General features: G+C 41.5%; 28 protein-coding genes and 3 long non-coding RNA genes across 71 annotated transcripts; 17 read left to right on the top strand and 14 right to left on the bottom strand.

Moving 5' to 3' along the window:
- Nucleotides 1-11150: 11150 nt before the first annotated feature.
- lsm6 (LSM6 homolog, U6 small nuclear RNA and mRNA degradation associated) lies at nucleotides 11151-15330 on the bottom strand. Its single transcript, XM_082537254.1, has 4 exons — nucleotides 15228-15330; nucleotides 14805-14910; nucleotides 14598-14711; nucleotides 11151-11331 (listed from the first exon to the last, which is right to left on the bottom strand). Exons 2-4 carry the CDS (start codon nucleotides 14896-14898, stop codon nucleotides 11297-11299), a joined length of 243 nt encoding a protein of 80 aa, XP_082393380.1. The 5' UTR covers nucleotides 14899-14910; nucleotides 15228-15330; the 3' UTR covers nucleotides 11151-11296.
- A 15315-nt stretch (nucleotides 15331-30645) lies between these two features.
- znf827 (zinc finger protein 827) lies at nucleotides 30646-105747 on the top strand. Of its 2 annotated transcripts, XM_082537102.1 has the most exons (15): nucleotides 30646-31135; nucleotides 53895-55172; nucleotides 58799-58971; nucleotides 59196-59691; nucleotides 67140-67418; nucleotides 79393-79635; nucleotides 82252-82306; nucleotides 82443-82543; nucleotides 89908-90045; nucleotides 91049-91220; nucleotides 93105-93271; nucleotides 96860-97069; nucleotides 98058-98235; nucleotides 101001-101051; nucleotides 101442-101550. In XM_082537102.1, the coding sequence occupies exons 1-14, from the start codon at nucleotides 31093-31095 to the stop codon at nucleotides 101047-101049; spliced, it is 3582 nt and encodes a 1193-aa protein (XP_082393228.1). In that variant the 5' UTR covers nucleotides 30646-31092; the 3' UTR covers nucleotides 101050-101051; nucleotides 101442-101550. The 2 variants fall into 2 exon arrangements, with proteins under 2 accessions (XP_082393228.1, XP_082393229.1); XM_082537103.1 differs by lacking the exons at nucleotides 30646-31135; nucleotides 101001-101051 and adding an exon at nucleotides 47534-47603 and having other exon boundaries at nucleotides 101442-105747.
- Nucleotides 105748-122389: 16642 nt separating this feature from the next.
- mmaa (metabolism of cobalamin associated A) lies at nucleotides 122390-135426 on the bottom strand. The gene is made up of 6 exons (XM_082537129.1): nucleotides 134723-135426; nucleotides 133028-133150; nucleotides 132300-132470; nucleotides 131710-131795; nucleotides 130551-130700; nucleotides 122390-125962 (listed from the first exon to the last, which is right to left on the bottom strand). Exons 1-6 carry the CDS (start codon nucleotides 135120-135122, stop codon nucleotides 125666-125668), a joined length of 1227 nt encoding a protein of 408 aa, XP_082393255.1. The 5' UTR covers nucleotides 135123-135426; the 3' UTR covers nucleotides 122390-125665.
- Nucleotides 135427-138911: 3485 nt separating this feature from the next.
- On the bottom strand, nucleotides 138912-161835 carry smad1 (SMAD family member 1). Its single transcript, XM_082536204.1, has 7 exons — nucleotides 161696-161835; nucleotides 147691-148249; nucleotides 143790-144053; nucleotides 143581-143697; nucleotides 141568-141789; nucleotides 141088-141344; nucleotides 138912-140503 (listed from the first exon to the last, which is right to left on the bottom strand). Exons 2-7 carry the CDS (start codon nucleotides 148088-148090, stop codon nucleotides 140360-140362), a joined length of 1404 nt encoding a protein of 467 aa, XP_082392330.1. The 5' UTR covers nucleotides 148091-148249; nucleotides 161696-161835; the 3' UTR covers nucleotides 138912-140359.
- Nucleotides 161836-183231: 21396 nt separating this feature from the next.
- LOC309708293 (epidermal growth factor-like protein 6) lies at nucleotides 183232-194415 on the bottom strand. Of its 4 annotated transcripts, XR_014277228.1 has the most exons (8): nucleotides 194136-194415; nucleotides 190434-190543; nucleotides 188667-188759; nucleotides 188413-188535; nucleotides 187847-187966; nucleotides 185097-185225; nucleotides 183620-184469; nucleotides 183232-183427 (listed from the first exon to the last, which is right to left on the bottom strand). XR_014277228.1 is itself a non-coding variant. In XM_082536205.1 (7 exons), exons 1-7 carry the CDS (start codon nucleotides 194210-194212, stop codon nucleotides 184261-184263), a joined length of 861 nt encoding a protein of 286 aa, XP_082392331.1. In that variant the 5' UTR covers nucleotides 194213-194415; the 3' UTR covers nucleotides 183232-184260. The 4 variants fall into 4 exon arrangements, 3 of the variants coding, with proteins under 3 accessions (XP_082392331.1, XP_082392332.1, XP_082392333.1); XM_082536205.1 differs by having other exon boundaries at nucleotides 183232-184469; XM_082536206.1 differs by lacking the exon at nucleotides 194136-194415 and adding an exon at nucleotides 191468-191658 and having other exon boundaries at nucleotides 183232-184469.
- A 30442-nt stretch (nucleotides 194416-224857) lies between these two features.
- Nucleotides 224858-262503, bottom strand: hhip (hedgehog interacting protein). Of its 7 annotated transcripts, none has more exons than XM_082537122.1 (14): nucleotides 260849-261319; nucleotides 260070-260129; nucleotides 257913-258105; nucleotides 253208-253352; nucleotides 250314-250515; nucleotides 243095-243246; nucleotides 240518-240691; nucleotides 240256-240399; nucleotides 238811-238929; nucleotides 237507-237630; nucleotides 236607-236752; nucleotides 235296-235377; nucleotides 227420-227568; nucleotides 224858-227238 (listed from the first exon to the last, which is right to left on the bottom strand). In XM_082537122.1, exons 3-14 carry the CDS (start codon nucleotides 258004-258006, stop codon nucleotides 227042-227044), a joined length of 1728 nt encoding a protein of 575 aa, XP_082393248.1. In that variant the 5' UTR covers nucleotides 258007-258105; nucleotides 260070-260129; nucleotides 260849-261319; the 3' UTR covers nucleotides 224858-227041. The 7 variants fall into 7 exon arrangements, with proteins under 7 accessions (XP_082393248.1, XP_082393252.1, XP_082393253.1 ...); XM_082537126.1 differs by having other exon boundaries at nucleotides 261082-261319; XM_082537127.1 differs by having other exon boundaries at nucleotides 260070-260121; nucleotides 261082-261319.
- Nucleotides 262504-290158: 27655 nt separating this feature from the next.
- LOC309708824 lies at nucleotides 290159-290774 on the top strand. The gene is made up of 3 exons (XR_014277329.1): nucleotides 290159-290255; nucleotides 290449-290623; nucleotides 290706-290774. It is a non-coding gene; the product is annotated as an uncharacterized lncRNA (long non-coding RNA).
- A 27476-nt stretch (nucleotides 290775-318250) lies between these two features.
- On the top strand, nucleotides 318251-346120 carry LOC309708820 (uncharacterized protein). Its single transcript, XM_082537132.1, has 10 exons — nucleotides 318251-318440; nucleotides 319270-319479; nucleotides 319628-319777; nucleotides 320354-320395; nucleotides 321292-321371; nucleotides 321660-321747; nucleotides 321862-321972; nucleotides 327905-328147; nucleotides 330978-331062; nucleotides 344579-346120. The coding sequence occupies exons 1-9, from the start codon at nucleotides 318413-318415 to the stop codon at nucleotides 331037-331039; spliced, it is 1014 nt and encodes a 337-aa protein (XP_082393258.1). The 5' UTR covers nucleotides 318251-318412; the 3' UTR covers nucleotides 331040-331062; nucleotides 344579-346120.
- Nucleotides 346121-351410: 5290 nt separating this feature from the next.
- frem3 (Fras1 related extracellular matrix 3) lies at nucleotides 351411-382863 on the top strand (the record flags this gene model as incomplete). The annotated part of the gene is made up of 24 exons (XM_082537096.1): nucleotides 351411-356427; nucleotides 357265-357354; nucleotides 368228-368374; nucleotides 369843-370073; nucleotides 370149-370274; nucleotides 370516-370767; nucleotides 373150-373299; nucleotides 373386-373595; nucleotides 373991-374188; nucleotides 374302-374466; nucleotides 374841-375023; nucleotides 375116-375246; nucleotides 377019-377177; nucleotides 377307-377610; nucleotides 377691-377822; nucleotides 377922-378253; nucleotides 378861-379053; nucleotides 379144-379248; nucleotides 379560-379687; nucleotides 379778-379912; nucleotides 380007-380133; nucleotides 380228-380415; nucleotides 380514-380660; nucleotides 381402-382863. 24 exons carry the CDS (start codon nucleotides 351411-351413, stop codon nucleotides 381957-381959), a joined length of 9408 nt encoding a protein of 3135 aa, XP_082393222.1. The 3' UTR covers nucleotides 381960-382863.
- A 181-nt stretch (nucleotides 382864-383044) lies between these two features.
- On the bottom strand, nucleotides 383045-393453 carry smarca5 (SNF2 related chromatin remodeling ATPase 5). Its single transcript, XM_082537104.1, has 24 exons — nucleotides 393163-393453; nucleotides 392048-392176; nucleotides 391795-391961; nucleotides 391594-391694; nucleotides 389549-389649; nucleotides 389247-389426; nucleotides 388590-388745; nucleotides 388357-388488; nucleotides 388169-388237; nucleotides 387970-388079; nucleotides 387624-387850; nucleotides 387348-387469; nucleotides 387086-387238; nucleotides 386841-386973; nucleotides 386544-386692; nucleotides 386331-386453; nucleotides 386123-386230; nucleotides 384998-385111; nucleotides 384786-384908; nucleotides 384542-384674; nucleotides 384332-384450; nucleotides 383781-383993; nucleotides 383546-383656; nucleotides 383045-383437 (listed from the first exon to the last, which is right to left on the bottom strand). Exons 1-24 carry the CDS (start codon nucleotides 393232-393234, stop codon nucleotides 383372-383374), a joined length of 3111 nt encoding a protein of 1036 aa, XP_082393230.1. The 5' UTR covers nucleotides 393235-393453; the 3' UTR covers nucleotides 383045-383371.
- Nucleotides 393454-395211: 1758 nt separating this feature from the next.
- On the top strand, nucleotides 395212-404905 carry usp38 (ubiquitin specific peptidase 38). 3 transcript variants are annotated; one of them, XM_082535054.1, is made up of 11 exons: nucleotides 395212-395670; nucleotides 396874-397564; nucleotides 399805-399940; nucleotides 400308-400437; nucleotides 400567-400668; nucleotides 401071-401229; nucleotides 401421-401611; nucleotides 401700-401793; nucleotides 401897-402003; nucleotides 402201-403533; nucleotides 404147-404905. In XM_082535054.1, the coding sequence occupies exons 2-11, from the start codon at nucleotides 396883-396885 to the stop codon at nucleotides 404315-404317; spliced, it is 3105 nt and encodes a 1034-aa protein (XP_082391180.1). In that variant the 5' UTR covers nucleotides 395212-395670; nucleotides 396874-396882; the 3' UTR covers nucleotides 404318-404905. The 3 variants fall into 3 exon arrangements, with proteins under 3 accessions (XP_082391180.1, XP_082391181.1, XP_082391179.1); XM_082535055.1 differs by lacking the exon at nucleotides 395212-395670 and adding an exon at nucleotides 395744-395847; XM_082535053.1 differs by lacking the exon at nucleotides 395212-395670 and adding an exon at nucleotides 395898-396196.
- Nucleotides 404906-408442: 3537 nt separating this feature from the next.
- Nucleotides 408443-466863, top strand: gab1 (GRB2-associated binding protein 1). 4 transcript variants are annotated; one of them, XM_082537640.1, is made up of 13 exons: nucleotides 408443-408536; nucleotides 409097-409252; nucleotides 448405-448533; nucleotides 448949-449114; nucleotides 453864-454065; nucleotides 454780-455462; nucleotides 456734-456828; nucleotides 456919-457219; nucleotides 459325-459408; nucleotides 462567-462660; nucleotides 463194-463320; nucleotides 464760-464888; nucleotides 464984-466863. In XM_082537640.1, the coding sequence occupies exons 2-13, from the start codon at nucleotides 409181-409183 to the stop codon at nucleotides 465140-465142; spliced, it is 2241 nt and encodes a 746-aa protein (XP_082393766.1). In that variant the 5' UTR covers nucleotides 408443-408536; nucleotides 409097-409180; the 3' UTR covers nucleotides 465143-466863. The 4 variants fall into 4 exon arrangements, with proteins under 4 accessions (XP_082393766.1, XP_082393767.1, XP_082393765.1 ...); XM_082537641.1 differs by lacking the exon at nucleotides 463194-463320 and adding an exon at nucleotides 464152-464227 and having other exon boundaries at nucleotides 408450-408963; XM_082537639.1 differs by having other exon boundaries at nucleotides 408450-408963.
- On the top strand, nucleotides 424003-808745 carry inpp4b (inositol polyphosphate-4-phosphatase type II B). 14 transcript variants are annotated; one of them, XM_082537630.1, is made up of 23 exons: nucleotides 424010-424211; nucleotides 613941-614263; nucleotides 621673-621717; nucleotides 649721-649839; nucleotides 658732-658848; nucleotides 691963-692042; nucleotides 729829-729940; nucleotides 735468-735537; nucleotides 738685-738832; nucleotides 747855-747985; nucleotides 761920-762024; nucleotides 765680-765788; nucleotides 777947-778130; nucleotides 784782-785108; nucleotides 785893-786031; nucleotides 790769-790941; nucleotides 791551-791674; nucleotides 792090-792216; nucleotides 795121-795261; nucleotides 797021-797118; nucleotides 797383-797495; nucleotides 798659-798813; nucleotides 800943-801131. In XM_082537630.1, exons 2-23 carry the CDS (start codon nucleotides 614179-614181, stop codon nucleotides 801115-801117), a joined length of 2877 nt encoding a protein of 958 aa, XP_082393756.1. In that variant the 5' UTR covers nucleotides 424010-424211; nucleotides 613941-614178; the 3' UTR covers nucleotides 801118-801131. The 14 variants fall into 14 exon arrangements, with proteins under 14 accessions (XP_082393753.1, XP_082393756.1, XP_082393748.1 ...); XM_082537622.1 differs by having other exon boundaries at nucleotides 424010-424215; XM_082537632.1 differs by lacking the exon at nucleotides 800943-801131 and adding an exon at nucleotides 806296-808745 and having other exon boundaries at nucleotides 424012-424215.
- On the bottom strand, nucleotides 563935-592459 carry LOC309709151. Its single transcript, XR_014277441.1, has 3 exons — nucleotides 592269-592459; nucleotides 565646-565720; nucleotides 563935-563999 (listed from the first exon to the last, which is right to left on the bottom strand). It is a non-coding gene; the product is annotated as an uncharacterized lncRNA (long non-coding RNA).
- On the bottom strand, nucleotides 700361-721377 carry LOC309708648 (uncharacterized protein; the record flags this gene model as incomplete). The annotated part of the gene is made up of 3 exons (XM_082536880.1): nucleotides 720095-721377; nucleotides 719093-720004; nucleotides 700361-700459 (listed from the first exon to the last, which is right to left on the bottom strand). The coding sequence occupies exons 1-3, from the start codon at nucleotides 720653-720655 to the stop codon at nucleotides 700361-700363; spliced, it is 1572 nt and encodes a 523-aa protein (XP_082393006.1). The 5' UTR covers nucleotides 720656-721377.
- Nucleotides 808746-810934: 2189 nt separating the features above from the next.
- il15 (interleukin 15) lies at nucleotides 810935-821286 on the bottom strand. 3 transcript variants are annotated; one of them, XM_082537646.1, is made up of 7 exons: nucleotides 820764-821286; nucleotides 819781-819865; nucleotides 816018-816100; nucleotides 813689-813776; nucleotides 812390-812434; nucleotides 811533-811664; nucleotides 810935-811358 (listed from the first exon to the last, which is right to left on the bottom strand). In XM_082537646.1, exons 2-7 carry the CDS (start codon nucleotides 819835-819837, stop codon nucleotides 811263-811265), a joined length of 501 nt encoding a protein of 166 aa, XP_082393772.1. In that variant the 5' UTR covers nucleotides 819838-819865; nucleotides 820764-821286; the 3' UTR covers nucleotides 810935-811262. The 3 variants fall into 3 exon arrangements, with proteins under 3 accessions (XP_082393772.1, XP_082393770.1, XP_082393771.1); XM_082537644.1 differs by lacking the exons at nucleotides 819781-819865; nucleotides 820764-821286 and adding exons at nucleotides 819269-819350; nucleotides 819586-819746; XM_082537645.1 differs by lacking the exon at nucleotides 820764-821286 and having other exon boundaries at nucleotides 819781-820065.
- A 925-nt stretch (nucleotides 821287-822211) lies between these two features.
- On the bottom strand, nucleotides 822212-830446 carry znf330 (zinc finger protein 330). The gene is made up of 10 exons (XM_082537643.1): nucleotides 830365-830446; nucleotides 829802-829959; nucleotides 829690-829709; nucleotides 829517-829587; nucleotides 828099-828175; nucleotides 825490-825616; nucleotides 825310-825414; nucleotides 825120-825166; nucleotides 823416-823533; nucleotides 822212-822704 (listed from the first exon to the last, which is right to left on the bottom strand). Exons 2-10 carry the CDS (start codon nucleotides 829919-829921, stop codon nucleotides 822439-822441), a joined length of 951 nt encoding a protein of 316 aa, XP_082393769.1. The 5' UTR covers nucleotides 829922-829959; nucleotides 830365-830446; the 3' UTR covers nucleotides 822212-822438.
- A 1929-nt stretch (nucleotides 830447-832375) lies between these two features.
- On the top strand, nucleotides 832376-850189 carry rnf150a (ring finger protein 150a). Its single transcript, XM_082536833.1, has 7 exons — nucleotides 832376-833158; nucleotides 840635-840885; nucleotides 842079-842150; nucleotides 842275-842357; nucleotides 842459-842555; nucleotides 842665-842875; nucleotides 846653-850189. Exons 1-7 carry the CDS (start codon nucleotides 832705-832707, stop codon nucleotides 846784-846786), a joined length of 1302 nt encoding a protein of 433 aa, XP_082392959.1. The 5' UTR covers nucleotides 832376-832704; the 3' UTR covers nucleotides 846787-850189.
- A 4566-nt stretch (nucleotides 850190-854755) lies between these two features.
- Nucleotides 854756-862496, top strand: LOC309709227 (aminoacyl tRNA synthase complex-interacting multifunctional protein 1-like). 2 transcript variants are annotated; one of them, XM_082537785.1, is made up of 5 exons: nucleotides 854756-856752; nucleotides 857445-857626; nucleotides 859523-859691; nucleotides 859813-859838; nucleotides 860125-860198. In XM_082537785.1, the coding sequence occupies exons 1-4, from the start codon at nucleotides 856347-856349 to the stop codon at nucleotides 859833-859835; spliced, it is 780 nt and encodes a 259-aa protein (XP_082393911.1). In that variant the 5' UTR covers nucleotides 854756-856346; the 3' UTR covers nucleotides 859836-859838; nucleotides 860125-860198. The 2 variants fall into 2 exon arrangements, with proteins under 2 accessions (XP_082393911.1, XP_082393910.1); XM_082537784.1 differs by lacking the exon at nucleotides 859813-859838 and having other exon boundaries at nucleotides 854757-856752; nucleotides 860125-862496.
- Nucleotides 862497-862912: 416 nt separating this feature from the next.
- tbc1d9 (TBC1 domain family, member 9 (with GRAM domain)) lies at nucleotides 862913-884695 on the top strand. Of its 2 annotated transcripts, XM_082537369.1 has the most exons (22): nucleotides 862913-863256; nucleotides 863373-863681; nucleotides 870990-871100; nucleotides 872997-873115; nucleotides 873427-873655; nucleotides 873925-874186; nucleotides 874285-874492; nucleotides 875717-875923; nucleotides 875998-876162; nucleotides 876259-876409; nucleotides 878070-878284; nucleotides 878376-878493; nucleotides 878568-878853; nucleotides 879007-879136; nucleotides 879347-879445; nucleotides 879613-879681; nucleotides 880179-880419; nucleotides 880588-880653; nucleotides 881036-881122; nucleotides 882328-882396; nucleotides 882553-882656; nucleotides 882742-884695. In XM_082537369.1, exons 2-22 carry the CDS (start codon nucleotides 863561-863563, stop codon nucleotides 883525-883527), a joined length of 3843 nt encoding a protein of 1280 aa, XP_082393495.1. In that variant the 5' UTR covers nucleotides 862913-863256; nucleotides 863373-863560; the 3' UTR covers nucleotides 883528-884695. The 2 variants fall into 2 exon arrangements, with proteins under 2 accessions (XP_082393495.1, XP_082393494.1); XM_082537368.1 differs by having other exon boundaries at nucleotides 862913-863681.
- Nucleotides 884696-887105: 2410 nt separating this feature from the next.
- On the top strand, nucleotides 887106-890700 carry ucp1 (uncoupling protein 1). Of its 2 annotated transcripts, none has more exons than XM_082536335.1 (7): nucleotides 887106-887639; nucleotides 887835-887968; nucleotides 888183-888381; nucleotides 888836-889033; nucleotides 889122-889223; nucleotides 889557-889737; nucleotides 890189-890700. In XM_082536335.1, exons 2-7 carry the CDS (start codon nucleotides 887843-887845, stop codon nucleotides 890301-890303), a joined length of 921 nt encoding a protein of 306 aa, XP_082392461.1. In that variant the 5' UTR covers nucleotides 887106-887639; nucleotides 887835-887842; the 3' UTR covers nucleotides 890304-890700. The 2 variants fall into 2 exon arrangements, with proteins under 2 accessions (XP_082392461.1, XP_082392462.1); XM_082536336.1 differs by having other exon boundaries at nucleotides 887832-887968.
- Nucleotides 890701-890784: 84 nt separating this feature from the next.
- On the bottom strand, nucleotides 890785-900903 carry elmod2 (ELMO/CED-12 domain containing 2). Its single transcript, XM_082536337.1, has 9 exons — nucleotides 900693-900903; nucleotides 898618-898765; nucleotides 898498-898526; nucleotides 897346-897443; nucleotides 897134-897263; nucleotides 896656-896789; nucleotides 892906-892974; nucleotides 892630-892763; nucleotides 890785-891664 (listed from the first exon to the last, which is right to left on the bottom strand). The coding sequence occupies exons 2-9, from the start codon at nucleotides 898760-898762 to the stop codon at nucleotides 891507-891509; spliced, it is 897 nt and encodes a 298-aa protein (XP_082392463.1). The 5' UTR covers nucleotides 898763-898765; nucleotides 900693-900903; the 3' UTR covers nucleotides 890785-891506.
- Nucleotides 900904-904827: 3924 nt separating this feature from the next.
- gprin3b (GPRIN family member 3b) lies at nucleotides 904828-910257 on the top strand. The gene is made up of 2 exons (XM_082537447.1): nucleotides 904828-905402; nucleotides 907404-910257. Exon 2 carries the CDS (start codon nucleotides 907496-907498, stop codon nucleotides 909626-909628), a length of 2133 nt encoding a protein of 710 aa, XP_082393573.1. The 5' UTR covers nucleotides 904828-905402; nucleotides 907404-907495; the 3' UTR covers nucleotides 909629-910257.
- Nucleotides 910258-934698: 24441 nt separating this feature from the next.
- Nucleotides 934699-956015, top strand: LOC309708912 (ovochymase-2). Its single transcript, XM_082537263.1, has 19 exons — nucleotides 934699-934942; nucleotides 935055-935270; nucleotides 937789-937929; nucleotides 939179-939424; nucleotides 939579-939764; nucleotides 941119-941228; nucleotides 941488-941588; nucleotides 942147-942424; nucleotides 942662-942825; nucleotides 943341-943524; nucleotides 943628-943846; nucleotides 944437-944571; nucleotides 944713-944934; nucleotides 945033-945215; nucleotides 946640-946752; nucleotides 946835-946929; nucleotides 947329-947618; nucleotides 954862-955022; nucleotides 955577-956015. The coding sequence occupies exons 1-19, from the start codon at nucleotides 934765-934767 to the stop codon at nucleotides 955784-955786; spliced, it is 3432 nt and encodes a 1143-aa protein (XP_082393389.1). The 5' UTR covers nucleotides 934699-934764; the 3' UTR covers nucleotides 955787-956015.
- A 598-nt stretch (nucleotides 956016-956613) lies between these two features.
- fam13a (family with sequence similarity 13 member A) lies at nucleotides 956614-1006479 on the top strand. Of its 3 annotated transcripts, none has more exons than XM_082536812.1 (23): nucleotides 956614-956923; nucleotides 960410-960605; nucleotides 963506-963715; nucleotides 965617-965797; nucleotides 968536-968683; nucleotides 971111-971194; nucleotides 971904-971990; nucleotides 976862-977106; nucleotides 982964-983005; nucleotides 987702-987743; nucleotides 987853-988047; nucleotides 988896-989094; nucleotides 997239-997398; nucleotides 1001251-1001464; nucleotides 1001539-1001680; nucleotides 1001951-1002032; nucleotides 1002187-1002392; nucleotides 1002585-1002668; nucleotides 1002973-1003068; nucleotides 1003696-1003779; nucleotides 1004422-1004618; nucleotides 1005155-1005256; nucleotides 1005370-1006479. In XM_082536812.1, the coding sequence occupies exons 1-23, from the start codon at nucleotides 956897-956899 to the stop codon at nucleotides 1005491-1005493; spliced, it is 3147 nt and encodes a 1048-aa protein (XP_082392938.1). In that variant the 5' UTR covers nucleotides 956614-956896; the 3' UTR covers nucleotides 1005494-1006479. The 3 variants fall into 3 exon arrangements, with proteins under 3 accessions (XP_082392938.1, XP_082392937.1, XP_082392939.1); XM_082536811.1 differs by having other exon boundaries at nucleotides 971111-971203; XM_082536813.1 differs by lacking the exon at nucleotides 1003696-1003779 and having other exon boundaries at nucleotides 956615-956923; nucleotides 971111-971203.
- Nucleotides 1006480-1010132: 3653 nt separating this feature from the next.
- herc3 (HECT and RLD domain containing E3 ubiquitin protein ligase 3) lies at nucleotides 1010133-1047065 on the bottom strand. 3 transcript variants are annotated; one of them, XM_082537619.1, is made up of 25 exons: nucleotides 1046987-1047065; nucleotides 1045457-1045807; nucleotides 1043721-1043880; nucleotides 1040948-1041024; nucleotides 1039952-1040173; nucleotides 1037783-1037874; nucleotides 1037299-1037429; nucleotides 1036571-1036722; nucleotides 1035691-1035764; nucleotides 1034948-1035072; nucleotides 1034722-1034781; nucleotides 1032161-1032272; nucleotides 1030774-1030963; nucleotides 1026703-1026866; nucleotides 1026427-1026540; nucleotides 1026197-1026220; nucleotides 1025994-1026092; nucleotides 1025715-1025885; nucleotides 1025487-1025630; nucleotides 1022777-1022943; nucleotides 1020294-1020360; nucleotides 1018907-1018989; nucleotides 1013505-1013688; nucleotides 1011701-1011803; nucleotides 1010133-1010798 (listed from the first exon to the last, which is right to left on the bottom strand). In XM_082537619.1, the coding sequence occupies exons 2-25, from the start codon at nucleotides 1045677-1045679 to the stop codon at nucleotides 1010590-1010592; spliced, it is 3147 nt and encodes a 1048-aa protein (XP_082393745.1). In that variant the 5' UTR covers nucleotides 1045680-1045807; nucleotides 1046987-1047065; the 3' UTR covers nucleotides 1010133-1010589. The 3 variants fall into 3 exon arrangements, with proteins under 3 accessions (XP_082393745.1, XP_082393746.1, XP_082393747.1); XM_082537620.1 differs by lacking the exons at nucleotides 1040948-1041024; nucleotides 1043721-1043880; XM_082537621.1 differs by lacking the exons at nucleotides 1043721-1043880; nucleotides 1046987-1047065 and having other exon boundaries at nucleotides 1045457-1045545.
- A 1906-nt stretch (nucleotides 1047066-1048971) lies between these two features.
- On the top strand, nucleotides 1048972-1058339 carry ppm1kb (protein phosphatase, Mg2+/Mn2+ dependent 1Kb). Of its 2 annotated transcripts, XM_082537519.1 has the most exons (8): nucleotides 1048972-1049433; nucleotides 1051047-1051132; nucleotides 1052132-1052658; nucleotides 1052768-1052868; nucleotides 1054707-1054872; nucleotides 1055005-1055149; nucleotides 1056036-1056170; nucleotides 1056457-1058339. In XM_082537519.1, exons 3-8 carry the CDS (start codon nucleotides 1052192-1052194, stop codon nucleotides 1056586-1056588), a joined length of 1146 nt encoding a protein of 381 aa, XP_082393645.1. In that variant the 5' UTR covers nucleotides 1048972-1049433; nucleotides 1051047-1051132; nucleotides 1052132-1052191; the 3' UTR covers nucleotides 1056589-1058339. The 2 variants fall into 2 exon arrangements, with proteins under 2 accessions (XP_082393645.1, XP_082393646.1); XM_082537520.1 differs by lacking the exon at nucleotides 1051047-1051132.
- A 2312-nt stretch (nucleotides 1058340-1060651) lies between these two features.
- On the top strand, nucleotides 1060652-1079556 carry abcg2d (ATP binding cassette subfamily G member 2 (JR blood group)). Its single transcript, XM_082537559.1, has 16 exons — nucleotides 1060652-1060726; nucleotides 1061754-1061971; nucleotides 1062982-1063041; nucleotides 1064062-1064176; nucleotides 1065336-1065488; nucleotides 1065610-1065767; nucleotides 1066020-1066171; nucleotides 1066343-1066444; nucleotides 1067053-1067303; nucleotides 1069397-1069479; nucleotides 1072804-1072893; nucleotides 1072976-1073097; nucleotides 1073196-1073350; nucleotides 1074231-1074320; nucleotides 1076583-1076695; nucleotides 1076787-1079556. The coding sequence occupies exons 2-16, from the start codon at nucleotides 1061757-1061759 to the stop codon at nucleotides 1076932-1076934; spliced, it is 2007 nt and encodes a 668-aa protein (XP_082393685.1). The 5' UTR covers nucleotides 1060652-1060726; nucleotides 1061754-1061756; the 3' UTR covers nucleotides 1076935-1079556.
- Nucleotides 1065581-1072711, bottom strand: LOC309709097. 2 transcript variants are annotated; one of them, XR_014277420.1, is made up of 3 exons: nucleotides 1070903-1072711; nucleotides 1070724-1070820; nucleotides 1065581-1065635 (listed from the first exon to the last, which is right to left on the bottom strand). It is a non-coding gene; the product is annotated as an uncharacterized lncRNA (long non-coding RNA). The 2 variants fall into 2 exon arrangements; XR_014277421.1 differs by lacking the exon at nucleotides 1065581-1065635 and having other exon boundaries at nucleotides 1069488-1070820; nucleotides 1070903-1070999; nucleotides 1072242-1072711.
- Nucleotides 1079505-1090601, bottom strand: pkd2 (polycystic kidney disease 2). 2 transcript variants are annotated; one of them, XM_082537558.1, is made up of 15 exons: nucleotides 1089639-1090601; nucleotides 1089095-1089208; nucleotides 1088281-1088414; nucleotides 1087251-1087501; nucleotides 1086925-1087149; nucleotides 1085937-1086165; nucleotides 1085682-1085852; nucleotides 1085379-1085560; nucleotides 1085159-1085279; nucleotides 1084953-1085051; nucleotides 1082811-1082932; nucleotides 1082582-1082699; nucleotides 1082272-1082432; nucleotides 1080766-1080913; nucleotides 1079505-1080372 (listed from the first exon to the last, which is right to left on the bottom strand). In XM_082537558.1, exons 1-15 carry the CDS (start codon nucleotides 1090057-1090059, stop codon nucleotides 1080163-1080165), a joined length of 2706 nt encoding a protein of 901 aa, XP_082393684.1. In that variant the 5' UTR covers nucleotides 1090060-1090601; the 3' UTR covers nucleotides 1079505-1080162. The 2 variants fall into 2 exon arrangements, with proteins under 2 accessions (XP_082393684.1, XP_082393683.1); XM_082537557.1 differs by having other exon boundaries at nucleotides 1082272-1082435; nucleotides 1089639-1090600.
- A 2483-nt stretch (nucleotides 1090602-1093084) lies between these two features.
- Nucleotides 1093085-1102997, top strand: g3bp2a (G3BP stress granule assembly factor 2a). Its single transcript, XM_082535315.1, has 13 exons — nucleotides 1093085-1093307; nucleotides 1095021-1095139; nucleotides 1095221-1095302; nucleotides 1095659-1095832; nucleotides 1096225-1096315; nucleotides 1096435-1096540; nucleotides 1096658-1096838; nucleotides 1097136-1097237; nucleotides 1097765-1097867; nucleotides 1097971-1098030; nucleotides 1098141-1098272; nucleotides 1098402-1098520; nucleotides 1099691-1102997. The coding sequence occupies exons 2-13, from the start codon at nucleotides 1095045-1095047 to the stop codon at nucleotides 1099961-1099963; spliced, it is 1518 nt and encodes a 505-aa protein (XP_082391441.1). The 5' UTR covers nucleotides 1093085-1093307; nucleotides 1095021-1095044; the 3' UTR covers nucleotides 1099964-1102997.
- The last annotated feature ends 255 nt before the right edge of the window (nucleotides 1102998-1103252 follow it).

Below are 1103252 nucleotides of genomic sequence, written 5' to 3'. Positions count from 1 at the left end.
CCTCCATCCTCCATCAGGTGGTCTGTCTATCAAGTCTGAAAAAACTGACAAAAAAAAATCTATATATGTGTGTGTGTGTGTGTGTGTGTGTGTGTGTGTGTGTTCCTGTCTAGCTATCTTTGTGAGGACCGAAATCTCCATTCTACTATACTTATGAGAACCGACAGTCACTTGTGAGGACACACACACCGGTCCACACAAATTTGAAGGTATTTTTGAGTGTGTGTATGTGTGTGTATAAAAGAAGAAGAGAAAAAAAGTAACAAAAAGCTCACATTTGAGAAACTTTAATTAGCAAATGGAGCTCTAATGGAGGTTAAAAGTTACAAAATTAGCTCCCAATTAAGTTTCTGTCAGTTGAAAGTGTAATTCATTCAAAAATCCTTTCAGCTCCAGTCTTAAGTTATGCATATTATAGATATGTCTGGTTATACAAATGACTTAAATAGTCTTTTTGTCTGACTCTGACACACGCACTCACCAGTCCTTCACTGACCTGGAACAGCAGGTGACACCCGTGCTGGGAATACTCTACACTGACCCACTTTGACTCCTTAGTGCCCTTCATTCTGAGCTTTGCTGGGTGTGAAGACAGGTTTATTTTAACCTTACAACTCAACTCTATTAACTTTTGCTTTTATAATGCTACATATTAGTGCTTTTTACCTGTTCAAGGTTCAGTTTGTTGAGCCCCAGTGTTCCAAGTTGCAAAGTTTAAAAAACACCTGTATAAAGAAATTCAACACACCTGTGATGATTTTAACATAGATGTTTTGAAGTTTACTTTCATACAGCAATGATTCAAATATAGATATCTGATATCCAGCCATCAGAAGATGGGTACACTGTGGTCATAAAGGGATGGACATGGTTAGGAGCAACACTCAGGTATTCTGTGGTGTTGAAATCAAGCTCAGTTAGTACTAAGGTGCTCAAATTGTGCAAGGAAAATATCCCCCATGCCATTACACACTACCACCAGCATGAACTATTTATACAGGGCAGGGTGGATCCATGCTTTCATGTTATTTATACCAAATTCTGACTCAATAGCACATTTTAAAACAACAGAGATTGACCCAAGGTGCTCTCCAGGCACACAAAGCTCATAAACAAACAACACAATAAGAATGAATACAAAGTAGGAAGGATTTTAAAAATGTGATAAATAAAATAATAATACAATCCATGAATAAGACTGAAAAATGAAGTATAAATAAAAAATGAAAGTAAATATATAAGTAAATAAAAGTCAAATAAAAGAGCAGTAGAAAACATTTACAGTGAATTCCACCAACGTTACATCTTTAGAGGTCGCCTTTAGTTTTAAGGCAAGAAGAGGGCACTGAGAGGAGTCGTTAGGACGATGATCTCAGTGACCTGGAGGCAAAATACAAAGTTAAAAGATGGCATCAAACCATGTACTGTTTTTCCAATCTTACACCGTCTCATGTTGGTGAGCCCATGTGAACTGTAGCCTCACTTTACTGTGTTTTATACTGACAGGAGTGGCCCCTCGTGTGGTTAAATGTTGGCATGGTGTGGCTGGTGTGGCACCAGGTGTGCAATCTTGGACACAGTTCAGAGGTATGCTCTTCTGCATTTCATCCAGAAAACTGGATGGATATCACTGGATATTTTCCCTTTTTCAGGCCATTTTCTATAAACCCTAAATACGAATGAATGAATGAATGAATGAATGAATGAATGTGTGGGGAAAATTTCTGAAATACTCAGACCAGAACACGTTCACAGCCACTTAAATGACCTTTCCTCACTGATTCTGATGCTCAGTCTGAACTTCAGCAGGTCGTCTTGATCATGTTCACATGACTAAGTCCACTGAGTTGACATGTGATCCCCTGATTAGATACCTGTGTAAGCAATCAGTTTAAAAGTAGAAATACTGTATATGTTTGTTTTTATGACTTTTGTATATATACATGCTATGATTCTCATAATATAAGGCCCTTACTTGGCACCTGTGACTATGTATATATGTATGTCTGTCTGTCTGTCTGTCTGTCTGTCTAATACATTACAATAGTCTAAGAGAAGGCCATGAAGTGAGTAAATGCAGGTTATGCTGCTGTTTTGGACCTTATACTATGCAGTATTTCTGCTCCCTTTATCTCTGGATGTGCATTCCTGAAGTGTAACTGCAGTGAGCACAATCCACCACTGGAGGGCACCCCAGTGAGTTATTGCTACAGCTCTCAAAGGATGCCTAGTCCTGCCAACTTGCCTGGCCTTGACCATGCACTTGGGAAGCCATCATTTATTTTTGGAGCCCTAGGCTGCCTGGCTGCTGTGAGACTGGCAGAGGGTGAGGAGGTGGGAGGGTAAGGAGGGAGAGGAGATGCAAGGAGTGGGAGGGGAAGCAGGGCAACTTACGCCAGCACCAGTGACACAAAAAGCATTGTCCTGATTTAATGGCTGTGAAGTCTTGCCTTCCCCTGGTCCAAGGAGCTGCCGATGCTTAATTAGGACGAGCATTCATTCAAGCACACACTCACACAAACACACAACAAAACGCCGCGCATGCACACACATACAGCACACCTCGGCCCCAGCATTCAGCCAGGCTTTCTGCTACAGCACCAGCCGGAAGCGAAGATGACTCAATCCAGCTCTGCCATCACAGAGATGAGTTATGAAGACAGACAGGAGTTTCTGTTGTATCGTGGCACAGCACGCTCGCTCTCCTTCCAGTATGGAGACCATAAAATTGTCACCGGGCTTTAATATGAAGACTTAAACCTGTGATGAGTCATCAAGTGTAAAATCAAACAGCCCTGTGGTTTATGAATCATAGGTGTATTGGGAGTTGTAACATGACATGGGTGAGTAGGGAGGGGGAGTGGGGAAAGAGCAGCAGGGGAGAATTTAACCTGAAATATGGCTTTTACGTGACCTGCCGTGACACCGTCAGACGGAGGTGGTGGCAGGTATGACTGACTAAATTGCTTGTGCATTTATCGCCTCTACGTTTTTCAGCATGTTCAGAATGACATTTTTAAAAAAGTACGGCACCATTATCCATCTTTGTTAATCACACAAATGCGTATTTTTATATATTCACCCAAGGACTTTGTATCTGCTAAATACATTCATTTCTCAGTTTGATCTCTCTTTCATTTCTCATGCAGCGTGTTTTGATTGAATGGCCTTGTTCATCGTGTAGAATATTGATCGCCTTGTATTGATAACACGAACCTCTGAGCAGCGCACTGAGCAAACCGCATTAATATGCATGCGTGTCATACTGGACCCATTTGTACAGGTTTCTGTATTTTAAGAAAGCGATCAGGCTCGTTCTCTGTGTTTAACAGGAAACTCTGGATAAATATTTCACTGCATCTTTACACAGAGAAATAAGAATACAATACAAACTCGAGTGCCAGCTCCACACAAACATATGCAGTGGGGTTTTTTTTTCTTTTTCCAATGGATTTACATCCAGATGTATTAAAAATTCTCTTCTCCATTATCTGAAAATGCATATTTCTTAATTATTCATCGCAAGGCATTGAAGCACCCAGGTCTTTTAAATTTTTTATTTCTGCTCAGCTTCAAACAGGAGATCTTGTAAAGGGGACCCAGTTTTGGGGTGTGGGAATTGCTGCAGGGCGAAGCTGACAGGATTTTTCAGTCTCGAGGCACCTCTTGCTTTTTCATTACAGCAAAGCAAAGGAACAAATCCAGGTCAATTAAAATAAGGAAGAGGAGGAAGAGTTGAGTAGCTGGCTAAGGGGCAAAGCCATCACCGGGATCTACCACAAGAGGGCACAAGGAGCTCGGATAGTGCTTTCAAAACTTGGGGGAAGGAAGCTGCAAAAGGAGCTTGGTCGCAGCCCAGATTACATGTCGATATCCATAAAGCTTTTGAAGTTTATAGAATCTTTTCCAGAGAGGAATATACCATCAGTTGTCACAATAAACAAAATTTAAAAAATGATGTAAGAATATGTTCAAGTTTCAATTTGTATGCTCAGTTAAAAGTGCTGCCCCATCACTTTAGGCTCTACATAAAAGTCTATCAGACGCCTCCTCCTCCAGGCCGTACCATCACATGTGCGGTCCCTATAAAACCTGCTCCTTCAATTCTATTGGCGCCTTCTGCCGGAGTGAGTCGGAGAGCGTCCCCTCTTCGCTCGCAGTGACGCTCGTTAAAAACTCTGGAAGTGACACGCCCCCGTAAAAAGCATCAGTGGCTCACCCGGCGGGTGTCACATTGAATTTAATGGCCTCTTGTCCGCGTGCTGCGCTGTACGGGAAGTCATATCGTGATGTGAAAGGTGCTTTCCCCCGTCTGTCTCTTAATATGTTGTGACGCAAATGTTCACATGCTCTCTCTCTCCTGTGCACACACACATACACACAAACTGAGGTATAAAAAAGCCATTAATTGTGTTTCTCTGACTCTCATGGTGGCTGCAGTCCAGTGTGCAAGCGTGCGTGCGTGCGTTTGTGCATTCTTGTGATAGATTAAGTAGTTTTTTAATATGTGTTCTCGTGTGTGTGTGATTGTAGCCTCCTTATGACCTCCCTGACGGCCAAAGTCAAAGATGGGCTGAAGTCATAACTCTTCTGTCTGGCTTTGCCCTTGAGCAATATCAAAGGCAGTCTGAGTGCAGCAAGTCAAACCACAGAGCTTCCGTCTTTAGCAGTGGACACACAAACTGAGATGACCAAACATGCACACAAAGGCCTTTCTAGTGTGGCACACACACACGATCAAACATCGCAACAGTCGGTGCTGCTGATTGTGAAAGACAGGTTGAATTCTGTAAAACAAATCGGTCAAAAGAACATTTTTGGAGCATATTTCCAGTTCGTAACATGTTGAGTTGTTGCTACTGATGGTTATTATTGGATGTTTTAACCAGAGCATGCTGTACTATCACTATCAAAGGAAGAAACATGAGCGGTCAAACCATGAGACCTGGAACAGTTTATCCCGACATCAAGAGCACCCCGAAATGCTGACAACGCCATGAGCATTCATTACAGCAAATCAAAGCTGCACCACTGTGGACTGTCAACCATACCGGATGTTTGCAGCAGACCCTACAGATTATATTTTTACCTTTAACCTTTGTTTTCTCTCCCAAAAAAAAGCTTATTTTAGCAGTCAGCTTGATCATAGGTAGAAATATGATTTTATAGAAGTCAAAGATTCACACTCTTCTTATTTTTTCTTTTAACCGTCTCCCAATACGCAGCATCTTCACTGGAAACAGCTTCCACCGTTGCTAGAATGAAATCTGATGGCGTGATAGTGGCGAGAGTAGAGAGTTGAAGCTGAAACATACTGAAGCCCTGAGCTGCACAGCTGGGATAGTTACGGCTGGATTTGCTGCCAGCAGTTCTTTTCACATACACATGGTCCAGTATTGATTCTTTGGGCCCTCATAAAAAGCCTTTGAAAAGACATATACGTAACTCTCAGGCAACTCTTCCAGGCTTAATAGCAAAACTTAAAACTAACCCCGAATAACCCGGTGAGAGAGAATCCGACCGAATCAGCACCCCAAAAGCCTTTGGCCTGCACTATTTGAGAACAAAGGTTCATGTCTCAACTTCTGACTGTCGTGCAAACATTTCCACTTCCTCAACATTTCATCCAGTGACACACCAGCCGCCTGTGGCTGTTAGTCTGAGAGGAAACAACAACAAAAGACTCTTGCATTACCATTATTACCGTTTTGGGTGCTTGCCAGCAACGCTCCAGATTACCTTGCATGGCAGACAAATTGGCAATCGCAACACCAGTGTAATGGAGGCTAATTGCCTGAGTGCAGGGTTAGTTTGTATTTCATGCAAATCTCATGTGCATAATAGTGAGACTTGGCTGACAAACAGGACAGGCAAGGGCCATTCTGAAGCAAACGTAATTGAAAATGGCTCTTTGACACGGGCCGTTTACCTCATATTCACTGATTATTGCTCACAAGCGCTGATGAGCTCATCCTTACATTTACTATTTTGTGAGACAAGGTCCCAAGACAGCCATTGATGCAATAACTTCTGTGCAACCTAAAATTACCTCCTACCAAGTATTAGTAACGGTGAGCTTTTTTTCTTCTTCCTACAGTATGATGTGGTCGGGAATTGCTCTGGAATAAAATTACAAATACCTTTCGTGTCAGGAAAGTTCAGCAATATGGCAGCAGAGCTGTTTAGTTAAACACTTATTATAGAAGAATAAAAGTTTTATTTTACTTACCTAATTATTTATTTTTATGGATTAAAGGAGTTTGCTTGAGGATCACACATTTTTAGCCCGAAGCTTCGCCTGTTTTTACTGACAAAGGCACAGAAAAAGTTCACTAAGAGGGACAACAGAACGCAAAACTAACAAACCTGTTTTTGGCCTGTCGATTAGACTAGTGATGATGCGCTTTGTATTCATACCCATACAGCTTATTGAGCTGTAAGTGGGTCAGGTCACGGTCAGTGCTACAGTACGATTAACATGTAAGTGAGTGCGTTTCCAAAATAGACCCTACTGTTGCAGGACAGCTGCAGAATCTTTTAGGGGCCAAGGTTCAAGGACTCACATGGACCGTGCTACTGGATCATTCAAGACTTTTCCTGCCTTCCTTAATAAAGCTTTTACTCTTCATAGCGTACACATGCAGCACACCGAGAGCCAAAGAGCTGTTCTCTAGCGTCCTGAAGAGCACCTAGTCACACTCCGCTAACTTTGCCATCTGCATCGGGCTGTTTTGGGGGAAGATAAATCACAGAAGACCCTGTCCATGCTGGAAATAGAATTCTTCCAGTTAAGAAGGTCAGGGGTCGCATTTCTGGCCATGGCTGACTGTCCTCGAGGCTAAATAAAGAGCCTAGGGGTTGCAGAACAACACAGGCTTGCACAGACCTTCACACTCAATTAGGATCAAAACAGCCGTCAAACTTGGACGTGGATGAAGGTTCCTGAAAGACAAGGAAGCGATTCTGAGAAGCTCGCAGATCAACACATAAGTAATGCACACCTTTTTTCTGCTGATACATTGTCTGAATGGATGTGTTTTCAAGACTCAGCATGTATATTGTTTTTGCTTCAACCACATTCACAGTGGATTTGAAATGAAGCATAAAAACATGATTCGCTTAACAAAAAAAACAAAACTGTGTTAATCGTTTAGCCCTTTTTGCACTGTCTGCATTTGTACAGGCTCAAACCAACATAGTGTATAAATATGAGGAATATTATTGAGTCTTGGACACAAACCTTTGCAGCCAGTGACCAGCCTGTTAACAAACTTCCACTTCTTTGCTTTAAGTCTTTTCAACATTTGGTTGAACCTGAGCAGAAGCTGTAGCTGTACAGGCTCACATAATCAGCAAACACCACAGACCCAGTTTCATTGGCACTATACATGCACGTGTCATTACAGTGTGTTACCATGGTTGACAGATGATGATAGCTCCTTCTTTCTCTTCTTTTTCACTTACTCGGATACAAGACAATCTTAACTTTAGCTGACAAATAACCTTTTTCAAGAACTAGACAGGCCTTTTTATAATCTAGCAAAAAATCTAATCCAGCCTTTCTGCTCTTTTTACATACCAGTTATTTGCACTTTGTTGGAAACCTTCTGTTTACATTAATGAAGGTGTCTCTTTCAATGTCCACAGGCTTGACCAGCTGTTGTGAAGAGGTTTGTATTTACAGAGGAAATGTTGATATCGTCACTTTACTTATTCTCCATCAGCTTGCAAGAGTTTCTGCCATCTTTCTTCAAGCCTTTTTAGATTTTTCACTTTAATGGTAATGCCTAGGGTTAGGGTTAGGGAACGTATCGAAGTCCCACTTCTTAATTTGCGGTGAAACCTGTCATAAAGCTTTGTATCACTTGATCTCTGATGGTTTACTTTCAGGCCTGAAAATTGAGGAAGAAATGAGTGCAATGCTTAAACAGTTAATGCAATAGTTTATGAATTCCCTTGAATCAAAGCCTCAAGTATACACTTCAATCATATCTTAGCTGCTTCACTGTGGGGGATGTGGAGGGGCAGAATTATAAAAATCATGTTTCCCATTACTGATTCATGGAATAATCAGTTAACGTGCAGCTTACATTCAGCGTATTAATCAGAGGAACGTATTTAAATTTGTCAGCCACCGCCATGCTGTTTCTAAGGTGTTTGTTTATTCTGCACTTTCCAAATGGCACCTCTGACCCAGCCTGCGAAACGTGAGAGCGGAGCCGCTGAGTGTGAGGTCAGCGCCATCATTTACATCCTAAACACACGACAGGCTGTCAGGCAGAGGTCAAAGCAGGTCAAGTTCACATCCTAATACAATGTGAGGAGGGCGATCTCTTTACACACACAAAAACAAATAGCTGGTCGCATCTACACGTGCAGGCGGTAGATGCAGCGGAAATGTGGTAAATGTGCAGGAAGAGCCACCTTAGTTAAAGTTATTGAATATTTTTGTGTATATATTTTTTACAAACACTCTTTATCAACCATTCATATAAAAAGTTCCACATTGCACAGCCAAATGTTATAAAACAGAATCTCAGGTTGTCCTTGTCTTCCTTTGATCCCTTGTGAAAAGGCTAGACAGTCATGCTGCAGTGATCAGTCAGGGTCAAAGTCATACTCCACTTTCCCCTCCCTCCCTCATCCCATGTCGTCTCCACTGTAGTTTTGTAGCTCTGGCAGCTGGTGGTGCTGTAAGACTTGAGTCTGCCCCCCCTTGGCTTTCTCTCCTACATAACAAGGCTGTCACCTATTCTACCCTCCTTTGTCCTCTCCCCTCCATCACTCACCTCCACACGTCAACAGCGAGCCACTGCAGCATCCTCCGTCAGCCCGCTGCGATCGGGCAAGTGGGGACCAGCGCTCTACGCAAAGTAAGCCTGGACGACGGAATGAAGTGTCTTCAAATGAAATGTAAAATAAAAAAGGAGGTGGATTTTGGGTGTTCAGTGATCTAAAAGAAAAACAGTTTTGTTCTGCAGAGGGTTTAAAGGACAAATGCATGCACATGCAAGATGAAGAAGATCCTGCATTGATTCAAGAGTTTTTAAAACAAAAAAAAAAAAAAAAGCTCACAGTCCGAGAGCACGATGTCTCCCACCAGGTCATTTGTGTGAATGGTATTAATTGGGTTCCCTGTGAGGCCACACGGCCAGCGGCTCAGTTATGATTCCAGTGGGTAAATATTTGCCTGCACTAACCCTCACCAAGTGCCATAATGATTCTTTGTGTGTTGCGCTGTGTGCTGTGCCTTTCTTTGTGTGTGTATATATACACATGTCACTCAGCGCCTATGTCCGCCTGTGTTTCGTGTCTGTGTTGCAGCTCAATCTCCCTCCAACATTCCGTCTCTTACAGCTGCAGCTCACCAGAGTTTGATCAATAACGCGTCCTTCATTCTCAAGTCAGGCCTGACCTTGGCAGCCTTTTGTCTCCTTCCAGGGGCCAGAGTGCGCATGTACAGGTTGGAAAACAAGGCTCTCAAAAAAAAAAAAAAAGAAAATCCATCCTTGGACGAAAAAGAATCCCCCACCCACCCCCAACCCCACCCTTCTTCCAATGCCTCCACGCTACAGCATTCTCATTAAGAAACTAATGAATCATATATTTATAGCATTCTTATCTTAGCGTAATGAGGTGATGCCACTTTTGAACTCATTTGCTAAATGACCACAGGCCAGACGCAGAAATGGAATAAACTTCCAATTCCCTGCATGTGCCACCGCATTGATTTTCACAGGGCAAAACACAGCAGAGCCAATCCAAACCTGACTGAACAAAGAACACCTATGCAGTCACGGATGATTTAAAAAATAAATAAATAAATAAATGAAGCAGGCCTGTTCGCTCCGAGACATTTTTAAAAGCATTACAACATGGAAGACTGCAGCAGTAGGCAGTCAGAGTTGATCTGACAGATCTGTTTACATGCTAATGCAGCCTGACATAGCCTGCAGGTGGCACCATTTATAGATTGGTCCTGCAGTCTTTGTACTCTTTGTTGGTCGGTGATACATATTTGCATGGCACATTTTTTCTTTCACAGGTAGATATTCAATCTGTGACGGCGCATTAAGTGATCAACAAGTGTATTTTGCAACACAGTCACCAGCAAAGTTCAGATGTAGGGGTTTAAAAAAATATATATCTATAACTATCCATATATATTTATATATCTATCTATGCGCACAAAGCAATCAAAGCATGATGTCATATTGAGCTAAATCTTTGTGATCAATTTGCAAACCAAAGAGCCAGAGACTGAAGCTAAATGAGCCTCACAACAGGAGCTTTTGTTTATAAATTCTTGTTTTGAAGCGTTTTATTTGAAATTATAAAGCGGCCGATTGTCAGATTATGTGTAATGATGAGTGCATTTGTACACGAGCCATTCAGTAATGGGTTTCTGCAGGCCAGTCGCATCAAGATCAATTACAAAATTAGCACATTAGGACTGACAAATTACAAAATTATGTTCTAATCCTTTTGAAGCCTTCTGGGAAAACAGTGGTAGATTTGATGTCTCCGCTTGCTCCGGGGATAAACTGTGAGCGAGCGATTTCACTAAAAGGACAAAAAGAATAGATCATTCGTCTTCCACAGTCAGACTTCCCCACGAGCAAGGGGGAAGTCTAAGAAGCCATTTAAGATTTAAATGACAATTATTAAAATCATTAAGCATGTATGGATATATCAGTCAGAAAGCACTTTCATCATTGACTGCTACTGGTAAATACAGGACATTTGCTTGTATAGCAGTGAGCTATGTTCATCTGTTGAGTCACATCAATTTTGTGCTGGCCTAGTGTTCAAAAACAGTTCAGTTTGTTTTTACATTGAACATTTCTTTGTTTCCATGGCACCAAATGGGAAATAAAAGCCACACCAGATGATGCATCTCTACAAATAGTTTAAAATTTGCAGGTTTGGACAGAGCCAAAAGAAATTCACCAGCTTTCTTAACCACCTTTTATTTACTTAAACATTAAAGCCCTTCTGAGTGAGGAAAACGCAGGTTTGTGTTAAATTCTTAGTTTTCCTGCTAGGAAAAAGTTAGATTGGACCATATCCGGTAAATGTGCGAAGCTATAGTTGTTTTCCTTGTGATAATAAACACCAATATGTGTAAATGACGTTCAACGAGTCAGACATAAATCGAAACTCAGAGTTTATACATATATTCCACTTTCACAAAACAAACGCTTCTCAAGCTTTACAGAACCAAAAACGTATGACAGTCGTCTTCTGAAACATTATTAAAAACTGAAAAAATTAAATGAACTCAAAATGGTCTTCACTAGACTTTCCTCTTCTGGGTGCTGATGTACAGAACTGTAAGAAGGAGACAGGAGAAAAGAAGGGGGGGGGGATCTTATTCATACACGATGATCCATAAAAATAAATCAAAATTCCGAAAATCTCATTTGACAGACAAAATACTCAATGAGGCGGCGTAAAGCAAAACAGAGGCAGGCTAATGTAGGATTTTTAAGATCGACACAGACATCTGGTGACTTAAAAATCCTGTATGTCGGATGATATTTTTTATTTCCTTTCAGACACACAAAATAAACATATTCCCCTAACATTTTTTTGTGTGTAGTTATTCATTTACACTCCACCTGACTGCTCGAATCAGCTGGTTGTTGGAAACACCCTGTACTGCCAGGAGAGATGCTGAAGAGCGCCATCTGCTGGTTAAATTGTGTAACATCAATGCTCACAACATTGTTGAAGGGTGTTTCTCTCGTCTTTAATTTATTTTATTTAGAAGCCGTTATAAATTATAGTCTGGCTCCACTGCAAAATGTTTTTTTTCTTAAATGTCTTTAACAGAGGAGCCATTGTGTGTTTTGTTTTTATTTTTTATGTGAATAGCTACTGCACCTCACAACAGTCTGAATGCGCAGCCCCAAACACAGAAGTTATTCCACAGAAACAAATCCCAAAGAAAAAACAATAATTCCAGTAACAAGAAAATGTGCTGCTGATGATGATTTAGCAAATTCTATGTTAAATCTTGACCCCCTGCAGCATCCACGTTCCACATTTTTTCCCCTCAAAGATAATCTGTATAGTTTGTTGTACTGGTTATTTTGACTAAAAATAACACTATCTGCGGCCTGAAACACCGGCCTGCATGACTCACATTCGAGATCAAATCACACACTGGATACAGTGCATGCCTGGTGTCTGGAAAATGCAGACAGAGAGATGAAGATGTAAACAATACAGTTAAAAAAAATGTTCCGACTACTGTGGTGAATACAGAATATATTAAAACTATCTCTGCAAACAAGAGCCTTACAATGAGCCAATTCTCATAAAAAAAAAAAATTAAAAAAAGGGGCATACCAGTGATTAAACATGAAATCTCTGTGTCAGGACAGTTTCAGTGGTGTGAAAAAGTGTTTGTCCCCTTCTTGATTTCCATTTTTTTTTTAAATGTTTGCTGTTTTAGATCATCAAACAAATGTAAATATTAAGCAACAATAACACAAGTAAACACAAATTTCCAAATGAAGGCGTTTAGTCTGACTAGTATCACGCCTGTTCTCAATCAAGAAATCATGTAAAGTGGAGTAGACCAAAAATATCCTCAAAAGCCAGGCACATGTCGGAATCCAAATTCAGGAAGACATGAGAAACAAAGACCTCTTGGTCTTGAAAAGGGTTTAAAGCCATTTCTTGAGATGTATGACTCCAGTGAACCACAATGAGAGCTATTATCCACAAATGGCGAAAACATGGAACGGCCTCAGAAAACATTTTGATGATCCCCAAAACTTTAGGGATAATACTCTCTGGACTGACGAGACAAAAGTTGAACCTTATGGAAGGTGTGTGTCCCATTAGATCATGCATGAAGCGAACACAGCATTTTAGAAAAGGAACGTCATACCAACAGTGAAAAGGTGTTAGTGTGATGGTCTGAGGCTACCTCAGGACCCGGAGGCTTGCTGTGGTGAATGGAACCATGAATTCTGCCGTCCGGCCACCTGTTCATTACCTCAAGCTGAAGCAGAGTTGGGAGAATGATTCAAAATACACCAGCAAGTTCACCTCTGAATGGCTTAAGAAAAACAAAATGAAGTCTCTGGAGTGGCCTAGTCAAAGTCCTGACCTGAATCCGATTGAGATGCTGTGGCATGACCTTAAAAAAGGCAGTTCATGCTTGAAAAGCCTCCAAGGTGGCTGAACTTAAACAAAGATCCACTGCAAAGATGAGTGGGCCAAAATTCCTCCACAGTGCGGGAAAAGACTCACTGCCAGTTATCGCAAGCACTTGACTGCAGTTGTTGCTGCTAGGGGTGGCCCAACAGGTTTAGGGGGGGCAATCACTTTTTCACACAGGACCATGTAGGTTTGGATTTTTCTCTCTCCTAATAATAAACACCTTCATTTAGAAACTGCACTTTGTGTTTACTTGTGTTATCTTTGTCTAGTATTTAAATTAGTTTAATCTGAAACATTTAAGTGTGACAAACACAAAAAAAATAGGAAATCAAAAAGAGGCAAACACTGTACAAAGCCATTGTACAGTTTAAGTTCAAGTCTGTCTATGCTGATCAACATGGAGAATATTAATACAAAGTTTCATAAAAATATAGCAAGACACACAAGAAAATGCAATATTGAACTGACAACGAGTGAAAAAGGGCAGTTCCCAAGAGCTGTGTTAACAATGTGTTGTTTTAACAATAATTAGTGAGTTAAAAATATCTTAATAAATCAGCTCGGGCATCAGCTTACAGCTACTGTCATTAACAGTTTATCTACTGATTATTATCATATAATGATGTACTTCGAAAAATAAATGCAGGCAAAAAGTTTAATTTGAAGACCAATTTAATTTGAGTGGGATTTTTTTTTATCATTAACTAATTATCACCATTTGGCTAACCCTCACAATACTTTCAAGAAGGCGAGAGACCTTTTCCACAGTTTAAAGAGGGAAAAAAAAAGTACTGGTATAAATAAAAAAAATAAATAATAAAACACATTTCTGAGTTCAGTTTTACAGTTTCAGGGTTCTGGTTACTCTTCACAACTGACTTGTACTGTACAGCTTACTGGAGCTGTGTACACTTTTATTTTACAAGTAAAAAAGGAGTTGTGTTAGAACAGAACATTGCTAAAAGGTTATGGCACCATTAAGTTGTGCCATTCATAATGTATGCCCTCATTTAAACGGAATTAATAAGCAAGCACTGAATGTGAGTCATTATCAGACAGACCACAGCTTCCTGTTTTGAGAGGAACATCCTACAGAGCAGGTTACTTTTCTGGGCAAGTTGGCTATTTGACAACCTTTTTAGATCACACTTTAATCTGCGCTCCTCACCTGTGTTTGTCATATTTTCGTCTCCTTTCAACTGTCATGAAAGAGTTCCAGTTTCAGACATTCAGAGAAAAACCTGATGGCCTCAAAAACATAAACCTGCATTTATTTATTTATTTTTAATCTATTTTATCATCTCTGTCACAGCTGCACAGCATTTCCTTAGGTTTAGCATATTTATTCTGCACTTCAGTCTTCTTACAGAAGACCTATACTGCCTTAAATACCAAAGTCTACATAAAAGGGACATGCTTACCATTGTTTCCTCTTAGGAAGGCATCGCCATATTTGTTCTTGAGTTGCCCGTTGACATACTCCTCTGTCTGCTCTATGGCGATGTTCATGTAACCATCTAAACAGGCCAGAACACCTGCAGGTACACAAACAAACCGTGTTTTCCTTTAAAGTCATTACTTACCGATCAGTATTGGGGGGGGGGGCAAGTGGCTAAGCTGTTACGTACCTCTATAATCGACACCAGAGTTCAGTTTGACCACAACAGGTCTGCCAATGATCTGCTTCAGAAAGTCACTCGGGGTCTGCTTCCTCAGGCTCATTTTGACTGTGATCTGAAAGGATGGAAGATGAGCATTAGATACTATAGTAGCGATTTATTTCATGGAGCTACATTAGCGTAACAAAAGCTAACTCGTGTTCATGTCTGTAATAGTAACGATTTCCTAACGCAAACAGGCTAGTATCGTTAGCGGCTAGCTAGCTAACGAGTATAACTAACCTGCTAACCGACTATTTTCCCGTGAATCTGCGCAGCGAGGGTCGCTGTCTTTGTGAAAAGCATGCTTACATTTTATTGCACCCAACAACACAAGAAGAAACCCTTTAATTTTATATGCAGCAGCAATATGTTTGTTAGCATTTCACTCACCAGACCGACGTTTTCCAGACAATTGTATTTAGCATGGACGTCAGTTTGACCAATCACAAGCGTGTTCTGTACGGAAAGCGGCTGAGGACAAAAAACTTAAATGCTTGATCGCTAATCACATAATCAGCTATCAAACTGGCAACAAAGTAGCTATAGTTTTGTGATTAAATGTTTGCCTGAGCCTTCTGTATTTTTGCCTCTTTTTTTTTTTGCATATTTGTCACATTTACATTTTTCAGGTAAACAAAGATAACTTGAGTAAATACAAAATACAGTTTTTAAATTATGATTTCATTTGTTATAGGAAAAAAGCTTCTAAAGCTACCTGGTCCTTTAATCCCCCCTAAAAAATAATCCCCCCTTGTTAAGTCATGAGTTAACTGCTAACTTTTCCCTAGTCACAGCCAGGGCTGGTTACTGCCAGACCTGCTGAATCAAGAAATCACTTAAGTAGAAGCTGTCTGACAAAGTGTAAAAGGTAAAAGATTTCAAAAAGCAACACACCATTCCTCATTCCTTGATCTAAAAAAAATAAATAAATTTCAAGAATTGATAAGAAACAAAGTCAGTGACGTCTTTCAGTCTGGAAAGCGTTACAAAGCTATTTCTAAGGCTTTGGGACTCCAGCGAACCCCAGTGAGAGCCAAGGTGCCACAGGCAGTTTTTAGGTTTTGGGAAAATAAATGTTTCAAGCAGGGCCAGCTTTCGATAGTCTTTTCCCTTAATCAATAAAATCAAACCACATTTCATATTTACTCAGGTTACCTTTGTGCAAAATTACAATTTGTTTGTTTATCTGAAACATGAAAGTGTGCCAAAGTGGCAAAAAAAAGAGGGGAAAAAAGGAATCTGTAAGGGATCAAATACCTTCCTCAGAGCATGCGGTGTTTTATGTGTTTAAGACTCTTACAACACTGTAGCCTTGTGTTCAGCATCACCGTTACTTTTGGTCCCAGCCATCACAGTTGATGTGCAAAGAGAAGATATGAATTTTAGTCCAGCAAAATTATATATATATATATATATATATATATATATATATATATACTGTCCTCTATGTCCTGTCCTGGACATAGAGGACAGTTACAAGTACCTGGGGATCCCGCAGGCAAATGGGAACCATGAAGAGGCCGCTAGAAAGGCTGCAACCACCAAGTACCTGCAGAGGGTCAGGCAAGTCCTGAGGAGTCAGCTGAATGGTAAGAACAAGATCCGGGCCATCAACACATACGCCCTGCCCGTGATCAGGTACCCTGCTGGGGTAATAGGCTGGCCAAAGGAGGAGATAGAAGCCACTGACATAAAGACAAGAAAGCTCCTGACCATGCATGGAGGGTTTCACCCCAAGTCCAGCACCCTGAGGCTGTACGCTAAGCGGAAGGAAGGGGGCCGGGGACTGGTGAGTGTCAGCACCACAGTCCAGGATGAGACAAGGAACATCCAAGAATACATTGGGAAGATGGCCCCAACTGACCGAGTGCTCAGTGAATACCTCAGGCAGCAGAAACCCAAGAAAGAGGAGGGAGACGAGGAACCATCATGGAAGGACAGGCCCCTGCACGGTATGTACCACCGGCAGATAGAGGAGGTGGCTGATATCCAGAAATCCTACCAGTGGCTGGACAAAGCTGGACTGAAAGACAGCACAGAGGCACTAATCATGGCAGCACAAGAACAAGCTCTGAGTACAAGATCCATAGAGGCTGGGGTCTATCACACCAGGCAAGACCCCAGGTGCAGGCTGTGTAAAGATGCCCCAGAGACAATCCAGCACATAACAGCAGGGTGCAAGATGCTAGCAGGCAAGGCATACATGGAACGCCATAACCAAGTGGCCGGCATAGTGTACAGGAACATCTGTGCCGAGTATAACCTAGAAGTCCCGAGGTCAAAATGGGAGATGCCCCCAAGGGTGGTGGAGAATGACCGAGCTAAGATCCTGTGGGACTTCCAGATACAGACGGACAAAATGGTGGTGGCTAACCAACCGGACATAGTGGTGGTAGACAAACAGAAGAAGATGGCCGTAGTGATCGATGTAGCGGTTCCGAATGACAGCAATATCAGGAAGAAGGAACACGAGAAGCTGGAGAAATACCAAGGGCTCAGAGAAGAGCTCGAGAGGATGTGGAGGGTGAAGGTAACGGTGGTCCCCGTGGTAATCGGAGCACTAGGTGCGGTGACTCCCAAGCTAGGCGAGTGGCTCCAGCAGATCCCGGGAACGACATCGGAGATCTCTGTCCAGAAGAGCGCAGTCCTGGGAACAGCTAAGATACTGCGCAGGACCCTCAAGCTCCCAGGCCTCTGGTAGAGGACCCGAGCTTGAAGGATAAACCGCCCGCAGGGGCGTGCTGGGTGTTTTTTTTTATATATATATATATATATATATATATATATATATATATATATATATCAGCTATTTATTTTCCTGCTGTTAGTCAATAATTTAGATCTGTGCGTTTTCTATATGTCATATTTCACATAATTACCATCCTAGACTGAAGGAGCATGATGAAAACAATACATTTGAATCTGGATTCTGGTTACAGCACAGAAAATCACTACCCAAATAAGAAGAAATCAGAGCAATTTCTGGTTGAATATTACTAATAACAACAGAGATAATGATGTTGGTACGTCATACCTCTTTGTGTTGTTAAATTAAAATATAAAAAAATCCTTTAGGTGCTTGCCTTGTTTTAAAATGCATATGATCCTGAGGCAGAATTGAGTTAAACTTAATGGGTGACATCAATATATATTATAACCTATGGTTTCACAAAAGTTTGGATGCTGTAAAATGTAAACAAGAACAAAATGCAGTAATTTGCAAATCGTTCAAAGCCTATAATTGAGAAAAATACAAAGGCAACATATCAGAGTCTAAACTGAAAATATTATAAAACTATCAGGTACATGGGCAAAAAATAAGCATACTGGAAATGTTGAGTCTGCAAAAAATCTGTGGTCATTTGTGGTACATAACAGCAATTAATCAATCAGAGAATCGATAAAGATTTCACCAAAACTTTTGCTGAAGGGCCATGATCTATGGGCTCTCAGCTAGCACGACATTAAAAATAGACATGATGCTTTAGTAGAAATCACTGCATGGGCTCAGGATCCATTTTCAGTAAAATATTATTTGTCAACCATTCGCTCTCACATTCACACCTATGGGCAATTTTGAATGACCAGTTAACTGCACTAACTGCATGCCTGGTTGTCTGTGACAGGCTACCGACCTGTCCAGAGTGTACCCTGCCACTCACCCTGTGGTAGCTGAGATAGGCTTCATCCCCTCTACGACCCTGAATTGGATAAATGGACGGAGGGAAGGATGGATGTTATTTGTCACTGCCTCAGCAAATGAAAGTTAAAACACTACCCTGCAAAGAAAGTACATTTTTATCAGCACATAGTTCAAAAGCTGAGACCTGTGATGGTCATGTAGTACACATGGCGTGTTTAACCTGCACATCTGTAGGGCACACAGGGATAAACACACATTTTCAAGCAGCATATGCTACACAGTCCAAATGATGCGTTTCTCAGAAGAATCATTGCTTATTTCAGTGAGAGGATGTCTGTACATATTCTGAATATTCATCATAAAGAGTAACAGTCCTTCCTGTTTGTTTTTGTTACACACTAAAAAAAAATGGATCATTGCAAAAAACAAAATAAAAAAAACCTCAAACAATTCCAGAGAACCCAAACAACGGAAATTATGTATCAAGCAAGAAGAAGGAAGGACTCTGTGGTCTAAATTACTGCAATTTAATTTCAAGAAGGTTGTGTTGTAAAATGTACAGGTGATGCAACACAGTGGTAAATATGCTTCTCCCTAAATGTTCATGAAACTACTCTGAATCTCACATGTTTGACTTTGATACTATTTTACTGCACTATGCATAATTTTCTACATTAATCATATGGACAAAGTCTCATTTAATTTAATCCAAAAGCTTAACCTAATGTAATAAATTTCAATCTCAGTGGAAATCTTTAAAAGCTACAGAAGTTGACTTATATGTTAAAGTGAGTTTATGAGTGTTTCTCACTTTGGGTTTACACATTTTTAAATCACTGTGGAATTTCTCTGTTTTAAAAGAGAAATAAATAAAGTGCATTATAGCTTTAAAAACGTATAATGCAATATTAGTAATAGTATTGTTATTTTTTTATTATTATCATTATTATTATTATGCTATTGGTAAGCTGTGCTGTGAAGGATAAGAGAAAGTCTACCATCTGATAAAAACTCTGGTTGTTAGGGTGCGTGACCCAAACACTGCACAGCTTGGGAAGTACATGAAAAATGGTGTAGGGGGGGAAATAGGGATGAAATGGTGAGGTGAAAGATAGAAGAGGATAGAGGGCACGAGGATGTGCCAGTACGTGTTAGCAGAGACAGAGAGGTTGAGAGAAAAAGAGAGAGAGAGGGAGAGAGAGAGGGGGATTGTGAGAGGTGGAATCATAAAGTACTTCTTGTGTGTCTAGACAGGTTGCTTGTTAGCAGGGCATGGCTAGCCCTGTGGAGGCTAGAGGTTAATTTGGTATCTGCTGCTGTGTTAAACTAAGGTCAGTACTACAAGTCCTTAAGTCATAAACAAGAGTGGTTAAGAGCCATGTATACACCTAGGCACCGGTTAATGAATATTCAATGAAGATTTTTTTCCCCCTTGTCCCTTGTTTCCTTTGTCGTTGCTTGCTTTGTAGAAAATTTTTGGAAAGGAAAAAAACCCACCGTTTTTCTCCATGGCCTTCAGAAATGACCTCTGCGTGCTTACATTTAGTTGTCCTTTGTTATCCTATAGTTGTAACGAATAGTGGCTTTTTGCTTTTTGATTATTCGCTTCCATTCTTGAACGCACCGAATGCAAATGCTTGTGATTTTTATTTCGTAGTACAATAAAAACCAATGATCTAATAAAAACAAACGAAAAAAATGTCCGAGTCATGAAGTTTGTGGATAAAGCAGAACTTATACTCATGACTGGCATTTAATGCAGATGTTTTCTTGGATCTTAGTGGAAACATAATGAGAAAATGTTTGAAGTGAGCTCGCACGAGCAAATCGGGTATAATTCACATGCTGAGAAAAGTGCTTCTGGCCTGTAACCAGCACAAAATCCACCAATGATGGTTAATAAGTCAGCTGAAATAGGGCTTAATTAAAACATTGACACTGTGGGCTGTATCTGTTAACCCGTCAGTGATCACCAGACTGTTCTGCTGCCTATGCATTACATTTGTAATGTATGTCTAAGATGCCAAGTCTTTCTTTGTTTTGTTTTACATATGCTGTAACAGCAGATTCAAAAATAAATAAATACATAAACACATGCAAATACAAAAGCATCAACAGGCTTTGTTTTTGTTTCTAATTTCATTGTTTTTGCTTTTAGTCAGCACATGTTCTCAGGTAAGTAGTAGATTTCCCTCTCTGGTGTCAAATTGCTTCAGGCAGTCTTAAATGTTTGATTTTTTTCCTCACTGTATTCTAATTTTGTATTCATTTGCATTTCATGTGTGTGTGTGTTTTATACATATATATATATATATATATAATTTTGCATTTTAAGGTAATGGATACTGGCTCTTTGACACTTCCCATTGTCAGTGGCTGATATTTATCTGTTACAATAATTTGCTTGGGCTCAAATCAAGTGAAAAATGTATTGATATAAACACTGACTAATGACCAGATTGTTATTTTAAACACCTGTATTGACAGATTTTCACAATCACCACATCATTAGTTTGCTAACAAGTTAAGGCAAAAGAGGCAAGTATTGTATTTTTAATGCTTCTTTATTCATATTTTCTTCTATTTATTTTGGTTTCCCAAAATAGCAAGCATTTAAGCATTTCACAGTAGTAGCAGCAGTATAAAAGCAGGAAACATCAACCGTGTAGTTATTTTCAACCTGTTTTTTTGGAGCCTCACGCCCACACAGAGGCTCAATAAGGCCAGATTTAAACAATAATAATGATAATAACTGGGGGGGGGCAGCTTACATTAATGTTTGGACAAACAGCTAGTCATTTTTCTTCAAAACCTCTCTGACCATGCAGTGTAAACCTGGTCAGCCAGAAAGCATAACAGCAGTGCTGTCAATTGACAGACAAATCCCGTCTCCATCTCCAGACCTCTTAACCCCGAGGGATGGGCTTGTGAAATAGAAAGATTACGGTGACGGGAGATGCTATTGTAGGTGGGAAATGGGGGACTGGACCAAAGCAGGCAGGGGCTTGAGGTGAGTGGGAATAAGGAGGAGGGGGCACATCCCTCTTGTATCCTAAAGCAATATGCAGGATGGGGGTTGAGGTGGGTTGGCAGTGCAAGATGTGGAGAAAGTCTAGACTGCATTGACCCTTTTGAAGCCAGGTTTTCTCTTCAGGTCAAGCTTGATATGGAGAAGATAATGGAAAAGCTTGGGGGACTTTTCAAATAAAAAAACAGATTGGTAGACCAAGTATCCCTTCTCTAGCTTCTGTGTAATCCCAAACTGTATGGAGGTAATAGCCTGGAAGTGATGGGAAACCTTTTTCTTCCTTTAAAAGGCGACCAGGACAACTCAGTTGCATGTCTTGAAGCTTGTATCTATTACTTTTGTAGCACCTAGGGTTCCTTTAAATGGTTGACTTGCTTAAACATCTTGCCTGCCCTCTGTTCTTTTAACTGTACAACAGCGCGGCCGCTTACCGAAACAATTGATCAAATCGTCACATTTACTGCACATCCACAAAACAGAGCTCTGAATCCCTTCACTGTAGCAGGGAAGTGCTGAAGAATTTACATTTCTATGCATCGGTAAATTGCCCACAGAAGCAATAGGAGTGTCCCTGTGCTTTGAGTTTTGCTCCTTATTATTTTCTTGCCCATGACACGTCGCTCAACTTCCACTTAATGACTCAGCTATGAGCGCTGACAGTTGACAGAGGTTGGCTGGCCTGGGGGCCCCGTGCTTAGAGAAGGGGGTGGCACAAGGCAGGCTAGGTGGGATGTAATCACTCCCTGTAATTTGGAGGAAAACCACTGAGCTGCTCACAGTCAAGATGAAAGCCCCGTTCTTGTTCCCATCATTCCACAGCCATCGAGCTCCACTGCTTGCAAAAATCTGAAAAGAGAGCTTCAGAGAACCAATTCTGCCTGGTTGATGTCCCCCAGGGTTTAGTCCTGAGACCATCTCAAATCAGCTACAGCCCCGGAGCCATGTTCTTTCCCCAAGGAGTGTCACTGTAGCCAGACAGTCAGACTGCCCATCCTGTGCTGTATGGCCCGAGCGCAGCCAGCCAACACAACTCTCCTGAGATCCTCCTTAGTGGAAAGAGAGCTCAGTGGAGCTTACGCTGTGGGCTTGTATCTGGCTGTCTGTCTGTCATTCTGTCTGACATTCTCCCATGTTGCCGTTTCCCTTTTATATCTCAATCTGGGGAAAGGAGGGAATGCATTTCAAAGCTGTTCCACATCAGGGAAGGAAAAGAATATATTTTATTTTTCACAATATAGCAAGTTGGATAAGTTTGCCAAAAAGCATCCTGTCGTGAAAATAATTGTCTGAACTGGCCAATAATTGCACTTCGTTAAGCTCAGTGTACTTCATTTCCCCGAATGACCATTTTCACAGCAAGATGGGCCAGTTTGATCACTTTGCACGCAGCGCTATGCTACCAAGTTGCCAAAGGGACACTGTAGTGGTTTTGCTTGATAGATGGTGAATGGTGCTTATACAAGGAGCCACTCCAGTGCACCCATAAATATGCATTGTGACATTTGGAACAAAGCCGCTCGTCCTCTCTTTCCTGATGAGCCCTGCCTGCATACTATAACATATTGCCATACTGTCACACCTTGTGTTTCATAGCCAATCTCTCTGTTCATCAACTTGGCAGATAACCTCTAGATGCTGACAAATGATATGGGCGATGGCATTAGAGCTCTATTGTATGCAAAAGCGGGAAGCAGTTTTCCAACAGTGATGCTTGTGCAAGTAATTAATGATTAATCCTTGTTATTTGATGATGAATATGGTGCAGGGTTGCATGAATATTAAAAAAAAAAAATAAGGCCACACTTTCTATGTTCATTTTTCCCAATCTGCAAATAGTCAGCATCACGTAGATAGTTAATTAAATGTAGTTGCTGTTATTTTAAATTAGCAGAAAATGAAAGATAATTAATAATATTTACTGACCCCCCCCCCCCCCCCCCCCCCCCCCGAGCAGGTTTCTTCCTGTTAAAAGGGAGTTTTTACTTCCCACCATCGCTAAGGTGCTTGCTCATAAGAGGTCATCTGACTGTTGGGATTTTTCTCTGTCTTCTCTGTATTATTGATAACTGTTGTTGTGATTGGGTTCGATATAAATGAAATTAAACTGAATTTAAAGCTAATTGATTGGGTTTAGGATAAGATCATAGTGTGGGATAAACTGCACCTTTTCGCAACTCTGCGCATTGCTGATGAAGTGCAAGGATTACCTATTAACTTGCAGTTTATTAACGATCGTATTATAAATCAGGTCCCAAAACAGGTTTCCCTCTATCAACAAAAGGTTTGGTCTGAGGATGTGTTCTCGCATCCACACACCAGACTCGGGCAAGTGCAGAAGAATGCTCCCAGTCCTCGCTGTAGCATTAAGAACATAGCTGGCCTGGATCTCCAAACACCCCATTGCGTTAGAAAGGAATAAATATCCAAGACAGCCAGAAGCAGTTCCTTTCAAATCCCACACACACGCATATCTCTATCTCTCCTCCATCCCTCTCTCTCTGACTCTGTCTCTCCCTCTCTCTGTCATTTGACCAGCAGTGCTTCCTGCCACTGAGGACCTGTGACTCAACAGCCAGAATACAGCAATGTTCTTTTGCCCACCCTCTTGAATATTCATAGAAATAAGAGGACCCATCCATCTTGCATCCATCCACTTTTATATCTAAAAAAAAGGAATTGTGTGTGTGTGTGTGTGTGTGTTAGAGGTTTACAAGCTAGCACTGGATATCTAAACGGGTGCTGTTGGAGAGGGTAGGGGCGGGGGTAGGGTGGTGGGGGGCTGTTTTACACTAATTTCTTTATCCCTTTCACAGGAGTGCCATGTTACAAGAGAATTCCTGAGGCGAGCCAATGGCCCGATAAATCTGCCGGAGCCTCTCTCTCAATTTGTCTTCGTGGAATGTCAGCTGGCAAGCGCCCAGACACTGAGAACCTCTTTTCACAATGCGCCAATCTAACAGACGAGATCCCATGTTGGAGCTACAGTACGAGGACTGGCATGGATAAATTGCCACGTGCCTTATCTATGTGTCTTTATGTGTAACTGTCTGAGGTCCTCACTCGGCCTCTGGAAGGCCACTTCCTCTTAGACTCGACAGTTAACCTGAACGGCCGGGTGGCTGACATTGACAAAATGCAGGTGTCGCCAAAGAGGAACCTGTTATGTGACACAGACGCTGTGTCAACCCGTCTTACGCCATATGACCCGCAGTGTGAACAGAAATTGTTCTGTTTGGTGTCGTTCATCACTGTGTGGCGCAGTCTCCCACATAGCTCGGTCCAGGTGGCAGAATGGCAGAGTGGGAGAACAGACCATGTTTGTGTGAAGATGCAACAACTATCTCTCTCTTTTTCTCTCTTTCTTTCTCTCATTTGCCTCCCTCTTTCTGCTCTCGCGTTCCCTGTTCAGACAGATCGCTGTGTATCTGTCTTTGGACACTATTTAAAGGTTGTAGGTTAGCAAACAGGAAGATGCCTTCCCACCTGTACCCCTATATGAGCCATGAGTCATGATCCAGTCATAATCCATTTATATGTACAATATTTGGAGGAAAATGCACACGTATGTACACACACTGGTGGGAACATAAAGTTTATTATTAACCAAGAGAAAGTTTTATTTAATGAAGTTCATAAATTAAAAAGTGCTATCATTTTTATGCATTATTTAGACCTAATTTAAAATAGATTATCCCCTAGATACATAGCAGTATGTCTGCATAATGAATGCGTTTATTTGTTAAATTAAGTTGGGTAAAAGTCTGTAAAGCAGATACTTTCAAATAAAAAAACAAACAAGTAAATACCACTCGATCCTCTACATCTCTAACATTTCAACACAGCCCACCACACAAGCGTATTTCGGGGGTTCATGTTACTGCATGACAGTTGGCATGACTGTAAAAAAACGCCATGTGCCAAGTGGAGCTGCCAATGCTCAGCATGGCTGGTTTTAATATTTTAATGTGTTTCATTACAACATTATGGGCCAGATAGCCTTTCTGACGTCCAGACAATTGTCTGCAAATGAACAAGATTACATGACAAGCCCTGAATGACAGCGCTGCCCACTGTTGCCTACCCTAGCCACTTATCTGATGGTAGCCTAGCAACAGATCCCTGACCTGGCTTTGACCTGCACCCGATAAGGTCAACACCTGAAGGCTCTCCCATTGGAGGGCTGGCTGAGAGAGAGGTGGAGCCTGGGGATGCAGGAAGACAAAGGACTCACAGACCAAGGGCAGCCTCCTCTGCATATAGCTCCCTGCTTGTACAAAAGCATGCCAGACCTCCTTACTGGCTTGCATTATACCTGCGTGTGTCTGTGTATTTATGATTGTGTATCAGAGGCAAGGCAGTCAAAAAAAAACTGGCAACAAAAAAAAAGCCCAACTGCTGGTACAGCAACCCCTCATAGCTAATTTAGACGGTGCATTATTTTTGGTAAAGGGTGAAAAATATCTCCACATTTCTCCCAGAATTACTTACAGCAAATGAGAAGTATTGTGGTGACAAGACCGGATAGATACATTATGAAGGAGGTGCTGAATGCGAAACTAATCGACCACAGAAGCCCACCCTGACAGACACCCCTCCCACCACCCCTTCTCTATTATTTGTGTGCATGCACACACGGAAACCTCACTTGGTTTAACAGCAGTGATATGGAAGTTAATCCAAATTGTGATAGTGGCAATATCCTATTAGACCATGGCAATAAAATCAAGCTGAGACTGGTAACGCATTACAGATATCCGAACATGTTCAGCACGCTCCATTACAATGCGAAGTGACATTAATCAGCAGGGGTCCTCTTACACATACATGGAGGCAAAAAACAAACATGCAAATAGTGCACACACAAGCCCGAAGTAAAAGCTCAAAGGAAATATTTGAGCCTTGAAATGATCACTCGATATTATTATTTTTTAAATAATTACTGAAATAACACTGGCTTTTTACAAGATAAGTACAGACATATTGTAAAACAAAACAAAAAAAAGATAGCCAGGCAAGCCAAGCGCAGAGAGGTGGACAAATGAAAAGCAGTTCATAATACTCTTTGTAATTATTTTTGCTCACCCAGCCTCAGGAGTAAAAGGGATTTAGAGGCAGGTGGCAGAGAGTTTTACAGTCCTAATGCTGTGTGAGTTTCTCTTTTTTAAAAAAGTGCCGTTATTCAGTATGCAAAGCGTTTGAAATGATAAAAAGAGCACTACAGTTTTTGTAGACCAGTGTTTGCAAAGGGTGTGTCACGAATAAGCTCGTATATGATTTCTTTCATTTTTTATAACCATAAGTTTTCGCATCTTTCCGTCTCTCTGATGTGCATATTCACTGAGGTTTTGTCACCGTGGTGATGATCATTCAGCCCTGTCAGGTTTGGCGCTAAAATAACTCTCGGCCCTGAGTCGAAGGACCTTTCGCTTCCCTCCAGGGCTTTTTGCAAGACCTCTGCCCCAGTTCACCCAGGGCAACCTAGGCTCCTCCTCTGTATATGTGTGTCTGTGGAAATGTGTGTGCATGCGTGTGTTTGCACTGTCTCCTTACTGTGGGGAAACTGTTGAAGGTCAAAGGGGAGGAAGTTGGCCACCTGCCTCTGTCACACTAACAGTAGCTGAGGGGAAAGAGAGAGGAAGCAGTAGCGGGAGACGTGCCATACACACACACACACATGTGCACTTAAAAGCACACACACACACAAACGAGCACACACAGAGAGAGAAAGTATAAGTAAAAGTTGTATGTGTGCATTCTTTTGTCTGGCAGCTCAGTTTTCAAGGTCAGCTGGGTTGGAGCTTGGAAATCCTTAAATAAGTTGAAATTATTGTCATTTGAGTCACATACTCTTAAATTTCCAGCACTTTGTGATGCTTCCCTTTTTTTTCACTGAACATTTTATTGACCTTTGTAAAAGTTTGTTTATCTGATCCTCACACTTTTATTCCTGAGTCAGAGAAGCAACTCCTATAGGCTCCAGGAGACCCGCTGCTAAAAAAAACCTGGTGCAGGGAGTTCTCCATTGGTATTTGCTAGAGGCGACAACCCTGCTCGCACCCTGCATAAATGTGCCAACCGAGGACGAGAGCATAGAAGGCCAGAGGGCAAAAAGGGAGTGAACCACCTGCTTCTGTCACACTGTCAGGATGAAGGCGGATAAGTGTAAATAGGGTGAAGTGTGTGTGTGTGTATATGTGTGTGTAAGGGCTGGGTTGTGGATATTGTGTAGGAGGAAGGGGGGACAGGTGGCACGCCGGACAGCGCTGGCACGAGCCACCCAAGGATTTATCACTCAGCGACAGTCATGGCTGGGCAGGGGACAGATGTTGCTGTTTACCCCAGGGCAACATCTGACTGACTGAGCCTAGCATTGGCCCAACCAGCCCAGCCCAGCCAGCACAGGATGGGGCCTGAGAGGATTGAGGAGAGGGAGGTAGGGGAAGCGACAGAGGAGGAGAAGAAGAAAGTGGATAGATGCTCAGTTTACCCCCAAGGTACACAAGCAAGCGAGCCCATTTCTTTCCAATCTGCTCCATGCTCCACTGAAGCACCTGAAACTCATTTAGCCCCCACTAACTGTTGTGCCACTATAGGGAAGCATTTTAATAAGTAGTAATAATGCCACATGACAATATGAGCTTTCATCAGAGGCCTGAAACCTAAACCAGCTACTGGGAAGTGAAACAAAGAAATTGTAATTGACCTCGGATGTACTGCGCATTAGTTAACAAAGCAGACACAAACACACGGCCCTTAAGATGTAATTAGTGCATGCACGAATACACACGCGCTGCACATGTGTTCCACCAGGGTCATGTGAGAAGTTTTAAGAGGCTGTCACCAGCAAAATAGTTGAAGCATTCCTCCCTTGAGCAATGAGGAACGACCTTTAGGTTCAACCGTGAGTGAGGTCATGTCATTGTTGCCATGGCTACTATCAGCAGGCTGCCCTGTTGCTCGCATTACCTCAGCTGCCTGGCATTGTCAGGGTCAGAGAACAGGCTGTGACCTCCCCATGGTGACCAAACTCAATGGGGAACAGAAAAAAGCTCCACTAAGACAAACACTAGTGTCCTATTTGGCTGATCTGCTGTTAATGTAAATGCTTAGTGGAAATTATGGCATTTCCGAGACAATGCAAAAGATATTCTTTGATGATTTGTGCCTTGAAGAAGTCAGCCTTGTAAAGTGAGTGTGATATAACATACAGTTTGCTATCATTAATGATCACTAATGTGGTGTAATAAGCTAAGGGTGGACAAGCAGACCAAGATTTTGCACAGGAGCACGACACACAATGGCTTAAAGGAGAGATCTGCAGTGCCACTGTTAGGCTACAAATGTGCAAACAAGAAAACTGTCTCCAGCAAGAAGAAACGCACATTTATCTGAGATTTCATCGAAAAACTGCAAACCACATCACTGATGGTGTGATCAAAAGTAGCTCGCTCTGCAGGAGTGTATGCATGGAAGCTGATCGGAAAGTAAATACAGTAAAGTCATCTGTGATAAGGCCTGTTAGCTCGATGACTCTGTCCACAGTGAACGCTCTACACGTTTATCTTTTAGTGTTTAAACTAAGAGTTTCTTTCTGATGTAGTGCAAGAAACCGTCTAGAGGTCTTGTCTTTTGCATATTTTATGTTGTAGAGAAAAAAACAAGCTGCAAGCAGAAAGAAACCTAAACGATTTGAACCTCTTTTGTTTCCCAGCTCATAAGCTTTCTGCCTGGAGAACCTGTCTTTGTCCATCTGCATGTGCACGTGAGAAACAGCTGTTTACACGCCACAAACACACTGGGACAACTCTATTAAAATTTTAATATAAATCATTGTAATATTCAGCATCACAACCCAACATTATCCTCTCCACAAATGAAAAAAAAACCTAATGGAGTGTCTTAATCATTTCATGCAGGAGATGCAATATAAAATCGCTCTTTTGCTATTTGTGGAACATGTTTGTCCACTCTCCTCCTGATAGGCCCCATTTAATCATGTTGTTCTGTTTCCTAATTAGCAGAAATGCAAAGTGTCTTTGTCACCTGTGGACAGCCAAGAGGGCTAATTTGGGCTTTTCACTAATTGCCACGGTAACGAGCCTCCTGCGCCTCCGCTGGGGGTGGGTGGAAGGCATGGCAGGAGGAGGACTGGAGAATGGAAGGATGGAGGGATGAAGACACAGCTCTGCTCACACACGGCCGAGGTGTGAAAGAACGCGGCAGGCCAACAGAACACAGCCTGGAGGAGTCCAACAGCAGGGAGTGGGGGACAGCCTGCGCTGTGAAAAAGCCCCAACACCCAGCTGAGAGGGAGGAGGATTCAGCTCTGGCCAGTTTTGCTCTCTCTCAACTTTGATGGGGAGATGACTACATTGGGTTGGATAACTGTTGGACATTTTTCTGACACCGACACTTGTTTTTTCCCCCACCTGATTTAATACAGGTTTCCACACAAATGCACTCTTTTAAAAAACTGTTCTTATTATAGACAAACTCCAGGAATAACTCTGCAGGCCGTTTTTTTACATGAAGTTTGACATGTGTGAAGCCTGAGTGTATTCTTCTTGTTGCACTTTTCATACACATTGCAAATTATGTTGAAATTAAATTTAAAAAAGAAGAAGAATGCATTGCATCTAGTCGTACTCACCACAAGCCCCCTGTTATTTATTTCCATTTATTATTAACTTTTACCGTGACGCAAATTGAGGGCTAATATTAATTGTGATAAGGATTATATATACATATATATATATATATACATTAGGGTTTTAGTGAAAATGTATCCACAGAGCGCTGAATTTAATGTTAAATTTCGCCCCGGATTTAGCGAGTTCCACCAGCAGGTCAAAGCGAAGATGTGCATTCATGTTTGCATGCACCGCATAAATTATTGTCGCGCTGTTTTTTTTTTATTTTTTATCTCTATACATATAAAAATATATTTATTTATTTATAATGGTTTTTTTGTTTGTTTTGTTTTTGTGGGAAGGAAATTGCCCTGACTCCCTTTAATGCAACCCGACTCCATCAATATGCTCTCTCCGCCGAATTATGTCCCTGCTTTCTCAAATATATTTTTTGTTCAGTAATACACTCTGAAAGCTTGGGGGCACCTTGTCCGTACGCTGCTCTCGGGGGCGAGCTCCTCCAATGTGTACGTGCGCGCAAGTGTGCGTTTGAGTGAGTGAGTGAGTGTGTATGCGAGAGAGAGAGAGAGCGCGCGTGTGAGCGCCTGTGTGAGCGAGAGAGAGAGCGCGCGTCTGTGTATGTGTGTGTGTGTGCGTGCGCGCGCGTGTCTGCCTGCTCTGCTGTTGCTGCCCTTTGATCCCTGCATTAGTGTTAGTTAGGGGCTCGGAGACACACTTGCACCGAGAGCAGCCATAGTCAAGACACGGCAACAACAACAGCGGCACCTCCTCCGCCTGTGTGTTCCCATTCCCCCAACAATACACTTTAAACCGAGCAAAGCCAGGTGCACGACCAAGTCCCTGCCATCACTGGCGCCTCCAGTCTCAATGGGAAAAACCTTTTTTCTCCTTATCCCTAAACAAGGACGAGAATGTGATTAAAAACGGGGGAAAATGCCAAGGAGGAAGCAGGAGCAACCCAAGCGCCTGCCTTCACGTAAGTCGTTCGCTCGTTTTGTGCAATTTTAACGGCTCTCCGTGTGTTTTGCGCAGTAGTTTAGGGTTAAAGAGGTGAAACAGACAAAAGACTCGGCGTAGGTTATTTCTCCCCTTTTTAGGTCCGAGCGAGGCAGCCATGTTGTTGGCGATGGGTAACGTTAGCCTAGGCAGTGAGTGGATAAATGATACGTGGCTTTAATAAGGGTATAATCGATAAAGGTCCGGTTCCGCTAAAGGTTGCGGTCAGTTGGCATATGTGTCGGTTGTGTGTGCGTGTGGGGCGATAACGGCCGAGCGTTTTCGGTAATGCGTTCGCCTCCGCTAGGTCGCTTTTCGGGTAGAAAGGGGAGGATCTGGGAGTCTGGCCGCAATAAAATGAAGGGTCAGTCGGATCAGACGAGCCAGACTCTGGCTACCCGTACTCCAGTGTTCCTAGTTAGCAATAGCGCTATCTAGCAACGCTCGGTAAACTTCATTTCGTCGGCAATAAACGTCCAACTTTCGCCTCATAGTTTTTTGCGGCTCCCCAGTCGTAGAGACGAAAATTCTTCTCGCTTGTTTGTCATCGACTTTTTATTTTTATTTTTTAAAGTATGGTTAATTTCTCTTTTCTTTTTTTTTCTTTCCGAGGCAATGCAATTTTTCCTCTCCCCCCTACCCCTCCCAGTCTGCATGCAGGCTGTGTCAGAGCCATGGTCGGTCACCTGAAGTTCAGGGTTTTTCCCCCCTTCCCTTTTGCAGCCATTCATTGCAGACAGACTACGATCAATAACGCGGTTAGAAAAAGGAAACGACACTTGTGCTTCTTTACTACGTTTCTCACGGTAACGCCGTGCAAACGCCGCAGAAAGCCCATTAGAGAATCTCGTGCTGAAGCTGAATTGGGAAGAAGCTCGTTTTTTTTTCCTTTTTACTTTTTTGTGTTTGACCCTACCGTGTCTTGGATGTTCGTATTGTGCCTTTTATCAGTCCAGATAATGAAAAGCTGCAGTGACATTCTCTGACCACTAGAGGATTGCTGGAGACGTTAGCGTGGCCGATGACAACTATTATTAAAGGGTTTATCCAAGAGTGGCATTTAGTCTGCTCTTAATCATTCTTGCCCAACACGTGCGTAAGCAAAAGAGCACAATTAGTCATATTAGTATGTAAATGTAATGAATAATGAGTGATTCATGTTTACATCAACAGTGGCTTGATGCATTTGTCTATATGGCACTGTCTTCTTCTTCTTCTTCATCATCATCATTTCTTAAATGTCAGATCCGGGGAGCTGCTCGGCCTAACCAGCACAGATCCCATTTTCCTTTTCTCCACTGTTAATATTAACTGATCTACTGTTCAGGTGTTTGACCTAGGCTTGAACTTGGGGAAATTGCAGCGGTTGGCTGGGAGGCATAGAGGTGGAGACGAGGTGACAGTGGGTGCAGGGACTCTGTGTGTATGTGTGTGTGTGTGTGTGTGTGTGTGTGTGCGCTCCGGACTTGACTGACAGCGAGTCCTCGCTGATGTGCTGCATGAGGAGTGTGTAAGTCACATGGATGAACCGCGCAGAAGCAGGGTCACGACGTTTAAATGATAAGAATCCACTTCAGCCTGCGTACTATCACTACACATCCTAGAGGGAGGGTGTCTTTAACGGTAGTTGTGCAAAGGCATGTGTTTTGCCAAAGTCTTGTGTGTCATGACGTGTGTCGAGCGCTCGCCATAGCCCTGAAATGCAAGCAGTGACACATTAATTTCACACGTGAGGTGAGAGTGACCCTTTTCTGTGAGGTGTATTCATCAGTTTGCTCTGCCATTCTCTCTTTAAGAAAGGTTTCAGATTGGGGGTGGGGGGTTTCTACTGTACAGCCCACTGTACTCCTACGAGCTTATACTCGGCTTTTCCTGGAAATAAGAACACGTCTGTAGTCCTGCTCAGGTGGAGTGACTCACTTTGTGATATATATTCAAATAAATTGTATTTTGTGTGTGTGTGTGGGGGGGGCGGAGGGCTGCAGCACTTGAATATCTATTAAACCATCTCAATTTTTGCATTCTAGACTTTGAAAGAAGCAGCAAGGTAAAGGCACTGACTTTTAAGGATGGAGTTTGTTAGTTTAAAATGTAAATATTTGGTATAGTGTGTGAATCGAAATGAACCGTTCTATCAGACGAGCGGTGAGCTGATTAAAATATAAGATCCAAGCAGAGGGGAATGAGAGGGGTTGCTTAAGATTTGTGATTTACGACAACCGGTGTTTTCAGAAGGTGCACACGGTTTCGTGATAAAAGCTGTTTGGCACAGTGTGATTATGTATAGTCTGGATCAGCAACACAAGATGTCCCAGTATTTTCTCTCTTTTTGAGCACATCAACCTTTCAATTAAGCCGCTTCGTAATTGGCCTGCAACAAAAATACTCTTCACCCACGTATCTGAAACCATGCACTCCCGTGTAGGCACTGTACTGGAGCACTGCTGTGCCTGTTCCTGGCTCTAAATGAAAGCTGCTTTTTTTTTTCTGATTTAGGAGTTGTTTCCCTCCTCAGTCAACAAACTGTCACAGAAAAGTATGAATTTGTCAGAAGCTTTTTGCGCTTTGTTTTGGATCTTCCCACTCTAGAATGGAAGTGTCACCCCATGCCATTCGCTGTCAGTCTGTGTGTTTTTCATTATTCAGCCAACAACACCCTAGTGGTGTGCCAGCCAACGAGCACAATATCGAGCTTCAAATCTCTTCATCTGTGGTGAAAAAGGGCAAGCTAATACACTGGCTTTAATGCTGGAGGTGCTTTATCTTAGCACAGACCCAGATATATGGGCTGTGCTGCCCAGTGTGCAGTGTCCTATTGTCTGTGGCACAGCTTGTGAGTGGAGACTATTCTTTAAGTGCGTGTGCATGGCACACACATGTGAAAGTGTTATGAAAGTGAACACACAACCTCTTGTGTGTGTGTGTGTTGTGTCTGTGGGTACATAAGCTGGCTATGGAGGTCACAGTACAGTATGGCGCCTTCACTCTGACAAGTAAACATGACCTTTGGTGCCACAATGAAAACAGCCATTCTTTATGACCTTGTGGTGTGTTATTGTGTGTGTGTGTGTGTGTAATGTTGCTGCTTTATTACTTGCGATTCAAAGTTAGGTTAAAATGCGTAAAAGTTTGGATATTTTGCATGTGACTTTGTGCATTCGAAAATGTGAGAAGCAGCATTTTTGCCGCCTTCTGTCCCCAAAATGTCCATATCCCAGCTTCCGCTTTACTCGGATCACCCGCTCCGCACCACCTCGTGCTTCTCAAACAATCAAGAAGAGCCACATCACAAAAAGCACCGTCCTCAGCGACTGGGGAGGAGCCTTCTCCGTCCGCCCCTGGTTATCTTCAGCTGAAATGGAGTTGCATTGGACATTTCTAGATCTAACTCTGCTCGTCTTTGTCAGCCAATAGCTGACAGACTGGGTGGCTCTGGAGCTTACTGTAATGGCGGGTCACTGGCTACCTTCCACTTGCTATGATTATAATGACCTTGGTGGGGCTGGGGCTTGAAAACATTGGATTAAGGGGAAAGGAAAATGAGAGGAGGTTTCCATTTCGCTCTTGGCATAAAATTTGTGGGGGAATTTCTGCCAAGAACACCCCCTCCCCAACACACACACACACCCTAACATCACCACCGCTGCCCCTCAAGTTGATGAGGCTTGGGTGCACTGGCGGCGTCGGGCGAGTAGAGCTCAAGCGAGTAATGATACACAGCCTTTAACTTAGAAATGAATTATAGGGCAGGGGAAAGGTGGCGGACGCCTCTCTCGCTGTATAGTCTTTGAGAGAAGAGAAACCTGCTGCTGCTTCTTCTTCTTCTTCTTCTTCTTTGTAAGCAAAAAAGAAGAAGAAGAGTCCAGCTGCCTTTTGTGTTTCACTTAATAGTAACAGAAAAACACTGAGAGTGATGCGAGTTTGGGCAAGGTTTAATGGGCCTGGTTTCAAAGAAGTAACTAAGCCTCAGGGTGAGGATCAATATTTATACCAAATGTTAACCTTATTTGCTGCTTCAGACAATTGGCTCAAAGCACACAGACTACAAAAAAAGAAAAGGAAAAAAAAACATTTCTTAAGAAGCAAAACTCTGTGTGGATCTGTTACTTGAAAATAATGTGAAATGAACACGCTGTAAAAAATTCTGTTTCACATCCTGTTGAAGGCATCATTTGAAATGCTAACCGCTCTTTACACAACCAGGCTAATACCTTACTGAGTGGGTTTGTTTTTTTTTGTTTGTTTTTTTTGGTATTATGTCTCCCTTAGATTTTGGTTATGTTTGTTACTCGAGAACATCTGAATGCAGGCATGTCAATTGAAAACTCCTAACACTCGGGTTCAAGTGTGTTGGTCAGTGTCACGTTGGTAAAGCACAATGGAGATTTTTTTTTCTTCTTTTTTTGTCGTTAATTCAGTTTCTTTTCACTTTAATTGGATTTTATCACCAATACAGAAATCAGAAATACAATACTTTGAGACACAAAACCACGAGCCTGGATTTCCTATAACTTCTTTTTGCAGTAAATACAAGTCTGGGCTAAAGCAACATAAAGACACACAGCATCACAGAAATTCATTTTTTTGTATGTGTTGGGACAGAAGATGAACAATTGTGCTGAGATTTCTGGTGATAATTTGACATGTTTACGAAAGAAATCTGTTTTCTTGGAAGACTGCGTGCACTTACGGTTACCTAGACCACAGCGTGCTAGTCAAACCAAAACTACAAGGCCTGCTTGGATCTTTGTGGATTCATAGCTAGTTGAAGCACCACACAATGACAAGTGGTGGGCCAGACATAATCCTTTTGTGTCTAGACACACTCACACAAGTTATGCAGATTGTTATATTACCTCGCCAAGTCTTTTGAGGTTTCACGACCCAAGCGTCTGTGTGCATTTTTTTTCTTTTTTTTTAATTAATGGAGGAGAATCATGCAAGTCGGTCTCTTGCATACTGAGAAGGGCTATAACAGTACCAAATGCTAAAGGTTGTAAATACAGGATGATTTGCACTTGAACTTCAAGCTCTTGCTGGGCTACAATGATAAAGCATCATGTACACATAGTAGTGTGACTGGAACATCGTCAGTAATGACGTTTTTATGTTAGATGGTGAGACTGAGTATCACCGTATTTGTGCAGAAAAAATATTAGATTTTTTTTTTTTTTTTTTTTTTTGATTTAGAAAAAGAAAAAGCTCCCCAAACTTGGACAGTTTTTTTTCCTTGTGGTAATGCATTAATGTGCAGTCTTGGCCTGAGTTATAGGAGATTAGAAGATATTAGAGTTTTTGAAGATTGAATAAATATTATCCTTTTTCCCCTTTATTAAATATGTTTGAGAAAGGAAAAAGTCCCGTGCCTTTTTTCTGCATTTGAGTGACGGAGAGAGACGGGAAGCCCGGGGGGAAAGAGCGGGGTAACGACTTGTAGTAAAGATCCATCTGGCTGGGAATCGAACTTGGGACTTGGCTGACGGACGGTTTTTGTGCTCATGTGATACTCACCCAGTCACACTTTGGATCTCCCCCAGCTGGTTTAATACAATTCAGCGACATTTTTAGCAGAAGAACTGACAGAGAGGCGTGCCGCTCATAGAAATATAAAGACTGTTTAATAAAGAGTAAAGGAATGCATTTGACCAGTCACAGTAAACAAGCATTAAAAAGCTTACTGTTCGAGCCTGTGGTAAGTTAGGTGTCTTAAAAATAAATTCTGGTACAGTGTAACAAAGTTTAGTTCAAATTGTAACACAGGAAAAAAAAAACTTGATCTGAAATGGTCAACTTGGAAAGGTTTTTTTTTTTTTTCAGATGTGTGTTATCTAATCATTTCAAAGTGCTTTCTCTGAGCAGAGAGTCCTCTGCAGCACAAAATCAGTAGTCAGCCTAATACTTCAGTACAGTACCTGCCTGTCTGCCTGGTCACAATCAGAACCCCCTCTGTGAGGAATGGAAGTGCCTCAGCCTTGGTAACGATTTTTCCCGTGTTGACAAGTCACAACATGGAGATCTACAGCTCGGAGAGCAGCCCTTTGGCTACGCAGAGCCCTGCTTGCACTGAGTAATAGCAATCTCACAGGAGTAGCAGGCTTTCAGCTGGCAGCAGTTCATACGGAACAGCTCGCCGGTGCAGCTGGGAAAGACAGAGCAGAGTGGAGAGGGAGAGAGGAGCTGGTGGTGGTAGCAGCAGTGGAGATGGAGGGAGGGAGGAAGTGGAGAGGAAGAGCTGTTAAGAGCTTTGGGCGGTTTCTCTGTTGTTGTACCACACAAGTGCATCCAGGCCCTGCAGGACAAGCCTTTAACAGGCATGAGGGATGGAGAGCATGAGAGGAGGAGGAGGAGGCGGCGGCGGCGGTGGTGGTGGTGGAGGAGGAGGAGGAGGAGGAGGAGGGAGGTGGTGGTGGTGGTCTGGGGAGCCGAAGCTGGCTAGTCGTGCCAGACGCTCGCTCTAAACAGGGATGTGATTTATTGTTTGCCTCTGTCTCACGTTTCACTCCTAGAAAGACACTTAAATTGCGTTGTTGAGAGATAAAGTACTTCCTCAATTGTCTTAAAAGAACGACCACCCCCTGCGGGCTGTGAAGAATTTTTTGAGCATGTGGTACATCATTAACAAGTGCACCAAACTGGGAATATTTTTGGCACAAGGTGGCATCTTGATTTTGTTTTTCGTCTGTGGATTCCGCTTGGTTTATTGCTTCCTTTTTTTCTTTTTTTTTTTAACTGTCTATATACAGATCCTACTGCTTATGTATATTACGCATTAATTACTTACAAAGCTGCCTTTTAAAACTCTGTAATTCAATGTACGTATATTTCCTAGTGGGCTGGCCAACACGTTGATCTTTGTCACCCTTGCTGAGTGCACTCGGCACGGCACAGTGCTATGGGATGACCTCACTTCCTGTGTGGGTAGAAGAGGGCAGGAGGCCTCGTACGCACACGCGCACACACACACACACACACACACACACACACACACACACACACACACACACAGACAGACATTCTGAAGCACAGCCTGGCTTCAGTTAGCCTTCAGCGCACCAGCCAGGCTAACCCCTCTCCCTCCATTTGGCGCGGACGCGTTTCGTCTTTGCGCATTTGGGCAGACACGAGCACGACGTGGGCTAATGTCTTTAACTAGCTGGTCTAACAGCTGTGTGTTTACAGCTTTTTGGGACATAGGATCAGTTTTATGGGAAAATTAAAAGTACAGAAGGGGGGGGTCCATCACAGACACAGGATAGTAAGACCATAAGGCAGTGACAGCTCTCTAGGGAAACAATATATCACCTCTAAAAGAGGGTGTGGAAGTGTTTGGCAGTGGGACAAAAATCCAGAGAAGTTAAAATCACTGATGTGATGGCATCTCCTGAGAAAGACATTGTCAGGGCGGTGTTAGGTTATTTACGATGTAGTTGTTTCATCTTCTGGCGTATTAAAACAAATATCTTGCCTTTCATTGTTAACCAAGGGCACATGCTCACTTGATTCCGACCTTACAATTCTAAAGAGATTAGCAAATAAGTGGATGTTTTTTGAGTGCAGAGTCCAGTGGCTTATGGTTCTTTTAAAGAAGCCAAAACCATAAGTAGAAACAAATTAAGCTGGACAAATTAGTCGAGTCAAGTTACCAGCGGTCGGATGTGGGAAGCTAAAAGACAGAATCAGGTGGCTCAGCTCATAATTGCCCGTATGTTCCCACACCCCACCAGTGTTTTGACCGAGGTCCATGTTGGTTCAGATTGCCATGCCATTAATCCCTCGTACTCTACAGGGGAGTGGTCAGCGGCAGATGTATTTGCACTTCCTCCAGAAGGTTTTCTAGATTAGCCCAAATCCTCCCAGAAAAACCTTTTTAAAACCTCATTTGGCACGCACAGTCAGACTTTGTGCTCATAGCTGGCCAGAGAGCCGTGCCTCCCTCTACGTCTCATTCTCTCCGACTCCCCTGATATTATTATTTTTTGTTTTGGGGTTGTTTTTTTTGTTGTTGTGGTTTTTATTTTTATTTTTCGTATCCCTACCTTGTGGTTCTCGCAGCTTAGCCCCACGTCGATTTTTGGACTGGGCAGTGTAATTGTTTGGAAAGTCGGTTGTGTCATTTGCATGTAGCAAGCAGCCACTTTTCCAGTTTCAGTGGTTTGACCTTGTTGTACCTGCCAGCCAGAAATGAGATCATCAGAAGAGTAGACGAGAAGCTGACATCTCTCCTCCACCTACCCGTGGCTTTAAGTGATGGTTGTCATAGCAATCATTATGCCACAGAACAGACTCAGTGGGTGAAGGATGGCTTTGAATGCGGCAGCCTCGGGTCACAACCTGGTTATGACAGAACAGATAGACCTATGAGGGTTGGTTGCAGTACACACTCTGCACAAAGTAAACAGCCACATACAAACCTTGTGAGGTTCATATGGATTTCAGGTCGAGATTGAAATTATTAAAGCAGTGCCACCCCCTTTTTTTAATGCCACAAAGAAAGAGAGGCAGGTATTGGTGTAATGGAGAGGGGGAAGAGCAGCATGGGGCGAACAATGCCTCTCATTCCCATCAGCTGCCCTGGCCAGCATTTAACATGGAGATTGGAAACGGAATAAGCCCCCCCCATTCTCCCTGGACCTGCATGTAAATGAGGCTAGCGGTTAGCATTTCCTGCTGTGCTACAGCAGTTCTTCTCTCTTTCTTGCTCCTCTCCCCTCCTTTTTCTTTTTTTTTTCTTAAGTAATGGTCTGAAAGTACTCCCCCTTTTCCTGGGTAGGAACCGGGACCAATCCTGATTAGTGTCCCTGTCCTAAGTGACAGGCTAAAATCCAAGCAAGCACTGCCTTGGGCGCCTCTGCCAAACAGCCTTCAAACCAATACCACCATATAAAAAAAGACACCCCCCACCACCTACCCCCCATTCGCAAGATTCCCTCCCTCCCCCTCGTCCTCCTCGCTCCTCTGCTCATTCTCCCCTGCCGTCCTTTCTGAGTGTCTCTAATAGATGCTGTCTCCATCGCTCTAACACACTGTCCTCTCACATACATGCATACATGCACATATAGAATTACCTCTCACTCTTCCCTCCTCTCCACCTCACACCAGAGCTTGCTTTGTATCCCTGGGTGGACTGGCTGCTATAGAGCCAAGTGTCCCTTTTGCCAGTAGGGTGATTTACAAACAATACATGGACGCTGTACACACTCCCACCTTCCACCCTCCTACACTCTCTCACTTCTCTTCCACAGACACACAATCACCTCTGTGAGGAGCTTCAGTATGCCAGAAAACTACGCAGCAGGGTGATGGCCTGTTCTTTTCACACTTGTTCTAAAGAATGTACCCTGGCTTCTTCTGAAAGTTAGCGCAACACGCACGCCTCGGTTTGAACGAGGTTAGTTTGTTTTAAGCGGAAGAAAAATTGGTGGCGTCTGACTTGTGTGTCAAGTGGCTTATTATTGGTCGTTTTCAGCACCACATGAAATGATAATCTGCGCTCCATTTGTGACAATTCTGCCTCATGCAGACAAGCAAATGCGTGAGGAATTTGTGTATTTCATTTGAGGAGTTGGGATGCTGTTGCAAGTTTGGAAATTGGTATACTTCAAAACCTTAGTATTTGTCACTAATTCCTGTGTACGTTATAACTGTAAACCAACCACGATACTAGTGAAAAGTGCTTACATATGCTTGAATATTTTTGCATACGTACATGCATATATGTAAAAACATGCACGTGTGGGTTCCATGTGGTTTTATGTGGCCACCAACATGTCACAACCAACGAGAGGGTATGAGGGAAGTTTCTGAGTATGAGCAACTCTTCCTCACACAGCCAAGAAAGTGTGAACTCAATCATTCAGACCGGGTCTGTCAAACATGAATCAAAAGGTCCAATCAGGCCCACTGGATGACTTTGCAAAGTGTGGAGGACTTTTTTTTTTTTTTGTCTTCAAACTTCTCCGGCTCAAGGACCACCATCTACATATCCATTTGTCTTCCTTCAGTTCACAGGAATTACTGCTCCTAAGTGTTGGTCAGATTTTAGTGAAACTTGAGCACGTCATCACCTAATAGGTCTTTTCCCCAAATTTGCTCAGTGGCACAGTCATATTGATCGTGTTGCAGGGACCTTCCAGTTTTCAAAAGAAGCTCTTCTGCTCTTAGTGTTGCTTAACCTCTCAATGGATTTTAATGGATCCCATTATTTTGTGCAATACAACCAACCGAAGCTCATCACTCTGTTTCTGTACTTCACATGTTACAATAATATGTGAATTGTGATCGATCATGAAGCGGATGATCTAAAACGTGATTGCCAGTGTGACTGGGCCTTTTACTTCACTGCACTTTGTACTAGGAAGAATTGTATTACAGGTTGTACTTTGTTTTGTAGTATAATTTTTTTTTTGGGGGGGGGGGGGGGGGGGATTTTAATTTTTTTAAATTTATTTTAATTTTTTAGTCATTTTCATATATAATTCATATATAATAATTTTTATTTCTTTCAGTGTTTTTTTTTTTTTTTTTTTAAATTATTATATATTTGCTTTATTTTGCTATGCTTGTCTACAGTAATGTAAATGGCCTGTATTTGTATAGCGCTTTATTAGTCCCTAAGGACCCCAAAGCGCTTTACACAACCAGTCATCCACACATTCACACACTGGTGATGGTAAGCTACATTGTAGCCACAGCCACCCTGGGGCGCACTGACAGAGGCGAGGCTGCCGGACACTGGCGCCACCGGACCCTCTGACCACCACCAGTAGGCAACGGGTGAATTGTCTTGCCCAAGGACACAACGACCGAGACTGTCCAAGCCGGGGCTCGAACCGGCAACCTTCCGATTACAAGGCAAACTCCCAACTCCCAAGTAAGAGGCCCAAACTAGGACATTACCCATGATCTGTCATATGACACTATATTAAGGTGGTTAAACTAAGGAGCTGGGCCAGTGTGTGTCTCTGAATTATGATGTTTGTAGTTACATCAGACTGTGTTTCTTCCAGGTGCTTTGTCATCCGGTTTGTAAATGGATGGTTTATTAAATGTGAGCATTTTCAGAATGTACTTGCTCTTCTTTACTCTAAAAATAACACAAATGGATCATTATGCTATATTTCGAACCACTTGTGATCAAATTGGGCTGAGCGCATGTGGCCCATGAACTGAAATGAGTTTGATTAATGTTGTTCTTAAGTCAGTTATTCCTAATTAAATAATAGTGATGCTGTTAAAGCCCTGCTCTTGAATTGCTTATGACTTTTTTTTTTCTCCCCCCAAAAATGAAAGGTTTGCGTTTTGGCTGACTTCACATAGACCTGCCATCTGGCTTTTCTCCACAAAAAAATGGAGTACTAAATTATGGTTCATAAATTTAGTTTTTGCATAGAGTCCGGCTGTATTGAGATTAAAGCCATATTGCAGTGCCTTACCCAAAGGAGGACTACAAGTAGACTATAGCAATGCAAATTAGAAAAAATGGTCTATAAAACAATATATTGCAACATAAAACAAAATAAAGTTGGCTCCTTCCATACCTCTTTGACCAAATAGCAATTTCGGCTTGTCAGTAGTTTTATTATTGCTGGGATTAGATGATTACTTACTGACATCTAGTTTTTAAAGACCTCAACCTGTTCAAATTTGTGGAAATTGTTATTTTGCCGTGAAATTTACACACAGCCACGCAAAGAAACAAACCACTAAATTATATTTAGGGAAACCAAACCGCAAAGGTGCTGAATAGTAAATTTGAACCTTGACATTTGGCACTTCTCTTTAAAAACTGTGGCGTTATCACATTTGGAGCAGTGAACAATAGTTATAGCTTTTGATGGTTTTTGTTATTCATTTTGTATAGAACACCCCATACAATTACTTTAACTGATAAGAGGGGTTTTGTACAGCCTTGTCAGACTTGAGATGTTCTTTTCAAATGGCTGCTTAGATTATTTACCAGCGCGCATAAAGCAGATTCAGTAGAAAAGCATGACTCATCCCTACTAAAAACACTACAAGCAAAGAAGATGCCATTCATATTAAAATAAAAAATTGGCACAAAGCGTGACAGTTAAAATCATCAACTGACCCACGGCCGCTAAGAAGTTGACACAGCCCTCTTAATTGTTTAAACCAGAGCCCTGAAAATCCAAATATCCTGGCTTAATTTCTCTCTTTTTTTTTTCTTTTTTTTTAAAAATTAGGCAGTTAAACCCTCTCCTAGCTCGAATGTCCTTCTTTATGTTGTTTTTATGTATCTAGCCAGAGTCAAGTCTATTCAAGTGGCTAGTGTTTCAGTAGCAACATGTTAAGTCAAGGACATTCAACATGTATGGCATATTTTGCATCCATATCATAGCTTTGTAAATTATCTCAGGTTTTAATTTAACATAACATACACAAAATATCCACCACTATAGGAAGCAAGTTCATCCACTGAACAGTAAGCGTGTTTTTGTATCCTTTACTCCTTTTTATTTGATGAGCGTAATCGCGGCAGCTACGTTTATCTGACATTAATGATATTAACAAAGTGACAGTCATGTCTTTGCAGTTTAGCTTCTGTTGACACTTTTGAAACTTTTGAAGCTCATTATGAAGGGAAGTCTTTGATCAAGGACTAATGATTATCTGATAGGCAGTCAGCATTTGCACCTTACGTTCGTGTGCAGTTAGAGAACTCGTTTCCACTGCGCCTGCACTGGTGGCAGCTAGCTAATTGTTATTTGTGCTAAAATTGTAGGGTAAAGGTAAACTACTTAAGACAGTTTTATATTTGTAAACTGGTCTACATTAGTGGAAATGTACATTTCAGATTTGGATTCATCCCTCCATAACACCTGCTGCCACTGATTTCTCAGTCCACTTATAACTCTTTTCCACAATCCAAGTCCCACTTAAGTGTGGGTGGGGCTGTCACAGCAAAGTGGCCTGAAAGTCTTTTGTATGCGACACAAACAAAACACAACAATGGAGGACATTGAGGCGATGGTATACTTGCTGCTCAAAAAAATCTGTATCTTGTCATTACTGCGGTGTTGGTTTGTGTGTAGCCATTTCCATCAGTTTCAAAAATGGCAAATTTGATTTTTGTAAAGTAGTCGATCTCATGACATGCACTCTGTTTATGTCGCAAACCTTAAAAACAAGTCCAGTTGAGTCAAGTCGAGTAGGTGCTAGTGGAAAAGAGGTATTTTTGTATAATTTGGCATACCTCAACCTTTTCTTCCTGTTTCCCTTCCTTCTTGACAACCACCCTTCCACTGACACCATCTCTGATGAGGCCTCAGTGAGCAGTAGATGGGTTAAATGAAGGTTCGACCCCATCTCTCAGGTCCGATGTGAGTTTTTCACTGGATTTTTTTCCCCCTTATTACTTAAGGACAGGACATTGAAGTACTGTTGCCTTTCAGTTAACTATTTGTAGATAATTGGCATCTTGTTACAATGTTTGAATAGCTGAGTACGCAAAAGTCACCACAATCATTCCTTCCTGGGCATCAGGCGGCATTGATGGTATAAATGGAACGATACCATCTATATGTTGTTTCAGAGCTCTCAGTTTACTAAATTAGGATCTAGAAAGATGAGCTGTGGAGCAGACAATAATGGTAAGAGCTTTTAATAAGGCGCAGCAACATAAAGCATTCGTCAGAGTAAGACGAGGTTGCGGTTGCAAAACATTTAAAATGCATGTGCCAGTATAATGGCCTGCTCTCACAGAATGGACAGGTTCTCAGCAGGGCTTGCATCTAGCCTTCTATACCATCTGAACAGCTGTAAACGATATACACAGATGTTTAGGAAACTCCAAAAAACAAACCATTTACTTGATTCGTTTTCCAGAATATTGATAAAATGATTGAATGGAATGATTTGCATTCTCGTTTCATCAATGCAGTTTCAACACCTCACATTACCTGCTCTGGATTCATAGTGCCAAATATCTAGCAGCACATGCTTTGGCCCAGACGCACATTGAAAAAAGCAACATATTTACGGACATATTTACGTGCGACCGTGGCTCAGGGGGTTGGGAAGCGTATCTGTAACCAGAAGGTCGCTGGTTCGATCCCCGGGCTCTCTGTCCTGGTCGTTGTGTCCTTGGGCAAGACCTACCGCCTACTGGTGTTGGCCAGAGGGGCCGGTGGCGCTTCTGTCAGTCTGCCCCAGGGCAGCTGTGGCTACAACCGTAGCTTGCCTCCACCAGTGAGTGAATGAATAGTGGCATTGTAAAACTAGAGTTTTTCTCATTCTTCTTTTTTTCCCAGCGCTTTTCTTTGTCAACCTTTTCAAGACAGGAAGGAAAAAAAAGTCTTAAAATGCAATAACCTTGAGAGTGTTTGATAGTATAGGCATGGTGATTAGAAAATGCCTGCCTTTTGCCCACTCAGTTGAGAAGCGATTTGACAGTTTCATGTGGAATAGATGTTTCACATATTCTAAGCTGGTTCTTTGAACAGTGACAGATAGCAGACCCTGGCCTGTTCTCACTGGGTACTTCAGTTAGTATACAAGCCTGAGCTGTTTATTGTTATAATGATCAGTTTTAACATTTAGTGGGGTATTTTCAGTTTTCAATTACAGATGGTGTTCTGAAGTGTGTGCGTGTGTGTGCATTTTTGGGGCATTATTAACTCATATGAAGTTAAACTAAATTGGTTTACATTTAGCAGAAAATAATTTATATTTCTAGTAGAAATATGTGCCAATATACTGGCAGATATTCACCTGGTTGACTGCTTCAGCCTATTGATGAATGCTGATGGTGACTGATGTTTGTCTGTTGTCACATCAGTTTTGTGTTGTGCAGATGCAGTGCTTGATATTTGTGCAGCGGGCTACAAAGACCTCTGAAACTGTCTGTGTGTGTGTGTGTGTGTGTGTGTGTGTGTGTGTGTGCGTGTGCGTGCTTTCATTTATCCATTTCTTAAACTGTTTCCTTTACAAGATTAAAGGTTGTCTCATGAGTTTGATGATTTTTAATTTGTGCTTAATCAAAGATTGTATAATAAAGGGCTAAAAGTGTTGATATATCCCTAGTTTAGAGCAAAGTTTGTTAAGCCAAACTTTCACACTTCTTTTAAGTACATTCATTTATGATACTTATGTTCAGCTGTCATAAGCAACTGCTTATATAAACTTTGCACATTGTCAGTAGAATCAAGTCAAGACCTATGTGTTTGTATGGGTTTTTTTTTTTCCAAACGATATATAGGATTGGAGAGTATTTGCATTGAAATAACTTGATGTTGAGCTACATAAAGCTTTTCTCGAATAAAGCTGGCCATTGTTTGCGTAAGTCGTCTCTCGTCGATCCCAGAAGTTCTCCTGCAGCACAGAGTGAGACACATTGCCTGTGAAACAACAAAGGAACAACTTCACATGTTATAACGACATGCGTGGCAGCATTGGCAAAGTTCATTGATTTGTGGAAATAACACACTTGAAAAGAAATCAGTCTTTTCAAAACCACCCTGTCTCTGCTGGCAAAACCAGTCACTTTGACCTCATAGAAAGCACAAATTGTCTCCTCACTTTTGTGCTATAACACGTAACATCAGATCCAAACTAACCTGTTAAAATACAAAGGTCACGCATGAACACAAGCGAACCAATCAGCAGTGTGTTTCAAGCTAAAATGACTGTTTTTCTTGTCGGGATCCTATGTTTTGTGTATGTCTGCCTGCCTGCCTGGGGGGCCGTGCCAACTGCCATCAAAAGGTAATGTGCACTGTGACGATTAAGCAGGAATCTCATACTGCATTAAAAACAGTCACTGAAATGTTTGCTCTTTTAAACATCATAATTAAATATATAAGAAGGATTTGCTTCTGAGAAAACGACTGCTTTTAAATATGAATGTTGGACATTTGCGTTCTCACATGCACCTTTTGTTGGTTATTATTTAGAGTTCAGGGCTACAGCTTTATGCAGGACCCTGTACAGTTCACGTTAAACTCGGACACCATCTGACCGCCTCTAACCCCAAAAGGAGTGAAGTATTTGCCCCGGGTGTTGCTCCTTTTTATGTTTTTGCACCATTTTAGTGTCACATTGACTTTTTTTTTGCATTTTAAGTTGACTTTTAAAGTGACTATAATGAAGATTTCTTTCCTTTAGGGATGAACTTGTAATGTTTCAGCTTAAAGCTGCAGCATGTAATACATACGTCTCCCTCCAGCAGTTTAGGCACATAGCTTCGAGTACACATCTGAGGTTATGAGCAAGAACTTTTTTTTTTCTTTTCTACGTGAGATGCTAAAAATGGAAGGGAAAAATAAACCAGGATGTAAAGTGCACTTCATCTGCATTGAGGAATTTCAGAGGTCTCGGGCTCTCAGTCGTCTCATTCTCTTCCAAGAACACTTCTCCTTCCTGTTTCACCTCTGGCATGCCGCCCAAAGTACCCACAAACCACGGAGGCCAAGGCCGAAAATACACAGATGGTAATTTGCGCTACATTTCAATACGACTCAACCACCATTATATATAGCACTGCTGTCTGAACCCTGATCCCTACTGAGAGTATCACCTCACCTCAGATTCCAGCTGAAAGATGGGCTCTTTATGTTTTTGTCACAGACACAAACACTTGGGAGCTACCAACAGGTAGCTGGAGAGGCGTTGATTCTGGATTTTTATCATTTTTGAACTGAATATCTGAATGTCTAATGTTAATCTTCATTAATACATGGGATGACATGTCATGTAAAGACATCGTGTTACTATAGGGTGAATATCTTGTTCCTAAAAAAAAAAAAAAATTCTAACCCGTGACCCCTGAGGGAATGTTTTGGTTTGGGTCCCTCAGTTCGCTTGGAGGAGAGGATGGCTGTAATAAAAAGTTGATTTGTAGCTGTGCTTGTATCCTATGATAAAATGTTTGTGTCCAGATGAGAGTGGTTTCTTCCAGGATGACGATGCCTTCATCTGTGCAGAGCATCAGGGCTCACTGATGAAACTATGATCTCATCTTAGTTGAACATGGACACGGTGGTGTCCTCCATCACATTCTCCTCCACATTGTTGAATCACCACGAGAAAATGAGTTGATCAGTCTTTACAGTAGGTTTCTAGAAACTAGTCACGTTATGATGGTCTTTCTATTTGTTTAAAACTAGTTATTTAAAATGTAAAAACTAGACTAGTTAAATGGCAAGAGGTCCATAACATGATTTTTAAAAAAAAATAGGCATCTAAATGGGGCATGTGCAAACTAATAATGTAATGTAATGTAATAAAAGAAAAGTGCACAGCTGACATGACTCTGTAGAGGAACATACAAATAAACACAATGCATGCAAAAGCAGTGCAGAGGCCACCTTCGTCTCTGGTCCCAAGCTCATTAAGGATGGATTGAGGGCGAAGTGGAAAACTATCCTGTGGTCAGTGCACAGTTTAAAAGCCAGCACTAGTGATATAGTAGCAATAGTATGGGGGTGCATCAGTGTATTTAGCACGGGTAACTAGCGCATCTATGAAGGCACCAGAAGGATACATGCTTGTTTTAACAATGCAGCGCCAAACAACGCTGTAATCGGCCTGCTTACAGGGAAGCTCTGATCTATGACATGGTTCAGGGTTTGTTTGTTTTTTCTGTTGTGAGCCATAGTACTGTCAAAAGTACAAAAACATGTGTATACATAATCTAAGTAAGTTAGTTGTATTTGTGCACTTTGCTGAGACTATGTTAAAACAAATTAATTGCTGATGAATTTTTTTTTAAATTAGTTCGATATAATCGTGATTAAAAATGGTGCACGGCAAGCAACATCTTTGGTTATTATACATTTGATCATCCATACATGAAATTAAAACCAGCGTGCGAGATTAACTAGTGACACTAGAAAGGACTAGGATAGGACAGCAGTGCTGTGATTAATTGTTCGAAAAATAGTTAGATGGATCATTACACTATCACTTTCTTTTCTAGCACAGGCTTGGGTTGGGTTTTTTTCTGTAGCTAAAATTTCCAGATGTTCCATAAATGCCTCAAATGTGAACCTAAGAAGATCTAATGCGAACTAAGGTCACGTTAAAAGTGAATTCTAGAAATAGGTGTGTTTTTATTTGTTTTGTTTTTTTTAGCACTACACAACAAATGCCTTCTTTTCTCACCTCCATTGCCTTTGCTTTGAATAATGCTGGCATTAAATTCAGTGATCATTTTTATTAAAATCATTTGGACATTATTTTATCAATTAAACAGATGTTTAAAATGATTTCCAAGTCAATGTTTTCTGTTTCAGTTGACATCATTTTTCACACTGTTGCCACTTTTTTTCCCCTTTTGTTTTGGAACTGAGCTGGAATTTTAAGAAGTCCCATTAAACAGCCCTGCCCCTGTTTGACACTACAGATTATTTTAAGATTGTTAAGCGGTGGTGTTGCTTAACATAAAGGACAGGCACAGTCTTACAAGTTCATTTAATGTAAATAGGAGGCATACTGTCCTGTATGACATTTCGCCTCAGTAATCACTGGTATTGCCTGTCGCCTTGTTGGTTGTCATGTTTCATCAACTTCCTAATGGAAACAACACGATGAATAAACTCGATGGAGTGATGGTCATGTTGCTCCTGCAAAGGAACATCAATATTCAACCGATTTACAGATGTGTCCTTACTCTAAACACATGACACCTTTCTTTTTCTTTAAACCTTTGGTTTTATATTCAAAAGTGGGAAATGGCAAAAGAGCCAGGATCTGGATTTGTAAAAATTTAATTGATTATTTTTTTTTTTTTTTTTTTTTTTACATTTTTAATATAAGATTTGTCTGTTTAGAAAGGTACTGACTTACATGTGTTTTACACTTGTTGACGTTGAATCAAAAGTAAGTCTAATGTTTCTAATAAATGTCAATGAAGTATTGTGTTAACATTCGGTTAAATCATTACTCCTGCAGTCTTCTCTTGCTGTTATTCTTCTTCAAAGTGAAAACTTTTATAAAATTGGTTGGTGTTAGGGAAAAAGACACGCATGAAGTAAAGTATATGACAAAGTGGCTAACATCCTGGTTACACAACTGAGACTACTTTACTGATTACAGGTAATAATGAATAACGAAATAAGTAATTTCTACTTTTTTTTTTTTTTTTTCTTAATTCAGGGGGGAGGGGGGGGGGGTGATTTTGACATAGATCAAGCAAGTGAGGGTTTGTGGAAAAAGGAAAGGGAGGTGATCCTGATCCACTGTGTTCCAATTAATGGAATTACCTTCCTCCTTGGGAGGACTATTAGTCATTTGCAGAGACGTGAAGCAGTCAGTAGTGCATCTCTCCCACCATATTGTCCAGCGAGCACTAATAAGGTAGCCCTGACCGCCGGGCTTGCTCATTAGCATAGCCCGCGGCTGTGGCAACCCCCGCCAGGGTCCAGCCGGACACTTAATTACTGCCCCGGCTCCTTCTTCACCACATCCATACTCCCTGCCTTCCTTCCTATGGCCTCACCCTGTGCCCTACCTCCTTAACCCAAGCACACATACCACGATGAGCCTCCCAGTCTTAGAAGGAACGAGAGGCTAATCATTTTGGTGATGTAAATGTGATGGCTCTAGTCTCGGTATGTTGTGACAGTCTTTCATGTTATTTCACTTTGTAGGGCTTTGCGGTCAGCAGTCTGTGCGATTTTTAGTGATTCCCTGACCTGCACTATCCTCCTCTCTCTAGCTCTTGTTCCTTCTCTCTCTCATTCTTATATTAGCTCATGGGCACGACTCTCCTTTTGACATCAGCGCAGTATTGATGCACCCCCTTCCAACCTTAATCGGCTAATGGCCTCCTCTTCTTGCCTGCCCAGTCAGATCAGCCCCTCCCTTTTTGCCATCTCTCTATCTGTCCCTTCCTTCCTTCACTGTCCCGTCTCCTCTCCCCCCCTACCCCGTTCAGGCCTGGGGTCGGGGAGGCCAATATTCATGCCTGGCTAAGCAACAGAGTAGCTTTGTGTGTGTAAGAGAGAGAGGAAAAAGGAGAGGGAACATGTTAGTCAGCAGCCTCGCAGAAGTCATGTGGTCGGTGACCTCTTGACCTACCTTTTACTCTAGTGTCCTGCTCTTCTCTCCTTTCTCTAATTCACACGCCTTCCTTTTATATATTTACTTATTTTTTTTTAACTAGTGATCTTTCTGTGCGACAAGGTTAGCTGAAATATAGCTGGCACACGGTCTGTACGTCTACATCTGAGCACGAAAGCACACACATGCGTGCACAACCCTCTGACCTGGAAAAGCCTCAGCCAAAATAATCCTGCCAAGTTCACAACTGGAGATTGTTGACAGCTCTGTGTGGTGAAACAATGAACAACTCCACTACCTGGAAGGTCCAACTGTTTTTAGCTGTAGTTACGGGCTGTGAGCCTCCTGGTTTCTTCCTTTGACAGGTTAGCACAACAAATTTCTAAACGCTGTACATGAAAATATTTTTATCTGCTCTGTGTGCATCTCTGGTCAAGCTCAACACTGTTTATTCTGGGAAGTCTTGAAGCCTTTGGCCCTCCCTTTAATGGAGTCTCAGGCTGGACTTGGACCCCTTTATAGGTCTGTCTTTGTCTGTCTATAATAAGGTGGCGCTATACATCTCAGTGGCCCAGAGAGAAAACTCCCTCCCGTTTTTGCCAGTGAATCATCCGTGTGTGAGTGATAACAGATCCAGACTGCTGAGCACCCCGCAGCTGTTTGTCTCAACATGCAAGTCATCCCCGCCATTACACCGCTAAATGGTTCCCTTTCAGTGGCAGACACTTGCCGCCTCGGCCAGTATCTCCATGCCTCCATCATCAAACCAGCCACCGTTGAGGAGCCGAAGCAGTTAAATGTGTATGTCAGGGGAAAAAGAAAAAAAGGAAAAGATAATCATGGGCAGGACTTTAGCAATTAAACATGTGTTTGTTCTTCAAAGAATGTCTCAATGTGTACGATGGGCATGTAGCACTAGCTGTAAGTACAGAACTGGCATGAAGGCCCCTTAGAGCTGGTCTGGAGACCATGACCTTGGAAAATGTCATTCTGTCCACAGGGGTGGCTCGCCTGTGACACACAAAGCCATGGTAGTGAAGTGCGCACTGTAGCACTCAGGCAGAAGCCCAGTGGCTTAGTGTTGTGTGCAGCTGCACCTAACCCCGAGGTTTAAGATTGAACTTAGGCAGCAAGAAAGTTCAGCCTCAAAGCTGAGACCTCGGGTCAGTAATCTAGCGATTTCCCTCTAACCACATTACAGCCATTAGTGGCTCTTGCTGCTTTTCGCATGTCACATGGAAATGGGTCAAGCCCTGCCCTGCATGACTCACTGGCTCCTTCTCCCTCTGCCTCCCTTTATTCCTGTTAACCCTACTCCGGTGGTAAAATGGCTTCAAGCGGCATGGTAAATTGGGTTCACAATCGGTGCATTTTGGTGTTTTTCATTCACCTTAATAATAGTCTCAACAAAGTGTCACACGAGCTCGTCAGTGCCATAAAGTGCGTCCTGTAATATCTTGTCAAGGTGAAGGCTACTAGGCATGTGGCTATAGGATGTTTGGAAAGCACTAAGGCTGATATTATAAGGTGATCCGTTGCTCTGCTTTTTGACATCTTCCTCTGTGTTACTGTAAAATGTAAGAAAGGAAGTGGGGATGTGTTTGAGATGAGAAGATATCTGGAAGTGTGCAGGCCCTGTTTGATATCTGTTGCAGAAGGAGAGTAGCGGTCTCAGCGGGTTGTGATTGTGGTCACCTTTGCGGACCACAGTGAGCCATGCTGGCCAGATGTCAGCCATCTCTAATGATCCCTACAGGTTGCTGGGCTGGGTTGCCTGGCAACGATTTTGCCTTTGCCTGTAAACAAAGAGCGGACCCACCGGGCCTCAGCGAGGGTCGTGAAGGTGAACACAGCTTTGGTGTGCTTGGAAATGTATGTTGGTGTGTAAGACATCTTAAATGATATTTTCATTTTTGAGTGCCTGCTCTTCTAATGAATCTCAGCCAGTTTTTTGTTAAATGTTTCGTGAGCTTCGTGTGTTCAGTAACCCAAAGAGGAGGTGTCAGTTTTGACATTTTGTTTCACCCGGGCTTGGTGCATTTGACATATTCTTATGGAGGTTTGTTAATATGTATCAGGAATATTCACTTTTCTTTGTTCGCCCTTGTCTGGCAAGCTGTAATGTTTTGCTTATGAATATTGATACATGAAGTGTATATTAATGACCCTTGGTGACCTTAACCCTATCCTTATTGGCTCCCTGGTGGTATCCGCAGGCTCATGAATATTAATCTAGTTCTGTAACCTCCATTACCCTAATCTTTGCTGTCTAGCCTCCCAGAAGGACCCGTTGTCATGGTAACCCCTTTACTAGGCTCTTCCAGACCAAGGGTGGGAAAAAAAAAAAAAAGACAGAAAAATCTAAATTACTCAAACATCTTGGATGTGCCTTGTGACTGTATTAAAAAAAGAAAAGAAAAAGAAGTTGAATTTGGGCTTTAAGTCTTTTTAGTTGTCTGCCTGCTTTTTCAGCTTTTAAAGGCTTTTTGACTCCCATTTAGGATTTTGCATTGTGTAGTTTGCTAATCTCTGCAGTGTAGAAGCCGGACTGTGAAAGCTTAACTGTCTTAAGCATCATAATTGTAAACCTAAGTTAGAGCTGTACGGCAATTGTTTAGCTGTGAAATAATCATCAGTCTTAACTGTTCGCTAAAGCAACCTTTGCCACAGTACTCACACACTTTCATTAATTCTTCCTTTGGTTTCCTCTCCTCTTCCAGATGTGGACAGCAATGAGGAAGGAGGGCCTGATGGCACTGCTGTGGAGGAGGAAGGCTGGTTTGGGAACGCCTCTGACACGCGCTCAGAGTCGTCGTCTTTTGGAGACACCCAGGATGAGGTCCTCCTGCCCAGGGGCTCCTCTCCCGACGAACGACCTGGAGTCAGCGCTGGGTCTGGGGATCATGACACCTGTGGAGGTGAGAGCTCACTGGGTTGCCCCACGCCTATCCATCGTGCCTCTTTGGAACTTCTTGGACTGGATGGAGGTGCATTCTCGGCCCAGGACACGCTCTCGTCTGTGGTATCGTCACTGTACGGCGAGGCAGCATCTCGAGCCCTGGGAAAGCCCCTCAGCAGCAACCTACGGCGCCTCCTAGAAGCTGGGTCGCTAAAACTCGACACCGGGGAGCTCCTGGGTCGGTCATCACGGGGAGGGGCTGGGGGCGACTCTCCTCCAATAGGTCTAGCCCCACCTTTGACACTCTCTCCATCTTCCCACCACGCCCAGCAGTTAAGTGCTCTTGCCCGAAAACTGGCCAGTAACAACAACAACAACAGTGGCTCAGCCTCACCGGCCTCCACAGCTCCTTCAGCCACCAACATCAAGCAAGAGCCCCTAGACCCCTTTAACTCTGTCACCCCAAGCAACGGCAGTGGCTTTGTATGGGCAGGTGTGGCAGATAAGTGGCCCCCAGCCAGCTGCTCCACGCCCTGCGGCTCCAGCCTGTCCCCGGACTCTGCAATCCAGAAGTTAAAAGCAGCAGCCAACGCTGTGCTTCAAGACAAGAACGCTGTGGCCTCCTCTTCAACGACATCTTCCTCCTCATCCACCTCTGCCTCATCTGCAGTGCCCACCCTGGGTGGGGGTGGTCGAGGAGACGATGTGGTGCGCTTCGATGCCTTTAACTCTCCGTTTAGCCCGCAGTCAGCTAGCTCCACCCTCGCTGCGCTCTCCAAGAAAGTCAGTGAACGGAGCCAAGCCTCGTCAACGGGCAGTGCTGCTACGGACCACCAAGCAGCGAGTTCCTTCCTCTCACTTGTGTCTATGACCTCCTCCGCTGCCTTGCTCAAAGAGGTGGCAGCCAGGGCAGCAGGAAACCTGCTGGCAGAGAAGAAAGACGGTTCCCCCTTGGCAACTACTGGGGTCCTCCAAGAGGACGTGAAGCCCCTGTTGGACAAGAACCAGAAAGCACCCACGCCCTCTACACCCAATCAGAGCCTAGAGTTGCTGTTGCCCTCTCCTCCTAAGGGCAGAGGGAAGCCCAGCAACCAAGCAGGTAATCTAAAAGCACAATAAAGGACTATAATAAGCATGGGAATCACTATAAGCATAATGAGATTAGTGAATTAATTAAAATAATGGTTGCACCAGTACGGTACAGTACAGTAGGTGCATAACTCCATATTTCTCTACTTAAAATATGTAGTTTTTTCTTCTTTAGCAAGAGAGACTTGCAAAATTATTAAAGTACACTCAAGTGTTAGATTGTGTTAAACACACAATCTGTCTGCTTAAAGTTAAACAAGACTGCTATGGTTGAATGTGCAAGCTTGTCTTACTGCAGCAGAAAATAATTCACGTCTTTTAACTGTCAGTTCAGTTTCTATATTTCCCCAGCCATCGTGTGGCCAAACATACAACACTATGAAATTCAAAGTCACACCGTTAGCAGTGCTAAATTATTACTTCGTTCTAAGGATGACTCCAAAAACCTTTTCGTGTAGCAGCGGCAGGTTCGCATGTCACCAAAAAAAAAAAAAAAAAGAAATGCCGGCGGAGAAACAGAATTGTGAACTTCGGTGACATGTTTTCTCTAGTTTTGTAATGGTTTTGTTCTCACCTCACTGGCGCTGAAGCAGTGTGTAGTGTAGCCTCAGCTTAACTGTCAGCCGAGCAGAGAGCATAGCCGAGAGAAAACAGCTCTGGCTGGCCTTCTAGTCTGGGAAATGGTCTGTGGGCTCGACGGGGGGTTCCCGACTGAGACCTCACTGCCTTCCCAGACCAGCTCGTTTGTGCTCGGATGTGCGTGCTGCCAAAAGGGGGCCGTCAGTGTGTGCTCGGCACAGTGGGGAGCCCTGGAGTCCATATCCATCTCAGCAGCCTCCTCCTGGCTTCATACCCCACTAACCAGAGCCCTCTGCACTGATCAGCACAGCAGACTTAAGGCCAAACACATCATACTTTCCACTGACTGGATACAGATGCGTGCACTCTTTTTTTTTTTTTTCTCCCTCACTCTTTCTTCTCTCCTCTCGTACACGCTGTCTCTCAGTTATTTACAAATGGGCACGCAGTATAATCTGTAAGAGCGTGCTCAGATGTAGACGTGCAACCCAAACAAGGGTGCACACACAGATCTCACTCTTGGACAGGCGGAGAGATGACTTCAAAGTGCAAGCTCCAGCTAAGTAGTCTTAAGGGAGAACAGAACGTTTTCAGGGAGATGGATGGGCACTTTTGAGGGATTGTGTCGCAACCCCGCCAAAACTAAAATGGCTGGATCAAATTGACTTCAGACAGATGAGGCAGTCGATGTAATATTCTGTGATCTGCATGCTAAAAAGGGGTCTGCTCTAACCCGGCATGCCGTCAAGGTCGAGCAGCACTGTTAAAAAAAAAAAAAAAATGCAGGTAGTTGTTTGGTCGCCAGACTGAAAAATGTGACCTTGATTATTGACTGTCATGTCTTGTTTTATTGTAGACCCTCGCTAGTTCTGCTATAAAACTGTATCACGCTGGCATGCTGTGCTTTCGTGTTTTAGGAAGAATCGACTCCCGTTTTTCTAACACGTGATTAGGCTTACACATATTAAGCACTAAACACACACACGCTGCCTCCTGGTTTTATTTCTGCTTTGTTCGCCTCAACTTAGACTAAGCACAAGTCATTTCTGCATTGTGATCTCTGCTGTGCTTGGAGAGGTTGGGCCGCAGATGGTGGTTTATTGTTGCAAATAGGCAGTCTCGAGGTTTTACACCTCAGGTCAATGAATGGCTGAGCACAGTAATTTCACCAAACACTGATTACCAGATGTTTTTCAAGGAACGGCACTGGAATACTTATGAAGCCATCCTGACAGGCCCTTGTAGAATTTGTAATGCAATCATGCCTCTTTCTAATAAGACCAATTAAACAGTAATGGATGCCGGATATGAAGCCAACAACAATAATCGAGATACTAAAACATGCTAGAGTTTTTTGCTTTCATTGTTCCATCGCTTCCAGCTGGTGTTTCTCTCGTGATAGTTTTCATCATTAGGTGCGCAGACGTTGTCTCTCGCAGATCTGATCAGTGTCTGAGTAACTCCCTTATTAAAGAGGGGATTTGCATTTCTTTACAGTGGGATTGTCAAACATGGATCCTGCGGCTGAGAACAAGCCCACCGAACTGTCAATCCCTGATCCGCTAGGTGGCTTTGCAACGTATGAAGATCGTCGTTAACAAATCCAATTTGTTTTCAGCCAAATGCACTTAGTGCAGTTTTAGTGCAGTGGTGCCGGCATTATTACATATGGATCTTTTGAGATCAAATAGGATCAATACTTTTGGCAACCGCTGCAAGAGCTTGGTTCGCATTGCCGGCAATAAGTCGGACTCGTTCCCGGTGGGTGATGGGCTCCGCCAGGGCTGCCCTTTGTCTCCGGTTCTGTTCATAATTTTTATGGACAGGATTTCTAGGCGCAGCCAAGTGGCGGAGGGCTTTCGCTTTGGTGGCCTCAGAATCTCATCTCTGATTTTTGCGGATGATGTGGTTCTGTTGGCTTCATCGGGTGAGGGCCTCCAGCTCGCACTGGAACGGTTCGCAGCCGAGTGTGAAGCAGCGGGAATGAGGATCAGCACCTCCAAATCTGAGGCCATGGTTCTCAGCTGGAAAAGGGTGGAGTGCCCACTCCGGGTCGGGGATGAGTTCCTGCCCCAAGTGGAGGAGTTCAAGTATCTCGGGGTCTTGTTCGCGAGTGATGGGAGAAGGGAGCCGGAGATCGACAGACGGATTGGGGCTGCAGCTGCAGTAATGCAGACGCTGCACCGGTCCCTCGTGGTGAAGAGGGAGCTGAGTGTAAAAGCGAAGCTCTCAATTTACCGGTCGATCTACGTCCCTACCCTCACCTATGGCCACGAGCTGTGGGTAGTGACCGAAAGAACGAGATCGCGGATACAAGCGGCAGAAATGAGCTTCCTCCGAAGGGTGGCTGGCCTCTCCCTTAGAGATAAGGTGAGAAGTTCGGCCATCTGGGAGGGGCTCAGAGTAGAGCAGCTGCTGCTCCACATTGAAAGGAGCCAGCTGAGGTGGTTCGGGCATCTGACAAGGATGCCCCCTGGGCGCCTCCTGGGTGAGGTGTTCCAGGCATGTCCCACCGGGAGGAGGCCCCGGGGCAGACCCAGGACACGCTGGAGAGATTATATCTCTCGGCTGGCCTGGGAACGCCTTGGTATTCCCCCGGATAAGCTGGAGGAGGTGGCTGGGGAGAGGGAGGTCTGGGCCTCTTTGCTTAGGCTGCTGCCCCCGCGACCCGGCCTCGGATAAAGCGGATGAAGATGGATGGATGGATGGATGGATGGATGGATGGACTTTTGGCACGCTTGCTTTACAGTAACTATCCATCCATTCGCTTCCGCTTATCCTTTTCAGGGTCACGGGGGTGCTGGAGCCTATCCCAGCTGTCATAGGGCAGGAGGCGGGCTACACCCTGGACAGGTCGCCAGTTTGTCGCAGGGCTAACACACAGAGACAGACAACCATTCGCACTCACAATACTCACTTACAGTAACTAAATGCTTCGTTTAGCTAGTGCATATTCATTCATCAAAGTCCATCAACATCTTGGGACTGGATCTTGCCTCTAAATAAAAAAATAAATAACAGAAAAATAAGAATAATAATTCTTTGGTTCCCATCAAGGCTCTCCTGAGGATGGTGGCAAACCATTCCAGTGTCCTGTGTGTGGCCTGGTCATCAAACGCAAGAGCTACTGGAAGAGACACATGGTCATCCACACAGGCTTGAAAAGCCATCAGTGTCCGCTGTGTCCCTTCCGCTGTGCTCGCAAAGACAATCTCAAGTCCCACATGAAGGTTGGATTTTATTTTTCTCCTCTCTGATCTGATCCCCTTACATGTCGTGTTTGATCACTATTTAAATGTTTCCATTTCTCTTTTGCATGATTTAATACTGTTGCGGCTCACAAAGAAATGTAGAAATAAAGCAAAAGATGTCCTAAAGCTGTCTTCCTGGCACCATGCAGTGCTGGAGATAAGGAGGGGTTTGACGCTTAAACCTGTCCCCATTTTTTTCCCAGGTACATCAGCACCAGGACCGGGGTGAGACGTTTCAGTGCGAACTCTGTCCCTTTACCTCCTCCCGTCACTTCAGCCTGAAGCTTCACATGCGCTGCCACCAGCACTTCCCACGCACAGACGTCAAGGTGAAAGAGGAGATCACCACCGACACGGAGGGCGAGGGCTCCCTGATGGGTGACGGCAGTTCCGCAGACATGAGAGCAACGGAGGTGTCCCCGCTGCACTCGGACGCTCAGCAGCAGACGTCCCCTCCAGTCGAGGCGTCCTCCAATCACATCCACATCAAGGAGGAGCCACAAGAGCGAGACCTGTCCGTGCTCTCCCCCTTCAGCATCTGCAGGGACCGTGCCAGCAGCAGCGCCAACTCCCTGGACCTACCCGGAGTAGGGGTCGGAGTCGGCGTCAGATCCAGCCCCAGCGCTCCGACCACAGCCTCCTTATTCAGCCCTGACATCACTACCAAAACGGCCACTGACCTGCTTATGAAGCTTTCAGGTTAGCATAGATTTATTTTTTCCTACGTTAAACAAAAGCTTTTTTTTTTATAGTGCAGTCTTTACAGTGCTGCATTTAGTTAACGCTGTGCAGAAACGCATAGAAAAGCAGCTCACACAGACGCAGCGGTGGTGTAACTCCTGTAATCCATAATTGCTTTGTTTATTGTGCCGCTTTCTCAGCTTGACTTTTTAAACTCGTTGCACTTTCATCAAGAGTTTTTCAGTTCTTCCAAACTCTCATATGAAGACATCGGCACTGATCTCCAGCTAGATGTTGTCTCCCCTTTGCCTTAAGTTTTGTTTTGATTCTTCATTGTCACCAGAAATAACATTCGTAAGAAGTGTAAACACTTTTTTATGCTTATTGTCTCAGGTCAAGGCTGCAGAATGTCTCTGAGCTGTTTTATTTTTATTTATTTTTTATTTTAAATGGCTTATAAAAACGAGAACGTAAAATGTCTATTAGTTCAAACATGCGGGGAATAGAGAGTTTTAGCTTTTGACAGCAGCACGTACACCAACGCATCTCAGGCTTCTTTTTTAAATTTTATTTTATGGGCATTAACATTAGAAAACATTTAAAATTCCCATTGGTGTCATTCTTTAAACGGTGAAAAGAAACGTAACAGTTCAGACTATGTGCATCTAGTCGCACTGCACAGATGGGTTTTGGCATATGTGACTGAGCTCTTTAACTTATTGAGCACAGAAAAGGTGGTGTCATAATGCCACATGTATTCAAAGTAATTTCAACTATACTAAAGGAATTCAAACCTTTTAATCATAGTATACTGTAGTGTCTTATACATCATACATACATCATCCATTCATGATTTGTTTGTGTACCATACATTGTGGTACCCACACGACAATAGTGGTTTCTGATCCAGGTTTTGGCCTAACGTGTTCTTGCTTGTGCATAGGTATTTGTTATATATACTCTGTATTGCTATTGAAAACATAATGTAGTGAACTGATACAGCATCTTAAAATATTCCAGTAACATCAGTTTAAAAAAAACAAACAAACCCTAGCACAGATGACGCTGAGATAAACACGGGAAGGTGAGATCTGGGCTTTAAATCCATATTCAAAAGCTGACACATTTCAATGATTGATACACAGAGTTTATGCATAAGTGAGAAACTGTTGGGCTCAACACATCTAGCTCATTTACTCACATCCTCCTTCTGCCCAATTCACTGCATGGGGCTAAGACTGCTCAGAAAGCCTTTTCTGAGCTTTTCCTGTCTCTTCTGTTTTTTGTTGTTGTTGCTTATGAATTGAGAACCCTGTCGGTAATGACTCAAAACATCTAACATAAATTGCTGGTAATCGGGCAAAGCGCATCCCACTGTACGCACAACCAGGGTTGGTAGCAGCAGAATGGAATATATACAGGAAATTGACTTATGTGCCACTGTGACGCTCTTAATGCTTTATCTACTAGGAGTAACCCTTGATGCTCTTTCCTGAACTGAGTGGTTTCTGTCATATTTCGGTCATGTGACTGGGTTTGTATCACCTACCCTTGGGAAAACCTGGAAATTGTCTTTATAGATGTACACAGAGGTGTCAAAACCCATCATTGCTGGTACGAGGGAGGTCGTCCAGTGTGGTATTTATGGGGGAAAGGGCAGAACCTTAAATCCAATAGCATAAAACATGCAGTTCATGCAAACATGCATGTTCTTAGTTAGTCTAATTTTTGGAAATTGCAGTTATTTTTACATATCAATACCCAAGTAAAGGTTCAGTTTTAAAATCATTTATCCAGTCAAACATAAATGCAGTATGATGGGGTGTTTTTTTTTTGTTTTTTGTTTTTTTTTTGGTTGGTAAAATTGACACTTGGTAATGCCCGGTGGCACGTCTTTAGCTCTGTGCAGCTGGGCACTGATTAATTCCGCAAAAGCAGTCAGGGACTGAATGATTTGCTCAAGGGTACCTCGTCAATAGTGGTCAAGGAATTTATTTTCTCGCCGGCATCTTGTCAGTTGTCACGGTTGGTGACTAATTGTAGATTCCTGGCGTCTTCCTCCTGCTTTTCCTTGCACGTGTTGTTATTATTACTGACAAATTCAATTCCAAATTAGCCAAAGGGATAAACTGAATATTTACCCAAGCGGACTTAAAGATTGTCGTCTAAAATAGAAGACTTCATATTGGCTGCTCTTGATAGGAAGTTTGTCCTTTCCTTCTTTATTTTCCTAAGCCAGCTATGATACTGCACTTTCTTGAACAAACTTAACAAACACGCTGTTCCCAGCCGTACGTGGCCCGACCCATGTTTAGATGCATTTCACTGTGTTGCAGAAAATATCAAAAGATGAGCTTGGAGAAGATGGCAAGATTGATGGAAAAAGGTTGACCGGGGTTCAGCGCCAGGGTCGAGGCGACGACTGCCACTCTTCCTCTTAATACTGTGTAATTAGATTGAGATCTTGAGAGTAAGGATGGGAGGGGAAAAAAACCCTGGGAACATTAGATTAATTAAAAATTTATGCATAATTCATAATTAAAAAGGAATTCATAATTTGAAATGATTAGCGCCCTCAGCGCCATCCCGTGACCCCGCCAGGATGCACGGGGACTCGGCTCGGCTTAGTTAACTCCCGCTCGATCTTGCACGCCCCGGCTCCACATGGATGCCCCCTGGGTGCCAGTTGCGCTTCACTCCCAGACTGCACAATCAAGCCCAGGCAACTCCCAGAGGAGCCAAGATGGCTCCCTGCAATGTCAGCCCAGTGTCAAGTGGCGGACATCTTAGTCGGGGCATCATTCAAGGAGAGTGAGGCAGGATATAAAAAGACAGGACGAGAGGATGTTGAACTTGAATGCGTGATGATGGGCTTTAATGAATACCACTTCTTTGATCACAAAGTTCTCTCCCTTTGTTGGGGGGCGGAGTTAAAGAAAGGAGGGTTATGAAAGTGGAAAGAAGTGGACTCAGATCTTTATGAGACTTACCCATGCCAAGGAGCAGCCAGGAAAGGAGAGGTGAGGAAGTTCCTCCTGGGACCTCTAGACTCCATTTCTTTTGACCTCCCTGCCAACCCAGATTGAGTGCGTACACGAGCAGCTCATCCTTCCTGCTTTTACACCGCTGTCTCAGTGCCTCGATCCCACAAGGCCCTATGGAGGCGGGGGCTGGGTATTAAAAAGCTGCAGAGGGAAAAATTAAAAAAAAAAGAAAAACGGGGAGAAAAATGAGACAGATAAAGTGACAGCAAGCAAAGGCGGAGGGAGTAAAAAGCAAAGAGGGAGTTGCATTGAGTTCCCCAGGCATAAAAAGCCAGTGAACTCTCAGTGACCTCTGACATAATAAGCATATCTCTTTTTTTTGGGGGGGGGGGTGGCTGCCCTGCTTTCCGTTGAGTGTTATACTGATACCCTTTGATTTTTATCCTTGCACACTGACACAACCGTTAGCTATCCGGTGTGATCCACATTTTGATTCAGAGATGAAAGCCACAGAGGCACTTTGAAATGCACAGCCTGGGAACATTTCACTGTGCCCAGTGGACCCCGAGTTAATAATGACAGCGGGCACTGCACACCCTCCGAACACCCCCTCCACTCCCACCCCGCTGTGGTGACACAGGCACAACGTGCTTGACCCTGGCTGGGTGTGAATAATTGGTGTGCGGGGGGGTTTATAGGAGGTGTTGCATCTGTCATGATGCTTCTGCAGTTGTCTTATTTATGCGTTTCCTGGGAGAGCGACTCCCATGTGGTGCTTGGGTACAGTAATGTGACGCAAAAGCAGAATTTAGACTTGTAAAACATGCCATTTGTGTGTCATCCTAGCAGGAGATCGAGGTTTTTTGTGTGTATTTATGCATATTGAAGGAAAAAAGTATGCAGGAAAGATTCTGTAAGCCATTTTTTTGGGAATGTCTCATGACAGAGTCTTTTTGATTCCCTTCTTTTAAGAATGTCTAGATTTAATCGTATGTGTCCCCTGCTTTCCAGCTCTGCATGAGCAGATACAGGCAGGTCTTTTGTGTGTGACCTCTGGTCCATACATCCCCACTGCAGCCATCAGTATCACTGTCCGGTGTCTAGCACACTGTCAGCTTTTGTTGGGTTCTCAACCTGCCCCATGTAGCCCTGTGCTTTTTTTTTTTCTTCCTCCTCTTCTCTGAAGAAAAAAAAAAAAAAAACAGCAGCCAATTGTCAGAGGGGGAGCAGGCCGGCGTGACAGAGGTGGAAAGCTAATGAAGTTATTTGACGGCAGCCCTGGCCACGGAGCTAGAGGTGAGGTGGAGTGGACAAGCGCCTGGCAGTGAGACAGATGAGGCTCAAGAGAGAAGCGTAGCGAGGGGGAGAGAAACGGGCAGGAGAACGGCGATGGAAGTAGCGTTGGTGGCAGGTGTCAGAAGGGTGTGATAACACGGAGACAAACTGATAGCATCGTCAAACCTGAGCTAGAACCAGCGCAGGGAGCTGACACTGGACATTGGTGCGCACATGCACAGACACACACACACAGTCACGAAACTCACATAAGCGAAGCCCAGTCACCCAGAGATGCCCATCTCCTCCGCGAATCTGTGCTCACTTCACAGAATGATCTGCCAGGGACTGGATGCTCATGATGCTATTGTGATTGTGAATTTTGACAGACAAAAGGCCAAAAGTGTAAGCTTGGTGGTGTTGTTGGCTGAATAGTTCCTGTTGGTGCTCTGCGCTGCCTTTTTTTTTTTTTTTTTTTTTTTTTTTTTTGTACTTGAGCCATCAGCTCAGAGGAGTAAAAAACAAAAAACTTGCCTACTGGATTAGGCTACTAAATTATTCATTGGGATCTGTAACATAGATTCTGAGTGGAAATGCGCTCTATTTATAGCAATCCAAAAGGTCACAGGAGTGGTGTGACTTTGTGTGTGAGTGCACGTCCTGGAGTTGTTTTTGTTCTCATGAGGCCGCCGAGGAGAAGGATTCGAGAATCCGAGCTTGCGTTTAGTATTTATTTGTCAGTGGTTTAAGCGCAGCGACTGCCCGGGGTTTGAACGCAGCATGACGAAGCAAACGGCAACACAAAGTATGGTTAAATGTGAGTTTTTGTTTAATCTGTGTTTGTAAGGCGCTGACCAAGTGTGCTGTCCCTGTCTGATCCGACATGGCCCAACACGCTTCTAATTAGAGGACGTCCTTCCAGGTGCTGACCAGGTTATACTTAGCCTGCCCGCTGACATCTGACAGCATGACATTTCCAGCTGGTGCCATGTGCGACCCTGCGCCACTGCCCCCCTGAACTTGAAGGTCATCGCCCCACCCCCATGTCCCCCCACCCTCCCCTCCCTGCTGCTGCTCACCCTGTTCCTTCTCAGCCTCTTGAACTGCAAGCCCAGCCCTGCCATTGTGTGGCACTGTGGCATCACAACATCACATGGGTGGTCAGAACGCCAGCACCTGTCCCCTTTCCCTGCCCTGTATCCCCTGTCCCTGAGCCCTCTATCCCTCCGGCATAGATCATCATTAATCAGAGGGGCCGGGGCCAGCGCAGATTGATGATGTGGGCAGGGGGCGGCAGGCCTGTGGCGGTTAGAGATGTTAGGTGAGACGATCGGGTGAGGAGCGGAGCAGATCTCTGCTGGGGCCAGAGGAGACTGGACAGCAGTCTGCCCAAGAGTGATAGCCTCTCTTATAGCCATGCTCTGTGTGTGTGTGTTTGTGTGTGTGTTGCAGATTGAGTGTCCATGCTAGGATGTACAAGCTGTTTCAAACTGTACAAGTGTCAGGGGTTGTGCCAGTAGATGTGAAGATGTGTTTGTCGCTGCACCACTTGACATTAGCACAGTCAAACAGTATTAGCATTCAAATGGAAAAATGGAAAGCCAAATTTGGTGTGGCTAATTATGAAGTTGAACTAGTGATACCTGCATAGCTCCTTAGCAGGTACTCAACCGTGGTGTCTGCTGGAGCGCTCGCAAATTGATTTATTGCAGATTGCAGTGATGTCCTTCTACAAATGAGTCATGTTGCTATGGGGTAAAAATGACATTATATACCAACTTTATTTTTGTAACTTCTGTCATGTTTGGTTATCATAGCAACGAAGCTGCTTCTTGACTCGCATATGAATTTGCCCCACATCACAATGCCACTATTGCAGATAGTGTTCACAAGTCACATGGGCTGATCTCTTTAGATTTTGAATAAACAAGATCAAAGAGCATGTAAACTCGGCTTTTTCACTTCATGCAACAGCGGGGGATTTTGATCCTTTAATACGTCCAATTAAGTCCAGAAGGCTTTGTAAGTTTTCAAGTTATTGTGTCCTCATAAATCAAACAAATATTGTGCAGTGCATTTTTGAATCATTTGACATAGTTAAAAAAAAGAAGAAGAACAAAACTATATTTGGAAATGAAAATGGCTCTAGTGACATAAAAAGGTTCAGTGAGGGATCTAGAGGAAGTGGTTTTTAATTTTGTGGCCAAACAGTGTGACTTAAATTTAAGTAACTGAAGTTTTGTGACATTGCACAATAATCTATTTGTTAAAAAAGTCCTCAGTACTCGCGTTCTTTCTGAAAAATGGTATAGTGCACCTGCACTTAATTGGTAGACAGTGGTATCCTTTAACCTTCTGTTCCCACAGCCCTGTATTAAACAGACGTGACGTGTCTTTCCACTAACAGTATGGTATATTTTTGGCAATATTTTTAGCTCTTCTTTTTTGTGTGTGTTAAAGCAGTTTTTATTTCAACCATTTTTCTGAGCCATAACCTGTAAAAACCTTCGCTTTAGCACAGGGAGTAGTGGAATGTGCTCAGAGACACAAAGAGAGGCGCTTGCCCTGCTGTTCTTTTCTTGGCGGCTATCGGAAGTTGCTCCATGTCTAATTATTAATTATTCATCTAAGGCGGATTAGATGTGGCCCAGTTTCTCTTGAAGATGACTTTAGAGCAGAGGGATCCATGTGACAGTTCAATCCCTAACCTAGGCTACACACAGCAAAGATGGCAGATAAGACTTCGGCTGATTGCTATCAGAACTGCTGGAATTATTTCATGTCCAATTATTTCATGTCCCCTCATGAAGGGGATTCAGATGATGTCAAATGCAAAAGGAAACGAGGAATCCAGACTTAAGGTTGAGAATAATATGCACAGAAATGAATGGGTTGGGGAGAGGGAAAGGCTCTGTGAGGTAGAAAAGAAAGAGAGGAGGAATTCTGAATTTGTTGTGGATACCCTTAAGACGAAATGAGATCATAAGATTGCGCCCTGGGTTTTTCCCCCCATATCGCGCCAACTGTTGGCCAGTATGACCTGTGATATCCCATTGTGGAAAATGTTGTCATTCATTTGTTTTTTTTACATTTTCACAGTGCTGCGTAAGTGACTTCAGCTTATGAAATGCATGTCAGGTGTTTTGGTCATGGCCTTCTTTGGATAATCACTTTTCCCTCTGATCTCTTTTGTCTTCTTGACTCCAGCGGCCAATCAGAGGGAGACACTCAAATCTCCGTTCCAACTGAAGGAAGAGCCCAAAGTGGAGGAAGCACTGAGCCCGAGACCATCCTCCCAGTCCCAGAGCCAGATCCAGCCAAGCTTCCCTACGACTTTCAGCCCAGACGGGCCAACGGTGGCTGCAGCAGCCACAGATCGCCCAGGGTCGCTGAAACCAAGAGAAGGAAGCCCCATGGCTAAGAACAGCTTGCTGAGCCAGGATATCAACGTTAAGGTCGCCTCTGAGCTGCTGATTAAGCTTTCAGGTAGACTATCTGCTTATCTATAGAACTGTAGAAATGCAAAATGAGCTTTATAGCTCTCAGATCGGTCTTTGCAACAATTGGCACAGTTCTGTGCCCTTAAATCTATGCAAAACACTAACTCTGTGGTCTTCAATATATATTTTGAATTCTTGCACTGTATTTCGTGAGTTTCAACAAAGCAGTTTCTGCAAACATACATATCTAAAAGAACGGTCACCACTGCAAGTAGTTCTAGGAAAGAACAGGTCACGCACTGTTATCTTGTTATTTATTGTACCATTTGGCTGTTTATGTTCCAGATCAGCTTGGGAGGTTAGATGTAGGCCAAAGGTTAAGACGCTGACTGACATAAAACCCAAGCTAAAACTGAGGAGAGTATTACGGACCTGCAGGGGGATAATTGTCTTTGTTTTTTTGAAGCTTCTGTTTCACTTTTATTTTGTTTAGTGTCTTCTGCTCTGATGTCCCCCAAAACAAGGCCAGCAAATGGCAAATTATATAATATTATATAACCTTGCTTGCATTGTTGAACTTAAACTCAACCCTGACTTGCTCCTTGTTCCATGTCAGGCAGTTTAAGAGCAAGAGTTTTGACATGAACCACGTCTCAACCTGTGCGGACCGCTCTGACATCATGCATTGCAGCATGATTTAGCCTTTGCCTCTTCTGGTTCCCTGCCCAAGGAAGCAGAAGATGCAAACCTGATTCCTTCTTTCGGAGTGTGTGCGCTGCTGCTTCTGCGCTTAGCATTACATAAATGCAATCATTGTTTTCAACGTACTATACGGTTTGTATCACGGGCTAAATAAAGTGTTAGAGCAGGTGCTTTTTTTAAACCTGCATCAGAATCTCTACTGAATGCCAGGTCCGGTTCAAGTGTGTTATGGACAGGTGTTTGTCCACTGTGGGCTGCTGGAGTGCGTCTCTCAGGCAGTCAGGAATGAAACAGGCTGAAGTATGCACCGAAACAGCTAGCTTTTCCAACTACATATGAGCAGAGTGATTCTTTCCTTATTGATTGCTTAATTGCAGTGCTCACATTATGTGTACAGCGCAATTGTTTTTCCTTTACAAGTATAAGAGGAAGACAGGCGGTGCAATCATAAAACGTACAGTGTGGCACACTCGTGCAAGTATGCATCCACACAAAGAAAACAAATGGCTGTCTGACGGTGGCGCAGTGGGGTGTTGCTCCATCCGTGGCTCTTCATCCTGTGCCAGTACGTGCACGCTTGACAGACACCCTCACACACACCGGTTGCCATTGTTCTCTCTGGGTCGACTGGTGTTCACAGTGACTCATGCTGGCTGGGAGCTCTGTGATAGTACACGTGTGCTGCTCCAGTGCCTGCCCCCAGGTCACGTTTCCGTGTGTGTGCATGTCTTTGCAGAAGACAGGGATTACATGATTGGCCCGTGAGTGTAAACAGAGAAATTGAGACAATGCTTATGGGCTTTATATAATTCCTTCACTGTACTCCCTCTACCTGTGCTCTTTGTTTCATCACTGCTCTTTCCCGTCCCTGTGCTGACGTTATCCTGACAGTTTATTTGGGCTTCAAGCGGCATGACCAGCATTTATCCCCTCCCGTTACTTACACTAGCTCTGCAAGGTTGACCTAGGTTAGGGAAAGATGCTGCAGCGTTCATCCGTCCGCTGGCTCCCTCTGCCCCCTCACACAGTCCTCGGAGCGCAGTGCCGTCCATTGCCATGGCAACAGTGGGGGCGGTAGATGGAGAGGGCTGTCTAGAGTGACAGCCTTGACAAGAGTCTGGACCCTCAAATGACCCTGGGGGGTGTGGAGGAAGGGAGGAAAAAGATGGTGAGGAGGAGGAGGGGAGGGAAGCGGGTAAAGGTCATTGCCGTTACAGTCACGTGTGATTACGATCATGAGGTTCAAGGGCATCTGCACTGTAACCTTTCTCTGTCCCTCGTTAAAGGTCAGGCCAAGTACACAATAAGCCAGTGAGGGTACTCGGAATAAGGAAAACGCATCGGTATTTTAGGTTAAAACATCCTTGTCTGTCTGTTAAAGTGTTTATTTCCACATACTTGTATGTCAGTACAGCAAATGGACACAGCCTAATTAAATTTCATCTGCTCGGCTTTCCTCGACCATGGCATTGGACAGTCAGAGCAAGTAGGGTTGTCATCATTACTGACCATTGTGCTGTAACATAAGTTGCATCATCCCTTTAACTAGGTCACATCTTCTCTTCGCTCTCTCTCTCTCTCTCCCTCTTCCTCTCTCATCCTTATCAAACATTTGTTGGTCGTATATAGTCGCCTTGCTAGTGCTACCTCCCCCACATCTGTTTAAAAACCAGGCTGCTGGTGTCTGGGGGCTAATTACGCCAGGCTAAATAGTCCCTGGCGCCAGCGGCTAACGTGTCCTAGCAGATGGGCACTGGTGTTGCAGGGCAAGGGGAACATGGCGTCACAGGACGGGAGGGGGAGAAAAGGGGGGGCGATGTAGGGCCCTAGGTGGTGCCCTGGCAGACTGGCATCGTGTGGGTAACAGCCGTGCCTCCCACTCACCATCCAGCCACCCTCACCATAGGTGTGAAATCACACTGTACTCACTTAACTCTTTTTTTTCTTTTTTTCTTTTTTTTCTTAGGAACAGGCCTTGCATCTCCGAGGACATTTTACGGGCCCTCTCCCCTCTCTAGTGCTCGTTACTTTGCTAATAAAAGTTGCATTAAGCAATTTTGACCACTAAGGAGCAGAAAGATTTAGAGCGAGCAGTTGACAGCAACACCCTTTTAACATATGAGGTTAGTTTTATTGTTGTTGTTATAGAAAGCCAGACTGTATGCACTCACTCTGCAGGAAAAGGGACAAATGCATCACACTGGAGCCTGTTCCGATGTCCATTCAATTTTAGCTATTAATATTTGCTGGCAATTCCCCTGGTTTGGTGGTCCACCTCTTTGATAGAGGGGTCGCTGTGATTTTAAAAGCTGTAAGGTTGGGCTTTTTCATCTGTGTAGCAGTATCAATTAACTGAATGTTAAATAATAAAAAAGAAGCCTTTTCAGCTTTTTTCCAGTAGTAGCGGCAGATCTTGTAGCACTGGCCAAATCTAATTCATTGATAATTAACAGTCAGCTTCACCTGGCTTCCTAATTAATGGACTTGACACGATTATCTCAAATGCAGCAGCTACAATAACATGATAATGTTTAACCACAAATGTGGAACTTAAAGAAGGTTGTGGATTTGTTTACCTGGAAGAAATCATTTTTCAGTGATAAAATATTTCAACTATGGTTTTGTGGAAACGAACAAACAGTTCATTATTTTATTTTTTTTTAATCCAATGAAAATCTCATTTTGACAAGCAAGCTTTTTATCCTCTTTGATTACATACATGGATACAGCTCACAAAGGACTTTTTCTGTTTTTCCTCTTTAACTAAAATGTCAACAGATGTTTTTTTCTGCAGAATTTCTTCACTGGTGATGTGTTTCAGGATTTTTGTCCATGTACTACACATCTGGGCTTTCATTCAGTTCTTTCACAACCCTCCTTTTGTTGGTAGTTTTTCTGTTGTGGAGATTAGGATTATTATTCTGTTAAAAGAAACAGATGCCTCACAGGTCATCGACTGGCAGTTTCATTAAACAGTCCAGCATGCTGACCTTTGAGTCAGAGTTTGGAAAGTTTGAGTGTATGCTCTTCTTTTTAACGGCCAGCCTCAGATATGGAGACTCTGGTTTACTTATCTTCCTCTAGATCATCCCGCTTCTCTTCTGGTTAGAATCAGTTTGGTTGGTTATGTGAAAAATGTAATACACACCATGGACAATCTTTCTTTTTTGGCAGTTTCCTACATGGGCTGATCTGCTGTGGGGGTTTTTCTTACAAGACTTTTTGGACCTTTCTAAACTAATTGTACCCACAGAGATATTGAAATAGCTGAATGTATGGATTCTTTTTTTCTCCTTTTTTTAGCACATCAATTTTTAGGGAAACAAATTGTTCATTCATACATTTTCTTAGACCAGGGGCGGGCAATTCATTTTCGTAAGAGACCACTTGAGAAACTGTTGTGGAAGACTACATAAAGCTGAACTCAGTTGTGCTCAATATTAATTTATATTAAGTTATCTTCTTATAAGCTGCTACTGTTACTGTAAAAGTAGATGTTACACTTTGTAATGAGAATGTGAAATGGGCGTACTAAAAATGCCAACATTGTTTCACTATTTATTCAACATTCCCAAAAACAGTTTTGAATAAAATGCGTATTTTCTTTCAATGACTCTATGCTATTGCTATTTTGCTTGTAGTTTTAAGTGGGAAATCTAGTCTGTTTTAGGCTTAAACTATTTAAAATTTGGTTCATTGTATGAGTAGAAAAGCAAGGGGCAGTCACAACAACAAGTGCAACGTCTGCCTTCCTTTCAGAGAGCTCTATTACTTTTCTTCTCATAAAACTCTCAAATTTCTGCTCTCAGGTCCCATATTCTTTCTCTCTTTAATGGCACCTCGATGAGCTACCTGACAGCTGTGTGGTAGCCTGTGTCACCATGTTCAGTCTCATCCTAGTTCAAAAGTAAAGCAAACTGTCTGTGATTTGGTGTTCTTGCTCTGATTAAGTAAACTAATTTAGTAATCAATTTCCATGTGGTTAATTCTTACCAGTTGCTGACACCTTTCAGGTGATATTTCAGTCACTTTATCTTGTATCAGTTTCTAAAGTCCAACATTTTTCCCTGTCAGATTTGGACCTCCATCCGTTGTAACACCATCCTGTTTGTCCTATTTCAGCATGAGCCTATCCAAGCATGTACTTGTCATGTTTAGCCTCATGAGATGATTCAGACACGGCAATCTGCTCTCCACAAACAAAGTACACGCTTTCACCTCATACTTCAGTCAATAAATAATTACAAGTCCAAGTCTTGTTAAAAAATATAGGTTGTGCATTAATCTTTTTATTTTGTTTTAGGGTTTGTTTGTTTTTTCTCCATTTTTCCAGCGCATTTAGAGAGAATCTGCATTTTCATGCAGACATGCTAATTTAAGTTAGAAATAGCAGTCCTTCAAAATAAGAGCAACAATGTTGTATTATGATTTCCCAGAAAATCATAAAAAGAAACTCAATAAATACAGTAAGCCATTTTATTGGTGACTGAAATGTGACAAAGGCTACGATACAAGTATTTACATTTGTGTCATAATTTGCCATTGACTTGGGTCCAATATGGCCCACATACAGTGCCACTGTCTGCCACCCCCAAAAGCCTGAGTGTTCACAGGGCGAGAGCCTGGGTACAGCCTGGGAATTCTTTTAACTATCAATGTTATCCTGTTAAAGGGATCATTAGAAAATAAAGCATCCTCTACACCTACATACATTAAAAAAAAACAAACCACACACAACAAAAAAAATCCGTCATTTGTTTATTTACTTACATGTCTGATCAGTATAATATTCATTTTGTTATAATGCATATTAGATACAAACATAAATACCTTTTATTTAAAAAGATGAGGTAATTTGAATGAATCCCAGCTTTGGTTTGGATGTAAAGAATGTTAAATATTTAAAACCTTTCCTCTTTCTAGCAAATAAGTAAATGCGATTGTAATTTTTCTCGTCACTTGCACGTAAAAGGATTCACTGTTTACTCAATATAACCTATCACAGCGTAATGCCTAAGCACCTCATTCTAATTCAAAACACTGGCATTACTGTACGGTATTACTTTATATTAAGCTCTACACTGTTCTGGCAGTGTCCTCACTGTGCCTCCTCAGTGTGGCCGCTCGCTGACCTCTCCTACTCCCGCCTTCCTACTTCCATATTCTGTCTCACTGGCTCCTCATCACTGCCTATAAGTTCTATTTACAGAAATGCAGAGTTGATTCCTTTTGCCCCTTGCTGGATGTGTTTGCTTCCTGAGTGCCTGGTAATATATGCAGCAGTGATTGACAAAATTACAGAGGAAATCACTTGGCACCTTTTGTCCTGACCTTTGTATGATAAGGCTTTAGTATCCTTACCTCAGCTCTGGCTTGTGTCCAATGTTTTTGTTTAGGAGTACTTCGCTACTGGCTACTTATGGGCTGTATATCAAGCACGCTGCTCCAGAGTCAGATGTAGCTGCAGTATGCAACCGTTGGAAGCCTGAACTACTGCACACTGGCTGGTCGAGGATCAATTGTAGCAGCAGCTGTCTGTGAAGTCTGCAGGCAAGGCTGCTGTGGCTCCCACATGACATGCAGTCTCTACACTGCAGCCTTTGAAGCGCCTGAACTCTTCACCCCTGTCTGAGCAGGTCGGTTGGAGAGCAGCAGAATAGAGAGATTGAGAGAGCGAGGGATGGGGGCAGGGATGGAGAGAGATGTGGAATAACAGAGCAGGGAGAAGTGTAGACTTGGGTAACGGGAGGGGGAGAGGTGGAGAGGTTGTCATTTAGGCTCTAGCTATTCCTCATCCTTCTGTCCTTTTCCAGCTCTTCTTTCTCACTTTGCTTTTTTTTTTTTTTTTTACCCTGTTACCCTCAGGTGCTTCTTTTTTCTTCTTCTATTCTAGCACTGTTTGACATTTTTCCCTATCGTTACCCATCCTCTTTACCTCTCTATCTCCCTCACTGCCTGTCACTCAAAGTTTTTATTCCTATGCTTTCATTGCACCAAAGTAGTGCAGTAAATTGACTGTGCATGTATTAAATCACTGGACTGTGTGAGTGTTTTAATCCAAGTGTAATTGTGCAACCTGTGCACTGTGTATCCTCAGCAAAACAGGCTCCCAGGTCCACACAGATTCAAGTTGACACCTGAGGCCAAAGGTGATCACTAAAAACAGAACATCACACAAATCCCAATCACTTCCAGTCTGACTCAAACACTGAGTGGAGATGTGGAAGAGAGAATGAGAATATAACATGTTTGTAGTAATGGGGCATACATTCAGAGTTGCACAGAATGGCTGCTCTTACACTTCTTATATGATCTAATCAAAGCACATTTTTATCGCTCAACTTCATTGCAGCTTCATTTCTCTGGTAAAACAGAGACACAAAGACGTGAAGTACTGAAACTAAACCCAAATTAAACTAAAAGGCCACTTCTTATTTTAAAAAGATTCGGAACGACAATGATATGTGCAAGTCTGTGAAATTGTTTCATCTGCTCTTAAGAACTGAAAAAAGATCTTGAGCCTTCAGAAAATGGCAAATAGACACAACCTTTGTGTCTGTTATTTTGACATGTATCAAGAGGAAGTGGACACTTAAAGTACTGTGCAAACGTCTCAAATCAGTCATTGAATTTCTTTTGAGTTGCAAATTCCTTGCAAAAATGTGTAAAAACATGTACGAATTAGGTGCAGTAAATTATTGAAACATGTGCAAACAAAAAATGAAAATACAGCGTAGTATTAGCAAAGACAAAAAAAGAATCTGTACAATTCTCACGAGCTTGAAGTGAATCTTTTGGACGTTGGCTGCCTTTTATTCTGTTCTGTCTCGATGATCCTACACTGCTTCAATAAGGTTGAGGTTCAGGCTCTGGATCCATGAGTGATGGTGTTCCACTGTGTGGTTTTGTTGTTGTTTTTTTTCTCTATCCAGGTATGCTTTTACTGCACTTGCAGTGTGTTTGGGATCGTTGCCATGCTAAAAATTAAGCCGTTGACAATTAGATCCATGTTTCAGGTCCTGTGTCAGTCTTCTGATTCCTAAAAGACATGGCGTTTAACTGCTGTTCCATCTGCGGTACATAGTTTTTTTTAAATTTTTTAGGTGTGCACTTGTCCTCCACTTGTCCATTTTCATTTTTAATGACACACTCGCACTATGCAGAGAAATATCAAGTTTTTGCCAGTAGGTTTTTGTGAGTCACATTGTTGGTGCAAAACTTCTATTTAATGTCTGTCAAACTGTGTCATCTTTACCATTTTTCAGAGATTCATCTAAACAAACTGGAACAGATTATTTATTTTTCAAACAAGCTGCTAGTAGCAACGATCCAACTTGAAATTAATTCTTTCCTAAGCTTCCTATGATCTGTAGACACAACATTGGTTCATCCCTTGTGTTTGACGATTTTATTTTATTTTTTATGCTTGAATGATTCATAGGTCAAAACAAACTTAAAAAGATTTCTCTGAAAATGGTCATTACAAGGACTGGATTAAAAAATGAGTGAAGAAGCAGCGGGAGTCCAAAGAAATCCCAGATAACTAATGCTGAAGACCACTTAAAAAAATGCAAGAAAGTTTGGCTCCTTGAGCAAAATATAAAGAAATGAGGTGTGGCTCGAGACTTTTGTACAGTACTGTATTAATTAATGAAATGCTGCCATGGAAACCATCAGGAAAGTGGAGGAAGCTCTAAGAAATTAGCCACAGAAAGTTTTAAAAATAGAATATTAATGGAAATGGAAATATCCCAGATGTGACAAACTCCTTTTACTATTTTTGTGTAGTCTGGTTCCCATCTTGAAATAGTGGTGCTGGAGCAACAGTGACACTAAAGAAAAGCTATGATATTTATTGAGAAAGGGCACAGTCTCTTTTGTGCGTACCATGCACACTGAGACATTTTTCCAGACCTGATTCTGTGGCCTAATGGCAGCTGGAGGCTTCTGCACTAGAGAGGAACACACACACACACACACACACACACACACACACACACACACACACACACACACACACACACACACGCGCTCTTGCACGGGCTGGATTCAGACAGTGTAAGGGCCGCTTTTTATGGCTTCAGAACATTAGGTCATGACCCCAACCAAAAAGCCATAGCTATTATCAATGTGGGAGTAAGGCCATATTTTCATTTTTTTATTTGGTGACAGGTAGACTTTTCATCCAGCCTGCTGTGATGTGATCCTTTCAGTGTCGGCGTGTTTAAGATCAAATGTTTAGGGATGAATTCGACCAATCAAAATTGTTGGACTGAAACTGTGACTACTCTTCAACCAGTTGATTGATTGAAAAGAAAATCTGTCCATGTTTTTTCTAAATTAACTAAATTTGCTGCAGTGCACGGCACGCTCTCAACTTAAAAAAAAAAAAAAAACAGTGCTGCAGCATTTTAAATAATTTAAGGTAGTTATTTAATGCTCAAATGATAAGTGTGCACTTGTCCATATTTATATGACGGCTGAAAATAGGTCTTTCTTAACCACTGATACCAGAACATGTTTGGTTGCATGAGAGCACATCGCCCATCCAGACATCCTGGAGAAGTAAGCCCTTTAAAATGTGCTACATCTGTTATCATGTGATCGTTGTGTCATGGCTTTTTGAGTTATAAGCATATTTATCCTAACACGTGAATGATCCTCTGGTACATTGGTGCATTTCATCTGTTTTGCAGCAGATCAGTTCACGCAGCCTCTGTCACTAGGGTGGAGATCTGATGGTAAAGGCTCGAGTGTCCCTTGGTTGACCCTGACAGTGCAGTGCCCCCTACCCCCTCCACCCTCCGTTCTATCTCCTCCTCCTCTCCTGTGCTTCTCCATCAGCCTCTCTGAGGTTACTCTTGGCCAACTCTGGCCACCTGATTAAGGGATTAGTGGGGCTGATGGTTGTCAGTGTCCCCCACATGCTGGCTACTACCAATAAAGCAGACACCTGGACCTCAGGGAGGAGGCAAGGGGCTGGTAGCACGTATTTCATGCACATAAACACAGGAGTGTATGCATACACATGGATTTAGTAAATTCAGTTTTAATGCAGGACCAGTGTTTGTCTCACGTTGGCCTTTTTGACCAGACGGATAAAGAATGTAAGAGGAGAGGTGGCAGGGTTAGCCCAGGTCTTTTATTGCCCTCCTGTCTTTCTCTCCTGCTCCTGTAGCCTCCTCCACGCCTCCCACTGCTCCTGATGTCCTGCCAAATTTGTATATCCCTTTAATCGTGTGAGTCGCCATGTCAGCAGCACTGTATAAACCCCACTGCTTTGTCTTGCTTCTGTTTGTCATCACACCGAGACTCTGCCTCCTGCCATCACTCTGGTCAAAGATCAGCTATCTTGGAATTGCAGATGCTTAAGGATGTCCCAATGTTGTTCTTTTTTGGGGGTTTTGTTGTTGTTTTTGTGTCTTGGATCTAAGTTACTTATTTATTTTTCCTCATTATGCAGCTGCACAGTAAAAACCTGCTGTAAAATGAACTCAGAAGTACATTTAATCTGGTAAATATAGCAATCAAGACCACTGGAGAGCTTGTGACACTGAAATAGCTCTGTGTAACCCCAGTTTCTTCATATTTTTCTTTAAACATCCATGGATGGAATTTGAGTCTAGATCAGTTCAGGACATTCCTAACAGCTGCCATCTCCCTCATGACTATTTTTAGCTGCTCCCTTCTTTAAACTTGCACGAGAAACAAGTCATTGGTTGCTTTAGCATTTTGCATCATTGATTGCGAGATGGTGGGGAGGGGAGCACATTACACGTGTCATCATAAACAGAGAGGCATTGCTTCCTAGGTAACATTTAAAGGGTTTTACTGTCTCTGTTGCTTGCCTCAGTAAACCTACATGGACTGCTGTCCTCAAGCGACAGCATGACCTCCCGCTGCCCTCTTGCCCTCATAATCACACAGCTAGATGCTAACCGGCTCAGCTCAGCTTTAGAGCCAGTGCTCTCATGCTTTGGCTGTTATTCGGATTTCTGCTGGTTTAGATTTAATTCCATTCATGCAACATCTGTAAACACGCATGCAGGATGCTTAATTTACTTGGACCTGAAGGGAGAGTTTGAGTGTTTTGTTCTGGTGAGATGGTGAAATTTGAATTAACTAAATGTTTTTTCCCCTTTTTAAAGAAGTTTAAACTGAAGTCTTACTTGATTCTTTTAAAACGGCATGCCCCCCTGCTGGGGTTTAGGGTCTCTGTGGGGGTAGGATGGGCAGAAGGGATGGGTGGGGTATGGAGTGAATCTCGGTTAAGTGAATGTGATTCAGGCAGGGAAAATAAACTAGAATTTCATAATGTAATCATGCTGATCATTACAAATCTATTTGGATTTCTTTATTTATTTATTTTTAATCGTTAGTGATTGACAACAATTGAAGTGAGTGGTGTAAACCTTTTTTGTTTTTGCCTTCTGAAGTCAGGAAATGCCAGGATCACTGATTTAACTTAGTATGTTCAAAGATAGAAGAGGGAGGGTTTTACTTTTCTTAAAATAGACTTTGCTTAAACAGAGTAATCACGTCTGTTAGGTAATTTTAGAGGAAAAATGTGCCAAATGAAGCACTTTCATCAGCAATTACACCGTTCTGTTGTCAGGTTTACTTGAAAAAGTGCAGTGTAATATTATACTGCGCTAAGTCTAGACAAATTAACAATAGAGAGTTTTATAAAATGTTCAATAAGGATGGATTAATTGGAATACAAGAACAAGGGCCATCAATTATAATTAGTTTAAGGACCCCGGTCTGATTGGCTGGAGGAATGCAGGCAAACAGGACAGGTGTAGTGATGTTAAAATCTGAAATAAGGCGAGGTGTGGAAAAATGGAAATGATCATGAAATTTGAGGATGAATAATGTTATTCAAGAGGAATGAGAGACTGTTCTTTTGTTTTTGTTTTTAAGGAAAGTTTTACTTTCCTGGGCTTCCTGAAATGATCAGAGGTAATTGGATGATTGGATGAACCTGCTACAGTAACTATACATGTATATATGAATCATTATGAGGGGTCGTAACTCCAAAACTGACTGGAACCAATGGTTTAATGTAAATGGCGTACTGTATGTTTCTGTTTAATCTTAAAAATTCATTAAGTATGCACTAATGTAGTTAAAAATATACAATAATAATTGTAATAATACTGCTAATTTTTCTTATTAAGTTATTGCTCAGGGTTTTCTGTGGTTTCGGTATCACAGTAAGCTAGAGTGAAATCTTTACCTACAAATATTTGGGTGTGCTGGTTGAATCTCTTTGAAGAAACCCTAATAATTGCTCCTTGTTTGCTTATTTTCCACAGAGAACAACAAAGATGCCCAATACCAGAAGGTGAAGGTAAAGGCAGAACCCATGGAGGTGGACCCGCCACCTGCAGACCTCACCCCACCTGCCTCCCACATGCTAGCCTTCAGCACTTTAGGGGCGAGTGAGAAGAGCGAGCCAATGAGTAACCTCCACGAGACGTTGGCATGCCCCCAGAAAGATCTCTTCTCGCAAGACATATCGGTCAAAATGGCCTCTGAACTATTGTTTAAATTGTCAGGTATGTTACCTCAGGCTGGTCACTCACTGTTTACTGAGCCATAGAAGATCTACAACACACACACACACACACACACACACACACACACACACACACAGGAGCATCATGTTCTTTTTTTTTCTCCCCTCAGCACTCTGGTGTAAACCTTGGACAGTTTGTGATATTTGACCATAAAACCTACATGTTTCCATTTCCATCCTCTGGTGGCTCTGTAGTAAAGTCAGGATGTAATGACTTCCTGCTTTTTACCTGTATGGCCATGAAAGTGACATTGAAGCAGCAGACAGCTGTTTGTATTGCTAGATGAAGACAGAGCACTGACGTGTATTCATGGCCCCCCAGAGAAAAACCAGGTGTGTGCATGTGTGTATGTGAGAGATGAGGTTTGTAGCCCTGGGCTGGGACCCAGGGCTCTATCCAGGTTCTGATTGCATCTCTTAAATGCTGTACAGAGACACAAGCTTGTGTAAATCTTTCTTTTTCCTTTTTTTTTTTTAAATTCTTTTTTGCTCGTCTTGCTCTCACACATATTCACAAATTCACACATTGCCAATCGTTCTTTCCTGCACACCTTTACACACTCACACAAGGCCCCATGGGGAGTGGTGTCTCTCTCTCTCTCTCTCTCTCTCTCTCCCCCCCTCCCTCCCTCTCTCTCAACTCGTTTTCAGACATGCCGGCTCAAGCACACTTGGCTGCACACGCTCCCCCTGCACTTCCTCTCCCTCCCTCCTTCCTTCTCTCCCTTTACATTTCTCCCGTGCGGCATCTCCATGGCAACGCGGAAAGAGACCTCTGTCCTTGGCGAGCAGTGTGACGGAATAGGGTGTTTTGGGTAGGGGGTGGGTTTTGGTAGTGGTGGTGGTGGGTTGTAGCAAAGGCGGGGGGTGGCTGAGGATAAGGAGGGTAGGGAGGGCAGCGGGGGTACGGAGTATGCCCACCCAGGGAGGCCAGGCCATCACTAGCCTGGCAACAGCGACGACCGCCCGCCTTAGAACTGGGCTTGAATGTGAGGGGGACTGGAACAGAGTGGGCTGCTGTCACACAATGAGCAATCAATATGAATTACCCAGAGCAGTAGGACCTCAGAGACACATCAGTAGCAAGGTCGCTCTGAACACCGAGATGATTGCAGCTTTGAAATTCACTTCAATGCGTTGCCATGAAACTCACACATATGGCTCCGTTCTCAGGCATTTTGTATAGTGCTCTTTACTGCCAAATACTGAAACGGCCATGATCCGTGCGCACATTTGCTGGGCACCTAGTGTCCAACTTGATAATTCTTGCTTTACTTTTAAGAGATTTCCTGTACTGTAGTGCTGTAGGATTGTCAAGGTTTTGATTTTTTTTTTTTCTTTTAAGGAGGGAAAAAAAGAATCTTTGCTCTTTTAGTACATTTATATTGATATTTCTTATTACTAAACAGTTTCTCGGTGGGAAAAAAATTAATAGCACCTTGCTGTGTTTGTGGGCGAGGGGCTTTTTACAATATGGGGCAAATAAATATTTGCCAGTTTAAAGAGTTTACTTTGTCACTCAGTGTATTAAACTGCCTATTTACAGATGGGTAAAACATTAGAGGATAAAGCTGAACCATTAACCTCCAACAGTGAGCTGTTACACTGTGGGGGGCTTTCTGGGTTTACTTGTCCCCTCAGACTCATGTGTAAATGCATAACTTATTCTGTGGTCTCATTGTTGCACTGATGAGGCATTAGCAGGTTCGTACAGCGTGACGGTGCCTGCATCCATTGGGCAAGAGGTGGTCACTGAATGGTTGGTTACATATGGAAGTGTTGTGAGTCACATTCTGTGAACTTTCCATGCAGCAAATCTCAATTGAGTTGAACACCGGAGGAAGACTTTGGTGTGGAATGTGTGCATACAGTGTAATACAGTCGAATATTAAACATTCCCATCTTTTTCAACCTTCATGTTATTGAAGGTGATTCAGCTCTTGCGCTGTGGTTTGAGTCCATAGGTGCAAGAGTAGTGGTGTTGATTTAGATACTAAAATGTTGACAGTTTTTGTTCTCCCCCCCCCCCCCCCCTACATTATCATACAAGAGCATGACCGTACACCAACACATGTGTCATCTGGGTAGGCTAATGCATATCTGGGCAGCCGTGCACATTGTTAGGCGAGCTCGTGGCGCAAAGGTCAGCAGACCCGCTGGAGAAACTCCCACTAATCCAGATGGCCAGTGGCCTCCCTACTGGCTGTGGCAAACCTGCACTTTACGTGAGCATAGCTTAACTTGGCAGTCTGGCCATAAGTTCACTTGCCGTTGTCCTGATTGTGTCACAACCGATCAAGAAGGAAAGTTAGGACAGCGCTGTTTAATTATTCATCCGATGGCTTGATCTGTGTGATTCCTCTGAATAGCAGCTCATGTGTCAAACTAAGATTGTCTGGGATGTTGGATAAATCTCTGCACATGTTTCATCTCTGTGTCACTGTCAGACAGCGACTTACGACCCACGGGGCGTTTTAGGAAACTAACAACTAACACTGAGCCTAAATGGACAGCTTGTCACCGGTCCCTCAAATTTGAGCACAGTGGTTTGACAGAAAAGATATCTAAACGTATGGTTTATTGTTTTTCTCTCCAGAAAAAGTCAGCAAAGCCAACAACCACAAAGACAGTAACATGGTGGGGATAAACAGGTAAGTCTGTAAATAGACTGTAAATACACGTGTTTTTGTTCAATGTCTGATCAGTAATTACATGGCTTGAATATTGGGTTGGTTTGATGGCCGTGTAAGTAGGCTGTGTGATTTATTTCATGTCTCTCCATTTCAGTCCATTTCTGGACGAGTGCTTCAGACAATCACCCTTTAACTCGCGCTCCAAGAGCACTTCGCCCGCAGAGGCCAGCTCCTCTACCAGGGTACCATTCAACGGTGAGACACGTTACCGACACACACTGTGGGCCAACATCATCACGGGGAAACACGGACATGTAGATAAAAGTTAAAGATGCGGGATTCGAGTTCTAGTGTTTTCAATTAGACCTAAAGACAAATTTAAAAATGATAATTTATATGGAATTTAAATAATTGATCACATAAAGAAAAGTAATTTGCTTATTGATCGAGAATGAAAATCATTGTGGCCTCAGCTAAAAAAAAAAAAAAATCAGCGAATTGATCGGGTGTCTTTGTGTTTTGTTACGAGAGAAACTGGACTAAAAAAAGTCCTCCGCAGCTCGACAAAATATGAGACTTAATTAACTGCCAGGACTCGGTATCGCTGCATCATTCATGGTCTTTAAAGGTTCCAAGTCTTCATGTTGTTCCCGCTACAGCTTCGGGAAATAATTGATAATGTGGAGTTGCTCATTACCTGCTTTCTTACAATATACAGTATGTCCACAGATTAATACTCTTCGTGTGAATACAGCACACACACACTCACACACACACACACACACACACACACACACTGTGGTTAAACCACTCCTCTCACCTCATATAGAGCTGCTTCAGGCCCTTCTGAACTCTCGCACATTTCCCCAACCTGAAGGCTCTGCTCAGGGCATCCCCTCTCTTCCCCTCTTTCCTGGCATCTCAGAACTTCCCTCCTTGTTCCTTTGGCAGTAAGAGATCCAGAGGTTAATTAGCTTGTGCCAGCTTTGCCTGTCCCTCTGCCAGTTAATGAAAATCTGATTGGCTTCTGGGTGTCAAGAGTGTCCTGAAAGTTAATTCGCCCAGCCCACCTCCCCCTTTCCCTTGTGTGTTTAAGCTTCACATTCAGCCTCTGCTGCCTTTTCTCTCTCTCTCTCTGTTTTTTTTTCTTTCTTTTACAGTTGTACCATTTCTCTTTCCTCCCTCATTCATTGTGTCCGCGTTTTATTGCGTCTCCATTGCCTTCGATCGGTAAGTTTGCCCACCGCAGCTGTAGGGAGGCAGCCCTTTAAACATATTTTCAGTTCATTGGTCGGTGAACTGCCATCTTTTCCCTGCCACTTTGTGCCACCTTTCCTTTATAGCGCAGATGTCACTGTGCGGTTTTGATCCTGCGTCAGCTGTCAAAGGCATACCTCGAGTCTTTGTTTAGCACTCCTGTGTAATATAATGATTATACATTCCACTGGACTCCACTTTGTTAAATACAAATAACTTTTATAATGTAAGTTATAAATAGAAGTGTATAGGGGAAGACAGTATTTTCCTGGAAAATGCTGCCATTCAGCTGCTGTGGCCATGAGAAGACAAAAAGAAAAGATGTGCCGCAACTTATAAAAGGTGATCAGTGTGTTTTTGTTTTGTTTTTTAAGTCTTTAGTTTGCCCACAGTCAGAGAGTTTCACTAAATACCAGAGATGTAAAGTTTTCTGTTTTAATTTAGTCTTTTCATAAAATTCCTCAAATTTTGGTTCTTTTGGGGTTTTTCCCTATAAAAATATGTAAAAACCAATGAGCAGAAAATGACACCTTACCAGTATGAACAAATGTCTTTAATTCTTTTGTTTGTTATTCACATGACTTGGTCTTAAATTTTAATAATTTTTTTAATTTATTTTTTAATTTGAGTGTTTAATCTGATCCAATCAACAGCTAAAATTCCAAAATTAGGTTGGTTTTTTTTGTTTGTTTGTTTGTTTGTTTTTTGAAGATGGACTTATTCTGTTTGTAGATCCCAACTTCAAAGTTTCCTTTAACATTCGATTTAGACATACTATGGTCCGGTCACACTATTGGGAAACAGTGGTTAGAGACCGCGTGGTTGCTTCAAAGATGGGGGCCGAGTCTGTGACGGCTCGCTGTCAGTTGTCATCTTCAGAGCAACTTTGTTGCATCAAAACTGCAAATAAAACCGAGGCAGCTCTCAGGTTAAAATTGAATGAGGTCAAACCAGCTCTTATATCCAATTGCAAACTGTAATACAGCCTTTAACTGTAATAGACACACAAAAAATAAAAATCACAAAACTGTTGCATGTACATACACAAACTCAGGTTAACCGCTTACACATCATAGGTTTGAAACAGAAATTCCTCCATAGACAGTGATGTACTTGCTACAAGACGGCGACTTAACTGCAAAATGATACCTGCACTCTGCAACCTTACTTATATAGGAATATAACCAGCTGAGTCGATTCCCTCTGTTGGAAGAAGATGAGTTGCGCCTGAGCGTGCAGTCTGATTCAGATTAATTGCAACATGTTCGCAATCTGTCTGCGTTTAGAAATTAAAAGGAAGTTACTTGCAAACCTCCAATCTGAGTTATTGCATCCAGTTCAAGTTGACCACAGCTGTTTGATACAGGTTGCCTCTCACCAGGCGACCCATGCAGTCGCCTTGCAATCCAAAGTCATTATCCAGACTTGTAAGTAGGTGACTGAGCCTTTAAACAGCTAGTTGATATCTTATTTGATGTCAGTGTAAGATAACGATTTTTCTATGAAAACCTGCATTTTCAATTTCACGTGTGCGTGCGTGCAGTTTATCCAAACCAGTTGAAATTTCACTTGATCATTTTTAATCAGTATAGATCCTCCGGCTTAATATATAGTGTTCAAAAATTAAGGACTACGCTAAAGCACACTTGAAATAATCAAGTTGAAAATCATGACGGACAAAAGACCGGATTCAAAATTACACCAAAAATCAAAATGAAATTGTTCCAGTATTTTTTTTATTTTTTAATGGCTGCACTATTGTTGTCATCTACAAACTACACTTTAATTTGTCCGTCCACCCCCTGGAAAAAACAAACAAAAAAAAATCCATAAAAGAACTTAAAACCAGACTGTGAACTGCATAACAGGCGACATAACGGCTTCAGCAGAGCGTCTGTAGCACAAAAATGCTCTCCATTATGAAGCAGCTAATGGAGCAGCTATCATGCAGAGATGAAGCTGAAAAGTGTGAGCATTTCCCTTTAAGCAAGAAAGAGAGAATAAATGAGTAGGAGTTAGTGTGATACCAGTGTGACTTGAGGAGTTCGCTGTCTCCTCCCTCCAGTCTGGGGTTTAACACAATCCTTCATTTCTTGTTTGCGTCCCTCTCTTCTGCTCTAATAGCACTAATTAAACCATTAACCACTTGAAGGCCCCTACACCCTAATTGGCTTAATCATCAGTGTGTATGCCGGGTCATGGCCTTGAGCCTCTGCTGTCTGGATTCTCATCACTCTGTGTGACCAAAACCATCCCCGAGTCTCACTTGTGTGAGTCAGGACAAGTTAATGCTTTCATGGGGTATACTTTAGCTTTAAGACATAATAAAGATTAGGATTTGTACAATAGGTCACAAACTGCGAATGAGTTTAAAAACCGATAGATGCAGGTAGATTCCAGCTAATGCAGGATGTCACCTTGAGGACTTTTACTGTGTTTATGCGTGTGAAGAAACACAAAGTCACTCGTTATTAACGTCACTAATGGTAGGTGTTGCTTGACACCGGCCTGCATGCATTTACCATCGTATTCCAGCCTCGTTCATCCTTCTCTGTAGCAGAGCGGTGAACGGGAAACAAGTATGATTACACATGTTCTCCCCTTTTTTTTTTCTTTTTTTAAAATTGATTAAAGGTAATTAAATTCACAATGGGTTTCATGTTGTTTCAACATGTGACACCTTGCCTTTAATTCTGTTTCAAATTAGTTTTTTTTTTGTTTGTTTTTTTTTTTTAAAGGTCCAAACGAGTTCCAGACTGTTCGTTTAATCTATTTTTTACTTGCAGTCCCAAACCCAAAGCGACATTTTCGGATGTTTTCACATTGTCTGATCAGCAATCCAGAACTTTCCTACCAGAGGATATTTGACATTTCTGCATGTTAATCAATTTAAATGTTCATTCAGACAGTTTGACCTCCAGTTTAAAAACGATCTGGATGAATCAAGAAACTCAATCTGTAGTCAACTCCTTGAATCTTGAACACTTCCTTAGAAATACTGTCAAATCGTTATTTCACGAGTGGTTCAAGGTAGGAGAATTTTTTTTTTGGCTTGAATCAAGTTTTATAAGAAAAGTAATTGTTTTGATAGAATTCTGTATCTGTTGTCTGGATGCATCTATTGTCTGGATTCTCTGCAGAAAAGTCGAGCTGACTGTGCGTGATCTTGCTTTGACAGTTCCGAAACTCTGCGAGGAGACGGTGTGACGCAGATGACAGAACATGAACAAAGATATGCTAGATAAATTCAGTAGTTTGCATATGGAGGCTAGAGAGGCGATTTTTAAATGCGTGAAGCTGTGTGAGTCACTGCAGCAGCAGTGAAATGTCCTTTCACACCAACATCTGTTCTTTACCAGTTGCCACTAAACATGCCCCCAAAATGCCACAAAACAATCTTTGCTTTTTTTCCCTCATTGTGGTATTCAAACCCACACGAGTAGCTCATCGGCTGGCTAGACGGTATGTTTTAGGACAGCCTTTAAAAAAAAAAAAATAAAATAAAAATAAGTGATAGCGAGCAGTTGTTAAATATCAACAGTGGACTGAAGTGCACTGATTTCCATCTGCAAAGAATCTAACTCTGAGCTAGTGGGAGGAATGAGCAGCATTTTTTCCTTTTCTTTATCGTCATTTTAAAAAAGAGAGACTAAAGAATTTTTAAAGATGCCTTTTTCACCTTTTAATGTCTTGCACATAGAAAGGTTTTGGCCAAGGCTACCTGTGTAGCCTGTTCCCTGAACAGCATAGACATTTGTAAATAAAATTTCTGCCTTCATTCATGGTAGTTGTACACCACAATGGGGTACATGCTTTTGCGCTCGTGAATTACTCCTTGCTCTATTCATATGGTGGGGGTTAGTTCAAAGCTGTAACTTCTATTCTTCAGCGTCTGTCAAAGCAAGTGAAAATTCTCAGTGTTATTCTTTTTATGTCTTTCCTTCCATCCTCTCCCAAATGAAAGAGGTGAAATACAGCGAGGAGAGTTACAGTGGTGTGCTTGTGCTGCAGGCTTCAGAGCAAAGGACTTGTGCTTGCTGTTGACATTAAGAATGCATTTAGACTGCATCCCACCTGCAGGCTAAACAATGAGCATCTGTCAAATGGTGGCAGACAGGTTTCACTCTCGTGGGTTAGCAAATTAGCCCGCGGTGTATCAGTCGTCTGCTGTTCAGACGAAGGGAATTAAGACTTTTTCATATTTATATGCCTGAAAATGTTTTGATTATGGGGCATATTTTCTCAAACAAGCCTTTTTTACCTTTCAAGCTTTTGGCTGTCGAACAGATTTTACCTTACAATCATCAAAAACGTGAACGCAGATTATAATTAAAATGCATTCGTAAAGAAGGAACTAACAAAACATGTCACCATTCTGTTTCATTTGCCCCGTTTCTTGTCCTGGTGGGTGATGGGTAGGCACACACAGGCACCTTTATGAATGTGAAACTATGTGAAATTATTACATTAGATTAGAAAATGTTTATGTACCCTTTTAAGAGCCAAATACTGTGACCACCCCTGCTTAACACACCTTTTGCATGCTGTAAGTGTCGTGTAGTATCTGGTCCCAAGATGGTTGCAGCAAATCCTTTTAATTCAATTCAAGTTTATTTATATTGTGCCAATTCTTAACATTTGCCTCAAGTGCTTTACACTGTAAGGTAAAGACCCTACAGTATTATGGAGAAAAAAACCCATGAGCGAACATTTGGCAACAGTGGGAAGAAAAAACGTATTTTTAACAGGAAGGAACCTTCAGCAGAACCAGGCTCTGTGACGGCTATCCTGCACATCTGGTTAGAGCATAAGCTTATTGCAGCATAACTATCCAGACCTATAAGCTTTATCAAAAAGGAAACTTTTAAGCCTAATCCTACAAGTAGAGAGGGTGTCTGTCTCCCAAATCCACCCTGGGAGTTGGTTCTACAGGCAAGTGGCCTGATAGCTGAAGGCTCTGCCTCCCATTTTACTTTCAAAAACTCTTTGAATTACAACCAAGCTGAAGGTCTGAGAGCAAAGAGCTCTGTTAGGATAAGTCTTTAAGATATGACAGCGCCTGATTTTTCAAGACTTTATATGTGAGGAGAAGGATTTTAAATTAAATTCTGGATTTAACAGGGAGCCAGTGTAAGACGTTTGAGTTGGAGCGCGCATTGTTGGACTCGGCTGAGTCTTGTTCAAGCGTGTCCCCTTTAAAGCACCTTGAGGCAACTGTTTTTGTTATTTGGAGCTATATAAATCAAATTGCATTGAATTAAATTTTATTAAAAGCCTGTCAACATTATACTTTAAGCTGTCAAGAGATTTTTTTTTTTTTTTAAACCCAGTTGTCGTGCCATGGTCACTTGGTCACTGTTAAAGCTGAGAAACTTTGACTCTTATCTGATGACTCTTAGGGACATGGGCCATGTTTTGGAGCTGCTGCTGTACCCAGAGAATATATGGGCCAAGAATTTTGCTCAGATGTAGTTGTTACTACAAACTGCATTCAAAAAGCTTCCTGTACCACAGTCTGGATATTCACTTTCAAATATGCAATTATAAGGATAATTCAGTGCACCAGATCATGTTTCCTGCATTCAGTAAATTGACCTGCAGAACCAGCCTTTCCCTAAAGGTTTAATATATCTCTGACCATGACACATGCTGCTGTTATGAAATATCCAACATTGTTTGTTTCACTGTGGAGTGAGAATAATGTTTTGGCTCATCAGGGTAAATTTCAGGACGGCTTAGATTATGTCAGCTGGATGCAGGAGGGCAAAAAATGGCTGGCATTCTTCTGTCCACAGTTCAAAAATAAACCTTACATATTTAAATTCACTAATAAGTATGAAAATTACAGTGTACACGCAAGATGTCCTTTTACTGCTGCTGTTTATCCTGCTGGGCTGCTGTTATTACTTTCTGCCTGTCCTGTGAAAAAAAAAAAAAACGGCCTGGCTGCTAGGTCAATAATTATTAGATCCTGTCCTCAAAGAAAGCAAAGAAGCAGATTTCTTCAAATGTGAAAATATTTCTCAACGAAAATATGAACGGACGAGTGCGCCTCGATAAAGCTGCGTTACTGGTCTGAGGAGGGAAGTAACTGGGGCATCGTAGCGGGCTAATGTTGAAGCCTCATATCCCACCTGACAATAGATTATTGAATAAAAAGAAAATGCTTAAAACAGACGAGGAAAGCAAAGGTTACCCAATAATCCAGAGAACACTGTGGTTAGTAGAAGCTCACTTAGCACAGCAGTGCATGTAGAGCGTAAGTAACTTTGGCTGAGTTACAGCAGTCTGCAGTCGTTTCTGTAGCTGGCAGCAAATGATGGGAACGGTTTTCTCCGTGTGTGTGCACGTGTGTGTTCTAGACTCGGAAAAGGATGACGGAGAGCTGGGAAATGGGATCGCCCAGTGGAGATTAAACGAACAGCTCTTCCCCTGTCCCATTTGTGGCAAGGTGTTTGGTCGACAGCAGACCCTTTCTAGACACCTCTCCCTGCACACAGGTAAGTCACCGCCAGCATGCTGTGACGTCTTCTCCGTTCAAGTGCAGGCATTAGGTATTCACCTGTGTTGTTGATGCTGCCCACAGTAAATAAATAAGGTTGACTAGACTAGATTACCCTTCCTTTAAAGAGATTACTACCATGATTAGTCTCACTGGGAAAACTGCCCGTCTAATTACCCAGCTAGAAGGATGCCACGGAGTATACACACACACACCCACACCCCAGTAATTCTGATCCTGCTACGATTGGTTAGCTCTTTCACTTTCTCTCTGGGAGTCTGCCTCACTCCCTTGTGTCCTGATTACCCTGTGTTTTTCAGACTCGGCCTGCCTTTGCACCCCATCGATTCATTCTACCCCATCGCCGTCTTCCACAACTCTCCACTCTCCTCATTCCTTATTGGTTAAAAATGAATTAATAAATAAATAAAATGATTCTCCCGTTTGTAAAGTTTTTGTCTGTTCAGGATTAGTAACGAATAACTATACACACACAAAGTGCACAAATGGAGACTAGTGTACAAAATGCCCCCACACAATTGGACATGCTCTCACATTTAGCGTGCACACACTGCACGACATGCACGCTCACCATCTGAGAGTGTTGGCTGTGAACAGCTTGGCCACACCACGGAGAGCAGAAGCAGGGGCATATGTCAGTGTGATGGTCTTTTTGGTTTCCCCGGCGACATAAAGGTTGCCTGGCTTCGTGTCCTTGGGGCAAATGGCGTATGTGTGTGCGCGCGCGTGTCTTTTTTTTTGTTTGTTTGTTTTGTTTTGTTAAAACATCTTGTGGTATCTACATGTTTTTCCCAGAAATCTGGGGATCAGGTTTACAGTTGGGGTCGGGCGAAGGTGAGGCAGGGTTAAGCGTTAAGTAATTAGGTTTAGGCTTGCTTTAAAAGCTCGGAGGCTGAGCGCAACTTAATGAAATATCATCTGAGGTGATGTTTACAGTAACCCAGGGTCGTGTGTGTCTGTGTGTGTGTCTTTCCTTGCAGAAGAGAGGAAGTACAAGTGTCACCTGTGTCCTTATGCAGCCAAGTGCAGGGCTAACCTCAATCAGCACCTGACCATCCACTCTGTCAAGCTGGTCAACACAGATGCTGAGCAGATTGTCAGCGCTGTTACAGCTGACTCCACCGAGCGCAAGAACTGCCCGTACTACTACAGGTAGGACCACGTGTTACCACCACACCTGCTGAGGACATCTCAAGCCAGTACCACATAGTGGATTTAGGCTTTTCAAAAAAAAAAAAATATATATATATATATTTATTTCTCTGATGCACAATTACACCCTCTCTCTGCCACTGCTACATGTTAAAGGTCTGTTTTCATTTTATCTGAAACATGCTCGTTCGCCTTCTTGCTAAAGGTTCAGATGAGGAGATGAAGTAGATCTGCTCTTGTGTCTGTGCTTTTCACATGAACCAAGACCCAGTGAACAGTTGTGCAAAAGTCCCACATTTCCTTATGTTTTGCTGGGAAGCTGAGAAATGAGTGTTGCAGAAATATGTTAGCGATACATGGAAATACAGTATAAAAAAACAAAACAGAGTTTGAAATTCTAACAAGCTTGAGAAAGTCAACATTTGGTGTGACCACCTTTATTCTTCAAAACAGCCTGAACTCTCTTAGCAGGTTTTCCTCTGACTTCTTTAAGTAGTCTTCAGGATTAGTTCTCCAGGTTTCTTGAAGGATAATCAAAGCTCTTCTCTGGATGTTGGCTGCCTTTTGTTCTTTTCTCTGTCAAGATGATCCCACCCTGCTTCAATAATGTCGCGTTCTGGGCTCTGGGGAGGCCAATCTATGACTGATGGTGTTCCACTGCATGTGTGTTTGTGTTTTGTTTTTAAATCCAGGATGCTGGACACTTTCCTGTGCTCATAATTCCGTCATTTTTCACAAGACCCCCAACAACCCTGGCTGAAATCCAGCCCCAAACCATGACACAGTGTCCACGGTGTTTTATAGATGACTGTAGGCACTCACTTGTTGTATTTTTCAGTCCAATTCGTGTTTAATGTGGAACACTTCAGCTTTTTCTCTTCCTTAAGAATGACTTCTTGACAGCCAACCTTCCACTGAGACCATTTGTGATGGAGCTTCAGTGAACAGTAGATGGATATCAGCTAAAGGGCCAGATGCATCTGTCTGGTCCTGTGTCGGGTCTTTGCTGTTTTTGTTTGTTTTTCTATTTTTTCTGGATCTTTTAAGGATGTCTAAAATTGCTGTCCATAAATCAATTTATGATTGATAGTTTTTATTTGATTTGTTTTGTTTGTTAGCCCTGCTATCTTCTTTTCTCCTCCTTGTCCAGTTTTGTAAAAAAAAAAAAATTAAGGACATACTGGACACCAAATCAAGAATCAAGCTTTTGGGGAATCATCTTGTTGGTATAAAAATGGTCTTTTTTGCATTTTTGTAGATTCAGCTATTTGTGTGACACGCTGCTAGTTAGGACCTGAATCAAGTATTTAAAATTGGTTCATCCCTTCAGTTAGGTGCCCTTTTTCTAATTAATTAATTTGTTTTTTTGCTATTGCACAACAACACTTTAAAATAAATTAAAATAGGTCTTGTTCCTTGGAAGCAAAACATAAAGTACTGTAGCTTAGCATAAAGAGTGGTGTGGCTTTTTTGGAGGACAACAAACAAACTCAATTGTGGGGTTTTTATTATATATATTTAAAAATAAACAGCTACTCTGTTCTGGTAAAACAGCTTGGATTTTGATTTGTGAGCAGCTTGGTTGAACAAACAGAACTTAGCTAATCATCTCTTCTTTCTGTAAATGTCTGCAAAAAAATCTAACTGGATGAATTTCCAAGATGTAACTGGACACTTTAATGTGTCCAATGTCTTTTAAAATAGGTCAGTTGCACTATTTCTGAATTGTATGTTATCTTCAGCAGTCTTTATCACGTTGAGAGGAATGTAGCTACAACATACCATTTGGCAGTTCTTGCAGGGAAAATCTAACACTGAAGCGGCCCGTCGGCCTCCTCTCATTCTCACCCTCTTCCTCCTTCTTCCTCTCTGTTCTCTGTCCAGCTGCCATGTGTGTGGTTTCCAGACGGAGCTGAATGCCCAGTTTGTCAGCCACATGTCGCTCCATGTGGACAAGGAGCAGTGGATGTTCTCGCTCTGCTGCAGCGTCTGTGACTATGTGTGCATGGAGGAGACCGACATGAGGAACCACATCAGCACTGGGCACACAGGTACAGATAGCTGGCCTGACTTTTGGTGGTGACAGCACTGATGAGAGAGTCTTTGATTTTTATTTTTGTTTGATTGTTTGTATGTGTATTGTTGGAGTGAGCTGATGATCAGTTTATGGAAGAAAATGTTAGGAAAGTTCTGCAAAAAGAAAAAATACGCTCCAACTCATCAGCAAAGCATGAAATATTCACACAATTTGCTTTTTTTTTTTTTTTTTTCCTGTTTTTCCTAAACAGAAAAAGCTCACCCTCTGGCGAGGCTGAAATATTAGACTTTACTGTTTCAGCCTCCTGCTCTGTCTCATTAGCTGCTGGAAGGCTAATGTTAGCTGCGTGTTAGCATACTGCTGCCACGCTACTCGCAGCTTTTTGAATGATTCACATTTCACCGTTTCCCTCCTCGTCTGCTCTCCTCGCGTCTAGTCCCACCCACAAGAGGATGCAAGGAGTCCAGGCAAAAAGCGTCCTTGAATCTGAACCTCATTTTTAAAGCGACTGGTTATGTGTGACATGTGGCAGAGATGCATGGCCTGCCCGCTGTTACACTGTCACAGCCTACTGTTGGATAGCAGATGTCAGATGAGACTACCGGCGTTCAGGAAGAGCTTTTATATTTCAACTTAATAACTCAACATTTCATGTTATTTTCTTATTATTTTGTATCTTAGGATGTTAATTGTATTTAATTAAAAAAAAAAAAAAACACTTTTGGCTTCTGAATGGCAAAAAATGACTTGAATTGATGAATTTCTTTTCAGCAGCAGAAACAAGCTTCTCATAGATGCACTTAATGGATAAGGAGGAAGACTTAGTTGTAGAGTCCTCCTCATACCATGGGCCAGATTTACTAAAGGGGGGGAAGGCGCTATACTCCTGTGGTTAGTTTTACGGGTGATTTACAGATGTTGCGCTCTAAATCACTTGCGTCTTTTTTTGAATATCGAGCGCGAAACATGTCTTTTTTCCATCTGAAATGTTGGTGTAATTGGCAGTAAATCAAAGTTTTTGTGCATGATTTAAATATTCCCCTCCAGATATTAAAGAAAGGAACTAAAAGAAATACAATATTTTCTTTTTCACACCTAAACCTAATTTGGTGTAAAACGTATAGGTGTTATCTGTGTCTCACGCCTCTGTAATATGTCATGGGTGCAAACGGTGCCACAGAGGATACATCTGCGCACCCTCAATCAGGCCTCCTCTCTTCGTTCCTGCCTCCTCTCAGTGCGTTCTAGGAAACGATAGATGTTTCAGAACGGCACACTAACATGATTTCCCGGTCACAGGTAGGAGGAGATGAGGAATCACGTAAACTCGATGGAGAACTCTTTCCCATATGGGCGGGACTTAACCGCACTCTGCGTCTTTTAATCTCCTTTCCGCTCGCTGTTGTTTCTGCGGGTCCTCAGACCTGTTCTGCAAAAGTACCCGATTCAGCTCCCGCAGAAAAAGAGATTTATGGAGTTATTTTCAAAATTACTCTCGCATGGAAGAGTGGGTGGTAGCTTACACATTGTGGCTCTTGGTCGCAGCTCAGAATATAAATACAGTGCGGTATTTGGACAGTGACACATTTTCTATTATTTTGGCTCTGCACTCCAACACATGGAGTTTAAATTTAAACAACGGGTGAGGTTAAAGAGCTCTCCCCCCCTTAGCAGCGCAGATAGGGCGAGCAGGGCAATCGTAGGGCTCCTCCTCTGCTCACCTTGTCTGTATGTAAACAACTTAAAGGTAAAGTGCTCGGTAATAAGCATTTGAGTTGGCTGGTGTATGTGCGTTTTGTGAACAGATATCAAATTTGAGAGAAATAAAAAGCATAATCACAGCAATATAAACTCTGCCACTGTTTAAATATTTATGGGCTGCTTTTGTGTAATTAAAGGAAATCACTATGGGCTGTTTTAAGCAAAAACATCATAATGTAACCCTTGATAAAAACACATTTCCGAGGACAGAGGGAAAGACGAGCGGCAGAGCTGGGTTTCATAAACAAGTCTCCTCCAATCGACCTTCTTTGGACTTTTAAAGCTGCTGGTCTGAACCTCTGGTGGTCGATATGACTGTTTTTGTCTAAAACAGCTTTGTCCAGTTTATTGCTGACGTTGTGCTCCTCTGCTAGTGCTCCTTGTTTGTGTGTGTGTTTGCTCCTTATGTGTGGGTGGGAGGGTGGGATTGTCCGGCCCAGACAGCTGAGGGGTCTTTCAGAGGCCACGGCGGCCTTGTTTATCTGAGAAGGTTGGCCCTTATCGTGCCTGAGGGGGGGGAAATCAATAGGCCTCGGGTCCTTTTGGAGACGAGCTGGGTTTACGATGCCACTTTGGCCATCTTTTAAGTCTCTCAGCGTCTCTTGGCATTTATCTCAGCTTCGCACAAGATGGACACCAGTGGCAAACGCACAAACGGTGGCGGGAGGGGGTACGAGCGACTTCAACTGTAGAAACGTGCATCCCGCCTTTTTTCGTGAGGGATGTTTTAATGATTTGTCAAAGGTCCTGCCCATTTTTGGTGAAGTGTCAAAACTTCAGGTGGTCGGAGAGGGTGGGCTCAGCAGCCTGTCAGATGTGTGGACACACCCAGGCGCGAGATGGCAGAGAGCTCACCGGGTGTTTGAGCCGACCCCCTCCGGTGAAGTTTGCAGTGAGTGGGGGGTGGCGGGGGCTTGTGTGGGTGGGATTTCATAAGAAGGGAGGAGTGAAAATTTGCCTCTTTATTTCTCTTTATCATAAATGTTGCTGGACAGTCACAGAAAAGTTATTCTGTGAAAGAAAATTAAATATTTCTCAGTTAAGTGTGTTTTAAGGTCGAGTCTCGGTGGCTCAGGGCATTCCCTCCCCGCTTGCATCTTTTGCCATTAGCCTTTGGGATATTATAAGAGAAGGCCAGCAGATGATAAATACTGCAGCAAAGGAGACAGAGGCACGCTGTATTTAAAAGCTGCTGAGACCGTGCTGTGAATGACCCTGGTATATTTAGATTTGATTGAAGGCGCTTCGTCATCTTGTGATACCAGGCGGGGGGAGACACATGTGCGCTGCATGTGCACATTCCTGTACATTTTATGCTTGTGTGTGTGTGTGTGTGTGTGTGTACTAGGCTGTTATTAAAAAGGTAGGTCAACCATTTCAGGATCAGTGCAGGCTTTTCCTCCCTCCTTTTTTTTCTTTTCCTCTCCCTCCTGAGTGAATGCCCTTTGTTGAGCTGTGCCCTGAGATGCTCCCGCCATCTTAGCTCCTTTGGCCATGACCCGAGCTCCTCGCCCCTCCCTCCCTGCCGCCCCCTCCGCTCTTTATTCCCTCTCTTTTCCTACTGAATTGCAGACTTACAGACGGGGATCAATAAAAGCACACTGCATCTTGATTGGACTGGCAGCAGGGCCTCAGTCAGAGCTCAGGACCATCGAGCCTGCCTGTTTTCATTCTGTTTGTGTATGCGTAACAATGGGGATCTAGAAACCGATGATGTGTCGCTCACAGATTGTGTAGATTTTTATTTTCTCTTCACTGCCCCTGCAGTTTCTCTCCCCTGCTTATTAGATCCTACCAACAAACGTTTCTTTCTCTCTGTGCTCCGCCCTCCGGCGTCCAGGTCTGAACTCGAGAAGTCCCCTCAGCGAGACCAAGAGCACCTCATCCTCCCTCTCGGCCCTCAGCGACTCGCTCAACAGCTCGGAGGGCGGAGACCTCACCCACGGTAACGAAGAACTCAAGAGCCTGTTAGCCCCGCCCTCCTCCGCCGGCAGCCAGTCCAGCTCCGGAAGCCACTCGGGATCAGGAACCGAGGACAAGTCTGACAAAGGCAAGGGACTGTGGGAACTGTTGCACCCAAATACACTTTCAAAGCTCCTGAAATCTCCACAAACTGAATTATTCATTTCTAAATGAGCAAGAATCAGAGTTTAGGTGTTCTGAAAAAGTTGTTTAAAGTGACCAAACAAGCAAAACTGACATGTTTTGGAAACCTCGCTGGGGTCAAACTGATCAACAAATCTCTTGGCCAAACAGTTTGAGGGTACTCCTCTGATTGAGAAAGTGAGTATTAAAGAGATCCCGTCTCCATAATTACCCTTGTCTTTTGAAGATCTATTAAGACTAAATGCTTTGGTCAGGAAGGTGCACGCTGGGCGACGGGCTCAAGAAGACGGGACAACGCCCCCAAACCGATTCCGTCCTTCAAAAACACACTCATTAATTCTCAACCAAGCACAGCCAATGAGTACATACTAACTTGATTCACTTAATTGTATTCGTATGTGGCCTCATCGAGGATGCTGTGAATTGTTTTGTTTTTTTTTCCTTTTATTTGGATGCTCTGCAGATTTTATCCATGAAGGTTAGTTTACTCTAAATGAGAGTCTGTGTACAAAAACCATGTCCCGTGTTCTGAAGTCTGTCTGTACTGTAGAACAGAAAGAGGTTTTTGTTACAGAGCGGTAAGGGGTCATTTTGTTGCAAGAACTGCAGGGTCGTGTGTTTTTTAAAGAGCTCGAGCCCTTTTTTGGACTCAGTCAGGATATTACAGCCGCTGCTGCATCTCCTTGGACGTCCACTTTCACGATCTGTCTCTCGTGAGCCCCTTTGCTTGAACAGAAGTGCAGAGGAATTTTACTCCTGCAGCCTAAGAGGGCATTATTACACCTGACCTCTCCCTGTATCTGAACTCTCTCTCTCCCCTTAGCAGATGGGGAACCTCTGAGATTTCGTCCAAATGCAGATCAGCTTTCTACAAAAAAACAAACCCGGTCTTAATACTCACCGTTCTCCTCCTCCTCTTGCTCTCTCTCCAGGTTTCGAGTGCGTCTTCTGCAATTTTGTGTGCAAGACGCGCAGCATGTACGAGCGCCACCTCCAGATCCACCTCATCACACGAATGTTTGAGTGCGACGTTTGCCACAAGTTCCTCAAGACGCCCGAGCAGCTGCTGGAGCACAAGAAGTGCCACACCGTCCCCTCCGGAGGGCTCAAGTAAGGAAAGCAAGTACAGACAGAGGTTCCTAACTCCGCCCGTCCTTCCCCTCCCTTCCCCTCTCAATTCACTACACACAAAAATCACATACTGTATATACACACTCATTAGAGTACCTCGTGGGGTGTGCTTGTAACTTATTATAAATGCAACATTTTTAAAAAATGCACAAGCATATATAAGCATTATTCATTTAAATAAGAGCTGATTGTAACCAACACGTTTTTTAATTTGAAGATTATTTGGGCCGCATGCCTTTAATCGCCTAACCTCCCTTTTAATGGTTATTATCTGCGGCCAGCAAATGAAATGATACTTGATTCAGTTTTTCTCAACAGCCTGTCTTGGCAAGTCCAACTTATTAGACAGCGGTCTGTGGGTCTGCAATAGCTGTTGTGAACAGAAGGGAGAGTGGAAAGGAGATGGAAACGGGCTTCCCCTCAGGGTCTGTTGTTCCTCTGCCCACAGCTAACAGGCATGCCAAGGAAAAAATATCTTAGGAAACCTGCATTCCACAAAACTACGTCCCTCCCTCCTCAAAATAACAGACACATGGTGCACTCTGCTGTTGATTATATAAAATTTGTTGGCACACCCCTAAAAGATAATCAAGCGCGTTACAGGCACCCCATAATCACAAATGTCTAAATCACTCGCAGTCTGTTCAGTCTAAATGCATGCAGTGGAAAGAATGAACAGCCTTTAAATACCAGTGTGAACAAACACACATGCACACTGCATATGGTTCCGTTATTTTTAATGTATTCTGATAAAGCAGCCTTGTTTTTATTATGCTACAGTCACACTAGAAGAAAACGGCAGTCGGAGACCGCAGTGCGACCAAAAGTATTGCGACTGTGCGCAATCAATTTGAAGTTGTTAAATTTTTAGAGACTAAGTCTGCAACCGCTTGTGGTCAGTTTTGCCTTCAAAGCAACTTTGGCACATCAAGATGGAGATAAAACGGCAATAGGCTGGAGTCGGTCGGCTATCCGTTTCAATCTAGCAATCAGTCAACTAAATTGCAAATCTGTTGTCGTCTACATGCACAGAATTTCATATTAACTACTTACGTTCAGAGTCCAGCGAGAACCTCAGAAATATCTCCACAAATAGTGACGTAGTTGCCGCAGGACAAATATTTGACTACAAAGTGACATAGGCGCTCTGCGACTTCTGTGGCTTTTATAGGAATATAATGGAATGCAGCCAGTCTGCAACCAGTTGTGCTCATGGTTGCAGACTGACTCTGACTGATTGTAAGATGTTGGCAGTCTGTTGATAAACTAATCAGCAGCTATTTATAAACCTTCACCAATCTGTCTGAGAGTCGCTGCACTCAGACCATGAGTGTTTTCAAACCGGTTGCCTCCCACTAGGAGACCTGTGCGATCAAAAGTGGTCACAGAGAGGCTGAGAGTTCTGCGCACTCAGCTGCCGAATGTGGAAGAAATTCAGCGCAAACACCGGACAACCACCAACTTTTCCTCTAGTGTGACTGAGCCATTAGCACCGACTGTGTGTACAGCTCTCGTCGCCTCACGCTTCCCTCTCCATCACCATACTCCAGTCCCACAGGAGCCTTTGTTGTACTGTGACACGTCCTTGTGACATTTCAGGCCTGTCAAGCTAACATAAAACTCATCTGCTGACCTCAGCACCCCCCCCCCACACACACACACACACACACACACACACACACACACACACACTGATAATGTACCAATGTACTTAAACACACCTTTAGCTTCGGCCATGTTAACGCCACTCTGGATACAAGATTCAAGCTTCTGTATGTGTCTTAAAAAGTAAATGCAGATGTTTTGTGAAGATTCATTTCAAGCAACACGAGTCATGTTTTGTTTTTGTTCTCGAGTCTCTCACACAACTCCAGTCCCGTGCATGTGCAGAACCATCGAATATCATTATGAATACCGCCTCATCTTGTCACGAAAGACCTGTGTTGTACATTTTTTTGTTTTTTGTAGTTTTTTTTTTTTTTTCTGTTCAGCCATCAGTGAAGTTCTCAACATTGCTATAAATGTGTGGAAATGGTAGCATTTCACTGAATGAAAACAGGAAGCTGCTTAACAGAGTTGCACTGACTTTTATCTCATCTGAAAATACGAATGCAAAAATGACACAAGAAGCCCCTTCATAGCTCGAAGACCTGCACGGCGTCTTTTAGTCGTTACCTCGACACGTTGCTGCTAGCTGTAGTGCGAGCGATTAAATGTAAAGGACTTCTTGTTTAATGATTTAACTGTTTGTCTGGTGTACGTTTCTGAAGCCAGATTAATTTTTTATGGTACAGTATACAAATAATATAGACCTGGATAGAGGACATTTTAAACGGGAAGAACAGAGCTCTTTTGATGTCTGCGTATTCAATTCGCTCCAGCTCGACTCGTATACCTTACTGTTAACATCTGCATATGTGACCTTCTGCCAGACTCTTACTTTCTTTAAGCCACTTTTATATTTACTAATAAAAGCAGGCAGAATTAAGCCAACTAGAAAAACGTTAAAGAACCTTCGGGGAAAATTGCTTTTCGATTGCCTGCATTTTCTTACCCCCCCTTTGAGCCCAGATCAATACTTTTTTTTTTCTTCACCCTTCCCTCCCCCCTCCCATCCTGTGTGCGCACACACACATGTATGCACTCGAGCAATGTAAAGTGTTTCTGTATATGTAGGAGTGTGTAGAGAGGGAGAGAGGGCCTTGACCATTTCGAGGTTTTTCTGAGGTAATTCTGTTCTGCAGGGTTTGTGAAGCGCTTTGGGGCCCAGAGCAGATGAAAGGTGCTATTTAAATGTAAGTGCCACTCCATTCCTTCATTTCCCTTCATGTCCTACTGCTCCAATCTTTTTCTCCTGCCTGTCATCTCCCCTACCCCACACTGCCTCACCTTCCTCCTTTCCCTCCCCTCCCCTCTCACACATGCATACCTGGTCACTTCAATTCTTTCACCATTAAACTTCCACACATACCACCACGTGCACACAGAACTGTACATTGTACTCAATTTTCCTTTATCTGTCCTCCTCCTCTTCATCATTCTCGTGTTATTAAGTTTCAAAGTGTCTTACATGGCTGTGGACATACATGTTCCTTTCAGCTGTCTTTTGCTTTTGTGTGTTGTGTCCTCCCTCCCTGCCCCCCTTCCCTTCCCTTCCTCCCTCCGTCCTTCCTTCCATTAACCAGGTGCCCTTTTTGCATCTACTCCACCAATCGTCCAGCGGCCATGGAGTGCCACCTTAAGACGCACTGTAAGATGGAGTACCGCTGCCGCATCTGCCAGGGACTGTGGCCCGACCAGGCCTCGCTGGAGGCCCACATGCGCAGGCACCGCCTGGGCAACCACTACAAGTGTGAGCAGTGTGGCTACTTGTCCAAGACGGCCAATAAGCTCATCGAGCACGTGCGCGTGCACACGGGCGAGCGGCCCTTCCACTGCGACCGCTGCTCTTATAGCTGCAAGCGCAAGGACAACCTCAACCTGCACAAGAAGCTGAAGCACGCGCCGCGCCAGACTTTCGGCTGCCAAGAGTGCCCTTTCACTACCACACACCCCTTCGTCTTCAGCCGCCACCTCAAGAAACACCAGAGCGGGGGAACGGGGGGGGTGGACGGAGCCTTAGGGGGAGGAGGAGGCGGAGGAGAAGAAGAGGAGGAAGACGAGGAGGCGGTAGGGGAGGAGCTGCCGATGGAGACGTCACCGGGTGGCTCGTCGTTGCAGAAGAGCCAGGAGAACTTCCTGTTTGGCGGCGGCGGTGGTAGCAGCAGCGGAGGCAGCGGGAGCAACAGCCCTCTCATGAGCCTCACGGCATCTCAGGCGCTTCAGTCCGTCGCGCTGTCGCTCACGCTGGGCAAGTCCCAGCAGCTGGACCCCGCCGGCCCCCGGCACGGTTTGGTTAACGCCAACGGCGTTGGCGGCGCCACCCCAAGAGACCCCAGCGGAGCGAGCGTTGCCGGCGACGGCGGCAGCCCCTCCCTCTTCCTCCCTTCTTCCCGCCACATGTTGGAGCAGTACAGGAACTGCGACCGGGCCCACCTCATCCCCCTCACCACCCTGTTCACCCACAACAGCCGCTTCACATTCCACTCCCAGCTCCACTCCAGATGGCGGCCGGCCACGTCTCCTCTCCTCTTCTCCTCCAACTTGGCGTCCCCCTCCCGCTCTTTCCCCTCACCCTCCTCCCACAAACACTCCTTCCTGGCCTACCTGGGACTGATGGAGAGGGCCAAGACTGTCTGACCTCACCCGCCACTCCTCCTCCTCCCCCGCTTCCTCCTCCTTCCCCTTCCTGCTCTTTCCCCTCACTCCTCGGACGGTGGTGTGAATGACACTTGACCACTGCGGCGGGAGCAACCCTTTTTTCCAATCAGACCAGCAGAATAAGCTGGACCAGAGAAAAAAAAGAAAAAAATAACATTTATAAGAGAAAAAGGCTGTACATGCTAAAATGCATTTATATATAAAAAAGCTGCTTTTCTTATCAGTTCTATCAATTGAATTATTACTACTTCAGCATCAATTACTACTCTCTTTACCTGTTTTTTTTTTTTGTTTTTTGTTTTTTAATATTTTGTTTTTGTTTGTTGTTTTTTTCCCCTGTTTTTAAGCATCTGAATGACCTGGACCCAGCTGCATTACCTGACGGAACTCTCACTTTTATAGCTAATTTTTCGTTAGTCGTTTCGAGGAGACAAAAAGACGAAAAACAAAACTCGCAAGTGCTACAATTTTAGTGCATTTTTGTCTATCGCTATTATGCATCGGAATAGCATGCCTGTTTCTGTGTTTCAAACTAGCTTTGACGTCATTAGGAAGCGAAATTCGAGATATCCTTGAAGTGTTAGCGGTGCAATTGTGGACAGAACCAATGAAACGGAATGCTTTTCAAAAGCAACGCCTCAAACCACGCACTTACTTATTTATCAATCTTGTACATAGTTTTATAGCCCCCCCCCTTCCCATCTTTTTTTTTATTTTTTTTTACTTTTATTATTATTATTATTTTTTAAATTTCTGTTTTCTTTTTGTTGTATAATGGTGAAACGGTATTGTGCGTAGCTGCTGGCTGATATCGATTCCATCTCAGAGTTAGTAGTTATTTCTAAGCTCAGAAAAAAATATATGTAAGCTGTGACGATGTAAATATGGAAAATCCGACCTGTCATCAATCAATCTAAATATGAAATATTGCAAAAAAAAAAAAAAGTTACAAACATCCGTTCGTCTCTCCTGAGACGGGATCGATGTCAGAGCAGCGTCACATGCAGAACTATGTATCACGCACCTATACTTAGAAGAGATATGAGATAACTGTTTTGTGGAGGTGACCCGCTCTCGGGTTTAGCGAGCTAGCCCGCAGCAGGCGTCACCGCAGGCCGATTCAATGGTGCTTTTTGGAGCTTTTGTAATTTTTTTGTGTACAAAAAAAAAGGAAGAAAAAAAACTGTTCCAAAATGACTTGAATGAATGTATTTTTGTTTATGTACATGGAGAAAAAAAAGGCGATACAGAAGTGTGAACAGTCAAGAGACGTCTTCAGTGCTGGTAAAGGCGGGGAAAGTTAGTGTTTGGTGGCCTTTCTGTGTCCTCGTTTATTTTTATTCTCATTTTTTTGTCCTTTATTTTATTTTTAACTGAGCCTTTTACATCATAATAAATCTTTTCTACTAGCGTTCATAGAGAGCCCGTGACGAGGCAAAGCTCCTGTAGGTGCCACGATGAAGCCAAGCCGGGCCTCTGTTAGGCCGGCAGACACGGTACTGCTTTTAGTCCCCCCGCCTCCTTCCCTCGTGTCAACCTTTTGAGTTTTAATTGCACTTACTTTAGTTACACTTCAAGCCAAAAGCACTTAAACCTTTTATTTTACACCCCCCCCCCCCCCCCCTTTTTTTTAAGTGCAAACTTAGATCCACCAAGTTAGCATAATGTGAAGTAGGCAGTAGTTGCTGGAAATGACTCAATCAACACCCCTTAGTTTCACATTTAGACGTTTCTGGCGGTGCAAAAGGGTCTGCCTCTGTGAAATCAGAGAAAGCAAATGAATACAAATTGCATGAATTAGACAGTAGAGGTCAAGCTCCCCCTGGGAACTAAAGGTCCCAGGCTAAATTGTGATAGCCAATTTTGCACAGTGCTGCACTTTTTGATTATGAGACTATGTATTTATCCGCGAGAATGCTCGAAAACAAGTCTTTTTTTTGTTTGTTTGTTTTTTTTTGCAAAATGGAGCGGCACAAAAAAAGAGCTTTACCCGTCATCGATCGCGTTTGTGTTTCCTAAGTGGTCTTTAAGCCAAAATCCCTTATTTGTAAAGGGGTTGTTTTCCCTTATTATTTCCATGTGTCTGTTTTTACTTGTGCATTTTCTTTTTTTAAAAATGAAATATTGTTGCATGTTTATTTTTGTTTTTTTTACTTCACTTATGTAAGGTAAAAACAAAACAAAAAAGAAGAACGCATCGATTGGACAGAGAACGTAAATCGTCAAGACCAAATTGTAACTCGTGGCAGGACGTGATGTTAGGATGGAATCCGTCACGTCCTGCTCTGGAGTGATGCCTCGATTGTCTCCCCCCCTCTTCCTCTTCTTTTTTAAATTCCCGTTTGTTCCTTTTTGTTCTGTCGACGTCTGGCATGCTGTCTCTGGAGTAAAGGGAGCATCTCTCCAGCACACACACAGACACACATACACACACTTTCCTTGTACTATCTATGTTATCTTTTATACTCTAGTGCCACTTGGTGGAAGGAAACCACCTGAGACTTCTGAGAATGAGTCAAACTAATTGTCAGGGTCCAATAGAGGAAAAAAAACAGAGATAAATAATAAAAGAAAAAGAATGTCTCCTCTTGACACCTTTTTAAAATGTCTGCCTTTTTAATACAGCGTAATCATGAATGGCTGCACTTCTTTACATCCTCCCCCCTCCCTGTCTCCCCCCTTTAGTTTGAGTGTAATGTTTAAAAAGGCAACAGGGCTCTCTCCTTTTGAAACCCAGTACTCTTAAGCACTTATTCTCTTTATTTTGCCCAACTGTAAGCAGCACAGTGACCTTTTTTTCTTTTTTTAAATGCTTGACTACCTTTTTGAGCACTTCAGAGTATGCATGACATTGTCCTCTAGTTCTTTAGCACTTAATTGTGTTTCAAACTAACTCCCCCTCGGTTGCATTTAGTTAGCATCACACTGCACTGTCTGCAATCAGTTAGCTTTAAGTTTGGCTGTATTTTATGATTAGAAAAGGCTCAACTATCTTAACTTTTGGCACTCGGTAAAGATTGGTATGTGCTGTACAAAGCTTTTTTTTTATTACTCCATTGTCAAGGCTGTACAGGGTTGTGATGATAACTGGTAAATAGATCATTTGTACTTTTTTTTTTTTTTTTTTTTTTTGGTTTTGTATTTGTTTTTCTTTGTTTGGCATTATTTTATGTTCAACTTGCCAGATCTAAATGTAACAGGATTTGAAAGTAAAGCTTACATCAGATATTATGTCGGCTGTCTTGTCTTTTTCTTTGCGATATTGTTGGATTTCGACGCTCACTTAACCGCACAAAACATCTTCACAGATGTAGGTTTTGGGGGCTTTTTTCCCAATCAGAGACGATGACCAAGACTTTTGGCTGATTTCCCCAAGGCTGTCACCGCAGCAGACCAATGTTGCGTGTTTGATTTGGTGACACTAGATGTCCTCCCATTTGTGTGGGCTTGATACCCAAGACCAGAGTTGGATTAGCTTGTGATCCAACGTTTTTCATACGCCACTTTGCATTCAATCATTAGTTATTATTCATCTCTGGCTCTCTTCCACAGTGTCTCTTTCCGTTTTCTCTCCCCGATGGCTCTTCTTCCTGTTAAAAGGGAGTTTTTCCTTCCCACTGTCGCCAAGTGCTTGTAGCAGGGTCATCTCATTGTTGTTTTCTCTGTTATTACAAGCTCTTAGCTTACAATATAAAACACCTTGAGGTGACGTGTTGTGATTTGGCACTACATAAATAAAATTGACTTGAATGTGTGTCTTCAAAAAAAAATCAAACAAGGGGAACCTTTTGCTTGTGAGGCAGATGTGTTAAACACTACAGTTCAGAGCCATGCCAACAAAGTAGTTTAATTATAAACTGGTTTCAAATTTGTTTAGAAACTGTGAATAAAAATTTAATTAAAAAGACATTAATACAGGCAGATATAATCCATCTATTTTTTTCCAGTTACCCTATTTAAATTTGCAGGTGGGCTGGAGCCTGTCCAAGCTGTCATGGGCCGAGCATACACCCTGGACAGGTTGCCAATTTATCACAGTGGTAACCGAAAGAAATGAGAGAGCCCATTCGCTCACACATGCATACCTACGGAGCACCCAGAAAGCATTCAGAGCGCTTCACTTGTTCCACAATTTGTCACGTTACAGCCTTATTCCAGAATGGATCAAATTCATTTGACACCTTATCGTTTTCCACACAATAACCCATCATGACAAAATAAAAAGCCTTTGCTTGCAATTCTTTCAAATGTATTAATACAAAACAAAAATAGAACACGTACATAAATATTCACAGCCTTTGCTCAACGCTTTGTTGAAGTGCCTTTGGCAGCAATTACAACCTCAGGTCTTTTTGAGTGTGATGCTACAAGCTTGGCAGAACCTCCATCAGGTTGGATGGGGACCACTAGTGCACAGCTATTTTCAGATCTCTCCAGAGATGTTCAAGTCCGAGCTCTGGCAGGCCACTCAAGGACGTTCACATAGTGGTCCCAAAGCCACTGCTTTGTTATCTTGGCGATGCGCTCAGCATCGTTATCCTCTTGGAAGAGGAACCTTCGCAGTTATCATCCCTGTACATTGCTGCACTCATTGTTCCCTCAACCCCTCAGTTTCTGCTGCTGAATAACATCTCAGCATGATGCTGCTACCGCCATACTTCACTGTAGGGATGGGATTGGTCAGGTGATGCCTGGTTTTCTACAGACATGACACTGGGCAAAGACTTCAATCTTTGTTTCATCACACCAGAGGATCTAGTTTCTCGTTGTTTCAAGTCCTTCAGGTGCCTTTTGGCAAACTCCAGGTGGGCTGTCATGTGCCTTTTAGGTGTTGTTCTTGATATCCTCCCTGAATAAGGTCCAAATAAGGTACCCCAATCGGGCAATCAGCTCTTTCTGTACCCTTCCCTAGATCTATGCCTCGATACAATCCTGTCTCTGAGGTCTACAGACAGTTCCTTGGACTTCATGGCTTGTTTTGTGCTCTGACATGCACTGTAGACTATGGGACCTTTTTATAGCCAGGTGTGCACCTTTCCAAATCATGTCGAATCAACTGAATTTATCACAGGTGGACTCCAATTTAAGCTGTAGGAACTTCAGTGGAAACAGGATCAATCTGAGTGTCATGGCAAAGGCTGTGAACGCTTCTGTACATGTTGTATTTTTGTTTTTTATTTTTAATGACTTTGCAAGAATTTCAAGCACACCTTTCCTGCTTTGTCATCACGGAGTTTTTGTCTGGAAAAAAGATTGGGGTGTAAAATGAATTGAATCCATTTTGGAATAAGGCTCAGATTCAAACCCAGGACCACCTTGCTGTGAGGAGATCCGAATAACCGCTGTGCCATCCCATTTAAACCATTATTTAATTTTGAATAGCATAAAAATAACACAGACTTTGTTTCAGCATGTGATGTGATGTATGTGTGTGTGTGTGTGTGGGGGGGGGGGGTTCTCATTTCAAATTTCACAGCAACAGTATTTCTAAAAGGGAAAAAAGATTGGGAGAAGATTACCACAGTGCTGCATTACTTCATCTTTTGGTTCATTTGGGAAGAGAATGATTGCTATAGTTCTGAAAATGAAATGTTTTTCCCCTTTTAGCTTAATTTTATTTATTTATTTTTTAATATAGAACAAAACCAAGTGATAAAATTCAAACCAACAGCAAGCTGCTCCTTAAAGTTCTTCAAAAAGTTTTCTTCAGGGAGAAAAAAAACCCCCATCAAAGATATATTTAATAAAACGAATCCTTTGTGTTCATTCAAAAGAAACTCTGTGGTTTCGAACTAAATTATTCTGAATGGCTTTCTCGTGTCCTCTGTGTAACATTTGGTTTTCTCATTCTTGTCCAACTTAGGATTTTAGCCTCCCAACAGTTTGGCGTCTCATTTGTGGTATTTTTGTGTTATGTGAGTGGGTAGCTGGGTTTTATACAGGTGACAGATGTGGAACGGACACCTGTCAGCCTACACTGTGGAGCAATCCTGCTGTAATATGTACTTAATGTGATTTGGCATCATCTTGCTGAAATAAGCAACGCCTTCCCCGAAAAAGACGTCATCCGGATGGCAGCGTATGTTCCCAGATGTTACCAGATGTTGCCCATGTCGTGGGCACTAATTCAGTAATTCTCTGAACCATCACTGATGCGAACTCTGTTCCCGACCAGCTGGTCTGTCTCCTGTTAGGGCCGGGGGACACACGGCCCACGGTTTCCAGAGAGACTTGAGGCTCAGAAGTGGAGGATCTGGATCTAGTCAGTTTTTTTATTTAGTCTTTGCATGTCAGTGTTTTAGATTGCATTTGTGGGATGCAGGGACACACTGTGTTCACTGATAATGGCTTTCTGAAGCTCACAACGGATACATTTCTGTTTTCAATGCAGCGCCCCCCCGGGCCTGAAGATCTTGGCTATTCAGCACTGCTTTCTATTCTTGTCTCTTTTTTCTTCCAGTTTTCTGAATCATTAAATGACATTATGTACCACAGATGATGAGATCCACAAATTCTTTTCAAATTTTAGGCCGAAAAGTTTTTTTTTTTTTCGTGTGGTGAACCCCTGCCTGTTTTTATTTGTGAATTACTCGGCCTCTCAGGGATGCTCTTTTGTTGTCCCAACTTTTTTTGAAAGATGTTATCGAATTCAAAGTGACAACACATTTTTCAGTGGATGAAATTTCTCCATTTCAACATTTGCTGTTATCTTTGACCATTTTCATTTAAATAGAGGTGTCACATGGCTTCCATTCTGCGTTTATTTTCATTTTATACAGCAGAAGGTAGTAAGTGAAGTGGACTTGAGATGAGTTTGCTGAATTACAACATGACAAAGGCAGAATAATTAATCACTGTGCCCACAGTAGAGGTCATTTCAATACATTCTCATGTTCAAGAAGCTAGTTTGAGATGATGTGAGCTGTGTGACATGGTGTGTTGTCCTGCTGGAAGCTGCCATCAGAAAATAAGCACACTGTGGTCATAAAAGGATGGAGATGGCCAGCAAAAAGATTCAGGAAGGCTGTGCTGTTTAAATGTTGCTCAGTTGGTACTAAGGAGTCAAGAAAATGGACTATATTGCCAAAAGTATTCACTCATCTGCATTGAAACATGTGAAATTGAGTGACATCCCATTCCTAATCAATAGGGTTTAATATGATGTCTCCTCACCCTTTGCAGCTATAACAACTTCGAGTCTTCTAGGAAGACGTTCCACAAGGTTTAGGAATGTGTTTATGGGAATGTTTGACCGTTCTTTCACAATTGCACTAATGTTGGACCTGAAGGCCTGCTTCACAGTCTCTGCTCTTATTCATCCCAAAGATAAGAGGGGTTGAGGTCAGGACTCTGTGCAGACCAGTCAAGTTCTTCCACACCAAACTTGCTCATCCATGACTTTATGGACCTTGCTTGGTGCACTGGTGCACTGTCATGTAGGAACAGGAAGCACTTGTCCCCAAACTGCTCCCACAAAGGTTGGAGCATGAAATTATCCAAAATATCTTGGTATGCTGAAGCATGAAGAGCTCCTTTCACTGGAGCCAAGGGGCCGAGCCCAGCTCCTGAAAAAAATCCCCACACAATAATCCCCCCGCCACCAAACTTTACACCCATCAGATGCAGTCAGACAAGTACCGTTCTCCTGGAAACCACCAAACCCAGACTGGCCACTGGATTGCCAGACAGAGAAGCGTGATTTATTACTCCACAGAGCATGTCTCCACTGCTCTAGAGTCCAGTGGTAGCGTGCTTTACACCTCTGCATTCGACACTTGCATTGAGCTTGGCGATGCAAAGCTTGAATGCAGTTGTTTGCCCATGGAAGCCCATTCCATGCACTGTTCCGACCCTACCATCTGAAAATTGCTGGAGAAACTGAGACTCGTCGGATTAAGCAACATATTCCAAGCTTCTGTTGTCCAGTTTTAGGGAGCTTGCGTGAACTGTCGCCTCAGTTTCCTGTTCTTACCTGACAGGAGTGACGACCCGGAGTGGTCTTCTGCTGCTGTCGCCCATCTGCTTCATGTTGTACATTCAGTGATGCTCTTCTGTAAACCTTTGCTGTAATAAATGTTTATTTGAGTTACTTTTCCCTCCCATTAACTCAAAGTAGGCTGATTATTCTTCTGTGACCTCCAGAGAGAACTCCAGCTCACTGGTTATTTTCTCTTTCCAACCATAGAGATGATTGTGTGGGAAAATCCCAGCTGTTTCTGAAATGCAAGCAACCACGCCAAGTAATTTAAATCACCTTTCTTCCCCATTCTGATGCTCAGTTCAAACTTCAGCAGGTCATATTGACCATGTCTACATGACGAGCTGCTGCCATGTGTTTGGCCGATTAGAAATGTGCAGTAATAAGCATACGTACCTAATGAAGTGTGTGCGTCAGCTTACAAAGAGTGTGATTCTAAATGTGCCGAGGCTGTCATCTTAACAGTTCAGGGTGAAAAAGATGAAAATGAGTGACTGAAAAATGAAATACTTAAATTGAAACATTTACATTTGTAACCGAGCAAACACAATCTGCTAATGAAAGCTGTGTTCTGTGCATGATGGGAAAGAACAGAACAGCCACTAAATGAAGCATGCAGTGAGATTGTTTTTCTCAGCAACAACAAACCAAGCCCTAATTCCTCCACCGCCATCTTGATTATGAACGCAAGCGCTGTGGTGGCTATTCAGCAATGCTGCGACAAATGTGAATAATAATAAGATGAAATAAGAAGTGAGAAAGATTACAAGTTTGTCTCAGACCCACAGGAGCAGAAATCATGAGCAGCGAGTTAAGGAGAAGCACCGATCATCTTTGAGGGACGTGGCATTCTCGAAATTTATAACAGCGCCATGCCATCGTAATAATAAGGAATAGGATCTGTCATGGGGTCTAGCTGGTGTTTTTATTAGACCGATGGGAAGTCTCTGCGCCTCTCCTTTCTGTGTTGTAGTAATGAAAGTTACAGCACGTTCTCTCCCAGCCAAAGGTTGGCCCTGCCTAATGAAAACAGATGAAGCAGAGATAAAGTGTTTGCCGACATTAAGGGACTCATTTATCACCGTTAGCCCCGAGCTATAGAACACCTTGGTCTGGAGCTCTCCTTTAACAGGCCCTGCCTCACAGCACCCCGGTGGCACACTGCAGCCTTCCAGGCGCATGCACACCTCCATCTTTACCTCTCTTTTCCCCTTCATTCTTTGTGCTTCACACAGATATATATATATTTATAAAGGTGTTGTTGTTTTTTTACTTCTGTGCAAATACACAAGGTTTATATAGGTTTTATAAGCCAAAAAAGAGAGTTTTTATGGAACCTTTATCAAATCTAAAGGATTTGGGAGTCCTTGCGGGACCTTCATAGCCGTTCGCCTCCCAATGTTGACCCTTTGTGGGTTCAACAGCCATCCGGAGCCGAATCGCCTCTGCTGAGGGGAGGGAGGGGGTCATGTTCTCATCTTAGCTGCTCATCTTGCCTGTGTATTAATGAATCTTTTTCGGCTGTGTTTAAAGCTGCTTAATTAAGTTCAAAGCAGCGCTCGGGGCACTGTGCGCCTGCTCGGCTGACCTCCCTATGAGTGGAAGTGTTGATTAGGAAGTAAAGAGACATGGAGGCACTGCAGGGGGTGGCTATTGATTGAAAGGATAGAGAGAGAGGGGGGGAAAAACTCATTTGGATTGTGGTGATTGGAATATCAGACTGCAATTTTTTTTATATAAATATATATAACTGATCTTCTGAATAACAATAACTCAATCCCCTGCGCTGACAGTTTGGTGAAAATTGCCAAACTTAAGTGAGGAATTTTCTGCGATAAGACCAAACGCCAGAGTTTTCCCTCATCCCAATAATAGCCCTTCACCCCCAGCCCGAGCTGTCTGCACGGTGTCGACCTCTCGACACCACCTCGTGAAAGTTGGCCGCTGTGGATCGATAGCGTGTTAGCTTTTTTGTTTGTAGGTTCAGGGCTGCCTTGGCTTTATTACAGCTGCCGAGAGTCACGGGGGAGTCGTGCGTGGCTTTGTGAGAAAGGAGCTCCCTCTTGTTTGCCAAAAGTGTAATCCCGCCATGACCCGCCGCGACCCTGCCCTGAGAGGAAAGCTGCTTAGACAGAAGTGCGTGTCTGTGGGAGCTCCCAGCTGCCTGGCCTTTCTCTCCATCTCTCTGTTTTTTCCTCAATACATCCACCTCACTCTCTGTTTTTTTCCCCCCTCTCCTTACTTTATAGCACCATCTCTCCTTTTTACCCCTCACGCTCATCTCATATATCCTCACCGTTTATTTCATCTCGCAGCAAACTTCATGCATTCCTCACTCCACATCAATACTTCTGAGACTCCCCCCTCCTCCTCCTCCTCCTACTCCCCCATCCTTCCACTGTCGAGCTTGTGAAGAAGGCGAGGCTTTGCTAAGTGCAGACAGATCTGATTTTTTTTCCTTCCAAAGGAGAAAATAAACACACAAAGTCTTAGACAGACTTCAGTACAGTGGTGGTGGGGTGGGGTCTGCAGAGCAGGACCAGTGGTGCAGGAGGGGAAAGAGAGAAAAAGGAAAGGGAAAATGACCTCTGGAATCGATTTGGCATGGGTTGAAGCCAAGGCTAAAACTGTGCGCGGCGAGGCTCCGCTGAGGCTGCTTGTTGATTTGTAAATCTATTCATCTCTGACAAAAAATTAGGCACAGAAATGAAGTGGTAAAAATGTGAAGCTCCATGTTGATTCGAGCACTTAACGCCTGCAGAAGTTGTGCAAGTTTTGGTTGCCAGCTACTGGAAGAGCGGCTGATTTTATGCAGAAGAGCCAGCCGATGATGTCCCATGTTCCAAAAAAAAAAAAAAAAGGAAAGAAAAGAAAGAACAAGAAAGAGGGGCAGTCAGCACCTGATGCACGCTTCAGATCATCTTTGTGGGATCGCCTGGAGGGTCACTTCACTGGGATGCTCTTGATTTGGACACGCATGGTGGGGACGTGGATTTATAATGCAGGTTTTGGTGCCCGGCCCAGCATCACTGCCTGCCTGCTCCCCCTGCTGCGCCCGCTCCCCCGTCCTCCAGGGTGAGACATCACTCGGCGGGGGTCAGCAGCAATCTGATTCAGGAAGCACTGCAGGGGAGGAGGGGGGTGGCGGGTGGGTTGGAGGAAAACTGGGGAGCGGAGGTAGGTGTGGGCGAGTGGGGGGATTACCCACAAGTCTTTGGGCTTGGCATATCCAGAGTTAGGGCAGCCTGAATCAGCAGGAGGGGGACAGATCATAACCCCCTGCTGGCTGCTGCCTCAAATATAAAGCTAATGCTTGGCCACTCCAACTGGATGACAAACACATTATAGAAGGGAGAACGAGGGAGGAGGTGGTGGAGGAGGAGGAGGGTGGTGGTAATGGGCAGAGGGAGAGCAGCTCTACTTAAGTATGATCGTGTGTTTGAAATAGATAGGAAACAAGCCAGTCTCTGCTGTTACCATGGCATTCTATGACAGTCACCAGCCATAGGTTACTTAGTTTCTATGGGTAACAGTCCGTGCTGCACTTCACATCCACCGTGACACTGAACCTACAGATATCGCCCACCGAATCTCAGCAGCTCACAAGAAAGAAAGAAAGCCTCCCCTGCATCATTCAAAACATCCACACGCACCCCGGTTGTTTTCCCCCCCTCTCTTTACCATGATGATTTCAATGATTTTGGGGGTGGGGGTGGTCTGCTGAGATCTAAAGTGAGGAGAGAGCTTAACAGAATAGTCCAAGGTCGAGCCCAAACTAATCAGGCTCCTCATTTCCCTGGATGAAGTAATGAAGTAGAACGCTGACCCCTGGCTGACCCTGGGAATCTGTAGCAGCAAACTGGCCTGGAGACCAATTAGGCAAACGTAAACGGAAATATTAAAGCACGGCATTCATTTTTTAATAAATATAATCCCAGACTCACACACTCACACACACACACAGACACAAAAGCAGCTTCAAAGCTCAAAGAAGGGCTTGATGTCTTACAGACTGTCAGGGAAACTTAAATCTTGCAGGGTAAGAAGCTTCTTTTTCTCCCCCCCCCCCTCTGAAGACCAGGGTTGATTACAACCTGGTTAGCTCTCCTAATTATCTCCTGCACTTGAGCTTTTTTAATGATTTCCATGATTCAATTACCCCTAACTGAATTCCTGTCTTCAATCAATTAAAGCCAAAGCTGCGCGCTCATCCATCTTCCAATCAGGACACCGGGAATCCCTCCATCCATTCTCATTTGAGGCGAGAGAGCGGGTCAGACAATTAACAGAGTTTGCATCCATCCATGTCTCTTTCCCCCCACCTCTCTCCTACTTCTAACCACCGCTTTCAGTCGGTTTAAGTGTGGTTTAACTTAAACTATAAATAACTAACTATTAATAGGCACTGGCAGGAGGCTCCTGCCAACAAACAAACGCTGCTCTTGTAAACGTGTTCTGCAGCGAAACCCTGAAGAAATACACCATCGCCTTTCATCCGAGAACCTCTTTGTCCCGCTCCACTCTGCTGGCTGTTGTGTTGCCTAATGTGAAGGTGAGTGGAGTGACAGCGGCCTTCTTCGCCTCTCAGGAACGTTCCTGACCGCACAAAGACGCCCACACTTTTTGGCACCATCTGCTGGAACCCTGAGAAACATGGAGAAGAAATCATGCTTATTTGTAACAATAACAATAAAAAGCAGGTGTGGAGGTGGGGGGAGAATTTCTTCCTGTTCCTTTTTTTGTTTTTTGACATCTTAATTGCATACCTGCTACTTTTTGCCAGAAAACTTTGATTGATGAATGCTTGCAGCTAAATTAGAAGTAGAACAAGAAGAAGCATAGAAATGGTTGCCAAGGTGCCCAGATAGTCATTTAACCCTCATTGGTTGAGAGGGAAGCCAAGGGCAGCGGCAGCCTTTTCACATGCTGCTCTTTCCATCCCCATTATCTCCTCTGTCTCATCCCCGCGACCTTTGGTTTCCTTGAAAGGCTTTTGCATTCTTTTAAAATGAAAATACCAAACGGTGCTCTTTCTGCGCAGACGCGCGGGATGGTGCTGCAGATTAGGTTTGATGTTTTATCGTCATGGCGGCTCGCTCTTCAGGAAAAAAGAAAAATCATTTAACAGCAGTGCCAACTGCAGAGAGCAGAGCATTGGGGAGTGTTTTGGTCACGTTTAACATCGGGGAAGATCAAACACAAACGGAGGCCTGCTAGACTGCAGCGGCCTTGCGTGGGAATCCCACCATGATGAAGTCTGTGGCAGAACCACGGCCCCAAACGTCCCCATCAGCATCATGTTACTGGGAGGCTTCAGATGTCTTCATTCAGAGGGAAGCCTCGAGTACGTCTTTCCTCAGAGTCTTAGCTTTTTTTTTTCTTTTTTTTTTTGTCCTTTTGGATGGCAGCGCACATTCCCTGGCACGATTTTCAATAGCGCTCCCCCTGGGGTAGCAGGGGAATGGCTATCTCTACAATTACACTGACAGCTCTTTTCTAAAGTGCACTTGATTTATTTGATTTAGCTAAGATTAATGGTCCTCCCACCAAGCAGGCCTGGCTGAGATGCGCAGCACAACACAGACTTCACCGCTGCAGATGCACAGGTGTATGCCAGCACTGGTGTACTGGAGATCTGTATATATTTATACACATATGCACGAAAAGTCACAAATCCATGACCACTCTGATCCAATCTGGGTTTTTTTGACCTACGTCGCATTTGAAAATGATAACAGTAGACATCCACTAAAGAGTCCAGAACTGCCAAAATAAATCTAATTATTTAAAGAATTGTTATTTTAACTCATATATAATCATATTTACCTTTCTAGTTTTAAAAATATTGCAAAAACAATAACAAAGCAATTAATGTTGGATGCTTTTATGTATTCAAAAGCATATCACTGCAACATATAAATATGTAATGCATTAAAATATACTTATTTTTTAAAAATATTTTGCAATCAATGCAAAGCTGAATCTTGAAAACCAGAGAAGCAGTCTGACAAAGTGAGCTTAAAGAAATTAAAAAAGCAAAACATGGGGCCAAGATTGAAAGAAAGAGATGTGAAGTAAAATCAGTGACATTTATCAGTCTGGAAAGGGTTACAAAGCTATTTCTAAGGCTTCAGGACTGCAGTGAAGCACAGTGAGAGCCATCATCGTCAAATGGGGCGGTGGTGAACGGGAGCGACCGGCCTACCAAAATTACTCCAAGAACGCACTGATGATTCATCCAGGAGGTCAGAGAGGAATCCAGAACAACATCTTTAAGAACTGCAGGGCTCACATGTCTCAGTTAAGGTCAGAGTTCATGATTTAACAATAAGAAAGAGTCTGGACAAAAACGGCCTCCGTGAGAGTTCAAGGAGAAAACCACTGCTGACCAAAAAGAACACAAAGGCTCGTCTCACATTTACCAAAAGACTTTTGGGAAATATTCTGTGGACTGATGAGACAAAGGTTTAACTTTTAGGAAGCTTTAAGTCCTGTTACAGTATGCCTTAAAACTAACACAGTATTTCATTAAAAGAACATTATAGCAACAGTCAAACACGGTGGTGTTAGTGTGATGGTCTGGGGCTGTTCTGCTGCCTCAGATTCACTGGCGTAACTGATTGAACCGTGAATTCTGCTCTACCAGAAAATCCTGAAGGATGATGTCCGGCCATCGGTTCATGCCCTGAAGCTGGAGTCAGTTATTGCACCTCCTTCAGTCAAGGATGGCACCACCAGTTCTTGGATTTTGGGGGCAATTACTTTTCTACTTAGGCCACGGTAGGTTTGGATAGCTTTCTTTCCCTTAATAATTGTAATCATTATTTAAACTGCATTTTACATTTTCTTAGCTGATCTTTATCTGAACATTAAAAATGTTCTTGATAAACATGTGTGACAATCAAGGGGACAAATACCTTTTTCTCCAGCATACTGTGCATTTTAAAACTGTAAGCTCTCCTATTGTAGCTGCTGTTGGCTGTATCCATACATTTTTAAGAAACTACTGCTCATCTGCAGACCTGCCGGAGACTCCGTGGGCTGAAACACTGTGAATGAATGTGTCAGCAGTATGAGCCGTGCTGGCCTCTGAAGCACCTGTCACACATGCAGGTGAGATGTTTTTCAGTAAGCTGTTTCTTTGTGTTTTTAACTAGATTTCATTGCTGTACTGGCACGCCAGCGCTGTGACAGGAGTGATTTCATTTTTGTGTGTTTTTGTTTTTTAATTTATGGTTTGATCTTATTTTCTGACTCCGAATTTCAAAAACAGACACGTGTTCCAGAGACACCTCCCCCACCACCGTGTGCCAGGAAAAGCTTTGTGTGGCTAGCTGGCTGACAGTTGCCAGGCCAGTGGTCCGGTACAGTCCAGTGCTCCTGGCACTGACGCCTGCCCATCTGCCTGAGTTGTCCAGGAGGACAAAATGTGCTACGTTGTCCTGGCAAAGCTCCCTGAAATGTCAACCTGGCGTAACAAACCCATGCCGTCCCCTTGGCCCTTGTAGGCCTGGTAGTGTTGGTGGGGCGCTGCCCTGGATCAAGCAGGGAGCCAGAAACATGCCAAGGTAACAACAACTGCTGATCGACTGCCGGGGCGCTACCATCTTGTCCAGTGTGGATCGAGTTTGCTCAGGATGGCTGTTCTCATTATGGGCCCTGAACCTTGTAAAACCTGGCGTTTCCTCGGCTGAAAGAGGGCAGCTGGAAGGAAAGGAGGCAAACCATTCCTTTAAAAACCATTATGAATAAAACCCATTTGTGACTTGGCATCTCCTTTTTTTTTTTCCTTTACAAGCAAAAGACAAAGGATGGAGAGGAATAACACGCGGAACATGTTCTCCGTTGTTCAAGCAGATGGTCTTGGAGGTGCTGCGAGGGTCTGATGTTGGCTGACTCTGTCCCGCAGCCCCCTCAGGGCAGCAACTGTGAGTGGTCATTAACACAGGGAGCAGTCCATGCCAGCAGAGAGGGGAGGCTAGAAGTAGTTAACAACCACTATCCAGTTAAATCCTCTTTCTCCGTGCTAAACATGAGCAACTGCAGCCTTCCTACTGGCTGCCAAGGCTGAAAAAGCAGCACATCATGTAAGACCTTTAGAAAAAAAAAAAGACATTGTTTGGAAAGCACAAAGGAACAGAGCGGGAAAAGGTGTATTTCTACGGCACTGTGCCTCATCGCTCACTTGTGCTGAATCTAAGGTTACAGCCGGGGCTGTCTGGCAGTTATCCATACACAGTGAATCATGCCGTTCAGTGTGTGCGCGTGTGTGCGCGTGTGTGCGTGCTTGTGCGCGGTGAAGCTGTGGACAGGTATGACAGGGCTGACCTCCACGTGTTGCCAGAGAGAGTGTGTGGCCCAGTGTTACCTGTCATAACATGGGCTGCCTCGAGCCCCGGAACACCCGCCTGACCAGGCCACTGGGCAGCCAGAAATAATAGAGACTGGCAAGAGGGCAATGAGGGGTCACACAGACGGGGAGGAGGTGGTGGCGGTGGGCGGAGGGGAAGGACAGGGACATATGACAGGAGGACTTGCAGAAGCATGAAGGCAGGAGAGCGAGAGAGAAGGATGGAGTGAAGAAGAATTTACTCCAGCGAGGAGGATTGGTAAGGATAATGATGCGGCGGGGGGTGGGGGGGCAAGCGGGTCAATCAAGTAGCGGAGAAGAGGACAAAAGAGAGGAAGGCGAGGGGGGCGGCTACTGTTCTCGCTCCACACCGCCTCTGTGGAGAGTTAAAAAAAAATCACGTGTGAAGGCGGTGACAGTCGCCCTCTCCCACCCCCCACCCACCCACCCACCCAAACAAGAAAAATAAGCCTCGCTTATGAGAAGCCGGTCCACGCCTCGCCTCGCTTCTCATTTGTTTTGGAAGCCAGTTTATCTTCGCGAGTATGATATTCTCGAGGTGCAGCCACTCGCCTGCAGAGATGGAACAGCTGAATTCACTTAGGCAGGCTTTGGCCAGCAATTAAAGTGCCGGATTAAGAGTGATTGCATTTTGTGTCCTGAGGAGGCGCTGCCTGCCATCTTGAGAGGTCTCATTAACATGGCTGCCGTAGGCTGTGCTGAGCACTGCCACAGGCAGTTAAAAAATAATGGAGACATTATCAACCTTAATGTCTTGTACCTGGAGTGGGGAAGATTTTATAATCACTATTGTGATGGGCCACAGGCTGCCAGTTGTGCAAAAGGGAAAGGTTGGATGAAGATAACCCTTTTTTCTGACCAGACCCCTGTGTGGGTTTTTTGATCAGCCACTACACATGGGGAGCCTGAGCAGCTGGATTTCATTAATTGAGTGCTGGCAGCGTTCTGCTCTGGCGGCAGGGGTGAGTCACACTGGTGGGATTGGTCTCTCTCTCCCTGATATCATCTTCCAACCATAACTACAAATAATTATTCACTCAAATCCATTACCGGGGGTCAATCAAGTTCCCCAATCAGTTCTAAAGTCCAATTACTGGCGCCAAGGCTCTATTCGCGCCTTCCTGCAGATGAAGGCCTTAGCCCACAGGCTGCCCAGTAAATTACACATAGCAAACAGAGGAGCGTGTGGGAGAGCGAGCCTCCTCAGGTGCGTAATAAAGCAGAGGTACACAGTGGTCTCTCCCTGGGGCATTCTGACCGTGCCAGCCGGCAGACTTCACCAGGTTAAATAGAATTAGCCCATGCAATGAGATGCACTTTGAATACCAAACCACCACGTCTCATCACTCCACAGGCTGGAGAGCACGCCCAGCGCAGCCCAGCATTAACATCCATCTCAGCAGCTGATATAATAAGACGTGTCGCCATGAGGGTCTTCTTATGAAGAGGCTGCACAGTGACCCACCGGAGCAGCATAATGAGTGGGGTGCTACATCTGCAAGCAAAGCGGGGGAAGCGAGGGGGCTCCTCGCATCGTTTTTGTGGCTGTCTCAAAAGTCGAGTCCCGAGCCTGGAGGAAATGCTTCTCTTTCTCTCTCTCACACACACTCATCTGTCACTACAGAGGGACAGCAGTGCAGCCAGGCGAGTCAGAGCGGCCGGGTTGGCAACGAGGCAGTCAGCTCGAGTGTGTGCGACAGGGGATGGATGGATGGCTCGTATGTATGTACAAGATGTGTAAGCGGTGAGCCGGACGGATGTTCGTGTGTGTAAGAAGGGGAAGAAAAGAAAACAAAAAAATAAAACAAGAGAGAATGGAGAGGGGGAGGAGGAGGAAGGTGGGCGAGTGTGATGTTATGTGCTCGTGTGTGAGGAGGAGAGCAAACATAGAAGAGATGGCTGAGGCTTTGTGGATCAGCAGCCCATGACCGGCTGTCACACTACACATAGACACACACACACACACATCTCCAAAAATGTGGCTGGTAGCAGGGCTGACATTTCCCTCTGTCAGGCTTCCCTCACGCTCTGATCTGAGCAGAAAACAAACTACTACGCTGATGCATCCTACAAGAGGAGAAACATGTGTGCCTCTCTGCGCTACAGTACACCCGCTCTGTTTACTGACATGTGTTGTAGCCTCATTTTTCAGCATTCGGGCTCTGAGGTTTTTTCTTGGAGGGGGTTAAGCTGAGTTTTTAGGCAACAATCACAACAGTTCTTAGTTTGCTCTTTAACCAAGGAAGGCATTTTGACTTCAGACTGCTGACACAATGAAACGCTGTGAATGTAAGCCCCCCCCCCTCCTCTATTAAACATGGAAAAAAACAACCAGTAAAAGAAAACCTCATCAAAGAGCCTGTCTCTGTCCTCTGCTTACATTCAAGAGATCCGGCAAAATGCTAAACACATGTGGACGGGCCCTGTGTTTGGGCTAAGATGGCTGAACATGATCCGGCAGCATTTGAGTTAATCTTCCTTAGTGAAACCGCATGGTGTTGTTTACACTGGAGACAACTGTGTGTATATGCATGGATGTGTGTGTGTGTGTGTGCGCGTGGAGGGAGTCCAGAGCTGCAGAACTCACTGTTCCCTTTTGCAAAGCCAGAGCAGTTACAGTGTGTATGTGTTTGTGTCAGCATGATGGAGGAGATGGGTGTTACTCAGACCTAATGAATCCATCTGCATTCAAGGGGCATTCTTCCTCTCACACGCAGGCGGGAGCAAACGAGCAGCGACCTGGGAGCCCGTCCAGCGGTTGGTGGGGGCTTTCGCAGTATTTCCAAAGCAGACTAGAAAGTACAAGCACAGATTAGCACTGAATTCACCCTGTTTTTTTCCTTTGAGGAGGTTGAGAAAGCTGTACAATCACACACTCAGCCCTCCTGCTCTGTACTGTACCAAGCTTGGCTCCTTTCTGCTTTTCAGTGAGGATTGAGAGAGAGGGGGGGAAAAAAAGCAGAGGATGGTTGTGTACAGAGAGCTGGGTCTACAGTACCTCGAGCTCGACCTCGAGGAGAGTGGCAGCTGCTGATGTCCTCACCTCTGAGTGACCCGGCACCCTAGGCAACCTCGATGAAGAATGGATGGAGGGCAGGAGGCGGGGGCGCTAAGAAAGGGAGGGCGGTTGGCACTGAGGGTTCAGTCATTAGGATAATGAACCCACAGCTGAGTGGGATTTGGGAGACCTCTAGTGGCTGAAGAAAGCACAAACTTACATTTACAGAACACTGATGGTACGATAAAGATTATTTACATAGTGTATAAAAGCAAATCCAGTTCTTAGTGACCTGGAGGAAATGAATCACGCCTTCTTGATCTTGTGACTGCTTCAAACTACATCTGCCGGCTTTTAAAGGTGAGATATTTCAGGCATAAGTCAGATGTGCCATTTTGGTTACATAACAGTGATTCTTCCACACTAGCAGAAAGACAATATCTAAAATACAAATTCAGGAGCTTATTGTACTTTTTCTCATTTATGCAAATGTGTGCATATTTAATGAGAACATCTCATTTGCATATGATATCCATGGTGATACGTTTTATTTGAAAACCATAAATATTAGTTTTTCAGTGACGTGACATTACAACAAGCTTGAAAGGCCACATTCGGAGTAATTGTGTTTATTCCAAGCAAGAAATCTCCAACTCAGCTCTTACATGAAACTTCGTTTATATTTCTAAAGCTGCTTTTTTTTTAAACAGATGGATTTTATTTATACAGCATTCAGACACTGATTTATGAACATTTATTCATATTTTTCTGGTTTATCAAATGATAAAAACAGATTTTATAAAGACTCTAATGACCTTGGCTTTAGTCATTGTCCAATTCGATTTATGATCTGCAAAACTATGCCAATAACAGGGGTGACAATGCCTCATCAAAAATACACTTTCATAAAACTTGCAATACAGAGCATTAGACAGACCGGAAATTTTCATGGTGATCTAAACAGTTTTCTCTCTGTAGTCACCTGTAGCGTTTCTCCTCTATTGATCCTGTAAGTAAGAAATAACTACAAGTTTAAACAAATTAACCACTTTTTTTTTTTATCACTTATTCAATTCAGGGTCTTGTTTCTCCCACAAAAAGAAAATTATTTGAAAAGGTAGAGATGAGTGAAAATTTCAAGTTATTATTGCAAAATGTTGACTTAATGAGTCAAACTTCTGGGTGAGTTGAAATTTTGACTAATAGATGACTTGTTTTATCTGCCCAGTGGCAGAAACAAGCTTCCGTATGCTTGTCTTTTTGGGAAAAGAAGCCTGATTACCTGGAAAGACCTCCCTCAGGCACGGAGAGGAACATCCAAACTCCACACTGAAAAACTGTTGGATCTGAACCCAGGACCTTGTTCCAGCAGGATTACAATCCTACCTCCTTGAGCACACCTGATCTCGGACACTGAGCAAGGGTCGGGCCCGGTTAGTACTCGGATGCACCGCCTGGGAATACCAGGTGCTGTGAGCTTAGAGTGGCTGTGGTTCAGGAGGTCGAGCAGGACATCTACTAATTGAAAGGTCGGGGGTTCAACTCCTGGCTGCTCCAGGTCTGCGTGCCAAGATGATGATCCCGGTGCGTTCATCGGAGTGTGAATGTTATATAGAAAGGACTTGGATGTACTAAAAAATGCTTGTGTTGTAAAAACTGCTTTTAGTGCTCAAGTAGAAAAGTGCTATATAAGAACCAGCCCACAATGCAAAAGGTAATAAGCTCTCAATACCAGTTTAAGTGACTTACTGTGTGTCAGAAGTACCAGCAAGTTTACACAAATTTAATGCCACGTGTACACAATCTCATAATTAGACCAACGGGACAAACACAAGGGAGTTCTTCAACATCATTGTGCTGACAGCTTCGACTGTTGGACTATGATGTTACAGAAACCAAACAGCCTTTTCTATCTCATCGATATATTTTTGTTTTAGCATTTATTGGCATTTTCAGTGAGCTCAGGGGGTTTTACACTGTAAGTTAACGATTCTACAGTATTAGAGAAAAAACCGCAACAATCACACGACTCCCCGTGAGCGAGGAAACATCTGACAGAAGCAGGCTCAGGGACAGGCGGCCATCTGCCACAACCGGTGGGTAGCGATGGAGAGGAAGAGAAGAAGAAAGAGAGGATAAGGAGACAGGGCAACCTGGGACAAGAATGTTACAAAAGGGATTCTTTAGACTTTCAGAAAACTTGACCTCTGACCTTGACCTTTAGATCGAGGTCACCGGGATTTGAACACATCTGAGATTTTTAGTAGATGCACCTATGGCATCAATTTGAAAATCGAGTCATCGCATTCACACACTTGGACGTCCACGCCACCTGCTCGCCCGGTGGGTTGAAGACAATACTCCAGTGTGCGAATTCAGAAAATCGAATCAACAAACTGGATTTGAACTTTATGTGACCTCGCATTTTCTTCTGGTTTAAAGAACACTTACAACCCTACAGGACTCCTGGACTAAAACTGGAGGCCACAGCCAGGCTTTCCCTCAGTCTTCAGATGTCAGTTTGGAGTCTGGAAATTATGATGTGTACGTTTACATACGTTTATATATTTAAAAAAAATAGCTGACGGATTAACAGACACTAAAAATAACAGGTGCAGCCTACGAGTACATAATGGGTGGGAAATACCCTGTGTATAGATTAGACTGTATAAGAATATGCCGCTGACACCGGCGTCTGCTGCGGGGTCCCTGAATAAAGCAGCTGCAGCAGCCTCTTTAAATAATAAAGTAATAAAGTAGCTGCACCGGCATTATGAGTGCGTGACTTCTCTTTGTGTTCAGTCCTCCGGTGGTGTCCGGGAGCGCAGCGCAGTATGAACTTAATTCTGGAAATATTAAAGTGTGTTTTGCCTGAATTCGAAGCAACCGTACAGCTGAGTCATTCAGACGAAGCCCAGCGCTGACATTTCTGGCTCCGGAGAGCCGAAAAGAAATGTCATTAAATCTCTGACAAATCTCAGGGCTAATATTCGTAGAGGTAACATTAATCACTCGGCCCTTTTTCATATCGTGAGCAAACACGCAGCGGTAGAAGAGCTCGGCCAACTGCGCCGGCAGATTTAATGTAATTCACTTGTCCACTTAAGATTCAAATTGTTCTTTAATAGAAACCAAACAGTGGATTAAAAAACAAACAAAAAAAGAAAAAAACACTGATTCAAAGCCTCGATGCTTTCCTGAGGAAAACCTGTTATTAGAGCAACATCTTCAGTAGTTCAGCAGCAGAAACACGGGGCTCTAACTAAATCGATTCTACCCAAGCCCGATCCTTTCATTGACGCTTTGTGGCTCGCAAATAGGCTGTTATTACTGATATTACTGATCGTGAGGAACGAGTCACAGCTTTACTGTAACACGCCGTTCATGATAGTGAAAGATACCGCTCAAACTATTCTTCAACTGCAACCACACGACCTTTGAATCCTCCTTCACTGATCTCGTTAAAACTTGTCCGTAGTGTCCAAAAGAGACGGTCGCTTCCGCGTTTCACATCTCGGACTCTCAACGCATCTCATTTTTGCCAAACGCGAGTGCGTCTCGGAGCCGCTGACGAGAAATGACGACTTTCAGCGCTCTTCCTGCTCTTGTGACTTGGATGAAAGCAATCAGAAAGCGAAGCCTCTGTAGACGGGGGGTGACTCTCACGTATTTAAATTTTTAAATCGTGTGTTAAAAGAGCAGAGATCGAGTCTTTTTGTGCAAACCGCAGAGCCAAGGTCATTTTCTCGCTCTCCTTTTCAGTGAGTGATCCGTTCCTTATCTGACAGTGCAGTCCCAGTGATTACTGTGATGAAGAGGATGAAGAAAAGGCTCTGAGAAGCAGGTCAGCAGCCAGTCCTGGAGAGATGGCTCCTTTGGTGACCCTCTCCTCGAGGTGGGGTAGAGCTTCTCTGACACCGGGGTGATTTTGGAAATGGCACAGGACGCTCTCCTGGATCAGACTCCACATCCACACCTTCTGCTGGGCCGTCCGCCTGCCCTGCAGCTCACCGCTGGCCAGCGCGGCCTCCCGGTATGCCTCCATCTTGGCCCAGACCTCTGGGATGCCCTCGAAGGTTTGCGAGGAAGCCCGCACCACCTGCGGGTGGAGAAGGTGAGGGGTGGGAAGATTCATGATTCAGCTGTTCAAAATGAGCGTTTCACAGTCACAGCAAAATATACAGAACAGAGAAAGTTTTATATTGTTAATAGATTTTTATGCCTCCTGTAGGTCATGAAGTCTTTAAAGCAAATCATCATTTTCATTTCAAGGTCATGTCAGTAGCACGAAAATGACGGCAGCTGCCAGAGGTAAGTTCAGATCTCTGGAAGAGTATGTTTAAGAAAAGCCGCAGTTCCACTAATGGCCACTTGAGGCTGACCCCAAAACCGAAACAATCCCCATTGAATCTAATGTTAAACAGTATCAAAAAGCACATTTACAGCTCCATATACTTTAGACTTCTATGGCGGTTTCCTCTCTTCATGACAGCTGAACAGTGGAGGATTTTGTTTTTTAATTTTTAAGACAAATCAACAGATCTGGATGCTGGTAAGATGTGGGCTGTTTGGGAAAAAAATGAAATGGCCTTTAAAATGGTAAATGGCCTGTACTTTTATAGCGCTTTACACTACATTCAGTCATCCACACATTCACACACTGGTGATGGCAAGCTACATTGTAGCCACAGCCGCCCTGACAGAGGCGAGGCTGTAGGCCTACCACCAGTAGGCAACGGGTGAAGTGTCTTGCCCAAGGACACAACGACCGAGACCGTCAGAGCCGGGGATCGAACCGGCAACCTTCCGATTACAAGACGAACTGCCAACTCTTGAGCCACGATCGCCCCAAGAAATGAACTGAAACAATTTTGTGAACTAAAATAAAAACAGAGGAACTGTCTTTAGCTTCAGCATCTGTTAGCTTGGTGAAAATGCCGAGGCATTGATGAATGTGTTTACTGAAACTCAGGGCGTCTACAAGACTGTGAGACAACCGCTTTTGAAAAGTTTTGTTTCTCTCGTTCTGTATTTTTTTTTTTTTGACAAACACTTTCCTTAAAATAATAAAAGACTGAAACTAATAAAAACTAAACAAAAACTAAACATTTTCAAAGTGTAGTAAGAAATACTTCTCTGAAAACTAACTGCAACTAAACTGAAGTCAAAATAAAGTCAAAATGAAATGAAATGAAAATTATTAGATAGTTCACATGAAAACAGTCAGCCCGTTGCAGGATTTCCATTAGTTTTACCGACAGTTGCTGCACTTTGTCTTCTCTGCATGCGTGCATACCTGCACAACTGGCTACAGGAAGGTCTTTTGCATACACCTGTTGGGTCTGACTGAGCTTGGATGGGGGACCACCGCCACGTCTCCCCAAACAAACCACGCCGGGGTGGGAAAACAAACCAGAGCTCGACCCCATGCGACCAACAGATATGTGCTTTTAACTTTATACGTTCACTTTGATATACCGATGTGTGTTTTTATGTTTTAAAATGTCTCATTTTTTCCTGTCGACTTCAGCTTTAATGTTTTATTTTTTAACTACAAGTGCAACATGCACTGCTGAGCCAACCGTGGCACATTTACATTGATGTTTTTCAAATGCCAGTGATGATTAAATCCTGAGCAGGTTACCGGTTCACCAGTACAGACTGCTGAACAGGAAGTCTTCTTGGGAAAAGCCAACCTGAGCTTCCTACAATACACAATAAATGTAGAGGTTATTATTAAAAATAAAGGTTTAACCGAAGACGGGCTTTAAGCTTCCCCCCCCCGCGATCATTAAGAGAACATTTTGGATGCGGTAAATGCATCAGAGTCTGGGAGTTCTGCATTTAAGGTTTTTTCCTTTCAGTACACCTCCAGCCTACAAGAAGCTGTCAAGTCACTACGCAAATATCAAGCATTCGTCTGTCCTTAACACCTTGTTCACGCAGGCAATCCGGGGATAAATGTCACTTATGTGTTTAGTACTTCGACTGCACGTCTCTCCTCAAAGCTTAATGCAGATCCGAGAGCGCATGATGAAATTCAGAGTAACATTGAGTTTGTTGAAAGCGGGCTCCAGGTTTACAGGTAGACACAAAGCTCCATTCAGATGTGCAGATCCTTTCTTTGCCGTCTTCTATTAAACACCAGCTGACAATCAAATTTGAGTCACTTACACAGCTCAGAATATAAATGGCAGCTGTGATCAAAATCCACTTACACACGTTCCAGTTACAACGTTAAGGTGAGAAGAAGAAAGATCATGTGACTTACTGTACTTACAGCATATTCTCTCATATAAATGATCTTTTTAAAACTACTTAATACATTCACAGACCGCCTTACCTCTGCTGGTATCTAGTTACACAAATGCTTGTAGTTCTCCAGGTTTTCAGGTGTTACACAAATCTTTCTAATATTCGTCTCTCCGCCGTCACATTGGTTTTGTTTCCGCTGGCCGCAACATTGAAAGCTTTAAAGCCGCTCTCACTGTTCCTCCGTAAGAAATCATCAAGAAGCCACTAAAAGCTGAGAGGGAAAACAAGCTTCTTGTAATCTGGATGTAACAGCTCTTAAAGAGGCACTTGAGGAATTTTGTATTGCATTTCTAAAACACCAGGGAACAAAGAAAGCTTCAATGACCCTACGGCTTTCATGACATCTAAAATAGATTTGTGTTAACACAACATGTCTTGGAAATGCCATTCAAAGACGTCGGTCTGTCCGTCTCCTGGATTTACAATAAAGTAGCCTTGAAGCTCAAACTGAAATCAAGATTAATTTATCTAATCTTACAAACCCAATATTAGAAGTGCTGTGAAGTTACAAAAAACTCATCTGAAACAACATTTAAATCTAAAAGCACCAAAATAAAATCAGAAACACGAAAGAGCAGAGACATAAAATCATAGTGTTCCTGATTTCTAATTTTTTTTGTATATTTGTCAAACCTGCATTATTTAGATCATAAAACACATTTTATTATTAGACGAGGATAACCTGAGTAAATACAATATGCAGTTTTTAAGCGATGATTTTGTTTATTAGATGGGAAAAAAGTCCAAACCTGTGCGGCCCTATGTGATAAACTATTTGCCCCCTAAACCTGATAACTGGTTGATCCTGGCTTGGTAAGTAAGAGCTGCAATCAAGTGTTTGTAATAACTGGCGATGAGTCTTTCACATCGCTGTGGAGGAATTTCGTCTCACTCTTATTTGCAGTGTTGTTTTAATTCAGACACATTGCAGGGTTTTTGAGCCTTTTTAAGGTCACGCCAAGGAATCTCACTTGGATTTGAGACTTCGACAATGCAGTGATGTGAGACGTTGTGTTCTTTTTGCGTCAGCAGTGGTTTTCACCTTGAACTCTCTCATGGTTGCCTTTTTTGCCCAGACTCATGTTGAATCATGAACTCTGACATGAACTGAGACATGTGAGGCCTGCGGTTCTCCGAATGTTGTTCTGTGACCTCCTGGCTGAGTCCTCGATGAGCTCTTGGAGTAATTTTGGTAGGCCGGTCACTCCTGGAAAGGTTCACCACTGTTCCAAGTTTTCTCCATTTGTGAATAATGGCTCTCACTGTGGTTATAAGTCCTGAAGCCTTATAAACAGCTTTGTAACTCTTTCCAGACTAATAGATATCAACGAATTTATCTCTCAGCTGTTTTTAGTTTCTTTAGATTGTGTTGCTCTTTGAGATCTTTTAGCCGGCTTCACTTTATCAGACAGAGTCGGTTTAAGTGATTTCTTGATGCAGCCAGTCTGGCAATAACCAGCGCTGGGTGTGACTAGTAAAACTAAGCACAGGTTTCCAAAAATGTGATTAATCACAGTTAATTCATGATGTGCATGCACTGTGTATATGAATGTAATCGTTTTTTAAGCAACATGTCTAAAACCTTTTTCTAGTTTCACTGTCCAAAATCTGCCATTTTTTTTCTGACATCAGTGTAATCAGTCTTTGGGGGTTTTGGGTTGTTGGATGGACAACAAAGATTAAATTTAAAGACGACCCGTCGTGCTTCTCAACTCTGGGACCATTTACCTTTTGCAATTTCCTACATAACATAGACCAAAGGATTAAGTGATTGTGAAGAGAACCATAAAAGTCGCCTCACATGCCACCAAGAGTTTAATCATCAAGTCAAAATAGTATTTATGTCACATCATAGTGCCACGCAAAGCAGAGCAAGAGACTAAATCTCTGCCATACAGTCGGGAAACAGACACGAATATGCACAACAAAGCCGAGCGTGAAGCATAAAGAGAGAGGAGCTGTAAGAGAAGCCTATCAGATTTTATGAGAACGAGCACTTTTCTAATCAGTGAAATGCATGACGCAGCAGCCGAGTATCCAGTGCATTGGGAGCGGGGGGTGGGGGGTAATAAGGACTGGTAGGTGGGGGTGCTTCCTGGCTGCTTGCCCGGTGGGCAGATGCAGCACTGGGCTGGGAAAACAAAGGGACAGGGCTAGCCAGGCGAGCGGGTGAGGTGGGACACTGCAGCACTAGTGCCGTCATGTTATGATGACCCACCCCCACACTCCTCCTCCTCCTGGGTCAGCTGACCTCTCTGTGGGATATCTTGTTGGGTCCATGTGCTGTAGCTGCCCAGCAGAGCAAACACCAAACACCACCAAATCCTTGTTACCGACTCCTTGCATCATTACATCACTACACACACACACACCTTAGGGTTCCAGGATTTGGACTGTCTCCTGAGCAGTTTGAGTGCGCTGGTGTATTCAGCCTGGATCCTCCTGGCCGGCACCACCAGGTCTCCGTCTGACTTTGTCACCACGACCAACTCGGCCCTTTCGATTATGCCCCTCTTGATGCCCTGAACAGAGATTTTGTCATTAGAGAGGAGGATGATTAAACGATGAAAACGCTGCCTGATGCCTGAGCTCCTCAAGGCTCCTGCACGGAGCTGCGGTCAAGTGTTTTCAAGCCTGAGACTTTAAAAGTCTTAAGACTTTCTTTCCATTCAACATGGCTGATTTTTGCAGTCGATATCCAAAGATAGATGGAATCGAATTGTATAAATATTTTCTTTCTGTACAGAACTGTGCTAAAGTAAATGGCCGACCCTTAACCCTAACCCCAGGTATGAGAACTGGACTGAAAAAGCAAAGGAAAACTTTGAAAGTCCTTCAGAAAGCCTGGAGAAATATTGCTCATGACCACTTAAAGAAATGAGACTTTTGCACATTACAACACCTCTGATATAGTTAGGTTTTCTATGATTAGCTCAAATAATCCCATATAAAAATATACGGTGGTATGTGTAGACCATGAGCTAACTGTACATTTTGACTCTGAGTAACACAGGTTGATTATTAAGCACTAATTTACTGGAATGAATTTTCAAGCGTGCTGCTTTCCTCATGTGTTCATGTCCGAGTGTTTCCACATTACCAATAGTTATTATAATTAAAACAAATGCCACTTCAGCTACCTACTGTCCCACCATAATCACTGTAGCATTAATCATCATGAGGAAGGCTAATGAAGTGAATAATTTTCCTAATTAATTAAGTGGCGAGCATATACTTATTGTGAGCATGTTTATCTTTACAAAAAAAACGTGGACACACAATCTGCTTTTGCTTATAAACAGTGCTTCATAAATATATTCATCAGGTAATTTAGTTTAGGTTTTATAATTCTGATGAATTTAAAGATCGTTGATATCAGATAATCAGCGGCTGATAAATGACAGCAGCTCAATCAAAAACTGGTTTTATTCCCCTACACATTAGCACGAAATTAACAATGACTAAATTTTACTGGTCGATTACTTTGTTCCAGCTCCACAGATGAGCTGAAGCACGCTTGTTTTCACTGACCTGGAGTTCATCGCCCCCTGCTGGTGGAATCAGCAACACAAACATGTCAACCATGTCTGCCACTGCGAACTCTGACTGGCCGACTCCTGGAGGAAAAACAAAAAAAGAAGAAAGATGACAAAACAGAGGACTAGTTTAACGATCACTGCTGACTGATAACACGACAAAGTTTGATACGACACAGTATCCTCTCATCTGAAACTAAATCTACAGTCCTATACAGCCTCACGCTTTTCAAACGATACATCCAACAGTCACACTAAATATTTGCCTGCGTTTGCGTTGTCTGAAAATCTAAAGAATTTAAAGGAAAGCTGGTCCTGGTGAGGACTTGCTCAGTCATTCAAAAATCATGAAAGCTGATGAATAATCATGAGCTTTCACAAACTTCAGAGCGCTCACAGTGAATAAATTTTAGCCTGGAGATGCAGAGCAGGTGCCTGATGACTGGCGCTGCTATCAGACATCACATTGAACAAATTATGTTTGCATTAAAAAAAAAAAAACTTAGTACAAGCAGAAGAACAAATACTTGCTGAGATTATGGCTTTAACACGCTTACTCCGAGGGTTCGCGTCACAGCATCTTACCTACAGTCTCCACAAGGACGATGTCGTGACCTGCTCCCTCGCAGAGAACAATGGCCTCGTTGGTTGTTCTGGTGACACCTCCGAGTGTTCCCGAGGTCGGCGATGGCCTGATGAAGGCGTTCATGTCTCTTGAGAGCTCAGTCATACGAGTCTTATCGCCCATCAGAGACCCTGCAGCAAGAGGGATGAGTCACTTGGCAGCAGTTTTACTGTGCAGTGCTGCTTGTAATTACTCAGTGATTTCAGCCTATTCAAAGAGGACCTATTCTGCTTGTTTCCTGCTCTATATTTTATATTCTCTCAAATAAAAATAGCCTGATTCATTTATGGAAAATAAATGGTTTAAAGCAAGCAGTTTTAACTTCTCTCTCTTTAAGGCCACCACCTGTGGTAGACAACTTTCTGCTGCGGGGCTCTGCACCTGAAATGGTCGTGTTAAAGAGATCCCTGCTCAGTGACTTTACACCAAGAGCAGAAAGGAACAGTCAACATACCTCGTTATTTGAAACTTTGACCGATATGAACATTTATCTCCGTCATCGTATGTTTCTACACAAATCAGGAAAAGCACTTTAATACAGCCAAACATAAACAGCACAATATTCCCTGAACCTAAATCCAGCATCTTTAAACATTACATAAAATTTCCCTGTGCGCTGTAAAGCTCAAAATAATAATAGTTCATCTGTATCACAGTAAAAGCAGATGATGAACGTGTCAGCGGTTACCCCCAGTGGTGCAGGAGGATGGGTCGACAGCCAGCACTGCAACTTTATGTCCACGTCCTGTCAGCATCTTCCCCACCACCTCGATGAAGGAGGACTTTCCTGCTCCGGGGGGTCCAGACAGACCTGAGAAATCAAAGAGATCTCATCAGTTTGCAACAAACAGTGACGATGACACTTACTTACGTAGCACATTCCATTACATCAGTCGGTTATTGAATGTACGCACAGATGTAATTGATCTCAAGTGAGCAGGCAGCTTGTTCCAAAGACGCAGAGCACAGTAACTGAACCCTTCAGGTTACTTGGATCTGATTGTGGAACCAGTTAAAAGAACCTGATGACCTAAGAGGTCTGACTTGGTTGTCAGATATGTACTGGAAGGCCAAACCATTGAGAACTTTGTGAACATACAGAAGTGATTTTATATGGTAATGAGAGCCAATGAAGTGGTCTTCAATACTGGGATAATGTGGTCAAATTTCCATGTACCTGTAAGGATTCTGGCTGCTGTGTTTTGGATAAGCTGAAGACGGCCCATTGATGATTTGAGTGTTAAAATAATCTAACCTTTGTGATATGAATGCACGGAGTCAGTCTGAAATTGTAATTTCTAACCTTAGATATACTTTTAAGTGACAGGTAACCTTATTGATCTGGTTATCAAAAGTGAGATCACTGTCCAAAATGATGCCTGACTTGTTCACTGTGTGACGAGAAATGAATGATAAATATGAACAGGTTTTTTTGTCTCTGACTTTTTTTGGACGAGTATTTCTGTCTCGTCTCTGCTCAGTTCTAAAAGGTTTTAAGACATCCACCAGTTAAGGTCATTAATGCAGCTTATTAGTTTGTGAACAGAGGTTAGATCATTAGAGGAAAGTTACAAGTACAACTGTGGATCATCTGCATAAAAATGGTAGTCATGATTCTTGTGGGAGGGAGGTTAAACTGTAATGGATGGCACCAAACAGCCCCAAGAGCTGATTTCTACTAACCTAATTTAAATTTATGTGCTAAAGTAACTACACAATATTGTTTCTACTTTCTGCTTTTAAAGCTTTAATAACGCAGAGTTTAAATGTAAAAATGTTAAACTCTTTTTTTTGTTTGTTTGTTAAACACACTTCACTTTGGGGTCAAGTCTGAAGAAATCTGAATGCAAATTTATGTGACTGTTTCTTTGCACCACATAGAACATCGGAGCCACTGCTGCAGAAACCGTCTGATGAAGGATTCATGGCAGAGGTGACGTGTTTATACTACAAGGTGTGTTAAACATAAGGCCCTGGGGGCCGAACTAAAACACAAAAGGGTCCAAATAAGCCCACTGCAATCTTTGCAAAGCCTGAAAATTTCAGAGAATTCATCCCCCCGGAAATTGCACCACTATCCTTGTGGTGGGGATTTCAGCATTAGGACATATTTACTGGCTGTGACTTTGTTTTTTATCGTAAAAAAAAGTGTGAAATGAGAAACTATTTTATGAGAAACTATTTTACAACAGCAGTTGTAAAATAGTCTTCATATGAAGGTTTCGTGTCTTATAGCTCCACTGTGATCTGTAGGTTATAATGCGGATACAATGGCAGTAGCCTTAGTTTAAATGTACTTATTTTAATACATTTTAGGTTCAAAGACACTTAGAGACAAGAAAAACTGAGTTCAGACAACCGCCACAGACTTAAGCCTACACACCTACTCTGAAGGCCACTGGCTTCCCTCCATTGCGGCTCTCCTGCTCCCTCCTGTAAGCCAGGACCCTCTGCAGCAGCACCTGGGCCAGCTCTTTCTTTCTGGGATGCTGGGTCTCCACCAAAGTGATGCACTCTGCCAAAGACGCCCGCTGTCCTCCGATCAGCCCGTCATAAAGTTTATTCAGCAGTCTCTGCTCAGGCCCACTCAGGTCCTGTATGTGCTGGCTGGCTGCTGTGCTTTCAGTCCGTGTGTGCTGGCAGCTGTGAGGCGGGACGATGCTCCGGTACTGAGGGCGTGAAGCAGTGAAGCAGTGCCAACTGTGAAGGCGGCACGTCTCGGTGAGTGCGGGGGCAGTGGATGAGGAGATGTGACGGAGGAGAGCGAGGCTAAACTGTCTCATTGTGTGTCAAAGGTAGGGCGGTCTGGGAGGGCGTACAGGCTTACAGTTAATTTATCCAGCGGTACTTCCAGCTGAGGTGCTTACAAACGTCACCGTTACAGCAGTTATAATAGTCACCGTCAGGCTAATGTGTATTCTTTCTAACGTCAGCACGTAATGTACTCGTTGAAGGCAGTTGTTAAAGACGTAGTTTGGACAAAATAGCCACAAAGTGTGAAAACTAAACTCACTCTGACCTCGTCCCAGTTGCACGGAGACGTTACAGGTTACCTATCGCCATCGTTTCATTCATTCACTTCCGTTTCCGTTGACGTCTGACACCGCCCACCGCAGTATTTCCGTCGGTTTATTTGGAAAGTAAAACGTTTCCCAAATACATCTAAAATCTGCCACAGAAGTTTAAATGTGCGATTCGTTACTTTTTTTCTTTGTGTGTGTGTTTTTTAATAACAGACGAAAGTAGTTAAATGAACATTTAAATATGGCAGTTGGCCATTTTAGCCAGCAGGTGGCAGCAGATGTTAACCTTCACATCTTATCAAATCAAATCAAATCAAATTTTATTTGTCACGTACACAGTCATACACAGTACGATATGTAGTGAAATGCTTGGACAACTGCTCGTGACCTAAAGAAAACAAAAAAGGAAAGGCTATGAATAAGATAGGAAATAAATATGAAAAATTAAAAAGGGTAAATTTAACTAGGAAGGAATAAAATATAAATTAAGGTTAAAAATGAAATAACTGTACAACACAAATTAGAATGAAGGGTAAATTTAACTGGGAAGAATAAGATAAAATATATAAATTAAAGTTGAAAATAAAATAACTGTACAACAAAATACACAATACACAATATAGAACTATATAAGAATGTATGAAGAAATCTAAATATAAATAAATATATACACAATAACAGCAGCTGTACAAGTATTAACTGGAAATGAAGAATATAGTGACCAGTGTTGTGCAAAAACAAAGTCCAGAAAGTCCAGTGTGTGTGTAAGAACCATATGTGTGGGTCAGTACTGTGTGGTGGTGTGATTGAGAGACCGTATCGCCTGCGGGAAGAAGCTCCAGGGTTAATTCCCTCTAAAAAAAAAAAAAAAAAAAAACTAAAAAAAAAATCAAACTTGATAATACATGCATGTGTTCCGCGTCCTGTGCCACTTTAAATTAGTCAGTATTTCTGGCATGGATCGAGTCTTTAACTACTGTGGCCCAGGCTTTGGAGCAGTCTGCTTCAGGGTGTGAGCAACACCACCATTTTTTCCCTTACAGCAAAAAGTACTAAACTTATTTTCAGCTTGGCTTTATTTAGATTGTCCAATCATTTATTCATTTAATTTTAAACAACTCCCTTATTAAACAGGGATCACCTAACTGGTAGCTATGGATCTTGGGAGGAAATTTTGGGAAGCAAGGCTGAGATGTTTTGGACATGTGCAGAGAAGAGATCGTGGAAACACTTGACAAAGGATGGTGAATATGGGGCTTTCACCATTATTAAAGTTGTGCAAAGATTGTACTTATTGTACTCTGGAAAGAACTCTGGGTTTTAGAAAGATAGCTGAATTCAGTATGAACCTCATTAGAATGCTTCACTGTGCTGCTGGAGCTTGAATAGTGGACCATACGTGAAAGTAATGACAACTCATTAAAAAAAAGTCCCTTTTTAAATTGATTTGATCACAAACAGCAATTTGTTATCATTTTACTGGTAAAAAGAATCAATTAAAGGGGGACTGGAGAAGCTGGTTCAAAAAGCCTTAAAACAACTAAGATGTGTTGAATACTTGGAAACATGTAGCACAGTAACAGGAGCTGGAGACCAGTGAGAAACAAAACAATTACAGAGAAAATAATCTATAAAAATATATCTTATAATAAACAAACAACTATTATTTTATCCCTGCTGTTTTTTGAGGTCTACAGTAAAACAAGTTTTCCTGTTTGGCTCAAATATAGCAATAATAATTTATACAATGCCATTTATGGCCTGTATGTTGTGGTGCTTTAAATTCAGTTTTGTAAACAGTGTTGTATGTATGCTGTATGTCAATCACATGAGGAAGAGACTCACTTTTATTCTGAGTACACTGCAGGCCTGAGACAGTCAGGCTAGTAAAACACTGGGATTATTCCACCTGACATGCTCGTCTGAGCAGCCTACGGGAAACATGCAGCCTTGTGGGAGGCGGCAGCACTAACCACACTGCAACCATGCCACCCACATCACAAAGTCAAATGAAACTGCTACACTCAAACCATCCACTCACCAACTTCCAGAAGACCTTTGAAGGTTGTTACAGTGCCATCACAACATGTCTTTAAAAAAAAAAAAAAAAGTGTGTTTGTGTGTGGTGGGGGGGGGGGGGTATTTTATGCATTTCCATGCAATTTACTTGAAAATGCAATTATGCTTAACACTGGTGCAGTTGGCTTTGGCATGCTCTTGTAATTGTGCGTTTCTAATTGAAGGTCTACTTCCAAATATACATACAAACACAGGAGGAGCTCTTCCATCACTTCAGGGGCATTACAGTGACTTGCATTCATTTCCCACTTGACTCTTACCTTAAACCAAGTCTACTCATTAAAAACCTAATTAATGAGGGGAATTGCCGTTTGTCCCCAGAATCTGACTGGGTGCAACAATTTATGTCCCTACACAAGTACAGGCGCACGGTGTACTTGTGTGAAGTACAGGATGAAGTGAAGAATCTGGCATCATGGTGCCAGGACAACCACCTCCAGCTGAACGTCAGCAAGACCAAGGAGCTGGTGGTGGACTTCAGAAGGGGTCAGCACAGAGACTACAAGCCCATTATCATCAATGGAGCTCCAGTGGAGAGGGTGCAGTCCTTCAAGTATCTTGGTGTCCACATCTCCTCAGACCTGACATGGGCTGCCCACATTCAGGTCCAGACCAAAAAGGCTAGGCAGCGCCTGTATCACCTACGACAACTGAGGAAGCTCAGGGTCTCTCCAAAGATCCTCAGGATTTTCTATACAGGCGCTGTGGAGAGCATCCTCACACAGAACATGACATCGTGGTTTGGGAACAGCTGTGTGAAGGACCAAAAAGCTCTCCAGAGAGTGATCCGTACAGCAGAACGCTGCTGCAGGATTGCTCTCCCCCCGCTTCAGGACACCTACACCAGGAGATGCCGGACTAGAGCAGCGCAGCTACTGAAGGACCCGTCCCATCCTGGCAACAAACTGTTCCAACTTCTGCAATCTGGTAGAAGGTTCCGCATCTTCCGGGCAAGGACAGAAAGACTCAAGAGGAGCTTCTATCCCCAAGCCATCCGGGCCCTAAACACACACCCACCCTCTCACATCATCTATAATTGACTGAGTCAGGACTCTTCCAGACACTCTAAACCCAGGCACAATGTACATTCCAAATTCCTTTAATTTTAAATATGTTTATATTGTCTATCCTGTAAAATAGTCAGATGTCTATTAATATTAATGTACAGAATTCACCTGCTTGCTGCTACTACTGCACATTCACCCAGTGTGTGTGTCTATCTATCTATCTATCTTCCTCTACCCCCCCCATTTTTGCACATGTCGAGGAGCATGTCAGGCTACATTTCACTGTGTGTTATACTTGTATAACTATCCATGTGACAAATAAAGAACCTTGAACACACACACGCACACAGAAAGTCCCCAACAATACATGATGCATATTTTCTTAGCATGGGTGGCCTGTAATTAAACCAAGTCACACAAAGACAAACATGCAGAGACAGTGGTCATGAAAGAGACAGAAATATTGCAAGTAATGAAACAAATTTATTGACTCTTCCAGTAGAGACTTGATATTCATGGAATAAAACTGCTTTTCTGGGAGTTTTTACTGAGCAAACCAGACAGAGGAAGCGAAAACAAAATAAAACCAAAACAAAGAGGCAACATGTGAAAGTGCAAACAAAACTAAAAATGTTCAAAAAATACAAAAAGAATGTAAAGAGTACAATAGTTTTACAGCAAACAGGATTGCTCAAAGCATAAAAATAACTGAATGGCAAAAATCTGCATTTTATTAAAAGAAAATGATTTGGGGAAGTCAGTAGCTGACACCCTTTTTCTCAGTCATGATTAAAATCTGAATACTCAACTTTTTCCCATAACAGTCATTTAACACGTTTTGCTCAATGTAATAAGATGATGAGGCGCAGTCACTGAAATATTAATGTCCTCAATGCGACTCGACTCTGCATGACACATCAGATTCAGCTGCAGAGAATACAGCAGGGGACAAACTACACTGTACTTGTGTTTGCCTCCGCTTCATTTCATGTTCAGCTACCAGTCTTAAATGTGTAACACTACACTAACCAAACTAGGCTTTGAAAACCAGACTGCACAGCACATAATCTAATAGTGAATATATCTAAACACTATCCGTTTTTTCCTCTTAAAATTCATTTGAAACACAAGATGAGCAACACTTTAAACTGTTTATGTCTGAAATGCCCTTTGAGTGCCATGCACCACACTAAATCCTACACTAAATGCTCAAATGGCCCTAAATTTTGCCCTCATATTATTCTTCTACTTGTAATAGTGGATTTTATGTTGCTGTTATACAGATAACTTTAACTGCTCTCACTTATTATAATCTAAGAAACATTTTGACAACCCGGCACACTTCTTTACATATCGGGAGATGAAAATTTTCCTGCTAACAGTTTACATTTCAGAAGCACATTTCATGCCAACCTGACTGCAGTTGGACAGAAAACAGAAACCAACTGCATTTCGGTGACCTGGAATGTCCCATAATTATTGTGACTACATGTGTATATCAGGATTTCCGAGGGAAGAATTAGATGCAAACTAGTTATGAGTCAGAATAGTAGAAAGATGGAAAAAAAATGTTGCGGGAGCAAGATCAAAGAGGATACTTGCATCAATATGAGTATGATGGTCTAATTATTACAGTTGGTCACAGAGATCAAGTATCTTCCAGTTGCATCACGCTCACCTTGCTAACTCCTCTCCCAGTCTGTAAATGTGCCCAATTCAGACATCCTTCAAGTAGAGAACAAACCCATTTAACAACCCGCCTAACCTCAAAGTCCCGGATCAGTTTGTGTTTCAGTCAAAACTTCAGTCTGACAAAAACACAAACCAGTCTGGCACCAGCTAACCCCTGTTCCTGCTACTTAAATCAAAATGCTGGGATATGCACATCCACAGTGCCGAGCACAGTGAAGCCTAGGAGACGGAGGATATGGGGTTGTGAGGGGAGCCCATCTGAGTCAGCACCTTATCCAACCACTGCAGGGGGCCGTGCAGGTGAATCTCAATCCAGCAGGGTGTGCTGGTCACATCTTGGCGGTGGTACTCTGCACCCCAGCCCTGAAAAGCACAAAAACACGGGTTTTATTTTCTTACAATTTGGTGGTGATTTAAAAGAAAATGGAAAATGCTAATTATTTTTGGACTGTCTCATTCCAGATATTTTACCACTTTAAATTAATTTTCAGCTTAAAAAAGTGCCTTTAAAAAAAAAAAAAACCAAAAAAAAAAAACCCCTCCAATGCAGAGTTTTAAAAACAGGGCACAGTTTAAGTGTGGCTTGACTGAAATTTCATGGTATAATAAATCTCCTGTCAGCTGTGAAAGACCATCAGCTGACATTAAAATTACAGATTATCTGTAAACATTAATGTGCATTTATTGTAGTTTTATGAGAATTTAATTTATAACAATGTAAAATTATACAGCGTAACCACAAAATAGAGACAGGCACATAGTTACATGCTTAACTGTAATTATGTTACACAGCATCAAACAAATACTGTGTGTGTGGCTGCTCAGCTGTTTGTACAACTGCTGAGCCATATAAACCTTTTTTAAAAGGTAAAAACTGATTAAAAGCAGCTAAACATCTATCGTCCAAAAACGTTAATTTTTTAGAAGGAAAATTCAAACCAGACTACCTTAACAAAGCTCATGCGGATAGTGCACATCTTGGTGAGCTCATAAACGGCCTCAAAGCCGTGGTTGACAGACTGAGCCAGCAGCTCAGCGAACTCCTGGTTGTTGAAAATCTTTAGGCTGCAGCCGCTGGGAATCTTGCAAACAGTCGTGGGATGGAAGCCGTGATGATAATTGCAGTTACGACTCTGGACGAAGATACTGCTGTCACTCAGACATTCTGCATACACCTCCCCTCCAACGTAATACAGATGGACGCCTAATAGAGAGTAGTACAGTATTAACAGGGTGGATGAGTCTCTTTTATCAAAAGAAGACAAACATCCGTGTGGTCAACCTGAAATCAACAGACTGGAATGTTTAGTCAATCTGTCGTTGCGTTTTACGCCACATCTCAGTTCCTGCTGACAACATGAATTGATTTAGGCTAGTCTGGCGACAATTGCTTCATTTTGGTCACCGACAGGTTTTCCATGTTGTACCTTTGCCAATGTGCCTCCTGGTATTCTCAATAGTAGAGTTGCGGTTGACGTTTGAGAGCAGGCCGAGGCAGAATCGGTTGCGGTTGTTGGAGGGATCTGTGAAGCCATCGACGAGCACACTGGTGGAGGAAGCTTGGAAGGCCTCTCCAACACGATTATTGAGCTCGTAGTAAACAATAGAGCACCAGTGCTTGGGTTCTTCATAGGCCACAGGCTGCACATCTGCACAGGAAACACATTAACAAGTCACTAGAGTGAGTAGAGTACACGGTACATGCCTCACACCAGGCACAATTGTGAGGGGCATTTAAGAGTCGTGTGCAGAGAAGCTGATGACAGGAAACCAAATATTTAATCAAATTCTTTCAGACTCTTCTTTCATTCAAATTATTCCATGTTGCCTATAACCATAAATAAACAAGCACATTTCCATACATTTATTCTGACCCAAATCAGTGTATTCTAAAGTGTCAAGGCCAACTGTGGTCTGCATGCCAGGGTTTATTGAGCAGGCAAACAGTCAAAAGACGGGACGTGAGCATGCTCGCTGAGCCTGGTATCTCAGGGTAAGCTGGTGCCAGCTGGCCTCACCCTCTCTCTGTAAGGGGAATAAATCATGTTTATTTAAGCGCATACTTCTCCCAAACTTCCTCTGTAGCGTGGCACTGGCTAGCAGGTGTGTTTTGTCTGTCCTTTTCCCAGAACTGGCCTACAATAGAAACCTGCTCCCCTGTACAGGATGCAGCTTGTGGAAGAGAACTGGAAAAAAATCCCCAAACTCCAACTGCCAGGAATACTTTTAACAGCTCTGCTGTCAGCATGCATGGGCAGAATCTCTAAGCTTTAATGACACAAAAGTTCCGGCAGCAGTCAGAGCTTTATCAGCGTTTGCACCAGCAGATAACTGCAGAGTGCAGCCATTTACGAGTTTAACTCTAAACAGTAAATATTTTTTTAAAAAAAGGGTCAAAATCAAGTTCAGTCCCAGAGTATCACCTGATCACATCAGCTGATATCTTAGACCAGTGGTCTAGACCAGTGTGTTGCATTGTGCCGTGCATTATGAATGATGCACACTATTCGAAAATTCATGACAACCACATCATTAAAAGTTAAAATTTAAAATGAGAAAACACTAAATTATCCATTTTCTTCCACTTATCTTGAGTCGAGTCATAAGGACCAGGATTGGGTATCAATTAAAATGTAAAACAGATTAAACTAGTAGATTTGGTACAGACTAGTGACAATAGCAACAATTAGTTGACTAGTAGCGCATAATCCCTACAATTTACCTTTGTTCCCTCTATATTTGGGTAGTCTGAAGGTTTATTTAAAACCTCTCATCATCTACCATCAAACTTCTTTACAGCTGTAATCCAGGTCTTTGGATTACTGATTGAAATGATTACTGCTATAAGATATAAAATCTGAATCAAAGGGCTTTGGAGTCCAATACATGTCCACTGCTTAGTCTGTTACGCATTTATGAATGCAGTGCTCAGTTGCTGTCTGTCTAGCACAATAAAGTATACAACACAAAGTCAAGATAGCAGCAATTACTGCACCGCATTTTAGATTTAAAAGTAGGAGGCAATTAGTGAACCTTATCGTTAACAAGTTTTAAGTTATTACCCGCCGCAAAGATGACATAAGCCTAAGCTTTTATAGTCCCCATAAAACGGCTTTGAGGCCTGTCTTAATTTGCTGAGGCTTTGAGCTTCCCTTGAGCTTGCACCCACAGACAAAGCCTACTGTAAACTAGCATGCCCTGCCCACACGCCGTTTTATCTGACAGGATAAAGAACAGTGGCCTCACTGAAGTTTTCCTCTCACTTTGTGCATTTCCATGTGACCCCCCCCCCCAAAAAAAAGAGGTATAAAGAAAAAAGGTGAGCAGGTACAGACAGTGTTTTGCAGATATCACACAAAACGTGTGTGTGTGTGTGTGTGTGTGTGTGTGTGTGTGTGTGTGTGTGCGCGCGCCAGCAAGACAGTAACTACCATGGTTACCTGCCCGGTTGTTACTCTCCAGGGGCAATGGTGGAGCCATGAGGTTGGTGTCCATTGGCTGAGGGCAATCCTGGCTCATCTGCTCCTCTGGGGGCATGTAGGCAGGAGGGGGAGTCTCTGCATGAGGAAGGAGACAGAGCAAAGTCAAGTGAGCTTTAAAGTGGAGGAAAAGTGTAGGAGAAGAAAGAAAACAGAAGAATAATTACTACCTGGCATCTGGAATGGACTGCCGGGGTCAGAGCTAGATGGTGAATGAGGAAAGGTGACGCTGCTGCCACTTCCAGGTGAGTTTGGGTAACTGTTCCCAGGTGAATGTGGGAAAGGCAAGGTGTTTGCCTGACCAAAGGATTCTGGGAAGGTGGCATTTTGGGGCATGTGTGGCTCGTTCTGTTGTAAGGGGTTGCGAAAGCGAGGCAACATCGTATGCTTGGCATTAAACTCGCTGTTCCTTGGTACCAAGACAGGTGGCAGCACTGTAGAGGAAGAAACAAACAAATGGTGTTCAGAGAGAATATACCGAGTCGAGTTAAATTGGACTCCCTCCACCCGTTAGAAAGTCGTATTATGTGACACTAAAGCTCTTGCAAATTACAATCCCCCCCATAGTTAATCATCTATAAAGAAGGTAGGAGATTTTTTTTTCCCATGCTTCAGATCAGAGGTGGATGAAAATGACATATTGATATAAACTGGGAGATGTAAAATCTGCCAGCCAAAACAGCTGCGACAGCAGTCATTCAGCCTCATTTACTAACAGTATGTAAACACAAATGAGTACATAAATCGTACTTACAAACCTTTCATGCACAAATCAATTTACTCGTACAAACAAATTTAGAAGTGCCTTTGACTGCTTTTTCAATATCTACTCGACCAAGGTTCCAAGAGAGCCGAGTTGAGCAGAAAATGTGGCGTCAGGCTGCTTGCCAATGATTGGCTAGGGTAAAGTCATGGGATGAGCCCTGAGAGAGACTCCTTTACAAGAATCAAACCCACTATTTTTGAAACCCAGCAACAAACGGCTACAAATAATCCATCACCGTGATCCAAGAACAATGTACAAGGTAAAGCAATGGTAAATATTTTGTACAGCCTTCATTTTGGTGCAGAACTGCTCAAAGATCAATTGGCTAACATAACCGTAGCGTAAGAACATTCATAAGGTAACTTGTAGATGTAGCTTATGTCTAAAAAATGTTTTTATTTCTTACAAAATTCCTCATTGTGTAGGGCCCAAAGGAGGTCTGGGACAATTAAACAAGCATGTGGCAAATTATTTTAGTTTATTTTCTGATGTTCCAAAACATATTTATGTTGAAATGCACGTATGCTTTGTCTTTTTTTTTTGCTGATAATAATAATAATAATAATGATAATAAATTTTATTTATGAGCGCCTTTCAAGTCACCCAAGGACACTTTACAATAAGATAAAACACTTAGTAAAACAATGGCAAAATAAGAACAATAAAATAAAAGCACAAGATAAAATGAACAAACAGTGGATTCACAGTGAATATGCAGATTTGAACAGATGAGTTTTGAGTTGGGATTTAAACTGGGGGAGAGAACCAATATTTCTTATTTCTGGGGGCAGAGAGTTCCACAGCCTGGGAGCAGAGCAGCTGAAAGCTCTGCTTCCCATGGTGGTGAGGCGGAAGGAAGGTACAGTAAGCTGGATAAAAGAAGAAGAACGAAGTGAACGGGCAGAACAAGTGGTGGTTAACAGGTCAGAAAGGTAAGAAGGAGCGAGGTTATGATTTATCTAACACCACAATTACCCACTGAGGTAAATTCTTCATTAATCCCAATCTTAAAAAACAAAAAAACAAAAACAAAGAAAGATAATTACTTTAAGTGCTCATCATATCAAGCTCTACCCACGTAGAAAAAGATACATCTGAACTCAATAAGTTATTTGATGCCAGCACAACAAAGGAAATCTGTTTCTGGCACTTTCCATGACTCAACATTCTGCGCACAGATGTCGCTACGCATTTCAAATGTCAGCTTCCAGGCAGTAAGTCTTAGCCAGCAGTATTGGCCCAGACTCTCAGGTTTCTGCACTAAAAAGACATTTTGAAGCAAGCTGTTCTTGTGGAATTCATCACTTGGGGTAAATATCCTGGCTGAAGGCTGTTCAGGTGCAGTAGAAACCACAGATATACACTCCACTTGTGTCTATAAATACCTCTGCAGATAAATAAAGCTAGTGGTGAAACTTTAGATGAGACTCGGGTTGCTGTCTATATTCCTGCAGGTAGCCTGAATGTGCTGCAATAGGCCAATGGATCAATATATAAATAAATGTTTATTTTACAGGCTATTTGTGGAGCAGTCAGACAGCTGTGCTTTTATGTATAAGGTTGAAGGGAAATTGGCAGGATGTGTTTGAGTAGGTGGGCTGGGTTAATAGAGGAAAAATAGGGTGTGTTGTGGTGTTTGTTGTGGGGGGGAGTCGTGTGGCCAGACAGGTGCTGTGGGGTTAAATCACCTTAGCCCTTTCTTCCACCCGCTGTGAAAACAAAGTGTCTGTATGGCAGCCAATAACTCTTTCCTCCTATTGTGAGAGACTAAGTATCTTCCTGTTCCAGCCATCGTCGGAGAAACTGCCTGCAGTCATACGTGTGTGTGCGTGTGCGTTCTAATTTTTGTGACATGCGTCCAAGTTTGAGAGTGTGTCTGCCTGTATGTCTACATGTGTTCAAGGTAAAGGAGAAAAAAAAAAAAAAAGTAGAACCTGCAGTACTGAGCATGCCCAAAACAAAGCCCTCATTCTGCCCAGATGGAATTTTCTGCTACATACATACACACCCACACAGCACCATGCAGACAGCTGTTTTTATCTTGTCGGCTGACTTTCATTTTGTGTTTAGTAAAAGGCCAGTTTGTGTTTGATTTGTCTTATTTTTGCAGGTAGAACCCCAAAGCAGTGGACAAACCTAGGCAAGGAAATAACTCAAACTCGGGTAGTACAAAAAGACATTATCCTGAGTTTATTTTTTTTACCTGAGATCTTTATTTTTATTCTTTGTAAAGTCATTTTTATTGTTTTGGTTTTTTTTTTTTACTATATATATATATATATATATATATATAGTAAAAAAAAAAACCAAAACAATAAATATATATATATAGTAAAAAAAAAAAACCAAAACAATAAAAATGACTTTACAAAGAATAAAAATAAAGATCTCAGGTAAAAAAAATAAACTCAGGATAATGTCTTTTTGTACTACCCGAGTTTGAGTTATTTCCTTGCCTAGGTTTGTCCACTGCTTTGGGGTTCTACCTGCAAAAATAAGACAAATCAAACACAAACTGGCCTTTTACTAAACACAAAATGAAAGTCAGCCGACAAGATAAAAACAGCTGTCTGCATGGTGCTGTGTGGGTGTGTATGTATGTAGCAGAAAATTCCATCTGGGCAGAATGAGGGCTTTGTTTTGGGCATGCTCAGTACTGCAGGTTCTACTTGTTAAATCTAATTGTGTGTGCCCTGCCGCTTTCCATGTGGCCAGCCTCCTGAACTTCTCCTTAATAATAATAATAATAATAATAATAATAATTTAAAAAAATGTCATCTCTCTATGATCATCCATGTAAATAAAAAGTTGTGTGGATATTCTGGTTAGGGACAAAATCTGTCAGAAAACAGGAAGGTAACTAAAACAACATACAAAAAATATACAGAACTGATTAAAGGAACTGATGAAAGGAAAATATAGAAACTTGAGGATCCTAAAAGTTTTAAATAGTTATTTTGTCATGATAAATATGAGATGGCCAGGAAAACCAAACCAGGAAATCACCATTAATCCAAACCACTAGGCCCAAGTGTCCTTGAATTTAAAAATGTGTAGATTTTTTGTTCATTTTACAGTTAGAATACTTGTATTATACTTTCAATCTTTTCTCTCATGAAAGCAATTCCTCTACCTTGACTCATGCCGTCATCTATACTTAAATTGCAAAGTATCCGAGTTTTGAGTACCTTTAAGAGTGAAATGTAAAATTTATAACAACACTGTCAAAGAGTCTGCACATCTTAAACAGGTATTAAGGTCAGTGTAGAGGCATGCCGTTCAAGTTACCTCGGGATTTCACTCACCTGGACTGTCCACTCGTTTGTAGTGGTAGGGATTGATGCACACATCCTTCTGTTTGGAGCCAAAGGGGTACTCGCAGCATTCCAGCGCTTTCAGCTCATGGTGGGACTGCAAGTCAGGCCAGCGCCACACCCGACAATAGATGACGTGGGGCAGGCCTTTCCTGTGAGACACCTGCAGCCGTCCATCCAGTGAGCGGGGGATTGTCACACAGTTACTGGGCTGACCCGGGCAGCTGAGAGCCCGCTCCAGCTCCTCCATGGCTCCCTTTTTCTTTTTCAGTTTCTTAACCAGAGCATCCACTGCCTTTTCTGCCCATTTCTCTTCCTCATCTCCCTGCTTCCAACCCAGCAGCCGTTTCACGGCTGGGCTGGTGAAGGAGAAGAGCGAAGTGACATTCATGTTGGCCAAGCCGCCCTCCTCCCCACTCCTAAAGGAAGCGCAACCAGTCGTTGGACACTGTCCAGTCTCTGAACACAAAGATTTAAATATTATTTGTTTGTTTTCTTATGTTAAAATCCTTGGCTTCCAAGATGCAAGACAAGGTCCTCTTCAGAGTCACTAGAAAAAAATAAAAAGAAGTGTGAGTTAAGAAGTATAAGCATAACTTACATAAGTGTAAGTTAAAGTCCTTCACAAAAAGATGTACACGTCACTGCCTGCCCGTTTCACAAAGCTGCTGCAACTACAAAACATGAACATAAATCTCCTCCTCCTCTTTAACGGCACTAACAGACCTGCTCGTGTAAGCAATGAAGCAAGCAATGATTTCACCCATACAGCTGGTCTGGTCATATCAGTCATGGGTTCTGGGAAAAGAGCTGGAGAGTCACAAAGGACACCCTCCTCTGATCATCAGCCCTAACCAGACATTCTCCCAATAGCTTCCTGTCCTGTCTTGTCACATTACCACCAATTACTGATGTCATTTACAGGAGAACACTTCTTATATGTGCAAAGTTAGCACATCCCACAGAGAGAAGCAGCCGTGCAATATGGCAAAACACCTGGAGAAGGTATTTTATTACATTATAGTGCTGCCTAAATCTTTGTGGAACAAATGATTATATTCAGTCAATAATAGCAGAAATTAAAGAATATCCATATATCAGAGAGGTAAAAGCCAGCAAGTTCTGTCAATATTAAAATTATATTAAATATTTTCAAACAAAATCAGATTTTGAAATTAATGTCAATTACTTTCGTGATTAGACTCATCGACTACTAAATACACTTTTTCCCAAACAAACATGAAGGTCATATTTAGTCAAGAACTTTATTTAAAGTGTGCAACTTCAACAGAAACAGCTGCATCATGTAATGCAGTCAGGGGTAGGGATGGGTATCGTTTAGGTTTTATCCGATACCGGTGCCAAATCGGTACTTTTGAAACGGTGCCGGTGCTTAAACGGTGCTTAAAGAATGGAGAACACAAAATTGGTCCAAAAACCTCTCATGTTCAGCTGGTTTTTGTAAAAAGATAACAATGTTAGCCTTTTCTGCAGCTATGGGGCATATATGGTATCACTCTTGGCTGGAAGCAGTGCTTAAACAATGGAAAAAACACAAACTTTGTCCAAAACCTCTCATGTTTAACTGTTTTCCACTTTTTCTTTGGTCATTTTAGCCTTTTTGTCCAGGGTGAAGGGAGCATCTGCCATCAAACAAGAAGACAGCCGCATGTAGCTATGATGATGTTTGCTAGTTCACCTTACATGCATTAATGTAATAACGTGGTTAGTCTACTCAACGTAAATTACACACGAACAACATTAAGCTACTCACGCAGAGAAGAACGGCTGCCGCTGCCATCATCATCCGTCATCATTTCTGCTACACTGGCAGGGCTAGGGGCCAGGACTCTACTCTTCGGGTTTTTGGGGGATGCTGCATAACAGGCAACCCACCCGCAGTAGATCTGCACGGCGTGAGGTCTCGCAGCAAGCTATCAAATACGGCGCATTTCTGGGCTTTTAAAAAAAAACGCTATGCGTCGCCAGGTGTTTCATCGGATTTGAGGAGTTACCTCCTTTGACAGTATCACAGTATCAGCTTAAAGCACTTGTTGCAGGCTGCTGAGTTTGCATATTTTGCTGTGAAGTACAGCCAGACTTTTGACCGCTTCGCCTTGGACATTTTTAATCTGTAGCTCTGCTCTAACAGAACGTACGTACCTGGGCCCGCCTACTATCCTCGGAAACGTAAAATGATTGGCTAGAAGTGTATCACAGCTCAGGAAAAAAAAAGCACCGAAATAAAGCACCGAAATGTGCGCTGCTTTTCGGTCTGGTTACTACCGTTTATGTCAGAACGACACCGGTACCCATCCCTAGTCAGGGGTTGGCAAATCAAAGATTAAAAACTATTTAATTCCAGGTTTCCAGGTAAACTTATTATCATGCGTTTTTAGTGTATTATGTTGCTTTTCTGAAGGCCATTTGTATATTTTACTCTGACCTACCCAGAGACTATCGAGACTGTGCTTGTTAGATAACCAAACAAATAAATGTTTGTGTGTCTGTGGAAGTGCAATATGACAGCATATTGATTCACACCGATATGATCAAGGCTTTTAGAATTATTTTCTTTCTTATCTCTTATTCTCATCTTGTTTCTCAGCTTAATTTTCAGAGAAGATTAAACATATTGTGTACATACTATGAGATTTTATGATTCAACAGTGCAAAGACAACTTGCTAGGTAAAATAGTGTGTGCTTGATAAAATCCAACAGAGGTGTGGACTCGAGTCACATGACTTGGACTCGAGTCAGACTCGAGTCATTAATTTTATGACTTTAGACTTGACTTGAAAAAATGTTCTAAGACTTGTGACTTGACTTGGACTTTTACACCAATGACTTGGGACTTGAATTGGACTTGAACCGGTTTACTTGAAAAGACTTGATATTTTACCCCAAATATAAAATTTAACATGCATATTATATAGAGATTGAAAATGTGACGTCATTCACGGGTAGAACCGCAAAGGATTCTGGGAACTCGTGGCAAGAGGTACTAGCGCACACAGACTTTCAATTGAAATCAGTTATACAGCGATAAAAAGAAACACAAAAATGGCAAGAAGCTGTTGTATTATTAACTGCAATAGCCGGTCGCATGACAGCCACGGGAAGCCGACGGGTAAAGAGATCGGTTGTTATCGGATTACGACGTTTAAGAGAAATTGTTCGAGCCATGTTTCCGAAGTAACAAAGAGGCGACTGGATTGCAGCCATTCAAAGACCAAATATAACGTCCCAGAACACTCCAGCTCACAGGTTAGTCTGCTCCAAGCATTTACACGAAGGTCAGTGTTTTTTAGTAGTTAATACGTCATTTTTCTTAACATAATTAGTGATATAGGTTACAAGTAAGTCTGGCGCTGAACAGAAATTGTCGCGCTATGCTCCTTTATTTATTGTGCATAAATAGTGAATTGTCCTGACATGATATTGCGTTTTGCTTCTGTTATTATGGTACATTGACAAAAACATACTTTTATTCACAGGATAAAACAGGTTTTTTTGTATCACTAATTGTCCAGTACGATTACAGCATACAGTATTATTGTCACTGCTACATTTCTGTGATGCTACCAGAAATTATTTCCACTACTAATTAATTATCGTTGAGCTCAAAGGTCCTATTAATAAACGGTTAAGGAATGTGTATTTATGACGACAATTTGTGAGACTGGTAAACTTATGATACGTACGATGGTCTTTCGTTCTACACTGTGCGTTTCAAGGTCCTGCACCCATCCGTCGGTAAACTGTACCTGGGCTTGTTGCAGTGACCTGAAGTTACTAAACTTCATGAGTGTATGCACTCACTCCAAGAACCGTATGATTATAAATATGCATATAAATATGCTACGATGAGATAGCTGACTTCATCTAACTAGCAAATGTTGTCCAGGCTACGTTGGTGATGCAGTTTTTTTTTAATGTGTATATTTTTGTCATGCGATTTTAAAGCCAGTCCTACAAGCGCATCCAAGAATAACATGCAGCTTATCTCAGAACTGTCGGTGAAAATTATTCTTGGAGCTAGGTTTAATTGAGCTGCATTTTAAAGAGGTGCAATTTCACAATTTGTGTATATTTTCTAAGTTCACTATTTTGTCATGTGTTGAGAAAAACACAGATTTAAAAATTACATGGTCTAATATTTACATTTAGCATATAACTGCAACATGCTTTTTTTCGTTTTTTTGAATGACTCGAAAGGACTTGAAATTCAAAGTTTCAGACTTGTGACTTGACTCGGACTTTTACACCAGTGACTTGAGACTCGACTCTGACTTGCCTGACATTACTTGAGACTTGACTTGAGACTTGAGGATAAAGACTTGAGACTTACTTGAGACTTGCAAAACAATGACTTGGTCCCACCTCTGAAATCCAATATGAGTTTTAAAAGGCTGTCTTTCAGATTTCAGAGGAAGGAAACCTCTAATGAGTAACCTGCTGAGGCGAGCAATCAAAAAAAGCTTTAACACTGCACACCGGTTCTGGGCAGGAATCTGGCCATGCGTAGGACAATAAAAAGGAAGTGCATGTGAACCCCAGTATAAATGTGCCTATTCACTGGGGTCCCACGGGAGCAATTCAGTAGTCAGAAGGTACACACATTTTGGCTTTTGAAAGGGAAAACAAGAGCACATTCAGCACTCCTCGTTCCACCTTCTTTTCAAGTTATGCCTGAATGCAATTAGGCAGATAAAACAGAGTTATGGTTGAGGTTTGGCTGAGGATGAATGTTCAAATGTGATCCTTGAATCAAATAAACAGCGTGTCAGGAATCCACCAGCGTTTTATCTGTAACCGATCGTGGGCGAGTGTGCATCACTCTGACAGTAAAGCCTGCAGTATATTGGATTTCCTAAGAGCAGGAACAAATACATCATTAAGACTGCTCTGTAGTTATTCCTGGCCCTTCAGATTATGGGATGAATAGTGATTTCTATCTTTGACAACTACTGCCTATGTAAGCTACCTCATACTGGCATCTGGGCTGGGACGTTTGATACGAACAGGTGCTATTTACAAAGTGTGTGTGTTTGTGTGCATGTGTTGTGGAGGCCGTGGACACTTACTACTGCCAACCACACTGACTGGAAAGCTGCAAGTTACAACTAAAATTAACTTGAATATAATTGGCTCATCTAAAAAGTAATACAAAGCTACAATCATTGAAAGGACGGGGCATATGGTGGGAAAACTACACCTTTATATTGACAAAAGACTCGCCACCTTAACAGAAACAGGAAACAAGCTGTGGAGTTTTATCTTCTTATGTGTCATCGCCTGAACAACAGTGACATCACTTCCTTCTGCTGAGACTTGCAGGCTTTTCCACAGGTGCAGGATGGAAAACAAAAAATGTTTCCTGAATTGACCATCCCTGACTCGTTTTTTCCCCTCAGGCTCTTTCACAATGAACATCTTTTCATTGTAGTGAAACAGTTAAGGAGGGGTAAAAGAAAATCCTTGGGTGTGGCCTCTCTTCTCACTGAAGTCAAATTAGATTTCTGTCATGTTACCCCTAATTTCATTTGCAAACTAACTCTTCTATTTATGAGGAACACGTTTTAATACCAAGACTGTTATAGTTACATAAAAGCAAAAACTAGGTGTGAATTTTTTTTAGGTAATTAAAATTAACATTTGAATAAAGTGGATGGCATTGTGTACTCACAATATCTTAGTTTTGTCAAGGGGGTCAACTTTATTAACACAACAAGCATCAGGAGGCTTTGGCATTTAAGGTTTTAGTAAATTCTACGGATACCTGTATTTTCATAACTATTCTGAACTTCTGCCCCTGAAAAATACCACCAAATTATAACTAGTAATAATCCTAGTTACTATTTTACTTGTTTTTTTAAACAAGGAAAAACAAACAAATAACTGACTATAATTTAATGTACACTGGTAGCTAGGGGTGGGCAATATATTGAATATACTCATCTATCGAAAGTTTTTCTGCGGGTCTTGTGCCTTTGCTAATGTTGCCTTGATAATAATTACACACAGAATAAAACTACCACCTTTAAAAAAAATCCCAAAACAAATTATACTACTAAAATTAGGTTAAATGTCACTGAAATGAGGACCACTGCATTTTTAAACACACACACAATGTCAGACTAGTTTTCTGTGTGGCTAACATTGGCAGGACTAGCCCCAGTAGCCCTCCCTCCTTGCATGCAAACATGAAAATGAAAAAATTATTTTAAAAAGAAATTAAAATGACAATAAAAAAAATATATACAATGACAAGTAGGGCTGCACGATTAATCGTTAGAAAATCGCGATCTCGATTCATACTTATGTGCGATCTCATTTCCAAATGACAACGATTTAAAAAAAAAAAAAAAAAAAGACGACGACGATTGTACCGCATTTTGATCCGGGACATAATCTGCATAAAAACAAGCGCTCACTCTTCCTACTCAACAAATGACAAGGGCGGAGCCTTATACCATGTGATACAGAAGCTGTGCCGTGTGATGCTAAAATTAGCAGGGAAAAAACAACGGAGAGCACGTCAGGGATGACGAGAAAGTGACAGGAGAAAATCCGTCCCGGTCAACCACCCAAACATCAATAACGGGAACCTTATACAGCGCTTCCCCATACCCGTCGATCTCCCGCAGGCACAAAGAAATTACGGAGGCTATTACTTATCACCTGACCAAAGATATGGCTCTCATCAACACTGTGCAAAACGAGGGATTTAGGAAAATGATCAACACCCCTAGACAAACGCTACACAGTGCCGTCCCGCAACTATTTTTCTATTGCTGCACTACCTGCTCTATACACGCAGTGTCGAGCAACGGTGGACACGGAATTTCAAGCAGTACAACATTTTGCGGCAACAACAAAACGTGAGACATTTGTTGTTTTTATGTTTATTTATTGTTTTTATGTTCAGTCTCAGCTGTTACGAAGTTGATGTGCAGTTAATAAGTGCAATAAATATTTATACTGGAAAAGAAAATCGTGAGAGAATCGTGATCTCAATTCTAAGCCAAAAAATCGTGATTCTCATTTTATGCAAAATCGTGTAGCCCTAATGACAAGTACAATTCTTACCAAAACTTGGGAATTCAGCTAAAATTCTTACTACTACTAATAACAGTATTTTTAAAAAAAAAACAAAAAAAACTGACTTATTCAAATAATTGTTTTGCTTACAAAATGAGATTAAGGTGACATCATCAACTGTCCTGGGGGTCTTTTAAGTAATCCACACCGACTGCACCCTACATTAACTAGTGGCTTGCTTAAGGTAAATATAATAAATGATATAATAAATAAAATAAATCAGAGAAAAAGGAAAAGGAAGAAAAAAAGGTTTCTATAAATAGTTTATATTTGAATATACCGTATTTTCACGACCATAAGGCGCACTTAAAAGTCTTAGATTTTCTTCAAAAAGTACGGCGCACCCTGTAGCGCAGTGCGCCCTGTGTGTTGTAAGGAGGACGTAGTAGAGAACACCATGAGAACGCTAAAGGGTGAAGTGTGGGCGTTGATCGTATATACCGGACAATCGCACATATGTGCATTATGTGGAACATCGTTGTTTTAACAACCCTGAAAATGGCAAAGAGACACGCTTATGAAGCACAGTTTAAACTGAAGGCCATCAGCTATGCGGAGGAACATGGAAATCGAGCAGCCGTGAGAGAATTTAAGATTAACGAATCGATGGTTCGCAAATGGAGGAAGCTAGAAAACAAGCTCCGGCAGGTCAAGAAAACGCAGCTGAGTTTCCGCGGACATAAGGCGAGGTGGCCCAAGTTGGAGGAAAGACTTGAGCGGTGGATCATCGAGCAAAGAACGAGTGGGAGAAGCGTTTCGACGGTCACCATTCGGCTAAAAGCAGTTTCACTAGCTGAAGAGATGAACATTGAACATTTCCAAGGAGGTCCGTCTTGGTGCTTTCGTTTTATGAAACGGTGCCATTTTTCCATCCGGACCAGGACTACGGTAGCGCAGCAACTTCCAGCGGATTATAAGGAAAAGCTGGCCATCTTCCGCTCCTACTGCAGCAAACACATCGGCGACAAAAACATCCAGCCCAGCCACATCACAAACATGGACGAGGTCCCGCTCACTTTTGACATCCCGGTGAGTCACACTGTGGAGAAGAAGGGGACCAGCACGGTAGCGATACGCACAACGGGGTATGAAAAGTCTTCTTTTACTGTTGTGCTTGGCTGCCATGCTAATGGACAGAAACTTCAGCCTATGGTGATTTTAAAGCGAAAGACTTTGCCTAAAGAGAAGTTTCCAGCAGGAATCATCATTAAGGCAAATGAAAAGGGCTGGATGGATGAGGAAATGATGAAAGAGTGGCTGAGGGAGGTGTATGAGACCAGGTGGTTTTTTCCACGCATCACCATCGCTCTTAATCTGTGACTCTATGCGTGCCCATCTCACAGCCGATGTGAAAAAACTAGTGAAACAAATGAACTGTGAGCTTGCTGTCATTCCGGGAGGCCTGACAAAGGAACTCCAACCGCTGGGCAAAAGCCGGCATCATTTCCGAGGAGCCGCACGGCACGGAAAGTGACTCTGACAGTGAAGAAAGTGAACTTGGCATGTTTGATGGAGATTTAGCACAGCTGTTCAATTCAGACACAGAGGATGAGGACTTCGATGGGTTTGATTGATGATAAAAATGTGAGTACCAAACTTTGTTTTGCTCCTGCTTTATTTTTAAATACGCACACTTGTATGCTTGTGTGTTGTTGATGATGACGATTACCGGTAATAGAAATGTGAGTAAGGTACCGAACTCAGGTTTGCTCCCGCTTTATTTTTAAATACGCATACGGTACTTGTATGCGCCCTATAATCCAGTGCGCCTTATGTGTGTGTTAAATACAGTAATGGCACACATAACTGAGACTGCGTCTTTTAGTACAGTGCGTCTTATGGTCGTGAAAATACGGTAATCAAAACCAACTCTTAATTTACACCCCCCCACCCCCCACCCCCACCCCTACACGTTTTGTTAATCAAACACCAAGTAAAAAGAACATACATATGACCAAACTTCTGACACTTGTCTTGCTTGTTTTAAACCTAAAATGTATGACGCATTTCTCTTGGTCTAAAAAAACTGAAATAAAAAAAAAATGGGGAAAAAAACCTTTGCTGTTACTGGCTGCCTGCTGCTGTTGTAGCATAACCTCATCCGTTCACATAACTATCAATACAAATTAAAAATCTCTAAAAGCTGACATACACTATATCTCTATGCTGGCCTTGTCTAAAGCAAATCTGACTGAGCACATTTTCAAAAAAATTAAAACATTTACGCGAGAGCTGAGGATGCTGTGTCAAAAACAAAAAACAAAACCCCACACTGTTCAAAAGGTAAACATCAGCATCATCTTATTTCTGTCAGGGTCACCACCCAGACATATAAGAAGTTATTCTGATTCATATCCAGCCACAGAGCGTCTTTGATGGTCTCTCAGTAACAACCAGTGCTATTAGTACAAGCTCAGGACTAACTGCACAAAGACTAACTTTAATGCATTTCAGATGGAGGATTCCACAAAGCTTTGTACAGTAACATCTGGAGCAAACCTAACAATCCTGTACTGTCATTCAGCTGCAGATGGAGGCTATGTCTCTGAGATATTTCCAGCCCTGGCAGTCAATAACATCCGACTGCTAGCCTGACCACATGCTTATTTAAAGGCCCTGATATGGCACTGTGTTTCTTCTTTGGACAATGCTAGTTTGGAGTTTTCTGTGAGGCAGTCAAAACAAAAAGGCGCCAATGCACCCCTCCTCCTATATCTATGTATGGACTAGGATGCCTGTATGACATAACGGCCTTTCTGTGAACCAACTTTCCAAATAAGTGTCTGAAAAGTATTTATGACCTGCAGCAACAGTATATCTGGTATTGTTTTTGTCATGTATGTGTGGTTTTATGTGGTCCTGGAAAACTCTACTGTACCAGGAACTATAACATAGGTGATGTTGAGTAATTTGGTGAGTATACATGTGCCTATCTACGTGCAAATAAAACTTTACAGGTGTGTCACTGATATTATAATAAAGATCTCATCCAAAAACTCTGGCATTTTGCTGATAGAATGAACATCTCCAGATTCTTCTTCATCTCATTATTATTATTATTATTATTAAATGAATTTTTAGCTGAAGTGCCTCCTGAAGTTTGACTTCAGTTGGAGAAGTCACACCAAACCTGACTTTGCAATTCAAAATTGCAGTGGTGAGTGTAAACAGTAGTAGAACATACAGTATAATCTGTACTACAACTATTGTGTAAATAAGCCATACATGGAGAACCCACCAGGCTTTATTTGGGAACATGCTGCAGGAATGTTTTTAAGCGCAAATTAATGCAATGCAGGAAAAAAAAATTAAATTAAATAGGATTGTTACATCATCACTTAGCAAGCAGATGGGGAGAATGTCATAGGATTTCACATTCAGGTTAATATTTCAAACACATTTTAACCAAATAAATTATTAAATGAACTCAATCCACACATGATCCATACTTCAAATTTCTATGTAACCATCAAACTTTGAGCATCATCTCTAATCTGTGACACAGGCATTAAAGAAAGATGCCTGCAGTGGCCTTGGCCGTTGCTCTCTCCTCTATGAAAATGGAAACGGATACTATCATTTAAACAGCTCCATAAAAACATTACCTATAGCCAAGTCTGAGCAATGCTCTCTCACTATTGTGTTAGCGGTAGCTTGTTATGGCCATCAGTTAGCCCACTGGACAGAAACTGAGGCTAATGGGAGCACAGAGTGGGATGATGCGACACTGACAGGGGAAGGCTTTAACCCACCTGGTGCGAGCTGTTCGCCACTACACTAGCCCCATGGATCATTTTGCACTGCTCCAGTGTCTGTTAATCAATTTAGGCCTGGGCTGTGTAGGATGAGCAGGCAGTAATGATGCTCTCTGGACCCTCCCTGGGGATGGAGCATTATAAAGAAGCTACATTATTTATCAGCAGGGTCCTGGATAGGGCCTCCATTAACCCCCGCTCAATGGAGTCACTGGCTATAAACCGTGGAGTGCAGGAAAGAAGAGAGTGATAGATAAAGCGAGAGGAAGAAAGGAGGAATGATGCAGAGACAGAAGGAAAAAAGTGAGAGTGATGGTGAAGCCTGAGATCTAAGACAGGCTGAGTGTTTGGGGAGGAAGAGATATGAAGAACACTCACATATCTGGTCTCTTCAGCTAGTACTTCAACATCAAGAGCCTTCAAGGGGCATTACTATGTGAATCGTGACACTACAAGGATACACTACAGGCTACTTTACGAATACCATTTCTAACAACGAGGCTAGGATTTTTTTTTTTTTTAATGAGCCAACAAATCGCTTTTAAAACAGGAGACCAGCTGTCATTTTTAACATCCTTTTGAGAAATCAACATTAGTACTAAGAAAAATACTTAAAGTACTTGTCATTTAAATCATGTCGTTAAAAAAAAAAGAAAAAGAAAAGAAAGAGCTAAAATATCTCTGGTTCCAGTTTCTTAGTCAGATGTCCTACAATTATCAGTTTCATATTATTGCAAGCTAAATATCTTTGGACTCTCGGCCAAACAAAAAAAGCTGCCCAGTTTAGCAATTTTATGCAATAAATAAATAAATAAATATAGAACAGGACATTTTACATGAAAAATATATATAATTAACCTGTCAAACTTTCCTTGTTGTACAGTCTTGCAAAAGCAGCATATCTTTGCATAACTGCATTGTGCACCTTGTGGCTAACATAAAGTAACATATCTGCTGTAAAATATGATGAGTTCGTTTTTCCAGGCTCCCTAATAACTACTTCAGTTGGTTGCAAACAACATTAGGTGGACATGTACAATTAATCAAATTTTAATTACAATTTTGGCTTCAAACTATATTTAAAACAAGAGTTATTGTGCTGCACTAACAATTTGGCTTTCAGTCCCACTTACAATACTTTTGTCATTCTCTAAAAATAATTTTAAGTTCAATGAAGCCACTATGGCAATCGTGAGAAATGACTTTATAAATGAGCAGCCCTAGAATTAACGCCGAACAGCTAGACCTAGAACCAATCAACACAACAGTCTAAGAGCAAACCCTGAAGTAATCACAGTCATGGCATTGACCTGAGGGGCTCCTAAAAGTCACCAACACATCCACTGCTCAGCATCCTTCCAATGCTGATACAGAAAACTCTAGAAACCTGCACCAAAAGTGTCAGGATGGTTCAGACTCTGACGAGACTGAACTGGGATCAGATTCTTTGCATCCCAGACATGTCAGTCTACCACAGCAGACATAACTATCAAACACATGGGTTTTCATGGTGCTATTTCAAACATGTTCGGAACTCAGCGTTGGGTTTGTGTTGTGTTAGGGTGGACACTTCGCTCCAACACATAGCAGACATGTTATCCCAACCATACAGTGACACAGGGACACAAGACTTAAGGTTTAAATCTGTCATGTTTCTTCTTCTATTTATCCAAGAAGAACAGTGCTTATCTAAAACTGTCAACTAAAGAGTTTATATTGGTTTAAGTCTCTCATAAAGGAAAACCTGCAACGTATGGAGACCTTGCAGTTTACTAGTTACCAGCAGCTGTTATAGTGAATGGATGATAGAAAATATCATGCTTTGCGTTCACTGATGCAGATATCAAGCTCATAAAAGCCTCTGATAATGACAGTCACATTCAAGAGGCTTCATGCTTATTTTTAAGCTGGAAAAAAAGCGTAAATACAAGTTAAAGCACAACATACTGAGAATGCGATCACAGACAAGGACAAATTCCTGTCCTTTGAGTAATCTGATATGTCATCTTCAATAATGTCAAGAGAGCTAGCTCTAGTTGTTGTAGGTCTCTGCCTCCCTCTGCAATCTTCCCTCACATGCACACTCACACAGGCAGAAATTCGTAAACACATGGGGACACTGTCCTCTGAAGTGCACCAGCTGAACAGCCACGTTAAGTCTGCATACATTAACACTACAACAATATACTTTTTTTAAAGCCTCAAATGGCAAGGTGTAATACGTGTTTACTGATTATAGAGTGATATATCGTTTAGTGGCATCCAAATATGATACATTTCAAGTGTGTAACGTTTTAAATCAAGAGATTTAGCTAATTAATTAGGTGATCATCAGAAACTTAAAGAGTAGTCTTGATAAGTTTATCAAGCATTTTCAGTCGTTTATCACGGGGAAAAGAACACTTGCTAAACCCCCAATTTCTTGCTTCTCAAGAGGAGAAGCTTGGCTCCTTTTCTGTTCAATGTCACCGTAAACTAATTTCTACACAGAACAAGATGAAGCCCTCGGGCGACTGGTGGCCATTTCTTCCATTTGTTTTTTATGTTACAGACTAAACAGCTAATTGATGAAGAAAAATAACAACATATGACACAGAAAGACCACCCGTTTATCCGCATAATGCATGCCCCCCCACCCAAAAAAAGCAAAGCAAAAAAAAAGAAAAAGAAGAAAAAGCGGTAGTTTAAAAATAGCACAATAATCATCATTCCCAGCTGCAAATGGATTACATAGTTAAATACGGAAGACCTCGTCCCGGTGAACTCTTTATGGTGATTTAAGGGGAATTAAAGGGAGTTTAGCTTTTAGACGAAAAGCTTCGCTTCTACAACATTTCTGCGAAACCTTTGCTGCTAAATTCCTTAAGTTACCCACTTTCCCCCCCTTTTGTAAAAGATGTGTACAAGACATTTACAACTTTGAGGCTAAATTTCCACTGCTGTCTGATAAAGTGTGCGCAAAAAGAGGGGAAAAAAGTTTGAAGCTGCCAACTGACAGTGATGAGCGGATAACCGCTGGGATCTACTTCCTTTAAAAAAAAAAAAAAAGAGTCGAGCACACTATGGTTACCGAAATAAAACAGTTAAAGGCAGCTTTCATTTACAAATCTGTGAAGAAAGAAAAACTTTACCGCACCTTTTCTTCCTCTGTAGCTTTCTGTTTCTGTGTCGCTGGCTCCTCCTGTGTGCTCTCGCCGCCTGACTGTGGGTCTGCTTGGCCTGGCGTCAGTGAGTCGCGGAGCCGTCTCACACTCTCCCGAGCGCCAGTATCACACCGCCGCGAGATGCGGCCCCACCGGCAAGAGGCAGACCTACTTTTTGCACATCTAACATCTTCATCGAGAGCGTGGAAGTGGATTATGTAATAGCGAAACGGTGCGGTTTTAGTGCAAAGGTGTGAGGTTTCTTTAGTGCAAAACGTGTCTGTTAAGATAGGTGAAATGTCGGGGTTTTTGGGAGACGGGAAGAGAGTCTCTAAGTAATACGTCTAAGTAATAAGTCTTTAATCTTTACCACTCTGTTGGCTCCCCCAATACAACAGACATCAATCGGGACTAAATGGGGAAGTATTTTGAAAAAGCTCGCTTTTATCTATAGCAGTAATATTTCCGAGAGGCTGTTTTTAAGTGACACATCTCTGTGGTTTCTCTGTGAACTCCTGAACTTCAAGCCTACCTCTCGGTTTCCCCTCTCGCTTTGACTGTGACATGATAAGCACAGTTCAGCCAGGAGAACAAACGTGTCCCAAGAGCACAGTAAGCACAGGAACATGCTCATACACGCCACCATCTCCACCTCCTCAGACACTGATGCACGCTTTTTAGGGTCCCACTGAGTACTGCACGATGACACATGAAAACACAGCCTTCCTGCAGGACAGCAGCTGCAGAGGACATGAAAGTTTCTTGCACACGAATGAGCCCAATCTGTGCATACTTGTGCCGCAGACTCTGAATTGACCATGAGGGCCAAGGGGAAGTAACCCATTATCTGATCAGATCTGAATAAGTCACAAAAGCGACAAAAGCGCGATATCTTATCTGAATGATAAGTAAACTTTAAACAGTCTTTTTTTAAACAGTCAGAGCTCGTAGATGTTATTAGAGATCCTCGAAAATATGAAATATAAGTTGAAAAACGCCACAAAGTGTCCAAAGGGTGACCACAGGCTTATTAGTGTAATAATTTGCTCAAACATACAATGACGGCTTAAATATACTTAACACTGGCAGAAAACGGGCTTAGATTTTTGTTGTTGTTTTTTTCATTATATTTTAAAAAGTGTAGTAAGGAGGAGGGAGGAGGACTAGATTATCTTGAAGACAGGCGGAGGGAAACGTTCAGAGCGGAGGAGGCTTCTGGCGCAGGTGACGTCACGGCGCTGGCGACAGAATGTCTGAGCGAGGCGGGAGCGAGCCGCACGTGAATAAATCTGGGAAAACAGTGCGAGCGGGGAGGGTGGGTGGAGGTGGGGGGTGTAAGGGAGGGAGGAAGGGACGGCGAGGATGATCGTGATGATGATAATGAGAAGGGATAGGAGGAAGGGTCCCCAAAATTTGTTTTATTTGCTAGAGGATTCCCCTCACACACGCACACACAGGGCAGCAGCACATTCATTAGATCTCATACATTTATAGTCCTATTAGGGAGAAAAGCCTACTGAGTTTTTACAGACTCTATGGGGCTTCATCGAATTTTATCTCATTAGAAGAGCAAAATTTAACCTCTAATATTCCAATTAAGGTAATTTAACTTTTATATTCGCATATCACGCTTTCAGATTTTTACACTGCTGCTTCCTAGTGCTCTGCTCTCTGGTGAAAAGCGGGCCCTGAACCAAAGTACCTTGCTTCATAATATCTCTGAGAGTGGAAACAAAAAGTGGAAACAATTCCACTTTGACATATTAGTCATTGTTACAAGCTTCCCAGACAGCTTAATGTGGTCAAATGGATCTCCACCTCGACAAGCGACCTTAACAAAAAGAAACAAATGAACAATGTAAAGAACACATTTCAAGTTTACAGGTTTTATGCTCTATTACAGACAACTCCAGTACTCCAGAGCTACAAAACTGACAGCTAAGACAGGGTTAAGCAACACCTGCCTATATTTTGCTTTATATTTTTTAGCATTGCAATGATATTGTCTATAAATGAATATGAAGCGCCTTGAGGCGACTTTTGTTGTGATTTGGCGCTATATAAATAAAATTGAAATTGGAAATTGAAATAAATGTATAGATTTCAGAAGTTAGAATATTTTAAAGCCTTTTCAACACTGATAGGAGTATAATCTTCTTTGTCACTGGCCTGTGATCTAAAAACACTCACATGCCCCCCCATGCCCCTGAATCATATTTGGGAACCACTGGATGCAACGGTAAGGAAAAAAAAAAGATGTTACAGATCCTCAAAAGATTTGCTGGCAAATTTAATTATTTAACAGACGAGTATCGGCCATCTTCTTTTTTATACAGCAAAAATGCAAATACTTGCATTTCTGGAGCGGTGGCTAACATGAAGCAAATTACATTTCAGGTCATACAAATTCACTCATGCAGTCGCTGGAAACAAGATTATGTGAGCAATAAAAATACAAATCAATTACAGTTGCTTATTTACCGTGCTTATGTGCTTATTATTGTATCAGTGGCAAGGAAACTACCCAAAAGTTTATACAGAGGGTTCCTCATCATTGTAATGATGACAGTAGATACTGTAATGGCTGCAACTCACTTTGCTTTTTCCTTTTATGTGAGACGTACAGTGCTCATGCATATTCTGAACAGAGCGGTTTCCTGTTCTTACACTGGCTCTGTAGTGGCAAGGACTCAGCGTGGATTAAATTAGACGATATCTCTTGTGGAGCCATCACACAGCAGGACACCAACCGCGGATGGAGACGAGGAAAGAGCAACAGAGGGGTCAGCCCTTTCCCAGTTCTCTTGATTGTCATGCATGTGAATTCAGCCTTAGGTCTGCTGAATTTGCACGAATAAACACACCATGAATCTAAATCCACCACCAGACATGGAGGAGATATATATATGTTCATGAAAACCCCGTGAATGGTCTTGCTTCAGTTTAGCTGTGTTTAAAATGCATCTGAAAACATCAAACACACTTTGATCTCTGTTCACAGCAGTTTGGAGACATGAAGTGGCCACTTCACGGATAACAAACCAACCTTTTGTTGTGGTATAATGGACCTGCCAGTCTCCACTGGTGTTCAAGAGGCACAAAGGTGATAAGAGTTTGTAAATGTTTGCTGCATTGTCGTGGTCAGGTTTTCTTTTGTTCTAACTGACTCTGAGAAGGAGAATTTTACCTACTGTGAGCTCCTTTGAGGTCAGACACCTTAGATGGAGACTATAAATATGGATGAATAAGAATAGGATGCGGGCAGATAAATGCAAAGAGCAACTTTCATTGAAGTACTTTTTTGTCATTTATCTCCAAGTCTGTTATGCTGATATTTAGCATATGGTTTACTTATTAACCTAAATAAACTTGTTGGCATTATGAGAAAGGGTCTGCCGCCTAGTGAAACGACTGTGCTGCATGTGATTGTTTAGATAAGGAGATTTAGCTCGTTAAAATCTACAGTACTGTGCAAAAATGTCGAGCAACCGCTTATTTCTTTATATTTTACTGTGAAAATGGCAAACATACATGAAAATACAGTATAACAATGTATGTAAGGGGGAAAAAAACTTTTAACCTGACTTAAAAGTGTCAATATTTGGTTTGACCAGCTTTATTTTTCAATGTACCCTGAACTCTTTTAGACAAGCTTTCTTCAGGAATAGTTCTTCAGGCTGCTTAAAGGACATTCAAAACTCTTCTTTGGATGTTGTCTGCCTTTTGTTCTGTTTGCTGTCAAGATGATCCCACAATGCTTCAATAATGTTCAGGTCCAGGCTCCGGGGAGGCCAATCCATGACTGATAGTGTGACATTATGTGTTTTTCTATCGAGATATGCTTTTGCTTAACTGACAGTGGGGTTGGAATCACTTTCATGCTGAAAAGTGACACTATTGTCAGCCAGGTGGTTTTAAGACGGCGCTGAATGTTGAGTTAATATCTAACAGTACTTTTATATGGTCATATTTGCATAATGTTGATAAGATCACCACTGGCTGACATGCAGACCCAAACCACAACATAGCCTCCATTATGGTTTATAGATACCTTTAGAACAGGGGTAGGCAACCTTTCTGATGGCGAGTGCCATTTAAAATGTCCTAGAAGTCAGTGTGCCATATGATTGCATTAGCAATAAATTTAATAACACTCTATATGAACAGTTACACACTATATAGAACCACTTTATAGAATTATATTTGTTCGCAGATGTTGGCAGCTATCAGCGAATAGTTATCAGCTATTTTGAAACAAAAAAAGACACTTTTTATCCATAACAAGAACTCCATAACAGCAAATGAACAGTACAACAGAACAAATGCTATTTATGGTCTCCTCACAACAATGATAAGAAAAATAAACTAAGCCAATATGGCATGTCTGTTAATACAGAGACACACATGTTAATGTGATCTCTGGTCTCCCACTCAGAGACACAGGTCTCCGAGTGTCCAGCATTCAGACGGCTACCTGAGGACACCTCGTCATGTGAGAGAAAATCTGCTCACACAGACATGTAAAGCCAAATACTGTCAATAAGGCCTCTGCAATGTTCTGAAGACAGTTAAACTTGTCAGGTAGTGATGTCCAGCAGGTGAAAATGCAAGCTCCATGAACACTCACAGCTGTGGATTCCAGCATTAACTCAGCCAGTTAATGCGAGACAAATCTAGCTGCTCATTAAAGATTTCTGGTTTGATCAGAAAATAAAACATTGGTCCATATACCTGAAAGTCCCAATTTGCGATGTGCACCGCTGGCGCGGCCATTTATTTTTTGATGCACCTTCTCAGATTAATTCACTGCGTGTCGTGCCCAGGGCTGGACTGGGACAAAAAATCAGCCCAGCAAACCTCAGCTGATACTAGAAATGAATATTAAATAAATTCTAACAACAGCTGATCAAGCTTAAACGTGCTGCTGTTGTTTAACGCGACATCTGCTGGTTTCCTCTTTCTGGCGCAAAGTGGGCGATAAAGAAACAAGAGAGAAAAGCCGATCAGCTGATCATTGATCAGTTTCATGATTAAAATAGCAACAGGAGAGAGAGGGGAGAGAATGAGAGAAGAAGAGGCAGCTGTGCGGAGTAACAACAGAATAACTCCAGCTTTGTGCCTTTTTTTTACATTCTAGCTGAAGTCCGGGACAAACTGCGTCCCCTCTCAGCTCAACACGAAACGGGTAATAATTTCTCTGAATGTGGACGATTCCGTCTTTTTATGGACGGTTGGCAACTCTACTAACTAACCTTATGAATAAAATAAAGTTCACTATCAGTAACATCATAGCACCCACCCAGCTGTATAGAAACTCCATCATGCTAGCTAGTTCGCAGTACGAGTTATTGCAACTGACTGTAAAAAGTCAGCATAACGAAAATAAACTCCACCTAAACTTGGTTTATATCTGACCCAGATAGACTGCAGGTCATAACTTCTTACCTGAAGTTCAGTTCACCTGACACTCGGACCGGCGGCCGCCTCGGGTCTCTCCTCCTCCTGCCTCCCCTTTCCCTCATCCACCTGCTGGCCTCCACCACTTGTTAATGTTACTGAATCTGTGGAAGCTCCACCATAGCCACCACCAAACAACTGAGTTATTTTTACACACCAGCCAGCATCTGGCCAATCCACCACCTTTCATTGTTTATACTGTTACAAAAAATAAAAAATAAAAATCATCGGGCCACCGGGCAGTCCAGCTATGGTCGTGCCATCAGTTAACCCTTTGCATGCCAACTGTGGCACGCGTGCCTAGGGTTGCTGACCCCTGCTTTAGAAACTCATGGTTGTACTCTCTCCTGACCTCCTCTGCATGCAAACTTTCAAATTTGGATTCATCACTCCATGAGACCTGTTGCCACTGATTTTCAGTCACATTCTTGTGTAACGTGGCATACCTCAGCTTTTTCTTCTTGTTTCCCTTGCATAAGAATGGCTTCTTGACAGCCACCCTTGCATCAACTGAAAAAATTCTTAAAATTCTGCTTATTGGAAGCAAAATGTAAAGACATGAATGGTGGCTCAAGAATTTTTTCACAAAACTGTACACAAGCAGCATAGACAGATCTGCAGTGTGAACGTAGCCAAAGTGACCTGGGTCGGATTTGAAAAAATCGGATTTGTGCTGTTCAAACCGTCATACCATGATCGGATATGGGTCGCATAGGGTCAACAAAGTCGGACTTGATGCGCCTACAGTGTGAATGTAAGCCTAAGAGAAAAAAGGGGATAACAGAGGGCACATGCAATGGCAAAACCACATGTTGACAAAGACAAACAAAAGACAAATATCAGATGTGATCATTAGACATAATTTCTTTAGGCGCATAACTGCAACAATAGCCAGGTTTAACTTCCCTACCCTTGCATGTAGGCTCATTTCCTACATGCATTTATTTAAATAAAATTTCTCAACCCGTCACTTTTGAAGCTCAGTTCTATTGTCCGGTGCAGAAATCACAAGGGTCTAAAAGAAGAGCTCTTGCTCTCGAAATAGTCAAATACTCATCTGCTACCTCAGGCCAAAACAGGACAAGAACTACAAGGCCAACATGCTGCCTTTAAAATGTGTAGACAGGACATTAACATTTAAACCACTTAGTAGTAGGCTGTATTAGGTCAGGGTTCACACAGAGCCATTTAGAAACCTTGGAGAGCTGCCTGTCTCTAACCAGGCGGAGGAAGAGTGGATTCATGGGTTAGGATTGATTACAACATTAGCTCCACAGACTTCCATGAATTAGTGCGTGGTCAAAAGGCTTAATGATGACTGACACACAGGCGTAGATGACACTCCTTCACACATGAAATTCATTTTGCCATCCGAGGGCTCTTGGCAGGCCCCATCAAATTTTTTGCAGTAACGTAAGGCATGGCAGCAGTGCATCGGGCCAGCTCACATTTCAAACGGGTGGCTCATCTGGTGCAGCTTTTTTGCAAGTCCTTCTAGAAATAATGTCCAGGGTGGTAATATTTGAATGCTGTCTCCAGGGGCACTTAGCTTACCTCTCCTACCTTCACTGCACAGAGACAGAGGGTGCACCAATCAGAGGGTGGCACTCCCCGAAGCCCTACTAGCTTTTCATTTTAAGGTCAAGATGTCCTCTAACATGCCCTGAGGTTTTTCGATGAGCATGCTCAGCAGATACGTACCTCATCTGACACTCAGAGGTCTTTTAGAGGTTTGATCTTTGGTCCTTTCATCAGACAATGCTGTAGTTCTAATCTAAACCCACTGTGTAAAATGACACTGTTCCTGCAACCCCCAACCCTCACCATTCCCACTTACATACACACACACATCCAATTTTGTTCACCCACGACAAAGAGATTCCCTGGGCTCAGTGTGGAGGGTGGTCTGCCCTGGTTTATTGAGTCGAAGTGTCAGAGTCTGACAGCAGCTGTCACGGTCACTTGTTAGCTGGGACAGTTAACCCTTGATAGCACAGTTGTCAGATGCAGCACATTGTGCTGGGTGGTGACATGTTGAACTTCACCCAGCTGCTGACACAAGTTTATCTGGGGCTGGGCACTTTGATGTGCTCAGAAGTTTGGTCCTTTATGCACTAATCATGTATGTTTTATGGAAAAATGTACAGGTTTTCTTTCTATTTGGAAAGATGTAAAAGTCGAGGTAAGTTTGAGATGCTAAATTGCCTTCTGCTTGAGATTTAAATGGATTCACATACAGTCCATCCATCCATCCATCCATCTTCATCCGCTTATCCGAGGTCGGGTCGCGGGGGTAGCAGCCTAAGCAAAGAGGTCCAGACCTCCCTCTCCCCAGCCACCTCCTCCAGCTTGTCCGGGGGAATACCAAGGCGTTCCCAGGCCAGCCGAGAGATATAATCTCTCCAGCGTGTCCTGGGTCTGCCCCGGGGCCTCCTCCCGGTGGGACATGCCTGGAACACCTCGCCCAGGAGGCGCCCAGGGGGCATCCTTGCCAGATGCCCGAACCACCTCAGCTGGCTCCTTTCGATGTGGAGCAGCAGCTGCTCTACTCTAAGCCCCTCCCGGATGGCCGAACTTCTCACCCTATCTCTAAGGGAGAGGCCAGCCACCCTTCGGAGCGATTCTCCTCCTTGAATCGCTACCTTATCGTGGTGGAGGGGTTTGTGTGTCCCAGGGATCCCAGGGGCTATGTTGTCTGGGGGCTTTTGCCCCCTGGTAGGGTCTCCCATGGCAAACTGGTCCTGGGTGAGGGACCAGACAAAGAGCGATTCAGAAGACCCCCATGAAAAGAATATCGAGGGAACAGTTTACCCTGCCCGGGATAGGGTTACCGGGGCCCCGCCCTGGAGCCAGGCCCGGGGAGGGTGCCCGAGGGCGAGCGTCTGGTGGCCGGGCCTTAGTCCATGGGGCCCGGCCGGGCACAGCCCGAAGAGGAGACATGGGCCCATCCTCCCGCAGGCCCACCACCCGCAGGAGGCGCCATAGGGGTCGGGTGCATTGTGAGCCGGGTGGCGGCCAGGAGCGGAGGCCCTGGCGGACCGACCCCCGGCTGCCAAGACTGGCAATAGGGACATACAGTCCAATTCAATTTTATTTATATAGTGCTACATCACAACAACAGATGACTCAAGGCGTTTTATACTATAAGGTAAAGACCCTACAATAATGCAAAGAAAACAGAGAAAATCCCCAAAATCATATGACCTCATGTGAGCAAGCACTTTGGCGACAGTGGGAAGGAAAAACTCCATTTAACAGGAAGAAACCGCCAGCCGAACCAGGCTCAGGGAGGGGCGGCCATCTGCCAAGACCAGTTGGCAGTTAATGGATGAAGACAGGACAAAGACATGCTGTGGAAGAGAGGCAGAGATTAATAATACCAAATTACAAGGTGTATAAACACATAGTGAGTGAGAAACACTGAAGAAGAAACACTAAATGCATCATGGGAATCTCCCAGCAGCTTCTACCGATTGCACCGTAACTAAGGAAGGATTCAAGGTCACCTGGTCCAGCACTAACTATATGCTTTAGCAAAAAGGGAAGTTTTAAGCCTGATCTTAAAGGTAGAGATAGTGTCTGTCTCCTGAATCCAAACTGGAAGCTGGTTCCACAGAAGAGGGGCCTGAAAACTGAAGGCTCTGCCTCCTATTCTAAGCCTGCAGTCCGAGAGCGAAGTGCTCTAATGGGGTGATATGGTACTATAAGGTCATTAAGATAAGATGGGGCCTGATTATTCAACCTTGTATGTGAGGAGCAGGATTTTAAATTTGATTATGGATTTAACAGGGAGCCAATGAAGCCAATATAGGAGAAATGTATTCTCTCTTTCTAGTCCCTGTCAGTACTCTTGCTGCAGCATCGAGAAACTCCCTTTTAAACCTGCCAGCAGAACAGGGCTCAGGTAAGGGCGGTCATCGACCAGTTGGGGGTGAGGGGAGGAAGACAGGACAAAGACAAGCTGTGGACGAGAGCCAGAGATGAATAATAACTAATGGTTAAATGCAGAGAGGTGTATAGAGACATAATGAGTGAAGAAGAAACACTAAGTGCAAGGCCCCAGATGTCATGGTCCTGGGTCTGTGACCCAGCGTTTATGAGTCAATAATATGAGTTTAAGATTCTGTTCTAGGTTTTGGTTCTTGTAAAGTTTGTCAAGTCAAGTCAAGTCAAGTTGGCTTTATTGTCACTTCAACCATATACAGTTTAACAGTACACAGTGAGGCGAAACAACGTTCCTCCAGGAACCAAGGTGCTACATGCAACATAAATTTACAACATAATTTAACAGAAAAACTCTAAACTAGCTAACTAAGAGGCCTAGTTAGCTGGCTAGCAGAGACAAGACAGACTGACCTAACATAAATTACAACATAAATTAACAAAAAACGATCTAACTATCTAAGGATGACTTTGTGTGTCTCAGGCTCTGTCTGCATTTTTTGCATTTTTCATGTTGTATTGTGATAGTCACTTGTCCTGTGTGCATCATGTTCTTTTTTGCTTCCCCTTGTTCCATTAAGCGTCTCCGGTTCAGCTGTGTTCCTATGTGTCTCCACTTTAAACACCTGCCTGTGTATATTTGTCTGAGTCTCCGTCTGTCCCCTGTCAGAGCATCTGTTATGTTCCCATTATGCATTATCTGTTTAGTTCATGTCCCCTGATGCCCACCTTGGCATCTCCCTATTCTGTGTCATACCCAGTTCAGGTTTTCGTTAGTTCCCGTTTATGTTTTGGACTTTTGCCTTTGTTTTGGACCAGTTTCACAACCTCAACAAAAGTGCTTGCTTTCTGTTAAACCTCCGTCTGCTTCTGTGTCAGCATTTGTCTGTCTCTGTGTGTTAGCCCTGCAACTTCCCTGCTGGCAACATGCACACTTGGAATGCCACAACCAACTGATGAGTAAATAAGTAATTACACATTACACATTTTATAAACATCTGATCATGTATCAGAAAGAAAGAAAAAAATCTGATATCAGCCAGGTGTTACCTTTAGCATGCACTGGGATGATTCACAGCTATGTGTGAAATAGCTGTGATGAGAGTCAGCACCTCAAAGTCTGCGGCCATGGTTCTCTACTAAAAAAAACAGAGCAATGTTGTTATGGTGACGAGAGAGCTGAGATCAAAGATGAAGGTTCTTTAGATCCATGTTCAGTTCCTTACCCTTGGTCATTATATCTGGGTAAAATCTACGAGGATAAGGTTGTGAATACAAGTGACCGCAGTGAGTTTCCTTCATATGGTGGCTAAGCTTTGCCTTAGAGATCGTCTCATCTGGCCTCAGAATGCCTGGGACACCCCAGGAGAAATTTGAAAGTGTTACTGGGGAGAACACTTTCCCCACTTAGCCTGCTGCTCCTGCAACCCAACTTCAGATAAGAGAATGATAATGGATGTAGACTAGATGGATTGATCTTTGAAGTACCTGAGTAACATGCTGCTTTGAGTGAGACAAAATATAAGTGGATGAAATAATTTAATAACTCAACACACATTTATTAGATTTACCCTGAACTTTACTCCTGCCAAAGGAATTTCCACATTTTCTGAAACAAAAATATATTCCTAATGATAAAATAGTCACCAAAAATATGAGGGTAGTCATACATCAGCACACAATATTACACAGTGACACACACAAACCTAACTGATTTGATCCAGTAATTTCCAGTAATACAACACACTTCTCTCCAGTGTTAAGTATTGCATCAGATCAAACCTGATTCTTTCCAACCAGATCATCAAGCAGATGTTCCATGTGAACACGCGCACTGAGGTCATACCTCAGGAGAGGAGGAGGTCGGTACATCTGGATATGGCTGAAGCATTGTAAGCGATAGCCATCATGACATCACCTCCTCCTGATTTGGCCTCTGAAGACAGATCTGCAGGGCAAAAATAGACTGGTCCTCAAACAAAGCTCATGACTGAATGCTCACAGAAAATCATTACACTAGTGGGCAAACAACAAAGAGATATGAGGTCAAATGTCAAAGAGCAAAGCAAAGTGCTATAAATGGATAATGAGATTCTGTTAGATCTATTTAATGCCAAGTGGATCAAAAGTAAAACAGAGGGGAAGTTTTCCTTAGGACGGTGCAAATGCTGTAGGCATCTACGCAGAGTAACTTATTTTAAACATACCTGAGATTTTTTCTCAGGTATGTTTAAAAATAGGTTTTGGGTTTTTTTTTAAACTTCTGTGATGCATGATTACTGTTGTGGCCATTTCTAGCAACAGATGATGTTTTTCTTTGTGCTTGGCATCATTTAAGTTATGTTTGTGTTTTTTCCCCACCATTTGGAGCATTTTTTTAGTGGAATTATCCATTAAAAATGGCTTGCTATGCAGTTAATTGTGCTAGCAAACAGTCCAAGACGTTTATGCGTTAGTTTGCTAGAAAGGCCCTTTGTCCCTCCTGGAGAATAGGCCCACTTCCCACCAATGCTGCCCACCATGAGGTGGCTTTATCACCTGCTTCTATTCCAGTCTTAGTTCTATGACATACGCGACAAAAGGTCACAGTGGCAGGAGTTTTGCTGCCGTTCCGTTTCTTCTTTTTTGTGGGTTTCAGCAATTTTGTGTTGTTGTTTGACATCTTTCTCAGAGTCTGCTTGAGCCATCCCCACCTTTAAGATCTATTCTTGTATCAGAAGTTGCTCATCTGCTGCTAAAGGTTGAAGTCGCTAGTTTTGTCATTTTTCTCATAACTGGATTAAGAGGATGTGGTGTAGGCACTGGTTCAGAAAAGTCTGGACTTTAGCTATGGCTTTTGTAGCTTTTGCAGTTGTCTGTGTCTCTGCTGTACATAGCGTGCTGCTATGCTGTGCTGATTTTATACAACTTTAAGTTGTATAAATGTAGCTTGGTGGAAATTCTAGTTATTCATATGATAGTGCTAATTAACAGGCAGCCATGTTTGCAGCGCCTTCTAGTCTGCCAAGCTAAATAAGCTAGCTAGAGTCTTTAGCTAAAATCATACCCAGTATGGCGGCATCTGACACCAGGAAAACCAAAATTGTTGTTGCCAAAACCTTAATTGTGAGGTCATAAACTAGCAGGTAAAGTCATGTCAGCTATCTCAGCAAAAATCACAGTGTTCAAACATAAATAGAGGTACAACAGAGTTTGTACAATTCTAATGAGCTTGAAAGTTATTATTTGTCTTTATTCTTTAATCCAGCCTAAACTCTTTTAGTCAAACTTTCTTTGGATTTCTTGAAGGACATTCAAAGCTCTTCTTTGGACTTTTGCTGCCTTTTGTTCTGTTCTCAGTCAAGATGATCCCACACTGCTTCATTAACGGTGAGCTCTGGGGAGGTCAATTCATGACCATGTTTTAGGGATGACTATAGGTTCTCACTGTTGTACTTCTCTCCTGGCCCTTCATACATATTGATGATGATTTGAAGCAAAAAACAAATTTGGATTCATGGCTCCATAAGCCCTGTTGACACTGATTATCAGTACATTTTTTGTGTGGTGACAGCCACATTTCCATCGAGACCGTTACCAGTGAATCTTTGGCAAACAATAGATGGATCAACTGAATGGCTAGATACATCTCTCACGTCCTGTGTCAAGTCTTTGTTGATTTTTCCCCCCATTTCTCAAGAACATACTTTCAGGTACTGTTCATCTGCTGCTGACAACTTTTTAGGCTTGTCATTTCTTCCTTTTTCCACACTTGTCCAGTTTCCTCTAAATTTTTGAGTACACACTGCACACAAATTGTGGGGTAAAGACAGCTGTGTCACAGCCTCACAGAGCTGCTCTTAGTCTTAGTCTTAATCTGCTGGGTTGTGCTTATTTAGGTCGCGCTTTTGAACATTGTGTATTTGTTGAAATATTTAGAAATATGTGATTATTAAACCCCCCCAGCTGTAATCACCAGTTCCCTACTGAATGAAGATATCTGCATAAGAATAGGATAATGAGCTTGTCTAAGTGACTGGGTCGTTTCATCTTCTTAAGCATTGTCACAGCAATAGTGATTGAATCCTGACACTTTATTTCAACTAAAAATGTCAGTGGAGTTTAACACTGGAAGCTCAAGCTACAGTGGGTGAAGGAGCCACGAATGAACTAAATACAGACACGGGCGACGTGGGAATTCACTCTTCATTTGCACCCTGAGACAGAAACCATACCCAGACACTGAGATGATGTCACCAATCTTTAATTGATCCCTGTGGTTGCAGCTGTCATGTGACTGAGACAGATGTGGATATCCATGTTAAATCAGCTTCATAAATTAAATTATAATCATACATAATCATATATAATATAATCAGGGCTTTCTAGAAAAAATGGCTTTACAATGTTATTACATAAACCTCCATCTCAACTTTCACTTAGCTCATTCCCGAGTAAACTCACAGAGGCTGTAGTGAGGTGTCATGTGTTCAGCTGGCTAAGTGCACCACCCAGCTTCTCTCTCCATCGCCTATCATCAGTTTAAAGGCTTGGCTCACCCTTGGGGGTTAGGGGGCATTTACAACAGTTTTGCTATAGGACACCAGTGCAACAGTTTTTACCACTACTGTGCTTTATGAAGCCACAATAAATCTTTAATATGGTATCCGCACTTAGTCACTTACGTCATTTTCTGTTTTTATCAAATCAGACTGAAGCTTACGTGATTATCTAAACAGGAGATACACAAAATAGTTAACATTTGAACAATGATTTTATTCAAAAGCACTAAGCCAAATTTAAATCAGTTTTACTTTATTTACACAGATAAAAATAGAAAACCAATCTTCTTCAATCACCTATTAAGGTCCCCATTTATTTTTCACACAAACCCCCTTTAATCATTAGATGCACAATACTCCACATACACCAATAAATAAACCAAAGTGGGGCAACACACACATTTTCATAATACAAATTTCACCCAGCATCAAATTGCACAGCAAGTGAGTCTGCGACCAGATAAAGAGGTTTAAAGTCCTGATTTTATGGCTCTATTTATAAATAAAGCCATAAAATAAGTAGAATTCACTTGAAAGTATCCTATAAACAGAGCTCTACGCCAAACAATTCATCTAAAAGTAGATTCAGTGCACCACCTGGTGGTAAAGAGTGGTCAGTAAAAAAGAAAAAAAAAAGCTTTTCAGGTGTTTGGTGAGTAGCTCAAAAACATGAACACGTAAAATGTGTTTACAATTTAAAAAAACATCCTTTAAGGATATTTAAAGAGCAAAAAAAAAAAAAGAAGAATCAATCAATCAATCAAAAACAAAGCAGTGATACTAATGAGGTAAAGGCACACAGCCCAGCGTCGTGGTCTCAAGGTTTTTAAGCATTTGCTTGGTTGGTTATTTTGGATTTTGTGATTAATTAGAGCTTCTTTTTTTTTGTTGTTGTTGTTTTCATGGTCTTAGTTTTTACTGTTATTGCTTAGCTGACCTTTGTTTTTTGTGTGTTTTATTAAGTATTCTGATTCCAGTTCTTTGAATATAGTTTTTGTATTAATTGCCTGGCCTTCTCCAGCGTTTTCCTTAGTGTAAAGTTGCTGTACATATGTATGTGTTTGGCCTTTGTTTGTTACTTTCTGTTGTGGTGTCTGTTTTGGCCCATTTGCCTGTTTATTATTATACCCACAGACATTTTCTGGTTTCCTGTCATTTCTAAATGTCATGGGGTGAATATAATAGAAAAGGAATGAAGGATAAAACTCAGACTCTCCAGCTCCAGAATCCTTGATCCCTGGGAGTGCACCTCAAAAAAGAAGATACAGCTAGGTCGGTAATTTGTTGGACAATGACACAATTTTTGATGTTTTTGTAGTTTTGCCTCTGTAAGCCACCTCAGTGGTTATGTATGTGGCTGAAAGAGATTTACAGAAAAAAATTGGATGAAATGTTTTGGACTAACAGTCATTCTAACACACAGCCAAAGGCTCAAAATAAACTAGTAAAACTAACACAGGGGACAACCTTAGGAAAGCTTCTATAAACCTACTAGTATCAATAAAAATGATCAAGTATCATGTTAAAAACAAACCCAATATCCTAAAAAAAAGGAATTTTTTTTAGTTGTTTACATTTTTTTTATTGTAATATCCAATAATATAATTGATTCCTGGGCTGAATCATTGTGTTCCTCACAGAGATGTGGCCATGAAGTTTAATCAACACTTCTTTAAAACAGCTTAATCAAATGATGATGAATATTATAACCCACAATAAAGCAAATAACTGTAAACTGCCCATAAACACACGAGAGACCGTTCAAAGCAGATTTAGAGAGGCATTCATATGTATTAAAAAAAGACACATTCTGTGAACCAGGCAAGTCCAGTTTGGTACTATCAAAGTTTGTAAATTAAATTATTCTTACTATTTTTCATATAAAGTATGTTGCTATAATAACTGAAGCACAAAAGTCACCCTCAGTGAGTTATTAGCTTTAATAGCTCTTCCCCCCTCTGTTCTGTTTAGACAGAGACAATAGAGCCTGAATTATATGTAGTATATGTATGTGTATGTCATTATGTGTCATGTCTGTATGGGGATATTTATGGATGCACATCCTCTGGTCATCCATGAGATGTCAGTGTTGTACTACTAACAGTTAGCGTGGCCCAAAGTGTTGCCTCAAAGGCGCCTTTGAGAGTCTCTTGGCAGCACCTGACTCACAGCTAAACACTGGAACATTTGGATGGAAAATGAGACTGTAACTCGGGCTTCAAGAAACATTCCACGTCAAATTATTTAAACTTTTCCGTCAAAATAGACTACATTTTTTTGAGAAGCCTTTTAAACTGAAATGGTTTGCCAGTAATTCATAGCGCTAGCATGGAGGCCAGTGTTGATTTCTTTGATGCCAAAATAGACAGAGTAAAGCCTAAAGTAAAACAATATCTCGAGCGATCGTTTATAACATCTCAGATCGACTGCCAGCTGTGGTTGCAGTGCGGTCAGGCTGAGGTGAGGTTTTTGGGGTTTGCCAGTTCGACCTCAAGTTTAGCTTAAGTGGACATTGAGGTTTGCTCTCATTTGTATGGGTTTAGAAATGGAGCAGGAAATGGGGGAACTTCTTGAGCACCATGCAGGTATTTCAAATTGTGAAAAGATGGACAGGACATCACTTAACAACATATCAAAAACGGGCTGCGTGTGTCTAAGTAGTGTAAACACAGAAAGCACCCTGTTCTGTGCTCTGGTTTTGCACGTCAAAACAGCTAATTTGGACATCAAATCAAGTGTATAAACATGCAATTTGAGCACTGCGGTAATAAAACAATTTCCATCCATTGAAGTTTTTCGCAGAACACGCTGTTTCAATTTCCCAATTCAACTCTGAAAATTTAGAGTGCGTCCCCGTGGGCAGGGTGGGGTCACTGCGAGCACAATGAATGGGAAGGTATTACACAGCGTGACTAGAGCCCGTCTCTGCGTCTACATCTATACTCCCCAACTTCTGCCCTTGTGAGATCATTGACCACTGACAGGGAATTGGCTGCAGTCTGCTCTCACTGAGTGATTCCCCAGTGGGACAACCTGCCAGGCAGCGAGCTTGCCAGCTACTCTCTCATGCATTTCTCAACAGAGTGGCCGCTGCCAGCTCGGCAAGTCTGGGTGTGTGCCACACAGAGCTTCCTTAGCTATCCCAGACACCTGAACTAGCACAGGAGAAGAGGGGGGAAAACAGGGGAGAAAACAGGGATAGCACGGTGGGGGAGAGAGCTCGGTTCAATAGCCAGCAAACAGCCACTGCAGCTGTTGTGGCCTTTCTCACAACGATTCCACTGTTCAGCCTTCCAGCACAGCACTAATTAAAACTGTGCCCATCCCTCCGCTTGCCAGAACTTTCTTTTTACACATACATTTAGGGCACATGCAATCAGAAAAATGCTCTCTCAGACTCATATGGCATCCCCAAATCTACACAGTCTTTGCCCCCTCACAGCATATTACCAGTTTGTTTCAAGTTTGTAGTTGAGAGTAAAGCATGCCTGGAAGATGTGGGATATAAAAGGTAAACAAAAAGCGTGAAGAAGATTAAAAAATTAGGAGTATTGCAGTACTGGATCAAACTTGTCTAATGCGATTGTGACTTGTCATCCTTCCTACTTTTCTTTCACTGTTTTTCCCTCCTGTCATTGGTAGTTATGTATCTGTTTCGTCAGACTTGCCTGTTATAAAAAAAAACAAAATAGTGATGAAAAATTCTTCATTCCTTGCTCCCAAAATGAGTTAATCCCTTTGGTTCCCCAGGTTAAAAGATAGACTGTATATAAAAGAAAGAAGACACCCTTTTTGTGACCGCACCCACATTATTAAATATTTGGATTAGCCATATTTGCATCAAATATCATTAGTTCTGGATCAAAATGTATCGCAGAACTGGATTTTCTCAACTGTGATATCGCTTCCTTTAGGTCGGTGATTTCCCAACTGTTGGCAGGGGGCCCCCTTGTGTGCTGCAAAGGTACTGCAGGAGGGCTGCAGTAATAACAGAAATTGAGTTTGAAATTACTCTAAAGTTACACATTTATATGCATCTATTTATTTACATAAGAAGTGAATTAAATCTGGAAACAAGAGGTGGTTAGTTTATACATATATTACTCTTTACTTTGACTTAAATTTACCACTCTTGTATTGAAGTTTGTGTCCCAATGGTCTTCGGGTCACACATTTGGCTTAACACTTAGCGTATGATTGGGTAGCATTAGCAATTTACAGCCAACAGCCTGTGCTGTTTATGCTTTTTGAATAAAAATATCAAGGTTTGTTATGTCACATTCTTTTGTATTTTTATTAGAGTGAAAATTTACAATTGTGTGGGCCCCATTGGGATTGGTTGTTAAGCGGACCGCAGCACTCTTGACTTTAGGAATTGCTGCTTTAGCGGCATCTTTAATTTAAATATATGGCAATTAAAAATAGCTTGTCGTGTAGTCAATTGCTCTGACAGCATGTTTAAAAACACTATGCTCCAGTTTTTTATCAGGTGTGTGCATGATCCACTCATATAGTTATCTGCTAACCACATCTGCTAACCAAGCTAGCTAGCTTTGCTGATCTATAGAAGTCCAACTCGGGTACAGGTTGAACTGGTGACCCTTTGTGCCACAAGGCTATTGGAACAGTCGAGGTTTGAGCCTGTGGCTCTGTGCTCCCCTACACAGCAACAGGCTCATTATAAAGGCCCCCCAAATATTTGTTAAAACACAATATGGTTACTTCTGGCTTTAAAAGCAAGATGGTGATGACCACATTGTTAAAGACAAAGCTAGTTCACAAACCAGTGAATGACATGGATAACGCTGTGGTTACTAGGTCCACCTTTTAAAACCAGAGCGCTTTCATTGAAATGAAAACGTGAAACAAAATAAAGTATTATTTTTGTGACTGATTAATCTGTACATATTTGTTGTCAAGAGCTAACACAGCTAGCATAGCCAACAAACTGTGATAAAATGATAAAAACAAACCCTCACATTTTTTTCCCCAGACCATCGCAATGATGCAAAAGAGAGTTGAGCAATGGATCATACCACATGAGCAGCTGGAAGCGGCCAATGTTTGCTTGATGAATAACACAGAATTAAACGATGGTCAGAATTGTTGATAATTAAATTAATTAGAGCAAATCACTTCTGCAGCAGAACAAAACAAACGCTTCCCTCCTGCTGGAGGACACGCAGGCTGCAGCTGAACAGAAGTACACTGCTTTCCTTAGCGGCTGGGCCCTACTCGCTACCCAGTGTGTTGGCTTCCAAGAAACCTCTGGTCCCAGCCACTTCCCCTCACCTTCTCCAGAGTGGGCATTCCAATATAGATTAGCTGGAAATCTTTCCTGTTCTACTGAGGATAATCCTCCGAACAAGGCTGCTCGGCTCGCATATTAAGAATGATTTAGGCACAGCGAATTCCGGTCAGGTTGAGACTGCTTTCATGTTATGATGTGGCTGTTTCAGTTCTCCTACATACTCTGTGGAGAGAATGGGAGCTGACAGAAGAAAGGAGAGGAAAACTGAGTTCAAAGTCATCATGTGGATTTGTAACATGAATTAGGGTCACTGTTACACTACAGCTCCATCCATTTCAAAGAAAAGAGGAAGTGTGGGTGTGTGCAGAATGAAGGGTGCCTGGGAGTTAACTTTAAAGACGTTTGAGGTCTTGGGGATATTTCCACATCAGGTTTTCCTTCAGCCTCACATGCACACACACACACAGACACACACACATTACCCACCACATAGCAAAACATTCATCAGGACTGTGTTAGTATGAATGGGAATGACAAGAAAGCCCTTCTGGGGGTCACACAGTGGAAAGTATTTACTCCACATAATGTGATTTAAAAGTGACTGAGAGGACACTGCTGCCTTTAAGATAACAGGAAGCTTTAATTATCACCATGTCAAAACTGGGCTAAATGGGTTAGTTAGGCTGCTGTGATGTGACTGAAACAAATGAGCCGTTCGTTTTTCTCAATATATATTCAGCTCATTTCAGTCAAATTCATAAAAAGAAAGAAAGAAAGAAACCCGGGGAGGTTACCACAGGCAGTGAGCCGTCACACTTTCTCCACTCCGGGGTGGATTTCTGTAGGCAGAGGCAAGAAACGAGAAAAGTCTTCCTAACAAGATTTATAATTTTACGCCAAGGGTTCAAGCTTTTTGGCTTGTTCTACCCCCGAGTGGGATTGGTCAGCATTTCGTTCTTTAATTCATTCATGGAAACGCCACCTTATGTTCTTCCTCACAGCGAGTGTGTGTAAGAGGAGATGGGTCCAATCGGAACACAATGCGAGTTTTAGCTGTGGAGAAAAAAAATAAGAAAACACTGGCTCGTTCCAAACGAAAGTGAAAAGGACAGTAAGGGGAAGGACAGGGGTTTTTAGTGGTTTTACACTTCAGTGGTGCTGTTTGAAAGGCCTTTCAGCAACTTGGGTGGCACGGTTGTTCCTAGCATCTCCGTTAATGTATTGTCATTGGCTCCGTGCACTTGTCAGCATCATTGCTCACTTTCTCGGGACAACAATGTTGATTTTGCTTTATATAAGGCGAGGCCAGGCAGCAAGCAGCAGCTCCTCAGAGTCGTACGTGAAATCGGGCTCGTTTTGTGAGAGCTTGTGTCACCGCAGACACGTCCAAATTCCTCTGACGTGTTTATTGTTGCCTTTTATTTCACCGAGGTCATACTGCACGGCTCACCCCCCCCACCCCCCCTTTTTTTGCTGCCCCTCCATGAGAAATCTTGTGTGTCGTGTAAACAGAGGACCAGAAAATAACAAGCACAAGAAAAAAGGAAAATTTCCACCCCGGCGTCCCCTCACCTCCCTCCCCTCCCTCCCCTTTCAGTGTACCCACTACTTGTTGTCCTTTATTTGTAGCCTAAGTGCCTTGGCATTAAATCTTATTATTTTTTTGGTAAATAAACCAGTTTCTGGTAGGAATTACACACAACTTGGTGTGAGGTCCTTTTCAGTAAAAGGGGCCTGGATCCTTTTATCTAAAATGTTTTCTATTTCTGCTTTTGTAAGACACTTTTGAGTGCTTTGAAAGAGAGAAACCAGGTTTTTCTTGCGTTTCTGGGGGTGAGGTTGGGGATTTTTCTCAGCATTGTGGTGAGATTTATTCTAAGAGGCTGCATTTTTTCCTGATTTCCCTCTTTGTTCTCTGTAAGTAGTTCCAGGCCCCCCCTCACTCTCTCTCTCTCTCACACACACACACTCGTCTGTGTGTGCGTAAATGCGCACAAAGCTCTGTGATTTTGCACATGGGCGTACGCGTGTGCGCAGGGGAGGCACATGTGTGAATGTGTGCGCGCGAGGCTGAGGCGGGGACTCGACGTGACACCTGCTGTTGGGATGAATAGGGTCAGTGGCAGGGCCCTTCAGCAGGCAGCAGCTGCTTGTTCTCACTACAAACCCGACTCCCCGTGAGCATCAAAGCCTCGGGGACTACAACCGAGGGCCCTGACACAACACACAGTGCCCTCTACCACCATCTCCTATCATTACAGTTATTATCCTCAACTATTGCAATCCTCCCGCCCACCCCCTCTCCCAGGGTCACGATCTTAATCATTCGGAAGGAAACTTGAAATTGACCTGAGAAAAACATCAAAAAGCAAACTTCAATTTCCATTCGTGCGCTCTCTGAAAGCAGGAAGAGGTTTCCAGACAGCTGCTGACAGACAAGGATTCCTGGTATTTGGTTGGTCTGACCTGTCTGTGCTCTCTTGCTGTGTGGTAGTCTGCCCCACGTGTGACTTAGTGGGTCTGAAAAACATTCCCTGTGGCATAACAGAGGGAGAGGGGCAGAAGATAAACAGTGAGGTAGGAAAACATCAGTCTGTGCTTTAGCTGCTTCCAAAGCGAGTCCATCACGTTTATATACCATCTGTTTGGACAGGTTTTTTTTTTAAATTAGAAATTAAGAAAAAAAAATAACATCGCATTAATCCATAATCACATGGTAGACTTACAAAGTACACATCCTTTGGTAGCATTTTGTTTCACTGGCATTCTTCAGAGTTCACAGTGAAGGTAGGACAAATCCAGCATCTTCCCTTATCTATCCACCAGAGGTCAGCCTTTTATTAGCAAAATCTGAAGCCTCACAAAACCGCTTTTTTTCATGAGAAAATTTACATTAAAAGGGGGTAAAAATCTATAAATTACTAGTGATGCAGACCCGATATATGAATGATTTTGCTTTGCTGTGTTGTACAAACAGGGGCGTGTGTCTGAGGTTCTGAGATGAGTCACGGCACTAAAGCCTCCAGCTGGTTATTTGGGCTCAAACATACTATTAAAGTATACACATTGCAGTCCTTTTGCAGTGCACTTGTTAAATGAAGGGTTTGTCTACTTGATACTACACAGGCAGCCGATGGTGCTGTGAATATTTTCAAAAAAAAAAAAAAAAGAAAATGCAAAAAAAGTTTCCAGCTGAGCTGAAAATTCTTAACAAAAACAAACAAGTCGGCTCAAAGTGTTCCCGCCTATTTTTACAGTTGTGCGTGTGGTTTTTTTGTTGGTGATGTTGTTGTTTTTGCTTATTAAATCATTCCTTAATGTTGCATGCCCTTTTTTATTTGACCCATGTAGTTTGCAGGAAGTTGAGCTAAGATGCAGGTGGCAGGAGTCTGGTCCTTTTGCTGAGTTTGTAGTTGAAGTACATGAGAGCCTTGGACTGCGGGGCTCTCCTGGGTTGGCAGGTGCGTCCGTTGCCGAAGAATCCCTCCAAACACAGACAGGTGTAGGAACCATCGGTGTTGAAGCAACGAGCATGGCGGCTGCACCGGTGAGCCCCGGTTAAACATTCATCCTCATCTTTGGAGAAGAAGAGAAGGAAATAATAGTTTGATGGCCTCACAGCATGCGAGTATGCTAGACCTGCTTTACAGTTGTTTTATCGATCAGCGGGAAGAGAGCGAAAAGGTTTTGGGACTGACTCCTCGAAACCTGCCTAATAGATAATTTTGCAGTGTTCATCACACAGATGAAAACAAAAAAAAACAGCTTGCGGGTGAGCCCACAGCTGAGTGGGTGAGCTACGAGTGCTCATCAAATAAACATGGTCTCTGGATTCTCTGCTGCCAAAGCACATCTTCACATGATCCCTCTCCTCTGCCAATTAGCGCAGATGAGGAGAACATGTGGGGATGGTGCTGTGATCCATTTAGTCATTTACGGGGCTGACATGGAACCAATTTGAAAGAGATTTTCAAAAATTCATATCACTTCTGGCTTCACTTTGGTGGGAAATGTTATATCTTCTTTGCTCTCTCGCTGTATTTCAGATATTCTCAACCATTCAAGTCCAAGAAGACAACAAAATTCTATGAATTAGAAAAAAAAACACAAAATACACACACACACACACACACACGCACACACACACACACACACATGCACACATACACACGTGACAGTCTGCTCAACAACATTGCTTTTTACCTCGGCATTTAACGGAGCCCTCCAGCGCCCCCATCACAAAACCGTCTTTGCACACACAAACGAAGCTGCCAAAAGTGTTCTTGCACGTCCGCCGTGGTGGACACACATCCTGCTGACACTCGTTTACATCTGGAACACACCGCAAATAAATGTTTGACTTGCACATCACTGAAGTTTTTGTTATTTTGGGGGATACAACAGCTCAGTATACATCACTTCAGAAGACCTTACACTGACTTACATTCATTTCCTGGAGATTTACACTAAACTCTAAATCTAATCTCACCCTAAGCCTAAATCGTGTGTTCACCTTAATGTTTGATGATGACGCCTTAGTTTTTCCCCATGAAGAAGACATGACCACATATTGTGACTCTGTGAACAGAGTCCAAACCATGAGTCCACACCTGGACCACACACACACACACACACACACACACACACACACACACACACACACACACACACACACACACACACGCATGTCTTTCCAGGACAAGGTGCTTTCTTGTCTTCGCTCAAAACAGCAATTACCTTCTAAAACACACAAATGAGTACCTGGACCTCACGTCATTGCTTTGAAAGGTGCGCTGTTAAAAGACAAGGAATGACCCAAACGCATACAAATTCAGGTGTGGACCATGAAGCTGTGTATGGGTTTTTGGCACACCCTGCAAGTCACTCATGAAAATATAAAATCATAAAGTTTGTGAACCAAGACCACAGATCTATGGAGCTGAACTAGTTTTTAAAGCCGACCTGTTTATGACACTTTAAGCGGGGTATAGATTGAATAAAACCTGGACATCACCAACATTACGTCACAAGTTTGGTTTTAGATTACCAGTTTCAAATCTTCATCATTAATGTTTGGTATTTTGGAGAAGCTACCTTATATGGATGCGAGGGTAGAGTGCCTCGCAGATTCTAGATGGGACACCTCTCAATCAACACAACCACACCCCTAACTCAATTATCAAGGTAGATGAGTTGTAAAAAGAAGAAGGGAAACCATCCACAAAGGCCAAAATGATTTTGCCCCCTCTACCAGGTTGTAAATATGCTTTTCAGTGTTGAAAAATTGGGCATTTTATCATGGGAGTTTATAGGGATTAACTCATTTCTGGAGCCAGCCTCAAGTGGCCACTAAAGGAACTGCAGTTTTTGCCACTTACAAGCTGAACTTATAAATTATCTTTACTGAGGGCTTCATTGATGCATATAAGATCCTACTGAAAAAAACAGAGCATCTTCAGAAAATTATTTGAGAAGTACTAAAAGGAATTTCTAATATTTTGCACTAACCCTGAGCGATAAAGGATTTTTTTGTGTGTTATATTTGAATTATTTTAAATGTCTCTGTACCTAATAAGCTGACAACCAAATATTTCTTTCCTAGGTAATATACTTACTTTAAGGAAGAGGAGGAACACCTGCAGATTTTTTAATTATTATTTGTCATTTGTCCCAGTGTCATTTAAATAGAGCAGTATTTCAGTGAGAGAAAAACAAAAAACAGTGACTTCCCACTGCCTTTGAAGTTGACTAGCTCCCACAAAGAGTGTGTGAATGCGCCTTAACAGCTGCGAGGTTCGCTTCATTACAGGACAGGAGTCGTCAGGAGTTATCGAGAGGGACTCCAGCATTTTAGGTAATTCCCTTCATTTTAGGTTATTAAAGGATATTTTTACCACTGGGTGGACAGATCAGTGGATGTCTGGTAACTTAGCTGCAGGTAGTTGACATAATGTGCATGCTTTCATCACACTCAACTGAGTGTGGAGGCTTTATTTTTATTTTTAAGCTTTGAGCAAACATTTCCTAATAGATTCATCTATGAGTTCTAATTAAGCATTTATTCAGACCTGATAGTAAGTTGATGATTATAAATCAAAGCTCTTTAGCTCTTTAGACAGACATCAGTTGGAAAATAAAAACCCACTCTCTCCCATATACAAGAATAATGTCACATTGACAACTAACAGCAACAGCAACGGCAATTTTATTTATATAGCACGTTAGATTATACATAAACTCAATGTGCTCAACATAAACGATAAAACATGACACCTTTGTGGGTTAAAGGCAATAAAAACAACAAAATAAAGAAATAAAATACTATTTAATGTGCAGCTTATTATTTTTGAAAACGGGTTAGATCATCAGAGGAAAACAATACGTGCATTTGTGTATCATCTGCATAAGAATGGTAGAATATGTGATTTTTTTTTTAATAAAAGTACCAGGTGGGAGCATGTAGAGGTCAAAGGTAAAGGTTAAAGAGTAATGGACCAAGAACAGACCCTTGAGGAACACCTGATTAAATTTTTATATGTGCAGATCTAAAATTAGTTACTGGAACTAAAAAAAACAACAACCTCTATTCTTTAAGTAGGATTATCAAGAACCTGACCTAAACCAAACCTAAGCCTTAAATTAAAATTAAATTAAAATGTCATGACCAACAGTATCAAAGGTGAAAAAGCGAAAAAGTTCTGATATTTTGCTGAGGAAAGAACGATTAGAAGTAGGTGTATAATTGTTAATGAATCAAACATATTTTTCTAGAGTAGCAGTGTGATTAAGAGACATTCTGTAAAGACCTGTTAATGATATTTACTGCATGGGTAAATTTAAAAAAAAATACAGATTTGAACAGTTACCGGTCTGATTATCGGGTGAATAAAAACTGTGAAAAGTTAGAATCTAAACGGGGTGACATACTGAGGGTGTTTCTAAGGAGGCACTACCTTCACAGGTCTTGTTGTCAGCAGCCAGGTGGAGGCCGGGGGGACACAGACAGCGCGGCGCTCCCCCTCTCTCCATCTGGCAACCAAACTGGCAGTGCAGGGAGGAACATGCGGCCTCTCCTGGAAGACAGACAGGGAAACACTGGCTGAGGATCGGTCAGAGGGTCACACACACTGTCATGCCACCACACAGTACACGAGCGCATGCTCTGCAACACTCAGACCAGTAATGAAGCTGTAAACAGAAACGATAACTGAATGCTCCTTAAAAACTAAAATCTTACATGAATCACTAATTTATGCTCTTTGCTCTTGACCCTGTCACCGCCAAGGTTTGTTATGATATCACTTTCCATAATATAAACTGTAAATTTCAGCCATAAACATTTATGCGAGGCTAAAAGGATGTGTAAGCTGAGTCCTCGGACACTTTAACCTCCTATTATGGTATGAAGACGGTGGAAAGCTTTTTGTAGAAAACTGATCGGAGAGAAATATAATCTGCCAGCACGCAGGCTTTTCTTAATGTGGATTTTAAGCATTCCCCTCCACAGAAAATTACTCACTGGTGCAGGTGTATCCATCTGCACTGAGTGTGTATCCAGGTTCACAGTAACAGCGATAGCTACCGTGCGTATTCATGCAGCGCTGGGAACACGGCCTCTCCGGCAAACCGCACTCATTCACATCTGGAGTCAATATGAAACATTATTCAAGCGGCAGATAGAAATCCTTGTGGTAAATGATGCAGAATGACGCAGGTAATGGTTAAGAAATCAAAAACATAAGACAGACAACGATTTTGTAAATGATACTCCACCTTCATTGCACTGCGGTCCTTTATAACCCATGGAGCATGAACACTTGTCCGGTCCCACACATTTCCCATTTATGCAGGATCTCTTGCACACCGCTGCGGACAACAACAGACACAATGTAACTTCTGCACACTGGTATGAGCTACATAAAGCAGCATGTAAAGCGTGCACAGGATAATGGAGAAAAACCTAATGTGAGCTATGTTAGCAAGCTAAATGTTTATATAACTGAATAGTTTAAACTGCATTAATGATTAAACCTGATGACAATAATGTGTGCTAAAACAGGTGTTTAAACAGGTGTCTATGGGTGAGGACCTCCAGCTCAGCTGGTTACACTCACTGAATGAAGCTTTGTCTCATAGCGGTGCATTCTGGGTCATTTTTGATGCAATTATCTGACATAGTATGGCTTACACTGTGGTTAACTGTACTAAGAGACAACTTAAGAAGAAATAATACAATTCTATCATTATTTTTTATATATTAGGACAGTTAATAAAGTTAGTTCTCATAGAAATATTGCCAAACAGTAGTCTGGAAAACAAAGGGTAATGTCACAGTGGCTATATTCTTCTTTTATGTAGTAACTATACTTATACTTAGGCTCAGCACTGACAATTTTAAATCAAACAATCAAGATTTGGTTGAAGTGGCGACTTTCAAGGGATTTCACAAAACACATTGCATTAACTATTTAGGAATTACAGACATTTGTATGCACAGTCCGCCATTTTTAGAGGCTCAAAAGTGTTAAGACAAATGACTAACAAGAAGTTTCATAGCCAGGGGCTCTCATTATTTAATTACAAATTAAGCAGATAAAAGATCTTTGGCTGCTTCCAAGTGGAAATGTCAACATGAGCTCAAAAGACATGTCAGTACAAGAGAGGTAGGTCATGATTAGAAAAAACAAAATCAACGTATTAAAGTGGCACAATCAATAATCTGGTCCATTTTTACAAACATTGAAAGCACTGACCAGCTCAGCAACAATAAAAGGCCCGAAACATCAAAGAGGAACACGAATGTGATTGATTGCAGAATTATTTCCATGGTTAAGTAAAACAATGTCATGACATTTAACCAAGTCAAGAATGGCATCGAGGAGTTCTTCAATCAAAAGGCGCCTTCATCAATGTGCATACACAACAAGGTGCAAACCACTGGTTACACTCTAGAAGAATAAGGCCAGATTAGAGTTTCCCAGGAAACGTCTAAAAGAGCCTGCAAAGTTCTGGGGGAAGAAAATCTCTACAATTCAAGCTTAACTTGTACCAGAATGACACGAAGAGAGAAACTCGATCATGCCAAAGCATAAAACATCATCATCAGCATAGGCATGTATGACTGCCAGTGGAGGCGAGTCACTAGTGTTTATTGGTGATGTGACTGCTGATAAAATTATCGGAATGAATTGTGAGGTGTTTTTTCCTGCATCTTGAAACAGAGCTAATAATACTAGACTAATTGAGCCATAAATTATGTGCTGAAAGAAACTGAAGCACCTCATAAAACCAAGGGGAATAGTTAACTCTCAGCATACATTTTACATTTTGCATACAGCTTTAAATGTAAATATACAAAATATACACATTTAATTAATATCAGAAAAATGTCTCAAGAGCAATACTGTCTTTCAGGTTGTTACAGCTTATTATAAAGTACGTGTCATAATATCTCACATTTCTTTCTCTCCTGAGCTCATAAGTGACCTCAGGAGCTGGATAATTGGGGCTGTTGTATTACTGAACTGCAGAATGACTTACGCTCACAAATGCTGTTAACATTCTTCCATCCAAAACAACAGGAAGTCGTCTGACCATAGCTGCAGAGACCCCGACTTTGCTCCGGTTCATCCTCCACTGGCCTGTGGAGGCTGGGACAAGAGGTTATCTGATTATTAATCATCACCAGACCTCCAGGGCTTTAGCACAAAGCCCCTCTTATGCCTGGGAGGTAGGCAGTGCAATTAATCACCAATAAAGTTTTACAGCTATTTGCCATTTGATGGTTTTCCCAGAAGCAGTTGTGAGACAGAGACAATAATATTAGACCAACCACACACAAAAAATGATATTTAAATGTGAAAGAGATGAAGTAAGATAGATTATCCTACTTATGCTGAAATCAGTGTAAGGTAGAAATAATGCACTGTATAATAAATAGGGTGTGATTTTGGACATGAGATCGTCTCTTTCTCAGATAGGACATACAAGGACAAAGAAGTAACCGCTTAAGCTGAAAATGTCTTCACTTTTGCAAACAATAAAAACAGAAATGCTCTTGGGAAATCTGTTTCATAAACACCCAGAGACAAGAAGAAAAAGAGAAGACGGAAGAAGGGAAGTAACAGAAATAAATAAATTCCAGATTAGTTAGTAGATGAGATCACATCACAAGCAGGGATGAACATAAATCACAGCAAGCTGGAAACAGAGTTTAGTCTTAATACAGATGTTTCCCAGTGTTCACTGATGGTACTGCAGAGCACGTCTCAGTGTGCATATGTAGTGAACAACACAAAGCCAAAACAAAAGCAAGACAATATTATTGGTTCATCTGCTAAATTAATAATTTGATTAATTTAGGCATCATTTGAGTTGTCCATCGACATTACAACTACAGGACCTGTGTAGTGTATAATAATACTAAGGTTGCAGTATAAGTGTGCTTACTGCTGTTTTGGGTTACAGTAGCATGTGTTATATTTATTATATTTATAAGTGTTTTAGTACAAAGAGCAAGAAACATTTTCATTGTTTTGTTACTTTTTTCTTCTTCACTCACCTTTTTGACTCACTTAATCATTTGTTATTATTAATCTGTGGCTCTCCTTCACAGTGTATTTTATGTCCCATCTTCCTTCTTTCACCCCCAACTGTTCACGCCCTGAGCCTTATTCTGCTGGAGATTTCTTCCTGTTAAAAGGGAGTTTTTTCTTCCCACAGTCGCCAAAGTGCTTGCTCATATGGGGTCACCTGATTGTTGGGGGTTCCCTTGTTTCCTCTGCATTATTTTAGGGTCTTTACCTTACAGTATAAAGTGCCTCAAGGAAACTGTGATTTGGCGCTGTATAACTAAAACTAAAATTAAACTAAAAAAATTAATTACTTTGCACTTGACCAGAAATATAACCTTAAGGGTTAAAAAAAACTCTTTGGGGCTAAAATCACCAAAATTCTTAATAAGATTCAAAATTAGATTAATTAGATGCACTTACTATCTACCTAAGATCTACTCTAACTTCTCTACTAACCAAGTTTGAGTAAAACTTGAAAAAGTGCAATGGAAATGGGAGACTGCTCACCTTCAAACTAAAAGTTGTGCCTCAGTGTTTCAAATAGTGCAACTTTTATTTTGAAGGCCAAGGGTCTCACAGTTTTAGTATCCTCAGAGAATAGTTTGCAAGTGTTTGTAAAGAAGTCAGCATATTCTTAATCACTTGACTGTACATATCATGATAATTGACAGACCTTCAAATTGGCAGAGCAGTTAGCATCAGATGGACACGTGTGTGCAAAACCTCCATACCTTCAGACAGATTTAGAAGTGTCTCATTAACCCAAAGTTACTTCCTGGAGGTGTCACCAAGAAGTCTGCGGAGCAGTAACACTTTCTAGAAGGTCAGTTTTAAATAAGGGCTAGCTAGCTAGGTAGGTTGCTAGCTAGGTTAGCATGCAAAATGGTGAACAAAAAGGTTGCCATAACAACAGAATATTCAGCATTAACCAAAGGTTAGTTTAGCTTTTACTTTAACAACTTCTTCACTCAGTCAAAACTAAATTTAAAAAGTCTATGTTGTCTCAAAATATTCATGATATCTTTTACTTGTATTTGGATTTTTCTACTCTTCTATATATGAATCCCCCACACTTTAAATCAGTTGTAACCAATGTTCGCTCTAAGCTGCGTGCATGCTCAATTGCGCAGTGTTGGCATGGTCTCTGTGCACAGAAAATCTGTGTTGCGCACATAGAAAAAAAATCTAACCTGAATTGAAATTAAAATAAATAAGTTAACAATTCTGTTTTCCAGTGTTAGTCAGTAAGTGACTGGCTGCTCCAGTATGGGATTAGACGATGCCACCTTATCCCATAGTCCAGCCGCTGATGTGATTCACATTCGTATATACGCAGCTAATCAACGTCATTGACAGGCTATGACAGCGTCCTTATGTGCCGACACATCTCCTGTTGTCAGGCCTGCAGGTATCAGGCTGTTGTTCTCCTTTATCTCATAGTGGACAGAAATTATTTTTTGGAGTGGCACAAATAATTTGTGCGGCATCAAATTTGATGAAGAACACCTGATTGTTCTGTAAATAGTTTTGAAATGTTTATTTAAACAATCGCCCTTGGCTGCATTTTTAGGTAAACAGCTGCAAAAAACTTTGTTGTTTGCATAACTATATAATGAATTGCCCAACGTTGGTCATTATATACTGTATTTTGCAGACAGAGAGTTACAGGACTCTCTCCCAGACCACAGACTCATACTCATAATGCAAGTCAGAGCAAATAAATAAATGAATAAATAAATAAAGTTGTGTTTTCAAAATTGGAGTTCAAGTTACTTTTACGTCCAATAGTATTAACATACTACACAGGCCAATGACTAGATTCTTTTTTAAATTTTCATTGTAAGTGGGCTAAAGCAGTTAATTAAAAGTAGTCTAACATAAATGTAAATGCTGTAATTTGATTCTTTTAATAAACCATGTAACTTGGGTGGATTCGATGCTGGCGTGACCACAGTGCACACGTCTGCTGTTGCTCACAGTGGTCCAAGGGACCGCTCAGGGAGTTTGTGTGTTCACTCAGACACATGAAAAATTAGAGGGAACTTTGGTTGTAACTCTTGTCAGACCTTTCTACAGTTCCATATACACCCAGACTCATACTATTAGCAAAAGAAAAGCTTAATTCTTTTTAATCACGTGGCTTTGTTTTTTCTACATCTTTGATTCTATATTACTTCAACCATGCCCATCTGTTCATTTTTTATTGGATCTGTCAAGCATACTGCTGCCTATTTAAAGCATCTGTACACTGTAACTACTTATGAAACACTTTCCTCATCCCGAGTCTTTAACAAAAAAAGTCTTTCTATTCTATACAATCACAATTTCTCCCTTATTATTTGCTTTCATCAGCAAATGTGTATTAAAACTCAATTGCCTGCAGGATCACCATGTGAGCTGCATTTGTAGCTGCTCTTAAATCTCCATGTTAACAGGCTATTAAATGATCTAATACAAAGCAAGTGGATTAATTTAAGATGTTCACACTGTACAGGAAGAAAGAGTCACAACCATTACTTTTTAAAAAAGGCTTTTACAATATTCTTATGGTATTACGTTCACTTTTACCAGCTTTAGGGAAAACTGAAAAAAAAATCTGCATGTTTTTTAAGAAAATTTAACAAATTCAAATTTCCTTCAAATAGAAATACTTTCAGAAAACTCTTACCCATCCCGATGATCAGCCAGAGAAAAGAAAACAAAATGTGCCATCACCACAAAGACTTGCTGACTTAGTTTGGTCATTTTGTTCCACCACAGTTTCTATTTTAACCTCTGAACTACATATTAGCTTCTGCTATCCTCGGACGTTCTCGTTTTTCAGTGTCTGTGTGCTCGAAAAGCAGCGTTATCTTCTATCTTGCATGCCAAGGGGCATTTAGGTGTATGTGTGAGTGTTGAAGAGCGGAGGGAGTAATTGCAAGGTGCTGAGAGCAAGAGGTGTGACAGCTCACCTGTGTAAGAGACGCAAAATATAGAGTGGGACACAAAGAGAGGCGCAGGGACGAAAGAGAGAAATAAAAGAGGGAAGGAGGTGTGAGATTGCAAAGAAGCTAAAAAAATCAGATCACTGGTCTGGGTCATTTACTGACTTGTTCCAATCCATATCACACTGCCTTCAACAGCAGATGTAGTTTGTGCTGCTGTCATTGTTCTAACAGTGCCTCCAAAGTCAAAGTGTTTGAGTGCCTATCTGCAGTCCACACTTATAACCCAATGAAAACGCCCCACTGAGACCCTGAAGAAAGTTTTGGGCTTTAAATAGGCTAAACTTTAATACAGTAGCTCTTTTCCAGTCTTACAGAACAAAGCACTTAAAGCGCATACATATTCACAGAGCACATGCCACACACGCTGCTGATTGGTCTGAGGCAGCTGGATTGTTTTCAGACTGTACTCCGGGTTGATTTATCAAGCTTTGTGTGACCGTTTAGCCTCACTGCCAATGAGGAAAAGAAAATCCAGATAAGGGAATGATATCCTGGGTATGTTGAACTTTTCTTTGGAGTAAAGGCCCCACGAGACCACAAGGGCAGCACAGCAGACGATCCAAAAAACCAAAACAAAACATGAAAACAGTGGACTGATTGGGGATGAGAAACAGGTGAGGAATGAGGCACAGGTGACAGTAATCAGACACAAGTGGAGACAATCAGAGCGACAAAGGCACGAGACAAAGACAGGAAGGGAAAACAAAAACGGGACAATCAACAGAAAATTATCTATCAAAGAAAACGAGGGAACAACCAAAAGACAAATAACCGACACCGAGACATGTAACACTGGGGTTAAAGCAAATGAAAGTACACGAGAAATGCGAGAAAGAGTAGCTACCAACCAAAGCTTAGCACTTTTTTCCCCTTTTAGTGTTGGTTGTTGCTTACAGTACCGAGGGTTGGGACTGAGATCTCAGGGTTGGAAATAACTGCTGGCAGCCTCAGAGGCTGTGTCTTTGAAGCCTTAACTATTACCAGGACTGATCAGAGTGCAATCAGTTGTATTAAGCTCAAAGACGGGGTCCGTGTCTAGAGGCCTGGTGGTCTGCTCACTAGGCTAGACACACACTCACACTCACACACACACACAAATCCTGCTTTAAGGCTGCATCTGTCTGATGGATGAGCATGAGCTGGTAAAAAGTCTTTTCTTTCTTTTTAAAATAAGTTTATGTCATGAGTTAGCCTCCCTACAGCACACCAAACTGATTATGCATCTACCCACCACGCTCAAGCATTATTCAGCTCATTCATCCAGTTTTCAGTAAAATGGACCTTTTCTGCTCGCAGCCGACACCTCTGTTTGTCTGGCCTCAAAGCAACAAGTAACACATATTTGGCATGTTCCTTCAAAACCATTCAGCTAATTATGAGATTACTGCAAGTAGGTGGCCCCGGGGTGTCACCGCTGCAGAGGAGACCATAAAACCAGCATAAACACCCTCAGACTGCAAACCACACAGTTTTTAAAATCAGCCAATGATGCTTGTAGAGAAACTGGATTATTTGTGGTGCTGGGTGGGACGAAAGAAGTTGCCGTTCAGGGTGAGTTCACTTTCAACCCACACGCACAGAGGGCCCCACCCAGCCCTTCACCTTGGATGGTTTTTGTCAAACGTGTCACCACCACATGTCACAGAGCGAGTTGGAAAGAAACCATAAAATGGTTGTGCGTGGTCTGCCTCAAATTAGTGCCAAACCTCACTCCGTATCTGTCACACACAATACCATTAAACTTAATCCCGCCTGCCAAAAAGGGGAACGCGGCGAGGGGGAACGGGGGAAAGCGGAAAGTGGCCATCGACAGCGAAGAGAGAGCGATAAACGCTGTCGGTGTTAGCTCAGTGTGTGGCAAGTGCAGGAGTCGATCGGGGGAGTTGAGCTCTGCTCTCTCCCATCTGCCAGCATGGACGCAGTGGGAAAGGATCAAGATTTCAAGTGTGCCTCTGAGCCAATCTGCAGATTCTCCCCCCACCGCCTTCCACTGCCTCTGACCACATTAGAGCTGTAACACATTGGTGGTCTTTGATTCCTCAGCTTGAAAAAGGATGCCCCCACAAAGAGATCAGATATCATTCGGAGCTCCTTCGCAACCCCAGCTCGCTCCAAAGTACAGTGTGTCCGTCATAAATGATAAAGTTGAGTGAATCGCTGTGAAGTGAAAATACGATTCCTGGAACAGTTTTGGTGGTTAATCGCACAGAACATACAGTGAGCCCTTCTGCTCTTATTAAATTGCACTTAGTCATATGTGATAGTGACATGCGGGTGCTCTAAGTGACAATTCAGATGCATTCTCACATTTTTTTGAGGGGTATTTAAAGTTAAAAGCACGGAAAGTCGAATTAAACCTAATTTTACAGCTGCTGGTAATCATTTTGGAGTTGAACGTTGTCACTAATGGATTAATTTAGACTACCTTGTCCAGGCTTCTTCTGCAAATTTTTTTCATTAGTTGGAGTTTCTGGAATATTAAATGTGTAGAGGATTTACTTGAGAATAAATTGCAGTTTTGTTAAATAAAATTATAAAAACGTGTGTAAGAAAGTCATGGAATCATTTCTCTTTGAACGACATCGATTTTTGACATAGTTCATGGATTTTCTTAACTGCTTCTTAACTTGCAGGGTGCTGGAAACTATTCCAGCTGTCAGGACACCCGGGACAGGTCGCTAGCCCTCATGTCTAGAACTGAGAAAAAAACCCTCTAGTAACTACAGTCCCATTTAGATTTGTCAGTCAACCGAACAAGTGTGTTCTCCGGCATAGTAGGAACATTCAAACTCCACACAGAAATGCCTCAGAGCACCCAGAGGTTTAAATCCAGAACACTGAGATCACGAAGTCCTCGTTATCTGCCACTTTCTCTTTGAATCCTCTTAAAAATGAACTTCCAGCGCTGCAGCTCTGGGCACATTTCTATCAATCTGTTATCAGTACTGACACAAAACATATAGACTTGTGGGCTGGTGTTCTTAGCGCAGTAGCTGCCCAGCAGAGATCAGAGTAAACAGCTGATAGGGGGAAAAGGCATTCAATTGACTGCACCTGAGGGGACACTAAAACACCTGCTTTCAACATTTGTATAGTTTCTGTTATGGACGTGCATGTGTACACATCCATCCATTAGTGTCTCTTTAAGTTTCATCAGGGCTGAGTCCTTATTGATAGAGCACTTTGGACTTGCGCTTTTCTCAACGACACCGATTTTCTATAGAGACTGATGACACGGGTAGATATTCTCCAGCGGGAATAAATTGATGTGTTAACATCTGGCATGTTTAGTCGCATGTTCTCCTTAAATTGCTGGCTGTCTGAGCGGTAGGGATGGGTATCGTTTAGGTTTTATCCGATACCGGTGCCAAATCGGTACTTTTGAAACGGTGCCGGTGCTCAAACGGTGCTTAAAGAATGGAGAACACAAAATTGGTCCAAAAACCTCTCATGTTCAGCTGTTTTTTGTAAAAAGATAACAATGTTAGCCTTTTCTGCAGCTATGGGGCATATATGGTATCACTCTTGGCTGGAAGCAGGGCTTAAACAATGGAAAAAACACAAACTTTGTCCAAAAACCTCTCATGTTTAACTGTTTTCCACTTTTTCTTTGGTCATTTTAGCCTTTTTGGCCAGGGTGAAGGGAGTATCTGCCATCAAACAAGAGGACAGCCGCATGTAGCTATGATGATGTTTGCTAGTTCACCTTACATGCATTAATGTAATAACGTGGTTAGCCTACTCAACGTAAATTACACACGAACCACATTAAGCTACTCACGCAGAGAAGAACGGCTGCTGCTGCCATCATCATCCTCATCATTTCTGCTACACTGGCAGGGCTAGGGGCCAGGACTCTCCTCTTCGTGTTTTTGGGGGTAGTAGATGCGCTCGGTGTGAGGTCTCGCAGCAAGCTATCAAATACGGCGCATTTCTGGGCTTTAAAAAAAAACGCTATGCGTCGCCAGGTGTTTCATCGGATTTGAGGTGTTACCTCCTTTGACAATATCACAGTATCAGCTTAAAGCACTTGTTGCAGGCTGCTGAGTTTGCATATTTTGCTGTGAAGTACAGCCAGACTTTTGACCGCTTCGCCTTGGACATTTTTAATCTGTAGCTCTGCATAAAAGAACGTACGTACCTGGGCCCGCCTACTATCCTCGGAAACGTAAAATGATTGGCTAGAATCTAAAGTGTATCACAGCTCAGGAAAAAAAGCACCGAAATAAAGCACCGAAATGTGCGCTGCTTTTCGGTCTGGTTACTACCGTTTATCAGAATCAGAATCAGAATCAGAAAGGGTTTATTGCCAGATGTTGAGCAGGTTTACAACATTAGGAAATTGCTGCGGTGCTTCAGTGCAGAACCGGCCATCATGGCACCGGACACCGGTACCCATCCCTACTGAGCGGTGTCCAAAAAACGATGTGGGCTTCACAGATAATTGGCAAACCTTCTGGAGGGAACCTGGTCTTGTTAGGAGAGACGGCATCCATCCCACTTTGGATGGAGCAGCTCTCATTTCTAGAAATATGGACAAATTTATTAACCCCCCCAAAATATGACTATCCAGAGTTGGGACCAGGAAGCAGAGTTGCAGTCTTAGTGTTTGTTGTTTTTAACTTGAGTATGAACTTATACAAAAAGCAGCAAGATATTAAAAAAAACTGTTTTATTGATTAAAAACACACTATATCGGATTCATATCGGTATCGGCATATATCCAAATTTATGATATCGGTATCGGACATAAAAAAGTGGTATTGTGCCATCTCTAGTTAGGACTTGACCAGGTGACCTTGAATCCTCCCTTAGTTATGCTGCAATAGACATAGGCTTCCAGGGAATTCCCATGATGCATTGAGTTTCTTCCTGTTAAAAGGGAGTTTTTCCTTTCCACTGTCGCCAAAGTGCTTGCTCATAGGGGGTCATTTGATTGTCTCTGTATCTATTATTGTACGATCTACTGTACAATATAAAGCGCCTTGAGGCGACTGTTGTTGTGATTTGGCGCTATATAAATAAAATTGAATTGAATTGAATTAACGTAATGCAGGATATAGCCACTAAACACCAGAACATGTATTAAGATTAATATCTGGGAACAGACCAGAGGATTTACCCCCTGCTGACCATGAGGAAGAATGCAGATTTAAAGCACTTCATGACTTCATTAGCCATCTTTTATTTACAGTCTACATCCAGTCCCCACTGAAAAGTCTGTGTCTGTGGTAAATTAACTATTCTACAGGATGAATCAGTAATCAAATCAAACATATAATGTATCTGAACCAAGTTTCTAACTGCATGTATGATAAACATACTACATGTGCACACTGCTTCCTCTTGTTTTATTAATGTGCAGAAACAAGCGTACGTCTGGTTCTAATCCACGTATGAATATCTGAATATCAGCATGTGTAAACGTCCATGAGTGTGTTTATGCATGTTTATGTTCTTCACATGATATGAAAGGAACAGACATTCCTTTAACACTTTATGAGTTTCTCTTTCTATACTTGAACAAAAAGAAACTGTTATCACAACATAAAGAGACGTACATGATTTGCTGTATTGTACATGCAAATAACAACTCTTGAAATTGTTTTAGGAATTAGGCCTCAATGCGAGAAAATAGGACAGAGCAAAAAATGTTAGGATGTGTGGATGTTTTGAGGGAGTTTCTCTGGTCTATGAGGAGCTCTGCTGAGACTTCATCACTGCCTAACTAGTATACTTTTTGGTTGATGGTTTTAACAGGTGAACCCAGGATGATAAACAGTCTGGGGTCAGAGTTCACAGAGAGTATGCAAAGGAATCAATCAGGGACGAGGGGTTAAAGGTTGAAGGTCAGAGATGAGGTCACCAGAGAGGACACCTGTGAGGGCCCGATGAGAACCATAGTGGTGGCTCTGGCAGGAAGACAGTGCAAGCTGCCCCTCTGTTGGTCTTCCTTGGTCTCTTGTGTTCTGGGGGCCTCTGGATGTCTGGAGTCTTGATCTCCTCCATACCTGCTTCATGCCTTGGTGGACGGGGCTGTGGCCCCCCACACCCTCTAGCAGATCATTACATGAAGGAACCTTTTAAATACAAGCGCGTCCATGCTCACAGGTGTACACACGGGTGATCACACCCACAAACTACACCCTTTTTGGCCCCTACCTCAAAGCACACTGTGTTCTGTTGATCTTACGTGCTGCACAATAATGTTTAACATTTAGTATTTACTGTCATATTCCCATATATCATTGTGATGTTGTTTATTATATTACTCTCATTTTCTTCTGCTTATTTTCTTTTTTCTTTCTCAACAGGTGATCCAGGTGATCGATATATGCATTTTTTTTTTTTGTCTGCTTATTCTGTTGTTTGTTTGTTTTTTGCCCTTCTCCCCCGTCCCTCTTCTCAGCGGTTTTTCTTTCCCTCTTTCTTTCTCTCCTTGTTTCCCCCAGTCAAGTCTGTCCCGTATTCAGCAAGTGAAAATAAAATAAACAATAAAAGGTGGAATCAAATGGACCATTATGGCAAGGCTGGGATGGTCAATTTGGTAAAGTAAATCTTTCTTCGCCTTTAGACAATAATTCTGATGGCATAAGAGCCAAACGGGACAGGCAAAAAAAAAAAAAAAAAAAAAAGGAAGACAGTGCAACAGTCTGGAGGGGGAAAAATTAGGCTTCTTGGGCCATCATTACCAACTTTAAATCTTCTTTATATTTCTGGTCTGGTATGTGCATTTACAGTGCTTCAAAGCATTTGCCTCATTCCCAATTTCTTTTTTTTCCCGCAAATTTTTCACACGTTTCAGATCATTTAACAACAGAGAAGAAACAAAGTCACAAAGCCCTTTCTAAGACTTTGGGAAGGTCCCAAGTTCGCCTCCACCATCCATCCAGGTGTCTGTGTAGAGAAAGGCCCCCCATGTTTTCTTGGTTTCTTTCTGGATACTCCGGCTTCCTCCCGCCATCCAAATACATGTAAATATTGGGGTTAGGTTAATTGGTGATTCTAAATTGTCCACGTCTGTGTGAATGTGAGTGTGGATGGTTGTCCATCTGTCTGTGTCAGCCCTGCATCAGATTGTCAACCTGTCCAGGGTGTATCCTTGTGTACCCTCTTGCCCAGCGGTAGCTGGGATAGGCCTGCACCCATGATCAGATCAAACTACCAAAATTCCCCCATTGTTGAAGTTGTGCAAAGTATGGAACAGGATGCAATGCCACCGACATGGATGCATATTCATGCAGTAAATGTGCTCCAAGCTAGCTTAGCTTCGGCACTGATTGTCTAGAGATTGCAACAAACGCACCTACTACGTTATCTGATTTATGCTTTATTCAGAAGGTTATTCCTTAGAGGCAAAGTCCAAAGCTGGCTGTAGGTGTGCTCAGCTATACAAATAAAGCAGTGTTCTGGCCTCTCTGCCATAACCACATTACAGCACCAGACCCTGAATATTTAAGTATTGTACAGAAAGCATTCTTCTATTTTGCTCTTCTCATTCTTCTCTTGGCTTCATATGACAAAATGCAAGGTTGCTGGTGTACATCGGCATATTTTATTGAAAACTAGAATCACTATCTTAATCTTACCAAGAACTTTTGGTGTCTGAAACTAAGAGCGTAACCGAACTAAGTGAAAAAAACTGTACCCCGACCACAGTCCCCCTGATTGTTAGTCTTTTGATTCTTGTCACTGTTGCCTGTCCATCCTCCTCATGTAAACTTTGTTGCTTTTTTAAAAATGGACTGTTTGCTCTCAGACCGTGATATGGCACCGATACCAAAGGACAGTGTGTACACATCACTGAAACACCAGGAGTCCTGGCAAAGTATTTAACACTGGGCTGTTCAAGCATAAATAAATGAACATGACTCATGAAAACACGTCTTCATCTTTTAACTTCTTCATTTCAACTGCATGACTTCATCCCATTCATGTGGACTGGCATATTTTCATGCTGAATGACATGAAATACAATAACTGTCAAACTGTGTACATGAAAAGTGCTTGTTGCCGCAAATGTTGCTGAAAATAATGCAGCCCTAAACCCAGAGCGCTGTGTGAGGGCAGCGTTCAGCTGCAGAGGATTCAGAGTAGATCACTTCAAATTAACGTTGCTGTGATAGAACTGGAACCTGAGCCCGAACTAAGCTGCAAACAGCATCGTGGGCTACAGATGACCAAACTATGCAGGCAAACTGCTTCCGCACAACAGTGAAGAAACAGGAATAACAGACTCAAATGTAAATGTAAAGGTATTTACTACATTAGAATTATATGGACTTGTGATGGGAGTAGCACAGAGTCATAGTATGCAGACAGGTTAGTTTTGAACCTTGCAGAAATAAAAGAAAATGCACAAAAAGGCAAAAATAAATGTTCTATCCTCTACGTTCATTGAAGCGAGTTCAATCATTTTTTAAAAATATAATAAAATAGTAATAAAAAAGTGCACATAATATAAATAAAAAATAAATAATGTCAAAAATAATAATGCAAAATTAATAGCACATATAAACAACAGAAGCTTACCCAAAGTGCTTTAGAGACAGGCAGATTTACATTCAGGTCTCCAAAAAGCCCCAGTTTTAAAATATATGAAAAGCTGAAAGTTGGGTTTTATTGTGTTAACTCATTATAATGGAAAGTAAAAATCATAGTGATTTAGTGGTCAATAAAATGTATTCAGAATTTGAAAATTATTGACAATTTCTCTCATGATTCATGACACACAACTCCCCCCTACATAAGCTGTCGGTTATGCATATCGTCTTGATGCATGCTCCATCATCCAGGTAAGTAAATCCTAGAAGGTTGATTCTGTTCATCTGGACGTAGTGTTTTCAGTGGGAGAAACGTTTCCTCACTCATCCAAGTGACTTCTTCAGTCATATCGGTATTGGAATCGGCAATACTCCTCCTATACTAACTTTGGCATCGATACCAAACTTTGCAGTATCGCCCAGCACTAGTGACGAGTGGATGGTTAAACTGGTCCTTGAATACACAGGTGGAGGGCGAGGTGATGGAAGACTGGCTTGTCTGCCAGAGAGTCGTCAGAAACAGGTGAGGTTGGGTCCTTGTGGGGAAGGTAAACCTGCATTACATTGAGACACTGACACTGGAGAGGAAATGATGGTACTCTTTAAAGGTACAGCAACTGAAGTATTGAATCAATCAAAAGAACAATAAAAGAAGATCAATCTGTACCTAGATCCTGCAGGTATCTGAGTTTTTTTCCACTTCAAACGTCAAAGTCTAACTTGAATATGCCTACAGTCACCGTGGCTGAAAAGTTTTAGCTTTCTTCCCTCGCAGTCTTTTCCTCCTGTCACCACTTTGTCATGGCTGTTAGGCTGTAGCTAAAGTGGGAGTACACAGTGTACAGAGAGGCAGTGCAGCCATTAGACACAGAGCTTTGGAGAGATTAGGATGCACACAGTACACCACCACCACCACAGGCAGTCTGTGTACCAAAACGAGGATTAAAGATTTGGCAATGGTGAGGCAGCACCAAAGAATAACTCTTATACATGCAAAAAAAAGCTATCAGGAAATTGTTAAGAAAATTTATACACCAAATGTGTTTTTCCTCTTATGTGGCACCAATGAGAATGAATTGCTTCTTTCCTAAGAAGAAATGGGCCATATTTCTTTTTCAGTGCAATATTTCACAGAGAAAAGTCTGTAACCTTCCATTTCTGGATAAAAACAACTTGAGTTATTTATGATTCATTTTGTAGAGTGCATTCTGTCACTGCAGTTCGAATTATAGGGGTGCATTTGGGTGATTGTGTGTGGGTTTAACTGAGAGGCCGTGTACGGTTGCAATTTGTTGTGCTGGCAGGACCATAAACAATCAGATTTCTGTTTATCGAGGCTTGCCTCTTTGTTACACAGTCAGTGTTGATTTATTAGTCAAGTTAAGAGGTTTTTCCCTTTCTTTAATGTTGACCTCAAAGGAATAGTTAATCATTTTAGGAAATAGAGTTTATTTAATTTCTCGCAGCTTGTTACTCAGCAGTTTATTGTTTGTACAGTAGGTATGAAACTGAAAGCAGATTAGGAGAACTTAGAGCGGTGTGTGTAAAAACACTCCTGCCATCGTAGTAACACATGCTCACAAAAACACGTTGGTGTTTGACAGATACCACAAACCAACTTCAGTAGCAAGGTGCGACTAGTCCATACACGTACTAGACACTTTATCATATCCACCTTGTTGGTACCGGCTCAGACCTCCTTTTGCCTTCAGAACTTCTATAATTCTTCATGGCAGAGATTCAAAAAAGAGCTGAAAACTTTGGCATGAGAGCATCGCACAGTTGCTGCAGACCTTCCAGCTGTGCATTCATGATGTGAATCCCAAAGATGCTCTATTGGACTGAGGCCTAGTGACAGTCGAGGTCATTTGAGTAGGGTGAATTCATCGTCATGTCAGGTCAGAGGGCCCGGTGGCGCCAGTGTTCGGCAGCCTCGCCTCTGTCAGTGCGTCCCAGGGTGGCTGTGGCTACAATGTAGCTTGCCATCACCAGTGTGTGAATGTGTGTGTGAATGGGTGGATGACTGAAAGCGCTTTGGGGTCCTTAGGGACTAGTAAAGCGCTATACAAATGCAGGCCATTTACCATTTACCATGTCCAAAAAAACTATTTGAAATGAAGACTTTTGTGACATGGTGTGTTATCCTATAGGAAGCATCAGAAGATGAGTACACTGTGGTCAGAAAGGCGTGGACATGATCAGCAACAATACTCAGATAGGGTCTGGTGGTCAAATTCTGACGTGTCCATCAATGTCACAGGAGGAATCAAGACTCATCAAGCCAGGCAACGTTTTTCCAATGTTTGGTGAGCCCGTGCAAATCTCAGCGGTGACTTCTGCTGCTGTAACCTATCTGCTTCAAGGTTCAACATGTTGAGTGTTTTGAGATGCTCTTCTGCATACTTTGGTTGAATTACTGCTGCCTTCCAATCAGCTCAAAGCTGTCTGACCGTTCTCCTCTGACCTCTGACGGCATTTCCGAGAACTCACTGAATGTTTTTCTCTTTCTCACACCGTTCTCTGTAAAACCCTGCATATGGTTGTGTGGGGAAAATCCCAGCAGATCAGCAGTTTTAGAAACACTCAGGCCAGCCTGTCTGGCACCAACAACCATGACACTGAAATCACCTTTCTTCCTCCTTCTGATGCAGGCTAATCTTGACCATTTCTACATGCCTGAATGCATTGATTTGTTGGATAATTAAATAAACTTTAAAAGGCACCAACACCATAGTCACGGCCTAGAGTTGAAATCGAGTGAATTAACACGGCAGGCACCTAGTGGCTATAAAGGAACCTGGGAATGTACTGGACGCAAACAAGATGTCAGCCCTGTTGGTGCATCTTGTGGGTTTGAACCACAGTCATTGGTGTGAAGGTAAGCTGACCTAAGAATTGTCACGTTTTATTTTATCGGTTCATCATAAATAACTTTTGAAAATAATATCGAGTAAATTGAGGAGAACCTTTGCACCTCTTTTCTCCTTCAGTAGGTTAAAAGCATCAGTCACATTGTTTTAGATCAGTTTTCTTGGAAACATCAAAAGTAGAATTAACCATTTGAGGAACTGCACTTCCATTATTTGCATATCTTTTGGAATTTAGGGAAAACAACGCCCACTCTGACTCTCTGCTTCCAGTTAGCCATCCACATCTGACTTTCAGATGCAGTTTCATCTAACTGCATCTGTGCTTAATTTTAGCCATTTAAACTGATGTAATCAGGTTTTGACTTTTGCCTTGCCTAGGCAAGACTGATCGAGAGTCCTGAGTATAAAACGATTACATGAAGAGGTCTACATTTGTTCCAAGGATGCATATAAATGCGTTTTGTGAGTCTGTGTGTTGCGCTATCACTTGTGCAAGACCCCAGCCTATTTGCCAGTGGTGTGTGATAAACACAGGAGAACAGACCATGCTGGTACAGATAAGAAGGTGGCAGGCATCTGGCAGAGTTCACTGGCCTGGACACAGAAACATGGACAGGCTGATGCAAGCAACAGCTCACTTCTCCTGGAGGAAACCACATCTTTGCAAGCACCGAGAAACCAATTGTGCTTCACTTTCTTTTTCTTCCTCTATTTCTTGTTGGGGAGCGAGTGTTTGAAGAGTAAATATGTACAAAGGCGTCGTCATCACGAAGTGCTTGCTGGTTACACAGATCTAGAAAATTGTTTTTAGCCATTTCTAATTGGGAGAAACCAAACAGAAGAGCAGCAAAACCGGGGACGTTTGCACTGCTGCAGTGGTCAGGTGCCTGTGAACATGGCTGGTTTCCTACACACACACACACACACACACACACTATTTGACCCCAGTGTTAGCTCAAGTGTTAGCGGTAAGACTGCGGCGGATATCCCTCTGTTGACTCTTAGTGATGTAAGCTTGAGATGAGCCCTGCAGATTAAGAGTAAAGACAAACAAAAGGTCCTGCCAAGATGAGCCGCAGTGTATACAGATTAATTTAACAATACAGCCACACGAGCACTGCCGTAAACCATTTGCATAACTCCTTTTAATGTGTTTTGGAAAATTTCCTCGCTTTGCTTTGAGAATATACCCCCACGTGGAAACTTATACTTAGGTGGTCCATTCCAGCCGGCATCAGCTGTTTACCTAGCCTGCCCAAGGATCGTAGAGGGAAAGCAGGCAAAGAGCGCCGTGTTATCTTTGACAGCCACGCAAACGCTCACGTAGACTGGATCTTACACACAGGCAAATATGTGATGCATGCAAATTTATACATATTTATGAACCTTTACAGTTCTCTCAAAGACCGATAACCAGCTTAATTGAGATGTTTGTGAACAAAATGCCAGTGGAGGATTTCGCCCTGGGTCAGCGGTTCTCTGACAGATGGAACGAACCCTTGAGAACCTCTTGGCAGCCACCATGTTGTTGATAACCCAGTTTGAGGTATAGTTAGCCATTTGAGGAACTGCAGTTGCTTGAATGTTGCTTGGCTTCATTTATCACTGCGCTACACATGAACACATAGAGCGCATAGTGTTTACTTGTAAAGAATCGGACTTTGGCACCAATCATCTTGCTTGTATAAAAAGAGTCTCTGCTCAACAGAACCTGCCGTCCAACATTTCGACTCCATCTAGACGCACATCATCAGGTCTGTCAAGCTATTCTTTTTTCCCATCAGGAGATACTAAATGTAAATTTTGACAGGATCCCCTCGTCATTCGTCTTTGACATCACAGATCAGTCGAATCCTGTCTGGAACATTTTGTTTCTTCTGCAGTTCAGGACATGAAACTCCTGCCCCCCCCCCCCCCCCTTTCTCCCTTTTTTTTCAACCTCCATCCCTCACCCCCGTCACTCTTACCTGTCGGCCAACGCTCAGTGCTGCTCTGGGCTCTCTGTGGGGGTTTAGCATGTGTTAACATGACAGATTGAGCCCCAGTTGGAACCTTAATTGCATCATTTCATGGATGCGAGTCAGTGCTGTGGTCCGGGAGAGTAAACAAGCTCCGAATCCAGGAGCCGAAAGAGAGGAAGGAGGAGGAGGAGGAGGAGGGGGGTGGGGGAGTGAAGGAATGAAGAAATGATGGAGATGGGGATGAAGAGGATAAATACAAGTGCTGAGGAAGTGCTTGAGAATGGGAAATTTGAGTTAAACTGGGGGAAACACGAGAGAGCAGAAGTATAAAGAAGTGCAGGGTTGACAGCAGTGAAAAAGAAATCTCTAAGATAATAATAATAATTTAAAAAAGAGACAAAGTCAACAGCTGATATCCACCCAAACCTCCTCCAAGGTGGTCGGCGCGTGTGGTTTGTTTTGTTATGTGATGAATGGAGAGCTTGGTGAGGGAGGAGGGAAGGCGCAGCAGCAGCCTGGTTGGAAAGCGTGTCCTCATTAGTAAGAGATCGGGGGACAGGGGGAGGTAAGATTTCAGCAGCAGTACTCAGCGAGGCCGCCAGGAGTAAACACATGAGGTCAAGGAATACACTACAATTAGCATTGTGACAAAACCTGATATACAACTGGAAAACTTCAATTAGCACATGCAGTTGCAGACATGCAAGCTCAGAAGGAACCTTCACACACTCCACATCCAAAATTATCACATAAATCAGTTTTAGCTTATTCATCTATTTTAAATCACAAGAAACCTTTTTTTCTTTGGCTTTCTGTGTGAATGCAGAAGAAACATCACTGTTGCTCCCAAGCTCCTTCCTTGACAAGACACCATGATTTAAAAAGTTAACCTGTCACCACAAACTCAGCTAAATGTACAAACACACTCTAAATTTAACTGTGATTTTTGCGCTATTGTGGTGAAGACAGCGCTGCAGGGAAAGTCAGACAAGATATGAAGGAATGTCACAATCCTAATGAACATCAGGAGATGTTTTCAGAAAGTTGACATGTCACATGTGAGGTCACGGGTGGTGCCACGAAAACGCAATCGTCTGAGTTGTCATTTGAAATAACACAGTATAAATTGGCTTTGTGAAGGAAAGGAAGCGCCCGACAAGGAAAAACCCTCGAGACGTCTCGTTTTTCTGGGGAATAGTTAAAGGAAACATCACCCAGGGTGGTCTAAAAAATGGATCTACCAGCTTTAAGCGGCAAATCATATATGTGCAGCATATTCCTCATCCTCATACTACACTCAAAACCACAAAAAGACTGTTGAGAAATTAGGCCTTCGCCCATTTTAAACAGACTCAAATTATAAATAGAAAATTATATATAGTTTATCCAATGCAGAAATGGCCACATGTTCCTGAACTTGCACATTTCTGCTGTAGTTTTTTTTATAAAGCTGAAGTCTATATCCTGATTTTGACTTTTGTAGTGCCTACGACGTAACCTGCGTGACTGACAATGACTTGATTGGTATAGAAAGTTGCAGCTTAGGGTTATAGTTTCCTCTTACATCGTAAGTTAGGGCGTAGATTTCCCACAGAAGTCTATATCAGACTTAGGGAGGTGCACGTCAGGTTACATACTGGGTTATGGTGTAGGGTTCAGAGGGGTTTGATTTCCTGCTGAAGCATAAATTGGGTATTGTCATGGTCTGGTTGGGCACCTGCAGGTCTCAGACAGCGGCTCCTCCTCCTTTAGGCGGAGTCAGGTTGCCCCTCCCTGGCTGACCACCTGTGAGCAATCGTGCCAGCGGTATATCAGACCTGCGCTCTCAACCACTCATCGCCTGAGTATCTGCTATTCCCATGTTAGTTCAGTGGAGCATCCTCAAACCTTGTCTTAACGCCGTGTGATGACTGACCTGTCTTTTCTTGTCCTCAGCGATAGCACCCGGAGTGGAGATCTTGTTCCCCTCGCTCCCGTCCTCCTGGACCTGGGCCGCCAGCTGCTCACACAACGTGGCCTGCCGACCCACTGCTCACCTACCTGCCTGCCTCCCCACGCCTCGACCGCTTCCGGGTTTTCCGCTCCACCTGTCCCCTCCATCTGAAACCAATGCCCCGGCCCCTACCTAGTCCTGTTTCTACCTCCCCGCTGTCCCCGCTGTTCAGCCGTCTCCTAGAGGTGTCTAGGTCGCCCTCATTTTCTCAGACGAATCCTACGCGCCACTAGTGTGGTGGCGTCGCCTTGTGTTTCACCTTTGTTTTCCCTGTGGGCGGAAATAAATCATTTGTTTTCTGTCACCTCGCTTCCGGGTTGGTTTCTGCGCCTGTGTCCATCCCTGTTCCCTCGTGCCGTTGAGCCGTGACAGTATACTCAGGCCAGTTATATGGACACAGCGGACCCAGCCCGCGTAGCGATCAGTAAACAGGGGGCTATTATCGGTAGCCACGAACAGACGCTGCAGTACCTACTGGCTCAAGTGCACACACTCACAGACGAGCAGGCTAAAATGCAATCCGACATTCAGTCCCTTCAACCCTCGGCGGAGTCGGAACCCGCCGCCGGTAGCTCAGCGCTGCCCGCCCCGACCGCGCCGTTGCCTCAGCCCGCGGCGGATCCCGAGCCCCAGCGGGGTCACCTGTTTCGCGACGCGGCCTCCCCGGAGCCGGAGCCGTATGCGGGTGACCCAGGGGCCTGTAGCGGTTTTCTGTTACAGTGCGAGCTGGCGTTCGGACGTTCGCCCCGCTCTTTCGTTTCGGACACGGTTCGAGTTTCTTATATAATCGGGAAACTGCGCGACCGAGCCCTGAATTGGGCCGAGGCTTACCTGAGCACACACCCGTTGCCGTCCTGTAGCTACGATGCTTTTCTCGGCGAATTCAAAAGGACTTTTGCCCACCCCGTCTCGGTGGGCAGTGCGGTTCGCCGGCTGTTAAATCTCCGCCAGGGCCGCCGTAGCATCGCGGACTACTTGATCGACTTCCGCACCGCCGCAGCGGCAGTCGGCTGGCCCGATAAAGCCCTTCAGGGAGTCTACTCGCAGTCGCTTAACGAGGACATGAAGGATCAGCTAGCGTCCCGTGACGAACCGGTTACCTTCGAGGAGTTAGCCACGCTCTCGCTTCGCATTGACAACAGACTGCGGGAGCGAGAGCGGGAGAGGAACTCCAGCACCCGTCGGCCAGTGCGGCGTGCGTCACCTGTTTACATTCCCCCGTCGCCACTTCCGGTTCAGCCATCAGCCCCAGTCGCTGGGGAGAGGGCTGACCCGGAACCGGAACCCATGCAGCTCGGGCGATCCCGGTTGTCTCCGCAAGAGAGAGAGAGACGTCGCCGCGCTCGTTCGTGTTTTTACTGCGGTTCCGCGGAGCATTTCATTGCCGCCTGTCCGGAGAAGGGAAAAGGGGACGCCCGCCGGTAAGTCCGGGGATACGGGTGGGCGGTACCTATAGTGATTCTAAGCCCCGCTTCCTGTTGCCGGTTACGCTCTTGCTCGGCTCCGCAACCCACACGTCCCGGGCGTTAATCGATTCGGGCGCTGAGCAGAGTCTCATTGATATGAAACTAGCCAAGCAACTGAATATTCCCCTGTTCGAGTTGGAGTCTAGCCTCCCAGTTAAAGCACTGGATAACCAAGTTTTCTCCCACATCACTCACCGTACCGCCCCTGTTACTGTAGTCGCCTCAGGCAACCATAGGGAAAGGCTCCCCTTCCTGACGTTCCATTCCTCCAGCATCCCCATCGTCCTTGGTTTCACCTGGCTAAAGCTACATAACCCACATCTGGATTGGGCTGGGCAAAATGTAATAAGTTGGAGCCCGTTTTGCCATGCCAATTGTCTCGTCTCAGCCCCGCCGTCAGCCGTTGCCGAGCCCGCACGTGACGCGAGTGCTGCCGTGGACCTTTCTGTCGTACCGTCAGTGTACCACGATTTGAGGGAGGTGTTTAACAAGGACAAAGCCCAAGCACTGCCCCCGCACAGGCCATATGACTGTTCCATTACGTTGTTACCGGGCTCCCCCCTACCCACGAGCCGCCTTTACAATCTGTCTCATCCTGAGAAGGCAGCCATGGAAAAGTACATAAAGGACTCCCTGGCGGCCGGCATCATCAGACCCTCCTCTTCGCCTGTCGGGGCCGGATTCTTCTTTGTCGGTAAGAAGGACGGCTCGCTCCGTCCCTGTATTGATTACAGGAGGCTTAATGACATAACAGTAAAAAACAAATACCCATTGCCGCTGATCAGTTCCGCCTTTGAGCCGCTTCACGGTGCCACCATTTTTACCAAGTTAGACCTCAGGAATGCATATCACCTCGTCAGAATCAGGGAGGGCGACGAGTGGAAAACCGCTTTTAACACTCACTTGGGGCACTTCGAATATTTAGTGATGCCCTTCGGTCTCACAAACGCCCCGGCGGTCTTTCAAAACCTGGTGAACGACGTCCTGCGAGATTTCCTGGACCGCTTCGTCTTCGTTTATCTCGACGATATTCTGATTTTTTCCAAAGACGTGGTGGAACATCGGGCGCACGTCAGAGCCGTGCTGCAGCGGTTGCTGGAAAACAAATTGTACGTAAAGGCGGAGAAATGCGTGTTCCACTCACCTTCCGTCTCCTTCCTGGGCTACGTCCTCGCGGGGGGGCAGGTGAAGACTGACCCGGCTAAGGTTACGGCAGTCGTGCAGTGGCCCGTACCTGCGTCCCGGCGGCATCTGCAGCGCTTCTTGGGCTTCGCAAACTTCTACCGGCGCTTCGTCAGGAACTACAGCCAGGTAGCAGCGCCGCTGACCCGGCTGACGTCACCGAAGCTCCCTTTTATTTGGAGCCAGGAGGCCGGAGCAGCGTTTACCAAGTTAAAGGCACTGTTTACCTCGGCGCCGGTTTTGGTTCACCCCGACCCCGGGAGACAGTTTATTCTCGAGGTGGATGCATCTGACATCGGGGTGGGGGCGGTGTTATCCCAGCGCTCCGGCACGGCGTCCAAGCTCCATCCGTGCGCCTTTTTCTCCCGTCGTTTATCACCTGCTGAGCGGAATTACGACGTGGGGGATAGGGAACTGTTGGCTGTGAAGCTGGCCTTGGAGGAGTGGCGGCACTATCTCGAGGGGGCGGAGCACCCATTCATAGTGTGGACAGATCACAAGAACTTGACGTACATTCGTGCAGCCAAGAGACTGAACTCACGTCAGGCACGCTGGTCCATGTTTTTCAGTCGCTTTAACTTTTCAATCTCTTACCGCCCAGGGTCCCGCAACGTGAAACCGGATGCCCTTTCCCGGCAGTTTGACGCCGCGGGGGAGTCGTCCGCCGTGCCCACCATCCTCCCTGCGAGCGTCAAGGTTGGTTCCCTCACGTGGGAGGTGGAGGAGGACATCCGTCGGGCACTGGAGACCGAGCCGGACCCCGGCACAGGGCCCCCTGACCGCCGCTTTGTCCCTAAGGCGGCCCGCTCCAAAGTGATCGACTGGGTCCACAAGGGGAGATTCTCCTGCCATCCAGGAGGCGCGCGGACGAGTGCCCTTATTAAAAGGTATTTCTGGTGGGGGTCTATTGATAAAGATGTCAAGGAGTATGTGGCCGCCTGCTGTGTTTGTGCTAGGGGCAAATCTAACACGCAACGCCCGGCTGGGTTGCTGCAGCCTCTCTCTATCCCATGGCGCCCCTGGTCGCATATTTCTTTGGATTTCGTTACTGGTCTACCTGTTTCTTCTGGCAAGACCGCGATCCTCACTGTGGTCGACAGGTTTTCCAAAGCAGCTCACTTTGTCGCCCTCGAGAGACTCCCCACATCCACTGAAACCGCTAATCTGCTAGTCGACCATGTGTTTAGGCTGCACGGGATACCCTCGGAGGTCGTCTCAGACAGGGGACCGCAATTTACATCGCAGGTCTGGAGGGCGTTCTGTACATCCCTGGGAGCGAAGCCATGTTTGAGCTCTGGACACCACCCTCAGACTAATGGTCAGACCGAACGCCTCAACCAGGAATTGGAGGCCACTCTCCGCTGCGTCGCTGCCTCCAACCCGGCTTCCTGGTCATCGTTATTGCCGTGGGCGGAGTACGCACACAACTCCCTCACCTCGTCAGCGACGGGTCTCTCGCCTTTTGAGGCCTCTCTCGGCTACCAGCCACCCCTTTTTCCGGAGCGCGAGACCGACCTTGAGGTCCCCTCCGTCCAGCACCATCTGCAACGCTGCCGACGGGTGTGGTCGCGCACCCGCCGGGCCTTGGGCCTGTCCGTCGCCCGCCAGTGCCGCTACGCGGATCGCCGCCGCAAGGCAGCACCTGCCTACGCCCGGGGACAGAAGGTGTGGCTTTCCGCCAGAGACATTCCCCTCAGGACGGACTCCCGCAAGTTGGCCCCACGCTTCATCGGTCCTTTTGAGGTGGAGCGGGTGGTTGGCCGCTCCGCGGTCAGGCTGAAGTTGCCCTCCTCGTTACGGGTCCACCCGACCTTCCACGTCTCCCAAGTCAAGCCGGTTGTTGTGAGTCCGTTGTGCCCGCCTCCTGCTGCCCCGCCGCCCGCCCGGCTCATCGGTGGGCATCCTGCCTTCACGGTCCGCCGCATCCTGGATGTACGCCGCCGGGGAAGGGGCAGGCAGTTCCTGGTCGACTGGGAGGGGTACGGGCCAGAGGAGAGGTCCTGGGTTCCCCGGTCCCGGATTCTCGACCCCGCCTTGCTTTCGGCATTCTACAGAGGCCGGTCGCCGAGAGGCGACCCTTGAGGGGGGGGTGGTGTCATGGTCTGGTTGGGCACCTGCAGGTCTCAGACAGCGGCTCCTCCTCCTTTAGGCGGAGTCAGGTTGCCCCTCCCTGGCTGACCACCTGTGAGCAATCGTGCCAGCGGTATATCAGACCTGCGCTCTCAACCACTCATCGCCTGAGTATCTGCTATTCCCATGTTAGTTCAGTGGAGCATCCTCAAACCTTGTCTTAACGCCGTGTGATGACTGACCTGTCTTTTCTTGTCCTCAGCGATAGCACCCGGAGTGGAGATCTTGTTCCCCTCGCTCCCGTCCTCCTGGACCTGGGCCGCCAGCTGCTCACACAACGTGGCCTGCCGACCCACTGCTCACCTACCTGCCTGCCTCCCCACGCCTCGACCGCTTCCGGGTTTTCCGCTCCACCTGTCCCCTCCATCTGAAACCAATGCCCCGGCCCCTACCTAGTCCTGTTTCTACCTCCCCGCTGTCCCCGCTGTTCAGCCGTCTCCTAGAGGTGTCTAGGTCGCCCTCATTTTCTCAGACGAATCCTACGCGCCACTAGTGTGGTGGCGTCGCCTTGTGTTTCACCTTTGTTTTCCCTGTGGGCGGAAATAAATCATTTGTTTTCTGTCACCTCGCTTCCGGGTTGGTTTCTGCGCCTGTGTCCATCCCTGTTCCCTCGTGCCGTTGAGCCGTGACAGGTATAAGGGACCAAACTTTTTTTTATGGTTTATCTTTACTAAGTTCCCTTTCTTCATGTGTTGTGCTCTGAAATTTACAGAGAGAGAGAAAGAGTTTTCAAATAATGTTTTCAAGTTTTTTTTACAGGGGGGGGGGGGGGGGGGGGGATTCAGCTGTCATAGAGGGAGAGGTGGTGTAGGTCGCCCGTCTATCAAAGGGCTAACACTGAGTAACACAGGGCTGGAGACTGGTAGGTGACAGGCCTGGCCACCACCGGTTGCTAAGGAAAAATCACTATAAAAGTGATTACTAAAGCTCCAGTCATGCATGGCTAGAAATTGGTGCCCATCGGTCACAGTTTTTCCTATTATTATTAAAACCCTTGTTTAAAAATTGCTTTTCTTATTTACTCTGGTTATCTTTGTCTAATATTAAAATTAGACACATAGAGAGAATAGTGCCTTTAAACAGTTATAAATCAGGAAGGAGGCAAATACTTTTTAGCCATATATTTTATGCACTGCAGTGAAAGGCTAGTGCAAACCAACAAGCTGTGACAGCAGTGAGAAATGGCTCACCAGCACCATCAAAATAAAATTATTAGTAGCTTACAAAATAAATGTGTTTTAGTTAACTAACTAAATATTGTGTGGTGCTTGTGCTGAGGTTTCCACACCCTACAGGAGAACTGCGTCTAGATGCTCCAGACTGTTTAGGCAATCAGACTCTTGCACCTTAATAGCAACACATACAGATACACCCTAGACACACACACACACACTGGCAGCCTGAACAGGGACTGTCGCAGTAAATTTATTAGTACAACAGTTTAATCAGTCTCATCTGTTAATGTCTTGCACAGTAAGTCTAATTTACTCCTTGTGCGCATCTATTCATTATTTATAGAGGTATTAATTATCATTTGCAGTCCCGAGAGTAACTGGCGACCTACTACGAAATAGAAACACAAGTAGATAGAGCTTAATGAATTATTTGCTTTGTTCTGGCTGAGGAGAAAAGGAATGACGTGTCTCGTTTTAATCACGGGGCTATTGTTCTGCTGCTCTGTGGGTCTCCTTCTGTTACCCTATAAGTATTGCTTGCGCTGACTCTTGCAGTCATGTATACAGTATTATAGCATGCACTTCCAGCCATCTCAGTCCTGCAAATATTTGGTATACAGGCTCCTCGTGTTTATTCAAAGTACTGGGTTACACTGTTTGGGAAAGATAGCCAGACAAGGGCCCGTTGGGAAGGAAAAAGAAAACTATTCCAAATGAAAAGAAATGATTCATGCCGCTGATAGTGTATAAACTAAAATATATGTTGGACCTCGCAGCACTATTGGACAGTTCCACTTTATGCAATTTTGATTGGATCTGAACATTGCATAGACAACTTAGTATCGCATTACTCTAAATATGGCAGTGCGGGCTCTTTGGTGTGTGTGTGTGAGTGAGTGAGACCAGAGTGAGGTGGGTGGTCTCCGCTCACTTATCATTACACAACACAAAAGCCTCATTGGTATTTTGAGAAGAAAATTAATATTGCCATCAGCAGCGGCTCTTGCGTGTGTGCCTCCATGCTCGGACCTGTTTGTGTACTTCCGAAAAACGGAGTGGAGAATTTCCACTTCAGATGTGGAATTTTCCCAGCCTGAACTTTGAGCGATGGCATGACGCTGCATGACGACATTGCAGCCATCACTGGGCTTGCTCCTCACTGACAGCTCTGAAGGCAGCTTTTCCATTTGAAGCGAGAATGAAGGGAAAATCTGCGGTTTGTAGGCGCGCTGTCTCCGGTTTAACTTAAAATATTTTCTCAGCATCCTCTTTTTTACTCTTCTTACCTGGCCGGAGGTAAAACTGACAGTGGAAATGTTGCAGCTGAGTTACCAGAAACTCACAATATGCAGCCAAAGGACGTGCTTTTTTTTCTTTGATTACCATCCCGTTTTGACAGATTTATCCAAAATCTTCGCTAACACTTCATTTTATGAAAGCCTGCATTTAGTAACTATACTGAGGAAATAGACACTGACAGGAAACATGCTGAAGGCGAGACAGGAAATATGTTAACTTTCCAATAAGTTCCAAGAATCGTTCAGCAATTTAGCATAAAATTTGGTGCAAATTACAGGAGAAAGTGACATGAAAGGAAATACAATTATAAAGTTCAATGCCTCGAGCCATAAAAAAACAAAAATCCTGGTTTTAATTTGGGCTTTTTCCCCTTTCGAGATCGTGTCCTCTTGCACATCTGGATAGCTTCCAGTGCTCCTGCTACTTTTAGATCGCTCTGTGGTTCTTGCACTTGTGGCTCAATCATCACTCTCTGTGAAATGACCTGACGTTCATGTCAATGATCTTTACTGGTGATGGGAGCTGGGTCTTTGGCTACAACTCAGCGTCAAAACAGCAGTTCTCAGTGGAAGATCCCACAGCGGCCATGCTAACAGTCCATGCCTCAGGTCAGGAGTGCAACATTCGACACCCACGGGGTCATGCACCCCATAGCATCAGACTTTCAGTGTGATATTCGTGCTGCGAGTTACTGGTTGAAATATTTATCCCAAATTACTAAACTGAGGTCATACTATTTGCCATTATGTACCAGGATACAGTGCTTTGAAAAGGAGTGGTTTAGCTAAGCTCTATGCTCCTCTGTGTTTTACCCAAAATGATGCCGTGTTCTATTTACCTCAGAAGTTGGATATTGGATTTGACATCACTCTCTGCATGCGAATGTTCCAGTAATAGAGTCAGAAAACCAAGAAAAACAGGATTTGTTTTGCCTCTTAGCGAGGTAGAGCATGTGTTTTTATGTTTGCAACCGCCATCTTGGATTGCTAACTGAGGGTTGGTGGGACTGCTTCGATCTTTTGAGCTGGAAATCGGACTTGAGCGTTCCAGATGAAAAAAGTTAAGTCTGGGAAATGGAAATTTTAACTTCCTACTTCAAATGGAACTCAGTATGTCCCTGTTTTTGTTTTTTGTTTTGACACAGTGGAGATCCAGGAGACAAGTAGTGGGAACAGGACTTTCCCAGTGTACAGTGACGTTAACCTGAGCTGCATGAAGAAACATGGAGAGATTGCCCTAGCTGTGATTGAAAAGCGATATAATCACATGCTACTGTGAAAGGATGATTTTGTGGTCTGATTATTGAACTGCTTCCTGTTGGAGTGCTACCAAATTACTCGCCAAGGGACTTCCAGCTTGAATCAACACAGTGTTTGGATTCCTCCATCAGCTGAAGTCACCCAAATGACTGTGGTGAATGGATGTGGATAATTAATGGGATTGTTGTTATTTTACTTTAACAGTTAGTATGTAATAGTTGGTACCACACAGTGTAAAAGATGGGTGCTAATCACCTAAACTCACCTGTGTAAGGACACCTGTCAATCAGAAATACCATGCCCTTAACTCAGTTATCCAGCTGGACGAGTTTAAATATAAATCATCACATTCAAGACTTGTTTTGTGGAACACACTATCCACACAGGCCAATATTACTTTTTACACTTCTCGATACTTTAACTTGAGTTTGAGTTTAACATGGGAGTCTGTGGGGACTGACTCCCTTTAGGACCCAGCCTGAAGTGGCACCCACAGAGCTGTAGTCTCCGTTATCCCCGCATTGGCTTCATTTGTCATCTGTAGGGATGGGTATCGTTTAGGTTTTATTCGATACCAGTACCAAACCAGTACTTTTGAAACGGTGCCGGTGCTTAAACAGTGCTTGAACTGGTGCTTAAAGAATGGAGAACACAAAATTGGTCCAAAAACCTCTCATGTTCAGCTGGGTTTTTTTGTAAAAAGATAAAAAATAATAATAAAAAAAGATAACAAAAAGATAAAAAAGATAAAATGAAATAATGATAAATGATAAGTGATAAAATGATAAGATAAGATAAAAAGATAACAATGTTAGCCTTTTCTGCAGCTATGGGGCATATATGGTATCACTCTTGGATGGAAGCAGTGCTTAAACAATGGAAAAAACACAAACTTTGTCCAAAAACCTCTCATGTTTAACTGTTTTCCACTTTTTCTTTGGTCATTTTAGCCTTTTTGGCCAGGGTGAAGGAAGTATCTGCCATCAAACAAGAAGACAGCCGCATGTAGCTATGATGATGTTTGCTAGTTCACCTTACATGCATTAATGTAATAACGTGATTAGCCTACTCAACGTAAATTACACACGAACAACATTAAGCTACTCACGCAGAGAAGCACGGCTGCTGCTGCCATCATCATCCGTCATCATTGTAATATTCTGTCTCAAACTTATGAATAACGTGTTCATAATCTGCTTCGTGAGCCACCATTATCTTTATTGCCGCTCGTCCATTTCAACATCAAACACACCCACTTTCGTGACAGCAAACACTCCCCGTTGCCACTACGGTGGACCACAAGGGACAGTAAGCACGGAGTGCAAACATTATCAGCAATACAACATCTCCCTTTTTTTTAGATGCCCACCAGTGACACAGCTGGTATACATTTCAAAATAGAACATCCCGAACCTGAGGATAAGGAACAGTTTTTCAACATTGCCATGTGTAAAATTACTGCGGCCTAAACTAACAACAACAATGCGATGTGGGATATGCACTCATTAGTACATGGACATTTGACATGTTTCCTTTTTGTTTTTTGTTAGGGCAGCGATCCGCCTACATCCTTTACATCACAGGTCAAGAATAACCCTCGGTTTGACCACTCGTCCTGATCTGGTGGTCAGTGCAGGGCTAGTGTCCATGGTTGGTGTTGTAGTGTCTCTAGATAGTGACAGGGGCTCTGCTTGTTGTTGAGCCGCACTATCTGGCTGGGTTACCAGATCGGATGTTGGTGCTGAAGGTGCCGGTGACGCCTTGGCGCCTCTCAGGTGCCGTCGGTTACGCCGTATAGTCTGTCCCTCGCCAGTGCGGATCACGAAAGAGCGGGCAGTCTCTGCAGGTCGGATGATGACAGCCGGTTTCCAGGCTCCGGACTCGTGCTGAAAGCGAATGTGGTCCCCCTGCTGCAGCCTCGGTAGTGGTGTGGCGCTGCGATTGTAGTAACGCCTCTGATGCTCTTGTCTTTCCATCCGTGTTTTTTGCACAACCGTCGGGCTTATGATGCGAGGTACCAGGTGGCATCCGGTAACAGGAAGCACTGAGCGTAGACGTCGACTCATGAGGAGCTGCGCGGGTGACCTGAAGCTGTCGACTGGCGTGTTCCTTTGCTCCAATAGGGACAGGTAGGGATCTACTCCCTGAGCATGAGCTTTATCCAGAACTGATTTGGCCGTCTTGACTGTTCTTTCGGCAAGGCCGTTGCTTTGCGGGTACAAAGGACTTGAGGTCGTGTGGACAAAGTCCCATGTGACTGCAAAATCCTTGAACTCTCGAGAGCTGTATTGTGGGCCGTTATCTGAGATAAGCGTCTCTGGTATACCATGTCTGGCGAATATGGCCTTGAGCTTTTTGATGACGGACCCTGCAGTGGTAGAGAATAGCCTTTCGACCTCAAAGTAGCGGCTGTAGTAGTCCACAACTACCAAGTAGTCCCGTCCACGCCATGTGAAGAGATCTGAGGCCACTGCCTGCCATGGCCTCTCAGGGATCTGGTGTGGGATGAGAGGTTCTTTGGGATTCGCCGCGCGCCTCTCCTGACATATGGAACAGTTTTCCACCGTGGCAGCTATGTCCTTGCCCATGCCTGGCCAGAAGAGGGCGTCCCTTGCTCTCTGCTTACTCCTCTCAATCCCCATGTGCCCAGTGTGGATTCTCTCCAGCATGTTGTTTCTTAGGGCTGTTGGCACTATAATTTTGTCACCTTTGAAGATGATGTCATGGGAGTGTGAAATTTCATCTCTGAAAGTCCAGAAGTCCAAAAGGGTTTTGGGGCATTTTTTTCTGTCCTCAGGCCAGCCATCCTGCACAGTTTGCTTCAGCAGGGTGAGCTGCGGGTCGCATCCTGTTGCAGCCTGTATCTCTGAGAGTTTTTTGTCACTTACTGGGAGGCTGTTTATCACCGAGTGGATCTGGTCCTCCATGCCTTCACTCAGCGTGCTGTCTTGGTCGGGCAATGGTTTCCTGGACAGTGTGTCGGCCACAGGTATGTCTTTTCTGGGCCGGTGCACGATCTCTATGTCGTATCTCTGCAGCTGTAACAGCATGCGCTGCAGACGAGCAGGGGCTACAGAGATTGGTTTCTTCAGTATGTGCTCCAACGGCTTGTGGTCCGACTCTACGATGACTCTCCTGCCGTATATGTACGTGTGGAAACGCTTGCATCCAAACAGCACTGCAAAGAGCTCTTTTCGATCTGTGCATAGTTGACTTCTGTTAGGGTCAGTGTCTTTGAAGCATATGCTATTGGATGTCCGTCCTGCATTAACACAGCTCCCAAACCATACTTTGATGCATCTACCTGTAGCCGTAGCTCCTTGGTCGTGTCGTAGTATGCCAGTATGGGGCCTGGTTCTCTGGTTATGAGATCTTTCATTTGCTGGAAGACTCTGTCGTGGGTCTGATCCCAGATGAACTCTGAGTCTTGTTTGAGCAGCTGACGCAGCGGTGCGTTCACCTCTGATAGTCGTGGTGCGAATCTGGACAGGTAGTTCGCCATTCCAAGGATTGTCTCAAGCTCATTCTTATTCTCAGGAGGTGGCATGTCCTTTATGGCCTGCAGTTTCTTTGGGTCTGGCTGGATGCCCTCCCGGGTGAGTTTGTGTCCAAAGTAGCTCACTTCTGTGGCGCCTATGACACATTTCTCTGGATTGAGACGTACTCCTCGCTCCCGTGTGCGCTCAAGCATGGCACGGAGGTTCTCGTCGTGTTCCTCCTTTGTCCTGCCAAACACGAGGATGTCATCCACGATGGCTGCCACTCCATTGAGCCCTTCATACGTCTCATCGATTTTCCTTTGGAAAATGTCCTGTGCTGATATTATCCCAAAAGGAAGGCGCAGAAAACGGTACCTGCCAAAGGTCGTGTTGAAGGTGGTGAGGAGCGATGACTTGGTGGTTAGTTGGATGGCCCAATAGCCTGAGCGAGCATCCATGACACTGAAGTACTGTGCTCCTGCCAGCTTTGGTGTGATGTCATCCAATGTTGGAAGCGGGTAATGAGGTCTTTTGATGGCTTTGTTTAATTCGCGAGGATCGAGGCATACTCTGAGCTTCCCAGTACGCTTCTCTGCGACCACCAGTCCGTTTACCCATTCTGTGGGTTCTTTTACTTTGATGATTATGCCGTTTTTCTCCATGTCATCCAACTCCCGTTTCAGTCGTTCCCGCAGTGTGAAAGGGATCCTCCGGGGGGGGCACACAACGGGCATGGCGTCTGGGTCAATGTGTAAGTCGCATTCTCCTGGGAATTTCCCTATGCCCTCGAACACATCGGCAAACTCCTCCATGACATTTGTGATCTGTACTGACATGACCAGCTTGACTAGGTTTAGATCCAGGCATGCTCTCAACCCTAGGATGGGGGGTGCTGCAGTGTCTACTATGTCAAATGTCAGCATCTTGTGAATGCCTTTCCACCTGCACTTCAACTGGCATGTGCCCTTGATGTTGAGTTTTTCTCCTCCATAGCCAGATAGTGTGCGTGTGGGCGGTGCCAAGCTAACCTGCTTAAAACACTTCTTAAACAATCGGGCAGGGATGACGTTAGCAGTGGCTCCTGTGTCAAGCTTAAAACTCACGGTGTGATGCAGTGAGCCTACTTCTACGTCGGCGTAAGCCTGTTCATCGGCCTCCCCTTCGTTGCACTTTGTTATGGAATCTATGAATAGCTCCGCTTCATCGCTTGGAGTGTCAGGGTTAATAGAGTACACTGGGTTGGGTTGGTGTGGTGCTTGTGAACGGCATGCTTTGGCAAAGTGGTTCATTTTATTGCACTTTTTGCACCTCTTCCCTTTTGCAGGACACTCCTCCTTCTGGCTGTGTGCTCGTGCACATCTTCCACACACTTTTCCCATCTTATTATAATGAGGTGCCCTCCTATCTTTTTGCTGCGTACTCTGGCGCTTAGCGGATACTGCATGCGCGGGCGCTGCTCCCTGCAGGCTCGTGTGTGGGTCAACCATGGCTTTCAATTGCTCTCGTGCGATCTCATAGGAGCGTGCAATGTCTATGGCTTTTTCTAGAGTCAAATCTGACCCTTGGCTCAGCAGCTTTTCTCTGACTTGTGGTAAACTGGTTGCAAAGACAATCCTGTCTCGGACCATTTCATCACTGTTAACGTAGCCACACTGCTTGACGAGTAACTTTAACTCGGTCACAAAGTGTTCAAATGACTCCCCTTCACCTTGGAGTCTTTCATTAAACTTGTATCTGGCGAAAATGGTGTTCGTTTTCGGCATGAGGTACTGTTCAAACCTGTCGAGATATGTGGTCAGCTTTTTAGCTTCTTCATCAGACAGCTGCCATGTGTTATAAATGTCCCTGCCTCTTTCTCCTACCCACAGAAGAAGATAGCTGCACTGGGTCTCCTCGGGCTTGCCGCTTAGCGGGCCGCTAAACATTAGCTTCACATGTTGCACGAACCTCCGCCAGGCATCGGGAAGATTGGCTGAATCCCAGTCCATCCGTGGTGCAGGAACTCCCGACGAATCCATTTCGCTCTGTCGGTGGGCGTTTAGTTCGATTTACTCTGACACCATGTAATATTCTGTCTCAAACTTATGAATAACGTGTTCATAATCTGCTTCGTGAGCCACCATTATCTTTATTGCCGCTCGTCCATTTCAACATCAAACACACCCACTTTCGTGACAGCAAACACTCCCCGTTGCCACTACGGTGGACCACAAGGGACAGTAAGCACGGAGTGCAAACATTATCAGCAATACAACAATCATTTCTGCTACACTGGCAGGGCTAGGGGCCAGGACTCTACTCTTCGGGTTTTTGGGGGATGTTGCTAACTCCAGGTCCGATAACGGGCACCACACCCGCAGTAGATGTGCCCGGTGTGAGGTCTCGCAGCAAGCTATCAAATACGGCACATTTCTCGGCTTTTAACAAAATGCTATACGTCGCCAGGTTCGTCGAGTTACCTTCTTTGCACAGTATCACCTTATAGCACTTGTTGCAGGCTGCTGAGTTTGCATCTTTTGCTGTGAAGTACAGCCAGAGTTTGACCGCCTCGCCTTGGGCGTTTTTAATCTGTAGCTCTGCTCTAAAAGAACGTACGTACCTGGGCCCGCCTACTATCCTTGGAAACGTAAAATGATTGGCTAGAATCTAAAGTGTATGACATCTCAGGAAAAAAAAGCACAGAAATAAAGCACCAAAATGTGCGCTGCTTTTCGGTCTGGTTACTACCATTTTATATCAGAACCGATACCGGTACCCATCCCTAGTCATCTGTGAAGGTTGCTCCTTTTTCACCAAGCTCTGATTGAATAGGGAACCCTTTAATGGCTGTACCACTCCTTCATAAGTCATTCATGAAATGTTTTCACTCCTAATAGTTACATTTATAGTTATGTTGCTCCAAGTTGGTCAGTTTTAACTGTTAAAATTTTTTTATGTTATAGTACACACTATGAACTGATTAGAAAATTTATATAAGAAAATCATTTTAAAAATAGATACTTTTTTAAAAACATCTTAAACAAGAGAGACAAATATTTCAGACATGCTATACATTTTAATAGACATATTGATATTTCTGAAGAGAAACCAAGTTATCCCTACTTTTATTTACAATACAGGAATACAAAATTGTCACATACAGTACAATGGTAAAAACAACATAGAGAATTTAAATAATTATTTTATTTGTGTAACTACTTAAATAATGAAAATGGTTATTCTATTCACACCACGCCGTCTCAGCAGCTACAATGCAACTTTCACATTAAGTGCTAAAAAATTATAATTTTCCATTTTACAGCATGAATTCCTTTTTGATGTTTTAAGACCAGGTACAGTTGTTTTATTTCAGCAAACACAAGGAAAGCAGGAGATGAACAATAAGCACATCATTTATGGCCACTAAACTTCAATTGACTAAACTTTAATTGAAAATCAAGTTATTGAAACTAGATTTTCAAAATAAAAGCTGTGGATAAAGTACAAGGATAAATATTTTCCTTAAAAACTTAAAACAACAGCTGTCAGTTCTGGGAAGACTGGCTTTACGGGTAGTGAAGAAGAAAAGTAAAAAAATTAAATGTTCTTATTAGGATGAGTCTTGGGTTTGAAAGAATGCATCTATATGCATCTATAATAACAAACACATTCTTAAAATTTCTTGCCTTACTCTGGAAATGCTCACAAGAGAATTTGCACTTTCTTCCTCAGGTTAATGCCAGCCCTGTCTCTGAGCTCCTTCCACACTGACTTGGTGGCCTGTCGAGATCTTTGATCATCTTACTACAGAAGCACAATTCTGACGGTCTTGCTGTGGGGGTGGGGGTGGGTGGGTTTTAGATGAGCTTCACCAACTCCTCCGAATGACTATTTGCAGGCACAGACATGCGTTACTTGTACTCTGGGCAAAAAAAGAAAACATCCTCGCGTGTCTTTTATAAAAGCTGCATATGTATAAGTACAACATGAAATGACATGAACTGACGAGCTTAGTGTAAAATTGCTTTCTATAAACACCATATTCTCCCATATATTATTACGCTTAAAAAAATAAACCCTCCTCTATGATAACAATAGTAATGCTATAGATTTTTTTGTAGATTTTTTCTTGTATTACTAAGTAGGTAAGCTCTATTGGAAATATACATCAGCGCGTTTCATCCCTTCCCTTTATAGTTTTGACTTCAGCTTTCTGCTTCAGTGTGTGACGCAATGAAAAGAGTTTGTTAAACCATACCTGTGACAGTGTGCTGTGTGAACGCGTGGAGCTGAAACTACTCTCATTGCGCTTTTAATAAATGTTGAAATTAATTTTGAATAAAAAAGTGAATGAAAGGAAAACGATACAGTGCATGGGATTCGAACACTCCGTTCAAATTGCATGAAACTGGCGCTGACAAAGTACAATGTTCTCAACTCGCTCATTCCTACGTCTGTGTGTAGATCCTCTCTGTACACTGATAGCAAATGAGTGATACGTTCTTTATACTGTAAATTGCTGTTTATGACTATGTACCCACAAACTGAACACAACATAAATGAGTCAACACAGCCTTCCTCTTGTTAGTGCTTTTGGAATAGTAAAGCAAAAAGCACTGCAGGCTCTATGAGACGCATGCCTCGTGCTCACAGTCTGAGTGCGTAGACATTTATTTCTTTGCTAGGTTTTCAACGGACCGTGAACACAAACTGCATCTTGAGCCACCCAATTCTGAATCCTTAATGAACTCCTGAATAATCAACTGTCTCCACTGAAATGCCTCAAACTCCATTTTTCGTAAGGCAGCATAAAAGTCTCGGGGTTTTAACAGTCCGCTCCGGCAGAGTTCCTGTTCCTGTGGAGCCAGTGAAGGCGTTTTTAGAGCAGCAGAGGAAATGTCTTAGTGGAACTCATCAATCAGCTGTCTGCAGGGCTCTCTGAAATGTGAACACGGCTTGGATGCCAGGCCTGGTGTTCAGGAACAAGTAGCTTATAGGTAAGGAGAGGAAAAGCTTGGTATGGTGATGTGGTTTAAAAGCAGTCTGATGGGGTCCTGCATGTGTGTGTGTGTGTGTGTGTGTGTGTGTGTGTGTGTGTGTGTGTGTGTGTGTGTGTGTGCTTGCCCGTGAGAATGTGAGCGGAAATTAAGGGGCCACATTTAGCAAACCTAAGAGTCTTTTGAGGGCGAAAGGTAGATGTGTGTAGACTTGAGGATGGATGATGGGGAGCGGCCCCCTCCGCACACCACTATACGACGTACTTGGTCAGGTCTAAGAGGTACGAGGTCATGTCGATGATGTGGTCCACTATCCCGCCATTCTCCTGGTCGTTGGGCATACCCCGCTCGCTCTTCTCACACTGGTTTCCGGAGTAGCCACTCTTACACAGGCACTTGTTGGGCTCCACGCAGACTCCTCCATTGCGGCAGGCTGGTTCACATTTGGCTACAGTCACAGGGTATGAGAGAGTGAAAACACTTTAAACTTTGTTTTATTCAGACGTACTCTGATTTCTGATTAGGGAAACTATGGCAGATATTACTGAACATCTTTTCCACATCTGAAGTGAAAGAACACGTCGATGTTGGTCCATGTTATACGCTGAGGGCGACAGATGCACTCTTACCGACTCGGCAAAATTGTCCTTCCCAGCTGGGGTTGCAGCAGCATTTGCCGGTGGGAGTACAGCGGCCGTTCTTACAGTGTCTGGAACAAGCTGTCATCAGCAGCTCCGGTGGCTCCACCTGATGCTGGCACTCCTTAGGGGTGTAAGGCCTGCAGCAATTGTTAAAAAAACAGAAGAAGACAAAGTAAGTATTCAGCAGACAGAAGCCTCTCAATATGGTGATTAAGCCACAGCGACACAGCGACAATTTATTATAACCAAATAAATAATACAAGACATTTCAAGTTAATAACCGGAGAACATATTTCAACTCTTAATAATAATAATAACACAGAATCAGAATTGTGTTGATTTATGAAGGGAAAATGTGGTTTAAAGGCATGTAGCTTTGGTATAATTCACTGTTTGGATGACTGCATGTCAAGAGATGTGCTATATGTTGTTTAAATTCTACCTATTAATCAGCATCTGCCTCAAATGAATGAACTGCTGTTGTGTCCAAAACAGAAATCAGTCATTCAGCGTCCACGGGTCGTTTAATTGGGCTTACACAAGTCTGTTTAGAGGTTTGAGCCTCGCCCACAAACACATTTAGTTGCCAGATCACAACAGTTTCTACAAAGTTTCACGCAACCTTTAAAAAAAAAAGTCCTGTTAAACAAAAAGCTGAGACTAAACAAAAACAAAACACTCATCCAACTCACACTGGCTGAGCTACACAGTAACACTATACCATGATTTAGGATGGGACTGTAGGAAATGTGTTCTATTTAAGCATCTAACACTTGACTGTGATGTATTGTGGTAGCTATTTATTTACCGCAAAGCTATTTTTGAATGGTACAACAAGACAAATCTGCCATCGCACGCTGCGTCCGTGATCTCAGATTTTCGAGCCTATCAGGTTTTGTTGATATGTAACTTAAGTGGGAAAGCACTTTTGAAGTGAGGGACTTTAAGATGTAAACTTTTAACTTGCCAAGTTAAAAATTTATGTATTTGCTCCTGAAGGAGGCGTGTGTTTCTTTTTCCAGTGACATGCTGTTAAAGTGACGGCGGCTCTTTTTCTACGTATTACCAATTAATAGCAAGTTAATATTTAAGCGTGTAGTTGGGACATGAGCCGCTTCATGTGTGGTTGTTTTTATTTTGAATTCTTATTCGAAGAACGAAACGACATACGGGGTTAAAGCATGGCTCCCACAGATATGAACACGGTTTGGAAAATGCACACAGACACAAACAGAAACATCTCCACACCATATGTGCCAAGTTTGAACACCAGAGAAGCATATTATTCCATACTAAGACAAACATCCAGACACGCACATCAGCAAATGGGCTGAAACACAATTATTTCATATCACGCTCCACAAATCTGGAAATAATACAGTGAGTGCGTAATCAAGTTCGAATGTGAAGCGTCTGTTGGTGCCACACACACACACACACACACACACACACACACACACACACACACACACACACACACACACACACACACATTTGCTAGTGTGTACATTTGTGAAAAGGAGAGAGAGGAAGAAAAATAGATGTGTAAACATTCTGCTACAAAACATTGTTGGACATTAAGGCGTGTGCGCATATGTCTGACACACAGGCAGGGTAACTGGACTCTTGTGGACCGGTGCTGGTATGAGAGGCGTGAGCAGTGAGGTCACTGAATGTGTATGTATGTAATTCTCACTCCACGATAGGACGGGCCTCATCAATCATGGCAGGGGAGCAAATAGTCAATCAGCAGGAGAAGCCAAAACTAGATTGAAGACATACAACCAGCAATTTGTATATTAAAGCTCAAATCAGCTATTTTTAGAATACATATTACTTCCATCTGGGTAGCTGTTCCTATGGTAGTCACGTTTTACGTTACAATAACATCTCAGAACTTATCAGAGTCTTACGATTGTGTTCTTTCCTGTTTTACCTGTCTCTAAGAGCGAAGGCTGCCCGCAAATGGCATCAATAAGCTTTTCCTCCATTTCTGAGTGTCGGAGGTGTCATAAGAGTTGCTCTGACAGGTTTTGGTAATGCGGTGTAAATGCCAACCTGGATTTGCATGTAGTAGCCCCACTGAGCAGGTTCTGTGAGTAATGAAGCTCCTCAAAGTGTTTACTTTGTGTTTGTTGTGGAAGCACCACTAGATACTCATTCTATTCTGCTTTGGTGAGGTGCTGATCACCTGTTCCAGCAGTCGGTACTTCGGTATAAATTATTTTCATTTTACTTGCTGTACAGATTTAAATGAAAGATGCAGTTTTATTACAAAAAATACTAACAACTGGGGGATAAATACACTTGATTTTGTGCATACTAATTATATATTTGAAGAATTTCACAAATATATGTTAAATAAAGAAAATCTTAAATGCTGATTTCCTGATTTGAAAAGTGTGCTGCAGGTGTTCTGACAGACACACTGCCTGTGTGTATGTGTTAAAGTTGCTTTAAATTTTGAGGATGGAGTGTCGGTGGGGGTTGATTCCCATGCTCCCATCAGCACCCAACTCCATACTCCATCTCTGCTGGCTTTTGTTGCTGCAGGCTGCATGTAGTTAAAAAAAAAAAAAAAAAGAGCAAAAGAGGGGAGAAAACAGAAAGAGAAGGAGAGGGAGAAAGAGTAAGAGTCCCTAGAGAATTGGGGGGGCTGGTCTGTAGCTAACACTGTTAATAGCAGGCAGGGGTCAGCAGTGCTACTAAACAGCCTGTACGACTGCCAGGGTGGCTGTGAAAACAGCACCTGCTGGTAGCACCACTTGACAAAGGCAGCTGGGTCAACAGCCACTGTGGGAATTTATCAACTTTGGGAGGGGTGGCGTATGTGTGAGAGTAAGGGAGTGGGAGAAGGCGATAGTGCTTCCACAAGAGTTACAAGTGGAGAGACAGAAAGAGAACAACTAAAGTCAGAGAGTGGTATGAGACACTGATCATGCCATAACTGAACATAAAACAGAGCAAAAAGTGACAAAGCACGCAAGCACAGCTGCAAAGATAACATACAGAACAGGGCAGATGAATGCAGGATCAGGTTCTTTCTTTGTGTCCTCTCTTCTTCCCTTACGTCAGTTAAACATTAACAGTGACCATCCTTCAAATCTTCCATGTCGAAGGAGTGCGAATGCTCTGCCTCAAACTTGTTATCAGTGTGTATCTGTGTTTAGCTTGTTAGCTCGCAGGGTCTGTTTGATTGACACGAGGTGTATGTGAGAAAAGGGCTATGGAGTGGTGTACACTGTGCACTCTAACAATGGCCTAATCAAACGGCCCAGTGTGGTCTCTTTTGCTGTTTTGTCATCCAACTCCATTGTTTGGGGGCTCCTTTTGTAGCTTCTTTCCTTGTTTTAATTGTGTAAGAAATTTACTGTGTATTGTAGGAGCCAGGGCTATTCAGTGGGACTAGCAAGCAGCTTTGTCAAGGGGAGGACCACAGCGGAGATGTAGGAAGATTTAGGAGGGATAGGAAAATAAAGAAAAGACTTTTTTTTTCCTGTAGCGTGCTGGGAGCTGGCGTACCACACACGCACACAAGCTCGCATGTGTGTGTGTACCCACCACCCACATGGTTTACATCTATGCACACAACACACAGAAAAGCACACATATAGATAAATATATCCACGAAGGAGCACCCGTGGTCTCCTTCCTCAGCACATCTAGTGATTTGTGACTTCCATGTCTAATGCAGTTCATAAAGGAGGTCCCAGGGCCCTATTTGAAGTTCACTGTGTCTTTTTAAGGGCTCTGCTCACTGTAATTCAATCAGTCTAGCTTGCAGCTGACAAAACCCGAACGTGTGAAAAGTCCTTCTCAATACTGCTTTCCCTGTGACGAGCTGCAACATGAAGAATGGCAAATTGCATTTTGTACCAGAAAGCAGCAGGAGATCTGGCTCTATATGTTAATTAAGCTCCTGCCAAGGACTGACCATAGGAGCAAGGTGGGGGTGCAACGTGGGGATTCTGAATTATGATGTGATAAACACGTAACTTTACTGTATGACCCTCAGAACAGGTAAAAGGACATAAAACAGGTTTGTTCCTGGCACAAATATAATGCTTTCACTGTACAAATAATTGTTATTAAATGCAGACTCAGTGGGACAGAAAAGAAGCAAAACCCAGGCCCTGAATACCTGCAGTATGTTCGAGGCACACTCAGGAGTGCAGAACCAGGGTTACTGATGTATGTTAAAGACAAGCAACAAAGGGTAGAAATTACATTTAATCACTTTGCTGTGGAAAGGTGAAACATTAAACATGCTTCCACAGATACCTATTCTTATCTTCTAAACTCTAAGGTCCTCTCATTGATCGTTAAACCACAACCACATCTTACAGTCACCACACTGAGATACGGTCAGTAAAGATATTAATGATAAATATTAATGCATATTTCTATCCCACTGCAACACCAAAAACAAGCCGCGCCTTTCTACATTCTTGCTTTCTCTCGCGTACAACCTCAGTCACACCACACCCATTCGGCATGTTTCAAAATGCATGGTGGCCTATTTATTATTGGAGGGGTACTCCAACTGACAAACAAATACCTAAAAATGAAGTCATTTGGCCAGGACGTGTTTACACAAACACTGCTGAGGGATTTTATGGTTGATGTTTCCTTGTAAGCCTTTACCGCTCCCCTAACGGTTCCTCTTTTTCCCACTCTATGTTCCCAAACACAGAGTTGATTAAAACACAGCGTGAGATGCTATACCGGGCCACAAAAACCACCACACTCTAAAACAAACCTCTGTCTGAATGGGCTTCAGAGTCCAGATGTCCCTGCAGTAGGGAAGAGAAAAGAAGGGAGGACCACCAGACTTGATAACGTGCTGGGGTCAGACACGTTAGCTACCCTATTCATTTCCCCCCCTTTGCCCCCTCTCTCCATCCTCCCTGTAACAAAATCCTAATAACGAAGCCAGAGTGTATTAGGAGTCAGGACTCTAACACCACAGGGTCCACACAAACTAAACAAGTCCAGTTGATGGTGGAAAGAACTGTTCTCTGGGAGAAATGCGTCCAGCAGCCATGCCAGAAAACATAAATACGAAGCAAGCCATCAGGGCCCCCTTTGAAACATCTGTGCTGTAATTAACTGTGCTAATGCCTGGGTGGCACTGCCGTCACCCAGGAATAATAAGATGTGAATATGTTTCTATTGTGTTCTTTCTCCTCAGTATGCTTATGCTACTTTATTTACTTCTCTTAATCACAAGCCACTCATTCACTTGAACCGGTAGGCCTACAGGATCTTATGCTCTCATCTCCCTGCAAAAGCACTGATTAAAAAGATAAAGCACAATCACTGAGTGGGTTTGGCTTGAGACTGTATATGCAGTTGGTTTGAATTACAAAGTCTTCTTATGTTTGAAGTGATTTCTGTACTGCAAATATTACGGATCAAACTTTTTATACATCCCTCTTGTATTTTTGTGGGTCGAATTCATTCCGTTTTCATATTTCCTCATCTTGAGTGACAAATGTTTTTCACATGTACTTGGCTCTCCAAGCAGAGTTTATAGATCTATCACTATCAGAATGATTTCTAATACTGCGATGCATATGGTAAGGATTATGATATGGTGACATGTACTGACATATAAATGATGAAGCTGCACTTGTGCACATGTTCCCTCCAAAGCTAATTAAGCATTAAACTGGAAAAGAAATGGATTTCACCTCCCAAAGGGAAGTAGACGTGTGCTGGAGGGTTCGAATCCACCACCCAGCTGTGGCCTTCTCTGCCTGCGTGTTTGAGCTTCCTCCCACAGTCCAAAGATACGCATGTTAGGTTAATTAGTGCTTCTAGACTGGATGTAGGTGTGAATGGCTGTCTGTCTCTCTGTGTTAGTCCTACAATAGACTGGCGACCTGTCCAAAGTGTACCCCACCTCTTCCCCTATGACAGCCAAGATAGACTCTAATCCCTCTGTGACCCTGAATTCAATAAGTGGAAGAAAATGAATGGATAGTGTATCTACATGGATATTTTGGCTATACAGAGTTTGTCCATATCACCCTGTTAGTGGTTAATATGTTGAAATGTCGCTACTTGACAACAGGTGTCTTTGTCTTTTCCCTCACACTTACCAAAATATCACTGTTGCATATTTAGCATCTAACCAGTAGACAAAAGTTGAATAAAGCAATAGAATCAGTGCTGCTAGCAGTGTTTTTCTAAGCAAACAATTTGAAAGGCTATTTTTTTTTCTCCAGTAACCACTCAGCATCCATTCTGGGAAGCTGTAATGTGCATAAACAATTCTACTTGCAGGAATGTGTGTAAGCAGTGAGGATGACACTGTTCTTCAATGTGATGATCTGTGAGTAACTAAGATCTCATAATATGCTGTTAGGCTCATCTAAATTTCACAACAAAACAATCACAGCATGAAAATAAAGCTGGTGGTTTACTGTAGTTCTTCCATCTGTAATAGGCAGTCCTGATTAGGGGTGTTAACGGATATGACTTTGCTAACAGTGAAGTATTCACCTGCATTAACACTTATTCACACATTAACACATATTGTAAAAAATATGTGTGTATATATATATATATATATATATGTATATATACACATACATACATACATACATATACATATATCTCAATACTAAGAAACTAACTGACAATACAAAATTAATACTGATTAGATCATCTTTAGCAATAGTATTGATATCAGCACACACACACACACACACACACACACACACACACACACACCATAGATAACTGCACAGAACCTAGCTGTTGTCTACAAGCATTATCCATCTACCGGTAAGTATTAACAGTTACCTTATAGCCACACTAGCTGTCTATTATCATTAAGAAAGAGGCTAGCAGCTATGGCTAATATAAAAAAAATGATAACCTTAATGCTTGAGAAAACCTCCTGCCTGTCTGTAATCCTAATACAATGAGTTCATTTACCATGATATCACAAATATTTGTATCTAGAAAGTATTGTGTTTCTTTTGTTTTTGATCAAAAATAAAAAATATGGTGCCAAGTCACGAAAAGTGCAGTGCGACCTCAGCCAACCTTACATGTTTACCTTACTGTATTTTCTTTATGTCTGGCAACCTAAAAATGCTGTCATCATTGATGTTATTCGTTTTATTGTTCTAAGAGGAAGTGTAATTTTTATCAAAATCAAAAATTCAAAAATTGTATCTAGTATTTAGAATATTTTCCTGGGTATAAGGAAAATCAAGTATCGTGACAACCTTAGTACGTACAGCGTTTGCTGCTTCACCTTTCAGATATCATCCTCCTGAATTATTTTTCCAAACTTTAGCTGTGATTATGAATTCATGATATCGGTTAAACAACTTCACACTGTTGAATTATTTGCTTGTATTTTTTAATTTTTTAAACCTCCTTAACTTTTTAAAGCTGCGTTAATATGCCTAAAACAGTTAACGGTAAGAATTGGCTAATAGGCTAATAACATGCTAAGGTAACAATTATAATTGCTGTCTAAAAAAAATCCCAAATTCTCCAATACTTGGGAACGGCTGTCCTGCTTGAATATACTGAAAATAATCTGTGTTGTTGTTGACAGGAATCACAATCAACACTTAAAGCTACTGAAAATGTTGTTCAGACTAACTCGAACGAATAACTCAATTACAACCTTTGGGGAATGAGTTTATAACTAAACTCAACTCAAGAGAGAGCGATTTACCAGTAGTTTTGTCTCTCATTGTCTTGGTTTGCCCTCTTGTGGACGTAATGCAGGATTTTTTAATGAATAGCTGAATGTCCTCCCCACTAAGAAGGAATCACTTAATCACCGAACAACTAACTACATACCAGCACAAATTACCAAGGGACTTCCTGCTTTTACCTTTTCGGGTCCACCAGCTTGTAGAGTTTCCCACTGTGTGACTGCACCATGCTTTTACTACTTGCAAGTATGTAGACTTCACCTGCAAAAGAAGAACAGTTAAGTGGGAATCCCATCAGCATCATCTGCATGAAATACTTCCAATGTCCGAACAACTATTCAGCAGATCCCAGTGCCTAACTAAAGAAGAGACAAGACAAGACAAGGAAACACAAGAAAATGAAAGGGGAGGACATGAGGGGTTTAGGAAAATGAGTGTATCACAGGCTTCTGCATTTCTGCACTTGCCAATGGATTTTAAAAAAGAGTTTAATGAGACAATTGGATACTCATGACTGGGAACCAGGCAGATGATTTAATGAGGAACAAGCCTGCAAGAAAATTCCATAGGGGGACAAATTGTAAACATCTGTCTGTGGGGCCTCTTTTTTGGGACATAGGCCTGGCCCCCGCTGCAATTCTTGCACCACTTGCAAATCCTGATCGAATACAGAAATCTTTAAATATCTCGTCAAACAATAACTCCAAGACCTGGCAACAACTGTGATCAAAGATTTCTGATGGCTGGGCGAACAATTTACATCATGTGTTCATTTTAATCAGAAACATCAGAGCTCACGGTTTACAATTCTTCGAGTGTGTGGTGGGGATCCAACTTATAAAACTGTCTTGTGTCAGTTCATTTCAGGTTACTCTGCATATATTAACTTAATCTTTAACTTGCCCAGAGAAACACTTAACACATGTCATGGTGGCACAGTGAATTAAGGAGGTTTGGAAGATTATGACTATCCTACAAAAATGACAACTAACTAAGATGTTTGGACTACTTAATGAGAGGCGTGTTGGCTTTATCATCCATCCATCCAGTCGCATCTTTATCAGGGTTGTGGGGGGCCTATCTCAGCTAACATAGGGCGAGAGGCAGGGTACACCCTTGACAGGTCACCAGTCTGATGCAGGGCTAACACATGCACACTCCACACAGAAAGGCCTTGGCCAGACAGTGGTGTTGTGAGGCAACAGTGCTAACCATCACGCCACCATGCTGCCTGTTTTCAGATTTTCAGTGGTGTTTTATGCTGTGGTTATGTGTGTTATGTATGTATGTGCTGTACACACAGACATACACACACAGAGTCAACAAGCCTTCAAGGAGTCATGGATTAAAACCCTTGCTTCAGAAAATATGTCATAACATAGGTCAGGTGTAAATCTAAAGAAAGATCAGTGCAAGAGAGAAAAGAAACAAAGATAAAAGATCTCAGAAGCAATTACATTTTTAGCTTTTTTATTAATTGCCATACTAACCCAGTTCATCCTCTCCAAAACCCAAGATGTGTCCAACAAGCATAGTGCCACAGGAGTCAGCTGAGCCCAGGCACAGAGCTTTTTCCTGCCACTCTTCACCACTCGCTGATGTGGAAGATGTAGACTTCTGAAGGATGCGAAGGTTACTAAAGTGAAAAGTAAAAATACTCATGGTAAGTGACTGCAGACTGGATGATACTGTAAAAGGTTTAGTACTACATTTGTGCACAGGGGAGAAAGCAAAAGAAATCAACTGTAGTAGCATGGTACAGCATGGTTCATGACCCATATTCTTTTTCTACACCATGTCCCACATGGTGTTAGTTAGGAAGTCAGCCTTTAGTTTCAAAACAAACATCATGCCGGAGCCTTCACTTTGCCACAACAAAATGCTCCCAAATTGTAATAAGGCACAGAATTAACTGATCACACATTGTTTTAAACACGGTGCCAGCTTGCGATAATTGGACGGATTGGGGAGGGGACACACTTTACCCCCTTTGTTTACTCAACTGTCAGTGTTTGACATCAGCAAAACAGAGAAAACCAGAGAAACCAGAGAAAAGTGTGAACAGCACAGAGAACAATGTGTAATCTCCACTGACACTCAATGGTCCGCGCTGTCATGGTGACATGGGAGTCTATGTTTTCCTCCCATGTGGATGAACTTGGTGTTTACACTGGCACATGCTAATGCAAAGGAAATAGTTTTTAATATTAGAAGAAAAGTCATGTTGATCTTACTAAGTCATAAATCAACTCTGGGAGGATAAAGATGTTAGAATGACTTTGAAATATAGATTTTTGTCATCATGTAAACACAGTTAATTCTTAAAAACATACAGCTACTTAAATAGTCTGTTTAAATATATTAATCAGTCATTTCTTTATTGTACTTACCCATTTTTATCTCCAAAGACATAACTGCCATAAAGTCTCCTAGACTGACAGCCCCTGTAGATGAAACCCCCCACAGGTGGTGCTCCACCACTGGAATGCAGGTCATAGGCAGAGGGCTCATTTTCTATTGGGACAAGGAGACATAGGTCTTATTTAGGCACTTCCAATAGACTCATAGACCTACTGCCATTCATCTGTAACACCATCACAAACTGTCTGCATGCATGTTTTATCCCAGAGACAATCTCTTCTGTCTCACTGATGTTGCAGGGATTGTAATCTACTTAACTGCTTTTCTTGATTCATGCACTGGTGTTGTTTTGTTTGTTTTGGAATCAAAAACATAGACCACGTTCATCAGACATAATTGCTGTGTTGTTTATATGAGACACAAAAAAGGAGGAAAGAGGGAATTCTAGATTTAAATCGGACGTGTTTTATCAAAACTGGAAAAGAATGTATTGATCTTTTATTCAAAAGCGTGATGGTGAGGCAATGTGGCACATTTACTGGATTACGATTTCTTGGCAAGGAAAAATATGAATGGAGGTTTGCCGCCCTTAAAAATTTATGATCCGAGACGGGGTGTGCTCATTTCCCAACCGTAATCACTTTGGAGTTTGGGTAACTGGCTAAATCGGGCATCAGGCCAAGAGAGAGGTGGTCTGTGGCAAGAAGTGACATTTTCAAATGGAGTGAGAGATCAAAGTTAAGGATTAACTTAGCGCAAGGATAACCTGCCTCATATATTTTGGAACAAAGAGCTGTAATTTTCTTTTTGTGGAAAAAGGAAGGATAAGCAGTGTAAAGTGCTGCTGTTATTGATTATTTTCTAAATGTGAGAAGAGCTAGATTCCTCTCAGCTGTGTTTTCAACAGCGCCAAACCATCATCTAGACAGTTATTATTGTTGACAGCTTTAAATCTTACTTGTGGACACCATCTTACATTCCACTGGCAAATCTACACACCACAAATGGGGAATATTTCTGGATCACATCATTTTTACATTTAACCTTCACTGTTTCTGCACTCAACCTGGTGTGTTTCTGAATCTGTTGCCAAAACACTGTTCTTACAAAATGAAAGACATTCATAAAAACACATGTCACTTTCAGGGAAATAAATGTGAAAGGTTATCCAGGATGTTAATGTATTTTCACTTCTTTCTCAGGATGTAATGCAATCAAACAAAACTCCAGCAAAGACTGTGCACAACTGGGTATATTAAAACTCCTTCCAAACATGCGAAAAAGGTAAATATTGTGAACATTTTTGGAAATTCTCATGGAAATTGTAACTCACCATAATCGCCCCCCTTAGTAATTTCCAGTATTCTTCCTGCTGTTGTGTTTCTGCCACTGGCATCTGTACAGAGGATTACAAGACTCCCATTGTCTGACTGAAGTCGATCTACTGCACACCTACAGAGCACAGCGTGCCAGGAATGAATATAACATAACTAGAAGTAATATCCAAACACCAAACAAATAAAAGGTGGCAATACAACACAAGCACAAAAAGGTAATTTGCATGCAGTTGACTATTTCTTTATTGTAACGATGCATCTTGGTAAGAACTTTTATACCGTTGGAAAGCGTGTTTATTTCCCATTAAAGCTAGTGCTACATTTGAGCACCAGAGTTGAGCATGTGCTGAACAGCTTGTTCTGCTATTGAGTTTTGTTTCGAACTTCTAGTAGCCTGGTTGCTGACAATCAGGTGCCTGACTGGCTAGTGTTTAGCAGCATCTTGAGATGAGCACGGACCGTGGTACACCGGTCAGTTGGTGTATGCCCCAGGCCATGTTTGACTGATCTTTATAGGGCTGTCCCATAGGGCTACTTCCAGCTGATGTTAAGCAAAAACCAAGCTGCTGCATTATTTGGAGGGAGGCCTACTGCCACCTCCAAAGTGAAGTTCCATAAATTGGGCAATGCCAGAGACAGGCTACAAGGTAGGCGTCTCCGTCAGGTTGTTTCCTCACTCTCAGCACTGGTGAATCATAGGCAGTCTTCTACAAAACTACAGTCAAGGTTTGCAAGATGACACGGCCAACAGCTTTCTACCAAGACAACCCTGAACAGTCTGCATACAGCTAGTCTCCAGTCTCACAGGGCTGCCATGACTGCCTTCCACTGCTGGCATCAGCAACATGTGCACAGGAACCTGAACATGTGGAGGAACGTGACATTTAGCAGTAAGTCCAGGTTGATGCCATCACACAGGAGTGTGACCAAGCTGGTGACCAGCTGTTGTGGCTGTGTATAGTTCTATATAGCATCAAATGACAACAGCAGTCACCTCAACATACTTTATACTGACATACTATATACTAAGGTAGAGACCCTACAATAATACAGAGAAAATCCCACCAATCAAATGAGACCTTTTGATCAAGCTCTTGGGAACAGTGGGAAGGAAAAACACTGTTTTAAAAAGGAAGAAGTTTTCATGGGTGCAGATCATATATCAAACTCTGTTGTTCAACCTGTAAATGGATTTTACTTGTGTCACCATATAAGAGGAAATAAACAGGCTTTCCAACTGCATAAGATTTATTGCCGGGAAGCATTGTTAACAACAGAGAAACAATCGACCCAACACAAAATGCCTTACTGTTTGTGCTAAGTTCATATTTTCTACAAGAGCAGTAATGAAAATACCCTATAGTATGAGCAGAATTTCTACATTTGAAAATTGCAAATCAGTCATAGCAAGAATCTTTAAAGAGTGCAGTGTTTCACTTACCTGCCTGGATCATGTAATCCATGTGCAAAGATTTCAGGTGGCTGGTTGGTGCTGTTGAAGTAAGGATTGCTCCGTGGTATGGAATATGGAGAAGCACAACTATCTGTGTCTATGTCGACCCTTAGCACAGACCCCGTGAAATCACTGCAAGCAAAAACAAGAACACGCATTCAAAATTGTACACGGTAGGTCACGATTGAAACATGGAGCACAAAGCAGTATATAAACATCAATAAAATGACCCTTGGACTTTTGATCTTACCTCAGTCCATCCATTTCTTCCATATCATCCAAAGTGATCATGCCATCTCCCAGGATGATGTGCAACAGACCATCAGGACTAAAAAGAAGTTGGCCCCCAAGGTGCTTCCTATGCAGCTCCGCCACTTCCATTAGTACTCGGACTGTCCTTGTGTCTACCTGGTTTGGGTTTTTCCTGAGAAAATCATAAAAAATTGCAAATGCAAAAAATATGTTTGCTAAACGGCATTTATAAGGAGTACCCACAACATTTCTATACCTTGATGCTTTTACGCTGTCTTATAAATAAATAAGGGGACTTTTGTCTGCTCCCTTATTTTTAAAGGGGTCTGGGTTCAAATGTATGATATCTGAAAGTGGACAAATGGCCAAAAAGGTCATTCTGACTGATGTAAAAGCCACAGACATATGGTCATATAGTGTTTTAAAATATACAATAAAAGATAATGCTTTTTGTAAATGAATTTTCTGAACTGTTATCTGCTTTTTTCTTCACTAATTTGGTGCAACTTTATATCACACAGACTGTTAATGGGGAGCTGGCAGGTTAAAGGCCATTCAATTCAGCGTTCATGTTTTCACATGTGAAAAGCTCATGGTGATAGTGCATGTTATACATGCACTATCACCATGGATTGTCTGTTTGCTTCAAATAATGACTCTGTTAATGGGTACAATGACACCAAGGCATGGATAAGATATGCTGACATGACACGCGGAACAAAATCCAACATTAAATTACTTTAAATACTTTGTTTTCTGCAGACATTTAGTCTTAATCTAATGTATCGCCAAAGACAGTGGGTGGAGATGTAAAGACAGGGTGCAAAATGTTGCACAATTTCAAGTGAAGTGCAAAATGAGAATTTAGTTTCACAGTATCAGCAACTAATATGGCAAGTTGCGTTGTTTTGGGTAGTCGTGCAATTTTTAAAAAGCCTAAAGTTAAAAAAAAAAAAAAAGTATTTTAAGCTACCATTAAGTACTTTAACTACCATTTCTCTATTGGACCCTCAAATTAAGGACTATGTGCTGCAGTTACCAAGACTGCATGCCAAGATTATAATTAAGATTAGATCATTAAGTCAAACATACAACTGTGATTATGAAAATGAAAATGTAACACTTAAACATGTTCGTGAGAAAAGATTGTTTTCTTAATCACAGGTCATTGTGAAGGGAGTGTAAGGTACAGACACAGGAAAAGGCAAAACACTGTTATGATAATGAGAGCGTTGCACATCTTATCAAAACACTTTTCTTGGCAATTTGACCTACTTTCTAAATCCTCAAAAGACAAAAATTATCTGTTTTGATTTCTTTGCATGTCTAGAAGAATCCTCAGTGTGCCTTTGAAGGTTTTGTTACCATGGTTTCTTGCAGAAATTGAGGTTAGCAGGTTGGATTTATTAGTGGTATAATCAAAAGATCCACAATTCAGTAATCAGAAACTTCCATATGAGAAAAGTTTGTCCTTTTTATCCGGTTGTTCAGTCTGACGTCACTAGCCGTGTCTGGACCTAAACTCCGCTGCAGGTCCATATATCAAACGATCACTATGGCATTACTGAGAGTTGAAAAACTGTCTAAAGTCTTTCATCTTTAATAAAAATGATCAGCGTTCTGCTCTACCAGGTGTAACTATTGAGTTTAACATCCAGGCATCCATGAAAACGGAATTTATGACATTTAACGGAGTTAGAAGTTAGAAGCTAGCGAGCTAACGAGCTAACTCCCTGCTATCTAAATACAATATAGCATGTCCTGACTGCGGGGTTTTGGAAACAAATTAAAACGTACAGCTCTGTTATCACTTCCAGCATAAATGAAGACAGAAAACTAAAAAGCAGTGACGTTTGTAGGGTTACTGAAGTTGGGCTAGCTGGTATATAATGATGTGCTACGTGACCGCTAGCGACACAGCTATGTTAGCATAATATAAACAAGCTAACTTTTTTTCCACTCGATAAAAGTTAACGTGAGTGTTCTCGGTGGTCAGGAACAAATGTAATCGCATGGCAGGATGCTGTAAAAGGACCAAACTTCAGCCAGGAGAACAACTGAGATAATCCATCCATAATACGAGGTTAGTCATTCATATACTGCTGCATGGGCTGGGCTGTAGTTACATTCTAAGGTTTTAAAAACTGAGTTTAAATAAATGATTAGCGGTAATAAAAGCCGAGGGAGGTCAACGGTGATCACTGACTGTTTTAGGAGCTTTTTGAGATCAAATAGAAGAAAATACATAACATTAAACATGTTAACAACACAAAAGCCATATTAAACGCAGACTACTTTAGGCCCGGAAGTAGGATTCGTCGTGTCATCACTGAACAACCGGATAGTGTTTAGAATTTAAATAAAATTAAAAACAATGGGAAATGGGAATGTTCACCACATTTCATAGGTACAGTACTACAAATCACAGTTGTCTAAAATGAAAACTGTTTTGCATTCATGTGCTAAAGATGTCTTAAAATAAGTTTGCATATCCAGTCTCTATTAACCTCGACCTTTTATGTACCCTTATGGTGTCATTTCAGGCAGTGGTTTGGTGCACTACTTCTCCCATTACCTCGAAACGGTGTATTCAACTACACGGAGAATGTGGTCGTGTGGTCCGATGGCCCAGCGCTCTTGGTTGGTGGTGTAGGAGACGTAGAGCTTGCCATTCTTCTTATAATTGGGGTGGAATGCCAAGCTTAGCAGGCCCCTTTCATCTCCGCCCTGCAGTCAGATGATAAACACAAAAGATCCAGGAGTTAATTATGTCCCTGCTTGGCTTGTGCTTGGCTGTGTGGGGTTGGAATCACCCCCCTTGGTCATCTTCATCATCCCCAACACACAGCCTCTATACATCCATAACCCCCTGCCTGTTTTAGTTCTCCCACTGTCCCCCCCCCCCTTTTTTTTTTTTTTTAAATTTGACGTTCATCTTCCCTTTCACTTCTTTGCTTTTCTCTCACTCTTGCTTCTATTTCACTACACACCTTTAAAACATATACTTTTACCAATCATTAGGAAGCATTTGACTCAGGGTTTAGCAGCATCTCCTCTGCAAATCATAGACTTTGCCAGGTCTTCTGCAGCCTGTTTATGTGCGCCTGTCCCCAGGGTCGGGGGCCCCAGTGACGCCCAGACCCTCCCGGTGGCCTCTATTGTGCGGTGATTTGTGTGTGTAATCTTTGGGGGATATCTGTGAATGCTATGCTGAGTGGCTGAAAGAATTTATTAGCTCACTCACAGTTCATAGAGAGCACAAAAGTGCAGAGTGCTTCAGTCCCTGCTTTTCGCTCCCCATCCCCTCACTCTTCACTGATTTACACAAAATCCATGCAAAATACGAGGCTTGGAAGGTGGTGGTGGTGGTGGTGGTGGTGGTGTGTGTGGGGGGGGGGGGGGGGGCGGTAGGGCTAGAGTAGAGTAAAAAAGGAAAAAAAGACAACCTAAACAAGGAAAGAGCTGCCAACTCCCACTGTCTTGGCAACATGTTTAGAAAACATCTAAATTGCTTGTGTAATATGTAAACCTTTGTCTAACCCTGCAGGCAGCTACATCAGTTGTCGCTACCTTGGTGGTCCTCCCGTCATAGTTAGCTGTAGTAATCAGCTATAGCATTTCATTCCCCAGGCAAGGAAAGTCAAGTTGGCTTTTTTTTAATGTTTTACTCTCTCCCTGTATTTCTTCTTGACTACAGAATGAGCAGAATTCTCAGGTGTTAAGAACATTTTTTAAAGTGATCCTTAAGCAAGTATATAACAGCGTTTCATTTACTATCAATAATAGCTTTAAAAAGGTCTGCAGTTACTACAAAAGCACTGATATTGCACTCATATTCCTCAGGTATTCATTCTCAAAACAGTAACAATGAGAAAGAAAATCAGAAAAAATATATACATATAAATATTTGTTTGCACTATAGTGGCACTTTTCTGGATAGGTGTAGTTTATTTAACAGGACAAGAAAAACATAAACTGGTATACTGGATCTACTAGTTCGGTTCACACTGCACTGGACCCAGTGCAGTCCAAACACAGGCTCCATACACATGTAAAAAGATGACTCTTTGCCAAGGTATTACTCAAAGTACCAATGAGGAAAAACAGAGACCCACAGGATAAGCCACAGGAGGTCTATCAATCTGAATATAAAGTGAAATACTGTGAAGGTTTACAAATAAGTCTCCACCCCAAAAGGCAGGGTTCCTCTGCAAAAATTTATGAGTACTACTAAATGTCAGACCATTGAAGTCAAATAAAAACAAGAGTTATATGGGAGTGGATGCAGCACTCTTTACTTGGAGACACAGTGAGTATCCTGTGTCAAAAAGTTTCTTGATGGGAAGAGAAATTCTCCACCTCACCTTTGGAAATTTTGGATCCATATGTTAGATTGAGAGATGCAGTGACCCACATCCCCAAAATAAACTCACCATAGGGAGTGGGTCAAAAGCTGTGATTCCAAAGAGGCCTAGATCCGGAGCCAAAGGGGGACCACCAAGGTACACAGTGGTAAATGGGCTGAAATATTAGCTCCCTTGCTAATGACTAGCTCCTTCAGCAGCAGGCAGACAGCAGAGCTAGCACCAGAGCCATAAGAAACAAACACTGCATCAGCGAGCCTTTCACTATAAGCCGGTCCATGGAAATAGCTTGATTAAAAGAAGACAAAATGCCAAGCTGGGAATCGTGAGCAGTGATCATGTTAAAACTGCTGCCAAAGCTGCAGTAGGTAAGATATTTTTGGCATGGTTCAAAAACTTACAACTATATAAACAACCTCATTTAAAGAATGTACAAACTGCATTTTTGTGCATATTGTTAGGTGTAAAGCCAATTCTGAAGTTTTTAGGGTTCTCTAATGCACCTACATATAAAGATATTCAAGTACATTGACTAGAGTGATACCACGTGTGTAGCTGAATGCAGGAGGAGCTACATGTTTCTGCCATGTTTTTCCATCTATATAAGGGATGATTCTCGTAGTTATAGATGCTGCACCTGTACTTCAAAGCTCCCTGATTGTTGTAGTGACTCTGTCAAATTGTACAAATCACCATGCACATTGTGTCAACTTAAAACACATTTTTTCCATGAATTTCTTTGTCTTTTTTATGACTACCATCATTCTTCCAAAGCAAAGTAGGGGGCTTCTGATCTCTCACCAGGTATTATTTCTTCATTTTTCACAAATACCTGTCCCTGCATTTCACTTTTCCCTCAAACACTGTTCTCTGGAGCTCTGGGTTTGGCTCTATGGAACATGTGGCATCATTCCAAATAAACCTGGGAATGTGAGGTGCAGGGATAACAACCAGCTGATATCTCTCAGTGATTATTTTCACAGAATTATGAAGAAAATGTCACAAGAAATGCAGCAATTTCCAATTCTGCAGGGATAGCTGTCACTGAGCATCAGTGACACATGTGTTGGTTCATGCATTATAACCCTGAACCTTTTGATCCTCACTCCACAAAAAGACATTCCATTAGAGTTGATTGGAACAAAAACACCCTCTACACCCTTCACTCAAAGACAACCTGCAGCATGTATGCTCGTACCTCCCTCACAAACAACATACACAGTTTTTTTGCTGTCTCTTTTTTTCTTGTGCAATAAGAATCACACAGTCAAGTTTCCACTGCAATGCCTTCAGCTGGTGATACTTAAATTCTTGGACCATCGAGAAGCCATGCACAAATTCCACTCCAACTAACCAAGAACGAGATATAATCCATCATCAACCACAAAGATGATGATTTTTTTTAAAGCCAACAATATTTATATGAGCACTGCAGCATTTATGTGCAAAGCTGTTTTTATAGTACTGTGGTGTCCACTTGCATAGCTGTTCAGCTACAGAGAAGGAAGGATTATAGGATCTCGATCAGCGCAGTGGCTACAGAGATACACCTTTGTGCATACTATCACTTGTTTGTAATATGCTGATTGGTTAAAAAGTTTACTTAAACAGGAAAAGGAATAAGCACAAATAGGAAGAAGTGGGAAACAAACCCCAACAAAGATCAAGGATGCATGAATGAGAAATTCATGGCTGCAGTGGACAGTTTAAATTTTCCTTAACACTCGGTTTCACTCCACTACAAACACGTCCTTTATATAGCTCAACTTCTGCCCTCTCCACCATGGGCAAAGCTTAAGGTAGAACTACAACCTGAACAAGAGCAGCCAACACTACATACTGCTTTATTTTACTCCATCATCTCTGATCTTCTGATGCCAAGGACAGCACCAATGCTCTGAATCATTTGGCTGAATAGGGAAATATTTTATGAGAGGCCCACTCACCCACATGCATAGTGATTCATAGGACTACTGTTAGCTCTGGGATGCTGGTCACCCATATCTGTACACTGTTATTATCATGCATTGTACTCTCAAGTAGCATTTCTAAAGTTTTTTAGCACACCGTTTCTGATTGCATCTTCATAGGTTGCTTTGAGAGCAATTCCATACACGTTCAAGGATATTTGTGGTTCCTGACAGGTTTAATAGTGTTCAAATGTATGTTTGTAAAAGCACTATAAAATTTTATGTAATCTTTGTATGCTGCAAGCATTGCTTTCCATAAATCATGAAAAGTACGCAACTGGAAATACACCTGTGGTTCACTGTTACTGGCAAGTAAACAGGCTAACACATAACCATGTTTGCAAAAATAAGCTATATAATCTAAAATAAACTATTAAGTTTGCCGTCTTGATGCATTCTCAATCGAGTGACGAAATGTTTCTCCCACAAAACGCTACACCCAGATGAACACCATCAACTTTTGGAGATATTAAGTTTGCCCCAATAGATACTAATGCTGGGGAATGAAGTTCAAAAGATCAACGATAGCTTGCCAACTCACCAATCAAGGCTATTTTTAGCTCATTTCCAACTGATGCATTAAATAAATATTATTATTATTATTATTATGTGATTCATAATAAATTAAATCTGCCTTGCCATAGTTTCATGTCACATCTGGAGGATACTTATAGCAGCTGTTTTGATTTTTAAACTGTAGCGTAATGTGACTATACTTCCTCTATGTAACTTTTTGGTCCACCAAAGTGGGGAGAAAACGGTGATGAGTGAAGGGGAATTAGGTGAGGCATTTTAAACAGAGTGGATGAGTTAGTAGAGCTACAGGTGTAAAAAATTGGAACTGACATTTGAGAAATAAATTCTCAGTGTGTGTGTTTCTCTCTCACCAGTGTGTAATGAGTTTTCTGAATTTAGGCCACACATTGTATTTTAGGGAGTACAGCCCTAATTGGTGCATGTTAACCTCTGCCATCCTTTCCTGGCAGCAATGCTTTGCAATCCAACAGGAGAAAGACAGTATGATTGAACTATGGAGCAAATCGCCCAGCCCTATAGGCTATGTAAAACATAGAGAGGATAAAAATAAATCTTTGTATAATTAACTTAAAACCTATATTCAATTAAAAACAACACAAATGTAACATATTAAAACAATCAAGAATATGCTCATTTGATGCCAGTAACAGATTAAAACAAACAAAAAAAACCCCCAACAAAACAAACTTGGAGCAGCATATGGGGCCATCCTTTTGTCCCAATTTATTGCTTAATATAGTGTCCAGTGTTTCTAATGGTTTACAGGTCTGAACTGCGGGTATGTGAGTTTTTCACCTGGGCTCTGTTATAGTGAATTATTGTTTTAAAATCTGGATGAGGAAAGCTATCATGTAAAAAGGCAAGAGATGTAAACCCAGTATATATTATCTTCACTGATGTGCACCTATGCCACAAACAGTAATATAACCACACACGATCACAGATAATCGCTTTGGAACTGTGCGCTGATAACAAACCCAATGGTCCCTATTCTTTTTAACCTGAAGGATGTGGAATAGATTTAAGAAACAACCCCCAAACCCCGGCAAAAAAAGAAAAAACAACATCAACAGTTACTCCGATTTGACATGCTATATTGTTTCTTTGCAAACAACAAGTCCAAAATAGGGCTTAAATTATTTTAACAATTATAGATTTCTGCAGACAGGATCCCGCTGAGTTACATAATCAACTGAAAGTTTGTAACATGAATATATAAATGGACAGTATGACTTTAAAAGCAAACTGAATTTCTAAGAACACCCACAGCCATGTAGAAGCCCACACCAGAGTGTAGTATTGTTTTTGTGCAGTTCAGCTAAATTGGCACCGAGGGATCCATGGAAGGAGGGGGACAGAAGAGTAAGAGGAAACATAGAACATTACAATCAAAGCATGTGCATGAGGTTGATGATTAACCCGTTATCTGCCTTGTCTCTTGAGAGCATGGGTTCCTCTTTATGTATAAAGGCAGCTCCATCCTGTTGATTCTGCCAGTAAACACCTTAGCCCTCCCTTGGAGTGGATTGCACCGTTATGGCAGCCAACAGTTCAGAATAGGACTCCTGGGGCTTGCAGGGGGATTGAGCCACATCTAATTGTCATAATAGTGACTTTATCCACAACTAGTTTGGAGTAAATTAAGATAAGAGAGCTGAGAAGAGTGGGGTGAGCATCCCAAAGGGTGCAGCTTAATATTCAAATGCTCTGCTCCGTTTGACTCCTTGTAAGCAGAGGACCTTGTCAGTGGAGGAGCAAGAGGCATGCGTGATGGATAAACTTCCTGTCTGGGAGTGTGCCCCCCACAGACATCTAAGCTACCACATCTCCTCATGCAATCTAAACAATTCCTGAACAATTACCAAATTCAAAATCTGTGATTACCCAAGCTCTACGGATATAAAAATAAATCTCAAGAAGATTAAGTGTCTTTGGAAATGATATATCCATAGAGAATTTATAAAAAAAAGAAAGAAGACATTTCAAGAACTAGCAGCGTAGCACGGCACACATACTTTTGAGAATACATCAACTCAAGGACACAGCAAGCCTAACTATTTCCAAAAGAGTGTATCATGTTCAAAAGACATAAACAATAAAATTCATGTGCACTTTTTTTTTTTTATTGCTTTGGCTATGTTTACTTTTCCCACATAGGGCAGATAGCCAAACAAAAGTAGAACATATGTTTACCCTGCCATCCTCCCTCTTCTGGCAAGAGAGATGGTCAGACAGACAAGTTAAATGTTACAGAGGTGCGGCTAGATCCACCTTTTCAGGTCTACAGGTTTTATTTGTATTAATAACACCCCAATGACTACACTAAGAGTGCAGGACGAGGAAAAAAGATTTCACAGACCTCTAATATGAAGTTATTTGTTTAACTGAACTACAAGCATAAACAAGGTTACAATTTAAACTTAACTGTCATTCCCATTATCACGTGTGGTAGTCATATAAATAAGACCCTATAATATTGGAACCCTTAAAGGAACAATATGGGAGAGATTAAGAAAGCCATTAACCATTCTAATGAGAGGTAGCAGAAATTATCAGTTTGCTTAATGTTTGCACTGTGTACATTTAATTAGCAGGTAATAGCGCAATGCACAATCACAATTAATGAATGACTGCTTGTTTGGTCTAATCATATAATATAATACTAATAGTATGCAAGCAAGACTGCCAAGGGATTTTCCTTGCCTGGAGACATTTCATTACACAGGTGAAAACATTTTGTGTTGGGAAGACATGTGTTGTATTACTTCCTTACTCTAGAAATGTAGCAGAAATATTTTATGTACTCTCAGCCATGTTTCTTTCTTTCTTTCTTTTCCCCTTGTTCTTTACAACTATGATTATCTAGTTCAACATATTACCTCTATAATTCACAGGTAACAGTATGAGGCAAAGTTGGTCCTACCTTCAAGCCGCTCTGCACTATCTTGTGGATGTCCAAGAAAGGCTCCTTAATTAGCTCGAGGTTATGGTTGAGTATCCTGACAATTCCCTCCCTCTCAAGGACAAAGAGCCGCTGGGAACCATCTCCACAGTGCACCACAGCCACCGGCTGCCTTAGACCACTCAACACCTCCTGGGCACAGTAGCAGTTGTGTTTGTGTTTCCTGGGTAACAAGGAAGATACAAAATGTCAATGTTGCCATCAACATGCGTCTTGGGTGATCCGATCATAAACGGACCGTGCTAAGTGCGTCATTTCACACTTGGCATTAGCATACGTATCGAGTGACCACTTTTGACCGGATCTCACTCTCCCACTTTACAGGCAAACAAACAAGTACTCTACATTATTTCCGCTTGCTAAGACCAAATGTTAGAATCCTGCATGGGCTCAAGTTTGCAAACTCAATTCTGCTTGCAACCAGAGAGCAAACGGACTACTAAATTACTGGAACTTACTTGTTACCAACAATTATCTCTAAATTCCAATCCAGAACCACCACCCTGACTGACCAGTTTTGAGCACATGAGCTGAACCATAGCTAAGCAAGGTCAAACACTATAAAGTGTTTTATTTTTCCTTGCACAACAGTATTATTCAAAACAAATGGTTAATGATAGCTGCAGGTAAACAACTCAATTCACTCTGCCAAAGTGCTGTTTTTCACTAGGGAGAGGCAAATCACTAGAGTACTACTAAAAGAACTGATGCCATTTGCTGTGCAGACCACCAGAAATAATGGACTGACTGACTGACTCAATGTGACTGCTTCATGGGTGCATTCAATACTCTACTGTACTATACTATCTCTATACTTAGATTTATTCAGCAGTGAACAAATAATCTAAGACACATTTTAATGCCAGATATGAACAGGAACAGAGAATGACTATGTCAGTAAATCCAGCAATAAGACAGAACAGGAAGACTTTCAGGTAGCAGTACAGATGAAAGATAAAAACAAAATAACCCCCAAAACATACCAGGGTCTTTATAAGATATTTGGCAACCACCTGCCACCTCAACAAGTTCAGTGAATCTTGGCATTGATTCTACAGGAACATTTTTCTCACAAAAAGATATCTTGTCATTTTATCAGAACATAATCTAAAAGAAATGCAAATACCACCAAGAGCTATGGTTCACTGATCCACATCATTTTCATAATCATGACCTATTATGCTCTATAAATGTCTGATCACAGGCCAAAGGTGATCACACTGAACAGATCTGCAGTCACCCTTACCTCTACTGGGACAAACAGACCTGAAAGCAGTGAAACCTCCATAGCTTTACGCCGTAGGCTTCAAATGTTGAGGGTTTTTCCATACATAAACTAAAAGAATAATACACTATATCCGGCAACAGTATACATTACCTGGACAATGATTAAAAACAATTATTGCTGTAGGTATTTAAAAGGTGTCCTAGCTGATAACTACTAAATCCATTTACATGCAAAGCAAAACTAAATCAGCTGCACTGTCATATTTTATTGACTGTCATGATCCTGGGTCTTGGAGCTCTGAGGGTTTTTTTTAAGCTTTGTACTCTTTGTTCTTAGACATTTTATTTGGTTTCTTTGCGAGTTTATGTTCTTAGTTGTCTGATTATAGGTTGAGGGTTTACTCCTGGTTTAACTTTATTTCATTTTATAACCTGTTTACTCTCCTAGTGTGTTTCCCTGTATTTGTTGTGTCTCAGTTCGTGGACTTCATTATTTGATTATTGAACATCACGTCCACCTAATAAAGATAGATTTTCTGTTTAACCTGCCTGCCTCCAGGCATCTGCACTTGAGCACTCTATCTGCAATTCATGACACTCAGAACAATAAAATATTATAAGAAAAATGCCATTGCCCATCTTTATTCAAAACATTGATTTTTCTGGGCAATAATTGTGTGTGTCAGATCTGGCTCTTTGAAAGAAGAAAACCCAGTAAGTTCAACCTCATCCACCTACATTTACCCTCAAATGTGCCAGTGTGAGACGAGGGCAAGAACCCCTGCAGATTTCCAGGCTGTGGACATGACTACTTAGGTTAATCTACATAAGAGAGGTCAATATGAAGTGCTATGGCAAAAATCAGTCTATAATCATCCACACCACCCAGTGACAACATATATGACAATTTTTTTTGCCTATACCATAAAAGTGCACAATTGCCACACTGCATTGTGCAAGGAACACAGGGCATTTAAGCTCTGTGCCTTAAATCACCAAAATGAAGCTCATATTCTCAGTCGATAGCTCGGCTGACTTAATTCTGGCTCTTTCTCCCACTCTTTTAAAGTAATGGAGCCTGTTCACTGTCATTTATGTGCTTACACTTCTCAGAGGATATGAGACAGAAGAGACAATTTAAGCCCTTAACTCAGTAACTGTCGGAAGTTATTTGACGGAAAGTTGGTTGCTGCTGTTCAGGTGCATAGTCTCTGGCCTTTCTGCCCTAGGGAAAACTGAGATGAAAGGCATCCCCCCCATGGACTAAAGGGCAAAGCTCTCTGTGATGTACAGACCTTTGCAGTGAGGGAGGAAAACAGAATGACGCAGGATAAGCATTTTCATTATGTTAGCAAAGCTGAGCAAAAGCAGTCTGTACAAACTTTAGGATTACAGGAGAAATTGCATGGCATGTCAGTTTGAAAGTATGGACCATGTCAAAATGGACCAGTGAACCCAAAACATGTTCCAAAGCTATGCCTGCTTCTCATAGGTATAGAAAAAAACCCAAGAAGCTAATTTTGTTAGAACACATGGCACTGTCAAAACTTATTTTAAAAATTACTTTAGAGCTTCCATAGTATCACGCAATCAATGCAGTAAAACACTGTAAAAGTCAGACTACATACCTGCTGATTTCTTCTATTTTCTCATCTCCCAAGTAGTTAGAATCCTGATGATGTGATTGCTTTCGTTGAAAATCTGGAAAACACAAACTGGCATCTCTCCTCCCATAGTATTGGCAGAACTCATCCACATCGGCTTGGAACAGTTCTAGAAAACACAACAGATACCGAGATATGGAGTCATACACTCACTAGATACTGCATGGCTTCTTATACTTGGCTCGTCTGGCCTGCTTGCTTTGGTTTGCCTATAATGTATTGTGGCTATTATGCAAGAGAAGATGAGATTGTAAGTGGAGGCAGAAGAAGAGAGATGTGATGAGAAATGATGTGATGTGCTAGTATGTCGGGGAGAGTTGGAGTTTTACTTGACGAGCCAAAACAAATCCTGGCTAGACTGAGCTGAAAAGAACAAGTGAAAGCAAACTGGGCCAAACCAAATGGATCACAGATTAGAAAGGGCTCTACAGTGAACTATACCTCTTCCGGAAAGAAGAATGACTGCATTCTAAATTTTAGTTTACCTTGTCATTATTTTTATTCATGAAATAATGCTCATGCCTTAGTCCTAGTAGAAGAGACTGTCTTTCTATTCAGTTGGTTCAACACCATGCAATAATGAGGTTGCATTTGCTACAGCTGGATGATCCTTTAATTATAACTGCTTTAGATAGTTAAACCCAGTGTGCGCTGTCGATGTACACTAAATGAAAGCTTACTGGAAATGAACAGCAACACATTGCAAGTGGCAGCAAAATTCATCAAGCTTGCTGAGGAAGTACACATCTCAGCCGTTGTACATGAAAAAAATCTGAAATAAACCTAGTACAAGAACTGGCATGATGAGGACTATAATTTTGTCTGTTTGGCACTAAAAATATAATTCTTCAACTGATTCATAGATCATTTGATGGTTGACTAGGTTGTGACATACACAGAAGTGGTCTTAAGAAAGCTATTTCTAGGGAAAAAAAGAAAAAGAAAAAAACCCCACTGCATCCCAACGAAGACTCCACAAAGCTCCACAAGGAGTTCAATCATTTTGAAAAATGTGAGACACAAAGAAAGCCAAATATATGATTACTAGAATTATTAACTAGGTAAACCCTTGCCAAAAGCATCTGACTCTATACCAGAAACAATATGTCTCCATCGCAGTGAATTATGGGAACCAAATTAATTTCATGAATCACACATATACCCCCTTGAATATATTCTGCAACACTATAGATACAGAAAAAATAATTTGAAAACAAATGTCAAAAAAGTTACCAAATTACAAAACTCTTCTAAAACTACATTTTTACAACTTTTCCCATCATTATTTCTCAAAATCAACACATTTAACGGTTAACTAATCTGGTGACGCTGGATGGCAGTTTCCAATTTTCAAACTGTGTTCATTCACTTAGCTGGAGTTAAAAATGTTATTCCTTCATTTTTCTTGCCAGTCACAGGTATCCTAAAATGTTCTTTGATCAAATAAAAACAAACAAACAAACAAAAAAACCCAACCAAATTACTTGTTTTACTCTTCTGGTCTGGCTGTTTTGCATTACAGAGCTGCACATGGGCATAGCCTGTGAAATGAAAAAGTCCACCTGTTTAATATGGCATGTGACTGAATAAACAAAATTGTTTTCAGGGTGAGAGCTTTTCATCACTTGAATTGCCAAACAAAGACATGATGTTCCGAAATGCTGACTGATTGTATTTCCATAAATTCTGCCCATGAGTTCAAGGTAAAACTGACATCACATCATTCCTTATTTCCCTTTGGCCTGCTAGTTTACCTAAAACGACTTAGTGCCAGAGGAGAGGGTAATCTGCATAAACACAGGAGTCACACAGAGCTGCCCCTCGAGCCAGTGCAGTCACAACATTATTCCCGGCAATAAGCAGAGTGCGCAGTGGGTCTTCGGGGCCCTTAGCGACCTAAAAACAATCTTACCAATATTGTTTCCTTTAGTCAATCCCTCAGAGGACAGAGGAAAGCAAATACACCAGTGGTAAAAACACAAACAGGACTCTCCCTGTCCCTCCTTTCATCTACTCCCTGTGCCCCACACCGCAAGGGTTGACCGCACCAAATACTGGAGGTGATAGGATATCCCCTCAAACATCTAAACATAACATGAAGATCAAACACACGTAGAAACACACACACAGCTCTGACTATACCACCCACACTCTAGTGTCTGCAGTTATCTTAACCATGCTGGTTGGGGACATCGAATGGAGGGTGCGGGGATGAGTGGAGGAGGACATAAGAGAAGTATGGAGAAGGTGGGAGGCCCCCAGGCAGAAGTGAGAGTCAAGGCAGTAAATAGCTTTATGGAGAAAAGGGGTACATGGGCTAATCAAGGACTGGTAGGAGGTTTCATGGGTGCAGAACGACAGTTATGGGTGCAGTAAAGGCTACTGTTTCAATTTAATACCTGTGACTGGTGATTTTGTATTAGCAAAACGGGTGACACTGATAGGCAAGGTTTGTGGTTATGTTCACTTTTGCTGCCTCCCATTACAATATTCAGGTACAATAAAAAAAAGGAATTGCACATTCAAAAATTCCAACTTAATTGTTACCATTTATGCAAATGCCTAAGAAAAGCATTGCTCATATTGTACATCATTCAATCAAATTAATCTGTCTGTAGTTTGGAGATGATTTTCAGGAATCGCCAATACCTCCTTGTATGCTTGACAATGTCTTCTACCTTCATTGCAGGGTGTGCACTAACAAAAGATACTGTAAAAGAGTTAACATTAAAAAAAAAGGCAGGAAACAAATCAAAGGAGAAAAGAAGTGAGAGAACAAGGGAGCGAAGGCAAAGACACACAGAGTGAGAGACAGAACTCTGTCCATATTCCTGGCTCCCCACTGCTAAAGTTATACTTCCATCTGGTTATCTTCCAAGGCAACCTGGGTGGCCCACCCAAAGTACTTGACATCTTGATGCACTTCAGCAGTTTTACATACACACAACCTTTGTAGAAAAATAAATGTGTCATTCGTCACCACATATGCTGATCTGTGGGGGCTGATGGGGGGTGTACAGGGAGGAGCCTACAGTGGGGGGATGGGGTGGGAGTCTTGTCTGGATTCTTCTCTTGAGGTTTTCTGGTTTGACTCTCTGAGCCCATATGTCTATCAGTTCATAAGGAAACAATGTAACTCTGACAATGCCAGACTTCTTCTTCTTTGCCTTTGCTCTGTAGAGTCCGTCTCGCCAACATCAGTTGTAGTTGAATTGTTGTACATGATACTACGGTAGGCCATTAAATGCAGATGAGCAAGGACTCCGATGGAATGTATGTGTTTGATATTTGACTTGAGCTGCAGCGTATCATGTGGGTGGATTGCAGACAAGTGTGTTTGAAACTGTTCTCTGTTTGCAAATCTTAGCAGATCTAATCAGTTTGTGGCGACCGAGACTGGAAGAAGACTTGGCTGTAGGAGAAGAGACAGTCAAGAAGTGTTTGATCTTGTGTGGTGTGCACTCTGAAGGTACCTGTGATCTTCTGAGAAGAAAATGCTTCAGTGATAGAGGCGTCCCATTTAACAGTACATTACACATATAGAAAACTGTTGCATCAATGGCTTTTTTGTTTTTTTGTGTTTCTGCCATCTAATAGTCAGGAACGACAGAGGCCAGTACAGCAACACTTCAGCTATGTTTACAAATCATGTTAACCTACTACCCAAATGAAAACAGTTTAATGGCAGAGCATGAGAGAGTTTTTTTAGTTGACAGTTTATGTCTGAGGAAGGCAAAGCACCCAGCAGTCATGTCTAGACCACAGCTAGGGTGCATATGCATCCCAAATACAGAATCAACTCCAGCAGTTCAGTCTAGCAAGTTGCATCCAGGAACAGGTTATAAAATAGTTCACTTTTCTCCAGTCAGTCAAGTTTTCTGGAACACAGGTCAGGCCGGCTGGATTTTGTCAGTGCATTCATGAAATTTGTTTTCACACCCACCTTTGCATATCTAATATTTTCCATTCACATGTCACGAACTGTCTCAAGTCTGCATATTGTTACTACCTTCAAGGGCTTCAGAAAGTTAATTTATTGCAAATTTCTGCTGATTAAAATAACCCTGCATGATCCCAACAGACCTAACAGAGACGTGAGAACAACAATATCGGCACCTGATGACATAAACACAGCTAGACTCGATACTGTGTCATAAGAAGCACAAAAATCACTCTCCAAATTTGATTACTCAAATGTGCTAGGCCAGCCTGCACACTAATCAGGTGCTGGGTCCGTACAGCCAGAGTGTGGCAAGTGATTTTACTGATGCATTAAGAAACGAGGTAGAAAGCAAGAAAAATGGGTGAGACAAGCAACAGCAAATCGGGGTGAGGTCAGATGAGGTAAGAGCTGAATAAATAAATATCCACAGACCAGACTATTGACGCACCACTTCTTGCATAAGTTCAAAAATCTTCCAGCTGCACATGCATGTGAAAGCTGAGTCTCAATGAGAAGTGTGGCTGGGTTTGATTTTTTTTTTTTTAATAAATCAAAATCAACATGTTCGCATCAATTTGAATTTATGAGAATTACAAATGACCAAATATAGCACATGCTTACTTTAACTTAATCTTTTCCACTGTGTATGTTTACTTGGATACCATCAGGTAACCACACTGGCAACATTAAAGTTATAATAATGGCTATTATTATCTGTGTAATTACCTGGTATGTGCCCCCTGCAGGTGTAGTAGAACTCGCGGCAGAAGTTCTGGCAGAGCCGTGGCAGGTCTGGCTCCCTGTGTGGCATCTTATCCATGTCCAAGGAGTGGAACAACACCTGGGCATTGGGGGAGCAGCGAGCACACTTGATCTCCTCCAGGAGACGTCCACATTCTGTATTGTTGGTGGAGAAAATCTGGAGACCACACGCAACAAGGGCATACGCCTGATTAGAACGGCTTGCTGTTTGCTTTTACCTCTCACTTCACACTCACTACGCAAGCAAACATATAGTTTAGGTTTAGCTGGACATTTGGTGATAGCAGCATGATAAATATTACACTATGAAGAAGGGAGAGTTTAGATTGTGAGATTCATTTTCAAATCTTTGTTATAAATTCCTGAATATGACGACACTGAGAATTTAGAAAAACTACGCAAGATGCTTTCAAATGATCTCACTGAGTTCAAATTATATACTTTTATATATTTTTGTATATTTATTTCAGTGTTAGGCTTGTATATATCAGCTCAGTAAATATGTGTATATGATGTCTAACATTATGCTCCCATTTAACTACATGAAATTAGCCAATGTGATATATATAAAGCAAGTACTCACAAGATTTAAAGATAGTTATAAGATATATATGACGTATAATTTGTTCACTACATACATGAAAAGCTTAATGTTAATGCCATGGACTCTGTTAATGTTCTACAGTGGATATGTTTGGGGTGTTTTTATTTAGTTTTAGTTTTTATTTCTTTCAGCTTGAAGTCTTCAACAACTCCACAATTGCATCTGCATCACCCGACTCCACATTTTCAGCAGCAACTAGTGATGTCACTTACCTCCTTGTTCTCCCACTGGAGAATGCATGATCCCATTCATAAAAGTGAATTCTAACAAAGGTCTAAAAGTTGTTTTTGTCTTTTCCTGAAATACTCAACATGCTTAAATTTTCTATACAATTGCAACATTTTTTATTCAGTCGCCTTTTGTACAGACTTGTCAAGCCTACAGTCTGACCTCCCTTTCTGTAAACAGAAATAAACAAAAAGATCATCTCATTCTCTGCCTACTTACCAAGTTCACAAACACTTAAAATCAAATTACGATACCCACGCTTGACAAATTTCAAAGCAAAAAATGAATGAAACCAAATAAGCGCCTCAAAGCCTGACTTGGGGTGATTATGCAAAGGTATACATAGACTTCATCCAAAAGAAATTAGCAGGATTATTTACATAACAAATTAGCTATAATAAAACACAATGTAATCTGTTTTAGGTCAAGTGCTGTTTGCAGGCAGCAGGCTGGTAGTGCTTTGCTCTGTGTGAGGTCCATGTGTAAACACCAATTTAGAGATAGACAGGCACATCATTCCCTCTCTGGTATCAACAAATTAGCAGTCTGTCGAAGTCAATTAGACCAGGGGACCCAAGGCTAACATATGGACACCTTACACTTTACTCTAGTTGCAGAGCGAGTTGAAGCTGCAGAACGGACTTTCTCTTCAGAAGTTGTACAGTGCTGATTTTGCCCATAAGGTGAAATACACTTTCAGACATGCAAATAGGAAATCGCAATTCATAGAAGGCAATGTAATGGACTAAACAAAGACAGAATCATACTGAATGGTATCTTTGTTCTGCAATTTATCTAACCCCTTTCCAAAAGGGAGCTCTGCACTGTATGTACAGTGTGTACCTCTGTCTCGGTATCCTCTACGCTCATGCCCTGTAGTGTTGCGGGCATGCCTGCTCTCCTGCTCTAAATTGCCCATTGATTCTGCGTGCCATAGGCTGGCACAAGGTCCACAGAGAGTAGCATTTGTGTGCTCTCAACCATGCCCTGTGTCCATATGTTACTGGGATGGGCTCCAATGTTGCCATCATCCAAACCAGAACAAGTGAACCTTTGTTTGTTGTCTCTCGCTCAATCTTGGTGAGTACACGCCTCAAAAAAAACAGGGAGAAAACAGCAACAAGGAGGCTCAGCTGTCACACTTTCACAGAGATCAAGAGCAGAGTCACAATCGGGGAAAAAAGTGGAACTACAATGGGGTAAGAAAATTAAATCATGAGTAACTTAACTCCCCTGTCATTTCAGATTTTTACATTGCATTTTTTTATTTATTAAAACTCCCTTCACACCTGCAAAGCTCAGCCTTGTGTGGGAGAACAGCTGCTCCTTCTATGATCGCATCTGCATGACTCAACAGCAAAAATCCACAGAAGAAACACATTAACACATAAAAAAATGAAAATGTAAAATACGATTCAGCTGGAATAAAAAAAATAGAGAAAAAATCTGGACAGTCCTCACACAATCAGGGAGACTGGGATAGGAGAAGGGAGACAAGCACTGAGGTAGGCAACACTAAGCGTTAACAAAACACTTGTCCTCGGGGAATAGGTGTAAGTTTATTGCGGGGGGGGGGGATATAGTGAAAGACACGCACCCTCTCAAAGGCATTAACACTTGGACAGGGGCTCATGACTGGGGGGAGAATGATGTTCTCCAGCTTCTCCCATTAGTGAAACCAACAAACACAATGGTGTTGTTGTTATTCTTTTGCCATAATCAGAAAGGGCTCCGTGTGTGGGCAGTGTAGTTGGGAGGAGGAGAAGTCGAGTTCGTCCTATTCAGTTTCGACCCCCCCACCCCTTCTTATTTGCATGACTTGAGCAAATTAAATGATGCAATATGGCTTTTTGTCGCAACACAAAGTGAGATACCACCCAGCCACTGAATGATTCGAGGGGTGGTTTACATGAGAATGGCCCGGTGAGGATCCAAAGGAATCTGCTACAAGTTTGGCCGCATACACTCGCTGTTTTTTTCTCCTTCCTGCATTTCCGAAGAGCGGTTTAATTAACCCCCCCCCCCCTGAGCTTTGCGCTGCATTACATTTTAACACTTACATTATTACCTCGGTTGGCGCCATAACGGTCAAGAGTGGAAGAGCGCGAGACACTTAAAAGACGTTAGACAAACAAACGTCTGAGCGTTAACTCTGAGAACCAACGGCTGCCAAACAGCCGGCAAGAGGGGAAAAATCCTTATCAGCTTCCAGTTCCAGTAAAAAGGTCGACGGCTGACTTTAAAAAAAAGGGTACAGCCGAACTCCTACCTTGTCGGGTAAATGGCTCAACAGTTAGTTACCTAGCGCCTCTTTCTGTCACTCTCAGCCGGCGGTTGGAGCTCACTGTGGCCAGCGTAGAAGTAACGTAAATCGGGCGAGTGATTGCCATGGTAACAACGAAGCGGATTGGACACACCGAATTAGAGTTGAACCGTATTATGAGAAGCTGGTAAACATTTTATTGCTGAAAGCAGGATTTTTCTTCACTTTTAAGGCTGCCTCCGATAGAAGCAGATTAAGTTGTTCTCCGAAGATTGTATAAATGCTACAGCGATACTGAAAAGAGGGGGAAATAAATAAATAAAATTAAGCCACGCATATGCTTACAGTTTTATGAATGGGGATTACATCTGAAGCTATTTAAAGGTCGCCTACCACTAAGGCTACAATAGCTTTCCCACAGCAACATAAAAATTAGGACTTCTTCTTGGCAGCATAGCCCAAGGCAACTTCCTCTTGCCATCCTCAAATTCAGCTGTCGGTAGTAAGAAGCAGAATGACAATGCACAAAGGCTGTAAATGCATGTCCTCAGGTGCCTTAGCAATAATAATATATATATATATAAAAAAAGCCAGTCCTTTCATTAGAAGAAAATGCTGCGTGTGCGGACGGACTTTAACTTACCCTGGGATCCCTGCGGTGCAGGATCTGATAGGCGGCTCTCCTGGTGGGGCAGCAGGATACGCGAGGATACAGCCTGTGGCAAACTTCTCCTCCGCTGCTGCCGTCAAGCAACAGTTTTCGCTCCCTTTTCTTCAGCCGCTTGGGCAAGCTTCCGTCGTAACATCTTCTTCTCCTGGGGCTCATTTCTCCTCTCTCGCCAAACTTTGCGTCCCCACATTCCCACACGTTGACCGCGATGGCCAGCACAAGCACAAATTGCAAATGCTTCATAGTCTCAAAAGATAATAAAATGCGCTTGCAATAATATTAATTATAATAATAGAAAATAAAACAAAACGCGTCCCTTTAAAAAAAAGAGAGAGAGATGTTGACCTGGAGTGCACTATATTTTTATATGTATATATTTCTCCACGCAGGAAAAAAAAAAAACAACAGTCAAATTTGTACACGCAGGTGTTCTAAATGTGATTCGTTAGTATGAAAACAGGTGTTTAAAATAAATTAGCCCTACTTTTCCCTTCTGGTTATACAGTATAACTCCGAAAATTAAAATAATATAATAATAACAATATGAAAGCAAAATTAATAACACATTTTATCCTGATGAGCAGAAAAAGCCAAAACCCGCAAAACAGTGGAAGTGGAAAAAATACAAAAAATAAAGCCGTGACGTTCCGTTAAGATGTAATTCCTTTTTGAGCACAGCACGGCAGTTTGGACATGCACAGGTAAAAAAACATATAAGAAAAATAAAAGTTGCCTCTCACTAAAGTCCTCAGAGCGCTCACATGTTTTCCCGTGCTCTTTCCTCCTTCTTTTTAACCAGCGCGCGAGAAGAGGAGCGAGCACAGTGACGTATGACTTCGCGGGAGCGCGCGTGTGGCCACAGTCGCGTCCACGTCGAGGTAAACGGTTACCTGGCAGAGCGGCGGACGGAGACAGGAGGTGGTGGGGGGAGTAAAGTACCGAACGCTCATTCGACGGTAGAGGCGATTAAAACGACTGTTGCTCATTATTCACTGCCTTCCTGTACTTATCACGTCAGTGTAATGACTTATTTTGACAATAGCGAGAGAGAAATGTAATAGACTATTAAACTTCTCCTGAATTCCCTCCCTAAGACGGCGGTCGTTGTTCATAAATATGAAAAACCTTTACAGTTGTACGTCAAGTAAGCATTATTCTTCTGATGTAGTGTGGTGTACCTAAGGTACATTTACTAAAACTGTACCTGCACGGTTCTGGGGAAAGCTAACGCAGGCTTTTAAGAATGGGTAAACTAGCCAGTGACTATTTTAATACGCAGTAATTACTAGCTACGTAAAGACTTGCATATGCTCTTTTAAACTTGTTAAAAACAATCAACCTGTGCCTTTTTATACTACTTTTTTGTCTGTCCCCCCATATACAGATTCTCACCGTATTTTAGTTAATGAACAGTCATGTCAAAAATGACTTGCCTCGGTTCTTGAATGGCTTTGCTGTGGCAGCGACTGATATCTCTTAAGAGACTGTAGCATTAGAGAAACGTCACACTGCATATTGTGTCATGGGTTGTTTGACTTCGTTTATGGTCTAAAGGCTTTGCTCTGCAGTACTTTTCTTGTAGGCGGTGGAAAATTGGCTACAATGCGAATCAATCACTAACAATCTGATGCCCAGTGATTTGTTCCTGTACAGTCGTACTTACAGTAAGGCATCTTAATTTGGCTAAAGTCTCCTGATAATACCAAATGTGGGACAAACCCTCTTTCATTCCGCTCTTCAGGAAAGTCACATGATAGCAATCCAAAAGGGACTGTTCAACCCAGAGCAATTACCGGGGAAACATTGGGAAAACCTGAAATCAGTTACATTAGCGGCACCTGTTCTTACTTGGGGGTCTCCAGCACTCACCAAAGCTGCGGCACAGCTTATCTACAGGAATCTGGAGCGGGTGGAATCCAAGAGGGGTTGGTTTGATTGTGGGCAATTATGGAAATGACTCAGTGTGCTATGAAGCTGTGGCAGACCCTGCCAGTTCTGACCCCCTACCTTCTACATTCTTCACATTACAGAACTGGAGATTTTTCAGGACCAAAGCGGGGCCGGAGTGCTACTTGCTTAACTCTGGTTTAAGGGCAGATCAGGGCCATAAGAATAGTAGGAATCGTCCACCACCAGCACCACCAGTATCACCACTAACATTAGAGCTCCGAGCAGAAGAGAATATACGTGCATTGTCAAGCAGCGTGAAAACATGTGGGATGCAGCTGTGGAGCAGAAAAGAGTACATCTGCTTGGAGAGATAGACCCAGAGAATCACAGTTAGACAGACCACAATTCTTAGCTGACATAGTGAGGCACAAGCTCAGAGCTGAGGCACATATACATGCATGAGAACAAAAATCAGACGCTGACTCTCTCTTTGCTTGGCCCATTTGGCCCATTCAGATCACATATTCAGAATGCTGACCTAAGTGAAACATCCACATGCAAAGTGCGTGATAATTTCCTGATGTGATACCACCTGCTCCACCCTTTCATTTCTGCAGGGTCAGTGGGGGAAATCATCTTTTCGATCAGCATCTGAACCTCTTTTAAGGATATCCCAAGGGATGGTGGTTAGGTTTGCATGTGACCACATAAGCATCAACAACATGACTCTCATTGCCGCCTCTGCTGTTTCCCCCTAAACTGAAGAAATGCTTACTCTGTTCTCTCAGTCCGTCTGTTATTGCGTTGTTTGTCTCATAGCTCAGCATCGTGATCGTGTGCGTCCACCAACGGAGTAACAACAGGACTCCACTTGTGTATTTTGTTAGTGTTTCCATTCTAGGCAGTCAAAACCACCACCTCACACCTAACAGTTCATAAGTCTACCTAAAGTTGTCTCTGAGTGTTGTTGGAGGTGGCCAACATTTAACTGCAGGGTCAGCAGGGTTCACCTGCAAAGATGAAAGCACAAATATAATTTTTATTATTGCACTGAATAATAATAAAATCTTGAACTTGAACAGAACATAATGTCTTTTCTAAAAATCAGTGGAAAAAAAGAACAAAACAAAACACTGGAATTAGTCAATTTCTATCTCTTGTGTTGTTGGTGTCATTTTTAAATGTCTCTTAATTAGAAATCTTGAAGTACCTCAATGGTAACTGGGTTTCCATGGGCATCAGTACAGCTACAGCACCTCTACAGCTAATACAGCTTTGTGGATGGACTCACAAACAAAGATGGACATAGCTAGAATGACATCACCCATTTGTATCTCCATTTCTGACTATGAAATCTCACACTCATTAGCTACCAACTTGTCAGTCACAAGTCATTATCCAATGAGCATCACCCCAGAAAGCCTTCCTTCCTGAAACTTTAAAAATAAATTTTCATTCAGTATGGTCACAGATTAGTTGCTGAGCCTATAAACTCATTATGAAAGTGCCAACAGAGGTCAAGTCCAGGACTGTTTTTCCACTGATTTCTAATAGGTCCTATTGCAATCAAGGGCATCGCCGCCTAGTGGCTGTTAAAAAGAATGCAGTTTAAAAGCACTGTTCAGGTTTCACCTTTCTTGCAAGCTAGGTCCATCTTTTGTGGTCTTTATGGATAGATCTTTCTGACTTCATATTAAGAAATGCATGTGTGTGCATTTAAACAAAAATTAAGATCAAGGTGCTTTAGATTGGGAGGTAAAGACCCTATAATAGTGCAGAAAACCCCAACAATCAGATGACCTTATGAACAAGCACTTTGGTGACAGTGGGAAGGAAAAACTCACTTCTAATAAGAAAAAAACCTCTGACAGAACCAGGCTCAGGGAGTGGCAGCCATGCGATTATCAGTATTATCTGATTCTAATCTCAACTTTGACAAACATATAAACAAGTTCAGCCAGTCCTGATACTCCCACATGAGGAATAGCTCAGAAACATTATCAATCGTTTTAATAACACTTGGACTATCATTCATGCTTTTATTGCTTCTTGGTTAGACTATTGTAATTGTCTTTCAATAAATATCAATCAGAAGACATTAAACAGCCAGACTTCTTACAAGAGCCAAGAAAAGTTAAGATATTACTCCAGTCTTAATGACTCTATACTGGCTGCCCATTACTTTTTTAAAGGATTTAAATATTTTACTTATTACTTATAAAGCCATTCATTGTCTGGCCCAGATTTTATACCCAAACTGCAGTACTTGCACTAACCATTACACAACCTCTGATCCTAAGGAAGAAACCTGTTAACTGTTCCCACCTCGAACTTAAAAGGCAATCGAGCTTTTCCTGTTAGGACTTCTCAGTTGTGCCTCAAGAAGTTAAGCTTAATTCTTTATAATGCTTCTTCTTTAAAAAAAAAAAAAAAAAAAAAAAAAAACACTGCTAAAGACTCATTCATGCAACAAATTATATCAAATTTTAGAACAGAATTTTTTATTTTTTTTTGGGGGGGGGGGGGGTTCTTTTATTCTGTGTTTCTGGGAAGCTCTTTGTAATGCTGGTTTTGCTAAATGCTATAAAAAAAATAGGCTTTATTATTTTTTATTCAGATTAGGTACACATGTCAGTGTTCCCTTTAGGATTAATTTTTGCTTTGTAGGAATAACCACTGGTTATGTCAACTGGGCATATTTCCTAAACTTTCTAGCAAACAAGGGTTTGTGAAAAGGAATATTGTGTATCAAATGCTTTTTTCAGATGGAACAAAATAAAGCTCATGGGAAGGAAAAGGAGGGCAAAAGCAATAAATTGCGAGATGGATTTTTACTAAGCTGTAACCTGAAATTGGAAGGCAGTAGAGGTGATTATTATGCAAATTGTCTAGTGGGGTCTAGAAAGAAGATGACCAAGTAATACAAAATGAGAAAGGTATTGATTTACACATATAAAGGTAAATGTCTTAAATATGTTTTTAAAAGAAACATTAAAAAAATGCTCATAAGATAACACTACTGTGTATATATGGATCGAATGTTGTGTGGGCAGCTGATCGCAGCCATTTTATTATAAAATCCATTTTAATTTGACCTATGTAGTACAATATTATTATTAATTTTTCCAATTTTCCAAGAGGCAGTCTGACTATTTGGAGTGAAAACAATGTTTCCGGCGTAGTTTTGCAGTCATATGGCAACTGTGTTTTGTTTGTGGTGAGAAATGTGTTTGCTTGCTTTAGATCTGGTTGGTTCAAGTAAAAGATCATTTGCTCTGAGTTAAAGGTGCAGTCAGTTGTTTTTGGAAGTTATTTAACATAAGAACAGGATACTGTGCTCATAAATATACATTAATAAGTGTGTAATTACATCTTCTAACAAACTCAGAATTCAACCATTAAAAAGGGTGCACGTTTGTAGAAGCTGTCATGTTGACCCACTGTCTTGTATACAGCTGCTAATATAGACGTCACCATTCTGCCTAATTGTGTTTTATGTTTGTGGCTGGAGACCGGCCAAAGAGGAAGTAGTCGTAGGGGTTTAAGTGCCATGGAGGTAAATTTTTATTTGTGCACATTTTTAAATGTTCTGCATGAATTTAAATGTGACGTAAAAGCATCGTTTACAGGCATCCATATGTGTTGAGTTGCTACTGATGGACCAACTCGTTAGACAGAGCACAACAAAGGACACCTTGTGCATAATTTGGAGACGTGTGCAGGTTTGACAATTTACTAGCGCCAAATCACAATAACAGTTGCTTCAAGGCGTTTTATTTTGCATGATAAAGGCCCTACAAAAATACAAAAAAATAACAATCAGATGACTTCTCATTAAACACTTGGCAAAAGTGGAAAGGAAAAACTCCCTTTTAACAGGAAGAAACCTGCGGCAGAACCAGGCTAAGTGAGGGGCAGACATCTGCCACAACTGACTGGGAGCGAGGGGAGGGAGACAAGACAAAAGACAAAGGGGCAGCATTTGGTAACCCAACCTACTGAGATGCTAAGATGGAATACTATGAGGGTGAATACGATAAACATTTCACCTGCCTAAAATCAGCATTTTAGTATTATTGTGACCAAGAGAGAAAGGAGATTTCAGGAGGGCTCTAACGTCGCTTCACAAAGCCATCACAATTAGACTGTCAGTGCTTCATGTAGATTGAATAATACCCTATCCTATCTGACCACATCAAAAATCCCAGTACAGATATAGCAGTGAACATTTTTAGATTATATCTCTGTTTCAGCCTAAAAGATATTGCCTTTTTGAAAAATACTGCTCCCCTTCTGTCTTATTCATATAACCATAATAAATGTGGCTAGTAAAAGTATGACCATCACAACGTCAGATAATTGGTCTTAGAAAGTCACAGAAACAGTCATCCACCTGCTAAAGATGCAGTTATGGTGAAGTAGTCCTACTTATTTGTATGGATTTCAACAGTTCACACTTTTTAAAACAAAAGGCAACACAAAGCTATTATCTGAATGAAATTACTTAGTTGATTTAACAGTGGTATAAGCCCCAGAATCAAAGCACATACAGCTCATACATACAGTATGCACTGCACAGTGAAATCATTCAGCGCACTCCTACGGCGCTGAAATCACATGACGTTATTTCATTTTTCTCCCCTCCACTGCAAACATGAAATCATTAATGTCAGCTCACTGTTAACAGTCGTCCAGCCATGTGTGTACTTTTCTTTCATGGCATCCATCCCTCACCTTGCAGCACACAGCAGCATTGCGTTACTCTCACACCTTCTTTAATGACCCTGCTTTGGCAATCGCGCGCCTTAAGGCATACAGACCTCGGAAAGTGTTCACAATGTCATTAATAGTTCTGACAACAGCTTAATGAGCCTCTGCCATCTGTTTATGAAAGCTTCAGGGAAAAGCAGGAGAGAAACAAGAAAATCAGATCCAGTAGCCATTCCCAGCTGTGCAAGTGTGCCTGATTTCCACTTGAACAGATCTAAACACATGAGGACATTTTAAGTGTAGTGACTTATGCAGCGTCATCCGTGGTGAGTCAGTGACTGAGCCTGGGCTGTCTGCCCAGTATCAACAGCCTCTAAATCACGGGCTTCAACCATAAGACCACACTACCTCGCCTTTAGCTTCCTCGCCCCTCCTTCCTCTGTACCACCCCGGAGTGTCCTTAGGCCTTGTTTGGCTAAAGTATACACATGGCATGAATAAGTGAAGCCACCCAGGGCTCCCTAGTATGGTGGCACGAGCTGAGAAGATGGAGTGTCCCGTAACTGCTGGAGCTATGCTAAATGCCTGATGCATGTAAATACACACAAATACAGTGACACAGCTCCATGGAAATAAATACAGCAGCTTTGGCTTCCATTGCTCCTTTCAGGAAAAGTAGAAAGCCAATCAGTCATTTCTTTAGACAGATGTCTTTCCAGATGTTTCAACACAGTGACTCTTTAGATTTCCAACTCAGAGAGCTTATGATGAGTCATTCTGTCTTTCACAGGTCTCGAATCTCTCGCTCCAAGTCTTTTTTTTCCCAGTCATAAAGGAGACAGCAGACAATAATTGAAGCAATTATAAAGTTGTTCTGTTAGGATTTGGCTAATTTCTCCTATACTCTGCTTTGAAAGAGACTATTTCCCTTTCCTCCTTTTTCCACTTTCTTTGGTCTTCCCCTCCTCCAAGTAAGAGGTTAATGTGCAGATTGATGACTCTTTATGGTAACTTGTTTGTAAATGTTTCCATCGGGGTTAAACAGATCCCAAAGTAGTACCATGTTAGGCACTACATATGTGTGCAAATTGCAGATTCATTACAGCGAAGAATCACTGTACTGAAAATGAATTTGGTGGGATGGGGGCAGGCAGGCGGCTGGTGGTAAGTGCAGTCTGGTGTGGGCAGCAATGATGGTGGTCCCTGACTGTCGATGCTCTCTCTCTTCTTTCCCTCCCTTTGCTCCCTCATTCCCAGTACCCCGCCGTCCTCAGCCCATCTGTTCCTGCTTGGCCTCTCGAGCTCTCCATCAGGTAGGCCTGAGCCATTGAGTGCTCCTTCAACTCATGGCATCTGAATAAACCAGGCAGAGGAGTGTGTGTGTGTGTTTGAGCATATGCACCTGCACAAGGTCTTTTTTTAATGTACCATCTACAGTGTTTGATAAATAGGGTCCTTCAAAAGTTATTAGCCGACTACTTAAACTGGCCAGCTCTGTCAAGGTGACATCAAAAGCCATGGCGCACATTTTTTTCCTCCCATTCCATTTTGCTCACTAAAAACCCTAAAAAGTGACTGTTTTAACGCTCTTTCAAAGCTAAACAGCGTTTCTCTCTCCAAGCAATTTCTACCAGTGTGAAGAACAACACTGCTAAGTTTACACCCCAAATTCTTGCTTTTGCTTGACGAATGTGGAAAACATCAATTCTCGCTAAACGTGAACATTTTATCTGAGGAGTCAGTCAAACAAAACGAGTAGCAGGCCCACCAACCAGATTAATCAGTTCCACTCTTATTTAGATTAAGCAAATGGAAAGAATTTTACTCCATCATTTGGAAAAGTACTGTAGTTCTCAAGGTGGTCCTCAGCATGGGTGTAATTGGTCTGATAGTGCCCTGTACAGCTTCTCCCAAAATTGGACGTCATATAGTTTTTCCAGGACTTGTAGTCAGTTGTGAAATCTCAGTTTGCACAGTCTCTTTGCGTCTGGCTCATTTTACATCGGAAAAGGAAAAGAGGTGACTGGAACAGAAGGTGTGGAATCAGTTAGAGAGGTTTTTTTGCCTTGCATGCTCCCATTTAAAGGTCACTGTTTGAAAAATGACTTTGTTTTATTGTCTGTGGGAATCGTTGCGAGGTCTGATTTCAGAGTAATATTCCTTTGGCTGGTCCTTTTTCTTCTGTATCAAAAAGTCAAAGTGAAAACTTCCCCTTTGTCTGGGATCTGATTACCAAGCATGAGTCATTTTTTTTATGATGCACCAGTCTCTCCTGTCAGGATGCTTTTGTTGTAATCCCTTTCACTTTGTCTGAGGTATGTCTGCTATAAAACACTGCCCAGTTATTACAGTATACATTTTCACATTTCTTGCCTAAATGTAACTCAAACTCTGGTCTCTTTTGTGATTTCGGTTCATACTAGCCATGGAAGGTTTTTGGTTGTAGTTCTGATAGTTTTGAAGTAGGCTAATAGCTTGAAAAAAGTCAAGTACCTGATTTGCTTTTCTTAGCTTCACTTGCACTTGAACTCAGTGTGACGCAAATTTGTTTTATTATTCATGTTCAGGTGCATTTCTATCTATCTCGCTTCTGCTAATATTCCTTATGAATCACGTAGCACTTTGATAGCTAGTTGCTTGTGCACAAATGCATGTTAGTCAGATGTGTTTTGCTTTCTTGTGGCCTGCCTTTTATTAGCAGCAGAGCGATGGCAGGTTTGAGTCAGTCGCTTTATATCATGAAAATGGGCAAGAGAAAACAACTCAATAGGTCTTTGGAGTTGACGTCATGCCGCAGTGCATTGTGGGATTGCGGCACCATGTCAGAAGGCAACAAATCAAAACAAACACACTGTGTTGGAAGCGGGACTGCCAGAACCATGCTTAAAATCAGCGCAAAAGGGCTGTATCGCGACCGATTGCGCCCAGAAGCCAAGAGATGGTACTTGGAAAAAATAGCGTGCAGTGGACTGGAAACCCAGACAGCCTATCGCCGTTGTCCTATCCCGATATCTTTGCGTACCTTGTCTGTAGAGTCAGCGCATAGGGGAAATCATTTTTGTAATTATAAATCCCTGGAGGCGCACATCTGATTCACAAACGGTTGGGTACAAGATTTGGCCGTTTTTAAGCCTGCACGTTGTGAGTACGTTGACCATATGACCAAGATACAGCCAGAGGTTGCACATAACATTGACTTCTCCTCAGCACCTGCCCCAAAATTTGCTCTAAATGAACGATTCACGATTGATGCCAGCTGTGCGTTGCCATGTAAATAGTTTGCATTTCATGTGTATGTCCTTGCTAAGTACAAGTGAACAGAGCTTGAATAAAAAAAATAAACATACTTTTTTCTGTTTTATTGAAACCACTTTACAGAAAGTACAATTATTTACAATGAACTGTACATGCAACACAGCAGTTTTATGAATATTCAACAAGAGCAAGTTTCATTTGGCCCTGGTTTGACAACCACACTGGGGCACATACAGGGAGTGCAGAATTATTAGGCAAATGAGTATTTTGTCCACATCATCCTCTTCATGCATGTTGTCTTACTCCAAGCTGTATAGGCTCGAAAGCCTACTACCAATTAAGCATATTAGGTGATGTGCATCTCTGTAATGAGAAGGGGTGTGGTCTAATGACATCAACACCCTATATCAGGTGTGCATAATTATGAGGCAACGTCCTTTCCTTTGGCAAAATGGGTCAAAAGAAGGACTTGACAGGCTCAGAAAAGTCAAAAATAGTGAGATATCTTGCAGAGGGATGCAGCAGTCTCAAAATTGCAAAGCTTCTGAAGCGTGATCATTGAACAATCAAGCGTTTCATTCAAAATAGTCAACAGGGTCGCAAGAAGCGTGTGGAAAAACCAAGGCGCCAAATAACTGCCCATGACCTGAGAAAAGTCAAGCGTGCAGCTGCCAAGATGCCACTTGCCACCAGTTTGGCCATATTTCAGAGCTGCAACATCACTGGAGTGCCCAAAAGCACAAGGTGTGCAATACTCAGAGACATGGCCAAGGTAAGAAAGGCTGAAAGACGACCACCACTGAACAAGACACACAAGCTGAAACGTCAAGACTGGGCCAACAAATATCTCAAGACTGTTTTTTCTAAGGTTTTATGGACTGATGAAATGAGAGTGAGTCTTGATGGGCCAGATGGATGGGCCCGTGGCTGGATTGGTAAAGGGCAGAGAGCTCCAGTCCGACTCAGCCGCGTATAAAAGAAGAAAAACTCATGACATAGCCTCCTTGTTCACCTGATCTGAACCCCATTGAGAACCTGTGGTCCTTCATCAAATGTGAGATTTACAAGGAGGGAAAACAGTGCACCTCTCTGAACAGTGTCTGGGAGGCTGTGGTTGCTGCTGCACGTAATGTTGATGGTGAACAGATCAAAACACTGACAGAATCCATGGATGGCAGGCTTTTGAGTGTCCTTGCAAAGAAAGGTGGCTATATTGGTCGCTGATTTGTTTTTGTTTTGTTTTTGAATGTCAGAAATGTATATTTGTGAATGTGGAGATGTTATATTGGTTTCACTGGTAAAAATAAATAATTGAAATGGGTATATATTTGTTTTTTGTTAAGTTGCCTAATAATTATGCACAGTAATAGTCACCTGCACACACAGATATCCCCCTAAAATAGCTAAAACTAAAAACAAACTAAAAACTACTTCCAAAAACATTCAGCTTTGATATTAATGAGTTTTTTGGGTTCACTGAGAACATGGTTGTTGTTCAATAATACAATTATTCCTCAAAAATACAACTTGCCTAATAATTCTGCACTCCCTGTATTCACCAAAACACAGCACACCTTCACAATCTTATCAAGCAGTGTTGTGTCTTCACCCTCACATGATGTGAGTAATCAGATTGGCATTGTAGTGCGTAGCATTTTGAACTTGTTACGCAAACTACCTATTACTCGCTCAACATGAATTCTCAGGTGGGCAATTGCTCTCGTTTGGGGATGGCAGAGAACTCGATATCCGCTCGTCTGACCGCTGCAATCCAAGCCTGACGTCTTCGTTTAGTATTATCGGATACATGAGATCCCTCCCGTGACATGACGGGAAACGATGAAAAGAGAGCCCATTTTCCAGCTTCTTGCCTTCCCTATAGTGTGATCTACCGTTGCAACCGACAACACAGTACGTACAAACCACAGCTGATGCTTCCGTGTGCTTTGTCTGGCCTACTGTCATGGCGGGAGGGGGCGGCGTGACATCACGCTCCAAAGCCCTATAAAAAAGATTACCAGGAAGAGTCAAGCTTACCTCAGAAATCACAGCATGGGTTTATATGTGTGTTAAATGTAATATGTCATCGATTTTTGAACAAATGGCTTCTTTTTCTTTCTGTTGTTTAATTTATTGTATGCACATTCGGGTATACAGCGCAGTTGGGCAACAGGCTCCAAAGTGAACCACATAAAGTTTTTACTTGCTGTCCAAATGTTTCTTAGTTCTACAAATAGTGTTCAGGTCAACTTTGGAAATTGATTTACTCAACATAATCTGTTTTGGAGTCAGGTTCAGTTCCAGTTGAACTTTGGATTTTATTATTTAGAACGCAAGTATGCACAACTACTACAGGTAGCAATTGTTCCTCTAACTCCTGTACTGCTGTCAAAGGACTATTTTTCTGGAACTCTTTAACATGACCAGGCCCCGATGGACATACTGTTGGCATGCTTTTGTTGTTTTTGTTTGGTTTTTGTTAGCCACTGTGCATTCATAGACTGTATAGGTGGATAACAGTGACACTGATATCTGCTATTTGACATAAGTGCAAACATAAAGACAGTATTAGAATTTCACTCACTAGAACTGAAGAACAGACTATCTGTTGTGCAATAGAAAACCTCCAAAAAGCACCACAACAACAAACACAATTAAGAATTAAAGTTCAGCAACTCAAAAAAGTGATGCCAAACAAACTACTAGTGGTCAAGATCACACCCTGTCACACAATAATGTCAGCAATATTTGCTTGAGGTGATTACTGGAGAAACTGCAGTTTTTGGTGTTTGAGCACTAGCTTCATTTTCATTTTCTACAAAGTTTTAAGTAGCTGGGCTATCAAATCCACTGTCCAAATAAACTTATTTGGGTGTTTCAGTGTCATTTTGGTTTAAGGTCACGCTTGATATACTGGTAAATTTACCAGTATATCAATGTCTGCCCCTCACTTTCCACTTTTGCCAAGTGCTTGCCCATAGGAAGTCATCTGATTGTTGTTTTTTTTTGGATGGCGCTAATGCGTTAATAAGCTAACCACGCTAACGCATTGATGCCGTGCAGCTCCACGCACGGGGCAATATGCGTTAACTCACTAATGGAGATTTGCTGCGTTAATGCAGTTATGGCGTTAACATCATTTTAACGAGATTGCTGACAGCACTAATATCTATATCTATATATATAGATATAGATATAAATATATATATATTAGGGGTGCAACGATACACAAAATTCACGGTTTGGTTCGGTTCAATACTTCGGTGTCACGGTTTGATATTTTTTCGATACACAAAATGTTCATGCCTTTTTAATTTAATTTAAAATTATAAATATATATTTTAACTCAAAAGTAGTTTTTAAATTTAATGTTGCTAAAACAACAAAATAATTTAAAAAAATAAATCTATCTGATTGAGAAATCGCTCATCTTTTGAAAAGAGAGTGTATTACAGAGAAATGGCTCTTTCCAAAATAAAAGCTATACTATACCCTTCTTCTGCGGTATATTCTCAGCAGCATATTAAACATATCAGGTCCCCATAAGGAGAATCATGTGCTAATGGCTGTCTAAATGACTCGGGTAAAGTTTGTAGCATGCGTGCTTGTTGTTTTTGTCTGCTTCCACTTGTCTTTGCACTAGGATGATGTTGGCGTAAATGTGGAGTCATATTCATTGTGTTCCCACTAGTGCTGTCAGCGTTAATCTCGTTAAAATGACATTAACGCCATAACGCGGCAAATCTCTGTTAATGAGTTACCACGGATCACAAGCTAACTGCGCTAACACACTAGTTCCCACCAGTTGAGCATTGCGTGGCACATCCGACATACTGTTTTACTTTTGTCCATGACACGCTTACCATCAGGGTCATGCTTCACATGAAAACCAAGATAGTTCCAAAGGCCAGATCTGAATGAGGGTGGGGGAGGTTCAATTTGCCATGTTGCAACGAGCTTAGCTTCTGTCTTGCTAGCTTGCGCCGCACTCAGTGGTTCTGCGCTCAACAGTGCAGCCTAGGCGGAGTAGTCGAACGCAGATCCGCTGAGCGCTCAACACAGACAGCATCGTCGGAAGAAAAGTTGATAAAATAGATTTAAAAAATTGTATTGTTCGATACATATGCATACCGAACCGAAAGAACTGTATTGAACGGTTCAATATCGATACAAGTATTGTTGCACCCCTAATATATATATATATATATATATATATATATATATATATATATATATATATATATATATAAACACATTACTACTGAATTATAGATACAGAAGATTTAATACCCAACAGGTTGTTTCATAGTATCTCATGACATGATGATAGTCACCCAAACTTTAGCTTCTTATTCCTGCACTGTTGTCATCTGCTCTACGCTGCTATTTTCTTTCTGCTATTTTCTTGAAAGCATTTTTATAGTAACTTATTTTGATAACTTGATCAATAATCAGTGGCACTGTGAAGATTCAAAATTACTGACTGTAGCATAAAGAAAGGCATGATCTGTTATTGTTGGTGTTGATCCTACATCATCATAATAATGTCGGTACAGGACCCTAGCAACTAACCAGTCAACTTGACTGAGTATTCAGCTAACATTAGCCAAGAAATTAGCTAATACTAAAACTATCAGTAGCAAACCAACAGGAGTAACCTAAATTTGGCTAAAAGCAAATCTAACTCGATATTTGTTTGTTATTCATCAAACATGCACATGGTGAACACAGTCGTAAGGACACCAGTGCTCAACTGAACGGTCAAATGTACAAATATATATGATTGATTTGATATATATGATATATGATTGTGGGATTTGTATAAAAATAAAATCTTTGTTGGGACTCCTGCTGTTTCGCTAAGCTTTCACTTAATCTTTCAGCTGGGTGAGGAAAGCAAAATCGGAATTTATTTAACATAATGCGGCAATCGGCTAATGGCTCTGTCATGAACGTGCATGTTAACGCGCTGAGTGTGATTGAGCAGTTGTGACCCCGGCCTTAGACTTCTCTCAGCGGGGTTCATTCAGACGAATGGGGTCAGCGCCCTGTCTGCCACTGTATGCACCCTCCCATTCCTCAAAGCTTCACACTAACACAATGTAAAGGTTTGAGGTAGGCTCACATGGTCTGTCAGACAGGCTCATATGCTCTGAAACACATTGAGGTCCTCCAATCAGCACGAGAACATAAAATACTCAAACAGTCGCACTCCTTATACCACTAAGCACTCAAAAACATAAACACTGCTTCATTATCCCCATGCTCCCCTCACAGCCATTTAGAAGCGGACAACAAATTAACAAAAGTCAGTGACCATAAACACACGCAACATGTGTGTAGTTTCTTGTGGGAATGATCATTTTGTAAATAATTTGGGAAACAAAGTATAAATCAGGACAGTGTAAAAACCCGAGTTTATCTTCAGCTAATTGCAAAGACACAGAGCTGAACTTTCTGGGTGCAGTCCCCACCGTGCTACATTCCACTTGCTGATAGCAGCATTGGACCACCAAGGATTTTAAGTATACTTACATGACTTGATATGTACAAAGACTCTGATAAAATGCTTCCCTCTGCTGCTTATCCATCCTCTCCTTGTCAGAGAAGCAGAGTTGTGCCAGTAAGACGCCATCTCCTAGATGACTAGTCTTAAAGAAGAGCTTTAAATTCTGTGCATTGCTGGGTCTCAAAGACAGTTTTCAGCTGTTTCTATTCATGTGCCCCAAGATACATTTCAGTTACGTTTTCATTAATTATGGATTAAAAATGAGTGCCAGTTTGCAAAAAGCCCCACCAAATTATCCAAAAACTAAATAACACTACGGCAAAGTACGATTCCTCTGTCTAATTTTGGCAAACCAACCCTTGATAAAGTATATTTGGCACAGGTGTTGTACATAATTGTGCACAGCAGTATTATTTCGCAGATTATGTTCAGCACAAGCAGGTGTTTAGCGCCAGTGCTCGCAGATGAACCATTTGTGGTATAATGTTGTAAATGGCTTTATTTTTACTCACTTTTTGGCAGTGGAATGTAAAAAGAGTAAATGGGGGGACTTGCCAACCTCAGGCCACAACTGGAATCAGTATTCCTTATACACAATGTCTTTGATTATAAGGTTGTTATGAGTCTACAGTCCAAGTCATAGAAACCATGTGGCCTGTTTTTTATTAACATGCTAAATGAACTGAGCATTTATGTTCTTGTGGTGCGCTCGGCCCACCAAAAGAGAAGGAACTCGCCGATGCTGTTGAGATAAACCAGCCAGCCAATTAGGGGATGGATTGATCATAAAACATTCAAACAAATTTCAACACTTGTCTTTTTCTTGGGAATGTGATTTTTTTTTTTCTTCCAGTCTTTCACAACCTGTGGCTTGCACGCCGTTTAAGAGACAGAGGCTGCCAAGTATCACCGCGTGCTCCAAATATTTGTGTGGTCATCTGGATAGTACTGTGGAGTTGGATCACATCAGTAATGTTCAAACAACTTGAACCCACTTCATGTTTTACACTGTGCTGTCCAAGTGTTATTGCCTCAGGAGATAAAATGGGAGCAATAATGTAATTAATTTTAATTCAGTTTTATTTATATAGCACCAAATCACAACAACAGTTGCCTGAGGGTGCTTTATTTTGTAAGGTAAAAGCCCTACAGTAATACGGAGAAAACCCAACAATCAGACAACACTCTTCAAGCAAGCACTTGGCGTCAGTGGGAGGGAAAAACTCTCTTTTAACAGGAAATAACCTCTGGCAGAACCAGGCTCAGGGAGGGGTGTCCATCTACTGTGATCGGTTGGGGGTGAGGGGAAGGAGAGCCAGAGATGAGTAATAACCGATGATTAAATGCATAGTGAGTGAAAAAAAGGTGAGTGAAGAAGACACAATCAGTGCATCATGGGAAGCCCTCAGCAGCCCAGGCCTATTGCAGCATAACTAAGGGAGGGTTCATATTCACCGGATCCATCCATAACCATATAGTTTATCCTTTTAATGGACGTCTTTTTATTATCTATTTTCTTCTATTTTAACAAAACACCATCATTCAGTCAATTTGAGTTCCAACTGAGTATAATTGCTTGACAATGAGAAAGTACAGTTATAGTACGTATGTCTCTGTTTGTGGATCAATACCAAGAGACTGAAATTTTAAGATGTTAGAAAGTCAGTTGTGAGTTGGTTGTGAGTTCACTTAAACTCTATTTTTTTCCTTTTCCATTGGACTAAATATGATCGATATTTACCTGCTACAATTCATCCTTTGTTTGAAAAAAAGCACCTTATTTTAAGTCTACTGTCTTCTGATAGGATGCCTATCATAAACAAAGAAATGTGAGTGAAAAGAAAAGTGTTCTTTTGGCATGTCAGCTATAGCTGACATGCCAAAAGACTAAAAAGACTGCTAGTAAAAAGACTGCTAGTAAAAAGTACTAGTAAATAATATATAGTAAATAATACTAGTTAATAGTATTAGTAAATAATACATAGTAATAATTTTACTAGTAAATAATACTAGTAAAAAGACTGCAATATATTGCAGTGTTTTTACTGTTGAAACATGGTTTTGTTGTAGCATCTTTATCTTACAATACTGACACTGAAACTACATTCTCTTTTTATTTCTCACAAAAAGCACCATTAGGACAAATTCAGAATACATTTCTGTTTAAGGCACTTTAAACACATTTCAAGCTAATGATTTTACCGTGGTTTGTTGCTTTCATCCCTACTGTTTACTTCTCTTTGTTAGTGTCTAAACCGTTTTTACATTGTGCTTTGGTATGTCCTAGGAAACGATTTTTAGATCCACACACAGAAATATAGATTTTCACCCTTTCTTTTTTCAGCACATGGCCTTTAAATTGTCTCATTTCAGACTTTGTGCTGACAAGCTTCTGCCTATCTAGCCCACCTTGGATCGCTACCACAGCATCATCTGGTGACCAAAATAGTGTCTGGCGGTACTGACATCCGCAGTCATGGTATACAAACATCTGTCGTTTCACAAATAAAGTTATTGTACACTCCTCGTTGAGTCATCACTGCCGAGACCTCCAGTGTAGACGGAAATGTAACTTGAGAGTGTAATACAAACCTGAGCGCATAAAGCACTGAGGAGAATAGCTGCATTTATTGGAAATGGTGTGGTCTCCAAGATCAACTTCTGCACATCCCTAAATCACCATGCCTGCAGCCTCATTAGTAGGCTGCAGAGGAGGGGAAGCCATATTTTAGCAAATGTTTGCATACCCAAGTGTGACAACTTCACCCGTGGCCAAACAGAGAGGTGTCATATGTTTGTAAGTGTCTTTGTTGAATGCTTAGCAACCAGTGGTTCAGACATTTATGACTCTTGTAGATGCATGACGAAATCACTTTCCATCCTAGCACGCAGTCCCAAAATGTACTGGGTCCCCAATGAAGGCCATAAACCAGAATAGCTGTCACAGCAATAAGTTGTTTTATCTAATTAAATACAACATCAGGTACGTACATAAAAAAAATGCATGATTTTATGCTGCAGATATATGCTTAAATCATGGAACGAGTTTCAATTCAAGTCAATTCTGTGGATTTTATGGTCTGTGGATAAAAGTATTCCTAAAACACTGTTGTGATGGCTCTCGGTCAACAGCTTGATAGCCAAAAAAATCAAAAACCATACCTCAATTCAATTTGGCACTTTCAAGGTCATCTCTGAGTGCACATCTGGAATGCTTCCACTGAAATTTAAGGCTTGTTATTTGCTGTCACCTTCTCTGTTTTGCTGACTTGGTGTAATCTACTTTTGAGCCTGACCGTCTCCCTGAGTTCTGTATGCGAAGTTCAAGTTTTTGTTTTGTTTTATGTACTTACTGTACTCTATTGCCATTAAAAGCAAAACACACATCCCCAACCACTGATTTATAGAGTGGACTATAAATACGTGTTTGAAATGCACATTTTCTTGTTCTGTGGTATCAGAATGACAGTTGCTACAATTTGACATCTCAAGCTAACAAAATATCACACAGCGTTTTAAAGCCAAACACTATATCGACACATGGATACATGATGGAGGCAGTTCAGTATACAGATTATGCCAATGATAATTGTTTAGCAGGTTGTTTGGACTGGCTGTGTATCACAGTGTGGAGTCCTAGCTAAATATTTACTGGGTGCCGCGGAGGTTAGAAGGCATACTTGGCCGAGCTCGTGTCTTTGGTTCACGAGCAAACGAGGGTTAAGATCGCCACCAACTAATGTCGTTAGCAAGCCAGTGATGCTCACTCCTGACCCCTTTACCATTTAGGGGGCCCTGGACTGATATGAGTGTTATTGACCCAGAGGCCAAGCGTGGCATGTTTGGGGTCTGCAGAATATATCCCAAGCTTTAACCTATACAACGAAGCCAATTATAGCTGCGAAAGGCCAAACAATACAATCCATCAGTCAGGTTTCTTGGATAAACAGGAGTGGGCGGCCTATGTCGGGGTGTAAACTCCAAATCCCAGAGAAGCTAAGGGTCAGCAGAGTGGATTTGGTTGTCTAATTGGGGGTTGGTTGGACACTGTGTGAGTGTGTGAAAATGAGCAATATAAAGAGAGTGTAAGAGAGTCCATACCATTGTGTGTTTGTATGTCTTACATATGTGTGTGTGTGTGTGTGTGTGTGTGTGTGTGTGTGTGTGTGTGTGTGTATGTGTATGCACCACTGCTCAAACACTATGGGTCCAGAGGCACCAATACACCTAATGAATGTGTGTTTGTTCTTCAGACCCCACACACCTCTGTTTATTTGAACATGGGATAGTGTTCCTGAACTGTTTTATCCTCCTTGTGTTTGCCACTTAACACATGCACCGCAGTGCTGGCCTGTGCGGCTGTGTGCACAACATTTTTTTTAAAAAGAACAAAAAAAAAATCAGTCAGTGTGACAATAATGATAGACAAACAAGCATTATCTTGTAGTTTGTGGACACAGAGTTCGTCTTCGTTATTTTTCATCCTTCATTATGCAGCAGGGTTATAATCTAAACAGCTCCAGCGCAGACCGTGCCAAAGGCAACGGGCCAACGGAAGATTGGCGGTCGGTTTAGTGTCAATGATGTGGTGATGTGGGTCAGGGATAGCAGCAGCAGCGGTCATTGCACAGTGGCTAAGAGCCCAGCCAGACCACCGGGGAGGAGGCCTTCACCTCTTTCCTCTGCCATCAATCACTCCCACAGGCATAAGCAAAGATAGATAGGTTTGATTGTCTAATTGGATGTAAGCAAAGATAGATGCAAGCAAACAAAATAAGACACTGATCGTCACATCTCCTCATGATTCATTTTTAATTTCACAGAGCCCAGGGAAATACTGTGTAACTAAATGATATATATGCCTCACTCAAGTTCAGCTAGGCAGGGTGAAAAGATGCATAGTGTGGCAAAATGCATATGTCCAATGGACACATTGACAGGAATCATCTGGTAAAGAAAGAAAAGCCCAGCTTAGACCATTTCAGGAAGTTACAAGACCTATAAACATAAGTTTTGTGTATTAACTTTATATTTATGGACAGACTAAACACACTCAAATAAATCCCTGACATATAATTTTACAGTACAAAATTCACATATTGATGTATATTTACCCCTTTTGTTTCACATTACTGTACAGGTGCTCTTTGGACCAAAACTTGCAGCAATGGTGAGTGTGTCTTTGACCTTTGGAGGGTTTTCCAAAGGTGCAAAAACATGAAAAATAAGCATATATGAAAGGTCAATAAATCTTAATTGCTGTGTTCATTTTAATCAGCTTCACACACTCACTCAGTCTCTCTGCACATGTATGGATAATGTTGCACCTCTTTCAGTTCCCACCAGCACTTATTATTCTCTGCTGGTAGTGTTATAGTATTTACTGGGAGCCATTCCTCCTGAGTCTTTCAGTTGCCTGAAACACTCTACTCCAGCGCAAGGCCTTGTTGCCCACCCAAAGAGGTTATAGGGATTCTCGACAGCCCTCTCTCTCCCTAAGTGGGTGGTCCTCTGGGGTATGGCTGAAGCACAGGTGGAGCATTGTAGGGGTACTCACAAAAATAACCCCCCTCACTCCTCACTAACAACCCCTCCCGCCACCTTTTTTTTTTTTTTTGCCACGCCTGCTCTATGGAAAGGTGGACTAAATTTTGCAGAGCCTTTCATTAGATCATTAAGACACTAATGTTGACATATACAAATTTGTGTGTTAGCCATGGTGGGGAAAACTGAGCAAATTAACCGGTTATGTAGATTATAGCAATTTTTCCTCAGCCAGACTTTTTTGATTTCATAATCTGGTGGCTTGGAAAGTCCCATCGTAGCAATGTATATCACTTTCTGATAGAAAAATATGAGCGGTGAACAATGAACTTGTGTGATGTCAATAAATAAATAAAAAAAACAGCCTTCTCTACTAAAATATTCCCATACTCCGGTTTTGTAAATAATTATAGTTCTGCTGAATCTGTTTTATAAAGTTTACATGGTAGGTTCAGTGCACCCTATCTGTTGTTTGAAACCCTGCAAACCACCAGCAAGATGTTGACATATGGCAGCCCTGGTGTAGTGCACCAGGCATGGATTACTTGGGACCATAATAAACAGGAGCATAGGCAAGGCAAAGCAAGTTTATTTGTATAGCACAATTCAACAACAAGGTGATTCAAAGTGCATAAAGAGGGATCTGTGCAGAGGGGGTGCCCTGTGAAGGTTGACTCTCCTCGGACCTCCTTGTCTTCCTATCACTGTGTCTATGTTCAGCCTTTTTGTAATACTTCTACCTACTATGACGGTAGTGAGGTAGGATGTAATCACACTGGCTCTCATCCAATCAACAGGACTGTGTAACTTGGTTGGTAAGAGGCTGCAAGCCACCTGCTCATATTTAATATACATACAGTGCTGTGCAAAAGTCTTGAGCAACCCCTCTTCTTACATTCTTGTAAGTTTTCAAAGTGGTCTTGAACAATGGTTTTCCAGAGTTCCTGAGGGTCTTTCAGAGGTTTTAATTTTTAGTTCAGTCTTTATATCTGACCATTTTATAAGGGGTTTTTTTTTGTTGTTTTTTGTTGGTTTTTATTTAACCACCTTACACTGATGTATCAATCATTCGAGCATAAACAAGGCACCTAACTCAAGGGATGAACTAGGAAACAGAAAACTTAGCAAAGAACCAATTTTAAATTATATTTTAAATAGCCTGCCACAAAACACACACTGATTATACTTCTTTTCATCAAATCCATGGGGCTGCATTTAAGCCAGTGGTATTGGAGAGCTTGTCAAAATTGATGGAATTATGAACACAGAAAAATACCATCAGTTTTTAACCCATCGTGTAATACCATGTGGAAGAATGGCAGTAGCTTCATTTTTCAGTGTGACAATGATCCCAAACACACTCCCAATTCAGCAAAATGCAGCATATCACGCAGTTGATACATGAACTTTTATTTGATATATAATAGATATATGTGTGCAGACTTAGAGCAGGTGCTCCCAAAAGCCATACTGCAATGCAAGTGGGCACAAAAAGAGTTGGCTGTGTGCGCCATCCACCTGTACTTTACCATTTATACCGGGTTTAGTAACATACTGATCTGCATGCTCTGTGAACCCCTGCAGAAAGTGTTGTGCAAATAAAAACATAAATGCTTGTTAATGTTTTATTGACCATCTCATTGCGGAAAAGTACTGTAAAGACTGACAACTTTGGCAAAGCATGCAGTAACAGGTATTTCAGACAATGACGGGAATGTTGAAGAATCAGCTAACTCCACGTGAGGCTAAGTATCCATTATCAGAGTTCCTATCCTCTGACGTCTCACATAACTTCCTGGTCAGATCTTTGCGAGGGCCAGATGGTTACATTGGCCACTGGGGATAGCAAGAAGCCCAGAGAGACAGTTTTACAATGTGCAGTTACGGGACAGATAAACTGAACGTGCAACAAAGCAAGGCAATTCCAGATCCCTGGCTTCTAGACTTTGATAAGGCAACAAGCTGCATTCCTTGGTCAATTTACTGTCTTCAAAATTGAAATACCAGTACTAATGGACACTCTAACTGTGGCTTGAATGGAAGATTGTTGTCTTAAATGAGACCAGAGCACAGCAGATATACTGTAAAGCATGCTCCACTGATCAAGCACTCAAAGCTTTCTGATTTGTTTTTGGCTTGGTCACATCCCAATTGATGCTAGAGGGGATATAGTTTCTTAACCAATGAGCAGGGCTCCACATATTGCTACACTCTGAGTTCAGCCTGTTTTTTTCCACATTAACATTTCACAGAAAGATCAGGCGCCTGCCCTCTGTGCTTTACCCCGGGGAGTATGAATCCCACACAAACTGACACTGATACAATCTCCAGGTAATGGCTGCCTGACTGCAAGCCAGAGGGAGTCTGAAGATATACTATGTGTGTATGTAAGTGCATGTCTGACATGAGGAGCTACCCAGCACCACTGGTGTGGTCACGAGGCCAAAGTTCACTCAGAAATGTGTGGCCTGGGGTCACGAGGTGCTATGGCCTCCGTTAACGGTGAGGGTAGAGTTTCAACCTCCACCCTCACCCTCACCTCTTTCTCCAGGCTGTTCCAACACTTACATTTCTCACCGTGACACGCATGACGACCCGACCTTTTAGTCAGGTGACAGAAGCTTGATGGAGGTGGATAACAAATCAAGATGACATGGCGTTAGAATACAAAATTACAAGGCAGTAGTTTGGTGGTATAGATTTGTTCATGTGTTTAATTTGCCTTGCAGAAAGTTTTTTTATGTGGTAGGCTGTATGTTGATGTTGCACTGTTGTAAATGTATGGTGCGCATACGCAATGACTAGTGTACATTTGAACAAAAGCCGGTGTTGGCTTCCATACATGTCAGGTTCGACGGTGCCCCGACCGGCGACCTGTGTGTGTGTGTGTGTGTGTGTGTGTGTGTGTGTGTGTGTGTTTTTGTCTCCGTTGTAGTTGTTACGCGGTTGCGTAGCAACGGGAGATGTCCGACCCGGAAGTTCCGCCACTCTGAGTGGTCCCACCTGCAACTGATTCCTCGCCAGCTGCTGCCAATCATCCACCATTGTGACAGAACTATTTAATGGTGTGGCTGAGTGACAGACAGCGCTGGAGTATTCCACCAAGCCGGGTAGTGACTCGAATTCAGCGAGTGTTAGACAAACGTTTGATTGCGGAGGGAGGCTAACCGCATCTGTTTGCCTTTTTTCCAGGCTACGAGTGAGACGGAGATACGAGAGGAGAGACGTCACTGTTTACGAAAGTCGTATGGACACAAGAGGGGAGCACGGAAGGGACTTAGCACTATGGATTACTTTGGATTTGCTTCACTGTAAATAAAGACACTGTTCAATCTTAACGAGCGATCCGCGTCTGGGTTCTCTTACTCATCACTCCCGTAACAGAATACTCCAGCCACTTACATGGACCCAGCGGACGCCGCTCCGGTTCTGCGAGAACTCTCGATTCAAGGTGAGATGTTGGAATGCCATGAAAAAATGATGAAACATGTTGTTGAAGAACAAACTGTGTTACGGCAGCTGGTTGCTGAATTAAAAGGGATTTTGCTAACTCCCCCTGGGGCTGCAGCTGATGCTCCGTCGCCCGGGCCGTCTCTCAGCACAGCCGCGGCTTCTCCTCTGCCTCCTTCCCCTCCCACACTGCAGCGCGAACACCCGCTGCCGGCCCCTGAGAAGTTTAGTGGGGATCTGGATAAGAGCCGCGGGTTCTTAACACAATGTTCGTTCATTTTTAGAGAACAGCCTCGGTCTTATTTCTCAGATGGAGCCAAGGTGGGGTTAATGGTGGAATCAATGACTGGACGCGCTTTACAATGGGCCCAGGCCGTGGTAAGCATGCAACCTGCTATCTCTTATGAAGATTTTTTGTGCAAATTTCGTTGTGTTTTTGACAAAGGCTCCAGCGCCGACAGCGCAGCACATCGCATGTTTTCCCTGAAACAAGGATGGAGGAGTGTAGCGGACTTCTCGATTGACTTCTGGATTTTGGCCGAGGAGACCGGCTGGCAAGAAAATGCACTACGAGGGGCTTTCATAAACGGCCTGAACGAAAATCTAAAACGTGAGTTGGCCTCAAGAGAACTGCCTAAGTCGCTCAGTGCTTTGGTGAATGTGTGCATTCAGTTGGATGAGCATAGGCGTGAGTTTGGACGGCGACCAGCGGGCGGCAGCAAAACCTCGGCAGGGCCCTCTCTCGAGTGGAGACGGGAGTGGGAGGAACAGCCGTTGGAGGAGGAGCAGCCCATGCAGATCGGTCGAGCCAGCTTTAGGTCTGTGGCCCGACGGAGAAGACCTCAGGGGGGTGAGTGTTTCACTTGCGGAAAGAGAGGACACTTTTCTGATAAATGCCCAGAGTCGGGAAAAGACGCTGCTCGTCAGTAGCCGTGGGCATACTGACGGGCGTTACCGCAAACATCTTGCCCCACCTCAGCTGTCCTGCCAAATTGATTTTCCAGTCCTGTATTCACCCATGTAGTGCTTTAATCGATTCGGGGGCCGAACAAAGTTTTATTGACGAAGCCCTGGCCCAGACGTTGGGCATACCTGTTGAACCCTTACCTGAGGTCCTCCAGGTGGCGGCGCTGAATGGTGCCCCCTTGGCCAGTATAACACATCGCACTACTGATTTGACTCTTTCTCTTTCCGGAAACCATGTTGAACAAATCAGCCTGTTTCTGTTCAAGGCTCCTCACACTCCGCTAGTTTTGGGCTACCCCTGGCTCGAACGCCATAACCCGCAGATCGATTGGGAGAACAGCAGGATAACTGGGTGGAGTCCTAAGTGTCATGAACAGTGTTTACGTTCTGCTACAGTTAGCCAGACGTCCACTAGCCCATCTTCACCTGACGCTCCTCCCGATTTGACTGCAGTTCCAGCTGAATATCACGACCTAGCCCAGGTGTTCAGTAAAGAAAAGGCCCAGTCTCTTCCCCCCCATCGTCCGTACGATTGTGGGATAGACTTGCTACCCGGCGCTCCCTTGCCCACAAGCCGTCTATACAGTATTTCGAAATCAGAGCGAGAGGTAATGGAGGGCTACATCACCGACTCGCTGGCGGCCGGGATAATCCGGCAGTCCACCTCTCCTCTCGCGGCAGGTTTCTTCTTCGTTGAGAAGAAAGACAAAACGCTCCGCCCCTGCATTGACTTTCGAGGTCTTAACAAGATAACCATTAAGAACAAATACCCGCTTCCTTTACTCACCTCTGCTTTTGAACTCCTTCAGGGGGCTGCCATCTTTTCTAAACTGGACCTCCGCAGTGCTTATCATCTGGTGAGAATCCGCCAGGGGGATGAGTGGAAGACGGCGTTCAACACGCATCGTGGGCACTTTGAATATTTGGTGATGCCTTTCGGGCTCACGAATGCTCCGGCGGTCTTCCAAGCCATGATAAATGATGTTTTACGGGACTTCATTAATCATTGTGTTTTCGTTTATCTAGACGACATCCTTGTGTTTTCTCGGAACCCAGCTGACCATGTCAAGCACGTGAGAATGGTGTTGCAGCGCCTGTTGGAGAACCGGCTGTTTGTAAAGGCAGAGAAGTGTGAGTTTCACGTGCAGACAGTCTCCTTTTTGGGGTTCATCATCGAGGAGGGACGACTGCGGGCAGATCCGGCCAAAGTGAGGGCAGTGGTGGAATGGCCTGAACCCAAGAACCGTAAGCAGCTGCAGAAGTTTCTGGGATTTGCCAACTTCTATCGACGGTTTATCCGCAATTTCAGTCAGGTCGCCCTGCCTCTCACCAACCTAACCTCTCCTAAGCAGCCATTCCAGTGGTCTCCCGGCGCTGAACGGGCTTTTGTGAGACTCAAGCACCTCTTTTCCTCAGCTCCGGTGTTGGTACAGGCAGACATCAGTCAACCTTTTTTTGTGGAGGTGGATGCTTCAGACGCAGGTGTGGGGGCAATACTATCCCAACGAGTGAATGCAAAATTACACCCATGTGCCTTTTTCTCACGTCGCTTATCTCCTGCAGAGTGCAATTACGACGTTGGAGACCGGGAGCTCCTCGCCATTAAGTTGGCGCTTGAAGAGTGGCGACATTGGCTCGAAGGCAGCGAGCATCCGGTGGTTATCTGGACAGACCACAAGAACTTGACCTACCTCCAAGCGGCCAAAAGACTGAATGCCCGGCAGGCCAGGTGGGCTCTGTTTTTCACTCGGTTTAACTTGACCATCTCTTACAGACCTGGCTCCCGCAATCTTAAAGCAGATGCTTTATCGCGCCAATTTTCCCCGGATCTCGACCCAGACGAGAAGGAGAGACCCATTCTGCCATCCTCGTGCTTCGTGGGGGCTCTGACCTGGGACATAGAGCGGGTTATTAAGGCTGCCCAGCGGTCGGAACCTGATCCGGGCACTGGGCCCGATGGGAGGATGTTTGTTCCCGCGGCGGTCCGAAGTAAGGTCCTTCACTGGGTCCATACGGCCAAGTTTGCCTGCCACCCGGGTAAAAACCGCACTATCGCCTTTCTGCAACGTTTGTTTTGGTGGCCGACTCTAGGGAAGGACGCTCGGGAGTATGTGGCCGCTTGCCCCGTTTGTGCCCGAAACAAGGTCTCCTGTTCACCCCCTGCTGGCCTCCTTCGTCCATTGCCTGTGCCCAGCCGCCCGTGGTCTCATATTGCACTGGACTTTGTTACCGGTCTTCCCCCCTCCTCGGGTCACACAGTCATCTTGACCGTGATCGATCGCTTCTCAAAGGCTGTTCATTTCGTTGCTCTGCCGAAACTCCCTTCGGCCCTGGATACTGCCAAGATTCTCACGCAGCAGGTGTTCCGTCTCCATGGGGTTCCCCAAGATATCGTGTCCGATCGGGGTCCCCAATTCACGTCGCGAGTGTGGAAGGAGTTTTGTAAGGAACTGGGGGCCCAGGCCAGCTTGTCGTCCGGCTTCCACCCTCAAACCAACGGGCAAGCGGAACGGGCTAATCAAGAGCTCGAAGCGATGCTGCGTTGTGTGGTCTCTTCGAACCAGTCATCATGGAGCGATCAACTGGCGTGGGTCGAATATGCCCATAATGCTAGCACGTCGGCGGCTACTGGGGTTTCCCCGTTTGAGGCCTCCCTGGGGTATCAGCCCCCGCTTCTCTCTGTGTCGGAGGGGGAATTGTCGGTTCCTTCAGTCCAGCACCACCTGCGGCGCTGCCGGCGGGCATGGCGCGCCACCCGGACCGCCCTCTTGAGGACCGCTGAGCAGAACAAGAGACTTGCGGATCGCCGCCGTGCTCCGGCCCCTGCATACCAGGTCGGGCAACAGGTATGGCTGTCTGCGAAATATGTTCCTCTGAGGGTCGAGTCTAGGAAACTGGCTCCACGCTTTATCGGGCCCTTCCCCATCCTGGCCGTGTTGAATCCTGTGACTGTACGTTTGTCTCTTCCCCGTTCCATGAGAATTCACAATGTCTTTCATGTGTCCCAGGTGAGGCCTGTCCGGACCAGCCCTTTGTGCCCGCCCTCCGGGCCCCCGCCACCCGCCCGGATTATCGACGGCTCGCCGGCGTATTCCGTATCGCGGATATTGGATGCCCGGCGCCGCGGTAGGGGCTTTCAGTTTTTGGTGGACTGGGAGGGGTACGGTCCGGAAGAGCGTTCTTGGGTGCCGCGGTCCGCGGTTCTCGATGCTGCCATGGTGAGAGACTTCCGCCGCAGGCACCCTGATAAGTTTGCTGGGTCGCCGGGAGGCTCCCATTAGAGGGGGGGTACTGTCAGGTTCGACGGTGCCCCGACCGGCGACCTGTGTGTGTGTGTGTGTGTGTGTGTGTGTGTGTGTGTGTGTGTGTGTGTGTGTTTGTTCTCCCGCTCTGTTTTTGTCTCCGTTGTAGTTGTTACGCGGTTGCGTAGCAACGGGAGATGTCCGACCCGGAAGTTCCGCCACTCTGAGTGGTCCCACCTGCAACTGATTCCTCGCCAGCTGCTGCCAATCATCCACCATTGTGACAGAACTATTTAATGGTGTGGCTGAGTGACAGACAGCGCTGGAGTATTCCACCAAGCCGGGTAGTGACTCGAATTCAGCGAGTGTTAGACAAACGTTTGATAGCGGAGGGAGGCTAACCGCATCTGTTTGCCTTTTTTCCAGGCTACGAGTGAGACGGAGATACGAGAGGAGAGACGTCACTGTTTACGAAAGTCGTATGGACACAAGAGGGGAGCACGGAAGGGACTTAGCACTATGGATTACTTTGGATTTGCTTCACTGTAAATAAAGACACTGTTCAATCTTAACGAGCGATCCGCGTCTGGGTTCTCTTACTCATCACTCCCGTAACAATACAATTCATAGCCACAGCTGTGTTATGCCTTAACTTTGAGCTCACATTTTTAAATACTTTACATTTGTACTATATTTTTTGGAATCAACTGCAGTTCTCTTAAAATATATATAAAATTGGGTTAAAATAAGTTAAAAATATTACTTACTTGCTAATGCCTCATTATTTATCAGGTATTATCCGTTACGTAATGTTATACTATCGGAAGAATATTACTTTTTATGTTTGGACTAAACTTTCTAAGTAGCATTTTTCTTTCTTTTCCTTGTATAAGATTAAGAATGTGAGACTTTAAATTGTAGAGAAATAACTGTACAATGTATTATACTACTAAAAAACATTTTAAGCACTTGCAAAGTTGCACATTTAACAGTCCTACAAAAATATCATAATTGACTTGAAGTTCTGTTTGTACGTAACTGACAGCTGTAAGACGTACCTGTTTTTTGATCTCATTTTTGGTCTCCACCAACTATATAGGGAAACATCAGGCTCTTTAAGAACTATATGCACTACTATGTTCCCCTGTTAAGTGTGAACCATTAATGTTAACCATTATTTATATACCTACATGATATATAGTCGTGGAAAAGAAAGTACACCCTTATTCCACACAATAAAAAGTTTGCTGGTGTTTGCCAAGTTCTAAAATCCCATAAATACAGCCTCAGATAAACAACAACACATGTTACACCATGTCGTTATTTATTTAACAAAAACTAAGCCAAAACGCATAACCAGTGTGTGGAGGAATTTTGGCCCCTTTTTCTTTACAACATTGCTTCAGTCCATTGAGGTTTGTGGTCATTTGTTTATGCATAGCTCTCATAAGGTCCCACCACAGCATTTCAATCAAGTTGAGGTCTGGACTTTTAATTTTCTGAACCATTGCAACACCTTGATTCCTTTCTTTTCAACCATTCTGTTGTAAAGTTGGGATTAGTGTCCTGTTGCATGAGCCACTTTGGGCCAAGCATTAGTTTTTAGACAGATGAGCTCACATTTGACTCTAGAATATGTAGGCATAAAGACAAGTTCATGGTTGACTCAGTGACTGGAAGATACGCAAGTCTTTTGGCTGCAAAAAACCCCCAAATCATCACTCCTCCACCACTATGTTTGACAGTTGGTAGTAGGTGCTTTTAGTCATATGTTGTGTTTGATTTTCACCAAACATGGCACTGTGCATTTTGGCCAAACATCTCCACTATGGCATTTTCTTGTCCCTTGGACACTGTTCTCGAAGTCTTTTCATTTGTTCAGATGCAACTTAGCAAACCTAAGCCATGGTGCCAGGTTCTTTGTAGGGAGAAGAAGCGTGGCAATTCTTCCAAATAAGCCATACTTGTTCAGTCTTTTTCTGTTTAATGAATGTTAACATTTGACATGCTAACTGAGACCCGTAGAGTGTGAAATGTAGCTCTTGGGTTTTTTTTTTTGCAGTGGCTGTAAGCATGACACAGTTCTTTGACCTTTTTTCTGGGACTTCCACTCCTGGGAACATTGGCATCTGTCTTGAATGTTTTCCATTTGCTAATAATCTTTCTCTGCAGAATGAAGGAATTCAAATTGTTTGGAAATGACCTTATAAACCTTCTCAAGCTGATGGGTGCCAAAAGCCTCGAAATTACTGCTGATGTCTTCTCTCCTTGGCATTGTTTTAAAACAGTGTTTCATACCCTCCAGCCCAACAAAGTGCAAAAACGTCTGCCTTTACAGAGGTGATCACACTTGCTCATCAAGAGCATTTAATTAACAGCACCAAAGTACTACTTATCCTTTTAATTCCTATGAAAACAGTATTTGTTTTTACTGTAACTGTTTTTTCACAGTGTGTCATGTATTCATCTGAGGTTGTTTACATAATTTTTGAACCTGCTAAGGACTAGATGATGTACTGATACATAAAACCTTGAACTGAAAGAATAGTACTTTCTTTTTCACATTGCTATATAATCATAGAGGCTTTAAATAAATAATATTTCGTCTTTTGTAACTCGAATAAAGACATCCAGCTATGTTTTCTAATGTAAAATTGCAATGGAAATGTAATAGTGAAGTGTCTGCAAACAGAAGCTCCTCTTCCTCTCTGTTTTACTTGCAATTTGTTCTAGTAATTTATGGTATAAATTGGTGCATCCCACAAAAATGCACCCAGACGGTATGCGATCCTCAGACAGGACAGCGTTTCCTCCTTTAGCGGTCACATCTTGTCTGAAGGATCAGTCTGGCAAGCTCATCCATCCCAGACAGACAGGGAGAGAGGATTTCTCTCCTTTATGATGCTCCTGAGCCCAATGCTGAAAAAAGTTTTTCATTTGTATCCTGACTGATGTTGCTAGCAAATGTTGTTGACATCTTTGGCAGTCTGTTTTTCCACCTTGCTGTATTTTACCTTATGCTTTTCTGTTTTACAAGATTTTTCCCCTATTATTTTTTCTGTTAACTTGTACATTCGTTGACATTATTTTTGGTGTAGTGCTCTATCACTTGTTTTTTGTGCCTCTGCTGTATTCGCTCCTCGCCACTTTCTGTCTCGCTTCGTTCTGTCTCTGTTTCACTGCTGGTGTTTTTCAGAAAAATAACAAGGTCTGGGGCTGTGCGTGTGCATGTGTTTTGCACTGGCTGCATAGGCTGGATGCTCTGGCTGCACTGGGCTGGCTTCTTGTGTGGTCCCCCGGCAAACTTTATGATTTATTCAGCTAAAGGCAGAGGAGCACGACCCCCAGTGACCACAGAGAGAGAGCTGCACGTGGGTTTAATGATTTCACCACAAAAATGTCTGCTATGGCTGGGCCTGCATGGAGCTGTGTTAGGGGAGGGGGACTTGGCTGACCGGCCTGAGTCAATACAAATGCTTACCATTACACTTCTGTTTTCAGGGATTACGAGGAAAGGAGAAGACAGACAGAAATCTACATTCAACTGGTATGTTTCGAACTGTTGTCTTACAACAAATGATGGGTTATGTATGCGTGCTGTCGTTCTTTTATCACGCATTCTGCAAGCTTTCTCCATCCCAGCTTCCCCCCCCCCCCCCCCCCCATGTCCTGTAGCCAGTGGGAGATTTCACAGGCATTATTGAAATGTGGACACTGAGGATGATGTAACCAAGCTTTCAGGAACAGAGAGAGGGGCAGAAATAATAGATGGGGGTGGGGGGTGGGGGGCAACGTTGGGGTAGGACGGTGGTTGGGGGGAGGTATTTGGCATATTTCTCTTTGCTGGTGTCCAGGTCTGCTGGCTCAAGACACTGACTGCTGAGGGCTTGGATCTGGATGCTACGCTTGGTGCTGCTTCTCTCTGTGTCTGTTTGGCTACAACTCCCCAGAACAAGATGATGTCATTCACAGGGATTTGTGAACATTCTTGATAAAGAGACAAAATCACGGGGGCGAGCCCAACGTTGCCAGAGTGTGAACAGGTCAAAGAACTATACCACTCCTCTTTATGGGTGGGTCGATTTTTATTGCTTATAAACTTCAAATATTATAAATGCGTGAAGCTGGAAAAATAATAATGAGAGCTGAATAAACTACAGTGATGTCTTAATACTATTCGGCTCCTTGAGTTTCATGTCTGTAATGAACACCTGAAGTCCTCAGTGCCCTCAACCATTTTTATGTTCATTAACACTTTTGCTTCTCCATCATATTATTATCCGCAAAAACACTTTGTGATCATTTTTTTTTATCTTCACAGTGTTTCAACTGGATTTCACCAAGGGGAACAAACCATGCACCACAGCTAAGCTGACTCTGATGTTTTCAATCACCAATAGGAGGAGCTCCATCACAAAAGCAATTGCAAGGATCAAACTTGACTGAAATCAGTCAAAATTCAAAGCCAAAAATCAAGGTTTTTGCTGTGAAAAAGATGTTTCTGATCTGGCACAGATCAGCATGAAGATACTGTGGAAAAGTGAGATCAACTGCTTTTTGACATGTGAGGCAAAAACAAGCCAAAAGCAGTTGTGTCAAACCTCTTGTCAAATGTAGTTCCAGTATTCAATTCCCTTTTAGTTTTTCTACCTAGACACTAATTTTTCCTGTCTCGTAGTAAGGAACGCAAAGGTAGCTTGCTCGCTTTTTGGAAAGGTGAGCAATACAATCAAAACCAATTAGCTAAAAGAGGCTAAAAAGGTGAATGACACAAAACATCTGGTGAAAATACCTGTGTTTCTGAAAACACCTATTAGTGCAGTTTTTCAGTTCAATTCACTGAATTTATAGAGCATCAAATAACAGCAGCCTGAAGTCTAAAAATTTAAGGGGGTTCAGACAGCGTACCGTAAAAAAATTCACAGAAACTTGTTCAGTTAGCCCTCAGCAACTCAGCAACCTTCTGATGATCTTCTGGCAACCTCTGATTGCTTAAAAAAATATGTAACCCCCAACCAGTTGAGGAGTGTTTGCTGGAGACTGCTGTATACCTCTTTAGCAGTTTCACATAGCGACATCAAGCAACCACTTGCCAACTGGTTGGGGAATGCATATTTTTCCCAGCTAATCTGTGACTGCCAGAGGTGACTGACTGGTCTCTAGGCCTTTGTGACTCAGCCTTTGGTAATAAGTTTCACAGTGAATGCCTGCAAGCACTTGCCAGCTGGTTGGGAAATGCACATTTTTCCCTAGCAAGCAGAGTACAGTTGCCAGGGCGTCACCAACTGGTCTCCGCACCTATCTGACTGGAGCCTTAGTAGGCTCATTTGGTTGGTTAATAAAAAAAAAAAAAGAGAGTGCTTGAATTTATATTTGTAATTGTACTATAAGCTCATAGCGCATTCTGCCACCTGCTGTGTTTCATGGAGTGGTTTATACTTACACAGGTGGCTCAATAAAGGCAGGTGCTGACACACAGCTACAGTGGTTTTTTCTTTGTTTTAAGCTTTCCATGTTGGTGGTGCACCAACGTTAAAGCTTCATTTTAAACCGCTTGACTTTTTTGTTTATACATTCAAACCTCTACTAAGTGCTCCCTGCTATGGACAGAAGCTCTCGCAGGGTAGTATCGCTTACACCACAGCAGGTTCTTGTCTGTGTCTGCAGGACTGTCTCCCAGTTGTCTCTGCGTGAAACAGAGAGTGAAACCATATCAAACTAGTCATCATTACAAGCCCATTCCAAAACCCCAGGAGGGATTACACAACGGTCAGTGCGTAGTGGGTGTGACACAGGCTTCTCCGTCAACCCCAGTGCTCACAGTGAGTAATGAGTCCACCCAGGAGAACCTAAGCACACGCCCAGGGCCCAAGGAAATGTATGTGCTCACCATGTCTGGTATGACAACCCCCCTCCTCGACTAGCCAGGAACAGAAACTCATATCTGCCTCTGTCTTTGATCCCAATAATCCCTCCCACAAAACATATTGTGTGGTTTTTATATGCCGCCCTACATAAGGTAAGAGGCTTATTGCATCTTTTGCCTTTGTGCACATTTGTGCACATAGACAAATGCTTGCTTTGTATGCTTGTCTTCCCTATCTCTCTGTTTTTCTATCGCACACACATTCAGACTATGAGGCCCAGACATAAATCAATATGACTCAAAATGCAAAGAAAACATTGACCCAAAACATACAGCACAGCAATGATGAAGACATTTATTTGCTCAGCGGGGTCTGTGCTGATATGTGAACGAACCATTTTGTTTGCAGAGAAAATGGAGGTGAATCAATTGATGTGCGAGGGGTGTAATTTAATGCCCAGGGGTCTAGTGAGCCAATTATAGTTGAGTGTGGATTTTTTGTGGTATAGCTCCTGGGTTAGCTGCTGAATAGACCTCCATTACTACATGCTGTGGAGAGAACATTTATGGAAGATAGAGAGAAGAGGAGGGAGTTGAACTTTTAATTCACTTCAGTTATAATTGGAAAATCCAGGGGGAAAATGCGGTGCAGATGGCCATCCAGCAATGAGACAGCTCTTGTTCATCTCGTCTTTTTTTTCTTCTCTCTGGCTCACCTCTTGTCATCCTGGTTTCCTCCTCCCTCCTTCTTGCTTCCTCCTGCTCCGTGGAAGGATTTGGTAATACCAGTTGGTTCCAAGTGTGACACATCCTCTCGTTCCTCGCTCCTTCTCTCCCTTCTAAACCCCCACCTCGGCTGCCCTGCAACCCTGCCCCTCTTTAAGGAGCGTTTGTTTTGGGCCTTGTCACCGCCATGGTCTGTGTGATTCCAGCCACGATGGTGGCGAACCGTCTCTTGCTAATTACCACACTCCAGATGAGTCACAGAGGGAGAGAAACAGAGAAAAGAGCTATTCCGCTATTTTTGGCCCTTGACATCGGCTCCATAAGAGACTTCCCCCCTCTCTCTGCCCCTCTGATCTCTGGACCTCCTCAACAGATGAAACAAGCACATTGAGGAGGGCCTCAGTCACTGGGCCCGCTCCTCTTCATCGGCCTGGTGTTAACAGCTGCCTGTTTTGGTTTGTGTCATACACACAAACATTCATGCGCAGTGTTTGAGTTTGAAGGCCTCTCTTGGCAGGCCCTCCACGTCCTATGACATATGATAAACGTTATTATGGTCTACTTCACATTATTCTGTACACGCTGCCAGAAGAGATCACTGTGTTTTCTTAGAGCGCGGGTCATTTGGCTATTTAGTGTTTGAACAGCTGTAATGAGCACTCAACATTAATAATTTAACTCCGGAGAAAGAGGCCGGCTTTAGATGAAGTCTTTATTAATGGAAAAAGAATTGAGATGGTAACATTTGCTTAGTTGATACTACATCATGTGGTTGAGGTGATTTTAACACCACAATTTAATCTCTAGCAGATGTGACTTTGAGGGGGGGGGATGAGGAAACTCCGCTGAATGTTTGTCATGTCTACATTAAGCTATTGTTCATTCATTTATTCTTGTGAAAATATCCACATCCACCGCGAACAGTCTGACTGGTGGGAGTGCTTCGTTTCTTAATGTTTATTGGTCGGGAGTAGAAAAACATCCTTAGGGATGGAGTGCTTGCTATTACAGATTTCCATTTGTCACTGATGTAAAATAAGCACATTTGTTTCATTTTCACTATGACACATGGGGAGCAGTAAAAACTGTGCTCACACTGCTTTTAAGCCACCGCAGCATGACCCAAATTAGACTATGTGCCACTGTTGTAATGACTAGCTAAGGCCCCAATTTTACCCTTGACAAGACTTAAATAAGGACCCATTTGCTCTGGCATCAGTGGTGTAGGTAGTAAAGCAACAGGTCGGCTGGCCAGACATGTGCTTTCTGCCAGAGCAATCTATCATTACCAGTGTAATAAGGGGAACTGACTTTTTTCTTGTCTTGCAATTGAGAGCAAAATGAATGCTTCCACACAAAGTGATAATCATGAAGGCTTGCCAAAGGGGAGGCTGCCAGAAATTCACCACTGCTTTCTTTTTCTGTGTTTCATCCCAGCGGCTTAGGAGGCCTCATTGTTGGCTGATTGCTGTCTAATTTAGTGCAAACGTCAACATCTGCAAAGTCTTCCGAGGTCACATATTTGCTGCTATAGATTTTGATGAGGAGAAGAATAAGATTGTAATTAAAAATTGGTCAACACGACTGTTCTCCAGGGGATTGGGTGGACGGATGGATGGATGAGCTCACCCTGCGAGATAAGGTAAGAAGCTTGCCTCATTGTTAGGAGGTTCAGAGTTCAGTTCTTCCACACATGTTGGTCTGCCTGTTGACCTGTGAATGGACCCAAAATGGAAGGGAAAGGACATATATGAGGTGCAGTGAAAAAGCTCTGCAACTCCACCCATAAAAATCAGAGTCCCTACTTTGGTTTAAGTTTGGCCAACCTCCTCTTGGAAGTGGACTCCTTGGGCACATCTGGACCTCTGAAAATGCTGGTGCTATTTTTTACAAATTTAGTTCAGATGACGTGCAGTTGTGCATCTACACAGGTCTACACAAGCGCAATGGATGTCTTCTACTCTATCTCAATGAAGACCTTACAAACTGAATTTTATTTTGAGGAAGATCAAAGGGAACCTAATCTGATGGAGACAGTCTGCACTGAATGAAGATTGTGTTTGGGTGGTTGAAAAACATTATATTTCAGTGAGTTGTGTTGTGGCCTACAATAGCACAATGACATGGAGCACATTTAATGTTCATCCCCACCCATCTGCCCTTTGTCCAGGTCCAGGTTACAGGGGCAGCAGTCTAAGCAGAAAAGCAGACAAGCTACCTATCTGGCTGAACTCGACTCAACTTGAGTCCACTCTCCTCAGTTTTATGTTGTTTTTCCATTACAATTGAGTACCAACCTTGATGTGTGTGGTGGTTGTTATAGCTACGCGTCCAAAAGTCTTGGATGTCCTTTGTATCCAACACAAACACACCAAAACAATGGAGGACATGGAGACGATGGTATACCTGGTGCTCGGTCCACAGCTTTTTGTGAGACAGGGTTTTTTTGTGTGTTGTGTTTTGTGCAGCCATTTCCCTCATTGCCAGGTTATAAAAATTGTGGTCTTGGTTGTTGTGAAGAAGTTGCTCGCGTGACTCATCAAGTGACGTAATTAACTGCCTAATCGGTGGCATGCAGTGTGTTGACACCACATTTTTGGGTCGACTCAGTTGGCTTGGTTCCCCGACCGAGCAGGTACTAAAATAGTACCTGGTACCAAGTACTACCACCAAATGGAAAACCTTCCAAATTGAATCAAGTCGAGTCGAGCTGAGCCAAGTAGGTACTAGTGGAAAAGAGGCTTAACTGATCACCACCAGAGGTGTTCCCAAGTCAGCCGAGAGAGATAATATCTCTCCACTGTGTCCTTGATTTGCCCCGGGGCCTCGCTCCTGAAGGACATGCCTGGAGTCATCTCGGACACGTCCTTGTCAGATTCACCAAAACGGTATCAGGGGTCTGCAACCTTTCACATCCAAAGAGCCAATTGGACCCGGTTTCCACGCAAACGAAAACACTGGGAGCCGCAAATACTTTTTGACATTTAAAATGAAGATAACACTGTATATATTGTTTTTTACCTTTATGCTTTGTGTGAACAACTAAGGTGTCTTGCTTATGAAATCCTTGAAGTGCTAATGAGAAAATTACATTTTATTTATGTAATTAACACATTTTGAACTCTTAAAGAAATATAACCAAAGGAAAGACACCCAGCTGAACTAAAATGATCCAGCAAACAACAACTGTTGTGAGCCGCCACCCTTATATCGCCTTTGGGCTTTTGGAGCCTTGACCTGACTTTAAAAAATAATTGGAAAAAAAGCACTATGCTGCTAAAAGATGAAAAATAGATATTTGCAAAATTCTGCCTAAATATGTATTTTACCTGTTTAATGTGTGTGGCGGGGTGTGGTCTGCAGCACCGCTGCAGGGGAGGCAATGCACCTGAGCAGCACCCGCAATCAGGCCTCGCCGCCTTTACGTCTGTGCTCTCTATGCTGTTGTGTTGGTATGTGTCGGCTGTATGCGTACAGCAACTGTGTGTGAAAAGTGGTCTATAAAGAGATGCTGAAAAGCGTGTTCATGGAAACATCGTCGGGTCTGCCGTGGTATGTTTACAATGGGACTTCTGCTCCTGAACCTCTGCGCACATCATCTGCAAATTGGGGCTGTACAAGTCACTTTCATCTTTACGCAGGACTGTAAGCTGTCAGCTGTGAGGCGTGAGCGGTGTTTGTTTTTAGCATAGTTCACAGTGGAGAATAGCTGCTGACATAATGTGGATCCAAAGGTCCATAATTGGCCTACCTGGGGTCGAAAGTCTCGATACATGCATGGCGTTTCGGCGGGTATATCGGCTTCCGCGAGTCTGACGCTTATTTTGAGCGATGAAAAAAATAATAGAATATAATTGTATTTTTGTATTTCAATATGACAATAATCTTCCAATTTAGACATACAAGTTAAAAAAGAACTAACATAAATAAATTACACTTCAGCTAAATACTTCTAATTTATTTTCCCAAACCACGCGGAGCCGCACTATAAGAGCCGCTCCGGAGCCGCAGGTTGCCGACCCCTGCTTTAGGTGTAGATGAGTACCAGCTCTGCTCTGAGTCACCCCCAGATGATGAACTCTGTATCTTATCACTAAGGGAGAGATCAGCCACTCTTCACCTTCTTAAAACTATACAAGCAAATACATTTAATGTCATGTGTGCTTAATATTGCTATTTTTTTTTTTTTTGTATTGTCACCAGTTACATACTCCTCATGATTCCCTCAGCTTGAGCTAGAAAACATTGCGCATTCAAAAGTGCAAGGCCATTTTAAACTTTTTTTTTATTCTTGGAAAAAGCTAGACTACCTTTTCTTTTTTTCTTCTCTTTGTTGTTTAATGTCCTCACCTGCCATTCAAGAGAAAGAAAGCTATTACACTGAGCAGCACTGAATTTGGTTGGCGTTATTCTGGTATGTTTTTCACTTTGAATCTGGGTTTTGGATAGCCGCTGTGTTGAAAATCACTCATTGTTGTGTGGTCTCTCTCTCATTTTCCATTGTGTGGTCAAGAGAATTGAGAGCGCCTCTTATAGTGCTACATCCTGCCCTGTCAACAGAACAGGGGGGCCTCTAACAGTAACCAACAGTCATTCGAAGATGAGGTTTGTGGCTAGTTTCCACCCACAACGCCAAGCTGTCTCTGATTAGACCTGGGATCTAATTTGAGAAGGGGGCTAAGAGTAAGGTTCGGGCGTGGGGGTTTGTGTGGCGTGGCCATCATCTCCAGGAGGACCTCAGCTCAAGGGCTCGTGTGCTTGACTTTCTCTCAAGAAATACACCCTGATGGCATAAAAGATCTCCATCCTCAGTCTGCTCTTTTTTGAAACCTCCCAGATATGATATTGAGGGCAATACCCTCCACCCAAAACACCCACCCAGCCACACACACACATCACCACATACAAATGCAGGCTCACTTCGACCCTCTGACCCAAGTGCTGTATTTCTGTGCACTGTGTCACCTCCCCAAGTGTGTGTTCTGGCTCCAGTCTGGGTCATGCATTATCAGGAATGTTGATGAAAAATGACAGACCATTATTACCACACCAAGACTGTCCCCTCCTCTCTACCCCCTCGCCTCACCACTGATAGAGGGATACAGATGATGAAGGTTCATTTTGTCGAATATAGATTAAGTTTTGCATCTTTTTTCTGTTCAGCAGCCATTTCCTCCTGTCTCCTTCATCCTACTCCATTAGGTTTTTATGGACTCGAGTTTCTCTGTAGAGGTCATTGTAGTGTTAATGTTTTGCAGGGAGGGGAACAAAGGGCCGAGCGTGTAAAAGAAGCCCGGGTTCCTGAGGGAGGAGACCAAGCAGCTGCAGGCAGGGGGTGTGAAGGTTTGGGTTACCTGCTTACTGTCTGAATGCACTGACTCTTCTCCTCATGACTCGGGACCACCTGGGTAGCCCGTGCTGCTTCTGGAGAAATCAGATAGCATGCACACAAGCAAAGAGAGAGATAAAAGGGCTCGCACACACAAAAGATAAATGCCGGTCATACACTCTTTGAGTGATGAGTCCATGTATCTCAAGTCTCCACTGACCCATATGCGCTCATCACAACTCCCAGGGTCTCGGGTGGATGTCAAGAGGTGTGGTGGTTGTCAGAAGTGGTTGACCCTGCACCGATTCTCTGATATCTCCCGTCACACGTCGCTGCCCAGGAAGTGCTTTTCTTTCTCTTCAGCCTCCACACACTTCATCATGCTGTTTGACTACAACAAGCCTCTAACCACAGACCTCTGACCAGTGTGTGTGTGTGTGTGTGTGTGTGTGTGTGTGTGTGTGTGTGTGTGCACATTCTCGTGGGCAAACCAGCACTTGGGTGAAATGTAAACTTTAATTTGCACCAGAAATAAGTATATTTCTGCTCATCTGACAGCAGCGTGTTTTAGGTTTTATGCTTACAGTAAGTGAAACAGTGGGTAAAAAAACCACTTATACATAAAACTTACAAATAATAAACACAAAAAAAGCCAAACAGTCCAGACAATCATAGAAGGGAAGAGCCCATAAGGAAGCACACATTTTATTTCATGCCAAACTAATCCATTCATTTTCCATTAAAGTCTCCACTCGTCTTTTAGCATCTGTTATTTAAAGTAGGTAAAACTATATTAAAGGTTAATCAAAGGACAATATGAAGACAATATAATAATGTGGAAGAAGTTATGGGTTGGATGCTGGGATTTTTCAGCTGAATTTGACATTACAGTGATTTCAGCTCCTCGTTATTATATTTTATTATGTTGCTTTTGCAGCTGCGTTTTGTGGAAAAACCCTTCAAAGATAACTGTACAGTACCCTCTCAGAACCATGCAACAGAATGGGGAGAGAAGCAAACAGCTGATGAGCACTGAGCCTCTAAAGACCAAGACCCGAGCACTTGGTGCAGACCAAAACCAGTTAAACAACAGCAACAATAATTAAATATTAAATGAGAAATTTGCCAAGAAATCCACTCTACAGGGCTTATTTAGCATGTTAAAATTCATGACAGTAAAATACAAAACATTGCATTATTAAACAAGTATGCCTCGCTAGGAAGGGTTTCCGGTAGAAAGCCTCTGTTTTTCTTAAAAGGACATGGCAGCACAGCTTAGGTTTGCAAAGTTGAACAAACCACAAGACTTCCAACAAGACCAAGTCGCAATGTTTGGCCTTGGCAAAGCTCCTCAATTGGAGAAAACCAAACACTGCACTAGCACAAACAGCTCACACCAACTGTGAAGCACGGTGGGGTGATGGAGGGGTGATGATTTGGATTTGTTTTTGCACTCACAGGGTCTGGGCACCTTGCAGTAAGTGAGCTGACCGTAAACTCCACTGTACACCAGAGTCAAATGTGAGGTCATCTGTCTGAAACTGGGTCATGCAGCAGGTCATTGGTCACTGACCTGCTGGGGGGTATTTGCGTATAACTGCATCCCTCCAAACCTCAATAAACTGAAGCACTGCTTTGAAGTAAAATGGAACAAAATTCCTCCACAACAATGTGAGAGACTGATAAAGTCACACAGGAAACAATTACTCCAAGTTACTGTTGCTAAAAGTGGTTGTACAGGCTATTGGATCATTGTTGCTAAACAATAACAGAGTGTAACATGTGTTTAAGAACCTGGTAAGAACTAAACGATTCTTTATTACTCCATTATATCCCGATGTGTAAAACCTTAAACTCTTTTTTTAAAATGTGCATACTATGCAATTGTTTATTAGGAGCCTGCATATTGGTGGTAACCAGGAAAAGTATAGAAATATAAATGGGTTGGAGTGCCACAAAGATGGTATCTATCTATCTATCTATCTATCTATCTATCTATCTATCTATCTATCTATCTATCTATCTATCTATCTATCCTGTAGTGCATTTATAGCACACGTGTACATACGAATTACTTTATTTCAGTCGGCCATAATTTCCAGCCATTAAAAAGAACAAGTAAGCTGAGAATAGGTCCTGTCTTAATATCTGGAAGCATTTAAATATTGTTTTAGCTCAGCAAACACTTCAAAGTGGAAAGAGTGCTGTGGTTGACCACAGGGGAATAAATATGGTTTGTGATCAACTCACTAATTACCTTCTGCAGAGTAAATATGAGTTAGAAAAAAGAAAAAAAAAAGACTTTGCAAGCCACCCTGGTGTAAATGGTAGCTGTTACAGATGAATGTGGTCTTCAGATGCTTTATAGTCTGAAGTGCGTGAGCACTGTTTGTGGATGACTACACTCTAGCGTTCATAATGCAATATCATCACAGCTCTGGCCTCCTCTCCTTGTTGACTAATGTCTCGCTGGACACACTTACATCGATGCAGCTTTTTTTGGTGTTTTACGCCATATCTGCAACCGAGGATCATCACAGCCTCTGTGCATGTGCTGATCTGCACTGACCTTACAAACCTTTGTCCCTCCCACACACTTTAGTCCCATCTGCTGTTAAAGAGCTTCATTTCATGCTATATGACCTGCAAATGCTGTGCTACAGAAAGGAGGTGGTGACATTATGACAGGTTTTGTGGTGGTGCTACGCACACACACACACACACACACACACACACACACACACACACACACACACACACACACACTGCTGTGCCTGTCTGCCTGCTGTAGACAGTCACAATCTTGAAGTTTCCTGCCAAACCTCTGTTAATGTTTCCCTTGACCACAGTCCAGTTTGGAGCATGTGGACTGTGGCTTGACATCCACTTGCGCACAGGATCATGGGTCAGGATCATGATGTGCCTTTCATGCACCTTCCTCTCTCTGCAATGTAATGTAAACAACTTCAAGTGTAGTACACTGGGCTGCTTCCTGCTGCTATGTGTGTGGCATGCTGCGTACGTCAGCTGATGGGACATAAAGTGAGTCTGTTTGCGCAGTTATAAATACATGGACTGTGGATGGAAGCAGCCAAATTACCAAGTAATTTGGCCTGTTTTGATTTAGCTGTCGAAGTGTGGCGTGGAAACTTTTGCAGAAATTGATTATGACACGAAGCTGACAGTGAATTTTTCTTTGAAAATGGAAGCCAGGACTCAGTGTGTGTTGCAACATGTTTTGCCTGCAGATTGATGAAATCAACAAAGCACAAGAGTTATGAGAGGAAAAAAAGCTCGTGTTTTCAGATACAGACGGACTTTAGGCATTCATAGTATGTCATGCTTGCTTGTTTTCTATATTTTATTGCACACAAAACATGCAAAAGACCATTTTAAAAAATCCCAAAACAAACAAACCTCAGTGAGAACGTTTACCTGCCTCTCATTGTTACGCCTTATGTTTCAGACATCAAACCATCAAACACACAACCCTATAATGCTTCACAGGCTGAATACCAAGCTGCAGTGTTTATGAGGGTTTGAACCAAGCAGCCAATGCACAGTCATGGTAAAAAGAAAGCACCCCCCTCTGTCAGTTCTAATGTTTTATACGTCCTTTACCAGGTCTTTGGTGAATGGAACCTGCATTAAGCCAGAATGCAGAGAAAAACTAAGTACACCCTATGATTCAACAGCTTGTAGAGCCACTTTTAACAACAATAACTTGAAGTAATCATCATCATGTATGACTTTATCAGTCTCTCATATCATTGCAGAAGAATTTGTGCCCACTCTTCTGTATCGATACCATACAACAGCTGGGATAAGCTGGAGCCCCCCCACAACGCTGAAGTGGAAGGAAATGGTTGGTTTCACAACATTCCTTCATTTCATTGAGGTTTGTGATCATTTGTTTTTGCACAGTCTGGACTCATTACAACACCTTGATTCTTTTTTTTTTCGGTGATTCTGCTCTAGATTTGCTGCTGTGCTTTTGATCACTTTGCCAAACTTTAGCTGTTGGACACGCACTGTCTTCTCTGCATCTTTCCCCTTTTCCTTTGGTGGAGTCGGACTCATCCAGAGGAAACATTCCTGTTTACCCTCAACTTTCTCAAGATGTTTGCACATTCCATTCGATTATTTTAGGATACAGAGGTCCTTGTGACTGCAAAACAAACCCAAATCAACACTCCACCATCACTTCTTGATAAATGGTATGAGGTACTTGCATTTGGTTTTCACCAAATGTGGCCAAACATCCCAACTTTGGTATCATCTGTCCAAAGCACATTGTCCCAGAGGTCTTTTGGTTTGTTCAGATGCAGCTTTGCAAACCTATGTTGTCATGAACTGTAACTTGTAACTTGGTGAGACCAAATTCACCTTGGGGTGAATTTGGAAAGATCTTGGCAAGATCGCAGCGTTGTGTTAATGCACACCTGGATGCTTCAGACCAGCAACCTGCTAAAACTTACCCTCTTAATTCCTACGGAAGCAGGGTGTACTTACTTTTTTTCCCCAAAGACAGTTTAATTTCTTACTTGGGTAAGAACGCTGGAAAAAGCCAAACTGTGGGTCACAAAAGACAAACATAAAAAAACCCAGTATACATTTTACCTCAATCTTCACTGAGCATGTGCAGTACACATAAGTGTTGTGTCACACTTGCAGCAACGTGCTCTGAAATCTGAGGTTATTTACAGGTTTGATGCAATCCAGGTAAGTAAACATTTTCAGACTAGTGGCCTATGTAAGTAGTCTAGCTGCTGGACTGAGAGCGGCAAAATAAATGCAGATGCTTCAGTCATTTCCTGCATCCCTGTAATTTTAAGAGATACGGGGGAAAAATATGGAAACCTACTCATCCAGTTACCTGCTGCGCTCACAATTTGAGCAGCCAGCATCACTGATTATAGTTTATGCGCAGTGCCGAGACGTCTGCTCCATGAACGCTCTGCGTATGTTTCATGCTCAGTGTAGCCACAGCCTTACAAAGCCGAAGGCGATCTTCTTCCATCTGCATTGAATCCACATTTTTTGCTGCTAAGTCACAGTCATCATAGTGTCATCAGTCTCTCTCATCTACGGTGCAGGATTAGGGACAAAATTAAGCTAAAATTAACCCAGCTGACTAATGTCATTTTTGATGTTGTTTTTAAAGATCTCCTAAAATTTCCTCCATCTGTGAATGTAACATCAAGACAACCTGAAACTGTGTCTGCATTTAGTCTACATTGTTTTTATTTCACTCTCAGCTGTCACTTTCCATGTGAGCAACCTTGTGCAACAACAGGAATTCCCCCTTCCAGAAGAGACTGTCTAATATTCTCTGTATTTAATAAACTCATTGCAGTTTAACTGAAATTACTGTATTCAATTCAAACAGCGAAGCTCAGAGAGGTGTGATGATCAGCAGCATCTCTGATTTGGAGTCAGCAAAGCCTTAAAACTCGCTGAAGTGTATCTGTGGCCAGACAAAGCCAAAGCAAAGAGAGAAAGTGGCAGAGAGCACGGAGCCATGACCCGGAGGTCATTGGCAGTAGATAATCTGGTATGAGAACAACTGATAGCCTGTCAGTAATGATGGGGCCTAATACTGGAGAACAAAAAGGGAGGGGAGCCGCAGAAGAAAGAAAGAAACCTACTGAGAACTCCCCTACGTTTTTTGTCATCTGTGTGCCAAATTAGAGGGAGAGGGAAGAGTGGGGGGGCAAGGAGAGCGAAAGAGAGAGTGCAGATGGACCACACCGACTGACTGGTTGGACTAATGTGGACGTTTTCTCTCCAGGGTCAGATATATACTCTTAATTAGCCAGAGGAATGCGACGCATGAGAGCGGAACAAATACGTTACCGTTTTGGCCGGAATTTCCTTTCTTTCTGCGGCATGTGCTGCTTTAACCTGATTAGGTATGGCACTTATCAGCAGGAGATGAAAGCACACAGAACATCGGTGATGCATTGCTGGACACTCTGCTCTGCTTCCACTTCACCCCCATTTCCAACCCGACCCTCCCCGAGGTCATTACTGGCTGCGCCGTGTGTCATGGAATGAGGGAAACTGGGTCGGTCATTTACTGTAAGGCTGACACCGCGCCCTCGTTGCAGGCTCTTGTTTTGGGAACGGATCAAAAGGAAGTTTCGAGGGTGCGATAAACAAGCGGGGACACTTTCAATAAAAAATCATTTTTACTGAAAGAACTCAAAATCAGATAAACAAGTTTCACAAGGCGGTGACAGGGCCGCGCTTTTGTAAGGAAGCGAGACGATTTCCAGTTCGCTCGTATGCGGGAGATTACAGTTTACTGAACCTGGCAGCAGCGAGTCAGAGCAGATTTCGTGGTTGCACTCCAGCGCACAGAAAAGCTTGTGGCAAGGTTAGGCCTGGCTTCCTGCTAATGATGGATTAGAAGGCTTTAAATGGCAGATGAAGCTAGTTGGTATTGGCAGGCTTGGTGTGGTATAGCTTTAATCTGCCACATTTGTGGTTTTCTTAGGAAACAGGGCAATCCCAAGTTTAGCTGAAGCCAGGGGTATTTTTCCTGCATTCATCATCTTTGAGACCATTTGGCCTGAATTCACTCAGAGCTGTTTGTTGGTGGAATATAAGGGGGGTGGGGGGAGACTCACGCTCCGTGGTGTTAGGTATCTACTCGGAAAGATGGCATCACTTTGATGGCATCAATCTTGCTCCTCGCAAGATTAAAAAAATACATAAACGCAGCACTTTATATTTTTATGCACTTTCTATCACAAAGAAGAAAAGTCCCACCCAACATATTTTTGAGTTGTTGCTTTGTGTAAAAGGATCTCAGCTTATTATGCAACAACGCGCTGAAGAACATGTATCTGTGTTTAAACTGTGTGAATGAATAGTTTCTGCATGAATCTAAAATTTCTGTTTTGTTAACCAAATGTGGTTTTAATCTGCAAACAATTTTCCAACTGACCCTAACAACAACACGAAAAGGTTTTTTTTACTAGTTAATCAGAATTCTTTAAAAAACAAAAAAACAACCCTTATTTAAACAGAACGTTAAGCTTTTGAGCTCTCGCATCACTAGCAGGACGTTGGTGGATGCCGTCACTTGCTCGCTTCTACTTACTTTCTGCACTCTTGGCAGCGTCCCACTTGTGGATAGTTGTCCAACAACTCTGGCAACCACGAGCTGACAGATCAGGTGGTCCTTGTCTTTCGCTCGCTTCCCTCTTTTTATTCAAATTAACGTCAAACCTCAGCTTTTTTTTTTTTTTGCTTTAGCAGCCAGGTTTCTCTCTTACAACAACAACATTATCGTCTCAACAATTCACTTTGAGGTAAATGTAGTCCTTTTAAAGATAAATGGGAACGTGGCACGAAGGAAAAAGCGGGCACACAGGTTAGAATAAGTTTGACTTAATCTTATTTGATTTTGTTATTTGATTGGTTATAATGTCTAACAACACTGCTTTGTGTTTTGTGGTTTAGAAATTGAAATTATTTTTAGTGCAGACATTAACAGAAAGGGTTACTTTAGTGATAGCATAGGAAACCCACTGACTATCCAAGATGTGCAGAGAACAGGTAATATAATAATGATATAGTGCAAGAATTTTTGATTCTGCATGTTCACATTCAGATATCTGTTTACAAAAACTGCTTCCAGTGTACTCTGCACATATCAGAATAACACAACAAAGATGGCTAATATAAAAAAACTTTTACCGATATGGCATTTTGATAACACCTGACTCAAAGCATGACTTCATTCAAATGAAGCTTCAGATTCTCTTTAATGCTACAGTCACATTTGGAAAAACAGTGGCTGGAGACCCCAGCATGAGTAAAATTATTTGGACCTTGTGCGGTGAACTCACGATTTCGTTATTAGGCCTGTCCGCACTCGCAATCAGCTGCTGTCTTAAAAGTAACTTTGCATCAAGATGGCTATAAAATGGCAATAACATATAGTGAGTCTGCTAGGAGTTTGTAAATGAATGGGATTAGGTTGACAATTACGTACAATCAGTTTGTAATATTCATACAGCGACATGTGATTGGTGTCCAGCAAGTCTAGCAAGAACATCACTGATCTGGTAAAAGAATCATAAACAATGATGTTGTTTCTGCAGGAGGGCAATTCAACTACAACTTGACATAGGTGCTCATCAACCGGTATATAACCAGAACACAGCAAGTTGAGTCGAGTCCACTATTCTAAAGAGACTTGTTTCACTAATTGGTGCTTGATTGCAACATCTTGTCAACCTGAAACACAAGACAATTATTATTAGATCTTCCCCGATCTGTCTGAGAGTGATAACAGGCTCTACTTCTATAGTTTGGAGACCAGCAGTTGGCTTGCAATCGAGAGCGGTAGCTCAGAGTTTCAGGATGTTGCACGCTCCTCTGGGTTATCAGTTGGTCACCGCAGCTACTTGCAAACGTGGAAAATTTCTTCTCTTTCTGTTTTCCTGTTTTTTTCTCCAGTGTGACTTAAACATAAAGGAAGTACTCGAGCTATTTTGTTTATGCGAACATGAGCAAACATGAAAACGTTATTTGCACATTATTAAAACATGGGCACGCCAAGAATGAGAGTTTTTGAATTGTGCGTGTGTGTGTGTGTGTGTGTGTGTGTGTGTGTGTGTGGGGGGGGGGGGGGGGGACACACACAATTGTGTTAATCTTCATGTTGAGGAAGGAGACGATGGTCTTCCAATTGATGGGCTCCTGAATTCAGGCTAAACATGTATTTTTCAGAAAAACCTCAACACAAACAAAATCAGTCACCAGCTGTCACACAAACCGGCAGCGAAGTGGAACGCCGTGATTATACGTTTTCTTTATCAGAGAGTACGCTTTCTTAACGTTCATGAATATTCCTTTCGTGCTAAATAGGTTTGCAGTCTGTCTCCCTTCTCCTTTTGTATATATCAGAATGTGAATGATGTCAGATTTTACTATTGCTGCCGTGTGCCATATGCGAGCTATCACTTCAGAATGCGAGACCAGCCTTTGCTTGTGGCCAGCAGCACATCTGCTCACCTTCTGTTGTGGGCTTCACTAAAGTGTGTGTGTGTTTGTGTGAAGCACATAATATACACACAAACACACGCGTGCACATGACACAGTCACAGGTGGAGCCTCAGTGTGCGTGCGACAGCGAACATATCTTTACATCTTCCATGAACAAACTCTATCCGAAGTATATTCCCAGCTACTGATCTCCTGTACCACACATCTTGTACCTAAAAGTATAAGCATTACAAGCGCCTCAGAGCTGATGGTTGCACTAATGACCTGGATGGATAATGTGTGTTACGGTAAATGAAAATGAGGTCATACCCCCTCATTTTGATTTCGTACCCCACACAGAGCAAGTTCCCAGCTCCTCCTTGTACTACTACTACTAATGCGATTCTTTATCTTTCTCACACATGCTAACACTAACACACAGGAACACACACATCCTTATGATCTGTATTTGCTCAGGAGTTACTGGAACAGGCCACACTGAAGTCTGGAAACAGAAGGACATCCAGCCTCCAGGTCTCACGGTTCCACTGATTGACCTGATGAAGACCAAAGGCTTCCAATCACAGAGTCAATGTGTGCTGCGTGTCTGTATGAGTAGAGTATGTGTGTGGGCAGGCCCGTCATTGTATGTGTGTGTGTGTCGCCTCCTGACCACACACACGGTTTGGATGAACCATTATCATTTGCACATTAAACTCTTGGAAAACACTCCAGGAATTGGTCCTGGTCCTTCAGCTGGCGTCTTTCTTTAATCTCGCACATGAAGGCCAAAATCAGAAGCGCGTCACATGTGTTTGTACGTGTGTTTGTATGTGTTTGTACGTGTGTTTGTACGTGTGTTTGTACGTGTGTTTGTATGTGTTTGTACGTGTGTTTGTACGTGTGTTTGTACGTGTGTTTGTATGTGTTTGTATGCGTTTGTACGTGTGTTTGTACGTGTGTTTGTACGTGTGTTTGTATGTGTTTGTACGTGTGTTTGTACGTGTGTTTGTACGTGTGTATCAGTGGTGATTTGCGCTTGTTCAAACTCTCTCCCTAGTGTCTAAGACACACAACACGGCCTCAATCTTTCGATCATCACACCAACAAGAGGGAATTAAACCTCCTTTTCACATGGGCTCAACAAACTCACAGAGACCCATCAACAGATCACGCGTCCTGCAGTTGTGCACGTGTGTAAATGCACGCATGCACAAACAAGACCAAAAAAATGAAAGAAATGCAGTCAAAATGCATAAATCAGAAGACCATTTATCTACATATGCAGTACATAAGATATCCTTACGTGAGTCAGTGGGTGAGTAAGAAAAAAATGATGCATGAAGCAATTAATATTCATAAACACCACTTTTTCAACATGAGTAGAAGGGGCCTCTCTAGGAAAGTCTGAGAGAAAGATGACAGAGGAGTAAATGATGGGGCACAAGTGGAGAACAGATCTACGCAATTAAGGCTTAGGCTCTGCAAGAAAAAATATTTTTCGAGAATATTAACATTTTATTGACCTTTCAGGCCACACGTAAGCTGAGAATTATTCTGACATATTTCAGATGTCAGAGGTTAAGGGTAGTACAACGTCTGTAGCTTGAATGGATTCACAGTAAGGAGGGATAACTGTGTAGCTAATGGAGGGGGACGATCATATCTGAATATGTTTCTGACACAACAGCAGCACAACTGCTCCTATTCTCTGTAAGGGTGCTGTTCGAAGAACCATGTCCTTCCTCAAGATAAACAGTCATCAGTAAAGGCCACATGCCTGCCACATGGTTAAAAAGACAAATATCACCAGCTGTTGCCAAGGTTGACAAAAAATTCTTCAGTTGCATTAATTAAAAATGCCAAATCAAAGAGTCTATATGAAGAAGAACTCATCACACCTACCCATGACGTGTTCAGTGTGTATAAGTTTATTATTACAAGTCCTGATGTCTAATGAATAACTCAAAATTTATTTTAGTGCTCTGGGTTTTTCATTTACAATCACTGAATTAGGCACACCAGTTCCACTGCGCTTTAACACAAATATCTAATCCAATATCCAATCACATGGCAGCACCTCATTGCCTTTAGATACGCAGACATGGTCAAGCTGACCTGCTGAAGTTCAAACTGAGCAACAAAATGAGGAAGAAAGTTGATTTAAGCGGCGCTGAACATGACATGGTTGTTGGCACTTGATGGACTGGTCTAGAAAAAGCTGATCGGCTGAGATTTTCCCCACAAAACCATCTCAAGGTTTTACACACAATGGTCCAAAAAAGAGAAACCATCCAGCGAATGGCAATTCTCTGGGGCGGAAATGCCTTACTGATGTCAGAGGTCAGGGGAGAATGGCCAGACTGCTTCGAGCTGATAGGAAGGCAACAGTAACTCAAATAACCACTCATCACCACCAAAGCATGCAGAGGAGTGTCTCTGAAGGCACAACACGTCAAACCTTCAAAATCTGTGAGGAATGCTTCCAGCACCTTGTTGAAGCTGTGCCGCCAAGATTTAAGGCAGTTTTAAATGCAAAACTGGTCCAATCCGGTTCTAGCAAGGTGCAAGTAATAAAATGTCTGTTCACTGTGTGTTTTCAAATATTGAAATCCATCAGAAGTTAGACATAGTGCTGGAATGTAGTTTTAAAAGTGAATGGGAATTACTATGTGAGTAGGCATTAGCCTTATATTACAGTTGTCCCTGAATCTACACCACAAGTTCTTTTCACATTCTCAGATGCACTGGAGGCATTCAAACTTTTAAACCAGATGAAATGAATGAAAAGAAGCTAATACATTCATAAATCACAGCACCATGTCAGATCTAAATATAAGAGAATCTTTCAATTGAATTCAGTTGAATTCAGGTTTATTTATATAGCGCAAAACACAATATCAGTCTCCTCAAGGTGCTTTATATTGTAAGCTACCTCCAATAATAGAGAGAAAAACCCAACAATGAGGGGACTCCCTATGAGTAAGCACTTGGCAACAGTGGAAAGGAAAAACGTACGTTTAACAGGAAGAAACATCCAGCGGAAAATGGCTCAGGGAGGGGCAGCCATCTGCTACAATCAAGTGGGGATAAAGGAGGTAGACAGGACAACAGACACTTAAACACATCATTGGTCAGGTCCAGTAGTTACCTGAACTAACCATGCCCGCTCGCGTATCTGACATTAGGTATGGTTTGTTTCTGCCTCCATTCACTAATAAAGGGTTAACTTTTGGAGAGGAAAGAGAATGGCAGAGTGAGGGAAAGATTTAATTTAAAGTCTTTTTTTCCGTTAGCACCTCACAAGCTCTTATACTTATTTAAAACACACACACACAGTGTGAAAATATTAATCAGCCATGGTGGCATTCATATCCTCTGGCTGGCACCGTTTACCCCTTATCTGTATAATCCTATGATGCTGCTTACTAACTGGAAGCCTGTATTAGACCTGCCTGTACCACACACTAACATTTCCACCTCAGCTCTTTTTTCTTTATTACAATATTGCACTAGAACCTTTTTTGGCAGTTACACTGCAATTGTTGCTGGCAGACAACACCTTTTCCTTTCAAATGCCTAATGCCTATTTATATAGGTGTTTCTGATGTTTCACTTCCCCATCAAACAAGGCAACAATGCCAATACTGTAAGCTGCTTTCATTCATCAGCTGAGTGATAAATCCACCCAATAGTGTGTGGGTGGTATGGGCTATGTTCTCTGGGTGGTCATATTTGGGAAACGTGAAGTCCAATAAAGGTGTATAATTTGGAGGGCATTTTTATCCACCCTCTACCAGATGTAAACAAAATGTCCCGAGGTAAGCAGCTGTTGCAACACTAGATGGATACATTTACAGGCATTGTCTTCATATTCCCGGTTGGCGTGGAAGTCTTACATTTAACGAATTCCTCTGGTAACTCTTCACAAACAGAGCTCAGTGCTCCCTGAAAATTTCCATTTGGCAGAAGATTCACTTTGTGGTGCTCGAGCTCAGGAGGTAGCCGAGCTTTTGCCACGATGAATTTGTCTCACGTCTCGTGTGCTCTTGTTGAAATCGCCATGCCGACGGTTTCCCGAGGGTTTCGGCGCTGGTGTAACTGTATGTAACCGGTTAAACGGCTCAGCGAGACCCTTTGAGTGAGATGACTGACAGAGGGCAGCAGGGAAGAAAGAAAGGAGCGAATGAGTGTTCTGGCTTCTTGACCTCTTAGCATAAGAAGTCTTCTAAGTTCAAACTCCAGCGATTACAAGCTGAGCTGGTATTTAAAGTGGGCCTAACCCCTCCCAAACCTACCCCCACCCCCCTCGCCCTCTCCCTCGCTCCATTCACTTCAGGCTCGTGTGACTTGTGTGTGTGTGAGACAATGTCTGCGACTTCAGTATGAGAGTACATGCCACATGAACCTCAGTGTGTGTGTGTGTATGTGTGTGTGTGTGTGTGTGTGTGTGTGTTGTCGTTTAGTAGAGTAGGTGGGCAGGGTCAGGGGTTGCTTAGTGGGGTTCTGGAGCCAGTGGGCCTTCTTCATTGTTCAGGCTGGAGCAGCCAAAGGGGGGCAACGAGTATTGATGCTGAAGGTATTGCCTGCTTACGGTAGGGGGTTAGCAATAAGTGTGTGTGTGTGTGTGTGTGTGTGTGTGTGTGTGTGTGTGTGTGTGTGTGTGTAGACCTTTTGCTGCAAGAGGAACCCACAAGGGGCGGGAAAGGGAAAGTAATTACAGATGATATAGGACCAAAGAGAGGAAATTGATTAAAGAAAATGGGTGACCAGGAAATAAGCGGGGATCTTTGTTTCCCCTTCAATTAAACTGAAATGTCTCAGTGGTCTCTCTCTTTGAGCTTCACATGGTGGAGCTGGACTGTGGGGAACCCAAGCAGAGTGTGTGTGTGTGTCAGGGGAGGCGGGGTGGACTGTGGGGGGATCTCCGTCAGGGGAGGAGGCCTTGCAGAGGTGATGCTGATGGATGCATGTACTTGCAGCATTTTTTGAGGAGAGCAAATATCCTCCATGCGTTACTTTAGTCACCATATTTATGAGAGGAAATTCTTTAAGTTGTCTTTTTTAATATCTATATTGCACAACAACAGTCACCTCAAGTGTATTACAAGGTAATATTAGATGGAGAACCTCCAGTCACACACAAAGGTATGCTACAACTCATAGACAGAAGCTGCTGTCCTTTTTTTATGTTGTTGGGTTTTTTTTTTAAAGTAAAATATAATTCCATACAAAAAAGGACATCACGTCCTGCATCAAAAACATATAAGAAAACTGCAAAAAAAAGAAAAAGAAAAAAAGAATTGACTTCATGTCCAACCAAACCTTCGGGCCACCGCTCACGCTCTCTTTCTCGTGTACTGTTACTTCTCTGTAACTTGCTTGGCAAATGCGAGTATACAGTATGAATAGTTTTACAAGGCCAAGGGAGAAATAACAGTGAGGGGAGGTGGAGGTGGTGTGTGTGTGTGGTGGTGGGGGGGGGGGGGCAAGAAAGAGAAAACAGGTTGTCAGTGTGGTTGAACAGCAAAATAGCATTTTCTCCCTCGGGCTCAGCCTCCACAGATGTTTCATTCAGGCCCCATGGCAGGGCCACTCTAAAAAGTGCTCCAGTCCGACACAATTCAGCCCCTTTGTGCGCTGAAGGAGAGAAGCTCAGCCCACTGTTTACTGCTCATCCACCCCCCCCTCCTCTAACCCCCGTCCTCATGTTAGCAGGCGGAACAATTGGGGAGGGCCTTGCCCAGAGCTGGGGCGGTGTGGCAGGTCAACAGAATGGGCTGTGAATCCTGTGCCTCTGAATCCTCTGGGTGGGTGGTCCAGCTCTCTCCCCTCTCCGTGTCTCTCACACACACATGCCCTCTCCTCTCCTCCTCTCCTCTCCGCGATTAGCTCATCCACTAGGCCGGGACTGATGCTGTTGCCTGGGCTCTGTGATGTGGCGATAGGTGGCCCAGAGAGGAAGCCAGACATGGGTTTTTCTGCAGGATTAGTGGGTCCAGAAGAGACCCGGTCGACGGGAGGGGGAGGGGGGCGCAGCGGCCCACGTGGAGCCTGCCAGTGACTGGGTGGCAGTTAACGCTAATCCTGCTGCTGATTACCGCTGGCATGGGGGGAAATAAACAGTAATAAATGAACCCACAAGGCTGAGCACACATGCGCCTTCGCAACACAAGGCAAGTCAGGCTCACGCACTTGCACAATAGCGCACACATTCAGAAGCAACCAAAAACATGGTGGCAATACAGAAAGAAAAGATTGCTTTCGGTGATGGTATGGGTTGTCATCTGGTTGTATGACGAATGGCAACAAATACAGTCACGAGCTTCCTGGAGCTCGTGGAGATCGAGGCTCGTGGAAATTCAAACGTTAAGTTTTAAGTCACCAACAGTCCGAAAACCTCAAAGACATTAACATAGGACAATGTTAAAGTGCAAAATCAATCTTTCATCTCTCTTAATCAGCAAATAACCCAATCTTCCACTCTCACTATAATCAAAAACATCACTGTCAGACCACTGGACTCTGCTATTACCACAAACATGCCTTTACCCCCTTGACAAACTGCAGGAAAAACCTAACTTTTTTTTTTTATTCATGCATTTTGTATGCCCTTTTACTACATAATTAAGCTTCCATCAGAAAAGATGCACCTTTTTCCTGCATTATCCCCTTAGTCACAGTGACATCTAGTGAGCATAAGCCAGAAGTGACAATAATGAACAATTGGTGAAAAGGCTTATATTTAGAAACACACAGTTTCCCCAGAATAACACATGCAGGTGTTAACTGCTTGGAGAAAATACACCGAAACATAAGTTCCCAGGTCTAAAGAGGTGAATCTGAAGTGAGATGTTCGCTCACAGTCGGCAACAGGTGTCACTCTGCTTTGTTGTTCACAGCTTTAGGTTTATGGGGAACAAACAGAGTTTTGTGGCAGCAGGTCTGCGAAGAGAGTCGCCTCTGAAGCAACAGAGCAACAACGTTTCTTCTCGTCTACGGCGTTTGAGCAACGCCGCTATTTCAAGTAATGTGGTCAGAGTTTTGGTTGATCCTCTTTTTTCTGTACAGGCATGCAATGCTCTGAAGCATTAAGGAAGAACCGCTGCATATGAAAGCACAACCTTTAGACAGGAGGCATATAAATACGGATACTTTATATTTATTTCTGTTTGGCTTTTCCAGCTGCTGCTGCCATCCAACAGACTTACAATGCCATCAAGTTTCTTCTTTATGCTGGGTAAGACTGTTTATATTATATTATATTATATTATACATACAGATATTATATATATATATATATATATATATATATATATATATATATATATATATATATATATATATATATAAAAAGTGTGTGTGTGTGTGTGTGTGTGTGTGTGTGTGTGTGTGTGTGTGTGTGTGTGTGTGAATGAGAATGGGGTGTGTCCCTCAATAGAAATTCTTCCATCTGGGTTCAGATCGTAATTTTTACAATGTGAATTTAATAAAATCACATAATCTGACAGAACATTGTTTTCGCAGATTAAATGTGAGAGTGTTGTACGTTGCACTTAAACCACTGTGTGCATAAAAAGGTTCTCAGGCACGCTGCCTTAACACACAGGAAGATTCAGTTCAATAAGGCTGCGTGTGTTTTATATAATGGGAACTAGGTCTTATATCCTGCTGTAGTGCTTTTGTGCACGATTTCACATATGGCTGTAGAAATGTGTAGAAATGAAAGTTTTTGTAACATCTGGGGAGTAATTTCCCAAGTTGTTAATGCATTGTATTAAAGTTATTTTCTTGCTATATATATGTCGTATTTTTTTAAGATTATGAGCTGAAAGTGGACGTTTTATAGGTGTGTATTGTACTACCTGTGAGTTTCATACTGTGTTAAATGATAAGGCACTCTGAAACAGTGGGTCTAATGCGTGTTGGGTAAAAGGAACTGGGGAAAGACAAGAGGAAATGCATAGAAAGGCCAAAAAAGGTATGCTGAAACTGAATTTAATGATAAGGTAATCAGGTTTGATATATTGTTTTGACCTATTAGAACATTATATTTATTTTTTGTGTAGGTTTGGTTGTGGGGACCGCCATAGCAAACAAAACAATACTTGAGACAGATCTTAACACCTCCATCACCAACACCACCAGCACCTTCATCACCAACACCACCACCTTCATTACCAACACCAGCACAATGAACACGACCATCAATTATGATCAAACTACCATCAAGACAAGCAACTCAAGTACTGAAATGAACGTCAGCACTGAATCTTCTGGTGAGAGCTATTATCTGAACTCCTTTTACAATAAAGCCTATACTGTAAAGCAGTTCTTTCAGATATTTTAACCCTTGTAAATGGTCCAAACTTCACAGTTTCTTATTTTTCTTAACATAAAAAAAATGTTTTGATTGTTTTGTTGTAGGAAACAGCGCAACAAGTGTTGCTACTACAGGTAGAGCAAAGCCCAGCAGTCAGACTGTCACTGAAACTAAAAGGACCACAAAACCTCAAACCACACCTGCACCGGGTGGTCCTGTGACATCTCAAACCACAAAAGGCACATTCCCGAAGAGTAAGCTGGGACTGATTTCTTACATTACCAAAATCAGCATGATTATTCATAGCTCTCTGCATGCCAATAACTGTGTTGATTGTAATAAACCCTTCATCTGCAGATCAAACAGATGAAACAGTTGTTGCAACAATCCAATTGAAAAGGTTCGCACGATTTTGCAGTTCTCCTCATTTAGCTCACAGCCTCGTCATGCAACCGTTTTTAGTGGAAAACCTCAGATAAACCCTGGCGTGCTTGCATCGAGGCACGTTTTGCAGCTAAACATCCAGATATTTTCTGCAGGAATAAAACAAGAATGATGGAGGCAAACATAAGTTCCAGAGGCCAGAATTGGCCTAGCAAAGATACGAATTTGGTCCACTGAACATCTTTGTGGCCCTTGATCTTAAATGAGTTTCCCTGAGCTAGAGGAAAGAGTTGCTTGAAATTGCTTGAAACAAAAGTGCAAATGAATATGAATATCCTTAATGTCAGCTGTGGGTGTTTTTCGATTGGATTATGGATAGACTAACGTTTTATGACAACTCATTGGCAGGTTTTTTATTTCATACAAGCGTCTTGTATATCTCACAGGTTCCACGTCCAGTCCAAAGACAGCTGGCTCTGACAAAACTGGTGAGTTAAACATACGTCAGCATGTCTGTGCCTCACAGAGGCTAGAACCTTTCTGTCAAATCTAGTGTGTAAATCTACAGTCACATGCCACTTCATTAAGTCCACCTGTTCTTCTGCTCATCGATCAAATATCTGCTCAGCCAATCACATGACAGCAACTCAATGCATTTAGGCATGTGCATGAACAAGAGAGCGTCAGAATGGGAAGAAAGTTTTATTTAAGTGACTTTAAATGTCACGTGATTGTTGGGGCAGGATTGAGTATTTGGGACAACTGCTGATCTGGTGGGATTTTCCCCACACAACCATCTCTAGGGTTTACATAGAATGATCTGAAAAACAGAAAATATCTAGTGAGCGGCAGTACTCTGGGAGAAGGAGAGGATAATAGATTGACTGCAGGGAAAAGCAACTCAAACTATCAGTTTGTGCTCGACACAAGGTGTGCAGAAGAGCGTCTCTGAATGCACAACACATTAAATCTTGAAGCAGAAGGGCAACGGCAGCAGGAGGCCCCATCAGGTGCCACTCCTGTTGTATAAGAACAGGAAAGTGAAGTTACAGTTTGCACAACTCAACAAAACTCGAAAACTGAATTTGAAAAATGCTACCTGATCTGTGGCGTTCTGGTGGTAGGGTCAGCAATATGCTGTAAAAGCATGGATCCATCCTGCTTTGTATAAATGTCAGAATGGACCAGAAACTTCTGAGGAATGTTCTCAGCACCCTGTTGAATCTACGCCTCGGAGAATCAAGGCATCACTGATTGCATAGTGTAACTAATGAAGTGTCCTGTGAGTGTAGGTCTTTACTTGGAGGTCTGTGGGTCACAGTGCATAGCCACAGTGTTGGCAGATGTGCTTCACTCTAAACATGAATTGTATTTCCTCCTTCAGGTATCATCATTCTAGTCATTATCATCGTCGTGGTTGTGGCATTTTTACTTGTCTGTTACGTGACAAAGAAAAGAAGAAGAGTAAGTAAAGAAGCTCTACATTCAATACCCAACAAAGAATGGTTTGACTGGGTTTCATACTGTTTGCTAAACATGTAGGTACAGACAGCGATTTATTCATAAAGACTGGGAGTGTGCGGGGAACTGATATCCTTGTTTGGTCCAAAGATTTTTTCAAAATGTGTGGTATCATGGTCATATAACTGCAGCTTTTGTTGCTCAGTTTAAGCCAGGGATCTGTGTTGCATGTAAAGAAAAACATTTAAATAAAGGGACTAATGCGTTCCCCTGTGTTCTGGATCTCCTCAGCGCTACTCAGTTGATTTTTCCTCCAGACAAGATGAAGTCAACATCCCTCTCAGCACCGTGGCGCCTGTTGATACCGCACCTCAAAATGGTCAGTTATTGGCTGGAGACAATGTGTCGCCTTAAATATAACATCGTTCTGTTTTTTGAACCAGGTTCCTCCATCTGAATAAATAAACATTTTTCCTGTCTGAATATTTTTCAGGTCTGAAAACCTTCGAAAGTACAGAAACTACTGCGAAAGAGCCAGAAGAACTGGAGGCAAAGCCAGGAGGCGCAGATGAAGTTAAACCCGAAGCACAGGAGGAGCAGAAAGGTAAGAACAAACCTGTCTGGATCTTTTTCACAATATTTGACTTGTCACAATAGGAAACCCAGATTTTACTCACAACTTCAACAACGGTTTTTTGATATTGTACCAATAATTCACTTTGAATTTTTCACACCAGCGCCTTTCCTGTTATGATGTGTTAAAGAAAATGGTTTCCGCGTGTGTGAAACTCAGATAAACAGCATGTGTTTGGTGGATTAAAAATGGTGTGAGTGTATAACGGTGTTTGCCACTTCCTCTTTCTTAAGATGTGTTAAGAGAACAAAAAGGAAGTCCTGTTCGTGACACCGCTCCTCACACGTTACCGTAGCAACATCCACGGATGCTGTAAATATTGAAATAGTGAAATCTTTATGTGTACATGACTCAGACGTTGACTTAACGGTTAACACGAAACTTAAAATATGAAATGAAGTCAGTTTGTTTAGAGGGAAAATCTGATGCAATACACACCAGTCTGACTCACACAGTTCTCCAGTATTCTGAAATGTGTGTGTGCACAGCTAACAAAGTTTTCTAGTTTAAAAAAAGCTCCCACAACAGATGCCCTGCAGTACTTTAGCCCACCACTTGATGGAAATGGGAGCTAAGTTAAGAAACAAGGAGTATGGTTAGTTTCCCTTTACCCAAGTAGATGCAAGATCTAATAAATAAATAAATCCTGAGGTTGTGGAAAGCTGTATCCCTAAGCCTTTGTGCAGGGAATCATGGAGATGAGCTTTTGCTCTTCTGTGACTTTTATATACAACATTGTTCCCTTTTTGTCATGCACTTGCTCATTAAAATGTTGTTGCTTTAATATTTTCGTTTCCTTATAAATGAATAAAGTTTGTCCGATCCTAGTATTCTCCTTGTGTGACATTGTGGCGTGTCTCTCTGCCTTCCCCAACAATGTCTTGTCCCAGTTGTTGTGAAAAGGGTCTGCTTTTTGTTTGTTTCCCCCTCTCGTGTGACAGTAAAAATGAAATTTTGCCATCTGCGTTTGATACTAATGTTGTCTAATCTCTGTGACAAGAATCTGTAGCACCTACTAGAAATGTACACTCACTTGCAGACATTTGGGGAACTGCTACTGTTGGTTTTGTGGGCAAAAGAGGTGTCAAGACAGCAAGTTAGTTTCATTGTTTGTTTAAATTTTTTTTTTATATCTACTATTTTAGGGCTTGAAAAAATCATTTTAAATTTGAAGAAGGAAAAGTTGATTTTTGGGGGGGGGGGGGGGGGGGGGCAATAGTTGAATTCGGTGTGAGAGGAAACAAGCATATGCGCCCTTTTCAGGCTTTGGAAATTGAAGCCTGCTAAACACATGTCATTTCCATATAGGTAGTTTATGACATAGTACTGTGTAAAAAATCTTGTGCCCGTCGTTGCTTCTTCTGTATTTTACTGGAAACAGGTGCAGCAATTTAATGAAAAATCCACAATCATAAATGGAAATACAGCATATGAGGCAAAAAAAAGACCTCTTGAAAGCAAACTAGAAAAAGTTGCATTTCCTGCAAAAATGCAGTGTGAATGCCGTGTAGTGGAATCTGAAAACAGCAGAAGAAGGAGAGCTATCTGTTGAAAACACTGTGTAGAAGCTGAACTCTGCTGAAAGCAGATTACATGTAAGCAGGGAAGATGTGCAGCATCTGTCACATGTACTCGAACCCTTGCCACCAGAGCTCACGGCAGCTGCGCATCCGACTGCGCCAAACCAGTTCTGGTCTCAAACATAGATATGATGAGAGAGAAAAAAAATGTGCACTGTGCAGAAGAAGAAAAAAAGAGGTGAAAATGCTGAATGTTCAGCAAAAAAGAGATAAGGAACCTGAAAATTGTGCTGAAAAGAGGTGAAAAGGCTGAAAACTGCTGATAAGAGGGGAATCAGCAGACTTTCTGCTGAAAAGAGGAAAAGAAGCTGAAGTTTGTGCTAAAAACAGCTTAAGAAGCTGGAATTTGTGCTGAAAAGTAGTGAAAAACTGAAAATGTTGCAAAAAGAGGTGAAAAGCTGAAATTTGTGTGGAAAAGAGTTTAAACAGTGGAAGTGTTAACTGAAAAAAATGTTGCCATAAGCGGGATTCGATCCCGGGCCTCCTGGTCAGAGAACGACTGCCCCTCTCACTGAGCTAAAACGTGGCTCAGCCCAGCAAGCAAAACTAGTGATCACACTGATAATGTGGTCCCTGTTAGCAAATGGGCCAAAAAATGGCATAAAAGGCTGAATATCTGAAAAAGTATAAAAGTTATCATCACCAAAAGATATAGCAGAAATAGCAGAACAGTTTAAAGTTTGAACGGTGAAAATCGACTGAAAACTGAGGGAGTAGTTAAGAAATGGAGCAACTAGAATAATAAAGGATAAAGAATAAAGAGAAACAGGGTCTCAATAGTGTGAATGCCTCACAGGCATTCACACTATTGAGGTGTAGCTCAAGATCAGCCTATTTTCTTGCATGTCAGATAGAGTGGTGTATAATCTTGTGCAGAGCGGTGCACAGACACAGATCTAACACAGACCCTGAGTAGCAGAAAATAATGACTGCGCCTCACATTGACAGGCATCTTAAAGCCACACATTGAGATAAGCACATTGTTGTGACTTTTGCAAACTGCGTGTCGTGCAAAAGGGGTATGGGCTGACGTTTTTAGGAGACTTTTCACTTGTCTTGTCTTGCTGACCACTGAGAGAGCTTTGCACTTCCAGAAATATTGCATACTGATTCAAACGGTGCATTTGTTACAGTTTATTTTGGTTGGGTTTAATATTTTTCTTCAGGATCAAAATTGCTGTACAGCTATTTTATATAGAAAGATTTAACTAATGACACAAAAGCTGACTCTTATCACCCATTATGATCTTTTATCAGGACCGAGTACTCCTCTGGCCAGTGAGTTGGCAACATTATTTATCATTTGTATTTGGACCGATCACAAATACTTCTCTTTTTTTCTCTGTACAGTGGCCATTTTTAAACAGAAAACTGTGTTTTAACCGTGGATACATCTCAAATATACAGATCAAATAACGCTCACACAGAAAGCCAGAAATAAGCAATAGTTACTCACGTGTTGTCGGTGTGTTTAAGCATCAAATCAAAGCAGGCAGGATTTACTCACAATTGACAGCAAAAGCAAGGAAAGCAACTGTCCTGGCTCTCTCTGAAATGAACCAATCAAAGGTCAGTTTGATAGCAAGTTACTCTGCACAGCCCTTGACCTGAAAGGCAGCATGTATAAAAACTGCCATCAGTCTAGAAACGCACAATAATTTGCTCAAATGTGGGTATAATAGCTTGGTATATCTACAGGAAGTGTTTGAGGTGCTTTTTTCAGCCATCCCACTGAAAAATCGAACACACGTGCTTCTATTTTTCAGCATTTAGAATCAGACTATATGTGTTAACTTGACGAGAAGCACTTTTTTTCCCCTTTTTTTTATGTAAATATTTAAATAGTGATTGTACTGTATTGTGAGTAAGTCAATACTGTGCTTGAATGGAAACACAAATCCAAGCTGCTGTTAACCAGCTGCTTTTGCTGCACTCAAAAAAATATTTATGCCCAAAATCCTACGTAAATGTCCCGTGTAACTTTGTAACATAACTACAATGCCAAATGGAATCTGGTCAATTGAAACCTAGTTGACTGGTATACATGTCAGCTAGGTTTCACATTTCACTGTGTTATTACATCTTCCAACAAACCGATGCATTCTCATAAACTTATAATAAATCTATTAAAAATACATAGCAGTGGGTTTGTGGTTTGTGGAAGCTGCCCCACCATATTTGAATTCAGTGGCCAGGAATGACTCCTCGCTTCTTACTAATGGCATTTTATATTTGCGGCTAAAAACCGGCCACATATGTAGTAAGTTGTGCCTCAAACTTTAAACTCAAGATATTAAGCATAATAACTATGGTTTATCATTAGAGGCGAGGTCTTTTGATCCTTTTCCTCCTCACCTAAAATCTCATCTACTGAATTGAAGTCAGGGCTCTAACACAAATGCTAATTAATTACAGATATTATTGCACGTTCTTATTCTCAGTAGATTAGACATGTAATCTTACTGTCTCCAGACAGCTGACAAGTTTGCTATATAAAAACACCAGCTGGCTATAGGCTAACATTATGTCAGTTAATATTAGGCTTGAGTATCCTAAAAATCTCACCTTTCCTCTGATAAACAGTTACATACTCACGTCATATGAAATTTTATTTAATTAGTGGTGGAGTCCAGCAATTTTAGACCCACTTCAAAGGTTTCACTAATGCTGGCAAACAGCAGGTAACACAAGCTAACAACAGCTAACAGAGGCTAACAGTAGCTAAAACAGTAGCACTTACCAACAGCTCAGAATATCCCCAGCAACAATTCAACTCGGTATGGCTGCCATGGTCAAAAGTGAGCTGATTCACATTGCACTCCTTTCACATAGTTTTAGAGTCCTTTTCCAGAGTGAATAAAGTTTCTCACCCAACATTGACAGCTGAGGTAAACAGTAGACCGACAGCCTTCCACAAGTAGGAAAAAACCAAGTTATAATTTTTGTTTTGTTTTGTTTTTATCGGAGAACTGTACATGTGCAGCTTTTTCAATTACAAGGTATTCCTCACTTTATACTATATTTTACTCTTAAGGTAAAGGCTTATGATGAGCTGTATGTGGGGCTGAACAGAAATGAGAAAAAGGCTTGTAAAGATCGGCTAGGCAGAGCTCAAACTGGAAAGGATGTGCAGCAGATTAGGGTGGTTAAGGATAGACATTGAACTCTTATAAAAAGTGAAGAGAGTATGTTGAGAAAGAGTACTTTGAGGAGCTAATAATTAAGGGAAATGAGAGAAAAAGGACGACGGATGGAGGACAGTGAATCAGGAAGTGCAGAGGACTTGCAGAGGAGTGGAAGAGGCAGCTGGTCCAGATGGACGGTATGAAGATACGTTTAACCAGGATGTTTAACACAGTTCTGGAGGGAGAGATCATGCCTGAGGAATGGAGAATGGATGTGCAGAGCTGCGTCACTACAGAAGATAAAACTGAAGAATCATACCATGAAGCTAGTTGTTGAAGCCAAGGTTAAGAAGAGAGGTGATGATCAGTGAGCAGCAGTATGGTTTCATGTCAAGAACGAGCTCTACAGACGTGATGTTTGCTTTGAGAGTGGTGATGAAGAAGTACTGAGAACGTTAGACCTGTTGTTTGCAAATAGATGTGTTGCCCCCTGGTGGCAGTTGAAAAAAAAGCAGAGTTGCGCATTGGCTTCATGTTTAAAACCCAAACGAAATAGTAGTTAGAGGCTGATTCATGCCAGGAATCCACCTGTGAAGAATAGTTTAACAAAGGCTCGAATAACGACTGACCAGCCAGCTTAGTCATTCCACAATTACGTCTTGAAGAACAGCCATCTTCCTCTTTCCCTAATTTCTCCTTTCCCTCTCCCTAAGACTGGGTCAGATAATAATGGGGCCGCCCTACTTTCCCACAGCCTCCAACAGCTGCATGGCTGTGGCTCATTAGGAAGTGATCACTAATCAGCTGCATCATTACCAACATGGTGGCCCCCTCAAATGCTTTTGCCCAAGAAATATCATGCCTGAGGACAAACTACTTCAGGCTGTTTAAGTGGAAATGCTGTGATTATGGGGCACCTAAATAATTCAAACAGCGGTTCTGCAATGTCATCTAGATTTAAAGGAAAAAATGAAGAAATGTTTCAAGAATTTCACACAATTAACTTATTGCAAAAGTTTAACATTCTGTCGAAAAGGTATGACACAAATACAGGGGCATTCCAGTATTTTCAAACTCAGTCCGTGTGTTTATTCTACTTATCCACATTGTTTCAGTTTCCATTTATTTTAATCACTGTTTTTTATCTTGAGAACCACAAAAAACAGCTGTGCTTTCTGCTTTTGTTGTCCTTTACAGCTGAGACTGATAAATCTGTTGCTGATCCCAGCACTGAGTCTGCAACTCCAGCTCCTGCTCCCGCTCCAGACAGCTCTGAGGACAAGCCCAAAGCGGATGTAGCTGAGCCTCCTGCACCTGTGGAGTCCACTGTGGAAGTCAAAACTGATGATGAGGCCGCTGTCTCCAACAAGACTTCAGTGGAGTCCCTGAAGGAGACAAATGAGAACAACAGCAACAACGCTGGCTTCATTCAGACGAGAAGTTGGTATTTAGATCATTTGTTCCCTCTAAACATTCATCACAGGTCCTTCACCTTCGGAAATCCTAAAATACAGTTTACAGAAACGCCCGTATAGTACACTGAGTATGATGCAGGCCTTCAAACACTCAGGTCTCATGGATTTGTCTTAACAAATCCCAAACTCGCTCGCGAACTTACTGTTCTGCTATATGGGGTAAACGTTCAGCTCTTCCGTGTTCATATCCGAGTTACAACAAAATGCAACATTTCAACACACTGCCATCTAACAGAGAAACAACAAAAGCAGAACTTTCGTGCATATTGTGAATTCCTTCCTCTATTTACCCTGAAAATCTAGATTACTGTGAAACATTGGAAGGTAGATTAAGACTTTTTCTTTCAGCCTGACATGTGTACACAGTTCTTAGTCAGTGTAATTGTGTAAAGGATCTTCTCTAAAATGAGTGTGAAAGAATGCCCCTTCTAGTGGTTGGATAGTGTAAGTAATAGGGAATAACAGCATGTGTAGGTGTGATCTTTGCGATCAGCTGAACTCGAATCAAACTGATCTTCTAAAAATTGTCTTTTTGTGATAAATTTATGTAAGCAAAATCACTTAAAGAGTACTGTGACAGACTAGAGGTGTATCCAGGGTGTACCCCACTTCTTACTCTGTGGCATCTGGGATAGGCTCCCCCACTGTCAAAGTAAACCAGGAAACACAGGACAAGCACGGCGACCGAGAACTAACCACGAGACACGGCTGAGAGGGAAGACAGATGACTAAACATAGAAAGAACAAACCCTACACTAGAGATGTGACACACTAAACATGGAAGGCAAAGGGACAAAACCTAAGAACCAGGAATCCCAAAGACACAGACATGACACTGACTGAGAAGACAGGGAACGTGGAACATGGAGCATTGGAGGCGCACAGAAGCAGACACCAAGAGAAAATCATAAATAATGAAATCAATGACTATAAATAACACAAAACACTCTGTCAACAACCATGACACCATTCAAATTTGGCTTAAGTCCATCAAGGTCTTCAGTGTCAACTTAATTATTAATTTATTGGTTGGAAAATGACAAAAAGCCGTGTGTATAGTCAACTTAAATTACTGGAAAAAGATTAAAAATATCAAGTATGATTGATCGGTAAAGAGATAATAATGCTGTATAGAGCTATTTAAAACTATGTTTTTACTGCCATTGTTTGTATTGGCACCATATGGGCATACGGGCAATGATATGGATATGTAGATTTTTAATATCACGTTACTTCGGACCTCTAACCTGTTCTTCAAGGTCAAATAAGGTCAAACTTTCACAAAATGTCTTTAATATCTTCTGGACATCAGGTCTTGTTTGATCACATAATGGCTTAGTGGGGCAGAGAAATATTTTGTACATAACTGTGGAAGTGGACTCTAACTTCCAACCCATCACTGTCAGGTGATGGGTTGTCAGTTTAAGTATTTTTCAGTTTAAATACTGCAGCATTGTCCTGTTTTCATGTGTCATTAAAAACAAATCAACCCAGTTTCAGTATGGTATTAATGCTACTTTCAGTTCAGTGATGAGCACCACCCCCTTGTTTGTGAGCTCTGACTTTATTTTTCTAAAACCTGGTTGCCTGTTTTCTGTTCAATGTAATGAGAGGACGTCCTTTGTGGTGATTTTGGGTAGTAATGTCCTGTTTTCAAAATATTTGCAACCCAATTCCAGTATGATTGAAACTGAATTGATAAAGACAGAAGACCTACAGTTTAATGCATTTTAGCATAGATATTAATAAATTCATAAATCCACAGGATAAAAGAAGAAATCAAACTCTGAGCTGGTGTGTATTTCCCCCCAAACCTTCAGAGCCCTACATTAAACAGTTCTTATTATTACAGACAGTCGGTGCCAGCTTAGACTCCTCAAAAGCTAATATGTCAACTGAGCACTCACCTTCCTGCTCTGATGTCTGGCCCTCCTCCACCTTCTTCTCTGACAGACTGACTCCCCGTCCTGAGTAAAATCCTTTCTGCCTCATCCTGCCCTCTGCTTCCTCATGGTTAAAAATGTGAGCTATAAGTCCACTACAAAGGACACTGAATACAAGTTTCACTTTGAATGGGGTGCATTTCTGAACTCTTACTAAAGTTAAGATCCTCAAATTGAAGAAATTTGAGTCTAAGCAATAGAAGTATCACTTAACCTTCCTTGTGGCCATAAAATATGGAAGCCCAGGATGTCATATAGGTTGCATAAAAGGTGCTTGGTGTAGCGGTCTCAGTCTCATATCCCCCAACAGAGGACAAAAATTAATAGCGGGGTTTTACGAGGATATGGGGATTCTAAATATCACATTTTACCTCACTTTTACATTTCACATCTGCCTTACTTTTAAGCTGATCCCCAAATTTGTTACACCTTTAAAGAGAGTGTTGCCAGCCAGTTAGACATATACCGTATTATAATGCTACATATTAAGTTCACGTTATTCGTGTCCACTTATTTACTTAATCAATATCTACTCCTACATAATGTTTGTGTAATCAAAGTAAACATCTGTCACATCGCTCTTATCTGATTTTTGCTGCACTGCAAACTTCTTAAAGCGCATTTAAACAGAAAGGCGAAAACAAAATGAATATGTACTAAATACAGCATTATTCCCTTAAAAGTAAATGCTCCCCAGAGAGTGAGTTGCCTCTGCAGAGGTGTGCGCTTCTTGTTTTATCCTTGATTTGACTTCTCCTCTAGTTTTGACCGTCAAGCAAGTGGTTTTTGACATGATAGTGTGCATCCACAACGCACCCACAGCTACACCCTATTTCTGTTTCTTTTGAATAGATTTGATCTTCTGGGAAGTTCCTCTCGACTGTCCGGTGGGAGATATTGTGGCAGCCTGGTAACCGTGCTGTTCCTCAGAAACTTGGTAAGACTACATAACACTACAAGACAAATGCTGTGCTGCAGCTGCTCCACCGCTCAGCCAGCTTAGCTGTTAATAAAAGGACAACTCCCGCCACCAGCTGAAAGTCAACCACATACGACCAGCGGGCGTGCAGTGTTACAGCTTCCTGTCCTGAAGTAACTTATTAAAAATAGAAATACCATAACCATAAAATCTAAATTTGTCTAATGTCCAAGTCCTGAAATTGTAAATCATCTTGACAGCCTGACATCCAGCGGCTTATAAATACTCATCATGGGAAACTGCAACCAAAACCAAGCATAAGTGAAACATGAAGTAGTATTACATACACGAGTTAGTTAAGTTGATTGTTGAATCAAAGTCAATTTTGCAAGCTGCTGACTGGATCGCCATCATTTCCACAATTAGGCAATAACAGAGAGACACACCCAAGCCAAACACTTCTATCAAAATGTGTTTCTGCAAACTCTGAGTCATGCTTGACATCACTCCTTTATTCATCTGACGTCTCCCGCTCTGTTTTTTGCTGATGGATGACATCCTTCTCTCACACGAGTAGTAACACGGATCCTCTCGGTCTAATCATCACATGCTTTGGATGTAAGGCCCACATCTGCACCTGCAGTCCACCCTCTCTTCCTATCAGCTCAACAATGCTCCGGGCTGCAGCCAGAGGCCTGAGGAATTCACACTGCTCTTAACAGCTGATGATAAGCTCACATCTGAGAGGCTAACTGCTCGGGAGCTCGGCGTTTTCAGTCACGGATCATTTCCGCTCTCACAGAAACAGCAGCTTCAGAAATGCCGGGAATGTCCATTTCTGCAAAGGCAATCGCTTCTAGTTCTGTCTCTGATACTTGCTCACATGTTTAGTGGGTCTTTAAGATAAGAAAAATGAAGGCAATCAGCATGACTGTGAAATCAGCTATGCATTTACACAATATTACAGTTAACTATTTGATCATTGGCATCCAAACCTCTATTTCAAAACGTTCTTATTGTGCTGTTCGTAGGAAAAGTGCAGGTTTTCCCATTATCAATGATGAATGGGACTGAGACTGCTTTCATTTTGCTAACAGCAGCTGTGATTTTTCTACAGTGTCACGTCAAAGTACATTCTGTGACAAATCTTTTCTTCAGTAGTTGGCAGGCAGCTTTGTTTGTGGATTTAGACTCTGTGGTGGCAATTAGTTTTTCTTTTCCTGTAACTGAAGTTCATTTTTTATATGCCTGGCTATGTTGGACCAATGAAATGCCTCTCTAATTATATTGCTGAAGGCAGGAGTGGGCAATTAATTTTCCTAAGGAGTCACATGAGAAACTGGGACTGTTGTGGAAAGCTGCGTAATAACAATAATAATGTCAATAACAATATTAATAGAAAAATGACATAAAGCATATAACTAGACACATACTAATACTTAATTCAGTTCAATACTGAATTCAGTTCAGCAGTGCAGCCCTCCACAACAGTCCCAGAAAATATACATGCAAGCTCTCTAACTCTGCATAATACACCAAGCATATAAATGCAATCAGTTTGATGCCGTGTGTGTTCATTAGTCTGAGAAGCTTAGCTGGATGTGGTCTAGTGTTCTGAAATCAGCATTATTTTAGGCTTCAGAGTGAGTAATGAGCATGCTTAACAAAGCACTTACTAAAGCGCTTACGGAGTCTAAAACTCACAGAACCACTTTAGCGTGTGCCATCCATAGCACCTTACTTTATTCAAAGTGCAATGGAACAATGTAACTGTCTCTAGAAATATGTAAATTCTGCATAACAGGAAAGCCAAATATGACTATGTTTTATAGACAAAGTTTGCTTTTATAAGTTACCCTGCAGGATTCATTTACAATAAGCATGACATACAACATAAAAACATTGTTTTCTATCTTAGTCATGTCAAGAAGTAATTATTATTCTTTTTAATTCATGGTCCAAATGGATGGCATAGATCAAACAGCTAGCATGTGTTTGTGCAGAGGTGCCAAAGACTGCAGTTCATGGAATGGTCAGTCTTAGAGACACGTTAAAATACCCACCTGTACAGTAGAAGTGTACATGAAAATAATTTTTAAAAAAAACCTTTGGTTACTAATTTTCCCTCTTCTTACTCACCTGTTAAAACTGCCTAATCTGCACACGAGTGACAGGTCGATGTTACCAGCTGCTTGCAAGGCTTGATCTTTAATCCTCTAAGTTTTGAAGTTTGGAGGATTTTTATGCAGTTATGTGCCAAATAATATCACTTGCTGTGTTTTTAGTATCACTAGCAGTCTATATAGTTAGGCACAAAGGTGGCAGACATCAAAAGTTTCTCATCCAGAATGCTCTGTTTTATTTTGTTTTTTCATAAATCCAAAAAGTACTCAGCTCTAACCCAGCACGTTTTAAAGGTGTACTTGAAGAGAGATGAAAGGCTTCTAAGAAAGCAACTACATTTTTATACCTAACAAGTTAAGAGTGAGACATGATGCGAATGTGATTCTCTTAGCTGGCCTGGGAATGAGAACAGGCAGTCTGGAGAACCATCAGAAAAAAGAAAAGTGAAGACTGCACTGATCCCCACCTGGTTTGGGAAGTGATGAGCAAGGTGAAGTTTAAAGGCTGGAGGGGAAGATAATGGACATGAGCTGCCAGGTCATAAACTAAACCAGCATAATTAGACCTGAGACTTTGCTGTGTTATTTTCCAGTCAGAGCAAAGCTTTCATGTCTGATGGTTAATGTTGGTGGAAACTGCCGGTACCGCCTGGGAAGAATATTTCACGGTGAGGAAGAGGCAGAAGTGAAAGAAGGATAGACTCAGATTTTACTCTTTGAGACAAGCAAAGCTAGTAGTTAGCGGGAAGCAGCAGAGGCACTTACTGGAAAGGTGGTGTAGAAACAGGTCAAAGAGATGAAGAGAGATGAAGATCTGTGGCTGAAGATGGTGGTTTGCCTTTCCTGAGCTTTTGTGTGTGGAACACAAAGTAACACAAACAGTACAAAAGAAAATAAAAATATTAATACAAACTTTTTTCTGGTTTTTTTAGAAGCTGTCTCTATTTTCTTACAATTTTCTTGGGAGACATATAAACATAAATTTGTGGCGGGCTGGATGACAATAGCGCAGTGCTGAACACAGGGTCTTTATCTCAGTAATAACAGTGAAGGAAAGCTTCCTGCTCGTGAGGTTTGATGTGGTTCAATCTGGCAGGTCAGCCGTTACACCTGGGAAGCTTTGCAGAAGGGAGGGACTGCTGGAAAACACCGACAAGCCCTTCACACTGCAGAAACAGTGAAGAAAGAAAGAAACAGCTGGCGGAGGCTGGATCAGCCCCTTTTTCCCTACACGTTGTGCTGCTAAGCACCAAGTTTTTGCTAAAACTTTTCAACTGCAAAGTCACAAGACAGCAATTACACCTGTGTTATTTGCACTGCGTTTGCAGAATGATCCTGTGCATGCAGCTTTGAGAGAATGGTGGAGTGAACGGTTTTACTGCAATGATTTATTATGAGATGAGAGAAGTTTCAGGAGCATTGAGTTTATGCGATTTAAGAAGGCATGTTTAAAGTATCTTGTGGTAAAATACATTCATCGTCTAAATGTCTGTAAGGGTTGATCGTATCTGCATAACATAATGGTAAATGGCCTGTATTTATATAGCGCTTTACTAGTCCCTAAGGACCCCAAAGCGCTTTACATATCCAGTCATCCACCCATTCACACACACAATCACACACTGATGATGGCAAGCTACATTGTAGCCACAGCCACCCTGGGGCGCACTGACAGAGGCGAGGCTGCCGAACACTGGCGCCACCGGGCCCTCTGACCACCACCAGTAGGCAACGGGTGAAGTGTCTTGCCCAAGGACACAACGACCGAGACTGTCCAAGCCGGGGCTCGAACCGGCAACCTTCCGATTACAAGGCGAACTCCCAACTCTTGAGCCACGATCGCCCTCTTTTAATAATGGATTAAAATAGCAGTAAATGAGCATTAGTGGATGGATGGACTGATCACAGAGCAGGGGATTTTCTTTTTGTTTAATTATAGTCTTGCTAAATCATAAGTAAATGGTCATCTATATCAAAGTCTCTCACGATCGCCAAAATATTCTTAAATCAATTACTATATCAGATTTACATTACTGTGCAAAAGTTTTGAATCACTCATTTCTTTATATTTTGCTCGGAAAATGGGAAATAGTCAGAGTGAGTTATTGGAACGTGTGCAAAAATGGATGGAAATACAGTATGTTAAGGCAAAAACAGAGTTTGTACAATTGTAGCAATTTTTATTCTTCAACACAGCCTGAACTCTCTCGGGTGATCTTTCTTCTAATTTCTTTAAGTTGTCTTCAGGAATAGTTCTCCAGGCTTCTTGAAGGACATTCAAAGCTCTTCTTTGGATGTTGGCTGATTTTTGTTCTGTTCTCTGTCGAGATGATCCCACACTCTTTATTCATGTTGAGATGCCGGGTCTGGGGAGGCCAATCCGTGACTGATAAATGTTCCATTGTGTGTTTTTCTATCCAGGTATGCTTTTACTGCATTGGCAGTGTTTGGGATCATTGTCTTGCTGAAAAAGCCACTGCCAGTCAGATGCTTTCAACATGGTATTACATGGTGGATTAAAATCTGATGGCACATTTCTTTGTTCATATTTCCATAAATTTTGAAAGATCCCCAACACCACTGGTTCAAATATAGTCCCAAACAATGGAAGGAGCCAGCATCGTGTTTTACAGATGACTGTAGATACTCACTATTGTACCTCTCTCCTGAGCTCATCCTTACTTACTGAACCAAAAACTTCACATTTGGATTCATCACTCCATCAGATCAGTTGCCACTAATTTTCAGTCTTGTGGGGAGGTTTTTTGGCACAACTCAGCTTTTTCTCCCAGTTCCCCTTCCTTAAGCATTGCTTCCTGACAGCTACCCATCCACTGGGACCATTTGTGATGAGGCTTTAATTAACAATAAATGGATCAACTGAATGATAGCTGTGTCTCTCAGGTCCTGTGTCAGGTCTTTGCTGGATTTTTTTCTTATCTCATAAGTTTGTTCGTTTTGGTCCATGATTTACTCTAATCGCCATTTCTCCTGGAGTATTGCTCAGAATTGAATCAAACTTCCAAACAATGATCACCAACTCACAGTTTTATTTTCAGATCGTCTTCAGAAAATGATAGTTTGCAAGTTAGCGCATCCAATATAGAAACAATCTATAAAATGTGCTTCTAAAGTTAGGAATTGAACTCGTGTTTTTAGGGACATTAAAGGAAATGAGACTGTGCTTTAGTTGAATTCTTTAAAATGCTTGGAAGGAACTGACCTGTAGCAGAGGTCAAGGTCAACAAATCATTGACTAACCATTCCAGGCATACAAGTGACTGACTCTTCCTGATGAAATGTAAAGAGGATAAATCTGTCAGTAGCGTTTGGCCTTTGACCTTTGGAGATGACATTTTCTGTAACACCTTTCAAATCTCTTAGAAAAATGTGCTCTAAACAAAACTGAGTGATGGGACATGTTTTTGTTTAGTGTGCTTGTTTGGAGTGAGCCTCTTTTGAGGTCATAATTTGATTTGGTAAGAAGGCTCAAACACTCGCAGACGAGGTCATCCAGACTTTTTCAACCTGAAATCAGGGCAAAACTTTAAAGCATGACGTTGCAACACTTACAGCAGATTAACACTATGTGCTGTGTTTTTATATGTAGAACTTCATCATCGATCTTTAACAAAACCACAGAGTTTACCCTCTTTCTTTGGCTGCTTGACTTTAGAGGTTCTGGGTTTAAATCCTTCACAAAGGTCATAGGTCACATAGTCCTTATTACAGGGTACACAGTGACTGCAGAAGGATAATGTGGCCTCAGTGTCAGAATGAACTGGCTCACATTCTTTGCCTGTCACTGAACAAGTCTCTGCAGAACTGTGTTCGCAGCAGCCGTTGCGATGAGTCGTCCAACACACATTTAACAATTCGTCTAGTCACTCTACTCTAAGTGGAGCTGTATTTCTCCATCATACACCTATTTTTTACTGCATGATATTAAACTGGAATCCTGCTGAAGAATATACAAAAGCAACAATGAGAGTGAGTGCTCTGTTAAGGTCAGGGCAGCTGCAGACACTACAGCCAAGTAGCTGCTCCTGTTACAGTGGGGCAAAAAAGTATTTAGTCAGCCACCGATTGTGCAAGTTCCCCCACCTAAAATGATGACAGAGGTCAGTAATTTGCACCAGAGGTACACTTCAACTGTGAGAGACAGAATGTGAAAAAATAATCCATGAATTCACATGGTAGGATTTGTAAAGAATTTATTCGTAAATCAGGGTGGAAAATAAGTATTTGGTCAACAACAAAAATACAACTCAATACTTTGTAACATAACCTTTGTTGGCAATAACAGAGGTCAAACGTTTACTATAGGTCTTTACCAGGTTTGCACACACAGTAGCTGGTATTTTGGCCCATTCCTCCATGCAGATCTTCTCGAGAGCAGTGATGCTTTGGGGCTGTCGCCGAGCAACACGGACTTTCAACTCCCGCCACAGATTTTCTATGGGGTTGAGGTCTAGAGACTGGCTAGGCCACTCCAGGACTTTCAAATGCTTCTTACGGAGCCACTCCTTTGTTGCTCGGGCGGTGTGTTTTGGATCATTGTCATGTTGGAAGACCCAGCCTCGTTTCATCTTCAAAGTTCTCACTGATGGAAGGAGGTTTTGGCTCAAAATCTCACGATACATGGCCCCATTCATTCTGTCCTTAACACGGATCAGTCGTCCTGTCCCCTTGGCAGAAAAACAGCCCCATAGCATGATGTTTCCACCCCCATGCTTCACAGTAGGTATGGTGTTCTTGGGATGCAACTCAGTATTCTTCTTCCTCCAAACACGACGAGTTGAGTTTATACCAAAACGTTCTACTTTGGTTTCATCTGACCACATGACATTCTCCCAATCCTCTGCTGTATCATCCATGTGCTCTCTGGCAAACTTCAGACGGGCCTGGACATGCACTGGCTTCAGCAGCGGAACACGTCTGGCACTGCGGGATTTGATTCCCTGCCGTTGTAGTGTGTTACTGATGGTGACCTTTGTTACTTTGGTCCCAGCTCTCTGCAGGTCATTCACCAGGTCCCCCCGTGTGGTTCTGGGATCTTTGCTCACCGTTCTCATGATCATTTTGACCCCACGGGATGAGATCTTGCGTGGAGCCCCAGATCGAGGGAGATTATCAGTGGTCTTGTATGTCTTCCATTTTCTGATGATTGCTCCCACAGTTGATTTTTTCACACCAAGCTGCTTGCCTATTGTAGATTCACTCTTCCCAGTCTGGTGCAGGTCTACAATACTTTTCCTGGTGTCCTTCGAAAGCTCTTTGGTCTTGGCCATGGCGGAGTTTGGAGTCTGACTGTTTGAGGCTGTGGACAGGTGTCTTTTATACAGATGATGAGTTCAAACAGGTGCCATTCATACAGGTAACGAGTGGGGGACAGAAAAGCTTCTTACAGAAGACGTTACAGGTCTGTGAGAGCCAGAGATTTTCCATGTTTGAGGTGACCAAATACTTATTTTCCACCCTAATTTACGAATAAATTCTTTACAAATCCTACCATGTGAATTCATGGATTTTTTCTTCACATTCTGTCTCTCACAGTTGAAGTGTACCTCTGGTGCAAATTACTGACCTCTGTCATCATTTTAGGTGGGGGAACTTGCACAATCGGTGGCTGACTAAATACTTTTTTGCCCCACTGTATACTTTTCCTTGGAGGAGGCATGCATAACTGGTGGGAGTGCAGTCCACAGACAAACAGGCACACAGACGCCAATACAGAGCCTTGCATTGGCCCTTTGACGATGATATTAACATTGCACTGACCCAAGAGAACTTGTGCATACTCCCAGACATAGAAATTAAAAAATACTGGAAACGTCTCATTTGTACTTTACCTTTGGCCTCAATCTTTTTATTTTAAGAGTTGTCAAAGAATGCCTGACCTTGACCTTCGCTATTTACACTTGAAGCATTTTACACAGTGTCACATTTTCTAGATTCTTCTTTTGTGCTTTGAAAGTGGAACCACAAAACATTTAAAGGAACTAATTTAGGAGTTTATGTGTGTACCATGCTGCATTTCACTCAAAGGACAGGACAGTGGGGAAAGCACAGTGAAAACACTTTGTGGAGAAAGCAGAAATAATAGCTTAGAACTACTGTGAATTGACGTATCCTTGGGCAAGATGCTGAACCCTGAGCTGCCTCCAATGCATTCATCAGAGTGGAAGTGAGAGTGTGTATAAGGTAAAAGCGCTGTATGAATGTGTGTGATTGGGTGAATGACACGAGTTACTAGCCCGTCACTAAAAATGTGGTGTCACAGTGGGTCAGTTTTTTGCAGTCTGTATCTGTATTGCCCTTACTCTGCCTGGTTACTAGTTTTTTAGCAATTTGATCAATGGCAGCTGAACGTAGTTCATGAACTTGGCATGATAATTGATTCACAGAATTATTCATGGGAGATTTTGTATATATGTAAAACATATGAGATTGTTAACTTGGATATATATTAAAGAGTTTTGATTCATTTCACACTACTTTCTGTGCTGTATTCAGCTGCTGTACATTACAGCTCAGCCTGCATAGATAAACCCTGTACACTAGTCCCCTGGTATGACCATCCCTGCCCATGTCCTTTTCAATATTAAGGAATGATGAGGATACTATATCACATTGTTCAGCAGTCACTTCTTCAAGCATAGCTGTCATGAATCTTGAATGATGTAAGCATCTTTAGACACAATCAATAGTGTAACTGCTGGGAGGCGGGGACAGTCACACTCAGACATGATACAGTTCAAATTCAGCTAATCTGAAAGTGGCCATGCTAGCCTCTGTCTAAGGCTATAATTAGGTTAAGACCTATATGGTGACTGTTAGCATGTTCACATTGCCGATGTTGACATACCAATGCTCCAAAGGTCACGTTTGCGATATTCATTATCTTAGTTTAGCTTGTTGCCATGGTAACATATATTAACTGATGCAGAAAACAAAGGTGAGGGCATGTATTAAGTTTTCCTGGCATTTACAAACCAAAGCGTTCTACAAATGTTAAACATGACTGATCAAAGTTATTATGGCTAATTTAGACTAGCTGGACTTTCAGGGATTCCAAACCCTGCATTAAATTTCTACAGGTGCAAAGAAGTAGAAGTAGAAACCAACACTGTGAGCCTGTCTGACTGAATGGAGGAAAAATAGAGTGTTATCTGGACCAAATCTGATATCTTCCGATCTGTGGACCAACAAAATTTACTCCAAAACAATGAAGGCAAGAGATGCAACCATTTTCATGTCCAAAACTTAATGTAGCTGACCTACGATTCCCCCAAAAAGCCTACAACATAATGCTTCCTCTCTGGTTGTCCTCTCCGGGCTGGTTTTTAAACATTCCTCTTCGGGCTTAGAGCAGTTGGCAGGGCTGCTGTGATCAGTAGGGCCTGCTGACAGATGGACATTCATCCACCTGCTGGTATCGCCTCCGGCATCAGCTTCACATTCCTCAGGCGGTGTCAAACTGTCAGAAACACACTGTGACTTTATTACATCTCTGTTTCTCATCAGTAACACACGGTTTAAAGTGAACTTGGGTCACATGACAGATCCTAAAAAGTCGAAACTTTGTTTTGCTTTTATGTTGTGAAGTGAGTCAAGCTTTTAGTTCTTCTATATCGAAGCATTCAAATGGAAAAACTAGACTCTTTTAAAATCTATGCAGACCTGCAGACTATAATCCGCATATTACATTGACAGACACTAATGTTTAATTTATGTTGTTGTGGTTGTGCGCATTTGTGGAGGTATTTGCCTACAGGGAGCCTAAAAAAGGGGCTTTCAACTGCCACAAACATGCTCAGTCTGTAAAAAAAACTTACTGCGTGTCGCTTGTGCATCTGTCAAATGCTGACATTTTGAGTGGGCCAGAACAGAAAAGGAAGAAAAGCTGAAAAGAAAACAAAACTCCAACACAGATTAAAAAAATTAAAAAGACAGCATGAAAAGTATGTTATAATCAGTGTTGGGTAAGTTACTTTAAATTAGTAACTTAGTTACATTACTAGTAACTAGTGATCTAGTATCATAAGTAACTCAGTTACTTCAAGTTACTCGTTACTTTCAAAGTAACTAGTTACTAGGGAAAGTAACTTTGGTTTTATTCATAATTTTCTTGTTAATGTGTTGCCTCCATAACTTTGCCAGTCTTTTGACTAGAGACCAGCCCGCCATTATAGGGAAAAATCATAAAGCCTTTGAATGAAAACAAACGCTGTTGTGACAGTGATGTACACTGTTTTGATGGTATACAATCGTTTGTTGTAAGACTCAGATAATTATTTTTTAAAAGCTGGACATTTTAAATGAGAATAAGAGAGAAACGTATTTCCTTGTGCCCCCCTCTCCCTGTTAATGCCCTACCTGGCCCCCTGGCAACACTTTGCTAGACCCACCCCTGCACAGTTACCAGCTGTCAGCTACCTAAAAAAGGATCCTGGTGTTATTTGTCTCTCAGAAACAGTTCATAACTTCCCTTCAACTCATTCATGTCACCTAAAAGGTAAACCTGTTTCTCCATCACCTGTTCAGCTCTGATGGTTCAGTAAGGACATCTCCTGGTTTCATCTTCATGTTTCCCTCTCACCAGATAACCAAACAGATATCATGACCAGCAGCTTTTACAGCTGTGGCTCCTGCAAACATCAGCTGATACTAGATATTAATATTAAATAAATTCTAACAACAGCTGATCAAGCTTAAACGTGCTGCTGTTGTTTAGCGCGACATCCGCTGTGTTTCTTTTCACCTCAATACGAAACGCGTGATATTTTCTCTGAATACGAGACGATTCCGTTTTTTGGCAACTCTAATAATTAACCTTATGAACAAAATAAAGTTCAACATCATTAACATCATAGCACCCACCCAGCTGTATAGAAACTCCATCATGCTAGCTAGTACGCAGTACGAAAAAGTCAGAATAACGAAAATAAACTCCACCTAAACTTGGGTTATATCTGACACAGATAGACTGCAGGTCATAACTTCTTACCTGAAGTTCAGTTCACACTCGGACCAGCGGCTGCCTCGGGTCTCTCTTCCTTGTGCGTCCCCTTTCTCTCATCCACCTGCTGGCCTCCACCACTTGCTAATGTTACTGAATCTGTGGAAGCTCCGCGATAGCCACCACACGAAGTAACGAGTAACGACCCTATCTAAATCCCAGTAACGACTAACGCGTTCCTGATTTTGGCATAATAACTAGTTACCGTGCTCGTTACCACAATAATAACGTAGTTACTGTAACACGTTATTAAGTAACGCGTTACAGTCCCAACACTGGTTATAATTCAATCTTCTTCATGACAGGCCACAAGCAAGAGTAGAGACCGGCTATAGTACAGACTTCTGACACCTGCCCCATCTAAGACAGACACTTTCTTTCAACACGCTGCCAACACTCGACTACCACTGAACCATAATTTCACTATAATGGATACACACCACAAACTTGATGTGTAGCGACTACTAGCGGCACTAATTATTGACCGACTGGCAAATATGCTAGCTAGCCAGGAACCCCGCGCCTTTATAGCGCTAGTCAGCAGCAGCTCCTCGTGTCCCCAGGTGTTGTTTAAGTCACTAAAGACGTGTTCAAGAGGGAAAAAAATCATTAAGCTAATCTAAGTAAAACTGTTGGTACCACAACACTAAAAAAGCAAAACATTAACTTCTAGAGGTGAAAAAATGAAGCAAATGCAGTCGTATAGATCCTTAAATGACAACTTGAAACTCAAAAATGAACATGCTTGCAGTCTGGTAAATAAATAAAAATGGTATCTTTGTCTAATTTTTACTGTTTTTATAGCTGAACTTAGGTCACGTTTAAGTTTGATTTAGGTCACGGGAAGCTTTAAAGGTTGAGGTAGAGTCATTAAGGTTGCACTTGCTTGTTTTTCTGCATGTACATGTGTTTTAAGCATGTATTGTGCTAGCACCCCATCAAATATCACTGAATTACAGCTGCACCCTGCTAATCAAATTAGCTAAAACTGCTAGCCACTTAGCAAACTGTCCAGCTCTACTCTGTCATCCAAAATATGATCATATCTGGCATAAATTCCAAACTGGAGGCTTCAAACCATTGATTCAAAAACCATGTTTGATGTCTGTCTTTTATAAACATATATTTAAATAGTTTCGTAGATGCTAAAAATCTACATTACTAAAAATTTCTGCTGTTTTAAGCTACCTTATGAGAGCAGCTCACCAACTTCAATAGTTCTACCATATGAGATAAATTAGTGTTTCTTATCTTACCGCATCGTATTCCTGTACTGTAGTCATTGAATGTGTGTGTATTCTTCCATGAGTAATGATATTAAGATTACTATTACTTTGACTCGCTGATTATGTTGTCTGGGTGGAGGCACTGCATTAAAAGTAACAGTGTGTTATAAAAGCCACAGAATACACAAAAGATGAAGGTGCTGCAGTTAGTCTGCAAGATGTGAACTGAAACTTTGTCTGAGGCTATTTTTATGAAAGCGTAGTGTAAGTGTCCATAGATCTCTGTGATTATGAACCTCAAAGCCACAGATTGTAATATTTTTTGTCATTATATGAGGTGATGTTGTGATTATTTACAGGTAAACTATAAATCGCCATCATGTTCCTCTGTGAGCACCGTTTCTCTTGGTTCAGGAAAGTTAACCTTAGACTAATCAATCTGTCAGGTCTGAAGCATTTTATCATCCAGGTATTTTTGTGCAAGTCTGTATAAGTCAGTAGTCCTAATAAAAACTTCACAAAAAACACACAACTTAAGGTCATGACACATGGTGTAACCTTTTCAGCTGTTAATTGTGTGGGTGAGGTATCATGAGAGTCAATGAGCAGCAATTATACAAATGGGATTTTGAATGGATGGTTATTATCAGAAGAGAAAAGTAAAGTTGATGTATTTAAATTTGTTTTGTTCGAGTAGTCACGGTTCTTGTTTAAACCAATTTTTTAATTGTTCTTTTGAAGCTTCCGTACATAATTTGAAAATTGATGTATTCAAGTAAAGATTCTGAAAATACCTTTTATAAAAATTAAAAGTCAGCTCATTATTTGGACAAAGATTTGTAAAAACTCTAAAAATGAGCCCTGCAGTGCTGTTGTCACTTGTACCTCCGGGACTTGGTTTGTTTCTGTTTAAACACTTACTAGTTAACCATAAAACACAGCAATAGATGTAGAGTTAGCATTATGTCAGTCATCCTTTCCCTCAAACAGATGGTTCTCCATAGGGATCAAAGGTCATGTCAAAGGCCACATAAACTTGGCCAAAGCAGAAGTTACAAGTGGAAAAAGCAGGTGATTGCAGAACACGTGACTGTGGGAAAGGATGCACTGTTTTCATTGCTCTGTTTCTTTTTTCTCACTCTCTCTCTTTATTTTTTTTGCAGACCAAAGGAAAAAAGAGGCCGTCGGGGAAAAGGATATTTCTATTCAAAGTGTATTCACTGATAACTGTGATACAAGCTTGTTTTTTTTTTTTTTTTGTAGCATATACAGTAATGTGGAAAAGTCTTGAGCCAGCCAATATTTCTTTGTATTTTGCGAGACAAATCGGAAACATTTTTTATTTTTAAACATGTCCAAGTATACGTGGACGTACAATATGTAATCAAATACTGAGTTTGCATAATTCTAGTGAGGTGTGAAGTTAATATTTGGTATGACAACGGAAAGCTTTCTTGTCATTTCTTAAAGTAGCCTTCAGGAATAGTTCTCCAGGCCTCTTGAAGGACATTCAAAGCTCTTCTTTGGATGTTGGCTCGGTACCAAACGACTGCGTTTGGGGACCGCTGGCATAGTGGATAAAAATCTGATGGATGTTTCTCTGAAAATGTCAGGTACTACGACTGGAGTGAAACAACAGCCAATGTCCAAAGAAAAACTTTGAAAGACCTTCAGAAAGCCTGGAGAACTATTGATCAAGACCCTGCTACCAGAACGTCTGGCTTCTTGAAAGCAAAATACTTTTTAAATTGAGGTGTATCTCAAGACTTTTGGACAGTGCTGTAAGCTTTTTCAAAGTTAATTGTTCGCTTTTCGTTGTTTTAGTAATTACTGAACTTGTCTTCTGAATATGTATTGTGGCTTTTATTCATCACTGTTCAGGTCATAACCCCTTCAATAGACTGGCGCTCTGTCCAAGTGTGTACTGCACCTCTTACCCAATGGCTGACAAACACCAATCAAACCATTTTGTTTGGTTTACACTTATTGTTAACCAATCAAAAACAAACAAACAAAAATGTTAATTTAATTTAAAACATTATACATAATCCATTTGAGAGGCACACAAAAGCACTTACTACACGTTTTTGCCATATTGTAAAAAAAAAAAAAGTGTTATAAATTTACAAGGTGAGTGTGAAGCAGAGAATATGCATTCAGATTTGCTCACTTAATAAATACACTGGCTGTAAGTGGTAATCATTTCCAAAATGGTTGTTTAAGAATCACCCGTTTCAGGCATTCAGAAATAATGTAAAAGCACTCCTAACTAATGGATCTATTAACTAATCATTTAAGCACAATTTTAAACTAAAACATGCATATTAAGGTTTTCTACATTGGTATTACTGGCCTTGATATAAATAATGTAAATAAATCCATGCATAAGTGTGTGTATATACAATGATTGGCTTGATATGGTCACTGCTACTTCACCAAACAAAGTTATTTGAATCCTGGCTCCAAAACTCTTTACTCATTTTTGGCATGTATTTGTAAAATATGAATAATATGAAAATGACAGAGGCTTGTCAGATCTGATCAAATTGTGCTTTCCTCAGTTTAAGAGGAAGTGCTTTACAGAAGCTCCATTTTGCTGTTTTACGTTCTTCCTATAACAGTGTGAAGCTTCGTGTTGCACCACTTGTTATGACGTGACTTTCGTTTGAATTTCATTTGATTTGTATTAAATAAAAACTTTTTTTCTTTGTCCAGAAGCCTATTTTTCTTCCCCCACCGTTAGCAAATAGTAATTAACATTTGGTGAGGTGTAACACTGTGCTGCACATAGGTTGATACCTGCTTCTCCTTTTAGTGTAGTGAGGCCATGATTAGTACTAATTAAATCTGAACATATTGGCTGAAATGAGAATCATATTTAATGGTGCTGTACAGCAAATTTACATCTACATGAATACGATTACAGACGCGGCCGTGCAATTTAACACACAATAAAGCCTAATTTACTGCCATGTCCATTTTCAGCTCATCGCTAATAGACTGGCCTATATTTATGTTTCCTGTCTAAATTCATGAGGCACATAATATTCTTATAATTTCCATCTACAGCAATGAGCTGCCCAGTGTTTGGGGCCGATCCAGCTGCTATATCCAGCCTGTTTCCATGGGCTTCCGCTCCCCTTTAATGACAAATGACAGCATCAGCCTATATCAATCTGCCCCACAGGATGCTTTAATCCGCCATTAAGCAGATGAAATGTTGCACTGAGCCCGCAGAGCAGCAGTGACGGCAGGAGCGGTTCTAAAATTCGTATGCACGCCCCTCCGGCCTGACCGCAGTCATGGACACCCTGCGTCAAACCACCCAGTGCAGCAAAACACAAACCTCTTCCTCCTCGGAACTGGATCCAAAGGTCTCAGTTATCCCCTATTTATACGCAGTGTATATTTACAACGGGCTGGATGATTAGGATGCTAGCGAGTAGCGCAAGAGCAAAGAGAATGTGGGGGAAATCTTCCTCGGCTATTCTGAGGAGACAAGGGGTTTATCAGGGGTGAGCCACCTCTCTGATGTCAAAGCTTGTTTTCAAAGAATCTGTCAGAGCTCCTTTACCAAGGTGCTTATCACCTCCTGCAGCTGATCCCTAACAGCTTTTTCTTTTATAACTTCTACATAATCAGATAATTTATGTGAGGCTGAGATCTAGACTGCAAAAGACACCAGGGAGAGAGAAAAGAAGAGAGTCGGTTACACTGAATCAGTGCACAAACAGCAAGAGCGTCATTCACAAATCTATGTGTAACCATAGTTTTTAAAACCACCCACGTTGAGATGTTCAGGACTCAACATCCTTGATCTTTCTTTCATCTATGTGAGATGAGAAGGTGGAAGGTTTTCCAACGTCTGTGTTCGTGTGGAGCAGTTAGATCTGCAGCAACAGTGTGATGTGATCAAGTCAGAGTCTGTGCCACGAAGAAATTAGGCAGCTTTGACGGGAAAAGGTGGTTCATGCAGGTAGTAGCTTAATAAAGCCTGGTGAGTGTATGCTTGTATGCCAAGAGATGAGGAGAGAACCACGAGGCACAACCGCAATCTGATTCAGAACTAAATATACGGTTGGACAGGATGCAGCACACGATCGTCACCCACATAGCTGTCCTCAAACAGGAGCCTTGAATTATGCCAGAAAATCCAAAATGTGAAACAAATGATGCAGCAAAATGTGATGTGATGTTTATAATAATGTACTGAGATATCCAGTGTTTCTGAATATCTTCATACATCAGGTATTCTGGTAACTCTACAGACACTTACACATCAAAAGCTGGAGAGAGCTGTTTCATCTACTTTAAAAATAGTTGAGATGTTCATGCCTGAAAAGAGTTGCGGGCACGCTGAGAATCTGAAGAATGAGCACTAAAACTTTCAGCTTTCAAAAAAGCAAAACACCCATTAAGGCTTATGTCAGCGTGTTAAGCTGTGGAATGTTAAACTAGTTCCAGTTTACTAAGTCGCTTTCTTGACCCATTTTTTAAAACACTTCCCATCTTTCTTTTTTTTTTAAATCAAAGACAAACGCAGGCGAGGTTGATGCCAAATAAAAAGTTACATAAATTTAAAAAAGAAATTCCCTACAGTTGTCAGACCTGTTGCAGTGTCTGGTGGTTCTCACACAAATGAACAAATAAATAAATAAATAACTTGGGATCATCATACAAAACAAAAAACAAAATCCCAGCACTGCTATCACCTCCAGCTTCTGTGTACGGTGATTTTGTCAGCTATAAAATCACACACAGTCACCTCTTAACTGGATTACCATTGGAGCCAAGAAAACAGCATGCTATGATTTACTCGTGAAAGTGGCTCCTTTGACACTTTCCTCATGTTTAAGTCAGCCATGCTTAATGCTTATAATTATGTTTAGAGGGAAGAACGCAAAAAGGAGACACTTTTAAGTGTAAATCATGGTACGTGACACAAATTTAAAGTCAAGACATGAAAGACAAAATCATTTATTCATATATTTCATGTGAATCCATCCATTACTCCTTTGACTTAAAACCAAAAACGCCCTCCTCACGGTGGTGCTAGAGGGTTAGTCCGCAGAAGAAGATCTATCCTTTTCCCGGGGACCTTGAGCGTCTGCACAAACTTCCAAGGCAATCCTTCCAATAGTTGCTGAAGAGGTGTTTCATTTTGAACCAGCGAGCTAACAATGTGAGCCCTGGAGCGTGACTAAAACGAGGGGGTAAAGTCAACAGTTTGTGCTGAGAGCATGTCAAACTGTGAAACGTGTTTACTAAAGAGCTTTGCATTCCCTGTTCTCTGAACATGATGACGCAGACCAGGAATTGTGGGAAACTGAGGAAAATAATCAGCAAATCCTGGATTTTGCCACCGTTGCTGTTAGGGATAAAAGGACGAGTGCTTTGTTTTCCATTTATCACGATGTCATTAGTGCTGCTGTCATCACAGGCTTCCCCCTGGATGAAGAGATGATCCTGGGCACCAGAGGCTGGCATCACACCAGCTTCATTCTCTGTTTATCTTAGACACTTATTAAAAGCATGTCGTGTCTTTAATGTCTAATCTGGAGAAATGCAAGTTAACCAGTTAACCAGCTCGACAGACACCTTAAGCAGCTGTCATCGGGTGATTTATACACGCCTGTTTCATCAGTCATGCTTCCAGCCCAGCAATCAATATCAGGCTTTTCTAACTATCTGAATGGGAAGTTCTTGTTTTTAAGTCTTCACTTTTTTCCTCACTATGGGAGGAACGTGGAGAGTAACAGAATATAAAAAGCTTACTGTGTTTGTTTCTATAGTTACACCATTTGGTGCATGTCCCATTTTTATTCTTGTCCGGTCAAGCGAGGAGGGCAAGATTTATTTAGAGGATGCAATGAAAAGTGTGATACAGAATGCTGGGATGCTTATGGCATCTCTGCTATTTGACCCACACTTAGAGGAAGGTTGCTGAGTGGTTCACAGCGTTGTCCTAAAAGCTTTACCGCCACCGATAAAGAAGCAGCACTTTCACTGAATAATAATTCTAGCAGCTCTGAAGGTTCATTTTTCACTATATTGAAGCATAAATTGCACTGAAGTGCCCTACCTAGCAACAAATTCTTCCATACAAGCAACTCATTATCAGTCCATAACTGGATAAATTTACTGGTGTGTTAAACTATTTAAAAAGAAGATTTTTCCTAGTACGTAGAAATGTCACAGTCAGCGGTTACAATAAAACGAAACTCAAACATTTCCAGCGTTGCAGCTGGAAGGAAAGTGTGAAAATGCTCGAGCGCTGCACATGGATCACTTCGTCAAGTGTCAGGCTCAACTTAAAAGATGACCCATAAAAGGCTACTAGGTATTTTTATCTTAACATGACCTTGTGTAGCATACTGAATACACATTCTCACATTCTCGCTGCATCCAGTGTGAGTGCTCGATGTGTCCACGCTCTGCTTTGTCACTGCAGAAAAAGAACGTCAAATTTTCTTCACCTGCTTATTCTGCTGAAACTTTCTTTTGCGCACTCAGTTTGCCGAACAACAGTGTTCGGTTGCATGAAATATGCAGATGCTGTAATCACAGACGAGGGGACTTTCCCTCATTTGAATCTTATTTAACCTCAAAACACGCAGCCATTGCTTGCAGAGATTCGGTTATTACAAGCGCTTGCTCAGCAACTAAACTTTATGAGAAATGAAGCCAGAGATGTCCCGTGCTATATTTATGCCGCGTATTATATATTTATTTCCATCACAGGTGGCTTAGGTGGCATATTTTCAGCTGTATAATGTTTTTTCTGTGTGTGTGTGTGTGTGTGTGTGTGTGTGTGTGTGTGTGTGTGTGTGTGTGTGTGTGTGTGTGTGAGACCAAACAGTTTCCAACACCTGTTGTGCCAGCTGATGCCAGGTTATTGTCCCCATGTTTGGAACAAATGGCCCCTCCGGAGCTGAAAGTTGCCTGAACTTAGAGGCCCTTAACTCTAGAAGAGAACAGAAATATCTCCACACGTCATCATTCTGCACAGACACGCCTTTGGTTGAGATACTAAACTTTATTCTTCTGATACTCTAAGAATCCTGTTCAGTGTCTGAATCCCTGCTGACTGGCTCATCTTTGATATAATGATAGTTTGTTTGGGCATATTACATTGCCTTCTCTTAGTCCGCCCTCCATGGTAATATAAGGGATTGGTTGATAGGATAGGTTACACCCTTAATAATGAAGTTGCGTGTGATATCACACAGGTCAGTGATCAAACATCAGAAGACACTGTTCATTTTAAAGTAACTAAAAACAAATCGATTAAATAGCTAAAGAATCATTTTATCGCTGGGTAAAGGCTTTATTACTGTTTTTCTACTATTTCTTAGCTTTAACCCTTTTAAAGGGAACATTAACTGGGTTGCATTCTGACACATTTGCATGTTCACACTTGTGTCTAAAAGAAAAAACTTGGAGGAACAAGATATCAAATTATATTCAGTTGATTTTTTAATTAAATGTATTTATAAAATGATGCATCATATGAAAAAACATGGATATCTATCTATAGTACATCACATTTCCTAACCTATACAGTATAGTGTCAGGGGTTTTAACTGTACAGATTCCATATAATCAAATAAGACTTGTTTTTTTGAATAGGATTTTATCCTCCAACCCCCACCCCAACACCCTTTTTTTAGTGAGAGAAGAGGAGAAGGGTAGGTGTTGTTTGGGGCAATCTTGTCCAATGGTCTTTCTTAAATTAGCTTTGGGGGCTGGAGGCTCCCCTCCCTGCACTGACAGAAGGAGGAGCCTGTGCAAGTCACAGACTACTGTTTCATTCACCTGCACAGCCCTGCAGCATTCACCACACTTGGGTCTGTGCAGCCACACAAGAAACACACAGAGGAGATTCCAGCCGGCCCAAAGTTTCTTTTTTTATGCTTTTTTTCTCACTTAAGAAGCATCAGCCTCCTGCTGCTGCTCACTTGTTTTAACTAAATTACAAGGCAACTAGCAGCAGACATGGCTGCTTGTCTGCAAAGTTGCAAACTTTGTAAAAAGAGTTGCCTTCTTTTGGCTTTTTCTCTCAGCTTCTGTTTTGCCTCAGTATGTGCAGGGCCTTTTGATTCAGCTCACCTCTATCACCGCAGGGCCGGACCTAATGAAGATGATATCATTGTTGCTAACAATGGGATCAGAGTGCCTTTTGGGCGGTCCGTGTTTCTGGACCCTGTGAATGACCTGGTAACAGAAGTGCAGCCCGGTGACCGCTGCCAAATCACAGTCCTGGACAATGATCCACTGGCCCAGAAGCCTGGGATGCTAACCCCTAAAAAGTTTCCCTGTTCATTTGGATCTGAAGAAGTGAAATACACGCATTTTGGATCAAGGAGCCCCAGTAAGGATCGTGTGAAGCTGCAGCTTCGTTATGACTCTCACACAGACACAGTCATTGTCCCCTTCATGTTGGAAGTAGAGGTTGTTTTCCAGCAGCTTGAGATCCTCACCAGGAATATGCCCCTTAATGTTGAAAAGCTCAATGGAGAGAGCAATCCTATTGACAAAAAGGGCCTGGAGTTTTCCTATGAGGATGGTGTCACACAGTGTAAGATCAGCACTCTGGTCGGCGCTGGAGGTCTTCCCAGGTATGGCACTCTTTTGAACAACCCTTCCAATGGCCAAATGGTTGACTGTGATGAGTTTGTGAAGCAGGGTATTCGCTACAAGCACACGGCTAAAACCAACTCACCAAACAGAGACTATATTCCAATGATGGTAGAGCTGCAGGATAACGAAGGAAACATGATAATGCAAGAGCATTTCCAAATGATGGTTAGAATCAGAGAAGGTGCAGAGAACACTGCTCCCAAACCCAGCTTTGTAGCTATGATGATGATGGAGGTTGATCAGTTTGTGATGACAGCTATTACAAGTGACATGCTGTCGGCTGAAGATGTCGAATCTCACCCAGATGACTTAATCTTCAACATCACGTCTCCGCTGAACCCTCAGCAGGGTTATATCATCAGCACAGATGATCAGAACCTGCCTATCACCTCCTTCTATCACAGGGACATCAAAGAGCTTAAAATAGCCTATAAGCCACCCTCAGATGACTCAGAACAAGAGAGGATTTTTCAGCTAGAGTTTGAAATTGTAGACACCGATGGTGCAGTGTCAGATCCATTTGCTTTTATGATTGTGGTAAAGCCTATGAATACACTGGCTCCTGTTGCAACCAAAAATACAGGGCAGCTATTGTTTGAAGGGCAATCTCGAGCTCTCTCCAGCTCTCAGAATTTAGAGATTAGCGATGAGGATAACCTGGAAGACGTGAGAATCACAGTCATCGATGGTTTAAAGCACGGAGACCTTACCATGCTCGGCACACGCAGGAAGTTCTTTACACCTGCCGATCTAGACGCTGGCATTGTTGCGTACCAGCATGACGGCAGCGACACCTATAGCGACAACATTATTTTTAGAATGACTGACGGCAGTAATGAAGTGGAATTTTTGTTCCCCATCACCATTGTCCCCACTGATGACGAGCCCCCTATTATTAATGCAAACACTGGCTTGGTGTTGTTCAAGAATGAAATCATGCAGATCTCTCCATTCATCCTAAGTGCAACAGACATCGATTCAGAAGACTCCACTATTAAGTTTGTCGTGGAGGCACCATACTCCACCATAGGGCAACTCCTGCTTAGGCAAGCAGAGCTACCGTCTGACCCATCTCTGTGGAAGTTCAGCGAGACAGATGAGATGTTTGAGCAGGTGGTGACTGAGTGGCTTCAGCAGGACATTCTGGATGGAAAGCTGTTCTATCGTCACATCGGGCCCCACAGCACCACCACTGTAACCGATCACTTTGTATTCCGGGTCCAGGACGATAACGATCCTCCCAATCAATCAGGCGAGCACACGTTCACTATCAAAATCCATCCCGTTGATGACCTTGCCCCAGAGCTTTTCCCAGGCACCACCCTTCACATGACAGTGCAGGAATATGAGCTCACATACTTTAGGAAGAAATTCTTGTGTTATACTGATCTTGATTCAGATGACAGAGATTTGAAGTACACCATCACTAAGCCCCCGACTGACACAGATGAGAACAATCCAGCCCTCTTGGGTGAAATTGTACTGACTGACAGCCCTGACACTGTAATTACAGAGTTTACACAAGCCCAGGTTAATCACCACAAAGTAGCTTATAAGCCCCCAGACCAGGAATTGGGCATCACTCCAAAAGTGGCTCAGTTCACATTCACTGTGGAAGACACAGCTGGAAACACAGCAGATGGACTGTTCACCATTTTCCTACAGCCGGTTGACAACAAACCTCCACTTATCACCAACACAGGATTCACTGTTTTGGAAAGAGGTACATATGTCATTACCAGGAAGGAGCTGCACGCCACTGACACGGATACAGATGACGACAATATCATCTTCACGGTGACCCAGATTCCCCAGTATGGGCAGCTGCAGTATTTGGGGATTGATATGTCAAATGGCGAAACATTTGTGCTCGAAGACATCACAACCGGTCGTCTAACTTACATGCACGGAGGAAAAGAATCTCTCACTGATGTCATCAAGCTCTCTGTAAGTGATGGTTTCCATGAGGTACCAATTGCCATCAGGATCACAATCGAGCCAGTTGATGACAAAAGGCCCACGATTATGCTCCCACCCGGCCTGCTCGGAGCCTCCATAGATGTACTGGAGAATGGAGCCACGGAGATTACAAGTAACGTCATTCAGGGCCACGATGAAGATACAGATGACCTCATGCTCACTTTTATTGTTGAAGAACCTCCGAGACTGGGTGAAATCCTGGTTAATGGTGCTCCTGCTGAGAGATTCACTCAGGAGGACATAATTAACGGGGTGGTTGTGTATGCTCACACATCTGGTGAAATAGGGCCGACCAAAGAGCACGACTCCTTCAATCTTACTTTGTCTGACATGTCAGAGCAGTGGGTCGTTGGTGGCAACAAGATCCAAGGTGTGACAGTCCATGTGACAATCCTTCCTGTTGACAGCATCCCACCTGTTGTCAGCGTCGGCGAGCAGTTTATAGTAGTGGAAGGGGAGAAGAACGTCATTACTCTGGAGCAAATTCATGCCGAGGATGTTGACACCAACAGCGAGGATATCTTGTGTACCATCATTGTCCAACCAACTTCTGGTTATGTGGAGAACATCTCACCTGCAGCAGGCTCAGAGAAATCAAGAGCTGGGACGGCCATCACCGCATTCGCCATTAAAGAAATTTCCCTTGGCCACATCTACTATGTCCAAAGCATCCACAAAGGGGTTGAACCTGTGGAAGATCGTTTCACGTTCCGCTGCTCAGATGGTATTAACTTCTCTGAGCGCCACTTCTTCCCCATAGTCATCATTCCAGCCAATGATGAGAAGCCTGAGATTTTTGTCCGTGAGTTTGTGGTAATGGAGGGAATGAGTCTGGTCATTGACACCCCAATTCTGAACGCAGCTGATGCTGACATCCCCAAGAATGAGCTGGACTTTGAGATCATCAAACCACCCAAGCATGGGACAATTGTTCAGCAGCTCAGCACTGGCACCATCCCTGTGGAGAAGTTCAACTTGGAGCAGCTCATAGAGGCATCCAACATTGTCTATGAACATGATGACTCTGAAACCAAGGAAGACAGCTTTGAAATCAGGTTATCTGATGGAAAACACAAAGTGGAAAAAACAGTTCCTATCGTGGTCATTCCTGTTGATGATGAGACACCAAGAATGGCCATTAACGATGGCCTTGATGTGGAGATCGGAGAAACAAAAGTGATTAGCAACAGCGTTTTAAAGGCAACAGATCTTGACTCCGAAGACAAGGAATTAACTTATGTTGTGCGATACGGCCCTGGCCAAGGCTACCTGCAGCGTATCAGCAAATTTGGAGACGTTTTAGGAAATATCACCCTGGGAATGAATTTCACACAAGATGAAATTGACAGACAACTCATTCAGTATGTGCACACAGGCCAGGAAGGAATCCGTGACCTGCTGAAATTTGACGTCACAGATGGTATAAATCCACTTATTGACCGTTACTTTTACATCAGCATTGGAAGCATTGATATGGTTTTTCCAGATGTTGTTAACAAAGGTGTGACTCTCAAAGAAGGTGGAAAAGTAACTCTCACCACTGACCTCCTCAGCACCTCTGACATCAACAGCCCTGATGAATACCTCAGTTTTAGCATCACGAGAGCGCCTAGTAGAGGGCACTTAGAGTGCACTGACCTCCCAGGTGTTCCTATTTCCACCTTCACCCAGTTGCAGCTTGCTGGCAACAAGATCTACTACATCCACACCTCTGATGATGAAATTAAAATGGACAGCTTCGAGTTTGAGGTGACAGACGGCTACAATCCCGTCTTCCGAACCTTCAGAGTGTCCATCACCGATGTGGATAATAAGAAACCTGTCTTAACCATAACGAGGCTACTTGTGGAGGAGGGCGAATCCAAACTCATCACACCTTTTGAACTTACTGCTGAAGACCGGGACACTCCAGACCACCTGATGCGCTTTATAATCACGCAAGTGCCAGTACACGGTTTGCTGCTTTTCAACAACACCCAGCCAATTACGACTTTTACCAAGCAGGACCTGAACGAGAACCTTATCAGCTATAAGCACGATGGCACTGAGACCAGTGAAGACAGCTTCTCTTTCACTGTCACCGATGGCACTCACACCGACTTTTACGTTTTCCCTAACACTGACTATGAGACACGCAAACCCCAAATGATGACTATTCACATCAATACGGTGGATAACGGTGTCCCCCAGATTTTGGTAAATAAGGCTGCCGCTTCACTGAAAGTCCTCCCAACTGGACACCTGGGCTTTGTGATCACCAGCAAGGTCCTTCGATCAGAGGACCGGGACAGTCCCCAGAAGGTGTTGAAGTACACGGTGTCCGAGGCTCCACTGCACGGCTTCATCATGAATACCGCCGTGGGCAATGACAGCATCAAGACATTCACACAAGGTAAGATGATGTCACATTTTTAAACCTTGTAACAACGTTTTTCAAAGGTAAGATTTACTCATCAGTGTTTTAGAGTTAATATTGGATTAGAGTGGATGTTTTGTGTGGCACAAAGGAAAGAATTGTTCTGAATTCATGATGCCAACAGCTTTGAGTTAGTATAAAGTTGACAGAACACCAGATATTCTCCCAGGATTTATTACAAAGACTTGTTTTTATAGAATTTAATAAGATGCATAGAAGCACAAATCCAAATCCTGAATGTGTAAAACAGAAAGACAGCTTTTTATAACCGGTGAAAAAGCAAAGAATAAAAAATATTCAAATAAATAATATTCAGTTAAAACCAGTTGGCTGCATTCTTATACTAATATAATGATGCTTAACTGGTTACTACAGACCCCATAAAACAATTTTAACCTCCTAGGACCTGGCGTCCACATATGTGGACATCAAATTTTGGGTTGTCTAGACCAAAATACAAAATTTTGCTCTACAAGGGCCTGATTTCCACTTATGAGGACGTTATGCTGCCACTGTTCTGTCAAAATTTTCAAGCTAATGTCCTCATATGTGGATCTCATTTTTCTCAGAAACAAAAATCAGGGAAAAAAGTCACGTAACTCTTTGTTTTTACATTCATCAGGTCCCAATCAGCCCAAATGGTAAAGACAAATTAAAATTGCATGCCCTGAAAGGGTTCAGGTCTTAGGAGATTAAATATATCTCTGTAAACTATATTTTCTGACTTTGTATTTATACAACCTTATAAAAGTGGTTTAGTCGTCACAGTTATCATTTTAGCTAATTGTTTCTCCATATTTTTTATGCAAACAGCTGATATCAATGACATGAAGATCTGTTATGTGCTGTTGGATGGGAGCAACGCCACCAGTGATATCTTCTACTTCATAGTTGAAGACAACGGTAGGACCCCTCTAATATTTAACGTGCAGTGGCTTCAAGCCACTTTGAGTTTGACTTTTAATGGCTGCTTAAAATTTAAACTTCTTGCTCTCTGTCGGTCACCTAAGTGTTTGCATCACAAAGGCTTAAAGCAGTTGGCCATGACTGACACCCAGTACCGAGGCGCCGCCTCTGTTCGCCCCACTGGAAAGGGCAGCAGGTTTAAAGGACAGGGGTCAAAGGGGACTTAAGTCAAACACTGAATGTGGGTTAGTAAAAGTAAAAGACTACCACATGCTCTCAACTGTATTGTTATTGAACAATAGGGTCCTATACTTTGGGGCGCTTCTCTGGGCTTTCAAACGCCACCTTTCATCATCTGCCTGAAGTGACACAGTGAAGTGTGCATAGGTATGCTGATATATCTGGTTCCTCTTACAGCAAGTCTCACAAACATCTTCTTTTATCTTTCTAAGTATCCACTATTCAATGACATGACTTGTGAAATAAAATCTGCAGAATATTTTGACATTATGAAGATTTTCAAATTAAAAGATTCTTAAATTTCTTTTTAATAAATAACCAACTTTATCCAAAATATAAGAACTTCATATTTTTTGTTAGCTCAATTTCTTTCTCTCTCTGTTTTTACTCGCTTACTCTGACATAACATTGAAGCACTGAGGCTTTCTGTAACACTGCCTTACTATTAAAACATTATTTATATCCACCCCAAGCATAATGCGACAATCTGACAGCCGACATCGGTTACCCTAAAGAATTCTCTTAAATGAATCGGATATGCATGGTATATGATGGGTCAGGGTATAATAAAATCACTCGTTGCCTTGTCACATTCACCTCTAACAGCATTACATATTTATAGCAAATGCAAAGCGATAAAATGCAGCAGGTGGGTTTTACTATTTTAGCATTGGCTGTAAAATATGAAACAAGATTTAGAAAGGCAATCAATGCTGAAGGGAAAGTTTAGTCTATAATTATGCTGTTTGGAGGGACATGCTCCACCTCCTAACACCACCATCACACCCATTGAGAAAAAGGAGGACGTGAGTTTGTCTGTTTTTAGTTTAGCTTCGCCTTAATGCCTCCGTATTAACTCTTACCCTCAGACTGTGAGTGATATATTTATTTTTAATGAGAATCAGTAGCACTGACATTAATCAACATAGATTAGATAAAAGTGCCTTAATCCTATAATCTTCATTTAGGCCAACATTTTTCCACATGTGGTTTAATAAGATGCCTAAAGCTAAGAATTTCTGTCTTTAAGTGTGGGTTTTACCACAGGAAGGGAACACAAGGGCTTCAATTAGCTCAGCGCTCCCTTTTCTGTTTGCTTACACACTTTATTTAAGCTTCCAGCCAACTCAGCTGAACCAGGTGCAGTGGAGCTTATACTGGGACGTAAAACCAGACCTTGTTTCTACATGACCACGGCTGACACGTGTGGCAGCGCCACATCATCTGTGTGATGAACTGCATCTGTATCACTGCACTTAATGGATACACTTATCAGTAAAATCATCACCATACATATACATAACTACACACACAAATACAAAGACACGTCCAGGAAAAGATCAAAGAGATAATACATGAGAGCGAGTCGAGCCAGCTGGTGGCCCGCTAATGTGAAGTGTTGAAGAGGTGACCCCTGAGGGATGTGGCTTTATCCTGGACATGTAGGGGCATGTGAGTGGAGAGCACAGTGATGGTCAGGCTCTCTGATAACAAATCTCAGTGGGTGAGCTGCTTGTGTGAGAACCGATGGTGGGTCAGTAGAGATTAGCACCCAAGATAATCCATTTTTCACTGGCCTCAGGGAACAAACTTTTGTACTTAAAAAGAAAATCCAAATGCGACTTCATTAACCTAACCTAAGGTTAAATAGAAATCTGTGCTTAAACACCACAAAAACACTATTAAACTTCTTTATAATGAATTCTTATCTAATCAAAGTAGTTCTAGATCCAGACACATCCTTTCAAAATCAGTGGGTTTTAAACCTCCTTTGTAAACTCCAGTAATTCTTAATCCTGAATCGAGTGTAAACATACCACTTCTAAACCTAGTAAGTTTTACACAAATACACACAATCTGAATGTGGCCTCACGCTCCGGAAATACCCCTCAGATGCACTGATATGGGAAGCTCCCTAAGGGTCTTAGCAGCCTTTAAAAGATACCTGCCACTACATGCGCTCCAGTGATGCTTCTTCACGAGCAGGTCAAGAATACACACTCGGATAATTAACATATCCTCATGTGGAACTGAAGCAGTTTGGCATTCCTCTATAAGCCCTGCAGGCTCAAATGTTGCAAGCATACATGTACATATGTAACTGCGAGTCCGTGTATCTGCTGATACAGAAAATTAAGATCTTAATCAAACATAAACCAATGATGTGCAGACCAGTGACATTGTGTGTGTGGGTATGTGTGTGTATGTGTGGCCAGGCAAAGCGGAAGTATGGCTCTTGTAAGAGCACGTGTGTCAGTAAGTTGGGTAAGTTACTTTAAAAAAGTAATTAATTACTAATTACTTAGTCAATATTGTATTTAAACTACTTATCTAATTACTGTGTCAGAAAAGTAACTTAATTACTAAATAAGTAATTTAACTAAATACTTCTTAAAATCCCTATAAACCTTGAGTGGGCAAACAACAGAAATTAAACTTTCTAAATAATAAATACATTTTTTTAAAGACGGAGACTCTACAGTATGCAGCGGTAGCATCTCTTCCACAATGCAGCCTGCAATCACTTTTTTAAGCTCACCTTCAGACGCTTTCTGTGCTGCTGAAGTAAAATCGAGTTTTGCCTGCTTAGCAGGAGCTGCCGCGGTGTTACCCATGGATGATGAACAAGGATCACTCAGAAGTGTTCGTCTATGCTCTTGTGTCAGGCGCTTCAGTAGATTACTCCTGCTATTAACAGCAGCCGATAGTTTTTTCTCCCCAGGACATAGCTTACATATTACTGTAATAATAAGTGATCCGACCAGTTACCATGTAAGTGAAGAGACGGGAATATGTCCATTTCAAAAAACAGCCACTCGCTTCAGCCGAGTCCGACATCTTCCGCTTTAGAATACGACTATAAAGCAAACTGGTGCGAAATGACGTACAGCTGCACTACAGCGATGTTAAAGCGGCAGAGTTTACTTCTACGTTTAGGAGACAAATTATTGAAATTAAATAATGATATTCAGCGAGTTTAATTATTTTACAATGTAACGCAAATACATTGTAAGTAACTGTAATTAAAATACCTAAAAATGAACAGTAATTTGTTACTCTACTTTTTCAGTGGAAAAGTAATTTAATTACAGTAACGCGTTACTTAGTAACGCATTAAACCCAACACTGGTCTTAGTAAGAAGTCAGGAGCAGACACTCGGTTTGATTTCAGGGGTCTCTGTGAGGATCAGTCATTAGCATAGAGTTAGCATAGCAGTCAGTTGTTAGAAAAAAAACCCTCCTCTGTTGCTTAAAGTTTAAATCTACAGTGAAAAACATCTAAATTCTACATTTGATCTGCATTATCCGTACTATATGGTGCATAGTTTGTTTCTTTTTTTAATGTCTTGTGATTCCATTACAGTTTCTGCAGCCTCTGGTTCATTTGAGGTATTCTATACATGTTCATATCTGTATATTCACAAGAAAGCTATTATGTAACATTAAATACTTAAAGGTGTAACGGTTTTTCAAGTCATTGGTTTACTTTTACAGCACCTCACCTTGCTACAAGTTTAACAATAAGAAAGATTTTCTCAAATGCTGATTTGAGCAATAAAAATCTTTTAAAAACACGACAACGTCATCAGTACTGATTGTCCACACCACTGTCCAGCCTCACTGTCACTCTCCTTCTATGCATCTTCTGTGTTGTGGAAAGTTAAATAGGTGCAGAAAGTTGCTTTAAAGTCAGGTGGAGACTGGAGGCATAAAGAAAAATCTTTAATCACAAAATTTTGAATATCTTATAATTATTTGCCAGCAAATCCCGTCTAAAGTAGAAAGAAACCAGTATAATTATCATCTGCTACTGCGGTCATTTTAAAAAACTAATGGCTTCTTACTAAGTACTCAGAATACCAGACTTAACAGATCTGTGATGATGATCTTAGAAACAAACTAGGATTCAACTTGGGCCATCCTCACACCGTTTGCAAGCAGTAACTTGCACTCAAGTGACCAACTCTGGAATTTCTTACAGCCGTTCAAAGAGTGGGATACTGAAGCAGTAAATACCTGCTGTGACACAGCTCACATATATCCCCATCCATCAGGAATGGGTCCAGTGAGCCACGGGCTAAGAAAAGAAACCCTTTTGTGTCAGGCCTGTTAAACCTTGTAAATGTAAAGATTTTGGAGTGTTTTGGAACAATAATTTAAAAACAACAACAACAACAACAAAAAAACAAACATTTCATTCTTCTTAATCTTTGGTGCAAGTCAAAGTGCACCCCAAACAGAAGACAAAAACCAAAGACAGAACAAATAGCTTTGCATTAAGATAAGGTTTTTTTTCTAGTTGCAACAATATAGTCTCCCAGTTCTGCAGGGGGATCATGGGCCCTGGTGAGTTGAGTGTTATGTGATCATTCAGAGCCGGGGAGAGGAATGCACTTCCTATGGGACTCCAGACTCCAGGGCCACAGACAGAGCAGGGCCTAGAAGTGAGGTGGTATCCCAGGCAGACAGGTGTGTACGTGAGAGTGGAGGCTCCAGAGGGATCCCCTTTCAAAGCCTGTGGTCACCCCACTCCCAGCTCTGCAGAAATCTAACCCAATCTCAGATAGCCCGATAACCCACAGATTTCCAGCGTAAGAGTTGCCCGCTCTGGAGGGGGCAGCTCCCCAGAGGGGTGCAATGATATCAAGCCAGAAGAGAAAAGGGGAAACTGAGGAAAAGGAACTTGAAATATTTTTAAAAGGGCAGCATTTTGGTCACATTTCTTCAGTACTGTAAGGGTACCCTGCTGCATGTGGACTGCAGGCTGGCTGACATGGACATGCTAAACCTCTGCTCCCTAACAGTGTTTTGGGATCTTACATGTCACTCGTGTCAACAGTCACCGGGAGATTTACTGGCTAATGGTGCCACTGTCGGGGCCCCCGCGACTTAAAGAAGCTAAGGCCTCTCAGTCCTCCTCCACCGCACCCCGTCCTGTTCTCACTTACCCTCCTTCCCCTTTCCTCTTCTCTAAGAGCCCTTCAGGGTATTACTATTCTTTTTTCTTGTTTCTATCTCACGTTTCCCTCCGGCCCTTTCACTGAGCTCTGCTATTCCCTCACTCTTTGTCTCTATTTCTCTTTTTGTTCTTTATCTTGAGCCTTGATTTATGGCGACTGGTGGACTTCTGGGGTGCAGAGTTATGATGTATAGCTAGAGCGGTTATTCTTATCTGCTCCCACGTGGCAAAGCTGTCACTGAGTTACTCTGTGCCATGTTTTTTTTTTTCAGCCGCACTAGTGACTTTGCTGCAGAGAAGGAAACACTGGTTTGTTGGATTGTTGGTTCACTGTGGTCTGAAGTGAAATGTCTCAACAGCTTTTGAATGGATTAGTTTTGGTACATTCATGACACACCAGGAAGAGTTTGAACTTCCTGGTTTCAGTCGAGGTGCCTCAAAAGATTAATCAGGTGCAGTTTTTCATAATTTTTTGACTCAGTTGTCTTAACCAGAGCCTCCTTATATTTCAGCATTACACCGGTACCTGATGCTACACCTGATGCTACACCTGATGCTAATTTTTCTGGTGCCACAAGGGACCATGTATGAACAACAGGGTGGAGGGAAATGATGTTCAATGCAGGGAAGCACTGACTGTATGTGCACGTTGCACCAATACGGGAAGCTGCTGATTAGTGCTAAGCAGCAGACCAATAAAGCGCTAAAAGTGTAGGTCACAAAGCAAGCCACATTATTTATCACATAATTGCGTAAATCAGCTAAATCACTAAAACCCCATATGCAATCAAGGTACGCCGTTCAATGTCATTCAGTCATTGTGATCAGACCGAACAGGCATTTAGTTAAAGAGACTGATTATGTATTAATACAATTTAAGTAGATATGTCCATGTCATCATAATAATGTTGGTCCACGATTAACATTGCAACTGACTAAGTCATGTTGTGTGAGCATTCGGTTAGCATTAGCAAAGAATTTGGTGAATGCTATTAAAAACAATCACTAGCAAACCAAAATGTTAACCAGTGTCCAATTATGGGCACTGAATAAGCCAGTCTACGGGTATTTTTCCGTGCTTTCACACTGGTTTTATTTTTTGTCCCCTGAGGCAGCGTTCCAACATTTTAGCCTGAAATATCCTTCAGTACAGCCTTAATCTAGATTTAGATTGATCAATAGTGTTGTTTTGTTCATTATTTTTGCTTTTGAACTTTTTGCATGATTTGACATCTACATGTCAGTGCTGTCTAAGTTTGCTTGTTTTCGTTTTGTTGTCCCCGCCTACTGGCACACATGGGTCAAAGCTATTTTCAACTTCCTGCAGAGATGTCCTTAATGTCCTGAACAGATGCTGTGATGCAGACACTTCGATTCGTTGATTCATAGCACACACTGAAACTGAACGATTAAAGTCATCATTGCATCTAAGAAACCTAAATTTTAGATGAATCTTACCTGATCTCCTTTTTTGTCTGTTTACCCAGATGTTTGACATCCTCTAGATTTAACAGACCACACTTAAAGCCAGTGATATTAAATGCTGAGCATAGCTGGCAGGAATCTCACCAGTATTCATATGAACTGGATGATTGATGACGAAATGCAATAACGTGACGCTTGTCACTCAATGAGGATATTCTTAGAAGGTTGCTCTTCCTTGCATCATGCTGGTGAGCTTCATATTGACCTTCCTCTCAAGTGATACCTCCAGCCTGACCCACTGTACCACTGCATCTATGTATGGTTCCGGCAGTGCCGCTGTGTAAATATGAGCTGAGGGAGAATGCGCCGTTAAAGGACGCCTTTGCAGAGAAATTGTGAGGCTGCAATGTCCTGTAAATAAGCCATGATGTTGTGCTGAGTCATCCTGTTATTCTGTAACTGCTCTGTGTTTTCTGATGCACATTCTTAGTGCTTGTTAGGAGTTTGTGTCACTCGGCTCGTATAACAGAACACATTTCTTTAGCATTCGTTGCCGTCCAACTGGCATCAATCAAAGTGAAGCTAATTTATTAGATGGCTGCTAACAGGAAGGTTTGGAAATACATGGAGCCTATAAAACATTTCATCCCAGCAGAAATTATAATGATTGTCAGTTTAAAAAGCTAATGGAAATGTGAGCTTAGTGAGTCAGTCGCCGAGTGTATTGGATTTGACAGCCAGACTAATATAGCATGAGCGTCATAACAATTGCAATAAATCAAAAGAATTAATCATAAAGCACAGCAATCTGGCTCCTATGTTTGCAGCTACTTTTTGTGCGGGTCTTTCTATTTTGGGCAAAGCTAAACCATTTTCATTTATTTCTGAAGTGCTATGTGCACGCCTGGCATCCCGACTCTTGGCTTGCTCAGCCTCATGCCAGCGCCGGCCTCAGCGTCTGACAGCACGCACAAAAGAATTCAGAGAAATGTGGAGGCAGGCAGGCAGGGAGGCACGCCATGGCGGCAGATCTGGCCCACCCAGACTGCGGCCTGCTGTCCTTCTCAGTTGTTCATCCCCTTTTTGCGAACAAAGCCGACACAGGGAGGAAGGGGAACACAGAGGGGGAGGAGGTTTGTGGAGTACATCTGTCACTCTGCTACACATAATCTGGGAGTCTGGCGGGAAGGAAGGTTTTGTGAGACAGGGAGGGACAGACTGACAGACTAAGGGAGATCTTCGCTTTGATGTTCTTAGCCAGAAAACAGTAGTGCTGCTTTCTGCTCCTCCTGAGCATATATTATAACAGCAAATCACATTCTTCGTACTGTAGGAGTGAGGTGCAACGGAAAAAGGAAGATGTGAAACAGCCATTTCAAACAGCAGTGACAGCTGTTATTTTGGATAAAAAGATTATTAAAAACAACCGTGGATCACGCTGTGGATAACAAGGAGGCAATGCCAGATGTAACTCTGTGGTGGTGTCTCTTTATGATTGTAAATGCAATCATAAAGAGACACCACTATACGTCCCCAGAGCAGAGCTGTGAAACACACAGCACGACCGTTATTCGGCTGTGTAATGGGGCCTGTTGTTTTAAAAGTACAGGATTTGCATTTATTCACTTCTGCAGGTTATTTACTGTTGGAAAAATGAAAACGTAAAATGTAAAAATGAAGCTAGAATGTTTGTTGCTTATGATGGCAAACACATCATGTCAGCAGCAACATGTGTAGTGTGTTTCAGATAGTAATGTAATAAGATATAAAACATGTTACATTTGTCCCCAGCTTTCCCCATATATGTACAATTATATTTATATCTAGAAACAGTCACAGAGGTGTCGTAAAATGTAACTTTTCAGTGTCATTTGAATACTGTAGAAATATGTCGTTGCAATTTCGATGCTTGTTATTCAACAGCCTGTGAAATATCAGCCCAGCACACTTGGTCTGATTCATAAAAAGCCCTTTGTTTTACTCCTTGTAGTAATGCAGAAACCTAAAGCTGCCTGATTGCTTGGTGCCAAAACAATAGCAGTTTTTTGTCTTTGCTGTGTTCATTCAATAAGCCCTGATGAGAGACTCTGAATGAGCTTCTCCTCATATCAGCTCCAAATAGGGCCAACTGCCAGCAAGCACTTTTTTTTCCAGCACAGAAACAATCTGATGATTCAAGTCTTTTTTTCTGTGTGCGACTGTACATCAGGCTGGAATTGGTGCATTTTCCTTCTTGGGTGCTGAGAGCAAATCTGTGTCTTTAAGAGTTTTGCTTGTTTAGCAGGTACTGAGTCGATTCTGCTCAGAACACAACAAAGTCGAATGTTTTCAAAAGCCCGTTATTCTATTAACACTTGAAGAATTTGGGTCAAGCAAAAACAGACATGATACTTGTTTCCTGTATTTTTAGCCATGGCTGCGGGAAACCTGAGCACGAGCCTGGTGCAGAGTGCTCACCAGGCATTGCCGCTCCATTTTCGCAAGAGGATAGCCTGCATTCATGTATCCATCCGTGTACGCTAAACAGAATAAGACTCTTTCTTTAACTTGAACTCAGTTGTCCACACTCTGTTTTCGAGAAAGAAATGAAAAGTGATTATTTATGTTTACTATCCCACATTTTCCAGACATTCATCATTACTCAATCAAACATCAGCTGAATCTGATCATGCTTCTGCCTTTTGGTCCATGTGGATCGTTTCTATTGTGATACAACCTGGCTTGGCTTCAGCGCTGACATGTGGGTTCGAGGAAGCGGCCCCCTTCCCATCCTGAATACCCACACTCAGCTCCCCAGTGTTTTCATTCTCCCCGGTCACATAGCATAAAGACTGCAGCCCCTTTCTTCTTCACTGAGGCAAAAATGAGCTCAATGGTGGTTCAGTGTGAGGACAAGGAGAGGCTCCTTTCTATTGTCCCGTTGTTTGTTTTTGTTCATGCTCCTTTGACTGGTGTAATGTCTAGTTCACATTTGTTTTATTTTTTCTGACACCTGTATCAAACCTTTAAAACATTTTCCCAAAAACTTCTGCTTCTTCTTATTCAGTCAAGTCCTCTCACTCCTCTAAGCAACTTTTTTACAGAGTTAGGTCAGCGGGGCTGCTCTCAGTGTGACCAGCCGAGCAAAACTAAAGCGAGCCAGTTGTCTCTAACCTCTCTGATCCAGAGAATCCGCTGAGCCTGACCCATTTCAAAAGTCACAGGTCACCAGGCTCGCCTCACTCAAGGATAAAGCATTAAGCTATTTTACCGCCATTGCTAAAAAAAAAATATTCCAAGTATGCAGCAGAACTTATTCGCTGACATATTTCTGAAGCTGTCTGCATTAAGTCAGTGATAGAAACCAAACTGGCAGTTAGAGGGATTACATGAGTCATGAGATAGTGTGGATTAAAGACGGGATCTATGACTCTGACCTTTTGATATTTCATGTCAAATGTGTTTCACTTTTGGAGGATAGCCTCTTTCACTCAGTATTTACTCAGGCTCATATTGTGCGCATCCACACATTAAATCATCCTTAAAACAGGGGCAAGAAATTAATATTCCCCAAGGGGCCACATGAGAAACTGTTGTGGATGTCCGCACCCATAAGTAGTTCTCCACAACAGTCTCAGTTTCTCATCTGGCCCCTTGGGGAATATTAATTGGCTGCCCCTGGCTTAATGTATGATAAAAAGTCAGAAATTAGTAGAAAGGGGTAATTGTGCTCACTTTTTTTAAAGCCAGAAACATGTAATCATTTGTATATGCTCTTTGAGGTCACTAATAATATCCGACTCATCTCTATGTCCTGGAAATGCCCCACTCCACTTCATTATTTTCACAAGGGAACGCTACAGAGCATGAACAGTGCATGGCAAGTTCAATAAAGATAAAACTCTATGAGTTTTTCAAAAGCAGACAATTTCCATTTTATCTGAGTTCGCAGGCATCCTACTGAGGCCTGAGAATAAGAGAGAGCTGTAGGTAGACGTGGATAAGAATCCATTGAAATAACAAGTAATGCAACTCCTCCTGGTGAAGTGAGCTTTAGAGAAGCCCTGGTATTAAGTTATCATGTTTCCCTTCCTAAATTAAAATATCCCTTTGATTCCTTTTATCCTTGAGCCCAGAGCAGATTGCAGTTTATATGCCTCAGTGAGTCCCGATAGGAACAAACCAGATTATTGTAGTCTCCATCGGAAAGAAGTTTCAAATGAAATGCTAATGCGTTAGGTTCTTTTTCCCCCTGCCTCTCTTTAGGTGGAAATAAACTAAATCCCCAGCCATTCCGACTCAACTGGGCCTGGATCTCTCTGGAGAGGGAATACTATTTGGTGGATGAAGATGCCAAATTCCTGGAGGTGACGCTGAAACGCAGAGGCTACCTGGGAGAAACTTCTTTTGTCAGTAAGTGCTGACAAGTCATTTATTTAGCTTCTAATTAACTGCAGGAAACCTAATTAAATTTGTATGCTTTAGAAATGAGTGAGTTTTTTGTTTGTTTTTACAAACATAATGATTGCTTTTACTATAATCTGCAGACATAAACAGGTTTTTATGTGTTATGCTACTGTCTGCTTCATATTTTGGATGCAAATATTATATTTTCTACTCCATAACATTTATTTTAAAGCTTCAGTAGCTTATTTTGGAGATACGTTGACTCAAGCTACCAATATATAAGTAATTAATATCAACAGCTGCAATGATCCAATAATATAATGGTAACAATATAATGGTAAATGGACGGGTTAATGCTTTTCTAGTCTGCTTGAGCATTCAAAACACAGCATGTCTCATTCACCCATTCACAAACATAAGAGCGTTTTTGTCTCAGTGCTTTCTATCCAACATTCACGCTCCAACGAACGCATCAGGAGCATGGCTCAGTATCTTGCCCGTGGATACTTTGGCATGCAGACTGGAGCAGCCAGAGATCAAACCACCAACCGTCTGAGTAGTAGATGACATGCTCCACCTCCTGACCCACGTCCTCCCCAGTTATATGAAGTGCCATCCTCATAGTTACTTTAGCTTCTTTAAATATACAATAAATACATCATCAGCTACGTAAGCTGGATTATAACTTTCACTTCATTAAAAAGTCCAGATACATTTTTTCCACATGACTAAATTTAAACTCTTTCCTGGAAATGATCCTGAGCATTGTGGGACTCACTCGTTTTTAGAGCCAGCTTCAAGTGGCCCTTCAAGAAAGTGCAGTTTTTGGTACTCCCATAATGGCCTTATTTTTTAGCTCCTAAGGGGCCACTTGCTTGTCACTCATAAAAAGATATGATGGATGATGATACCACACGACCCTTTATTAAACTGACATTTTAACAATGAATTATTACCCACTTTTAAAGTCTCTTTAGACTTTCATGTTATTTATGTGTTTTTAAAGGTCAGACCTGCAATAAAGCATGACCATAGCTGCCTTTAGTTAAAATCTCTAAACATTCCTTTTAAGGCTGCAGGGCTTATCCTCAGCTTATCCCTGCAGCCAAACGAAGAAAAACTCCACACTCACGCTGCAGACATGTCCCCAAAGGAGCAAAGCTTTTGTTTTCTTCTTTGACTGCTGCTCCATTTCCTGTCCTGTCTGTGACAGAGGTTCAGTTGAATTCATGTATGACATTTCCTAGTAAGGCTTGCATGCTGGCCACTCACTCGCTGTGCAAAGGAACGTAAAACTCGAACTATCTTTTTCTTATTCTGCGGCGTCAGCAGACAGAATATTCTACCTGTTATTGTTGCATCAGATTGAAATTATCATGTGTACTGTTCAAATATGAAAGCCTGTACTTTGACATAAGCCCCAGGAGGAAGCACTGGGGTAAAATATTGCTGCCACTGGAATGCTTTTCCTCAGGTATTGCCACTAAGGACGGCACAGCAGAGAAGGACAAGGATTTCCGTGGTAAAGCCCAGAAGCAGGTTCAGTTCAACCCAGGCCAGACCACAGCGACCTGGAAAGTGAAAATCTTCACAGACCAGGACTTTGAGACCTCGGAAACATTTGAGATACAGCTGTCAGACCCTGTCATGGCTGTACTGGAGTTTCCTGACGTCGCGACGGTGGAGATTGTGGACCCTGGTGATGGTAAGAATCTGGTTATTTTGAGTTATTTGAACAAAATTGTTGTTCTTGGCCTTCATTTGTTTTCCTTCAAAACAGAATCGACCGTCTACATCCCTCAGTCAGAGTTCAAGATAGAGGAGGATGTTGGAGAGCTGTTGGTGCCAGTGCGACGTTCGGGAGATGCCAGCCAGGAGCTCCTGGTAGTTTGTTACACTCAGCAAGGTGAGATCAATCTGTTTTTATCAAAACACAAATAAATGAAATTTCAGGAGTGGAACCTTTTCTTTCATTACTTTTGACTACTGGTGATATATTAGAGCAAACATTTCTATGTTCATGTGTAGGGCTGATTATTTAATTAGTATTTATTTTGTGTTATTTTTTACTTCCCCCTTTTTAGTCCAATGACTTCCTGCTGTTAGTTTCCCTGCAAACTGATCTTTCTGTTCCCATAATTCCTCAGGAACAGCCACCGGCACCATACCCAGCACAGTCCTTTCCTACTCTGACTACATCACCCGGCCCGAGGACCACACCAGCGTGCTGCGCTTCGATAAGGATGAGCGCGAAAAAGCCTGTCGCGTCATTATCATCGATGACTCCCTTTACGAGGAAGAGGAGAGCTTTAACGTCAGCCTCAGCATGCCCATGGGGGGCCAGGTGGGCGCCAACTTCCCGTCTGCCAAAGTCACCATTTTGGCAGACAGCGATGACGGTGAGTGGGAGCGTTTGATCATTTGAGAAAAATAATGATGAACGTATGCTGAGCTGAGCTCGTTCTTTTTGGACCCGCATCAGACCCGGAGTTGAAGATGAAGAGAGGGATCTCCATCAATCATCTGTTTACAGACAGAAGGAGGGACCTCGTGAAACTATTGCACGTACAGTGTGGAAAATGATTATTTGATCCCCTGCTGAATTTGTAGTTTTACTCAAACACTCACAAATTTTACGCTAGTTTCATTTTAACTCAGAGAGACAGAATATCAAAATCAAAAATCCAGAAGAAAAACACATTACATAAAAGTTATGACCTGATTTGCATGTCATTGAGTGGAATAAGTATTTGACCCTGAGCAAAACACAGCAGTAAGATGCTTCTTGTAGTTGGTCACCAGGTTTGTTGGTGTACGCTGACATCCTTTGCTGCAGTTAGAGAGCCACAGAGGGCGGCAGGTGTGCTTGATCCTGTTGCTTACAGAGTCTCTTTGCTCTGTGTTTGCATTTGCATGTCTGCTCGCTATTAATCCACCAAAGGTGCGCAGACAGTCTGATCACCACAATCACCAAAGCCTAAAGACCTGGATGCTGCGCCTGCATCAGCGGCTCGACAGTATGGCTGTGTTTATGCTACAGTTATCCACTATACTCAGCCTGTCTGGGCGTCAGATACAAGATAACAGCAGACAGGTGCTGAGTGGGGAAAAGGCGACCTCTGTGAATGTTATGCTACACTGTAGCCCGACAGATCAAAGGACTTTAAATCTCACCGTGCTCCGCGGGCGACCCTCACCGGCATTTAGGAAGGCCCAGGGGGAAACAGAGGGCACCCCTTTGTATGAAGGGACCAAAAGGCAGGTGGTGGAGGGGGGGTGGGGGGAGGCTATTATGCAGGGAATCCAAATGACTGGCATGTTTTCCAGCACTATGTGGTCTGTATCTCTAAGGAGTCTCAACATATTAGCTTGAGAAAGAATCACAACATTCATTAGAGCCTCTTGTACTTTCTTTTCTGAATCATTGATGACAGATTTATTTTCCTTTCTCACATTTACCCCGTCTCTCGCGCCTTTCGCCCGTTTCTCGCACTTGCTTGGAGTTTAATTGATCTTTATATAAATATAACCATTGTGCATTCCCAGACACGTGAAGAGACAAGAGAAGAGTCTTTATTGTAAACCTCTATTGTGATCCTTCTTCTTCTTCTTGGTGGGTCCTGAAGTACCACCGCGCCACAAATCTGCTTCAGTGCCTGTAATGTGTGCGTCTCTGTTAAACAATCAGCCCTGCCTGAGTAAACTTGTGGTTTGGGACCTTGCCAACGACGAGCCTCTATTGTTACTGTTTGTCTGGATCTTCCTCCCACTGATCTTAAGGTTGCCATGTTGGCACTCACTTCACCCTCTCACCCTTATTTTGGTGCTAAATAGAAGCCGGAAGGCGCTGAATGCATCCCAGCAACCATTCCCTCAGCTTCAGTTGTCTCTCGCAGCATACATCGACTTCTAAGTAAACTTTAAGAGCAGATCTGCCGTTTCTCCTCAAGTAGTAATTACTGAGAGGGAAATTATTGAGACATCTGACATTCACTCATAGTGTCCCGAAATGGTTAACAGATACAGTGATAGATTTTTATTGACTTTTGTTACATATCAGCTCTGAAAAGATGAACCTCTATATCTCCACGTCTATCTATAGGTCAGATCTCTAAGAGCGCTGGCCGGACGCAGTGTGTTGAAAACCTGCTTTATACACAAGTGAAGAGAGATGAATGTGTTCCAGCGGTCTGAATTCTTGCCCTCTGTCTTTACAAAGGAGACGGTTGCCTCTCTGTCTCTGCCACCACCCCCCTCCCCTCCTTTACCATGCTTCTTATCAGCTTCTCTGTCATCAGACTCCAGGAACGTCCCTTCGCTTACCCATCATTGCCTGTGCACATACAAGCACACAGCTTATTCATCAGGTGTACCCTCAACCCTTTGGCGTTGAGTTCAGAGAGAGCTGTCGGGATTTAGATAAGTGGGGGAGGAAGGTTGAGGCAGGATAAGATGGATGACAGCTCTCTTCCTGTGCTGAGTAAAAAATGGGGGCATTTTGCTCAGCTATTCACTTCAATCTGTCCCTGAACCTGAACTACAAAACATGTAGTCTAAATATCCTCACAAATTAACTGCCAACATCCAAATGTCTGGGCTTATGCTGTGCCACAAAAAGATCTTTGTTTTAAGAGCCTGTAGAGAAAACACAGATTACTTCCTTCACTTTATGCGGTTTTGGAAACTACTTTGTCAGAATATTTCCATTAAGAAAATACTGACCGCTGATCATGGCTCAATTATTTACTAATTTCCCTTCCTAATATTCCCAACTCTCACAGAGCCTTCACTGTACTTCGGTGAGCCTGAGTATATCGTGGATGAGAGCTCAGGCTATGTCGAGGTAAAGGTTTGGAGGACAGGCACTGACCTGTCCAAAACCGCTACCGTCACCATCCGCTCCAGGAAAAGCGACCCCGTTTCTGCTGAAGGTAAAAATCAGACGTTTGACAGAATCCACAGCACTCAATCGCATTAAATAACACCATCATTTAATGGCTTCTTCTCTGTCTGCCAGCTGGACAGGACTACGTTGGCATTAGCCGCAACCTGGACTTTGCTCCAGGGGTGACAATGCAGACTTTTAGAGTAACCATCCTGGATGACTTGGGCCAGCCGGAACTAGAGGGACCCGAGACCTTTGACCTTGTGTTGCGGATGCCCATGAATGCGGTGCTAGGAGAACCAAGCAAGACGACCATCACCATCAATGATACTGTCACTGACTGTGAGTATCAGGTTTAGAAATCAAACCAAAGTACGGATTTATAAATCTGCACTCATAATCTTTTCAGAAGATATTCTATATTCATATTACTTATAAAAAAGTTCATTATCAGTAAATAAACAATGACTTAATGGCTACTCTGGCGCACTGTTATGTAGCTTTAAGGACAAATAAAGACTTTCTGAATACTTTTCATGTAAGATGTCATATGCTGGCTCTTAACTATTATACATATGTACATTATGAAGCATTTATTAAATGGTTTTACACATAAATTGTAGGACAAAAAATATCAGATCGCTTTAAAAAAATATGGATTCTTCATAGCATGAAACACTATCTTCTTTTAAATTTGTGAAGACTTTCTTGTAATTGATTGCTTGTTGGCTTCTCAGTGCCTAAGGTTCAGTTTAAGGAAGGAAGCTACAAGGTGGATGAGTCTGATGGGGAGGTAACAGCCACAGTGTACCGCAGTGGAGACATCAGCCTCAGATCCACTGCACGCTGTTACACTCGCCAAGGCTCTGCTCAGGTCATGATGGACTATAACGAAAGGCCCAATACTGATGCATCAGTCATCACCTTTCTGCCAGGTGACACCCTCCCTCTGACACCCTCCCACCCAAACTAATCTTTCATGTATCATTTGAGGTGTATTTATACATATATATAATATTTATTCTCTGTACCCTAATTTTCTCCCCAGGTGAGAGTGAAAAGCCATGTGTGGTTACCCTGGTAGACGACTCCATCCATGAGGAGGATGAGGAATTCCGCTTGGTGCTGGGAACTCCTAAGAGCAAGTCTCCTTACGGAGCCTCTATCGGGGAGCAGAAGGAAGCACTGGTCACTATCACAGATGAGAAAGACAGTACGTGTTTTCTGGAACTAAATATATTGCAAATAATAAAACAACATTTGCACAAGTGGGAAAAAATGTATCAAATATCTTGGCTGAGGAAAAAAAAGATACCCCTGGCCCAAGCCAAAGAGTGTGTATTTGTACTAAGTTAGCTAAAACTGATGTAAATAACTACAATAGAATAGCTCAATTATTTTGCTGCGTCTCATAACATCTGCTAACAACAGAACACGAGAATCTCAGTACCTTTGCCTTTTTTAACACTTATTCCCATAAACCACATTGTTATTTGGTAAAATCTGAGTTCAAATCAAAGATGTTCAAAAGAAAAAAAATATGTTCATTTAAATGTTTATAGTACGTGAATACAATTTTTCTTCCAGAGCCGATCATCCGTTTCTCTGAGATCAAGTATAGTGTGCGTGAGCCCCAGGTGAAAGGCGAAGTGGCCACAGTGAAGATTCCTATTCTTCGTTTTGGTGACACTTCAAAGGTTTCAGTAGTGAGGGTGCACACAAAGGATGGGTCTGCAACCTCTGGAGAAGATTATAACCCGATGTCAGAGGGTGAGAACCTGGTTTTAGCAGCTACACAGTGACTAAGTAACTTGCATGCTGCCTCCTGATATGACTGCACACGTCACTGTTTGTGTTTTAAGATGTGGCGTTCAAGGAGGGCGAGAAGGAACACTTTGTGGAGATTGAGGTCCTGTATGACGGTCAGAGAGAGATGAGAGAGGCCTTCACTGTGCACATGAAGCCTGATGACAATATGGTGGCTGAAATACAGGTGAGACGACGGCCACGTGGGATGCACGAGCAGATGCGCATAAACAAATATAAACCCAGAAGAAGGTTGTGTATGTGCGGGGTACAGTACTGCAGATCTACACAGGAGCCCTGTCATGTCAGCCTGTGTTAAAATAAGCAGGCAGCAGCTGGCAATGCTGTCAGCACGCCTGAACCACAGATATATAAAAAGCAGGAATGAGATGCTGAGGGGAATGTCCCAGCAGAGCCAAACAGAAGACAAACCTATAAACAGAATGGCGACATTCTGCCCATATACTCTACAGCAGGCATGTACAGCTCACGTGACAGAAATAGGTGATTACAGTACAATTTGTGTGTTGAAATTACACTGTATCATTTAAAATGACAATGTTTTTATTTCGGTGAAATTAAACTAATCTCGAAGTCAAATCCATTGTGGCATAACTATTAATCTCCAGCACCCAGTGTGTTTGCAGTATTACTCAGAGTGTATTTCTTTGTGAACAGTGCATTGAAAAGACAATTTTGTGAAAACAGATGAAAATTTCTTCGGGCTGGCTTCATTCAGATACACTCCTCAGATATTTTAACAAATACACCCGTTCAACTGCTTTCTAACACAAATATCTAATCAGCCAATCACGTGGCAGCAACTCAATGCATTTAGGCATTTAGACATGGTCAAGACAAACTGCTGAAGTTTACACCGACCATCAGAAAAAGGATGAAATTTGATTTAAATGGTTGTTGGTGCCAGATGAGCTGGTCTGAGTATTTCGGAAACTGAAGAGCATCTTAGGTATGCAGAAGACCACACCAGGTGCCACTCCCGTTGGCTAAAAACAGGAAAGTAAGACTACAATTCATATAGACTCTCTTGAATGAGTGTAATGAGGACCCAAATGCAGACACAAAGGCAGACGAAGGGTTAAACAGAAAGCGAGCCCTTCGAGGCGTTGGAACAGATACAAACGAAGATGAAAACCCAAAACATAAACGGGAATCTACACTGGGATTAGCAATAGGGAAACTGGAGCACAGAACAGGGATACACAATGGAGGACATCCAGGGACAGGAATTTAAAAGATACATGATTGGAACATAACAGATGTTCTGACAAGGGAGACTGACACTGTATACACACAGGAGGGTGATTAGTGGTGGAGACACATGGGAACACAGCTGGACTAAATACATCTAATGACAAGGGGAAGTGAAACAGAACTTAATACACACAGGGAAAGACTCACAATAAAACAGAAAACACACACAGAGACACACAAACTTGTACACGAGAGAGAGACATGACAGAGCTGAGAGAGAGGGAGAACGAGAGAGAATGACATGGAGAGGACTTACAGATGAGACCAAGACAACCTAGAAAGGGAACTGACTAAACATGTAACTAATAACTAGAAATACAAATGATTAAACACACATAGGGAAAGTTGCAAAGGACTAGGTGAAGAAGAATCGCAGTATAACTGCATCATTCGATTTGCTAGGTGTACCTAATAAGGTGTCCAGTGACTGTACACCAAATTGTGGTAATGACTAATCACACTGCGTTGTTTTGAACCAAAGCATTCAATGAGATAAATATGTTACTTCTAAACCTTTGCCACACTAGATTATGAGTTAGAGTATGTGCTTTTTACACATGCATACACATTAATGATACCCATAATCTAATAGTCTAAATGGCAGCGCTATAGGCTTATTTAAAGTGTTGGGTAGTTGTTTAGGATGACAGCCAGTTGACTCTGCGTTTTCTCTCTGTTTCCCAGATGAACAAGGCCATTGTTTACATTGAGGAGATGGACAGTGTGGCAGATGTTACTTTCCCTGCCATCCCCCAAGTGGTTTCCCTTCTCATGTATGACGACACATTTAAAATGAAAGACAGACCCTACCCACCCAATGGATACCCTGTTGTTTGTGTGACGGTGAGTGAGACGCTGCTTTATTTACTCTAATATAAAATCAAACAAAGCACTTTTTCAGTAGTAATTATTATATAAAACATATTGGTAATGCTGTTTTTAAAAATGTAAGGTTTATCATATTGTTTCTAGGCCTGCAACCCTAAATATCATGACTTTGATAAAACGGGTTCCATCTGTGCCGCGGAGAACATCAACGACACGCTCACTCAGTACCGCTGGCTCATCAGCGCTCCCACCGGATCAGATGGAGTAACCAGCCCCATGAGGGAAGTGGACACTAACACTTTCTTCACCAACACCAAGTCCATCACCTTGGATTCAATCTACTTCCAAGCCGGCTCTAGGGTTCAGTGTGCAGCAAGGGCTTTCAATGCCAACGGAGATGCTGGCCTGGAGCTCGTCAGTTCTATAGTTGTGATCAGCAAAGAGGAGGGTAAGAAGAAGCCAGCAGAGATTTACAGACAAAATACTGGATGTAGAATTATCTGGTTTAGCTGACCCTACCTTTTGCAGGTATGTGTCAGCCTCGTATCCCGGGTACTGTTGGAGCTGAACCTTTCTCTGCAAAGATTCGCTACACGGGTCCAGATGATCCAGACTTTCCCAACCTCATCAAACTGACAGTCCACATGCCTCACATGGACGGTAAGTGGCAAATTTTGTTGCAAATCTCAATATATGCCCTTATATAGCCAATGTGTGTGACAAAAAAAAAAAAAAAACAATCTTTTGCCCGTTCATCAGGAATGCTGCCAGTGATCTCCACAAGACCTCTGTCCAACTTTGAGCTTACCCTGAGCCCGGATGGCACACGTGTGGGCAACCATCGCTGCTCCAATTTGCTGGACTTCAATGAGATCCAAACCGGCTACGGCTTCATCACAGACGCAACAAAGAACCCTGAAATAATTGGGGAGACATCGCCCTATCAATACAGCGTTGTCATGCGTTCAGCCAACTCTCTGCGCTTTTACAGGAATCTCAACTTAGAGGCCTGCCTCTGGGAGTTCACCAGCTACTATGACATGTCAGAGCTGCTGAACGACTGTGGAGGATCCATCGGAACCGATGGACAGGTAGGAAAAAAAGTTAAATAAGTGAAGATGGTAAAATGTGTTTTAAAATCACCACATTTTACTCAGTCTGAATATTTTTTTTAAGTTTGTAACATTTACAGGAGGGCCAGGATCCAAGGTTTTCCAGCAGAAAGCTATATAGTAACATTATGAATGAGATATTGTGATTCAACTGGTATTAGCTGAATTGCCTGGTGAGCCTGTCTCTAGCTAGCTTGCTAGCAGTACCCCATAAAGTTGATTGTGTTCATCTGGAGGTCGCGTTATTCATCCAAGTGACCGGCTGACTAGAGGTTTCTCCAACCTTATAAATGATACAGCTGCATGACTGAAGCTCGGGCTGTTAGCTCAGTTTTGTTAGCCAGTGGTGTTAGTTTTGGTCATTATTGCAACTGTAGCATTTGTAAGGTTGGAGAAACCTGCAGCCAGCTGAGATTGAAGAAGTCACTTGGATGAGGGACAAAAAGTGTGTTTCACTGAAAAAGTCCAGATGAGCAGAATCAACTTCCTGGGATTTTCTTACCTGGATGATTAAAGACACTCACTAGCATTAGTTCCCAAAGAAATAGGTATTATTCACGACGGTGCCTTTTCCCTGCCCATTTAGGTGCTGAACCTGGTCCAGTCTTATGTCACCCTGCGTGTTCCTCTCTTTGTGTCTTACGTCTTCCACTCTCCGGTGGCTGTCGGAGGCTGGCAGCACTTTGACCTGCAATCAGAGCTCAAGCTCACCTTTGTGTATGACACAGCTATTCTGTGGCAGGATGGCATTGGCAGCCCACCTGAAGCTGAACTACAAGGTATCTTCATAGCCAACGCTGTTAGTCTTTACTGAGGAAAAATGTAAATTGGTGACGCTCATTGGAAAACGTTCCCCTCTGTACTCGTAGGAGCCATGTACCCCACCAGTATGCGTATAAATGAGGAGGGCCGTCTCGTTGTCAACTTCAAGACCGAGGCACGCTTCAGGGGGCAGTTTGTCATGTCTCATCCAGGTATGCATGTACAGTGTACACACCCTAAACCCATCTTGTGGGGTCATTCTGTACAAGCCGCCTCTGATTACCCTGTGGTCCACATCCTGTCGTTATCTATTTATGGAGTTCCACCTCAGGGGTCTTCCTGTTTGAAAGACCCAGAGGTCATTCAGCAAATGTCAAAATGACCCAACAGCGTTTACTTTTAGGCCGCAAGTAGCACAGGCAGTGTGAAAGGTCACTCTATAAATAAGTAGACACTGTTACTAGCTTAGGTTGGGCAAATTGCATTTGTGAAGATTTATGACTGTATACATGTTTGTTTTCAGGAACCAGCGTGTCATCTATGGTGATATGTGCTGACCACTCTGGGCTGACGTTCACTCTAGCCCTGGTCAGGACTGAGCCTACATACAACCAGCCCATGCAGCAGTGGAGCTTTGTCTCTGATTTTGCTGTGAGTCATTTAACTGTGAAAGCATCCTTCAACTGGTAAAGAAATAGCAAACCAAACAGCCCCATTCCTCAATGTCTGTCCAACCTCTAGGTACGAGACTACTCCGGGACTTATACAGTGAAGCTGGTCCCCTGCATTGCATCACCCAATGGGGAGTTCAGCATCCCTCCTGTCTGCCACCCAAGGGAGCCGCTTACTTTTGATATGGACATTCGCTTCCAGCAGGTTAGAGCTGATCGCTCTTAAAGGCTTTTTCAGTGTGTTGTATTTACACTTTGATGCATTATTTATTGCCTTTTTAATGATCCTTGCTCGGCAGGTGAGTGACCCGGTGGCAGCCGAGTTCAGCCTCAACACACAAATGTTCCTGCTGTCCAAGAAAGAGCTGTGGTTGTCCGATGGCTCCATGGGATTTGGAGAAGGAACCGATGCTGCTTTTTCAGAAGGTACTACACTGCTGCCATCTAGTGGTGTTAAGTAACATCACAGTGGGAAACCATGACCCACAGGGAATGTCACGTCATCTGTACTTCAATTCAGGCTCCATGATTTATGGCCGTGTGATGGTGGATCCAGTCCAGAACCTGGGTGACTCCTTCTCCTGCAGCATTGAGAAAGTCTTCCTCTGCACCGGAATGGATGGTTACGTTCCCAAATACAACCCCACTAACAAAGAGTATGGCTGCCTGGCAGACGCACCCTCTCTACTGCACAGATTCAAGATCCTGGTATGATGCAATAGATCACAAAGTATGATTGGATACTGTGGAAGTGAAAAAAGTAGATGGGGTTTCTGATTTTTCTGTGTGTGTGTGCCGTTCTGCAGGACAAAGCCCAGCCAGAGACTCAAGCTACATCATTTGGTGACGTTTCTTTTAAGGCCACACTGGCGCAGGACACACCAGGAGCTCTGTCTTTGATCAGACAGCCAGGCACTGACGGCTTCACACTGTCTTCCTCTCCACTTTTTCAGGTCTGCATTATTCTCAGATACAATATGTTCATATATGGAGGCCCAAAACTGAAGAAACAAAAAAACCATAAATAAATGAATAATTTAAGTAAATATGGTGAAAAACATAGACATGCTTTTCCATGTTGATCCTTTGAATGACAGCACCCTCATGTTAAAGTAGAAATTGATCAAAATTGATAAAAATCAATAAATACACATAACGTAATAATACAAAACTGAATTTTAAGTGGTAATGATAATAAATATGGGAATTAATGCAAAAGCGATGGAATAAACTAGCACAGCCTGCAATATTTTTTCAAATTCTTCTTTTCAAAGTCTTTGTTTCGCATTTATCAAACAAAATTCAATCAAAGACACAAGCTTTGGTTACCATAAAGCTACAAGCAACATATGTTAAATGTGAAGGGTGAAACGAATTTAAATGGAAATATAAATGTTTTTAAAAATATTTTGATATTAATGATCGCTGTATGTGTGACAATGTTTGTGCAAAGTATTGTTGCGACTGGCCCACCCGGTAAGAACGAGGTAGGATACTTACAGACATATGTGCGTACATATGCTACAAATATTATAGTAGGATTAATGGTTGTACATTTAATGATAAAATACTTTATTTATTATTATTATTATTAAATATTTTTTGTTTGTTTTTTAAATTTGGCACTTCTGGTCCTCCGTAGTTGTTTTGCACAGGCCCAGACTTAAAGAGAATTACACATCTTGTGCTTTCAGGTGGCTGCTGGTCGAGAATGGTTCATCCACACCATCTACACTGTCCGCTCCAGAGAAAATGCCAACCGCAACATTGGCAAGCGCAGCGTAGAGTACCTCCATCACAGCATCTTCTCTGTTGAGCAACCCCGCTCCTCCACCCGCCACCGCCGTGCCGCCCCCTCTTTCTCCGCTCCTGCTGTAGCCCAAGACATCGGTATCGAAAATAATCGGGGCACCAACATCCAGCACATCGCCCTGGACCGAAGAGACCGCATTGTGGTCAGCCAGCGCCAGCCTTGGCTCCCTAATCGTGACAGTTTCTTAGAGCGCCCCCTGCTGGAGAGTTCAGGCAGAGAGCCGAGTGATACTTCCACTATACCTTTGCTGGTGGGCGTCGCAGGCCTGATCCTCCTCACCTGCCTCATTGCCACCGTCGTCATTCTCCTGCTCCGGCGCAAGAAGCGTGAAAAGAAGAGCCAGTACCCTCCTTACGCCACCTCCTCTTCTTCAGCCTACAACGGCTACAGTCACAGCCCAGCAGGCATGTGGGGTGGCTCAGACAGCTCAGAGGTGTAAATGTGGGCCCGGCTCCAGTTCAAACATCTGTCCTCTATTAAAGGGACTTTGATAAGTCTCCTCCACCAATGTGCCTTCGATGCCAAACTTGTGTAGCACTGAAAAGAGCCCAGAACAGTCTGTGGACAGCAAAGGATGTCAGTACTCGGGGCCCACAGGCAGTGAATGCACCAGAATAATGAGGCTTGCTGATCTCTGATAATTGTTTGTCTTTAATTTACTGTACGTTCGTGCCTTTATTACAACCTATGCAGGATCATGGATATAAGTAGAAGCCCCTCAAAATATATCTGTTTCATTTAGGTTCCAAGTTGTAAAATATCGCTCTTTATCCAGTGTTTGCAAATGCATGTAATGTAACTTGTGAGTAAATGGCATCCTTGTTTAAATCTCATAAAAGCAAATTATTTTCTATTCAGTCTTTTTTTTTTGTTAATTGCTGTATTTCACCATGTTCATTATGTTTTTTTAGTGGAGAACAAAAAGGACTGAATGTTAGTCAAAACTGAGCTTAATGAATGATGTGATTCTTTTTCCTTCTATAAGAAGCCTGCAATACTACTACTGAGAAGAGTACTACTGTGGTGTCACTGAAAGGGATTGTAAATGTTATTTTAGTCTTTTGAAAATGCAGAAATCCACTTTTTTTTTTTACATTTTCTAGATAAATGTGGCTAAAATCAGATGCACACCTATCCGTGTACATATCAATGTAGGACTATGGGTAAAAGGAAAAAAAGTATTACTACACCCTGGTGAAACTTGAAAAAAGAAAAATCTGTCTGGTTTGTTGATCAAGGCCTGAAAACAAGTGCAGTATAAAAACTATACTTTTTCCTTCTACAAGTGACAGCATATTTTAATGTGCCAACTATTAGTAGACTTTTATGGCTTATTAACTTTGTGAAAATTTTCCAAATACTGGATGTATGTAAACTTAAACTGCCAAACTGAAAAGAAATATTTTATGAACGTGTCATTTATCAGCTTTTTTGTTTGTTTTTTTTTTAAAAAAGGGGGGAGATTTATTTGCGATGCTCAAAAAGACATTTTCTACAATATAAGATACAAGAACAGATGTTTTCTTAAAAATAAAAAAGGGTACATATTGTTTGTTTCAAGCAATGGAATGTGGTACAACCAACAGGCATAAATACACATATTTCAATTAAGTACTAGTAAAAAATAAGGACTAGCAAACAAAATCTAACCCAGCACAGCTGCAGTGTTTAGGTAAGTGACAACAAGGCAGGCTTGTAAAGAAACACTTCCTAGAACCTAAAACAACCATATCAGTCCGTCAGGGATTTTACACAGTACATTATCACAGCCTGCAAACAAACACAGACACTAGGACTAATGATAGCTGGCTGCCGTCTTTAATTCTGTTAATGCGGGTTTTTCCAGCAGCTTCACAACTTGAGCTTTTTCCTTCGTCCTCGACCGTCTGGAGTTCCCTCTGACTTTCGTTTCTGCGCCTGGGAGGGAAAAAATGGATTAAAAAAATAATAATAAAAGGATGTTGTCCTTAATAGACAGCTTAAAATAGTTTGAATTGTTTATTATGGGATGAATTTGTAGCTTACCGAGCCGGTCTTTGGGCCCCGTTTCTTCTTTTCCGCCTTCTCCCTCTCCTCCAGCTCCATGTTCTCTCTCTCTATCAGGGTGATCAGGGTGTTGCATCGCCTCTGGAGCTCCTACACGATAAATGGGGGGAGAAAATAAAAATTGCATTTTTAATTATTAAAACAATTTTTAAAAAATGTTTAAATAACAGAAGAAAAAAAACTGAGAAATAAGAGTGAAGTAATCCAAACTCACCATTGCAGTCCTAGATTTGAGGAACCAGTCGAAGCGGAACTGTGGTGAGTTGCGGATGCACTGGCGGAGCTCGTCGTACACGCTCTCCTTATCAAAGCCAAGCTTGTGAAGCATACAGATGAGGAAGCGGTCTTCCTCCTCTGTGTAGTTCTTGCCTTTGTTAGTCCCGTAGGAGATACGGAGCTGATGGAAAGGAGCCTTGTAGCGGCCAATCTAAAGGAGGATTTGAGAAACACATTGAAGGATAAACACAATGCTGAATGAGAAATCTACTCAGCAACTTGCACTACAAAAAGAATCTTTTTTGGGGTTTTTTAGAAAACATACTATATGATACGGGGCCGATGGCGCGATATGGCAGCCTGGCTTCTGTCAGTCTGCCCCAGGGCAGCTGTGGCTACAACTGTAGCTGCCTCCACCACAGTGTGTGTGAATGTGACAGTGAATGAATAGTGGAATGGTAAAGCGCTTTGAGTGTCTAGAAAAGCGCTATATAAATGCAATCCATCATTATTATCATTATTATTATTTCAAAGTTGACTGACTGCTACCTTTGAGTCCAGTGCTTTCTTGATGCTGATCCTCCTCTGAATCCTGGCCTCTCCTCTTTCTATCTGAGCCATGATCTTTTCAATATCCTGCAACTCATTGCAGCGCTCCCAGAATACAGCTGCAGGAAAGGACACGAACATGAAGTCACACAATAAATCAATTTAAATATCTGGGTTTGCTTTCGACAGAAGAAAAAAAAAATCCATTACCAGAATATTCCATGACTTCCTCCGGAGTTTTCCCCTCAACCTCTCTGGCAATGTTCTCAATATCATCTCTCCCCCACTTCTCGTTTGCTTTGATGAATTGGTTGAAGTCACGTTTGTTCCAAATAGTAAATCCCTGCGACAAGCGTACAGTTGATCCGTTAATGCACAATTTAGAGAAATATGCAAACATTTCATTTCCTGTATATCAGCCACTGGCTGCAAGTCAACAAGAAAAATAATCCACCTGTTGCAGAAGGGTTTCCTTCTCTTCCAGTTCCTCCTCTGTGAGGGCCTCGGCCTCATCGATCTTAGCCTGCTCCTCCTTCTGGACCTGAGCAGAGTTTGGTATGTCTGGATTGCGAGGAACCTTAAGAGACAAAGCCACAGATCCAGTTAGAGTCTTCTCAAAAGACAACAAAATTTGGACAAATAGGAATGTGTCTGATCTCTTTGAACCTTATATCCAATGGTCTTTCTGTAGAAGAGAATTTCCTTTTCTAGAAGCTCAAAAAGACGTGGAGGGAAGAACTGGAAGTCCTGCACATTTGGCTGCTTAGGCGGACGAGGAGCCTGGCAAAAAAAAAAAAAAGGCAATCCAAAATAAGTAATAGGGACATGCACAACTAGTCACCTAATCATCGCTATTGTCACTAGTCTGTACCAAACGTATTCATTCAGTCTAACTGATTTACAATTGATACTCAATGCAGTAAATCAGCGGTCCCCAACCCCCGGGCCTCGGACCGGTCCGTGAGTCGTTTGGTACCGGGCCGCGAGAGTTGAGGCTCAGGTGTGAAATGTATAGTTTTCAGGGTTTTATCGGTTTTCAGCGTTATTTTGTTATTATCGTTTACTCTGTTTTCCTTGGTCTTTTCACGTGTGTTATGAATAAATTTTATTTTTTCGGTACAGGTACTAGTTTTATTTTGTTGTATTTATCCGCGACACCTTAAAGGCCGGTCCATGAAAATATTGTCGGGCATAAACCGGTCCCTGGCGCAAAGGTTGGGGACCGCTGCAGTAAATGGTTGTTTCCTAAATGTTATGCCGCCACCTGCCACCAGTTGGCGCATCACTGCTGAGAAACGCCATTAATCTAGGCCTGATTGTTTTAGTAATAGTATAATTGTTAGTTTTTCGTGTTAGTTCTTTAAAAAGGTGAAAGACTGAGATCACAGATAAAACAATGTTTTGTAATAACATGTTTTCATATCATATTTAACATCAGTTTATTATACGTGTTTTTCTTAGTTGCCTGTTTGGAGAATACAATGCAATGTCCATAATGCACAATGTAAGGTGGCACACAGTTAAGCGACATGATTCATTATTGAAGAATGTGATTAATGGTATCACATGGTTTTCTTTACAAGGCTTTTGACATTGTATATTAAACGGTTAACAAATTTAACTTAATAACTGAATGTTTCTTAGTTTTACACTAGTTCACTGGACTAATTTGAGTTTTTCCTTGTTTAGTCATCAAAGAACTTAGTCAAACCCCCAATAAATAAACATTAAACATCCTGATGCTTTAATAGATTCTGTCTGTATGATGTTTGTACAGTGATGGTTTCCTACCTTTGGTGCTTTGGGCTCACTGACTCGCAGAGCTTCTCTGAAGTAGGCATCCACCGCGTAATTGGCTTTCCTTTCTCTCTTGGGCGGCTCGATCCAGTTTGTAATGACCTGAACGGAAAAATGAAAATCACAAGCTAAGGATTTAAGTCTTTTCCCAAAAGAAAGGCAGTCCCAGATTATAAATACCGATGCTGGCCAACCTATTTACCTTCTTCTTCTCTCTGTAGTCCTCTCCTTCGAAGGTGTACACGCTGGTGTTCTCCGTGTCCATGGTGAAGTTTCTCAAAGAGCTCTCGCCCAGCGATGACATTCTCTCCTTCATCTCCATAGTCTGGTACACAATCATTTCAAAGTGTTTGATTTTTTAAATTCACACAATAACTTTCGATTGATGCTTTTCAGCTAATGCAACCAGACTCACCTTCCTTTCACCTCTCTCCAGGATGGCATCGATGTCATCATCTGTGATCTCGCTCTCTTTGGAAGCAAACACATGTGTGGCACCGTGGCGGATGATGGAGAGCATCTCATCCTTACCCAGTTTGTTTGCACTCGGATCCACAAGTCTCCCTATTTTCAAAAAATAAATAAAATAAAGTTTAGTTTATTTCGCAATTTCCAACAAGTACCACTATGTGAACTTCATATTTTATTTCTTAGCAGCATGCAGGACACTAAAACAAGTTTAAACAGGCTGACTTTAAGTGAGATGAGTTACCTTGCTGGATGACGATCGAGTCCAGGCGCAGTTTCATCTCGGCCCTCTCCACAATCCTCTCCTCCACTGTGTTTTCAGTGATGAAACGGAAAACTCGGACCTGCTTCTGCTGACCAATCCTGTGAGCTCGGTCCTAAGCAGATGAAAAAAAACAAGCAAACAAAAAAGTCAGGTAATCTGACCGAAACAATCAAGTTCATTGGTTACACTCATGCTCAGGTAGATCATCATATTAGACTACTAACCATGGCCTGAAGATCGACTTGAGGGTTCCAGTCTGAGTCGTAGAGGATGACTACATCTGCTGTTGCCAGGTTAATACCCAGACCTCCAGCCCTGGTGCTCAACATAAAGATGAACTTTGAGCTGTTGGGCTCATTGAAAACATTGATGGAGATCTGTAAATACACAAACACGTGAAAATTAAGTGCTTTTATAGTCACACTCTCAATACCAAACACTCAGGAATTGCTTTTGGTTATGGAAGATGACAAATCCACATCTCACCTGTCTCTCCTCGTGTGGAGTTTGCCCATCCAGGCGACAGTAACCGTAGTTCCTCCACATGCAGTAGTCCTCCAAGATGTCCAGCATCCTGGTCATCTGACTGAAGATGAGCACACGTGAACCTACAAAACAGGGATGTGGAGACGTTAAGAGACGTAATTAAAACAATTTTGCAATTCTACCAGCATTTAAAAATGTATATGCAAACGGGAGCATGAGCCCTCCCGCCAGTAATAAAGAGATAACTAAAATACTGAACAAAAAGAATCCACACACCCTGCTCTTTTAGCTTGGGCAGCAGCTTGTCTAGCACCACCATCTTGCCGCTGTTCACCGCCAGGTGGATGTCTGTTGTGTACGGTGGGCCGGGCTCAGCCCCATCAAACAGGTAAGGATGGTTGCAGCATTTTCTCAGCTGCATGAGAACGTTCAGCAGACGCATCTTGTCCATTTTACCCGCCGAGTTCAGAATGTCGATGTCCTTCATCAGAATCTTTGTGTACCTGACGGGTAGTAGCACACAACAACTTAAGTTCAGCATCCACAAATACAGCAGGGGAAAAACACAAAAACAGCTCAGGTCTTGTTTTATAGCAAGTCCATTTTAACTGGGGATGCTTACCACTCCCGCTGCATCTTACTCAGGCCAACATAAATCTTGATCTCCTTCTTGGGGAGCAGAGTTTTCTCCACGTCTGCTTTGATACGACGAAGCAAGAAAGGACGCAGCACCTACACGCAGGGAGCGCATTAACCCAACTGAAATATAACACACCTTACAACGTACAGCAGCGTGCTGGATAGTCGCATTAAATACATACAGTGTGAAGACGTTCAACCAACTTTTGATCACCCAGGCAGTTATTTGTGTCAAACCAGGAATCAAAGTCCTGAGAAAAAAGAAGAGAAATTAAATTGGCACCTTAATACAGAAACACCTCTTCTCTAAAGCGTTTTCAAGACTTCTTCTATAAACTACTGATTTTGTGGTTTTCTATAGAAATCCTACTTCTGATGAGTTGAAGACATCAGGCAGCAGGAAGTTCAGGAGAGCCCACAGCTCATGGAGGTTGTTTTGCAGGGGTGTTCCAGTCAACAGCAAACGATTGGTGGTCTTAAATTCACGCACAATTTCTGATAACTATGGAGAAGCAAAGAAAACCTTAGCGATCTGACCATCTCACAGTACTAAAGGTTAGGTGGCTGACATGTGTAACTATTTTGTTTCAGCAGCTGTCTGACCTTTGACTTCTCGTTCTTGATCCTGTGAGCCTCATCAATGACCAGGTATCTCCAGTTGAATTTTTTGAACACCGCCTTTTCAATGATGAGCATCTCGTAGGATGTCACGCACACATCCCACTCTCCAGGCAGCAGCACATCTCGGATCAGGGCAGTCTGTCATTGAAGCAGAAAACTGTTTTTACCACCAGAGTTCTACAGATTAATCTCATAAATATGTGTCTACAATACATAAAAAAATAATAATTTTAAACCAGAACAATACATGAGTGTTGTCGGTTACACAATCGTTTCCTGTGTCACAAACAACAAACAATAAATTATTATTCAAAAATAGATGTTATTACCTGTTATTTTAGCAATCTAAATTGCAGTCATAAAAACCAACTACTAAGAGCCTACCTCCCACAACGTATGGCATAAGGACTTTTTAAAGACTGAATTAAGACATTAAACAACAATTAAGGCCTTATTGTTTAGATTGCAGTATTTAACACCTTTTAAAACTTTTTTAAATGCCTGTGGGAGTCAAAAAACAAAAACAAAAAAAAACAAAACAATATGGAGTCCACCAAATAGAACTGGTGAAGGACAACCAAAGCATCTGAAAAAATGCTTTGATTTTCACACCATTGATACATTTTTGACACAGCTTACCCGCTCATCTCTGTCTCCGATCAGGCAGACAGCACGAAGGGAAGGCACCCATCTCTTGAACTCATTCATCCAGTTGTAGAGGGTGGACTTGGGAACCAGCACCATGTGAGGACCAGGGATGTTTCTGTAGTGCTTCATATAACCCAGCAGTGCAATAGTTTGGAGAGTCTTACCCAATCCCTGACAATAAGAAAAGAAAACATGAATGAAGAAAAAAAACAAAACAAAAAAAACATTATGACACGATAAAAATATCTGTAATTTAACTCCATGAATAAGTAGAAACGTGAAAAAGTGCTGACCATTTCATCGGCGAGGATACCATTGATTCCATTCTCGTACAAAGAAATGAGCCAGTTCAGACCACGGACCTGATAGTCCCTCATCTTCCCTGTTTTCACATCTACATTACAGACAAGAAAACAAAATTCTGTAAGAATTGTTTTAATTTTGTTTTGCCTAATAAAAACTCCCACCACTAGGGGGAGTGCTTCTGCTGCCTCTTATTGGGGCAGTAATAGATCAACAAGTGCAAGTCAAGTGAAATTTGCTTAGGAAGGCTCCTAACTGAGTGAAGTGACACAGATGAGCTGGCTGAATTCTGCTAAGTACAAAGACAATGTGCTTCAGTGCTTCCTTTATTGGCTGTATCAGGATCAGCCACATACAGTGGGGCAAAAAAGTATTTAGTCAGCCACCGATTGTGCAAGTTCCCCCACCTAAAATGATGACACAGGTCAGTAATTTGCACCAGAGGTACACTTCAACTGTGAGAGACAGAATGTGAAAAAAAAAAATCCATGAATCCACATGGTAGGATTTGTAAAGAATTTATTCGTAAATCAGGGTGGAAAATAAGTATTTGGTCAATAACAAAAATACAACTCAATACTTTGTAACATAACCTTTGTTGGCAATAACAGAGGTCAAACGTTTACTATAGGTCTTTACCAGGTTTGCACACACAGTAGTTGGTATTTTGGCCCATTCCTCCATGCAGATCTTCTCGAGAGCAGTGATGTTTTGGGGCTGTCGCCGAGCAACACGGACTTTCAACTCCCGCCACAGATTTTCTATGGGGTTGAGGTCTGGAGACTGGCTAGGCCACTCCAGGACTTTCAAATGCTTCTTGTGGAGCCACTCCTTTGTTGCCCGGGCGGTGTGTTTTGGATCATTGTCATGTTGGAAGACCCAGCCTCGTTTCATCTTCAAAGTTCTCACTGATGGAAGGAGGTTTTGGCTCAAAATCTCACGATACATGGCCCCATTCATTCTGTCCTTAACACGGATCAGTCGTCCTGTCCCCTTGGCAGAAAAACAGCCCCATAGCATGATGTTTCCACCCCCATGCTTCACAGTAGGTATGGTGTTCTTGGGATGCAACTCAGTATTCTTCGTCCTCCAAACACGACGAGTTGAGTTTATACCAAAAAGTTCTACTTTGGTTTCATCTGACCACATGACATTCTCCCAATCCTCTGCTGTATCATCCATGTGCTCTCTGGCAAACTTCAGACGGGCCTGGACATGCACTGGCTTCAGCAGCGGAACACGTCTGGCACTGTGGGATTTGATTCCCTGCCGTTGTAGTGTGTTACTGATGGTGACCTTTGTTACTTTGGTCCCAGCTCTCTGCAGGTCATTCACCAGGTCCCCCCGTGTGGTTCTGGGATCTTTGCTCACCGTTCTCATGATCATTTTGACCCCACGGGATGAGATCTTGCGTGGAGCCCCAGATCGAGGAAGATTATCAGTGGTCTTGTATGTCTTCCATTTTCTGATGATTGCTCCCACAGTTGATTTTTTCACACCAAGCTGCTTGCCTATTGTAGATTCACTCTTCCCAGTCTGGTGCAGGTCTACAAGACTTTTCCTGGTGTCCTTCGAAAGCTCTTTGGTCTTGGCCATGGCGGAGTTTGGAGTCTGACTGTTTGAGGCTGTGGACAGGTGTCTTTTATACAGATGATGAGTTCAAACAGGTGCCATTCATACAGGTAACGAGTGGGGGACAGAAAAGCTTCTTACAGAAGACGTTACAGGTCTGTGAGAGCCAGAGATTTTCCATGTTTGAGGTGACCAAATACTTATTTTCCACCCTGATTTACGAATAAATTCTTTACAAATCCTACCATGTGGATTCATGGATTTTTTTTTTCACATTCTGTCTCTCACAGTTGAAGTGTACCTCTGGTGCAAATTGCTGACCTCTGTCATCATTTTAAGTGGGGGAACTTGCACAATCGGTGGCTGACTAAATACTTTTTTGCCCCACTGTATATAACATATTTGTTATTTGCTCATGCTCAGTGTGTGCTTTGAGTCCCCATAAAAACAGGTCTTTACTTACAGGAGGGAGACTCGTCAAAGCGAGTGCACACATTTGTGGTCTTTGTGCTCTCATTAAGAAGCTCTTCATCCTCTTCTTGTTCCGTGCGACGGTGGCGGTTGCTTTTAAAAAAATAATAAAAGACACAGCGTTATAAATCACAATGGGAGAAAACTTTCTAAATGGAGGAAAAGAAACTGTTCTGTAGGGATAGATACTCACTCTCCAGCTGAAAGCAAATTCTGTTTCTCGTCCTTCTTGATACGAGGACGTCCCGGTTTCATCTTGAGCGGTGAGGTGGGGGTCTTCTGTGCAGCTGGTTGGATGAAATGAGCAAACAGCTCTGTTTGCTTCAGCAGATACTCAAATCTGTTGGTCCGGTCTGTTTGCTGCATTACACAGAAAGAAAGTCCCATTCATCTTCCGACCCAGGAGTACAGTGGTGAGCCATGTAATGATGGAAGAGAGGACTTACCACTTTCTCCTCATAACCTGGAGTAGAGTCTTTAGTTTTGGAGGAAGATGAGGAGGAGGAGGCATCTTGTCCATCAGCACCTGCATCTGAAGAGGACTCTTTTCCAGCATCTGAAGAGTCAGACTTCTCCTAAGGGAGTGTATGGTGAAAACAAACCAGTCTTAGTGGATGTCGTCCTTATGTTTACAACAACAACAACAACAACAACAACAACTGATAGGAAGAGATGAGCTCACTGGCTCAAAAACAAGCCAAAGGGCAAACCAAAATTTCAAGGTGCATCGGTATTCACATTTGCAGAAAACAGGGCATGTATTGACTGAAATACCGTCAGTTCTTCTTCTAATCATATACTGTCACGGGAAGGTACTTTTGATAGCACATTTGCGTCACAGAATAAATCAGTCTCTTTTACCCCTCTGCTATCAGACGTGCTGAGAAGTACCAGTAAATTTGTGAATTTAAATCTCTATTAAAAGAAGATGAGGTGATAATGATAAGACTTTTTGTGGAGAAAATGCTTCCAATACAAAGCAAGGACGGTGTTTTGGAATTTCAGCTTTCTTTATGTGGGATTTTTATATTGATAGAAGTTTCAAATCGTTTTTTGGCCGAGTTGTACGCAGCCAGCGAAGCAGCATCCTTCCCCGGTCACAACAGCCATTGCTACGCGGTCTGCTCCGAAAACAAAGGGGCAGACGGTACAGCTGAGAGGACTGCTTCTGCCCCCCCAATTTGTTTTCACGGGGTTTTCTAAAAGCCGACTCACTGTTATAAGCGTCCCACTGAGTGAACCAGGTCTGAGAGCAAGCATAGAACAAGTAAGGACTTCTGGAGCGATACGAGACAGGCAGCTAGCGGGGCTAAGCTAGTAGAGTGGGCGCTCATGAAAACGGCTGGCCTCGCTGCTGCGCTGGTGGATCTGGCTGTTGTCTTCGGGAGCTAATGGTAGCGCCGCTGCTAGCTAACTGACAAACTGAAAGTTTCACACAGTTGATTTCGAAAAATGCCTGAACAAGAGATGGACCTTTTCAGAGTTATACATTCGTGTGTCGGCTTTGTGAGAAACGAAGTCAGCGTCGAAAGGATATAATTCCCATTTTGAAACATCTTACCTCCGCTCCTCCGGCGTCTTCAACTTCAGCCTGCTCTTCCCGCTGTTCCACGCAGCTTGCGCTTTCGGACATTTTTGTCGATTTTCCTTTTCCGTTCAGGTATATCGTTTGTTATTAGGTGACTTGTGTGATCCCGTTTAAGAGCCGTTGAGAATTTTCGGAACTTCCTCTAGGTAAATAAGGACAATCCTGTTGTTTTTAATGAAAGACACACCGGTTGGTCGCAGGCAGCACGTTCGCGCTAGCAAGATTTTTCTCGCGCACCCGCGTTCACATAGTTACCGGGTCTGAGCGCGCTATCGCGAGATTTTATTATGCTGCCTTCGCAGACTGTCGAAAGTATTTGTTTTTGTTATGGCTCATATGACAGCTTCCAGTCATCTCCAAGGTTACTATAGTTAACTAAATCTAAACTAAAGCCTTTAAAAAATTAAACTTAACTAAAACGATTTTTAAACTGCAACAATGTATAGGTTAATATGATTAGTTTTAGTATTTGCTGGTTTAGTAAAACACTTTTATTATAACTTGATGGTTTTGCTGCTTATTGAATCTCTGGATGTCAGCAAGACCGGGACTCACCTTCTTTTAAAAGTTTTTTTTTTTATTGAAATACCTTTACTTATTGTTCTGAATCTAGCATCTGACATATGCCCTCCATGCAATGAATAATTAAAAAGACTAACACAAAAACTATTAAAAACAAAAATAAATAATGCATTTTCAAAAAAATTTTAACCAGACCTGACATATATATGGATACATTGATATGTTCCTTGCACTTCCAAAGTTACATGCTTTAATATTATAACTCATTTCTGAAGCCAATGACACTAGCATCACCCCTCTAGGAAGTTTGATGGGTTTCACTGATTAGAGAAAAGACATAGCCAAGTCAATATTTGTGATTGATAGGGTGAAATATTATAGTAAAGTAATATTTCAGTCCCACTTGTGTTTCCTAAAGTAACACGTTTTCTGGGAGTGGATGATGCAGTCATCTATGTGCTGTAGAGAGCTTACTCCCCATTTATAGAGTAAGAGCTGCACTGTGAGGATAAGCTTCTTTGATTTATCAAGTGCATTTCATACAACTCAGCTGCTGCTGCTGAGGGAAAAGTTACAGGAAATGTCAGCAAACACATCAACCATCTCATTGATTACCGACTGCTTGACAGAGAGACAGAGAGGCTGCAGTATGTAAGACTGGGCAGTGCTCAGTCTGATTTGTTGATGTGCAGTACAGGAGCTCCACAGGAGACTGTGCTGTCTCCACACCTGTTCACTTTGTACACCTCAGACTTTCAGTACAATTCTAGGTCATGGAACCTTTAGAAATCCCCTGACAGTTCTGCAGTGAGTAGATGTATTAGTAATGGGCAGTAGGAAGACTAGTGAGCACTATAGTGGATGCCTTTGTGGAGTGGTCTGGGAGCAATCATTTGCTTCTGTATGTGAAAAAGACCAGGGAGGTGTCCCTTGGAAGAAGATGGCTACACAGACATACATGCACTGTACCTGGGTGTCAACATGGACAACAGGCTGAAATGAAAGACCAACACAGAGGCTGGGGATGAGCAGGCTCTATTTACTAATGGAGTCAATGTGTGCACCAAATGATGGAAATTCTATGTTACTCTGCTATGGGAAGCACAGTGTACTCAGGAGTCTGCTGGGAGAATCATTAAGGCTCAGGGACTGTCTGTAAACTGGACACATTGAAGCTGAGGTGGAGAACAAACTGTTAATACCCTTACCGGAAAGGCATTTAATCTATTATTATTATTATTAGTAGTAGTAGTAGTAGTATTAAAAAACGCTAAAAAAAAAAAACCAAAAAAACAAAGATGTACAAACAAGATTACATATCCTACTGGGCCGAGAAGAAAATGCCCCTATCTCTTGTTAAATTACACATGCCTAACTCTTCCATTCGTATAACAAACAACATCTCCTTAATTCAGTGTGAAAGTGCAGATGGATGCAAAAATTTGAAAATAAAGTCTTTGATAATCACAATTCCAAGATGCAGCTCAATCTGGATGTTAGGTGGAAGCTGGGAGGTTTCCATCTTTTCATGATTTTTTTTTAATCGTAGCGTTATCCCAAAAAGGGCAGATGAACGAGTAGTGGTTGAACGCAACACACGAAGTGTACAATAAAAGGATAAAGGTTCTCGAAAATGCTCGCGGAAACGCAGCTTCGTTTAACTGGAAGCGTGTCAAACGGCCAGCAGCGCCATCCGTGGAAACCCACACGACTGACCGTTACACAAATGTAACAAAAGCGGAACAGGCAAAGTTAAGAGAAAAATAGCTTCACCCCAAGGGTCCTACCACCGTCTCTGTCCATAGGAATGACGTCGCTGTACGGTTAATCAGCTGTTTCCGAGCGAGGAAATGGACCAAAATAAATACACATAAAACTGTTTTATCTCTCTGAAGACATTTAGCTCTGACCGACGGCAGAAGCTACTCTGGTCGGACGCTGTTGACATGCTTTATTTGGGTAAGCACACATGTTGGATTATTTGAGTTACATGATGGCATTTATGCTAAGTCAGTTTGTAGGCTAACGGCAGGCCTCTTCGGCTGTTTCTTTCTTCTTCTTCTAATTTTTTAAAAAATTATTTTAATTGTATTTTTGTTGGGGGCAGTTTGTTAGTAAAACTGCCGCTATGGAGAGGTCAGCACTGTTTCTCAGGTTTAGTTTTAACGCTCATTCTAGCCGTACTTTAGTTTCTAGACATATAGAAATATCTGCTAACTTTACAACTAGCTTTAGCAAGCTAGTCGGCTATCTGTGTGTATCCCCCACAGCAGCAGCAACACAGAGCGGCAGGAGTCATAGATCATAGGCAAAACACGTGTAAAATAGCACATAGTAATGTAATGTGCAGTCTTCAAGGCAGATGGACAATACATTAAATTTGTTTTATTACGCTGAACTTGAAAAAAAATGTATAGCAAAGTCGTGCGTTATATTTAGTGACAGATCCACTGAAACCACCTTAAATGCCCCCCTTCCCGTTAAGGTAAATAAGTTCAACTACACCTTTTAATCCGAGAGGTATCTTAACAGCTATATCGATATCTACATCGATATCTTAAAATAAGTGTCTTTCGTTTTTACTACACGATAAAGAAATGCTACGGTAGTAAATGAAAGAAATCTGTCAGCGCCGCTCTTTGGGCGTAAATTTTAAGAAATTTGTAAAATTACGGAAAAAGTCACGGGATGTCATGTAGATCGCGAAAAAGCAACCGTTCTGTCATTTAATTGTTAACTACAGTATTACTTAATTATTTTTGGTGTAAAGTTGTAAAACCTTTAAAAATACAGTTAAATGTCCAAAATGCACGCCTTCAATCCCACTTCCCAGAGCCATCCAGGGGGCCCCATTGGAGTCTGTGCCTGGCCAATTGTAACCTTGCATTTCTAATTTTGTCTCCCAAACTGCTCAACATGAGCGGTGTTGCTGATATTGTGATTTCTAATCTAATAATTTTACTGTTTACACCTTTGCTTTATAGTCATAAGTCAAAATGTTTTCTGTGACGTGTGTGATCACAAACAAAAACTGTGACAGAACAAATGTTCAGTGCACCATTTAGTGTGACTGCAGATGTTTTCTGACTCTTTTTTTTTTTTTTTTTTTTTTTTTTTTTTTTAAATGGTTCACCTAATTACTTTTTCAATTTTCCTCTACAGATCGACATCATGGACAAGATTTTGGAGGGCCTGGTGAGCTCCAATCACTCTGTTCCAGTGAAGAAGGCCATTGTGAAGAAGGTAGTGGAAGCAGCTGAGAGAGAAGTGACAGAGGATCAGTGTCAGGCACTATTCACACTCACCACCCGCCTCATCTTGCTCGGTGAAGATGCCTTCCAGAAGCAAATTGGCTCCCAGGTTCTTGAAGCCTATGCACGCTACCACCGCCCAGAGTTTGAGCGTTTCTTCAGCAAAGACTTCGTCCTCAGTCTGCTCCAGCAGGGCTACGGCCAGCTGGACCGCAAAGACCCCGCCATAGTAGAATACATTCACTGCTGCCTGCGGTTGCTCATCAGCTGCCCATCGGTGCTGGAGATTTTTAGTGTGATCCAGGTGGAGGTTTTAAGGATGGTGTGTGAACGACCTGATCCCGCTTTCTGTGCCCGCCTGAGCACTTTGCTGTCAGACTTTGTGCAGTGCATCCCAAGAGATAAGTCGGGTATTCTGTTCTGCCAGCAGCTGGTGAGGACCATCAGTTCCTTCCACTGCTTTTCTAGCCAAGAGCAGGAACTGAGAGAGTATGTTGGTCAGGTGACGAAAGTTAGCGCGCTGCTACAGAACATCTGGAAGGCTGACCCAGCCACGCTGCTGCCCTCACTCCAGGAGGTCTTTGCTATTATCGCCTCTACAGGTAAGACTCTTTGATTCCATATAAATTGTGCCTTAAAGGAACAAGAAAGTCATTTCATACGTGATTACATTTTTTTAAATGGGTTCAGTTTTGAGACATTTGTTGTTATAGATGCCATTTAAAAAAAAAAAAAAAAGAAAGGAAAAAAAAAAAGAAATACTCAACATAAAGAGCAAATTTGGATTTTGTTAATAGTAGCGTTAAGGATGGGCATTTCAAACAGAAATATTATTTGATATTTACATCTCTTCCTCAGAGATTGCCCACAGCTCAAATGCTCTTAAATGACTTTGAATTCAGCTGTTTATATTTTCGACACACATTTGAGTGGGCTTCCCTGGCATACTGCCATCCACCAATTAATGATGCTGTTGGGTAATGCCCGTACTCTTATTCTGAAAGTTCAGTCACAGCAAACACGCTAGTACCAGCCCTTCCTGTCTTCTACCATCTCCTGAGAGGTTCATCAGGCTACTGTTGTGATACCCATCCCCCAGTTTGATAGACTAATGATGTGCTCCTGAATAAGCCTGAATTTCTGAGTTCCCAGTCAAAATTTGAATCTCAAACTCCCCCTTTGATTTGCTTTTGCCACTTGCGAAGTCAGAGTAGTAACCTGGAGTTAACAAACATGGTGGCACTAAATGTAAATAGCAGGAAAATCATAAAACTTTTCATTTGTACTGCCACTGTTATGTATTTGTGACTTACTAAGTAAGCTAAGCACAGACCAGGCTCTAACATGATTGTGCAGTGGTGTTTTAAGGTAGAAAAGAGCAAGACTTTTGCTCTATTGCTATTGATTCCTGAATAGCTTTACGTTGCTAAGAAGCCAAACAAATCCTGGTTTGTTTGTTTGTTTGTTTTTTGTTTTAAGTTGTTGTTCTTTCTCGCTCTTTCTGGAACACGCTAATTAGGGAGGGACTTTTGAGTTGCAAGGTATGTGAAGGGCAGTATAACTGTCTTGTCTTGGACTTCAGCTAGTAATGATACTCTTTGATCTGCTCTGGATTTTTTATTGAGAGCTGGAGGGGAACTCCAACCAGAATCTGCAGCTGGTTGAGTGCTGGTTCATTTGCTGCTACACTGTTACCTCATCTAGGCTCCAGAGCAGAATTAGGAGTGCACTTCAGATGGGTGGAGTATGAGCCCATCCAACTGAAGAGAAGCTCAGTGGAGAGACAGCTAATACTTACTGTCATTTATTCTCACAGTCTGTTTAGCGTGATTTATTCTTGTTTTTAAGAAAACGTGTGTGCGCCTCCTTGAAGACGCACACCCACTCTGCTGAAGCTACAGCTCTTAATCATTTCTGGAGTTGGTGGGTACAATGACCTAGCCACACAAAGTATTTGTTTTAGTTTATTTAATAATTTACATCTTACATTGTAAAATCATGGTTAGTCCTAATTTATGCACTCATATCAACTGATTCATTTATTTATTTTTTTGAAGTATGGAAGATCAAAACCATCTCCAACCCTAATAAATAAGAGTGATTTACAAAATGCATGAAAAGTATATTGATTTTTTTTTTAAGTCACAGAAATTTTTGTTTTAACTTGCTTATGTGATGATGGTTTTTAAGTTTTTCCAGTTCCCCACTTCCCACTATTCCTTTGTGTATTTGAGATATATGAGACTTTTAGAAGAGTGAAACTGCCCAAAAAGTATAAAGAAAAAAAAGACTGAGTGTATGTGTATACACACACACACACACACACACACACACACACACACACACACACACACACACACACACACACACACACAGTCTTTTTTTTCTTGGGCAGTTTCACTCTTCTAATAGTTGAGAGAGTTTCAGCTGAAGTCAAAGTTGCAGTAGCTGATGGTAAATGTTATTGATGTTCTGGGTTTGAAGCAGGAAATTGTTTCAAATATTATATGGACAGTATGTGTTTGAGCTCTGTGAGCAGATCCGCTTTGGATTGAAAGGTCCCTCGGCCTCCATTTTATTGATATTGTTCAGGCGAACAGTGCCCCTGGAATGCTTTCCTAATATCCGCAGAGCATCCCCCCTCTTCATAGAGGATGCATAAAGCACCATAGATGATTGTGATCGTGTTTTCATGATGATAAACCTCTACTTTCATATTGTTCAACCTTAGTGTTTGTTTCTTTTTCTATTTTCTCTTACAGACTGTAAGTGTAATTTGTATCCCAACACGTGTCCGCTGGAACACAAAGAAAAACTAACATTATGTATTTGATTATCGCAGACCCTTCCTTTGACCCAGCCATTGCACTGGCCAGCCTGGTCCAGCATATCCCTGTCCAGATGATCACAGTGCTTATCAAGAGCCTCACCACAGACCAGAACGTCAGAGACGCAAACATGACTAAAGCACTCTGCAGGTGAAATTGCACACTGAGCTATTTGAGTTCAAAAGAAGTGCCACAGTATTTAAATACAAGAATAGAATAATCCTTTAATTGTCCCACAAGGGGAAATTTGGTTGTAACAGCAGCCAGAAAGACACATACAAACAAACAGTACACAGGACACAGAACAGAAACATACACAATTTTTCTTACATATTTACATATGGACAATGGTTACTATAAACAGAGTACTGTACAACTGGAGAAGTACAGTTTTTAGGATGCATGTATAAATGGCTTGAACATTATCTTAACTGAAAATCTGTGGATCTATTTAATAAGAGTGGGTGGGTTTGTTCCAGTCATTTGCTGTTAACATATCCTTTTTCTGTCCATCTAGGATGATTGACTGGTTATCTTGGCCTCTTGCCCAACATGTAGATACCTGGGTCATCGCTCTGCTGAAAGGCCTGGCTGCTGTTCAGAAGTTCACTATCCTCATAGATGTCACTCTGCTTAAAATTGAACTGGTTTGTAATGAGAACTCTTCAATGAGTTTCTAATAGATGGAAATTGTGTGCATTTTACTGAAGCACCTCTATAAATAAACATGTTCGCAACAGATGATTTTATTTTATTTTTTTAAACTCCACCCATAGGTATTCAGTCGTCTGTGGTACCCCATTGTGCGTCAGGGGGCGCTGGCCGTGCTCTCTCACATGCTGCTGAGTTTCCAGCACTCTCCCGAGGCCTTCCATTTGGTAAGGGGGTCTCTTGTGTCCTCACAGCCCATTTCCCTCTCGTATGGCCACTTTATTGGTTTTCTCATTTTCGTCTCTTCTGGCTTAAATTACTTCAAAGCTGCATAGACGTCTTTTCCCAGAACTCTGGGCTTGGCACCACACTCTCACTAATGATGTGTGAAGCACTTAAATGCAGAGCAATAGCCCTTGAATTGGCCAATTTCATTAGATTCTAAAAACATGAATAGGCTCAAAAATACTCTGCAAATGAGACCTCTGTGGGGTTTCTGATGTGCAACCACCCCGTGGCTCACCGCACCACAGATATTTATGATTAATGTTAGCTGTACCTTCTGCTGTTTTCAGCGCTACGGTGTAGTCAACATTTTTCTCTTCTCTTTATTCCCTTCTCTCTCTTAGGTTGTTCCACATGTAGTAGATCTAGTTCAGTCCTTAAGGACAGATGGGCTTCCCACTAGCAAAGCGTTCCTGCTGCAGTTCACTGAGCTCATACACTGCATGATGTACCAGTACTCTGGCTTCCCTGACCTTTATGACAACATACTGGAGGCCATCAAGGTAACCAAGTGGGGAGAACACTTCTTTCTGTAGTTGGATATTTCAACGATAACAAAACACATCAGGTCCATGTTTTATTTATTTGGATCATTATAAATGAAACATGATATGCAATGAGGAGCTTCAGTTAGACTTTCTGTTACTTTTACTTTGCATTTTTACTGTGTTAAAAACGTCTCTTTTCTTTTCAGGATCTACCAAAATCTGCAGAAGAGAAGATCAAACTGGTGTTGAATCAAAGTGCCTGGACGTCTCAGTCCAACTCGTTTGCCTCTGGTCTGCTGAGGCAAGCTAAGTCTGAGACGGGCAAAACAGGCTTAGTCAACTTGGGGAACACCTGCTACATGAACAGCATCATCCAGACCCTTTTTATGGCCACAGAGTGAGTCTTTTAGACATAAAATCTGTAAAAGCAGGTGTTCTTGTTGTGAAATGAAATATGAAACCAACTTTTCTTTCTCTTTCTTCAGTTTCAGGAGGCATGTTTTATCATTGCATCTAAACGGTTCCAACACACTAATGAAAAAGCTTCAGCTTCTCTTTGCTTTCCTCGCACACACTCAGGTTAGTGTTGCCCTGTTAAGTAGCAATTACAAGCATTGTTAGTGGAGAACTACAGCAGCAGATATTAACGTGTTTCATTCATTTGTGTTTATCTGTCCTACAGAGGGCGGCCTATGCTCCCAGAAACTTCTTGGAAGCGTCCCGCCCCCCCTGGTTCAACGTGGGTTCTCAGCAGGACTGTTCAGAGTACCTCAGATTTCTTTTAGACAGGTATTTTAAATTAATAGCTTGTCAATCATTTGCATTACTGAAAGCGGAATGGAATAAATGTTAATGAATATAAAGCATTGTGAGTGCTAACTGCGTATGAATACTGTTTGTAAACTGTGTTTAAACAAAGACATAGCCGTTGCACTAATTTGTTTGATTTTTTTTCAATAAAAAGCTGAGTGTTTTCTGATCCCAAGGTTACACGAGGAGGAGAAAACCCTTCAGGCACTGGATTCAGCTGAACCAAAAGCTGCCTCCCCAGCTGACACGAGCTCCAAAGACCCTGCAACAACGTCTGCTCAGGAAGACAATGAACAGACCATTTTGCCTCTAGCAGAGGCCAAACCTGGAGATGACACAAGAACTTTGATAGAAAAGATGTTTGGAGGGAAGCTAATCACGAGCATTTGCTGTATGCTGTGCAACTGCATCTCTGAGAAAGAAGAACCTTTTACAGACCTCTCTTTGGCCTTTTGTCCAGGTACCACTTTACAGGATGGCCCTCAAACACAGAGGCAATCAGAAGAGCCCAAAGCTCTCTGTCAGGGATCTGTCAATGGTGGCAGCGAAGCTCCTGAGCCAAGCTCGGCCAAAGCTCCAGCTAGCAATGCCCATTTTGTGCCAGTAACAAATGAGCCTCCTCTCTCCGTGCCTGACCTGGTGAATTATTTTCTGGCTCCGGAAATCCTCGACGGAGACAACGCCTATTTCTGCGAGAAGTGTAGCTCCCTCCAGCGGGCAGAGAAGACCATTAAAGTGGTGTCTGCCCCTGAATACTTGATTCTCACTCTGCTGCGATTTTCATATGACGCCAAATGCCATGTCCGTAGGAAGATTCTTGATAATGTCACCATCCCACCGCTGATCAGACTTCCTGTACATGACCCTTCCGTACCTACACAGTGTTCTTCTTCTACCTCGTCTCCTTTGCAAGTGGATTCTCCTGAGAGCAGCGAGAATCTGGCCAAGAAACTCAAATCATCGCAACACGATGAGGAAGAGGAGAAGGCAAGGATAGATGGAGCAGAGGAGATGAGCAGGGCGATTCAGTCGGTCCCCTATGTCCTCAGCTCGGTCGTAATACATTCTGGTATATCGTCAGAGAGCGGCCACTATTACTCTTATGGTCGTAATATTAATGGAACAGATGGGGCACAGCATCCAGACAACCAGTACAGCATCAAAGAGGATTTAGGGAACGCCCAGGCCGAGTCCAACCTCTACACCTGCTCAGCTCCCTCGCTTCCACGTGAACAAAGCGAAATGCTGCCTAATAGTAGCCAGGAGGCAAAAGATTGGCTGCTCTTCAATGATAGCAGAGTAACATTCACATCTTTCCAATCAGTGCAAAACATTACTAATCGCTTCCCCAAGGACACCGCTTATGTGCTCATGTACAGGAAACAGGAGCTACCAGGGCAAAGCTTAAATGGGGGACTAATGGCAAATGGAATGAGACTGAGTGCCGAGCCTCCTCTGCAGAAAGAACTACTGGATGCTATTATCAAAGACAACAAGCTCTATTTACAGGTACGTTGGGTTGAACACATGAAATGCACTTCCATATACTGGTGTTCAGTTACCCTTTAAAACTGTCACTGCCTATAAATTCAAGTGTGAAGCGATTAGCTCGTATTAAATCTGTGGTTTAAGAACTCTGAGGGTATTTGGATAGAAATTGTGCTTATTTTGCCTGTTTTACACAAACATGACTTAAAGCCTCATTAACACTAACACTTCTAAGAATCGAGGTTATAAAAGTCAGAGAGTCACCGAGGTGGAAAGAGGTGAAGGGAAAGCAGGCCGTGCTTTTACGGATAACTTGGAGATGTAGTGTGTAGGAGTTTTTTATTTGGACTGCACATCTGAACTGTCCTGTTACAAGATGTGAAGAGTAATTTCACGAGTCATTGAACTGTGCTCCATCGAGTTGACATTCCACCACACTTTTTTTTTTTTCATTACAACTGCAGTAAATCTCCTCTAGGGGGTGCTATAATTACATGCAGCGAAAGCTCTGATGGACTTTCAAGCACACGCAAACTAGCGTTGCTTCTTTGTCACAGCAAAGTTGAGTGCTGTTTAAGCTTAAATATAATCTCGCTTGGAAATAACACTTCTCTCCCCTGCTTGCTGTCGTTAGGAGCAGGAGCTCAGCGCTCGGACCCAGGCTCTTCAGGCCCCATCATCCTCCTGCTCATTCAGGCCCAACGGTTCAGATGACAATAACCCACCGGGGAGCTGCGGCCCATCTGGAGGAGGAGGAGGAGGAGGAGGCGGAGGCTTCAATACAATTAGTAGACTGGTCTTCTGAAAGAGAGAGAGAGGCATAAAAATGCTGCAGGAAATCCAGATGAACTGGTGCTAAGGGAGTTCTGGGCTCATCCCACAGGACGCTGAATCTTCTCACTATGTATAGCAAAGGAGGAGCACTGAAATGATCTAGCAACACACATCAAAACTGGCTCTGATTCTTCATTTGATTTTCTTTAAATCTAAAAGTTTTGGTTAGTCCTCATCTATGATTTTTCTTTATTTATTTTTGTGATTTGAAAACATTGTAATCTCCTGTTAATCCTACAAATGTCAAAACTCGGGGTGGCTATTACTCACTGGTGCAAATATATTTCTGTCTCAAATGAAAGAATTTTGGCAGGATATGATTCAATATTATACAAACGACTTCAGATTAATCTTCTAATAAACAGACAGAAGGCATTCATCTGTTGGAAATACAGATTTGTTTAATTTTTATTTATCATACTTTAAGTTTTTACTTGCAGCTTATTGTGAGCTGTGGTATTTTATTATTGAGGATATTGTGCCTGGGATCTGTACTCTGTTTCATACAAGACATGCAATAAATGTACATATGACTTCAAATAAAAGAACTTCAAATTGATTACAGTATTGACTTGTGTGTATCTATATAGATACACACGTGTATGTGTGTATGTATATGTGTATATATGTATATGTTTGTTTGTTTTTTGGTTTTTTTTTTCTTTTTGCCTGTCCCGTTTGGCTCTTTTGCCATCAGAATCATTGTCTAAAGGCAAAGAAAGATGCCCAACGGATTTACTTTACCAAATTGACCATCCCAGCCTTGCCGTAATGGTCCATTTGATTCACCTTTTATTGTTTATTTTATTTTCACTTACTGAATACGGGACAGACTTGACTGGGGGAAAGAAGGGGAGAAAGAAAGAGGGAATGAGAAACAGCTGAGAAGAGGGACGGGGGAGAAGGGCAAAAAACAAAAACCAACAGAATGAGCAGAAAAAAAAAAAGAAATAAAAAGTGCATATATCAATCACCTGGATCACCTGCTGAGAAAGAAAAAAGAAAACAAGCAGAAGAGAACAAGAGTAATAGAATAAACAACATCACAATGATATATGGGAATATGACAGTAAATACTAAATATTAAACATTGTGCAGCACATAAGATCAACAGAACACAGTGTGCTTTGAGGTAGGAGCCAAAAAGGGTGTAGTTTGTGGGTGTGATCACCCGTGTGTACACCTGTGAGCATGGACGCGCTTGTTTTTTTTTTGTTTTTTTAAAGGTTCCTTCATGTAATGATCTGCTAGAGGGTGTGGGGGGGCCACAGCCCCGTCCTCCAGGGCATGAAGCAGGTATGGAGGAGATCAAAACTCCAGACATCCAGAGGCCCCCAGAACACAAGAGACCAAGGAAGACCAACAGAGGGGCAGCCGCGCCACTGTCCCAGAAAGAGCTGAGGAGAGTCCCAGATGAGGGCTCACTCAGCAGCCGCGGAGCAGAAGCCAGGGGGAGTTGCAGTGACGCGCCCGTGAGCTCCGCCGGCAGTCAGCCGTGCCTGAGTGACCAAGCCCCAGGCCGAGAGGCCGGGGGCACCCCACCTCCGAAGTGGCCCGAGCGAGCACCAGGCTCCAGGCCCCGATAAGCGGCCGCCAAGGAGTGAGCCGGTGTGTACCTGGACGCCCATCCCCGGACACAAAGAACCACCAACGCACCGATGTCTGAGGGAGTCCGCCACTGGCAGGGGAAGTGGTGGTAGGGGGAGATAGGCCTCCAAACCTTGGAGGGCCTGAGATGTCCCCAGAGAGGTGGCGCCTGACACCCAACCTGACATATAGACACAGACATACAGGCACACACATATACAAACATCCATTCCCACCCTCATGCTCTCATATGCACTTACTCCACACTCAACCAACGTGGAGACAGACATAAAGAGACGCTGTACACACGATCACACTCCCCAAGCGTACTCTACAAACCGGGTCTAGGTACCCTTGCCCCTGGAGGGGGGAACTGCACCCAGACCCAGGTGGTGTTACCCTTTTCCCTGCGGTGGGGGGAGGCAGACCGCCCCGACTCCGCAGCAGCAGGGAGGCCCCACACTCCAGACCGCAGTCGGACGGCCAACTCCTCCTCCTAGCCCCCCCCCCCCGCTCCAGCAGGTCGCAGAGAACGGGGGTGAGAGAAGACTCCAATGTATATATATGTGTATATATATATGTATATATGTATATATATATATATATATATATATATATATATACATATATATACATATATATACATATATATACACATATATATACACACACATATATATATATATATATATATATATATATATATATATATATATATATATATATATATATATATATATATATGTGTATATATATGTGTATATATATGTATATATATATATATATATATTCAAAATCGCTTTGTCAAATGGAGTCTACTCAAACCAGTATTGGAAAAGGGAACTGCAGAGTCACATGCCATCACATACTGTTCCCACAGGCAAATTATAGTTGTCTTTTTTTTATGCAGAAACACAAAATCATTAGCAAATGTTTACTTTTTACACATTTTTAATTGATGTGGTAAATACACAGTGGCATGTGAGCCTTCAAAGGACATTTGGAAAATAAAAAATCTCAAGACTCCTTTTTAAGCAAGCAAACCTCCTGTTTGGTGGATTTTTTTTTGCTTTTTGTGGATGTATTTTCAATATTCTGTATCCATTCAGTAGCCTGTTACTATGTTAGATAATTTGCAGACAATCTATAGCTCATCTGGAATATACTGACACCATATCTTAGGTCTGTCTTTCTAGGTAATACTGAAAAGCTGGAAACAGGTAACATAATACCCACATGAACCTTTAAATCTTAACTCTGGAGACTCTGGGCCTTTGCTTTTTGATGATGTGCACATATGGCTCTCAAAGAGAATTAATTGGGGTTGCTGTGTTGTGTCTACAGCCTTTAATTGCTCCCTGTTTCTTCATCAGGACTAATGCTGTGGAAACAGGCCATGTGTCAATAGACTGGCAAAGTCATTAATCACAGAATAACAGGGAAACATCCTTTCGGAGAAGCATAACCATACCAATAGGATTCCTCAAATTCCACTCGGATTCCACAGGAAACACGCCTTTGCCAGTAGAAAGGACCAGTTATAGATGGTCTTTTTGGTCCCCCGGGATATTGACATATTTCTAGTGAACCACATCCAGGCTTACAGGAAAAAACATTTTCTAACAGCTTTGGTGCTGGACTGTAGCCTGTGAGGAGATTGCTGGTAGCTTTAGGCTCTGTGGATTTTTAGATTCAAATAAATGGTATGGGAAGTAGATTTAAATTTAGCAGTGACAGAGATGATATAGCTTTGTAAATAAATAGAGACACGGATTCATAGATAAAAACGTTAAAAAACTATCATGTAAATAGACTACTGAGTCTATTTTAACATGATTGTATACAGATTCCTCTCTGGGGACTCCAGCAGCATTGTGGATAGTGTAGTCTAGACATGCAGTGATTTGTTGGGACCCTAGGGGTTGAGGCGGGTCCTTTCATTGTCGCTTTTTTTAAGCTCATTGTCTTCACCAAGAGGTGCATGCTTCTGTATTAACGTTATGCGTCATCTACAAAAAAGCTAAACAACACTGTTATTTTTTTAGGAACGGGACACAGAGAACTGTTTGAACTACATGTCCCATGATGGAAGCTCTACAGCTTTCCCTGCACGCCGCCGCCTCTCCAGTTTGTGCTCTGAAGAACCGCATCAAGCAGTCGGAACAAACATCAACTTCCGACTTTGAATTTCAAAATAACATTCTAGAAATTAAACCACGTTGAGTCGTGCCTCGTATGTGCGAATATTACCATGAAGAAATATTCTGGAGTGTAAAAATGAAAATATATTCTATGTTCTTTATAACAATGTAGCCTTTATCAATTTACAGAACTAGCCATAGTACTACAGTATTGCTTAGATGAGAAAAGGTAGATGTCAACCTGTCAATCAAGACTAAAAATAGCAACTTACACTACTACGTTTCTAAACTAAAGGCAGCTTCAAAGCGTGCTAATATTATTTTGAAAACAAACCAATAACTTCCGGTCCTCTCGCCTATGCGGCTGTTAACTCCATTCAGTAGTGTTCCAGAGGAGGGTGAGTTTAGGGAAAGACGGAGCCACCCTGTCAATCACAATTAAGGAACCATGGGAGTAAACTGGTAGGAAAGCTAGGCGAAACCACCGTGTTTACGGTCGAGCTTGTTTTAATTTGCGTTCAGACGACAACTATGCACCGGTACAGTGTGGGACATGCACACCCGACCTCTCCAGATGGGAATCGCTTCACTTTGACGGGAATTAGCATGAGACGTTAAATATAACAACAACAAAAAAAACTTGCCGACTTTCATTTGTCTGCGCCTGTTTTTTCTTTTCTTTTTTCCTCTTTTTTTTTGCCCCCACAGCCTTCCAGTTTGAACAAAATACAAAAGTCACCGCTGATATTTGTTCAAAAGGCGGTGCCGCCGGGGTTTATGTTTACTCCAAGCTAAGGAGACACGTTTATTTGAGTACAACTCGTGGAAATCTGGTCTGTGCATTTCACAGAACTGACGTGTCGGCGAGTCCACTTTCGGAGGAGTGACGGTTGGTTATTGCGCCTTTAAAAACACACATACACGCACAGCATTTTTTTAAAACAAACTTTATATTCGAAGTATGTTTTGACTTCACCGTCTTAGCCTCATATTAACTGTTTTATTGTTATTTTTCCCCCCAGGTACAAGAAGACACTCCCGAAAACAACCAGCGCCAAGCGTCAATCCGGGCTCAAACTCCAGAGAGAGCAAGAAAAGGAGCAGAAATGAGCGGGGGAGAGGTGGTGTGCTCGGGGTGGCTGAGAAAGTCTCCTCCTGAAAAAAAGTTGAGACGTTACGTAAGTGCGCTTTATATCCTCTTTGTTACGTTGTAATAAAGTAACCTGTTAGACCAAAGGGAGGAAAAAAACGTGCATGCTTTTCCCTGGAGGCTCTCCCCGGGTGCAGACGATGTGTAGGCCTCATCTTGTGTGCATTGCAACAATCAGCTTTTGTCTCTCCCCCCCTTACCCTTTTTGTTGGTGAACCTGAAAGTGTGCGTTACTTATATAAAGTAAAGTTACTTAAGCGTGACTTAACAGGCTTTGCTCAAGGGCACGTCAGCGGGGCGCATGGCCGCTGTTTGGGAAGCAAACATGAGACTCTGGCAAGCATTATCTCGGGAGAATTTGATTGTCTTTGACCAGTAACGCAGTGCTTTGATTACCTTTTGAAGTCACGCAGTCAAGAGTATCAAAGGTGGTCGCTGAGAGTTAAATGATTTACAAATCAACTGCAAAATCAGAGCTAGTTGTGGCTGTCATTACATCTACTATATCTGCCATTGTTTACATCCCTGTGTTGTCTTATCTGCAGCTCTGTCAGTCTCTACTCACACCTGCTATTCAGTCTTACATACTTTTAAAACGATATGCAATCAGTTATGACATGCCATTGATTTTTTTTTTCCCCCCACAAGTGTAACTGACAGTTTTATGTTCCTGTTCTCTCTGTTTAATTAGTGTGCTATTGGAAGAACCTCTCATATAAGGCTAAAGCAAATAACTTGATTAGCTGCTTTGTTAGCCATCAAGCCCATTTGATTTCTTTGTGCACGGCATCTTTATTAATACAAGAGCTGTAAGATCAGAGAAGGGATGTTTTTGCAGAAACCAGAAGTTCAAGAGAGCATAAAATATACACTTAGAAGCAGGGTTCATTGAGTGCCTGCATCACATCTATTACAGAATAGTGTTTTATTTGATGACAGAGGTCACCTTGTTGTACAGTACTTTGTGACAACAGTTTCCAGCTGTTTTTTTTTTAAACCAGGACCCTGTTCATATCTGGAGTTGGCCAGGATTTGATCAGGAATGGACAATCCTTCTCCAAGTGAGATCAGGTGCCTTTACTGACCACTCATAATTAAGTGTACCCCACCCATTGCATATGCATGCTCTGACGCAGCATGAGAAAACATGGGGATAGATGCAGAGAAGACAAGAATCCTGTTCGTGCACAAAAAACAGCTAAAGAATGAGGCAATCAAGAAAAACTGGACTTTCCAATGCTTCCAGTGTTTGTTATCTTTAACTGTCTGCGGATATCTTGCAAAACTGTGTGTGAAAAATTTAGTTTATTGAACAGATTCTGGTGCATAAACTGCAAATAAGCAAGGCAGACATGCAAACTATTTTGTCATGGGTACTCATCCAGGAAACCTCTCAGCTGCGAGGGGGAAAAACCCCTGGTCGGTGCAGCTACGCGTGCTGAATAGTCATCGACGAATGCTTTCTTGTAAAACTAGCATAGATTTTATCAGAAGTTTAATAATTTATGAATGTGCTCGAAGCGAATATTTAACCATTTCCTTTTTTTTTTTCTTTCAACTAAACCACAGAAATTCAAAGAATGCATACAGTTTGACATCATCAAGTTAAAAATTCATAGGAAAAACCAAAGATTGATGAATGAAATCTGTGTTTTGCTTATTAATGTAGAAGTTTAGAAATTTTGTTTGCAAAGTTTGCATTAAATGGAGGGGTCCAGTTCTGTAAACCTGCATCTTGCCTGTAGCGGCAGGCTTTGGTATCACTGTTGTGTTACCTGCAGTCAGCATCTCGTATGGTCATTACAAAAAAGTCTTTTGTTTAGTTTTTTCAAAGTTGCACTATTTCCCAACAGCCTTGTGCACAACTAATGGCTAATAAATGAATCATGAAGCAACAGCAATATAACTCCTCATATTGATTCCTGACTTACTTTAATCAAACAGAGTCATGGTGCGAGGGAATAATACAATATGGGACGCTTAAAAATATCAATGACTAAAACATGCTATTTCTTTCTTATTTTGAAATGATTTGAAATAACAATAATGTTTGCATCCACAATACAAAAGTTAATATGACCCCAAATGTTAGTTTCTCAGGAGAAAAAAAGAAGTAGGCTACTGGAGGACCTAGTTATTTTCAAATGGTTATGACAACTTGTTGCTCAAGTTTGTAACTGTTTTAGTGTTTTAAGAACTCTGAGGAAACTCGTGATTTTGTGAGGTAGAAGTTAAGCTGTTTAAAGCTGCGAAATTATAGTTGTTGCTTTTTATATCTGCATAAACTGCATCTTTTTTTCCCTGTTTAATGTTAAGAAAACATTTTTGAGTTAAATGTTGGCCATTGCTTTTATACAAACAAGGAACAAACTGCAAGCTGGTTTCTTTCGTTTTGGGGGGTTTATCAACGCAAATGCCACGTTTTAGTCTTTCTGTCACAGGTAGCGACATAATCCTGTTTGAAAATATATTTCTACACTTTAGATTTCTGTTTGACTTATTGAGGCCATAAGAGTGTAACAGCAGAGTTCAGCTAAATCTTTCGAGAATACAGCTTCAGATTGTGGGTCATGATTCTTCCTCTTCATTGTTCGCTCTTATTAGATTTTCTACGGCTGCTACAGACTGTTCATATCAGAGTTGTTTTTCAGTGACTAATACTCTGATCTAACTTTCAACAATGCCCTCTATAGTAGTGCAGCAATCTAAAATCTAAAAATACTGGGAAACACAGCAGGGTGGTTTGAGCAAGCTCGGTCACATGAAGCTGTGTAATTAGTGGAAGTACTTACAAGTTGTTCAGATTATACTAACTCAAATAAATAGAGAAGTTGATTCTCTCTTGTTTTTCTTTTTCTTTTTTAAATTGAAACAATTCAGCTGGTTATGAAGCATGAGAGCTTTTGTGGGATTAGATGAGACATTCTTGAATTGTTTTACTTCCTTGCTGCTTCTTCTTCCTTTTCTTCTTCTTCTCCTTTTCGGTTACTGCCTTAATGGGTCATCGCAGCAAATCATCACCTTCCCTCTAACCCTATTCGGAGCGTCTTTTGATGTCACACTAGACTTCTGCATGTCCTCCTTCGGGACATCCACAAATCGTCTCTGTGCCTTTCATCTTTTCCTCCTGCCTGGCAGCTCCATCTTCAACATCCTTTATCTAATATATCCACTATCCTTACTCCTCAGCAAACATCCAAACCATCTCATCCTATCTCTCTTTAACTTTGTCTCCAAACCGCCCAGACTTAGCTGTCCCTCTGATGTACTTCTATCTAATCTTGTTCAGCCCCAACAAAAATGTTAGTGTCTTTTAACTTTGCTGCTTGCAGCTACACCAGCTCTTTTTTTTTTTTTTTTTTTCTTTCTTCAGTGCCACTGTCTCCATACCATCACATCCTGTAAAAGTTCCCTTTTAACTCTAGCTGCTATCCTTCTGACACAGCATTTAATGTAATCGACACAAAGGTCAGCGTATGTTTTGGGCTGCAATGGTGCAGGCGAACCTGCAGCTCTCCCCGGGGCTTTTGTAGTTTTTTTTTTTTTTTTTCCCGAAGGTGGACGAGTTTGCTGCTATGTGGGCGGCCCTGACTCTATCTGCAGTTCCCCAAGCCACTTTTTTTTTTTTTTTAAGGTAATTATTTGGTTTTCAGCTGGACTAGGGCTGTTCGATATAACGATATATATCGGATGATAATATAAAAACTTTTATCGTTTCATTTTACGCTATCGTTTGTTTCGTGGTGTCGCAAAATAAACTGTTTACGGCAATATTTTTTCATCGTTCTGATGGTCACTGTAGTGGCTATATTAATTTCTTAAAGTTCTCTCTTTCTTTTATATTTAATATAACCACACTACGGATGGACAAGCGCCTGTTTTTATGCGTTGTCGTTAGCAACAACTACGGTAACACCATCACGTGTCCGCTTGTTTATTTTCCACATAAACCTTTCACAATAAAGCTCAAGATCCTGTTGAGACTTTTCAAAATGAACTGAATCACGTGAAAGAGAAGATTATTTACGGATGAGAAGTAAAAAAAGAGCCGCCAGGTGCTAAAAAATAAACCTTAGACTCAAACGTTAGAACAGGCTTTTCCCTGCAGCACGCCGTGTAATAAATACTCACAAATGTAACGGTGGCCGTTACAACTTATGTCTAAAAATGTATAGTTTCATGCATCTGTTAAAACACTCGACTCCAGCTACATGACGCGCAGCTGGAAACACTTCCCGCAAGACGAGCTGCCCGAGATTCACAGAATTTACAGAAAATGGTACATTTTTGTGATTTATATCGTTATCGGGACGATAGAATTCTTATATCGGGATATGAGATTTTGGTCATATCGCACAGCCCTAAGTTCGACTGATGTTGGTCTCACTATTTGGCACAATTGAGCAGTCCTAGATTAAATGTGAGTTTGGTGCCACATGCTACATGAGGTTTGCTGGCAAAGTAAGCTAGTGATTACTGACTTTATTTTTTTTGTGGTAAAATCACATTACAGCTACATTGGTGCAAGCATTTTAGTTTGTCAATGTCCTTTGAGAACAGGGACCAGAATAAACTGCTGTCTGTACGCTATTTAGTACCAAACCGATGTGGGCATTTTGTTTTTTGTATCTAAAACTACTCACCTCAGCTTTAAAAAATACAAAATATACCATAGGGTCAGTACAGCCTTGCTCCCTGGGGTTTTCCATTTCATTGGCACTGCATTTTTCCATCCATTTCTCCTTTTTCTCTTTCATTTCTCTTAACTAATGTGCATATTTGTCTCAGTGTCCACTAGTGTAAGCATCCTTAAAGGAACAGCTTTCGAGATGGATGTCTTCAGGACATCTGTTGTGTTGTCACATGGACCCAAGGAGATGCAGAGATCGAGTTACAAGGTTGCTGTCGTCACTGCTCGATAAAATGGTGTATCTCAGTTAATTCTGCCACCACATCATGGAGGTGTAGGTGAAAACGGATAAAGGAAATGAATAAGGATAGTTACTGGTAACATTTTATTGATACCGATGCCATTATTTATTCTAGGTCTGTTTTTACGGATTCTCTCATTGATCGGTGATCAATATTTTGCGTTGGGGAAACATGTAGGTCTACAAAGGTTTTCAGCATCAGTGCTGCTGGTTATCATCAGGGTCTGATGTAGGATGTAGAAACCAGATTTAAACAAACAAAAAAAAAAACCAACAGGTATGTACTTCAGGTGTGGAAAAAGCTCCACTGCCGGGGGTTTGACGTCATGCTTTGTTATGTGAAACTGCAAGAAACAAGATGCCAGCACTGATGAAAGCAATTGATAAGCTCTGAGACAGACAATTAATATAAACTGGACAGTTTGGAACCGGTTCTCTGTCGAGAATCTTTAGTTCTCAATCAGCCTCTCTATCTAATCTAGAGTTGATAGAGAGATATGTATATAACTGCTTCAAACGGCTGTTTATGCGTGCCATTTTGAAGCCGCCATGTTTCAATTAAACGTCATTGTTCGGCTTGTTCATATTACAGTAATACAATTCCTATTGAAAGGAATCCTTAATTTTAGTTCAAAACATTAATTAAACAGCAGCAGTTTTGAAAATGTATAAAATAACTGTCTCCTTGATTTTTAATAATTTTGCTTAGCTCTTAGTTTCTCAGTTCTTGCCTTCCGGTGCACATAGCTTCATAGACCATTGTAGTCCCTGTAGTTTATTGGCATGCACTTTCTGAAAACAGATTAGGATTTTGCTGAACACTTTGTGCAGCCCTTACAAGGGCCTCAGAGCAAGAGCACAGGGCTGCAGGGTAGACCGGATGAAGGAAAATATTGAACCCTGAAGGTCCTCCTCTGGCTCTAAAGGGAGACTGAGGACCTACTCCGTGCTGGTCTTATGGCCTCTTAGCTGAAAAACAAAAAAGCATTTATAGTGTACATCAAAGTGGCTGTTAGCTTTTGTCTGTGGCTGACTGTAAAAAGTTGTCATTTACACACAGTTAAAGAAAACTGTATGCCACCAGTGTGACAACGTGGTCGAACGAAAACAAAGGCATAGCTCATTTGATTAAGTAGAGGATTCATTAAATCTGCTTAGCAAGTGGAACAGAGAACAAACGCTCACTTTCTGTTAACCCTCCCCCCGCCCCTCCCTACGTGCTTGAAGAAACAAACAAACAAGCTACCCAAACGGGATGCAACAGAGGGGTACTTGTGCAGCATTAGCCTCTTAGGCTAACAAAGAAAAATTACTGGACTGTGTCCTCATCGCAGCAGCACCAGCAGCACAGCTCTCCATTTGGAGCAAGCAGACTACTGTTGTGTGATCTGCCACAGCTTGGAAATGGGTTGAATATGCCATTAATTATTCAATGCCCATTACAAACAAATAAGCATTAATTATTAATATATGTGCTACTACAGTAGTTGTCTCTTTTATCCCTGACACAGACTATCGTCACTGTGTTATACATAGGCGGTGTCATTTTCATCGTAGCCTAACTGTTGGTACAGCAGTTTAAAGGATAAAAAAAAAAAGCTGTGGGAATGAGGGTGGGGGGAAATGTGTAGAATCTGTAATATTCACAACCATTTTCTCCCCAAAGAACTGAAAGCTGTTCTGAGTCCTGTACTGGTGTTTTGGTCTTTTGTTTTAAAACACAATCGAAGTAAACATGAGTGTGGTTGTTCTGCATTTTCTTCTGGGTATTTATAGTCTTAAGCATGAAATCAAGTCATTGCCTCACAAAGAAAAACACAGCCATGAAAACAAAACATTCAGTTGGAGCCAGCCCTTGGGGAAGTTGGCAGCACAGAGCAATTTTTATTTTTTTTTAATTTTTTTTGGGGGGGGGGCATAGTAAATCACTGTCAAACCTGTCACAGCATTACTCAAGTGGTGATGTATACAAAAATATGACACTTTTTATTTTCTTCATTTTTTTTCATCGGTGCTTCATGTGACATCAGTTTTGAGAGTGATGACAACACACATGGTGCATGTCAGTCACCTAAAACATAGTCTGTGTTTTTGATCGTCTCCGTGGGATCTTAACAGCAGCGTTTGGTGCTGTCGATCTTTGTGAGCGCATGCTTCATTGTCGATACAGAAGGTCTCTCATCTCTTATGCAGGCGTTTGTAAGCAGCGTCTGATATTATGTGCATGATGACGAAAAAAATGGGTTTAACGCAACAAACGTGAACTTGAGCTAACCTCGAAATCACGTTCTCATATGTATACTATTATGTCCTGTTATGTAAACTAGACACTTGCATGCATAACCTTTCATGCAAATGCAGTAAACCTTTGTTTATACCAGCACGCCACTGCTTCAAAATGAAGCTGAAGTTTAAGATGATTGTTTACGCGTTACAGACTAAACTTTAGTGTGTGCGCTCCAAAAAGAGTGAGAGGTTACAGTGAGTATGTTGCTTGCAAATTTATTTTAAGCTGAAAGGGGATGGAGGATGTAATCGGTTAGGAGTCATTAAGAAAAAGATTTAAGAAGTTCTGCTTTTGAGTGCACGTCAGCGCATAGTTGGTTAGATTTCAGAAATAAATGTCATTTCTGTATGAGAACAAAGGAAATGTGATCATCATTGTGATCATGTCTGTTTTCGGCTTGTTTTTGATTCATAGGTGGCGCTGTGTGCTGATAATGCTTAGAGTTACCTCCCAAAATCTTAACTTTCACTTGTATTATCATTTGTGTATGCCCCTTTAAACTTAATTTGTTACCTTAGTGCAGAAATGACACCGTTGATTTAATTGGTAGGTCAAGGCTAACATGGAGCATTTTGTAAACAGATGTGTCTCTTTTTGCCTGGCGCAGCTGTTTACTGTGTCGTGTGCCAAGTCCGCAAAGCAACTCGTGGAGTGGCTGCAGAAAAGCGGTTCTCATGCAGGCTTGGATTTGCTGTGCGAAACCTGGGAACAGATTCTGAGTTGTGTTTTCTGCTGTAAAATGATCCTTTTATTCCTTTTTTTTGTCACTGCGCCAAGTCGAAGAGTTTCAAGAGAAGCTATTATTAAATGCAGATGACAGAACCCTCAGAGCTTTGCTGCTGGGCTAATTGCACACGTCATCATGCGTCTTATTTTCTGATGACTGACGGTTGTCTCATATGCAAGGAAGTGACACAGGCCGAGGTTAAAGAAAGCTGAACGTTTTTTTTGATCACAATGCTCATTCCTGGTTTTCGTGTTGCGACTTGCCAGCTAATGACACGAGGCGGTAAAAATAGGACGTGTCATAAGGCTGCTTCTATTTCCAGGGTGTAGTTGTAGTCTTGTGTGGAAATAAAACAGTGCTAGTAGGGAGAACACAGAAGGCCCATAGATGGTTTACAGTAAATCAAACACAAAGGCCGAAGGGGTCCCTCTTCCCACCAGATTGGCGCACGTCATTTGAGGGAACGAAAGCTATCGCGAGTCGGGCCAAATGTCTGATTATTTGCATTTTCTGGATTCTTGCAAAGCGCGCAAACATTCTCCAAGATTAAAGGTGAAGGACCATAAATATGTGTGCAGGAAACGACAGGCGGGCAGGCAATAATTTTATTGTCATTGCGGAGGAGAGCAAAGCTTAAAAAAAAATAAAAGCAATCAAGATGAAAAAGACTGGAGTGCTTCTCAAAGCCCCACCATTAGGCAGCCTCCAGTGAGAGCAGCTCTCTGTTCTCTCCCTCTTTCTTTCCGTTCCCAGTGCTTCTTGGCAGGCTCAGACAGCAGGAATGCGAGGTTGCTCTGTGCTCCTCTTTGCTGGTCTGCAGGGGTGTGAGCGCCTGGTCCCTTGCTGCTGCTGCTGGTGGTGGTGGTGCCGCTGCTGGCTCCTCAGCTGAGGATTGAATGGGCTGGACTACACTACAGTGCACTGCACTGCTCTGCAATGCAATGCGCTGGCTGATTGTTGTTTCTCCAGCACCATGAGGGAAGAGGAGCCGCTCCCTGGCGCCCCAGCAAGGCATGGCTGCTACTTCCTGTGTGTGGTGTGATGGCTACCAGATGGCGAGTGAAGACAGAGGAAGGGTCCCCTGCTCTCTTCTTTTTCTTTCCTTGGCTATTATATTGTTAACTCCTGCATATGTCCTCTGCTGCTCTCTAATATGTTTTATATATATAATATAGCTGCAAATGTTTATGTTAATAACAGATAATGAGAAGATGAATTTGGAACCTAATGTTACCGAGCTGTTTATGTACCTCCGAGTTATACTCACGAAAGACTCCACTGTGACTCACTAGTGATCTGTGACTCACTGAAGAGTTGTATACTTTGAAAAGCCATTCTTGACACACTCTCTTTTAAAAGTCACTGCAGTGTTTTTTTTGTTTTTTTTTGTTTTATTTTCTTGCACCGTAGAAGCACTCACTGCTGGTGTCTTTGGACACACCTGGAGTACGACAGCACATATTTTCATGGTGGTACATTGAATAGGTAAAACAGAAAATAGGAAGAAAATGTAGCCAATGAAAGCGGGGTGCTTTTTGTTTAAAAATGTCAGTAATATCCTAATTAATTGGCTGCCAAATGCTAGATTATTTTGGCATAATGTTACCTTCAGATGTGTCCTTTTTGCAAGCAACAACTAGTTGTAGTTCTGGTGTTTTGAGGTTGTTTTTGGTACTACTACTACTACTACTTCATACGGAACAGATTATTATTGAATTTGACTGAATTTTAAATCAGCAGTTGACCCATATATGCAGCCTGAGGCCTGTAAATACCATACAGGAAACAGTATCTGCTGATGTGATGTTTATCGTCACGTTAGCTCGACAAAGAGAAGCTTTTGCTGCCACGTCTTGTGATCTAAGCCTTAAAGAAAAAAAAGGCAACTTCCTCTTCTGTTTTTTTTCTTTTCCTTTCACAAATGCCAAAGATAAACAAGAAATTTTCCATTGTGTCAAAACTTGTAGTTGCACATCAGATATTCAAATGGCTTACACAAGCGTTACAAATAGGTCCCAGAGGTTCCCGTGGATAATTGGACATGTGCTGTGCGTTTGCAGAATCTCCGAGCTTGTTCCTAAGACTTTTGTTTTATTCCAGAGTTTGCACTAGATAAGATGCTCTGTACTGCAGCTGTGGTTGACCTGTAGGCTACAGCAGTGAGAGTGAGAGCACAAAAATCATGGTTAACCTTGTTCACATTCAACAATGAATGATTTAGTCTACCGCAGCCTGTGTAAGTAGGAGGATGGAGAAGAAGATAAAACGGTATCAAGTCATAACAACCAATTTTGAGCTGTTTTATTTGTATAATAATTGTATTTAGCTTAAAAAATATGCCCAATACAAAGTCCCCCTGGATGGTGAACTTAGGCACCGCTGGGCTTGCAGTATACTCTGTATTGCTCTTCCTGAATTGAGCCCATGGATGAATTTAATACTTGAATATGTTGGATGGTTTGAGGGTTGCTTTGGAAGGTAGAAGTATGTGTGACTGTATCTGTTCCCATTTAACGCTTCACCTGTTGCACACACATACACAGCTGGCACTCGAGTTATGCAGTGCTGTGTGATCTGACCCTAGCCGCTGTGTCTGCAGCCCCTTAATATAGCCCGCTGCTGTCATGGTACTTTTTTTTTTCTTTGCCCCTCTTCCCTCGCTCTGCGAGCACCAATTTGTGTGCATGTTTGTCCCACTCTTTAGACAGGCTGAGTTAGACATGTGGGTGTTGACAAGTCAGCTTTGAGACTAGATGCGAAATATTCCTACTGACCTGTGTAATTTCCTAACTTACTGTGACTCACAGGCCGCTCTTACAGTGAATCTTATCAACTAATAGTCTCGTTCTTCATTTGGTCTTAAACATCGTATTTAATAAGAAACCAAAACATCAAAAAAAGGGTCTCTTTGGTATTTACTACTGCTGCTGTTTCTTCTACTGTCCATAATTGCGTTAGTTATGATGGTACTACCTAGTATCTTTGCCCTGGCCTCCAGCCAAAGGACGTTGTTAAACCTGTAGTCATGTACACACACACAAACACACCTACACACACACATGCGCGCTGAGAGAGACAGAAAAACTCCTGCTCTTGTAGACGATTCACTCGTAGCCTGATTGGAAGCTGAGAGTCTGGAGGTCCTACCTTTCTTGTTTAGCTGTGTGTAAAGTTTCCTGGGCACACTTCTCTTCCTTTTACTTTTTTTTTTTTAAAACAAACTTGTGGAATACCTTGACGTTTTTGCCTCCACTCTAAAACGATGGCATTTGGATAACCCAGTCACATTTGATATTCAAGGTTGGTGTATAAGATAAGTTGTTTTCCTTTGAATATAAGCAACTAATGCTTGTAAGCGTTTGAGGTGAGCGAAAATGAAAGTGTTTAAATCCATAAAACTTGATTTGGTGTCGCATTTCTATTTTAAACAGTGTATTTGAAGTTTAAGGTAACCTTTTATGTTGAATTTTGAGCTTTTAAGTCCCGTGTGAAACAAGCACAGTTTTAGTTTCTATTAGTTTTAAAGGATGATAAAAACGAAACATCTGTGTTCCTTATTTTGCTGTTTCTGTCAGATTCCCGTTTGCTTGCACTGCATTGTTTATTTTCGGGGGCTGAAAGCTGAATTGTTTGAGCCCGTCTCGTCAGCGGTTAAGAAACGGTATGCTCATGTGAACAGTCTGCTATGCCAAAAGAATGTGTTGAATTCTAACCATGCGGCTTTGACAAGTGCATGTGACTAGAGCAGGGCGATATGGCCAAAAATATTTATCACGATATATATTTGAAAATTTGCGATAACGATATAACTGATGATATAATTGATGCGAGACAAAATACAACTCCACAACATTACTAGCGCAAAAAGACAACCTTCCATTTATTTTCACTTAAACAAGAAGCTGGTTTTTATGTACATTAAAGCTTTATAAAAATGTAACAGTGCAAATGCAAATTCCTTGAATGAATGCGCAGGTAATCAAAAATGATGAATGTAATGGGTAACCATCTTAAAGTGTCAAGGCTGTGGAGTGGCAAAGTGTGCATACTTTTGACTTTCTGCTTATCTGGGAGGAAAAAGTGAAAAACTGAAAGCCAACATGCCAAGGAGATATGGCAGGAATATGATAAACTTGTGTTTTAGGGAGTAAAGTGTCCTGAAGTGAGAAGCAGATGTTATCTGTGCTACAGCTTTAGTTCTCATGGCCGAGAATGCTGCCTGCATTCACAAACCACCCTCCCTGTATGAGCAAGGTTATTTCAACACTGAGTCTGGGAATAATTTTCAGCTACCATTCTGATTGGTTATATTTCAGTTGTATTTGGTATCTGTTAGTGACTCAGCAACCATAACCTTTATTAGAGGAACAATTCATCAATTTATTTGGCAATCATGAAAATGATTGGAGGTTATTTTGTCATTTTCAGGCATGATTGTGAAGAACATTTCTGTGGTGTGTCGGCGTGCAGAGTGGGAAAGAAATTAGTTTGAAAAGCTCTGATAATGTTTAAAATAATAACAAAAACCTGGCCTAAAGTGCAATAGATGCACAGTCTGTCTTTCTCATGTCCTGAGCTGTTTTCTTGCTCAGTCGGTAATAGGCATTGATTGCTAACCTGGATTTTGCCCTTTCTACCACAAGCCAATGTTGATGGTCGTTTACCATGGCAGAGAAGCAATAGTATGAATTACAAGAAAGTGAGAAGGATATTAAAGTAATAGTGAAGATGTCTTTTAATGATTTGGTGAATGCATTTCAAATGCGCCTCCATTTTCATTTTGAATTTCACAATGGCATATGTAGGTGATACATGTATCTTGAATTTTTGACTTTGCATTGTTTGTATACAGGCTTTATTTTTTTATTTTACAATTAGTTTATAAAAATGCATTAGGGACAACTATGGGTTTAGCCTTTCCCAATGATACTTCTGCATGTGGACTGGAGGAGTCGGGGATCGATCCACCAACCTTACACTTATCAAATGACCCCACTCTACCACCTGAGCCACAGTTGCCCAGTTGGACTATTTAAGAAAGACTACAATTTTGCATTAAGAACTTTTTTCTTCTCTAAGAAGTAATTAGTATTTCCCCACTGGTTGTGAGTGGTTGCTGGAGATTGAAATAAACTACCAAAACCATGAGTCTCACAGTCCTAGAGACTAGTCAGTGACATCCCCCTGTGTATTCCCCAAATAGCTGGCAAGTGACTGCTTGAGGTTGCTTGCTGTCAATGAGTGCAATTGTTTGAGATTTAGGGCGCTGCACTGAAAACCTCCGTGCAATTACTTTAATCTGCAGCTGATGCTATGATCACCCTGTAGTTTGCGTGGAAGACTGTGGACACTCGACAGCTACTCACTAAACCATCGTCAAACTGTGAATAGTGGGACGCATACTTAAAAAGGAGACCATTTGCTCTCAAAGAAAAAGCTGCGTCTTTTGAAAGATGTTGGTTTTAATATTAAGGTACAACTTTTACTTTGAAGGCAAACGTTCTGTTTCCAGTTTGTGTCTCAAGTTTCAGTGTGGCTTAGTGGTTGGTTAGTGACTGTTTGCACACAAGTTGGTGTCTTCCATGCAAACGCACAACCAAAGCAATTGTACGGTGGTGCAGCTAAGGATAAGAACAGGTTCTCTAAAATAACCGGTTCTTAGTTGAATTCCTTGGAATTGTTTGTCTGCTTGCCTGTCTGTCCCGCTTATCAGTTCTTGTACTTGCGCTACAATCAGCTGATTTCAGTTGTTGGAGGAGGAAATTAGTAGGCACGTTTACAGTGTGGATACGGACATAATTTTTATTTGCATTGCACAAAAGGACAAGAGCGTGATGGTAAAGTGCAAACTGCATCCAGGACAGAAATGGCTGCATCGTGCTGGTAACACAACTTCAGCTCTTTGCAAGTACCTGCACAGACAGCATGCTAACGCTAAGCTAGCCACTGAACCTTATCAGGTAACAAGCAGTAAGGCTGAAGCCTCTGTTTCTACCTGTGTTTTTTTTGTTGTTGTTGTTGTTGTTGTTGTTGTTTAAAAAAAAAAAAAACCCCAAAAAATTGTGTCCAGTTTCACCTAGTGACAGAAAGCAGCCTTGAGTGATCGCCAACTGGTCAGGGAATACACGTTTTTCCCCCAACAACTGGTCGTTACCAGGTGGTCGGCACCCTGTCTCTAGGTTTGTGTGACTGAAGCTTCAGCTCATTCAGCTGGATGAGCTGATGAGCTTATGCAAAGTAGAGGCATCTGTCCGTCTGACCACAAGTCACAAAATCACTACTCCTCTTGGAGCATTGGAGATTTTAGTAAAACAAGATTATTTTGTCCTGACTATTAGGGATTGTTTTTACAAGGGCGATTTATTTGTTTATTTGCCCATGAGTACGCTTGCTAATAATGATGGAGCTAATAGAAGCAGTCAACATAAAAAAAATAATAGCACTGTTTTAACAGCAGCCTCTTTTATCTGTGATCAAATGCTCATGCAAGTTAGTTGTGTTTGACTCCTTTGCTCGCACTATAGGTCTGCACAGGTACCACACCGCTTTGGTTACATCCTTAGGTTTACCTCTTTCATCCAGTTTAAAGCCAAAGAAATCCAGAATTGGCGACTCTTTTTTTTTTTTTTTTTTTGGCAATTATTTCATCCATGTTTGGACTCCTTCTGTGTTGTAAACGCGTGAGCCTCCTTCAATTTAATTCTCATTACTTTGTACAATAGAGCCAACCAGTTCTGACTAGAGATGGACCGATCCGATATTACGTATCGGATTGGTCCGATACTGACCTAAATTACTGGATCGGATATCGGAGAAAAATAAAAAATGTAATCCGATCCATTAAATATCACGAAATAACCTCACAAAACTTGCAACACGCCGTAACTCACCTCAGAACGTTAGCACGTCGGAGCAGTATGCATCACGTGATAGAGCGGCTGTGGCATGCGGGACCTATTGGTGGTCTGGATAGCATGTGGAGCTTTGCTAGCAACCCGGCATTTCATCTCCGACAAAGTTATCCCCGAGAGAAGTAAAGCAAGTGTGTAAGTCCATCTCTGAATGTTTGTAAAGCATTCCTGCGTTAAGCTTAACAAGCGATATATGGAGCGACTGCCTCTTCTTGCTGCTACTTCAATCATGAAACTGCTTAATGATCAGCTGATCGGCTTTTCTGTCGCGAGTCCGTCTCTCTTGTTTGTTTTTGGCCCACTTTGCACCAGAAAGAGGAAACCAGCGGCTGAACAACAGCAGCACGTTTAAGCTTGATAAGCTGTTGTTAGAATTTATTTAATATTTCTTTCTACACCAGGATCTTTTTCTACGTACTGTAGCTGACGCTGGTAACTGTGCAGGGGCGGATCTAGCAAAGTTTAGCCAGGGGGGCCGATAGGGCATTAACAGGGAAAAGGGGACACAAAGACATACTTTTCTTTCTTATTCTCATTTAAAATGTCTAGCTTTTAATAAGTAATTATCCAAATCTTACACCCAAAGTTTTAATTTGATGTAAAATGAATAGAAGTCAATTACTGTATATAGTAACTATTAAGTCTAATATATATACCCTAGTAAGCTATAGTACTTTTTCCTTTGGGAAGGTACCATCTGTGCAGTCTGCAATTTTGTTGAAGAAAGATGTTGAATCTATTTAAGCATCATGAGGTGGAGCGTGAGGGGTGGTTCCCTATTTTTTTATTTTTTTATTTTTGTTGTTGCTGGGAGTTGGAACCCTATTAGTTAGGTTGCTTAATATTTATGCTAAGTACTCTTTAAAATACCAGAATAGGGAGGATGGTGTAGGTTTAAGTTTATTAGATTGATCAGTATTGCTGAACTATGAAATATTTTTTTTGCATACAGGTATAACAGAATAGCTTTAGTGTAGTTGTTGTTTTAAACTTGAGTATGAACTTATACAAAATGCAGCAAGATATTTAAAAAAACAGTTTGGTTGATTAAAAAACACTATATCGGATTCATATCGGTATCGGCAGATATCCAAATTTATGATATCGGTATCGGACATAAAAAAGTGGTATCGTGCCATCTCTAGTTCTGACAACTTAATTTTCTTTATGTACTTCACACAATTCAGTAACCTGTGAATGGTGATGATTGTGATGAATCAGATGAACCACTGTGTCATTAAAATTCAAGTTTTACCCCCCCTTGGGAATGTCTCAAGATACTTCATAAGTTAGTCTTACTAATCAGAAACTGTTGACAGCTGTCGGCAAACAGTTGAGATAAATAAATGGAAATAAATGAAAATGGCACTTCAGTCACTTTACTCAGCTGGACATCCTTATATCCGCTCTCAGACACAAGTTTTCCTCGATCTATGACCACGTTCTTGTCAGTCTCATGAATCTTGATCTCGTGGAGTCAGGCCTTGTTGGAGAATCTTCACCATAAGCTGTAAACAGTCATGTTCCCCGAGGATCAAAATATGCAGCATCGTTGTTCTGATTTTTATAGTCCAGTCGGTCAGATTTGTGACCTTGCCAGCTCTGGAGTCAATCTTTTCATGCACTTTTAATTACACTTCGGAGATGTGTTCATAATTGTTAGGATGACTGCATTTTCTATGTGCTGTTTTTTATTCTCCTCGTCCCTGAAGTGAAGGTTGTGGAGCCGGTAATAGGCGGCTATCAGTTCTGCTTATGCATCCAATACACTCCCCTGATTATTCTTCCTTCACATGCGATGTGACCATGATTGTCACTAGTATATCTTAAAGTGTAGCTTACTCTGATTGTACTTTTTAAATACTGTGTAATCTTATAGAGTTGCATTAAACATATGAATTTGTAGGAGGGTCATCCTGTCGCCTCACAGCAAAAAAGTGCGTTTTTGCGTGGAGCTTCCACGTTCTGTCTGTGCTTTGGATTCCCACAGTCCAAAGACATGTTTGTTAGGTTAACTGCTGATTCTAAGTTGTCTCGAGGTGTAGATGTGAATTGGAATGGTTGTCTACCCTTTTGCGTCTAACACAGCCAAGTCTAACACAGGACTAACAGGGTGGATCCTGCCTCTTGTCTGAGTGACAGCTAGGATAGTCTCCTGATAAATTGGGCATCTTTTTGTAACCATCATCAGAAGCAGCAAAAATGTTATAGTTTATGAATAAATCCTCATTGTCCTGCAATTTTTTATATTTTTTCATATAAAAAAAGAGGCAGTCTGTGGTCAGGACTATTGAGGTGAATGGTAAATTGTTTATTAAAGGGTATGGGACACCACTTTGTTTTTAATGGAGACAGCTCTTACAAAGGAGTTAATGCATAATTGCGGTTTAAGTGGTGGATCAAACTCTGGCTTTCTCGCTACAGCATGCATTAGATGGCCATAAAACCTTGAAATGCACAATTGCATGGATTTTTTTTTCCCCCGTTCCACATTACAGAGCAAGATCTTTATATATAGACTATACGTTTTAGGAAGTTAAACCTTTTGTATAAAAGGTTTAATTTGTAGATAAGTGTCCCATAAGTGAGAATAAGTCAGCAAACATGTAAACGCTTAAAAAAAAAAAAAAGCCACAATGTTTTGTGTAATAATTTAGTTTGAAAAATTGTCGGCATTGTTGTCTTTGCCGCTTGTAGTGTGTACAAGAAATTCCACACATTCTTTGGTAAAGGCGAACCAGTGTGTGGGAAGCACACAGCCACTGATGCAGCACACAACCTCTCAGGTATGTGTTTACAACATACAAATTTGCTTTCAGCTGAAAGTAAAGTAGTATCATCTGAATGTGACAACAGAGAGCAGAGGTGTGTACCAGTTTCAGGGGACTGGTGAATAAAGGAGGTGTGTCTTTACCTTGGCTGAGAAACAAGCCCGGGCATGCTCATCAGCTCTAAGAACAGGACACCAAACACGTTAATGAAAATAAGAATCAACAAGGTGCGCTTCAGATCTGTGAAAGGCAGCTTAGTGAATTATCTTTTGCAGCAGAGTCATTAACTTGTAACTCTGATCTTTATAACACCGAGCTTTTTAAAAAAAAATGTTTTTCCTTCTTCTGTAACCTGGCACCACTTTTTTGAAAGCAACACCACTAGCCACACAGAATTACATATCAGACTCCATTTCCTTATCTCTGCGTTCGGCATCTCAAGCCATTTCCTAGTGGACAGACTCTTCCAAGGGAGCGACTAATTAGATCACGTCTAAGGCAACCTCTCACTGGCCACTAAATCTGATTTGGAATAATTTTCATTGGACTGATTGGATTAGACTGCTACATGGATAAGAACTGGGTTAGATGCACACATGCAGTGGAGTAACACAGTGTCTGTTACCCAGCTTTTCTTTTTTTATACCATTTTTTAAATAGTAATATAAATATCTTTATTTTTTATAGATATCTTGCCGGGGGTTCATTGGTGTATACTTCATTTGAGGGCAAGCATTATTAACATAACAAATAAGCCTAACATTTACACACATACACCCACACAGGCACTCACAGATGCTTTTTAGTAGTGATGTGCGATACCACTGATTTCCTTTCCGATCCGATACCAAGTAAAATTCAGGGTGGTATCGGTGATACTGATCCGATACCGATACTCTGTACAAAAACTTAATGTTTCATTGCATTACATAATACAATATATAATTGTATTATGTAATTGTAATAATAACATAACCATATTGCTTCATAATGATTAGAGGACATCAGACAACTTGTTTTTATTGCTTAATAATGCAGAATAATCATATAGAAATAAAAAAAAACTGACGTTGTGCGCTATTTGAGCATGTTGCCTGCGTGCAGCACTAAAGGACTCTGCGAGAGACATCTGTCTCGCTCTAGCAGCACCTTTCCCTCTCCTCCTCTTCAGTTCACCTCAACATAAGCTCATCATATTCTGTGATGTGATTTACTCCGAGGTGTTTGACGAGGTCAGTGGTGTTGCCACAACACCTCACTGTCTTGCCACATATATCACAAACTGCGTCTGGGCTGTTTGTGGAGGTAAAACGCGTCCACACATGACTCTGTTTGCGCTCAGCCATTGTTGTGAGTGTGCACGCCATGGGCTGCAACACATTTATACAGCCGTATTTCGCATATGACTATGAAAGGCATAAGAGAAAGTAGACGATCTGAATGATATAGTTTCTTTCCACTGCGTTCATTTTAATGGAAAAACTACAAATTTACCCCAGAGTACTAAAATATCGATATTATAATATGAGAATCGATTCTAGAACATAAATTGCTGGTATCGGAAGAATCGATATTTCAGTATCGATCCGCACACCACTACTTTTTAGTCCTGACTGTGGAGAGGTCATTCATCTCACTGTGCAGTGGGGGTGCAGTGGGATCATCATGAGTCTGCAGCACAACCTGCTGTAGTGTGAAACTGAAGACTTGATGTATAAATATACCAGAATATCCACGATATTAATATATAATATCATTGATGTCTCTCTTTGTACTGCAGGAGTGAATAAAAAAAAAAGAAAAAAAAAAGTAGTAGTCATGCTTGGAATGCAAAGTGGGATGGTGCACTTTGTGGCGTGTGGGCACAGCTTGTTGAGTAGTGGCTGATATTTTTGGTTCTACCCACCTATCTTGAGCCAGCCTGTTGTAGGTGTTCTGCAGTGTAGAAATGGTGTGCAGTGGGGGGTTTGCGGTGGGCAGTTGTTGCCAGGGGAGGTGGTGTGTTATTTTCAGTCCATTGTGTCTACTTCCTGTGGGTCAGGGGTTATTGGAGCAGGGTGTTGGAGACTTGACAGAGTGAGAGGAGGGGAGGGAAGTCAGTAGGGTAGGCAGGAAAGTGACCAGACTCACTCGACAACAGTGGCTGGTCAGCGGCTTGGTTACCTTGCTTCTCTTGCACCGTTTTTTCTTTTTTATCTGAGCTAAGCTTGGACTCGTCAGAACCAGGTAAAGATATATTAATTGCTCTTTAGTAACCAGCCAGCTTCTCATTCAGGATTCTGTTTTGTGTCATTGTAGATTTGCTGCTTTGCTTATTTAACAAACAGCGGTAGCTTTGTAACCCTCTGCAGTAGGTCAGAAATAGAGTCAAGTATTTATCAGACATTTAAATTGAAATTTGTACTTGAGGCAAAGTATGCAGGAAATATAGAAGACAGGAAGTGGGTGGAAGTTTTGACGACTCTTAGGTAGCCTAAATCCCACTTTATGGTTGTGTATTTGGACCAAATGATTGTGACTATCACTGATGGCTACACTTGTACACAAAAATGTGTTGTTACAGCACAATTAATCTTTAAATAAACCATATGTAAACAACTGAGTGTAAATGAACAACCTCAAGTGCCTTGTTGAAAAGTTATGAATGAGTATCACAAAAAAGTGCTCCCAAATGAACACAAGGCATTTTCTTTTTTTTGTTTTGTTTATCACAGACAGGGCCAGGTGTTCAAAATGGCCACAGTTGTGTTGGAAATTCTTTAAACATAAGCGTGAGCTTTGCCTATGCAAAAGGAAATGACCATCATTGACTGCAGCAACTTCCAGCGAGTGCTGTGACAGCTCTTGTGTGAGAAGAAACTGTCTTTAAGAGCAGTATTGAATGCATTAGAGACACTTTAAAGCCACCTGAAATGGCAAGCACCGTTTATTGGGAAGTAAAAATCCATGACCATGGTGCCATACAATTCACCTGCCATGTCTTTAACTCTAAAATGGTTATTAAACACTTATGTTTTTCCTTGTTTGTGCTTTGGTTCTGGCTGCACACAAGGACATTTTGGTTGTTTTGTTTAACAACTAGAGTAATACTATATGTATACTAAATACAATCTCTCACCCACACATTGGTATCAGGTAACACTGGCTGTGCAACGTGAGCAAATCCTTGAATTCTCTTATAAAGTTTTCACAGTGCAGATGTGTTACCGTCTCTGCTTCCTCTACCCGCTGCATAGACGTTAATAGCATTTATAGCACAACGTGCACAGGAATCCCCTCAGTGAGTCATTAGCTTCCAAAGAAGACAGTCATCACTGTCAAATTGCATCATTTGGGCCACGTAGTTTTAATGGAGAAGCCGACACATTACCTGTTGCGGTAACAGGTAAATTTTTAGCCGAGGTTCTAAAGTTAGCACCCGACAAAACAGCCCCCAAACACAGCCACGGTGACAAAAGAAGGCAAAACAGGAAATCTTTTTGCCCGGCTTGTGTGTTGGGAACAGATGACCAGGAAGATAAAAAGCGCTTACAAAGTGGAAACTTCCACAAAGGGATGTTATTTTGCTTTGTGTGTGTTTTTTCTCTCCTTTTTGCTGTTTCACAAAGACTCGTGCTTCCTGGAAAACCTAGCAAGAGGTATTTGGTTTAGGTACGATGAGAAAAAAAAAAGTATATCTATGTATATGTAGTTTCCTACATTATAGGAAACTACTGACACTTCTGTGTTCCTTGAGTCATACTGGGATGTGAGACTGTGTTAATATTTAAACCCGCTCCACTGGAGTTAATGCTTTACCTTGTGAGTACGGTTTAAGTCTGAGCCTGTCTGAAAGTGAGGCCGGGGTGACCCACCATTCTCTCAGCTACTCTTCAGAGCTGCTTATCGGTTCTTCTCCTCCTCGCGCTCTCATCTGTTTCATCTCCCCCACCTTCTCCCTCTCACTTTCTCTCTCTCGGTCTTTCCCTCCTGCTGTCGGAGCACACTCTAATGAATGATATGGGATGATTGCTTGGCTGAGAGTTCCTGTCTCCGCCCTGCGAGGAAGAGTTAGTGCAGAAACGACAGCAAATGCACAGCTGCCTATCCAAGCCAAAGAAGTAACAGGGATACTGTGGTCCTGGGCTGTATGGACACGAGACGAAGGTCACGCAGTTGGTTTAGGGCACATCCTCAACAAAGCTTCAGAGAACAAACTGCCTGCTGTTGCAAACCTGGGTAAGCATTACCGTTTCAATTGTAGATCTTTTTTTTTTTTCTTCACCCTCGAAGTTCAAGGTCACGCCACACTTTAAAAAAATTACCACCTTTTAGTTGTTTCAGATTGTCCTACTGTGTATTTGAAGTTATGGCTAGGTGGTTGTGGTCTTTGCTTTAAGTTGTAGTAGTTTTTGAGGTAATAGAGTTTGAAGAATCATGGTGTTATCCTACTATTAGGTCACCTGTGAAAGCCCATAAATGAAGAACACCTGTTTGCCCTTCAGATGGTCTTTCATCTTTGTGTGCGCTATTTGCAAAGATAGCAGTATGACTACCGGGGTCTGTGTTCTTTGGACCGCTACCGTAGATTGTTGGGGCTGGGGTCAGATGGCGCCTGGCTGGGTGAGAATTTCACAGCTGCACATGAAAGCAAAGTGACCGAAGGATGGTGGATCGAGGGAGGGAATGACTGATTGTGTTGATGGGGAAGGAAGCGAACTGGCATGTTTTGATCCTGCAGTAGATGTTCCTAATGGGTCAGCGCACTGCTGAAGAGCGCACGTTCTGTTTTTACTGTACACAGCAGATGTCTGTTCACCGGTTTATTTCTGGCAAAGTTGGAATGCACAAGTGGTAGCTCCATCATATATGCCCAGTTGCATAAAACAACTGCCATGTCGCCATGTTTGTTTGGTCTTAACAGCCTCTACCCAGGCTGGCTGTAGCTGCTGCACAAGTTTCTGCACAGATCCCCATTAACTTGATATTTGGTTGTGCAATAATGAGATATTATCATTTGTAATTAAGCATTTTAAAACAGTTTCTTAAGGACATTCTTATATTGAAATATTGGGCTTCAGAATAATTACATGTCTCCAGCCTGTTCTAGTGTGAAATCTCATGTGCTCAACTTATAAAGCTTTATAAATCTCAGAAAGCCATGAAAATTAGTCAACCATTAGTCTTACCATGTGAAATATATAGCATGATAACATCTTTAATAATCTCCATATTGATATTTGAATATTGCAGATCATTCATTCATTGTTGTTTACATTTAGAAAAACTAAAATATACCAGCTATGCAAGACCTGCACAGTTAAAAAAAATAAAAATTAATCTACATTGTTTAATGTATCTTTTGACTTTAATAGACATGCTACTTAGATAGGTTATTGTTTTATGTTTCGGGCCTATCCCCACCAAATGAAGAAATAACAGGAAATTTTGAATGGGCTTTGTTGAGTAATGTTGAATTTTTTGGCACGACATTCGTGACTCGGATGACGTTTCTGATTCCCTGCATTTCGGGCAACATTTTCTGATGAGTCCGTGGTATAGGCTCATATTGCAGTAAAAATATCATTGTTGTCTGTACAGAGCTATGTGCAGCCACAGAATGAGCAAGCACAAAATTCATCAATATTACTGCTTTATACCCATCCAGTTTTGTGTCTGCTGTTCGTCATAAAACTTTGCTGAAATATATTAAAAAATGTCTGAAAATGAACACAGGATTTAAAAATAAATAAATAACACAGAGAACTTTAATGCAAGGTTAGTCATTTGCAGTCAATTAAAAGTGAAAATGTCTGTTTTCTTGTGAATTGTTGGTCTTGAACTTTGGCTCTTCTGAAAGAATTGAGACTTGGGATTCTCACTGTTGTGTTTTTTGACCTGTGTGGGAAGATGGGGTAGTTGCATACAAAGGAACGATGTGATGGTTCTTGTTTTCTCTTGGAGAAGAGAGAAATGAAGAGGTTGACTCTGAGATGGGAGCATGGCTATGCTGTGGTAACGGTTCATAATTGAGAAGTTAAGAACCAGTTGGGATTTTTTTTTTTTTTTTTTTGTGGGTGTTTCTAAGATGAACATTTAAAGGTTCAGTGGGACACACACATAAGCTGGTATTGTAGTTACTTCGGTTTGTTTGCCTGGGTGGTCCTATCTTTAGCTCTGTTTTCTATTTCTCTTTGTTAATTTCCTCTCCCGTCTTTGGCCTCTCAGCACTGCAGGTCATTGAATTGTGCATTTCTTATGATATAATTTATTTGGACAATTTAATCTCTCCTGATTGTAATACCTAAAATGACTAGTTAAATACATGATAACTTCAATCACTAGTTAATCATTTTTCCAGTGAAAATGCTAAACACTCTCCAGCGTCTTCCTTTCTGTCATGGCAGCTTGCTTCTTGGAAGTAAATAGCTAGGTTTCATTTGACGTAGACGTGACGTCGACGTAAAGCGCGAAATTTGACTGGCGGTCGGAAGTGAAAAAGATGAGCGCAAAATCACAGACAGACAGTACGCAAAATGCCTATGTCCTGTTGTGTTTACGGATGCTCCAGTAGGTCGACCAGAGAAACTGATAAACGGTATTTTAGGGTACCAAAAATAGCCCAACGAAGAGGAGAAAAATGGAAAATTCTAACCGAAAAACGTAGGAAAAAATGGATTTTAAATTTACGTTTACAGTCGGGAGGAGCAGAGTCTGCCAATGCCCGTGTCTGCAGCGACCACTTCGTCAGAGGTAATGTTATGTTTGCAAATGAACTTATTAGCATTAGGTTGTCGTTAAATTCTCGTTTACTTAGTGCTTTTAAGTTAGTAGTCTAATATTGACTTGATTGGGACTATAGGCTGCCCAAGTGCTTTGGATGACGAAGAGGACTGGGCTCCGACGGTCAATCTCGGCTACGAACGAAAACCCAGATCGGAATCAGTTCTCAAACGAGAGAAAAGAATGAAGCTTAAGGCAGAACAGCATCAATGTGCAGAGGCGGTTTTGGATATGCAACAGACGGCTGAGAGCCCGGATTTGAGCCTAGTGACAGTGGAGAACAGGCTACTAACCCTGCCATACAATTGCAATGAGCTGCAATCACTTCTCCATCCTCCTTTGCAATTACCCAAGTCTTCAGAGGTGTCTCGTTAGACCGCTGAGAATGGTTTACCTTGAAACAAACAACTGTCACTCTAACGAAGTCCTAAGGATGTGGCATGTTTGTTGACGTTAAAGCCGCTACCGCTAACTGTTAGCGTGTTTAAGATAAAGCAATATAAGAACAAACACTCACCCTTGCAAACACCAAACTGTATCCATCACGGAGACGTTTTGTTCCAAGGTTGTGGACCCACCCGCTGACAAAAAAATTGTACGCCTCCAGACTCTTGAAAGCTTTCATTTGCTGCCTAGTGTAGTAAGAAGTCTGGAGGACCAAGTAGTTGGTGATATCCACAGCCTCGATAGTAGGCAAATCCTTTACTTCTGTGGTGTATTCGGACATTTTCAAAGAATACGGATCACGTCCGATATATTTTTTAACTATCTGTTTATATCTCTCCCGAGAAACGGGGTCTAAAGTTGCACAATAGCTGCTCTCCTGACTCTCCACAGTGTCCTCCATGTTTACTTCCGCCCTCCACTCAAAAATCGCGCTGCCTCCGCACGTCATCAGAACCACGTGACCGCAACCCAACTATTAAATATCAACCTGTTTCAGGCTGTTGGCTTAACTGAATGCACTTAAATGAAAATATATAAAATATGGTGAGGCTAAAACAACTTTTGTCAGTTAAAGAAAAACATAAACTCGACTCTTCTCGTGTATTTTCAGTTCACACCGGATTAAAATTGGGTCAGACTAGCATGCTTTACAACCAGCTTTTACGCTCACAGACATTAGCTCCATATGACTACGGAAGCAGGAGTATCAGCAGCACACGGCTAATTAACATTACATATCCACTTTACCAAAGAGCGATCAGTCCAATCAAATAAAGAAAAACTGGCTAAACAGATGCTCAGATCAATTTTACCAAAAATCTCAGCCGGCTCTCGTCCCTGCTCATCCCATCACAAAATATATTAATTGTTATTATTTTAACAAACTAGTGTTTCTGGTGCAGTCTAATGAGAGTGACAGCTTTTATCCATCTAATGTATTGCTCGCATACATCGCTAATGCACTGTGCCGTTGCACTTCGCGTAACCTGCGTAACTTGGCTGTAACCCTTTGGATCAGTCACAGTTGTTTAACAGGTGACTCTTAATCTGTTAAGCTACTCATGTACACTCTCACTGTTGTTGCACTGCTTAGAGCTATGTCATTTTAAAGCACAAAAACCACAGCTAAGCATGAGCAAACCTCTCTCACCGTCTGATATCTACAGTAAGGTAATGCTTGTAATAACTCTATATTCATTTTCCTACTGTTGCCTAGCTACCAAGGATGCTTTTACTATTTTTTTTAAGTTGCTTTAATTATCATTCATCTTAATATAATTACACGCAGCCTGTTCCACATAGAAAACACATTGGAGTGAGACATCACCCCTTGTTGTCTCTTGACCTCCAGTCACCAACAAGGTATGTTGGCAGCACTGGGAGAAGTATTTGGGGTCTGCCTTCTACTGCGGTAGTGGTTTTGTGAAGGAGGCGAGTACAGAAAGCTATGCACACTGTGGCATCTCTGACCTCTTTTTATTGAGAGTGCAGATGGGAAACCAAATCATAAAGTCTCCACGGGAAGCAGGGGGGAGGCTCAGATCCAGGGAAGAGGATGCAGTCTTCAGATTCTGCCGCAGAAAAAAAAATGCAAAGACTGCAACGTCCGTAGAATTATGAGTTACGGATAGACATTTAATTAGGAATGGAAATTAAGAAATTAATATTTCACTGCTGTAACCTGGGGGAAGAGCTTTATGTGTGAAATCTATCCCAAAAAACAACATGAATCATTGGAAAACATATTTTCATATATTTATTTAAGCAAGATCCTGGTTAGGAAAAAATGATCCTGAATATCCATCATCACACAGGCGGATAGTCTGGGTAAATGTGCCGTTAAAACTGGCTATAAATCACGTTTTGAAACGTAAAAAAAAATATATATATATAAATAAACATTCAAATACAGCATTATACTTTGACTTTAAGGCACACAGTGTGGTGATTGCAGGTAGATGGAACTCTCCAGCAGCACCGTGTCGAACAACTTTTCAGGAGGAAATCGTGCTTTGTGCGCTGCTCAGAAGAGCTGCAGCTACTACAATATTTTTTTCATAACTGTCACCATCAAGTGTCTTTATTTTTTAATTAAATATTCAAGTAGATCTAAAAGATATCCTTCGAGTGCTCCCTTTTTTCCCAACGGGTTGTGACAATGGGTTGATTGGGCACAGATTTTACACCGGATGCTCTTCCTGACGGCAATCTTTCTATTTATCCCGGTTTGCAATCGGCACTGCGACTGCGCTGCCGTGTGACCACAGAGGCAGGGCTTGTGTGTCCTCCCAGTCTTGGGCTGGGAATCTTCCACATGGAAGGTGAACGCGTTAAACACCGAACCATGGAGTCACTTTACATATTTCTTTCTTAATATTTGTGTATATAATCAAATTTACAATGTTGATATTGACGTCCCTGTTGGATAATTATTGATATTTTGTCCTAATATCACTTAAAGGGTTTCATGCAGACACTGAACATATGCAGTGTGTTGCAGCTGAATAACGATAAACTGTAAAAGTAAAAATAGTTACACCGAGATTTATTTATTTATTTGAATATCAAGTGGAATACGTTGTGGTACTTCCATATTTCTGTACGCGTAGCGCTTACTGCAGCTCTCCTGGTCCCACCCCCACTGATTTAGAAGTGGCAACTATGAAGGTCTGGGACAACCTGATTACACTGAAAAGGAAGTCGGAGGAGGGAGAGGTTACAAACTGCAGACCCTCACACACACTGCACCACATGATAAAGGCAAAAGGCGCAAACAACAACAAAAACAGCGCCACACACGCTTCACCATCAAGAAATACTGCAGAATACTGCTAAGAAACTTTTGTACTACAGATGTGCAGCTTCCAAGGTAGGGGCACTATTTTTAGCCAGTCATGGACAATCTGTACTTCAAGCTCTGGAATTCTGTATTTTTTAAAATCTTTTTTTTTTCTTCAGTCTTGATGATGATATTTGGGCTAGAAGGTTTGCCATACAGCGTAACTGGAATACCTGAAAATCATCTTTTTCCTTCATATAGCAGTGCTGCAGGAAAATGAGTTTTCATTAGTTCATCAAAGCTTATTTGTAATGCGCATTAACAATCCCTGCTCATTTTATGGATCCATGTATGAAATTGAAGTCATGAAGGAAGAAGAGCTTTCTTCGTGCCTTCTTTTACGCATGCAGTCTGTATAAATTAGAATGAAATACAAAGAAAGAGCTGGTTTTAAAACATTAATTACATCCTTCTTTGGGCTGTCTTTAAAAACAATTTCTCAAGAAGACATTTAGAGAAAATCTCATCATCTGTAATTCAACAAGATCCAACTTGAATGCTGATTTAATCAGAATTTCCGTCCAAACTTAATGTCCTGTCATTCGGCGCTTGTGCTCTGTCAGGTTTAACTGAAATGGCAGCAGATTTTTCATCAATTAAGATTAAATATTAAGACTGAGGCAAAGATGTATTGGTAGATCCTTTGTTAGAAGCTCAACATTAAAGCTAAGAATGTTTTTTTAAAATCTTAGTGAAGCAGCCGTGAGACACAAAGAAAGTCTTCTTTAGAATCCAAACTTTTCCTAATCCTAACTTTTCTACTCTCCACTGTCTCTTTGCTATCTGCTAACAGCTGTCATGTTTGAGTGAAATGAATCTTAAGCAAAAATCTTGATAAAGTTGGCAATGCTACTTATTTGATGGCTGAAAAGAATTAAAGAGGCGCCTTTGCGTGTCAGTAATATTAGAAGAAAACACCTATGTACTAGCTCTTTCTGCTCTTTGTGTAGGAAATTGTCTTTTTTTTGTATGGTTTTTATGCTTATGGAGGACTCGCTGTTGCACTGGCCATCTGCTGTGCCAGCTGTTCACTTTGGGTCATTGCATTAGATTGGTCTAACAATACTCCAGCTTGCATGACCATGATTCACCAGCGTAATCACCAGTGTTTACCTGGAAGTCCGACACTGGTCATAACGTTAGCTGGCTATTAGCAACCGCTCACTGACCGTGGACCTCGGTCATGCACAGCTTTCCAGGAGGTCCCCTCTCTTTCCAGCAGGCGGAGGGGCAGATGACGTTGGCTGAACGGCCTCACTTAGCCAAAGGCCATGCACTCTTACTGGTACGTTAGCTGCCCTCTGCAGTGCTCAGGGATGTAAAAATAGCTGTTTAGCAAGAATCTCAGTCATGTCTCACCAACAAAGACTGATTTATACAAGTTGCAGCACCAAGCATAGAGAAGCTTTTGTCCCTCCCCTCCTACTCCTTTTGCAGACCTCGTCACCAAGGCCGTGAGTGCCAAAATCTCTGACGCTCTTGACACTCTTCTCTTAAAACAGCCTTTGTTCAGCAAAGTATAAAGGACGTGATAGCGAGACTCAGGGAAGCAGTGTGGTCTCTAAAAATTTGCGCATTTGTTTACCGCATTTCAGTAAGATCGCAGTGTCATGGAAATGTTTTGTAGTAGTTTGTTTGCCTTTCTGCGTCAGCGATCGCAATTTCATAATAATCAGGCATTTAACCCAAATAGCTGAAAATGTCACAGGGACTCTGTGAAATTCGCTCCTTCAGTTCCCCCCCCCAACTCGATTTGAAAATTGATAACTATTAAAATAAAACTGGCCAGCATTTGGCAGCACAGAGGAAACAGTGTTACTGTTTTGGGGTTGCTGTAGTGTGACCTTTCTCTGACTCCACTTAATCACAAGAATTTCTATATTAGTTATGCATATCAACAGTGGAAGAAATACTCGTTCAGATACGCGACATGCTTAAGTGTTTACACAGGAGCGGCTTTAATTGTTTGGGTTGAAGCTAGAATTTGATTAGATCGACATATCCTCTTTTACAGCACTAAGGATTGAATTTCATGTATAATTTTCCTCATGAACACCAAGTAAGATTAGAGCATCTAATACATCTAATTTTTTTTTCCTCACCTCCCTCCAGGCACCCTTAGAATGAGACAACTCTGAAAAGTACACAAATCAATACAGACACACTGGTTACTGCAGTACATTTAATTTCCTGCTGTGGAAAGATTTATCGTGTGAGTGTGAGGCTAATACAAGGATTTTTTTTTTTATATATTATATGAAATAACCAATAAGAGATGTGTTTTCTATGTGGTCATAAAAATTGAGTCTGGTGGTGATTTTTGGCAGATAAAAGAGAATCATTTACTTTTTTTTTGTTTGTTTTGTTTTGTTTTTTCTTCATATTATCACCAAAATCTTGACCTTCTCTCTTTCTCCCTCAGCTTCACCTCGTGCGTATCCCGTGCCCCGTCTCTCCTTCAGCTCTAAACCTCACACTGTGGTTTTTTTCTTCTTCTTCTTTTTCTGAACAAACAGAGAAGCTGTCTTAGACGAGATGAGTCAGTGCAGCTGGGGTGCAGGTCATTTACCCGCAGCCCACTCAGATGGGACAGATGGCTCAGCCAGTCGCATGCTGCTTGGTGTAAACTGTGCACCCAGAGCTAAGCTAAAGCTAACGCTGAGTGCAAAGGGTTCAGCTAATCACAGATCTATAGGTAGAAGTGAAAAATGCACAGGTGATGACTCAATAGCTCAAGACGGGAGTTCGGTATAACGATAGAAACTACGTTTACTTGTTTACTTGACTGTAGGTTAGTGAGGTACTGAGTTTTCTTTTTACAGCAAAGGTCATGTGTGAAATCCTGACACAGCACGGCTCAGCTATGGTTACATGTTTGAGGCTGAGGCTTAAAATTGACAGAGGGCCAAAAAAAAAGACCAGGATATAGCTGAATACAAATGTGGCACGGTTTGTGCACAGAACAACCAGGAAGCTGACTTTCAGATTGCATGTGCCACTTTTTTTTTTTCTTGTTTATTTTACCGTGTCCCTTGTTCTCCAATGTGGTTTAGATCATGACGATGACAAAACAGCCTCACGCCAGGACTGAAAGGTTCAGCTTTGCATTGTGATATTAAGGTTAAAGGATATTTCTGGTGTTTCCTGTAAATGTCGCCGTTGTGACTCTGTGAGTCTTTACTTGACATTCTCTGCCTGTGATTCAGAGATTGGGGGGGATCAAGAATTTATGCAAAACACATGATTTTTAACATCACCTTTTTTCCCCGCCACTTGTCTATTGAGTCTGACCTAAAGTAAACACAGTAAGTAGCCACCCTGGAAGACACTTTACTGCGAACTGTGTTACAGATTAAATTTAAAGGCAGCGTCTTATAATAACTGTTCTTAGGATGACATATTAATGCTTACTAACATTTGTGCTGTTTTTCAGCACAGCACATTTCCTGAATTCTCACAGTCATAATTTATTTAAAACTAGAGTATTCTCCAGCAGCCCCCCTTTTCCTTCAAAACAGGAAAGTGAATGGGATTTGTTTGCATGCTGTCTGTGCAGATGTTTTGATTGTGTGCAAATGCAGCACTTTTTCTTTTTTTTCTTCTTTTGACTAGTTGGCAGTTGAACTTTAATATTACTAGTTGGAGAGCTGCTAATGCTCTGACCCAAAGTTTCTGATGTTTGGGGTTGACGTCTTTCAATTTGTAGTTTTAGGAGTTTGTTTAATTCACAGCAAGTTAATGAAATGTTAACTGCTCTTTCCCTGTGTTCTGTCTTTGGCTGTTTCGCTGAGTCTTTGCAACACTGTTTTATTTATTTATTTATTTTTTTTAATAAATCAGCAGTTTGAGGCTTAGGTACGTTATGAGTCATTTGGACTGAAACTTGTCTTTGGTCTGTTGCTTGACTTTAGTAATGTTACCAATCCTGAGGATTAACATTACCTTTACTTGGATTGCTTTTTGCGCTGGTACTTTCAGTTTCTGGTATTTTATTTGTCTTTTGACACCACATATATTCAAGTTTATTTTTCTGCTGGCAATCCAGATTTACATGCCCTCAGGTTCACAACTTTGGAACCATTAAGTTCACCAGCAGTAGTAGTAGTAAGGTATGTTTTGGTCTTTTTTCCTCTGATTTGAGCGTTTGGCTGCTCTCACTAAAGTAGTGGTAATAAAAGCACTGCTTATTTGTTTCAGTCAGAGGGTGCAGCCCTTCAGCATAGTGTTGTAATCAGTTATTGTAAGTGTCCTTTTGGCCTCCTGACAATTGACTTTGGTACACTGCATTTAATATGCATAGTCACGACTTGTGCTTGCATTACCACTGATCGGCACACATTAAACACTGACAAACTCTCCCTGAAGCAGAAATAACTCTTCACATGTTGTCCAACAGATTTATTAGTGAGACGGCACACCTTACTGTGTCCTGAACAAACGACGTTATGTAACATCCCGACTGCCCATGTGCAACTGTAGATTCACATAGGCCTTCCTCTCTGTCATTTACCATTAGGCATATGGAGGAGTTTAAGTATGCAGCTTAACAGCCTGTGATGAGAGTACATTTGCATTAGCAATTAGGGCACTTAAAGGCCTTTAAAGCTACATTAAGCTATCTAAACCATGAAGCGCAATTAGCCTTTTAAGCGTAGTAAAGCTGGAGTTGCTGGAGCTTGAGTGTTGTTGGCAGGGTGCTTCACTAGCAGCCAGTTTCACAAATTCAGAGTAATAAATTACATCAAATTCTTGTACTCTGAGTACTATTTCAGCATTTAGTCAAGTTTGGCAGCAGCAGCATGGAAAAGCACATAGCTCAGAAGTGTGTATTTATTTAAATCATACTGCATTTGGGAGCTTAGTCTTTAATCAACACACTGTGGTATCATTTTGGTTCAGTCATTTCTTCCTCTGTTATGGACTTTGGCATAACTTGGTAACTAGCAATACTTTCCCCAACTAGCTTATTTCATGTGTTGGCATAGAAGTAAGATACTGAAATGTTACACAAGCAAATGCCAACAAGCTGAAACAGGGGATAGTGTCAGTATTGATACCAATCAATGCCTAAAAGGCATAGTTTGTCTAATTGGCTTCCAGTGCAGTGGGAATGTTTCCAGACTCCTTCAAGTTGTTTCACTTTCCACATCAACAAGCTCAAACTGCCTGTGTTGGGTTAACATACTACAAAATAAAAGACTGACATTTCTGAAAAAACAAAAACAGATGAATAAAGCAAAAGCTACAGTTTGTCGTAGGCTGCAGCCTCCACCATCAGAGGTCTGCAGGTGCAGGCTGGTTTCATATATGCTCTCAAAAGACCAGCATGGAGATACAGGTTGAGAGGAGGAGTCCTGGTCCCTCCACAGACCCATCTAACGAATTCCGATTATAGCTTCCTCTAGGTAAATCATGTAGCTCTCTTTCTGTCATCTTGAGATTACGTGTTTAGGTAGGCGCTGCACAATAAATAAAATCTAGGGTAGGCCTACCCTCTGTTGTGATTGATGCTAGAAGATACAGCTAATTTGCCTTTCACCATTTCTCTCTTTGTGGAATTAAATAGGACTGTAACATTTGCAGATTTCCCCCCACTTTATGCTCTTTCCCCACTTCTCTCCCCCACCCTTGCCTCCGTCATTCTCAGTGATGTTGGGTCATGAGGGCTCTGACGGCAGCGTGACTCCACTCAGTTGGCATCTCTTTTCAAACTTCCCACCCTCCCTTCCTGTGTCACCATCTTAGTGAGCCCCTCAATGCCCCCTCTGTCTGCTCCTAGTAGGCTCCAGGCCCTGGGTGGGCAAATAGAGGGTCTCTTCCTGTGTCCCATCCCATCCTATCAGAAGGCTTACTTGGAGAAAACGGGTTGAGGGATGAACCACGGCTGGCAGGCACAGCTGCCATACCAAGGGAGCCCTCCCCATCCGGATCCAGCATCGTCCCATGCTGTCCCATTCCCAGCCCTGGAGCCACGAACACTAGACTTCTACAAGCTGAAGCGGGCTCTGTGGGTGAACTTCACAGTTCAGACTAGGACAGTGATTTAGAGAATGCTGGAATAGACATGCGTAGACCATGTAGTCATTAGGCACTGCAAGCAGTCTTAGATCAACTTGGATTTAGCCATGAATTGAACACAGCAGCAACTACAATGGACTATACAAACCACAAAGCAGGACTAAAGACCCCATCATAGTCTTCATCAGCATCCACAGGAGGTGGGTAATAGTGGGCAGCAATCAATTGGCCTTGCACTCTTGTGTTGTTGTGCTTGTGTTGACCATTTTGTCTGTGTACTGTACATGCACTAACGACAAGGATGTGCAGAATTTTTATATATTTTGTTTTCTTTTTCATCTCATATTTTATTGGAGGTAACATAACCCATCCTTTCTCAATTACTTTGGGGCTTAAAAGACTTTTAATTTATCAAAAAAAGGCCCAGTTAAATCTCTGCATCACCAAAAGTTAAAAAACAAACAAAAACTGCACCATGCATTTGAAAGGATGAAAGGCAAGATGATTACTTGTAGCATTGTTCTATTCAATTTATATAAAGGTAAATCCAAAGGAAACTCACGGCTAGTGCCTGACTACACTGTCGCTCCCCATGCACTTTTAAAAAAGGAACACTTTTTAACACACTTAAATCTTAAATCGTTTCAGTCTGGTAGGAGGTAAATGAGAAATGTGATTACGGACCACTGCATGGTTTTTAACTTCTTTGTTGCAGTTCCTGCCAATATATTCCACAGTTCGTTGCACTGATTTGATTTCTACTTCTTTCATGTTGTCTTGTGTGCATAAACATGATTATGCATCCATGCCAGTGACATGAGGTGCGATTTAGGAGCTGTGTGAGGAGCTGGCCGTCAGGGATGCTAAGACCCTGGGTGGTGTTTTCATTTGTGCGTTATTAACTATGTAGGTGTTAATTTTTATTCATATGCCTAGGGCTGGCTGGGCAATGCAGATCTTTGGTTAAAAAAAAAAAAACAGTGCGAGTGTGTATAATTGTGCATAAGAAAAACTGTGTGAAATCCCACAGATGGAGGAGAGATGCTCTAGCTACCACACAGCTTGTCCTCCTAGAACCACTTCAGTCTGTGACCATGCTAATGTGGCAGTGCAGAAACACTGCGCACGGATTCATGGCAACACTGACTACTGCTTTTAACTGTGGCTGGCCCATAACACAGTATTGCATGTAGGTTTAAAACTGGCTTTTGTGTTTGCATCTGTTGTTACACTGTAAATACATAGTTTGAAATTATTATATTTTAACAATCTGTCCCAGGACTGAATCATCAATATTTTAACTGATATAATAACTCATTATTACATTTTCAGTACTTTTATTCTCTGGACAGGTGCTTTAACATATGTATTATCATTTATTATAATGAATGACTTCAAGTGTGTTTTTCAAACAGAAGGCACATTTTTGTTAATCAACAACATCTCATGCTGTTGTTGTGTATTCAGTTTGAGTCGTCATTGTGCAGGAATTGCAGATGTCTGCTTGTGTGACATATTTGTCTCTTGTTATTATTATAATTTTTTTTTCATGACGTAAATGATCAGTCCTGTGTATATCTTCACCGGGAGGAGGCCCCAGGGCAGACCCAGGACACGCTGGAGAAATGATATCTCTCGGCTGGCCTGGGAACGCCCTGGTGTTCCCCTGGACAAGCTGGAGGAGGTGGCTGGGGAGAGGGAGGTCTGGGCTTCTCTGCTTAGGCTGCTGCCCCCACGACCCGGTCCTGAATACACGGAAGAAGATGGATGGATGGTGTATATTTTTAAAAAGAACTTTGCTCTGTGGCTGTGAAGCAGTTTTGTGGAGCAGGTTTCACTTGCCCGTGTCTTGAGTGTATACGACTTACTCAGTTGTCAACACTCTCTCCCTGGGCGGGCCTGGCCTCGCTGTAACCCAAGCTCTTGGTCCTTCTGTTCCCTGCAGGGTAACCTGACCCAGGATCGCTTTGTCATATGGAAGAGAGAGAGAGGTTCCTTCTCCACACCCACCATCTCGGTCAAACCAGCACGGGCACATGAGCCTTGTGTTTTTTGTTTGTGTTTTTTTTTTCCCTTTCTTTTTTTTCACCACCCAAGCTTTTGTACTTTGATATTTGAAATGTGATATTTAAGTGGGCCTACCTCAAAGGATGTAGGTTTAATAGGTTTAAGCCTCAGTTCGGATTGTGTGGGTGTGTTTGTGATTATATAATGCAGGCCTTTTGAACTAGAGTGTGTGAAACATGGGCTGCATGCATGAGTGCACTATGCAAGTGTGTGATGTGAATGTTCTTTGTTAAACGTTTCAGTCTGATTCTTGTATATCTGTGTGCTTGTAATTGAAAATCCAAGAGCTCTGCAGGTCTGCTTGTTTGCTCATCCTGTTGGTGGGGGGAAAGGTCTGATGCTCTTCATGCCGTCTCAGTGTGGCGCTTGGCCCACTAACAAAGGACACCCTGTGGATGAAAAAACAAGGCCAGAGCATTGTTAATAGGGTCAAAATCTTATTCCAAAATAGCAACAACAAAGCTTTAGTTTGCATTCCTCACACTCTGCTGGTATGCTTCCTTATCTGTTTGATCTCAGTGGTGGTTGTTTGTCTACTAGATCTCGTGTGCCATTTTAAACTCACATGTCAAATATCGCTCAGAGGTTCTGTTGGGTTGGCCGTTTCCATTTGGTGTTGCAAGACATTTGATAAATCTTTGAAAAAAGAAAAGAAAATCCCTTTTTCCTCGGCCCCTGGCTTTAGCAGTAAAAGGAAGTGAAATATTTTTGGACAAATCCTCTGTCCTCTACAAAATCGCCTTTTCTGTCTTGGGCAATTCTCACTAATAATTTCACAGAGAGCTTATTTTGAGCTCTAAAACAAACATTCATTTCAGCTGCCATGACTCAACAAAAGCAAGAGAGCATGACTTCTTTGACTCAGCATTTATGTGTGTCTGTGTGTTTATTGAATGTTGAATGCAGTGACAAAGCAATCCTTCCTTTGGCTTTGTACACCCAAGTGGGCCCCTGACTCTTAGGCTACGTTCACACTGCAAGCAAAAGCGCATCAAATCTGACTTTTTTAAACTTTGCGACCCATATCCGATCATGGTGTGACAGTACGAACAGCACAAATTCGATATTTTCACATCTGACCTGGGTCACTTTTGTATGTGGTACTGAATCTGATACATATCTGATGTTTTAGAAAGCGACTGCTGTTTGAATGGTCATGTCGCATTAAATCCATCTTTTACGTCACTGAGACAAGACAGTTATCAGCGCCAGAGAAGCGCTCGAGAAGACATCGCGAAAGCTTCCTGGCGAACCAGTAAAACTGTTGGGAAGACAACGTTGGAGAAACGTGAACATTTTATTTGTACTGTATAATCTGCAGATTCTGACAGAAATCTGCAACTATCCTTTGAAGCACTGCTCCTCTCTAAAACAGCAATAAGGATAATTATTAGGCCATTTGTAAATAACAAAATAACTTTATACCTTAAAGCAAAATTGGGAAACGTTAAGTCAGAAACAAGTCTTTATATTAAGGGCCATCAGTCAAACCATACTGTCTGGTCTGGATCTAAGCTGAGCGCGTTGTGTGTGACGTCTTCTTTTGCGCATGCGGGCCGCTTTGAGGGTTCACACTAGAACGCGTTTGCTGTCACATTTTATTTGTAGTGTGAACATGTGAACAAGTTCAGAATCTGCAGTAAGAAGAAATATAAAGAAGTAAAACACAAAAGTTTAAAAAAATGGACGGCCCTGCTCCTGCAGCTCTCACCTGTTTGCACTGAAAGGATTCAGCCTCAGATGAGAGCCTTTAACCCGTGTTCTGATTATTATTATGGAACTTTTTTTGTCCAGTTACCCCAAATACTGTTGCTTATCCACCTGAACTTACTATTGGCTTTTCCCATAAGGTGCTCTCATGCATCTAAACCTGTTGTCTTGTTGTCTTGACAAGGGATCCTCTGATACTGGTATCTGCTGATACTGATCCAAACATAGTTTTAAAATAATAAGCTGAAATCCTAATTTGCTAATTCCTCATGTTTGATGTAAACTGCTTACTCACTTAAAAGTAAAATGTAAATAAATAAAATATTTTTATTTTACTTTTTTTTTCTCTTCACAAACACAAGTTACGTGTGGAGCTGCCAAAGAGCCGGAGTGAAATATTATTTAACTGAGTTTAGGACAACATGCTAAGTTACTAAAATAAAAGCTTCGTAACAAACCAACATGTTGGGAGTGAAAGTGGGCGAGAGAGAAAGAAAGCATAGTCGTATTCTGATCTTTTCAGTCATGCCGCTTCACTTTGACGATACTTTGAAAATGTTTTTAATTAACTGCAAACCTACAAATAAGAGCTGTCGGTGTACCAGGTGTGGAATACCTCCTAACTGCTGCTGCTATGCTTACCTTAGGTAATCTGATCCAGGCTTTTGGGGTCAGTTTCGGAGCAACACCCTGTATCCGTCCTAGTCTTAGTGATTCTGGTGTGAATGAGCACCCTTGGAGTTTGAATGCATGCTGTCATACTAAAGCACGGGTTAAACTTCCTGTGCCTGATAATGCTGTACTTTGCTCCACTTGGGTATGAATGGCACTGAGTTTTGTCATCGATGAGTGAACGTGAGGCTCCGAGTGGACAGGCGCACACACACAAACAGAGAAAGTCCAGGATGAATGACCCAATCAAAATGTTTGCTGCCACAAGTGTAACAACTCTTGCACGTATTCCAAATATTACAGTTATTATGGCTCGAAGAATAATGTTATAAAAGGCAACCTAGCAGTGAATCACAGTAACTGTCACTTTAACATAGTGATGAAGCTGGCAGTCTTACATATCCTATATCTGAAGAGCTAATCATGATTACAGATGAACTGTACGTGGAATTAGTGGCACAAAGGAATGTTTTCATCACTATTTATTACTGATGCATTAGATTATGGTAAATAGCCTCCCATGGTCCCATTCCATTGTTTCATTAATGTCCTTAATATATTCAAGGATTATATTGCTAGATTGCTTGCTCAACCCTTTATTTACAGTGCTGAGCTCTCGTCTGCTTATGTCTCCCCCCCTCCCTGTGTCTGAGTTTGAACTCTTTTGTCTGCTATGTGATGTCTTTTTCTCACAGACAATAAATTGGATTTGAAAGAGAGGACCCAATTGCCCGTTTCTTATTATAGATTTGGTTGTTCACTGCAGCCAGGGTGCTAGACCAAACTATGTGGCTTTTGTTCTGGTTATCCCAGACACATATTTCTGGTTGCGGGCCTCTTCCCTCTGGCTCACTGTTCTTTTAGCAAGGGCAGTGCAGCTGGTGGAGAATGCACACAAAGACACAAGCTATGATAGGACACAGTGGCTAAACTGAAAAAAGTACAGCATTTGGCCAGCCTGTGGTCATCTGGGAATGGAGAAGCCATTGTGAGAACACACATGTAACCTTTGGCCTCATTTCTGTGCTCACCCTGCAGGCATGGAAGAAGCGGTGGTTTGTTCTTCGCAGCGGCCGTCTGACAGGCGACCCAGACGTGTTGGAGTACTACAAGAATGACCATGCCAAGAAGCCCATTCGTGTGATTGACCTCAACTTATGTGAACAGGTATGCTCCCCTGTAGTTTTATTGCACAAGTTATATAAATTATTACCATCTTGAATAGATCCAGGTTTGCATGATGTCACTTTGATGTATTTGGATGAATATTTGCATAATATCCAAGATGAATTTAATTGTCCTTAAAAATCTGTGTAAAATAATGAAAATGCCCTGTACGTGACTGCGGTGTACAAATGTTTTAGCATAATAGTTTAAGTGCTGGGTTCTAGCGCTCCAAATTTCATTTGTTGCTTAGAGAGCAGTTACCTTTTAGATTATTTTTGCAAATTCTCTTAATTAAGAATGATCACTTTAATACATTTTCCCTTTTTTTTCGTTTCTTTGGTTAGCTCTATTAGTGATCAGTCTTTCCTTGGCTGATGCCACATTAAGCTAAGCCGTGTCGGTTGCTCTCCCTCAGGTGGACGCCGGTCTGACCTTCAGCAAGAAAGATTTGGAGAACAGCTACATATTCGACATCAAAACCTTTGACCGCATCTTTTATCTGGTGGCTGACACCGAAGACGAGATGAATAAGTGGGTCCGCCACATCTGCGACATTTGTGGTTTTAACCCCACCGATGACGGTAATTACAATTAGCCACACATCACTCTGTTTGGGCACTATTGGCACTGATGTTTTTCTTCACTGTCGAGGTTACACAGTGATATTTATGTTTATATATACTTATATTCTGTGTCTTTCGAGTAGAAAGTTTACTTTGAACTGTTGATATTTGAAATAGGGTGATTTTGTTACATTTGTGGCACAGGCTGTGATTTATTTAAGAACATCAGTAGATCAGAAATAATTACCTGGTTATGTTTCACCATAATACACAAAATCTCGGTTTGCATGTTTGTGTGTTTCTTTTTCCACAAACTTCCCCTAGACCAGGGGTGTCAAACTCAAATACACAGTGGGCCAAAATTCAAAACTGGAACAAAGTCGCGGGCTAACGTTAATATTTATTGAAAAAAAAATCTTCCTCTAGATATAAGAATGAATCTTTTCTTATGGACTCAAACAAGTTTTGCTGAAAAACTGAATATGGAACAAGCAAAGCTTAATACTAAACAATATATATATTAGCTGTATAATACCAGTAGGCCAGCTCTAATAGTAATTTGGTATGGCTTCGCGGGCCAAATATAATTAGTCTGCGGGCCAAATCTGGCCCGCGGGCCAGAGTTTGACACCTATGCCCTAGACCATCAGGAATTGAGCCACCAAAAGTGGTGCACAGGCACATGTTAGGCTCTCTTATCTGCATCGGATATTTTCACATCATCATGTTGGTTTGCAGCCACCTAGCACCGGGCTAAAGCAACCCATTTTTAGCGTTAATGCACCTGCAACACCTTAGAAAAGCATCCTAATCTCATTATTACCACAGAATGCATAATGTAACTAGAAGTAGTAACTAGTAACTAGAAGCGTAGTAGCTGTGGACAGCAATGAATAATTTTTAGCATATGAACAACACGTGCCATCTCTCTCTCTCTTTTTTTTCTTTTCTTTTTTTCCTTTTCCTTAAGTGAGATTCAGTATATCATGGCAACAGCATGAACAGGCAAAACGATCCTATAGCATGGCCATGTAAGTTTCTCCAGGTAAGAACCGCAGCTTTAAGCGATCCAAGGATTCCCCTGTTAGAAGATGACTACAGGAAATCACTATTTGTCCACGCTGGTGTCTCTCAACAAAGCGCTTGGACATGGTGAAGATGCCATGGAGCATCAGGGGATTCTTTTTAGCCATGACACCAGTTTATCACCACAGCTGAGCAATACAGGATAAAAGTAGAGGATAAATGATTTACATTTGATGGGTCTCTTTTGGATATCACTGTTGTACCTCACAGATGTCAGGATCTTTCTTTCTGAAGGAACTAAGGGAACCAGTTAAATGTGTCAAGAGGTCTCTATTCAGCATAGTTCTCAGCCAAGGTCTAATGATCCATGTGTTGAACTTTGTGCAGTATTGAGGCTCACGTTACTCTTTTTTTCCCCCCAGTACTGGATAATAAAAGCATTGTACGCCTGTCACTCTCACTGGCCTTCTTTCGTTCGTTTCCTCTTATCTGGTTTTAATTTCCTCTCCCTTGAACACTCCTCTTTTCCTCTCTTGTCGCTCTGTCTTTGAGACTAATTGTCTAAATGTCTTCTATAGTTTCTTGACCTCATCAGCGAAGCAATGAGCATTTTTAGTGTGGTGAGAACTGGCACAGACGTTGCACATGTTCACTGTTTCACATGCTACACTAGGGCTGGGCTATATCATACCGTTCACGGTAATACCGTGTAATTTTGGGCAACGATAGGAAAATGAAATATCGCGATAGAATATGGGTAAAACACGCATGCGCAGTGCCTATGTTTACATACGCACATGGCGGCGACGCAGAATGATAAGAGCGAAAGCGGATCGTTGAATGAAACGGATGAACCAGAATTGGTTTGCAAAAATGCTGCAACTTCAGTGGTGTGGGACTGGTTTGGCTTTCGTCCGTCAGATACACAACAAAGCACTATTTTTGGTAGAGCATGCTAGCGGGCCGTCGTTATTACCCTGTTTTTTGGAAAATAACACTTAAAATCAATCCTTTGATTTTTCTGAAAATCGACAGTGCCCCTTATAATCCCGTGTGCCTTATGTATGAATTCCGGTTGTGTTTACTGACCTCGAAACGATTTTATGTACACGGCGCTCGAAAATCTGTCAAATGTTTTAGTACGACTTTGCTAAACTACGAACCCGCACCGCTTGATGGATTGTCAGAGCATTACGGCTACCGTAGGCAGGAGTCTCGCGGACTGATACGTACTGTGCTTCAACATAATATTACCGTATTGTGTGTATAACCTCTGAATCCGAGATATATCTGATGTTTTAGAAAGCGACTGCTGTTTGAATGGTTATGTCGCATTAAATCCATCTTTTACGTCACTGACACAAGACAGACGCCAATTATCAACAAAGTTTTGTGGATGTTATGCTGAGGATATGTCGGCCAATTTCCACTAGAAATGCCTTTTGGTTAAACTGTCAGCAAGGAATTTGCACTGTTACATTTTTATATAACTTTAATGCGCATAAAAAAACAGCTGCTTGTTTAAGTGAAAATATATTGATGGGGTTTTTTGCACTAATAAAGTTGTGGAGATGTAAAGTATTTTGTCTAGTGTCAATTATATCGTCAGTTATATCGGTATCGCAAATTTTCAAATGTATATCCATCCATTCGCTTCCGCTTCTCCTTTTCAGGGTCGCGGGGGGCGCTGGAGCCTATCTCAACTTTGATAGGGCGAGAGGCGGGGTACACCCTGGACAGGTCGCCAGTCTTTTGCAGGGCCAACACACGGGGACAGACAACCATTTGCGCTCACATTCACTCGCACATTCACACCTAATGGCAATTTGGATTTTCCAGTTAACCTATCCCCACAATGTATATCGTGATAAATATTTTTGGTCATATCACCCTGCTCTATGCTACACAACTCTGATTCTTGTTGGAGACGAAGGTGCTTTTCAAACCTGGCAACTGAGTCACTGATACTCCTCCAAGGTCATTCTCTCCAAAGTGTGACTATGCCTCCAGCTCTGTTAAATAGCTAGTGTTGCAGGGTAACCATGATAACAACACTGATGGCACCTTTTCTGTAGATGTCAGAGCTGGCTTTGAAAACCCCGATGTACGAACTCATAGTAAGACGGTTAAAGGAGAGCCTGGGTGTAAAAACGGATATCTTTTGCAGATACCCTTCACTGCTCAGTACAAAAGAATGTCCCTGGCTCTCTGTTTTGTGCTTGCTTGCACTTCTCTGCATGTGATACAGAACTCTCACTCCTCTGTCGCGTGTGGGTGTGGCCACAGTAGAGTGCTTCATAGCTGGGCAGGGAACATTAGTAGGGCTAGGGGAATGAAGGCTCTCAGAGCGAGTGTAGGAGGTATAGATTAGTACACGCAGAGGGGATTTTCCCTTTTCCTGTATGAATCAGCACTTAAAGCTTCAACAAACAAATGTAAAAAAAAAAGACAAGGACATAGCGGAGGAGATGAGAGGAGCAAATGATGCACGTAAAAGAGAGAAACTGACTTTTAAAAGAAGAGAACTCGGGGACCTTGCATGAGATAAAACCACATCAGTTATAGAAGAGTGTGGGAGGAGAGCTGTGAAAAAGGAGAAAAAAGTAGAGAAATGTGGAACGAAAACACATATACGCATCAGCTATCTTGGCTCTGAGTGCAGTAGAACAATCAGCTTGAGCAGCAGGTTTGTTTAGTAGCTCATCATGTGGGAAAGCAGAGAGACCTTTAAAAATGATGTCTGAGGAGTAGCTTGTTGGAAGGCAAAAAACAGAAAGTAGTCTGTCGACACAAAGCTTTTATTCGGGTGACATGTTATACATGAAATGATGTAGGCTAACGCAGAGTCGTGATATCGGTGACATCCATCTGCTTTAATTTGACATGAGTTGTTTGTGCCAGTGTTCCTGGCCTCATGCTGGGCAGCGTGCTGCATTTGGATTTATTTCCTGTGGGATTTCTCCCCAAGAAGGAAGTGAGGTAATTGTAGTAGCTTGTTGGGTCAGTCAGTAACAGTGTTTTAGCTGCAGGCTAACGACCTTAATTTGAGGTTTGGTTTGATATACACAGTAGAGGGACGCACATCTGTTCGTCAGAATGTGCGTATATACATCAGCTGCTCAAGTTCACACATACAGTCGCAAAGTTGACGTAGTGTCAGCGTGAATGGAAACAATTGAGCGTTACATTGGAATTGGGTTGCTAGGAAACAGCTTGGGTCCAAGTTTACTTTGCTAGAGTTGACATTGGCACATACAGTTTACTTTTTACTTTGTGCTTAATACCATCTCTGGCCTCTCTTTCATTTTCAGTGGGTTTCACAGGGCCACAGTAGGTGCAGCTCCTTGCTCTTCATCAGTGACTGCCAATGCATGTGGAGTCAAAGTTGAATAAACAGCTGGAAATGTAGCAGAAATGCTAATGTGCTCTGCTGGTGTTGCACTTAAAACTGTGAAGCAGGCATTTACTGACATCTGCTGAGCCACATGTGACAGGTCTTATTGGCATTATTTGTGGCTATTTTTTTAGTTGTGTGATCAGTGTAAGAAATTAATCTTAGTCATTCATTAAATTTTCCCTTTGCTGCTTAGACATTAATTCACTGGCAGTGGCCTGAAACCTCTGTGGTCAGTTATGGAGACAGCTTTACTGTATTTCATTCTTTAGTTCTGTGTACTACTCACTAAATAACATTAAGTTTTGACAGGAGTTATCCTCAGCTTTCATTTCTTTGTCCTCCAGATGCAGCAAAAGCTGCTCACCAGTCCGCCATGGGACTGGTGGTGGAAAACGCTCCACACCCAGGTCCAGGAGTGTTTACCAATGTGCCGGCCCCTTACCAGCCAGTCAGTGTGCGACACCTGGACTCACAGTCCAGTTCAGAGGAGCCCCAGGATTACCTGTGGCTTGCTAACTGTGAGAGCAAAAAGCCTGAACCCAGCAGGTGAGATCGTGTCCGAATATGCTTCTTTTATAGGTTCAAGTCTCCATATTCTCTATGTTGGAGTGTCGCATGGTGAGCTAAGCATTTTTCAGTGTGGTTTCCAAGCCATTTATTCTTTTTGTATACTTTCAACTGTACTGCCACTCCTGTCCTTGTCTCTGCCGTATGCTGTGTGTAGCTCAGTGGAGCATCACTCTCTCTTGGAGAGGGACCAGGAGTATTTGCTCCTGGAGGAGTGTGAGAGCAAGACTGTTCCTCCACAGGCTAGCCTGTGAGTGGCCAGCCAATCCAGCTGGAACTGCCTGCTTGTGTGGAGTGTTGCACACGCATAAAATACAGATCTCCAAACACTTGTGAATGTTGTAAATGTAAATGACGGTTATTAAATCTAGGTTGCATTTGTTTAGCAAAAGGCCTTCCTTCTAAACAGAAAAAGATGTGGGTGTTTTGCCTAACAGTGTAATAATTGTGTTATTTCCTGCATGGTTACAAACAGTTACCAAGAACCTCAGTCTTCCACTTTATCCACAAAAGCGTGCTGACATGGCAAGAGTTGGAAAAGTTTAATGATAAAAGCTGTCTGGATATGACTTAGTTACTAACATAGCCTTTGTATACTAGTGTTTTTGGCTTGGTGTGACTGTGTGATCTGCAAATCAACGTATTTTACTTTTTGTATTAATTATCTGGTGTTTATGTGTATTGTGTTATCAGAGCTCATGCTGAGTGCTCCAAGTCTACCTCTTCAGAGACAGACCTGAATGACAACCTTCCATCTCACCGCACGCCTACATCCTCCACTTCCTCGGCTAAACACACCTCACACAATGGCTTCTTCCCACCGCACCAGACTCCTGTGTCCGCCCCTTCCATCTATGACTCGCCTCCATCACGCGGTGCCTCCCTCTCAACTGACAGTGGCTTTTATCATCTTCCTCGCAGCTACTCCCAGGACACTGTGCTGCTCCCCAAGTCAGCCTCCTCCCCTCCGGCTCATCCAGACGGCGCGGATGCCTCTGACCTTTATGTCTTCAACACGCCGACACGGAAGCCCTCAGTAGAGACACAGATGCGCAACATTTCTATCAGTTACGACATCCCGCCCACACCCGGTGCAAACAGCACCTACCAAGTGCCCCGCACAGTATCGAACACAGGGGTAGGAGGCTCAGAAAGCGGGGGAGATGTAGTGCCCCCTCCCAGACCACCCAAGCCTTCCCTCAGTTCCAGCTCAGGACTCCCGCCGCCTCCTGCTGAGCGCTCACCTACAGACACCTATAGTGTGCCTCGATCAGCCTCAGAGACAGATGGAAACTACTGTGTGCCCACAAGCGCTGGGAGTAAGGCTTTACGCAGCAACACTATTGGCACTGTGGACTGTTCACGCCTCCGCAAAGGTTTGTATTGTAGAGGTTTATTTGTTTGTGGTGCCCTTTTCACTTTATTTTAATTTCAAAACCTATTCTCACCTTTACCTTTTCGACAATACGGCACATATATGTGGTAGGCAGGATATTCTATTATTTAATCTTATGAAGATTTGTTGCACCAAAATCTAACAAAAGCAGATAAAAATGTTCTGAGTTTCCTTTTTAATAACAGTTCTTTAATCCATGGCCAACATCCTTTTTACAGAGCCTTAAAATAGTCTGGCAAGAGAAGAGAAACTCATGGTGTCGATTCTTCTTGCTTCTCCCTCTTGTGGTGACAATCGGAATTGCAAAATAGGTCTTGCTTCATTTCTGTGAAGGTTCTCAGTCATCGAGGTCATCGTAGTCAAAGTCCTTTGACTACGTCTTGCTTTATTGTTTTAGATGAGCAGTGGTTATTCCCCCAATAAATTTGGGGCATTTGTGAAATTTTTCCCTTTTATGCTTTGTGTCTTGGTGACAGAGCAGATTATTGTGCCTAGGGCAGGGCTGCACTGTTATGGAAAAAAACACATTTTTTAAATTCGAGCAAATATTATAATTTTTTATAATTTATTTACTTAAGAAACCTCATAAAAGAGATTTTTTTTTACACAGGATGTCCTTATTTAGAAAGAACTCCATGGAAAAACAAATAACTGAGTAACAAAAACAAGGTGAACGTGCTGTTCACCTACCACACCACGCCGGTCTCAGGAGCACCGGTCTTTGCTGGCCTGCAGCCTCTGCTGTGAGATGGCTTCGACACAGATTGAGCGAGTTGCAGCAAACTCGAGCAACTTGGGAGACTTGCATGGTAGCCACAGGGGGAGTGATGGAGAGCCAAAACAGTCTCATGTCTCCTTGTAATGTTCACCCCTCCTTTTTACTCTTCCCCGGAAGAGACTCTCATTTGTCTTCAAAGCTTTTTCTCGCGCTGTTGTGGTTCTTGTGGTCATAAGTGGAATGCATTAGCAACTGCATGAGTACCTGATGACAATAAAATAAAAAATACAGTAATTACATGCTGCAAAGTAGAGTGCTTACATGGTGCCTTTGAGCTTTGTCTCACAGACTAAATCTGCAAAGTCATGAAAACACTTAACACACAATAGAGGACAACTGTTATGTGGGAATTGTCCTGTAGCATAAATGGGCCTGAAAGAAGGCTAATAATGTACAGTGCACATCATTTGCTGCTCTCTGTGTAGAAGGGCTGTTTATAAACTGCATTGTAATCATGGTTTTGCTTTTTGTAGACTTTGGATCCCAGGACTGCTATGACATTCCTAGATCATTCCCTTCTGACAAAAGCTGCTCGTTTGACTTCAATGAAAGCTTCAACACCTATTTTGTGAGTATTTCAAGTGTAACTGCTGGATAATCGTTCTGTGGCTTTAGGGAGAAATGTGTATGTTAATCGGTTTTCCCTTGTCACCCTCAGAAAAGCAAAGGAATGATGCCAGTGGGTAGCCATTCTACAGAAGAGGTCGACCAAAACTACGTGCCTATGAGTGCCAACTCACCGTCACATCATCACTCGGGCAGTTTGCCAGAGCCAATGCACGAAACCAACTACGTCCCCATGACCCCAGGTACTATGGAGTTCTCATCCCTGGGAAAACAGGTTCCTCCACCTGCCCACATGGGATTTCGCTCAAGCCCGAAGACCCCTCCCCGCAGGCCGTTGCTTAGTGAGTGCCAGCCCCCACCTGTGGACCGAAATCTCAAACCCGATCGCAAAGGTGAGCAGACAGTAGGTGTGCTTGCATGCATAGCTGTGACTTCATAAGTGATGTGTGTGAGTGTGTGCGTGTGTGTGTGGAGTTCTTGCTTCAGGGGTGTGTGTGAGTTTGTTGCTGCTGTGAGCTTAGTTTAGTATGCTCAGCGTTCACTAATGCACCAACTGTACGTGCTTTGTCTCACACTCTGCTGCTATTCCCACAGTGGATGGCTCATGGTCATAAAGCCATCTGCACAAAATTTCATTCTCAGAGCGGTGTCATTTTTCATCCTGCTTTAGTTGTTGTCATAATTAATGTGGAAAAATGTTTCTCTCATTTTGTCTTCTTTGGTCTGTCTGGTGTATTAAATACCACCGTCTCCCTCTGCGCCCGTCCTTGACCAGCTTATTTCACCTCTTGATGAATTAGTTTATTTCCCTACATTTGATTACATCCAACACAGTTAGTTCCTTGTTTGCCTCCAGCTCCCGTGAGGCTCTGTTAGCCATTTCGGAGGGGTCTGCTGTCTGTGCCACGGAGTCATTGAGGCCTTAATTGGTCACCTCCATCCCGTTTGTTCCCAGCATCTGAATGGAGCCTTTTGATTGGGGACCTCATAGACTGAAAGAGAGTTGAAGAATGATGGGAAATAATCACAGAGGCACATCAAAAGCCGGTACTGTTACTGTCACTGTCGAAAACGGAGCAGTTTTCTGGAGTTTTACATTTCCAGATTGGGAATTCTCCCTTTCACGTGGCCCTTGAGTCAGTCAGCTCCAAGTTTGGCTTTGGTCATTGCTGAACTGCTGTGTCTAAATAAAAAAATCATATCAAGTAGCTGCTTTTCAAGCAACCGCTTTGAAGTGATTATTATTTCTCTCACACACACACACACACACACACACACACAGTCCTAATCCTCACTGCTAATAAAACTTGGTTTTACACTTTTGAATATCTTTGGCAGCAGACGAATAAAAATGCTAATTGTAAATGTTTGTAGTCTAGTTTGAGTTTTGTATTATTGTTTAAGCCCAAATCTTTTTGCTTTTTTTTTTTGTTTTTTTAAAAGTATTGTTTTATCTCATTCACTTTTTATTTTTTTAGCTAATATTAAAATTCTCATTAAAATATATTTATCCAGTGTTCAATCCCATTGCTCCTGGCATAAATTTACTCTACTTGGATTGCAGGTTTTAGATATTTGGATCTGTGCACAGCTGCTTCTTGTGTTAGAAAATGCCACATAGACATGAATAAGAATATAAACTCGTATTTTTTAACTGATATCCTTAAATGGTATTATATTAATGTTAGTGATGTTGCTTTTTAGGAGCATCATTATGTGCTGATTGTCTTTTGGACCTTAGCTTTTTAAAGTAGAGACCATTGGTGTATTCATTGTTATGCATGGGTAGGATGTCGCATCACCTTTAAACAGCTCTGTGATGTTTTTCATTTCTATATTTAAAATGAGCCATCCACTTCTTCCATTTTCTAGACTAATCTGAATCTCTGCAACCTCTGTTCATCTTCCGTGCACTTTTCTCTCCGCTTTGGATGTCTGAGCCGTATGTTGCAAACACTTTGACTAGTGTATTCAAAGCAAACGGCATCTTATTTCCACTATACGTGGATCCATTAAAATTAATTATCTTTGTCTGCAATCGCAGCGCATTTCTGACAGCACTGCAGAAAAATGTTGTGATCAGTGTGCAAAGGAGCAGTGCGTGTCGTCCTCAAGTTGCTCTGTTCTGCAGATTGGTCCGAGCTCTCGTCAACATGACATGATTTCTCAGTGTTCTCTCAGCGCTTATACACAGCTCGTCGTGCATGCACAGCTGTGATGTCAGTCTTTGTGTGGGAAGTCGTGGTGCATGGAGTGAGGTGCATGTTGGGCAGTATGGGTCTTCTGTTGTCATGACAATCATCCTCTTGAAGTGTGCTGTGCAAAAAAAAAAAAAAAAAAAAGGTAAATTGGTGTACGTGAGGTTACAGTTTTGCTCTTCTTCATCAAAGTCTCGTCTCTTTCGCTTTGCATGGCAGAGCAGTTGTTACAGTAGGGCTGAACTGTTATGATCACCAAAAAGATGTTGTAATCAGCAAAGTCTTCTTTCACCAATCAGGTCACAGTCCTAAAATAATAAGAGCGGGTTTAGAGCGAACTGACTCTCAAACCGTAGGTGAATTCCCAAGTCGACGACGCAAGGGTAGGTACACCACACTGAACTGCTGTGCATCTGAATACTTTTCATTCTGTGACCTTTTCACACTCTACTTCATCTTGATTCTCTGCATGCTGTAAGTAAATGTACTGTGGGGATTTTTACAATTTTTGTTCTTCAGGGGTGTGTGTGTGTGTGTGTGTGTGTGTGTGTGTTCTAAAAATATGAAGTGTATGAAGTGTCGGAGGTGTTGCATTAATCCAGTCTAATCATTTTAAATCCCAGCAGGGGATGGATGAGTGTGTACCTCACGCATGGTGGATTACACTTGTTACATCTTCGAAGCTCATTAAGAGTCATAACACGCCTTTCAAAATAAACCATTTCTACCATCTTAACCTAAATATTTCCTCACTTTCAATGTGATGTTTTTTTCTTCTGTGGAGCCAAATGACTCACTAACGTTTCTCTGCTCAAACATTTGTGTCTGTGTTTTTGTTTGCAGTTCAACACATTTTACTTTCATAGCACATTGGGATGTAACAGCCAGAACACACTTATTGTCAGAGAAGCATTCACACAGGGCTTTGGAAAAGAGTAGACTTCTCTTCAGGAGGAAATTGAACAACGATATTATCTAATAAAAGCGATATCGCTAGCTTCCGTACATACAGATGATGTTTGGGGAAAATCCCAAAGCTCTTGACCATCTGCAGTGAAGGGATCATGCAACTCTTTTGTACTGTGCAGGGCATTATGCACAGGTTTAGTGCACGTGTAACTTTGACTCTTCTTGCACAGTTTCTGTCCTGAAGTGTTGTCTTATAGGAGGACAGCATCTTACCGTTAGGGCATGAGGGGACTGATACAATCACCAAGTAATTCTGAGTCCATTTTAATGTCTATGGGAGGCTCAGGCTGGCTTCAGACAGCACTCCCTGTAAACACCGTCAAGACACCAAATGAGAAAAAAAAAAAATGAAGTTCATCTCATCAGAAGACTTCCAGAAACTCTGAGAACCAGTGCTATAGTGCAAGGTTGCCCACTACCATAATAAGACACTTTATATAGTTTTTTCCTCACGTTTCTCACCCACTGCCTGCTTAAAGCATTTAGTCCAGTCCCTTTATAAGAAGCTTTGGGAAATCATCCATCCCTGGCTAACATCTAAACAGAGTTGCACATTGGGCACTTATCACAATACAAGCAGCACATGGCTCATCGTTCTCAGGTTTACATCTGAAATATTCCAACACCGTTTCATAAAAGCAAAAAATAAGTTCTGGTTTGGTTAAGGATAGTTTTGAGTGCAATCACATGAAGAAATATGAATGAGATGTTAAATAACACTAACTTATATTTGTGTTATTGAGCATTTTACAATCAAACTTTTAATTTTTAACATTTTTAATTCTAATGTTGGTTTGATTAGATTTGAATATGGTTTTGTCATTTAAAAGTGCATTTTAATACACACACAGATCTCCAAAATATAAACATTTATGCTGCTCTTGACCTCTGTCAGTCTTTATGTACAGGGTGGGCCATTTATATGGATACACCGTAATAACATGGGAATGGTTGGTGATATTAAAGTCCTGTTTGTGGCACATTAGTATATGTGAGGGGGCAAACTCCTCAAGATGGGTGGTGACCATGGTGGCCAATTAGAAGTCGGCCATCTTGGATACAACTTTTGTTTTTTCAATAGGAAGAGGGCCATGTGACACATCAAACTTATTGGTAATGCCACAAGAAAAACAATGGTGTGCTTGGTTTCAACGTAACGTTATTCTTTAATGAGTTATTTACAAGTTTCTGACCACTTATAAAATGTGTTCAATGTGCTGTCCATTGTGTTGGATTGTCAATGCAACCCTCTTCTCCCACTGTTCACACACTGATAGCAACACCGCAGGAGAAATGCCAGCACAGGCATCCAGTATCTGTAGTTTCAGGTGCTGCACATCTCGTATCTTCACACCATAGACAATTGCCTTCAGATGACCCCAAAGATAAAAGTCTAAGGGGGTCAGATCGAGAGACCTTGGGGGCCATTCAACTGGCCCACGACGACCAATCCACTTTCCAGGAAACTGCTCATCTAGGAATACTCGGCCCTGGCACTCATAATGTGGTGGTGCACATTCTTGCTGGAAAAACTCAGGGAACGTGCCAGCTTCAGTGCACAAAGAGGGAAACACATCATCATGTAGCAATTTCAAATATCCAGTGGCCTTGATGTTTCCATTGATGAAGAATGGACCCACTATCGTTGTACCCCATATACCACACCAAACCATCACTTTTGTTGTGCCAACAGTCTTGGAGGGATCCATCCAATGTGGGTTAGTGTCAGACCAATAGTGGTGGTTTTGTTTGTTAACTTCACCATTCACGTTAAAGTTTGCCTCATCACTGAACAAAATCTTCTGCATGAACTGAGGGTCCTGTTCCAATTTTTGTTTTGCCAATTCTGCAAATTCTGTGCGCCGATCTGGGTCATCCTCGTTGAGATGCTGCAGTAGCTGGAGTTTGTAAGGGTGCCATTTGTGAGTAGCTAATATCTGCCGAAGGGATGATCGGCTAGTGCCACTCTTCAGTGACATGCGGTGAGTGCTACGCTGTGGGCTCTTGCTGAATGAAGCTAGGACAGCCACTGATGTTTCTTCATTAGTGACAGTTTTCTTGCGTCCACATTTTGGCAAATCCAACACTGAACCAGTTTGCTAACTGTAGCATGGGAGATGGGTGGTCTCGTAGATGTCTTGCATTGAAATCTGCTGCATTGACCCGGTTACTGCGTTCACCAGATAACACAATTTCGATCCGCTCCTCACATGTTAACCTCTTCAACATGTCAATGGCTGCGAACAAAGAGAAACTTGTAAATAACTCATGAAAGAATAAAGTTACGTTGAAACCAAGCACACCATTGTTTTTCTTGTGACATTACCAATAAGTTTGATGTGTCACATGGCCCTCTTCCTATTGAAAAAACAAAAGTTGTATCCAAGATGGCCGACTTCTAAATGGCCACCATGGTCACCACCCATCTTGAGGAGTTTGCCCCCTCACACAGGACTTTAATATCACCAACCATTCCCATTTTATTACGGTGTATCCATATAAATGGCCCACCCTGTACAGTTTAAGGATGCTTTTCGAGCAGTGGCTGACTGCTGTGTGTTCCTTCCTGCAGTAAAACCTGCTCCACTAGAGATCAAACCAGTGCCAGAATGGGATGAGCCAAGCACACCTGTACGCTCACCAGTGACACGGTCGTTCGCTCGAGAGTAAGTACCTAAGACGTTCCTCAGCTTTTCTATAGTTCAGTGTTTGGCTAACAAATAAGGGCATGTTCACACAGCTCTTTGCAGCAAGATCATTGTCCCAGAAGACACACCGTCCCTCGCTCCCTGTTAAGAACCTTAAACATACTGCATGTGTATAGCAGCTAATGTTAAGTCTGGATTGTCCTGTTTTTTTTACTCTCTGCCACAACATGCAGTGAAAGTATATTTTTCTTTTGGTGTGAACGTGCCCTTTTGTAATAGATCCAGTTAACTAAAGATGTAGGCACTAATACTTCATGCTTTACTGTAGTCACTCTGTGACCAAAGTAGCACTGCTCATAAAACAGGATTCTGTATTATACTGAAGGAAGTCTGTTGGCTTATCTGAGACGAGGTAATTTGTGTGCTTTCGTGCTGTAGGGACTCTTCTGGCTGCAGTGGGTTTGGGCTGTTATGTCTATATTATATTTTGTGCTCACCAGAGACTGCAATTTCTGGGAAGTCAGTGTGTAAACATTGTGAATGCTGCTTAGTCCTTCTAGGTTTCCAATGCCAACGAGACCCCCGTCAGTGCATAGCACGGCCTCCAGCACTGACTCCGAGGACTCTACTGAACCGAATTACGTAGCCATGAACCCTAATATGTCCACAGATGAAGCAGTATGTAACACACAACTATACTCTGATACAGAGATTACTTTTCTCCTTTCTTTTTCTATTCACAGATAATCAAAGCTGATAATCTGATAAATGTCTTCTTTTTTTTGTGGTGTCTGCAATCAGTTTCATCTCGTTTAAATTAAATCTGCAAACACACAAATAAACACAGCAGAAGCTTTAGTTTAAGGCAGACAGTTTGGAGGATCATACACCATGCAACTTGCAATTTTGAGCTGTAATTGCTTACTGAAACTATTAAGAAATCCCATTTCCAGTGCTCTTCTCCCTAAGCCACACATTAGTGCGGACAAATTACTGGCTGCTGCAGATGGACTCCTCGCCACTTCAACCCGTTTCTTTGCAGTTCTGCTTTTGCCCTGCTGCTCTGCTTTCTTTATGCTCCTTCTTTCTCTTCATTTACTTTTCAGGTGTTGTCTTAAATCGGAATATTGGCTATTAAGAAATGAAGTTAACGTGTCTCATTTAAAATTGACTGCTCTTTCTGAAGAATGATACTATTATATGAGCTGACTTTTCTACCTACGGGGATACTTTCTCTTACACTTTGGGTAATCGATTCACAGTTTTCCTTTTTTTTCTCCTTTCTTTTTTTTGCTGTTAATTTTTTTTTTTTACTTTCTTCCAACGTTTGCTTTGCTATCGTCTGCTGACCTCCTGAACTTTTATCAGTCTTTTTTAATTCCTTGCTTTCTTCCTAGTTTCTCATTTCTCTACCATCGTCATCCTTATTCCTGCATTTTGTTCTTAACCACCTGCTGTTTTCTCCTCCTTTTTTCTTTCATCCTTTGCAACTTTCTTCTTACTGTGTAGAGAGGAGTCCTTCTACTGCACAGTCCCCATCACCCCTGTAAAGAGGGAGGTGGAGGAACTTGACACCATAGAGGAGGTGAGCAGGGTTGCCAGGTTAGACGTGCATAGCCCGCCCTGTCATTTTTGGGTGCTATTGTGAGATGAGAAAGTACGAAGACTTTGCTGTGCAAAAACCACCTACAAGCTGTGGCTTGAATATAAAGGTTGCAGTGAATTTTCAGACGTTATCTACCATCACTTTCCTTACAGTTAGAATTTCTTAGTTTTGTGTCACCATCCTAATTCGAATTAATCTCTCCATCGTACCTGTATTTCATAATTAACACTAATTACAGGCCCAAGTTGTTGTCACTATGCCTAAAGTAGAAATTTTCTTTGTTTTAAAGGTTTGAAACTATTATTAGTAATGGGACAAATTACGTGAAAAGATGGTCACTGATTGAATATGTTCATTCCTCTACAATTGCAGTAGAGGAACCCATTTGCATGAATATTTTAGACATTGTGACAACACATTGGTGCATTTGAGTATGAGCTGTGTTTCTCTGTGACTCTGCTATCAATTAAAAAATAAAATAAAAAATAAATCCCTTTTCTGACTTACGCAGATCACGAAGCTCGCTCCGCCCATGAATGCTGACGGTGGGAGTAGCCCTGTGGTAAAACCAAAGGGAGACAAGCAGGTAGAATACCTGGACTTGGATCTCGATTCCGGCAAGTCTACCCCACCTAGGAAGGTAGGAATTTACCAGCGCCCATACTCCAAACCACACGTTCTAAATTAGAGGAAATTTATGGCCAAACTTTTAAGACTGACCTCATCTCTCCTCAGATGAAAAGCAACGGAACTGGCATCACAGCATCAGACGAGCGTGTCGACTATGTAGTTGTGGACCAGCAACGAACACAGGCCCTTAAGAGCACCCGGGAGGCCTGGAGCGATGGCCGCCAATTGACAGAGACAGACACCCCTTCCAAAGGACCCAAGTGACCCTGTTGTCCCAACAACACAACCCCACCACCCAACCCACTCTAAACTACCAAAACGCCACAGCTTCCACACTAATGCTGGTTCTGGTTTTCGCTTTGGAACGATCCAGCTGTCTCGTTCCAACCTAACAAGATCCCTAGTGTGTAAGAGCCAGTGGAGCGTCATAGCCACTCAACGTTGTTTAGTTTACACTGCTGTCGGGCTTAAAGGAGCGCTGTGTGTACAGCTGTAGAAAGGGGCGTGGTCCAGGAATAAGCTGTATGCAGTTTGAGAGCATGAGGAAAGACTGGACTTGTTTGCAGGATTTGACCTGAGCAGACTCACCAACTTTGAACATTCACTGCCTTCTTTCTGGATTAGTTATGTCGTCGTTCACCTTTCAGCGGCCTGTGGGCTGATCCAGAGTTAACATTTCCTAAAAATTGTAATGCTGTTTGATGTCGTTTTGAAGTGCAAGTGAGAACACTTTATAACATGATCACAGCTCTGTCAGCGCAACACTAAACGTTAGCATAGCACGTTAACGGTGTTGTGTTTTTGTTTTACGTTTTTGTTTTCCTGCTGTTTGAGCAGGGTGAAGTTACTATGGACACTGTTAGCAGCTCAGGAAACTGACCCCGAACTGTGTCTAAGGCGAACTTCAAACTGGAAAGCCAGTACGACAAAATTTCAGAGAAGCATTACTTTAGATTTTTCTTCCACTTGCGTAGGCACCTGTACTAAAATTCAAGCTTCGGATTCACTTGAGGTTTTTAATCCACTGAACATGATTCGTTTTCCATTTATTCAGTAAGTGGAGATGCTTCGATCTGTTGTAATGGAAGTGCAAAGACTGTACAATAGTGTTATGTATATAAACAGGAAAAGTGTCCTTTATTTGTATGGAATATCCAGCATGTTTGACTCTAAGGTATATGGATTCTGCAGGGTAGAATCCCGTACCTGACTCGATGGTATCAGCACTTGTGATAAATGAATGAATTACTGTGAGTTTTTAAAAGAACGTGACAGGTTTTCTCTAAGTTATGCAAAGGTATCAAAGCGAGAGAGAGAGAGAAAGAGAGAGAGAAAAATCAGGTACTCTTTATGAATGCATATTAATGCAACTTTCCATTTCTAATTTATTTCTCGAGTTATTGTATCAGGTCTTGTCCATTTTTCTCTTCTTTTTTTTTTTTTTAGCTCAGTATTGATTGATATGGAGGAACATTTGCTAAAGTCTGCTATAATGCTTCGTTTGACAAGCGGTCAATTAGCTTCACAGGTTCATTTCTCCTTTCTCTTCCTCATTTCTCTCTCCACTTAGGTTTAATTTATTTTAAATTGAACTGGCATACAGTTTTGGGAAATTGACTGCCTCGTGCAGTCAACTTGATGCATATTTTAGAGACGGAAAGTCTTTGCCTACATACATCCCTGCTTTACTTGACTTGACTGTCGGCTCTCCCGCAGAAATCCCAAGCATGTGCTACCACGTGATTTAAAAAACAAAAACAAAAAAACAACTCATAGCTGTACATATTTTGCCATCAATTAGATTTAACATGTATCGTTTGAAAGATGTGCCTACTAAGTCATCTTCCTCCTACTTCACTCTTTCCTTTATTGCAGTCTCTTCGTGAAATGGACTGCAAAGCTGATAATGCTTTATCTTTTTTAATGAATCTCAAGAGAAATGTACATTTTAAAAGTGGACTAAATAAAATCCAGCCTCAAACCCATCTACAAGTTTCTTTTTATGTTCTTTGCACTTCTTTCTGTAATTTTTCCAGTCGTAGAATAATTAAAGAAATCATTTCTTTTACACTTAACCTGGGACCTACATATATTCTCCAGCTATGCCCTCCAAGTATGTTTAATCATTGGGATTTCTGATAAGGAAATAACATCAAGGCAGTCCTCGGTCATCTGAAACGGACACATCTCAAAACTGTCAAAACATTTTCTATCCAGTTGTGACAGTTGAAGACTTTTGAACTACTTTAAAACATAAGTAAAGCTAATCGTACATGGCAGCTGTAAAACATTTGGACTAATAAAAATTACATTCAGAGCAGAGCACTACAACTTCCTTAATTCTTTGTGGCATAAATCCAACAAAGTGCTAGAATCACTCCTCAGTGATTTTTGTGACATCATCACACAGTTCCTGCACGTCCATGATGTCAATCTCCCGTTCCACCACGAGGTGCTCTACTGGATTGACATCTGATGACTGTGGAGGCCGTTTGAGTACAGAGAGCTCGCTGTCGTCTTCAAGAACCAGTTGTGACGCTTCTTGTGACCAACAAGGCGTTTCCGAGAACTGCAGCTCACTGGGTATTGTCTCCTTTTCAGACCATTCTCTTTAAACCAAAAACATGGTTGTGTGGGGAAAATCTGTCTGACACCAACATCTGTGGCATCCTTAAATGACCTAAACTATATATAGATATAATAATTGTATGACAGAGTCAAGTTTCATATCACTTGTGCATCTTTGATTTGTGGACTGCTAAAACATTTAAACCACAACTGAGAGATTCTGTTTATTCATGGCAAACCTTGGTTTAAAACTCATAAAGATGTTTAACTAAGACAGGGAACCGGCATCCTAATTGTAATCCAGGTTTTATAATCTGCTTTAAAGGATAATTAAGTCCATTTGCACTCTCGTTCTTACTATTCTCACTTTTCACTGCAGTGTTTTTAAGCCACAGAGCTTTGACAGTATTATAAGATATAGCCTCAAATCAAGTTCTTACACAAGCTCCTACAAAGGGAGCGGTACGTAATTCTTAGCAAGAGTCACTGCTCAACCAAAATTTAAGGAATACCCCTGTTTTTATTTTATCTGTGCTGACCACTAGATGGAGCTGTTGTTTGAAAGACTACATGCCGGCTCTTCTTTGCCTTCATGCCTTTCCCTCAGTCCACACCCCTCCAGTGCAGTCTCTTCCCCTGATCTCCTGTTTGAGGCTCTGCAGTGCTGTGGCAGCCAAAATTACATAAACAGCTGCTTCACCGTGAGCTTCACAGGCTGTGCTGCTGCTCCCCTGTGCTCCTACAGAGGCCCCCAACAGACCCCATGTAATAACAATGATCATTTTAAATATACACTACAGTGTATATACAGAGCAAATTCAATGTTGTTTACCCAAAATGTTCTGCCTACTGAGGTGCATCTTTAGCAGGATTTCAAAAACATAAAAATAAACCTTTTTACCTTGTCATTTATTGTAGTAACCAAGATTTGAAGCACTACATTTCCACTAAACTGTGTGCAGCAGCTGCAATCCTTAAAATGAATAAAAAGAGGGGTGATTAGGCTTTGAAATGTAGGCTCTCATAAAAGGTCCAGAGACAATCACAGATTCCTGTTGATTTCAGGTATTGTTCCCTCCTTTTTCTTTTATTTGTGGAATAAATGTGGGTAGCAACAGCGCCTTGAATTAAGGCAGCTTACTAAATCAACAAGAGCGATGTGATCATAAATTACAAAAAAAAAAGCAAACAGCTCGTTTGCATCAGAGCAGGTGTGCGTGACTGTCCATGCATTTGGAGTTTAAAGTGTTATCCGTGCGAGATCAGCCCCATGTTAACTTTGATACTGATGTATGTACCTGTTTTCTCCCTCTACTTAATAAGACATGTACCAGCTCTGACAACTACTTCTGTTGGCTAATTGTTTAGATTTATAGATTCAGTGCAGGGCTCCAGTTTATTAAAATCCAGCATATGGGCTGATTGGCATCACGGTCACGCCTAATCCCATAAATCTGTAGTAGACATTGTGAAATAGAATTCATCGTATAGAAATCTGTCCTTCATGATCCGTTTTAATCACTGTGCAAATAACCCAATTAAAGCAAATGTCACTGTCACGTTGGCATATATTATAAATGTTTGTAAGACATGCAGCAGATTGTCTAATGTTGCCATCAGGTAGCGTCACACACGGTGGAATTTTTTTCTTCCCATCCTGAATTTCCACGTCACGCTGTCAGATGCGGCTCGTGGGATGACGGGTTAGCGTATAACATTTGACAGGTTTCTGGCTCATTTTCTCTTTAATGATTGCTACTTTTTCAGTGCTCGTGTGAGTGGTTGGCTCGCATGCTTGATGAGTGAGAACTAGATTACCGATAATGTCATCATCTAGGCTCAAGTTTATTTTCACCTCATGCTCGGTCGCAGGGACCTGGGAAAAAAACCCCACACCCTCCGAGATTCCCCACAAGCACACAAATTACCTATTTAAAAGCTGTAATTTGTTGCTTTGTCACTTCTTCTCCTTCTGAACCAACCATTGCACACGTGCAGGTAATAAGGCTGCTCTCCCGGTCTGTGGTAATGAATGAAATCCCAGGCAGCAAATCCCCCCCAAAACAACAACTTAGATCTCGTTAAACAAACACAGGAGTGATTGAATCTGAGAGCGCATCGAGGATTTTTATCCTTTATCCAGCTAAAAGCTTCAAGCTGTTTCTCTGTGAGAAAAGCATCTTAATCACTTTGTGTGGGTGATAGTGACGGAATGTTTAACATTAAAATACAACTTGAGCCCGAGCGTTTGTTTGCACGTACGCCTCTACCTACCTACACCGCTGTGGCTTTGTGATAGTGCAGCCTGGGGAGCCTCTATGCAGCATCTTTGGCTCTCTGTGTGAGTAATGGGGCAAGGAAAGAGTCTCTGGCTTCTTAACGGGGCCCAAAGAATAATTATGAGGCGAGCTGAGAGGCTGCTCCCAGGCAGCGGGGAGCTCTGTGAGCTTTATTGGGTCGGGCCTGTTGACTTGGACCTCTGCCTGAACTGATGTGAGCAGTCTCTGAGGTGGCCTGAGGTGCCGCCTCGTGGGGCTTGTTACAGAGGTACGCAGGGACAGCTGCGGTGTGTTTTTGGTCTAAACGTGGGTGAGAGCGATGGCAGAGTAACACGATCATTTCCAGACCAATCCGGGGAACTGTGTAGTTGCTTGTGAACATGCCGTAAGGGTGGAGATTTTAATGAGAAAGTGCGGTGATGCTCTTGTCAACAAAAACCAAACAACTCGCGTGGCTAATTAACACCATTAGTATGAGTGAAAAGTCAGCACTCGAGACTTCAGTAGATTATGCAGATGCAGGTCATATTAATGGGGAACACACTGCAAGCCTTGAAAATAAACATTCCTCTAGAGACATGTTTAACCTAGTAGCTGTTATTGGGCTGCAGTGCAATTAACTGATGGCACAGTGGCAGCTGCACATGTCCTCTGCTGGTTAATCATGGAGCTAGAGAGCAGCCATTACCAGAACTGTGCAAGGAATGCAGGAGAGACACAGATGCTATAGATCACGAGGTATTGTGCAAATGTCTTGAGCCACTATTTATTTCTTTATATGTTGCTTGGAAAATGGGAAATTGGTATGACCAACTTTATTCTTCAATACAGCCTGAACTCTTTTAGGCTTACTTTCTTCTTAATTCTTTAAGTAGTCTTCAGGAATAGTTCTCCAGGCTTCTTGAAGGACATTCAAAGCTCTTCTTTGGATGTTGGCTGTCTTTCGTTCTGTTTTCTCAAGATGATCCCACACCCCTTCCATTATGTTGAAGTCCCAGCTCTGGGGACGCTGATCCATGACTTATGGTGTTCCATTACATGTTTTTCTGTCCAGGTATGCTTTTACTGCATTGTCTTGCTGAAAAATGAAGCAACTGCCAATCACATGCTTAGCAGATAGTATGTGATGGTGGATCAAAATCTGTTGGTACTTTTTCGTGTTCATAACTCCATCCTGAAGTTTGGATTAATCACTTTACAAGACCTGCTGCCACTGATTTTCAGTGAGGTTCTTGTTATTTTGGCAAAACTCAGCCTTTTCTCTCTCTTTCCAGTCCTTAAGAGTGGCTTCTTGACAGCCACCCTTCCACTGAGAACATTTCTGATGAGGCTTCAGTGAACAGTAGATCAATTTAAGGGCTATGTCTCAGCTCCTGTGTCAGATCTTTGCTGTTTTTCTATTTCTTAAGATCATGACTTTCAAATACTGTTCATCAGCTGCAGATCTTTAAGCCTGCCACGTTTGTCCTCCACTTGTCCAGTTTCCCACTGCACACTATGCTGACATGTGCCAAGATTCCAGCTAATAGCTCCTTGGGAAGCACATTGTTGGTAAAAAAAAAAAAAAAAAAAAGAAAGAAATACAATGCTATGCTTGTCGAACTGTGTTATCTTTAGTATTCTTCATAGACTCAACTAAAGAAATTTGAACACATGATGTGTTTTAGTGAAAGGATGCTAGTAAGAAAGTGCTGGGAGACAATTTAAAATCAGTTCTTTCCTAAGTTGCCTGTTATGCATATACTAGACAGCACAGGTTCACCCCTTGAGTAAGGAGCCTTTTTTATGTTAGAATGATTCAGAAGTCACTCTGAAAATGGTGATGCAGGACATCAGACACACTGCACCAACTACACATGCATCCTTCTTGCAGACAATAATTGGAGCTAAAAAAGCAGAATAACGGGGACAACTGCTCATACATGGCATCCACAGCGGTTTCTGCCCACAAGCTGATAAAGTCATGGCCTGCAACTTACAATTACACAAATGTCGTAAGCTATTATACTGCATTAGATTTAACCAGTCTGCAATTTACTAGTCTGTATTCCATGACCAGTAATTGTATTGGCCTTATACTGGCTCACACAGCTGGATCAGGTCTGTGTTACAATGTGTCAATCTTCTCAATTTAATTCCCACATTAAATATGTAACTGAATGGCAGCTGCAATTCAATAAATAAGGCAAATAACATGGTGTTACCCTGACACCCCAGTACAACTTTCATGTTATAGTGAGCGTAGCTTATTTGACTCATCAACAAGATCAATTTACTGAATGGATGAGGCTAAGGAGATTCATCCAGCTGCTAACTGTCTTCTCCCCAAAGCATCCCCTGCTACCTTTTCATAAGCACCCCTGCTGGCCCACCCCAGGAATACCTATGAAAACGCTTTGGTTCACAGCAGCTTCCTTATTATTGTAACAGCTCTTAGTTGCTGGATAGTTTTTAAACTAGAAGTATGCTTTCATACTGAGGAAATTTTAATTCCTCCATTTACAGACAGCAGGTTAAAGACTTCGATTAAGGATCTGATGTAGGTGCTCATTATCTGAAGTTTTAAATCGCTGAGAAGAGGCTACTGTCATTTTAAGGATTTTAAGGCTTTACTCAACAGGATATATGCTTTCTTTAATGCTTGCAGAAGCAATAAGAAGTAAAAATTCAATCAAAACACCACTTATAAATGCAATCTGAAAAGACTGAATCAACCATTAATTTTATCTCAACCTAATCATGACGCCCTGGGGTTTTGTGAAGCACGGCTGGATAAAAGACGAGCTCAAAGGCAGTTGCCCTCTGCTCCAGCTGGTCTACTGTGGAGGAGGAAAAAGGTTTTTGTCGCAGGTTGTGGCTCTGTGGGGGCCCCGCAGATCAGAGAGCAGGAGCCTCCAAGCCTACCCTACCTCTGCGGCTACAGGAACAAAGCCTTTGCTGCAGGCAGGGGGAGTCTTTCGTCGTCCTTGTTTACATTTCTTGGAACCAGCGATGAGGTGTCCTCATGCCTTTGAAGGAGCTCCGAAAATCCAGGACTTGTGCACCACCCTCACCATCCCCAACTGCACATCTTCCCAGTCCGTCATTTGTAGTGAGAAGCATGACAATTCATGATTTGTTTTGAAATGCATGCCTAAGTATTATGACCACATGATAGTCTGTCGGTCTGTCCCACATATTGAGACAATGTCCCACATTTTGACTGGCTCAGCAGGATGTGCGCTTTTCTAAAGTCAACCTCATGTGAAGAAAACAGGGAAGGCTTTTTGCTCTATTCAAGTGGAGGTTATCCTTTCTAATGCTGTAGCCAACAAGGAAAGAAGTCACCAGGAAGTTACAGGCTTTGCAGATTTTGGTGAACATGATGGAAACTACCGCAAAGAAAACAAAGTCGCACTTTATCCTGAGAAATGCAGGTTTTGTCTCCTTGCATAGAATTATTCACACGAATGAAAATATAGCGTGAATTTGAAGGGATGATAAAATTGCTAGATATTACTCAAAAAAACGTACGATGACCTATGAATGCATCTCTGCTGAACTCCAAGCAGACAGCTGAAATAACAGTGACATAAAAGAGAATACAGGAGCGTATGAAGACGATCACATGAGACCATAAGAACAAACTTCAGCTTCCCCTCATCCTTATTGTATTTACTTATCCATAGTGCAGGAAAAGTTGCTTTCAAAGATCATTCATTTGACCTTAACGTGCTAAATGTAAATCTGGTAACCTGCACAGTTTATTATATTTTATTTTTAAGTTGGATATGAAAATATCTTATACTTAAAAATACTTATACTTCTCATACTACCTCCCAGCATTGCTAACATGTCTAAGAGAACATAGTAACTGCCCACAGTTATAGTGCATTATAAATCAAACCTTCAATATGTGATTCGAATGCAGTATTACGATTTTTATGCACTTTCCTCATTTTCAGAGCTTCAAAATTAATGGGACAGCTGACTCACATCCAGTTTTAATTTCAGGTGAGGCCTGCTCGCTTTGTTATCAAACGTAGCGTGTTGAATTTGTATTTTATATCTTTTCCACTGTCATTTTAAAGTAGTTTTGAATATGAGACGTTAGTGCAAGTGAGGGAGGTGATTATAAAGCTCAGAGAGACAACAAAAGCTTTACAAGTGGCCAAAACAACAACCTGCTAAATAATGAATGCACTGACCAGCTCAGCAACACCAAACAGTTAGAAAGACCACAGAAGACAACTGAAGTTCACGATGACACAATTATTTCCACAGTTCACAACGTCTGACCAAGTCAAGAACACTCTCAAGGCAGCAGCTGTATCACTGTCAAAGTCAGCAATTAAGTCTTGGGTAGACGTCATAATGAAGACAGTTCTGCAAATAAAACTTTCCACTTAATAGAGTCAAAAGATTCATTATTATTCATTATCCACCGTTGATAAGCTTTTTTTTTTTTTGTGTGTGTGTGTGTCTACATTTTGTTAGATTTTTTTGCTTTACAAAGTTAGGAAATTAATGCTGAGCTCAAACCTGATGTTGCAAATAAATGACTGATTCCCAGTCTCTGGTATCAGATTGTGGTGGCTCTGTGTTGGCCGTTACCCAAAACCATCATATCTGTGCTGGTATTGCGAACAAAAGCAAAAAAACCCCAAACAAAACCAAATGTTGGATCAGCGCATCCCTCTTAGTAACAGTAGGCATGTTCTCAACATGGTTTTCATTTCTTTTGGCAAATTTTACACCGTTGGCAGTTTGTTTACTTCACTTTCTACTCTGCCAGTATTTCTGTGTGACTGTTGGGTGAACTCAACTCCAGCTTACCTGTCTCCCAGAATGAAAATCCCGAATCTTGGATGTACTTTTAATTAAATGCATCTCATTACAGTGCTTCCTGGCAGGCCTGTATTTAGCCATCTATAGCTCTGCTTATCACACGTGTCATACTCCCTCATCTTCCAGTCCTGGCAGCCGATCCGTCTTTCCCCTTACCCTCAGCCCGCTCCCTCCACATCTATGTGTCCACTTTTCTTTGTCTCAGTGTCTCCCCAGCTTTTCCTCTTTTGTCTCCGATTCAAACCTCTAATCACATTATGGCTCGAGCCAATGCTGGAGTGAATCTAAAACAAGCCACAACATACCATCAGTGCTCGCCGAGCCCAGCTACACTACTCTTTTGTGTTATGCCCAGACAAAATCAATTTCTTCTCCTTGTCCAACTCTTAAGTCAGCCATCCAGCAATATCCTCTTGACACTTCCTTTCCAAAAGCACCATTGTAGAATTTATAGAGGCGGATAGGTGCTATAAAAAAACACCAGCGGTTTAACAAAATAAAGAGCAAGACAGACTGAAACCTACATAAAAAAAAAAAGAAAGTTTAGTAGAGGTTATTTTTTTTGTACATCTGCCTTCAGCTTGGTGCTGCAGCCTCGTTAGTGCGTATAAAGATTGCACCGCACATGTAGAAGGAAGCATGTTTTCTATTTATGTCCTCTTTATTTCTCCAGATCAAAGCAGCCCTCTCCTCCCCTGTCGAGTTCCAATCACTCAGCAACAACTTGGCCTCACCTGCCTACCCGTGCCCCGTCTTTGGCATTATACTCTGGATCCTACTTCCTGGTCAGAGGCCAGAAGATTAAAAAAAAGAAAAAGAAAAATTGAGTGATTTTCTTCGCTTTTGTTTTTTCTAACGCTCTCTTTTTTTTCTCCTTGCTCTCTCACTCTCGCCAAAGCTGGCTCTAATCAGATTTAGCAAAGGCTTGAGGATTGGAGTTTTTGTGTTTGTCTGCAATGTCATCAGCACAGATGTGGAGCGGTAAGGCTATTACAGTATTGGAAAGAGTGATAATTGTATTTAGGGAGCAGTATTCGATGGGGAGTCATAGTTTTGCGTGTGATTTGTGTTTCACTTCATTTATTGCACATTGGCAGTGCTCCATTAACTAAGCTGATGATTATTATATTAGCAAGGATATAACTGCACATTTCTATTTTCCACATACTAACTTTGCGCTGCATAATGAGGTACTATTAATTTTTAATAGCTTAAGGAGTTTGCCTGAAGACGATGCTAAATTTATCCCTTCTGATAATGTACTGTTGTGCTGAGGCTAACAACCCTCCCTCCAGCACCACAGGACTGACTGTTGCCCAACAGTTGAGTGATTTATGAAAAAGATTTTGTTACCATTCCCCTCCAACTCCCGTAAAAGGGTATTCAGCTCTGCATACCAAAATATCAATCTTTGATTACACAGATGACTGATGATGGCATTTTTTATTTATTTATTTTTTTGCCTGCAGAGGACTTGCTGTTGGAGTTGCATTGACTCAAATATAGATCGGCTCCCTGAGTCTGGTCTTGGAAATATCTGGTCATGTTTCTGTCTCTGTCTTCACTTTTTGTTTTGTGGTGTGTCAGCTGTTCATCTGCGGGGTGGTTGTCTTACACAGCATCTTGGAGCTCGCCAGTCTGACAGGGTGTCAGCGGGGTTTGTTTCCCACAATTGTCAGGAAATATCTAAGTTGGGGGGATATATTAAGTGAAAAGCCGTTTCCGAAATATATTTTAACTCGAAGCATCGTAAAACCTTGTTGTGAATGACACTCCAACCTTGATGTGCCATAACTCTTTTTATTTTTTGGGAAACATAATGCGATCCATCACCGCTGAGGACACTGTTATGTCTTAATACCTTTTATCCTACTTATGCAGGTAATATCAGTTATTGTGAGAAGGCTGTAAGAAGCTTAGCTCCTTGAAAGATGTGATCTGTAATGGGCTGGATGCTGTGCTGTGTGGCAGCATCCCACCACTTTTTTATTTCATACATTGAACCATCAGTGCTGTGATTAGGTAACAGCATTTTGTATCATAGCAGGTCCTGTTGAAAAGCGGGCGCCTTATCAGATATGTGTCGCCCGGAGTGTTTTTAACAGGGCTGTGCTGGTGAGGGACACTGAGACAGGCCTGCTGAAAACAGCTATCCATCTGTGTAATAGGCCTTGTCAAAAGTTTACCGAGAATCAGCAATTCACTTTGAGACCATCCTGCATTTGCCATGGAAGGCGACTCTGATAAGCTGTAAAAGCCCATTGAAGCAGTGAGCAGGCTTTGATGCCGTGTGATATCTTGGCAGTTGCTGTCCTCTTCTCATTCACCTTCCATTGTAAAGCCTTTAAATCCTTCACTGTGCACTGTTTGTGTGGCATCAGTGCACATTCTTCTTTGTAAGCGCCTTATTTGATATTTACAAGTCAGAGATGCAGTAATAGCTTAATTATTAGCTCGCCTCTGCTCACAGTCGAAATAAGTTGCTACCTCATTGAGCAGCTTCACGTATCCAGTTTCAGTCATTATTTTGCCCCCCATAAGAGTATTATTATTATAATCAGATATTGATCTTGTTCACAGCTGAGTTGCCAAGATATTCACAGAATTTCAGCTTTCTCTTGCATTTATACTAGCACCAACATAATCCACTGTTTTATTAAGAGTAACACTTAAGATCAATTTTGGAGTAGATTCGATTTCCTCCTGTAGATCCAGACCCTTTGTATATAAAACAAACACTCCTTTATACACTTGAACATCACCTTAGCTAACGTATTAGTTAGATAGTAGATAGACTACTATCTGAGCCCTACTGTACAGTCAAGAGGACATCCTGGGCTTTATAGCTTTCTTTTCTTTTCATGGTCAATGCAATGTCCACAAGGAAGCTAAAAATCAAATTATTTCTTTAATATGACATTCTTAAATTAATCTTATTATGATTTTACAGTTTTAACCCTTTTAAAAACAAAAGTTTCATTCAGTGTCCTTCGTAGTGGATGGCAGGACTTGCTAACTCCCTTTTTCAACCAGTGGCTCCACTTCAGAAAGCAGAGGGCCAAATGAGGCAAAAAGGATTTTACTCCAAATTGTAGAAGGGGAGTCAGACTTTCTCTGTCAGGGGATGAGGTGGAGGAAGGACAGACGCGAGAGCTCAGAGGAGGACATACCAGCTTTCGACTGTCCATTATGGGTAAAAAAAAAAGGTGTAACCTAGGGTTAGGCATTACAGTGTGCAGAGGGAGAAATAAGGGCCTTTTCAAATAATTGCAATTTTGGTTGAAAGAGTTTTTGACATGAAACACGAAAGCGGGCAACATTAAAACATTAATTAGGCAACCGTGTTTTTGAAAATGTCAGAGCATACGGACCACAGGGAGGTGCTCGTCTCTGAAGACGTGCTTAAAACTGAAACTTTTTTCAGTACATTTGTGTACACGGCATGACTCGGATACACGGGGATCCAGATGTACTGGGTGCTTAATTCAATATGCTGAGAGAGATACTTCAATACTAGGCAGTCTATCAAAGAAACAAATGATCTTGATCTTGTCTCTGGTAAGGGGAGAAGGATAATGCCCTCTGGAATATGCAGAATTGTCCAAGGTGGCGTCAGACTTATTGCTATCAGGGGATTATGTGGAGGGCGGCCAGACATTAGAGGAGCAGGAAGGTGAAAGCTCAGAGGAGGCTAGACCAGCTTTTGATGAGCCTGAGCTGGGACAAAATGACAGCACCCACCGTCCATTATGGATGAGAAGAAATGTGTAATGTAGCACTCTGAAGGTTTTTCATTACATCGTGTAAGGTAGGCCTCTTTAGTACACAGCAGAAAGTTTGATAATTATTTACTCAGTTGATTTATTTAGTTAATATTTGCTAAAAGTGCATTAAGCTGGATCTCTTCTTTCTTCTTTTATTCACTTTCAACCCTACGGAAACAAGGCTAAGAGAGTTTTTAACATGAAACACAAAACAGGACCTTGCTGATCACAAACACCAGGACTGGTTACATTAAATTTCAACCAGGTTGAAGTCTGGACTGATTGTTGCAGCAGGCTATTGCAGCACCTTGATTATTTTAGTTTTTCAGGCTTTCTGTTGCAGATTTACTGTTTGAGATCATGGTGCTGTTGCATGACACGCTTTTGGCCACGCTTTAGCTGTAGGACAGATGGCCTCTTGAGTCACTGTATGAGATCCATGTGTTGATATGCTGTGTTTGGTTTTCTCCTAATTGGTACTGTACATTATGGGCAAGCATGTAAACTTTGGTCTTGTCTGTCCAAAGGACATTGTTCCAGACGTCTCGTGGTTTGGTCAAATGCTGCTTTGCAAGGCTGGGCTGTGCTGACATGTTTATTTTAGAGAGATAAGACTTTCTCCTGCTAACCCTTCTAAACAAGCCATGCAACAAGCCAGTCTTTTTCTAATTTTACTGTTATGAATTTTAACGTTTAATCTTAACATTAGCATGCTAACTGAGAGCTGTAGAGTCTGAGATGTACCTCTTGGGTTCTAGTAGTTTCTCTGAACATTGCACGCTCTGACCTTGGGGTGACTTTGCCAGAATGTCCACTTTTGGCAAATTGTGGCTTTTTTTTAAACACACACCTGAACGCACCAGACTAGCATCTGACAAAATTTCTGCTTTTATAGAGGTGCTCACACACTGATGAGCACTAAATCAAGTATATTTGATTAGAGCACCTGGCTGCTACCTGCCTTCCTAATAATCCTGTGGGAGCAGTAACGGTGTACTTGGTACTTCTGAAAATGACATATTTTCCTTCATGATGCTGCTGCTGTAGCGGCCGCCTTTGAATTCTTGAAAATTGTCTCACACGCGTCTATTTATAAAACACCTCAAAATGTATTAAGCTGTCATAAATTCAGCTCAGATTGGTCAAAAAAATTTTTTCATGCCTCTTTATGGGTGTGTTGTGTTTGGAACAAGCTGAACTCTGATCTTTACAAGTTCACTGCTAGTTCATATGAAGCAATAAATAATTTAGCTAACGTGGACTAATATCAGCTGTGCTGCTACTAATCTTTCAGACTGTTTTACCAGCAGAGAAGAAGTTTATGTCTGACATCTTGGACAGTCTTCAGTTTGTAAGGCAATGGAAACTGGAAAATGCAAGTTTAATGGCTTGAATAGAGATGATTGTTCTTGGTAATTGGAGCTTGTGCCTGGAAATGCTCGAGAAGCAAACAGCCCCGTGCGTGAAAGCAAATTTCAGAGTTGTGACATCGTGATTTGTTTTATGACAACAGTGATATTTTTGTTTAAAAAAAAAACATATTTTTAAATCAAACCAAATGCTTTAATTTGACCCTTTTTGTTTTGACACAGCATTAATTGGTTTATTTGGACAAAGTAGCTTTTCACTTACGATGCGCATTCACAAGTTTTATACAAAGTTCAATTCAGAATGGTGCCTTTTGAAAACTAGTGGCTATTCCAACAGGCTCGAATACTGAACATTGGTTAGAGGAATCCTTTTACTTTTGGAGTTTGGACTCTTTTCTCGATCAAATTTCTTGTAATATGTCTTGTTATGATGAACTTGGCTTACATTTCGATTCGATTCATAACATTATATAGTGTGTTTTTGCTGCTAGAGCTGTTACTGGCTTTATTTCAAGAGTTTACTAAGTAATCCACATGCAGGTAATAAAGATGTGTAGGTAAGGTGAAGAGATTGAGTAGCACTGAGGTGACTCCACAGTGCAGTGTGCACCTGACAGTACAGTTGTGCGCACTGCTAAAATTTAAGACATGAGTGCTAAATGAAACTAACAACACAGTAAAAATTCTACATCCAACATAGTATTAGATTCATTTATTAAAATCTTTGGATATTGTTACGGTTCGGCGTTGGCAGTGTTTTGTTTTGGCGTGACTGTTATGTGTTTCCTGTTTTACTTTGAAAGTCTGTGTTATCTTAGTGTTCAGTTTACGTTTCCTTGTCTCGTCAGGTCTGATTTGCCCCCGCTGTGTTTCCCTCCTGTGGTCCATTCCCTAATTGCTCCTTCTATGTATTTAAGCCCTGTGTTTCTGTATGTCATGGTCGCGATCTTCCCCCGTGTTGTAAATAGTTTGGCGCCTTGTGTTTGGTGATGTAAATAAATGTCGTATTTTGCTTTAAATGTCGTTTTGGGATTATTTTTGTGGAAGCCCGTATTAGTTTTTTCTCGTGTGTTTTTGCCTTATTTTTACTTTTTTCGTGTTGCACTCCGGTTGCCTAGGCCGGGGTGTAACTGCTAAAATTTAAGACATGAGTGCTAAATGAAACTAACAACACAGTAAAAATTCTACATCCAACATAGTATTAGATTCATTTATTAAAATCTTTGGATATACTGACCATGAGTGTTAGTACCACACAACTCCTCTGTACTCCATGATGTCAAGTATCAAGTAGAATTTAATTTGACATTTAGGCTGACTTTTATCTTTTACAGTTCAAATACACACAACATAGCTTAAGTTTACAAAGTTGCGTTTGGTGAAATCACAAGATGTCTCATGCCAACACCCCATACCAACTTTCAAGGACAGAGGTGAATTCGTTTTGTTTTGCAGCCACAGGATCTGGACACCTTGCAGTCATTAAGATGACCATAAACTCATCGATATACAAAAATATCCTAGAGTCAAATATGAGGCCATCGCTCTGATAATTAAAGTTTGGCCCAAACTGGATCAAGCAACAGATCAATGATCCAAAACACAGCAGCAAATTTACAACAGAATGGCTGAAAAATTAAAGAGCCCAGGTGCTGCAAATGCCCAATGAAAGTCCAGATGTCAGCAACAGGGGAAGCTTTATGTTAACATATTATCAAAATGCACATATGAATATGAAATGTGACCTTTATAGAGACAGCTGGCACCATACTCAATAGAAAATGTGAAATGGCTAATGCAGCCTTGTTAGGCTAAAATAACTATACCTAGTTATTGTCAATCTTAGTTAGTCAAAATATAAAACTATCAAAAATACAATTTAATTATAATTCTATTCAAATTCATTATTTTATTATCATCATTTCTTTGTGTTGTTATTGAATTTCAGTAAGTAAAAATTATATAAAATTTAACGTCTCTTTTACATCCCCAACATAACTAATGCATATTAACAAAATAAGCTTTTTGTAAATATTGTCAGAAAACAAACTTTTTCTTGTACATTTCGAGAGTGCAGCACTCAGAAAGTTAATTGTTAAGGTCATAACATGAGCGGTTGTGTGGTGAATGTACATTCACAGTAAAATGCATTAAAAAAACAAACTGTAATTGACTCTATTGATTTTTCTAACCTTGACAAAGTAAGAAAAAACACTTTTGTATGTTGTATTCAAGCTAAGTTTAAAATGTCTTCTTTTACTTCACACTTTCCAGCTTTTCAGCACAGATAAGCAAACAGAGCTAATACACTGTGGCTTTCAGTTGGATCTATTGTTGAGAAATACAGGCCTGAGTTAATAGGTGCATTGGATCTCCTGCTGTGCACTTTGAACTGTCAACTAGAGAGTGCAGGTCAGAGCACGGTGAAATTAAAGCACTACATGTGTGATAGGGGCTTAATGGTCTGATGATAAATGGTCCTTCAGCTGCAGTACGGATCTTGGTGGCATATTTTACAGATAATAAAGAGGTTTGACCTTAAACCCTCTGCAAAGTCTCTATGCTGATTGGATATGCCACACTTTGACACAATAAATTACAATATATGAACTGACTCAATAGTTTTTCTTTCAAAAGAGCTTTGCAACCTAAGATATTTCTCCACAAAAAAGGGCCAGGTATAAAAGCAATTATTATGTTTTCATCAACATGAGCACCCAAATGGAAGATACAAGGTACTAACAGGAAGATGAATACAACAAAGGGAACGCATTTTGTGGATCCGGAATAAAACACAAAAGCTCTTGACGGTGTTCCAAACATTTAAAGGAAGTAAAAAGAAGATGTGGAGAAAAGGCAAGCTGAAGACTGAGGGTTGGAGAGGACTATAAATACACTAATAGACTAACAGAACATAAGCACAAGTAATTAGGTCTGGATTAAAGAACTCACTAGAGGTGACACAAGAGTAGCCCACAGTCAAAAAAGGAGACGGATAAGTAAATACAGAAGACACAGCGAAAATTAAAAAGAACAACACCAAAAAAAAGAGGGGGAGATATTTGACATAGTGTGAGATACTAACATGGTGCTCACATATTAATGTCCTTTAAAGACCACAGTGTTGGGAAGTAACAGAATACATGTGCCGGCGTTACATAATTAAAATACCAAATATGAGTAACTGTATTCTGTTACAGTTACCATTTAAAAAGGTGATAATTAGAATACAGTTACTTTGTTGAAATAAATTACACAGCGGTCTTTTCCTTTTTCACATGTTAGGCTATCCTCTCTATCCCCTCTCTAATTTTTGCAATTCCACGCATTGCCAGAAACGCAATTTGTTATTTTTCTCCCATGACAGAACTGAAACAAAGAACATTTCATGTCCTGTTAACAGGGTATAAAAAAAAATTCAGACTAGATTAGATTTCAATGAATCTATTTTATTTTTTTCTTCCTCTTGAATATCATGTTAAGAAAAGGTACACAGAAGCTGAAAGTTAAAGAGTTTCACACCCACTTGAACCGTTACCTTTAATATGCTCAAAAATAAATGTGAAAGCGTCACAATATGAACAAGTCTCTCGTGGTCAACATGCATTCACACGCAATGTTTAATGAAGCCCAAGGGTCATTTCTGAGGTTCCTGCTTGAAAATGACATGCCCAAAACGAATAGAGTATTTTTCTGCGATTATAAACTCTGTGTAAACAATTTTGGTATCAAAGTAAAGCTATTTCATCAGAGGTGTAAATATTACAGCAGATGTTATTGTGTCAAAGTAACTGAGGATGGAACACAGAGAAATAAGAATATTTTTTCCTCAACTACCTTGAAAATATGCTGCGGGAGACAATAAACTCCAGAAAATTATTAATTAACATATGGACATTATTTGTGCACCAGAGCAAAGTTACAGCTGTTTTAGTGAAAGAGCATTTGGCACATGTTGGCAGAACCTGTGAGAGGTGACATTTCTTAGGTGTTGAACAGCAGAACTGATTTAACTTTATTTAAATGCATAAAAATAGTTGTTTTTTTTAATATACTTTTTAAGGATTACCCACGCACATGCACAATTGGTCTTGTTTTTGCACAGTGAAATCAGTCTCTGCAACTTCTCTCTGCAGAGCAATAACTTCAGCTTCTATTGGTGTATTTGCATGATTGACCCCGCCTTTTAATTATTTGCACCAATAATAATAATGGATTGGATTTATATAGCGCTTTTCAATGCCACTATTCATTCACACACTGGTGGAGGCAAGCTACGGTTGTAGCCACAGCTGCCCTGGGGCAGACTGACAGAAGCGAGGCTGCCATATCGCGCCATCGGCCCCTCTGGCCAACACCAGTAGGCAGTAGGTGAAATGTCTTGCCCAAGGACACAACGACCAGGACAGAGAGTACGGGGATCGAACCAGCGACCTTCCGGTTACAGATGCGCTTCCCAACCCCCTGAGCCACGGTCGCCCAATAGAATCATGGTAACGCCGTTGGGATTTAAGAGGTTAAAAAAATCTCACAAAGAATTCACCATACCGTAATAAAACTCATATGGTAAAACATTCATGCATCACATGCTTTTATTCAAAGCTGATAGATGCAAAAAGTGGCCTTGGAATTTGAAATGTGCACAACAGTAACAACAGTAGCTGCATATACATATATGTTTTGTACCTGTATCACGACAACAGAACGACATCAGTGCGGGTAATTTCACAGTATGGAGTACGGAGTTTGGTCAATCCTGTTATATGAATGGTGTGATGGAGAAATAGGTTGTATATAAGAGACCTAAATAGCTGCCTGTTCAAACAGTGTAGCAGTGTGGAAGTGCCTTAAGCTCACATTCTCTTAAGTGCCCAGCAAGCAGGTCACTCAACACCTTTCCTGATTTGATCGTGGCTTAATTACTAGCTTCAAGTTGTATTTAATAGAACATGAAGTTGATTTTGTAAATGTGCTTTCCTTTATAGTCACAAAGAAGGGAAAATCAGGGAATGCCCATTAGCTAACGATGTGTGATTGACAAGTTTCATTACCTAGTGAGCCTGCATCAGTCTTAATTGGTAAAATTGACTTTATGACTTCTGCCTCAGCTTCATCATTTAGGCGTTACCTCTGGAATGCCTGTTATTGCTGATCCCTCAAGATTTGACGGATTGAAAATCCTTGGAGGCATTTAAAGAAAACAATGACAACACAGGAGGCAAATATTAGGTAGTCAGAAGCTTTTGCACAAAGACAGATGTCAGACGTTTGCAAGAATCTCTGAAAGCCTTTATTGAAGGCAATCAAGGTCAAAAGATGCTATTATTATGCTTGGTTGTAAATGAGTTTATTTGCGTGTGTGCAGGCCAATTTGCATGGGCATTTCATCCAGGCTTGCATCCAGCCATTTGAAGTCCAGAAAAAAAGCCGAAAGGGCCACATTATACATTTATAGTGTGCAAATAAATTACATCATACAATACTGGCTGCACTCTGAAGTTATAGGCTCTCACAACAAAAGCAGTTTAACACTTGGCCAATATGAATAGCAGTGAAGCATAAAGACAGGAATATGTTTAGGGATACATTTTATGTGTCCCAGAGTTGGCACGCTGAGATGCCTTTTAAAAACTGGAGTCTGTCCAGTTGTCAGTGACAATGACGCTGATTTATATGAGCAGAGGGGAGAGAAGCAGGACACGGGATATGTTTCTCTCGAAAGCTTTCCATTTGGTAAATGATGCTCAAGGGTTCGCTTTTCTCTGTTGACATGAGCCCAAAGCACAGTGGCATCTGCGGTAATGCGGAGTGGATAATACAACGCATAACATATAATTGTGCAATTCTTCTAAATCAGCCAATATAATAATTATTTATAAAATTAAATCATTATTAAGATATAAAAGCAGGGATTGACAAGGAGGCTGTCACTAGATTTAAGAGAGTTGAGGGATACAGTATTGTTCTCCTCAGCTCAGCACCTCTGTTAAATGCTGTATCAACTTTGGTTAAATGTAGTGTTGCAGGAGTTTAGTTTTAGAAAAATGGGTTTGCATTAACATTTAAATGTTATTTACTCCTTATTCAGATGTCTCAGGAAAAGTGTATTTTGTCCTTTTTTCTTAATTGTGTTTTATGATTTTCATTTGCTGCAGAGGCAAATTCTCCAGTAACAAGAAGCTAGCCTCCATTGTTTTGTTTCAAACGTAACCTTTTTAAAAAAAAAAAAAAGACTGTTCCCAAAGCGCAAAAAGACAAACTTTGCAAAGTCTAATTGCATTTTAAACCATGTTAGAGTTTGGTGCGATTCACTTAATGTATGCTGCTATAGTAATCATTTCTAATAGGGGCAAAGGGGAAAGTGAAAAGATTAACCATAAATTGTTAACAGTCGCTTAGAGCAAAGTCAATATTTCAGTTGTGTTTTTTTCCATATACTATATGTAATTTTTTGTTTGTTTTAGCTCAAAGCCATGGTGTCTTTTGAGAATAGTTTCTCCTCCCACAGCAAGGATAGTTAGATCATTTTCCCGAGGTCGCACATGAGAAATTGTGATTGTTGTCAAGGGCAACACCAATAAGGTGAATTCAGTTCTACTCTATACTAATTCTAATTCTTTAAGCATAGTGGTGTGGCCCCTTTGGAGAATTAATTGGCCACCCTTGTGTTGGTTGGTGTCCTTGCACACAATGATCACCTAATGTGTCTTCACCCAAACAGTGCTCCAGCTCAAAGCCACATTTGTCATTTTACTCTACATCCTGAAAGCATTCACAGCGCTTCACTTGTTCCACATTTTGTCATGTTACAGCGTTATTCCAAAATGGATTCAATTACATTTTCATCTTACAGTTCTACACACAAAACTCCATAATGACAAAGAGAAAAAAGTCTTGAAGTTCTTGCAAATTTATTAAACAGAACAGAACACAACTTATTGGGAAAAAAAAAGTGTGTGGTGTACAGCGCTCATTATGCCCTTTTATATGATATGTTACTGAATGTGGTTGAAGTAAATGTGGTTTGTGGTGTATAACTGTGTAAACTGCTGATGTTTCCCCCTGGTTTTATCTTTACTGACATCTTAGCAAAAAATAATTTCTGATTTAGAAAAAAAATCAACAAAAATGAGCTGCCTATTAAAAGAACCCACCACTTTCCATTATCAGGCTTTTTTAAACGTCTGCATGCATTTAGAGTATAACAAGCAGCTGAGTGACACTAAAATGCTCACAGCTGTTTCCCAATGCCTGGTTAATGCTATTTTTCTCCTTGCTGCCAAACATCTGTAAATCATGCAGACTCCAGCAGCATCTAATAACCCTGAAATTTTGCTTGTGGAAATTAATAGAGTAATAGAGGCGAGGGCAAAATGCCATGAGAAATGCCCATGTGATGCTGACAAAAAACAACACTCTTGTTCACATCATATAAGAAGGTAATCTTGCAGAGGATAGACAGTCCTGTACCTCTGCTGAAACTGGCTGCTGTGATGGAATGGTACCCTTATTAGAAAAGCTCCAACTATTACCAAAGACGCCCAAATGCTTGGCCTTCACCTACGTTACCCAGCAAATAAGACAGCAAAGGCAGCTGCAGCTTCTACTGCTGAAAAGTGGAAAACTGACTGGCTTAGTGTTGAAGGCGTGAATAAGATGACTCCTCTTATGTGAAGCACGCAAGAGTCACCCACCTATGGCTAACCTTGGTCAGCTAAAAGCAAACCAATGAAGTGATAAAGTATGCTGTTGGTAATAACACTAAATCTACAGACTTTACAGTTTTTTGTCTGGCATCTTTAGCTAAAAGTGTATTAAGAGCAATAAATGTTAATTAGCTAACATTTATGTAGTCTTGCATAGCCAGTGTTGTCTCCACACTTGTTTTAATGCAGTGGCAGTGCTGGGAAATCTCAGTGTTAAGCCTCCAGTATGGTTCTGTGTTTGAGTCTATAATTTTATCTCATCTTGAACATCAGAGGGATGATTAAAGCAGGAAAAAAATGTAACTGTATTTGTCCCCAGAACTACTTTTCTGAGCATGTTGTATCCATTACATTCTAATATGATCTAGGCTCATTTTGCATTAAACAATAAGTCAATTGAAAAAAGATTTCCTGCAGTGCTTTTACATATTATAAACATACAAGTAGTAATCAAAACTGGTCTTTATCTTTTAACCCTTTAATCTTGTGGGGCTCGCACACAAGAATTTCACTCGCATGTGCTGTGCCAGTGTGCCTGCACATGTGATGTGACAATAAAAGTGATTTGATTTGATTTGATCAGTTTGGTTTGCAGGTAAGATCAAAATAAATCCCTCAAATTGTTTTTCATACTGCAGTATTACCACCCTGTGAGTCCAGTATCCTTTGGGCCCTTTTCAGGAATTTTCCTTTTCAGACAAATATCGAAGATGGACTCGGATGCTGTCGGACGTGACTAAGGCTTTGTCACGACACCTTTCTACCTACAAATCGTATGCTGTTGCAGCTTTTGTCTGCCAATATTATAGACTCTATACCATAGTTAGTATTACAAAAGACACAAGGAAATGTATTTAAACACACATATATAATTATGATACAACTGAAAAAAATAACGAAGCACAGCTGAGAAATATTTTACATTTTTATATTTTTGTATTTGATCGTATAGCCTAGAAACTCATTAAAGCTCACAAGTTAATGTATTGATTAGCTTGATCAATTCTTTTCTGTTTTGAATTTTAAAATCTGTGAATAACAATGATAACCATGATTTTCATTTTAATCTTTATTAAATGGATGAAAGTCTAGATTTAAGAAAAGCTGTTTGATGGAAAAAACAAAACAATTTAGGTCAGTGTTTAGGTTAATTTAGCTGTGTAGTGGCCAATATCAAAAAGCTCTCAAGAATACATACATACACATGTTCCCCTCTTACAGTGGCAACAAAAATGCTGCACACAGATTCTATTAACCTACTCACACATATGCAGTTTTATTTCCTTTAGTCTGCTGATGTAAATTGGGTCAGGTAGCCTTAACTAAAGCTCACATGGCATGCAGCTCAGGGCTGAGTCACCACTGACATGCTTTGTGCAGAGGAGACTTTCTAGGCATAGGCAAACCCAGATATGTGCAGTTTTACAATTGCTATCCGATTTAGAGCCCTGCTTTTTAAGTCTAATGCTTCCAAATGGCTGTCCAACTGAGATGAACTGCTCCTTCTAGATGAGATAAAGCACAGTGAGTGTTCCCCAGTAAGATGGATGGGCACATTTGCATGCTGGGCTGTCACTTCCACCACTGCAAGACCTCCGTCTTCCTTAATTTCTTTTAGTCTTTTCTCCATCCTTTGCCTTTTTCTGAAAGGAAGCTGTACATAAATTACTAGTAGTTAGAGAAATGCCGTGATGTCTAATGTATTATCCACAGTTTGTTGACAGTGGTTCTTTAATTTTTTTTCACTTTTCACTAAATGGCAAGTGGAGTGGTAAGAGGGTAAGTAGCCAATTCAAATAAAACAATGGATTGTGGTTAATGAGCAGGTCACGGTATTAGGTTTTCCAGGCAGTTAAGCCAGAGGTTTGTTCAGACAGAAATTGAATATGTTGTATCATGTTCAGTGTTGCAGTAATTACTAGAAATGAGAATCGAGATTATCAGCGTACAAACAGAACTAGTATTAATGACCAACATTATTAGTGACACATGAATTTCGGAGGATTTTACTGGACAACTACAATTATGAGCATTGTGTGATTTGCCCGGGTGGATCGGATACATTTCAGAAAACTGACTTTCACTTTCAGGTCTTGCAGTCGATGCCATAAAACACTGCCAGCGACACTGGATCCTAATTAGTTTCAACTTTTCCTTAAGCCAATGAGCACTGCTGTTTCAGAGCAAAAACTACAATGAACTAAATAAAAAAATGAAACAGATTGACAGCGTCAGGAGACACACCACTTGCATAATTGTTGACGTCAGAATTTCCTACAAAGGTATGTTGTACAGCTCCTTCTTTCAAATTGTTCAATTGCAGCCATGCACCAGCACTGCTATTTGCCATCTACTGGAGATATGAGTTGCGCCTCTGAAGAAGTGACTACCCTCTCCCAACACGGCCGTACGACATCATTCACAAATTAGAACCTACAGTCCATCAAGTTGTAAAGCATGCTACAAAGCTGAGTGATTTTCACATATTTATCAACTCAAGCTTAAAAGTTTGCTGCTGATCTCGGTAAATATAACAGAGTTGCCTTCTTTCCCAGTTTGGAGATTTGTAAATACGGGTAAAAAAAAAAAGGGCACCACACTGCAGATGAAAGCAGAAAAAAAATTGTCATCAAAGCAGATTGCTTTCTAAGGGATATCATAGAGTATAATCCATCAATAACTTTGTGCTGAACACTGGGGGTGGGGGTCAAAATTTCTGTCTGAATAAATAAATAAATCTGGGTAAATTCCCAGATGATTGAACATGCAACTACTTTGCTGGTAATAACTGAAATGAGTAAAGAAAATCAACAGCTTATTTATGCATGATAATTCATAATATTATTGGGGGGTTATATTGGTTGGGTCTGATTATTGGGGGGGGGATTATGCCCCTGGTGTAATCAACAGCACATTTTGAGATTGCTTCATATTAAATATCAAAGTAAGAAACAGACAATCCTTCAAAAAATTTTGAAGATTTTTATCTCTGACAAACATTTAATGACAAAGAATAAAAGTGGAATGAATCAAATTGTGAAATTTACATTAGACATATGGCACACAGTAATAGAAAAATGTCAGTTAAAAGAACAATTATTTATACTCAGATGGTTTAGACATGATAAAAATTTCAAGGCAGGACAATTGGACCAAACATTCAAACAGTGGGAACTAAAAGGGATTACAGCAGTTTGTACCCTTATGAAAAACGGAGGACTAATGAGTTTCCAACAACTAAAAAACAAATACAAATTGGAAAATAGAGACTTCTTTAGATATTTGCAAGTTAGGGACTACTACGCAAAACAAATAAAATCTGACTGGCTTGGGGAACCACTGGGGGTTGTCGGAAAAGTAAAAGATTGCTATGAACATAAACAATTTAAAACTATTTCCACCTTCTATAGGTCATTAGAAGAAAATAGACAAGATTCAACACTCTATATTAAAAAGAAATGGGAAGTTGAACTGACCATAAAAATAACAGAGAAAGAATGGCTCAATATGTGTGAATTGCAACACAGTACAACTAATTCGCCGTTGTGGAGGGAATTTTGTTGGAAAAATTTGACACGTTTTTTCATTACACCCAAAATAAAAAGCAAACTGACCTCAAGTTTACAAAATTGTTGGAGATTGTGTGGAGAAATGGAAGCGGATCATTCTCATGTATTCTGGAAATGCATTAAAATTAAAAAGTATTGGGAAGACTTAAAAATGAATATGGATAATATTTTGAGTTATACATTCCCAAATACTTGCCAAGTGATGTATCTAGGAAACATAAAAGAATACATACAAAAAGAGGACGTGTATTTAGTCAAAATAATTCTGGCCGCAACAAAAAAAGCAATTACAAAGAAGTGGTTACATCCAGATCCTCCCACCCAGCGGGATTGGATCAGTATTGTAGAGGATATCTCAGAGATGGAAAAAATAACACTCAACATTAGACTGATGGGAGGTAAATACGACAGACTATGGAGGAAGTGGAAAACATTCAGAAGTGACACAAATGAAATAACATAATAGGTTTTCTTTTTTTTTTCCTGCAATGTGATAAATGGAGAAAGATATGTAAACTCCAGACTCTATGTTTGTTTATATGTATGTCTGTTTGTTATTTTCTTTACTGTACGTCCACAATGTCAAAATAACCTAATAAAAATCAAAGTAAAAAAAAAAAAAAAAAAAAAAAATTTTTAAACACAGCATATGATAAAAGGAAGGCGTTAAACTCGATGAAGGAAGACTTTTGGATTTTTCTAGCTATATGAGACGATTAATCACGTTCCTTGTAAATGTTGCTGAAATGTGAAATAACTATACGACATTGCAAAAACATTGTCGGATTAGTTTGCAATTTAGCTAACCTCAGCACTGTTTGCATCAATGGTCTTGGTTTTTTCCAAGCTAGCATTTACATCCTTGTGCTTTCGGTTGCTTGGCTAAGTTCAAATGTTTTTCTAATGCAACTTTTTATTTTTAAAAATCAAAGTACTGAACCATGCTGCTGGTTCCCTCTTGGCTATCTACAACATCCATTACCAGACAGAGTTTAGGCAGCCATCCTTGGATAGTGGCTAGCAATGATGTAGCATAAATAAAATAAGAACAATATGTTTCATTTTGGTACCCTCCACAATATGCTACCTAACACAAATATGAAAGAGGTTTAGATTTCCTGCAAAGAATAGCTGCTCCGGTGGGTGAGGTTGGGAAAAATTATGAGAAAATGGGTTATAACAACACTGTTACTGCATTTTTTTTAACCTTGAGGGGAAAATTGATGATGGAATTGGAGTATTACTTTTTGCCCTCACAAAAAACTAAAGTTGCATGAAATTGTTAGAGATAAAATGATGTCTTAACTTTCAACATGCATGAACATCTGTGGGTTGCCAGCCTCTTCTGTTTGTTCTCCACATGCTTTGGCTCTTTTGAGGCGAGCTGCTGGAGTCTAACTGTAAGTATTGTGTTGTAATGAAAAGTTAACAATGTCCCATGAGTTCTCCGCTCACACTGACAATGACTGACAGTTTCTGTTGATCACACACTTCAATCCCATTGGAGAGTACTACCTATTCCAGCTCATGAATACAAGAGGCCTCAGTGCAAAAAAAAAACCAAAAACCTCACAAGAACTAGTTCTCTGGTTCCTAGACCCTCAAGTGCATCTTGGAGGAATATTTTAAAATAGCTCAGACATGAAGAGGAAATATGCTTTAGAGGGTATTTAAATATTCAGTGTCATTCCGTGTCTACAGTGCAAAAACATTTTTCTGAGACTATAGTCTGTTGGCTTCACAGAAGATCAGATAATAAATGAATTTGGAGCCATATAATGGTAAGTTAAGACAATGCGAAGCATATTATGAGCTGGTTTTGCGGCATGCTGTGCAGGTACTGTTACACCTCCACAGATAGATAGTGAATGGAAAATGTAGAGTGATTAGCTTCATACTGAAAGACCTGCAAAACCTCTCATTATTCATTCTTCCACCTGTCAAAGTGAAGTATTACTGTCTCTTCCAGTCTTGACATGCTCTTACCAAATCCACAAGGGGCCTTTCGTTAAACTGCTGTTCCCTTCACTGTGATGTTAAATGGCTCATTAGTAAGGCTAAGGTGTCATGTACTGAAGGACAAATGTATTATCTCTGCAGCTTTACCTGTGCTGTCATATACATAAAGTAAGGAGTGGAGATTAGTGCTGTCTGTGTAGCTCTTAAAGCAAGTTGGCTCGCAAACCTCGAAGTGATGAACTGAGATTTTAATTCTCTTTTGGCATTAATTTAATAATTGCATTTGACAGTGATGTCACATGCTTCTTACTGGATGCCGTTATGAGCTTGCAGTGCTTTGATCCCAGAATAAACAGCCAGTGTTCATCCCCACTCAAAGCTTTCGCAGCTTTGAAACTTCAGGCACTTTTAGTGCAGAGCCAGGTAGTTCGGAACATCTTTTTGCTCTAATAAATGAAATCATCGCCTAAAAACTGCAATTTGTATTTACTCAAGATATCTTTGTCTTTGTGGGGCGATCGTGGCTCAAGAGTTGGCAATTCGCCTTGTAATTGGAAGGTTGCCGGTTCGAGCCCCGGCTTGGACAGTCTCAGTCGTTGTGTCCTTGGGCAAGACACTTCACCCGCTGCCTACTGGTGGTGGTCAGAGGGCCCGGTGGCGCCAGTGTCCGGCAGCCTCGCCTCTGTCAGTGCGCCCCAGGGTGGCTGTGGCTATAATGTAGCTCGCCATCACCAGTGTGTGAATGGGTGGATGACAGGTTGTGTAAAGCGCTTTGGGGTCCTTAGGGACTAGAAAAGCACTATACAAATACAGGCCATTTAGTACTAAAAATTGTTCGATGAGCTGAAACATGTAAATGTAACAAATATGCCCCACAAAAAATCAAGAAACGGGCAATTGTTTTTTCACAGCAATGTACAAATGCATATAGAATAGAATAGCTTTTTATTGTCACTGCTACAAGAACAATGAAAGGCAGTTTGGCATTTCTCCATGTGTGAAGTACACAATAGCGTAAGTGTTTACACAATAACAGACAAATTTACATTTACACAAGAAAGATATGTACAAGTTATACATACACCTGCATACATACATGCACATACATACATATATGTATATATACATATATGCATCCGTACGTACACACACACACACACACACACACACACACACACACACACACACACATTCCCACTTACACGCTTACATCTATATACATACACATACATGTTATAATAAATAAGGTTATAATAAATACAGTTTAAAGAGGTAGGGGTGTTGGTTGCATTGAAGTATAATAGAAATACAATTTATAAATAAGGTGTAATGTCCATGAGTGTTGGCAGTGCAGTTATTCTCCAATCAGGGTGGAGGTAGGGCATGTTTGACAGCCTGTGGGTAAAAACTTCTGTTGAGTCTGTTTGTCTTTGACCTGATGGACCTGTAACGTTTACCAGAGGGAAGGGGGGGGAAAAGTGAGTGTCCAGGGTGCGAGGGGTCTTTGATGATGATGCTGGCTTTCTGCTGAAGTCTGCCAGTATAGATGTTTTTGAGGGGGGTTATTGAAGTGCTGATATATGAGGCACATGTGCAAAAAATGTTATTTAACAACGTTATTTAACAACTTTAAGGAAAGAAACTTTGCAGAACACAAAATAAGGTTATTTCATTAAATCAGACCAGAGAAAATCTAATGTATAATATATGTATCTGGTAAATAATGCATAATGGATTATAATGAAAAATAATGGGTAATACACATTTTCTTGGTATTTGTGCTATTTTATGGAACTCTTTATCATCATAGCTTTGTCCTTTACCTTCATGCCAACCATTAAATGGCACGCTAAAAGATGAAATCGTGTAGATATGACACACAAAATGTGACAGAGCAGGGTTGTTGTTGATAAACATTACTTGGATATATTCTTCCAAATTGGCTGTTGCATGTGAGTGTGAGATTGTGTGGATACATGTTTATTTTTAAGACTACAAAACTGGAAATCTGTCCCGGACTTAAACCTCTTTTCACCCTCATGTCAGCCAGGATAGACTCCAGTTCGTCTCTACCCAACTTCACTGCAACATCGTGGTTCTCATGTCCAGAAGACAGGATGACTGATCCATCACTAACCACTAAAATCCAGAGTCAGTGGTGTTCACAAATTCCACGAAAGCCAAACCTAAATGTCTCACTGACGATCTGCAATGTTTCTGATGTTTTGAACATAGTCAGAACATGAAACGTCTGCATTATACATGAACTATTTTCGTTGATTCTGTAACTTGATGGTTTTGGGACAGGGTCATTTTCATTGGAACTCTACCCTTCTCAGCTTAATTAGATCTTCCATGGGCTTAAGCTCCCGCTGATAAAGGTCGCTTTACCACCTGGCTTTAGCTCAGGAGGTAGAGCGGGTGATCCAGTAATCGGAAGGTTGGTGGTCCAATCGTCGGTTGCTCCAGTTTGTAACAGTTTGGCAAGATATTGCTCTCTGATGTGTCACATCAGAGTGTGAATGTTAGATAGAAAAAAAATGCTTGTATGAATGGGTGAATGAGTGATGAGCAGAAAAAAAGCTATATAAGAACCAGTCCAGTCCATTTACTGAGGCACACAAGCTATGCTACTATGCAGCAACTGGAATATTACATATACATTAGACTTTTATTGTTAGGTGAGAAAACACGAGGTCTGAAAATGTTTTGTATGCTTAACTATGGTTCCTTGTAAGCCATTTGTAGGTTATGCATGATACAATCATAAAACTTTCATGACATTGTGTCATTCATTTTGTTGTGAATATTGATTCATTTTACAGCCATGAAAAGTGACTCCTGCTGTCGGATCAGCTGCAGTAAGAACAAGAAAGCAGAATAGGCCTTGCCCGTAGAGTTAATATACTTGCGCTATCAGTTTTATAAACAGCAAAGTGTGGAAATGTGTTTATCATTGAAATTCTGTCAGGTACAGCACTATCACCGGATGGATCTGCAATGCAAAACACTTTCATTGGCATGTTTGTCTTTGAAAATGGGAATTTGTTGCAAAACTTTGCGCCGCATCCTTTCTCTCACTTCTAATTTCCCATCCCATTATTTCTTTCCCTCAGCCTCTTTCTCAGTCGCGCGTTCTTCGTCTATGTCCATGCCCGTGTTTTTCATCCCGTCCTTCTTTGCTATCAGTTCAGAGGAAGAAACAGATTGTCTACTCGCTCCCATAATCAATTTGTGTCAGTGTACCAGGTTTCTCTCCGAAAGTGCCAGTGCTGGGAGAACGCTTGGTATTCACAAAAAGAAATAACCATAAATTCTGTGGAAAGGCGCTGTCTGTTTCACTTATGTTTAGGGAGATCACCACCAGATAACGCTTGATAACATCTTCTGTACCGGTACCAGTGGCCCCGTGGGACTCCCCTTCTCTCACATCTCAGTTTTCAAGTGCCTTGGTTGTCAAGAGTAAACAACCACTTTCAATTACTAGGAGGCTGTTTGAAGCTGTTTGTTTAAAAAAAAAAAAATCCCAAAAACCCAACAGAAAATCCCAGGAAAAAACAGTGTCTTTTTTATTTATTTATCTTTCATTACTAGTTGAGTTTCTTTTGATAATTTGCATTTTTCACCTGGGGTTCAGTGAGCATTTCCTTCTACACTATGAACTGTCATCACAACGTCCCATGATAGTCTGTCAGACTTTAACAAACTACCACCAGCTGCAAAATTTCTGAGCTTTTCTAAATAAAGCAGTTTTTCATTTTTACCCCAAGGCAGAAAACTGCATTTAGGTAGATGCATAGCTGTACATTCAGTTATTCATTGAAATTCATGAGGTGAGGGGTAAAAAGAAACAAGCCTAATTTTTCATAAGCATGTTCACAAGCATGAGGCCATTTGTAAAACCTGTTCAGATGAATACACATGAAATAAATGTTAACTCTCCTGACAGGCTATTAATAAAAGACCCCGGTGTTTGATTTAGAGGCAAGGAGAAGGTATGTAGCAGAGGAGTTAGGGATATTATAAGTGCTGTATCTTAACTTAGCTGATGTCTTTTAGGACCCTTGACTCCCTCGGGCTTGATCCTCTGATTGGGACTTCTCCTTATCCAGAGTGATACATGCCAGACAAATTTTCCAGCCAGTGTCGGATTGGTGAAACAACACTGTCTGGTGATATTCAGATTTATTCTGGCCATTGTGGCTGGTTGGGGACTAAACTAGATTATCTCAGTCACACAGGCCTAGAGACCAGCGGGCGACCATCCACAAGTAAAATGCGGATTCCCTAACTGGTTGGCTAATGGTTGCCAGAGATTTCTGGCTTTTGCCAGGCGAAATCAATCAAAAAGAAAAGTGTTGAACCTAAAAACCTTGCGATTGCTTTAATCACCAGAAGATTGCTGCAGTCACCTGTACTTTGCATGGAAGTTACTAACTACATGCAAAGCACAGGTGAAGAATGGAAGAGGTTTGCCTTCAAAGTAAACGTTGGCTCTAACTGCTTAAAGCAACACATTTCAAAATCTGCAACTTTAATGTCAAATGCAGATGTTCTCCGTGCCCGGTTTCCATTATTCTTTTCACAGTTTCCTGCCACTTACCGAGTATTTGTTGAGTGTTTGCGTCTTCCATCCAACCAAGTAATCTATCAAGGTGATCAAAGGAATCACAAGGAGGTTTTAAGCACAACATCATACACATCTGTACAACCGCTATCTCTGAGTGACAGCAAGCAGTCTCCCACAAACACTCACCAACTGGCCAGAGAATATACATTTTAACCTAGCCACCGGTGATTACCAGAGTGTCACTGACTGTTGTTGTGAGGCAGCTGGTGGCTTGAAACCCTCTTTTTGTTTTTGTCAATATTTTCCTTGTTTTGAAGCTTAAGGTGAAATTACTGGGATGGCTCCTTTCTTATGCTCCCCTCCGTAAACCTCCAGTGCTACTCGCCAGCTCTCTGTAATCTTCAAAGGAAGAACGTGCCCGCTCACCTGCCTGCTCTCGACTCACCTTCTCAGCCAACTTGCCAGTTGCCTCCTCACTCCTCCCACGGCACTGCTCACTGCTTATTCAAGTAAAACTGTTAACCCATACTCTTATGTTCCCGATCTTCCTTTTGGACTTACTCTCTTGCCTCCTCTCTAACAGAGTTCCCGTGTACCAGCTCATATTGCCACTGAATTCCTCCACCAACTGCCTTCAAACGATTAAATCCCCCAACTGTTCTCCAGGCTTTCATGATTGGGGCTTTAGCAGTTGGATTCACAGTGACTGTCAGCAACCGCCAACAACTTGCCAGGCCGTTGCCAACTAGTCTCTTGGCCTGTGTGAGTAGGGCTTTAACTGTGAGAGTAAAAACAAGTGTCCGGATTCTCACCATCGTGGGATCTGATTTAACCACATGATGGTGAGAATCTGGACACTCTGAAGTGAGTTCAGTTTCTTGGATTGCTTTCATGGTTCAGTTGCACTTTTTGTCAAACAGCCATTTTGATTCATCCAGCTGGAAAAGCTATGCTGCAAACAATATTAACACTAATTTTTGTGTTATTTAAGTATTCCAGCAAGCCGTGACATTGAACCAGCATGCACAATAACAGGAAGCTGAAAGAGATGCAATGAAGAGAATTCAGCGGTCATTTTTGCTTTGATGTGCCAAAGTATCTTCAGTAAAAGAAAAAAAAAGTCTAAGAGGGAAAGTAAGGTGACCGATCACATGGTTTTTCTTTTATTCAGGTCCATTTTTGACTTCAGTAGTGATGCCAAGGACATGACATGGCAGTACAGCGTGTCCACGGCCATTGCTCTCTTCATCCAACACTCAGAGACATATTTTGTGTTTGGTCATGTGCCAGGATGTAGTGCGATATTCATATATTAATAGTGTGGAGGTGGAAACTAGTCGAACCAAAGGCTGATTTTTCAGCGGTGGACAAAGTTCACACATACTTTGGGCGAGCACTTACTCATTCAGTGTGCAGCCTTCATAAAGCTATTTCCAGAAAATTGTTTTTCATATTTATTTACAAAAATGTCCTAATTTCTCTTCTTGAACTGATTTTCAACTCTGGGTGATAGAACTGACTGAATGCTCAAAGCATAAGTAGGAAATATAATAAATAAAAAAATAAATGATCTATTGAACAGAGCCCGTGGTGGTGGATGCAATCAGCAGGTCTGAAACACAGGCTACTGAGGCAGTGTTGACACTCAGAGCTGTTAGTTTACTAAGCAGGAAAAGGGGCTGATGTTTAACTCTTGCTGCCCCCAAACCCTGCTCCGTGCAACCTGCTGTGTCCACTGTTTCCCCACCGAGCTAAAAAAACACAGAGCTGCCTGTCTGCTGGTCAGCTGGCTCGTAGTGCAGGCCAGTATATGAGATTAGGAGATCAAGGGAGCACAAGTCTTTCTTCAATGTGCCTGTAAGCCTCAGTAAAGTGTGTATACCTGAGTGACATGCGAGTACTAGGTCACTGCAAACGTGTTCGGTAGTTTGCCACGAGGACCACGAGGGCAAATGAAACATGTTCTGGAATTAAAACCAAATCCATACTTAATGAGATCTATGCAGCAACTGATGTGATAATGATCCTTATTTTATCGTGTTATTTCAGAGTAAACATCATTTAAACAGCAAAAACTAAAATTAATCTTTAACATTGCTGTAAATAGCTCAAAGGAACAAGCGATTGTGGTGAAGTAATGTTTTGTACCGCATTTCAATTCAGTGAGAGGTGGGAGGCAACTAAGAATTTGGTTGGGGGTGGTGGTGGTGGGGTAAAGATAAGTTCAAAGCCATATGGAATGTGCATAGCAATGCATTACACTGTCATGGTGGGGATAGAGATTGCAGGCCCATTCTCACCAGGGGAAATGGTCCAATTATTAGATAATGTTCAGAACAAGTCATGGATTAAGGCTTTGCAAGAGTCAGGATGCTCTTCAAATGAAGATGGTTTGATTAGCATGCACTCAGCCTTTCCCGCTGCCACATGAAGTTTGAGGCTGAATGAAGCATTTCATCTCTCTTCTAACCATTGTTTGCAAATCCTTTGCAAGAAATACGCTGTCAAAATCAGCATTACTCTATCTCCTCGAAGTTCAGTGCCAAGAGTCTCACTGTGCATGTGAACAAATACTGTTTCTATGACGGGACTATAGTAACAGTATTTGTTCATGCTAATGAAATTTGTATTTAGAATACCAGCATTGCACACCGGCCAAATGTGTCTCAATTTTTTGTAGGTATGATTATAGTTATCGGTTAATTAGTTCAACTGGTCCAAAATATACCAAGATGGACCTATTTTACTTTCTGTTGATATATTTTATCCTTGAGACTCTACTACAGTAGCTTTACATGCTTTATGCTTCCAAATAAACCTTTCTATTCTGCTACTTAAGTCTTGGTGCAGTACTTCTGATCAACCACTGTCTGAAACAAGCTGTTGCAGCTGCTATAATACAACTTTTTTTCTGATTGGCTGTTTTCATTTTTAATTAAAGTTTTAATTGGCATGCCGTGTGGGTTATGCAGATACCAAAACCTTTTCCAAACGATGACCACTTAAAGACATCATACAGAGCAGACTGATGCCTGATTAATGGCAGCTCAAAGGGATTATTTGACATATGCTGACCACTTTATCAAACTCTTTGACTGATTGATCAGCTGTTACATAGAGCAGAACAGCCTATACCAACAATATTTATGATTTCTGAAAATAGAGCTACATCAGCTGGTTATTCCAGCACAAAAACGAATGAGGAATAGCAGTAACAAGCCTCAAATCCTCAGCTATGACGCTGAGTCCCACTGTGAGATAATTTTTGGGTTTTAACAAGAGTGGAGGCTTCACATCTGTCTTGGTCTGAGCGTAGCTGCTGGTACTGACAGACGCTGAAGTCGTCACAGCTGTTGCTGGATGTGCCTGCTGTTGCAAAATATATTGAAATATATCAGTTCACTCTCAAAGCCTCAAGAATTTCACAGCAAGTTGGCAGAACAGTTTTACTGTTTATACACAGCATCCTAAGTAGAGCCTGACAGATATTTGGTGATGCACAAATCCAACATTTTTGGTGGATATATTCTTTCAGACAAACAAAACACAAACAGAGTTCTCTGGCATTTGCTATGTATTTATTTACCTACTTATGTACGCCGACTGTGTTTTTGGCGTTCCAAACAGGATTTGCCAACATGGAAGTTGCAGAACGCCCTCTGGTGGGCCAACTATGCAGCATCAACAATCAGAGCATAATTGAAGGGTGTCTCTCCCATTCGTTACTATCTGAAAGGTTTCACTGGACTTACTAAACTCAACTAAAACTTCAAACTGCAATTATTTGGGACCATCACTTTAAAAGTTCAAAATATTATTCTCCTTAATTTAAGACTATTCATGTGGAACTTCATATAAATTATATGTTTTTATTCATAAGTACTGAATAAGAATTGAGCCACTAAACTGAGCTTGTTCCTCTCACAAAAAAAAGTGTACTCTAATGGTGCTTAATGCCACCATTCTCAAAGCCGCATTAATAATTAATCAGTGCATCCAAACGTTATTGGAAGACTCATTGTGTCACGGTCCTGGGTCGGGTCGACCCAGTATTTTGAGTTTCTTATGTTTTGGTTTATTTTGCATTATGGATTAGTTATTCTCTGGTGATACTGTTTTGATTACAATTATATTCTGATTCTTTAGTTATCTGATGATGATGTTGATGATGATTATTTCTGGTTTAGGTTTTGTTATCTTGCCCTTATGTTTGGTTTAGGTTGCCTGTGCTTAGTCTTCTCTGCCCGTATGTCCCTCTGTTTGTCCATGACGTCATTGTGCCTCTTTACGAGTCTGTCTCTGTCTGGCGTGTGCTTCCTGTTTTATTTTGTAGGTCTGTGCCCTTTGTCAGTGCGTTCAGCTTTGTGCTCTCCCTGTCTCGTCAGTGTAATCAACGTCAGCCGTGTCTCCCAGCTGTTTCCTCTTTGCCCCGTTCACCTCTTGTATTTAGTGTCTGTGTCTGTGTCGCATCGTTAACGTCTGTTCACCCTCACTTGCTGCGTGTTTAGGATTTCCAGTCCTCCTGCATCTCTTTTTAGAGTTTTGTTTGCTTTTGTGAGTTTTATTTTATCTTGATGTTCTGCTCCAGCAATAAAGCTGCATTTTCTGTTTAAACCTCGTGTCCTGAGAATCCTGCATTTTGGGTCCACCACTCCTGCCTGCCTGCCACACAGCCGACCATGACACATTGTTTGTGAGCTGAGACCCACACATCCACTCTACTTGTAAAGAATGACCCACGGCTGCACCTGTGTGCTACAATTGTTTATTACTTATAGCAAAAACTAAATTTTCTTGGGGCTATTTAATATGTTTGGATTTAATATTTCATTTTGTGCTGTATACGTGTGGTAACTTGCACTGAATTTCTGAATAGGTAACAGTTGAAGCATCACAATCAGTAGGAGCAGGGAATGGAGTAAATTTTACTCTGATCGCAACGTATTCTTATTTAGGCTTCATGCATCCATATGGCATTTCCATGGCATGTGACTCGAGCAATGGAAAGACGTGCTCCTTCTTAGTTTCTCTGATTATTGATTATTTTATGTAGCTCAAATCCGAGCATGGTCGTTGTCATAGTAAAACCAGCATTGCAACACTGGAGAGAAACAGCTTGAGATTGCTGCTGGTTAACATGTAGTTTTAATGAGCCACGAGTCAGTCTCCATTTCATTCTTGTTCAGTTGTCGGGCAACAAAACACAAAAAAATGTAAATCAGAACATTTTTAATAGGAATGGCGGCATCAAAGAGAGTCACCAAAAGTAAGAAAGAAAACACCTACAGCATGCAGGCTAAATCATGTCATTGTTCATTTTGTTTTAACAAGTGTTAAACCCCATACATGCGCAATTGCTCCTTTTGATTACACAGCGTGTCATCAAGTATAATTCTGTCTTTATTTTTCCCCCTTTTTGTACGCAAGTCAAAACTGTTCCAATAGAAATGGATGAACTAAACTAATCACATCCTTACTGCCACTATAGGAGCTGAGAGGGTAAGTAGCAGCCATGTACTGCTAATCAAGTGCAGCTGATTAACTGATCATTAGCAAGTGTGAGAGTCTCAATACAAGCAGAAGTTTTGGCAGTTTGCCTGTCTCGAGCGTTCAGCTGTATGTTAATACAATACCACAGTCTTCCCAGGAAATTCACCTCAAGGTCAGACTGTGCTCAGAACGAAACCCCAAGCACTACATCTCAGACTCCACTGACCTCAGTTGGCATGTTAAATATTAAAGTTCATGACAGAACAATTAGGAAAAGGCTGAACAAGTATGACTTGTTTTAAACGGATACCAGGCTTGTTCTTCAGCCACAGGATCTTGGCACCTTGCACTCATCGAGTCGACCATGAACTTTTCTGTATACTAAAGGATTATAGGGTGATGTGGGAGGCTATCTGTTTGAAATTAGGCCATGGAACAGGTCAATGATCCCATCGGCGTAACTTTGTGCTGAACATTGGGGCGGTCAAGAGCTCTGTTTAAATAAATAAATAAATCTGGGTAAATTCCCAGATGATTAAACATGCAACTATTTTGCTGGTAATACCTGAAATGAGTAAAGAAAATCAAGTCTATTTATGCAAGATAATTCGTAATTTTATTTGGAGGGTTATATTGGTTGGGTCTGATTATTGGGGGGGGGGGGGGGGGGGGTCATAACCAGTGTTGGGACTAATAATAATAAGTAACGTAGTTACTGTAACGCGTTACTTAATAACGCGTTACAGTAACTACGTCATTATTGTGGTAACGAGCACGGTAACTAGTTATTATGCCAAAATCAGGAACGCGTTACTCGTTACTGGGATTTAGATAGGGTCGTTATTCGTTACTTCGTGTGGTGGCTATCGCAGAGCTTCCACAGATTCAATGACAATAGCAAGTGGTGGAGGGCAGCAGGTAAGGGGAGGCAAGAGAAGAGACCCGTAGCGGCCGCCGGTCTGAGTGTCAGGTGAACTGAACTTCAGGTAAGAAGTTGTGACCTGCAGTCAGTGTTGGGTGTAAAGTGTTACTGTAATTAAATTACTTTTCCACTGGAAAAGTAGAGTAACTAATTACTGTTCATTTTTAGGTATTTTAATTACAGTTACTTACAATGTACTTGCGTTACATTGTAAAATATTTAAACTCGCTGAATATCATTGTTTAATTTCAATAATTGATCTTCTAAACGTAGAAGTAAACTCTACCGCTTTAACATCGCTGTAGTGCAGGTGCACGTCATTTCGCGCCAGTTTGCTGCATAGTCGTATTCTATGTAGTAACTAGTTACTTTGAAAGTAACGAGTAACTTGAAGTAACTGAGTTACTTTTGATAGAAGTAACTAGTAATGTAACTAAGTTACTAATTTAAAGTAAGTTACCCAACACTGGTCATAACCCCCAACCCCCCTTGGAAATTACACCCCCTGAATGATCCTAAGCCCAAAAAATTCTCAACAATCATGTGAATTACTAAAAATGTCAAACAGAAAAGGATTACTGCAGCTATTGATATAATCTCCCATCACATCCTCCTCCATAGATTTTGCGCAACTACAGTGTTTTGAAAAAATTGTGTGCCCCTGTGTGCTAATTTAAATATTAGACAAAGATAACACAAGTAAACACAAAATGCAGTTTCTAAATTAACGTATTTATTTTTAAGGGGAAAAAAACCTTTATGGCCGTTTGTGAAAAAGTGATCCCCAAGATATTTGGAAAATAGTCTGTTGACTGACAAGATGAAAGTTGAATGTTTTGGAAGGTGTGTGTCCCATTACATTTGGCTTAAAACTAACTCAGCGTTTCAGAAATGGACATCATAACAACAGGTAAAATATGGTGTTGGTAGTGTGATGGTCTGGGACTGCTGTGCTGCCTTGGTACCTGGAGGTTTGCTGGGATAAATGGAACCATGAATTCTGCCATCTACCAAAACATCCTGAAGGAGAATATCTGGCCATCTGTTCTTGACCTCAAGCTGAAAAACACTTGGGTTCTGCAGCAGGACAGTGAACCAAAACACACCAGCAAATCCACTTTGAATGGCTTAAGAAAAACAAAAAGAAGTCTCTGGAATGGTCTAGTCAAAGTCCTGACCTGAATCCGATTGAGATGCTGTGGCATGGCCTTAAAAAGGCCGTTCATTCTCGAAAACCCTCCACAATTCTGCAAAGATGAGTGGGCCAAAATTCCTCCACAGCGCTGTAAAAGACTCATTGGCAGTTATTGCAAACACTATCCATACTCACAGATAGCAATCCATTTCGGTTAATTACGGTGTGCCCAGGGCACCGTCTTGGCCATTTTCAGCTTTTTTTTGGTCTATTCAATCTACTCGCCCCACTACTATGAGCCTTTAGTTGCTCTGCTCCAAGACTTTTGAATGTTCTTCCACCAGATCACAAGACCAGAAATTCTATTTCTATTTTTAAATCATGTCTAAATACCCATCTGCTCAGAACTGCATACCCTTCATTATAACATGGTCTTAGTCTATTGCTACTTTGATCTTGACTGTTCGGCTATATCTGTCTTGCAAGTTTTTCCTCCTGTGGCTAGGCATTCAGTATTGTCACACTCCCATAAAATGCCATTTTACTAAATGAGATATATTAACCTATGAGGAAACATACTCCTCATCAGCTCTCTCTTAAAAACAAAAAAGAGTGATTAACACATCTTCTTTAATAGTGCTTTTTGGAGGGGCTGCTTTCAATTTGGCTTTCATTCAATTGCTCTCTTGAAAGACAATCTTTTATATCTTTAAGCAGTAAATGGTGACTATAATGAAAATGACATTAACAATTCTTAAAAAGAAAATGTTTTAGGCTCATGATGAGGGATCACATTGTGCATTACACTGGAATATAATGTTAAAATAGAAAGAGTGTCGCCTCTCTGCCTATACTGTAAAACTTAGTGCACTATAGACATCTGCATCCAACAATGGTCCAGATTTTTATTTTGTTTAATACTGATATATTTTTGGTAAATAATAACACATGTTGACCCTGTCAATAAGATCTGAGTCTCGTACCACACTTTATGACAGATTCCACTGTTTACTTGGGATTTTGTCTGCATCAAAGTGATGGTGCTGTTAAGGTCTTCTTCCTCATTACTACAGCCACACCATCTAACTTTACTAAAATGTGACTAAAAGTTCCCCAGATGATGAATTATTCACATCTTAGCAACCTTTGTTAGTTACATTTTTATTTTACACAGTAAGTTAAATATTGATTTAAGTCAAATTGTTGCTTCAGGAAAAAGAAAAGAAAAGTTTCTGGATTTGTAATATAAATTCATATCGAGGGTTAGCAAATTCAGCACAAGGTCAGACGAGGTTGTGCAATGCTCAGATAAACTGCAAAAAATCAAGGAGCTACAGCTAAGACTCTACAGGCCTCAGTTGGTATGTTAAATATTAAAGTTCATGACAATACAGAAAAAGATTAAACAAGTATGGTTTGTTTGGAAGGACTGGCAGAAGAAAGCATCTTCTCTCTAAAAAGAATATGACAAAGCTTAAGTGTGAGTCTGGCCAAACTACAAGACTTCTTGAACTATGTATTTTGGACAAGACAAGACTGAAGTGAAGATATCTGAACATAATGCACAGCAGTACGTTCGATGAAAATCAAACACAGCATATCAACACAAACACCTCATACGGGCTGTCATACGGGTGGTAGAGGGGTGGTAATTTTTGCTTGATTAACAGCCATGGGACCTGTTATTGAGTCATGAGTGAACTGTGAATGGCTTTGTATACTAAAGGATTTTATAGTCAAACGTGAGGCCATCTGCCCAACAGCTAAAGCTTGGTGCAAACTGGGTCATGCAACAGGGCAATAAGTACAACAGAGAGTTGACCACAGAATGGCTGAAAAAGAAAAGAATCAATATTTTGCGGTGGCCCAAGTCCAGACTTCAACTTGTTTGAAATGCTCTGGTGGGACCTTAGGAGAGCTGGGCATTACCAAATGCATGGAAACCTCAGTGAACTGAAGCAAAGTGGTAAAGAAGAATGGGCCAAAATTCCTCCAAAATCATATGAGAGATGATAAAGTTATGGACAAAAGGATTAATTCAAGTTATTGTTGCCAAAGATGGTTCTACAAGCTACTGATTAACGGGTTGTCCTCAGTTTTTCACAGGACAAAAGCTTGCTTTTACACATAATTTTATGTATAGAAAAAAATGCTCTCATAGTCTGAGTCAGCCATCTAAATATACAAAGAGTGAATCTACAAGAGTGATGTGATTTGTCTTGACTGCTGCAGTGCTTGTCGCATCAAGCCTAGTCCCTCCAAAGCCCTTTAATAAATAGAAAATGAGATATGACAAAGCAGTATCTAGATATTCAGAAAATTCACTATTGACTGTCTTAACATCTGTCACAGTTATACATGTTATCAAATGCCAGATGACAGATAAGCCTGGGCTTCGGATTTGATTATGATCAGATATACTGCATGTATGAAGTGCAATCTTCAGCTTTTTTTTTGAAAAAAATCCATTCATTATAGTCATTTTATTTCAGTAAACCAACCAAACCTGTAAGCAAACGTGATGAAGCAATGCCTTTAATAGAGGTGACAGCCAGCAGCATGTCAGCATATTATAATGGCACCTTGAAGAACAACCATGCTTTATGAACAAAAAACAGATGCAGGCAAAAGCGCTCCAAACCCATAAACAGTGCAATTATCAAAGCACTTTCTCGAGCAAAAACACAAACACTAAGAGGTGTCTGTCAATATAGAGACACTGCTCATATTAAATCAGACACACAGGGGGACACAGATGTGACAGTGGAAATGGATTGAAAGCGAAGTGATATTAAGGACAGAAAAACAGAAAAATCTGGTCAAATGAGTTCCCGATTGCCATGGGAGAGTAATGGTATGAAACAGCTCTTCTCTTTGACTTTTGAAAGGAGCAGACACGCATGGGTGTCTTAAGAGACCAATAAATGGTGCAGTAAATAGAAACCGCAAGCAGATCAAAGAAACGGTATTCACATCAACCTAAAAAATCCAAAACAAACTCCCAAACACCTGAGCACATATGGGAGGGAAAAAAAGACAGAGAAAAAGACACGTTTCCCTCAGGAGAGGGAATATGAAAGCGATACACCCCGTTTTAAAAGAGGTACAACCCATTTGAAAATGGCTGGGCATGCATCCACTGGCATATTAAGTAAAACTAGATAATGCAAAAACTACTAAAAGTACTTTGCTAAACCATCACAAACAAATGCAATGTTTGTCAGCTTGTTCAGAAAATAGAATAAAGCTAAAACCATCACCTCACTGCAGTGACTCGATTTTACAGACCAGCCACTAACTAAAGAGGCACCTGAGAGTCACAGTGCAGGGCACAATAAGCCAGGTTAACAGTGCAGCCGGCAGGAGTCTGTGCACGGAGCAGCAGAGAAGGAGGGAAAAACGACAAGAGAGACAGCAGATTGTTGCTAAATTAGGTCCTCAACAGTTCTCCAATCTCCAGTGGCTAAATGCACCTGTATATGTGACTTTGTGTGACTTGTGAGAAGTTAGTGTCGTCTGATGTGTGAGAGAAGTAGCAACGGCTGCCAAAGCCAGAGAAGAGTGAATCCTTTAGTCGCTTAACTTTAGTCAGCCCTGAAGTGAGCAGATAAGCTCAGAGTGCAGAATATGGTAGTAGTTACTGACAAGTATGAGAGCTCTCCTCTACCACTGCTCATATTTTCAGTAATATTCCAAAGAAAACCTCTAATATTTTCAAATTATTTTCTAAAGTGGAAGTCTTCTGACCGTGTAAGTACATCAGATCACAACGTTCAGCCCAACAGCTGCAGGTTGAGTGGTATTCAGGTGGTACTCAACTACACACACCAGTGTATGCACACCCTGCTACACAATTCCCAACATTAACAAGATTCCCAACAGGGGATTAGGAGGTAGAGTAGGTCAACTACTAATCAGATGGTTGATAGCTCAATCCCCAGGGCCCAGTCCACACCGTGACATGTTCTTGGGCAAGATGTATCTGTGTGTGTCTCAAAGGCACAGAATAAAAGTGCTGCTAAATATGTGTGTGCAAATGGGTGATTGTTTTCTGTAGTGCTTTGAGTCCTCAATGTAGAAAAGCAGTAGCCTAAGTACCAGTCCATTTTCCATTTTGCCCAAATTAGGTAAGTGATCGCTTTTTGATATGGTCGGCAACACAGCATGTTGTGTTATATCCACCACTGAATTGATAAAACGTGTCTTTAAATATCGACCGAGTAGATGATAAAGCTTTTTGATATAACAACATGACTTAACCCTGTTTCACATCATGGCTCTAGCGTGCTGTTCAGCTGTAGCAATAAATGGAAACTGTCCCTCTTTTATCAGCGTTTATTTGAACAGCTTGTGACGGTTTAAATAAAATGTTTACTACTTGGAGAATATTCGAACTGACTCTGGATAAGTTCATACTCTTCTAATGGAATAATAAACACAAGTCCAATTACTAGACGCCTGGTTTGTCTCTGCAATAATGCGTTGTTGCGCAGAAACACTTTGCAATGAGAATGAAAGGCAGAATTTATAATTGCTTTTCTTTCAATAAACACAAGGCGTTTTTCTTTTTTTTTTCATTTAGAGAAAGCACAAGATGTTGCTTAAATTATTAACTCAGGAGCTGAAGCTTCAGCAAAGCAAAAGCTTGATGTCAGCGTGCTGGAATTTTCTTAGATGTGTCACGTCAGGCAAATTTCCTAACGCATGATTATTTCCTGGTGCATGGCTGTACATCACTGTACCTTTTTAGCACATTCATCATTACTATGAAAAAGTAATCATTGCTGGCCACATGCATCCTGTTTTGCCACATTTGTTGTGATGATTATTCATTAAAATCAAAACTTCAAAGATTCCCTAAAAGCTGCAGAAGACTGTAGTGATATTTCCGCCTCGATTCTTCCAATGTACTGATACACACTGAGTGGGACGTATTAGGGAGAAGTTGAACATTTTGTCTTCAGAGGTGATGTGTTAGCAGCAGAAAAGAGCAAGAATTTGAGTTAATTTGACAAACTGTGACAAAATTGTGACGACTGGTCAGAGCATCTCCTAAACAGCAGATCTTGTGAGGTGTTCCCAGTCTGCAGTGGTCAGTATCTATCAAAAGTGGTCCAAGGAAAGAACAGCGGTGAACCAGTGAAGGTGGGCATGGGCGCCCACGGCTGGCCCGTGTGGTCTGATCCAATGGACAAACTACTGTAGCTCAAGTTGTAAAAGTTGATGCTGGTTCTGATAGAAACATGTCAGAATACACAGTGGCGGTCATGGTAAACCAGATTTAAAGGAAATCTTTTGCATTCGGCCCAGAGACTCGTCTTCAGGCCCACAGACTGGTTAAACGGGCTAAAGATGTTATTTTGAGGATAAATCTCTGCAGATTAACATACACAGTCCTCAGTTGTTGTTTTTTTTTTTAAAAAAAGAAAGATCCTGAATGTTTTGTCCAAATATTCAGAGCACCACAAGTATATGATGTACTGCTCATATGTTTTTCCATCCATTTAGCTGTGTTAGAGTATGTAAGGACAATGATGGTGCGTTGCTGAGACCAGGAAGCTCTCTGTAATTAGTAAAACACAGATAAAAATGCTGAATCTTAAAGGAATGGACTTTAAATTCGACATCCTTTGGGGCTTGTTAGTTCCACACTTCTGACCAGTTTGGGTAGAGCCAGTACTCTGTATCCATCTGTAGTGTTTTCAAGGAGGCAAATGAAATGAATGCAATTATAGCCGATTTTAAGCTATTTATAATGGCTCATAGCTTGTTCCCAGTGGCTGCATCATTCATTATTTTTGAACACTCCAAAAGTCCTTAAAATATAGAGCAGCAGCTCACAGATATATATATATATATATATTTATATGTGTAGAGCAGCACATGGTTGATAGAAAGATGTTTGAACTATGAGTGCAGGATGTGTCTGATACAGGAGACAGCTCATAACACGCTGACATGTTGCTGTCTTATCACAACATGCCGTAAAAACAGCAGCCAGGCAGGAGGGGTCTACCACTGGCTACTTTTAAAACGTCAGCCACACCATAGCAGGGCTGTGCACACAACAGACAACATTCGGGGCTCTTGGAAGACTTTATTTGACTTTGTTTAATTGTTTTTGATTGCTGTACTTTTGTTTGTTTGTGTTTTTACAAGAAATTAACATGTAAAATGTTAATGTGTAAAGCAGTAAAGTCAGGCTCAGTGGGTTCAATGAATATCTGGTCCTCAATAAGAATGGAGAATTTAAAAATCTGTATTTCTATTGTGAAAAACATTTTACATAATCTTAGCATCGTCCTCTATCACACCGACCCTCTGCATGTGCTCGAGTCTTCCTTTTTCCCCTCCTGCCTCGCAGCTCCCTCTACAACAACCTTTGTTGAACATATCCACTAACCCTCCCCTGCATTATCCAGACCGTCTCAACCTTACTTCTCTGTCTTTGTCTCCAAACAGCTCAACCTCAGCCCAGCAAAGTTTCATTCCAATAATACATGTGACTGATTTTCATTGACAAACCTGCTCTTCAGTGAGGTTCTTTGTTTTGTTTTAGTGTCCTTGTCCTGATCTCTCGAGTCTACTGTACTGCACGGCCTAAACTTTCTAAATTTTGTTGTTTTGTATTCTGTGTGTGTGACTTTGCCTGCAATTACAGAATAGAGTTTCCAACCAGGGGGAAAGGTGAGTAGAAGTGCAGTCATCTGCCACTGAAGTGACCTTTCAAGTTGATGTGCGGATTCACATTTAGAAGCTGCGCTCTCGTCTTTCGGATGTCTGCGTCATTGATCTGGCTTGAAGAAGACACCTCAGCAGGCTATTTTTAGTATCTTACACCACGAAAAAATAGCGGACACAATATCTGCCACATTCGTTACTGAGAATATGTGCATTTGTCCTCCCATTAAAAATAAGCATCGACATTCACGTAGAATAACAGGGAAAGGTCTTTTTAATGCAAAAATATCCACGTGAGTTTAATATATTAATGTATATATTTTACATATTTATCCTCTAAACACACACACACACACATACACACACACACACACACACACACACACACACACACACACACCCACCTCTGGATAGCTTTTCAACATCCAGTGAGCTGTAAAGCAGGTGACATTGTTTGAGTTTATTTGCTGCTTTGGTAACTAAACTTACTGAAATGCTGCTTGAGTAACATAACAGAAGTCCAACATGATTCATAAAAATGCATCTTATAAACATCAGAAATGGTTTAACTCATTAGCAAGCAAACTTAAGGAGGCTGCTTACCCAAATAAAAGATGCAAACGAGAATAGAAGACTGGATGTTTCCTGTGTATGAGCTGACTCAGCAGGGATGATATTAAATCAGAAAAGTTGACTTTCGAGAGAATAAATATTTGGAAAGCAAGACAGAATTCCTTAGAGGCTGACTGCATTTTGTTTATTTATTGCATTATACAGTATTATATTTATTTGTTTCTGCCTTTACATAAAGAGAGACATTTCCCCAATAATCTGAAAATGAAGTGACTGACACTGCTTCCATTTTCAATCTTCAATTTGCTCCTGCATTCAGTTGTCCAATTCTATTTAGTCACCATCAAAAATTTTTATTTCAAAATTACTTACTTTGTCATTTGTGACCTTCAATGTCTCACAGAATAAAATATATATAAATAAAGCGATAACATTTTATATCACAAAAAGCCAAACGTCAACTGTGGACATGTGTGTATCCGAGATGCTTCAGCAATGTGGGAAAAAATAGCCTGTCCTGTCTCCTTTGATCTCTGTGACCTTTGTGTTCTTTCTACTTTCATAAAAGTCATTGTTCGAATGCACAGATGCACTCTTCCCACAGATCCGTTAACTAAATAAACAAATAACTGAACAATATATTCAGCTGTGAGCCAGTTGAGTCTCTTGTCCTGCGGTGTTAGTGTTGGACAGTCATAGACTGCGACTGATCAATGGCTGATCAATCATCGGACGTTATGGCACTTTTTTTTGCAATGAAGTGAGTTTGGTGAATTGGCACACGCACCAATAACAGCTCTTGGTTAGAGTGGCTCTCCTGCTCATAGCTCGTCTTCTGGAGGCCAGAACAGGGACTATCACCACCAACAGCTGCAGTCCAGGATGATGGAGATTAATGTCACTGGTGAACCAGCTTAATGACATCAGGGATCGCCACAACTGCAACTGGAAAGTATGGAAAAATGTAAAGGCATCATCTGGTTAGCTATGAGTGAACTTTCACAGCAGATTTTATTATATCACCTATTACTGTATGTTTTAGAAATATACTGCTAACAAGATATGCTGTAAGATCAGATACTTTATTGTTCCCAAGGAAACTAGACTAGAAACAGTCAAGCAAGGACATGGATCCTATAAAAATAAAAAGTACAAAAAAAAAGGGCAGACATCAACAGGTTCACACTGAGCACATGTGACGGATGCAAACTAGTCACTGTGGTGAACATTATGCTTTCTGCACCATCATCAGTGAAGAGAGTGCCAGTGGCAGACTTGCCAGTTCTGGCTTCGTGGTGCTGGCTTGGGAACACGGGTCCCACTAAAGGATGCTGAACCCTCACGCCACCCTCACGGAGTCTTAATGTGATAATTTTGAAAGCTTTGTAGGACTCTGGCAGCGCCCATCCTGTTCGTCCTCACACAAAGGAACAAATACTGTTCATGCATGCTCTCTATTCCTGTAATTGCCGTGGTCTGGTATGTGCTGCGACACATATAGTAGCAAACCTTGTAATGCTGCTTACGGATGCGCCATCCTGGAGTAGTTGGACCCTGAATGGCCTGCGGGTACCTTCTCATGGCGCTCACAGTGACAAGAACACTAAAAAACTGCAAAACAAGACAAAAAATAAGTCTGGAGGAAAAAGGAGATATGGTCTGTGGCCACCACCCGTAAACCCTCGCACCAAAGCAGGTGAAGCTGATTCACAATGCTTTATCCTTCCTAACCGAACAGAATGATATCCGCGAAGTTCACTTTACTGTGTGTTAGACTGCGATGACCAAGTGCTCCCCTAATTTTCTTTGAGCAGCGTATATTTACTATACTTAATACAAACAGTCTGCCTGATTAAAGTGTGATGTTCTTAAGTGTTTGGACTGTGATTGTTTTCATTCCTCATTCCTGTTATCTTCTGTTAATGCTTCGTGGCTCCATATCTGCGTGTACCCTAAAGTTAGGAACTGTATAAACCTCTGCAGAGAATCACTGCCGCTATGAGGACTTGTCGTTCGGCACCTTTTTTTTTTTTTTTTTTGGCCTGTCCCGTTTGGCTCTTTTGCCCTCAGAATTGTTGTCTAAAGGCAAAGAAAGATGCCCAGCAGATTTACTTTACCAAACTGACCATCCCAGCCTTGCCGTAATGGTCCATTTGATTCACCTTTTATTGTTTATTTTATTTTCATTTACTGAATACGGGACAGACTTGACTGGGGGAAAGAAGGGGAGAAAGAAAGAGGGAAAGAGAAACAGCTGAGAAGAGGGACGGGGGAGAAGGGCAAAAGACAAAAACCAACAGAACGGGCAGAGAAATAAAAAATGCATATATCAATCACCTGGATCACCTGCTGAGAAAGAAAAAAGAAAGCAAGCAGAAGAGAACAAGAGTAATAGAATAAACAACATCACAATGATATATGGGAATATGACAGTAAATACTAAATGTTAAACATTATTGTGCAGCACATAAGATCAACAGAACACAGTGTGCTTTGAGGTAGGAGCCAGAAAGGGTGTAGTTTGTGGGTCGTTCGGCACCTTGACGTCAAAAAGTAATTTATCCCATGTCTGTGCTGTGCTGAAACCACGCATGTAAAGTTAGTGAGCTGTCATACTGTCCCATTAAATATCTGGCACTTCACCTGTAACTTATGATTTGTAGAGATTTCACAGACATGCACATAAGACACAAACACATTTCTGTCTCATACACTTTCATTTAATTGCTTTTCTTATGTTTTCTTTTTAGCTGCAGAGCTCTGAATACTAGAAGTCCAGTCTAATGTTTGTAGTACTGTGGATTTTATTGTAAGGTAATATATAAAAATACAAAACAAATGTGACCAGATAAATGTTTCAAACTGAGCATTTAAATATTTCATTTTGCTTCACCGTGTAAGGTTTTAAGAGGGTGGGCTGCCAAAGATTGAAGTGAACTGATGTTTTTTTTACTCTTTATTTAGCAAGCTAAAGTTCAGTCCAGAGCAAAAGCCCATATTACTTGCTGTCTGTGCTCACAGCCATATACTTTGCTCTCTTGTTTCTGTGATAGTCTCAGAAACTCGCTCATTTTGATGTGGGCTCTTGAAATGTGAAAGAGAAATGCAAGCCATCAGCTGTACATTACAGTTGCCGCCCACGCAGCATCAGTTTGGGGCTGACAAAAAGGCTCGCTGGGTTAAAAAAAAATTGAAGGAGATAATTTTAGCATCAGTGTCTTCAGCCCTAGATGCAGTATCTGTAAAAGATCATGTGGGAATGAAAAAGAGAGGACAGTATGCATGAATGACTGAAACGCTATGCTTGTTTATTGGAGGGTTATAGCTACAGTACTGTGCAAAAGTCTTTAGCCGCCCCTCAATTTTATATATTTTATGTTGGCTGCTTTTTCCCTCATTTTCATGCCAGTCCTTGTACCTATCGGTCATGGACTGGCCTCCCCAGGCCTCTATGTTACTGAAGCAATGTGGGATCATCTTTACAGAAAACAGAACAATTTTTTTTTCCACATAACCAAAGACAACCAGGAATCAGTAGCTGATGATAGAATCTGTCTTTGTAACATCTAGGTGAAAGCTCAGTGGAAAGGTGTTTACTGGAACTTTATTTGAACTGGAATTGAGTCCTATTCACTTTATATTGGTAGATCTTTTCAATGTGCAGTACATTCAGACATAGGAAACCTCAGTAAAAGTTGCTCATGCAAAGGTGCCCTAAAACAGCTGGATTTTGGGATGTGGAGGCAGATTAGGAACTCTCGTGGACACTGAAAATGGTGCACTAAAATTATTATTATATTTCCAAAAATATGCTGATTGCCTTGTCATTCATAGTAAAGGAGGCCCAACCAAGTACCAAATGTATAAATGAACATGGTTTTCAAATGTGCTGTAATATATATATATATATACACATATATACACACACATACATACATACATACATACACACACATACATACACATACATACATACATACATACATATTCTAATAATTTCAGATCTTACATGTTGAATTTTCATGCGCTATGAGCCATAATCATCATAAAATAAAATGAAATGAGCCCTGAAATATTTCACTTCACATCCAATGAATATAAAACATGTGAAAGCCTTTCTTTTTAAATTAAATCATAAAAAGAAATACACCTTTTGAGATGCACTAGTACAGTTGCTATACAGGGAGTGCAGAATTATTAGGCAAATGAGTATCCACATCATCCTCTTCATGCATGTTGTCTTACTCCAAGCTGTATAGGCTCGAAAGCCTACTACCAATTAAGCATATTAGGTGATGTGCATCTCTGTAATGAGAAGGGGTGTGGTCTAATGACATCAACACCCTATATCAGGTGTGCATAATTATGAGGCAACGTCCTTTCCTTTGGCAAAATGGGTCAAAAGAAGGACTTGACAGGCTCAGAAAAGTCAAAAATAGTGAGATATCTTGCAGAGGGATGCAGCAGTCTCAAAATTGCAAAGCTTCTGAAGCGTGATCATCGAACAACCTCTAAGGTTTTCTGGACTGATGAAATGAGAGTGAGTCTTGATGGGCCAGATGGACGGGCCCGTGGCTGGATTGGTAAAGGGCAGAGAGCTCCAGTCCGACTCAGACGCCAGCAAGGTGGAGGTGGAGTACTGGTTTGGGCTGGTATCATCAAAGATGAGCTTGTGGGGCCTTTTCGGGTTGAGGATGGAGTCAAGCTCAACTCCCAGTCCTACTGCCAGTTTCTGGAAGACACCTTCTTCAAGCAGTGGTACAGGAAGAAGTCTGCATCCTTCAAGAAAAACATGATTTTCATGCAGGACAATGCTCCATCACACGCGTCCAAGTACTCCACAGCGTGGCTGGCAAGAAAGGGTATAAAAGAAGAAAAACGAATGACATGGCCTCCTTGTTCACCTGATCTGAACCCCATTGAGAACCTGTGGTCCATCATCAAATGTGAGATTTACAAGGAGGGAAAACAGTACACCTCTCTGAACAGTGTCTGGGAGGCTGTGGTTGCTGCTGCACGCAATGTTGATGGTGAACAGATCAAAACACTGACAGAATCCATGGATGGCAGGCTTTTGAGTGTCCTTGCAAAGAAAGGTGGCTATATTGGTCGCTGATTTGCTTTTGTTTTGTTTTTGAATGTCAGAAATGTATATTTGTGAATGTGGAGATGTTATATTGGTTTCACTGGTGAAAATAAATAATTGAAATGGGTATTTATTTGTTTTTTGTTAAGTTGCCTAATAATTATGCACAGTAATAGTCACCTGCACACACAGATATCCCCCTAAAATAGCTAAAACTAAAAACAAACTACAAACTACTTCCACAAACATTCAGCTTTGACATTAATGAGTTTTTTGGGTTCATTGAAAACATGGTTGTTGTTCAATAATAACATTATTCCTCAAAAATACAACTTGCCTAATAATTCTGCACTCCCTGTATGTAAATGCAAATCCTCAAAGGTCAAGTTAGGCTCTCAGTAGTTCTTATTGTTTTTCTTTGTACTAACTTTGTTTTTCTTCAGCTTCCTTTTCGGCTCTTATTTCAGGAGCAAATATGAAGGTTAGACTGCAGCATGTGTCACCCGATGCCATGTCCTCAGCTCTCAGGCTGTCTCGCTTTCCCTCTCTTTCTTTTCATGTCACTCTCCGCGACTCGCTCTTTCTTTTTCTGATGTCTGGGGCATAAAACGCCTACATAGACTTGCCCACCTGTCATCACAAACAGGCATCTGAAACATGTTATTCCAGCAGCTCCCATATTTCACTTTCAAAGCCAGGATTAATTAATTTTTTCCCCTGGTACTGCTGCGAGCCACCTCTCTGCTCCCATCACTGCTCCACCAGACCCTTCACCAGGCCTTTTGTTGTTCAGCTGCTGACTCTCTGTTTCCCTCTGCAGCCTCGGGCACATACGTAGGAGACCTGTTTCCAGGGGAATGTGACAGAATTTGTTGCAGTTGCCTCAGTCCATCCCAGACTCTGTCCTCACCTCGATGCATGGCGCCCAATGGGCTTTTACCCTCTTTTTCAACTCACTAGGTGGTCTCCAGCGCTGACATGTCTAAGTCAGTGGAAATCATTCTTCAAGGGCTGAGAGAGCCCTTAGAGATGATTCAGTTTTCTTTCATGAGAAATCCTCCTGTAAGTGTCAAAGACAGTCAGTCAGAGAGTAAAGGAGAGCAAAGGTTCGGAGCACTCAGAGCTTTCACCTTCAAAGAAAAAAAAAGTTGGAGAGTTCTTGGTGCTTCGCTTCATTGAAAGTACACTGACCACCCTCACATGAAAGCAGGGCCCGAGATGACCTGTGTTAAGATTGTTTCCCCAAAATTTCAGCATTAGAAGTAGATCCTCTTCAGCTTCAAAACCATGGGATTTGTTTTGTTACATTTCATTTCATTTATTTGTTTCACACATGGTTCAACAGTATTTCATTTCCTACATATAAATCCTCTTTCCCATTTATATAACACTGCACCCATGAGTGAAAAGGAGCAGGAAGAAGAATAAATTCTTATTAGCACCTGCCTATCTGAATTCCAAATAATCTTACAAGAGGGTGCCAACAACCCAAAAAAGCACTCTAACATTTATCAATATGTAACAATGCAAAACAAAACAAATCAGTACAATCAACAATAGACAGCACTACTGGATGGCAAAGAAAAAATGTCCCTTCCACATTTAGCCCAAATTACTTTCGTGTTCTTCATATTGATTTATCGTTTTAAGCATGTAACACAATTTAAAACGGTGCGTATTTGTACAACTCTTGAGATTTTCTTGAAGAGAATTCCATGTTCTTATACCTCTAACTGTCGGACACATTTGTCTTTGTGTGGTCCTACTGATGCTTAAAATAAGACTTCCTTCTACTGTCCCCACTTCCTGAACACAATACAAACAAACGTTGTAACTTAAGAGGTAATGTATTCATTTCCATCAAAACTCTGATCTAAGAAGAGGACTGCAGGTTTGTGGACTTTTTGTTCAATGTCATTCTCATAAAGATAAAATTAGTCTTAATTATTCAAGCTAAAGCACTGCTCCAGATTATTTTCAGTACTCCAGACTTCAGCTTTGATCATAAGAGATCTGAAGTTAAGTCAGTTTGCCAACTCATCGCAGTCACAAGCTGCTCTGCTATGTTGCAGACTGGTGATTATCCTGCAGACTTCTCCACGTCTCAGGTTGCCACAAGCTCTTTATTTAGTCTGGGAGTGATGACAGAGTATATGGAGCAGGTAGAGATTTGATTTTAGCTCGTCAGGTAAACACAATTTGTCAGAAAGAAAAACATAATGTTTGTTCTTAGTCTGCTGATGTGGATTTTAACTCTGAATGACTGAGTTATTTTCGTTATCCAGACTGGGTCTCAGAATCTGTGTGGCAACATAGCAATGGGACTTTTAACTTGTTTAACGATAACCAAAATTCTACCAAAACTCACAGTCACGTTGAAGAAATTTAAGCTGAGCTCTTTTTATGCAAAATAAAATTTTCCTCCCATAAAACTAAAACTCCAAACTCTCCAAAAACTTAAGAAGTGAAGAGGATGAGAAGCAGGACTGGATGAGAGGCAGAGAGAGCAGAATGATCTCTCTGGACTTACTCTGTGGTGTTGTTAAGATTATTTGGACTGTTCTGAACTCCTCACTCAGATACTCTGCTTAAATAAATAATCTTAACTGTAGGTTTAATTCTATTGAGAATAAGCACCATTTTTTCTTTGAGCATGGCCAAATAATAGAAAATCAAATAAACTCTAAAGTAGATTAAAAAGTAAAACACACTAAAATGTACATGGAAAGTTAAAAACAGAGTTTGAACAATTCTAACAAGCTTCAACGTCAATATTTGGTTTGACCACCTTTATTCTTCAACACAGCCCAATCACTTTTAGGCTAATTTTCTTCTAATTTATTTAAGTAGTCTTCAGGAATAGTTCTCCAGGCTTCTTGAAGGACATTCAAACTCTTCTTTGGATGTTAGCTGCCTTTTGTTCTGTGCTCTGTAAAGAAGATTCCCACACTGCTTCAGTAATGTTGAAGTTCCGGCTCCAGGGAGGCCAATCCATGACTGATAGTTGCTTTTTTATCTAAGTACACTTTTACCTTGTTGACAGTGTGTTCAGGATCATTGTCATGCTAAAAAAAACTGCAGCAAATCAGAAGCTTTCCAGTTGGTATTACAATGTGCATCAAAACCAGCTCCAGCTGACATTTCTGAGTTCATAATTTCATCAGTGCTGATAAGATCCCCAACACCACTGAATGAAATGCCACAAACATGACAGAGCCTCCACCGTGTTTTGAAGATGGCTCTACACACTCACTGTTGTACCTCTCTCCTGATCTTCTCTGTACTTACTGATGACAATTTGAAACTAAAATTTAAATCTGGATTCATCAATTAACAGTTCTAGCCATTTCTGATGCAGCATCAGTAAACAGTAGATGGATCAACTTAAGGGCCAGATACATCTCTTGGGTCCAGGGTCAAGCCTTTCACACTGGACTATTCATCTGCTGCAGATAGTTAAAAGAAGTGGCCTGCCACAAAAAATCCTCAATTTTTTTAAGGGCTACAATTCAAAGCAGGAAATGCCAAGTTTTGACTAATAGTTCTTTGGGAATCACCTTGTTGGTGCAAAAATTTCATTTTATGCCTTTCAAACCGTTTTAAGTTTGGAATTTTTCAGAGATTCAAATAGAGAAATGAGAACAAATGATGTGTTTTCTGCTACAGTGCCTAAAGATACAATTTAAAATTGGTTCTTTGCTAAGTTGTTTGTTATGTGTAGACACATCACTGAACCATTCTTTGAGTTAGGTGTGTTTTTTTATGCTTGAGTGACTTATAGTTTATCCATTATCCAAAGAGAAACTTTGAAAGACCTTCAGAATGCCTGGTGAACTGTTGCTCAAGACCACTCGACAAGAAAGTCTGGCTTGGAAGCAAAATATCAAGAAATGAGGCGTGCTAAAGAGATGAGTACTGCGTATATATAGATGTGTAGCTATCATACTTTCAAGATGGAATACTGATTTAATAATTAAACCAATAGTAATTAAAATATTGTCATATCTTCATGACAATGTGTTGTTTAAAGCTTAAACCATTGTTGGTTATGATTTAATAGAGGTAAGGGTTTAATTTTAGCACATGGTGAACAAACTTATTAGGATTAAAGACACCATATTAACCTCCTTATGTTTTGGACATAACAACAGACGAGGGTGTCATGTTCATGAAGTGTCCAGCCTTACACATGGTAATAGTCTCCAAAAGAAGTTTTCTTGGTTCATTTTGTGTCTTGCAATAAAATCTCAGTCTCATTATTCAACTTTCTTATTGTGGGTGTTCTGCAATCCTTCCAAGTTCTGTCATAATTCAACAAGACACTTAGCTTTCTGAGCAGAGGCAGAGATTCTGCTTCTGCATGGCTAATGTCCAGGCCCTGCTCCAGAAAGCAGGCTTAACAATTACTCTAACCCTGAACTTTCAGATGGTGTGAGTTTTCAGAGTTAGTTGAGAAAAAAAAAACCCCTCTAATTATGCTCACCCCGAGTTAAGTGTGTGCAAGGGTAGGGAAAGAAATCCACTGTCAATGGAGCTCTGATACCAGGATTCACCATAGTAACGGGTAAATAAAGAGCTGAGCCTCTATTTCAACCCAGTGAAGCTGAAATATGAACAGTATGTGTCAGTGCAGACAAAATTCAGCACTATACTACTGTCCATTCAGTCAGCATTTATTGTATTTAACTCTAATTTTCCATAATATCTAAAGCTGGAGTCTTAAAGTCATTTCGTTGCTCTCATCCTCATTTAAATATTCACATCATCTCCAACCTGATGCCAGTTATGACGTCAGCGTGGCTCATCGTTCATTGACCAGGGTTTTGTCTGTCTAAAGCAGGGGTCTCCAACTCCAGGCCTCGAGGGTCGGTGTCCTGCAGGTTTTAGATGTGTCCTAACCCAACACAGCTGATTCAAATGGCTAAACAACCTCCTCAACATGTCCTGAAGTTCTCCAGAGACCTGGTAACGAACTAATCATGTGACTCAGGTGTGTTGACCCACAGTTATATCTAAAACCTGCAGGACACCGGCCCTCGAGGCCTGGAGTTGGAGACCCCTGGTCTAAAGCCTCATCCAGGTTTGTTGGTATCTAAACTGATACAGTAACACTGTGAATAAAATAATTGCAACTAAATTAATATATGTGGATTAATACTTACAGATCAGCAGGGCTCTATAAAAGCACACAACCTTCAACTCCAGATTATTTCCAACAAAACACCAGTATTTCTCACTGTACCTTCTTATCATTTAATGATCTCATCAAAATCAGCCAATCAATTCTGCTAGTAATTTGTATCTAAGTAAAAGTTTAATTTTTAGGATGCGGTTTAAACAGTGTCCTCCAGGAAGGCTGGTTAATTAATTCCATAATTAGTTGCCAGCAGGTCTGGTTCATTGGTGGCAAAAGGAGGATCTGCAGAATGTCAATAATATAACTATATATAATGTATATAACTATATATAATAATATAATGTTATTGTTAGTTCTTTAAGCAAACATGCATTTTTATTTCCATTATCTTAACAAGTCATTCCACGCCATCCATACAGAAATCATTTCTCTCTTCTGTTTTTCACCCGTTAAGCACATTGATCACCTCACTCCTTTCTTCCACTTGTGTCGATGGAGCAATAATTCCCATAACATAATGTTTATAAAACCTACAGCTCAGCTTATACAACACTGCAAAGACCACTGAAGTCCGAAGAAGAACACACTGCAAACACCACACTACACACAAATACATACCACAGTTAACCTAATGTGTGCAGTCTCCTTGCAGTAAAGCAAAGGTCTTTTAGGAAAGTCCATATAGACCCAGGTTTGGGCTGTTTCTAACTTGGTTGACCATCTGTATATGAATTATGCATTATACAGTCTGAAAGCACTGTTTGAGTAAAAACTAATCAGGAGACTGTGGATCAGTTAAACCACCTGCAGCGCTATATTATTTATAACAGTTCAAGCTGTCATTGGTTGAAAAGAGAGGTGTTTGTGTTGTTTGTAGCAGCGACTGTTCATACATTGATCTAATGGGAGTCATTCCTGATTATTGAGCACTTTTTTTTACTTGTATCATTTTCCACAAAATCCCTTCTATCCTTTAAAATCCCCAACACTGCAAGCAAGCAACTCTGTAAGTGAATTTAATACACACAGAGACAAAGGTCACAAGTGCTTTACCAAAGCTACTGTGCAGCATAGAGAAAGGAAAGCAAAGGAAAAACAAAGCAACACAAAAATTACAGCTGAGAAAAACAGATTTTAAAAGCAATGCAGTAAAGCAGGTGAGGGTTTGAACGTCAAGAGAAAAGAAAATCCAATCCCTGACCAATGTGCAGGGATTACCTGCCTTGTTTAAGTATTTGATTGGACAATTCATAAACATTGACACATTTAACATCGCAGCACAGATAGTGTTGTCTTGAAGATGAAGAACAGCTCTTTAGCTAGCTCTTGAATGAGGATGGCGTCTTCAAGTGTTGCTGAAACAGTAAAATTAAATTCAGTTGTTTATTTAAAGCAACATCAATTTCTGAAGCTGTCGGTTAAAGAAAAGAAAAGAATTAAAGCGCTTGGACCCAGCTGTCAAGAATTAAACATTCAGCAGCAATCCACTGATCATACACACAGACATCTCCAGCGCACTACATCAAGGTTTAGGAAATATTAAAGCCAGTGTGTTGATTTTAGATTTGTGTTATTTTTTCCTGACCTTTAAGATGCTTTACATTGTTTGATCCTTCCACTGCTTTGAACACTAAGTTTGGTTCATAAATCCCCAAGCTCACTTACACACAAACATATGCCAATAGCCCAGCGAGCATCTTGCTATGGGAGTGCAGCAAAAAACTGTTACCGGCGAGTTTCTCTCAGCACAGATACAGCTTCTCAAGTTCACACATTTCTTTATTTACAACCACACGCATGTAATTCACTGGCACCCGTCGCCCCGCTGTTCTGGCTGGCTCAGGGTGCGCTCTCTCTCTCAGCTCTCACTCCGGCTTCTTGCCAACAGACGTGTCACTGACACTGCGTCTTTCTCTGCGTGTGTGTGTGTGTGTGTGCATGTCTCCTGCATGTGAAATAGCGAGAATCTCATTAACCAGTGCATGACAGGTGTGCCAATTAGTGATAGGCGGATCAATCCAGATATAGATGGTAGTGACACCAACACTGTTAAAGCTATGAAAATGACACTATAGGAAACTGTAGCTCTGTATACTTTGTTTCTATCCTCTGAATTGTGTTAATGTTTTCTTTCTTTAAATAAAAAATATACCTCTTACATTTATACGCCAGGTCTCCAATAAACACAGTTTGAAAATACATGAAAAGCTGAAAGCTGTGCTTTGTTGTGTTATGCTAATTATTGTGAACAATAAAAATCTCAGTGATTCAGTGCTCATTAGAATCTACTCATCATGACACACTGCTCTCCTTTAGATTAGCTACCTTTACCAGTTAAAAGTATCCGAATCGGTATTGGCAGTACTGTATTTGCAGCATCACACGACATTAATGCCAATCACCTCATCCGTCACTGCTCCTTGAACTCCCTCAGCAAAGAGCACGACCCAGTGCAACAGGGATCATACCCCAGCAGATGCTAGTGGTAACATAAAAAAGGACACTGTCACACCGGATTGGAACAGTTAATAACACACTTGCATATTTGATCTTTTTTGATTGGCACTGAATAAGCAAGAAAATCAGCCTCTGGCTGGATGTTAATGTTACTCTGAATCTGCTGGATGAAAAAAAGGGAAGTTTAAAGACACAGCAGCCACACACACACTCCATCAGTCGGTCCTCTCTGGGTTTAAACAGTGTCTGTAAATCAGCTTCATTCGTGTCACATTCACTTGTAATGTTTCACTTTTCACATCTGTGATGTTTCTGGACAAAAGGTGTAGCAGCAGCTTGTGCTGTTCGTTAAACACGACCTCACGCCGTAGCTTGGTTTGCAGGCTCAAAAGTAACACACACGTTAGGATTTCAGTGAAAGGTAATTTTCCCATTATCTCTCTGTTCCTACCTCTTTGGTTCCTTTTATTTTTTATTACCATCGTGCCAACTTTAACACACGACAGACTGCCTTATTTGTGCTTAAATTTCTTGTGTGATAAGGGAAACTTTTAGATTAGAATCCTCGTATCCTTGGGATGTTTTCATGCAGTGTGGCTTAATTAGTGCCATCTTTTTGTGCATGTTATCATGATAAATCATGTCCTGATATTGAGTTACATGTGAAGATATTTTCTTTTCTATTAATCGTAGTATAAGAAAATTGTTAAGGAAATAACAGAGGAGTGTAGTTTTAAAGCACCATTGCGTTTCACCAGCGTGCGCCGTAATCTAGTGGATAAAACCTCATATTATGTTATCTGAATTTGGTGTGTGCAGTCTGCCGTCCACATCTAAACGAAGCAGCTGGTGACTTGCAAACAATCACGTAAAAACATGTGGCCAGCAATGTGCCATGAAAAACTAGCCAGCCACTTCATGAAGGCAAAAAAGGATCAGTGAACCTGGAAACTCACCCACTGGGTGAAAACCCATTATTCTTAGTCTGCAGTGCAATATTTCCTTATTACCATGCAGCATTCATATCTTCCACAAGTGCTCTCACAGTAATGGTTTTGCAAATCTTGCCAATATTGTTTTCCATCTGCCATCGATTGAAGTGCAATATGAGACGATACACTGGGCATTTCTTTTGCAATATACACCCATATTTAGCATGCTGTGCATGTTTTATGTAGTGGTGACAGAAAGTGTGGGCTTATTCCTAGTCTCGTCTACTCTCTGTGTAATTATCAATTACAACTTTATTTCCCAGTGGAACAATAAGTCACTGTGTGCGGTGGAAAACGTTGATCCAGCTGCTGTGCATTAGCGAAACATTGTCTGTGTACCGTTGCTACGGTGAGACAATGACAGGGAGAAATAAGGAGCTTATGTGTTATACTTTATATCAAGTTAAATGTTCACGCTCAGCGAACAATCGACGTATGTGATACAGTGTGAAGCACATAATCCGCCCTCCTCGGGGAATAGCCGTGACTGTAAAGTCTGCATTGTGCGAATTCAAACCTTGTTGAGATCCTTGACTGAACTGATCTTTGAAAATAGTGGTGCTTAATCAGATGACATGATTTGTACTTTTACCCTGGCCGCACTGCACTTCCTGCCTTTTTGTCATCACTGTGAGACTCAAATCTTTTAAAGGAGTGACTGAGATCCCTGTCAGTGGTTTGAATTGGTACCTGAAACACAAATAAAGCTCAAACATCTCATTTCGTTTTCAGTGTAAATGTCCAACTCGCTGTCAGCTATTTTGCTGTTTTAGAGTGCAGTGAGCATGTACTTGATGTGGAAAAAACAAGCAAAAAACATAACACCAAATTTTTAGGTTCAATGGGTTTCTTTATGTAATTTAGTCTTTTTTGCCAAAAAGTTGCTCTTCATCTGCTGGCACATCATCGTTTTGCATGAGCACAAGTTACATTATTTTCTCTTGTTGCCTCTTTCAGCAGTTTCAAATGATGGTGTGAATTCATTAGTTAGTGCTTATCTCCAGGCTAACATGTTTGTATAAACAAATAGAACCAAACCCTGTAGTGGTAGCGCTTTAGAGTTTGGATTCCTGCTTTAAGTATAGCACCACAGGCACCCAGATTTCTGCTAGCACATAAAGAAACACAGATAAGCCTGTTTATTATTAGAAAACTGCACTGCCCAGTGAAAGCAGCAAAAGCTTTAGCCCCTGACTCACTTTGTTGCTTTCTCTCAGTGGTGACTCATGTAAGCTCACTTAGACGTGCTGGTGTAATTCCCTAGTGACACTTTTAAAAGTGCCTTTTATTTAATTAAAGGTGGATTTCCAGCATAATATTTAAAGTAATGTCTGCTTTTTCTTTACATTGTGAGGAGAAAAAGAAATTAACTTCTATTCCAGCTCTTTCACCGTATACCTTTGTCAGAAAGACAGTAGAGCAAACCTGAGAAAAACAACATGAAAATGAGCCTGACAATCGCAGAAGTGCTCATTAACCCACAGCTATAGATATGAAAAAGTATAAAAACTCACTATTTTTTCTTTAGCACAGCTGATGAGCAGCACTAGAAGGAGTATGTTTTAATAGAGATAGATAGTAGAGAAAGAGAGAACACCTCACCTTGGTGAGCCTACACTGCAATAGGTCTAGGCTGCTAGGGGATTCCCATGATGCAGTGAGTGTTTCTTCTTCAGTCACCTTTCTTACTCACTATATGTTTATACACCTCTCTGCATTTAACCATTACTTTTTATTAATATCTCCCTCAGCATGTCTTTGTCCTGTCTTTATCCATTAACTGGCAACTGGTCACAGCAGATGGGCGCTCCTCGCCTGGTTCTGCTGTTTCTTCCTGTTACAATGGAGTTTCTCCTTCCCACTGTTGCCAAAGTGCTGTATAGGAGGTAATATGATTTTTGGTGTTTTCTCTCTTTTCTTTGTATTATTCTAGGGTCTACCTTACAATATAAAGCATATAAATTGAATTGAATTGAATTGAATTGATGAGACTTACAGCAGCTGGGAGGATCAGGAGTGTTGCCATATATAAACTCCTCTCAGCTAATGTTTACAATTACAGCGGTAGCAAATTAGAGATTGGTGGCCAGTTTGCATATCAAACAGCGCTGAGGAGGTGCTGGTGTGCTGGGAAGTGTTTATTCAGCAAACAGCAGTTTAATTGGGAAAATAATTTTCCAGCTGCTGCAGATATGGGACAGAGCGTGTCTGTGCTATTCTGTATGTGTGCATTTACAGTACTTAGTGTGAGGCTTATGAATAATTAAAACCAGCCAATGGGAAATAATAGCCCTAGCTTTTTTCACTGGCCTCCATCATGATAAGATCACCAGCCACACACTGTCTTTAATAGACCTGTCAGGATTCACTGAATGTGTCAGCTGCCATTCTGTGCCCGACGTCTAATTGATCCTCAGAGAGATTGTGCGCAGAGAGAACTTCTCATAAAGCGTGGGAACCCACAAGCATTGGCAAAATGTTTGAGACTCAGCTATAAGTCCACATGCTATACAGAAAGAAAAGCTTAAACTGGGGCAGTCTTGATTCCTGATTAATGTAACAGTAAGCAGTGGAATAAATAAGAAGCGGTGATTTGAATCTTCCTGATTTCTTTGATTTTTGCACATTTGTCACACGTACATGTTTCTTTAGATTCGTAGATAGTTAAATCTAGTTCATTCATAATTCATGTTAATTCATGAATGAAAATCCTGATACAGCAAAGAAGCCCCAGACCATCCCACTACAACCACCATCTTTAACTGTTGGTTGATGTTCTTCTTATGTAATGCTGTGTTAGTTTCACTCTAAATGTAGCAGGACTCAAACCTTCCAAAGAGTTACTCTTTTGTCTCTTCCAGAATAAAAGTCCACAGAATATTTTTCCACAAGTCTCGGGGATCATCCAGATGTTTTATTTGCAAATTTGTCCTTTTTGGTCAGCAGTGGTTTTGTCCTTGAACACCATGGATGTTTGCCCAGCTTCTTTCATTTTGAATCATGAACTTTGACCTTAACCGAGACAAGTGAAGCCTGCAGTTCTTTAGATGATGTTCTTGGTTCTTTTGTGACCTGGATGAATTGTCAGCCCTTTTGGAGTAATTTTGGTGGTGTATGTACAGTTACACTTCTGGGAAAATTTACCACTAATCCAAGTTTCTCCATTTGTGGTTAATGCCTGTCACCGTGGTTCACTGGAGTCCCAAAGCCTTAGAAATGTGTCTTCAACTCTTTCCAGTCCTTTAAGGTCACTTCCTTTTGGATCATTGTGCTCCTGTTGCATGCTACTAAAAGTCCTGCTCTGACCATGTGCATATAAGGACTAATGTGATGCAAGGTACATGCTCCTGTCATGGTACTGGGATCTTGATTTAATATTCCTTGATGATTGTTATTCCTGTTTTTGGTTATAGTTTGTTTGTGTTTCGTGATCTTAGTTCTTCCTCCTTTTGTATTTTTCTTAGCCTGTGTTTAGTCTCTGTCCCCATGTTTTCTATTTACATGACCTGGTTCCACATCTCATGTCTAGTCTCCCTTGTCTGTATATGTTCCCTCTGTTACATATCTCTGTCACGGTTGTTGAAGAGTGGACTCAGGCGCGGAGCTCAGAAATAATGACAGTGCATTTATTTACAGTGCAGCAAGGTGACAACAGTTCAAATGTGCAACAATGGTGATAGTGCGTCCCTCCTTCCGTGTAAGCCCGTGCGTGGTAGTGAGTGCCCGTCTCTCCTCCAAGTGCTTCCTTAGTGTCCGTAAATCCTCCGTCAATCCCTGGGTGAACACACACACACGACAGCAGAATGAGTACGAAGATCAGACAGCACTTCAATAACGTTAGCGACTCGAAAACACTACCAGGCTTCTTTAAGTTGCTTGAAGACGTTTCACCTCTCATCCGAGACGCTTCTTCAGTTCTAAGGTCAAATGGTGGAGAGTCCCAGATATAAACCTAGTGGGAGTGACCCCCCACAGAGGGACAAAAGGACCCCCTGATGATCCTCTAATCGCCTGAGCCAAGGTGTGAAACTGGGTGTGGGTCCCAATCAGCCAGAGTTTCGGGTGTGTTCATTGTGAAACCTGGCCCCACCTTATCATGCGAATTCCTGAGGTCAGATGGCCCAGGATGTGAGTGGGCGTTAAGGCGTCTGGGAAGGGATCTCAAAACTGGATTATAGATGGATTATAGATTATCAGGGGATCCTTTTGTCCCTCTGTGGGGGGGATACTCCCACTAGGTTTATATCTGGGACTCTCCACCATTTGACCTTAGAACTGAAGAAACTTCTCGGATGAGAGGTGAAACGTCTTCAAATAACTTAAAGAAGTCCAGACGCTTTTCTTTGCAAGCTCCTTTGACTACGATGACCTGGATGACTGAGACCCTTCACAGACATACTACCAGGCTTAGTGCAATACTCCAGCGCTGTCTGTCGCTCAGCCACACCATTAAGTAGCCCTGCTGAAGATGGTAGTTGATTGGCAGCAGCTGGTGGATTGACTGCAGGTGCGGCAGCTCCGGGCGACAGCACTTCCGGGTCGGAGGTAGCCTGTTGCTAGGTTACCTCCTAACACATCACAGCGGAGCCGGAGGGGAAGACAGGGCGGTAGGAGAGACACATACACACGCACACAGATATACACACACTGGCAGATCGACCGGTCAGGGCGCCGTCAGATCCTGACAGTATCCCCCCTCTAATGGGAGCCACCCGGCGACCTACCAAACTTGTCAGGGTGCCGGCGGCGGAATTCTCTCACCATGGCGTCATCGAGAATTGCAGACCGCGGCACCCAGGAACGCTCTTCCAGACCATACCCGTCCCAATCCACCAAAAACTGAAAGCCCCTACCGCGGCGCCGGGCATCCATAATGCGGGTGATGGAGTATGCCGGGGCTCCGTCGATAATCCGGGCGGGTGGCGGGGGCCCGGGAGGCGGGCACAGCGGGCTAGTCCGAACAGGCCTCACCTGCGAGACATGAAAAACATTGTGAGTTCGCATGTTACGAGGCAGGCTCAACCGAACCGTCACTGGATTCAACACAGTTTGGACAGGAAATGGGCCAATGAACATTCTTGGGCACTGGCCACTCAACCACCGCCTTGACCTTAGCTGGGTCCGCACGCAGCCGCCCCTGTTCCACCACAAAGCCCAGGAAAGACACAGTTGGAACATGGAACTCACATTTCTCAGCCTTCACAAACAGGCGATTCTCCAATAAGCGCTGCAGTACGAGCCTCACATGCTCCACATGTTCTGCTGGGCTCCGGGAAAACACAAGGATGTTGTCTAGGTAGACAAAAACACAGTGGTTAAGGAGATCATGCAGCACATCATTAATCATAGCCTGGAAAACAGCAGGGGCATTGGTGAGCCCAAAAGGCATCACCAGGTACTCGAAATGTCCAAGGTGAGTGTTGAACGCTGTTTTCCATTCATCCCCTTCACGAATCCGCACCAGGTGGTAAGCATTGCGAGGTCCAATTTGGAAAAAACCGTGGCGCCCTGGAGGAGCTCAAAGGCGGATGCCAGCAAGGGCAAGGGGTACTTGTTCTTGATCGTGATCTTATTCAAACCCCGGAAATCAATACATGGCCGGAGCGACTTGTCCTTCTTCGCCACAAAGAAAAATCCCGCGCCCAAAGGGGAAATGGAGGGTCGAATGATGCCGGCCGCCAAGGAGTCATTAATGTACCGTTCCATCAACTCCCGCTCGGGCTTGGAGATGTTATAAAGCCGACTGGTGGGCAAGGGAGCGCCGGGAATCAAATCAATGCCACAGTCGTACGGGCGATGGGGCGGAAGCGAGGAGGCTTTGTCTTTGCTAAAAACCTGGGCCAGGTCATGATACTCAGGCGGAACACCAGACAAATCAGGAGGCGCAACAGGCTCCGCGGAGCCAGCGACCGTCGCACCAAAAGTCGCGGAGCGCAAGCACAAAGCGTGACTCTGACCGCTCCACCCCGAAATACGGCCCGTGGCCCAGTCGATCTGCGGATTATGTTGTTGCAGCCAGGGATAGCCCAACACAAGGGGAGCATCAGGAGATTTAAAAAGAAACAAACTGAGCTGCTCCGAGTGATTGCCAGAGAGGGTGAGTGTGATGGTTCGAGTGCGGTGAGTGACCGTAGTCAGAGGGCTGCCGTCAAGAGCCGAAACCTGGAGAGGTTCAGGGAGAGGAACAATGGGTACGACTAATTTATGAGCTAGTGATTCATCCAAAAAAAACTCTGCTCAGCTCCAGAGTCAATCAGCGCGCTACACGGGTGAGTAAGGGAATGAAAAATCAGCTTGGCCGGACAACTGAGATGGGGAACAGAGTTAGCCGTAGCACCCGCCAGTATCCCCACAGCTACTGGCGGGCGGAGTCTTTTACTCGCTTCGGACAGGTATCAGCCCAGTGTCCCCTTTTCCCACACACGAAGCACTCACCCGTGCACTGTCTTCTCCTCCGATGCGAAGCACCGAACCGAGCCCGGCCCAGCTGCATCGGCTGTTCCTCATCCTCCGCTGGGTCTTCTTCTTCCTCTCGCCAGTGAGAAGGAAGCAACCCGGTAGGCGCATCGGCGCCCCCTGCCAGCCGTCGTCCTTCACCTGCCTGTCTAACAAACTCTCTCATATGATTATCCAGTTGAATGCACATATTAATCAAAGCGCTAAGGGGTTTAGGTAGCTCTTTCGTAGCTAACTCACGTTTGAGTTCTTCGTTTAGGCAGTTCAGGAAGGCTCCCCGGAGTGCGTTTTCTGCCCAGCCCGTCTCCTCGGCCAGGATCCAAAAGTCAATGGAGAAATCCGCGACACTCTTACGTCCCTGCTTTAGGGTAAACAAACGATTAGCAGCGCCATCTACATCCGTTCCTTTATCAAACACACAGCGGAACTTGGTCAGAAAATCCTGGTAGGAGATATTCGGTTGAACATTTAAAACGGCTTGTGCCCATTGCAGCGCCCGGCCAGTCATCAATTCCACCATAAGCGTGATCTTCACACAATCTGAGCCGTAAGCCTGTGTCTGTTGTCTGAAAATCAATGAACACTGCATCAGAAAGCCTCGACTCTTTGTTATATCTCCATCAAACTTCTCCGGAACCGGTAATGTATGTTCTCGCCTAGGTGGAGGTGGTGGAGGCGAAGGGGGTAGTGGGCAAGCTGCAGCCACACTTACTGATGGAGTGGGTTGTGGATTTTTAGCTGAGGTGCCGGGCGCGGTGAGTAACATACATTGAATGTTTGCAAGCACCTGTCGCATCGCTGTTTGTTCCGTCATGATGTGTTTCATCATGCTCTCATGGCGGTCCAAAACTTCGCCCTGAACAGAGAGCTCTTGCTGAACTGGGTTTGAGTCCGCTGAGTTCATGGCTGGCTGGAGTATTCTGTCACGGTTGTTGAAGAGTGGACTCAGGCGCGGAGCTCAGAAATAATGACAGTGCATTTATTTACAGTGCAGCAAGGTGACAACAGTTCAAATGTGCAACAATGGTGATAGTGCGTCCCTCCTTCCGTGTAAGCCCGTGCGTGGTAGTGAGTGCCCGTCTCTCCTCCAAGTGCTTCCTTAGTGTCCGTAAATCCTCCGTCAATCCCTGGGTGAACACACACACACGACAGCAGAATGAGTACGAAGATCAGACAGCACTTCAATAACGTTAGCGACTCGAAAACACTACCAGGCTTCTTTAAGTTGCTTGAAGACGTTTCACCTCTCATCCGAGACGCTTCTTCAGTTCTAAGGTCAAATGGTGGAGAGTCCCAGATATAAACCTAGTGGGAGTGACCCCCCACAGAGGGACAAAAGGACCCCCTGATGATCCTCTAATCGCCTGAGCCAAGGTGTGAAACTGGGTGTGGGTCCCAATCAGCCAGAGTTTCGGGTGTGTTCATTGTGAAACCTGGCCCCACCTTATCATGCGAATTCCTGAGGTCAGATGGCCCAGGATGTGAGTGGGCGTTAAGGCGTCTGGGAAGGGATCTCAAAACTGGATTATAGATGGATTATAGATTATCAGGGGATCCTTTTGTCCCTCTGTGGGGGGGATACTCCCACTAGGTTTATATCTGGGACTCTCCACCATTTGACCTTAGAACTGAAGAAACTTCTCGGATGAGAGGTGAAACGTCTTCAAATAACTTAAAGAAGTCCAGACGCTTTTCTTTGCAAGCTCCTTTGACTACGATGACCTGGATGACTGAGACCCTTCACAGACATACTACCAGGCTTAGTGCAATACTCCAGCGCTGTCTGTCGCTCAGCCACACCATTAAGTAGCCCTGCTGAAGATGGTAGTTGATTGGCAGCAGCTGGTGGATTGACTGCAGGTGCGGCAGCTCCGGGCGACAGCACTTCCGGGTCGGAGGTAGCCTGTTGCTAGGTTACCTCCTAACACATCACAGCAGAGCCGGAGGGGAAGACAGGGCGATAGGAGAGACACATACACACGCACACAGATATACACACACTGGCAGGTCGACCGGTCATGGCGCCGTCAGATCCTGACAATCTCAGTGTGAAGCCTGTATCTCTGAGTCTGTCTTTGCATCGTGTTTCCTGTTTTACTTTGACAATCTGTGTCCTATGTCAGTGTATCATGCTTTGCTTCCTGTGCCTCGATTAACCCCAGCTGTGCGTCCCTCCTGATTTCCATTCCCTCGTTACTCCCTGGTGCATTTAAGCCCTGTGTTTTTCTCTGTTAGTTGTTGTGTTGTACCGTCACTGTGCTATTTTTCCTCCCTTTGGCAGCATTATGAAGTTTTTAGTTACTGGTTTGTTTTTCTAGTTTATGGTTAGTATTTAGTTTCTTTAGTCCAGTTTAGTTTCTGGTTTTCATGTTTTAGGTTTTAGTTTGTTTTTTGTGAAGTTTATTTCTTCTAAAAGTTTTTTCAGCAACAAAAGCTGCCGCTTTAACTTTCATTCTGCATACGATTCCTGCATTTGCGTCCAACCTCCTGCCTGCCAAAGCACACACCATGACATCTCCAAAAGTTGCAGGGTGCCAAATCTGGTAATTAGGGCTGTGGTTACTATTTTCATAGTGGGCTGTCTGTCCAACAGCTTAAACCTGGCCTAAACTAGGTCACGCAACAGGACAATGATCCCAAACAGAGCAGCAAATCTACAACAGAATAATAACAGAATCAATGTGCTACAGTAGTTCATCAAAGTCTAACATAAAGGTTGTGCTATGATGACATAAAATTTGATGTTAGCTCTCTGAGTGAGCTTCATGATGAAATTAGGATCTGGTCATCTGTAGGTAGCAGCACTAATGGGGGAATTCTATTGATTAGAGTTATGTACTGTCCTTGATGTTTATTGCTGATTGTTTGTGTGTGAGAGAAAGAGACAGGAAGAGAGAGTTACTCTGAGAGAAATTGGGAAAGACATCAAGCCCCAGAGAGCTTGAAAAGGGCGGAAAGAGCTACATTATCTAACTCTATTTACAGACTCATTATATGGTGCTTTTACCGACTCGGATAGAAACAGCTGTATAGTTCACCAAATTCACTGTCCAGTCTAACAAAACTTACAGGTGCTTCCCCTCCACTGGCTATTCCCTTCCTATTATTTCTCACCTTGGATCTGCCTGTGGTGGAGGAGTCATTAGGAAGTGAGCAGACTCACTTTGTCAAGGGAGCCGTACAGTCCCTTGGCCTTCAGGCTGAGTCAGGCTGAGCAGGACCTTTTATAGTGTTGCTTTCACAGAAAAGCAAGTGAAGAGTGAAGAGTTGAGACACGAAAAGGATACCAGTAATGGGAGACAACGGTAATGAGAAAAGAAATGCAAAAGATATAGAGTGCATCTCTTGGGTTGTTGTTTTGTTGTTTAACTTAACAACAGATAAGCGTTGCCTACTGGAAACTAATTATCACTCTTATTTTAACTTACATCCATCAGTCAACTTTAAACAAACAAGCTTTACTTTACTGCACACTTCTAATAAATCATCTATTATAGATATTTTTTTATATCACAATATGCCATTTTTACATTTACTTTGAGTCGCAACTCAAGCTGTCTTTGGTCTACAGTATATGAATGCTAATCATTTGTAAGCGACAGCTACCGGTGAATGCATCATAGGAACTGCATGGGGCAGTGCAAAAACATATTCTTCAGCCCTAAAGGGAAAGTTTCAGCAACACATACAGTAGAATGACTAGTTACCTCTGTATCAGTGCCAGTTGTCAGAGCAATCAAGCACCCAGCTGGGCTATTATTTGGTGCCACCGAGGTGGTTTCAAAAGTAATAGGATTTCTTGCCCTCCAGAAACAGTGGTCCTTCAGTGTGTGTTTGACCAAGAAGAATGGAGAGGCAGAGGGAAAGCAAGTGCAGGACAGAGTGGGGATTTCTCTTGATTGAAAACAAACTCATTGTTTCCCCTTAGGCAGAAACACAGTTTTACTTCCAAAATAGTTTTTTATTGATTTTTTTTCCCCCTTCTCTTTGTCATGTCAACCTTATTTTGTCCAGTTGACATTCTTTGTTATGTTGATAAGAAGTGTAAGAATAGCAAGGGTCAGAGCGTAAGAGGTGCTGTCATGTCTTTGTATCATTTCGCTTGTTTGTTTGTTTGTTTTTTAATAAGCAAGAACTCCCTAACAGTGTTTCATCCTAGGTGTCCATTAACCAAAACATTAAAAAAACAGAAAACGCATTCACACTCCTCACAGGTGGATCCACGTGTTCTCGGCTTACGTAAGTCAGGTAAATTGCATAGTCAAGCTTTGGGGAAATGCAATTTGTTAATACCGTACTGTATGATAAAAGCCAGGCTAACTGACAGCAACTGAAAAATTACAGCACAACTGAAGGCCCGCTCTGTCACAAAGCACCAGTTAGGCATGTAATAGAAAAAAGTGTGGACATCAGAGTGGGTGATGTGGTGATGAATGCGACCTGCACAGAGAGAGTGAAATTGAAGCTTTTTCGGCACAGCACTTGCTACCGGGGATTTCTCTCATAGTTACAAACCCTACTGCATTTCTGCAAATTTACATCAACACTTTAGAGAGAAGAAGAGGACAAACACAGCATAGTGTAGCGTAACAAACAGAATATTGGAGCATAAGACACTGTAATGCAGTTAAAGACGTTTGGGTTTGAATGGGGGGGGGGTCTTTTCCTTTTTTCTTTAATGTCTAACATTATGATTTGTTGTTGATGGAAAATAAATCAGCAGTCTGAACATTCTTATTCTTTGATTAAAATATATCCTGATGCATCTCATCTCATGATTAGTTTCCAGGTTACTTCCAAGCTTTCGTTGTGCAATATGTTATAAGCTAAATCCTCAGTCAGTGTTTTTTTTTTAGCCAGTAGCGTGAGGTTGCTGGATGGTGTGTTGTAGCCTGGAAAATTATAGAGTACTGGCCAGGGCTGCCCCCAGAATGGCTCATGGATTTTCATGTGTGGTGCTCAGTGAATAGGAATGATTGACTGCTGGTGAAATGTACCAGTAGGTGTAAGGACCACATCACATTGTCCCCAGGGTTATGGAACTCACTCTCTGTGAAGCAGCTCACTGGTCCCGAACTCTAAATCTAAAAGTCAGAATCTCCCTTGTATCGACAGCAGCCGGTTGAATTGGAAAGACACTTAGTGAAGAAGCCCACTGGGAGGTATGCTGGGGAATATATCCATGACATGCTGGAGGGGTCTTTATTGTGCTGGTCAAGGAGCTTCATGGATTTCTAAGCCTCAGAGAGAACAGGGGGTAAGCAGAGCTGCCCAGAGATGGTATTACTCTTGCTTCAAGGATTGCAAACATGTCCATCAAAAGCAGAAATGCTCCGAATCAGACAAGCCGGTAAGCTTATTGGCCAGCCTTTGCTTAGCCTACCTACACTTTTCACATCTCAAATACCATGAAAGGCTCAGTCCTCATTCTCTGTCTGTTTCTATTCAATGAACTGAGATTTCAGCACTTGCCATCTGGCTTGCAATTAACAAATCAAAGGAACCTAAAGATTAAAAAAAAAAAGAGTGCTTTATCTGCATCCAGTGCTGTGGAAACAGAGAAGCTGGAGGGAAAAAAAGGCGCACTACAGTAAAACTAATCTACAGCAAAATGCTGTTTGATCAAATAAAGAAACAAAGAGAAGATTCTTCAACCTGCTTTGTAGAAGAATGACAGTAAATGTGATATGGAATTAAAACAATGCAAAAAAGTTCCATTTGTTCACATGTCGCACATAAAAGAAAAAATAGCAATCAGAGACTAGAAGTCTTTGTGTGCAAGAGAAGTGCAACGTATGTCATAATTAGTTTTGTTTTTAAAAGTGCATCTGCCTTCCAATAATTAGAGTCCAGGTTGAAGTTTTGCACCAAATGATATTCCTCAGTTAGCCATGCAACAGCTTCTCTGAACATATGTTTATAAAGAGCGATAGTATTTTCATATGATTTATTCATAATTATGTTGTCAGCGCTGATCAGTGCTGCACATGCTCTGCCAGTGGTGGTTGTCCACTTGATTTGGCTGATTTCACCTAAAAGCGTCCATTAAATGGACTGAACACACAAAGTGGTTGGGTTGTCTGACTTTTTGTTGGAGTGGCTGTAGCTCAGGAGGCCAAGCAGGTAATATACCAATTGAGAGGCTGGTGGTCAATAGCTGCTCCGAACTACATACGAAAGTATCCTTGGGCAACATACTGAACTTTAAGTTTCTCTCTGATGTGATCATTGGTGTGTGAACGTTAAATAGAAAGCAAAGAAGTGCTTGGATAGAAATGGGTGAATAAGGCACATGTATAAAGTACTTGGACCAACCCATTTATATCTGTATGTTTTTTTTTTTTCTTCCTTCGTGTTCCCCTCCCTACAACTCAACTGGTCTTTGCACTTGCACATGGAAGTGGTGTCTTCCTGTTTGAAAGGCACCCCCCTTCCAGCACACATACTGTGACCTCATCTGTGTTGAGAGGATTGTTGGTTTTCACTGCAATGTTCTAGACTCTACATTATATGAGCTGAACTGAAGTACATTTCAAAGTTTCACTCTTTGAATTCAAAATGGAATTAGGTGGTTTAACTTGTTCCCATCGTAAAAGAAGAATTTATGTATTTATAATTTATTCAGATTAACTGATGAATTAATATAATTCTTTGCAGCTCTAATCATCTTTAAGGTCAAATGTATTCCCAGTCCCAAATCTGAACTGCATAATGAAACAAACAGATAATATAGGTAATATAGCTGGCAAGTTTCAGATCTTTTTATTGACTTTGTCTCCACACTCATGGATATATAAGGATAAGCCCACCAGTGCTGAGCATTGCTCTATTGACAGACTTTTAAATTTTCCGCTTGAATGCATGGTAGGTATAACAGTGCAGGCTTCAGGAGATGAAGGCGTGAAAGAAGACAGGACAAAGACAAATCACTGATGCTTTTTATTGAATCTGTATGTCAGGTCATTCCTATCTTTCTAGCTTGTTGTGGTCTCTTTTAAAGATTCACTCAGGTTTATAACAGGAGCCAGACTCTCACACTTGAGATCCCATAAGATAAGGATAGTGATTAATTGCCATTTCTCCATTTTTCTCACCATCATTACATGTGAAATGCTGCAAAATCCCAGGTGTAAGCATTCACATCATGGTTGTCCATGGGAACATCAACATACCACGGTCCCTGTGGTGTTGCAATTGTAACAGCTCCTGCAAATCCCCTCATGCTTCAGCGGTTTCATGCTCCATGAGCAAACCCACATGAACAAAAACAAGCACCTTTTGCAGCTCGGTTTTATTTTTCCGAGTCCACTCTACTAAACTCTTGGATTCATAGCCTGCCCGTCCTTTGAAAAACAATAACGAATAAGTGGATTGTGAAATTTGATGACTTGCTCTTGTAATGCCATGTGTCCTAAACTGTAATGAGTTTTCCTCTCCATAGACCATATTTTCTCTGGTGGTGTGTCAATTTACATTCATTATAATCATCACAGTCTCCAGTGAGCTTCCCGTTTCATCCCAGTCATTTCTAAGCAGAGCTAGCAGTAGACAGAACAGGCATTACTCACAGGAAATTCACAGTTTCATTTGTATAGTGTGTTGCAGGCTGATAACAAGCTTTTGTTGGGAGGCTATTGGCATACACTAAAGTAAGCTTAATGAAACTAATGAGAATGTCTCATGGGACATCAGAAATGTAGCTGTAACAGTTTTTAAAGCTCATTAGTAAAGCATTTAAATGTAATTCATTACACAGAACGGCATGTTTTAGGGTTGGACTGTCACACATTTGCATAATGTAATATTAAAAGAGAGTAAGCATTTAATAGATTGTGTGAGCTGAACCCTCCTCCTCTTTCTTTACACAGTATGAGAGTGTATGTCTCTGTAATTGTGCACAAGATTTTCCTTTAATTAAGGAGTCGCTTTTGCTCATTAACTGCAGTTGTTTTCATTATTGGCAGACAAAGAATTAGTGTTTATGATGATAACTTTGTCAGAGTGTGTGGAGGGTAGAGGTTAGGGCTGAAATGCAGGAGGCTAAAGGCTGAATAAAATTTGCTTTAATAGCTGTTTTCAATATTTCTGCACATATTAAGTCCAGAAAGTTACACAAACATATTTCACGAGTATAAAAATATGTCCCAGTAAACAAAAAAAAAGGTGAGCAAACCAAGACAGGGAGCTAAAACAGACACTTTGACAAAGGAAGGGAAGGACTACACAACCAGTCTTACAGCAGCTCATGATTTAGTCATGATCTTTAATGTACTGATGTGTGTTTCTGGATGACAATTTGAATTTTTGATCTTCCACAACTGGAGTTTTCCAACATTATTTTCATCAGTCCACTCTCATATGTACCAATTGATGCGCATCAACACAACATGAATGTTTTTCACTTTTATAAAAGTAAGAAAAGTCTGCATTAGGTGGTTGGAGCCAGTTCGCCATTCACACCAGTAACCCAGCTTTGAATCATACACATCACAGATTTTTACACATCATTTGCATCATTTTCAATCATCCATCCATCCATCTATCCATCCACGTTTGGTTCGAGGGGGCAACAGACAGAGCGTAGAAGCCCAGACTTCTCTCACCCCAGCCACTTCTTCCAGCTCATCCCGAGAGACATAATCTCTCCAGTGATTCCTGGATCTGCTTCGGGCTTCCTCCTGGTACACACCCAGAATACCTTATCTAGGAGGCGTCCAGCAGGCATCCTGGACTGGCTCCTTTTGATGTGGAGGAGTAGAAATCTCCTCTACTCTGATTCTCTCTCGAATGACCGAATCCTCACACTATCTCTAAGGAAAGTCTCAGCCAATCTTCGAAAGAAACTCATTTCTGCCGCTTTCACAACCTCATTCTTTCTGTCACTACTCAGAGCTCATGACCATAGGAGAGTGTAGGAACGCTGATTGGCCAGTAAATCGACAGCTTTACTTTTAATACACATTTCAATACACTTTACCACAACAGATCTTAGAGCACCCGCCCCAATCCATCTGCCAATCTTGTGTTATGCTTTCCACTTACTTGTGAACAAGACCCAGGGATACTTAAACTCCTCCACCTGAGGCACTAACTGTTTTAACTGTATTAATTAGTAGCTAGGATAGGCTCCAGCACCCCACGACCCTCAACTGGATATTCAGAAGAGGATGGATGGATGGATGGAAAAAAAATGTTAAAGAGACACTGGTGATGCTACAATAACAAAAAGAGGGTAAAAAAATCACCAATTTTACAAAAAAAACAACAACCGAGAACTTGTCACTGTAATTGTTGTTAGAAGAACCGGAAGTGAAAAATATCATATGAACTGAAGCCTAAGCATAAAAGACCCCAAGTGGAAACAAAACAAACCCCAGAACTCATGTATGAACTAATAATTAAATACTCAAGAACAGCACAAAACCCTAGGACCATAACAAACTTTAAAATTTTAAGGCACACCAGTTAAGGATCAGTACAGCTCTGCGGTCCATCAGTTTACTTTAACCATAGTGACATGCTTACATATTAACCACATTCTGTGACAGGACATGTAGAAACCCAGACATGCACCTACTGTCAGCTTACCCTCCATCTGCATGATTTTAGAGAAGATACTGTATGCTTATGAGGTTTCACTCTACCGCTGGACAGATTGAATACGACATGGTCACTGCACCATCAGGCTGGCGAGAGCACTGTTCATTATTATTTTTCAAACCCTTGGCCCAATTGAAAAAACATTGGATTAGGTCCATTGCACAGTTTACATTATCCTACATCACGGCTCCCCCAGGGGGCTATTGAGGAGGTGACGAGAATGAAACCACATGCTGTTAAATCTGTCTGAACTGAAGACAAAGAAATTCTCTTTGATCGTGTCTGTACCAGAGGGATGTTTGGAAATTATCCTTAGTGGGATGACATCAGACTAAATCAGAGGTTCAAATACTTCAAGGAGAGGGCACCTTGACACCTTAAATGTGGATGTCTTAAGGGTTCCTTTCTTTTTCAAATCTGCTTTTGTTCCTGACAGGAAGTTGGCAGGAAGTTGGTGGACATGCCAAGATGGCACATCAAAAAGGAGCCATCAGTCTTTCTGAGCCAGTAATATAATGTTGAAATGTACCTAAAAGTAAGACTAACATCAAAGAAGAAAAAAACAAGAGGGAAGCTCTCAGTCACACAGACCTAGAGACTGGCCTGCGACCCCATCGAACTAAAGCTCGTTAGAGAAAAACGTTTATATCTTAACCAGTTGGCGAGTGGTTCCTGGAGGTTTCTGGCAATCACAAGGTGAACCTGGTTGGAAGGAGGTATATGGGCCTACACTGAAAACCTCTTGTGTTTTGCTTTACTGTGACTAGATTGCTTCCCTGTAGTTTCTGTGGAAGACACCAAATTGCATTGGTAATTCACAGTTTTCACTTATAATTTGAGGTTTCAAAAGATTATTCTATCTTTGTCAACAAACACACTTTTGGAGTTTGTCACCTGATTTGTTAAAAGAGTCACAAATCACGTCTATTCCTTGTCCCATATGTATCTTTTTTAAAACAATTTCACAAATATCAAAAACAAAGCAGCATAATTCAGTAATGTGAGGTTACAAGTTTTGTAGTAAGCATTCTGTATTTGTATATTTCATGTCAACTTGTTCAGAGGAAACATTTTAAACTAATCGTTTGGCTCAGCAGGTGTCATTGCGCTGAATGTTGAAATCCAATACATCTGTCTTGGAGACAGAAGCTTTGATAGATTGAACCCTCTGGCTGGAAGAGATGAAATCCAGATTCCATGTAAGGAACTATCATCCTCCCACAATCGACAAAGCCTACAACCATGCTTTAACATCTTCAGGTTCTGAACTGTCTTTTACCACTGAGTTTAACCACTGTCAGAAATGTAAGTAAAATCACAAAAATACCTCTCCTTTGTGTTAGCCAGGACTATATGTAATAGAATAGCCTTTATTGTCATTGTACAGAGTACAACGAAATTGGAGTGCCACTCCCTTGGTGCAAGTTTCAATAATAAATATAAATGTAAAATATAAAAAGTACAAAAAAACAATCGTAAGTACTCAGACAATAGTATGTACAATATATACAGGATAGCAGCATTAATATAATGACAGTATGAATAGCAGCATTAATATAATGACAGTATGAATAGCAGCATAATATAATGACAGTGACGGTATGGAATAGGTTCAATTGTTTTTGTGCTTATTTACTACGGTGGTAGCTCTGGGAAAGAAGCTATCCCTGAATCTGTTTGTCCTGGTTTTATGTGACCTGTACCGTCGGCCTGACGGTAATAGTTCAAACAGTTGGTTGCTGGGGTGAGAGTGGTCCTTGATGATATTGCCAGCTCTGCTGAGGTACCGAGAGTTTGCAGTGACCTCCAGGCTGGGCAGAGAGCAGCCAGTGATCTTCTGGGCTGTGTTGATGACCCTCTGCAGTACTTTCCTGTCCGCAGCTGAGCACCTTGCATACCATGTTGTTATGCCGTACGTTAGGATGCTCTCTATGGTGGCTCTGTAAAATGTCACCAGCAGCCTCTCCTCCAGGTTGTTCCTCCTGAGCACTCTCAGAAAGTGGAGACGCTGCTGGGCCTTTTTAACCACCGCCGTGGTATTTGCAGTCCAGGAGAGGTCATCAGAGATCTGCACGCCCAGAAACCTCATGGAGTGTACCCTCTCTGCACAGTTCCCGTGAATGTAAAGTGGGGCCGGGTCTACTCTGCCCTTCCTGAAGTCCAAGATAAGTTCTTTAGTTTTCGTGGTGTTCAGTTGGAGGTTGTTAACTGAACACCACTCAGTCAGTCTGTTGACCTCATCTCTGTAGTCCGACTCATCCCCCCTTGAGATGAGTCCAACCACTGTGGTGTCATCCACGAACTTTATGATGGTGTTTGAGAGATGGGTAGGGGAGCAGTCGGATGTGTAGAGCGTAAACAGGAGGGGACTCAAAACACATCCTTGTGGAGACCCGGTGCTGAGTGTGATGGTGCTGGACCGGTGGGGGCCGAGTCTGACAGACTGTGGTCTATTTGTCAGGAAGTCCTTGATCCAGAGGCAGATGGGGGTGGAGAGTCCCAGGTGAGACAGTATCTGGACCAGGATCTCCGGGATGATATGATTGAATGCTGAGCTGAAGTCCAGAAAGAGCATTTAATAACCTTGTACATAGCTTGTACATGCCTGACATACCTGGCTTAAGATATCCTCCTGAGAACCGAGGAAAAGAGAATCTTCCCATTAAACTTTTTTCTATTTTCTTCCTCTTTGGAGGTAATAAAAGCCCCCCAAACACATGAGATATCAATGGAAAGCCCAGGATGTCCTCTACATCTGGGCTTAGTAGGGTAGCTCAAATACATCATACACAAATGTCCATTACAGAGAACATAAATGAATACGTTGATTCTCAGAGGATGTGGAAAATGCAGTCAGTGTAACTTAAATTGAATTTCAACACAGAACAACCAATTGCACGGGGAACATGAAGGATGCCAACACCAAACATGGCTCCCCAAACTCTTAATTTCATTGGACTTGAAAAGTGTAACTCTTCCATCCAGATGGGGCAGTCTCTCAAAGCTTCCTTCTCAGAGAGAGATATATTGGAGCCTAACACTCAATGACACCTGAAAGTTTAGTTTAAAATGATTCTTCTGAACAAATGTATATAAAATATAGCAACTATGCAGTGCTTACTCTGTAAAAAAAACCCTGTAATCTCTGTCAGTATTGTAGTACTTTTTAAAAAAGAGTAGAAGATGAATGATATCAGGAAATGCCATGTGACTCATTACACCAATAATCTGGTAAACTGCTGTATATAAATGATACGATCAAATTTTTTATGACATTTTTTGTATCATCAACTACCATAAAAAGGGCCATAAAAGAAGTGCAATGCTTTTTTTATTTTTATTTTTAAATTTTATCATTACTGGTCCAGAGCAAACTGCTGAAACTTCTGCTTTCATAGAGGTGAACATACTTGATGATGATTGCTTTATCAAGCACATTTGATTAGCAGCACCTGGCTGCTACTTAAAGTCTTAATTTCTATGGAAGCAGTAGTATTGTGATTACTGTGTCACAGGACTGTGAAAACTTTGTTTCACATGACTTTGTATGATTTGGGTTTAGCACCATAGATGAATATAGGGGAAAGAACATCATCATCATTCAATTTAGTCGTGGCATCATATGCTCTCAAAAGTACAGATTTACTGGAGTTTACCGTGTATATGTGTGGTTTTAAAGTAAAACAAATGTATAGAGCAAGTCTAAGCTGAGATGAATGTGTGATAGATTTTCTTGGTAGAAGGTTTCTCTGCAAATTGCTACAAAATTACCTAAAGTGATTCTCTTCTATCTCTATCCTATCCTAAACATCTGTATCCTGGTGTTTCTCCTGACTATAAGGGACAAAATTATGTGACTCTAATGTTAGTAAACAAACCTCAGCCCAACTGAACATGGGCTGTTTTTTTAGCACAAGTTAAACTGCATCACCGCTGTGATCAAAAAACCAAATGAGCAAATATCTTCTTTGTTTTGTTTTTTCTCTGCGTTTGCACTTGTCAACATGTAATGTTAATGGGATCCAAGGGAGCTAAATTGAACAGCTGTGATGAGCAATCTCCATACCTTTATGGCCAGATATAGTAAATAGTCTTGTTCTTGCGTTGTGCGCGATTATGATTATTAACTGTTTTTTGTTTGTTTGCACCGTCTATGTTAAATATTTGGACATCAGCCATGTTGCACAGGGACATTTTATTTGGCCTCTGTGTGTTCACCAGGTCTAGTAATGCTGGAGCCGTTCAATGTATCAAATCCTTCCTCTGGCGTTCTGGAGCCATTTTCAGGAACTCTTATAGCAATGAAAACCAGAAGGAGAATTTCTTTTACTCTCCTCAGCATGATCTGTTATAGTTTCTGTAATGGGTCAGTGGAAACTTTCGGTCATAAACACAGATGCTGTTCCCTAAAAGTAGCTTAGGGCAACAACAATAACTCTTGAGAGGTTTTGGTAAAGCACAGAACATGGACAACAGGAATGTAGTTGACATAAATATGTCCATGGGGGAGGGCAAAGTGTCGATAACATTTACAATAAATGGCTTGGTCTGTATTTGTATAGCGCTTTACTAGTCCCTAAGGACCCCAAAGCGCTTTACACAACCAGTCATGCACCCATTCACGCACACATTCACACACTGGTGATGGTAAGCTACATTGTAGCCACAGCCACCCTGGGGCGCACTGACAGAGGCGAGGCTGCCGGACACTGGCATTATTTACAATAATAGCTGTTCTTAGAGGTGCCAGTGGAAAAACTGCTAGTGCGTATGCATTATTGTCTTCATTTTGCCGGGGTTACATCAACAACCTATTCATCATCCAAGTCCTTAGATATGCAGTCTTGAAATATTGATTTGTTGTTGTTGTTTTTTTCACTTACAAGAGGAAGAAAAGAGGACTCATAGGTTACTGACAGTAAAGACAAACAGAGGTAAACAAACAGACTGTGCAACATATGCTGAAGCCTTATGTGCGGTGAGAATCTCTGAAGATGTGTTGCTACAATTTTAAATAAGAAAAAAGATTCAGACCTTGAAGAAACCATGTATATAAACTGATGTTATGTGGGAGTGAAGAAAAGCAGCTTTCCTTAAAATTAAATATATAAATCTGAGCACACAGAGATCCGCAGACCCTGGCCATAGTCATGGACCAAGCTTATTTTTTTTTATATCTGTTTCTTTCTCTCTGTCTTACCCTCCCTTTTTTTCTCTTTCCATCTCTTCACGCTCAGATGGCAAAATGGGCTGTGACTACTCATAACCAGACATCTTCTCAGCGTCTTCTTGACTGTTAACTTCCCCTTGCCCTTGTGCAGACCTCTCTGCTCGCGCCTCTTGGGTTATTTTCCTTCCTGAGCCATTAACAAGTCTTTTGATTATTAATTCGAGAAAACTTTTAAACCGTTTGTCATTTGTGTACGAGTTGTGGTTCATTCACTGTCACGTTTGATGAATTATTCCTAAGTTTGGATTTATTTGTTCCCACATTTTGGTCATTTTATTTGTGCTTTCTGATAAATTTATGCGCGTGCTTTGATGAATTTGCATGGAGAATTTGCAAAAGAGAAGTGCACAATAGATCAGTCTTTCACCCCAAAGCTACACTACAAATTATTACAGAGGCACAAACGGGGAGCAACACTTCTCCTAATAAGATGAAGTACCCTAAAAACATGATTTGTGGACTATGATATTCTTGTCAGGTTTTTTAAAAACATTTTTCATGGGTCATGCAAAAAAACGTGTTATTGCAATGAAAAACTTTCTCCCTCCTCTAGATTTCTATGCCCCAGTTGAAAGTCTCCAACATTGTTACATTGCATCTGTTGTCTTTCTTATATTGATGTTGTGTGCTTAATTTATAAATCAGGAAGTCCCAAAACACAGAGATTGAGCTATTATGCAGATGGGGGGAAGAAAAGTCACACAACTTATCAATAAATCCACAGCGCCTGGAGCACATTGGACAATCCGCAGTGCTACCTGTTAAAACTAAACAAAATTTTGGGGGAAAAACACACTGTCATCCTGAGGAAAACATTAGCTATTAATATTTAATAATTGGGGCATTCACAGTAATCACTGAGAATCAGAAGTGGGATGGGTAGAACTGCTGTTTATCTTTGGCAGCATACACTCTGCCCCCTCCTCCCTCTTGTTCTCTTCCTTTCTCTTTCTCATTGACTGCTCCTCCACCCAGAGTCAGCTGTGGCAAAGGCCGGGCACAAAAAGTCAAAAGGGTGCAGATATAAACTTTTATCTTTTAATTAAGGTTACACATCAACAAAAACAGCCTTTTAATTACGACAATAAACACACAGCCCTCCTAACTGTCAGTCACAAACACAGCAACATAATGAAATCGATACGGAGCTCGACGCGTAACCAGTGCTTGATAATGTGCCCCCACCCCCCGGATTAAAAAGGTCTTTATGTGCACACAGGACACACACCTGAGGCATTTTCTGCATAGAGAATGGGCAGTTTACGATGCACAGATGTGTCTATAAGAGTTTATTTATTAGATTGACCCGTAATTATTGTAAACAATAAATAAAAGAGTGGCTGTAACAGCAATGAATGGTATCTGATGCATGCAGAATAGCATGTTGTGTGGTCACTGAAATAAAAATGTACCTCTATATTTTTTTTCTTTAATCTGGTACTCTGGTGCTAAACGTAGCTAAAATGAAGGAGATGATCGTTGACTTCCGGAAGCCTTGGCTCGAGCACATTCCTCTCAGCATCAGCGGCCGCCCAGTGGAGATGTCAGGGTTCCTGGGTCGGTGACCCAGTATTTTCAGTTCACGTTCACTGTTTATCTTCTGCCTGTTCCACTTCCTGTTTTATTGTGTTAGCCTTGGTCCATGTGCATTATGTTCCGTCCTCTTCCCGTTTATCATTAGTTCATTATGTTCAGCTGTGTACTCACCAGGTTCTAATCTCTCATCACTCAGCCTGTGTATTTATGTCCCTCAGTTCAACCAGTCCAATGTCGTGTCATTGATGTTATTGTGATGTTGTCTCTCCGTCTGTATGTTCCGTTAGTCAGTCAGTGCTTCAGTCAGTCGTCCAGCCAGCCATTTTCTCCCTTTGTTCTGTTCATCCACTCCTTATAATAAATCGTCACCTACCTGCGAGTCCTGCGTTTGGGTTCCTTCTTCCTCGCCTCCACCCAACCGCTGACAGGAGAGAGCTGAAGAAGTCAGGTTCCTAGGTGTGCAGACCTCGAAGGACCTGAGCTGGCACAAGAACATCTCAGTGATCACAAATCGGGCCCAGCAGAGACTTCAGTTCCTGCGGAGGCTCTGTCCCCTCCAGCATCCTTAGGACTTTTTACAGAGGCATGTTTGAAAGTGTTTGACATACTGAATATCAACTCGATAATCCAGCTGCAGTGTGATAGACAAAAAAAGCACTGCAGAGGATAGGTAGAGCAGCTGGGAGTGCCATCGCAGTTTCCCTCTCCTCGGTCCAAGACCTCCTCCAGAACCGCTGCAGGAGCAGAGCACTGAACATCATTAAGGACCACTCACACCCTCTCCACAAAAACGGTTTTGCAGTATAAAAGGCAGCACCTCCAGACTGATCAACAGCTTCCTCCCACAGGAAGAACTGTACTGTTGACTACAGTACAGTACCCAGGGGTCTAGGTAGTGTTTTAGTTTACGTTTTAATTATCTATCATTCTTACACAGTTATTTACTTATCTATTTTTCATATTTTTTAAGTGACTGTTAAGGCGGTTGGGTCAAGCTCCTGATGCTCTCTGTGCAGATTAATTGCAGTGCTTTTACAATCTGTCTGTATTTATAAACTAGACAAGTTATTTGCAACCTTTTTGAGAGTGAATGCAGCCAGTTCAAGTCAGACAAAGATTGTTTAGAGATGGGTTGCCTCCGACCAGATGACCTCTGCAATCGCCAAGCGATGAAAATTGGTCAACAAGAGATTGAGGGTGTTGCACAGTTAATCTCCCGGAGACACTGGCCAGTTTTTGGTTTATAAATAACCACGAAGGGAGCTACACCAAAGTTTGCCAAAATTCTTCATCCTTTTCTTTTCTTTTTTAAAATTTATCTGCTTGTTTCTTTGTTCCCATTCGGTTCGAGTTCACATACATGCTTCCAACCGTCAAAATTACTTCTCTGTTATTCACTGTAGTCACATACATACTTATCAGGAGCACGAATGGTTGCCAGCCAACACAGAGCCATCAGTATGCACGGCAATGCACACAGCAATAACTGTGGATGCAAGCCACATGTTTTATAGATGTCAAGGACTACCTGCCAAATTGTCCCAGTGGTGCTCTATTCCGGTTATGTTGCACTCTTTACCTAATAATACTAAAGCATTTCTTACACGGGACAGTGGAAGTCCCAGTATTGTCGTAAAATTTGGTGTAGGTGTTCTTTCCCAATCTAATTTAATCTAAGGTGCCAGAGAGTCACTTGCTGTGATTCTGCACCTCTGGCAAAAGAACTTTAGTGTCCTCTGGAGAGAAGCCGTTGTAATGGATCAACTCAGGACTCATATCACAAAATTGTTTCATCATGTCGCAAACAACTTTTTGTTGCTGCAGGGTGACTTGATGTGTCAAGAGAACATTTGTGTCAGCAAACACATGTAAACCGCTTTATTATGAACAGGACAAGTAATGGGCCCTGTTTCCCCTTCATCTGAACACAACACAACAAAACAAAATGAGATTGCTCTGCTTCACCTTAATCGTCATCCGCCTCTTAGAGAACAAGGAAGTGCTTGAAGCCAAAGAATAGCTTTATTGCTTCAAAATTAATCTGTAATAAAAGCTTTAGTTCTTGTGTTGGTGTATTCAGATGTGCTCTAGTGGTGTGGTCTTTGAGTGATTTGTGTGGAAGTCCCAGGAGCTGTACGTTCATATTCTCTTCTGCGCCTGCAGAGATGAGTCTCTGCATAAGCGGGTCTAGACAAACGTGTCTTAAAAGCAGCTTCCTCGGCAACTGTGACTATTGAGAGCAGTGGGGCATGTAACGGTGTTCTATAAGCAAACATATGAAATTAAAATTGCACCTAAAAATCAGCATCATATTTTTTTATGGTACAGATTCAACTAGGAGCTGGAAACATTCCTCAAATATTTTGGTCCATGTTGACATGATAGTGTCATACAGTCAATGTTGGGAAGGTTACTTTTAAAATGTATTCCACTACAGATTACAGAATACATGCTCCAAAATGTATTTTGTAACATATTCCGTTATGTTACTCAATGAGAGTAATGTATTCTGAATACTTTGGATTACTTAACAAACTCGCCATACCAATACCAACTAGATGTTAAAATCTTAATATAAATGAGTAACAGTAGGTGGACATTAGGTAAGGCTGCACTTTTTGCAGCGATCTCGTATAGAAAACTATTCCGTGCATATATAAAACAGGTCCGCGGTTCCGAACCGTAGTAAAGGGACCTCTGACTAATACGTTGGGTTCCGTGTTGGGCTCGTAGCCAAAAACTAGCTTTACTTTGTTGTCTGTGTCAACTTTGCTAGCGAGAGACAGAGAGAGGAGTTGAAAGGCTGCTCCAACGGAACTTATTGTTTCGGAGGAAAACACGAACACCAACGTTCCCTCTAAGCTGCGCACGTGCGCAATTGCGCACTGCTGGCACGGTCGCTGCGCACTGAAAATCTGTGTTGTGCACAGAAAACAAATCTAACCTGAATTGAAATGAAAATAAATAAGTTAACAATTCTGTTTTGCAGTGTTAGTCAGTGACTGGCTGCTCCCCTATGGAATTAGAACGATGCCACCTTATCCCATAGTCCAGCCAATAATGCGATTCACATTCATATATACGCAGCTAATCAACGTCGTCGACAGGCTATGACAGCGTCCTTATGCGCCGACACCGGTGTTTTAGCTAGCAAAGCAGCGTGGCTGATGTGGAGTGAAGCCACGTTAATGACAACGTGTACAACCATTGGAGATGTGAGCAGGACAGACGGAACAATTGACGGAAAAAGTGTGGACTTTATACCAGTTTTTAAATTGTGTTGATGGGCCACGAAAACCAGAGTTATGATAAAAAATATCTGCAATGTTTGGTTTTCTTCCTGAATACCATCGTTATTTATATTTACTGCGGGAAGAAACGGTAAAACCGGCGTTTTATAAGGAAAACGCTCGAAAGTACTGTCCACCAGTGAGCAAAAACAAAACCCAAAAAACCCCACCCTTTCCTATTGGTGGAAAAATGTACCATGTCGACCAATCAAAAAATGATATGGCAACATGGCATTTAGTTGTTTAGGAACATTGGTCATTATATACTGTATTTTGCAGACAGAGAGTTACAGGACTCTCTCCCAGACCACAGACTCATACTAATAATACAAGTCAGAGCTTTATAAAAAAAAAAAGAAAGTTGTGTTTTCAAAATTGAAGTTCAAGTTATTTTTACTTCCAATAATGTTAACATACTACACAGGTCATGAACATTTTTTTTAATTTTCATTGTAAGTGGGCTAAAGCAGTTAATTAAAAGTAGTCTAACATAAATGTAAATGCTGTAATTTGATTATTTTAATAAACCATGTAACTTGGATGGATTCGATGCTGGCGTGACCACAGTGCACACGTCTGCTGTTGCTCACAGTGGTCCAAGGGACCGCTCAGGGAGTTTGTGTGTTCGCTCAGACACATGAAAAATTAGAGGGAACATTGACAAACACAGTGTACAGTCGAGTCTTAATCAGGTCTTTAAGTGATGACGTGATGAATCCTGCTTCCGGGCCCAAACTGCCCTGCGTTTAATAAGGCTTTTGTGTTTTTAACATGTTTTAATGCTTTTTATCTGGTTCTATTTATTCTCAAAAAGCCCCAAAAAACAGTCAGTGATCACTGCCGCCCTCTCTCGGTTTTTATTACTGCTATTCATTTTAAAGCTCAGTTTTTAAAGCCTTACGATGCAACTACAGCCCAGCCCATGCAGCAGTATATTAATGACTAACCTCGGATTGTTTACTTGCCTGTTTTCGTCGGAAGTGATAGCAGAGCTGTACGTCTTAATTTGTTTTAGAAATCCCTCAGTCAGGACAGGCTATATTATATTTAGATGGAAACTAGCGAGCTAACTCCTTACTAACTTCTAACTCCGTTAAGTTAAAAAAATTCCATTTTCATGGATGCTCGGATGTTTAACTTAATTGTTACACCTGGTAGAGCAGCCACACTGGTCATTTTATTACAGATGATAGAATTTAGACAGTTTTTAACTCTCAGTGATGCTGCAGCGATTGTTTGCCTTATGGACCTGCCGCAGAGTTTGGGCCCAGACACGGCTAATGACATAAGACTTAAATTTTTTGGAATTACCAAAAATAGAGAGGGCATAGCCTAACATATGAAACAGGAAAAGACCGCTGTGTAATCCATTTATTTCATTAAAGTAACTGTATTCTGAATACCACCTTTTTAAACGGTAACTGTAATGGAATACAGTTACTCATATTTTGTATTTTAAATACGTAATGGCGGTACATGTATTCCGTTACTCCCCAACACTGCATACAGTTACTGCAGATCACACATCCATGAAGTGAATCTCCCGTTTGACCACATCCCAAACACACTCTGTTGAGAAACCAGATGATGAGGATCTGAGCTTTGTGACACGATGTGGCCTTTGAATGATGCTCAGTTGGTACCAAGGGATCCAAAATGTGCCGAGATCATTTTTGCCCAGAAAGATGTTGCTCACTCGATAATTTCTCTTGTTTAAATCATTCTTTTTAAATCGTAGAGATGGTTATGTGGGAAATTTGAGACAAATTTGAGCATTTGTCTAAAAGTTGATACGTGTCAAAGCCAAAACATTAACTGAGCTGGTGATGAGTGAGTGGAGGAGAGACTCAGAAAGGCTGCCAACACATTCTGACGCACAATGCCATTGTGTGTCTCACGAGGTTTCTTTTGTGGTTGTTGCCTTGACATACCTGTGGTAATACTGGCTGCCATGTGATTACAAACTTTGTGTTTTTCCCTCGGTTTGGCTTTTCATCACTGCCTTTATCTGCTGATTCAGTTTAGAATCTAAAAGTATTAAGTTAGATTCAAGAAACCTGTTCATGTGTTTTCTCCTTCACACCAGCAGCCTTTCTGCATCACAGTTGGGAGAGAGACAGCCCTCACTAATGCCATAACCTGTTATGTCACGCACCATTGTTAAAGGACACCTCTTGCATAAATGAGACATGCCTGTGGCTTTGACAGAACTGCTTTATTTTCTCTCCTGGGAATGAAAACCGCCTACTTGTTGGTCATGACTAAACGAAAAAGAAAAAAACCCCCCTGAATTTCCTCTGTGGCTGAATTAAAGCGCCCAAAACCGCACTACTGAGCAACTCAGCATTTTGAGTTTTTCGTAAATCCATTTAAACACAATAGCTGTGATTCCAGCACCTCCCCTCCGACGGAAGTTCTGTTAATGACTATTATTATTCGTGCTGTAAGCCAGGATTTTATGTATTTTCTTATAGACAATCAAAGCTACATTAGTCCCAAGCTTATTCGCAGTAAACCTTTTCACCTTGCTACACCTAACTAATCTGCATTTTTGTTTGGGTGAGTTTTTAAATTTAGGGCATTTTTGGCCTCTACTTGTTTTACATCGACGCACACACACGAAAGCACAGGCATGCACAGTGTCCCATAGCCATACTCTCCATCACTCAGAGTTATGGTAGCTACACGGTGCCTTCCGGAGCAGTCACAGACTCATCCCCATAGACCTGTCGTACATGGTTCAGTGCCTCATTTTCAATTGTTCTTCAGACCCTCATAAATCACCCTTGAAAGTGTGTGTCTCGTCTCTCCGTGCACTTGAGTGTGTGTGTGTCCATGTTGTTATTGTTGCCAGCTGTTCACACATTAGCAATGTAACTTGGTTACCTTGACCCTCAAACATGCACCTGCCATGTTCCTCATCATTTACACCTTTGAGCATACTAAACCATACAAGTGCTGAATTATTTAACATTTTTAAGCACTTATTTGCTTATGTTTTCTCTTCATGGTGAATTTGTACCAACTTGTCTTTGCTCCTGTTTTCCATAGATTTCCAGGCTCATACATTTTCTGCTTGCCCACACTGTTGGCACTCCTTATATTTTCATGTCACCATGACTTACAGAGCAGCTCAGCTCTCTTCCTTCTCTTAGTATAACCAATTGTTTGTTTAATGTCTTTCAAATCCTGCCATTTTATTTTCAATTTATAACACTCACCAATGTTGCAGTCATGAGACCACGTGTTACACTGCAATCTGACATTCCCATTTTCAATAAAGTCCAGATCTGTGAGGACAAGCAGATCATAGAAAAGCAGATCATAGAATAATGAATAATTATGTCTTCCATCTATCTCTGAAAAAGTATAAATACAAGTCCTGGCCTAGATGCATCTCAGCTCCAAACTTTAGCTCCAGGTCATTATTTCATAAAACATTCCTTCTTCCTTCTTCATTAAACTGCTGAAAGTATTCACTCCGCCATCTAAATCACTGGATTCAGGTGTTCCAATCACTTTCATGGTCACAAGTGTATGAAATCAAGCATGCAGGCATGCAGACTGCTTCTAGAAACATTTCTGAGAATGAATTCCAGCGTGGTACCATGACAGGATGCCACCTGTGCAACAAGTCCAGTTGTGACGTTTGCGCGCTACTAAATATTCCACAGTTTGTGATATTTTAACAAATTGGAAGCGATTGGGAACAACACCAACTCCGCCACAAAGTGGCAGGCCATGTAAAATCCCAGAGGGTCAGCAGATGCTGAGGTGCATAATGCACAGAGGTCACCAACTTTCTGCAGAGACAATCTCTACGGACCTCCAAACTTCATGTGGCTTTCAGATTAGCTCAGGAACAGCGTGTAGAGAGCTTTGTGGAATGGCTGAGCAGCTGCATCCAAGCCTTACATCACCAAGCGCAATGTTAAGCGTCGGATGCAGGGTTAGGGTTAACCACTGGACTCTTCATGAGCAGTGGAGAAATGTTCTCTGGAGCGAGTAATCATGTTTCTCTGTCTGGAAAATGATGGATGAGTCTGGTTTTGGTGGTTTCCAGGACAACGGTACTTGTCTGACTGCATTGTGCCAAGTGTAAAGTTTGGTGGAGGGAGATTATGGTATGGATATTTTTACAGGAGTTGGACTTGGCCCCTTATTTCTAGTGGAAAGAACTATTAATCCGACTGCATAAGTGGACATTTTGCACAATTTCATGCTTCCAGAATCTGGAAGTTTTGGAGGAAATTTTGAAATTTTATATCTTTAGGCATATTTATTTGGAGTTTTTCCCCCATTGCTTTTGAAAACAACAACAAGGAAAAAAAGGCATTTCAATAATTTCTGCTATTTCTGTTTTGCCTTCTCTCTAATATATATATTTCATCTTCTTTAAATCATGCTTTTTATTTGTTTTTGTTTCTAATGTCTCTGTAAAGCACTTTGAATCACCTTGTTGTTGAATTGTGCTATACAAATAAACTTGCCTTGCCTTGCCTTCTTTTAAGGAAAAACACTACTATGTACCTCCTTAAAAATATGAATATGACTTTGATCTGACATGTGGTGAAAGTGTTCTGCATTGGTGAGTTTGTGGCTTTTCTTGTCTGTTTCTATTGCTGTGTCCGTTGAATCATCATGTATTTGCCTCACTGGGTTGTAGCATTCCCAATTAAAACTGGGAAATGTGATGCTTGTGGTGTAAATGGCCAGCCAGCTCAATTATTATACTGGTTTTGCTTTTTTTGTAAACAAACATTTTCTTGGCTGTTGCAGCTGAGAATATTCTTTGTAAATTCAGTTAACCTTTGCTAACTACCTGCAGGCTTTTAGTGATGACTCGATTTAGCACATTAGCTATGCCCCAACAGTGTGCGATTAGTTAAAATAAAATCACGATATTTCTCATAAAACGGGTGTCAAAGCAGTGTCAGACTGTATAAACAACAAACTCACTACATCGGTGCTGCAGATTGAGTGCTCACCTACGAGATGTGCAGCTCTTCACCAGCCACATGTGCGATGCCAGTCTGACAAACTGGCACCATCAAATCAACAGTGCTGTAACAAAAAGAACATAAAAATGCTGACAGGGTGATAAGCCTCTCATAGTGCGGTCGTGGCTCAACAGCTGGGAGTTCACCTTGTAATCAGAAGGTTGCCGGTTCGAGCCCCGGCTCGGACAGTCTTGGTTGTTGTGTCCTTGGGCAAGACACTTCACCTACCTCCTACTGGTGTTGGCCAGAAGGGCCGATGGCGCGATATGGTAGCCTCGCTTCTGTCAGTCTGCCCCAGGGCAGCTGTGGCTACAACTGTAGCTTGCCTCCACCGGTGTGTGGATGACTGGGTGTGTAAAGCACTTTGGCGGGACTAGTAAAAGCGCTATACAAATACAGGCCATTTACCATTTAGTCATTTTTTCCATTTCATTGGTGTGTGTTTTACAAGATTTGTATTTGGGAGAAGCACTTGGAGTTTTTTCAAATGTTAAAAAAACGTTACCCACCTTCTCCTCCTCCAACCCCCAACGAATCACAGCAGATGGCTGCCCCTCTCTGAGCTGGTTCTGTGGGAGGTTTCTTCCTGTTAAAGGGAAGTTTTTCCTTTCCACTGTTGCTAAGTGCTTGTTCATAGGGGATCATCTGATTGCTAGGGTTTTCTCAGCCTCTCTTTATTATTGTATTGTCTTTACCGTACAATTTAAAGTGCACTGAGGCAACTGTAGGTGACAATATAAATAACATTTTATTGAATTGAAAAAACTAGCAGTATTAAGATACTGGACATTTCTATTTACATTTACACAGGTAACTTCAAAAGGAGGAAGAAGTGCTGCTGTTAATATCGTCTCAAATTTAAAAGTACAGATTTGTCAATACATAAAGACACTGAATATTTGAAATGGCTGCTTGCTTTCCTTAGTCTCAACACGAGAACACCTGCTGTGCATTCTCGCTTACTCACCGTCTCTATGGATTTGCTTTTTTTTGCCTTTTAAATGTTTGACAATTTGAGGTTTTTGAACAAATGAAATATCTCAGGAAGGTTTTATCGATGTGGAAGTTACAAAAGCTTCTGCACCATCCGGCCCATCTATAAAACTCAAAAACTATACTTGTTTTAACTTTGGCCAGTCTCACCTCTGTTTGCTCAGCGTATTCAGGTTGAGACACGCTGAGGAGAAGAATGCATCATCTTCTAACTTGGCTTGAAATAGCAGTCTAGAGAGGGTGGCAGGCTGCAAGGGTACCCAGTCTATGCGAGGATAATCCCTCGCCTGTCTTAATATAGGGACGCTTTGCATTTGCTACTGGACTGCACGGCTTCTGTCGGTGGAAAAAGCAGAGCAGTGAAAATAATGCGTAATCAGGTGACTTGGTTGCAGCTGGTCCTGCCGATCTTCAGGTTGGACAGGGATAATAACAAGCGAGATTGCTGCCAGCAGGCAGCGTTCCTCATAGGGAATGCGCTCATATTGTGGGAACGGCGATACGTAGAGTGTATGTTGTCTTCCCGCTGTGGTGTGATGAGAAATAATGCAAATGCTTTTGGCAACTGTGTCCCAGGGTGCTGTGTTTCAGTAAGCCTCATAATTCAAATCTCTAAGAATACCACCATCCTTAGAGGTTGTGCATGTTTTCATGTGGAAAGTATCAAACCGATTGTATTGACTAAATCTTCAGGGAAGACAGCAGACTTGGCAAGCCTAGACAGCAGTGGACCTGGGCTGCACCAAATCAAAGCACAGCGTCAGACTGTGAGCTAAGGGACTGTCAGGGTGAAATCTTTTTTTTTTTTAATAGTCAAAGCTGACCATTAATTAAAGTCCTGCTATGAAATCAGACTCCAGCTGTTTTACACATTTATTTCCTATTTGGACTTTTCTTCTGAGACTTGGTCTATCCTTTTAGCCCAAAGTCAACATTCACAATGAACCAATTAAACAAATGGCTTGATGTAGAAGAAAACCGCTAAAAGTTAGATGGGAACAGCCAGAGCCCTCAGCAGATTCACTCAAACTTGAACCACACACTTATAATGCTGCATTTCTACTGGCAGATAACACTGATGAACACAGCAAATAGAAAAAATGATTTAAGACTCCATATATGTGAGGACTTCAAGATTTTTATTGTGGCACTATATTTCCCTATTGATTAAATAACATTTATTTGAGCTACAGTGTAACATGCACTAAATCCTTGAGTGAAATTACTCAAAGCACTGTGTCCCCTGTGTCATAAAATCAATGCGGAGAGGGGGGAAAGAGCTGCTGGAGTTAATGGTACCCTTTTTTAATTTAAATGATAAATGCCGTAAACGCATTGTCTTCATTAAATTCATTTACAACTTTTCATGACATTCACCTTTTCTGTGTTGCGACGTTGATTCCTATTTGATGCATAAGCCGATAAACCTAGTTGGGTCACGCCGGATAGATTTCCACTAACAGGACTTTGTATGAGAGGAATACGCGTCTGTCCTCAAAAATAAGGAAGCGCCCTGAATGTGTTATAACTCACAAACTGACATTTGTGTGTGCGGCCACGTGTTCCTGTGCAGTCGCAATATTGTCAGGTTTTTTAAATAAACGAGCAATTGTCATGGTAACACAACTGATCCTGGTGGTATTCGTTTTACTGTTCTTTACTGTGCTTGTTAGTTTTCTTAAAAGTAATGCAGTATGTTACTTTATTACTCGCTGGAGAAAGTAATTAATTACACTTCTATGTTACATTTAACCTGACTGAATACATTGTCAATTTATTACCAGTTAACAATATAAAGCTTTCAGGCCCACACAAACACCTATCATAATGAAGACACACACATCTTTTTTTAGTATTTGCATGAGAACACAAAGCAAAGTTAAAAAATCAGCCCAAAGAGATTTGAAAGCGATCGCCACGGTGATTCTACTGTAGAAACTTGAACAGGTAGAAATGGAGGCTTCAATCCTGACTTCTCGTTGCTGGTTTTGTCACCTGTTGAAGATCGGGGTCTGGTAGCTTTAGCATCATGTTGAGATTTCAGTTAGCATAGATGTAACATGCTGTCTGTGCAGATGCTTGGTAATAGTTGCTAATAGTTGTGTTAGCAACATATTGCAGTTGTTTCTGTCTATTGCTCTCTGTCCTTTTGTGCAATACCCATACCGCCACTGTAGACCACGCCACCATTTTTCTCTTCCATGCACACAAACTGAAATCAGCTGTCTGTAGCGTAAGAAAGAAATGTTTTGTTAGAAGTTTCGTCACCCTTTCTATCAACCTGGCACTCAGATAAGTCAAAAACATTTCTAATGTATATAATATGATGTCTTTACCATTAAGGATCCATTAGTCATGTGTTATGGACACCAAACTCACTGTCCACAGGATAACTGGTCATCTACAGTTTTGGTAAAAATGTTTTTTTTTAACACCAGCACCGGGCATCTCTCTTTCATTTGACCATCTGTGTTGTCCACATAAAACACCAGCCACATTCTGGATGCCCTTCTGTTGTGTCAGGGCTGCTCTATCTAGGATTGTGTTGGGATCTGACCATCAACCTCTCTCTCGGTCTTTCTCACACACACACACAAGCAATATTGAGCGAGCCCTGATAATATCTCCTTTTAATCTGCTACCGCCTAGTCTGAAAGGTTTTGGTAAATGAAAGAGAGAAATGGCATCGTCACCATCACCAACATAGCTTTTATTTTTTTGTGCTGCTTTTTTTGTGTTCTTCAAATGCAGTTGTTTTGGGTGGTTGCAGAAGCAGGTATAAAAACCTGGATGCGGGAGACATCCGAAGAGCTTGAGTTGGCAAGTTTGGGGCTGCATTGAAAAGAATCTAAGAAAAGTAACTACCATCTCATGAGAGGAATGCATCATAATACCATTTTAATTTAATCATTACTTTTTGATTGGTTTTGAGACTTTCGTACAGACTAGACAAACACTTACCTACCTCAATGTTTTCCATGTTCAGCTGTGAAAGAAGCAACTCCGTTTACAAAAACGCCTTCAGATTGGTGGCTCTGCACCTTTCAATGATGTCATATTCATTATCTTGAGAGCTGGTGTTTTGAAATGTTTCAAATTGTTTTTCTTCAAGGTCGCGCAATCACGAGCCTCCTGCATATAGATATTGGAGAGAAATGGTATGATTTGCATCTGATTTCCACAGTGTTGTTACTTTGGGAAAACTCAGGTCTAAAAACCTCGAAACAGAATAAAATCAGAGAAAAACCTGGATGCAGAAGTTTGTGAGGCACTTCAGTTGAAGTAACAGGTTTTCTATCCCGACTACAATATAGAGTTAATGCCCTACTTTAACTAAATCTATAGGGAGATAAAACCCCTGACCCCTGCTGCACACTGAGCCAGCAGGTTGGGCTGATGGAGCAGGGGCCATTTCAAACAAACAACAGGCCGCGACTAAAGTTTTTCATTACATAACATAAATTAATCATTCAAAATTTGATTTAAGCCGTCTGGGTTTAGCAGCAGTATGATGACTTTTTTGCAGAACGTAGCCAAAGTTTGTTCAAAATGTGGCCAAAGGATCCAAAAAGCTGCTAAATAAGTTGGCGTCTGTGAGAACTCGAGGAGGAGAGTGAGTGGAGCTGTCTTTGCTGATGTAGAAGAAGAGTAGTGACAGGTTTGCATGTAAACTGAGAGAGGAGAGATACAAGAAACGGTTTATGTGCAACAGCATCACTCTATGAATTTAAATTGCATTGTCTTATCCTTAACCTTGACTGAAAACACATTGATAAATGATACAAAACTGATACATTTTCAGTTAATGTCAGTAAATAAAGTCTGATATTAAGCCCAGAGTGGGTTTATTTGCTATTTTTGCAACTCTAAAGATTAAAAGATTAAATCAATAATTTTTTAAATATCAGAAATAAAACTGTAAGCAAAAAAAGTATTGACTGTATTATGCAAGAGAAAGAGGACTGTGCCGATAATTCCACTTTGGTGACTTGCAAATTTATTACAACTCTAATATATTATTTATGATATTACTTATTAAGAATATAATTTTCCATTCAACAAACCTTGTGATAAATCTTTTCAGCATGTTACAGGTTTATATTTTGGTGCCCGAACGCCCACTAGTAAGTAGGTTTTAGGCACTAAATCTAAAATGTGGATGGCTTTAAAAAACAATCCCATGAGTAGATTTTATTAATCAGACCACAGACCATAGAAGGTGAAGTGAAAAAACCCCATCTAATTCAAAACTGCTTTATTTCTCTCAGGTACAGGATAGAGTAGCTCCTTTATGGCTCTGGATGGATGTTACAGCACTAATCAGATGGGACTAATCATACTGTGCCTGCACAGATAAGAGAAAAAAATACCTAAATGGGATGTAATACCACTACACTAATTGTTACTAGTGCACTTACATCTTTTGCCAGGATTTCAGAAAGAAAAGGAAGTAAGTGCTCCTTATTTCATACTCTGGGTGTACTATTGGCCACGCTCTGCTAGCAACAGGACCAGCTCCTCCGTAGAAGCAAATCCTGGAATAAGTCCTTCATTTTTAAGTCTGATGTATGCAGATTGTGGTGAGGATGTTTTGTGGTATTTGTTATACTCTTGCACCTCTCAGTTTGAATACAAATCCAAACAGTCAGCATTATGCAACACAAGCAGGAAAAACTACTGCTGCTGGTTACAAAACAAAACAGGAAAAGAGAAAATCTCTCTCCCATTCACTCGTATCTGGAAGTTTTATGAATAATGCAGCGAGCCCGAGGTTAGGGAAGTGGAGAGCGGATGCCAGTTTGAGCTTTAAACATAGAGTATTTGACATCTGAGTTAACATGGACTGACTGTAGATCTCTGCTTTGACAAACACCTCCTTCACTAGGCTGTGCTTGGCAGCCTGGCAAGGAGCCATTCATGGTAATTTTAGCTTCGCACGATAAACTGGAAGATTGCATAATAACTTTCATACTGTATTTAGTTTAGTTATGCTGTTTAATACATTTACTGCAGTATATAGTGTACATAATATGATTTTTTCTTTTTGTTCTTGTTTTCCTTTTTGGACTTTCTCCTGAGCTTCCTCACCAAACACCTGCAGAATACTATAGGATGTGGGTGCACCCTGTTATGCAGGCTGCTGGATCATGTATAAGTGAGCCATAGTGTGTAGCTGGACTGCTGTGCCTTTTTTGGCCATAGGCGCTGGAAGCCCTGCAGCTTCCCGGATTAGGAATTCTTCTCACTTGCCTAATAATTACATGCTGATTTGAACGGTTGTTTTTGAAGAGCCAGCCATTCTTAATGAAGCCTAAGCCAATGCCTTAAGCTTTCAATTGGAATTCAATCCCTCCCTCACTTAACACACTGGTTCCACAATTTATATTCAGCTCACAAATACTGTATACTGAACTTTTTTAAATGTAGCTGAGCACAACTTACAAATGCTCATAGCATGTGTGTCTGCAAGTCTCCAACAGCGTCCTGGGAGGAAAAGTCATAACACTGCAGGATTGTAAACACATTGTCTTAATTTGGCATTGATTTAGTTTGTATGCACAGCAAATTGTTATTATTCAGATTTTTTTTTACAATAATTATAGAGTACTTGTACAAAGCGATACAAAGCACTGTGATTCAGTGCTGATTCACTGATGATGAAGTGTTCTTTTCCTTGTACAAAAAGAAAATGCATTATTTTAATATTGCTTACATTAGCAGTAAACAACGTTTATTATCTTTCGGAAGAATACAGTGATGGATATGATAGTCTTATCCTTATTCTTCTTTTTTGGCTGCTCCCTTTAGGGGTCACCACAGCAGATCACCTGACTCCATCTCATTTTATTTATCCTTAGCTTCCTTTTCTGTTACACCAACCTCTGCAGGTCCTCCTTCTGTGGTCTTCCTCTCCAAATCTAAAATCCTCAGCTGTAACAAATAAGATATAATCATTTCTGTGCATTCTGCTCACTCACAACAAAATCTTCAGCTCTACATCTACTGCTGTGCGACACAGCTGATTTTGGTATCAAACCGATACCAAGTGAATACAGGGAAGTGCTGCCGATACCAATACTTATAAAGGCAGCTGATGTAGAGGAGAGCAGTGTGTCACGATTTATGGATGCATGCAGATATATTTTTTCATTTTCAAAACAATATTTTTTTGACACAAATTAGTGTGTTACATACTGAACTTAAAGTATAGAAACAAAGTATCTACCCTATTATTACCTAGTTTCGATCTGATACCAGCATCAGCTTTGGCATCGACATTTGGATCAATCTGTCCATCTCTATCTGCCCCGCAGGGGGCCACAAGCCAGTGTACTCTTAGTGCACTGGCTTGTGGCCATTCCTAATATATGGAGGATTGCATCAAGAAGAAGATCCAGCATGAACTCTTTACCAAATCAACACAACAGGAGTCTTGCCACTTGGTTTATGTTCCTCAGGTGTGAAGGTAGAAAGAAAAAACTGATACATTATTGACATGTTACAAACACAACACTCATTCTGCGATGCAGGTGTGATGTTTTTGGAAGGCTAACGTGTCTCAAATGATTATTTAATGTCTGCTTGTTTAGTGTGATGTAAAGTGTGACAGATGTTCACTGATGTTTATATCAGCTGATTCTAGGGAGTTCCCTGCTGTTTCTATCTAATAAAATTATTTTGGGGATTTATTGGAGACATTACCAGAATTATTGTGCAAAGTGTTACACAGGCAGGAACGTAAAAACAGTAAAGTAGGGAGAAACTGTGAAAGCTATCTTCAGTTACAGGACTAATGAAAAAGCTCTTTATGAGGCTAAAACTTTACATGTGGGAATATTGAGCTTGTTCAAAAAACAAATACACTATTTGTAGGTAGCTATATGGAAAAAGCTAAATAAAAGCCATATTAAAGTTAGGACCATAAGATTAAGCCCTTGAGTGACTTAAAAATGACCCCCCCCCCCCCCCCCCCCCCCACACACACACACACACACACACACACACACACTTAGAACGTAAATGTTATCCCTGGATTTTATTTTGAACTGGAACTGAAAGATTTGGTCGATGTTGCTGGATTTGTTATGCTGTTATGTGAGATTGTATCAACACAGTTCACTGCTTTGTAGCTGACAGACGAAAAGTCTATCCTCTTGCGGCTTTCAGGAGTCAGTCTTATGATACCCGACAAGGTTAGGTTAACAGACATTTCTTATGGAGCTCTTGGGAAAATACGCGTCAGTAGCTGCATTACCATTGCAGGAATTTTCCACAGTTCTCTACCTGCCTTTCCACTGTTAAATCAACCTCTGAGAAGGTTATTTCAACCAATCAAAATCTCTGCTCACAGCACAGTGCTTTTTGAAGGTTCATGACCTTTCGACGTAGGGCTTGCAGCACTGAATGTGACTGACTGGTAGTTTTCCTCAGCACTGTTCTACTTACACTTTTACACATATTGATTTTGCTTTTAGTCTTTGTCCAAAAATCTCTATCATACCACCCAATAGCTTTTACGGCTAATTGGCCAACTACTAATTTTAGATCTTTTGTCTGTTTTTTGCTGTTTTGCTAACCTTTGTAAACAGATGAATGTCCAGTGAAGAGTCCGGATTTCTGGTACTGGGTACAGACTTTGGTTGCATTTGCATCTGGAGGGCAAAGAGGAATGTCATGAGCCAAAATGCATTAGATAACAATAGTTTCGAAGGAAAAAAAAACCTATCTGCAATGATCAGTTGGCATTAGTGAACATCTGGGCCCAGATATCATGAATGCACTGGAAGCCCTGATGACCCAGATGTTAATTCTGTAGACTACGACTCCGTCCTTGCATGGTTTACTTTAATTAGCTCTAATTACTTTAACAGAGGCGGAAACAAGAGCAAGTTATGAGAGGTCCAAAGGATCACTGTCATGCTAGTGACAAGAGCTGAAATACTTCACACTTTGTTTATGAAAGACAAAGAAAATGTGTGTGTGGTGCTAAAGTGCTAGCCAATGCTGACACTGTAAAGCTACTGTTGGTCTAAAAAAAGTAAGGAGGGAAACCTTTGCTCGTATTCTGCTTTTAAATTTGCTCCGTAGTGTAGTGGTCAACACATTTACCTTACTTACCTTACACAGAAAGGTAAACAAATAGAAAAGATCCTTGGTTTGAGATTGGGAGGAGACTGAAATCCAGCCTCAGGGGGTTCTCAAACTAGTTTACTCCCAGTGCCAGTCCCAAGCCCAGATAAATGGACGGGGTGCATCAGGAAGCCCAACCGACTTGCCAAATCAAACATGATCATCTGCTGCGGTGACTCCTTGGGAAATAGGGGAGCAGCTGAAAATACCAGACTTTGCTAATGAATAAAGATCCATATCAACCATATCATTGAGCTTTCTTCACAGGCAGATCACAAACATTCACTCTAAAATAACTCACATTTTTTAATAAAAACAGAGTTAATTAAAGTAGCAAAAAAGTAACAGCATGCATACTCTGATGACTGGCGGTATGAAGATGAAACAGTCTTTTGAAGGCACAGAACATTTTTTTGTTTTTGAATAAGTAGACCAAAAAAAGTTCAGATTTTGTTCTGACTAACAGCGTGGCATTTTTGTTGTCCCCTGAAACTGAAATCTGCCTCAACTAAAGAATAAGAGTGGCACTGTTTTGTATTTTCCTCAGCACCTTTCAGAAATGCACTCATTCTCATTAATCTGACAGCATCAAATGCTCACAGGTAATGGTTGTTAGTTCGATCGATTTATTGAATAGCCTTATTCCTTTCATATGCCAGTGTAGCAAATTCATTTTTGCAGTGTTTTCCCAAGGTTTCTGGAGGTCTTTAGAGCCGCATATGCATTAGCATTTTAAGACTGTCATTTTGAGTTCATCATCTGTGACAGCCGATTTTCTCCCTACTCATCATGAATTTATTTCCTCTGTGGCAGTAAAACACATTACAGGGGCGTTCACAATTTCCTGCAGGTTAAACTGGGCTAACTAAACAATTTTAGCGCTGATTAACTCTAAAAAGACTCAGAATTATTGGACCAAAAGGGACCATTGGCCAAGCAGCATTATGGTTGCAAATGAGGCTCCGTTCAAAAACGATATCTAAGCATGCAGTATTCTTTTGTCCAGCTTACGCCAACCAAGGGTTATGCAAATTTACAGTTCACTAAAGACAGACTGAAGTGAGTTTGTTCATGTGTGCAGTTCACTCTTTGAGTTTCAAATCTCCTAAAGTGTTTCATTCCTTATTAAAATAAGATGATAAATACAATATTGAAGACTTTTTGTTTTTCTTCTGAATGACTGGAGCAGTTTGAGTCACCCATCTGCTCTGTTAGAAGCGGCTTGTTTATTTGGTTGGTTGAAGTTCCCCCGTGATAACATAGTGATAGACAGATGGTTCATCCAATCACCTGCTAAGTTTTCAAACAGTTTCCAAGGACAGCTACCCAGATGGTTCCAAGCAACAAACCATCTGGCACGTCAGGTTAGAAATTCCCCTCAGACAGTTTGAAAGTTGAGTTGTAAATGTGCCGTCAAAAGGCGCCGACGGGAGGAAATGATGGAGAACAGCTGCAATGATCCACATCACATAGTGTAGAGCAAGTGCTTGTTATAGCAATCAATTCAATTGGGACATTGTATTCTGATTATTGCAGGGTAATAAATGCTTCTCTTCTAACAGCCCCCTAAAACTTAATGCTTTAAGTACTGTGTGAAGCACCAAGGCGCTGTATCCCTTTAGTTACTTTTTTTTAAAGAGTTAGTTAGTGAAAATGTTTTGATGCCTGTTGGCAGAAATTTCTTCCTCCGTGTGCTTTCATCTAGTCATTTGCACTCGCCTGTCAAAGACAGGCCCGAAACCTACTGCTGTTCAAAGAATGTATTTTATGCAGATATCATAATGCATTTGCAAATGCACACTCTATCAATGCTTCCAGATATCAAGACACATGCAGAGTCAAATTACAGCCTAATGCATTGGTTTGAACTTCAAGGAGAAAATTGAGTTTGTGGAGATTTCACTCTAAAGCAGCTTTGTACCTTTGCAACGGCAGAGAAATGTCAGCAGCCCCCTTGTGTAAGTGTTATATCACTGTTGGCCCATGTTAACAGTACTTTTCTGGTGTTGAATGATCCTGGCTGACTCTTGTTACTCTTGTCGGTACAGAGTTTGAAGTTAATCTTCTAAGAGCTATATTCAAGCAATTGCTTTTGTAAAATTTGGAAACGGGATGCACTCAAACCGCCATTGATCAGCCACGTATTGATGTTCAAGTAGGTGAAAATGTCCGCATAAAAACAAAACAAAAAACAGAAACTTTGAGAGCAGGGTCCCACCTCCCAAGTGCTTCATCAATTATGTAGGGAGCTAGTGCTTTTTGGGGGTACTGCATGCAGTGAAGCAGAAAGAGAAATAGGAGACTGCTTTTCCACCCTCGCATAACCCACTGCTGCCTTCTGAAGTCATGAAGGTTAACAACACCCAAACAACAGCACAAGTCATTATTATTCAATGAATGCAGTCTACTGTGACAGCCCTGTGAGAGTGTCGGTTTAATGTTGTTGAGAATATCACTTAGAATCAATTAGATTTGGTGTTAAGAGCAGCAGGTGACAGTTTTGTGGCTTTACATCACTGCTGAGGGACTAGTGATTCATTTGAACTGGATGTTTTATTAATAAGAGATGGTTACCCAGTAATGTCGAAGTTGGAGCTAAAGAATACACTTTAGCGCCATATAGTACTCACTGGTCATGTTGGGGTCATCCTGCACACAATAAATAGAGCACGCAAAACAATTTCATGCTTCTTCAGCATTCAGGAAATTACATTAAATTCCTATTTGTGACTTCCACATTTAGAGCTCCAGTTACTGATTGTATTGGATTCTTGATGGCAGCAGAGAAAAGCGCTGAACACAATATTGACACGGAGCGCTTGTTAGCAAGAAATTGTTCTAGGGCTGTCCTTTTAAAAGCATCAGTCAAAGATAACCAGTTTGTCTAAAATTATCAAATTCAAGCATTCTTTTTACCCACATAAATGTTTATAATTAACCGTCTGAGGTTGACACCAGCTAACGGTCGAGTCTTCTTTAAAAAGGCCGTATGTGATGTGGGAAGTTTGTGAGAAGTAGCTGCAGCTAGGATTTAGGTACTGGAACAAACCTGATAGTGTAGACATGAACAAGCTCATTGTAACAGCTGTTCTGTTTCATTGTGTTCGCTGCCCTGTGAAAAAGAAAACAAAGGCTTGGTTCATGCAATGCTAGGATGCAGCTTGTCACTGGAGAGATGGTTCAAACGATACCAGCTAACAAGCCAAGCTGGAGTAGAAAAAACCCACAGCAGCAGTTTTAACTTTTGAAGAACCTTAAAAACATGAGAGACAAACTCTGCGAGGACTATTATATCTTTCAAGATCAAAGGCTATGGCTAACTAGCCCACTTGAAATGCAAGAGCTAGCAAGTGTTGATCTCAGCAAAGTTTTCAACTTTATCTGACTCAGAAGGAAAGATTTGCCATTGGCAACCAGCGAAAAGCATGCCAATTCTGAAAAACTTCACTCTGTAGTTGCCCTAATTTGTTTTATTCAAAGCTGTATGACAAGGATTTCTGAGCTGCAGCTGCAGAAGACTAGTTTTCCCTTGAGGAAACAGTGAAGAGTACACCATCATGCATGTGTATGCACATGTGCTTTACACTTGTCTGAGAAGCACCCAGCCATATTGATTGTTAGTAAAACATGAGTGGATATGCATGTTTTAACTGGTCTTGTTCACTGCTGGTTAGTTTCCATATAAAAGTGAAGTTCATGGCACCCACACTTCACACACACTCTGTAGTTGTTGCTATGCATGCTCTCTCTGGCTTTTGAGAAAGAAATCTATGGTATTTATTTGTACAACACTGGAGATTCACTTAATCACTGAAAATGTACCTGAATGGTTCAAACAATGGGTATTAGTGTTACAATTCCCCCAAACCACGGTTAAGTTAATACCTTGATTTTTTTGGACCACAGTTTGTTTCTTTCTGAACAGCTGCCCTCAGGCAGGCGTTTCAGGACATTGGAAACAAAGACAAACTGATTTTAAAAAGGGTTTTTTTTTATCCACAAGACATAGCCACACTAAACGCTGGTGAAGCCTTTATCCAGATGTTTGCACTGTCAGAATTGCATCAAATCTTGCTGCACATTTGCATGACAACAAAGACATTTTTTATTACCTCACCCAAGAACCTTTTTTAGAAGTGTTTGTGTGCATACTGTATGTGTTATTATTTCAGTAGAATATAATAACACATACACATACACATACATACATAACAAGAATAGCTTAAAGTTCTCAATGAATTCAACAACTTTTTAGGTGTATAGAGTGGGGTCATATTTATAATGTCACCCCTGCCTTCTGACTTCTCTTACAAGGTCAAACACATTTATCTGAAGGTCAAAGTGATAATGATGCTATATAAAGTTATTTAAACCTATGCTGAACTTCTGACCTCTTCTTCAAGGGCTAATCTTTTAAAGTTAATTTTATCTATATAACACCAAATCACAACAGTCACTTTGAAGTGCTGTATACTGTAAGACCCTACAATACTACAGTTAATAAATAATGCAAATGTTCGGCCCATGTTGTATTCGCAACATTTATGAAATGATACTGGTATATGGGGATTTAAAATATCCCATTATAGTTTGCATCCAAATATCATGTCACGTTTGACCTCTGACCTCACTTTTACATTTGACATCTGCCTTTCTTTCAAGTTGACACCAAAATGTGTCTGTAAAGAAAGTATGGTCTGGAAAAAGAGAACAAGTCACCTAGTTAGTTAGACAGATACTGTAGTATAATATTATATATAATAAGCTCAAATGAATCATGCCCAGTATTTACAAATCAATACCTATTACCTAGTACGTACTCCTACATAATGTTTTTGTAGTCAAAAGCATCGTGCCACACTTATCTGGTTTTTACTGCACTACTAACCTCTTAAAATATGTTTAAAAAGAAGAAAGAGACCAAGATTATTATGTCCAAAATACATTACTATTCCCTTAAAAGTGAATCTTGCCTAGACAGAGAGCTGAATTGAAAAGCTTCTTGTTATTTTATCAATATTTTGTTAAAAAAAACCAGGGAAGAAAACTTTTTTTTTGACAGGCATGATCGCTTGGTCATGATTGGTTCATGAACAAAAAATAAACTCTATTATTCAGAAGTTTTTCCAGTTTACTGGAAATCTGCAAAGATTACAGCGTTCAGACTAGCCTGCTTTAACTACTCATTAACAGCTCCACATGGGTGTCACTGTATGGGAAGATTTAAGTATATATTGCAGACATTTCGGCTTCACAGTTCCTACAAGCCAACATCACATGCACCCCTTGTGAACTGACAACTGTTACTTTGAAGTAAAGATTCAGAATTATTTTAAAGGCTAAGCGAACTTGAATGTCAAAGACATAACAGTGAATCCTTTTTTCTGAAATTCAGTCGCCGCTGGTCTGTCTATGTGATTGTCCTTGTGCAAATTTACAGTGCATGAGTGGAAATGTGCATGTGGGAGTTAAAGTGCAGTCACGGATCCATTCAACAATACTGCTAAGCACATATTTGTTTAATTTAGGTGTGATGTACTTGAGGCCAGACAGTAGATACTTTCATAACCGTGTTGTTTCATAGAATAAACAATGTCTCAGCTCATTTTCAGCTTTGTCCTCGTTACTTTATTCTCCTATCTGCTATAGTGCTTCAGTATACAGCTATAGCAACATGAATATTCTTGAATTGTCAGGGAAAACTTGTATGTGCTCTCACAAGTAGTGGATTTACCTGACATGTAGACAGTCACCAGTTTCCAACAAGGAGTGTATTTTTTGTGGTTTAGTCAAAAGGAAATTCTGTGTTTTGAAGGTAGAAATAGATGCAGTTGAATCAAGAATTTTATTATTAACCTAACAGAAAAGGAGAAAATTCAGGTTGCAAGAACTTTTATCTAAACATGTAAATCTAAAACAGTCAAAGTTAAAAAAAACAAAAAAAACAAACACTTCTTGGCTGTTTCCCTTTTACAGCGTGTGGGTATCAGTTATCTGTCACTGTTGTCGATTTTATTTCAAGCTTTCATTTGTTTACGTTCATCGGTTTTTACATATTCTGTAGAGTGAGGCTAAATTGGAGGAAATAATTGTTAACAGGAATAATGTGTTGTACCTGGCTCATAATTTCAACAAATGCACATGTTAGAAAAAGGAACGAATATTCAGGTCGTTGTAGTAAACAACTGAATCTGATTTAACTGGCAAATTTCGAACCCCTGCTGTTTTTCTCCAGTGGAAATTATTTAATATTCACTCTCTTTTAGTTCACGCCGCACTAAATTTCAGCCTAATTTGCATTTAGAGCTTTCATGTTTAAAATTAAGTAGTTAAAGCTGTGGCCTTTAGATTTATTCTTATTTAAAAAATAATAAACGTAGCATTTCTGAGATTTTAAATCATGTCTAAACCTGTGTACAACAGTAAAACAGACATCCTCAGCCAGATGTCAATCTTATGAGGTAATGCTATTTTTCTCAAGCTGCATAGTTTTTCTGCCATTAAAAGTCCCTGCACTGAGCCCCACCTGCTGTGGAAGCACTACAGCACTTCCCTTGTTAGGTGCATAGCTTGTCGCTTGTGAACCTCCTGATCAAAGCTTTAGCAGCATAAGGCTCAACCCAGCAGGGCTCAGTGCTCCACTGCTATAACAAAACACCAATAAGGTAAAGAAAAAAAAAAGTCATCCAGTAACTAAAGATGCAATTTTTTTAAAAAAAGGGAAAATGTAACATTCTGCATGTTCCAGATTATCAGTGTCTAGCATGACATACTGCGTATGTATATTGGCATATTGTTTGAACTCGGTTGCTTGACTTGCCTGATTGTATAGTAAATGTTTGACAATGGATCCTTTGTTAAAGTGTAATTATGTCTTGTGCATGTTAGCCCCATTAAGGGAGTCCCAAAGCTTTATATTAAATTCACTTTGAGTCAGCGGACTGAATTTAACACAAATAAAGACAATAGGCAGGGAAAACTCAAAAGGACTATAAATGGGTCTGATGAATGAGCACTGTGTTGTATATCGCACAAATGCATCTGTCGTGGTGGACTCTGACAGCTTAATGAAACAATTTAGTTAATTAAATCAAGGTTATAAAATGTCATGAGATTTCAACTCCTTTGAAAGGACAATCTTTTGTAAGCTGCCTCGGATTGAAGATGGATAGATGGATGTACGCAAAACATTTGGAGGAAACATTGTTTTTCATTTGCACCACCTCTTTCTGTTTTTTAATAATATCAGTATGTTAATTTTTTAGCATGTAGGCCAATATACTAAACATTTGTCAACAGTTTCAACCATGAGAAAAATACAATCCATATACCGGCATTCTGAACAAGTCATAAAAGTGATGAGGCTGTTGCAGTCGTGTCTTTTCCGATAGCTTTTAACCTTGGTGATTAGCCTCTGTCGGCTCTCTCAAATCTTTCAGTGACACCTCTTTGGGATCTTTATTGCCCATTTGTTGCCTTTCATTCTGGACGCTGGGAGAAAAATCATCATTAGCTTCCGTCTTATCTACTCTTTATTTTACCCCTGCGATGAGCCTTGTCTCTGGGATTTGGCTGATAATGATTTGTGCAGCAGTATAAGCTTAATGGCTTCTCTTTATCTTCAAAGGCTTTGATTCTTCATTGTTGTTGCTTAGCAGACAATTAAGGGGTAAAGGCCGAAGTAGTGATGGATTTCTGTGAGTGGTTTTTTTGTTAAAGCCCTGATTAAAAACACATAGAGCAGTATAAATTTTGACTTCAGGAAGCTGTATTAATAATGCCGCAAGATTACTTGTTTACTTGTTTTAAAAATTGTTGATAGTTTGGGAAACTTTCTCATAATTACTTGTTACAGGGAGCGTAGAGGCGGTAAAGTCTCCTATTTTGACCTCTGACCTTTTAGAGTTTACACTTTACTTCATGTTCTTTTCCAAGAACATGAAGTAAAGTGTAGACCATCACATAATAACAATGAAGTCCATATCGCTACAATGGAAAAGCACATTTCATATCCTCTATCAGCCCATCATGCAGATAATTGTAGAACTTAATTAACTCAAGTAATTACATAATTGTTTGCTTAGTTAATGTAATCAAATCACCAATTTTAGAACCGTAATATGTTATAATGCAGTGCAATTACACCTGCTACTAGCGAGTGGTGAGTGGTGTTTATTTTATTTATATGAAGTTTCATGAATTAAAACCTGAATTAAAAATAACTTCCGTGGAACAAGTTGACTAATTATAACTAATTATAGCCCTAATTGGTACTCTATACAGACACTATGCTTGATTGGAGCTTGGCATGTCCTAACAGATGCTAATGTAACTTGGTCTGTCAATAATATACCACAGCTTTTGCTTATGTGCACAAGTACACTGAAAAAAAATATCTGAATTTACTTAATTTTATTGTGTACACCACTCCCACACGATTGGTCAAACAGTATAAATTCTCTTTTTCCCAGCACTGAATTGTTTCTTGTCCAACTGAAGTATTTCATTTACACAGGACTGCATAACTAAATCATGTTGATTCAACAGGATTTTGGGTATTTTTCTATAACACCACGTTATTGTCGATCATTAAAGTAGACCATCATGTTCAGGGTAATAGATTATCAACTGTAACTACAACTTGGTCTCTTAATGTCAAAATGACTCAAAGGTATTCTGTACTGAGCACACATGACTCTGCTGTGATTTAAGAATGAACATTTATATTTTCTCACTTCTGCATTTTCAGACTTTATACAAATCTAAGGTTCAAGAATGCTGTGAATCTACTTTACAACGAGAGGAAGAAATTTCATTTTTCATATATAAGAAGTTGCACTGTTTGCATGTTTCATTCATTCATGTTTCAAAAAACAATTTTATTTTATTTTTTTTAACTTGCCAACAGTGAGACAGTCTAATATGATAATACTGTATATACTGAAGCAGGAAACTTTTATAACCTTCTGTCAACCTGCCACGAACAATTAGCATAAACTAATTATTAAATAAATTCATAAACCTGTGATTATTTGTAAAAACTTAGATTAATCCTCCTAACTAAATCCTCTTAGACTCATATTTATTCAAACTCGGTACCTATAATAACTGTTTTTCTGACTGTCACTGTAGACATCAAGCTACAATTACTTAAAAAAACAATATCATCAACAAACTGCTGTAATATTTACTTCACCCCAGGATGATGAATAATTTTCATTTTAGACACACTAGAGATTCCCTCTTTGCTTTGATTTTTGTTTTCATTTTAGTTTTTAATTGTGAAAACAAGGAAGTGAAAGAAGATGGATTGATGGAAAAACATCAAATACATTGCATGGACTTAAAGTGCTGGGGCACCTACGCGTTACACCCACAGAAAAATGTCATAAAGCTCAAAGCACACGGTGTTTGTGTTGATGTTAATGCCAAAAGTCTGAAACTCTGTAGTTAGCGTTGGTGACTTTCACAGCATGCTCATCACTGTTTTTCCGCGATGCAACACTGCAGTTTGCAATAATAATTAATAACAGTTAATTGTGGAATATTTAAAAGGGAAAAAATTTCACAAACGTGAATTCAGTAAGTTCTACAACAGCCCACACTTTTTTGCTGCATGGCTGGGTGTTTGGTTTTATTCACCTGTGACAACGAGACTGAAAACACATGAAGTATGATCAACACTGGTGCTCATATGGTGCCCCTGAATTGGGACACAGCTTATATTAATCAACCATACTAAGGTGTTGATGTCTGATAAGCTACAGATGTGATCCCTCATAGAAGAAGAACCACTGCCTCTCATTAGTTAGAAAACACTGTGCCACCTTTCATTAGAGCTGCCACTCAACTGGCAATAGGGTTTACACCTTGGAAAAAGGTGTCACGGTCCTGGGTCTCCTGACCCAGCGTTTTTAGTTCTTTGTGATTTTCGTATTATTGTACTTGTGTGATTTATTCCATGGCTTCTAGTTTTGATCCCTTGCCCTTCATGTCTCCCTGTGTGCCCCTCTGTGTATCTGTGAGCCCTCGTCTCTCCTTATGTTTTATTCCATGCTTCCCCTGCCCATTATGTCTAAGTTCTCCCCGTGCTCTCTCTTCCCCCTGTGTGCCCTCTATGTATTTATGAGCCCTCGTCCCCTTTCGTGTTTATTCCGTGTCTCCCCTGCCCGTTACGTTGGTGTTCTACTCGTGCTCTCTCTCCTCTGTACTTCCTGTTTCACCTCTCCCGTCAGTGTTCAGTTCACCCCGCCCTGTCTCGTTATGATTATCAGTGTCACCTGTGTTCCCCGTGTGTTCCCACTCCCCTCGTTAACCCTCTGTGTATTTCTGTCTGCGTCTCCCTCTGTTCAGCGTGACGTCGTCCCTCATGCTGTGTGTGATTCCCCCGTGTTTCCTGGTGAGCCTTATGTTAGTTTTTCCCCAGTCTAGTTTTGTATCGCCTATCATCTTCTGTTACGCAATAAAGCTGCCTTTTGAGTTTATTCCCTCGTGCCTGTGAGTCCTGCATTTTGGGTCCTACTCCTGCCTGCCGCACAGCGTTCCATGACAGTACGACGTCACCAGATATGGACCCAGCAGCACTCAACCCACCAGAAGAACTGCGTCTGGACATAATCTACTCCGTGGAAAGACTCCTGCATCTGTGGCTCGAACATGAGGGGAAGGAATTTCGCCGTGCTGTGGAAACCAGACTACAGCGCTTGTTCTCTGGTCTTCCCTGGCTACTCAGTGCGCTCCACCCACTCGAACAGGATTTAATCCGCAACGAGCTCCACCTTCATCCCCCAGCTGCTACTACCCACCTGCCTGAAGGGCCGGATGTGGAGCCGCTCGGCCCGTCAGAGCCATCATCAAAAAAGAAACGGCATTCACGCCGCCGACGCGCCACCCCACAGCCGGACATTCGGCCTTCTAATTCACCTTCTGTGCTGCCAGAAGCTCCGTCGGCTCCCTCGCTGCTACTTCCAGCTCCGTTAGCTCCCTCGCCGCCACCCGCAGCTCAGTTAGCTCCCTCGCCGCCACCCGCAGCTCAGTTAGCTCCCTCGCCGCCACCCGCAGCTCAGTTAGCTCCCTCGCCGCCACCCGCAGCTCAGTTAGCTCCCTCGCCGCCACCCTCAGTTCAGTCTCCTGTGTCCCCGCTAGCTCAGCCATTAACTCCACCACAAGCTCCATTTTCACCTCTACCATCGCTTCAGCCATCAGTTCGGTCTGCCACTCAGTCGCCCTTAGCTCCATCATCCACACTACCACCTGTTTCTCTTCCACCACAACCGTCGCTTCACCCAGCCACTCAGGCTGCTACTCAGTCAGTCATTCAACCCATAGCCCTGCCGTTAATATGCTCTGTAGCTGAGCCACCAGCCGCCCGACCCGCAGCCACTTCAGCCACTCCTCCACCCGTCACACCTCCACTACAACCATCACTGCGGTCTCTAGCGCAGTCACCTGCAGCTCTGTTTTCCCCAGTGCAGTCTCCAGTGTCCCCAGTGCAGTCTCCAGTGTCCCCAGTGCAGTCTCCAGTGTCCCCAGTGCAGTCTCCAGTGTCCCCAGTGCAGTCTCCAGTGTCCCCAGTGCAGTCTCCAGTGTCCCCAGTGCAGTCTCCAGTGTCCCCAGTGCAGTCTCCAGTGTCCCCAGTGCAGTCTCCAGTGTCCCCAGTGCAGTCTCCAGTGTCCCCAGTGCAGTCTCCAGTGTCCCCGCTGTCCCCAGTGCAGCCTCCTTTAGCACAGTCACCCACTCAACCACCAGCACCACAACCGTCACTACCTCTAGTTCATTCCCCTGTGAAGTCATTAACTCCACCACCTACTCCACTCTCACCACCACCGTTACTACAGACATCAGTTCAGTCCCCTGTGCAGTCATTTACTTCTCCACCGTTAGCAGCTCAGGTCCCCGTGTGTCCAGCAGCTCAGGTCCCCGTGTGTCCAGCAGCTCAGGTCCCCGTGTGTCCAGCAGCTCAGCTCCCGCTCTCACCCGTGTCTCCAGTAACTCAGTTAGCTGCCCAGCAGCCACTCTCCGCTCAGTCTCCTGGGTCGCCAGTTTTGCTCATTCACTCCATGCAGAGAGGTAACTGGATTTCTACTCAGGGTACTTTCCATGGTTTAGCCGCCGTTGGCACAGTTTGCCACTCCAGGGCTTCCCCAGAGGCTAGGTCTCAGTCACCAGCTGATTCTGGACCCCTGAAGTTTAAGCAGCCCCCTAAGAACTGCACCATGTTCGCATTGCCTGGGCAGAGTCAGTGCTCAGTGCAGCGCCAGTTGTCCTCATGTCGGCCGAAGGACTTCATGCCTGTTGGCGTTGTTTTGGTCTCCGCTGGAGGGTCCGAGGGGCCCGTTCAGCCTCCCGTCTCCGCTGGAGGGTCCGAGGGGCCCGTTCAGCCTCCCGTCTCCGCTGGAGGGTCCGAGGGGCCCGTTCAGCCTCCTGTCTCCGCTGGAGGGTCCGAGGGGCCCGTTCAGCCTCCTGTCTCCGCATCAGCTGGAGGGCCCGAGGAGCCTGTCCAGCCGCCATCTGCGACCGCCTCGTCATTGCCTGGCCCGGCCTCAGCCTCTGCAGCCCCGCCTGGCCCGGCCTCAGCCTCTGCAGCCCCGCCTGGCCCGGCCTCAGCCTCTGCAGCCCCGCCTGGCCCGGCCTCAGCCTCTGCAGCCCCGCCTGGCCCGGCCTCAGCCTCTGCAGCCCCGCCTGGCCCGGCCTCAGCCTCTGCAGCCCCGCCTGGCCCGGCCTCAGCCTCTGCAGCCCCGCCTGGCCCGGCCTCTGAGCCTTCGTCTGCTGCAGCCTCCTCTGAGCCTTCGTCTGCTGCAGCCTCCTCTGAGCCTTCGTCTGCTGCAGCCTCCTCTGAGCCTTCGTCTGCTGCAGCCTCCTCTGAGCCTTCGTCTGCTGCAGCCTCCTCTGAGCCTTCGTCTGCTGCAGCCTCCTCTGAGCCTTCGTCTGCTGCAGCCTCCTCTGAGCCTTCGTCTGCTGCAGCCTCCTCAGAGCCTTCGTCTGCTGCAGCCTCAGCCTGTGCTTCGCCTGGTCCCGCCTTGACTGGTCCCGTCTCGACTGGTCCTGTGCCCACCGGGCCTCGGCCGGTACGCCTGACACTGGAGAGCCGCCGCCGCTGCCTTCCGCGCGGCCGGCCCCCTGAACTGCACCGTCATCGCCTGAGTGGCCGCCGTCGCCTTCCGCGCGGCCGGCCCCCGGACCGTCTTCGCCTGAGTGGCCGCCGTCGCCTTCCGCACGGCCGGCCCCCTGAACTGCGCCGTCATCGCCCGAGTGGCCGCCGTCGCCTTCCGCACGGCCGGCCCCCGGACCGCCTTCGCCTGAGTGGCCGCCGTCGCCTTCCGCACGGTCGGCCCCCGGACCAGCGCTGTCATCGTCGCCGCCGCCTCCCGCGCGGTCGGCCTCCTGAACTGCTCCGTCGTCTCCTTCGTCGCCGCCGTTGCCTTGCGCACGGCCGGCCTCCTGAACTGTTTCCGCGTCGCCGCCGTTGCCTTGCGCACGGCCGGCCTCCTGAACTGTTTCCGCGTCGCCGCCGTTGCCTTGCGCACGGCCGGCCTCCTGAACTGTTTCCGCGTCGCCGCCGTTGCCTTGCGCACGGCCGGCCTCCTGAACTGCTCTGTGTTTGAGTTATTTTCTTGGGCTCCGGTGTTTGCTGTGCTCTTTGTTTTCTGTTCCGAGCCCTCCGTCCTGGGCCCCCGCCGCCCGCCCTGGGTTGTTTTCTGTTTGGTTTTGTTTTTCTGTGTTTGGGCTGTCTGGAGCCAGCCCTTGAGGGGGGGGTACTGTCACGGTCCTGGGTCTCCTGACCCAGCGTTTTTAGTTCTTTGTGATTTTCGTATTATTGTACTTGTGTGATTTATTCCATGGCTTCTAGTTTTGATCCCTTGCCCTTCATGTCTCCCTGTGTGCCCCTCTGTGTATCTGTGAGCCCTCGTCTCTCCTTATGTTTTATTCCATGCTTCCCCTGCCCATTATGTCTAAGTTCTCCCCGTGCTCTCTCTTCCCCCTGTGTGCCCTCTATGTATTTATGAGCCCTCGTCCCCTTTCGTGTTTATTCCGTGTCTCCCCTGCCCGTTACGTTGGTGTTCTACTCGTGCTCTCTCTCCTCTGTACTTCCTGTTTCACCTCTCCCGTCAGTGTTCAGTTCACCCCGCCCTGTCTCGTTATGATTATCAGTGTCACCTGTGTTCCCCGTGTGTTCCCACTCCCCTCGTTAACCCTCTGTGTATTTCTGTCTGCGTCTCCCTCTGTTCAGCGTGACGTCGTCCCTCATGCTGTGTGTGATTCCCCCGTGTTTCCTGGTGAGCCTTATGTTAGTTTTTCCCCAGTCTAGTTTTGTATCGCCTATCATCTTCTGTTACGCAATAAAGCTGCCTTTTGAGTTTATTCCCTCGTGCCTGTGAGTCCTGCATTTTGGGTCCTACTCCTGCCTGCCGCACAGCGTTCCATGACAAAAGGGACCATTCTCAAAGTAACCTGCCTGGACATTTTTACCTTTCCCCTCTTATACATCTAGATAACAGTGCAACAAGGAAGGCCAAGGCACATACATGTACTAACGTTCATTTAAATATTACTTATATGACGCTACATGGCGCAACATCTATAACAAAAAGGCAAACAGAGTCAACGAACCACTTCCGAAATTCAACTACACTTAGGGCCATGCATTTAATTCAATATAGTTTATTGAATCATATATTATACTTATTGCTAGTTATTTACCATATATAACTGAAATCTAAGATCATGCAGTAACTAAAAACTGAGCAAAATTCAAGGTTTCAGTTTATGTTAAGTGGTTAAATATAAATGTGTAAATTAAATAACTATTAAACATTGACTCATTCACTGCAATTGACGGCTATAGACGTCAATGGCAGTGAATGAGTTAAGTGTAAATAACAAATTAGCTCTGATTTATGCTATGCTGAGGTTGGACCAGTGCTACATAGGAGGAGAGAACATGCGGAGCGGCTGATGTGAGGACAGTACTGCAAGCCAGATATATACTCACAAACTCACTGCCAACACCCGAACACCAAAGAAATGCACATATGCGTCTTTTAGTGATGCAGAGGAAGCTTCAGAAAAGGCTTTCCCGTGGTTTGAAAGTTGATTCATTAATTCAAGAAATCATCTTTTGAAATGCTAAATGGTCTGGTAAATCTATAGGACTTTAGACAACAGTCAGACACCCTCCGATTAAAGTGATGGGGCAACTCACGTTTCAGTAGCTTGCCCAGGGATACTTCGGCTGTCAGAGCTGTCGATTGGTAGATGACCCACTCTACTGCATGAACTCTATGACTCTACAAGTGATCCTGTGTGTGAAACAGGTCTGCAACAACGTTCAAGAGGAACCTGAATTTTGACAGAAGCACAAAATTGCCACCACAGTATTGAGTGTCATTTCTGACCTCACTTGAAAGCTCCATCTGGGATCTGTAGTGTCTTTTTTGCCATACTAACCAGCTCATATTATAGTTTCACTTCCTCTGCACAGCCATGGGAAATCTTCCTTTCACTATGTCATCTGATGGCCTTGTTTGTCTGGCAGATGCAACGAAAAACGATTCAACTTAGTTCCAGTTGGAAAAGAAAGTTCTGAGTATTTATTCATGTTCAGCCAAGTAAGAGGAATACACGTGAACATGTGCACAATCCCTGTGTTTACCTTGATCTGTAGGTCATTCACATCTCCAGACATACTAACTACATTCCTATGATAACTGTGAACTGCAGTCAAGTTAATCAACAAAATCAAAGAGACACGAGACAGCGCAGCAGCAATCCATTTCGAGCTCCTGTCAGAAAAACCCACAAAGAGCTGCTCTGCCATCCTTCATGAGAAATGTACTGCAGCACAGTTAGGGAGCGCTTAACATGTCTGTTTACCTGACACCACAAACATGAATGGTTAAAAGATGACAGATGAAACCCTAACCCTTCAAGTCTGAGTTCAACCTGCAATATCATATTAAGGATATTGATTATGTCAATATGGACATGACTAGGCAAACAAGAAAAAACATAATACATCCAGATATCTGGTCAACACCATTACCAAAGTTGTGATTGCTATGCAAAATGTAAATTAAAGGTGAATGCACTCACACAGTGCTGTAGATTAAACATGATTCAAAGCCATCACTAACAGAAAGCCACCGTCAAACTATGCCTCATCCACAAGTTTAAACTGTATTGTGCAAATTATATACATAACCCAGAAACAACACCTGAGCTCGTTTAAGGTGAAATATACTTCACCCTGAAGTGGAAAACTTCATCAATTAAAATGGAAATTTCTTTTCAGAAACAGTGATAAACATGTCTCTGTTGCAGTGTTTTTAAAAACATGTTACTCATTTCAAAATGAAGATATGTTTAAAAAAACAACTGAGTTTCATGGCCTTTGATCTGATTAGCATTTTCAACTGAACATTGTGTTTAAATGGTACCGAATACTTTTCACCTATTTTTTTTTTTAAATTGAAGAATGCTTTTCCCTCAAGATGCCCACCAAGTGCACTTCCCAAAATATTACCAGATCAATAACCTTCCAAAGCACTTCTCTGTTATTTGTGATGTTTTGTTTCCTGAGCCACATGAGTGCTCTTGATAGTTAGTCCCATGTTTTGCGTGGCTCTGTGCAAGGTCAGTTTGAACTATTCAGTTTCTGGATTTTTTATTGATTGAGAACAAAATGCCAGCAAAAGAACTTAGTTGATTCAATACTTTTTGTCAACCAAGTTTTTTCCCCCCACATATGATAATATAAATTTTTTAGTGTAGCTCATCAAACCTCTCTTGTCTCAGTCTTGTCCTTGAAGCCTTTTCTTGCAATGGGAGTTGCTCCAGCTGCTCCACAATGCACCCTCTTGTCATAGATTTTGACCAAGCTGGTTAGTGTGAGACAACCAATGATGTTAGAAATTAATGCAATTTGCTTGGTTACTTGGTATTTATACTTATGCAAGTGAGACAGTTGAAGTAATTCGTCAGTGCACTACAGAAATATTTTCTCATGTGAGCTTCAGGCTAAATTAACAAGTACAGATAAACTCAATGTGCAGTAATAAATTATGTTTTCTTGACCACAACCTCTTGCCGAAGTTGCTTCTTTACTTCCTTGGTCATCTATTTAACAAAATCATCTATTTACTGCTCTTATAACAAGCAAATTTAATCAGATGGCACTCATCTGTGTTCATTTTTCCATCAATGTTAACAAGATCTCAAACACCACTAGCCTCTGTCAGTGCGCCCCAGGGCAGCTGTGGCTACAATGTAGCTTGCCATCACTAGTGTGTGATTGGGTGAATGACTGAATGTAGTGTAAAGTGCTTTGGGGTCCTTAGGGACTAAGTAAAGCGCTATACAAATGCAGGCCATTTACCACTAGTTCTGTCACCAAACCATGACAGAGCCTCCTTCATGTTTTACAGATTGATGTAAACGCTCAGTGTTGTACCTCTCTCCTGATCTCCTGTGTACATATTGATGATAGCCAAAAATCTCAAATTTGGATTTAGACTCCATGAGTCTTGTTGAGTCTTGTTGCCACCTATTTTCAGTACCGTTCTTGTGTAATTTGGTAAATCCCAGCCTTTTCTCCCTGTTTCCCTTCCTTAAGAATGGCTTCTTGACATCAACCCTTAGACTGACAGAATTTCTGGTGATGCTTCAGTGCACAGTAGATGGATCAACTGAAGGTTCAGATGTAATGCTGAGGTCCCGTGTCAGGTTTTCACTGGATTTTCTCTTTTGTCTAAAGGACATGACTTTTAGATAATGTTCATCATGCGTCAATATTTTTAGGCCTGACACTTCTTTTGTCCCCCCACCTGTGCAGTTTTCTCACATTTTTAAGGACATACTGCACAATGTGCTGGGGTATACCAATTTTCAGTTAATAGCTCTTTGGAAATCAAGTTGTTGGTGCAAAAATAAAATTTCATTGTTGTTAAACTGTTAACGTTGACATTTTCATAGATTTAAATAAAGTCATAGGAGCAAATTATTTGTTTTTGTGACAACCTGCTAGTAACAAAGAGTCTTAAAATATAATTTATTTACAATACTGGTTCTTCCCTTAATTTAGGGGCTTTTTTATGCCTTTTGGAACAGTCAGTGTCAAGTGGTTTAACAAACAAACCAAAAACTGTGTGTTTTTTCACCTCTGTCCCACTTGTATGTGACAATTTTCAATGTCTGGAAAAGAAAAATTCAGAAAGCCTGGTGAACTGTTCCTCAAAATCACTTTTAAAAATTCCAAGAAAGTCTGGATCCTTGTAAGAAAACTACAGTTATTAACCTTTTTCTTAATAGTACAATACTGACCGTGTGTTTAGTGAATACCTCAGGCAGCAGAAACCCAAGACAGAAGAGGAGCAAGCAGAAGAACCATCATGAAAGGACAGGCCCCTGCAGGGTATCTACCATTGGCAGATAGAGGAAGAAGCAGTGAAGAAACCAGCAGCTGGACAAAGCTGGACTGAAAGACAGCACAGAGGTACTAATCACAGCTTATTCCTGTGCAGCCATAAGCACAAGATCGATAGAGGCTGGGGTCTATCACACCAGGCAAGACCCCAGGTGCAGGCTGTGCAAAGATAGCTCTGAAACAGTCCAGCAGATAATAGCAGGGTTCAAGATGCTAGCAGGCCGGGCATACCTGTAACTAGAGATGGCACGATAACACTTTTTTTTATGTCCGATACCGATATCATAAATTTTGATATTGGCCGATACCGATATGAATCCGATATAGTGTGTTTTTTAATAAATAAAACTGTTTTTTTTAAATATCTTGCTGCATTTTGTATAAGTTCAAACTCAAGTTAAAAAACAAAACAAAACACTAAAGCTATTCTGTTATACCTGTATGCAAAAAATACACTGCACCCAAAATATTTCATAGTTCAGCAATACTGATCAATCTAATAAAGTTAAACCTACTCCATCCTCCCTATTCTGGTATTTTAAAGAGTAAGCAAACTAACTAATAGGGTTCTAAAACTCCCAGCAAAAAAAAAAAAAAAAATAGGGAACCACCCTCCACCTCATGATGCTTAATCGACGTAATCAACTTTAATTTGATGCAGTGTGAAACAAAATGCACAAAAATCAATTATTTTTCAAGAATAGTTAAATAGATTCAACATCTTTCTTCAACAGAATTGCAGACTGCACAGATGGTACCTTCCCAAAGGAAAAATATTAGACTTAATAGGTACTATATACAGTAATGGACTTCTATACAGTTTACATCAGATTAAAACTTTGGGTGTAAGATTCAGATAATTAATTATTAAAAACAAGACATTTTAAATGAGAATAAGAAAGAAAAGTATGTCTTTGTGCCCTCTTTTCCCTGTTCTTGCCCTATCGGCCCCCTTGGCTAAACTTCCGCCCCTGCACAGTTACCAGCCGTCAGCTACATAGAAAAAGATCCTGGTGTAGAAAGTAATATTAAATAAATTCTAACAACAGCTTATCAAGCTTAAACGTGCTGCTGTTGTTCAGCCGCTGGTTTCCTCTTTCTGGCGCGAAGTGGGCCAAAAACAAACAAGAGAGACGGACTTGCGACAGAAAAGCCGATCAGCTGATCATTAAGCAGTTTCATGATTGAAGTAGCAGCAAGAAGAGGCAGTCGCTCCATATATCAGTTGTTAAGCTTAACGCTGGAATGCTTTACAAACATTCAGAGATGAACTTACACACTTGCTTTACTTCTCTCTGGGATAACTTTGTGCCAGTTTGGTGAGGCTCCAAATGCTCAACCAGACCGCTGACAGGTGCACGCCACAGCCGCTCTATCACGTGATGCATACTGCTGTAATGTGCTACGGTTATGAGGCGAGTTACGCCATGGCGCAAGTTTTGTGAGGTGCTTTTTTGATATTTAATGGATCGGATTATATTTTTTATTTCTCTCCAATATCCGATCCAGTAATTTAGGTCAGTATCGGACCGATACGTAATATCGGATCGGTCCATCTCTACCTGGAACATCTTAACCAAATGGCCAGCATACTATACAGAAACATCTGTGCCTGGAAGTGCTGTGGTCAGAATAGGACACGCCCCCCCAGGGTGGTCGACAATGATCGAACTAAGATCCTGTGAGACAGATCCAGCCCGACAAACTGGTGATGGCTAACCAACTGTACGTAGTAGTGGTGGACAAGCAGAGGAAGACGGCCATAGCGATAGCAACATCAGGAAGAAGAACACGAGAAGCTCGAGAAGTACCAAGTGCTGAGAGAAGAATTCAAGAAGACGTGGAGGGTGAACGCAACAGTGTTCACAGTGGTAATCGAAGCGTTTGGTGCAGGGACCCCGAAACTAGGCAACTGTATCCAACAGATCCCAGGAACAACATCTGAGATCTCTGTCCAGAAGAGCATAGTCCTGTGCACAGCAAAGATACTGTGCAGGACCCTCAATCTCCCAGGCCTCTGGTAGAGGACCGAGCATGAAGCATGAAGACCGCCCACAGAGGCGAGCGGGGAATTATTTTTTTTTTATATAGTGCCTTAAGTTAACACATGCATGTAGTTTAACTGTCTCTGAGTCATGTGCCTATAAAACTAAATTCGACTTGATGATCTGCCCTCAGTTACTTCTAGGCTAATTAAAAAGGAGCCACGAAAGTCCACGTGGACCAGGCTCTTATTATTTGGTTTGACAGCTCTGGATTAAAACGTATTTCAAAAGTTTCAACCCTCTGCCTCTGAGTAAGGCAATGCAATTTAGCAGCATGCCCAGACTGCTTTATCTGTTTTAACGTTCACGGTACACAGAGCTGTCATTGTTGAAAACACTCACTGGGTTTGCCAATGTAATTATCCCCACTCACCACGGACAAAAATGCCTTCCTGCATGTTATCAAGTACATTAAAGGAAAAATTATTGGCTGCGATAGAAATTATGAGCTCTGCAGGTAAACATGGGCTTTCCGTCACCTTTTTTCTGCAGCACTTTGTGTGGAGTTTCATGTTATACATTAAAGTGATGATTGTGACAATGCTGAAGATGACGGTTGACATAAATTATTTGGCATACAGCCACCCATGCCCTTTCTCTGAATTTGTCCCTTTTTTCCCTCCTTACCCTCTTCTTGCTTGTCTTCTTTTCTGTTGTATTAAACCACGGTGCTTTAAGCTGTATTGTACTGCTGGAGCATCTTGAGTGCCTGTGTCTAGGATGCTTGCACACACTGCTTCAATTCTCTGAGCCATGCAAATAATTGTGTACCTGACTGATGTCCCATGCATTTTTCATATCGCAACTTGACTGTGCCTGCAGTGAGTAAAAAGTTTTTTTTCCTTTCCTCTTCTCAACAACATGCTGTTTCTTTCACCTCCCAACACCCTCTACTTTGACCTCATACTCACATGCACATTTCCAGCACCTATCATTGAAATCAATGGGATTGATTCTCTTGAGGTTAATGGATTTTGCTGCCAAGGTGAGCAGGATGCACTTTAATCATGGCAGATCTTAAATATTTTATCAGAGAGAGCCAAAGGTTCAGAGCCGGAGCTGGCAATGCAGAGGAAGGAATGACAGTGGAGAGAAGCACACTGTGCATCTCAGCACTCTTGTCTAGCAATGGGCCAAATGTTCACTTCAGAAAGACCCAGCATAATGGTGTCGAAGAGTAAAAAGCAGGATGCACTGAGTTGAATTTAGTTACTGCATGAGGAGAATGAATTGTTCGTATACACTGTTCATTAATCTTCAGAAGGAAATTTGGCTTTGTCATTTTTTGTGTTGCTTTTTTCTCATTTTCATGAAATAATTTCTGGATGACTAACCTCCCAGTCACAGGAATAGCAACTGGTAGGCAACCAGCATTTTCTAGGGAAAAATGTGTGTTCCCTGACCAGTTGCCAAGGGTTTGAGAAAGGTTGTTAGGTGTAGGTATACAATGCTGCACCAGAGACCTTGACATTGCAATGGTTTCCTGTAACTTACACAAAATATGCTGACTTGTCTGGAAACACTCACTGGATGCTCGCCAAGCAGTAGTCGTAACAGTCGTAGCCTTCCATGCAAATTACGGGCGACCACTGCTATGAGCTAGAGACCAAATCCATCACAGAGATTTTTGGTGCTGGACTGCCTTTTTGACCAATTTCTACTGGCAGCTACCACCAACTTCCAGCAACCACTCTAGCTCGTCTGGGAAAACAGAGTTTTTGCAAGTGAATAGCTTCCCAGGATGTCACCAACATGTCTGTAGATTTGAATAAAAACAGTAAACACACTGCAAACGCCAACATTTCTCTTAACCTTCAATTCGAAGCAGCTGTGCACCAGATATCTTCTTGTTCTGGTCATTTAGAAATTTTACTTTATCTTTACATGAATGCTAAAAATGCTTTGTAGCCCCAAAACCTTAAAAGAAAATAGCTGCTTGTGATTTATAAGAGGATTACTGCATGTTTTGTTCTGCACATTTTGTGCGTTTGTTCAAAATTTATTTTAATGATGGATAGAACTCAAAGCCAGTAACAGTGTCTACTTTTTAAATACTATTTTTAAACAACATCCATTTCATGTTCTGCCTGGGAGAGGCATCACAGGAGCAGCATGCTAAGCCAGACAGTCCGATATGTCTCTTTTCCTGGCAATGTTTTCAGCCCCTCCTGGGAGATCTCAAGGGATTCCAGGGCCCAATGAGATATACCTTTAATCTCTAACAGCATGCTCCAGACCTACCCCCAAGGTCTCCAACAGCTAGAAAACCTGAACTCAGGAACAATATGTCATTTTGTGATTATTAAAACACTGAAATAAATCCCTAAACTGCCTGCATAGTCAGAGTGTTTTCAATAAGTGGTCATTGTGTCCTGCAGCACCCCATATAATTAGAAGAATGCCTCTTTATTAATCCATTCATTGTCTGACCGTTTCAAAAGAACTAGTTTAATTAGATGTGAGTCTACATTTCATTTTTATATTTCTTAGAAAAGTTTTGGGTCAACCAGAAAAACACTTTTAGTAAACAGAATAAAAAGTCTGGATATTGGCAAAGTAGGAATAATGATTTTAGTTTAATGATTTTGTCCTTCAAACTTTGATTTTGTCAAAGAATGATCCATTTGTAGTGGTCACAACCTTGCAGACTTGCCAGCTGTCAATTCGTTGCCTTTAAGAACATGCTGCTATCTTTCTTGCTTGGACTCCACTCACTGAGTCTTGCCTTCCACTTGATGGATCCTCATTGCCTGTGGATCCTGGTTCTATTAAATAAAAACTAAAATAACTTGTGACTGTCCTCATAATGGTCCTGGGGGTAATCACACAAGTAACCAAACCAGTGTGTGCAGATGAATATGCAGGTAATTAGGTCAGCAAGTATAACACTGAATGTGATGCAGTTAACAAGAAAGTGGGGCAGGTGTGTAGTGTAGGCGAGGCCAGTTGAGCCTTGGTCCACCTAATTCAGTGCCCTTGATACTAATGCCCTGTGTGCCTCATTTACTCTCCTTTTTAGCATTGGGCCGTGTGAATGTGTCACCATTCACCAAATCTTCGAGGATTGTAGCTGCATCTTTTTCAGTGTGGTAGAAGTCAGAATTGATATTCTCATATTTACAGACAGGCATGCAAAGTATTACAACTGCATACATTTCTACTGCATCTTTGTGAGTAGCTTAGCTGTCTTGGAGAATCCTCTAAACAGCAATAACGTGACAAAACAGGGCTGCCAAGTCTAATGCTTCTGACTAGACACCTGCCTTCCATCACTCTCTCACAGCCCTTACATAGACCAAACTAATCACTTGCCAAATAAGAGGAAGCCAAATCCCGTTGTGGAAAAACAGTTACATATGTCAAACAGGTCTTTTTGCTGCAAAAAGACTTTTCCCTACATTTCAACACCAACACTGTGCATGCACAGATGGTGAAAAGGGAAACATTTAGTATGCTTTTAGTTGCCTAGAGTTATTATTAATCTCTGGCTCTTTTCCACAGGGTGGTTTTTGTCTCGTCTCCCACCCCTCAGCCTAAGTTGGTTGTGACAGATGGTTACCCCTCCCTGAGCCTGGTTCTGCCAGAGGTTTCTTCGTCTTGAAAGGGAGTTTTTCCTTACCACTATCAGCAAGTAATTTCTTAGGGGGGTCATCTGGTTGTTGAGTTTATTGTAGGATCTTTACCTTCCAGTATATTTTATACTACTACTTTATAAATAAAACTGAATTAAATTAAAGTATGCACTAACATATACATTTCAAGGTAAAGGCTTTCAGATTTTAGATTGAAGATACTCGCCAGTAATGCCTATAATCTGGCTTTGGCAAATTGTTTGTCGCGTCCAACTTTTTCTGGAATTCTGTTACTTTGGCTTCATTTAAAATGTAATCTTTGCTTAATTAATCAACGTAAATTATCCCCAACACTGACGTGATTGATCAGGATCTAGCACAACATTGGTTGCTTTACTTCACATGGATGTGCTGTCACGATTATCAATTGCTATCGATTCTTTTACGTTGTTTACATAAACTTTTTTGATGCATTCTCAATCATCTAGGTAGGTAAATCTCAGTGGGAGAAACGTTTCTCCCACTGAAAACGCTACATCCAGATGAACAGAATCAAGTTTTGGAGATTTACATAAAATTCTCACCCCACTATCTGAATGTCTGAGCACAAATTGAGCTCCATCAAACCACACAACATTTTTGTTATCTCATATTGTCCAATTTTCATAAGGCCTAAATTTTAGCCTTCAATTCCTATTCTTAGTTGGCTGTAGTGGCACCTGGTGTGATCTTTTACTGCTTTAGCCCATCTACTTCAAGGTTCAACGTGCTGTGCGCTAAAACAATGCTCCTCTTCATGCCTTGGTTGTAATGAGTGATCATTTAAGGGACTGTGGCCAGCTGGGAGCTGATAGGAAGTCTGGCCAGTCTCCTCGGACCTCCATTATCATTTCTCCATAAATGCTAGAGATGGTTGTGTGAGAAAATCCCAGATGATCAACATTTTGTTGCTCAGTTTGAACTTCAGCAGGTCATCTTGACCAGGTCCACATGCCAAAATGTAAAGAGTTGGTTCCATGTGATTTGCTGATTAGGAATTGGCATTAACAAACAGCTGAATGTGTGTACCTAACAAAGTTGGTGATCGATTAATGTCCTATCAAATCTTGTGCATACCATATGGTAGCGTGCTACAGCTATGGTTCATTCTGTTTCTCTTATGGGTCTGAGTGAGGCCCGAGTTAATGTAAAAACAGCCTGATGAAGCCAACAATGTTCCAAAACCAATCTCTGAAAATAAAAAAGCAGCTTAGGATGCATGATCAGTCTTTCCATCACACTTAAGTAAGAGTAATGAGAAGCCACTCTGATTAAGTTTTAAAATGTGTGAAGGTGCATGCTGTGTATATCGTTTCCCTGCAAAGATCAGGTTACACAATAAGAACAGAATAAATGAATCCTCAATGTTAGCAGGTAATTATCAACAGTCTGACAGCCACCAGTGTTGTCAGTCTCAGTGACAGTGATGTAAAGAGTGGAGATTAACTGCAGTAAATGGGATGAAGAATTTAATGGCCATTAAAGCAATTCATAGTAACATGCAGCTTGTAGGGAGTCAGCCAAACTCATTTGCTGCTCAGTCTTTTGAATCTTATGTAAAGAGAATTCCATCTTACATTCCCGTAAAGCGCTGCCTTTGGAAGGATTTTTCTCTTTGAATCATAAAATAGAATAATACAAAACTTTTACTACATCAAGTGTGGGGTTTGGGGTTTTTTAATATTCATACAAGGCTGTGACCCAACCTCTTACAAAATAACTGGCATATATGGTTATGGTTATATTTTTAATGCTTTTCTTACTTTGAGATCTATGTCAGCTCAATGTAAGCCTGAATATTTGAACAATACAGTTGGTCTCAGAAAGAGACTGTTACGACCCCTGGTTGGGAAGAGGGAGTAAACCCTAATATCCTTATCTAACAAAAAGGCTCACCAAAACCATTACATGGGTGGCACCAACCTTCTTACTTAGTGTGTCTAATGTACAGGGTACCCCAAACTTATCTAGTCCTCTAACTCCCACCACAAACCTTAAGCAAACAAAAGAATCTCTCCAGAGCAGCACAGGACAGTCATAGCACTGAGGAGGAAAGAGTGAGAGTCCAGCCACAGGTAAGTTTCCTTTATAGGAGAGTCCTCAATCCTGGTTGGTCCTTACAAATTCTCCTCCATCCAATCAGAGCTGAACATTCCAAATTAGGACCAGTCTGTATTCTGTGTACCTAAGGAGAAACAGAAAGAAAAAAGGCAGAAGTCCATTTGTCCATTTACTGCAATGTGCTAGATGTGAAACCCCGGAGAGCTCAGCAGGGATCATAAAATTAGATTTACAGTGAGCATGTTTAAATGCACTCTGCTATACGGCATTGGAGTCTAATGACTTGTGTTATATTTAGTAAATGATGATTACATGGAACAAATAGGAAAGCCATTTTGCTTTGCACACATGGTTATTTCCACTGCATTAACAAATGAGTTTCCTATATATGGAATACATAAAGTACTTCTTATCATGTTATTCCACATTCTGCTAATCTGTGCGCTGAGTCCAATTGAGGATGAAACAAGATCAGACTGTCTAGTCGGTGTTTACCACTTTGTTCAAACCATCAGAGTTTACGACTCTGGTCTAATGAGACAATTATAATAAAAGGTTATCACTCTTAAAGTATTTTTAGTGTTTAGAGTATATCCCAGCTTTCCTATTTAAAAGTATAAGTACGCAACCTACCATTTGCTTCACACTAGAAGTACTTAAACAACAGTAAAACAAATTTATATTGATTAAATGTACTTAGGAGACTGAAGCAACTTCTTTACTCAAGTAAAAATGAAAAAGTACAGGCTCTGAAATGTACTCAAAGTAAGAACATAAAAAGTAGCTCCTTGAAAGGCAATTCTACTAACTGTTCCTGTACAAAGATAACTGAAGGTTTTGCTATATTAACATAATAATAAAATAATATTAGTACGAGAGAATATGAGTGTTATTCAAATGTAAATTCTTACTCTAAGGAATGTACTCAGCTTGAATCTGTTATTGAGGACGTCTGTAGTGAAACAAAATGAAAAAAAAATAAGTTCTGTTGCCTACATCGTAGGAGGTGTCTGCCTCCACACCTAAACAGTAAAATGAGAACAATCAAGTGTTACAGTGCAATCAGCAGGTGGGGGAACCCTAAGATCTGTATAGCGGCTCAGCGTGGAGGAAAGAATCAACTCACAATAATTTCTAATTAGAGCTTCAGTAGATTTTCTTATTGTACAGGCTGATATCAGCTGACCCACTGGTCTTTGAAGATTTACACAACTGAATTCAACAAGATGTACACAGGATGTTTATTAAAGCACACCATATACAAATACAATATGTGATTAAAATGACGACATTAGACACTTTAATTTTGTCATGGCTGCCGAGGCGAGCCATGTGGTGTTGGAGGGAGAAAGGACCCAAAATGCAAGCAGTGGATGAGAATGCTAGTGAAGTTTATTTACAAAGAGGGGTGGTGTCAAAACAGGCAAAGAGGGAGGACAATAAACTAAAGAAACCTAAACTGGGAAAACTAAATGACAAACCTGGGATGATACCAAAAGAGATGATGAGCAGCAGCAGCAGCAGCAGCAGCAGCAGCAGCAGCAGCAGCAGCAGCAGCAGCAGCAGCAGCAGCAGCAGCAGCAGCAGCAGCACTACACAAACATGCAACAGGACACCGTGGAACACAGACAAACCAGCAACAGGCAGGAGAACACACAGGGTTTAAATACACACACCAGTAATCAGGGGATGAGCAACAGGAGGGGAACTCACCTGGGAGAAATCAAAGCTGACGGGACAGGGGAACGTAAACTGAACACACTCACATGAGACAGAGACCTTCAGAATAAAACAGGAAACTCACAGACACAGAACCAGACAAGACACTGAACTAAACAGACAGATTCACATACAGACAGTGTGACACCATAGACAGACAGAACACAGAAGTGGGACCAGGGCAGGCACAGAACAGAAACCTAACAAATGGCAAATCATAACAGAATACATACTCAGAATAAACAAAAGCGTAAGGAAACACAAAACACTGAGTCGGCAGACTCAGGACCATGACAAATTTAGTTTATCAAGTGTCATTGTCTGTCCTTACCTTTAAATATAACCTCTCTTCTTCCCCCCTTGGTCTTTCTCCACCTCTGAGTGAAGTTAGCCCTTTTTCTTTTTTCCTCCCTGTGAAATACAGCAGCTGGAACTTTAGCTGGGAACACACTGTGTGACAAACTGCACACAAACAATTTGTGTGATTGCTGATGTTTGTTGAATTTGAAATTACCTGGCACTTAAAAAATGGCCCTCGCTTCATGCTTCATGCTTCATGCTTAAGCATACTAGTGCTAGCTAAATGCTGAAGTCACCAACACAGTTTACACACCTGCACTCTTTCTGGCCCACTTTAACCCCCGAGTAAAAAAGCTATAAATGATACAGCTGAACCAATAATGAGCCTTCTTTGAAAATGCAAGGTGTGGAAAGTACATATATTTATTTAAAAATGGAGGGAGTAAAAGTAAAAAGTTGTCAGAAAAATAAGTACTCAAGTAAAGTTTAGATATATGAAAATTCTATTAAGTACAGTATGCATGGCAGGATGGCTTAACTTTGCAAAGTTTCATAAGACTTCTGGAACAAATGTCCTTTGGGCACATAAAGTCCAGGTGGATATGTTTGTCCATAATATATAACACCTCATACCAAATGTCACTGATTAAAGAATGAGTGATGATTTGGACTTTTTTGTAGCTATAGGGCCTGGGCACCTTACAGTCACTGAGTCAACCCTGTTGACCCTGAACTCATTTGTACACCAAAGTGTTCTAGAGTCAAATGGGAAGACATCTGTCTGAGAGTTAAAATTTGGTTTAAATTGGGTCATGGGCAACACCATCTCAAGCACAGCACGGTGAAAGAATCAAGTCTTGCACTAAACGAGTCTCGGCTGTGGCGAGACCTTAAGAGAGCTCAAATCAAATCAAATCACTTTTATTGTCACATCACATGTGCAGGTACATTGGTACAGTGCATGTGAGTGAAATTCTTGTGTGCGAGCTTCACAAGCAACAGAGTTGTGCAAAATACAATAATGTAAACAAGTAAAATATAAGAATGGCTACATCTGAAACTAATAAATATATGTACAATATATAATAGTATATGCAAAAAAAAATTTCTGGATGTGTATACTAAATGTTTTTCTACGTGTGTGTGTGTGTGTGTGTGTGTGTGTGTGTGTGTGTGTGTGTGTACACATATTTTACAGATTAAATAGAGTAAACAATAAATAAAATATATAAAATATACAGAGTTGAGACATGTGCAAAACAGTGGCATTACTGTACAGTATGGAGTGCATAATGTTAAAGTTCCAGTAGTGAAGCTGAGGTGTCTATGACGTGTTCAGCAGTCTGATGGCCTGGTGGAAGAAGCTGTCTCTCAGTCTGCTGGTACGGGACCGGATGCTGCAGAACCTCCTTCCTGATGGAAGCAGTCTGAAGAGTTTATGGCTGGGGTGACTGGAGTCCTTGATGATCCTCCCCGCTTTCCTCAGGCAACGCTTCCTGTAGATGTCTTGGAGGGAGGGAAGCTCACCTCCAATTATTCGTTCAGAGCACCGCACTACTCGCTGGAGAGCTTTGCAGTTGTAGGCGGTGCTGTTGCCATACCAGGTGGTGATGCATCCAGTGAGGATGCTCTCAATGGCACAGTGATAGAAGGTCCTGAGGATGGAGGGGTTCATGCCAAATCTTTTCAGTCTCCTGAGAAAGAAGAGGCGCTGTTGCGCCTTCTTCACTGTTTTGTTCATGTGTACTGACCACGTAAGATCCTCAGCCAGATGTACACCAAGGAACCGGAAGCTGCTCACTCTCTCCACAGCAGCGCCGTTGATGGTGATGGGGGTGTGTACTTCTCTGCACCTCCGGAAGTCCACTATCAACTCCTTTGTCTTTGCGACGTTGAGTGTGAGATGGTTGGCTTGACACCAGTGGGTCAGGGCGCTGACCTCCTCCCTGTAGGCCGTCTCATCACCGTTGGTGATAAGACCCACCACTGTAGTGTCGTCTGTAGTGTAGCTGTGCATAAACAAATGTGTGGAGGCCTCAATGTTGTAAAGAAGAGTGGGCCAATATCCTCCACAATGATTCCTCCATAAGCTATTTAATAGTGTGGTTAATTTGGTTAGTTTGTCTCCCAGAAACACGCCAGAAGGCAGAAGGAGAAATGGGAACGTACTCGACACGGAGCAAAACAGCGGGATCTCCTGAAGGTCTTCCTTCGGTCCAAATACAGGCAGCAGGTTGGGATGATGCTGCCTCTGTTTAAAGGCATCGTGACCTCCAGGTGTTCAATAGAAGCGTGGTTAATCACACACACACAGGCAGACAGACAGAAAGGTGAATCTGCCCAGGAGGACTGGAGGACCGTGACAGAAAACTTTCTTTTTCAGATGCTGTATAATGTCATGCATAACAACAAACTACAGAGAAGGGATTTTGGCATGGTTTATGTGTAGCCCAACAGAGAATATCTTTCACTGAGCAGAGTTGTGAAATAATATTCATTTCAAAATGATAGCCCAAACAGTGGGAGATTTACTTTACATATGTTACATCCATTTTTTTAAAATTGTGCCTTAATTTGCACGGGAAGTTGTCTTCATCTTAAAGGTAGATGCATATTTCAAGAGGATTATTATTTCTTTTGGAGGTTAGACCAAACATAGTGTGCAAACTGGTTAGGATGAGCTCAAAATCCCCAAAAATGATAGCTAAAAGGCACCTTAAAATACCAAAGATATAGTGAAGTAGTGGGATGTATTTCTTGTTTGTTGTTTTTCTCTTGTTTAATTGATCAATTGATTATACAAACCCCTCTTCATAAAGTAGCTTCAATTTAGACACCCGCACATTTATTTAGCCAATTACAGTTTAATTACAACCTCGACAAATATTTTAAATTGTCTTGTTGAATTTAATGAATATATTTTTTCTGCGTAGCTGCACTCAGTTTGATTTCACTTTCTGATCTCCTTAATTTGGGCAAATCCCACATGGCTGTCAGAATCAGTGATAGCATAATTAGCTGCAGCTTTTTTTTAAATCAGATGCTAATTACACGCAGATGAGCGCAAATGAAATGAAATGCGCAGTGCAATGCATACCCCGGCCAGCTCTGGCAAGAGATCCTAAGATTCAATCACTGTGTCTCTCTATCTTTAAGTAAAATCTTGCACTTTTCTTTTCATCACAGTCTCTTTTTAAACAATAGTTTTGTAAACTTATCATTAAATATTAAAAACCACAAATATTTTTTCTTAGGTCTTTAAACTTGATCATAGAGATGTTTCCAGGTGTATTTGTCTGGCTGTTTGTGCCCCTTTGCCAGTGTGAATAAGAGGAAAACGCTGACCTGCATCAGCAGTCCCTCTGCCACCAGAACTGCTGGCACTGGCATTCACAATTCAGTCTATTTTATGGGAAACTAAAAAAATTGAATTAATAGTTTCACCCTCATGTAGCCAGAGCAGGAGCAAACCTGCACGCTGCCAGTCTGTAATTACCCATCAATGGCCTAACTAATCTGGATTGCAGTGTGTAATGCTTCTGTGGGCTAGCTGCTGTGAGAGACATGCCCTACCCTGAGAATGGGCCAAACAAACAAACAGGATCACATGGAGCTGTGTGAGCCTGCTGTCAGGGAATGACAGCAGGCTCACACAGCTGACAGAGTACCAGATCAGGAGGCTACTCTTCTCAGCTGTCTCTGTGCCCTATCCTAAGCACCAGGCTGGCATGAGCTAAGAGTTGGCACGTCCCATGTGAATTGGTGCCATGCATTTAAATTAAGAACAGTTTTTGTCTTATTTTTAACAAAAATATGAAGGAATGTAGTGAAAATAGACTCCACTGACACATGCTTTTTTTGTATTTACTGACACATGCTTTTTTTGTATTTACACTTTTGTATCTTTGGAAGACATCCCGCTGGTCTGGCTTGTGGCCCTCATATCATCACTGTGCCAAATGACAGCTATAAATTTGAATATACCTGTGATTTTCCTTGCTCCCCATCTTATCCTCATCTTCCTCCTCAGGCCTTGCTTTTTCTGGCCTGATCCCTTCACATAGAGTTTCTAAAGTGTGTTAACAATTTTGTTTTAGGTAGATTTTTGCAATGACCACTCGTAAGGTGTGGTTTAACCTTCAGCAAAGTTATAATTAAAGTCACACACAATCTGTCTAAACTAATAATGCACAGTTTTGTTTTGTTTGATGCATTAAACAATCGCTCAACAGTGCAAGCTGAACAAAAGTAATCAAACCTCCTTTATTTCCATTAGATGTTTCTTGTAGCTGCTAATGAGATTGGGAAAGCAATTAGCAGGAATTATCATCAATGATCATCAGTATTTATAGGAATTCCTCATCAGGTCATTTGGGCTATGGTCAGGTCTCCGATGGAGCCATTCCAAAAAATGAAATTTATTCTGTGTCAAGCTTTCTATTGATTTTACTTCTGTGCTTGCATCTGCGGTCTTTTTTCTTCAACAACCTCGCCTAAACCTCAGGTCGTGAACTACTGCTGGGACATCCTCCTGTAAAGTTATTCAATATGATTTTGAATCATCATTTCCTTGGACATAGCACAACATCTAGGCCCAGAGATGGCAAAGCCACCACACAAAGCTACATTGTACACTAACCTACCAGTTCATTAGGTACGCCTTCTTATTAAACTTAATTTCTTGTTAAAGTCAGTATCTAATCAGCTAATCACATGACAGCAACAGTGCATTTAGGCATGCATACATGATCAAGATGACCTGCTGAAGTTCAAACTGAGCAACAGAATAGAGACAGTAAGACAGGAAAATAGAAATGACTCTGAATGTGCCGTGGTTCATGTTGCCAGGCAGGCTGGTCTGAGTATTTCAGAGACTGTTGATCTGCTGCGATTTTCCCACAGTGTCACATGTAGGGCTTACTGAGAATAGAGAAAATATCCAGTGAGTGGCAGATCTGTAAACAAAATTACTTTGATGATGTCAGCGGTCACAGAAGAATGGACAGGCTGCTTCAGGCAACAGTAACTTAAATAACCACTGGTTACAACCAGGGGATGCAGAAGAGCATCTCTGAATGCACAACATGTCAAGCCTTGAAGTAGATGAGCTACAGCAGCAAATGACCACAGTGGGTGCCACTCACATCAGCTAAGAACAGGAATCTTGGTACACTTTGAGCATCTTCTAAATGTCACAGCCTAAGTGTTGTTGCTGATCATGTCCCTTTATCACCACAGTGTACCCATGTTCTGATAGCTGCTTCCATAAACACGCCATGTCAGTATCACGGTCATGTACTTGCAGGACCCAAGAAGCAGACTCAGAGGTCAGTAATTAGTTAAGTGAACTTTATTCTACAGTAATGGGTCAAGGGGGGAAGGCATAGTGAGGCTCACAGGTGCTTTGAATTGACGGGGAGGCAGAGCGTGGGTGGAGAGCTGGGTTAGCCGGTGACTTTCATGCAGCTGGAGAGCATGGTGAAAGTGAAGGTGAAGTACAGGTCAGCTGTTCCTCTGGCTACTGAGGTTGTACAAAAAGGTAGTTAAATTGTTGGAGCTGTCACCAGATCAGATCAGTGGGTTCCCAAGGAAACAGGGTGTAGGCAAAGTTTCTAGGTTGTTTACTGCAGGAAGCACCAAGACACAAAGTAAGTAAACTAATATTTACAAAAACAGATTTCAAATAAATGTGGCCCACATGTCACCATGTAGACAGGGACAGTCTGGGGAGGAACAGTGGCAGCACCTCTCCATGATACACTCTCTGCCTGATGACTGCACTGGAACCAGGTGCAGGAGGAATGACTCACACAAAATAGACATGTCATCTCACGGTATCCCATCAACATATCTGAGGAGGTTGCCTCAATAAAGTCTATAGGGTGACCACTGTAGTCACAAACCATGATGCTCCCTCCACCATGCTTTGGGCGACCGTGGCTCAGGAGTTGGGAGTTCGCCTTGTAATCGGAAGGTTGCCGGTTCGAGCCCCGACTTGGACAGTCTCGGTCATTGTGTCCTTGGGCAAGACACCTACCGCCTACTGGTGTTGGCCAGAAGAGCCGATGGCGCGATATGGCAGCCTCTCTTCTGTCAGTCTGCCCCAGTCTGCTATCATTTTAAAGATATTAATAAAACTTTATAGAGTTTTTTCTTGTGAATGAACAAACACAGAAATGATTTTAGAATCTTTTCCAAGTTAGTGTGTTCATACGTTGCAAGTCTGTATTTATAGGGAGAGGCGTTTCCCCAAAACTTCTCTCCTTAGCTGGATTGTTTAGATTAGGAATAAAGGATTAATGGAAAAATCCATCCCATATCTCTGTACTGGTGCTGGTTTGACACACATTGGTTTAGGTTAGGTTATATTTGGGGTGTAGAACATAATACCCCCCCCCCCCCCAAAAAAAACAAAACAAAACAAAACAAAAAAAACCCAAAAACCCTGAGATTTGGCTCTTTAAACTTACTTTGGCTCCTTTGACACACGAGCATGTGTTGTGCAGAATGAGGAGGCAGTCGATTTCAGGGAGCAGGTTTGTGATTTATGATTAGTGGCTGGCTTTACACTGTGCACATTACCAGGTGACAGTATAAGTGTTGTAAAACATGTGATTTATACTGCAGTAGTCCACTGAGAGATTTGATAATGGCATTACTCTTAAGATTTAATCTTCTGGATTCTCGATCCTGACTTATTTTCCAGGCCCTCTGAACTCTATAGACAGTTTCTAAATCTATAAGGGTAAAATAAATGCGTGGTGCAATTTTATTTATACATTTATTTATGTATTTATTTGACACGTGCTCACTGCTGATGCTGATTGTATTCACTTCTGTCTGTGCAACAAACTGGCCTTCGGGGATAATAAAGATTACCTTGAGAATGACCTTAGCACAAATCCTTAGTACATTCACTCACCTGCCTTTTATAATCATTAATCTCTATTTAAAGAAGATGCCATCATGTCATCAATATTATGGCTGATGTTTTATTTTTGAAAAATTTCCTAGATTTATAGGAATGATCTATCTTATCTATCTATCTAAGCTATCTTTATACACAGACCCGAAATTAATTCGATATTTCAGTGACAAGGCCGTTCATAGCCAGGCAAGGCCTGCTTAGTTGTTATTTTAGGACGAACCATATTTAATATCTGAAGGCACTTCAGTGTTCAGTTTGTATTTTACAGCCTTTGACATTAATTTTTTAACATGAGGCCCAAAGAGATGTCATTGCAAGTGGCAAATGAAAAGCCAAAACAAACCTACCAGAGGGAGAGAGAAAAAACTTCTACAATCAGAGTCAAGAGACATCTTCATGAGTATAAATGCATTCATAAAGGTGCCTCTATAGAGTCTTCTTTTAAGATCCTTCTTACAAGGTGCAAACCGCTGGTTACACTGAAGAGGAAAATGATTAGTTTGTCACAAAACATCTAAAAGAGCCTGCACAGTTTAAAAGAAAAATACAGGGCATGTGTGGCTTGCCACAGAAATGAGCCACCAGTGCCATAAGTAGCAGAATGAATTCAAAAGTTTAGGGCTGTGCTCTTTGCTCAGATTTGGCCAAATGTTCCAAAGGTGATTGCACATTGCTTTACATTGCTATTGAATAGAGACTCAAAGCATATAGCAAAAGAAACCCAAGTGGTATGCAAGGAAATAGGATATTCTTTAGTGGCCAAGATCTTCATCTGATCTCAGTCCATCAGAGCAGCTTTTCAGTTGATAAATGCAAAAGTGACTGCAGTAGGTCCCACAAACAAGCAGAAGCTGAAGGTTACTGCACTAAAGCCTATCAGAGCATCTCAAGGGGGTAAACACAGCATTTGTTGATGTCCATGGGTTCTAGACTTTATGCAGTCATTGACTTCATTCATCCAAATATTATAAATAATCATTAAATCTAAAATTATATTTGTTTGTCACGTTACTTATAAAACCTCACAAAACAGCTGATATTTTTGTGAAATCATTTGAATTAGAGCTTAAATTATTCAGTAACAATAACATATTGGTTGTTCCAGTGTAGAGTTGTGCAGAAGCACAAGTACAAAAATGGTGTCTTTGTTCAACAATCTGTGGACGTAACTGGAAGCTTAATCATTTTAAGAACAAATTACTGTTTTAGATATGCAGCAGACATCTCAGAAATTTAATAAGGCTTTTTCTCTCTTCACTCATCTGTTTTCTTTTGATGAAACAAGTACCTAGACGGATCATTTCATATTTTCATTACTGCAAGTTATTCATTACTTTTCTCCCGCTTTCAAAACAGCAAACTTGTTAACCCCAGGAAACATATATACAGTGGGGCAAAAAAGTATTTAGTCAGCCACCGATTGTGCAAGTTCCCCCACCTAAAATGATGACAGAGGTCAGTAATTTGCACCAGAGGTACACTTCAACTGTGAGAGACAGAATGTGAAAAAAAAATCCATGAATCCACATGGTAGGATTTGTAAAGAATTTATTCATAAATCAGGGTGGAAAATAAGTATTTGGTCAATAACAAAAATACAACTCAATACTTTGTAACACAACCTTTGTTGGCAATAACAGAGGTCAAACGTTTACTATAGGTCTTTACCAGGTTTGCACACACAGTAGTTGGTATTTTGGCCCATTCCTCCATGCAGATCTTCTCGAGAGCAGTGATGTTTTGGGGCTGTCGCCGAGCAACACTGACTTTCAACTCCCGCCACAGATTTTCTATGGGGTTGAGGTCTGGAGACTGGCTAGGCCACTCCAGGACTTTCAAATGCTTCTTACGGAGCCACTCCTTTGTTGCCCGGGCGGTGTGTTTTGGATCATTGTCATGTTGGAAGACCCAGCCTCGTTTCATCTTCAAAGTTCTCACTGATGGAAGGAGGTTTTGGCTCAAAATCTCACGATACATGGCCCCATTCATTCTGTCCTTAACACGGATCAGTCGTCCTGTCCCCTTGGCAGAAAAACAGCCCCATAGCATGATGTTTCCACCCCCATGCTTCACAGTAGGTATGGTGTTCTTGGGATGCAACTCAGTATTCTTCTTCCTCCAAACACGACGAGTTGAGTTTATACCAAAAAGTTCTACTTTGGCTTCATCTGACCACATGACATTCTCCCAATCCTCTGCTGTATCATCCATGTGCTCTCTGGCAAACTTCAGACGGGCCTGGACATGCACTGGCTTCAGCAGCGGAACACGTCTGGCACTGCGGGATTTGGTTCCCTGCCGTTGTAGTGTGTTACTGATGGTGACCTTTGTTACTTTGGTCCCAGCTCTCTGCAGGTCATTCACCAGGTCCCCCCGTGTGGTTCTGGGATCTTTGCTCACCGTTCTCATGATCATTTTGACCACACGGGATGAGATCTTGCGTGGAGCCCCAGATCGAGGGAGATTATCAGTGGTCTTGTATGTCTTCCATTTTCTGATGATTGCTCCCACAGTTGATTTTTTCACACCAAGCTGCTTGCCTATTGTAGATTCACTCTTCCCAGTCTGGTGCAGGTCTACAATACTTTTCCTGGTGTCCTTCGAAAGCTCTTTGGTCTTGGCCATGGCAGAGTTTGGAGTCTGACTGTTTGAGGCTGTGGACAGGTGTCTTTTATACAGATGATGAGTTCAAACAGGTGCCATTCATACAGGTAACGAGTGGGGGACAGAAAAGCTTCTTACAGAAGACGTTACAGGTCTGTGAGAGCCAGAGATTTTCCTTGTTTGAGGTGACCAAATACTTATTTTCCACCCTAATTTACGAATAAATTATTTACAAATCCTACCATGTGGATTCATGGATTTTTTTTTCACATTCTGTCTCTCACAGTTGAAGTGTACCTCTGGTGCAAATTACTGACCTCTGTCATCATTTTAAGTGGGGGAACTTGCACAATCGGTGGCTGACTAAATACTTTTTTGCCCCACTGTAGGTGTATACCCCTGTATAGGTGATATAGGTGATATAGGTGTACTCTCTCTACACAGTCTGCAGTTCTTTTAAACCCCATATATCCCTGTACTGTCATTCACTGCTGGGGAACACAGCTTCATAAAGTTAGACATACATAGAATATCCAGATCTTTTACATAATTTCAGTAGTTTATTAATGAGCAGTTCTAACTCTCACCGTACAGCCAACAGGGAGTCTAGCCAAGCTAGCATACATTAAATTGCAAATCAAATCAAATAAAACACTTTGATGACAAACATAAAAAATAAGGTTAAAAAGCTTTTGATTCTTCTACTTACACATTTGCAATGTTTCTCATCAACTCAACTTACTTTAGGATACAGCAACCCATGGGTGTAGTAAGACAAGACAACCATTAGCTCTTTACTAAGACGGGTGGGTAGATATGCTTTCTGCCACGCTGTTTGTTAAGCTCATGTGTGCCTATGCATCACCACAGTAATCAAAGTGTATTATATGCTTGCAGTTTTGGTTGTTTTAAAGCAGATGACTGGCTGTCAGGGCTGGGAAACTCTCTCTTACATTTCTAATGAGGATTCTTTGAGAACCATGTTGCTCCCTTATAGTGTCTCTGGTAATATATCAACCCATTACTAATCGACTTGAGAGGGTTTGTCCACAGCACAAGTCGTTTAGACCAGAGGAGCAGCATCTCTGATGGTTAACTTGTGTACTGTCTGTTTTACATTGAGTAGTGCAGCACTTGGGGAGGCTTAGTTCAATATTGGCCACTAATGATGGACATAATGTTACCTTACAGAGGAGCAACCCTGATAAAGGAATCTCTAGTTAATCAGCCATGGGTAATGAAAATACTGAGACTGATGCACAGACATTGGCTGAGCAGCATGTGTGTCTCTGGCAGCCAAGTAATTCAGAAACAGCTAACGCATATCTATCCTGTACTTTCAACATTGCTGGTCCCAAAGTGGCCAAAGTGATTTTGTTTCCACTGTGTCAGAGCTGCTGCTATCATAACTGGTGTCCTTATCTTTCCTTTTTTGTCAGACAGAGTATTGTAAATTTTTAAAACAAAGTGCGCTGGTGTTCAAAGTGCATTACCCCATGAAATTGCAGTTTTCATCTGAAGAACCTAAAAATATGAAAATCTTTCTTACACATGCATCAAATAAGATTGATCATGCAATATTACATCAGCTGCTGCTTTCATCTGTATAATTTTGCATTGCAAGGGGTACAGTCATTCCTTGTATCAAGATGGCTCTTGATAAACTTGCAGTTTTGTTTTCCATTTAAAATGATAAAGTGAAGCTAAAGGGTTTTCAGTAACATTTCGGTTTTGTTGTATGCACCAAAGCAGCTGTAAAGCAACTGAAAGTCACCATTTCAGAATAATTCGAGAGCGCCTGTCAAGTTTGTGATCTTAGTCATCAACAACAGACACTTTAAAAAAGAACTCTCAAGTCTATGTGTGTATTCTGTAGCCTTTCCTCCAACACAACGTTTAAGTAAGTATATATTTTTAGTCAAACCACATTGCCAATTAGTAAGATTATTTAGATTTAGTGACATAGAAGCTTCTGCAATGACAGTCCAGCCTGACAAAGTGTGAGAAAAACACCTGACTGAAATGCTAAAAACATAACCACTGTGTAAATGAAGCACATGAGTTAAATCATCCACTGAAACTTTGGAGATTCAATTACTCAACACTCTGGACAGAGGAGGAGAGGGGCAGGCATTAGGAAAAAACAGGTCGTCCACCATGCTGAGCACTTTCCTGGTTGGCTGAGGGTGCTTATGGGCTTGGTTTTTTTTTGTTTGTTTGACTCTGGACTGTCTGAGTCATATCTTTAAACCGCTCCACCCCTTCATTAAACAGTACACATTAAAAAAAAAGTCTGCAAAATAAAAAAGGCTCCAAACTTGGGTGAGACAACATGCAAGAGAGAAAAAAAGAAATTGCAGGCCAAAAAAGAATGACCTTTCAGATATTAGTAACTTTTTGCCAAATGTGGGAAAATCACTGACATGTTTGAAGTAGGACCTTGTTCAGCACTAGCAGCCAAAGGCAATGGCAGTAGGCACGTTGAGGATGAGATGAGGCGTGATGTGAGGGCTACTGTGGGGAGAATGTAGAACTTACAGCACGACGCTGACTGCCACTGCCATGGCAGACGAGATAATGCAGATTAGGAAGGCTAACTTATCAGATGCCCATTCACACGGAATGATAAATTCTGCATGCTTTGAGCTCCCTCAGCTTGGCTACACCTAAGTTATGCTACGACAAACAGTAGAGATGTCACAAGTGCTAAATGGCACAAGACTGTCCACAAGGCTTCCAGAGCTGTGTGATAAGACCAACCTATAAAAACTAGCCAATAATTTAATAGCGTTCACGTAATTTCACAGTGAAAAACAGATTCACCAATCTCTAACCAAAACTTTTGTCCAAATAGGGCCACCAAATATGGATTCATAAAACCCTCACAGGGACAGAAATGTGGGTTTTGAGGCTTCAAAAGCATAATCTACAAACTTGATGGATCCAAACCAGATCAGAGCCATTTTCAGGTGCAGTTGGTGTGTGGGAGCATTATCATGACTCATTTTAAACAAATGGAAATAGGGGATGGTGTAAGTTTACTGGAAATATGGTAGATAATGAAAGCTTTGGAAATAATATCCTATTAGTAGCTTAAAAGGTATGTGTGTTTCTCTCTCCAGCTCTATCTATCTATCTATCTATCTATCTATCTATCTGTCTGTCTGTCTGTCTGTGTGTGCGTGTGTGCGTGCGTGCGTGCGTGCGTGCGTGCGTGCGTGTGTGTGTGTGTGTCTGCAGCACTTTTAATTGGACCAGTAGTGAGCCTTTCTATTTTGATTTTCTCTTTATTAACAGAACTCTTATCAGTTTGATTTGGGAGTACAGCTCTGAAAAGCATATTCTACTCTTTTCTGTCCAGTTTTCTCTATTATTATTTTAGAGCGCTGCTGCAGGTTATTCTTACCAGCAGCTGTCAGACTCTATAATGCAGCTTAACACTCTTTTGGTCATGTTACTCACCACCTTGTTTATTTGCTCTACATTTTATACACAACTCTGTAGATTTGATACATATCCGTGTACAATTTTTCAATTTTTCTATACATATTCTGTACATTGTTACCTGTATATACCTGTATATATGAACTTCGGTTGCTTATAGGACCACCTTGTGTCTTGCTTTTATATGGTATTTTTCCTTGCTGTAAGAGCTCTGTAACCGAAATTTCTCATCCGTGGGATAATAAAGGTTTATTCTATTCTAACATTCCAGGAATTTGCTAATATTTCCTTTGGTATCGACCGTTTAGTAAGCTTCACAGGCCTAGTAACAGTAACCATAGGGAGTGGGACTTAACAGAGCAAGCTGGACAGCCTAGCAGTCCCGCTCTCTTGTGAGGAAGTGAAAATGTCTTTCAGTGTGTGTGTGAGATCAGTGGCCTTGTTATTTTGCACACAACTGTTCACCAACATTCACCTGGCAGTGTTTGCTGTTGGCACTGCTGTTTTGAGGAAAATATGTGTCTTATGCCAGCTTATGTGTGGGTGCTGCTGCACTGTATATAGAAATTAAATTGGACCCTCTATGCATTTATTTCACGTATCACCGATTGTGGTGAGATTATATGGAACAAATTGTCAAGGCTGAAATTTCTGACCTAACCTGGCACGGTACTTGTTTTTACTAATTGGAAATAATAATATTTTATTTTCCAATTTCCTGAAAAAAATTTGCAGTACGTTTGGAAATTATCATGACTTGTCACGGCAAGGTACACATTAGCCAAAAAATAAAAAGCTATTATCAGCAACTGCTTTGTGCAAAAATGCAGTAAGTTGTGCTCAAAATCAGTGCCAGTTAAATCACGTGGGTTAAACAAGTTAAAGTCATTTAGTAAATTTAAATCAATTTTCATCTTAAAACAAGTGTAAAGAAAAATGTTTCGTTACTAGGGTAACTCAGGTTCTCTATAAAAACATGATTTTCATAGAGTCCTGGTTGCCGCGGGGATCAGGGGACCCTGCGTCCTTGAAGAGCTTTGTCCGTCTTAGCCAGATGTCGTTGCAGTGGTGCTTCACATAGTGAGATACTGATTGCGATTTGAAAGAGAACAAGGAGTGAATTTCAGAATCCAAAAAGTGCTATTTTTTGAACATATTCATTTCATTTGGCATACAAATTGTCCCCTGTCATATACATCACTTACATTTACACTTGAAAGAAATCACAGCCTTGTGTGTTCCAATACTAGAAGTGTATGTGAGAATGCATGCTTTACTCTAAATTAATGTCTTTCAAATATCACTGTGAGATTTGGTCAATGGGTTGGAGTAATGGATACTTGATTTCTAGATTTCAATAGCTGTCATTTCCACCATCCTGTAAGAAAACAAAGGCAATCAGAAACCTTTGAGCAGCGAGACAATATTGAAAATTGATGGCTGGGATGTCAGTTGCGGTGCTGTAAAAGAGCCTCCTGTAATCTGACATGACAACACGTGATGAGAAATCAATAGCTTCATTTCGTCACATTATTTGAAAGGAGAAGGAGTGACTGTACATGTTTAATGTGGAGAGGATTCACGCGATCCGATTAGACGAGATGACACTGCTGAATAGGGATACTCTGATGGAAGAAAACACTGCATTATATATACATGCTGTATATTTTATACGTCCTATTTTTAGCATCTTGTGGAATATACTCTGCAAGTGCTAGTTCAGTTTGTCTCGGCTGATCAACATGTTGAACTTGATAAAGAAGAGATGAATATGTGTTGCCTATTTTAGTATTATGCCGTCACATCTATGTGTGCGTTAACAGGTTTGTGGTTCATTCTCATTGTTATTCTGCTATAATTTTATGAAAGAGCGAGGAATCGGTAGCTTGAACATTAATTTAAATTGCTTTAAAATTGGTTAGAATAATTACAGCTACTATAAATCTGAACAGTGTACATGTAGGTAAGTCACTACTGTGTCATGACAGACAGAACAAAAAAGCTTTTTATTGATTGTTTTGAAATGTTAAGAGATTGAGAGCACTCATTCATTCTGCCTGTTTGTTGTTTTGATGTAGTTGATATATATATATGAACTTAATCACTTTTCCTGTTTTGTTCAATTGATAGTGGTTGCCCAACAGACTGTGTTTTTAGCAGGAAGTGGAGCATTGCATGCATGTGTGTGGGAGAGCTTCACTGTTTCATTATTTACCATTTACCACAACAAAGAGCTCAAACCACTATGCACAGGCTTTTATTTGACTGCTCAAACTGCCAGCTTCACCTGAGAAAGCTAGGAGGTTTTCACCGGCTCTTAGTCTTTTGGTGTGGTCACCTGATTCGTACAGGAAGTCATTTGCTTGCCATGTCAAAACATTTATGGCACAACCATTTTCAAATCAAAGAAAGGGCACGCAGCAGGGGTGGCTGTCTAGACAGTGATTACTTTAATGTTCTTGTTTGAGTTCCTGCGGTTGCCACAGTCAGGGTGCTGATTTCTATAACTGAAAATTAAACATTCATTCACAATGAATGTTGTAAATATAAAATAACTTGCTGCAATGTATTGCATCTCAGTCAGTGTTGTGAGATTTAAGATAAGGCTTTAAATGAGGCCAGAGAGAGAGCACCTCGAGTAATTATTTGTACTCCTCCTTTTAGCAACAGCGTTGACTTATACCTTTGCAATTGGATGTCTCCCACTGCAGCCTTTACAGCAGTACAGCTGCGTAACCCTAGATGTGGCAATATGCATCCCAAACTCAGCTGTGAATCAAGCTGTTGGCTTTTCTAAGTTAATACTGCGAGGGAGTGTATCTCAAATTGTAATGGGTTTCAAGTGCTATTGGAATGGGTAAATGTGAGGATCTATGCTTCAGGCTTTGGGGAGGAATAGCTAAAAAGGGCATGTTTATTTTCTTCTCCTCTCCTCTGTGTACTTGTACTATTCACCATCTCTAGTGCATTGTCTATTGATTTTCTCCAGCCCCCTCTATCAGTCAGGCTTTAATAAGACAACACATGTCGCCTTTAAAAGAAACGTATTAGAATGTTAATGGACCACTCTGCAGACCTGTTTGACTCTGCCACGTTGAGTTTGCATGCACACAAACACACAAGCACACACACACACACACACACACACACACACAATTGTGCTTATGTATAAATGTGCACCAGCACATTTTCATTAAAACAGAAGAAGATAACATTTATCTTGATGGGTTTTATGGATTAAAGAGGATGGAGAACAAGGAGAATGTGGAAATAAAGGGATGAACGCGTAAGGATGGAGAGAGTTGTGGAAAGTGAAAAAAGCAACCTCCTCATGCCGAGTGGATTCATCTTCTATCTTATTGCTCCAGCAGGGACCAATTTATCTTCATTTAGGTTTTTGGCACCAGCCACAACCCAGACCAGGTGCCCTAAGAGTGCACATGAACTCCACATGGCTCTTTAGTCTTTGCGGCGTGTGTCTTTGATTTGAAAGGTTTTATTCCAGCCACTTGATTATGTACGAGTACAATAAGTGAAGAATATGCAGAGAACAAAGCGTTCTTCTCAGAACTGTATACAAAGGAATAATCTTCTTACAGCCCACATTATCTGACCTGTCCTGTTTTTCTTATGATTACAGTCAAGGTTTTAAAAACATTTCTTCTGCTGTTGATGTTATAAAACAACATTTGAGTGATAGGATGGTGAACCTTTATACTTTTTCCTTTTAACAAGTTTCAATGAAAATGTTTCAATACTTCATAAAAAAAAAAAACTATACCTGATTTAAACTGGCAGCTCTTGTCATGACCCTGGGTCATGTGACCCAGCGTTTTGACTTGTCTTATATTTTGATGGTTTATGTTTAAGTTCAACTCATTCTATTTTGCCTAGGCTGCTGTGTAAGTTCAGTGTTTTTTAGATCTCCTTTGTGTCATCACCCCTTATGTTTAAGTCTTCCTCGCCCTTCATGTGTTTCTGTGATGTCTTTGTCTCCCGCCTCCTTCTCTTGTTTACATGTTTTCCCCTTGTGATCCGTTTCATTTGTCATTGGGTTCTGTGTGTATCTATAGTGTGCTTGTTCCTCATCGGTTTGTCGTGGTAAGTCTGTGTGTCTTAGTCCAACCCCTGGGCCAAGGACCGGTACCGGTCCATGAGTCCTTTGGTACCAGGCTGCGAGAGTTTTGGCTCTGGTGTGAAATTTCCTAAAATATTACACTCTGGAATTGAGAATGTGTTGGAAATACATAGTTTTCAGGGTTTTTATCGTTAACTCGTTTTCCTGGGTCTTTTCCTGTGTTGTAGTTGTGTCTTATTTTGAAAGAAATATTTATCTGTTACTAGAGCGTGAAAATATTGTCTGACATTAAACCGGTCCACGGCACAAAAAAGGTTGGGGACCGCTGTCTTAGTCTGACACGTGTTTAATGTCTGCGTGTTCTATGTTTTCAGGCTCGTGTTGTCATGTTTGCATTCTGTTATGTTTCCTGTTTTATTTTGAAGAGGTCTGGTTGTCCCATGTTCACTATGTTTAGTTTCACTTCCCCCGTGGCGTCATTATGTTCATTCGAATCAGCTGTTTCTCCATGTGTTTCCACTTCCCCTGATCACCTCCTGTGTGTATTTAATCTCAGAGTTCCTGTCATTCCTTGTCCGTTCATCTGTTTTGCCTGCTTGTCTACTATGTCATGCCATGTTTCCAGGTTTATGAATTCACGGCAAGTCTTCATGTTTTAGGTTTCTCATGTCAGGTTTCCATGTTCATGCTCCTTTTCATGTTCCAGGGTTTTTTTATGCTTAGACTTAGTTCTCCCAGTTTAGGTTATTTTTTAGTGTTGCTTTGCCTTTGTTTTTGAAACGTTTTTATCATCCTCCACTAAACGGCATTGTCTGCACTTGGGCCCACCTCCTCACTCCACATAGTCTGATTTTTAATTAGCCATACCTCAACATTTTCTCCCTGTTTCATTTTCTTTAAAATGGTTGTTTGACAGTCACGCTTCCATTGACACTGTTTGATGAGGCTTCAGCAAACAGATGCATCTCTTGGGTTCTCTGTCAGGTCTTTGTTGGATTTATTTTCTACTTCTTAAGGACATGACTTTCAAGTACTGTTCATCTGCTGTACATAGTGTCTTTTTAGACCTGCCAAATCTTCTTTTGACCTCCACTTGTCCAGTTTCATTAATTATTTGAGGACACACTGCACACCATGCCAAGAGATGCGTTAAGTTAGGTGCCTTTTTTATGCTTCAATGATTCATGTTCTCAGAAGAAAACCTTTCTTTTGATAAATGGTCAGGTACAAGGACTGGACTGAAAATGAGTGAAAAAGCAGCCAATGTCCAAAGAAAAACCTTGAAATGCTTTCAGAAAGCCTGGAGAACTATTGCTCAAGACCACTTTAAAAAATTACAAGAAATGACTGGCTCCTGGGAAGCAAAATAAAAAGAAAAATTAAGAGTGGCTCTTGCCTTTTGCGCAGTATATTTTTAGATTGCGCTCTGGAAACCTGGTTCTGACCACTTGCAGGAGCTTATGTTTGAGTTCACAGTCCTCAAAGTTATGTCGAGGGCAAACATCATCTGGTTTCATGCCAAACTGAACCCAACTTTGCGTATCAAGGATCATCACTGGTGAGAGAAGCTGTATCTCCAGCTAGTCGTAGGTGAAACTTCACTTAAAATCACTTCCATAGCCACAGGTGTATAAAATCAAGCACCTTCACAGTAGCCTTCACTTATATTGAATGAGTTTAACAGACAACACAGCTCCTCCTCCATTCAGCTGGATTTTAATTAACTACATTGTAGATGTACGCTTACTGTAGCATCATGACCTTGGTGACCAAAGAACAATAATGCTTCCCTTAGGAGCATAAGAGGAGGCAGTCATTATTTTACCTTGAAAATCTTTATATATAACTCCTCATCCTAATTCCTTTTTCAAAATGTCCAGTCTAGATCTACGCTGCGAAACATAAACAACCCCCACAAACCTCTAAAACCCAGAAACAACTACTATCTGTATCACATTCTGTGTTTAACCTGTTGATTTGAAATTGTGGTGAAGTTGCCATGTTGGGTTATACTCAGCTCTTTATGCAATAAAAACTGTCCTTATACTCTGCAAATCCCTCAGCTGTATAAGTCCCCAAATCATGCTGCATGATTCTGGCTTCAACATATCACGCTTGGGAGTTTGGCAATTGTTACACTGCTGAGAAAAGGAAAAGAGTGATGTAGAGGTGAGGGCAGGTTGGAGAAGGGGAGTGAGACGGACATCAGAAATCAAAGGGACCCTGCTGCCATGTCTGGTTGCAGCAGTGGCTGCGCAGTGAGAAGAGAAAAGGAGGGAGGGAGAGAGAGAGGAGGAGGACAGAGCCGTGTCTTTCTGGCTGCGGTGCTCTGTGCAGTCGGGTCTAGGTCCCCGACTGACAGCCCAAGATTGATGGATAGAGCTTTGTATTGCACATAACATCAATTCTGTCCTGCTTTCTCTTTCATTTGGAATCTCACTCCCTCATCACTCCTCCCTTCCCCTGTCTTTTTCTCTCCTGCTCCCCTCTCTTCCCCCTCCCTCTCCTCCTCCCTCCCGCTGCTGCTCCAGGTCCGTCGCCGGTCCCTCTCTTCCGTATTAGTTTCCATGAGGCATCCTTAATGCTGACAGAGAGCGCACCGTGAGGCAGCAAGAAAGCGGGGTGAGAGGATTGCTATCTTTGTGACAGCTTCTCTGCTTGGAAGGCTGCGTGTGAGCCGGGGAACTGGACTGGACTGTGGTGTTTCGTGGAGGAGGTGGGAGAAGAGGTGGAGGAGCACGAGGGAGAACTGTGGGGCAAGCTGGACAGATGGAGGACGGCACGCAGCACCTGGGACACTGCATGGTTGACATGAAGGAGCTGAGTGCGAGTCCTGAAGGACTGAGCGCTGCTGGTGAGCTGACTCCACTGTGTTTTGTGACTGTTTGAATCTGTCTCCTCTTTCCTCTGTCCTTTCTTGTTCTACAGTCTAACTCCATAACTGCTCGTCAGTTCTAAGCATTGGTTTTCTCTACTGTTACTGCAAATGCTTCTCTAGATGATGTCTTGCTTTTGAGTATTTTCCCTGTGCAAGTGTTTGTTCTCGTGCTGCCACACACAAAGAATGAAAGTCTGTGTGCGTGTGTGTGTGTGTGTGTGTGTGTGTGTGTGTGTGTGTGTGTGTGTGTGTGTGTGTGTGTGTGTGTGTGTGTGTTTGTGTGTTTCAGGGAGAGAGCTAGGGTGGAGGTACCAGCAAAAGTGTGAGAGATTTTTAAAACCCCAGTCTTCAGTAGACAAGTAACTGACTCCTATGCAGAATAATTACAACTCAATACCTGATGATATATAGATGCACTTGTTATGAAAGATCATTATTGGTAGATAGAAATGACACTAAGTGCTATCAAGTGATGTCTTTTGTTGTCAGATATTTAAAATGTTGTTAAGCCACGATTGATCTTCGGGCCTGTCAGTCGTGTCTCCACAATTTAAAACTGTAGACTTTTTAAAAACTGCCTGCCTTGCTGCAGGTTTCCATTTAAGTATTCTTGTTGTGTGGTTGAATTGAAATCTCAAAAATGTTTCTCAGTTCTTTTGAGCTTCAGAATGCATGTGTGTAGTAAATAATACAAAAGTCTGCCTTATCTAGTTTTGAGCAAAATGGAATTTTGATTGAGTGACTCTGCAGAGAGAAAGTTTGAAAAGCTGTTTGTTCACATGTTTTCTTGGTGGGAGTCGGGGGGTAAAACGTCACATGTTTGCTTGCGTGTCGTGTCTCTGTCTCTGTGCACTGGTGTTCATGCATGCACGTGTATGTGTGTGTGAATTTGCATTTTTACTGCAGTCATATTCCATGTAGGCTAAATGTGCTGTCACTAATATGCACTGGCAGAGGCAAACTAGATGTCTTAGTGCCCATCACTACAGGAGAATGCTGAAGAGATTATCCATATCAGTGATGCCACAAAGCCTCCTCTCCACATTTAATACCTTTGCTTACTAAAAGGACAGACACTGCATGCGGTTGCTGCTAAGCATTTGCATTGGCATGCAAGCTAAGAACCATCATCGTCCCAATGGGAATAAGCAGATGGAACTGTACAAAGAAGGATGAAAGCGCAGTTCACGACGCCTTGCCTTCTTTGCTTTAAACCTATACTGACACACTGGTGAAGCATCTTATGTGTCCGATTGCCCATTCACACGGATATATGCAGGCATGCTCTGACGTTGCACAGTTATGCAGAGACACACACAGGGCCACACTCTCAATAGCTATGACCTGATGGCAAACCCAAGATAGGCACCTACCATAAAATCCTCTGCACAATTTTATAGATGGCATCTGACAGATGCAGGAGTGTAACGCCTCACTCTACCTTTGCTTTGTTTCCCCTGGGCATCCTGGAAGACAAGAGCGAAGCACATAATTACAGTGTTTGGGCCGAACAGCAGGTTGACAACCGTGCATTATCAGTCGCAAGGTGACACAGTTTATCTCCTCTTTCTTGACAGCAGATAAAAGCGAAACCAAACTGGGTGCTGCTCGGTGCTAATTAAGGTGGGGCTGAATTGGCGTTTTACAAACTCCCAATCACAAAGGGTGAAATTATGTTATTTTAGCTATTAACTATTCATAACAGAATTTGCATACAGGAAACAGTATCGGTAATGAAAGCCGCAACATTTAATTGATTGAACTGTCTTTGCGAGACGCGTGCCGTGACCAAGCTGTCGCGGAGCGAAAGGTCCCACTCTTGTTAACCCCCCCAGACTACGTCTCTTATCAGCTTGACAGTCAAGACCTCCTCAGCGCATCCAACTGATTCACAACACTTCATTAAACGCTGGCAACAAAACCATCTGTCCCCCCCCTCCTCAATCTCCCAAAGCAGTAATGTGACAATAACTCACTCTCCCATTCAGCACCACTTGTCCTAATGGGATGCCTGTCTGTGCAAACATCAATTGAGTTACAGGTATGTAAGCCTGGCTGGTGACTGAATCATCGCAGTGGATGTGCAGGTTCTGTTTAGGCAATTTAAACTACAGGACAGAGAAACGCGAGGTCGGACAAAAAGGAGTTAGGAGAAGGAAACATTGCAATTAGTGTGGGTGAACATGTAGGAAGGGTGAGCAGAGCTGCTTGTTGGGTTGGAATCATTTGTTGAGAGAGTTATATCCCTGAAATATCAAAGCCCATGCTGAGCCAGCCACATAAGTGAATTATTAATCTAACCTCAAAATTCAAAAGAAGATAATATTCAAAAATATGGACAGGATTTATTCATAGGCGTGGGCTTTTATATGTAATATCTATTCATGAAGAGGATAAGCAGAAGTGACTGTGAATGTGTACTATAGCCTCTGCAGGGCAGTTTATCAAAACTCTCTTCGGAAAAATTGTTTGATTTTCTTCGTTGAAACCATACTTGGGAATTGGAGCGGTGTCTGGTGATATTTTCTACTTCCATCTTTTGCAGACTTAGAAATAAACAGCAGAATCATCTGAATCCCCCACCCCCACCCACCAAAACCACCAACTATTTCCCACATTCACCCTTGTCCCCCTTGCGTGTTAGCGGTTATCATACAATGCAGCATGCGAGAAAGCAGGGCAATGAGAAGGGAAGCGAGTTAAATGATCATCTGTAAGACGGACCATTTAAGTCCCTGAACATTAATTAACTTTGTCATTCCTGAGGATTCACCTAGTCTGCTCACATCCTTATAAATTACCCTCTCCTCTGCCTTCAGCGTGCCTTTTTCCCTACTGATACCTTCCACAGACAGGGGGGCTGATAGATTGGAGGTACAGTGGGGCTGTGCTGTTATTTCTAGAGCCAGATGAAACTGCAGTATAGCGGGCGGGCACACCTCATTTGCTTTGGGCCCCTCTGGGAGTTACATCTGCATGTGCTGCCTGCCTGCTGCCTTGCTGAGCTTATTACCATATTCATAATGCCAGCGGATATCGATTATAAATACCACACCTGTGCCACTTTCCCCCACGTATGTATCTGCAACTTAGAGTCGTGAGCCATGTATGCTGCAGGAGTTACAATAGATATGGGCAGTGCAGGTGGCTTATCTCTCTCCATGTAATGGCTAATTATTGCGATTAGACCTTGTTTGTGTATTTGTTTTGGTCAGGCTGATTCTCCCCCAGAGGGTAATGACATGCGGCATGTTTAGTGCTGCGGGACGAGAATGAGGTCACCGTGTACATAACAGGAGTTGTGTCCTCAGGTTGCATAATTTGTCCGTTATATCTTAGATCATGTGGATATTGGGGTGATGTGACCATGTGAAAGCTTTCAGAGCTGCACTAAAACATAGTTTTACACGTTATTTATTCAGACTTTATACTGAAAAAACAAAAAAAGGAAAATGCAACTTAACATGTGTTGCCTGTCATAAAATCAAAGCATCTGGCATGATCCTTCTAAAAATACTCGACACTCTGCCTATAAGCCATGCTTTAAAATTCTGACAGCTCTGAATTCCAGTCTTCCTCCTGCTTCATTATCAAACACTTTGACTTGCTTTGCCACATGTGTCTCATGATCTGTATCCTGAACCTCTATCAGACCTAGACTCAGCTTTGCTCCTTATCTTTAATTATTTCTGCAACGACAAGCATTTTCCACTGCTTCTTACCACTCAAGATAAGTCCTACAAAGTAGCCGGGCTGTCCATGTGTCAGTCCCTTATGATAATGCTACACCGGAGACTGGACCCAACAGCTGGCACAGTGTCAGCCTACCTAGCTAAAGGGCTTTCTATTTCAGCTACGCAGCATGTCATCCTGGCTTATTAAAGTTCCATCAGCACTCATAAGGAAGTCTTAATGGTGACAACATGAGGAGACATGACCCCTGAGGAATGGGATGATGAAGATGAGAAAGTAATGTGAGAACCAGATGATGAAAGTTTATTTACAAGCATAATTGACCTGTGTTGGTGGTGTGTGTTTCCTTGCCCCGTGTGCTACAAATACTTGTCCACTTGATTAATTAGATATTTACTGCAGTTGTAACAGATATTGGACCGGGTTTGCGTAAGCTTCTACAGCCTTTTCTGACATGTATTACATCTGACAGAGCTCAGTTTATTTCACTGAGCATAAATGCTAGCAAACTGAAGGTTTATTTACAAGTTTGTTAGCATATTTATTGAATTTAGAAATGCACTTCAAAATGCTGGTAATCTTTTTTTTTTTTTTTTATCAAGTTACTGTGCTTGAAGCTGTCTTGGCCTCAGTAGGCAAATGACTCTCAACACGGTGCCAGATAATGCTTATGATTTCCATAATTTTCAATCTTTGGACTCATTCATTTCAAAGAATATGGTTCAAAGATTAAAAAACAGCATTTAAACGATTCATCAACATTTGACATAATTCACTGCATCTCTGTGAGCTGGGGCATTTTTTAGATTTATCTCCAGAAACAAACGCAAGAAGAAATATTACAGTAAACCTGCACTGTTACTAAGAGAATATTTGAGCCTTTATTGGACATGCTTTTTAATCAACAGTCCCAACAAACAACCATACATACAGTACGATGCAATAGTCTTGCGCCAGAACTTGTTTCTTTATAATTTGCTTTCAAGAAACCAGTTTTGAGCAATGTTTGTTTTTTCTTTCTTTTTGGCTTGTTTGTTTGAATCTAAAGGTCACGTGCTTAAGAAATAGCAAAGACTTGACTGAGAGATGCTGGTCCATCTGCTGTTCGCTGAAGGGTCATTTCTGATGAAGGGTGGCTGCCAAGAAGCAATTCTTAAGGAAGGAAAACAGGGAGAAAAGGCTGAGGTTTGCCAAATTACACGAGAATTGGACTGAAAATCAGTGGCAACAGGTCTTGCACGGAGAGATGGATGGATCCGACTTTGGTTCAAAGTACTGGCAGTATTTTTGATGGAGATCAGAGAGAGGTAAAACAGTGAGCAAAACATGGTGGAGGCTCACATGGTTTGGCCCTGCATTTCACCTAGTGGTCTTGGAGATCTTGTCAAGGTTGATGGAAGTATACGAACACAGAAAAGACTTTTATCTTGATCAGATTTTGATCCATTAAGAAATACTATCAAGAAAGGGGCTGGCTGGCAATGGCTTCATTTTTCAGCATGGCAATGATCCCAAACACACTACAAACCCCTTAAAAAGGGATATCTGGATATAAAAACACACAAGGGAACATGATCATTCACGGATCAGAGCCTGGATCCTAACAATGTGGGATCATCTTGACAGAGAACAGAACAAAAGGCAGCCAACATCCAAAGAAGAGTTCTGAATGTCCTTCAAGAAGCCTGGAGAACGATTCGTGAAGACTACTGTACTTATAGAGATTACAATAAAGCTGCTTAAGAGAGTTCAGGCTGTATTAACCCTCCTGCCATCCTTTAAAAAACTCACACCCATCACCCTAGGGACCATTCTCAGCCACGCCCAAAAACGCCATAAAAAGACCATATATCCATATTTTATTCCACTTTAAATTAGCCAACCTTGTAAAACTACTTCTCCCTGAAATATTCATGTAAAGTTTTAATTATATTGTCGTTGTTTTAACCCTTCAAATCCCAGTGTTATTACATGAGCGCCCTGTGTTATAAGCCCCAAAAAACAACAAACGAAACTAAATATTTCCACAAAAAACCAGTTGAAGTAATATGTGATTGTCATTATAAGTAGGCCTTTAGATGGACCAAAGATTGGCACCAACATACATTTTGACCTGCCATTATTTTTTTGCATTTTTTTTGCAATTTAAAAATTAAAACTTCAAGGCCCTGAGTCTTCATTGACATCCAAGAAAAGAAGAAAAAATAAAATCATATAATGATAATTTGGGGATGAAAAATAGCGTTTATAATGGAAGTCAATGGGCAGAAAATGGTCCCCAGGGTGATGGGTGTGGGGATTTCTGCTGCTCAGCCATTTTAGGCTGATTTAAGGAATTCACACTGGAATATTAACATTGACAGGTAAAAACTATCCTGTGGCAAGTTTGGTTATATTCCACTGAACACAGTGGAAATGGCAGCCATTTAACACATAGCAGTGGCACAAAAAGGTCCCAAGAAGGCAGGAAGGTTAAAGAACAGAGGCGATCATGCTGAATACTGACTTTCAAGCTTTTAACCAAGAATTGCACCACCTGTGTTTTTGGCTTATATACACTGTATAGACTTTTAATGCGTGTTTGCACATTTCAATACTGCTGCGCCTAATTCCAATTTCCCAAGCAAAATATGTAGAAATGAGAGTTGGTCTGAGACTTTTGGACAGCATTATCTATGCATTCAAAATTGTCAATAAGGCATTCTGCCTTATTAAGTAAATCGTTTTTTCTTTGCAAAGAATCCTCATTACATAAGATTACCTAAGTCGCATGGCTCCCATACATCAGTGAACATCGAGTATCCACGGCCCATTAGTGGAGTTGATGAGCCTTAGAGAGGCCAATTGTGTCCAAGCACCCCAAGAGGAGGAATTTAGCAGTTTAGTCCCCCTCTAGACTTGTTGCACCATCTTACAGGCGTTTCATCGGTTTGGTTTTTGAATGGTCATGTCAAACTGGGAAAGTGATGAATGAGAGAAAGCTTTAGTGACAGATGACTGAAGCAGTCAGTCATCGTTATTGGCGTAAAGCCTCAAGGACAATGGATACCCAGAAACTCTAGTTCTGACGTTCTCAACGATCGCTGAGTTGTTTGCATAATCTAGATGAACAGTTACATTAATCAGTGTGGCATTTGGGGAGCCTGTTGTGCTCCTACCATGTTCAAACTCTCTATAAAGCCTTTTATTTCTGATTAAAATAGTTTGTTGCCAGGAGTTCAACCCCCTTAGCGTAATTATATTGCATCTGTGCAAAGTGACTACAACTGACTCAACAATTTTGATAAATAACCAGGAAACTAAGCTAAATATTTATGCCTTGCTTTTAGTAAATATGTGAGGGTTCACAGGTTTTTGATTCAGATTATTTTAGATTAAAAGTAGTCGGCTTGTTTTGCACTTATGCTCTTTGAAATTGTAATGAGCATATTTCCCTATTATCTAACATTGATATGATTAATTTAATAAGATGGCAAATCAAAGACTGAAATTCATGAAAAGTCATTGAAAAACAATGGTTGGAGCTCTACACCTTTTAAACTTCCACAAAATTAAACTGCAGCCGTTAATGTTTTACGTCTGTTTCCTCCTTTTTCATTGTTCTAATGTTCCCCTCTTCCTTATCTTTATCTCCCTCTCGCTCTGTTTTTATCTCAACTCCACTCTGTCTTTTTGCTGTCTCTGTCTTGCAGGTGTTATTCTAACACCCAAGCTGCCTCAGGTGGAGTTCAGCCTCGGTAAGTCCTGTTAACGCCGTAATTCAAGGGTCATTTTATTTCAAGGGGAAGCAATGAAAATGGAGACATACCACTGTTTTGGCTCGTTCGCACACATATTAGATGACGTTTGTTGCCTCTTTCCCGCCATGGAAACGCAATAAAAGTCAATGGCAATCATCCCTTTTTGCTAACATACATCCAAACTTACAGTAACTCTTGTTAAACACACACATGCTGACATTTCCATTAATGCAGATGTCAGTGAGGATCAGTGGCATATCTGCAATAAATTCTGACACACAAGTAAGGATAGAAAGGACAACAGAAGCACAGCAGAGAGAAAGCATTGAATGGTGAACTTTCACCATTCAATCTGGGGAAATGGTGGCTTCTGTGGCTCAGAATTATCTGAGCCACAGATAATTCATTGTGGCTCAAATCATGTTTCCTAAACTGGTAATAACATTTTTTGACATTCAGGATTGATTATATCTGACAAGCATCTTGACTTTGTTGTTTCTATCCTTTGATCAAAGCCACGCTACAGATGAGATGATGGATGATATATATGATCCAGGGATGTGAAGTTTCTGTTACAGGGGTCACAATAGTAAAAGTTAACATTTTAACACACATACACTCTCAAGTGTTACTTGATACCTTCTACTGTGTTTTAACAGCAAATACACATTGATGCATCATAATTTTTTTGTTGCTGGCAGTCCGATTGTCATCAGGTAATGTGTAAAAATATGTAAAGATGTAGAGACACAAAACTGGGCGCACATACAATTCAAACCACATAAAGCAAACAAAGTCAAACAAAACATTTGTACTGCTTGCTTTGATGTCTAAATGTCCATTTGATACTCGAACATTATGTTGGGGCCTTGCGCTGTGAAAGAAAAACAATTTAAATGTAAATTGTCTGCCGTGGTGGAAAATTAGAAAATACAGCTGACAGCTGACACAGTACCATGTCCATTTTTAAATGGCCTGATTGTGCGCCCCATGTACAGTACACCTATCTAATCTGTACCTGTCAAACCCATAATGGCAGTATTTAATGACATATTACATGACGTGTTTTATTTCCAATATTTGTTTCAACAAATTATTTTTAAGCTCTCGAAAGAAGTGACAGGTTGTAATAGTTTTGTTTAAAATGCTTATTGAATTTCAGGAAAACATATTTTTAACCACACTGAGGATAGTAAACAAGCAGTCGTCCGGCCTTTAAGTTTAAGGCCTTTGGGACCCCTTCTGTTTAACATCTACATGCTCCCACTGGCACAGATTATAAACAACAACAAAATAAACTATCACAGCTATGCAGATGACACACAAATATATATCACAATGTCACCAGGAGACCGAGGCCCTGTACAGGCTCTTGGTAAATGCATTGAGGAAATCAATGACTGGTTGTGCCACAATTTTCTCCAGCTAAACAAAAACAAAACTGAGGTAATAGTCTTTGGCGCCAAAGAAAAACGATTACAGGTCACCAGAGAACTTCAATCTATACATCTAAAAACCACAAACCAGGCGAGAAATTTGGGTGTAGTGATGGATGCAGACCTAAACTTAGAAAAACACATTAAGACAATAACAAAGTCAGCTTACTATCACCTCAAGAATATATCAAGGATAAAAGATCTGATGTCTCAACAGGACCTGGAAAAACTAGTCCATGCATTCATCTTTAGTAGGCTTGATTACTGTAACAGCATCTTTACAGGTCTACCTAAAAAATCAGTCAGACAACTACAGCTCATTCAGAACTCTGCTGCTCGAGTCCTCACTAAGACCAAAAAAGTGGACCACATCAGTCCAGCTCTGAGGTCCTTACACTGGCTGCCTGTCCGTCAGAGGATAGACTTTAAAGTTCTGATGCTGGCCTATAAAGCTCTGAATGGTTTAGGACCAAAATACATCAATGACCTCCTGACCCAGTATGAACCATCCAGATCCCTCAGGTCATCTGGATCCGGTCTTTTATCAGTTCCCAGAGTCAGAACCAGACACGGAGAAGCTGCATTCAGCTTTTATGCTCCTTATATCTGGAACAAACTCCCAGAAAGCCTCAGATCAGCTGAAACACTCAGTTTATTTAAATCCAGGTTGAAGACTCACCTGTTCTCAGCTGCATTTGAATAAAGCACCAAATCCACACTTTAAGCTTAAATTTCAAAACTTACATTTAACTACTGATTTTATCTACTGTTCTGATTTTATCTGTTTTGATTTTATATACTGTTGTTTGTTTGTTTGTTAATTAGTTAGTTAGTTTATTTGCTTGTTTTAATCAATTTTAAATCATGCTTTTTATTTGTTCTTGTTTCTAATGTCTCTGTAAAGCACTTTGAATCACCTTGTTGTTGAATTGTGCTATACAAATAAACTTGCCTTGCCTTGCCTTGCCTAAGTTGTTTGATGAGGACCCGTTGATGTCACAACTTGTGCAGGATAGTACAAGATATTAGTCTCTCAGTCTGCTCTACTAGTAAAGTGTCTGTTGTGCGAGAAATTTCTTTTGAAATATTTCGCTAACATTGTGAAAACAAAAGTTTGGGGTGTGGTGGACCACTAGAGGGCTCCACTCACACCCAGTGTAGAGGAAGTGTGTTCCTGTGTTTTGTGGCGCGATATGCGCAGTTGATGTTGGAGACGAATAAAGAAGGAGTGAGAACTGAGAGCTGTGTCGTTGATGCTTACCTCCACATTGGTGACCCCTGACTCGAGCATGCAACGGGCCGTAGATAACGCACACTCCGCTATGGATGCATCAGCGGCCGCCGGACCTCCGCCTCCTGTTGCAGCTACGTTCGCTGTGGCGCTGAAACTGCCGGACTTTTGGCTCCATGACCCCCCGTCATGGTTCGTACACGTGGAGGCTCAGTTCGCCCTTCGCGGCATCTCGGCTGACGACACGAAGTATCACCATGTGGTGGCCTCGCTCGACCCGCTGGCCACCGGTCGCGCGATGGCGCTCCTCCGGGACCCACCCGCCCAAGGGAAATACGCCGCCCTCAAAGAGCTGCTTCTTCGGCGCTATGCCCTCTCCGACGCCGAACGAGCCGAAAAGCTCCTCAACCTGTCAGGCTTGGGTGGCGGTACCGCGCTCGAGCTCATGGAGAACATGCTATCGTTGCTCGGGCCGGATGACGGTGGTTTCCTCTTCGTGCACCTCTTCCTTCGCCAACTACCGGCCGCCGTGAGAGCTGTCCTCGCGAACTCTCCGCTTCTGCCTGCGAAGGATTATCGCTCCCTGGCTGAAGAATCGGATCGTATTCTCCTGGCTAGCCGCACTTTCGACGTTCACGCCCTGGCTACGGACACGCCGGCGGCACCTTCCACGCCTCCACCTGCCTCCCCCGGAGCATCCGCCCCCTTGCTGACGGCAGGGATTGCTACACGCCGGCACCGCGGAAAGAGCATCTGTTTCTACCATCAGCGTTTTGGCGACAGAGCGCGTCGCTGCCTGCCGCCTTGCGCTTTCACGGCCCAGGGAAACGGACCCGCCAGCGCGCCGTAGCAGCCGCGACCGCTGGCAATACAGAAAGGCTGCTCTTCATAGAGGACTCGCGCTCCGGGAGACGTTTTCTCGTGGACTCCGGCTCCCAGAAGAGCCTCCTTCCCCCTACCGCTGCCGACGGACTAGCAGCGAACTGTGGGCCGCAGCTCATTGCAGCTAACGGCTCTCCCATCAAAACGTTTGGGGAAAGGTTGGTGACTGTTTGTTTTCATGGCCGGGATTTCCAGTGGAACTTTGTTGTTGCTGCTAGCTCTGTACCTATTTTGGGTGCTGATTTCCTGTGTGCTCATGGACTACTTGTCGATGTCGCTAACAGACGTTTAATCGATGCTGTTTCGTTTTCTTCGCTACCCTGTTTTACTCGGGCCGCCGAGCCCCTGATTCGGGCTAATGTAGTGACCTCCGGGGATGCTTTTCAGCGTTTGCTTTTAGAGTTTCCATCGCTGTCTGTCCCTAATTTCTCTAGCACGGTAACGAAGCATGGGGTTGAGCATTATATTCCCACGGTCGGGCCCCCGGTGTTCGCGCGCGCGCGCCGCCTCGACCCCGCGAAACTGTCCGTCGCTCGGGAAGAGTTTGCAGCCATGGAGCGCCTTGGCATTGTACAGCGTTCGAACAGTGCATGGGCCTCTCCGCTTCACATGGTGCCCAAATCGGACGGTCGGTGGCGGCCATGCGGAGATTTCCGCCGTTTAAATAATGCCACGGAGAATGACCGTTACCCCATCCCCCACATTCAGGATTTTTCTGCCAACCTCGCCGGAACGTCGATTTTTTCTAAAATTGACTTGGTGCGGGGGTATCACCAGGTTCCCGTGCGCCCCGAAGACGTTCCTAAAACCGCTGTCATTACTCCCTTCGGCTTGTTCGAGTTTTTGCGCATGCCGTTTGGCCTGAAAGGTGCCGCCCAGACCTTTCAGCGGCTGATGGACTCCGTTTTGCGTGGGCTGCCGTTCGTTTTTATTTATCTGGACGATATATTGGTGGCCAGCTGCTCAGCGAGCCAGCACGAGTCCCATCTGCGCCAGGTTTTCCAGCGTTTGGAAGCGCACGGCCTGATCATCAACCCTTCCAAGGGCCAGTTTGGGTTGCCTGTTCTGGATTTCCTCGGGCACCGCATTTCCGCTGAAGGTGTGGTTCCGTTGCCCGACAGAGTCCAGGCCGTTTTGGCTTTCCCGCGTCCCACGTCGGTTAAAGCGTTGCAGGAGTTCTTGGGGATGATAAATTTTTACAACCGCTTTCTCCCCAGAGCTGCCCACCTGCTACAGCCACTCTATGCTGCCTTAAAAGGTAAAACAGCCAAAGATCCGGTTGACTGGCTGCCTGAACGCGTCCGTGCGTTTTCCGCAGCCAAGTCTGCGCTGGCTGACGCCGCCCTGCTGGCCCACCCGCTTCCGTCGGCGGAGATCGCGTTGACCACCGACGCCTCGGACGTGGCAGTGGGCGGAGTGTTGGAACAGCGGGTTTCAGGTCTCTGGCAACCGCTCGCCTTTTTCAGTCGTACGCTCCGGGATGCTGAACGCAAGTACAGTGTTTTTGACAGGGAGTTGCTGGCCCTGCACCTCGCAACACGGCATTTTCGTTTTTTCCTCGAGGGTCGCAACTTTGCTGCGTACGTTGACCACAAACCTTTGACGTTTGCGATGTCCAAGGTCTCTGACCCATGGAGCGCACGCCAGCAGCGCCAGTTGGCGGCCATTTCTGAGTTTACCACAGACATTCAGCATGTGGCTGGTAAGTCCAATCACGTCGCTGACTGTCTCTCACATGTGTTGGTTTCTCCGGTGTATGTCGGCATCGACTACGCTGCCATGGCCGCCGAGCAACGTGCTGACCCGGACCTCCTTGCCCTTCAGTCAACAAAAACGGGCCTCGTGCTGGAGGACACCCCGGTGTGGGACGGCGGTCCGCACCTTCTTTGCGACGTTTCCACCGGCCGCCCCCGCCCGGTGGTTCCCCTTTCGTGGCGTCGTCGTGTTTTTGACTCGGTGCATGCCCTCTCTCATCCCGGCGTCCGGGCCTCGGTCAAGCTGGTCAGCGCCAGGTTTGTTTGGCCGGGCCTTCGCAAGACTGTGAAAGAATGGGCGGCGGTTTGTATCCCATGCCAACGCTCGAAAATCCACCGGCACACACAGGCACCCCTCGAGCCTTTCCGTGTCCCGGGTAGGCGTTTCGATCACGTTCATGTGGACCTGGTTGGTCCCTTGCCGCAGTCACAGGGTTTCACGCACCTTTTGACTGTGGTGGACCGCACAACCAGGTGGCCGGAGGCGGTACCCCTGGCGTCCACGACAGCGGCGACGGTGGCCAGGGCGTTTTTGTCAACGTGGGTTTCACGTTTCGGCCCCCCTGCTGACATTACCTCGGACAGGGGCCCCCAGTTTGTTTCCGAGCTTTGGTCTGCTATGGCTGACGGCCTGGGAGTCAAGGTCCACCGCACCACAGCATACCACCCGCAAGCTAATGGGATGTGCGAACGGTTTCACCGGTCACTTAAGGCCGCGCTCCGTGCTTCCTTGACAAGTGGCGACTGGGTCGAACGTCTTCCGTGGGTTTTGCTGGGTTTGCGTAGCGCGGTTAAAGAAGACCTCGGGGTTTCCCCGGCTGAACTGGTCCTCGGCCAGCCTCTCCGGGTCCCCGGGGAATTCTTACCTGAGAGCCCTCCCCCATGTTTCGATACCTCTTTGTTGCCTTTTCGCCCCCCAAGAAACTCATTTCCTGTTCCTGGTCCTGTGCACCACTGCCTGCCTGACACCTTTGTTCCGAGTTCATTGGACTCTGCTCGTTTCGTTTTCGTCAGGCACGATGCCCATAGGACTCCGCTGCGTCCACCATATGACGGGCCATACAGGGTTCTTAAACCAGGCAACAAACATTTCGTTTTGGACTTTGGCGGTCGGCAGGAAGTTGTCTCTGTTGACAGACTTAAGCCTGCACATGTTATGCAAGAGGATCAGGTGGTCCCGGCCCAGGCCCCTCGCCGCGGCCGCCCACCTGCCACCGGGCTGATGGATTCTGTTTTTTCCCCCAGGAGCGACCCGAAATCAACGGAGTCCGAGTCGTCTTCAGCTTTTTCTGACCGCCAGTGCCAGCCTCGCTCCCGGGCTGGGTTGCCCTCTGTCAGTTCCCCACCCCCCCAGTTCAGCCGCTCCGGCCGTTTGCTTAAGCCCCGGGTCCTGGACTAGTTCTGCTGGGTGTTCGGGGGGGGGCATGTGTGGTGGACCACTAGAGGGCTCCACTCACACCCAGTGTAGAGGAAGTGTGTTCCTGTGTTTTGTGGCGCGATATGCGCAGTTGATGTTGGAGACGAATAAAGAAGGAGTGAGAACTGAGAGCTGTGTCGTTGATGCTTACCTCCACAGGGGGTTTTTTGTAACCCTAATCACAGCTTCACGGTCTACGACATTCAGTTTCTAGTAAATTCCAACGCTTCAGTATTGCTTAGTCTGTGATTTTAGTCTGTTGTTATGCAGTTACTAGGCATAGTGATGATGTAATAATATAACATGCATAATAACAGTTTTGTGTTGAATTCATTGCTGTGAAATTGAAAGCTATTGTAAGGGCATAAAGGCTACAACCAGATCTATTTAGCCATTTGGTAGGTTTTTGTCAGGCAACATGATGACATCACAATAACAACCTTCAGGTTTGATAGGCTCAACTCAAGAAATAGCACTAATACACAAGAGGAGTCATCTCAAGACACAAGAAGAGAATCCAGAACAATCTGGCAATGTCCTATGAGGAAGCACTTGGTGAGAGTGGGAAGGAAGAACTGAAGAGAAAAAGGAGCATAGGGAGACATGGACACACCATGTAGTTACGTTGCTAAAACCTACCAGGTTGCCAGTTCTGTGCCCTGAGTGTTGAACAATGCACAGAGCAGTTGATGGTCTGGGACAGATGTCTTCTTATTCCTGAATCAGTTAGTTTTAGGTTTAGATGTAGGAGGCAGGACTCATGGCACACACAAGCTTACTGTAAATTCTCTGTGCTATTCACTCATGGGCTTCAAGACCTAAAGCAGGGTAAAAAGAGAGTTTTATGTCTGATCTAAATGATTTAGACATTTGTGTTCTCACATACTGCTCTTTCTGGCAATGTTAAAAAAAAAAAAAAAAAAGCTCAGGGCTGCAGTGTGTTTGTAAAAATACCATTTGTTTCTGTTTTTACCCCCAGAGGCTTTGCACATTCGAACAGTACATCTAACACGCCAGAAAGGGAATGTGGGCCCTAGCTAACCGTGCAGCATATTTTAAATACAGTGGACCTGGTTGTGCAAAATATTTATGACACAGAAACAAAGAAGTATTCAAAAACAACTTCATCAAAACAGCTGACAAGGACTCAGAATCTGACAGTGAACTAATCAACGGCTAAGATCCTAAAATATTTACCGAAAAGCAAAAGAAATGAAAGGTAAATGAAAACACATCAAAGGAAGACAGAGCACATCTCGAGTTCCAGGGAAGGCTGTTTCTGTAACCACGAGTACAAAATAAAAGGTAAATTCTTCAGATTTTAAATGATCAGTGCAGACCAACACTAGATCACTCAAGTGTTTTGATTGATCATAGCTTTCAGGCTTGTTGGGAACACTTTGTGAAGCAAGAAAACTTCAATGCAGTGATATGAGAGTGGATCATCCCTTTTAAACTGGGACTAAATTCTGTAAATGAACCATATATTTAGTAGAATAATTTATAAATGGATCTGTGAGCAGCACTAAATTGTCCCAGTTACTTAGTGTGGTGTTAATATGAATAAGGTCATAGTAATGATTAAATGGTCATTTCCGGTTTAAAAACTGCGTAAATAAATATTTATATTTGTGATATTTTATCTACTTGGGCTTGGGACTTGAGTGAAGACCTAAGTATCTCTGTTTTGTTAGTCCCTGTTAAAACTACAACACTAAAACACATTTTTCTCCCAGTTTTCCTTCCTTAAGAATGGCTTCAGTTGGTACCCTTCACCTGAGCTCATTTCTGGTGAGGCTTTGGTAAGCAGTGGATGGACGGGCTGACAGGCCAGATGCATCTCTCAGCTCTTCTGTGGAGCCTTTGCTTTGTCCTCTTTCTTAAGAACAGGAAAAAAATATGCGCTTTTGTGACAATAACAAAGAATGTAACGATACAAAATTGGTTCTTTGTTAAACTGTCCTTATGTGTGGCCAACCACACTGATTCATACCTTGAGTTAGGAGCCTTTTTATGCTTGAGTGATTCATAGGTCAGGGTTAAGTGGCTTAATGAATCCTTCAAAAATGACAGTAAAGTCTTGCTCCTTGTGGGAAAAAGCAACGTACTTTTCCACAGTGGTGTATGTCAAGATTTTACCATCTCAGCTTTGAGCAGATTTTTCCAACCTAATATAGGAAGGACATTCATTGGTGTTTGCCTTGGTTTTGACATCATGCCGTAACATCCAGCGTGAAGAATCCTTTCTACTGTAAACAAACAAGCTCGCAGAAAAAATTGTAAGGTGTGCCTATTTCTGTCTCTAGAAGTGCAAGCAAATTTAAAACTCTGACTTCTGTGGTTTAGTACAAAGAGAGTGAACCACATTTTTATTCCATTTATTTCTGTTTTATGAATGGTTAATTATTTAGCTTGTTGTGAAGCCAGAACCTCCGCTCCACCTCAGAAACCTAGATTGCTAGCAGGGGAACAGAGGTCTCTTTTTAGGAACGTTAGTCCCTCATTTGTACACTGACTGCACTTACATTTTAAATTAGAGGCAGCAGCTCTTTGATACTCTCTACATGAGAGATCGCTGTGTTATGATTTCAAACATGCTGTCTGCTCTGTGTCCAAGTAGGCAGTTTGTTGCCCCTAAGATTCATGTGAATTCTTCTCTTATTTTGCAAGTAATGCAATTTTTCTTCTTAAATTGAATTTGTGATCCTCTTAACAGTGTTTGATCTGAAACATTTACCAGACAGAGTGCCTAAAATACATCTGCATCATTATTCAAACTAGACGTTTTGCATGCAAATAGCATTTTACATAAATATCCACAAGCAGCAGGTACCTATTTCTTGTGAATGGCACCTTGACAAATGCACTTTGAATTATACATAATTGAATTAAAACTGAAGGGTTTATTCCCATTTCAAATTTCAAATTAGAGGCATAATACTCAAGTCTGATTTAATATCGTGTGCTTATCGCGGTTCTATAGATTCACACGAGCGATAAGCATCCCTACGCAGCAGGTTAAGGACTTTTATCACAACTCGACGGCCTTTATCTTCCCTTCATTTCTCCTAGATCGAGTCGCAAACAGGTGTGCGAAGCCGTGGCACATGCAAATAACGTTGTCAAATTAATTGAAGCGTTGAAATAATTATCACGATGAGTAAGAGTCTTCTGAAGATGAGCATATATTTGTCTCATGCGGCAACTCCCAGGGCTCCCCTCTCGATTAAATGGAATTTAGATTCGTTGTGGGGTCACAGAGGCTTGCTGCATTAAAACTCATTTCCAGCAAATTCATCTTGAAAGAGCTCAGCATATTCCAATCACACAAAATAAATACAGCATAGTAATTGAAGCCTCCGAGGATGGGCAAACATTATTACTCCAATTGCTCAATTGTTATGGTGATTTAAGAATCAGTCCCAGTATACTTTGGCAGTTGAGTTGCTTGACTAAAATTGTTGAATTAATTTTCACCTAAGCTAAGGCAGGCAATTCACTAATAAATGACCACAAAAAAAAAGTCTTTGAATGTGATGTGCTGGAAAGCACTCACTCTTTTTCCCCCCTCTGCTTTGCAATTCATTATTTGAACCACTTTAATAGACCATACTCCTCTTTCCTCCATCCATGTCCTTCATTATCTCCCCTCTCACTCAGGCTTCCTTCCTCAAACTCTAAATGTGTCTCTGAGGGAATCTCTTGTCCTTTCCCTCTGCCATTCGCTCTATTTCCCTTTCCTGCCCCTGCCCAGCATCATAATGGCGCTGACCTTAGAGGGTCACTTGAAGTGTCATATCCCTGTAAGAGAGCCAGCCTGGTGATGCATGGTTGGGCACCTATTCCCATTTCAATCACCAAACTGGCTGGGGTTAACTGTGCGGCGGGGTAGGGAAGATATGTCTGGCCAGTCAAATATATGTCTCCTGAGATGACTGATAGGGACAGTCAGCAACTTATCTGCAGTGTCCCTTCACAGGGCTCGTGCGTACAATCGCTTTAGAAGGGAGCTTTCCTTCTTTTATCGTGTTTCAAAGTAAAAAAAAAACCCAAACATCTCTTTAGACACAACAGAGCCCAAATCAAGGAACACAGAAGCCACTTTGCATGAGTACCCATGTATATGTATATATAAACTAATTTCCTACATGGCACACAAACTCCTCAGCTTGAGCTTTCTTCCTGCTAAAGCAGATGCAAGACCCTCTTTAATGTGAGTCCAAAAGCCCTGGCACCGAAATCTCGAAGAGTAAAGGGAAATGTGAAATTAAAATAACCCCTAGGAGATAACGCATACACATGCTCTGCTGCTAAAAGATATCCTACCACCTTCTCGCAGCCCTTTCTAAAATACTACCACTAAAGAAATCAGAGGGTATAAATGTTGCTGAATGTTATTATCTAAAGTACTCTTTGGAGTCACAACTCCTTCATTATCTGCTCAACATGACACTCTTTGCACGATCAATGTCTGGCATGTTTCAAATTTTACATTTTTTCTTCAATCTGATATTTATTTGTCAAAACATCACAAATGTTTTTTTATGGTTTTATCTTTGAATGCTAGTTTATCTCTGTCAATTTTCAATTCAGTTTCAATTCAGTTATTTTTATATAGCAACAAATCACCCCTATAAGCAACCACTTGACAACAGTGGGAAGTAAAAACTCCCTTTTAACAGGAAGAAACCTGGAGGTGAGGAAGATAGGACAAAAGATACGCTGTGAAGGAGAGCCAGAGATTAATAATAACTAATGATTGAATGCAAGAGTGCTGTATAAACAAATAGTGATTGAAAAGAGGTGAGTGAAGGGGAAGCAGTGCATCATGGGAAGCCCCCAGCAGCCTAGGCCTATGGCAGCATGAATTCAACTTCGAATTTAACAGGGTGCCGATGAAGAGAAGCCAATTTGGGATAAATATGCTCTACTTTTATTATTAATAGTAGAAGTAGTAGTAACATTATGTCACGGCCTGGGGGATCGGCGAGACGCTGATCGGCCTTTTTCTTTCTTTTCTCTCTCTCGCGCTCTCTCTCTCCTCCTCTCTGTCGCCGGGGCGGAACTCATTGTGGGTTCACGCCCTCGGCCCACACCCACGGAAAAGAACACACCTGATGCCCATCAAGGTGAACGGCATTTAAGCCAGGAGGTGACTGCTGGTCTTCGCTGGATCGTTGTCTACCACGCGTCAGTGAGAGTCAAGCTACAGCTCAAGATAAGTCAAGTGTCTTTTGTGAATAACGCACTCATTCCTGGTTCCTCATCTACAGACCCCCTGGATAACCTTTCCCGTGTGAATCTGTGTGTCAAACGTGAAGAAAGGAACTGCAGTCGTGTATGTGGAGAGTTGGAGAGCGAGTGATTCCCCCCTTGGATTTCCCTGGAGCCCCGTCCCTCACATTGTTGTATATAGCACTACCCAGCACTCTCTGTATATACACCTGGGGAACTCTGTAAATAAATCCTTGTGTTCAGCAGATTCAGGACTCCCGTGTTTGAGTCCCCTGCATTGAACCTTAACATAACGATCCAGCCAGAATATGGACTCAGCGGACTCTGCCGCCCAGCAACGCGTCCTCACGGCCGAGGAGGTTTTGGAACGTTGACCCAAATAACAATTTAGTTTAGACAGTTGCGGAGGACATATGAAACTGACGAGGCTAAGATTGCCTTTTTTGTCCAGTTCTTACGCGGACCAGCTTTAAACTGGGCTCAAGCTGTTTTGAGAACTGACGTCAGCATCTCGTACCAGGTGTTTGAGAGAGGTACTGGCGCCGATGCAGCTGCTCACTGTTTACTAAATCTTAAGCATGGAAGACGAAGTATGGCGGAATACTCCATTGAGTTCTGAACGTTGGCCGAAGAGACCGGGTGGGGGCAGCCAGCATTGATAAGTACTTTGTTGAACGTGTGTGATGAGTTAACGGGCGCACTAGGCGCGGCGAAGCATCATCGGGTGGAAACGCCACGAGTGGCGGAAGAGATTCGGAGTCGCACAACATGGAGAGTGAGCAACCTATGCAGCTGGGCCGTTCTCGCCTTTCACCCAAGGAACGGCACCATCGGTCGAGGGCCCGTGAGTGTTTTTATTGTTGCCAATGCTTGCCCGTCTCTGCCAAAAGGCCGTGCCCACCAGTAGAGAGGAGAATACGGGTGGGCAAGGTCTCTAGTTCACAGTCTCCTCCACGGCTCATGCTAGCAGCTAAATTAACGGTGCAGCTTCAGGTCCACCCTCTTAAGGCTCTAATCGATTCAGGGGCGGAACAAAACTTTATTGACGCTTCGCTGGCCCGATGATTAAATCTGAACTCCGAGCCACAGTCTCTCCAAGTCACCGCCCTCAGTGGCCAGCGGCTTCCTAACATCACTCATATCACTGAGCCCGTTTTACTGACTCTCTCTGACAATCATTCCGAGACTATACAGCTGTATGTGTTTCAAGCTCCTCTCACGCCGCTAGTTCTGGGTTACCCTTGGTTGCATCAACATAACCCTGTTATCGATTGGAAAAAGGAGAGCATTGTGGGGTGGGGGGAAGATTGTCACATGTCCTGTCTTAAAGCTGCCACCCCCTCTTCCGAACCGCTAACCTATTCTTCTCTCTCCGAGCCGCCGGACCTCTCCTCCGTGCCACCCGTTTACCATGATCTCAAACAAGTGTTTTTCAAGGATAGAGCACGCTCGCTTCCTCCGCATCGGCCGTATGACTGCAGCATTGATCTTCTTTCAGGCGCACCTCTCCCTACCAGCCGCCTATACAGTCTGTCTCAGCCCGAACGTGAAAGTATGGAAAAATACATCAACGAATCACCCACCGCAGGTCTCATTCGCCCCTCGTCATCTCCTGTGGCCGCTGGCTTCTTCTTCGTTGCCAAGAAAGACAAGAACTTATGACCTTGTATTGATTATCGGGGCCTTAACAACATCACAGTGAAGAATAAATATCCACTCCCTCTGTTAAATTCTGCCTTCGAGCTCCTTCAGGGGGCCACCATCTTCACTAAGCTGGACCTGCGCAACGCCTACCATCTGGTAAGAATAAGGGAGGGGGATGAATGGAAAACAGCCTTTAACACTCACCTTGGTCATTTTGACCTTGGTCATGCTGTTTGGTCTCACCAATGCCCCAGCTATTTTTCAGGCCCTGGTAAACGACATACTCCGGGACTTCATTAACCACTTCGTCTTCGTTTATCTAATTTTTATCGCCGTTTCATCCGCAACTATAGCCAGCTCGCTCTACCCCTGACTCATCTCACCTCACCCAAGGTTCCCTTCCGCTGTGATGAACCGGCTCACCAGGCTTTCTCTTGCCTGAAGGAGCACTTTGCCTCTGCACCCATCCTCATCCAACCCGATCTCAGTCAACCCTTCATCATAGAGGTGGACGCCTCGGACGCAGGAGTGGGGGCGGTGTTCTCCCAGCGACAAGGCGGTAAGCTTTATCCTTGTGCTTAATTCTCTCATCGTCTCTCTCCTGCAGAGAAAAATTATGATGTGGGGAACCAAGAGCGATTGGCCATCAAGCTGGCCCTAGAGGAGTGGCATCACTGGTTGGAGGGAACTGCCCAACCGTTCGTGGTTTGGACGAACCACAAAAACTTGGAATACATCCGGTCCGCGAAACGACTCAACGCCAGGCAAGCCAGGTGGGCTCTGTTTCTCACCAGATTCCAATTCACAATCACCTACAGACCCGGCTCTCGTAATGTCAAACCCGATGCCCTCTCACGTGAATTTGCCGCCTCCGAAGACGCTGCCCAGGACGCCCCCATTCTTCCTTCCAGGTGTGTTGCCGGGGCCCTAGCCTGGGAGATTGAGTCAGCTATTCGAGAGGCCCAACGAACGGAACTGGACCCTGGTACAGGTCCCCCGGGCCTACTCTTTGTTCCCTCTACTGTCAGATCACGAGTTTTGCATTGGACTCACACGGCCAAGTTCACCTGCCACCCTGGGGTCCACTGCACCATTGCCTTCCTCCAACGGTTCGCCTGGTGGCCGTCTTTAGCTAAGGACCACGTCAGTCAGCCAGCCTCCGGCCTACTCCAACCTCTACCAACCCCTGGCCGCCCATGGTCACACATTGCAATGGACTTCATCACAGGCCTCCCCTCCTTACTATCATTGATCGTTTTTTGAAAGCTGCTCACTTTGTCGCCCTTCCCAAGCTCCCCACTGCTTTAGAGACAGCTCGACTCCTGACTAACCATGTGTTTCGCCTTCATGGGATCCCCACGGACATTGTCTCTGACAGGGGGCCACAGTTCACTTCACGGGTCTGGAAAGAATTCTGCAATGCCCTCGGAGCGCAGGTCAGTCTCTCCTCTGGTTTCCACCCTCGGACTAACGGCCAGACAGAACGGGCCAATCAGGAACTCGAGGCGGCCCTCCGGTGCTTGGCATCCACCAATCAGACAACTTGGAGTGAGCAACTTCCGTGGGTTAAGTATGCCCACAACAGTCTTACCTCCTCAGCCACCGGGCCGCCCTTCTTTGCACAGCTGATCGCAATAAGCGCCTGGCGGACCGTCACCGGACCCCCGCACCTGCCTACACCCCAGGACAAAAGGTTTGGCTATCTACCAGATTTGTTCCGCTCCGGGCTGAGTCAAAGAAACTGTCTCCCACCTTCATTGGTCCGTTTGTTATAGACTCTCTGGTTAACCCGGTTTCTGTCAGTCTCAGATTGCCCCGAAATATGCGGATCCATAGAGTGTTTCATGTGTCTCAAGTGAAACCCTGCCTGTCCAGTCCTTTGTGCCCTCCTTCCAGGCCCCCGCAACCCGCCTGGGTCATCGATGGCCACCCGGCTTTCACTGTCTCTCGGATCATGGACGTCAAGTGCCGGGCGTAGCCTGCAGTATTTGGTGGACTGGGAGGGCTACGGGATGGAGGAGCGGTCCTGGATCCCGCAGGCTGCCCTGCTGGAAAAGAGGTGAGTGAAGGGGAAGCAGTGCATCATGGGAAGCCCCCAGCAGCCTAGGCCTATGGCAGCATGAATTCAACTTCGAATTTAACAGTGCCGATGAAGAGAAGCCAATTTGGGATAAATATGTTCTACTTTTATTATTAATAGTAGAAGTAGTAGTAACATTATGTCACGGCCTGGGGGATCGGCGAGACGCTGATCGGCCTTTTTCTTTCTTTTCTCTCTCTCGCGCTCTCTCTCTCCTCCTCTCTGTCGCCGGGGCGGAACTCATTGTGGGTTCACGCCCTCGGCCCACACCCACGGAAAAGAACACACCTGATGCCCATCAAGGTGAACGGCATTTAAGCCAGGAGGTGACTGCTGGTCTTCGCTGGATCGTTGTCTACCACGCGTCAGTGAGAGTCAAGCTACAGCTCAAGATAAGTCAAGTGTCTTTTGTGAATATCGCACTTATTCCTGGTTCCTCATCTACAGACCCCCTGGATAACCTTTCCCGTGTGAATCTGTGTGTCAAATGTGAAGAAGGGAACTGCAGTCGTGTATGTGGAGAGTTGGAGAGCGAGTGATTCCCCCTTGGATTTCCCTGGAGCCCCGTCCCTCACATTGTTGTATATAGCACTGCCCAGCACTCTCTGTATATACACCTGGGGAACTCTGTAAATAAATCCTTGTGTTCAGCTGATTCAGGAGTCCCACGTTTGAGTCCCCTGCATTGAACCTTAACACATTAAATCTAATTTCTTCTTGGCTTAAAACTTAAAATGAGAGAATGTTTGTTTCTCAGTTTGAATATTTGATGTTTTTTCTTCTACTATGTTTACATTCTGCAGCATCCACAGCTTCTTTGCCTTTTTGGAAACCAGGTTGCAATGGCAAATAGTTAACATTAATCCAAGGTTCTATATTCAGTGTGAGCGCCCACATCATGACAAGTTGATTGATTGATATAAGCACAGTGGAACGGTGCACCGGCACCTCTGTCAGCTAAACCTTCCTGCAGGTTCTCTGCATTCATGTGGTGCTTTCTCTCTGCCTGCCTACCAAACAGATATGTAATTGTAACAGAAAGTTGTCTTTTTCTTGTTTGGTTTATCTTGAGTTTTACAGTTTAATTTAACTGCCATTTCTTAATGACATTTCAGACAATGGAAACTTCTCACTGGAAGCACTTTGATCTAACCTTCTCTTGTTTTGTAGCTGCCAATTAGTTTTATTTCTTTTTTTAGATCCACAGTCAGCTGCTTGAATAAACCCCATGGTTTTTGGTTGTTACCACAATACCCTTGAAGTGTCACTCTTAGACTTTCTATTCTGTTGTGTCCTTCAATTAACAAAAGAAGAATAATTTCACATCAGCATTTAAAGAAGCCCTACTGGAATTGTTTTATTTATTAGCTGTTGTTTTTTTTTTAGCCTAGACAAGCTCAAAAATTCATAAAATTATTTGCATTCGTCAGGTCTGATGAAAAATTACATATTTTAATTGTGTCACACATGTGGGGCAAAATTGCTCTGGAGAGCCACCTATGAGTTGTTAAATGAAGCCATTTCCTGAGCCATATTAAATTGTGCAGCTTTTGAGTTTTCATGAGAGGGCGTGGCCGTGACGCCACAGCGAATTTTGATCATTTACATTTGCTCTCATTCCCACAGATGTTTGGTTCAATCTGGACCAAACTTCTCTGCCCCAAACACATTTTAACTGCCATATTTGACACTGGTGACAGCGCCACCTAGTGGGAACAGGAAATGTCATGTTTTACACTTTGGGATACAGCGTAGAGGTGGATGACCCCAGCAACCTCAAATTTGTCCAGGAAAGCCTGAAGGAGTTGGTCTTGTGTTACATTGAAAACTGTAACACAAAACTGTCTGTTGCTGGCAGGACGATGAATTTCAATGTTCCACCATGAAGAACAAAACTGCTGTAACTCAAAGAAATCCTGTCCAACGGCTGCCAAACTTTGCAGACATGATAAGAGTCCCACCCTGAACACACTGATAGCGCCACCTAGAGTCAACACGAAATGTCATGTCTTATACTTGCATGTGCTGCTCTTCACAGGTTGAGCACATCCACCTCAAAAGTGGTGAGAATAACCATCAGGACATTATGATGCTTCAGTGTGAAAATTGTGAGTTTATATTGAACGGCACACTCTGGTGGTATGGCGATTCACCATGAAACAGGAAGTAATTTTGAGGGACTTGGAAAACTCAAAAACTCATTAAATCTAGCACCGAGCTCCATTGTGATGATTTAGCTCACAGAAGTAGCACCCAGTGTGGTCTTCTGCTGCTGTAGCTTATCTATTTTTATCTATCTATGTTGTGCATTCAGAGACGCTCTTCTGCCACCTTTGGTCATATCATTTGGTTATCAGAGCTACTGCTTTCTGTATATTCTGGCCATTTTTCCTTTCACCTCTGGTATCAACAAGGCATTTTCCTCAGAGAACTGCAATATTTTCTTCTTTTTTTCTCAGTGTAAACTCTAAAGATGGATTTGTGGGGAAAATGCCAGTAGATCCACAGTTTCTGAAATAGTCAGACTAGACACCAACAACCATGCCAGATTCAAAATCACTGAAATCTACTTTCTTCCTTATTTTGTTGCTCAGTTTGAACTTCAGCAGGCCATCTGTATGTCTAAACAAATGATTGTGCTGCCATGTTATTGGTTAACTGTACATGTGTTTAATGAGCAGTTGAACATATACTATATACCACTTCATTTAGTGGCCAGTTAGTGTAGTTTAGCCTTCTGTTGCTGTGTGGTTTTGCTTAGCTGTCAGCATGACAAAGTATACCGTCTTCCATCTTAAGTATGGCCCCTGTTCTGTTATTATCTAATGCGTTAATTAGTTGCTTGTTTTACTCTGTGCTGGTCTTTTTTATCGCTGTTGTTGGTTTTTGTGGCTGGGACAAGCAGCTATTCTGCCCTTTATTCCAGAGAACATTTCTACATACATCCATGGCACCATAAAACGGAAACAAGTTCTAATATACCTGGAAAAATATGTTGAATCGGTGACTTTTTAAGGCAAAATTTGACAGCAAAAGTCAGATTATGTCTTGTAATTTTGTTCAAAAAGCTTTATCTATAATTTTGTCTTAAGCTATCAAATGAAATGCAGAAAGGTAGATTGCGATGAAAGGGCTGCTTCAGCCCAGCTGGCAGTGCAAGTGCACCATCACATCTTACTCAGCTTTTATCCAAGTATTCCAAACAGCTGAATAAGTCGTCTGTAGTGACAGTGAGTTCAGTTAAACCTCAGTCTAGTGGTGTTGCTCTGGGTTTGGAAAGCCACTATTAATCAACTGGTTCAGAGACAATTGAGGAGGATTAAAAGTGCTATTCTTTCTTTTCTAAATTCCACAAGTCAAATATCAGTATAGTTTATGTGTCTTAAATTACAGTAGAGTACAATGATGGTTGCTAACCAAGGCTGCATCTGAAATCCCTTAGTAGGCTATAACAATATGAGAGATGTTGGAAATCTTGGTAAGAACCCAAGAGTGTGCAAAGTGCATACTATTACAGTATGCATTAGGATTTAGGCTCTTCAATAGATGATTATGAGCTAGGATATTAGACCCAGCTGCTTACTTAAGTATCCATAAAGCCATAGTAAGACATTTTAAAATAATAGTCAACTGAATATTAAACATAAAAGCATAATAAAATTCCTCAGTTGTCAAACTGCTGCTATAACTGCAGTCCAGACCACACATGTTTGGGTAATTACACATCTTTATATTTAATGATCTGTATTTTGGTACGAATGCAAAAAAACAGTGATTACTACAAAAAACCTAACCAGCTTTGATTGAATCGTTTAATACACTCTTTTAACACATAGTGACGAAACTTTAGCTGTCAAATTCAACAGGTTACTCAAACTAAGCTGTCATCTTAATATTTTGTGGAAAAGAAAACAGACAAAACACAGTTAATAACACATGCCCTTTACCAGGCTTTCACTGTTACCACATAACAGTCATCTCTTACTTTGGGGTCTTGCTTGCCTTTTAGTTTAGCTGCTCAGCTGAACTGAGTTCAAGTGCTTAATTTGACCAGTGGAGAACTTCTCACCTCTAGACCCTTGGTTGCTTTTGCTGTTTCTCTTGGATAATTATCCCTGAGTTGTGAAATATCATGAGCTTTTCTTCTTTCTCCACACTTTCTTCTTTCCATCATTTTGAAGTTTTATTTTTCTTTAATCAGTCTGTAGAACTTTTCGTTCGGTGGGCTCTCTTTTGAGTATATTTTTGAAAGCCAACTTTCTGGGATTTCTATCTTGCAGTGAATCTTCAGAGGCAAAACCTGTGTGCACGGGCTTTTTTTTTAAATCTTTCTTTTTTTTTTAACTAAAACTTTTTTTTTATCTTCTTCACTGACATGGTTACATCTCTAATATTCTTACTAGTTTATATCTATGGGCAGGATGTAGATAAGGTCATCTACTACCATATTTGGTATACTAATACCACATTTACTTGAGGAAAAGGTACGAATGGTTGCATGAGGCATAAAGTGTTTTGAGTGCTCAGGTAGAATAGAAAAACATTTTAAAGGCACCAGTCTATTTAGTTTATGATACTATTTTTCAATTTTAAAACAGTACTAACACGGAATAAAGTACATCCAAAAATCCATGAACATGCAAAGCTCTAACTGAAGTCTGGTAAACAAAGAGGTTTCTTGTTTCTGCTGCTTTTATATCTGTAGCCTTGTAATGGCTGCATGTTGTCCATTTACTGTAAATTGAGTTATTTCCTTTCATAATTCACTCTATGGTCCCCTGCTGTGGCACAGCACTCACAGACTAATTTAGCAGCTCTATAGTAAATACAGACAGAGTGATTCATCTAAAGAAAAAGGAGACAGGGTTGTTTATGGTTTCAGCAAAAAACTTTTAACTGTAATATCACAGAATGAAATGCTGTATTTTGAATACTCTTAAGTGAGTCTCGTGATGAGACATACCCTGGAGAAGTGGAGGAATTAGCAAATTTGATTTAGTCTAATGGAATCAAAAGTCAATTTCAGAATTGATGTCACAGGGTTTGGATGTAATAGATGGGCTATTTTTATCAGTACCTCTGACACAGGCTCTTCAGACTCTGGATCCAGAGCAATGTACAATGCAGCACATTTGACTCTTTTGAAAAGCACTCATTTACATTTAAAAAACTTTTGGTGTCTTGATGTTGTTTTTCTGAATGTTTATTCGGGCCAAAATATGTTTTACTTAACCTATTGTAATTTTTTTTTGCTGTTATCAAGAGCTAAAGCAAAGGATTTCCTCAAATATTCCTGTGTCTGTTCCTTCTTTCTGTGGCTGTGTGAGATTCCGGTGTACATCCATTTCTTTGATTTAACCACTCGTGGATCTCTTTTGGAAGAACCACAACATGATGAGTGATGGTTTAAGAGTTTATTCCTTCTGATATACCAGATTCCCTTTCTTTGATCAACAATTTTAAAATGAAAACAACAAATAAGCGTATACTAAAGTACTGTGCAAAACAACAAACAACATTGTCATCATAAATATTGTTCCTCTCTATGATCAATCAGGTATTTGAGCTCCTTAATCAAACTATATAGAATATTTTTTTCACATTGTGTGAGGTAGTTTGCTGTGTTTGAATCGTTTGACAGAACGAGTTGCTTAAGTAATGTACGAGCTTTAACTTTGAATCCTATATCCACAAGTGCAGCTGAGGCTTTTTAAAGTACTGTATCCCATACTTAGTTACTACAGAACTTAGATATTTAAAAAAAAAATTTATATCATTTGTATCGACCCAGTTAAACACAGACATATTTTTTTCTTTTCTTGGTAATTCAGTTTGTTTTAATTCAGTTACATCTGTGAAGCTCCCACCACACGGTTTTTATGCTGATGTCAACTCTAGAGAAGGTTTGAAACTTTACACTCACCGAGGCAGCTCTGCAACTTTACATGGTCTGAACACTTTGTGGGTGAGCAGCTGTTACAGGAGTAATAACTGCAGATGAAGAAATTTCACAAACTGAATTGTTGCAACAGTGGCATCCTATTACAGTGCCATGCTAGAGTTCGGTGAGCTGTTTAGAATGACCCATTCTTTGACAAATGCTTGTAAACAGTGTTTCTTACTCAAAAACAGTAATGTATCACACATTGCTCATTGCTTTTCTTCATCACTTAACCAGAGTAAGGAATTCATTACACCACTTGATATGTTACTTCCCTGTTACTCAGTAAAATGACGTGAAATGCAGTCTCATAATTAGCTGTATAAACCTCAGGTTTTTTTCAAGTTAACAGAAACTCGACAACACAGAGTTGAGAACCAGCCCAAAGAGACTAAAAAGTAACTGGCACAGTAATTCTACTTTTGCATGAACAGTTACCTGTTGAAGTTCAAGCCCTTGCTGCACTTTACTATCATGCTCTCATCCTTTTTGAAAATAAAAATAAAAGTAATGTTTATATCTTCACCGTAGACCGCTTCACCATTTTTCCTCCCACCCACCCACACACAAACTGAAATGAGCTGATTGTGTTATGAGGGAAGAAAAAAGCATGTTTATTTAATTTTTTCCCCCCCGGTGTGCAGACAACTGAAGAACCTTTGTAACAGAAGTACATAATTGTAACTGCAGTTTAATTGTAGAATTTAGTTTTTTTGTTATATTACTGCATTGCTAAAAAATGTAATGTGATTACAGTAATGCGTTACTTTAAAACAGATTGATTATAGATTGCAGCTGGTCCAAAGTAAAGGCCAGTGAATTAAAAATGGAAGGACAGGTGGTATAATTTAATAACAGTACTGTTAAGCTCTTAAATCCTCTTTGTTTTAATCTGGACCTCGGGACAACTAGGATGAAGTGGGAATGTGGAAACTTAAAACATCAGAGAGGTAAGGAAGTACAAGCCCATGCAATAAAATCTTAATATCAATCTTAAGCCTGACTGGAATTCAGTGTAAGGAAGTCAATATAGGCGATACGTGGGCCTGCTTGCATATGCCAGATAAGTTGGGTAACTGCATTTTTGGACCAACTGCAGTCAACCAAGCAACAACAGCCTGCCATCTAAATAAAGACTGTTAAAACTGGCTCAATGAAGCGACATGACGGCATGAATAAGCTTTTCACATTCTTCTAGGAAAGAAACAGCTTGACCTTCACAAGTATCCAAAACTCAAAAAAAGTTAGTTTTACTTGTTTATAAAGGTTAAAGTACCTTCAAAGATCATTCCCAGGTTCTTTACATTGGGGAGTCTCCATCTTTAAAGGCCAGGGGTTGCCAGTGTTATGGAAGTCCAAACAACATGACTTTTATTTCTGATCATTTAAACTATGACAGTTTAGCTTTTTAGCAGGCAGTGATAAGGCCTGTCAGAGGTGTCATAGTTTAAACAGAGAAATCTACGGCGAACACACCAACATGTACTTTAATGTTTATTGTTTGCTACACATACTTCATTTCAAATAAGAGGCAAGTTTTCTTCATAAATCTAACTATTGTGTGATTTCTGGCCTCTCATCATGTATTATGGTTAAAGTCACCAACTGTTATGGTGACTGTTGTATAATGTATGAAATACACATTTTTTTCTGTATATTGTTTTTTTACTGTATAGATGTTAAATGTTAACTGAGAACTGGGTGCAGGTTTTTGTAAGATTTTCTTTAATAATAGTTCTCTGTGAAACACGACAGACTTTCACGCTGTCACTTTGTTTTGTGAATTACCATCCAAACCCTACCTTTAACTGAAGCCCTTTTAAAATTTCATGCTCTTAGTCGACCTTGAAGAAAATATTTCTCTGCTTTATTTGATCAAGATAGGTTGAAAAGGAATAGTAAAGGCGCAGATCACAAAAAGCTTACATTTTTTATGGTGAAAGCATTCTTTTCTTTCTCTCCCTGCTTTCTTGCAGATGAGTTTGTGACAAATGCTCATTAAAACCTGTCTTTTTTTTTTTTTTTTTATGCTGCTCTTTAAAATGCCAGCGACAGTCACCTTGACAGCACCATTGCCTCTCCAGTGTTGTTGGAAAATGCCTGGTTTTGAATTTGTTTTCAGTGGGTGGTAATCACAGTGTCTGTAAATTTGTCTTTATAAATTGAGGTTTACTATATCCTGGATGCCCCCCTGTAATATATTAGAAGGTGTTTTACAGCATAAAAATACCAGTTACACACAAAAACACTTAGTCATCCTTTTTCACTTCACTATGTTAGAAGTACATCTAAACCAGGGGTGTCAAACGTAATGCTTGGGGGGCAGACTCTGCAAACAGTCCCATCCCACCTTGGAAAATGTGAATGTGACCCTATTGTTATAGCTTTTCCTTTTGATAAACAGCGCAGCCCAATTGCTATTTATGGTACAACAAAATAATAATATAACAGATAAACAAATAAATGACAGAAAAGTTCCCTTTTTTTTTTATCTGCTATAGAAATTTCTGTTTAAAAAATGGGAGAAAAAAGCAGAAGTTTTTTTGTAAATTAACAAAAACTGTATATTTTGAACTACCAGAACTTTTTTCTCCAATTTTACAAATTTATCATGTCGTTTTACTGTTCCGGCCCACATAAGATCAAAGCGATTAGTACTCTAAGCGATCGGTGTGAGAACCGGGCAGAACACTTACATTCTCTTCCACTAGAGGGCAGTACACCTACCAGCAGTGTTGCCAACTTAGCGACTTTGTTGCTATATTTAGCGAGTTTTCAGACCCCTTAGCGACTTTTTTTTAGAAAAAAAAGTCGTGAAAGCGCGTATCGCTTTTACTCTCAACAAGCAGCGGGTGCTGTAATGCAGTCAGTTATTCTTTTACTCTTTTACTCTTATGCTGTTTTGTGGATCACAAGGTTTAAAACTACTTATAAACACACACACAAAGTAACTCCACCAGAGTGCCTATTTCGGGTCACTTTTGCCGGTCCAAGCCCGGGTAAAGGAGCAGGGTTGGAATTGTGACATTAAAAAAAACAATAATTGCTAAAAGAAATTTAATTTGTAGTTCTAAATAAACTCTAAATGCATTTAGGACGTTTTTTACTCACTTTATGTCTCTTCCACGATGTTATTTCTCTCTCCAACAACATAGGTTACAATTAGATTGGCATGACCAATTATGCAAATTAGGCGATGATGTCATTTAGCGACTTCTAGCGACTTTTAGGACAGCCAATAGCGATTTTCGTTACTGAGGAGTTGGCAACACTGCCTACCAGCTCTAATTAAATGGGTCGCCAACTGCCAGTAAAACAGACGAAGAAGAAATTACACGCTAGCCATGTTCTGAGAAGTGGCAGGGCGTTGTAGGGCATTAAATATTTGAAAAGAAAAAGTAGTCAATCTGTCCTGGAGAAAATTCCGACCCACATGAAGACCCTAGTTTGGTGGTGTGCCGTGTGATTTTTCTAATGTGAAATATGTGCCGTGGCTCCAAAAGGTTGGGAAACACTGGCCTAAACATTATATTCAGGCTGATGTAGATACCGCATGAAGATATGCCTTTTTCATAAAGTTTCACCCACTGAATCATATTGTCCATACGTCTTAGGTTATATTTTTTGTTTTGTTCTTTTGCACACTGATGTAAGGTGACCACTCATTGCATGCCCGAATTGTGCTGCACAGATAAAATGCAGCTTTTGGATCTCATCCAGGGAGGTTCACAAACTTTTGTCATTACTGTTCTTGAGTGCATACAAATGCTAATTAATACATAATTTCAGAGCCATATGGTGTAATTTACCGAGCTGGATGGCTTTGAGCTTTCATGTGAAGCAGCTGTGAACATTAGAGTCACATCCTTTGTGTTTTTGTTCAATGTGCTGAAAAACTATAACAGCAGACGTTAGCATTCTTCCATCTCCAGACCTCACATAACATGCTTTGAAATATTCAGGAAAAACCAAGAAGCTTTGTTGCTGTTTGACTTCACTGCTGTGCATCTGACTCTACCAAGGAGATCACAAGGTTGTCTTAGTGGATTCGTGTTTATCATTTTAGTTGTGATTATCGCTGGCATCAGCGAGTGTTCTTAGTGCATCTTATAGTATGCTAGAGAGAGCTGCTGTTCGGAACCATTCATTCAACCTGATTTGCTGTACAGAAGTCGTGAGATAAAAATTCTTCCTGTCCTTGAAAGAAATGAGTGCTGAGTGACAGGCTGCTTTTGATGCCAGAAATGAAAGCCATCATAAAGCTGATATCTCACTGCCGGGGGGGAGTTTGTCTTGCCTTGCTGCCATTTTAATTGACTGCTGAGGCAGCAATTTTAGTACAGTGCTGTGTAAAAGTCCTGAACCAACCCTCATTGTTTATTCTGCAAGGAAAATGGGCAGAGGTGGCAAAAGTACAGACATTCTGTACTTAAGTATAAGTACAGATACTAGTAAAAGTTGTATAAGTTGAAGTTGAAGCCTATACGTTTACTCAAGTGAAAGTAAACATATAGGCTGTGAAATGTACTCAAAGTACAGAAACCAAAAAGTACTTCTTTGGAGGACGTTTCTACCTGCTATTTTTGTGCAGCAAAACCTGAGCCTTGTCCAATATTTATATAATAATAAAATAATAATAAAGTTTAATTCTAATAAATGTACCCAGCTTACATCAGGTACGTGGAACACTAGCAGAGAAAAAAAGGAAAATAAAAAAAGTAGTTCTTTTTAAAATAAAAGTAAAAAGTTCCCAAAAAATAACTACTCAAGCAAAGATACCTGAAAATTCTTCTTCTGTTTGGTTATGACCACTTTTATTCTTCAACACAGCCTGAACTCTCTTAGGAAAACTTTCTTGTTTCGTCAGGAATAACTCTCCAGTCTGCTTGAAGGACATTCAAAGCTCTCCTTGGGATGTTGGCTGTGTGTAGCTCGGACTCTGGGGAGGCCAGTCGATGACTGTTGGGTTTTTCTATTGCATGTTAGATCAAAAAAATGACAGAACTTTTCTGTGTTCATAATTTAACACCACTGGCTGAAATGCAGCCCTAAATCCTAACAGAGGCTCCACTCTGTTTTCCACGTGGCTAACGACACCGCTCTCCTTACCTCCTTCATACATATTGACGACAATTTGGACAATTTTAAATTTGGATTCATTACTCCATAAGACCTGTTTCCACTGATTTTCATTCTTGATCTTGTGATTTAACACACTTCAGGCTTTTCTCCCTGCTTCCCTTCCTTAATGGTTTCTTGACAGACACCCTTCTACTGACACCATTTTTGATGAGGCTTCAGTGAACGGTAGATGGATCTCCTGAAGGGCCTAATGAATCTTTAAGGTCCTGTGTCAGGTCTTTGCTGGATTTATTTTCCTATGTCTTAAGGACATGCATTTCAGATGACTGAAAGACATCAGTTATATATATATCATTTTCAGGTTTTTGTTTTTTTTTGACCTGCCACTTCTTCTTTTATCCTCCACTTGTCCAGTTTCTTCAAATTATTTTAGGACACACTGCACAGCATGCCAAGATATGCCCGATTTTCAGCTAATAGATCTATGTGACTCACCTTGTTGGTGCGAAAATACAATTTATTCCTGGCAATTTATGTTTTGCAGATTCAACTAAAGAAATGGGAACAAAGTGTTTTAGTAACAGGCTGCAGGCACTTAAAAATATAATTTAAAAGATGTCTGTTATGTCTCGACACGACACTGGTTCGTTCCTTGAGTCAGATGTCCTTTCTCATAGATGAGTTTGTTTTGGGGGTTTGAGGTCTTGATGCATAAAGTAAGACTTCTTGATTAAGGTTTAATATTTAAGAGTATTTTGGAAATATATTGAAATAATAAACATGACAACACATCGATTGAGCTTTCAAATATCATGTTATCTTTATCATAACGAATGTGACATATTTGTTTAATCTAAGTTATGTGTGTGTTTTTAGAATCACTGGAAGCTAAAACTCACTGAATTAGTCCTAACATGCAGCACGTGTAGCTGCTTGGGTCTTTTGTGATGTTGTTTTGCACTTTCACATATGAATTTTAATATATAAAGCTACCTTGGCTGTTTTTTCCTTTCTTCTTGTATAGTTTATTGTTGTTATGTTATTATTATTATAATACAATATAGTTTATTTATATTATATTATTGTTGCCTTGTACTGTTAGTATTTTCTACAGTCTAATGTCATGTTTTGACCCACTGTCATGTGATTTGTGTCACTTCACTTTATATCCTAAAGGAAAATCTTCCCCTCTCATCTTTCATCCCCTTCTCCTCCCTTCTATCCTCTCGTCTCCTGTTTCTCTCCATCCTCTATGCTCCCTGTCGGCTCTCCCTTCCTCCCTATCTTCCTCTGTGTAGCCTGTAATGATCTGGTGGCCTCAGGCAGAGACAGGAAGCCCAATGCTTTGGTCCAGGTGGCTGTCATAGATCCCCACAAGCAGCACCTCGTGTCTCACGCCTGCACAGAGATAGTTGAGGTAAGGCATCACACGCACACGCACCATCCTCTTGCTTGTCTCCGGCCTATGATGTTTGTTGTTTTGCCGTATCTCTGGGTCACCAAGTCTCCGTTGGTATTCTCTCCATCGCTGTCTGCCCTCCTTTCTATCAACCTTGCTTTTCCATCTGACTCACTGAACTGGAACAGACAATGAGCCCTAACCTTCTATTTCTAGTGACAGCTGAGTCCAGACATTCACATGAGTGACTGTGTTGCGTGTCAATCATGCATTTACAGTACATATACAGTATGCGTTTGTGGGTTTAATTGTGTGTGGGTAAAACAGTGAGAGTGTTTTGCGCTCTTTGACCTCTTTAAATTCTTCTTCTTTTACTTCCACCGTGACAGTGTTGTTGCTGAGACAGCAGCCACATGAGTGTTTTCTGGGCAGCAACAGCTGCCCCCGTCCCACTTTGGAACACCCACCTACACACATGTGCAGAGGCCAACACACACACACAGTCCTTTTTTTCTCTTCTCCTTCCTCATATGAGGGCAAAGTTTCCAGGCGCATAGAAAGGAGACACTATTTCCCTCCTAATCCAGTAAAGCTAAATTAGCATAACCGTCTCTTTCAAAGACTGATTTCAACTGCTTTTCCCCTCAGTCAAGGGAGCAGCAGAGTATGTGTGTTTGTGCATGTGTGAGTGGAAAGACAGGATGTGGTAGGACACTGTATGCTGGCTCAGCCAGCTCTGCAGACACTCTGAAGGCTGCTGGAGTTTTGATTTCATGGCTGTAATGTTAAGGATTTGGAGTATGATCTGAGGATATGAACTGCTTTTGTCTTCACACAAAAAAAAGGGTACGTACCCATTCATTGTGATTTAATGAGTGTGTTTTAAAAGAGAGGTTTGCACCCTTACAGAGAGTCTGGTAGATTTGCTGTCCGTATATTCACTTTATTAGTCTGGATTGTGTCATAAAAGTGAACATTTCTTCTGTTACATAAACCAGTGTATTTAGCATTTCCCCCCAGAAACCGGATCAATCAGAAAACCAATATTAGTGTTATTTGGACTCAGACTTGAAGCCAAACTGAGAAGAGAATATGTCTTGTTGAAATAATCTTTGATTGAAGTTTTAATGGAGCAAGGGATTCTTGCCTGTAGGCTTTCACACTTAATACAGAAACAAATGTTTATTAACTTGTATGACCAAAGGCAGACATGTGTGTGTGTGTGTGTGTGTGTGTGTGTGTGTGTGTGTGTGTGTGTGTGTGTGTGTGTGTGTGCAGGCGTGCAGGCCCCGGGGAGCTTACTCTATGTGTATTATTTGAAGACAGCACTTGTGTTTTCACTGTTGTCACATTCCCAGGATGCTTTCTCTCAACAGCTGCTGTCGGCTTTGCGAGCGCCGGGCCTGGCTGGCTGTGTGAAGTCTTGCTCGTGTAATATGTGTGCTATTATGCTGTATGTGATAGAAAGATTTCATTTAGAAGATAAATGATAGAGCATGCCAGGTGCTACAAAGCCTCTCTGGTCCCGCCCGTCAATCGTGCTCAGGTCAGGGGGAAAATGTTCTTTGTTTTATGAAAGCTATATGATCACTCTTTATGTCTCACCACTCACATGTTTCAGAGGAAGTAAGAACAGGGACTCGCAAAACACAAGAGGAACAATTCCAGGTGTTTTTAAGAGCTCTTTGGAGCCGTTGTTGGGATTACTACTCAAGAAAAGTAATGGATTACATTACTCATGTTTCTTAAAAAGAATGCAGCACATTACTTAATTACTTGCCAGAGAGGTCATTTGTTACACTAGTCACTACATTACTTTCTTGTTACTCTATAAATTCACCTGAAACCCATTGTCTCATAATTAGCATTTAACTATATAAACTTACAGGATACATTCCCACACACCAACACAAATCCCTATCCTAATGATGACATGCATACGATTTTTTCATTTAGTTTTTAAGTATGAACACAAAGCAAAGATTAAAACCAGCACAAAAAGACTTTAAAGCGATCGCCACAGTGAGTCTTCTTTAGAAACATGAACAGGTGTAAATGGAGGCCCCAACCTGACTGCTCATTACTGCTTTTGTTACCTGTTGAAGATCAGGCTGTCCGATGGTCTGGGGTCAGCATTCACTCAGCTTGAACGTTACTCTGGGTTCTTGGCTAGCTTAGCGTTATCATGCTGGTGCAGATGCTTGCAAAGAGGCGAAGTTGTGTTAGCAGCATAATGCGGCTTCTGTCTGTCCTGCATGCAGTTTCCACTTTACCGTCGCACTCATGTCTTTTTTAGTGCATGTTTGTTTGGTGCACCTTTGTAAGTAATGACATATTTGTAACTGTAATGCAGTTACTGCTGAAAAAATGCAGTGTGTTTACAGTAACACGTGACTTTGTATCTCATTACTCCCAACACTGTATATAACTTAAAGAGACAAAGTCACAAAAAGAACAAAAACATTGCAACCTGAAACAATAGGAAGACAAAAAGTGGGCTCAAGTGGATTGCATTGTTTTATTTACATCCCAACATTTTTGTAACTGGGGTTGTAGTACAGAACCGGGACTCTGTATTTTAACTTGACCCATTTTGTCTCCATAAGCAGATTTATGTCTCAGTGCGGATACTGCAGCTTAACCTGCGGTTGGTAAAACAGAAAAGCGACAAGTGACAGCTTAAATGCTGAAAAAATGGTTTTTGGTCACATTGTATTTGAAGCTACCAACACACACATACAGACACAGAAAAATGCCATCTGGTATTTTACCAAATGTTCAGAGAAAGGAGATGTCCTTTTTGTAGAAATTGTAAGTCCTTTGTTTTCCACATGTGCATGCTTTCTCTGTGCTGAGCCTGACACAAGAGACAGAAATTGGGATGGAAAAAGTTGCATTTTCTGCCAATCCCTAATACTTCTGTGTAGGAAAATCCCTTTCCTTAAACATGGGCAATGGGTCCAGAAGTGGTGGTACTTGAGGGGATTTGACGTCATGCAAAGGCAGGGGATAAAACAGCCTTTGATGTCAGGCTAGTCAAGCAAAGAACCCCTGCCTGGAACAAGTCCAAAAGTCTACTCTCTCTGTGTATATGTAATTATGAATGGTCAAGGAAACTCGACCCAGAGTACTTGCACTTCCCCCTCTGCCCAATCGCACACAAACACACACACACCCTCTTAATGGCCTAAATTGGTTATTCCACAGAGATTTGCAACCCAGACTGACAAAAAGACAAGAGAGGGCCAGCTGTCTCCCATAGCATATGTTGACCACTTGTATGACAGCCTGGCTCACTTCTTTGTGTAAATGGAGACAGCATTACCACTTTAGCTCATCTCAGCCCATCAGCAGCTCTAAGAAGATTCAGCTGTAGCCGAGGCTGCCAAGCATGCTGGTAAGTCTGAATGAGGCATATTCAGCGTGCCAGAGAGGGAGGTGTAACGGATTATGTCTGTGTACCTGCACATTCTCGAGTATAATGGTCAAGTCTGTCTTTTTGTCAGTGTATAGTACAGATAAGATCCCCATTTGCTCTGGGCTCAAAGCAGTGCATTGATTCCACTGCGTGTGTACCTACTGTGCTCAATCAGGCTGTGTGTTTAGAGCGTCGGTGTACACAAACCACACAGCTTCATGGCTGGGTGACAAAATGGCACCAGGCGTCAAGACTAATATTACCGCGTCTAGAGACATGAAATCAGAAGCAATAGACTTGTTTTATTTCCCCTCTGTCAGCCCGGCGTAGATTTCTGAAGGATCAGCGGGGTTAGTGGTGTGGTGAGGAGGTGGTTTTTGTGCGTTCTGTCTGTGTGTATGTGTGTGAGCGTGCAGTTAAACACATAATTCTGTCCTTGTGTGTTAAGCGCACTGCTGTTTTTAGGGAGACTTCAGAGTCTGGCTCTCCGAGCTCCGAAAACCCTGGATTGTCTAAGGCTCTTCGGCTGATGTGTCAATCTCAGCAGAGCTACAGAAAAGCAGATGAAGCATTCATTCAATGTTGACTTTTTTTAAAAACTCATTCCGAAGAAATAACAAACTATCGTGTTTAGGTGATGGATGAAAACACCTGAACACACGCGGCAGAAGAATCTCAGCAGAGTATTTAACCACAACACCTGTGGTTTGATTACTTGGTTTGAGGGCCTTTGTTCATATCATACCCTTCATTCTCTGCTTCGTTTTCCTCTCTCTATACACTATAAACTGACATAATTAACTGCTTTTGAAATATTGCCTATTTAAAAAAATCTGTGGTATGTCAAAGTGCTGAAGTAACTCTTTTCATCTTCTAGCGGCCTTGCACCCACCAACCTCCTTGTAATAAGGTCTGTGCAATAAATCGCTGTTATAATTTATCCGCTTGCCAGGAAATCATATTTTGATGGTACGTGCTGTGATCAAAAAAAAAAAAAAGCAGAAACCTAATTTCAATTTGTGAGCTATCCACTCCATAGCTGCCTCCTTTTGCGGCTTCCACTGATTTTGCTTCATTTGGATTATTCTCTTGAAGTCTTCCTCTGCACGCTGTGCCTGTCTCATATCAGTGATGCACACTGTATCTCATCCACAATGTTAAAATGCTCACCCTTCGACTGCAGTTTGATTTTGGGGGAGAGGACAGTTGAAGGGAAGCATATCTGGCAGCACAGGGTGGGTAGTTAGTAGGGGTGCAACGATACACAAAATTCATGGTTCGGTTCGATACTTTGGTGTCACGGTTCGATGTTTTTTTGATACAAAAAAATGCTCATGCCTTTTTAATTTGTCATTTATTAAAATAACTCAAAAGTACAGTTTTTAAATTTAATGTTGCTGAAACAACAAAATAATAAAAAATAAATAAATTTATCTGATCGAGAAATCACTCATCTTTGGAAAAGAGAGTTTATTACAGAGAAATGTCTCTTTCCAAAATAAAAGCTATACTATACGCTTCTTCTGGGCTATATTCTCAGCAGCATATTAAACATATCAGGTCCCCATAAGGAGAATCATGTGCTAACGGCTGTCTAAATGACTCGGGTAAAGTTTGTAGCATGCGTGCTTGCTGTTTTTGTCTGCTTCCACTTGTCTTTGCACTAGGATGATGTCTGTATAAATGTGCAGTCATATTCGTTGTGTTCCCACTAGTGCTGTCAGCGTTAATCTCGTTGAAAGGACATTAACGCCATAACGCGGAAAATCTCCGTTAACAAGTTACCGCGGATCGCCCCGTGCGTGGGGCTGGACGGCATCAACACGTTAACAAGCTAACTGTGCTAACGCACTAGTTCCCACCAATTGAGCATTGCATGGCACATCCGACATACTGTTTTACTTTTGTCCATGAGGCGCTTACCATCAGGGTCATGCTTCACATGAAAACCAAAATAGTTCCAAACGCCAGATCTGGGGGGAGGTTCAATTTCGGGTAGCGTTGAGGCAGTTGCCATGTTGCAACGAGCTTAGCTCCTGTCTTGCTAGCTTGCGCTGCGCTCAGTGGATCTGCGCTCAACAGTGCAGCCTAGGCGGAGTAGACGAACGCAGATCCACTGAGCGCTCAACACAGACAGCATGGTCAGAAGAAAAGTTGATCAAATAAATTAAAAATTTTGTATTGTTCGATACAAATGCGTACCAAACCGAAAGCACTGTATCGAACGGTTCAATATCGATACGAGTATTGTTGCACCCCTAGTAGTTAGCTAAAAAGATTCTTCTAGTTTAGCCAAAAAGTCCTAGCCTTTTCAGTGCTCTGTGATGTCAAGGCGAAGCTGCGTCGACACTCTGACACAAGGAGAAAATTCAGTGTAAAAAATAAAGACAAGCACTGTTCACTTGTCACGCTCTTGATCTTGAAGCTCTGCCTTTAAGTTTGGACACTAGAGCTCTTGGACTGCTGTTTAGCATCTGGGTCGCTGAGCTGAGCCAGGCCCAGCTCTCATCATAAGTAATGATTCTAGACATGAAGGTTGGGTCAGTCTGGCATGGAAGTTGCTGCAAAACTGCAAATGCGCAAGGGCAAGTAGTCAGACGTGATGGACGGGTCTTCTTTATAAAAATTGTGGAAGCACTGGAAATGGTGCAGAGCCCACAAAGAAAATGACCTTGAAGGAATAAGTGGCCAGCTTTTAATTAAGATGCTTTTTTGCTTCCATGCATATAGTTGCAGATTTTTTTTCATTGCACGATCTATAACCACTATAACTATGTAACAGCTGCACAAAACAGTTCAGTAGTGTGTAGTCTTATTTTTTATGCTGTGCTTTTTTTTTCAAACTTAAGGGTGTGTTCAGACATTCACGCATAGCTGCCAGTCTGTCTGTATCAGTCTCATTACCAGTCCCCAATCTGTCCCCACACGGTCCCAAAGGGCTGCGTTCGAGAGACGCCCATCAGAGCTGTGCGAGGGAACAGGAAACCCCCAGTGTAAACAGAATGATTTGAATTGGTTCAAATAGACAACAGCAAGTAGTTAAACACTGCTTGAGACTTCTCAGGAAAGCCCCTCAGCTCCTGGAATAATACGCTTTATTCCTGGAGTTGGAGGGAATAAAATGTGTTGCTCTGTTTGTCAGCAGGAATACGAGGGGGGGCAAAAGTCAACTATAAATTTTGTGTGAAGATTTGAATCACTTCTTTAAAACAAAAAATGTAATATAGAGCACTGGCTTTACTAGAGGGCTGCGGTCTCTGAATGCCAATCAGGTTTTTAGTAGAATTTATTGCAGATTGCAATAAAAAAAAGTTCTTTTATTTTTGCAAACATTTGATACGAACGGGATTTACTTTAAAGTAATTCATGAATGTTACAGAGATGCCTTAAAAGTTTTATCAGCCAGGTCTGACCAGAGGCATTATTGCTATAAATTATAAATGACTGTGTCTACTTGCCTCATACTCGGAGTCTAAATTCTCTGGCTTTTTATCTAATCAGTACAGATAAAGTAGTTATTGAGTGTAACTTTTAACACACCTATAATCAGATCTGAGGCAGCGATTCCACTATTATTTACCTCAGTGTCACATGCCTGCAGAATGGAGGAGAGGTGTATAAATACATTTCACACACACAGGTTGAATATCATGCTAATATTGCTGCTGCCTCACTGCAAATGACATTCAGTACTTTTGACCCACTGACAAAGCAGCAAATCAGAGGAGGAGAGAAAAAGCGAGGTTACACAAATGTCACCTGATTCATGGTCTATGTTAAGTTGCTGATATAAACAAAGAAAAATCAATAAAAATGTGGGTAACTGCAGATGCCACAGCTTATCCATCCGTCAGGTTTCAGACCCAGACGTAGGACTCACAGCACAGGAGGAGAAGAGAAAGCAAGCTTCTAACGAGGGACAATTATTCAAACGTATGAACTTGATGCAGAAATACAAAAAGACTTAAATAAAGAGACTGAAAAGCCTGGGGGAATATGAAATTACGTTATAAACAGTAAACAATAAACAAGAAAGCAGCTGAACATAAATCCCCACAAGCCAACAAAAGCTCTAAACGCTGGGTCTGAGACTCAGGAACCATGACGCCGTTTTATTCCACTTTAAGGTCACAAAGGACCGGAGCCTATCCCAGCTGTCATAGGACGGAGGCAGGGCACACCCTAGACAGATCAGCAGTTTAATTTCATTTTATTTTCATGGCACAAATTCACAGCAGTAGGCATTTCATATTGTAAGGAAAGGACAAAGAAAAACAACGATTCAACCATTCCCTATCAGCCGTCACAGGCAAAAGTGAAGAGGAAGATACTAAGAGGAAGATACCTCCAGCTGAACCAGGCTCAGCGAGGGAGGGCGCCCACCCCCTGCTGCGACTGATAGGCGTGAAGGAAGGAGAAGAGAGCAAAGAGGAGCGAAGCAAGGCAGCTATAATATTACAATAAACCCGCAGCATTTTGGTGGGGCCAGCTACCCCCTGCCAGTAACATGTAGCTCAGAGTCCCAGAAATTTCCAGAAAGACAAAGAAAGAGCGGGGATGGACAAGGCAAGGATCGCTGAATCGATCACAAAATGTAGAGAATTAAACACTGAAAGCTCATCCTATTGATCGTCTTGCACACAAAACTTTTATAACAGTTTAAAATATGCCTAAAGGTCCCTTAAGGACAGTGTTTTTTGTATGTAACAATGATTTCCTTTGTTTTGATACATCACGGAAGCAAAGGCGTATCACCATGACGCTGTCAGAAAATACCACCAATTTCCCTTTTTCAAAAATGTTGTTGATAAATCATACCTTGCAGATCCCAGCACGTAGGCTCGTCTTATTTCATGACACTGCTTGTCTGCTGCTTGGCTCGTTTCGTCGCGTCTTGTTTCTAGAAAGGTTTTGATGTAAAAGCAAATAGCACTCAGAACCCTTGTTAGCAGGTGTGGAAATGAAAGGAAAGTCTCAAACGAGCACAACAGAAGTTAAAGGTGGTGACTGGGTCCTGCGATTTGAGGGAGGTTGTGAGCAAATATTGGCTAATGCCATGCTGCCTTCTGGTGTTTGAAAGCCCAACACTGTCTGCTGTGTTTGCTTTAATCCTATTGCCTGCTTGCCACTGCACCAGCTTACCTGTCAACATTTGTTGCTCCTGATCTGCAGCCTCAGTTGGCAGACTGTATTTATGCCACACCTCCAGGTAGACCCACTAGGGAGAGCTCTATCTTCTGCTTTTGTGCCCAGGAGAGGTGAGAGGAATGGAGAGAAATGCCAGGAGGAGGAAGAGGGCAGACTGAGCTCAGCTGCTGGCTCATTTACCCAGCAAAAAAAAAAAAAAGTCCTCTTCCTTTTTTCCCCCTCTTCAGCTTCCTGCTTTTTCACATCTGTGTTGCAGTGCAAATGTGGATATCGCACATGTGTGTACACACACGAGCACAAACTATATCTCACCATAGTCCTGTGCTGTCCCTCTCTCTTGCCAGGCGAACAAAGACCCACTGTTTCTGACGGGGGTGACCTTCCCTTCAGAGTATCCTGCTAGCCCAGAGACGCTAGTCAAGCTAAGCGTGTATGATGCAAAGGACAAGACCCAGGAATCAGTGAGTAAACACTTTTTGCTCTGCATGTGTGTGCGTCGCATATGTGCATGCTAAAAATCCAGTGGGTGAGAAACGGGGAGCTGTAACGATGACAGCCTGCTCACAACTGGCTTTGAACACATCTCTCGAGTGGAGGTTTTGCTGTACCGAGCTTTAAACTATACAGGGGGATGATCATTAAAAGAAATCCGGTTTCAGAATCTCATTATGTTTAAATTTATCCTGCTTATTCGGAGGTGCAAAGAGTTGCGTGCTGATTTACAGGACTGAATCACGGCTGTATCGTTCCAATCAGTCTCAGACCAAAACTTTTTTCCTCGAGTTTTGAAGGAAAAGGTTGTGAAGCCTTCAGTGAGCATCCGTGCATGGCACTGATCCCGTGGGAAAACCAATCGGCACATCAGTGGGAATGGAAAAGAGAGCCAGACATAGAATCCTGAATGGGCCGGGCCCTCTGATTTAGACGTTTAAAACAGACTTTATAACAGGCTTTTCAGTGTGCGCCGACGTTTGATCTCAATCAGCCACCCCACTCAACCCTGCGTGCCAAGATCTTAATTTGGCATAACTTACTATGAAACATTCATGAGCTTTTTTTTTGATGAGTTAGGACTTCAGTATAGCAGTGGTTAGTGGTTAGTATTTGCAAATGTATTACATTAAGGCCTCTGATTTTGTGTTGGCACAAGGCCAGCAGTAGCGCAAATGCAGTCCCAGTGTGTCTGCGCACCGGAGCTGTGTTTGCTCTGGTGCGCAGACACACTGGGCCCACTTTTTTTCTACACTTACTGTGTGGATGCACGCAGCCTGTAGCTAACTTGAAATGACCTATTTTAACGATCTGCTACTTGACTTGGCGTGAAAAAACAAATGTGTTTTTCCACCTGTGGCTTCCACTTCCTGTTGCCAAACCCTTGGAACCAACAACCGAGACAAAATTATAGATAAACAAAATCTCTAATAGCTCTACTTTTGTGTTACTAAAGCTCTGTGTCATCACGAGCAATGTAGGCTGGAAAAACCATGTAAACCCTTGAGTTTAGTACCGTCAGGAACAATGACCTCTTCTTAACTTATTCACAACTCAAAGCACTTAACACTAAAAATACCTTCGCTCACTCATACACACACTCGAACAGAACATTTTTAATCTGTCAGACTCACTCTCACACACTGATGAATGCATCTGTTTAGTATTTTGCCTAAGGACATATTGACTAACAGACTAGAGGAGCTGGAGGTTGAACCACCAACCGTCCAATTAGTGGGTGACCCCACTCTTCCTCCAGAGCCACAGCTGCCCCATATGAAACTGGACGTTGAGGAGGAATTTTGATTGTTCTTGATCTCATGAAATAATCTCAACTGATTAACATTTCTGTTATTTTTTTGTGATCGAACAGTCTTCTTCAGATCATGCCAAAGCATCTCAGTCAGCTTGAGGTCAGGACTCTGACGCGGTCTGTTCCAAAACAAGTTATTGTTTGTTTCACTCGTTTTAGTATTGATTTATTTGTAAGCTTTGGGTCATTGTAAAACCCGACCTCTCAGGTCATGAAGTGCTGTCCTGGCATTCTCCTGCAAAAGTTGAATTAATTTTTCCCTCAATGGTTGTAACGTGGGATTTAAGATCCTGCGTTGCTGTTGGTTTGCGTAGGAGTCCGGTTACACAGAGAGAGGGATTATGGGAATTCAACCTATGCAGAGGCTATGCAAATGCGCTTGCATGCAGTCCTCCAAAAAAACCAACAGTACAGCCCTGTGGCACCAACACTATGAGTAATGTGTGAATGCTGATTGGACAGAAAGCTGGCTTGTTTAAGAAAAGCAGTGACAGTTAACCACAAAATACTTCAATGGATAGTTCTCACTTCAATAAGCTCTAACTCCCCCACGACTGGAACAGTCAGGAAAACAGGTGCGGGGTTTAACCGCACTTTGTCCATCCATTTATTTTCTTATCCGATGAAGGGTGCAGAGGAGCTGGAGCCTATCCCAGGTGTCCTAGTCAACATTGGACAGGTCACCAGTCTATTGCAGATCTAGGGGTTTTCCCTTTTTTTTCTATATGTTCTACGATACAGAGGCGAGAATATTGACAGGGGAACAAGAGTAGCTGTCATGCTGGCATTCAGAATAGCCCCAAATCAATACGTCCCTCCTTGCAAAAACCAAAAAATATATAGAAAGCCTATCTGATATTAATAAATGAATAATTACTCCTCTGTTCAGAGAATAGGGAAAGGGTTTTTTTAGGTAACACATTTTTGGAGCAAAAACCTCTACAATCATATAATATCATATCCTGTTTTACCTAAGGCATAAAAACATAACAGTTAAAAACATAACAATGATTTAATGATTTATTGGCAAGAACATTTTGCAACTTCTAGGATTTAATGCAAAAGCATGTATGACCATTACAACCGTTAAACACTGTCCTCACTGCCAAACAATCCTCAAAAGAATGGAAAAAAAAGGCTTATTGCAAACTAGTATGTGGATTCAAAGCATTGGTTAGAAACCTTGCGCGTGGGACTTGCACGTTTCCCACACTCACTGAAATGGTAGATCAGGTACTTTTATGAAGTTATGTCCCCCATAATCCCTCTTATGCTGTATTTTAATCTCAGTTAACTCTCATTTAGGTTAGCCTAAATTAGCTCACAATAGCTCTTTATAACTTCTCTAGAAATTAACTTATGATTTGTTTAATTTTGTTTAAGTACATTGCAGGTGCAGATTTCTTGTCTGCGTCAAGGCACACTCCGACCTCTGTTCCCTTTTGGCGCTATATATGATCACTCCTACGCTGTTTTATCATTTCACTGCTTCAGGATTACTCAACGGTTCTTCAAAAAGCAACACTCTGCAGGAACTTGAGCATCTGTTGGGGGAAACACAGACAGTTCTTGTGATGTTGTCAAGATCCCGTGTCACCGCTGCCACTTGAAAACACACACACAGACATGAGATGTGCAGTTTAACAGTTTAAAGTTCCTATAAAAGCACAATTTTGCTTGATTCGATGGGTCTGAAATCAATTGTAACAGGTCAAAGTTAACCTAGGACAGCTTCAGTGTGCAGATGAAATTGTAGCACATGGACAACAGTATAAAAAGTTTGCATATTTTAATTTTTGTGTGTTCTGCATCATTAAATTTCAGGTTAAAAGACCCGTATATGAAGGTTAAAGCATGCTCTGCTGCATCTTACTGTCTCTTGCCCCGTGATATAAAATAATCAAAGAGTTTTAAACAGTTTAAACTGAAGGTTTAACTTTAACCTAAATGTGTCAAACCATTTACTTGGATTTCTGTGTAATGGCATTAGCTAGTGGATCTGTCAGCAGGGCCATTTGCCTGTTGCAGAAACTTCCTGTGGGTAGTTTTTATGCTCGTGTTACCATTGGAAGTTTTAAGAAATATCTTAAAAGATGAACATTGTAATGACTACTATATTAAGATACATTACTGATGTTGGTAAAATATTTACTGCCTTTATATATTATTTTAAGAAAGCCTTGGAGAAAAAAGATATTGTTCATGGTAGGTGTCAGTCAAGAGTTCTTTGATGCACAAGCTGTGGACAAAATATTTGATTTTATTAAGTGCTTCAGTATTTAGGGATTTTTAGCGTCTGTCTTCTGGTCTGTCCTTCACTCTGTCTCTGTGAGTGATATTTCTCAATAGCTCCTGTCAGACTGTCAAAAGTATCACTGATAAAGCACACGACATTTCACTCAAGCTTTGCTTTTAGAGCTTTATGCTTAAAAACAGCGTTATAGACAGATCCTATTTAGCATATTTTTATATGCTTCACTCAACTCATTCCACTAAATAAACACACACACACACACAGCAGAGCCCTTATACCTTACGCAGACTGCTTTAAAAAAAAAATGTGACCATTAAAACAATGCCTTGCATAGTGCCCCTGCAATAGATCTGCCTTTTCTTTTTTTTCCTTGTACCAAAGCTCTTGCGCTTACATTTCCTCGGCTCAGCTGGGCACAGCGCGCTTGTCTGGGTCTCATTAGAGAGGCTTTCGTTGACACAGGCGTGACCCTGAACATGAGCTGGCACAATGCGTCAGCCCCTAGTTGCTTAAGTGGCAGATCGAGAATCGCTCAGTCAAGGCTCGGTCATTTAATTTAATGTTGCTTTTTTTTTTTTTTTGCCCCTTTGCGAGAGCGAGCACTGGGGCAATTTGCTGTGTTTGTGTGTGTTTTACAAATCGGCTGTCAAAAGTTTTACATATCACTTTCAGCTTTGATAGCAGATGTTGTGCCACCAGCTGATTCACTGCAGTGGAACACAACCCCCCCCCCCCCCCCCCCCCCCCCCAAAAAAAAAACCCAAACAGAATAGATGCAGCAGAAATGTAGCACATCTGCAGTTTTGTGTTATATGGCATGTCACCTATTACCGTACCCACCATAAGAGTTTTGAAGTGGAAATAAAGGAGGGTGGAAATGGTGAAGATGGGGGAAGGAAACTGATGGAGCGAGGTTTATAGATGACTGCTTTAACATTCGTAGAAGACCTAAGAATTTCATAGTAGGATGGTTTTACCTGCACCTTGGGCTTCTCATTTAGATATTGTAAGATGACACTGGCTTCGTGGTCATGAATATTTGAGAATGCACACAGGGATGAGAAAATGATAAGTGAGGGAGTGGAGGTGTGAGATGGAGTAAAAGCGGATCTGATATCACCCAGGCGTAAATGATCCCACCCTTGAGCCTAGTTGTCAAAGAATGACAGGCAAGCCTTTCTTTGTCACTGACGTCTTGAGTGCAACTTCGCTCTCCCTTTCATCTTACATTCTCATCACTGAATGAAGAAATATGCTTTGTGATTGGAAAAAAAAAGTTGTGCTTTACAAGGAGAACTCCACTGAAAGTGATTTTATTATTTGCTCAGCTAAATATTAAACATATTATGAATAGTACAACCGTGTTGTTTCTTTTCTTTTATGTTGTTTAAATGAGAGATAAGAAAAAAACACCACTGCTGTCATGGTACAAGGCACAAAATGATAATTGCATTCTGAATACAGAGCAGCAGAGTATTTATTTTCTTCCTGCTTAGTTTCAAGCATATTTACAGTAGTGTGCAAAGGTCTTGATTCACCACTTATTCCTTTATATTTTGCTTCCAAGGAGTGAGATTTTCTGGCTTCAGGTTTTTGATCCCAAAGTGCAGAACAACATCGTTTTTTAAAAAAGTATGAAAGCAAAAGCTTTATTCCAGCCACCATGACTCAGATAAACAAAGGATAGTTTTGCTATCCTACATAATGCTGTGTGAATTCTCTATGATTATTCACTTACCAGTATTTTGTATTATGCTTCTCTCTGTATTGAACCGGTCCGTGTAGGATGGATTAGTCAATGCTGCGGATGCAAATAAAATAACCTGAGCCCGAATCTTTCTTGTAATTCTTTTAAAGGGATCTTGAGCAATAGTTCTCCAGGGATTTTGAAGGTACAGTCCTTATCCCTGACCATTTTCATTTAAGCATAAAAAAGTACACTCACTCAACAGATGAACCAGTGTTTTGTCTACACATAATGGACAAATAGCAAAGAACCAGTTTAACTCATTTTGATCTTTGAGTTGAATCAAAATATAAAAAAACATCCCAAAGATAACACATTTTGAGGTGTAAAATGGTATTCCGTACTCCGTGGTATAACACTGACAACAGGTGTTATGAAGTGATGGATCCAAATTTGAAACCAATGTTTGGTTCAAATTAATCTCAGTATGTGTCTGGAGACATCTGTAAAACACAGTGGAGGCTCTGTCATGTTTGAGGCTTTTCAGCCAAAGGTGTTGGGTTTCTTGTCAGAATTGATGGAATTAAAAAGCATCTGATTGGCAACAGCTTCATTTTTAAGCAATGATCCCAAAGGTACTGCAAATAAAAATACACTACAATGTGTTAAAAGCACACATGGATAGAATGACACTCGTACATGGATTGACCTCCCCAGAGCCCAGACCTCAACATTATTGAAGCGGTGTGAGATCACCTTAGTAAAAAACAGATCAAAAGGCAGCCCACACCCAAAGAAGAGCTTTGAATGATCTACAAGAGGCCAGCTGAGCTGTTCCTGGAGACTGCTTAGAGAAATTAGCAGAAAAGTTGCCCGTTCAGGCTGTGTTAAAGAGCAAAGGTGTTGTTTTTGCCTTAAATGTTGTATTTTGTATTACCTGTTTTCATAGAAAAATAAAGATAAACACATGAGGAGTGATTAAAGACTTTTGCACGATACTATATATGCAGGTTTCACTGGTGATGGAGATTGAAATGAAAGATGTGGTCAGATGAAGAGTTTTGGGCTCTTGGGTTAAAGCTCAGTACCATTTTCAAAGTTCAATAAAAACCTGAGCAAGGCTCATCTGAGAGAAGCAGGATGAAGAAAGTTCAAAGAATATGAATGAAGTAAATGAGATTATTTGTGTGTATTGGGTGCATCGCATTTGTGCTCACTTACCTCGGCGAAGAGGCTCAAAGACAGACTGCTAATGACAAACCTGTGTTTGCTGTCAGTGCAAACCTATTACCAAGTGTTCTTGTGCTATAAAAGGATAGGACAGCTGCGTCTGGAAGAGCTCTTCTGTCTAATCACAGCCTCATTTATCCTGCCTTTGCTCACTGCAGTCTGGAATGGATGTGTAATGCATGTTTTCAGTTTGCATTCCTGTAACTGACCATGGTGAGGAATTTTGATCGGTTTTTGTGATGTGAACCATGGTGCGACAAACAAAGGCTTCATTTGAGTAAAACAGGAAATGGAGCATGCCTGGTCATTTCCATAAAGCAGCCATAAAATGTATTCAATCCAATAAAACACAAGGAGAGGGCTTTTTTTTTTACTGTGCTGCTATAATTCCCATTTCTTTCTCTGGCCGCCAGAAAGAGCCAGATGAACACTCACATGCACACTCACACCATATGCACTTAAAGTATAGAGCAAGATGTTTGATTTGGAGGCCAATGGAGAAAGAACCAATCACAGCTTTATCTCAGACTGCGGGTCCGTTTACCCCACACACACGCACGCACACACACACACACACACACACACACACACACACACACACACACACACACACACACACACACACACACACACACACACTCTTACTAAGGAAATTGGATAGAGGTTATATGAGAGGAGTCCCAAAGTCCCAGTGATTTCCCAACATTTCCCTGAGGGGGGAAACACCTTCAAAATGTTTTGTGAAATGTGTTGTTGCTGAAATCAAATTAGAGGACTCTTGGTTCACGTTCTGCACAATTTAAAAATGACAGAGTTCAAACCCTTAAACACGTCTTTTTTTCATACTAGAAGTTGCTAGTACTCTTGTGATTATACTAGATAGCTATCTCAATTCAAGAATAAAAATCATACTGCCTTAAACCTTTTCATATAGGGTTTTTATATATATAGAGAGAGAGAGACTACACTATGACCACTGACAGATGAAGGCAATAACACTGATGATCTCTTCATCATGGCGTCTGTTAGTGGGATATATTAGGGAGCAAGTGAACATTTTGTCCTCAGAGTTGTTGTGCTAGAAGAGAACCCACAAAAGCTGTAGTTTTGTGGGGTGTTCCCAGTCTGCAGTGGTCAGTGTCTGTCAAAAGTGGTCCAAGGAAGGAAGAGTGGTGAACCAGCGACAGGGTCACGGGGGGCCAGGCTCATTGATGGGGAACCAAGGCAGATCCATGTTGATCCAACAAACGAGTTACTGTAGCTTTGATTGCAGAAAAAAAGTTAAAGCTGGGTCTGATGATATCAGAATACACGTTGCATCACAGTTTGTTGCATATGGAGCTGCATACAGACCAGTGAGTGTGCACATGTTGACACCACCAAAGCACCAACGCTCAGCATCAGAACTGGACCATGGAGGGAAGAAAGTGGCCTCCACAGTGCATCCATTGACTGCAAAGGATTTTCATCCAGTTATGAAAAAATGCTTATATTTAAAATTATCCTTGTTTGTCTAAATAATTAGTCCCCCATTTTCAGAGGTGTAAATTCCTAAACAGCTAATACAATTTTTTTTGTAAAGATGGAAGTCTGTTTTTGTCCCTAATCCAAGAGAGCAGACTCTGCTTAACTATACAAAGTAAGGAGTTATAGTGTATCTGCCAGCATTTGGAGGTGATACCACTTATTTTTATTTCTTAAACCATAACTGCAGCAGCTGGCATCAAAAGTTATAAAGTGTTTATTATTGTTTTATTGCAGTCACATGAAAAAATTTGTGACTTTGTTGGCATTTTTGTTGAGTTTGTTATATTTTGAACAGGCAAACATTTGATCCTCTTTGTGCCTATAGACGTACAGGAATATATATAAATTATGTAGCTATAAAAGGTACAGGTCACAGCGTTTTCTAAGTTTTTTCTGAGAACTTTACCTATTGGCGTGATGACCACACACGGTACACTAGTTATTTCATGGTCGATATGACTTTGCAAGATTGATATTCCTCATTTCAAGTTGTTAAGCTGGGTTGAATTATCCGCTAAACATAAAACTCTGTTATTTGCCCTGAGCAGACATATTTCCACTGTGTGTTTTCCCAGCTCTCCACAGTTTTCAGACAAGCCCTTGTGGGATACTGCTAAGCCTGAAATAAATGTTTTTGAGTCTTTGGTAAACTCTAAGGATACCAAATTTGACAAAAAAAAATGCCATTACAAATGTGTGTTTTCATTGACTCCATGCCATATTGTTTTTCAGTGTAGTGATCCTTGCAGATTGTGTTATTCTCCTGTATACCTGATTTGAGGAATGTTTGACTGGCAGATATTAACCACATCTCAGGAGGCAGTTTGAACAGCTACTGTTCCATGGTGAATTGTCACTCCAATTATGAACTGCTGAAGTATGGAGAATCCCAGCCACAGTTAATCCTGCCCTGTCAATAATCATGATGTGTAAAAGACGGCGACTTGACATATTTTTGGCACCACCACTTGCTTTAGCTGGATGAGTGTCAATGTGGTGGGAATTTTCTGTAAGTGCAAGTGTTTACTGCCAGAAGGGGGGGATGGGGTGGAAGTAGACAGGGAAACTGCAGAAAGAGTGAGAGAGCTAGAGGGGACTCACACGCGTGTGCACACACACATGCTTTTACAAGAACCAATCTCAGAGATATCCAAGAAAGGTCTTGGTAGTGATTGGGTGGACAGCTCAGCAGTGATAACCTACGAGAGTAACAGTCCTCAGATAAGGACTGTCTCTTGTCTGATGGCCACTTTGCTTCCCTCACCATCATTGTGGCAATGTCACACAATGTCACAAGTGCAGAAAAGTACTGCTGTTCAAGTCTGCCATACTAAAATTAGTTAAACTACAGAGCTCTTGCTTTCTTCCTGACTTGTTTGCTGGGAGTCTTGCTGTGCACAAAACGTGAAGCTACTGCCCGACTCTTTTTTATGAAGACGCTACCAAATTTCATCACGAGGTCTAAGTTCTGTAATGAATGAATGTCATGCAAATGTCTAATTAGTGCTGTGCTAGTGCAGAATATTAAAATGTCACAGCTATAATAAAACAACTGTTTTGCCTCCCTTATTAAATTAAATTAGGTATGTTCCCTTTTTTTCTGCAGAAAAGTGGAAAAGAAAATTTCACAGAACTGTGTGCAGTTCTCTGAAAAACTAAATTCACACCATGTTTCATTAGCTTTTATCAGCAATAACTGCAGTATGTTTTCTGTATGACTTTATCGGTCTTTATCGTGAAGGAATCAGTTCATTGAGGTTTGTGGGCATTAGCTTATGCAAGTCTTGTGGCCTAAGTCATCACCCCTCCACCACCGTACTTCACACATGAGGTGCTAAATAGTCCAGACTAGTGGTCTTTATGCAAATAAAATAAAAATTTTACATATGAGAATTTTAAAATGAAATCCTAAAATCTATTATTAGCCAATGTAAAGAATATAAAATGCCAGAAATGTGAGCTTGCTTACTAAAATGCTAGCACTCTGGCTTTTTTTTTTTTTTTTTTTTTTTTTTGCTTAGAGGCATTGCAAAGAAATTATCTAACATGGTCTTTTGTGTCCAAAGGACATTGCTCTAGAAATCTCAGATACAATTTTACAAATCTAACCTTTGCTGTCATGTTCTTTACAGAAAAAAGAGACTTTCTTTTGGCAACTCTTCCAAATAATCCATACTGTCATGGAGATTTAATATGCCTGTAGAGTCTTACATTTAGCTTTTTAGTTTTGTGCAATTTCTCTGAGCATTGCACAGTCTGACCTTGGGGTGTATATGCTGGGCCGTCCACTCTTGGGAAGATTGTGGTTTTATATTAACATTCACCTGAATGCTTCAGAGCAGCAAACTGCTCAAACCTCTGCTTTTATAGATGTGCTCATGCTTATTGATGATCAATCAATCAAGTTTGTTTGATTAGCAGCAACTGGCTGCTACTTCCTATGGTAGCAGCACAGGACTGTATAGAGTCCCATGAAAACTTTCTTTTCTCACATGATTCGTTTTTCTGTAAGATTATCTCACTGACTTTGTATTTTTAGAGTAATATTATTATACTAGCAATGATATTATTTCTTGTAATTAGGGCTGCCACAAACGATTATTTTGATAGTCGACTAGTCACCTATTATTTTTGCGATTAGTCAACTAATCAGATCATGCATCCATTGGACGTAAAACGTACAGCTTATTGCACCAGCATGCATCTGCTCTTATATAACTATCATTAGCTTACAGCTTTAAGTGGTTCAAGTATGTGCTAACTAAAAATCACGACAAGATGATAGTTTATTAAATTTTAATGAAATTTGACGATTGTTTGGTGGCGTTTAATAAACTCAGCCGTCTGCTCCTTGCTATCTAAAATATAACGGGACACCGGAGTATATTCTCGAGCGTCTCACACTTCTGATAATCAGTTGTCTGCTTGAAGTTTATTCAGCTGTGTAAAAACTATAACTTTAATCTCAGCCAAACCGATTTACTCAGGAACAAATAAGACAATTAAAAAAAAAGCCAAACAATATAATTTTTAAGTTATCTAAGTGACTCATATATCATGTTTAACCTGAGTAGCGAAAAATGGCAGTGGGTTTGAAAACGATTTGCCCGGAGTCCGGGGTTCTCACCGGCTCTAGTGAGCCTTGAACCCCGGCTCACAATCGAGATGGTGGGCAACAGACGTCTCCGAAAACGTCGGAGCGCTTTTGAAAATATGTGGTGTCTTGATAAACTGAGCAGATATTTGAGGTTTATACTAGAGATGGACCAATCCGATATTACGTATCGGTATCGGTCCGATACTGACCTAAATTACTGGATCGGATATCGGAGAAAAATAAAAAATGTAATCCGATCCATTAAATATCACGAAAGCACCTCACAAAACTTGCAACACGCCATAACTCACCTCAGAACGTTAGCACGTCGGAGCAGTATGCATCACGTGATAGAGCGGCTGTGGCATGCGGGACCTATCGGTGGTCTGGATAGCATGTGGAGCTTCGCTAGCAACCCGGCATTTCATCTCCGACAAAGTTATCCTGAGAGAAGTAAAGCAAGTGTGTAAGTCCATCTCTGAATGTCTGTAAAGCATTCCTGCGTTAAGCTTAACAAGCGACTGCCTCTTCTTGCTGCTACTTCAATCATGAAACTGCTTAACGATCAGCTGATCGGCTTTTCTGTCGCGAGTCCGTGTCTCTAGTTTGTTTTTGGCCCACTTTGCACCAGAAAGAGGAAACCAGCGGCTGAACAACAGCAGCACGTTTAAGCTTGATCAGCTGTTGTTAGAATATATTTAATATTACTTTCTACTCGAGGATCTTTTTCTACGTAGCTGACGCTGGTAACTGTGCAGGGGCGCATCTAGCAAAGTTTAGCCAGGGGGGCCGATAGGGCATTAACGGGGAAAAGGGGGCACAAAGACATACTTTTCTTTCTTATTCTCATTTAAAATGTCGAGCTTTTAATAAATAATTATCTGACACCCAAAGTTTTAATTTGATGTAAAATGAATAGAAGTCAATTACTGTATATAGTGACTATTAAGTCTAATATATATATACCCTAGTAAGCTATAGTACTTTTTCCTTTGGGAAGGTACCATCTGTGCAGTCTGCAATTTTGTTGAAGAAAGATGTTGAATCTATTTAATATTTCTTGAAAAATAATTGATTTCCGTGCATTTTTTTTCACACTGCATCAAATTAAGGTTGATTACGTCGATTAAGCATCATGAGGTGGAGCGTGAGGGGTGGTTCCCTATTTTTTATTTATTTATTTTTGTTGTTGCTGGGAGTTGGAACCCTATTAGTTAGGTTGCTTAATATTTATGCTAAGTACTCTTTAAAATACCAGAATAGGGAGGATGGTGTAGGTTTAAGTTTATTAGATTGATCAGTATTGCTGAACTATGAAATATTTTTTTTTTGCATACAGGTATAACAGAATAGCTTTAGTGTAGTTGTTGTTTTAAACTTGAGTATGAACTTATACAAAATGCAGCAAGATATTTAAAAAACAGTTTTGTTGATTAAAAAACACTATATCGGATTCATAGCGGTATCGGCAGATATCCAAATTTATGATATTGGTATCGGTATCGGACATAAAAAAGTGGTATCGTGCCATCTCTAGTTTATACAGCTACATTCTCGCCTGAAAATATGTTAAACGTTTATTTTGTGACCCAGAAAGAATAATAAGAGTAATATTAAAACTAACTAGCTGCCGCCATTGTTGGAAACTGAGCTGGGCTGCGCTATGAATTCTGGGACACAGCTTCTTCTTCTTCGGGGTTTAACGGCAGCGGGCATCCTTGTACATGCAGTGCTGCCATCTTCTGTTTCAGTCCGTTATTACACTCTTAAATCCTACTACTTATTCCTGCGTCTTTTGGGATCTTACAAAGCTTCAGATGACGCGTCGACTATTAAATCAGTCGTCGCCGATTTTGATAGTCGACGTAATCGTGACTAGTTGACTAATCGTGGCAGCCCTACTTGTAATCCTGATGTTTGAATTCTTACTTTTACAAGATGGATGTATTTACTTTTCATTTTACTGTTGTTTATTGACCGTATCACTAAAGGCAATTCTGTGCTTTTAATTTTCCATTTTCTAACCTGAAGCCTGCAAAGTACAAACATGATAAATTGATTGTATTTATATAATATCCTAGTTTTTTTTAGAAAGTACCTAAAAAAAACTGACAGCTGAGACCAGTTTAGGATCATTACCTGTAGTTATTTACATTTTTGAAGATTTTAGACTTTGGGTTTGTTGTACTTGATGTGATTTTAATAGACTGACTTTACATGTGCTGGTGCTTTTAATCAGACTTTTATCTGAATTTTGAAAATTACATGTTATGTCTGTAGTTTACCTGATTAATTTGCTTTATATGATTTAATACATTTAATATAACAAGGTATCGTCTGCATAGCAGTGTTTTCTAATGTTATTATCCCACTCACCACTAAGTTTCAGTTGGCATTAAGAGAGTTTTGCAAGAGCACCACAGTGATGAAAACAAGAGGAGGAGGAAATGCTGCTCTTTAAATCTCTTGCAGATTTATGCTCCCAGGCTCAAAGAACAGACCTTCCTTGGAATTGTCTGCAGGTGTAGTGTGATTAGCATGCCAGCAGAGGAGCTGCAGCAGCTTCGGTGCATTATCTCTGCCTACCTATGAGGTATAATAGTAAAGCATACATATCATAATTCGCAGTCACTACAGTTATACAAGTAAAAAGCACTAAAACACACTTGAAGAAGAAAAATATGCTCAAGGACACAATTGCAGGTGTTTAGCATGGCCTAAGCATGAGTCATATGGCTTTCTATCCAGGCAGCGTTAATGCCTGGATAGAAAGCTCTATTGATAAAAATAGGAGCATGTCTATCTTCAGATGACTGAAAAATAAAAAGCTGAAATTCCATCTAAGTAGACCTGGTGAAGCAATATCTCTACATTAGGTAACTTGTGTCATGTTCTGTTGAGTGTAGAAGGGGCTTTGCAGTAATCATACAAACGAAGTGAGTCAAAGATAGCTTCAGGTTAAACTTGTTAATTAAATTGTGCATAAAAGTAAATTCTGTCTAGTCTTCAGTAGCCCAGATTGAATGTATATTTGAAATTGGCAGATTTCTATCAAATAAGAGGAAAAAGCACGAGGACACCGTCACATTGGTCCAAATTTAACTGATTTTAGTTAGAAGACTAAAACCACTGCCAACTCAGTATTAGGTGGTATAATTAATGTTGATTAGACAGTAATTGGAAAAGCTACAAAAGGCAAATGACTCTACATTAGGGATTCAGCTGACGTCCTTTTTACATTGCTTTTGTAGCAAATGTATATCTTATCCTAGATTGGCTGTAAGTCTGATGTAAATAACAGTTTTTGATATGTTTTTTGTGCTTTTATGATAGCCAGGGATGATAGGAGAAGCATATCTACAAATCCCCCCTGACATCCCCCAAAGCTCTGATTGGGGTTTGCATCTTAGTGTCTTTGTCCACTGGGATTATCAGCCTTGGTAGACAGGGAAGTTAACCTTACCTACACACCAACTAGAAAAAAAAAGATCAGAAGATCGTACATGGCTCGTGGCCGTGTATGAGATAGTCTCAGCTTTTAGCATAGATCTCTGATGTGTAGTAACACCCTCTCTTTTGCCAGGGAAGGCAATGTGATATACAGATGTTTCACTTTAGTCTTATATTCTGCCCATTCCAACTGGTCATGAATTATGCTCATTTATGTATGTTTAATTTCACATACTACCCAGAAAGGCTAGAAAGAGTGCTTTTAATAAATGGCACATTTATACTTCTGTGGAATTTCAGTTGCCTCTCAACCCTGGGAAGTACTGTTTTTAATCCGCCCGACACCCATCAGGCATCACTGTGTCTTCCTCTTTCATAAATTCTCCTTTATTTCACTGACTTTAAGTTAAAGTTTCGGTGCACTGACAGCCTGACTTATTATACACTTGATTGCTGATCTTTTGATTTAGTTTTCAGCACTGTTCCAATTACTTCCATCAGTTCTCTACTTTTCATACTCCATTACAAGCAAAAAGGAAATAAAAAGAAGAAGAGAGAAACCAGACTTCCCTTATACTATGTGACAATCAGTAAAGCTTTTACATTGAAATTACTCAGAAATTGAAACGCTTTAGGATTAAGTAATTAAGCTGAATTAGAGTAAATGGGAGGATCTTTGCTTAGGCTGCTGCCCCCGCGACCCGGCCCCGGACAAAGCGGATGAAGATGGATGGATGGATGGATGGATGGATGGATGGGAGGATCTGTTTAAAGCGAGTAAAATAAGTATTGAACACATCACCAATTTTAAAGTAAATATATTTCTAAAGGTTCTGTTGATACGGAATTCTCACCAGATGTCATTAACAACCCATCCAATCCACACATGCAAAGAAATCAAACTATAAATGTCCATAAATTATGTGAAATAACACGGGGAAAAAGTATTGCACATTTTTACTAAGTAAGCCTTTGTTGGTGATGATGGCTAAAAGACGCCTCCTGTTTAAATAAACTACATACTTATTGTTTTCTTTGAAACAATTGTACCTACTGACTCCAGGCCTTTTTGTAGCTCCCCACAGAAGTGGTCCTTGGCTCTTGGTCAACTCCTGTGACAAGTCTTTTCATTCCTCTGTCTAAAATCTTCCATGGAGTATCAGGTTATGGTCACTTTATGGTGAAATTGTATTCTTTCCAAATCCAGATTATTGCCCCAACAGTGCTCATAGGAAGTTTCAGTAGTTTAGAAATTCTTCTGCAACCAATGACATCAGAATGTTTTACAACAATAAGGTTGTAAAGGTCTTTGGTGGTGTCCAAATTCATGGGCTTCATCCTCCTCAGGACCCGGCCTTCGCGGTCTACTTGGGCCAGGTCCTCAGAAGGTCGGGTAGGCCGGAAGTAAACAGCTGCGAAATTGGAGCGTCTAGCCTTCTGATTAGCGTCACCGCTGTCTCGGTGGAGTTTAATAAACTCGGCCGTCTGCTCCTTGCTATCTAAAATATAACAGGACACTGGCGTAAATTCTCAACCATCTCACACATCTCTTTAATCAGTTTTCTGTTTGACGTTTATTCAGCTGTGTGAAAACGAAGGAAGAACCCACCCAGGGGATTATTAAAGTTTTATTTTATCTAATCTAATCTAATAACTTTAATCTCAGCCAAAGTGATTTACACACGAACAAATGAAACACTGAAAAAAGACAAACAATAACATTTTTAGGTTATCTAAGTGATTTATATATTACGTTCAACCTGAGTAGCGAAAGTCCGCGGTGATCTGAAAATGATGTGCCGGGAGTTGTGCCGTTCTCGGCAGCTGTAGTGACCCTCGAGCTCTCGGCTAGCTATTGAGCTGGTGGATAACAGATGTCTCCTTAAACGTCGAAGCACTTTTGCAAATATGCGATATCTTGATAAACTGAGCAGATATTTGAAGTTTAAAAACCCACATTCTCGCCTGAAAATATGTTAAAAGTTTATTTTGTGACCCAGAGAGATTAATAAGAGTAATTTTAAAACTTAGTAGTGGCCGCCATTTCCAGAAACTGGAGTTTGGCTGGACCGCGCTATGAATTCTGGGATATGGTGGACCACAAAGGACACATTCGACCCATCCTTCAAATTCGGAGAAAAGAAGGACGCATTTGTCAGCTGCATTCGGAGGAGTCTACGAATTTGGACAGCCTTCGTCACGTTGCTGTGACGTAATCGGCCTACAAATGCGTCCTCAGGAGAATGCAGCCCATGAATTTGGACACGACCCATAAATAAAGAAAGTGGCAGGGTTGCTTTCTAATTACTGATAGATTTCAGGTGCTGTCATGACTTTCTACACCTTGTTGCACCTCCCTTTCTGTTGTGTGCAATACTTCTCTGTGTCATTCTTCATTATTACACATAACTTAATTTATGGACATCTATGATTTCATTTCTTCGCATGTATGGATTGGATGGGTTGTTAATTGCATATGGTGAGAATTTAATGTCAATTGCACCTTTAAAAATATATTTACTTAGAAAATTGGTGATTTGTTGAATACTTATTTTAACCGTTGAGTCTTTATTACTGGCCAGTTGCATGGAAACTAATTCTCCTGTTTGAGGGGGACAAGACGAGCCTTGCTTATGGGGATGCTCCATAAATTATACAGAACTCCTATTTCCGTTGTGTTTTGTGTTTTTTGCGTTTTTCTTTTTGCAGCATTTTTCTTTTTGCAGCGTTTTTCTTTTTGCAGCATCTTTCTTTTTGCAGCGTTTTTCTTGAAGTTGCAGTGCAGCGTTTTTATTTTTGCAGCGTTTTTCTTGAAGTTGCAGTGCAGCGTTTTTATTTTTGCAGCCTTTTTCTTTTTACAGCATTTTTCTTGAAGTTGCAGTGCAGTGTTTTTATTTTTGCAGCGTTTTTCTTGAAGTTGCAGTGCAGTGTTTTTATTTTTGCAGCGTTTTTCTTGAAGTTGCAGTGCAGCGTTTTTATTTTTGCAGCCTTTTTCTTTTTACAGCGTTTTTCTTGAAGTTGCAGTGCAGTGTTTTTCTTTTTGCAGCATTTTTATTTTTGCAAGTGTTTTCTAAAGTTGCAGTCCGTTTGGCCTCTCAGGGCCACCGTATGTAAAAGCATAGCAGCTTTACGATTGCCAACAGTGAGGGATAAATCGTCCCTGATCCTAAAAAAAAAGAAGAAAAAACTCATAAAGTTAAAAGACCAAGTCATTTTTATTGACATCAGAGTACTCGCTCTGCCATGTTAGGTTAATGCTACACATGTCTCACATGACATCTGCAAAGCTCTACAGACATGCTGTGTGTAGCAAAAGCTGTCACAGCGGAGAGAAGTGTTAAAAAACGTTTGAAGCTCTTTCCAAAGCCTGAGCCTCTGAAGCGCCTTCTCACACTGATCATATCATTTTTATTGTCTCACAATACTTCAAGCTCCTGTTTAGCTTACTATATTTAGAAAGGCACGACATAATTACTTTGTTTTCCCACATCGTTCCCCCCACTGTGTTGATGTACACTTCAATAAAGTGACTGAGCATGCCAATGAATATTTACAATTGTTGGAAATTAAGTGTACTCGGGGTTTTATTGTTGGGGTGCATGCAGTCATTCGTGAAAACTGTTGTTGGAATAGTGCACGCTCATTAAAAGCAACCAACTAAATCTAAGCAGGGAAGCTAATTACTTTTAAAAACTGCTGAGCAGATGTCTGGTGCTGTTGCCACAAAGAGACGCCCCTTCTTTTCAAGGTAGAAACTTAGTGGAGACAAAATTTATTGGTATTTAATGCCCTTCAAATGCAGCAGATTTAAATGTTTTAGTCATTTTAGATGTATAAGACACCCCCCCCCCTCTTAAACAGTGCCATTAGGGTGTCTGAGCTGCCAGAGTCATACAGTACTATCTTCAGTGACAAGAAGAATTAGTCCTGCAACAGATGGGGTGGCCTAATTCTAAAGCCTAATCTAAAAGATCATGGAGTCATGGAATTACTTTAAGAGACAGACACAAGTGAGACAGCCTAAACCTAAAGAATAACTCTGGAACGTTCTACCGTTCAAGCAGTCCACCTTAAGAAGCACACCCAGGAGAATTTATACTGTTTAGCAGAGAAATTGCGGTCACATCAAACACTGGTTTAAGTTTAGAACTTTACTGTACTTTTCGTGAACCTGGTAAACTACTTACAGTACTTGACATTTAAAAATGTTTTTAAATTTGCACATAATGTATATGCCTATACTGCCACTAAGTACTTTATTAGGTAGGAAGGTCCAACTAGTACTGTATTGGACTTTCAGAACTGCTTTAGTTTTCTGTAGCATAGATTCAACAAGGTCCTTTAAACATTTTGGTCCATATTGAAATGACAGCATCACACAGTTGCTGCATTTGTCAGCTGCATATCCATCATGCATAGTTCCTGGTTTAAGATCTGTTGACTGGAGACCATTTGAATACAGTGAATTCACTGTTGTGTTCAGGAAGCTAGTTTGACATGGTTTGAGATTGTAGTAATAAAGAGATGGACAACTGTTGATACAAGGCAGGATGAATCTTGACCAATTTTGGTGAATTTTAACCTCATTTTGCTGTTCTTAGCTGTAAGGAGTGCCACCTGGTGTGGTCTAAGATGTTCTTCTGCATACTTTGCTTGCAAAGAGTGATTATTTGAGCTTCCTCTCAACTCGAAGCCATCGGGCCATTCTCCTCTGACGTCAGCAAGGCATTTTTGAGAACTGCCCCTCCCTGGATATTTTCTCTTTTTCAGACAGTTCTCTGCAAAACCTAGAGATGGGAAAGTGTGGAAAAATCCCGCTAAATTAGCAGTTTGTGAAGTAGTCAGACTAGTCCATCTGGCACCAACAACCATGCCACATTCAAACTCACTTAAATCACCTTCCTTCTCCATTCTCTATGTACTTCTGATTTAGCTCTCAGCATAAAAACTGAAAAAGGTACATAACTTATATATAGATCATATTCACACAACCTGCCATTTTCTAGTTTCCGGGGAATAGGCTTCACGTAAATTTGTTTTAGAATGAAAGCAGCTGTATAAAATAAATAAAGAAGGTGGAAATAAACTGTTTACCCATAACTCTCTTAACTCTTTCAGATGTTGAGATAATGTGGACATGTGCTATATACAATATTACTACTATATATGCACCTCATAGTACATCCTTCCTGCACGCGGGTGGAATTTGGATAAATGGGCTGTGACAAATTGCCTTATCAAGCCCAAAATAATCACTTGATCCTGAAATGCACCCTTCCACGAAACCTCCTCGTTGTCATAACCTCTCCCAAACCTTCCCCCGAATAATCCTACTCCAATCTCCTCAAGGTGGGATTTGTCTGGATCAATTTCATAATGCATTATTCATTTGAGAATTTAATCAAATATCTCCCTCACAATCAGCCCATGCCTTGTAAACCCGCCCCCGCCCCCACCCCACACCGTATCCTCTTTCTACTCATTTTATTGGTGATTGTTAGTGTCACCTGCAATAGCAGATTATCAGCCAAATAAATTACTGGGTCACAGGTGAATTAGATGCTTGGCTGGCTGTATTTTTTTCTTCTTCTTCTTCTTCTCCAAGAAAAGTAGCTTATTGTAATTTAGCTTCTTTTTTTTTCTCGAGAAAATCCCCTCCTGCCTGCCTTCCCGTGGGTTCCTGCAGCGTAATGGTTTCCTTTAAGAGAGACACTGGTGGAAAGTGCTGATGCTTGTAGCCTGTGTGTGCGAGTGTGTGCGTGTGTGTCTGTGTGTGTAAAGGCTGCTATTTTCCACGGCTAACTGAGCCACTGATGAGCTTGCCAGCCAGGCCAGAGTTGTGTACATTGCGTGAGTAAGCCTCTGGCCAAGCAGTCTTTGTAATCTCGTGTGTGGGTGTCAACATACTGTGTACTCATGCTGGGTGGGTGCAATTAAAACCAAGCTCAATTGAGATGGATTCTGTGATGCTGCAGCGTTTTACGGCAGCAGTTCATAAGTTTCCCCACCAGTTCAAGCACTGCGGTGTGTAAAGTATACAGTTTCTCGTACAGCAGCTTGCCTTTAAAATTTGTTGATGGCATTTTGCTTTTCTCCACCTTCCCTCACCCAAGATGACTAAAGAATAAATGAGTGCGGGGCAGGGCGGCTCTTGTCCCTGCTTTGCTGTTTTGCTCCGTTTGCACCGATGGAATTATATGATAATCAGAAATAAGCCGACGCTGCTTCCCCGCCGCACACCAAAAGAGGGTGGGAAGACATTAAAAAAGCTTTTTTCCCCCCTCCCCAGGAAATACAAACATATTTGTTTTGATCTTATCGCTCCCTTCCTCTCTCACTCTCTCTCTCTTTTTTCTTTTTAAAGAACTTAATGCGCTATTCATGAGTGTGCACAACAATAAAAGCACTTTCTGAATCTATTCATCTCAGAGCCACCATGGACAAATTTTGCTTTCACATATTTAGTTCAAAAGGGGTTTTTTTTGTTTTGTTTTTTGTGGTATTGTTCCACATCAGCTGGCAAATGTGTCATTTAGGCAACTAATGTGACTTTGGTGTGCTGAGAAACAAAAATAGCTAGCGGCACTTCTCCCACTCTTTTTCTGCAGCTCGTTGTTTACTAAGGCAAGGTGGAGCGAGTCATCTGTGGCTTGCGTGTCGACTCATTTTTACGTTATCCCACCGGAAGAGAAGCGCCGGGAAAGCTTCTTCTGAAACTCCTACTCAGCTAGAGCGGATCCCCTCTTTCACCCCCTCGCTGAGACACGCAAACAGACACTTGACACTTGTTAGTGCAAGTTTTTGTTTTTTTTGTTTGAGCCTGTTGTTACCATGTCAATGGGTGCTTTAAATTCAGTGTGAAATACAGTCATTACAGTCAAAGTTTTTTAGGTGCAATATGCAACTTTCACACTTGCGTGCACAGCCGCACATTGGTGCATACTGCACATCACACGCTTTGCTAAACACTTTGAGTCATTTGATTGCATGTGAGTTCTCTGTGTAACTTTGTACAATGTAAAATGTTACATTTAGTGGTATCTGGTCAAAGGAAATTTACTTCTTTGGTTTACAGTCAAACATATTTTCCTTGATGATTAATAATTTGAATAAATAAACCTTTTAATTTATATATTTCAGCTGCATTTTACTCAGAATCACAGCTCCATGCTTATGAGGGAAAAGAATCATTTTTGCATGCATCCCGTGAACGTGGAGACTAATATGAAATCCACCAGTCTATTCTAAAAAGTTTTGCACACAAAACCTTCTACCCACACAGCTGCTCCAACAAGCAACACATTTCGGTTTAATCCATTGAGTTGTGCTTGAATCACACTCGCTAAGGGATGAACGCTCCCAGGTACAGAGTGCATGCTGTAGCCTCGGGGTAAGCCTCACTATTCAAACATGTATGTACAGTGAGGATGCGCTGAGCCCCGGATTCGGCTGCATAGTGAAGTCATTGAGGAGTAGACTCTCTAGATCTTATGAGGCATCAATCTCTGTCTTTCTGCCTGTCTAGGCTGTTAACCACCTCTGGGCTGCACCATTGATCTCTGTAATTGTCTCCCACTCTTCAAAGGGAGCTAAGAGTTGGTTTGATCCGAGCTGTTTACTTTCACAGCCACTATAGCTCTGCTCTCTAAAGAAGTGAGCTATCAACCACTTCAGGCATGAGCTAGCATATTATAGCACCATTATTGTGTGTCTGAGCATGTGAGTGATTGTGCAAGAAGAAAAAAAGAAAAGCAAGCCAATGTGAGAGAGAACCCGGCACAGCCTGTAGCCTCGGGGTGAGCTAGCAGCTTCTTGCTGTTACGTAAGGGCAAGAAATTGCAAGCAGGATATTCCCTGTGTTCTAACCACGGGGATCTAACGAAATTAGTGCAAGGAACCGGATGCTGGATTGTGCACAAAATTATAGTCATTGTTTGTCTGCTTTCTTGATATTGAGTACTGAAAGCTTCATACTAATGCCTCCACCAAGATGACAGCAAAGTGACAAGTGTGATATGTAGCATCGCAAGATGTTTTGGGTGTGATAAAAAGATAACAGCGTGTCCCTTCTGAACCTTGCAAAGCAAATTTTCTTGTGCTATATTTGTGGGCCTCAGCTTGAACTGCAGAGTCAGAATAGAGGAAGTTCTTACCCACCAGCTTTAGCAGATAAGAGCTTTGCAATAAGCAGCTGATATTTAACGTTTGCATGCTGTAACCGTTTGATCACATGGATCTGCCTCTGCTCACAGAGCCAAAAGCAGTGTATTAAAAAGTAACCCGATCAAAAAGAGACTGGCGTGATGTGCTGTAATTTCAATGTAGTACTTAAGTCCAAGGATGGGGATTTGGATGAGGCAGTACAGTCTGTAGACCTGCTACCAAGTCATGTTTACAGACTGTGAGTGAAGGGAGCCTTGATTTTTATCACCTAGTCTGCAGTGGGGTTAGCTATTAAAGTTTATGAAGCAAAGCCGAGAGCGTGGGGGGGAAAGCACCGGTGGTATGCTTCCAGCGTACCAAGGGCATGATGCAGTTTCTTTCTTTTTCTTTCTTCAACCTGGAGCTTTTACCAGTGAAACAGCTGTACATGGGAATCAGCATTTGCAGTTTAGTACAGAAACACATGCAGGCTTAGCACCAAAACACTGCTTCTGGGAAACGTGTTAGCAGATAGTTTGGCTGGACACTAAAAGGAACCCAGTGAAGTAAGAAGGAGCAGAAAGAGAGGCAGGGAGAAGTGAAACGCTAGAGCTAGAGCATCACGAAGGGATTCATGTTTGGAGGCAAGCATTGACAAGTTGAAGAATGTGTGAGCAGGTATGAATGTTGAGTGTGTGTTGCTTTTGTTACGGAGAATCACAGACTCTCGGGAAGCTTAAACTGTTTTGTGAGGAAGAGAGATATTAAGCTGTCCGCTGCTGTGTAGTATTTATCATACAAGGCTCTATAGATCGCCGTGTATTACAGAAACCGCAGGAGACAGAATGCTAAAGGGAGCTTCCCTTGGAGGAAACCACTGTCTCGCAGCAGCCGACTTGTGAGTATTTACCTCTCAGGTTGAAAAGACGAGCTTCCTTTGAGTGCTCGTCAAAGTGCAAAAATGCCTTGCTGGATTCTTTAGGTTTAAGAAAAGCAGGAAGTATCTCATTTTAAATGCTTATGAGAATTGCTGTCATTATATTAAACATGTGTATTATTCTGGAAATACATGTTCTGACAGAAAGCTTTATTTACTTCTCACTTCTTCAGGTGACAGTGTTGAGATGTAACGTGTGATTTTTGTTGAAATGTCACTGGTATAACACAGGAATCTGATCAAAAAGCAACTCTCACATGTGTTCTGTTCTGGTATACTGCAAATATAGATCCAGCACAAAGAGCACATGTGAGAGTGGTAAAATCATTCATTGGGGAAGCTCCAGCCTTCTAAAATATAGATACTTGATATTCTGTGCCACACTATCAAAGCCTGCATAATAGGCTGAGATAATGATTGAGTTTGTTTGTCATTGCAGCCCATTTCAGCACAGTGATCTGTGCCCCTCAAACATTTGGCTAATTAAACTAACAAATGCATTTAGTACTGACATAAGTGTATGGCTAAAACTTCAATTTTAATAATGCTCAGATATTAAGATATTGATTCAGTTCTTAATCACCACGCGTGGTAATGTGTGCTTGTAGTACACTAAATGATTTTGTTTAAGAATTGACTTTCCTTAAGCCTGTGCTATAATGGCAATTTACAATCATCTGACTCTGGAGATAGATAAGAATTATCAGTGAATTATGGAAGCACAGGAGTGAAGTCATGGAAAGCTATGCCAATTAAAAGCCCACTTCCACAATTTTCCACTCAATAATCTATACAACTATAGTTAACAAGGATTAAAGTTTTGCTTTCTTTTATCAAAGCCAAACCCAGAAGGCATTCATCTCTCCTGTTTCATTTTCATGTTTGCACAACAAGGCAGGCTTGTGTTACAGTAGGTGCATTTGATGCCTTTGACAGATTTTCAGAAGTTATTCATAAAGCAGTCATAAATAGTAAAAAAATATTAATAAGGCACATAATTGTGAGGAAAAAAAAACCCTAGAGGAACACATAAAAGTGTTTTCTATCAAAGAACAAATCAGCAATATTTAATCCAGATAAGTCTGCTGAACACTTCTTAGAGCACGCACGCAACGCCTTAGGACTAGCGTAAGTAACAAAACAAGAAGTACACAGAAAGGAGCCTGCTGTAATATTCCTATACCGGCCAGACCATTAAAAATCATGTAATAACTGTATCAACTGCATCGTTTGAGGCCATTACATCAAAATGCATTAAATAAAGGCTTAAATAAGATAGACCTGATTGTAAAGGTTTTAAGGTTGTATACATATCAGGACATAATAAAAATACCAGGTCCTTTGGATGTTTGAAACTAAAGGTAAATACAACTTCAAGTGAACTGCAAAGCATGACATATTACACTGTGATTTTGTTTATATAACAAAAAACCAAAAAGATCCAATTGATTAACTGATCATTTCTTCTAAAAGCACAAATTTGGGCAGTTTGTTAGTTTGGAGCATTCAGATGTACCAAAAAGGAAAGACATTAGCAATGATCCTAGAGAAATAATTGTTGCTTCCCATCAACCTGGGAGAGGTTTTACAGTCAGGCCATTTCCAAACAATCTGATGTCCATCGCTCTATAATGGCAAAGATCATTGTCAAGTAGAAAACCTTCAAGGGGGATGTCAGTCTATCTGACATCTCACTAAATGCCTCCCAACGTGGAAATAGTTGGTGGAAAGGACTTTGCCCTTGGAGTCATTCAGTCGCCCATGAACTCTTCTGTATAGCAAAGTATTCAAGAATCAAATGTGGAGCCATCTGTCCGACAGCTAACACCTGGCTGAAACTGGGTCATGCAACAGGACAATGATCCAAGCGCAGCAGCAAACCTAACATAACAACAGAATGAGTGAAAAAGAAAAGAATTGAGGTTTTGCAATTGTACGTACTTTCTACCATCGCTGCACATAAGACCCCCGCTGACGAAAACCAAATTTTAAAACATCCACATCAATCAATCAATCAAAATTTATTTATATAGCACATTTTAAAGACCGAAGTACACCAAAGTGCTTTCCAGTAAAATCATGATACAGATAAAAAATCACAATATGAAATATAAATTACAGATATAAATAAAATATAAAAGAATTGCCTAATCTAAATGCAAAGCCAGTGGATGTTTCCACTCTGTATGCTAAACAGAGCAGTCATTACTTTAAACCACTCACATGTAAAGTTAATACTATTGACCATCTCATTAGAATGCAGTGTTCCTGTGGGAAACACTGGGTGCCTGCCATCAATGTGTGCATTACTTTCACACTTAATATCCACAATTGCTGAAAACCAAACACCTTCTCCGTGGGAATGGCACACCCTAATGCCTCATACCATCCAGATTCCCATCTAATTAAGCGTTCACTGGATGTGCCAGGACAAGCTGTGAAGGACCCAACCCTCAACCTTCAGAACCTAAAGGAATCGCAGCACCCTGTGCCAGACACCACTCTCCATCCACACAGGTTACCTCAGAGCTGATTTTGCACCATGAGGCAGAAAACTTGTCAGAGCTCTAAACTGGAGATAGGTTTCCTCTGACGTTATCAACACATGATTAGTTGCGAGATAGCACAGGCCTCATATAAAAGGAGATTTATTGACTTCTAGGCAACCATCTGCAATCCTGTCTCCTCCTTGGTCAGTGCACTGTAAGTATCCAGTTGTTTTGTTTTTTATAGTGTTTGTGCAGAGTGGGCTCAAGGTGAATGGTAGGCAGGCTGCTAGAGGCGGTGATTAATTGTCATATCAATAAATCTGTGGGTAATAAAGAAGGTAAAATTGTAGAGTCATTCATAAGCTATTTTAGGGGATGGAGGGATTCTTCTCAAAATAAAAAATGAACTTCTAAATATGTCACCTTAATCAGTGCCAAAAGCTTTAATTCAAACCAGTACATGAGCGGCGTTGGTGCAGAATAGTTGTCTTTCTGTGTAGAAGTATTGCAATAAAGAAAGAGATGGCAGGGGTAAAAAAAAGTGTGTGTGAGGGGGCAGATCAAAAGAAGAGGAATGAGGTCAAGGTAGACACTATGAAAGAATAGGTCGGGGAAGAATGCAAGGACAATGTCGATTGTAGACAGCTAAGAATGAGAACACCCGGGGAAAACACAACCCAGTGCTTTTGTCTGTGCTCATCCGGCTTTGGGGTGACTGCTTGCTTGAGATCCCTCGTTGCCGTCTGTTCGAAGACTTCAGCTGCCAGTGGCATTTGCTCTATCGTCTTTGCCCAGGCTAACACATTGACTGCCTCCAGAATTATGCAAGGTCACTGAACGTGTGTTTAATGTGCTGGTTGGGGGGTAAAAGTGATTAAAATTAGCGTAAATAAAGGAGCACTTTTTCTTTAGGCTTTTCATTTTTCATTTCACTGCCAAGAGCTTCAAATATTTTAACTGCAGTACTGTAGGTAGCTTGCGAGTCAAATCCCCGCTACTCTCAGCGTGCTTTCCAGGAACTCACAGTTATGATCCGCAATATGTCAAACATTTCAAGCTTCAAAGTACGGCATTAAACACGTTTGCTTGAGACATATTTTGAACAAGCTTTGGATATAGGATTCTCCATGCATGCAGTTACCCCCCAAAACCGCCTCTGGTTCTCTGAGATTCAAACTAATTCCTATTCTGTGCTGTAATTTAAAATGGGAATACACTGAAGAAAGGCCACAAAAGACATCAGTAATCACTGACAAAAAAAAATAGCAACCAGCTAGAAATGCGCAAATGGATTTGGCAGGAGCTCTTGTGTGCATAAATTCTTTTTGCAGAGTCAGAGTAAGCAGTTTGTTAGCAGTCTGGGAAGGATCTCGGATAATCTTTTGGCAGGTATGAGTCCATGCATCAGTCTCTGGTTTCCACTTGCCATCACGGGTCATCAATCCTCATGGCTTTAAAGGCAGAGAGACTTTTTAAAATCCAGTGTTTCTGCCCAGCATTTCCTTATTTCACACCCGGCCAGTTAAAAGGTTAATTCCTAATCGCCATGGCCTCCGGTGTTCGCTGCATTTGCACCAAGCGATGTGTACTAAAAAATAACAGGTGTTTTGGTGGGTGGGTGGGTGAGTGTGTGCATGAAGTGTTTCAGTATGCGTGCGTGTCTTATTGTGTTGGCTTGTCTACCTGCCGTGGGTGATAAGGGCCAGTGTGGAGGATCGCCTTTTGTTCCAGAATTACTCATCCCTGTGTCAGCGTGGGAAATTTAAACCCCGCTTAATCTCCGTTTCAAGCTCAGATGCTGGTTAGAGCCTGAGCTCGGTGTCGCGTGTTGTTGTTCACCATTGTCTCTGAGCTTCTAAATGCATTGATGTTTCTATCAATGCATACCCCCCCTTTCTCTCTCAGCGGCAGCTGCACGTGTCGGTAAATATTTGAGTAAAAAATTTAGAGAGAGTCCTCTCGTGTGATCCTCGAGCACGCCAGGGTTCGTTTTGAAGTGTTTATCTGTATGTAAACACACACCTACACGCGTACCTTCCACCGTGTGGTCGGAATTCGTGTTAATTCAAGCAGCCATAACAAGTGTCTCTTTTCCTGTTGGCCATCTGAGTCACAGGCTGCAACCGAAGTGTGACACACAAGTCTGTGTCTGTGCGCTCCCTCTTCCTCCCTCTCTCTCACTAGATATTTCCCCCTATATTACTCTATATCTCTCTCCCCTTTTCTGTGCTGCTATCTTGGTTTTCTACCCATTAATTGTCAGTCTTCCTTCCTTTCTGCCTCTTCCTCTTCTCTGTTCCACCCTCCTCCTCCTTCATCCCCCTCTCTGTTTGTATGTGTCGACTCTCTGCCTCCCTCCCCTCCTGTCACTCCCTCCTCCACCTCTCTTTTTCTCTCTCTCTCTCTCTCGCTGGTCTCGCTTACCAAGCAGGGCACAGCAGCAACAGCAGTAGCGGCAGTAGCTCACTCTAGCCAGTTCTGAGACACAGCGGCGGCTGCAGTGTGCATGTCAATATGTGTGTGCGTGTGTGTGTGTCACGGTTTACATGTTTGTGTCAGCCAGTGTGCCTGCTGCTCTTTAAAGAGTGAATACAACGCATCCATGGAGTTACTCTAACGAAGGGACTGGAGGGAGATATGTAAGAGGACCATCCTGGAGCTCATTAAGAGGAAGAAGGAAGACATAACATCACTTTTTTCCCCTCTTCTTTATTTCAGCCTCTGTTTTTCTGTCAGACTCTCCTCACTTCTATAGCTCTCCTTTCACTGTCTAACTTGGTGTGCTGCTGCAAGGATTCTGTCAAACACAACTGTAAGTGGACTTCATCGTGTGCGTGCGTGTGTTTATGTGCTGCATGTATTTGCTGTGTACCCTCACACTCCTTGTCAATTTTAACTTGCTGTAGCTGTAATTCGCGTCTGAGTGCACATATTTGCATGCCACGATAAAGTGCGTGTCGTGACATCTCTAATGACTTAATTAGGCCGATTTGCAGAGCCCACTTTGTAGTGAGGGAGCAGCGCGTCCATGTAAACATTACTGACCTCCGTGGTGCAGATCTGTTCATAATCACAAATGTTAATAATACTCCTGATGCGTAGTATTGTGCCAAACTGTCACTGCTGCCATTTATCTAAAATGTCACTTGTTGGTGTGGCATGTGAATGAATGCCCTCTCCTCCAGGTATTCTCTGCAGCTGGTGAGTGTGTGCGTGAGGGAGAGACAGACAGGGAGAGAAGGAATGATTGAGAGAGTCTTACTGGGTGCCTGTGTATGTGTGTGTGTGTGTCACTCTGTCACCCTGTCACCCAGGGCATGGAGAAAAATCAATAGATCTACAGCTTGAGTTGGGCCGTTTACCTCTGTCAAGTGATGAGCAGACACTGTGGCCTTCAAGGGTCCGCAGACAAGTGCTCGGGATGCTGTGCAGACCCGCAGTCCGTCAGCTCTGCGTGCTCCTTTCATTTTTCGTACATGATTGATCTTGTGTGCTTTTGAGAGCTCTATTTTGTTACTTAAACCTGACTCTTTCCTTTCTTTTCTTTTTTTTTTCAAAAACTGGCGACAGAGACCATACGTCAAAAGTTTTTCTTTTACCTCCCCAACTGGCGCCACTATTAGAGCTAGCCAAGGGAATGAGTAAGAGCAGGTGAAAAGACTGATAGAAAGAAGACAGAGCCAGAGCATGCAGGATGGGAACAGAGGTAGACCGTCATAATCAATCCTCCATGATCCTGGAAGAGCATCATTTGTCTTCTTTTCTCACTCTACTCCTCCTCTTGCCCTCATCTTTCTCTCATTTTCGGTGGTATAGCTACTTTGATTTTGAGTAAGAACACCAGTCTCCAGAGCTTCATTACTTTTAAAGCCTTCATCGTGAGGGGCCATAAAAAGATTCTAAGGAATGGATTTGCCAGACATTTTGTACCGACTTGCGAGTAATGGCTATGGGGGAATATAATATTCCTCCACGGTGTGTAATGGCCTTCTGTGCCTTGTGCTCTGGGTTATCAGGGCAAACTGGGATTGGCTAAAATCCGTCAGTGCTGAAGAATATGACATTGTGCATGTTAAGCTGCGCCTGCTGGGGATCCTAGCTCTGTTTAATTCATAAGAACACACCACTATGCTGCATAAACTTGTAACTGAATGCGATGCTCGCGTTTGTGTGTCCAGGAGATTGGGGTTGTTTTTAAGCATTGCACTGACCTTGTGTTTTGGTATGTTCCCCTTTCTCTACTGTGTTTGCATTCATTTGTTTTCCATCTTGCGACTGGATAGGGCAGAAGAATGTGTCTGGGGCAGTGTGTTGCCTTAAGAATATGGGGATTTGTATGGGGTAGCAGGAAAATGCCGGGGAGGAAATGATTGAGAGAAAAGGTCACTAGACAGGATGCCCTTTTTTTTTTTTTTTTTTTTTTTAAATCTGATATAGGAAACTGCAGAGACCCAAAAAGGGAGGGAGAGAAAAAGCAGTGCAATGTTAGGAAAAATGATTAGAAGTGAAAGTGTAGCTAAAAGACCAAAGAAGTGCTATAAATTGTGTTAACTCAAACATTAAGCTTTGCTTCTCATATATCAGCTGCGACTCCAGTCATGACTTAAATGTCCCATTTCCACAGGCTGACAGAGCATTGTTTGTGACCTTTTCTTTGTAGGTGGAGTGTAAAACTGTGTGGTGTTTTACTCTCCACCTCTGCTTTCAATCACAAACAGTAGCGTCCAGCTGGGGCCTTTCTAAGTGGAGTTTGGATGTTCTCCTTATGCCTGGATGAGTTGTCTGTGGGCACTCCAGCTTCCTTCCACAGTCCAAAGACGGGCATGTTTGGCCTAATTGGTGATTCTAAATTGGTTATAGGTGTAAAATGGAGTGTGACTGTGATAGCCCTGTAGACCGTAGATCTATATACAACCTCTCACCCGGGGGCATCTAAAAACAGGACTGATGGACGGATAGATCATAAACTATATAAAAGATGGATGTATCCACCATGATGTCACTCAATGGTTTATGACGCTAATAGATAGTAGTGTTTGTCAATAGTAGGCTTTGTTAGCAAGTAGTATTCATAGACAGTATGGACACATTGCACAGAAATACAGTCTAATTGTTGCTAAGTAACGTACTACACAGCTAAAATAGTGAAATTTCACTCACCAAACTCAGGGATAAACTTACTTATTGCTATTTATTAGACTGTACTCTTCCCCCACCAATCTGATGGCCAATCCTCCCTGAGCCTGGTTCTGCCAGATTTCTTCCTGTTAAGAGGGAGATTTTCTTTTCCACTGTTGCCAAACCACTTGCTTATGGGGGTCATATGAGTTCTTTTTGTGTATTATTTTTGGGTCTTTACTTTACAATATAATGTGCCTTGAGGAAGCTGTTGTTATGATTTGGTAAACAAATTGGTAACTTTTAAAAATAAAATAAGATAAGATAAGAGATAAGATAAAACTTTATTAATCCCTCGGGTGGGTTCCTCTGGGAAATTTGGTTTCCAAAAGCACAGCACCAACAAAAGTTACAGAGTTACAGAATATTATATATATATATATACACACACACACACACACACACACACATATATAAATACAGAGGCATATATAAATAAAATATACGAAGGGGATAAATAGAATAAATAGGAATAAAAATAAAAATACAAGTGAATTGCACATTTCAAGTATTGAGGTCTATTGCACCATTGACTATTAACAAAAGTATTGCACAAAAGGTATTGCACAGTGAAGTGAAGAGGCACTACAGCTTAGTTGTTCCCCCCTCCTTTGTCCTCCTGTTTCCCCTCCCTCTCCCCTCCAGAGAGGAGTTAAACAGTTTGATGGCGTGTGGAACAAAGGAGTTTTTAAGTCTGTTAGTTCTTGTCTTGTCTTCACCCCCACATGAAAGTTGTTATGAAAGGGGAAGTTACCATGCAGTGAGGATGTTCATTTTAAATTTAAGCACTTTAAGAAGTGACAGGAAGCTTCAAGTGGCCATTGGAGGAACTGCTGTTTTTGACACTTTTACTCTCCGCCGTCTATCGACTAGAGATAGTTTCTGGTATAGCAGTTATTATTATATTTCAGGTTTTCTTCCAGTTAATTCTGCAGACGATGTTGTATATTTTAAACTTTTTTTTGCATTCATTTAAAAAAACTGACTTCACTTTCTTCATCTTCAGAGGCAGGGCAAAGCCTTTGACAACAATATGTAAGAACAGACAGGAGCGAGACACAAACTGTTACATGCTGCTATTTTTAGTTTTGGAAGAGCCATCAGTAGCGTATAAATGTAGGATTTATAAACAGCAAAATTCTGGGAGAAAAAAAGGGCTGAAAGCATCTTGATTGTGTGCGGATACTTTAATTAAAGTGTCTCCCTCATTATGATGAAATGCTGGGAATCACCTTTGTACCTGTTGTTAATTACCTACATGTTAGAGGTTTCTGCAGCAGCAGGAGCAGCAGCCTGTGTCCTTGGCACAGTCGCAGCCCTCCCCCCTTCCTATACAAGTTTTCATGTTGAAGGTGTCACATGCAGGTGCAGGACTGTAGGTGTGAGTAGACGTGCACGTATCTGGCCATTCCTGTTAAGGAAGGAGGGAACGTGCGCGTAGCCTAGAAATGTGGATCATCTCTCTTCGTTACCGATGGGCTCGTCCCCTACCTCTCTCGCCATGACCCAGTTCTCGTGTGCTGACACCCCGTGTTCATACTGTGCCTGCAGCAAACACATGTTGTCGGAGCAGAGAAAGGAAAGAAAGCGGATTAAAGGGAGACAAAAAAGGAACTTGTTTTCAGAAGTTTCAGAATTGTACTTGGCAAATGGCTTGTGCTTGTTGCTATCACCTCTATGGTGCGACCAAAAGAGGAGTTCGGTTGTTTTTTTTAATTGTTTAACTCTTTACCTGATACTTCATTTACGGGCTTCTTTCTTCTTTGTCCTGTATTTACAGAGCAGCTTCCTGGGTAGTGCCACATTTTCAGTTGGAGATCTTCTGAGGGCAAAAGATGAACGACTGACCTTGAGCCTCAGGTAAGGGCATGTTTCCGTCCCGCTCGCTGCTGGACCGTAACCCTCAAACCTAAACTCAGACTTGTGTGTGTAACGCAATCTGTACTTACGCCAAACCTTTAATGCGTGGAAATCAGGACTGTTGACCTTGGGCAGTTCACTAGGTGTCAGTGTCATCAATTTCACCCCGATGTTTAACCCAGAATCACAGTTTCTCTAAAAATAGGTTACAAGAAATCAAATGTATCCCAAATATCTATATCCTGTCAGAAGCTAGTTTCGTAAAGGAGATTGGTAGTAGCTGCTCCACCACAGGAACAATAAGGCTTCCAGCACACAATGGACACCACACTTACTTAACATAAACACATTTATTAGACACAATTTTAAATAATAAACCCCTTTTTTTTTGTAGTGTCTTTCCACTCAGTGTCATAAGAAAAATAAAATAAATAAATAAAAACAAATATGTATCCTTTAAGGTCCTTTGGCCAAAAGAAAATCACCTGAGCTCAGGGAAAAATAAAGCGCATCGTTGGGGCCCTTTGAATTGTTCCTACCGCTCTGTTGGAACGGTGTAGCATCCAATAATAGCATCCAGCAAGCAGCAACGACCATCTATTTGCCAGGACGGTTCGGCAGAGTCATCAGATGAGGACTTCCACAAGGCAGTTCATCCAGTAGGATCCAGGGCACCAAAAGGGCAAACAAACCAGCCTACACACAAGTGTGCAGAAGAATTAACTGAAATGTTCATAAGTCTCAGTACCACTGACTCAGTGTCCATGTCACTAACGGCTTATTTAACAGACTTACCATTATAATAATACAGGTTTGTCAAAATAAAAATATAACAGAACATAAATGCTGTTAACAATGCTTATTAATGCTGTTCTCTTAGGCATAACATAATAACACTGTAACTGACCTCGTGTCGGCCGCCATTTCAGGACATTAGCTAGGCTCACTTAACGGCTAGCTTGCTAACAGTCAGCCAATAACACACGTTATACAATATTTAGCCTCTTTCTTAACAACATGACAGCGGTAGATTTGATACCTCGCTGCAGTATAATAAGGCACAAAACATTTCATACGAACATGAGCTGCACGCTAACTCACCAGAGGAGTTCGTGTAATGGCGAATGCTGTCGGACTCAGCTCCGCTTCACGTTTGTAACCGCTACAAGACTTTTTCCCGAATTTCCAGCTCGTAGAGGGCACGAGAGCAGCATGCGCCTCATCGGACGAACGGGAGGAAAAACTCTGTAGCTGGACTAGAGAGTGGCTATGCGCACGGCACAGTGGTGCGTTCAGTGACCACAAATAATCAGAAATCCCATACTCAACCAATGATCTGGGTTACACTCTCCCCCTCTAAAGTGCATGAGTCTCTGCATGCACACTTGACTTAACAGGTGTGTGAAGGAAAGTGCTCTGAGAGAATACAATTGCGAAACTCTGACAAAAAGGAACTGAGAGCCAAAATTAAAGGCTCACCTAACTCATCATAAGTTAGTTTACGAGGTTGGCGTCTCTCTCTCCCAGAACGCCGCAACTCTACTGTCTCTGGCTCTGAACTCTGCTCAGCAGTGTCGCTGCTTTCTTGATTCATTTCAACAGGTTCTGTTTGTTCAGGAATGTCAATAACAACCCAACCTGGACCTTCATCAGATGGAATGGGAGATGTGGTCACCTCATTGCTTTCTGAGTGTAACAAAGGCTCAGGTTCAGAAACATGACTGGGTGTTTCTCGTGCGTGTGACTCGTCTTGTGGCTCTGCACGGGGCAACCTAGCATGCACATCCCCAGTGGACAGCTGAGGTGTGATAACCTGCCTTTCAGTCTGGATAAAAGGACCTCTGGTTATTATTTCTGGAACCACAAAAGCTGGATACACTTCGTCCTCATCACTGTATACCTCATCTTCCTGACCATCAGGGTTATCAGAAGATTGTACTTCTCTTTCGGCTTTGTTTCTCAGTTTCTTCCCTTTAGAGGACCCATGAGATCTGCTCCCTGCTATTTCTTCCACAGGTAAGAACCCACACGGTAGAAGGAGATCCCTGTGTAAGGTGCGTTTTGGTCCGTCTCCCAACTCGGGTTCCACAACATAGACAGGGCCATCATTGATTCGTTTAACCACAACATGTACTTTCTGTTCCCACCTGTCTGAGATTTTGTGTTTACCTCTGACACTCATGTTTCTAACCAAAACCCTGTCACCTGCACAGAGCTCGGCCACTCTAATCCTCTTGTCAAACCTAACTTTATTCCTTTCTCCGATCTTCTGGGAGTTTTTTGCAGCTAGGGTGTAGCTCTCCTCCAGACGTTGACGAAGGTTGTTCACATACTCTGAATGAGACTTATGGTTGGCATTTTCAGGTTGGATACCTAAGACTAAATCAATGGGTAGTCGGGGTTGTCTGCCAAACATCAGTTCATAAGGAGAGAAACCAGTTGTGTCGTTCCTCGTGCAGTTATACGCATGAACTAAGGGTTTAACAAAGTCCCTCCAGTGAGATTTGTCTTCCTCTTCCAACGTACCCAACATATCAAGAAGCGTCCGGTTAAACCTTTCCACCAGGTTTCCGCGAGGATGATAAGGTGTAGTGCGGATTTTGTCTGCTCCTATCAACGCACATAGCTCTTTGATTGTGTGAGATTCAAAGTCTCTACCCTGATCACTGAGTAGACGACTGGGAAACCCATAATGAACTATGAAGTTCTCCCACAGAGCTTTTGCAATGGTCCTGGACTTCTGATCTTTAGTTGGCACTGCCACAGCAAACTTTGTAAAATGGTCAGTGATAACTAATATGTTCCGGGTGTCTCTGTTGTCTGGCTCAACTGACAAATAGTCCATACAGACGAGTTCAAGCGGGTAAGTTGCTATAATATTTTCAAGAGGCGCTGCCTTCTGAGGCACTGCTTTCCTCCTGACACAGCGTGGACACTGTCTGCACTTCTCTTCTACAGACTTTGTCATCATTGGCCAATAGAATCTGGAACGGGCAAGATGCAGTGCTCGTTCAAAACCAAGATGACCAACTTCATCATGCACTCCACGCAACGCTTTCCCTCTGAACTGTTCAGGTAGGACTAACTGCCATACAGTGTTGTCTCTATTTGTCCATTTCCTGTACAATACTCCATCTCTCATTTCGAGTCTTCTCCACTCCTTGAGAAGGAGCCTAACATCAGGAACTTCAAGGTTTGTTTCTCTGAAGCTGGGCTTTTGAGCTCTTTCAACGAAGGTAATGACACGTGAGACAACCGGGTCATCCCTCTGAGCTTTATACCAGTCAGAGCTTGTCATAGATGGTAATGTGTCTTCTCCAAATACATCCGCAACTGTTGAGGGATCAACAGCAAGAGACTCTACAGCCAAGGGTTGTTCTAGATTTGAACAGTGCTCGATCTTTGACACCACAAGATGGCGTTGACATAAGGCAGATACCACCTCGTGACTCATCTCGTTGCTCACCTCTAGAAGACGGTTTTTCATGTCATCAACTCTCTCCCTTTCTTTGATGAAATCCTCATCTTCAAAAGGAGGAGCTTGTGGTCGTCGGGACAGCCCATCTGCATCGCGATTGGCATGACCGGCCCTGTACTTAACGGTGAACTGATAAGTAGACAGCGCAGCTAACCAGCGATGACCAGCAGCATCTAACTTTGCAGATGTCAGTACATACGTGAGAGGATTGTTATCCGTCACAATGGTGAAGTTAGCGCCATAAAGGTAGCTGTTAAACTTCTCACAAACTGCCCACTTCAAAGCTAGAAATTCAAGTTTGTGAGTGGGATAGTTTCTCTCACTTTTGGAAAGTCCCCTGCTTGCATAAGCCACAGCTCTCAGCTTCCCGTCCTGCTCTTGGTAGAGCGCTGCACCCAAGCCTTCACGACTGGCATCAGTGTGCAGGACATATGGTAGCTGTGGGTTGGCAAAAGCAAGGACAGGTGCCGATGTCAATCTCTCAATCAAAGTCTTAAACGCATTTTCACATTCAGGTGTCCACTCCTCTCCAAAAGGTAAGTTAATGTTTGATGGTTGTCTGAAATGTTCTCCAAGATACACTTTACCCCTCTTTTTGGGTGAGTAGTAACCAGCCGTGAGACTATTTAAAGGCTTTGCGATCTTTGAGTATCCATCAATGAATCTCCGGTAATAACCGGCAAAGCCTAGGAAACATTTTAACTCTCTCTTGTTTGTAGGACGAGGCCATGTTTTCAAAGCTGAGATCTTATCAGGATCTGTGTGAACTCCTTGGGCATCAACCACATGGCCAAGGTACTTCACCGAGGGCCTAAAGAAATGACATTTTTCTGGGGACAGCTTCAACCCAAAGTCCCTCAACCGGTTCAGCACCCTCATGAGTCTCACCTCATGTTCCTCCAGGGTGTCTGAAAACACAATCAGATCATCCAAAAACACAAGTACCTCACTCAAGTTCAAATCCCCAACACACTTCTCCATCAGTCGTTGAAACGTACTTGGGGCATTTGTAACGCCCTGAGGCAGGCGATTAAACTCATAAAACCCAAGAGGACAGACAAAAGCAGTTTTAGCTTTATCTTCCTCGGCCATCTCAACCTGATAATAGCCTGATTTGAGGTCCATGACCGAGAACCACTTGGCACCACTAAGGGCCGTGAAGGTCTCCTCAATGTTTGGGAGGGCATAAGCATCCCTAATGGTCCGTGCGTTCAACTTGCGGTAATCAACGCACAACCTGATTGAACCATCCTTTTTACGCACAACTACTATTGGAGATGCGTAGGGGCTCTCTGACTCCCTAATAACCCCTGCATTAAGCAGTTCTTTGAGGTGTTGCTTGACAGCTTCTCTGTCACTTGGATGGATGGGCCTCGACCGTTCCTTAAACGGCGTGTCATCGTTCAGCCGAATGTGGTGTTTTACCACAGTGGTGTGACCATAAGACAGATCATCAACCGCAAACACTTCTGAAATAGACTTGAGCTTGGTGGTGATGCGCTCTTTCCATTCTTCAGAGATGGGTGACTCATCAAGATTAAACTTAAGCTTCTCTCCATCAAACTTGTCATGAGAAGAAGCATTTGAAACAGGCACCAGGGGTGAAATGTGCTGGGCTACACATACCTGGGCAACTGTACTTCCTGGTTGCAATACAATACTATGCCCACTCAAGTTCTGCAAGACGACTGGAACCTTACTCTTAGCTTTGTAAGGGATGTCTATCAAAGCAGTTTCAAGAAATAAACCACCAGGTAACTTGTCGTGTTCATTTGGTTCAAGGACGAAACTTACGTTAGGAGTGTTCTTTCTCAGCCTAACATCGCCCATTAAACAGCACTTGTGGTTGGCAGGGATGGTGACTGGTACTTTCCCGTTCAACCTCACTGGGTGTATGTGGCAATCATCCATTTGTTTAGCCAAGTGCTGGAGAACCAGTGCTACATCTCTGGAACACAGTCTGTGAAGGAAATCTGGACCGTCACGTTCAGATAACTTATCATGGAGTCTTAACAGTGCATTGGTACCAATCAAAACTGGTATTCTGCTGTTAAAATGGCACTCAGGCACAACAAGAGCCAAAACAACCAACTCTTCCTCTTTGCCTGTAATGTTGTGAGGAAAAGTGATGTGGGTCTCAACATAACCAAGGTAGGGAACGTGCTGTCCACCTGCACCCTCAATCTCAAGCAATGCTTGAATGGGCTGAATGGGGAGATGTGCCAGCTTATCCTTGTGAAATGATTCGGAGATTGTAGTGACTTGTGAACCACTATCCATGATAGAGTTGCATTGCACACCCTCAACCAAAACAGAAGCTGAACAACGAGGACCTATCAGACCGGGTGGCAAGCGGGATTGGGAACTGAAATCTTGAACCGTTGTCTGGGTCTTTATTTTGCTCTGAACACCAATTCTTTGGTCACTTGAGGCGGGACTAATGCTGGTCTCAGCTCCTGGACGTCCCACAGCAGGAGCCGCTACAAGTTTAAAGCAAAAGGCTCAGTAACCTGTTGGGCTTGGAACCTTCCTTGCTTTTCCTTTAACTCAGCATTCTTCTGGCGGACTAGTGCCTGGTTGGGTTCATTTGGGCATCGAGCGGCAATGTGGTTATCTTCACCACATCTAAAGCAGAACCATGCTTTTGGCATAGAGGGAACCTTAACTGGTCTCCTGGCACTGCTATTTCTTGCCGTAAGGAAGTCTTTGCCACTATTATTCTCTTTAGGACATTTTTGGTTCTGAGTGAGCTCTCTGAGTTGTTTAGACAACTCATCTATTTTGCTTTCAAGTTTAACAGTTTCTTCTTGTCTCTGTTTTAACGCTGCACTAAGCTCACTGTCAAAAGGAGAATTCTTGGACCTTTGACTCAGTTTCTCTACCTGCTTTGAAAGCTCATCCATTCTCCTCTCAAGCTTAGATGCTTCGCTCTGCTTTGCAGTCTGTGTTGGAACGGGCTCATCATCATAGGAGGGTACATCAAAAATGGAGTGGGCATGTACAGCTGCTTTTGTAGCACCCAGATGTTTTTTCATCCTGTCTAGCTTTGCAGATCTACGACCTTCCTCGGTCCTCAACATAAGGAGTAGATCTGGGAATGTTGGTGGACTGTTCTTTTTGTTTTCTAGTTGGAGAGCTATAATGAGACTCTGGTCCCAGCAGCCTCTAATAAACTGTCTGAGTAGGTGTTCGCTCAAAGTTTCGACAGAGACTCCCCCTCTAGAAATAGCTCGAGTAAGGAGGCTATGGAGTCTGTTCAAATATGCTGAGGGCTTTTCTCCGCTATTCTGGTTGGAGCTGAGAAAGGTTGCAAATAACTCTTCTCCGTCCTCTACAACACTGAAAGCGGAATCGAGCTGCCTAACATAAGCCCTGGGTGGTGAACTCACACCAAGCAACTTAACAACATCGGCTGCTGGACTTAGCAAACTTTCAAGTATTTTCCTAACCTTTTGCACATCACTAAGAGAGCAATCACTGACAAGAAGGTCCACTTGTGTGCGCCATGTTTCATAGTCTACCTCACCATTGGGCCTAGGAGCACGGCCAGAAAAGGTGCGCAGTCTGGTTTGTGTAGACCACGGGGCTGTTGAGTCATTTCTGATAACGTGCTCAACGACAACTTTTTGAATCTGAGGTGGGTTAAGGAGACTGCGGTCGATATTAACAGGGTTCACCACAGCACTATCAGGTGCATTGTGGGTCTGTGTGTAGTGATTAGGTTCATCATGATCACTAGCTACAATGTCATGGAGGGATGTGTCACCATCCTGAGCTGTGTGTGGCTGTGTGTCAGGAATCTCAGAGTTATGTCGAACTTCTTTGACCTCACTCTGAATAACACTCAAGAAACCTGCTTTACCACTATCTCCAACAGCCTTCAGTTCTTCTAAATATCTACGAGCTAACTCCTTGCCTACCTCTTCCTGAGCAACATCTCGAATGGTTTTGACAGACCAACCGATAGCAGGATCCTTGGGGCTCGGCAAGTCACCTAAGATCTGGGGGTTGATCTTGGAAATGGCTTGATCGGACAAATATTGTATCAGGACTCTACCCTCTGGCTGGTTTGATTCATCTGGAATTCGAACTATCCGAGAAACTTTACCATTTACTGAAAAAACACTAGCAATGTCATCATCTGTGTAAATCCCTTCAACGCCAGTCACAAAAAGTGAGCACTGGCCATCTACATCAAAACGTCTGCAAAGATCCATGTCCAACACAATAGGGTCAAGGAAAAGAGGTAGGTGTTGTGAGCTGGAAAGTCAAGGTGCTACTTTTCACCAATCTCCTGGCTGGCTCGCCACTTGTAACGCAATCTGTACTTACGCCAAACCTTTAATGCGTGGAAATCAGGACTGTTGACCTTGGGCAGTTCACTAGGTGTCAGTGTCATCAATTTCACCCCGATGTTTAACCCAGAATCACAGTTTCTCTAAAAATAGGTTACAAGAAATCAAATGTATCCCAAATATCTATATCCTGTCAGAAGCTAGTTTCGTAAAGGAGATTGGTAGTAGCTGCTCCACCACAGGAACAATAAGGCTTCCAGCACACAATGGACACCACACTTACTTAACATAAACACATTTATTAGACACAATTTTAAATAATAACCCCCTTTTTTTTTGTAGTGTCTTTCCACTCAGTGTCATAAGAAAAATAAAATAAATAAATAAAAACAAATATGTATCCTTTAAGGTCCTTTGGCCAAAAGAAAATCACCTGAGCTCAGGGAAAAATAAAGCGCATCGTTGGGGCCCTTTGAATTGTTCCTACCGCTCTGTTGGAACGGTGTAGCATCCAATAATAGCATCCAGCAAGCAGCAACGACCATCTATTTGCCAGGACGGTTCAGCAGAGTCATCAGATGAGGACTTCCACAAGGCAGTTCATCCAGTAGGATCCAGGGCACCAAAAGGGCAAACAAACCAGCCTACACACAAGTGTGCAGAAGAATTAACTGAAATGTTCATAAGTCTCAGTACCACTGACTCAGTGTCCATGTCACTAACGGCTTATTTAACAGACTTACCATTATAATAATACAGGTTTGTCAAAATAAAAATATAACAGAACATAAATGCTGTTAACAATGCTTATTAATGCTGTTCTCTTAGGCATAACATAATAACACTGTAACTGACCTCGTGTCGGCCGCCATTTCAGGACATTAGCTAGGCTCACTTAACGGCTAGCTTGCTAACAGTCAGCCAATAACACACGTTATACAATATTTAGCCTCTTTCTTAACAACATGACAGCGGTAGATTTGATACCTCGCTGCAGTATAATAAGGCACAAAACATTTCATACGAACATGAGCTGCACGCTAACTCACCAGAGGAGTTCGTGTAATGGCGAATGCTGTCGGACTCAGCTCCGCTTCACGTTTGTAACCGCTACAAGACTTTTTCCCGAATTTCCAGCTCGTAGAGGGCACGAGAGCAGCATGCGCCTCATCGGACGAACGGGAGGAAAAACTCTGTAGCTGGACTAGAGAGTGGCTATGCGCACGGCACAGTGGTGCGTTCAGTGACCACAAATAATCAGAAATCCCATACTCAACCAATGATCTGGGTTACATGTGCATCTTCTCTTGAAACTTAGCTGGCAAAGGAAATCCATCCACAAGAGCAATTTTTAGGAGAGCTCTGAAAGTTGCCAGGGCTTTTTTTTTCAGGGACGATTTGTTAGCAAGTGAGAATAAAGTAGTGCTCTAATCATCTTTGTTTTTTTGTGGAAAATTGAAGTGGAAATAACTGATTTTTTTTTCCTAAGAGGCTTTTAAATGAAAAAATGACAAGAAATTCCAGTGTGATGTCCGTAAGAATAAATATATAGCATCTTTCCCCCACACCAATAACACTTCTATGTTTGAACATTAGATTCTGAAAGTCAGTGGACGTTGCAGGGCACACGCTTACTTAAAGGGTTGTGAGGATATAATCAGTAATTTCACCACAAAGAAGATCGCTTGTTTGCCTTTTAGGGGGGCACATTGTCTCATCGCAAGCAACAGATAAGCTTTGGTCCTGAGCATTATTAATGCTGTTCCCTTCTTACAAACTGCTTGACATGACTATTAAGAGCTAGCGCGGAGATATGTAAATAAATAGCTGGCGCAGTTTGAAAGCCATAAAATTGCGTTTTACTGTTAGGTTTGATGATTTCACCCAAGGGGAACCTAAATATTCTGTTTGGGAGAAGATTACAAAGGAGCATTTGAAATGAACATCTGCTGATTGTTTCAGGCACAGAGCGAGGATAGCGTTAGCTCGATGTGCAAACTGAATGCAGTCTTTGTGTCGGTTTCACAGGAAACTGAGCTCGAGTAATGTGGAATCTCTGATGCCACTCAGATCAGGTGGACACCAGTTGCACACCTACATATTGCAGTTGTGCACTTGATTCATTTTTTTTTACTTTTACAAATTAAAAACAGGAGGATTTGTAATTATTTTTTGCTTCTTCTGTTCCATCTGCTGCAATAACACGCAACCCAACCTGCTCATCTTTACCAACATGGCCCTGAGTTTGAAGCGCTAACATGTCCACAGGTTTAGCTGACATTTAAAGAAGAAATTGCACGTGAAGACACATAAACAGACCCATCGCTAATGCTGAATGTCGCAAGGCTTTTCTAAACCATCAGAGCAGTGAAATTTTTTTCTCGCTAATAACTACTCGGTGACGATCGGTGATAATAATCTCCTGCTGACATTGCTTTATCTGTCCAGCTACCACTTCTGCAAAGGAAGGTGACTTATAAGGTGTTGCTCAGTAAAGTGTTACTCAGCGACACTGCACATTTTAACCTTATCATAGCGAAGTGAATCCTTTTTGATACATGAGTTTTTGTCAGTTATTGAGACTAATACATTATCATTAAAAAGTAATGCAAACAAAAGGAAATTGCACACTAATTAAATGTCAGATGTAGCAAATATGACAGCTGGCAATTATTTTGTAGTTCAGTCTTTACATTGTTAACATAAATTTCATCATCTGGTATACTGCCTTGTAGCAGCTAAATTTGAAATACCTGCTTTTATGTGGCTCCTTTTGAAACATGGACTAGGATTAAGCATCTAATTTCCACAGTAACCTGTGACCGACCCACCGTACCTTTGGAGCCTCAAGTCCAAAGCACGTCCACAGAAATCCAGCTTGAAACAAAGATTCTGCTCTGAACACGCGTCTTGATTATAACAACCACGATGAGGCTGTTTCTGACTGAACCAGTACTAGTGGGTGTGCGGACAGACGTAATCGTTATTTCAGTGCCCACAAAGACGGTCCTTTGATAGGTAAAGTAATCACAGATGGTGGTCTTGAGTGTGCAAGCCATATTGCAAAAGATACATGGAGAAGGGTGAAGGTCATGAGCGTTACCATGGAAACCGGAGACAAGTTCCCAAGTAGTGAAACCCAGTAGGTCAGTGCGCAGATATATTTGTATCTTCCTAAAATGCTCACACACGTGTATTTGTTCTTGCTTTGTTCTACGTCCTTGAGTCCATGGATCACGATCACAAAACCGTCACATTCCGCTTTTGTTCTGAAGGTCCGCTGAACACGCACAGTGCCTTATGGCTTTTCTTCCTCTTATGCAACCAGTGCGTTTGATTTAATAGTCAGGACGCTCTGCCTCCACCTGTTAACTGTTAAGATGAATCCGTCTCCTGTTTGTATTGTCAGGCTGAATTTCCCTTTTCCGTCACGCTCACAGTTGTGTTTGAAAGTACACCCCTTCGGCAATCTACTCTTTTTATTTCCTTCTTCTTTTTTCGAATTTCTTTTGTTATGCTTTTCATTTCCTGTAGGTGATCCAAGGTCACAGGGTATAATTGTATCTTGCACGATTGACTATATGAGCTGCAGAGAAGAGAGATTACGGGCCCCCTTTCTCCGTCTGTGGGCATTTGTGTTTGTGCATGCACACATTTTTGCACAGGTTGTTCTGAACAGCAGAGTATTGTCATTTCACTGCTCTGTAGTTGTACCACATTGTTGGGTTTCTTCTTTTTTTTTCTGTTTGGCATAGTGGGTTTTATTTCTGAGGATAACATGAAGCCACCACAAAGCATTTTTTAAAAAATCCAAAATCAACAATGGCCTGCCTATTCAAGGCCTGCTGTTACTGTGCTATCTTTATCACTGCTGCTACACCTTTATCCACCTGCACAAGCTGAATTCAGCTTGTTCAGCTATATTCTCTGAGGTGGCGTTGCCCGAGACTCTGAAAAGGGGTCAGAAAACTGAGTTCTGCACACAAATCATATTGATTTTTTTTTAACTTTCATCTTTGCTTTTCCTTTTTTTCTTTTGTGTTAAGGGTTAATTTGACTTTTTCAGGGTTTTGGTAATTTCTTCTTAGGTGAAACTTCAGAAAACCTTTCGCTGAACGATGTAAATACACTAACCAGCATGCTTTCAAGCCAAATAACTCGGCAAGAAAAAGCACACAGCACACTGTACTGTAATACAGTGTTCTGCTTGACAAGAACAATCCAAGTATTCATTCTATTTTTAAGTAGCTTAAAGTAAACTTGTGGCGCACTAAACAATGTCTGTTACCACATTAAAAATGTTTCCTACAGAAACGCACACATGGAGTCATTATGTCCCAAAGAGCTGTTGCTGGTGTGGCGTTGGAGCCCAGAGGTGTTACACTGACACCCTGCGATGCATGTGTAAGCCATCCAGACACACCAAGGAGAGTGCCTTTTATTTGATATGCTGTTTGCATGTTGGTTCATGCAGCGAGAAAACATTTCAGAGATGAGGAGCTTTTCGTGAGTATGCATGATTCATCCTGGGCTGTTTGACCTGGTGAAGAGTCTGTGATTCACAGAGCGGGGCACGAAGTCTGCGACACTGATGTGAGGCAGGAACGCGATTCATTCTGCCCATTACAGGAAACAGATGCTTCATTTAAACGGCGTCCTAATGCCCACTCAGTCGGTTGTTGCAGAAAGTCAGTTAATTTGAGCTGCTTCGCTCGGAGGAGAGAAAAAGGGAGCGCTTTATCTCGACGAGGCAAGGATTGATTCCCTTCAGTGAGTCTCAAAACCAACATGACTTTGACCAACTTCGCTTCATAAGCTCTGGGTTTATATTGGTGCTGAGCATAATGCATGTGGAGCTGAAATTGTTGGGTTTTTTTGCCCAGGTTCACTCTGTTACAAGGCTGTCCACCTCAGAGCTCGCTCCTCATTCCCACAAATTCTTTGCATCCCGGCTCCTCTCTCAGGTCTCACGCTCGCTTTCATGTGCGGCTGGTTAGGATGTTTGTCACGGATTGTTTTTGTTTTTCCGTAAGGTGCAACCGGTTTGATTTAGGTCACTTTTTCCTTCTTCTTTTTTTTTCTTTATTTATGAAACTTCCTGTCAGCTTCGTGTTGAATGAGCGCGCTTGTTGGATACGAGGACTCGGCCCGTGTGAAGATCTTTCTCTTTTTGTTGACACCAGAAGCCGCTGAAGTGATGATGAGAAAAATCTTCCCTTCCTGCAGCCTCTCAAAATGACCAAAAAGGAAACACATACAGAGGCCCATCAGACACTCAGCGGCGTACAGACAGACGCACGCTCGCACATGTCTTTAAAGAAAACACAGTTGGGCAAACAACACCAGAAAAGGTAGTTAGAGTTTGAAGTTTGCACCTTTTATTAATCAAAGTTTCTGTTTAAAGGGAATTATTGATGACATAGGTTGCTCGGCACATAAATTCCGCTCTAGTTTGCCTGGTGGTAATTTTTGTAACCCACCTGCAACATCTATCTGAAAAGATTTCTTTTTAAAACAACCTCATGTTAAATATCTTCTCTCAAGGTTTCCATCTCTTTGGTATTCTTAGAAGAAGATGGAAATAGAGGTAATCAAGGCTAGAGTTTAGAAGCTGAAAACAAGGGTCATGAGATATCTGTATGCCGTCGTGTGCACATGGCTGCCTGGTCATGTGTATTTGTCTTTCAATCTATATTGCATCAAAGCAGCACAGCTTGCGTTTTCCTGCCTGAGGTTATATCTCTGAAAACTCACATAACTCCTCACAGCCCGCACCGCTTGCTGTGAAACACGAATGGCATTATATCCAGTGTTTTAAGATGCATTTGTCGAATTCTTGGCATGCTTGTTCATTTTCCATAATGTATGTTCGCTGCGCAATGCGGGATGCAGTAATGTTTTTGCCACTTAGAGGCGGCAGAACAAGCTGTAAACACAATATTGACAAATTACCACCGCGTGCATTTAGGCAATGTGTTAGTTATTAGTTTTAGCAGCTTATTTGCACATTCAGGCACTGCAGAGAAATTTTTAGCACATTTTAATATGCGCCCTCGGTTTCCGTCTGGCTCACGAACATCCAGTGTTACGTCACGTGTCATTTATACTCAGTTGTTGCTCGGTTTTGGGTTACAACCAAAAGAAATATTGTTTTCTTGAACTGACTGCCAGATTCCTTTATGACCTTTACCCACACAGAATGTGGAGCCACTACAATAACTAATCACCATCATGTTTGAGTTCTTAATTACCTGCTGATTGCAAACAGAGATGCATTGATTGCATACCTCTGATATTTATCAGAACAGCTCACCATGTAAAATTACTACATGGTGAGCTGTTTACCGGCGGTTTATCCGTGAAATGCCATTGGGCGTTTAGCCTTGTTCGTTCGGACTCAGTGGACACATTCGTCGGCTTGTATTCTCGCTCTATCACATCTCTGCAAGCTCTGTAGACATTTAATTTGAAAAAATAACTGGATAACAATTGCTAAGTAACTACTAGCTGTACTTGTTTGTCCCTTCAGTGTAAAGTTCATCTCAGACAGATTGTATGTAGCCTGGTTTCAGCAGGGATGAACAATGAAGCCACTGTACAAGAGGAGCTGCAAAGATGTCAGTGCTGCAGAGGTCTCTCAATAATGCATGTTATATATACACAGAGGAAGAAAGATGATTATTGCATAAACATGCAATTGCCCAATTAGTGACAGAGTCTTCATACTGTTATTTCAGCAATAGTTTGGCCCTTGCTCTTGTTCTGTTGCCCTCTCAGTCTCTCACACTGTAGTTCCCCTTTTGCACTTCTTGTTATCACTAAAACTTTATGCACTCAGTAGGAGAGGCACTCTCTGACCCAGTTCTAGAGCACAGTTTGAGATTTGATTTTGATAAGAATTTGTATGCTTGTGTTAGTGTGTGCGTGCCTGTGTGTACGTGTGTATTGGAGATTTACCATGGCGAGGCTACATTATCACAGACCAGTGCTTTTGCTGCCTGGCTTCATGGCTTATTCATCCATTCCCATTAGATAGGCCCTTTCTTTATTGTCCCACCAGCACCAGTTTAGCCTGCTATCATGATAATATCATTTTACCACCCCAGAGTCCTTTGTATTATGCTGTCCCAATTCTCATGCTTTTCCACAGACAGCCAACTCTCCTTTACACTGTATCCCCCGTGGCTGATTGTATCGGAGCCTGACCTAAGAGTCTAAAGATCAACTGTCTGATCCAGTTATACTGGAGAAAAATTGTGGCTCTTGCTGGAGCCGTGAGTATGGTCACACTCGTGCGTGTCTGCTTTTGTATTTTTCACACGTTAATCTTGCCCTCCTTTGTTGCACACACCCACATATATGCTGTCACTCTCTTAGCATCGGCATGAGATGCTCAGCTCCAAACAGATGAATATTCATCTATTTTTAAAAATGTAAATGGAATCGAATGAGGTGTGTGATTTTTTTTTTCCTACCGTAAAAATGTCTTTATTTATGGCTTCTTTGTTTTATCAGTGCAGCAGTGAATGGAAGAACATATGTACTGAAGCGGTTAGAGGAGACTAAAGGACACTTAAGGCTATGGCATTTGAGTGAACGGCTGGTGGGAAATGTTTTATCTGTAGTCTGCACATGGAGAGGAAAAGAACTGTTGGAAGCAAGTTGGTGTGTGTGTGTGATGAATCATCCAGGAATGCGTTTAATGTATCACCTCATGCGCACACAAACACAGACTGTATGTTCTAGTTAATATTATTAACACGCAGAAGATATTTAAAGGTGGGTGGGGGCAATTTGGGGCTAAAATAAATGCACACAAGACTTCCTCATTTTTACTCCTTCAACACTAAAGCTGGTTTATTCGCTGCACATTGTTCTGCATAATATGTGAGCTCCCCCAGGAATTAGGGCTCATGGGCTGAATATGAGAATAATAAACTCGGCTAGTGCAGCTCAGCGGCATTATAATGCAACTGAGTGAAAAACTGTTAAATATGTATATAAAGTTTACACGGGAGTCTGTGCAGTCCCCTGAACTCAACCAAGTACAGGTTTACTGCTTCCACAGGAAAGAGGAGGCTGATCAAAAGCACTTGAATAATCGATCATCAACTAGTGTGAGCGCCTCTGTAAAAGCACAAGTTGTGGTAGTTTACTGGTCTGTACGATTCAGGTGTGTGTTGAATGAAGCAGTCTTCCTAGGACTTGATGTCCCATTTAATTCAACCCAAGGTCAGGCCATGCAGCGCTTAGAAGAACCCAAGTGCTACAGGCGTCAGCCACCATGTTAAAAGTTCATGAGAGTGCAATGAGAAAAAAAGACTGAACAAGTAAGGCTTGTTTTGAAGTACAGCTCATGTGTGCAAAGTTGCATCTGAACAAACCACAAAAACAATGACGAGACGAGCAGACAAGACCAAAGTGGAGACGTGTGGCCACAATACACAGCAACCTGTTTGTTGAAAACCAGCAAGCAGCAAAAACGCCTCATACCAAAATGTCAAAGGTAGTCATTGAGGGTTGGTCTTGCATTTGGTTTGCAGCCATATGACCTGAGCACCTTGCAGTTATTGAGTCGACCTCTGTCAAACAGTCTAAAGCGACGATCGTAGTTAGGTCATAAAATAGGATAATGATCCAAGCACAGCAGAAACTCTACAACAGAATGGCTAAAAATCAAAGAATGAAGGTGTTGCAACAGTCAAAGTGTGGACCTCAGCCTGACCAAAACGCTGTGGTTGACCTTAAGAGAACTGTGCATAAATAAATACCCACAAGCCTCAATGAAGCAATCTTGTGAAGAAGAGAGGGCCAAAATTTCTCAAGAGCCATGTGCGAGACTGATTAAGTCATTCAAAAAATGATTAACTTAGCTAATTGCTACTAAAGGTGCTTCTTCAAGCTGCACTTAGTTTTTCACAGGACTGCATAGAATCCTGTGAAAAACAGGAAAATATTTTTTTCACCTTGCTTTAATTATTCGGTCATGACTTATTAACAATGCCCATAAAGTGTAACGGTACATCAGGGATACCCTAAGCTTACTATAGAGCTCTTAGGCTAAAATTGATATTGAACAAGGCAATCGTGTTGTGGTAGCTCAAGGTCAGTCATTCCTCAGGTTCTTCCTGTACATCATGTCTTTGCAACATAACACTAATAGGTGAAAGAAAAGGAAAAATTAGATGCGGCGTGAAGAGCCAAAGATGGAGGAGAGAGATTTAATAAGTCTGGCCCAATGTGGTTCTGAGGCATGCTAGGGGCACAGCTCATGCCAAGAAATAATGGGATAATAATGAAGACAATATGGTGGGAAGAAGAGGCGAAGACAGTAAGTACATAAAATCATGTCTGGCAGGTTTCTGTTTGTTTTTTTTAATGCCATCCTCTTTTCTTTTTTTTTTTTTTGCCTTAAATTGTAGTGTGCAATAATTCAAACCCCCTGCTGGGGCACTGAACACAGAGCTATGCAATCTGCCCCTTTGCTCCATCTCCGATGTTTCACACATGCCTCGGAGGACATTCTTGTCTGCCTTCCATTATAATAACTTTGGCAATTTGAATGCATATAATGTCTTTAAAAAAATCAAATGTTTCACCCATTGAAATAATGCTGTATGCTGCTTCCTAAACAATATAAGATTAGGGCTGTGCGATATGACCAAAATCTCATATCCCGATATAAGACATCTATCCTCCCAATAACGATATAAATCACAAAAATTTTGTACGTGGAGTCGGGTGTTTTAACCGATGCATGAAACGATAAATTTTTAGACATAAGTTGTAACGGCCGCCGTTTTCTTTGTGAGCATTTATTACGCGACGTGCTGCAGGGAAAAGCCTGTTCTAACGTTTGAGTCTAAGGTTTATTTTTTAGCAACTGACGGCTCTTTTTTGCTTCTCATCTGTAAACTCTCTGCATACTCGTTCACGTGATTCAGTTTATTTTGAAAAGTCTCAACAGGATCTTGAGCTTTATTGTGAAATGTTTATGTGGAAAATAAACAAGCGGACACGCGATGGTTTTACCGTTGTTGTTGCTAATGACAACGCATAAAAACAGGCGCTTGTGATGAAAAACGATGAAAAAATATTGCCGTAAACAGTTTATTTTGCGACACCACGAAACAAACGATAGCGTAAAACGAAACGATAGACGTTTTTATATCGTCATCCGATATAAATCGTTATATCGAACAGCCCTATATAAGATTATAGACTGAATAAATGTACACCTTATAAATGTGTCAAATTAAAAATAACACACAACACTACCACTATGTGTAATATACATGTGTATTTCCATTCAAGTGATGTTGAGTGTAAGTGCACACGCATGTATAAGTTCTCACCCCAACCCATTGTGGTAGATGGACGCCCCCCCCTCCCCGAGCCTGGTTCTGCTGCTGGAGGTTTCTTCCTGTTAAAAGGGAGTTTTTCCTTCCCACTGTCGCCAAAGCCCTTGCTTACAGGGAGTCATATGATTGTTGGGGTTTTCTCTGTTGTGTTATTGTAGGTTCTACCTGTATAAATAAAATTGAAATTGAAATGTTGCGTGATACACTCTGGAAATCCCGTTTCAGATCTTTCCTTCCAAGAGCGTCCTTGAATGTGATACTGCATGATTAAATATAATTGTTAATTAATTATATAATAATTAAATGATTAAGTAAGCACAAGGGTTGCACGTGTACAAAAGCCCTACTTATCAGGACGACTTTTGACTTTTGCCATCCAGCTTCATTTATAAAGCCCTGCACATCCACACGGTTGTTATTCTGTTATTCTGGATAATAACGTCTCTGCTCAAGGTAGGGCTAGGAAGAGCTACACCAGTGTTTACATGATATCACGAAGTGATAAGTCACGGTACAGAGATGTAAACTCTAATGAGCCAAAGTAATTAATATGTATGGGTGAATAATACCTGGGAAATGGCCTTTTAGCTATATTATAATAAGCAGGATTTTATTTGGATTCCCAGACTGTACAAATCCCTCAACTCGTATGTTTAAAACATGTTTCGTCCATCGTTGCGCGCTCCTGTTGCCAAGATAACGCTGCTGCCGGATTTGTTTTGGTGTCTGATTCCTCTAACCTTGGGAAATCTCTAGAGTCACCAGCTCATCACCGTAACAAGCGTCTCAACAAACAAGGGTAACACACATCTGTTGGACTTGTGTTTGTCCAATCATGCATGCTGCATATCCACTGTGACATGTATCTTCCATTAGCATAACAAGAAGCTCGTGTTGACTCATAATGTTGACACTGTTTGTAGTAAACTGCGAGTTAGGCTACACTGCGGGGATGTACTGCTCGGGTGCTTTTCTATTGTTTTGTTCACCCACATTTACATAAGTGGCCACTCAGGTCTGGACACAAAAAGAGTCGGGATATGAGCGTGGATTTGTTGTTTTAGGCAAACGTGTAATCCCACAAATACAGAAACACAAACACACCACAATGGCTAGTGGATATGTGTCCAAATCCTCCATTTAATAGTCTCTATGTTTTTATGATGAAGGCTGACTGTAACTTTGCAAAGTCTAAACTGAGCCTAGCTGCTGTAGGTCAAGGTCAAATATTTATCTGGTAGCCTTAATCCAGTAAGAGTAAACTACACATTTTATTTATGTACAGTGGGTTGTTTTCTTTTAATTTTCACTTGTGAGAAAGAGGGTGAGAGGGAAAGCTATAAGTTAATTGTAAAGAAAGACATATAAATATATTGTATATATGTGTGGATGTGTGTGTGTAGGGCTGGGGGGTTGGACTGGGGGTTCTTTGCCTATCTCCCTTTTGTGTACATGAAAGAAAGGAAGCACAGAGAATCTATTATTACTATTGTATACAGACCACTGTTTGCATAAATGTCTCATTTCTATGCTGCTCCATATTAATCTGAAGTTATATATTTCTGGGAGACGTATAACACCATGCCCAGTGTCTTTTGAACACACTGGGAAGAAGCCTAGGCAGAATGATAACGCCCTGCCCGGTCTATATCAATGACCTGTGTCAATACTGCTCTTAAATCCCTTTCATTTACAGCGAATGGGGAAGCAAGCTGTGTGCTGCCTGCCATTACTGTATCTGAAAGCTAGTTTTTGATAGCAGAGTTATGGCTGACCTTTCTTAGCGTGCTTTTTCATACAGGCTTGTAGTATCTTGGGGAGAGTTATCCTGAGACTGACTGTTGTTATGACCTCAGTCTGCTTCTTAGAGTGTGTGACTGTAAATACTGCATTTTTCTTTTTTGAGTGTGTTAAATGTGACTTTATTGAGCTTTAAATTGGAATCCCGGTGGTCCAGTGACCATGTTGGAATGGCTGAAAAGCATTTTTAATTCTTCTGTGGAAATTTTAATTGGTTTAAAATGTGTCTATTTTCATCCTTTCTTAGTGTTTGTAAAGTTTAGCTTATTTCATATTCCATTTTTATTCTGTACCATCTGTTTAATGTTTGTTCTTTGTTAAGCATAGCGCACTTTCCCAGCATTCATTTTAATACGATGTGACATGCGCTGATTAAATGTGTTTGCCACCGGCAGAGCTTTTTGCAAACAGTATCTGGCTGTGAGCTTTTTGGCTTTTTCATGAACTGAAAGCCAGAAAGACTATCAATAAAACCTATATACAATCTTTACCATCATATATTGCACATGTTTTTTTACTCTTGAGAGTCACGTGAACAAAACGAGTGGTCAAATGCAATCAGTGCTCTGTCGCTAAGCAACTCCCTAAACCCAGTGAGATGCGAATTAACACATTTGCCTCATTCAAAACAGAAACTGATATTTGTTGATGAACACTTTCATTGTTCACTTATGCTGCACTTTGAACAGCCAGCAGTGAGTTAAACAGAAAATGAATACCTGAAAGAATTTATAGAGACCAGGGAGAGGACATCAGATGAGTGGTGGCTCTGTACTGAAACCTGAACAAACAGCACCTTCTCATTCTAGGTCATCAATGATCTCATAGATATTTGCAAGGTGTCTTTATCAGTGTCATGACACAGCTCATCTGGTCATGGCAATAGTGAGACTAGTTTAAACTCTCAAATTACCATACTTTTCCTTTGTTTGTCATTTGTGTGTCTCTGAAACACAACACAACAGGAGAGGACTTTGAGGGGACGGTACACCTGCTGCTTGGTTTATGGTTTTTTGTCAGACTCGGGGAGCATGCTGTTGGTTTGTGTGGAGCCTTTCCCCTCATTGCCGGGTTTCAAAAATGGCGATTTTCATTTTTGCGAAGGTGTCTCATCAAGTGACACCACTGACTGGCCAATCAGATGCATGCAGTCTGCTGATGTCACATTTACGCATAATCTCAGATCGCTTGGAACTTCGTCCAAGCAGATGTTAAAAATGGTACCTGGTACGACGTGCTACCACCGAATGGAAAATCGCAAGTGTGCTCTATATTGTCAAAGTGCCATATATTGATTAAAATATCAAAACGCATTTGACCTCAAAGTCAACATATCGGTCTGAAGGTCAAAGTGATAATAATGCTACACAGACCTATGAAAGTATGTTTCCTACTGCTGTTGTTGGCACTGACAACATCTAGGGATGTAGGAGATGATATATGGTGAGTCTAAATAATTTAGTTAACTTTACGTTACTTTGGACCTCTGATCTCTTTTTCAAGGTCACATAAGGTTAAACTTTCAGAAAATGCTTGCCAGTTCTGCCAGTTATTAAAATAAGGGCTTCACTAGAGCAAGTAGTGCATTTGTTTGTACTGCACTGCAAGCTTCTTAAAGTATGTTTAAAAAGAACAGAGAAGCTAAATTAATATATAAAAAATGCAGTTCTATTCTTTCAAAGTAAAAACTGCCCAGAAAGTGAGCAGCTTTGTACTTTCAGAGTTTATTTTGTTGGATTTTTTGTTATTTTTGGATGTGTGTGTGTTTTGTTATAACTTTGACTGTTTTTCATTTTTATATATCTTTTGGTCGGGCAGCACTGTGGTTAGCACTGTTGCATCACAGCAAGAAGGTCCTGAGTTCAATTCCAGCATCAGGCTGGGATGTTTGGAGTTTGCATGTTCTCCCCATGTTTGCGTCGGTTCACTCTGGGTACTCCGCCTTCCTCCCACAGTCCAAAGAGATGCAGTTTGTGGGGATAGGTTAACTGGAAACTCTAAATTGCCCAAGTGTGAATGGTTGTGAAAAGGATAAGCAGTAGAAAATGAATGGATGGATATCTTTTGGTCCTTATTTCACTTATAGTCAGTTTCCTATATTTCCCACTTGTCAAGAAGCAGCCTTGGTTCACCTATGATCCCTTACCTGGAAGCAGCTTAATATGATTACACTACTACAGCTCATCAAATCTAAATAACAGAGATACTTGACCTCCAAACCTGTTGTTTAGTAAAAAACAGTCTGTGTTAAAGTTCACTTCAGCTTTTCCCAGATTTAAATCCAGTCACGCAATATGCAGATGAAGTTGGCATAGCTGGTTTGCTTAGTCATGAGCACCTTCTGGCCTAGCTAACGCATGAAGGTTAATTCTTGACACATACTTTTGTGTTTAACAATCATGCCTAATAATGAAAATAATTGTGGGATGTGGGTTTTCAGATTTGAGTTGAGATCGTTTAATCAAAAGTTATAATTTGGACTGAGTGGCTTTTCTCTAAAAGTCACATCTCACCATTGTTGGTTTAAAATAATTTACTAAGGAAGTTTTACTTTAGTCATTTGTGTTATTTCAACTAAATATTGTGCACTAAAAAAGTCACTCCTAAGAAACTGACTGCAGTTTATCTTAAAATATTGAAACAACTCAATGAAAAGCCACTGAGTTAACCACACAATATTTTCCTTAAATAACACAAATGACTCCTAACACAGGTGTATAAAACACGTTGACATAACTTTTTAAGTAAATCCAAAATGAAATAAAAAAAGTTTTTCTTGAGTGTCATGGGATTGTAGCAGAGCTGTGAAGTGAGCAATCAAAAGTCACAATCATCACTGCCGTGCCGAGAGAGGCACCACTGCATCCTCGTCTAAAGCACCTTTTTCAAACTAGTCTAAGAAATGTTAGACACGCCAGAAGAGAGCAAAAACCCTGCAGCTTGTTGCTGTTTATTCTGCTTTACCATATGCCAGTTGCAAAGATGAAGCATCGCTAAAGGCTGATGGAACAAATGCCAACACAGGGCACCACTCTTGAGAATCAAACCCAGCTTCACTATTGTCTCCATTCTGCCTCTGTTGCTTTAACTTCACCCCTGCAAAGTCCCCAGGGATTACGAGTCTTTCGAGTGCCTTAACCTACATCCCTGCGTGCTTCACTCATCCGTTCCCATCTGTCATCCTGTGTGTGTGTGTGTGTGTGTGTGTGTGTGTGTGTGTGTGTGTGTGTGTGTGTGTGTGTGTGTGTGTGTGTCCGTGTGAAGAAAAGTGTGGGTGTGCAGGTGTATTTACGTTGTTTTACCACCTTAAACACTCTGCAGAGCCAAGACCTTCCTACCACGTCCCCTATTCAATTCCCTTGCTAGTAAGAGTCAATGGAGCACAAAACACCTATCATTTACTGCCTACCTGTGTCAACATGCCACTGGCACCACCTCAAGCAACAGTATCTCTTACACTCCATCTGCTTTCCTGTAGCTTACACGCACTCACGATCCTCCCTCCTCTCTAACACACACATGCACAGTGCTGTTTGCATACAGCATCCCCTTCAACCCCTCATTCAAAGCTATATAAGGCTTGTTGTTGCTCCTCTTCCCTGAGGCTGTTATATCAATAGTATAGTCCTTATGGCTTACTTCTAGTAGGGTTCCCAGGACCCTGACATGGAGCACACTGGCGTAAACCTGTTTCAGATTTCCAGTTAACGGTTTGGTAATGATGTAGAAAGAACCAATTCTGTGCCAAGCAGAGCGAGGGATTGCTCTTTTGCCGTTTCTCCTTGTCTCTCTGTGCACAATTTGTATGCATGCATTTCTGGCGTTACCGCTGTCTAATGTTGATGCCCGGGGCTTTGATGCCTTTAAAAGTGTCACCAAGGTCACAAACAGCAGATGTATTGATCAAATGACTTGCATAATCTATTTATCAAGCTACCGGTGCTGTTTTGCAAGTGCCATTTGGCTCCTTGAAGACATATGTCTTAAAAGACTGTTTCCAAATCACTCAGCCGATGAAAATAGGATAGTAGAAAAGAGATCAAATGCGTGTTGTCAGGATGTGAGATGTCCAAATCCGTCAGACTGGACACTAAAAAGACTTTAACCCGTCTGCTCTCCAGTACAAAGTCTGTGTAATATCAGAATGTCCGACTGAGTCCATGTGTGAGTGTTTCCAGTCAGATAATGCATCTGACATGTGCAGTCTCCTGCTGCCTGACACATGGAAACACAGTCCTACTGAGCATCAGTTTAAATTCTTGATGTTTGGGTTCAACTGATTCCAAAAATGACATATTTTTATGGTTATTAAGTATTGCTTGTTAATTTGAATATGAAAGCATGAAAAAGAATGCCTCTAATATACATATATGCATCCATCCATTCTCTTCCACGTATACAATTCAGGGTTGCGGGGAGGGTGAAGTCTATTCCAGCTACAAACCAATTGTTTAAAATTATAACAATGAATAATAAAGTATTTATTAAAAGTTAGTTAGTTATGAGGGGAAATTTAAAAAAAAATAAGACTGAAGATCATTTTTAGTTTTAAATCTGCTCAGGAGTGAAATTGATTTTAGCCTTTTCTGAATGAAATATCGGTCTTTGTCCCAAGGAAGAGGAAGAGCATTTCTTCTCTTCTTTGTCCGGTCTTTCTTTGATCTAAAGGGTCATTAAGAGCTTCCATGTCTGGGCTGTTAAATTGATTACCATGTCAAAGCAGGGCCTTTCGCTGTGTTTGGGAGGTTTAGTTTCTTATCTGGTCAGCATCCATCCTGACACCTTGAAGGTGAAGTAAGAAGGCCCATCTGGCACTTTCGTCTTCGTGAGTCTGGCGTTCTCACGTGTTCAAGATGATTCTGTTGGTTTTATGCTGACTTTTGAGTGAACGAAAAGGTGAAACTGTCAGGAATCGCTGTGCGGCAGGCAGGAGTTGGACCCAAAATGCAGGACTCAGACTCGGGGAGGTGAACTCAAAACACAGCTTTATTTGCTGGGAGAACAAACATACAAACTAGACTAAACTGGGAAACCATAAACTAAGAACACACAGGGAGATCCACACACAGCATGAGGGACGACGTCACGCCGAACAGAGGGAGACGCAGACAGAAATACACAGAGGGTAAACGAGGAAAGTGGGAACACACGGGGAACACAGGTGACACTGATAATCATAACGAGACAGGGCGGGGTGAACTGAACATGACATGTACGGGCGTGAGAGTCACAAAGTAAACAGGAAGTGCACAGAGGTTCAGACAGGAGGAGAGAGAGCACGGGGAAAAACACAGACATAACGGGCTGGGGAAACATGAAACAACCACAAAGGGAGACGAGGGCTCATAAATACACAGGGCACACAGGGGGGGGAGAGAGAGCACGGGGAGAACTTGGACATAATGGGCAGGGGAAACATGGAATAAAACATAAGGAGAGACGAGGGCTCACAGATACACAGAGGGGCACACAGGGGGTAAAAGCCATGAAGGGAAAACACTTAGGGAACAACACAACAGGGCAACTCAGAAAACATGGCCTAAATAAGGAACAAAATACAAACATACAAGAAAACTAAGAACACTGGGCCAACATGGCCCAGGACCATGACAGTACCCCCCCCCCCCTCAAGGGCTGGCTCCCGACAGCCCAAACCCGAAAAAACAAAAACAGAAAACAACCCACCCAGGGCGGGAGGCGGGGGACCAGGACGGAGGGACCAGAACGGGAAACAAAAACAAACAACAGAAAACACAGGAGCACATGACTATAGTCCAAATAAGGTTCAGGGGGCCGACCCAGAGCCCACAGGCACAAGAGTTCACGGGCCACACGGTCGGGGGGCCGACCAGGCGGGTGGCACAGGTGACAGAGTTGGCCCGGAGGCCGGCCGTGCGGAAGGCAGCGGCGATGGCGAAGGGGGGGACGACGACGGAGCAGTTCAGGGGGCCGACCGCGCGGAAGGCAGCGGCGGCGGCGAAGGAGACGACGGAGCAGTTCAGGGGGCCGACCGCGCGGAAGGCAGCGGCGGCCCTCCAGTCTCAGGCATGCTGGCTATGGCCTGGTGGGCACAGGACCAGTCGAGGCAGGACCAGACGAGGCAGGACCAGACGAGGCAGGACCAGACGGTGGCGATGCGGGGGCCGGACCAGACGAGGTTGCAGAGGCTGAGGCTGGACCAGGCGGAGCTGCAGAGGCTGAGGCTGGACCAGGGGGAGCACAGGCTGAAGCCGAAGCTGGGCCAGGCGGAGCAGAAGCAGAAGCCAAAGCTGGACCAGAAGCAGAGGCTGAGACCGGACCAGGCGTAGCAGAAGCAGAGGCTGAGACCGGACCAGGCGTAGCAGAAGCACAGGCGGATGCAGCCGGACCAGGCGACGACGAGGCGGTCGCAGGTGGCGGCTGGACAGGCTCCTCGGGCCATCCAGCTGATGCGGCGTGAGGCTGAACGGGCCCCTCGGACCCTCCAGCGGAGACAGGAGGCTGAACGGGCCCCTCGGACCCTCCAGCGGAGACAGGAGGCTGAACGGGCCCCTCGGACCCTCCAGCTGACGAGGCGTGAGGCTGGACAGGCCCCTCGGACCCTCCAGCGGAGACAGGAGGCTGAACGGGCCCCTCGGACCCTCCAGCGGAGACAGGAGGCTGAACGGGCCCCTCGGACCCCCCAGCGGAGACGGGTGGCTGAACGGGCCCCTCGGACCCTCCAGCGGACGTGGCTTGAGGCCGGATGGGCTCCTCGGGCCCTCCAGCCGGAAGAGACGGCTGAAGCAGAAAGCAGTCCGAGGCGGAGAGAAAGCTCACGCCATTCCTAGCAGGCTGCTTCCCAGCCTGTACAGCTGACGTGGAAGGAAGCTGAACGGGCTCCTCGGGCCCTCCAGCAGACGTGGCATGGTGCTGGACGGGCTCCTCGGGCCCTCCAGCTGACGTGGCATGGTGCTGGACGGGCTCCTCGGGCCCTCCAGCTGACGTGGCTTGGTGCTGGACGGGCTCCTCGGGCCCCCCAGCTGACGAAGCAGAAGGCTGGACGGGCTCCTCGGGCCCCCCAGCAAAAACAGTTTCAGAACCAGCAGGCCCGGGGACCTCTGGAAAACACGGAACAGAACCAGCAGGCCCGGGGACCTCTGGAAAACGCAGAGCAGGACCAGCAGGCGCACGGGCCTCTGGCAGGGACAGAGCAGGACCAGCAGGCGCACGGGCCTCTGGCAGCGTTGATGCTGACTGGGGCTGAGCAACACATAGGTTAGGCTCAGGAGGCAACAGTTGGGTGCAGTCCTCGGCTGACTCCTTAGCCCCCAGGGGTCCAGAGTCAACTGCGGGTTGAAACTCGGACTCTGGGGAGGCCCTGGAGGTAGTAAATGTCTCTAATCGGGCCAGCTTTCGAGGGACGAAAACAGTCCTGTTGAGCATGTTTTCCTGCTTAATACGAGTGAGAAAAGTTGGCTGCTCAGCAGGAGACTGGGTTGAGAAAGACTGAAGTGACCGTTGTGGTGAGAATGAAACTAGTGAAGGAGCAGATGATTGAGCTGCAGGTAACGGAGTAGCTAACTGGGCAGCTGACTGAGCTGAGGGCAGCTGAACAGCGAGCTGGGCTGCTGAATGGGCTAACGGTTGAGGAGGTGTTTGTAGTGAGCGTGATGCAGGGGGTGGTATAGGCTCCCCTGAGCCTCTAGGGCTCGGTTTAACTAGCTGAACGAGTTCAGAAGAAACAGTTCTGCTTAGGCTTCTCTGCTCTAAGAGAACAGGGCAGAAACAGCCCGTTAAGTCCCCCTCCCCACTCTTGGGTTGCGAACCCACAGCGTCATTCATAGATTCAGCAGTACATGTCAAAACTGAATTCAAACTGTCCGGGGTTAACTCTGTATCGACAGAAGAGTTCTTAGCAGGCTCCAACAGAGGGTGCACAATCAGAGTTTTGCCCATGCATTCTGATTCTTCAGCGGAAAAAGCATCAACATAATTAGTCAGGGAGTCTTTTCTTTCTACGGGGCCGGGGTGAATGTCCATGGAACAAACCGCCTTCACCTCACTACTCTTAGCCGTGAGAAGAAAACAGTTCCCATTACTATTTGCAGGTGAAGCAATAGGGGTACAAGCAATAGGGGTACAGTCAACATCACTCACCATTGCCTGCTGTTCTGACGAGTGATTGGGCTCCGGTTGTAGTGAGGAATGACGGCGGTGGCGCCGCTTCCTCCTGGCGGCAGGGGCTGAGGCGACAGGAGAAACTGGTGACGATGGAGAAAAGACGTCCTCGTCCTGCGACCACATCGCCGCCAAGCAGGAGGCAGGTGAATTAAGCCCTGAGCGGCAAGAAGTGGAGCTCTGTGGCCGCGGTGCAGAAACGCCTTTCCCCTGTTGCAATTGCTGCTGTACGGCGGCCGACTCCGCGGAGAGCTCCTTGTGTTGCGGCCGATGCCGATGCGGCGGCTTCGGCGAAGAATACTGGGCGCGGACAAAGGCTGCAAGCTCCCGAGCCTGTAGCACCTCCTGGGCTTCATGCAGCTGGTCCATGAAGCCCATAAATCCCTTTAGTGTGCGCAAATGAGGATTCCCCTCCAGGATCGCTTCTATAGCGTTAATCCCAACTGCCATGGTCTTAGCGTCCTTAGTGAGGGAAACCCGCTCGATCAGGCGGTGGATGCGGGAGAGGTCATGTTCCCGGGATGAATCCGCTGGGTCCATGTTGTGGTGACGTCGTACTGTCAGGAATCGCTGTGCGGCAGGCAGGAGTTGGACCCAAAATGCAGGACTCAGACTCGGGGAGGTGAACTCAAAACACAGCTTTATTTGCTGGGAGAACAAACATACAAACTAGACTAAACTGGGAAACCATAAACTAAGAACACACAGGGAGATCCACACACAGCATGAGGGACGACGTCACGCCGAACAGAGGGAGACGCAGACAGAAATACACAGAGGGTAAACGAGGAAAGTGGGAACACACGGGGAACACAGGTGACACTGATAATCATAACGAGACAGGGCGGGGTGAACTGAACATGACATGTACGGGCGTGAGAGTCACAAAGTAAACAGGAAGTGCACAGAGGTTCAGACAGGAGGAGAGAGAGCACGGGGAAAAACACAGACATAACGGGCTGGGGAAACATGAAACAACCACAAAGGGAGACGAGGGCTCATAAATACACAGGGCACACAGGGGGGGGAGAGAGAGCACGGGGAGAACTTGGACATAATGGGCAGGGGAAACATGGAATAAAACATAAGGAGAGACGAGGGCTCACAGATACACAGAGGGGCACACAGGGGGTAAAAGCCATGAAGGGAAAACACTTAGGGAACAACACAACAGGGCAACTCAGAAAACATGGCCTAAATAAGGAACAAAATACAAACATACAAGAAAACTAAGAACACTGGGCCAACATGGCCCAGGACCATGACAGAAATGTTGAGCGTCAGCCGAGTGCTTTAGAAGATATGGAAATCGCTTCCCATTATGCTGTTATTGTATTTATCAGAATGTCCCTGCCGCTGATGTCCTACAGTGTCAAGTGTATTGCTTGAACTAATATTAGCCCGTGTTGTCAAATAATATCAAATCTCCCCAGTGCCATCAGCACCCGTTATCAGTATGTTTAGCGCTGGCCTTAAACAAATCATTTGTTTGGCTTTCTGTACTAGATGTGAGACGATGATAAGTTGTGCTTCTGCACAGTAGCACATTTATCAAAACTAATGAAATGAATAATCAAACCAGCATGGACATCACTTTTTGTGAACTGATTAAGTTGTTTAAAATGTGAAGAATAAATAAAATCCTTTGCTCTGATTTTTTGGCACTTACAGTTTGTCTCTGTTAAAAATTTTGGACCTTTTTTTGTAGTTTTCGATTTGATTTTATGTTTCATGCACAATGAGGAAAGTTACAAAACAGCACCAACCTTTCCACGATGGAGACATGCTTATGGGTCAACAAGGCTGCTGTGTCAAGAAAATTTTAGGTCATTTGCAGGGACAGATTGATAGTTTGAGCTCCTTAACTCCAGAGAATTACACTTTCTTCAAAGTTAATATAAAGCTACAGCCAGCAGCGAGACTCCTGAAGTCATCATACAGTGACTCCAAGAAGTTGTCCCGCCCAGTCCTTGACTCAATCCAGCACACAACCACATCATGATGGTTTCACACAACCAAGAAATAGCATGTTACTTACAGAGTTTTAGAGGCACTGTTCAAACATTTGTTGCATTTGGACAGAGCTGAGGTTGCTGTACCAGCCTGTATGCTAAGCTAAAGACCTCTCTACTCTTATTTAACAGAACACCTAAGGAAACAAGCTTAATAACACTCAAATCACACAAACATTAACACCTCTATCCATCGTCCTCTGTCCTCCAGTTGATTGTGTGCGTATCCTCTCAATACTGTTGGTCAGCTTCTTTTTATTTGAGATCAAAGGAGTCTGTTTTCCCCCAGGTTTATATCACTTTGTTGAAAAAGAAGTGAATATGTCATTACATTCGAAATGTGACTATGAGATTTTTTTAGATCCATTTGTCACAATTCAACACTTGCTGTTTATTGTGCTTTGCAAATGTAGCGTGATAGCTGGGTTTGACCTCTTACCACTTATGAGCTGATGGTGCTCCACTTACTGAATAAGTGGCTATGAAGGTCATCTGAGCATACAGGGCACTGCACTACCTGCCCACTTCCACTCAACCGTCCTCTCTACCAAATTGTCATTGATCTGCGTTTAGCTTTTCTGTGACTTAACATCAAATACATGCCAGACACACAGCTGACTGACTGGAACTGTTTATAAGAACGTTCACGTCTTAATTGTGACAACATGCTCGTAGTAGACGCAAAATAGAGTTGAAAGCAGGCAGCACATAATGGATATGTGTGCTTCTGTTTGTTGGGTGAGGTGAGGAAATAAGCAAATACAATATTTCTGCCTGTGATTGACACTCAGTGATTGCTCCTTCCTGTTCATATCTGGTCTTAAATTCCATTTTTATTGTTTGGCACATAAAAACTCATTTCTACTTAAGGATAGATTAGTTTTTTTCTATAAACATAAGGATTTGCAAAAGCGCGTTGGAAGAATTATTGGTGTTTCGTGCTCGCGGTCTCCTTCGAACAATTTCAGTGTCGAGGGACAAAATCCACTTTCCTTGTTCAAAATGCATTATAAGAAATCTTTAGAAGTCTGAATGAGGAAAATTGAGTGTCCTCAAAAAGGGTGCAAAATTCCTCCCTTGTGTTGCTGTCCCTCTGCTGCGGCTCTGCTGCCCATGAAGCCGCAAAGAGAGAATGTACTTTGGAAACTACTTGCTAAATCTATCTAGCTCACACTTGTGAAGGTTAAGATGCACCACAGAATGCATTTTTGCCCAGAACAAAGGCTGTGGATCGTCCCACGTCAGTGACAATGAAATAGCAGCGTGGGAGTTTTTTTTTTCACTGAAAAGTTTTTGGCAATCAATAATTCTTTCATGTACATATTGGTGGGTCAATGTTGTCTCAAGGGAGACTTAAAATGTGAGTCTATCTTTAGATTAAAGATATCCTCGGGGTGGGAATAGCCAGTAATGCCATTATGGTGCGTGTTTTTCATTTTGTGCTGACACATACTGCTGGGCTTAGCATCAATCCCAGTGTGTTCTTTTAAATGTGATTAAAGCGCATGGTCTCACAGTTTTGTTTATTTTGATGTTTTTTTGTTCTTTCGGTTTCTGCACGCAGTGGAAGTCTGTCAGCTTTTGTCTTTTTCAAGATTATTTTTGGGAGATTTATGCCTTTATTTGGAGTCTGTGAAGAGAAACAGAAAATAAAGGGAAGGAGAGGAGGGGAATCCATCCATCTGTTTATCTGTAGTTGGGGGTGGTGGTGGGAGGCTAAGAAGGGTCTATTCCAGGGTGTCCTCCAAGCTGGGCATGCCCAGAAAACCTCCAGAGGAAGGCACCCAGGAGAAGTCCTGATGCTTGAACCATCTCAGCTGGCTATTTTTGACGCAAAGGAGCAGCAACTCTGAACCCCCATGATGTCTGAGCTCCTCACCTTGAGCCCAAGGAAACTATTTTCAGGTGCCTTATTCAGTCATTTACTACCTAGAATTCACTAGTTTTGGCAGCAAACTGAAGTAATTTAGTAATAATAGTAAGAAGACGAAGCAACAGTGGTAGTGTTGAAAACAGTGGACTTGTCGGTGCAAAATGTGCATGAGGGTGGAGGTGGATGAGTGTTTTAAAGCAAAGAAAAACAACATGAAGGAACCATGAAGAGAAGCTCGGAGGTCATGACACAGCAGCCAGGCAGGAGACCTAGTGAAGTGTCAGCAACAGCTTTATAGTCTGGGAACATCTGCCTCAGGTCTTCCCATTTGGTACTGACAATCTCTGCCCTGCCCACCAGGTACCTGAAACACATCCAGCGGAAATCAGAGTTGAGAGAAAAAGGTGGGGGGTTGTCACAGCTGGAACATCGATTGACTGGCAAATGAAAAACTTCACCTTCTGACTTAACTCTTTTTCACCAAAACGATCCAGAACACCCGCGTTACTGCCGCTGTTGCTGCATCGATCCGCCCGTCCATCTGAAGCTTCATTATGCTGCGACTCATGAACAAAATGCCAAGATACTTAAATTCCTTCGCTCGGGGCATCGTCTCATCCTCTACCCAGAGGGAGCAGTCCACCGTTTTCAGGCGGCAGTAGCAGAATGATGCAGCAAATTGTCTGGCTGAAGAAGGAACTCGGTGCTAAGTGTGATTTGCGACCATTTGGTGTCTTTCTAAAAAATAAAAATTACATCACCCCAAGTCTGTCAGTTTCTTGATGTGTTCTCACATAAACTTCCAGACAGCAGATGTGCTTTAGGGTGTTAAATTCTGTTGAGATAATGCCTCGGCTGGTGGCAATAGTACTTTGTACGCTTAATAGTTTAACTAGTTTACACTGAAGCGTCCCTATAAGCCTTTACTGTAGGGAAATGACCATAATTTGATCTGCTCTAAGGTTTCTTTAGAAACAGAGCTGTAGATATTTACTAAATACTACACTGGCCCATGAATTAATCATTGAGTTTCCTGTGCTTTTCTGATAAACGCTTTCCTATCAAATCGCTTGCAGCTAAAGTTGTTCAAATTCAGTTAAACGTATAGCAATTGTCCCACAACAGTCATTAAGTGCCTACTTGTCAGCCGGAGTCTGGATTGATGTGACTGGCTGAAGAAATGGCATCCATTCTGGATATTTTTCCCCACCTTGCTTCTTCTGTAAAAATAGCTTATCCCAGATGGTTTCTGACAGCAGTTAAGCACTAACATAAAGTAAATGTAGTGTGAAGACAGTTCTCATCATGCAAGAATAGTAGTGTGTGTGTGTGTGTGTGTGTGTGTGTGTGTGCGTGTGCGTGTGTGTGTGTGTGTGAGAACTGGAACAAATAGGATGTGTTAAAACTCACAAATTGTCTGCAAGTATCAAGCTTCCGCTGACGTAGCTCCTGTTCTGCTTACTACAGATGTATTGCATCCGACAAACAGATTAGTTTTCTACTTCAGAATTTTACAGTTTGATCTCATTGATGTATTCCAGTTAATCGGCTTGTTTTCAATAAATGTTTGCCTGCTTCGCCTTTCAAGTTTAAAAAAACATCCTGAGCCCGAGAGCCGTTAAAATATCCTTAATTCTAACACAGAACTGAATTTTTACAATGGACACAGAGGGTGTTTTACATTAATTTTTCATTCAGACTGAATATATTGCGCATGGTGTAAGTCTCCTTCATCAAGTGAAAACCAGGGCAGTTTTTTTTTTTTCTCAGGGAATAAATTTCAAGTGGTCCAGACATGCCAGAGAGAGTGTGCTCAGTGTAAGTGTCCCCTGGTGATTCTGTCCAGCTCTATGAACAATGCCTGCAGTAGAGTCTTATTGATTGAGTCAGTTCCCCAGTTACAAAATGCCCAATTACTCCGAATCACATGATTGTGTCATTTATCCCTAATGGAAAAAAAAAATCAGCATTAGAACTATGACTTCTAAAGCTGGCATTCTCCATTATTACTGTCTCATGTCCTAACATCTGTCCTTAGTAAAAACTAGCCAGGGCTATATTTAGCCACCGGTCCAGCTTTATATAGGTCAAGAATCCCATCCACACTTCCATTCCTTCACAACAAGGCTGTAGCACATTTGTTGCTGTTGTAGGATCCTTTTTGTATTTTTCTGACTACTTCTATTAACATTCAGCTTTAAGGTGTCCTCAAGAGCTCTTAAAAATGTCTTCTTTTGGCAAAACACAAATAGTTATTTGCGCGTTCTGGTGGGTAATTTAGTTTCTCACTGTTAAAGCAAAACCCCTTGCAAGAGTAAAAGCCATGAGTGTTTTTGCTTCTTTTCTGTGGCTATCAGGTGTTTCCCTCCTTGTGGCATCCCACAGAGAGAAAGCCTGAGAAAAACTGACGCTTTGCTGCTTTGAAGTGTTTTGATGAACTTTCCCCACCCACGGGCTGTTGAATTTAGCGTTATTGTCCTTTTCTTGACTTTGCTCTACAAACCTCTTTCCTTTTTTTTGGTCCACAAGAGAGCGGAAACAGGATTTTTGTTTGGTCAATTTTGCGTTCATCCATTTAACCCAAGTTATCTAAACTTGTAGACTTCATGATCTTTGACCATTCGCTTATTTTCAGAGTGATGACAGGTTGAGTAAAAACTATTATGATGCCGCATCTATAGACAAAGACAAAACAATCAGTGTAAATGAGGTAGTGTGTCTCCAGACTGTACACCGGGCTCTGCGTTGCAGTGCAAGCCTATTATAGCAGGGTATAACTGCTCGTTTCACCAAACAAACAAAAAAAAGCAACCATTGCCATCTATCATCAAAGCACCAAAGAAGCAAAAAATAACAGTAGTAATGATAGTATTTCCAATAACAGTAGAAAAATAATGACAGTAATAATATTACTGTGGAAAACATGTAACTCATAATGATACTGAGGTCGCTGCTACATTGCAACGCACCCATAAATCCAGCTAAACCACTGGGCTGGATAGACTTGCTCAAACCAATCAAAGTGGGAAAATTAGTTTTCTTGGTTGCTAAATGTGGTGGTTTGAAAACACAGTTGTGTCACAGATCCTATGTACAGAAACATCAAGTCAGCAACATTGCTCAGGTCGTTGCCTTTTGCTCATTTAACTGAATACACACATCTCTTTTTTTAAAGAGTTTTAATAGGTATGTGAACCATCAGCAGTCATGTTACTGTGTTTCATACTTTGAAGAGCCATGCCAAATGAAGTTTAGTTTGTTTTCACCTGAAGGTAAATAATAATCGAGGTCGGGCTTTTACATGTTCAGTCCAAAGACAAGCATGTCAACTGCAAAACTGGTGTTTCTAAAGAGGCTGTGTGGAGCAAATAGATGATTTCTTTGTGTGTACTCAGCTTCCTGCGACCCTGGATGAATATGCCATTAAAAAATGTGTACACAACCTTTTGTAAGTTCACAGTGAGGTAAGCCTGATGAAGCAGCTTAACTTTAAAATGTTACAGCCTAACAGAAAAAGGAAAAAAAGTTTTTGGGGGGGCATCATTAGTGGAAAAGATATTGTGTCATTAGTAGATAAAAACTGTACAAGAAGCAAAATTAAGATATGATGCTCAGCCGAAGCCTCCCGTCTTGTACAGATAATTGAAAGTATTATCATTTGCACTGTGCAGTGTATACAGTGTGTACTTAAGACATATAGCTCGTACATTTAGAGCTTATTAGTGCAAACTGGCCATTTGAAACAAATTGCATTGCATGCTCCCACGCTGGGAAATGTATCCGTAAACTACAAGAAAGCCTTTCAAAAGAAAATAACTGTTAAATGTAAGGCACTTCCCTGATAACTAATTATTTCTCAAATTGTGCCAGATTCACAGCAGACATTTTAAGCACATTATTTTTGTCACTTGAACAAAGCCATCTGATTAAGTGTTGTCATAAAAGAGATCCTGGGCCAATTAGATTAAAAAAAGAAAAAGAAAAAGATGGGCTCACAGGCAAAGAACAATCTGCAGATTTGTTTCCATGCCAGCTCCAACAGACGGAAAGTGACGAGGAGGGAGAAGAGGAGGGAATGTGGGAGTGGAGGGGGAAGGGTCTTTTTTTTTCTCCAAACAATGTCTTCTTTTTCAACAACAGCGCTCATCAAAACCTTCTAAGTTAATCGGAGGTCACTTCATGCTCGTGCTAAATGGCTTTAGTTAAAGTAAAGGGGTGCCTCTGAAGACCAGGCATCCTGTCAGAAGTCTCTAACCTCTTCCGTGCTTGTTTTTTAATGGAACAGAGAATTGGCTCTGCAGTGATTGAGCTAAATCGAATCATCCCAGCCCTTTTAAATAGGCTGCAGAAGAGTCCTTTTCCTCACAGACAGCAGTAATATAAAAGAAATTTGTATTTGAGTAGGTGCTGAGTTTATGTTTGGCTGCAAATCAAAACAAACAAAAAAAATCCTAATATATCTCTCAAAGGCATACTGTAAGTTAATTACGTTAAAGCAATTCTAACTGAGTCTCTTGTCCACCTAAATGGGGAGTTTCATTAGTGGATTGCGGCGCAGTAATCTAAAGAGTAGGGGACCACTGTAACCCCTAAGGTTTGCCTTGGGAGGACTATCACAGAACACGATGTGTGTTAATCTCCATTTCCTCGATTATGTGTGGGCCGCTCTCAGCACATAATGTTTGTTCAAAGTCAGGGTGACTTTCTTTTCCCGTGCTTGGGTCCTCTGTTGCGCAGGAACGGGAGGGGGCACGCTAAAAAATGGGGAAGAAACAAGAAGATGAGCAGAGGAGTAAACACTGAGACAGGTGTCTGGCAAGGGACAATGATTGGATTTATAAACCGGCCAATGTTATTTTCTCTGCTTGGAGACTACTGTAAGACATTAAGTGCTAACTGAAGCTCCCAGGGTCCCACTCCACAGACACTTTCCCTTCACTCTCCAACCTCTCGATCCCCGTCCTCTTCTCCAGTTTTCACTCACATTGCTTCCCGCATCTCCTTTCTTACCTTTTTCTCATGGGTGCCTTTAGATTTTCTTCTTTTGTGTCTGCCCAAGATTGATTGGCCTCGAAAGCATCCTTTTTGCTTCCATCACCATCCTTGCATTTTCTTCTCCTCGGGCAGGGGTGTGTCATCCATCCTCCTGTCTCCCCAGACCAGTGGCTGATGCACAACATCCAATATTTTCTCCAGCTGGAGTGGAACTGAGCACATTAGGGATGGGTCTGTTAAGGTGATCAGACTCGCTCCCGCTATACCCGGGAACCATTTTTCTTCATTTGAGAGCGTCTGTCTTCCTGCCAATACTATAGATTTTCTATCAGCTCCTTAATCATGGCCCCATGATTGGGAAAGTGATTAGTCAGGTCTCTCCGATATGAAAACTCTAGTATCAATTTTCATATCTGTCGGGGCACATAGCCTGGTTTAATAAACCACTATTTGAACAGTTAGATGAAACGTTCTTTCCTTCACCCCCATCAGCTTCCTGCTGAAGCGCGCTGGGATTTTATTCTGCATGCAAAACTCCTGGGCAAAATCTGTCAGGAAAAGGAATCGCCGCAGTGCAAGCGTCCATGTCCTGATTCCACTTTTTACTCAAAGCTTTATAATTTCACAACCTGTGCAAGGCTGGAAATAAGCTTATTAGGTTTGCCGAGTCAGGGGGGGCTGACATGAAGATGAATATTTCTGAGGCCCGTAGAGGGGCAGTAGCTAGAGGAAAATATCATTTAACAGATGAGACTTTTATTTAACAGCTTGAATGAAGAGGCCAAAAGTGAATGTATCTTTTTCTCTCTCTCTCTCTTCATGTCTTGCTTTAGGTCATCTGATGGTGTGTGCACAGCAGGAACAGTGGTGGTGAGTCGTCTGAAGATGGGGGAGATGGAGGAGGTTGATGTGGACCAGATCACCACAGACATACCGTCACAGAAGGTAAGGTTAGCGGGCTGACTAGACGAAGCAGGAGCGGGAGTCTCCATGTGCCAGACGCCTCGTGCTAATACTAGGATTAGACAGGCACTGCACAAGTCCTCCAATGAGATTAAATAAACTTCAGTAAAACCTAATAGGGATTTACAGGATGTGAGTACGTTTAATGTCTGAATGCCTATATGTTGATACCGAAAGGGTTTTAAAAGAATGATATTGACACACATACACTCACAAATCTATTTGTGTCAAACCGTTATGCATTCTTCTCTGCTCTTAACTGGGCTCTGAGATCACACAACGTCATCATCAGGAAGTTAAAAGAGGAAGAAGGAGTATTCTCCTTCAGAGTCTGAGTTTTTGAGGCGCCACCAGACCGAAAGTAGAGTTGTGCATATGCACTCCTGATTTGATTTCTGCATTTCTCTGCACATTCCTAAGAGGCTGTGATTTGTCAGGTGAATTCATGCTGTAGATCTCAGGGAAATCAGTTAAAAAAAAAACAAAAAAACAAAAAAACAAAGCTCTTGGGATATTTCTCATCCGTAAATAGGAACAGCTTTGTAGAGCAGCACAGAGGCCTGCTGTTGATTTCCTGTTTGTGTGGATAATTGTGTGTTTTTTGTACGTTGTGTTTGTGTATGCGTGTGATTCATGTCTTATATAATTGACCGAGGGCCTCTACATGGCTGACTGGCTTTCTGTTCTGCCCACCCCTGTTAATGGTGCAGGGAGGTTCCCTGCTAGGCTCCAGCATGTCACTGAAAATCTGCCCATGTCGCCTTGATGAATGTGTTGCCCTATGCGTGTGCGTGTGTGTGCGCATTTGTCTTGTCACAGCATATTTCCTTGTGTGTATCGTTGCTGTTGTTGAAGATGAAGGAAGGAAAGAAGGAAGGGCTATGACAAATCCAGGGGAAGGCTCACTTTAGACTCAGGACTCTCTTGTAGGGAAGTTCTCTTATTCCCTCCTTGTTCAAGGTACCTTAGTCATGTTCATGTGCTGCTGCCTAATTTACATATTTGCACATGCTTGTAAGTCTGTGTTTGATCAGTCCGTGTCATCGCTTAGGTGGTTGCTGCTCATGAATATCCCACTGACCCTGCAAAAATAATCAGCTGAAGCAAGAAAGATACTCCAGTCACCTTTGATCTGATCTCTTTACATATTTTAGCCTTCAAAGAGCCATCTAACAGATGCTGCCTACCGTTACAATGGGACTCCTTTCGCAGCTGAGGCCCTTAGCTCATTGTTAATACTTATCATTAGACGAGAAACTTGCCCAGTAAAATCTGCCCATTCTGTCCAATGGACACAGTTTACTCTGGAGTTAGTGTGTGTGACTCTGTGTGGCTGCTGTTGGTTGATGTCTGTTTTATTCAGGATCAGTTTCTGAGCTAGGAGAGGTGATGGATCGTCCCTAGCAGTCATTAAAGTCCTTTTCTGGGGACAGATTTGGCTGTCTGGCTGTGTTAGATGGTTCATCAGACAGGCCAGAGCTGGGATACAGCGAGCATGAAAGATTGCTAGTTGTCAGTGGTTCACGTTGCTTTGACGAAGAAACCCAGGCATAATTCAAAAAAAACATCATTTTAACTGGTGTGCATGTGTGTTTTTATGAAAAGCAGAGTGTAAAGTTAAGAGTACAGCTTCACCTCCTTTCTGTGTGAATTTGACTATTTTATACATTTTAAGGGTCTGCTACATTAAAGCCCCAGGGTTTGTATCAGTTTCTTTCAACCTTTTCAGGACCAAAACCTCAAGAATAAAAAATGTAAGAAATAAGTTAATGATGTGCCACTACACTGTAGGCTTTGGTACTCAGAACGTCTGGTTTAATAACTGTTGGCCACAGTAGTCCAGTGCAGAAGCTCTAACCCTAACTCAGTGTTATTTCACCCAACACAAAAGTCAGAGTTGCAGCTAATGTATCGTCTTTGTTTTATATTAGCTAAAACATAACTTTTGTCTAGCACTAAAATCATGCAATCCTGTAATTACCTTACAGGGTCAATGACAGTCAATTTTTTATTTTTTAATCAATTAATATACTGGGGGAGGTGGGGGTCCATGTCCATGTCCATGTCTCATTCCCTTTCACCTTCATTACCTCACCATTACAACACCGCTGCTTCAGTGTGCAAACTACCACCAATTAAATAAATGAGAAATGAAAAGGATTCAGACCATCACATTTTACAGGAAACACAAAAAGTCCTAGAAATTAGGGCTGGGCGATATGGCCTAAAATCCATATCGCGATATAATTTGAAGCACGTGTGGTAATGATATATATCGCGATATATTGTGTTCTTCTGTCTAACGTATTTTCCACACTATAAGGCACACTTAAAATCCTTTAATTTTCTCAAAAATCGAGTGTGCCTTATGTATGAATTCTGGTTGTGCTTACTGACCTCGAACCGATTTTGGTGTGCAGAAATCTGTTAAAAAATGTTTTGATGGATTGTCAGAGCATTACGGCTGCCGTAGTAAGGAGCTTCGCGGAGTAATCTGGGTCCAAAGCTCCGTCTCTTCAGGTCCCAAAGTCAAACGAACACTGAGAGTTAAAAACGGTTTAAATTCTTTCATCTTTAATAAAATCATCAGCGTTGCTGCTTTATCGGGTGTAACAATTAAGTTTTACATCCATGCATCCATGAAAACAGAATTTATTAAATTTAACGGAGTTAGAAGTTAACAGGAAGTTAGCTCGCTAGTTTCCACCTAAACATGACATACCATGTTCTGACTGAGAGATTTTTGAAACTAACTAAAACGTACAGCTCTGCCACCACTTCCGACATAAATGAAGACAGAAAACTAAACAGCAGTGGCGTTTGCAGGGTTACTGAAGTTGGACTACCTGGTATATAATGTTCTGCTACGGGATTGCTAGCGACACAGCTATGTTAGCATAACATTAGCACAGTGAAGCTGGAGGATGAACGCCAAGTTTTTTTCCACTTGATAAAAGTTAACGTGAAGGATTCTGGTGGTTAGGGACAAATGCAATCGTATAGCAGGATGCTATAGACGGGCCAGACTTCAGTCAGGAGAACAACTGAGATTATTCATCCACAATAGGAGGTTAGTTATTAATATACTGCAACAACATGGGAACAGTACAGCTGCGAGAGAATTCAACATTAATGAATCAATGGTACTGAAGTGGAGGAAGCGCAGTTTTTGGCTTTCCCCATATTTCAAAAGTGCTTCATCTCTTTGCTATGACTGTCGCCCGGCATAATTTGCAGATGATAATGGTTGTAGCCACTGCGATGCTTTCGACCGCGATGCGCTATCGCGATAGAGCGGTATAGTCAAAATCTCTATCGGTGGCCAAATTTATATCGTTTCTATCATATATCGTTTATATCGCCCAGCCCTACTAGAAATGTACCTGTTTAGTGTCTGTCAGATTTTTCCCTACAAGAGATTTGTAGCTTCTTAGTTCACCTTGTCGAGTTGCTGTTATGCATCGGACCTGCGGTTTGCGACATCCTGCAGTTCAAAACAGTTAGAAATAGTACATTCACAGTTTGTTGCCTCTTCAACTGATGGAAGAGCAGCTGTAATGGTCCAACAGAAAGTCATTAAACCGAAAGTCATTTAACTCCAAATGTCTGCTGTTGGTCTCTGTAAATGGAACAGGATGTCTTCCTGTACAGAGATTTGGGTAAAAGAGGGTGACAGACTAAATCTAAATCTGAAAAGGTGTAGATAAAGGCCTCAGGTTGGCTTGGGGGAGATCCTACTTACCATAATGCTTTCTGGGCTGTCATTTTCAACCAGTGAAATAAAACCAGTGTTTCTACTAATTCTGATGTCAGTCTCCACTTCATGTTGCAGCTTCTGAGCCAGGTTGTAACAGTGGGAACACCCACTTTTTCACAAATCACACAAATTTTTAATAATTGTGTGTAACTTAGGCTACATCCACACGTACACGGGTATTTTTGAAAACGGAGATTTTCCGTTTTAGTTTTAAAAACTTATCCCGTCCACATGTAAACGCAAAAATGAAGGAAAATGCTGCTAGGAACATGCCAAAGCAACAGGTGGCGATATATTCCTAACCGTGTAGAAATGTTGGCCAATCAGAAGTCTAGAAGCCTCGGTGGGAAATAGTAAACATAGATGGGGCATAGAAGCAGAACCAAGTTGTATGTGTGGAGGGACAGTAACTGTGTGTATATATGTAAGCATTTAAACACTGCAGAGAGTACAATTAACAGTAATAGTATTGTAGAAATGCATTTCACCGAAACAATAACGTGGCGCACAGTGTGACGTCAAAAAAGGCGCACACCTTTGACGCTGCGTGCAAAAAATGAGTTTTAGTAAATACGCCGTTTACATGTGGACGAAAGGGGAAAACACATAGAAGAATCTCAGTTTTCAAAAATACCCGGGTACGTGTGGACGGAGCCTTAGATAAGTTATCAAGATTTTGTTTTTAAAAGGAAAAAAACAGAAAATATTTAACACTCAGCCAGAAACAGAGTCGCCCTCTGTTGGCCTTTAAAGACAGCTGCAGGTTTATGGCACTTCCACATGCTTTATATTTTCAGATTGTCCATATTTTTCCCTCTCACACCCAGCTCGTCACATCTATCCCTTCGCTGACCCTGGTTCTGTCCAATGTTTCTTCCTGCTAAAAGGGTTTTTTACTCCCACGGTCACCAAGTGGTTGTTCATAGGAGGGTCATCTGATTGTTGGGGTTTCCTTTCTATCAGTGTAGATCTTTACTTCACAATATGAAGCACCTTGAGATGATTATTGTTGTGATTTGGCACTATATGAATACAACTGAAATGAAAATTAAATTGAATTGAATTTCTTCCAAAGTCTTTTGCTTGCTTGAGAAATTTCATTTTGGAAAATTGCACCTAAACTAATTCAGAACATTAGAGTATACTGCAAGTTTTATGAGAGTGGATTTTTTGTCTCTTGTTGGTTACTGTTGTAATGATTAAGCAATGAAATAACCACATTAAAAGATATTGGATCTTTTGCCTAGTAGGACACAGTAATTGAGAGATTAAAGCTGTGTGGTCTCCCATCTCTCCTAAGTAAAACCAGGTAATTTACTGTATGTCAGTTGATAGTTTGAAATTTTGAAAGTTTGAAATTTACCAGCTGAAGAAACCGTATATATTTATAGATGTATATGTATAGATAGAAAGATAGATATGGGTTTTTTAATGTAATTATGCTTATGTGAGCAGCTTTATGGTTCTCTAGCAGAACACGGATCAAACTACCGGAATTTTACCTGCTGGCTACAGCTTTGGCGCTAAAGTACCTCTCAGTGTGTCAAAGCTAAATTAGGATTTTCAAACTCGAGCTGCCACCAAATTAGAGTATATGTCACATCAAGTCTCAGTGTCAGGCTGCACTTAAATGTGGTTGCCGTCACAGGCGACAGTTTGTGATCAAAGCCTGAAAGCACATCAGAGAAATGCTTTACTGTTCATGCTCATGTTTGCCAGTTTTCATCTTGTCTTTTCTTCTGTTCTTTCCAGTGTCCACTGGTATGTGAGTCTGCGCACCATTCTTGCACCGACAGAGAAAATAACCCATTGACCGGGCCAGGTATGAGTCACACCCTGAGCACCTGTAATTTCACCACTTATTGCTGGATAATGTTGCAATAAAAATGCCTCTAATTTCCCCTTCTTGAAAGAACTCTATAATGGCCTTGAAGGAAAGGCTGAAAGACTCTATTATAATGCATTTAATACATTAACATCATGTAACGTCTTCATCTAAAAGTCTGTTAATGCTCTGCATCTGTTTAACCTTGAGTAACTTCTCTATGAATAACATTTGAAGTCTATGCTGTGTCCTTTTTCTTGATTAAAGAATTTTATCTTCCCTGCTTACATTTACTATGCGCCAAAGTGTTTTTAGACAGACAGAGACTAGTGAGAGGTGTCTGACAATGTTAGCCTGCTCAGTTCTTTGTAGACTAACTAAAGATGATCAGAAGATGTCATATGAGCTGCGTGAGACTAATTTAGTGGTAACACAGAAAGTCAGCTCACTCACCGGTTAGAAAAGAGAGCATTGCAGAGAGAAAATGAAAGACATGTAGACGGAAAAGCGTGTGACTTGAAAAGGTCACAACTCCTGCTGTGTTAAAACTTCACAGCCCCTTTTTCAAAGGAAACTTGGGAGACACACATCCATTTGTTCCACACATCCATTTTCTCCTGTACCTGGATCCCCTTAGCCTCCCCGAGCTCCCCAGCAGTCGCACGCCTGTTGTCATGGTGTCATTGCTGCTTACTGTTTCTACTGTGATTAACTAGTGAACTGCAGCCATGTTTGCAGGTGCACATCTGCAGCCTGTCAAAACAATACCCTCCCCACAGATACAGCCAGATTGAGTAACGCAATTTAGTCTTCCACTTTTATTACCTTTCAAAATGAGCATGCAGAGAACGGGGAGATAGCAGAGCCCACGCGCAGCAATTCTCGGCAAGTCATTTTCTTAAGAGGTGTCAGGAAGGGAAACGGAGGCATCTGATTGGTGGACAGATTAGTGTGGCGGCAGGGGGGAGTCCGGGGGTTAATCCGCTTCGCTGATGGGGGTGGAAGTCAGCAAACTGTTGCTCCTCCGATTAAGGCTGTGCCCTCACCCCTTTCTCTCCATGTATCTCCTCATTTATTTTTGTCAACCCATTAAAGTTTTTCGAATCCCCGTGCCAACGATTTTTGATTTTCACATTTCATTTAGATGCAATTATGAACCCTCTCAAGAGTTGTTCAGGCTAGTCATAATTAAATTGTCATTAATTTCAACATCTTAAGCGCCGTAGAAAAATAATATTAAGCCCGTCTGCAGTCTGTCTGACTTATCGTTATTGTCCTTAAGAGAATCTCTTGCTGTCTGTGTGGAGTTTTTATAGTGTAGTAGCCTGTCTACTGCTATGCAGTTAAGTCAGTAAAAAGTCACAAGATTAACACTAATAGAAATGCCTTTCGTGCAGAGCTTTGGAAAATCTTTTGCTGCATTTCTTGCTGTGCTTGCTGTGGTTACTGTATGGTAGTTTTCTCTATTTGATTTCAGTATATTCTTTGCTATTCTCATCATCTAGATATCACATAAAAAGCATCCAGCACATGGACCATATGTAAACCCCACAAAGACAACCCCCAACAAGAATGGGACTTCTGTTCTGTACCCTGATCATTTGTTTCTCTTTATTATCATGTTTAAATTCCTGAGTGGTAGTACACTTTGTTGGAGAGTGGATGTCAACCATGGATTTGTTAAGAATAATTAAAAGCTATGGAGTTGTATATGCATTTGTAATATCTATATAAAGTACCAAAACAGTGTGGGGGGATGGTATCAGATGGTAAGGAAGAATGTTTGTTCATGGTTTTATAACACCAAAGGAAGTCTACAACACAAACCGATTATCCAAACTCAGTTATTCTTGGATTTGGTCCCGAAATGATGACGTTAACCAAACAATCAAATCCAGTCAGACTAGCATGAAATACTGTTGGCTGGTGGCGAAGATGGGAATTGTTGGAATAGTTTTTAACATTTTTTATTACAGTTGTTTTGTTTTGATTTGTAAAGGTTACCCAGTTTTTACTAAGAAACTATCTTTTATTAAACCACATATAAAGCTGCTGCTTAAGTCAGTCAAGTAGCACATTGCATCACATTGCATCCTAAATGAAAACTCTTACCACATAAGGACTCCCACTGTCGTGTGCCTTCTGGAACCCATCTGAAGGGCATCGCTGAACTTTAACACTCGAGGACAAATGACGTAGCAGTGTGAGGATTAATGGCTCAGACACTAGGTTTCAAAAGGAGGACTCAGACAGACGACCTTGAAAAAAACAAAAAAACAACAGTTTACTTCCATCAGTGTTATAGTGCTGTATAAGGGCTTCTTATGGGGACTGTTTTCTGCACTGCCAGTAGGAGCATGAGTATGGCTTCCATTTATGAATTAAGGCAAAAAAAAAAATTGATTTTTTTTTTCCTGCTACGCATGTTTGACTACCCATTGCAAGATTTTCAAGGTTTCACTCTGAGTGCTTCAGCTCTGCAAACAGAAAGGAGTACTACACACAGTTTAAGGCTCACAGCTTTCTTGCCCTCTGCTGCTAGCATGCAGATAAGAGCATTAGAGCTGTTTTTCGTTTCCAGCCTTCAATTGCTGCTATTAGCCACTCTCTGCAAGAAAAAAAATAAAGATGGGACTCAACGTGAATCAGTTTTGATGGAAGAGCTGGGCACTGGGGTTCGTAAGGAAACTTTCAAAATGATTCAATGGACCGTTCCTCAGCGTTGCACAATAAATAAGCAATTAATATGGAAATGGAGGAAATAATAAGGCAAAGATTAGTAGGACAAGGTTACGTGTTTTGCTCTGCTGTGCTGTCAACTGAAGTATAGAGAGAGTAAGAGAGGGAAGGAAGGCCTTGAAAAATGAGAAACTTCTTATCTACGGCAGACACCATTATTGATTATAGAATTTAATTTGTGCTTCATACCTCACACGACTTTTCAAGACTTTTGAAGTCTATCTGTTCTGTCACGTCCTGTCAGAGCTGATGTAAAAGTCTGTTTACCTTTTGCAAAATTAAAGAGAAACTCTTTAAAATTTATAAAACAGGGATGTGATGTATTTTCTGCTGTGTCAGATGGTTCAGTGAACAACTTCTTTTTTTTTACTTTGTTCTCACCATCCCTTTGTCTTTCTCTGGCAGTGTTCAAGAACCCAGTATGCAAAGTGTACAGATTTCAAACAGTGGACAGCAAGTGGATGCTTGTGCGGGAACAAATGGAGGAGTGCACTCTGTCGTTCAGTATCCCCAAACAGCTGCTCGCGCTGTACATTCAGGAGGACATGAGTAGGTAAGCGCATCTGAAAAATCAGACATAATCGTTGTGTGGACCTTAATTTCTTCTTCTTGTCGTGGAGATTAAGGACCCAGGCTGTGGAGCCATACTGATTAAACAGAAGGCAGGTCTTTTATTTTGGCTGACTCGCAGTTCTCAGAAACAAAGCCCAAAGTAAATCCAAAAACAAGAAGCTGAGATTCAAAATTAGCCCAGGAAATCACGGGGGTTAACACATGAGGGGAGCTTAGCAGACACTGCAAGAAAGACTGAGGGGAAGACACAACTATTTTTACAGGGATTCAAATTCAAATTTTTATTTGTCACGTACACAGTCATACACAGTACGATATGCAGTGAAATGCTTAGACAACTGCTCGTGACCTAAAGAAAAAAAAAGGAAAGGGCTATGAATAAGATAGGAAATAAATATGAAAAATTAAAAAGTGTAAATTTAACTAGGAAGGAATAAAATATAAGAATATAAAATATAAAAAATGAAATAACTGTACAACACAAATTAGAATGAAGGGTAAATTTAACTGGGAAAGAATAAGATAAAATATATAAATTAAAGTTGAAAATAAAATAACTGTACAACAAAATACACAATACACAGTATAGAACTATATAAGAATGTATGAAGAAATATAAATAAATAAATAAATATATATACACACACACAATAACAGCAGCTGTACAAGTATTAACTGGAAATGAAGAATATAGTGACCAGTGTTGTGCAATCCACATTTGTCTTGTGCGGTGCAAATATGCTTAAAGTGGTTTAAGTGATGAAGTGAAAACAATGTCCAGTGTGTGTGTAAGAACTATATGTGTGGGTCAGTACTGTGTGGTGGTGTGATTGAGAGACCGTATCGCCTGCGGGAAGAAGCTCCTCCTCAGTCTCAACAACAGACTGTTCTCTCTGTTGAGGCCAGGAAAGCGATTCCGCTCCCTGAAGACCAACACAGAGAACAGTCTGTTGTTGGGATGGCTGAGGTCCTTCACGATCTTCCTGGCCTTGGTCCAGCACCGCCTGCTGTAGATTGATCTGGGATTTGTAGGCTAGTCTTCTGGGCAGATCCCAGCACCGCACAGCACCGCCTGCTGTAGATTGATCTGGGATTTGTAGGCTAGTCTTCTGGGCAGATCCCGGCACCCCCGTGCCTTATGTTTGACACTGCTCAACCGAGGCAGGGTTGAGAGTAAAACTAAGTGCAAAGAACAGGCAGCAGCTGACTACCACAGCAAAACAATAACTAACTTAAGACTCACTAAACACAGAAGAAACCTATAATAAAGAAGGAAACTAAGCATAAATAACACAATCTTTAAAAAGTAATAGAACTCAAATATAAAAAGTTCAAAAAACCTCAAAAACAGACTAAAGCATAACTCACAATGAAACCTAACAGAAAAGCCAAACAGAAAGCATCTGAAAAAGACAAATAACTCAAACATGGCACGGTTTAGTTCAACACAACAACAGCCACCTCGAGACACTTTATATTGGAAGGTCTTCAGTCTAGACCTTACAATAGTGGAGAGAAAATCCATCAGTGAGATAAAAAAAAAAAACTCCCCTCTTATGGGAAGAAACCCCCAACAGAACCAGGATCAAGGAGGTGGAGCCATCTGTTGCAACAGTTGGGGCTACAGCTGTACACAGGGGAGGCTAAAAAAGACAGAATGCAAACAACTAAATATTAAACACTGTAACTAACTCACAAAGGACGACAGTAATGAAAGCCTCAGAATATAGGAATCAGGACCCAACGTGGTCAGGAGATAGACCAGGTCACCTAGTAATTGGAAAGTTGGTGGTTCCATCCCTGTCTGCTCCAGTCTGCATACTAAATATCCTTAGCAAGATGCTAACACCAAGTTGCTCTTTGATGATGTGTTGGATATAAAGGACTTCCATGCAAAAAGCATAAAAGAAAGTCCATGTGTGAATAAGTGCTCGGATAGAGCAGAAAAGTGCTATATCAGAACCAGTTCATTTACCATTTTTCAGTCTATAAGGAAACCAAGTCAATAACCCAAACTCCGAGATTAACTAGAAAACTGAAATACACAATACACAACCCACAAACAACCTAAAGACCGCAACAGCCTCCTCCCATATTTAAAACTAACCCCTTTACAACCTCAGCTCTATTTGTATGTTTAAAGACTTTACTTGGAATCAAAACAGAGTCTAGTTGATACTGTGTGAGAAAAAGGAAAAATTAGACCATCCCCTCGGGCTCGACCGTTGATTGTCAAGGCAGATCATTCCTTAACTGGCCTGTTGTCTCTGGCAGCCCTTTCTCATACATAACACATAAACAGTCCATACATAGACACGCTCACACATGAATTATTTACGCTGACTTCAATCCAAGGCACACAAAGATCCAATCAGAGATCTGGATGAGTGCGTTAGTAGGAAGATGTTTTTCCATTTGTAATCACAGCATGTAACAAAAGCCTCACACAGCCACACAACATCAAGGACACGTGTCCGTCACATCCCTTCCTTAAGCATATGCACTGGATCCCATTCACCTTCCAGTAACGTGTTCCTAGAGCATCGGTGCTGTTCTGCTGCCTTTTTAACCTTACTTCCTGATAATTCAAATCTTAGCTAAATTTAGAAGACAATTATAGAATATTTATGAAATGCGTTATCTGTATAATACAGCTCATGAGCACTCAGCAGGCTCCAAACCATGACTACCGTATACAGTGTTCGTTTATTAACACCCATGTGCACCATATCTCCAGCTTGGTCGCTCGAGCACCTCTTCTATAATCCTCTTTAAATGTTGTCTTTCTCCACGGTGCCTCTCCATTTTGGCGATTCCGTCAGCCAAGCTCACAGCGGTGTTAGCTCAGGGTTTTTAATGATTCAGTAACTGCTGTAAAGTTGTGAGTGCAGCAGCGGATTTTGGGTGGCTTAGTTTGCTTTAGCACTCTGTGATAATCTTGGATATTTCTTCCGTCTATTTGTTAGCTTTAATGTCTCCACTCATGTTCTAATCGAAGACTGTGAACACAGAGGCAGTAGAGTTTCCGCTGTGGCTCCTTGTGCGCGTCGCCGTGTGTATGTGTGCAAAGAAGATAAATGCATGTGCAGCAAAGTGTGCGGGTATCGATAAAACCTCCCTCATTAAGAGCTGTCTGGTTTCTCATTAATGAAAAAAGAAAAAGTGCCCTTGCTTTTGGTGTTAATTAACAAGTACTGTGTTTGCGTGTCAAGATCATGTAGGTGACATTTTGGCATCCACCATCTTTGTTTGCACTTGCTCTTTATATCTAAGATCTGGATTAATGGCTGTGCTTGTTGTCTTGATGGAGCCGTTTTTTCACAATAAACTGAAGGTATTTGGGGTGAAAAATGCTTGCTTTTCAGCGCAGCCACAGAGGTTTTATTGACCCCCACACAAAAGGCCTTTAGTTATTAAACTGAACAGTCACTATAATGCGCCATGAAATAAAGGCAGCCACATGACAGGTCTTTTCTTTTTTTGGAAATGTATTTTGTTATCCGAATCATCTGGCTGACTCAATTTTAACACATTTTCCTCTTTATCTGTATCGATCTATTGTTTGTTTTTAATCTGCATCACATGTCAGTTTAAAAAAGTCATTGTTTATAATAACTACAAATATATTTCATGAATTTTATCCAGTTAATCCTCTTATCTTCCTTTTTCTTACCTTTTTTGCTTTCTTATGCTGTAGGACATTGTTTTTTGTTTTTTTTATTTTATTATAACTGAAAGAGATGCTGCTTCAGTCAGGGCCACAATACTAAAAATATTATTTTTATTCTCTGACCGCAGTAATTTATATTTAGTGGTGGGGTGGATGGAGCTTACCTTGTAAGGGCTGGTGTGGTGAGAGCCGCAGTAAAACCCCACCACAAAACGGAGCAGGCAAAAAACCCCGATAAATATCACGTTAAGTTAGATAATAACTTAACGTGAAATTAAAAAGTACTATCCACTAGCCAAAAATAAAATATTGAATTAGATAATCATTTGCAACAGTATTAATGCCAACAGTCCCGTCTTCACTCTTCCAGTTAAGGCACAGTTTCACAACACTGCTGCACACAACCCCTCCTCTCAGTTACAGCTGAAATACCTAAAGGCCTCAACAATAAGCAACACTTTAGGAGGAATTTCAAGAGGTCAGTAAAGCTCCAACACTGAACTAATAAACACATATCACAAATGTTAACCAGGCAGGCACACATGTTAACATTAGGTCAGCAATTACCTGACAGCCACATTATGATTTAGCCATGAATTGTTTCAAATATTGCTTTGAAACAATTCAAAGCAATATTTCAAGATGATCGAACACAGTTCACTGCAGTTCCAAGTTTTTAAAATGATACATTAAAAGATAGAAGAGTTATTATTAGACTAGCAGTTAATAATAAAAGGATAACACTAATATGGGAGCTAGGTAGCTTCCTGCCTGCCTATCTGTAACACTAATACAGCGTTAATTTAACAGGATAACACAATTTGATAGGAAAAATGTGACTTGTTTTTTTTTTTTTTAATGCACTACATAAAAGACTCTTAAAATTCATCTTCAAATACAGTAACATAGTGTTTGCATTGTCAGATAACTCAAAAATGACGGTTATTCCTTGTATTGTTCTAATATATTTTAAAAAATAAGCTTGTCAATTTCCCCCCGTGTTATACAAAATTGTCAAGTTTGAAACTCTAGTATCGTGGTGACCCTGTTAGATGTAGGATGAAAAGGAGGCATTGAATTGGAGGTGGGTGACAAAGCGGCTTGCAGAGGTAGCAGCAACTGTGAGCAGCTTAAACCGGCTTACCGATTGGATGTGTAGAAGAGTATTGCTGCTGACTTGCACTCCATGGCCTGTGTAAAGTGTAAAAAAAAACAACTGTATAATATACTGTGTTATTCCAAAGAAAGTTATTTTAGCATGAGTAATGAATTAGAATGTAGCAGAGTCTCCCTGAATGTTATTTTTGGGCTTTAGAGTTTTAGTGTTAATCAGCAATGAATATTAACAAATATCTAAATCCTGATGTTGAACACCTAATACCTGCAAAAAGAACGAATATCCAAGCAGTTGATAATCGAGAAGGCAAAACAACATACACAATAGGACAAAGAGGACAGGAAAAGTGGATGATTGTTGTTTGTTCTCACTACAGGCTAGATCATTTCAAAGATGCAATAAAGTCATCATCTTACTCTATAATATTAAATGTGACATTGAAAATGCATTTTCCCTAACATCTGCTGTCTGTTAAATGTTATACTAGGATCTGTGACCTTATTTTTGCATGCATATTTAATCAGCTCATACCTACTCTTATCACACCTTTACCCTTTCCAGACAATAGCGCAGTGATTAAAGGGGGTGAGTCTATCGTATATCTCTGTTCACCATCTCTGTGCCTCGGAACCCTCATTTAGCAAGCAGATATGCGTATCTGTTGTTTTAACCATTATTTACATCCACCTTGACCTGAGACACAAAGTAACAGAACGATAGTGTGGTTTGAGCCTGTGATGCAGTGTCTTAAGGATATTTAGTGGAGACCATTGTGGCTATATATTTACTATTTTAACACTTAAATCAGAAAACTTGAAACCACTGTCTCCTTGATCATTAAAGTGGTCAATTGGTCAAGTGGAATCATTAAGAACAATGTATATTTCAGTGAAACCAGTGGAAACATGGGTCTGTTCAGTACCCACTAGCTAGAAAATCTACTATAAGATTATCTAAACAGCACAACATTTAAAGACACTTATTAGCAGGGTTGTTCCTTTTCCTGATTGATGCCAAATATTTTTTATTTTGTTTTCTTATAAAACAACAGGAGTTTCAAGCCATTTTGCAAACATTTTGCATTACAACTACACCGATCTTGGTTCAAGTGTCTTTTTAATTGAAGATAATTACATCACAAAAGTATCAATGATTCTCATTTTCAAATCACATGAATGTTCTGCTGTCAGTAGCGATATAAGTGACCTTTACTCTGAAAATCTGGAATATTAGGAAACTTGAATATCACTGCCAGTTAACAGTCCACTGCTGTCCTCCGATATATGTACTCTTATTTGTAAAACTACTCTGATATAACCGGTGGCTATGCTAGTTTCTGTTTTGTTGAGCAGGTAGGCAGTGTAGAAACAATGTCTGATGGAATATTTAAGAACAAACATAGTGTGAAAATTCACCAAAGGCAAAGTGCAAAGAGTGACTACAGAAACATAAAAAACACATTTTATGCTGTTATAAGGGGCTGAGGGCTATCTGTGAATTTATTGCTTGCCAGGCAGAGAAATTGGGCCAGAAGGAAAACCACAGGTCACTGGACCTGCTCAAGCATAAGAAGTGGGTGAAATCAAAAAGCTAGAGGACTCTGAGAGGAAACCAGAGCTGGATTTTCCACTGGCAGAAGATAGCAGATGGGCACAGCTGGATACAGATCTGAGTGATATGTTGGACAGCATCCTGAAAGGAGATGTAACCAAGAAGATAAAGACCATGGTGCAAGCTGTGCAACAGGTACGCCAAGATGCCATGAAGGAAGGCAGACACCAGCAAGCCATCAGCAGATCCCAAGAGGTGGCTTTGACAGATCACATAAAAAAAACCCGGCATTGCTCAAGAAAAGGTGCTGAAAGATAGAAAAAAAATTTGCAGGAAGGAGATAAACTGTAAAAACCAGAAAGAGAGAAATGTCAAGAGAGAAAACATTTTTTTAACCCTAACCACTTTACAAATCACTCCTATTGGAAAGCCCAAGAGCAGGAACCTGATATGTTCTTGGGTAGAAGTTAAGGACAGTGTGGAAGTGGGACACGATGACCCCACCAGAGATGTTTCAGTAGGAAACAGTTTTTCCTGCTGCCAACACTTAAGATGCACATCCCTTTTAACATGACAGACTTTGCCATCGACTAAAGTAACAGAAATAGTTGGAAAATCTCAAGAAGGATCCACTTCAAGACCATGAGACCCTACTTTCAAGATCTATAAATACTGCCCAGTGGCACTGAAGAGTTTTGAGAGATGCTCCTGTTAGAAGTTTAAATATGTTATGGTCTATTATTATTCACAGATTAACATATAATCTACTCACCAATGTGTATGTTGTATCCAATCAGAAAGTGTCCCAGGATGTTTGGAGGACTCATCCAGTTTTATAGCTTTAACTATCAGGTTCACACCTATTTTTTATCTAACCAAATAACACTGACCAGCTGATCCAACAGGCCGCCAAGTACCATCAGGAGTAATTAAGATTGCCCACTATCATCCTTTTGAAGAATACCAGCATTTGATCGATGAGGCTCTTGTCAAAGAATGACAAGTAGCCTTATTCCCTATTAAGGTGGCTTTCCACAATTTCCCATGAGGATGAGGATGTAACCCAAACAGCCGGAGAAAGCCACTGGGAAGATAGCCAGGGCAGCTGAAAATAGCTGTGGTTGACAAGAGCAGGTGAAGACTAATTTAGTCTTTGCAGTAGCACAGTGTACAGGTATAAGGGGTGAAACACTTGTGGCCCTGAGATAGTTGGGGATAATGTTTAATGTAGGGTATCTTGTCAGGTGAGAATTTTACTCAGAATTGACTGATTTAGTATGGAGTGATCCATTAGTTACTTATCTCAGTGTCTATTCTGGCAAAGACTTAGATGTAATTACTTTTATTTGGTCTGACAAACAAGTGGTACTCTTGCATTCTACTGAAATATGCTTACTTCCATCAAGTCTATCTTTATACATCATAAGCAGAACTTACAATTTAACCACATGCACAGTGTGTTTACAGAATTGCCCATATTGTGGCTTCCAGTTGGTTTCAAGGTCCAAGTTTGATTAAAACTTGATTAATTATGAAAAGGATCAAGAAAATCTTTGATATGTGACCACAGCCTACATGTATGTGGATATAAATTGAGATGAATGCTTAAACCTATTGAATTATATTCTTTCCTCACCTTCATAAGCATAAGCCCACGCAGATAATTGTGATTTAATTTCTTGTTTTTGACACGGTTACTGAATGACCTCACACTTGCTGTGGCATTTCAGAAGAAACTGTTTCTTATTTCTAATCAGCTGATAAACAATGCGGTGCACTGTTTGACTGCCAACCTGTTCAGGATGTACCCTACCTCTCTCCGAATGTCACCTAACATAGGCTCCAGGTTTCCTGCAGCGCCTTCAAAGATAAGAAGATAAAACTAACTGATGGATGAAAGCATGGTTGTTTTTTTTCTGTTTTGAGGGGAATCAGTTCCTTGTCTTGTTGGTTTGGTCAAATCATTTGCTGTGTAAAATCCTAAATTCTAATTCTGGTATCTAAAAATAGCTGATTTACATTTGTAATTTGTGATCAGAGGAGCGTATAAAGCCTCCTTTAACCTCTAATTTCTATAATATCTCTGGCATTTACTTGGTTGGCTGCCACAGGGACAGTGTGTTGATTATCTGTGTCTATCTGATATTCCCTTTCATATTCAAATTATTTGCCAAAGAAAGAGATTATGCATCCTAGCTGGAAATCAGCTGCTCCACACACAAACAAGACACAAATGTGCACAGACTGATGCATATTGGCAATTATTTCCAAAAGAAAGACCACAAATTATTATGGCATAAAGCTGCAGGCGCAACTAACTGAAAGACACCTGCTTGTTTCAGTATACACAGACAGCAGAAGAGTTAGTAATCGCAGAAGAAAGAGTAGTGAGGGGAGAATTTGAAAGGCCAAAGTGGATCAGCGGACACCAGATATTTTAGCCTGGGGTTTAAAGTTGCATTTATCTGGCTCAGGATGCGTGCATGTTTCAGTATGTTTTAACTTCTGTCTGTGTTTTAAGAGGTTTGCTAATAGTTTTTTGAACCTGAACTAAAAGATTAAGTTCCTTTGAAAGAAGTATAAAAACTATGAAAGTGGCACAACACTAGCTAAAGCACTACAATAATACCTCAATGGTCCTCACAGATCTGTGTTTATTTGTAGGGTGCAGGATCTAAAGGAGCTGGGAGATCTTTCCCCTCACTGGGACAACTTACGGAAGGAGGTGATGACACGATATGCAGGAATAATCAGCTCCTACCAAGAGACCTTGGCTGAAATGGACAAGATTAACGGTATGATAACTGCACCTATCTCTGAATTTGATATTCCCGTCTGTGTCAACACATGTAGTCATGCACACAAATGCGAAGTCAGACAAATACACAAACTGGCTTCTAAATTGCTCATACATACATACACATCACACACAGACATTTGAAAAAGAAGGCTTTTATGCAGTCCTGTAAAACACTAAGTACATCTCGATCATAAGCTTGTAGAACCACCTTTAGCACCAATAACTTTGCAAGACTTTCTCGGTTTCTTACATGGTTGTGAATACATTTTTACCCACTCTTCTTCACTGAGGTTTGCAAACATTGCAATATTGTGCCACAGTGTTTCAGTCAGGTTGAGGCTGGCTAAAACACGGTATCTGTATTTTTGCTGCTATAGTTGGGGTCATTGTGTTTTTGCATGAAATAGTTTTGGCTAAGCTTCAGCTGTCAGACAGATGGCCTAACATTTGACTCTAGCATACTTTGGTATAAAGAGGAGTTCATGGCACTGAAATGCCCGCATGGGGCCCGGGTCTTGTGGCTACAAAACAAGCCCAAATCAATACCCGTCCTCCACCATGCTTCACAGTAGGTTTGAGGTGTTTGCGCTGATATGCTGTGTTTGATGAATTATCAATACTTTATTTTAAAAAGGATAGACTGTCTCCTGGCAACCCTTTCAAGAAATGTAGGTCTTGTTTTTTGGGGGGTTTTCTTTGGTTTTTTTGCAGTTCTTATTTTTGCAGTTTCTTTGAGCATTTCAGAGTCTGAACTAGTTCAGACCAGAGCAAAACTTCTGCTTTAACAAAGGTGTCCATACTTGCTAATGACCATTTAATCAGCTGAATCTGATTAGCAGCACTGCTACTTACCCTCTTAATTTCTATGTAAGCAGTAAGGATGTATTTAGCTTTTCATGGGGCTGTGTGGAGATCTGTGAAAGCATTCCTTTCACCTTGACGATGTTGTCCCGTCATGGTGAAAATCATCTGCTCACATAGTCGAGGGTCCTTAAGAACACTGTAAAGAGGATAGGTACAGGTGTCTGATTTAGCCCAGTCTTGGATCAAAATCCTGAAGTATCCTCGGACCCGATGGGTTAAGTGCACACATAAAGGAAAACTTTGAACTCAAGGATCGATTTTGGGGTGAAAGCATAAGGAGAAGTTCCTGTTAAAAGAGTTTCCATAGCAACGCAGGTTTCATCAGGGGCAAATAAAATATGTACATGGCCATGTGCTCGTCTGTGTTTGTTGCACATAAACGCATCAAAACTGATACAGCCCTGTGCCAGGAGCAAACAAAAGCATGAGTCTCACATCTCATTTATAAATATCCAACCTTCCATTTAGTATGCAGTTACTTGGCGTGCAATCTTTTCTGCAAATGTTTTACATAATAAAATTAATCCATGCAGTTAGGTCTAACGCGAAGACGGGAAGTAATTAGTCTGCTTCTCATTTGTCCCAGGGTTTAACAGGTAGATGCCGAACGCGTGATTTTGGCAATGACGAGGTGTTGTTGAAAATGCATTCTGAAATACAAAGGTGATGTATGTGTTGCATATAGTTTGAACTTCAAAAGCTAGATAAAAGCTCGTATGAACAGCATGCATATACAGTACAGGATATTGCACTCTGTATGGGGCTTGTTCTCAAGCTTACGCCCTCAAAGACACAGTCCCATTAAATAAAATGAGAACAGAATCATTTTTATACATTTGTTATCCGTTTACAGGAGTAGCAAACGTATAAAAGACCAATCATTCTGAATTTGTTTCTTTCCCTCACAGCAGCATGTTCCTATACATTTTTCAGCTTACTATGCACATATTAACATTACGGCTGGTGATTAATTTTCTACTGAGTTACCCTCGTCCACATAATGAGATATTTGTCTCTGTTCCTTTCTTGCTTTGCCCAGCTGATAAGAAATAAAGATGGCTAAGCCTCGGTGCTGCCTGCCTGGACTCTGAGGAGGGGTTGAGGGAAAGGATAATGTGGTGTTGGTCATTATAGTTCCTGACAACTCACTTGCGTGGTCCAGATGCTGTAATACATGGAGGATCCCCCAACCCTGTCTTGCTACTCTAATTCAGTCCTGCATTAACTTAACAGGATGATAGACGTTGCTAAACAAGCTGGGTGGGCAAGCTGCTGCAGATTAATTATTGATAACTAATATGATTAAAAAAGGTTGGGAGGGAGAGACGAAAAGAGACAGACTGTGGAGGAGGTTGAGTGGGTGCACAAATGTGGCAGGAGGGACAAGAAATGAAAACATAATTACCAGAACAAACAAAGGGTGACAAATATGGCAACTGAGTGGCATTCGTCATAAGAGGAGTTCATTAACAAAAGTCAGTGGGCACGGCTGTCCTATTACTTGTGTCTGCACACAAATTAGGAACTTTCATTTAATTTGTCACTGTGCTCTTCTTTTGGAAATGTTCATGTCTAAGTACTACATTTAGACGGGATAAATAAATTAAAGTCAATATGTTATTTACAGTAGAACATAGAAATCAAATCAAATGTTTAAACTGATAAAATAAGGTCTTGATGGCAACAGTATATCTGAGAAATGTTGGGATGGGGTCATGTTTACCACTGTGTAGCCTTTTCGTTTAACAATAGTCTGTAAACATCTGGGAACTGATGAGACCAGCTGCTGGACTTTTGAGAGAGTAGTAGATGCAGTAAGCGCTCTAGCATTGTCTTCCTGAAATATCCAAGACCTTCCCTGAAAAAGACGTTGTCAGGATGGGAGCATGTCGCTCTAATACCTGTATATACCTTTCAGCATTGATGATGCCTTTGTAGATGTACAATCTGTCACTTCCACAGACGCTAACACACCCCCATATCATTAGAAATGCAGGCCTTTGACCTGAGTGCTGATCACAAGCTGGATGGTCCCTCTCCTCGTTAGTCTGGAGGACGTGCCATGCATGACTTCTTCTTTGCGTGATAGTGCTTTAACCTGCATTTATGGATGACGCAGTGCAGTGATTTCTATGAGAGAATCCAGCCTGTTTTTAATGAAGTGCTGCCCGAGGACCTGAAGATCACCAGTATCCAATATTGACTTTGGGCCTTGTCCCCTTGCACACAGAGATTTCTCCATTTTCTCTGATTTTTTCATGAAGTTTTTCCACAATTTGTAGATGCAGATTTTTCAAGGTTGGTGAACCTCGGTCCATCTTTACTTCAAAGATGCTGATTTCATACTCAATGAATGCCCCAGTTAACCTAATTATGTGTTACTCTGAATGTTTCTTTTTAGTACTACTTACTTTTGTTGACCCAGTTCCAACTTGTTTAAAACATTTTTTCTGTTTTTCTTGAAATACTCAAGTTCTCATGTTAAACATTTGACATGTTTTTTGTGTTCGAATTAAAATGTGGATTTATGAGATTTGCAGATCATAGCATTCTGTTCTTGTTTACTTTTTACACAGCGTCCCAACATTTTTCAAATTGGTGCTATAGAAAACAAAATCCAAAGGTTTTGAAATTGCACATGGTTACAATAAAGAAGAGAAGTAGTTCTCTGGGAGGTGGATGAGTTTCCATGTTCAGGTCCAACATTCTTCCAATTTTTAAAACCACTGACCTCAGTGAACAAATCATTAACTGCATTCCATTAATAAATGACTCATCCCTGCTTGCACTGTTTACCAGCTGGTGAGTTAAAGGTGCAGTCATAGTCCTGTTAGTGTTAAACCTTCGCTACTGTCTGCAATCTCCTCTCTAAAATGTCAGCCATCCCTTTGGTGAAACGTTAGGCCTCTGAGCCTTCGCTTATGGGATAACTACAGCTTAAGGCCCAGAGCTGAGTGTTTAAGGCAGTGTCATATATCTGTGTGGCTGACAGTAAAGCCTACTCATTGTGGAGATAGCAGGGCAGGTGGACATGATATTTTTTCCATAATATCTGTATTAGGACAGCCATCTTTACAGTCTGCTCCCTCCAGGTAAAGATGTTCACATACATTTTCTGTTTTGCAGGTTAAAAATGAGGACCGAATGACGTCAGACATGACACACTTGTTTAAATCATAGTCCTGTCCAATGTTCCCTCTAAGCTGCGCACGTGCGCAATTGCGCACTGCTGGCACGGTCTCTGCGCACAGAAAAAAAATCAAACCTGAATTGAAATTAAAATTAATACTTTAACAATTCTATTTTGCAGTGTTAGTCAGTGAGTGACTGGCTGCTCCCGTATGGGATTAGACGATGCCACCTTATCCCATAGTCCAGCCGCTGATGTGATTCACATTCGTATATACGCAGCTAATCAACGTCGTTGACAGGCTATGACAGCGTCCTTATGTGCCGACACCGGTGTTTTAGCTAGCAAAACAGCGTGGCTGATGTGGAGTGAAGCCACGGTAATGACAACGTGTACAACCATTGGAGATGTGAGCAGGACAGACGGAACAATTGACGAAAAAAGTGTGGACTTTATACCAGTTTTTAAATTGTGTTGATTGGCCAAGTAAATCCAGAGTTATGATAAAAATATATCTGCAATGTTTGGTTTTCTTCCTGAATACTATCGTTGTTTATATTTACTTCAGGAAGAAACGATAAAATCAGCATTTTATCAGGAAAACGCTCGAAAGCACTCTCCACCTGTGAGCAAAGATGAAACCAAAACACACCCCCACCCTTTAGGAGTGACAGCGGTTTTGAGATGTGAGAGATTTGCGACGTTTAGCGCAAATCTTGTGTAGTTAGTCTGTTGTGTAGTCAATAGTTTTGTTGTGCGTTCAGAACAATGAGGTGACTGCTGAATGTTACAGGTGTTACAGCAGTGATACATCTCCTGTTGTCAGGCCTGCGGGTACCAGGCTGTTGTTCTCCTTTATCTCATAGTGGACAGAAATTATTTTTTGGAGTGGCACAAATAATTTGTGTGGCATCAAAATTGATGCAGAACAGCTGATTGTTCTGTAAATAGTTTGAAATGGCTGCATTTTTAGGTAAACAGCTGCAGAAAATGTTGTTGTTTGCATAACTCAGTTACTTTTTTGAAGAAGTAACTATATAATGAATTGCCCAACGTTGGTCATTAAAAAAAAAAAAGAAGAAGAAGTTAAAATTGGAGTTCAACTTATTTTTACTTCCAATAGTGTTAACATACTACACAGTTTGTTTGTTTGTTTTTTTCATTGTAAGTGGGCTAAAGCAGTTAATTAAAAGTAGTCTAACATAAATGTAAATGCTGTAATTTGATTATTTTAATAAACCATGTAACTTGGGTGGATTCGATGCTGGCGTGACCACAGTGCACACGTCTGCTGTTGCTCACAGTGGTCCAAGGGACCGCTCAGGGAGTTGGTGTGTTCGCTCAGACACATGAAAAATTAGAGGGAACATTGGTCCTGTCAGACCAATACCACTGCTCACACAGCATGTGTTCAATTCTCCCGTGTCTCTACAACATGGTGTCTCTCTGCATGGATTCAAGAAAGAAAAAAAACCTGCTGTCCTCTCAGCACCACAGGATCACGAACATGATCTGTCGTCTGTCATATGGACAGAAGTACACTGATCTGTAAGACTTCATACATACTGGTTGTTGGCTCTTTTTTAAAATGTTCATTTAGTTGTCAGGCAGACATATAGGATAATGTTCACTCATCTTCTGGAGGAACAAAAAACATAAATACAGAAAACTATTTAAAAGCTCGAAAAATTTGAGTATATAAAAAGAGATGGTAGCTGTGGATCTTGGCCAGTAATTGGTAAATGGCCTGTCTCCAAAAAAGTTGATTCTGTTCATCTGGACGTAGCGTTTTGTGGGAGAAACGTTTCGTCACTCATCCAAGTGACTTCTTCAGTCTCAGCTGACTGCAGGTCAGGTCATTCCCCAACTGTCTGTGAATGGTACTCATGGCCATTGATCAGTGGTCTTTGATCAGTGGGTTTTGATCAGTGGGTTTTGGTCAGTGGTTGTTGATCAATGGTCATGAGAATTTGCGTAATTAAGATTAAGGAACTGACCTCCCAGCCCATTGTTCCTTCAGTGGGCTGGTTTCAGTCATTATGCAAATGTACTGTTTATAAGATTGGGGAAACCTGCAGTCAGCTGAGACTGAAGAAGTCACTTGGATGAGTGACGAAACGTTTCTCCCACAAAACGCTACGTCCAGATGAACAGAATCAACTTTTTGGAGATTTACTTCCCTGGATGATTGAGAATGCATCAAGACGTAAATGGCCTGTATTTGTATAGCGCTTTACTAGTCCCCAAGGACCCCAAGGCACATTCAGTCATCCACCCATTCACACACACATTCACACACTGGTGATGGCAAGCTACATTGTAGAGGCGAACTCCCAACTCTTGAGCCACGATCGCCCCCAGGGGCCCGTTCTTCGTACGTCGCTTACTACATCCAAGATCAAATGACACATCCAAGACCAAATCATCGCGCTAACCGTGAGCTCGCTAATCCGGTTCTCCGAACACACCTGCTGTTGACGATTAGTACAGCTGGACGCAGTAATGTGACATCACTGGGTGTCGTAAAAGGGGCTACGCATCGATAGTAGAAACATTGATCGGCAACCCTCTGATTGGTCGGCGAAAATGTCGAAGGAGCGCGCTCGGTATTTTTCGGCAGCAGAGCAAGAACTCTTGATTGAGGGATTTCAGGAGTTTCAGAGTTTAATCAGAACGCAAGGGAACACTGCAAAGGCTGCAAAAGCAAGGAGAGAGGGCTGGCAGAAAGTTGCTGACAAATTAAACTCGTAAGTAATTTAATAATAACAATAATAATGGAGTGGATTGATATAGCGCTTTTCAAGGCACCCAAAGCGCTTTACAATGCCACTATTCAGTCACTCTCACATTCACACACTGGTGGAGGCAGCTACAGTTGTAGCCACAGCTGCCCTGGGGCAGACTGACAGAAGCCAGGCTGCCATATCGCGCCATCGGCCCCTCTGGCCAACACCAGTAGGCGGTAGGGTAAATTTATTGTATTACACTATATTATCCAATATTATATTACATTATATTATGTTATATTATATCCCCTTACACATTAGAGCCACAACAGGACCCACTAGAACATGGGAACAAGTAAAAGTGGAATATAAGAATATGCTACAGAATGGTAATATTTATCACTTATATTGCTTTTCGTCTCTAGGAAAGAGACCCTGAAATAATCTGTTTGTTTGTTCATAACAGCAACCAAGAAAAGGGCAGAGCAAAAAAAAGACAGGTGGTGGTCCTGCACCCCCTCGTCAACAAGTTGGTTAAGTAAATAATACCCTCACGGGAATATCGATATCTCTCAATGAGCACACTGTCGCGCTGAGCTAAAGGATCCTGTCTATCCCGCAATATACGCTGAATTCTGAAAACTCTCCTTATCAATCTTGCACCTTCCGCAATGGGTGGCTCGCGTATACGGACAGGACATGGCTGCGACAGACTTCCCAAATCCACCTTCGCTTTTATAGCCGTGGTCTCTCATCTTGATTACACAAAGTAATTTGCAATTACTACTGTGAAATATGAATTACATCTGTAATAATCACATACATGTAATAGAATGTTAATAGTACATTTCCCTTTTTTTAGGAAATGACCTGTGTGAAATCAATAAATGGATCAGGTGCTGCATTATCTTTAGTTACATTGATAATATTTATTTATGGTGAAACAGTGGTGGAATATCGCTGTTGCTTTCGTATAAATGAAGCGGACATACCTGCGTGGCCGCGATCTAATCCTGTTTACATAAAGTGAACCTGCTCCCGAGCTTACGGCTCTGTTGCTATGGCAGCAAGTCCCGGATGAGTTTCGGGGAACCGAACGATCCAAGATCACGCGAAATCGTCAACAATCTAATCCAGCTAACTTACTTAGCGAGGTACGAAGAACGGGCCCCAGTACTGCTGGTATTTAACCTTTATGTCACATATATCAGATGAGTAATTCACTGAACCTGCAACAGTCACTAGTTACATTAGCCTGGTCCCCTGAGCTCCTGGCTGACAGAGAAGGGATAAGAGTATCCATCCATCCATCCATCCATTCGCTTCCGCTTATCCTTTTCAGGGTCGCGGGGGGCGCTGGAGCCTATCCCAGCTGTCATGGGGCGAAAGGCGGGGTACACCCTGGACCGGTCGCCAGTCTGTCGCAGGGCTAACACACAGGGTCAGACAACCATTCACATTCACTCGCACATTCACACCTAGTGGCAATTTGGATAATCCAAATTAACCTATCCCCACAAGTTGCATGTCTTTGGATGGAGGGAGGAAGCCGGAGTACCCGGAGAGAACCCACGCAAACACGGGGAGAACATGCAAACTCCACACAGAAAGACCCCGGCCTGATGGTGGAATTGAACTCAGGACCTTCTTGCTGTGCGGCAACAGTGCTAACCACCGTGCCACCGTGCTGCTACTATGGATAGTAGGGATAAGAGTATAGAGTTAAATTGAATGTTTTTACAACAGTTTAACTTGATCTGGATGAATAAATCCTCATTAAAGGTTGCAGCATGATTGGTTGCATCATTACCTTATTAGATTGTTGGAAAACTAGAATATATCAACACCTCTAGGTGTTCTAGCCCACTGACTTGGTGAACTGGTGAATCACTAATTTTTACTCTTTTAGGCTTCTAGAAATTTACAACATTTTGTGTGTTGCTGTGAAAATCTCTACTGATATTTGAGGTCCACTGAGCATATAGTAATTTAAAATAGAAGGTTTTTACAGGACTGTATGCAGCCCCCCTTTTGTCTAAAACATGGCAGCACTGCTTATGTTTAAAAAGATCCATCTAAAGAAATCTTTTGGAACAGTGTCCTTTGGAGAGACAACATAAAGGTGTAGATGTTTGGCCACAATGAGGAGTGAGCCAAAATTCCAACACAACAGATAAAATCATGAGTACTTTGTTCAAAGCCACAGGACAAAATTTCCACACGCCTCTATACAGTCCTGTGGAAACTTTGTCCTGTGGTTCTGATCCTTTAGATGTTTCATTCAGCAACATATTTAGGTCAAATATCAGTTTGCGCGTGTTGGGCTCATTTTATATAGTGGTAATGAAAATGTGTTGGCATGCCATGATGAGCTAATTTACTCAATTAAAAATGTCATTGTGGTGATATCAGAAATTAGCAAAATACAGCCTGACAGAACTGTTAAAACTCCTTGTGCTGTTTAGCTAATCCCTGGGCACCCTTCACACTATGATTGGCCTTAGGATTACACCTTTAGACATGTTGTGGAGGTTATATAAGCTCATAGTATAAAGGTAATAAAAGCACTATATGAATTGCTGAATGTCGAATGATTTACTAGTACGTAGTACTGACTGATTGCAGCATTGAAAACTGCTCATGCTTTGGTTTGCACTGTATTTTTAAGCAGAATGTATATTTAGCTAGAAACGGCATCTGTCTATTTTTTCACTTTGATAAAGGGCAGCAAATCTGCCACCTTAGTAAGAAGACATGATTGATTTCAGCGCTCATAAAAATACCAGCCACATCTCCAACGTCTCCAGCTGAGTCATTAGTGTTATCCATTTTTGAGGCAACACATTTCAGCTTGAGTGGGTCAGCAGTTGCACCATTATATGCTGTAATTGAGTTGCAGTGAGTTTGTTTTCATCTCTGGCCTTCCTGCCAAATGATGTTAAAAATTTGTGGCGGGTTACAGGTTTTCTCATCTATCTTCTGTGTCAACATAGATCGTAAATAGTGCTGAGGCTCTGATTGTTGGCTATTGGTCTGTTGCCTCAAGAGTGATTACAGGAGGAGAAGATTCAGTACAGCTTAGTTAAGTTTTCCTAAAGGTGAGTTATGTTGCTTGTCAGATAGAAGAGTTGCAAAGTATGGTTTTAGTCATTATTCTGCAGTTAACACGCTATACTGCCACTCACACACAAATTAAACATGTTAAGTAAACGAATTACTGACACGAGCAATTTGTTACAATAAAATCATTCTAAAACATTTAGAAATTATGCCAGAATTTCACATTCTGGACATTTTTGGTGTTGTTAATATGACAGGAATGTCTTCGACTAACCAGAATATTTTATGAATCCCCTCCTAAATAAGGAATGTTTGTTTATCCTGTAATGCTGATACAAACTGCTGCACAGGAAAGTTTTTATTCTTTCCTGGTGGGTTTTTCCTGGGGAAAAAAGTCACTTCCTCTGGCTTAAAGGAATGTGATGATGTGTTTCCCACATCAGCAAAAGTAGGTTTGTCTGCCCACAGCCTTTGTGTGCAGACAGACTATTAATGTGTCTCAAGAAGCTTGGCATTCATCGACACATCGACACACAAATTCTGGATAAGTCATCACAAGACAAGCCTTTGCGATATTAAATATAACACTGCTGAATAAAAACACCTGATCGGGCTAATGCTGCAATTGCTTTTATAAAACAGAATGAATAGATGCAGCTTCTCATTTAAACACTCTGAACCATAGCAGGCAAGACCCGACGGTTCAGGCTGTGTGGAAATGGCCCTGAGATAATCCAGCACGTAACAACAAGGTGCAGGGTCTGTAAGTGTCAAGGTCAAAATGGGATATGCCCTCCAGATTGGTTGAGGATGACTGAGCTAAGATCCTGTGGGACTTCTTGGTCTGTCTGGAAGTTGGTCCGTCTGTATCTGGAAGTCATCTGGTGGACAAGCAGAGGAAGGCGGCTGTAGTGATAGAAAGCTATACCACGTGACAGCAACGTGAGGGAGAAGGAACACGAGAAGTTCGAGAAATACCAAGGACTCAAAGAGGAGGTAGAGAAGCTGTGGAGGGTGAAGGCAACAGTGGTCCCCGTGGTAATTAGAGCACTCGGGGAGGTGACCCCCAAACTTGGCGAGCAGCTCCAACAACTAGCAGATTCCAGAAACAACATCCAAGATCTCTGTCCAGAAGTTTGCAGTCATAGGAACACCAAAGATACTGCACAGGACCGTTAACCTCCATGCCTCTGGTAGAGGAGCCGAGCTTGAAGGGGATATATTTATATATTTTATAACTCAATTACTTCTACTTGCAAAGATTGCAGTGCCTCTTTTGCTCGAGTGTATTTGAATGCTCAAAAGGCTAATGACCCCTGTTGGATATGAGCAGCCAAATTGAAGTGTCAGAAAATGATTTTGAGCTTAAATATGAGCCAAAAACAAAGAATGTCATTTGGCAGGAACATTTAATTGGACATTTTGAACAGAGTAGTGTTTGCAAAGGACATAAAGTACTGTGCTCAAAGCATTACACCATAAATTAGAGGTTATTGCAAGGTTGCAAGTCAGCTGATTTTGACTTTGCTGGGTTCCAACTGTGTGTTAAACAGTCTTGATGCACATTAAAAGGTAGGGTATTTTGGTTTAACAGTCCAGTCCATGATGGTGAACATGAAAGAATTAATTACAATAATTTCTTCATAGCTTACAGTATTTTAAAACTGTATGATTACTTTCTGACATTTTATTTAAAGGTTATTGTTTGTTTGGGAAAATTGTCCTCTCAGTTATCTTAAAGTCCTGCGAAATGTGAAACTGTGCTCTATTTTTGGGGCTGTATTCTGAAGTCAGATTCATTAAGTGACCAATTCTGACGGAGAACGAACAAATGTCTTCCGTTTATACGGCATATTGTAGCAATTAAGTTGTAAAAGTCCCCGCATCCGTAGAGGTATATCTGAATCTGCACTGCAGCCACTTCAACAACTTCTAATTTAAATCGATTTTAATTTGCTTTGTATTCCCTTTTGTCACTCAGTCGTGCATTAAATAGATCTCAAGTCACTGAATTGCGCAGGGGTTTTCTTTTCATTGGTAAATCAATCAAGAGAACAATTGATCATATATTTAACTTATTATCTAATGCTTCCTGCCTCTGTGTCTTTGTCCCTTGCCACATGAACTGATGAAGTGAAAAGCCATGTAATGTAATGTGGTGTAGCTGTAGCAGACAGTAAGGGCTTTCTATAATACAATAGGCTGACAAATGACAAGGCTGCAGACATGATGAACCACTTTGAAACTCAGATATATGGTTTAAAAGTAATAGAACACCGTTGCTTCAAATCAAAGCACATTGAATACAGTTTATGGTGTAACACAGTGAATAAGCATGAAAACATCATTAGATAAAATCAGAACATTCTTCACAGTGACACAGCTTTGCACTTTTCAGAGAAACACTTTGTATTTGCAACGCCAAATATGTTGGAATGTATGTGGTATATGGGTTGGGGGTTTTTTTTATATGAAAGACTCAAAAGGAAGACCAAATGACTAATATTGCAGAAAAAAGATACAATTTGCTCAGGGAATGTGGATTATACTCTGACATTAAGAGGAGCAAATTAAAACAGCTGAAAGTTATGTTGCAGGACATTATGATACAGTCACACTAGTGAAGACAGTGATTGGAGAACATTATTTCGACTTTATGCAATGAACTTGCAATCTCACTGCCTTTGAAATGGCTGCTTTGAGGACGGCACTTACACTCAGTTGCTGTCTGTCATGATGATAAAATGGTCAGTCTGCTATCAGATGGCACTTGAATAACAAATATGTTGCTGTCTACATACACAGACATTCACGTTAACTAATTATATCAGCACAGATGGACTCAGATTGATTGCTACATGTTTGCAATCTTTATGCATGTGTATACAGTGGTCCCTCGCTATAATGCGGTTCACCTTTCGCAGCCTCGCTGTTTCGCGGATTTTTTTGAGTGCAATTTTGCTTTTTTTAATTCTTTTTTTTTCACAGCGCATTGTGTTCTGCATCCTAATTGGCTGTAGACCATTGTCAATCAATCTCCTCCATGCCGTGTCTCCTGTACAGTACAGAATGCGTTCACCTTGTAAAATTTACATAAATCTTCGATCGCTAGCAGTGTGACTCTGAAGTGCTGCACTGTATATTTGTAAGTTTTCTCCCCAACAAACACTACAATGTCGACGAAACGTTTTGCACTGTCAGAGGCACCCGTGGGTGCTTTTGGTTTCATTCTATAATACTAAACTTGTTTTTCTACAAAGGTTTGAACTTTGAGAGTGTTTAAACAGGAGAGAAAAGTGTGAAAATGTTCATGCCTGTCTTATAAAAGTGTATAGTGAGGGGTTTTACAGCCTTAAAACATCTATAATAATTGTAAAAAATAAAGTTGGCTACTTCGCCGATTTCACCTATCGCAGGTTATTTTTAGAACGTAACTCCCACAATAAACCACTGTATTGGACAGTGATTATTATTTGCAAACCTTCAACTGCAAATTGACTTTTCTTAGAGTGACTGTTGTCAGTCCAAATCAGACTGCCACTGTTTGGAGATAGATTGGCTCCCGTTGGCCAATCTGTGTAGTTACCATGTGATCGAATAAGGTTGGTGGTGTTGCACCTTAAACTGCAGGTGACCAGTTGGTCACCAGAGCTACTTGTAATCCGTTTCTAACAGATTCAACGCAGTCACCAGTTTTTCATAGTTGCATGGAGTCAGCCATCCTGCTTTTACTTTAGGGTGATGGAGCCATTAGAAACATGGCAAGATAGGCCAGCATGAGACCTTTTGGACTGTATAGCCAGAAATCCTCTGGTCTTCTGAGAAATGTAGAAATAATGATATATCCTGATGCAATTTTTTATTATTTGCATCAGGATATATCATTATTACACTGACAAAGACTGCACACTGGTCAATTTAAATGTATGTAAACGTGAAATAAATACATGTTAATTTAGCAAAGAACTCGGTGTCTTCAATCATTTGTGTAGGAAATGTATCAAAATTTGGTTGTGGTTACTACAAATACCCAGCATAACTTCTACACAATCGCTTTTACAGTACAAGGATTTTTTTTCTTCTTTCTTCTTCAAGATCTTGACCAACACAACCTGGTTTTGTGACATATACTGTTGTTTATGTTTTCAGGTTGCTCATTCAAGCCAAGCTGCTGCAAAGCTCAAAAGTCTCTGGAGTTTATTCCGATAAACCTGCACACCCAGAGGATGAGGGTGACATGCCCCAAAAAAACAGGTACTGCACCTCTGACTTGGACTTGTTTTAGATTCATCATTGCATGTATTGTCTTCAGACGTCCTTTCAAGAGCAATTAGGTTTTGTGTGGGAGAACAGTTTCATTCTAAGTGGTTCTCAGCTCAAGCTGTGCACAACGTAACTTCAAACACGGTATGGAAACATTGTCACCTACTGTGCTTGACTTCTCCATCTGTCTGAGACACTCAGGGGGCTCAGACAGGGAGGTTCTAGGTCATCATCCAGGCTGAAAGGTGAGAATTAACTTGGCCTAAAAAAAAACAGACAAAACACTAATTAAGCCCTTTGCGTTTTTGTGGAGTGAAGGACTAGGCTGTCTCTTCCACTGCTGCTCTGTTGCTGGCAGAGGCTGTTTTTGCCCTGGAACTGTCTCAGCATATTAAGGCAACTAACTACTTCCTGATGATCTGTGAATGGGCTCCAGTGCAACTAAACAACAGATGATTGATGGAAAGTTGAAGACAGGCAAACGTTGAAATACATATCAGTCTTTCTTTAAGGCTTCTGATAGGACAAATAAAAATAGTCAAACAGAGACATTATACAGTTCTGCGACTTTTTATCTAAAAATATTAATATAAACTTTAGAGACACTATTAATTCCCTTCTGTTGGCCCAATTCACACCAGACAGAGATGCTGCAGCTTAAGTGTAATGCAGAGTATACACAGCTTCCACTGGTGTCACAATGTTAAGTAAGTAATGTTGATCCGCGGTGCAAAAGTCTCAATCCATCCATCATTTCTTTATATTTTGCTTTCAAGAACCCAGACTTTCTTGTAATTGTAGATTTGTGTATGATAAGCCATCTAACTCTGACATATTGAATCAAAAAATGAGGCATCTAACTGATGAACAGACAACTTGGCACTCCTAACAGCCTGCTGTAAAAACACATCATTTATTTAATTTCTTGAGACTTATTTCATGGCAAACATAACGTGGTTTGACAGATCTAAAGTATCATTTTTGAGACAACAAAGTGATTCTCAAATAACTATTACACAAAAACCTGGGATGGCTCAGCGTGGTGTGCAGTGTGTCCTTAAAAAGTTTGAGGAAAGTGGAAAAGTGGAGGGCAAAAGAAGATGTGACCGTTTAAAAGATTATCTACAGCAGATTAACAGTATCTGAAAGTCATGTCCTTAAGAAAGGACAGGACATGACTGGGAAGAAATCCACCAAAGACCCAGATTTTACACAGGACCTGAGAGATGCACCTGCACATCAAGAAATGAGGGATGGTATTGTGAGTTTTACACAATAACACATTGGCTGAGAGATGTTTCACCAGTCGAATCCCTAGTCAAATCAGACTTTTTAAAGTGCTTTAAAGCACAAAAGTTATGGAAATGTGGCTTTCAGTACTTTGGTATGATTTTACAACTAATCCAAGATGGATGCAGTAAGCCAAGGAAACCATAAAAACGTAGCCTTCGTCTTTCGTGATACTTTTAAGAAGCTCTATTTTACAGTATAGAGCTTCTACAGTATGTATCGATACAGCAACACGACTGGCTCATGGTTTCCAGTTCACTTGCTGATTGTCTCTAATTAGTTCAACATGTGCCAGCTTTCATGCATGTTCATCAGTGGTTATCTGATGTGAATGGTTAAGTGCAAAATTAAGACAGAGAGCCACTGATGAGAAGATTGTCTTTAAAAAATAGCCATCATTTCTGGGTATTAGGCTATCCTCGTGTTTTAATTTATTCTAGCAACCTTTATTGGATGTAAAATTCATTTTTTTCCCTTCAAATTTACTTGCTTTGAAAAGGCAAAAGAAAAACCACAAGGAAAGAAAATGATTGCAATCAGAGAGGCACAGAAGACAATGAAAACTGGTCCATAATGCAACTGAGTTTCAGTTTCAACTACAGTGAAGAGCTCTATTTTTCCATTTGATTTTCTGAAGTGATGAAGTTTGGCTATGTAATTTACTCAACAATGCAAAACCATTAATTTTCATTTTGTCTCCCGATCGTTCAGCAAGAAAAGAAGATAGGGAGGAAAGCAACACTTCCAGCTCTAAACAGTATTCATTTGTTTTACTGTGAGTGGCTGTCTTCTGCCTCTAAAATGACAACTATAGAATATTTCCAGCCTAAATGCACAGCTCGGCAAAGCTGAACTGAAAGCATTATTCAGCACTCATTTAGGTCGAGTAAAACAATGCTTTGTCATTGTTAAAAGGGACTGTTGAATGGGTTAAGCATGGATTATAACCAATCATCCTGACTGCCACAACCAGTTTACTCTTTCCAGAAAGCCACTGTCCTCTCAGTATAACAGCTTGCTCCGTTGTTGATTTATTGAGAAACGGTCGGTGTGTGAAAAAGAGCAAGCAAATCGAGCACAAATTGGTCATTGTGCTTGATGTTCTGAAATCCGCCATTGCTTTTCAGTATACTTCTGCTGGGGGGAGAACCAATTAAGGGAACTTAGATATCTGAAAACTCCAGGGGCCAGACATGTGGCAGTCAGGGAGTGTTATGGCCAGGCACCTCAATAATTAATGGAAGAAACAGTGGGTAGTAGCAAAGCCTCGACATCAAACCACTATTGGTCTACAGTGGTGTTGTCATTTACTTCTCTGTGGCAAGACTTGCAACTGTTGTGTCATTAATTTGTGTTTTCAGCCTCTTTTTTTTGGTTAGAATATTATTGTGGACTGTTGTTTTCTCATGGGCGTTCATTAACTGACCAAGCACTAAACCACACCAAAATATTCACCCCCCCCCCCCCCCCCATACCCCCTTCTGTTTTTCCTGCTTTAATTGACAGTTTCAGCCATTACTCATTCAAATCAAGCCCTGTTCTAAGCACCTCTGTGCCGCCTAGCCGTCTGTGAAGTGTTTATTTACTTATGACCCCGGTGTGCAAATTGAAAAGAAATACTGTGACATTGGTTGTCCTTCCAGGTTAACGTGGGACCAGACCAAAATAAAGATGAAAAGATGGCAAGAAGTAGAGCCAAGCATACATAGAGATAATTAGAGGCTGACAGATATGAGATTTGAAAAAATGATTTCAATACCGATATTTGGTGACGAAAATCTGATATATTGTTTTTTCCTTTCACAGAACATAAATAGATCCTCTTAACGTTGGTTATGTGTCGTTATTTATGATTCCTTACTAAGGTAATATGACAGCGCTGTTTAAAAATTATTTTGCTTTATTGAAACTCACGTGATTACTTGTTGCCATTTGTTGCCAACATAGTTTAACAAACTGTTCAACTTCAACACTCATAACATGCTTGAAGGGTGTTTCTCCCATCTATTGTTTAATTGCTAATTTTTCATTTATTGGCCATTAGATATGGAGGTCGGCATATTTACATTTTTTTTTCATATTTTAATTTGAGCTGAAGCCGGAAGACAGCCGACATTAGTCATTTCTCATGTCTGTGTGTCTTGAAATTACTCTTATTAGCAGCATTTCCATCATTTCCGTGAAAAATCCTACTTGAAATTATATTAATATGTAATTTACTTTGACAGGATTCATTCATGTTCTCAGTTTTCTCAATTCGGGGTCCTCCAGTAACTCCAGTTTTGCAGGTTCTGCCTTTAAAAAAAAAAAATCTGTATCTAAAATGCTGTGAACTCAATTTTCTCTCTCTTTACAGATGCGTTTTACGACATCGTCACTGTTGGTGCCCCAGCTGCCCACTTCCAGGGCTTTAAAGGTGGTGGTCTCCAGCGACTCCTGAGCAGATATGAAGCAGAGAAAAAGAGGTACAAAATAAATGTTTACACCATGAAGGCATAGGTACCTGAGTGATTTAATCCAGGCCCATGTTGGAGGAACTGGCTTTTATTGACAAAAGAATCTAACTTGGTCATAATTAATACTGGCAAACAAATTTGTCCCTGGCCCACAGACTTTATTTTCGGAGCCCCATACAGTTACTTACAGCCAAGCTATTGCTGAAATTAGACTGGGACTCTACTGCCTCTGACAGCTCTATTTGACTCGAGGCAACAGGCGTGATGGAAAGGGTTTGTTGAGTCAGAACTTCCTCTGCACCTGTTCTTTTTCCTGGCAAGCATTTTTCTTCTTCCTAAATATGTTCGTGAACATTGAAGAGCCGCTTTTTTTCTGCAACTTCCCAGCTGCCAGCTGCAGCTCGCACTCGAGTTTTAAGGTTTCAAGAAAGGGGGAAATTGTCAGCTGAGTTTATGAGCAGCGATAAAACTGGTACTACACAACGATGTTTGGAGTGCACATGGACACCAGTTGTCAGATGGGTCTGCAGTTAGTCTGCAATAATCCAGCCATTGTGATGACCTCTAATTTTTCTCATAGAACCAAGTCCTTCTTCTAAAACAATATGAATTCTTAAAAAAATATTTGCTTGGAGTATAAACTCTTTCTAATATACTGCTCTTTCTCAAATCAGTGTTCAACCTAGAAACATTTTTAGTGCCTTTCATTGACAAACAGGGAGATTTTTATATTTTTATGTTTTATTAAGTTCGGTATTTGGCTGTGAAGCATCTCTCTGCTTCATGGCTGGATGGGTTAAATGTGTCTTGTTTGCTTTCTTCACTGACCATCACTGCTAGATCTTCAAATCCTGTCATGGTGCTGGGTCTGTGATCCAACGTTTGTGTTTGAATCTTTGAGTTTTGTTAATTCACGATTGTTTTTGATTTTCAAAAATTGTTAATTAGTTCCCTTTACTGTCCCCTCCCTGTTCCCTTAGTCTCATCTCAGGGCTCAACTCAAGTCTTCTGTGTTCAGTTACTCTCATTTTCATGTTGTTTATCTTTTTATCTCTCAGTCCTTTTCTCATTGTTTCCTGTTTTATTTTGGTAATCTCTTATCCTGCGTGCTTAGTGTTTAGTTTTTGCTTTACTCAGTCTCATTTCCTTGAAAAGTTTCAGCTGCGTTCCCTGGTGTTTTCACTTCCCCTGATCACCCTCCTGTGTATTCATTGTTGCTATCTCCCCTAGTCCTTTGTCTGAGTGTCTGTTCTTCAATCCCTTGTGTCTCCCAGCTTTAGTTCAGCAGTGTTGGGACTAACACGTTATTAAGTAACACGTTACAGTAACTACGTTGTTATTGTGGTAACGAGCACGGTAACTAGTTATTATGCCAGGAACGCGTTAGTCGTTACTGGGATTTAGATAGGGTCGTTACTCGTTACTTCGTGTGGTGGCTATCGCGGAGCTTCCACAGATTCAGTAACATTAGCAAGTGGTAGAGGCCAGCAGGTGGATGAGAGAAAACGGACACAGAAGGAGGAGAGACCCGAGGTGGCCGCCGGTCCAAGTGTGAACTGAACTTCAGGTAAGAAGTTATGACCTGCAGTCTCTCTGGGTCAGATATAAACCAAGTTTAGGTGGAGTTTATTTTCGTTATTCTGACTTTTTCCATACTGCGTACTAGCTAGCATGACAGAGTTTCTATACAGCTGGGTGGGTGCTATGATGTTAATGATGTTGAACTTTATTTTGTTCATAAGGTTAATTATTAGAGTTGCCAACCGTCCAGTAAAAAACAGAATCGTCTCGTATTCAGAGAAAATATTACAGGTTTCATATTGAGGTGCAAAGGAACACAGTTTGTCCGGTACTTCAGCTACAATGAAAAAGACACAAAGCTGGATTTATTCTGTCATGACGCTGCAGCTGCCTCTTCTCCTCTCATTCTCTCCCCCCTCCCTCTCCTGTTTCTACTTCAATCATGAAACTGATCAATGATCAGCTGATCGGCTTTTCTCTCTTGTTTGTTTATCGCCCACTTTGCGCCAGAAAGAGGAAACCAGGAAATGTTGCGTTAAACAACAGCAGCACGTTTAAGCTTGATCAGCTGTTGTTAGAATTTATTTAATATTAATTTCTAGTATCAGCTGATGTTTGCTGGAGCCACAGAATCAGAATCAGAAACTTTATTGTCATTGTCATGAGAACAACGAAATTAAGAATGGTCCCCGATCATTGCATCATCCCTAGCAATATCAAAATATAAATAAAACAATAAAATTCAATAAATAAAATAGATAGAATACTTAAAACACTTTACACAGCTGTAAAGCTGCTGGTCATGATATGGTTTGGATATGTGGTGAGAGGGAAACGTGAAGATGAAACCAGGAGATGTCCTTACTGAATCATCAGAGCTATGATGGGGAAACAGGTTTACCTTTTGTCATGAATGAGTTGAAGGGAAGTTATGAACTGTTTCTGAGAGACAAATAAGACCAGGATCCTTTTCTAAGTAGCTGACAGCTGGTAACTGTGCAGGGGCGGATCTAGCAAAGTTTTGCCAGGGGGCCATGTAGGGCATTAACAGGGAGAGGGGGGCACAAAGAAATACTTTTCTTTCTTATTCTCATTTAAAATGTCTAGCTTTTATTAAATAATTATCTGAATCTTACAACAAACGATTGATAGATTGATACATATATACCATCAAAACAGTGTACATCACTGTCACAACAGTGTTTATTTTCATTCAAAGGCTTCATGATTTTTCCTATAATGGTGGGCTGGTCTCTAGTCAAAATGCCCGGGCTGATTTTTTGTCCCAGTCCAGCCCTGTATGCAGCTCATCTGCAGTCTGGTGTTACCTACATCTTCCTATTCGGAAGGCAGAAGTTCTGAGTACAATCGAAAGCACCACGACTGCAGTTTTTGTGTTGGATGTAAAAAGCGCACATGACGCTGTGACGTAGGCTAGAATCATGGCAACGGTCAATGACGGTCCAGGCGTGGGATTTCTCTCGTGGAAATATGCACATTATTTTTTTTTTCTATTGGTAGGTGGCACAGTGCACTTGTGGCAAGTAAGCAAGCTAGAAGACTGGCAAAGTTATGGAAGCAACACATTAACAAGAGAATTCTGAGTAAAACCAAAGTTACTTTCCCTAGTAACTTTGAAAGTAACGAGTAACTTGAAGTAACTGAGTTACTTTTGATAGAAGTAACTAGTAATGTAACTAAGTTACTAATTTAAAGTAACTTACTCAACACTGATGTTCAGTAAGTGGAAGATTTCAGTTTTCCTTCTTATTCAGTTTTGTTTTGTACACTGATCATCAGCTTCGATAAATTCTCGAGTTTCCTGTTTAACTATGCCTGAGAACCCAAAAGCAGAATCTGCTTTTGGGTTCTCACTTTCAACATTTGACAAATGACGTTGATAATGGTATTATGCACACACATACATATATAAAACTGAAAATGCCCTCAGGGGCCAACACATGCATATGAGTCTCTCAAACCCGAGATCAGCAGTATCCTGTAAATGTTGCTGTCTTTGCCTTTTGGATGCAGGATGGAGCTATATGTCGCTGAGGTTCAGTATGTGGTCACTTGAGTGATGCCAGATGAAATGAAGGGTGATTTTTCCCATAGCTCCCCATAGAGTGCAAAGTCATTACAGACCATGCCAGATCCAATTAGTTACAGAGTTTGCAGCTCAAGAAAAGGGGGAGAAGCAAGATTGAGAGGGCTGAGGTATGGGTATAAAATGGATAAGCTGAAGGGAAAATAGTCGCGGCCCTGTGCTGATAATAAAAAATAAAGAAAGGGCTTTTTTTACGGTAAAATGCACAAGTGAATTTGCTGAAGATGGTCAGTTTTATCTGCTAGCATGAACAATGATAATGTTAGCATATTTTCGAGAATCCACTGAAGTGAAATCATTCACTTTGAATGAGAGATTAGACTTCAGAAATAATTCTCTGGGGAGACACAGCTTTTTGTTTCATATTTGCCTTAGCTAATGACTCACTGTAGCTTAAATTTTCCAATTTTCCGCCTGGCTACCCGACTACGGCCTGCACTCAGCCTGCATGTTTGACCTGGAATGTAGTGATTTGTCAGTAAAAACAGGAATAAACTCAAATTCTCCAAGTATTCACTCAGGCCATTATAACGGACGTGCACGCTTACTAAATGGCTGAAGGACAGGAAAGACACTCATTATTTTATTGTTCGGTTTGCCTTTATTGTGCACACACCAAACATCAGACCAACTATTTAGCCTAAAAGGACCTGATGAGGCTTTTTGTGTGTGTTAATGCGAAGTACTGTTGCTGTTTCTAAGCAAGAGTCCCTTAATTGCACTGTAAGTCAAGCCTATTTCAGCAGAGCAAAGATTCATGTGCACACACACTCTCGCGCACGTGTTCATTATACTTCTTCCAGTATGCCTCCTCGGCTTTCAGAGGCAGCCTTTTGTAATCACATTTGATTAAAAAGGGAACAATCGGCGAGATGTGAGACTTGGCTATTCAATGTGATATTAATTCATCAAAGAGAAGATGGAAAAGGATTGAGAAAGGAAAAAAGGAAAACCTGAGCACAGAGGTGTTACCAGGAGGGCAATAAAAGAGCTATTTGTCTTTGTTCCCTGGACACTAGAAGAGAGAGACGGGGGGGCTCTTTCCAGATCCATTAAAAACCTGCACTCGCCAAACTTGGCATTGGTCAGAGTACGCAATGTAGTTTGTCTCTCAGGATGGGCCAGGAAAGAGTTTAATCAATAGCTACACTTAGTATTCCTCAAGGAATTTTGCACATGTACACACAGAGCAAAAGCATTTATCTTTCATTAATGCGTGCAGTCCCATTTAAATGTCTGTTTTAAAAGTCACTGGGTTATCATCCGTTTTTAATTGAACCCTGTAGACACTGGTTTTGGATTTTACATTACCAATTATTCATCTAATCTGAATAATGATGCATTTTTCTCTGCATTTTTTGGAGACAGATTCAGAATCCAAACATTGTCCCCTGTTTTTTTTTTTTTTTGCCCTGTCTAGACTGAGGGAGACAGTGTGGCTGCATTTTACTGAAAGAAGGAGTTGCAACATAAACGTGTAGCTGGAACTTTTGTTAGGTCAGCTTTAGTTAGTTGGTGCAGACTTTATACAGCAGAGGTTCTCCCAGTATGTGTCTCTGAATTCTGTCCACCGTAACTGAGAGGGGAAGGAAGCACTGTCATTTCGCGAGGTCAAGCAGAACTGCCGAGTGACACATTTCAGGGACACAGAGAGTGGGTGAAACTCGCACAGCCTTAATAGAGTCTCACGGGGCTGATGTTCAGATTTAATGTGACTAGCAGCATGTTGTCCAACAAAATAACTTCCTCCTGAATTACTGTGTGTGGTTGAGGGACAGGACATTGGCAGTGGCTGGGACTCCATGCTGATGGGCAGCAGCTTGTTAGTTCTTTGCCTGTTCTGGAGTCAGCCCGCTCCAGGTTGTGTGGATGATGGTGAAGGATGCTGGCAGAAGCCTTGAGGCTTCTCTGGTCACAGATCAGGGTCTGAAAGTGTCTGAATCATTAAGTAAAGTTTTGGCTGTTATTCTGAGAACCGCTCTGAGATCAGTGCCCAGTGGAGGATTCAACAACAGATGGGAGATTGGCGCTTTAAAGAATCTCATTTGAGATCAGATCTTCTAGCATGTAGCTACAGAAAACTGCATATTTTTACTGGGCCGTGAGGCAGTGGCCTGGTTTAAGGACCGTGATTAGAGCATGCTGTCTAAATGACAGAGGAGGCTTTGGCAGTCACCTGAAGTGCTCCAGAGCTCTGTGCTGACGTAGCTAAGTTTTACTCCTGCTGGCTGTCAGCAGGTTAGGGTTAGCTCTTCATTAATTTCCTCTACACTATTAATTAGCCATCCGTTGGAGGTGCTTGCTTAATTATGCCGCTGGGCCCAGTGGTTTTCTCTTTCTCATTACTGTCATAACCAATTCCTATTGATCAGATGGGAAAACCAAAGAAGTTCACCATGGACAAACAAAGAGTTTTAGAAGCATCTTGTCAGGCTTGGAATTTCCTCCTGAACTAAAGTTAGGGGAAAAAAAGTGGTGTGCCATTTGTGTCTGAGCATCTGGATGAGCGAGATGCTGCTTGTCTATGAAAAGTGAATCCTAAGAATGGTGATAATTTTATGAATGAATCAATGTGCAGGTGTAAAGCGCACTCAAGTGTGCCGTGCTTATTGTGGGAGTGGCAGCACACCTTCGGTATTTTAATGACTGGTGCAGGGCGCACCGAGAGTGGTGAGAGGTGGGATTAAAAGGAATCCATTATCATACATTATCAGTGAGTGTGTTAAAGTCTGGCAGCAGTTCTTTCTGAAAACATTTCTCTTGCCACAGTGCTGTCTGTAAAGGAGCCTTACCTGAAAGGAAACCAATATTCACAGTAGAAGGAGACATGTGAGTGCAAATATTGTCCGATGCAGACGTACCTCAATAGTCAGATGAATCAAATTGTTGTTTCCGACATTTTCATTTCATTGTGTTGACGCCACAGACCACAGCATTTCCATTATGAAAATTATGAAAACTTAACAGCAAACTGTGTAAGGGTCAGCACAAAGCAAACCCAAAAATACACATTAAAAGCAGAGAACACAGCAGTGCAATGCAACAAGACACACTGCACAATACAAAATGAGATACAAGATAGAGCACTATAAAACAGGAAGATAATTATTTGACTCCATAACTGATCCCAGTTTTGTTTAATATGACATCCAAATCAGTATGCAGTTTAAGTTCTCTTGATGAAGACTTCCTCATGTTGAAAACAGAGAAAAGCTTGTTTTAATCAGACCAAATTTCCATACTGAGTAAACATTTAAATTTTTCTAGATAATAAGCCACAGCATTAAAAATAATGTTTACACTGTAACTTTCAAATAAATGACAATGCTGGGGATATAAAGTATGAGTAATACCAGGATTGTAATGTTAAAGCATCAATCTAACCTTATTATAATGCACACACCAATGCTCTGTTGACTGAGTAACTTTCATCCCTTAAAATACTGACCCTGTACATATTTAAGAAGAAGAAGAAGAAGAAGAAGAAGACCCTAGTGAAGCAGAGTTAAGCTTGTGTCCAGAGACATCCACAACCATCTGGCAACCACCTATCTTTAGAGAAAATAAGTATCCCCACATCAGTTAGTGAGTGGTTGCTGGATGTTGATTGTAGATGAAATCGATTGGTCAGGCTCTAGTCACATAAACATAGAGAGGTTAGCATGGAGCATGTCAGCTTGTCTCCTCTTGCTAGCTACTTCTCCAGCAATAGCACCAGTGTGCAAAGTGTCATAGAAACCAGAACCGGAAATAAAAGTTAAAGTTGCGCCTTTTGAAAAATGATGGCAGCATTGAGACGCAGCTTTTACTTTCAAGTTTAACATTCTTGCTTCTGGGTTGCGTCCCACTTTTTCAAATTTTACAACTGCTTCGTGACAGTTTGCAGACAAGTGCGCTTCTTCCATCCTCCAGGCCACAGACTCTGCTTTACAGTGCACTGCATAAACCAGAAAGCACGGCAACTCTGACGCATGTAACTGAAGTCTCGCATAGTGTAGAGAGTTAATAAATGAAGGTCAAAGGCTGTCATGAATAAAATATATATATATATATATATATATATAAATCAAATGCTGGAGAATTTTTTTTTGTACAACTGCATCTAAGATTTTTAACTTTCTTTGATAAAATAGGCCAAAAATAAATAAGCAGCACGTGAACAAAGAGAGTTTGTGAGATAAATGTTTCCAATATTTAATATAAAAAAATATCAAATTCTCGATGGATCATAGTCAGGAGGGGGCTGTGTTTTGATGTGTGCATGATTGCTACTATTAACAAATATAATGAGTCCCAGTATGGAGTATAGTACAACTTCAAATTCAGATACTACAGTTTTGGGGTACAATAAGTGGTTCTTAATGGAAAATGACAGGTCTACAGGACTGCATTTGTTGGTTTAGCGCAGACTTTCCCAAAGTGTGGAGCCCGCCACCTGGGGGGGGGCCCGCAGAGCCGTTGCAGGGGGGGCGCAGTATGAAGGGGGGGGGAAAAAGAAAAAGCAAGGCTTGGACACTGCTAGCACGGCGCCTCCACAAACACAAAGCAGGAGATGAAGCATCGCTGAATATGTTTCCAAACCAACTTCATTCTAAGCCAAAGACTAGAAAATATGGTGAAGCGTGTTTTCCCTTTGGTTTCACCTGCACAAGTGCCAAGGTAGGTCTCCCCTGCTTAATTGGTTTTCCCTTCGTCGGGAGCAGCGCTGGGCTCTTCAAATCACGGACAAACAGGATCCCACATTCTTGATTTTTAGTTCACAAACACTTGTTGTAATGACTAACTACTCCTGACATTTTGGAGATGTTAGCTCTTTGTACAGTAAAGTTACAGCGGGATACAAATAACATCAGGCTGATCCTGCCACGATTTGTTCCCCCGGTTCAAGTCACGGACAAACAGGATCCCACAGCTGTTTAGTTTTTTAAACCCATTTTGCACAGAGAGGCATTTTTTTGAAAAATTTATTGATAGCAATGTTGAATATTATTACACAGGAAAAAAAAAACAACTACACCTAAAATAATCACACCGTGACGCCTCTGCCTTTCTAAATGGAGGGACAGTAACTGCGTGTATATATGTAAGCGTGTAAAACCTGCAGATAGAGACAAAATAGAAAACAAAATAAGATAGAGACAGAATCTGCAATTCATCTCATGTAAACAATAACGTGGCGCAAACGTAATACAAAAGGGGGCTAGCAAAAAAAGTTTGGGAACCACTGGTTTAGCATAACATGCAATCATGAATTTCAGTGATGCGTTGAAATTGTATGACACATGCATATTATTAAAAACATAACAACAGCAAAACTCCCACTCAGTTTATTGAAAAGTCTCAGTTTGTCCCTTTGAGGGGGAAAAAGAAAACCAGTTCACTTGAAATGCTTCATGCATTACTGTATGTATGGAAATGTAAACTAATGAGTCTCTGAGGTCTGTAGTCATACACATAAATATTCATGAAATGCATACAGTCTTTACAGTTGGGATAGTCGCTGGACAAATGACTCATTCATGTTGTGAATTTTAATGAACACATTAACATTCTCTTCTCATACTGTTTGGAGCAATTGTACACAAAAGCAGTACTCGATGTAAAAATATTTCCCAGTGGCACTAATAATTCTCTTATTAGTAGCATCGAATCTTTTATTTTCTTTCCCAATTAATTTCTCACTTCTTTTGTGAGGATTAGATATGATGTTGCAATGCAAGTCTCGCAGACATAATAGATCAGGCATTCAAAACACTCTGATAAAATGGCAACAAAGGTAGAAAACATTAAAAAGTTTTTATTGGAACCAATTTGAGTCAAACAGAAGGTTTTGGTCAGAGGGAGGATTTTATGAGTTCGGTAGTATCGGGTTACACTGTGCATACACTGTGCATTTCTGTCATCCTTTTGCTTTCTTGGGATCATGTTTAAAACACCTGGAACACAACACTCCAAAATTACATCAAAGGTGGAAAACGCACCCAGGGCTTGAAATGACACATCCTCCTGTGCTGCCCTTTTGCCCACTCATTAAGTTTCACAGATTTGCATTCACAGATTTATGCTGTTTTACCTTTGCACCATTTGCTATCTTGGTAGACCTGCTTGAACTGACAGCCATGCTGATGAGGCAATTAAAGTTCCTCGCCTTAGCCGGCCTTAGAGGGGATCAATTCTGTCCTCTAGCATCAGGTGGCGGGTCCCAACATTCATTATTGCCTGCAAAGGCTCCCTAATGGGATTGGATTTGTTCTTATGAGTCAACAGGGCTGTTATTGAATCTGAGTTGCTGAAGCAGTTGTCCTCTTCCTACAACTTTCTCCTTTGCCTCTTTTCTGAAGTGTCTTTGTTGTTGCAGTCCTGAAGGATTTTCTTTTTGGTTTCTCTTTAGTTCTGCATAATGTACTAAGACAGATGTAAGCTCACAGGGGATGAAAAGGTATTACAGACTTTACTTTGTTGCAGTAGATTATTCACTTTAAGAATTCTGTGTGGTGCATATCATAGCGTTTGGTGGTATGGTTGTGGAAGTGGGGATAATAGAAGTGAGTAAGTAGTAATGTTGGGGTTCTGTGTGGTGTAGTACTTCACACAGTTTTCCCTGTGTCTCCATCTCACTTAGTGATTGCTTTGATTAGCTTTAAGCTTGTGGGTGGTAGTCCTCCAGGGGGCTCATTAGCTGTAATGACAAGGCCAAGAGTTTAAAGTTAGCCAGTCACACATAGTTGGTAGCTGGTATCTACTACGGCTAATTTCTTAAGGCCTTCAGCTTTTCACATTTATTGATACATCAGGTAACAGAGTTTCACACAGGGCAACATCTAAAGACCCACTTTCTTTCTCTCTCTGCAAATTATTAAGAGCGCTACAGAGAATTTTGTATTATATTTTGCCCTCTTTGTGTGCACCCCTCCCTTCATCTCCGTCTTTTCTTTTCACTCTCTTTCTTATGTCAATTATGCCTTAGGATGTGGCTCTGGGGTCTGGCCTACATAGAGGTTTGCACTCGAAATTGTCTCGGAGGGTTGCAAATGAATGCCTCGCTCCACGCTACATTTGATGGCAGGAAGTCAGCAGAAACTCATTGAAAGTCACTGGAACTTTACCCGAGGAGAATGTTTGATTGGAGTGATTTGCCCCGAATCTAGAACTGACAAAAGGTGTTTTTGTCTGCGATTAAATAGCTCCCTGGAAATGAAAAGAGGATTCATTATTCATAAAGGGAAAATGGGTTGACATTGGACTACAGGTCCAATTTGACAGTTCAGGCTAAGTACCTGGAAAGTGTTCCCTCTGACACTTGCATAGTAGCAACACGTACTGAAATGTGCTCGGGAAAATGAGTGTGCCGAGACAATATGTTTATAGTCAACACAGTTAATTGTTTATTATTTAACCTCAACATAGAGATGATGATCCCCCTGAATAATGTACTTCTGATCAGATGTGAAGGGATTACTGTTAAGCTTTAGTGGAGTTGTTGTACAATAGGAATAGCCAATGTATTTAATTTTACTGATGTCGTCAGGAGCTAACACTTGTGGTGCAAGGTGCCAAAAAGACACCTAACAAAGTGTCAGTGTAATTAGATATCACTACTTACTTTAGGTCACCCTTGAACTACCTGATTTGAACAGCCCAGCGCTGCTCCCGATGCAGGGAATTTTGTTTCAACAACAGCCTTCTTCAGCATGCACTGCAGCATTGAAGCCAGTTGGACCGTATATTTTTCCTGTTAGTCCCTAATATTGAATGTTACAATAACCCAGGTATTTCTCCAGTGGATTCAAAGCGAGTAGGTGGATGTCAGGTTTACTGCCTCCAACGCAGTCTGTCCAGACGTGTATCCCACCAAACCATATTCCTGTGTGAGCTACCATGTGAGAAAGGGCAACAATGCACGCTATCTCAACCTGTTCCTCTGAAATAGTTTGGAGTTAAGTGAAAACTGCTTTTTTGAATGAAAGCCACTGATGATACTGGTGCTCTAAATCAGAGGCTCTGTGGTGTGGGAGTTAACACTTTCACCTTACGATCCCTGGTTGAATTCTAGGAGAGGACACGCCCAAGGGAGGGTTAAATCAGGAAGGGTTTCCGAGACAAAATCAAACAGATCCATCTGCTGTGATGACGCCTTGGGATACAAGGGAACAGCTGAAAGCTCCTTTACATGTAATTCACATTGCAGCTGGTTACTGGTTCAAAAATATTTTTCATGGATACAGCAGGTCCTTGTACCTTGTTTGATATCAGTGCTGGACGTTTCCTTACTAGCACTACCTACTAGCACTAGTTATGGTAAATGCTATGTTAAGTGGTCACTAAGAGAATCAACATCACAGGTCAAAACAGTTCTCACATGAGCTTCTGTCCAGAGCAGCTATATTCTCAATGTGATAAACTCGTGTGGAGTGGAGTTTTATTCTTATCTGAACTGGGGCTCTTTCAAACCTCTCCAACCTGCTATAACTATTCCCAGTTCAGGGCCAGGCACTGCAGTCTGATGGTTTTTTCTCTCTCTCTTTTTCCTCTGTCACAGCTTCAGCACTGCCTACCAGTGTATCTACTACTCCCCAGAGCACACAGCCAAAGCTCAGGAGGTACTTAACATCATGAGCCTCCTCCAGCCCCTCATCACGAGGTTAGTGGACCAGCTCCTTCAGGCTGCCCATGAGCACTCTTCCCCTGGACTGAGGGATGCACTCAAGCACCTTTCTGACAAGGTGAGGCAGCACTTAAGCCTTTCATTTGCAATCACTTCCATCTCACCTATCTCTTTATTCCTCTTTACATCAAGCTGCTGCAGTACACAAAGCATAGGTATGTCGTGCCAAATGATTTTTACCTCAGAAACGAGAGCCCTATATATTAATCTTTAAATGTGGTGATAAGTTGATGAAAACCCAAATTAAATGGCTGCCCTCCAACAGGAGTTAAAACACCAAAGAGTTACTTTGCACCAGCTTTGATAATCTCTGACTGGTAGTTGGCTCACCACAAACAAAAGCTGCAATATTCAGAAAAATAACTTTAAAAACTGCAGTTGCTTTGAAACCATTAAGCACACATACACACAGAGACATGCATATACTAAACAGACAACCCCAGGAATAGATCCATAAGTCATCATAAAAACGGCAAACTAACAAAAGTGAATAGCAGCATGGAGGTTTATGGAGTTGAGGCGTTTTTATCAGTATAATTAATGAATTACATCTGGTGCTGTCAGATTGCAATCTGTTGTGGGAGAGATTGTTTTTGCCACAGTGGAATAGAGCCCAATCAGCCTGCTTAATTGGTACATTCGCTCTGTCACCACTTCCTCTCATCCTTGATTAGACATGCACACATTGGCCAAGTAAACGCCTGGCCTGGTCAGCACAAGCAGTGCTGTCCTCTGATTAAAATCTCAAGCTGTGTTTGTTCATGTACGTGAGTGAGTCTGAGGGTGACAGGAGGATGAGAATGTGCCTCTGTGTTTAAAAGCTGATGTGGCATGACTCTCTTAAAATCCCAAGCATTTTAATCATGAAGATAACGCAATATATGAGTATTTCACACGCTGACACCTGCACAAGCAAGTCGACTCATTTTGTTTTGTTTATTTGTTTATTTTTTTCAAAAGTCTCAAAGGAATGATTTGACATTACTGGGAAAAGGTTTATAATCTTTTTTGACCACATGAGATGATGAATACATCTGTCATGTCCATATATAATGTATGAAACTACATATTCTTTACTTAGCTTGACTTAGCTTATCTTAGATTATTTTAGATTAGATTAGCGTATAGACTGGAGATGAGGAAGAAAATTAGCCTGATTTTATGAGGTAGCTTTCTATCTGCTGTTTGACTACAGTTAAAGCAGTACTAAAATTTTTCCTTTATCTCTTATGAAGTAAAGAGGGTTCACAGTATTGATGATAAATGTGACATTTAGAAGAAGTCACAGCTAGCTAGCTAGTACCACAAAGTGCTACCAATGCAAAATCACACTGGATAAGATTATGGATAAAACAGACACTTTGCATGGATTAGCACTGTGGGATTGTCTTAGATGCTAAAGAAAAATATGGTGTGTTACAGTTTAAAAGTAGAGATTGTAATAATATTTTTATGAAATTATTTAGACCTGAAAGTTTTATATAATCACAGCCCTATGAAATAAATGTTTGTTGTGGTTAAAAAGTTGCCTGAAGGGTGCTGGTATAGCTCACCTCGTTGAGTAGACAACCCATACAGCTGTTGCAGGTTTGAACCCTCTCCAAGACTATTTATCATGTGTTTCACGCTGGTTTCTATTCTAGCTTCCCTGTCTTCTCTCTACTGTCCCATATCAATAAAGGCTTAAAAGCTAAAAAAAAAAAAAAGAAAATCCAATAAAATAAAAAAAATGTAAAAGCAAACTCTTCAGCCGTGGACAGCAATGAAGCACCCAGCACATAGTTTGTGCTGAGTTAATGGCAGAGAAAATGTGGACCTCTGCAGTTACTGAGTCAGCAGAGCGTTGGTGACTTTTACCCACTCCGAGTTTCAACGCTCGGTGATCTGTAACTTTGGTCGTCTGCCACTTTGTGGGTGAGTTGCTGTGCTTCCTAAACCCTTCCACTTTGTAGTAAAACCATTTACAATCGACTGTAGAATATCTAGGAGTGAAGAAATTTCACAAGCTGACTTGTTGCAATGTTGGCATCCTTCTACATTACCTCACTCAAATTTTGTGAGATCTTTAGAATGACCCATTGTTTCACAAGTGTTTGTAAAGGCAGACTATATGGTTGGTTGCTTGGTTTTATGCACCTGTGGCAAACACCTAAATTCAGAGATTTAGAGTTGTGGTCCACTACTTTTGTCAGTATAGCGTTGTTTTGTTTACCCTGGTTCGTTAGCAGCAGTAGCCTCATTTTTAAATTGCAACATGTTCAACTATCACGCTCATAACAATACTGCAAATCTTGCAACAAAATAAATGGCATAATCATTTGACAATAAAAACTAATCATTACTTGCAGCCCTGTTACAGGCAACATCCTCTTGTTTTCAAGAAAATTAAATGTATTTTCTGTCCATTAGACAAAATATACTATTTCTCCTGTGAGTATAAAGTTTCTTGAATACAGAGCATGTGTTGCACTTTAAAGGAATGTGGGAAAAATGACACTGCCATAGAAAAGGTTTTACACCGAAGCACTGCCTATGACTTTTCCTTCATAGTTCTAACCACCTGTGTCCAGGCCCAGTGCAACATTTTACTCCAGTGCTTTTTGCCACACACTTTCTGATTAGTTTTGAACATGGCCAATGTGCTGTTGCTTTTCTATACGTGGTAATGATTCTGTTGATGATGGTGACAATAATAATTTCACTCTGATGATAATTATAGTGAAAAGGCAATTGCAACACGTCCCCCCTTCCTCCAGCTGTGTCCTTGGGCAAGTTATATGTCCGCACTTTAACGGTTACCTGGAAAGACCGGCAGGTTTGCTCGTCTATGCATGATTATGTCAGATGATGCTGTGTGTGGAGGTCATGAATGCAGGGGTAAATGTCCTCACAGCCCAGTGTTGCTGGAATCTGACCAGCTCTATTCATTCAGCCTCTTTCCACATTTAAAGTGAAGTTGCATAAACTGAAACATTTCTATTTTTATCACAACCAAACTGTGCTCATCCTTCAGGGTGAAACCATTTGAAACCATTCGGGGTGAACAGATTCCCACAGTTCTTCTTCTTTAGATCAAACCTAACTTATATTTTTTTGCCGGAGTGCACAGAAACATTTTCAGACTTGCACTCCTGCTCAGTGAAGATCACATCAGCAGATATTTTGAAGAAAACAGAATGTCTCCCTGAGGGATTTCGAGCATTTCAGATCCTTTAAAATGGGTAGGTGTTGAAGAGTTGCACTAAGGAATAGGTTTTGAATGTGGGGGAGCAAAGTTGCTTTGGTTAAAGCTGCAGTGCATTCCTCCTTTGCCCAGTAGGGATCTGCTGGTGATATTTTACTTTGAAAACATATCTATATGGATCTTACAGTAGAGTGCATCATTAACATTTGGACTGCACTTCACTGAAGATCCTAATCTTAGTGGGTACAAGCTGAGTTTAATTTTAACACAATTCAGTGATTACCCGGTTGATTGATATGCTTCCTTTTAATCTAATCCCTTCACATTCATCCTGAAAAAAATGCATTGGATTTATAAGAATATCATTTCACCATCAGAGGGAGTTACTGTTTGAGCACTGGCACAGTCGAATAAAAAATGAGTTCTCTGACCTCATGGTTATGAAGTGCAAATATGACCTAGATTGTTTTACAGTACGCAGCTTTCCTCTGTAATCTCAAGAAATGAATAATATGGGGTGGCATAGATTGTGAATTAACACAGAGGTCAGATAAGCAGAGTTTAGTTTGAATATAAATTTACATTTTGATTGCCCAGTTACTCCTTATTGTTTCCAATACTTAGTCAAATGTGGCTCTTTTTTTCTTCTCATATAGAAAAGTGTTTTGAAAATATCTTATAAGACTTCATATGCTTATGTCCCAACCTATGGATGAATATATTTGTTTTTATTTTTTAAATTTAATAAAAAATGATTCTTGTTAGTCTGACAAAAAAAATCATAAATGTCCAAACGGACTCATGTATAGTATATTCATAAGTCATTTGGATTCATACAAGGCATTTGAATTGGGAAAATAATATATATATATATAAATGTTCTTTTATAGCACTTTCCTACTCAAAACACTTTGTACAGCATCCCTCACTCACCCATTCATACAAGCAATTTCTTCTACACCTAACATTCATGCTTCAATGAACACATCATAGAGCAACTTGGGGTTCAGTCTCTTGCCCCAGGATACTTTGGCAGACAGGGATCGAACCACTAATCTTCCAAGTTGTAGATGACCGGCTCTACCTCCTGAACTATTGCCACCCTAAGAGTTTGAATTAAATACAGTGGTGTTTTGTGTCTAGCTGTTGTTTGGCTTCTCTGCCCTAAACGGTCACCAAATGGTGACCTGGAGGCGGCAGAGTTGAAGATTTCAAGACTTTCGTTGGGTTCCTTGATTATCGGGGACAGGATTAGAATTGAATACATTGGAGCGGCAAAGGAATGTGGACACATTGGACAAATGTTGAAGGTGGAAGTGCCACAGACAGGATTTGTGGATGTAGTGAAGGAGGACATGTAGAGGGTTGGTGTGATAGAGGAGGGTGTTACGGATAGGGTGACACCAAGGCATATGATCTGCTTTGGCGATACCTAAAGGGAGCAGCCAAAAGAAGAAGAACAGTTGCACACAATAGTGGCTACATAGTATAGTTAACACATTTGAGTAGTGTGTGAAAGATCCCTGTTTCAAGGAAGAGACACAAATTCCTGGGAATGTTGTGGCAGTCAGGACCAAATGAAATCCATGGATCCAACATCCAACAGCATACTTTGATGGTCAAACCCAATGATAAATAGGGATAGGAGATGAATCATAAGCTCCCCCTGTGATGGTAGTAGAGTTAAACTAACAGGTTGTACTCTACTATAATTGGGTGATTGGTAGAGATGCTCAATGTCAAACCAGTTTAAAAAAAATGAATCTCATCGTCATAATCATTACAGACTCTTCTGTGAGTAGTGTTGCTGTCCCCTGTGACCGAAACCTCTGATACAAGTTAAGATGGATGTTTTTTTTCTTCTTTTTTTTTCTGCTCATTCATATTGATGAGTATTGAAAAATCAACAGAACAACTGTATTATTAATGATTATTATTTATGTATACTTTATTATACCAAAGATCATTAGAAGAGTGACTCAAAAAGTTTGAGAGAATGTGAATTAACTAATTAGTGGCTATTAACATGTTAGTTGACTCCCAAAAAACAGAATCATTTTGGCCTTGGTTGCATCTCCCTGTACATGATGTTGTTACTGATTGGCTTAAGAAGGACAAGGAGAAAGATAACTGGTGAAGTGTGATGACTTTAAACTCACGGGGGTTTGATTGCATGGTAAAATATAAGTGACAAAAAAAGTAGCTTAAAATCACCCGCGGAGGAATAAAAGCAAAAAATGAGAATGCCTTTTACTTGCATTATATTATCTTTATAAATGTATATTATTATGAAGAATCTGTTGCCAAGGAATAAAGATTGTTGGCACTGCAAATGACCTTTGTGGTGTTGCATTGTCATCCAGGTTTGATCACATTTAAAGAGGCTTTACTTGCAGGTAGACAGTATCTATTAAGGAGCAAAGGAGAGAACACATTTGCCAAAGTGCAATCTTGGAAGCACCAGCTATCATCCGACAACCATTTAGGTTTTTAATTCACTTTTTAGAATCTGTCTGCATTCACGATTAATGACCGCCGCACAGAACAGGAAGTCTTGGCCCCGGATATCCATCAGAAGGCCCTAAATTTTGGCTGTTGTGATCTGATTATGGCCAGTGTGTCCCCATATTGATCACGTTGATGTTATCTGCAATGAATAATAGATGTTCGCCTTAACAAATCAACAAGCTGGCACTACCGTATTTTAAATGGGTCAGGAGCTGAGGAAAGTTCAGAAACACTTCATCCACACGCAGCTTTTGTCAGTTCTGTTTCTGGGACAGGACGTTTTTAAATAGTTACCTACCTTCTTGCTGACGAAGCAGTCTCCATAATTCCTGTCACTTTCAATAATCTCACTATTCAGTCAACGGAAGAGAGGTATAGGAGCAGGAAAGGGCTGTTTGTGTGGAAAATATATGTATGTAATGACCTCGTAGGTTTCTTTTCATGGAGGGCTTGGCTTATGTGTTTTGTTCGACTGCATTTCCTGTGGTAATAGAATTGCTTATTGCAGTGGTAACTCAATTACTCTCGAGAGCCCTTATCATTTTTTACGCAGCGGCGGCGGCGGGCATAAGACTCCTTGGTACCGGGATCATCATCAACTTACAGTAGCTGGTGAATTTAAGATCAAAGGAGGTGTGCTCCACGGAGCAGCAGGCTGGAGGAGGAGTAATTGAATTGTTTGTTCTTTGTTTCTTTTCTTTTTTTCTTTTCTTTTGGCTTACTGACTGCGCTGCAGTAATGGAGAGCACCTCCTTTATGGTGAAGGAGAGGGTTCATTTTGCTTATTTCTTTTCACTTCCTCTGTAAAATAGTTACTTGCTTCCAAGTTCTCCTCCACCAGTGTTTTCTTCGACCTGTTCTCCCTCGGCAGCGTGACAGTCTCTCTACATCCCGCTCACTTACTCTGTCACTTTTGCTTTTTCAGCACTTAAATTTGTATTTGTTGTCCTATCCAACAGTAACTTTCAGTGTCTATCTTTTTTTCCCTCCTATCTGTCTCTCTTTTCTTTGCTGCAGACAGAACAATTTGTTCACACTCTTAAGGATGAATTGGTCAAGAGTGCACTCCTAGCGCTGCATGCAGCGCAGCCAGGCTACGTTTCCAAGAACCAGAAGTCGACTCGGGCGCAGAGCCAACACCAAGGCCACACAAACCAGACCAATGACCAGAATCAGAACCCGATTCAGGGACTTCCAGGCCACAGTCCACCGACGTCGGTCACTGAGACCACAGTGGTGTGTAATAATGTGGAAGGAACCCAAACAACTGCTGGAGGAGAGCCTTTGTCACTGAAGCACCAAGACACCATACCCCACCATAAAGAGTACGATGAGGAGGAATGGGTATGCCCGACTCCTTTTCTAAGTCATTTAGAAACATTTAAAAATTGTGATTGAGTTATCATTTTATTTTAAACCGGTGTGTTTTGACAAACTGATGTTTTCCCTGGTGCTTCTTACAGTAGAGCGCACACAGGGGGAAGCCGAAAACTATTACTGTATTAGAGATCTGCTATGGCAAATAATTACTCACAAAATTAGATTGCATACCAAACATTAGTCTTTTAAGTGGATTCTTTTCTCAAAGGGGGTTTAAATATTTCATCATGACAAACTGACTGCGGAAGATAATTACGCGGTATCCTTGTCAGTGAATTTAAGCCATCTTGCTTCTTTTCATGGACGTGTCTATGGCTGTTAGTATTCTTTGTGTGTGAGGACAGCATCTGCCATCCAGCAGGAGTTCATCGTGATTTCTCCACACCAATGCCTAATTATCTCCCGCCATTATAACGTGTTCAACCCATATTTTTAAGAAGAAAATATCCAAAATATGTATTCCCCCACCCCCCTTCAGCACACACATCCACAGAGAAAAAGTCTCAATACATCAGTTACCTGCAGGAGCTCAGGAGAAGAAAGAGAAAGCTTGAAACGATGGAAACGCTTTAAAAGTAATCTCAGAATATCCTTTCAGACATTTCCTTTTGACCTTTTGGCTTTTCGGAGTTTGGACTGTGCAAAAAAAATAACTGCCTCACAGTCTCAAAGGTAGACAGTGTGAGTAAGACACAGATGTAATCAGCGCAACTGATCTGACTGCTGATTGTGCATTTGGCTCTTTCAGGACAGGCTGTGGGCAAATGTGGCCAAGTGTCTCAACTGTGTAATCGCCATGGTGGATAAACTCCAGGAAGAAGACAACACCAAGCAGGATCCAGTCCCAGAACATCAGCTAGCTGATGTCATCACCTCCCACAATCCTGGTAAATTACATTTTCAGTTTGTTTAGCCCATCGTTTACAGTCTTAGACAGGCCAAATAATTGCTGTGTCAGTCAAAAGTAAAACTTTATTTGGCTGATGATACAGTGATGTTTTGCTCGTTAGGATTCAGATCTGGCCGCGGTCGTGATTACAAACTAGCAATACTATACTACAGTTTGATCACAGTTCCTTCATCTATGTTGTAGGTTACCACCTCTGTTTGTCTGTGCGTATATATATATGTGGATGTACCGTCACTGTCTATTTCATTAGGTACAGCTTGCAGTAGCAGCTTCCTTAAATCTTTGTAAAATAGAGCCAACAAGGTGCTGGAAACATTCCTCAGAGATTTAGGTCCATACTGACAGATGCTGCACGACATGATGCACATCTCCAGTTCCACCACATCCCAGATGTGCTCTGTTGGATTGAGATCTCGTGACTGTGGAGGTCATCTGAGTACAGTGACCTCACTGTCATATTCAGCAAACCGGTTTGACGTGATTTGAGCTTTGTGACATTATTGTGCTGGAAGCATCCATCAGAAGATGGGTACACTGTGGGATGGATGTATATTCAGGTATGCTATGGTGCTCAAATGATGCTCACTTGGCCCTAAGGGGCCCAAAGTGTACAAAGTAAATGTCCCTCACACTATTACACCACCACAAGCTTGAAACCATTGATACAGGGCAAGATAGATCAATGCTTGAGATTCGTCAGACCAGGCAACGTGTTTCCAGTCTTCTGTTTTCCAGTTTTGGTGAGCCAGTCTGAATAGTAGCCTCGGCCTGCGTAGCTGACAGTAGTGGCACACAGTGTGGTCTTCTGCAGCTGTATACCCTGGTTCAGAGTTTTGTGCCTTCTGAAATGCATACCTACACACAGTGGTTGTTATGAATGCTTATTTGAGGTACCGTTGCCTTCCCATCAGCCTGAAGCAGTCTGTCCACTCTCCTCTGAACTCTGACATCAATGAGGGCATTTTCGCCCAGATATTTTCTCTTTTGATCAATTGTGTACATACCCTAGAGATGGCTGTGTGGGAAAATGCCAGTAGTTTCTGGAAAATTCATATGAGCCCAACAGGCACCAGAATCATGCCGCTTTCAAAATCACTTAAATCAGCTTTCCTCCTCATTCTGATGCTCAGTTTGAGCTTCAGCAGGTCATCTTGATCATCTACATTCCTGCATACATGGAGTTCCTGCTATATGCCATGTGAATGTTTAAAGGTGACATTTCTACCTTAACACTTCAGCTAATTTAGCTTTCTTTTGTTATTATTTTGTTCATAAGTTTTCTTTAGCAGAAACATCCCATTTTTTTTAAGTCTGTACATTTTTGTTTTTCTCTTCAGTTAAACAGGTAATCCAATGCCTCATCGGTGAATTTCCTCATGCAAATTATAATGCAGAATATGCATTAACCGATCCATCACTGTCACAGGCAACATGTGGTGATACCACTGTATTGTAATGTGCCCGTCACTATGCTCCCGTCACTAAACAGCAGTCCTTTTAATGCTAAGAAGTGCTCCTGAGCCCAAAAAAACATTTTTAAGCGTTCGTACATAGATTTTTACTGTGGGGAAGAAATAACATTGAGTAGTTCATCATATTTTTCAGAGTATCTTAAGCTGAAATCGAAAAGAGTTCCAGCGTTGCAGACTCCCTGTTGTTCAAGCACTGGCAAATGAGAAACTCATATTGTTGCCAGAGAAGTGGATGAAAGCTACATTTCGTATGCAGAGCCATTCACTGTTGACCACAAGCTGCCCAGTCTTCCCTTACGTCCAATGAAATCCTGCCTCAAGCTTGTGTTCAGCCAAGCGCCCAGACTGCTGCAGCTGCCAATTGGCACACAGAGCCACAGAGCAGTGGCATTAGACTGACCAGGCGACAAGGAGAGGCTGTGTGTGTGTGTGTGTGTGTGTCAGTCACACACACATGCTGTGGAGGCATTGGTGCATTTGTATCATTTTGTGTCATTGTGTCTTTGTGAGCCAGCAGGTGAAAACAAGGCCATCAGCCCCTGTGTTCATTCTGAAAGATAAGCTCAATCCTCAGAGCACCTTTATTAAGACAGGCTCAGAGAAAGTGGTCATCTGCTTGTCAAAATACAAACATGGAAGGAATAATGAGAGAAGCTTTATCTCTTTTGTGAATCCTGGGCTTTTGATGGCACTGCAGGGGTTTGCATGTTTGGACAGGTGGGCCAGTGAAGAGATGACAGCTGGAGTTCTGTTTCCTGCTCTGTGCAGAGGCAGTATTTGCAGAATGAGATAAGACGTGATTTCTATGACAGGGCAAGGGCAAGCTTGATATGCTGTACATATCAAACTGTGTGCATGTCTGTTTGTCCGCAATGATTCACTCTTCCCTCCTGAGAACTTTTCAATATGTTGAAGCTCAGAAAGAATATGTGGTATGGTTGGAAAACTCATCTTGAGCACTGCTTAACCAACACTGCCCCCTGGTGGCCACTCAGAGGCTCGACTTTATCAGAAACCAGTGAAGGATGCAGAGAAAGCATCATCACAGCTGCAATGCAAGTTTCCTGCACACATTTTGAGTTTGCTGCATGTCCAAAATAAACAACCACAAAGAGGTCACAAGGATTACATAATTTATTTGATGTTTGCTGATAGTAATACGGTACAATGAGAGCTTAAATATTATAACAGTGTGACAGAAATTATATAGTCTATACCAATGATTCATGACCAGAAGTAGTTGTACCCTCCTAGTTGTGATTTGATTTTCAAACACAACAATATGTTTTTATATGGCCTCCAGTCTGATGTGTACTGCACAGGATAATTTATTTAACTTAAGTAATAAAAGAAGAAGTGTATAAAAACACTTATTGCACAATGTTGTTATCAAAGGTCAACAAGTCTGGTGTAGACAGGAAAATTGTGGCGATATCTCACAATACTTCACATTTACAGTAATGGTTAAAAGAAAATACACCCTCTTTAAATTCTAAGTTTTTTTTGCAACAGGACATGATAAAAAAAAAAAATTATATCGGGTCGAGCCTTTAAAATTGAGCTGAATCGGACATGTGCTGTAATAGCAGCACGTGGTCTGGAGCATTCAGGTGTGGCAACACAATCCTTAAATTGATCTTACAGAAGCAATTTGTTACTTCTCATAAGGCTGGGAAGGGTTATAAAGCCTGACAACGACAGTGACAGTGAGCAGTGCTCAGAGAAACCCACGAGCTACATCTCGTTGTTACATGTCGCATGTTACAGTGGTCCAGTCAAATTCCAGACCTCAGCCTGCGATGCTGTGGTAGGACCACCAGAGAGCTGTACATGAATTTTGCAATGTTGCACAGAAAAGTGTTTCAAAGTTCTGACCAATAAAATCATTCATCAAAAGATTCCTTCCAAATTTTGCTACTAAATGTGGATCTACAACCTGAATAATGGGTTGTACTTTTCACACACTGATTCTGGTTTAGACTTAGTTTTTCTGTTCGTCTCAGTTGCGATTTACCAAATCTGAAAACCTGGTAAAGTCTAAAAGTCTTATTTTTATTATGTACGAGTATAACCTCATATTTGAAAGAGTACGAATTATCTTTGTGCCATGACTGTAAATATTTTATATGAATATTAACTGCAACTCTGAAACCCCCACAGAGAATTACAGGCGGAGGGTGAGGTGATGACTTAAATGAGAGAAGAGAAAGTTCAACTGTAGAAACTGAAACAATAGTGTCCAAGGAGGAAATCAGGAAAGACGCACGATTTCAGTTCATGGTTTACAAGCAGGTGGTGCAGTAACACCTGATCTGTCAGCCCAGGATGAGTAACGCAGGGCAGTTATTAAAAAAACATCCAGGTTCTCCAGCATCGATGGGATGATGATAAGAATTAAGACTGTGAGGGGTTGACAGCCAGTAGGTCATATTTAATGAATTATGTTATTTATTTATTTATTATAGGCCTTTAATCCTAATTCTCAGAAACTTTGGCTCATGGTGTTTTGGAAAAGTATAAAATGTTTTGTAAGAATGAGGTTGTTCTTCATCATTAGATCGTAGCATACAAACAACAAGCTAAATCTTCTAGGCGCACTGTTTGTGAATGACGCCTTCAACACGAAACAGTTTAGCGTGAAGATTTCTTTTTTAATTTACCAATTTTCTACCCTAATTTTCATATGTGCCTTTTAAAAAACAGAGATAATAATAATTTTATTGCTCGCTGAGATATTTTTATGTTCAAATCAGCCAGAAACAGATGGAAATAGTAAGAAAAATCACCAAGTTGCCAGTTTAGGAAGAATAATTGGATTTAAAGTAAACAGACCACAGTAAAACTGATCAATGCATATAAGATAAACCTACACTTTTTTTTTTCTTCAATTCAAAATGTGGGACTTTCTCAAAGCCTTTCACTGATTTTTAAATGAATGGATGATTCTTACAGTATCTGCTGTCTAAAATTTTTTAGTCTGCATGAAAAATTCCTCTATTAAATTTCTGCATCTGCCTAAAGGCAGCAGGACACACATGCGGTCTATAATTTGAGATGTGCAAGCTGGCGTACTCCGAGGGGTTCATTAATTTTGTGCTTTGCTGCCGCCTTTTCAGTGTTTCAAACCAAGTTGCATTTTTGTGTGGGGCCTTCCACCTCACACTGCAGCATACAGTGCTTGACCTCGCAGAGAAATCGCTTGCTGTGATTGAGATGTTCCCCATTGCATCTCTTTTTCACAGGTGACTGGAGGGAGCAGTTGTGTCCTCTGGTGACCCGGTTAAAGGACTGCGTGATGGAGGTGGTGGAGAAGGCGAAGAGAGCCATGACCTTTGTGCTCCTGCAGGAGGCAGCCTGCAGCATTCCACAGGGCTTCCTGCTCCAGCAGAGGCGAGACATAGTCTTCAGTCAGGCAGTAGGTGGCTGCACTGGCATAATAAACAACTCTTTAGGAGTCCTCCAGAGCATGGAGCTTCTTTTCATCTGAATTTAATCTGAAAGATTTTTGCTTTTTGTCGATACTTTCTCTTCTCATGAATGAATCATAAATCTGCTGCCCATTCACTGCTTTATGCAATAGCAGCTTGAGCTGTAAAGGATTTTGTCATCTAATTTTTTTCCCTCGTGGTCCAAAGTACAGCATAATCAGTGCAAACAATATAATATGTTGGTTGTATATTACTTCATGTTTGCATACTGTAGAACTCAGGGTGTGGAGTCATGTATTTGTTAGGCTCTGAACTATATTTTATATTTAAAGGGTTTACTCCAGTAGGACTCATTCGCATGTCTCTGCTGTATACATCAACATTAAATGAGCATGAGCAAGTAAATAAAAGGAGTAACATGGATTCAGGTAACACATTTGTTGTGGTGTGAAAGTGGCTGCAGGTTCTGATCCTTTATAATTGAGCTGAATCGCAGTATTTTGGACCCAGTGTATTCTTGGTTCACCGTTTAGTGTTTGCTGCATAGTTGCTTGTTTGAAAATGTCTTAGTATTTGTGTGTTTGTGTGTTAAACAGCTGGCAGCCTTGGCCTGTGGTTTCGTCATGCGGTTGTACGCGGGAATGCAGGACAAAGGCTTCCTGAGGCAGCTTCACCTCGTTGGCCTGGTTGCTCAGTTTGAGAGCCTGCTCAGCACCTACAGTGAGTGAAATCACGCCGGTGACCTCACGACCTACATTGAATTTTACTGTTTGTGTTTGCTGTTAAGTAAATCCCAGCACGTTTAAGCAAGTCAGACTAGTAAGGTGAATGATTAAGCTGTAGTACATAGCAAGGTGAGGCAAGGTGAGTCACTGCAGTGTTGTTTTTGGCTAAATGCCTTCATTACCGGCACCCATATTTCTTCATCCTTTAATTGTGACCTGGAAAATGGTATATCTCCTGTTAATGTTTGTCATAGAAATAAAGAGAACAGTAAGTAACAGTAAGAGTTGAATAAATACAAGGGAGGGAGGTTTCTCAGTTATGGTCTTCGTTAAACATGCCCTGTTGTGTGTATGCATGCAACGAGAACGACTGACATCACTGTCGAGCTTGTTTTCTGTGGCCGCTATAGGTGAAGAGTTCGGGATGCTGGAAGACATGGAAGTGGGGATCTCAGACCTGCAGAGAGTCATGTTCAAGATTACAGAGGCCAAGTCCGATGACCTCAGTGACCTTCAGCCTTTAGTTTGTGGCCGACGGTAAGACCTTGTTTTTTTTTTTTGTTTGTTTGTTTGTTTTCTTGCTCAAGTCCAATTATAGGAAGGAATACGGGCCAAACACTTATTTGCGGCACATGTGGTCACCTCTAATGGTTTCTAATATACCTCTGAGATCAGAAAATCAGCATCAAATCAAGCTATACTCGTTTTATTGAGATATGCAAACATAGAAAGTAATGTTTTTGGCTTGAGAGAGTTTCTTTGTTTATAGAGGAAATCTAAGTTTAAAGAAGGGAAATGTCCGTATATTTCAAAAGTAGGGGGATTCATACTCTGTGTTCAATGAAAACTGAACACAGGAACTTTGTTATAATGGAAGCCAGCCATTACAAAACAGCGTTGTTTTCTCTTGCATTGTGTTTCACTAAGGATACAATTGGCGCACTTATGCAAAACATCCAGGACCCCTCTCACACCAGCTCCAACACGGATCTGCAGCATAAAAAATATCGGAGCAGGTTTTTTTCTTGTTTGTATCACTTTAGTGTAGGTCATCACATGTGCTTTCCTTTGTGTTTCATATTGTGAAAAAAGAAAAACTTAAGCTTGATTTTCTTGTTTACTTTGTTCCTGATGTTGCTGTCTACTGGGACTGTCACTGTATCATAACTGTGGTCCTCTGCTTCTTCTCAATCACCACTATGTCTGGTTGGCTCAGGATCTCAGCCCCAGGAATCGCCTGCATACTCTTGGGTACATATTCAAGGGTATTGCTGTGTACCAAGAGGAACCCAGGACCCACTGCACCGGCGGGTTCATCGCGATACCTAATAGCAGTCAGGGTGCCATTGCCTAGCCTTATTAGAGGTCTCTGCATCCCTCCATGGATATGCCTCACTGACCCACCATCAAACCGGTGATGCTGAATGATGTTACAGGGAGAATAACGTTCTCCACGGCTTCTACCGACCCTTTCATGTCTGTGACATGTGCTCAGGGGGAACCTGCTCTCATTTGTGAAAAGCACAGGACACAGACAGGTCCAGTGGTGGACCTGCCAACTCTGGTATTCTACTCTATGGCAAATGCCAATCATGCTCCACGGTGCCGGGCACAGAGCACGCAATCCACTAAGGATGCTGGTCCCTCAGGCCAACCTCATGAAGTCTGTCTCTGATGTTTTTGTCAGACATTCACACCAGTGGCCTACTGGACGTCATTTGTAGGCTTCTGGCAGTGCTTATCCTGTTCCCCCTGCACATCTCTTCTAATGTAATTGTGTATCTATTAGTGAAAAACAGTCAGGAAAACTAGGAGGGAAGAAAAATGTCAACGGCCTCCACTTGTAAAACCATCATTTCCTCTCTAGTGCACATGTTGTTAATTTCAGCACCAAAAGCAGCTAAAATTGATTACTTTAAAAAGTCTTAGGGTGACACAGCATAATTACGAGTGGGCTGAATTCCACACGTTTTCTCTTAGACAAGTATCCGTTCACTGTGGCTCATTCAGGAATGCAGGTGGAAACTTTCCTCTTCATATCTGGACTTTGATGTTGTCAAAAGTAGCTAGCATTCAATAAATGCAGAGTCACTGAGATATAATGTAATTATTATTTGAATTATTATTTGACGTTTAAAAAAAATACACATGCATGTGTGTATTATTTTTATTATCCTTGTATTAGAAGATAAAACAAGTGTGGAACTGTGTCAAGTAGTAGTTAACTGTTGTCAGGGAAAATTTAACAATGACCTGCAACATACCCAGTGACCTTGATTTGAAGTGGGTTTAATAAACACATTGCAATGTGGAGAGAGCATCCCAGTGGAACACCAGGACCATCTCTGAATTGTGGCCACCGCCCTTACATCTCATATACAGAGACACAGACAAAGAACATTCCACAAACTCTTACATGTTGGCCCCTCTCACGGGTGGGCTATACCTTCTCCCTCACAGAGAGAATTATGACCTTGTTTTCTGCTTGGCCGCCACCGAAGGATTTACATCCCTGATAAGCAGAAGGAGTCCCACTATCTGTTTAACGTCTCCCATTACAATGGCCTCACTGTGTTAACATTCCACATGCATGTAAACTAGTGACAGGAGTGCTCTTACTATAGTAAAGTGAGAAAGTGATATTACTATAACTAATGTGATATGATTAAATATGTGATTAATACATGAGAAAAGAAATCTGCCACCACACTGTGCAAGTGGCGGAAAGGAGAGTGACTACTGAGTATGGGAAAGTCCATATTTTAACAATTGTTATACGTGATTATGATTTCACACAGTCTTGTAAGACAAAAAGTTAAAAACCACTTTAGCATTTATTTAGTGCAGTTCAGTCGAGAAACGTTTGAAAGAAAAATTTAGCCTAATCGAAGATACCTCCCATAGGGGAAAAGAATTATTTAATAGTATTGCAGGTAGCATAGCTTCACAATACAACTGGTAACCAGGTGAACTTTACTCCATATACAGATGAGCTGTTGACACAGATATTATCTGGCTTCAGTCCACAGCAGTTTTGTACATTGGTTTAAAAGTTCAAATCAGCTGATCACGAATGTCCTTTCCCATCTTTGAAGAGAACCTTTGCTCACGTGTTGGACAGCTGTTGACAGGTCAAGCTGTTTTTTCTTATTGCTTACCTTGAGCATTGTGTCTGGTGTGATATTACACTCCTGTGGCACCTCCCACTTCCGTGCCACTCTTTGAGGAATTCTAAAACGCGCACACTGGCTCTCTGGTTTGTATACACACCATCAGTTTCTCTCTTTACATCTTGCTCAGGCCTGTCTTAGGTATCATGTTATAGAACTTCCCAAACATATCACATCTATTATGCGGTAAAATGTATCAAATTACTTTTTTGATGGATGTTTCACCGTCTTAATCCTTATTTTCTCTCTCTCACTTTCTCTTTGCATTTAGAGACCACTTCACTGTAGAAGTGCCATTACCTAAACTGGTTTTCCATACCTTACCAGAGGAAATCAAGGAGGGGAAGCTTCTCCGAGTATTCCCGGTGCTCTTTAATGTGGGGATTAATGAACAACAAACAATAGCAGAAAGGTAACCTGGATATTCTTTGCTCCACTCCAGTGCACATGAAGACGAGCACTGTGTATGTGCTGATCTAAACACAGATCCTATTGTCATTTCTAAAGGAAATGCTTTAAATCTATAGCTAAAACTAAAAGATTATTGTTGTTTAGTTATAGCTGGAGCCATCCAAACCACTAATAGCATATTCACATTTTTTTACTAAGTGCCTTTATTGTTTTTAGTTCTGCTACGTGATAAATAGTGATTATGGCTTTAAAGAAAAAGCACATATAGCTGCTGTTACATAAACAATAACAACATTATTTTTGGTGTAGAAACCTGCCTGCTGTACTCTTCCCTGACCCTTGAGCTTTTTGAACCTTTACCACGGGCCTTCTCAATGCTTTCACCTCCCTTACCTTGAATGACCTTTCACCCAGTGATCCAACCAAGTTCCAACTGCTTACAGTATCTCCAAGTTGTGCTTTATAGTTTGCTTTTTTTTAACGTGACTAAAATGTAATGGTACATCTTCATTCATCTTGGCTCTTTGAATTCCATTGTCTAGCCAGAGACGCCTTTCCATCCGGTAGCTGGAAGCTCCCCTGCGTGGAGTGCTGAGAGTTTCTATCAAAAACATAATTTATTTTGGTAGAAATGATTCATTGTAGGTTTTGATTGGCTTCGAGTCAGCTCTTCATGTTTGCAAGAGGCACTAAAAGATTTGTGTTTTTTGGAAAGTTTGGTAAGGTTTATGGGTCTCTCATGGAAACGTGACAGTTTTGAAGGAAATGGAAGCAAATTTTGTGTCCGGTCTATAAAACCTCTGATGAACCTTTTCATAATCTTCTGAAGTTTCTTCTTTCTGGTTCCTACGTAAACTTTGACTTATTGTACGCATTGACCTTAAAATAGGAATTATTTGTCTGTTTGATAGTGTATTTGCTGAATCAATTTAGGCATAAATTATAGGTAGTTTTTAAGTTTGTTTTCTCTTGCTGCTAATCCAGTGGGTCTTTGGACATTACATCTGCATATATACAGTTAGGTGCATATGCTTTTTTTGGGGGAAACTTTGATCATTTTGCCTCTGTACACCACCACCACAAATCAAGCAATTAATGTGTGGTTGAAGTGCAGACTTTCAGCTGTGATTTAATGGGTTTTACAAAAAAAAAAACCAACCCAACATACTTTCAGAGATTGAAAGCATATGAGCAGCTGGCTGACTAGCAGTTCTGTGGCCATATGAGGGCTGCTTTCTTGTTATTTCATTCGAAATTAAACAGGCAAGACTTCTGAAGTTGAACCTAACATCACCTTTCAATGGAGCTCTCCATATGAAGTTCAATTTTAGTGCAAGTGTGGGAGGCTGAAAACCAAATATAAACTTATCAGAGAAATACCAAAAAACTCTAGGAATGTTCAAAACCAACATTCATCCAGGACGCACCAGCTGAACAACACCAAGAGGCCCGAAACACTACAGAAGAAGCAACTCTGTTCATCTGGATGTAGAGTTTTCACTCATACAAGTGACTTCTTTGTTTTCATCTGACTGCAGATTTCCCCAACCTTATAAACAGTACATTTGCATAATAACTGATACTCGCACCACTGGCGTACAACGGGCTATGACAAAAAAAATACACCAGTAACAAACACCATATCCAGAGACCACCCCACTGAACCATGTTTGGGGCAGGGTTGGCCAGGATTCACACAAACTGCCCATCAGGATAAATATTTTTTCCCTAACCGATCTTGCACTCTGTTCTGCTCTCAGGTTTGGAGATATCTCTCTACAAGAAAGAATAAACCAGAAGAACTTTGAGACATTAGAAGCCTATTACAAATCATTAAGTGAAAAGGTGCCACTAGAATGTAAGTGCACAACTTTAAAATAATTTTTACTAAAGAAACATCTTCATCTTTGGTCTCATGTGTTTATGTGCAGAAAACAGTATTAACATATTTTTTTGTGTGGGTGAATAATGTGTACTATAATCCCATTAGAATGGTTCACACCTTTTATAAAGCAACCGTGAATTTTAACACGTAGAACATTTCTGTGAAAGAAATATCCACACCTGATCTACAGCCTGAAGCTTGTCTTCATTAACCTCTGTTTTTGTTTTGTGCAAACAGGTCTACCGTGTTTTCAGACACAGACCGACATAAAGGAATTACTTGAAACTTTGGGCCAGAATGTAGTCGCGAAGAAGAAAAAGAATGTGGAGATACTGTGGACTGCTGGAACGGTGAGGCTTCTACTGTTGTTACTGTCTGGATGGTAATTACTTTGAAGGGAACGATATTGTATTTTTTATATATTCATGTTGTTTTCTTTGTTCTTTTTAAGCATACTTTAAGTTTGTAGCAGGCTTTTATAGAGAAACATAGTTTTAAACAGCTCAATATGGCATTATTATCACTTCAGATCAGATTCTTCAGATAAATCTATTGACCTTGAGGGAGAGGTCAGAGGTCAAATGTGACATGATACTTTAAATCTGTTTAAACACTCTCAAAGTTCAAACCTTCATAGAAAAATAAGTCCAGTATAATAGAATAAAACCAAAGGCGCCCACGGGTGCCATAGATGGTGCAAAACATTTCGTCAACATTGTTGTTTGTTGGGGAGAAAACTTACAAACATACAGTACATTGTGTACTGTGCAGGAGACATGGCGCGAGATTGATTGACAATGGTCTACAGCCAATCAGGACGCAGAACACAATTCGCTCTTATAGGGGAAAAAAAAAGAAAACAAACCTCGAAACAGCGAAACTGCGAAAGGTGAACTGCGTTCTAGCGAGGGACCACTGTATGTATTCGATTTGTTGGCAGTACACACTACACTTGTAAGAATCGTATTTAATGAAGTTATAAGACTTTTGGTCCATTTTGGTTTTTAAAAGATGAAGTTGAATTTGAAGACCTCATGGATGAAAACTAAATTTTAATGGACTGTTAACAGAAACTCAGTCTACATCCCTACAACGTTTTATCAAAATTCATTCAAAACTTTTGAAAGAATGATAACACACACGCACGTGAACATTACCTGAATCATCCTTGGCAGAGGTAAAAGTAAAACACACCTCAACTAATAATGAGTAACTTGAAACTACAAAGGCAAATGAGGAGTAATGCCAGGGCAGATGGAAATGAGCGAAAGCTCCTTCTCGAGCTTTTATGCGTGCAAGTGAGCCTTCTGCAGGTAATCAATACTAGGGATGCATCAGAGTGAAGCAAGGATGACATAAAAATGAAAACACTAATCACGTGGCAGATGTGTGCACGTGTCTACGTCAGGATATGTAAAACGAGATGAGTCACTTCACAACATTTTGCCTTCATGATGTATGCCAAACCGATGGTGATGTTGTTGTTTTTTTTCCCTCATCCACTTTCCACCAGATCTGCCGAAGGTTAAATGGCATCAGGTTTACCAGCTGTAAAAGTGCCAAAGACCGAACATCCATGTCTGTCACTCTAGAGCAGTGCGCTCTCTTGCGTGATGAACACCAGCTCAGCAAGGACTTCTTCGTGCGCGCTCTGGACTGCATGCGCAGGTAAGACAGTATTAAAGGAGGCATCAGAAGCCAGTCCTAAACAGACTGCACTTAAAAAGTTAGTCATAAATGCGGATTTTTTGCTCAACGAAAAATATCTTGGTGATCAGAGATTTCTGCCGTCGTCTCCTCTCTTCAAGTGAAGTTACTTTCAGGATCTTGTTGGTTTATGTATTCAGAGTATACATGCGAGGCTGTTTTTACTGAAACTCAAATTCTAAAAAGCTTACTAGATACTATTACAGGCAAGTTAGAAAAATATCAATTTTCCAATGTTTTCGTTACCACACTCTTAATCTTGCTACATTTAGCAGTAGAATGGAATAAGCCTGAAGTAGGCTTGTCATTACAAGCATGTATTACAAGTAATAACCTGCATCCACACCACCCATCACACACATCAAAGGCATTTTATCTGCAACTTTTCCTCCCAGCCCATCACCATTACATGATCAACATTCCCTTCCCTCCACCATCATCACCATTCTTCACACATTCAGAGGCAGCAATGCATGTTCCTGTTAGTCCTGTAGTTTAGTGTTTGTGTGTTTGCCAGCAGGGAAACATTCACATCTGCCTAAATCTCATGAGGTTTAACTGCATAACTTTGGCAAGGGCACTGGTGAAATGCACATCTGAAATGTCCGTGGGACTGACCTGTATGGGACAGCTGATGGCAGGTGATGGAATGAAGACAGAAACTCTTAACGACACAAACACAGCTTTAATACAATTATACAATTATACAAGAACATTTAGTAATAAGTAACATTTTAACTGATGGGATGGTTTACAGTGTGCAATCAGGACAAAAAGGTTCTTCCTAAAACTGCAAATGAACAGAAACAATGTAAAGCTGTGAACCAAAACAGTACCAAATTATATTCAGTGAGAACCCCAGTTAATTAAGCTTGTGACTGCAGAGATGTATAAACTGTGAGGGGAACATTTTAAAGATAAAGTTTCTGTCTTGGGTAGGCCAGGGCTATTCTTGTGATATTTGAAAGATTTGCACACATGCCATACGGCTGCTTTACTGTAGGAAGAAAAGGAATAGTCAGTATAGTGAATTTTACAGTGAAAGGACCATGATGGATATCTAAAATGATAAAACATCAGTCAAGCCCGTAATGCAACTAAATGCATTGACATGTTGCAGATATAAGTGCAGACTGACTCCAATTGATTGCAGCTTGTTCGCAATCTGTCTGCATGTATGAATTAGACAGCAAATATTTGCAAATCTTCAGAAATCTGTTTACAAGTGCAGTCAGTCCGAGTGAGATTGTGACTGGTTGACGACATGTTTCCTGTCCCTCTCCCCATCTGTGCAGTTGTTTTTTTAACTGAAAGTGGTTCCAAAATTATTTGCAATCAGACGCCAAAAGCAAAAGAATTCAGTAAACAAAGGACATTTTAATGAATTTATGGAAAAAAGCAAAAAGTGTTGCAGATAGGTTGCAGAATATACTCGCCAGAGTTCACAAGGGTACAATAAATCTTTCAAAGAAGGGAAAAGGAGATGGGAGGTACTGGAGACAAAAGTTCAAAGACACAGAAGGACAACAGGATGATCTGACCGACTGGAATATCTGGCACAAGTGAAAAGATATGAGGTGGGGCAGAAAGGAGAAAAATGAAAACAAAGGTCCTCGCTCGTCTAAGTAGTTCCACTATTTGCTAAACCTATTTTAAATGCTGCTGACAGTGATGCTAATCTGTCCTAAGCCTGATGTGAATGATTTCACAGAAAGGAAATCAGCTATGTGAAAAAACAAGTCTCATGTTTCAAACTGCTGCTATAAAAAAGATTGTTTACTTAGGACCGTATTCATACTTCACTCAGGCCATTTCTTCATGGCTTACACTGCAGTGTTTTTCATGGCATGGTTCTCACACTTTTACTCCACCTGTCACTGTCTACTTGTCTGTGGCTGCTATTCTGCATTCAGGCTGTACTAATACCTCTGGGTCTAAGTGGGCCTTGTGCTACTAGCCCTGTCAGGTCTCTTTATCAACTGACCTTTCCTAGAAAGCCTACTTAGACAGCATCTATACTGGACTAACACTAGTGTTTTCACACTCTGTCTCTGTTCGTTCTGTTTTCATTCTGATGGGCACTCCTGCAGTCGACTGACCCAGGGAGACATTGGGCAGTGGGAGGACCCTGAGGCTGGCGCCATGACAGAGAACAAACCAGCATCACGACACTTTTATCCCATTGCCCTGCTGCTCGTTAGCTCCCACTTACTGGTTGTGTGGCTCATTTTAAGTCTTGTTTTTCTGCTTGCAAAATATCAATAAACTGTTGACAATGACATCTCTACTCACTGCTTTTCTTCCTGTGTTCACTAGTTCTTCTTTTCAGTAGGGGTACTGCGGATTAACGGGTAATAAGCAAATAAAATAAATGTCAAACTCAGGCTGTAGGGCATTAACGTCAGATGTTTTTATCTGACAAGAAAACGCCTTCCTGAGAGTTACATTAAGATCACACTAACTGCCAAAAGTATGATTATGAGACTGTTTCCCATGGCTCAAACCAGACTCCTTGTTTTTTTTTTTTAATCAACAGCAAGAATGCACAAGTCCATCCGTCAGTGTACTCTCTGAATACTCATGGTCATGAAAGGACATGTTACTTTCAGCAATGTGTTTTTGACTATATTTTTTTTTACACGTATGGCACAAATGTGGCGTAAGCACACTCCCTTCTTTCCCAATCTCGTCTTTTCATTTGAAACGCTGTGGGGGTGAGGGCAGATTGAGCAAATCTCGAAAGCTAGATAACTTATTGAAATGCCAAATCATTTATTTTAGGAAAAGCAAATCTTTTTAGCAACATGTTACTGAAACATGCTGGCGATGTCAAACTTTGTATCGGCACATTATTTTTTGTTGTTTTTGTTTTTTTACAATTTACATTTTATATGTTTTCTGTATCAGCTGTTTGCCACAGTGGCTCAACTTATATATTTACTAAAACACGATATTATTTATCAGATCCAAGCATTTCATGCTATAAAAGCTAAACTGCCATCAAAGTAACTACTGAATGCCAGCTATAATATTTAATACAGCCACAGATGTACATCTGTTTGTGTTCTGCTTATTTCTATTGGAGTCTGTCCTGGGCCCACCTAATGATGCGCGTCTTCACCGGTACATTACTTCTTCTTTTGTTAATTTATGTTTTCCGTCTTTTTTGAGTGTTTTAATAATAACTTTCCATTTGATTTATTTCATACACAGCAGATTTTGAATACACAGACTAATCTTTTTTTCCTTGTCTTTTTAACTCTAACTAAAATATCATCAGTGACAATGTCTCGACGCATTTGTTTTGTTGAGTCATTGTCTATATACACATATAGTGTATATTTACAAGGTTTCAGCATTGAGGTTGGTTTTGTATGGCCCTGGTCTTCTCCTGGGACTCGTGACAGTTTCAGAGTTAGACATACAAAGTGACCCTTGTGTGCATGGTCTGAGAGAAGAAAGAGAGAGAGGCTGTGCTGCTGCTGCTTTTACAAATCAACGTGATAGATTTTTGGATATTTCTCGCTCTTGTCCTGATCATCTGTATAGCTTCGTCATGAGTAATGAATTTGTTTTTTGATTCGGCCTACATGAGACAATAGACGTGTGACAGAGCGTGAGAGGTGTGTTTGAGTCTCTGGCTCAGTGTGTCAGAGATTGACAGCAGCCCTAACTTGAGACAATAAATATTTTAGAAGCACTTACTGACTCACCAACCTGAGTTTACATCTGAAGCCGGTATTGTGTGGCCCGTATTTACGTACTGTTGTAAATGACTTGTTGGCCTGTGATCTGTGAAACATATCTCAAATATATCTGCATGTGAAGTCATTTTGATGCACAAGCAACATTCCTGTCACAAGGTAGAATTAACTTTTTTAGAAAGCTTCTTACACCCATTGTTGAAGCGCTTAGCAGGTTAGCAGCCACCAATTTGTTCATCTGAGCTGAATGGAGCTCACTCAGTGGTTTACAGCTGCTGACAAACAGACACCTTTCCTTTAATAAACATTTGACTTATTTTTATTCTGGAGATCTGAGGCTAAGGAAAAAACATCTGGGGCTAGACAGCGAGGGCATTAGGCTGATTTCAGATTTTTCTTCACATTTTACAAAGACCACCAATATTACTATAAACAGTGTTTGTAGCTTTTAGAAGCTATACGTTACTATATGAACTAAAGCAGGGATGTCAAACACAAGGCCTGGAGGCCAGACTCCAATGGACAGCTTTGGAAAATGCGAAGGAGAACAGAAATTGACACACACACACACACACGGCACCATAGAAACTTATGTTATTCTTGTGTGTGATGACATAACTAGGGATGGGTATCGTTTAGGTTTTATCCGATACCAGTACCAAACCGGTACTTTTTAAACGGTGCCGGTGCTTAAACGGTGCTTAAACGGTGCTTAAATAATGGAGAACACAAAATTGGTCCAAAAACCTCTCATGTTCAGCTGGTTTTTTGGAAAAAGATAACAATGTCAGCCTTTTCTGCAGCTATAGGGGATTTATGGCATCACTCTTGGATGGAAGCAGTGCTTAAACAATGGAAAAAACACAAACTTTGTCCAAAAACCTCTCATGTTTAACTGTTTTCCACTTTTTCTTTGGTCATTTTAGCCTTTTTGGCCAGGGTGAAGGGAGCATCTGCCATCAAACAAGAAGATAGCCGCATGTAGCTATGATGATGTTTGCTAGTTCACCTTATGTGCATTAATGTAATAACGTGGTTAGCCTACACAACGTAAATTACACACGAACAACATTAAGCTACTCATGCAGAGAAGCACGGCTGCTGCTGCCATCATCATCCGTCATCATTTCTGCTACACTGGCAGGGCTAGGGGCCAGGACTCTACTCTTCGGGTTTTTGGGGGATGTTGCTAACTCCGGGTCCGATAACAGGCACCACACCCGCAGCATTTCTCGGCTTTTAACAAAATGCTATACGTCGCCAGGTGTTTCATCAGATTCGAGGCGTTACCTCCTTTGCACAGTATCAGCTTAAAGCACTTGTTGCAGGCTGCTGAGTTTGCATCTTTTGCTGTGAAGTACAGCCAGACTTTGACCGCTTCGCCTTGGGCATTTTTAATCTGTAGCTCTGCTCTAAAAGAACGTACATACCTGGGCCCGCCTACTACGCTTGCAAAAGTAAAATGATTGCCCAGAATCCGAAGTGTATGACATCTCAGGGAAAAAAAAGCACCGAAATAAAGCACCAAAATCTGCGCTGCTTTTCGGTCTGGTTACTACCGTTTATGTCAGAACCGGATACAGGTACCCATCCCTAGTCATAACACACAAGAATAACAGATGGAACATTTTTTAAACATTAGAAACTCTTTTAAATATACAGACATATTAATCAAACAACAAAAACAAACATAAAAATTATTTTGAAAGATCTCTGGCATTTGTACAGTCTAAATAAACTGAAGACAGATGTCTTTGATAGCGTTTCTGTATATGTGGTGCACTGTTTGTGGGGCTGTGTGTTTTTGTTTCATCTACTGACATGTATTGTCTGCAGTGCATTGAGCTCTTCCTAACCCTGTGGGCATTTCTTAAGTAGTCATACTGTATATATATTGAAATACATACCTCTGCACACATACAGTAAGAGTTGAAATCATAACTGGGCGTAGCTCATGTTCCCACGGCTTCTCATTCACACATTTTTTTGTGCTTGCGGGACTGCAAGAATAAAAAATAAACCTTTTTCCAGATGTCTACATATGAGATGTACGGTTCATTGACCATTGACTCCTGAACTGTCGAGGTTCTTATTATTTTACTTAGAGAACTGTTTTTTATTGTGTTTTGTTTTTTGTTTTTTTGTTTTTTGGGGGGGGGGGTACTGGTAATTGATATCATAAGCCGTCATTCTCAAAGATCAGACAGTTGCCTTGCTTGCAGCGTTACTCTGTGCTTCTCTAGAAGTTGTGTAACTACTTGAACTAGGGGAGGCTAGCACAGTCCCAAAAGCTGTCCTCCAACGTGCCACAGACAGTGTCCTGCTTTTGGGTCTACTTTTTTCTGACTTGTGTCTAATTTGGAATGGAACAAAATGTTTATAACTCACTGAAGGCAATGGGAGACTGGCGTAGATGGAAACTGTGCATAAGGTTAAGGCTGGCCAAGTGTTCCACAGTTTGAGTATAGCAGAGACAGAGACAAACAGACATCAGAGTTTGTGTGTGGATCTGTGGAGTGGATGTGATGTACTGCGGAGCTTCAGATGGGAGGATTGAACACAGAACAGTTGATTTAAATGAGAAGGTAGCTCCACATGGGTCAAACGGTCATAGATCTGTTTGGTTAAGAGTCCTGCTGTTCTGTTAAAAATACATGTTTTTAATGGTTTATCTAGACCGCTGGGAAACTTGCCTTCTCCTTTTAGCATTACCCCGGTCAGACTCAATAATATTTCTCAATAGCCATTCAAAATTCTGGATTTGGACTGGTTGAGGGAGAGGATTAACTTTTAATAGTCAGGTGGTTTAACCACATACCTTTGACTTATACACTATATGTTGATCTAAATGAATACAAGGGTCAGTTTGGACAAAACAGCTGGGTGCTGATATATATAAGTATGAACCACCACCAACAGCAGCAACAAGCAACAAGCCATTCATGTTTGCTTTGAAATGCATTTGACTATTGCATGAAACTGGACTTGCAAATCAATGGGACAACAGAAAATGTCTCATCAGAATTGTTAAAAGCCTTCCTTGTTTTGCATGCCTTTAATTCCCACATGGAGAATGTATGAAAATGTGAATAATTAGCCCATCAAATGGCCTAGAAGTGAGATTTTCTGCATGTTTTCCCCTTGGTGACATTTTGTTTAGTATCCTATCCTGACTTCCAACTCACGAGTTTGGTTGGGCAATTAATTCCCACAGGAGAAACTTAGCCGGTTGTGGAGGCCTGCACCAATAGACTGATCTCAATTGTGCTCAATATGTATTTCACTAACCACGACACTCTCTTGTATTGTTTCACAGCTGTGTGAAAAATCTTCAGTTTCATTTACATCTCTCTGAGAACCATTTATCCAAGAATACTTGTAAGAACTATTCGCCCCACAGCAGGTTGCTCTGCAGGTTTGATTTGACACACTAAATTCCCCTCCTGACATAAACCCTTGAGGGATTTGTGTCTCTAGCAAGAACTGAACCAGGAACCTTTCACTTACAAACTAATGTGCAAACAACAACACTACGGATCCCATATTTACTGCATAGTTTTGTGCTTTCTTTATCCCAAAGCAGCCACAAAGTAGTGCACAAAATGTTCAGGTTCTTTTTTTTGTTTGTTTTTTGAAGGCGTGTATATCATTAATACCACAAACTTAATTTTAAACCTCACTCATGTTTACTTTTTTGTTCTCTTTTTTCCACCTTTCACCTTCATCACTTGATCATCAGAGAAGGATGTCGCATTGAGAATGTTCAAAAGAATATTAAATGCAGGAAATATGCCTTCAACATGCTGCAGCTGATGGCCTTTCCCAAGTGCTACCGACCACCAGAAGGGACTTACGGCAAAGTTGACTCTTGAGGAGAAAAGCCACGTACTGTAAAATTAGTCATTCAGTATTATTATTCTTTAGTAAATATTAAAGATCATAAATGATAGTATGTAAAATATGCTGTTAATAGGAAACACAGTTGCTGGAGGTGTGTGTGTGTGTGTGTGTGTGTGTGTGTGTGTGTGTGTGTGTGTGTGTGTGTGTGTGTGTGTAATGAGGGTACATTCATAGGCATTAAAAAAATTGGTCCATTTTAAAATAAATGCACTTTCCACCTCACCATACATTGGTCATAACTTAAGCAACATTAAGCAGAACAACTTGTGGGTAAGTCAAAGTCTTACATAATGTGCATATATCAGCGTATGAGAGAGATAACTAGCCTAAAAGAAGAGTTTTCAAGTGACTAGCTATTTTGTTTGTTTACGGTGACCATGCATTTGGACGTTCACTCGGTAAAAGTTAATATTTGGAAACGCTGACCTATGTTTGTAACAGCTCTTAAAGTTTCCGTAATCTTTGCGGACATCCACGTTCCCTGTGGTTTTTCTCCACAGGGAAAACTTTATTTGGATACGTGGGCCTTAAAAAGATAGTATGATGTTAAACAAAAAATGAACAACTTGTGCTGTTCTCAAGAAATCATATCAACATGTTTTTTGATGAAACACAGTATTCAGATTCAAGATTCTCAGTTGGTTTTTGACTGAAGTCTACAAATTTCCCTCTGCTTAACACTGTCCTCTAGCTTTGCACCCCAATGGCAATTTAGCCCATGTTTTATTCATGACATAACATAGAAAACATATCAAACATTTAAACTGAGACATTTTATCATTTCATCATAAAAATTGGTTGATTTTTGAAGGCAGCAACACATCTCAAAAAGTTGGGACAGGGCAACAAAAGGGTGGACAAGTAAGTGATACTAAAAGAAACAGCTGGGGGAATATTTTTCAACTAGTTAGGTTATCTGGCAACAGGGCGGCAACATGATGGGGTATAAAAAGAGCATCTTTGAGAGGCAGAGTTTGTCAAAAGTAAAGCTAGGCAGAGGTTCACTAAACTGCAAAGACCTGTGGCTGCAGATTATGAAGGAAAAAAATTCAGAACATCCAGAACATCCAAGAAATGCTGAAAGTTGTGTATTAAAAACTCTCATCAAAAGATTCCAAGGCTCTGGACATACCTCAGAATCAATACTGAATGCTTGGGATCTCTTCAGGCCTTTAGATGGCACTGCATCACAAACAGCCACAATTCTGTGATGGAAATCGCTGAATGGGCTCGGGAACACTTCCGGAAATTATCGTCCGTGATCACAGTTCAGTATGCCATCCAAAAATTCAGGTTAAAGGTCTGTCATTCAACAAAGAAGTCAAATATGAACATGATTCAGAAACACCGCCACCTTCTGTCAGCCAATGCTCGTTCAAAATGGACAGAGGCACAGTGGAAAACTTCTTTTTGGAGAACATGGTCATCCTCCGGACTGAGGAGGAGAGTAAGCATCTGTATTGTTATCAATGCTCAGCTGCATGCCATCAGGATCTCTTTGATGTTATGGAAATAGATCAGTAACTATGGAATTTGTGGCTTGCACATCTGGAAAGGGACCATCAATGCTCCAAGGTATATATGCAGGATTTAGACCAACATATGCTCCCGTCCAGACGTCTTTTTCTGGGAAGACCTTGCATATTTGAGTAAGGCAATGCTAAATCTCACAGTCAAGCTGTTCCAACAGCGTTGCTTCATAGTAAAAGAGTCTGGGTGCTGAACTGGTAGTCCCGATCATTTACCAGCTGAAGACATATCATGAAAGAAAAAAATCTCACCAATACAGACCCAGGACTGTTGATGCTAGTTGCTAGAATCCTGTATCAGTCACGAAAAAGAGGATGCTACATAAACATGGCCCTGCCCCAACTCTTTGAGAAGTGTAGCTGCCATTATAGTCAAAATGAACGAATATTTTTCTTAAAATACTAAATTTTCTCTTTTTTTTCAGCAGGAATGAAATATGGGCTTATGAGATTTGCACATCATTGCTTTTTTTTTTAATTTACATTTTTCAAAACATAAAATACGTTTCTGTTTTGGACCTGGGGTTGTACTATATTTAAACAACATGAAGGGCAGGATAATGTTGAACAACTGAACGCAGTTTCTGAATGCTACGGAGTACATTTATATTATTTATTTTTCTTAAATGTTTTTTTTTTTTTTATTCTAAGGTTTGATACCTTGGGCTTTTATGCTCGTTTCAAATAATAAGTTGTATGTCATTTGACATTTAGAAATGTCTGTTTAAAATTTAAAAAAATTAAAAATGTTTTACTGCTGGTTGTGTAGTTTGTGTGAGTTTTCACATTTCTTTATGTGACATGTCAGAATCTCTCAGGCTCTAGTCCAATGCAGAGTTCATGTATTTCCCAGAAAGACATACTGAGTTGCACACGTCACAAATGGTAAATGGTAAATGGCCTGTATTTATATAGCGCTTTACTAGTCCCTAAGGACCCCAAAGCGCTTTACATATCCAGTCATCCACCCATTCACACACACATTCACACACTGGTGATGGCAAGCTACATTGAATAACTGCCCTCACACATCAGCTCTGCCAAAGTTGTATGAGGACACCGACAGCGTGTTTGTAAGACATCTGACACAGAAAATCCACTTTAACTCAGCCTGGAAACATTTGGAATGCAACTGTAACAAGCTTCAGTTGAAAGCTCTGGAAGGACTGCCAACTGGCAAACTGTGTGTCACTTTGCCACAGGAATGTCTTAATGTGGTGACTAAATGTCTATTGGTGTTCTACTTGAGTCTTGTTTTTTTCCACACCCCCGGAAACAGAGAGCACACATGAAGAATACCTATTCAGTCAATCACATTAATTTCCCTTTGACCTGCTACACACTGAAGCAATTTCCACATATCCTTTTATCAGCAGGGAAGGTAAGCTTTAAAGCTTAGATGTATCCAGTTTAAAGTTTTTAGAGCTCTAATCTTTAATATCACCAGTCCACTCACTTCAACTTAAAACTATTAAGTAGAATTACAATATTTATTGCATGCCCTAAAGCAACAGATTAACTGAAGATTTTTCTGTGGCATTCATCCCGTTATTTTCACAAGTTTTGAGTTTGTTTCGAGATTTATATCACTTTTGATAACATCACTGGTCTTGGTGGATGATTTTCTGTGGAAGAAGAGTCACATGATCTATGAAAGGCCCATGTGTGACTAACACCACCCCTTTCATGTGAAGCCACAGGGGTAACGCTGGGTTAATTTAATGACTTAATATAACCAGCTTCATGTGACCTTTTATCCTGATCTCCAATGTTAGGGTAAGTATCTAGATAACCGAACGATACCCTGGATGTGTTGAACTCTCCTTTTTAGGATAGGGCCCTGGCCTCTGAATTTTTAGCATTAGCATTTTGGTTGCAGCCGTGTTAGTTGGCAGAGCTTCCACTTAAACCAAATCCCACAAGTTTTCCATTAATATTGACAACTCCTCAATCTTTCCCTCCCCTCAGGTTAAGAGTGTGAGTGTCATCCTTGACAGAACTTTGTCGTTTCAGTCTCGTAATAGTCGTATCAACCAGTCCACCTACTTCCTCTTACGCAATATCAATCGTCTGTCCCTTCCTTACCAACCCCCATATCCTTGTTTATAGCCACGTCACTTCTGAGATTGATTATTGTAATTCTCTTCAGTCCTCCTAACAAGGCCCTTCGCAATCTCTGACTCCTCCAGAATTCTGCAGCCTGGATCATAACTCACACACAGAGTTATGATCACTGGTCTTCAGCAGCTTCGCTGGCTGCCCGTAGATCAGAGCTTTCAGCCACTCTGCTCCCCAACTTTGAAATTCACTTCCTCATGAGATCACGAATACTGCCTCTCTTCCCTTATTCAAGTCAAAACCCATCTGTTTAAACTGACTTACTCTTTAAAAATTGATTCCAGTTGTTGACTCCAATGCTGTTCTTTTATGCTTTGAACAGGGACCTTGGGTTGTAGAAAGGCGCCATAAATAAAAAAATGCACTACTCCCCCCCGATAGAAGTGGCTAGATTTGGATACCACAGTGGAGTTAAGCTATGAGCTAATGCTGGCAAGCTTGGTTTGCATGCTACACACAAACTTTGTAGACAGCCTGCAGTTGGCAGATAAGCTGCCCTTGTATACAGAATGTTAATGGCAGTTTTCCTGTCTGAGTATCTACTAAAGACTCTCTTGCCACTTGCACGATAAATGCTCCATCTCTGATGCTGACCCGGACAAAATTAAATAGAACAGTTTGTGTATCAGATACAATCTCCCATGTATTCAACAGTACGTGAAGTAACAGTTGAGAGTTTGTTTTAACATGTAATGTAAAAAAGAAATAAAGTTTACAAAAGACTTTCAAGCCGCACATGTAGCAGCCAGAGAGGAAAATGCAGAACTGAAGACCTCACAGACAAAACACTGGAGTAAGCATATACTGAACGTACTCAGATACTAGAGTCCATTAGGTGTATCAGTACATTTTATTCAGTAGTGTATATCAGAATCAGAATACTTTATTGATCCCTGGGGGAAATTATTTAGCAGTGTGATAACATTATGTATATACAGTATAGCTAAAAGCTGTGGCACTGACAGCATATTTAAAAACAAATAGGCCAGATGTGTAGCACTGACATGCCATGCTACATTTAGTGTCATCAGCCTATAGCATAAAATACATCTTTAATTTATTATTACGTATGGTAGCAACATAAGCGATAAAAACAGTTATTTACAAATCTACACAAATGCACAGTAGTAGTTTACAGTATTTACATCATTATATAATATTATGTAGAGTTGAGATTTTCCAAAAGGTCCATTAGTCTGTCCATAAATGTTGTAATATTTTGAAGCGTGTACGTTTCACATGCTGGACACAGATCCTAACAGGAGACAAAAATTAAAGATTTGTTTTTCCTCAAATGAATACAAACAATTACAACTGAAAGCTAAAGAAAGGTAATAAGCTTCAGCAGTGGTTATGTGAAAAAATCTTTTTGATTGTACATTTAAGCAAAGACTCTTAAATGTATCCTTTTAGAAGAAGTCAAACTTACATTTTTTGTTGTTTGCAGATTATAATTGAAATCACGGACACATTCCTGTGAATCACGCCCAATTTCTTCCTCATCAAGGACCATTATCAACTCCAACATGTAACATTTCAGCACCATCTTTTTACAGAAATCCTGGAAACACAAGAAAATTTCTTAGCATTTCCTGAAAATGTTCTACGAGTTACATTTCTAAGGAATAAAATAAATAAAATTACTTTATCATGACAAGCTTAATAATAATAATAATAATAATAATAATAATAATTATTATTATTATTATTATTATTATTATTATTATTATTATTATTATTATTATTATTATTATTATTATTATTATAAATAATGCCAAACACCAAAATTAAAAATGTACTAAACACTCCCTTCTCAAGATGATACCAGAGGCCCATATTACGAAGCAGGAATCAGATTATCCAGGTAATCAAGGTTAATTCTGTTTTCTGTACCATGAAGGTAGTTTATTTAACTGGGGTACATCACCATGGTAACAGCCAAACTTGCTCCATGGGTATGTTGAATTCATAATACAGGGCCCAGAGTACGCTGTACAAAACATTCCAACAAAGAACATGTTGCCTTCTACATGCTTTGGATGGCTGTTGTGTTGGTTGGCTATCTGAATACAGGTATGTTTACCAAGGAGGAAACAGAAGCATGGGCGTGGTGTTAGTGCCTTTTATAGCACTCCGTAAACTGAATGTGTGATTCCTTTTGTTTAGTCTTTGGAGTGGAGGTTAAAGAGACCTCCAGGATTTGGACATACACGCAACACTTGTTAGCACTTTGTAATCGATTCACACGATGATTAGAAATCAAAACTGAACTTTTTAAAAACTTACTGGAAAGTCTTCAATTCCTGGAGCGTAGAGCATAGCATCAGATTTCTGACAAGAAATTAAAAACAAATAAACATTTTCATTTGTCTCACCAGATGTGCTTCTCACAACCAACCAGGTTAATATATATAAGAAATTGGTGGAATTAAAAAAAAAAACAAAACACACCCTTCTAGTCCCTAGGGATGTTTGACCACCAAATTTTAACTAGTTCAAGTGAACATTTGTGCCAAAGTTTTAGAAATTCCTTCTAAGCTCTTACGTTCACTTGTTAATGAGAATGGGATTGATTGATGGACAAACAACCAGAAATTTCATCAGTCACTTCCTTAGGTACACCTATTCAGCTACTCATTAAAACGCAGATATCAAAATCATGTAATTACATTGTCAGCACATCTAAATGCATTGTTGCTGCAAAGACAAACTACTAATCTGAGACTTTTCTGTCACAAAGGTCTGCAGATCACATACATAATCTGCTCCTATTGCGCTTACTGCTCTTGCACTTCTGATTAGATGCAAACTGCATTTTGTTACCCTGTATTAATACATGTGTAATTACAATAAAGTTGACTCCTAATCATGGTGTGAGAAAGAAAACATCCAGTGAGTGGCAGTTCTCTGGGTGAAGAGTATGAGAGCAAAGCAAGATAACCAGATTGCTTCAAACTGTTAAAGCAACAGTAGCTCATATCACCAGTCATTACAAGGAAGTTATGCAAAAGAGAATTTCTGAACCTACAACACATCAAACCTTGACACAGATGGGCAACAGCAGCAGAAGACTACACCGAGCGCCCTGCCTATCAGCTAAGAACACAAAACTGAAACTCCAGTTACTACACCATCATAAAATTGGGCAATAAAAGATCTGATGACATTCAGCTGGAAGAGTCAACATTTGGTCTAAATGATATGAAAGCATAGATCCATCCTGTTTTGTGTCAGTGTTCAGGCTGGCGGTGTAATGCGGTGGGAAACTTTTTCCTTAACACATTTCGGGTCTGTTAGCATCAGCTGATCATCGTTTCTGCCTATATCCATAAATAATGACGTAACCAGTGACTGTATAATGAGTAAAGGCTCCAGACTGTTGCCAGTGTAGAGGTAAACTGTCCACTATCCATTAGTTCTGACATAACTAGAGCTACAATTTGCTGCTATATAAATAAAACAGACTTTTTTTTTTATTGTTTTAAGTCAGCATCAGTGAACAAATGTATGTCGTTTTTAAATGTCATACAAATTTTTAACAATAAAAACTCAATGTTACCAAAGAGTTAAAATGAAACCACTCACCTTCACATTATGAATCAGATCATTCAAACATATCCGTAGATCCCCTGCTTCATTCACAGAATTGGCACATGTAGGCGTACTCAAGAGGCTGTAAGAATGAAAATACAATTAGAAAGAAACAATTATGGCAATATGGAGTTTTGTTGGGTGCAACTGATTTGCTGCACCTAGCTGCTACTGGGGAAAGCAATATGGGTATTTAAATGTAATAATATAGTAAAAGTGATTGAAATGCAGTTTAAATTTAATAAACTAACACAGTTGAAGTTTAGACATTGAAATATAAATGTGTCAAACTTCCAAAGTCCAGTACTTTTGTCATACTGCACACCATCAGCTCAGTCACGGAGTGCATTTTGCAGAAATTAACACTATACAGTCATTCAGTCACTGCAAAAAGAGAGTAAACCCCCATCAATTCTAAGGTATTACGACTTTTTTTCTGTTTGTTTTTTTTTAAATATAGCCTTTACTATGTTGTAAAGTTAAGCAATTATAGCCTGAGATAAACATCACATGGCATATTATGGTTTCATTTGACAAAAACCTAAACCAAAATACAGAAGCAGTGTCGCACGCGCACACACACCTCAATAGCTAGCAGAATTGCCTTTAGCAGTAGTAGCTTGAAGCTGGAGAGTTACTGGCCTGCTCTTTACTGCGCTGCTTTTACTTAATCGGCCTTGTGGATATTCGATCTATGCAGTGATCCCTTTTGTTTTGGGGGGTTTTTTTGCGTTTTTTTTGTGTTTTTTTTTTTAAAGAAAAGAGACATTTTCCCTACGACCCTTCACAAAAACAAAACATTTCTACTTGTACTGTGATGAACTCTGGCCCGCTCTTCAGAGTCTGGCATGTGGGTCCTGGACTGTATTATTGTAATACCACCGTTCTTGGAAAGGCACTTGCATTGTGTTAACACTGGAGACCAGGGCCCCATACCAGGAATCAGGTCCGGCTAACAATTAGTGTGATGAAAGGTAAACTCTTGCTTTTCTGTTCCAGGAAGCTTCAACCTCAACCTAGTTACCATGGTAACACATTCTGTGGACAGCTATTTGACATGCCAGTTTATTTCCTCATTCATAAAGTCACAGCTTAGAGCAAAGCAAGTCAAACTTCTATATGTTACAAACACTGAAATATATAACAGTTAGCATTTTAGCAGTTCACATATTCCAGTTAAAATAACCACTTTTACAGTCATTCATTCACTCATCATTTTCTGATAAGGGAGACTGCAATTACGTCACAGACCTATTATTAGCTCAGAGTAAAATCTATAGTCGCCATCTTTTGAACTCAGTGAATCAGTTCCTCCAAAACATTTACTGTACATTGCTGTAGCAATCAGTATTTAAATGAAGGTCATCTGTGTAACGCTTTAAAACATAACACACTGATCAATTATTTGGCATGTTGTAATTGGACTTGAGTCTTGGTCTTGAGAGGACGTGAATAATTTGAAGATGAGGCTGAAATGACTTTAACCTATTCCCTCAGTGAATCAGTGGGCAGCCAAAAATCACGCCTGGGGAGGGACGGTACCTTGCTCAGGGGTACCTCAGGGTAGCCGTTCAGTGGATTCGAACCCCCGACCTTCCGATCATGGGGCGACCACACTACCTACCGAGCTGCAGACAGTCATGCAGACAGCACAACATTTCATGTTGAAGTCTTTTCACAGATCAGTCGGTAAATGACCTTTTTAAAAGCTTTGCCAGAAACCAAAACTCTAATTCTGAACTTCGACTTTTCAACTGGAAAACTTTGTTGTTTACCTCAGGTTATATTGACCCGATACTAAGCCCTGATGAGAAACAGATGACTTATATCCTTATGTAAGACATTAGAATTAAGAGGATGTACTTATCTGTTTATTTGTAGGAATTTTAAAAAGGTTAGGCTTTCAATATTATTTTGCTGTTTTACATTTCTTTTTATTTTACTCAATATAAGGTTTATGCCAGGCCTGTCCTAAATTAACAGTACTGACAATTTCTGATTTTTTATGATTCTGTGATGATTAATCCACCAGTATGTGCAAGCTATTTAATCCAAATGAATACTATCATTATTGGCATTGTTCATAAATATTCAAGTTTACAGTTTTGCAAAAGGAAAAAAGCAGAAACAAAATCGAAAATCACATAAATTTTCTTATTAAAATGCCAAATGACAGCTATTTACTTGCACTCCATAATTTTTTGACAGACTTACTAAATTATTTGTGTTTTCTTGTTTTTAAATAACAGGTGATCTAATAAATCTACTAAGCACAGTACACTCATAAGAAAAACAAAACACAACACACACACTATATGCCTACCTCAGAACTAACAAACAAAGCCACACCTGAGTTTTGTGGCTCTCTCGGCACACCTTACAGGTCAGCTGGATCTGGAAACCCCTCTAGAAATTGTACAGGAAAACATTAGATCATCATCATCATCATCATCATCTTTTAGGTCACCATTTTAAAATTGTAATATAATGGGTGATAAATATGCAATTAAAGTCATTGAAATTTAACAGAAATATGTCAAGCCATCTTTGTGTAACACTGTGGTAAATAATTTCCACTTCTATGGCTGAATAGCAATAACAGATACATAACCATTTTCTCTGAAGTTTGCACATTTCTGTATTCTGTCAGTCTTTTGTGACCATTTGCTCATCTGCTACAGGCTGTGCTCCTATATTTTTAAGCCAACTCTGTTCTCTTCTTCTATTTTCTGCATCTACTAAAACAACAGAATGAGTATGAAATATTAACTGAAACTCAAATAGTAATTTTTTTATAGTGTATTCAAGCTGTTGTCCTGCACTGCTAGAAATACTACCCCGTGCCCACCCACAGTCACCGCACTCCGTAATCATCATACACAAACAAGGTGCAACTCAAAGTGCAGAAAGTCAACCTGCTTTCATCGGGCAGAACTCACAACTTGCATGTAGTGTAAATAACAGCTACAGTTTCACTTTAGAGGTTAAATGCTTTGCAATTCCCTCAAAAAAAAAAAAACAAAAAAAAAAACAAAAAAAAAAAAAAAAAAAAAACACAACAACAGCAACAAAAAAAACCACAACAAAAAAAACAACAACAGCAACAAAAAAAAACCAAAAAACAAAAACGTACCCGTCTTCCTGTGGCTAACTCTCACCAGAGTTACCCAGCTGGAGTTCTTTGGCTAATCCAGACACTGTTTTTTCCCCAGCAATATTTACCAGTCCCTCTTGGAGGAAACTAAGGCATTCCACAGCCAAATGGACTACAATGCATTACAAGCTCTAACAGCTGGGTGTGTCCAGAAAACCTCTAAAGGGAGGCAACCCACACTATTTCAGTTGCACTCCATTTTTATTCCAGATGTACAAGCTGAGGCCCTCACACTACCACCAATATGCAATTTATACAGTGCTTTTAAAAAAAATAAAAAAGATTAAGACATCATCCAATGTAAAGCTTATACCACGGCTGCTCTAAAATAATTAGCAAAAGACAGTTAATCCACCAGCAAGGCCAAGCTCTTTAATCAAATTATTTTAATGCTAAAAATGTTAAAATTTGCTGTTTTACAGATAAGCAGAAAAAAAAAAAAAATCAAAATTAAACTGTTTTACTTAAGATGCCAAATTAGTTATTTACTTGAGGTCCAGTACCCAAATTTGGCTATTTAAAATAAATTTAGATTTTGTTGTTAATTGTTTAATAAAATTTCTTTAAACATTTTTTGGACAGATTTCTAAAATATTTCCTTTTTTTATTTTAAATGACAGTTTATATAATAAATTAGTTAAGGACTGCATTTCTGCATTAAAGCTACACCCGAGGCACAAAATAACCAGTATATTCAAAACTAACATGTCACTGGAATCACACTACAATTTACAATTTTCAGTAATGCAGTAACTAAAGCTGTAAATGCACCAAATTCAGTAGCCACATTACAGCTACAGTTACGTCATTATCTGCATGATAGATGGGGTGGGGGGGGATTTACAGAAATATATACATCTTAAATGGGTCTTGCTATAATCAGCTAGTGTGCAAACAAACAAAGTGCAAACACTGCAAAAAGAGGCTGTTGCTAACACAGCATCGGCTCTTTCCAAGCATCCATAGACAACATCCTAACAAAAAGTTAGGCCAGAACCCAAAGTGATGCTAAAGCTAAGTGTATGCTGACCCCAGCACAGCAGCCAGAGCCTGATCTTCAACAGATAACAAAGGCAGCGATGGCTAGTCAGGCTTGTAACATTGCATCACCCATTTCCAGTTGTTTCTACAGTAGAATTACTGCGGCTTTGCATCTCTTTGGCCTGGTTTTTAATTTGCTTTCTGTTCCGTCTTGTGTTCAATCTCAACTAAACTAAAACAAAGTTTGTGCGGGCCTTTAAGCTTTGTCCCACACACAAACAGGGATTTGTGTTGAGTATCAGGACTGAAGGGGAAGATAAATACTGTTAGATAACATGTCTTACAATGAATTTTACATCTTTTTACAGAGCAACAAAGTAGTAATGTTACAAATTACTTTTTCCCCACCAAGCAATGAAGTATTGAGTATTGAGTGCTGCATTACTTTTAATAGTAATGAGTGGATTTTTTTTTTTTTTTTTTTTGTCAACACCAAACTCAACATCCCATCAATGCCTAAAACAAATGCGACTGGCCCATGTAGTACCTGCGCATTTCCAGCTACTTCTTCTGCAGCCATTTTTCTAACAGACTGGAAGAGAACTGATCAACCTGAGGACATAAATCCCCTAGCAACTAGTGTTAGGGCTGCAGGATTGCAGAGCAAGTCCACCATGCACAACTCGAAATGCAGGCAACAGTGTCAGGCAACTATAAAAAAAAAAAAAAGCTTTAGGCTGAACTTGGGCGATCGTGGTTCAAGAGTTGGGAGTTCACCTTGTAATCGGAAGGTTGCCGGTTCGAAGCGCTTTGGGGTCCTTAGGGACTAGAAAAGCGCTGTAAATACAGGCCATAAATCAGACACCTTAAGGGTACACCTCACTCAGACCAACAACACATGATCTTTGTCTGAAATCTCCATCGGGGCCAAAGCAGAGGATGCATGTTATCTAACATCCAATGTTTCAGCAGTTGTAGTATTATGAAGAATATTTAAACAGCATAGTGATGAAATGTACTTTTAGTTGTCTTCAATTCTGTTGCAGATGTACTTGTGTTTTCCATTTGTACTGTAGTAGTACTGAAGTTAAAGGGTGTTTTTTGTTTGTTTTGGGGTTGTTGTTTTTTTTGTTTTTTTTAAAGAATAGAACTATATTTTCAGTGTTACTGTGAAACAGCCGCGTATCTTAAAACTTTACGGTAGCCTAGTGAGGTTAACATTTATCGATGGTACTCTTCAGCACTTACACTTGCTCTTCCAACAGGAGTTGGATGGATAATCACGACTAAATATTTCTTGAAGGTTGCGCTTCAACCGTGATAGTTTCTTGTTACTTGAAGCAGACCATCCTTCCTATAAATCATTCTTCAAGTTTACAAAACTATTACAGAGACTAAGCTGGAGGCAAGACTAATAACCGGTAATCATTTCCTCGTACCTTTGCTCGAACCGTCAGCCGCGTACTACCAAGGACGCATTTATTTCCATACCCTGCAGTCTCGACGCAGTTTGGAGCAATGCTGACAAACAGCGTTGGACAGAATAAAAACGTAAACATTAAGTTAGGCAGAAACAAGAACGTGGTGGACGTGCACATGATTTGGCTCCATTCTCACTGACAGCTGTGCAGAAGCGTCTCCCCATATACACACAACCGGAAAGACGGGCTGCCAAACTAGCTCGCATCTGACTAAATCGAAAGTGAAAGCAAGTGAGTGAAAGCGAGAGCATTACTTGTTTTTTAAACCAAATTACCATAATGGCACATAGTTCACCGACAGCAGCTGAAATGTATCCCGCGGACCCACGTGGATCGCCCAGTAGACACACCTCCTATATATACGCATTTGATTAGCCTCCCTAATTGGGGACACGCCGTGTTTTCCTCCAGGTGATTAGCCGACAGTTTGGGTTAGACCTCTACTAGTAACGCACTAAAATGTAACTTACAGCTCGCTGATCTCGGTGACATGTGAGTTGAAAAAGGATCACCGGGAGCGCCGTCATCTGCGCAGTGACTGCGGTTGCCGTCGTCCTAGCCAGCGGAGCAGCAAGCAAAGATTACACTTTTGCACCTCATTTGTGATAATAAAGCTGGTTTGTCTCATTGGTCTGCAGCCAGTGTTATTAACACTTGTGGCGAGAGTGAGTACGGGTATGATTTCGCAGGCTGACTTGCACACGCCCTGTTCTGGTCGTGTTGAGACGTTCACTCCTCCTCCAAGTCGTCACTTTATCGGTTTCTTTTTTTTCTTTTAATGCATGAGTCATCAGAAATACTTCACAGAAATGCACATTCAAGAGGGATTTTATTTAATTTTAAATTTTTATTTTTTTACACAAATGAGTCATTCCTACTATTCGGTGCCATTTCAGTGTGATCACTCTTCATCAAAAAATACAAAATTTTGAATTATTTTAACATTTCATCTAAAAGAGGGATTTTCAACCTATAAGAAAAATGTATTGGTCCAGCTAAGGATATTATATTATAATATTTTTTAAAATCAAAGTCTTTACCCATGACGTGCCAAATGTCCACCCTGTTACAGGACATTCAATTTTCTATTAATAACTGTTTTGAATACACAGTTATAGTAATATTTACATTTTCTAAAAGCTACAATGTCCCTTTTTAAAATCTGCAAGGAAATTTCATGTTACAGTGCATAGCAATAACAGGGGTGACGGTAACAGGGGGGAGATTTTATGCTAAACTTAGCCATTACTACTAGTATGATGAACAACAAGCTAGTACATGGTGACCACTAAGAACCATTTTTAACATGTTTATTAGCCATATTATAAAAATTACAAAAAAAAAATTGTTTCCACTATTAATAAGCGTAACAGGTTGGACGTGTTATGCTTTGCCACATTACAAAATCTTGCTAAAACATTGAAAAAAGGGTTGATTAAAGAGTGGTACTTACTGGTCTTCTTCTTGAAAGTTTTCCCTCCAAAATATGTTACATCCGGGAGTGTCATGTGACTAAAAGAATAATCAGGTGATGTGTTCTATGGAATTCTTATCAGAGTAACAGGGGTGACAGTTGATTCAGGGACACAACATTTTTTAAAGATTTTAAGTATTAAACATGCATTAATAATAAAAAAGAACATTTGATGAGGAACATTAGAAATAAGCCAATCCAGAAATGATGAAAAATCTAGATTTTTTTTTTTTTTTTTTAAGTTATATTTGTAACTGAAGTCGAGCAAGCATGACTGGGGACATAGTACTTTAGTGACTTGTGCTAAAATAAAAGTAATTTACTTTTAATGTATTTATCCTGTGTATATATCAATGTGTTCTATGGTAGAGGGGGGTTAAACATACAAGAAAATGGTTTAGAAATAAGCATTAGACAAGTTTTACACTAAATATACCATATTATGTCATTAGGACTCAAATGGCACCGAATAGTAAGAATGACCCAAATGTGCCTTGCAGTTTATTTCAAACATCAGGACAAACAACTGCACTGAGGAAAGATGCCACAAAAAGACTCTCCAATAGTCATTACATAACACCAATAATGAGGACAGGTTATGCTTTATTCATAACAAGCCACAGAAGAATTCCCTTCAGTGGCCGCCAATTTGCCTGGATCAGAAAACCAGTGAAGTTAATGATTTAGGCAATTCATTCCAGCTAATAATTTGTTTATTATTACAGCTGACCAAGCTAAAACGGGACGACTTATTTTGGATATAAGCATACGGGTAAAATGTTTGAGGAAGTTTTTCAGAAACAGGAAGATGAAAGTCTCGAGGCACATTGTGGTGAACTGTTTGGACTATTTAAGACAAGCCAGAGCTTTACAATCATGACTTATTGAAAATTTCCTGTATACTCTGCAGTTGTGTGTGGATTCTGGTGGAATTCAAAAATATGGAAGGATAGTCTGGTCCTAAATGTAACAATCAGACCCTGATTGTAAAAAAAAATCTAGGCAAATTCATAAGATCTGAATGAGTATTTGTCCAACAGCCAATACTGGTTGCCACCTCGTTTGAAAGAAAGTGAAGACCCCCCCCTAAAGCTCTTTAAAAGTTCACCACCATATGACATAAACAACCCTCTTATGTGTGCCAGCTTCACGCCACCAATAGGAGTAACATCATCTTCTTGAGTTTCCAGGGACCATTCACATGGTGGGCAAATGTGACAACCATTAGAGTGTGGAAATACAAAGATCAGCCTTTGCTCCTGTATCAAAAATCACTGCAAAGAGTCAGAAGCAGTTTCATAACTTAACCCAGGCTTGACTGTAAAAACAGAGGAGAAAGCAGGGCACTTAAAGCTTTCTGAGCACCATCAATTTTTTTTAGTCAGGCTTATAATAGCAGGTATTTAATTTATGAAACTGAAATTAAATTGAAACTGTTATTTGAGTCTTTTATTCATTTTGTCTCTATACAGCTGCTTGAATATTGTTTAAAAAAATGTATTTTCTCTTTCAAAGTAACATGGAAAGTTAAAACATCACATCAGCTTTAATATTCATCTCCAGTCTTAATTGTGCATCTAAAGCTTTCTTGAGGATCCTTTGGGTTTACAGGACCACGTGCTCCAGCTGCACCACCTCATCAGTCACCATCAGCTTAGGCTGCAGCACCATCCAATTTAAGACCAGCCAGCGACTCGGACGCAGTTTCTTGTTCGCCCTCTTCATCTTCTTCCTCCTCCTCCTCCTCCTCGTCCTCCTCATACTCGTCTTCCTCGTAGTAATCGTCTTCTCCGTAGTCGTCTTGTTGGTCTCCACCTCCGGACGCTGCGTTCTTCCAGTAAGCATCGTACCCGGACGCACCGTCGTAGTAACCGTCGTCATCGTCGGCACCGGCCTGTCGACCAAACTTCAAGGTGCGCGCTGTGAACAATGCACAGGTGTCAACGTTAGCTCTGGTGTCATTACGCATGGTGGTGAAGCGACAAAGAAAAGGTCCTGTAAGATACAGTCTGCGTAATTCTCTGCAAGCAATGTTTATTCTAAGCCTTCAGGTTGTAATTTAACTCATTATATATCACTTTGTTCCTCTTGTCAATATATGACTATGACACTGCTGTGATCCTTCCACACGTTTTTGCCTCTGTCCCATGTCGGAAATGAAATGTTAATATTGCTAAAGCTCTTTGTGAGGAGCTACAAATATCAGATTCACTGAGCAGGGTTTTTGTTTCAAAATACATCTCACTCTGCTAATAGCAAGTCCTTAGAAATAGAAATCAAATCCTGGCAGCACATTTGAGAGAACAGCAATGTGGCCAACACATGTTTGGCACTGCTTCCAAGGTCAAAGTTTAATTGCATAACATCAGACTCTGCTTTTACAGCAAGAAGCATTTGAGAAAAACCCAAATATTCATGAACAATTCTCTAGAAAATACAATTAGCTGCACTGTGTAAATGACTTCTGGGGAAAAACAAAGAATTTATTTTTCCCCTCATGGTTTTGTTTCATTTTCAAAACACAGTCTGCGGGGAAGTAGCAGCTGTGGCAACTTCCCCGAAACAGGAGCTTTACGGGAAGAAAAACAACTAAACAACTTCCAGTCGTTTAAAGGTATGCGTAACACTCACTTGACATGCTTAGATCTTTGGTCTCCTGTGTCTCGTGACCACATTTGGGACACGGAGGACCTTTTCCTTTCTCCTGTTTGAAGACTTTACTCTTAGTGTGATCATCACAGTAACAAGCCTGCAAGACACAGTTCAACTTTCAGTCAGTTATGGCATGGAAACGCTGGTGCACGAACATGATATCGATGCATAGTTCTCGCTCAACTTCAAAACTAAAGAAAGCAAAGCAGTAACAGTTCAGGCTTGTTTAGGCAAGAGGAGTAAGCTCATTCATCCACATCCGTTCATCCATAAAAACTCGATCGTATTCCCTTCCTCCAGTCTCAAATTCAGAGATCCTCACTCACTGTAACCAATATATGGCAGCTGTCTTTTGCCTCTTTTTGATACAGACTGTACTCTTAAAAAAAGGATTGAATTGGAAATATAAATAAATAACCCCTGCCCCAAAAAGCAGAGTTCCTATTTCAAATGCTTTCTGATCAGATTGCAACTGTGGCACAATGCCACGCAAGCAGCACTTGTGTAAATGTTGTGAGCCACTCCATATGTTTTTATTTTGTTCCTGATGAAGCCTGATAAACCTGAATGTCTGCTGTAGTCATTCCTACATTCTAATATCCTCAATAAACATGGCTTCTCTGTGCAGAAATGCATGCTAAAGTTCAGCTGGCGTAATTTCGTCAAAATTACCATGTTATCATAGTATAATCAGTCTTGTTGTTTGTTGTCTATATGGAGTTGGGGCAGAGTCTCATGCTCAGGAAATGCGGTTTGGTTGCTAGGAGACCAGCAGAACATATACGCTCAATTAATAAACAGCTCCAGCTAAAACTTTGCTTTGAGGGAGGATCAGCATTATTTACAGTGTTGAGAAGACATCCCTTTCAGCTAGCATGATGAGCAGGAATGATTACAGCAGGCTAATGTAATGTGTAATATTTGGTGTGCAAATGGGCATGTGAGGGTAGCTTTAATTTAAAGCTTTAAAACAGACCTGAGAAAATGCACGTCAAAGATTTACTCAGTCGGCACTGGCTGTCTATGCAGTGCATCTTTTATAGTGCAATTCTTTATCCTGTAATTTTCCAGTACAAATAAACAAACATTACTCTATATATATACACATTTAAGGATAAGCACACTCACTTGTTGTGCATTAAGAGGTGATTTATTGCAAAAGTATGCTTTGGCTACACATATTGTCATGAGCTGCCTGGCAAATTCCTTCACTTGTGCACTTCAGTAAAAGTATGCACTGCGACTATCTGGCCTAGCAACAGCTCGTATAGGTCATTGATAGGACCAACTTATTTTTAACCTCTGTAAGATTAGCTGACAACTGTTAAACTAAGCACAAGGAACAACTAAAGGCAGTATGAGCTCCGGCTGCTATTTTCAGCAGGTCCGTTGTTGTCAGCCTGGAGCGCTTTCTTGACATTTTATTCGTTCAAAGCTCTTTGATGTTTAGTTTCAGTTACGTGTCTGTTGTACACAAGGAATATTTCCAGATAAAGGGAGAAAAACCAAAAGCAAAACCACATGAAAACAACGATGTGAATTTGTAGCCATCTTATCAGATTTGGTTCGTTCTTCTTTTGTTGTTACAAACAGTTTTGTAATGCAAGTTGATAACGTGGGTTTATTTTTTACAAACATGCTTGTGATCCTTTTGCATTATATTTTCACAGACTGATTCCTCACCTTACACCGCAGACAGGAGTGTTGTCCCAGTTTATTACAGGAAACACCTAAAATAATACAACAATATTATGAAAACACATTCGTAACATCACTACTGCACATGCTCCCTCTGGATATTATCTGCTCATATGGAAATGATACGCTTTAAACACCCCATTGAAAAAGCCGATTGAATGACAGTGTGACTTACATTTGAATGTTTCTGCTTGAAGAACCTGGCAGCTTGCCTGGTGCTCAAACTGATCATCCTCACATAAGAAGTTCTGACAGAAGGAACAGCGGAAGATTCGCCCTCCTATTTAAGAAGTTAAACCAGTCAGTGGCTCTACTTAGGTAAGCAGGCGAAACAATCAAACAGGGGTGGTCTCACCATGATCCCAGACACTGCGCTCACACTCGATGCAGTCGGCATCAGTCAAAGGACATGAACAGGCGTGAGTGCTCAGGCATTTCCGACCATGGCACACCCAAGCTTCACAGAAGTCGCACACTGCCCCCTTGTGATTGAGTAGGAGAATAACAAGGACCAAAATCAGAAATTGTACTTTCTTTTTTTATGTTTAAATAACCTGCTGATGAGTTTACTGGCATGTAGCAAAAACAGACACTGATTACTGAACACCAGCTGGACCCTTGACACACCTTATCATATGCTACTTAGCTTAATTATTCATTTTGATTGCACTTGCACAACACTGCACCATGAGCATAAAGAGTGTCAGAGTGATACTGAATGGTAAATGGACTGATTCTTATATAGCGCTTTTCTACTCTCCCAGAGTACTCAAAGCGCTCTATACAACATGCCTCATTCACCCAATCACACCCACTCTAAACTCAAGTGCAACTAATAAGCATTCACACACATTCACACTCCGATGAACGCATCGGAGGGCAATTTGGGGTTAGTATCTTGCCCAAGGATATTTGGCATGCAGACTGGAGGAGCCAGGAATCGAACCACCAACCTTCCAATCAGTCGCTAATCTGCTCTACCACCTGAGCCACAGCCACATGAATAATAGCTAGCCCCAGATTAATGCAGAGAAAATCTACAAGCTGCTGCTTCTTGGTTGTAGATGACCTCTGTTGGTGTGCTTGAGGCCTTGTTTATTCTCCTAGCCTGCCGTCTGGAGTGCTGTTGCTATCAGTGACAACATCTAGATGAGCGGCTGATTGTTGCGGAATCTGCTGGCAACATGGATCTCTTGGTTTGTTTGTTATTCGGCATCGAATGGCCTTACATATCAAGGGAGAGTCCTGCTGCATTTACAGTCTCTGAAAGCTGACATTATCATTGTGTAAAAGGACTCCTCCCATGCTATTTGATTATAAACCTAATATACCGGTGGGATTTTAAAGTAAGTCTTTTTTTTGCTGCTATCATTATGCGAGAATGTAGATCCAAGTCCCGGCCCCGTGCAAAATATTCCCACAGCAGCGGAATTTAAAAATAGAGCAGGTCTTGACCTTGTGCACTAGAAGTTTTCTCCCTAAAAGGACTCGATAAAGCTCTGCACTGGCACAGCTGAAACAGACAGGGCCACAAATGAACCTGCTGCCTGGATCTGTTAGAGTTTTAAGAAATCAAACCAGGACCTTGACTAGAAATTCCAAATATCAATACATACAGTGCTGTGAAAAAAGAATTCGTCCCTTTCCAAATTTATTTTTTATTTGTATATTTGTCACACTCAGTTTGAGATCCTTAGGCAAATATTAATATTAGACAAAGATAACCCAAGGAAATACATACTACAGTTTTTAAATTATAATTTCGTTCGTTAAGGCAAAAAAAAGTTATCCAAACCTATCTGAACATTTTATATCAGCTACTTATGTTTTTAATGCAAATGTAGAATAGTCCTGATGCTCTACATTGAACTGTCTTTCCCATTTTGTATCATCTTTGTGCCTAAACCTATTTCCTCTATGGCAATCTTAAAATGTTAAAAAGCCATTGAGCCAAAAAAATTCATCTGGACCTGAGAACCTCACAAACAATTTTTTAATCAGATTCTTCAGCTTAACATCATCCCTGAAAATCTAGAAAGCTGCCTATACTTTATTATTTTAAAAACATGGGATCCCCTCAACAAATATTGCCCTAAACCTAAATTTCTACTTGCGCCAAAATTGTAGAATTTTAAATAAACTCAACAGTACTGTAACAGCAACTATGTTGGTAACAAATTCTATTATTATTGCCTTGGACTGAAAGCTGCTGTGTTTGTTGATCTGATTCTGATGACCATGAGCTGCTGTTAGAAAGACTCAGTGACGTCAGTTAGAATGATAAGACTACAGGCTAGTTCAGGAATGCCCTTTCAGATAGGACACAGTGTGTTTATACAGATGAATATGAGTCAGGTTTCTATGAAGCTTTTAAATGGAGTCACGCAGAGGTCAACTTTAGACCCTGTTTTTTCTTCCTTTTTATTATTAATATAGAAGATTATGCCTAAACCTAAACCGCGCATTTATGCAGATGATACCATAATGTACTCACAAGGCTCTACTCTGAGTCACACTGTTGACAGCAGCTGCAGGCACTCTTTAGAGTACCCAACTTGGAACAGCATTCTCTTATTTTGCAGCTCATTCATGAAATACCTTTCAGAGAACACTAAAGCTGAATCATTTTGTCTCCCTGGGAAAATACAGAGGGTGCCACTGCATGATCTGGACCTTGTATTTGAATTAAATTTACCACTGACAAAATTAACTGACTTGTTTTATTTTATTTTGATGTAACTTTGTCATGGTGCATCTTCTTGGCCAGGTGGCCCTTGAAAAAGAGATATTTATCTCAAAGACTAAATAAATAAAAATATTATTTCTCCCAACAAAACCTACCAGAACAATGTTCCATTAAATAATGTCAACCTAATATCATTTTTACAGTCATAAATTACATTGCTGAGTGAAAATAAATCAAACAGATATAGAATAGAAAACTTAAATATACAATAAACTTACCACCATGCCCATTCCAGTGCTGTGGACCCCTGGATGTTTGACAACACAATCCGATGACTTCATACATTTCATTTTACCTAAAAACAGGAAGAAAACTTTACAGATGAATAAAACGAACACAAATAATTTCAGTGTAATGGTAAATAGTGTAATACATGAACAAAATCCCCTTCACAACATTTAGCCAAGTTACGATCACTCTCAAGGAGCTAGGTTTGCCAAAGCTACTGTCGTCAATCAAGAAATATCTTTATTAAAGTAAATACAGAAGCTTTCACTAAGCCTGAGTTAAACCTTCTGATAACGCTAAAAAAAACACGCTAATAACAGAATAAACTTTCTGGGATTTCCTTATATTGATGATTAAGCATGCTTCAAGACAGGCTGAATAAAAATGAACTTGTACCAGAATAATAAAGGAGAAGAGCATAGAGAAGAAGAAAACAAAACAAAACCACAGAGTTCATGAGCCAAACTTTTTGAACTGTGTGGTTTTCATCATCTATGTAACAAAATAATGGAGTGTAATGGTAGAAGCATGTAAGGTTATGTGAAAAACAACAACTAAACCTTTCAATTCTACTGTTTTACATATCAGCACATTAAAAAAAATAATCTGGTCCTTAGCATGACATGACATGCAGAAACGTGTGGAAAAACTAATGACATCCCTCCTGCATTTATAGTATTTAACAGCGTAAGTAGCAGCCAGGTACTGCTAATCAAATGAACTTGATTTATTGATAATCAGCAATTGTCAGCACCTCTATAATAACAGAAGCTTTGGCAGGTTGCTGATCTGGAGCATTCAGGTACGTTAACACTATGTCATAATCTTTCCAAAAGTGGAGATTCCAACAAATTCACTCACAGATCAGTCTGCGCAGTGCTCCATGAAACTGCAAAAAAACCGAGAGCAACATCCAAGATTCTACAGACATGTAAAATCCTCTGTACACCAAAGTATTCTACCGTCAAAGGTGAGGACATCTAAAGCTTGAGCCAACCACAGCAAATGTACAACAGAATGGCTTTTTTTTAAAAAACAAAAAGCATTAAGATGTTTGAATGGCCCAATCACAGCCCAGTCAAGCTAAAAAATGATTACTTCATTACTGCTGCTGAATCTGGTTCTACAAGCTAATGAATCCAGGGGTGTGAATAATGTTTCCACACAATGCTTCTGAATTTGGACTTACTTTTTGTTAAGTAATTAATGACCTGGTACAATGTGTTGCTTATTTAGGTTATATTAACCTTTTTAAGACCTTGCAGGGACCTTGCTATCACTGAGCTGGCTGTGAATTGGCACATTTTTGAATGGGCTTGGATGTGAAGGTCACAAATGAGCAGGGAGTGTTAGCTTTAAAATGAATATCATTCCAACATTACTCAAATAACACGTGCAGTGTACTCACCACACTGCGCGCAGACAGGCAGCTTCTGCACCGAGTTACAGAAATAACAGAAAGCCCTGTTCTTCTGTTTTCTAGCATGTGGCATCAGAAACGTTAAAAAAATGTTAATTATCTCAGAATTATGGAGAATCTGCAGTTGCACATTGGTCATATAAGTGAATAAAATCACTTACCTCTGACATTTGTCACATTCCTGCAAAAATGTAACAGTATAAAAGATTAGATACATATTAAGGCATTGCTGTTGTTTTAATTGGGCATCTATCAGCTATCGCAGCTACACACCATGTTGGAGTTGCAGGGGTGTTTGGCCACGTCAACATGTTCCCTGTTGGCTCGTATTTGCTTCTCTCGCTCTTTCCGATTTTCAGCCTTTTTTCGGGCACCGGTTTTCTTTTTGGGCATTTCTGGTTCTCCGCGGAGCTTGACACTGACTCCGTCACCTGCAAACACGGACAAACGGGGTGAACCACGCCGGGAGGAAACTGGGCGACTTCTTCTGTGTGAAATTCAGCTAAGAACGAGCAACTCTTAGCTGATATCTCATCTCAGTGCTTTTCCAATAAGCTGCACAGGGACTACAGCCAGCAACACGGGTGGTGAATTACGACAACAAGCACTACAACTATAAAAAGTTTCTGACATTTCTGTTCATGTTGGCTAGCAGCTCCCGTGTCTGCTGACTGAGCTGGTGTCTCATAAGCAAATTACATTTAAAATAAACTATAACACCACTCAACACATGTGTACATGACTTTTAGACTGTAAAGGAACCTCCTAAGTGTTCCTAAATATTACACGCTAGCGTAATTAAAAAGAAAATAGATTATTTTTGTATTTTTCTTTACCGAAATGATCAGTTCAGAGAACGCAGCTAGGTCCGTCCTGAAAATGTGTTCACCGGAACACTCGGCTAAAAAACATTCGTTCCACACATGCTGGTTTTTGGTTATGGTGGCTTAGCGTCACCTCTTTTCATTTAATGATTGATGTTAAATAATTTACTTTTTTATAGGGCAGTGGTAATGCATAAATATACAATATGGCCTACTTTAAATAACACAATAAACATTTGCAATAATAATGATATAGTCTATATGATATATAATAGAGTATATATTACAATAAGACCTAAATTTAACCAGTAAAAGATAATTTCTTTTTCGAATGGGTTTGGCTCCAGTTTTTCTTATAATGCTACTCCATGTGCTAACGCTAATGGGAGCTCTACAATTGCAGGACATTTCCTGTATCACCCTTGAAAATAGCCCATACATGTTGCATAAATGACACTTGTCCTGAGACAAGATGTAAACCTAGCTGCTAAAAAAGCCAAAATATAAAATAGAATTCACCAAAATGCCTTTTTTTTATCAAAACTTTTTTTAATCAAATTGTGCTTCATATATAACCATTAGAATTACCTTTAAATCCACTTTTTGATGTTTTGATTTTGCTGACACGTTTTTTGTAATTGTGAAGTAATTTAGTTAATATCAACATAGTAATTATGCACTACAACAAATGTGCAACCTTGTTATTGAAACCTATGTAGCTTAGAACAACAATGAGACAATATGTCAAAGAAGAAGTGAGATGATTGGATCATGTTTTAACACCAAAAGTTAGTCGTCTTTGACATATTTTGTATTTTCTTTCTGTCTTTTCTGACTAGATTTGGTGTGTCACTCTAACCAACGCATCCCTGTTGCCCATATCATGGACTGGTAGATTTTGAGCATTAAAGCATTTTCTGCTGCAAGTCTCACTCTCCCAATCACACACACACATTCATACATTGCTTTTATCTATACCTAAGCACTTTTATCAGCCAAACCCCAATGAATACATCAGGGGCTGCCCCATATTACCAAAAAAAAAAAAAAAACCAAAACAAACCCCCCCACCAAAGTTTCCTTCCTTTCTTTATATAACTACATTTATCCTTGACTTTCACAGTACATTACATTCAACAACTGCACCTTTTTCAGACAAAACACTTTTAACACATATTAGCAGTGATTTGCAACCATGTTACCATACATGTAAAACAAATAATACAAACATGTTTTGAAACACAAACATACAAAATATTTGGTCCTGGGATTTTCTTTGTCAAATTTACATCATAATCCACAAATAAATGTAATTTATTACTGTAATTACTCTAATTAATTACGTGTTACTCCAATTCTAACCCTGTTACCAGGTCATTTTAAATAAAACATTCATAAGTGTTTTTCTTAGCTCACAAAGATTTGATCTATTCCATTTGTAATAGTTTGGATTATCTGTTTGAGCAAGGATTGGAAAATAAATATTACAAAGTTGGGCAATAATTAATTAAATTAACATAACATAACTCCCCTCAAGGCACTTCATACTGTAAGTTAAAAGATCCTACAATAATACAGAGAACCCCCAACAAGCAAGCATTTGGTGACAGTGGGAAGAGAAAACTCCCTTTTAACAGGAAGAAACCTTAGGCAGAACGAGGCTCGGGGATCTGTTTGGGTGTGAGGTGAGAGAAAATGGACAAAAGACAGGCTGTGAAAAAGAGCCCACAGTGCAATATTAGATATTTAAGATCTACTTTTTTATTAGGTTCCCAAGCATTGGTAAATGGGCTGTCTCAAGCATAGCACAAATAAAGCATTACAAAAATCTACACATTTTTTTGATGGATTTTATTTTTGTTGTTTTTCTTAAACATATAAAAGAAAATATAACCTAGAAGCTCGATTGTTTTTATTTATTTATGCTGCTATCTTTAAAGCCTAAATTGCTCTCCAATGGAAGGATGACCCTATAATATCCTGCAGTGATTTCTAACAGTTGTAGATTCATCACATGACGTCGTGGTCGGTCAGCGGCATCTTGTCCACGCCCAGGGCACGTGCTGATGAGCAGCGAGCCAGTCCTGGGCGAGGAAGGAAAACAGCTGACGGGGAACAACAACACAGAGTCGCCTTCTCCTGCAGGTGGTGGTGTACCGTGGACAAACTCTTTTCACACTTGGCCTGTTTGGGCTGCTGCCTGGCATCCTGGTCGTTATGTGGGTCTGATACATTTCTGAAGCATCTAAAAGAGGGTTTGATGCGAGCTCTGCGTTGAGGAGGAGGTGGAGGAGGACACACGGAGCTCGCCATCCATCCTCCCTCCCAAAAAAGAGCAGCAGCCGCCGCACAATGGCACCGTCCCTCATCCGAGCTTGCCGCAGTCTGGCTCTCTCGACGTGGCTGGTGTCGTTTTGCTTCGTCCACTTGCTGTGCCTGGACTTCACGGTTGCAGAGAAGGAGGAGTGGTACACAGCTTTCGTTAACATCACCTACCTGGACCCCGTCACGTCGCAGGTGAGGACGGAGAAAACCGAGTGCGGTCGGTATGGCGAGCACTCCCCTAAGAAAGAAGCTAGAGGTCTGGTCCTGGTGCCGGCCCTCCTGCAGGACAGACAGGGGTGCGACCCAAACATCAGGTTCCCTCCTGCCCCTCCAAACACCCCTTGGGTGGCGTTGGTAGCTACGGGGAATTGCACTTACCGGGAGAAAATCCGTAATGTCGCAAACCACAACGCCTCTGCAGTTGTCATATACAACGTGGGCTCCACTAGCGCCAATGACACCATAACAATGTCCCACTCAGGTAAGAGACAGCATGCCAACTCTTTTCCCTAACACTGTCCCAGACTCCTTCAGGCAGAACAGATAATCTACTACAAAATAGTCCCGGCTGTGTTACTGAGCCCTGAAAGCCCACATGCAACTAATCTTCAGCTTATTAAGTCTCCATCCAAGATCAGTGGCTTTCATCCCTGCAGTGAAGCCTGCGAGCTCTTCTGCTTCACTGCAATCACATCAAGCCTAATGTGTTATCAGTGTGTTACACCCGAGGAGCTCCTCGATCAGATATGGCCATATATTTGCCAGATGTGTTATTAGTGGAATAGTATTAGGTTGGGATAAATATATATACTGTATGTTTTATTCCTGAGCTATACTTGTTTATTACTCCACAGAAGCATACATAAATGAGGGTGGGTTTCAAACTGTGTGGCATAGAGTCTGCTGTTTTTTTTATTGTCAACTGCTGATTAAAAACATGGTGGGAAGTGTAGGGGAAACTTTTCCAGCTTCCAAAGTGCTGCATGCCACAAAGAGCTTGAGAACAATGGTCACAGATTGTCCATTTGAACTTCTGCTTCTTCTCGTTGTTTGACACTTTATTCCTCAGATAAATCTTGTTTGGTTACCTCAAAGCATGCTACAAATTCTAGCTACGAAATAAAACACAATAATCAGCTTCCAGTGCAGATGATGATGGAGTAAAGCTATAAAAACAGTATTTTAAATAAGGTTAATGTCCTTACATATGCTGAAAGTTATTCCCCACATTTTTTGTAAATAAATAAGAAATACTGTGGAAAAGAAAAAATAAGCCCATCTGTGTAAAGGATGACTTTGAGTGGGCTTCACCTGCTGTTCTGAAGAAGCACTCTTCTCTTTAGTCCAGAGGATGGGGCATTCATGTTTTCCTAGAATAATTTCAAATTTCAATTCATCTGACCACAGAACAGTTTTTTCACTTGGCCTCAGTTCATTTTTAATGATCTTTGGTCCACAGAAGACGGCGGTGTTCCTGGATCATGTTCACGCATGGCTTCTTTCTATGACAGAGGTTGTTTAACTTGTGTTTGCAGATGGCACAGTGAACGGTGTGCACAGATAATAATGATGATTCCTGGAAGGGTTTCTGAGCCCATAATGATTTCTAGAGTAGAATCATGCCTGTTTGTGATGCCTTGCCGCCCGAGGACCCAAAGATCACACGCATCCATTGATTTTGAGTTTGAGAATAATTTGATGATCTTATGTCCTGTATATTCAAAAAGTCTTCAAGTTATTCATGAAATAACAGGTTTTAAAATGTTACATTATTTTTAAGTTCTGTTCTGGTTGAAACATGGTTTTGTTAGATTTTCAAATCATTTATATTTACATTTTACACAGCATCCCAGCTATGTTGGTTTGGGTTTGTTTTTACCGTCACAGAAGAAGAAGATGAGTACAACTTTCTTTATTATACGTGTATAAACCGAGTTTTAAGTTAGCCATGGCTATTCAATGTTGAAACCAGTCAAACCAGTTTGTTATTGAATGGAGAGTCCCCACTTTGTAAGGTATTTGCATTTAATCAAATAAGACAAGAGCCTCTAGACTCTCAGAAAGTGTAAGACAAGGATAGTCTGACAATCGCTCCTCAGTGTGACACTAAAGAACAGCAAACCAATCTTTTGACTGGTAACGCAGTCAGTACATGCAAAGCAAGCACTTAAAGACTAAAGCGAGTAAATGCAAAATGATCAAATAACACACCCATCACATTTTGATGACATAATCCATGTAAAAATCTCATGAAAACAACACTTTGTGTTCTTAGAGTCAGGTCTTTCCTCGTTGTTTTGCCAGAAGCGCTGTGTTGATTAATGGTAATTGGACAAACAGGGTTGTTTAAATAGCACCCCATGCAGAATAATTTACATGCTAACAGCTTTGTAGAACAATTGTAGTGTTTGTTTTTTGTTTATTTTTTTTAATCTACCCCTCAAAGTCACATTGAAAGAGAATCGTAGATCTTTAGTTTTACCCACAATCCCTAAAAATCAGTAATGTAAGTCAAAGGGAAAATTCCTGCTATTCCTCTCACATTGCAGTTCTTAAATCTTTGGCTGTTGCAGATGACAACACGGTGCCTGAAGGCTGTTTGACAAAAGGATCTGTACAGAAACAGATGTTCAAACTAAAAATGCAAATCATAGTCACAAACACTGATCAGTCCACACAGAAAGGAGATGTATAAAAACTACTTGTAGGCCATGTTGGTGTAAGTTTCATGAGACTTGTATGTCTCATCCTGTGACTTACTCATGTCATTTTATTTTTAAGTTTTGTAAATGAACCTACAAATCACTGATAATGAACATTTAAAACAGCAGAGGACAGGAAATTTATCTGTGAGTGTTTTGTTTCCTTTTGTCACACATGTTGTGTGACTCATACTATGTCGTACCAGGTATGATGTAGGACCCTGGTCTGGATGGACTAGAGGAGCATAGAGATAAAGCTGTGTGAATTAATATTATATCTATATTAATATGTAATTTCAAAACTGCTGCTAGTGCCACAAGACTGTTATTAACTCTCAGATCTCTTTCATCTCCTTAAAAAATGTTTTTCCTTTTTTATTTCTGTACTTTTTTTTTCTTCTTTTTTACTGCTTTGGTTCACTCCAACCACCACCATCAGTCTCCTACCAAACAGTGGACCCAGAACTCATTGGATACCAACATTGGACTACTGCTGCTTCATAGATGTGACTTTTTTTTCCCACAGCAAAGTTTTAAGGTTTTACTTTTTTTCAGTCAGCCTGTGTGTTGATGGTATATGACCATTAAACTTCCTCTGCTCCTCCTCTGTTTCTCACAAAGACTCCAGTGTGCAGACCTGGTTTACCTGGAGCATCAGATAAAAGGCACCAATCTATTTTTAATTCTTGCCCTGCTTCCAACCATGACATAAATATAAACTAAGGCATCTTTAAGAGAAAAGAAAAGGCAACAAGGAGAGGTACAGCGATAAAGCTGGTAGAGAGGAAGGAAGGTAATGGAGAGGGCTGTGGATAATGAAGCTGCTGCCAGAGAAAGAAGGGCAGACCAGAGCCAACACAGCTGGGCTGTAAAATCCACAGCTGCTAGAGGCAGAAACTCGGCATGGCATTATCCAGTTTAAGTCTTTCTTCTCAAGCCTGATTTGTCTAAATGCTTTGTTCAACTTTAAAGAGATAATTTAGGTTTCTGAATAACCCATGTAGAAATTAACTTATTCATTATGTAAACGAGGATTTCTCACTTCTGGAAAATTATTACTGTTGTTTCCAACCATTCAGATCATGGCACATATGAAAAAAAAAACAAAAAACTAACTAGTCGTTCCGAGATGTCCAACATTCATTATCTCACAGGTTCATATGTGCAGAGTTACATAGGTTTGAGCTTCAAACTAGTCTTTTTCCAGTTATCTAGTGGGATTAAGAGAGTGGGACCACATATATTATGGTTGCAAAACACAATACCCTGCTCAGTAGCCGTCATCCACAGGCAGAATGTGAGTTTTGATAGCTGATTCAGATTCAGTCTTCACAGTCTGTGCTCTCATGTCAGATCTTGCCATCACTGCTCTGGCAGCTTAGCTGCTGAAACACTCCCAAGCTGGCAAATGTGTTGCGTTACTATGACAGAGGGCTACCATATGCTGTCACATCAAAATGACATAATTTTGTCATTTTACTCTTTTTGTCTCTGTGTGTGTTTGAAAATGTGGCTTAAATATGTTTAATGGAACTGCTGTTTTCTGTCAAAGCCACAGCATCTGCTTTGTGTCACAGCTAGTTTTCCTTCAGTCCACTGCTGTTAATAAAGATGTAAATCTATAGTAATCAGTGCCTCAGCGATGTCTACAGGAGGCCTAGATCCTTTTAAAGACATTAACCACACAGCCCGGACAGGCTGGTGCCAACTAAATTAACCCCATTCAGTATTAATCCACTCTTTGCTTCCACATTTTGGCCAAGTGGGTCTGAAAGACACAGATCTTTCACTAGTTCAGCCTCAGTCTCCGACATTGCCCTCCTGTTTTTAGAAGCAGCTATTTTTATCTGCTCTCACTGCGTCACTGTGAGCAGAAGAAGGAGATAAGTGTCGAGGCTTAGGGAAACCTTACTTGCCCTGTTATGCCTTTTCTCGTTTCTGTTAGCTATTAAGATTATACTGCCCGTACACGGTTGTTTAAAGGTCTACAGATTTGGGCAGTTTTATGTTTCAAGTTGTTTACCGTTTAACAAGACGTGGTGCAGTTTTATCTTGTGTTTGCAAAGGCAAATGTTATATCACAGTGACTTTTCCCCTCTACCATATGGTCATGCTTAGTAAAACCATAAATCCGCAGGCCGGGAGCATGTGTCTCTAAGGTTACAGATTGAAAAATAGGTGTAAAAACAGGAAGCATTACGTATGTTATCAGGTAGAGAGAATTACCTTACATTATTGGGGAAGTAAAGCTTAGTTCAAACACCTGTTTAAAAACTTTAAAACTGTCTTCATCCTATGTGAAACTTTTATGAGCGTGAGAAGACTCATAGGGAGAGACTGAGATAAAGAAGTGTGACAGCAAGTGGCCTTTACAGTCTGAACATAACCTTGTGTGCAGCCGGATATTACCATCTGTTTTCAGTCCAAATAAAAGCTTTTGTTTTCTCTCTCATTTTTTTAAAGTATTGTTTGCTTTAGAAACTCCAGCACGAATAAGCTCATTATGAGAAAGCTGCTATCTAATGTTTGTGTTTGTGCTAATATTGAAAACACTGCCAGTTGGATGATGAATATAATGCCCAGTTCTTTCAATGCACTTTAAATCCTGATAAATTTAAAAAAAAAAAAACTTTTCCTGTATTTTTGCTTTTATAAGCTTCTTGGCTTGAAACTCACTTTGCTGATCCTGACATAAATCACTAAAACTGTGGCTTTTTAATCCTTTGTCGTGTAAAATATAGAAGCTGTTGACTGGGAATTATTATTATTACTCTCATGCTATCTTTGTGATGGATTCATAGCATTTGTGATATTTAAACAGTACTCTGTGTATTTGAGATGCTTGTTGGGATGGCAGTGTGAATAAAGCCACTCTCTCTAGTGACAGATACAAGGTGTGACCCACCATGGGGAGCGTGTCCCTAGAAACTGAGTTCTACAGTCATTTTGTCCGATGTGTCATTTCCTCATCACACAGGGCAGATTAATGCTGCATTTTCAGAACAGATACAAATGTCCCCATTTCAGACTCTATAAAAGATTGCTTTTAAGTCTGGAATTAACTAAATATTTTTTATGTAGTATTTAATATTGATCATTCAGAAGGCCGGGCGGCAGGGTCTTGCATGTGCTTCCTGTGCCTGTGTGGGTTATCTGTGGGTACTCCGGCTTCCTCCTGCAATCCAAACACATGCGCAGGTTTGTTTTAAGTGGCTGTTCAAAAGTGGCCCAATGTCACAAAATTCAACGTAACATGATTCAGATGAGAAAATTGTGACTTAAAGTAGTAATTAAAATCATAAATGGTTCATTACAACAAGTTTAAAATGTAATGTAATTCCCTGTACAACTCAGTACAAGTACTTAAGAATGATGAATGATGTAGCAATGTTACGGCATATGAGTTTCCAGTTTATAAATATGTTCCATGCCTTCAAAATTATAAATGGACTGGTACTTATGTAGGACCTTTATACTCAGGGTGGTTACCTAAACCTCTTCCCACTACAAGCTCATCCACCCAATCATGCGCACATTCATACAGCAATTTTGATCTATGCCTTTTTACTAACACGCACACACTCAAACTCTGTTGTTCAGTATCTTGGTCGTGGATCATGTGAACAGGAGGAGCCGCTCGACCACTGCTGAGCAGCCACCCCGCTAATTACTCTAATTGTAGTTGCGTTAAGAGGCTTATACAAAGCACAATGTCATCTGATACTAAAACCCATAAAAATCAGACAATGTAAATATATCCTTTCTCCCTGGGAGTTTTTCACAAATCACTGCATCACTGCATTCTCGTATATAAAAATCGTGTAAGTGTTTTACAAGAATAGCAAGTTGTTTAAAGACAGAAGAAAACTGTTGAAAAAAAGCAGCTCAAAGTACAATTTAAAGTCTCTCCCTTAATGAGAGATGCTCAGAGCGTCTGTATTACATAATCCTTCATTGTGCACAACAAGCAAATCAACAGATGGTTGCTGGCAGGAAGCCTCCGACACCGAGAGTGAGGCTTTAGTTCATCTGTCCTGTCTAAGCTCCCAGCAGCCTGCTCAAGATTCCTCTTTACTGTAGCACACACCAGTCTGAGTCGGCAGAGTTTTAGCACCTCCTCTGCTCTGAAGCACCGTTTTTAAATGCTCGGGTTGTGGTTGGATGTGTGGCAATTTGCTCTGTAAAATATAAAGTAGTGCTGTATGCAAATATCTGCTTTTGTTTTTCCTTTTTATTGGATTTATCGGTGCATACTGTTTTGCCTAACTCCAGTTTTTTTGTATAAAAGGAAATATTTGTTGTTTGCCCTGTGAATAGCCATCACTACCTCCACCAAGGAGGTTACATTTTGGTGGTGTTTGCGTGCGTGTGTCATCACTCTCATGATAGCTCGAACAGCTTTGAATGAATTCTAAAAAAAGCTTTGTAGGGGTGTAGAGTGAGGTCATGTTAACAATCCATTATATCTGGCTTCCATCCACCGAGGTCACCTTAATGATTTAACTAGAAACTATGATTCTTAAAAGTGTGTATAAAGTGTGTATTTTCAACATATAAAAAGTTACATATATGTCAGTATGTTTCGTAAATATAATAAATCATTCTAAATATCACGTTTTTTTTTTATTATGACCTTGTTATGTGCATTAGGTTATAAGAGTTTAAATAATAACAAAAGTATACTTTTTTGCAAACAAAATAAAATTGTGATCAAAAAACCTTTTCGCTTGATGATTTATTGTTTAGATATTTAAATTAATTTTACTAAGCAATGAAATAAGTGCTACACAAGCGCTGTATTTAAATATATACAAATAAAAAAAAATAATTGTACTCAAAACAAAGTCAAGTATATTAAAATGGATTTCAACCAGATAAATAATAAAATCCTATAATTTCAAACTTCTTAAAGTTTGTTTAAAAAAAAAAAAGAACAAAGAAAACAAAAACAAAACAAAACAAAAGAAAAATTTTCAGTTCAGTTGTATTTATATAGAGCGAATTCCCAACAACAGTCGCCTCAAGCTGCTTTATATCGTAAGGTAAAGAGCCTACAATAGTACAAAGAAAACAGAAAACCCCAACAGTCATTTGACCCCCTATGAGCAAGTATTTTTGTGTTAGAAAATAATAAATCAATATTTTAAAAGTAAACATTTTGCACAAGATAAAGAGTTATTTTATTTCCTCACTTGCAGCACTGATTCATCTCCTGAATGTCTCAATTTGTACTTCCTGTGTTGCGTGTTGTGTAGACACAGGCGATGTTGTGGCCATCATGATCCCGGAGCGTAAAGGCCGTGAAATCGTGGCCTTGCTCGAGCAGCACATCATGATCATGTTGCAGATCACTATAGGAACCCGCAACCTGCAGAAGTACGTGAGCAGAACGTCCGTGGTGTTTGTGTCCATCTCCTTCATCGTCCTCATGATCATCTCCCTCGCCTGGCTTGTCTTCTACTACATCCAGAGGTTCCGCTACGCTAACGCACGAGATCGCAACCAGGTATGTCTGTGTGCAGCCGATGTGTTTCTGATGGGGATAGTGTTGCAGCCGTGTGGTGGATTTTCCCATATGGCCCTGCTCCAGTGTGAACGTAAGGAAAGATCCAAAATTAGCCTGACACCTGGCTGAACACGAGCATGGCAGCCCAGTGAACCATCAAACTGTGCAAATACCTTTCTTGTTGGGTTTTTTGCCATCTCTTTATGAATGGGCTGCTCTGACATTGTAGTGACGTCTGTAATGACGATCCATCACCACGGCTGTTATGATAGGGGCCGTGGCTGTGACAACTATTGTTTGTGTTTTCAATTTGAATTATACTGATTAATGTTGTAAATAGGGTACAGCTGCAATAATGAACAAATCTGCTTTCAATTCATAATGTGAGACAGACGTGGAGCAGTTCAAGCACGACTGTCTGTTATTATAATACAACTCCATGAATCGAGTTTTTGTTTTAATCCAGATTGTGGAAATGGGGTCATTAACAGATGGATGAGTTTATCTATGTGTCGTGTATCTATATCTACACTTTAACTAATGACTCCTTTATTCACACATCTGTCGTTTTTATTGCTGAGACTTTTGAAAACGTTTCAAATTCAGTCTGATGTTTACTTGGTGAGATCTTCTGGTTGCTTTTGAGATCTTTAGTCTAGCCTCTTTGCAGTAACATAATTAGTTGAAACATTTTCTGAATCTGTTTTATTGTTATACAAACGCAGACAACCAATCAAGTCAAGTAACAACAAGTGTTTTTCACATGGTCACCTGCCGCTTTATTGGGTACACCTTGCTCGTACAGGTTTGGACACCGTGTTGCCTTCAAAAGCGGGTCCAAACTCTTCCTTTAACAAGGTGCTGTGATTTTGTTCCATGTTGACGAGATAGCATCACATAGTACGAGGAACAGCACGGTTGATCTTAGTTGATTTCATCAAGAAAGATGAAACTTTATCAGCTTTTTGTCATTGCAAGCCAATATACACTATTAACCAAGGCTACTTTGTTTTAAAAGACAATTTAAATTCCTGAATTGTTCATTCATATATATATATATCTATATATATATATATATATATATATATATATACATACATACATACATACATACATACATACATACATACATATTTAAATTTAAATGTTGTTAATAAAGTAATTTTTTTTGTATCTCTGTCTTTTTCATACAGAGGCGTTTGGGAGATGCTGCCAAAAAAGCCATGAGTAAACTTCAGCTACGCACTATCAAAAGAGGAGACAAGGTAACTCAAGTCTAAAAGTACACATACGGCCACAAAAGTCTTCTTATTTATGTTTGAATTACATGACATGAATTTGATAATTTTTAAAGAATTTATTGGCCTCTTATTTTCTGTCTTGTTTAAGGAAACAGAGTCGGACTTTGACAACTGTGCAGTTTGTATTGAAGGTTATAAGCCTAATGATGTTGTAAGGATATTACCATGCAGGTAACTTTTATTTATACCTTACATATATATATTTTTTCTGTGGGGAAAAAATCACATGCACTGTAATATATGTTTTTTGCACTGCTGTCTTGTTTGGTCAGACATTTCTTCCATAAGCACTGTGTAGACCCGTGGCTCCAAGACCACCGAACGTGTCCCATGTGCAAAATGAACATCCTCAAAGCCCTGGGAATCCCAGTGGGTTGTTTTGCTTTATCACACAGATAAAGTGATAATGTAACTAATCAAACCTTACATAAAGCTTTGGCAGTGATAAAGACATTAGGATGCCTCTGATATGTTCCAGTTTAGCGCGGACTGCTCGGATGAGGTTCCTCCAGACTACGAGATGTCTGTCGGAGGTCCGCCTACCAACCCCATTAGTGGAGCGAGCGAAATCACAGTTAACGAGAGCTCGGTAGTGTTGGATCCAGCAGAAAGAGGAATAGACCTGCCGGCACTCCATCCTGAGACAGAGTCAGCGCTTCAGGCGGGGGAGAGCCGTATCTTTGCCAGCAGTACGTACAGACATTTTTTACTTATAGCAGCCTGTGATAGTGGTGGACAGTACAAACCTGATTCTGAAAAAGTTGGGATTCTGTGTAAAATGTAAATAAAAACAATGCAAAGATTTCCATAAACTCATATTTTAAGAAAAATATTAGCTCATTTTGAATTTGATGGCAGCAACACGTGAAAAAAGTTGGGATGGAGGCAACAAAGTGCTGGGAAAGTAAGTGGTGATAAAAAGAAACGGCTGTAGGAAAAATTAATTAGGTTATTTGGCAACAGGTCAGTTACACAATTGAGTATAAAAAGAGCATCTTAGAGAGGCTTAGGGTTTTTTTGTGTATGTAATATACGAAAGTACTGATATCTGAGTACTTCCTCCAGGCACATATATTACGCTGAGGAGTTGGGGAAATCCAGTGCTAATTCACACTTTAACACAATTAAGAAAATCTGTTTTCCAACAGCCTGCCCTTTGTGACGTTTAATGCATCCATGTTTGATTGTTTTCAAATTAAATATACATGAGGTCAGTCCTCCTGTCTAAGATAAAAACAAGAGGAAAAACTCAAGAAAGTCACTAACTAACCTACCTAAAATCTTCGTTCATTGCATTTCTGTAACTTATATAATCACCTAAGGGCTGTGGTGTTGCCTAATAGCTGCAAGCTATTAGCACTTTGCAGCGTGTGTTTATGGGTGTGAGTTCATGCAGAAGCTCTTATGTGTTTCTCCGAACATGATCTCTGAAGCCAAACTATTTTACATTTTACCAAAACAGGGAGTGGGGAGTTTAAGTGTTTTTTTGTAGCAGCATGTTTTTTTAAGCAGTTGTTAAATTGACAAAAAAAACCAAAGAATGCGCTTTGTTACTCTTTCTTTATATGATAATAAATCCAATAGTGTTTCACAATTTTTCCTACTTGCAAAGCATAGTATCGTAAACCTGCTGATTTAAGTTTACTTGCACATAACAAGTTAATTGAGAGGTAGTATATCAGTTTGCCAGAGGCACAGATCGTAGTCGAGTGCGATGAGAATGTAAATCGGACCGAATAAATCGTATGTTGCAGCTCGTGCACCAGTGCGCAAACAGATGATGGCACTGACAGGGAGTCAGCACGGGATAAACAAGCTGATCTGCCAGGATTTCTGCTGTAGCGGCTTGGCAGTGATGAAGTGCCAGTCATGTTGCTCTTTACCCTGAGTAATTAGCAGGACTAGTAATGTAGCTATCACTCTTTCCAGTCAGCCATTTAGTGCAGGTAAAAAGACCCTGATTTCTGGACTTCTGTCTTAATGCATTGCTCACGTGCATATATGAAGACTGAAAACATTGTTAGTTGTTGAACAAACCTGTTTCTGTTTAACATGAAACAAGAGCTTGAGCAAAAGTAATCTGCTTTTTCACATTTGTGTATCTGACATGGATGCCATTCAACCATCACATAAGCACTGAAGCATACTTTGGAACACTCTGTACATGTCCACAATTTCATTATACATGTACAATGACAATGAAGGGCTATTCTATTCTTTTAAAATTCCAGCTTCGTTTTCTGCTTCGAAACCCTCTCCACAGTTCAGCAGGAGAGAAGGGAAAAAAAACATTTGAGAGCATCATTTGTCTGTATGACAGCACCAGTTGTTTTCTGCACACTTGCATGCAGTTTTTTCAAGGTTGGTGGTAGGAAGGTTGCTCAGTCCTCTTTGGTAACATCACACACATCTATGGGTTACACCAACTGTTCATTAATGCAGTTAATTATTAGTATATTATAGTTATTAGTGCACTTATGCATAGACATGGTCAAAACAGCCTACTGTACTAAGCATCAGAATGGGGGAGAAAGGGGATTTAAGTGACTTTGAATGTGGAATCATTATATAGTTGTTGGCATGAGATGGGCTAATATTTCAGTAACTGATGACCTGCTGATGATTTTCCCACACAAAAATGTCCAGGGTTTACAGAGGATGGGCCTGAAAAGAGAAAATATCCAGTGCGTGCCAGTTCTCAATGCCTTGCTGACAGAAAGCAAACAGTAACTCATTACAAGTGAGGTGTGCAGAAGAGCACATAGACTACAGCAGTAGCAGAAGACCGTCTGGGTGCTAAACCAGTGAGCTAAATAGTTGTAAACTGAAATATCTAGTGAGTGGTACTTCTCTGGGTGAAAACATCATGGGAGAATGTCCATACTCCTTTGAGTTGGTAGGAAGGCAAAAGAAACTCCAATAACCACTTGTTACAGCCAAGCTATGCAGAAGACTTGTTAGAGCCAAGGTATGCAGCTGAGCCACATATCACACCCCATCACATGCCCCTATCACCTTCTCTTGTCAGTACAAACCGTACGGACTGAAGAAGGCCATTTTTCCCTTGGACTCTGCAGACAAGGGAATCTCTCAGTAGCACTTGGTTAAATCCAGCATTGTGAAAAAGTGAGCAGTGCCTCTCCAGTCCAGGGACCTTATCAGCGCGGGGCATTGGGTAGGCATCCGACTAAGACACCTTGCCTTGTGGTAGTCAACACAGAACCGTATAGAGCCATCTTTCTTCAACACAAGAACTATGGGGCTACAGCAGGCGCTGTGTGAGTCTTCTATCACTTCTATTTTCAGCATTTCAGCCAATTCTTTCTAAACAATTTGTCTCTTATGCTCAGGTAACCTGTAGGGCTGTGAATGCACTGTCATGCCATGGTGCGTTTCAAAATTCAAAATGCTCTCTGGGCCTGTGTGAGATGGCCATCAGAAATGGTGGAATTTTGCACCTCCGGGCCCAATTCATCTCTTTCCGTAGCCAGACTCACCAGAGAAGCGGTTTCAGCTTCTTTCCATGCATTGAGGTTGAGGTTGAGGTGATATATCTGTGTGGTTCCTCCCCTGTCTGACCATACCACTTCACGTAGGACCCCCACCCTCTGAGTTACCACAAAGGGTCCTTGCCACCTGGCGAGTAACTTTGGGCTGGAAGAAGGTTCTGTGTTAACTACCACATACTCTGCCATGGGGTTGTAACTCTTCCCCACAGTCACCATCGGACGTTGATAAAGGTCATGAACACATCCTCACACACTGCCCCAACAGGTTATTAAAACCTGGCCAATCTTTCTCCAGAATTAGAGATGCGTCAGGCGTGAACTAACCGCAGCCTTCACACTATGCATTTTGCCCTTGTATTTAATTTGGAACAGCATTATGGGATATTTGTGTATGTCCTCATGCACACACCTAACCTCCTCCCACTCTGCCTCCAGCAAAGCCCCGGACCTAAACCAGAATTTGGTGGACTATAGCCCGGCGTATAGCCCCTTGGGTTCTTGTCAAGTTGCAGAATAAAGTTGTTACTGAACAGATGGCAGTCTGATGCCAAGACAGAGCAATGTGACAACAGTGTGACAAAAATGAAGGAGTAATCTAAAACTTGCATTTCCCGCTGGCTTCTAAACAGCTGACACAATTAATGAACTAGCTGCAGCTTAAGAGCCACAGATTTTACTCTCCTTTGGAAAAGTGTGAGTAAAAGTAAGCCTTACATGTAACAGATGCCCAAAGCGCCACTCTAAATGGTAATGTTTCTCATGAATTGCAACTTTTCTATATTCATTCAAAGGTGCCTTGTTAGTGTGTTCACAACATGTTTCTGCTGGCTCTAAAAAAAAAGGTTGAAAAATCAGTTACCACATTTTTTAGTGGCGATGACATTAGCCAAAAGTATTAAAGACACAGCTGCCTGTGATGTGTCAGTTAATGTATCAACTTGCTCTCTTGCCCTTTAGGTGAGCACCAGCCTCCACTCAGCAGTGATTCAGACACTTCAATCATCGTGGGCATTGAGGTAGGCATGTCGGAATTAGACCTATCCACTGAGCAGGAATGTGATGCCACCAAGTCCAGAGCCAATCAGAGCTGAGACAAATAGCACAAAACTCATAGGACAAGGAGGAAAAAAGCAGGACTGGGTGATCAGGGTGCTCCCCAAGATTATCCAGTGATGAAGTGACCTGGCTGAAGATGAATGTAAATGAGCAATACAAGTGATAGCAGCACAAAATACCTGGTTCTTTCTTCACTTGACTAAAAAAACGGATTAATCCCTGCATCTATGGATATTTAGCTCGCTCATTTCCTGATGCCAGGATGGCTAGTCACACCCCTCACCATGTGGTGACCAACAGTTTGTACATTCAGTCTTTTCACATCCTGAAACCATCCTAACTACACATACAGTAACTCTGGAGGTGTATGAGCCCTTCACAGTTGTTTGTCCCGAGTGAGACAAACCAAACCTGCTGCCGAAGAAAAAGCAAGGCCTTCTGCACACCATTTTCCAGCTTTAATCAATAGAAAAATAGGAGTGGATTCTTTGACTTCCTGGTACAAGATCACTGCCAACAAATCCAGAAGTTGTACTGATATGGCGTGCACCTGCATGGCGCATTAGGAGAGCACCTGAGTGGTTTTCTTCTGATTCTCCAACAGTTGGTGTGACTTTCCACCAGCAGTTCTTCAGCTTCAGACTTGAATGTTAGCTCTGTTGTCGTCGCATGACATTAAGAATTTGGAATATGAAGGCACACAAGCTGTAATTTCAGAATTTCTCAGTGTAATTGTTTTTGTTACTATTTTGTGGTTCTCAGTTTTTAAAACTTTGACTTTACCGACTAAATATTCCTGTCATGGAGAGACAAATGAGCAAACACAAGCTAGATGTTTCTGTCCTCACATCTGACAATCATAGCTTGTCCTAAGCAGTTTGAAGTGATGTCACTCTCTGCCCTGCTGAAACTGCTGCCTGCTGAAACTTCACAACATGTGAAGTAAGGGATCATGTTCTCACTGCTGCTAAACACAGCTGTAGCTGTAGCTATAGCAGTTGTCACTACCAATTTCTCCCACTGTGCACACTTCCCTATACAAGCCTACACAAACCAGCCAATATAAATACGTCAACAAGTCTTTGTGCCAAGCTTGTCTTTTGCATATTAGCCATTGTTATTTGTCATTAAAGTTAATTGCCTTGGCTGACAGGCTGGAACTACACTAAATCTTTTCGTGATTACCACCCTAATAAATAACATCAGGGCAATAAATTATGTCAGTTGAAAAGACTGTGTTAGATAATAAAGGAGGCAGGGCTCGGGTTCATTCAAGGAATTCTCTGCCCCAAGCATTTTTTTTTCTTTGTCCTGGCATGAACAGTTACCAGCATGGAAACATTTACAGTCTTGGAGTGAGTTTACACTAAACTGGCTAGTTTTGCCAAACAGCATCGATGTACCGTACCCACAGGGTTTTTAGCATGGATCTGCAAAAAAGTGGAAAGAAATTAACAGCATTTGGAAATGTTAAAAATAAGACAGCTAACTTACTACAGTTTGGAAGCACATGTACAAAAATGGTTCTGAATTTAATATAACTAAATATTTTCATTGAGAAGGCATGTGACAACTTATGGTAAAACATAGCTTCAGTGCTTTAGCCCATGAAAACGTACAAAAATATAGCAACTATAACAGATTCTTTTATATTATTAACAAATGTGCTGTTATAGTGAAGACCCTAAACTCTTCAGTGTTTTGAAATTTTACAATGAGTTTCAGCCACAGTCTGTATATAAAAAATGGACAAACCTCCCCATTTGTGTAAGTGAAGACAGTGCCTTAAACCTGCATTCTTTCTAATGGCCAGCAGGGGGCGAGGGAAATTCTGAATGCTTAAAAGTCTATGAGAAAATGATCCCTTGAGATTGTGCAGCATCGTTGGGTTGCCGGTCAGCTCCTTTCCGTTTCCTTTACCTCCATTTCTTACTTCCAGCTTGAGGCTCCAAAACAGGACTCAAACCAGCGGGTTACATCATAGCAGTCATGTCCATCATTTATATGCAGACTATGGTTTGAGCTCATTGTCTTACAGTTGATTTGCTCTCACTGCTCTCAGAGGATCATTTGTTTTCAGAAAATCTCTCCTCAGTCTAGACTACCTGCCCAGAGCCAAAAAAATGACACAAAAAATTATTCTATCGGGATCAGATGAAGACCAAGACTGAAGTTTATTGTGTTCTGTTTACTTGATTCTGCTGCCACCAAGTGGTCAAAATTATGAAATTATTATTATGATTATGAAATAATTATTTTCAGCATTTTATCAATATACTTGTTTTCCTTATCCCAAATTCAACACTACTCTAAAAAGACTGTTTTTGAGAAAAGAATGTAGCTAACTCAGCATGTGCTCCAGAGTGGAAGCTGACTGTTAATGCAATTACATTTATTGTTTTGTTGTTGTTGTTTTTTCATCTAGTTTTTTTTTTTTTTTTTTAGATTAATTGCTTTTTAAAGAAGGTCTCGTAAATGTTAGCCGAATTTAAAGCTCATTTGGGTCCATTTCCTCTTACATTCCTGCAGCCATGCACACTGAAGAAGCACAAACCCACCGATATAGTCATTGGAGCCATCGGGCTCTAACTGCTGGTTCTCTCTTTAGTCATTTCCAAGAGCTCCTGCAGCTGACTCTATTATTTAAGGCATATGGTCAAACTCATTCTTGCTTTGGTCAGTCAATATCTGTATGTGCAAATATCTAAGTTTCAGAAATAACTGGTGTTAGGAGGCTTATATTGTAATTCTTTATTTGATAGCTATGATCACTACACTCTAGTAAAAGTTAAAATATTCAGGTTGTGTCTGCAGTTTTTCATTTTGATATAATACCTACAGGTGTAAGCTTGACAGTTTTTAAGTTTCCTCGTTTAACTGGAAGATTTCACAAATTTCCATTTTTATAAGCACTTATATAATAAAATGAAATCAGAGTTTTAAATCATCTGACAGACTGCATTTCTTTTGTGTTGAGGACATGAAGGTTAACAAAGATCCTGATTTTCACTAGAGACATAGCAGCTGAAATCTCACCCTACTGGGATCGTTAATCCCCTCATGCTACATGAGCTCAGGCTAAAAATCGAACAGCACAATACAAAGGCATACCCAAAAGTTGTTTGTTTTACCCTCTGATATTTTAAACTCTTGGATTTTCTTTTCTATCATCATGTCTCTAAGGCTTCCATCTAATTGTTTGCTTAGTTGGTACAATGACAAAGTAAAGCAAAGTGCATTTATTTACAGTGCTACATGGCTGGGCTTTGGTTGTGTTGCCAAGTTCAAAAATAAAAAATAAAAATAAGGTTTTCCACAGTTTAAGGCCTTTTTGTTACAGAGCAACTTAAACTGCGTGATGAAGGTCTCTCAGTTTTGTCTGTTTACAACATTTTACTAACAACTTTCTCTGGGGAATAAATGAACTCAAACACCGAAGACATGTCAGCTTATTTCATCTAATAAGAGTTTGTGTCCTGATGAAGAAAACAACACCAGTGTCCCTAACAGTAACTGTAACTTCAACATTGTTTAACGCACTACCTTTATTACTTATTTAAATCATTTCCAACATGTTTTCTGGAAAGAAAAAATGTAATTGCAACAATTTTGGGGGAAAATATAAAGCTCTTCTTAAACTTTATGTGAAAGTGGTTAGTGTCAATAGAAACTAGTTAAATGGCCTGTATTTGTATAGCGCTTTACTAGTCCCTAAGGACCCCAAAGCGCTTTATACATCCAGTCATCCACACACACTGGTGATGGCAAGCTACATTGTAGCCACAGCCACCCTGGGGCGCACTGACAGAGGCGAGGCTGCCGGACACTGGCGCCACTGGGCCCTCTGACCACCACCAGTAGGCAACGGGTGAAGTGTCTTGCCCAAGGACACAACGATCAAGACTGTCGGAGCCGGGGCTCGAACCGTCAACCTTCTGATTACAAGGCGAACTCCCAACTCTTGAGCCACGATCGCCCCACCCAGTTATCCTGCCTTAAAGAGACATTTTCTTTTTTTCACCACCTGCCACATTTTGAAAATCAAAATCAAACTACATTGAACAACAAACTTACATATTTTACATAAAAATAGTTTCATTAATGATGCATGTAATATAAATAATATGTAGTTTAGTTTATGCTTGCTTGTAGTGCGATTATCTCTGAACTTACCTGAAATGAATCATCACGTATCATCAATACTCTATTTTCCCAATAATTGTTTGCAAATCATTTTTCCTTCCTCTTCAAAAAAGAGAAATCCTCAAGAAATATTGGACTTGTAAAATAAAGCCTTATCCAGCATTGTTTTATTACTGGTAGCTTAACCAGGGTGTGCTATTTCTTTTTGATCTGTGTGGCTCTTTCTGATTGTGTTAACATTTCTATATTGCTATATTGCACTTTAACACTCCAGTGAATGGTGAAGACTGAAGCCTTCTTTTAAGGTACAGCTTTAAAGACAGAGGGCTACAGTAATGAAAATGGGAGATGAGTCAGTTGTTGCTTACAGTATATCATTGTATTTTTTTTTTAAATCTTTACTCTGTGGATGTGAAATGGATGGTATCAATATATTGTAAACTATATACCCAGCAGATATGAGACCAGTTCTATTTTGTAACCTAAAAACAATGTAAGTGTGATTACGAGTGTCTCTGTTCCTTTCTTGTTCTATACATGATGCATGTGTAGGAATGTCTTTGACTGTCTGTTATGATAACTTTGAATCGGGTTTTTTTTTCTTCTAACTTTTACAAACCTGTCTGTTTTATGTACAATAAAAAAATGATACACACAAAACAATGACAGCACATAGTGATATATATATATATATATATATATATATATATACATACATACATATACACTGAACAAAAATATAAACGCAACACCTTTGTTACTGCTCCCATTCCCCATGGGATGGACGTAGAGACCTAAAATTCATTCCAGATACACAATATAACCATCCCTCCCAAACAGTGGTCACAAATCAGTCCAAATGTGTGGTAGTGGGCACATCTGCTATATTGAGATAATCCATCCCACCTCACAGGTGTGCCACATCAGGATGCTGATCTGACATCATGAGTAGTGCACAGGTGTACCTCAGACTGCCCACAACAAAAGGCCACCCTGGAATGTGCAGTTTTGTCTCACAGCAAAATGCCACAGATGCCACAAGCAATGAGGGAGCGTGCAATTGGCATGCTGACAGCAGGAATGTCAACCAGATCTGTCGCCCGTGCATTGAATGTTCATATCTCAACCATAAGCCGTCTCCACAGGCGTTTCAGAGAATATGGCAGCACATCCAACCGGCCTCACAACCGCAGACCTCGTGTAACCACACCAGCCCAGGACCTCCACATCCAGCAGGTTCACCTCCAAGATCGTCTGAGACCAGCCACCCAGACAGCTGCTGGAACAATTGGTTTGCACAACCAAACAATTTCTGCACAAACTGTCAGAAACCGTCTCAGGGACGCTCAACTGCATGCCCGTCGTCCTCATCGGGGTCTTGACCTGACTCCAGCTCGTCGCCGTAACAGACTTGTGTGGGCAAATGCTCACATTCGATGGCATCTGGCACGTTGGAGAGGTGTGCGCTTCACGGATGAATCATGGTTCACATTGTTCAGGGCAGATGGCAGCTGAGAATGTCCCAGTTCTTGCATGGCCAGCATACTCACCGGACATGTCACCCATTGAGCATGTTCGGGATGTGCTTGACCGGCGTATACGACAGCGTGTACCAGTTCCCACGAATATCCAACAACCTCGCACAGCCATTGAAGTGGAGTGGACCAACATTCCACAGGCCACAATTGACAATCTGATAGACTCCATGCGACGATGTGTTGCACTGCATGAGGCAAATGGTGGTCACACCAGATACTGACCGGTTCTGGGTCCCCAGACCCCCAATAGCGCAAAAAACTGCACATTCCAGGGTGGCCTTTTGTTGTGGGCAGTCTGAGGTACACCTGTGCACTACTCATGATGTCAGATCAGCATCCTGATGTGGCACACCTGTGAGGTGGGATGGATTATCTCAATATAGCAGATGTGCCCACTACCACACATTTGGACTGATTTGTGACCACTGTTTGGGAGGGATGGTTATATTGTGTATCTGGAATGAATTTTAGGTCTCTACGTCCATCCCATGGGGAATGGGAGCAGTAACAAAGGTGTTGCGTTTATATTTTTGTTGAATGTATATATATATGTATATATATATACATTTTAAAAGAAACTGGTTGGACAATGACACTTTTTTTAAAACCAAACAGTCAATTCAATCAATGTGTTCCTCTTTTATTCCATGATTTAGCAGATAAAATATCTGGATTGGATTCCAAAGGCTGATTTGTCACTTTTCACTAAAACTCTCAATATGAGGTCCAAAGAGATCTGGAGCCAACTCAATCTGTTCCATTGTTAAAAAGAAGGAATGCACTGGCCAGCTGACCAACACTGGATCAAAGTGCATGATGACAGAATTCTTGTTATGGTTAAAAAAAACTTCACAACATCTAAGCAAGTTAAAAACACTCTCAGGGAGATGACATGTATCATTGACTGGAATAAAGATACGCCTTTATGAATCTAAATACACAACAAGGTGCAAACCACTGGTTACACTCTAAAGCAAGAAGGTCAGCTTTGACTTTCCCTGTAAACTTAAAGTGCCTGCAAAGTTCTAAAAAAATGAAAACTAACAGACAAAACAACTCTTTGGACAAATGAAAACAGAATGATGTGAAGGGAAAAATTTGGAGAAGGTGAGAAACAGCTCATGAACATATCACATATCTCATATCATGTCATCTATCACACATGGCAGTGTTAATGTTATGTTATGGGCATCTCTGGGTCCCAATGGAACTGGGTCCCTAGTGTTTACTGATCATGTGACTGCTTCAGTCACATCTTCATTCTTTGATTTAGTTTGATGCCACTGTGGTGGTGTACCAAGAAAAAAAAGGAAAAATTGTGTCTTCCTCCGACAAATAATCGATCTAACTATGTCATCTTACTTTCAATCAATCAATTTTCCTGTAGACTCCTGGTGGAGCATGGGGCCACCAATGGACTCTGTTCTGGGCCGTTCTCTTCAGCTGGGTCCACGTCATTCCGGCAGTATTATGCATTACGCTCTCGACAGATCTTCTCCACGTCTGTTTGGATCTCCCCACTTTCCTTTTTCCTTGTGGGTTCCAGTCCAGTGCTTGCCTTGTGACGTTGTCGGATGGTTTTTGGAGTGTGTGGCCTATCCAGCCCCATTTTCTCTTCTTGATGTCTTGACCGACCGGGTTCTGGCTGGTTCTTACTTTAGTACTTCAAAAAATCACGTGTGACACCATGGTGAAAACTGATGTTTCGTATCCATCTGCAATTTCACATGTGGAAAATAATATGAACATATCCTCTTTCAAACACTTATATTCATAGACACATGAATATTTGCTGTATGCAACATTCTCTTATTAATGCATTCCTTGGTCACCTTTGTCAAAAAGTAGGAGACCAGTAAAGAACTTGGTTCTCCTGTGACTTCCCTTTATTTGTTGTCACTGTGGACATCTGTGGTGAAGTAAACAAATTCAAGTTGCTTCCCTTAATGGTAAGCTGTTACACTGAGAGGGTTTAATGCACACTGGTCTGCCAGTTTGAGGTCATAATAATGAGGGAGGAAAGCACTTACACTGGAGATCAAACTAGGAGGTTTAAATGTTTAATGGGGCTTTCATGGAGGCACAACAGATGCAGTAGTCCAAAGTAAAACTTTTATGCTCACACAATGAAGAAAACTGTGATCACGGCTATTGTTAACACTCAAAATAACTACATGTCTCTGTGTGTTTGTGTGTTAAATGAACAAAACAAAAAAAAGCCTCATAAAAGAGTTGCATTGACCACAATGCCCATTTTCAAGTAAACGATGTTTAAGAGCAGCAGATTTAAAAAAAAAAAAAAAATCTTTATTCTGAATCAGTACATGGTCTAACCTTCTCACTTGTCTGACATTCTCCAGGGAAGTTGAATAAGTGGAAATGGGGGGGGGGGGGGGGGGGGGGGAGTATCTTCAAGAAAATACTTTGGAGCACGAACACCCATACAGTGTGTCAGAGAGCCAAGCACCATTCACATGTCTGTAGGTATTAAAACTGAGGACATGTTCGGGAGAATTGTGTGCAGTTGGAGGAAAACGGAATAGCAGTTTTGCTTTTTTATGAGAAAAATAAAATCTGAAAAATAAAATCTGAAAAAAAAAACCCCAAAGAATTGTGGAAGTTTTTTAAAAGACTTGAAGACTTTAATTCTTTAAGGAAGCTAAAATTTAATATCTATAGATAGATAGATAGATGGATGGATGGATGGATGTTTGGATCATCAGTCGGTCAAACTGAAACTGGAGCACAAACTTCTTGGAAGCCTGCACAGCACCCCAGAACATTTGTCATACAATTTCAGGAAAATTGCTCCAGAAAGGACAAATTCACTCTGGAAATCCAATTAGCTAAGGTGAAGTCTGTCAGACACAATGTATAATTTTAATGCATTCATTCACTGGAGTGTGTTAACCATAAAAAAAGTGGGGGTGGATTGGGCATGTTGTATAAAGTAGTTTTAACAGTGGCCTCAAGTAGAGTAGAAAAGCATTCACTTCCGCTTATCCTTTTCGGGGGTGTGTTGGAGACTGACTAGCTGTCTAACGACGAGAGGCAGGACAGGACAGGCCGCCATCTGTCCAAGGGCTAACCCATAGACAGAGACAACCATTCACGCTCACATTCCCGCATTGACACCTATGGGCAATTTAGTGTTTCCAATGAACTTATCTCCACATGGTGGAATTGAACTCAGGCCCTTCTTGCTGTGGGGCAACAGTGCAAAAGAATAGTGGGGCAGCAAGGTGGCACGGTGCTACCCGAGTAGAAAAGCGCTAGAACTCAATTAAATTTTATTTATATAGCGCCAAATCACAACAGCATTCGCTTTAAGATGCTTTATCCTGTAAATAAAGACCATACAATAATATAGAGAATACAGAGAAAACCTTAAAAATCAAAGACCACCTTTCAGCAAGCGCTTGGCGACAGTGGGAAGGGAAAACTCCTTAGCAAGAAACCTCCGGCAGAACCAGGCTCGGTGGGGGTGGGCATCTGCCGTGACCACCGTTGTGTAGGTAAATAAATTACCTCACATTATAAGAGCTTAACTACGGTCATTTGATACTTTTTTTACTATTATTGTTTTTATTATTTATCCTGTTGCTGTAACACAGAAAAGTATGTTGCAGGATCAATCTATGTGTTCAAAGAGCTTCTCAAAGTTATTTTTTTATTTGCTTCTCGCTTGTTTGCATCACGTTAAAACACTTTTAGGTCATATGAAACACAATCCAGCCCGTAGTGTCACTGAATTGCTATTAGTCATCATACGGGGGCAGTAATATACCCGATAGTGGGCTATAGTTAAAATTAGCCCTGAGAGCCAACCGTAGAAGAAGAAAAGGGGGCGCGAAGCTCCAAGGCGGAGGAGGCGAAGAAGGAGGAGGAGGAGGAGGAGGAGGAGGTGGGAATCGATGCAAAAGCAGTCTGCAAACATTTGCAGCACAATGGGTCGCAGCGAGGAGCTCAGTGAGTTTCAGCGGGGCACCGTGGTGGGATGCTACCTGTGCAAGAAGTCCGTCCGTGAGATCTCGGCGATGTTAAACCTGCCCCGGTCCACTGTCAGCGCCGTGATTTTAAAGTGGAAGCGTGGAGGAATAACGACGGCACTGCCCCGGAGCGGCCGACCGCACAAGCTGAAAGAGGAGGATCGCCAAGTGCTGGAGAGAGTGGCGCTGGAGAAGTGTTTGCCCTCCATAAAAGCGCTCACCGCCGAGTTTCAGAGCGCATCCGGAGCCAGCGTGAGCTCCACCACGGTGCGCAGGGAGCTTCATGAGATGGGTTTCCGAGGCCGTGTGTCTTCATACGGCAAGCCCAAAGGTGCGTCCACCGGGAGGCCTGGAGAATGAGGAATGCAGCAGCTGCATATACATACGAGTGTAATATGTAGTGTCCGCATACTTTTGCCATTTCCCCTGATTATCCTCCTGCATGTGATTGCTGAGCGTCCATGCGTTTTGTCTGTTTACCTGGCTCCTGGGTGCAGCGATTTAGGGTTATACCGTTGAGAACGTGGGTGATGGTGATGATGATGATGGTGGTGGTGGTGTGTTCAAAGTACACCCACCTGAATCATAAACTTAGCAAAAGCACAACATTCAAGCAGAATAGGAAATTAAAGTTAAGTCTGATTCCACAATTTCTTTGGTTTAATGTTGCTTCACATGGATGGAGTAAGGAGTGACCTGAAGCCAAAATACTCCCTGACACCTGTAGGTAGTATTACATAGCTGAGTTTATAGTTGTAGTTTGTGGTAGTTGTAATAAAGAGAGCTGTGTCATCTACTAAATGGATCACGTAGGAGAATCCTGTGAAAGGTGGGGAAGTTGAGTCAAACCGAGCGTTTTCTTCATTAATCCTTAAAACTTTAGATTTTTAACAGCAAAGATTTTCTTTACAGATGCAGCAAATCTGTCGATTCTTATATTAGAGGAGCACACACCATAAGGAAAATCAGTTGCAAAGAAAGACCGTGTACCCTGCTGACACTGCGGCATTTCTTTCATGCCAGGAGTGCCGAAGGTGGCAAAGAAGCAGGTGGACGTGTCCCGCCTGGACCTACGTATTGGACGTGTAGTCACGGCCCAGCAGATTCCAGACACTGACGGGCTGTTCGTGGAGCAGATCGATGTGGGAGAGGCTTTTCCCAGGACGGTGGTCAGTGAACTGTCTCAGCACGTACCTGTGGAGCAGGTAAATATCAAGTATTAATCTAGTGTTGTTTATTTCAAGATAAAACTGTTTACCGGTCATCAATGTTTTAGATGACTGAATAATCTACTTTTTTTTGTTTCCCTGAAGCCTGTGTGATATATTCAGACTGCTCATTTTATCGAAGTAACAGCCCAAAGCACAAAGATACTGACAGTGTAACAATATCTTTTGAATTGTTACACTCTACACACTCACTTTGTTAGGTACACCTGTTCAGCTGCTGGTTAACAGAAATTGTAATTAATCAGCCAATCACATGGCAGCAAGTTGTTGCATTTATCCATGCAGACATGGTCATGACCACCTGCTGAAGTTCAAACTGAGCATTAAAATAATGGGGAAAAAAGTGACGTAAACACCACAGCGTCCATGCTTTTGTGATCACAGTGTACTCCTCTTCGGATGGATGCTCCCAGCAGGATAACACACCATGACACAAAGCTCAGATTATCTCAAACCTGATATTATCTTGAACATGACAGTGAGTTCACTGTACTCAAATGGCCTCTGCAGTCACCAGCACTAGCAAGGTGTACTTAAGAAGTGGCCGGTGACTGTAGTTTAAGCTGCCCTATTGAGCCGATTCCCTCTGAGGGACGACAGTGTAAACTAAACTGAAAGTAGGATTTGTCTTCTTTTTTTTTTACTTACAAATTTAGGAAGACTCCACACCTGAATAAGTGACAGGTGCATAGTGGGAAAGGTCTTTGTGAAGAAAAAAACACATTTTCTGGCTTACAGGTACTGAGAAAACTGTACCTGACGAAGGTCGCGTAGACCGGACCATTAAAAATAATGGTAAGCGGGAAGGTCTGTGAAGGTTATACTTTTTTTTTCCACCTTAAAATTGTGATTTAGTATTTTTGTCTACATGAACATCAGTGTGTTATTTTAATGGCTGAGGTGGGCAAACTGAATATTCTGGCTGTAACCGCCTCTGTTCTTCTGGAATGAGGGTCATTTCACTGGTCTTAGTGGAAAAGGCCTGGCTCCCAGTTTGTGTCCCGTAAATGCTGGACAGATTTCAGGTCAGGGTACTTTGTGGTCAAGTAACAAAAGCCATCACTTAACTGTCTTATATTTAGAGGAACACTGTCATCTAACATATCACTGTATGGTAGTTTTGTTTGGTTGGGGTTTTTTGTAAGTACCAGGACATGTCCAACTATTCCGTTATTCAAATTAGGGTTAAGATTTAACACCTCGATGTCAATCTTCCGTTTGTTTTTGAACGCCTCTATGTAGTATCCTTTATTTTATTTTAGAGATGGAATGCTTGAAGCTCAGAGCCTTGAAGGAGGAAGATCTGTGTAACTGTGAACAGTAACAGCCCAAAACACTATTATGTTTACGTTGTTATAAATTAGTATACTGTGTACACTCACAAAAAATAATAACAAAGGTTTTAAAAGGTGATTAAAAATAATAGCATTAAAAAAAATCCTCAAATTGCTGACAGTGGTAATGTTTTCTAATACTGCCACCAGAAAGACAAGCATAGTCTTTTGAAGTGTTCTTTAGGCTGATTTTAAACAACTAAAGTCACCAGTATGGCTAAAATATCACGATCGCCTCTTAGGATTTTTGATCCCAAGTGCCTAACTTTGCTGCACCAGTTCTGGGAAGGACATTCCAGCTTTTCACACCTCTGCAAAGCACTGGCCAAAAGCACTGACATTATTCTTCAACATCAAGCATTCGTCATCTCATTGAGAGTTCTTGATTAGAAAATCAATTAGACTGAACACCGAGTGAGAATTTGATTCCAATAATACCGTCCTATTTGATTTCGGATGTTTGTTTGTTTTTCCCATCAACTTTACCGTCATTTGCTGTTCTCGCTTGAACATGTGGACTCTCCTGCCCTTCGTGCAGATGCAGAATCGTATGGTGGTCCTGCTGTGTAACGAGAGGCCAGTGGAGACGAGAGGAATTGTGAACCAGGCCATGCTCATGTGTGCCTCGTCACAAGACAAGCTGGAAATCCTTGATCCTCCAAACGGAGCGATACCAGGGGATAGAGTGACTTTCCAGGGATTCCCAGGTACTACAGCCTCACTGCTGTAGCTTCCTGCTAAACCTATTCTCAGCCAAATAGTCATAATAGATGTGCGCTCAGCAGATAGTGCTGATCACACGCCTCATTATTTTCCTCTTTTCATCAGTGTTATGGAGCCTCAGTATTTAGACTGTGAGTACTGCACTACTTTAACACGACACACAAACACAAGTTTCCTCCAACTCTGCGAGGCACCTTTGGTGAGAATCGGACTGCAGGCTGAGAGCAGACATCATTCCCAAACTTCACCGTTGGCTCTTCTGAGCTTTTGTGGTTGGATGCATGCAAATCCCTGTAGCCATTTTCCATGAGGATGCTGTTAACAGCAAACCTCCTGGAATCACAAACCCTGCAAGTGTCGAGGTTTACTGAAGTACACAGGGGATTCTAATTTCTCACAATGATGTCTTTGTTGCAGGGGAGCCCGATAAAGAGCTGAACCCCAAACAGAAGGTGTGGGAGCAGGTTCAGCCAGACCTGCGCACAGACGGCCAGTGCGTCGCAACCTACAAAGGAGCTGCCTTTGAAGTAGCTGGAAAGGGAGTTTGCAAAGCCCAAACCATGTCTGACTGTGAGATTAAGTAAATGATCAGTTCTCTGCAGCCTTGCGGGATCCAAGAAATTGCGGAAAAGGATTCCCAGAATAGTGGAGACTGTTATTTTAACGCCCACTGTCTGGGGGGACATGTCCAGAAAACAAAATCACACAGGTGTGATGCTGGGTGGTCACGTAGTTTTTGCTATAAAGCAAGTGAAATAATTGCGAGGTACCCGATGTTGGATGGACTTGAGATTTACTTAAATTACTTTTTCTTTTTTTTTTAACAGAAAAAAAAATGTAGTTTTGAATTTGGCCAACTGAGGGCACTAGCATACCCCATCACAATGTGCAATATGTGTCTTGGTGGTTTGTTCACATGAGAGCATTCACCACACAGGCTGCCTCAGCGTAGTGAAAAGAAAAGGGGAAAATCCTTTTTTTTTTTTTTTTTTTTTTTTATTCTGGGAACTCTTTGTTAAAATGTTGTTTTCCGTTAAGACATTTAAAGTGTTTTCATTTTCATTTAACAAGGCATGAAACTGTTCAGAAGTCCCGTTTGAGAAACGGGAGATTGACTGATCTCGTTGGGGGTTTTTTTGTTTTTTGTTTTTTTTTTCATTGATGAGTGAGAATGAACCGAAAATCAATCCATCATGAAACAGACTTTCCACTGACTCCTACATGTTGTTTAGCAATCAACAAAGTCTGTGATTTTTGCTTCTGTTAATCCAGGAAGTGTTATCTTAAATGGAAAAAAAATCAATCTTTGGTTTTTCAGTGGCTTCCTGAAATATCAAACAAATACTTCAAAGTCTTTTGATTTGAATGTAAAAGTGTTTTAAACTGTCTTCAAGTTTTGTATGCTGTTTGCTTTGCTCTTGTGTTTCCCTGGTGGATTGTTGTCCATAAGAGCAGCTCTGGCTGTGAGCGGAGAAGCCCCGCCCACCCTGCTGATCGGATGTTTTGTTTGCAAGGGTCAGCCAATCGGAAGACACCTGGCTTAAAGGGAGGGGAAGGGGTTGAAAGGGAAAAAATGTGTTTTTGAACTCTGCCATGCTTCAGATCGTGACTTGGTCTTTGTTTTGAAACAGTGCGCCAAGCTGTTGAGGAGGCTGCTAAAAAAAAGTGTAAGACAAACACGCAAAGTATATCTTCCTTTATTATAAAGGAGAACTTAAAACTATGGGCCGAGAATGGGGATGTGATTGATGTGATTCAGGAACCAAGAAGTGGAACAAAATGTCCAAGACGCCATGTCCCAGGTCTTTGTTTGACAGTGCAGAGCACAAAGGGAATAGTGTGATTCTCTAGAAACAAAAAAGAAAATGTTACTCACTACTTCAGCACAACATGACAAAGAACCAATGTTTATAATGCGGTCAACAGCATGGAGGGGGAGTGTTGACTAATGCTAGAGAATGACATTAATAAAAACCATTTTAATATCTGAAAAGGTTATGGAGTGTTATGAATGTCACGTCACCCCACCCACCTCCACCTACAGTGCAATCTCTTCATGGACTAACCCACGGGGTAACCCAGAGTGGAGGTACTGTACAGGTTCATGACTGAGATGACACGGTCCTGCAACCACACAGCCCGTCGACGCGACGCGGTTTGCTGGAGGGGAAAGTTAGCAAACGCGTACCTGAAACCAGGTTTCCCCGAGCTGAGTGAACCTGCGAGTAAAATACATTTCCACTGCCTTCGGTGGCCTGCTTTTTGAGGCCACAAACTGCACTGAGAACAACAAACCCTTACTTTACAGAAGAGTCAGTCTCACAGTGTTTGGGGTTATTCTTATTCTCACCATTGTTGCTCTTTTACATTATTGTGTTCCATTTCCAGTCATAAATATTGGGAAATTTGCTAAAGATTGGATGAACAGGCAAAGTTGGCAATTGTCCTAAAAGCATAAGCTGCTTTAGGAAGGGGCTCTGAAAGCCTGCAGCTTATTGGCCAAGGTAAAAACGCTTAGGCAACTCATGAACTTTTAATTAATGTTGTGGTCCTGATTAAAAAGAAGAAACCGCTTGATAAATGCAATCAAATTATTTTAATTAACACAATTAAGAAGCTTAAAGTTTCGAAAGATCACCAGAAAGCTTTCTTTTCTTTTCGTTGCAGTTTTAAATCGGCAGTCAGGTTCAGGAAAAAATAAGTTTGCTCAGTTCAAGCGGGTAAACCACATCTTAGAGAGACTGTCAGAAAATGAGCTCAAACTTGCACGCAGACCGGGTTTGTTCTCAGAAACTTATGTAAACCCAGCGTGGTGTCTGAACTGATTTATGCTCTATTAAAATGGATTTTTATACCACAAAGCCGGATTTGTTGTGCTGTGTTCGACTGGCAAATTGTCAACTCCATGAACCAGATGCACATGTCTGATAAATAAATACATGGGGACGGGGATAAGGTCTAATGTTGTCATGCAGGTTCTCTCTGAATAGCTGGATTGTTCCTTCTGCTTGTGTTGATTTGGATATTTAACCATTTATCAAATAACAAAACTATTTTTTGTTTTATTTTTTGTTCGGGGTTTTCTTCAGGTTACATTAAAGTAAAACTACAATAAACAATGTGAGTTTGTAGAAACAATAACACGCTCTCTCGGTATTTCCGTTCTCCACCTCCTCCCGCTGACGTCGCGCGCTCCGTGACGTGCTTTATTTTGCGTGCGGCAGCAGCTTCAGCTGACACGGAGAGGAGGACCGCGGCGTTATTGTCGTTTCATTTGTCCAAGTGTCGCCTGACCTCAGCACGCGGACGTGGACTTCGCGGCCGAAAGGACCATATAGACCGTTCCGTGGTGACTGTGTCGTGCGTTTCTCTGCAAGCAAGCACTGCACGACTGAATCGCACCTGCCGCGGAGCATGGTCAACAAAGACTGATCAGCACTGCGCCTGTGTGCGCCCACAAACAGAGCCGAAGCTGCACACGATTCCTCAAAGACATCTGTTTGTTTAAAAGACCTCCGTGGGCTCAGGAGGCTGCTGCTGCAGGAGAAGGTTTGCGTGCACGAAATGTGAAGTCCGGATCGGCCGAACCCGACCGATCCGTGCCTGCCAGGTTTAATTATAACACGCTTGCTTGCGCTTCTTTTTGCTTGGATATCCAATACTAGATCCTGCAGCTGCTCGAGAGACGATCAGGCCTTCATCGATCCTTTAGTGATCTAAAAATAACAACACAATCTAAACACAATCACACGTCCCGGTAAGACCAGTTTGACGGTCACCGTCAGCAGTCCCGGGGGTTCGATGTCCCCATAAAATAATAAATAATAATAATAAAAATAATAAACACAGCAGCATGTGGGTCACTCCCGAAGATGTGTTACTTGCTGGCGCGTTATGGATCACCGAGAGAGCGAACCCGTATTTCATCCTCCAGAAACGGAAGGGCCACGGGGATGGAGGCGGAGGACTGGCGGGTGAGTACCATGTTTTGTAAGCTGTTGTCATGACTCCGTAAGGGGGAAAAATCCAGTATTTCGTGTAAATTTGGGAAGAGAAAAAGGTCAGGTGATGGTCAGCTGCACGGTGACAGTGTGTCAGGCTTAACCGCAAGTCGATGCTGGACGGCAAAAAATAAATAAATAAAATGGAAGAGCACGTGACCAAGCAGCTGCCAGACGGCCTTTCACCTGGTCGCGTCTTCCTGGGAGAAAAGCTGAGCCTGCTGCTCTCACAGACCTCCTTCATGCCGGTGACAAACTGCGACCTAGGGCGCTGACATCACACAGAGGGAGGGGGGGCAAAGAGCAGATCCTTCAGTGTGTGGGATCTACTGTCTGCTTACACAACTTCCACCCACCGACCCACCCATATTGGAGGTCCATAATATGGTTTAAAATGTCTCAGGGTGTTCCTGCCTGCAGTGGAAATTAGATTCCATCCATCACAACAACAACAACTATTGCAACTGTGGTTTCAGCTGTGCAGCTGCTAATGGCTGTGAAGCCTCAACAACAGTGAATCTGTTTGAGTCTGTTTGCTTGCTCATGCTGAATCATTCCCCCTGCTTCATTCTCTCACTCTTCCTCCTCCTCCCCCCTCCTAGCTTGTTCCATCCAAAATGGGTCAAGCAGGAGGCACAGGAGAGCGACAGGTTATGGTGATGGCAGGATATGTTTTTTATTTAACAGTTTAGAACTTAAAGAAGACTGTTTTACATAGTTTTCGTACATGAGGGATATTGTACTGTGTGTGGTGATTCTGTGATGAAATAGCAGCATTCAAATTAGTTCAGGGGATGTGTTTCATATAGGAGCATCTTAAACAGCTGCTCAGACTCCTTGTGATCCAGAGCTGAAGAGAAAGTGATGCTTTTGTCAGTAATCGGTGTTCATCAGTTCTCACTCTCTGTCAGTCAGTGTCACCGCCCACTGAGCTCTAACACCTTGAACTGTGACAAGACTGAAATCTCTGAGGACCACTGTGACTGAGGAGTAGGTGAGGTGGGGGCCGGTTTCAACTGTTATACAGTAAAAGGCAGTGAGGTACATCCTGGTTCGGTCGATCCAGGATGTACAACGCGGATGTCTGACGCAGACTGACAGACAACCACAGATTTTCACATTCACACCTTCAGCCTTTGAACACAATTAACACGATAACTGTCCTGCACGAGCAGTTTAGCTGTAATGAGCGACACAGGAGTTGAATTCATACGTGCCTTCAGTGATGTCAGATAAACACTGTGCTCGGCTAATCAAGTTTTAGTTTCACCTCGGAGTGTAGTACGCTGAAATTTATTTGCTTCAAACACTGAGGGGCTGTGTAACGCAGAGGCTGCACAGATAATCAGTCCTGCTGATGACGCTCCCACAAAAGTAGTAAAAATGTAATTGTGTTACGGTCCAAGGTGAAACTAAAACTTAATTGGCTGGCTTTTCTCCTTTTCCTGCGTTGGCTGAGTGCATCTGAAGTCATTAGAGCCGCATGAACGTATAGTATAATTGTCGTCCTTGGACAAATGATCGTCTTGTGAATTTAAAATGACAAATCCCACCGTACACGTCTTAATAGTGGCTCCGTTTAAAAATCTTTAGAGATTTTCACAACACAGCAAGATTTTGTGTTGCATAGATTTGCTGTAATTATCTGGTGGATCAATGTTACAGTGAATTTCCTGAATATGTAATACAGAAACCAGTTTTAGGCAGAATAAACGGACTTTAATTCATTTTTTAACACAGTCTATTAAATTAAATGCAAATAAAGAGATGCAAGTATTATAAGTATAATAGTATAATATCTGATCGCAGGCATATTTGTGTCATCTCGTCACCATTTCCCCAGCCTTATTCCCATAAAGGAGGCCGGTAAACATTAGGGTTCTTCTCAATTCCAGAAAAAGACGAATATTACAAATTTAGACACTAATATTGGTAATATGACCTGCTATCATATTGATAATTAGACCCGCTGCCTTCTCTTCTCGGTCTCTAGTGTGTCCTTGCTGTGGCAACGCAGAGTGTGCTAAGTGGTGCTGGAAGATGATGTCATTTTTATGTAAAAGCTGAGCTTGCTGACTTGCATTGTGTGCCAGTTGGCACGCAGCACCCAGTGACACTGGCACTGCCCTCAGTCCTTTCAGGGGTAGGAGAAGCCATCAGCAGCACCGGACTCGAGCCTTTTACAGATCAGCATATTCATCTTGACCGAGCTGCAGCTCCCATGTCTCAGAGCTGGAGGGAGGTGGAAAATGGAAAATATGTGCTTGCTTTAGCTGCTTCAGAAAAACTTTGGGTTATGTGAGTCTATGGGTGTCAGCATCATAAAATATAAGGACCAACCCTGCACGAGCAGTTGCAGAACTTCTGCATTGTATGTAGAGAAACGGATAACTAACCCTTTTTGATAATATAAGGCTGGATACATCCAAAAGAAGAGGAAGATGTATCGACACAGTGAGAGCCACTTTCACATCAGTTTTTCTCTTTTTTTTAAATATTTTTTTTTATCAGCATTATAAAAGACCTCTCACTTCTTCACTGTAACCCCTCAAAGAGCCACTGAAGACTCAAGAAAAGCCTGTAGGATGAAAGATGTTAGCCGTGTGGGTGCTCATAAACGGGGTCTGTAGTGGTTAAGAATAGTAAGAATGCAAAAAGTACCACATTTATTGGCCTTCCTGTAATATTTGCTTTTTCCTCTACATGCTTATCACAACTGTGAAAATGAACCAGTTTAAGATATAAAGGTATTCGGCTGGGCTACCAAATGAGCTGTAAAAGGCTGGGAATCTCAGATTTACAGTGTATAAGCTGTACTTGCAGCATATGAGCTAACAGCGCTGCACATATAATGCAGGCTGGGAGGAGTCTGCTCACTTCAGTGTTGAACTGTTGATGGTCACATGCTGTATAATCAGCCTTTACAGTAACAGGGTAGAATATGAAATTCAGAAAGGAAGGAAATTTAAAAATGCACAACAAAATGTGTTTTTATCAGATGTAAAAGCACTGAATATGCCTATTGTGAAACTCGTTACACAATTGTAGACAGTGGTGCTTTTAGCATAAAATGACACCAAGTACAACACACTATTTCACAACCTGATAATAAGTAAATGTTTGCCTGGTGCAAGTGTGTCGTGCCGGACAGATTCCCTTATCTTGTGCTTTAAGACGAGTCTTTGATGTGAGCAGGCAGAGAGATGTGGCGAGGGAAAAGCAGAAAAATGTGTCTAATATCTTAAATTGATGCAGTGAAACATTTCATGTGGTGAAGATAAAGATCCAGCCTTGTCTTGGCTTTCTGTTATCTGAAACGGTATTGATTGTAATTCCGGGGAAGATTGTGGCCTTTTGTTTGCTTAATATAAAATCCCACACCAGCAGGGCCTCCGACTCTGCTCACCCAAGCAGAAAGAGGATGTAAACAATGGAGCAATGTATTTATACCAGTGCTGTCAGCTTGGTTTCCTGTTCTTCTGCTGAGTGAAATGCGTTAATGTTTCAGAGAATGTGGTTTGTTTCCCTCTAACAATGAGGATCTCTGATTGTGTCTGAGCGGAGAAGCACAAAACATCACATGATTTCAGTTCAGGGGATGATTGCTCTGAGTTTTCCAGCCACATGCTGGATGCTACACAGCTTCATGCTGGTTGCGCACCCACTGCTTCAGTCTGTGGAAGGAAATGTCAGCGTAAAGGCAGAGGTTTGATTTGGAACAAGCAGTCACATGAACTTTGGTTTGATGAGTTAATGCTGCTGGGGTGTGGTTTTTGGGGTTGCTTATCGTACACTTGATAAAAGATCTATCGCGATAAAGACGGTGAAATGACTGATCTCCTGTATACAGCGCCGCGGAAAGTCACAATATTCATTTCTGTATTTTTTTGCTTCCAAGGAGATAGACTTTCTCTTTTTTTCCTTCTTTTTTTAAAGGACTCTTGAGCAACAGTTCTCCAGGCTGTTCATTGAGACACTGGCTCATTGTGAGCCCGGTCCTTCTACCTGATCATTTTTAGAGGATTTTTTTTAAGCTACTTATGAATTTTCAAGCACCAAAAAAAAGTAACCAACTCAAGACATGAATCAGTGTTATGTCTACACATAACAGACAACCTTTACTGTTGTAAAAGCACATCATTTGTTTTGCTGGATCAAAAAACTGGCTTATCTTGCTATGGTGTGCTTTTTAAACTTTTAAATTGAGAAGTCGAAAAAAGTGGAGAACAGAATAAGAAGTGGTAGGTCTAAAAAAAAAAATAAATAAAAAAAAATAATCCACAACAAATGAACAGTGTCTGAAAGTTATGTGCTTAAGAAATAATAGTCCAGAGCTGATCAATCAATCTGGCTGTCAAGAAGATCTTCATAAGACTGAAGACTGAGGTATGCCACATTACACAAGATCTGGGCTGAAATCAGGAAAGAGGTACAACAATGAGTGTCTACAGCTATGGACTGGCCTATCCAGACCTCCACGTGTGGGATCATCTTTACATCCAAAGACGAGCTTTGAATGTCCTTCAAGAAGCCTGGAGAACTGTTCCTGAAGACGGCCTAAGAGAGTTCAGGCTGTGTTGAGGAATAAAGGTGGTCATACCAATTATTGACTTTCGATCTCATTAGAGTTATACAAATTCTTATACAGTTTTGTTTGTCGTATATACTGTATTTCCATGCCTATTTCATTAATTTGCTGCACCTGTATCCCACTTATGTAGCAAAATTGAAAGAAATGAGGTGTGGCTAAAGACTTTTGCACAGTATTGTATAAAAATTGGCAAAATGGGTCCAAAAATAGCTGAACAACTGTCTTTCCTGCTGTTTGCTTTGGGTTTCACTTTAAACTATATGAACCAAGCTCAAGGTGGTCATAGAAGTTCAGTGGTCTCACCTGAGTTTCCTGCGTTAAACCTCAAAGCAGACGCCTCCTCAGGCTAAGCTATTCATACCATGCAACACACAACTGAGTCTCTTTTTTCTTTTTCTTTTTTTTCCCCTCCTCAGACTCCAGGAGTTCATACTTGGACACTGAATTTCTACCTATCACATCTATTTTTGAGACAAATTACAAAATGCTGATTATTTAACACATTAAAGTCCTCTCTGAGGTGTGCATTTTTTAACCTCGTCAACGTTCTTGTGTCGAAGAGGAAGTTGTCTTCACACTCATAACAGTTTTGCTGTTTCTCTCAGCGGGGTAAACCAAAGTGTGGATTATCTCACTGGTTTCGTGGTGTATAGGACTCCAGTCACCTCTGGGTGGTTTACTGCTTTGTGCAGGCGCTTCTCAAGGTTCAAGATGTTGCAAGTATGAGTCAGTATTTTTGTTTATTTGTCTACGGCTGGAGTTCTCAGGAAACGGCTGTTACGCATGATCTGTAACATTTGGCATAAGTGTAACTAAAGAAGTACACAGCAGATATCAGTCAGGTTAACCAGCTTTTTGATGAGGCTTCTTGATCTGTTCTGCTTTTGAGAGGTAAGAGGAACTGATAAGTAGGACTGTAAAAAGAAAGGCAGAGGCAGAATTTACATGAGTACAGAGATGAGAGAGCAGAGCGGTCAGTGAGTCTAATCCATGCAGATGTGCTTATTTTATTAGTTCTCTCTCAAACTGCTTTTCCCCCATGAAAATTCAGCTTCCTTCGTTTGTCTCGTTTCCCTCCTCCCTCTCTTGCTGTCTGTGTGACTCATACTGTGTGTGCTCTGATGAGCAGCAGAACAAAAATAACCTGTCTCTCATGGCACTTAATTTTTTTATGCTTAATATAGTGCAAAAATCACAGCAATAGAAGTCTCAAGACATCTTGTGTTGGAAGACAAATACCCTAGAACTGATAGAAATCCAAAGACACCCTATGAGTAAGGATTCTGCAATGCTGGGGGATATTTTTACCATTTTCATTTTAATGTAGGAGACTTCGAGCAGAAGCAGAGTCGGGGAGGCTGCCTGTCTCCGACATGGGTTGAGGGGCTGACTGCAGAAGAGAAAAGAAAGGCACAGAGAGACACCAAACAACAAACTTGGGGGGGGGGGGGGGATCACGTCGTGCAAAAATTCATGTGTAGGTTAAAGAATAGAAGTGCTCAGTGCATCATGGGAATTCCCCCAGCAGCCTGAGCTTATAGCTGGGAAACTGAAGGACGATTCAGGGTCAGATGATCCAGCCTGAAGTATTAGTCTTATGAAAAAGAAAACTTTGAAGCTTAATCTTAAAAATAGAGAGGGTGTCTGTGTCCTGGACCTAAACTGGGAGCTGGTTCCACAGGAGAGGAGCCTGATGGCTGAAGGCTTCTGCCTCCTGTTCTACTTTTAGAGACTCGAGGAAGCAGAAGTAAGCCTGCAGTCTCAAGAACTGAAGTGCCCTGCTGGGATATCAGGAGTTTGTATGTGAGGAGAAGGATGTTAAATTTACTTCTGAATCCAACAGAGAACCAGCAAAAAGAACACAACAGTCCCTGTTAGGACTCGAGTTGCACCCATTTGGAACAACTGAAGGCTTTTCAGACATCCTGATACTAGGAAATTATAATAATCCAGCCTAGGAATAGTAGAAAACTAGCCCAGAAAGCCAGCTTAATAAAAGAAAAGTCAGAAACAAAGCAGAAGGGAGCAGCATATCTTACCTTTTACACTTATGGTAAAATAAAGCAAGCAAACCTTGGCATCCCCACAGAGCGAATTCTGATAAAATCACCGGTGTTTTTTTCTAGTTTCTTTAAGATCCAAAGGCACATATAGAGGGTCTGCCTTTGTAAAGAACACTCGGAGGTCAAAAGGCAAATTTAATAGGAGAATAAACACCCTGCTGGTCAGTTGTTTTCTGCAATCTGATAAACCTGATGGGTTCACACTAATGGGCTACAACTGACTTATAAATTATTAACTGACTTATTAACCACTATTAAGGCCATTAGTTCATAAATGCCTCGTGCAGAATGGCTCGTGTAGAACGTGTGATTATATGCAGTCATTTCTCACCCGGCACAATCATAACTGTCAGACCACACGTAAAGATCACGGGTGGGTATATGGTTGAAAAAGTGAAAGCGTTTAATGCAGAGCAGAAATGTTTTTAGCCACAGGATGTTTTTGTTGTACTCAAACCACAAGACCTCATGGTTTTCCCCTTTTGCTTAAGCATAACAGCATGGTATACAAATGTAAATACATGTTATTTGTGTATAGATGCACATGGTTGCACATTTTTAGCAGGACTTTTGTGTTGCCGCCTAACAGACTTCTTTCTGTAGTAAATGTATTCTGGGCTCTTGCAGGTTTGCTTGTTGGGACCTTGGATGTTGTTCTGGACTCGAGCGCTCGGATGGCCCCGTACAGGATCCTCTACCAGACTCCTGACTCTTTAGTTTACTGGATCATTGCTCATGGTACGTGCAGAACAACTGAAAGAAAAGCAAACTTACAATTGAAAATGTATGTTGTGCACCAATTCTACACATTTTAGCATCACATATGTGGGCCACTCCACTACAGACCCATCTGCAATCCTACCACCAGCTTTCACGCAGCTCCTGATGGTTTACTTTGCTGCTGTCACCCATGTTAGCTGCTGAATGCAAGGTGTTACATTGTGCGCTGGTGGTTTTAAAGGATTACGGGCAACGGTGCAAGAATCTGTGGTTTTCAGCCAATTGCTTGATGTAGTTTCATTGTGATTCTCATCAGGTTCTCACAGTAGTCCAATCTGCTACTTACCACAGACTGTGGCAGTAAATCATGCCATTTAGCAGCAATGCACTTTTTAGAAGCAGAACTCTTCTTTGCACCAATATTAAACCAAGTATGTAAATATTCCCGCTTTGGGCTAAGAAATGCATAAGCACTTCTTAATAGAGCTGAACGACTTCTGAGACATTTCATTTTAATTTTGTGTTAATTGCATTATTGATTACAATTTCCTAAAGGTCTGGAAAACTGCTGATCATAACACACAGGCAGAAGTTGGAAGCAAGTCGCAAAGAACGCCACAGACAAAAGTGAAGCCACAACTTCAGCAACCCCAAAGCCTGCTTTAGGGACCTAATAAGTTACATCCAGTAACTACTCTTTTCCAAGCAAACATTTTTATTATTATTCACACAAATTTCTAATCAGCCAATCACAGATCAGCTACTCAGTCCATTTAAGTATGTATTGAGTTTATGTCAAAATGACTTGCAGAAGTTCAAACAGACCATCAAAATCGAGCAGAAGGGGGATTTAGGTGACTCTGAACAAGGTTGGTTGTTGGTATCAACAGGCTGGTCGGAGTATTTTGACAGGTTACAATAACTCAAGTAAACACTTGTTACTTAGGATATGCAGAAGAGCATCTCTCGAACCTTGAAGTAGGTGGACTACAGCAGCAGAAGACCACACCAGTCTGGTCAGCTGAGAACAGGCAACCGAGGCTAAACCAGTTCACACAGACTGGAAAAATGTTGCCTGGTTTGGCAGCCTTTCTGTGGACATTTTATTTGTGTGTAGCGAGAGTGATATCAATTCTCCAAACTTCAGGGAGTTTAAAGAAATTAATCACATAGACAACTGCCGAGCAGGCTGCTCTGATAGCTGAGTTAATGTCACACTTAATGAAGATGAGGCATGATTGGTAAACAGGCAAACGGATTTTGTTCTGAACACGTGTAACAGCGTATTTAATTAGGTCGTTATCTACCAAATACAAATGTGAGAGTACCATTTCTGCTCTCTATCTGAAATGGAGGCCTACAGAGGACTTGCTTGGCTCTGAAATGCCATTGGCTCCCCTCGCCTCTCCCTCTCCTCCCCTCCCAGTTCTTAATTCCTCCCCCCAGAGATGGCAGGCGAGTGGAGCAGCCTGGCAGACATGGCTAATGCAGTCAATGTGCACTCACTGAAGGGCTGTTTTGCAGCAGTGTTCAGGGATAATGGCCCACAGTAGCAGCCATTACTGCAATCAATTTCTCCCATGACCAGAAAGACCAGTTTTAATCTCACTGCTCAGTTCTAACTAAATTGCCATGATATCCTTTCTGTTTTTTGTTTGTTTGTTTGTTTTGGGTTTTTTTTTTTTTTTTAAAGAGCATGTAATTGTTTTCTTGACTTTCACCGATACCTCCGTCCTTATTTACCTGTCTTATTAACTGCAGTGCTCTGCTGAAGAGGTAAAATATCTACTGGGAGGCTTTTAAACAAAATAGAAAAACATATTTTAAAAACATGTGTGTGTGGCTTTGGGGAACAACCCTCTGTATCACTTTTGAAACATTACGCCTTCATATGAACTGTGATTGCTTTCACAGGAACCTCCCGCAAAGAGATCACAGAGCACTGGGAGTGGCTGGAACATAACCTGCTGCAGACTCTCTCCATCTTTGAGAATGAGAATGACATTACCACGTTTGTCAAAGGAAAGGTCCAGGTAATGACTCTGACTGTACAATCGTGAGGTTAACTTGCATTCCTACTAACGGCCAGCAGGGGGCGACTCCTGGGATTGCAGAAAGTCTATGAGAAAACATCTCCTATCACTTTACTAAACACTTTTAACTTTAAGAAAGCTTGTTGTAAAGCAAGTAGTGCAGATGAGTCCACAACAGCAATGTGGATGTGTGGGTTGTCTGCAAAAACCCAACAACCTTCAGAGGTTTTTGTTTAAATTGAGGTATTTGTATTACACCCTAAGCATTTCACCTCATGCCTGTTGTGCTGTCTCTCTTCATCATGCTGCAGGGTATCATAGCGGAGTACAACAAGAACCACGATGTCAAAGAAGACGATGACACAGACAAGTTCAAGGAGGCTAGCGCTAAGTTTCGTAAACTGTTTGGGATGCCCGAAGAGGAGAAGCTGGTCAACTATTACTCCTGCAGCTACTGGAAGGGAAAGGTGCCTCGGCAGGGATGGCTCTACCTCAGCATCAACCACCTCTGCTTCTATTCGTACTTGCTGGGGAAAGAAGGTTGGACATTACCCAATTATACTGTCTTCAGTAATGTCTTATTTTTTTCCTGTTTATCGAAAGGACCTCAACCTGCAGAGATCTGAACAAGTCTTTTCAAGATTATATCGTGAAACGCTGTTGTGCCTTAAGCCATTATATTTTTCTTATATTCTTTGAAGTTATAGCCTTTCACAAAGCTTAAACCATATATTTAATGCTACTTTAGTTCACTGATATTAAAAGTATGTCCTGTTTTTTGGGGGGGCTTTTTTTTTTCTTACTTTCAGTCAAAATGGTGGTGCGTTGGGCAGATATCACGCAGCTGGAGAAGAGCGCCACCCTTCTTCTGCCTGATGTGATCAAGGTGAGCACGCGTACCAACGAGCACCTCTTCTCCGTCTTCCTCAACATCAACGAGACTTTTAAGTTAGCGGAGCAGCTGGCCAACATCGCCATGCGGCAACTGCTCGACAACAAAGGCTTTGAGCAGGACCGCTCGCTGCCCAAGCTGAAGAAGAAATCACCCAAGAAGGTCTCAGCACTCAAGAGGTAGGTCCTGGTGCAGAGCATTACTGCTTCTTTGCTTTTAGAACTACTGAATATCTACAAGTTTCTGTTATCTTATGTGAGAAATTTGCATCTTTCAGAGATCTGGATGCGAGAGCTAAGAGCGAGCGCTACAGAGCACTCTTCCGTCTGCCCAAAGATGAAAAACTGGACGGTCACACAGACTGCACCCTGTGGACTCCCTTTAACAAGATGCACATCCTGGGACAGATGTTTGTGTCCACCAACTACATCTGCTTCACCAGCAAGGAAGAGTCGCTGTGTAGCCTCATCATCCCCCTACGGGAGGTGAGTCATTCTGTTTATTAACAGCTTCAAAGAATAAAAATAAAAACAAGAAAAACAGCAGATCTTGAAAATCAGACCCACAACTTGAAGCTCAAATAAGCGGCTTGACAGTCGTTTATCTGACTGATATTGGTGTGTGTGTGTGTGGGGGGGGGCTGTCACTTCCCATCTGCTCTTAAACACAGTGTGTACATAATGCAGCTGTCATGCTGAATCGCTGTCATCCATTTCGTTCACTGAGAGCTGTAGACTGGCGTTTTAACCATTTAGGAGTCATTTTCTGTATTCGTGTATAGCTTCGTCACTAAGTTCTAGCTAGTTTCAAATGTCACAACCTCGCTTAGAGGATGTGAGGAGAGTGGAGAGTCCCAGGTATGTAACGCCAGCTATCTGCCACCTAAATGGATCCCTGAGATCAATCCCCAGGCACCTCAGCCCCGGCGCCGTTCCTCAATAGGTCACATCATGGGGTAAGGCGAGGTCTCACTGTGGTTTCATGCTTAACCCCCTGTGATGTATTTCTTAATTTGACTCATGTGATGACTCGCATGGTCAATAGTGGGACAGTGACCTCAGACGGTGTCCAAAGGGACATTCCCCACTCGAGGTAAAATACCTAGAAATCTCCCCTATTTGTTCCCCATCAGCCATAAAAAGCTGATGGTTTATTGTCGTCACCCCAAGGTGTGGTTGGGTGGGCGGCATGGACGCCCAAGTTTATGAATACGTTTTAAAGAAATACTCTGCTTTAATGTTTCCCTGTTTAATCAGTTATAATTATATCTGATGTCAGTCTTCACTGACAGACGGTGGCTCTCTTACAGCCGTAGCTGATGAGACGTCTTTTCTGGATCTGTCTCATTGTGCAACTGGAATTTGATTCGGATCTGGCTTACTATGAAAACTGTATCTTTGGATGGATCTGATGGATTTTGATTAGTCAACATCATTTAATGACTGAATCTCAATCTGTAAACAAAGTTCAGCATGAAGTGTTGCATTTAAAAAAAAGTTACTTTAAACTGCATTTAATGCCATTTTGGAGACTTAAATACAATGCAGCCTCGTCAAATATTCAAATCATCTCCAAGATCCAACTATTCCAGACATTTTTCCATCAGTGTGACTGTGACTCTCCATAGCTGCATACATGGAGAAATATGTGCAGCTAAACACATTGTTTGGTCTTTGTTGCTCTAAAATTTTACTCCCGGCATCCTGCAGGTGACCATCGTGGAAAAAGCAGACAGCTCCAGTGTGCTGCCCAGCCCGCTCTCCATCAGCACCAAGAATCGCATGACCTTTCTGTTTGCTAACCTGAAAGACCGAGACTTCCTGGTGCAGAGACTATCCGACTTCCTGCAACAAACCACCTCTAAGACTTACCTGGAAAAAGAACTCACTAGCAGCCTGAACAGCTCAGATGATGAGGTAGGTAGTTTCATTCGGTCACTGTGACATCGTCCAGGTTAAAGCTTCAAAGGCTGAATAAGATTTATCTCCAGGTTTACTCCCAGCATGGATCCCTGCTGTCCAGCAGCCCTCAGCACAGTCTGGGCTCAGAAGGCGAGCGTAAATTTAACCTGAACGACAGCAGCGTGCCCACAGCCACACAAGCCCTCATGACCATGTATCGTCGCAATTCCCCGGAAGAGTTTAATCCGAAGCTGGTGAGATAAATTGCATTTTCTTTTTTTGCATTATAATTAAACTGCACGGTGGATTGATGCTAGCTGCATGTAAATTTTTGTTGCTTTCCCAATCAGGCGAAGGAGTTTCTGAAAGAGCAGGCATGGAAGAACCACTTTACCGAGTACGGACAGGGGGTGTGTATGTACCGCACAGAGAAGACGAAGGAACTCGTTCTCAAGGGGATTCCCGAGAGTATGAGGGGAGAGCTTTGGCTGCTTTTCTCCGGTGAGGAAATGTTCAGGGTGGGCAAAATTAGAGCCCAACCGATATTAGGTACTTTAAAAATCTGACATATTGGTCGATAACATTTTTTTTTTCTTTTAGACCCTATAAATAAACTTGTATCATAAAAAATGTATTATATGTAGTTACTGGTGAGTGCTTCATACGATAATAACACAAAGGAGTTTAAAAAAGTGGGTTTTTTTATGGTCACAAGTCAATGGATTATTCCTTTAGGCTGTGTTTGGATCAGCTGATTGTTGTTTTTGTGGCTTTCCAAACACCAGTTGCCAAGAGGAAGTTGCAGAGTGCCCTCTGGTGGTAAAACTGTGCGACAACAACACTCATAACAGTTGAAGGGTGTTTCTTCTGTCTGTTCTTCACTGTTTTAATTATCATTTATTGGCAGTTATTGATACTGATACAATGTATCGGCAAATGGCTGATGTCAGTCTGGATCTAGCAACAAATAAATAAATGGTACACTGTACCTGAGAGGCCTCACATAAGATTTTAGTTTTAAACCTTTTTATGTTTTACAAACTTCTAAAATGTTAGCGTTTTTAGCTCTGATAAATTTGCTAAGCACTGTCTATTACTCTAGTTGATTTTGATGTGCACAGTGATAGTTTCTAAGACAATAATCAGCCACACATTTAAATAAATGTACAAATTTTCTTTCTGGGATTAAAACTTTGGTCTGATTATCAGAGTAAATATGGTTTAGAGACCTTTTTTTTTTCCCTTTTGTTTCGTTTCTTTTTTGGGTGGGGGGGGGTGGTCTGAAAATCAATCTCAGATCTCACTTGAATTTGTGTGGAAAAGCTTGTACATCATTTTGCAATGCTTCAGATTACACAAGGCTCCTAACTGTCACAACATGTTACGCGTTCAGGTATGCACTTGCTCCAGACTTTCCTGTTAGCAAGCTTGCGTTCATCCTCACCTGATTGGAGCCTGGTAAGCAGCAGCTCCTCCTCCTACTATGACCTACTTGTTGCTGCTGAAAGCAGTTTTCCTCACGGCAATCTATCCCGAGACGACAATTTACCGTGCTCCATTGAATCATTCAGCTGTTGCCAAAGTGTGTCTCATTTTAGAACAAATGGTTAAAAACCAGTTTGGCGAGGCTCTATTCTGGGGCAAATTCCAATAAGCGTGTTTAATGAAGTATGTGCACAGAGACATTACAGGTCCGTGAGGACTTTAATGTGTGTAATTGTGCTGCAAATTTATTCAGATGACTTGGAGGCCAATTGTAAACCTACAAATGGGTCTCTGAGCTACAGTATGTGCATGCCAAATAAGAATAATCTGTATTACAGACAGGTTTTTTTTTTTTTTGCTGTTCATTTACTCAAATCAGGTTTCAGATCAGAGCTATGATGATTACACAATCAGTTGAAATACATATGATAATGCTTGTACTACTATTTTTCATTAATGCATTTGGTTGTTCAGCTGTTGTAATTCCATTTGTCTGGGATCAAGAGAGTACAGCTGTCATCACACGCCTAAAAGATGTATTAGATTATTTAAGTTTATAAGTAAATATATTAGATCACTTACCTCTTCATGTGCAATCAATGAATCAGAGTTAGGTTTGGCATAGATTGGCTGCCCTACTGTGTTTTTCTTTAATTCTCGAATTTGTCTTTCACAGGAGCGATCAACGAGATGACCACCCACCCTGGATATTACGAAGACCTGGTGGAGAAATCGATGGGCAAATACAACCTGGCAACAGAGGAGATTGAGCGGGACCTGCACCGCTCTTTACCCGAGCACCCAGCCTTCCAGAACGAGATGGGCATCGCTGCCCTGCGCAGGGTCCTCACTGCCTACGCGTTCAGAAACCCCAACATCGGATACTGTCAGGTGCTCGCATGCTTGCTTTTTATTGGAGCGGCAGAAAAATCAGCAGTCCTTGACAATGCTTGATTTCTTCTTCTCTTCTTCGATTCCACAGGCCATGAATATTGTTACGTCGGTGTTGCTGCTTTACGCTAAAGAAGAGGAGGCTTTTTGGCTGCTAGTGGCGCTCTGTGAGAGGATGCTGCCTGACTACTACAATACCAGGGTTGTGGGTCAGTATATGGATGTCGTGTTCTCTCTATTTCACTTTTGTTTTCTGTGTATTTAACATTATTTTCTTGTACAGGAGCTCTGGTCGATCAGGGTGTGTTCGAGGAGCTGGCCCGTGAGTACATTCCTCAGCTCTACGACTGCATGCAGGACCTTGGTGTCATCTCCACTATTTCGCTCTCCTGGTTCCTCACCCTCTTCCTGTCCGTCATGCCGTTCGAGAGCGCGGTGGTGGTGGTCGACTGTTTCTTCTATGATGGAATCAAAGTCATTTTTCAGCTGGCGCTCTCCGTGCTGCACGCCAACATCCACCAGCTGCTGGGCTGCAAGGACGATGGGGAGGCCATGACCGTACTGGGGAGGTAAGAAAAGACGAAGCACTTCCTTTTTATTCAGTGATTTTTCTCTAGTGTTTCTTCATCATTAATAATTGTTAGATTCAGTATCTTTTACACACGTCAATCAGCCATGATTATCATTTTTGACACCGACTTTTTAAAACTTATCCATTGTAGGTATCTGGACAGTGTGACCAATAAGGACAGCACCCTCCCTCCCATCCCTCACTTGCACTCTTTACTCACAGACAATGGAGAACCACACCCAGAGGTGGACATCTTCAAACTCGTGCGCAGCTCCTACGAGGTAATAAACCTGGATCATGACGCGTGTTTCTAAGTTTGGTTTTGGTTATCTGAATTCACTCCAAAGATATGAACTTAGACTTTTATGGGATTTGTTTGGACTTTTACCTGATACAATCCATTTTTTGCGATTCTGCTTTTGTTTTGCTGTGATAACATCGTTTTACCACAGCCAAGCTGACCTATTTCACTTTTTTTCCCTTTCTGTCAGAAATTTGGCTCCATTCGTGCCGACGTGATTGAACAGATGCGTTTCAAACAGAGACTGAGGGTCATCCAAACCATTGAGGATACAACTAAACGCAATGTGGTGAGGAGATCATCTTACAGAATCTGGAATTAAGTAAATGTGTTGAGAGGTTTTTAATTGTTTCTTTTGGGCAGAATGCCAGTAGAGTGATCTGATCGTCTGTCCTACATTTACCCTGAATTTCATTTTCTCTCTTCTATTTTTAATTTGGTTATATAATGTTTCAGGTCAGAACCATTGTAACAGAGACTGACTTCAGTATCGATGAGTTGGAGGAGCTCTACGTGCTCTTCAAGGTGAGTTAAAGACAAATCCAGTGACTATAGATTTAAGCTGTGCTTACAATTTGCTTATACCACAGGTCTGTGTAGTAGAGGTGGGCCGATCGCTGCAAATATCAGTAACATTGATACTAATACTGGTATTGGATTGATACTAGTGCAATAGGATCAATACTTTGTTTCTCTCCAAGTTCAGTATGTAGTCCACTGAATTGTGTTAAATACATTCATCTTTAGAGGGGGTGGTGAAAAAATACACCTCAAACATGCACTATGAAAAATGTCTCAAGCTTTTTTTGACGACTGTCACGTCCATTGTATTTGTAACCTGTAGCACTGGCTACAGTTGACCCAATGAGCTTTAGAGACAGATACATTTACACTTAAAGTCTCCGATAAACTCAGGTTCAAAATACATGAGAAGGTATAAGATGTGTGGTTTTTTTGGGGGGGGGGGGGGTTTATTAACTAATTATCGTTTCATTTTTAACTCCTCTTCATAATTTCTTTAGGCGGAGCACCTAACCAGCTGTTACTGGGGCGGCAGCAGCAACCCCACAGAGCGCCATGACCCCAGCCTGCCGTACCTGGAGCAGTACCGCATCGACGTGGAGCAGTTTAAGGGTCTCTTCAACCTGCTGTTCCCTTGGGCCAATGGAGCCCATTCGGAGCCCCTGGCTGTACGCTTCTTCCGTCTTCTTGACCAAAACGCAGATGCCCTCATCAACTTTAGAGAGTTTATCACCGGTTTGGGTAGGTACAGTAAGCTTTTAATCAATTCTTATTTTTCTCAATATTATCTCTATACAGTTAACAGCTTATAACATGACTGATGATGTTCAGCTAGCAAATTGTTTTTGTAATTTGGAGGTAGTTGGAGGTGTAATGTGGCAGATCTCTAAAGCTTTTGGTTGTTTGTAGGTGTTCTGTGTCACGGGGACCTCACTGAGAAGCTAAAGCTGCTCTACAAGATGCATGTCCTCCCTGGTGAGTGTGTTTGGATTCATTGTGGTGACCTTAGAAGGTCTAAAAATGATTTCACACTAGCTGTACAGAAAATGGGAAAGAGAAATGGTTATGCTTCTTGATTTATGTGTTTTGTTTTGTTTTTTCTCTCCATTCACTGTGGAAATTGCTTTTTTTTTAAAGGGCCCGCTTTAAGAAACCCCCTGTTGATATAAATTATACCCTGAAAGCTTTTAGCTGAATGCACCCTTATTTCTGGATTTTCATAACATTTTGTCATAGAAACCAAAGGTCCATTATTCGTGCATTTAACTAGTCTGGAGCAGTTGTTTTAAGCTTTTATTGTCCGATCCCACATGTTGAGGATATCAAGTTGAATTCTAAATCCTAACTTCTTTAACAGAAATGACTCATGAACAAGAAGAACCCGACTCTGCATTTGAAGCCACTCAGTACTTCTTTGAAGACATCACTCCGGAAACATCCGTCGGTGAGGTTTCGTTCTTTTCGTTGGGATTTAGATTTGTTTTGTTTTTGCGTGAGGAATTATGCTACATAATGATGATAACTTGGCGTGGTTCTCATGATATTTGCACAAGTGAAACTTCTGTTGTGGTTATGCTTAGTCACGTGATCCTCACATCATGTGATTTGCAAATGATAGTGTGGTTGTATTTTCTTTGGGACCAAAGGCTTTGGATGCACGTTGTGCACACTGACCGTTATGAAGGAACAGCAACACAAATGAAAGTTTACACGTGTGTTTCAGCAGGTGGAGCATCCATCAAGTTGCCCCAGTTACAATCTATTAGATCAAAAGCTGTTGGGCGTAGGAAAAAACTGCTGTATAAATGCATGTGAATGAGGCTTGTAGTAAGAAAGCACAACAAGCTCAAATAGAGTAGAAAAGCGCTAAATAAGAACTATACAACTGCGTGAGTGAGTGAAGGTCCACAGCATGATGCTGTTTTTGAATATGTTGAGCATGAGTCTCTTAGCTATTATGAAGTTTAGAGAAGTAAACAGGCGCAGATCAAATCTGTGGTCAAATGACTTGGTGGTAACTTTCTAGTGCGTATACTTTTCTGCAGTCTTGTGAAAAAGAGTTTCCATCGGCCTCTATGCAGTTCTGTAAAATAAGAAGTTTTGTTAATGCAGTGCCGTAGAAAAAGGCTGAAAAGTGTAGCTTGTCTGGAAGGGTTACCAGGGGAAAGCCTCTTTATCTCTAAACAGAATATGACACAATGACTTAGGTTTGCAAAGGTCGATCTGAACAAACTGCAAGAGTCCTGGAACAAAGTCCTTTGATACCATGTTTAACAAAAGCCAATCAGATCATATGAGCAAAAACACTTCATACAAACTGCCAAGCACGGTGGTGGAAAACTGATGATCTCAGTTTGTTTAGCAGCAGCAGGACCATAGCACCTTGTAGTATGTAGTATTGTAGACCCAAATGTGAGGCTGTCTGTGTGACAGCCAAAGCTTGTCTGAAATTAAGTCATGCAACAGCACAATGACCCCAAGCACAGCAGAAAATCTACAACAGACTGACTGAAAAAGAAAAGAATCAAGGAGTCACAATGGCTCAGTCAAACTCTGGACTACAAATGCTGCTGCATGCTTTAAAATATAAATAAATTAGAATTTGTAATCCGACAACTGTTTGACCTCAACCTTCCTCTTTCTTCTCAGGCCATGACTCAAAGTGCAGAAATGAGAAGGATGATGGTTTTGTCAGAGTGACATTCAAAACTGAGAAAGGTAAATAACATGGTCACATGTATTACTGCATATAGGTCTGAATGTGTTATTCATGCTTTTCTTCCATGACCACGTTGAAAGGACTCTTAGATTTTCCTTTTAAAAAAAGTATGATTTAAGCTGGTGAACGATCACATTCTTTGTCCATTTCTGCAGTGAAGAAACTGAACACTCCTGATTACCGCCATTACCTGAAACTGTGGAACCAGGAGATGAGACCTAAACGGGAAAACACAAAAGACCTGCCGAAACTGAACCAGGTGAGACTTCATTTGCTGCACAGATTACTCAGCAGCGTGAAGACACAGCCATCAGTGACCTGTTTTTAATGTTTCTGTCCTGCAGAGCCAGTTCATCGAGCTTTGCAAGACCCTTTACAGCATGTTCAGTGAAGATGTGGCAGAGCAAGAGCTCTATCACGCTACAGCAACGGTCACCAGTCTGCTGCTGGAAATGGGAGAGGTGGGAAAGCTCTTCTCCTCCTCTTTCAGAAAGGACCACAACCAGGAGGGGAACTCGGAGCCGAGCGTGTGCATGAGAGACGTTTTAGATCCTAAAGGCACCCAGGAGGTCCAGGAGCTGGGGGACATTTTTGTCCCTGCAGGTCTTGAGAATAAGCCGAGCCCCTGTGAGGAGGGAAAGGGGGATGAAGACAGCGAGCAGCTGCCCCCTATGCAAGACATCAAGCTTGAGGACTCGTCCCCTAAAGACACGGGCACTTCCTCGGCTATGCTCATCTCAGACGACGAAACCAAAGATGACACTTCAATGTCATCTTACTCGGTGCTCAGCGCGGGCTCTCACGAGATGGACGAGAAGCTGCAGTGCGAGGACATCGCGGACGACACAGTGCTGGTGCGCAGCGACGGCGGCTCCAACGGCGAGAGAAGCAACCGGCCTCTCGGCGGGGGGCCTCACGACAGAGGCCTGCCTCACAGCACGAGCATCGACAAAGACTGGGCCATCACGTTCGAGCAGTTCCTGGCTTCCGTCCTCACCGAGCAGGCTCTCGTGCGGTACTTTGAGAAGCCAGTGGACGTGGCCGCTCGCATAACCAACGCCAAGAATGCCAAGAAAGTCGGGCGCCCCCTGTTGTCAACAAGTGACTATGAGATCTCACTGTCTGGGTGAGGAGTTATCACTAAAGAACTGTCCTAAAAGGAAAACAAGAGTATAAATCAGTGGTGTTTTGTAAGGAGAATAAAGGTAAGCGTGTCTGTGTGTGTGTGTGTGTGTGTGTGTGAGTAATAGCTGAATGAATGGGACCAAAACCTCTCTTAGTAATGTATTTTAAAATAAATTAAAGACTTTTACAACAATCACTAGACTCTGTCCAGCTGAGAAGGAACAGAACATGCATATTACGGTTCGCTCAGATGAAATCCACGTGTACGTCGTAGCTGTACTTTATAAAATATCACGCATAGGTGTTAATACTGTAATCTCTATTACTCTTAGGCTATGTAGATGTAAATGTCAGTACAGTTCCAAACTGGGACATCAATAGTCTGCAGTGCGTACGATCACCTAACGTTATATCCGATCAAACTTGTTGCTTCCTTACTTTACGAATTCCATTGGCTGCTAATGAAAACATTTCTTTGTTTCTCAGTGGATGAAAATGTGAAAAACACAAAAGAAAACCCATGAAAATTCATAAGAGTGATTTTTTCCTGAGTTTCCATGTAAACTTATTTCAGCACCTCTATAAATTTAACACAGTGTGTCACTTTGGCAAATTTCGTATGCATATTTGTATTTTCTGTGATGTTAACTTTCAAAATACGGTCCTTTTAAAAGCCCCAGTTCATTTTATCCAGTTATAATAACTAGTAGGAACCAACTAATAAAAATAATGATGGGGAAAGGAGAAAAATGATCCACATAAACAGTTTTTCTTTCTTTTTTTTAATTAAGAAGACATCCAGTCATGCCTCGTTACTACAGACAAAAGTGTTGGTCGATGGTTCAGGAAATCAAAAAAAGTTGTGTGTTCAAGGAAAATGATTAGTACACTAAAATGCCGTTAAGAGCCTGCACTCTCTTTATGTTTACAGCAAAATCCACTAAGATATGTTTCCCTGCCTTCAGGCTAGCTGTTTTGTTTTTGCTTTTTTAAAACTTTTTTATCTTTATGCTCTGTACATTTTTACGTTGCTTTTTTTTTAAATTAAAGTTCTTTTTTGTGAATACTTTCAATTGTAAACGCCCAGTGTTTAATTTATTACTCTGGGTTCTGATGCATTGTATATCACTCCATCCTATTAAAGTTACAGTTTGAATGGTTCAATGCTGCACAGTAAAATGCCTCCAGTCTTCTTTCTTCTTCTTTCACTGACCTCATATTGCTGAGCGCCTACAGTCTGAAAACAAGGAGTGATACTGCCATCTGGTGGAAGATTGGTTAACATGCTGCTCTCCATTAATCCATCCTAAACACCAACTGCATCGTCAAAGGGCTGTTCATACACTCGCTGAACACTTTATTAGGTATCCTAGTACCGGTTTAGATCCCCTTTGGTCTTTAGAGCTGCCTCAGTTCTTCATGACAGAGATTCAAGAATGTGCTGGAAACATTCCTCACAGATTTTGGTCCATGTTGAGATGATGGCATCACACAGCTGATCCATGATCTGAGTCTTTTGTTCCACCTAATCCCAAAGTTGCTCTGCTGAACTGAACTTTGGTGACTGTGAAGCACAGTAAAGTCTGGCATTTCTGACCAGAGAACTGCTGCTCGCTGAATATTTTCTCTCTTTTTTTTTTTTTTTATCTGCAAAAATTAGGCTGTGTGGGGAAAATCGCTGTAGACCAGCAGTTCCTGAAATACTGTTGGTAACAGATTACTGTACTACTCTGTGCAGCTGGATTGTTCAGTGTTTTTGATTGTCTGTGGTGAAAGAGTACATGAATGTGTACTCTTTTACTCAGTTACAGTTCGTCTCTTTCTCCCTCCTGGACTGCACACTGTGGGGCTGTGGCCTAGGTTAACCAATCACAGCTCACTGAGCTCATTTACAGCAGGACTTTCTGCTGATTGTGAGGATTGTCTCTTCTCAGACAAATGATAGAGCTATAAATAATTAATCTATTAGAATTTGTTTTCTTCAGGCTCTTCAAATACATTTTAATTGTATTTTCTTACACTCCCTCTAATGTTCACCATCATAAGTGTATGTATACACATGTTCGGGCATTTCAGCTGTGCTTTATAATTATCTTATATAGGGAGGAACAGAAAAGGCTTGAGTTTCTCCATTCAGTTCTATTTATCTAACTCGACCCAACATTTTTTAATCTGCAGTGTTTATTATTAGTGTACGTTTTACATTGCCATTACTTTTTGCAATTTCATGGCTTTTCATGCCACGGTTAGCACTGTTGCCTCACAGCAGTAAGTTCCTGGGGCTTCTCTGTGTGGAGATGTTCTGTGGGTTCTCTGTTTTCCCCTCACAGACATGTGTGGGGTTAAGCTCACCAGGGATTGTAACTTCACTGAATTGCTATCGGTCTGTGATAGCCCTGTGTCACACTGTTCAGGGCAGGGGTGGGCAATTCCAGGCCCCGAGGGCCGGTGTCCTGCAGGTTTTAGATCTCACCTTGGGTCAACACACCTGAATCACATGGTTAGTTTGTTACCAGGCCTCTGGAGAACTGCAGGAGCTAATTTAGCCATTTAAATCAGCTGTGTTGGTTCAAGGACACATCTTTTTGGACAAAACCTACAGGGACACTGGCCCTCGAGGCCTGGAGTTGCCCACCCCTGGTCCAGGGTATACCCTGCATCTTGCCCTGAGTATCCTGGGTTAGGCTCCAGTCCCTCCTGTAATGATGAAATGCAGATATAAGCTCTCTAAATATAGAGATATATCTGTAAGCTCTCTGAACCTCACCGTTTAAACAAAAAAGGGCTGAATTGAACTGGAAATACTCGGTGTAACTATAAGTATTGCAGTTTAATACAACACTGCAATGAATCGTTGTTTAGCATTTAATGAAGGTTGTTAAGCTTTAGTTGAAACAGTTTTTCAGGGGTATTTATTCAGTCTTGTAGAGGGTAGTTTGTGGTGTGCTCAAACCAATATGCAGAAAAAATGTTTAAAAACTAAAAATAATTTAATGACAAAAGAGATCTGATGATAGTAAACTTAATGGCGATAGTTTTAACATAGGGCTGTCGAATGGGACAGCATTAGTAAACGTTATGTGGGAATAATTCTCAATGTTTTTCTTGTCTTTGCTCTTTTTCTAAGAATCTACATTTTCCATACTGTTACGTACATACACCATGTGTGATGTAATGAACAGGAGCGACTGCTGGCAAACTGCTGAGAGGCCAAACATGGTGTGATGTAAAGTTCTTATCAGCTTCACTGTGAACTTCAGTCGCCAGCTGACGTCACCACACTCCCACTTCTGCCCCCCGGCCCAAAAAAGCACATCTTTAACATGAAATGTAAAAGCTGTTAGACTGAGACAGATAATAGAAATCATAAATGAGGGGTAACAGAGCAAAAACTGTATGACGCAACAATGCTGCTGATAGCACAGAGGGGTAATTTGCTGTGAGGCTCGACCATAAAGTCTGTGGAACAGATCTTGATTTAGCCGGTCAGCTCCGAACGCTCTTGATCACAAGCTTTTTGCTGTCGTTGGCTGAGAGGGGAGACGAGCCTCTGGTGAACCCTGATACCGATCTGTTATCGCTGCTGCTTGTGGCACACAGTTCATCTGAACAGTTAAATAATTACTGAGACAATATTAAAGTCGGTCACAGATCCTGGATAGAAGAAAAATCCGCTGATAAACAAATTCTACCAAGTGAAATGAAAGAAAATGCACACTCCACAGACTATATTTGAAAGCATGAACATAACGTTTAGAAAGATCGTCATCAGTTAATGACACCTGTGGAAATTTGGATGGAAATAATCGTCAGTTTCACACACCCAAAAAATGGGGACGTTATATGGTTGTTTTTCTGTGTGAGGTGACTTGAACATTGACTTTCTGACAGTCTGTGGACTTTGAGTTGACCCAGGTGTACAGGAGTACACAGTAACGCCTCTCCGAGGATGTCATAAAAACGCCAGCCAGAAAACATAAAACCACAGCAAATGATGAGTCTTTCCTTCCTGCTGAGTGGGGCCCGGTGTGGATTTTAATCTGACCAATCGCATCCTGCTCGGTACCAAAAAATCCACCCGAGGATCAAAAGGAAATTTTAATTTCGGATCATAATCGTAAGTGTGTTTCATGTCTTGAGCATCAGTCCACTTTGATTATTGATTAACCTTTCATTTAAACAGACAAATGATTTGTACAAGAGGTTAATGTTTATGTGGTTGCTTTCTAGAAGAGAATCTTACACTGATTTTTTTTGTTTGTTGTTTTAATTGTTATTTCTGTGCGTGGATGCGTACCTGTCGTCCCAGCAGTAGGAAACATGGTAGGACTTAAACCCTCAGACGTTCCTCCTCCTTTGGGTGTGAAGATGGCGAGTGCTGGAGCAGCAGCCTGTATAGCTGACATGGTCACATTCCCTCTGGACACAGCCAAAGTCAGACTACAGGTACTAACTGTGCTATCAATATGATCTTTAGCCGGTCTTGCTTTGCTGTAGCCTACTGTGGGACACAGCGTGATGTTTGCCTCATTGACGAAGAAGTCAACTTTGTCCACTTCAGCACCCTTCAGTCAAACTTCTTCACCTTTCTGAACCATTTGTTCTTAAGCTGCTGCTCTGTAAAGCTGGTTTTAACTTTGAGGACAATGTGTGACCCCAGATTCAAGGAGAGAAGAAGGCAGTGGGGGACATCCGCTACAGAGGGGTGTTTGGGACCATCAGCACCATGATCCGAACAGAAGGGCCCAAGTCTCTGTATAATGGTCTGGTGGCTGGGCTGCAGAGACAGCTGTGCTTTGCCTCCGTCAGAATCGGCCTCTATGACAACGTTAAAAATTTCTACACCGGTGGCAAAGACAGTAAGTTGTTGCCTTTTCATTAATTTTTTGGTTAAGTTAATTAAACCTTCATAATTGTTCTTACTGGTGACAGTCGTGATTTCGAGATTTAATATCCAGCTGTCAAAAATCAAAAAGATGTTTATCAGATAGATGCAGTCGGTCTTATATTCCCTTAGATAAGGAATTCAGATGAAGGAAAGCTTCATTTTAAAAATAAAAAAGTGGGGAGAGTGAAGGAAGGCTATGTCTTGCAGACAAACATGCAATAGATAATTTACGCAGAACAGAGGCTTTTCAAATCTGATAAGTTAAACAAGATTTAGGGAAAGTGTTATCTCTCTCTTGAAAGCGATAAAGGATTCTCACAGTCTGGGTTGTTGAATCAGTTTCTTATCTTCCTTATTAAACTGATACTAAAATTAGAAGTTCTCAAGCCTGTTATTAAAATAACTGAGTCTTTCCTTCTCTCCAGACCCTAGTGTACTGGTACGTATCCTGGCTGGCTGCACCACAGGTGCCATGGCGGTGTCCTTTGCGCAGCCCACCGATGTGGTCAAGGTTCGATTCCAAGCCCAGATGAATCTGGACGGAGTGGCCCGCCGCTACAGCAGCACCATGCAGGCTTACAGACACATCTTCCAACACGAGGGCCTGCGTGGGCTCTGGAAAGGTACATTCTTTGAGTGTTGCCCATTATTTAAAAAAGACAAACCATAACATCCTTTATCAGTAATGATTAAAGTATCCGTTTCCCTCAGGAACATTACCCAACATCACAAGAAACGCCCTGGTAAACTGCACAGAGCTGGTTACATACGACCTGATAAAGGAGGCCATCCTTAGACACAAGCTGTTGTCAGGTGAGGTCAGCTCACGGTTGTTTGCCTGAGCTACACAAACCCACACACACACATTCACAAAAACAGAGTCCCCGGGAGACTGCTGATTTGGCAAAAAATCCACACACCCTCTCACCTTTTTAACTGATACCAGCACAACAGGCTCCTACAGTACAGGACACGGTGTATTTTCTCTTTATGGTGCAGTGAGTACAATAGCAATATATTAGCATTTATCTCTAGAACTTATATTGCCCCATTCAGACGATTGCAAAATCCACTGACATGTTTTTCTGTGTCGCACAGCTGAGAACAAAGACCGTATTGTAATCTTTTCCCCAACTCTGTCCTCAGACAATCTGCCGTGCCACTTTGTGTCTGCGTTTGGCGCCGGCTTCGTTACCACAGTGATCGCCTCCCCAGTAGACGTGGTAAAGACGAGATACATGAACTCACCACCGGGCCAGTATAAGAGCGCCGTTAACTGTGCCTGGACCATGTTAACTAAAGAGGGGCCAACAGCATTCTACAAAGGGTAAGCCTCTTCACCTGCGCCGCCCACGACAAACTCTTCAAGAGATCCAAATATCGATAGTATCGATACTTTTATATCCTTCACGTTCAGTTTGGAGCCCACTGAATTAAATCGGGATAAAAGGAAAAATATTCTTCAGGCATACAATATGAAAAATGTCTGAGTGTTTTTGTGTTGACTGATCCTTCTACTCTATAGCGCCTTTTAAAAAAAAATGGTGAAATGAGAGGTGTGTTAACTCATTGAGTAAAGTAATGCAGTGGTCATTAAAAATTGATGATTCATCTCATAAATCATGATTATGCTCTCCTCTAAATAACATGACATTATAAGTTAAAAGTATTGGTATCGGCAATACTGGCCTTGGTATCGGTATCAATCCAAAAACAAATTGCAGCATTGCATGACACACAATTTCATTTTTTCACTCTTCACTTTTTCCATTTTGTAGATTCGTGCCCTCATTCCTGAGGTTGGGATCGTGGAACATCGTGATGTTCGTCTCCTTCGAACAAATCAAAAGAGCCATGATGGTCACAAAGCAGAGGATCGAAGTGGTTAATTGAGATTCCTCAAAGTTTGACTGTAATACCTGAACCACAACCGGACTGGCACCTGAATGAGGAAACCCTAGTAACAATAATTTCTTGTGTTAACCTTATTTAACAAATCCACTGTCCTGTGGTGAGAAAGGCGGAAATCCTTTGTTGAAAAAGGATCGCCTCCTGAAAAAGTATTGACTTTATGTGCATGAGGAGACACAGCCGTCTCCTTTTATATTTATAATTTGCCACAGTGAGCCCATTCCAGATGTCATGGATGGGAATATTACAGAAACATGCCAAGTTTGCACTGAGCCCTGTATGACTAAACCTGTCAGTTTTATATGTTAGCTAGCTTAAAGCAGTGTGCCTTTACACTGAATGACTGGTACCCATAATAAAGCATAAAAGGATGTGTTTATGCAGGTCCTGAATTTACTAGACTTGTTTTACACAAACTGTTGTGGTTTGTTTTTGCCTTTTAAACACATGGACATGAAGCACATTTCAAAACAAATCTGCATTTACTAACTTGGAGTGAGTGAGATGCGAGTCGTTACATACATTCCTCAAATGCAAACACACGGCATAAAAAGATCAGGTCATAAAAATTCAGCATCAGTCTAAAGATACACAACGTTATGAAAACAGGAGCTTAGTATAGTTTAGAGTACCACATCACTAACAGTACATTTTACAGTACAGATCAATGACATCAGTGGGGACACGTTAAATCATGCAAGACTTTTAAGCTGACAGCACCACAAGAGGAAAAATAAAGTGGAAATCACTCCTCACGTCAAGTTTTAGCCATTATCTCTTAACATAAACTTCACATTCCTGAGCAGGACTTCTGTCCTTTCCTGTCTTTAAATATAACAATTTGGCTGCTTGCTCACTCAAAGTGCTTAAAGCCTCACAAAACGACGGATCCGTTACTTTCTCTACAGTCCTCTTTGTGATCGAAAGCCCTCTGGAATGGTTGTTTTTGAGGTACAGGGCGTTGGATTTGTGCTCAGTTTGAGAAACTTTAAATATCATTACAACAATGATATGTGTGTTATGAATGAACCACAAAACCAAACACAAGAGGATTTATTGGTCTGGATCTTGTCTGGAGGGGCCGAACAGTATTCAGTCTGCGTTTAGGGTTTTAATGCTCAGCTACGTTTACGAGGAACTTTCCTGCTTCTCCTTCTACCAATCGTAACATCGTGAAAAACGCTTTTAGTTCTTGGAGCTGACAGTCAATGTGAGACACACATCAGGGTCCTGTAGGTGTGTCCTGACTATGTTATGGAATTTTTCTCTGTATTGGTTGAACTGCATGATGCTCTCGGGTTCTTCTGCCACCCAGAACTTATCGAATTCATACGCCAGATAGCCTGTAAGGAGGAAAGACACACATTTTTGAAAAATTTACCTTCTATCAGAAAATGTTTTTGTTTGTATACACTCACCAGGCAACTTCCTTAAATACACCTGTTCAACTGCTCATTACTGCATATTTAATTGGCTGATCACATGGCAGCAACTCAATTAGGCATGTAGACATGCTCCAAGTGGCCTACTGAAGTTCAAATTGTGACTTAAGTGACTTTTTAAGTGACTTTAAATGTGAACTGGATAGCAGTGCCAGATGGACTGGTCTGTTTCAGAAACTGCTGATCTGCTGGGATTTTTCCACACAACCATCTTTGAGTTTAAAAGGGAGGAAATATTCAGGGGTCACCAAAATTGGACAACAGAAGAAGATTGGAAAATGTCGCCTGATCTGATGAGTCTCGATTTCTGCTGCAACATTCAGAACTTGGCATAAATACCATGAACGTTTGGATCCCACCTCAGGCTGCTGCTGGTGGTGTCATATTTCCTTGGCACATTTTCTTGGCTCCTTTGTACCAGCTGGGCATCATCCAAACACCACAACCTACCTGAGTATTATTCCTGACCATGTCCACCCCATTATGATCACAGTGTTCCCATCTACTGATGGCTGCTTCCAGCAGATAACACATTATGACACAAAGCTCAGACCATCTCAAAGTGGCTTCTTACACATGACATTGAGGTCACTGTACAAAAATCCACAGTCACTATCACAGTCACACTGGCATCATGGACGTATTTTCAACAAATCTGCAACAACTGTGTGACGCCATCATGTCAATATGGGCCAAAATCTAAGAAATGTTTCCAGCACTTCATTGCCATGAAGAATTACAGCAGCTGTGAAGCCAGAGAGGGGTCCAACCCAAGATTAGCAATCTTGAGACTGCACCTAATGAAGCCACCGGTGAGTGTATAATCAGACGCACAGAACAAACAGCAGTGTGATTCGACTACTCACAGTACAGCTGATGAAAGTGCTGCAGCTCAGGCGTGCCCTGCACTGCGTTGTAGAAATGTGGTTTCAAAGCGCCACTCTTTAGCAGGCTGTAAGCCATCTCTGTCAAGTTGATCCCAACTATTGCATAGGAATACCTTTAAAAAACAAAAAAGTATAAAGTGCACTGTAGAAATGACATACTGTGCATATGGAAAACGTAATTTCAAAAAATGAATAAAGTCTACATCATGCGACACAAAACACCAGTGGAAGGTATATGAATCGAAGGTCTCTTACCCTAGTTTAGGATGGTTTGCATGAGACAGCACCTGCCGAGCCTCCGCTGTGTAGTTTTCACTGAAAAAACTGCAAAGAGCCAAACAAATTAAGAGTTTATTTACGGTCTCTTGTTAACCAATAAACATGACGTCAAACAGAGTCTGCATGATTAAACATGTTGAGGTCACATCATTCTGACCTACAGATTTTAAAAATAAAGTCAATGTGTGTTTGACTGGTGCTGCTTTAATAATCTGACACATCGCTTGTCATTTTGTGTCCTCGTCCTCATCAGTCGAAAGAACAAGTGAAACGAGCGACTGACGTGTTGGGGGTTGCCTTTAAAGTCCTTCAGCCTCAAAGTCAAGCCTGTCTGACATGCTGTCACGCTCTCTTTGTCCTGTTGAATACTGGTTCTGCTGGCTCATTATTCAATACTTGGAGGAGGAGGTGTTATGACAGTGTTTCTTTTTATAATCCTCATTAACGTTCTCTTCTTTTCTTTTATACCCTTCCTACAGCTGACTGGCTGTAGAAGCCAACCTGCATGCATTTAAAGTCAGAGGTGGTGAAACAGCCACCTCTACTCCATCAGCACCACTTTTGTCTTTAGTCGCTATCTCTAGCACTGTTTAATTATTTTTCGCTGAGTTGGGAGTTACTGACAGTCCTTCTTTTCAGTCTTTGTTTCAAATATTATTTTATAGGTGAAGCCTGAATCTTGTTGGTTCAAAGCCCTCTCCTTCTTGTGTTTGTTTCTGCCGGGGCTCCCATCTACCTTACTTGGTGAGGTTTTGTGAGTAATTATTGTTGTACCCTAAAAATTATCTGTTGGGTTACACTGAGCCATGCATTTGGAGTGGAACAGTGTACCTTATACGTACCCTTTGAGCTGTATCTACAACCACCTTTCATAATCCGTGTAAGGTAATTAAAAGTATTTCTCATCAAAACTTGAGTGGAATATAATCTTAGGATAAGTACCGTTGTCGCTTCTTGTGTGTGGATCGGTTTAATCATTAGAGCCTACCAAATATAAACATTCAGCAAATTCAGCCAAAAAGCACCTGATGGGGGAAAAAATGTTTCCAAGAATCCTCAAATTTCATTACAAAACCTATAAGAGCTGATGTGTGTCAAAGTTCATGCATCTATAATCAGACAGATTGCACAAATATGACCTGCATAGCAGGCGTTCTGTTTACTGTCCAAAAAACAGAAACGTCACAGATTAGACTTTGCCAATAGGTACAGAGGCAAAGACCAGGACTTTAGTGTGCTGTGGACACACTGATCAAAGAGAGAGTGGTTGGGCCCAAAAAAAAAAAAAAAAAGTACACATGTTTTGTGCTGACCAATAGTGTCTTCTTGGGAAAAGAGCATAAACTGTGAAAACCTTTCTGAGAACTTTGTGGTCTCAGAAAGTGGGCAGGTTGCAGTTCTTGATTCAACTATGACAGAGTTCTTCAACATAAAGCGAGGCCAAAACCAGAAGTGGCCCTTATAGAAGGATGATGATTCTAAGTAAAACGAGTAAAGGAAGCTTCGCCCCAGAAAGGCAGCAGGCCCAGACAAGGTGTGTCCTAGGATGCTTAAGGCGTGTGCTGCTGAACTTGGGGAGCCGCTACAACGAGTCTTCAACCTCAGTCTGCGACTGGGGAGAGTGCCCGCCCTATGGAAGACATCCTGCATCGTCCCGGTCCCCAAAAGGAACCGGCCCAATGAGCTGAATGACTTCCGACCGGTGGCACTGACGTCACATCTTATGAAGACTCTAGAGCGGCTCTTCCTCAACCTCCTCCGACCACAGGTACAACATGCCCAGGACCCACTACAGTTTGCATACAAGGCGGGTGTCGGAGTGGAGGATGCCATCCTGTACCTCCTACACAGAGCCCACTCACACCTGGATGGGGGAAAAGGCACGGTCAGGATACTGTTTCTTGACTTTTCCAGTGCCTTTAATACCATCCGGCCCTGTATGCTTCAGGAAAAACTGAACAGGATGGAGGTGGACCCCTGCCTGGTGGCTTGGATCTCCGACTACCTCACCGACAGACCACAGTACGTCAGGCTGAAGGACATCACGTCTGACACAGTGGTCAGCAGCACAGGAGCACCACAGGGAACTGTGCTGTCCCCTCTTCTCTTCACCCTGTACACCTCTGACTTCTGCTACAACTCTGAATTATGCCACATTCAGAAGTTTGCAGACGACACAGCCATCATGGGGTGTATCTGGGATGATCAGGAAGAGGAGTACAGAAGTCTGGTGAGGAACTTTGTCGCATGGAGTCACACAAACCACCTGCAACTCAACACCTCAAAGACTAAGGAACTGGTTGTGGACTTCGGGAGGTCTAGAGCAGGTCCACTGCCGGTTCAGATAGAGGGGGAGGAGGTGGAGGTGGTCAACAAGTACAAGTACCTCAGGCTGTGGGTGGACAATAAACTGGACTGGTCATGCAACACAGAGCACCTGTATAAAAAAGCCCAAAGCCGACTGTACTTCCTCAGGAGGCTGAGGTCTTTTAACATCTGCAGGAAGCTCCTGAGGATGTTTTACCAGTCAGTGGTTGCTGGAGTACTTTTCTATGCTGTGGTGTGCTGGGGGAGCAGCACAGCAAAGAAGGACTCATCCAGGCTGGAGAAACTGATCAGGAGGGCTAGCTCTGTGGTCGGCATGAAGCTGGACACTCTGGTGACAGTGGCAGAGAAAAGGACATTAAAGAAACTGATGGACATTATGAACAATGCTGGGCGTCCTCTGCACACGGCCATTAACAACCAGAAGAGTCTGTTCAGTGACAGGTTGCTTCTCCCAAAGACAAGAACTAACAGACTTAAAAACTCCTTTGTCCCACACGCCATCAGACTGTTTAACTCCTCTCTGGAGGGGAGAGGGAGGGGAAACAGGAGGACAAAGGAGGGGGGAACAACTAAGCTGTAGTGCCTCTTCACCTCACTGTGCAATACCTTATGCAATACTTTTGTAAATAGTCAACAGTGCAATAGACCTCAATACTTGAAATGTGCAATTCACTTGTATTTTTATTTTTTATTCCTATTTATTCCCTTCGTATATTTTATGTTCCGAATGACAGCAATATCAGGAAGAAGGAACACGAGAAGCTGGAGAAATACCAAGGGCTCAGAGAAGAGCTCGAGAGGATGTGGAGGGTGAAGGTAACGGTGGTCCCCGTGGTAATCGGAGCACTAGGTGCGGTGACTCCCAAGATAGGCGAGTGGCTCCAGCAGATCCCGGGAACAACATCGGAGATCTCTGTCCAGAAGAGCGCAGTCCTGGGAACAGCTAAGATACTGCGCAGGACCCTCAAGCTCCCAGGCCTCTGGTAGAGGACCCGAGCTTGAAGGATAAACCGCCCGCAGGGGCGTGCTGGGTGTTTTTATATATATATATAAAATATTCTGTAACTCTGTAACTTCTGTCGGTGCTGTGCTTTTTTGGAAATCGAATTTCCCAGAGGAACCCACCCAAGGGATTAATAAAGTTCTATCTAATCTAATCTAAATCCACCAAATAATGTCAGACAGAGGAGAAATGGAGCGTTCTGGAACGGCCTAGAAAAAACACAGAGGACTGTGGAGGGTTTTTGGCAAATATTTTTGTAAAATCGCAACATTTTTGGTGTGTACATAAATGATACACGACAAGTTCACATCCCCCAAAAATTCAGAATTTCGTGTTGTTGTTTTTTTTGCAATGAACTCGATGTTTGAAGGCCTTTACACTGGTACTGTACTCACACGAGGTTGATCAGCCCCAGCAGGCCCATCCCTCTGAAGTCAGTCTTGGGGTCCTCCCCTTGGAATCCAATGTCTCCCCACTGTTTGGTTATCCTGGACTCCAGCTTGACTGTTGGCATCAAAAGGTCCCAAAGCTAAACACACACACACACACACACACGATCAAATCCGTCCACTACAATAACTTGGAAGTACAACGATTCCTAATATGACCTTGTGCCAGCATTTTAGACTCCCATCCAACAACTTACAGTGTTTCTATGCTGATGTGATGTTAGACTGTGGTATTATCTTTACTATGTCAATCGATGTTTAAAAAAAAAAAAATCCTAAATGCTACTTTTAGTAATGTGCAGAAATAATAATAAAACATATTTTTCCTTAGTTTCCAAATCTTGGTTCAAGTCTCATCTTAGCAGAAAGCCTGTGCATATGGACACAGCTTCACTGCTATTGCTCTAGGAGCAGGAATCCATACCTTCAAAAGCATGGCCTCGTGTTCAGGGTTGTCTGAGCTGAAGACTTCCTTTCTCAAGTCTTCTACAGATATATACAAGCTGCTATATCCTGTTATCTGCAGCAGGCAGATGTGGAGGCTCTCTTTGAACCTGCAACGGAAGATCAATTCAATCACATTCAAAAATCACTCTTACATCAAAGAATTGCAGCTGACAGGCAAAGTAACCTTACTTGGGATCTTTTGCAGGTTTGATGTTCTTCACTTTCATAATTTGATCCACGCATTGCTCTAAGCTATCCTTAGTGGTTTCCAACGCTCCTCTTAAAACCTGCAGAGGAAGAGCGCATGCTAAAGTTATAACACAGAGAGCTACCAGACAGAAATCTGGCGCAAATGCTTTTAGGTCATTTACAACCACAGTGAAAATGACTGTTTTTTCAAAGTCAAAAAGATGACACAGCTAATCTCTTCTTGCACCTGGACAGACTATTGATCTGAAAATGCTTACAAAGCCATATACACAAGCATGACATGTGTAATCAGTTCACCTAAACTTGGCTAGGGTAGTGAAAGATAAAGCAATGATTAAACTCAGGGGATATACTGCGCAATAAAAGATAAAGAGGTCAATAGTGAAGGAAAGTGTGATTCCTTTCCACATCTGTGGGCTTGGAAAGCTTTCAGATTACTTGAAAATCCACAATGCTCCAGTCCTGAGGAGTTTATTACACATATCTACACATTCTTAGTCTCCAAATACTCAATATTTTTTCAAATGTTTGACACTTAACATCTTTTACTGGCCTGACAGTGCTAAAAGTGATGAGATAACAGATTTTATTTATGACAGTGCTGAAACGTAAACTGGAAAAGAGTCCTAAAAAACACACACGCACGCCTATAAAAGCTATTTCTGCTTTAGCTTTTAAGAATGTGAGTCTTTTAAAAATAAAAAAGAGCAATTACTGTCTTGCAAAATGTATTTAAACTGTTGTTTGCCTTTTGGCTGACAGCACTTGGATTTTCTTTGTCCTGGTTTGTACATCGGCACCTAATATATTAACTTTTTTTTCCATTATGGCCTATATCAAATAACTACTAACAACTAAATTTAAACTAAATGTTGTAAAAAAATGCACATCTGATACAAAGATCATCAACGATATTTGATTTCAGCCACATAAAAACAAAATCAGACAAACACACCCCCAGCATTAAAGAGCTGCAACAGGAAATCAGAGGAGCTGAACAGATTATCAGGATCATTGCCAATTAATGTTTGTGCAGACCCACCGTTTATCTTTTAACAATATAAAACAATTAGCTCAGAACTACTGAAGGTAAGCCCGAAAGAAAAGCCAACAGTGGTAGAAGGTCCTTACCTTGTTCTTTGATGACTGAAGAGAGTACTCTGCAGGAGGACACAAGAAGCACATTTACACTGCAGAGAAAATGTGTACTAGGATGCAGACGTAGAGCAGATTTGGGGTGATTTAACGCACCTGCTTTTGTAGTCCTTGCTGCCCCTGGCTTGTGTCCAGAGCATATTCTCTGCAGCTCACATGTCCCCGTTACTTGTCTGATGAGCCATTTCAACCAGTATCTCAGGAAGGATGTGTAGACATACTCCCAGATATATCCAAACATGTTCTAGGACATAAACAGGTTAAGGTTCACAGATTACTACGGTGCGAGAAATATCCTGAAGACCCGAGGACCACAAAACTATTCTGGAGTGTAAGTTAACAGAGGTGGAGGAAGTACAGCTTTCATTATATTAAAACCACCACCTTGTACAAGAACAAACCCTGTGATGAAGTTTTACTTAGATAATCACATTTCAGAATTCAAATAGCTTTTATTAGTAAGAGTGAAAGGGAAGGTTCACAATATGCAGTGAGTCCTGCGATGATGTACGGTTTAGTGGCGATAATTAAAAGATAGAAGGCAGAGCTGAAGATGTTAAGGTTTTCATTGGGAGTGACCAGAATGGACCAGATTAGCAATGAGCACATCAGTACATCTGAGTTTTAGCGGTTTGGAGACAGAGATAGACAGGCAAGCCTGAGATGGTTTGGACATATGCAGAGGAGGGAAAAATTATGTTAAAGATGGAGCTGCCCGGGAACAAGAAAACAGGAATGCCACAGAGTAGATTCATGAAGTAGCGAAGGAGAACATGCAGAGGGTTGGGTGTGACAAAGGCATCTACTAAAAGGAAAAGCCGAAAGATGCAGGCAACATGTCTGTATTCGTGTTTACCTAAAGTATAAATGAAAAAATAAACTAAGAAGCTAAATTATTAGTGCATTGGTGTGGTTACAGCTCATTAAGCAGAAGCTAATCTAATGCAGTTTTTTTGTTTTGTTTTCAATGAAAGAGGGCGCTTTTTACAACACGATCCAGTCTTATTCTGAAGCACTAAACGGCATCAAACTGAGAACAGCTTCTTATTTTTGTCCTCCCTTCCGCATACACGAGCAGATTATTACTTCGATTCTGATTTATTTACATAGCGATAACGTTTGGCTCAAGGTACTGTAAGATAAGACCCTACAGTATTGGAGCAATCAAGCAACTATGAGCAAACACTTTTGTGACAGTCTGAGGGAGACAGGACAAAAGGTACACTATGGGAGAGAGAACACACAAATTTAAGGACAAGCACTATATAAAAATTTGGGGAGTGAAAAGAGGTGAGTGAAGAAGAAGTGCTGAGTTTATCACATGAGGTCCTACAGCAGTCTGGGCCTGTTGCAGCATCACTAAGGAATACGTCAGTGATAGCTGATCCAGCCCTAAATATAACCTTTATGAAAAAGAACATTTTTAAGTCTAATCTTTATTATTATTAATATGTTTGTTGTTGTTGTTGTTGTTTTTATGGACATGGAGTATATTGTGTTCAATTGATATATGTTAGTGCTAAAATACACAATTTAACCAACACTTTTATGACACAGTGAATAAATGCCCGTGAATATTACAGGCAAATAAGTTATTCCAACACCTCTAACTTATATTGAACTTTGGATTTGATGGATTTTGCTTCCTGAGTTGGACTCATGTTGCAGATGCACTTCACTGCCGTCTGTCACAGTGACAGTGACCACGTTTTTGAAGCCACTGAGGAAGTACTCTGCTACAAGCAGAGTAATCTATTGCTCAGTGCAAGACATGATTAGTTAATCGTGGGTCATCGCTAAATGCGAATTAACATCCAACAATAAAAGCGCCGAGTGGGTATGAGAGAAGAGCCCACGCTCCTACAGCCAAAACAATGGCTAGCACTGATGCTAATGCTAAGTTCGGACATACGTGGTCATTCAGTTTATTTACAGGCACTCTGGGAGTTTAATGGGGCTTTTGAAAGCGGTGCATGTTGATGCTAGCGAAGTGGTAGTGAGCCACTTTTGATATTAATTACGTAAAGGAGCATACCGGCTTCTAAATTCCCCCAAATGACCCGGTTCAGACAACAGGTTGTCATTGTCATTCGTCTGACTGGTAGCTAGCAACACCACGCTAACCTACTTTAAGTTTCGTACGAGTAGCTGATGCGTTGGGCAATATTTACCGTGAGAGAGTGGTGATGCTCGTCTTACTCTCCAGTCGTAGGGAAAGCGATGCCAGACCCAGGATACAGTCTAACTTAGCCGCAGGCGGGTGGTAAGGTTAGCGGCGGTTCGCCTGACAACAGGCTGGCTGTGATGCGTTCACTGTCTATACAACTATACCGTCTATGCCACGCACACAGCTACACAAGTCTCCCAGGTGACACAAGACAGGCTCTTCTTTCTAACCAAGACTTAAACATTGTTTCTAAATGTTCAACTAAGAAGTTAAAACAATTAACAGTCCATGACACACCTCGAAACTTGGGTTGAATTTATCACTAAGGATTAATATCGTGATGTCTTTGAACACAGCATGATAGTTTCTAGTGCTGCTACAGCGCCATCTACTGCCCGCAGTGGTCATGACTGCGCAGACAACTTCACAACTACACAGTCTAAAATTTGAACCAGACACGAAATTTCAGTTAAGTGCAATAAAAACTTACTGGACTTAATAATAAAATGAGATCAAATATATAGAAAAGATCTTTAGTTTGAAATTTTCTCAATTTGATGAAATTTCATTCTAATAAAAATATGAAAGTAAAGATAATCTAAAAAAAAAAAAAAAAACCTTCACTTGAAACTAAAGGAAACTAAACTGAAAACATAACTTTGAAATAAAAACAAATAAAAAAAAAAACTAACTGAAATAACTCAGACAAGAAAATCCCAACTGCAGGTAGTAGCTGGAAGCTAATCAGATAATCAGATATTGCATTTTCCAATATTAGCCACAAGATGATGCCAAATTCACAAAATGTGTGCTACACTGTCTATCATAGGGCTGTTTATAGAAAACAGTCATATTATGCTGCTGATAATGGTCAACAAGCCTCCATTATTCCATTGTCCGTTCAATTTTTTTAAATGGTGAAAACACACGGCACATAAAGACCCACCACTGTGTCACTTTATCGAAAGGGGCTGCACAAAAGCCCTCACCCTTACCCATTAATCTGCTTTATCGACAATGTATGCAGCCTATTCTGAGATGCTTACCAACGGTGCTCTCAGCTGTAATTAAGTCACAGTCTGCTTTCTCACCTAATCAGTCCCTCGGGGCTTTTAAAGGCAGGACGTCTATCACATACAATTACTGCAGTCCAAGCCCTGCCTCAGACCCAGGCTGTATTTAAATAAGGAATCCCCCCCCCCACTAACACAGACTGTATTGACAGTGTGATAGATCAGGGTGAATAAGAGAGTAGTCTATAATGCTACAATTTCGTTTTAACAACCCGGACAGACTTTGCACAAAATCTTTCAAAAGCCCTTCAGATTCGATGAAGTGCTTTAGAAAGTGGTAGGCTACTAAATGTTAGCGCTCTCTGTCAGTGCTGTTATCCACGAGGATGAGATGCAGAAGGGGTGTCACAAAACTAAAGCAAAGATCCAATGATGTCAGCAAGTACAACAACTCCTAAAAGACAAATCAAGTCAATAATATCACCTAAAGGGAGCCATACGAACGCGTTTGTATGGATCGCTGTCTCCGTGAGAAGGATGGCACTGTGTAACTGCTTCCACAACTTTATACTGTCTTCGACATCAAAATTAAAACCAGGCTGGTTTCTGTATTTCTTGGTTTACTCATTCTGATCTACATTTTAATCTGCCGGTGATTACAAGAATTCGCTGTGAAAGTCATTTAAAACATGGGAAAATACTTGTTATAGTTTCCACAGCCCAAGGAGAGTAATCGAGACATCCTTGTTTAAATCTGTACACCTCCAGTGCAGTAGTTTCCACATTTTAAAATTCATGATCCTTTAAATTCCTCTTTGAGATTCATAACATTCCAGTGAGCTGTGAGCTTGCATAAAGTTATTAATGTTTCTGTCCTGATCAGCATTGCTGCTCTTTCGTATGTCTTATCATACATTTCACCAACCATCCATCCATTTATCCAGATGCCCCTACCTGAGTCTGGCTCTGCCTAAAAGCGAATTCTACACTCAACAAAAATATAAACGCAACACCTTTGTTACTGCTCCCATTCCCCATGGGATGGACGTAGAGACCTAAAATTCATTCCAGATACACAATATAACCATCCCTCCCAAACAGTGGTCACAAATCAGTCCAAATGTGTGGTAGTGGGCACATCTGCTATATTGAGATAATCCATCCCACCTCACAGGTGTGCCACATCAGGATGCTGATCTGACATCATGAGTAGTGCACAGGTGTACCTCAGACTGCCCACAACAAAAGGCCACCCTGGAATGTGCAGTTTTGTCTCACAGCAAAATGCCACAAGCAATGAGGGAGCGTGCAATTGCCATGCTGACAGCAGGAATGTCAACCAGATCTGTCGCCCGTGCATTGAATGTTCATTTCTCAACCATAAGCCGTCTCCACAGGCGTTTCAGAGAATATGGCAGCACATCCAACCGGCCTTACAACCGCAGACCTCGTGTAACCACACCAGCCCAGGACCTCCACATCCAGCAGGTTCACCTCCAAGATCGTCTGAGACCAGCCACCCAGACAGCTGCTGGAACAATTGGTTTGCACAACCAAACAATTTCTGCACAAACTGTCAGAAACCGTCTCAGGGACGCTCAACTGCATGCCCGTCGTCCTCATCGGGGTCTTGACCTGACTCCAGCTCGTCGCCGTAACAGACTTGTGTGGGCAAATGCTCACATTCGATGGCGTCTGGCACGTTGGAGAGGTGTGCGCTTCACGGATGAATCATGGTTCACATTGTTCAGGGCAGATGGCAGCTGGGAATGTCCCAGTTCTTGCATGGCCAGCATACTCACCGGACATGTCACCCATTGAGCATGTTCGGGATGTGCTTGACCGGCGTATACGACAGCGTGTACCAGTTCCCACGAATATCCAACAACCTCGCACAGCCATTGAAGTGGAGTGGACCAACATTCCACAGGCCACAATTGACAATCTGATAGACTCCATGCGACGATGTGTTGCACTGCATGAGGCAAATGGTGGTCACACCAGATACTGACCGGTTCTGGGTCCCCAGACCCCCAATAGCGCAAAAAACTGCACATTCCAGGGTGGCCTTTTGTTGTGGGCAGTCTGAGGTACACCTGTGCACTACTCATGATGTCAGATCAGCATCCTGATGTGGCACACCTGTGAGGTGGGATGGATTATCTCAATATAGCAGATGTGCCCACTACCACACATTTGGACTGATTTGTGACCACTGTTTGGGAGGGATGGTTATATTGTGTATCTGGAATGAATTTTAGGTCTCTACGTCCATCCCATGGGGAATGGGAGCAGTAACAAAGGTGTTGCGTTTATATTTTTGTTGAGTGTATTTCCCCACTTTCGCCAAAATGCTTGCTCGCAGATTCTCTCTAATATTCCAAAATCACCTTAAACGACAGTATAAAGCACATTGAGACACCTGTTACTGGATCGTCGTCTTCTTTATCATTACATTCATGTTAATGTTCAGGGGCAGGGACCCGTGTGTGTGGGATTTGTAACTACTGTGGAAAAAATGCACACTCTTGTGTAAAGTCAGAGTTAGCTTTATTGTCAATTCTGCAGTATGTACAACACACACACAGGATCGAAATTTTGTAACCCTTGACCCACTGTGTGTTACTAGAACGAATCAAAGAATAGTTAAGAATATGAGATGCAGACGAAAGTAAATACGTGATATCAAAGTATAGATATGAATTATATAAGATATATTAAAGCCTAAATATAATTACTGATGTCTATGTATAAAAATATAAAGCAGTGTAAAGCAGGCTCATTCATAATGAACAGTTATTTGGACAGAATCACTTATGTATTTTTTAACTACATGAGCCACATTTCTCTCCGTGTTATCAGCAAAGTGCAAAGTCTTAAGCTGTCTCCGACTCATTTGCATAAGCACGTTGCAAACCACAGAAAATCTTTAATGCGATTTTTTCTGTAGTAATAGTTAATGACACCAATTGTAACCGACAGGCTCTTATTGTAGAGGCTCTTTATTCACCACATCTGCCGAAAGCACAGAGAAATATTTCTTCATTTTGAAAATAATGTAGATGTAAAATAAATGAACGCGATCTCGCTAAAGCATGCTCCAAAAAAGAACCGCATGAAAGTCGACCCATTTCTCAATAACACAAATGGGAGCAGAAAAACCAAAAACCTCTCCTCTTGGAATATTATGGTCTACGTTAGGAGGCAGAAAGCGCAGGGAACTAAAACTAATTAATTTCAGGACCAAGTGACCCTCCTGTGAAAGCCTGCGGCTGTTACAATGCTGCTTCCATTCGCATCTTCTCCACCCCTCCCCATTCATCCATTCATCTGGTTAACTCTGGATTGCCCTGCCAAGACCAGTTCAGTCTGGGATAGCGCACAAACCATGATCGGCTCGTCACATTTTTTTTTCTTTTTGTTTTTGTAAGCACGAGCCAGCAGTGATGAAGACCTCGGAGTCAGCGGTGACTGATTGCGCACGGTCAGTCAGTCAAGGTGCTTAAATTTTGTGCCTGACTGTGGTGGATCGATACCTCTAAGACCCATATTCTACGTGGAAGGCGTGGCTTGGTGTCATCGACACAGGCTGACTTTTCCATATTCATCCCTAGGTTTTTTTTTTCTTTCTTTTTTCCCCCCCTCGTCTCACTGACGCGCAATCGGCACCCAACGGCACGGGGCATAAATCGTCTCGCAAGGTAAGCCGCCTTCATCTTTTCAAGCTCTCTTATACTGTGAGATGTTAAATTCGCCCGCAAGGTCAAATCAAACCAGCAAGCATCGGTGGCTTCTGAGGCGCTGAATTGGGGCAAGAGGCTACAGTGCACGACATGGATCTTAATTGGCCTGAATAGATCGTGTGCACCGCTTGCATGCGGGATCTTTCATGTGCGCCGTTTTGCATGAATACAGTCTGTACGTAGTCTGTCCACACTTTAGGTTATTTCTTAACTGCTGCTGGCAAAAGAAGAAGAAGAAGTAGAAGAAAAGGGAACACAAAAAAGCCCAGACACCGAGGCGTTTATTTGTCATATATTTAATAACACCCAGGATATGCTTTCCATAAATATTTGCGCTTTGACAACAGACAGACAGATGCATAGTGGCATAGCACAAACAACCCGGCTACACCTGTCCATGACCCACACCAGTAACCTACTATTCTGTGCTGTTCGAGTCACACGTTGGGGGGGGGGGGTGCTCTATAGGGCTACCGAGTGCGTCAGATTATCATGGTTAAAAGAGTGTGACGGGAATATTTATTCTTTAGTCTCGCCTTATCAGATACAAGTATAACCTGGAAAGCTGTTCGGTTTCCCACTGCTACTCCTAAAGAAGAGGATGCTGGTGTGATGAAGGAGAATGCCTCTAGATCAGATTGATGTTGTTACCTTTACTGAGATGAACTACACTGATCATCAGTGGATGTCACCGAAATGGAAAAGGCCCATTAATGCCACCCATCGAATTATCATTCAGTGTGTTCTTCATTTGCTTTAGAGATAGTTTTCCATGATTACATCCTTGACCACAGCACAGCTCATCTGTCCAACTCCAAAGGGTCACATATTTCAGCTGTCTGCCGAGTGCTGGGTCATTACTTGCAGAATTGGCTGGATACTTTTACACATTCAGGACACAGACTGAGATGAAGCCATTCATCAGGCCTTGGACAAAGAAACTGTTGATCACTGTGTAGAATTTAAAACAGATAAAGGAAAAACGAGGGTGATGCTGGTTATAAATTTACTTGTGGTTGTCAAAAAAAAATGAAACTTTAAATGAGTGATTATGAGTGATTTTCAGTCCCTCAGGTATGTATTTTAAATCTACCCAATTATATTCAACACAAAGATTAAAGGATAATTGACATATGATATTGTTACTAAGTGGCTAGCTTGCCATTGGCAATATCTCACAGCATCACAACATTTAATTAAACCGAGTCAACGGGCTAGCATGGGGAGACTCAGTTCATTTCATTCATTATTCACATCTCTTTGTATGCTGTAATATTCAATTGCGATAACTTCAGCTGATTTATGAATGACACGCTGTTGGGTGTAGTTTTATTTACGGTAGGATTTGTAAAATGAGAAAAACAGCGGTTAGATCAAACGCCACCAGATGTGTGGCATCCACAGTTTTAATCAAAGATCTGTTTTATCTGTAAGCACTTTGAGTCTAAATGTCGCATTGTGTCTTACTACTACTTTGTTTACGCAGCATTTTCTTATCATACTTTTACATTTTCTACATTCAGTGCAATCAGTCAAGAGGTTTAATATGCAAAATGTGATGGATGCTTATAAAATCTCTGGAGTTTCATTTATTTCCATGTTCTGGAAAAATAAATCATGCATCAGTTGCAGCACAAAGATGATGTTGAGTTTAAAGGAGAATGTGGAGATCAATGAACCAAAAACTACCTCCATAAATATTATTATGTTATATGTTAAAAGTTATAAGTTCATTCGATTATTAAAGTTGGAATCACATATTATATTCTTAGTCAGGTGCAGGTCTCTCGCTGTTCTCTGTCCTGGCTGGTTGATAACTGTTGAGTAAAATTGTCTTGCAGAAATCACCTTGGTCTGGAGTCTGGTCTGATTATAATCATCTGAATAAAGGTGTAATTGTTGTGATAAGCTTAATGATTAAAAACTTCAACTGAGTCTACTTCTGTTTTCCTCCTTTAGGAAATTGCAAAAAGTTAATGATAGCACAGCGTGCATCCGTTTCCATCTTTGGATATACGGCAATATTTGAAGACTGAAGCAGTGACTCCGCCATGGGAACTAACCCAAAAAGGACAGTAACAGTCCAGATGGTGCCTCAGCTGGCTGGGGTGGACACACTGGGCAACAAGGAGTCTAATGCCAACTGGGCTAAAGAGCCCAACCTCAAAGTCTCTCAGGTTTGTCCAAAACCCACCCTCAGATCTCCCGACAAGCAGGATAACCTGTCTCTGACGACTGCTAACGCCGCCCCCCGCACAGAAAAAACAGGTTGTAAGGGAGGGGAACCAGTTACCACTGTGTCAGACAAATCAGCTCCAGGCAATGGAAACCAGATAAAATCTGAGCAAGTGTCAGGTGGAGACCACCAAACACCAAACCTGTCTGTAACAGGCCGAGAGGTGGGTGAGGCAGGAGCTGACCAGCGGGATTCTAATGCTAACATGAAAACTCTGAGCCCAACCAGTGAAACGGGCACGTATAAGGCCAGTTCGCTGTCTCCTGTTGCAGCATCGGGCGCCGACACGAACAGCAGTGAGTACAAAGTAAAAAACCCAGTTGCACCAGAAGAGAAGCAGGTACGGCTGACACCCTCAGTAGAAACTACAGCACGAGAGAAAAGTAATGAACGCCTTTCTCCGAATGACAAAAAACGTAACGACAGTGATGTAAGGAGTACAGCATCTGAAGTACAAGATAATAAAGAAACCATTTCCAATCCCCAAAGCAGGGACATGGCTATCCCACAGAAATCTAAAGAGACTGGTCATATGCAAGGTTGCTCATCAACGTCTGTTTCTTTACAAGATCCATCAAAACCCAAGAAAAGCATGGAAACTCCGCTAAGCTCAGCCAAAGCCCCATCTGAGAGTAAAGATGCAGGAGCTGAACCAACAAATGAAAACTCACGGTCAACGCGCCCAGAGAAGGAATTTGCAACAGTATCGAGACCGCATGTCTCCTCAGATAAACACCAGCCAGTGTCCTCACAGAAAGACTCATCCTCTCTGCCCCAGGCGACAAAAAGCATGCAGGCATCCGAGCAGGTGGCTGAAGGAAGCAGCCAGACTGACACAGCTGTCTTTGAAGGGCAGCGGGACTCCAAGCTCTACACGGAGGCTTCGACAATGACCTCATCGCTATCGCCAGCCCCGGTCAAAAAGTGTCATGATATGGAGGTTCAGGCAGTAGCTAAAATGTGCAGTAAGGCTGTGGCCACGAGTCCTAGTCTGCTGCCTTTCCCTGTGACCCACAGGCCAAGCAGTGGTGCAATCCCAGGAGAGGAGAGCCTGGCTGTAGTCTACCAGGTGAAAAGCGGCACCGCGACTGATCCGAAGTCAGAGAGACTCACTGTAGAGGCACAAATGTGCCCCAACCAAAACACCGGCATGGTTTTCCAATCAGAAACTTTGTCACAACAGCATGACTCCAGGCTAGGAGCCAAGCCTAAAGAAGCGGGCGCAGCTCTGTGCAACATCCAGCCGGTTTATCAAATCAACATTGAACACAACGAACCCAAGAAGCAAGCCGCAAAAACAGCCACGGCTGAAACTCCTTCTCTCAGATCAGGGATGCCCCCAGAGACAGCCGTTGTTCCTGTGCCTGGATGTGCTGACAGCAACACTGCTGCGCAGGCCCTGCCAAAAACAACGACAACAACGACAACAGCACCAACGACAACAGCACCGACAACAACAGCACCAGCAGCACCAGCAGCAAACACCACATCCAAGTCAGAGCTCACTAAAAATAGAGATGTGAGTGCAAAAGAAAAAAGCAAAGAAGCAGGAAGTAAAGCCCAGAGTAAGGAGACAAATTCTGGCAAAAAGAAGGTGGAACCGGAGAGAAGCGACAAAGAGGACGATCAGTCACGGAAGCAGAAAGGAAAGAGCATCCACGATGTCGTCTGGGACGAACAGGGCATGACGTGGGAGGTCTACGGGGCTTCCGTGGACCCCGAATCACTCGGCTTTGCAATTCAGAGCCACTTACAGAGCAAAATAAAGGAGCAAGAGAGGAAACTGATGGTCCAGACCTCGCTGCGAAAGTCAATCTCTGGTGCTGATTCGCCGCGACATGGCAGCAAGAACAAAAGGAGGCAGCAGAACATTTTCAGGTCAATGCTGCAAAATGTCAGACGGCCCAACTGCTGCGTGCGCCCCCCTCCCTCCTCCGTCCTCGAGTAGCACAGGACAGAGGTAGCCATTGTCAGACTCCTCCCATTTCCTAGAGGTCAAAACGTTTTCCCTCCCCTCATCAAGATTTTCAATGCCAAGTGAAACATTGACGCCGATCCCTGTAAGTAAGTATACTGGAATGTCGTAGCATAAAAGAGTCAATACTTGTGATGATGTTTGTGATCCAACAAGGTAGGAAATAGAAATATCAAATGAAACAAACAAGAATTAAATTAAAAAAAAACTTATTTTTTAGAAATCAATATGAGAGAGAACACAGTTTTTTAATAAAAATAAAGAAAACAAAACAAAGGAAATAACAGTGAAACGCATGTATTTCAGTTACAGTGACAGTTGTATGACCTAATATGAAGTCCAAACCTTCACAGCAAGAGGCACTGATCATGGGATAGACATACTAACTCACTGTCAGGATATCTGTGCAAATATATTCAACCGACGTCTCATCGCATCTGGTGCATTTGATATATGTTCATGAGGTGTTTTCGTTTGTTTCCGGGGCCCTATATTTATCAGGTTGCTGTGTTTTCTTTTCTTTTTAGTGAGTATTTAAAGGGGGCACTGTATGCATACATGTACGCTGTTCGATCTCTGTTCTTCTTTGGTTTTCTATTAAAGTAAGCAAAAAAATGCGTTGACTTTTACAACGTCATTTCTCACTTTTCGTGGGTGTAGTGTTTCTGTCCTGGTGATTCTTTTGTTTTGTTTCTAAAGGAGATTCCACGTGTAAATCGAATGCAAAAACATTTATTTCGTCAGGACTCACACACAAGAATAAACGGTTTTGAAAATAAATATTTAAAAGACTAAATGATAAATCAGAGTAAAGATGCAGTCCTTAAAGAGAGCATGAAGTACGTTCAGAGTGAAAGATTTGCTCCAAACTATAGGCACAGGTTTTAGTTGAGCACTTGCAGAGGAGGAATATTAAAGGGCTTGTATCCACCCCTCAGTACATTTTAGGGGGAACGTCTCCCCATGTCCATGTCCTGAAATCTACAGCTATGCTTCCCAGGAGGAAACTAAGCCACTATGTTTCCTCCTGGGAGTCTTGGGTAGAGTTGGGGTCCTTATGTATGGAGACTGCAGGTTTTCTCTGTGCATGCCAGCTGTAATCTTCAGAAACATGCATGTCTTCTGTCACTGTGCTTTTACCAAGTTTACATGTGGAGTTGGTCCTCGGTGGCTGAATGTATTGAGTATTAGTTTCCCTTTAGCTTCCCTGTATTGATCAATAAGCTTATCTCTTTCACTGACAAGGTATTTAATGCTTGAATATTCAAAAATAAAATGTTGTGGGTTCAGACAGGCAAATTTTAAAACCAGTACTTGCTGTAGCATAAATTCTACACTTTTTGTGTGAAAGAAGGTTTTAAAGAAACAACAACTACAGCATGACTCAGAGTAAAATAAATAAATGAGCATAGAGTGATATATACTATTTTAATCTGAGGACGACTTCGGATGCTGCATAAAAACCTGCTAAAGTCAGAGACACAAAGCCAGCCGGCGTAAGAAGACGCAGCAGTGACTAACTGTTTCCTTTTTTTTCAAAGAGGGACCTGATGTTGAAGTTTTAAAATAAAGAGGTTGAAATCAGAAGGTGTTAAAAGTGTACTCGCGGGAAATGACAAATTTCCTTTGCCTAGCTATCTCAATTTTTTTTAATCTTTGAATGGATATAAACATGCAGTAATACATCCGCAGCAGTGAAGTGTCCACCTTTGATGCTGCGGAAAATATACGCTCGCCACTTCAGGGCCTCGACTTGTTGCGGCCTGAAGTCTGAGTCAAAGCACAGATTTAAAAGAGATTGTTTTGAGAAGAACTCTTAATGTGAAAACTGATTTTTATCTGCATTTACCTGAAAAAGAAACCGCTTTATTACGAGCAGCTGAAACGTCAGGTCAGTGGCAGGATAATTTTACCGTTTTTGAAGAAACAGAGAGAAAACAGACCTGCGGGACACAAACAGATCTGACTGTTATCGGCTGATTTTTAAAACGTATAGCGACTCAAAGGGAGTCATTTCTGGAAAGTAAAATATTTGAATAGTTTAAATTGCCCAAGGGCAGGCTTTGGGGTCAAGGGAAGTCGCTTTGTTGCTTTTAACTCCTAAAATCTGATCATTTTAGGGCTGCAGGGCCTTGAACCAGTTTGTACTTTCATCTAAAGGTTTTGCAGCTGTTTTGACTCAGTTAAAAAAAACAAAAAACTCACGCTTTGGTAGCAGATTAATCATTTAGGTCCCAGAAAACATGGCAAACATTGGCTATTTTCAGCTTCTGAAATGTAAGAATTCAGTTCAGGGTCACATGGGGGTTGAACACCAACAAGATGTCACGGGGCAAGACGTGTTTTCCTAAAACTTGGGCTAATGTTTGGACAAAACGATTCATCTGCTTCAGGTTCCAAGAATTTTTATTTTTTCTTTATTTGCTAATATTGCACATTGGATGATGGAGTGCCGAATGCGCATAATTGCAGAGATCTCTGTGTATGATTTGCCTGCACACCTAACTGAACCAGCTCTGTCCTTTGTGTGTTCTCCAGCCTTTTCTTTCCAAGGCCCTTTCTAAAACACTTCAGAGTGAATTTACTGTCTTGAGTGGCGTAACACTGATTTCAGGCGACTGCTCTTACTTTCTTAACAAGCACGTCTCTACATATTAACGTCAGGGCGTGATAACAAGAACGAAAAAGTCCTCTATGCCCGTTGTGCTGTGAAATGTCACAACCTGTAAAGAACAGCGCAGTGTATATCTGTCCCACCCAATACCTGACTGGATTTTGTGAAACCAAAGCTCTTTCCACAAAAAACAAAAACAGGAAATCTGTTTTCGTCTTCTGCTACAGCGCTGACTGAAAGGTGTCAAACCAAACTGTAACATCGTTTCAGATTCCAAGTTCAGTCTCAGGCAGTTGATGCTTTCTCTCTCCTTTCCATCAAGTTCAGTTTCACACTCTTACATTTCTGTAGGCCTGGTCACCAGCCTTAATTCGTATTCTTTCACCCCGGCTTTAATTAGCCACGTTTCAATTTTTAATAACCCCCTACTCACTGTGTCATTATGACCGGTTCCTATTTGGAAGTGCAGATTAGATTTGGCCACAGGCGGTGGGTAACACTGGGAAAGATTTACAATGACAAGGAGCACGGGGAGAGATTTCAAAGTGATACCACCCGCTGCTGCAACTAAAAGAGGACAGAGTTTAGCATGCCTTCAGTGTTCACCTGTTTGGCTGCACTTGTTGTGACCTCCGTGGGTGTTTTAATGAAATGTGGCCTTTTTCCTGGTTTTAAACATGTTAATAATTCTCTTTTAAATACCAAATAATAAACATGATGAACACTGAAGCTCTGTTTACTACAGAAAGTAGGACTCTCAACAGTTCTGACTAAACACAACCAAAATCCTCAGAAAATATTTTTTTTCATCAACAACTGATGACTCATCACAAAAGATTAAGCTACATCAAAGGATGCTTAAGCTCATAATATCTGTTAGTTACATTCATTGGTGTTCTAGATCTTTTCTAGAGAAATATATTGTAACGTTCACAAGAACCAGACGGTTGGGGTCTCAGTTTGTCCGTTTATTCGGCACATAAGCCAGCGGGTTGTTAACTCGGGGGGAAGCGCTCTCGAACTACACCTCTCTTCAGCCTGGCACACACACAGAACAACCAGGTCCCCCCACCCCTTCCTGTACACCACCCTCACTACTTCCTGCAGCCCAACCAAACATGAATCTTAAAGGAACAACAACAGTGTGCAGAGAAAACCAACATGTCACTGTCCAGTAACACTTAACCATCGTTACACTGCCCCCCCAGCAATAAGTTCCTCGTCCCCGAGGGAACGACACAGTCTCTGAGGCGGGGCGGTAGCCTACGTTCCCTCCTTGACCTCCTGAGCCCCTGAGGAGGACGCGGAGCTTCGGGGCTTTGGGGTGAAGAGTCCGAGGGGGGGGAACGCAGCCCCGGTCGGGGGCCCCTCTGAGCAGGGTCATGGACGCTCTGTACACGTCCCTCTGGAAAGGAGGGGAGGGACTGTCCTCTGTAGGGGGCCATCCGGTCTCTGTGCAGCGCTACTATCCTCCCCCTAGGAGGCAACTGCACCCTGTAAACAACCTCCCCCACTCGCTCTAGGACGCTGCAAGGCCCCACCCAGCTGCTATCCAGTTTAGGACACCGTCCCTTCTTCCTCTTTGGGCTGTAGACCCACACCAGCTCCCCAGCACGGAAGTGCCTCCCTTTAGTGGTGATGTCGTAATTCCTCTTTTGGCGCAGGCCTGCCTTCGCCAGCTGCTCTCGGGCGTAGGAATGTGCAGAATCCAGCCGGTCCTGCAGCTTCCTTGCGTAGTCCCGGCCCGGTGGTGCCTCTGGCGCGTCCGGGGGTTTCCCAAAAGCCAACTCTGCAGGAGTTCTCAGCTCTCTCCCTAACATGAGCAGGGCAGGCGTACATTGGGTGGAGTCCTGCACTGCCGACCTGTAGGCCATGAGGGTAAGGGGAAGATGGTAATCCCAGTCCCGTTGGTGTTCTGAGGTAAGGATGGCTAGCTGCTGGGCCAGCGTCCTGTTAAACCTTTCCACCAGCCCATCGCTTTGGGGGTGAAGTGGGGTGGTGCGGGTTTTCTTAGTCCCAAGGCGTTCACACATGGCAGCAAATACCTTGGACTCAAAGTTACGCCCCTGGTCACTGTGGAGGGTCTCTGCTGTTCCAAAGCGGCTGAACATCCCCTCCACTAATACATCAGCGACCGTCTCAGCCTCCTGATCTGGGATGGCGTATGCTTCCGGCCACTTGGTAAAATAGTCCATGGCCACAAGAACATAGCGGTTTCCTCTGTCTGTGCGAGGAAATGGGCCCATGACGTCCACAGCTACTCGCTCCATTGGGGCTCCTGCTGGTTGCTGCTGAAGCTGAGCCTGGGACTGGTCTTGTGGCCCTTTGTGTGAGGAACATGCATCACAGCTGCGGCAAAAGTCCTCCACATCCCTCCGCTGTTGACCCCAGTAATAGCCCTGGCGGAGGCGGCGAAGAGTCTTGGAGACCCCAAAGTGGCCAGAGCCAGTGCTCCCATGGCAGGCTCCCAGCACAGCTGACCTCAGCGACCTTGGCACCACAACCTGCCACCTCTCCTCCCCCGTGGCAGGATCCTTCCAGGCACGCTCCAACACCCCCTCCTTCAGCCTGAGAGCTGCAAACTTGGCCCACAGCCCCCTGGTACAGATGGAAAACCCAGTGACCTCATCCCAAAGGGGTTGCTCCCCCTTCTCCAGCCACTGCAGGACCGGCAGCAGGTCTGTGTCTTGTTCCTGCCGTGCCCTCCACTCCGCTGCATCCACCACCAGAAGAACCCTGCAGGCGAGCTGTGCTGCTCCGTCTATTGTCGTGAGTTCCCGCTCTATTTCCTCTCGCTTCTCACAGTAACGGCAGCCAGCTGCAGCACATGGGCGGCGAGAGAGGGCGTCTGCATTAGAATGGTGCGTCCCTGCTCTGTGCTCCACGGTGAAATTGAAGGCTTGGAGCTCCTCCAGCCAGCGAGCCACCTGTCCCTCTGGCTCCCTGAAAGACATCAGCCACTGAAGGGCAGCATGATCAGTTCTGACAACAAATGCTGTGCCGCACAGGTAGTATTTAAAGTGTCTCACCCCCGCCACCACAGCCAACAGCTCTCGTCGTGTGACACAGTAGCGCCGCTCGCTCCTGTTCAGGACCCGGCTGAAGTACGCCACCACCTTCTCCCCTTCCGGTCCAACCTGCGACAACACCGCTCCCAGCCCCACATTACTTGCGTCAGTGTCCAGGACAAAAGGCAGGGCGGGGTCAGGGGGGGCAAGGACTGGGGACTCTGTCAGCGATCTGCGGAGGGTGTCGAACGCCTGCTGACAGTCCTGGGTCCAGATGAAGTCACGGTCCTTCTGCAGCAGGTGGAAGAGTGGTGCGGCTATGGAGGAAAAGCCCTTCACAAACCTCCTGTAATAAGACGCCAGTCCTAGGAAGCTTTTGAGCTGTTTCTGGTCTGCTGGTGTGGGCCACTCGGTAATGGTGTGAATTTTTTCCTCCAAAGTGCTGATGCCCTCACGACCCAGCTTGTGGCCCAGGAACTCCACCTCCCTCCTCATGAAGTGGCACTTGTCGGGATGCAGCTTCAGGCCTGCAGCCGCCACCCTCTCCAACACTTGTCTCAGGGCATCCAGGGCAGCATCAAAGGAGCTCCCGTGCACTAGAAGATCATCCAGGTAAACCAGACACCGTTGCCGTGGGACGCCAGCCAGCACACTGTCCATGAGCCTCTCGAAGGTCGCAGGAGCGTTGCAAAGGCCAAAACTCAGGACTTTGAACTGCCATAGTCCCCTGTTAGTGCAGAAGGCTGTCTTCGGTCTGGATTCCGGGGACAGTGGCACCTGCCAGTAGCCACTCCGCAGGTCCAGGGTGGAAAACCAGGAGGACCCGGCTACTAAGTCGAGGGACTCATCAATCCTGGGAAGGGGGTAAGAGTCTTTCTTCGTCACTTTGTTGAGTGGTCTGTAGTCCACACAGAAACGCATCCTAGGACTTTTTTTCTTAGGCACCATCACCACCGCGGAGGCCCACGGGCTATCAGATGGTTCTATGATGCCCGCCTTCATCATTTCACACAGCTCCCTGTCTGCAGCCTCCTGATGAGCCAGGGGCAGGCGGCGGGGGCGCACTTTAATAGGCTGGGCATCCCCGGTCTCAATGACGTGCTCTACCAAGTGTGTCAAGCCAACATCACTTTCTTTCAGGGCAAAAATGTCACTAAACTCTTTTAGTACCTGCCATAGACTCTCTTGCTGCTGTGGAGTCAGCCCCTCACAGTTCTTTGACCAGATACTCCTCACTGCTGAGAGCCTCTCCTCCTCCTCCTCCTCCGCTCGCTGTTCTGCTGGCGGGTCTGCAGGGGTCTCTGCGGTGGAGGTGGACGCCGCGGCAGATGCTGTGCAGACCGGGGGAGGAATAAGCGGCACCTTCTTCCCATCAGGGAGTACGAGGAGGCCTTTGCCTAAGTCCAGTACACCACCAATGGCTCGTAAAAAATCCAGCCCAAGGATGCAGGCGTCCTGTACGTCAGCCACCCAGGCAGCATAAGACACACCGAGGTCCCCCACCTTGAACTGGAACACTCCCTTCCCTCTCATTGGGGCCAGATCACCGGTCACAGTCTTAAGTTGCACATTAGTCGGTTGCACAGCAGCTCCGGTTGGGACAATATCGGGTCGGACCAGCGTTGCATTGGATCCCGTGTCCAGCAGGGCCGTACAGGACACCCCCGCAATCGTCACTGGAACATGGCAAAAGCCGCCAACCTGGGTCCAGCCCACAGTGATGGCCGCACCGGGTGGAGGTGGCGGTGGTGTGGGGATGTCGTTCTCCCAGGCCCGTGTACTCCCGCCTACACGGGCCCGTGGGCGTTTCCCTGAACCGCTGCAAGCTTGGGGCACTGCCTGATGAGGTGTCCGACTTGTCCACATCCCCAGCAGCTCTGAGGTCGGCGGTGTGGGCCAGCCCGAGGGGAAGGCGACTGCAGCGAAGCTGTCTGCACCAAACTGCACAGGCCCGCTGGCGTCTCCATCTGTTCCACAGGTGCTGACACAGCCCTCACCACGTGTGCGTCGTCAGCGCCCCCAGAGGATCCTGCAAGCATCTCCCTCTCCAACGCTAGCTCCAGGGCTGCACTGAGTGTGGCCGGCCGAGCAAGCTGAGTTTGCATGCGGAGCTCTTTAGGGCTCAGGGCCTGCAGGAACTGGTCCCGAGCTAACTCCGCCTGCACTGATGGTGGCATGCTGTCATACGCCCTCCGGCAAAGGCACTCGACTTCATGGGCCAAAATGCGGAGGGGCTCACCTGGCAATCTGCGTCTGTTGTGGAACTCCGACCTCAGCAGCACTGGTTGGTTATACTGCCCGAAGCGCCTCTGAAGTGCTCCGACCAGAGCATTATAATCTCCCCTCTGCTCCTCGGTCAGCAGCAGCAGGCATGCAGCTGCATCCTCACACAGGCACAAAGCCAATTGGAGAGCTTTATGTTCCTCAGACCAGCCAGCTGCAACAGCTAACAGCTCGAACTGTGCGATAAACACTTCCCATGGCGTCTTGCCGCTGAACTTAGGCGTTTTTATATTCGCTGCAGCTTGCTGGGCGCCGCCATGTTTGTTTACATCACGTGACGGTGCGCCAAGCGAGGTCGACTCCTTCCCGCCGGAATCGCGGCCGCTGTGCGAACAGTTCCCGAGCCTAGTCAAACCTGGAGAAAATCCAGCCTCTGCAGACAGCCGCAGCGCCGTTTCCCTCACTCCATGGGCGGGCGAGCGCGGACGAACCTCCCTCTCCTCCGTCTCCTTCTTAATCCTGCCCGGCAACATCCTCGTCTCGTAACGGCAAGCGTCGCCGGCAACAGGGTCTCGGGCGTTCTGGGGTTCTTTTTTCTTTCTTCACTTCTGACACCAATGTAACGTTCACAAGAACCAGACGGTTGGGGTCTCAGTTTGTCCGTTTATTCGGCACATAAGCCAGCGGGTTGTTAACTCAGGGGGAAGCGCTCTCGAACTACACCTCTCTTCAGCCTGGCACACACACAGAACAACCAGGTCCCCCCACCCCTTCCTGTACACCACCCTCACTACTTCCTGCAGCCCAACCAAACATGAATCTTAAAGGAACAACAACAGTGTGCAGAGAAAACCAACATGTCACTGTCCAGTAACACTTAACCATCGTTACAATATACTCTCACCAGCAGTGTTGGTCAAGTTACTTGAAAAAAGTAATCAGTAACTAATTACGATTACTCCCCCCAAAAGGTAATCCCGTTACTTTACTGATTACTTATTTTCAAAAGTAATTAATTACTTAGTTACTTAGTTACTTTTTAAAAACACGATTTACAACCTGAATAGGTGATAAAGCGATAGATCTTTCAGCCCAATTCTACTTTTTCTGCATAATCCATCATACAAAATGTAATCAAATGGAAAAGTCTCTTTTTAAAACTTGTTTTATTAGTTTTAACCTTTTAACTTTATGCATCAAGCAAAAATTTAATTATATGCAACATTCTCTGACTGGAAGAAATTTGTTTAACATTTAAACTTATTTTCTGCACATTCCAGCACATAAAATATATATATTTTTTGTGTGTTTACACTCTTTCAAATAGATGCAAGTAAAACACAGCAGAAAATAAATAACATCAAAGACTAGCGGTCCTGTTGCTCTATTTTCACTGTAAAGCAGGAGTGGGGTAGGCGGAGGTTTACCCTGGTGCAGGTGTGCCGCAGCGGTCAGTGGAAGAATCCGCGAGTTTCTCTGTGAGTTTCCCATTACGTGGTAGTGCACTCGGTGCTTGCTCGGAAGTTTAGGGGTTTTTTTCGCTGTAAAAAGAAGTTTTCTTCCCACGCACAACGGACACTAATGTTTTTGTCACTTTTTATGGAATCAAACTCAAAGTAAGGTCAGTACTTCCACGTTTTAAACGCTGCACGCTCATACTCTCTCCCGCACTCGATATATGATGCACTGTTGATCTGTACACAGCTGTTGTCATGAACGTCGCACTCGCTTACGTCACTGTCATGAGACATTCTTGCAAAAAAATCACGGTTTTAGTAACGCAGTAACGCAGCGTTCCTACGGGAAAGTAACGGTAATCTAATTACCGTTTTTGCAATAGTAATCCCTTACTTTACTCGTTACCTGAAAAAAGTAATCAGATTACAGTAACGCGTTACAAGTAACGCGTTACTGCCCATCTCTGCTCACCAGTCACTTTACTAGGCACATCTTGTTAGTACTGGGCTGGACCCACTGTTGCCTTCAGAGCTCCTTCAAACATTTGTGACAAGGATTCAACAAAGTGTTGGAAATATTCCTCAGATTTCGGTCCATGTTGACATGATGGCATCACACAGCTGTTGCAGATTTGTTGGCTGCACATCCATGATGTGAACTAGGGCTGGGTATCGTCACTGATTTCTAGAATCGATTCAATTCCGATTCACAAGGTCCCAAATCGATTCGATCCACGATTCGATTTAATTCGATTCGATTCGATTTAAATCTGGGAAATTTTGACAGTCAGAGATATAATTCAGATCAGGACATTTACATATTTTTGTATCTATAAAAAGGAAGCTGACACTCTCAAGACTTTATCCAAGGTGTGAGCATCACAGCAGATGCCTTTGTGTCAAAGTAGCTGAAGATAAAACACAGAAAAACATGTAGGTGATTTTCCTGGCCTGGGATTTTATAAAAATATTCTGCAGTACATCAAAAACGAAAGAAAACCATTAATTAATCAACATTACCTCTGACGTTACAGCGGTTTTATTAGAGACATGGCTAAGCATTTTGCATTTTGAATAATTTTAAAAAGTTTCAATTTGTTCAGTATTGAACAGCAGAAATGAGGTTTTCTTTTCGGAAGAATGTAAAAGGGGAAAAAACAGCGGCCGACAGCGCTGTAAGCAACAGTAGACTTGTGTAACAAGCAAGCGAATAATGAAGAAAGCGAAACTGTTCGAGAGAGGGGGGGGGGGCGGGGAGAGAGGGGGAGGGAGAGAGGGAGAGAGAGAGAGCTGCGCATCGCAATGGAAGCAAAACAGTAAAAGAGTGAATTCATGACGATGTTTATGTGAAGCGTTTGGATCTTCTTTTGCTGCTGGTTCGGTCAATATTGTTTGGAGAGAGATCAAACTAACAGCTTTAGAATCAGCGCATAAAGGGCGTGAACACAAAGCGCGGGCCCGGATCAGCGAGCTGTCGGCTTTCAGCCCCGACTGTGAGAAAGGCGACATCTAACTGATTCTGATCCGCGGGTCGCGCTGTGTGTTTAAGTCTATGTGCAGAATCCCTGTACCTGCTCTCATTTACTGTTTGGTGGTTCTTGAAATTTTGTGAGATGTCACCAGAGATTCTGGCATTTTGGACAAAATAAATTTATATTAAAAAATCGATTCAGGATTTTAATGAATCGATTTTACGTTATCCAAGCCAGAATCGATTTTAATCGATGAATCGATTATAAAAACCCACCCCTAATGTGAACCTCCTGTTCCACCACATCCCAAAGGTGCTCTGTTGGACTGAGATCTCATGACTGTGGACTCACTGTGATGTTCCAGAAACCAGTCTGAGATTATTTGAGCTTTGTTTGGGATCTGGTATCCTGCTGGTCATAAAGGGATGGACATGGTCAGCAAAAACTCAAAGGCTGTGGTCTCATGGTCCTGGGCCTTCAACTCAGTTTTTGTGTTTATGTTCTAAGATCTATATTGGTGTCTCTTGAGCTCAGTCTTCTCTATTCTCATCTCTGCGTCTTTCAGCCTTCCCAGTCATGTACCCATGTCTGCACTAACAGCATTAACGCTGATTATTAATTCAGTCCTGCGTTTTTGGGTCCACAGCTCTGCCTGTCACACACCTAAACCTGTGGATATGACAAAGGTGCATAAATGATGCTCATTTACTCCAAAGTGTGCAAAGAAAATATCCTCCACACCCTTACACCACCAGCAGCTAGCTTGGACCGATGAAATGAGGCAGGATGGATTTCATGCTTTTTTCCAATCATCTATTGTCTAGTTTTGGTCCACGTGAACTGTAGCCTTAGTTTCCTTAGCTGACGTGAGTGAATCCTGTTGTGGTCTTCTGCTGCCGTAGTTGGATGTATGCAGAGATGCTCTTCTGTAAACATCGGTTGTAATGAGTAGTTATTTGAGTTACTGTTGCCTTCCTGTAAGCTCAAAGCAGTTTACCATTTTCCTCTGACCTGTGGCACCAACAAGGCATTTTCAGTCAGTGTATAGAGAATAAAGAACGCTCTGTTTACAACCCAGAGATGACATAAGCAGTTTATGAAATACTCGGACCAGTTCATGTGGCATCAACAACTATGACAACTATGGTGGTCAGTTTGAAGTTCAACAGGTCTTGACCATGTCTACATGCCTAAATGCTTCTGCTGTGTGATTAGCTGATTAGGTATTGGCATTAATGAGTATTTGTAAGAGGAGTCTGGTGATGTGTATCTGCCATTCTGTCGTCATGTGTGTCATGAAGTGCAAAGTCGGACCACATTTTCACAGACTGCATAACATCTAACAAAGTGCTGGTAGAAACACTGGTGATTAAGGCGACAGCACAGCCCTAACGCACAGCTTGGTAGCGAAATAATAATCTCTCAAGTGTTACCACTTAACGAGGAAACTCCCAGGCTGTGTCATAAGCTAAAATTAAAGACTGGTAGTCCATGAGAAGAAGGAGTCCCTCTGTTACAGCCCTAGGGTCTAACCTGATTCCTGCTGAGACTCTGAAACTAGTGTGGCTGAGTTGACGAGCTGAAACCGTGACACAATGTTTCAAGGAGGAGAAAAAAAGTGGCATTTCAGTGTGCAGTGAAACATTTACCAGTTTGTTACTTATAAAAAGGCAAATCATTCACACTAGTCTATGCTGAAGAGAATGCACACATTTATGGAAATGAGTTGTGCATAAAGTAATTAACCTTCAGCTGCTCTGTTTTTGCTGCACTTGGATAATTAATAGCAGTCTAGAAGTCTCAGTGTTTGAAGGCACTTTGAAATACCAAATGAGATGTTCTTGAGTGGAGATCTTGCCTGACTTAGTCCTATTTGGATGCCACTGAACGTGTGTGTTTTTTAATCACTTCAAAGTGTAAACACCGCCATACGCAACAGCATCCTTGGATTCTGGAAGAAATTGAGGGCAGCGGCAGCAGCAGCATCATTTTGGAGCTATAATTGAAGTCCAAGATAAGTTGCAGTGGTATTGGGATTTGAGATCTGCTCACGGTGACCCAGTTAGCTTCATAAACACACAAGAGTCTCCTGTTCATATAGAAACTCTTACAGGAGCCCCGTGAAAGAAGCCATTACTATTATCCAGACCATCACAGGGATAAAATATGTCCTCGTTATCATTTGTGGGACATTAGATGTGCTCTTATCTTGGGGATGAGCGCTAATAATATTTACAGATCATATTTAGAGATTGTGGAGTGAGTAATTAGTGGTGGCTGCTGATCACAGAGAATTTGTGACAAATTCATCTCCTTTCCTTTATTATTGAGACAATATCCTTAAAATAACGTCAGAAACACCAGAGCTGTGACGCACCATTAGCGAGTGTGTGAAAACAGCTCGTGTATATATATATTCAGACGTGTGAATGCATTGAAATGTTTTGATCAGGTGAATTCAGGCGTTTGAATACGTAGAAAACAGGAGATCTGTAGCTGTGCACAAAAACTTATATGGAAAAGATTTGCAGAAGTAATTGATCATATCTGAGAACACAGAGATGTGTATCTAACTTAGATCCTGTATCTAACTTAAATGATAGTTTGCAGTGCAACGATTGCCATCACTCTCCACTAACACTGCTGCTGTGTTTCCAGTAACTTAACTGCAAAGCTTTGCTGTGAAACTACTAACCTTTGTGCAAATCTTCTTTATGCACTCACATATTGAAAATTATTCATGCAAATCTTTTTCACTTGTTCACCAAATATCATATACAGTTACAGATCTAGTCAGAGCCAAAAAAGCATCTATTTGCTTCCTTTTTTTTCAAAAATATTCAAACACTTACTCAAACATATTTGTACACTTACACTTTTCAGTATATTCATCGTTTGTTTGGTTTTTTTTTTACACATGCCGGTTTGATGATAAACAGCTACAGTACTTATGACCTTATTTTGCTTCCATTCTTCCTGGAAAGTTTGCCTGACTATCTCCATTTTCAGCCGTTTCCATTCAGTTTTTCGCCGCCAACTTTCATCTCCGTGTCTCTCTTTGTCACTGTGCCCACCCCCTTTCAACTCCAGCTCCCCATTTCCCCTCTCTCCCTTTCTCGCTGCAACGATGATATCATAATGAAGCATATAAGCCAGTAACAGTGCAGTAATTAAAGCTTCTGCTGGCTTCCTCTGCTCAGAATATTTCCCATGAAAATGGTCTCCCCCGCCCTTATTTATCCTCGTATTGTATTATCCAGATAGCTGGAAGTGAGGCTTGTCCTCCCGATGGCTGATCGGATCCCAGTGGAATACGTGGCCTACATTTATCTGCGGTACAGTGTTGGCCTGCACGTGTGATCGAACAATCCATGTTTCCTGTGCCTCTTTCTTTAAACTTCGCTGTTCTGTATCTGCACCCCGTCCTTCGCCTGTCTTCTCTGCATATGTTTGGATGCATTTCAGACCTCATCATTGATTGCTTACTATTCAGCTCACAAGCTCATGCACTGGTAACCTTTCAACAGTGCATATACTGTATGTGCAGAAAGGGGAAGAGGAAAAAAAAAAGAAAATACATGCACACATACTAAGTCATTCACACAAAGGTCACCTTTCCTGGCTTCATTATGGCTGACAGATGTGCCCATAAATAATCAGTCTCCTGGTGGAACCAGAAGATCCAAAACAAATACTGATAAAGATGAAGCACAGAGAGCGGCACCGGTGCCGGAATCATGCATGCACAGTGTCATTAATTACTGATAGTTTCATCAGCAATAGGTTTCTGACACTGCAGCAAAATCATCATTCTGCCTAAAGAATGATATTTTTTTTACCCCCATTTTCTTCTGCATCCCCAGGGAGAGATAAGCAGCTTTTGTCACACCGTTGCCTTTTGTAAAATAGAAGGAAAGTCCTTATCTCAAGAGAAAATGAAGTGTTAAAGGGGACCAGCGGACAGATTGATTCAGATTCAAATACGGTCAGACTGAATTTAGGAGATGATTTCGATAAAAACCCAATCGAGCGTCTTTGTATGCATGGAGATTCAGGCCAAAATGAAGATCCCCATTGTGAAACTTATTACCTCTAACCTCGGTGCTTTTGTTACAGCACGGCCCCTGTCACTCTGCGCTCTCTGCACCTCCGCAAAGGAAGTTAATCCCATTGTCTGCTTTACCTCAAGCAGTGGAGAAATTAACTCTTTTAGGTCTGTGAAAGCAAAGTTTTGGATGGACAAAACAGTCACCATTTGGAAGAGTTTCAGTTTATGTCTGGATCAAGGCCAATTTATCAAATGCATTTATTGGGCCTCTAGCTGTGCCATTATTTCTACCAGGATTGGCGTAGGAATATCCGTTCAATTTAACAGACAATAGTCTGAACATCTGTGTTTCCCAGGGACAAATTTTATAGATTTTGATGGCCTTTTTTAGTGCCACCAAGAGTGAAATATCTTAACAACTAGGCGCATTACAATGGAAGTTTATAATAAAAACTAAATGTCCCCTCACGATCCATTTTAATAACTTTGCAGATCTTCTGTCACTAACAACACATCGACTACGACTCTCTTTCGTTCCTGAAATGTCTCACCGATCATGAGAGACACCTGTGGATCTAAAAACTGGTCAGATGGCACTTTTTTTGGAAAACTTTGATGTGTTGACTTTTCATCTGGTTTTATAATCAAAACTATTAAGAAAAAACGTTTATCAAGTTCCTTAAAAAGAAAACTAACATTCAGAACAGAGGAGATTTCCATCACCCTTGGTTGTCCTTTGTTTAGTGCTTATTAGCACATGCATGCTAACACCAAACCAAGAGCGTGAACATGGTACATATTACTGCAAAATGTGTTATCGTGCTAATGTGAGCATTTAGCAGATGCACAGCAAAAGGAGTCCAGCAAAGCCTTACCAGTGTCCAACGTGGTAGCTGTACAGCTCTGATAGCCTCTGCTTCAAGGTTTATTGCTGATTAAAATCTGTTGACAAGCAGGGAATTACATGCTGAGTGTAGTGTGTGGAAGAGCTATAAATTAAACATGCAAGATAATGAATTTTCCTCATGAGAACTCCAGCTTTTTGATTGTGATGACCAACTAAAATAAAACAATCCTTGCATGCATGTAAATTTCCTTCTTTTTGTCAGAGGTTTTGCCTTTTATCAACTATATCAGTGTTTTTTAAAGATGGAGTCCTAATGACCTGTTGATTGGGGAAGCAGCCACCTCAGTACTCATTAACTTTCTGTTACTGTATTATGTGATACAAATTTATGGCTCTAACATATCTATAGGGCTGGTGTGCTGCAATACCACATCTGACTGAGCTCAAGGTCCATCTGTGGTGTTAAAGTTTAGTTATGGTCCTCAATGTGTGGCCAATAAAGGGGTGAATTGTTGGACGAGGCACCGTCTCCTGCACTGCGAGGAAAATGGATGTGGAGAAGGGTCACAGACGTTCCCGGGGTATGAGCACCCTGGAAATATGTCTGATATTTATCTTCGTAGCAATGACCGGCGTCTGCATCGGCCTTGTGGTCATCTACTTCGTTGACAAAGCTGACTCTGAAACAGAAGGTGAGTGTTTACACCTGCTGAAACACACCGTGCTCCCTTTTAATATCAGCATTTCCCTGAGGTACTTCAAAACGAGAAGCAATATTGTGCTGAGGATTTTCTCAAACCTCTTATATACTTGATTATGTTCTTCTAAAATAAAAATCATAAATCATTTTTTTTAACTTAGTCCTTATTTATGATGTAAATTCCAACATTTTTTAGGCAAATTTTGATATTCACAAGTTTGGTGTGCTGACCATGAACATGTGTGTGAACATGTTGCATCTCGTAGCTCCTCGTGGAGATTTTGCAAAGATTGCTGATACATAATAACATATCTTTATTGCTGGTAAATAACTGGTCAATGATTGTTCAGTTGTTGATTTGAACAAAGCATGCCAAAGTGAATGTACTGAGCTAAAATTCTCAAAGCATCTAAAATATCTGAAGTAATTATTGCAAAGTACAAAAATAACCAACATGCATCATCATAATAATGATTTGATTGCATCTGCTGTGTGTTAAATGGACTGATTCTAATATAGCACTTTCCTGCTTGGGCATTCTGCACCTACGTGCTTTCTACCCAACATTGCTTCTCTAACGAACACACTGAGAGCAACTCAAGGTTCTGTATTTGCCTAAAGATACTTCAGCTACTTCACAGGCAGTAACTGTCATGACGTCACCCATTGGGTTTGGACTAATGCTGTTTTTGGAATTTCCTTTTAGGGTACAGCTACATTCAATTTTTAGCCAATAATAATTGGTTAGCTAGCTGCATTCATAAATTGCATGGGCACAATGTAAGAGATGCTCATATCATCTAAACACAACAGACTGTACCATACAACAAACCATGATGTTAGTCAGAAAATCCATTAAGATGCTCCAAAATACTTTAACCCCACACACACACACACACACACACACACACACACACACACACAAACCGTGAATCAACACAGCCAGGCCTCTAACTCCAGTATATAAGTAGATGACTTACAAGAAAAAAAATTCACCCTACTCAGAGTTGTTATAAGTATCCATAGAGACCAAAACTGTTTTTTATACCAGGCTGTAAATATATATTCTTAATTCTAAAAAGTCAGACATTTTAAAATGATGGACTAACTCAAGAAGCACAGAGAGGAAGTGGAGCTCCAAACACTTTGGTGTTGGCTTAATTTTTCAACTCTGGAAGTTGCACCTTGGCCCAGACTGAAAAGTATCTCAGCAGCTATTATATTATAAACTGTAAAAATATTATTAATAAAGTTTTTTTCCCTTTTTTATATAAACATGCGTATAAAACATTTTTAAAGCCATTAAATTATTTGTTTTTTACAAATACCTTAAGAACTAATCTCACGCTTAACTGTACTGAAACGTAAACATGCAAACAGAGTAAAACCTTCAGTTGTGACCAAGTTAACATGCTGAGATCAGCATTTAGGGCAAAGTACAGTCTCACAGTGCAGAAGGGCTGGCTGTAAGACTTCCACGGCCTTTTCTGTAGCAAATACTGGAGCAGGAAACAGACTCAAGGCAACAGAAAATGTAAGACCAGTGCTAATAAATTGCTGTTATGGAAATAAAGGTAAGAAAAGCCTACATGAGTTTTTGCTGATGTGAAAAAGTAAACAAGTCATGCAATGGTTTTTACAGGGGCTTTTACTTTCTGATCCCTAAGAAATTAAGCCACACACAAGAAAAGGTGCACAAACAGGAGCTCTCTGTATCGTAAAATGACTGTGTTTAATTTTATTGCATGCATCATCACCACTGCAGCGGTCCTTACTATAATACCATCCACAGACACCATCTCCTCTATTTTTCCAGAGCTCCAGTTTAGCAAAACAATCACTCATTCTGGCCTTAAGCGTGAAAAAAGAAATTCAATAGATGAAAATGGCTGCTTTGTGAAAGCAGACACATTTAAGCTGACTTGTTTTGTCTTTGGAGAATGAACCCTGAATTGTTTGTTGAGATGCGTAAAGTGGTGATTATCAGCAGAAACAAATTGATTCTTACGTTACTCATCAGTTGGTGCTTCGCTCCTGAAAAACAGCTGTCAAATAAGAGTGCTGCACATTTGACTCTTTGATCAGGAATTACTGTATGATTATTATTATTTTCCCCTGGTCTTCATCACTTTAACAAATACGTAAATCTCATGAAAAAACTCTGTTACAGATGAGTGTTTCTTTTGCACCACAGAAAAAAAGACGCCGTGACCGAAGCTTCTCTGGCAACAGGCACAACACACAACACTGTGGATGCCACACAGTGTCATCAATGCTGTCACCAAGGCTTCGACTTTAAAATCACATGCCTTTATAGTGTTTTTTAATAAAAAGAAATTCAAGTGTTTAAGTGTTTGCGCGATCATAAATGGTCATGCCTTTACTGACAACACACTTCAGTCAGCGTGTTGTAAAAATGACTGTCATATCATTTTATTTATAACCAAATACCTGAAAAATAACTTATTCCAGTCCACCTCAGTCATCAAAACACAGAGACGATGACACTTACAAACTATTAAGCTGAGCAACAAATTAACTGAAACCTGTTTAATCTAAAGGAGGATTGAATAAAGAAACGGGATTCAGAGTCAAGAAGTGAAAACCCCAAATCCCTGGGTATAAACCCCACAGTCTTTAAGGAAGGATAATTGCTTTAGCAGGTTCCTGGTTTGCACTGGGTATAAGAGCACAGCAATCAGCTGTCGCAGTCAGCTCAAAGGCTCCTAATGCTGCAATCTACAAATGAATCCAGGAGCTACAGAGTGCACAGGAAGAGCGTTTTTTTGTTATTGTACAGTGACTGTTGTTGTGATTTGCCTCCATATGAATAAAAATGAAGTGAATAGAATTGAACGGTGTTTTGTTAATTGATGAAGGGTGGCTGTATTTCAAATGGAGATCATGTTGCCATGATTTAAAAAAAAAAAGAAGAAAAAAAAAAGATGGCTGAGCTTAACCATCTGATGTATTTCCAGGGCTGACCTTAGGGTGTGGGGCTCCTCAAGAGCTGTCTGGAGAGTCGGGCACCTTCACCAGCTCAAACTACCCCAGCAGCTACGACAGTGGCCAAAGCTGCGCTTGGCACATCACCGTGGACCCTGAGAAGGTGACAAGAATCATCATTAGAGCACTTCCGATCTTCAGCCTCTCTTTAAATTATATCACCAGTAAAATTAGAAAGAAAATTTAATTATGCACTAAGAAAAGTTGAAAAACAAAGAACAAACTCCAACAAGAGTTTTTATCTAAAAATTGTAATCAGTTTTATCTTAACATCTGTAATCCTTTTAATTTACATATTCAAGAAATTACAGTGGCTTATTATGATCAGGTTCAAGCAAAGCAGAGGTGAGTTTTCTCTGTAATAGTGGCTCAGAAAACTCCACAACGCTTCTCTTGAGATGATTTCACGGTTGGTCTTGGTTTTGTAACTCCATCCATAAAAAGGCTTTATCAGAAGTTTTTTTTTAAAAAAATAAATAAATTATTATAGTTTAAAGGGAAAAAATTTCCAGGCTTCTAAGTGTCTGAAATGATTTTCCTGTGAACACCAGTTTCAGCACAGTCACATTATCTCTCTTTTTAGTTCAGATCAAAACCATTTACTCGTGTCTCTATTTCACAGTCTTTAACGGTGCTTCTGTCTGCTGTCTGATCAGCAGAGTTTGTCACATTACTGTTATGGAAACTGTCTTATGTGAGGCCAAGCAGTAGAGGACAGCTGGGATGAGTGCGGTGGCAGCGGTGTGGACAGATGGCTGCCTTGTCTCCTTCATTCTCCTCAGCTTTCCTTCTCAGACCCAGAGGACAAAACAAATCTTTGATCCTTCTTTCTCTGGCAGCACGGCTGCCCTCCTGCATGCCCGACACAGTGGCTGTTATCTATACGCATCTCTATTTCTCTGTATTTGAACACATAAGCGAACATAAAACCTGCTCTCGTACGCGTGCACACGTGCACATTCAGAATTCACACCGAGCTCTCACGCTCGCCTATCTCTTCAGCAGCGCCTTCTCAGATTCAAAATAGAAAGATGAAACACCTCTGCGTGTTTGTGTTGCAGGTGATCCATTTGTGGTTTGAGGAGTTTGCCTTGGAGGACACCCAGCTCTGCACAGCAGACTTTATCACACTGCAAGACTCAGTGGGAATCATCGGTAAATATCACACATAAATTCCAGCCTTCCGGCAGGGTGGGGGATAGGAAATTATTTTTAAAAGATGGTGTTCAGTTTCTGGACAGATGGGCATCTGCCCTTTCAAGGCTAAGGGTTTCATCTCTCCACGGGCAGACTCAGCTAGTGAGCTACACACGGTCACGCTGGTTCAGTGCACATTACTCAGCACTAACTCCAACACTGTTTTTAACCACACAGCAGAGTTTATGGGGAAGGAATAATATCATGAACTTGGATTTGGTGTTGCCAGACTAGGGCACAGATTTAAAGAATGGGACTATATTTGGGAAATTAGGTGGACAGGTTGACAGATGAGTTCAGGCAGGAGTCTCTGTGGACTGTGATGTTTGCAGATGACATTGTGATCTGCAATAAGTCCAGGAAGCAGATGGAAGAGAGGAAGTGCGCACTGGAGAGACATAAGCACGACTGAATACATGTGTTTGAATGAGAAGGAGACAGGAGGAGCTGCCAGGCAGGAGGAAAGAGGGAAACTCACAGGGTTTGTGAGACAGTTGTGAGACAGAGGAGGATGCTAGGTGTGTCTCGGGAGAGATGGAGGCCTCCCTAAAGGGAGCAGCTGAAAGACAAAGAAGAAGAAGTGAAGTAAAAGAGTAAAGTCAAATATATTTGGCCTTAGGGGAAATTCTGTATTTCATATATATATATTGACTTTAAAAAAAAGTAAAATACATGAAAAAAGATCAAACCTGATGAGGCTGCAAATTGTAAAACCATTTCATCATACAAAGAGTTCAAAGAGGTCTGTAAATGCCACCTCTGTGAAAAAAGGAGATAAACATATCAAGTGAAAGCACTCAGAGATAAGTGCCACGGATAATTTGATCTGATAATCAAACTCTGGCGCTTCTAAACTTGCTAAATGCAACACTGAAAATATTCCAAAATATGATTAATTTGCAAACTACAATTTGTCAAGAAAAAATATGAAAAAATATAGAAATAAAATGCAAAGCTTATTCAAATCAGTGTCCATTGTTCTACTGTAAGTCTTTAACACTACAATAAAGCCCTCATTTATTACATACATATTACATAACTCAGTGTCATTTGTTGTGATAAACTGATGCGAAATAAACAGTTTTAAGTTCAGTTCAGTTCAGTTTATTTCAAACATGTGCCTTCACAATCATTACAAAATATCATTTTTATTATTTGTTTAAAAAGGAGTAGGCAGTATATACTTATTTGTCCCTACCCCCTCAAGTCATTCTAATCTGACATCATAATTGTTAATAAGTGCTATTTGTACCTCCCTCTGACACATGCATGTAAAAGACTTTTGATCACTCCAGCACGGCACATAAAAGAGACACTCGGACTGAAAGCAATGACTTACCCTTTTTGTGGTCATTCAGTTTTTTTCCCCTTTTTTGTTCACTGTGTGGTCTTGTTGTGCTTGTTTGTGATCATTGTAACTTTAGAGCTGTCTATTACCAGTTGGACAACCCCTATAATAAACCAGCTTCTTATCTGTGATATTTGTAGGTAAATACTGTGGCTACAATAAACCGAACCCAGTGGTGTCGCTGACAAACCAGCTGACGGTCTACTTTGACACCAATGACAGAAAAACAGACCGAGGATTCAAGGCTCATTACAAAGCTGTGGCTCCACAGCTCACATCAGGTAAGACTATAAGAAATGACTTCATCGAGGAAATAAGCCTGACATAACGTTGGATCTCTGTCTTACGTTACACGATTGACCTGGAAGGCGAATGTTGTAGGGATGGGTGCAAGGTGAGACGAGGGGTAATAGATGGTCAATCAAAACTGGGGTGGGTAGGTGGAGGGGTGTGCTGTGGGTATCCTTGCGCTATCTGTGGAAATGAAGTGCCCTTCATCCCTGCTGCCAGAAATAGCCGGAGCCGGAGGCTTTCTCCAAGGTGATCAGGGGAATCTGATGACGCCCGGCTTCCCAGAACAAAACTACCCAAACGGAGCGCTATACCAGGTAGAGCCACACACATGAACTAAAACACACAAACACCAGCTCAGATCCAACAGCATTTCATTAAGACTGGAACTATGCATCTGAATACTACTACTACTACTACTACTACTACTAATAATAATAATAATAATAATAATAATAATAATAATAATAATAATAATAATAATAATAATAATAATAATGTAATTTATATTGTACCATTAAAAAAAGTTAAAAATCTAATGCATCGTCACAGGACAAGACAGGAAACAAGCAACCCATAAAAAAACTGTATGAAGAGATAAAAATGAAACTATATAAGGTGAAGTAATACTGACAGCAGAAGGATATAAAACTGGGAAATAAGAGCAATTAGAAATGAGAAAACAGGTAAATTAAAAGCAAATATAACAATCATCAACATATATGAATCATCTGAGGAAGCACCAATGACTCTTACATGACTGTATCATACTGCAGTATGATACAGCGGCTATAACTGACATTTTTATATCAGATTTCATTTTCCACGCAGAGCTGAAGGAGGTTGGTCGTAATAAACCCACTTAGATAATTAGCCTGATTAGCATAAAGAAATAACAAACAAACCACCCTGCCCGTCTCCAAGGCTCAAAAACACACGTCTAAAATTCAGTAATTAACGTGTTTGTCGGTTTTGTTTGATCCGCACACAAAAAGTAATCTGAAAAATAAAAGTTAACATCATTAGAGAGCTGCTGGAGCACTTACCCAAGCTCCAGCGATTTCCTAAAGCACTGTATCTGACTTTCAAATGCAGTTACAGTGTTCAGATCCAGTGGCAGCGTAAACACAGCTAATTCAGGAAAATTAAAAATATCTCATTTAGGATATTAAACTGATGTGACCAGATAAGCAACAGAGGTAAACATCTTTAAAACTTTAAAGTCAGACTAATAGGAGGCTTTGAGTTTAACATTTAAACAAGGCAAGTGGTTCCACTTGGTTTCAGTGTAAAGCTGAGCTAATTGTCTCTTGCAATAAGAATAGTATGTAAGTAATTGCAAATAGTAAAAATGTGTTCTTACTGCTTCCTATAAATGCCACTAATGTCTGAAACTGTTGTCTGTTTGAATAGATGTAGATATAGGATATAGGTTACGCCTAAATTTTAACATCATTTATGGGCTTTTTGTTTAAAATCTAATCAAAAATAAATCTAATTGCCAAAAGTGGATTGGTAAAGATATATACTCCTAAATATCTCACATAACATTGACGACAGTGATGTATTAGCATAGACGAGCCTAGACGTTTCCGATTCTCACCCAGATGGCGTTTGTGGTTCTGATCATTCATTAACGCATCTAAATGAATCAGAGTGTATTCGGATGTGCGGCTTTGCATGCTGGGTTTGGATGTGGAGTCATATGGCATTATTTGGCTGTCATCATGATTTCATCTGGCTGAGCTTGAGCTCGACAGATCACCGTCTGTCCAAACAAGAGCAGAGTCGGTGAGAGAATTATTTATGAGTTACAGTAGCCTATGTCGAAACCACGAGACTAGTAGAAGGAGAACATGAGGAGTGATGCAGATGGCTGCGCTGTGCATTACTGAAACGACATCAAAATGATTTTAAAGGGCAAATATTAAGCCTTTTGTCATTTTCCATCAGTTAAAATGATGGATGCTCATATTAAATATGGTCAGTGTTTAAAAGAATAATGTCAGTGTATTTGCTAGTAAAGCTAGTGTTTCAGACTGCTCTGAACACACTACTTCACACAGTTATTTCTACTCTTGGGCCTGCTGATGTCAATAAGAGGGGGTTTCCTTAATATGGTCCTTTCAGGGTCCACCTAAACCTGTTTGCAAGGGGCAGCCAATCAGAATGCAGTTGGCTTAAATGGGGAGTAGTTAAAGTGTCTTGTTTGCAACAGAGTAAATAGTGAAAAGCTACTGTCCTATAGTCCAAGAATTATAAATGTGGAGTTGGAAATTAACATAATAGTCTCTCTTTAAATCCATAGCAGACACAGCCTTTCACACTCTTTCTGTGCGTTTGCTCTTTGAATCAGTGGAGAATCACAGTGCCTGAAGGTGAAACGGTCCAACTGACATTCACCTCTTTTGACCTGGTCCCTGAAGCCTGTGGAGACTTTGTTCAGGTCTATGATTACAACCAGGCCAGCCCTCAGTTAGCAGGTAAGCATGGCACAAATTACAAACAAAATCCACAGTTCTTCTTTACATACCAAAATGTTTTCACTCATCAGTAGAGTTTACATCAAAGCTGGATATGTGACTAAGAGGAAAACGGGATGTGTTAAAATGTCAGAATAGACTGTGGGCTTTGTTCAACATTAACAATGACAACTTTGTAGGGCCATGAATAAAAGATGAGCTCAATTAAAAGTTTGAGAAGCTGTACAATGGGCCAAGTTTCTCGAGTCTATTTTAATCTTAATGAATTTAAATCTGTCTCCATCTGACTTCACTTCTCAAGCAACACGTAGCAGCTACTAATGTCAAAGCTGTTGTTCTTACACAAGGCTGCGTAAGTGTCTATCGCCTTGTCACAGACGTGTAATCCATCACAGGTAAATTATGTGGCGGAACCATGCCGAAGCCGCTGGAAATCAGCAGCAACACGATGGTGGTCCGCTTCAAATCTGATAACAGTCTGACTTCAAAAGGATTCAGTGCAACGTACACAAAGTCCAGCCTTCCTCCTGTTGTTGTCACCACCACCATGACCGCACCCACCACACAAACCCCTCCACCTGCCACAACTTCAGGTAAGCACCTTCTCCAAAGCCTGAACCCCCCCCCCCCCCCCCCCCCATGTTAAAAGATTTTAACATTAGCAAAACAAGAAGGAAGTATTACCAAGTGCTGGTTTCGCTACAGGACCTGGTGGCCCAGAAATCCTTGATGGACGTAAAGGAGTTCTTCAGTCATCAGGTTTCCCAAATCCATATCCTGCCCATTTAAATAATTCCTGGGAGATATCTGTGTCCAAAGGATTCCTGGTTAAGCTACAGATCACTGACTTGGCCATCACAGGAGAGACTGGAATGTGCAAGGAGGACAAACTGATCATCTCAGACAAATACAGCACTCTAGGTGAGCCATTACTTCTATTTTGTTCTTGCATTGTCTTGGTTGACTACATGCTGCATGCTTTTTTTTTTTTTTTTTTGCAATTTAGCTCGGTTGACCTGTGAGAGAAGCACATGAATGTGAGGCCGTTGGCTTGTGTTTATTGCAGCCGCTCTGCTGCGTCTGTAAATCTGTTGATTAGGAGTTGGGTCGCACAGAGCACAGCAAACTATAAATTACCTCTCATTATTCACTTCAGGGGCTGCAGTGAGGCTGATACAGCTTTATCTATTGCTCAGTACTCAAGGACTAAAGCACTGAGATGCACTCTTTCCGTGAAACACTCACAGATAAGCAAATGGTGTTTTAGTGGGGCATACTTTTAGATTAGGGCATATGTTTCTGTGCACAAAACACAAAGGAAAAGTAACAATAAGAAATATGACAAAAGTCCTTGTGTTCTTTACGCCCAAAAGCAGGATGTTGTGAAAGATTCATTAACTTCTAAGATAATTTCAAGGAGGACTGTATCAAAATACTGTTTTTTTGACTGCTCTTCAGCATTTCACTTTCTTGCTATTTTCTAATGGTCACAAATTAGTATAATTCGTATATTAGTATATTTATGTTTAAGTGTTAAAAAAAATGACTCCGTATCCTAGATCCCACTGGGAATAAACTCACTTTCAAATGATTACACCAGGGGTGGCCAACTCCAGGCCTCGAGGGCTGGTGTCCTGCAGGTTTTAGATGTGTCCTTGATCCAACACAGCTGATTCAAATGGCTAAATGACCTCCTCGTCATGTCCTGAAGTTCCCCAGAGGCCTGGTAACAAACTAATCATGTGATTCAGGTGTGTTGACCCCGGGTGATAGAGGAGAACAGCCTCCTTCCCTCATCACTGAAGATGGGTTGTGGATGGGTTTTCCAGCATGCCAGGCCTGATTAGTTAATTTCTGCTGTGATATTCAGCTGGTGGTGTCAGATTTTCATTCTGAATTATGTCATGAGTTCAGGCTCGTGGTGATATACTCTTGGCACACTTCGTCCCTCATTGACCATGCCTCTGTGTGACCACTGTATATGGATCTCTTAATAACACGCCGTGTCACAAAGCACATACCATCTTGGACTGGATTCTTGCATGCGATTCACTTGACTCAGATGGCCTCCGCAGTTACTAGCTGAACAACAGCAAGCGCATGGTTCTGTCATGTCAATATGGCAGTCCATATTATATTTAGTGAGCTTGAGAAAACAAGTCTCCCCCTCCATCTCACTCAGCACTGGAGCGCCTCAGGGCTCTGTTTTAGGCCCCCTGCTGTAATCACTGTACACTTATGACTGTGTAGCCACATCAGACACCACCTCCATTGTCAAGTTTGCTGACGACACTGCTGTTGTGGGCCTGATCTCCGACAACACCGAAACGGCCTACCTGGAGGAGATTAGGAACCTGGAGACCTGGTGCCAGGAGAATAACCTCCTCCTAAACGTCAGCTAAGGAGCTGATCGTGGACTTCACTACAAAGCAGGCGAGGAATTACAAGCCCCTCATTATCAGTGGCACGCCAGTGGAGAGAGTGGACAGTTTCCGATACCTGGGTGTCCACATCACTCAGGACCTGTCATGGTCCTGTCACATCAACACCCTGGTTAAGTAAGCCCGTCAGCGTCTCTTCTTCCTCAGAAGACTTAGAGACTTCCATCTGCCACTGAAGGTGCTCAAGAACTTTTACTCCTGCACCATCGAGAGCGTCCTGACGACAAACATCTGCACCTGGTTCGGGAACAGCACCAAGCAGGACAGACGAGATCTGCAAAGAGTGGTGCGCTCAGCCGAACGCATCATTCAATCAGAGCTCCCTGACCTGCTGTCCATCTACACCAAGCGGTGCAAGTCCAAAGCTAGGAAGATTATGATGGACCTCTCCCATCCCAACAATGGACTCTTCTCACTGTTGAGGTCTGGGAAGCGCTTCCGCTCCCTTAAGGCCAAAACAGAGAGAATGAGGAGGAGCTTCTTCCACCAGGCTATTCGGGCCCTGAACCAGGTGTAGGACTGGACTCTCCCACACACATCACACGCACTCTGGTTTTTCTTCATGCATACTTCCTATAATTTATAATCTCTTTCTGCTATTTGCACATATTTTACTGTAAATTTCTAAGTTAAATCTGTAAATTTTGTATAACCTGTAAATTTGTAAATACTGTAAAACCACTGTCATTTAATGGTTGGGCATTGCATTGCACAGCCACAAGCATTTCACCTCATGTGATACTGTGTATGGTTGTGTGCGTGACAAATAAAATTTGAATTTGAATTTGTCCTGTAATCCAAGTCAGATGTTCCTAATAATGTGGCATGTGTATCTGCCAATATGTATGCTGATTTTTTGAACTTAGTGCAGGGTTCGTCTTAATTTGCAACATGTTTTACTCATTAGAAGTTGATGTTACTGTCTCTCTCTCTCCTCTGCTTTGTTTCATTCTCTCATACCTTCCCTTTTTCCTCTGTCCTTCCTCTCGCTGATCCAGGTACACACTGTGGCTACATCCTTCCCCCAGTGGTGGTCAGCGCCAGTGACACGATATCTGTGACCTTCCAGTCTGACAGTCGCCTCACAGACCGCGGATTCTCTGCCAAGTGGGAGGCTGTGTACCCTGAGGATATCACAGGTACTGAGCGCTGATGAACACACTCGCAGGAGTGCAAAACACACACGCGAATACACACACACGCAAACACACAGGAGCACCTCCACACCTGAGGCACATAATGCTGTAGCAGTACAGCATCTCATTTAGACAGAACATAAAATTCTTCCTCCTCTGTCACATATTTACAGTGGATATAAAAAGTCTACACGCCCCTGTAAAAATGCCAGGCTTTTGTTATTAAAAATAAATCGTGTCAAGGATTTTTTACACCTTCAGTGTGATCTATAACCCATAAAATTCCATTCAAAAACACATTTATACCTTTTAATCTGTTTAAACTTACAATAGCCTGGTTGCATAAACATTCACAAAGTTAATTAATGCTTGCTTGAAGCACCTCTTGCTTTTTGGGTAGGCGTCTATCACCATGATACATCGCAACTTGGCAATATTTGCCCCCACTCCAAATCTGTCCAAGTACGAGAGTATCTCTTGTGCACGGTCCTCCTCAACTCGTCCCACAGATTTTCACCTGAGTTCAGGTCTGGGTTCTGGCTTTGCTGTTACAAAACTTTAATGTTCTGACAAATGTCTGAAATGGGTTGTAATTCCCTTCACCTTGCATAAAGCTCCGGCTGAAGAAAAAACAGCTCCAAAGCATGATGCTACCACTGCCATGCTTTACTCACGTGCAGTGCTGTTTTTGTGCCTTTTGGAATTAGCGGAGAAATATAGTTGTTGCATAAATAGGGAGAGCTCTATCAAAGCGCAGGAGTGCATAGTGACAAGCATCCAAAGAAAATGATAAAACTCCTTTCTTTATTTTAATCACAGTTATGAAGCTAGAGAAGAATTTGCAGCTGCACATCTGGTGAAGAAAAAGTTAAAGCACCAATCACACAGTGTAAAAATATAACGCTAAAACTCCTGCTGTCTACTTGAATAAAACACATAAAGGTTATCAGCAGGCTTCGGTGCTGTGTCAAAAATGAGTTTGGTAAATATACTGAATTATTAATATGTTTTAATGGATGTTTTAGCCATCATCATGTAAGCTGTGCAGTGAAGGTGAATGTTTTAAACTGTCCATCATATTAAATTGTTTATGAAAAATGAAAAGTTTAAAATAAATTCAAAATAATCAAAGAAGTTAAAAATGCTTCAAAGTTATACTTAATGCAACGGAGTAAATAGCCAGTTACATTCAATACTATGCTTCATAGTAGGCTCTCGTGCAGTTTTCTATCATTTCCCCTGTCTGTTTCAGAAATCCTGGGTTGTGGCTTTTCTTCAAAGGAGGAAACCGGAGTTATCAAGTCCCAGGACTGGCCCATGAATTACAAGGCCAACACCGAGTGCATGTGGAACATCAAGGTGCCTTCGGGGAAAAAAATCACGCTGACATTCACCCATTTTGACCTCGAAGCAAAAGATGCCCTAACGTCCACATGCTATGATAACATAATGGTCTATGAGATCAATGGTCTGACTTCTGCACTGATTCAAAGCTATGGTAAGCAGGTTTTTACAGCTGCCAATGTCTGTTCCCCAAATAATTTGTACCTGCAGAGCGAAAGTAACTGAAAGTCCTGCTTTGGTTAATTGAAGAAGCTTTTTTGTGTCACTTTGGAACTGTGGACAAACTTTTTTGTCATCAATCCTTTCAGGTCAGTTTTGTGGAACTACGCTGCCTGATCCCATCCAGACAAACGGCAACAGGCTGCTGATTCGTTTCCATACAGACTTGCTTACTGAAGCTAAAGGTTTCAGGGCCTATTGGACAACAAACCCCAGCCTGCCTGCTCCAACTGAGCCACCTGTTCAGCCCAATCCCTGGGACAACATCATCATAGGTGGAGTATCTGCTCCAGCCCCACACAGTTTATTACAAGCACCTAGACTGCATAGGTGAAGCTGCATTGATCCACACTTTTCTACGAAAATAAATCAACTGATCTGTGTTGAACTCATAAACAATATGTTTATTCCCATCAGTTATACAAGGCCTGTTGTGGTGCACTGTTTTAGATTTCCAGTTCGCTAGGTTCAGGTTCACATTTGTTCCCTGTAGCATTAGACAGCTCAAAGGTCTTTCAATAGAATACAGTGTCGACTGTGTGCGCAAAGAAGCATTTCTTTGCTAATAAATTAGCAATGACAACCTTAAAAGGCAGTAATATATCAGATGTCACGTTGTCAGCGTGTCACACTGAATCCGAGTGGCAAAACAATAAATTAGTGCGCTGCATTTAACATCGCTGTTAAACACTGCTGCAAGTACTGAAACAGTCAGGCAGCATTTGCCATAATTAGGGACAGTGGAGCTCTGCACGGATTGAAATAAAGGACCTGCAATTTGTCACAGCACGGCTTCAATACCTGCAGCTATTTTATAAAATCGATCACTCTGTTTAGTATTTCTTAATCTTAACTAACACCCTTTCAGCTGGGCAGTAGTTCCCACTAGCCAATTAAACTGACCCCCAGATAAGAGTTTAGCACAGCTGTTGCACAGACACATTTCACACATTCATCTGATTCATGATTTCTGCTTACTCTTTCTTCACACCCTCTTTACTGTCTCCCAGATGTGCAGTACAGCAAGGTGATTTGATGTGCCGACTTTTCCTACTAACTTGCCGGTTGTCACCTGATTTCCATTCTCAAATTGCCAATGAGCCCCAGGTGGCGCAGGGCCCTGCCAAACCGATAGCTGAAAATAGTTTTATAGATGGGCTCCACTGCCTAGGAGATTTTACTCATTCAGGCTCATGCAGGGTCGCCCTGTGAATAGAATGATGCAAGTAAAATGAGTACAAAGGAAGAAAATGTGTGATAAGAGTGACTGGGACAGTTTAGTGGGAAGTCTGTAGATTAATAAATTTATATCTTCACGCATGTCCATGTTGTGACATCAATTAGCTGAATTTTGCCGCAGGAGCATCGTATTATTTTTGAATGAAGATAAAGACATTGCAGTATGTGTGCATATTACTAAAAGCCAGAATCATTAGGACACACCACACAGTTTAAACCTGATACAACTGGAAAATTATTTTTAAAAAAACACAAGTCTGTTAGCTGCTGATACGTGTCGTCTATTCAGGCTTTATTTACACAGGCACAGATTTGTTTGTGTAGCCTGTACAGTGCACAAACAAATCATTTCTCGAGAGACTCTGTACATGTGGGTGTTTGCCTTTCCAGACTGGCCAAGCACATGTGGGAAACCAGCCATTCCTCCTGCTGTTGTGTCACGTATTGTGAATGGAGAGCCAGCCACACCGCACTCCTGGCCCTGGCAAGTGTCCATGCAGGTGAGAATCTCCATGTGCCAATGAGGAAAATTCACAGAAAGATGAAAACAAACGGCATCAAAAAGCCTCACGAGTACATAACCTGTGCAGTTACAGTTTCCTCACAATATGATATCAGTGTCCTTTTCTGTATCCTATATTAATTTTCTGATTGACTGTACAGATCTGAACCCAATGCTGTTCATCACATTTAATCATCATCATCATCATCATCATCATCATCATCCTGTTTAGTGAGTTTCTTCTCTGCTTGTTTCAGGTCTGGCCGACCAGTCAGCCAGAACCCACATTCTCCCATACCTGCGGTGGTACTCTTATTCATAAGAACTGGGTACTTACAGCAGCCCACTGCTTTATAAGGTACATGTTCAGTTCCCTCATCAATAAATACATGTACTATTTCTAGTAATGTGTTCCAAAAAAAGTTTTTCAAGTCAGTTACAAAGAAATGACATTTAAGTCTGGCTTTTATTGGCTTTTATTTCTGCAAAAGTTTTCCTAAACTTCCTAGAAGCCCATTTGTGTAATCTCAGGAGGCAGTTATCTCTGTCTGTGTGTGTGTGTGTGTGTGTGTGTGTGTGTGTGTGTGTGTGTGTGTGTGTGTGTGTGTGTGTGTGTGTGTGTGTGTGTGTGTGTGTGTGTGTGTGCACTGTTACCTCGGGCTTATTACAGTGTGGGAACAATGCCTTGTTAGAAATGCCTCAACGCTTTGGCTAATAGGCTACAGTGTTCTTTAGAAATAGAGGCGCTGGTGCACCATGGAGCCTTTCGAGTATACATATATATGATAGATACATTTTTGTGGAACTAGAAATCCCACAATCCAAACAGATACAGCTTTATGTCACACAGTGCACTGACAGTGACAGGTACAGTGTAAAGCATTAGCATTAGTTCATCTGCTCATTTCCCACCTAGATACGCTGATGAGCTGGAGCGTTGGCGCATGTGCCTCGGCAAACACAACTTGACCTACACGGAGCCGAGTGAGCGATGCTTCAACATATCTGGTATCTATCGCCACGAGGGCTTCAAGTACCCCACAGTGCCCTCGGTGGAGTTTGACATTGCCTTGGTCAGACTGGATGGAGAGGTGACACCCACTGATGAGATATCATTTGCTTGCCTTCCATCTGAAGAGGAAGCCCTACCTGAGGGAAAGAAGTGCTACGCCACCGGCTGGGGAGATGAAACTGGTGCTGTTTTTGTCTTGTCATGTTCATTAGCAGCCTCTGATAAAATAATTGTAGCCTGATGTTTCAGAGCTGTGTTAAAGTGATATTTATTTACAAAGAACTAGAACTGCATCACCTCAGAATTGTATATTTAGCATGCCCTCTGCTGGATTTAATGTGTAAATGCCTCTTTTTTAATGTTCCTGCGTCAATCTCGAGGCTTCTGTAACAACTGAAATGACTCTGTGTGTTTATCAGGTAATTCAATTAACCCTAAAGCTGCAGAAGCGCTCAACCAGGTCGCCTTGCCTGTGGTGCCTTATGACACCTGTAACAGGATGGATTACTGGTGGTTCCAGGTCAAGACCTCCATGATCTGCTGTGGTTATACACTGCCTGATGAGCTCAAGTCTGTTTGTCAGGTAAAAGAAGAACTATAAGAGGAGCTATATTGCGGCCATAAATTGAGGTTTATCTTAACAGTAAACTGGTCTGGTCGGATAACGCTTAATTTCTGTACAAGAAGGGCTAAAGACTCCATCTGTTGGGCAGGCTGATGTCTTTTGGTCAGCATTGCTGGTGAGATGGTAGCACAGAGAGAAACTGGAAACTACTTAATGGACTGGGGAAGAGGGCCAGCTCTTTCCAGTTCAGTCCCCTAGACTCCATAGATGAGGTGGGTGAGAGGAGGATGATAGCCAAGCTAATGTCCATTACAGACAACACCTCTCACCTCTCAACATCCTCTCACTCAGGATAAATAACTTTGGATTTAACTACTCTTGGTAGTGTGGCTTTGATTTCACTTTCCCTTTCGACTCTTGTCAGGTTCTAACAGGTGAATTTCCCCAGTGTGGGACTAAATAAAGTTATCTTATCTAATCTTTTAAAAGAACAACAAAACCACTTTAGTGTTTTAATGTTCTGCTCTTGACAGGGGGATTCAGGGGGACCCCTGGTTTGCCAGGATAAAATTGGCGATCCATGGGAAGTTCATGGCATAACTAGCTTTGGCCCTATTGGATGCATTATGGATAAGAAGCCTTCTGTGTTCACCCGCTCTTCTGCCTACATCCCGTGGATAACAAATGTCATCCGCCGACACCTCTACAATGAGCACAGTATGAATCCAGCTCTTTAAACATACTTCGTTTCCCCACTGTGACAATATGTGACAAAGTCAAAGTGTAATGCCAGTTTTCTCTCTCTGTCTTCTCTATGTAGCATCAGGCTGTGGGGGACCAAAGGACCTGACTGGTACTGGTGGCACTCTGTCCTCTATGGGTTACCCTGGCACCTACAGCAACACAGCCCAGTGCCAGTGGAACATTCAAGTGCCTGAAGGCAAATTGGTTCACCTCCATTTCCACAATTTCTCTCTGGAGGAGAGTGATTTGTGCCTAAATGACAAAGTCAGACTCTCAGACAAAACAGGAAGTCTGGGTATGTGAGGATCTGCCTTCTTTCCATGTTAGACACCAGCGCAGACATTTCAGCACAGTCAGTGCAGCCTCTTGTTGTTGTGACAGTGATGTAACCAATCATTATAATGTCTAAAGTTTGATCATTTGTGATGTCAGGATAAAACCTAAAATTTGTCAGGCTAAAAAAAATTGAACATCTGCATAGCATGCATGGCAACCAGAAGCCCAAAGTAGACAAATAAATCTCTACCCAAGTAAAAATACCTACAGACCGGTAACAAATAAAAGAAAAACCTTTGACCCCCACAAGGAGCTTTCACTTCCAGAATGGCACTCAGTTATATAACCACCATGTGCTAAAGAACCATGGCATTAAACAGACTGGTACAAGCAACTTATTGAGATAGAATATATACTCAAATAACCCTTTTTTACTGTGTAGTAAAGTGCCATTAATCAGTTTGCCAGGCATAGCACTGAACAGATAGTGGTGTCACATGTGATCAGCCCTAAATGTCTCAAACACATATCTGCAGTTTTTGGGGGGAATTTTTATTATGAAATGAACTCCTAGGACAGAGCTTCTAACACATTTTCATATTACCTCAGGTACCCACTGCAGTCACGTGCCTCCTGCAGACATGGTCAGTGATGGGAATACGCTTCACATCAGTTTCTCCTCCAACGACAAAGTGGTTGACTCAGGCTTCACTGCCACCTGGAGGGCAGTGGACGCTACAGAAGGTAAGATAACATAAGACTGCGAGGGAAAATTAAAAAATGTAAAGCTTTAAATATCTAATTTTCATAATATTTTTAAATCTTCTCCTTTCCTCTTTTCAAACTCTATTCCCTTCCCTCCTGTTTCTTCTTGTTGTACTTCAGTTCCATGTGGAGGGACTTTCAGCAGTGATCAGGGTGAAATTACTTCTCCTAACTGGCCTAATGACTACCAAGCCCAGACTGTCTGCACGTGGCGCATCAACGTTCCTTCATCAAGAAGTATTCATGTAGCCTTCACTCACTTTGAGCTGCAAGCTGTAAACCTGTTAGGAAATTGTGTGGACTATGTGGAGGTCATCAATGGTGAAACGATGGCATCACTCGGTGGGTCTCCGAACTTTAAATACCGTCCACAATTTATGTCTCAGGTCACATAACACACAATGGTGGAAAACTGTAATTTATTCTCCTCTATTCTGCAGGTCGATTCTGCGGATTTGCCCCTCCACCCCTCATCAACATCCCTAGTAACACAGTCGTCATCCGCTTCCTTAGTAATGGAGCCAGCCAAGAGAAGGGTTTCCGTGGTTACTGGACTACTGACACCAGTATCTTCCCAACTCTACCACCTCTCCCTAGTAATCCATGGGACAACATCACCATCAGTGAGTGTAGACATACACTGTAAAAAACTGCTATAAAGATACTTTAAAGGTACAGTCAGCCATAGTTTTTTAGGTTATTTAATAAAAAAAAAATACTTTACTCATAGATTTACATTTATTAGTGTGTAATTGCATTTTGCAACAATTAATGCATGGTCATAAATTCTGAAATTATCATTAAAAATACATCGAGTGTTAATTGGTTTGTGGAAGCTACCATGTTGCCCGCCATCTTGAATATAAGGGCTGAGACAGATCGTCATTAAAGCTAATGAGGTATATGTATAGGGTTAGATACTAGCCACATAGTAATACACCACAGTCAGAGAAGAAAGGAACTTGTAGCCCTTTATGTGAAATGGAGGCAAATTTTATTTATATCTTAAGATATGAAGGATCCGAGAATTTATATATATATATAAATATATAAATATATATACATATATATAGTCCAAGAAATATAAGATCCACTTCAAAGAAAGTTTTACCAACAGTATGTAGCATTAGCTAACAAGGGCTAACAGCAGCTAAGCTAAGCTGTTTTTGGCTTTGTTAGTAGCTAACAAAGACAAACAGCAGTGCTTACTGACAGAAAAGTTCTTCAGTATCGCTGTCATTAACAGAATTGAGTTTCACTTTCTTATTTATTTATATCAGACTCTTTTCACAAAGTTTGACAGCCTCATCCAGCGTAAACAAATATGGATTGAATGGCAGCCACTGTAGCTAGGATTATGCACTTGAATTGAGAGTTAACTGCAACCTGAGTTTTTGCAAACTGTAATGTTACATTTGTGATGTTCTTTGCAAATACAGGTAAATTCTGTAAATACTGATACAAATAACAATCTGAACCCACTGAAAATTTCTTCCTAATTTATTTGTGTATTTGACGCAAATATAAATGAACACAAATGTTTCAATCACTAATTTACAAGTTGTAATTTCAGTTTACAGACTAAACATTGTGGTGTTAAGGTTTAGACCTGCAAGGTTTGGCATCACTGAATGAGACTCCTGCCGCTGTCAATCACATCTGCCTAGTTCACCTTCAGAGTGGTTGTTGGTCCAATGTTGAAAACAGCAGCAGTTTTATGCCTGTCTGGCACAAGGAGTAGGAGAATTGTGACACAGCTGATATCCTTTCATAGTTCACCAAAATACAGAGACTGACACAAACCTCTGGGTGTTGGGGTATGCAGTTATATTTCACAGGTAAAAACAGTATAATGGTAACCAAGCTGACAGTATTACACTGTAATGCTTAAATTTACTGTATCTATCTTTTACTGTAAGAAAAACTGATGTTGTAGTTTAAAGAAGCTATGCTACTGGGTTTTTTTCTCATTTATTCTTTACTTAAAATATATTTACTGTATGACTGGTATAGATGTTATAATAAATGGTGCACTTTCTTTTCCCAGTCTGGCCAGAAAATTGTGGAAACCCAGAGGTGAAACCTAGCACAGCCACTGTGAGAGTTGTAAATGGTGTAGAAGCGATCCCCCACTCCTGGCCCTGGCAAGTCTCTATGCAGGTACTGTCAGCTCCTGTTCTGCATGACAGTCAGTGACAGAGCAGATCTTTTCTTCTATAAATATTCATGTCTCTCTTTTTAGGCTTCACCGTTCTCTCCTATACCTTATATGCATGGCTGTGGAGGCTCTTTGATTCATGAAGAATGGATCCTGACTGCTGCTCACTGTTTCATGTTGTAAGATATAACTACAAAACTATCTAAATTATAGGAATTTAAATAGCACAGTTTTTGAAAGTGATTATACCTGATAAATCTGAAGTTACAATTCATCAAATGAAAGTGTAAAGAAATGGGAGATATCACCTGAATCTGTATCTTCCCTCAGCTTTATAGCTCTCGTTATAATGAGTTTAACCCTTACATACAGTTATGTGTGCTTTGTTCATACAAAAGCTAAAGTTAGGAACTAGCTGGAGTAATCAGTGCGGATCAATGACTGTAGAAATCAGACGAAACTGTAGAGACCTTTTAGATTCAATCATTAGTAAAGTCAGCCAAAGCTAAAAGAGAAGCTGAAGAAAAAATAAAAACCTGTTCTGTCTCCTTCACATTTATCTTTCACTTGATTTCCAGCCCACTGAATGTACCCTCCTTCTGGCGCATGTGCCTGGGGAAGCACCACATGAACTCCTCCATGGACATTCCCTCAGCTGAGGAATGCTACAAGGTGGATACCATCATTCGCCACAAAGGATTTGTCTACGAGCAGGATCCCAATGACATCACCAACGACATAGCCCTGGTTCACTTGGCCAAACCTGTCAATATGACAAAAGAGATCAGCCCCATCTGCTTGCCGAAACCTGGGGTCGTGATGCCTGCTGGGACGCCGTGCTTTGTCACCGGCTGGGGAGACGAGAAAGGTAAAAACAGTCATGCATTTCCAACCTTCCTTCGGTCTGTACTTGTACTATAAAATTAGGAACATCCTGTCTCAGTGATGCTAAGAAACTAGTAGGGGTGCAACGATACACAAAATTCACAGTTCGGTTCGGTTCGATACTTTGGTGTCACGGTTCGATAGTTTTTCGATACAAAAAAAATGTTCATGCCTTTTTAATTTGTCATTTATTAAAATTATAAATATATATTTTAACTCAAAAGTACAGTTTTTAAATTTAATGTTGCTGAAACAAAAATAATTAAAAAAATAAATATATCTCAGGGCTCTCAAAATTTCAAAATCCCTGGTAGCCCTTCGGGCAGGGACTCTTCAGTTTTTGGTAGCCAAAAATAAATGTAAGTAGCCCGAATAAAAAAGAGAGCAATTTTTTTGATTGATGTTTTGTTTCCTGTTTTGTTTCCTTTACAATATTATACATTAAAGTATAATATTGTAAAGGAAACAAAACATTAATCAAAAAATTGTTGAAAAACAAATTACAACATTGTATAAAAATTACAATCATTAACTCAAATACTTGGTTCTAATTGAACAGAAATTTCTATGAACTTGTAAGAACTGTGTAGGACATGAATCAGTCTGTGTCAGATCCTGAATTTGAAATTTCCGCTGAAGTCACGGGTAAGAGACAGTGGAACCAAGATCTAGGCCATTTGCTTTTTGAAGTTTGCAAAGACTGCTAAATTTTGCCAGTGATAGTTCACTCTTTGCAACATAGTACGCTGTTCTAAACAGATTTTTCAGGTTTATTTTTAGTATGTTATTTGCAATTGGTGTTTGTTCTGGGAAAGATATTGCAGACTGAGCAATAATGCATTTCTTGCATTTCTCATGGGTTCTAATGGGGGCCTTTCTTAAAATGACTGGTCCCAGTAACAAAGGCGCTTGTCGACTCAGAAATCGAGAGAAAACCAACAACACACCCGGCAGAACATTATGTTATTTACACGGGTGCACATATGTGGTCCGCATGTGCGCATTCGCTGTCAAAATAAAAGACTCGCACCAGATAAGAAGTTGCAACGCGCGTTTGCGTATCTGATTGAGGAATCACTCATCTTTGGAAAAGAGAGTTTATTACAGAGAAATGGCTCTTTCCAAAATAAAAGCTATACTATACGCTTCTTCTGGGCTATATTCTCAGCAGCATATTGTAGCGGGCCAGGGCTGTTCGGGGTTCTGTTTGTACAGTTATGTTTTGTTTATGTTGCCATAGTGACGGGTGACGCCCTCTCGCTGCGACGGTGTGTCCTTCCGGGGTCAGAGGGCGCCCTGTGTGTTGTTGTTGTTGTTGTTGTTGCTGTGCGGTTGCCGCGCTGAGCAGTTAGCTAGCGGCAGTGTTCTTCTGCAGATGTCAATAAACGGCTGTGCTCCCTGGCTAGCTCACGGGAAGCAAGACCAAACGACACCTCCGTCTCCTCGTTGTCTGAGCTCGCCACATTGGTGTCAGAAGTGGGATGATGGTGGCACCCCATGTTCTGACCCGAGTGACTTGGTGCGCCAAAAGAAGGCACCTGGACATTTGCAAAGTGAAAGCAAAAAACAAGCGCAAATTCAAACGCGATTTCAATATGTCACATATTGACAGTGGCTCACCGATGCCAATGACATAATTACCCAGCTACATTTCCGAAAGAATGCAAAAGCATTGACATATATTTTTTCCTTCCTATGATAGCCCGACGGGCAGGGCTGAGATAGATTTTGGTAGCCCGACTGGAAAAATCGCTAGCCCCGGGACGTCGGGCTAGCGATTTTGCGAGCCCTGTGTTACAGGTATGGCCCTTTAAGGATGAAGCCTGATGGGAAATGTATTCGGGATGTGTGTAGCGGGACTGCCTGGTGTATGTGTGAAGAGAGAGAGCGGAGAAGGGGGAAAAGTAACGGTTAGCTACAGAAGAGACGAAAAGAAAATAAATAAAAGGAATATAATAACTCCCTCGACAGCCAGAGTTGTGTCGGCGATGCTCGCTGTGAGTAAACTGTTTCAGCCACTGTACACGGTGTTCGTGCCTTAGAGAAGAAATAAAGTTCGGTGAAGCAGTTTCCTATGCCTCCTTCTATCTTTTTGCTAGCGGAGTTGACCTGTATAGTAAGCTGTTGCCGGCTACGAGTCAGTTACGGAACCTTCAAGTAACTGCCAGAGGTTTCCTTACTACGGTTCGGGGCCGCGGATCTGGCGCGGTAACACCTGTATCTGATTGAGGAAACACTCATCTTTGGAAAAGAGAGTTTATTACAGAGAAATGGCTCTTTCCAAAATAAAAGCTATACTATACGCTTCTTCTGGGCTATATTCTCAGCAGCATATTGTAGCGGGCCAGGGCTGTTCGGGGTTCTGTTTGTACAGTTATGTTTTGTTTATGTTGCCATAGTGACGGGTGACGCCCTCTCGCTGCGACGGTGTGTCCTTCCGGGGTCAGAGGGCGCCCTGTGTGTTGTTGTTGTTGTTGTTGTTGTTGTTGCTGTGCGGTTGCCGCGCTGAGCAGTTAGCTAGCGGCAGTGTTCTTCTGCAGATGTCAATAAACGGCTGTGCTCCCTGGCTAGCTCACGGGAAGCAAGACCAAACGACACCTCCGTCTCCTCGTTGTCTGAGCTCACCACATTGGTGTCAGAAGTGGGATGATGGTGGCACCCCATGTTCTGACCCGAGTGACTTGGTGCGCCAAAAGAAGGCACCTGGACATTTGCAAAGTGAAAGCAAAAAACAAGCGCAAATTCAAACGCGATTTCAATATGTCACATATTGACAGTGGCTCACCGATGCCAATGACATAATTACCCAGCTACATTTCCGAAAGAATGCAAAAGCATTGACATATATTTTTTCCTTCCTATGATAGCCCGACGGGCAGGGCTGAGATAGATTTTGGTAGCCCGACTGGAAAAATCGCTAGCCCCGGGACGTCGGGCTAGCGATTTTGCGAGCCCTGTGTTACAGGTATGGCCCTTTAAGGATGAAGCCTGATGGGAAATGTATTCGGGATGTGTGTAGCGGGACTGCCTGGTGTATGTGTGAAGAGAGAGAGCGGAGAAGGGGAAAAAGTAACGGTTAGCTACAGAAGAGACGAAAAGAAAATAAATAAAAGGAATATAATAACTCCCTCGACAGCCAGAGTTGTGTCGGCGATGCTCGCTGTGAGTAAACTGTTTCAGCCACTGTACGCGGTGTTCGTGCCTTAGAGAAGAAATAAAGTTCGGTGAAGCAGTTTCCTATGCCTCCTTCTATCTTTTTGCTAGCGGAGTTGACCTGTATAGTAAGCTGTTGCCGGCTACGAGTCAGTTACGGAACCTTCAAGTAACTGCCAGAGGTTTCCTTACTACGGTTCGGGGCCGCGGATCTGGCGCGGTAACACCTGTATCTGATTGAGGAAACACTCATCTTTGGAAAAGAGAGTTTATTACAGAGAAATGGCTCTTTCCAAAATAAAAGCTATACTATACGCTTCTTCTGGGCTATATTCTCAGCAGCATATTGTAGCGGGCCAGGGCTGTTCGGGGTTCTGTTTGTACAGTTATGTTTTGTTTATGTTGCCATAGTGACGGGTGACGCCCTCTCGCTGCGACGGTGTGTCCTTCCGGGGTCAGAGGGCGCCCTGTGTGTTGTTGTTGTTGTTGTTGCTGTGCGGTTGCCGCGCTGAGCAGTTAGCTAGCTGCAGTGTTCTTCTGCAGATGTCAATAAACGGCTGTGCTCCCTGGCTAGCTCACGGGAAGCAAGACCAAACGATACCTCCGTCTCCTCCTTGTCTGAGCTCGCCACAATATTAAACATATCAAGTCCCCATAAGGAGAATCATGTTAGCAACAGCAGCTGTTAAAAGAGAGGAACAGCGCCTTCAGGTCCGGAAGCAGGGAGAGCTACAGCAGGGCTAGAGCCAACCTGAAAAAAGGCATTATGAAGGCCAAGGCGGACTATAGGAAGAAGATCGAGAACCACCTGGAGAGTAAGAACAGCCGGCTGGTGTGGCAGGGTGTCCAGCAGCTGACAAACTACAAGTCCAAATTAGGTATGGCTGAAGGTGACATAGCATTGGCAGAGGAGCTGAACATCTTCTTCACACGCTTTGAGGTCACTGCACCCTATGCCTCAGAGGAACAGCTACACCATACAGCCCACAGCAGCAGTACCATCATCATTCTGGAGGAGCATGAAGTGAGGCGCACCCTGCGGGCTGTTAACCCGAGGAAGGCAGCCGGCCCAGATGGTGTACCAGGACGTGTGCTGAGAGACTGCGCAGACCAGCTTGCCTATATTTTCACCAGGATTTTTAACCAATCCCTTGAACAGTCAAACGTCCCACCCTGCCTCAAGACCTCCACCATAATACCCTTGCCCAAGAAACCTCATATCTCTAGCCTAAATGACTATAGACCAGTGGCACTAACCCCGGTGGTGATGAAGTGCTTTGAGAAACTGGTGCGTTACCACATCACAGCAGCCCTACCCAGCAGCCTTGACCCACACCAGTTTGCCTACAGAGCAAACCGATCGACAGAGGACGCCATAGCAACAGCACTCAATGTAGCATTAACACATCTGGAGAGGCAAGGAAGCTATGTGCGTATGCTCTTTGTGGATTATAGCTCGGCATTTAATACCATTCTTCCATACAAACTGGACGCCAAGCTAAAAGACCTAGGGCTTCCTCACAGCACCTGTAAGTGGATCAATAGCTTCCTCACCGACCGCAGACAGAGAGTGAGAGTGGGACGTTACACATCTCCAGCCCTAAATCTAAGCACTGGGTCGCCACAGGGCTGCGTGCTTAGTCCACTGCTCTACTCGCTTTATACACACGACTGCACCCCCGCCCACCAGAGCAACACCATTGTAAAGTTCGCAGATGACACTACTGTGGTGGGGCTCATATCTGGGGGAGATGAGTCTGCCTACAGAGATGAGGTGGAGCGGCTGTCTTCATGGTGCAAGGATAACAACCTTCTCCTAAACACGAAAAAGACCAAAGAACTCATAATTGACTACAGAAGACACAAGACAGAAATCCAACCACTAATCATCAGCGACGACTATGTGGAGAGGGTGGCAGACTTCCGCTTCTTGGGAGTCAGCATAGAGGGAAACCTATCCTGGAGTGTGAATACCTCTGAGCTACTGAAAAAGACACAACAGAGACTGTACTTTCTGAGAGTGCTTAGGAAGAACAACATCACACAGAGACTGCTGGTGTCTTTCTACAGAGCCTCCATCGAAAGCATACTAACGTACTGCATAGGCATATGGTACGCTAGCTGCACAGTGGCTCAGAGGAAAGCACTCCAGGGAGTAATCAACGCTGCCCAAAGGACAATCGGCTGCCCTCTCCTCAAACTGAAAGACCTACACAGTTCCCGCTGCCTCAAAAGAGCCCATAACATCATAAAGGACACCTCACACCCTGGACACTCCATGTTCGAACTGCTGCCTTCAGGTAAACGGTATAGAACAACATACACAAGGACTAACAGACTCAAACACAGTTTCTACCCAATTGCAATATCATGTCTCAATGCTACTAAAAGTAGATGACTTTCATTGCCCCTGTTGTCATTTGTGCCCTTGATGTTGGAATGCTTTCAGACATGTTTTGTTGGATGCGCTAACAAATTGACTGAGTGATTGATTGTTTGAGTGATATATCAACTAGGTCGTATGTTGAGTGTCTGTATGGGGCCTTAGGCCTGGATTGCTTGGGTGTATTTACTGTATGAGAACACTGTATTTTATATGTATTTCTATCTTTTATATCATATCTATTATAGTTTATAAGTATTTATCTTTCGTGATGTTGCACTGACCGGAGACATCTTTCAATTTCATTGTACTTGTGACAATGACAATAAAGAATATTCTATTCTATTCTATTCTATGTGCTAACGGCTGTCTAAATGACTCGGGTAAAGTTTGTAGCATGCATGCTTGTTGTTTTTGTCTGCTTCCACTTGTCTTTGCACTAGGATGATGTCGGCGTAAATGTGCAGTCATATTCGTTGTGTTCTCGTTGAAATGACGTTAACGCCACAACACGGCAAATCTCCGTTAACGAGCTACCCCTGCGTGGGGCTAGACGGCCAACACGTTAACGAGCTAACTGCGCTAACACACTAGTTCCCACCCATGTAATTGAGCATTGCGTGGCACATCCAACATACTGTTTTACTTTAGTCCATGACGCGCTTACCTTCAAGGTCATACGTCACATGAAAACCAAAATAATTCCAAACGCCAGATCTGAATGAGGGTGGGGGAGGTTCAATTTGCCATGTTGCAAGGAGAGCTTAACTTCTGTCTCGCTAGCTTGCCCTGCGCTCTTCCTTCTGACTATGCTGTCTGTGTTGAACGCTCAGTGGATCTGCGCTCGACAGTGCAGCCTAGGCGGAGTAGTCGAACGCAGATTCACTGAGCGCTCAACACAGACAGCATCGTCAGAAGGAAAATTGATAAAATAAATTACAAATGTTGTATTGTTCGATACATATGCGTACCGAACCGAAAGCACTGTATCGAACGGTTCAATATCGATACGAGTATCGTTGCACCCCTAGAAACTAGTCATAAAAAACACAACAGAAAGAAAAGAAAGAAATAACAACTTTCAATTGTCCAATTACTTTTGAGCCTCTGAAAATACAGGGCAATTTATAAAAGTGGCTGTAGTTCATAAACAGTTAATGCAATACTTTTGTTAAACCCCTGGAATTAAAGCTGAACGTTTACAGTTCAATTACATCTTGAGTGTTTGATTTTAAATGCACTCTGATAGTCTAAAAAAGCCAATACTACACTAAATTGAGTCTCTGCCCAGAAACGTCAGGCTGGATCAGTGACCCTGAGCTATTCTTACTTATGCTGCTATAGGCTCAGGCTATTTAATTTCCAATCCCCACTATGTGATTAACTGTTGTCTACTTTCTTTTGTATTCATTTTTTATGATGTTTGTTGTTCCTAGTCTCTGTAGGATCCTGTTTCCTCATTCTATCTTCCTCATTGCTGCCTCCCTGAGCCTGGTTCAGCTGGAGGTCCCCTGTTGTTAAAACAAGGGGGTACACACATAAAAACCCCACTTTTTGGCATCCAGCAGTAGTGATGACTTTAGATTTAGTGATACAATATGTAAAACAAAATTATTAGTGTAAACATGTTTGTGTTATTTTCTGAAATTTCTATGATGTAAAGATTTTAATTTGTTCTTCTTATATTTAGGTAACCTGTTCCCTAAAGTGGCCGAGAAGCTTAATCAGGCAGCGCTGCCTGTTATCGACTTCGAAACCTGCAGTAAGCCTGCTTACTGGTGGGACACCCTCAGGCCCTCCATGATCTGTGCCGGCTACGAGTCCCCAGATGAGCTCAAGTCAGCCTGTCAGGTTTGACGACACATTTAGAAAAGAGTATTTGCTTGAATTAAGGATGCACTGACGTTTGGACAATATATCAATGCATCCATCATCTAAATGGACAGACTGAAAGTTGTTAGGAGACGATGAGACTGTTGTTCATTGTTTAAATTCCTTCCGAGTTATTTAAAAACATTACGTAAGTGTGCCCGCCTCTCTTCGTCTTTTATGCAGCTCCCTGAAAACGTTTTTGTTTGCGGTCATTCAGCCTTGATCTCAATGGCTGCTGCCCAGTTTGCAGGCGTAATTAGACAGAAGAACACAGAAACATTATTCGCCAGCATTAATGAGCAGCTGCTAGAAATGCAGCAATGTGAAAAATGGGACGTTTTACATTTTAGGAGCTTCATAAAGCACGATTCTGACATTTGCCTAATGAATACTTTGTCAGGCTGTTAATAAAGACTGACTTCTACAAATTCAAGGTCACAGAGACGATTTACAGCAGCTGCCAAAATCTAATGTTCTGCAGTGCATCATAAGTAGATCTTTGCTGATTTCTTTGTCCCGCTGTCTCCTGGTAGGGTGACTCCGGCGGTCCCCTCGCCTGCACAGTTGCCACTGCTGCTGGAGGAACAAATACAACCTGGGAGGTGCACGGCATCGTCAGCTTTGGAGCTCAGGGCTGCATCAGAGACAAGAAACCATCAGTGTTTACCCGCGTTTCCGCCTTCAGTGACTGGATCGACAGCAACATCAAGAAGTATATTTATGAAAGCAGAAAAGCTTTGTAAAGCTGACATCTTTAGGTAGAGATTATTCCATGTTTAGATTTATTTTTTTCTCTTTAAAACCCCCTGAATGTAACAAATGCTGACCAGCAGCACCAACCTACAAGGTTGCATTGCGCCCCGTAAAATAATTTAGTAAATAACATATTGCTTGTACGTTTCTATATATTAAACACTGCTGAACATTTTAAGCAAATTATATTTAAGCAAATATTTGTAAAATAATTTGTAAAATAATGAATAAATATATCATGTATAAATAAAAAATACATATCTATAAAGCTTGCAGTTACTGTTTCCTTTTACTTTATAGTGCTGTGTTCAAAATGAATATTTTAACTGTAATAAAAAGTGTAGTGTTAAAAAAAAATCAAGGTTAATAACAATTAATGGTCATTTTATATAACTTAATTTGCCAGCCACTGTCTTGTTGTGTTTTAATGTCTCTCTGACCAGCTGTTTATCTGTTATATTCAGTCCACAACCATACGTAAAAAAAAAAAAAAAAGAAGAAGGACATCAAAGAACAAAAAAATAAAAGGTTGGTTAAAATTTTAGATGCTGCAAATAATAGAATACAAAAATCACCATTGGTCTGATAAAACTACATGAGGCTCTGAAGCCGTTTCCTGTTTTTGCGTGCACTTTAATACAGCGTTGAGTAAAACATTACTTCATTGCTCTTCCAGTCACTGATTAGCTCTGTTCTCTGGTAGATGAATGTTGCAGCACATATTTAAAGTTTTGGGGGTTTAACCCCCTTGATCACATGACCAGGCCTCTGAGCCAATGAAAAAACTCGGCTCAGATTTCAGCCTAGGAGAAGGAGAGGAGGGGGGGAATGAAGAGGGAGGAAGAGAGAAAGAGACAAGCTCTAATCTGTGCTCATGGTCTGCCGGTAGTGACAGGACTTCCTCAGATTTTTTTTTCCCCCGGTTGGATTATATGTGTTTTTTAGAGTATCTGAATGGCTCAGTGTGAGGCGCAAAAGATTCCCAGCCCTGGGAAAAGTCTAGTGTGTCCTGGAAAAGAGTGAGGAGCGGAGGAGGGGAGCCAGCTGTACTTTTTCTCCTCATCTTTCCTCGGAGTGCCGGCGTTTTTTTCTGTGGGAGAATGGGGGCAGGAGCTATGACCATCTGTGTGAGTAGAAACTACAAAGCTTGAGTTGACTTCCTAATCGACCTGTAATTAAGAGCTGAAGAACATATAACGGGACTGTTCTGCTCAGTGTCTGTCTACAAACTCATTTGTGATGGGGTGTGTTGTCTCTTTAAAATGTCCTGGAGGGACAAATATTCCTTTCCTAAAGTAAATCTTAACTTTCCCTTCCTCAGCTAACTTATTACCAAAAATCCATGACTCATAGGGCTGTAATGACCAATCTACTTGCTTGAAAGTACTTCCTCTTACTGTAGGGCAACAGTAAATTTATTCTAGCATCTTTAAAAAACAACAACTGTAAAAAACAAAAAAAAACAAAAAACAGAAACACTGTATGTTTTGTTTTCAGTCAACACCAGTAATTTTTTCCAAGCATGTGATCACTTCCAGAAATGAAAATAAGAGTTGTCACCAGCACTGCACCGGGATATTCTATTTTATTTAATGTTTTTCTTCTTGCAGTAGTAACTGTGAGCTCTGCAGCTGTTGCTTCAGGGTTCCTGTGGTGCTTTTGCTGCCAGTTGCTTCAATGGCCACCCAGACAGGGAAGGAGGGAGGGACAAGGGAGGTGGGGAGTGGAGGAAAAGAAGGGCACATGCTTGGGCTTGCTATCCCCTTCATGAGCAAGTAGAAGACAAGACAGGGTTGGAAAAGTCATTTTGCATTGTGGGCCACATCTTAAATTAGCAGGATGAGTGTAAAGTCATTGTAAAGTAGTTTAACTGCACATTTAATCCCCTCAGTATAAGAAAATTAATTGCAGTTCCAACAGTACATCACATTTTTTTCCACATTTAAATTATTTATGTATTACTTCATTACATTGGTGTAGTATGAATGACTGTGAGGGAGTCTTTGTCAGCAGGACAGGCTATAAAATTTATGAAACTTAAGTTAAAAGTGCAAAATTTTTGACCTCCTTCACATTTTCTGAAGCCTTCCAGTGGGCCGGATTGGAGTCTGCTAGGCCGATTCTGGACCCAGACCTTAAGTTTGACACCCCTATGCTAGATGGGTTGTACCGACCGTTAGCAGTCTATTTACAGGACAATACTTCTAAAAGATTTCACTCACCCAAAGTGTCGAAACCAAAGGATTCCCACAGAAAATGTTTGAGACACTTCTGAAGCAAGGGGAAACAATTCCTTCCCCCAGGTCCTTGTCAATAAGTTTCCTTAATAAGTTTCCTTTTCACTGTCAGATGTTGAAGTGTGAAAATATCTTAAAAACAAAGGAGGGGACGAGCATCTTTGGCTGAATCCCAGCAACAATGGAGGCGATTGTGTTTGCATTCAAATTGCTGAGGGGAAACTTAACAAACAACCCCAAAACCTGCTATAAAACTTTTCATCTCAGTGTTTGCCTACTGTGTGAATTCAGAAGTAAGACTGCGATTCATTTCTATCTGCCATGATGATGATAGTAAAGGAAGATTTAGTGGGACATCTGCTCCGTTGGGCCCCTTACAGTCAGTCTCACAGTCAGACTTAGCTCAGACCAGCTTAACTCCTTAACACCTGCAGTAGTAGTAGCACAGGAGCCCAGACTGTAACTCTGAGAGGTCCAACTATGGCCACATAAACTCAATTATATACATAAACAATCATTTGTGCAAGCGGAAAATCTAAAGATTAATGAAGATAGTTTGTGTTTAGCGTGTCTGGCAACTATTAAGACGTGTACAGCCTTTATAAATGCTGATTTAAGTGATAATGTATGTTGTATTAACACAGTCGGAGCATCTGCCACGCTAAAGATTTTGTCTCCTTACCCATTTTAGCACCATCTGTGAGGTGGGTTTTAATCAGCAGATGACTCTAGCTTCTGTGTCTTAGCAAGTGGTGAGTAAAGGGGAAAAAAATCATATTACAACCACCGTGCCACTATGGACCTTATTGTAGCCACATTTTAACCCAGGTCTCTTCTGATCGTTGACATGCTGAAAAATAAAGCCGTTGCCAGTCAGATGATTTCCACGTGTTATTGCATGGTGGATGAAAATCTGATGGTACTTTCTTTGTTCAGAATTCCATCAGTTTTGACAAGATCCCTGAAATGCAGCCCCAAACAATAACAGTGCATGTTCACGACAGTCTATCACATCTGTTGCCCCTCATTTTTCAGTCCAGATTTTGTGTAATTTGGCATACATCATCATCGTTTTTGCCCTGCTCCCCTTCCTTAAGAATGGCTTCCTGACAGTCGTCTTTCCACTGAGACTATTTCTGATGAGGCTTCAGTGAATGGTAGATGGCTCAACTGAACGACCAGACACATCGCTCAGGTCCTTTGTCAGGTTGCTGCTGGAATTTTCCTGTTTCATCATCAGATGAGTAGTTTAACAAAAAATAAATAAATAAATTCCTCTGAAAATGCTCAGGTACAAGGACTGAAAATGAGTGAAAAAGCAGCCGATGTGCAAAGATTAAGATTATGTTAAAAATGTAAAAGAAAGTTTGGCTCCTTGGAAGCAAAATATTAAAGAAATATGGAGTGACTCAAGACTTTTGCTCAGGACTGTAAATATGCTAAATGAATGAGTAATTTGCTGGAAAGTTATGGTTTGCTCTCAGAGACAGACAACAAGCAAGTGTATCTTAAAGTCTCTGTATGCAGATACAGAGACCATGGGGATGCTGTTTGCCTCGGTATCTTACCAGGTAAACATCATATTCAGGTTTTGAATTGGCTCAGCTTGGCTAAGAGCACATAAAGTGTAAAACCTAACTAAGTGTATCAAAACACCTGCTGTACTTAACTTCAATTCTTAGTTACCTCAGTACTGTTAGTATTTTTTGGTACACCTAAAAGAAAAATGCTGCTCTCTTTAATTTGATAATCATATATAAAATGAGACATATGGGTCTATATCTATATGTATTGAATAGCCTATGTGAAGTAAACAATTATATATAAGTAGCAAATCAGAAAATGTAATAATATGTTTTACCATATTATATTTTGTATTTATTTCTCAATGAGATTAGCAATGGAAAATGTAATTTTACTTGTAGTACAATGAGCCTCTCCTCTTAAGGTATTATATCAGTCTGATCTGATATCCTTACTATCGTTCAGATTCCTGGCAGCTGAGCATATACCACATGTGCTTCTCTAAATATGTGCTCATATGCCTATTTGTGCATGTGTGTGTATATGTGTCACTCTGGCAGTGTCTTTAACCAAAGATGTGTTGCGAGGTAACCTGATATTTGTCGTAGCAACTCAAGCACAGCCAGCTCTCCTCTTTATCTTCCTGCTGCCCTCAGCACACGGTGTCCTGTAAGAGCATGGCAGAGTGACTGAATGAGCTCTGTGTGTAGTCAGCCACTTCATGAGCAGCAGCACACACATTCTACTCTTTGGGATGAAGTGCGCTTTCCTGTGTAACAGGTGTCTACAAAGATGTCTGTCTCTGCTTCCATAGTGTCAGTGTCTGACTGCTGCTGTCTGCTCTCCCTGCAGCACAACAAGGCGGCGGTGCAGGTTAAAGAAGACATGAAGAAGATGGTCCAGATGCCCATCCCGAGACCCAGGATAGTCGCACCCAAGCACACCAAGGTGTTTGGAGCGTCTCTGTTTGAGTTGCGAAACCAGGGGCTGCTGGAGGATGGGGTGCCTCTGGTGGTGCGGAGGATGGTGGAGCATCTCCGCAAGCATGGTGAGGCAAAAATGCATGGGAGCACTGGAGGAGAAGTGCAACCTTTGGCTATCTTTTATTTCTTTGAGTTTTTGCTGAATACAATTGGTCTTGCATGCTGAGAAGATGGTGCACATACATTTTTGAATATCCAATCCTACTGGTGTCACTACATAAATACAGCTTTATAGTGCCACCTAGGTTTTCTTGTATTACATAATTTGTTCTAAATAAATCATACAGTTATACAATAATCAGAAACCTCATTATGTCAATCCTCTGAGTCTTGTTAATATGAGCCGGATAAGAATTAGACCAGAGCAACTTTACTAGACTACTGAAATAGAGTTAAATGGTTTTTTTTGTCATTGCATGCATTATTAATATTTCTCACAGACTTGCCATCTCACTCTTCAATTAGTTACTCTTGATAATCAGCCACAATCATTTTAATACTTCATCATTTAATTTGCTGCAGACAAAAACAATGCACAGTTGAATCACTTTCACAAGCACAAGTTTCCATCATCATCATCTAAAACCAGATATACAGAAAACAAAAGAGACTAAACATGTAATAGTTTTCAATGAGACGAACAATTTAAAAAGCAAATTTGTTGCTAAATAAATAAATATAATCACACAAATCCACAGCTCTTGCTTTGACAAACGATCAGCCAACAGATTTCTCCAGAAAAAATGTATATAGATATTAATATATAAAATGATCAACCATAACGCATAGTTAAAAAAAACAAAACAGAACTTGTAAATTTTCTATATTAACCTACATTATTTTCTGTATTTCTTCTGTTTGAACACTAGATGTCCCTACAAGAAAACGATATCCTACTCAGGTCAACTGAAAACATAGGCCTCTTTTAAAGCAATTATTGGAGTGTGTTTAATTTGACTTAAACTCGCTGTGCAATCATTTCACTGGCCTATGTATTTAAAGGCTGTCTCATAACCAGGTAAGGTAAGCGTGGAGGGAAATAATATAATTCCTTATGGGCCAACAAACATAGATAGCCTACATGTTAGAGCTGTGGATGTGGCCTTGAGATTTCTTCCTCCATTAAGTCACCCTGAAGGACAAATTTCATTTTTGCAAGTAGTGCTTAAAGCAATTAATTTTTTTAATTGGTTCTTGTTTTGTTTTGTTTATTTATTTTTAAGAAATAAATGTATAATCCAGTGAATAACGCTGTCACTTATTTCTGAATAGTATTATTTGGCCAGAAAATAGTTCCAAATAACTACTCCTATTATTATGGGTATTAGTGTGCCATTTTATTAGCTGTTAAAAACAAAACTTCAAGGGTCTACAACATGAGTTGAAATCTTTTAGTAAGATTTTTTTTTAAAAAATATTTTATCATAGTATTATTATTATTATTATTTTGTTATAAAATACTAAGTGTGACAAAGTAAGGTTAGCAACAGGTGTTGATAAGGCAAAAGGCAGTTGTTAAGGTTTTAGCAAGCACTTAGCAACGCTAACTAGCAACATAATCAAAACAGATACCAAAAACAAAACACTGACAGCTATTAACACAAATCTAAGCTGCTAATTTCATGTTCACAGACTAGGGCTGTTCATATGATATGATGACGATATAAAAACTTTTATCGTTTCATTTTATGCTATCCTTTGTTTCGTGGTGTCGCAAAATAAACTGTTTACGGCAATATTTTGTCATGGTTTTGATGGTCACTGTAGTGGCTATATTAATTTCTTAAAGTTCTCTCTTTCTCTTATATTTAATATAACCACACTAGGGATGGACAAGCGCCTGTTTTTATGCGTTGTCGTTAGCAACAACGATGGTAAAACCATTGCGTGTCCGCTTGTTTATGTTCCACATAAACCTTTCACAATAAAGCTCAAGATCCTGTTGAGATTTTTCAAAATAAACTGAATCACGTGAAAGAGCAGATTATTTACGGATGAGAAGTAAAAAAGCCGCCAGGTGCTAAAAAATAAACCTTAGACTCAAACGTTAGAACAGGCTTTTCCCCGCAGCACACTGTGTAATAAATACTCACAAAGAAAGCATTACTATGGCCTTAGTGCGTTTAGACTAATTAAAAATAGTGATAATGCTAACAGCAAATACAAAAGTGTAGTTATTTAATACTAAAATGGCATGCAAAAAAACCCCAGCTAATTGTGAGTTTGGCAATAAAGTAAAAGGAAAATATTCCTGACTAGTATCTGTTAAGTTACACTAAATTAAAATTTTCATATATAAGAATGTCACTTGCTATTTTTTTCTCAGTGTGTTGTTGATCTGCTCAATATAAAGAATTAAAAAATAAAAAGATGGTTAACAGATAAACCTTTAGATTTTATATTTTTCACAATTTCACTTCTTGGTCACAAAAGTGCCTTTACATGAAGGAAATTCAGACTTGATAGCAGTGCCAGGATGTAACAGTGGGTCAGAAAAGATCCTTGCAAGTCATGGTTACAGTGCAAATCTGCAAATTGCTCTATATTCTCTGAGAATGTAAAGTCTGCTACCAAGGAAAAATTAAATTAAACTTACATTTACTATTTAAGAAAAATAAAATATTTTTAATAATGATTTAGTTTAGTTTTATTTGGATAGCACCAAATCACAACATCAGTCACCTCAAGCCCCCTTATATTTTAAGGTAAAAATCCTATAATATTACGAGAGAAAACCCCAACAATCAGACTGCCCCTTTTAAGCAAGCACTTGGCAACAGTGGGAAGGAAAAACTCCCTTTTAACAGGAAAAAACCTCTGGCAGAATCAGGCTCAGGAAGCACAGTGCTCAATTAGGGTGATATGATACTTTGAGGTCATAAGATAAGATGGGGACTGATCATTCAAGACCTTGTAAGTGAGGATTTCTTTATTTGTAATATTTTTTGTCTCTTAACTCCTCCAGCACTGCATCAGGAAGGTCTGTTCAGGGTAAATGGAAACGTCCGTGCTGTGGAGACCCTGAAGCAGCATTTGGAGGGTGGTGGTGATGTGAACCTGCTCTCTGAATCTGATTCCTGTACTGTTGCCAGCTTGCTCAAACAGTACCTGAGAGATCTCCCCGGGGGTCTGGTAGTCATGACAGTCCAGCAGGCACTAATACAGCACTACCAAGGTAAATCACCAACATGTAGTCCTACCTTTTGTGCTATTTTTTTTATAGGCAGTGTATAAAAATTATCCTGCAACATGTGTGGGTCAGTGTTTTTGTTTTTTTGACTGGCAAAATGTGATCATGTCGATATTATTGGATACACCTCTCCAGTGTAATGTAGATCTGGGTCATGACTGACTGGATGATCAGCAAGACTATCTTTAGCTGGTGAATTTTACGATTAGCCGCGCAGTCGTCTACAGCAGGCGGAGCATTTATATACTGCGTTTGCTTGTGAGAGAGGGTGGTAATATGAAGGGTGATGGGCCAGATTTTTCTGGTAATAAACCTTTGAGGTCATAAAAGGTAAAGTGAGTCATTTAGCAAGAAAAGCATCTGCGATCGCTCCCAGCTTCAGTGCTAGGTTTAATCCGTTTGATGGGAGTGGTGTATACTTTATCTGCTGCATTCCCTTTGCTTTCATAGACCCCATGAATGTCAGCCTGAGTAGTGACGCTGCTCCTGACGATAACTGGAGAATAAGATTATTTTGCTGGTTTTTGTTCAACTGTTTTGTTTCTACCAGGCGTGTTTCATTATTTTATCCAGAGAAAATCCCAAGCAGTTGGTTATTAAATCTTTCTGAATGCCAGGATTTTCTGCATTACACATTTTAACATGACAAAACTTTTAGAAGTATTAAAAAAAGTTTCTATTGCTATCAGATTTAAATCAAAGAACTTAAGACTGGTATTAATCTTTTTTATTTCAAATTAAAAGAAAAATAAATGATTTTGATTATCAGTGTTTAATGGCAGTCGTCAACGCTTTTGTTGTCTCTTCTTTGTGTATAGTTAAGTTAAATAACTTTGTACCATTGAGCTATATTTCATCACATATTTGTCTATAATACTTTTGCTATGTCTCTACTATATTTTCCCAGAGCTGCTAAAAATATTATATTATAATGTTTTTGCAACAACTGAAAGTTTTTCTAATTCTGCTGAAGGAGAAATTCAGACCTCACAGAAAAGTATATGATAACCTAGTGTATATGGTTACATTTTGTATGTACATATGCATGCAACACGAGATGTATACTCTAATCAGCTCTTTCTGTAGAAACACCAGACCCTATTTTGGTTAAGTCAAGATCTTCAACACTACATAAATAACAACAACTAATACATTTTTATTCTCATTTAAATTAGTATCTTTAATTTCTAGTATACCTTCATGCATGGTGTTACTTTCTCTTGTATTGTGCACCTGTGTCCTGTTTCCTCTGTTTATGTGCAGTGTACACATCTGTTAAAGCACAACCTTTTTTTTGCCCTAAAATACATCCATAATAAACATACAGGTGGACACACACACACAGAATCTGAACTTTACTCAGCTGTCACAAGAGCAGCCGTGAAAGCTCTGGGTGATTACTGCCCGTCTCCAAACTGAGACAGATGTACCCACATACCCACATTCGTACGCATGCATGCACATTCACATAGACCTACAGTGCACACTCACAACGTTTGCGTCACTAAGTCATTTGGGATCAGCAGTCGTATCCGTTTATCCACCTCTGACCCAATTATGTACCCCCAGTAATAGCATCAACATATTTTGAGGCAGTAATGCTCAGGTATTAGAAGTCACCATAACCCAAGATTAGATATTATAGAGGGATGATGGATTGAGCTGTTACTCCCTTCTGGAGATAGGCTGTAATAGTATTCATTATACTTGGAATTTTACTTGAATTTTTGTTAATTAATTCTGTGTAAACAGACCAAAGCAGAATGTCCTTGTTAATGAAAAACTTGAAGCACAAGTGCATTACTAATCTTTCCACTAAAGGTTGTTTGCCAGGGATTTCATAAACTACACACATTGAATTAAAAAAAAACCTTTTGTATCTGTAGAGCGTGGTGGTGATGATGACACCTGGGCAGACGTGAGACACCTTCTCCTGCAGCTTCCAGATGTCCACTACAGTCTCCTGCACTACCTCTGCCATTTCCTCACCCTTGTGGAGAGCAGCCACAAGGACAACCGCATGACTGCCCTCAACCTCGCTACTGTGTTTGGACCCAGCGTGTTCCAGTGAGTGAAACATTTCTTTAGATTAGATGTGGTTAAACAGTCCAAATACACACCTGTGCACCATATCACTCCATGTAAGAGGGCATTTCTTCTTGCTGAAAGCTATAGTCACAGCCTTCTGGCCATCCATCAGTTTTCTTCCGCTTATTCAATCCACAAAGGCCTCGCTTGCCTTGTGGATTTGAACTCACAACCTCCTCCTGTTAGCCAGCACAGTGCTAACCACTACACCCACTGTACCTGGTGCCTCATTTATAAAAATGTGAGAATTTTACATTCAAATTTATACTTTGAATTTCCATTAAAAAAAATGCTTTTTAAGCTGATTCTATGTTTTCTGTTGTGTATTTTTGTATAAATGCCTTTTCATACAGAGTTTTCATGTAATTTCACTGTTTACATGAAATAAATCAGTGTTGATTCCCCAGTTTTGTAGTCTGATTAATAAACAAGGGCTCTGCCTCTGTCACATTGCATTACACGTGAAAAATCCCTGATTCAAGACATAGACTCCTAGTGCCGCCCTCAATCCTGGATAAATGGAAAGGTTGCGTCAGAAAAGGCATCCAGTGTAAAATCCAGTGTTTGGCCAGAAGGTGATGCTGTAGTTTACTGAGTGAGTAGAGAAGCAGATTGTCAGGAGAGCATAAAAATTTCATGTTTTGAAGAATAAAGTGCTAAAAATAAAGGGTGAGGAAGTAGCAGAGGTAGCAGAAGAGTGAATGATTAGAAATTAAATATAAGTTACCACAAATTTTAAAGGCAGTCAGTAGTTTTTTTTGTTTTGTTTTTTTTCAATTAACTGACTTAACAAAGGTCACTCAGAAAGCTAATCAGTTTGATTTACCTGTGCATTTAAAATACAAAGCACAAGTTCAGCTTGGTACCCTGTTTGCAGATGTGAAAATGTTCAGAAATAAATTATACAGTATGTGGCCGTGTCTCAGGCTTCTGAGCTCAAGTTTTAAATTTTCTGATAGGCTTACTCGGTGGCCAGTTTTAATGTTAGTAAGCTATACTAGTTAGTAATAAATAGTATTTGCTAGTAGTAGGCTGGACCCCCTTTGTGCTATATGAGCTGCATATCCATGTTGTGAATCTCCCAGTCTTCACATCCCGAAGGTGCTGTATAGATTGAGACCTGGTGACTGTGCAGGCCTTTTGAGTATAATGACTCATTGAACCCGCTGATTCAAGAAACCAGTCTTTGTGACATGGCATCCTGTCCTGCTGAAAAAAGCAAACAGAAGACCGATACACTCGGGTCATAATGGGATGGTTGATAATAACTCACTCAATGTGTGCAAAGACCATACCATACCAAGACCAAGACAAGACCATACCATGTAACTGTAGTGTTGTCTAGACTGATAGCCAGTGGGAATCTCCAGCGATAAATTGGTTAATTAAGGCCGGGATTCCCGTGGAAACTGATATAAGAGACACTGTAATGGATACTCTTTCATACTGTACAGTCTGTTCTCTTCAGACTGTGTAAAGGTTATATAATTAGACCTACAGATAGGCCCACAGCCCGGTGTACATCTCACACAGCTGTTCGGCAGTATCATACAAACTTGTTATAGAAGCTGGATTCAGTCTGACAACTTGGGGACTTACTTTCTATTTCAGTATCAAGATTACAGCTTAGTTGCATTTGTTCCATACAGATTGTTGCTTTTATTGCTGCTGCTATAGTCAGTTTCAAAGGGATAGTCCACCCATGAATTCAAGTTATGTTGTTTTGGTGTTAGCTTTAGATCTACAGATGTCTGATTTCTTCTTAAATTTAATGAAAGTGACACTTTTTTTCTACCAAACTACACATAATTCCTTATTACTTTACAGAAATCCATGAACAGGGCATAATATAAACATTAATGCTTCCCATTAATCCTGGGTCGGACCACCTTTTTGCTATATGAGCAAAGGTGCTCAATAGAATGAGATCTGGTGACTGTGGAGGCTTTTTGAGTACAGTGAACTCACTGAAACCGCTGCTTCAAGAAACCAGTTTGAGATGAGGTGAACTTTGTGACATGGCATCCTGTCCTGCTGGAAACAGCAATCAGAAGACAGGTACACTTGGGTCATAACGGGATGTTATGTGTGCAAAGACCATATCGTAACACCAACACCAGGATGGATCCACGTTCTTATTTTGTTTATGCTTAATTCTGACCCTGGCATCAGAGTGTTGCAGCAGAAATCAAATTTCATCAGACCAGGAAATGTTTAAAGAGTCTTCTGCTTGAATTTTGATTAACCTCAACTGTAGCCTACGTTTCCCATTCTTAGCTAATATGCAGGGTTCAGGGGATGCTCTTCAGCATACCTTGGTTGTAATGAGTGTTTATTTGAGTTAGCTTGAGGCATTCAACACAACATTTTCACCCGTTGTGCTTGAAAATCCCTGCAGTTTCTGAAATACTCAGACAAGTCCATCTGACACCAACAATCAGTCACTTAAATCAGCTTTCTTGCCCTTGTGATTTGAACTTTAGTACTTCATCTTGACCATTTAGTTGCTGCCATGCAATTGGCTAATTACATATTTGTGTTAATAAGGAGTTGAACAGGTGTACCTAACATACTGGCCATTGAATGTAGTTCCTATTAAAGTGCTCACATTAGTGTTTATGGATATTTATTTGGTGCTCATTTGAATGACCTTTCCCTTTAAAGAATTTCAATTAAATGTCATCTTTTTGCTTTTACTTTATTTTATTTTATTTTAGCGTGGCTCCTGGATTTGAAGCACTTAAGGACCAGAACATCTGTAACAAGATCATGGCCAAACTTATCCAGAACTACAACAATATCTTTGAGACCAACACAGACAGAGAAGACTACGCAAAAGAAGAGGCATCGCCTATCATTGCCGAGGTGCGGTATACTCACAGAAGCACCGGAAAGTAGTGTTTATGTGAAACAGATCACTGTTTACATGAAATAAATGAGTGTTGATGGTCGGGGCAATGCTTTGCAGTTTGGTAAGACAACTTAATGATTCACATGTCGTGCCCATGCACTTTAAACAGTGTGACTTCATCTATGACATCATCTTCTGCCCAGTCACCTGGATGATTGATGGCTTACACAAGCAGCCTTGTGTAATGTCAAGGTAAAAATGATTGAATTATTGATCTTATATCAACAGGTGGCTGTTTTCAGTCCTTGGTTGTTTTTGTCTGTTGTCTGCTTTGATGACTGATGTCTATTGATCAGCTGGTTTGGTTTGCCAGTTTATATTCAGGTTTATTTTCATCACCATTTCATTTCTTTTATGAGATACACATAATTACCACATAATTTTTATGTTCCTGTAATGGTTAATCCGCCAGCATATGCAAGCTGTTTAGTCGAAATTATATTTTTAAAGCTAAAATGTAATTACCGTACTGTTGGCTGGCCCTAACTTTGAGTATAAAAACATGAATTCAGTTTGGTATTTGCCTAATAAACAACAATGTAATTTTTAGCTTTTTTTAATTGATTGATTGAATCTTTCTTTTGAACATGTTGAAAAAGTACAACAACATAGAATTCAAAAGAGACAAACAAACAAAGCAAAACGAAAGGAAAACGAGCAACCACAACCACAAATAACTTTCATGTTCAAAAAGGAGCAGGAAGAAGCATCAGCTTATTTAACCCCACCCCCTTTCCACTATCAAGTAATCAATAGACTACAGAAATACCTCCTTACAATTACATTATATTTTACATGTATTTTTTTTTTTATTAATTATATGTATATCTATCTTTCTATCTATCCATACATACATACACATACACACATATACACCTTTTCAATAACCCCAGTAACACCTCAAAGGAAACACAACCTACAGATATACATACCCATACCAACATGCCCGTGCACCCTCACACACATGAAAATATTGGACAAGAGCACCCTATCAAATCTCTACCTCCTCCTTCCTTTAAACATGTTGTTGACATATTTATAAATTATTAATGTATAATAATTTAGATATTCCAGGTGTCCAAAATTAAGTGTCATTGTGTATAAATTTCGTGAGCTAAAGGGGAAAAAAGCTGTATTTTTAGCTACGTGTCAAAGCATTGCCCAGCATTTATGTTGTGTAACAGTATTATCTTAATCATATGTCTGTCACCATAAAAGTCACTATAAACTGTAACTCAGTATAGAATGAATCAATTTTCACCCAAAGAGACTGCATATGAAAGCAGTAAACAAACAAATTAATAAAAACATTAACATGTTTTATTAATTATTTAATTGTTTAAAGATCCAATTAATATTTGAGTGGCGTAGAGAAGCCTACCGAATATTTACTGAGAACAGCTTCATTTACCACTATCTCATGATTAGCAGAATTTAGAGACCAGCCTTTTTTTTTTTATCTCAGTGTGCAGACATCAACAGTGTCTCGATTGTTGATTAATGCCTGTGTCGGGCGTGTGAAACGTGACACTGGCCATCTGATGAGCAGCTACTGATGGTGGGATCTCTCTCTTGTTTTGACCTTTAGCCTCTTCTTTCATAGCACTCTCCTGTCATTTTTAACACCATTAAGTCTTGAGTCTGTGACCTATGTGACGTCATGAAAAAGCAAACATTACAAATGACCCGATCAAATTCAACTTAATAAATTCCAAAGGTCCAGATTACTTGTAACACTAAAATTAAATCTGCAAAGACTTTAAAGACGTGTCCTTTTTTTGTGATATCATCATCCGATCACAAGCACCTGTGCTGTGTTGTGAATTCCTGTAAGGGCATTGACACTTGAGACACTGATGAGCAGTAGGAAATCCCTCACCCAGAAAAGATTGTCTAACATACAAACATGCACATATACACAAAAACACTAACACACACACACACACACACACACACACACACACACACACGTGACCTGCAGAGGCATCATACCTCCTGACCTTCCTTGCAATGCCTGTGAACATAGCACACATGATCGGTGGTTTGCCTTTACTTCCAGTTGTAAAATGCAGACCGCCAGCACGTGTGCACGGCAGTTTTTAGTGATCGTGTGTGTTTGAGGAGGCAGACTGTCATGCTGTTTAAATCTGTGCTCAGCTGTGTTGATAGGAGCTATTAGGATAAAACACAACAGCAGAACCCACCTACCCTGACATATTTCACATCTACTATATATATGAGATTCTTATTCCATGCATAAGGACTGGAGAAAAAGCTTCCTGGCCTTTATTAAAGATGAGACGTTACCTCTTTGGTTAATTGGCTGTATGTAAGATGTGTATTACAGATGTGACTCTCCTTTGTCCTCTTTCTTGTACCAGGAGACTCAAGTGGCAGATGCAGACACAAAGAATTCATCCAGCCATCTCGATGCAAAGACAATAACCCCACTTACTAGGATGAAAGTAAAGCCTGTGTGTTTGTGTCTTTGTTTATGCATGTATTCATACCTGTTATGAAAGAAGAAATCTGTCCAGTGTGAAGTGTGTGTTTGTGTGTGTTCTCGTTTATGCCTGGCATTCCCAGGTCTGCCTTCCAAGAACCTTTTAAATTCCCTTACATAGTCGCTTTTACAACAGCACTATAATCTGTGTGACGCAATTAACACAACATGGGCATGTTTTGGAAAAGCTGTTTTGTAATGCTATATTTGTGTGCGTCTGTGTGGGTTATTGTGTAGTGACTAGCGTATACCACATGCAATACCACATGTATTGTTTTTTCCTGTCACTCAGTGAAGCAGACGATGACCTTTTTAGTAGTTTGCGTTTTGTTGCTGATAACTTATCAGGTGACCAAGTTCAACCTAAATTTAAAAAGCATTAACATTTATTCTTCTAAAACATTAACAGCTGTAGATCTTCACTGCTCACAATACCACCCACTGGAGTTTTATGATGCAGCGTAAAATTATTTTAGTGACTCAGTTGTCTTTTTTTTGTTTAAATTCTGTTGTTTCAAAACAGCTTTTTGAAGTGTTTACACCTTTCTTGATGAATGCAATGCTATTTCTGTGGTTTACATTCATACATACCTTCTAAAGTTATTCAGATAATTTTACTATGTACTATAAATCTCATTGTCTGCTGTTATCTGTGTGTACACCTTTTCAAGATTGGCCACCTAAACCAAACAGGAAATGCAGATCTTCCGAAGAAATCCTGCACCAACGCTCCAAATGCAAAAACAAGAAAAAAGAAGGTACAAGAGACAACCACGTGTCAGCATGAATAATTGCACTGTTGTTTTGGCCTCCTAGTTTATTACATTTTATTTCATATTTCATATATACATTTATAGGGCTTCTTATCTGCTGTATTGCCTTAGTGCTGATTACCCTGAAGTTATCTCTCAGACTGCCTGCGATGCCTAAACCCCTCTGCTTGGTCACGTGACATGATTTGATAAAGACAATTTGCTACAGGAAACAACGGCATAGTTATTTGCAGAGAGAGAAAAACAGTGGCTTTGGTATGCTGTCTTACTACAGATGAGGCCCGACACTGAAATAGGCAATTAGGGGCAAAAGGGCAATAAAACCCTGGAGAATTCCTGTCTGTGCACATGTTTTACAAACTGCTCAGGAATCATTTATTGGAAAGATGTATTTGTAAAGTATAAATTTCTCCTTTAGTCAGTTGAATTGAATGATAAATTATTATTATTTAGTATTTTATCACATATGCAGTTCAATGAGAGTAATTTTCTTAAGGTTGGTTTCAGCTTTGAGACACATTAAAATGATCTTGCTGTTTGTTTTGAGCGTAGTTTAAACAAAGCTCTGAAGCCATAAATGTGTTTATCATATCCAAGCTTGTGTCACTGTGAGATAAAAGAAATGCTGACTGATAGCAAGTTAAGCTCAGAAGGGTAAAAACATCTGCCGATGAAGGACGTTTTGCTTTCATTTGTGCCCTGCAAAGAATTTTTTGCTTTCTAGCAGAGGTTGTGTAGAAAACTGAAGAGTATTTTTAAACGTTTCACTTCAACCTTCGTCTCTGGCTTCACAGTCTGTGCGTGTCAGTGTACAGCTAAGCGACAAATGAAATACACTTCCAGTGAAGGTTAACGTTCGCTCATTGCTTTTCAGGTTTCTGCTGCTTTAAAGTTTTATTATAACAAATGTGACAAAAGAATTTAGCTAGTGTTTAGATAAAGTTTTTATAAAAACTTTGTTCAAAATTGGCTTCATCCAGTTTACATCTGTATGTGACTTTTATTAAGACGTGTTATTGTGTGAAAAATTACATCAAGTCAAATAATCACATGCCAGTAATCAACCCGAGCACACATGCGTACGTGCTAAAGCAGTCTCTGGCATCCTCCGCGTCTGAACACTGGGCTCGCTTGGTCTTGTTTTGAATGGCATTTGGCCTGATTTTTGCACGCAGGCTTGGCAACCCTGATTATCATTAATAAAGATCAACAATTGGTTCTGTTGTAAAATGCAGCACAGTAATAATTTACAGATGCATGGCGTCCACAAGATTAACTGTTTTAATTTGTGCTTAACTCAAAGTATTCAGGTAATCATTTTACTGTTTTTGTCTGAAGTAATATCTGAGTACTCTGTATAAGAATGCAACTAGTGCTTATTACTAAAAAGGAAGGTCAACAGGGAAGCCCTCACATTCAAGAGGGTATAATGATGAAATGTTCATACAGTTGCCCAAAAGACAAATGAAGTAATCTCAAAATACAGTTTTGTGTAAACAAAGCAATCAGCTGCACTTGTTTGTACTGTTGGCTTGTTTTATTTATTTTTTTCATCTACTTTTTATGTTTCTATGAAGTTTTAAAATACAAAGTAATAGATAATGGAAGAAAAAAGTCAAATATTTTCTCTGAAGTCTAGTGCAGTAGAAGTAGAGTTTCATAAAGACAATTCTCCAGTAGAATACGGGCCTCAAATTTGCACTCAAATAAATGCACTTAGATACTTTACACAACTAAAAAAAGCTGTATAGCTTTCCCATTGATGGTTGCTAAGAGCAACAGCATGTTCGACTTAAATGTTCGACCATCAGCAGCAAACTAGTGACGTCTTTTGCTTAGGAGCCAATGAACCACTAAACCCATCAACCTGAACGTCCAGCTGCTGAGTCTCATTACAAAAGCTCACAATATCCCATTCCTGGAAGTCTTAACTTCCTCTCAAAATTAAAATGGTGTTCACAGATAAAAGACTGACCTTAAGAATTTATCAAGCGATTCATGGTCACTTTAAATATTAACTTTTATTGCTATTGTTTCCCAGAGCCTCCAGTAAAAACTCACTTTCCCCATAAAGCTAAGCTTAGGAGGGGTTTGGCTTCTTTACTGCTTAAGAAAACATATTGTTTGTTTTTTAAATGATCTCCACTCACACATTTCTACCAGAGCTACACCAGGTTTCTGAAGTCCTCTAAGGACAAAGTCTTGTCAGTCTATAAAATACTTTTTATTAGCCTCAGGTTATGTCTAACAGTAAAAGAAAAACACACCCACCTACTTAAATTGGAGAGCCTTTAATCTGTTTGTTGTATCTTCTAGATTTATCATACACCTCTTTTAAACTTGAAACTTGTGTTTTGTTTGACCAACACATTTATACTCATACATGATCTTTGGACTGTAAAACAAACAGCTGTTACTGGCAGAGTATTAGTTATTCCCTCTTGCTGAAAAAACAAAACTGTCACCGTGGAAAATCACAGAAACGCTTGAGTGCTTTTTTTTTTAATTGGCAGATGCCCGCTTTTCTTCTTTTAAAGCTCAAATGTTTATATCAAGACCCACCATTTAAAACATTCATAAGAAAAGACTGTGGCAATTGTGCAAGCAAGAACAGGTATGGATCACGTTGCACCATCAAGTAAACAGAGTTCAGTGAGTACTTGTTTTGTGGCCAGCCACAGCTTCCTTTTTTATTGTAGCAGGTTCAGAGAGAGAAAACACAGAGTTCTAAATATTTCATTTGGCTTTGTTTGAAGTCTTTTGAGATTTTACTCACAAATTATAAGTTAATCCATGATTTAGAAACCAGGTCATATCCTCATTTAGGTTTGTCAGGAATTTTTGGTCTCTTTCGCTCCTGATTTTTGTTCTAAATGCGTAGGCCAAAACCAAAACCGGGTGTTTAGCCCTCTGTTTGATTTGTATGGCTGTGCCTTTATTGAGAGATATAACATGATTTCATGTTATCTTCTGGCTAAAACCGCAGTCACACAGGCCTACAGGCCAGTCTGCAACCCCTGGCCACAAATGGACATTCTCTGACTAGTTGGAAGTTGCTAGGCTGTCGCCAGGTGAAACTGATTTCAAAAAGGGTGCTGCACCAAAATCCTCTCTACAACATAAGCAAAGTGTAGCTGTTGACTGGAGTTTGCATGGAAGGAACACTCACAAACTACTTATTGAGCAATAGAAAAAATCTAAAAAACAAACAGAGATTGCTCACTTTTCACAGTAAAAGTTGTACCATAAACAACACGTTTCTAATGGCACAACTGTTTGCAGAAGAGTCAGTCGCTTCCGTGCAAACCACAGTCTGCCGCTGCAATCCTGTAGCAGCCAAAGCATTCACAAGGAGTCAATTTTACAGCAACAGCCAACTTCCACAACTGCTCTCTAAGCAGTAGTGGAATATGCATTTTTCCCTAATAACTAGTGGCTGCTATTTAGTCACCAACAAGCTTCTAGCACGATTCAGTTTAAATTTTTAGCTAATCCAAAACTGAAGAATTGATGAACTCATGCCATGGCAGTAAGTTGTTTGTCCATCCTCAATTCACACGAATCATTGGCTGCTGGTCAGATTTTAGTGAAATTATCACACAATGGTTACCTGTCTTCATCAAAATTGTGCTCAAGGTCGAGTCACGTTTATGATTTTATGGGCAGTAACTTGTGAATTGTGATGGACTGTGAGCAGGATGACTTTTTGTTTTTGAACACAAAGTTGTTTTATTAGAGACTGGAGAAATGTATTTATGTGTTCATTTATCCAATTGGATGTTGTTTAGTAGTAAAAGAAACATTAAAAATAAACACTAAAGATATCTTTTTATTCAAAAAAAGGAAAATACAAAAGTAGAACATCAAAACACAGAACGTAAGGAAATACAGTAATATAGAGAAACCAGGCTATGGTAACATCTTACCTTTACCAAACACTGAAGTCCATTAACACAACACCCATTTCTACCATCTCTCACCATGACGTCTCCCCAGAGTGTGATGCAACATGCTTCAATCCTTTGCTAAAAATAAGCTGATGTCCACATTTATTTTCCCCCTTTTCCTCCCCTGCAGTTTTCCTGTGAACGACCGATTTAGCTGAATCAATCACAAAGCTCTGAGGGGCAAAATCCATACCAGGTCTAGATAAAGAAGTTTGTTCGACTAATAATGTTCCCAATGATCTGCCCATTAAGTGCATCAGTGACTAAATGTCTAAATGGGTTGCTGCATCCATAGATTATTGTACAGCCCATTAAGTTAAACCCCAAAATGGAAATGTTCCTCTGATAATTGGTACAAAGACGAAAAAGCCTTTTAATTCAGCCTGCACATGCTCATCTAAAGACAAGCCCATTTTAGTGTTGGATATTTCTGGCCATTATCGATAGTTAAGCTAGTGTCAGACCCATTTGATGCTCCCCACAGCCAGCTATTCAGCTTCAGTGTGCGTGAGCAGCGAGTGCTCTCCACATGAGCGAGAAGAAAGCTCTTCGGCACGTTTCTCCTTGGTTTAGCTGGTCGTGACTCGGAAATGAAAAAGGGTAGTTCTCAGAATGTGGCTGTAATTAGGTTAAGATTCTTTTCCTATACAACAGTTGACGGCTCACGCTGTTTGTACCCTCTCAGAGTCAGCACGGTAAGGTTTATAAGATAGCTCCTTTTTTCCCTAACCCTTTTCCAGAAGATCCTCGAATGCATGCTTTATAGTTTATAGCAACCTGAGCAAAGGTGTCACGTGTGCATTTCTGTGTGTTTGATTGTACAGAAATGTTATCGGCAGTGTATCAGTTGCCTCCCGTGCTATCTCAAATTTCCCCTCACGAGACCTCTCACCTTTCTCTGTGACACAGGTGAGGAAAGGGAAAATTGACAGCATGACTCAAGTGGTCCCCCAACCCAGCCTGTCTTCCAGGGCGCCCTACCACGCAAAACCTTTCTCCATACCAATAGTTTTGCCCCTGACCTCAGAGCTAAGGACCCCCAGCGCAGAAGCAATGGAAACTACACCCATGTCTCACCAAGCCACCTCAGACACTGCCTCCCACGTCGACCCTCACGACGTCAGCCTCTCTGAAAGCATGAAGGGCCTCAGCAGGTGAGTGTGTCTGGTGTAAATTATAAAAAAAAAACAACCCCATTATCGATGGCTATGTGTGATTTATGTTTAAAGTGTTATTTGTGAATCTTGTTTTTCAAAAGAGTTTAAAAACCAGGCTCATTTACTCTGAAAAATGTGGCCAGCCACTCTTTCAGTTTTATGACTTTATTAGCATCACAGTATTGTCTGCATGATGCTTATGACTGGTGTAAAATCATGTAACACACACAGCCACACACTTCACTGCTAGATGCCTGCATGACATTAAAAGATACCTTATGGAGTGAAATATGAAGGAGGGGCTCTTTTAGTGGTAAATAGTTCATGACTCCTGTATACATATGCAATGTGGTGTTAACCAAAGAACCTGTAGCCTGAGCCCGGTGGCAGCGTTTGTTTGGCGTGCAGAGCAGCCTGTCACAAGAAGCTGAAACTGGAAACCTCTTGGTGTTAAGTGCCGTCCTGGAATAGCAAGACTGCAGCTGTGTCTGTTGTTGAGGTTTTGCTTTAACTCGGAGTTTAGAGTAGAACTGCGTTCAATTGAACTTCACTCGTTGGCCAAAAATCACTACTATACTATTTAACATTAGCCTTTTTTTAAACATGCTACTATTTATCCCAGTTTTTCTCTTTACATAGTGATAAATCAAAAGTGCGTAGAATTGGATGCGGGAAGTGGAAAAACTGCAAATTATAAGATATGAGCATGTCGCATGTGATGCTTCCAAGTATTTGGATAAAAAAAAGGTGACGACGTTTTTGGCTTCTGTGACCTTTAGTATAACATTAATCAGTGTCTGACTCCTGTCATCACAAGATCCTTTTACGCGTTACATAAAAGTTTAGTTTGACACGCAAACATAGAAACAGAGACAGCCATGCGTCCTATGAATGAGCAGAAAAAGTATTTGCCCCCTTCCTGATTCTTTTGGGGGGATATCTGTTATTCTTACATGTTTCAGATCATCAAACAGATTTTATTATAAGAAAATCGCGTTTGTAAATGATGATAATTTCATTTATTAATTGAAAAAAGCTATCCAAGCCTTGCCCTATGTGAAATATATTCATTAACTGTGAATAATCACATTTGTTTTGGTTTTTTCGGAACGGTGAGTTCAGTGATACGAAATCAGGAAAAGGGCGATATGTCTTTCACAGCACTGTGCTGCAAGGGTTTATATACATATAGCCAAGATCATGCACTATATTAACCCAGGTGCTGGAGTCAGAAATGCCTGGAATACATTAAAACCATTCTGTGCTTCCAAGGTGGCAAATGCTTTTGTCACCAATCTTCAGGTGGATTTTCCCCACACCCTAAAATTCTCCTGGTCCACTTGTATCTGGTGGCTGTTTACCGAGTACCTCCATAATGTGCGTCAGCAATCTGAACTCACTGGTATTTAGTATTAGGCACATGCGATGTGCCAAAAGACTTGAATTACTTCACCATGTCTAATGCAAGAAAGCAGCAGATGCTCTATAGTCGTGTCTAACAAACTGCACTGTGGTATTTTTTGTGGTGTTTATAGAAATTTAATTTTCTGTTATCATGTGAAAAAATGCTTTACCATATAAGTCAAAATGATAATTTTCCACAAATATAAATCTGTGTTTTCATGTCTGTAGCTGTAACTCATGCCGGGCTGGCAGCTTGCTCTCGCTTTCTGTAGGTATGTGTCAAAGAAGTCTGTACCAGCATAGTGCTGCTTATACCACAGCTGGACCTGAACTGTTTTAGATCCAGTTTAGCTAAAATGAAAAGAAAAGTGCAGATTTATCTTGTCCAGGATAAGTTTGATTAAAATATGCCTAAAAATATGCTATACTTTTTTAAGGGAATAAAATGGGAAATCAGTTTAGTTTGCATCAAATTGATGGTAAAGAGAGCACCACATCATCGTTGTTTGTTGTTGTATCATATTAAATCTAACACATCGTTTCACAAACTGCTCCCATCCCGGGTCTTCACCACAGACTTAAGATCAAAATAATCCTTCTCAGGAGTTCCTGGAAGTAGCTCCACTTGTTGTCCACTTTCTCTTCTGTATGTATCAGAATCCTCCATACACTAAGTTTGTTTGCCTCCGGCCGTCACCTGTACCTGTTATATATCACATTAATCTGATTCATCGTACAGGCCACTCTAGCCAGCATAGCAGAGTCATGACAAGCTGTTATTCTCTTAGCATTGCATTGTTGCACACTGGGAATGCATACTGGCTTTTCTGTTGAGTTGCCATGGTTCAGTGAATATCATGATGTAACCGCTGAGATTCTTAGAAGCCCGTTGGAAAAAGGTGTGAGTGAGGAACATTGCAGTGTGCTGTGAATGCAGGTTCCCTGTGGGTTAGCAGTATTGTTGGCCGCCTGTCAGGAGGTCCCGTCCATCAGCCTGAACATCAGACAGCACACACTGTATTTGTAGAAAGAAGCTGCTGGCTAGATCAAACTGGTTTTCTAACAAATTGCATACTGGTGTATTTTTTTTTCCAACACTCATATGAGACGGTGGCCGTCAGCTGTCACTCACACTGTAAGTAAGGTAAATATTTTGCTTGGCGCTCTGATCAGATTTGTGCTTATCAAACTAATAACTAATGACTGTCATATTTCATTTGTAAACCATCTAGACTGAGCTTCTGTGTTACCTTAACAATGTAATAAATATGTAGTGAATATAAAGGATATACAGTACAAGCAAAAGCAAAAAGTTTGTGCATTCAGTGAAGTCATGCTAAATTCCACTTTATGTTTGCAGCACCCGCTCAGATAATGGGTTTACGTAGCTTAATTTTAAGATTAGCAATGCAAAACACAGTGACAGCACCTACAAAGTAATGTCATGGAAAATGTTCACGTCGAGATTTTTAATCGTACGTCTCCTGTTGTTGTCGTTGTCGTGTGTAATGGAGAAATTTGGGGTGGGGGGCAAGGTAAAGAAGGACTCGGTGAAAGCAAAAAAACTTACAGCTAGATTTTTTAGGTGAACATCGGGACTACGTTTTTTGTGGGGGTTTTACACATTTTTAAAAATGTTGAAGAAGCAGAGCGTGTCCAGATTGACCAACTTGCCATTAGTAGCTTTCCGCTTAACTCAAAGGGATCAGGCATTGTCGGAGTATGCCTACAAAAGCTTCTTGTTATCCCCTCAGTAAGGTAGTGGGTAAGCAGGATTTCCGCTTTTTTCTTTTGCAATTCACAGCGGCAGTGACGGCACGCACTATTTTAATACGCTTGCCAGACTGTGTAACACCCGGTAAGAACATGCGGATGTGGGGGAGAAAAAAACTCACCCGTAAAGCTGCAAAAGAATTTGGAAGAGTTATGTAGTTGAAGTACCCCTTCACTAAAACAAGGAGTGTATGCACATTTTCCGTACATTGGCCAATTTAAGAAGACTTTTGAAGCTCAGTAAACTTTGGCCCAATTTGATCGTGCCTGACTTGAAACCGAAATCCTTTGTTTTGAACTTGTTGATGTGCTGCCCGGATGGCCAAAGTGGTCCGCCCTCACGTCAACATGCCCGCTGCTTACAGTAAGCCAATTGCAGGAACAGCACGTAGCAAAGCAGTAGAGTACTAAATATTGAGTGAATCTGATCCACAATAACATGTGCAAGCTGCTGACTAACTGTGCTTGTTTGATGTCATAGGGTTTATGTTCTTATGTATCTGACACTCATACTGAGATATATAAACATTCAAACGAGTATGTTTGATCAGTTTGCTTCAATCTAAGGAGAGGGAACTATTGCTGGAGAGATTAGTGTTGGGTTCACCACACACATTACTTCTCTCTTTTTATAGTATTGAGTTACTTCCTATGTAAAGTAACATTATAATACCATTTACTTCATGACATCCATGCTACTGTGTAACATCACCTGAGATGTGCTGTCAGGCAGCTACAGCTACGTCCGCACATTGAAGCAATGCGCTTGTTACACATGACTGTGACGCTGACAGGAGGTAATTAGCTGGCATTTCAGGATCTGGTTGCCTAGGTAACCCTGTACCGGCTTGAAGTTGAGAAACATTTATCTCGGGACCTGCTTTACATCGCTAGCAGTTATTTTGCCCGTCGTGGCTTGGAGTTGCCAAATATCATTCACTTTCTTCTGTCTGTGGTCACCACATCACTGCAAATTGTTTCCTGTGTGGACGCAGCTCTAAAAATATAACGTTGAACTTAACATATTCATGCACAAGGAGAGCATGGACACATCTTTAATCTTTATCTTTTATTTTACTATCACGTTATTGTTTCTTTGCACTGTAAATTCAAAATAATGTTCATATTAAACCTGTCAGGTGTGTAGACTGCCATCTTTGTTTTCCTTCCCACACAAACTGAGATTTTTTGTTTTGTTTAGTTTTCTGTTTTTTTGGAGAAACGTGCATGCGCATGAATTTTTGTTTTTTATAAAAACCACTCAGCAAGTTGAAGGGTTATGTTTATACCAATATTGTAATACTAATTAGTTCAACAATTAGTTTTCCTATTAAATGTCAGATTACCATATTAGATTAAATTATTGCAATGTTGTATCTAATAATGATTGTTAAGACTTAGAGAGACAGCTTGACTTCTAACTAGCAGCAAAAGTACAAAAGTGCTTTAGTTATTACAGGTTTGGGTAATTAAAGTGTAAGTATACTATAAATAGTGTAATGTGCATACAATATACTCCTTTTATAGAGCTGAGTATAATACAAATACCATATTTTATGGTCAAATTGTATGTTTAGAGCAGCTGTGAGTAAATTGGCAGAGCAGGTTAGCAGTTGTCCTGCAAATTTCCAAATGCCCTTGAGCAAGATGTTGAAATCGAAGCCCAAAGAGTAAACATAGGAAACACTGCTGAGGTCAAGTGGCCTGCTTTTAACAACCATATTTGTTCAAACTTATAAAATTAGATGATCAGATGGTAAAAGTAATATTTTTCTCCCTGACTCTCTGTGTAGTTAATTAGCTGATTGTTTTGAAATCAAAGTAAAAGCCTGCACTGGATTGCAGTTACAAAACTATCCGCTGTTCCGTTTTTTGTCAGCATTTGGTAAACCAAACCTTTTGTCCCAATGTTATTTAGATCTAAATATAAAGCACTGTAAGAGTTGCTTACACAGCTACTATCTTCTTACAGAAACATCCAAATAAAGTCCTAACAGTTTTATAAAATGTAGTAATAAGTCACAGTGTTTTAAACTGAAAACATGCCTCTTTGTTTCCCTAATTTCTTGAAAATTGTTGATTAATTTGTAAAGTGGATGAATCGGTTTTATTTATTTAAAAGGTCTCATACTAAATTTAATGAACATACAGAAACCTTACTGAGATCTGTCAGCACTTTTTGATTTTTTAAAGGTTTAACATTACAACAGTTCACGTATTTGTACCAATCTTTTTTTTCTTTCCTTGTCTCAGATAATAAAGAACTGAGCTCTGCTTAGGCAAACAAAACCAGGCGATTGTGAAATTTTTTAACTAGGATATGAAAAAGTTAGGCAACCTCAAAATTAGTGCCAAGGTTGAGTTCCTCTTATTGTTGCATAATTTCATCCTGTGCTTCTGGCATACATGCAGCAGCAGCAGCAGTAGCACCTCAGCCTATATTCCAGAGCAGCACATAGTTCTCTTGGTTCATAATAATTACCCGAGACAAGCTCCACAAAGGCACTGATCTGTAGCACTGCATGGCCATTATTCTGCAGACAAAAGCCAGTCTTGTGCATGTCCTTTTTTTAGCTGCAGGGAAATCTACTGTTGTGTGGGGAAATGTAATGTTTTGATCTCACAGGACTTTGCGCATCCTGCACGCTAATTGAGTCTGTTTGTTTTCATATTTCAGCTCCCAAGATGAAGACAGACCAGTATCTCCTTTCTACATGAGGTAGGCCTCCTGTATATGTGTTAGAAAGCAGGCAGGACGGGAACAGACTGTGTTGTTTTTGATCGGAGGTGTGGGGGAAGTGGCTGCATGCTGCCTCAGTGCATTATCATCAGAAACAATGAAGCTGCCAGTGAGAGGGGCAGCAGGGCAGCATGCACATGCAACAGTTTGCTCAACACTGTTTGGTTATTGTCGCAGAGACAGCACGTTGTCAGAAACACCGGCCAAGTAGAGGACGCAGCAAAAGACAGTGTTCACAGATGATGTGCTGATTACAGATACATACGTGGACTCTTTTTTTAAAGTATATTTAATGCTGGCAAATATTTTGCACCAGCTTCCTCGTATGAATTCATGCCAGTAAAAAATCTTGAATAGTTTTATCCTCCTAAATGTGAGGATTTTCCTTTCTCAGCAATGTTTCTTTTAAAAGTCAGGATAACAATTTAGAGATAACTGATGGTGACAGTAATCTTTAGTTGAGGCAGTGTTGTTTCTCTCTGTGTATCTCTAAGTGATCACCTATAAACTCTTCCCATCCCCACTCACTTGTCATGCTCACGTTCATTGTGAGTAACTCCATTTCCTACTTGTCCACTGTCACATGCACACATCTAGTTGGAAGCACAGCTGAGCTGTCTGCTAAGGTCTACATGCATCTGTCACATACAAAGGCTCTCAGACTGCCACTTAGTTGGTTAACCTCAGCCCGGTCAAACTGGATCACAGATTGATGTATTTTATTTCATTTTATTTTATTTTCTGTTTTGATTTGCCAAGAGCCTCTGAAGGTCCTGGCTAACATCTGACTGTGGTGTAATACTGGATTACCTGAGCGAACGTTCCCGGTTACACAGTGCCGGGATTTAGCTGGCATAAGCTTCAGCTGGGAAAGCTTTGGAGTTGTTCCGTTCCCACTTTTTACGCCTTAAAGACCTGTTGACTTTAAAACACCAAAACAACCACTGACTAGAGAAACACATTATTTTGGTCTTACTGTTATTTGCAAAGTAGTTTTCTTAGTTAGGGGGTCCAGAGTGAAGCAATTAAATTCAGCAGTCCTTAAGCTTTTCTACAACAAAGAGTTGCCCTGTTGGCTTTTTAAACACAAAAAAATGCACAATAGGGGAATTAAAATGAGAAGACCTGTCATATCGTCACAGAGCAGACTTAAAAGTTCAGCAAATCTTACAGACGCTATAAAATTTGAAGTCCAAATTAATGTTTTGAGTCTGCCTGGAACTATATTTCTTTAGGATTTTATAAAATAATGTTTGTTTTTATCAAGATAAAGAAGACTTATACTGTTCTCATGCCTGTTTATAAAGTAGAAAGCTAAAGAATTTTTCTTGGATGATAAGACCTCGAGGATTACAGCGTTTGGACAAGAAACAGTGAGCCCATAATGCATGATGAAACCACAGCTTTGTATTGTGTTACCAGAGCCAGCATAGATATTTGCCCTTTTGACCCTATCTTTATAGGGTGTGGCTTCATATTTATTGCACAGACATGAGAATGGCCAGTCAGTCAGTATCACCAGCCAGAAAAGAAGGACATTTCATAAACACATTTATTTATTCTTAAGAATTTATTAGTATTAATATTTTAAGTTTGTGAAGGCGTTTCACCTCTCATCCAAGAGGCTTCTAAAGGTGGACGAGTCCCAGGTATTTAATCCCTTTGGAACAGGTCAATGGATCACTGTTGATCATGTGAGTCATCCCATGAGCCAAGGTGTGAACAAAGGCGAGGATCATTACCATCAGCGGGGGTTAAGGGTGGAACCACGGTGAAGAAACCTTGGATGAGAGGTGAAACTCAAACGAAGTCCAGTTTCCTTCTTTTTCAAGCTCTCAAGACGACCATGATCTGGATGAATGAGAATCTACACGGACATCTTCATTAATGCGTCATTATCACTTCCTCTTGTGTATCAGTTATCGATACACAGGCACTTTAAACACAGTCATGAGCACTGTATTGAGTTTCCCTGTAATTCCCACCCTCAGTCACAAAATGCCAGTCTAATTTTAGGCTGAAAAACTGGTTACCACTTGAACGCATGTTGAAGTGTAACACACCTTGGTGCTGCATAAACCTTTAAGATCATGTTGTCTCAGTCAAAAGTAACTGGAACAAACCTGAGCAAGACAACTGTTAGCTGACATGCAACTTGTTCTCCATGACTCTTCAGGTGTAAAGCTAAAAATAGTAGAACTAAAACAAATGGTATCAAGTTTGTTTAAAGACAAAACACTCATGCCGTGGTTATGGAGTAACAACAGAAATGACTCTCGGTGTACGTTTTTACAGCTAGGCAGTGAAATTTCACACTCACTTTGTTAATCTGCCGTTTACCTGGGCTTTTTGGCGTAGTTTTATATGTTAGAGTACTTTCTAGAAAGGATTGGTAACTTTGCCCGTTCATATCCTGGCAGTGATGTTCCTGTTGCGCTTGTGATGTAATGAGTCGTCCCTGTTGCCCCTCAGGTCTATTTTTCCCAGAGGTCATAGCTAAGAATGTCTTTATTACTCACCAGACAGCCATCCCGTCACATACCACAGTGGTTTTACAGTTACCTCTTCAGCTGAAACCAAGTCAGTGGGGCACTACGCTCTCTGGGAAGTGATGCCATCTTCCTCAGAAAACTGCAACACTTCTTATATCATGTGCCAACCAAAAGACTATTTGGCTCGACTATAGCTGCTAAATCTTCAGGAACCAAAATCTTTTGTAGGTAGTGATGCTAAGCTTAAATGTCTAAATGTTTAGACTAATGTCTAAAAACCAATATGGATGGAATGTTTTTTGCTGAATTTTTAACTAGAGTACAGCCCACTGTGTATGGTTTTAATTTCTGATCCATATTTAGTTTTTTTTTAGGTTAAAAGAAGACAAATAATCATGTGTTACTCCTTTGGTTGGCTCTATCGTATCCCGAGATGAATCTGAGAGTCACGGGATCATTTAGATATAAATACATTTTTCCTAGCTTCCTGTACATCTAAATCTGGATCTTTTTCGTATGGGAAACAGTTCAAGCTGAAGTCATGGTCCAGGATGAACAGACAGTAGTACACAACTTTTTTGTTGTAAGCAGCCGCAAGCTAAAAAAAAAGCCATGATCTACTGTCATGGTGCTATATTTGCAACTTAGAGCATGGCCTTGGTTTGTTAGTCAGAGTGCCATAAATGTTTCTTGAATTATGACAGTCATCAAGTCACATATGTAATTGACTGTCTTATCACCTTTTACCCCCGCCTGCCTTTCGCATGGGCCACAGCCCTAGAAAGTTGTAGACAGCTCTAGAAACGTCTGTCGTATTTTAGGCTTTAGTATAGATCGAATGTTCAAAATGTGACATTTGTGACAGCCACTGAATCAACCATCCCTTTAACTTGTCGCAGATTTGTTACACGGTAGCAATTTTCTTAACATGATATAACCAAGGCGTTCAGTTTCTGCTTCTGTCACAACTTCCCCTTTCTGTTTTTCCCTCCGTTAAAAATGAAACTGCACTGAAGAGAAATGTGATTTTGTTTTCAGGAATTTGTATTTGTGAGTAGAGAAACAGAAGATTTAAAAAAATCCCATGTGGATTATTTGAATTCCTTATACTTGTGAGTACTTTACAACTTTGTTACTATTACACAGTGCAGCAGGCTTGCTTTTAACTCGGCCCGGCATCCTGCCTTATAGATTTGTTATAGATTTGGTAATATCAGTACATGCCTGTGGCATGTTACACAGCTCCACCACAGTCACCTTCACAGTACACCATCATGCCGTTATTATCTGGTCTTTCATCAGCGATCCCATTTCCAGTTGTTATTACTGTCAGCACCACTGTTTATGGAAGATTTCGTTTGAGGTCACCCTCGAAGATGTTGAGGAAGCTGTAGTCCAGGAAAAGCAGACATGATGTCGATCAGTTGGTCGAGGCCAAAGCAACTTCCTGAGGAGAGCGGATTTTTCTTTTGCTGTGCCAACTTAGTCACAAGAGTAATGTGTTAATGTAATTATGATCTAACACTTAGCTAAATATGTAATAAAAAAAAAAAGACCAAAAAGAAACCACTTAAAACTCATTCACCCTGTAACCTATAAAATGTGAGAAAATGACCCTTTACATCCTAACCCTACGGTCACAAAAGATAATGTTTAAGATTTTTTATTTACTTGTTTTTTCTCAGTTAGACTTTGTAGGAGGGAAAATACTGAAACATCGAAATATTTTCAGACGTCTGAATAAAACCTTTTAAAGATGTTTAAGCAGTGGTGATGTAACAGCGGTGTTATGTTTTTTTCTACAAGCATTCAGTTGAATCCAGGTACTTACACAGGTTACAGACACATTTCATGCTGCATATAGTTTACAATCCTATTGCTTTACCCTACAAGTATTTAACAAACAGAGGGCGTTAAAAATAAAACCAAAATGAAGTCAGAGATCAGTATAAAGGTCCATGACCGTGTACTCTGCTGCTGGACTTACTGGTAGCCATGGAAGCCAGCCACTTTGCTCCCCAAGGATCCATTTAAGCTCTGAACGCAGCTGAGTTTACCTCTCACCCATGCACTTGATCACCAAAGGCCACAACGTGAGCCTCGGGGGATTTTCAGTGTTGCTCAGTGACCTATGTGAACACTTGTTTCTGCGCATTAAGCTTCCCTTCTTGTTTTTCTTTCAGTAACCACCTCTCGCCCGTCCACTGCAGACCTGGTGTGGTAAAGTAGGTATATTTCTGCTTAAAATAAAAATAAAAAGCAAAGCTCTTATGAAACAGTGAAGAGCATAAAATGGTGGATTTCCTTATCTACTCATTGTGTTGCTCCCTGAAGTTTTCTGGACAGGACCATACGCTCAGCAGTGGAGCAGCACCTCTTTGATGTGAACCCCTTAGAGGATCAGCATTCAGACGCCCACGAATCGACCCCGTGCCCTTCACGGGTGACACTAACAGCGAGGCAGAGACGTAGGCACCAAAGAGAGCAGCAGCATCAGGAGGAGGGCCAGAAACACAGGGAAAAAAACAGGTACCGTGGGCGTGGCATAATCATAATCGATGTTACTTGCAGAAAGTGGCCTTCATAGTGGAAGCACTACATCGTGTTTCTCCTCATTTATCATCTTAAAGCAAAATAATTGTAATTTACTTGTCGTACTGACCACTCAAAGCACTTTAACCACACGTTCATACAGCCTCTGCCTCGCATACATGGTCAATTTAAACTCACTAGGTTACTCAGCCTGCATGTCTTTGGACTGTGGGAGGAAGCCGGAGTGCCCGGAGGCAACCCACGCAGGCACAGGGAGAACAAGCAAACTCCACGCAGAAAGGCCCCGGCCAAGGTCGAGACCAGGGAGCTCCCTGCTGTGAGGCAACAATGCTAACCACTCCACCATTGTGGCGCCCACTTTCATTATGGAGGTCTGACCTCAGAGGCTTCCTGCAGTGATACTACAATGATACTTTCAGTTGATGTTTCAGTTTCAGTAAACAGTGGTGAAGTTTTGTTCTGTGGGGAGAGCTTTAGTGTGCAGTCATAATAACTGGTATCATTCCAGTAAGGAGCTAATCCTTGTTGATGAAGACCTGGTGGAGTCTGAGAGATCAGCGGCACGTGGATTTTGGGGAGTGTCTCAACAGCAGAAAATGTTAATAAGACAGGACAGTAAATAGACTTAGCACAAACACTAAACAGCACATTAGCTGCTTGAGAACATATAAAAAACGCATCGGGATGACCTTGGGCATTTGGTTTCCAGAAGCATTTCATCCGTTTTTAATCTGATTTAAAACCGAGCAAGGCGAGCAGAGAGAGAGTCCGATGGAAGGCAGATGTCTTATTTCCTCACCCTTTTCCTTTTCGTCTGACAACAGAGCGCCTTCCGTCACAGGAGACACCAACAAGGAGAACGTCCCGTCGAGCAGCAGTTCAGGCAGCGTGGGGGAAGACATGAGCAGCCGTGTGGACTCACAGGAAGGCCAGAGAAGTCACGCTGAGCGAACCCCCAAACCCAGGAAGCCAAAAAAGAGCCCAACTCTCATGCAGCTAAGCGAGAACACGGCTGCCCACGCAGTGAGTCACACCTTGTACTCCCCGTCTCTTTTCATCTTTATGAGTGTGACATTTTCCCTCCTTCTTTACTATTATAATTATTATTATTAATAATATTATCATCGTGAATTCATTCCTCTTTTCCCCTTGTGCACATGGCGTCACCACATGCAACAACTTCTCAAACTAATGTACCAATGATGAATGAAGCATTCATCTCAACTCCCTGCCCTCCTTGTTTCTGAGTCACCGCAGATAATTGCCTATTGCAGTTGACAAGAATCACTAAGTGGAGGCTGTGCAGCATCCTAATGGTGCTCTGCCATTAGACACCAGCTTGTAATGTGCAACATAATGCTAATTGTTGCCCACTCCTTCAAACGTAAAGGCCAATTATGAGAGTGCAGTTAGCCGCTGCTTTTATCTGTTTTAGATGTCATGTGGATACATGAGTCCAGAGGTTTCTTTAGTACTGAGTACTTTTTAAAAATGTAGTAAAATACTTACTGACAGAGATTCTTATTCGGATCATTAACAACAACGCAAAAAGTGATCGGCAGCAGGGAATTAAATTCAGTGGAAAGAAAATTATTGATTTAAAAGGGCGGAAGCTTTGGCTGATTATAGCAACAGCTGTGTTTCAACAAACAAAGAGAAAATATTAAGTTGAAAATAAAGAAAAAACCTCAAAACAGAAATGTTTTGATGATAGTCATACACCAGTTCTATGTTTGTTGGCCACTTTATTTATAAACATTTTAAATACGGCAGTTTAAAAAAATGTATTCTGATCATTTGTGTGTTTATATTCTATGTTTTTTTTTTATAAACACAATTAGCTCACACTCAGTTTTAACAATATAAAAATATTGATTGTATGAGATCATTGCTTGATTCTAAATTAAGCAGCAGGTTTGCTTTGTAGTAGCTGAATGCAGCAGGCGTTTCAGTAACTGTGAATAAAAAAAAGAATTTATTTATTGAGTTTTGGAGTTTACTGCTACATATATTAACTACATCATAGAATATCTAAGGGTGGGTTTTCAGGATTGGGTAATAAATTGTGGAATTACTTGATTTTTACAGTATTTTAATGAGGTGAAGTTAGTCCAGCACTTTTTGTTTTCTGACATTTGTTTGTCTTCTTTTTTATGTGAGGAGGAAAAAGTATTTTTGTCTCAAAACTCACATTGAGAGAGAAAGATAAGAGAGAAGGCTACTTCAGTTAGTTAATGGGCCTTTGATTAATGAGCTTTACAACTTTGGCAACTTATTTATTGTCAGTTCAGTTTTTAAACAAGTAAATATATTCAAATTGGAGCTTTTCAACTGTGACATTTTATATGTTAAATAAGTAATTAATTATTTTAATAGTTTATTTAATGGTCTGATTGTAAAAAAAATTACTTTAGTATACTCAGCATTCAGGTAGTGTGTGAAAGCCCTGAAAGTCACAGCAAGGTCACGGTGTGCGGTGCTTGTGGCTCAGACTTGTAGTAACCTGATCTCTGCAGACTCTTGAGTACGACTTCACAGTTGGCTCTTAAGTGACTTTTGCTGATGTAAAGTTGAGCCGCACCGTTTCGTCTCATTTAAAATAGCTTTGTTGCGTTTACACACTCGCACTCAGTGAGCAGAATTCGATAAGTGCAGACTGTTTTTATTTTTTGAGCCTCCATGAATCCTCCTTGCGCAACAGCACAGATGACACAGAGTCCCTTGACACACATACGGTGAATGCATGATAACTGGCACCACTGTGATTGGACGGTTAGATGACTGTAAGTATCTGTCTCCGTTGGTGGGCACAGCTGTCTCTGTGACTGCCAGCTCTTTAGGTCAAGAGTCACTGAACTGCATGCCAGGCGCCAGCTCCCAGATGTCTGTAAGGTGTTATAAAGCAGCATGTTCTGGACTATTTGACTTCTGCAGTTGCTGGGAAGTTCAGATTTGTGGTTTTAAGTGAAATTTCTCAGTTACGTTTTAATTCAGTATAGACTTTGTTTCTTGCAGTGAACATCATCAGGCCAAAATTGATGCGTACCCAAGAATCTTCATGGCCTTTGCATATTGTGTGGTTAAGTGCTAAACGGGATAGCGTGCTAAGCTAAGATGATTAGCTGATACACACTGCACTGCTAAAGCATCAGCATGCAGGAGCTGCTAATCTTTGTGCATCTTTACTGACAAGTGTAGGTGACCAGCATGAAAAGTAGCTTTGCACACTCCCCCTGACACAGACTGACAACAGTAAGCCCACGTCAGGTATCACATTCAGTGATCAAGTGGCCTTTATCACATATTTAGGTTTGTCGAGCATGATATAAGCAGTCCAATGAAATTAAAAGCAAAAACAAGATGAGCTCATCAGAGCAAAACCCATTAAAAAATAAATAAATAAACAGTTGCAAAATTATGCCACTTAGCTAATTACAGTTTGAATGTGTGTGGTTTTAATAGTTCAAGGAGTTTGCTGATAAAAGATCTGATGATAACCAGAAACGCAGATGCTCAGGCACACAGAGGCTCTACTAGTTCATCTGAAAGCAATGTTGTTGAGCAGGTTGTTGTTATACAAGGGACAAGAGTAAGCAGGCTGGCAAAAAAAAGTGAGCAAACCAAAGGCAGAGTCCAAAAAACAGAGAAGGTCAAACAAAAGAGAGGAAAGTTACCAAACGATGAAACGTCTGAGAAAGGTCATGTACAAGAGGAGCGATATATGCCTCTGGATTAAAACCAGGGGAATAACAGTGATAATTCGGTGTTCTGCTGGGAAGCCCTGAGGCCTAGCATTGATGTAGATGCTGCTTTCACACATACCACCCCTCCCAAACATTCCTGCAGACCATGCGCACTCCTCATGTTAACTGCAACCTCCCCCAACAGGAAAATCCCTCAAACACAAAGCCCAAGGCATTGACCTGATCTCTAAACTCACCCCACAACCCGCATGACCTGAAACACCACAAACACTAAAGGACACCCCCAAAGGTCCCGAGTTGATCTGGCAACACTTTGGAAGGTCACCACACACTCTGATTTGACCTGAATCAGTAGATTCAGCTTTGTTTAATAAATATCTAACATGACTACGTTTGTATTTTTAACTTAAAAAAGAAAATAAGACACCCTCCTCTATTTTACGAGGATATCTACTGTTATCTGTCATCTCCATAGGCACAGTGTAACAATATTTCCTCTTGTTCTGCAAGCTGTGGGCGTCCTAAGGAGGGGCTTAGCAAAGCTTCATCCATTCATTATTTTTTTTAACTGCTTATCCAGCTTAGGGTCACGAGGCGGCAGGGTACACCTTAAACAGGTTCCCAGCCCATCAATAGACCGATACAGAGCGATACACAACTACACGACTGTGGCCTGTGTCTGAAATTTAAAAATCACTTAAAAAAAACAACAACAACACAAAAATCGTGAAAACCACTGGCTTTTGTTTTGACCAGTGTGATTTCTCATCAGTGTTTTTTTTGGCTGCAGCACTCACGGGCTTTTGCTGAACTGAAACTCCTGAACCGTTCCACAGAAAATGTCACCTTAAACAAAAGGAGATTTTTAGCCTTTCCGTGAAAGGGGATTCCCCCCCAATCAATATTCTGACACAAACAAATCCTTATTCTTTCTGCTCTTTGAAACACCGAGTACAGATTTTAAGTTTAGTGGCGCCGTGGGTGTGAGCATAAGGAAACAAGCCACCTTCTCCATCTGCTCGTCTCCGATTCTAATCTAGACTAGCACACTCATGACATGATTAGCATGACTCATGTCGTCAGGAGTGCTGAACCAATATCGTGGCTATTTTTCTGAGCAGCACAGATGGATCTTCGTCGCAGCTCGGGCCCCGGCTCTGCCATCACCAACGCACTTGTGCCACAGAGCGGCCATCTGGAGCCGGCATGGCGCTGAACCCTGGAGGCTGGTGCGGCATCCTCTCAGCTGGTGGTTAATGCCCGGGTTGCCACTTGAGCACCACACAAACACGGTTGACCCCATCTACATGCTGACCTCAAAAGTTTCTAAAAGTTGTGCAGTATAGCTCAGCTTGTCGTGCTTACCTGGGAGAAATATTAGGGAGCCAGTCACCATCTTCTAAAATCCAACAATTTGTATTTATTCCACTGATATAAATGTATAACTTTCAGTATAATCATTATATTATTCCAGTAACTGAGGCAGATGTTAGGCGCTATAGTAAAAGAATTTCACTTCCTCTGTTTCACAACTGCTGGTCAATCATTTTTTAAATTCCTAACCACTGCACTGTTAAGCTTAGTGTGCTGGTGTTTTGTTTGTCCCCATAAGTTTGTGTGTCGATGCAGCTCGAGTCCCTGTTAGCTGGCAGTTCTTCAAAACATTTTGTGCCAGCAGCAAAAGAAAACTGATAGTGGGAAGTGAAAGTCGCAGTGTTTTTCACCAGCTCATGTGCACAGGTGAAGCCGGATTCGCTTATAAGATGATTGTGACAATGCCATTACAGTAACTGTGTGCCAAACACAGTAGTGCATACTGTTCTGCACGTTGTACATGTTGGCCTATACATACTGAAAGGATTTAGCCTTTTAGTTGTCAGCGAGTTTCTCTCGACATCACTTGCAGACGCAGAGGATACAAACACAGAGGAGTGCATGGTATTTGTGAATATTCCAATAGCATCAAACCAGCGGAATCAATAGTTCTCCTGGTGGGATGCAGAGTGACCGCGGACATGTAACAGTCAGATGACAGTTAGAAAAAATAAACCTGTCGAGTGTGGGGGCCTCAAATTTTTGCCTTCCAATGTGTGGCATGCCAAAATATCTGAGAACCGCTGCATTAAGTGTGTGTGTGTGTGTGTGTGTGTGTGTGTGTGTGTGTGTGTGTGTGTGTGTTAGCCATTGAAACACAGTTTAATCTTTATTGAAAATATCCTTCTCATCCATTAAACCCCACTAACACACCCACAGCCCACGCCATAGCACTGTCAGTTTCACCCCTCCTTAGCACCAGCTGCACCTCTCATCATGCTTTAATCATGAGAGTGGCTGTTCTGGGCAACAATATACTGTGTGTGTGTGTGTGTGTGTGTGTGTGTGTGTGTGTGTGTGTGTGTGTGTGTGTGTGTGTGTGTGTGTGTGTAATCAAAATAATAAAGCAATAAAACAATAAATAATATAGTAATAAATATTAATAATAATAATCACTGTGCTAAATAGGTGTCAAGTAAATGTGAAGTAAATGACAGCATCTCTCTTTTATCAGTTTGATTAGTTGTTCTGAGAAAACAGAACCGGCGCTGTTTCTGCTTCTCATCACATTACATGATAAGTGCACACTTCATTTGTCTGATGGCCATCTGCCACACTGGTAACACTTTAGAAAAAGAACATAAAGCACAGTAACTAACAAGGGACAAGTATAGAAGTAATCAATACTCACTGCTACTAAAAACTACAAAAAAAGGATTGTCTTGGTTAAATTACTTTTGAGGAGGGTTCTTTGTTCTCTAAACAAGCCAGCAATCCACGGATGTGATTTAATTTGCTTATCAACCATTCAGTGAATTGTTCTTGATGCACTTGGAAGTGTTGATCATGGGTAATCAGGCTTATCACGAACCAGTAAGGAAAACAAGTTGACCCGCCTGGTGCCGGCTGGTTCAAGCCAGTTTCTCAACAGTCACAGTCACGAGTCATTTCATCTGTTAAGAAAACTAGCTACTCATGGTAACTAGCTGAAGCAAACCCTTATTTCCCTAACAAGTTTTATTTGTTTTTTGTTTTTGTTTTTTAGTCTAGTTAAAGTTTCTTTTCAAAATAAGTGTTTGAGGGTACTTAAAGAAAGATGTTTCTGTTATCACGAAACAGTACACTTGTATGGGGAAAGTGATAATGGTAGCATGTAATGCTCAATTTGCTGCCAACTATAAATGATACATACAGTAAGCTTGAACAGAGCTTTCTTAGAGCACTGGCTGCCTGCCAAACAGCTGACTAGTCTTTTAAGTCAAGCCGGTTAAAATTAATTCGTGATTGTATTAAATTAGTTTGAATGAACATGTCGCAACTTGTTTTCCTTACAGCAGAATTTCTGTGAGTACTTTTACTGTCAGCTAATCAAATGTACCAGAACAAGTAGGATGAGCTAATCAGGCATTGAAAGCGAGCAGAAGGTTTATGACTCTGAAACGTCATTTACATATAAAAGGGTGTGAGGAGAAAAAGGGTGACGTGCTGAAGGCGTTCTGGCTCCTTTGGGGTCAGATAAGAAAAACTACACAGTCATTGTTTGTATTTTCACAATTTTGTGTCCCAGTTGGATTTAATTAAATGTATAAAAGGTCTTATTTAGGTCTCACCTTAATTTAAGAGTTGCAAAAAAGGAGATCGTCGGATTAGATGTAACCACTCTCATGTTGTTGTTTTTATGACCACAGGGATTGTTGTAAACACATCCACTGGGACTAATTTGCAGAGCTCATAGGGTGGGTGTGGCTATTCCGTATTAATGTTTTTCCTAGAATACAAGTCCTGCTTCAAAAAATGCCTTTTGTAAATGAAATAATGACGGTCACGTTTCAGAGTTATTAATTGTTCCTTCTGAATATGAACAGTTTACCTGTTATTCAGCTATGAAGAAGACTCGCCCACTAAAGAAACAAGAGTAGACAGGACTGGCTTCATACAAGCTAAACAAACATCAATTCAAGGAGAAGGTTGTTTTACTCAAAGACCACAGTGGATCTGACCGTTTGTGGGACTCTGTGAAAGCGTCTGATAAGACTGGAGCCAATAAATATTCACAAATACTTGGGCATGTCACGCATGTGCCAGATGCTGCAAAGGGGCAAACAAAAGTGCCTTTGTCCGACAATGTAAAGAAATACTGAGAACATGTCGGATGATGTGCTGTAGTATGGTGCACTGCGCTTTAAAGGCTTGTGTGTATGAGTGGGGGTGTATGTGAGGCATTCATTCTTAGATAAACTGATGCTGCGTGGTTTGTGAGTGTGTGTGTACTTTGTGAGTACATTGATTTGAGAGCAGTGACGGTAAGCGCGTCGAGGGGGAAGTTTCTTCTGTTTGTCCGTCACAGTCTGCACGTTCTCTCTAGGCACCATTAGATCCTGGTCATATCCTCTGTGGTTCACATGACATCAGAGCTGTTTTGGGCCCTGCGCCCTCCGCTAAAGCCACGAGGATACATATGCACATACCTGAGACCGATTATTCTTTTCTACAGTAATCTGTCATTATCATCAACAACAACTATCATTAACCAAAAAACAAAACAAAGCTACTTTACAGTGCAGCTCTTTCCTCTAAGCCGTCTAGTAGCTGTGAGTCCTGATTTGTTTTCCCTAAAAATAGTTTGGTCCCACGCCTGGACAGATTTAACTGATATGTTGATGAAAATGCATGAGCTGCCAAGTGCGAGTCTTTTCAACTAAATTATTTACAGTATGGCCCAAGGTTGACGGAACAGCTCTGATCTCGGATAAGCAAAGTGGAATTTTTGGATAGTCTCAAATCTAAAAATAGGAAAAAGAGGGAGAGGCTGATGGGTAAAAATGTGGACTAAAAAAAAGCAGGAAGTGGATTACATGAAGTTCTTTTGCTTCATCTGATTTTTTGTCTGCAGAGAGAGAGAGAGAGATGCAGGGAGGGGGGGCAAAAAAATTCACTCAGTCAGTCTACGTGTGCTGGCTCACGATTTGTGCTTATTCTTGTTCTTGCTTCACGCCCCTCCTCCCTCGCTCTCTGTTCCTCTGTCTCTCTGTGTGTCTCCAGCACACCCCTCCCTTCTGCTCTTGCTGCTGTTAAACAAACAAGTCCAGAGCTGGGCGGGTGGGGAATATATGCATGTCAAGCCAGAGAAAAAGCAGGGAAATCTACCGTGGAGAGAAGAGAGAGGGGGAAAAGAAGAGCGGGAGGGGTGAGGAGAATCCTGTGGATGAAGGAGAAGGCGGAGCGAAGCCGCTCCTGCTCTCTAGCAGTCGGCTAAAGACAGATGGGAGGATGTTTTGACCAACTAGGGGAGCCAATCGCAGCCAGGGAGCAGCCCCCTACATTAGGGCAGGGCTAGTCTGAGGGAGTGTGTGACTCAACTTAAAGAGTGTGTTCACAGGCAGCCTGTTGTTGTTGAGCGCTCGTTTCTTTTCTCTCATGGTTGTGCAGACGTTGAAGACGATGAAGATCCAGGAGTCGCCGGTCACTTGTGACGCGGGTAGGGTCGGCGGAGAGGTGCGCGGCCCGGACTCAGACTGCGAGAAGACAAGCTGTGAGGACGTGCCCCGGTTGGATCTGACAGCACTGACTGAGGACAACAACTGGGGAGGTGAGCCTGGAGACCACCTGGCTGTTGCTTAGATGTTTCTTTCCTTTGCTTTTAGCCCATTTACAGTTTGTCTGGACAAAAGGACACACATGTCCAGACAGCAGGTTCAGGATCCTCCACCCCAGGTTGGGTGTTTGGGTCGCAGCTGCACACCTTCTGCTGCCTCATCTGCTCCTCCTCCTGAAGCATGCTGCTTCTGCTTTCCCTGCAGAATTTAATTGTTAAAGATCCTCTAGGTTCCCTAGGCTAACTATTTCTGCAGGAGAGACACCAGAGATGTGTTTGTTTGCTTGGTTAGAAGGATTGCAGTACTGCCTTCATCTCCCATGAGGAAAATATGAAAGTGCAGCAAATACTCGATCTGTGGTTTTATTTAAAGAGTAAACAGTGAGGTTCTAGCAGAATCTATCACCTATGTGGAAAGCCTGTGTGCAGGCTTAGCAACAGATGACCACTGCTGTTGTTTTCACTCACAAATCAATCATTAAAGGGTCGGCATGGATGGCGATAACAGCATACCAATCAGCTGGCTGCACAAATTTAGGTTAGGTTTGGAGAGTTTATTGATCATGGCTGAACTGTTAAAGTTCGTGCTCCATTTAAATGTTGACGTCTCTGCACGTGCCTGAGATGTCAGCTGTACGCGGGATCCTAATTTATTGATCCTGGCTTATCAAGTGGCATTACTGTTAAGAGAATTTGCAAAAAGAGCCTTCCTTCAGCCGTCAGACCTCTCTCGAGCTTGTTATTAATGTGTTTGTTTGTGCCGTGACTGCGCTGTGCGCACTTTCGATTGTGTTGTCAGAGTATTGCAAGGGTGGAGGGTTCTGTGTTGATTGGTGAAAGCCAAGGCTTTTGCTGAACTGTACTCTGGAATGATGGCCAACGTGTTCATTCGCACACTGGAAGGACATGTTTCTGCATGTTGTGTTGACATCTTTCCGCTGCGGCGATTGGCTTTGACTCTCACTGCCTCCGCCACCGCTGCTGCTTCCTGTTTGAAGCAAGAATCAAAACTGTTCCATGCAAGCAGCCTGTCAGTTTCAGCAGCCGCGTGTTTGGAGCATTAGTGGGCAATTGCGTGTTTGGTGGAGCTCTCTAGCGGCCGGACCTCATAGAGGGAAAACACCAGCAAGCTTTAGATTTGTTGTTGTCTCATAGTGAAGTGTTGTGTCTGAGATATTATGCTGTTTAGGTTGTTTGAAGTCATGGTTTGAGCGATTTTGCCCAGCCTGGTAGACGGTGTGTTTACATGCTTGTAGTTAAAATGTAATTTGTGTTCTAGTGAGGCACACCGCAGTGAGTTACAGTTCTTTATTCAGTCCACGTGGCGGTTTTACTCATTTGTATACCATCCTTTGCATCTTGCCAATTTCTTCCTCTTCCTTAAACTCCCCCCACCTCCCCTGTGTTCTGTACATTGTGTCCTGAATACATAACTAAGCTCGTGGAAACAGGGCGCCTGCATGATTGGCTGTGACAGGCTGCTTCACATGAGAACAAGCAGCGATGGTCATGGTGTGTGCAAGTATTGTGCAAAGCTGAACTGTATTTCCGTGTAGTTGGCAAGATTATTCATCAGCACAGAGTCCCAGTGAGGAATTGCTGCATACTGTACAGAAGGCATACTGCGGGCCAAATGGCCATGTGGGTGAATGAGGGCTTCAGGCAGGAGTTGGAGACCTTTGTCCCAGTAAAGTTCTAGCATGACCTGATATTTGGTGTCCCCCGCCTGTGTGCCAGCGGTGGTGGAAACAACAGTGGCCGATTTTTTTTCAGACAGCGGGAGACAGAGTTATGGATCTCACATGTCCCACGAGTTCATTAAAGTTTATGTGTCTGTGTGTTAGTTTAATTTCCAGTAACTAATTCAGCAGGAAGGATGCCTGCTAGTTCTTTGGCTTATTTCTTACTTCTCTTTCTTTGTTTTTCTTCCTTCATCTTGTCCTCTTCTCCTTCTCCATCCCCCCCATTTCCCTCTTTTGTTCCTCTAGATTCTCCGTTTTGTAACTCCCCTTTCCTTGATTTCAAAAGCATTTTCTATCCAAGTTGTTGCGATGGTAAGTCTCCCACTAACATCACTGTCAGTGCTGACTGGCCTTTTCTGCGAGTGAGATGCCAGAGTGAAAGAAAGGAAAGTCTGTCTGTCTGACTTTTACCGCTGCATGGCAACATGCTTGAGTGATCGGGAACATTGTGGCAAAGGGTGGCACGCCTGCGCACACGCACGCACACACGACCTTTAGTGAAATGGCACACCGGCGTATTTTTTTGTTTCATTAGTCCAGTTAATCCTCAGCCATCAGCGAGCAGTTGATTTAAAGGATTAATTTCAAATGCCGTGAAGCCTTACTGGCCGGCTACACTGCACTAAGCTTGATAATAGGCCTCAAAGGAAGACCTTCAGTCTGACTGAGGGTTTGTTTGCTGTGAGAGAGCTCTAACAAGCGAGAGCCCTGCTACTCGATGAACTGCACGTACCTGGAAGTGAAGGAGGACCCCCCGGGACTCCCGAGCTGGAATTTGAGCTAAATCATTTCTCATACACCTTAACCCACCCCAGCTAAGAAAAATATGCATGTGCGGTGTTGGACAGGGCGTGCATATTTTCCTGGTTGCATACTGACACCTTGAATGTTTACACTGACAGTTGGTTTCCTTCAGCGCTTGTTTTTACTCCCTTTTATCTGTTTTCTCGGTGTAACGTCTCCCCCGCATGTTTTTCATCACCCGACACCTGATTTTATGGGTGTCTCCTGTTCCATGAAATCTACATCAGAGTTCCTGCTGACTTTTATGTTTTGAGACATTTCGTAGAGAGCTCCTAGTTTAACTTTTAAACAATCAGATCATCCTCGGTCTGCTCTGTCGCTCTCTCTAACGCACACGTGCTCGGACAGATGCGCCGTTCCCCTGTCGACGTGCCGAGTGGAAACTAAAACACAAGCTCATCACTGTACCTCTCATCAGGGGTCACGCCCTGACATTATCCCACAGAGTGCCGGGCTTTATTAATAGCCCGGCGATTGTCAGGGGTATCTGCACGGCTATTTTCACCAAGCATAATTATTGCCAGAGTGGAGACTCTGTAACCAAGGGATGAATAAAGAGAGAGAGAGGCAGAGTGGGTGTGTCTTACCCACAGTTTCAGAGCAACATCTGTGACTGCTGAGCCCCAGAGGAAATTCTTTTTATTTATTTTTTTCCCACAGCACATCCAGAACCTTCCACCGAGCCAGAGAGGCTCCGAGATGATGTTAGCAGGGAGAGAAGTCGCTGTCTGGCGTCTTCAGGATGAGAACCGGGGCTGATTTTAGAAAACGAGCCGTGCATGCTGTTTGGCTTTCCCAGGACACTTTCACATTTTGACCTCCTATATTTGCTCTGACTTCACAAAATATACATATATAACCCAACAGGAAAATATGTGAAATGTGACATTCGGTAGCGTGCTAGCCACCAAAGAGCAGCTGAATGTGTTCTGATAACAGTGCCCATGAACTCACATCGGATGTTTTAGTGCTTTTATATATTATCTTGCACAACATCACACCTGTAAAGTGTTTTTTTGGCAGTATATTTCTCCAGTTAAATGTCTTCTTGATTTTTAAAGTAGAGATAAGTTGATGGCGGTGCCTGTTTTGGTTGGCAGAGCTAACGGATTTAAGAAGGCTTTTCTCAATGCGGCTGGTTTTCCAGCATCATATTGTCCCAACGTTAAGGACTTTCCATGCATAAATGTGCCGATGTGCTGACTAATCTGCTGTTTTTTCACATTCTCTTATGTCTTGCGTGTGCAGAATTATGAAAGTGCGATGAAAATCTTGACATTTTTGTTTTTGTGTCACTCAGAACCAACCCCGGCGTACTCGCTGCAGAGGGAGAGCATGGACCGCGAGGAGGCCAGGCTGTCCCCTCACTGTGGGGGGCGTCTGATCCGCCAGCTCCTGGAGGAGTCCAGCGACCCAATGGTCTCCCCTCGGTTTTACGCCTACGGACACTCCCAGCAGTACCTGGATGACACGGAAGTGCCTCCATCGCCACCTAACGCTCACTCGTTCATCAGGTAAGCTGACGTGTGCTTTTGCAGAGCTGGAAGGAAGGAACTGGGAGCTGTAACAGCATCATTTATCTCAACAGTCGCAGGCGGAGTTCATCGCTTGGCTCCTGTGATGATGAAAGAGAGGAGCTGACCTCCGCCCAGCTCACAAAGAGGATTCATGTACTGAAGAAAAAGATCCACAGGTTTGAGGAGAAGTATGAAGAGGAGCGAAAATACAGGGTAGGTAGTAACGACCGGTTCATTCGTCATTGTTAATAAAGCCCCGCGCCTTAAAGTCAGACTGTAATGATGTTTCTGTGAAACATAAACAAGAATATTGACTGTCAGAGGTGCATCATTACACCAAGTAGGGCTCTGCCTTGTTGTTTAGCAAGGCAGAGCCCTACTTCAGATTTACACTGTTATCCTCATGCGAACAGTAATTGTAGGTATTTTATTTTGAAAGAGCAGCTGATCATCTGTTTTTTTTTCTTCTTTTCCTCCACGCAGCCTTCCCACAGTGACAAAGCTGCAAACCCAGAAGTGCTGCGGTGGATGAATGAACTGGCTAGGCTTCGCAAAGAGCTAAAAGGTAACACACAGGCGCACACATTCTGACAGTTAATTTGATCTAGTTTTAGTCATGATTCAGGCATCTAACTTGCTCCTGATTGGATCACTTCCGAACTCGTCCCGCCTTTCTACACAACTTACTGAAAAGCTCTGGTTCCCGTCTTCTTCACCAGAACACAAGCTGATGAAGTCTGAGGAGGACCTGACGCCTCAGCCCCGCCAGCGCAGCAACACGCTGCCCAAAAGCTTCGGCTCGCAGCTGGAGAAGAAACCTCAGCAGGAGAAGGCGTCGAAGCCACCGGTGGAAAGCACCCTGGAAGGAATTCAGAAGAAGCTGCAGGAGAAGAGGGACGAGGTGAACCGCCCCGAGGACATCAAGGTAAATCCGCGGCTATGTCGCACGCTCACACAGACGACATTAAAAGCCAAAAGACTTTACATGTTTAAAGCAGACTGCACACTCTGAATTTATTATCACACAGAGACAAATAAGTTTTGCTGCGAGCAACACGGACTGAACTCTTGTCACTTTTAAAAGGCGAGTGACTCACTTCCTGTCTCCTGCTAACAGGATATGACACGGGAGCAGATCGCCGCAGAGAAAGTCGCCCTGCAGAAAGCTCTTCTCTACTACGAGAGTATCCACGGCCGACCGGTAAGCCTCCCTCCATGTGTTTGTTTTATTTTAGACATTTTAAATGCAAAAATTTGCCCAGTTTTGCAAATAAAGCTGAACCCATATCAGTTTGTCTGGACCAAATCCAGATGCCGTAATTTTTATTCCTGTCAGTACAGTTACATATCACGCCCTGCAGAGATCTTATAGTGAAGAAAAATGGTTTTGCTGTAATTTTGTTTTATGTTAGCAAAGTAGCTAGTTAGCGTGCAGGTAGAGAGGATGACAGAAATTTGCTAAAACTGTGCTAACAGTGTATCTTTGTTCTCCCCACCTGGAGCAGATGACGAAGAGCGAGAGGCAAATCATGAAGCCAGTGTACGACAGATATCGCCTGGTGAAGCAGATCCTGTGTAGAGCCTCCACCATTCCTGTCATAGTAAGTATCACATCCCAGCCTCCCTTTAGCTGCCGGGTTTAAAGCCACACTCTCAAAACATGCACAGACACTTAATCCCAGCTCATGCCGGCTTTAGCACCTGCTGCTGGGAACGGACAGCAGCCATGAAGCAGCTTTCAGTGCACTCGTAAAGCAAGGTCAGAGGTTACAGGCTGAGGTCACAGGAAGTGACAGCAGAGTGTTGAAGAGGCTCAGGAAGTGCAAAACAACACAGCCAAGTTAAATAAACGGAAAATAAACACAGCAAGTTCTTAAAATGTATTTTTACATATTTATATTTCAGAAATGTAGGAAAATAAATCTGCTTATGGACTAAGTGTAAAGCTCTCAGTAAAGTTATTTACTGAACATCTTTATGATGTAAGACATGATCTGCATTATGTGCATTATATAATGCACTGCATCTAATCCGCACCACGCAGGCTGAGCCTGCTGCCATATTGTTCCTGACATGGAGACGCAGAGGAGCAGACAGAGGAGCTCAAACAAAAGCCGTTAAATGTGCTTAAACCTGACAGAAAAGTGTGAAGTACTGTAAAAGAAAGAAAAAAGGTCAGAGTTAGCGTCTCAGCGTGGTTAACTCCTCCTTCTCGACCGTCACCACAGGGCTCTCCCTCCAGCAAGCGCAGAGGTCCCCTCCTACAGCCCATTATCGAGGGTGAAACCGCACTCTTCTTCGATGATATCAAGGTGAAGAGCCATTGCTGCTGCTTAATAATCAGTGAACCGGCTCCCTCTTCCTCACCTGCTAAACTCCCACCCCTCCTCCCCCTTTATATTTACTATCATTTGCCCTCTAATGAGCCTGATTGCTGCCTGTTGATTGGGCAACTGTAGAAGTGTTGAATCAGTAGTTGCTGATCTATGAATCACTCTGTGATTGATGTAATGATGTAAGTGGATATAAAATGGGTTAAAGCTTGTTGTGATTTAAGTGCCTAAAACAAGGCTGGAATACTGGTTTATTTTTCCTAAACAGCAAATATGTGCATACAGTATATTAAAAATGTATCATTGTTATCATTATTTTTCCAGCACTGTTTGCAGGCACTCTGTGGACACCTTTTTTTTTTTTTTTTTTTTGTATTAATTGAACAGTTTTAGTTGAATAAAGGTGGCCTGATTAACTCCATTCATAAAAACAAATGATTCCAAATGACGACCATCGCGGTGATTTCTAACCTCTGTCCACTAACACTGCACGATCCTCACGCCCTGCAGTATTTGAGCCCAGGAGGCCACCTGCTGCAGCAGCGCTCACCGCACGATGAGACCCTCTGCCCCCTCCCTTGCAGCCCGTTGAGACTAAAGCCTCCCTCACTCTCTTTGTAGGAGGAAGAGGACGGCTCGGAGGATGACGGAGACTCCAAGACCCAGTTCACCGTGACCGTGCGACCCGACATCGGCGTGTTCAGCTTCCTGGAGCACGCGGATGAGGAAGTGGATGGTTTCATTTCACCCGTGGACGAACTTTCCCCGTCCAAGAACACGATGGACACGAGGCTGTCCAACCTGCACTCAGCTACTATGTAAGTACTCGCAAAACGCTCGTTTTACTGTCAGTTTGTGACAGATTTGGGTCTGTTTGAGAGGATTAATCCTGATAACTCAGCAAAAATTGCAGATCTATCACTGTCTACATACACAGAAATCCAACCAGAGCACAAATTTAGAAATTCCTCTAAACAGAGTTGCCCAGTAACCTTGCCTTTATATAGGAATATAACCAGGATACAACCATCTGGCAACGAATTAAATCAAGTCCCATGTTGCAAAGAAACATTACACTCAGCGCACACCCATTCAAATTAATAGCAAAGTGTTTATCAGCCAGCGGTTGTTTACAAACTTTCGCCATTGTGTTGCAGAGCAGTTGCAGTCAGTCCAAGACAGACTTAATTTGTTTGGAGACAAGTTGCCTCCCACCTGTGTGACCTGTGTAATACAAAAAAAAACAAAAACCGAGCCAAAGTTGTTGATTTTTGGGGTTTTTTTTTGTAAATGCTGGAAGTCTGTGTATATTTTAATGTGAGACATTTAAAAAACATTTCTCCTCACCCCACAGGCAGGAACTTGTAGAGCAGCTCCAAGAGACGAGAGAGGAGAAGAAGAGGATTCGCAAGAACTTGAAAGAGTTTGAGGACCAGTTTTTTAGACAAAACGGAAGGTAAGAAAAAAAGAGTTTGTCAATGTCAAATATTTGGAACTGCATAATGAGAAACCTCGACACGAAGGTTTTTTTCTCGCAGCGTCGTAACGATTGCCGCCTTGTTCCTGCAGGAACGTTCAGAAGGAGGACCGCTCCCCACTGGCTGTGGAGTACAACGAATACAAGCACGTCAAAGCCAAACTGCGGCTGCTCGAAGTGCTCATCAGCAAAAGAGACTCCACTAAATTCATCTGAATAAAGCAAAGACTCAATAAGAGGACTGGTGCTGTGTCTCCAGTGTCACAGTCAACACATCTCACCTTGCTAGAAACAGTCATGTTTTCCTCGCTGTTGGATGCTGTTGACGCGCTCCGTCGAGCTCGAGGGTTTCCCTCCGTCAAATGCTGCGCCTGGAAAAACGTTGTCGTCACCTCACCTCGAGGAGGGGACGTCACTCCGGACGAAGCAACATACGCACAAACTAAACTGAATCACACTTGTATTGCTGATAATTTATTTTGAATGTTTGTCTCATGCACAGCCGTAGAAGTCTTAAAAAAACCAAAAAGAACCCAAAACACTTGATAATTCGGTCATTAGCTATAAAATTGTCGCTGCTTTTTAAGGATCGCGTGTATTTTTCTAAAGGAGATGTTACTCGATCATGCTGACAGTACCGAAGTTTCACTTTCCACAGCATTAAATCCTCTTCTGTAAAAGTTTTATCGTTTGAAAGAAGTGGTTTCCTCTTTCACTGGGGCCCAAAGACAGCAGCTCAGAGCGCACACAGTGAGCCAAAATCTTTCATCTCCTGGAAATCACCCAGTTTCAAGATGACCACTGACACTTGCTGCGTTTTTGTACGCCTTAACCTGCTTTCCCCTCATTTACTTGATGTTAAATAAGCTATCGTCCCCTTTAAATCACTGCTGTGTTTGCTCACACCGATTAACACTGACAAGGCCAGTTCTGAGGCGAGCGCGGGCGTGGTCGACGAAGCCTCGTCCTCTGGTCCTCGCTGTAGTTTGTTTGTTTGTAAATATGGATTATCGTATATGTTTACATTTCTGTGAGCGAGTACTTTATCCCTTTTTTTCTCTCCAATTTTCTGGATGGTAATCAGTGTGAATTTGTTTTCACTGAATGTAAACACTGGCCGGGCTTAATGAACTGAGTGTGTACATTTTAGTACATAAATTGTATTTTGTATATAATGTGAATGAAATCATATTTTTACTGAAGGTTTTTTGGGCTCTGTGTTTTTTCTTTGTGAAGTTGCGAATGTTCACTCATCCAGTCGAAGGACTTTACAGACAGATCTGAGATCAGTCGGTTCATTTATATAGCAGCAAATCACAACATCAGCTGCCTCAAGGCGCTTTATACAGGAAGGTAAGGACCTCCCTAGAGCACTGTGCGATGGCGGGAAGGAAAGTAATAAAAGGAAATAAAACAGGGATTAAAAGCGTGTATAAAAAAAACTACAGCACCAAATTAAATAAATAAAATTGTTTAAATATGAATGTACATATAAAAGATTATATGTGGTATAATAAAATTTGTCTTTCACCCATCAAGGTCTTCAGTTTAACTTAATGATTTATTGGTTTAAAATTGACAAAAAGCTTTATACCATGTAAGGATTTAAAATGTCATGTGACCTTTGACCTCTCCTTCAAGGTCAGTCAGTTGATCTCAAATGTTGATCTCAAACATCTCGGCTGATGAAGCATGTTCACTGAACGTTTGGAAGAATGGGAGTGAACTGCTTTCAAAAACTTTTTTTTTTTCTTGTAACACCTAAAATCTCACCTCTGACATATGCCCCTCATAAAATATCAATTAAAAATAAACTATACTGAAACAAGAACCCTAACCTTAACAGCAGGTGCTCAGATAAACACTAAAAAACAACTCTATGAATCAGAGGCATCACATCTGGTCCATCTGGTCATAGGTTCATGAATTCAAGCAATTTAATGAGGAAGCTCAAATGCAATCACAGGCCACACAGAAGTCTTGCTTTTATACCGTATTTTATTGAAAACCTTGGCTGGAACAGAGAGCTTTGAGTAAATTTCAGTCAAATAATGATTTAAAAAAAAACAAAAACAACAAAAAAAACGTATTCTCTAGCACATTTAAAGGTGCAAAAAAGTCAAGGGCTTCACAAACCTTTGCATAGGACTAAACTCTGCAGGAGCCTTAATCAGACAAATATTGATTGAATATGTGTGTGTGTGTGTGTGTGTGTGTATGTGTGTGTGTGTATGTGTACACATGCAGTATAGAACTAAGCAATAAGATGAACTGCCAGCATTTGAGACCTTTATATGTTTGGCCCAGAGCTGTGAGTACAGAAGTGGGCTGCTTCAGGTTGTTATTGCTGAGAGGACGTGTTAGTCAGAACACATCGAGTCATTTTACTGCCCAAAGTCACATTAACACCACTGTCGTGTATGAAATGTATATAAAATATATATTATATATATGCGAGACGATTCCACGCACGTCACGCTAATACACAACCTAATTAAATGTTATCTTGTACTGCGAGGTGTCACTGCAGGAATATTTATACATCATCAGGGCAACTTTTGGAATAATATGATGGGTACAGTTTATCATCAAATGGCTATTATATGCAGACTTTTTACTAAGTCATCTGCCCACACTCTTAAAATATTCATCTCCACTTGGAGACCAGACAAATAACAATTATTAACTCTAATGTTTGTATATTTAGGTTTATGTGACATTTTGGGACATGTTTTTATTTGCTTCTTAGCAGATCGGTTCAAATGTCATTACAGAGGAATCGGTTTGCTTGGCCTAGCAAAAACACGGCTAGTTTGGCTCCGTCACACGGTGAATAAATCCAACTGAGAGCCGCTCTGATGATTAAAAATGACCAAAGTTTGTTTAACCCTCTGAGGTCTAAGTCATCATTTTATAGAAGCCATGAGAGTGTTTGTTAGGGGGGAAAAGAAGCGTGAATAAGGCTGGGAGAAAAGTTTCATAAACACAAAAATGACAGTTTTTGTCATCCACACTTACAGGGGATTTATATTTGTAAATTTGCAACCCTGCAGCCTACACCGTAACTACACACCACATGGACACAGTCTGCGATGGCTGTGATTGGACAGTTTGGGATTGTCGTGTCCTCCTGAATATTTAAATCTACTGTGTCTACTGAAAGAGACTATATGGAATTGAAGAGAGAAACAGGACGAACTCCTGGTTTGTTGAGATACCGCTGCGTTGGCCAAGAAGGACTTTGACTGTATTCAGATACTCGTCTGTGTCAGGGACCACACTATCAGAATGTGTATCTAAAAATCTGTTTCAAAATACTTCACGAAAGCGATTAAAATTAGCACTAATCAAGGAGACTGTTCTGCATCCACGCCACGGCAAACATGGAGTGTGTATCGCTGGAAACCAGAGTGGTTAAACAAGAGGTGCTCTCTTTTTCTGGGTCTTTCACCTGTTGCTCGCACAGACTGTAGTAAAATATGGATTCTTTAGAATGGCCATTAGGGGGCGACTCTCGTGGAGAACACGCCCTGGGCTCCATGTCTCTGTAACCTCAGTAGACATTTTTCTGAAGAGTTTATGGGCTCAGTCGTTAGTTTTAGCTCACACTGAATGAAACAGGAAGTTCATTTTGTAAATGATTTTATAGTCACAAAGGAGGATTAGCCAGGATAAGCTGACTGTCCCTCGGTTTCCTCGCTCATCACGTCCAGTTTCAGGCAAAAATGATTAGCTAGGGTCTTCACTGTCCATGGGTGGTGTTATCTTGACTAGCTCCACCTTTCATACTGTGGTTATGTTGTTGCTAGGCACTGTCATCGAGGGCAAAGGTATGATGGCAAGGTCACATTTTAGATATTATAAGCAAACCTGGAAGCACTAAAAAAAAAACAACAACAGAAACTGCAATTCCTGTAGTGGCCACTGGAGGCTGAGGCTAAGTTAATCCCCACTGACTGCCATGGTAAGACACCCAACTTAATACAATTACAAAGTGTATTTAAAGCCTGGTATCTACAGTTCCTCATTCATAAAAACCACATAGGGGCACAGACTTGTTCTATAACTCATCACGGCTAATGCCAAACTCAACATCTTAGCGTATTAGTCCAAATACAGTCATCTCATGGGGTCTTGTTTGATTGCGACCTCACAGATGATGCGGCCCCTTTCAGCTAGAAAATCTAACTAAACAGCCAGTAAGCGCGACATCCACATGCTTGTAACAACAGGAAGTGCGATCTTTTTGTGTCCATCTGAAGGAGCCAAACATGTATTTGCTACCACTTCCAGTCTGAGCGATGCTAACTGATGCTTCATATTCAGCTGACATGCTTTTCTTGCAAGAAAGCGAATAATCACATTTCCAAAAACGTCACTGCTAAATGACAATCTGGTCTTTGTTTTCACTCTGTAACATGCACACACATCCACAAAAAAAATAAAAATAAAAATAAATAAATAAAGTTTTGTTTCCGTACAGAAGGTTTTGCTGTAGAAAGGCAACACTGTTGAATGCAGGTTCAAGAACAAAGTCAGCTGCTCTGTGAGCCACAGCTAAAACAGAACGAGGGATTGCAAACGATGTTCAGCATGCTTCGCTCCCTGCCTGACTCGCTTGTCCTCTTTCAGAATCAGGCATAGAGGACATGCTGGTGGCAGATTTAAAAGGATCAGCGGGACTAACACTCCTCCCAACCTCACAGTGAAGATTATATTCAAAGTGCTATTTACATACACGTATATATGTATGTGTGTGTGTATGTGTGTGTGTGTGTGTGTGTTAATTTTGTCAAAAAATAACCACTCTATTTAATAAATTAAAAGTAACAAAAAGCAATATATTGTCTCAAGGTAATAACATGATTCTTTAATGATTAAAAATAGAATTTAAGGAATATAAAATACACAGCTTTGCAAACAAAACAAAGCAAAAAGAAATTAAGAGTTTCTCAACCTTCTCTGGTCCTGGTTTTTAGGTCCCGAAGTTTTCATAATCCAGGGTCGTTCTGCACATTTTAGTCCATTTAGTGCTTTTTTGGTTAATTTCCATGTTGGCTGTTATCTATCAGTCATTTGATTCTCCTCTAAATGGTCCTGGAAGGCTGAGGAACTTTGCCCAAAGCAAAAAAGCAATAACACTCTGCATTTACATACATAGACCTTTAAGATTCAAGATGCTTAACGATCTTGTTAGACCATATATAAACAGAGTGACCCTCCCGTGTCCAACAATTGCCCACTCACACTCTTGACACTCACGTGGGGGTGTATTGCTGTTAAAGTGCGTTAAGTCTCCCCTGGGACTCCCCTCAGACCAGGCTGAAGCCCTCGTACTGCTCCACGGCTTGAGTGAGGCGGCGGCGCAGGATCTCTTTGGTCTGGTAGCGGGGCATGTCCAGCAGGTTGTAGCATGTGTGGGCCACGGGCAGGTAGTGCTCCTCTGCTGTGGTAGACTGGATGATGATGCGCAGGCTCTCCATGCCGTGGATGGGAATGCGGTCACTACCGGTCAGGAACACTGCAGGCAGAAAGGGGACATACAGAACAGAGGTAAAACAAAATTAGGGAAGCTCTCTGAAACATGTTTGTGCTCTTGTGCAGACACAAGCTTGATGTTTCTGGATGTTATTAATAAATCTGGTCTTTGCCTGTCTAGACAATTTTTGACTCGCAGAGAATATTGCTCCGATTTTCATATTTTGGCTAAAAGTCATTCTTGGTTGCAATGAAAGCAACATGCATGTTTTTTTACACTGCAAAGAAATGCTTGTTTAACAGAGAAACCTGCCCACAGAACTCTTTGGGCTTTAAATACACTTTAAATAAATGTGTAAAATTACAGAACAGAAAAAAAGAAAGAAAAAGAAAAAAATTGCATTATTCTCATTATTAAGATTGAAAAACCTGAAATTCTGCATTCAGAGACTCATTAAAAGTGGCTGCAGCGAACGACCCATAAGTTCAAATGTTAGGTTTGTGGTTAGCTGGCCTGAATGGACCCTTCAGAGTGCCAGTTCTGCCCCCTGGGCCAAATGTTTGACACCTCTGATCTAGGAGCAAGAATCACAGGGTGATTTTAACAGGACATCGTCATGCCACACTTCCCACAACAGCAGCGGTATCACTATGCTCGACATTATTTAATCATATCATTTACTATTACTAAAGAATTCAGCATAATTGAGGTCTTGTAAAGTAAACAGTTGAATCTGAATGAAACACTTTATTCAAAACTCCTGAAATGTGTGATTATTTTCATTAACACTGAAAAGTTCTCGCTTTCGTTAAAGCAGCACGAAGCAGCTCTGCTGTCTTCACGATCTGCTCTCATGACCTGCAAATTATTACACTGCAAAGCGACTGCGGGTAAGAGAATTAAACTGCCACGCAGATCATTTAAGGAGGCAATTAAAGGCTTACACAAGAACTGCTTCTTCTTTTCCAGAGGGAACTCGTGGAAAACCTCCCAGAACAATCTGACTGTTGGATGAGTGGCGGTGTACTCCCCCTTATAAACGGCGTTCTGTAGAAAGAGAGGAGAGATTTGGAGATTAAAAGCCTGTTTTACCATCAGTAAACAATTTGATTTGTGGAAAACATGTTAGTTCCTTATCAGTCAGGAAATAAAGTCCTCAGAGACGTGCAACAATCTGGGTGATTTTTGCAACTACTGGCCTAAAAAACAAAACAAATCAGTTTCCCAGTTTTTTGACATCTGACAAAACAATCTGCTGTGCAGATGTTGTAATCTGCACAAAAAGGACCTCTGGACACAGGAGATAAAGTCACGGGTAAAATATGTGAAGAACTGTTTTGGCTCATACCGTTTATGATCACATCCAGAGCTGCAAAGTAAGCCAAATGTCACAACAACCCACAAGAGCGGAGTTTCTAAATCGTTTATTCGCCTCCATATTAAATGATCCAGAGGTGTGCCTTTTCAACATCTGGCAGGAATAACACGAAACACACGAGAACGAGCCTTTCAGAAAAGATCAGATTTATCTACAGTTTTCTTCACCATCCAATCTAAATTTTAACTTACCTAATATGATGATTTGTGAATATATATTTAGAATATTTCTGACAACATAATACACGTTTTAGTATTTTGCAACTAAAGGTACAAGATTGGTAAACCACAAACAGCTGAAACATTAAAAAGTAAACTAAATCTATAAATTATTTATTATCATTACACATGTGCAATGAATTTTGATGCAGTCTTATCAGTGCAAACATTTGAAAATAATATGTATATAAAGTAAATATATGTACACAAGTAAAAACCCATCATCCCAAACAATCCTTCACACTCTATGGGCATTCATTGCAGTTGATTCTCTTAAAAACTGCACATTACTACAAGTGTATTTATGAGTTTTGGATAAAAAAAAATTCTTTGGTTCATGTTTTTAATGTCCTGAAACATCTGCCCTTGCGCTGACATTCAAACAGAAAGTGGTGCAGGGGGGATGGATGTTTCAGGACACTCTCAAATGACCGTATGACACTGGAATAGCACACTACAGAAATATCTCCTGAAGTTTGATTTCTAACTTGCTAATACTGCGTCAAACTCAATTTTTTTTGTCGCTTTAGCACTGCAGAATTTATACTTATTGTTCCATTTTTTCTTTTGCATCCAGTAAAAAGACAATCGCAACAACCAAACGTGGTTCGCCGGTATCTGTGTCTTACACCAGTGAAAGAGCCTTTTCTTTCCTGCTTCTTACTAAAGACGTAAACACCTATAATTAATCTTTCAGGTACAATGTAGCACCGCCTGAGGTGATGGTTTGAGGTAATGTTTGAGGGTGTTTCTCACTACCGTTCTAATCTACGATGCTAAAGCTAAACATCTATCATTCACTGAGGCTGGTATGTAGAGCCGCAGGCATGGCTGCAGTGGTTATTCTGAGCGAGGCAGTTCCCTGGTTATATAAACACAAAGCTAAAAACGACATCATTCTTTCCTGTGGTCGATGACAAGGATTTTAGGGTTTGTTTTTTTTTTTAAATGCAGCATCTGAACAAATCTTTCACATATAAACTATTGGTCTGCAAACACTTGTGCTGCAGGGGATTCAAGATTTTAATCCAACAATGACAACAACAAAAAAAGAAAAACACACACAGTGAGGAGAGGCTTTGCTGACCCTGAGCTGGAAAGTTGATCAGAGCAGTCGGAGTACATGTGCAGATGATTAAACCACACACTGACCTTCTCCATCTCCTCCCAGTTGTAGTTATTATTGCCGACCACCATGGCCATCAGCTCGGAGGGCTGGAACAGAGACAGGATCTCACCACCACACACCTTCAGGAAACCAGCAGAGAAGGCAGAGTACTGCTCCCCCACCGAGTCTGAGAACACGTAGCGCAGGTAGGCCTCCACAAACTCCTTCCTGAAACACACACACACACACACACACACACACACACACACACACACACACACACACACACACACACAAATAGGTTCAGTAAATTTATTTATTCAGATGTCAAAGTGGGACTATAAACACTCTCTTCCTCTCTCATTGTGTCTGAATCCGAGTGTGTTCACATTGTCTGAGCCGTCTGTTCAAAGCTTTTTTTTGGTTTGTTTCTTGAAACCTGCTTGGAACTCATCAACGTCCTCTTCATCCAGCCCGCTCTAATTTTGTTTACACCTCTGTGAGGTCTTAGCGCAGAAGTTGCTTAGGTAGATTAAACCTCTAATCTCTTCATCTGTGCTGGAGCCACCTGTGAGTGCGTCAATATATGTGTAAATACTAAAACAGATTTGTTTTCACTGTGCCAAGCTAAACTACAGAAGCAGGACACGAAATGCTGAATAAATCCCCTGAAAGACTTATATTTAAACAGAGTTCCTAACATTAATCTATTTTAAGACCTCTGAAATGAATGCTTAAAAGTAAAATTACTGTACTGAAGGAGAGGAATGTGCAGCTTCAACATTATTTTTAAATTTGGGAAACCAATGGAAAGCTTTAGTTTGGGCTGAGCAACTACTGCACTAAAGTCAGTGACAGAGATCCATGCATTTATCAAACATGTCAAAGACAAAAGGGAGAAGAAAGCAGAACATATTTGTCACTTTCCATCACTAGTCAAAGTCAGACTTAAGTCTGATTGAGATGCTTTGTCGTGTCCTTTGAACAGGCCGTTCAGAAACCCTCCAGTGTGGCTGAATTAAAACAGTTCTGCAAAGAGGAGTGGGACAAAATCCCTCCACAGTGATGTGAAACACTCACTGCCAGTAATTACAAACACTTGATTGCACAAGCATTAATAACTATTAACTGGTAACACAACTAGTTATTGGTTTTAGGGAGCAATTAGGTTTTAAGAACTTTTCTTTCCCCGTAATAAATACATTTTATATTCACTCAGGCTATCTCTGTCTAAGACATGTACTCAGCTACAACAACAGGAAACCCCAAGCCAACCACACACAGTGCATAACAGCATCTTAATAGATTCAAAATAACAGGTTAAAAATCCCAAAGTGAATCAGATGTCGGGGATTCAGAAGAAACCAGTTACTTTAACTCAAATGTTCAGGAACGCACAATCCTCGAGCAATCACTCCAAGAAAGAAGAAAAAGAGAGAAACCAGATTTTTAAAACCTTTTCCCTGATCACACACACAGAAAGTAATGATGTCGTTTCATTTAGAAAGCGAGGACTCTGTGTAGCAGCTGCTGCCACAAACCCCCGTTCAAACAGGGAAGGTACCAACAGAAGGACCAACATGCTCCAACAGTTGGTCAGAAGGTTCCTTTGTAAGTGCGCATGCGCCATTAGCGTACTGCCTGCTGTAACCCTAATTTCCCTCGGGATTAATAAAGTATTCTGATTCTGATTGATTCTGATTCTCCTGAAATTTGAGAGAAATACACAAGCAGGTCTTCTCATATAGGAAACCAGCGCACAGACACGCACACAACTGCTTCACGTCAACAAGCTAATAAATACAGGCTTCAGACCAATGCTACAGTCTTCCCAGCCAAGCAAGTCACACCCACAGGGGTCACAAAGCCCTGCAAACACCAAACTTGTCTTACACAACACAAAACGAAACAAAAACAAAGGCAGGATTCATCAGTCTGATAAAGTAACCTTCAGTATCAAAATAAAACGTGCGGTATGAGATGCTGCTTTAACACCACAATCTAATATTCCTCTTGTTCTAGTTCCATATCTGAGTGTCGAAGGGATTTTGGAGAAACAATTTGTGTTACTGCTGCTCTCGCCATCTGTTCAGCACCAGCAGCCAGACATGTTGACACCGCCCGCCCCCAAACGCTCTCTCTCTGAGGACTCCTTCACATAACGCTGTAATCAGTGCCACTGGCACAAGGACAGCAGCTAGAAATGAGGCGCAATAGCACGGTGTGAGTGAATCTAAAAAACTGTGTCTGTGTGTGCAGCACAGATCGTGGCCTTCAGCTCCAACAATGGGACACAAGCTGCTGGCTCCATGAGCGCATTATAATCTCTGTGCGGGGAAAAAAAAAAGTAAAATCTCACAGTCTTTGCTTCTTCCTTCAGAGAGGACAGAGCGTGTAGCACTGAAAAAATGGAAACGTTCATGAAATTAAATCTAATCTGGTAAACGGGCTGGTTCTTATATAGAGCTTTTCTACTCTGAGAACTCAAAGAGCTTTTTATAAAGCTTCACTCATTCACACCAGCACTTTTTTCTATGCTTTTCCTATCCAGGTCAGGGCTCGCAAAATCGCTAGCCCGACGTCCCGGGGCTAGCGATTTTTCCAGTCGGGCTACCAAAATCTATCTCAGCCCTGCCCGTCGGGCTATCATAGGAAGGAAAAAATATATGTCAATGCTTTTGCATTCTTTCGGAAATGTAGCTGGGTAATTATGTCATTGGCATCGGTGAGCCACTGTCAATATGTGACATATTGAAATCGCGTTTGAATTTGCGCTTGTTTTTTGCTTTCACTTTGCAAATGTCCAGGTGCCTTCTTTTGGCGCACCAAGTCACTCGGGTCAGAACATGGGGTGCCACCATCATCCCACTTCTGACACCAATGTGGCGAGCTCAGACAACGAGGAGACGGAGGTGTCGTTTGGTCTTGCTTCCCGTGAGCTAGCCAGGGAGCACAGCCGTTTATTGACATCTGCAGAAGAACACTGCCGCTAGCTAACTGCTCAGCGCGGCAACCGCACAGCAACAGCAACAACAACACACAGGGCGCCCTCTGACCCCGGAAGGACACACCGTCGCAGCGAGAGGGCGTCACCCGTCACTATGGCAACATAAACAAAACATAACTGTACAAACAGAACCCCGAACAGCCCTGGCCCGCTACAATATGCTGCTGAGAATATAGCCCAGAAGAAGCGTATAGTATAGCTTTTATTTTGGAAAGAGCCATTTCTCTGTAATAAACTCTCTTTTCCAAAGATGAGTGTTTCCTCAATCAGATACAGGTGTTACCGCGCCAGATCCGCGGCCCCGAACCGTAGTAAGGAAACCTCTGGCAGTTACTTGAAGGTTCCGTAACTGACTCGTAGCCGGCAACAGCTTACTATACAGGTCAACTCCGCTAGCAAAAAGATAGAAGGAGGCATAGGAAACTGCTTCACCGAACTTTATTTCTTCTCTAAGGCACGAACACCGAGTACAGTGGCTGAAACAGTTTACTCACAGCGAGCATCGCCGACACAACTCTGGCTGTCGAGGGAGTTATTATATTCCTTTTATTTATTTTCTTTTCGTCTCTTCTGTAGCTAACCGTTACTTTTTCCCCTTCTCCGCTCTCTCTCTTCACACATACACCAGGCAGTCCCGCTACACACATCCCGAATACATTTCCCATCAGGCTTCATCCTTAAAGGGCCATACCTGTAACACAGGGCTCGCAAAATCGCTAGCCCGACGTCCCGGGGCTAGCGATTTTTCCAGTCGGGCTACCAAAATCTATCTCAGCCCTGCCCGTCGGGCTATCATAGGAAGGAAAAAATATATGTCAATGCTTTTGCATTCTTTCGGAAATGTAGCTGGGTAATTATGTCATTGGCATCGGTGAGCCACTGTCAATATGTGACATATTGAAATCGCGTTTGAATTTGCGCTTGTTTTTTGCTTTCACTTTGCAAATGTCCAGGTGCCTTCTTTTGGCGCACCAAGTCACTCGGGTCAGAACATGGGGTGCCACCATCATCCCACTTCTGACACCAATGTGGCGAGCTCAGACAACGAGGAGACGGAGGTGTCGTTTGGTCTTGCTTCCCGTGAGCTAGCCAGGGAGCACAGCCGTTTATTGACATCTGCAGAAGAACACTGCCGCTAGCTAACTGCTCAGCGCGGCAACCGCACAGCAACAACAACAACAACAACACACAGGGCGCCCTCTGACCCCGGAAGGACACACCGTCGCAGCGAGAGGGCGTCACCCGTCACTATGGCAACATAAACAAAACATAACTGTACAAACAGAACCCCGAACAGCCCTGACCCGCTACAATATGCTGCTGAGAATATAGCCCAGAAGAAGCGTATAGTATAGCTTTTATTTTGGAAAGAGCCATTTCTCTGTAATAAACTCTCTTTTCCAAAGATGAGTGATTCCTCAATCAGATACGCAAACGCGCGTTGCAACTTCTTATCTGGTGCGAGTCTTTTATTTTGACAGCGAATGCGCACATGCGGACCACTTATGTGCACCCGTGTAAATAACATAATGTTCTGCCGGGTGTGTTGTTGGTTTTCTCTCGATTTCTGAGTCGACAAGCGCCTTTGTTACTGGGACCAGTCATTTTAAGAAAGGCCCCCATTAGAACCCATGAGAAATGCAAGAAATGCATTATTGCTCAGTCTGCAATATCTTTCCCAGAACAAACACCAATTGCAAATAACATACTAAAAATAAACCTGAAAAATCTGTTTAGAACAGCGTACTATGTTGCAAAGAGTGAACTACCACTGGCAAAATTTAGCAGTCTTTGCAAACTTCAAAAAGCAAATGGCCTAGATCTTGGTTCCACTGTCTCTTACCCGTGACTTCAGCGGAAATTTCAAATTCAGGATCTGACACAGACTGATTCATGTCCTACACAGTTCTTACAAGTTCATAGAAATTTCTGTTCAATTAGAACCAAGTTCTAAGTTGATGATTGTAATTTTTATACAATGTTGTAATTTGTTTTTCAACAATTTTTTGATTAATGTTTTGTTTCCTTTACAATATTATACTTTAATGTATAATATTGTAAAGAAAACAAAACAGGAAACAAAACATCAATCAAAAAAATTGCTCTCTTTTTTATTCGGGCTACTTACATTTATTTTTGGCTACCAAAAACTGAAGAGTCCCTGCCCGAAAGGCTACCAGGGATTTTGAAATTTTGAGAGCCCTGCAGGTGCTTTCTATCCAGCATTGACACACATTCACATTCCCATGGATGCATGGGAGAGCAACTTGGGGTTAGTATCTTGCCCAAGTATATTTGACCGGAGCAGACGGGGATTGAACCACCAACCTTCCGATTAGTAGGTGACCTGCTCTGCCTCCTGAAATACCGACTGAAACGTGCTGAAAAGTCAGCTTAAATTTTCAGTGTGCGTTTTTTTGATTTGTCGAGTCACCAAACCTGTTGTTTTTGTCCACAGCGACGCTCTCTCCTCCAGGAATCAGCTCCTTGACTTCTGTCATCCCGTAGTTCTCCCTGGTGATCTAAGACATGAGCACAACAAACAGACTCACTGTGGAGTTTTTTTACGTTGCAAAAGTGCACAAGCCGCACAAGATAATTGCAGCTTTATTTTTTTAACATTTTAAAGTTAAAGAAGTCCTGTGATGCTCCAGTTTTGTTTTTTGTTTTTTTCCAAACACCAAAACCGTCTGTCAGCTAAACCTCACACACACATATTTTCCTCTGCAGTCAAAGACTGTTTTAGGCCCTTCTTCTGTATCACAGATCTTTACAACCAAGGATCCCTTAACATGTGCTGTACTTCATTTTCAGTTAACCCCACATTGTAGAAGCCAGAGGATCAATTCAATTCAATTGTCTTATTTATATAGCGCCAAATCAGTCGTCTCAAGGCTCTTCATATTGTAAGGTAAACACCCTAGTGCCTGTGTGGTACACAGATTAAAATGTATGTCAATCAATTACAGAGACTCCTGATCCAAACTTGTTATGTATATAAAGCACACGTGTCCACAATATCAATTTCTTCCATTCTAACCTCTCCATCACCACCATGAGGGAGACCAACGAGCCATCAAAGGACATCAGGGACAAGATTGTAGACCTGCACAAGGCTGGAATGGGCCACAAGACCATTAGCAAGAAGCGTGGAGAGAAGGTGACAATGCTGGTGTGATTATTTGGAAATGCAAGAAATATAAACTGATCACCATGAAAAGCCTGCCCTATGGGATGAGGGTGATGCATCACCCCAAAACTGGCAGACAGGACCAAGAACACCATTGGCAATATGCTACGTTGTAATGAACTGAAAATCTTTCACCACCTATGAAGTGTTCAAGATGGCACTTGTAACGGCCAGTCTTAAGTTTGCCAATGAGCAAGAGAAGGCTTGGGAGAAAATGCCGCGGTTAGACGAAACCAAAGATCAGACTCTTTAACATCAACTTGACTTGAAATACGAGATTCTTTGAGTATGAACACCATCCACATAGTCAAGCAGGGAGGTAAAGCCATTGTGCTTTGGGGCTGTTTTTCTGCTAAGGACAGGACGACTTCAACACAATGAGGGGCCACTGTGGCCATGTAATGTAAAATATAGCCTCTGTCCCTCAGCCAGAACAACGAAGATGGGTCATGGATGTGTCTTCCAGCACAACAATGACCCAAAATATACCACCAAGGCGACAAAGAACGAACAGTCGTGAGTCATTCTGTAACGTAGAACTTCAAGGAACATATTAACAATAAACAAAATAAAGAATAACACCAGCCTTTTTCACACACGTGGCATAAAAATCAACAAATAAAAAGTTACACTTACAGCAAAGTTGAGAAGAAACGTCTCCTCCACGTCACTTCCTTCATAGTCTAAAAGCTGTTGTAAACTCCTGGAGAAACAAAGAAATCAACTCATAAAAACCAACACAGAAAACTCAAACTGTCATTTGCTCAGCAGACAGAAGCAAAACAAGGAAAGTTAAAACTGTATTATGGTGTTACACACAGTGTTATAGTCACTGCTTGGAGCTGTAGTAATACAGAACTTGTCGGTAACACTCTTTGCAGCTCTTTGGTGTTATACTTGTATTTAACTCTCAACTCTATCCACGTTTGACCTTTACATTGAAAACCCAGGGATCAGCCGTGCTGCTCCAACAGCTCCGTAGATGAAACAAATCGTGAACACAGGCTCTGTCAGATTAGAGGTGAATTATTAATAATAGGAAATGACTCACAGGGAGTGTTGTGTTAGTTTTCCTGAAAAGAAAATGCTAGATGTTATAACCACCAATAACAGGAAGGACAAATGGGCTGCCAACGGAAATGCTAATTAGCCAAAGGGGATATATTATTATTGTTTTGCAATTTGACCCAAGTTACTCGGCTGAGGTCACAGTACAAAGAAAATATCAAACAATGTTTTATCAGAAAGCAGAGCTGGTGTCTGCTTCTTATCTGTGTGTTGTCTCCACTGTGCTGCCTTTAGCCTGTTGAAGCTGAACGGCTCAAAAAGACAGACAAAATAATAAGAACAAACATTTTAAGATGTAGTGTCCTTTAAGATGGTGTTGTCTCGAGAGCAACAGGCTGCTGCAGCCCGTACGTATCGGTAATCACATTCAATGGATAATCGCAAAATCAATAGTTGACTGGAGACAATTAGGCTGAACGGAAATGCTGACCGTTCCTGCTCTAAATTCAATGAAGTGGCAAACAATCTCACTGCTACTCTGAAAAGCAAAAACACTGCTTATGTAAACAAGTGGCACACGGATTTGGCATCCGGGTGCAGATTTGATCCTAACCCCGATGAAGGTAAACATCCTTCTAAAGGAGGACTATTTCAAGTCGCTGGCCCAAGGCTGAGATATTATCATCACTTTACTCTGACAGCCCTGCGTGTCCAGACTTTCTTCTCTTCTTGCTAATAGGTTAAAATTAATGGAGTCATAATCTTTTTTTATTCCAGGCATTTTTTAAAATCATTGCACCAATTTATTTCTTTATTTCTGTGGGACAGTAAAGCCCCCAGATTGGGACTTTTTTTATTAGAACAATTTACACGTTTTATATATCGGTCTTCACATATTCATACATTTATCGACCGGCTTCACTCGCCGAGTGTAGACTTGAGATTCAATCTCGCTCATCCTTTTCTTCATCTGCCTCTCTAATCTACTCTCCATCACCTATTAGGGCAAGATTTATTAAACAGAGCAAAACAGCATCTGAGTGCATTCACCAAATAGTGCTAACATTCACTACATTTCACTGTGTGTTATACTTGTATAACTATGCATGTGACAAATAAAGAAGCTTGAACCTTGAACCTAACAGGTGTGTTTAGTTTTACAGGTGATTAAGAAAAATACACAAAAACCCAAAACTGTAAACTTCGTGCTTGATTTAAATATTCTCCTCCTTATATTTTGCACCTTAACTCCCAGAAATACAAATGCTACACAGTAGGTCGCAAAAATCTGTGAGTTCCCTCCTCTTACGCGCAATCTTAGGATTCAGTCTCAGTTTGAAGTCTCATTTTAAGTCATTTTAAGTCTGCGATGCCGTTATTGAAAAAAACCCTGTGCTCTTACTTATGCCTCCTATCTTCTGTGACATAATCGAGGCATTCAAGTTATTTTATTGTCCCATTTATTTCTTTATTTCCAGATTAGATTCTGTGCCAGGTTTCAACTTACACTATTTAAGATATAGAATCCACTTTTCAAGGTCTTATTTATCAAGAACTTACCCCAACATTATGGACCAATGTGCCAGATGTCATGCCTCACCTTGTTTGTCTTTTGCTTCAGACTGCATAATTTTTTATGGAAGGTTTTAGGAACCCAATAACAAACTGACCACTTCCATTGCTATATTTGGGGGTTCCACTTGTTCCCCAAACATACCTTGCTTGCATGCAAACATCGCTTTTGGTGAGATCTTTCTTCCTATTGTTTGTGTAGGTCCTCAGTCATTCAGGTCGTGGTAGTTGAAGGATCTTGAAAAAGAACTTGACTTAAGTTTTGAAGACCTCTCACCTAAGAGGTCTCTTCAGTTGCATCCTATTCCCCTGGAAGTCCACTAATCCCACAGTTATCTCTCTTTATGCTTTAAGGATGTCATGTCATTTCTTAAAACTTAAAGACTGTTCTGCTAAGTTTGATCAAAAATTGAATTCTTTCATTCATTATTTTAAGTCTTTACCAACTCAGAGTACAGATTAACCCTTATATATAAATAAATATATAGATTAAAAAATGAATTAAAAATAAATGGTGAGTTGCAATGTGCCATGTTTACCGGGCTTCGGTGGGTGAGAGCTCTTTGAAGTCCTCCAGCGTGGGTGACACCTCGAGCAGCTTCTTGTAGAGAGCCAGGGGGAAGTGGAGGTCCACCACTGTGGCGTTATAGATGGCCAGACCGCAGATGATCCCGATCAGGTGGAACCAGTTCTGCTCTACAAAACACTGGAGATGCACGCAGAAACATTATTTTCCTGTTGCCTTTCTTTTACCACTTCTCTGTGGCTGAAATCTGAGCAGAGTCTTTGGTGGCATCATGTCAGCTGGCTCAACGTAACTCGACAATTTCTCACATCCCACGAGCTGAAAAATGTTATACGGTACACCAGCAGTAAATTCACACTCACAGAACTATACAAATATGAAAAAGGTACCTTTCTTCTTAACTCTAAGATATCAGAGCTTCGAGGTAAATATGCTATCATAAGGATAGAATAAAGCCAAAATATGGAGATTAAAGTTGTCATTTAAAGTAAACAACTGCCAAAGCTTCTATTACCTCTACAAAATTGTGTAGACGAGTTAGTGAAATCACACTTAAGAATCAGCTTTAGTAACAAGGAAAATTGTTTGTGTTTGTGTGCTAAAAGGGAATTTTTATGATGAGTATAAGGATGCTGAAGAGAAGGGGAAAAAAAGATAAAACTTGGAAGAGTTAGCCAGATTTGTACAAAATGAAAAAAACTGGCAATGGACAGATGTGAGGATGTCAATGGTTACACCCTCGTGCAAGAAAGAGACTGTATGTTGTATCACAAGGCACAAAAACACAAGAAAGCTGATGAAGCTGTTTCACTAACTCATCTACACAAAGCAGTCTGTAGAGGCTATGGCAGCCATGACAGTTGTTTGAATTGAAACAAACAGCTGGTCAGTAGATCACCAGTGGGCTTCATCCAATGATCGCTAAGTATGTGCCTAAAAATACACCAACCATTAACCTACCGAATAGTTGAGATATTCTGGAACAACATAGTGGACCCTGAAACCAACAACACCACCCCTCGAGCGCAACTCGCCACACCAGATCATCTTCCTCCATCTCACTCTATCCCTGACATCCTCCTCTGTCACTCCAACCCTCTGCATGTCCTCCTTCACTACATCCATGAATCTTCTCTGTGGTCTTCCTCTTTTCCTCGTCTCTGGCAGCTCAATCTTTAACATCCTTTTTCCAATATTCACTGTCCCTCCTCTGCACATGTCCAAACCATCTCTTGTCTCCACTCAACCTGAGATGTCCCTTTGGTGTACTCATTTCTAATCATGTCCTTCTGTCTCACTCCAAAAGAAAATCTTGACATCTTCTAGATTATCACTATGGCTGCAACTGTGTGTTATAATTATGTGCCAGAAAAGGAATCTTGGACTATATAAAATAAATGCTACTCTCATGCAAATACCTCTTACTTTTTTACTTAATAATTTTACAAAGAGTTAGTTTAAAGGGGGGGGGGGGGGGGGGGGGGGTGATTTTGACCTTAATTTGAATGACAGAGAGGTGACTGACTGAACAGAGCTAATATTATGTTGTTTCCAATCTCAGTCAGCATGACGGTCAAGGCTGAGGGACGAGCTCCCTTATAGAGGTGAGTGTTTTGTAAACCTTAGTGTTCCCACTGACATACAGCATCTCTGTGTATAACTGCAGAAACAGCAGCTCTTCTTCTTGGAAAAAACAGCAGCAGTCAAACAACTGCCAGTCCACATTCGGGTAATCAATTATAGGCCGACTGCTCTTTAGTCCAAAAAAAAAACAAAACAAAAAAACAAACCCAGACAAAAGAAAGCTGAAAGGCTTCAAACTAAAAGGAAAAGGTCAGTGGATTTATTGAAACACTGACTTCTCTTTTTGAGCAACAGATATGACTCGTCCATCCTGCGCATGTCAAAGAGACATTATCTCCAAGGGGCAAATTAGGCTGGACCCCACACAGCCCAGACAAGATGCTTCAAACCTAAAACAAGGCTGAGTGCAATTTACACACACAGCACAGGAGCAGTATGCTTACTAATTACTTAAATCTTCTTTCTTTTCTGACGTCACTGAGATCTCATAATATCATTATTAACCTAAACGCTTTACTTCCCAGAAAACAGCTGAGCTAAAAGCCAACAGCACAGGCTGCTTATTGTCAGCAAGTCCAAATATGTTTCAGTCTGCAGAGTCACAGTATTTTTCTTTTTCTTTCAGAGGTAGAAAAAAAGAAGTGGACCACTGTATGCAGCTTTCAGCTTTGTGACTGAAATGCAATAACCCCTGTAAAGCATGGATTAGCTGTGCTACACTGTTGTGCATTAGGAATTAACCGATGATTTTAGTTCATATCCAAAGTTACTTAAACAGTTGTGTGTTTCTAAATTATCCATAAACTAAATAAATAAATAAGCTGTCTCTGATCTGTCTCTGATGTTTTAAAACACAGTCTCCAGATTAAGTATCATTTTTCTTCTGGATAACCATCTCAAAAGATGAAGTTTCCTATTTGAAGACATTGCAACTACTCATTCATTAAAACCTGTTCACAGCAGGTGCAGCAGTTGGAAAAGAGCTTCGTGTTTAACTGTCTGCAGCAGTGCGGCTCACCGTAATGCTTCAAGTTGAAGGTAATATGCTAAAATTAGACTTAATTATATTTAAATATACTCGATAAATACTTTAACATACTAATTCCACTGCCTGTTAACTGTCAACCAGGGAAACTCACTTTATCTGAGAACCAGAGCAGGTTGGACTCTTTGTAATGAGTGAACATCCCGTACACGGGATCCATCAGCTCCTTCAACAGCAGCAGGAAGAACTCTTTAGTTACGCCGCCTGCGTCTACGGCCTCCTCTCCATCAAAGATCACCTGGAGGGAGGAAGAAGCAGATGAAAAACAAAAACAAATCTTCGCTTTGTCCAAGTTACGCCTCCGGTGAGTGCCGCCTCTCACCTTGAGTGGTTTCTTGAGGTCCACGTCAGAGTACATGGTGAGCTCACGTAGTGTGTCGCTTACTAAATGGCTCCTGCGCACATGGAGCACCAGGTAAGGGTTCCTAGCGAGGTGGGGTTCCAGTGTGAGCAGCATAAAGACATTGTGTAGGTTTGCACCGCTTACTGCCATCTTGGTAACGGACACAGGTGGAGAGAAATGGATGAAACAATGTTCACATGAGAACGAGAACAATTAAGAAACATTTGCTGACACATAAAGTCTGTCAGCAGCGGATACCTGCATTTGCAGTTCAGCATCAGTTTGCAGCATGGTTGTCTTGGCTTTTGCGTTCAGTATGAACGGGTAGGCACACAGGTTTACTGCGGGAAAGTCACTCTGCAGGGAAAACAGAATGAATGCTTAATAAACCATCACCATTTAAATGAATCACATTTATCTATTATCATTTATCTTAATAACTGAGTCTTTAATTCAACTACCTGTGAAGGGGATGATCCCACTTTCTAAAAATGAGAATGAAAGAAACGTCATCTGATCAAACCTGACACTTGAAAAATAAAAAGACATTTAAAAGTAGAAACGAAGAGATTTTTAAATTCCTTCCAATGCCCGAGTGTTGTTTATGAAACAAGTGGGCAGCAAGAAGAGACAAACAGACCTGACAAACACAGATGCCTTCCCAAAAACCTATCCCAAACTCAGTACTCACAATCTCAGCTTTACTCAGAAACCATTTGAGGTAGTCTTCCTGGATGTCCACGAGGCTGGTGATGTCTGGGATGTAAAAGCGGTTGTACTCCACGTGTTGTGCCTTCAAGTTTACCTGGTAACATGGAACAAAAACCTGCTGATCTCCAGGAAATGTCACAGTACACGGCAGACTACAGATTACCGAGAACCATCTGACCGTGACACAAACACTTCCTTCTTGGATTGTATTGCCGAACAAGCACAGCTGAGAACGGCGAGTGTCGTTTGTGAATACCTTGTGGAGCTTTTCCAGCAGCCGAAGAGTTGCAAGAAAATAGTTCTCATAGAACATGGGCACGAGCACCGTCTTGCCTCCTGTTAGCATAAAGACAACAATGCTCTTGTACATGTCGACCATTCGGGTGAACACGCTGCCATCCACGATACACCACCAGTTGTCTGCAGAGACATAAAAAGGAGAGGAAAATAAATGACCTCAACCAAATACACCATGATATTTTATGGTGGACTCAAGTAGCACTGATGTTGTCAGTTTCTTCTATGATGTATTGGAATTTCAGGAATTACACAATAGCAATGCTTCTGTTTTAGCAGTCAAATGAGCTTGCAAAGAAAAGCGTCTGGACTTCTTTAAGTTACTTGAAGACGTTTCACCTCTCATCCGAGACGCTTCTTCAGTTCTAAGGTCAAATGGTGGAGAGTCCCAGATATAAACCTAGTGGGAGTAACCCCCCACAGAGGGACAAAAGGAACCCCCTGATGATCCTCTAATCGCCTGAGCCAAGGTGTGAAACTGGGTGTGGGTCCCAATCAGCCAGAGTTTCGGATGAGTTACTCACCCGAAACTCTGGCTTCTCGGATGAGAGGTGAAACGTCTTCAAGTAACTTAAAGAAGTCCAGACGCTTTTCTTTGCAAGCTCCTTTGACTACGATGACCTGGATGACTGAGAACCTTCACAGACATTCTGTTTTAGCACTTAAATAATTTAAAGCCACTTCATTAGATACACCTGTTCAACAACTTGTTAACACAAATATCTTATTAGCCAACCACAGGGCAGTAACTAATTAGGGATGTACGCAAGTTCAAACTGAGCACTGAATGGGGAAGAAAGATGATTTAAGTGACTCTGGACGTGGCGTGGTTGTTGTGCTAGATAGGCTGGTGTGAGTATTTCGGAACCTGCTGATATAATTTGAATTTCCCATATAAATATCTTCAGGGTTTACACAAAATAGCCTGAGAAGGAGAAACCATCCACTGAGCAGTAGTTCAAAATGTTTTGCTGCCAAAGACCAAAGAGCAGAATGGCAAGACTGCTTCGAGCTGACAATAAGGGCACAGGAACTCAAATAACCACTCGTTACAACCAAGGTATGCAAAAAAGCATCTTTGAACTCACAATATGTCAGACCTGGAAGAAAATGGGCTACAACAACAGAAGAACACACCAGTTGCTACTCATGAGAGTTAAGAACAGGAATTTGAGACCACAGTTCACACAGGCTCAGACAGAAGACTGAAACACGTTGCCTGGCCTGATGAATCTCCATTTCTGCTGTGACATTCAGATGGCAGGGTTCAAATTTGGCATGAACAACATGAAATCGTGGCTCCATCCTGCCTTGTAATGACAGTTCAGGCTGGTGGTGTGGAGCACATTTTCTTGGCACACTGTGGGACAGTTAGCACCATTTGAGCATAGTTTAAAGCCCACAGCATACCTGAATACTGTTGCTGATAATGTCCATCCCTTTATGACACAGTGTACTGTCCCTTCTGAGGAAGCAGCAGGATAACGCACCACGTCACAAATGTCAAATCATCTCATCGTTTTTGATCATAGCAGTGAGTTCGCTGCACTCAAATGGACTCCACAGTCCAAATCTCAGAGCACATTTGCGATGTGATGGAATGAGAGATTTTCATCATGGACAAATCTGCTGAAACTGTGTGACATTACCGTGTCAATGAGAACCAAAATCTGAGGAATGTTTCCAGCACCTTGTTAAATCGATGCCATGAAGTATTAAAGCAGTTCTGATAGCAAAAAGGGGTCTAAGGTGTAACTAATAAAATGGCCAGTGAATGTATGTTTGTGTGGCGTAGACCAGACATGCATGAACAGTTTTACGCAGCAGTCGGTCACATGTGCAGAGGTGAACAAACCTTTCTCCAGAGCGCTTTTGTCACTTGTCTGTATTATTGCAGCAGCACTATGAATATCTTTGAAAGTGTCAACAACATTTTATGAAATATCATCCAAATATTTAAAATAAATGCACGAAAGTAATTTTCAGGACCCACCAAGAAAAAAAACAAACATTATTATTATTAAACTGATTCATGTGGCCACAGACTGAAGACTAAACTAGCAGACGGGCTAGTAACTGACCTTTACCTCTGTTAAAACCCCTAGTTTTCCTCAAATATCAGTAGTGAGTTCAAAAATCCATATGAGCCAGGCTCTTTTTTTTTTTCTTTTTTTGTGTCCCGTTTGGATCTTTAGCCATCAGAATTGTTGTCTTAAGGCCAAGAAAGATGCCAAGCGGATTTATTTTACCAAGTGGATCATCATGGCCTTGCCATATTGGTCCATTTGATTGACCTTTATTATAATTATGAATTTATTTTATTTTCAGTTGTTACAAACGGGACAGACATGACTGGGGGATAGGACAGGGAGAAAGAATGAAAGAAAGAGAGGGAGAGAAAGAAAACCAAAGGGGAGAAGAGACGGTGAGAAGGGGGGGAAGAAAGAAAAAAATAAAAAAAAATAAAAAGCAAAACACCTGGGTCACCTGTATGGAGAAAAAAAACAGAAGAGAAAGCAGACAACAAAGAGCAACATAATAAAAAAAACAGCACCATCACAATAAACTAGCTAGCAGTAGATATCAGTAGATACTAAATAATAAACGATATTGTGCAGCACGCAAGATAGACAGCGCACAATGTGCTTTGAGGCAGCAGCCAAGAAAGCTGTAGTCCGCGTCTGTGAATACCCGTGTGTACACCTGTGTGCATACCTGTGTGGATCAGCATGCTTGCATTACAAAGGTTTCTCCATGTAACGATCTGCTAGGGAGTGTGGGGGGGCCACAGCCCCGTCCTCCAGGGCATGAAGCAGGTATGGAGGAGATCAAAACTCCAGACATCCAGAGGCCCCCAGAACACAAGAGACCAAGGAAGACCAACAGAGGGGCAGCCGCGCCACTGTCCCAGTAAGAGCTGAGGAGAGTCCCAGATGAGGGCTCACTCAGCAGCCGCGGAGCAGAAGCCAGGGGGAGTTGCAGTGACGTGCCCTGAGCTCCGCCGGCAGCCAGCTGTGCCTGAGTGACCGAGCCCCAGGCCGAGAGGCCGGGGGCACCCCACCTCCGAAGTGGCCCGAGCGAGCCCCAGGCTCCAGGCCCCGATAAGCGGCCGCCAAGGAGTGAGCCGGTGTGTACCCGGACGCCCACCCCCAGACACAAAGAACCACCAACACACCGACACCTGAGGGAGTCCGCCACTGGCAGGGGAAGTGGTGGTGGGTGGAGATAGGCCTCCCAACCTTGGAGGGCCTGAGATGTCCCCAGAGAGGTAGCGTCTGACACCTAACCTGACATATAGACACAGACATACAGGCACACACATATACAAACATCCATTCCCACCCTCATGCTCTCATATGCACTTACTCCACACTCAACCAACGTGGAGACAGACATAAAGAGACGCTGTACACACGATCACACTCCCCAAGCGTACTCTACGAACCGGGTCTAGGTACCCTTGCCCCTGGAGGGGGGAACTGCACCCAGACCCAGGTGGTGTTACCCTTTCCCCTGCGGTGGGGAGAGGCAGACCGCCCCGACTCCGCAGCAGCAGGGAGGCCCCACACTCCAGACCGCAGTCGGACGGCCAACTCCTCCTAGCCCCCCCGCTCCAGCAGGCCGCAGAGAACGGGGGTGAGAGAAGACTCCACACCTCCCTCCACCCGCTCATTGTAGTGTTGATGCATGTGTGTTCTAAGGTGCAATTAAAACCCAGGAGGGCATGGAGCTACCTGCCAGAGAGCAGCAGGTAAGCGCATAGTCCCTCCTGCTAGCCCATATGAGCCAGGCTCTAATGTTTGAAGATGCTGTGAAAATATTGTTGTCCGGGTGGTGTTTTTTTATCTGTTGCTGACGAAGCACACGTAGCACAGATATGGACGAAGATACCGATATATTCTAAACATCAGCGTAAGCTTAACATGGTGGGACATAGCACAGAGTTGCTGAGCTTCACAGTTCTCAGTTATCTCCCAAAGTCAAATCTGAATGAAAAACTGTATTCAGTGTGGTCGTGCAAATGTAATACCCAATACTTTGCTGGGGTTGGCATCTAGCCGCAGAATAGCCATTGCTAGGGGTATAGTGAGGCGGATGTAGTTTTTGGAGTCCTGCAGGGCCGGGTACTCTGACAATATGAGGTAGATCCTCATGGCCTCGACATCAGGAGGGGAGCGTGGCAGCTGAGGGATCAGCAGGCTCTCAAAACTCTTGGTGGCCTAAACAAGAGAGAGAGGATGCAGACATTACACCCTCTGTTTAGTTACACTGCTCAGAGAAAGAAGATTCATGTTAGAGACAAAATGCAGTCAGAGAATTATTAGGGTTTTACTGTTTTTAAAAAAAAAAGAAGAGAAAACAAGCTGAATGTGATGGGATATTTTTATATTTCCAAACAAGCTGGATGAACGAGGCAACAGCGATAAAACGTCAGTTGCTAAATTTTGCAAGAGGTTATTTAGTGGTTGGGGAAAGAGGCCTCAGCCTGCATCAATCAGACTGAGGCCACTTCAGTCCCAAACATAACATTAGTGCGCCAATGTTAGGAGTCGTCAACCAGTTCTCCATTTTGTGCCATGGATCTGTGGCAGAACTTGATTTACTTTCAAAACATGGATTTTCTTTTTTTTTTCTTTTTTTATTCCACCAAATGAATGGTTACAAAGCAAACCCTGCATGTATTAAACCTGCATCATTAAGGAGCCAAAACACAAAGCGTTTCAGACAAAAATCACTTTCTATCACATTCATTGATACCAATTTCTATGAAAATCACTATGGATTTAGACGTTGGTGACCTACATACAAACAATGAGGTTTTAATTTGGAGTGAGCAGCTGATTTTCAGCAGCAACATCTACAGCCAGAGGCACAGGGGTTCATTAGGATTCACGCAGAACTCCTTCAATTCCTGAGATTAACTGTTTGACACTAAATCTTTCACAGCTCTCACCAGCTTTGTCTGGTGACAGTTACGTTACATTCATTGCTTATGAATCCACTTTATGTGTAATAGCTTAAAAGGTAATTGATTAGGTGATTAGAGTAAACCAAAACATGTATGCTATTTTCTTTAGTATACAAGGGATAGCTCAGTAGGTAGAGTGGTGGCCCCATGATCGGAAGGTCGGGGGTTCAACTCCACTGAACGGCTACCCTGAGGTACCCCTGAGCAAGGTACCGTCCCTACACACTGCTCCCCGGGCGCTGCATTGGTGGCTGCCCACTGCTTCACTGGGTGAATGGGTTAAATGCAGAGGAACTATTTCCCTATGGGGACTAACACATACACATTATTATTCATGCTTCTGGTCAGATAAAGAAAGTCAGACAACAACAGGAGCCATTATCAAACACATGCACCATGTGTCCTTAGAGACATACAGTAAACTGGGTTTGGAGGTTAGAAGCAGTACCTGCTCCATGAGTTCAGAGAAAGCTGGTTTGCTCAGAGTCTCAAACAGCATTCTGACAGAGTTGAGATCGATGCCTGGGATCTTTGGGTTGGTTTTGAAATGGGTATCATCACTGAGAGAAAGCAGATAAAGAAAGATATAAGTGAGATCTCAGCAAAGGATAAAAAACAGAGCTCATATTCAGGGAATTCGTGATAAAGCTTTGATGGAAAGTTGCTTTGGATTAAACACGGGTCTACTCCAAGCTGTCATCCAGCAAGTCAGCTGTGAGTCACCTTTAGGTAGGTGTGATAATACTCACTGCAATATAAGCAATGGTTAAGTATACATGCAGCCTAAATGTATTTACGTCTATCCCTAAGCAGATCTCTTCTTCTGCCTGGGAGATGACGAGAGTGAGAACCAGTTGATAAACACACTCGCTGCTTCGCCTTAAACAACCCTCAACATATCACTGACACTGAGCATTAAAGATTTAGCTATCTGTAAATGCCATCTTCCTTCCCTATAGGCACAACAAGACAAATACTGACTGACACAGTGGACTGATCCCTAATGGCAACTATTTACAGCACTGTAGCTCAGGTGGCAGAGCAGGTCAGCCACTAATCAGATGGTCAGTGGTTCGATCCCAGGCTGCCTCCGGGCTGCATGCCAAATATCCTTGGGCAAGATACTAACCCCGTGTTTGCCTACTGGTGGTGGTCAGAGGGCCTGGTGGCGCCAGTGTCCAGCAGCCTCGCCTCTGTCAGTGCGCCCCAGGGCAGCTGTGGCTACAACGTAGCTTGCCATTGCAATTGTGTGAATGGGTGAATGACTGTAGTGTAAAGCGCTTTGGGGTCCTTAGGGACTGAGTAAAGCGCTATACAAATGCAGGCCATTTACCATTTACCACTCAGTCAGATTAGACGTGATCCTGTGGAGACTGTTTGTCAAAGAGCAAACAGTGCTGCAGATGGTGCAGCGGTTTGTGCTACAAAACTACTGAGTCACAGCAATGACCCATTAAATTCAGAGAACTCTCTGAGCTTAAAGCACCATCTGAGCAGTTTTGGGTCCCAACTGTGATGCTAATACTTCCTGTGCATGGATGTGCTCTGAACAACTGCAGCAAATCCCACAGCTGTACCTAATAAAAGGAGATACAAATACAGTTTTTATGGCTACATTTTTGGGAAGGTTTTCATGTTATTAACTAAGGCAGAAACTAACATTTATTTCCATTTAGTCAGACAATTAGTACAAGTCTGTCCTCCTGTATTTCATATGCACTACTTACTTACTTTATGATGGATGTTACTATTTGTTTTACCTCCTGTGGCATTTCAGTTTTTGAAAGATTCATTTTTCACGCATGTGTCTGTGAGGCCTTTTTTTCCAACCCGGTGACCTCTACAACTCATTCCCAGGACGCGATAAGTATCTGCTGAGTAGTTTGTCCTACATACATCATGATGTCAACACACAGGTTGATGGACTCGCACAGATCTCGCTAACCAAACAGATAGCATCTTTCCCAGGCCTGACAATCAGCTGGATAAGATGATATGCATTGATTTGAGGGTATTTGACAGAGAAAGTACATCTTTGTGAGTTGATCACACGGCATGCGTTTCCTTCATTTATGGCACACACCTGAAGGGCTTAAGGAGTTACTCTGTGATGAATCTGTACTAATAAAACGCTAACAGATCCTTCTTGTTTCCTTTTTTTTTTTTAAACCTTTGTTGGGGACTGTGGTGCCCTTTTTTGTCCTAAAATACTGGGAGAGTTTCTGTGGCAGCATTCAGTGGAAAAACTGCAATTTTGATGTCGAGCGCGACTGCAGTTTGTGCCATCTGTCACCTGCCTGAACCAAGGCCAAATATCCTGAGCATGTGCTATTTTTGGCTCAGCACAGTAGCGATACAGACGTAGCACACGTGCAGCACATAATTGTACTAACTATTTTAAATATGTCGTGCCTGTCTAACATAAATCATTGTCACATTTTCAACCTGCAGAAATCAAACACTTCTTCTAATAATAACACAGACAGTGACGGAGAACGAAGAATAAAATATCTGGTCATAACTTGTCATCCAGATGGTATGCATGCATCCAAGTTTTGTTTGGCAAATACTGACTAAATCCTGCACTATTAAGGTGGGAACTTAAACATTTTTATCACCTCTTAATTAATTATTTCAGCTCTTCTTTACACTTCGCATTTTGGTGCTATATCTTATTAACTGTTAAATGTTTCCTCCTCAAGGTCAACACTGTCTTCTTTTTCTTAAAGGTGAAAATAAAATTACAAGTCTGACTTAAGTAAAAGTAGCAAAATCTAATTTATATGAAGTACCTTTTCTAAAGAAAAAATATCTTGTCTATGTAGATTCACTAATACTCTTAGCACTGTAAGCTTTTAGAAAAGCTCTTAGAAAAATGTAAGCTCAGTGGTGTTTTGTCTTCCACTGAAGGTTTTTGCATTAATACATGCAACCGTGCTCCAATATAAAACAAGTCCTGACTGCACTATTTGTGTATTTCTCATATTGATGCAGGTGAGGTCTATGCACCTTTGGTCCAAGAAGCTGGCATTCCAGCACGCCGTCGACGACAGCTGAACTATGACGTCACTGTAAACGAAACACACATTACAATGAAAATGTAACGGGGGAGACTTTCCAGTGATTAAAGTGAATTAAGCTCTGTGTGTATTTGTGTAAACCAATTATATATGAGTCTACATTCTATCTTATAATCTAAAATATCTGACACAATACCCTTTTATCGTTGGCTTACTTTGTGATGCTAGAGTCTGTGTTGTACATCAGTTTCAGCCTCAACGAATTCAAACTTTCATAATTGATTGGTGAGAGACTTTTGCCAATATTAATCACTCTGAAGTCTTCCGAGGGGACAGAGGTCTGTAGAGGGGAAGACAGAGAACACATAACACCACTGTTACAAACACGGAAGACTTTGCTTTGGTCCTTTGCAGTCTGTGTGGGAAAGTTTGATCTGGGTTGCGTCGACAAAATAAAGAGGCCACGCCTGAGATGGAAATGTTTTGGCTAAGCGCTTTACATCTTTATCAGCCTACGTTCCTGACAGTTTGCTTGAAAGTTACATTTTTTTAACCAGATAAAGGCTCCAAATACAGAGTTCCATCAACTGAACTGGTTAAAGCTGAGACATTAACGCCACCCTGTGGTGAAACACTAAACCTAAGTAACACAGACATGATTGCTTGGAGTTTTTGGATGTGATTGCTTAGAATTATACAGCGTGCTGCAGGAAACTAAGAAGCATATGTGTGTCACATACGGTTAATCATTTTTTAATTCCTGATGGTTTTTAGAGTACATCTTTGATTTTCAGTTTCACATTTCTCTATATTTTTAACATGAAAATAAATAACAAAGCATTTATGTAATTCATGAAAATTCAAACAAACAATAACAATGGTAAAACTGGAAGTAAGTATATATTTTTAATTTTAAAAAATGTGATATTTTAGTATTAATCTTTATGAAATCACATACCTGCTCATTAGAGTACAATAAGAAGCTATGGTCTCCTCCACAGATGATTTTGGTCACGGTATACTGTTTTGATTCTAATTAAGAAACATAAAAAAGAGATAGACACTGAACATAATAACAGGGAATAAAATATATATATTTCACACTTTAAATCACTTTAAACTGCATGTGTCTGTAAAGATTCCTCACCTTGAGAAAAAAGATGATACACAGTAATGAAGGATAAAGAATAATACACTGTGGAAGCATAAAGCAATCATAAAGCATTTGGCTCAAAAGCTCTTCTTTGTGCTATTTCAATTTGATATACATGGCAGAATAAATTGTGTTCTTGCAGTCTCCTTACAATATATATATATATTTTAAATCTCTGCTGTGACTCACACCCCCTAGCCTACATTACAAGCAGATTGCAGGATGATTTCTGGTAAATCCAACAGAAGACACTGCTGTGCAAATACAAGCTGTTTTGGCTGAATACCAACTATCCTCTTGGTTGTTTTGGCAACAGCAACTGGAGCCAAATCAGAAATACCTCCGCAAGACAGTGAAGCAGCAGAGTCTAGCTGGACACTAACAAAGCCCACTGTATCGTTATCAGTCTGTTCTTTCTGTTTTAAGACTTCGTAAATTGTAAATTCTCTCAAAGTTCTCCATTGTCTTCAAGGAAAAAATCGGAAACAAGGTTCCCAGGACCATAATGGTTAGGCCAAATAAAACTGTAACATTCACAGCTGCCTGCCTGGATTTCCACTGCAGTTACCAGTAAAGGCACAAACAGGAAACATGTCTAACAAACGTGAGAAGTGGGAATGAGGCACTTTTAAAAAGGCATTCGGTCACAAGCATATAGGGACTGATCGGCAAGTCCTCTGCTTACCTCTTCTATGGAATTTTCCAGTCAGGAAACTGGCCTTGACAGGAAATGGGCTTCTGGCATCCCCCAGTATTCCTGTTCCCAGCTGGCCATGGCTGTTACAACCAAACGCATATACCACGCCAGAGGAAGGCACGAACGCCAACGTGTGGTGCCTGGCAAAAGGAAAAACCACGAAATGAAGAAACTCAAAAAAGTAAATTTACCACTTTGATAGTTACACGTTTACAGCATTAGATATGCAGTTAACATTATCAAAGGTACCTTACAGCTCTCTGATTTAACATGTTCAGTTTAGATCAGTTGTTTTTGCAGCAGATATTTTTTAATTATTACTAATGTTTATATATTTTTTTAATTTGGATTCTCAAAGAGAAGTTTTGTTCTAACGGTCAAGAGGATAAAAGAAATAACTGAGCAAAAAAAAAGATGCAACAAATGTCTGTGGCTGGAAGCAAAACAATCAAAGCTATTAACATTTAAGGGACAAGGTAACTTTCTATAAGTCTTTTCAGTATTCCTTTCCCATCAGGTGTGGAGAAAATACTAAAACAAAATAAACAAAAAAACACACACCGTACAAGAGAGTTAAAACTGCGGCTTTTTGAGAGTCAAAAAAAAGTTTAAGCTTCATAAACATAGACTTTACTCCAGTGTTGTTTTACTTGGTTTCATGAGATCGTATGGGTATAACCAACAAAAGCCCTCTGTAGGTTTATCAGAGACAGTACCTGCCACAGGTGATTTGGGACACCTCGGTGCCCATGAGCTCCAGCACTCGTCTAGGTAAAAGCTCACTATTGGTGGAGCCGTGACCCAGCTGACCCCACGAGCCATCACCAAACGTAAACAAGCCGCCATCCTGCCAGGAACAGTAAACACACTGACCTTTTCCGTGCTTTTTTCCATTTAAGAGGGAAACTTTATGCATAGTCTTGCACTAAAACACTTATGGCACACGTTAGGTGGTAGATTAAGATAAGATGGGGTTAGATCGTGTGGTTGGAATAAGACTCAGTTTTTAACTCTGTATTAACAGAGTGTTGTGTAAAATAATATAAATCTCTGGCACCAATTTTTATGGCAGCTAAACAAGAACGACCTAACAAAACAAGACTTTATAATATCTGGTTGCATAATATCTGTTACTAGAAATGGCCAAAATTAAACATCCATATGTAAAGCATGTACAACACAGTTAAACATAAATCATACCTTTGTCAAGGCTGCTGTATGTTCATCTCCACAGCTGATGTAAACAACTTTCTGAGATCTCAAAAATTTGATGTGGCATGGGACGGCACGATCTGTGGAAGGCGACAACACACGAGCAAGTCCACACTGTTAAACACTTCAACCAGATGAGTCCACTCAAATTAAGAAGATGCTGGAAAACACTTAAACTTTTGCATTCTGATTTAGCACCATAATGGCAACTAAACTAAACGTGGATATGTTAATTAATTAAATTATTTAATTATTTAATATTGAGGATCATTTCCATGAAATGTTAATAAATAGATCTCTTCTCCAAAATGGTGACCTCTAACTACTCATAAAACAAAAAATGAGCGTGAGAGCGATCAAGCTCGTTGCCATTGTTCCACAAACAATGGCAACAATACCGTTTTGCGGTAGATTTGCTGCTGTTGTCCTGTGGCCTGACCCAGTATTGGCCAAACTTTAAATGTCAGGTAGACATCTAAAGTTTGACTCTACAACACTTTGGTATCCGGAGGAGTTCATGGTCAACTCCATGACTCCAAGTGCCCAAATCATCACCCCTCCACCACCGTGCTGACAGATGGTATGAGGCGTTTATGCTGACATGCTGTGTTTAATTTTTCCAAATGGTGCTGTGCATTATGGCCAAACATCTGCACGTTGGCATAATGATAAATGGTAAATGAACTAGTTCTTATATAGTGCTTTTCTCCTCTAGCTGACCACTAAAGCACTTTATACAACATGCCTCATTCACACATTCACATCCATTCTATGCTTAAGTGCTTTCTATGTGACATTCAGAGACACAATAGAAATAGAAGCTTCCTATTAGTAGATGACCTGCTCTACCTCCTAAACTACAGCCACCCCAACGGCCTCATCTGTCCAAAGGACTTTATTCAAGAAGTCTTGCAATTTTCTCAGATGCAACTTTTCAAACCTAAGCTGTGCTGTCATGTTATTTTTAGAGAGAACAGGCTTCCTCCTGGTAACCCTTCCAAATAAGTAGAGGTGGGAATCACCATACATCCCACGATACAATATTATCACAATACTTAACGCACGATACGATATTATTGCAATTTTTTAAAAATATTTTGCGATATTCAGATTCTGTACATAAAGGTAAACTTTATCAATATTTATTTTATCTAATATCAAAGTCTCACACTCAGTCTCTCATTTCAGTCAGTTTTATTGTTGACAAACTGAACGGTTTGTATTACAGTCTAGTCCAACTTAACTGAATGCAACCATCTGGTACAATTATAGCTATTCTGAACTTTGAAATTTATGAAAACTATGCAGCCCATTCAGCAACTGAAGAATTTGAAAGTAAATTAAAACAAAATATAATTTTACATTAAATAAAAAAGTTTTAAACTTAATTAAAATAAAACATGTCTTAAATTAAAATAAGTAAACTGTCATGTTTATTGCTGCCATAAAAAAAGTTAAACACATTTGGACAGTGAAGGAATGTCAGGATTCTTGCTCAGAAAAAGGATCAACATGCTCTGAAGTCAGAGCATGTTCCAGTCCACAAAAACTTTTTTTGTAACAAAATATCGATTTCTGCTGTCCCTGTATCGATACATTATTCGCAAACAAAATATCACGATACTACACAGTATCGATTTTTTCCCCCCACCCCTACAAATAAGCCACACTTGTTCAGACCTTTTCTATTTGTACCATCATGAACTTTACAATTACCTGCTAACAGAGGCCTCTAGAGTCTGAGATGTAGCTGCTGGGTTTTTTGCAGTTTCTCTATGTATTGCTCAGTTTGAATTTGCTGAGACGTCCTTTCCAGGGAAGATTGTGGCATTGTGTTAAGACGTGAATGCTTCAGATCAGAAACTGCCAAAACGTCTGCTTTGATAGCGGTACTCACACTTGACAGTCATTATTAATTATTAATAGTACCTAGCTGTTACTTAACCTCTAAAATATTATCAAAAGAGTACAGGTGAACTTAGTTTTTCACAACACCATGTGGAGTACTGTGAAAACCTTTTTTTTTTCAAGCGCGAATAAATTGATAAAAATGTGAGACACAATATTACGTAAAGATTTATATAATTTGCATGAAGCTCTACACTCTGCATTATATCATATAACAGTCGCTGTTCTTTCTAACCAGGTGATTATTACCTTGTTTATCATTAAGGCCCAGTTGTCCAGCTCTGTTTTTGCCCCAGCCAAATACAGCTCCAGACAATGAGAGGGCAAAACTGTGGTCTCCTCCTGCCGTTATTTGTGCCAAAGGAATTCCTGCCAGAGACTTTAGAGGATGAGGGAACAGCTTGCTGGGCTCTCCTTTCCCCAACCCGAGCTGCCCGCTGGTGTTCTGGCCCCATGTGAACAGCTGGCCATCTGAGAGGAAAAACGCACATCATGAACTTTACCTCACATCAACACCAATAATGAACACAAAATACAGGGCAGATGTCTGTTTTATAGAGTGGCTATATTTAGAGCTGTTACAGGGTGTGGCTCAGACCTACATATTGCCAAAACATCAACAACACCAAATGTTTTCATTTATAGCCAAACTTAAATCAAGTCAAAGCTTACACCAAACATAAATAAATACACAACTTTTCAGGCTGACAGATAAATCACAGACCCCATTATCCTGTTAGTATTAATACATGAAGCTATGTGTGTTTAGCCCCAAGAAGCTGTGGTTCAACATCTGATCACATTTCTTTGGACAAAAAACAGTCAATTTAAAATCTCCCATAATGCAAAACCATTGCATTTTCTCAAACTATGCTCTCCTCCCTTTGCAATCACATATTTTAATGAAAATATTATGTCTTGAGTCCTAGTCATGCTAACCTTGATGCTGATGGTTGACACTTTGTTGTTACATTGATAAACACACACACTTGTTCTCCATCATTACTGCCTGGTGATTGCTCATAAAACAGCCTTGACCATGTGCAAGTTTCACTCAGATCTGACCAATACTGTTAAGGCTTAACGCTTCTAGTGAACTGTGGACGAGCGGATAGATGAGCTAAAATTTAAGAATTTATGAGGGTTTTCTGATGCCATACATTTCAGCTCGATTGGACACAGTTGGGATCCAACATTCAGATCGTGAACAGTGATGAGGTGTTATAAAGAAATTGTCTTTCACACCTCTAGAAAGTGCGATGCAGTGCTGATTCCCACACATTACTTGAGAGATGCGATGGTCACACAGTCTTTTGACCAACCTAGGATAAATTTAAAAAGAAACAAAAACATTTGTTTATCAAGCTAAAAAATACACATTTAAAACATTTCTTGTTTAAGTAGATGATGCATGAAAAGGCTGGGAATTCCAAATAATGTCAAACCTGATGTCTATTGTCTTAGCTGATTATAGGCCAATCACAACCTTCCTAACCTGCCTTTTTCAAAAAGTCTTGAAAGAGTAGTTGTAAAACAGCTAACTAATCATCTGCAAAGAAATTGTTTATTTTAAAAGTTTCAGTCAGGTTTTAGAATGCATCAGATTGCAGAGACAGCTTTAGTGTAGGTTACAGATGGTTTTCTTATGGCCACTGATGGTAGATTCCTGTCTGTGCTTCTTCTAAACCTCGGTGCAATGAGGTTCGATGACCATAATTTAATTACAGCGATTAGAGCATGCTGTAGCTATTCAAGGTGGTTCGAATCACATCTATCTAATAGACTTTTTACTTGCTATTTAACTTTTATTTATACAGGTAGCCCCATTGAGACTGAACATCTCATTTACAAGAGAGATCTAATTCAGACAAACTTCGTAAAATTATAACACTTCAATTTGTTCATGTTAATTGGGAGTCCTCTTTACACACAAAGGTGAATTATGGAGTTCTACAAGGTTCCACACTAGAACCAGTTCTGTTTATATTATACATGCTTCCCTTAGGCGAGGGGTGTTGAAATCCAGTCCTCGAGAGCTACTGTCGCGCTCCTTCTTCCGACACACCTGAACCAAATGAATGACTTGTTACCAGGCCTTTGCCAAACTTGATGGCATGCTGAAGGGGTAATCCAATCATTTGATTCAGCTGTGTTGGAGTAGGGATGGATCTAAAAGCCGCAGCTCTTGAGGACTGGAGTTGGACACCCCTGCCTTAGGCAAAACATATATTTTCACTCCTATGCAGATGATGCCCAACTTTATCTATCCATGAAGCCAGAAAACACACACAACTTAGTGAAACTGCAGGAATCTCTGAAAGACAAAGACCTGGATGACCTATAATTCCTAAATTCCGCTACAAACTAAGGTTAGCATACGTGGCCCTAAAAAAAAAATCTTAGAAATATGTTACTATATGCTTACTCTAAATGGGATTACCTTGGCCTCCAGTAACACTGTGAGGAACCTTGGAGTCATTTTGACCAGGATGTTTTTCAATGCACACACTAAGCAAATATATAAGAACTGCTTTCTTCCTTTCGTGCAATCTCTTTCTCAGATTGATACTGAAAAACTAGTATTTATTACTTCTACGATGCAGTATGGTAATTATTGATCTCCTAAAAACTCACTGAAAAGCTGGAAGCTTTTCAGTGAGTTTTTGTCACGAGTACTGACAGGGACTAGAAAGAGCATATTTCACCCATACTGGCTTCTCTTCACTGGCTCCCTTTTAAATCCATAATAATCGGGTCCCATTTTATGTTAAAGACCTCATAGTACCGCATCACCACAATAGAGCACTTTGCTCTCAGACTGCAGGCTTACTTTTAATTCCTAGAGTAGTTAAAAGTAGAATGGGAGGAAGAGCCTTCAGCTTTCAGGCCCCTCTTTTGTGGAACCAGCTTCTAGTTTGGATTTTGGAGACAGACACCCACTTTCCTTTTCAGATTAGGCTTAAAACTTTGCTTTTTAATCAAACTTATAGTTAGGGCTTGATCCAGTGATCCTGAATCCTCCCTTAGTCATGCTGCAATAGGCCTAGTCGGCTGGAGGCTTCCGTGATGTACTGAGTGTTTTTTTTCTCTTACCATGTGTTTTTACACTAATCTTCATTAAATCATTAGTTATTAATAATTTCTTGCGCTCTTCCACAATGTGTCTTTCTCATGTCATCCTTCCCTTACCCCCAACTGGTCGAGCCAGATGGCCGCCCCTCCCTGAACCTGCCTCTGCCTGAGGTTTCTTCCTGTTAAAAGGGAGTTTTTCCTTCCCACTGTCACAAAAGCGCTTGCTCATAGGGGGTGATCTGATTATTGGGATTTTCACTGTATTACTGTAGGGTCTTTCTCTTACAATACAAAGTGTCTTGAGGCATCTATTGTTGTGACTGGGTGCTATATAAATAAAACTAAGTTGAACTGAATTATGAAAGGCTGCTGCATACAAAATACTGACTATTAAACTATCTCGCTGAGTATATGTTTACATGGGGCTTCTTCTCCTCCACTATAACACTGAGGTTAGTCTGAGTAACCAATGGATTAACAATGAAGATGTCACTGTAGTTTTTCTTTCTTTTTAATAATGATTTTGTGAGCATATAGATATAAATATATTTCTGATATATCTATTTAGTCTTAGTCTCTTTTGTCTGCTTTCTTCCCCTCATAAACTTTCAGTAAATTGTCTATTAAAAATAAAATTGTTTGTCAGGGCACTAATTGCTTATTCTAGAAAACGTTTTGCAAACCACTTATTACAGTAAAATCCCATTTTCCCAGTATTTGCATGTGAAAGACTTACAGGAAGTCTGTGACTAACAGTTTTCAAATAGGCTCTGATAAACCTGTCTACGTCTGCACGCTCTATGGACACACTTAGCTGTGGCAGTGGCCAGATGTACGCTGTACAAGTAGGTGCTAGGCTGCTGGTAAGTACTGTAAGTTTTCCTACTGGCATGTGTAATTCTGTGTGGCCAGGCTAAACCCTTCTTCCTATAAACTACACGGGCACCTGGGAATTCGAACAGTCGTCTCTGTGGTCCCCAGTCCCAGCTGTCCCCCATCACCAGCTCCCCAGGCAAACAGTTGACCCTGTTCATTCACTGCCATCGAATGCCCCCGACCGCATGACACCATCGCAATCTTTTGGGTATCCAGAGCCCCAACAACCTCTGTGAAGAGATGACAGGTCTACAGTAGAGGTCTTTTCATTACTTTTACTCTTTACCCATTTGTTTTTCAGTTATAAGTCTAAATATTTTAAACTACATGCTATTTATTATGCAAGTATTTATTGTACACAATAATACAACAGATCCAAGAAACATAATATACACATTTCTTCTGAAAATAGTATATTATTAACTGCACTGAGAAATGCTGTGTTGAAGCACGTGCAAAAAGGATGTGTGGGTGAGACTTTGCAGTTGGTGTTGGTGGTATTCTGCTAAGGACCAACTAAGGGTTAGCTGCTTTAGACAAATTGAAAACTCAAAATAGTTGATAATGTGGTTTTAAGTGAGGTAAGACTATAGCATTTAATCAACAATCAACATTTTTAAGCTTGTTAAAAAGATTCAATAACATAAACATAAAATGATAAAGGCCTTATAACAAAAATATAATTATGCCAAGTTGGCCCAGCATGTTATACAACCTGTGAGATAACATCCCAGAATCTATGCAGTGTATCTAACTAAAGATGTGGATGGACATACTTCAAATAAATCTGTGTATGATTTTTAAGGTCCAGCAATTCTTGTATTTGTTCAGGGCTGTTACAAGTTCACCCACATGCCATAACAAAGAACATGTAGAACACATTTCCACCCACATAATACCAACACAGACCCATCATGTCTGCAGTCACTACCATTTTAGGAAAAATGCCCAAAATGTGGGTACACGAATCCTTTCTGTTTCATGTCAAACTCACCTAATGATGCCCAATTCCAGCATACAGTCATGCTGCTGTTACATGAGTGTCTGTGCTTTTTTTAAATCCTCAGTCATCCTGCTTCCACATCAGATAAAAACACAACAGCCACTGAACCTGCTAAGACTTGCAAAAGACATTTCACTGCATGCTCAGTCTTTGTAACTAAGCATCAGGGTATTTTTCTTCTCCCATATAAAATATTATTGGTGTCCACTAAAGAGCTTTCGGCTTATACTAAAGGAAAATAACCAGGTCTGTGATTTCTTTAAGTTTTTTGAAAGTGGAGTTTAATTTATTCCAGTTTAAAATTAATTATTATTTATCAAATGGCTGAGGAAAAAAAACTTTATATAAAACTTTCTATTATTTGAGGCAAAACATAAAACAGACTCTTTAACTCAAACAACTATGTGCAGACCAATCTTGCTCGTGTGCCTAATCACTCATCATAGATAAGTTTTAACCTTGGTTATGTGCAACTAAGTCAGCCAAACATCACTAACGGCCCAGAATTTCACCATCAGCCCATGCCCATTTGTATAACTACTTTAATTGATTAACACTTTTATTTAAACGTAAAAGATGCAAAATAACGAGCTAGGTTTTTAATACATAACTCCACTATAGTTGAAGAACAGAATACAATTTGACTTTTTTATTAGACCATCAATTCACCTCCTGCTTGTGCAGCCAAACACAGACAAAGACAAATCATGCCAAATCAGTCCAAATTCAGGCACATGCTCAAACATACTTGCTATGTTGTTCACCAGGGTGGTCCAATCTGGTGTTTCCAATTTAGAGCTTACCTGGGGAAGTCCCTGCTTTGTCATGACCCAGCTGTCCCCAGCTGTTAGAGCCACATGTGTACACACTGCCATCATACATAAGAAACACAGAGTGTTGGCTTCCACAGGCAACCTCTTTCATTCCCCTGCCACTGAACACATGACAGTTCCTCGGCTCAAACACAGGGTTCTTCTCCACACCAATACCCAACTGCCCATCCTTGGCATTCCCCCAGCACAGCATGTTGGTGAAGGGAGAGGAAATGAGCACCGATGTGAAGAGGCAAAGAGAGTGACAGCCAGATGGAGGAAGACTATAATGATCAAGCTCGAGAGCAGGCCCGCTTTCGCCTCTTCATGTAAATTCCAACCCTAGAAGCAAAAGAAACAGCGTGATTATGCATATTTCTTCGTAAGGAGCTGATTACTTTGCTCCATATGTGAACTCTTGACAGTTTTTCAATTAGGGAACAAGGACGGGCTCGGAGGTTGCTGTGGGTGTGTGTGACAGTGATGTAAGCATGATGACAGAGGAACAGGCAGTGTATTTAAATAAACCCTGTCAGTGTAATCCTGGCTTAAGCAGCTCCAAGCAGTCCCGCCTTAATGTCCAGCCTCTTCTAGCACAATAATATTACCAACTGAGTAAGCCAGAAAATACACAAAAGAGAAACGGGCCAATAGAGAGTATGCTTTACCTCACAATGTCCCAAAAACGTGACTTTTAAATATTATACATTTTCACTGTTTAAGGTGTAAATCGTAACTGGGATAAACGCCATATAAATATTTTTTATTAATACTATGAGTTATATCATTACAAGTATAACCTATATTACAACCCTGCAAAAACTAAACTGAATCACCTCTGAAAAAGGTGATTCAGAGGTGATTCAAAAAACACCTCTGAAAACAGTTGTGATGAGAGGATGCGGGCACATGTATTAGAAAGCACTAATTTACCTGGGAGGGTGGAGGAAAATATAGGGAATGGACCAAAAGCCCAGGGTGACCATCCTTATCGCAGTTAGTAAACATTAACTAAATGTTACATTAAATAAATATTAGCTATACATTATAGCTTTGTTTAGCATGCTATAGCACACCAGTCTTGGCTGTGAGTTGCTCCCGTGTATTACCAGTGCGCTATCATTATTATTATTATCTAAACACTGGTAGCTCGATGTGAGATACGCTTAGCTGTATATTTAGCTGTATTTTAAGTGTCAGCGGCTGCTTTATCGTTTGTGAGGACCAGCACGTTAAGTCAGGTTAGCTTCCTGACCCGTGCTGTGTGTACATTACAAACACATCCTGCAGCAGTGGCTAAATGTCCCCACTGACATTACCTGAGTAAGTTTGTTAGCGAGCCTGACAAACCACACAAGCCGTTATAGTTAATAGCTAACTAACGTTCGCAGGCTAAAACAGCGCTGGCTGTCAGTCTTATAGCTAAAAAACAGAGACCCGCTGGCTAGCCGATGAACACAACCTAAGCACAGCGGCGCTGTTTTACAGCTGGGTGGTGCAAAATTAAAACAGTGTGTTTACCTTGACAGATGCATTCTGAATTTGGGCGACTGGTTTCGGTTCATCAGCCCAGAAAACAAACGAGGAAGTGCCACAGCTGCTTACGTCACTAGACGTTATGGGCAGGAGACAATGTGATTGGTCCGCCGAGCATGGGGCTCTACCAATGGCTGTGTCCGAATTGGTGAATGCCTACTAGCGTAACAACAAAGTCCGTGAACATTAAATCTATTGGTGTGGCTATTTTATTTTCCCAATATTTAATACTTTTTTACAAGCTTTGTTTAAAATGGCGGAGGCTCTTAATTTTAATATCTGAATCATGTCAGCATCCCGTCAAACTAAGTCTTTTAGGTGTTATGTTTCACGTTTGTGTTAGGTATTGGAAGGTCCTGTGATGTTTTTTATGTGAGTGAAGTTGCCCCCCCCCCCCCCACCCCCCACCTTCTTCAAATCCAACAAAAGTGGTCCACAATATGTACGTCTCCCACAGTGTGTGTCTGACAAGGTAATCAGCAACACAGGGGCACCACAAGGGACTGTCTTTTCTACTATTTGTTTATAATGGAGCATTGTAAGGAAAGATAATTTCCCCTAGGGATCAATAAAGTAATATTATTCTAATTCTGATGTACTGTCTGAGTACTTGTGTATACATTTTCTGCAGTTTTATGTATTTATTTCTACTTTTTCATTGCAGGAAAACATTTTGTTTATTTCACTAAATGTATCTAATAACAGCGTTATGCACATATCAGAACCTTGACATATGTCAAATTTTGAGGTTTGACTTTTTTTTTTTTATCCAACTCATCCTAGTTAACGACTTATCTTCCACTTTTACCCCCAGGTATGGAAAGAGTTTGACACACTGGCTGTATCCCAATTCAGGGTCTGCAGCCTTAAAGGCCGCATTTTAAGGCCAATTACGTCACAGCGACACGATGAAGGCTGTCCCAATTCAAAGGCTGCTCGAAAATGCGGCCCTCAAATGCGTCCTTCATTTCATTGAATTTTAAGGATGTGGCGGTGGACTCCGTGGCCCAACATATCCCAGAATGCATAGCGCGGCAGTGGGTGTGGATAATTTTGCCGGAAAAAAAACGGCGGAAGAGGGGAGGCCGAAGAGTAAACTTTTAAAAGTAAGTACTGAATATTATGTTACTTATTTATGTGCGAATGTTTAATAACGAAGAACATTAAAACATTACTGTTGGCCACATGTCGGCAAAGTTATGTGACATTAGCGATGTTTGTACTAACTTGGTTTTAAAGCCGTAACTTTAAAATATACACCGTTCAATTGTTGACGTTAATCTTACAGAGAATGTGATGATTTTATGGATATTTAAATTAAGCACTGAGACAATTTTAGTAATGCCAATATATTAAAAGAACAATATTTGTCTCTCATATATATAACACAGTTATATATGCAGTGTCAAAGAAACCTGTCTTTGAGTGAAGATTTAAGGTGACAGGAAATATAAATAATATAAACAAATGCAGCTTGAATCTTTACTGAAGCTCAGTATTTGAAACAGAGTTCATTCACTGCTGTAATAACTAATGATTGAAATTATAACTTTAATATTGGCCATATTATATTTACATTACCAAAGTGAGATGACTTTAGTCTCATGAACAACATTAGCTAATTGTTATTTACTAGCTAATCTTAAATGACTGTTCAGTACAGAAGTGAAGCCCAATAATCATGATTTCACAGTCAGCCTCAGATACTTACCAAATCAAAGCTCATGTAGAAACAAACAAACAAATGAACAAAAGATTTTCTCCTTCATTTCTGTCAAACAAAGCTGTATGAAACGTTTCCAGCTGTTAGTGTCATGGTTGCTAGGCATCCTGGGCAGCGAGACGGAGGCTAGACTGTCCCATTTCACAAGCCTCTCACTTCCGGCCTTTGAGTACGCGGCCCTTGTGGGCCATTAAGGCTGCAGACCCTGAATTGGGATACAGCCCCTGTTTCGTTCTCCACCCAGTAACCTAGATTCCAGCAGGCAAAGATTGGACTGACGTAAACACCCAGGCCTAAATTACCTACTGGAGGCTCCGGGTCTAAATTAGTGCCCTGGCCATAAAGAAACCAGAAGCTTAGTGAACAAAATCAATGCTTGGATGACGACATTGTGTCACAAATTGTATTTTCTATTCCTACATTGCCCTTTCGGTGTTTCGCGACAGTTGGCGCTTAGAGGTGCAGCTTTATTATTGGTACCCATAGCTGCCATTAAGACTTTTTTCGGCTAATTTTATGCGCTGTAGACGGGGCGTCAATGTGGGCGGATACTCTTACAAGATTTTGATTGGTGCGGTCACATCATAGGCCTTGCTGTTTGATAACAAGGCAAGACGAGGGGGCAACCGTTTTCATTCAATTTGTTATCACGCCACAAGAAGCAAGCAAAGGATCTTTAAAGTTGACGAATACATCTGAAACTCTCGAGGTATGGCTTTTAGTCAACATGCAACTGAAATCTCGGTAATGTTAGACGAAATGGTAACTTTTACCTGATGCTATCTACCTTGTTAGCTTGCGTGCTACAGAGCTATCGTTTGCAGCTAGCTAGTTAATGCTAATATGAAAAATGGATGACGTTACCGTTTATATACTGCTTCTTTTCGTAAGTGTATTGAAACTGCATTTTATTAAGGACTGCTTCTTATTCAGATTCTCTTAGGATAGCACTTCTAAGTGCCTCACACATTTATGATATTGGGATCGATAGTGGAGCAGTTAGCTTAATGGCTATTGCATCATTCTTTAGCTTTGCCTTTGACGCACATTCTGAGAACCTTCACAGACATGTTGACGCACATGAATACACGGTTTACCCTGAGATGATTTACAACATATGGACGATATAGCACGTCGGAAATTCTCCCTAATCAGTGTTTATTCACTAATTAAACCAAATACAATAAAGGTCATTCATTAATGCTGTCCGAGTAAATGTTGCTTATTAACCCATAAGAAGCCCTGTACACAGTGAGGAAAGTTCCTGTTAAGGCTTTAACACTCTCCTATAGGTTTTACTAACAGTAAAAAGAGTCTGGGCTCATATATGTTAAATTTTAAGTGTACAATAGTGTGAATTGAGGTTGCTATAGTAGATGTCCGAAAAAGGCTGTGCGTGTTGTTGTTACTGAAAGGAAGGTTTGTTTGTTTTTTTTAAATGTCCTTTCAACTCGACAAACCTTGTTGTTCAATAGCCAGACACGGATTTCGTAAATGCCAAGTAACAGGCAAGACTATGGTTTGTTGGTGGCAAAGAGTAAATTGTAAAGTTTGTTAAATTTTATAATGACCTTTATCTCCGCTAGTGTTGAGCTATAACCTTCAATTATTTTATGCCTCTTCATTCTTTAGTATGCTAGGAATCTGTATAATCTTAATGAACTTCAAAAAAAGTTTGCATATGCTACATTTAGTTGAGATTGTTAAGAATATATGCTTATGTGTTGTTTATGTTTTGAGCGACCTCTCATTTCTTTACGTTTTCCTGGGAAAATAGGAAATAGTTGGAAATCAAGTATTTGGGGTAAATACAGAGTTTTTATAATTCTAACAAGCTTAAAAGTCAATATTTGGAATGACTACCTTTTATTCTTTAAACAGTCTTCAGGACTAGTTCTCCAGACTTTTTGAAGGACATTCGAAGCTCTTCTTTGGATGCTTGGTGCTCTTTGTTCCATTTTCCTTGACGGTGATCCCACAATGCTTCAATAATGTTAGGGTTCGGGATCCGGAGAGGCAAATCTATGACTAATAACTCTTAAGCTAATTTTTAGGCTACTTATATTTTTTGCTGTGTACTTGTTCAGTTTTCTATTTTAGCACATATTGCAGAGTTTTCAAACAACAGCTTTTTGAAAACTTTGTTGGTGTAAAAATACTTCTGTTCTGTCAAACTTATCTTTGGAGTTTTTTGTGGATTAAACTAAAGAAATGTCTTTATGTGACAGGCCGCTACTAACCAAGTGCCTAAAGATAAAAAGGATAAGATTGGTTATTTCAAGTCAAATCAAGTGGCTTTATTTTCATTTCAACCATGTGCAGTGGTACAGTACACAGTGAAGCAAGACAACGTTCCTCCAAGACCACGGTGCTATATTTAACAGACAATCAACACAGGACTACATAAGGTGAGCAAGAAAAGTGTGCAAAGATTGCACACACAAAAAGACAACCAGTTGCCAAGTTGTCTGTTGTGTGTAGACACAACACTGGCTCATCTCTTGAATCGCATTGTGTAAATACTTAAATGATTCATGGGTCGATGTTGAGTAACTTAAAAAAACAACAAAAATGGTCAAGTATAAGGGCTGAACTGAAAATGAATGAAAAAGCAGCCAGTGTCCAAAAGAAACTTTGAAAGACCTTCAATCAAAATGTAAAGAAAAGTGGAATGATTCAAGGCTTTTGCACAGTATTAGACATAATTTTATGTCATTTTATGTTACGTTCTATTTGTTTAGCAGCTCTTGGAAGATCAGCAATAAAATTAAATAAAACTGGGTAAAGCTTTTAGTAGTTAGTCGGCAAACACAGAATCCCTGTGGTATCCTTAAATGGAACTTCACAGTAGTAAATGCGCAACACTTTGAATTTAGAATTGAGGATGATTCTTATTGTTAGTTGACTAAATTTTTATTTGAACGTGGTGAATGTGTGAACATGGGGTCTTGAACACAAGACCTGTTGGGCTCCAGTTACTGCCTGTCATTATTTTCTGTCAAATAATAAAAGGTTCAGGAAGTTCACAGGGGGTTCAAGGAGATGACGTCATCTAATAGTCTTAATGCAACATCGATTAAGTATATTTAAAAGTAACCACTTGATTATTTTTAAGCAAATGATCAAGATTAGTATCAGATGCTAGTAATAGTTAGGAGGTATTTGTCACTTATTACTAGATGGATTACATTTCAAATGTTTCAAAAATATGAAGGAATTTGTGTAATCTCAGTTTTTTTCTATCTGATTTGTGTTTGTGTAATGATTTCTAGTTTGAAGAGACCTTTAGTCCTCATAATGGAGCCTCCTCCTAAACAAATAAAAGATTTTTGTCATGCTGTGTTCCCAGTCTAAATGATGGATTTTAATTTTTTTTTCCTTTTCTCTTATTTTCCTGCTTTGTCCAGACAGTACACTGTTCTGCCTCTCCATCCAGTGGCTTCCGAGGTGTTCGTGCTGTCAGGGTGATGTCAACAGCCTGTCTCGCACGCTTGGCAAGATGCAGTGGTCTTCACGTGGGTCGAGCCGGTCTTGTACAGATGAGCGTAGTCCCCCTTCCAGTCCAGCATGACAGCCACTTCCAGTTCATTTTCCGCAAACCGTTCCACACCCCGTCAGAAACTCGGCACAGTAATACACGCTTTGATCCAGACAGCAGCGGCCGCCCCACTACCTGGGATTCATTTGGAATCTGGGACAATCGTATCGATGAGCCCATCCTGCTGCCCCCCAGCATTCGTTACGGCAAGCCCATTCCCAAAGTTAGCCTATCCAAGGTAGGCTGCGCCTCGCTCATTGGTCAACGCAAGGACAATGAAGACCGCTACCGGGTCTCCGAGCTGACCGACAGGGTGCTCTACTTTGCTGTCTTTGATGGGCACGGTGGATCGGAGGCAGCTGACTTCTGTGAAAAATACATGGAAAAATATATCACGTAAGGAGTTCGTATGAGTCGCTGTCACAAGTAGCTTATTCATTTCTGAATAATGTGAATGTCAGATGTCACAGCTCTGTAAGTGATTTTTCTTTCTGATTTCCTCAAGGAACCTTCTTGCAGACGAGGAAAATCTGGAATTAGTTTTAACAAAAGCCTTCCTTGAAGTAGACAAAGCTCTAGCAAGGCATTTGCACTTCTCTCCAAATGGTAGGTGCTTTCACATTATATGTTCTTGGATATGCTGTGTACTCTGTTTTTATGTGATGACACTTGTTTCTTCTCTCTTCAAACATAATTTACTTATCCTACTTAGGCGTTGAAGCTTTGGATTTCCCCACTGAGCACTTTTGGTTAGAGGTCTGTCATTTTCCCCCCAAGTTCCTTAAATAATTCATGAATAAATTAGCTACGCGTAGAAGATATGTTAGTGTTTTTCTTGCTTCCAGCACGACATTGCCAGAAACAGAAAGGTAACAAATTAAAGGAAAAATCAGAGTACACATTTGGATAAACGGAACAGCTTTACCTTACATGCGTGACGCCACACAGGGTTTACCCAGTGGGTCGATTAATGAGAAAATTGTAGGAATTCTTGACTGCTGTTATCAGATCTCGACCATTTAAGAACGTCACTACCCCGAGGTACCTCCTAGTGAGAGAATATCATTTGGACAGAATCAGATCTGTCAGTAGAGGTTTAAAGACTTTGCATAATTAGTTAATAGTGAGTTTTCCTTTAATTTGTCACCAATCTGTTTACTTTTCTTTGTCTGCAAAGTGTTATGTTTAAAGCAGGCATTTTTATTAAGGAATGTTTGAGTATAACTCAAAAAAATTAATGCAAAACATTTCCCTCAATAAATCTAATTTACATGTTTGCCCTATTTCTGTAAAATTCATCAGCTTAGCTTGAAATTTCTCAACCACCTTTTATGTCTTAAGTTTAATGATATATGAACGCTAGTGTACTTGTTACATGGCCTCACTTTGGCCTCACTCTGTGAAATGTCCCAATATGCCTGTATGTGTGTGTGCATGTTATCTACGGCAGCTGCGGAGCCAGCTAAGAGCTGGAAGCCCTTGGCACCAGTGTGGATGACGAGAGGCTAGATATTGAAGGAGAGTCCAGCGGGTCCTAAATCCTGGACTACTGGAAGGTTCCCTATCTTTCTCTCACTTCTCTCTCTCTCTCTCTCTGCCTCTACCTATCTCTATCTCTCTTTTTGATTTTTCTCTTCTCACCAAGTGTATGCAACGCTTCTTGTGAGACAGTGCTTCAGTTTGAAAGTTGTGTGAGATTTATGTTGTCAGCGACAGATCCAGTCCATGTTTAATATTCAGATTAAGCTTTAAAGAACGTTAAGTCTCTATCAGCTCATTTAATTCTGAGGAGAGGAAAGGATAAACTTTTTAATTGCATAAAATTTTACCGTTATTTATCTACCACCAGAACATTGTTTGCCAATGTCAAATATTTGACAGTAAAACTTGTTAATCTTCTTTGTTCCAGTAATTTCTCAACATTTGGCATAAATAAAACATTTTTTTCTTATTTATTTAAAACGCAAGTCGTTTACTTTACTGAGTCAGTTGAACATAATATTTCTTGTGACTGACTTATTATATTTTCTCAACCCTAGAGGCATCCATGGTGAACATAAGAGGAAAGATAAAATGCTGAACTCACTATTATGACATTCTCTGATGTTTCTGTGTTGCTTTACGAGTATCAGGCCCAGTATCGGGCACTGATAAATGTTGTTGTTATTTATTATCTTTTTGGATTCAGCTTTAGACTTACCTGCTGTAACATTTGCTCTGGACCTCAGCTCTATTCTGCAACAGTTCAACCTGCATGTGTGACTGCCTCCTCTGTTGTTTACTGTGTGAATATCTGTAGTTTTTTCTAAGTCTACTACATGGCTTCCCACCCATGTGTTCATGTTGTAGCGTGTGACTGCGAGTGCGTGAGATACACCATGTTGTTGTTAACACTATGGGCAGTGGCTTTGTGGAGCTTGAGATTTTCTCGTATGTCTCTGTAGCACCCGGGATGAACGCAGGAACCACCGCCACCGTGGCCCTGCTGAGGGACGGCATCGAGCTGGTGGTCGGCAGCGTGGGTGACAGTCGTGTCATGTTGTGCCGCAAGGGCAAGGCCCTTAAACTCACTGTTGACCACACCCCTGAGAGAAAGGATGAAAAAGACAGGTACATGATGCTTTTAAAAGCAGGTTTTAAACTTCATTTTTTCTTTCTTTTTTATTAATTGTAAGTGCCCTGAAAAGAATCCTGCCTTCGTAGCATACATGTACTAATATACCGATCTGCACCTGTTTAAAGGATAAAGAAGAGTGGGGGGTTTATCACCTGGAATAGCCTGGGGCAGCCAAATGTCAATGGCAGGTTGGCAATGACGCGTAGCATTGGAGACTTTGACCTGAAGAAGACTGGAGTCATTGCTGAACCTGAGACCAAAAGAGTAACGGTAGGTTTGTAAATTTAGTTTGTCACTGAAATATATATTTTTTGATACATGTTATCTTCAGAAGATGCAGTTTTTGTCATTTTTCCTCTGTGCACCACCACAGTGGGTCTTAAATCAGACAATAAAGATGCAACTGACTTTCAAACTTTTGAGGGTTTTTACAAAAATGTTAGTGTATAGGCACATATGGCTGCCAATGGAAGCAAGGCACTGGGGTTATTGGTAATGTGACTGCTGACAGAAGTAGCAGGATGAATTCTGAAGTGTGCATGTCATGCTGCAAAAAAAATTTGACAGTGCAAATGATAATGACCTAAAGCAAACTGGAAAAACAACCCAAGAGCTTCTTGAGGGAAAGAAATTTGATATTATTCAATGGCCAAGTCAGTCACATGATCGTAACCAAACAAAGCATGTCTTCAGTTACTAAAAACCAAACTGAAGTCACAGAGAGACACAAACAAGCAACAACTGAAGGTGGCTGCAGGAAAGCCCTAACCGAGCAGCTCGAGGGAGGAAAGCATTAGGTGAGACCTTAGCCACTGACTGCAAAGTTCACCCAGGTGTTTAAAAACAATCCTTATATTTAAAATGTTTGTCCGATTATTTCTGAGGCACTGAAAATGGGGACTGTTTTATAAAAATGACTGCAAAATATTTTGTTTGTATTTTGTACGTCACGATTGTTTGATTTAAAATCCACATTGCTGGTGTATTGGGCAGAACCATGGACTGTTTTAATGCAGATCTCTGCAACAGCACATTTTCACATCTGTTGTTCGCTGAAGAAGACAGTAAAGCCAGTCTTACCATCTTCTTGTAATAGTTCAGTAGATTTGTCTTTTTAATGTCTGTTATAAAGTATTATTTATTTATTCCCTTTCAGTTGCACAATGTCCATGACTCATTCCTGGCGCTGACCACAGATGGCATTAACTTTATTATGAACAGCCAGGAGATCTGCAATGTCATCAACCAGTGTCACGAACCCAAAGAGGCAGCACAGAGAATATCTGAGCAGGTAAAACATTTGATGCTTTTGTTGAATATTAGCCCATGGGTCAATGTGTTACCTGTTCTCCTACAAAGTTGTTTGTTGCTGGGTTTCATTAAGTTTTGGTTGACTCATGTACTGAAATGATCTGTTAGACACAAAAAAGCTTCCCAAAACCGTGTCCATGTTTCCTCAAGTCTGGAATTTCCTACAGAAGATTAATTTTTGCTTGAATTTATCATTCATCCGATGACTTTCTCTAACCTTGTTGTGCTTCACATTGCGGTGCTCTGTTTTGTTTTGTTTTTTTAAGGCTATTCAGTATGGTTCAGAGGACAACAGCACAATCATCGTGGTGCCGTTTGGTGCCTGGGGAAAGCACAAGAGTTCAGACACGAGTTTCTCTTTCAGCAGAAGCTTCGTGTCCAGTGGTCGCTGGGCATAGGCTGCGGGACATAGGATGAAAGGACGAGGTCTGTTTAAGACTTTGTTAACATGTGCAATACATTTGGCTTCCTGTAAAGAAACATTGTAAAAAGTGTGTGGTTTGCCGAAATAATGACACCTAATGGCTACAACATTAATTACAGTTGCATGATGTTTATTGCCTGTGTGAACAAAGAGGCAGTGAATTCATGGGGGTAAATCTCCCTTTATACAAGGTTGTATCTACTAGCAAGCCAATGACCTCATAGGTGCTAAAAGTGTGTGAGCAGCAGACGGGAATGTGTGTTGGCTAAATCTGTAGCCTGCTCTACAGATTTAATTCCTCACCTTCTTCTGCCATTCACACGTTGTTTTATCAGTTTAGATTCATCACACCACAATCTCACTCACAATTTCATTTTTATTGTTAACCTACATTTTTAAAGAAAATGTATCCCACCAGTTTTAAGAGCACAGGTTTTAAGTTTGGACCATTTCTCCATTTTAATTTTGGGAGCAAGTGCAACAAAAGGAGTCAGGGTTGGGCAATTGAACTACAGTGATTGGTCATCAGCTGCTGTGAAACCCACACCTTGGTTGAAGAACTGGTGTCACTGATAAAGTCACTGACTGGGCCTTAAAAACTTTATGGCAAATTTAAAATATCTAAATTATATAGCTTTCCTATAAGAATTGTTCTTGTACATTTAGTTGCAAACCAACACTTTAAAATTTCCTTTATATTTAAAGAAAAACAAAATTTCTTAAAGAGCCGCAGAAGTTATTGGAAGACTTGGACAATCTTAAAAGATGTAAAGGTTTTGAACAGAGCTGCCTGGACAGCATTTTGGTGACTGAACTTGGTATTTATATAGGAATAAAAATGAAATTTTATGTTTCTTTGCCAGGCTTGCTTGATTTGCAACAGGTCCTTTAAAGGGGACTTAAGTGTTTGAGGTACTGAATCATACTGTTTCTGTTCTGTAAATAATCATCTGTGTGATATGTACACCTGGAAAACTGGTCTCACCTATATTTTCTTCATATCTCAGCTACGTTTGGCACATCAGAATATTCTACACATGCAGGTCTTTAGACACGGACCTGTGGTGTGAGTAACCTGGGGTTATTTTTGGTTTTCCACCGTTGTGTGTCAGTCAGACACAACAAAGCACACCTAATGCAACACTAGAGAATTGTTTAGCTAAGAGCCATGTATGACAATGTGAATGTTTGCTTAAACTGAAACAATGTAACCAGTCTCTGTAGGCTATAGGTGTGACTAAGCTGCTCAAGTCGTGTTGGCTGACCTTATGTGAGTGGATGTGTTTTCAGACTTAATCCGTTGAGCTGGTGGTGTGATCTTTTATTTTGTCCTTGTTAAGGCTAAAGAAATACAGCACGTCATATTTATCAGCATTATTTTATCTGTGAGTTCCTAATGTTGTATAAACTGTCATCTTGTAAATGTTCATGTAAATATATTTTCTCTCCCTTATTCTTGTATCTAACGGGACTTTGGATATTATAAAGGCGCTTGTGTGTATGATTTTCAAAATAGTTAACAAGCCTTCTGTCAGAGTTACTCTCTAACCTTGTGTTCAGTATTTTACTGTACTTTGTTGCACTGCCTCTGAAATATAATCATTGTGGTGTTGGATCTGCACCTGGGACCCAAATGTGACCGTTTGAACGACACTGTTAGTACTGTACTCTTGGTCTAAACGGCTTGTGACACTTTCAATAAAAAACGATACATTTAGAAACAGTTTTCTTTGTAACATGGACGTGTTGTTATCCTCGTGTAGGTGATCGAATGCTTTTGTCCATACAGTGAAAGATTTACATCAACAGAGCAGTTTACATGCCACTTCAAACAGATAAGAAAACATTGATATTTTTTAAAATATTTATTTTTGCATTATGTCTACATATATTCCAGATTTTTCTTTACTTTTTTTTTTTTTTAAATTTATTTTTTTAACATTGCCAACGAGCTCAAACTTGGTCATCTTTATTTAGAAAATTACAAATTGTATGGAAGAATTTGATAAATTAAAGAAGGCAGGTGTCTGAAAAATAAATCTTGGACACCTTAATTGAGTCCAGAGTTAGGAAGCTCTGCTCCACCTACTTGACTAATTAAATAACAGGTATACGTAATAAATAATGAAATCTTAATTGTTGTCAGTTAGACAAGAACACAATTTTTTTTTTTTTTTTTTTTTTTTTTCAGTTAAAAAAAAATCTCATTTTTATCTGGATTGATTGTGTAGATTCAAACTGCTTTAAGTTGTTGGGGAAACAACCTGACAAACGAATAATAAAAAAACTTCCTGTTTATCCTCAGAACAAATTCAAGAAATTTCCAAATGTAAATGGAGAACTAGACAAAACTAGACATTCACTCAGTTGTGGTCAATGTCAGTTTGATTTCTACAGCACTTTGGTCAGCCATGTTGCTTTTTAAAGTACTTTACGGGTTGGTTTAAAACCACATGAAACTACACATTAATAAAACAAAATCAAACGAACATATTTGAATAAAACAAGATAATAATAATAAAGGGGAACACAACATAAAAAGCCTGATGGGACTTGAATTTGACTTTGAACTTCAATTAAAAGGCTGGATTTAAAAGACTGCATAAACTACAGTACAAATATCAAGTGGCAGGTTATTGCATTAGTCTAGGGTCGGCAGCTGAGACTGAATCGAGACTTCGGTTGCACTGAGAGCATCTGGCTACATGTTTTGGAGTTATATAGGTTGAGCGGCTTGACTAAATAGATGAATGACATATTGTTTAAGACTTTAAAAGTAAGTCAGAAAGCAGCCATCTCAGATCTATGTGAAAAGTGCCGTGTGCCACAAGGATACATGACCACAGCATGGAGATACTCTGAGAGAATATTCTGAGCCACTGTGAGATTTCTCCCAAGGCCACCAAGGGGAGACAGAACTCAAAGTTAATGTTTGTTCTGACACTGATCCAATGGATCCACCACAGAATCCACGGCAAGAAGCACTGAGTGGGATTGCTTCACATCTTTCCTTGTCGTGGGTTCCAGAGTCGTTTTCCATCCCTGCCTTCTGAACATGAATGCAGTAGACGTCTTTAGGTGGAAGCTTCCACAGAGTAGAGTTACTCCGTGACACCAAAGAAGTTACATAAGACCACTTTCCTAACGCACTTATGTTGAAAATTGATAGGCACACTAATGCACACATGCAGACTCTTTCAAACTCTGGACGCAGCATCACACCGTTGCAATCTAATGCTGCTAAAATTAGGATCATAGTTCTCTACAGTCTTCACAGGATTGTTGGCAACCTAACAGAGACTATATCTTGTGCAATAAATCCATTATGCTCTCCTGTGAAACCTGATCCTGTTTAGTCAAGAGTTGCATGAAGACACAGATATAAATTTTCTTTTACACGCAGGCATTGAAATCCAGCATTCACAGTCACACTCTGGGCTTTAGTATCACAAACACAAAGTTACTGCAGTACATCTACTTTACCAGGATGCCACAGGTAGATATTCTCTCTTGTGACAAACTAAAGTTAGCCACACATATTTAATTAATTTGACTGACGATAAAAGTTTGTGTAAGATGAGCCAGGTATGCAAACTTCAATGCAATGATACATTAACATTTAAATTCCCACCCCCTAAAAATCTGTAAGCTGTGTATCTGTCAGTCACCCCTTGAATTAAGTGTCCAGAACTATTAAACTGCATTTCTAGACATTTTAAAAGGGGATAGATGCTCTACTAACTACTTCAGCTACAATCTATTAAGTTCTGACCCTCAGCACTCATGTGTAACCCCATACAGTAGTGGGTAGCTAAACAACAGATTGCCAGATGCAGATTTCATTATATTCCAACTCCTGGAAGAAACCAGTAACTCTGGTGGAAAAGGGGGATAAGCTGATTTATTATAAGTGGCATAACTATAGAAAATGCTATAATGAAGTTATCTGGCTAACTTTTGTATGAATAAAACGGAAAAAAAGAAAAATGAGCAGCTGTGAAAAATGTGATGGGCCTCACCTCCCTCCCCCAGCCTGAGTGGGGTTGACCCTTGTGTGAGCTGCCGCTGGCCATCAGTCTGCAGCAGCAGCCCTCTCACATCCTCACCGCCCGGTAAGTCCCAGCTACAAATATTTTCTCTCCTCTCTCTGTTGATTTCAGCAGCTCCTCAATCATATTTTATTTATTAACGTCTGCAAGAAATCACGTGCAGCTGCTGCCTTGATTTAGCATTGGCGCAAGAAGAAATACTCCTTTAATTTTATCTCAGGCAGGTTTGACCCATGGAGTGTAAATCACCGAGGTCACGTGTTTTACATAGCTATAATATTCTTGTCCACTCATATACCTGCTGTGTTTTTTTTTTCTTTCTTTAACACGTGAGCTCAAACACAAAACACTGCTATAAAGAGCAGCGCGTGCCACAGAAACAACGTGTGGATTTAAAAACTACTTTGTTCCCAATAATAATAATAATAGTAAAGCACATCAATACGTTTCAGTACATCTTTAGTCCTCTAAATTAATACAAGTTAAAATAAATAGTGGACATGTCCTTTGAGTCGAGCACCCTCATAAATGTGTTTAGAAATATTAAGCTTACAGTGTTGTCCAGCATGTCATCCCCGAGTAATGCAGTGAAAAGTCCACTGTTCCTTAAATTCCAGGATTTTTATTTGTTGTATTTATTTATCCTTATCAGTTTATCCCTTCGAAGCCGTAGAATACCAGCCTTAGCCTGCATTTAAACTTACAACTTCAAAATTAAATTAGATTAGAGTAGATTAGAAGAAATGTGTGTCCACATGTTGATCTTTTTTGCTTTATAAAATTTAGAGCTAATGCCTCCTTTGGCAATGAACATTTAGTTACTATCTTGTTGTTTACCACTTTTGCAGGTGTTTATTATTTAAGTGAGACTCTCAGGATGGTTAAAACAGCTGATAACTATGCTGATAACTATGCTGATTTTAGGATTATTGCTTCAAAAAGTGATTTGCATCCAGCAGGTATTCAAGAGGTGGAAACCTTAACACCACTTCAAAGCGATCCTTATCACCATACTGATCAGTCTGTGCCTTTAGTAAAGTAACAGCGTTTCTCTTTCATGTATAAAATTCTGTGTTTTTGGTTGCAGCAGAGGATGATGGAGAAAACCAGTCACATCAACATTGCAATGATAGAAGACATCGGTACTAACGGGATGGCCGTGTCAAAGGTCGGCACGGGCGTGGACGGGACGAAACAGCGGTGCGGTTCCACCGTGAGCTTCCACAACATCCAGTACAAAGTGCAGCAGCAGAGCGGCTTCCTCTGCAAAAGAAAGATCCTCTCCAAGGAAATACTGGTGGACCTCAAGTCAGTCTCTTTGTCTTTCTCCGCTCTGTCACCTTCTCCCTCGCTTTCCTCCGTTTTCTCATCACTCACACACTACGCGCACATGAATTTACAGATATTAACCTGCAGAGCTATGATTTGCTCACTTGATAAGTGCAGCAGAAAACCTGTAAAACATTTAATACCTGTTTTTTTTTAATTATTTCCCCTCTGCTTAAGCTAGCTGAACATGCACAGAACCCCATTAAACAGTAGAAATCTTATGATTTTTACTTTGTTGAATTTCAAAAAAAATGCCAAATGAATCCTTTTGAATTTTATTGCACTGACTGTTTTAGATTTCTTTTAATTTTGGGGGGTGTCGTCTTGCTTTTTTTCTTTTGTTTTCCATGTCAGTCCAGTACAAAGTGGGACAATAGTGAATAGACCCTTGCAGTTCCTTTCTGATGGTATTAAATACAGCTGACGTTTCCCATGGAAGAATGAATCATTTCACACAAGTTTTTTGGGGGGGGAACCTTTTTCCTGCCACAGTGTTAATTATATGATATTAAGCATGGTTTCTTGCATATAATCTCTCAAATGCACTAAAGAGCAGTCTGCCAGGGAAACGAATTAAACAGCGTCACGTGATCCACCGCCAGACCTTAATTCAGTCTTCAACTCTGTTTTAAATCACTGACTCACTCCGTGCTTTCTGAAGTCTCTGAAGTTCTTTAAATTGTTACTTTTAAAAAAAAAATGATATGATATCTGTATTTGCTGTAAAATCCATTCATGAATATTACTTTAAATGGGATTGGGAGGGATGATTCATTTAATAAAAGTAGTTCATTTCAGCATGTGTCTAAGGACCATATTAACTACTTTGATTCACATGCTTTGTGTCTGTGGCATAAAACTGATACAGTAAAAATCTAAGAAAAAACATTTATAATTGGAAACATAAGCAAATATGTGTCCCAGTATTTGAGTTTCTTTTTTCATTATTAAATCATTACACTCTTTTTGCCTGTGTCACTGTCTCGCAGTGGGATTATGAGACCTGGTCTGAATGCTATTCTTGGACCTACTGGAAGTGGAAAATCTTCGTGAGTACTACTTCAGTTTTCAAAAATACAGTTAGGTCTATAAATCATTGTATTATTATCTTATTACAGTATAAATCAATTAATCAATATGTGATTGAACAAACAGTAATACAAGCAGTACAAGTAAGTATCGCATTTGCTGTGAACAGCCATCTGACATGTTTGACAGAGGGTGGGTTGTGCTTTGGATCATGAGCATTTTCTCTCCTTCACCATTGTTTTCTCTTCTGTTCATACTGGTACGCATTCATCTTGGTTTCATTTTTCCAAGGTTTTTTTTCCTGAACTGTGCGAGCTCTTGTAGATGTGTAACCAGAGGTTTGCACCTTGTAGTAAACGCTCTGTATTCATGAAAGCGTCTCTTGATCATAGTGCTCTTCACTTGGTTAGATGCGGTGACCCATAGAACTAATTCAGCACTTTAGTCGTCGTAATACTGGGCAGTGGATTCATTGTTTTTAGGAACCAGCCAAGTGTTTCATTTGGCCGCTCTTAACCCTGTAAAGCTTGAACCATGATTTTTTTAACCCTCTCAGGCTCAAATTAAGTTTTTGTTGCTAATGCACAAAAGAATACCTGCAGTGGTACTTCTGAGTAAAAAAAACCTCATAAAATATGTATGTGGGGTAATCAGGTTGTTAGCTTTTAACTGTTGCAAATCTGCAACGCCTGCCTTGAGAGAGTTAAACTGGACTGTTTATTAAACCTTCTGTCAGCTCATAATACTTTGAGCTGACTTCAGATATTACGTCTGCTTCATTTGTCAGTTGAAATTATGAGGGAAAGAGCCTCACCTAGCCACGAAACGTCTTGTTAATTATTTTTGAACCTTTAAAAATGGGGTATTTATGCATAAAAGGCCTGCAATTCCTAAACAGTTAATGTGATATTTTTAGGCCCGTTGAATTCAAATGACATTGTCTGAATACCTATGGACGTAATTGTATATAATCTTGAAATAATTACCTTAATTTTTGTTTTGGATATCTGTAGAATTTTTCTTTGCTCTTTTTCTTTGAGATTCTTGGATATTCTGGCTGCGAGGAAGGATCCCGCAGGTCTCTCGGGTGAAGTTCTCATTGATGGAGCCCCACAGCCTCCAAACTTTAAGTGCCTCTCTGGCTATGTCGTCCAGGTAAATTTGTATTTCTTTAAATAGCTCATATTAACCATTTTATATCCACTCAGATGCACTGATATGGATATAGTGATATTATGTTTTGAAATATATTTATTTGATAAATGTACAGTGCTTAACAAATGCTTGATACCACCTGCCACAAATATTTTAGAAATCTATCAAAAATTTGTTCAAAACTACACATTATGTTACTATTTATCAGGTAAATAACAGCTGAATTTACATTTTTATACCCAAATTTGAGCCGGCACTCTAGTCGTCTCTGAGAAGTCAGGAATTAATTGAGCGTCAATCGCGAAAAAAAAATTTTTCTGTTTAGGAGCACTAGTAAAAAAAAACCCTGTAATTCTAAAAAATAAAAATAAAAAAATCAGCTTTTTTGTAAAATGTTAAATTGGAAAAATTGTGGATAGGACAGATAAATATATGTTAACATTAAAATAAATCCTTTCAATTAAACAGTGTATGGATGCTGGTGGGTTAATCATTACAGAAACATAAGAATTGCTTTTGATAATTAGCAGTGCTTTTAATTTAGAACAGCTGTGGGATAAAACTTAAATTGTGTTTTGGTCTAATAAACTTGTTAAGCACTGTAAGTCGGAGTCATTCTCTGGTTTATTTTCTACGTACTTAATGCAGCTCTCTTTAGGTGTTAAGTTAAGCAACGTGTAAACTGGCTTTTCACTACTTATTTTTTGTTTTGGGGTCTTTTTCAGTGACGCATTGGCCGGCCTCGACTGGTTTCTTTAAGCTTTCATGCAGAAAAAGCTGAGAGCTTTGACTTTCTCTTAGACGCTGCGTCTGAGAGCAAAGCAAATGTTGTAGGCTGTAAAACCAACTTAACACACAGAGGTTGGCCTTTAAACATTAAACATAGTGCTGAGATTGTTTGTGTTTGTGTTAGACCTCTTTTAAGAAGAAACTCTTGAGATGAGAAATATTTTGTGCAAGTGTCCTTAGAGAAGACAGGCAGGCAGGCTTAGACCTCCCAGAAAAACCTGCAAACCCTGCCGAGGTTCACTCCTTCTTGCAGTGAGGCAGTGAACTCCGTCTTGTTTCTGGTTGTTTCCCTTAAGGATTTGTGGAAATGATAACTACAAAATAGCTTTTCAGTTTGTGACCTTTGATCAAGCTTTGGTCTCCCTGCTAGGAAGATGTGGTCATGGGCACCCTGACCGTGAGGGAGAATCTGCGTTTTTCTGCCGCTCTGCGACTGCACGTCTCCGTGCCTCAGGTCGAGAAGGAGGCTCGAGTCAATCACCTCATTAAAGAACTGGGTCTCACCGAAGTGGCTGACTCCAAGGTGCTGCAGATAATCACAGCCTGTCACTCACCTGTCCTCTAACAAGCAGCCTGCCCCGGCAGATGAAGCTCGTTTTCAGCGATTCCCGTTGTGTTTTGTTGGTGTTTTTTTTGTTCCTCAGGTGGGCACGCAGATGACCCGAGGAATCTCAGGAGGAGAGAGAAAGAGGACAAACATCGGCATGGAGCTGATCATCGATCCTGCTGTCCTATTTCTGGATGAACCAACCACCGGGCTAGACGCAAGCACTGCTAACTCTGTCCTGCTCCTGCTGAAAAGGTGAGAAAGCCCGGACTCTCTCTAATTTCTCAGATTTCTTTAAAGTAAAGTAAAATCTTGAGCTTCTGGCCTTTAAAGAATTTTTAAAAGTGTTTCAAGCAAAATTCTGGAGTTTGGTTAACTTTAAACAGAAGCTTATCACTTTACATAGAAGAATTACAGCAGGAAAACTGCTGCTGTTTGCTTCTACTTTATTTAGATCAATTTATTGTGGTGCCTATTGATTTTTTACTGTGTTATGTGTCTTTTCAGAATGGCGAGTCATGGTAGAACCATAATTATGTCCATCCACCAACCTCGCTACTCCATCTACAGACTGTTTGACACTCTCACACTGTTGATCAGTGGTAAAATGGTGTACCACGGACCAGCACCAAACGCTTTGGACTACTTTGCCAACATCGGTGATTACACTGACTAAACAGTAACATCACAAGACACTTCTTTACAGTTTTCTTAAATTTATGAAGTAAATAAATGTAGATGGATGTGCAGCTTCTAAAAAAGCTGCAGGGTCACTATATGTATAGGATTTGCTTTGATATTGAGCTGCAACATTGTGATTTGTGTTCAAGGCTATGCCTGCGAGGCCCACAACAACCCAGCTGACTTCTTTTTGGATGTGATTAACGGAGACTTCACCGCCACAGCAATGACCAAAGTGCACGGCTCTGAAGGTAGCGGCATAATTAACCAACTATGAATATTCAGTCAAGTTTGTATCACATCTCCTGGTTTAATAGAATAACAACAAACAAACATATCCTGTGCAAATGTGCCCATTTCTTTGCATTTTTCTTTGATTTTGCAACATCCACAAAAAGGCACGATACAATAAAGAAGATACAGTATTTTTACCTGGAACTTTTTATTAACAAGTTATTTAAAGTGTTTTAAATTTGACATTTATAGTGATTAGAACAACATGTCAAACGCACAAATTAGAGTTGACAGAGTAAAACAGGAACACAGATGGTTTTTACTGGACCTCATAACGCCTTAATTTTTGTTAACATTTTCTGCAAGTGAAAAAATTTCACGTGAAAACGTAAGCAGAAAAAAATCAGGGATTCCTTCACATCCATGGGAGATTTTGATAAAGTCATGTAGAAAACAGCTGAAGTCGTGGCTGCTAAAGGGGGTTCTACAAGCTGTTGAATCGTGGGGTGTACATAGTCGACCATTAACTCTATTCTAGAGTCAAATCTGTATATAAAGTGCCAGAGTGAATTGGTGCTATGAACATAAAATATAACTGAGTGGGTTTTTTTGTATTTGTGAACAGATTTGGACTTCAAGGAGCTCAGTAGCTCCAGGCAGAGCATCGAGGAGCGCCTGGTGGATGAGTACAGGAACAGCGGTTACTCCAGCAACACACGAGCCGAACTGGAACGCATTGTTAAAGATAAGCGCTGTGGGTCCCTCCCAAAGTCCCGCACCATCACCTACAACAGCTCGTTCTTTCACCAGCTACGATGGGTCCTTCACAGAACATTTCAGAACCTCATGTTGAACCCCCAAACATCTGTGGCCCAGGTAAGCACGTACACCATCGTCTTTTAGGGCACGCGTTCGACTTTCAGACGTCGGTCAGTGCCACTCTCGTGTCTGTCAGCTGAACATAAAGCTCATTAGCTGGTGAAGACTTTTACCAACTTTTTTGTAGCTATATGGGTAACTTTAAATAGTTAATTAGTGACAGGTTTAAACTTAAGTATGTTTAAAAATAAAAGCATACACTGTTCCAAAAAATAGTAATGTCAAAGTATCTTACTGTATATTTTACAGTTTTGTACTGTCTTTCTAGAATATCATGAAATTTACATAGGTAGACTGTGATTTTACATGTCAAAGGTAAAATAACATAACATCACTGTAAATATAGTAAAACACAATTTACTTGTTTTTTAAATATATATTTTTTGTACATATGTATATTTAGATTGTAAAAATACATTCAGAAATGTATCATAATTTCACAAATATTTGTCTGTTATGTGAGAGAATGATCTGTTAAATTCAAATGTAATACTATGGAAAAATATATAAAATGATAGAAAATTAATGAGAATAATCAATAATTAAAGGAGTATTTGAATTATAATTTTGCTGAAAATTTCATGTCATCTAGGTCTGATTCAATAATTCAGAGGTAACAAGTGAAAATATAATTAATAGAAATAAAAACAAACAAAAAAAACATATAAAACATTGCCCGGCCACGCTGTGCTAATTATATATTTTAAAAAATAAATGTAGAGGTAGGAATTGCAATTAATATAAATCTCAAAGTATTCACAACATTCCTGAACAGAAATAGGCCTCTGCACCTGGGTGAGGGTGTGGCCATGAAAACAATGTGACATGCCATTGGATGTTGGGACACATAATAACATGACGCTAAGCATCGGCCAATGAATGTGAACTAACAACTACAAGGTCGCGGGTATGGCTGCACTGTAGGAAAAAATCCTAATATGAAAGTATTTTACTGTGCATTTTACAGTTTTGTTCTGTTCTTCTAGAATATCATTAACGTTACGTAAATAGACTGTGAATTCACATTTCGAATGTAAATTAACGTTAAATCACTGTAATGTAATACAACATAATATTCATGATTGCCGGAATATTACCGTTTTTTAGGATTTGTTTTTTTTCCCTATTTATAGATAATTTCATTGTTTAATCACATTAACATGTTCCTAATTTAATGTTTAAGATCACTTGAAAAGGCAAGATCCCATGTAAAATTAGCGCAACAAACTGTATTGTCATTACTGGAAATAACCGTATTTTTATGAGGAAGTTATTTTTTGTTATTTTACGGTAGTATTTTGGCGCCCCAGCTGCCAGAATATTACCGTTTTTTTAATGTTTTTTTTTAACAGTGTACATTGTATTGGCCCCATCATCGTGAGCAGGATACGCAGCGTGTTAGAGGGGTCACCTTTATGCCCCCATTAGTCGCCCCATGGCGGCAAAATGCTGTCAGAAGTCTCCTCACTTTAAGAATTATTAACAGCTAATTGGTCCTAAATAAGTCAAAAATAATCCTTCGAGAAGGTTCCTTGGTGGCGTGGGTGCTGTAATCAGCTTTGGTGACTGTTGTGACCCCACTCCTGCCTCTTTGGGCCTGAACCTGAACTGATATCATATCTAGCCAAAGCCCCTTGGCCCCGGTGTGGGAGTCATCACATGATGGCATCATGACCTATCCCGCCGCTGCCCAGCTTCCACATGAGGGACTGAGGGGAATGAGGTGAAAAAGGCTCAACCTTACTGGCTTATCCCTTCACCCTGGGAACCGCTTAGTCCTGTCATAACCTGTAAATAGTTTCAGCTTAAAACATGTCTTGCTTTCACCTTTTTTCCCCTCCATTCAGTCATCTCACCCCAGGATCAGTTCAGGAGGACATAACCTTAGCATTTTCTGCTCACTTCAGTCCTTTGTACCCATGTTTTTTTGTTTTTTACCCCCAAAAGTTTAATTTAGTTTTTCCATAAACTAAATTCAAGTTTGGATTAAACTGGACTTCAGGAGGTTTTAAGGTTTTTTATATAACAACATATTGAATGTGTATGTTGTAGGCACAGAAGTCATCACGTTGTCTAAATCTCTTACGCAGCTGGGAGTCAACGTTTTCCTCGCTCTCATCGTGGGAGCCATTTTCTTTGGGGTCAAAGATGATCAGAGTGGTATTCAGAACAGGTGAGAGAACTGCTCTCAACAGTGAGCTGGAGTCACATAATAATATTTTACAAAATGTTCTGAGTATGTAATGTGACTGTCCTGCTGTCATCTCCAAAAAAAAAAAAACATCTTCATGGCTAAACAATTTGTACTTTGATCATTTTAATGTTGTGTGTTATTTGTTTATTTAAAGCATTCCTATTGTCTAAATGCCACAGCAGCTAATCAGCTAATCGCTCTCACTTATAATACTTATTACATCGGTGTAATTTAGCTGGTTTAATACATATGGCACTCCATGAAATGCATGTAATAATGTAAAGCTCACACAGCAAAATTCCTTTTGTCTCTCATCGTCTGCAGGCCAATAAATACCTCAACATACTCTTATAAAATCGATGTTTTTATTAACTGTCACATTAACACAGCCCTCGGCCTGTTACTGCAGTATGACTGTTACTTCCCCATCAGGTCTTGCAGTTATCGCAGTAAACCATCTGATTTAGAGGAAATGTTGGCACGTGTGAGTGAACAATGCAGCTTAAAAAATGCTCGAGAAAGTCCTTCGCCTCCATAGTCGGGGTGTGAGACGCAGCGATGTGGTTCAGATATGGGTTTAATACACTTGTAAAAGGTTCATTTAAGACTACAAACCAGTCAGCTAACATGAAAAATGTCAACCTAAGATTTGACGCTAAAATGTTTAAGCTATATTCATGGCTTGGTTTAGTAATGCTTCGTTGATCGCTTAAGCCTGTAAAATAACATTTGGGTTGCCAGTTTGTAGAGTGTCTTTCTTTAGCATGGTACTTCACTTGAAGACACAGTGTGTCTTTGCTTCCCTCTTTCCAGATTTCTTGTGTGTGCCTCATGTCAGCAAACTGAGCGAATCCAGCAGCATTCGTGAGGAAAATTACTAATAAGCAATTTATTAATTGTTTGGACTCTACATATTTTATAGATGATGTTTTCCACAATATGTAAACCCCAAAACTCTTTTTTAATGCGCTGCAACTACAAAAAATCTATATCGATGGGCAAATGTTTAAATTAGTAGCTTTAGTAGCATTTATTTTTATTAGTAAGCCATTGTTTTAAACTGGACTTCTTTTATTGTTTCGTTTTAGGTTGTTTTGTTTTTATTTTTTAATACTATGCGTTTACACGCTAAAGGCAACATGTTTCCCCATAAATGTTCAGGTCAGTGACCGCTTCTGGTGAAAAAGTGTGAAAGGTAATTCCCGCTCGGTTAATCTTCTTACCGTTTTTTATTGGGCACAACCTGGTACTCGCAAGTCCAGCGAAGCCCATCAGAGACCTCAGTGGTCTCCCTTTTTCCGTTCAGTAGTGTACAGGGACCTAATGTGATTATATTCAAGGTCAGTGCACATGCAGAATGGCAGACAGCCCGTACGTGGCTTAAATGTCTCAAGTTTCTCACCCCTCCTTCATCTTTGCTTGGTGTAGGGGCTAATATTGGGGCAACAACAATCAGCATCAACAGTCAGCGTAGGAAAATCAGCAATGAGGGAAAAAACCTAGAAACAAACGCAAAAGAAATTTGTGAGGAGTCGTGTGAAATATTGCTCAGATTGGGAGTCTGTGCTCAGGACATCGGTGACAAACTACTGCAAACATTTTCAAGTTTTCAAAGGTCACGTTACAGTATGTAAGATCTTTAGTCTTTATTCTGCTCTGAACATGACTGTTTTCTTAACAGTTCAGTACTGTGCTGAAATTCTTGAGCCGCCACTCACTTCTTTATGTTTTGCTAAGAAAATGTGAAATAAGTACAGTGATTTGTGCAAACTCCATACAGTATATTCCTGTACAGAGTTTGTACAATTCCCCATACTGAAAAGTCAATATTTGGTCTGACTACCATTATTCTTCTACACAGCCTGAACTCCTTTAGGCAAGCTTTCTTACCATTTCTTTAAGTTATCTTTGGGGATAGTTTTCCGGGCTTCTTGACGGACATTCAAAGGTCTTTGGATGTTGGCTGGCTTTTGTTCTGTTCTCTGTCAACATTATAATGACGAAGTCTGGGCTCCAATAGTTCCCCAGGCTTTCTGAAAGACCTTCAGAAGATCTGGAGAACTATTGCTCAAGAAACTCTGGCTCTTTGAAGGCAAAATATAAGGAAATGAGGAGTGGCTCAAGACTTTTGCACAAAGCTGTGTCTTTGCTTCTGTGTTGATTGACAGGTTGGAGTCTCATGTTATTTTTTTTCTAAGACTTTTCCTGGCAAGCATCCTATACAGGTCTTATCTGTGCAGTCTCTTTTTGAGTATCCGGTTGTTCAGTCTGACGTCACTAGCCGTGTCTGGACCTAAACTCCGCTGCAGGTCCATATATCAAACGATCACTATGGCATTACTGAGAGTTGAAAAACTGTCTAAAGTCTTTCATCTTTAATAAAATGATCAGCGTTCTGCTCTACCAGGTGTAACAATTGAGTTTAACATCCAGGCATCCATGAAAACGGAATTTATGACATTTAACGGAGTTAGAAGTTAGCAGGGAGTTAGCTCGCTAGCTTCTATCTAAATACAATATAGCATGTCCTGACTGCGGGGTTTTGGAAACAAATTAAAATGTACAGCTCTGTTATCACTTCCAGCATAAATGAAGACAGGAAACTAAACAGCAGTGACGTTTGTAGGGTTACTGAAGTTTGGCTAGCTGGTATATAATGATGTGCTACGTGACCGCTAGCGACACAGCTATGTTAGCATAATATAAACAAGCTAACTTTTTTTCCACTCGATAAAAGTTACCGTGAGTGTTCTCGGTGGTCAGGAACAAATGTAATCGCATGGCAGGATGCTGTAAAAGGACCAAACTTCAGCCAGGAGAACAACTGAGTTAATCCATCCACAATACGAGGTTAGTCAGTCATATACTGCTGCATGGGCTGGGCTGTAGTTACATCCTAAGGTTTTAAAAACTGAGCTTAAATAAATGATTAGCGGTAATAAAAGCCGAGGGAGGTCAACAGTGATCACTGACTGTTTTAGGAGCTTTTTGAGATCAAATATAAGAAAATACATAACATTAAACATGTTAACAACACAAAAGCCATATTAAACGCAGACTACTTTAGACCCGGAAGTAGGATTTGTCGCGTCATCACTGAACAACCGGATAGCGTGCACTTTAAGTGTTGTGCTGTCCGAGAGGTTCCAATTCCAACTTTATTTATACAGCACCAAATTACAAAAACAGTCGCCTCAAAGCGCTTTCTATTCCAAGGTAGACCCTACAATAATACCTACAGAGAAAAACCCAACAATCACATGACCCCCAGTGACCAGACTTTTGCTTTTCTGATTGCTCCAGGATGGGCGCCCTCTTCTTCATCACTACCAACCAGTGTTTCAGTACTGTGTCTGCTGCCGAGCTCTTCATCACTGAGAGGAAACTCTTTGTGTAAGTTCTCCATCAGGACGCCGTATACGTGTGTGTGTGACTCTAGATTGAACTGTTGCTTTATGTGTTTCTCTCGTGACAGGCACGAGTACATCAGCGGCTACTACAGAGTGTCTGTCTACTTCCTTTCTAAGATCCTGTCTGATATCGCTCTGCGCACCGTCACCTCTGTTATCTTCAGCTGTGTTGTCTATTTTTTGATTGGTGAGACTTTTATCTATTTATCTATTTAAATTTTTGCATTTCAATTTAAATAAATGACATCAGTGTGTAAAAGCGCACAAAACTGTGTGTCCAACCAGGGCTCAAATCCACAGCAGAAGCCTTTTTTGTCTTCATGCTGACGGTGACTCTGGTGGCTTACACAGCCACAGCCATGACCATGGCCATCTCAGCTGACCAGAGTGTTGTGGCTCTTGCCAACATCCTCATGACCATCACCTTTGTCTTCATGATGGTAAGAGATACAGCAACCCCATGACCCACATAAATAAGTTGGAAGGGAGAAGGAGTAAAGATGACATCTCCGTTTTTTGTTTTAGGCAACTTTAGGGTTTTTTAAAAAAAAGAAATGAGACATTTTAAACAGAAGACTCACTGATGACATAAACTCACTGGTCACTTTAACATCAGATGTGGTTATAAAGGGATGGAGATGGTCGGCTATGCTGGGGTGTGGTCTTATTCAAGGTTTGATGTGTCGTGCATTCAGAGATGCTCTTCTGCACACTTGGACTGTCACGAGTTGGTTGCTGTTGCCTGCTCAGAGCAGTCTGACCATTCTCCTTTTACTTTTGGCATCAACAAAGCATTTTCACCCAGACCTGCCATTCACTGGATATTTTCTCATTTTTTGAGATTGCTGTGTGGGCAAAAATTCACTTCAATCACCTTTCTTTCCCATTCTGATGCTCAGTTTGAACTTCAGCAGGTCTTCTTGACCTTGTGTACTTGCTTAAATGCACCAAGTTGCTACTACGGGGTTGACAAATTAAGTATAAGAACGGCAATGCCTAATGAAGTGGCCAGTAAGTGCATTTTAAATGATTGTTGATTGATTTCTTAATCAATAGCAAAATTTTCCAGAAAACATTGACTATTGAATCTATATCTGACTAAGTCTCTATAAGCAACACAGATATATTATATTATCCGTATATTATAATGAACAATAGACAGTTATTCATCTACGTTTTACTGTCTGATAGTAAAAGCTCCCGTGAGACTATTAACATCCTGCATCTGGACTTTGAAACATTTAGATGTGTTTGTAAGTCGTGTTATGTCAGCTCTACCCTCCAGAAAAAAGACATCTAAACTGACTTTGTGTCTGCTAGATTTTTTCAGGACTCCTGGTGAATCTACCCAGCACCAAAGACTGGTTGGCTTGGCTGAAGTACTTTAGTATTCCTCGTTATGGTCTTGCAGTAAGTCAGCATTAAAGGTTTTGACAGCAGACGATGCAGATATATAGAGAAAGTAGCAGAAACAATTCAAAATTCAGACAGAGGTTATCACCTCAATGAAATACAGTGGGGCAAAAAAGTATTTAGTCAGCCACCGATTGTGCAAGTTCCCCCACCTAAAATGATGACACAGGTCAGTAATTTGCACCAGAGGTACACTTCAACTGTGAGAGACAGAATGTGAAAAAAAAATCCATGAATCCACATGGTAGGATTTGTAAAGAATTTATTCGTAAATCAGGGTGGAAAATAAGTATTTGGTCAATAACAAAAATACAACTCAATACTTTGTAACATAACCTTTGTTGGCAATAACAGAGGTCAAACGCTTACTATAGGTCTTTACCAGGTTTGCACACACAGTAGCTGGTATTTTGGCCCATTCCTCCATGCAGATCTTCTCGAGAGCAGTGATGTTTTGGGGCTGTCGCCGAGCAACACGGACTTTCAACTCCCGCCACAGATTTTCTATGGGGTTGAGGTCTGGAGACTGGCTAGGCCACTCCAGGACTTTCAAATGCTTCTTACGGAGCCACTCCTTTGTTGCCCGGGCGGTGTGTTTTGGATCATTGTCATGTTGGAAGACCCAGCCTCGTTTCATCTTCAAAGTTCTCACTGATGGAAGGAGGTTTTGGCTCAAAATCTCACGATACATGGCCCCATTCATTCTGTCCTTAACACGGATCAGTCGTCCTGTCCCCTTGGCAGAAAAACAGCCCCATAGCATGATGTTTCCACCCCCATGCTTCACAGTAGGTATGGTGTTCTTGGGATGCAACTCAGTATTCTTCTTCCTCCAAACACGACGAGTTGAGTTTATACCAAAAAGTTCTACTTTGGTTTCATCTGACCACATGACATTCTCCCAATCCTCTGCTGTATCATCCATGTGCTCTCTGGCAAACTTCAGACGGGCCTGGACATGCACTGGCTTCAGCAGCGGAACACGTCTGGCACTGCGGGATTTGATTCCCTGCCGTTGTAGTGTGTTACTGATGGTGACCTTTGTTACTTTGGTCCCAGCTCTCTGCAGGTCATTCACCAGGTCCCCCCGTGTGGTTCTGGGATCTTTGCTCACCGTTCTCATGATCATTTTGACCCCACGGGATGAGATCTTGCGTGGAGCCCCAGATCGAGGGAGATTATCAGTGGTCTTGTATGTCTTCCATTTTCTGATGATTGCTCCCACAGTTGATTTTTTCACACCAAGCTGCTTGCCTATTGTAGATTCACTCTTCCCAGTCTGGTGCAGGTCTACAAGACTTTTCCTGGTGTCCTTCGAAAGCTCTTTGGTCTTGGCCATGGCGGAGTTTGGAGTCTGACTGTTTGAGGCTGTGGACAGGTGTCTTTTATACAGATGATGAGTTCAAACAGGTGCCATTCATACAGGTAACGAGTGGGGGACAGAAAAGCGTCTTACAGAAGACGTTACAGGTCTGTGAGAGCCAGAGATTTTCCTTGTTTGAGGTGACCAAATACTTATTTTCCACCCTGATTTACGAATAAATTCTTTACAAATCCTACCATGTGGATTCATGGATTTTTTTTTCACATTCTGTCTCTCACAGTTGAAGTGTACCTCTGGTGCAAATTACTGACCTCTGTCATCATTTTAAGTGGGGGAACTTGCACAATCGGTGGCTGACTAAATACTTTTTTGCCCCACTGTAAATACACATCACAGACAACCTCCTTCACATATATGTTTTAGCAGTTTTAGTTTTAATTGTCTGTAAGTGTGTTTTTATTGAACTGGGGTTGGACCTGAACTGGGCTCTAAACTTGATGTTAGATGGCTGAATGCATAGACTTAAACAGACTTCTCTGATTTTAACTGTTGGGTGTTGCACATTATACCAAACATACATGACCAAGTGGATAGCCTACTGATAATGCGCTTTAAAAACCCCATGTATAGTAACTGTCATGTTTGAAGATGGAGCCAAACTCAAAGGAGAGGATTAAGGCCAACAAACTAGGGACCAACTGACCACAAGCACAGCTAAAGACAGCGTGCAAGAGACAAGAGACTTTAAAAATGAAACAGGAAATTACTTTATATGGCAACATATACGTGAAAAGGGAGTTGAGACCCAAAAGAGAATAGCTACATTACATTTATTGTTTTAAAATGGAACAAATGATCTGCCAAACGCACCATATTGTATTTAAATTGTTCTGCTAAGGATTTACTGCTCTGCCTCACCTGCTGTCTTTGTTCAGGCCTTGAAGATAAACGAATTTGTGGGTCTGAGGTTCTGCGAAGAGGTTGTAATCCGAAACAGCAACATGTCAGCTATGACAGCCAACTGCACTGTGAAAACAGCTGGCCAGACGTGAGTAATTGGTCCAGTTCTGTCTTACTGGTTAACAACATGTTGTATTGTGGCTCTAATATCTGACCAGTTTGAACATGCCTCATTTCAGATGCACAGGAGAGCAGTATCTGGAGTACCTGGGCATAGACTACACCTGCTGGGGTCTGTGGGAGAATCATGTAGCTTTGACTGTTATGATGATCATATTTCTCATCATTGCCTATCTGAAGCTTCGCTTCATCAAGAAATTTACTTAATGCGTTATCGGTTTTTTACTTTAATGTACCAGCACTGATAGATCTTGTGCTCAGAAATAGCACAATTAAAGCTACATTTATATATTGGGGGTTTAGTTTTATTTTACACTGCCCTCATATCTTTAGCATATAATGAAGCGAGAAAGTTAGAGTACAAGTGCAAATACTGAAATAAAAAGCTGAAAGCAGCCGAAAACAGCTAGCTAAACTTTTCTAGAGTTCACGTTTTTACCATTAGTCTCCCTGTAAAGCTCATAAAATCTTATTGTGTGTTGTGTTCAGCTGCTCATTAACCCTTTTACGCATAGTGGTCACTACAGTGGACAGCTATTCAAACACTGTTTTCTTGTATTCATATCAGTGTTGATGGTACACTTGCACATAAACCACTACATTGGACACTGATGTGTCACTCCATACCCTGCCGCTCACTCTAAAGGTGATGTTGTCATGTAAAAAACTATTTGAAAAATACACGTTTAAAAAATGAAGTTCAAAAATCTTTTTTTCATGCCTAAAGATGAATAAAAATACTGATTAAGGTTGTCCTAATCAATCACATGGTAGCAACTCAATGCATTGATGCATGCAGACATGAACAAGATGACCTGCTAAAGTTCAAACAGAGCATCAGAATATAGAGGAAAGGTGATTTAACTTGAACATGAAATGGTTTTTGGTACTAAATGGATTGGTCTGAGTGTTTCTGAAGCTACTGATCTACTGGGATTTTCCCCACACAACTATCTCTAGGGTTTACAGAAAAAATAGAAAATATCTATTGAGCAGCAGGTCTCTGGGTGAAAATGCCTTCTTGATCGCAGAGGTCAGACATTCAACAATATCCAACTTGTTAAAATCAAAGTGTACAGAAGAGCATCTGTAAATACATGACAAACCTTGAAGCAGGTGGACTACAGCAGCAGAAGACCACATCACAGCCTACCTGTGTTGCTCACCCTGTCCCTTTTGGATCGCAGTGTACCCATCTTCTGATGGCTGCTTCATGCAGGATAACACACCATATCACAAAACTCAAATCATCTCAAACTGGTTTCTTTAACATGACAGTGAGTTCGCTGTGCTCGAATGACCTCTACAGTCAGCAGATCTGAATCCAGTACACTATATTTGGGACGTGGTGGAATGGGAGATTGATGTGAGCTGACAAATATGCAGCAGCTGTGTGATGCTATCATGTCAGTATAGACCAAAGTCTGTGAGGAAAATTTCCAGCTCCTTTTTAAATCTCCCCAACAAAGAATTAAAGCAGCTCTGAAGGCAAAAGGGGTCCAACCCAGTACTAGCAACCTAGTGGAGATGCCAGTGTGTGTATTTATTGTGCAGATATAAAAGTACCAGTATACCAAGTGAGCAAGTATGGCTGTTTCCCAAAATATCAAAACCTAGTTGTTGGTTCCTTTGTTTACTGTTATATAAGTTTAGTCTGGATAAAATCTTTGTGGGTATAAAAAATTGTGAGTCCAAAACAAACTAGACAGAATATTTTCAAATTATAGGATAAAATTGTGAATTTTCCAAAGTGAAAAAGTGTAGAAATTAAAAAGTATACTGGCCTCAAAGTAAACTTTCAAAGCTGTTTATTAATATTTACTTCTGCAGCATTTGTCAGTTTGTGACTTTTTCCCAATACCTTTGTAACCCAGTTGTTTTGATTAAAGTTTCCAAATTATACTTATTTAATTGTGCTATTAATTTTTCATAATATAATTAAAAGCTGATCATTTGTAATTGTAGACATTAAAGCATTACATCAAGTGGCTTTATCTGTTTTCCAAAGCAAAACTCTGTAATACATTTATACTCTGTTAGTTTTTTCATACCATGTATAAAGATCTTCATGTAACTTTTGGTCTTGTGTTTTTTTATTATTATTAATGCATTAATTATTATTAATACAGTTATAAACCTTAGTGTAGTTACCACACACCAAAACCATGATATAAATTCTCCTGAAATAAGAAACTTTTTTTTTTTTTTGCGTAACTTTAAATCAGTGTATATGGAAGAATTTGAAGTACAAACCAAATTTTGGTTACTGAAAACCTTAAAATGTGTAAAATATCTTTTAATTTAACATCATTTGCAAATAAATGTCAATGTACTAAAACTGCTGCATCTAAACTTTCTCGTTCTTAGACAAATCCAAAATGACTTTTGGCCTACTTTTCAGTTCACTCCAATTTTATTTATATAGCACCAAATCACAACAACAGTTTTCTCAAAGCGCTTTAATTTGTATGGTAAAGACCTACAAATAATACAAGGAAAAGCCAATAATCACATTACCGTCTATGAGCAAACACTTGGAGACAGTGGAAAAGAAAAACTCCCTTTTAACAGGAAAAAACCTCCAACAGAACCAGTCTCAGGGAAGTTTGTGGGTGCAGTTTATTTTCTGTTCAGATCAGTAGACAGTATGACTATTATTTGATTCTGCTTTGAAATAATGACTCATCTGTAATACTGTATATAATATGTGATTTCTCTCTCTTTTTATATATATGTTTTCTTGTAAAGTGAGATAAAACCAAGTAAAGTCCCCCTGATGTATTTTGATAACACTTTATTTGGCACAACAGATTTTTTTTTTTTTAAAAAGGAAAAATAATGCATGGGTTTCCCATGAACACTGGATGCACTCCAAATCGAAGTTTGTTTAAAGTTACAATATGTATCATAAAACGATAAGCTAATTCATTGGAAGGATGAGTAAATGTGACAGGAAGTGCCACGCTTGTACCTACTGCATATTAAAATGATGAAAAAAGTAATCAGCAACATTATTATTCATAGAAAGGGCTTTTGTGTAAATGCTAATAATTGTGCATACAGCGATCGAAAGCATGTAATATTAAAATCATACACTGAATTCTGAATATACTTGCTCGCTGGTACATGCGTGTGTAATACTGTGGTGTAATGATTAAATCCTTCACTGTTCCTCAGCACCTTGTCTGTTTTGTTTACCTTTCGTCATCTGTCAAAATAATACGTGAGACTGAGTAAAGACCCTTTGCATGTGACAGCCTCTCTCTTTCAGTGCATTTGTGTATACCAGGTGAGGTGCATTTGACTTCCTCTCTAATATGTCGAGTAAGTTAAACACCTTCCATGAGCTTTAGCACATTCTGCTGCAAAACAAAGACCCACATATTAAGTTAGGATCCAATAAAGTTTCTTTGCAGAGTTCAGCATGCCAAGTCTTCACACATGGCTGCTCCCATTCACGCCTGTGTCGAGGCCGTCGGTGGACAAGGACGAGGAAGGGCGAGGCCGCGGGCCAACAGGAGTGGCCGGCTGTGGGTGGCTGACCTGTGAGACCATATCATCGGACTCCCAGCGCTCCAGTTCCTCCCTGACGAGCCTTTCCATCTGCTCTCTGTGTGTGTCTGTGTCCCGCCCCAGATGTTCATCCTGACAAACGGAAACAGATTAAATGTCAAACTATGTTAACGTCAGCTCAACCCACACGTATTCATCTCGTGAGTTTATCCAGTTAACTTATAATAACTCATTCTGAGCTTCTTCCTGAATGTAAGGCAAGTACTTAAAAAAAAAAAAAAGACTCTTGCTTAAATCCTAAATGTTCGATAGTGTTCACCACAGTGTTCATCACTGTTCGAGGGAGTGACTGAGAGTGATGAACCAAACAATAAAAAATACCTAAAAACCTCAAAAACTAGAATACAGTTTTAAAACTCAACTGAGGGGAGCTGCAGGGTGCAATTCAGCCATAAGTCAACACTACAAATGACGCATTCAGTCATGTGATAACATTATTAACATAATAACATATTAACACCTCACCTCCATGACTCCATCCAGCAGCCTGCTCACCACGTCTCTTCTTTTAAGATTAGCTCTCTCCATGACTTCCAGCTTGACAATCACTGAATCGATCTTCGACACTATGCTGCCGATAGAGTGCTCCATCCTGTCCACGCGTCTCACCAGCCTGCACAACAAAGAATGATTTTCTCTCTTGTTGTTAAATGTCATATAGCGCTGCAGCTGCTATCACTCAGAACAGCATGAAATACTACGACGTGACACACAATACCCATTTTTGCCTGCCAACATTAGCTGATGAGTTTAGCTGATGACAAAATTAAATCATTATTACATTATCAGTCTTTGTGTACAGCACGTGTTGGCAGATATGCAAAGGGACGATGCTAACACATCTGCAGTAATACAGATGCAGTTTCGCTAATGTCCAGTGCTGCATATACACCGATCGGGCATTTCTTTATCATGGCCCCTGTTAGTGGGTGGGATATATTAGGGAGGAAGTGAACATTTTGTCCTCAGAATTGACGTGTTAGAAGCACAAAAAATAGGCAAGCATAAAGATATGAGTGAGTCTGACAAGGGACAAGCTGGACAAAAACTGCAGCTCTTGTGATGTGTTCCTGGTCTGCAGTGGTCAGTAACTATCAAAAGTGGCCCAATGTGAACCAGTGACAGGATGATAGATGGTAAGGCCAAAATGATGCATGTGGGGAGTGAAGGCTGGCCCGATGCATGTGGTGTGATCTGATCCAGCAGATGAGCTACTATAGCTCAAATTACTGAATAAGTTAATTCCCCAGATCTCAGTCTAATCAAGCATTTGTGGGATGTGCTAGACAAAGTACTCCGATTCATGGAGGCTGCACCTCGTGACTAACAGAACATAACGAATCTGCAGATACCACACCTTTAGGGGTCTATTGGAGTCCATGTCTCAATAGGGGGGAACAATATTAGGCATCTGGTTATTATGTTATGCCTGATTGATATCTATTTATTGTCATCAACCACATAAATTTAATACAGTAGAGTTGTAGTTCACTGACAGACACAGCTACTGTTACGAATAAATATTTAACTTACTATAATAAATACTGACAGTTAACAAATCTGTAATAAATCTGGACCTTAGATCTAAACTTGAACTTGCAGCTTCTTGTTGTTGTTGTTTTAGTTTCTGGAATTGACAATAAACTTCGCCTTTAGTCTGTCCAACACTCTTAGGAAATCTGTCAAGACTATGTGTTCATTAATATAATAAAAATATATTTAAAAAATAATTATTTGTTCCTGGCAAAATGTTTTCATGCTGCGCAAGTTTAACCTATACTTCAGGATGTTCCAATGTTTCACAATCACCAAAAACTGTCATCAATTAGACTTCATTCCATGCTTACATCCAGTTATCACCATGGTCCTTTCTCTACTAACTGAGTCTGCCCAGCAGTTTATTTATTATTATTATTTCTTTAAATATCATTTACTGATAAATCTGAGGAAGGAAAAAAAAAAACTTCATACACTTGAAACTCCTCATACGAGACACCCCCAGAGCTGCTGCCACGACGTCGAGAGCTGTGACCACTGTCCTCATCGTCGTCCTCCTCTGAGTCATCCTGGGTACGAGGGAAGCTCCGCCCACTGCTGGGTCGAGTCAGCGAACTGCGTTCCAGATCCAAGTCCTCCTAGCGTATGAGCAGAGACACACTGAACATCTGCTGTTGTGGCTGCATTGTTGCACTTATGTGCAGATTGTCTGATCAGTTACTGAAATAACACTCTTTTCTTGTTTTACCAAATGGTAAAAATAAAAGCTTGGGACTTCACTCACTCTCTCTTTCTCCAGGTCATCTCTCATTTGCTGGTGTTCATGCTCTGTCAGCTCCTGATCACCATCCTGATCGTATTTGGCAAAGATGGCCTGAATCTCTGCATCTGTGTGACCCTTTCTGATGAAATTAAGAGACAGTACACACTGAAGACAGGCTGCATGAGTGTTATATTCAACAAACTGAGCACAACAACTCTGAGGGATTTTAGCAGAATTAGAGTTTCCTCACCCTTTTAGATCCTGACGGAGTTCATCAAAGTTCAGTTTCCCCCCAGCTTGACGCAAACCGTCTGAGATGTCATCTACCGCTGTCTTCTTTAGTCTCAGCTTCATCAAAGCTTTGTTACAACTCTGGGGGAAGGAAACCAGAGAAATATTTCAAATTACATTTACAGTAATATAAATGAGTCTCTTCCATAATATACTGACAGCGACATAGGGGTGAAGAAACAAAGTACAAATACTTCGTTACTGTACTTAAGTAGAATTTTCAGGTACCTGTACTTTACTTGAGTAGGTCTTTTTTCTGACAACTTTTTACTTTCACTCCCTACATTTTGAAACAAACACAGTGTGTTGCTAGATGCACTGATCGGGGACCACTTTTAATTTTGTTGTACCTGTGACAATGATAATAAAGTTATTCTGATTCTGATTAAACGTCCAGCAGGGAGAGAAAAGAAAGCACTAACTTCACTCAAAGATGGAGAAAGATAAGAAAGACAGGAGAGGAAGACGAGGTTGGATTTAAATGTAAGGACTGCTCAGTGGGATATCATAAACTGGAACTTTAAAGCTTACATGTAAGTCCTCTTGTTTTAAAATCAAATATCGTGTCTGTCCATGTGACATGTGTTTTCACATTGTTATACATGCTGCAAAAAACAGAGGGAGACTAAATGTGTTGTTTAAAGATTGAATGAAAAGACTCTGCAGTTTAGTGCGGGATAAACAGGTTACTTTGCTGTACTGTGGTGGATTTAAAGGTTCTCCCACCTGCTGAATCCCATTTTAGCCTCTTCCCTACTAATTTTCTAGTTTAGAGGCAAAGTCTCTACAATGGAGGAAACAGAAAATAGTGCTATTTTTTTATACTCTGAGTACCTTTATTAGAAATACAATGTAGAATGAAATAAAGTTTGTATTTCTATGTACTAATATTATTTTATAATTACATTATACATAGGGCGATCGTGGCTCAAGAGTTGGGAGTTCGCCTTGTAATCGGAAGGTTGCCGGTTCGAGCCCCGGCTCGGACAGTCTGTCGTTGTGTCCTTGGGCAAGACACTTCACCTATTGGTGTTGGCCAGAAGGGCTGATGGCGCAATATGGCAGCCTCGGCTACAACTGTAGCTTGCCTCCACCAGTGTGTGAATGGGTGGATGACTGGGTGTGTAAAGCGCTTTGGGGTCCCTAGAGGGGACTAGTAAAAGCGCTATACAAATACAGGCCATTTACCATTAGTATAATACAAGGTTCAGTTAGCTTAGCACAAAAATAACTGGTAGAAAGGTCCTTCAAAGAGCTACTTTGAGTACATTTTAGAGCCTGTACTTTTTTACTTTTACTTGAATAAAGAAGTTGACTCAATGCTTCAACTTTTACTGGAATATTTTTTAATACCCTTTAGTTATACTTAAGTACAGAATGTCTGTACTTCTGCCACCTCTGGACAGCAATAGAAACACATAACTGCAGTCCTACCACTTTTTCTCAGCAAGGAAAGCCTGAAAAACCTCACAAAAAGCAGAAAATACTGCCCACCCAACACTCCACACATGGTTCAGATAGATTCAAGAGAAAAGCATCAGTCTTTTTGTTAAAACTACAAAGCAGAGTTTTTACACTTGAATGCACCACAGCAAGACCTGATGTCTGCCCATTTTCCGCATAACATCATCATTATGAAACTTAATTTCTTGTGACTGGCTGCTCTTTGCATTTCTTTGAAGACAGAAGTTGTGCTTTAAAGCCCTGCCCCCATCTCAGCCACATCCAAATTCACAGCTCTGATGTCTGGAGTTTTTACTTCCCACTAACTGATGAAATGAAAGTCATGGTTCTCCCTATTTATTTAGATACAAGCTTCGACATAACAGCCCAGATTCGTTCCAAGGTGCCTGCTCAGGTGAGAGGACATGGCCTAACTGATCTTTAATATGAGCATCAAACAACATCACAGTAAATATACAACAGACGACAAAGTGTGTCATAATACTTCCCCTGTTAAGATTCAGTCACACCCAAGAAATCACACTTTCAGGTGTACATGCTTATACTTATTATTATTATTATTATCAAAGCCAAAACCAATTTAAAAGAAATCTGCCTTAATAACAAATAACAATGAAATAGAAATGTTGTTCAATACCTTCTTAATAAGGTCTGTCATTTCCATCTCAGACCTCTGTTGGGACATGTCAGCCTTCACCTCAGAGTATGTGTCATTGATAATAGCCAAGAACATGTTCTATGTAAAAAATAAAGAGAGAAAATATTGTAGGATAACTGAGCATTAATTTTAAAACCCAGAACAAAGGTTACTTATTTAACAAATCACGTGGATTCTCTACTTACCATGAGAATAAAGAAAATGAAGAAGACAAAGGTTGTAAAGTATATAGGTCCAACAACTGGATGAGCTTTTTCAATTTCTGAGAAGTTAAAGTCTCCCAAAATGATACGAAACTGGGTAAATCTATGCAAACAAACAAATAAAACATTTTAAACAACAATAGGAAATAACACTGGTTTGAGGTGTTCCTACATTCATTAGCTAAATTTTCAAGGCTCTTACATGCTGGCTTGGAAAGTGCTGAAATCGTTGACTTGAGTTCCAAACACCAAGTAGGCCAGCTGAGCGTAAGCCAAGAAAATGATGAAGAACATGATGGCAAAACCCATGAGGTCCTTGGCACAGCGAGACATGGTGCTGGACAGCTGACTCATGGTCTTATTGAAGTTGATGAACTTAAAAAGCTGAGAGGAAGTGAGACAGTGTTCGCATTAGTCGACTCTGCTGCATTGGTGAATTCCACTAAGTGTTCCTTGAAGGTCTCTTGGATGAATAATGAAGTAAAGGAAGAAGATTTTTTTTTACCTTGACCCAGGAAAAGAAGACAATAACCGCAGCCATGTTGTTAAACTGAACCTGCAGGTTGGCTAAAGGCTCAAAGCTGGGGTGAGCAGTGTGGTTCTCCAACAGGCCTCTCAGCAGGTTTCCAACCATGGCTGTTCTCGTTATGTTCATAATAATAGCAACAATGCTCAACTGAAAGAAACAAACAAGTGAAAGTCTGTGAATATCAAATCAAATCAAATTTGTAATCATCCTAAAATTAACCTTGATGCCCACCGTGACAATAAGAACATCGAGACAGTTCCACAGGCTCTTGAAGTAATGTAGGCGGTGGATGCGGATCTCCAACACTTCCTCCACCACATAATAGAGAATGAATAGGCAGAAAGCCACTTCACACATCCCAACAAAATAGTCCCAGCTGGACACGTATCGTATCAGTCGCACCGTCTGGAACTGCCAAGAGGTCACTACGCCACCAGTAGCAGGGAACTCTGCCAGCAACCTGACAAATGCACCACATTTAGTCAGCTATTGCAACGGTAGCTGGCATTGTTATGTTGTGGAAACAAATCAAACTAAAGTGTGTAAATCAAGAATCTGGCTGATGATAAGTCAGGAAGGAGCATGATTAGGTTTTCTAATCCTCATTAACAATGGAAGGCAAAGTAGATTTAAGTTGGTGAGTATTTTCCTCAGCAACTTCCTTCTTGGATTTAGCCATGTGTATACATCCATACTAGTCACCACCATTGAGGTTCAGCAAAGTAATGTGGATAGGCACCGGGTGATAACCATATGCTACCACACACATTTTAGTTAACAGAATACTAAAAGCTTTTTACTTTTTGTTAAATTCAGTTTAAATTCAAGAATCGAATCCAAAAATAGGCAATTTGACCTAAGGGCATTTTTCACCATTTCTGCTTATAAAGACCTTAAAACTAATAGTCCAGTCATACAAGAGGAAAATCTAAAAAATGATATATTGAAAAGAGGGGTCTATAGTAAATTTATTCTGTGCTGCAATTAAAACTGCAAATTTATTTTTAGATTTACTTTATTTTATTTTCAAATTGTGAATTTTCAGTAGCAAACTCAGGAAACATTAAAATTAGGCATTTTCTTGAAGATATTTGTACCTACGTTTAACTATAATAATGATTTCAAAGTATGTTATCTGTAGTTTTGTTATTATAGTTTCAGCTCAATAAATCTGTTACAACCCAACATTATAATTTATGACAAGGCTATTGATTCTTACCTGGCGATGCAGAAAAGATTTATGTTGCTGTTGTAGACAGAGAAGTCGAGGAAGACTGCCCTAGTGCCTCTGTCCAGCCACAAGTGATCTTTCAGAACCTGCAGCTGGATGGCTGACTCCTCTTTGGTACGAGACAAGTCTTGGTAATATCCTCCACCTCCATATTTAGACACCTGACCTGAGTAACTGCTGCTATTCATCTCGCTTTCTGGGGTGTACAACCACCTGACAGAGGCCAAGAGAGAAACATACAGGATGTAGATAGTAATATATCTGCATCCCATATGATACATATTTATGTAACCAATTTAAACTCATGAACTTACGCGGTTCCATTCTTGGGACCAAAGGGGGCAGTATCCTCATTGGTCAGGGTGTATAGGTTGTAGCAGTCCTGGACCTCATCCCTCAGATCTTCATGGACAGAGCAGGTCTCATTGTGGACCTTGACCTGTCGGAGGCGCGGCACCCCAAGAAGGAGGTTCTCGTAGTAGATAAGACTCTGATTCTCTGGCAGGCTCTTATTATTGTACCACACCTCCCAGTACATGCCATTGAGGAAAGGTCCCTCTGTGAACTGAGAGTATAGGGCAGACAAAGGCATGAAGAAAGATCTTTAATTCTTGTAATCAAAAGTGTGGTTTATTACTAAGTTTGCACTGATTGAACTGATGGACACCAACTTCACAAGACTAAAACTGCCATGCACTTTTAAAATAAAGAAATAGTTCACAGATGAGATCAACACCACACTCACATGTATTTGATAAATATGAACCGAAAGTTAAAGTTTCTTAGCTTAACACAAACTAAAGATCAAGGTCAAACTTATTTATATAGCACATTTCCAACAGCTCATACTACATATACAAAGTACTATACAAACTAAAGAGCAACTAAACAAGGAAAATGCACGACAATGATGCAATAAAAACAACAACAACAACAACAACAACAAATAAAAACAACAACGATGACTGAAGCTGTTAAACAAATAATATATTTCTGTAACGCACAAATACAACCCCTGGGATAGGACCAAGTCCAGTATGTGTCCTTTTTCATGAGTGGGGACAGTGACCCATTGTGTCAGGTTAAAAGAGTCATTAACATTTAGAAAGTCCTTGACCAGGGATTTAGCATCACAGCAGACATGAATATTAAAATCACCACTATCACCAAAATCAGAAACTTCAAATGCATCTCATCAGTAGGGAGCAAATAAGCATTAGTTGAAAAAGTTGACTTTAAAGTACTCCTTTAAACATGACCTTCCTTTCTTGAGATGTTGTGAAATGATAACAAAACTGCAGAAAAGTAAAAGACATCAACGACAGGATGAATGTTACACTTTACCTTCCAGAAATCCTCCATGGTTGACAGGCTCCTAAAAGTAGAGGGGTCCCCGGCAGACAGCCGCGTGTCCAGGAAAAGCTGAGACATGACTTTGGTGTAATGGTACATATTTACACTCACCATCCCATAGGTCACTGCAGAACAAATCAGGATATGACAGGAAAGAGAAGGAAATTTCTATTAGCACCAGCATCAATGACACAGTTTACATGCACTCTGACTGTGTAAGGACCCTATGAACATTTAAATTCAAAATTAAGCTGAATCTACTTTTAATTTTGTAATGCATTATTATTCTCTGCAGTTTTTCAGTAGTTCTGGAAAATGCCTTTAACAGTCGGGCTCAGGCTGGCAAAATAAGCCTTAATGGTGTCTGCCAGGAAATCATTTCCTGATCCACCCTAAACCACACTTTGGCATTTTTTATTGCAGCAAGAAGAGAGAAGGGAAAACTTTACTATGAGTTCTTTTTATTTTATTTTAACTTTCTTCCCAAACATGCCACTTCTTTTTGCCATTTGAAATTTGTGCTGTTTTTTGAATTTATGCCCGTTGACAAATGCTGAAATTTAGATTTTCTGCCAGACTCATTAAGCTGTGAGTATGGAAAGTAAATTTTCAGCAACAGGACAGATGCCACATTTTAAACTGTCCATGAGTCATTTTCAGTTCATTCCACAACTGTTATCTGGAGCTTAATTTATGCTATCTATCAGGGGGATCTCCTAAGTATTTCTTAATAATGATCAAAGTAATAAGTCACTTCTGAGGAACTACTCCTAAAGGACACAACAAGACTCGCATGTTTACTTACAGATACAGATGGTGATCAGGAATGCGATATATGTGAGCATCTCCCTCAGTACATTCCTGAGGTATCTTTCTCGACTGCTGTCACTCTCCTCCATCAGCTCTGTGCCCCACAGAACTACAAAGGAAACAGTTAACTATTAACGTGCAACATTTACACAGAGACAAAATGTGCAACTATCTCAGGAAAGTTTAGAAGAGTGACAACACTCGAGGCTTCCATCTTTGCATAAAACCTTATATACATGAGATAAATAAAGGCTATGACACATCAGGACAATATTAGTGCAATTATTGAACTCAGATTTACTGATAACAATAGAGAAGAAAGCGGTGGTCATACAGAATTCAAACATATATGTGATTCCTTACTTTAATGGACGAAAATAAAGTATTGTTTTTTATTATGCGTGCATCGTCTTTATTAACAGTTACAAAGTAAAAACACAAATAACACTTAGTAAAAAAAAAATAGCATGACTGTCAGTGAACCGTACAAGTTTTTTTGGCGTTATTCTTTACAATAAGAATAAAAAATCGTCACCTACTTCTGATTTTCTGGAGTATCTGCTTCAGACAGCTGGGGTGCCCATGCCTGTCTTGCTGCTCCAAAGTCGGGGTTGGATAGAGTCCTCCTCGGGGGATGTTGGTGCTGCTGCCCCCACGGTTGTAGCTACCCAGACCGCTGCTGCTGCAGCTGCTGCCGGAGGTCGTGGACGCCGACCTTCTCCCGGGACTCGCTTGAGGCCAGTCTGCTTCCATGATCTCGTCCTCTGGTTCAAAACCCGGGTTATCCCGGCTCCACGCCTGTCGCGAAGGTGGGGACGGGGTGCCTACGACTCCACCGAGACCCAGGTCTTGATGCTGGATGTTCTCCATCTCTATCCCTTCACTTGAGTCGAGTTTGTTTGCCGACCTAGCAGCCTGGCTCTGAGGCAGCTGCTGGGGTCTGACTCGAGATGAACTCATGGTCCAGCTATTATTATTATTTATTTATGTATTTTGTTATTATAATATGGTGCGGGCATGCGAAAAAGCTAAATGTTACCCATAAACAGCAGTGACTGAAGCTTTCAGAGGTGACAAACTAAACTGTTAAACGCCTTAAAAAACAACCAAACAAATAAAGCAGAAAATTAGTCAAATGGCCAATTGAATGAGATCACAAAACCTTGCCGTGTGCGTAAAATTCACGGTAAAGAGATCTCAGTAACGATGTCCTGCTCCTCATAGCTAATGCAGTAGTTTCCACCCTCAACAAACCGTTAGAAACTTCCCGAAAAGTCCCGTGAAAAACGACGTCCGTTTCAAAGTGATGCCTTTAAAGTGGTTAAAGTTGTTAGATAAATAGGTATTTGGACTGAACTGTCCGCTGCATTAAAATGCCGTGTTTACGTGAAAAAAAGAATATAGTTTTCTCATCCCGGGACAGCCATCTTGTTCTTGTTACTCTTCCCCAAAAAACTCCTTGGGTTGGACTCGGGTTACAGTAGAAGTCATGGCGTCGCAGTAAAGGATGGAAAATACCACAGGGGGAACTTTTTTTTTTTAAATGAAATTGATATAATTTTTTTAACCCCAATGTCTTAATAAAACTTAACAAGATTTCACTGTTTGGATTTACAGCGTGTAAAAGGTGTAGGGTTGTATTTAATTAGTAAAACCCAGAATTCAGAATTTGAAAAAAAGTTGTAATTTTATTTGAAAACTTTTTTTTTTTAGCTTTCTTTTAACAACCAGTAAGCTTTGCACTTACTGAAAATGTAACACAGGTTTTATTTATAAAGTTACACAAGAGCTGCGTGTTTGGGTCTGTGGTTGCTATGGCAACAAGGCACTGGGCTAAGAGGAGCGTACTGACAGGAGGTCAGAAATTTCAGTGCTCCACATGCAAAAAACAAACCAAACCAAACAAAAAAACCCGTCAAAATCAGCGGGAACTATATTTGATCTGCTGCATTTTAGCTTCTAAATAAAATGCATGATCATGGCCGTAAATTGGTCAAGCTGACCCTTTGGTAATAACGTGCTTTCACACTGGGCTTCTGTAGTTATACATGGGTGTAACAACAACTCTAAAATCTCAAGCACATATTTAAAAACAAACTCCACAAACAAACATGGTTTCAGTAATTTTGTTTAGTTAGGTAATGATGTTAACCTACGGTCTGCTCTCCATTTTGTTAGTTATTATATAATTTAATTTGTATTATGTGTTTTCATGTGTCCAAACATTATGGAAAAAAAATTTCTCAATACTTTTGGAGGTTAAAAAAATGCAACTTCAGATTTTTTATTTTGTGTCTTTCCAGCACTCTAGTAAGCCATGATAATGGAGGTGTTACATGTATAATGCACCGATGATCAGGCTCTGACTTTCTCTGCACTATACATCCTAAATTAAAAACAAAGATGTATGATATTAAAAAAAACAAGCTTGTCTGATTTCCAGATTGTAGATATTAAAAATGTACAAGTCACCCATCTTACAAAATAATTATTTCGACTTTAACTTTATATATTTTTTAAAACATCAAATCAGCAAAACTTTGCCTATTCACCTAAATTTAGTAAACCAAACTGTTTTAAGAAACATTGTAAAAGTATTAAATCAAGCTTTTGTTTCTATTTACGTCAGTGACAAAACACATATATCAACCACCAAGCAACCAAGATTTATTATTTTTAACCTTTCCCTACATTTTGTGCAGGTTTTTATTCTTTCTTTTTTTTTTTTTTACCAGCAAAGAAAAAAATGTCCCACAGTAACAGGCATTAAGCCTGTTTGACCACATGGTGGTGCTTAATATCCACTTTTGGGAAACCCAAAATCAAAGATAGAGTTAAATGTCAGAAATCATGCTTCACTGTTGTTTCATCGGTTTAAATAACCTCACTTTTGGTGTCAAGTCTCAGTTAAGTTTCACAAAGCTTTCTTTTGCTCTGTCTCCACAGGTAATTAATCCGAAGACAGAGAAACATACAGTAAACATCTTAGAGCAGAACAGTCAGTGCACACAAATCAAAATAAACTAACAACTTTGACTGAGAAACGGTCCTGCCCTGGTGTACTGGAAAAATATTATGTCATCTTTCGACTGATAGAGATGAGTTTCTTCTATAGTTGTCAGGTGGGTTTTCATGGACTATGATGCCTGCAGACAACACTGTAATCAATAGTGAGAATAGGGAGCAGGTGGATGAGTTTAAATACCTAGAACAGAGAACAGAGGGTGGTGGCAAGTGAAAGGAAAGGTTTACAGCATGGTAGTGAGACCTTCTATGATATGTGGTTTGGAGATGGTGGGACTAAGAAAACGATAGGTAACCAACGTACAGGTGGGAGAGCTAAAGATGCTGAGATTTTCTTGAGAGCGACCAGATAGAAACTGAGTACATCAGAGGGACAACTCGGGTTGAGCAGTTTGGAGACGAGGATAAATGGGCAAGGCTGAGATGATTCGGATATATGAAGAAGATGGATAGTGTATATGTTGGACAGAGTACTGTTGAATATGCAAAGATTCATGGATGTAACGGAGGACATGCAGAGGGTAGGTGTGACAGAAGAGGATACTAGTGATAAGGAGAATTAGAGGTGGACCCCCTAAATGGAACAGCTGAGAATAAGGAGAAGAAGTTGTTCACAGTTAGAACTGGTTTGTAATGAGATTTTTACCAAAAGAATGCGTTGTAATCACAGAATTATGGATTTGATATGCACGTTTAAACAGTATACAGTATGCATGTTATTATGCATGCAGTATGCATGCTACAGACAATTACGTATATATCAACATAGACGATATCAAAACACCGCAAAAACCTCAATGCAGGGCAACTAAAGAGTTTAAAAACACTCCTGTCCATGAGTACCGTTTCAATTACGCTCCACACGTTTGCGGATAGTTTTGTAGGGGCGTGGTTATTTATCTGACGTCACTCTCTTTGTTGCCCAGTGTAATCAGTCCATTGGCTGAATTTGTGTAATGGGGGTTCCCAGCCCCGGATTGCAGGGGTACAACAATAAATCGAAGCTATCGCTTTAAATCTTCAATCTCTGGTAGAGCAGAGATCATAAACTGTCAGTGAGAGCAGCGTGGGAAATCGCACAGTATCTCATTTGGGATTTTCTGTAATTCAGAACCCTTTACAGTCGGTTGCTCATAATTATTTATTACACACCATTCTGTCTACATAGATAGGTCTTTCACAAGGTAAGTTAGCATTCCTCTAAGCTAATGGTTACAGCATCAGCTAGCCTAATGTTAGCTGCATTGTGTAGTTACACCGCAACTATTCCAATCGATTACAGCCAGTAATAATTCAGAGTTGGCGACTAAAATGTGTCATTATTGTGCAAATATTCCACATTAGCTGTGTGGTTAGACGTTTTAACTCTGAATCAAGTTAGTTAAATCGTCTTCCTTTGTTGTCTCTGAGAGCTAGCATTAGCTCTTAACTTGTTTCATTGATAATAGCTGGACACTCAGGCGTTGGCTAATAGAAGTGTGAGGGAGCTTTATCTTACTTGGGCTTTGTAACAAATTTTAAAAGAGTGAGTGAATAGTATCAGTAGTGGAACCTCTCTGTTGGTTAACTACAATGGCAAATGCCTTAGCCATTGCTAACGCCGGGCTTAACATCAGGTCGGCTTGATTTACCCGAGCTCTGCCTTCAAACAGCCTGCTAGTTGTATGTATGTGTGGATGTTGTCTGTTTTCCAGGGTTGCGTGTAAATGAAATATGCCCGCTGTCTGAACAAGTGGTCCCTGTCGAAAGAAAAAACGACGACGCCACAAGTCAGCTAACGCTAGTGTTAGCCAGTTAGCAGTGTCGCAGGCTCTGAGTTTCGATTCAGTTTGCTGGGCTCGTGTTAGCAGTTTACGGTGACAGCAAAGAGGCCGGTAGTGGCATTCATATTCATTCAGTCCACTATATAACGTGTGTCAGCTTAACGACGTTTCAGTGCTCATTAATCTTCTAGAACTGGCGCACATACGGTGCTGTTTTTGGATCCGTCTGTTAACGTGATAAACGTGAATGATGACAAAATGTGGTTAGACGAAAAGGCCCTTTATAGCAGGCCACTCATCTACATATGGTTACGCAGATATAACACATGAACGTGATGTATAGTTGCAACTCAATTTAGCGGTAGTTTCGCTGGCTTTCTCCACTCGTTAACCAGAGCACCTGCACTACTAGCTTCCCTTTTTAATCATCAGCTGGTTTCCCTCTTTGTCTCATTGGATAGACGTGATGGCGCAGTTGAATGTCGGCTAGTGTATTAGCCAGCCAGCTAAACAGTCAACTGTCTTGCTTTTGGTATGGAGTTAATGTTGGTTTGATGAAACGTGGGCCTAGACGACGAAAACGAAGCGCTTTTCTAGCAAAGAGGAGCCCTTTCTGTACTTCCTGTACTTGCTGCTCAGATACATCCATGTTTACCTCAGGCACTGCAACTGCGTGTGCTCAACATGGACTTCCTTAAAATGGCCTGACCGCAAACAATGCACGATGCGCTTTAACTGATTCTGAACTTCATTTTCTGTGTCCGTCACTCGGTTGCCACTCTATTATGACTGCCTAGCTTAAGCCAGTGCTGTAAAATGCAGATGTAATCCTAGTGGAGGAATTTTGAGTGTTGCTAAAAATATATGGCCGTTTTTGTTTTGTTTTTTTTTGTTTGTTTTTTTTTAGTTATGCACGGTGTTGTTTAATAGTATTGAGTTATCTTAAGTATTATGTGGTAGGCTTTCCACGATGTTTTTCCACAAACTAAATATTTTCACTTTTTCTAATGTGGTTTAGGGTATGTGTAATCACCAACTGAATGTTTAAATGCATGCTCTTCACGGTATAATAACTAAATCCTGGTCGTTTTTTGTTTTGTTTTTGTTTGTTGTTGTTGTTTTTTTTCATTTCAGCACTTAATATTGTTTACCAAAGAAATGGTGATGGAGAAGCCAAGTCCCCTGCTTGTAGGGCGGGAGTTTGTGAGGCAGTATTACACACTCTTAAACAAAGCACCAGATTTTCTGCACAGGTAATTGCAAAATGTTTACATGACAGTCTATTTGATGGGAAATTTGTGCATGGGTAATGATGCTTTTTAACTTGCGATTAGGTTTTACGGGAGGAATTCTTCCTACGTTCATGGAGGACTCGACCCAAGTGGAAAGTTGGCAGAAGCAGTGTATGGGCAAGCGGTAGGTACTGTAGCCCCAGTTCATTAATGGGGTAATACTTAATTTTAGTGAAATGTCATTTTAATGGAATTTAAACGTTTTAAATAAGTCGCTGTCTGCAAAGAATATATGTACGGGGAAGTAAAAAAAATGGTATTATTAAACTACCAGAGGTAAAAATACCATCTTGCATCCTGAGCTGATGTATACTTATAAAATTAAAACACACTGGGTAAATTCTGCTGATTTTTAACCTGCCAAATTAGTAATTAAAAGTTTGAGAGTCTAGAAATAAGATTCCTATTTTCCTAGTTCCTTCATTTTCTCTCTCTTTTTTTTTTTTTTTTTTCTTTTTCTCCCCTCCCTGCATATTTTAGGAAATCCACAAGAAGGTCATGTCGCTGCAGTTTAGTGAATGCCACACAAAGATCAGGCACGTGGATGCTCATGCCACACTGAGCGATGGAGTGGTGGTACAAGTCCTCGGAGAACTGTCGAACAATGGTCAACCCATGAGGAAGTTCATGCAAACGTTTGTGCTTGCTCCAGAGGTGAGTGCTTCTACCTCTTGGTGCTCCCACTTGTCTCAAAGTGGCCTCACAATAAAGGGAATAAGTAAATAGTGTTAGGATCTTGGAAAGAAAGCGACTAGAAGTTTTGTGATGACATTTCACCTCTCATCCAAGAGGCATCTTCAGTTCTGAATAATTGATGAATATCTTTATGAAACTCGCTACTTATGAAAAGTACAGTTGCTTTCTTTCCAAGATCCTTAAACCACCATGACCTGGATGACTGAAAACCTACAAAGACTAATAAATTCTTATCAGGGCTACACAAGACCAGCCTAATTGAAAAGATATACATGAAGTACTGTAACATGTGCCGTTTGTGTATAAATATTAAACAGTTTTTCTTTTCTTCTTTTTTTTCATGTTCTCAGGGTTCAGTGGCGAACAAGTTCTACGTCCACAATGACATCTTCTGTTATGAGGATGAGGTTTTTGGAGACTCCGAAGCTGAGCTTGATGAGGGTGAGATTTTCATGAGTGACTTTTCTTTTTCTTAAAACTAGTGAGTTTAAGTAGATGTTCATATTTTAAAGTGCTCTTGTTTTTTTTGTTTGTTTTTTTTAACTATTTTGCTTCTGCAGAATCGGAGGAGGAGGTTGAAGAGGAGCCAGAGGAGAGGCAGACTTCCCCTGAACCACTTCAGGAAAGCCCAAACAGCAGCACCTATTATGAACCTCACCCCGTCAGGTACGCAGAACTTGATTAGAACTCGGTGCAATCAAATGTAAGATGAAAGTCTCTCAAATATGATCCGTCTGCAGAGGTGACACATTTGTTTCATGTTTCCTTATTTGTGGTCTGCAGCAACGGAGTTGAAGAGCCCATGGAAGAACCAGCTCCAGAGCCAGAGCCGGAACCCGAACCAGAGCCCAAGGTAGAGGAGACGAAGCCCGAGGTCGAGGAGAAGGTTCTTGAAGAGATGGAGGAGAAGGCACCCTCACCAGTCCCTGTGGAGTCTCCACCAAACACCCTGGAGCCTCCCAAGGTGAGGAGAAATTACTTCTTAGTGGTTTCCATCTCATATTACAAGGGGCAATACAAGTTCATTGAATCTAAAGTGATGCATTTAACATTTTAGAGAATAACAACTTTACTGTGATCCAGTTTTAAAGCCAGAAGGAAAAACAATGCATTTTGTAATGTTAAGATGCACAGAGCAGGACGATACAGAATCCACATGGCACTAATGCGCTCTAATCAAAGTTACAAACATTGATATGACAGTGTGGCTGTTGAGCATTATCAGTGTAGCCCTAATGATGCGTTACTGTACTCCTAACAGCCTTTCTCCTGGGCCTTGGTGACCAGTAAAAACCTGCCTCCTTCTGGCACAGTCACCTCTTCTGGAATCTCACCCCATGTTGTTAAGGCTCCAAGCTCACAGGTAAATAACTACCATGAGTTTATTAACTTAAAAACCAAGAGAGCTTGTTGTAAATTAAACCTTAATAATGAGATACTGTAGGTGCCCCTCTGATAGGTGTAGGCCCTTCTTAGAAGTCTCTTGCAGTGCTCATTTCAAACGTGCATCACATTGAATGTTTGTGATGAAGAAGAGCAATAACTTTGGTACACATGTGTGAATGACCTCTGCTCATTGAAAAGGACACTAACACGTGTTTGGACTTTTCCGATTTCATGCGGCAAACAAAATAAAAAATTTCATTTGGAACCAGGCATATTCAGCATATGCAGTCTCCTCAAGGAAAATATGGAGGAAATTCAGCAATTCTTTAAAACCTGAAGCAACCGCTTGAATGCTAACAACCAATATGTTGAACAACCAGTAAAAAGGAAAAGTTTTGTCAGGAAAAGATCAGAATGACATACAGCCCCAGCACAAAAGGACAGATTTCTGTCTGATCCTAGATAAAGCTGAGATGATATTAATTTCTCATTTGCCTTGTTTAGCCCAGAGCCGATGCAAAGCCGGAGACACAGACGGCACCTCTTCGCCCCAGAGACCAGCGCACTCGCGACAGACCACCCTTCACTCCACGGGGTCCCAGATCTGGTAATGCTAACACCGACCTCCTCAGATTGAAGATTCCTCTGTTTTGGTTTTTTGTTTAAATCTGGTTTATTTATACTATCTGTACGTCTGTGTTGCTTTTTAGATGGCGTTGCTTCTTCAGACTCTCAAACAGGAAAACAGCACTTGAGTTTTGTGAACAAAGGTAAATATTACTGTTTAAAGCACTTGTTTTATTTCTTACTGAGAACATTTTTCAGTTGTTGATCCGATGTGTGATTCTACATTTTCATTGCCTGTTGTTCTGATTTGCAGGTAGCAGGGGCGATTCAGAGTCTGGTGACATGGATAGCAGGCGAATTGTTCGGTACCCTGACAGCCACCAGCTTTTTGTTGGCAATCTTCCACATGACATTGACGAAAACGAGCTCAAAGAGTTTTTTATGAGTATGCTTTTAAATATATATATAATTATTTTTTTAATGTATTTATTTTCTTCCACATTAAAAAAAAATATTCAAAATTGATGAATTTTTTATTTTATTTATTTTTTTAATTTATCCCCTGATCTTTCAGCATATGGAACTGTGGTGGAACTGCGAATCAACACCAAGGGCGTTGGTGGGAAGTTGCCTAACTTTGGATTTGTTGTCTTTGACGATTCGGAGCCTGTGCAGAGAATCCTGGGGGCCAAGGTAGAAGGGGCATGTATCAACATTTCATTACCCACTTTGTTTCATTTGGTGGTGGATTTTGGTGACACGCATTGCTACATTTCATTTGATGCTAGGGTTCACCTACGTGCTCAGATTGAATACATACTGATTGAAACATAAGTCATTGTTTTCTGTGATATATTTGTTTGCATCCCTTGTCCTGTCAGTCACATATTGAGATTTTAAATATGCAAAGAGGAAAGCAAGATGACGAAGTCAAATTGCTATCGTGTCTCCACCCAGAGAAAGGAAAAAATTTCAAGGGTCTTTTCCTTGAGTGTGTCTAGACTGGTTTCAGACTTTCTGTTCTCTTCCTGATGGCTCTGTGAAAAATCTTGTTCTGACTGCTTGCACTAGTGCATCTGCAAATTAGCCACTGACAGACAAAACACAACTCTGCTGTCAAACTGGCCCAACTTTCATGCCAAGCATCATCATGGGTCTTTATCAGTGTCCAATCCTGAATCTGTGACATCCAGCCTAGCACATGTTTGTTTTGTTTTCTCTGTGAATCCATGATGAGACGATAAGCAGATGTGTTACTGCAATTCCCTGAAGTCTCTGCACTACCTTATGCCTGCCCACTAAAAATTGGGGGACCACAGTAACAAAATGTCTGCACACCACCAAACCCAGTCAAAAGGTTTTGCCTCTTCTTTAACAAAATTGGAGTTCAAGTTAAAGAGTGGCCATTTTGACACAGTGGAGAAGATCCAGCACACAGACGCATAAGTGCAGGTGTAAAGAATCATATTTTCAGGGAGTGAACAAAAATGGCAGCTCTGCCTCAACCAGTCCTGCAGACATGTTCAAGAGTCCTTTTTATGGGGTGGGGAAAGATTTTGCTGTTTGAGGCTGGGGTTATCAGTGATGCCCACGAGACAAGAAAAATCCAGGAAATTGCATTTGATATCGAAATTGATGCCATTACACAGTAGCAGGTAATAGTGGGGTTTTATTGGTCAGTGAGGTGGTAAGGATAAACCTTAAAAACACGCTTTTCAAGTTGGCAGCAATGTCAATCTCACCAGTGTCCTTTCACTCTGGGTCGCTGCCACCTGAATGAAACAGACCTGGAGAGTAATGCTTAAATAGTCTGGGAGAGGAGCAAAGTGAAACTGACCGTGCCCTTCTTAATTTTCCCTGCAGCCCATCATGTTTCGAGGCGAGGTGCGTCTGAACGTGGAGGAGAAGAAGACGAGAGCAGTGCGTGAACGAGAGACCCGTGGGGGAGACGAACGTCGGGACATGAGGCGCAACGATCGGGGTGCCGGAGGTTCACGAGGCGTCGTGGGAAGCGGGATGATGCGTGATGGAAGGGGACCGCCGCCTCGTGGTAGCATGGCCCCTAAACCCGGCATGGGCTCTGGAAGGGGCTCCAGTGGCCAGGGAGAGGGCCGCTTCACGACCCCTCGTCGCTGAAAAGAGCGCCCCTCCTCACTTCAAGTGTGGAAGTAGTATCGTGTTCTTCATCTTCAACCGTTCTCGTTAACGAAAAGAAATCTTCATGTATAAAAGTATATATTTGTTTTTGTTTGGTTTTTTATTTTATTTTTTTTGTTCCCTCTATGCTTTGGAATGTGACACAGCCTGTCAACCATTTGTTTGTGAAATAGACAAAACAAAATAAGCAAACAAAAAAATGTCGCTTATTAGTTGTGAGCTGAGCATCCTTTTCAGGTTTCTCAAGAATTCGCAGACTTTAATTTGTAAATTTGCGAGAAGAAGAAGGAAAAAAAGGCAAACCAACCAGGAGTAATCTGCCACATTAGGAGGGACTGATGAGACTTAACCACAATAATACAGCCCATCAAAAGAGATTATATATGCCTTGACTTAACTGGGGCGCTGCTTCAAGAATTCCCCTCTATTGCACATTTTATATGGTATGGTTTTCTGCCCGTCACAGGTCGAGAAGAGTGAGATGCAAAGTTCTGTGCAGTTCCTGGGGGGAAAGCTTGCCTTTTACTTTTTCTTTTTTGAGAGACCACTGCTTCAAAATTGCATAATGCTCTCATCAATATGCACTAATGGGTACTTTTGTCATGTTACGTTGACATCCATGCTCGGGACGCAGCTGGAGAGACCTGTTTTGTCTCAAAGCGATACGACTTAACCGGGGCAGGCCTCACTCGCAGCCTGTCGGCTGTGACCAATGTACTTTTCACATTTTTGACCCAAAACAACCTTTCGATTACTGCTGGATGGACAAGATAAACAAATCTACATGACACTTTTCTCTCATTTATGAATCAAAAAAAAATCCTCTAATCCTGGACTTACACCCGATGAGTGAGGAAACAAAGGATAAATGAGAAACAAAGCTGAACAATAGAAGAGTAATAATGATGGCGGCTTGCTCTTGTTCTGTTTTCTTTCTTTGGTTTTTTTTTTTTTGTTTGTTTTTTTCCCCTCTTGAGTGTTTAGTTTTTTTTTTCTTCTTTTTTTTTTTTAAGTCCTGCCAGCTAGACTGCGAAACTGGGATGGTCAACACCTCTCTCCCTCTTCCCTCCCTTCCTGTCTTAAGTGCGGAGTAATTGAATAAATGTACAGCAAAAATCATAGTTTACTGTATGTTTTGCTTTTCTGTGTATATCCATTTCTCTCTCGACTTGATAAAAGCATGATGGTGCCTTCTCTTTCACCTTTTCCAGTCTTACTAAAGCTAAAAGTGGTTTGGGGCTGCTACACAGCTGCTCTTTTCTTTCTTTTTTTTGAACTGGTATCTGCTGAGAGCAGATTTTGGGGGGGGAAAAAAAAAAATACTTGCAGTATTCATAAGATTTGTTTTTCAGGTGCATATTTCATTTTCCATACTGTTTTATTACTACAGATAATCTGCTGTGAGTTTTGTACATTTGTTGTAATTGTGTGTCGTGGGTTTTGTAGAGACAATAGGGGCCTCATGCTCTGTTTTGTTAAAACAGCAAAGAGGTGCAGCCCCACATCTTAAGAACTTCACCCTCCAAAAAAAAACAAGGTACATTAAAAATGGTGGCAGTGAATTCTTGGTCTTTTGGTTTAACAGGTCATAGCTCCGCACGACCACGATTTCATTGAACTGACGCTTCGGCGATGTCTCAGAATAAAATTCAGACACTGGCCGTAGTTTTGATCGACTCATGGCAGCAATCGGGTTGACCCCTGGACTCACAAGTTGTCAGACTGTTGTTTTTTTTGTTTTTTCCTCAGCAACAATTTTTGTAAAGATCTGTATGCGTGGGGCTCGTCGGTCCCCTCCAGCCTACAGACAAGCAAATAACTGCACTCACTTTTCTAGCGTTAAAACATTTGTATTTTCATATGCTGATTATTCACTGTGCATATTTTGAGTTATCTGAATGCCATACATGTCAGCTCCTCCTTGTCCATTAGCATTTTTCTTTCTTTTTTTTTTTTTTTGTTACCACTCTAAGGGAGGGAAGACCTTTTGGTTTCGGCTGGAAAGGAAAACGTGTTTTTCTTTTTTTTTTCTTTTGTTATCTTGCACTGAAACGGGAAGTAAAATGATGATGTAGCATTTTTCTTGACAAATATACTAATGAGGTCTTCCTTGTCTGGTGGTTTTGCACTATTTCCAACATTTCTGGGACAATCTCGTCAGTCTCAACACAACAACCTCTCCAAATTTCTCATCTGGCTGCAAAAAAGAAATTGCGCTTCGTAATTAGTGTGAAATCTCTCGTTCTCACTCGCAGTTGAAACAAGACGTGGTAAATAAGTATGGTATCGTCAAGGTAGATTTTCACAGTCATGCTTGGTAATTTTGTGGTATGTTTTCAGATGTGGAAATGGCTTTTAAACTTTAAACTTGGTAACAGCTTTTGACCTAACATTGCAGAAAAATGACAGCTCTTTGGTCCTCGAGTGCCTCAGCCCACCCACCCCCTCCCCACCAAATGTCTATTTGTCAGGTAATTGCTTAACGCGGGCACTTGACTGCAATCATACTTTTTACAGCAACGGTCAATGAAGAGAGTGGTGAAGAGCCATCATGCTTTCAAACCGATCTCGTGCTTTCTCCATGTCAGTGGTGGTAAAACGTTCGAAGGTAGAAATTTATAGATGGGTAATTCTTTTCTCGCTGAGGTCTTTAACGACTCATCCCTCTCGAAACTTTAAAGGATCCTCGAAAGGAAAAAGGAAGAAAAAGTGTTAATTTATTTTTCTGTGATTTAAAAGTGCAGTTAATGGATCCTCATTGTAAATCATTCCAACCCTTTTTTTTTTTTAATGGAAATAGAAGTATCTTCTTGGCTTTAGCAAGTGTGGTAAACATTTGGCTGCCATCTTCATTTTACTGTGTTTACCCTTGTTGCTATTACAAAACTGTTGTAGGTGGAGACTTTTTTTCCCCCTTTTTTTTTTAACGTTTAGGTCCTTATTTTATTTTTCTTTCTTCCTTTCCATTTTGAATGTGTTGGAATTAACATACAATAAACTACTGATAACATCACCGCTCATACCGTTTGTCATGTTTACAGGAGACTCCCCTCGTTGGCCGTGTAAAGTTTAAGCCTCCAAACACAAACTATATTAAACATAGGGTTGTGGAGGAAAAGAGAGACTCCCTGTAAAGTTTCTTGCAAAATTGCTTCTCAAAATAGCCTTAAAAGGTGTCAGAAAGTCTTAAGCTCGCTCATACAAACTCATTTTTCTCTCTTCCAGTTTTTTCCTGTTAGTTTCTGTAAGTGGTTGATGGCTGTCAGCT

Source organism: Aulonocara stuartgranti, assembly GCF_965226115.1.
Source record: "Aulonocara stuartgranti genome assembly, chromosome: 6".
Lineage (NCBI taxonomy): Eukaryota > Metazoa > Chordata > Actinopteri > Cichliformes > Cichlidae > Aulonocara > Aulonocara stuartgranti.
This window is presented reverse-complemented; position numbering and strand designations above follow the sequence as displayed.

What these genes read in the sequence shown, in the direction of transcription:
- lsm6 (XM_082537254.1), bottom strand. Translation starts at nt 14,898, where the DNA reads ATGAGCCTGAGGAAGCAGACCCCGAGTGACTTTCTGAAGCAGATCATT. An exon ending in CTCTGGTGTCGATTATAGAG is followed by an intron (nt 14,712 to 14,804) that starts GTACGTAACAGC and finishes GTGTACCTGCAG; the next exon opens with GTGTTCTGGCCTGTTTAGAT. An exon ending in CTTCCTAAGAGGAAACAATG is followed by an intron (nt 11,332 to 14,597) that starts GTAAGCATGTCC and finishes TCCTTCTTACAG; the next exon opens with TTCTGTACATCAGCACCCAG.
- znf827 (XM_082537103.1), top strand. Translation starts at nt 47,549, where the DNA reads ATGCCGCCCAAAGTACCCACAAACCACGGAGGCCAAGGCCGAAAATAC. An exon ending in CCTGCTTATGAAGCTTTCAG is followed by an intron (nt 59,692 to 67,139) that starts GTTAGCATAGAT and finishes TCTTGACTCCAG; the next exon opens with CGGCCAATCAGAGGGAGACA. An exon ending in ACTATTGTTTAAATTGTCAG is followed by an intron (nt 79,636 to 82,251) that starts GTATGTTACCTC and finishes TTTTCTCTCCAG; the next exon opens with AAAAAGTCAGCAAAGCCAAC.
- mmaa (XM_082537129.1), bottom strand. Translation starts at nt 135,122, where the DNA reads ATGAGACAGTTTAGCCTCGCTCTCCTCCGTCACATCTCCTCATCCACT. An exon ending in CGTCCTTGTGGAGACTGTAG is followed by an intron (nt 131,796 to 132,299) that starts GTAAGATGCTGT and finishes TTTTTCCTCCAG; the next exon opens with GAGTCGGCCAGTCAGAGTTC. An exon ending in CCAAATCCTGGAACCCTAAG is followed by an intron (nt 125,963 to 130,550) that starts GTGTGTGTGTGT and finishes CTCCACCCGCAG; the next exon opens with GTGGTGCGGGCTTCCTCGCA.
- smad1 (XM_082536204.1), bottom strand. Translation starts at nt 148,090, where the DNA reads ATGAATGTCACTTCGCTCTTCTCCTTCACCAGCCCAGCCGTGAAACGG. An exon ending in GGAGAGTAACAACCGGGCAG is followed by an intron (nt 141,790 to 143,580) that starts GTAACCATGGTA and finishes TTTCCTGTGCAG; the next exon opens with ATGTGCAGCCTGTGGCCTAT. An exon ending in CAGGAGGCACATTGGCAAAG is followed by an intron (nt 141,345 to 141,567) that starts GTACAACATGGA and finishes ACTCTCTATTAG; the next exon opens with GCGTCCATCTGTATTACGTT.
- LOC309708293 (XM_082536205.1), bottom strand. Translation starts at nt 194,212, where the DNA reads ATGACCAAACTAAGTCAGCAAGTCTTTGTGGTGATGGCACATTTTGTT. An exon ending in TGTTAACAGCATTTGTGAGC is followed by an intron (nt 188,760 to 190,433) that starts GTAAGTCATTCT and finishes TGTTGTCCGCAG; the next exon opens with CGGTGTGCAAGAGATCCTGC. An exon ending in AGGACCGCAGTGCAATGAAG is followed by an intron (nt 188,536 to 188,666) that starts GTGGAGTATCAT and finishes TATTGACTCCAG; the next exon opens with ATGTGAATGAGTGCGGTTTG.
- hhip (XM_082537121.1), bottom strand. Translation starts at nt 261,956, where the DNA reads ATGAAGCATTTGCAATTTGTGCTTGTGCTGGCCATCGCGGTCAACGTG. An exon ending in GTCTTTGGAGATAAAAATGG is followed by an intron (nt 236,753 to 237,506) that starts GTAAGTACAATA and finishes TTTTCACTTTAG; the next exon opens with TAACCTTCGCATCCTTCAGA. An exon ending in AAGCTGGTGGACCCGAAAAG is followed by an intron (nt 227,569 to 235,295) that starts GTAAAAGCAGGA and finishes CAATTGCTGCAG; the next exon opens with GCCTTACACCCCTAAGGAGT.
- LOC309708820 (XM_082537132.1), top strand. Translation starts at nt 318,413, where the DNA reads ATGCCATCAAGTTTCTTCTTTATGCTGG. An exon ending in AAGTTTCTTCTTTATGCTGG is followed by an intron (nt 318,441 to 319,269) that starts GTAAGACTGTTT and finishes TTTTTTGTGTAG; the next exon opens with GTTTGGTTGTGGGGACCGCC. An exon ending in TGATACCGCACCTCAAAATG is followed by an intron (nt 321,748 to 321,861) that starts GTCAGTTATTGG and finishes AATATTTTTCAG; the next exon opens with GTCTGAAAACCTTCGAAAGT.
- smarca5 (XM_082537104.1), bottom strand. Translation starts at nt 393,234, where the DNA reads ATGTCCGAAAGCGCAAGCTGCGTGGAACAGCGGGAAGAGCAGGCTGAA. An exon ending in AAGACGCCGGAGGAGCGGAG is followed by an intron (nt 392,177 to 393,162) that starts GTAAGATGTTTC and finishes ACACTCCCTTAG; the next exon opens with GAGAAGTCTGACTCTTCAGA. An exon ending in CAGGTTATGAGGAGAAAGTG is followed by an intron (nt 391,962 to 392,047) that starts GTAAGTCCTCTC and finishes TGTGTAATGCAG; the next exon opens with CAAACAGACCGGACCAACAG.
- usp38 (XM_082535053.1), top strand. Translation starts at nt 396,074, where the DNA reads ATGGACAATACATTAAATTTGTTTTATTACGCTGAACTTGAAAAAAAA. An exon ending in ATGCCCCCCTTCCCGTTAAG is followed by an intron (nt 396,197 to 396,873) that starts GTAAATAAGTTC and finishes TTTCCTCTACAG; the next exon opens with ATCGACATCATGGACAAGAT. An exon ending in CTCCCGAGGCCTTCCATTTG is followed by an intron (nt 400,669 to 401,070) that starts GTAAGGGGGTCT and finishes TCTCTCTCTTAG; the next exon opens with GTTGTTCCACATGTAGTAGA.
- gab1 (XM_082537640.1), top strand. Translation starts at nt 409,181, where the DNA reads ATGAGCGGGGGAGAGGTGGTGTGCTCGGGGTGGCTGAGAAAGTCTCCT. An exon ending in ACCTCAACTTATGTGAACAG is followed by an intron (nt 448,534 to 448,948) that starts GTATGCTCCCCT and finishes GCTCTCCCTCAG; the next exon opens with GTGGACGCCGGTCTGACCTT. An exon ending in TCTCAAACCCGATCGCAAAG is followed by an intron (nt 457,220 to 459,324) that starts GTGAGCAGACAG and finishes TTCACCAATCAG; the next exon opens with GTCACAGTCCTAAAATAATA.
- inpp4b (XM_082537630.1), top strand. Translation starts at nt 614,179, where the DNA reads ATGGAGGACGGCACGCAGCACCTGGGACACTGCATGGTTGACATGAAG. An exon ending in CGACTGACCTTGAGCCTCAG is followed by an intron (nt 692,043 to 729,828) that starts GTAAGGGCATGT and finishes GTCTTGCTTTAG; the next exon opens with GTCATCTGATGGTGTGTGCA. An exon ending in TGAAATGGACAAGATTAACG is followed by an intron (nt 747,986 to 761,919) that starts GTATGATAACTG and finishes TTATGTTTTCAG; the next exon opens with GTTGCTCATTCAAGCCAAGC.
- il15 (XM_082537644.1), bottom strand. Translation starts at nt 819,677, where the DNA reads ATGCGTATATATAGGAGGTGTGTCTACTGGGCGATCCACGTGGGTCCG. An exon ending in CTTTGTTTGTTAGTTCTGAG is followed by an intron (nt 813,777 to 816,017) that starts GTAGGCATATAG and finishes TCATTCTTACAG; the next exon opens with CCTCTTGAGTACGCCTACAT. An exon ending in CAGGAATTGAAGACTTTCCA is followed by an intron (nt 811,665 to 812,389) that starts GTAAGTTTTTAA and finishes TTGTGTTTCCAG; the next exon opens with GATTTCTGTAAAAAGATGGT.
- znf330 (XM_082537643.1), bottom strand. Translation starts at nt 829,921, where the DNA reads ATGCCCAAAAAGAAAACCGGTGCCCGAAAAAAGGCTGAAAATCGGAAA. An exon ending in GAATGTGACAAATGTCAGAG is followed by an intron (nt 829,588 to 829,689) that starts GTAAGTGATTTT and finishes GCCACATGCTAG; the next exon opens with AAAACAGAAGAACAGGGCTT. An exon ending in CAAAGATCTAAGCATGTCAA is followed by an intron (nt 822,705 to 823,415) that starts GTGAGTGTTACG and finishes CATTGTTCACAG; the next exon opens with CGCGCACCTTGAAGTTTGGT.
- rnf150a (XM_082536833.1), top strand. Translation starts at nt 832,705, where the DNA reads ATGGCACCGTCCCTCATCCGAGCTTGCCGCAGTCTGGCTCTCTCGACG. An exon ending in TCAAAGCCCTGGGAATCCCA is followed by an intron (nt 842,556 to 842,664) that starts GTGGGTTGTTTT and finishes GATATGTTCCAG; the next exon opens with TTTAGCGCGGACTGCTCGGA. An exon ending in GAGCCGTATCTTTGCCAGCA is followed by an intron (nt 842,876 to 846,652) that starts GTACGTACAGAC and finishes CTTGCCCTTTAG; the next exon opens with GTGAGCACCAGCCTCCACTC.
- LOC309709227 (XM_082537784.1), top strand. Translation starts at nt 856,347, where the DNA reads ATGCAAAAGCAGTCTGCAAACATTTGCAGCACAATGGGTCGCAGCGAG. An exon ending in AGCACGTACCTGTGGAGCAG is followed by an intron (nt 857,627 to 859,522) that starts GTAAATATCAAG and finishes CCCTTCGTGCAG; the next exon opens with ATGCAGAATCGTATGGTGGT. An exon ending in GACTTTCCAGGGATTCCCAG is followed by an intron (nt 859,692 to 860,124) that starts GTACTACAGCCT and finishes TCTTTGTTGCAG; the next exon opens with GGGAGCCCGATAAAGAGCTG.
- tbc1d9 (XM_082537369.1), top strand. Translation starts at nt 863,561, where the DNA reads ATGTGGGTCACTCCCGAAGATGTGTTACTTGCTGGCGCGTTATGGATC. An exon ending in AGAGTTTATCACCGGTTTGG is followed by an intron (nt 880,420 to 880,587) that starts GTAGGTACAGTA and finishes GGTTGTTTGTAG; the next exon opens with GTGTTCTGTGTCACGGGGAC. An exon ending in CACTCCGGAAACATCCGTCG is followed by an intron (nt 881,123 to 882,327) that starts GTGAGGTTTCGT and finishes CTTTCTTCTCAG; the next exon opens with GCCATGACTCAAAGTGCAGA.
- ucp1 (XM_082536335.1), top strand. Translation starts at nt 887,843, where the DNA reads ATGGTAGGACTTAAACCCTCAGACGTTCCTCCTCCTTTGGGTGTGAAG. An exon ending in CTACACCGGTGGCAAAGACA is followed by an intron (nt 888,382 to 888,835) that starts GTAAGTTGTTGC and finishes CCTTCTCTCCAG; the next exon opens with ACCCTAGTGTACTGGTACGT. An exon ending in CCTGCGTGGGCTCTGGAAAG is followed by an intron (nt 889,034 to 889,121) that starts GTACATTCTTTG and finishes CGTTTCCCTCAG; the next exon opens with GAACATTACCCAACATCACA.
- elmod2 (XM_082536337.1), bottom strand. Translation starts at nt 898,762, where the DNA reads ATGTTTGGATATATCTGGGAGTATGTCTACACATCCTTCCTGAGATAC. An exon ending in ACGAGGCCATGCTTTTGAAG is followed by an intron (nt 896,790 to 897,133) that starts GTATGGATTCCT and finishes GTGTGTGTTTAG; the next exon opens with CTTTGGGACCTTTTGATGCC. An exon ending in GCAAACCATCCTAAACTAGG is followed by an intron (nt 892,764 to 892,905) that starts GTAAGAGACCTT and finishes TGTTTTTTAAAG; the next exon opens with GTATTCCTATGCAATAGTTG.
- gprin3b (XM_082537447.1), top strand. Translation starts at nt 907,496, where the DNA reads ATGGGAACTAACCCAAAAAGGACAGTAACAGTCCAGATGGTGCCTCAG.
- LOC309708912 (XM_082537263.1), top strand. Translation starts at nt 934,765, where the DNA reads ATGCCGAAGCCGCTGGAAATCAGCAGCAACACGATGGTGGTCCGCTTC. An exon ending in GTACCCTGAGGATATCACAG is followed by an intron (nt 937,930 to 939,178) that starts GTACTGAGCGCT and finishes TGTCTGTTTCAG; the next exon opens with AAATCCTGGGTTGTGGCTTT. An exon ending in CCTGGCAAGTCTCTATGCAG is followed by an intron (nt 946,753 to 946,834) that starts GTACTGTCAGCT and finishes CTCTCTTTTTAG; the next exon opens with GCTTCACCGTTCTCTCCTAT.
- fam13a (XM_082536811.1), top strand. Translation starts at nt 956,897, where the DNA reads ATGGGGGCAGGAGCTATGACCATCTGT. An exon ending in AGCATGAAGGGCCTCAGCAG is followed by an intron (nt 977,107 to 982,963) that starts GTGAGTGTGTCT and finishes TTCATATTTCAG; the next exon opens with CTCCCAAGATGAAGACAGAC. An exon ending in AACCTGCACTCAGCTACTAT is followed by an intron (nt 1,004,619 to 1,005,154) that starts GTAAGTACTCGC and finishes CTCACCCCACAG; the next exon opens with GCAGGAACTTGTAGAGCAGC.
- herc3 (XM_082537619.1), bottom strand. Translation starts at nt 1,045,679, where the DNA reads ATGCTGTGCTGGGGGAATGCCAAGGATGGGCAGTTGGGTATTGGTGTG. An exon ending in TGCTCTGGTTCTCAGATAAA is followed by an intron (nt 1,022,944 to 1,025,486) that starts GTGAGTTTCCCT and finishes GTGCATCTCCAG; the next exon opens with TGTTTTGTAGAGCAGAACTG. An exon ending in GCTGTGGACAAAAACAACAG is followed by an intron (nt 1,013,689 to 1,018,906) that starts GTTTGGTGACTC and finishes TGTGTGTTTCAG; the next exon opens with GAAGGAGTTTGTGGAGGCCT.
- ppm1kb (XM_082537520.1), top strand. Translation starts at nt 1,052,192, where the DNA reads ATGTCAACAGCCTGTCTCGCACGCTTGGCAAGATGCAGTGGTCTTCAC. An exon ending in CTGAGACCAAAAGAGTAACG is followed by an intron (nt 1,055,150 to 1,056,035) that starts GTAGGTTTGTAA and finishes ATTCCCTTTCAG; the next exon opens with TTGCACAATGTCCATGACTC. An exon ending in CACAGAGAATATCTGAGCAG is followed by an intron (nt 1,056,171 to 1,056,456) that starts GTAAAACATTTG and finishes TGTTTTTTTAAG; the next exon opens with GCTATTCAGTATGGTTCAGA.
- abcg2d (XM_082537559.1), top strand. Translation starts at nt 1,061,757, where the DNA reads ATGATGGAGAAAACCAGTCACATCAACATTGCAATGATAGAAGACATC. An exon ending in ACTGAGAGGAAACTCTTTGT is followed by an intron (nt 1,072,894 to 1,072,975) that starts GTAAGTTCTCCA and finishes CTCTCGTGACAG; the next exon opens with GCACGAGTACATCAGCGGCT. An exon ending in TCACCTTTGTCTTCATGATG is followed by an intron (nt 1,073,351 to 1,074,230) that starts GTAAGAGATACA and finishes TGTGTCTGCTAG; the next exon opens with ATTTTTTCAGGACTCCTGGT.
- pkd2 (XM_082537557.1), bottom strand. Translation starts at nt 1,090,059, where the DNA reads ATGAGTTCATCTCGAGTCAGACCCCAGCAGCTGCCTCAGAGCCAGGCT. An exon ending in GGTCCCAAGAATGGAACCGC is followed by an intron (nt 1,087,150 to 1,087,250) that starts GTAAGTTCATGA and finishes GGCCTCTGTCAG; the next exon opens with GTGGTTGTACACCCCAGAAA. An exon ending in TCGTATGAGGAGTTTCAAGT is followed by an intron (nt 1,080,914 to 1,082,271) that starts GTATGAAGTTTT and finishes TTTGTTGTGCAG; the next exon opens with GCTGGTGAGACGCGTGGACA.
- g3bp2a (XM_082535315.1), top strand. Translation starts at nt 1,095,045, where the DNA reads ATGGTGATGGAGAAGCCAAGTCCCCTGCTTGTAGGGCGGGAGTTTGTG. An exon ending in ACACCCTGGAGCCTCCCAAG is followed by an intron (nt 1,096,839 to 1,097,135) that starts GTGAGGAGAAAT and finishes TACTCCTAACAG; the next exon opens with CCTTTCTCCTGGGCCTTGGT. An exon ending in TCCACGGGGTCCCAGATCTG is followed by an intron (nt 1,097,868 to 1,097,970) that starts GTAATGCTAACA and finishes GTTGCTTTTTAG; the next exon opens with ATGGCGTTGCTTCTTCAGAC.